We start from the raw sequence: 1,153,433 nt of genomic DNA on the forward strand, positions 1-1,153,433 counted from the left end.
TTGTATCTTTGGTGTAAAAACCCAGTAGTGCAGTTGCTGAGTTATAGGGTGGCTCTATTTTCAGCTTTTTGAGGAACCTCATTCTGTTTTCCAGAGTGGCTACACCAACTTTCATTCCCACCAACAGTGTAGGAAGATTCCTCTTTCTTTGCATCCTTGCCAACATCTGTCACTTCCTGACTGGTTAATTTTAGCCATTCTGACTGGTGTGAGGTGGTATTTCACTGTGGTTTTGATTTGTATTTCCCTGATGCCAAGTGATGTGGAGCACTGTTTCAAGTGTCTGTTGACCATCTGGATGTCTTCTTTGCAGAAATGTCTGTTCATATCCTCTGCCCATTTCTTGATTGGATTATTTGTTCTTTGGGTGTTGAGTTTGATAAGTTCTTTATAGATTTTGGATACTGGCCCTTTATCTGATATGTTGTTTGCAAATATCTTCTCCCATTCTGTCAGTTGTCTTTTGGCTTTGTTGACTGTTTCCTTTGCTGTGCAAAAGCTTTTGATATTGATGAAGTCTCAATAGTTCATTTTTGCCTTTGCTTCCCTTGCATTTGACAATATTTCTAGGAAGAAGTTGCAGTGGCTGAGGTCAAAGACATTGTGGCCTGTGTTCTCCTCAAGGATTTTGATGGATTCGTGTATCACATTGAGTTCTTTCATCCATTTGGCATCTGTTTTTGTGTGTGGTGTAAGGAAATGGTCCAGTTTCATTGTTCTACATGTGGCTGTCCAATATCCCCAACACCATTTGTTCAAGAGACTGTCTTTTTTCCATTGGACATTCTTTCCTGCTTTGTCTAAGATTAGTTGACCATAGAGTTGAGGGTTCATTTCTGTTCAATTGTTCTATGTGTCTGTTTCTGTGCCAGTACCATACTATCTTGATGATGACAGCTTTGTAATAGAGCTTGAAGTCTGGAATTGTGATGCCACCAACTTTGGTTTTCTTTGTCAACATTCCTTTGGTCTTTTCTGGTTCCATATAAATTTTAGGATTATTTATTCCATTTCTTTGAAAAAAAAGATGGTATTTTGATAGGGATTACATTAAATGTGCAGATTGCTTTATGTAGCATAAACAGTTTCACAATATTTGTTCTTCCAATCCATAGGCATGGAATGTTTTTCCATTTCTTTGTGTCTTCCTCAATTTCTTTCATGAGTACTTTATAGTTTTGTGAGTACATATTCTTTGCCTCTTTGGTTAGATTTATTCCTAGGTATCTTATGGTTTTGGGTGCAATTGTAAATGGGATTGACTCCTTAATTTCTCTTTCTTCTGTCTTTCTGTTGGTGTATAGAAATGCAACTGATTTCTGTGTGTTGATTTTATATCCTGACACTTTACTGAATTCCTGTATGAGTTCTAGCAGTTTTCACGGGGAGTCTTTATGGTTTTCCACATATAGTATGATATCATCTACGAAGAGTGATAGTTTGAGTTCTTGTTTGCTGATGTGGATGCCTTTAATTTCTTTTCGTTGTCTGATTGGTGAGGCTAGGACTTCTAGTACTATGTTGAATAGCAGTGATGATAGTGGACATCCCTGTCGTGTTCCTGACTTTAGGGGAAAAGCTCTCAGTTTTTCCCCATTGGGAATGACATTCGTTGTGGGTTTTTCATAGATGGCTTAGACGATATTGAGGAATGTACTCTCTATCCCTATGCTTTGAAGAATTTTGATCAAGAATGGATGCTGTGCTTTGTCAAATGCTTTTTCAGCATCTTTTGAGAGTATCATATGGTTCTTGTTCTTTCTTTTATTAATATACTGTATCACATTGATTGATTTGTGGATGTTGAACCAACCTTGTAGCCCAGGATTAAATCCCACTTGGTCAGGGTGAATAATCCTTTTAACGTACTGTTGGATCCTATTGGCTAGTATTTTGATGAGAATCTTGCATCCGTGCTCATCAAGGATATCGATCTGTAATTCTCCTTTTTGATGAGGTCTTTGTCTGGTTTTAGGATCAATGTGATGCTGGCCTCATAAAATGAGTTTGGAAGTTTTCCTTCCATTTCTATTTTTTGGAACAGTTTCAGGAGAATAGGAATTAATTCTTCTTGAAATGTTTGGTAGAATTCCCCTGGGAAGCTCTCTGGCCCCTTGAGCTCTCTGACTCTCTTGTTTATTGGGAGGTTTTTGATGACTGCTTCAATCTCCATACTGTTTTTGGGTCTGTTCAAGTTTTCTATTTCTTTCTGGCTCAGTTTTGGTAGTTTCTATGTCTCTAGGAATGCACCCATTTCTTTCAATTTGTCAAATTTGCTGGTGTATAGTTGTTCTTTAAATTGTTTGTATGTCTTTGGTGTTGGTTGTAATCTCTCCTCTTTCATTTATGACCTTATTCATTTATTCATTTCTCTTTTCTTTTTGATAAGTCTGGCCAGGGATTTATCAATCTTATTAATTCTTTCAAAGAACCAGCTCCTAGTTTCATTGATCTGTTCTACAGTATTTTTTAGTTTCTATTTCATTTATTTCTGTTTGGATCTTTATGATTTCTTTTCTCCTGCTGAGTTTAGGCTTTCTTTGCTGTTCTTTCTCTAGCTTCTTTAGGTGTAGGGTTAGGTTGTGTATTTGAGACATTTCTTGTTTTTTGAGATAGGCTTGTATCACTATACACTTTCCTCTCAGGACCACCTTTGCTGCATCCCAAACATTTTGAACAGTTTTGTTTTCATTTTCATTTGTTTCCATGAATTTTTTTTTACATCTTTTTTAACTCCCTGATTGACCCATTCATTCTTTAGTAGGTTGCTCTTTAGCCTCCATGTATTTGAGTTCCTTCCAACTTTCCTCTTGCAATTGAGTTCTAACTTCAGAGCATTGTCGCCTGAAAATATGCAGGGAATGATCATAAAGTTTTAGTATCAGCTGAGACTTGATTTGTTACCTGGGATGTGATCTATTCTGGAGAATGTTCTTTGTACACTGGAGAAGAATGTGTATTCTATTGCTTTCGGATTAAATGTTCTAAATATATCTGCTATGTTCATCTGGTCCAGTGTGTCATTTAAGACCTTTATTTCCTTGTTAATCTTTTGCTTAGATGTTCTATTTCAGTGAAAGGAGTCTTAAAGTCCCCTGCTATTATTGTATTATTGTCAATGTCTTTCTTTGATTTTGTTATTAACTGCTTTATACAGTTTGCTCCTTCCATGTTAGGGGTATAGAGATTTAAAATTGTTAGATCTTCTTGTTGGAGAGACCCTTTAAGTATGATAGTGTCCTTCCTCATCTCTTATTATAGTCTTTGGCTTAAAATCTAGTTGATCTGATATAAGCATATAACCCTAGCTTTCTTTTAATGTCCATTAGCATGGTAAATTTTTTTCTACCCCCTCACTTTAAATCTGGAAGTGTCTTTGGGTAAAATGAGTTTCTTACAGATAGCCTGTCTTTTGATTGGGGCATTTAGCCCATTTACATTCAGGGTAACTATTGAAAGATATGAATTTAGTATCACTGTATTGCCTGTAAGGTGGCTGTTACTGTATATTGTCTCTGTTCCTTTCTGGTCTATGTTACTTTTAGGATGTCTCTTTGCTTCGAGGACTACTTTCAATATTTCCTGTAGAGCTGGCTTTGTGTTTGCAAATTCCTTTAGTTTTTGTTTTTCCTGGAAGCTTTTTATTTCTCCTTCTATTTTCAATGACAGCCTAGCTAGATATAATATTCTTGGCTGCATATTTATCTTGTTTAGTGCTATGAATATATCATGCCAGTCCTTTCTGGTCTGCTAAGACTTTGTGGATAGGTCTGTTGCCAATTTAATATTTCTTCCATTATATGTTACAATGGGACAAAAGACCTCTTGTCCCAAGCTCTTTTCAGGATTTTCTCTTTGTCTCTGAGACTTGTAAGTTTTACTATTAGATGATGGAGTGTGGACCTATTGTTATTGATTTTTGAGGGGAGTTCTCTATGTCTCCTGGATTTTGATGCTTGTTTCCTTCCCCAAATTAGGAAAATTCTGTGCTATAATTTGCTCCAATATACCTTCTGCCCACCTCTCTCTCTCCTTCTACTGGGATCCCAATTATTCTAATATTGTTTTGTCTTATGGTATCACTTATCTCTCAAATTTTCCCCTTGTGATCCAGTGTTCTTTGTCTCTCTTTTTCTCGGCTTCTTTATTTTCCATCATTTGGTCTTCTGTATCACTAATTCTCTCTTCTGCATCATTTATCCTAGCAGGAAGAGCCTCCATTTTTTATTGCACCTCATTAATAGCTTTTTTAATTTCAATTTGGCTAGATTTTAGTTCTTTTATTTCTCCAGAAAGAGATTCTGTAGTATTTCTAGGTTTTTCCAACCCCAACTATAATTGTTGTTCTGAGCTCTAGTGCTGACATATTACCAATGTTTGTATTGACAGATATCATTCCCCAGAAGTCATCACTGCCTCTTGTTCTTTTTTTTGCAGTGAGTGTTTAAGCCTTGTCATTTTGTCCAGAGAAGAATAGATGAATGAGAGAATGAAATGCTAAAAGGGTAACAAATACCCCAGAAAAATATACACTAACCAAATCAGAAGAGACCCGAAACCAGAGGGAGAAAGAAAGGAAAAAAAAGTATGATTAGTGTGGTGAATAGAACAGATATACACTTGATTTGGGTTGTATTTTGGTCTGTTAGAAGAAACTGCCTCCCAAAAATTTAAAGAAAGACACACACACACACACACACACACACACACACACGGAATATGGGTGTAAAGATGAAAATTAAAAAAAATTTTAAAGAAGGAATTGATAAGGTGAGTAATTAGTTAAAAAAAAAAAAAGAAGGGAATGCGATTAGTCTGGAGAGTAGAACAGAGCCATACACTAGATTTAGGTTGTATTTTGGTCTGTTAGAAGAAACTGTATCCCAAAATTTTAAAGAAATATAAACTTACCTGTATATAAAAAATAAGGTTAAATACAATGAAGGAATAGAATATGACTATAATAATGAAAATTAAAAAAGATATTTTAAAAGATATTGAAAATATACAATATTTAAAATAGGTTAAAATAGGGAAGAGGAAACATTAAAAATAGGGAAAGAATAAAATGGTGAAAATTTTAAAACTTTAACTTTGAAAAGACTGAAGAATCCCGGGGAAAAAGCCATGAATTTTATATGGCGTGTTCCCCTAGCACTAGTGTTTTGCAGTTCTCATTGATCAGTAAACTTGGTCTTGGCTGGATGATCTTGCTGATCTTCTGGGGGAGGGGCCTATTGCAGTGATCTCAAATGTTTTTGTCTGAAGTGGAATTGCACTGCTTTTGCCAGGGGCTGGGCTAAGTAACCTGCTGGGGTTCATTTTCAGTAGCTTTTGTTACCTGTTTTCTGTAAAGTGTTGGCAGATGGGAATGAAAATGGTAGCCTCCCAATCTCCAGCCCCAGAGGAGCTGAGGGCTTGGGGCCTCACTCCTCCATGCACCCTCAGCGAAAAGTTGTCAATCATTCCTGTCTCCCTGGCTGCACTCTGTGCTCACCTGGACTGTGACCGAGCATTTCTATCCCTGGTGTATAGCCCTGTTTGGAGTCTCCAAAATCAGCAGATTCTTGCCACACATCCCCATGCTACTCCTCCCAGTGGAGGAAGTGGGGAGTCTGCCTGGATCTGCAACTTGTGGGGTTTCTTCTTGAAGAGGAGTGGACTGAGTGTACATTGGATCATGATTTAAGGTAACCCTGAGCTGAGAGTGCACTCCTCTGCTCTAGTCTCTGTAGCCAGCCTCCCCACTCTGATACCTGGGAGCTCTGCAACACTCAGACATCCCTGGTCTTTTTGTAGCCCCACAGGTTCTCAGACCACAGTGTCCCAGCGAGAGTTCCACCTACCCATTCTACCCTACTCTTAGCCTCTGGAGTGACATCTCTCTGAGGAGAAGACTTCTAAAAGTTCTGATTTGGGGGATGCCTAGGTGGCTCAGTTGGTTAATTGTCTGCCTTTGGCTCAGGTCATCATCCCAGGGTCCTGGTATTGAGTCCTGTGTCAGGCTTCTTGCTCAATGGGGAGCCTGTTTCTCCCTCTGGCTAATGCTCCCCTTGTTCATGCTCTTTCTTCTCCCCTTTTCTGACAAATAAATAAATAATTAAACCCCCAAACTATAAAAGTTCCAATTTTGTGCTCCGCTGCTCTACTGCTTGCTGGGAGCCAGCCCCTCCCCCATGGTCTTTCTTCTCTATATTGCCTCAGATTCATTTCTCCACACATCCTACCTTCCAGAAACTGGTTGCTTTTCTGTTCCTAGAATTGCTGCTCTTCTTCTCTTTGATCTCCTGTTGATTTTGTTGGTGTTCAGAATGGTTTCATAACAATGAAGCTGAATTCCTGGTACCAGACAAAATTTAGGTATCCTAGTTCTCTGCCATCTTGCTCTTCCCTCCTAGTGTGATTTTTTAAAAGCTGACATGTATGAAATGATCTAATTTGAGGGAATTAACTTTTCTATATTTTAAAGAATAGACTTAAAAGACCATTTTGATCATATCAATATTATAGAAATGAATTGGTTGAGAATCAAAGCTCTAAATAGTAAAATCTACCTCTAAATCTATGAACAATGTTGGTATCTATTATTCTTGATAAATTGTGTCATAAAGAATTAATACCTAATGGAAGAAAATGGTTGGTTTTAACCTATTCTTAGGTGACATTCTTTTTTATTGCTGAATAGTATACTACTATATGAATATATCATAATTTATTCATTTTCCTGTTGGTGCACTTTGCGTTGTTTCTAATTTTTACCAATTATAAATAAAGCTGGCATACACATTTATGTATAAGTTTTTTTTTTTTTTAAAGGGAATTTGTTTCTATTCTTTTGGGTGACTATCTATCAATAGAATTGTTGAGTGATACTGTAGGTATATGGTTATCATTAAAAAGAAAAAAACAACACTGCCAAACCATTTTTTCAAAGTAGTTTTATAATTTTATACTTACACTGTTAATATAGGAGCGTTCTGGTTTCTCTATATTTTAGCCAATATTTAGTATTGTTAGTCTTTTTAAATTTTTGTCATTTTAGTGTAAAATGGCATTGGTTGCAGTTTTAATTTGCATTTCTCTGATGACTAATGATGCTGAACACTTTTTAATGTGCTTATCGACTATTTATAAATCTCCCTTTTCAAGTGCCTACTCAAGACATTAAGAAAAAATGTTTTATCATTGAGTTGTAGGATATTTTTATATAATCTAGAATTTGTATTTGAATTTGATAGTATCATATAATTGTATCAAGAGTATATTCAGCTGTTTATCAGGATTATTTTCTTTTAGTCTGTGACATGTCTCTTTCATTTCCTTAATGGTGACTTGGATAAATGGAAGCTTTTAATTTTGATCAAGTCTATTTTTTTTTTTTCTATTATGGTGCTTTCTGTGTCCCAAGAAATCTTTGCTTACTCCAAGATGAGAAAGTAATTTTCCTTCTACAAGATGTATTTTATCCTAATAGCTTTACAGATTTTAGCTTTTATGTTTCAGTGCATAATTTAACTCTAATTTTTGTGTTTGCAAAAGGTAAAAGTCCTGTTTTTTTTCATTGATACCCAGTTATTAAAAATTAACTTTTGATATCAAAGCTTAGAATGCAATAACTTAAAACCATGAATGCTAATTATATTATACTATAAAGTTGCTTGACTAATCAATAGATATTTTTGCTTGTGACATGGTTTTCTTATAGATAGACCTGCCAAGACTATAGTTAATAACCGATTCCTGTTCAACTTGAAATTAGAGTAAAACAACATCCAAAACCTTGTCTTGGCCAATAGATTAAAAAGACAGAAAAATTCATGTAAGCCTTTTTTTCCCCAGATTCCCTCCTGAGAAAAATAACAGCAGCAATGATGAAAACAAAAGCTGAAGTAGTCCCACACAGTTTTATGATCTTTTAGTGTCTATGATCACTGCTTGGTTTATATCTGTTGCATATTATATCTTTTCTCTTAACATATGGAAGAAGGCCCTTCTTCATGTAAATATGCTAGTTCTAAAACAATGCACAATGATATAAAACTCAGCATTACTTGGTGTTAATGGGTAGAAACCCACCACAAAGTTGTTTAGCAAAAAAAAAAAAAATTTTTTTTTTTTTGATTAGATAATGTAACTTGAGAATCCAAGGGCTGAGGCTTTTTAGGTCAAATGTGAATTGAAAATTTTCCTTGTGTAAAGAAAATATTTTAAAGAGGTTAAAGAAATTTGATATATTTTTTTTAAATAATAGAAGTGGTTAATTGTCTTCTTTCTAAAAGAGTGTTATTTGTAGATGCTAAAACTGTATGGAGATTTAAAAATATATTCTAATAATCAACAGCAGGACAAATTACTTAAATAAAATAGAGGTATTTGCCCCAGATAGTAATAATATGGTTTGTATCAGTGTTCCAGAGAATAATCTGCAACTAGAAAAAAAAACAACAACAGCCCTTGGTTTGTTAACTCAGATTAACAGTACTTCTCCCGCCCCCATGTTCTAATTGGAGTGGAAGAATCAGTTTGTTGAGTTTGGTGTAATAGGTATTAATTTATGATTTTTATAAAAACCAAGGAACGGGAGAAGAGGGCTAGTGTTGTGCAAATGACCTCTGGGTTCCGGCTGGGACTCAGATGCTCACTTTTCTGCTGAGGTGATTACCATCCTTATTTGTTTTGACATTTAGAGAGACTACAAGTCTCACTCTGTGCTGTTTGCAAAAAGCTGAGCTAGTTGAAAAGCAGAGATTGACTGTATTTCTTCCGGTGTTTTGGTCTGCAGGCGTTTGGTCCCCAGCCCTGTGGTATACAGGGCCAGGGCTGCATGGAGCAGACTGTTTCTCCGGGTTGTGCTGACGGGCCACTGGTGTCGTAGTTCCTGATAGTGGCTGCCAGCAAACCTCATTCCTTTTCATTTTGCCTGGTCCTCATTTCACCGGAAAACACAGCAGCTGTAGCCGCACACAGACTTTTTCCTCTTTCCCTTTCCCCCTCTCACCCCTCCCTAGACCTCTCTGGGCTTTGACGTCATGTGTGCTCCTTTCGGTTGCCATAGCAACCCCATTCCCCAAGCCCTCTGTCCGTCTCCTCTGGTAGGTTCCACAATGGTACAGGCAGCATCACGCTGCACAATGGTTTCCAGGCAGTGAAAGAGGGTGATTCAGCAAGCCACTCTTCTTCTTCTTTAAAAAAAAAATCCTCCCCTTCTTTTTTTATTTTTATGGGGGTGGGTGGTGCTTGTTATATGCTTACCTTTTTCTTTTCTTTTTTCATTTTTATAATTTTCCTTTTTTCTCCTCACCCCTCAATTCTTCGGGGCTTGAGTGACTTTAAGATTGGGTTTTCTTGGAAATCACCTGTCTATCATTAATTTTAAACCATTTCCCCACCTCCAAAGAATCTATTCCTTATTACAATTTGGAATGTGGTTAATGAAAAACAAGTAGGGAGGATTTCTGGGGCAAACACTGCTGGATCAGGATCGTAGTTCTCAAGCACGGAATGGTAGGTGGCTCTTTGCTCCTTCTGGGTTCTAACCTGTTTTTTGGAGGGTGGGGTGATGCCTATTAATTGCTCCTGGTGGGGTGGGAGAGCGAGCATGGGAAAAGTGGGAGTGATGGGATGGAAAGCAGGTTTATGAAGTGAAGTACCTCTGAGGCAAGAAGCCACCAGCCTTTCCTTCTGTGTGGAGCATCTCTCCCCAGACTTGGGCGTGTGGATACCTTCGTATTCGGAGTGAGGGTTGGCAGAGGGTGGGAGGGAGCTTTCTTATTGTGACCAGGGGTTTTTAGACCAATGCAGAGCTACAGAAGGGAAGAGAAAAACAGCGGGGGAGAGAGGGAAAGAGTGGGGGGAGAGAGAGAAAAAAAAAAGAGACAGAGAGACAGCGAACAGCTGTGCTTATTAGAAGTGCTGACCTCAGTCCTATATCTAAGAAATGCTCTGGGTTCCATAAAACATTAAAAAATCACGTCTTTAAGTATGCATTTATGTTTACTTCCTGAGAGGTGTAATTTAAATAAATATTTTGGATCATATTTATTTATAGTAGAGAATTGTATTTATATATCTTAGTTGAAAAACTAATGACATTACTCTTGCAGAGACATTCTAGGCTAAATTCAGGCCAGGGAGAGGAACACAGAACAGGGGTCAGGTAAGAGATTAGAAGAAACATTGGCATTGCAGTAGCATAGGTAAGGGGTCCCTTTAAGAAAGTGATCTCCTAGTCACAGCAGGCAGCAATTTTTTTTTTTTTTTTAAGTGGCAGGGTTCCCATATTCTGTGCTGGGATACTGTGTCCCCTAGAAATGTCAGATCTCTTTTGGGAAAAAAAAAACCAGAAACGAGCATGGCAATATACTTACAAGAATTTATGCTTTTGTGCCTGCAGCAAAAGAAATGTGATTTATTAGAAAATCTTTGAGTATATCAAGGTTAGAGATTGTTCAAGAAAAATTATATGTGTATTTTTTTTCCCTCCACGTTTAAATCTAGCAGCTGTCTCTGCTTTTACCTTCTGACAGGTAACTTCCCTGGGTACTACCTTTTAGCTGTAGAAAAAGAATGGCTTATCCCATGGCAGGAGGCTCCGAACGAATCACAAGGCTGTTTACATGGGCTGTCTTTGCTGCAGAGCCCTCCAGGGTCTGTGCAGCAGCCCTGCGTGCTGCTGGGGGGTTGACGGCAACTTTTATGAACGAACCAGAAAGAGGCAGGCTAAGTCATGGGACAGAACACAGTTCAGAGGGAAGGAAAATAAGTGCACTCAGCAGTGCTAGCCCGCGGTCTGATTTCTCCCTTCATCCCTCGTCTGCTAGCTGTCAGACCCTGGAGGATCTCCCAGAATGCTGATCAACATATCAAAAATGGTTGCAGGAATGACCACTTCTCTCAGAGAGGCTTCTGTACATGTTCTACCTTAGGTGATCCTATATGTTGTCAGTACAGATAGCGACACTCAAGAATGAGCTCATGACCTTCTGACTCTACTTCGGAACCATTGGATTTTAGGGGCCAGATAGCTTGGAGAGAGCAGTTTTGCTGCCTTTGGCATGTATTCCCTTTCCTGCCTCCATCTCACTCTTAATGGACACAGAGTACTGGGTTAGCTTATTTTATTACACAGAGCAAACTGGATTTTCTCTTCCCCCACAACGGAACTATAGCAAATCAGATGACAAAGGTGGTATGACCTTAGATATGAAACAGTCTTCCTGCTTCCTCATCTGCACATCACTCCCTCCTGTTGTAGAGTAGCTTTAATTTGATGAGCTCCTGGTGTTACAGAATCTTTGCAGTACTGGTTAAAAAAAAAATTCTTGATGATGAGGCAGTAAGAAATCATATGTAGAGTGGAAAAATCAGCTGCCTCCAGCTTCCTGCTTGCTTGCCCCAGAACAGCATCTGCTGTTGGGAGGAGTGTGTTTGTCATGCTCGAAGGGGATGTTTGTGAACAGATCCCAGAGGGACCCAGTGTGTTTTGCTGTCATTGTCTGGTATGTCTGCACCTATTAGTATTTAATGGTTTCATAGGACGTGGTCAGTGTTTTTCAAGGTTAGAATGAACTGAGATTTGATTGTGGATGCTAAAAATAAATGTATATTTTTAAGTTGCAGGAAAATTCATAAGATTTCCCTGGTTAATATATCTTATAGGAATATCATAAGCAAAGGGGATTTGCCTAACCTCAGTAATGTGAAAAAGCCTCCCATGTTTAAAGGTAAAACATCCCATATTTAAAGGCTTTTTAAAAAAAGCTTTATTGTAGCTTTATGTAAATGATTTATGTCTTTGGATGTAATCTTAATGAAAAAGTCTTTTAATACTGATGATAAAAATAAAGACAAATTGGGGGCTTTCTTGTTTGTTAAACGTGAGGGCAGATGCTCTCCCTTCCTGTTCTCATTCTGGCTTCAGGTCACATTTGCAGCTAAAAGACTTTGCATGGAATTTGTGTGTACAAATCGAATGATTGCTTAGTTACTTATGAGAATAATGGGTCTCAAAGCAAGGGAGTCTTCCTTCAATTAGAAGAAGTAAACAAACTGACACTTAAAATTCTTTCTCTGTTGCCTTTACTATTTCCTCTTGCAGTGTCCTTTAAGCTTTTGGTTGGACATTGCAACACTTAAGCAAAAAGAAGCACAAAGTGTCCAGGAATGACAGGAAGGAGTACAATGCTGTATTTGCTGCAGGCTGAGTATTTCCTCCCCACTACACTTGCATCTCTCACACCTTCTTCTGAGGACCACTGACTTGCATAAAGTTGGGCCTGTAGACTACTGGGGGAGTGCTTATTGGTAAAGAAGAACAAGATCCATTTATTCCTTTCATATATTAAACATATTTATTGCATTATATAAGTCTGAGATGAGACACTGCTGCTGATTCAGATAAAAGATCATGTTGCATATTGATCATTTCTCTTTGAAAGAGAAAATGCAATTGAGAATTGGAGCTCGAAATTTAGAAATTTACCTATATATATACCTATTTTCATAGCAAAGTTGTATGGTTTTGACTAAAAATTTTTCAGTTTGAGTGCATTTTATCCTTAAGAGAAAATCAAGGCAAAGAGGGGGAAAGTGAAAAATCTATAGTTTTAAGTATTATCCTACCTCTCTCTCCCCATTTCTTATCATGAATCTTGGTAGAAACTCCAAATGGAGAGCTCAGGTAATATTGAAAATCCTTAAAACAAAGAACCTTTTTGGTATGAGAAGTAAACGACAAATTTATACTTTTTTTTTCTTTTTCAAAGATTTTATTTATTTATTTGGCAGAGAGAGAGAGAGAGAGAGAGGGAGATCACAAGTAGGCAGAGAGGCAGGCACTGAGAGAGGGGGAAGCAAGCTCCCTGCTGAGCAGAGAGCCTGATGTGGGCCTCGATCCCAGGACCCTGAGACCATGACCTGAACTGAAGGCAGAGGTTTAACCCACTGAGCCACCCAGTCACCCTATACTTTTTTTTTTTTTTTTTTTTTTACTTATTTTTGATAAAGAATTTTTCTAGTTGAATTGATGTTTTGGACTCATAATAAGCCACTATGGCCTTTCTCACTGTTCTTATCTCTGAGATGCGAAAGCCATAGGCTTATAGAACTAATGCTCCTAGGAATGGAAATTAAAGTTTTGAATGGAAAAAAAAAAGATGACTGAAGTTTCCTTAGAAGCATTCCTAACCCACAGTCGCTCTGAAATCCCATATGGTATGCAGGTGTAAGGTGAAGTTCTTCTACAGAGCCATTAGGCATTTGTAGACTGACCTCCTCAGTAATAAACAGGATTTTTGCTACTGCGTGTGTGTGTGAGTGTGTGTGTGTGTGTGTGTGTTTTGTAGAAAACAGGAAAAAGATGCTACCACCCAGCAGTGACTTAAAAAATACTAGAAATTCTTTTTAGTGACTTCTCTTCCTAGAAGCAAAACTGCTTCCTGGATTTTGGATGTTAACCTGCCTGGGTCCTCCATGTGCTTCCTGAAAATGAATTTCTTCAAGTAACTGTCCTCTTCTCACAGAAGATCTGAAAGCACTGATAGTGAAGTGACAGCTCTCAGGCCCATTTATCTGGCAAGGTTTTTCAGTGTCTATACTTCCACCTTCTTAGCGCTTATCACACAATACAGTAATGGCCTCTTCCTGTTTCCTGTGTTTTCTACGAAAGTATAATCTCTCAGATACTGACTGTGTCTGTTTGGCACATTATTGGGACACAATAAATATTACTTGGATGAATGTCTTCTGTGTACAGATCTCTGCTAAGTGCAAAGGAAGGAAGAGTTTGGAGCCATTTGGGGAGATGGGGTTAAATAAAGATGGTATATAATAAAGGGCTCTATTAGTAATTTGACAAGAAATAGAACAGGAATTCAGAGGAGAATGAAATACACGTGACATTGGAGGCTACACTGAGATGTCTGAGGGCATAGTGGGGAAAGAATTCATAGTAGTAAATTGTAAGCACCTGACCAGGAAAGGGACTCTTATTTGGAGCAGAGAGGAGGTTTATTTTCGGTATGATGAACATGCTTTCTAAAGTTCTAGAAATCAAAACTTATGGTTTGATAATGGGTAGGGCATTAGAAACTGGCAAATCTTGGAGAATCTGGTCCAATATAGTCTCAAAAAAGGAACAGTAACAGATTGAAGTTGCAAACCTATTTTTGTAACTAGATCAGATTATGGGAAAGCATACATACAGGTCTGTTTCCAGCTTCAGAACAACTTCAGTTTAGTTTTATTCTATTTCACATTCTTCAGAGGTTTTTGAACTTCCCCTCCTCCTTTAGTTGGTAGGTATGAAACCCATCATTCCAGTGAAATCTTGCATGAAAAGCAGACTGTATAAACATGTAACAGTGGCGCTGTCCCAGTTGAAGCTGAGTAGGGTGCCTTGTGTCTCAAAACCAAATCCATATCACAAATCCAAATACCATTTCAACTAAAGTAATAATTATTAATTGGGCTTATGTTCAGATTTTAAAATATCCAGCTACTCTGGTGTTGGTAACACCAAAGTTCTTTTGCTTGTGATACATTTGGACAGAATGAACTACCTTCAGGTGTTTTATTCCCTCATCCTGTGTCCCATCACTCATTTCCAGTTGCCTTTGTCAGTCTTTTGGTTTCCTAAATGCAGATGAGATTGCCATTTAAGTATTAAGATCAAGTTCATTTTGTGTTTTTGCTTTGATTTTAGGCTAGCGTGAGGAACACCAACAGCAGGACCATCTCAGATCTTCGTTATGGCAACTCATGCAAGAAGCTGTTGAATTAGAACAATTTCCTATAGATGAGAAACCATACAAGCCGTGGTGAGTCACAAATTTAAAAATGTTCCTTAGCAGAAAACATGTGATCCCCATAACTTTAAATATTGCATGGGATTTAGTATGGATCTGAAGAAATACTGTTCTAAATAATTTCAACTAAAGAAGTGAAAATCAACAGGACAGAATGTTTAACTGCTGGTGCCACATAGAGCAGCATGAAGTCCCGCGGTGCATGGGTGCGTTGTAAAACACCACAGTGCTACCACACTCCATGATACCAGTCCGGTAAGACAGCTCTAATGAACAATTTCATGTGCCTGAGTAACAGCTGGTAACAATGTTTTTCAGTGGCTTTTTAAATTTATGACATAATTCTGTATTTTACCAATTCATCCCCTCTGGTAGAAGAATTGGTTCTGAGCTAAATTATAATGCTCAGTACCTTTCGGGAAGACACGTATACACACATTCTTATGTAAATATATAGGAGTATATAAAGAATGTATATAGTATATATATATCAAGATAACATTTAGATCCTTGGAAAAATGGTGAGAGAAATCATAGCACAATTTTATAAAATTCAATTCATAGACATTTACCCTACAAATCTTTTTGCTTAATACAATTATATTAAAAGTAGATCTAGTTTCTCTGTTACTTGAGATAATTTTGAAAACTTACTATTTTATAAAAATATCAGCACACACAGGCAGAATTTTTTTTAATCAAATACTTGATGCTTTATAGTCACCAAAGTCAATAATCAACAGACTCCAGCAGAGATGAACCAATCATAATCTGTCAAATAACTTCTTTGAGAAATAGTGCATGACAGTGGTGCTTGTAACACTCCAGAAGAAGCTGATTTGTACTAGTGATCAATATATCTCTTTCGTTTGCTTAGTGGCCCATATAACACTGGGTAGGTAGGCTGTCTTGGGAATTAATGCATGAACTATAACTCCAGAAGACTGATGAAATTAACCCTATACTTATTTCACCTCATGATTTTCATTATAGTCTGCTTATAGTGGATATTGAGAAAATATATATAATTGTCATCACTATGCTGTGCTTAATCAACATGTATTAAATGTATGTTTATTATGAAAGAGAATAACATGTTGCCAATAATCAACTATTGTGGATCTAAAGTAAGGTCAATTTTATATGGCTGAATGTGATATTTTGGGTAATGCGCCCCTTCCAGTGATGTAGAAAACATATATTGCCCCATCTTAGACATTTATTCATTAGGCAAACATTTGTTGAGAATGTGTGATGTAGATATTATCCTTAACTGTTGCGATAGTTGAAAGAGATAGTGCCTGCCTTAAAGGAGCTTTCAGTCTAAAATGGTACTTATGGGGACGCCTGGGTGGCTCAGTTGGTTAAGCAGCTGCCTTCGGCTCAGGTCATGATCCCAGCGTCCTGGGATCGAGTCCCACATCGGGCTCCTTGCTCAGCAGGGAGCCTGCTTCTCCCTCAGCCTCTGCCTGCCATTCTGTCTGCCTGTGCTCGCTCGCTCTCCCTCTCTCTCTGATAAATAAATAAAATCTTAAAAAAAAATGGTACTTATGATAAAATGTGCCCTTAAGTGGGGTGATTTATTCAAAGAGTGTGTTCCTTACACAGAGCGTTCCATGGGTGGACTTGGGGTGTTAAAGGAAGTGCAGTAGAGGAGAGGCTAATACAGATGGCATGGGGAGCTGTCAAGGCAGACTTTCCAAAGGGAGTGGTATGTTAACTGAAAGCTAAGGATAATAAAAAAATAACCAGAGAAAAGGGAGCTAGGGTAATATTTTCCAAGGGTCTAGATGCTTGGCAGAGTATGCTTTTTTGCAAGTTCTATGTGTCGTTTACTGTGTTAGGGCATAAATGGGGGTGGTGGAAATGAAGCTGAATAGGGTACAGGAGATATACCATGAAGTATCTCTTAAAGATAAAAAATTTGAATTTTATTCCAAAATGAAGAACTTTTAAAAGACTAAGTAGGAGAATGACATGATCAGGTTTATTATTTAATTGTGAAATATAAATAGACTTAGCAAAGTGTATAAGGCAAATATGGTTTAAAGAACAATTACAAAGCAAACCTCATTTAACTGCCATTCATATTGAGGAATAAATTCCTAGTAAATCCCTATGTTCTCCTTTAAAATCACATACTTTTTCTTCCCCACTAGGGATGACCACTTACTGCTATCCTACCTTTTGTCATACCTGTTCCTTGTTCCCTTGCTTTTCTTTGTAGGCTTTCCATTTTCCAGTTATAGTATATGTATATATGATATATATAATTGAATTTGGTATATATTTATAATATATATTGTTAATCAACTGATTTTGCTAAACATTGTAAGATTTTTCCATATTAATGGAAATTAATATAATATATATAATAATGGAAATTAATATAGTTTATTCATATAATTGTAGTTTAGTCATATAATTGTTGTATAGTATTCTACTCCATGAATATACTAAATTTACTTTTCCATTTTACTGTAGGTGATTATTTGGGTTGTTTCTACATTACTTTGCTAGTATGTGTGCATGACCTGAGTTATTTACATATAAAAATAAATAATTTATGTAAATATATTTTTAAAATATTATAAAGATATTTATTATAATTATAAATACATTTATAATAAAGTTATTAAGTTATATATATATATAGTTGCTTGCAGATTCTAATATACATGTGTAAGGGCTTCTTTTGGATAAATATTGAGGAAAGGAAGTACTGAATTTGGGGGTGTGTGCACATTTAGTTTTTCTAGAGAATATTGTCCCCAAGCAGTTATATCAGTTTACACTCTCACCAGCAATATAAGAGAAATTCTATACTTCCCCAACATTTGATTTATAAGTTCTTAAATTTTGCTAGTCAACTGGATACATAATTGTACTCATAAAAGTATTAATTGGCTTTTTGTTTTTTACTAATGAAGAAGAACATCTTTCATTTTTTATTGGTCATTTGATTTTCTTCTTTTGTGAAGTACTGCTCAAGTGTTTATGAGATTTGTCTTTCAAAATCGTTAACTAGCGTTTACCGAGTTCTTAGGTGTAACAGCATTGTACTAAGCCCTTTGCAAGCATTTTATCTCTATATCATCCCATGATTTACAGATAAGGAAATTCAGGGTTAGAGAGGTTAAATAACTTACTAACAGTCACACAGCTAAGAAGCAGTGGGCTTTAGCATTCAATCGTAGGGCTTTCTGACTCCAGACTTCCTCCATTTTTCAGATAGTGTTTGGGGGAAGATTAGATAGGAGCCAGAGGGAACGCCTAAGGTGTGAAAATCCAATTTAAAAATCATAGGAACATAATCCAAAGAATCACCAATAAAACATAAGTACAAAGCAACTGGACTCAGTAATGAATGTCATGGGTAAGGAAGAGGTAGGACATATAAAAAGTCTCTAGTTTTAATACCTGTTCGCTAGGCAGAGTCAATATTATTTATATGCTGTATATTTATATTCCAGTTGTTGTGGTAGGTTTTAAAAATTATGATTCCATGATTCAATAAGAAATGAATTTAGTTCAGGGGACCATAAAATTTAGGGTAAAGAGACCACAGTGTTTATTTGGATCAACTCTTCATTGTTTTAAAATGTGCAACTTGGTGTGAAAAGAGTTTTAAATGCCTTGCTTAAGCAGACATGTTGCTGAGTGTCAGATGAAGGATAGCAGGCCTACAAAGAATACAAAGGAGTAACAACTTTCCTGATTTTTAAATTAATAGGTGAAAATACAGTCAATTTATCTGCTAAACATTTTTTTTTTTAAATCAGTTGCCTTGTCATCATTGTTAGCAGGTTTATTTAATGTGGCCTAGAATGTTATCTTCTTGCCTTTGATTCTACCAGTGAAACCACCAGATCTGATTTGCAGTTGTTACCAACTGCAAATTGTTACTGTTGTTACCAACTGCAAGTTGTTACTGCCCTACTTATTTTGATGTACTCCATTGCCTATATAATAAATTTCTTTCACCTTAACATGTACAGCATTCCCATCCATCTCCATTTTAGGAACTGATAATCTTTTGAATTGCTTGGGGATGCTAACGTGCTTCATTCTCATAACACACACTCAAGTGTTTCTTACCTCTGTGATATTTCATATCTATCTTGCCCAAATTCCCTCCACCCAACTTTTAGTTAGTCGTTTGCCATCTTTTAAGACCTTTGCAGACCAACAGCATGGGCACCATCTGGGGCTTGATAGAAAAGCAATGTCTCAAGTCCCACCCAGATCTCTTGACTCCAAATCTTTCAAACAAGATTCTCAGGTGATTTAAATTTTGAGAGGTTCTGCTGAGACTCACTCTAGATTTCATTAGGTGTTATCTCCTTCCAGAAATGTTTCCTAACTCCTTCCAGTGGCATTCCTTTCTAGTGTTCTCACAGTAGCCAAGGTATATCTATCTCATTGCATTACCATGATGTTTTATTAACTATTTATGTATCTGTCTCTGCAACTTACTTGTGAGTAATTTGACTCAGATCTAATTATCTTTGAGTTTTCCATCCCTAGCACAGTGCCTGAAACATGGTAGCATTACACAAATGTTTGTTGAGTGATTGTTTGATGAAAGAAAGAAAAAAGAGCAAGAGGGAGACACATAGAAAGATAGAAACAGGCAGAAAAGATAAAATCACAAGCAGAAAAGACACACAGCCAAAGGACTACATAGAGAAGTAACTAGACTACAAAAAATTATGCCTGTTGATACAGACTGGAAAGCAGCCTCACAGAGAGACTACAGTCTTATTTAAGTAGACTGAGTAATAAATATGAATATTGTTGGCCAACTCCCTCAGAAGCAAAGAATACCTTAATTTCTCATAACAGTATAGTTTTATGGTTATTATTTTTGTTGAGCAAATTTTATCAAAATTTGTTTTATTTTCCTAAACAAAGTATTCTACTTAACTAGTCAGAGACTGTTCCGAATATTATGTGAATATAGATAGAGGATTCAGGTTTGTTTTGAAGCTGTGGGGATGGAAATAAGAGACCAGTGAGTAGAAAGTAGGCATGATACATAAAAGATTTTTCTGATGATTAGAATTATCTGCAAGTTTGTGCTTTTAGAAAAATAGCAAATTTTCCAGCATTGCAAGTATTTAACCATCTTCATGGCTGACCAAATATTAAGAACATTTTAGAGGTGCTACTACTTGATGGGGAAGATTGAAGTCAATGATCTCTACAGTCTAGGGTTCTTATGAATTATGAGTCTAGTGTTTTTCAGAGTAGTGCAGGAAGAATGGAGTGGCTCAGTGGGTTAAGCCGCTGCCTTCAGCTCAGGTCATGATCTCAGGGTCCTGGGATCGAGTCCCACATCGGGCTCTCTGCTCAGCGGGGAGCCTGCTTCCTCCTCTCTCTGCCTGCCTGCCTCTCTGCCTGCTTGTGATCTCTGTCTGTCAAATAAATAAATACAATCTTTAAAAAAAAGATTATAATAGTGGATAACATTTATTGAGTGATTATTTGTGCTACTCACTGTTCAAAGCACTTTGCATGTACTAATTCACCGAATCCTCACAGAAATCCTACTAAATGTTTCTGTTTTACAAATGATGACACTGAAGCCTGGGAGCTTTCATAACTTGCCCTTGGTCATGCAACTAATGTTGGTAGAGTCCATGGAGTCCAACTTGGGAGCACTTCTTTTTTTAACCACTGTGTTGAATCCTTCTTAGTATTAAAGGTGAAAGTTGGACTGACTAGAGCCTTAAAACATTGATGTGGTTTGAATTCCAAGAAAGTGTAAAAACAGGAATTCCAAGAAGTGATAACAGCATAATCAAAGTAAAAAGAGATAGAAATGAACATAACAGGTTTGTGGAACCAAATACCTTATAAATGAGATGAATAAGAGGATATTCAGAAATTTGTTATTATAGTGCAATATTGTCTTGTTTTTCAATGGCTGTAAGTTACCAAGATGGGAAGCCAAGTCCTTAGGACTTTTTCACCCTCTTAAAACCAACATAACTAGTCCCCATATTGTATAAAAATTTCAAGGCTTTTCACCAATTGGTGGAACTTCAGTCTGTATCTCCTAGGAAAATAGATTTGGGACTGTCACTGTTTGAGAGGACCTAAATAATTTGATGATGTATCAGGAAAAAATAATGTTGTCTTTACAAGTTGGCACTTTACTGGAGCTTATTTGAAGAGTGAGTTAACATTAATTTTATCATATCTCAGATCCTGCATAGAGAATTCCAGGTATTCCAATAACCACTGCTAGAGGAAGTACTATTAAAATAGAAGTATGAGATCTTAATGAAAATTTGGTTAACATAAAAAATATTTTCAGATTAGGGCTGGTTGAAAAATTTAGTTCATACTTAAGCAGATTCATAACATGTGATAATCTGTATTTATAGTGCAGATACCAAAAATATCTCCTGGATACTTCAAAGTTTTCTTTCTAATTGTACTTTTGGAAGTTGTAGGTGATTTGTTTGTTCTTTAAAGGAACACTTTTAAGCTCCTTTAGATTTGAGAGTGGATAACTTTGACAATATTGTCTTTAGAAAATCCTTTAATAAATCTTAAGAATCAGAAAAATGTTGCCTTGAAATTTAGTTTAATAAGATTTAGAGCTATTGTACTTCCCAACTGCCCCCAAAAAAGGTTGAATAAAATATGTTAGGCAAAAACTATGTGAAATAGTGGGTAGAAAACAAATTAAGCTCTTTTTCATGTTTTGTGAATTTCAGCTACATATGTCATGTCACATGTCTGTTGACTGTCCTCTTGCCAAGCAGATTTGGGTCAACAATGTGGAATGTCACAGGCAATCAAATATCATATGTTGAGTTTCTTTTCTAGTCTTGGTTCTGAGTACAGAAGTCTGACTCTGTGTTATAATTTAAGGAGCCAAACACCCTTTTGTTCTTTGCTTCTAAACCTGATATAGTATGTGAAATTCTCACTTACTTCTCTTGGTTGAACACTGTTACTATTAAAATAGAAATGTTATGAAGTAAATTGGTTGGTTAGCTAACCTGGGAAGCTCAAACTTGAATTATGGTGTGAATTGGTGATAATGGATGTTGAATCATGGATAACAACCACACTTGGATTAATGTCTTAACACATTAAACTAAGAGATTAAAAAAAGGGGATATATGGGAAAGAATTTTATATGGAGAGGGAATCAAGATTGGTGTCAAATACAGTGCCCTTTTTTTTTTTTTTTTTTTTGGTAATATCCAACATTTCCTCAGTGCTTGCTCATTGCCAGGCTGTGTCCTCAGCCATTTACATGAATTAACTCATTTAAGATGAGGGTCTTATGTGATAGCTGTTATTAGTATTCTCATTTAACAGATGAGGAAACTGAGCACAGAGAAGTAACTTGTGCAAGGTGACCTATGAGTCTTAGAATTGAGATTCAAGCCCAGAGAGGTTCAAAACTCATTGTTTCACTGCCCTCCTAGTTGACAATGGTGGTGCAGAAGGGTGTTTAGTTATTGGTGTCTGGTACACAGTAGGTGTTTAGTGAATGGTGAATAAGTGTTTGAGGCCTTTGTATGTTGACTGTCCAGACTAAAGGCAGGCAAGTCACACAGATCAGCTACTAAAAAGGCTGAAATTTCCTATTTGTTAAACTTATCTCTAGAAAATGTTTTTCTAGAGTCTCCAGTCCTGTGTATCTTTTTTCCAGTACTGCTCTAGACTCAGCTCTTGACCTTTTCCTTCATTCTCCCAAATTGGAATATGTCTAAATAATATATATCCAACAAAGTGGTATGGGCTTTCGTGCCAGACACCTGGCTTTCAGTCTGCTTCTGCCACGCTGTGGAAGTTTCCCTGCCAGGGCCTTATTTTCCCCACATAGGATGTGCCCCTGTACTTTTATCAAGACAGTACTTTGCTAGGGGTTTAGCAGATTATTTAAAAATTCTCATCATGTAGTTTCTGGGAAAGGAAGAGACCTTGATGTTAGGTTCTCAACCTGGCTCTGTCACTAATTAATATTCCCTTGGTCAAGTCTTAACCTAGCTGAGCTTCAACTGTGTATGAAGGAGTTGTGATAGATGATGTTTAAATTTCTTTTTAACTGTGAAAACTCTGTGTATTAAATTGTACAGATTGAATTAAAGCATGGGATAATACCCAAAAGACCAGGGCTAGTGGACTACCTTAGTAAGGGTAGACTTGGCCTTTGAAGGGACCTCATGAGAATGGAAAGCAGCGTCACAGACAACTGAAAGGGAAGAATAGGCCAGATGGAGGTTTATAAGGGTCTGGAAGACAGACTTTCCATGCCCAGGTTTGCTCTAACCCAACCTCTTTAGTTATCTTTAGCCTCACATTGTCACTCTAAATCAAAAGATAAGATATTTGAATTATAGGAAGTCACTTCTAATTATTGAGACTTTATTATCCATAAAGAAGTAACTTATGCACAAGGCAACCAAATGATAGCATCTACTTCCCAGATTTGCATCTTTCTTTTTATCTTAAAGTTCTGTTATCAAAGGGCTACTATGTACAAATATTTGCTTATTGTTTTACTAATGAGGGACTCTTTTAAAATTAGCCTTTAAAAATTATGGTTTCTAAACTGTACTGGGATTTTCCAGCATATCAGTTGAAACTATTGGCATTTTGATTACCTTAGATATCATATAATACAAGAGATTTGGATAAGGGTTAATGGATATTTTCAATGGGAAGATTACTGTGGTAGAATCTTTGAAGAATGAGTAAGACACAATTCTTCCCTCTCGCCAACTCTTTCCTCCTTTCCTTTTCCTCCCTTCCTTCCTTCCTTCCTTCTCCCTCAAATACTTACTGGCTGCCTCTTCTGGGCTAGGTGCTGCAGCAGCAAAGATAAATTCTATTTAGCCTTGCCCTTAAGCAGCTCACTACCAAACTTGGGGCCTTTAGATGGGGAAAGAAAAGGGAAATACTTGTAAATAAATGAATCCTCACATAGGATAGTTGCTCTAATAGATATTGAGTTTAGGGAGCAGTCAGTTACAAACTCAACTACTCAATTGGGATTCTGCAGAGAGACATGAGTCTCAGTGTTCTATAGCAGCAGTGCTCAGACTTTGTGGTCTCATGATCCTTTTACGCTCTTGAAAATTATTAACCACAAGCTTTGGTTTATTTGGGTTATATTCATTGGTATTTACTGTATTAGAAATTAAGATAAAAGTTTAGAATATTCATGTAATTCATGTATGAATTAGCAATAGTACACCCATTACATGTTAACATAATGTATCTTTTTATGAAAACTACTTTTTACAGAACAGAAATAGTATAGTTACAAATGGTATTGTTTTACATTTTTGTGAATCTGTTTTATGATTAGTTTAAAAGAAGATGGCTGAATTCTTTTTATATACTTATGGCTTTAACCTGTTGTTATAAAACATACCATGTAGTCTCTGGAAGACTTTACTGTACATTTTAGAGTAAATGAGAATGATGACAACAAACCATATCTTTATATTATTAGAATTAGTTTTGACTTCAGGAAACCCCCTGAAAGGGTCTTGAGGATCCTCAGGAGGTCTTGTGTACTATAACTTGAGAACACCAAAAAGCATTTGCTGTATATAATGCATTAACTTCTTTTATGCATCTAGAGTGGTATATACTACTTAAAAAAACAAAACAAAACATAGTGTGCTTGATTAGTCATAGAGGAACTCCAGAAGTGAAAGACTGTAAGACTGTAACCTCCATGAAGACAGAGAGATCATTTCTCTTTTTCACTCATTACCCATCACAGGGTCTGACACATAGGTGATTTTCTGGGAATCTCAATGATAGAACATTTTATTTTACTTTAAAGAGTTTATTTGTTTATTTGATAGAGAGAAATCACAAGTAGGCAGAGAGGCAGGCAGAGAAAGAGGGGAAAGCAGGATCCCCTCTGAGCAGAGAGCCCTTTGCAGGACTCAATTCCAGGACCCTGGGATCATGACCTGAGCCAAAGACATAGGCTTAACCCACTGAGCCACTCAGGTGCCCTGAGAGAGTATTTTAATAAGACAGACGTACTTTCACAAGTCACTATAGACCTAGGCAGAATATGGTGAATGCCACAAATAAAAGTTAAGTGTGTGTTGTGGAGTTGGAGGGAGAGGCCGTTTTTAACTGAGGTATTAGAAGGGAGTCCTGGAGGAGAGAGCATTGGAGTAGAGTTGTGAAGATAATTTTGGTAGTCAGTGTTGGAATTGTCAAGGTTACTTCTAGAAGAGGAAATACAATGAGCAAGGAGCAGAGTGGGTTTTGGGGTTCAGAAGTTTAGGTTTGTGTAATTTAGAGATGGAGGACATGGCAGTTAAAGATATGGTGGACAAAATAGATTAGGAACAGACTGAGGAGATTGTGAGTGATCTATGAAGGAATTTTTAGTCTGTCTTTACAGATAATGAGGAGCTATTGCTATTTTTTGAACAGGCTTAAGTAAATGATTTTGGCAGCAATGTTGAGAGTAGTTTGGAGAAGAGAGAGGGTGGAAGCAGGATGAGCAGTTATAAGGAGGAAAGGAATGATAATCCAGTTTGAAGAAGAGATAGTAAGAACCAGAATAAGTGGAAAGGGGTCCAGTAGATAGGAAGGTCTCTGGATTTTAGGTAATTTGGAGTAAAAAGTTGTAAAAGAGACAGTGCTTCAGTCAGTAAAGAAGGGAACTACTGAGTTCTTTATGATTTCATTATAAGCCAAACCACAGTATTAAAAAGTAGTTTTACACAGGTCCTTGGGCTTTGGTTTTTCCATATGTAGAATATAGAAATGGATTGCTTGCCTATTTGTGTCACAAGAGTCCATGTAAGGATAAATGAGCTCTTTTGACAGAAAGGCGCTCTATTAATCTAAGCCATCAATAATAAAAATGAGAATGTTTGCCAGGTGCTTTTGCTCCTGTGTTGAAGGCTGCTATGTAAATATGAAATACAGCCTGGACCTATTGTCACTGTTAATAATAGTAAAGTCATTACCACAAAATGCCTACGCAGCAAAATTGTTCTCTGTCAATTCTAAAGTGAGAAGATGAAGCCACGCATGGAAGTCCATTCTGTTTTGTTTATTATGAATTTTGCTGTAAACTATTTTCCTGGTTAGTAGAGAAGTCATTTTAATAGTATTTGGATTTCATTTTATCTCATTATTTGCATCCTTCTTTTCTGGTCAGGTTTCCCATCATTATCAGGGCCCTCATTATCCTGACTTTTCTCTGTGCACATGGAACAGCATTTGCTCTGCCAGTACTTGTTTCTGTGTTCTTGTCAACTGTGGCTCCTTTCATTAATTTAACACATAGCTATATGATATGGTGGTCAAGCATGTAAACTCCAGAGTTAGACTGCTTGGGTTTAAATCCAAATTCTGTTATTTTGTATGAGATCCTGGTTAAGAATGTTACTGCTAATGGTGCTGATCTCATAAGGCCATTGGGAAGGTAATGAACGAAAAGAGCAGAGCATTAAGTGCTCAGTAACTGCAAGGTTTTGTTTTGGATTGGGTCAAATTTATTATCATTATCATCAACATATCTTTTTCCTCATCAGGATCCTTTTCCATACCTTTTTATTTTCTTAAATTTTATTTTATTTCTTTTTTCAGTATTCCAAAATTCATTGTTTATGCACCACACCCAGTGCTCCATGCAATACGTGCCCTCCTTAATACCCACCATCAGGCTCACCCAACTCCCCCATCCTCATCCGCTCCAAAACCCTCAGTTTGTTTCGTAGAGTCCACAGTCTCTCATGGTTTGTCTCCCCTTCTGATTTCCCCCAACTCCAACTTGTATCAACATGGGTGGGTCTGGAGGGGATAATGCTGAGTGAAATAAGTCAAGCAGAGAGATTCAATTATCATATGGTTTCATTTAATTGTGGAGCATAAGGAATAACACGGGGTGGATCAATCACCTTTTCTTTACTGAGAGTAACATTTCTTAGTATTTGAAGAGTATTGAAGAATTCCCCAAATTTTAAATTTTACTTATTTTCCATATATCTGCCTTTCTATGTTTTTCTCTCTCTTACTGGGCTTTCTTGTATCTAGCAAATCAAGTACTTAATTCTGCTGTGAATATAAGGGATCCAATAACTTGTTCTAACCATTGGACTGGTATTATTTCCCATGGCACACTGCTGTACTCCCACACAATTTTCCTGTAAAGAGAATTTTTTTTGCCACCTTCCTTTTTTACTCTAGTATTTTACTCATTCTCTTCTCCAGATCTGTAACAGTCTGTTTCTGTCCTTGCTATTGATCATGTCTCTAAAGGCACTTTCCTATATTAGCTCACATTCACTGAGATCTATGTGGCGCATATATCACGCCGTGGATATACAGTACATGGCTGGGGCTACAACAGAAACTGCTCTGCTCGCCAAACCAAGGCTTGTTTTTTAATTTATGTAAGTACTTTAAGAGTTTTTAGATGACTGTGGTCCTGCTTAGCATTTAGTCAGTTGTTAAATATCTATTACTGTTGTTAAGTAATGTTTATAAATTCCTGTGAGTTTTGGTCAAGTATATCATTGGCAGATTCTTCTCTTGTTGTGGTTTCATGGACTGAGTATTCGTCCACCATTTCTCTCTACATTGTCTCTAACTTCTATGGGACAAAAACCAAGTGAAGGCAATGATGTTACTTCCTATGAAAAATTGATTCATATTTGTTAATAGTGAACCTATTCAAATTGTAGAGAGTGGAATGAAAATGACTTTTTTTTTTTTTAAAGATTTTATTTATTTATTTGAGAGAGAGAGAGACAGTGAGAGAGAGCATGAGCGAGGAGAAGGTCAGAGAGCGAAGCAGACTCCCCATGGAGCTGGGAGCCCGATGTGGGACTCGATCCCGGGACTCCAGGATCACGCCCTGAGCCGAAGGCAGTCGTCCAACCAACTGAGCCACCCAGGCGTCCCTGAAAATGACTTTTGAAAATAGCTGCTAACAGAGGAGGAAAAATGATTGGGTAGTAAGGCAAATCAGAATACGTTAGCATTTAATCAGCTTCTTCTTTTACTATTCCAGTATTGAATATCTGTCTCAATCAGAAACTGTTTAGAAATTGTAGAAATTGTTTAGATGAATATACCAGGAGGGAGTTTCCCTTTTGGAAATCGTGATACTCAAACTGATACTAGGTCACTGAGATTTCAATCTAGTACCTTGGCTTTACCTATATTTCAGAATGGGGTACACTTTAGCCATCTGTTAGTTGTGTGATCTTCCATGTTACCTAGTGCCAGTCTCTGCTTTCTTATCTGTAAAATGGGACCAACAAAATCATCTGTCTCATAAGGCAGTTCTGAGAACTTAAATTAATTTTCACAAGAGGTATAAGATGTAAGAGATATAAAGTTATTAGAATAGTGCCTGGCACATAACAAAATTTCAATACATATTAGCAAGTATTATTACCTACCTGAAATAGTATGGTGGTTTAGAGCTTGATTCTGTAATCAGATTGCTAGGTTTGAGTTCTAACTCCATCACTTATTGCTTGGGTAATTTTGGACCCCTCTTATAACTTCTTTGATCCTCTGTTTCATTTTCAGTTCAAATAATGGTGATATCTACTTCACAGAGTTTATGTGAGGAATAAATGAAAATCATTTAGTATCAATTTCAATGGCTATTAGGTATTTTTTTTAATCCTTATGACACATCTAGTAATTATAATTATAAATACTTACAGACTACTTAGTCTGAGTCAGGCAATATCACAATTACATTCTATATATTATCTCATTTATTCTTCATAATACTCAAAATGACGTAGGTACTATTGTTATAGTACCCATTTTACAGATGAGCAAATTGGGTACAAAGAGGTTAGGCAACATGTTCAAGCTGTAACAGTTAGTGAGTGACAGAGCAGAATCTGTAAACTTTTGCATTGTACTTTACTGCCTCTTGTGAAAATAAAGAAAAAATTTGAATATGAGCCTGGAGAATAAAATTAGGCTGTCAGGCTAATGATTGAGGTTTTCACTGTGTCCTATCCTCTTTCAACCTCAACTCTGTTCATATAGTGACATAAACCTGGTTAAAATGAAGGTTAGGAAGTAACACTAAAGAAGAAAAGAAGGTGAGATGGCATCGGGAGAGGGGAACCTGAATTCTCTGTGGTTATGTAAGGGAGTGAAGTCTCCAGTCTTTTTTACCCAAGATAAGATCCTGCTGTCTTGGGGATGCAGTGAGAGCAGTGTTTACACAAAGACTTTTGGTCGTATTTCACTTCAACTTCTTCCCTTCCTGGCTGCTTGCCTCAGTCACTGCATGACACTGTTGAGGCCCCAAGCAACTGTGCACATTTGCCATTTCTTTCCTTTTAGTTTTTTAAATCTTATGTTGTTGGGATTGATGTTCTGGTGACAGTTGAGATGACTTTGGTCTGCAATCCTGCTCTTACATCCTGTATGGTATATGGTATAGTAGTCACTGACAGCAGAGCATCGCGCCCAAGGGCTCTTTCCAGCCACACAGATCAGATCCACATTTTCAATCTGACACTGGGCAAGCTATGGAAAAGGTAGAGAGCTGGGGAATGTATGAAAAAAAAAAAGGTCTATAAAATAGTACACTGCTCTTTATGTAAGTGAGATGATGTACATGGACATGGTTTTCTGATTCTCATTTTCCCTGAAAATGTAACATTAAAAAATAATTTCCATAGACATTCTGAGAAGAAGAAAAGCAAGGAATTAGTCAAGGAAAGTAAGGAGAAGAGGAAGTGTTGCATTATTTGTTAAAGAAAGTGTAGACTGGGGGTGCCTGGGCGGCTCAGTTGTTAAGCATCTGCCTTTGGCTCAGGTCATGATCCCAGGGTCCTGGGATTGTGCCCTGCCTCGGACTCCCTGGTCAGCAGGAAGCCTGCTTCTCCCTCTCCCATTCCCTCAGCTTGTGTTCCCTCTCTCTCTGTGTCTGTCTCTGTCAAATAAATAAACAAAATATTAAAAAAAAAGTACAGACTGGAATGGAGGAAACTGGAATCTGAGCAATTACACTGTTGGAAAATGCAAGTAGATATTGGAAATGCATAGATGTTCAGGATAAAATGACCAGCCTGATGTATTGGAATATTTGGACAAGCCAGTGGGGCTTGAATGCCAGGCAGAGGATTCTAGATGATATCCAGTTGGTCTCAGTCCATCTCCAGCATCAGGGCTTTCAACCCAGAAACAGATTCGCAGGGTAATACAGAAAATTAAACAGCAAGATTTTCTTTTATTATGTGTGATGTAGCAGTGGTGGATTACTTGATAGCTCTTGATCTAGGCATTAATACAATGGCTATTTGTGGTAGTCCTTCTTTCTTCCTGGGTTGCAAGCTTGGCCTAGATTATCCATTCATGTTGCAGGTAGATGCCACCATCTAAAGAATTCTCACCACTTCTTTCCATTTCCCCATTCTCTCTCTGGTGTGAGACAATTTATTCTTTATGACTCTGAAACACAAAGGGGCTTATTACACACTTTCTTCAGGATATCCACTCATGTAAGTGTGAACAGAGACCTTGAGCAGTTTCTGAGGAGCCTTCATCTGAAGTGTTTCAGATATGCTTTGCTTTTCTGAGGTGATAAGAGTGACTATCAACTCTTGTAACTAGTGCAGAAACTGCTTCTGAATTTGACCTATGATAAGACTTCTAGCTACATTAAACTTACTGTGCAGGAATAAAGGCAATCTGGAGGTATTGTTAGTTAGGACAGATTTGGTTTCATTTATTCCTTCAATAAATATTTATCGACACTACTGTGTGCCAGGTTCCTTTGTAGCTGTGGGGATGCTGTAATGAATATAATAAGTTAAAAAATCATCCCTGGATTCAAGAGTCCTTTCTGGTTGAAACAGACGATACATCAGATGGATAACTAAAATATATTGTATATTAGATGGAGGAAATTGTCAGAAGAATGTTAAAGTGGGAGGTTGGTTATGGAGTATGGTGTAGGGTTATGATTTTAACTATGGTAGCCAGGGAAGGCATCTCCAGAAAGTCATGGAACAAAGACCTTATTTCATATGTCCTCATAGGCTTGTGTTCCTCCCTCTTTGTAATTCCACATTTGTCCCTTCTGAAGTTGTATACTTAATAAAAGTGAAAGTACTTCCTGGATAAATGTTCTAAGTCTTATCTTCTTGGATAAGACATTTTATGTAAGGGTTTGTCGGTAGCCCTAATTGCTTGGTAGAGCCTCCAAACAAATCTCAAGAATCATTTATAGGAGAAAGTAGGGTTGTCAAATTTAAGTTAAATCATTTAATTCTGATTAAGACAAGTTTTCAAACAGTCACAATGGTTTAGCTTTCCCCAAATACATCTACCACTAGTTTAAGGGAAAACCATTTAAAACTTTTTTACTATTTCTCTCTTCCTTGAAATTGCTTCTGCCTCTCCTTAGAAATGATCTGATATTAATTTATAGAAGTAATGACAGATTCTACTTGTTTTCTAAAAATTATTATGTGGCATTCCCATGTTCATTTATAATTTGGTATTACATGGACTTCAACACAAATTATGCTTTTCTTTTTCTGTAGAAAAGGTTTTGATTCTCATTTGATTTTTCTCCACTAATTTCCAACTCAAGATGGCATCTCTGCCACCTTCCACTCACATATACTATATATGAGTAGTTTGGCATATCCATTGTAGAGGGAGGGAGGGAGGGGGGCAGGAAGGGAGACAGAGAGGGAGAGAGAGGAAGAAATAGGAGAGGGTGAGAAAGAGACTTTAAATATTTCAGTAAAATATGAGAAATATTATTATCAGCTGGGCTATAGTATTTTTTGTGGACATATGACAGGGCTACTGAATGTAGTTTAGATGTCAGGGAAGACCTTCTTGAGTAAAAATAGTTGGGTAGGAATTAGCCAGATGAAGGAGGGGGTTGATGGAGTGTGAGAAAGTTCCAGACTGAGGAAACAGCATTTGTGAAGGTCTATAGGTGAAAGTTGTATGCGAGAGAGAGGATAGAAAATGATGCTTGTGAAGTATGCTTATGAAGTATGCCAAATTACATTATGAAGAGCTTTATCCTCCATGTTCATTATGATGCAGAAGAGTTTTAAACAAAGGGTTGAAGACTTGGTCATATTTGAGTGTTAGGAGAATGCTCTTTTGCTGTGTGGAAAATGTTTAGAAAAGGCTACTACTGATGGTGAAGGGACAACGTGGCTGTTGTAGGGGTCCAGGAGAAACACAAAGGTGGCCTGGCCTGGCTTTGTAGAGTCAGAAGAGAAGGCGGATGTGTTAGAGGGATATTTAGGTAGTAAGTAAGAATCTGCAGCATTTGGAAAATGAGGAGAATGAGAGAGTCAGACACGATTCCTGATGCTGGCTTGTGTGGGTGGTGGCTGCAGTTTTAGAGGAAGAGAACACTGGAGGAGGAGCAGGCTTGGAAGGAAGATGAATTCAGCTGTGGTCTTGTGGAACTTGAGCTACCCTGTAGGCAGTTGCATGTGTGTGTTTAAAGTTTAAGAGACAGGCGTGGGCCACAGATTATGTTTAGGTTTCATCAACAAGCAGGACACTGTAGCTTGGGAGAAGAGAGAACCTAGGGAGACTTGATGAATACTGACAGAGAAGTAGGAGGGTAGTAGTAATAAAAATGATAAAAGCTAAAATGTCAGGATGTCTGGGTGGCTCAGTTGGTTAAGCGTCTGCCTTCAGTTGTGGTCATGATCTCGAGGTCCCGGGATCAAGTCCTGCCTTCAAGCATCTTGTTCAGCAGGGGGTGGGGGAGTCCTGGTTCCCCATCTACCTGCCACTCCTCCCTGCTTATGCGCTTGCATGCATGCACTCTCTTACTCTCTCTCTGACAGTGAAAAAAATAGAAAAAAAAGGCTTAAAGGTATATGATATTTACTGTGTGCTCAGATTGTTTCATGCGCTCTTACACATGTTAAATAAATTTAAACTTCTCAAGAGGTGCTACTGGTATCCCTGATTTTATACATGGAAAATACGTGGTTTATAGACCATCACATGGCCAGTATGTTGCAGAGCTGATTTTAATCTAAGTAATCTCACTGCAGAGTTTGTGGGTTCTTTCTCTACATTCTTCTGAAAACTGTGGCCGTGTGCTATCTGGAAATTCTGGGAAGGGAAGGAGTCACTAGCATTGTCATTGTCTAGAGGCCAAAATCAGGGCCAAAAGTTGTTCATTAGGCTCAATGACATTTGCCCTTTTTTTTTTTTTTTTTTTTTTTTCCCAATTTATTTATTTTCAGAAAAACAGTATTCATTATTTTTTCACCACACCCAGTGCTCCATGCAAGCTGTGCCCTCTATAATACCCACCACCTGGTACCCCAACCTCCCACCCCCCCCGCCACTTCAAACCCCTCAGACTGTTTTTCAGAGTCCATAGTCTCTCATGGTTCACCTCCCCTTCCAATTTACCCAAATTCCCTACTACTCTCTAACGCCCCTTGTCCTCCATGCTATTGGTTATGCTCCACAAATGAGTGAAACCATATGATAATTGACTCTCTCTGCTTGACTGATTTCACTCAGCATAATCTCTTCCAGTCCCGTCCATGTTGCTACAAAAGTTGGATATTCGTCCTTTCTGATGGAGGCATAATACTCCATAGTGTATATGGACCACATCTTCCTTATCCATTCATCCGTTGAAGGGCATCTTGGTTCTTTCCATAGTTTGGCGACTGTGGCCATTGCTGCTATAAACATTGGGGTACAGATGGCCCTTCTTTTCACGACATCTGTATCTTTGGGGTAAATACCCAGGAGTGCAATTGCAGGGTCGTAGGGAAGCTCTATTTTTAATTTCTTGAGGAATCTCCACACTGTTCTCCAAAGAGGCTGCACCAACTTGCATTCCCACCAACAGTGTAAGAGGGTTCCCCTTTCTCCACATCCTCTCCAACACATGTTGTTTCCTGTTTTGTTAATTTTGGCCATTCTAACTGGTGTAAGGTGATATCTCAATGTGGTTTTAATTTGAATCTCCCTGAGGGCTAATGATGATGAGCATTTTTTCATGTGTCTGATAGCCATTTGTATTTCTTGATTGGAGAAGTGTCTGTTCATATCTTCTGCCCATTTTTTGATGTGTTTGTCTGTTTCGTGTGGGTTGAGTTTGAGGAGTTCATTATAGATCCTGGATATCAACCTTTTGTCTGTACTGTCATTTGCAAATATCTTCTCCCATTCCGTGGGTTGCCTCTTTGTTTTTTTGACTGTTTCCTTTGCTGTGCAGAAGCTTTTGATTTTGATGAAGTCCCAGAAGTCTATTTTCGCTTTTGTTTCCTTTGCCTTTGGAGACGTATCTTGAAAGAAGTTGCTGTGGCTGATATCGAAGAGATTACTGCCTATGTTCTCCTCTAAGATTCTGATAGATTCCTGTCTCACGTTGAGGTCTTTTATCCATTTTGAGTTGATCTTTGTGTACGGTGTAAGAGAATGGTCGAGTTTCATTCTTCTACATATAGCTGTCCAGTTTTCCCAGCACCATTTATTGAAGAGACTGTCTTTTTTCCACTGTATATTTTTTCCTGTTTTGTCGAAGATTAATTGACCATAGAGTTGAGGGTCCATATCAGGGCTCTCTACTCTGTTCCACTGGTCTATGTGTCTGTTTTTATGCCAGTACCATGCTGTCTTGGTGATCACAGCTTTGTAATAAAGCTTGAAATCAGGTAAGGTGATGCCGCCAGCTTTATTTTTGTTTTTCAACGTTTCCTTAGCGATTCGGGGTCTCTTCTGATTCCATACAAATTTTTGGATTATTTGCTCCAGCTCTTTGAAGAATGCCGGTGGAATTTTGATCGGAATGGCATTAAAAGTATAGATTGCCCTTAATGAGAACTTGTTTGCTGTTGTGGTGGTCCAAGAAGATGGCCTCAATAGGTTGAGGGCCCATGGGTAGATTTAGCAAATGAAGACAGCAAGTAGAGACGATGCTGTCTAGCAGTCTGGCTGGGAAGGTGCGGAGAGTAGTGTTGGGGAATTCTAGATGACAGACTTGAGATAGGGAAAAAAGTCACAGACACGACTTGATATGGAGATAGAACAGAGGTTCTTCGTGAGAGCAATAAATTTGTGAAATGTTGTTTTTTGTTTTGTTTTGTTTTTTTGGAGGATGCAGATATAGCCTAAAATACTCATAAAACAATCCTTGTTGATAAATTATAGAATTTTTTTGCTTTTTAAAAATCTCTGCAGCTATACAGTGATTAGTTGACTACCAGTACCCATCAGTCAGCAGCATTAAATTGCGTTGCAAAACCTATGGCCAGAAACATACTGATTTGTGACTTCTCTCTTAAGAACCAGGGGAGCAAATACATTAAAAATTTTAAGCAGACACAAAATGGAGTGCTCTCACCCAGGACAAATGACAATCATCTTTTAGTACATTTTACTCCATTTGCTCACTTCTTTCCATTTATTAATCTGAAATTATAGATGGCAAAGATTGCCTTGGGGAAGTTTTCCTAAAAACTACTTTTCCTTGTAACTTCAAATCTAACTTATTTTTGACCTAAGGCTTTTGTCTAGAAGGTCAGCTGGACCACCATACCTGCTATTACCTCCAGATTATTAAGGAGTTCTTGTGAAATATTTTGTGGAAAGTTACAGCCTGAACTGGCCTATTTCTCTGTGGGAATTTAGGACACAGGAAAATGTCACAGATGCCACAGTGGAATTATGCTGTGTCAAACCACATGCATTTCCTTCATACAAAGGTGACTGGGATATGTTCTCTAAAATTCTATGTAATTTGTTGGGTGGCATTCATTCCTTTTTCCATTACAGAGAGAGCTGAGATTATGGAGGGTACTTTAAAAAAATTTTTTTTAAACTGAATCTGAAAGGTGTGTTGGTTCCATAAGTTTTTTCCTTCCCTATCTTAGATCATCATGAGACTGATGAGCTTGTGAGTTGTTTTTAGAATAATTAAAAAAAAAATCTCCCTACTGATGACAGGTGATTTATAAAATGATGCATTTAAATGTAAAGTTGCATATACTGTAAAGTTTTACTTAGAATAAAATTTATTTAGTTTAATTAAATTTGTTTAAACATAAAATGCACTTAAATGTAAACTTTTGTTATTTTTAATGCTTTAATTTACTTATACCTCTAGTTTGTGTCTTTTGAAATATCCATAGCATATTTGCATATTGTTTGGAGGGAAAAAAACCATGTGCGCCATTAGTAGAGCTTTGCTATTTGGGCTAAACTTTCATTTTTAGGAAAACAATATAAGATTATCAGTTAGTCACTTAAGAGTCCTAGTTCCACATTAATAAAGGAAAAAGGAAGAGGAAGCAAGATTAATCATAGAAAGATACAGTTAAGGAGTAAGTGAATTTTAGTTATAACACAGCAAAAGCATAAGCTAAACCAGTTAAATAATAATTCTGGTGTTTTTTGTTTTTTGTTTTTAAACAGGCCTTGTAGGTAATTATACTTGCTGAATCATTTATCATGTTATACATTTCCCCCACATTAACTACAAAACATATTTCATGAGGTTCATTTCACGATTGATTTGTTGCTCTTAATAAAAAATGCTTGAGCTGTCCCCTGTTGAAAGAATTCAGTGACTGTTTGCTTGAGGAAACTCTCAGTACCTGTTCTTTGTTGAATGAAAAACAGGGCAATGAAGCCAACTGAGAACATTTTTCTTGTCAGTTCAGCGACCAATCATGAGAGTGAATGAACACCTATGTTCTCATGCTGTACCTCTTAGTGGCCTTTCCTGAGCATGATAAACAGAGGTGTGGTGTTTTTCTCCCCACTCTGGCTTATTAGACTATACTCTTGAACTTACAGGCTAACATAAGTGTGAAGAGGGGACTCTGCAATTATATTCAAACTTGAACGTGGTTATACATCATGTTCAAGACATACGCTATGTTCTCTATCTTGCCTGTGTGCCATTAGGTAAGGGAATAAATATCCCTTCCCCATTTTGGCAGCTGCCTGCCTTGTGTAAAATCGTCTCCTTCTTTGGAAAAGCCTGTTTTCTGGCTTCATGCTTTATTTAGTGAGAGTTTGAGAAAGTCTTTGTTTTTAAGAACCTTCCTGATGGTTTAAGTCACCTTGAGAGAGGGAGGCATTGTTCTTCTTACTGTCCTCACATTTCCCTCTCTAGCTTCCCCATAAAGATTAGTAGTTATCTCAGATGTTTAAAACATATATAGTGACCTGCACTCTGTCTCTGAGTTTATAGATTTATTATAGGTCATTTGCAAAATTGATATGCTGCTTGTCAGTATTTGTTTCATTTTTAGTAATTTTTTTTCAAACTATTATTCATCCAACAGAGACTTACTGAGCATCTGTTACCCGGTAGGCATTATATATTAATGCTAGGATGAACATGAATAAAAGAGATCATCTATATGGCTTATAGATGATCTCTTTGTATCCAGAAGGAACACCATCAAGTATATTATACAAATTTAATTAGTTTAGGGTTTTGACAATAAATTCAAAATACTTAACCTATCATTATGACCATGTCAAATTAACATGTAGAAATGAAAGCAAACTCCTTAGCCATGATTCCTAATAGCTTTTCTTTAGTTTGCAGTAGAACATCCCCCGACATGTGGAAGAGCAGAAAGGGAAAAGTAATGACAAAGATGAAATTTATCTTGAAAATCTGTTGCTTGCATCTGCTTTTGTTTCACTCGTGGGTAGTTTGTAAATCCTGTTCGGTTGAGTTCATAAAGCTAGGAGGTTCCTGAGCTTCTCATGAATTTCTACCTGAACACAGAGAAACTAAAAGTAAGTGCTATATTATGATTACATTAATTTCAATAGAGAAACACTTATTATTCTGAACAACCAGCACAATATACCTCTATGTGAATTCTTATGCATGCTGATGCTTATTTTAAGGGATAAAGGTTTAAATATACACATACTTATACGAAGCATGTACACATATATTCTCATGAGTTCTCACTGGTGGCTCACCCTAACTGAACTTTTCTCAATTAAAGATGCCAAACTCTATTAAATTAAAGATCTAGAAAATAGATGCCTCTGTCTCAGTCCTTATTCAAGTAAGATTTAATTGTTTTACTTCTTTACTTATATTTATAACTTGGGGTATAATAGCAGTTGAAAATAATAGAAGACATTCTTAAAATATGATGGGTTTTCCCAAAAGGGTACTTGCCCACCTCCCTTCCTTCCTCCCTTCCTTCCTTTTCATTTTAGGAAGACAGAAATGAGGTGACTTGTAAAGACCAGAGAATGAGGTTATATTAAAACTAGGAGAAGAAAAAGCAAATTTGTGATTGAATTTCTGCATAAGGGTAGGGCAGATGGCACAGTGAAGAGCCCGAGTGATAGGAAGAGGCAGAGAGGAGAGTAGTCACAGTGTTGTAAGCCCAAGTTGGGATATCTTATTGCTGCTAGCCTAGACTAAGCTCAGGACCTTGTCTTTGCTTATGGTAATAGGCTGTGGATAGTAAAAGGCATCTTCCTCTTCATAATTAGTGACAGTTTCCTATTTAAATAAAATTGTAATAGTGCAATTTAGCGTCTAGGTAATGTGCCTTTAAAAGCTCTATAGTTGTGGGCACCTGTGTGGCTCAGTCAGTTTGACTCTTCGTTTTGACTCAGGTCAAAATCTCAGGGTCATGAGATTGAACTTTGTGTCGGGCTCCATGCCGAGTGCAGTCTGCTTGAGACCTTTTCTCTGTCCCCATCCTTTTCCCCCACCCCTGCCCGAGTGAGTGCTCTCTCTCTCTGAAATAAATAAAATGTATAAAATCACTATAATAATAATAATAATATGAAAAATGGTAGTACTAAGATATTAGTGAATTAAAAACTTATATGCATTCACCAACTAATTAAGATATGTTTAAATACATCTGTGTTTGTGGAGCATCTTTTATTGATAATAGAACTTATTTATAACATTTTATAAATATTAAATAACTATCAAGATTTTGGAAAAATAGTATTTAAAATGTACAGTATTATGCTACTTAATTAGCATATGCAAGATACTGCAATCATGTTATTTTTCAAAGAACTGTATTTAAGGGACACCTGAGTGGCTCAGTTGTTAAGTGTCTGCCTTCGGCTCAGGTCATGATCCCAGGGTTCTGGGATCGAGCCCTGCATCAAGCTCCCTGTTGGGGAAGCCTACTTCTCCCTCCCCACTCCCTCTGCTGTGTTCCCTCTTTCACTGTGTCTCTCTCTGCCAAATAAATAAATAAAATCTTTTTTTAAAAAAAATAACTGTATTTAATGCAAGAGTGAAACAGGTGAATGTTTAAATATTTGCAAAAGAAAGTAGTGATATAAGTAATTCAGAGAAAAATGTCAGATACTACAAGATAGAATTTCCATGAAGTTTTACTGGTTAAAACACCATGTTGGTTCCGACTGAAGGAAAAAATTGTAGTTTTTAAACCTCAGGTTGAGGAAATCTGTACTAAAAAGAAAAAAAATTAGGGTATTCTGTATTTGGTAAACTTTACTTGGAATATTAAAGGTTCCCAAGAATTGTGAAATTTAATGAAGATTTGAGTTTAAATCAGATGGACTACATACTACATAATATTTAAAAAGTTCTTGTATATTACATGTACTCCTGTCACACAGTTATAAAAAAGTTCTTAAAGTAGATTTAAGAATGCTAAAAGTATTGCTTCTCGGCCTTTTGGCTAAGATCAAGTGAAGAATGCTAAAAGTAATATAACAAGTAAGAAGTTGGCTAAATACATTCATTGTATAGATTTGAAGTCAAGTAAGCATGTATATTTCCTGTGCTACTAGGCATATTTATACAACTGTTAGCATGGACAATTTATTCCACTTTTTGTTAGCAATTTTGTCTCCATACTGAATGTGGTTGACTTTTAGTTATTATTTGTTATTGCTTAATTTTCTTCCTAGTAGTAGAAAGATCTATAGACTTGTACTTGGTAGCTTTTCAGCTATTTCATCTTAAAAATGTAGTATAAATTGAGCACAGATGACTCTAGTAATATACTACTCTAAAGGAAATTTGGTCTGTAAAACACCTTTCTTTTTCAATACTCAGGGAGAGTTGCAAGAGAAAGGGAGAAGCTATAGTGAACCATCTTGCCTTTAAATCTCTTGTAGATCACTCTTGCCCTGGCTACGATCCTCACCACCTCTCAGTTAAACTACTGCAGTTGTCTCCCTCCTAGCCTCTGCCTCAGCTCTCTACCCACTTGAATCGATGAGACACTGATGTCAGAGTTAATTTTCTAAAATATATTGGACAGGGGCGCCTGGGTGGCTCAGTGGGTTAAGCCTCTGCCTTCAGCTCGGGTCATGATTTCGGGTCCTGGAATCGAGCCCTGTGTTGTGGGGGCGGCTATGCTCAGCTGCAAGCCTGCTCCCCCCACCCCACCGTCTGCCTCTCTGACTGTGACCTCTCTTTGTCCAATAAATAAATAAAATATTAAAAAAATAAAATATATTGGACATATCTTCTTTCTGTTTACATGCATCCAACAGGCTTTTCCCCTGAATTCCAAATTTCTTACTACAGTAGCCAAGTCACATTTGTCTTGCAAGCCTTATTTACTGTCCTATTGAATCTGAAGTTGGTTATTCCCTGAACAAGCCTTCCTTATCCTTCCATGCATTTCCTTCTGACTGGAATATTCTGTGCTTCCTAATTCCAGTTTTTGGGTAATGACATTCATTTTGCAGTGTCACTGACTCCTTGAAGGCATTTCTGGACATTTTCTCACTTAGCAAAAGTAATGCTCTTTTTATTTATTTATTTATTTGTTTATTTTTTAAATCCCCAGAGCTCTTTTGACTAAGAAATTCTCAAGGGTAGGATTATTTTCTTCTTACTAGTCCTCTGGTGTACTGTATGAACCTAGTAGGTGATCAGTAAATATTGGTTGACAAATGATTAAATTCTGCATGGGGTTTTTGGCTTATAAATTCATTATATATTCTTTTATTTGCATATAATTTATCTATTTGATACTTGTTAAATATATATTAGTAATCTAAGTGATTGTATCATTTAGGAAAATATTAAGGTGAAATGAATTAAGGCACAAGAATCTACTGTATTTTAAGTAAAATTGTATTTTACTTAGAAAAAACTTTTAACTATGATGAAATAATGTTCTGATTTAAGTTTTATTTTAAAACTTCAGATATAGTCAAATCTTTCTAAAATCTATGTGAATTCCTAGATCTAAGGATATGTGTTTTACATAATAAACATTCAAAAACACTTAAGACCATGTTTTCATGAAATTTGAGAAGTATCTCATGTCATACTCACCTAAAGATTGCTGATTAGTATTATTTGTTGATGATGTTAATTCAAGAAATGAGAGATAGCATAGTATGGTGGTCAAACAAAATGACTTTAGAATCAAAGTGGGTTTAAATAGTAAGTTTAATTATTACTAGAATAAATTTGAGAAGTTACTATGCCTCAATTTGTCTTTCTTTTAAATGGAGATAATAATGATAGTCTTCATCAGGAGATTGTTTTGTGAATTAAATGATTTATTTCATGTAAAAGTACTTGGACAGTAAGGCACTTTTATATCATAGCTAATGCTTACTGATTTTCCAGTAAGGTCAGTAAACATTAGCTATTGTTATTATTCATAAATTACTTTGCTCTTTTCCTCCATGCTCTGTGAAACCTCACTTATTCAATTATTGGTATAGTGTTCTTTATCCTTTTGTAGGAGTATTTTCCAGCTCAAATGACAACTTTAGTTGGAAACTCAGAAATACAGAAGGTTGAATTAAAATTACAATGAAAGGAGAATTGGAAATTAGAAATTAAAATGAACTTCTTATTTCCTTTGTATAAAAGTTCATATCTAACACAGGTTGCTGGGGCACCTGGGTGGCTCAGTGAGTTAAAGCCTATGCCTTTGGCTCAGGTCATGACCCCAGGGTCTTGGGATTGAGTCCCGCATTGGGCTTTCTGCTTCAGCAGGGAGCCTGCTTCCCACTCCACTCTGCCTGCCTCTCTGCCTACTTGTGATCTCTGTCAGTCAAATAAATAAATAAAATCTTCGGGGAAAAAAAAAAAACAACAGTTTGCAATTTAGAAGTCAATATGCACTGAGTGCCATAGCCAAAGTATGAGAGCTTGTGCAGAATATAAACTAAAAAATCATCCTAAAATGGACAACTCTTTTGATGAAGAGCAAATTTTTAAAATATGTTTTAGAGGGTATTCAGATTTCTAAGTAGGTGAGGAAATTTACAGACAAGGGTTCCTGACAAGGGGACTAAAAAGTAGGGAAAAACAAATTGATTAATAATGATCTTTATGATAGAATTTATGATAGATTTTATAGAGAGTATGACTTTTTATGTTTCTATCCATAATCATTAGATTATTTGAACAAAATGAACCGAAGATAATTCCTCAGAGGAAGGAGAGATGAGTCTGAATAAATGACACTATTAATATCTTCCCAACTTTAACCATACCTCTGCCTAAATACTACCTTTTTCCCCCAAACACCTCTTTCTAGTAACTGTCAGAAGTTGAGTCCATAAACTAAATATAATGAAGGTGATATAGTGTAAGGGGTTTGAAAACAGACTATTACTTGGATTCAAATCTTGTTGCTGCCATTTACAAGTTTTATGATTTGGACATTTTTGACTACATTACATCTGTTTTCTATGTAAAATGAGGAAAACAATAGTACATAAGAGATAATGTTGTGGGGCGCCTGTGTGGCTCAGTGGGTTAAGCATCTGCCTTCGGCTCAGGTCATGATCTCAGGGTCCCACATCGGATTCTCTGCTCAGCAGGGAGCCTGCTTCCTCCTTTCTCTCTGCCTGCCTCTCTGCCTGCTTGTGATCTCTCTCTGTCAAATAAATAATAAATTTAAAAAAAAAAGAGATAATGTTGTGTGGATTGAGTGATAAATGTATGGGTCTAGTGTCTAGCACATAAGCAGTTAATAAATTTGGTTTTCATCTATATATCTTGTTAATTCTGCTATTAAACTAGCTTCTATAATGTCTAATATGACCATTCTCTTTTACGCTAATATTGCTTCTCTAAAACAACAGTTTAGAAACTTTCCACCTAAAACAGAAAAGCTGTACAATATTTTCAAGTGTACCACTTAGAATGGGTCAATAACAGACTAAGTATTTGTTCAATCCTGAATTTCAATGATGGCAAAGAAATATTCCTGCAATAAATGATATCAAGTAATGAATATTTTAGAAGGGAGTTAACTTCTCTTTAGATTAATATAGGCATTGTTTTCATGCATACTTTTTCAACGTATATGTTGTTTGGTCATTTAAGACTCTTAAGTATCCCAGAATCAACTTTTGAGTTTGTACATAATAAATAATATAGTATTGACTATCATAGTAATAATTTTTGATAATTCTATTGTTATATGGCATCTTCTGGCTGGGTACTGGTACTGCAGGGACTATGGCCGAGAATTCTGTCTGTCATTAGTACAATTCTTTCCAAATTATGTTATCTTCTCTCTGGGACTTTCAGGTTTTGTTTAGACTGTCATAGGGAGGTTGTGATTGTAAAATCTGGTAGGCTTGTCTTAAACTCTGATTCTGACATTTACTTGAACGATCTTGGACAAGTTAGTTCTCCAAAATGCTCAACACGAATTGGTGAGGTATAAATATGATTACATATATACAACATTTGGCCCAGTGTCTGGCACAGCATTGGCAAACACTATTTCTAATTTATTTCAGATTTGTAAGTTACCTGGGGTGCCTTTATAATGGAAATGAAATGTGAGGCCACATTGAGAGGTTTAGAGATTACACAGATCTTGCTCCTGAGGGACCATAAAAAAGGAAGCAGAGAGAAAGTTTACCTTTTATTAGCAGCATTTTCTGTCCAGAATGTGTGGTGGATTTCAACTACATCTCCTGCTATGATAAATGCCATTTCTCAAAATGAACTTTTTTTTCCTATGAGATCTAGAGAATAACTTTTTTCTTTTCCTGGCCTGACCATATTCAATTTGGAATGACCCTGGTGAGCATCTAGGCTACAATTATTGACTGTAAATTGTCCAGGAAAGAGAACTGGGGCTTCTCTGGGCCCACGGGTGGGCCAGTAATAAGATGCTGTGATAGTACAGGGGATAATATTTATCTGATACAAACCCTCTGAAACAAACAGCAGCTATTGCTACTGACATTTCAGAACTAGGTAGTCAGTCCTGTGAACAAGTGTGGACTTGAACTTGAATTCTGCCATGGCAGTGCCTCTTAGATACTGATTCTTCTTCCTTTTTAACTTAAGTAGAAGGCTTTTAGACTTCTGTATAGGCAACAGTCAGGTCAGTTGCCTCCTCCTGGCCAATTAACTTATGTTAGAATTCATAACTTCATGTCTCCTTTTTTTGTACTGTCTTATTCTCTGAGTTACATAAATAGAATCTCTGCAGAATGTGTGCTAGAATTCTCTGCAGAATGTGACTAGATTATGTTCTAAAATATTTCACATGTAAGGGATGCAGTCTCCTGAGAAATGAGAAGCTGATGAAGAAAAGAAATTTCAAGGGCAAACAAATGCAAATTTTTCAGATCTGTAAACAAAATTGTCGGAAGCTGTTCCTTAAATGGTTTCTCATGACTCAAAACATGCCATAGTGCTGTTTAAATATGTGCATTAATTTGGGGCTATAGTTTAGTTACTATAGATCAAGACAGATGATTTTATGGAATTATGAGCACTTGATTAACTGTGGTATTTAAAATTTATCTGATAATTCTTTATAGAGCTTCATTTTATTTATTTTTTAAAAAGATTTTATTTATTTATTTGACTGACAGAGATCACAAGTAGGCAGAGAGGCAGGCAGAGAGAGAAGGGGAAGCAGGCTCCCTGCTGAGCAGAGAGACTGATGTGGGGCTCAAGCCCAGGACCCTGGGACCATGATCTGAGCCGGAGGCAGAGGCTTAACCCCCTGAGCCACCCAGGCACCCCCAGATCTTCATTTTAAAAGAAGGTATATTACAAATGAAAGCAGTGCATATCTGTCTTAGAGTTACAAAACAGGTTTGCAATTTGTGTAAGATGTTTGGTAAATCTACCCACATAGATTCCTTATTATCCAAAACTAAGTCACTAATGTCATTCTTTCTGGCAATAAATGTAGATACTCTACTTGATTTAGTATGAGATTATTTGGGAACCTGGAATAGACATAAACATCACTCCTGAAAATGTGAACCAAGTAAAATCACTGCAGCCTCTCACTTAAGGTTTGGAAATATAAGAGGCTGTCATTGGAATTACCTTCTAACAAGCAAGGTGTAGAGGAAACTTATCTATTTGGTCTCATAATTTCTGAACTATGGATTGGGAGATCTATTTTTGAATTAAAGACTATGTTGATTTGAATAACATACCTAGTCTGACACTTGTATTTTACAGATGTGAAAATCACAGAGTTGACATGTTGATTTGTCCAAAGCCATGTAGCTTCTTGGTAACAGAGCTAGTCTCTTGCTTCCCCAAACCACTGTTGCCCTCTTTACATTGATTAGTCATTACTTTCAAATGTCTCCTCTAAGGAGATAAATTTTCAGAAAATCAGAGTCTGCAGCAGAGATAAAGGAGGGCCTGGGTATAAGTACTGTATTTTGGAGGTCATTCTGGAGGACAGGAGTGAGGGAGAGGGAGAATAAGAGAGGGAACAACGTGTCTGCCATGGGCAGCTGGGGCTCCTTTGGTTAAGACCTCCTGAGAGGCAAGCATGAAGTATTTCAAGGATGTTTGTTTAAAGACCTGAGCCAGAAGAAGCATTTGGGAACAATGGCTGCTGTCCCTTGTTGGTTGAAGGTTGTCCCTGAGGATATTAACTCCTCCAGCACTTTCAGGCTGAGGTTGCTCAGAGACCCAGTTGGCTTTGTTGGAGTTAGAGAAGACCTGGAGTGAGAGAAGAAAGACAATAAATTTCCCATTCTTTACTCACAGTCTTTCAGTTGAAATTGTGTATCAAAACACATCTAGCATTTTAGTATGTTGAAACTTTTTTTTAAAATTTTATTTATTTATTTGACAGAGAGAGATCACAAGTAGGAAGAGAGGCAGGCAGAGAGAGAGGAGGAAGCAGGCTCCCTGCTGAGCAGAGAGCCCGATGCGGGATCCCAGGACCCTGAGATCATGACCTAAGCTGAAGGCAGCGGCTTAACCCACTGAGCCACCCAGGTGCCCCAGTATCTTGAAACTTTGACCTGAAGAGTGAGTGTTGATGATCCCTTCTGCTATTTAACTTCTGAGACATCCTGTGACTCACTGGTTCAATAAATGTGGCCATTTCCCCTTTTCCAGGTCCAGTTAGAAGGACATTTTATGGATAATCTAGGTGGTACTACTTTGGTTTTCAAGTGAAGAATTGATATAAAAAGGGGTTAAACAATCTGCTCTGATTCCACAACTACTAATGTTTTTCCTTTCCATTTATACTGCCTGATTATTAGCTTTTCAAATGGATTTTCTTACAGATTATTGAACATTAAGTTCTATAGATAATTTGAGTTGCATTGGTTAAGACAATCTAATGCAGCCAAATTTTTATAATTCTAAAATTTTCCTTGATTTTTTTGGTGTTTTAGTAGGTTTCTCCATACACCCCAAATAACAGTACTCCTTGAAAAAAAAGTGATATACATAAGTTCATGTGATTTCTTTTAGAATTTTGTTTATTTTATAGTGATTATTGATATTTCATATTCTTCATAAAATCAACCACGAATAGATTAGAGGCTGTATTAGATTGTATTGTATCTTCAAAATTCATATCTACCTGGAAGCTATGGATGTAATTTTATTTGGAAATAGTGTCTTTGCAGATGTAATCAAGTTAAGATGAGATTATGTTGGATTGGGGTGGGCCCTAAATCCATTGTGACTGGTGTTCTTATAAGAGGAAGTAAATTTGGACACAAAGACACAGACACATGGGGAGAAGGCTATGGAAAGACAGGGGCAGAGATGAAGTGATGCATCTATAAGTCAAGGAATGCCAGCATTGCTAGCAGGCATCAGAAGCTAGAGGAGGCAAGGAAGGATCCTGCCCTAGAGACTTCAGAGACACCATGGTCTTGCCAACGCCCTGAGTTTTGACTTATAGCCTCCAGAACTCTGAGAGAATAAATTTCTGTTGTTTTAAACCAAGCTTATGGTACTTTAGGGCAGCCCGAGGAAACTAATACAGATGCTAAGATAGTGAGGCAAATAATTTTCAGGATTATTTATAGTATCCATATCTATCCTGGGAGAGCTATGAGGGCAATCAGTCATTACTGGTTCTTGAGTACTAAACAACCGCTCAGGAACATTTTAGAATGGTAAGAGGGTACAAAGGAAGAAGACAGAGTTTTAACTCTCAAGGAATTCATTGCTGATTTCTGGAGATAAAACAAACACTATAAAGCAGAAAGCATAATTAGTAGATAATGTCATACTGACTAGAAGTGCTGTAAGATTTCAAAGAAGGAAGGCTTGCTTGTGTTTCAACAGTGCATTTGAATTCAGCCTAACATGGTGGCAGGACTTGTAAAGGAGAGCACAGGAGTGAATGGAGGCCATCTTCTAGGGAGAGGAGAGAGCATAAACAAAAGCACGAAGGTGGGAAAGAGCTTCATAGGCATAAAGGTGATCTCACTGGAATGGAGGTGAGAAAATTGGGAACAGGGAAGAGACTAAGATGGAAGAGGAAGAGTAAGACTGCCCAGATTCATAGTAGTGTTCCAGAAAACTTGTGATGACAGATGGTTTTGGGATACAACTTTATCAGGTGATAAAACGTTCTGTGTGGTAGTGGTGGACACCCCTCTTGGGGGGAATATCCTGTTTTTTTTTTTTTTTTTTTTTGTTTTGTTTTGTTTTTGTTTTTTTAAAAGATTTTATTTATTTATTTGACAGAGAGAGAGATCACAAGTAGGCAGAGAGGCAGGCAGAGAGGAGGAAGCAGGCTCCCTGCCATGCAGAGAGCCCGATGCAGGGCTCGATCCCAGGACCCCGGGATCATGACCTGAGCCGAAGGCAGAGGCTTTAACCCACTGAGCCACCCAGGCGCCCTGGGAATATCCTGTTTTGAGTTTGCCAATAACCCACTGTTTTATGCCTTCTAGTAGGATATAGCTCTTGTTGGGTCTCACATTGGATTAGACCAGAGCATGAACTTAGATTGCTGGATTCAGAGTCCAGAGTACTCACCATTACACCATGGTAACCCCTAGATCAGAGCTTGAAAACTGATTTATTTTTTGGCAGGGTCCATGTATAGTAAGGTCATAAGTCATATAGTAAGGTTTAAAAATTTTAAATATTAATTAGTAACCATTTAAAATCCAGAGATTTACCTATTTATATAAAATTATAAAATCTGAAGCATCAGGTGGGCATTTCTATCATGGCAACAACTAGCTATAGTTATTGCCATTTAGATGGTTTCTGTGTTGTCCAGGTTGCCCAGAACCAACTCAGCTGCCCTATGCATCTCTGACACTTGCTTAGCCCCTGGGGGCATTTGAATTTGCAAGCCCCGGACTAAGTGTTTTGTTTTCTGTGTCGATGGCTATTTTCTTAACTGTGGTGAAAATAACATTACCTAGCTTTTGGCCAATTCTGAGTAATTGCAAATTCATTTGTACTTTAAAATTGTAAAATTGTAACATATTTCTCTTTAACTTATGCTTTTTTAGTCTTTGTGTGTGTATAAGAGAGAAAAGAGAGAGAGAAGAGGAGACAGAGAGAGAGAGAGAGACAGATCATACGTTATTTAATTTACTGTGAAATTTCAATGGAAAAAGATAATTCTTATGTAGATATCATTAGTCATATGACCAATTCACATTTATATTTATATGTCAGTATTCTCTCTCTTCTTAATAAAAAGTTGGTTTTCAGTTTTTTGGTCAGTTTTAATTTAGAATAGAGAAACATACGCAAATACCAGGTTTCATCTTACTGCAAAAATACTTTCATATGTGAATGTTACTTTTGGTATGTGCAGTAAGTCATCTATTTACATATGTGTTACTAAGGATCAGATATGCCATATGCTTCCTCTCATTCTCTTTCTCTTTTTTTCTTTGTTGTGTCATATACTGTTGGTTTTATGTTATTTGTGTTGCTTCTGGAAAAGTGAAATCAGCTTTAGATAGGGAGTAATGCTAATCTTTGTCTACAAAAGCATTTTGAAATTAAGCTTCTTACTTGAATTCTAGTGCTGTTAACATACAGCATTCTATTAGTTTCAGGTATACAATATAGTGATTCAACAATTATACATATTACTCAGGGTTCATTGTGAAAGTGTACTCTTTTTTTTTTAAATTAATTAATTAATTTATTTATTTATTTATTTTCAGAAAAACAGTATTCATTATTTTTTCACCACACCCAGTGCTCCATGCAAGCCGTGCCCTCTATAATACCCACCACCTGGTACCCCAACCTCCCACCCCCCCCCCCGCCACTTCAAACCCCTCAGATTGTTTTTCAGAGTCCATAGTCTCTCATGGTTCACCTCCCCTTCCAATCTACCCAAATTCCCTACTCCTCTCTAACACCCCTTGTCCTCCATGCTATTTGTTATGCTCCACAAATAAGTGAAACCATATGATAATTGACTCTCTCTGCTTGACTTATTTCACTCAGCATAATCTCTTCTAGTCCCGTCCATATTGCTACAAAAGTTGGGTATTCATCCTTTCTGATGGAGGCATAATACTCCATAGTGTATATGGACCACATCTTCCTTATCCATTCATCCGTTGAAGGGCATCTTGGTTCTTTCCATAGTTTGGCGACTGTGGCCATTGCTGAAAGTGTACTCTTTAATCCCCATCACCTATTTCACCCATCGGCTCACCCACCTCCCCTCTGGAAACCACCAATTTGTTCTCTGTAGTTAAGAGTCTGTTTCTTGTTTGTCTCTCTCTTCTTAATATGTTCATTTTTTTGTTTCTTAAATTCTAGGTATGAGTGAAATCATAGGGTATTTATCTTTCTGGGACTGAGTTATCTCACTTAGCATTATACTCTCTAGCTACACCCATGTTGTTGCAAATGGTGAGACTTCCAGTACTTCTAGTACTATGATGAATAAAAGTGGTGAGCATGGACATCCTTGTCTTGTTCTTGAAGTTAAGGGGAAAGCTTCAGTTTTTCCTCATTGGGTATGATGTTCACTGTGCGTTTTTCACATATTATACCTCCATGTTTATTGCAGCATTTTTATCAATAGCCAAATTATGGAAGCAACCCAGGTGTCCATCAATAGAAGAATGGATAAAGATGTGGTGTACATTTATACAATGGAATATTATTCAGCTGTAAGAAAGAATGAGAGATCTTGCCATTTGCAACAATATGGATGTAGCTAGAGAGTATTAATCTCATTAAAATGTGCAGAAGTCATGAACAGACATTTCGCCAAAGAAGATTATACAGATGGCCAACAAACACATGGAATGATGCTCAACATCACTCACCAGGGAAATGCAAATCTAAGTTACAATGAGATCACCTCACACCTGTCAGAATGGCTAATATCAAAGACACAAGAAACAAGCATTGATGAGGGCATGGAGAAATAGGACCCCTTATGCATTCTTGGTGGGAATGGAAACTGCTGTAGCACTGTGGAAAACAGTGTGGAGGTTCATCAGAAAGAACTACCCTGCAATCCAGTAATCGCATTATGCATATTTACTCAAAAATATAAAGAACTAATTCAAAGGGATGCATGCACTCCTATGTTTATAACAGCATTATTTATAACAGGCAAATTATGGAAGCAGCTCAAGTGTCCATCAATAACGAATAACAAAGATGTAGTATATATATTGTTTCTTTTTATTGTCTCATTCTTGTGGCTAGGACTTTCAGTACCATGTTGAATAGAAGTGGTGAGCTTGGACGTCCCTGTTTTGTTTCTGACCCTAGGGGAAAAGCTTTCAGTTTTCTTCCATTGAGTATGGTATTTGCTGTGGGTTTTTCATATGAGTCTTTTGTTATCTTGAGTCTTTTGTTATGTTATGTTGTTTGTTATGTTAAACCTACTTTGTTGAGAGTTTTTATCATGAGTGGATATTGTACTTTGTCAAATGATTTTTCTGCATCTATTGAAATGACCATATGGTTCTTATCCTTTCTTATTAATGAGATGTATTGTGTTGATTGATTTGTGAATATTGACCCACTCTTGCATCCTGGGTATAAATCCCACTTGATCATAGTGGATGATTTTTTTTAAGCTGTTATTGGGTTCTCTCTGCTTTTTCATTGAGGATTTTTGCATCTATGTTCATCAGAGATATTGGCTTATAGTTCTCTTTTTTTTGTAGTGTCTTTATCTACTTTTAGTATCAGGGTTATGCTGGTCTCATAGAATGAATTTGGAAGTTCTCCTTCCTCTTTTATATTTTTGGAGTAGTTTGAAAAGAATAGGTATTAACTCTTCTTGAAATGTTGGGTAGAATTAACCTGTGAAGCCATCTTGTTCTGGACTTTTGTTGTTGGGAGTTTTTTTTTTGGTTGTTGTTTGTTTGTTTGTTTGTTTGTTTTTTAGAGATCACAAGTAGGCGGAGAGGCAGGCAGAGAGAGAGGAGGAAGCAGGCTCCCCGCTGAGCAGAGAGCCCGATGTGGGGCTCGATCCCAGGACCCTGGCATCATGACCCAAGCTGAAGGCAGAGGCTTTAACCCACTGAGCCACCCATGTGCCCCTATTTCTTCTTTTATTTCCTAGTTGACCCATTCATTATTTGCTAGCATGTTATTTAGCCTCCATATGTTTGTGCTCTTTCCAGACTTTTTCTTGTGGTTGTTTATAGTGTTTATGGTGTTGTGGTTAGAGGTAACACATGGTATGACTTCTCTCTTTCTGTATTTGTTGAGACTTGTTTTGTGGCCTACTATGTGATCTATTCTGGAGAAGTACGCATATACATTTGAAAAGAATGTATATTCTGCTCTTTTAGAATGGAATATTTGAATATATCTGTTAAATCCATCCAGTCCAGTGTGTCCTTCAAAGCCACCATTTCCTTGATGTTGGTGGGGTTTGTGTTGTTCTTCTGGGGTGGGGACTCCAAACCCCAGGACTGAGACAAGTATGACTAGGAAGGGTGGATCCATTTAAGTGTGGGGGTTGGAGGGTGAAAGCAGTTAATGGGTGAGGGGATGCAGGGTTTGTTGTAAGCAAATTAGATAGTGAGTGCAGCAGCACCACAATGATTCCCACAGGTGACTATGTGTTTATGCTGGAGGGTGATGGAGGGAAGTGGCATGTGCCAATTCCTTTGTTCCTGGAGAGGTTTCCCTGTCTTCTCTGGGCTACCTCTGAGATTGGTAAATAACTGTCCCTTGGATATTCTCCTGGTAATTTTCAAAATGCTGCTTCTGCACCATATCTCCGCTGGTTGTTTATTGTACTATCTTTTTAAAGTTGGGGACTCAGCTTCCTGATGCCCTCTGGGCTCTCCCAGAGCAGAGCTATCAAGTTTTAAAATTTCAGGCTTTAAGTCCCATTTGTGCATTGTTTATTTATTTATTTATTTAAATAATGTAGATTGTCAATATTCTTTTTAAATTTATTTTTATTGTTTTAGTCACCATACTTTATATAAAAAAACTGAGCCCTACGGGTTTTAAGAACTCATGAGATTTAGCTTTCAAAGCCAAATATTCTGGGGTTTTGTCTTCCCAATCCAAGGCACAGTCTTTCTGGTGTGATAATCTGTTTCTTATCCTTCTCCACAATCTCAGCTCCCTCCCAATAGTGGATGGCCACCATCCATTTTACTCCCCAGTCATGCTGTACCTTTTCTTTGATGTGACCTCTTCTCTACCTTTATTGTTCTGTCAGTCTTTGGGTCATTTTCTGAGTTATTTAAACTGATTTGAGTGTTATCTAGTCGTGTGCATGGGATGAGGCAAATTTAGGGTTCTCCTTCTCCATCATCTTCCTACATCATCATTTTCCTGTAGGAGCATTTCTTAGGAACATATCACTCTAGCAATGAAATTTTTTTTTTTTAAGATTTATTTATTTACTTATTTGACAGAGAGAGAGAGAGAGATCTCAAGTAGGCAGAGAGAGAGGGGGAAGCAAGGCTCCCCGCTGAGCAGAGAGCCCGATGCAGGGCTCAATCCCAGGACCCTGAGATCATGACCTGAACTGAAGGCAGAGGCCCAACTCACTGAGTCACCTAGGTGCCCTACCAATGTAATCTTTTAAGGAAAATTCATAGACAGGCTTTATTTAAGAATAGGTGTAGAGATTTACTTGCACTTAAGAACAGAGAAATCTTAGGTGTGCCACTTTTTACTGCTTTGGGGAAGAAAGTAATATTTTGTTTTTCTGTATATTTCAGAAGTTATTAATTTTTTTACTAGGTGAAAGTCTAGGTGATTAAATTTTAATACAATATGGATTTGAGACCGAGTGACTTCTGTACACTTAATTTTTCTTGTTTGCTCTGTCTGTCTCAATATCAGAAAATATTTAACTTTATCTAAGTTATATAATTATCCTTATTTACTGCAGAAAGCAACTCTGTACATATACATAAGTAAAATGAACAATCAAAAATTATTCTGGTATGACCTACCGGGAAGGTATTTTGACAATTTAGTATGTAGCAAGGACTCTAGAAATATGTACATTGCTGGGTTTAGTAATTCCATTTGTAAGATGTATTGTATGTGTATAATAAAAAAATAAAGATATTTATTAGTGTAATTTATAACAGCAGAAATTACAAACAGTTCATCTAGGAAGTAAAGAGCCTCACATGTCTACTGTCATGCATAGGAAGAAATTCTGAACTATGGGGTCCATCTCTGCAAAAACTGGAATCATTTGGTGAGGAAACATAGATACATTTTTTAAAGTTGCATTTGCTCTCCCTACGTAAAAATATTTGTTATTCTCTGTGGTAATGTTGGGGATGGAAAACCTTAGGTTGCAAGCAGAAATTATATCAACATTATTCCATAATGTAAGATCAGTACTATTTTAAGAACAGTCATGGTGAAAAAATTAAGAATCATAAAAAAGATAGAAGTTCATCTTGAATTATCTATAAAGTAATGAATAATAAGAGTCTAGGATTTCCACTTATAATTTTCATCCATTTTATATTATTTTCTCTTTTAAACTTCTTTATTAATATTGAGCCATTTCTGTTGATCTTAATGTAGTTATACTACTCAAGCAATATAAATGTGTTATACTTGTTAGCATGTCAGAAGTGGTGTTTGTTTTTGAGGGCAAATATGTGCGATCCTCATGATTTTGTGTGTGTATGCATGTGTGTTTATTCAACTTAAAGCTGTGTAATCATAAAGTGCTTGGGAATTTGGCTGTTCATACCTTGTGTTTGGGGCCTGTTTCTGACCTTGGGCTCTCACAGGAAACCTATATAACAGCCCATCTTGAAAGTAATGTTCTGACCTCTGCCACAGTAGGAGATGTAGAGTAAATAATTAAAGTTGCCTTCAAAAAAAACATTCCATGGCAGGAAAGGAATAAAGAATCTTCCTCAAGAAGAAAAACCACTAAATCACACAGTGAGAAATGAGGAAAAAAATAACCCAGAGCAAGTTATCATAAATAGTGCCTTAAGAAAGGGAATGATATTTTAGAAAGAGGACTCATACTTAGATAAGTGAAAACATTTCAGTGGATTTCCAGGCTGCTGGCAATTTTAAAACCAACTTCTCCCTTGACATTATATGTTGATTTTTTATAAATATTGGTAGTATATTTATGTTGCTTGTAAGGAAGTTACTAATGGAGGAGCCAATTTACAATGCGCATTGATCAGAAAGCTTCACACTTTACCAAGTCACTGAGTTATATATTATCTGCAATATAAATATATGACCTATATTTAAAAAACCTATTCTCTGTACTTGCTGAGGGTATTACTAATTAACAGTTCAAAGGAGAGTGGTTCAGCACCTAACCCTTAGGTTTGCACATGGTCTGGGACAAATTGTTGCTGGCTTAGATTACATTTATTAAGTACTTACTGTGTGTCAGGCACTTTTCTAATCTCTTTGCATGTCTTCATTCTTTGAATCTCCTTAACAATTCAGTGCAGAAGTTCCTGTCATTATTCCTGTTTCAAGATATGGTTACTCAAAAAAGAGAGACCTTAATAACTTGTCTAAGGTCACATACTTAGAAGGTGGCAGTGCTGTGATTTGAACTGAGGCCAGATTTAACCACTACAAATGACTTTCAGGTTATGGCAAGGAAAAGAGAAGTCCTAGTGGTTGATTTTTTGTTTATATGGGTATTGCTATAAACATCTCATTCATGCAATTGTTTTGCAGGCTGTTGAATGCCGATATGGCAGGTAGCTAAAGGCATTGTGGCCCTTGGTCTTTAATTCCTGAGCATAAGCCTCCTTCCCTTATTACAATGACACAGTATACATGCACAGAGCTGTCAAGAGATCTGCATGACAGAGTTCATCTGTTCTTTGTGTACCTTACCAGGATTTGCCTGTGGCAATGCTGGAGATGTTGGCATTGAATAGTATCAGTGGGGAATGCAGGATTACAATGGAGCCTCAATTATTTTTCATTTTAGTTACAGAATATGAAGTAGAAATTTTAAATAGGAAAGCAACTTATTAAATAAATAACAAAAACTGAGAGAGAGGTCAGATCCCTGTGCCAGAAATAATATTCTCCTCTAAGACTTTGATTTCAAAAAGATTCTTCCCCTGCCTTAATGTGAGGATTGTAGGATTTTTTTTTTTTTCAATTTCATTGCTAGAAGAAATTTCAGTGTCTTAAGTTTTCAATCTCTAGGTGAACTCACATGATGGTAATGATGATGATGATAATGATAGTAGTAGTTAAATAGCCCCTGACCATGTGCCAAGCACTGTTCTAAGGACTTTACATGTATACCTGATTCATCATCACCTTATCAAATATGTTTAGAATTTCTTTTTTTTAATCTTCTTTTTTTTGTTGTTATGTTAATGTCACCATACATCATTAGTTTGAATATGTTTAGAATTTCTTAAAAAGATGTTATTATTATTTATTTGAGAGAGAGAGAGACAGTGAGCAAGAGAGAGCATGAGCGGTGGGGGGGAGTTGCAGAGGGAGAAGCAGGCTTCCCACTGAACAGGGAGACCATTGTTGGACTTGATCCCAGGACTCTGGGATCATGACCTGAGCTGAAGGTAGGTGCTTAACTAACTGAGCCACCCAGTCACCCTTGAATATGTTTAGTATTATGAAATGAAGTTCACTGAATAAAATTTAAATTTCCAAAGAGATCTCTCTAATAACTCTTTCAGTTAAGTGCCAGTTATGTTTGCAAAATCAGCAGAAAAAGTACATTGCTTTTCATTTTTAAAATGATATGCTTTCTTTCCAATCCCAGAAAGCTTTGAAAATCTCCTTTCTCCTTGGTCAGCAGAGCACGTGCTTTATTCCCCTAGTCTATTCTAAACTAAGCTAAAAGCCTGACGATTCATCAGGTTTGTGGATATTATTTTTCAGCAGATGCACCCGTATAGGCTATTTATAATTCAACTAAGTCATGCCATGAGACACATCTTTACTTGCAAAATTGGGGATGACCTACAGGAATTCAAATAAGGACAGAGACATAGAGGTATTATATAATTGTGTCCTCTTACAATTTATTTTCTTTCTCTCTCTCTCTTTTTTTTTTGCCTCTAATATTCAATTCAAGACAGTAATTCAGCAAAGAAAGATGACTTCTCTCATTTTAAGCTCTACGCAGAAACATTGGATAATAATGTCAAATGTTTCATTTTTTTGGAAAAAATTGCAATAATAAAATCAATTTATTTTTGGCATTAGATAAGAAACTAATTCTTATCCTTTTTTCCCCTGGAGGTTTAAGGTATTAAAAAGGTATCTAAAGAGCACAAATAGATGAGCCTATGTAAAAAACCTGCTTAAATTCCAACCTAAAATTCACCATGTTCAATAATAATTTTCTTCCCCCAAATTAATTCATTTCTTTTTGTACTTCCCTATTAATGTTAACAATACCATTATTTTCTAATGGACTGGGGTCAGAATGTGAGTGATTTTTGATAGGTCTTAATCATTATATTCACCTGTTGATACATCTTATAGGTTCTAAAAAATGAGTCTTGTCTCTATGATTCCATGTTTAGAGCTCTAGTTCAGGACTCATTCATTCATTGCTTCATTGCTGGGATAATGGCTATTTATTGGTGTCCTACATCTCTTCTCTAATTTATATGATGCAAGACTCAGACTACTACTTAAAAATCTTTAATTATTTCCTCTTGCCTCAAAATTAGCTACAAACTTCTCAGCCTGGAATTCAAGGATCATGGCACCATTCTACTGTTCCTATTTTATTTGACGTATTTACCTAATCAGTTTGTGTTTTAACCAAACTAAACTTTTCATCATGTCTTGAACATGAATCATGAATTTCTCTTTCCTGTCTTTGCACTCTTTTAAAGCTATAACCTCACTTTCAGTCTCTACCTTTTGAAATCATATTTGCCTGCATATATCTGTGCTTATTACTACCAACTCATTCTCCTTATCCCAAACTAAACCACTACCCTTTTTGCATATCCATAGCCTTCTATATTTCTCCTAAATTTCCTTGTATTATGATTAATGTCGAATTTTCTAACACTTTTCCAATTCTCTAGTCTCCACACTCATGCACATGTGTATTAGTCCAGTTGAATAGAATTGGGATTCCTCACTAGCTCTCAATTACATATCAGAAAGACTCAAAGATCTTCCCTTAGTATGTTAAAAACATAGTCTGGGACGCCTAGGTGGCCCAGTGGGTTAAAGCCTCTGCCTTCAGCTCAGGTCATGATCTAGGGTCCTGGAATCAAGCCTTGCATCAGACTCTTTGCTCAGCAGGGAGCCTGCTTTTCCCTCTCTCTGCCTGCCTTTCTGCCTACTTGTGATCTCTGTCTGTCAAATAAATAAATAAAATCTTTAAAACAAACAAACAAACAAACAAACAAACAACATAGTCTGAAACTTAGTGCAACGAGAACTCATGAACTCCTTCTATCGCAAGGTAGATTATGTAAATACATGTTTGTTTTTTAATTAATGGACCTGAAAGTGACTTTTCTGGATATTTAGCTTGATTTATACAATTGTAAGTCAGCTGCAGACTTTTTTCCCCTAATAGTTGACATTAGTTATGCTTCATTTTCTCTTTTGGACCTCCTTATGATACATGATTTGTTATTTGTGGTTCACAACTGGAATGACTGCACAGACTTAGAAGGTCATTAAACCTAGGCCGAATTATAGACTGTAAGCTTACTTTAGCCACATGTCATTATCTAGTTTTGGAAATTAAGTTTATTTCCATTCATGAAGGCTACATATATACATGAGTAAACATAGAGAATGATTATTACTGCATGTTAGCTCCTGGCCTTCATGGCAAGGTTCAATGGGTAAAGGCAATCTCAGAAAATGTTAAGTTAAATCTTTTTATTCATTGTCAAAATTTTCCCAAGAGTAAACAACAAACACATGCTATAACTTCTCTTTGATTCTCCCCCTAAGGAAATTAAATTATCTCTAAATATTGAAAAAGAAAATTATAATCAATTATATTGCGTATTTTATTTTCCATAATGATTCTGGGCATACTACAACATATTTACAGTTTTGAGAGGAAATGTAATAGTGTCTTTGGGATTCTTAAATTGATGCAAATAGTTTGCTTATGGCCAGATTAGGAAGGAATTTTGAGTGAATACAATAATTCAGTAGCTCTCAAAGTGTAATTTGGGGATCTCTGAAGTGCCTGAGATCCTTGTAGGAAACAGTCAGGGCCAAGAATTTTTTGTAATAGTGCTAAGAAACTATTTGATGTTTTTTGCACTCATCTTTTCAAGAATGTGCAGTAAAGTTTTTCAGAGGTTACATGATACATGATAGCACAACAGATTAAATGCAAACACAAATATGAGAATCTAGCTGTCTTCTATTAAGCCAGATATTAAATATAGTTGTAAAAATATAAAATGGCATTATTCTTCTAATTCTTTTATAGGTATAGTTATTTTTTATTCTTAGCTTAAATTTCTAAAATGGTCAATCTGATAGGACATTCATAAACAGAAGTTCTTTGGAGACCTAAATTATTTTTAAGAGGCTCCAGAGAAAAAGTTTGGGATAAATACTGTGTTGGAGGGGTGCCTGGGTGGTTAAGTGTCTGCTTTCGGCTCAGGTCATGATCCCAGTGTTCTGGGAAGGAGCCCTGTATCGGGCTCCCTGCTCAGTGGGAAGCCTGCTTTCCCTCTCCTAGTCTCCCTGCTTGTGTTCCCTCTCTCGCTGTCTCTCTCTGGCAAATAAATGAATAAAATCTTTAAAAAAAATTACTGCATAGAGCATATAAAATAAAATCTCAATATTATCAAACAGATTATCTAGTTTTTTTTTAACATGGTAATTGCATTATTTTAAGTTGTGATAATATCTGGCATGAAAAATGATTCCATTTCTTGACTTTTTAAGAATAATGAGAATTAGCAGAGACTCCTGCCTGTCTTAAAAAAGAAAATGACTGCGTCAGTTTTAACATTATTTCAATTTTTCTTGAAACCTGAAATAAATAACAATGAAATCATATATCTATTCTCTTGCTTTACCATTATATTTCAGAATTACCTTTTCTCTGATTCTTAATAATTTTAATTCTAGTATGTGACTATCAATAAGTTACTGAAAATGATTTTAATATTCTTAAGTAATGGAAATATAAGTTTTCCCAGGGGAATAATCTTAAAACAATCCAACAATAATTGCTTGAGTTTTTCGGAATCTACATGACTTTTTCCTAGGTTAACTTTTTTTTTTTTTTTAAGATTTTATTTATTTATCAGAGAGAGAGAGGGAGAGAGAGCGAGCTCAGGCAGACAGAATGGCAGGCACATGCAGAGGGAGAAGCAGGCTCCCTGCTGAACAAGGAGCCCGATGTGGAACTCGATCCCAGGACGCTGGGATCATGACCTGAGCTGAAGGCAGCTGCTTAACCAGCTGAGCCACCCAGGCATCCCTAGGTTAACTTTTATAGATGGAAGTATGGATAGAAAGAGAGACATTGTTAACGTTTAGAAAACAAACAGGAAAAAATTAAATTTTTGGTTAAGAAATTCTTCAAAACAATCCATAAATTTAGAAGATACAGATTTGAAAAAATTAAGAATGTAGAAAATACAGATTTGAAAAAATCAAGAATTCAGAGTAAGGAAATAGTAAACATTTTTTAGCTTCATGCTTTAAGGTTGGAAATCCTTCAGTGGCCTCCCAGTGATTTTGGATAGTCTAAATTGTTTTGCAGAGCAGGTGAGGTCTTTTGACCCCAAACTCCCATTCCAGTTAATCTTAGCTTCGTTTACGGCCATACCACCCTGAACACGCCCGATCTCGTCTGATCTCGGAAGCTAAGCAGGGTCGGGCCTGGTTAGTACTTGGATGGGAGACCAGTTAATCTTAGCTTCATTTTCTATTGACTAGACTGTTCATATCTTTGTAGTGGTAGAAGTTAAGTTGCAGAAAACTGACAGCATTGTAAATGATTCTTATCCATAACAATACAAATGACTCCTGTTTGTAGTAATGTAAATGATTTTGTCCAGCAGAGGCTACAGATCTCTGTAAGTCCAATAAAATATCTGACACATGTTCATTTTATATATGACTGAGACTAATTTTTTTTAGATTTTTGCAAGTTACATTTTAGTATCTAGCCTTTCTCAACTGCTCTGTATAAAACTCCTATTTACTCTTTAAAACATACTGAAAATATCATTTTCTCAATGAGATCTATTGTATTTCCCTAATCAAAATTAGCTTCTTACTTCATAAAGCTCCCATTGCACTTTGAATCTACTTCTACTATCGCTCTTACTAAATTGTAGTATAGCTGTCTATATTTCTGGTTTTTTCCACTAGACTCATTCTTCAAAGGCAAAAACATTGTATTTTATTTTTCTTTGTGTTACCTGTTCCGTTGCCATGTGTATAGCACATGACATGGAGACATTTGCTTGGTAAATGTTTATTGATGAGCCCAAGTAGAAATCACAGAAGGAGGTGATGGGTATGTCTTAGTGTTTCTTGATGAAAAGGATTTGGCTATTGAGACCAAAAACTAAAGTAACTTTTCACTTATAGAGTTTATGGGAAAATATAATTTAGCATGAAATTGAAAAAAGTTGAAAGAAGAAACTTAATGAAGCCAGAATGACTTAGAAGAGATAGGAATTAAGAGATCTAAGACTTAGAGGATTGTACTATGGATTTTTTTTTACTGAATTGCTGTAGTCAAGACATTTTTCTTTTGTCATACTTTATACATCTAAATTGGAGATAATAATTATTATAATTACAAAGACAGAGGAATTCCCATAAAGGGACGTTTAAGTCAAACGTGAGCAGGAGACAGCCTTACTTAGCTCATTTGGCTATGAGTGAGAATGAAAGAAGTTAAAAAATATATGACTTTTTTTACAACTTGAAATATATAACTATGGCTTGTAATAAAATTAAAAAGTGGCTTGACTTAAAAAAAAAAATATGGCTTGACTCCTTACTCTGAACTCGAAAGGGTCTTTTACTTAACATTATCTTCACATCCTTATAATTTTCTTTTTTATTTTATTTATGTATTTTTAGGAACCAGTTTTTGGCAATAAGCAATAATTAGACTGAAGAGATAGACAGTTTTGTCTCTCAGGTATTTTGCACAATTAAATTTAGTTGTTTTGGATACCCCAAGATTCAGATATTTTTAGAACTGTTTGGATCATTTTTCTGAAACAAAGAGTGATTTCTAGTATTAACTTCATAAGTAGGTCATTTACATATAGTGGATTTAACAATCAGCAGTAAATTCTGAATTTATGTACTAGCAGGTGAGAGAATCCAAACTATTTACTAACACATCACAGTGCTGTTTCCATAGCGACAGAGACCAGTTACTGTCAGCCCAGAGTCACTTTGACGGTTGACTTCAGCAGTGAACCCTGTGTGATGCTGCCAAATGTCTGGCTTCTGTGTTTCCTGTTCCAAGCAATTGTTTCTTATTCTGAATACTAATGACTAGTCTACAAAGGCTGTGGTTCAATTCCACTGAAGATGGGTCTGGGAATCATATGTGGAAAAGTAGTGAGCATTTTGCCTGTAGTGAATTAAAAACTGTGTGTAATTGGATTGTACATGCCCTAACGAGCTATGCCAGTAGTTGATTAATAATGTTACCTTGCTATTATTAGGCAGATGGTCCTAAATGAGAAATGACAGCACATCCATCATCATTGAGTCAAATTCTCTTTTTTAGGAAGGCTTGCTGACTTTGGCTGGCTGACACCATCTTGTAAATCCAAATGACTGTGCACATGTATGCCAGGAGAAAAATAAATTTGCAAATGAAGTGGTTTTTTACTGTTTAAAATGTTCATATATTGATTGCTCTGAAATGAAGAAAAAGCAGCTGCCTGAAATGCCAGTGAAATGACTAAGAAGTTTAAAATGAGAGGGAGAAAAGCTAAGCAGTTTTGGCTCTTTAAAAAAATGAAGAGAACTATGATTTTGAAGTTATAGTTTTATGATGGCTATCCGTGTAGGGAATTGGGACCCTCTCTGTGTGGGTCACGCTCTAAACCAATCTGAAGATTTGTTATACTTATGCTTCTTTCTAGAGCACAAGTTCCTTGAAGGTAGGCTCTTTCCATCATTATGTTCCTAATAACCAACACATGGCCTGACACACATTGAATGCTCAATAACTAATGAATTCAAGTGAAAAATCAATGAATTACCTGCAAAAAGTTTCTGGTACTTAAGTCCATCAAACTTCCTGGAAGAAGCTATTAGACAATTATCTTCATTGAAATGCTTAATAGCCCACTACTGTAAATCCTCACCGCTAAGTGTCTGGTATGGAGCCTTCATTGGCAGTTACTTATGGTTGTGGCCACTCCAAGTGTCTGTTCCCAGTAGATACGACTCAAAAGTAGCTCTTCTTATGAACACGTTTTTTTCTCCAGCTAGTGAATCCAATTTTTCATAGTTGGTAGTACCATTTGTCATTTCAAAGTCTTAGATTGGCTCTCCCCGCTATCTCATCATGGTCAAAGTTCCCAGTGGTTGTTTTAGGCAAGGACTTCTTAGGTTGTTCCTCCTCTTGTGCCAAATCTTGTCTCTTATTTTTGACTGGGGGCAATTCTTCTGTACTCTACTCCCCAAAGGCATTTGGTAATATCTGGAGTCACTTTGGGTTGTTACAGTCTAGCAGGGGTTGGGGCGGGTTGGGGTGTGCTACTGACATCTAGTAAGTGGAGGCCATGGAGACTGCTTACTGTCCTACAATGAACAGGGAAGCCCTCACAACAAAGACTTATTTGACACAAAATGTCAGTAGTGCTAAGGTTGAGAACTCCTTCCTGGGTACTCAAGCTCTTTCATGAAGTTTTTCCCAAAACTATACCTTCTTATGTCCCTTTTATTCCCTTATGAGAAAAAAGGCTTAGTGTGTTGTCTCATACTTTTAAAATTTGCTTTCTTTACCTCAACATGTTGCCAGACTCCTATTCTTTGCTATCAGTGTCTGAACTCAGGTACATAGTTATCTTTGCTGCTAGACCCAAATTCCAGAGCATAGGTAGGCAAATATGCAAAATGAATTCCAGGAATAATCAATCCTGGATAGCCTGTTGTTTTTAAGGGAGACATATAAAGAAAGCTTTACAGGGGACCCTCCTACACTTTTGGTAGGGATGCAAGCTGGTATAGCCACTCTGGAAAACAGCATGGAGGTTCATCAAAAAGTTAAAAATAGAGCTACTCTATGACCCAGCAATTGCACTACTAGGTATTTATCCAAAGAATATGAACAGTGATTCGAAGGGCATATGCACACCAATGTTTATAGCAGCAATGTCCACAATAGCCAAACTATGGAAAGAGCCCAGCTGTCCATCGACAGATGAATGGATAAAGAAGATGTGGTATAGATACAATGGAATATTACTCAGTCATCAGAAAGGATGAATATTTACCATTTACAGCGACATGGATGGAACTGGAGGGGATTATGCTGAGTGCAATAAGTCAATCAGAGAAAGACAAGTATCATGATTTCACTCATACATGGAATTTAAGAAACAAAACAGATGAACATTGGGGAAAGGAGGGAAAAATAAAACAAGCTGAAATCAGAGAGGGAGACAAACATAAGAGATTCTTTAACTATGGGAAACAAACTGAGGGTTGCTGGAGGGGAGTTTGGTGGGAAGGATGGAGTAACTGGGTGATGGGCATTGAGGTGGCCACATGGTATAATGAACACGGGGTGTTATATACAACTGATGAGTCACTAAACTCTATCTCTGAAATGAATAATACACTATATGTTAATTAATTGATTTTTAAAAAAGAGAAAGAACACTCAATAAATACACCCACATGCAGTTTTAAAGCTGCTCTATAAATAATATTTTGTATTGTTCTAAACCTTTTCACCGTAGAGGAATTTTAAGTTGGGTATTTGTGTATTACATCAAAGTTTGGAAATTTTGGAAAGCAAAGTTCGGAAAGCAAATGTGATTCAACAATCTTAATATCATTCTTAGGATGGGCATGTTTTGTCTTTGAAAATTCCAAACTGATTTGACTATTTTTAAAAAGGAATTGATTGTTTTTGTGCATGGATATGGGGCTCAAATTTGGGATTCTAACATGACAAATTTAGATAAATGTATGCCACTGGAGAGATCTTTCCAAAACCTTAAGAAGGAAATATTGTCACTTGTTTAATGATTTCAGTGACACTTAAAAGAAGGAGGGAAGAAATGTATAAGAAATGTGTTATTAACTCTCTCTGAAGATTTGAACACTGTTTACCATATAGTATTCCAGTTTAGCAAATTCATAAACAGTGATTAAGGGTAGTGTTTCTGTTTTCAAATACTATAATTAAATCCCTTTCTTGGATACTGTCTTTGTAAATTGCATAACATAGTAATTTTTAGTCTTGCCTTTAGAAGACTAGTGTTGATTGTTTAAGAGAAAGGAAATCTAGATAATAAACTTACAAAGTGCTGAGATAAATGAATCCTAATGTTATATTAATTAATATAGTAGTATAATAGTATAATATTATATATTGCCCAAATCAAGTCTGTTGTCACTTTTCCTTTTAATTTTTACTTACAATACTTTTTAAAGTTCCCTTTTAAGAATATTTACATATTTAAAGTTGTAAAGTGAAGAAGGTATTGTTATTACTACTACTTTTATTCTGAAATACAAATTTCCTTATTTTAGTCTGATTTCTATTTATTGCACCATTAAATTGATTCAAATTATGGACAAGAAGATCTTATCTCACAAGTATTCAAATAATTGGTAGGACCTCCAGGTCTCTTTCCTTATAAAAAGTAGTTTAGAAGTTACATTAGTACTATTAATACTGGCTTCACAGTGGGGAAAAAGCAGAATTATCTCTTTCTACTTTTTCTATCCTCATTTCCTCAAATCTATTCCTTTTCTCCATAAAGAAAAAGAGATAACTAAATCAAAAGCTCTCTGCCCATCATCTGCTTTAAATTTTTGGAAGTTGAGTATAAGGGAAAAGGGAAATAAAAACAAAGTAGGAGGATGGTGGGTGGTAAATGCTGTTATTTGGGTGAGTCACTGACAGATCAGGTACAAATATTTAATTGGCTGTCTGAATGAACCCTGATCATGTACTGATGGCTAGAAAAAATGCTTGTCAGTAACCATGACTGTGTTATAACAGGCAACAAATATTTATTAAGCATCTACCATGTGCCTGGCCCTGGGACACAGTGAGACACAGTCTCTGCCCTCATGGAACTCTCTGTGGGGAGACACAGTAGAACAGTTCTTAGTTCAAACATTTGTGGTATTTAGAGCCTGCAGAGTTGAAGGCTTCTTTACAGAAGGGCTTCAGGAATTTACTACAGCTCAGTACTCCAGTCTTTCTGATGGCTAGAGGAAGGTCTTAGTAGGAGTTAATCTGATAATGGCATGTTTTACTTAAAGATTATAGAAAATGCAGACCTATTTACTCTATTATTGAGTTTCATTATTTTATTTTATTTTTAATTTTTAAAAAAGATTTTATTTATTTGACAGAGAGAGACAGCGAGAGAAAGGATACAAGCAGGGGGAGTGGGAGAGGGAGAAGCGGCTTCCTGCTGAGCAGGAAGCCCAGGGTGGGGCTTGATCCCAGGACCCTGGGATCATGACCTGAGCTGAAGGCAGACTCTTAACGACTGAACCACTCAGGTGCCCCTCGTTTTTATATTTTAAAAACTGTGCTTCGTGCCTTTTGTATGCCAAGATATGGGGAGGAATTCAATCATTCAATAATTAATATTGACACAGTAGAAATGTCTACAAACTCTTGGGGAATACGAACAAGAAAACAGGAAATGATAATAAAGTGTGATAAATATTGTTATGGGTAATCTGGAGTGCTGTGGAAGGGATTAGCAAGGATTTAAAGAGGAACTCACATTCAAGCTGGGTCTTACAAAAACATATATTAAAGAGAGAGTCAATTATCATATGGTTTCACTCATTTGTGGAGCATAACCAATAGCATGGAGGACAAGGGGCGTTAGAGAGTAGTAGGGAATTTGGGTAAATTGGAAGGGGAGGTGAACCATGAGAGACTATGGACTCTGAAAAACAGTCTGAGGGGTTTGAAGTGGCGGGGAGGGGTGGGAGGTTGGGGTACCAGGTGGTGGGTATTATAGAGGGCACAGATTGCATGGAGCACTGGGTGTGGTGAAAAAATAATGAATACTGTTTTTCTGAAAATAAATAAATTGGGGAAAAAAAAAAAAAATAAAGTAGGTCCATTGAGACTATGGGACCAGCATTTTGAGCAGATGGAACAGCATTCAAAACTTTGATTTTTTTATGTTTGAGAACAAACACAGAGAACCACAAATGGTTCACGAGACTATGGGTGGAACTGAGGAGATATTAGCCATGAATCTAAAGAGATAAGTAGGGCCAGATCATGAAGGACATTCTATGTCATCTCAGAAAACTTTGGATTTATCCAGGTAAAAAGAGGGAGTGAATTGACAAGAGTATCAGAGAGAAGGGTCATTATAAGATTTGTATTTTGCATATAATCACTCTGGCTGCATTGCAGGGAAAGGAATAGAATAGAGTCAAGTTTAGAGATAGGTTAAGACAATGATAACATTGAATAATGTGTATGGAACCAATTATAGGGACAAAATTATTGCCAGTAATCATTTTTGTCATAAAATTATTTAAATATATATAAACATAAAATCCTATAATATATCTATATTTGTAGGGTTTTTTTTATGTTTGTAATGAAAGATCCTGGAGTCGCACCCAAGAATCAAACAGCACGCCTCCACTGGATGCAAATTGCAAGAGGTTTATTGGTTACACAGGTGCCTGCGGACGCATCAGCCTTTGTGGGCTGAGCGTGCCGGGCTAAGTTGGGGAGCAGATTATATAGGGCAAGGTTGGGGTGGCGGGAAGCGAGTTTACAGAAGCAGATGCTTGGTTACAGGAATCTGATTGGTTAACCTAAATCAAGCATCGTTAGGCACTGTAGCGGTTTGTTCTGGCGGGAAGCGGTGGCGGGAAGCGATCCTACAGAAGCAGATATGCATGGTTACAGGAGTCTAATTAATCAATTTGATTCAGGCATGATTGGGCGTTGGGGTCAGGGTGTTCTGGCAGTTCCTTGGGACAGCACTCTGGAAAGTCCCGGTACATTTTGTTTCTCATTTGTCTCTCCTTTGACAGACCGGGTGACCACAGACAATGTGTTGCCATCAGGCTATGGGGACAATAGGTTGCTAAAACAAACCTTACCAAGGAGGAAGGGGGTCTTTCAATAGGTTGCTAAAACAAACCTTACCAAGGAGGAAGGGGGTCTTTCAGTAGTTTATTTATATATCTATAAAACAAACAAATTTGTGGGCACCTGGGTGGCTCAGTTGGTTAAGCGACTGCCTTCAGTTCAGGTCATGATCCTGGAGTCCTGGAATTGAGTCCATCATCAGGCTCCCTGCCGGGCAAGGAGTTTGCTTCTCCCTCTGACCCTCCTCCTTCTCATGCTCTCTCTCTCAAACAAATAAAATCTTAAAAAAAAAAACAAAACAAACAGATTTGCCAATTAAGTATCAACCAGATTAAAAAAAATAATAAAATTTAAACAACATTAAATTACTATGGTAAGATGGTCTGGTTTCACTAAAAATAAAACCCTGATGTTAAGTTTTAAGATAGAATTTTTTTTTTTAAATGTTTTACTTCTTAACTTGATTCTGAGTATGAAGTACCCTTATTTGAGTCATCTCTATAGGTACTGGTTCCTTTTTCCTCTTTTAGAAACAAATTCATTTTAAATGACCAATCTCTTATCTTGATGACCCAAAATATAATAGTGTACCACAAAATATAGTACTAAAAAGCTAAAAATAGTATTTAAGAAAATACTCTTCACTACATATCCTTACTGTCCCCAAGTGATTATAAGTTGATACATACAAATAAGGCATCTGTGCAAAAATTAGCTTATAACAAATATGTGGTGATGACTTAGACCAGGTTCTTAGGGGTTTGATGTTTATGGTATTGGTGTGGGTACTTTGATGCCTCCAATATTTCTCCGTCCTCCCTCTCTCTTTTCTTCTTTTGGGGTGTTACAAAGTTTGGGTTGGTACCGCAAACAGTGGTGTCTTTTGTTGACCTGAATTATTCATTTGTATATCAGCTCAAGTTCCTCATTCACTCTGGATAATTAAAGAACAGCATTTTAACACCTGTTGCTTTTTTTGTGGTGCACAAAGTCTCAGTTTATTAAATTACAAAAACTAAATCCTTAGCCAATAAATGTTTCTTTCATTTACAAAGTATGTTGGTAATATAGAAGTTTTGTCAATATTTTAATTGGTAAAAAATTTAATATAGATATAATAATGTCTGATTGCTTCAGTATGACTTTAGAAACAAACCTCATTCATTCATTCAATATTTATTGAAAGCCCATCCTGTGCCAGGGACTTGGGTTACAATTTGCACAAGAAAGACAAAGCAGCTGTGAAAGCTAGAGATGCTTGTTAACACTTCCCAAGTTAAAAACTGTACTTTAGTCAGTGGATCTTAAAGCATGGTTACCCTGACCAGCAAGTAGCATCAGCATCGCCCAGGAATTTGATAGAAATGCAATTTTTCAGGCCCCACTCCAAGTCTATGCATCAGAACCTCTGAGGGTGAAGGGGTCCAGCTCAGTCTGTTTACCAAGTCCTCTGGGGAATTCTGATGCACACTGAACTGTGACAGCCACTGCTTTCACAGGCTGACAGATTGATCTCTTCCAATACCAAGAATACAAGAAGTCAATTTTTCTTGAGGCAGAGGTCCTATGAATAGAATTTACTAAAAATGTTTTAAGGAAAAAATTTTAAACATGCACATTCAGGGTCATTGAATGACTGAGATATAAGAAATTCTTTTTTTTTTTTTTAAGATTTTATTTATTTATTTGACAGAGATAACAAGTAGGCAGAAAGACAGGCAGAGAGAGAGGAAGGGAAGCAGGCTCCCCACTGAGAGAGAGCCCGATATGGGGCTAGATCCCAGGAGCCTGGGATCACGACCTCAGCCGAAGGTAGACGCTTTAACCCACTGAGCCACCCAGGTGCCCCGAGGTGTAAGAAATTCTTGAGAATCTGACTGCTTTTCTTCTTTCTTACAGTGGGTTAGATCCCTTGTTTTACCCAAGTCTGTGGTAGGAGATTCTTTATACCATTTAAATAGCTTATAGGCAAAGGAAATTTTATTTGCATTACAGTTCTGTGTTCATCAGTCTATATTGCTTTGTAATTTTTCTCATTTTTAAATCTCATCTAGTTTGAAATTCCTACTTGGTTCTATTTGGTTCCATTTTATCTGAGGGATAAAGCTTTCCTTCATATCCCACCCTTACAAAAAATTGTCCATGTCTCTATTCAGGACTAAGTGTCCAGTGTAGGGCCACCCAGAGCTGGCTCTTTTTACTTCCTTGGTGCTTCTAAAGATGGGAGGCCCTGTTCCTCCTTCCCACTTCTGAGGCCTCTACCATTCCTTCTTTTTCAGCAGCCAATGCTACACTTTCTCCTTGCCTCGCCACAAATCCAGTCCAAACTAATCTTCAACAGCAGGAGAAAAGAGAGTTTGGATTGCAATTAAATCTTTGTGTTTGCATTTCTACTGGATTCTTTAAGACTTTGTTTCAGTTACTGTGTTTGTCAGGGGAAAGAAAAAATAGCCTTTGGGCTATTTTTAAATTAATAAGAAAGGAGAGGAGAAACGCTAAGAATATACATTTACTAATATGAAGGTATATTTTGATGCCAGAAGACACGATACTAAAAGATATGTTATGTCATAATTTTATAAAACCATATTTTCTATTTCTTTTATATTATAGTAGACAACCAATACACATGGGAGCCAGAGTTATTTTTCTAAAATATTCCCTTGGCAAATATTCTTTGTGTACTTAGTATGTGCCAGAATCTTTTGCAGATGTTAGGGAGAGAGCAGTGAACACAGGGAGAAAAATCTCTTCCCTCATGAAGGTTAGAGTATAGTGAGGAAAACTGGCAAAAACCAAAATACATAAAATGTAGAGCAAACTAGATGGTGAGAAGTTCTGTGAGAAATATAAACCGGAGAAGGAAGTCAAGAGTAGGGAGGAGAAGACATATTTAAGTGAGGAGGTCAGGCAGGGCCTTACTGAAAGGCCAGTACAGACCTGAGGAGGTGAGGGAGCAAAGCAGACAGATACCTGGGGAAGTGTGTGCTAGGCAGAGGGAGCAGCTAGTGCAAAGGCCCTGAGGCCTAGGGAAAAGAGGGAAAAAGTGGGAGGTGAAATCCCATGGGCCTTGTGAGTCAGTGGTTTTTGACTTTTCATTCTTTGAGATTTCTCATTTCAGACACTACATTTTTCATAATCAGAAATCCTATTTGGATCTATTTTTTTAATCTTCTTCCTCCCCATTATATATATGTATCTTCTTTATATACTTAAGGACATTTATAAAATACATAAAATCTACTTAAACTTCTTGTCTGCTAATTGTAACCTTTCTGCCATTCCTGGGTCTGTTTCTATTGACTGATTTTTTTTTTTCTCTTTCTCATAGTCATATTTTTCTGTTGCTTTGCATATCTGACAACTCGTTATTGAACATTTTCTTTAATTATGTAGACATGAAAACCAGGAGAAAATATGAGTGTTGGGCTTTGTTCTAGTGTATAATTAAGTTACTTTGGATCATGCTGACCTTTCCAAATCTTGCTTTTGTGCTTTATTTGGGAGAGTCTGTTGCAGCCTGTAAGGCTAATTTAGCTGCAGAACACAGGCAATACTCTTCTGAGGACTCTACCCAAGTTCCATGGATTACCAGTTTTTTCCACTCTGACTGGTGAGAAGACAAACTATTCCCAGCCTGACCTCAGCTCTGAGAATTGCTTCAGGAAGTTCTATCCATAGCCGTGTAGGGTATTAATCCAGATGTATGCTAATCAGTACTCAGCAGAGTCTCAGAAGGGCGTTCTCTTCAGATTTCAGGAGTTCTTTCTCTCTCCTTTCCAGTCCTCTGCCCCAGGGATCCTAGCTCGCTTAGCCTCCCTGAACTCATCTCCTCACTTGCATCAGACTGTGAGACTGTTAAGCTTTCTTAGGCTTCTTCTTCCCTGCGGCTTTAAGGCGGTCTCTAGGCAATAACTTGGAGAAAATGAAAAGATCACTTCATTATTTTTTTCACCTCATGGGTCACAACCTTGCTCTGGCTGTTGTTCAGTGTCATTTTCATATATAAATTCTAATTATTCTTCTCCTCCTCCTCCTCCTCCTCCTCCACTTCCTCCTCCTCCTCCTCCTCCTCCTCCTCCTCCTTCTTCTTCTTCTTCTTCTTCTTCTTCTTCTTCTTCTTCTTCTTCTGTTTCTCCCTCTCCCTCTCCCCTCCCCCTCCCTCTTCTTCCTCTTCTCTATCTCCTCCTCCTCCTCCTCCTCCTTCTCCTCAACTTCCTCCTCCTCCTCCTCCTCCATCCATCAGGAGGTCCATTCTCTTGGCTATTAGTCCTTCACGGGGAGAAACAGATGTCCTAGTATAACTTCTAATGGCCAAACATGTGGACTAATTAAATCCTCTCAGAAACTGACCTGTTTATATTTATATGTGAATTCTGGCCCACATTTAAAAACCTATGTACAACAGAAACATAAATTCTGGCCATATGTTTGGGATTTTGCTATCTCAAAGTTAACCTGGCAGTAAGGATTTATTGCAGAGTAGCTCAGAGAACTATGAGTGGAAGAGTGGAGAAGTGAGAGAGGGAAGGGAAAAAACACTAAATGGTGTGTTGTCAACTCACTTACCAGATATACCAAAGGGCTCAATCCTGCAGAGAAACTTGAGGAGGTAGAATAAATTTAGCCTACTTCAGAGCTATTGCAATTAAGTGCAGCAGCTGTATATATCTCTCCACTCCTATCCATTATTTATTGAGAGCTGCTTCTGTGGGTGTTAACTCTCTACACTTCTGAGTTTGTCCTGTGTGTAGGTTGAGCATGTTCACTGTGGCCAGAAAGAAGCCCTCAGGCAGAGAACTTCAGGTGTTCATAGGGAGCAGCCTTCATAATGTAGAGGTAAAAATCAGAGGGAAATAAGAGGGGGGTACTAATAATGTTGCTGGCATTGGACAGAAAAGTGAATTCAACTCACTCTAAAGCAGCAGTGCAACGTGCTCGTCTTTCGACCCAACTGTTGAAATAGACCTGACTTAATAGCTACAGGCTTATATCAGTCTTCTCTTCCTTTCATAGTAATTAGAGAATGTTTTCTAAGGTTTTATTTCTTAAAAGTACAGTGAACACCTAACTCACAAGGAATGAATAATTCTGTACATATACCTGTACATTTGACCCTATGACATTATGGCATATTAATTTTTTAATAAAAATATATTTACATTTTTATTGCCTTTTTTTCTTTTCTTAAGTAGGTTTTACACCCAGCATGTCCAATGCGGGGCTCAAACTCAAAACTCTGAGGTCATGACCTGAGCTGAGATCAAGAGTCAAACGCTTAAACAACTGAGCCACCCAGGCACTCCTTATTGTCTTTTTAAATAGAGGGCATGAAATAGATTTCAGATTTTGTTGAAGACTCAGTAATTTTATTTAATGTCGTGCATTGAAACCATAGACACAGTTGTATTTGTACATATGGAGAGAAGGAAATTTAGGATAGATGGGCACATTGATAGTGGCTTTCTTTGACAAAACTTTTCATGCTTAGTTTTATGCATTTGTACATTTCTCCTGAAAGAAAAAGGTGTATTGTGGTAGCGTGGTCAGGGAAACAGTAGTGAGTTATGCAAAAATAGTTATGAGATCACAGACCACCACAACCTTCTCTAAAGTAGTTTTATTGCCCCTCCATCTCCCAAATCATCTCATCCAAGCTATTATAAAACACATTATTTCTGCATCACAAATACAGTTGATTCCAGGAATCCCTCATTCACTTACCCAAATGCTTTTTCCTCCAAAGTGTCGTGGACAGAATGAAATGAGGATTATGTGTCAACATTTTATGATTTTGTACCAGTGATGCGGAAGGAAGGATTTATTTTCTTAATAGTCATTGAAATCAGTATCATCTTACACTTTTTGCACATCCCTCAGTTGCACACATTTCTGCACATTCCTCTTAATTTTTTGTTAGAAATAGAATACCAAACAGTATTTTCTTAAAAAAAGAATTCCAGGTTTAATAATTAGAGACTGAAAATTTTACAAGTTTTCTGATTAATTGGCCAACTTTGTTATAAATACTCTTCAGAATCAGCAACACTGTAAAATCTGGGAAAAAGTATCATTCTCTGTGGGCTCAATTTGTGAAATAATACTGTGGTTCAGGAATGTTCAGGAAAAAGTCTGATGACTCTTAACTATAGAAAACAAACAGGAGGTGGATGGGGGTGGGTGGGTGAAATAGGTAAAGGGTGATTAAGAGTAGGCATACCTTGATGAGCACTGAGAAATATAAGTCACTATATTGTAAGTTGAAAATAATATAACACTGTATGTTAACTATACCGGAATTAAAAAAAAAAAAAGTCTTGATGTAACAGTTGTTTTTGCTGAGGGAAGCATGATTGCCTAAAGTTTTCTTTTACTATATGTATAAAAATGTATAAAATCATTAGGAAAGAATCCATATGGCTGTCCATATATTTATATACAATTCACTCCCAAATATATAATTTCATAAGAATTTGTAGCATTAGCTCTTGCAAAATAAATTTGGTTTTCCTTTTCCTGTCTAAGCCTAAGGACATTTAGTTCCTTAGAGTCCTTTCAGTTTGAAAGTTGGCAAATATCAGTGGCAATATAAAATCACCTAGAATGATTGCTGTTACTTAGAGATGAGTTATCTGAAAATCTAAAAATTTATGCTGAAATGTTATGATTTACATTTATTTTCATCCCAGCATCTAGCCTTCCAGTGCCTGGTCTCAGTTTGAAATGTCAAAGCTAAATGCATTTCTTTAAAAAAGAAAATGTGTATAGCTCAGTCGACTGCCTCTGTTCAAATAAAACCTTGTACTTTTTCTGTTACCATTGGCCAGTGATGGGGTGTGCTTGGATGTCACTCAGAACCATTCATCAGAGCATCAGATAGATGCTCCAGCATGGGTTAGTGTGGTATGTAGCATGGCTACCTAGATGGCTGACTCAGGACCTATAAAACATTTCTTTCTTTCTTTCTTTTTTTTTTTTTTAAGATTTTATTTATTTATTTGAGAGAGAGAGAGCACAAAAAGGGTAAACAGGGAAACTCCCTGTTGAGCAGGAACTCCGATGTGGGACTGGATCCCAGGACCCTGAGATCATGACCTGAGCTGAAGGCAGACGCTTATGTGACTGAGCCACCCAGGCACCCCCCTGTAAAGTATTTCAACAGATGCTCGTTTGCACATTGATTTCACACAGGTAGGTTGTAAGTCATGCTAGATTAAATTCTGTAAGGGAAATGGTGTGAGTTTTTTTGGCTTATTATATCCCCAGTGCCTGCTGTGGTGCTGAGATGTCAGTATATATACTCAGTGAACAAATGACTTAAATCTCAGATTTTTTTCTGATGTATTCTCTGTCATGCACAGGTGACATCTGATCCAGTTCTCCACCTGTGCTGGCCCTGACTTCACTTTGATTAGGCCTCTCGTGGCCTTACCTGTGTGTGCACTTATGATCCTATGCTGTTGTTTTCCCATTTATGAGTTTTCTTTTACCACCAGACTGAATGTTCCATGACAGCGGTCTTGCTGCCTTATATATTCTTGCATCATTAAAGTCTACAGTAGTTTACACAATGTCTGGTAGTCATTTTGCAAGCTAGTCTTTTAACTTTTTTAAGACATGTGCAAGTAACTCTTTCTTTTACACATTTTTTTTTTTCCACTTCAGGAAGACTAGTCCAAGTTTAAAGCTAAGCTTTGATTAAAAAACAAAGGAAGAAGGCCAAATTTTTAAAGCTCCTAGATCTGATGTAGAGGTTTATGACTTTGTTCCTTCAGTCAGTCAGTATTTATTGAGTACTGAGTGTCTGCTGGGTAGCAGGCACTATTCTAGGTGCTGAGGAAACAGCAATGAATAACACATTCTCAGATCCCTGCCTTTATGGATTTATTCCAATGAGTGAAATAGACAATGTAAAACATCTAATCTACTAATAGTGATAAAGTGCTGAGGAGATGAAATAAAGCTGGGAAAGGGGATACAGGTAACTGGGAGAGTGGGTTGACATTTTGGTAGGGTGGTATTGCCAGCACCATTGAGAAGGTAACTTTGGATAAAAACCTGAGAAAAGAGAGACTGTTAACTGTGCACAACTGGAATAGCATCTCAGAGAGAAGCAGCAGCTGGTAGATCCACTGGTGCTTCTTAGTTCTCATGGACTCATCCTCCTCAGGATGTCTTAATAGAGCAGGTCATCCTGCTACCCAGGTCGCTTTTCCAGGTTTTCTCTGATCCAACTGATGGCTTCTTTGCTCGTTTCTTGATTTCATCGTTTTGAAACATTGGAGCAATTGATAGCTCATTTACCATAATTATTTTCTTCCCTTTCCACTTCCTATACTTGCTCACACAGTCTTGTGGCTAAATACACATAAATGACTGAAATCTGTGTTTCCAACTCTGACTTCTTTGATCATATTCTATCCAGACCTGCATACATAATCATCTCATCTATGCTCATCCCAAATTTATTATGTCCAAATTAAAACTTTTCATTTTCAGCCCCATTCTCAATACCTTCTTCACCTTATTCTTTGTTATTTCAGTAAGTGTCATAATTATTCACGTAGTTGTTCAAGTTAAAACTTGGGAGTCTTCCATAATGCCCTTTTTCTCTCACATCTAGCAGAATGCCCATTGGCAAGTCCTGTTAGATCTAACTGCAAAATATTTCCCTCAAATGAGTACTTCTTTCTGCCTTGAGAGCTACTTCCCCTACTCTAAGACATCATCATCTTTTTCTAAAAATACAAAAATTAAGGACAGTATAGTAATACATCATGGATCACATATTATAATTATATAATATATTATATATAAAATATATTTGAATGTAATGATAATCTTGGAATATAAGAATGTTATATTTTAGTACAAATAATATGGTATATATGAGATTTATATAATATAAACAGGAAATATAATTTGTCATTATATATTAATATACCCTATAATATGATATAGTTAGACATATATGTATATCATAACATAAATACAAAAATTATCTCTTCAATTTCTTTCTCTATGCTTTCACTCTAATTCTCTGCTTCTGCCTCTTTATACTTTATTCCCCATCCAGCATCTAGAGTCACTCTTTAAGAATAAAAATATGATCATGTCACTCTTCTGCTCAAAAACGTTTGATGACTTTCCATCCTCCAAGAAGCAAATCCAGCCTCCTCGAGATGGGCAGCAGGCCCTGCATGATCTAGTCCTTAGATGCTTTGGGACTCTGTAGTCTTCCCTGTCACTCTCCACTCCCATGCTAAGTGCGTTCGGGCCTTTTCCGCAGATGTTCTTTGCCTGGACCACTCACTTGGATATCCTTAGTGCTCCTTTGCTTCGTTTATGTTTGCCCAAGTATCACATCAGCACCCAGGCTATCCCTGACTTCTCTGTCTAAAATGGAATCCTTTATCAGTCTATATCCCTTGTTTTATTTTATTTTTCTTAATAGCTTTCATCAGTGTACAGCAATATAGTGTACATTTCTTTGATTTGGGGCTTTATTTTCTATTGTGCAACTAGGGCTGCGTCTTTTTTACTTTTATTTTTCACTGCTATAGCAGTGGCACTTACAGTGGTGCTTGACATAGAGCAGATGCTTGATAAATATTTGTAGAATGAATGAATCAAAAGCTCTCTTCTGAGTTTCCATAATCTTTGATTTACAGCCTTATCATAGCACTTAAAAAAGTGTGTTTTAATTGGAAGTAATATCTTACATTCATTAGACTGTGTCCTTCCTTGGAAGGAAAAGACCATTAGCATTCATCTCTGATTTGCCAATGTTCAGAAAAGGACTGGGCACATAGCGGTACTTCATGAAAGTGCTTTGAATGAATTAATGATTACTTAGTCTCATTGTTCCCTAAAGAAGCAATTCAGGGAATCTCTGGTATTTTCCCGAAGCAATAGGCTAGTAACATTGTTGTCATCAACTATCTTACATTAGGTAAAATGTACCCCATTTCTGGTTTAGAAAATAGTTGAGTGATAATCTAAAACCATATGTGATTTTAGACTATAATTTTTAATAATGAAAAGCATGCAGTTTTTCACATGACAGAATACAGAATTTAAAACATTAAGACAACAAACAGAGAGTTTAGAATCTTAGCTTTGGTACGGTTTGACACTGGTCATTGTCTAGTCCAGTGTCTTAGTTTACTCCTGCTGAAGCTGAGGGCCAGAGCTTGGGAGTTGACAAAACTAAATCTAGAGCTGGGACACCTGGACAGTCCAGTTCTTCCAGTTTTTCCCTCCCCGTGCCAGTCTCCCATACTTAAATCAGCTTCCTTGGATGGGTGATCACGTCTCCAGTGGTAACCCCAGAAGCTGTACATAGCCTACCTCTTCATTCTCTTGGGTTTTCTTATATTAGATTTTCTTTCCTATATATTTAGAAGCATCAGTGATTCAATTCAGTGGGTTCCATTTTTATCACAGGAATGTGAACAATGCAGACATAGTAGATTTGATTTTTAGACAAATTTCAAGGTACCGCTTGATTCTAGCTATCACCAACACTATTGAAAACCATTCTTAACTTGAGTCATCTCTGTTGTGATTATTTCTGCTATGACCAAGTGTCATATCACCCTTTAAAAAAGTCACCCTTTAAAAAAAAGGTTTGGCTAGATTTGTGAATTAGTGTATAACTTATTTATTAATGGGAATAATTTTAACGTAAGCATTTGAACAGAGAGAATTGCATTATATCTGGAATATTTAGGGACAATAAAGATACCTTGACTCTCTTGAGCTTTTTTAGAACACCTGCTGTTTAGAAGTACAGAATAAACCATTACTTACAACTCTTTTCTTAAGGGATGGCAGCTGTGTTTCCTACCTGGAGATGAATATTCCTTTTTTTAAAAAATAGGTCTTAACAAATTTTATTACAGTATTCCCAGAAATACAATCAATTTACTGATTATAAATCTATACCATTCATGGTTTTCTTTTTTTTAATATTAAGAATACACTTAGATTACATGTCGAGTTAATGTGGCCCTTTTTTGGTAATAAAACTAAAACAACAAAACCAAAAGTTTGTGGATAAGACATTTTGAAAGAAATAGTTAAAAATTAATAGATACTTAGAAAATTTAACACTAGAGTCATCGCTAAGGCAATTGCAGTGTTTCTATTTGACTTTGACAAGTAGAGGCAGCACTTGAAGAAAGTGTTTATTGATTGATTGTAAAGGGTGAATACTGGATTTATTGATCTATAACCTTAGAAAATGGATTTTGGTATTTTAAAGTCTTCTTGATGATCTTTCCTTGCCCAGCTCATAAAGTGCTTCTCCTTTGTCCTCCTGTAACACCTGGAGCAAATCATCCTATTTTCTTCATTGAATTCAAATGGTGTGTTTACACTCTGGTATTTCCTGAATGCATCTGAAGTTCCCTGAAGGCAGATATGATTCTCTATTGCTGTTAACGGTGCATTCTTCCAAACAGGCTCTAACTCGCTCTCTGTCCATCAATTTCCAAATCCTGTTGGTTCAGCCTTTAAATTTCCCTTTCTTTAGTCTTTACTGACACTGAGAAGTATCACCAACAAACCAACAGGGTTACTGTGCCTCAGGCTACTCTTTGTTGGGGAGCTGGAAGTGGAACACTCTGTAGTGATAAAGACCTTTTTCTCTACCCATGCCTTGTGTATGTGAGGTGTCCCACACTGCCTGGATTTGTATCTCTGCTGTGTCATTTACTAGCTCTGCCACTTATTAGCTGTGTAACCTTGGACAAGTTTTTTTTACTTCTTTCTCCTTCTGTTTCCTCATCTGTAAATTGGGGCTAAAAATAGGACCTACCTCATGTGGCTGCTATGAGAATGAAAATAAGTGAGTTAATATATATAAAGCCCTTAAAAACAGTGCTTGGCACAGAGTGAACATTTCATGTGTTAGCTGCTGTAGTTATTATTATTCATTACTAGCCATTAATACTGTCCCTTTAGGTAGTCATGGGAGAGAGTAATAACAGAATCTCTGTGGGAATAAAGTGGTAAGAACACCTCCCCAAAGTCCTTGTTGAGAGCTACTGCTCTAGGCTAGAGAGCCAATGGTGCCCTAAGCAGTGGGCAAGCCAGCTTTAGATCCAAAGGGTGGAAGCAATTTGGTTATAATTTACTGCTGTACAGATCAAGGAATACAAACTGACAACTGACGCTGGTTTGATTTGTTAGCCCATACAATTCTTTAAAAGGAGATGCAACTATATAGATTTTAGTCTTCTCTGAAATTCATGCATGAGATAACACTGAAATTATGTAACTGCTTTCTTCAGGTGAGTAAATCTCCAAGTTTTAAGTATGGAACTGGAAAATAATCTCAGAAGTGCTTTTAGAAGATGTGAATTTTGTCTGAAAAATATCCTTTAAGGGAGGATACCATGATTTTGTTAAAAATAGCCTCTCTCTGGCTTCCTCTAATGCATTCGCTCCTACCATCCATCCTAAATATCTACAAAACAGAGGGAAACACACAAAGTCACATCAGGAACAAAAACAAGACAGCATGGTACTGGCATAAAAACAGACACATAGACCAGTGGAACAGAGTAGAGAGTCCAGATATGGACCCTCAACTCTATGGGCAAATAATCTTGGACAAAGCAGGAAAAAATATACAGTGGAAAAAAGTCTCTTCAATAAATGGTGCTGGGAAAACTGGACAGCTATATGTAGAAGAATGAAATTCGACCATTCTCTTACACTGTACACAAAGATAAACTCAAAATGGATAAAAGACCTCAACGTGAGACAGGAATCCATCAGAATCCTAGAGGAGAACATAGGCAGTAATCTCTTCAATATCAGCCACAGCAACTTCTTTCAAGATATGTCTCCAAAGGCAAAGGAAACAAAAGCAAAAATAAACTTTTGGGACTTCATCAAAAGCAAAAGCTTCTGCACAGCAAAGGAAACAGTCAACAAAACAAAGAGGCAACCCACGGAATGGGAGAAGATATTTGCAAATGACAGTACAGACAAAAGGTTGATATCCAGGATCTATAATGAACTCCTCAAACTCAACAAACACAAAACAGATAAGCATATAAAAAATGGGCAGAAGATATGAACAGACTCTTCTCCAATGAAGACATAAAAATGGCTATCAGACACATGAAAAAATGTTTATCATCACTAGCCCTCAGGGAGATTCAAATTAAAACCACATTGAGATATCACCTTATACCAATTAGAATGGCCAAAATTAACAAAACAGGAAACAACATGTGTTGGAGGGGATGTGGAGAAAGGGGAATCCTCTTACACTGTTGGTGGGAATGCAAGTTGGTGCAGCCACTTGGGAGAACAGTGTGGAGATTCCTCAAGAAATTAAAAATAGAACTTCCCTACGACCCTGCAATTGCACTCCTGGGTATTTACCCCAAAGATACAGATGTCGTGAAAAGAAGGGCCATCTGTACCCCAATGTTTATAGCAGCAATGGCCACGGTCACCAAACTATGGAAAGAACCAAGATGCCCTTCAACGGACGAATGGATAAGGAAGATGTGGTTCATAAATACTATGGAGTATTATGCCTCCATCAGAAAGGATGAATACCCAACTTTTGTAGCAACATGGACAGGACTGGAAGAGATGATGTTGAGTGAAATAAGTCAAGCAGAGAGAGTCAATTATCATATGGTTTCACTTATTTGTGGAGCATAACAAATAGCATGGAGGACAAGGGGAATTAGAGAGGAGAAGGGAGTTGGGGGAAATTGGAAGGAGAGGTGAACCATGAGAGACTACGGACTCTGAAAAACAATCTAAGGGGTTTGAAGTGGCAGGGGGGTGGGAGGTTGGGGTACCAGGTGGTGGGTATTATAGAGGGCACGGATTGCATGGAGCACTGGGTGTGGTGAAAAAATAATGAATACTGTTATGCTCAAAATAAATAAATTAATTAAAAACAAACAAACAAACAAAAAAACACAAAAAAACCAAGGGCTAACTATTTTTGCTAGATTCCTAGGGACTTTCCATTGCAAGATCATGGAAACTAGACCAAGAAAAGCAATGGACAGTCTGCATGGCAAAAAAGAGAGTAAAAATCGTGCTCTTGTGAAAGTAGGTACAAAGATCTTTTGTTTCTTTGTTACTTCATACCCTTGGCAGAAATAAAGATCTACCAATTCAAAAACTGGTTTATAATCCTTTTACTGTGTATATACTACATTTTTAGACAGTCAAATGTTGTTATACACCTGTTACCAGTACATTGTTTCTATATCACACAGAGGTTGACTTTGTGTAGAGACTGGGATCAGTGAGGAAAATAGCACTAATAATATGGGTGGTAAATTAATATTAATTTTAATTTTCACCTGAGCTCCTGCTATAGTTAGACGGCTGTTCAAAGGATATTTCACTGTATGTCTTAGTTTGTTTAAGCTCATAATAACCTATGAGGCAGGTAGTATTACTGTTCTATTTACTATTATCTAGATGAGACAAAGACACAGAGCACTGTGGAGGACAAACTCGAGAAGCATAGCCAAAACAGAGGGAAAGGACAATGAAATGATGATAGTGTAGCTAATAGGTATGGAAACTGGGGAACATAACTCCAACCAAACATGGAATGGAAATCATTCAAAGAAGCAAGTAAGAAGAATTGAAGTAAAAGCAATAAACTTCCTGAGGTAATGAAAGGTCTGAGCATGTGCAGCTACTTGCTAAGGAAGAAGAGGCAGCTGAGCAAGTTGCTAAGAGGTAGTCTTTCTAGATTCAGGTTCTTTGTCTACCACAAGTTGGGTGACCTTTGGACAAATTACTTAATTCTTCTAAACCTCTGTATCTTCATTTGTAAAAAGAGGGTAACCATGGTAGTATGTTCTTCATATTTTTTTAAAATAAGGATTAAGTGAGCCTTACATGTAAAGTAGTACCTAAAACTGTGACCATAGTGAGTTCCTAATAAGTGATAGCTATTTTTGTCATTATTATTATTATTATTGTTTTTATTAAATGGGTAAAGAGAAAGGGGAGGAAAATTCATGGTCAAGTAATTGGGGAGGTTCTAATTAACTGGGATTGTTTATGGTATGTTTCTTCATAGCCTTTAATATGTTTACCTAAATTATAAAACTTCAAGTAGGGAATTCTCAGATTTATTTAGCCACAGAACCTCCTTGGTTTTTTTTGTTTCTTGTTGAATACAAATAATGTCTTGTGGGACTCTGGTGTTCTACCATCTGCAGTCTAGGAAATGTTCTTTATTTCACACACATTGTTCCAGAGAATAGGAAAACAGACATGACAATGTCTTTGATGACCTGCACTGCAAACAACTAACCAACAAAGAAAGTGCTTTTACCTTTACAAAACCTCATGAATACACTTTTTTCTCCATTGTACAAAACCACTTATCTAGGCATTCAAACCTTATGATCACTCAATCTTGTCAGTATCATCAGCTTTAACATTGAAAGTTTTTTGACATTTTCATAGAATATTGTAAAAAAAAAATGAGTTAAAATTGGCATAGCTCCAGCCTTCTGGGAGATTTATTTTACCATATTAGAATTCCTTCAAAATGTTTGTAGTTGATTGCCCATTGTGTCATAGGAACACTATTCACTTATGTGTTGGCATTACATCTCTCTAGTATTCCTTATTTGGTATCAGAGTAATACTGAATTAACATTAAAAAAACACATTATTCAGAAATTTTGTTTTATTTTTTCCTTCCAGCTCTGTTGGTAGATTATATTAATGTTTTGTTTTATTTGATGTTTCTGTGTCGGATGGCATATCCTACATGGCTTTCCACAACTGGGAATGGGCTTATTCAGAAAGACGTTAATGAGCTTCTGTAGGAATTATTCCCACTATATCCCATTACTACTAAGCTGGGTTGGGAAATATAATTAGAAATAAAATCTGTTGGGATCCCAGTGATTCCTTCCCATGTAGAAAAGAATGAAACGGTTTCGTTATTGTATAAAGATTAATCAGACTGAGATGCACATCACACGCAATCTGCTGAGGAGATGGCAGTGAAAGAAATCGCACCATTTAATACAGCTAGGTAGGCAAATACAATTCATTACAGTTATGCTAATTTATCTTTATTGAAAGAAAAAATAAAATTTCTTATATCTTTTTTCTTAATTCAAGTGTAATTGACATCTAATATTATGTTAGTTTCAGGTGTACAACATAATGATTTGTATTTGTATATATTGTGAAATGATCACCACAATAAGTCCAGTTACCATCTGGCACCATAAGAGTTACATTTTTTTTTCTTATGATGAGAACTTTCAAGATCTGTTCCCTTAGCAACTTTCAAATATGCTGTACAATATTATTGACTATAGTCAACATGCTGTACATTACATCCTCTTAACATTTCTTGTACAATTGGAAGTTTGCTCCTCAGCTTTTATCTTTATGACAAGCAGGAAATAGCATCATGAAGCCTAACACAGAGGTTTAAATTCCCATAGAGTCCCTTTGGGGGGTGGGAGGTGGAGGGGGGGTGGAAGGAATGCCATCCACCCTCCTAGAGGTTCACACTTCAAAGAAATTGCTCTGAGGTCTCTGAGAAATGCATTCCTGGGATGCAGAACTAGTGTGAGGTTTATTAATCTTTTAAAAGACTTATATACATCTCAAAATGACAGAGAAAGCATTTGATCAAGTTTTCTAAGGTAAATGCTAAAGGGAGGGGGAGGAGTACTCTTCCCTTTTGGCACGACGGAAAAATCAAGTGTTTTTTTTTAAGAACTGTATTTACCCTTGCAATTTCTCATTTTTGATACTCCTTTATAAGTTGCACTGTAGTTTTTAAATTATCTCCATTTGTTTATCCTTTTTCTGAGCAGTATGCAGTTGTATAAATATCCAGCAAATCTATAGTAAATAAAAAATGAAGCAATTACCAGAACTACAATAGGATGAATTTTAAAAATTAATATAATGTTCACCCTGAGGAAATATCATTTTTTTTGAGGAAGTATCTTTAACTATATCACACTAATAGTATGATTCATTAGAATTTTAGATTCTTGATTAGCAGTGTGTAACATTTTCATTGTACATTACATTCACAAACTCTAGTGGAGGCTTTGGCTTGTGCTTTCATTATTTTGTATTTTCTTATGAAAACTTATCCAATCCAAGTTTGTAATATAATAATATGAATTTTTAATTGAGTTTTTCTTACAAGGCCTAATGAATTTCTCCTGAGGTCTCATCAGTTGTGTAAGTAGTATTGCATTTACATGGTACTCTAGGCCCTTCAGTAATTATTTCATCTTCCCAAATAATTTTTCCTATGTGCAAAACATGAAAATACCTATGGCTATTCTCTAATATTGACGTCTTTTTATGAGGCACCCACTGAAGGTCACAGATTGGACTTCTAGTGTTCAATGTATAATGAGTTGTGTTGAGAATAATCCCACACTGGACCATTTTTTGCATAGGTCTAATCAATAGTTGTATTGTCCATTAAATCTCCATGAATAATGGCTTTCCACCTTTGTTTGCTTTCCATCCTGGGCCTGGAGAGAACTTGCACAACGGGCAGCTCGGATATGATGAAATGTCTCTGAGCCCTTCCTCAATGAGCCTACTTTCCAATAGGGTTTCCTCTCCTTTCCAAACACCAACTCAAGAAACTTCATTCCCTTTCAGTCAAAGTGTAATCTGAGGACAATGTTTTCAGAGGAAGACTCAGACAGACTTTGGAAAACAGCGTCAGGGTAGTGCACAGCGTGTTTGTGGTTGACCGCAAATAAGAGAACCCAACATTTACAAATTTGAGCAGCAAGGCGATTTATTGGAAAGGCATGCAATGGCTCAGAGAGCAGCAGGAACACTGGAGTTAAGGGGGAATGGGGAAGATGGCTAGCAAAAAAGAAGTAGGCAGCTGAGAGCACAGTCTCATTTCCATCCGGGGAGAGTTTGTCTGGAGTGGTGGGGCTGGGAACTTTTTGCTTGCTTGATTCTGCTAATGTTGCCCCTTCACACATTATACTTCTAGGAGTCAAAATTTCAACCACAAGTATCTGATCATCTGGAGCCATCCTCCAGTAATGTCAGCTTCTTTATACAAGGGAGTAAAGGGAGACAAAGAGTGATCCCTCCTTCCCTTTGAATGGGAGATGTGGCTCTGCCTCTAGACTTCTGTCACATGGCGCTCACTTCATGCACTTACTGTTCTAAGTGCTTTGTGTATATTAATTCATTTATTCTTAAGCAGCTCTATGTGGCAGATATTATTTTCTCCATTTGTACAGTAGAGAAATTGGGCAAAGAAAGTTAATCTATTTAATTTAATTTTTAAATTTAAATTTTAGTTTTTAGATGTAGTTTGCCCCAATCACACAGCAAATGGTAGAGAGAGAATCTGAAGCTAGGCACTCAGGTTGCAGAATGAGTGCCTTCTCACTCTTGCTCGGCCTTAACAAAGACAAGTGTTCGGAGGTTTTACTATAAAGAAAAGGAAATAAAGACAGAAAAATGAAAATAACAAATCAAATCAACAGCAAATCAACAAACAAATGTTTGGTTTGTATGGTAATAAAATATGTAATTTCCATTTTCTCTATATTTTATATATTGTATATTCATGTGTTTCTTAAACATGTAATTTTGATATAATGTTAGATTTATAGGAGACTTGCAAAGACATTGCAGTTTCCATATGTAGTTTTTACTCAGCTTCCCTTTGGTTAATACTTCACATAGCCATAGAAGAATGAACAAAGCAAAGAAATTAACAGTAATCCATCACAATCAACAATCTACAGACTTTATCCAATTTCCTGTTTTTCCACTAATGTCCTTTCTCTGTTCCAAGGTCTTGTCTGGGATCCTCCATTGCATTTACTTACCATGTATGTCTCCTTACCTTCAATCTGTGCCAGTTCCTTGTGACTTGATACTTTGAATGAATAATGGTCAAGTATTCTGTACAACATTCTTCAATTTGGGCTTGTCTGATGCTTTCTTATGACTTGATTAAGTTTATGAATTTAGAGGAGGAATGTCCTTTCTGGTGCATTCTATTGGGGAGTTATATCAATATGTTAGATTATTAGGATTTTAACATTGACTACTTGATTATGGTGGCTCTGTTTTATTTTTCAATTGTAATTATACTTTACTTTTAAAAATATTGCTAAGTTAACATTTCTAATATTTAGGTTTTTTAAATTTTTTATTGCAGATCTTCTTATATTGCAAAACCTCTAACTCATATAGACCACATATAACTAACTCTCTCTCGCTCTTCAGTAAGCACATTTTTGTGATTTAGAACACAAGCTGTTCCTTAAGCCACACATAACTACATGCTCCATCTGATGTGTAATAAGCAGTCCACTCTGTCCATGGTTTGGAGTAAACTCTATAGCCAAAGGCAATCCTTATTCTGATACCAAATGTAGTGCCACACTAGGAAGTTAGTGAATTATAGTCAATTCTACTTAATGAGTATCAAGGCCATTTCTTTTACTGTTCTTGAAAGCTACATTTGTTAGTAAGGCCTTGAGGCCAATTTGCCTATTAGCTTAGGTTTTATGATACTATGTACAGCTCATTTAAAACAATTCTCCATACATAAAATTGTACATCTGTCTTTTGAAATGTGTAAAATGTATTAAAATAGTGATATAGACAAATTATTGTATATTCATGTGTTTCTTAAACATGTAATTTTGATATAATGTTAGATTTATAGGAGACTTGCAAAGACATTGCAGTTTCCATATGTAGTTTTTACTCAGCTTCCCTTTGGTTAATACTTTCTTTTTCAAAGAAAACCATTTTGCAGTTTTCCTTATGTAAGCCCATGATCTTTTGTAATTTGTACACCTTGCTTATAACGGAAGTACATATTTGATTTTATACTTTTGTATTTCATATATATATATGTACACAGGGAACTTTATATCTATTTAGCATAATTTATTATTATTATTTAAACTCTTTCTTTCTTATACTAGAGAGCCAATCTGTAAACTGTTTTAATTTTTTGCAACTTTAGGAGTACTATTATGTGTTGTTTGTGTGTGTTTGTTTCCTCTTCAAAATAAATGGTAACATCTGCTCTAGGCCTCCCAACAGACAGTAAAAAAAACTTTTTTTTTTTTTTTTAAATAGAATGCTTCACGAATTTGCTTGTCATCCTTGCTTAGGGGCCATGCTAGTCTTCTCTGTTGTTCTAATTTTAGCATATGTGCTGCCAAAGTGAGCATGCAAGTAAAAGTTTTTAATGTTTGGTAAGCCATTTGCTAAAATGAAATTTTAACAATCATCCATTATATGGATGATAATGACAATGTGGCTAAGAATAGAGAAGGAATAAAAGTACATATTCCTGGTAAGTCAGTGTTTAGTGTTCTACAGTTCTAGCAATGCTCTTACATTTATCAACTTGGAACATGGTAATCCTGGTTATTTAGGACCTCATTCTGTGTATTTTGCTTTTGCAAAGAGAACTTAGCATTTTAAAAAGTTACCTTCTGCTTAGACATATAGTCATATAATCATTAGTTTTTAATCTCAGTGCTTAAGCACTTTAAAGAGCATCTTCGTAATCTTAGTATTAAATTTAAGTGTGTTATATGATTACCGTAAGCAATTTTGTTAGTTTTTCACTGCCAAGAGCTAGTATGGAATCCTAGAACTCTGATTTTTGACCTTAACTTTATTGTGTGAGAAATCATAAAAATTAAAAAAACAAAACAAAACCCTCAGTTTACTTTCCAGGATATGCCACAAATGATAGATCTACAAGTCAGTTTCCCCCTTTTTAAGTTACTTTTTGTGTGTTTTCAGGTGAGTGTGGAGAAATGGGAGAAACTGTTTGGCAGAAGGGAGCAAGATACAAAATTAAAAATTAAATATTTCCATAGATCCTTTTAGGTTTCTGGACAGATTGAAGGGCACTTACTCGCAGAGAGCATGCAGTAGTGGTGTGCTGGAGCTGGCATGTACCAGCTTGCAGGAAACAGTTGTTAAATTCTAAAGAGTTTGGCTACCCAGTTATTCAACATGGCCATTATTAAAAATCAAAATGTATAAGCTCACAATTAAATACCATTAAAGAAAAAGGTAAGGACACCTGGTGGCTCAGGGGCACCCAGACTCTCTGCTCAGTGGGGAGCCTGCTTCCTCCTCTCTCTCTCTCTGCCTGCCTCTCTGCCTACTTATGATCTGTCAACTAAATAAATAAATAAATCTTTACATTTTTTTTTAAAAAGATTTTATTTATTTGACAGACAGAGATCACAAGCAGGTAGAGAGAGGAAGGGAAGCAGGCTCCCTGCTGAGCAGAGAGTCCAATGCAGGGCTCGATCCCAGCACCCTGAGATCATGACCTGAGCTGAAGGCAGAGGCTTTAGCCCACTGAGCCACCCAAACGCCCCTATAAAAAAATCTTAAAAAAAAAAAAAAAGAAAAAGGTAATAAAAACTCAAGACCCATAATTTCCTAATTTTTAAGTTATGCTTTAGTATTATTAATTATTTAATTTATGCTCTTGAAGTTATTTATATCTGTATCTTTGAAATACTTATAATGATGTGCCAGTGCCCACACTCTCCTAATTCTGTGCATAGAGATTTCATGATGGAAGCTTGATAAGCTTATGATTAACATTATGAGTACATAGTCTCTTGAAGAAAATAAAATTAAATTTGGTGGGAGACCATGTGATTTAAAACCACTATACTCCGATCATTACTAACTTTCTGTCAGTCAAACACACTACTCTCCTATTTCCCTCAGGTATTTCAGTTTGCTGCTGTATTCCCTCTACTTGGGATCTTATCCCCTCTACTGTATACCCAGATATCTTTTTCCCCATCAGAGCTTATGTCATTCTTTTAGAAAACCCTTGTCTGATTATCCTGCCTATTCCCTCACCTGACACATTTGACATTCCTTCACATGGTCTTTCTTTTCCTTAGAACACTTACTACTCATTGAAAGTATATGGTTTATTTATGTTTACTGTCTTTCTCCCTTACTATAATACAAACTCCCCAAGGGAAGACTCTTCTGTTATATTATTATTTCTGTTTTTTCAATGCCCAAAAGAGGGCCAGACACACAGTAGATAGTATATTTTTATTTAAAAAAATGATTGAATATTTGAATAGACAATATTAATGAAAGTCATTTCATTGACTCAATTTAAAATTGAGGTTGAGAGATAAAGTAATATTTGAATACGAGATAAAATGAAATTAAACTACTACCACTTGACAAAAAAAGAGGCTCTAAGATACTGAGATAACTATTACAAAGAAAACACTTTTGGGGGAGTATCATTTATATACATAAAAAGATACTGAACTTTTGCTAAATTTCATGAGGGATAGAATTTGGGAGCATATTATGTCAAAATTCCAGTTAGAGATGGGATTTGTACATTATATTAATTATTCTGTACTCATCTGTAGAAATAATCCTTCTCAAGCAACATAATTTACATGAATGAGGGAAATTATTTTAAGGAACAGCAGCATATTCAGATTTTTTTGTGGCAGTCCTCCAGCTACAGAAGCTAGCTATCAAGAACTACTTTCTTTCCCAGAAGGCTTTTGTAAGGTGGAAGCTGAGGCTGCAGTTCTATTCCAAGCCAAACTTTGTACAATATGAACAAATAAAATGCAAAAGAACATTTTCAGTGACTTTGACGAGGGTAGATATTTCTAATATTTAAGAGCCTAGTCAAGTTCATTGCTGCTTTTTTAAAAAAAAAGATTTTATTTATTTATTTGACAGAAAGAGATCACAAGTTAGGCAGATAGGCAGGCAGAGAGAAAGGGAGAAGCAGGATCCCTGCTGAGCAGAGAGCCTGATGTGGGGCTCAATCCCAGGAACCTGAGATCATGACCTGAGCCGAAGGCAGAGGCTTAACCCACTGAGCCACTCAGGTGCCCTTATTGCTGCTTTTTAAAAGTGTGATCAGGATGGATAGATTATCTGCAATCTATCCATGTGATTATATGTGGTTCTTAAATTGAGGAATAAAGGATAACAAGGATATTGCTTAAAAGGAGTAATGTGGAGATTGGCATATATTTGGGGGAAAGCACACTTGTTATATCATTCATTTATTCCACAGATAGTTTTTAGGTATTAATTATGTGTTAGGCATTGTTTTAGGTGCTGAGAATACATGAGAGAAATACTTTCTATCTTTAAACAGTTTAATAGGGGAATAAAAACGAGTAAACAGGTTATTGCAATGTAGTGTGATAAATGGTAGGATAAGACTGTTCAAGCCTTTTTTAAGAGCACATGAAAGAGACAACTAGCCCAGATTTACGATGTTTGAGAAGTTAATCATATGATCATGATTCACCTTACGGGTTAAGAAGCCTCTGATTGGTATGCAAAGAATGAATTGAAGACAATGAATTGAAACAAAAATTGAAAAACTGGCTCTTCAGGGGAACAAAACCCTAGGTTTGTGCCATTTGTCCATTTCTGTGGTGTAAATATTTCCACTATGCTGACTTTAAAGCTACCAAGCTAGTAGACATGGTAGATTTGAAGTTACAAAGGAAAGAGAATAAATACCAGAGGAAGACTCCTGGAAAATGAGATAAAGGTAGGTTCAAGATGAAAGGAGTTTGACTTGGTCCTTAACTAACCAAAGGAAAGAATAAGGGTGTGGATCCAGATATATTTTTTGTGGCTTATGGTTAGTGTTAGAGTTAAGATTTACAGAAATAATTTGAAAAATTTCTATCCACTCTTTTGATGAGGACTGCTAAATTGTCCTCTGCTATTAATTTTCTTTTTTTCTTACTAGTAATAGGACCTCCCTTGCAATGGCCTTCCTTGCAGGTAATGTGGTTATGTGACTATGTTTGGGCTAATGAGATATGAATGGAATGATATATATATCTTTTAGGAAAAGTACAGTAAGTGGCTTACTCTGGATTACCCTTTCTCTTTCCACCTGACTGGGAAATGACTAAAATGGTATCCAGTCTTGGATACAGAAGTGAAAACCACTTGTTGTCATCATGTGAGGGCAGGAGTCAACCTGTTTATTTGGGATCCTGGCTATCCTCCTGAGCAAAGCTTAGATTGCTTGCCTATCTGCCTTTGTATGTTATGTCAGAAGAAAATAAGCATTTATCATATTTAAGTACTGGTTTTAGAGTCTCTTTGTTACAGTAAGTTTAGATCATACCCTGACTAGTACAGGGAGATTCTGTATCCTCTGTGCATGAGGAGATGAAATTATTTTCTAAGAATTTAGAGTTGGTTGGAAAGGGCATACAGTTTGAAAAGAGTAAAATTAGTTTAATAGCTAGGGGTTGGGGGATTGGATAAGAGAGATAGGTACTAGGAAAATATAGAAACATTGGTTGGTAGTCTTGAGGACTAGAAGACCACTGATCATGGAAAAAGGAAATGATATAAACATGAATTATCTAAATAAACTCAACAAAATGGTGAAAGCCCTAAGAAACAATTTTAATGTATGCCATACAATTTGTATCAGAGATGTTTGCATTTCTCAGACTTACACTTAAAAACCATTTAATGAACTATTTAAAGCTGAAAGTATATTTTCAGTGTTACATACTTATTTTTTTATTTTATATTTTGAGAGAGACAATGTGAGTCAGCAAGCAGGAGTGGGAGGGGCAGAGGGTGAGGGAGAGAGGGAATTTTAAGCAAGCTCCATGCCTAGCACAGAGCGCAGCTTGGGGTTCAGCCTCACAACCCTGGGATCATGATCTGAGCCTAAATCCAGAGTCAGATGCTAAACCAACTGAGCCAGCCAGGTGCCCCTCAATGTCACATACTTATTGAAAATCTACACATATATAGTTTATAGGCTTGCTTGACTTTGAAGCCAAATATACTAGCTATATTTAATTACCAGATAAAATAGGAATAAAGTGTTAGGATCACTGAAATTAAGTAAGTAAAAAAATGTTTTACACTTATCATGGGAAATTTCCTGAAGGAGATGGATTTTTAATTAAAACTGAAAGTTCATATATCTTTACACTTGGAAAACTAGAGCCCATACTATTGATTTTACCCTTTACTATCATGCATCTTTTCAAGAGGTAGTAGAATCATACTTGACTTTAGGATCTTTTAGGCCTAGATGGATGTATCTCTATAGTAGTCTTTCATAAAATGGTGAAACTTTTTGTGGTATTTAATGTTGTTTGGGTCTTTAAACACTGGATAAGATGTGATTTTAAGTGTGATGTTCCCAATATGGATCATACAGAATTAAATATTTGGAATCACACATTAGAAATAGACTATATAATTTCCTTGTCACAGATTTCACTTTTATTTTACCTGAAATATGATGCATATTATTTTAAGTTGTGACCTTCTTTATATTCTAGCAGTGGAACATCTAGTAATCCTATGTTTTGCACAAAATTAGGTAGAATCTCATTCCCTAAGTAGTTATGGAGTAAGGGTTTTTATATTTCTGCTTATTTATCAGGCAGTGTAATTAGAAGTGATTCTTTAAGAATCCACCATGATCAGAGTAAATCATATTTATCCTGTGGAAAAAACTGGTGCATGTTCATCCAGTGACCACACAAAATTATTATCATTGGTTTAATTTTCTTTGTTTTAATCAAGATCCTTTGTTTTCATGAAGTTGGCTTAGTTTATAATGCCAGCGAAGGCAGTTTTGGAGATAGGTAAGGTATGTTTGTCCATGTAAAGCCTTAAAGAAGCTTGGTGTTCACTGGAAAAATGTTTTAATTTGGGAGACAAAGCCCTAAGCCAAATTCCTTATCATCTGCAATTTAATTGAGAAAATTACTTAACCTCAGTCTTTCTGTCAAGTATGATTGAGAGAGAACTGCTATTTGGAGGTACACTAGAATGCTGGGTACCTTAAACTATCTTGAGACTTCCTGAAGGGAGGTAATATGTATGTAACAGGGATGAAAAATATTAATGTGTGAGGAGACACGCTTTTCTCTATTTTCCTTCCTAACAAATTTACAGTGCATATTAGCATAATCCTTAGAGGCTAAACAATAAAAGCACAAATGGGTACATGCATGAAGATACTGTTTTGAGAGAAAAAGAGAATAGCAAGGGAATAGAAAGGGAAAGACTTATCTCTTGATGTTAAAGACTATTGGAAGAAAATTTAGGGAAGAGAGTTGAAAGTAGAAGTGGGGAAAATTGGAAATCAATAGGAATGAGAAAAAAATGATTAAAGAAAAGGGGTATAAATTAGATTCCTTTAATATTTTATTATTTAATATTTTTAATATTAATATTAAATAAAATATCCTTAATATTTTCAAGAGGAGTTAGAATTACTTTTTTTAAGAAACAAAAATGATTTCTTTAAAATGCAAATACTTTGAGAATAACATAATAGTTAAATGTGAACTCTAGTAGGTTGGCACCCAGTACCCTAAAGAGATTTTCAATTGAAACTTCTTTTTTTATGTTCAATAAGCCAACATATAGTACATCATTAGTTTTTGAGAATTACTTTTAAATTACCTTTGGTTGCTGCATTTTATTTCTTTGAATATGGCACTTCGCACCAATACTTGAGTTTTATGTAAAAACCACAAAAATGATGAATTAGCTCTGTATTTTGAAATACTTTAGATTTGTACTTTATAAAAATCAAATATGAAGACAAAAACTTTCAAACAATATTAATATCTGATTGCTAAGAAAGTTAGACTTGATGACTCTGGGTAAGAAATTAAATTCTCTGGACATCGCAAACACAACTACAAAACTGTTTTCTCCTGAAATATTTTATCAACCTTGTGACCATGAACCAGTTAATATCTATGCTATAAAAGTACAAATGAAACATATTTACTATTTTCCCTTGGCTGATTTTATTGACAGGACTTTAGAAAAGTATGAAATGTGAACTGTTGATTTGAGAATTTTTTTGGATTTTGGTGATAGGTGCAGCTTATGTCTTGGCTTCATTAATGGCTCAGAACAATTGTCTTTCTTTTGTTAGGCCCTGGGCAGGATAAAATTCTGCATCGCAGAATTTTTATTTTCCTTTTATTACACTGGAGCTTGTGGTTTCCCTAAAGCAAGGATGTTGTTATGTACCCTATGTTGAATAGAAATTGTAGACTTAAAAACATTTCAACAGAATAATGAAGATTCCATAATTAGATATGTTAAAGTGTTAGTTTTCACTTGACTGTTTTATTTTGTAGAATTTTTAAAAAGCCTTGCAAAATAACATTGTGGTATATTTATTTAAAAGAGGGCTGCCATAGACCCACTATCCAGGAGGGCAACTGCACAATTTGTGGATGGCTTCTAGGTAAAAGAGCAAAATCATTCGTGCATTTCACAAGAGAAACAGGTGATGCAATATACTCAAACATGTTTGGTCCCAGGATGTGTGAGACCTGCTAAGCTTGAGCCATATGGCAAATATCTTCAGGAAAGGTGGACTTGAGACAGAAGCAAATGGCACAAGTGGTTTGCCCTCCTCAGACCTATGAACAATTTTAACCCACTTCTGTTTGGACTATTCTTGTATAGACATGAGCTACACTGGAAACAACATCAATAATAATAAAAACAAAATGGCAAAGTAAAAGAAATCATTTTTAAGTGCTGGTTAGGTGTATTGTGTTTTATGTTTCTTACCCAAAATCTTTAACTTAAAATTTAATAATTAATATAAATATGTGGAAAAAATAAACTGTAAGCTCTGTTTCATACTATACAGAAATTAATTTAGGCTAGATTAGAGACTTAAACATATAAAAAAAAGCCATAAAACTTCTAGAAAAAAATATTTTACACTTTAGGGTATGTAAAACTTCTTAGGAACCAGAGACCATTAAATTATAAAATAAAAAATATGATAGGGGGCCTGGGAGGCTCAGTCAGTTAAGTGTCTGTCTTCAGTTCAGGTCATGATACCAGAGTCCTGGGACTGAGTACCACCTCAGGCTCACTGCTCAGTGGGGAGTCTACTTCTCCCTGTCCCTGTGTCCCTCCCTCTGTTTCTTCTCTCTCTGGCTCTCTTGCTCACTCTCTCTTTCAAATAAATAAATAAAATATTTTTAAAAATGTGATAAAAATAAGGTAGAAATAAGGTAGTAGAGTTCAGTGATTCATCACTTACATATAATATCCAGTGCTCATCCTAACAAGTGTCCTCCTAATACCTATTACCCATCTAGCCCATCCCCCTACTCCTTCCTCCATCAACACTCAGTTTATTCTCTGTCTTTAGCAGTCTCTTGTTGTCTGTTTCCTTCTCTTGTTTTTTTTTCTCCCTTCCCATATGTTCATCTGTTTTGTTTCTTAAATTCCACATATGAGTGAAATCATAGGTATTTGTCTTTCTCTGACTTATTTCACTTAGCATAATATACTCTAGCTCCATCCATGACATTGTAATGGCAAGGTTTCATTCTTTCTGATGGCTGAGTAATATTCCATTGCATAAGCATATATATATAAATATAATATATATATATAATATATATATGCCACATATTCATTATCCATCCCAGAATATACTTTTAAAAAGTTCCTATGAATCAATCATAAAGTGATAAATGAGCCAATTGAAGAAATTGGGCAAAAGATTTGAACAGATACTTCACAAAAGAAGACATAGGAAAGGCCAAAAAGCACTTGGAAGGCATCAATCTTATTTGTCATCAGAGAAATGCAAATTAAAGCCACTATGAAATATCATATTTTACCAAGTAGGATGTCCATTATACCAAATGGTGATATGTGGAGCAACTAGACCTTTCACTTATTGCCAAAGAGGACAAAATTGTACAACTACTTCAGAAAGCAGTTTGGCAGTTTCTTTTTCTCTCTTCTTCTTCTTTTTAAGATTTATTTATTTATTTAGAGAGAATGTGCATGAGTGGGTGGAGGAGAGGGAGAGGGAGTGAATCCCAAGCAGTCTCCCTGCTGAGCGCAGAGCCCCACAGGGGGCTCAATCTCATGATCCTGAGATCATGACCTGAGCCAAAACCAAGAGTGGGATGCTTAACTGACTGAGCCACCCAGGCACTCAAGTTTGGCAGTTTCTTAAAAAGGTAACATATGCCTACCTATGACCCTGTAATTCCATTCCTAGATCTTTATTTACCCAAGAGAAAAAAAAGCATATTTCCACAAAAAGACTTGTACTTGAATGTTCATAGCAATTTTATTCATAATTGCCCCAACCTGGAAACACCTCCTAAATTTCAACAACAGGTGAACAAATAAATCAATTGTGGTATATTCATTTAGAGAAATAATGCCCATTAACAGAAAAAGATCAATTATTGATGTATGGTACAGCATACATGATCTTAAAAACATTGCTCTGAGAAAAATCAAGCAGGCATACATGACTGTATGCTGCAGAATTGCATTTTATAAAGTGCAAGAACAGGTAAAATTAATCTATGGGAATAGAGTTCAAAACTGGTTGCTTATGGGAGCTGAGGATGGTCTAGAAGTGACACAGGAGACTTTCTGGCACGATAGACATGTTTAATTAGTTGTGGCAGGGTGTTCATGTGCATCAGAAATCCTCAAATTACACACTTAAGATTTGTTCTTTTCACTATCCATTGATTTTTATCTCAATTAAAATTTTAATTCTTAATTATCATAGTGTCTCCTAAATGGTATAAGAAGTGCTTCAAAGGACTTTAATATAAATGGCATCTTTACCTTAATGACAAAAGTAAAGAAAAGGCATTTGATTTATCTTCTACTCTTTTATCAGTAGGAGTCAAAGATTATTTGGGACTTCCCAGGACCTGGCTTTCTCCTCTAAATTTCATGTGTTTTACAACTATCGAGATTCTAGAAATTTTAAATTAGCTTCCATATTCTTCTGCACACAAAATCTAGTTATATCATACTATACAATATTTTGCCTTCCTACATTTTTTATAGTAATTACAGAATTTACAATGGTAATCTGCACATTTCACAATTAGTATTCACTGATTTTTGTTCATCTCTCACTTTTCTTCCCTCTTTTCTGTTTCAGGCAAAGAGTAAGTAAAAATTACCTCCTAAGATTATACTACTAAAATGTTGAGTGCCTGAAATCAAATTAATCTCTTTATTTCAGGTGTCAGGATGCTGAGAAAATTTTGAACAGTAAGGCCTCAAATTTCTAGTTGGAATTAGAAATATTAGAATTTTGTATTCAATTTCCATGCCTAAATGGATGCCATAGTAAATTGAATCATGTAATAGTTTTAAAACACTTTCTAAGTTTTTTTAAAAAAATAAGGTTTTTAAAGTTAATATCTACATTTTTTCTTACTTGAAATTGTAAACTCTTAGAAATTGATGTTATATTTTCAAAATACTCTATAGTCTTTGAATTAAAATATGTAATTATTCAGAAAATAGTCTCAGTATAACATATTTTACTATTAAAAATGACTTTAAGATTTTTAGAATTTAGGCCAACTAACTATAGAAATGTGTTTTAATCAGAAATTTCATATTAATATTTTTACTACTCTTATATAGGAAACGTGAATATTATATGACCTTAAGAACTGATGACAAATATTGAATTTTGTGTATCAAGATGAGGCTTAATTACTCTTTTATAATTTTTATTTTGTTATGTAGGAATTTATTATTAATTTGACTGTGGCTGGGTTTGACTCACTGTGGGAGCAAGTCACACAGTATTTGAAATGAAAGTGCTCTCCAAATGGGAGTAGACAAATGGAGGAAAAAAAAGAATATTGAATTAATAAATGAAGTGGGCTGCATTGAGTTGAGAGAGTCGACACAGAGATGTGGGGCCTTGAGTACTAAGACAAAATGTATAAACTCAATATGTTCAAGGGCACTCAAGCACTTTCTGAATTAAATTGTTAAAACCTAGGAATTTAGAGGAAGAACTTGAGTGTAGCAGGGTAGTCATGGTGATAAAAAGGGAAGGTTTTAGAAAATGCAATTTGAATTAACTGTAAGAAGATTTAAAGCAGTGCGGCTAGAAAGAGAAATTTGAGTTTGTTAAAATGACAAGAACCAAGTACATTAAGGTGTTCAGGCATACGTCATAAAGACAGGGCAATGTACTCACGATATAGCTTAATAGCTCACTCTCATAGACTGGCGGGTTCTAATGATGTATGTAGTTTATGTTTAGGAAGCCTGGAGAGGAAGGAACACAGAGAATATGGCATTACATTGCAGTAATTTGTTTACTTTTTACCTCATAGTATAAGAATGACTTTTATTTTTTGTATAGCCTTCATATATTTTTTAAAAACATTTTATTTATTTTAGAAAAAGAGTGCATGTTGAGGGGCGTGAGGAGTAGAGGGAGAAGGTAGATTCTACCCAACTCTGGATCAGGACCTGAGCCGAAACCAAGAGTCGGATACTTAAATCAACTGAGCGACCCAGTCTCCCCTAGCTTTTATATTTTGAACAGAGAAAGGTGCATTCTAGCCATTTAATAAATGTTGGGAGACATTATGAAGTAATCAAATCACTAGTGTATATATTATACCATGTACCATGCGCTATTCTAGACACTGGGCACATAATGGAGAACAGTATAGAAGTAATCATGTCCCTCAAAGATTTTAGTTTCTACTGGCGGTGACAGTGTAGAAGAGACAATTATATGCAGTTCATTCATTCATTCATTCATTTATTCATTCACAGACTGGTAATTCCTGTAAAGCATTTAAAAATGGGGTAATATGTAGTAAAGGGGAGGGATGGAATAGTGTCTAGGTGAGAATGGTCAGAAAAGGCCATTGGAAGGATATAAGGATTTGATTAAGACCTGAATTGTGAGGGACGCCTGGGTGGCTCAGTTGGTTAAGCAGCTGCCTTCGGCTCAGGTCATGATCCCAGCGTCCTGGGATCGAGTCCCACATGGGGCTCCTTGCTCGGCGGGGAGCCTGCTTCTCCCTCTGCCTCTCTGTCTGCCTGTGCTCTCTCTCTCTCCCTCTCTCTGGCAAATAAATAAAAAAATCTTTAAAAAAAAAAAAAAAGACCTGAATTGTGAGATGGAGAGGCAGCCATATGAAGACCTGGGGAAAGAGTATTTCAAGGAGGAACTTCAAAAGCAAAAGCAATAGTGATGAGGTTTGCTTGTTCAAGAGAAAGAAAGAAGCATAGCCAGACCAGATTAGAGTAAGCAGTAGAGGATGGAGAGACATGAGGCCTGAGAAGTAGCCAGAGACCATTAATGTAGAGCCTGTGGTCTATGGTAAGGATTTTAGTTTTCATTCCAGTTGTAATGGGAGCTAGGGAAATGGGGGAGTGGTGCACTCTGATTCATGTTTTAGAAAGATCACTTTGGCTGCTGTGTGATGTCAAGACTGCAGGTGGAGAGCAACTAGGAGGCTATTACAATGGTTCACGTGAAAGATTCTGAAGGTTTGGAATAGACCTGTGGCAGTAAAGATGGAGTGAAAAGTGGCCTGATTTGGGATCTATTTTGTAGTGGAGAGGGCATGACTTCTGAAGAATTATATGTGGAGTATGAAGGGAAGATGAAGGGCTGAGGAGGACACGTAGGTTTTCCACTTGGACAATTGGGGGATAGTGCAGCTATTTAGAGAGACGGCAAAAATTTGGTGAGGGGAATAAAGTGTGTGTGTGTGTGTGTGTGTGAATAGTTTTATTTTGTCCATGTTGTTTCAATGAATGAATTTTGATAAAATTTGCCTGAGCACATCCTGTGCTCCAGCCCCTCTTCTACATGCTGGGAAAACAGAAAAAAAGAAAATAGAATTAGCTTTTTTTTTTTTCTCAATTTATTTATTTTCAGAAAAACAGTATTCATTATTTTTTCACCACACCCAGTGCTCCATGCAAGATGTGCCCTCTATAATACCCACCACCTGGTACCCCAACCTCCCACCCCCCCGCCACTTCAAATCCCCCAGATTGTTTTTCAGAGTCCATAGTCTCTCATGGTTCACCTCCCCTTCCAATTTACCCAAAAGCACAGATGAAATAATGGATCGATTCACACTGCTTTCTGTTTTTCTTTCTGTCTTGTTTGTTGTCAAAATTTAAATCATGGTTTGTAATTTAATTCTGTGATTCTAGAAAGCATGATGATCTGATGCTATTCATTTGCTTTTAAATAAAATCACACTGATGAATAAAAAAAAAAGAAAATAGAAATTCATCTTCAAAGAGCTGACATAACTCAGAAAGACAAACAACCAATAAGTAAATACATACTCAGTTTGTTAAATTTTGCTAATGTCTATGGATAAATATAAAAACATAAATGAAGGAAAGTGCTAAAGGTGGAGGTAGGCTTGCTATTTTTAGAGTGTGGTCATGGAAACACATTTTAATAAGGTGACGTTTGACCAGAGGTTTGAAGACAGTGAGGGTACTAGACATGTGAATATCTAGGAAAAGGATTTTCAGGTAGAGAGAACAGCAAGTTTCCTTGTTGCTCCTTCACCTGCCATGAAGCACATGTATGTTGGTTATTAGAGGACCAGCAAGGAGATCAGTGTGGAATGAACTGGGGATGGAGGAATGACAGCAGATGATTCCAGGAGAGGCAGGGTACCAAATGATATAAGATGTTGTGAGCCATTGTAAGCAATTTGCTTTTTACTCAGGGTAAATCCAATGGTGGACTTTGAATGGAGGGATTCTTTCTCTCTCTCTCTCTCTCTCTCTTTCTTTCTTTCTGGCAGGGGGAGGAGCACAAGCAGGAGCAGGAAGGGCAAGGGAAAGGAACAGAGAGAATCATAAGCAGGCACCATTCCTAGCACAGAGTCTGACATGGGATTTGATTTCGTGATCCTGAGATCATGACCTGAGTCTAAATCAAGAGTCAGATGCTTCACTGACTGAGCCACCCAGGTGTCCTAAGGAATTCATCGTTTTAAACAACATTTCTTCAATTGTTGTTTGTAGGTAGTCCCCACTGAGGCAAAACTGAGGGAAAGATACTAGTTGGGAGGCTGTTTTCATCATTTAGCCTTGAAGTGTTGGTGTTTTAGATCAGAATGGTAGTAGTGAGGATGATAGTAGGTGATTGAATTCTGAACATATAATGAAACCAGAGCAGATAGGACTTGCGGACAGATTGGATTTGGGGTGTTAAAGTAAAAGGAGAATCAATGTTGGCTGCAAGATTTTGGAAGGATGGCATTGACATTTATGGAACTGAGGAAGACCTCAGGATGGCTAAGTTTTAGGAGAAAAACAAGTGTTAGTTTCTGGGCATTTTAATTTTGAGACATCTTTTAGAGATATAAATGGTTATGTGGAGTATATATACACACAGAGACACACACACAAACACTGGGCTTCGGTGGAGAAATCCTAACTGTAAGTAGAAATTTGGGAGTGGTCAGCATTAGATAATATTCAAAGAGACAATAACTTAGGGAAGGAAAGGAGGAGAGAAAAGATCGGAGGACTGAAGATCTGGGCATTTCCACATTTGGAGGCCAGGAAATGTTGAGACCGAGAAGGAGAGACGAGGTAGGCAGAGAACTCGGAGACCAAGTGAAGAAATTCTTTCAAAAAGAAAAGAATGGTTAACTGTGTCATATGAGACCAGGAGATCAAGAATATTTGGGGTCTGAAATTTTATCATTGGATTTGGCAACATGGAAGTCATTAAAATTTTGCAAGATCTGTCTCAGTGGGTGGTAAGGACAAAAGGCTAACAAGAATGGATTCAAGAGAGGAGAAGAGGGAATTTGAAAACAACAAATACAGACTTTAAAGGAGTTTTTTGTGAAAGGATACAGAGAAATGGAATGTAGCTTAAATGGGACATAGGTTCAACAGAAGCTTTTTTTTTCTTTCTTTCTTTTTTTTTTTTTTTAGACTGATTTATTCATTTGAGAGAGAGAGAGGGAGAGCAGGAGGGGCAGAGGGAGAGGGAGTGAGAATCTGAAGGAAAATCCACACTCAGCACAGAGCCCAACACAGAGTGTATGCATGACCCTGAGATAACGACCAGAACTGAAACCAAGAGTTGGACACTCAACTGACTGAGCCACCCAGGCACCCATCAACAGAAGCTTTTGTTCTCTTTTTTTAAGATAAGTGATGTAGACACATCTGTATGCTCATGACAATGATTTAGCAGAATGTGAAAAATTGGAATAGGAAAGACTGAGAAAATGAGAGCTATTAGAGCAAGTACTAGAGCATAAGAGAAATGGTTGGTTGACAAAGATCTGAAAAGCAACACTACTTGCAGTACAGTGGACCAAAAGGCAGAGAGAATAAAAATGGTGATGGGAAGATGAAGAAGAAAACATTTTGAATTATGATGTAAGGTTATCAGGTTACAATGGAGCAAAAGAGGTCTTTGAAGATTTCAAGACAATGAGAAGGAGGAATGAAACAGTAGCTTGTGATCATAGGATTTGAATTTCTGAGGGAAGAACCATGGATTATTCATAGCAATGCTAAGAAATGTGGACTCAAATTTGAAGTGAGAGTAATCATTACAGTTAGGATTTTCTCCAGGTTCTGGCAAGAATAATTGGGTAGTTGTTTTCAACAAGGGCCAGTGTTTTTCTTCATGCAGATATGAAGGAAGAGCTTATGCCATTTTAATAAATAACAACTCCAGTCTTCCATAACCTTGGGGCCATGGTTGATTCTTCCCTCTTTTTTTCGCACACCAAATCCAATCTATCAGAGGATAATTACATGGCTAGGCCATGGGTGAGATGCTGAATAAGGAAGGAAGCTGGATGTTTGGACTCAGGAGCTGGAAATGAGAAGTGGTAGGGAGAGTAGATTGGAGATCCCTAGTGAGGACTGCAAAGTGCTGGTATGGTTTACTAGATGGGTGATTTGGATGCAAAGCAGGTATTTTAAATTGAGATGTGAAGGTGCTGCGGTTATCAATGATGTTTAAAACTTGCAAGTAGAACCATGTGAAACTGGGTTTAAAAAGTCATCAGAGCTAAGGTGGTTAAGGAACTGAGAGTTCAGCATATTTGTTGGATGTTGAAGGATCAGTAAGAAAGCAACAGACATAAAAGACAACAAGTTAGGTGTTAAGGTCATTAACAAATAAAGAGTCACTAGGAAGTGCTTTCATGGCATCAAAAAAGAATGAGTGGTAAACTCTAACGAAACAAACTTCACATGATTTAGGATTTGAAAGATAAACTCTTTGGAGAAGTCATTGGAGAGGAACAAACTAAATCTACTTGAAATCGCTGAGATGAGTGGTACGTGAAACAAACTATAGCTACCACTAGAGAGCATTGTAAAGGCAAATCTATTGTTGGTCATAACAAGAAGGTAAAAATCAATTTGAGCACACAGGTAGGGGAGCTTGCTGATTGAAGACTTTAAATTCCAGAGGGCAAGATGGAAGGGTACAGGAGAGTAGAAACAAATGAGGGCATGTCCAGAGTAGTGTGAGGGTCACCGTTCCTGGAAGAATGGATAATTTGTCAGACTAGGACTTCTTCTTCTTCTTCTTCTTCTTCTTTCACAGATTTTATTTATTTATTTGACAGAGATCACAAGTAGGCAGAGAGAGAGAGAGAGAGAAAGAGAGAGAGAGAGAGGGAAGCAGGCCCCCTGCTGAGCAGAGAGCCTGATGTGGAACTCAATCCCAGGACTCCGGGATCATGACCTAAGCCAAAGGCAGAGGCTTAACCCACTGAGCCACCCAGGCGCCCCTTTCTTCTTCTTTTTTTTAAAAAGAATATTTTATTTATTTATTTGACAGACAGAGATCACAAGTAGGCAGAGAGGAAGGCAGAGAGGAGAGAGGAGGTAGCAGGCTCCCCACAAAGCAGAGAGCCCCAACGTGGGGCTTGATCCCAGGACCCTGGGATCATGACCTGAAATGAAGGCAGAGGCTTTAACCCACTGAGCCCACCCAGGTGCCCCCAGACTAGGATTTATGATGATGGAGAGGAAAGGGAAAATGAAGACATGATGAGACTCATCCTGTAAGCCTCCATGTAAGAAGAATCTGAAGACCTTCAAGTGGATGACTCTTCCTGAAGGGAAAGGGGTAACTCTTAAGAATTAAGATGTTGTGATGGCTTGAGATATTGGGAAGAAGGAAAAGGATATGGAGGGAATAAGTACATTTATGTGGCTTTTGATTCAGGGGCTTTCTTAGAATTTTTCCTTTGCTGTTCTAAAAATTAAAAGAGGGCAATGTTATTTTTGCAGAAGCAAATTAAAGCATTTGTGAAAATCTAAGCTAAAAAAATAACTACCATAAGCTTTTTCATTCAGGACATTTATTTTGTAGCTACTAATCCATTTCCAAGTGATTGTGTACATTTACATTTGAATTACATACCTGCTCATTTGTTTCAACCTATTCACTCAGCATAGAAGTTTGGGCCAGAGACCAAAGTGATCCCAATAGCTTGGCTCCTCAAATAAACCTGAACTCTTGTATAAAAGAAAATACAGTGTACAAATATATACCCATACCATCAAAGACAGATTTGATCAGGGTTGAAATGAAAAAGCTTATCATTTTGGGAGAGCACATACTATCTTTTACATTGTTGTGTTTTTAATATTTTTCACTGTGTGGGCCTGATTATATAGATGCAGATTTAGTAATCATTTAAAGCTCAAGAAGATTAAGTGAATTTCAGAGTTGGAAACAGAATGAAGCTCTCAAAATCCTGGTTCATTTAAGATTTGTCAAGATATTATTAATACAATTCATCATCCAGGGATCAAATACATAATTCTTTTCTGTTATTGTTTTTTTTTTAATAAGATTTGAATGGATATTTACATGATGTGTCCAGTTGCTACTCCAATTGACTTGGGATAGTATAGAAAGTAGGAAATGTCTATTTGGTTCAGAAGATCCCTCTTAACCTGTTTCCAAAGGTCTCTGACATCATCAGTCTGTGAGTACAAATGGGGCCAAATTACAATAGCCAAAAGCTTGCCTTTATTGTTAGTTATTGTTCTAACCATTTGCATGTATGAATCTTAGTAGAGATTATTATCACCTCCATTTTATAGATGAGAAAACTGTAGCACTGATCATTAAATAACAAGGTCAGACAACTATTAAGTGGTAAGTCAACATTTGAACCCAGGGACTGACTCCAGAACATAAAATCTTATTAATATCTTATATTATTTCATACTGTGGGAGCTTCCAGCTCCTTACCTGCTGAAACTGGCCCTCAGCTTCCATTTACCAGATATTTCTCCTCTTTCCCATGGTGTTTCTTACACCTAGCAAGCATTTCAGGGAAGTTCCGAAAAGTTCCTCACATGTTCTCTCGAACTAATCTGCCAACAGAGTTTACAGAATTTCGGCCATTGTTCTCTTCTTGGTTTCACGGTTCCTATTCATATCTCTACTTATGAAGCAGTCTCGTTATCAGATATGAAAATGTTGAGGTCTGTGTTAAAGGTGCTACCCATGCTGCTTGGAAAACTATCAGTACTCAAGGTCAGGCCAGGTGTGAAGGTCAGATGCAGAAGTGGATAATGAACCTTGCTGCAGCTCTAATTGTCACCTCCACACCATAACAGAATTGCTTGTGGACAACACGTAAAAAAAACAAAAAACAAAAAAAAAACTATTGAAAAATAGGTTCTGCAGTTTCTCTCTCTAATACATCTGTCAGTTTGTGCTCCATATATCCTAAGGTGTTGAATGAGAACAGAAGCATTCTCTTGTTCTTCACATCTATTCTTCTTCAGTGCTCATGTGCCAGAAACAAAATGAATTGAAAAACCTAAATGGGTTCCTCTTTGTCACCAAAGTCAATGCATTTCAAGTTATGTCAGTGGATACTCAAGGGGGCTACCCATGCATTCCATACCCTGGCAGGCTGCCTTTGGGTTTAATAAGGACTTTGAATTCACTTACTTCATAACGATTTTTTTTAGGCTGTTGGGCGAAGGAAAGCTTCTGAACAAGTTTAGAATCTCTATATAAATTTCAGGGCCATCAAAAAACAAGAAAGGACACATATTTTAGCAGAAAGAGGCATATTAAGGAATTTCATTAGAATCTCAAAGAACTAGCTGGAGTGCTAGCCTTAGGCACAAATATGAATTAGATTGTATTTGTTTTCAGTGTTGCCAGCTTCTTCCTTTTCAACCTTTCAGTTCTTTCCTTGCTGTAACTCTTTATCAGAATCAGGAAAAAATAAAAAGCAAATGTAACTATCAATTTAGGTTTAATAACTTTTTACATTTTAAACCCATTTTAAATGATAGATGATAGACTTCTGTATTACCAAAGGAGTTTCAGACATCACTGACAGGCATTGGAAAGACGGGCAGAGGATTTAAAAAGTCCTGTGTGACAGCCTTAAAAATCACAGCTCAAAACCTACCAGCTATTCTGACTTCAAGGCTGTTCAGTTAGTAGGTCTATTTAAAGATTTTTCTAATGCATGCTGAGAAAGGAAACAGAAGTATGTTGTCTCTTCTTGTTCTTGTATGGTGTGAAACTCATTTGCCTAGGAAAGTTTTTTACTTTGTCAATGTTTGTACTTTAAAAGACCATATTCTTAATTTGGACTGGTAACTGTGCCAAATATCTTGGCAACTTAACAAAAAGATAGCTTTAATGTTAAAGGAAAATCATATACCATGAAGGCTGTCATAATATGTTGCACTGATAGGGGAAAGATAGAATTAATATGACATTTTCTTGTTAACTTCAAATTTAAAAATTAAAAAACATTTTTAATGTTTTTACAAGCAAAAAATAAAAGTCCTGAACACATAATTTTTTGCTCTTTATATCTGCAGCAACTAGAAATAATATATTTACTTTTATATTTTTTTTTTAAAGATTTTATTTATTTATTTGAGAGAGAGAGACAGTGAGAGAGAGCATGAGCGAGGAGAAGGTCAGAGAGCGAAGCAGACTCCCCATGGAGCTGGGAGCCTGATGTGGGACTCGATCCCGGGACTCCAGGATCACGCCCTGAGCCGAAGGCAGTCGTCCAACCAACTGCGCCACCCAGGCGTCCCTATTTACTTTTATATTTTAATAACAATCATAATTTTGATTGCTTATTTGATATTGTGAGTTAATATGAGAAAATTAAGCAGCAGAAGATTTCTACAGCTATGTAGAATTTTTAAATATCTTGATATACCTGAATGGACCTTTAGAAATGATCCCTTAGTTGAAAAGTGCTTCATAATAGCTCTTGAATATTAATTATGTTGTCAATAATAATATAATATACCACATTTCCTGCACATATTATATGATAACATATATCATCTTTAGTGTTTATTAAAACCTTGTGGAATAGGTCTTGTTCTTCCTAATTTGCAGAAGAAATAAAAGCTCAGGTAGTTTTGTTGACTTGCTTAGGATCAGTGAAATACTAGAACTGAGACTCAAATGCTCCTGTGCTCCAACCTAAAGCCTTTGCTCTTTCAACTGTATCCTACTACATCTCCAAAACAAAAATCAAACCCAGACTATTTGTAATACCAGTATATAACTGGTAGTGTTTATAAGGGCTTGGGTTTGGACAGGGAAAAATATAGCAAGGTCATGGGGGTTAGGGTAATATATAAACATCAAAAGTTAGAGGTAATTCTACCTAGATTAGACTAAGTTTGGAGAAGTAGAAGCACTGAAGGTGGGTTATGGCTGGTGGTAAAACCAAGTAGACACATCAGGGGAAGAAACTATATTACAAGAGATTTGAAAATTAGCAGAAGAATAGGTCTTTCAGTCAGAATTCTGTACAATCGGTAATGTGAGGAGCATTTAATAAAGGGACTAAGTTAAACATTGAACAGGGTGTAGAGAAATAACAAGGGATAGTGTGATCTCTATCTCTAAATAACAACAGGAAGCTATTACCACCCATAAGTCTATAGGGGTGAGGGGACAGTAGTTCCTAAAATTTGGAGATGACATTGTGTGGGAAGGCTATAATACAGTAACTATGACCTTTACAACCATCCCACTTACCTTACAAGAAGCGTGCTCAAGGAATGAATATCCCAACCTTTTGCTCCACCCTCCCTCCAACCTTTTATGATGCCCTTCTGTGGCTCAACAGAAAGCTGGAAGGCAAAGCAGTCTGTTGACGCGTTCCATGTTGGCCAGCCCCTTGAACACAGAGACGATTGGAGAAAGTTGGGGAGGAGATCTGGAGATGCAAATGGATGTTACCCAGCACAAGAAGTCAGGCAGCGGGTCAGTAACTTGATTCAAAATCAAGGAGAGGGCCAAGCTGGGACAACAAGCAAGCTGAGTTAGGATCAAATGAGACTTGAGAACTAAGGCTCCAGCTTCTTTCACTCACTATACTGGTGAGAACCATTCAGTCATTCACTAGTTATTCATCCATCCATCCATCCATCCATCCATCCATCCATCCATCCAAACATTCTTTGGTTTTATATGCCAGACATGTATTTTTACAGCATATGGTTTTTGTATAAGGTGCAGTTCACTGTATGAGCTCAGCCATGAAGTATATGAAAAGTATATGAAGTGTATGAAAAGAAACATATTCCTGGTGTGTTTATTAATTATTTATGTACTGTTCTGTTACCTACTATCACTCTAAACTCTGAAGGTAGAAACAGGGAGTCTTTTCTTAGGTTCTATTAAGTAATCAGTCTCACAAGATTACCATAACTCACATGTGGCATCAAAGTTGCTTAGAAAGCACATAGGGCAGGAGCCCAAGTTGTCCAGGGCTGCATCAGGGATTGCTATTCCTTGGAACTAGCCCTCACATCAGTCCATGCTGATGTCTGTATGGCAGTCCAGCAGCTTTGCTTTTTGGTTCCCCAGGGCACATTTCAGGTTTGAAAGAGTAATTCTCAGAAGAAGCAGTTATGAAAGATCCCCAGGCTTAAAACTTTATATACCACAGGAGCCAATATCTCTTATAGCAGTCCAGAGGCAGGCTTCTATAGAAGTATGCCCAGTTATAAGAGTCTAAAACTATGGTATCCCCATGAAGTGCTTATCATTCATTTATAGTTTTTACCATTCCGGATGCAATTAACCAAGCAGAAATGTAGCTGACGTACTTCCTTTATCAGGTTGCCAAGGGAACTGATCTGGAAAATGAATTGGATGTCAAATTCTAAGAGAGAAAGGGGAAAGATTTTTTTTTAACCCTTTGCCTTAATGTAGTATATTCCAAAATAGTATTTGTTGGATCAAATAGAACCAGAGGATGGCATGAAAATGGCATGGAGCAGTTCAAGTTCCTTACTGAGCTAGGGTTTGACAGCTCAAAAGACAAATTCAGGTCTTGTTACAAAAAAGAAAGCTCACATTCCATTTTGTACCAGCAAATGATTTTAAATAGTCAGTGAGCCAACAGGATATTCTAAAGAGATGGTCCATCATAAGCTGATGGATTGTTATTGAAACTGTTATTATATGAAGAACAATGAGCTAGATCTAGTTCTGTATTCAGGTAGCTCTTGGGATTACCTGATATCTTAATATTTAGTTTGCAGTGCACAAAAACATTAAAAAATGATTTATTTTTCTGTGTCATGAAAAATGTGTTAGCATGGATATATATATATATGTGTGTGTGTGTGTGTGTGTATATATATAAAACTTGAGACAAGCAATCTGGGTTTGAAATATGACTGCTAACTACAAACTGTGATCTTGAATAAATTACTTCTGCATTCTTCAGTTCCTTCATCTAGAAACTGAGGAACAATAATGATGACTGTTTTATAGGGTTATTGTGATGATTGTAAAATGCTAAACTATTAGAAGAGTGAATGGCACTTAGTAAGTGTTCAATATGTGCTTACAACTATTAACTTTCTTAAAGCCAAACAATTAATATGTAGTAGAAGTAAAAATTGAATCCAGGTTGTCATTTTCCAACTTCATTGTTCTTTCCAGCCTTCCACACTGTATGTGCAACATATACTTAAAATTTCTTTAGAATAATACATGTTTTGCCCATGGCATAGATGCCTCTGGCATCTCGAGATAGTGTTGCTTAGTTATAATTGTATGGTTTATTTCTGAATTGTGATCATTTGGTTAAATTTATTAAATAAGGACTGCTGGTTGATAGTTTTCATTTATAGATGCAAATGACTTGGAGGGTAATGGCTTTTAATTTTATCTTTTTATATTTATAAAAGAAAATTCAGTATGACAAGTGATTAATTACTTAATGATTATTCAAAATTATAGGAAAAATGTTACTGAGTGCTGAGAGCAAAAGTTTCCTTGATCTACCAATAAATATCTCACTTTCATGTTATTAGAACTGTAAATCTCATGTTGTGTTTTAAATGCTGCCTGGTTACATAAAGTATAGATTCATTTTTCATGTCCACAGTAACATTCACCTTGATCAGGAAGTTTTAGGTAAAATATTGTACTTAGAAAAGGTACTTTATGGAAGTCATATAAATATAGATCTAAGTTATCCATGTGAGTGAATAGCTATAACTGGTTGGAGGACAAGAAGATCATTGGGAGAGAGTTTGGATTGTCTGTGGGACTTCCAAATGTAGATGTTTTGGAAGAAGTTAGGTATACAGGTCTGGAATTAAAGAGAAAGACTTGCATTGGAAATATAGATATTTAGTAGCTAACATGAAGGAAATAGTTCAGACCATGACAGTGGCTGAGACCTCTTGGGGAGAATAGAAGAAAGTAGGAAAACCTGGGGGAGACTAAATGTTAAGGAAGTGTAAAGGAGATCACAAAGGAAGTGAAGAAAAAAGGCCAAGAGTCAAGAGAAAACCCGAGAGAGACTGTTGTCCTGCAAACTAAGATCCATTCCTTAAACACGAATCTTTTGAGCTATTACGTTCTATGAGATATTGAGATAAATCAGTGAATACAACAGATAAACTTATTTGGTACTGGGGAGAGACAGGCAAAAATAGAGTAAATAAGTAAATTCCATATTTTGTTAAAAGATGATAAGTACAATAAAATATGATAAAGTAGTATAAGAGTATGTAAGAATGTTGCAATTTTATTTTAAATATTTTATTTATTTATTTGACAGAAAGAGAGCAAGCACAAGCACAAATGGGGGAGTGGCAGGCAGAGGGAGATGTAGCAGAGGGCTCCCAGCTAAGTAAGGAGCCTCTTGTGGTTCAATCCCAGGACCCTGGGATCATGACCTGAGCCAAAGGCAGAAGCTTAACTGACTGAGCCAAACAGGTGTCCCCAGTATTGAAATTTTAAATTGGGTAATCTGGGTAGATAGACAAGAAGATGATATTTGAGCAAAGATTTGGAAGAGATAAAGGGATTAAGAGATCAATTTCAGAAAGGGTACAGTACATTTTTCAGGAGGGTTAGGTAAGGTACTAACTGAAATGCTTCCATTTGATTTTTAAAATTTAGAGTGTTTGTTGACCTAGGCCAAGGCAGATTTGGTGGCACTGGAGGACATAGAAGGCAGATTGCATTAGGTAGATGAATAAATGTAAAGTGAGGAAGGAAAGGCAACAACACAGACCTCTGTTTCTACTAGTATAAGTATGAAGAAAAAGAGAAAAAACAGTATGGCATCCAGAGAAATAGATTAATAAAGATTTTGTTTAATAAGGATTTTATTCCATTTTATTATTAGATATGAGAGACTTGAACGTAATTATAGACAGGAGAGAAGTCAGCATAGAAGAGTTTAAAGATCCAGCTGTGCGGGAGGATGCTAATTAATGGGAAGATGTTCTTGAGGATATGGGAAGAGGAACAAAGAGACTGGGATTAAAAAAAAAAAAAAGAACCCTTCTACTGGCACAAAAAAAAGAACTCTTCTACCGGCACAAAAATGAATGAGAAAATATTGAGTTGCTTAAAAATAAATTAGTGTTGGGAGTTGGTAAATTATGACTTTGTTTTCTCTATGAAGTAAGGAATTATGGTCCTTTGTTAAAAAATGATAAAGTAGGTAATAAAGGCATAAGACCTGGGATGATGCCATACAACTAACTACTGTGGGACAAAGAAAAAGGAAACAACTAGGATGACAGAACAATTTTGAGAGTCTACTTGAAGCTGGAGTTCATGAATTTTTCATGCCATTCATCTTCATGTTTAGGCATTCTGTCCTTTTGCATGCATTCGGTCTTCTCTTTAGTAGGCTTTATGCATCTTGGCATAGAAGAGAAATGATTAGACAGCTGAATCAATCCAGGACTGAAGTTATTCCTGGTTTGTGTGATGAATTGACTGTGAGAATGGGAGTTAAGGGGTTTGGTAAGAGTGTACTCAAAATGATACTTACATTAGTCATAGAAAAGAGAGAATAAATAGGAGTGGACTGGTGAATTGGAACCAAATGGTGAGATTAAAGAGCAGAGAAGAAGATGGAGTGTGTAGGGAGGAACTGGAGATATAAGAGGATGTGATTCAATGAATCTGACCCTGGAGTTTAACATTTCAAAAATGAGGCAGTTCTGGGTTATATAAAGCCTAAGATGTGGATGCCTGAAGTGAAATGGAGGTGGGCTATTGGATGGAACTGAGAAGGAGTGAGAACTGTGAAGCGAGGCTGCTGGAGAGGTAAAACACATGGGGATTGAATTCACCAAGCAGGATGGTGGGGATTAAGAGGAGACTGTGATCCAAGTATGAAGTAATTGATGAATCAGTGCAAGACTGTACTGAGGAAGAAAAGAGAGAGGCAATACATGGATCACATGGCCCCAAAGGAAGATTTCGTAATGTTTCAAGTATTCTGTGAGACTCAAGAAGAGCTCCTTGGAAATTCACTCACAATGGATATGGTATATAGATTTAGTATTTGTCTTTTTGAATAATAATTCAGCTTTAATTGATTATATTTATCAATTTATCATAACCCAACCCCACTTAAATTGATTCCTTAATTAATTGGGTATTGCTACTTTCAACTATACTTTTATGAATGAGAGCAAATCATAAGCAAATAAGTTATTCTTAGGTATTAAAAATGCCAATTTCTTGGTCATGTAGAGTAGAGGAAATATTCATGTTAGTATTCTATATTTTCTACATTTACTTCTTTATAAGCACACAGTGAGAAATGACATTTGTGAGAAAGGCAAAGGAATGGCTAGTCACCTGTTATAAAAGACCTAGTGCCAACCATTAAAAATGGAATGTAATATTTAAGCTTTCAGATACCCAATGACATATATTTAAAAATAAGTGTGATTTTAGTATACCTGTTGTATAGCTATTTACCCTGAAAGAAATCTAGGTATTTATTAAAAAAATCTAAATACTTATTCTTTTTTGCAATATAGATCCTATTTCTATGAAAGTCTGAAAGGATTTTTCTCTAATTTTTTTTTCCTCCCAATTTATTTATTTTCAGAAAAACAGTATTCATTATTTTTTCACCACACCCAGTGCTCCATGCAAGCTGTGCCCTCTATAATACCCACCACCTGGTACCCCAACCTCCCATCCCCCCGCCATTTCAAACCCCTCAGACTGTTTTTCAGAGTCCATAGTCTCTCATGGTTCACCTCCCCTTCCAATTTACCCAAATTCCCTACTCCTCTCTAACGCCCCTTGTCCTCCATGCTATTGGTTATGCTCCACAAATGAGTGAAACCATATGATAATTGACTCTCTCTGCTTGACTGATTTCACTCAGCATAATCTCTTCCAGTCCCGTCCATGTGGCTACAAAAGTTGGATATTCGTCCTTTCTGATGGAGGCATAATACTCCATAGTGTATATGGACCACATCTTCCTTATCCATTCATCTGTTGAAGGGCATCTTGGTTCTTTCCATAGTTTGGCGACTGTGGCCATTGCTGCTATAAACATTGGGGTACAGATGGCCCTTCTTTTCACGACATCTGTGTCTTTGGGGTAAATACCCAGGAGTGCAATTGCAGGGTCGTAGGGAAGCTCTATTTTTAATTTCTTGAGGAATCTCCACACTGTTCTCCAAAGAGGCTGCACCAACTTGCATTCCCACCAACAGTGTAAGAGGGTTCCCCTTTCTCCACATCCTCTCCAACACATGTTGTTTCCTGTTTTGTTAATTTTGGCCATTCTAACTGGTGTAAGGTGATATCTCAATGTGGTTTTAATTTGAATCTCCCTGAGGGCTAATGATGATGAGCATTTTTTCATGTGTCTGATAGCCATTTGTATTTCTTGATTGGAGAAGTGTCTGTTCATATCTTCTGCCCATTTTTTGATGTGTTTGTCTGTTTCGTGTGGGTTGAGTTTGAGGAGTTCATTATAGATCCTGGATATCAACCTTTTGTCTGTACTGTCATTTGCAAATATCTTCTCCCATTCCGTGGGTTGCCTCTTTGTTTTTTTGACTGTTTCCTTTGCTGTGCAGAAGCTTTTGATTTTGATGAAGTCCCAGAAGTTTATTTTCGCTTTTGTTTCCTTTGCCTTTGGAGACGTATCTTGAAAGAAGTTGCTGTGGCTGATATCGAAGAGATTACTGCCTATGTTCTCCTCTAAGATTCTGATGGATTCCTGTCTCACGTTGAGGTCTTTTATCCATTTTGAGTTGATCTTTGTGCACGGTGTAAGAGAATGGTCGAGTTTCATTCTTCTACATATAGCTGTCCAGTTTTCCCAGCACCATTTATTGAAGAGACTGTCTTTTTTCCACTGTATATTTTTTCCTGTTTTGTCAAAGATTAATTGACCATAGAGTTGAGGGTCCATATCAGGGCTCTCTACTCTGTTCCACTGGTCTATGTGTCTGTTTTTATGCCAGTACCATGCTGTCTTGGTGATCACAGCTTTGTAATAAAGCTTGAAATCAGGTAAGGTGATGCCGCCAGCTTTATTTTTGTTTTTCAACATTTCCTTAGCGATTCGGGGTCTCTTCTGATTCCATACAAATTTTAGGATTATTTGCTCCAGCTCTTTGAAGAATGCCGGTGGAATTTTGATCGGAATGGCATTAAAAGTATAGATTGCTCTAGGCAGTATAGACATTTTAACAATGTTTATTCTTCCGATCCAAGAGCATGGAATGGTCTTCCATCTTTTTGTGTCTTCTTCAATTTCTTTCATGAGTGTTCTATAGTTCCTCAAGTATAGATCCTTTACCCCTTTAGTTAGGTTTATTCCCAGGTATCTTATGGTTCTTGGTGCTATAGTAAATGGAATCGATTCTCTAATTTCCCTTTCTGTATTTTCATTGTTAGTGTATAAGAAAGCCACTGATTTCTGCACATTGACTTTGTATCCTGCCACGCTGCTGAATTGCTGTATGAGTTCTAGTAGTTTGGGGGTGGAGTCTTTTGGGTTTTCCATATAAAGAATCATGTCATCTGCGAAGAGAGAGAGTTTGACTTCTTCATTACCAATTTGGATACCTTTTATTTCTCTCTGTTGTCTGATTGCTGTTGCTAGGACTTCTAATACTATGTTGAATAAGAGTGGTGAAAGTGGGCATCCTTGTCTTGTTCCTGATCTCAACGGGAAGGCTGCAAGCTTTTTCCCATTGAGGATGATATTTGCTGTGGGTCTTTCATAGATAGATTTGATGAGGTTCAGGAATGTTCCCTCTATCCCTATACTTTGAAGCATTTTAATCAGGAACGGATGTTGGATTTTGTCAAATGCTTTTTCTGCATCAATTGAGAGGACCATGTGGTTCTTCTCTCTTCTCCTATTAATTTGTTGTATCACATTGATTGATTTACGAATGTTGAACCATCCTTGTAGCCCAGGGATGAATCCCACCTGATCATGGTGGATAATCTTTTTAATGTGTTGTTGGATCGTGTTGGCTAGGATCTTGTTGAGAATCTTAGCATCCATATTCATCAGTGATATTGGTCTGAAATTCTCCTTTTTGGTATGGTCCTTGCCTGGTTTGGGGATCAGGGTAATGCTGGCTTCATAGAAAGAGTCTGGAAGTTTTCCTTCTGCTTCAATTTTTTGAAACAGCTTCAGGAGAATAGGTGTTATTTCTTCTTGGAAGGTTTGGTAGAATTCCCCAGGGAATCCGTCAGGTCCTGGGCTCTTGTTTTTTGGGAGATTTTTGATCACTGCTTCAATCTCGTTATTAGATATCGGTCTATTCAGGTTGTCGATTTCTTCCTGGTTCATATTTGGTAGTTTATATTTTTCCAGGAATGCATCCATTTCATCTAGGTTGCTAAGCTTATTGGCATATAACTGTTCGTAATAACTTCTGATGATTGTTTCTACTTCCTTGGTGTTAGTTGTGATCTCTCCCTTTTCATTCATAATTTTATGAATTTGGGATTTCTCTCTTTTCTTTTGGATTAGTGTAGCCAGTGGTTTATCGATCTTATTGATTCTTTCAAAAAACCAGCTTCTAGTTTCATTGATACGTTCTACTGTATCTCTGGTTTCTCCCTCATTGATCTCAGCTCTAATCTTGATGATTTCCCTTCTTATGTGTGGAGTTGGTTTGATTTGTTGTTGATCCTCCAGTTCTTTAAGGTGTAGAGACAGCTGGTGTGTTCTGGATTTTTCAATTTTTTTGAGCAAGGCTTGGATGGCTATATATTTTCCCCTTAGGACCGCCTTTGCTGTATCCCATAGGTTTTGGACCGAAGTGTCTTCATTCTCATTGGTTTCCATGAGTTGTTTCAGTTCTTCTTTGATCTCCTGGTTGATCCAAGCATTCTTAAGCAAGGTGGTCTTTAGCTACCAGGTGTTTGAGTTTTTTCGGAACTTTTCCTTGTGATTGAGCTCCAGTTTCAAAGCATTGTGATCTGATAATATGCAGGGAATAATCTCAGTCTTTTGGTATCGGCTGAGTCCTGATTTGTGACCCAGTATGTGGTCTATTCTGGAGAAGGTTCCGTGTGCACTTGAGAAGAATGAGTATTCTGCTGTTTTAGGGTGGAATGTTCTGTATATATCTATGAGGTCCATCTGGTCCAATGTGTCATTCAATGCTCTTGTTTCTTTATTGATTTTCTGCTTCGATGATCTGTCTAATTCTGAAAGAGGCGTGTTAAGATCACCTACGATTAGTGTATTCATATCAATATGACTCTTTATCTTGATTAACAGTTTTCTTAAGTAATTGGCTGCTCCCATATTGGGAGCATAGATATTTACAATTGTTAGATCATCTTGGTGGATAGTCCCTTTAAGGATTATGTAGTGTCCTTCTGTATCCCTGACTACAGTCTTTAGTTTGAAGTCTAATTTATCTGATATGAGAATCGCTACCCCAGCCTTCTTTTGAGTCCCATTGGCATGAAAGGTGCTTCTCCACCCCTTCACTTTCAGTCTGCGTGTATCTTTAGGTTCAAAATGGGTCTCTTGTAGACAGCATATGGATGGGTCCTGTCGTTTTATCCAATCTGCAACCCTGTGCCGTTTTATGGGTGCATTTAGGCCATTCACATTGAGAGTGATTATTGATAGATACGTTTTTATTGACATCGAGTTACCTTTGAAGTCTTTCTTTCTGTAGACTGTCTCTATATTTCTGTTCAATGCTATTCTTTGGATTTTTCCTCTTTTATAGCACCCCCCTTAATATTTCCTGCAGTATCGGCTTGGTGGTTGCATAGTCTTTTAAGCCTTGCCGGTCTTGGAAACTCTTTATCTCTCCATCCATTTTGAATGTCAGTCTTGCTGGATAAAGTATTCTTGGCTGCATGTTCTTCTCATTTAGTGCCATGAATATATCTTGCCAGCCTCTTCTGGCTTGCCAGGTCTCTGTGGACAGGTCTGACGTTATTCTGATGGGCTTCCCTCTGTAAGTAAGGAGCCTCTTTGCCCTGGCAGCTTTCAAGAGATTATACCTACAATTATAATTTCTCAATTTGACTATCAGGTGTCGTGATGTTTTTTTGGAGTGTATAATCTTGGGTGGAGACCGTTCAGCCTCTAGTACATGAACGCTGGTTTCATTCGCGAGATTCGGAAAGTTTTCATGAAGGACTTGTTCCACGACATCTTCTAGACTTCTTTCTTTCTCCTCCCCTTCAGGAATTCCAATAATTCTGACGTTGGAACGCTTCATGGCATCACTTATTTCCCTAATTCTGCTTTCGTGGGATCTAAGCTGTTTGTTCCAGGCTTCCTCCTGATCCTTTCTCTCTATCTGTTTGTCTTCCAGATCACTAATTCTATCTTCTGTCTCAGTTACCCTAGCTTTGAGAGAGTTTAGATTGGATTGGAACTCATTGAGAGCATTGTGGACCTCCTCCCTGGTAGCTTTAAGCTCCGCCCTAACATTGTGAACATCCTGTCTGGTCGCTTTCAGTTCGGCCCTAATCAATTCTGTTTGGTCATCCATGGCTTTCTCCAACCTAGCTATTGCCTGGATAATTGTTAGCCTGAATTCTCTTTCCGACATATTGTCTATGTTGATAGCCGTTAGTTCTATTGCAGAAGGTCCATCCTCTGTATTTTTCTTCTGTTGGGCATTCCTCCTCCTAGTCATTTTGGTGGGAGAAGACTGAACAGATGTAGCTGGATGTATCAACTCTGGTGCAGTCAAGGTGCACCCTGGAACACTTCCTGATCTCCGTCTCAGAGAGAAGCCACAGTCTGGGTGCAGAAGCTGAATAAATTCCCCCTTGGACGCTGGCAGTGCAGGTTCCAAGTTAAAGACCCTGGGGGCGCAGGATCTTTTGCTCGTCCCCAAAGCCAAGGCAGTGGCGGCTGTCTGGGAGCTCCTCGCAGAGATCGCACACTGAGATTTTGCCGCCGGCCGGGGCTGGGAGTGCCCGGCTTGCGCGCACCTCTTTTCAGAGGCGGCTGTGGGTCGGGCTCGCGTCTGGGGCACTGAGAACGGGGCGCTGGTCCGTAAGCCGCAGGCTGGGCTTTTGCGCGCCTCTGTCCGGGGAAGAGTTTCGCGTGCGCGCGGCTTAGACTTTGAAACAATGGCCCGGGTCAAGAAGCGCCCCCGGGCCTTAGAAACCCAGGAGAGCTGGAGCAACGTGCGCGCGCATCTCAAGCTTTGTGGTAGGGCTAGCGCGCGTTCTGCAGACCGGCGCGGCTCCCATCCCCTCACAGGAGCCGGAACCCCCGCGCTCTGGGGCGCGCTGGCGGCTTAGGGACCAGGAGCCGGTTTCTCCGCCGCACTCTCTCTGCCTTCAGCGCCGGGGAGGCCGTCTGGAACCGGGGACTTAAGCCCCTGTCCCTAGCCGCCCCGATTCCCACAATTTCCCCCCGAGATCCTTTGCTCTTTTGGAGTGCTTTCAACCAGTCTCCAAGTTAATGCTGGTCCCCAGATGCAGGGCACTCTCGCTCGTATCGGGGTATTACTTTTGCACCGGTCGCCTCTGGTGGCTCCCTCCCCCTTTTGTTTATCTTCCGATATCAGTTCGCTGTTCCCAATCCGCTTTACCTGCTCACTGGCGTCTTCTGCCCCTGTAGAGATCCAGACGTGTATAATTCTGATCAGGCTGATTTCATGGGTGATCAGAGTTCTTTGGTAGGTAATCAGCTCACTTTGGGGTACCAGCTGAAAAGACGCCTCTTCCTAGTACCCTGCCATCTTGTCCCCCTCTGCTTTTCTCTAATTTTAATGGAATTCTGAGTTCTCAGAATAAGCAAAACAGAAACATAATGTTGGTAATTTTGACCAGTTTCTAAACAGGACCATTTTAAAGAATGGAAATTTTACAGCATGACTTTACAGCTATAATCTTCCTCTGTAATTAACTCAATAAGTTTTTCACTGTGGGCAATTAAAGTAGATAGGTTGATTTATTTAAATGTGTACTTTCACTCTTCTCTGGAGAGGATGTGCAAACTACTGACACATTCATGCATTGTGGTACAGGTATTGGCTCAATCTATCTTTAAATATGAGATTAGTTGATTGTAGAGACAAAAGCCATTGTTAATTTTGTTATACAAAATACGTTAAAATTATTTTGGGGGAAAGAATGGGGAAAATATCTTCTATTTGGTGTATATGCCATACATGAAGTTCAGAAATATAGAAACTTTTCTATATTGCCTGCAAATGCTAAATTTAGTAATAATATATCTGTCTGATACCTTTCTCTCCTTCATTTCCATTTTTTTTCTCTATTTTCTTTCTTTGCATTCTTTGGCACTTTTTCATTGAATAATTCTATATTAAGTTTTAAGTACATGCAAGGTATTGTTTGATGCTGTAAATTCACAGGAGAAATATTCTCCATGCTTGACCTATATTCTGTTGGGGAGAAAATTAAAACAAAGAGATATATAAGATGCAAGATAATGCCAGATTATCGAAGAAACATGTTTTAGTTTACGTTTGAGGACTTAGCAAAACTGAGGCTCACGTTTCTTCCTGCAGAAAAAGAAAATTTGGTTTTGAGAAATGTTTCTAGAATTTGTAATCAGAAAAAATTAGAGTCTTTATTTTTTAAAGCACAATAGACAAACTATGGAAAAAGCCCAGATGTCCATCAACTGATGAATGGGTAAAGAAGATGTACACACACACACACACACACACACACACACACACAGAGGAATGTTACTCAGTCATCAGAAAGGATGAGATCTTACCATTTGCAATGATATGAATGGAACTAGGAGGTATTATACTAAGTGAAATAAGTCAATTAGAGAAAGACAATTATATGAGAAAGTCAATTAGAGAAAAACAGTTATTTAAGAAACAAAACAGTATCATAGGGGAAGGGAGGGAAAACCAAATAAGCTGAAATCAGAGAGGAATACAAACCATAAGAAACAAACTGAGGATTGCTGGAGGGGAGGAGTGTAGGGGGATGGGGCAACTGGGTGATGGGCATTAAAGAGAGCATGTGATGTAATGAGCTCTAGGTGATATATGCAACCAATGAATTCCTGAACTCTACCTCTGAAACTAATAATATACTCTATGTTAATTAATAGAATTTAAATAAGATAAAATTAAAAAATAAAATATTCGGTATTAATATAAAATTTGTCCTCCAAGATAAGATTGTAGTTTGAATTGGATACATAGTAGAGGTCTCCAAAGTCCTCTGCCTGGCACTGAAGAAGAGCAGACAGGATAGAAAATGTATCTGGATAGCATATATGCATTGAGAAAGAAAGGAAGCTCTTCCACTTGAGAATGCCTCCGTCTGCCTCAGCATTCTCTTTTAAAAGGTCATGTGATTGAGGAGGAAATTATAAGGGTGAGAGATGTCACAGATGACCTCTATATTAATACTCTTCATTCACTGACACCAGGACATACATTTAAAAAATTCTGCACATTAAAAAAGCAGGTGCGTTTATTTTGGAGCCCACAGGGAGTTGCAACCAGTAAACTGGAGAACAGAAATGATCCTAGGCAAAATTGGACCAGAAGGGCTTTTCCATTTCCTTACTCTTCACAAACCCCACTTTTTAGCCTACCCAGGTCTCCATCTCCATTATAGGCTTTTCTTTTTCTTTCTTTCTTTTTTTTTAAGAAAGAAGAATCTCTTTATCCTTGTTTTTCTTCAGAAAATAGGAATCCAAAAATGTGTTACTCTGATTAAGCAGATTGGTCACTTTAGTGATATTACTGGTATGTCATTGCAGAGGAATTGTTTTTTGATGGTTAGTTTATCTTCTATTGAAAAATAAACATGGTCATGACAAGTGTTTAGGTACTTTTTGACAATATTTATAAAAGCATGTTGCATTTATTTCAAGCCTTTTAAAAAAAAGGTATTTAGTTTAACATTTAGAATGTAGATTGCTATCTTTCCTTAATGGTTTGAAGAATGTGGAAGCAACTATCTGTTGTGATGGCAAGTTCCTTCACTTCTATGGGTTGTTTCCTGTAGTTTTATTTCAGTGAGAAAATTATTGGCCAATTGGTTCAAAATAACACTTTAACTGCACGATTGAGTTTACTTCTTCCCAGTTATGATTCCAACATTTACAGCTTTGGTCACAGAGGAAAAATAATAGTTCTCTCCTACAGTCAATCTGTCATGTCCCCTGGCTGTGTTGTGGCTCATGACCACTGGTGAAATTAATCAGCGTGGCTCTTTGAGAACATGTTTCCTTGACACAAGTACATGGTTAAGGCCCCAGGAAACATTGTCCATGGCTTGTTTACAGCAATGGCTAAGTTTCCAGAAATTCTGTGATTTATTTTTTCTTCTCTCTTTGCTACTTTCTCTATTCCATAGTGAAGAAATTTAAAGACAGGGAATTCTAGATGGCTCCTCTATGACATTTAGACATAATTTAAATTTTCAGAGGTAACTTGAATTTTTACTTCAAAGTTGGGTGAATTTTACCTCTTTTTAATTTTTTTCATTCTAAAACTCTCTAGACTTTTAGTCAATATTAATAGTAGAAGCATAGTTAAATTGGAATAAGAGCTATTTTTATGATATACTTAACTAGAGGCTGTTAAAATCTCCTTCTGTCAGTGTTTGAAATAGAATAAAGCTTATCTGTCTGGGATGTTTTAAGACCTCTGATGTGGGTACGTAAAATGACCCCATGTACAGTGCAAGGACCATTTTGAAATTAACCACTTGCCTCTGTAGTTACTGGCGAGAAATATTTACTCCAAAACTCTTTGCAGTCTAGACAAACAGATTTATCTAATCAATGATTACAGTTCATTGCATGTATTAAAATTCCTGCAATAGTTTGTAAAGATCGGTATTTTTGTGAGTCTAGCTGAACAATTTGCTATGGAAAACCCTACAAGGTCATTTAGTCAATCTTCCTGCTTTTGAACAAAGACAAACTTGTAAGAAATAGTCATAGATACTATTTTTAGATGCCTTATATTTGTGCACTGCAACCAGCTTCACTTCATGGGATTTCACCCTTTTTAGTCATGTAGCTTTTTGTAGTACAATCACTTAACATCTTTATTTAACATTCTTATGTTTCAATCATGTGTAGACCAGACATTCAGGACCAAGTTTATTAAGGCATCATTAGGTAATCATGAGGTTTTTCTGGTCTATTCTCTCAGTTACTAGCATCTTGACTACGTTGTCATGAGAGTGGCCACCTGGCCTAGAAATTGGTCTTTAAAATATTTGAAAAGGCTGTATAATATGGGATTCAAGGCAATAAAAAGATTTGTTAGCAATGGTCAAACGCACTATGTGGACCAAAAAAGTATATCCCTTGTGCTGATCATTTCTTATAAACTGCATATTCAGGCAGCACAACTCCAGTCATGATTGACCTCAAGTCCTTTCCACCACTTCTCTTTGCCGTCTTATTCCACTCATAGTGGAACCTGGCAAAAGTTTTTAAAAATTATCTTTCTAGTCTCTTGCTGGAAGTGGTGGTCATGTGACATGGTTCCACCCAAGCAGAAGTCTGCTGATGGAGTGTCTGAGAAAATTTCACATTATAAGTTAACAGGGACCAATTTGGTGTGCACCAGACCATCCCTACTTCTTTTAGCAGCTGATGAGGGTGTAATATCCAGTGTTACAGCAACCATCTTGTGATGCTAGAAGACTCTGCATGGGAGAATGACAGAGACATGGGCCTTAAATAATCAAGGCACTAAGCCAATACCAATCCCAGAATCTGCTCAAATCCAGGTATTTTTGGGAAGTAACAAAAATGAAGTTCTATTTATTGTTTTGTTGCAAGTTTGTAGAGAGAGAGAAAGAGAGTACACACATACACACACACACACACACACACACACATATATATACACACGTAACATAAAATTCTTGTATTCACTATCACTTTCTCCTCATTAAGATACTGATAGAAATTGGAGGTTGAAAGGCAAAGAGAATTTTCTTGGGCCTATTCGGATTTCCTTCTTTTCTTTTCTTTTCTTTTTTATTTATTTGACAGAGAGAGATCACAAGTAGGCAGAGAGGCAAGCAGAGAGAGAGAGAGGAGAAAGCAGGCTCCCTGCCGAGCAGAGAGCCCGACGCGGGACTTGATCCCAGGACCCTGAGATCATGACCCGAGCCGAAGGCAGCGGCTTAACCCACTGAGCCACCCAGGCGCCCTCGGATTTCTTATCCTATGTTATTTTGATTTGTTAATTCAAATTAATTTCGCATTCACTAAATTCTAAATTTTTTTTTAAGATTTTATTTATTTGTTTGACAGAGAGACAGAGAAAGAACACAAGTAGGCAGAGGGAGAAGGTCAAGCAGGGTCTCCACTGAGTGAGGAGCCCAATGTGGGTCTCAATCCCGAGACTCTGGGATCATGAATTGAGCTGAAGGCAGCTGTTTAACCAACTGAGCCACCCAGGTTCCCCTAAATTCTACTCTTTAAAGCAATTTCAGATCCATCCAAGTCTTTCTGAATTTATTCAAAGTGTAGATTTCCAATAGTATCTTTACAGATAGTACTTCTGCCTTTTCATCATTGCAATGCTGAAATTTATGGTTTGTTCTTTGAAATATTTAATAAGATTGCCAATTACCTGCCCTTTTTTTTCCCAGAAACAATGGCATCACTTCTCTTTGGGGGTCTCCAATCTGCTTCTCTATTACCTCTCATGATGGGGTCAATCTTTCTGGTTGGCCCTGCACTATTAGGAGATATTGGTTCCAATTCTAAATTTGGATGAGGAAGAGGAGTTGCCTGGTAGAATCTAGTTTGAGAAAGTTTCTTCCTTAATGGAGTCATGAGGTCTATTAAAAATTCTTCTGTGGTGAACCATGAGAGACTATGGACTCTGAAAAACAATCTGAGGGGTTTGAAGTGGCGGGGGGGGGTGGGAGGTTGGGGTACCACGTGGTGGGTATTATAGAGGGCACAGCTTGCATGGAGCACTGGGTGTGGTGAAAAAATAATGAATACTGTTTTTCTGAAAATAAATAAATTGGAAAAAAATTCTTCTGTGGTATCATCAAAATTTTTTTCTGGCTGTAGCCATTTTAGATTTTATTATTTAGTAATTTTATATTCATTCAGTTCTAAGCTGCATTTTCATAAAATTCCTAGTGCTTATAACATGTATATAGTAGGTGCTCAAAAGGTATGTTATTTAAATATTAAATGACAAATTGAGAATTAAAAAAAACTGTATTGAGTTCTCTGAATGGGTTAGAATACAGTTAGTTATCTCATATGAAGTTGTGAGTTGGCTTTATGGGAAGAAGTTAATAAATGAACATTTTAATTTAAATAACCAGCTAATTTCCAATAATACCTTAAAACTAACTGTGAAGGAGATCAGAAAAATTAGTAAAGCAATAATGAAGTATTTGAGAAATCACAATGAGAAATTATAATTGTTAAGAAAGTAACCACAGGATTTTATAAATATCAGGGTTGCACAAACACCATAATGATGATTAAAAAGGTTTCTTGAGCTTTTGACTCTGGCCTTAGATAGAGAACTAGCAAAGCCAAAGAAACACAGCTTCGACCTCTATTTAACTCTACAACCGCAACAAAGGATAATGGTGGCTGAAATGAAGAAAAGCATTAAATGACTTCATGCACAAGAACAAAAGACCAGAGGGATTTTTGAGACTGACCAGGAGTGCAGTTTTAGAGCTCGTCTCTTTTCTTATTTTATTGAAGCACACTTGGAGCTGCCATCATTCTCAAGCATTCCCAACGCTCTTGTAGTTACATGATACTGATCATGATTTTCCCTGCTGCCTAGAATGCCTTTTGTACACTGTAAAACTCCTAGTCATCTTTTAAGAACCAAATAAAATGTTACCTTCTCTGTGAAGTATTCATAAAGCCCTTGAGATTCCCTTCTCTATGCTCTGAGAACACCTACATCACACACACACACACACACACACACACACACAGAGTACACAACACAATGGGTTGTTATAGGACTATTATAACTATAACTCCTATAACTATAGTTATAGGACTGGGGAGACAAGATGGCAGAGAAGTAGGAGGAGGCACCATTTCAACCTGTACCCTAAAGTGAGCTGATTACCTACCAAAGAACTCTGATTACCCATGAAATCAGCCTGAGGTTAGAATTATACACTTCTGGATTTCTATGGGGGCAGAAGACGGCAGTGGGCAGGTAAAGTGGAGTGGGAACATCAGACTGATATTGGAAAATAAACAAAAGGGGGAGGGAACCACCAGAAGCGACCCACTGGAAAGTAATAAAGTTATAGGACTATTACATATTATGGTAATTTGTTGTCTTCCTGGACATTAATTCTGTGAGGGTTAGAGCTGTGACTCATTTATCTCACTAAACCAGAGCCTGACAATGCCCAAGACAGAGTAGTACTCAATGAATATTTGTCAAATGAATGAGTATCCTGGAAGAGAAATGACTCGGCTCTAAGATTAAGTGAGAGTTAAGATAAATATTGTTTTACAATAGGTTGTGGGGTCAGGGCAGAAGGAAAATACAGGTTAGATTAAACAATGATTGTTAGTGATTTAGAATTCGTAAATAAGTTGCTTAATTATACCAGTATTTCTCAGGATACCCTTGGGTATGGGAAATAGATACCCTATTCCAAGTTGGCTTAAACAATAAAGGAAATTGTTACCACATAGAAGAAAGTAGAGAGACAGAGTAAGCTGAGAGTATAGTAAACCCGGGGCTCTAGGCTCACAAATTCGTGATTCTCTTGGCTCTTCTCTCCTTTATCTGGGCTTTGACACCAGAATGGTTTCCTTCAAGATTGGCAGTATATACATCCTTGTTTTAGAGTAGACCTTACTTTCTACTATGAAGTAAACATTCTTCCTTTTAGTCTGATGGTTCAACTTAGGTTGTGCACTCGTCTGGGTCATCGTGGTGGTTGAGGAATGCCATTTAATGATGCTAAGGTAGTTGGGATTATTATGATTGGCCCTCTTGAAGGACACTCTCTTGAAGTTGTAGGGAACTAACTCACCCCAACCATACAGGCTGAGTGTGGGAGAGTATAATAGTTAAGAGCCAGATATCCTCACTGCCTGTTCAAATCCCATCTCTTCTGTCTATCTGCTCTGTGAACAGCTTAACTAACTGAGTCTCATTTGTAGTGGGGATGGTAATAGTACATTATAAATACTGTAAGGTTTAAGTGAGTTATTAGACATAAACTATTAAGAGCACAGCATAAGCACTATTGAAGGTACTAGCTCTTACTTTTTAATTACTTAAATGAAACGGATGTTGTTTTAGAAAGGCTACAGAAGGGAATAAGTTCTATGTAGGCAAGGAACAATGTTCTTTATATAAATTTTTGTTTTCTCTCTTTTATGATTATCCAATTTATTTTTGAAATTCTATCACTATACAGTGATGAGTCTCAGATTTAAATGGAAGGGCAATCATGTGGAAGAGCATATACTCACTGCTTATTAAACATGTCTTGAAAATAAGAAAGAATATCAGCATTTTAATTCTGAGAGTGTATATTCTGCCAGTCTTGTGGTCATACAAACTGATTATACATAAAATAGCTAGAAATAATTCAGACTAATACATTTTTAGGGTTCAATTAGATTCTTAAACACCATCCATTTTACCCTTTCATTAAAAATAAGAAGTTTAGACCCCAAGGAATTAAGTGAACTTGTCCAAGATTATAGTTTATGGTGAGATTGGTTTTAGAGTCAAGGATTTAAACTTCACTTGCATGCTGTTTTACTGGTCTGTATGACATCCCTCTTGAGGCTAGACCCACACACCTAAATAATTAAACATAGAGATATGTTCCTCTTACTAAGAATTAGCACTTGTGATAGGGTATGTTCTGTAATTTGTAGTATAGGACCATATAAATAGTTGGATTCAGCAAATCAATGTCTTCAAAGCAACTTAATATAGTCTATATAAAGAACTCTTATAGTTAATATCATGACACATACACAGGATTAAGAGATAAGCAACACAGTCTACTGGACATAATTTATTGAGTTGTATTTTTTAAGGAATTTTGTTGCAAATGTTAGCTTTAGTTTTTAGATATATTTAATGACTTAGAATGTCGAGCAGATTTCCTGGAGAAAGCTATGCAAATATTTATAGAGAGGAAATAAAATGCCCATCTAAATCACATGTTGATTGAAGTTCCTAAATATTAGATCTGGAAAGTGTTACATAGTGAATATTGTCCATGTTCAAGGATGGAGGAGCTTTTTAAATTTCATAGTATGATTTTATTTATATGTTATTTTATATTTTTAAAGGTACATTTATTTATTTGAGAGAGAAAGTGTTTGTGTGTGCAGGGTGCAGGGAGCAGAGAGAGAGGGGGCGAGAGAATTCTTAAGCAGACTCCCTGCTGAGCATGGAGCTAGACCCTGGGCTCAGTTCCTGGACCGTGAGATCATAACCTGAGCTGAAATCAAGAGTTGGATGCTTAACTGACTGAACACCCAGGCACAGCCTCACAGTATAATTTAAAAAGAAAATTTCACAGGCTCACATGATGCAATTCAAAGTAAAAAAAAAAAAAAGGCAAAGATACTTAATAAGAAGCTCAAGCTGTCTTTTAAATTGGTTGCTGACATTTTATTGCCTTACCAACATGTCTTCCAGGAATCGTAAAACACATACACATACTTTGTGTGGTACTTTATAGTTCTTCTCTGATGTTCACTGGAAGCATCATAAGCCACTTTACAATTCCTGCAGGACCCTGTTTTTATTAGAGTTGCTTCTCATCTGGCAGTTCACTGATTCATGCTGAAGGATGCTATTAAGGACTATTGTGAATTGAAACACTAAAACCACCCTTCATTTGATGCATAATTAAATAAAGGCATAAGATCAAGAAAGTATTAATGAACAATAATATATTTCAAAAATCCAATTTAGGAATTGAAGGCATCTCAAATGTGAGAAAATTTACCTTTCATATATTTGTCACTGCATAGGTTTGCACGATTCAGTGCAGTCTTTGGTTTCATGTTATCATTCATTAAACATGATTTCGCATGAATGTGTTATAATTTCACAAATTATTAAGAAGCACAAACTGGTTGGCTTTGTTTTTCTAAAGGTGGTTGTTTTTTTGTTTTTAAAGTACCTAAACACTTTGCTTCTCTTTTTCCTACTGACTTTTCCCCTAACGCTACACTTCTTTAGTTGTACCCTAAAAGCTATAAAAACATCTAGAAAAGTGTGTATCTGCCTAGTGCAGTGGATATGTTAATGTCATCCTTCACTAATGTGACTCTTAAACCATGCTTCCATTTGGGCTTCTTTCCTGAACTGCAGCATTAATCATGAAACAAATATTTATTGGGTTGCTACTATGTTCTATGTGATATTCTAAGTGTTTCACGTGTAGCAATGAATCAAAAGCCAAAATACCCTGCCATTGTGGAACTTATATTCCAATGGATCAGGGATGAGGTTAGAGGAGTAGCAGAGGACAGGCAATAAACAAATAAAATACATTATAAGCTTATAGAGAACAGTGCTATGGATTGAGGAAAGCAGAAAAGGGGGTTCAGAATATTGGGATTGGCAGGTAGCAATTTTAACTGGGGTGTTCAGCGAAGACCTCACTGGGAATGTGATGTATGAATTAAGAGCTGAAACAGGCCAGGGCAGAAAACACATGGATATCAGGGAGAAGAGATTTTTAGGCTGAGGAAAGAGCATGTCCAAAGGTCCTGAGGTCAGAGTGTACCTGAAGTTTATGAGCTATCATGCCTCTGTGGTTGGAATGGAGTAAGTTAAGGCAAGGAAAAGTAAAGAGAAAGTTCAGAAATGTTGATGGTACTAGATTGAGTAACCCAATAGACTACTTTGAGAACTTTGAACTTCACTGAGGTCCATGAGGCTGGAGCCATTTGGGGTTTTGAACAGTAAAGAGAGATATACTCTGAGATATTAGCAATGTTTCTTTGGGGGTTTTGTGTAGAAGAGACCAGAAATATGCGACTGTAGTTACTGTCTCTACAATTAAGGTTTCCAAGCACCGCAAACTCAACACTGCCTCTATCATCTCACTGTAGTCTCCTCCTTTTTCTGGAGCCCCAATTTTAGTTAATGGCATCACCATTTAAATTATAGGAATAGTATCACTTATCAAACAGTCTGGAAAATAATCTGGAAACTGAATGAAGTAACGGGGTAGAGAAAAGGAGACTTGGTGTAATTTTTTTTTTCTTGACTCCTCTCTTTCCTCCTAATCGGTTGCTGCATGGCTTCTTGTAGAAAATGTGTGCAAGTTCTACCTACTTTTTTTTTTAAGATTTATTATTAATATAACAGACAGAGATCACAAGTAGGCAGAGAGGCAGGCAGAAAGAGAGAGGGGGAAGCAGGCTCCCCGCTGAGCAGAGAGCCCAATGCGGGGCTCGATCCCAGGACCCTGGGATCATGACCTGAGCCAAAGGCAGAGGCTTTAACCCACTGAGTCACCCAGGTGCCCCTCTACCTGTTTTATCAAGTATGTAAGATGGCTGAAATTTTTCCTTACAAGGAGATACACTTCTCAAATGGTCTTAGATATTGTTGATTTAAGTTTAATATTATAATTTTCCCCTAAATTTACAAGATATTATTCTATACTGTTATAATCTTTGAGAATTAGAAAATTAACTTTGGGATTCTTGAGTTAAAAAACCTGTATTATTTATTATTATTATTAATTTTTTTTTTTTTTTTAGAGAGGGAGAGACAGTGAGTAGCAGGGGAGGGCCAGAGAAAAGGAGAAAGAGAATCTTAAGCAGGCTCCACACCCAGCACAGAACCCTATGTGGGCTCAATCTCATGACTCTGGGATTATTACTTGAACCTAAATCAGGAGTTAGATGCTTAACCAATTGAGCCACCCAGGTGCCCAAAAAATCCATATTAATAAGGAAACTGGACATGGTGATTTGATGGTGAATGGAAAAAGTTGATTAATTGTTTAGTTGCTTGGAAAAGAAAAAAAAAATTCTCTTTGTTAATTCATGTGTCAGAATATCAGCCATTTATTTTATTTTATTTATTTTATTTTTTATTAACATATAATATATTATTTGTTTCAGGGGTATAGATCTGTGATTCATCAGTCTCACACAATTCATAGCACTCACCATAGCACATATCCTCCCCAATGTCCAGCCACTCTATCCCTCCCACTCCCTTCCCCTCCAGCAACCTTCAGTTTGTTTCCTGAGATTAAGAGTTTCTTATGGTTTGTCTCCCTCTCTGGTTTCATCTTGTTTCATTTCCCCCTCCCTTCCCCTATGATCCTCTGTCTTGTTTCTCAAATTCATCATATCAGTGAGATCATATGATAATTGTCTTTCTTTCTTTGACTTATTGTGTTTAACATAATACCCTTTAGTTCCATCCACGTCATTGTAAATGGCAAGATTTCATTTTTTGAAATGACTGTGTAGTATTCCATTGTATATATATAATACCTCTTCTTTATCCATTCATCTGTTGATGGACATCTAGGCTCTTTCCATAGTTTTATCAGCCATTTATTTCAAAGATATATTTATTCATTTATTTTTTTGAGAGAGAAAGAGAGAGAGTGTGTGTGTGCATAAGCAGGGGATGGGGCAGAGGGAGAAGCAGACTCTCCATTGAGTGGGAAGTCCAATGGGGGACTTGATCCCAGGATCATGAACTGAGATGAGGGCAGACATTTAACCAACTGAGGCATTTATTTTAGTATAGTGTTTATTATTGAAGAATTTGTGCTAGATATTCATGGGTTAGATAAAAGTACCTAAAATATAATAAAGGAAATTAAAGTGAAAACTAAATATCTATTAAGGTCATAAACCAGAAACTGTTCATCTTTTGTAAGTAACATATATCAAATTCCATTCAGATTTTGAATATAATCTATTCTGAACTTTGAAATATATTTTTGTAAGAATATTGTTGCTTATCCTCAAAAGATGATGGCAAAAAAGACTACTTATTGAACATACATATTAGAATCTTTACATTCACTTCTTTTCTTTATGACTGCAATGGAGATGTTATTTTTCTTATTTTATATATAGGGAAATGGAAGCACAAATCAAGTTCAAGGTCATATAATTTGTATGTTGTAGAGTTTGCATTTAAGCCAGGTACTATGACTCTAAATTTCTTTCCAGCAAAACTGTAAACCTCACTCTAGTGCATATTATGGTTGAGAGGACAGTCATTTAACATATTATTTTTGGTTTTAATAGGAAGGCCTTGGCCAATAATCTTTCATTTTTCTTTTTTTCTTACTCCAAGTCATATCTAAAAGCAGTCTTAGGTGAGAAAGAACACATATTGGGGGACACAATGCCATATCCTGAGGTTCTAAGCATCTCTTTTTGATTCCTATCACAAAGATGATGGGTTAAGAAAATCATGTTAAAGTGAAATGGTCAGAAAAATCTGTTTTTACACTAGAAGTAACCTATTGCAGATAAGTGCTAAACCAAATGAATGAGAAACAGATCTTCCCAGTCAACTGTACAAGATGTTAACTTTCCACTTCTTTTCAGACTCAGAGGGGAAGGGTTAGTTGAAAAGTCACCATCAAAATGACCGAGACATACCCAATCAGCCAAAGCTTTGTGGCAATCACTCAGAAAATTTGTATTTTTCACTAGGACGTTTTTAAACTAGTTTTCTCCATACTCTGACTTGCAATTATTTCTGTAACTAAGACTTATATAACCATCAATTATTCTGACTTCACTGAGTACTTAGATGATGTATATGGATTTCTGAATAACCCAAATTGGTTAAATGTATGTTTTTGTTCATTGGGTCTTATGTTTCATTCTTTGTCCACATTTGACTATTAGTTCATCAAATATAGGGATCATGGCTCCACTTTCTGTACTTTCTGTCATGCCAAGAGCTCAGAAGATTGGAACATAAGTGTGGTTTTTTTGACATTTGACTCTAAGACATTTATCCTCTTTGGGTCTCAGTTTCCTTATCTTTAAAGTGGAAATAATAACTTCTTCACCTATTTACTATCAGGGGACTTGCAACATGTGAAAACTCTTGGAACATCAAGAAAGTTACTGAGGCTTGTAGACTTGAACTGTCTCATCTTCAGCTCAGCAAGACCTGTCATTTAGCCTTTACTACAGTAAAAAGATCATATGGTCACTCTCCATGACTTTCTTCATGCTCTTTCCTTTGACTCTAAGGTATAATTCCAAGAAAAAAAAAGCATATGAAAGTAGATAAAAATCAAATAGAAGAAGAAGAGGAACGAAACACTTATTTCTCCTTAGTCACTCCCTGGTATATATACCTTTAAAAGACCTAGAAGATTGGGGCAGTGGTTTGGTTGAGCTAGATGACTGAATTTAATTAAAGATATATACATAAAAAATAGATTCCATTACATATTTTTTTACAAAAATAATGTCCCAGGGAAATGATAGTAATTCCTAGATAAATTTCTACTTTCATGGGTATATCTATGTACAATCTAAATAAACCTAACTGGTAATTTTGCTCATTTTATTTTTTCTAAATATTTATTTATTTATTTGAGAGAGAGAGAGAGTGCACACATAAGCAGGGAGATGGGGGGAGAAGAAGAGAGAGAATGTCAAGCAGACTCCCTGTTTAGCACACGGGCTTAATCCCATGACCCCAGCCAACACCAGAAGTCAGATGATCAATTGACTGAGCCACCCAAGTGCCCCAAATTTGCTTATGTTTGTAGTGTTGTCCAGGGGTCAGCAAACTATAAGGTATAAGTTAGATATAAGCAAACTATAAAGTATAAGGTATAAAGTATAAGTAATTTTGGTCCACTAGCCTTTCTTGTAAATAAAGTTTTATTGAAACACAACCCATGCTCATCTGTTTATGTATGGCATAGTTAATATTGTGACAAAAACTGTATGGCTCTCCAAGCCTAAAATATTTACTGTGTCATCCTTTATAGACATTTGGTGTCCCAGTTAAAAATACACCAATCTGTGTTTCTCTGTAATGTAAGGACTCTTGATTTATATATATCCTAATGTCTGGGGATCTAAGAAGAGGAATGGCTTCAGGGACACTTGGCTTAATGCTCTATTATTGCTATCTTGAAATAATAATTGTTGAAAAAGAGGGATCCTACAGATTATGTGTCTGGTCCTAAAAACACAAATTTTTGCAACATTTAGAGATTAAGAGTTTCTTCAATCCAAATGTGATAGAAAAATAAATTGTTATTCCTGTAATTATGCTTCTACATAAATTCCCAGATTTAACAAATAATATACAGGATACTTAGGGTGCCGGAGTGGCTCAGTCATTTAAGCGTCTGCCTTTGGCTCAGGTCATGGTGTCAGGGTCTTGGGATCAAGCTCTGCATCTGGCTCTATGCTCAGCAGGTAGTCTGCTTCTCCCTCTTACTCTGAGCTGTCTTTCTCTCTCTCTCATGTAAATAAATAAGGAAAAAATACAGGATACCCAGTAAAATGTGAAAATCAAATAAACAACAAATAACTTTTCAGTATAATTATTTCCCAAATGTTGAATATATTTTGTCTGGCAATTTTGCTTCACACAATTGGTAACAAGCTCCTTAAGGGCAGTAATACAGTACATATTGTAAATATCTATAGTGTAATTATGGGAGAAGCTATAGAAAACATTTTTAAACCAAGATAATTCATTAGGCTATTAAAAATCCCCCCTCTTGCATTTTGAGTTTCTTATTAACATTGGTCTTGGGTGAAGATTCTAAATCTTATCAATTTATATTTTTCGATGAAATGTTAAGTGGTTATTGCTTCTGTGTGCCTTTTCTAGTTACCCCATCTCTAGATTTCTGCAAAATTTCCTAGGGATGTTAAATTGCCATTCCTATCTGAGCAGATAAAAAGAGGTGATCAATAAAACAGAAAGTAGACTAAGCAAGTATTTGAAAGTAGAGACTTTATCACTAAATATGAAAACAAGAACTGATAAAAATGTTGACTAGATGTTATTCAATATTTTGGGATTAAAGTAATTGAAGTAGTAATATTCTGCTGAAATTTAAGTTGTATAAAAATAAAGGTGAGTAAGTCAAGGATGATTTTAAAGAAGTAATTTAATAAGGAAATTGGCAAGATGAACTTGAATAAGAACAATTTTCTTAGTACAAGAGTAACACTAATTTTGGTATATTTAAGTATTAAGCTGATGAGTGATATAAAGCAATAATTTCATTAGTCTTCATAGTTCCTCATTTATATGCAAACAGAATGTTCACAAAGTGTATTTCTGAGATTAAATTAGTAGAGTTTGTCAATTGTAAAAATTAGTAGCAAATGGTGATTTATAGGTACTTAAATTCTTTTTGTCCATTTCTTTGGAAAAGATATGCCAAATCTGTATGTAATGTGCTATTTTCTGATAGTTGTATAATTTAAACTCATATGATAATTTATATACTGAGAATTCACATGCTTAATATCTTATTTAAAAATGAAGTTAGTAACCTTCAAAAAGAAACAGTATTCAATAGGGAATATATTTTATAACCAATCAAAATGTATGAATCACAAGTGCATTCTTTATTCCCCATCACTATTTAACCCAACCCCCTACCCACCTCCCCTCAGTTTGTTCTCTATTGTTAAGTCTGTTTCTTGGTTTAGCTCTTCCTTTTCCCACCCATGATCATTAGTTTTGTTTCTTAAATTCCACATATGAGTGAAATCATATGCTGTTTGTTGCTCAGATTGACTTATTTCACTTAACATAATACTCTAGCTCTGCCCATTTGGCAAATGGCAAGATTTCATTGTTTTTTACGGCTGAATGATATATCTATCAGTGGACACTCCGGCACCCTAGGTATCCTGTATATTATTTGTATATTATTTAGCAGTTATAGATAATGCTATTATAAACATAGTAGTCTTTATATTCCTTTGAATTTAGTATTTTTATAAACATAGTAGTTTGAATTTAGTATTTTTATACTCTTTGAATAAATAACTAGTAGTGCTGAATCAAAGAAGAGTTCTATTTTTCACTTTGTGAGGAATGTCCATGCTGTTGTCCAAAGTGGCTACATTAATTTGCATTCCCACCAACAGTACAAGAGGGTTCCCTTTCCTTCATGTCCTTGTCAAACCTTTTTATTTATTGTGTTTTTGATATTAGCTACTCTGACAGGTGTGAGGTGATATCTCATTCTTGTTTTTTTTTTAATATTTTACTTATTTATTTGACAGACAGAGATCACAACTAGGCAGAGAGGCAGGCAGGAAGGGAGCAGGTTCGCTGCTGAGCAGAGAGCCCGATGAGGGGCTCGATCCTAGGACCCTGGGATCATGACCTGAGCTGAAGGCAGAGGCTTTAACCCACTGAGCCACCCAGGCACCCCTCCCATTGTAGTTTTGATTTGCATTCCCCTGATGATTGTCGCTCTCGACCCGCAAGAACGACATGTAGCCTGGTCTCTTGTTAATGTTGCTTTCCTTTTTTTTATTCTCATACCACACTTGCTTATATTCAGTAGGGCACCCTATCAGAAGACAGATATTCTCAAGACATCCAATCACAGACCTGCTGCTAGACTTCCCCAGTTAGTCTATCCAGGGTCTGCTTTTCCTCCCCCACATGGGCTGCCGCTGATATTGACTTGTTTACGTGGAGGTCTGTTTTGGCACCTGGCCAGGCACCATCTTGCAATGGTGGGAACTTCCTTGGCCACAGGCGGTCCCCAACAATGATAAGTGATGTTGAGCATCTTTTCATGTGTCTGTTGGCTATCTGTCTGTCTTCTTTGGAAAAATGTCTATTCATGTCTTCTGCCCATTTTTTAATTGGATTATTCATTTTGGGGGTGTTGGATTTTATAAGTTCTTTATTTATTTTGGATACTGACCCTATATCAGATATGTCATTTGCAAATATCTTCTCACATTCTGTAAGTTTGTTGATTGTTTCCTTTGCTGTGTATGAGGTTTTAATTTTGATTTAGTTCTAATGATTAAATTTTTATTTTGTTTTACTTGTCTCAGCAGACATTTCTAGAAAAAGTTGCTGTGGCTGATGTCAAAGAAGTTACTACCTTTGTTCTCTTCTAGGACAGAAGATTCATGATGAAATATTCAATTTACTACTTTTGTGTTTTTTTGTGTTTATACTGTGGTTTATCCTTCCTACTCAAAGAGTCCCCTCTAATATTTTGCAGGGCTGGTTTAGTAGCTACAGACTTCTTTAGTTTTTGTTTGTTTGTTTGTTTGTTTGTTTTTTGTCTGGGAAAATTTTTTTAATCTCTCCTAGTCTGAATGACAACCTTGCTGGATAGAGTATTCTTGGCTATAGAATTTTTCCTTTCAGCCTTTGGAATATATCATGCCAATTCCTTCTGGCTTGCCAAGTTTCTGGTGAAAAATCTCCAGCTAGCCTTATGGATTTTCCCTCATAAGTTAATAACTTCTTTTGTTTTGTTGCTTTTAAGATTTATTTCATTGTCATTGTATTTGCAAATTTAATTACAATATGTCTTGGTGTGAGCCCGCTTTTGTTGATTTTGATAGGAGTTTTCTGTGCCTCCTGGATCTGGATGTTTGTTTCCCTCCCCAGATTAGGAAAGTTTTCAGTTATTATTTTTTCAGATAAATTCTCTACTCCTTTCTCTCTCTCCTTCTGGGACTTCTATAATACTAATGTTATTATGTTTAATGAAGTCTTGGTGTCCCCTAAGTCTATTTCTATTTTGCATAGTTCTTTCTCTCATTTGTTCAGCTTCATTATTTCCCATTACTTTGTCTTCTAGGTCATTAATTTTTTCCTCTGATTATTCCAGCCTTGTGTTCATTGTATCAATTATGTTTCCAATCTTATTTATTGTACTCTTCATCTCTGATTCATTTTTAACTTTTTTATCTCTCTGGTAAAGGTCTTATTGTTTGTTTTCTATTCTTTTCTAAAGCCCAGTGAATATCCTTATGATCATTGCTTTAAATTCTCCATCAGGCATGTTTCTTATATCTGTTTCACCTAGATCTCTGGCTATGGCCTTGTCGTGTTCATTCATGTGAGATAAATTCCTCTGTTTTGGCTTTTTGTCTAAGTCTCTGCCTTCTCCTCTGTTAGAAAAGACAGTTATGTCTCCTGCTCCCAAATGTAATGTTCTTATGAAAAAGAGATCATGTAGTGACCTTGGCCTGGCACATCAGGAAGTGTCTCTAGTGTGTGCTGCATGCATTCTGTTTTTGTGTTCTGACTGCTCTATCCTTCAGGCCAGTTGTCTGCAGAGGCTCTTCTTGCCTGCTGTGAGCAGTGTTTGGTCTTTGGCCTAAATGTGGCAAATTGTAACTAGATATGCTCTGGTGTGCTTAATGAGACCTGTCATCACCTCCACCAGAACTGAGGCCCTGTAAAACTCTTTGGTCAGGACACATGGTTTGGGTAAGTGTTTGTGCTGGTCTTCTGGAGGAAAGTTCCACCATACTGGCACTGAGGCAAATGTGACTGAGAATGAGAGTTCCACTGAAGTGCAGTGGGGTGGAGCCTGGTATATGCAAGTTAGGCAGCCAGTGTCCCACCACACTGCTTCTCACAGTAGGCTGTGTTTATGCTGAGGGGTTAGGGAGTAAAATGATGCTAGCCAGCTCCTTTGTTCCTGGAGAGGTGTCTTTGTGAACACTACCTTTCACAGACATGTTCCAGGATGAGTGAATAATCTCACCCACTGTGCTCCAGGCAACTCCTCAGATTGCTGTTTTCATGCTGTCTGCTTCTGGGTTGTTTGCTTGTCTTCTCTCCAAGAGCAGCACAGTGTCCTCTGGGCTCTATCTTAGCCACACCCACTGACCTTCAAAACTCTAGACCATAAGCCCCACTGGTTGTAAGGATTCTTGAACTTTAGCCTTTATTGTTTTTCAAGCTAGTTACTTTGGAGAAAGGTTCTCCTTGTGCATTCCCCTGTGTACTGCTCTCTCTCTCTCACTCTTATCTACAACCATGCCTCTTTCCCCTCTGTAGCAGCTTAAATCTGTTTCTTCCCTGAACTATATCTCCCTACTTCCTATTTTCTTTAATAGGGCCTCTTCTCTCCCTTCAGTTTTAGAGTCTGTTTTATCAGTCTTCAGGTTGATTTCTGGGCTAGTTAGGATGATTTGTTAGTTATCTAGTTGTATTCATGGGACAAGGCAAGCCTGGCATCCTCCTATTCCACCACCATTGTTGGAACTACGTGTGGTCTTTCATAATGGTTATCTTGTATTTGATTATAACCAAATCTCAGCTCATTAAACATATTTTAGTGGTGCATAATTGATGTGTTTGGGATTGCGGTGTGGGCAGTAGATATGAAGAAATTAAACTTGACATGAAGTGCAACTTTTTTTTTTGAAATTTTATTTTTTTAATAATTATTTTTTATTTTTATAAACATATATTTTTATCCCAGGGGTACAGGTCTGTGAATCGCCAGGTTTACACACTTCACAGCACTCACCAAAGCACATACCCTCCCCAATGTCCATTACCCCACCCCCCTTCTCCCAACTGCCCTGCCCCCAGCAACCCTCAGTTTGTTTTGTGAGATTAAGAGACACTTATGGTTTGTCTCCCTCCCAATCCCATCTTGTTTCATTTATTCTTCTCCTACCCACTTAAGCCCCCATGTTGCATCACCACTTCCTCATATCAGGGAGATCATATGATAGTTGTCTTTCTCCGCTTTACTTATTTCACTAAGCATGATACGCTCTAGTTCCATCCATGTTGTCGCAAATGGCAAGATTTCATTTCTTTTGATAGCTGCATAGTATTCCATTGTGTATATATACCACATCATCTTCATCCATTCATCTGTTGATGGACATCTAGGTTCTTTCCATAGTTTGGCTATTGTGGACATTGCTGCTATAAACATTCGGGTGCACGTGCCCCTTTGGATCACTACGTTTGTATCTTTAGGGTAAATACCCAGTAGTGCAATTGTTGGGTCATAGGGCAGTTCTATTTTCAACATTTTGAGGAACCTCCATGCTGTTTTCCAGAGTGGCTGCACCAGCTTGCATTCCCACCAACAGTGTAGGAGGGTTCCCCTTTCTCCACACCCTTGCCAGCATCTGTCATATCCTGACCTGTTGATTTTAGCCATTCTGACTGGTGTGAGGTGATATCTCATTGTGGTTTTGATTTGTATTTCCCTGATGCCAAGTGATATGGAACACTTTTTCATGTGTCTGTTGGCCATCTGGATGTCTTCTTTGCAGAAATGTCTGTTCATGTCCTCTGCCCATTACTTGATTGGATTGTTTGTTCTTTGGGTGTTGAGTTTGCTAAGTTCTTTATAGATTTTGGACACTAGTCCTTTATCTGATATGTCGTTTGCAAATATCTTCTCCCATTCTGTCAGTTGTTTTTTGATTTTGCTAACTGTTTCCTTTGCTGTGCAAAAGCTTTTGATCTTGATGAAATCCCAATAGTTCATTTTTGCCCTTGCTTCCCTTGCCTTTGGCGATGTTCCTAGGAAGATGTTGCTGTGGCTGAGGTCGAAGAGGTTGCTGCCTGTGTTCTCCTCAAGGATTTTGATGGATTCCTTTCTCACATTGAGGTCCTTCATCCATTTTGAGTCTATTTTTGTGTGTGGTGTAAGGAAATAGTCCAATTTCATTTTTCTGCATGTGGCTGTCCAATTTTCCCAGCACCATTTATTGAAGAGGCTGTCTTTTTTCCATTGGACATTCTTTCCTGCTTTGTCAAAGATTAGTTGACCATAGAGTTGAGGGTCTATTTCTGGGCTCTTATTCTGTTCCATTGATCTATGTGTCTGTTTTTGTGCCAATACCATGCTGTCTTGATGATGACAGCTTTGTAATAGAGCTTGAAGTCCGGAATTGTGATGCCACCAACTTTGGCTTTGTTTTTCAATATTCCTGTGGCTATTCAAGGTCTTTTCTGGTTCCATATAAATTTTAGAATTATTTGTTCCATTTCTTTGAAAAAGATGGATGGTACTTTGATAGGAATTGCATTAAATGTGTAGATTGCTTTAGGTAGCATAGACATTTTCACAATATTTATTCTTCCAATCCAGGAGCATGAAACATTTTTCCATTTTTTGTGTCTTCCTCAATTTCTTTCATGAGTACTTTATAGTTTTCTGAGTATAGATTCTTAGCCTCTTTGGTTAGGTTTATTCCTAGGTATCTTATGGTTTGGGGTGCAATTGTAAATGGGATTGACTCCTTAATTTCTCTTTCTTCTGTCTTGTTGTTGGTGTAGAGAAATGCAACTGATTTCTGTGCATTGATTTTATATCCTGATACTTTACTGAATTCCTGTACAAGTTCTAGCAGTTTTGGAGTGTAGTCTTTTGGGTTTTCCACGTATAGTATCATATCATCTGCAAAGAGTGATAGTTTGACTTCTTCTTTGCCAATTTGGATGCCTTTAATTTCCTTTTGTTGTCTGATTGCTGAGGCTAGGACTTCTAGTACTATGTTGAATAGCAGTGGTGATAATGGACATCCCTGCCATGTTCCTTAGCGGAAAAGCTTTCAGTTTTTCTCCATTGAGAATGATATTTGCGGTGGGTTTTTCATAGATGGCTTTGATGATATTGTGATATGTGCCCTCTATCCCTACACTTTGAAGAGTTTTGATCAGGAAGGGATGCTGTACAATGTCAAATGCTATTTCAGCATCTATTGAGAGTATCATATGGTTCTTGTTCTTTCTTTTATTGATGTGTTGTATCACATTGACTGATTTGCGGATGTTGAACCAACCTTGCAGCCTAGGATTAATTCCCACTTGGTCATGGTGAATAATCCTTTTAATGTACTGTTGAATCCTATTGGCTAGTATTTTGGTGAGAATTTTCGCATCTGTGTTCATCAAGGATATTGGTCTATAGCTCTCTTTTTTGATGGGATCCTTGTCTGGTTTTGGGATCAAGGTGATGCTGGCCTCATAAAATGAGTTTGGAAGTTTTCCTTCCATTTCTATTTTTTGGAACAGTTTCAGGAGAATAGGAATTAGTTCTTCTTTAAATTTTTGATAGAATTCCCCTGGGAAGCCATCTGGCCCTGGGCTTTTGTTTGTTTGGAGATTTTTAATGACTGCTTCAATCTCCTTACTGGTTATGGGTCTGTTCAGGCTTTCTATTTCTTCCTGGTTCAGTTGTGGTAGTTTATATGTTTCTAGGAATGCATCTATTTCTTCCAGATTGTCAAATTTGTTGGCGTAGAGTTGCTCATAGTATGTTCTTATAATAGTTTGTATTTCTTTGGTGTTAGTTGTGATCTCTCCTCTTTCATTCACGATTTTATTTATTTGGGTCCTTTCTCTTTTCTTTTTGATAAGTCTGGCCAGGGATTTATTAATTTTATTAATTCTTTCAAAGAATCAGCTCCTAGTTTGGTTGATTTGTTCTATTGTTTTTTTGGTTTCTATTTCATTGATTTCTGCTCTGATCTTTATGATTTCTCTTCTCCTGCTGGGCTTAGGGTTTTTTTTCTTGTTCTTTCTCCAGCTCCTTTAGGTGTAGGGTTAGATTATGAACCTGAGATCTTTCTTGTTTCTTGAGAAAGGCTTGTACCGCTATATATTTTCCTCTCAGGACTGCCTTTGTTGTGTCCCACAGATTTTGAACCGTTGTGTTTTCATTATCATTTGTTTCCATGATTTTTTTCAATTCTTCTTTAATTTCCTGGTTGACCCATTCATTCTTTAGAAGGATGCTGTTTAGTCTCTATGTATTTGGGTTCTTTCCAAACTTCCTCTTGTGGTTGAGTTCTAGCTTCAGAGCATTGTGGTCTGAAAATATGCAGGGAATGATCCCAATCTTTTGATACCCGTTGAGTCCTGATTTAGGACTGAGGATGTGATCTATTCTGGAGAATGTTCCATGTGCACTAGAGAAGAATGTGTATTCTGTTGCTTTGGGATGAAATGTTCTGAATATATCTGTGATGTCCATCTGGCCCAGTGTGTCATTTAAGATCTTTATTTCCTTGTTGATCTTTTGCTTGGATGATCTGTCCATTTCAGTGAGGGGAGTGTTAAAGTCCCCTAGTATTATTGTATTATTGTGATGTGTTTCTTTGATTTTGTTATTAATTGGTTTATATAGTTGGCTGCTCCCACGTTGGGGGCATAGACATTTAAAATTGTTAGATCTTCTTGTTGGACAGACCCTTTGAGTATGATATAGTGTCCTTCCTCATCTCTTATTATAGTCTTTGGCTTAAAATCTAATTGATCTGATATAAGGATTGCCACTCCTGCTTTCTTCTGTTATCCATTAGCATGGTAAATTCTTTTCCACCCCCTCACTTTAAATCTGGAGGTGTCTTCGGGCGTAAAATGAGTTTCTTGGAGGCAACAAATAGATGGTTGTTTTTTTTTTTTTTTTTATCCATTCTGATACCCTGTGTCTTTTGATTGGGGCATTTAGCCCATTAACATTCAGGGTAACTATTGAGAGATATGAATTTAGTGCCATTGTATTGCCTGTAAGGTGACTTACTGTATATTGTCTCTGTTCCTTTCTGATCTACCACTTGTAGGCTCTCTCTTTGCTTAGAGGACCCCTTTCAATATTTCCTGTAGAGCTGTTTTGGTGTTTGCAAATTCTTTCAGTTTTTGTTGTCCTGGAAGCTTTTAATCTCTCCTTCTATTTTCAATGATAGCCTAGCTGAATATAGTATTCTTGGCTGCATGTTTTTCTCGTTTAGTGCTCTGAAAATATCATGCCAGCTCTTTCTGGCCTGCCAGGTCTCTGTGGATAAGTCAGCTGCCAATCTAATATTTTTACCATTGTATGTTACAGACTTCTTTTCCCGGGCTGCTTTCAGGATTTTCTCTTTGTCACTAAGACTTGTAAATTTTACTATTCGGTGACGGGGTGTGGGCCTATTCTTATTGATTTTGAGGGGCGTTCTCTGAACCTCCTGAATTTTGATGTTCGTTCTCTTTGCCATATTGGGGAAATTCTCCCCAATAATTCTCTCCAGTATACCTTCTGCTCCCCTCTCTCTTTCTTCTTCTTCTGGAATCCCAATTATTCTAATGTTGTTTCGTCTTTGGTGTCACTTATCTCTCGAATTCTCCCCTCGTGGTCCAGTAGCTGTTTGTCCCTCTTTTGCTCAGCTTCTTTATTCTCTGTCATTTGGTCTTCTATATCGCTAATTCTTTCTTCTGCCTCATTTATCCTACCAGTGAGAGCCTCCATTTTTGATTGTACCTCATTAATAGCTTTTTTGATTTTAACTTGGTTAGATTTTAGTTCTTTATTTCTCCAGAAAGGGCTTTTATATCTCCCAAGAGGGTTTCTTTAATATCTTCCATGCCTTTTTCGAGCCCGGCTAGAACCTTGAGAATTGTCATTCTGAACTCTAGATCTGACATATTACCAATGTCTGTATTGATTAGGTCCCTAGCCTTCGGTACTGCCTCTTGTTCTTTTTTTTGTGGTGAATTTTTCCGCCTTGTCATTTTGTTCAGATAAGAGTATATGAAGGAGCAAGTAAAATACTAAAAGGGTGGCAACAACCCCAGGAAAATATGCTTTAACCAAATCAGAAGAGATCCCAAATCGTGAGGGGGGAGAAAGGGGATAAAAAGAGGTTCAAAAAGAAAGAAAGAAAAAAAAAAAAGAAAAGAATTTAAAAAAATCAATAAAGAAAAGTATAAAAAAGAAAAAATATATATATTAGATAAACTAGTTAAAAAATGTTAAAAAGGAAAAGGTTAAAAGTTAAAAAAAAATCTTAGCAAAAGAAGAAAAAAAATGAAAAAGAAAAAAATTACTTTAACTGCAAGACTGAAAAATCACAAGGAGAAAGCCATGAGTACCATGCTTTGCTTTCTCCTCCTCTGGAATTCTGCTGCTCTCCTTGGTATTGAAACCACACTCCGTGGTAGGTGAACTTGGTCTTGGCTGGATTTCTTGTTGATCTTCTGGGGGAGGGGCCTGTTGTAGTGATTCTCAAGTGTCTTTGCCCCAGGCGGAATTGCACCGCCCTTACCAGGGGCCGGGCTGAGTAATCTGCTCGGGTTTGCTTTCAGGAGCTTTTGTTCCCTGAGCGCTTTCCGTAGAGTTCTGGAGGACAGGAATACAAATGACGACCTCCTGGTCTCCGGCCTGGAGGAGCCCGGGGCCCCACTCCTCAGTGCGCCCTCAGAGAACAGCGCCCAATAACTCCTGTCTGCCTGACCTCCGGCCGCACTCCGAGCTCACCGAGCCTGCGGCCGGTTCAAGGTAACCCCGAGCTGCGAGCTTACTGTCAGCTCTGTCTCTGTAGCCGGCTTTCCTTTTTACCCGCAAGCTCTGGGACACTCAGACACCCCCGATCCTTCTGTGACCCTGCGGGACCTGAGGCCACGCTGACCCTGTGTGGGCTTCCCCCCGGTTTAGCCTCTGGAGCGATGTCCCCCAGCGGAATAGACTTTTAAAAGTCCTGATTTTGTGCTCCGTTGCTCCACTGCTTGCCAGGAGCCAGCCCCTCCCCCCGGGGTCTATCTTCCCGTTGCTTTGGATTCACTTCTCCGCCAGTCCTACCTTTCAGAAAGTGGTTGTTTTTCTGTTTCTAGAATTGATGTTCTTCTTCTCTTCAATCTGCTGATGGATTTGCAGGTGTTTGCAATCTTTAGATAAGCTCTCTAGCTGATCTCCTGCTAGCTGAAGTAGTCTCAGCCTGCTACTTCTCCGCCATCTTGACTCCTCCCCCGAAATGCAACTTTTCTTTTTCCATTGGGATTTAATTAGGTTCTTTATTTTTTTTTTAAGATTTTATTTATTTATTTGACAGACAGAGATCACAAGTAGGCAGAGAGGCAGGCAGAGAGAGAGAGGAGGAAGCAGGCTCCCTGCCGAGCAGAGAGCCCGATGCAGGACTTGATCCTAGGACTCTGAGATCATGACCTGAGCCAAAGGCAGAGGATTAACCCAGTAAGCCACCCAGGCACCCAGGATCTTTATGTTTAAACTCGCCAAAATTTAACGCTTAATGACTGAGCCACCGAGGCGCCACTTGTTTCTTAATAAAAAGGACTGTAATCGCAACATGGACTTCAACTAAATTCTGTACTCATTGTTGCTCATGAAGGACTCATATCAAGACAAAAAGCTAGATTGACTGAAACTATGCCTTGCCTGGGAGTCTGTCTTCATTCATTCAACAAATATTTATTGAATACCAATCACTGTGATGCCTGGGTTAAGTGGGTTAAGTGTTCTTTGCCTTTGGCTCAGGTCATAATCCCACTGTCCGGGTATCAAGTCCTGCATTGGGCTCCCTGCTCGGTGGGGATACTTCTCCCTCTGCCTGCTTCATCCTCTGCCTGCTGTTCTCCCTGCTTGTGATAGTGTGCTCTCTCTCTCTCTGACAAATAAATAAATAAAATATCAAAAGAATACCAATTACAGACCTGTACTGTGTAAGGTGCTAAGGATGCAAACATGAATAAAATGTTTTCCTTCCTCAAGAACTTTATTGTATAGTGGTTAAAAGACATTTATAATTGTAAGGTAGATAGGGTGATAGAAATGTATGTATGGTATCTTAGGACCATTCTGGAGTGTCAGTTTTCCCAGTCTGGATCTGGCAGGAGTGGTTTGACAAGAATTCTAAGATGAAATTTTATCTTAATTGAATATTAAATATAAAAATAAGTTAAAAATTAGAAATATATGGGAGAACGATTTCAGGGAGAGGAAATTGCTCAAGGACAGGGAAAGAAAGAAAATGTGGGATATCTTAAGCAATTTAGGGTTGTTAAAACAAAGTAAGGTAAGGATAGGAAGAAGATCAGAACAGGAAAGAGCTAAGGCTAGAGAGGCAGACTGGTCAGATCAGGTAGGACAGAGAAACTCGATTATATATAAGGTGGACATACCTAAATTCATATTGTTTTATATTTTGTTTATTTTTCCTGTGCAATAATACCATTCTTTGAGAATCTGTGAAGATATTTAGTTAGTTATTATATACACATAATACCCAAAGCTGGTCTAAATGTATTTTAGAAAAGATTCTATCTTGTAACTGATTTTGCTGACAGATGAGAAAATATTCTAAAGACCTGAGAGTAATACTATCTGTATGTTTTTTTTCAAAGTTTTAATTTTAGGGAAAGTAGATATTTAAATTTTTTATCCCCCCAGGAGAACAAATATGTGGGGATCAGTGTGAGAAAGCTGCCTTTTCATTTCTGGTTTATTGGGGGTCTTGTTTTCATGACTGACAAGACTGTGACATACACAATGTGTTACTTTAAACATAAAACTTTTTTTCAAAAATCAGGGAAAGCAATTCACCAAATCCATTAAAAACACACTTCTAAGTGAAGCCAGGTAAATTGGATTTACAGTACCTTGGGAGTAAACATTTCTCATGTGCGAAACTTATAATAATTTGAAATGGCATTAGTAAATATTTAGGGACAACCATATCAGACTCTTAAGAAATTTATTTTCACTCTGGAAATGGTCTTCAGTCATACTTGTAATAGAGAACACAGAATTCTTTAGCATATTGTCCTAACATCTAACATGGAACAGAAAATTAAGTTCCAGGCACATCTGTCATTTCATATTTTCTGGAATTATTTTTGAAACTCTCGAGGAGAAGTTAAAATGATGGTTCCTTCCTAGATTCTTACATTGTTGGGTAGCCTATTCAAAACTAATACAGTTATATACAATTAATAGTGTTGAATTAAAATTTTTGAGGAAAATATATTTAAGGTTTGATGCTGTTTACTACCCTAGCTTGTGTTCTATAAAATAATTTCAAAGTAATCTTAAAACTTTGGCATGACTGATGGTGGGTATTAAGAAGGGCACATATTACATGGAGGACTGAGTGTGGTGAATAAACAATGAATCTTGGAATACTGAAAAAATAAAGTGAAAAAAAACCAACTCTCAGGCATAATATATTTTAATGATGGCCATTAAACAATGATCTTTTAACCTGTCACTAATAATATGCCAAGTTTTGCTTCCATTTTAAAATTATTTAATCGCATTTCTTTCCTTTATATTTGGCACATAACAATTATAAGATGCTTTATGATCTTGAAATATAGCTGCTTACTAAAAGTCTGGTAAAGTCCGACTTTAAATGGAAAGTGAGTATTGGATATTTAGACACCCAAGTGATAAAACAGAAACTTGCTTTTTACTTATCTTGTGAATTTCTAACAGATTCCTTTTTTTCTAAAATCATGCCTGACAACCTCACCTCATTGAGAAGTATGTGAGCACATGTTGAAAGCTGGAAATCCCTATGTAATGAAAAATATTTTTAACTTTTTAAAAATGAAAGTTCATATTTAATTAGTGTGATACATGTACCACTTTAATTACTCTATATGTTGACATAATTAAAAGTTTCTTCTTGATCTACTCTCAGAGAAATCTACTGATGGAAGCCTCTGTTTCTGTTCTCTCTCTTTTAAAATTCAATGCTTATGTATGTCTATATCTTATCTATAGCTATATTTATATCTATATATATATATCAGGGTATATATCCATGGCTATATTTACAGAGAATGTATAGGAGAGAAATTTAACAATGAAGCTTGTATCAGTGGGCACAAAGAATATAGTGTCATCTGGAAATAATCCCTATAGCTTTTAAGTGTGACTAGGTTAAATATATGCATTAATATTTTATTAGTAACTATTAAGTGTAAGAATTTAAAAATAGGAACAAATGATATATTCACTGTCTCCTATTCCTTTACTGATAAAATATGGCAACTATGTCAGTGTTCTGAAAACCACTTCCAGGTTTAGCGATTCATAGGATTCGTAGGACTCAATACAGTTATACTTACAGCTAGAATTTAAGTTATTAAGTTGAAAAGATGCAAAGTGCAATTTGCAAAAGGAACAAACATACAGGGTGAAGTTTGAAGGAAACCATACTCAAACTTCCAAGAGTCATCTCCCAGTAGACTATCACAGGACATGCATAATTTCTCTAGTAACAAATTATGACAATATGGCTGCCAGGAAAGCTCATTTGGGACCCAATGCTTAAGATAATTGTGCCTAAGATATATAAGTGCCTAAGTTATGTTGTTCCCTCTGTCTGGCATTTGCCAAAATGTGAAAGTCTCAGTAGGAAAGCAGGTGTTCAGTATAAACCACATTGCTTGTACATAGGGTTTGACATTCCTAGCAATTCTGTCAATGGAAGAAGCATCCCTCCAATCCAAGTCCATATTTTAGCCAATGGCTGAAATTTCAAGCAGGACTTTTTAAGGATAGCAGTCTCTGGTCTGCTATTAATTCTTTACTACACAGAACCCAAATGTATTAAACTATTTAGATTCTCATGTGGTATTAAAACTTTTTTTTCCCTTGGGGTATTAATGTGCTTTAGCAGTTGAATTTACACACTAATTGAGAGCAGTTAACTTCAATGTTTCTTTGGGCCAACTAGATATTTATGTTTATAAATTTTAAATTATTGCAAAGTAAAGGAGGGTTGATTTTCATTGCAATAGAGAAATTGTATCCAAGATGTTGTTTCTACATATGGTGACTCTCATTCATTTTTGGTAATTTTTATTTAATTTCAATTTATTTAATTTCAATTGACTTTATTTCTCAAACTTGGGAGAAAACACAAACTGAGGTATATATAGTCTTATGCAGTGATTTTGTTTTCCTAAATGTGGGAAGTAAAAAAGGAAGAAATGCATATGTTCTTAATTTTTTAAATTATTTTTTACAGTATAATATTATTTTTATTTATTTGTTTCTTTTATTATGTTGTTAGCTGCTGTATAGTACATCAATTTTTTTAAAGATTTTATTTATTTATTTGATACACAGAGAGATCACAAGTAGGCAGAGAGGCAGGCAGTGGGTGGGAGGGGGAAGCAGGTTCCCCGCCGAGCAGAAACCCTGATGCTGGGCTCCATCCCAGGACCCTGGGATCATGACCTGAGCCAAAGGCAGGGGCTTAACCCGCTGAGCCACCCAGGTGCCCCAATACATCATTAGCTTTTGATGTAGTGTTCAATGATTCATTAGTGTCATATGTTCTTAATTTAAATCAATTGTGCCAATATTGCGTTACTGATATTTGATCTCCAACCACTCTATCTCCTTCAAATCATTCATTACAGTGACCCAGAGTGATCATTTTAAAACACAAATCTGATCATATCATGCTTATCCTGATACTGTTCAGTCACTTATGTTTCTCCAAGTTCTACTGTGTTTTGCCCACGTCAGTCCTTCTGTCTGAAATTCTCTGCACTTTTTTTATCTATCTCGTTTCTACTTATTCTTCAGGTTTCAGCCCATATATTACTTCTTTAACATTTTTAACTGACCAGGATTGACCCCATTATAATAATAAGGCAGCATAGAATCATATACTTTTCTTCCCTGGAAGTTGTCACAGTTGAAAAATTGACATTAATTGAAATGATATTGATTAATGTCTGTACTTAACATTAGACTAAAACTTCCATTATACCCTTAGTGTGTAGCAGACTTCTAGGCCTGTTGTATGTATTAAATACATGCTTATTATATGAAAACTTATAACAAATTATAAAAAATTATAACAAATTTTTATTTGTTCATCCTCTTGGATCGTTAGAATTGAGGTAGGGATCTAACTCCTACATAGGAAATTTGGGATATTATAGAATGGCAAGTAAGCTATAGATCAAACAAGGCCAAACAATGACAAACCTGCGCCATATTTAAGTCTTTAATATGGAGGGGTGTTATGCTCACTTTACAGAGTAAGAATGGATCCCTACTTAAAATTTGGTTCAGATGCTGAGACTAGTGATGCTATCATGCACCAAGAATGTATGAGAAGACTTAATACTCATATAGTGAAGTTTTCTGGGAGAGGACAGCATATTCCTAAGCAGGTCCACACAGTCCACCACCCAATGGACCTATATGTTGCACAGGATATCAGTCTTTGTCCTGAACCCTCTAGAGAAAGGGCAACTCCTGGTTAAAACATACATCCTGAGCCTAGCGACAGTGGTGGTATATTTTGGAATCAAGACACATGATTTATTCTGAGACACACAGATAAGTCTGGCCAAGACACATGACCCAGGGCCACTTTAAGGAAGACCCCAACCACATACTCCAGTCCCTAGATCCCAAACAGAGAAACTTCCAACATAGGTCAGTTAAATCCTAACAGAAGTTTAGTAGAGCTCAGCAAATGTAGCACAAAATAGCACAGCTCAAATCACAAGTAGGTCAGCAGGCAGAAGCTCAAAGTGCATGCTCTCTAACAGGCAGAAGAGTCAGTCAGCAAGCAAGCAAGAGAAGAAAGAAATCCAGCAGTGGAGGTTATCATCTAGACATGCTTACTGTACCAATTGTTATGGTCACCTTACAGAGGAGAGATGGGTATCCCACCCAAATTTTACTTCATATATTGGTACTGTTGATACTATACATGCACCAAGAGAGTACGACAAGGCTAATTATTCATGTGATGAGACTTTCTGGGGGAGAGCAGACAAGTTCCTAAACAGGTCCAAAAATGGGTTGAGAAAACAGGGAAAGAAGACTGGGTTGGTGTTTTCTTGTGGCTAGTGGTGGGGCTGGGATGAGCGTTTCTGTGTACATGGCTCACAGCTTAGAGGTTTTGAACTTCTTTATGTCACCAAAAGAGGGAGCATCTGAGCTTTCTAACCAGCTTCCCCAGTCAGGTGTGGGGCAGAAGGGAGGGGGCAAAGGGAAAGCGAGAAAGCTGTCAGCTATCAAACAACAAAAATGGTATCTGACTCTATATTACAAGAGGGTGGGAAAGAGCTGCACGTATATTTCTGAGAGGCCTATTTTGGTGTTTAAAGTATGTCTGTTGATAGGAAATGTGGGGATATTATTTTATGTAAATGACCCTTTTATATGTGTTAAAAACCATGCCTGAGAAAACCTTTCTTGCTTTCTTTTTTAATTCTCAAATTATATAATTTGATGTAAAGATTTACTGTAATGCTGATTAACTAAGTCAATTATTGGCCTTGCAGACTTCAATTACCATTTTATGAGTCCAGTTCAAACTTGTGAATTCTGTCTGAATTTTATTTTGTTATCATACAGAATTCATGTAGGAAGTCAGTCAACTAGAATAGGCATGAGTAAATAAACTTCTCATTTGGACAGTCATTACAATTCATGATTTATATATGGCCACAATATGTAAATAGTTATTTAAAAAGATCCAATGTAAAACTGAACCTCTAGGACCATTTAATGAGAAATCTCATTAGAGTGGTCTCTTTTTCAATTTCAGTTATGTGGGTTGAGCTTGGTCAGCTCTGGCCTTGTAGTTTTGTTTGTTTGTTTGTTTGTTTAAGATTTTATTTATTTATTTGACACAGAGAGAGAGAGAGACCATAAGTAGGCAGAGAGGCAGGCAGAGGGAGAGGGAGAAGCAGACTCCCCACTGAGCAGGGAGCCCAATACAGGGCTCTATCTCAGGACCTTGGGATCATGACCCCAGCTGAAGGCAGAAGCTTAACAGATTGAACCACCCAGGCACCCCTGGCCTTGGAGTTTTAAGTTGTGGTTTGGTATCATTCTCCCAGAAGTTGCCCATTGGCATGGATCTTCCATTATACAACACTTAACTTGTTTTTAAAATTATCTGAATGGACAGAATGTAAATTCAGTGAAGGAAAGAAAAAATTTTTTGTTTGGTTCATTGTTATACTCTCAGTGTCTGAGCAATGTAATACAAGCTACTGAAGAAACATTTGTAGTTGAGTTCCTTGACAAGAAGTACTTTTTAACTTTTTGATAATTAAAAAGTTAATTATAATTTTGCTAAGTTATAAGCCTAATTTCAGTTTCAGAATCTTTTCAAGGTGTTCCTTGAACAGAGTACCATGTTGTTTGTTTAAATTTAAATATATTAAGATAAGTAATTAGAAACAGAAATCCACTAGAATCTCTATAAGGAATAATATGCAAAGCAATTTGTTAAGCTTATAGAAGTATGCATATTATTTATGTTTATTTGATACATTTGATTTTAAGGATATAGAAATTTCATATGAGCCCAATGACAGTATGTATATTATAGTCAGTTTTCCAGGGAACTTGATAGGTAAGATTCTTATTTTAGATTCTCTTTCTTTTTCAGGGAACTACATTATCTTCTTCTTTCTCTTAGTTTCCTTTTTTTTTTTTTTATATTACTGGAAATACTGTGAGGGAGGGATAAGAATAAGGATTATGGATTCAGATTGCGAAGGTTGAATTCTAGTTTTATGTAAATATGTGACTTTGGGCAAGTTACTTACCTCCTCTGTAACTCAATTTTTTTAACCTATAAAATGTGGCTAACAAGAGTAGTATCTATCTCATAAGGTTATTGTGAAGATTAAATGAGATAATGTATGTAAAGCATTGAGCATAATCCTGGGCACATAGGTAAGTGCTTAAAAAGTGTTAGTGTTTATTACATTTTAGTAATGACTAAAATGTATCATTATAGTAACATGTGCTCATCATGGCTTTCTTCTTGTACCTCCATAGTCTCATTTTAAAACACAATTTATTCCTTCACTTAACTTATAGTCTCTTAATTTTTTAATTTGAAATTTCCAAGAAAAATACAAGGATGTCCTGGATCACAATTTTGGGCCAGATCACAGAGATTATAGCTTTCTGTCCTAGGTTAGCCCAGTCTAATCAGTTGTGTTGGAGTGGGGTATGGATCAAAAGGTATAAAACGTAGCTTCTTAGATAGTGGGCCTATGGACCAACATATCTAGTTTAGTAACACATAAGGAACTATACATATCTACAAATACCCAGGTGTATGTACTGCTGACCTCAAATAATTGCCTAGATCTACAATAAAATAACATGTAATATCAATGTAACTATTCCACTAATAGAAATTGCTTAGGATTAGTCAATGATGTGAAATCTATACAATTGGTTTGCTTAAAAAATTGTGTTGGCTTATATGTTTTCCCTGCATTTGGAAATAATCTAGTTATTTTATTTTATTAAGATTTTATTTATTTATTTGAGAGAGAAAGAGAGACATGCCCTGAGCCATGTACACAGAAACCCTCATCCCAGCCCCACCACTAACCACAATAAAATACAAACTCAGTCTTCTTTACCTGTTTTCTCAACCCATTTTGGACCTGCTTAGGAACTTGTCTGCTCTCCTGCAGAAAGAGAGACAGCATAGGTGGGGAGGGGAAGAGGAAGCCGGACAAGCAGACTCCCCACTGAGCAGGGAGCCCAAGATCATGGCCTGAGCCAAAGGCAGACACTTAACCAAAACTGAGCCATTCAGTTGCCCCTAATCCATTTTATTTTTAAATTATTTCAAAATCAAAATAATGTTTATGTTAGTAGAGGTTATTTTAAACTTAGCGGGAAATATATTTTATTTTCCAAAATGAATTCATTGACACAAAGATTTTAACAAACAGAAAGCAAAACTGAAAAGACATGAAGAGTGGCTTAAATAAAGAGGCTGGGAATATGTTAGATATGCTTGGCTAGTCAGGCTAATGTTGTCTTTAACTACTGGATATGCAATAAAATGCATTTCTGGGACAGTTTTACTCTGTTTGCACTTTGCTGCTGAACATTTCTATGTATTTGTAGCTTAGTCTAATAGCCCTTAGCACCAGGGCTATCTATATTGAATATAAAATCTTCTCAGGGGAGGTAAAGAATATCCTCTCCTGTACTTTTTTAGGTTTATCCATCTAAATAACATAATATTGGTCTTAATTATCCAGTCTAGATATCTACATTTAAAAAAGAAAACCTTAAAGTTTTCTTTAACTCAGAATGTTATGAAGATGATGACAGAATTCCTTGAAAATATCAAACCAGTTTCCCTAAGAGATCAACATACAGTTGAATAATAAGGGAGTAATGGGTTCCAGTGTTAATTTTCAGTTTTTGCCCACTAAGAAACTAGTGCTAATCTGTAACAATTAACTGAGGAAAGTTTCTGTATGGGTTCTAAGTGGACCTTTTCTAGGTACTTTGTGTTTTTTTTTTTCTTTTAAGATTTTATTTATTTATTTGACAGAGAAAGAGATCACAAGTAGGCAGAGAGGCAGGCAGAGAGAGAGGAAGGGAAGCAGGCTCCCCGTCAAGCAGAGAGCCCTATGTGGGGCTCCATCCCAGGACCCTGAGATCATGACCTGAGCCAAAGACAGAGGCTTTAACCCACGGAGCCACCCAGGTGCCCCGAAATATGGATTTCTATACTCTGGATATAAGCCACTAAAGAAGCTCACCCTAGGAGGTTGGGGGGTGAGATGGTGAGGTAGAACTTAAGTGTCCCCTCCCGGAGGGGGTGGATATCAACATAAATTATTTGGAACACATTGGTAGAGAGATTTGTCATTTATTTACTTACTTATTTGTTTGTTTGTTTATATCAATATGGACTCGTGTATTTATTTTATACTTTAGGTTATAACAGTGCTACATTATTTATGTAGTTGCTGAAATTGTTCCATATTTGGCCACTGGAGGCTCTTTCACATTGGCTCTTATGTCCCTTTGGCATGTCCTTATTCATAGTATTCTTAGTTATGATATGTTTCCAGGATTTCAGGTATCTAAGCACCAGCTAGTGCATTGCATTCCAGGTCATCACCTGTGGAAGTTATAGCAATTGTTCCACTAGTGCATGCTAGGTCTTATTACTAGTGATGGGATCATCCTTACCAGCCAAATTATCTAAATCCCAATTGCATCTCAAAGTGGGCTTCCCAGAAGCCCACTAGGATGGATTCTCTGGGAAACATGTTCTGAGCCAGAGTGATGCTTTGGGGAGTGCTTTTAGAAAAACACCTAGAGGAGGTAGGAAAATCAGCCTGGGCAGAAGGTGAAGCCAGACTGCAAAGCATTTGCAACAGAGGCTTCAGCTAATCCCACGGGTATCTGAGGTTGGAGTGACCCTACAGAGATGTCTTAAGACAAAGGGTAGGTATGTGTGGGAGTTTAAGGGGTTGGTACTCCACATTCACTGGGAAAGGGGTGTAAGCTTGGGGAGAGAAGCTCCCTTTAACAGTGGGCCATTCGTGGGAAGAGGCTCAGCTGTGTACTGTGGGCAGGCAAAACTCCAAGCACCTGGAGAAATGAGTGACTCAGTCCTGAAGGGAGAATCTGGAGTTATGACACAGCATCCACTGCAAATGAAAAATGTGCCTGTTTTATTCCTTATAAATATGCTTGGTTACTGCAGTTTCTGTACTGTCTTGTTGGCTGCATAAGATAAATTAGCAGAGTGCCATCCAATATGGCTTTTTCCTCCTACACTTTGAGCTTTTCCTTTCAATCCACTGACCTGTAAAAGCCAGTGACATGCTTAATGGCATTTTCTCATAGCAATTTCTTAGGATTTATACCTTCGTACTCCTCCTGTTTAGTTTGATTTCGACCCATAAACACTTTTCAATTTTCCCCGTTTGGCTCCAAACTGGATTTTTCACATTTCTACATTTTTCTTGGCATTTGAAGCTTGACTGTAGAAATTAATTGACATTTCCCAGTTCCTTTCTACTAAGTGGACTTTGTCCCAGCTGGGCTAGCAGAAGTCTGCTTTCAACTTGAGGAAAGGGAGAGCTTTCCTAAATATGTTCATTGGAGAGGAAAGTGATCCCCAAAAAACCAAAACAAACAAACAAGCCAACAAACAAACCATGCTAATCTTTGGGCATGTTCAAGTCATTCCTTCAAAATTTCCTATGTTGTGAGACAACTTAAGACACCATTGCATCTACTGACCATATTTAAATGTTATAGAGAGCCTAGAGATAAGGACAGAAATTAATTAAATAAACAAAAAGAGACGTTTGCCCTGATCCAAATGCCAAAATGCTAGATACAAATACCACAACAAATATATTAAACTGAGTATATAACTAGAAGAAACCTTAAACACTCTGTTTATTGTTGAGAAATACTTGTAAAATTTTGAACTAGATTTTCTAACTCTAAACACAAATGGAGTTGTGTGTGTGTGTGTGTGTGTATACAGATTCATATGTATCCTTCTAAATGCCAGCCAGTTAATTATGTAATAAATGTACATAAAAGGAGAAAAGTAAATATTTCTCTTTTAAGGTATTCATGTCATCCATCACTGCCCTTCTTTCCTACCTGTAGTCTGTGTACTTATCAAAATGTAAAGGCTCTTCTACCACTGTCAAAAAAAAAAAAGACATGATTTATGATTCTTACATTATTTTGAAATCATGTTACTCCTTTACTCCTTTAATAGCTTTATATTTCTCACATAGTTCAGTTAAAAAAATACAGAGGTCAAAATTGAACAGAGGTTCAATTCAAAACACAGAGGCTAGTATACTGTTAGCTTTTGTTTATTTGTTTTTACTGTGAATGAAGCATTTGGCATGAGTAGCTTTTATAAGTAAGTGACGGCTAAATACAGGTCAGCCTTCTAATGGCTTTACTTGAACTTAGTATTTGTTGTTGTGACATTTCAACCAATCATGAAATGTCATAGATGAAATTAAACCAAACTAAATTTATATGACATAACATTTTATTTTGTCATGGACCATGTTAAAATGCCTTTTGATTTGTTTAAATATTATTTATTTATTTATTTATTTGACAGACAGAGATCAGAAGCAGGCAGAGAGGCAGGCAGAGAGAGAGGAGGAAGCAGGCTCCCCGCCGAGCAGAGAGCCCAACGTGGGGCTCGATCCCAGGACCCCCAGAGTGTGACCCAAGCTGAAGGCAGAGGCTTTAACCCACTGAGCCACCCAGGTGCCCCTGTTTACATATTTTTTTTACATGTAGTTTTATTACTGACATTTATATAGGGCATGTTTTAAAGTGGGCTTTTAAATGCAACGCAGTATATCGTAATTTACTTATATTGGATATGGGTAAATTTTCTAAACATAAGCTTTGCAGAAACATGCAGTTTTATGTTGTAAGATTAGGTAATATGTTGTAATTCATATATATATTTCTGGAAAAGAAAATACTAAATTAATTATAAACACTAAAAAAACCCTTCATCTGTAGATGGTTTTTGATAGATGTTTCCTTCTCCTTACTCCATTCCATAACCTATAATTTGCTTTGGTTTACATTGGCAGGTACTTAAAACCATTTCAATATAAGAATATTAATATTCTACTTAAAGAATACACCTTTTTTCCTATGACATACTTAATTACATAAAGAAAAAAACTTCAAATTATCTATTAATTTGGTTGTTAAATCATATTCCTCTAAAAAGGTTTAGTTACTTGATTAAAATTGCTACAGTTTTTTTAACAACCTCAGAACAGTAAGACACATTTCTATATTTCTTAAAATATTAGACATATTATTTTTACAAGAAATATTCTTTTAAAATATCCACTGTACTTAGGCTGAAAGAATAAGGGAACATTTAATTTTATGTGAATTTACGGCTATTCTTTCTGCTTGAAACATTGGGATTGTACTGAGTTAGTGTTGGCAATGTCCCAAATATCCACTTTTTATTTCTTCATTCGATGAAGTTTTGGCTAAATTAAAAATTTAAAAAGACTTGACTGTGCAAGATAGCATGTAGTAACGTCTGCAGAAGGAAAGGGCTAGTTTGATAGATCTGCCTCCCAAACTAAGAGGTGGAAAGAAACCATGAGGGAGACAATGAGAAAGACTCCAGGTAGCAGGAAGAAGACGGATGTGGAGGGGACTGAGAGGTGTAGATAAAAAGGAAGGGCTGTAAACCTTGTGTCAGGGGTTTGAAGTGGCGGGGGGTGGGAGGTTGGGGTACCAGGTGGTGGGTATTATAGAGGGCACAGCTTGCATGGAGCACTGGGTGTGGTGAAAAAATAATGAATACTGTTTTTCTGAAAATAAATAAATTGGGAAAAAAAAAAAAAAAGCACCTTGTCTCTGGGGTTTGTGTGGTGATGAATATGTCCCTGCAAAAAGAGCTAGCTGGAACCCCTGGAGAAAGCTTCCTCCATTTTCATCCTCCCTTTTACTTATCTCTACTTCAGAGTTTATGGTTAATTATTTTTAGACATCATTTCCCTCTTGCCCTCTTCACTCCCATTCTGTTGCTAAGTGACTGGAAGATAGAGTGACCTCTGAATTTATTCTTCTCATTATATTGTTAGATTTTTTTTCCACATCACTTAAGGGACCAAGTAGATTGTGTAAGTTCAACACCCCTCCAGTGTTCAAGTTGACATTTCACCTAATGAATAGTCCCCCTTGGCCTAGTTATTCTGGGGATGCATAATTAAAGCAATAATGCTACTTGTTTAGTGGAATTAAGATTTCATTTTGCCTTTTGAATTAATTGCCCAAGGGTTTATGTCTTTTTTCTTGCTTAAGGCATATTATTATGCCCATCTGTGTTAAAATAAATATATTTTTAAACATCCATCCTTAGAAAAATTACAAAGTTACTTTAATGGCAAAATTTTAACCCTGAAGATTTAAAAATAAACATGTATATGTACAATATTTTAATTTTATGGGAATTCCATAAAGGCACTGATTTTGGCCTTTTGTTTTTGAATCCTTTAGTATTGTACATGACTTTCCAATATAGCTATCTGACATATAGTGGAAACTAACTATATGTATATTTTTCATTGAGTCCCTGTGATGAGAATTTGAATTTTTTTGAAATGAGGTTAATATTAAAAATGGTTTCACATATTATAAGGAATTCTTACTAAAAATCAAAATGCTTTTGTGTGTAGTACTATTGTTATTTTTACTCTTTGGGACTTTAGTCTATATATATTTAACCTCTATGATGTGAAATGTTATTTATCTGTCAAACTGGATATATAAGAAACACATATATAGCACTTATTATGTAAAAGGCACTGTATGCTTTACAAATGTTATCTTATTAATGTAGAATCAGTGAGGAAAATAATATCTTCTTTTCTCTCTGGCAACAATTTGGAAAAGTGCATGTGTAATCCATACACAAACACATACAAACCTAGAAATGATTACAGATGTCTGGAACATGAAAAGGCTGAACATGACACTCTGATGGTGGTACAGAGGGTTTTGCACAGTAACTAAAGGGCTTAATTTTATACTTTTTGATATTTAAATAGCAAAATGTCTTGAGAAATGTTGAAGAAAAAGATGTAACTAGGCAGAGATAGTGGTTAATATACCTCACGTGGATAAGATACTTCTTGTGTTTGATGGTGAGATCTAAACAGGTGGTGTGTGTTAAAACCATTAGAACCAATTTAAGCAATATTTTACTAATTTTTCAAATGAAAAGATGTTGAAAAATCATGTTTCTCTGTATTAATGTAATTCTGTGCAGGATATTTTAGAAAAAGAAGTTAGATATTTGTGTCTTGGGTGCCTGGGTGGCTCAGTGGGTTAAGCCGCTGCCTTTGGCTCAGGTCATGATCTCAGGGTCCTGGGATGGAGTCCCACATTGGGCTCTCTGCTCAGCGGGGAGCCTGCTTCCCTCTCTCTCTCTCTCTTCCTGCCTCTCTGTCTACTTGTGATCTCTCTCTGTAAAATAAATAAATAGTCTTTAAAAAATTAAATAAATAAATAAATATTTGTGTCTTGGTTGAGGCCCTATATTTATGAATTTTAGGTACAATTTGGGAAAAAAAATCAATTCCTGAGAGGCCATTTCTAATATATTTAAAATGTTTCTTGGTCAGTGTTTTTGAGAAACTTAATCTGTATTTACTGCATAGCATTTGGGAGATTTGGATTTGAATCTTGTTGCCTCACTGATGATGTATGAATTTGGAAGATTTCCATTTATCATTTAGGCCTTAAGTTTTTTATCTATGAAAAGAAGTTGCTTAGACATTTGCTATGTTTTCTTTTAGCTAAAAAGAGAAGTTGAAAGCTTAGCATCTGTTATTTTACAATATGCTGTAATAGCATTTTTAAAATAAGATTTTATTTATTTATTTGTCAGAGAGAGAAAGAGAGAGAGAGCGAGCACAAGCAAGGGGAGCGGTAGGCAAAGGGAGAAGCAGACTTCCCCAGAGCAAGGAGCCAATTTAGGGTTCAATCCCAGAACTTTGGGATCGTGACCTGACCTGAAGGCCCACAGACACTTAATGACTGAGCCACCCAGGTGCCCTGTAATAGCATTTTTTAATTAAAAAGATGCAGTTTTCACTATAAAACTGAAAAATACATAAAAGCACAAGTACTGGGGCACCTGGGTGGCTCAGTGGGTTAAAGCCTCTGCCTTCAGCTCAGGTCATGATCCCGGGGTCCTGGGATTGAGCCCCGCATCGGGCTCTCTGCTCAGCAGGAAGCCTGCTTCCCCTTCTCTCTGGGCCTGCCTCTCTGCCTACTTGTGATCTCTGTTTGTCAAATAAATAAATAAAATCTTAAATAAAAAAGCACAAGTATTAAATATATTAAGTATGTACATTTTTCTATCTCTATAGAACTATATTCATACCTTCTTTTTTAAAAAAAAGATTGGGGGACATATTGTACACATTTTTGCTATGTTTTTTCACTTGACAATGTATTGTGAATATTTATACATATGATTTATAAATGGATAAGTGGAATTGTTTTTTTTTTTAACGATTTTTATTTATTTGATAGAGATCACAAGTAGGCAGAGAGGCAGGCAGAGAGAGAGGAGGAAGCAGGGTCCTCCATGAGCAGAGAACCTGATTCGGGGCTTGATCCCATGAGCCTGGGATCATGACCTGAGCCAAAGGCAGAGGCTTCAACCCACTGAGCCACCCAGGTGTCCCGAATTACATTATTTTTATTTTTATTATTTATTTATTTTTTAAGATTTATTTTACCTATTTATTTGACAGACAGAGATCAGAAGTTGGTGAGAGGCAGGCAGAGAGAGAGGAGGAAGCAGGCTCCCCACAGAGCAGAGAGCCCGATGCGGGGCTTGATCCCAGGACCCTGGGATCACGACCCGAGCCGAAGGCAGCGGCCTAATCCACTGAGCCACCCAGGCGCCCCCCGAATTACATTATTTTTAAAAATACTTTTATTAGAGGAACCTGAGTGGCTCAGTCAGTTAAGTCAAACTCTTGGTTTCAGCTCGGGTCATGATCCCAAGTCCTTAAATTGAGCCCGATGTTGGGCTCTGCACTGGGTGTGGAGCCTGCTTAAGATTCTTTCTCTCTCCCTCTCCCCCTGTCCCTCCCTGCTCTGCCCCTCTCAAAACAAAACTACTTTTGTTAATACATTTTTATTGAACATTTAGTTTTTCAGTTATTTTACTATGAATAATGCTATAGTTGACATTCTTATAGATTAATCTGTATAGATACTTGATTTTATCTTTAGCGTAAGTTCTTAGGTATGGGATTCTTTAAATATTAAATGCATTTTTAAGCAATTGAATATCTTGTTATCAAACTACCTCCAAAGTTTGTATCAATTTTAATTTGCAACATCTAATAATTCATTCAAGAAATGTTTATTTGGTCCCTATTTTATATTGGACAGACATTATGAAGTGAGGTATTGAGAGAAATAGAGATCTGGGAAGAAAAGAGCAGGGTTGGTCTGTTCTGCATTGAATATTAGTCATCAAGAAACTTCAAGAATTTGAGAAGTAGAGCAATATTTTGTTCTTTTATTTCTTTGCTATTAAGCAGAAAAAAAATTTTTTAAAGTTACTTTGATGGCAGTTTTGTATTGGGACTATTTTGTTCTGTTGACTACCTTGCTTGGCTTCTTGTCCCTCTTTGATGAAGGAAGAAAGTGAACGGTAATGTTAATTACTTCTCCAATTGGTTTCAAATCATAGGATGTTTTTGCTATCAAAATTAGATAACTTTACTTTCCATTATATATTGATAATAAGCTAATTTTTTTTTATGCTTTAGTGTTCTCTTTTATTGTTCTTGTGTTCGCTCTGTTCTGTGTTTTCTTTTTTTTTATGGTTCTGTTTTGTGTTTTAAATTGCCATTTCTAATGTGCCACTTTTCCTACTTTAATACTTTTATACTCAGTTCAATTGTTCTTTTATGGGGATTCTGACAGTTATCTCTAGTTGCTTTTAAGATTTTATCACTGTGTTGGTTGCTCTTTGTAATATTTTTAGGTGTGGATTTATTCTTATCTATCCTACTAAGAACTTCATTATGGTTTTCAGCTATTTAGGAGATTTAATTGTCATTATCAATTCAAATATTGTCCCTTGCCCATTCTGTTTAATTTGCTTTATTGCTTCTGAAACCCCTGTTGTATTTATTTTGGACCTTGTTATTCTATTGCCTATATCTCCCAATCTTTTATATTTTCCATCTCTTTGTTAGTATGTGATAAATTCTTATAAATTTCTTTCTAGTTGATTAGCTCGACTGTTTCTCTTTAGCCTGTACAGCCCATTAGGCTTTTAATTATAAAAGCTTCTTTTCCCACAACTTCTGTTTAGTTCATTTTATATCTGTCAGTTTTTCTTTTTATCATAGTGGTAGTCCATTTCTTATGGCACTTGTCTCCTATTCTGATTCTAGAATTATTTCGCTTACTTCTACTTACGGTCTTTCCAATTGTTTTCATCATATAAAGTTCTTGTGTGGTAATACTTCTTTTATAGTATCTGATGATTCTCCCTTGTGGTATTTGCTTTCCTTGTGATATTTCTGGACATTAGTGATTTATCTTTTGATTTCTTCTTTCATTTCTGGTACCTGGTTACTTCCAGTAGTGTTCTAGTAGATGTTTAATCACCAGGTCACTGAAGAAAGCTTGTTGGTTTGTAGCATTTGCCAGTTTCTATGGTACAAATATTCTCACCAAAGCCAATTCTAAACTACTGAAGTGGTGTCTTCAAGCTTGGAGTTGGGAAAAGCTGTGCTGATTGTGGGAGCCAACTTCAGAACACCACTGGCAATTTTCCTCCTCTAATGTAAATTCAACTGTGCAGTAACTACTTTTTGTTACAGTTTACCCAGCTCATCTGTAGTTTTGTCATGTAAGAGTTTCCATGTTAGCTAAGCCTAGCAGGTTTCTAGGACCAGATGCAATGCTGTATTTCCCTGATGCCGAGAGATGTGGAGCACTTTTTCATGTGTCTGTTGGCCATCTGGATGTCTTCTTTGCAGAAATGTCTGTTCATGTCCTCTGCCCATTTCTTGATTGGATTATTTGTTCTTTGGGTGTTGAGTTTGATAAGCTCCTTAGAGATTTTGAATACTAGCCCTTTATCTGATATGTCACTTGCAAATACCTTCTCCCATTCTGTCAGTTGTCTTTTGGTTTTGTTAACTGTTTCCTTTGCTGTGCAAAAGCTTTTGATGAAGTCCCAATAGTTCATTTTTGCCCTTGCTTCCCTTGCCTTTGGCGATGTTCCTAGGAAGAAGTTGCTGTGGTTGAGGTTGAAGAGGTTGCTGCCTGTGTTCTCCTCAAGGATTTTGATGGATTCCTTTCTCACATTGAGGTCTTACATATCTGTTTGGAGTCTAGTTTCATGTGCAGTGTAAGTAAATGGTCCAGTTTCATTGTTCTGCATGTGGCTGTCCAAGTTTTGCAACACCACTAGTTGAAGAGACTGTCTTTTTTCCATTGGACATTCTTTCCTGCTTTTTCGAAGATTAGCTGACCATAGAGTTGAGGATCTATTTCTGGGCTATCTATTCTGTTCCATAGATCTATGTGTCTGTTTTTGTGGCAGTACCATACTATCCTGATGATGACAGCTTTGTAATAGAGCTTGAAGTCTGGAATTGTGATGCCACCAACTAACTTTGGCTTTCTTTTTCAATATTCCTCTGGCTATTCGAGGTCTTTTCTGGTTCCATATAAATTTGAGGATTATTTGTTCTATTTCTTTGAAAAAAAAAAAAGATGGGATTTTGATAGGGATTGCATTAAATGTGTAGATGGCTTTGGGTAGCATAGACATTTTCACAATATTTGTTCTTCCAATCCATGAGCATGGAACATTTTTCCATTTCTTTGTGTCTTCCTCAATTTCTTTCATGAGTACTTTATAGTATTTTCTCAGTATAGATTCTTTGCCTCTTTGGTCAGGTTTATTCCTAGGTATCTTATGGTTTTGGGTGCAATTTATAAATGACTCTCTAATTTCTCTTCTGTCTTGTTGTTGTTGTAAAGAAATGCAACTGATTTCTGTGCATTGATTTTACATCCTGATGCTTTACTGAATTCCTGTACAAGTTCTAGCAGACTTTGAGTGGAGTCTTTTGGGTGTTCCACATAAAGTATTATATCATCTGCAAAGAGTGATAGTTTGACTTCTTCTTTGCCGATTTGGATGCCTTTAATTTCTTTTTGTTGTCTGATTGCTAAGGCTAGGACTTCTAGTGTATGTTGAATAGCAACAGTGATAATGGACATCCCTGCCATGTTCCTGACCTTAGCGGAAAAGCTTTCAGTTTTTCTCCATTGAGAATGATATTTGCGGTGGGTTTTTCATAGATGGCTTTGATGATATTGAGGTATGTGCCCTCTGTCCCTACACTTTGAAGAGTTTTGATCAGGAAGGGATGCTATACTTTGTCAAATGCTTTTTCAACATCTGTTGAGAGTATCATATGGTTCTTGTTCTTTCTTTTATTAATGTGTTGTATCACATTGATTGATTTTTGGATGTTGAACCAACATTGCAGCCCTGGAATAAATCCCACTTGGTCGTGGTGAATAATCCTTTTAATGTACTGTTAGATCCTATTGGCTAGTATTCTGGTGAGAATTTTTGCATCTGTGTTCATCAAGGATATTGGTCTGTAATTCTCTTTTTTGATGGGATCTTTGTCTGGTTTTGGGATCAAGGTGAGGCTGGCCTCATAAAATGAGTTTGGAACTTTCCCTTCCACTTCTATTTTTTGGAACAGTTTCATGAGAATAGGAATTAATTTGTCCTGCAATGTTTGGTAGAATTCCCTTGGGAAGCCGTCTGGCCCTGGGTTCTTGTTTGTTAAAGATTTTTTGATAACTGCTTCAATCTCCTTACTGGTTATGGGTCTGTTCAGGCTTTCTATTTCTTCCTGGTTCAGTTGTGGTAGTTTATATGTCTCTAGGAATGCATCCTTTTTTCCTGATTGTCAAATTTGCTCATTTGCGTAGAGTTGCTCATAATATGTTCTTAAAATTGTTTGTATTTCTCTGGTGTTGGTTGTGATCTCTCCTCTTTTATTCATGATTTTATTTATTTGGGTCCTTCTCTTTTCTTTTTGATAAGTCTGGCCAGGGGTTTATCAATCCTATTAATTGTTTCAAAGAACCAGCACTAGTTTTGTTGATTTGTTTTATTGTTTTTTTTGTTGTTGTTGTTGTTTGTTTCTATTTCATTGATTTCTGCTCTTATCTTTATGATTTCTCTTCTCCTGCTGGGTTTAGGCTTTCTTCGTTGTTCTTTCTCCAGTTCCTTTAAGTGTAGAGTTACCTTGTGTATTTGAGACCTTTCTCATTTCTTGAGAAAGGCTTGTTTCACTGTTTATTTTTCTCTCAGGACTGCTTTGCTGTGTCCCACAGATTTTGAACTATCGTGTTTTCATTATCATTTGTTTCCATGAATTTTTTCAATTCTTCTTTGACTCTCTGGTTGACCCATTCATTCTTTAGAAGAATGGTCTTTAGTCTCCATGAATTTGGTTCTTTTCAAATTTCCTCTTGTGACTGAGTTCTAGCATCAGAGCATTGTGGTCTGAAAATATGCAGGGAATGATCCCAATCTTTTGATACCGGTTGAGACAGGATTTAGGACCCAGAATGTCATCTATTCTGGAGAATGTTCCATGTGCACTAGAGAAGAATGTGTATTCTATTGCTTTGGGATGAAATGTTCTGAATATATCTGTGATGTCTATCTCATCCAGTGTATCATTTAAGGCCTTTATTTCCCTGTTGATCTTTTGCTTGAATGATCTGTCCATTTCAGTGTAGAGAGTATTAAAGTCCCCTACTATCATATTATTGTCGATGTGTTTCTTTGATTTTGTTATTAATTAGTTTATATAGTTGGCTGCTCCTATGTTAGGGCCATAGATATTTAAAATTGTTAGACCTTCTTGTTGGACAGACCCTTTGAGTATGATATAGTGTCCTTCCTCATTTTTTATTATAGTCTTTGGCTTAAAATCTAATTGATTTGATATAAGGATTGCCACCCCAGCTTTCTTTTGATGTCCATTAGCATGGTAAATGGTTTTCCACCGCCTCACTTTGAATCTGGAGGTGTCTTTGTGTCTAAAATGAGTTTCTTATAGGAAGCGTATTGATGGGTTTTTTTATTTTATCCATTCTGATACCCTGTGTCTTTTGATTGGGGGCATTTAGCCCATTTACATTCAGGGTAACTATTGAGAGATATGAATTTAGTGCCATTGTATTGCCTGTAAGGTGACTATTACTGTATATTATCTTTGTTCCTTTCTGGTCTACTACTTTTAGGTTCTCTCTTTGCTTAGAGGACCTCTTTCAATATTTCCTGTAGAGCTGGTTCTTTCAATTTTTGTTCTTTCAATTTTTGTTTGTCCTGGAAGCTTTTTATTTCTCCTTCTATTTTCAATGATAGGCTAGCTGGATATGGTATTCTTGGCTGCATGTTTTTCTCATTCAGTGCTCTGAATATATCATGCCAGTTCTTTCTGGCCTGCCAGGTCTCTGTGGATAAGTCTGCTGCCAATCTAATATTTTTACCATTGTATGTTACAGACTTCTTGTCCAGGTCTGCTTTTAGGATTTTCTCTTTGTCACTAAAATTTGTAAATTTTACTATTAGGTGATGGGGTGTGGACCTATTCTTATTGATTTTGAGGGGGTTTCTCTGCATGTTGCTTGTTGCCTTTGCCATATTAGGGAAATTCTCTACAATAATTCTCCCAATATACCTTCTACACCCCTCTCTCTTTCTTCTTCTTCTGGAATCCCAATTATTCTAATATCCTCTTATGGTATCACTTATCTCTTGAATTCGTCCCTCGTGGTCCAATAGTTGTTTGTCTCTCTTTTGCTCAGCTTCTTTATTCTCCATCATTTGGTCTCCCATATCACTAATTTTCTCTTCTGCTCATTTATCCTAGCAGTAAGAGCCTCCATTTTTTATTGCACCTGATAGTTTTTTTTTTTTTTTCAACTTGGTTAGATTTTAGTTCTTTTATTTCTCCAGAAAGGGCTTTTATTTCTCCAGACACAGCTTCTCTAATATATTCCATGCCTTTTTCGAGCCCGGCTAGCACCTTGAGCATCGTCATTCTGAACTGTAGATCTGACCTATTACCAATGTCTGTATTGATTAGGTCCCTAGCCTTCGGTACTGCCTCTTGTTCTTTTTTTTTTTTTTTTTTTTTTTTTTTTTTGTGGTGAGTTTTTCCGCTGTGTCATTTTATCCAGGTAAGAATATATGAAGGAGCAAATAAAATACTAAATGTGTGGCAACAACCCCAGGAAAATGTGCTTTAACCAAATCAGAAGAGACCCCAAATCGTAGGGGAAATAGGGGGTAAAAAGAAGTTTAGGAAAAAAAAATAAAAAAGAAAAAGAAAACAAATAAAGAAAAAAAATATATATATATTAGACTGGTGACTAGAACAGGGCCACCCACTTAATTTTGGGAGTATTTTGGTCTCTTAGAGGAAACTACCTCCCCAAATTTTATTTTATTTTATTTTATTTTTAATGATTATTTATTTATTTATTTGTCAGAAAGAGAGAGAGAGAGAGAGAGCAAGCACAGGCAGACAGAGTGGCATGCAGAGGCAGAGGGAGAAGCAATCTCCCTGCCGAGCAAGGAGGCTGATGTGGGACTCAATCCCAGGATGCTGGAATCATGACTGAAAGCAGCTGCTTAACCGTCCCTATCTCCCAAAATTTTAAAGAATGAAAAACATACATAAGGGTAAACACAATGAAGGGATGGAATATGACTATAAAGATGAAAAAAATTTTTTTTAAAGATTTTTTTTATTCATTCATTGGACAGAGAGAGAGATCACAAGTAGGCAGAGAGGCAGGCAGAGAGGCAGGCAGAGAGAGAGGAGGAAGCAGGCTCCTCACTGAGCAGAGGGCCCAATGTGGGGCTCAATCCCAGCACCCTGGGATCATGACCTGAGCCGAAGGCAGAGGCCTAACCCACTGAGCCACCCAGGCGCCCCTAGATGAAAAATTTTTTAAAAAAATATTTCTAAAAAAGGAGTTGCTAAGATAAGTTGGTTGGGAGAATAAAGAAAAAGAAAGTGGAGAGAATTTGCTCAGGCTGGAGACTAGAACAAAGCCCTGTGCTAGATTTAGGGTGTATTTTGATCTATTAGAAGAAGTTGTATCCCAAATTTTTTAGAAGAAAAAACCCTATGTGTATACAGAAAATAAAGTTAGATACAATAGAGGATAAAATATTTAAAATATGACTATAATAATGAAGGTTCAAAAAAGATTATTTTTTAAATGAAAGGTATTGTTAAGATAAACTAATTAAAAATGTTAAGAGAGGAAAGGATAAAAGTTAAAAAATATTTAACAGAAGAAAAAAATAAAATTAAAAAAATTAATTAACTTTGCAAGACAAGAATCATGGGGAGAAAGCCATGAATTCCATGCTTTGCTTTCTCCTTCTCTGGAATTTCACTGTTCTCCTTGGTAAGTGAACTTGGTCGTGGCTGGATTTCTTGCTGATCTTCTTGGGCAAGGGTCTGCTGTAGTGATTCTCAAGTGTCTTTGCCCATGTGAATAGCACCACCCTTACCAGGGGCCAGGCTAAGTAATCTGCTTGGGTTCACTTTTGGGATCTTTTGTTCCCTGAATGCTTTCCGTAGAGTTCTGGAGGACAGAAATGAAAATGGCAGCTTCCCAATCTCTGGCCCAGAGGAGCCGAGAGCTCGGGGCCCCACTCCTCAGTGTGCCCTCAGAGAAAAGTGCTCAGTCACTCCCATCTCCCTGGTCTTCAGGTGCAATCTGAACTCACCCCACCTGTGACCAAGCGTCTCTGTCTCTGGCACACAGCCCTGCCTGGAGTCTCTGAACCCCGAAGATCCCTGCACTCTTCCAGGGGTGTCTACCTGGATCTTGTGGGGTCCCCCCACACACAGCAGTGGCCTGTGCCATGGATCATGATTTAAGGTAACCCCAAGTTCAGAGCTCACTCTTGGGCTCTGTCTCTGTAGCCAGCTTCCCTGCTTTAATACCTGTGAGCTCTGTGATGGCCCTGATCCTTCTGTGACCCTGCAGGACCTCGAGCCATGCTGATGCCACGTGGGCTTCACCCTGGTTTAGCCTCTGGAGCGATGTCCCTCTGTGGAGCAGACTTTCAAAAGTTTTGATTTTGTGCTCTGATGCTCCACCACTTGCTCGGAGCCGCCCCCCACCCCCTATCCCCCCACGGTCTATCTTCCTGTTGCTTTGGATTCACTTCTCCGCCGGTCCTATCTTTCAGAAAGTGGTCAATTTTCTGCTTTTAGAATTGCAGGTCTTCTTCTCTTCAATCTTCTGTTGAATTTGTAGGTGTTAAGAATGGTTTGATAAGCTATCTAGCTGATCTCCTGCTACCTGATGTCATCTCAGCCTGCTACTCCTCCCTTAAAATTTATTTTAATTTAAAAAATTTTTATAAAATATAATAATTTTAATAAATATAAATAATAAATATAATAATTTTTAATATAATATATTTCTATTTTTTAAACTTTTAAAATTTAATTTAATTTTTATTTTCAGTGTTCCAAGAGTCATTGTTTATGCACCATACCCAGTGCTCCATGTAATAAGTGCCCTCCTTAATACCCACCACCAGGTTCACCCAATCCCAAACCCCCTAACCTTCAAAAACCTGAATTTGTTTCTCAGAGTCCACAGTCTCTCGGGGTTTGTCTCCCCCTCTGATTTCCCCCAACTCACTTCTCTCCATCTCCCAATGTCCTCCATGTTATTCCTTGTGCTCCACAAGTAAGTGAAACTGTATGACATTGACTTTGTCTCTTGACTTATTTCACTAAGCATAATCTCCTCCAGTCCTGTCTGGTTTGATTAAAAAAAGTTCGGTGTTCATTCCTTTCTGATGGAGGCATAACACTCCATTGTCTATATGGACCATATCTTCTTTATCCATCTGTTGAGGGGCATCTTGGCTCTTTCCTCAGTTTGGCAACTGTGGCCATTGCTGCTATGAACATTGGGGTACAGATGGCCCTTCTTTTTACTACATCTGTATCTTTAGGGTAAATACCCAGTAGTGCAATTGTAGTGCAATTTTAGGGTCATAGGGTAGCTCTATTTTTAATTTCTTAAGGAATCTCCACACTGTTTTCCAAACGTGCATTCCCACCAACAGTGTAAGAGGATTCCCCTTTCTCCACATCCTCTCCAACACTTGTTATTTAATATCTTGTTGATTTTGGCCATTCTAACTGGTATAAGGTAGTATCTCAGTGTGGTTTTGATTTGAATCTCCCTGATGGCTAATGATGATGAACATTTTTTCATGTGTCTGGTTAACCATTTGTATGTCATTTTTGGAGCAGTGTCTGTTCATGTCTTCTGCCCATTTTTTGATGTGATTATCTGTTTTGTGTGTGTTGATTTTGAAGAGTTCTTTATAGATCTTGGATATCAACCCTTTGTCTGTAGTGTCATTTGTGAATATCTTCTCCCATTCCATGGGTTTCCTCTTTGTTTTGTTGACTGTTTCCTTTGCTGTGCAGAAGCTTTTGATCTTGATGAAGTCCTGAAAGTTCATTTTCACTTCTGTTTCCTTTGCCTTTGGAGACATGTCTTGAAAGAAGTTGTTGTGACTGATGTCGAAGAGGTTACTCCCTATGTTCTCCTCTAGGATTTTGATAGATTCCTGCCTCACATTGAGGTCTTTTATCCATTTTGAGTTTTCTTTGTGTGTTGTGTAAAAGAATGATTGAGTTTCATTCTTCTATACATAGCTGTCCAGTTTTCCCAGCACCATTTATTGAAGAGACTGTCTTTTTTTCCACTGTGTGTTTTTTCTGCTTTGTCAAAGATTATTTGACCATCGACTTGTGGGTCTATATCTGGGCTCCCTACTCTGTTCCACTGGTTTATGTGTCTGTTTTTGTGCCAGTACCATGCTGTCTTGGTGATCACTGCTTTGTAGTAAAGCTTGAAATCAGGCAACGTGATATCCCCAGTTTTGTTCTTCTTTTTCAATATTTTCTTAGAAATTTGGAGTCTCTTTTGGTTCCATACAAATTTTAGGATTGTTTGTTCCAGCTCTTTGAAAAATACCAGTGGAATTTTGATTGGGATGGCATTGAAAGTATAGATTGCTCTAGGCAGAATAGACATTTTAACAATGTTTATTCTTATGATCCATGAGCATAGAATGGTGTTCCATCTTTTTGTGTCTTCTTCAATTTCTTTCATATGAGTGTTCTGTAGTTCCTCAAGTACAGATCCTTTATCTCTTTGGTTAGGTTTATTCCCAGGTATCTTACGGTTCTTGGTGCTATAGTAAATGGAATCGATTCTCTCATTTCCGTTTCTATATTTTCATTGTTAGTGTATAAGAAAGCAGCTGATTTCTGTATATTGATTTTGTATCCTGCCATGTTACTGAATTGCTGTATGAGTTCCAGTAGTTTGGGGGTGGAGTCTTTTGGGTTTTCCATATAAAGTATCATGTCATTTGTGAAGAGAGAGAGAGTTTGACTTCTTCTTTGCCAATTTGAATATTTTTATTTCTTTTTGTTGTCTGATTGCTGTTGCAATCACTTCTGATACTATTTTGAACAACAGTGGTGAGTGTGGACATCCTTATTGTGTTCCTGATCTCAAAGGGAAGACTGTCAGCTTTTTCCCATTAAGGATGATATTCGCTGTCGGTTTTTTGTAGATAGATTTTATGATGTTGAGGAATGTTCCCTCTATCCCTGTACTTTAAAGGGTTTTAATCAGGAACAGATGTTGTATCTTGTCAAATGCTTTTTCTCCATCAATTGATAGGACCATGTGTTTCTCCTCTCTTCTCTTATTGATTTGTTCTATCACATTGCTTGATTTGCATACACTGAACCACCTTTGCATCCCAGGGATAATCCTACCTGGTCATGGTAGATAATCTTTTTAATGTACTGTTGGATCCTATTAGCTAGGATCTTTTGTTGAGAATCTTAGCATCCATATTCTTCAGGGATATTGGTCTGAAATTCTCCTTTTCGGTGGGGTTTTTGCCTGGTAGGGGGATCAGGGTAATGCTGGCTTCATAGAAAGAGTGTGGAAGTTCTCCTTTTGTTTCGATTTTTTGAAACAGCTTCAGGGGAATAGGTATTATTTCTTCTTTGAATGTTTGGTAGAATGCCCCAGGGAATCTGTCAGGTCCTGGGCTCTTATTTTTTGGGAGGTTTTTAATCACTACTTCAATCTCATCACTAGATATTGGTCTGTTCAGGTCGTTAATTTCTTCCTCATTCAGTTTTGGAAGTTTCTAGTTTCCGGGAATACATCCATTTCGTGTACATTGTTTAATTTATTGGCATATAGTTGTTGATAATTTCTTTTTTTTTCCAATTTATTTATTTTCAGAAAAACAGTATTCATTATTTTTTCACCACACCCAGTGCTCCATGCAAGCCATGCCCTCTATAATACCCACCACCTGGTACCCCAACCTCCCACCCCCCCGCCACTTCAAACCCCTCAGACTGTTTTTCAGAGTCCATAGTCTCTCATGGTTCACCTCCCCTTCCAATTTACCCAAATTCCCTACTCCTCTCTAACGCCCCTTGTCCTCCATGCTATTTGTTATGCTCCACAAATAAGTGAAACCATATGATAATTGACTCTCTGCTAGACTTATTTCACTCAGCATAATCTCTTCCAGTCCTGTCCATGTTGCTACAAAAGTTGGGTATTCATCCTTTCTGATGGAGGCACAATACTCCATAGTGTATATGGACCACATCTTCCTTATCCATTCATCCGTTGAAGGGCATCTTGGTTCTTTCCATAGTTTGGCGACTGTGGCCATTGCTGCTATAAACATTGGGGTACAGATGGCCCTTCTTTTCACGACATCTGTGTCTTTGGGGTAAATACCCAGGAGTGCAATTGCAGGGTCGTAGGGAAGCTCTATTTTTAATTTCTTGAGGAATCTCCACACTGTTCTCCAAAGAGGCTGCACCAACTTGCATTCCCACCAACAGTGTAAGAGGGTTCCCCTTTCTCCACATCCTCTCCAACACATGTTGTTTCCTGTTTTGTTAATTTTGGCCATTCTAACTGGTGTAAGGTGATATCTCAATGTGGTTTTAATTTGAATCTCCCTGAGGGCTAATGATGATGAACATTTTTTCATGTGTCTGATAGCCATTTGTATGTCTTGATTGGAGAAGTGTCTGTTCATATCTTCTGCCTATTTTTTGATGTGTTTGTCTGTTTCGTGTAGGTTGAGTTTGAGGAGTTCATTATAGATCCTGGATATCAACCTTTTGTCTGTACTGTCATTTGCAAATATCTTCTCCCATTCTGTGGGTTGCCTCTTTGTTTTTTTGACTCTTTCCTTTGCTGTGCAGAAGCTTTTGATTTTGATGAAGTCCCAGAAGTTTATTTACGCTTTTGTTTCCTTTGCCTTTGGAGACGTATCTTGAAAGAAGTTGCTGTGGCTGGTATCAAAGAGATTACTGCCTATGTTCTCCTCTAAGATTCTGATGGATTCCTGTCTCACGTTGAGGTCTTGTATCCATTTTGAGTTGATCTTTGTGTACGGTGTAAGAGAATGGTCGAGTTTCATTCTTCTACATATAGCTGTCCAGTTTTCCCAGCACCATTTATTGAAGAGACTGTCTTTTTTCCACTGTATATTTTTTCCTGTTTTGTCAAAGATTAATTGACCATAGAGTTGAGGGTCCATATCAGGGCTCTCTACTCTGTTCCACTGGTCTATGTGTCTGTTTTTATGCCAGTACCATGCTGTCTTGGTGATCACAGCTTTGTAATAAAGCTTGAAATCAGGTAAGGTGATGCCGCCAGCTTTATTTTTGTTTTTCAACATTTCCTTAGCGATTCGGGGTCTCTTCTGATTCCATACAAATTTTAGGATTATTTGCTCCAGCTCTTTGAAGAATGCCGGTGGAATTTTGATCGGAGTGGCATTAAAAGTATAGATTGCTCTAGGCAGTATAGACATTTTAACAATGTTTATTCTTCTGATCCAAGAGCATGGAATGGTCTTCCATCTTTTTGTGTCTTCTTCAATTTCTTTCATGAGTGTTCGATAGCTCCTCAAGTACAGATCCTTTACCTCTTTAGTTAGGTTTATTCCAAGGTATCTTATGGTTCTTGGTGCTATAGTAAATGGAATCGATTCTCTAATTTCCCTTTCTGTATTTTCATTGTTAGTGTATAAGAAAGCCACTGATTTCTGCACATTGACTTTGTATCCTGCCACGTTGCTGAATTGCTGTATGAGTTCTAGTAGTTTGGGGGTGGAGTCTTTTGGGTTTTCCATATAAAGAATCATGTCATCTGCGAAGAGAGAGAGTTTGACTTCTTCATTACCAATTTGGATACCTTTTATTTCTCTCTGTTGTCTGATTGCTGTTGCTAGGACTTCTAATACTATGTTGAACAAGAGTGGTGAAAGTGGGCATCCTTGTCTTGTTCCTGATCTCAATGGGAAGGCTGCAAGCTTTTTCACATTGAGGATGATATTTGCTGTGGGTCTTTCATAGATAGATTTGATGAGGTTCAGGAATGTTCCCTCTATCCCTATACTTTGAAGCAATTTAATCAGGAATGGATGTTGGATTTTGTCAAATGCTTTTTCTGTATCAATTGAGAGGACCATGTGGTTCTTCTCTCTTCTCCTATTAATTTGTTGTATCACATTGATTGATTTGCGAATGTTGAACCATCCTTGTAGCCCAGGGATGAATCCCACCTGATCATGGTGGATAATCTTTTTAATGTGCTGTTGGATCCTGTTGGCTAGGATCTTGTTGAGAATCTTAGCATCCATATTCATCAGTGATATTGGTCTGAAATTCTCCTTTTTGGTATGGTCCTTGCCTGGTTTGGGGATCAGGGTAATGCTGGCTTCATAGAAAGAGTCTGGAAGTTTTCCTTCTGCTTCAATTTTTTGAAACAGCTTCAGGAGAATAGGTGTTATTTCTTCTTGGAAGGTTTGGTAGAATTCCCCAGGGAATCCGTCAGGTCCTGGGCTCTTGTTTTTTGGGAGGATTTGATCACTGATTCAATCTCGTTATTAGATATCGGTCTATTCAGGTTGTCAATTTCTTCCTGGTTCAATTTTGGTAGTTTATATTTTTCCAGGAATGCATCCATTTCATCTAGGTTGCTAAGCTTATTGGCATATAACTGTTCGTAATAACTTCTGATCATTGTTTCTACTTCCTTGGCGTTAGTTGTGATCTCTCCCTTTTCATTCATAATTTTATGAATTTGGGATTTCTCTCTTTTCTTTCGGATTAGTGTAGCCAGTGGCTTATCGATCTTATTGATTCTTTCAAAAAACCAGCTTCTAGTTTCATTGATACGTTCTACTGTATCTCTGGTTTCTCCCTCATTGATCTCAGCTCTAATCTTGATGATTTCCCTTCATACGTGTGGAGTTGGTTTGATTTGTTGTTGATCCTCCAGTTCTTTAAGGTGTAGAGACAGCTGGTGTGTTCTGGATTTTTCAATTTTTTTGAGCAAGGCTTGGATGGCTATATATTTTCCCCTTAGGACCGCCTTTGCTGTATCCCATAGGTTTTGGACTGAAGTGTCTTCATTCTCATTGGTTTCCATGAGTTGTTTCAGTTCTTCTTTGATCTCCTGGTTGATCCAAGCATTCTTAAGCAAGGTGGTCTTTAGCTTCCAGGTGTTTGAGTTCCTTCGGAACTTTTCCTTGTGATTGAGCTCCAGTTTCAAAGCATTGTGATCTGAGAATATGCAGGGAATAATCTCAGTCTTTTGGTATCGGCTGAGTCCTGATTTGTGACCCAGTATATGGTCTATTCTGGAGAAGGTTCCGTGTGCACTTGAGAAGAATGAGTATTCTGCTGTTTTAGGGTGGAATGTTCTGTATATATCTATGAGGTCCATCTGGTCCAATGTGTCATTCAATGCTCTTGTTTCTTTATTGATTTTCTGCTTCGATGATCTGTCTAATTCTGAAAGAGGCGTGTTAAGATCTCCTACGATTAGCGTATTCATATCAATATGACTCTTTTTCTTGATTAACAGTTTTCTTAAGTAATTGGCTGCTCCCATATTGGGAGCATAGATATTTACAATTGTTAGATCATCTTGGTGGATAGTCCCTTTAAGGATTATGTAGTGTCCTTCTGTATCTCTGACTACAGTCTTTAGTTTGAAGTCTAATTTATCTGATATGAGAATCGCTACCCCAGCCTTCTTTTGAGTCCCATTGGCATGAAAGATGCTTCTCCACCCCTTCACTTTCAGTCTGCGTGTATCTTTAGGTTCAAAATGGGTCTCTTGTAGACAGCATATGGATGGGTCCTGTCGTTTTATCCAATCTGCAACCCTGTGCCATTTTATGGGTACATTTAGGCCATTCACATTGAGAGTGATTATTGATAGATACGTTTTTATTGACATCGAGTTACCTTTGAAGTCTTTCTTTCTGTAGACTGTCTCTATATTTCTGTTCAATGCTATTCTTTGGATTTTTCCTCTTTTATAGAACCCCCCCTTAATATTTCCTGCAGTATCGGCTTGGTGGTTGCATAGTCTTTTAAGCCTTGCCGGTCTTGGAAACTCTTTATCTCTCCATCCATTTTTAATGTCAGTCTTGCTGGATAAAGTATTCTTGGCTGCATGTTCCTCTCATTTAGTGCCCTGAATATATCTTGCCAGCCTCTTCTGGCTTGCCAGGTCTCTGTGGACAGGTCTGACGTTATTCTGATGGGCTTCCCTCTGTAAGTAAGGAGCCTCTTTGCCCTGGCGGCTTTCAAGAGATTATACCTACAATTATAATTTCTCAATTTGACTATCAGGTGTCATGATGTTTTTTTGGAGTGTATAATCTTGGGTGGAGACCATTCAGCCTGTAGTACATGAACGCTGGTTTCATTCGCGAGATTCGGAAAATTTTCATGAAGAACTTGTTCCACGATATCTTCTAGATTTCTTTCTTTCTCCTCCCCTTCAGGAATTCCAATAATTCTGACGTTGAAATGCTTCATGGCATCATTTATTTCCCTGATTCTGCTTTCCGTGTGATCTAAGCTGTTTGTTCCAGGCTTCCTCCTGATCCTTAAAGCTCTCTATCTGTTTGTCTTCCAGATCACTAATTCTATCTTCTGTCTCAGTTACCCTAGCTTTGAGAGAGTTTAGATTGGATTGGAACTCATTGAGAGCATTGTGGACCTCCTCCCTGGTAGCTTTAAGCTCTGCCCTAACATTGTGAACATCCTGTCTGGTCGCTTTCAGTTCAGCCCTAATCAATTCTGTTTGGTCATCCATGGCTTTCTCCAACCTAGCTATTGCCTGGATAATTGTTAGCCTGAATTCTCTTTCCGACATATTGTCTATGTTGATAGCCGTTAGCTCTGTTGCAGAAGGTCCATCCTCTGTATTTTTCTTCTGTTGGGCATTCCTCCTCCTAGTCATTTTGGTGGGAGAAGACTGAACAGATATAGCTGGATGTATCAACTCTGGTGCAGTCAAGGTGCACCCTGGAACACTTCCTGATCTCCGTCTCAGAGAGAAGCCTCAGTCTGGGTGCAGAAGCTGAATAAATTCCCCCTTGGACGCTGGTAGTGCAGGTTCCAAGTTGCAGACCCTGGGGGCGCAGGATCTTTTGCTCGTCCCCAAAGCCAAGGCAGTGGCGGCTGTCTGGGAGCTCCTGACCGCCAGAGAGGTTCCAAGCAGTGATCGCACACTGAGATTTTGCCGCCGGCCGGGGCTGGGAGTGCCCGGCTTGCGCGCACCCCTTTTCAGAGGCGGCTGTGGGTCCGGCGCGCGTCTGGGGCACTGAGAACGGGGCCCTGGTCCGTAAGCCCCAGGCTGGGCTTTTGCGCGCCTCTGTCCGGGGAAGAGTTTCGCGCGCGCGGCTTAGGCTTTGAAACAATGGCGGGGGTCAAGGAGCGCCCGCTGGGCCTCAGTAATTCACGGGAGAGTGAGGGACGTGTGCGCACATCTCAAGCTTTGTGGTAGGGCTAGCGCGCGTTCTGGAGACCGGCGCAGCTCCCAACCCTCACAGGAACCGGAACACACGCGCTCTGGGGCGTGCTGGCAGCTTAGGGACCAGGAGCGGTTTCTCCGCCACTCTCTCTGCCTCAGGGCCGGGGAGGCCGTCTGGGACCGGGGATTTAAGCCCCTCTCCCTAGCCGCCCCGATTCCCACAATTTCCCCCTGCGATCCTTTGCTCTTTTGGAGTGCTTTCAACCAGTCTCCAAGTTCATGCTGGTCCCCAGACGCAGGGCACTCTCGCTCGTATTGGGGTATTACTTTCCCACTGGTCGCCTCTGGTGGCTCCCTCCCCCTTTTGTTTATCTTCTGATATCAGTCCACCGTTCCCATTCCGCTTTACCTGCTCACTGGCGTCTTCTGCCCCTGTAGAGATCCAGACGTGTATAATTCTGATCTCAGGCTGATTTCATGGGTGATCGGAGTTCTTTGGTAGGTAATCAGCTCACTCTGGGGTACCAGCTGAAAAGATGCCTCTTCCTAGTACCCCACCATCTTGTCCCTCCCTCTTGTTGATAATTTCTGATGATTTTTTCTATTTCTTTGGTGTTGGTCATGATCTCTCCCTTTTCATTCATAATTTTATTAATTTGGGTCCTCTCTCTCTTCTTTTCGATTAGTATGGCCAGTGGTTTATCAATCTTATTGATTCTTCCAAAAAAACAGTTTCCAGTTTTGTTGATGTGTTTGACTGTATCTCTAGTTTCTATCTCATAGATCTCTGCTCTCATCTTCATTATTTGCCTCCTTGTGCATGGGGTTGGCATAATTTGTTGTTGATTTTCCAGTACTTTAAGATATAAGGAGAGCTGGTGTATTCTGGATTTTTCAATTTTTTTGAGTGAGGCTTGGATGGCTATGTACTTCCCCCTGAGGACCACCTTTGCCATATCCCATAGGTTTTGTACCAATGTGTCTTCTTCTTATTGAATTGTTTAAGCTCTTCTTTGATTTCCTGGTTGATCCAAATATTCTTAAGCAGGGTGGTCTTTAGCTTCCAAGTGTTTGAATTCCTTCCAAACTTTTTCTCATGGTTGGGTTCCAGTTTCAAAGCATTGTGGTCTGAGAAATATGCAGGCAATAATCTCAATCTTTTGGTATCAGTTGAGCCCTGATTTGTGACCCATTATGTGGTCTATGCTGGAGAAATTTCCATGTGTGTTCGAGAAGAATGAGTATTCTGTTGTTTTAGGGTGGAATGTTCTGTATGTCTGTGAGGTCCATCTGGTCCAAAGTGTCATTCAATGGTTTTGTCTCTTCATTGGTTTTCTGCTTGGATGATCTGTCTATTACTGAGACTGGCATGTTAATATCTCTTACTATTAATGCATTCATATCAATATGACTCTTTATCTTGATTAACATCTTTCTTATATAGTTGGCTGCTCCTGTATTGGGGGCATAAATATTTACAATTGTTAGATCTTCTGGGTGGGTAGACTCTTTAAGAATGATGTAGTGTCCTTCTTTATCTCTGACTACAGTCTTTAGTTTAAAATCTAATTTACCTGATATGAGATTTGCTACTCCAGCTTTCTTTTGAGGTCCATTGGCATGAAAGATGCTTCTCCATCCCTTCACTTTAAGTCTGGATGTATCTTTAGGTTCCAAATGGTCTCTTGTAGACAGCAAATGGATAAGTCCTGTTGTTTTATCTAATCTGTGAGCCTGCACCATTTTATGGGTGCATTTAGGCCATTCACATTGAAAGTGATTATTAAAAGATTTGTTTTTATTGACATCATGTTGCCTGTGAAGTCCTTGTTTCTATAGATTGTCTCTGTAAATTTCTGGCCTATGTCACTCTTGGGTTCTTTCTTTTTTTATAGAACCCCCTTTAATATTTCTTGCAGTGCTAGCTTGGTGGTCAAATACTCTTTTAAACCTTGCCCATCTTGGAAGCTCTTTATCTCTCCATCCATTTTGAATGTCAGCCTTGCTGGATAAAGTATTCTTGGCTGCATATTCTTCTCATTTAGTGGCCTGAATATGTCTTGCCAACCCTTTCTGGCTTTCCAGGTTTCTGTAGACAGGTCTGATGTTATTCTGATGGTCCTTCCTCTGTACATAAGGAGTCTGTTCCCCCTTGTTGCCCTCAAAAGCTCTTGTCTAAAATTATGATTTGTCAGTCTCACAATCAAGTGCCTTGAGGTCCTTCGAGATTTGTTGATCTTGGGGGGTATTCTTTCTGCCTCTAGGACATGAATGCTGGTTCCAATTCCCAGATTGGGAAAATTTTCATCCAGAATTTGTTCAACTATATCTTCTAGTCTTCTCTCTTTCTCCACCCCCTCAGGGATCTGAATAATTCTGATGTTGAAACATTTCACGGCATCATTTATTTCCCTAATTGTATTCTCATGGCTTTTAAGCTATTTCTTCCATACCTCCTCTTGATCCTTTTTCTTTATCAGTTTGTCCTCTAGATCACTAATTCTATCTTCTGCATCAGTTATCCTAGCTGTTAGAGAATTTAGATTAGATTGAATCTTATTGTTAGCATTTTTAACTTCTTTCCAGGTGGCTTTCACTTCTGCCCTTAGAGTTTCTATGTTGTCACTAATGGTTTTCTCCAACCTAGCCATTGCCTGGATAATTGTGACCCTGAATTCCCTTTCCGACATACTGTTTATGTCCGTATCCAATAGTTTTGATGGAGAGGGTGCAGTCTCTGGATTTTTCCTCTCTTGGTGTTCCCCCTCCTAGTAATTTTGGTGAGAGGTGTTTGAGAGGATGTATAGCTGAATATATCAACCACATTCTAGGCAAGATGCACCCTGGAAGGCTTCAGAACAATTGGAAGTCAGCACCAAAAAGAAAAATGAAAAAAGAGAAAGAGAGGAAAAAAAGAAAACCCAAGCAGAACGAGCCCCCAATGTAAGATTTATAAGATATATGAACAAAAATGGATGGACAAAGTAAAAAAAAAAAAAAAAGACGGTATATGAACAAAAATGGACGGACGAAGTAAAAAAAAAAAAGACGGTATATGAACAAAAATGGTTGGACAAAGTAAAAAAAAAAGACGGACAAAAGTAAATGACAAGAAAAAAAAAAAAGAACAGCCAAAATGAACCCCAGGGATAAGATTAATATAATACCAGAACAAAAAAACAAATACACAGAAACACTGACAGAGGAAAGATGAGAGGGTGGTTACAAATCCTTGATGTGGGAGAGGAAGTTTATTTTGATTCTTCCTGGGTTATCTTGATATCTTTGTTAAAGTACTCAACTTTCCAGAGATAAAGGGAGATTAAAACTGGTTTTAATCTTAATGGGTAGTATTGATTAGGGAAAGAGGATTACCTTGAAGCTTATATCTATATGTATATTAAAAAAAAATAGAAAAGAAAAAGGAAAAGACAGGTATATGTATGAAAAAAGTTCAAGTTAAAAGGTTATTATGGAATATGTTGTATTAAACCTCTAGTTGTAATGGTAAGTAGGTTAAAAAAATTAAAAAGAATAAGAATAGTGAGAACAAATTAAAAATGAAAGTCGTATCTATGAAATATACAGGTTTTAGGGCAATACCGGGAGCTTAATATCTTCTTTTCCCCTGATATTGGGGTTTTACAGTTTTGTGGGGATTCTGTCCTCTTGTTCTTTTGGTTTGCTTTTTGGGGGAGGGGCCTGCCATGTTGTTTTTCATTCAGTCTTGCTTTGGTTGAGTCCTCCTGCCCCCGCATCAAGAAGCTGGGCACTATGGAAACCAGTTTTTCAGGCTTTTGTTCTCTGGCAGCTTTTTGCAGCTTTTCAGAGGCTTAGTGGAAAGCAAACTACACCCAGACCTCCATCTCAGAGAGAAACCTCAGTCTACTTCCCTCTGTACCATTGCTCAGCAATGAACTCTGTAAATTCTGCTGAACTATGCAACCTCCCACAGGCAGTGCATGCCCCCAGACACCATCTCAGGGGTCGTCCAAAGAGCTCACTTGTTTCTGCACCCCATAGCAATGAAACCCATGAGTGATACTGGTCCAGTGAGCCCGCTTCCAGTGGCTGCCTTTGCCAGGACTGCTGTCTGGGGTCCAGACCTCACGGTTGCGCAGGTCACCCCTGAGCAATCCCGACCAGAGATTGCGCTGAGTTCCTTCAGGCACAGCCTAGGAGCATCCAGACCCTCCACTGGTCCTAGAGACCGCTAGCTAGCACCCATGCAGAGTTCTTTCAGGTGCAGGCAGGGAGTGTGGTTCAGACCCTATTCGGTACAGTGCTCACACAACACAAAAGGCTGTAGCTCAGCAACTTCTTTCAAGATATGTCTCCAAAGGCAAAGGAAACAAAAGCGAAAATAAACTTTTGGGACTTCATCAAAATCAAAAGCTTCTGCACAGCAAAGGAAACAGTCAACAAAACAAAGAGGCAACCCACGGAATGGGAGAAGATATTTGCAAATGACAGTACAGACAAAAGGTTGATATCCAGGATCTACAAAGAACTCCTCAAACTCAACACACACAAAACAGACAATCATACCAAAAAATGGGCAGAAGATATGAACAGACACTTCTCCAATGAAGTCATACAAATGGGTATCAGACACATGAAAAAATGTTCATCATCACTAGTCCTCAGGGAGATTCAAATTAAAACCACATTGAGATATCACCTTACACCAGTTAGTATGGCCAAAATTAGCAAGACAGGAAACAACATGTGTTGGAGGGGATGTGGAGAAAGGGGAACCCTCTTACATTGTTGGTGGGAATGCAATTTGGTGCAGCCTCTTTGGAGAACAGTGTGGAGAAATTAAAAATAGAACTTTCCTATGACCCTGCCATTGCACTCCTGGGTATTTACCCCGAAGATACAGATGTAGTGAAAAGAAGGGCAATCTGTACCCCAATGTTTATAGCAGCAATGGCCACGATCGCCAAACTGTGGAAAGAACCAAGATGCCCTTCAACAGATGAATGGATAAGGAAGATGTGGTCCATATACACTATGGAGTATTATGCCTCCATCAGAAAAGATGAATACCCAACTTTTGTAGCAACATGGATGGGACTGGAAGAGATTATGCTGAGTGAAATAAGTCAAGCAGAGAGAGTCAATTATCATATGGCTTCACTTATTTGTGGAGCATAACAAATAGCATGGAGGATGTGGGGAGTTGGAGAGGAGAGGGGAGTTGGGGGAAATTGGAAGGGGAGGTGAACCATGAGAGACTATGGACTCTGAAAAACAATCTGAGGGGTTTGAAGTGGCGGGGGGGTGGGAGGTTGGGGTACCAGGTGGTGGGTATTAAAGAGGGCACAGATTGCATGGAGCACTGGGTGTGATGCAAAAACGATGAATACTGTTATGCTGAAAATAAATAAAAAATAAATTTAAAAAAAAAAGGCTGTAGCTCTAGAGAGCACTGGCTGGTGCCCACACCAGACTCCCTCATGCAGGGGAGGGTGTGTGCCCAGCTGAGCGATGGTACAAGCAGTGCAATGCCAGGGGCTCAAGGGACCAGGAACTGGAGGCTCCGCCATACTCTTTCTGGGACAGGTGGTCACTGGCGCTGGCCATCCTGGGTCCATGGGCTTAGGCCCGTGCCCGTGACCACCTGATTCCACCAGTTGCCCCTTAAGATCTTTTGCTCTTTTTGAGTGCTTTTAACCAGACTCCAAGTTAATGCTGGTTCCAATCACAGGGCACTTTTGTATTGGGGTATTGCTTTCTTATGGGTCACTTTTGGTGGCTCCCTCCCCGTTCTGTTTATCCTCTGATATCAGTCTAGGCATTCCCACTCTGCTTTGCCTCTCCACTGGTGTCTTCTGCTCCCATAGAGATCCAAAAGTGTATAACCCTACATCTCAGACTGATTTCATGGGTGTTCAGAGTATTCTGGTAGATATTTAGCTCACATTAGGGGACCAACTGAATCAGGGTCTTCTACTTCTCTGCCATCTTGCCTATTACCAATATTACCTTCAAAAAATGTTTTAATTTTTTAGATAAGCTCTATGCCCAATATGGGGCTTGAACTCACAACCCTGAGACCAAGAGCTACATGCTTTACTGAAAGCCAGCCAGGTGTCCCTGGCAATCTTTCCTAAAAAGGGTCATATGGTAAATATGCAGGCCATATAGTTTCTGTGACTAGGTACAAAAATCTACTATTATAGTGTGAAAGCAGCCTTAGACAATATGTAAACTAATGGGTGGCTGTGTTTCCATAAAGCTTTATTTACAAAAATGGGTGGTGAGTTGAATTTGGTCCATCCACCACAGTTTGCTGACTTCTGCTTTAAATGATAGTCCATGGACCAAAAGATTTAATAATATCTTAAAGTCATCAAATGCAAAGTTTTTAAATAAAATTAAATTTAATTCTACTTTCTGTATCAGCACTAAAAAGATAATTACTTATTTCATGGTATAGTTACTTTTCATTTTTTAAATATGTACATTTTTAATACATAGCTGGGAGAATTCTTTTGAACATAGAAGGGACAGAGTTTGTGTGGTGTGTGTGTGTAACTATGACTTTGTATTCTAATGTACAGATACTTACAGGCTGTTAATAGAGTCATTTGTTGTGCTTGCTTCAGCAGCACATATACTAAAAAAAAAAAGAGAGAGAGAGAGAGAGAGACAGTCATCTGTTAATAAGTTCGATATGTTATAAATACAAAAACTATTTACAGATGAGTTTGTTTTATGTTAATTAAACTTGGAAAGTGCTGGGTCTCAAAACACTTTTTGTAATCAGTTGTTCATTTAGTTTTCTCTTGCAAGTATTACATTTCAGTGACAAACCATGGGAGACTGGACCTGCCCAGAACAATTTGATTTTTTGCATCTATGAAGCTTCTCAAACCTCCTGTGGTTTAGTTGGCACATCTCAAATATTAAAGAATTTAAGTATTGATCTAAGCTATTAAAATACATCATAGTTGCATTCTTTTATTGCAACTACTCTGCACCATTTCAACCTAATAAATTCATAAGTAATTCTCATTCATACAACTTGGCCTACTGCTTTGCTCAGAGTAACTATTAACTCATATAAGCATGTAATGAAGAGAAACACAGTATAGTACATAGCAAGGAGTGTACGTACGGAGATTTTTCCCAGGAGAACAACCAGTAATTGAAAGTACTAAATTGCCCAAATTATCATCCCCTCCCTTTTCAAGCTACTCATGAGTCTTACCTATATTGCATCAAGATGTTGCCACTAATTCCATTTTAGACTAATATCAAGATAACGTCCTGGCCATTTATGTTGTTTCCATGTAATGGTGCCAAATTCTCTCTGCCATGCTCTCAGGAAATAAAATTATCAAACTAGTTTTCTTTAATTCATTGAGATTATCATACTGAACATTCTTTTTCTTTTAATGTCCCTTTGTGGCACAAGAAGTTTCTGCAGTGACTTGGTGACTTAGTCATGGTGCTACATTTGGAATCTTTATAACGCAACCAGGAAAGGTCAGGATGCTTGCTTTCCACAGTAAGGTTATTTACTCATTAAAAATTAAAATACATCTTTCATTTCAGGTGGTGGGCTGGATGTTATTATTACCCATATGTCCAATTCATCAGTACAGAACTAAAACAGCCTTGCTGGGTAACATTTCTGAGGTCATCTGTGTTGGACTCTTTCATACTTTCACTACTATTAACTCCTCATTCCTAATTTGTTAGCATCAAAAGTATTGAAAACTTATAGATATCAATATGCAAAGATAATGAAAATACTTAGATTTGTGCTAGAGAAGGAAAGACGTTTTTTCATTTGGTTTTCCTTTTATTCAATAAACATTTACTTGACATTAGCTATATACTAAGAATAGTGTGGGCCCTGGGGTTGTGAACATGAATAAAACATAGTTACTTTCCCTGAGGAGGTCATAATGTAGTATGGAATAGGCATATGAACAAACAGTTACAATATTATAAGATATTCATAATAAAAGTACAAAGTGTTGTGAGAAGACTGAAGGAAGAATTGAAGAGTGGCTGAGAGAACATTTCCTCACTTAATGCATGCTGTGTGATAATGAGACAATAATGAATGGAACAATATATTTTAAATGCTGGAAATGAGCATCTAGAAAATGAAAATAAAATAAAAACACCATTTTCAATAACCTTAAAGAAAGGTGTGAAAGAATTATACAGAGAAAATATGTAGCAAATGTAAAATACCTTTCTTTGTAATTTATTAATTTCTTTCAAATAGAATTGTTTATTTAAAGCAAAAATAATGGCAATCTGCTATGGGGTTTATAAAATATGTATAAATGAAATCTATGACAATAATTGTTCAAGGGACCGGAGGAGAAAATTGAAATATACTATTATAAGTTTCTTAAACTGTATGTGAAATAGAATAATATTATTTGAAGCTAGATGACTTAAAAATGCAGGTTATAAACTCTAAACCACCCACTAAAAAAAGTATAACTAGTAAGCTTTTATTTATTTATTTTTAAAGACTTTATTTATATATTTGACAGACATAGATCACAAGTAGGCAGAGAGGCAGGCGAAGAGAGAGAGGGGTATAGGGCTCAATCCTGGGACCCTGAGATCATGACCTGAGCCGAAGGCAGAGCTTAACCCACTGAGCCACCCACATGCCCTAATAGTAAGCTTTTAGACAAAATAAAATGGACAAGAAAAAGATAATTCTTCCCAAAAAAAACTGAGAAGGAGGAAAAATAGAATAAAGAATACAGGGGCAAAATACTAAACAAGGAGTAGAGTGGTAGGCTTGATCTCAGCAATATCCATATTTACTTTAAATGTGAATGGACTAAATACATCTATTAAAAAACAAAGATTATCAGCATCTCTTCACTTCTATTCAACATTGTACTGGAGTAGGCAATTACTAAGTAATTGGAGTAAGCAAGGAAAAACAGATTAGAGAGGAAAAAGGAAAAACTGTCTTCACTTGCAGACTTTTCTGTGTATAAGGAAAATCCTAAACAACCTATAAAATATTTACTGGATTTAATAAATGGATTTAGCAGTATTATAGAATGCAAGGTCACTTACAAAAATTAACATTATTTTTAAAAATAAGTATTTAGGAAAAGGAAATTAAAAAATATACCATTTACATTAGCATAAAAATATAAATGCTAAAGCATAAACAAAGAGAAACATACAAGGTTTATACACTGCAAACTATAAAACATTCCTGAGATAAATTAGAACTAAAATAAATGGAAAAAAATATAGTAATTATGAATAAAAACACCAAATATTGTTAAGATATCTTCTCAATCAAATTCCAGAAAGTTAAAAAAAAATTTTGTTTGAAATGTCAGGCTGATTTTAAAGTTCATGTGGAAAGGCAAAGACCTAGAAGGGTCTCCCAAATAAAAAGAAGAAAAAAATTTGGAGGACTTACCTAATTTGAAGAACTTATAAAGCTCAGTTAACAAGATGGAATGATACTGGAGTATTACATAACAGAAAGTCTAGAAGAACAAAAGTTCCAGAATTTCTCAATTCGGTAGTTTAATGTTATCATCAAGCACAGTTTCTTCTATCTTCCTGCTTTATCCCTTGGCATTTCTCTTCAAGATCATTTCCCGTTAATGGCTATTATGAATGTTTTGGTTCCAGGCATTCGTGCCTACAAAGCAATGCTCAGCAAAAGAATAAACAACCACTAGTTCTTTGTGTCACTTGAATTTTTTTCTATTATAAAATATTTGACATATCAAATAGTATTTTATATATGTAGGCTTTAAAAAATAATAATGAAACAAACATGCAAATTGAAGAAGTAGACATGAATCCTTGAACTTTATTACTCACATTAGTAGCAGTAGATACAATATCAACATTAATTTCAATTTCTTAGGCCCCAACCCCACAGGATGATTCAAATAAAGTCAGGTGACTACTGCATATACAGTGGGTTACATTATAGAAGAGGAACTGGAAGCGTACGGAACCCAAATCCTTATAATTGGCAGTTAGCATGGCTTGCCCCAGAGGGACACCTTATCTTTATTATACAGGAGAGTAATCAAACCTGCCCTTTTCTCCATAGGGAGATACTATCTCTCTCTTCCAAGACTGCTGTATAATTATCCTTGTGAAGATAGTCTGGAATAAAAACAGTCAATGCTTCTGTTTTCAAGACATGCAGAAATGTGAAAGACCTGATTAAAGAATTGTCTTTCAACAGAGGTGTGTTTCCTCCCCACTCTCTGCCCTGCATATTTATGATGCATGTTTCAGCATAATTTAATGCATAGTTTCTTCTTTCCCCAAACATCTGAAATGTAGACTTAAACATAATTAGGCTTCCATGTATATATGTGTCTATTTTGGGTTCTTTATTAATTTATAAGCCTATCTTTGCATCAGTCCCACATACGTTTACTTTAGCTTTCTACCTTTTTAACCTCCACAAACATCTACTTTGTTCTTCTTCGGGAATGTCTTATATGGTTTTGCCCTTTCATTCTTTCTTAAATTTAAAAAATCTGCCATATTCCTATATATTTTTTCTTGCAGTGCAGACCTTCCTTCTGAAATTGTATTGCTAGCTCTGCTATAGTTTGTTTAAAACTTCCTCTATTGAACAAACTGAGAGTTGCTGGAGGGAGGTGGATGGGGGGGATGGGCTAGCTTGGTGTTGGGCATTAAAGAGGGCACCTGTTGGGATGAGCACTGGGTATTATATGTAAGTGATGAATCACTAAATTCTACTCCTGAAACCAGTACTACACTAGATGTTAACTAACTTGATTTTAAATAATAATAACAAAAAAAAGCTGCAACCATTGTGACTATACCTCATCAAATAAAACAAACTTCCTCTACTAAGCTCAGTGTGGGTGTCTTCAGTGTGACTTCCCAGCATAGATAGGTTCTAAGCTTTATTTCCTGAACTCTACACGCTACTCTTTATAAAGTTCTCATCTTCAGATACCAGTAGATTGCCGGGGGGCCAAGTGACAGCTTTAGCTCATTTACTTCTCTGCACGAAATCTTTCACATTGTTTTCAACCTCTTAGAATTTTTCTTTCTTTCTTTCTTTCTTTCGGCAGTTTAGTTATGCATTAAAAATACATTTTGTATATTTCATCTAACTTTTTTAGGAGATTACACTGAAAGTGGTTTTCAGGATACCTAACAATTCCTCTTGTCAGACACAGAAGTCTTGTGTCAGTGTGGTTTTAAAATTGTTTAACTCACAGAATTGTGTCTTGCACACAATAAACATTCAGTAAAGTGTGCCTAATTGAACTGAAAAAGGTTTCAGTTGGTTTTCTCTGATGCTGCTTCATCATACTCAGATGACTTAATATTTAATTTGGTATTACCATCATTACATGATTTTATTCTCTCCTTAAAAAATATTGATTTTATCCTCTCCTTTGCAAAATTAAAAAATATTTCAAAAATACAGAAAAAATAATATAATGGAAATCTTTGTTCTTAACTACCAATACTAAATTGATGTTTACATAGTGCCCATTCTTTTCAGTCCTGGTTTTATGATTGTATAACAAAACAATGTACATAATTTTGTATATTTAAAAATTTTATAATAATAATACAGTGATCTTCATATCCCTTTGGCACTTGCTTTTTCTCCAGTAAACATCATGTTTGAAAAATTTATCTATGCTGATACATTAAGCTCAAATTCAATTATTCCACATCCTGTATATAATTCTATTATCCATTATAGTTTATTTAAAAGTCCCTTTATTCTATGATAAAATTCTTACATATATGCTCTTGAGCATGTGTTTGGGATTTTTAAAGTTAGATGCCTAAAACAGAAAGTGCTATATAATAGGATGTTCTAAATTTTAACTTATTAAGTATATATCCAGTTCCTTATATCTAATCTTTATGATTGTGCTGGTATTAATTATTATAAAAATAAGATATTCTACTTTATTTTATTATTTAGTGTTTATGATTTATGAAAAGTACCTAGCACTAGTCAGGATATAGATTATGCTAAATATATGTAATGCATGACACCTTGTGTTTAATTCAAATTACATTAAAGTTTATACTATTAATGAACAATTAGGTGATTTGGAAATTCATGCCCCCCCCTTTTTCTATAGGTATTTATGAGCCTCCATTTATTGTACTACTGCAGTGAACCAACCTTGGATGTGAAAATTGCCTTTTGTCAGGTGTGTGTTCCTTACAGGTAAAACAAGGTACAGTATATTCCCTTGAATTTACATTTGCCATTTTAGCTTGCATGTGTGCCACATCAAATTAGTGCTTATGCAGCATTAAAAATAACTTGGGAATTAGAAGTGGATAGTTACATGTTTTTTTCTTTCTCAGTTCACTTAAGAGAGAATGAGAATGAAAATAATTCTTTTTAATGGTTATAAATTAATCACTGGGTAAAGTGATTTCTTACTAGATTTTATTTATAATTAATGACAGTAATGTCTTTTCTAATACTTGAAATATGGCTTGAATCATCAAAATAGTGAAAGTCTGTATTATTATTTTTCATTGTAAGGACTGATGAGCCCTCTGTAGCCGATTTCCAATGCCCACAGATAATAACATCCCAGGTGTTCTCAGTTGGTTTTTGATGCCCGGTGCTAATCGATAGTTAGTAAAAGGGTAAACAAGAAGAACAGCAAATAAAGGTATAGAAGGTAATATGCATGGAGCAGAAAAGAGTCTGTTCTCCTGTATTCATACATATTCCATTCTTAAGAAAGAGGCTACTTGGGGTATTTATTCCTACTACAGATGTTTTTAGGATAATCTTAACTTTAATCTGTTGTTATGGTATTAATTAATAGTGTTTCCTTTTACTCTCAGGATTATTCTTTGAATAATAAATTATAGTAACTTTATTCATGATCCAAGCAAAAAGCAATTCAGTTTTTCTGTACTGATTTTCATTGTTATCCTCTCATTGAGCGGTGCTGTAAACAGGGAGTGACATGCATCCTTTGAAACAAGGTCTAAAAAATAACTCTGCACCTTCTATTACTTTAAAACAATCTTTCCTCTTTCTGAAAGTAATATGTGCTTGTTACAGAAAGTGTGAAAAAATATAAAGGGAAACAAATATTGGCAAATCTACTCTCTCTTAGCATAAGTAGAATCTCTATAGGCAAGTAAAATGTGTTACAGGCTATGAATAGGATTTACTGATCTGATCTGCCTCAACTCCCTGACCTCTAAATGTCATAGTGCTAGAAGCCTCAGGCATTTAGAATTTCTCTTCTGTAATAAGAATTCTGGAACCGGACTGCCTTGGTTAGAATCTCTATCACTTACAGCCATTTACTTATGACCTTGGGCAAGTTATTTAACCACTCTGTGTTTTAGTTTCTAAATTTGTAAAAAGAGGGAAAGAAAAGTATTACCTTCTAGGTTATGAGAATTAAATGAGTTAATACTTGCAGACCAATGAGAACAGTGCTGGAATATGTTTATTACTGCTTTTTTTTTTTTGGAATATGTTTATTAAATAGCTGAATAGATTTTAGATAAATTTACCCTCATTCTTCTGGTGCCCCAATAGAGTCCCTGTTTTAAGTATTATCAGTATCTTGACTACTTCCATAGTTTTCTCTCCAACCCAAATCTCTCCCAGAACTGGACCATGCCCAACTACTTGTTCTGTGTCTTTGCTTAGATGTTAATAGGCAAATCAAATTCTGCATACACCAAACCAAATTCCTGATCTTTCCTCCATAATTACTCTGTTCTAATTCAGTAAATGCTAAATTCACCTTTCCCAGTTGCTTAGAACAAAATCTTTGGAATCATCTTTGGGGCAGCACTTCACATTCAATTTGTCAGGAAATACTATTGTTTATACATTCAAAACATATCTGAAATCTCACCATTTCCCAACATTCTCTCCACTACCACTTTGATCCAACTTACTTAACCTCTTGCCTGGATTATCACCAGAGTTTCCACATTTGTTCATTCCCAAATGGTTTACTCTCAAACATCAAGAAGAATAATATTTTGAAAAGTATAAGTGAGATCATGTCACTCCTTGGCTATAACCGAAGCAAAACAGAAAAACCTTTCGATGTCTTCCATTTCACTTACAGTAAAAATCAAAATTCCTAAAATAAATACGCTAGCCTTTGCTGCTTAGCCACCTAGAGGCCCCCTCCCTGAAATGCTCTTCCTTTATTGTCCTCTTTGCCTACTCCACCACTGTCAGGGCTTTCTTCAAATGAAATTTTTTAAGGGAATCCTTCTTGACTATCCTATTTAAAATTGCCCCTTCCAGCCTACACTGCCTACCCAACTTCCCAGTCTTTCTTTTTTTTTTCCCCTCCATATCACTTTGTGGTAGCTGATATACCATATGTGTGACTGGTATGTTGCTTCTCTCTCTCTACTCCAATGCATTTTTCACATGGGCAGGCGCCAGCTCACACGGGCTCACAAGAGTTGATTGTGCACCTCTCCCCCCAACTGAAAAGTTCAGTGATATGAGGTTGGTAGATGGAAATCTGTTATTATAAGAGTGTGTATAGTATGTAAATAAACAATTACTATGATAAGTCTCCTCCCTCCAAATGTTGAACATTTGCCCAGCACATTGTTGGAATTTTGCATGTGGCATGGTGTAGACTTTCACTGGATGTTTACCTAATGAATCAATGAAGGTATATGTGTGGTTTAGGTAATCAGTTACACCTGTGACTGTGCTTTGGTTGAAAGGAGCAGGACTGAATTTCTGGGTAAACTCTCTGGGCCCTACCACTTGCAAGCAACGTGACTGTATGCTATTTCATTAGCTGCCACAAGCCTCTCCATTTACTGAGGGCATTAATGCTTAAAAACAAACCACAACGAAACAAAAAACTAATTCATGTTTTATATACCTCAAGTTTAAATCTGAACTTCAAAAATTATCAATAAAAAAGATCTTAAAACTTATGCTATATTTTTAATCCTGAGTCTTTTTGTAGGTTGGTTATTTTTTAAAATCAGCTCCCAACATTTCGGTACAGATGCCGAACGTCTATTTCTAGTAAGGCTTCTTTGAAAGCAAGGGAAGAAAGAGAAGTGAAGCACGAACTTTATTAGTAACTGAATTTTTTTTTTGCTTACTATGAGCTTTGGTATCTAGATACATGCAAATTTAATAACTTAAAACAATCTAAAAATATTACAGTAAGCAGAGTGTTGTTGGTCATGACTAAGAGCATTTTATATACTTTCCATGTAAAATTTTTATTTGATAATGTTTATTTATTTATTTTCTCTTCTGTAGCTCTGTGCCTGATTTACTGTTCTAGCAATTTAGAGAAAAGAATGTATTCATTTTTAGAGGCAGAAATTTCTACTGGGTTTCACTTTCAAGCTATGTTTTTCAGAAACTTCTTATTTCATGAGACATCTCACATGTTCTTGGTATGCTATAGTGTTTACCCTGATCACCAGCAGAGTTAGGTTGCTCCCAGCTTCTTGCCAGACAGACAATGCACAAAGATATATGATCAAGTATACTCAGATTCCAACTCTCTTGAGTCTTAATCGGTGGCTTTTTATATTATGTCATATTTCTAATTTTTTCAGTTCTTATCAATTAAAAGTTATAGAAAATATAGAGAACAAACTTTTGCAGGTAGTTTTTTATCAAAAGGAAATATGTGTATTATTTGTAATGGTGTTGACCTTATTTTTTAGTTGAGTTACTTGAAGAACACAGGAGTCATTGAATTTTTTTGCTACTCCTATTAAATTTTTAAAAAATATTCCAGCAGGCAAGCAAGAGGTCTCTCATTATATTCTGGGGGGAAATTTGTCTTTGTAATATTAGACAGTAAAGGAATGATCTTTAGTTTGGAATCATATGAATCCTTTACAAAAATATAGACTGACAGGGAATTGAAAAGTGCACACACTCTCTCAGTTTCCCTGAGAAACAGGTGAGCCTTCTTAGCTTTCTTTTCTCAGTTGAACAGAGAATTGCAGAACTGTTTAATTTCACTTTCCCACATTGAAAAAAAATCTCTTTAAAAGGCTACTTTTGGAACTCTGTGGTACTGAACAGATGAGTCAAGATTTTAGCCAAGGAATACATACACACAGAAATGCTTGTTAGAAATGCCATGCATGTCCATGGGTACATACAGCATTTACCACATCCTGACATGCATTACCATTAGGTGTGCAGGTTGTGTTTTTCCCTCTCCATGGGGACTGACTACCTCAGGGGCAGGGCCAGGGCATCCTCATATTTGATTTCCAAGTCCAGAAATCTACCTTAATTCCATTACTGTGCAATGAATACCTTTTGAATAAAAGAGGGTAAATAAAAGCTTAATAGAGAAACACCACTTCCCTAGTAGACATTTGTTTCTTTGCTTTTCAAAATCAAGTCAATTTCTCAACATCTTAACATTTTATAAGTGTACATTAATGTACTTAATTGTATTTTGGTTATTTTGCTATTACAAACCAGTGTTAACCTAACAATTATCTAAACATTATTAACTTGTTGTCCTTTCTAAATGTTTATTGATGTTTGAGTTGGTTATGAATAATTTAAAATGATTTCTTAATTTCTGATTTTCACAGAGGGTCCAAATCAATGAATCAAGAATTATAAATATAAGTAGAACTAGAAATAAAGAGACTGAGCCCATTGAGGTTCTTTTTGGCTATGAAACAGCCAAACAACTGCCTCCATACATTTTCTATAAAAGGAGATAGCTATGTGTTGACAGATTGATTCCATCGTTTATGTATTCAATACATCTTTACTAAGTACCTATAATATAAAGCTGCATCTTGTAAAAACTAGGGATACAAAGAACACAGTGTTTAAAGCATGACAGAGAGTGGCTGAGCTTCTAATCTTGAGAACCTATTCCTCTTTGAGTTAAAGAACGCAGCAACAGCTATGTGTTAAACAATGAGTTGGAATAGTTACTAAAGAAGAGTTTATTTTACCTCATTTAATCTTCACATCACTATTATCAAAGGCATAATCCAATTATGTTTTATTCTGGAGTTGGAAATCTCAACTATTTTACTAGAAGGTCTTTCCCTGGTCTCGTTATGAACTTTTTGAAATTTACTGGTGTACAGTGTTTTAACAGAAGCAAGTAGCAGTCAAATATAATGAGAACTTATACACTATGATTAAATGCAGAAAAGCCCAAGATCTATTGGAACCCAGTAGGAAAAAAGAACACTCTTATATGAATTCCAAAGCATGTTTGTGATATATAAAGTCTAAAATATTACTGAGGATATGACAACAATAGTCTTATTTTGAAGTTATTGTCAAATCGTTCTTCAGTGTCTTTAGAGTTCTTACTATTTTTTGGTTTAACCCTTATGTGGTAAGATAGCCAAGACTGACCATGTTGAATTTTTTCCTAGTTAAGATAGTGTTCTTTTTAAAATAGACATAAAACATTACAGATGACTTGCTTAGTTGATTGAATTTGATTTTATTACTCAAATGTTTGGACAATAAAGCACTCTGTGTATACATGGAATAATTTCCTTAACCACTGATGATGGCTGTTCTAAATAGATGAAAACTTACTCTTAGAACAAATTTGCCGATCACTTCTGATTTATTATTTTTTAGTGTTCTGATGTTTTCCTCTTTTGATCTTTAGAAATTTCAGGATTTTAGCAAATATTTTATGGGCTGCATTTACTTTTTAGAGGTTTTTATAGACTTGGAAATAAATAAACCAGGGAACTCCTAAAGATAGGTATTCTAGAATGCCCACGGAATGGTTTAGTTTTAAGTGATACGTTCAGATCACAGTACCTAGGACATTTAAAATACATGATGCCAGGGTTATATGGTTTAAAAAATTTTTTCTTTGCTTTTAAAACATACTGAATTTAACATAACTTGATTTGCTCAACTTTATCTCATTTGATGGGTCTATGGGTTTCTGCTTCAAAGACAGTGAAACTGGTCAAAATTTTTACACTTAAAATTGGATGGCTATCTTAGATGGGAAGACTTTTATACCAACATTAGAGGAAAAGAGCAACAAAGGAAAATATATTCTGATGGGGCAAGGCAAAGGAAAACCTGTGTAATGTAACAGGGAAACTGAAAACCACTTTTGCTGGTCTGTGAAAAGCATTGTTTGTATATTTTAGATTTGGGGGGATTGTCTGCCACCTCAAAACACCAACTTAGACACCGACTTCCTATAAATATGGCTTAAGGGAATCAGTAGATTGAACCTGGATATATTTGATGTTCTGGGTATTTTGTAAATAAATAGCTATGATTTTGAGGTATAAACTGATAAACCTTCCCTTTATTATATTAGTTTTTCATGTAATAGGGAAAGAAAATATTTACCTTAGTTTTTCCTTTTTTAAAAGATTTTTAATTTATTTACTAGAGAGAGTGAGCAAGAGTACAAGCAGTTGGAGTGGCAGGCTGAGGGAGAGGAAGAACCTGGTTCCCAATGTGGGACTTGATCTCAAGACCTTGGGATCATGACCTGAGGTGAAGGCAGCTGTTTAACTGACTGAGCCACCCAGGCATCCCTTAGTTTCTTCTTTTAAGGGGTTTCTTCTCCTGTGTGTTATTTGAGGAAGCTCAACTCTGACTTTCTTCTGTATCTGCTTTTATACATTGCATTTAATTTTGCATACCTTAAAAAAAATCCCAATATATATGCTTTAGTGCATGGACTGTCCGGGTAAATTATTAAAAACATAGCAAACATTATTGCAAAAACATGGTACATCTTGAATCACAAAATAAATCACTAAGATATCTACACTATCAGGATAACTAACAATTCTATTTTTATGAATGAATGTTTCATGATGTTTGAAAATAGTTTTTTTCATATGCCCACACATGACAGTGGCTGAAGCGAATTTCAAAAGAGTAAATTTAATGTTGTATTTTTATCTTATACCTTGGGCAGGTTTTTTCCCCTAATGATTTATTAAATAACTATTTGAGTTAATAAGTAGATTCAGTTATGCTACAAAGATTAACAACAAATGTAAAGGTCTTAAGATTTGGTTCTGTAATGATGAACTTTTCTGTATTGTTTGATTGTGGGTATGTCTTTGGTTTTCTTGAGGCACAAAGGAGGTTGACTTCTTTTTGAACGATCTTAGTACAAATAAAAATGTAGCTTAGTACTACGAGTTCAGTTATGGTTGAGGTATTAATCAAATTTAAATGAAGTTATTGTCATGTAGTACATTTTAAAGATGTACTTTAAAAATATGCTGTAAAAGATCACAGAATTATCTGTGGTTTTCAGTGAATGGTAAATCATGCTTAATATGTGGTTTCTATTTTGATCTATATAGTATTCTTAAGTAATCACTAATTCCATAAATGCACTATTTTAATTATATGTGAGACTTTGGGAAATGCTTTAAGTGGTAATTTTGCTTTTTGGTACAGGTATTATCTGAGATTGGGGTACATGATAAACAAAGGCTGAATTTTTCAGTAGGTTAAGAAGAATAATGTTAACTTAGATAATGAGTTCTAAAACCAGTTCCAAATTTGGAATGTGTCATTTAGCTCTTCTGTTCATCTTCTCTAAAGGTGAATATTTATTTGGTTATATATTCTATACATCTCTAAATTATTCTTTTTTTTTTTCTCCCAATTTATTTATTTTCAGAAAAACAGTATTCATTATTTTTTCACCACACCCAGTGCTCCATGCAAGCTGTGCCCTCTATAATACCCACCACCTGGTACCCCAACCTCCCACCCCTCCCCGCCACTTCAAACCCCTCAGACTGTTTTTCAGAGTCCATAGTCTCTCATGGTTCACCTCCCCTTCCAATTTACCCAAATTCCCTACTACTCTCTAACGCCCCTTGTCCTCCATGCTATTGGTTATGCTCCACAAATGAGTGAAACCATATGATAATTGACTCTCTCTGCTTGACTGATTTCACTCAGCATAATCTCTTCCAGTCCCGTCCATGTTGCTACAAAAGTTGGATATTCGTCCTTTCTGATGGAGACATAATACTCCATAGTGTAAATTATTCTTAAAAAGATTAAGGTAGTTACAAAAGTGCATATCCAAAGAGATGAAAACCCAGACTTTGGAGAACACAGAACTGCTAAACTTAGCTACTGATTAGATCATTTTTATGTTTGTGCAATGACAGAATCAATATCATTTGGATTTAAGAATATTGCTCTTTGCACTGGGTATTATATAAGACTAATGAATCACAGACTTGTACCCCTGAAACAAATAATACATTATATGTTAATTATTGAATTTAAATTAAAAAAGAAAAGGATAAAAAAGAACACTGCTCTTTGTTGTACATATGAAAACAAAGTTCTAGTGTCCATTTTAAAATGTATCATTTGATAAGTTCTAATTTCCTCTTCTAAAAAATAAAAAAATTGTTTTATAGATAAGTCAGTGAAATTTAGATAACTTGTAAACATTTTGATTCCTAAGTGACTTTTTACTTCCTTATGAGGGAATATAGCCTCTTACTCCTACCCTGAGAAAGAATTTTTTAAAAAATGAACTATTATTTATTAGCCCGGAAATTTTTTCCTGTGTTGATTCTATAATACCACTTATTATTGCCTATTTTAGAATTTTTCTTTTGTAGACAAACTGGAAATATGTAAATAAGAAATGTAGAATCCAATGTGATTTGTTCTATAGGTTAGATCATTGTGATAATGAAGTCAGCATTCCAGGTTTGATCCTGTAAGGAAGAATTTAATATTAAGGTCTTTGAGGGCAGGAACTTCTATTCTTGGTGCCTGGAGCATTGCCTGGCACAATTGTAAGACCAAAATAAATATTTGTTGAATGAAAAACATACCCCAGTAATAGGTAGACCTCAAGTCTCAGTGACTCATCAGAGCAAAGATTATTTCTTCTAATACAAACTATAGTACAGGTCAGCGAGGGTGACTCAGGAATTTTGGTTTCTGCCAGCTTGTGACTCAGGAATTTAGGTTCTTGCCATCTCATGCTGTGCCAACTAAGATACCAGAGTGTGGAAAGAGATGGATTGTGGTGGCACATGCCCTAAATGCCCCTGCATTGGCCAACACCTGCCATTTCTACTGTGGTTCATGGGGCAGAACTCATCACATGGCCCTAATAGATCTGCAGGGCAAGGCTGGGAAATGTGGTGTAGCCCATGAATATTCATGGAATATGATTTTTCCTACAAAAAAAAATACAGAAAACATTTTATTACCTGACCATTCTAAATCCTGTTGGTTAAACATTAACTATATAGCAATATCATAGTGTCTTTGGATGGCTCTACAGTTCAAGCCAACTTGTTAATAACATTCTTAAATTGCTAATTAGCTACATGTTTTTAAACGTTATCTAACTTCTCAATAATAATTGTAGTAATAGTAATAATGATATTAATAATCAACTTTGTTGAGGGTTGTTTTTTATAAGTTTATACCACACTGAGAACTTTACATACACTATCTCATTTAACCTTCTCACTAATGAAACGAAGTAAATTATTGCTGTCATTCCATAAAAAAGTACACTGACCGTAAGATTTTAAAAAGTTTAACCAACACCTGATAGTCAGGATTTTAAGATAAAAGCTAGATTTTTATCCTTCCTGAAGTTCTTAGTCTAGGATTTCTCGATTGTAAAATGAGAATATTAAGTCTTATGTGAAGTGTTTTATTATAACCCAGCACAGTGTCTGGTCCTGACACCAGCTTGGTGCATAGCAGGCATTGAAGCAGTATTAGTTTTCTTCCTTCACATACAGATAACAGGAGGCAGAAGCCAGGCCTGCTCTATTATTGATTACTGTTCTGTGCTTTTTCACGTCATTGATAATAATGGTTAAACATAATTTAAGTCTTAAAGTTTTACTTCATTATTGATTTGTTATACACCATTGATTCCACAGTGTATCCATCTCTGGGCAACGAATATAAAAGTCATATACATTTCAGGCTTTAGTCATCCTCAGAGAGTAACACTTTAGGAAACAGAGTGGAGAAAATATGCTCTTGACAGAATAAAACTGAGTCCTAAATATCCTTAAGTGTTGTTGTCTCAAATCTCCTCCTTTAAAACTCAAAAGTAAATAATTTGATTCAGATTCAAAAAGGGATTAAATACATGCTTCTTTGCCATATAAATGAAATAAAAGGCATGGTTTCTGCTGACTTTCTACAACAGTTGGGGTACCATCATGAAGCAAATCAATATGCTGGTCATAACTATGAGAACGAATAGCTCAATATCATTTGTGCCAAAAGCACAATCATCACTTTTTGGCAGATACACTCAGTATCCAAATGACAATACTAAAATAATATCCAACAGACTGACCAGTTAATTTTCTGGAGATGCATTTTGTAGCATCTTGGCTATTCTGTTGAGATAGATCAGTGTTATATCCATAACATCTTTGATAGTGCTTGGCAAACAGTAGGTGATCAATATGTATTTAGCAAATGAATGAAATCAGACCTTTTAAATTTCTAGGCAGTTCTGAAAGTCTGGTTTTCCTTCACCAACACTATCTACTTCAACTTGAATTATGTAATGTTCAGTTAAATTCAGACTCTGGGATAAATCACCTGATAAATATAAGAGACGGGGATGCTATTATTTCATTTAGTTGATTTTTCTAAGCTCTTTCCTTTTTCTTTTTTTTTTAGATTTTATTTATTTATTTGACACAGAGAGAGAGAGAGAGAGAGAGAGAGAGAGATCACAAGTAGGCAGAGCACCAGGCAGAGAAAGAGGGGGAAGCAGGCTCCCTGCTGGGCAGAGAGTCCGATGTGGGGCTCCATTCCAGGACCCTGAGATCATGACCTGAGCCTAAGGCAGCGGCTTAACACACTGAGCTACCCAGGTGCCCTCTAAGCCCTATTCCTATAGCTCACCTTATCTTAAGAAAATCATATCATTGTTCTAAATTATTTTAGGTGACCTAGTGAATGGTTTAGTTTAAAAAAAAAAAAAAAAAGAGCCCGTGTTTTGGAGTTGAATGAACTTCAGTTCATATTACTTGACATAACTAATTAATAGTTCCAAGACTGTGAGCCAACTAACAGCTCTGTATGCCACTTTCCTTACATGTCATCAGTGTTAAATATAGTATTTAACAGAATATAAAGTTCTCCTTTAGTAGGTAAGCAATTAAGACCGCTTCACCTTTCTTGCTCCCCTTGAATTATTGAGAACTGATTTCATATAAATCATATAAAATATATTTTTCTTTGATTAAAAATATATCTACTGCTTGATGTTTGATTCCCAGAGTTATTATATAAAGAACTATTGAATATATTCTTCCTGAAGTTAAGTGCTAGGGAAATTTTATCTTTCCTGTGAACTGGTATGATATATTCTATGGGATTAATGAACCAAAACTTGCCACTCACTGTGTTTTGTTGTTGTTGTCATTATTTTTTTTTTTTTTTGGCTTGGTGGAAGAATGACACTTTTGTGCTCAAGGCAATAGATATTCATAACTTAAGCCTTCTGGTAAAACTGTCATCTCCTAGTCTGCTTTGTTTGAGATCTGTTCCTAAACCTGGATTTAATGGTTTCATTGTTCCCCTATCTTTGATGATGTTCTGCACAAATCAGAATATAAACAATAAATGAATGAAAGAATAAAATGACTTACTCAAGGTTTCACAGCTGTTAAGTACAGAACTAATCCAGATGTGGTGCTATTTTCAGCTATATCATTCAAGAGGAACTAATGAAGCTTAACGTCTAAAAATTTCTAAACCTTAATGTCTCCTGCTCGGGAACTAACTAACAGTAATATAGAGTAATCATGAACAAATGAAAATGGGGAGGGAGTACTTGTGGCATACAGGTTATTAAGTTTGAGAATAATGCAGTCAAGGTTTTGGACACCTGCAGGATAAGATCAGTAATGTAGGATGTTTTTATTCTCAGAACTTCATAGCTATAGGCTAGCATCTAACTGGTTATGGGGACTCATTGCACATAGCACTTTCTTACTGGTCTATAGGACATAGAGTCTTTTCACAGAACAGATTATATTTAGACTTCCTCTCTAATAAACTACCTACCAGCCAGCAGCAATAACAGCTTCCTTTAATTTAGCTTTAAAAATTTTGAAAGCTGGGGGACAGGGAGGAAATTGATTTGCTTTGAATTTTTGAAAAAAAATTCTCTTATACCACACAGAAATAATTATTGATTCATTTCAACACAAGATTAATATTCAGTAGAGTAATGAGTTATTTTAAAAAATAATGTGAATCAATAATAGAAGAGACTATTCCAAACCTATAATTATTTTGGTATTGATTTTCATAAGTTACCACTGTGGTGATTTATAATTTTTTAATATAATATGTCTTATTATAATTAACATAATTAATTATCATAATTAATTTCTTCTCTGGAAAGAGACTTTCCTTTGGTAAGCATTTATGGATACCTTTGGGTGTTAGTATAAATTCAATATAAATTGATGATGGAATGTTTACTTTCTTGAACTAATTGAGAGAACATTAGTTGGATACTATATTACACCTGTGAGAGAGGGACACACTCCCCTGGGAATATGACGTCTGGGCCAGCTAATGAGGTGCTGATACCAAAGAGAGTCACCATGAAGTTTTTGATTCTATATCTTTTGTTTGCTTGGTTTGACCTGCATTTATTTCCAGTTTTTGTCTCTCCAACTAGCTCTCTTTACATGATGATGTCTCATGTCTTTTACATCTACTATTTTCTAAAATAGTGGTTCTCTAAGTGTAGAACTTGTTAGCAATATGAAATTTGGCCTTACCCTAATCCTGCTGAATCAGAAACTTCTCAGTGAAGCTACCAATCTATTTTTTTTACAAGCTCCTCATGAAGTTCTGATCCATTTTAAAACTTCAGAATCTGAGGGCACCTGGGTGGCTCAGTGGGTTAAAGCCTCTGCCTTCGACTCAGGTCATGATCCCAGGGTCTTGGGATCGAGCCCCGCATCGGGCTCTCTGCTTGGCAGGGGCCTGTCTCCCCCCACCCCTCTGCCTGCCTCTCTGCCTACTTGTGATTTCTGTCTGTGAAATAAATAAATAAAATCTTAAACAAACAACAACAACAAAAAAAAAACCCTTCAGAATCTGTACCTCACACTATAGGCCAGCCATTCCTTCCCATTGTGAGGGCTTGATTCTTCCCTTTTTGGGTTTAGCTCTACAGTTCTGTGACCTGAACTAAGAATATGCTAAAACACATAACTGGAGAAAAATCTTTCTAGCACTGATAACTTTTTTATAGTGTACTTAATGGCATACTTTTGTAGGAACATATTACAGGAGGAAGTTTATATTGGAACTTTATAGTCATGACAAGGAAGACTACATGGAAATTGAGAATAAAATAGACTGTAGTAAATATGTTCTGAGCTTTTTGAAATTCAATTTGTATTTGTAAGCTTTGGGCGTAGATGAGATCTGGGGGAAGCTTTTCAACACAACATATTTGCCATCAAATTTTGGTTACAACATTAATCCAAGAAAATTGCCAATGCTGTTTTCTCTGTGTCTTACTGTTTAATAATTAAAATACCTTTTCCCATGGGATGCCTAGGTGGCTCAGTCAGTTAAGCATCTAGTTCTTGATTTTGGCTCAGGTCCTGATCTCAGGGTCATGAGATCAAGTCTGCATTGGGCTTCACCTGGCATGGAGACTGCTTAGAATTCTCTCTCTCCCTTTCCCTCTGCCTCTCCCCACCCCACTCATGCTCTCTGCCGACCCCCCAACAACAATTAAACAAATTTAAAAAAATAACCTTTTCCCAATTATGGGAGGTACTATGAAGGATGTTTTCTAACTTTTAGATTTTATGTAAAGTTTAATTCAAAGCTAGGTATGAAAAGGATACTTGAAATGTGTGTGTGTGTGTGTGTGTGTGTATAAGTGTGAATTCACAAACTTTATAATGATTTTTGTTGTTGTTATGAGAAATTAAAATGGAGATAAAAGATCACTAAGTAGGATGGAACTAGAGGGTATCATGCTTAGCAAAATAAGTCAATCGGAGAAAGACAAACTATCAGATGATCTCCCTGATATGAGGAAGTGGAGATGCAACATGGGGGATTAAGGGAGTAGGAGAACAATGAATGAAACAAGATGGGATTGGGAGGGAGACAAACCATAAGTGACTCTTATTCTCACAAAACAAACTGAGGGTTGCTGGGGGGCTGGGGGTTGGAAGAGAGGGGTGGGGTTATGGACATTGGGGAGGGTATGTGCTATGGTAAGTGCTGTGAATTGTGTAAACCTGGCGATTCACAGACCTGTACCCCTGGGGATAAAAATACATTACATGTTTATAAAAAATAAAAAATAAAAAATAAAAGATCACTAAGAAATTTTTATTTTAGAAAATTTGTCAAGTCATTAGATATTTCATTTGAATACCTTTTTGGTCACTTTTTGACTGGGAATTCTCTTACTGAGAGTTTCCTTCTGGTATAAACTCTAGGATTGTTTTAACCAATTCTATCAAACTACTAAGTCCAAATATAGCTTCCCCCATTGTATGAAAACTTCTGTTATAGGGATGCACTGACAAAAACTACTGGACACTTCTCAGCAGTGTGAACAACTGCTGAGATGCAATGATACACTTACTCCATTAAAGCACCTGGCCAACTGTTAACGTGTCTCAATACTGAGATTTCATTAAGTTCTTGAGTCTGGGGCGGTGGGACACTTTTAAATACTTGAATCTGGTGTGAGAAGTAATCCTTGTCCTAACTAGGACTCTGATTTCCACTTCGGGTGCACTGTGAATGATGGAATTTGGCAATCCATAAAGACACAAAATGTGTTCCTGGTATAGATGCAGAAATAATCATTTTACTTTTCACATATGTCAGTCAGAGGTATAAGTTCTGTTTCACAGTCTTCCAGTGATCCTTCCCCTATAATGTACCATTCTCAACATTCATCAGCATACTTAGAGGGCTTACTGGAACAGATTATTGGGCCTTACCTACAGAGTTTCTGACTCAATAGGTATGGGATGGGAGTGAGCATCAGCATTTCTTTTTTCTTTTCTTTTTTTTTTTTAAAGATTTTATTTATTTATTTATTTGTCAGAGAGAGACGGAGAGAGAGCGAGCACAGGCAGACAGAATGGCAGGCAGAGGCAGAGGGAGAAGCAGGCTCCCTGCCGAGCAAGGAGCCCGATGTGGGACTCGATCGCAGGACACTGGGATCATGACCTGAGCCTAAAGCAGCTGCTCAACCAACTGAGCCACCCAGGCGTCCTGCATCAGCATTTCTAACAGGTTTCCGGGGCATGCTGATGCCCCAGAAAGGACACCAGAAGAACGATTGCTTTAATCTGACTTTCTCAGTCAGATTCTCAAGTCTTCAGTCAGAACCCCGTGGATTGCCTAGGAATCTTCAGATCATCAGGACCTAAGACGATAACCTAAATCCAAATCTCCAGGGCAGTGTGATAATGATTTGCCTTTTGTCAAGCTCCTTAGGTGTTCCAGGTATACATCTTCATTTGAGAAGCAGTTCTAGGGGAGGGCCAGGGATACTGTTAACCAGAGAAAACTGATCATGTCTCCTCTCAAACATTGCCAATGTTATACCCATGGATTGGCATCTAGTAGTTGTTTTATATGTAGTAAATGAATTAATGAAAATGAATGAATGCAAGCAATCAGTTGCTATTCCTTTTTGTTTCCAGCACCTTTTCTTTATTCTACTATAGAATATATCATCCATATTTCAACTACTTGTTTACTTGACTGCCTCCATGTAGACAGACACCTTATCTTTTTGTTGTATCTCCAGGGCCAAACCTAGCATCTGGCACCTAATATGTATATTATCAGTATTTGTTAGAGTAAATGATTGTAAATGTTGAGTAGAATATCTCTTCGGGTTGGTCCGAAAAAGATGTGTGAATTGTTAAATGCCCTTGATTTCTTTGAATATACATTAAAATGTAGGAAGAGGAGGGCCAGCACAGTGGATTCAAGTATAATGTGAAGACTGAGACCAAGGCTAGAAAAGCAACAGGCAAGTGTGAAGGAGTAAGGTGGTACCAAGATACAGCATGACAACAGGGGTCTGGAACATAAAACATTACATGTTCAGCATATATATGCAGTTGGAACAATGACATTTTTGAGGTGAAGAGAATAAGTGGGGGGACAAAAAGTGGATTATGTAGGTTTGATGAAGCTAGTGTGTGTTAAGAATTTTGTGGGTGGTCAGAAATGAGAACATTAAGGGATATAAAAAAGGATTAGAACATGGCAAATGAAGTCAGGCACTTCATCCATTCCAAATTACAAATTGCAGCCTCCCTGAACAGATTTACAGTTGCCTGGTTTTTTGTTTCTGTTTTTAAGATTTATTTTGAGAGAGAGAGAGCATGTGCATAGTGGAGTAGGGGCTAAGAGAGTCTGAAGTGGACTCTGCTGATTGTGAAACCTAGGCTGATCTCTGTCTCTCTACCCTAAGATCAGGACCTCAGCAGAAACCAAGAATCCAATGTTCAACTGGCTCTGTCACCCAGGCACCCCAATCCTGCTTTTTAATAGTCTTTTAAAAAAATATTTATTTATTTGACAGAGAGGGAGAGATCACAAGCAGGCAGAGAGAGAGAGAGAGAGGAGGAAGCAGGCTCCCCGCTGAGCAGAGAGCCCCCATGCTGGGCTTGATCCCAGAACCCTGGGATCATGACCTGAGCCGAAGGCAGAGGCTTTAACTCTCTGAGCCACCCAGGTGCCCCTGTTTTTTAATAGCCTTTTTAAATTTCCTGTTCTGTGCTTCCCAGACTTATCTCCTGGATTTCAGTCCTCTCCTTATTGTACTCATAAATCACCTGAATCTTCAGTCTTTTGTCCAAACAACCTAGATTCCTCATCTTTAGTCCATTCTGTTCTTTGAGGTCTGTGTGTATTTGTACTGGATTGGCTGCCACCATGTGTCTTCCAGTGATGGGCTGGTGCCGGTCACGAGCATTTTGCTTAAAGTCTGTCTGAGGTTGTAAGGTCCGTGCACTAGACTGGTAAGTTTTGCCACTCAGTCCTTATAGTCCCCACTGTACTTTACTTGTTTATATAATTTGGTGCCATCTGGCTCCATTTCCTAGAGCATGTAGGGACACGTTACTTTGTACTTCTATTTCAGTCTTTTTATTTAGAAATGAAATGCCAAAAAATTTCTAAGGACAATGGTTTTATGACCAACCAGAGGTTCAGAGCCTGAGGAGGTCTAAATCTTCTTTCAAATTATGTTAAGAATCACATATTAAGTCAATGCATATTAAAGTCAATGCATATTAAAACCATACAAAGATCTTTCTAGTTTAGATTCTGGACTCAGAACACTAAAGGCAGGGTTTTTGTTTTCATTTACTAATTAAAGCTTTGGCATAACTCAAAAGTCATGAGGTATATAAGAAATTATTCATGAATGTGCCACTCATTGCAGGACAACCTGCGTTGTTTGATAAGCTGACTAAATACAGGGCACATCTCCCAACATATGGTATACCAAAACATGCCCACAATTTCCCAAATGCCCAGAAAAGGTTAATGCCACTTCTAAAGAGAACCATTGATTTGAACTATTCCATTTTCAATTTTTTGGGTTTGGGAAGGAACCCACAGAACATGAATCCTCAAAACCTGAGCAAAATTGGCAAAAAGGAGAAAGGATGACTATTGGGTAGGCATCCACTAGTGTGTGCCACAAGAAACAAGCTAGACAATATCGTATAAGGTTCTTTCTATCTATAAAGTTGGAACTATTTAATGTTACAAAATGTAATATAAGTTTATTTATGTGTAAACAATAATCATGCATAATGAAAATTCACATTAAGTATATTCATAAATCATGATTCAAAATTTTAAGGACATACTCTTCAATTGGTAAATATAATAGGGAAGAGAACTCTTAAAGATAAACAAAAGATACAAAATCAAGATATTTAAATCTAAGCTTGCAAAGAATAAATAGATGTCATGTGGCATTTTAGAATAATGTTAATTTGGACTAAAACTGTTCAATGTTTAATGTAAGATAATAGCATTTTTGGTGTTATTGAGAACAAATGAAGTTAACACTATTTAATTCAAATTTACCTAATTAAAAAATAAAACTGCACATTATCTTGTATCTCATTTCTTTCTGAGAAGTGGAAATAGATACAATCTCTTATCATTTCTCCTATGATTTTTTTTTAATTTTTAATTTTTTATAAACATATATTTTTATCCCCAGGGGTACAGGTCTGTGAATCGCCAGGTTTACACACTTCACAGCACTCACCAAAGCACATACCCTCCCCAATGTCCATAACCCCACCCCCCTTCTCCCAAGCCTCCTCCCCCCAGCAACCCACAATTTGTTTTGTAAGATTAAAAGTCACTTATGGTTTGTCTCCCTCCCAGTCCCATCTTGTTTCATTTATTCTTCTCCCACCCACTTAAGCCCCCATGTTGCATCAACACTTCCTCATATCAGGGAGATCATATGGTAGTTGTCTTTCTCCGATTGACTTATTTCGCTAAGCATGATACGCTCTAGTTCCATCCATGTTGTCGCAAATGGCAAGATTTCATTTCTTTTGATGGCTGCATAGTATTCCATTGTGTATATATACCACATCTTCTTGATCCATTCATCTGTTGATGGACATCTAAGTTCTTTCCATAGTTTGGCTATTGTGGACATTGCTGCTATAAACATTCAGGTGCACGTGCCCCTTTGGATCACTACGTTTGTATCTTTAGGGTAAATACCCAGTAGTGCAATTGTTGGGTCATAGGGCAGTTCTATTTTCAACATTTTGAGGAACCTCCATGCTGTTTTCCAGAGTGGTTGCACCAGCTTGCATTCCCAACAACAGTGTAGGAGGGTTCCCCTTTCTCTGCGTCCTTGCCAGCATCTGTCATTTCCTGACTTGTTGATTTTAGCTATTCTGACTGGTGTGATGTGATATCTCATTGTGGTTTTGATTTGTATTTCCCTGATGCCAAGTGATATGGAGCACTTTTTCATGTGTCTGTTGGCCATCTGGATGTCTTCTTTGCAGAAATGTCTGTTCATGTCCTCTGCCCATTTCTTGAGTTCTTTGGGTGTTGAGTTTGCTAAGTTCTTTATAGATTTTGGACATTAGTCCTTTATCTGATATGTCGTTTGCAAATATCTTCTCCCATTCTGTCAGTTGTCTTTTGATTTTGTTCACTGTTTCCTTTGCTGTGCAAAAGCTTTTGATCTTGATGAAATCCCAATAGTTCATTTTTGCCCTTGTTTCTCTTGCCTTTGGCGATGTTCCTAGGAAGATGTTGCTGTGGCTGAGGTCGAAGAGGTTGCTGCCTGTGTTCTCCTCAAGGATTTTGATGGATTCCTTTCTCACATTGAGGTCCTTCATCCATTTTGAGTCTATTTTTGTGTGTGGTGTAAGGAAATGTTCCAATTTCATTTTTCTGCATGTGGCTGTCCAATGTTCCCAACACCATTTATTGAAGAGGCTGTCTTTTTTCCATTTCACATTCTTTCCTGCTTTGTTAAATATTAGTTGACCATAGAGTTGAGGGTCTATTTCTGGGTTCTCTATTCTTTTCCATTGATCTATGTGTCTGTTTTTGTGCCAATACCATGCTGTCTTGATGGTGACAGCTTTGTAATAGAGCTTGAAGTCCGGAATTGTGATGCCACCAACTTTGGCTTTCTTTTTCAATAACCCTTTGGCTATTCGAGGTCTTTTCGGGTTCCATATAAATTTTAGAATTATTTGTTCCATTTCTTTGAAAAAGATGGATGGTACTTTGATAGGAATTGCATTAAATGTGTAGATTGCTTTAGGTAGCATAGATATTTTCACAATATTTATTCTTCCAATCCAGGAGCATGGAACATTTTTCCATTTCTTTGTGTCTTCCTCAGTTTCTTTCATGAGTACTTTATAGTTTTCTGAGTATAGATTCTTAGCCTCTTTGGTTAGGTTTATTCCTAGGTATCTTATGGTTTGGGGTGCAATTGTAAATGGGATTGACTCCTTAATTTCTCTTTCTTCTGTCTTGTTGTTGGTGTAGAGAAATGCAACTGATTTCTGTGCATTGATTTTATATCCTGATACTTTACTGAATTCCTGTACAAGTTCTAGCAGTTTTGGAGTGGAGTCTTTTGGGTTTTCCACATATAGTATCATATCATCTGCGAAGAGTGATAATTTGACTTCTTCTTTGCCAGTTTGGAAGCCTTTAATTTCCTTTTGTTGTCTGATTGCTGAGGCTAGGACTTCTAGTACTATGTTGAATAGCAGTGGTGATAATGGACATCCCTGCCGTGTTCCTGACCTTAGCGGAAAAGCTTTCAGTTTTTCTCCATTGAGAATGATATTTGCGGTGGGTTTTTCATAGATGGCTTTGATGATATTGAGGTATGTGCCCTCTATCCCTACACTTTGAAGAGTTTTGATCAAGAAGGGATGCTGTACAATGTCAAATGCTATTTCAGCATCTATTGAGAGTATCATATGGTTCTTGTTCTTTCTTTTATTGATGTGTTGTATCACATTGACTGATTTGCGGATGTTGAACCAAACTTGCAGCCCTGGAATAAATCCCACTTGGTCGTGGTGAATAATCCTTTTAAGTAATGTTGAATCCTATTGGCTAGTATTTTGGTGAGAATTTTTGCATCTGTGTTCATCAAGGATAATGGTCTATAGCTCTCTTTTTTGATGGGATCCTTGTCTGGTTTTGGGATCAAGGTGATGCTGGCCTCATAAGATGAGTTTGGAAGTTTTCCTTCCATTTCTATTTTTTGGAACAGTTTCAGGAGAATAGGAATTAGTTCTTCTTTAAATGTTTGGTAGAATTCCCCCGGGAAGCCATCTGGCCCTGGTTTTTTGTTTGTTTGGGGATTTTTAATGACTGCTTCAATCTCCTTACTGGTTTGGGTCTGTTCAGGCTTTCTATTTCTTCCTGGTTCAGTTGTGGTAGTTTATATGTTTCTAGGAATGCATCCATTTCTTCCAGATTGTCAAATTTGTTGGCGTAGAGTTGCTCATAGTATGTTCTTATAATAGTTTGTATTTCTTTGGTGTTAGTTGTGATCTCTCCTCTTTCATTCATGATTTTATTTATTTGGGTCCTTTCTCTTTTCTTTTTGATAAGTCTGGCCAGGGGTTTATCAATTTTATTAATTCTTTCAAAGAACCAGCTCCTAGTTTGGTTGATTTGTTCTATTGTTTTTTTGGTTTCTATTTCATTGATTTCTGCTCTGATCTTTATGATTTCTCGTCTCCTACTGGGCTTAGGGTTTCTTTCTTGTTCTTTCTCCAGCTCCTTTAGGTGTAGTGTTAGGTTGTGTACCTGAGACCTTTCTTGTTTCTTGAGAAAGGCTTGTACCGCTATATATTTTCCTCTCAGGACTGCTTTTGTTGTGTCCCACAGATTTTGAACCGTTGTATTTTCATTATTATTTGTTTCCATGATTTTTTTCAATTCTTCTTTAATTTCCTGGTTGACCCATTCATTCTTTAGAAGGATGCTGTTTAGTCTCTATGTATTTGGGTTCTTTCCAAACTTCCTCTTGTGGTTGAGTTCTAGCTTCAGAGCATTGTGGTCTGAAAATATGCAGGGAATGATCCCAATCTTTTGATACCCGTTGAGTCCTGATTTAGGACCAAGGATGTGATCTATCCTGGAGAATGTTCCATGTGCACTAGAGAAGATTGTGTATTCTGTTGCTTTGGGATGAAATGTTCTAAATATATCTGTGATGTCCATCTGGTCCAGTGTGTCACTTAAGGCCTTTATTTCCTTGTTGATCTTTTGCTTGGATGATCTGTCCATTTCAGTGAGGGGAGTGTTAAAGTCCCCTACTATTATTGTATTATTGTTGATGTGTTTCTTAGATTTTGTTATTAATTGGTTTATATAGTTGGCTGCTCCCACGTTGGGGGCATAGATATTTAAAATTGTTAGATCTTCTTGTTGGACAGACCCTTTGAGTATGATATAGTGTTCTTCCTCATCTCTTATTATAGTCTTTGGCTTAAAATCTAATAGATATGATATAAGGATTGCCACTCCTGCTTTCTTCTGATGTCCATTAGCATGGTACATTCTTTCCACCCCCTCACTTTAAATCTGGAGGTGTCTTTGGGCTTAAAATGAATTTCTTGGAGGCAACATATAGATGGGTTTTGTTTTTTTATCCATTCTGATACCCTGTGTCTTTTGATTGGGGCATTTAGCCCATTAACATTCAGGGTAACTATTGAGAGATATGAATTTAGTGCCATCGTATTGCCTATAAGGTGGCTGTTACTGTATATTGTCTCTGTTCCTTTCTGATCTACCACTTGTAGGCTCTCTCTTTGCTTAGAGGACCCCTTTCAGTATTTCCTGCAGAGCTGGTTTGGTGTGTGCAACTTCTTTCAGTTTTTGTTTGTCCTGGAAGCTTTTAATCTCTCCTTCAATTTTCAATGATAGCCTAGCTGGATATAGTATTCTTGGCTGCATGTTTTTCTTGTTTAGTGCTCTAAAAATATCATGCCAGCTCTTTCTGGCCTGCCAGGTCTCTATGGATAAGTCTGCTGCCAATCTAATATTTTTACCATTGTATGTTACAGACTTCTTTTCCCGGGCTGCTTTCAGGATTTTCTCTTTGTCACTAAGACTTGTAAATTTTACTATTCGGTGACGGGGTGTGGGCCCATTCTTATTGATTTTGATGGGCGTTCTCTGAACCTCCTGAATTTTGATGTTCGTTCCCTTTGCCATATTGGGGAAATTCTCCCCAATAATTCTCTCCAGTATACCTTCTGCTCCCCTCTCTCTTTCTTCTTCTTCTGGAATCCCAATTATTCTAATGTTTCGTCTTATGGTGTCACTTTTCTCTCGAATTCTCCCCTCGTGGTCCAGTAGCTGTTTGTCCTCTTTTGCTCAGCTTCTTTATTCTCTGTCATTTGGTCTTCTATATCACTAATTCTTTCTTCTGCCTCATTTATTCTAGCAGTGTGAGCCTCCATTTTTGATTGCACCTCATTAATAGCTTTTTTGATTTCAACTTGGTTAGATTTTAGTTCTTTTATTTCTCCAGATAGGGCTTTTATATCTCCCGAGAGGGTTTCTCTAATATCTTCCATGCCTTTTTCAAGCCCAGCTAGAGCCTTGAGAATTCTCATTCTGAACTCTAGATCTGACATATTACCAATGTCCATATTGATTAGGTCCCTAGCCTTCGGTACTGCGTCTTGTCTTTTTTCGTGGTAATTTTTCCGCCTTGTCATTTTGTTCAGATAAGAGTATATGAAGGAGCCAGTAAAATACTAAAAGGGTGGCAACAACCCCAGGAAAATATGCTTTAACCAAATCAGAAGAGATCCCAAATCGTGAGGGGGGAGAAAGGGGATAAAAAGAGGTTCAAAAAGAAAGAAAGAAAGAAAAGAAAAGAAAAGAAAAAGAAAAGAAAAGAATTAAAAAAAAGAAAACGAATAAAGAAAAATATAAAAAAGAAAAAATATATATATTAGATAAACTACTTAAAAAACATTAAAAAAGAAAAGGGTAAAAGTTTAAAAAAATTTTAGCAGAAGAAGAGAAAAAAATGAAAAAGAAAAAAATTAAATTAACTGCAAGACTAAAAAAATCACAGGGAGAAAGCCATGAGTTCCGTCCTTTGCTTTCTCCTCCTCTGGAATTCTGCTGCTCTCCTTGGTATTGAAACTGCACTCCTTGGTAGGTAAACTTGGTCTTGGCTGGATTTCTTGTTGATCTTCTGGGGGAGGGGCCTGGTGTAGTGATTCTCAAGTGTCTTTGCCCCAGGCGGAATTGCACCACCCTTACCAGGGGCCGGGCTGAGTAATCTGCTCGGGTTTGCTTTAAGAAGCTTTTGTTCCCTGAGTGCTTTCCGTAGAGTTCCGGAGGACGGGAATACAAATGGTGGCCTCCTGGTCTCCGGCCCGGAGGAGCCGAGAGCCCGGGGCCCCACTCCTCAGTGCGCCCTCAGAGAACAGCGCCCAGTTACTCCCGTCTGCCTAACCTCCGGCCGAGCTCCGAGCTCACCGAGCCTGCGGCCGGTTCAAGGTAACCCGAGCTGCGAGCTTACTGTTGGCTCTGTCTCTGTAGCCGGCTTTCCCGTTCCAATACCCGCAAGCTCTGCGACACTCAGACACCCCCGATCCTTCTGTGACCCTGCGGGACCTGAGGCCACGCTGACCCCGCGTGGGCTTCGCCCCGGTTTAGCCTCTGGAGCGATGTCCCTCAGCGGAACAGACTTTTAAAAGTCCTGATTTTGTGCTCTGTTGCTCCGCCACTTGCCGGGAGCCGGCCCCTCCCCCCAGGGTCTATCTTCCCGTCGCTTTGGATTCACTTCTCCGCCAGTCCTACCTTTCAGAAAGTGGTTGTTTTTCTGTTTCTAGAATTGCTGTTCTTCTCTTTGATCTGCCGATGGATTTGCATGTGTTTGCCATCTTTAGATAAGCTATCTAGCTGATCTCCTGCTAGCTGAAGTAGTCTCAGCCTGCTACTTCTCCGCCATCTTGACTCCTCTTCTCCTATGATTTTATAATGGATGATTAGGAATCACCTCTGAAGTTTGTAGCCTAGTCAATGGACCTAGTATATTTAGTACATGTTTGCTTCATAAATAATTAAATGGTTTTAATGAAGCATTTCAGAAAACATTATATAGATCTAATGTAAGATTATTTTATTATTAATAGTTTTAATATTGAAAACAAATTTTTCTATGTATTTTTCTGATTTCATATACTCCAGATTATCTTACATAGATGAATACATATTTTTTATATGAAATACAGGTTTATGTCATGATGCTAGAAGGCTTGAATTAGTATATTAAAAGAACATGCTTTTCTATATCTTGTTATCATTCTGATTGTTCATTTTCTCATGTTTTTGTTGTTCTTTTCACAGGGATTCGATAAACAAGTGGATGTGTCATATATTGCCAAACATTACAACATGAGCAAAAGCAAAGTTGATAACCAGTTCTACAGTGTGGAAGTGGGAGACTCAACCTTCACAGTTCTCAAGCGCTACCAGAATTTGAAGCCTATTGGCTCTGGGGCTCAGGGAATAGTTTGGTGAGTGGAATATATATACCTATTTATCTATTTATTTATTTATTGAAGTATAATTAACATACAGTGTTTTATTAGTTTCAGGTGTACAACGTTTCAACACTTCTATACATTACTCTGCTCATCATGATAAATGCTGTCACCATCTGTCACCAGATATTATTACAATCTTATTCACCATATTTTCTATGTTGTACTTTTCATCTCTGTGACTTCTTTATTTTATAACTGGAAGTTTGTGCTTTTAATCCCCTTTATCTGTTTCATCCATCTCCCTGCCAACCTCCCCTCTGACAACCACCAGTTTGTTTTCTCTATTTAATAATCTGGTTTTTGGTTGCTGTTTGTCTCTTTGTTTTGCTTTTTAGATTCCACATGTGAGTAGGATGGTCTTTATCTTTCTCTGTCTGACTTATTTCACTTAACTTGTCTTTTTAAAGGCACTAATGCGGGCGCCTGGGTGGCTCAGTGGGTTAAGCCGCTGCCTTCGGCCCAGGTCATGATCTCAGGGTCCTGGGATCGAGGCCCGCATCGGGCTCTCTGCTCAGCAGGGAGCCTGCTTCCTCCTCTCTCTCTGCCTGCTTGTGATCTCTCTCTGTCAAATAAATAAATAAAATCTTTAAAAAAAAAAAATAAATAAAGGCACTAATGCTGTGCTTGTCAACTGGCCACAAATACACACACACACATAAATAAATAAATAACATGATTTGAGAATTACAACATGATTTGTAATTCATTACCCATTTACTAAAAGTAGGTACAACTTTGCTCGTCACTAGTCTTTCTACTCACCAAAAATGTCCATCACACAACAACCATGGAGAAACAAAGAAAGCCAGAGGTTTTCTACCTGTTGCTAATACATTTAGAAAATTTTATTTGGATGTTTATGAAGGTAAGAAATGAGTGGCTATGTGTTAAGATAACAAGCAAATAAAATTTGCTGCACTCTAAGAAAGTATAAATGATGTATCAAGTGTTCCTGTCACATTTAGAGTTCAATATTTAAAATTCAGTTACCTATTAGAAAAGGTGGTATTTAAAAATGTCTGTTGTACATTTCCAAAATGGAAAGATTCTGGGCTCCCTTAGTAACCATTCTCTTGTGACATTTTTGAGTGGCAATCTAAAATGATGACAGTTCAAAGCTTGATTACTTGTTATAAAATTCTTACAAAAGTGATGATACCAAATTGATAAGCATTTATTTTATGCAGTTTTAACTTGCAGTGTAGCCATCAAATGTATTTAGTATGAACTTATTAACATAATAATTTTCAACTTGATAGCTCATACTTGTAAGTAAAAATTTAACACATATACCATAAATATGTATATTTGTTTTTGAGAAGATATTTACTTAGATCAATACACTTATTTGTTATATAAATTACTGTTACATTAGTGACGTCCATTTGGAAACACGAACACTTTTAAAGGATGAGCTAAAGATGAAATAAACATTATTTCAAAGCCTATTTTGGGGCACTTGGGTGGTTCACTGGGTTAAAGCCTCTGCCTTTGGCTCAGGTCGTGATCCCAGGGTCCTGGGATCGAGCCCCGCATCGGGCTCTCTGTACGGCAGGGAGCCTGCTTCCTCCTCTCTCTCTGCCTGCCTCTCTGCCTACTTGTGATCTCTGTCTGTCAAATAAATAAACAGATAATCTTTAAAAAAAAAAAAAACAACACATTTTATGTATAACTTTTTTTCACTCATTTGATACAATGTAATTTTGGTGATAGCAATGTGGTAGTGGAAGTGTTCATTATTTTTTAACCTTTCATTTTATATTTCATAAACAATTTTAAAATCTGGTTCACTTCCTTTTTTATTTTTTAAGACTTTTTTCTTTTAAAGAAAAATGGTTCACAGTAAAATTGAGAGAAAGGTACAGCGATTTTCCATATTCCTCTATATTCCTCCTACCTCTACACATGCATAACCTCTCCCATCATCAACATTCCCCCACAAAAGTGGTACATTTACTACAGTTGATACATTGATACATCATAATTACTAAAGCCCATAGTAAACATTAGGGTTTATTCCAGGTGTTGTAATTTCTATGGATTTAAACAAATGTAAAATGATATGTATTCATTATTATGGTATCATACAGAGTATTTCCACTGCCTTAAAAATTCTTTATACTCCACATGTTCATCCCTCCTTTTACTCCAAACTCCTGGCAACCATTGATCTTTTTACTGTTTCCATAGATTTTAAAGATTATTTATTTATTTGTTTGAGCGAGAGAGACCAAATGCAGTGGGGAGGAGCAGAAGGAGAGGGAGAGGCAGACTCCCTGCTTACCAGGGAGCGTGAAGCGGGGCTCCATTGCAGGACACTGAGATCATGACCTGAGCCAAAGGCAGACGCTTAACCAAGTGAGCCACCCTGGCACCTCTTTATTATTTGCATAAATTTGCCTTTTCCAGGATGTCATATAGTTGGAATCGAACAGAATATAGAGTTTTTAGATTGGCTTCTTTCACTTAGTAGTATGTACATCAGGTTCTTTCATGTCTTTTCATAGATTGATAACTCATTTCTTTTTGTCACTGAATATTTCATTGTCTAGGTATGCCACAGTTTATCTCTTCACGCACTTTAAGACATCTTGGTTTGTTCCAGGTTTTAGTAATTATAAATAAAGCTGCTTTAAATATCCATATACAGGTTTTTGTGTGGACATAAATTTTAAAGTTGCACTTCATTTTGATAACAGGTTTTAAGTTCACTCTTAGTGCTTAGTGAAAATGGCAGCAGTGCATGGTTGGTGCATTTCTAAATAATTTACTAGCATTTAAACCTGATTTATCAAATATACCAAGGCTTTTATTGAAATTTATGTCAATCAGTAGGTGTTTTTGCTATTAAAAACTGGAATAGTTTAATATTTTTAACCATGGATCAAAACTTTTATTTCAAAGATATTTAGGTAAAGAAATTCTTATTCTTAGTTTTTATTTATTTATTAGTTATGGTGAGGGTATGAGGTGAACCTCTTTGTGACACAAAATAATTTCTTGACATGGAAGGCAGAGTAATGGTCCCGCCAAAGACGCCCAGACTCTAATCCCCCAGAATCCTTAACTATGTTATTTTACGTGGCAAGAGGGACACTGTGGATGTGATTAAGGTTAAGGGCATTAATATGGGGAGTTCATCCTGAGCTTTCAGGAGATAACAATCTAATTAGATGAGTTCTTAAAAAGTGGAAAGGAAAGGCAGAAGAGGGGGTCAGAGAGATGCAATGGGAAAGGAGAGATGAAATTTAAAACATGAGAAAGACTTGCTTTATTGTTGCTGGCTTTAAGACAGAGGATGAAAGTCATGATTCAAAGAAGGGGGTGGCTTCCAGAAGCTGGGAATGGCTATCAACTGCCGACCAGCAAGAATACACAGACTGCATTAGAGACATGCATGTGGTTACAGGGAATTGGAATCTCCCAACAAACCCAAACGAACATGGAAACAGATTCTCCTCTAGCACCTCCAGAAAGGAATCAGTCTGCTAACATCCTGACTTTAGCCTGGTGAGGCCCACATAAGGACTTTGGACCTGCAGAACTGTCAGATAATAAATTTGTGTTGTTTAAGCAGTTAGGTTTGTGGAGGTTTGTTGTGCAGCAGTACTAATACAGACAGTATAATATTCTACTATTAAGTTAAATGCTGTAAATCTCCTAGAGCAGGCACACTGAACTATAATGTTTTCAGAGGAAGGAATTTATGGTGCCACTGTCAATCTCCCTCAAACTATGGAATTTCTTTTTTCCTTTCAAAAATTTTTTACCCTAGGTAATATGAGACCAACTGCTAGAGGGGGATAATATGTATTTGGGAGGGACCAGTGTTAATTTGTTTATTAAATATTAATAATTTTAATTTACTTTCTACATTACAATATATGGTTATATTTTCTGCATTCCACTAGATGTCTTATGTACTACCTGGGGAGTGGGAAACCCATTTAGGAAATCACTGCATTTATGAACAACTTTCAAAATGTAATAGAATATAAGACAAAAAAATTTTTTTGAAGGAGAAGAGACAGAAAACGGAGAAAGCAGAGGGATTTCTGGTTATCTTTCTTCAAAGGAAAATTGTAGAACATAGGAAAGTTTTGTTACATTTCTCAGTTCACACTCATTGGGATTGTTTTATTTTCCTTTTAACAAAACTGTCACAGAAAATGAGGACACTAATGAAAGTAAGCTAATAGATTTTTAATGATTGAAATGATTGAAAAATAGACCCAACGCAACATTTTTCTCAAGAAGTTAGCAGACTGTCCCAGAAACATCTGAAAATCTACTAAAAATTTTGTGGAATGTTTTTGGGACATTTTCGTCTTCTATTTCTCCTTGTATAGGGCAGAAATCACCTTAGGTCTTAGGTATACTAACTGAAATAGATTTTAATAAATAAAATGTCCTTGAGTAAAATTTTTAATCCAGTTTTACAACAAGTTTATCAGCAGGTTTGTCAGTAAGGACACCTGAATTCCAAAATGTTAGCCTTGGAGTTTCCTGGGATTATTATTAGTCTTTTGGTTTATAGCTGAGGGAAATAGAGCTAGCAAAGACCAAGATAAAAGGATAAAAATAGGATAGCATATTCCTCTTCCTTATCTTCCAGCTCGCTACTCTACTTTGTGCATAGACACCACAATTCCAGCACATTCCTTTCCCAACATGAATATAGTTGTCTCTCTTTCTCAACATAGTTTGAGATAACTTTGTTTATTTATCATGACTTAGGTTAATAGTATACTATTTCTCTTGAAGATCTATTCTTTTATTATTTTTTCCTCTCTATCTGCAGCCTTTAATTTAATTTCCTTTTTATTGCCTTTTGTCATTGGTGAGTTTATCCACCTCTCCTACATCAAACGCACATCCATTTTTAGACATGTTTCTAAAATCTACAGACCATTCCCCTGTTCATGAACACTCAAATTCGTGTATTTTGAATGTCCCATATAATCCTGATTATAGTGATTGGGAGAATTTGGGAATTAGGAGTATCTGGGAACCTTGGGCATGGGAAGCAGACAATCTGAAATAGATAATTCATTTATTTTGGCTTATTTTCTTTAGAAGAGGAATAAAACATGGAGGAACCAATTCCAAAAGAAATATTTATCATCAATTATTGTTTTTTATGTGCCACTACAAAATTTTGTGTGTTTGTATAATAAGGATTTTGCTTTTCAAGTGCAAATGTTGACATATTGGTACTTACATTTGAAGTGGAATCTCATTTCTACTGTTTCAGTTACCTTAAATTTATTATTGAGTTCTTATACTTTCTTTCCTCTCTTTGGATTGCTTCACTGCTTACTTACTATCAGGAGAACAAACAGGCAATACTAAAATATCTTCAAAAGGAAATAATCACTACTATGCTATTTTTTCATTCACCATGGATAATGAACCAAAAATGTCATTATTGAAAATCATTAAATAAAATATGATGGGAAATATTTTGGAATAAATGAAAATTTTCTCCCTATTTCCTTTTTTTTAAAAAAGATTTTATTTATTTATTTATTTGACAGAGAGAGAGATCATAAGTAGGTAGAGAGACAGGCAGAGAGAAAGGGGGAAGCAGGTTCCCCACTGAGCAAAGAGCCCATGTGGGGCTCTATCCCAGGACCCAGAGATCATGACCTGAGCTGAAGGCAGAGGCTTAACCCACTGAGCCACCCAAGTGCCCCTTCCTACTTCTAAGAGAAAAAAAAAAAACAAAAATTAAGATTATCTATTGTAACAGAAAGAGACAATGATTGAGCAGGGTCCAAGATGGCAGTGTAGGAAGGTTGTGAACTCACTTCCTCCCATGAACTTCCAAGTCTACACCTACATAAGGATCATTTCCCTCTGGAAAAGATCTGAAAACTAGATGAACTTTTCTCTGCAATAAAGGATAAAATGACCACATCAAGAATGGAAGATGAGGGGCGCCTGGGTGGTTCAGTGGTTTAAAGCCTCTGTCTTTGGCTCAGGTCATGATTCCTGGGTCCTGGGATTGAGCCCCCATCGTGCTCTCTGCTCAGCAGGGAACCTGCTTCCTCCTCTCTCTCTGCCTGCTTCTCTGCCTACTTGTAATCTCTGTCTGTCAAATAAATAAAATCTTAAATAATAAAAAAAAAGAATGGTAGATGAGACAGAGAAAAAATCTTGCAAAAAACCCACCCACAGTGCAGTAACACAATAGGGAGGGATCTCATCTGATAAGCATATCTCCCAGAGGAGCAAAGGGTTGGTGTCCCACATCAGGCATCCTGGCCTGGGGGTTGTGCACCAGAAAAATGAAACCCCAGAATGTCTGGTTTGGAAAACCAATAAGGCTGATGTCTGGGGATCCCAAATGCCATAGGAAACTGAAATTCCCCTCTTGGAAGTCTCATGTGTAGTCATGCTCTCCCTAAGGTCCAGTGAATAAATAGCAATTTGAAAAATACTTAGAATATTGGTGAGGGAGATTCATTTGCTGACCTGAGGTCATTGAGTTGAGGGGTGGGGGGCACCTGAGATTCTCCTTGCAGACAGAGGCACTGACAGATGCCATTCTTATATTCTCCACACAAATTGCTTCTATAAGCAGGTAAGCTTGGACATGGAATCATGGCTGCGACAAGTTGGGGTAAGAACTTACAGCACTTGCTGAAGCTAGAGAGCAGAAGCAATTGCAACTCCCCCCTGTTCCATGACTGTGGAAGACAAGAACAAGCAGTCATGGCATCTTTCCACACTCTGCCTAAAGACAGTGCATGCACTGACAGAGTTCTCTCTTGCTGTATCACTGAAGCCTGCAAGCATGCATAAACAAGACATTATCTTTCTGTCTTCCTGAAGCAGGCAGGCATACTCTGCCTACTAAATTCTTCAGCTGCCTTGCTAGAGCCAGGGGCATGTGCAATCTACACAGGGGTCTTGGTCACCTGACCCTGATGACCAAGAGGACTGGCATTCCAGAGCTCCACGGGACTGTAACAACCAGAAAGAAGCTCTTGGCAGGCCACTGCCCACAGGGAAGTATGCAGACAGCAGACTGAAACACAGCTCCTGTCTTTCTATGAAAAAGGCCTATTTATTTAGCCTGTAGCTTCAGCCTGAAGGACATGCTTCTGGGTTTTTTTTACACATTTAGAGGTCTAGGAGCAAAACCAGGGAGACACCATGCTTGTACACTCCCTTGACTTTACTGTAGCTCAGTGTGACTTCCCAGAAAGGAATTTATATACTCTTTTGGAGCTCCCATTGCAATTATCACCTAGGGGACACCTCCAGATCTCCTGGTCTGGAGGCTAGCAGGGATTACAATTGCAGACTCATAGGACTGTATATATTTATATATTCTAAAGCTGTTGTCTGAGGGTTTGGCTTCCAATCAGTCTGAAATCAGGTGCTAAATGAGATTCTTCCCCTTGGATCAGACTCCAACATGGGGTTATATCAAGAATAAATCAGGAATTTTAGACAACCACAAACACAAAAGTTCAAGGAATAACCAAAAGGTAGGGCAAGGTTGAATGAGAAGGATTTTGCCAAATACACAGAAACACAGTCAAACACAATGAAGAAACAAATATATTCTAAATGAAAGAACAAGACAAAAATTCAGAAAAAGATCTAACGATAGATAAGATATACCTGATAAAGAACTTAAAGTAATGGTCATAAAGATGTTCACTGAACTTGGGAGAAGAATGGATGAGCATAGTGAGAACTTTAACAAAGAGACAGAAGACAAGAAAGTACCAAACAGATGTCACAGAGCTGAAGAATACGACTGAGCTGAAAAATATGCGGGGGATTCAATAGCAGACTGGATGAAATAGAAGAATGGATCGGCAACTTGGAAGAGAAAGCATTAGACTCATCCAGGCAGAGGGGCCCCAAAATAGTAATAATAATAAATGAAAATAATTTAAGGGACCTCTGAGATAATATCAAACAGAATAATATTCAGAAAGGTCCAGAAGAAGAAAGAGAGAAAGAGACAGAAAGTTTATTAAAAAAAAAAAAAAAAAAAATGGCTGAAAACTTCCTTTACCTGAGAAGGGAAATGGACATCCAGGACCAGTAAGCCCAGAGAACTTCATATAAAACGAACTCAAATAGCTCCACACCAAGTAATATAATAATTAAATTGCCAACAGCTAAAGAGATTATCTTAAAAGCATAAAGAAAAAAACAAACTGTTACAAGGGAAACTCCATAAAGCAATCAGCAGATTCTCAACAGAAACTTTTCAGGCCAGAAGAGAGTGGTACAATATATCCAAAGTGCTGAAAGAAAGACAAAAAACAAAAAACAAAAAAAGTTTCAACCAAACATATGCTACCTGGCAAGATTATTTATTCAGATTTGAAGGAGAGATAAAGAGTTTTTGAGAAAAGCAAAAACTAAAGGAGTTTACTACTACCAAACTGATCTTACAAGAAATATTGAAGGGACCTCTTTTAAGCTGAAAAAAAAAAAAGGCAAAAAATAAGAAGAAAACATATGAAAGTGAAAATCTCACCAGAAAAGGTAAGAATATAGGAAAGGCAATTGGTTGATCACTTTTAAAGTTACTTCAGAAGGTTAAAAGACAAAAGTAGTAAAATTAACTAAAACTACAATAATTAATTAAGAGACATATACAATAAAAAAATGTAAAATGTGACATCAAAAACATAAATTGGCAGGGGAGTAAAAGTATTGGAATGTGTTCAAATTTAAGTTGCTATCAACTTAAAAAAAGACTGTTATATAAAGACTGTTATATGTAAGCCTCCTGGAAATCAAAAAGCAAAAACATAACGTAAATACAAAAAAGAAAATGAGAAAGGAATCTAAACATAACACTAAAGAAATTCATCAAGCCACGGGGAAAAGAGAAAAAGAAGAAAGAAAGAGAAGAACTGCAAAAATGGCCAGAAAACAATGAACAAAATGGCAATAAGTATATACCTATCAGGAATTATTTCAAATGTAGATGGACTGAATTCTGCAATCAAAAGAGAAAGAGTGGCTTAATGGTTCTTTAAAAAGGACATATTTGAATGCACCTGGGTGGCTCAGTCATTTAAGAGTCTGCCTTAAGCTCAGGTCATAATCCCAGGGTCCTGGGATCAAGCCCCACCTTGAGCTCTCTGCTCAGTGGGGAGCATGCTTCTCCCCACCTACCTGCTTGTGCTCTTTCTCTCTGTGTCAAATAAATAAATAAAATCATTTTTTAAAAAGATACAATTTATATGCTGTCAATAAAAGTCTCACTTCAGATGTAAGGGTACACAAACTGAAAATGAAGGGATAGAAAATGATGTTTCATGCAAATGGAAACAAAAAGAAAGCTGGAGTAGCTATACTCTTCTCGACAAAATAGACTTTAAAATAGACCATAATAAAAGATGAAGAAGGACATTATATAATGATAAAGGGGTCAGTCCAATAAAATAAAACAGGTATAAATATATATGCACCCAATATTGGAGCACTAAATATGTAAAACATACCAATGGACCTAAAGGGAGAAACTGACAGCAATACAATAATAATGGGGGATTTTAACACTCAACTTTTCTCAGTAGATGGATCAACCAATAAGGAAAATCAATAAGGAAGAATCAGCCTTAAATGACATATTAAACCAAATAGACTTGACCTATTTATAAAACATCTCACCCCAAAGCAGCAGGATACATATTCTTCTCAAGTCCATGTGGCTCATTCTTGAGAATAGATGACATATTAGGTGATAAAACAAGTTTCAAAAAGTTCAAGAAAATTAAAATAATATCAAGCATATTTTCTGACCACAGTAATATGAAACTAATTGTCAATTACAAGAAGACAACCGGAAAAACAGCAAATATGAAGAGATAAAACAATATGTTACTGAACAACTGTGGAGTCATAGAAGAAGTTAAAAAATAAATAAAAAATACCTAGAGATAAAAGAAAACAAATAAGATATACCAAAATCTAGATGATGCGGCAAAAACAGTTGCAAGAGGAAAGTTCACAGTATCCACCTAAAGACATGAGAGAAATCTCAAATGAACCCTCACACATAAAAATCTGGGACAGGACAGCTTCATTGGTTAATACTACCAAATAGTTAAAGATGTAATACCTATCCTTTCAAACTCTTCCAAAAAATTGAAGAGGTTGGAAATCTTTCAAATTCATTTTACATGGACAGTATGACCCTGATACCCAAACCGGAGTAGAACATCACAAAAAAAGAGTTATAGGCCAACATCCTTGATGAACATAGATGGAAAAATCCCAACAAAATATTAACAAACTCAATTCAAACAGAGATAGACAAATGCTTCATGACTTCACTTGTATGTGGAAACAAAACCTGGACTCACTGATGCAGAGAACAGATTGGTGTTCACCAGAAGAAAGAAGGTTTGGGGGATGGGCAAAATGGGTGAGGGGGATTAAGAAGTACAGACTTCCAGTTATAAAATAAGTAAGTCATGGGAATGTAATATACAACATGGTGAATATAATCAATAACACCGTATTAACTTTGTAATGTGACAGATGGTAACTGGACTTATTGTGATGACCATTTTGCAATGTACATAAATGTCAAATCAATATGTTGTACACTTGAAACTAACATAATATTGTATGTCAACAATACCTGAATAAATTTAAAAAAAGAAGAAACAATGATTCTGCTTCTCCATGTGAACAAAGAAGTCCTCTGTACCTTCCTAGATGTAATATTATAATCTAGAAGATGCTTTTTTAACAACAGTGGTCCAATGCTAGATGAGCAAATATTTCAGAACATTTTTCTAATCATCAGAAGAGGATTTCATTAGGGTTGTTTCTACTACTCGTGCCAGAACAAAAAAAGAACATAGGAACAAATCAGCAGAGAGTTTACTGTCTTCTATTACTTCCATCCTGCTGTTGCTTGTCAAGCCAAGAAACATTTCTGTTTTCTCTATTTCTTTCTCCAAAGATGATTCAAACTGACAATGAAAGTGGTGGCAAAAGTCAACAACCAAGATTTTAAGCAAAGAAGACTTGCCAAGGTTGGTCGGCTCTTTAACTAAAAAGAGCTGATTGTACAGTTTAAATGACAAGAATTGAAACCATATTCTTTCTGTTCTTGGACTTGTTCTCTTTGTCATCTTCTTATAATCAGCTTGTAAGCAGTACCAATCCAATTTTGCAAGGTGATCTTTTATAGGATATTTGTATCAAAGATGAAAGCTTAATACTGACTAAAGCAGAGACTGTGTGGCTTATAAAAACTCTGTGCCTAGAAAATTAAATATTTAGAAATAAAATGATACATTTTATGTTAACTAAACTTTTATGAATTCCAATTAGAGCTAGAGATAGAATTTAATTAGAGTTGAAATAATTGTATTGATAAGATGCACTGGAAATACCCAGTGTATTAATTTATCTTAAATTGGATATATCCATATATTTATGTACATAATATATAACCAATATATAATTTATAATACATATTATATGTATATATATATATAAAGCATACTTATTAATCCAATGGATTCATTTATCTTAATCGAATATATGCCAGAAACAGAGAAACACACATGAATTTCGTACATATATATATGTGTGTATATGTATATATATATACATATATGTATATATATATACATATATATATATATACTTCTGTTTTTCCACAAAAATCCAAAAAATCCTTTCTGGTGAATGTCCTTCAATTAGTGATCTACAGCAACAAAATCCCATGTAGGTAAACAATCTAAGATATAAGTCGCCAGGCATGTTCAACAGAACCTTGGGTGTTAACGTATTCCTGTTTTCTTACCCTCCTTTGATAAGTAGACATTGGTGAATACAGATTCACCAATGTGATAGACATTCCTGGCAATGTCCTTTCATCTTAGTCAAGTTGTTAGATTGACTAAAGGGAGGTCTAAAATTCCTGTACTAGGGAATGTACAGGGAATGAAAACAGTCCATAAGTGGGGCAACTAGGTGGCTCAAATGGTTAAGTGTCTGTGTTCAGCTCAGATTATGACTTCCGGGCCCTGGATCGAGCCCCATATTGGGCTCCATGCTCAGCAGGGTGTCTGCATCTCCCTCTCCCCACACTTCCCCTCCCCGACTCATGCTCTCTCTCTTAAATGAATAAATAAAATCTTAAAAAAACCCAAACCATTCCATAAGGAACACTGTGGTGTAGGAAAGGACGTTGTTACAGCATTTTATCTAGTAAGCCCTTCCTTAGCCCAGCGTTTCTACTGCAGGTCATCTTGTGTAGATACACATGCTTTAAATCTTGTTTATTCCCGAATATGATTTGAAGATGAAAAACATAGATGTGACTTGGTATCTACCCAACATATAAGGGACTTGGGGAGTAAGGGATCCCATGTACATCAGAGTAGAATATTGATAATATGACAAATCAAAACCACTCCCAAAGGAGTGTGTTGTGGACTGCAGAGTTCCCCATGCCTTAGTAGGACTGCAGAAGGACAGGGCTTTTCTTTGTTGTTTGTTTTATTTTTGTTTTTTTAAATTGTGGACCACAATTTGAATCTTTGACTTTCTACTTCTACATAGTACTAGTAGGTAGAATCACTGTGGGTAAGTCAGAGAACTCATCAAAAACTAAACTGGATACAATGAAGCAGCAGAGTCAAGCACAAAACAAAACAAAAAATCTTTGAATTTTTCAGAAGCGCAAAAAAATTTCTGGTAATAATGCCAAGTCAAGTCATATTAGTAAAGCAATTACTGTCCATGGAAAGTTCTTCAAATAATAATAGCCTCTAAGTACTGGAAAATTGACTTATTGTAGGCCCTCTGTTTTTAATGTACTCATTTTTATTAAAGAAAAAGACACTCTTGAGTCACTGACACTTTTAACAGCTTTTCTAGTCTTGGTGATGAATTGGAGCTATTCCTTCTATACACTGATTTAATCATCTTTGAACTAATAGCACAGTTTTTCCTTTTTTTTTTTTAAATGGCTTGTGAAGTTTAGGGAATATTTATAAATAGTACCAGAAAAAAAGAGATAGAAACTTAGTAATACTAGGGCACATGATGCAAAGATATTCTATATCTGTTTATTGCTGATTATGATTAGGAAGGAAATTAATTACATAAATTATTTGAATTCTATAAACACATTTAAATATTATCAGTTCAACTATAGATACTTTAAGATATCTTATATTGTCATGTTTTGTCTTTATAGTTATAAATATACTTACACTTCAAGATAATTGGATTTACCATTGTATTTTGTCAATGATTGTATTTAAATTTATCTCTAGGACCTTGGTTTATGTGTCTGTAAAATGGGGATAATATTTATCTTACAGGACTCAAAAAGATAAAATTAGATATAAGAAATTGTCTTAAATCTGATATTATCATGACCTTAATTTTTTAAATTTATTTTTTTAAGATTTTATTTATTTATTTGAGAGAGAGTGAGAGAGAGAGGGGCAGAGAGAGTGCGAGCAGCATGAGCAGAGGGAAGGGTGGAAGGAGAGGAGGAAGCAAACTCCCCACTGAGCAGGGAGCCCCACTCAGGGCTGAATCCCAGGACTCTGAGATCATGACCTGAGCAGAAGGCAGACACTTAACAGACTGAGCCACCCAGGCACCCCTTGCTGTGACTTTTAATAGATTCAAGGATGGTAGACTTAATGTTACTTTTTTTAACTAGTGGAAGATTGCAAAAGGTCAATTTACATAATCCAGGAAGATGGCTGATGGTACCAGCTACATTATTATCAAAATGTGCATATTATATTCACATTATAGTGAGAACATGGGATTTAAAACATTACTTTACTAGTACTCCATAAGTGAGTCTAGCAAAGAAACATCTGAACATTTTTGTTCCTATCTTGCATTCTGAGCTCCAGTTAACCAAGATTATTTACAATATCTTTACAAGTTTTGAATATTAGTTTTTAAATTTGTAACATGACTGCAGAGACCCAGCTAGCCATCTTTAAGCAGACTTCGGATAGAAGACTTTTGTGATTATGAGGTTGAAGGTATGAAGAAAAATGGGTAAAATCATCCAGAGGATTTCCTGAAGTATCAGACTTCCTGTGTAACACAAAAGACATGGGATCAGTGGGTCCTGAATGATGATTTTATTTGGTTTCTGGACACATCACTCACAGTCCTATTGCACATTTCTTAGAGATCCTAAAAAACCATTTTGCTAAATGATGTGGCTTTAGTCACACATTTCCAATTAGCCCCTGACCAGTGGAGATGACTGCTTTGATCCACATCTGGAATAGCATCACATTTTGTATCCCTGTTTTTTTCCTTAATTTTACAATTTAGAGCCTTAATTGCAACCTTTTCAATATAAGGAGCACTGAGCTTCAAATATTGCCTTTATATTGGTAAGAGGCATGAAGCTGCAGTGGTCTGTGCAATAGGACAGAAATGGTATTTTTTCCCCCCAATTTTGCCTTTGGGTCCTTTTGCATTGCACGATCCCCAAATACATACTTCCTGTATTTCTTAATTGATGGTTAATATTTACGAATTTTTTTTCCTTCATAGAGAAAATGTGGTATTTTCAGTAAAATATGAGTAGAAGTTCAATTGCAGAATGCTTACAGAAAAAAAATTATGTAAAATCCATATTTCTGCATATTAGCCATTAAGTATGTATGTGTTCATATTTGTAAATATATAATGGCCCATGTAATAATCAAAACTGAAGAGTTTGGTAGTTTAAAATCTTAAAAATTATATTTGGTTTTTAGAATATAGTATGGACATTTATTCTGAATCTGTCATTTTTCAGTAAATTTGTAATTAATTTATATACCTGTAGTAAAAAAACTGATAGCAAGAGTTTGTAGCCCAGAAGCATTTTTCCTGGTAGAGGGGCAAAACAGTCATTTAAATTTCCATAGACAATTATTTACTTACAGATGATTCAGTCTTCTCTGTAAATCATGTGTTGATACAAACAATCAGGAAAAGTAATTAGCAAACACATTTATTTATTTATTTTTCAGTTCTACTTTAATCTCAAAGATTAAATGACTAAGTAAGACTGATTCTTAATTCTCTTAAGGACCTATTCTTCTAGGGCTTCAGTAGATTATTTTCATTGCAAAAATAAAATTGATTTATGGCCCATGTTCTATTCATGCATCTCTAGATGCGTAAATCCTGGTTAATTGTTAGGATTAAAGTGCATCCATGGTTATATTTAAAAAAAAAAAATAATTTAAATATAAATACCTAAAGGCTTATTCCTGCACTATCCAGTGCATCTTAAAGAGCCAATGTTCCTTACAGAAAGGAAGCCAAGTCTTCAGTTAAATTATGCTAAAATAGCAGATGGCAATTGCTTTTCCTCAGATTCCAGAAATCATTCTCTTTTACTGCTCTATTCTATCTGTAGGAAAGACAGCTAAAAACAAACAAACATAAAACCAAAAGAAGAGCAGGTAGATGTTATAAATAGTATAACTAAAAATACTAAGGTTTCGAGGAACTTTTTATAAAGCTCAGAAGGAAGGTAATTGGCCCCTTTCTCTACAGTCATGCTTCTGGCCCATTTCAGCATCACATTCTGTTTATAGAGTCTGAGTTGTCTTACTAATCATGGATTTGAATGCGGGAGCTGAGGACAAAGGAAGACATCTTTTGGTTTGGAAATTTGAGTGACAGCCCTATCATTTCCTTGTTCCACTCTCTACTCTGGGTTAGTTAAATTTGATTAAAATATTTGACTTGTCAAGTGAGTTTCATTTTACATGTCCAAAGTTATGAATCGAGACTTGAACAGTTGTAGTTTAAGCTTCTCTCTATGATGGGAGAATCTAAATCACTATCAGAGAGGGAATTTAGCCACTTCATTTGGACATGGGTTTTTTAAATTTAAAGACACATACTTTAAAGTTCTCTTAGCTATGATCTTCCTCATCTTTATTCACCTTTATTTTTTATCATTAAAATATTTCCAGGATGCCTGGGTGGCTCAGTCAGTTAAGTATTTGCCTTTAGCTCAGGTCATGATCCCAGGGTCCTGGGACTGAGCCCTGCATCTGGCTCCCTGCTCAGCAGGAAGTCTGCTTCTACTGCCTGTGCATGCTGTCTTTCTCTGACAAATAAAAAATAAAATCTAAAATAAAATATTTTCCACAAAAGATTTTAATATGTCCATTCATAAAAATCAAGATTTTACTCCTAAACCAGGGAGATAAAATGCCAATAACATTTAAAATTTGTTTTCCTTTGGGTTCACCTAGGATTGGAAAATATGGTTGGGGAATAAGTGCTCTCTAAACAAGGACATGTGGATGAAGGAGCATGTGGGGGCCGCCCTCCAGCCTGGGAGACCCCTTTACCCAGAGGAGCGGCCTTTTCTTAGTCTCACACCAACCATGGGTCTAGTGGCTGATCCAGAATAAATGAATTTTAGATTTCCAGGTGGCCAATGAGAGAAACTCAAATAAGCTAGCAAAAATATAAGTTAGAGAATAACTAATATTGCAAAAATGTAGCAAACCTAGAATATCAAATAATTGACTGGCACAGAGGTTTAAGGTGCCTAAGAAAATGGAAAAAATCAGGGAGCAGAGGAAAACTGTAAGCCAAATTGTCACCTTAACATAGTCCCTTCTTCTACCTCCTTTTTCTCCCTGCATCTCCTTAAGGGCAGGAATCTTTCAGGGCCTCCCTGTTCTCTGAGCCTGACATTGTAACACAAATGTAAAAGATTACATTTTTTCTCTTTAGTTTGGAACGGGGAAAATGATTTTCAGAGACAGTCTCAGATGCTCTCTGTGTTCTTCCCTCTTTGTCCTCTGAAGCTCCCTGTTTTCTAAACCTCCATTCAGATCAGTCCAACTGGCTGTTTTCTGTGCTGCTGGAAGGCAGAGCTCAGCTTGTGAAATCGCATAATCATGCTGATTTCCTCCATTATAAGTTTATGAGCTTCATCCTCAGCTGGGCCCTGGTTGCTGCTTAGCAATCCTTTTACTTAGGTGTCTCATCAGCTCCCTATCTCATTTCCCATGGTGGCTGTGATAGTCCTTTTACAACCATCATCGCCAGCTCCCAATTCCACTTCCCCCGCCCCATTTTTTGCAGAAGGCTTTACCTCCTACTTCCTGGAGAAAACAGATGTCCTTAGGCCTGTGAGCTCCCAATTTCCTCTTCCTCCTCCTAGCTCTGTCATCTGTGGTCTTCTCTGCTTCTCCACGAGGAGCTCCCGGAGGAGGCTGGGTGCCACCTGTGTTCTCAATTCCATCCTCTCCCCCTGGGACCTGTGAGTTGCTCTTTATCTTGTATTACCTGCCTCCTGTCTTCCAGTATCTTCTCCCCTGCTTACCAAAGTCCTTCCAATGAATTCTCATGTTAAAAAAAAAGTTATTTAAAAAAAAAACAAAAATAAATAAACAAGAAAAAAAAATGTAAAAAAAAAAAAAGTTATTTAGGATGTTCCTGCCCCTCAAATTAGCTCTCCGAGTCTCCGGCATCATCAAAATTCTGAATACAGTAGTCTGAATTTAGTGTCTCTACATACTATTGCCATTTTCACTTCATGGACCGTGCCCCAGTTCTATCACCGTAATTCCTTGAGTGGAGTAGGATGCTATGGAGAAGGCTATCGTGACCCCCTAAATCATTAATCCACTGATTAATTCCTTTTTCAGCTCCTATTTTCTACTTCTCTGTAAGTTTGGAAATGTTCAATATCATCAAATTCTTCTTGAATGTCTGTCTGCCCTTGATTTTCAAGCTGGAAATTTTCAAAATCTGCCCTTTGGAATTGGATTAACTGCTCAGTGCATAAAACACAGCATAACATGGTGGTTAAGAATGTAGACTCTGAAACTATACGACTCTATCCTTGGCTAGGATCCTGGCTCAATCTTATCAGTGTGTGATCTCAGTTATTTCACCTGAAGATAAGTCTGGTAGAAATATGTACTTACAAGGTTGTTAAAACACTCTAAATGGGTTAATATTATGCTTGGCTTGAGTAAATAGTCAATACATGTTAGTTTTCATTAGTGTTACCTAACCTGAGTCATGGCCAGTTTCTAAGAGATTGGTTACATGGAGAAAAATTTTTTATAGTTTAATGTGCAGAAAGACAATGAAATAATCTAATCCAAATCTCCTGAAGGCAAAGCTGGAATCAAGAGCCAGAGCAAAACGAGCTAAAGAGGAAGGTACTACTTCCAAACCCTATTTAGAGGGAGATTTGAAGTGAGAAATGGAAGCAGATTTCAAGAACCAGGAGAGAGCTGGATCAAAGTGGAAGAAGTTTGGGAAAAATGAAATGAATCTAAGACATTGTTTACAGAATAAAGTTGTTCACGGAATAAAGTTCAGAATTTTTGATTTGTTCTTAAAGATTTTACCTATTTATTTGACAGAGAAAGACACAGTGAGAGAGGGAACAGGAGCAGGGGGTAGTGGGAGAGGGAGAGGAAGGCTCCTTGCTGAGCAGGGAGCCCAATGCAGGGCTCGATCCCAGGACCCTGGGATCAGGACCCAAGCTGAAGGTAGAGGCTTAATGACTGAGCTACCCAGGCCCCCCTGAAATTCAAATATTTTAGAATGGCTTACTGGTCAATGTTCCTAAAAGTGCTGGCCGCTTTTTTGCTTCTGGTATATATGTGAAGATATTTTCCCCTACCTGAGATGGTCTTGACCTGTTTGTCATTCTACATGGGAAATTGCTGCTTATTTCAGTTTTCAGCTGTAAGTTTACCAAGTTTGTGAAACCTTAACTCGCTTCTCCTACTGCTTAGCAAATGTAATTACTCTCTTTATCTGCATTGACATAACATACTATATTTACATCTCTTTTGGCACTATTCATATTTTTATTGCTATTTAAGTCTACATCTGTTGTTGGATCATGAATCTCCTTGAGACAAAAATCCTGGCTAATTCATCCTTTCAGTCTCAAAACTTCAAAAGTGTCTAGCACATAATGGAAACACCTTAAATGGTGGATGTTGCATATTCAATTCATCAGTACTCTAATGTGTATATCTATGTCTGTCTGTCCATCTGTCTATCAGTCTGTCTACTGTTATTAAATAGTATGTCCTTCTAATTTCAATATTAAACCAGATATAATCAGAATACTTCCAATAGAGACTATTATCAACTCTATGAAATACAAATGCAACTATTAATGCAATAATTAGAATAATTTTTTCCTTAATAATTATGCCTTGAGCTAATCTAAAGAATGAGCTAGCAATACCACAATTGATTTTTCAAATCATTTACTAAATGCTATACCAATTTGTATTTGATCTGATAATATTGAATAAGACAAATGGCAAGTTCTAAAAGAATCATTAAAAGTACAATTCAAGGACTTGATGAAAAGTCACTAAAAATATTCTTCCATTTTTTCATGTCTGAATTTGAAAGAGATAACATAGTCACTCTAAATTAATATTTAAGGCAATCATACAGAAAGTATTTAGGGTTATAAGGTTGGAAAATCAGACATGAATGCCACTAATACAGCTAACGCCAATATTGGGGATATGTTTATCAGTACTGTTCATGTGAGAAACATTACTGGAATAAGGGGAGAATGACTAGGCTTAATAAAGTGAAGAAGATATAAAATATGGTAGTTGTTTAGATTCATTGCTTATAAACCTGAAATACAGAAAAATGAAGGAAAACAAAAAAAATGTGATCTCATCCCTGTGGTCACTCATTAATTCATTTTCATTCAATGAATATTTATTGAGTGACTGATTCACAGTAGGCATTGTGCTATGTCATAAGGATATAAAACCGAATAGACAGGGTCAATGATCCTGCCACCTATCCAGTCAAGAGGCAGATATATAAACATATTAACGCCATTGCTTTTCTTGGGCTAACTCCTTCACACCCTTCAATTCCTATACATTAGAATAATTCTGGTGGCTATAATAAATTGACCAAAAAATCCAATAGGGGATCCAGTAGAAGTTTATTTCTTTTTCTTCAGGTTGGGGAGAGGTAAATGACTGGGTGATGGGAAGGTGTCTACACCATTCAGTGATGTGAGGAGCCAGGCTGATGAAGACTGCCACCTGTGGCATCCAAGGTCTCCAAACAGCAGATGACTATAAAATCATGGAGGGACCTTTATTGGGTGGGCCCGGAAGTGGTGTGTTTCCTGTCTGCTCATATTCCACCGGCTAGAACTCCGTTATATGGCCACTTCTAGTTGTATAGGAGGCTGGAAATGTCATCTAGCTGTGTGGCCAAGAAGAGGAGAAGGACTAGGGTTTGGAGTCTTTGTCCTATGTAAATGTTCATCATTCCCCCAAATCCAAGGTCAGTGCCTGTCTGATATGTTCCCACATCACCCTGTACTTTCTTTGTCAAATCATCATCACACTAGCTTTACATTGTTTTATTTCCTACTAGATACATACTCCTTACAAGCAGAGACTGTGAGGCTTGCCCCCAATTTTATTTCTACAGGTTAACACAGCTCCTGGCACAGAGTAGGCACTTAATATTTATTGCTGTAAACTCTTCATCTCTTGTTCACTCCCAGCTCACACTGGCTTCCACTTCTGTGCACACCACTGTGGGATGGCCCTCGTTGTTACCAGTAACCAAATGCCAGAGCTATCAAGGACTCATTTGTCTCCGTCTTATTTGATTTGTCACTTGCTACTTCACTTTGATACTCTTTTCTTTAGGTTTTGCCTCTGAATTTTTCAGTTTTACTTTTTCAGTTATTGTGCAGATTCCGTTCTGTGAAGTTGGCTTTCAAGGGTGAGGTCTTGGTTGTTAAGTGATTGCAATATCATGGGTAAAGGAGAGGATATGTTTTTAAAAGACAGGAAAGCCCAGGTATCCCAGCAGAGAGGAAACGCTGATGCTGGAGAGTAAGAGAGGAGATGGAGAACACAGAGGAACAGCAAGAAACAGATGACAGATACACAAAAAGAAGAGGAAGAGAGGAGTTAGAGATACACAAGGACAGAACAGGCAGTTGACAGACACCCAGAGAAAAACAGAGGGAGACAGAGAGATAGAAGATACCAGAAAAGGAAAGCATATTTGTTAGAGAACAATTTCTGAGAAAGTAGGAAGATCCTAATGGGATTAGTTTTGAAAAGAGGCAATAATTCTCCATGGAAGAGCAAAATTGAGAAAAGCTCTTTTCTTTTGTTTACAATGAACCGTGTTTGATATAACATTTCTTCACTGATAGTGCTTTACTCTCAAATAGTGGTGGAAATTTAAATGGAAAAAGAAGCCTTTTGACTATGCAGCTACATAAAAAGTAAATGAATGTTAGAGAAGAGCATTAGTCACAGAGCAAATCTTACAAAATTGCCACTTCTGTGTCTTTGTACTTTGAGGAGGATGAAACTCATCAGTCGAAGTTATCATTATCATTGATACCTTTTCATTGATACCTTTTCTTTCGGTCAATATGGTAACAGGTAGGGAGTAGAAATGTAGACTCAGCTACCATAGTAGCTGAGTCCTTACCTAATGGTGTTCATAGATCTTTGTATCTTTTATAGCTCATTGTTGGTTTAATATCTACTTTCATTTCTTTTGTCTCCAAAGCAAACATGATGTTTCTAGATCAGAGACAGAATATTGTTACAGCAGTAACTGCATTGGTTACCTATGACCCTTCTCCCCTTTCAGGGCTATGTTATCAAGGTCAGATGTTACATTTATGTGCAAGGGGGGTTTTGCACTACCAAGAAGAAATTATGAATCAGTTTGTATAGAAACTGCTACTCAGCTGCCAACTTCTCCTTCTGAGAGATTGAGAGAGAGAGAGAGAGAGAGAGAGAGAGAGAGAAAGAGAGAGATCAAATATCCCCAGAATGAATAATCTTTTCTGGGAAAAGAAAGGAAAGATCCCTTTTTTACAATCCCTTGGAAGGTAAACAGATGGTTCTAGGATTCACCTGCTTTGAAATAAACACATTTCTCTCTGGAAGTCTCTATTTATTCATTGTTTAACTCCAAGATTTGTCCTTTATCTATTTTTTTAAAGACTTTATTTATTTAAGAGAGCAAGAGAGAGGGAAAGAGAGCATGAGGGGAGAGGGCAAAGGGAGAAGGAGAAGCAGGCTCCCCACTGAGCAGGAAGCCCAACAAGGGGCTGGATCCCAGAATCTCAGGATCTTGACCTAAGCTGAAGGCAGATGCTTAAAAGACTGAGCCACCCAGGCACCCCCAAGATTTGTTCTTTAGCTGCGTTCCAGTTTTCTTTGCTCAGGAAGCCCTGATGGTGCAGAAACATTAAAATACCTCTATAAGGTATGTACCATTATTTACATGAATAATATAAAATTCCATCCTTACAAAGTAATAACATTTCTGGAATCAAATAACCTTGTAAAATGGTTGTTTAAAAATAATTTAAAAATAATGGTTGTGTCATAAAAGCATTTTGTTTTTAACAACTTTCATTTAACTAGAATGCAAGATCTTTTAATATTTTAATTAAATCAATTCATAAGTACATGTGGTATGACTATATATACATACTTTTTCTGTGTGCATAAACTAAAATAACCCTTTTAAACACACTAATAGGAAAGGGACCAGTAATTCAGTACCTCTTCACAGAAACCTTGCTAATTCCCATTGTATGCACTCAAAGAATATTTAATACCAACTTCATTTGGAACACAATAATAGCACAAACAATACAGTTGAGATTCATTGCTATTTTCATCCTATCTCTGAAGAGCTTAGCACCTGAAAACCATTTTCCTTGGTTATCAAAATGCATGCCAATAAAGAATCTTAAAGATATGAATGTCTGTTTCCTCATAGTGTAATGATTTGCCTTGAAGTCAGGACCCACATTAACTTCACTCTATGCCATTGAATTTATAATTTATTTATCACCTAATAAGTTTTAGGCACCATGCTAGATGCTGAAACTACTGTTACGAACAAAAGTAGATGGGGTTCTCCCTCTCTTTCCAAATTTTTGTCTAGTAAATAGGATCCAGTTATAGATATCTGTGTGAAATATGATATACCCCTAACAAAGATATGCAAAGTACAGTGGCTTAAACACTTCTCTTCCCCATTAAAATCTGAGTTGCTGCATAGTTCCAGGGGATATGGCAATTTTGTTTTGCAAAGTGACTCAGAAATACAGGCATCTTGATAAAGTTATTCTTGCCTACATACCAAAGTCACTAGGGTCGCATTCCAATTTGTGGGAAGAGATAAATAGTAAGTGGGAAGCAAGCAACCTATCTGTAAGCATATGACCCAGAAGTCGAACATTTCTGCTTTCATCCATTATCCTGAACTTAATCACAAGGTTACATCTGGCTCTAAGGGATGCTGGGAAGTACGTTTTCTGCTGACCGCCATATGCCTATCTAAACTGGGGAGCTTCTTATAACTATGAAGAGGAAGAGGATGGATTTTGGAAAAACTGAAGTTTCTGAAATAGCAAGTTTTCTGTATCTGGATCTGATAACTGATACCCAGTCCCTTTTCTTGTTCATCAGACTTTGCTTTGTGGGTTCTTCCTCAAGTCAGTTTTTAGGTTGTAGTTCTGGATCCCTCTGGTCCTTAGCTATGTCCCAGCCAGCTGCATTACGTGGATTAGGGCCAACTGATTCTCAGGAAATGCCACAAGGTAACATAAGTTATACAATAAGTAAATGGATTAGTGTCCTGCTAGTCTGATGCAATCATCCTGTCTGTCTCCTTCAGCCTGTTTTCCCAAAATCTTTCACACTGCCTGGAACACAAGTGGTACTGAAAAAAATCTTTGTTGAATGAATAATGAACAAATGAATGCCATATGTTATGGTGGTGGCTCTGACTTACATTCTTTTTTCCCTCTTATTTTAGTTTTGTTTAACTCTGCAAATCATACTACTGGGGGCAGAGAGAGAACCAGGAGTAGGGCTTTTAATCTGGCTCTGAATGTTTTCAGGATAAAAGTTGTTGTTGCATTTCTCTCATCTTCTCTTTGATAGTTATCCAAGATATTTGAGGTTGGTCGTATACTTTAAAGTATTATAGAAAAGAATGCAAATGTAATTTTATTCCTATTTTACAGACAGAATACTGGGGTCCAAACTGAGAATGTTTGACAGTTGTCATATGAGTTATTCATATTAGAAGCTTTCACTTTCAATGCATTGCTCTTTTTAGTATTGCATTTTAAAATTTTCGGTGCCCTACACCAGATACATCCGAGGTTCATAATCAGATCAGCTGCCTTTAAATTAAATGCATAGTCTTCCTTAGTAGTTCTCAAAGCATGGTTCCTTGGCTGTAGCAACAGCATCAGACTTTCCTGGGAATTTGCTTGAAATGCAAACTTATGCCTCTCACCCCAGACGTAGAAACTCAGAAACCCTGGGGCCCAAGTTCAACAATGTATTTTTTAACCAACTCTCTGGGTGATTCAGATGCTCACTCAAGTTTCAGAGCCACTGTCTTGTATTGATAGAACAGCACACAGCATGTATTAAGACATTGTCTTAAATGATGTAGATTCCCATAACCAACGCTACTAATCATGGAGAACCTACAAAGTGCCATTCTGCTAGATGCTATATGTACCTAGGCCCATTTAATCATCACAAGAGTCTGGAAAATTGTTATTACTATGAGTTTTATAAATGAGATAATTAAGGCTTAGAGAGGTCAAATTTCAAGCTCCTCCCCCAAAATCACCAAGATTACATAATTTGAAATGGGCAAGGATGAGATTTTTAAACTCCTATTGTCTAACTCCAGTAATCATGAGTTTTCTAAAGCACTGCTTTAAAAAATACACAGGATTATAATTTACTCATTGAGAGGTATGGAAAATAAGAATATTTGATATTTGAAACATAAAGTTTTCAGGACCATGAACTGCTTTCAAATTTTCTCTAGGTATAATGTATTCATTAAAATACTACTTTGAGTTCGACCAACCTTCTTTTAGTATAGCTATATATGCAAAACAGTATTCTGCCAGGAAAAAAAAAATATGCCAGCTTTCTTTAAGCATTTTTGTTTCTGTTTTTACTGTTTGTAGAACTTGGTAGCAGTCTGTTAGAGACAGAGGTGTAACCTTCACAGTTGATGTTCCTCCCTGAAGGCCTTGCTTGAGAGTTGTCACATGGCCTTTGAGAGATGGACTTCATCCTGAGGGTATCTGAGAGTCAATATGGCCAGAAATATCCCAGTTTTTCAAAAGGGAGGGGCACTAGACTCTGGGATAAATTAAATGCTCTGGATCTCATAGTTCATCATTCCCAAGTCTCTGGGGAACTAGCTGATCTCTCTTTCCTCAAACAGTTACTGGTGCATGACGCTACCTGGGTATATAGAGTGTAGATAGTGAAACTTTAATATACATTCTTTCTTAACCTTTTATTTGTTTTTTATCTGTGGAGGGACTGAGTCCTGAATAAACATGGCCCATTATTAATTTGCCTACAGTGGGTAGTTCTGGTTATTGCCAGAAACTCTGGAGACTGTTGTCAGATCTTCAGATTTTTTTCAGAGAAGCAGGATGTATGTATATTTGCTAAGCACATGTGTGTGTGTTTGTGTGAAATCTAATATTAAAATTTTAGTTATTTTAACATTCTGTAGGCAAAAATCTACACTTGTGGGCTGGTTATGTTCATCACATGTTTACTTTGCATTTTCCATAGACTTTTGGTGCTTAACTTAAAAATTACTCCCTTCAAGTTCATGTATTTCTTTAGCATTATTATCTGAATTAATCTTATCATCAGCCTGAGATTCCCTTCTTTTTGAAATTAAAGACCAAACAATAAAGAAACCTCGACATAAAATCTGACTGGGTTGGCACAATGCCATCAGCATATAAAGTAGCTAAGTGACTTAGGTAGGTTACTTATAATATCTGAACCTTGTTTTCAGTGTCAATACAGGAACATAGAAAGTGTCCAGCAATATCTTTGGGTATATAGTAGATAGTTAATTCCTGCACGTTACCCTCTTTTATTCTGACCCAAAAAATTGTGAAAAAAATGGATTTTCCCCTCAAATATAATGAAACTAGCAATATTTTTTCTATATTTTTACTCCCAGGAAAATAAAATTCTACAAATAATTTTACAGAAACAATGTTATTCAGGGAAATAACTATAAAAATGATAACATATATGTCCTTTATTATATTAGTTAATATTTAAGTGATGAAATCTCTTACATTTTTGTTAACTAAAATGGAAAGTATGACTACTTTAGGACTGACCTATCCTGTGCTCCAAAAGGCAGGAATGGATATGGATTCTCCAAAAGCACCTGAGTTGCCAATTTTGGGCAAAATGTATTGAAATTGGGGTCCATGTTTTGATGCTTCAAGGTAGTGACCTAGTTTAGAGTCCTAAAACAAAAAAGTAAGGCAGGAAATCTAGCTATAACATATATAACATATAACATATGTAACATATAACATCAAAAGGATGAAATTTATATTACTTTCTTAATGGTTTATTTGTTATACTTTCATAACTGAGTTTTTTTTCCCCCTCATGGAACAATTAAAATCCAGATGGATAGCTTTTCTTTGTCTTTTTTCCATGTCAGAAAGTATAATTGATCTAGAATGAAGTGAGAGCTCATTGATGAACAAGAAGATCTGGATAACTAAATCCACTACTAAAACCTTTTACCTTGAGGTTTATCTTGGTCAGCTTGGGCTGCTGTTACAAACTAACATAAACTGAGCAGTTTATAGACAACATAAATTTATTTCTCATAGTTCTAGAGACTGAAAGCCCAAGATCAGGTTGACTGCATTGTCAGGTTTTCTCATGGTGAGAGCCTGCCTCTTAGTTGGAGCCTAGATGACTACCTTCTCACTGTGTCATCACATGGTGAAAGAGGAAGCATGTTCTCTTCAGACTCTTAAAAAAACTCTATTTGGGAGGACTCCACCCCTAAGATCTCATCTAATCCTAATCACCTCCCAAAGACCCCACTTCCTAGTACCATTACATTAGGGAGTAGGGTTCAGTATACAAATTTTGGGGGGATACATTCAGTCTATAACAGGGTGAACTGTGGTGAACATACACTTAGTAACCTCTAATGAGTCAAATCCTTGTATAGCCCCCTCCTTCTGGGTGCAGACAGAACAGATAATATTCTAGGCAATAAAATATGGCAAGAGTGATGCGATAATCACTTCCTAGATTAGGTGCTGTTATAAGACTATCTTGTGAGACTGAATGTGAAAGTTTTCTCCTGGCTTTGAGAAAGTAAGCCACCATACTATAAGTGGGCCATGAATCTGTGGCTTAGAAGTAGCCTCTTTGAGCTGATAGGAGCCCCTGGCTGACAGCTAGCAAGGAAATAAGGACCTTCATTCTATAACCACAGAGACTAAATTCTTCCAACAACCATGTGAACTCAGAAGAGAACCCGAAGACCCAGAAAGTTCCTTCAGCCTGTCAACACCTTGACTATAGCCTTTCAAGACCCTGAACAAAGAATTCAGCTGGGCTATGCATGGGCCTCTAATCCACAACAACTCTGAGATAAGAAATATATGTTACATTAACTCATTAAATTCGGGGTAATTTATTATGCTTCCTGGAAGACTAACACAAAGCCATCTCATTTGCCCTCCTCAGGCTTCCTCAGTTATTTCTTATAACGGGATGAGATTTAGAAATGTGGCAGTCATATCTCTTCCTATGTCTGGAGGATTTTAGACAGCTGCATGTCTACTGGCTACTGATTCATTAACATGTTAGGACTAGGAGTATTTTTAAACACTTTGTTGTTAAACTTTGCATTGTTAAGCTTTGCTGCAATGAAGGACTTCACAACTTACTTATTTTACTTAAATGCACACCATTTAGGTTGGGGTGGGGGAGTCACTTCTTAATGCAAAGCATACTGAGACAGAAATAAGCCCTGTTCAGACAGAGTTTTCAAAAAAAAAATAATAATAATACGTACCTGGTTTTGTCCTTCTTCTAACAATTGGAGGATTCTCACTGAAGCTATTTAGATGTGATAATATCTACATGATTTTATGGTTTAATGACCTGAGACATTGTGCTGTAACTCTTAGTATCTTGTCCAAGAGATAAGTATCTCTTGTTCACCATGGGACTATAATTTTTATAGTTTTTTCTATGATGCTAGTATTATTTTTTATAAATAGTATCCTTTTGGCAAGATGTTTTTGATTCCTTCAAGCAAACCTTAGTGATTAACAATGCTGGGATTAAACTGTATATTTCAATGTTTCTTTAGAACATGAGACAAAATCTTATAGAATCTGGGTCACAAATATGCTGTATGATTTTGGATAAGTGAATTGTTTCCTTTAGGCCTCAACTTCCTTATGTCTAAATAAAATGAGGGTATTGGTTCAATGATTAAAAGTCTTTCTAATTAATTTCTAGCTAACAATTCAGTAAGGCATTTGCTATTTGTGGAAATGCACAATATGCTTTTTCTTTCCTTTTGAAAATTGCTGCTGACAAGCACAGTGCTTTTAGTGCTTTACAAAGTACTTATTGTGCATCTAATATAAAGCAGAGCTGGGGAGCCTGGGAAATAATTACCAAGTTTCACATCTCCAGCAGCCAAAATTGTGTGTGTGTATTACACAATGGGATAGAGCAAATGGGGTAGAGACTAATGACATTGTGCCAGATTTGGTAATTAACTGCTATAAGCTGAACTTTGAGTTAGACATTTTCAATTTAAAATTAAAAATTGACCTGACAAAGGATTTTTTCCATTCTGTAACATGAGTATATGATTCTGACTAGATAAATTAGTTGTCTGTCAACTCATAATTATATTTGATAATATACATAGGAAGGGAACGGTTATTGAATGAGAGCTAGGGATGTTTAGTTTGGAAGGAGGTTGCATTTTCAGGGAGATGGAAGAGATCTTCAAATATTTGAAGACAGCTGTGAGTAAACTTACCCAGTCTGGGTTCAGAGAACATCATAGAATTAATGGGAGTTGGATTTTGGCTCAATTTAGAAAGAACTTTATCAGAGTTAGGGCCATTCATTAATGGTTGTCTTCCTCGTGAATGGGTAAGTTTTAAACAAAAGCTCTGGTTGGTGAGTTTCTCTTAGAGATGTTGTGTTTTACACAGAATGTCTTCATTTGGTGAACATTAGATGAAATGAACTCTTTAGTTTTCTTCCCATCCAAAGTTTATGTAGTTTTTTGTTACCTTGGAGGCACTATTTATAATTTATCAATGCTTTCAAGCAGAGAATCTGCTGCTAGAAGGTGGCTAAGTGATCTTATGTTTAGATTTGAATGGATAACTCCTTAACTTATCCAGCACATTGTCCATTAGGACTTTATCTCGGATGGAGTCACAGTGAACATGTCTGGCTCTAAACTCCATGTCCGAACCAGAAATTTTGGCTAGGTATGCTAGATTCATATATGTTCACGGGTACAAAATGAGTTTCTTAAAGTTCATACCCTTCTTTAAACAGAACTGCAAGCACATGGCTTCATCTTTCAGGCTGTTATAATGAAGTACCATGGATTTGGCAGCTTATAAACAACAGAAATTTATTTCTCACAGTTCTAGAGGCTGCAGAATTTAAGATCAAGTCACCAGCAGATTGGTGTCTGGTGGAGTATGCTTCCTGGTTCACAGACCCTGCCTTCTAGCACAGCCTCGCATGGCACAAAGGGAGTGGGATCTCTCTGGGGCTTCTTTCATAAGGGCTCTGATCCAATTATGAAGGCTCTGCCTTCATGACCTAATCATTTCCTAAAGACTCCACCTTCAAATACCATCACATTGAGCATGAAGATTTCAATATATGAATTTGGGGGTAGAAACAAACATTCAAATTGCCAGAGCACATTTCTTCGAGAAATGTTAAATAGTTTACTCTAAGATTTTGGTTGGCCCCGTAGACTGTTTTTGCTTTGGGCATGTAAAATGTTATGGATAGGACACACTTAGGTTTGCTGGGCCCTAACCTTATAACATTTGGGAGACCTTCTTTAGGCAAAATCACAAATATAAAATTCATAATGAAAGCAAATTATTTATTTAGAATAAAAATAAATTACATGAGGTGGGTAAGGATAAATAGGGGGAGGGCAGAAGATTTGTAGGGCAGTAAAAATACTCTGTGTGATACTACGGTGATGATTAACATGTCCAAACCCATAGGATGTATAACACCAAGAATAAACTATAATATTATAAACTGTGGAGATACTGATGTATAAATGTCTATTCATCAACTGTAAAAAATTTACCACTCTGGTGGGGGATGTTGATAATGGGGGAAGTTATGCATGTGTGGGGGCAGGGGGAGTAAAGGACATCTTGGTTCCTTCCCCTTAATTTTGCTGTAAACCTAAAATTGCTCCAAAAAAGTAAAGTCTTAATAAAAAATAAGTAAGTCAACTCTTTGAAAAAAAAAATTACAACAAGTCTCAAATTGAAAAAATTACCACAGAATCATAAGATCCTGAAAAATAAATTCTTTTATTAATTAATATAATGTTCCTTTAACTATGTTTCTGGCTGCATATGCTTTGAACATGTCTTCTTATGACAATAACTGTAATATTATTACAAACAGAGAAAACTGAAAGAAAATGTAGTCTCCTCTCTTGGTTGGTTGAAACTTATCTTTTATTATTGATAGTTTAAAAGATTTTATTTATTTATTTGGCAGAGAGAGAGAGACAGAGAGACAGAGGTCACAAGTAGGCAGTGAGGCAGTCAGAGAGAGAGGGGGAAGCAGGCTCCCTGCCTAGCAGAGAGCCCAATGTGGGGTTCGATTCCAGGACCCTGAGATCATGACCTGAGCCGAAGGCAGAGGCTTAACCCACTGAGCCACCCAGGTGCCCCTATTATTGATAGTTTAGAAAATACTTTTCATCTTCACAATTCATTACTGATACTGTCATATACATATTTAGGATTATTGTCAAATAGGAGAAAAACTCTTTCTAGTTTCTTTTAAGTATAGGCTTCAATAATGGAAAACTTTTTTACAGATTACCTTCTAGCTTCATGCATTTCAAACCTTGTTTCTCCACCAACTACCTCCAACTACACACTTGTAGTGTCAGGCAGTTTTCCCACAGTGATCTAACTGCTGGCCCTGCACTTCCTGTCACGAGATTGGGCACCAGGTCAGTGGGCCCAGAGGTAGCAATATTCTTCAAAATCATACCTACATCAGGAAAAGTTGTAATGATTTAAATACATAACTTATTGCAAAACATAACCCACTGAACCAAAATAAATGTATTCCTACTTTAATTTCCCCTTAGATCCTCAAAAGACCTGTAGCCTCTCCATTTTTACCTGATAAAAGGGGAAGTTGGTGAAAGGGAAGAGGAATCTAAAGAGCCCATGGTCTTAACCCTAGAAAAATTTAAATGTAAGCAGCATTAAGTCTTGCTCTTTTAAACCTTATATAATTTGCAAGCTCAAAGAATTGGAGTTGAGATTAAGATCAGGAATATTAGGAGCAAATTTTTGTTGAAGTACATGACAAAATTAATCACTAGACTTCACTAGTCTTGAAAATGCATTTTTGATCACCATTATAGTCCTTCTTAAGGTTTTAACAGTCATATTATCTGTGAATCTTCAACAAGGTAAACTTATTTGGTTAGATGAATTTTCCAATACAAAACATGTATTCTATTTGGGTTATCTTTTCAATAATCAATAAGGGGCAATATAAAATCATTATAAGAATAACTGCTATTAAAAAAAAGAATAACTGCTATATTATTCAGTATTTTAGCTTGATATGCATCAGCAAAAAGAATTGAAGAAGAATTTTAAGTTTTATCTGAAAATTGAGGATTACATAAATTACTCATTAACTCAGTATGGATTAGGGTACTATCTTCCAACTAGAGGTAGAACAATGATGAGGTGACTGTCAGAGTTAAGTTCTATGTTGGTATTCTATTGAGTTTATATTTGATAATACCTTCTGACTGGTATATTTCAATTTATTTCATAGTTCCTATCAAATACTGTTGGCTGTGTCTTCTAAGTTGATATTTTAATGTCTCATTTCATAATTTAAGTGTGGTATTTTGAGAGTCAGTGTCAGCATTCATGTAAAATGGTATTTGCATTGTCTCACAAATAACACAATTTAAAAATATTTAGTGGCAAGTAGAATACTTTTTAGCATTAACGTTTTACATTTGTTACTGACCTATAAACAGTATTTATGCTGAAACATCTGACTAATTGCATTTTTGGCACAACATGCTGCCAGTAATTTGATCAGAAACTCATGGGGCCTCTTTCTACCCCCCTTGTTTCTACCTTGAAACTGCAATAAAGCTGTAATTGATGACGTAGACTGGGGAAGAATTATAGTTCTTGTTTTAAAAATACAGCAACTAGTGTAGATGCCAAGGTAAATCCTAGCTAAGTAGGTATTTCCCTAACTGTACTTTTAAAAACTGTTATATTAGTCTTGACATGGGTTTTTTAAATCCTCAAATTCAATACCACATCCTACAGTGATAATTCTTTGTGTTTATTATGTTCTCTACTTTTTCTTGACTCCTAAACTTTTTGTATGCCTGTTACATAGATAATCAAAACGACTGAATCTTCTTTGTATGTGTTTTCAATTATTAAAATGAAGCTGCATTATCTCACTTGAAATTTTTGTTTTTAGAAGGAGCAAATATTAGAATATTAGTGCCTCAGTCTCAGTAATTCTTCAACCCCACAAAGACCTACAATCTACAAACTGTCATCATTTCTCTGTTCCTGACCCCCCTCATGTACACGTTTTCCTTTTGATGCAGGTTAGATGTTGTGCCTCATATTATAATATGTCCCCTGTACAAACCGTCAACTACCAAGGCCTCTCTTCCTTCCTGGTAAACTTTAAATACTGGTTAAACCTAACCCCTTAGCAGTAAGGCAGATGAATGTGGCTGAAGAAAAACACTTAAATGTATTGACTATTCATACCTAATTTCAAGACTAGCAAGATTAGGTGGATTTTATTGCTGTTCAGGATCTCAGGTCCACTTTTATTTCTACTATTTTAGGTGAGAATTTTATCCCTTCACTCTTGCCTTAAAACTGTAACATCTTTTTCCCCCACTCTCTTACTCAGCTGGTGATCTTGCTTCCTATTTCATTGCAAAACTTAAAAGTCAGCAGAAGGAATATCCACAAGGTGCCCCCTCCGGCCATAACCACCTATGTACCGGCATCTGAACTCCATTAATCCACTTTTCCTGCTGATTTCATCCTATATAAACCAATCCCACACTTGCAACTAGATCCCTCTCAGTTTTCCACCTCCAGCAATTATCCTCTTTGGCATCCTGCAGATTTCCTTAAAAGCAGATCTTCCACCAGCATCTCATATTTTCTAATTTTTTAGCCTAATATTTTTCATTTGTATTTTATTCCTCTATTTTGTATTCCCCAATATGTTACAGTTTTTTGAGTACAAGAAACTTAACTTGTACTTGTATCTATCACAATAAATATTAGTAAGTTTTTGCTTAATTTTGTAGCATATGACATGATTTGTTAACATTTAAATTCAACCTTCTATGAAGTAGTTTAGTTTATCCAAATAAAAATATCCAATAAATCAAAATAGAAACACGGTAGAAGCTCAGTAAATTTCTGTTTTTGAGCAAGTAAAGGGATAATCAATCTACTCAAATGAACTTGTTTCAAAAATGAATATTCAAATTAAAAATAAATGCCCCCTAGAATTCCATTCCCCTGTAGTGCTTAGCAAAAAGGCAGAAGTATTATTTTTTAAAACCTAGGACACAGAATTTAAGTATTCTAATGATCTTACTTATATATTAGTTATGCTGTCCCAGAATAAGATGATTAATAAAAGTACACATGTGACGTGCACACAGGCATACATACGTATACCATGCTGTCATTTTTACCAATGACACAGGAAGAGTCTTTGTGAAAAGAGAGTTTTTAAATAAGTCTTGTATATTCTGACCCTTTCCTAAACGTGGGCTGCATCACAAAAGAGTCCATCAATAAATATACTTTCCATCTTGGTTCTTATGAAGTTTGGGTGCCTCTTGTTTCTAACTGAGCACACATAAAAGCACAAAGCAGGATGTAGTGGGAGGGTGTTAAAATCAGCTGGTCAGGAAATCCATTTGGGGTCAGTAAACAGCTTGCTAATGACACCAATGGGAAAAAGGTGGAGAGTACAAGAAGCGGGCATGCATTTAGGGGTAAAATCAATAGTCATATTTGATTGGTGTGGTGCTTCTTCACTGGCTGGGCAAAGAAATTTCATTGTGTAGTCTCAAAGTACTAGTTTTCTATCACTGTGTAAAATTCTCGGTGATATAGGCTATATGAGAATACTACGTAGACCAAACCTTGTCTGAACAATCTTCATGTTTGTTTAAAACAAAGAACAACTAACACCTGCAGAATTCACTAGCCATTTATCTGGCTTTACCACGTTTCTCATAGAAATTGACCTTATCAAAATAATTTTGTGATTTCTCTATGCTTTTGGTTTTTAGTATTTCTTGGAAGCTCACTTCTTTTATAAACACAAGGAATAAAGCTTCAACAGCAGAGGGAATTCTGTCCCCAAATCTCTCATGTGCTAATTTTTTTGTGAGCAAGTCATTTAACCATTCTGTACCTCAGTTTTCTTAGCTTTAGTAGTTCACCATATTTCTATAAAAATACAGCAAGTTAATGTTAATATCTGTAAGAAAATAAATGTAAATTGTAGTTATTATCATGAATTCACTTTTCTATTATCGACTTTCTCAGTTATCAAAGTAAATATTATTTAACTATTTATTGATCAAATGTATAAATGAATAATGAATTGCAAGTTAGAATCAGAAAGCCTGCAATCCTAATGAAATACTTTGCAAATATGTATAATTTTTGTTAGTAATAAAGATAATAAAGTGTCAAAAATTCTAATAGTTCAAGAAAACTAAAGACAAATTAATAGATCTCACAGTGTCACAGTCATATGAATCTGTTACATCTTAATTTTTCAAATGTGTGTTTTACTTCTATATGTTAATAATGAAAATGTTTAATCTTTTATTTTGAAATAATTTCAAAATTGTGGAAATTTTGCAAGAAAAGTAAAAATAACTATAACAAGATTATACTAATACTTATTTCATACGGTTTTAGTGAGGTTCAAATGAGTTCATATTTGTAGAGTGTTAAATTTTAGATACAAAAAAAAAAGAAATTTTAGATGCAAATGTGTGGGAGAAAAAGTGCTTAGAACTAATAAATGCTAGTTGTTATTACTAAGCTTCAGTTTTGTCACCTGAACAATGGGGATAATAAGACTCCCTGTTTTATAAGATTATTGCATACACAAACTTAGAAGCCCAAGATTTTCCCTGGCTCAGTTATTGACACCTTATGCTACACGCATAACAAAACTTCTTACTGGAAGAAACCCAGTCCCGGGTTTTAGGATTGCTTGGGTAACATTACAATAATATCAAAATAGCCTTTACAGAGGTTTTTTGTTTGTTTGTTTGTCTTTTTGGTTTTGTTTTTGTCCTAGGGTCAGCAGTTAACATCAAGTCTTCCCATTTGGGGTTTACCTAGGTTTCCTATCAATACGTGAGGGTGAGTCTAGTTGATCTTTGCTGAGTTAAATCTGGCAAATTATTTGATCGTAGGAAAACATGTACTGGAAGAAAGGACAGTCACAATATTGATTATAGGAAGTGCTAATAAAATTTAGGTAAAAATAAAACAGCTTATTTGTTAATCTCCCAGTTTTTATACTGGGGCCTTTGTACTTCAGGGTGGGACTGGCCAGGGAGGGGTGTGAGTAGAACAGCTAGGAATACTCAGAGCTCCTTGATAACATGGCAGGTCGTCCTGAAACTCAAATTTCATGTGAAGACTGAAATGTTGTTGGGGAAATAAAATTTTATATTAAAATAAACATGGATATATATGGGGTTAAAATATAAATTTTAAATGAATTTTAAATATGATGTATAAGACTTCAAAAGTATTTAATAGCGATTAAACTCATGTTTGTAGAAATTCAAGACCTGTAAGTTCATTCTGCTCTGCCACTGGGAGTACTTCAATCATCAATAAGTTTACTCATTTAACAAATATTTATTTATTTATTTTGAAAGATTTTATTTATTTGTTTGAAAGAGAGGGAGAGAGAGAACAAGTGAGAAAGAGCACATGAGCAGGGGGAGATGCAGATTCCCCAAGTGAGCAGGGAGCCTGATGTGGGCTTGATCTCAGGACCCTGGGATCAAGACCTGAGCCGAAGGCAGAGGCTTAACCAACTAGGCCACTCAGGCGCCCCTAACAAATACTTATTTAATGTCAACTCTATGCCAGATACTGTGCCATACGCTCAATGGAAAGGTGAGAAAAACTCTTATTACAGCATTATTTACAATCATCAAGACATAGAAATAACTTAAGTGCCCACTGATGGACAAATGATATAAATGTGGTGTGTGTGTGTGTGTGTGTGTGTAATGGAATATTGTTCAGCCATAAAAAGAAATTCTGCCATTTGTGACAACATGACAACTTTGAGGGCATTGTGCTGAATGAAATAAGTCAGACAAAGAAAGATAAATAATATAGAATTGCACTTATATGTGGAATCCAAAGGAAAAAAAAAACTTACAGAAACAGATTGGTGGCTGCCAGAGATGGGGTGAGGTAGGGGATTAGGTAAATGTGGTCTAAAGGAATAACTTTCCAGTTATAAGATATATAACTGGGGATTCTGAGGATGTAATGCATAGCATGGTGACTATAGTCAACAATACTGTGTTATATATCTGAATGTCCCTAAGAGAAAAGATCTCCAAAGTTTATATCACAGGAAATAAACATTCTAACTATATGAGGTGATGGATGTTACCTAAGCTTATTGTGGTAATCATTTTGCAATATATACATTTATCAAATAATCATATCATGTACTTTAATATAACATGTCAATTTACATCTCAGTAAAACTAGGAAAAAAATTAGGATCAAGACTCATGTGGCTCCTGCCCTCATGGGACTCACAATCAAGCTGCGGGGCAGGTTTGCTGTTATTATTGTTAAGCTACCTTATTTTTCATAGCAACTTTATGAGGTTCTATTATTATTAAGACTGTGCTACCCAAGACATTTTCCTCTAAGTGCTAAAAATAAGCAGGATTCTTAGACACAAAATAATGTGGGCAGGGATAGCCCAATTTAAATATACTAGGACTCTGTGAGAATGGTCAGGTATAGATTTAGAGAAGCAAGAACGGGTGCAACGAGATATGTAAGGGTCAGGCTCTAGAGTGCATTTGACAAATGGTAATGGCAAGGGAATTTGAGTTAAGTGGATCAATTTGAAAATATACATTGGAGGTAAATACAGTCCTTCTTTATGGATTAGATATGAGGAAGAGATGAGAAGGGAAAAACTGAAGTGACTTCTACACTTGAACAAATGGTTGTTTAAGGGAAAGATCAGAGGAGGGCAATTTAAGGCTAAGAGAAATCAAAAGTTTGTTAAGTTTGGGGCATATTAATTTTTAGATGTTTCTGAGACGTACCATTGGAGGTGTTGGGTAGACAATTATATAAGAGAATCAGGAGCTTTGGGAAAGACATGATAGCTGGAGAAAGTAACTTGGCATCCTATGTAACAAACACAGTCACTTATTAATATGATGCTTAGTTTATTTTCACTTTTGTCCTTTAGCTTATATAATGCCCTTTTACTAACATATTTAAAGCTCTGGAAGTAAACATTCAGCAACAGCAAATACAATTTCATGCAAAAACCATATAGAGGATACAAAGCTAAATCCTTCAGGATTTGGGTCATTAAAGAGCATTGAGGACAGAAAAAGATGCAGTAAAAGTCAGTATGTAATAAGTCTACTACAATGATGGTACAAACAAACCGCTGCAGAGACAGAACTCAATTTCATAAATATCAGTCCAAAATACCAGAGTAGGAAGTGAATAAAAAAAGAAAAACACGGGGCGCCTGGGTTGCTCAGTGGGTTAAGCCACTGCCTTCGGCTCAGGTCATGATCTCAGGATCCTGGGATCGAGTCCCGCATCGGGCTCTCTGCTCAGTAGGGAGCCTGCTTCCCTCTATCTCTGTCTCTCTCTGCCTGCCTCTCCGTCTACTTGAGATCTCTCTTTGTCAAATAAATAAATAAAATCTTAAATAAGAAAAGAAAAGAAAAGAAAAACACTATAAAGAAGTCCTGGGGCATAAACAATACCCAATGTAAATTCTACATGGACATGTTGGGAGCTGTTGGCGGCATTTCATAGTGAGCAGTCCTACACCGGTCATCAGGGTAGCGGAGAGTAGTCAAAAAGCGAGCAACATTGCTCTGGCACAGGTGTGGAGGAAGAGGTGGTAGGCCCATAGGTTGGGCCAAGTTGACTCTTATCATTTGTCTTATGTATGGGAACCATTTGTGGCTCCAATCAGTCACCTAATGGATCTCATCAATTTTGCAGGTGTAAAGAAATAGTCCCAGCCCCTGAGCCAAAGGACCATCTTACCATCTCTAGTTTGTTCATTTTAAACATAGCACATTTTTACCTCAAAGCCAGTTTGAGAGTCAGCTGTTTCAGAGTCAAGTTACTGGCAGAAAAAAAAAAAAAAAAAGAGGTTGCATTCAGTAAGATCCTGCCCCTTAGCTAAGACAGTCATCATCTAAGTTCTGAAACTTGTCTAGGTTGCTTTGCAGATCTTTAAGGAAAATCTTGTTAGAATAAAACTACTAGCCGTAAATCCTACTTCAGATTTTATTGCCAGGAAATGGCTAAAGATGGGAAGGTAGCAGTAACTCCAGAAAAGCAGTTCCTTTCTTCTGCCTCTTCTCTCTTACGGGAGTAACTTGCAAAAGCCTCTTCAGCCAGGTCCTGTGGTCATGAGTGGTAGGGACCTTCGCATTTATTCTCTAAGTTGGGAAAATTTTGATAGTAAAAGGGCACATTGAAATACACTGATGGATGTAAAAATAGTGCTATTAAAACTGTTTTAAATGAACTTATTCTTAAGAAATAAACTAAAAATACAAATTCAAAAATTGATTTATATTACTTACTAAATATAAAAAATATAACATGAGAAGAATAATTTATTCTTGGTATATTCTGATATATTTTATGAGACTGATACACTGCCCACTGCACTAAGAAGGCTATATATTCTGATATATTTTAATAGTCTAAAACTTCCTAGCCCTTTCTGTCTATAATACAGTTCCAGTGGTATTTTTCTGAAGAAGACTTTTTGTTGATGTGATTGTATTATTGTGAAACTGTATTATATGTGAAATTTCTAGATTTGCATTACCGTATATGTGTTTCAGCCCCATTTCTTTTTCACAAAAACCGTTTCCCCCTTTCATTTAGAGCTCCTTTGCTAATAAATAATTGTATAAGACAGAACTTGTCAATTTGGCTGTCCATATTTACAGTCTTTTAATGGTTTGTCACATTTAGATGCTGAAAAATTATAGGTACTTACAATCACAATATAAATATCCTGAAATGAAGAACTCCTTCAAATCCTATACATAATATGAATATACCATAGAATTAGGAACTCTGTCAAAAGATTATTCTTACAAAGTAAGGTATTCTAAATCATATTTATGGAATTTCAAAATTAATGTCTTCTCTTTGAAAACTCATTTTTTAAAAATTTGATTTATCAGTTCCTTTCTTGCTTCAGTTCCTTCCAGAGCATTTCAGTGTGCTTTTATTTGCAAGTTTTGTTTATAATTATTCTGCTATTCCCTAAGAACTTCAAGAGCTGAAGTATTAGGATTCTATGAATACTACGCATAAAGATTTCCAAATGATTTTGGGAAAAAAAAGCATCAAAAATTTAGGACTTACTTACAAAGTTGTTCTTCAATCAGAATTATGAAGGCTGCCAAGAAAATGTTGATTTCTTGGCTAAAACACCTTTATTTTTTTCATTCAACATCAGCTCTGTCTTTAAAATTTTGTAATAATGTGATTCTCACCATGTATGTATGTATAAAAATATTTATAAATTTTGGTACCTACAAATTCTATTTTTAATTGATATACAATTGACATATCATATTTTATGAGTTTCAGGTTTATGCAAATTATATTTTGATTTATAGAATACTGCAATTTATTTGGACCCAATGTGAATTACATTTGTGTTGCAACTAATTCAAATGCTTTTCTGTATCACAGATATCTTAATTTTAGGAACAAAATTGTTTTAGTGTGATGACATTTTCCAAAATAATTTTTTTTTTTTGTATTTGTGTTATTGTCTTTTTGTGTTATTGGAAAAAAAACAAGTAATAGGTCTTCAATGTTATTTTTAAATATTTTATTTTACTTTATTTTATTTTATTTTATTTCTTTTCAGTGTTCCAGAATTTCTTGTTTATGCACCACACCCAGTGATCCATGCAAAATGTGCCCTCTGTAACACCCACCACCAGGCTCACCCAAACCCTTACCCCAACAAAACACTTTTCCCTCTATTGTCAGATGTTTCACTTTGAATTTCCATAAGTTTAACTTTGAGTCATTGAGTTGTACAGAAAATCAAACTACTCTTGAAAAGTACTGATTTTATATTTTAAGATTTTGGTAAAATGAAACAAAAGTTTAAGTGCTTACAAAATTATTTTTCTGCTAATAGAACATATTATCAGCTTTGCTTAACTTTTTATACATAACCTCCCCCAAACCCCTTATAGCTGAAAATGAACAGAACTAATTTAGAAAAACAGACATTCGACCTAGATGAAAAGTCACATTTTAAGAGTAATCTGTAAATGTACCTTTCGCAGGTGCATGTATTAAATCACTGTGTTTGGACACAGTCTTCTTGAAATAATTACTGACTTTGAAAGAGATACTGACGTTCCTTTAGGAGAATTATTTTCTGGTTTTCATCTGGTTGTGCCTAAGAAAACATAAGAAAGGTAAATTCAGTATGTAGTACTTTAATTAACTATGTCATCTCAGTTTTCTTTAAAGTTAAAGAAGCTTCACTAGACATTAAAAACATAAATAATTATAGCTTTGTGCCACATAAATGACAAGTATGCATTCCAAGGATATTCTGACTGCTCTCTATGTACTCTCTCTGTGCTCTAGAGCAGACTGGCCAGCCTTACATATTTCATACCAAGCGAAACTGTAAATACCCAAGTTTCCAACTTACCCTATCAAAGGGCAGCCTGACAGCTTTGTGGATTCTATAGGTTAAAACATGGGTATGAGCATACATGGGTGGTGCACTGAATGCTGATTAAGGGCAGCAGGGTGGGCACAAGACAACTTGTCAGATGAAATAAGAGCAAGAGAGGCTGTACGTGCATGCACCCTATAACCCCAACTCACTGAGATGAAGCAGTTCTTCTCTGGGAGCCTTTGGTTTCTTCTCCAATGCCATCATCCTATTTTGATTTCCAAGAATATGGTTGCCTTATGTCTAGGGCAGCCATCTTCTTTAGGTTCATTTGTTTTTGGTGGTGACAAGTATGTTTAGCTGGTCCCATATTCTTTTTTTTTCCAATTTATTTATTTTCAGAAAAACAGTATTCATTATTTTTTCACCACACCCAGTGCTCCATGCAAGCTGTGCCCTCTATAATACCCACCACATGGTACCCCAACCTCCCACCCCCCCGCCACTTCAAACCCCTCAGATTGTTTTTCAGAGTCCATAGTCTCTCATGGTTCATCTCCCCTTCCAATTTACCCAAAAGCACATACCCTCCCCAATGTCCATAACCCTACCCCCCTTCTCCCAACCCCCCTCCCCCCAGCAATCCACAGTTTGTTTCGTGAGATTAAGAGTCACTTATGGTTTCTCTCCCTCCCTATCCCATCTTGTTTCATGGATTCTTCTCCTACCCACTTAAGCCCCCATGTTGCATCACCACTCCCTCATATCAGGGAGATCATATGATAGTTGTCTTTCTCCGCTTGACTTATTTCGCTAAGCATGATACGCTCTAGTTCCATCCATGTTGTCGCAAATGGCAAGATTTCGTTTCTTTTGATGGCTGCATAGTATTCCATTGTGTATATATACCACATCTTCTTGATCCATTCATCTGTTGATTGACATCTAGGTTCTTTCCATAGTTTGGCTATTGTGGACATTGCTGCTATAAACATTCGGGTGCACGTGCCCCTTTGGATCACTACGTTTGTACCTTTAGGGTAAATTCCCAGTAGTGCAATTGCTGGGTCATAGGGCAGTTCTATTTTCAACATTTTGAGGAACCTCCATGCTGTTTTCCAGAGTGGTTGCACCAGCTTGCATTCCCACCAACAGTGTAGGAGGGTTCCCCTTTCTCCGCATCCTCGCCAGCATCTGTCATATCCTGACCTGTTGATTTTAGCCATTCTGACTGGTGTGAGGTGATATCTCATTGTGGTTTTGATTTGTATTTCCCTGATGCCGAGTGATATGGAGCACTTTTTCATGTGTCTGTTGGCCATCTGGATGTCTTCTTTGCAGAAACGTCTGTTCATGTCCTCTGCCCATTTCTTGATTGGATTATTTGTTCTTTGGGTGTTGAGTTTGTTAAGTTCTTTATAGATTTTGGACACTAGTCCTTTATCTGATATGTCGTTTGCAAATATCTTCTCCCATTCTGTCAGTTGTCTTTTGGTTTTGTTAACTGTTTCCTTTGCTGTGCAAAAGCTTTTGATTTTGATGAAATCCCAAAAGTTCATTTTTGCCCTTGCTTCCCTTGCCTTTGGCGATGTTCCTAGGAAGATGTTGCTGCGGCTGAGGTCGAAGAGGTTGCTGCCTGTGTTCTCCTCAAGGATTTTGATGGATTCCTTTCTCACATTGAGGTCCTTAATCCATTTTGAATCTATTTTTGTGTGTGGTGTAAGGAAATGGTCCAATTTCATTTTTCTGCACGTGGCTGTCCAATTTTCCCAACACCATTTATTGAAGAGGCTGTCTTTTTTCCATTGGACATTCTTTCCTGCTTTGTCGAAGATTAGTTGACCATAGAGTTGAGGGTCTATTTCTGGGCTCTCTATTCTATTCCATTGGTCTATGTGTCTGTTTTTGTGCCAGTACCATGCTGTCTTGATGATGACAGCTTTGTAATAAAGCTTGAAGTCCGGAATTGTGATGCCACCAACTTTGGCTTTGTTTTTCAATATCCCTTTGGCTATTCGAGGTCTTTTCTGGTTCCATATAAATTTTAAAATTATTTGTTCCATTTCTTTGAAGAAGATGGATGGTATTGATAGGAATTGCATTAAATGTGTAGATTGCTCTAGGTAACATAGACATTTTCACAATATTTATTCTTCCAATCCAGGAGCATGGAACATTTTTCCATTTCTTTGTGTCTTCCTCAATTTCTTTCATGAGTACTTTATAGTTTTCTGAGTATAGATTCTTAGCCTCTTTGGTTAGGTTTATTCCTAGGTATCTTATGGTTTGGGGTGCAATTGTAAATGGGACTGACTCCTTAATTTCTCTTTCTTCTGTCTTGTTGTTGGTGTAGAGAAATGCAACTGATTTCTGTGCATTGATCTTATATCCTGACACTTTACTGAATTCCTGTATAAGTTCTAGCAGTTTTGGAGTGGAGTCTTTTGGGTTTTCCACATAGAGTATCATATCATCTGCGAAGAGTGATAATTTGACTTCTTCTTTGCCGATTTGGATGCCTTTAATTTCCTTTTGTTGTCTGATTGCTGAGGCTAGGACTTCTAGTACTATGTTGAATAGCAGTGGTGATAATGGACATCCCTGCCGTGTTCCTGACCTTAGTGGAAAAGCTTTCAGTTTTTCTCCATTGAGAATGATATTTGCAGTGGGTTTTTCATAGATGGCTTTGATGATATTGAGGTATGTGCCCTCTATCCCTACACTTTGAAGGGTTTTGATCAGGAAGGGATGCTGTACTTTGTCAAATGCTTTTTCAGCATCTATTGAGAGTATCATATGGTTCTTGTTCTTTCTTTTATTGATGTGTTGTATCACATTGACTGATTTGCGGATGTTGAACCAACCTTGCAGCCCTGGGATAAATCCCACTTGGTCCTGGTGAATAATCCTTTTAATGTACTGTTGAATCCTATTGGCTAGTATTTTGGTGAGAATTTTCGCATCTGTGTTCATCAAGGATATTGGTCTATAGCTCTCTTTTTTGATGGGATCCTTGTCTGGTTTGGGGATCAAGGTGATGCTGGCCTCATAAAATGAGTTTGGGAGTTTTCCTTCCATTTCTATTTTTTGGAACAGTTTCAGGAGAATAGGAATTAGTTCTTCTTTAAATGTTTGGTAGAATTCCCCCGGGAAGCCATCTGGCCCTGGGCTTTTGTTTGTTTGGAGATTTTTAATGACTGTTTCAATCTCCTTACTGGTTATGGGTCTGTTCAGGCTTTCTATTTCTTCCTGGTTCAATTTTGGTAGTTTATATGTTTCTAGGAATGCATCCATTTCTTCCAGATTGTCAAATTTGTTGGCGTAGAGTTGCTCATAGTATGTTCTTATAATAGTTTGTATTTCTTTGGTGTTAGTTGTGATCTCTCCTCTTTCATTCATGATTTTATTTATTTGGGTCCTTTCTCTTTTCTTTTTGATAAGTCTGGCCAAGGGTTTATCAATTTTATTAATTCTTTCAAAGAACCAGCTCCTAGTTTGGTTGATTTGTTCTATTGTTTTTTTGGTTTCTATTTCATTGATTTCTGCTCTGATCTTTATGATTTCTCTTCTCCTGCTGGGCTTAGGGTTTCTTTCTTGTTCTTTCTCCAGCTCCTTTAGGTGTAGGGTTAGGTTGTGTACCTGAGACCTTTCTTGTTTCTTGAGAAAAGCTTGTACCGCTATATATTTTCCTCTCAGGACTGCCTTTGTTGTGTCCCACAGATTTTGAACCGTTGTATTTTCATTATCATTTGTTTCCATGATTTTTTTCAATTCTTCTTTAATTTCCCGGTTGACACATTCATTCTTTAGAAGCATGCTGTTTAGTCTCCATGTCTTTGGGTTCTTTCCAAACTTCCTCTTGTGGTTGAGTTCTAGCTTCAGAGCATTGTGGTCTGAAAATATGCAGGGAATGATCCCAATCTTTTGATACCGGTTGAGTCCTGATTTAGGACCGAGGATGTGATCTATTCTGGAGAATGTTCCATGTGCACTAGAGAAGAATGTGTATTCTGTTGCTTTGGGATGAAATGTTCTGAATATATCTGTGATGTCCATCTCATCCAGTGTATCATTTAAGGCCTTTATTTCCCTGTTGATCTTTTGCTTGGATGATCTGTCCATTTCAGTGAGGGGAGTGTTAAAGTCCCCTACTATTATTGTATTATTGTTGATGTGTTTCTTTGATTTTGTTATTAATTGGTTTATATAGTTGGCTGCGCCCACGTTGGGGGCATAGATATTTAAAATTGTTAGATCTTCTTGTTGGACAGACCCTTTGAGTATGATATAGTGTCCTTCCTCATCTCTTATTATAGTCTTTGGCTTAAAATCTAATTGATCTGATATAAGGATTGCCACTCCTGCTTTTTTCTGATGTCCATTAGCATGGTAAATTCTTTTCCACCCCCTCACTTTAAGTCTGGAGGTGTCTTCGGGTTTAAAATGAGTTTCTTGGAGGCAACATATAGATGGGTTTTGTTTTTTTATCCATTCTGATACCCTGTGTCTTTTGATTGGGGCATTTAGCCCATTAACATTCAGGGTAACTATTGAGAGATATGATTTTAGTGCCATTGTATTGCCTGTAAGGTGACTGTTACTGTATATTGTCTCTGTTCCTTTCTGATCTACCACTTGTAGGCTCTCTCTTTGCTTAGAGGACCCCTTTCAGTATTTCCTGTAGAGCTGGTTTGGTGTTTGCAAATTCTTTCAGTTTTTGTTTGTCCTGGAAGCTTTTAATCTCTCCTTCTATTTTCAATGATAGCCTAGCTGGATATAGTATTCTTGGCTGCATGTTTTTCTCGTTTAGTGCTCTGAAAATGTCATGCCAGCTCTTTCTGGCCTGCCAGGTCTCTGTGGATAAGTCAGCTGCCAATCTAATACTTTTACCATTGTATGTTACAGACTTCTTTTCCCGGGCTGCTTTCAAGATTTTCTCTTTGTCACTAAGGCTTGTAAGTTTTACTATTAGGTGACGGGGTGTGGGCCTATTCTTATTGATTTTGAGGGGCGTTCTCTGAACCTCCTGAATTTTGATGCTCGTTCCCTTTGCCATATTGGGGAAATTCTCCCCAATAATTCTCTCCAGTATACCTTCTGCTCCCCTCTCTCTTTCTTCTTCTTCTGGAATCCCAATTATTCTAATGTTGTTTCGTCTTATGGTGTCACTTATCTCTCGAATTCTCCCCTCATGGTCCAGTAGCTGTTTGTCCCTCTTTTGCTCAGCTTCTTTATTCTCTGTCATTTGGTCTTCTATATCGCTAATTCTTTCTTCTGCCTCATTTATCCTAGCAGTGAGAGCCTCCATTTTTGATTGAACTTCATTAATAGCCTTTTTGATTTCAACTTGGTTAGATTTTAGTTCTTTTATTTCTCCAGAAAGTGCTTTTATATCTCTGGAGAGGGTTTCTCTAATATCTTCCATGCCTTTTTCAAGCCCGGCTATAACCTTGAGAATTGTCATTTTGAACTCTAGATCTGACATATTACCAATGTCTGTATTGATTAGGTCCCTAGCCTTCGGTACTGCCTCTTGTTCTTTTTTTTGTTGTGAATTTTTCCGCCTTGTCATTTTGTCCTAGCTGGTCCCATATTCTTCATCAAGGTAGTAGGTCTTTGTGAAATGTTCCCTGTCACTAGTCCACTGTAGGGTTGCAATGCACTAGTTCGGTTTCTAGTGTTTGGATTGTTGCTGCTTTCAATGTTGTCTTCAAGGGAGGGGCTGCTGAGCCCTTTGCTGCCCCTACTTCAACTCTGTTGGTCCTTGAATGGTTTTGGTTGGAATCTATGTCACTAGGCGTGGTCATCTAGGTTAGTTTGTTGCAAAGGTGAAATGGCTTTACTTGATGTTGAGCTCTGAGCTCAGCTACTTTTGTCTGTAATTGGACCCTGCCTTTTGCTTAGAGAAAGATCCAGGTGAACTCCACAGCTTATTGCTGTTTGGCCATGAGTTATTGCTTGTCAAATGTTGTATTCCCAGAAAATATCCTATGAGATGGCAACTGCACGCAAGAGATTTATAAGGAAGTGTTTCAGTGGTTTACACCTGCAGGAAGGACAAGAGGCACAGAGGCGGAAAGTTCAGCAGCAACGCAATCTCAAAGGAAGCCTCTGCTGACCCGACTGGGAGTTCTGAAGATGCAATGAGTCTTTCCAGCCATCCTGCATTGGGATGAGGTGGTCAGGCATTTATGATGCCATGTTCATCAGTCACTGAGTGAAGGCTGCCCATGAAGAAGTATAGTCTTTGGTTAAGCATATCTTTGCTGAAATTATACCCAAAGTGGGGTAAGAGCTGAGGGACTGTCTGCTGGCAGCACTCCCAGCACCTGGGATAATAAGTCCTTTATTACCGAAGGGGAATCTTAGCAATGCAGCCCAGCATCGGTACTTTCCTTTGATGCACTGAAGGAGCTCTATCATTGGCTTTTTTTTTTTTCTAATATGCTGAGAATCAGTTTGCAGAAAATCAAAAGTCAAAAGTGCCTAGGGTCTATAAGAGTTATAATGTATCCCTAAAAACCGGATATGCCTAATTCTAGACTTTCCATTAATATTTTTATTACATAAGTCACTATTGCTAGAATTCTATTGCTGTAGTCAAAAGGTTCCTGGACAAAATATAAGCAACCTACTATAGCTAAGCAATCCAATGACAAAAGCGACTAATCAAAAAACCCATTGTTGGCTTTTGATCGGGTGATTAGGGAAGGCTTCTACTGAGGAGATGATATTTGGGCTGAAATCTGAATCGCAAGATGGAATCAGGTAAATGAGGATGTGGGAAGAGCCTGCCTGGCAGAAGGAGGAATGGTTGTGAAAGTCCTGAGGCAGAGATGAGTTTGGCAGGTCCCCCAACTCTGTTCTCCTTGGTGGAATGAATCAGTATCTCCAGAGCATCTCTAGGGACTGTAATGTTTGGGCATAAAAGTAAGATTTTTAAAGGCGTTGGAAAGATTTTTTTTAATTTTTTTTTTTTTTTTGGTAGCTTTTGACTAAAGTCCAGGCCTTTGGAAAAGGTCAAATGAGAATGTGGGAAAGAGAAAAGAGCAATTAAGAGTGCAGTGTTTACTGCAGGATGGGATCTGGCCTGCTGGGCTATTGCTTAAGACATTTAAGATGCTGCAATAATAAGGTTTTTAAAGTTTTTTTTTAAGATAAAGTTATCATAAGGCCTATAGATTTTTAAAAAACTATCTTTTGGCAGGGTGCCTGGGAGGCTCAGTCAGTTAAGTGTCTGCCTTCAGCTCAGATCATGGTCCCAGGGTCCTGGGACCCATGTTAGGCTCTCTGTTCAGCGGGGAGCCTGCTTCTCCCTCTCCTCCCCATTTGTGCTCTCTCTCACTATCTCACTCTCTCTCTAAAATAAATAAATAAAATTTAAAAAATGAATTATCTTTGGCCCATAAACATGTTAATATGACCAACAATGTTTTAAATGTGAAAGGGAAAGGGAAAGGGAAAAAGAAAGATTATCAAATGAATGATTATTTAAGAAGATGACTATTTGTGCAAGAGGTTGTCTGCAATTGTCAGAAAGAAAAAAAAAGACCCTATTAAATATGTTGAGAATAAGAATTGCCTGCAGAGAGGTGTGTGTCCCCATGCATGTGTTTATATAAATATATTCAAGGAAGTTAATTTAACTTTGTGGCATCATTAAATGACAGGAACATAACAATAAAAGGCTACATCTTTCTTTTATAAATAAGCCTGGTAGAAGTGCAGGTGATTAGTACTGTGCATCAAGAAATTGTGGAAAATTTTTAGCAAAATTGCTGGAAAGTTGCTGGAAGTTGCTGGAAAATCTTCATAAAGATTTACCCCTTATCTGCATGATGATAAAAGAAAAAAAATACTTAAAGAAAAAAAAGTAAGGTGCTATAAACCAAGACTCTTTAAAAAAAATGACTCAAGAGTAATGGAAAACTTTCAGACATCAATTTCTGACTATATAGTACCACTGATGCCAATTTTCAGATGTATTTGCTAAACTGCTGCCAGTAATCACTGAGGAATTATAGAGGATGGGGATGATTATAGTGTCATCTGGGGTTCATGGCAGGAGACAGAAACATTTAAAGTAGGCAATACGGTAAATTGGGTGCTTTCAAAATCACTGGAAGGCCTGGAGAAGTGGCCTCTAGTCTGGACTTCTTGGAATGACTCCCAGACACTAGAGAGCTGAGTCACCAGGGGACCTCCCACCTCTGAGTATCCGAGAACCACTGAGCTTCCAGTTACAATACATGATAGTAACTGAGATTTAGGAATCTTAGAGTTGAAACTCTGCCCTAGTTACTACTGGTGTCACTAGTCTGTGATGCTGGTGACTGGGCCCTGGAATCTAGAATCAACCATTGCCTTTCCTTTAACCCCTCTTCTCACCCAGGAATTTGGATAATGAATGACTGTTTGCAGAAGGAACTTTCACATCTCCATGAGGCCTTGCTTTCCAACCAAGAAACGCTAGAAAATGACCACCCTCTCTTGTGCCTTACAAATCTCTCACAGTCGCATTAACGTGGCAGGATCTTATTGGAGACTGGAGCACTGATTACAAAAGCATCTGGGAATTGTATATTTAACTCCCAAGTCTTTTCCAGCCTAGAAGACATGACACAAGATGACAAATGGAAATTCAGTGAGCCAAACCAGAATATTCCATTCAGCTGTAGACAGGCAAACATTCTTATTCCTTTAAAGGGAAGAGAGAGATTATAAGAGACATCTGCTGAGCTTGACATTGACCTTAGTATTGGTTAGAAAAGACACCTTTTGTGAGCCATTAAGAAAGGATGTGGCAACCACTGGGAATAAAGCGTTCATTAAAAATAAATCGTACTGGATAACTTATTAAAGTATTAGTAGATCCAAATGGCTTAATATATCTAGATTTTAATAAGACCTAACTTTTTGCCCTAAACTTTTATATCATGGGACAAACTTGGGAAATGCAGTCAAGAGAGTGATATAGTTAAGTGGATTTGTAGTTAATAGAAAGATTAAAAACTGATGATTAGTAGTAGATATATGTCCAATTGTAGCACAGGCCTTAGGAAGTTCTATTTTATCCCCCATTACATAATGACTCCAACAAGAATACTGATTTTAAAAATATGAATAGTTATTATTTATTAAGAGCTTACTCTTGGTGAGGCACTGTAGATCATTATTGCCTCTTTTACTCATTGCAGTAGTCTTGTCAGGCTGTTATCTCCATTTTAAATGTGAGGAAACTAATGGCAGAGAGTGTAAGTGGCTTGCCCCTCGCTTCACATCTAGTAAGCAGCAGTGCTGAGATTCATACCTAAAATAGCTTCAAGAAGAGGTACTAGTGTGGAGAACACCACAACATTTCTGGGAGACACGGTCAGAACCTGCCAGGAACCCCAGAGCATGGCATTTTCTCAGGCATTCCACATGAGGTTGGAAGATGGCCCACTGTCCTTTGGGATCTGGCTGGTATCTCAGGGACTCAAACTCACACTGACAAACATCCACTAGATGCTCTATAAAAAAACAGATGCTGATTTACTAACGCATGAGAAATGCAATAGTCAAGCTGACCAAATATAGGTAATATGCCTGCATGTAAAAATCTGAGGGAGAGCGTGATCAGAATGTTGACTGCAGAAGGTAGACTCAGCCTCATCAGGGGATGCTGGTCAGAATGCTAACTGTCCACATTTTCTGCCAATCAAAATATAGATGTACACATCTGCCTGACTGACTGGGTCCCTGGACCTATGTGGAAGGGCACTTCTTCTGTCAGACGTGCCAGAATTTGCCTTTCTGATTCCTTTCTAAGGCCCACATGACTGATTGTTATTCTTTCTTTAGATAATGTAATGACTTCACCTAAGTTGTTTTGGCCTAAAATTTATTCTTTCTTCTTAAGGTGACTGTTTTGATTGATTTTTCTGCTGATACAATTTCTTAGCTACAGAAAACAAATTTTATTTCTGTGTTTCCAAATTCACTGTTGTTCTTGGGCACTAATCTTTAAAAAAAAAAAAAATGAAAAGATGTATGTCTATTTGACTCTTTCCTTTACCTGTGCTGCCATTGGTAGGTTCACAAGAACAGCAGAATCAAGTGCTGACATGAATAGTTTGAAAGCAGCACAGGTTTTTAAAAAGACAGTATTTTTAATTAACATAGCTTCACTGTGAATCAATAGTGTGTGATATTGTTATCAAAAAGCCAAGACAGACTTAGCTGTACTATCTGTGTTGGTGGAGTGAAGGAGCTAGTGAATGAATAAAGAAGTTGATAGTGCTACCCTAATCTTCAGTGATACTCCATGCCTAGACTCACAATGTTTATTCACTTCAGGATCCACATTTTCAGATAACAACAGACTGGAATTTATTCAGAGGAAACAGACCAGATGGTGATAGGACCTGAAATCACATTCTGACAAATGGTGGTAGGATATTAGTAGTGTTTAGCTTGAGAAAGAAAAGACTTAAGGAAAAAGTAAGAGGAGCCAAGAGCTACTGGGGGCTTATAGACTAGACCAAGGGTTGTGCTCGTTCCTTTAATGGATTTCAGATATTATAGATATGCCACAATGGAAAAGGGACTACTCTACATCAAGAGTTACCCTGGTAGGCAGAGAAAGTCACTAGAAACCATAGAGACAACTTTGCTTATTAGAATGATGACATTTCTAACTCTTAACAACATAATGAGCTGCCTCAATATTAATATATCGTGTTTTTGGAGATGCTTAAGTAGAGACTGGCTGAACTTTTTATGGAGATATTTCGGAGGAGAATAAGTATCAAATGTAAGAATAAGTATTAAATGGACACAGGGACCAGATGAACTATAAGACCTTGTCCAAACTTATCCTGCTAGTCCATCATTATCTTACAATACAGTAACCCCTTTTTGATGTTTTAGTTTAGTGGCATGAACACTGCATCGCTAATGCCACTTCCAAGTCAGCAGATCAATTGTAGAGAACACTGATTGCTGCATTCCTTCCTGGCAATTAAGATAAAATCCAACACCATCTGAAGCCGCAGGGATGGGAGAGCAGAAAATCTGTGAGTGACTCATTAGGTATAATACCAAGAAGAGACTCAGTTCCTTATTTGATCCCCAGACCCACATATTGTGAGTGTGGGAGAAACAGTCCTGTATATGGATTGCTTTTCAAAGCATGGCAAATTTTCACTCTCAAATAGTTTGAAAGCATCGAATGTTAGTGGTATTCATTCCTGTCTTTGTATTTAAATGCAGTTATTTATGCTTCTAAAAACCCTATGATTACATCCCTTATTTTGAGCTTCATTATTGTTAATGTGCACACTTCACCATCAGCCAACATTTACATTCATGGCAATGAAGGTCACACCTTAGAATATGGTTCCTGTGAATGAGAAAGAATAATGTTCACTTAAAATAACCAAACTACAATGGAGTGTTATAGTTAGAGAAAACCTAAATATCACATATTATTAGATGAGAAATTCAAGCTCAGAGAGATTAAATGACTTGCCACATTCACATGGCTGGACCAGTAGAAAGCAGAGCACTTTCCTTATTTTCTTTTGTCTCCCACTCAAGGAGGCAGTTATATGCTGGGGTTTTTTGGCAAGATACTCTCCTTTTTTTCTTTTCCTAGCAAGTAGAATGGTTTGATACTAGTCACTTCTAGATCGTTATTCACAGCCTAATTGGCATGGGACCTGAGGAGAAAGTATCAGAGAAGGATTCCAAAATAGTATTTTCTTTACCCATCCCCTTACTCATATTAGTCGGCAGAAATTCTAAGGGCTTCTTGGTTCCTAACTCTGGATTGCTCTTGGATCCCTGCAGTGCTGCGTATGATGCTGTTCTTGACAGAAATGTGGCCATTAAGAAGCTCAGCAGACCCTTTCAGAACCAAACGCATGCCAAGAGAGCTTACCGGGAGCTGGTCCTCATGAAGTGTGTGAACCATAAGAACGTGAGTCGTTATTTTTAACTCTCTGGCAGAGGGAGGCTGTGAGATTGGAGAAAGAACATCAGTGTGCCAACTTGAGTAGGAAGGGCTTTCTTTACTTTGTCATTTCTGCCTGTTAAGATTGTTTATCCTTCCATATGTTACATTTGATTTCATTGTCCTCATGATAGCTTTCTGCTTAAAAATCATCTTAAAACCATATGGTGGAAGAAGGGATAAATTTGATAGATATTTCCTGCTGTGAAATTAACCATATTTGGTTATCTTGTTCCAAAATAACCAGAGAGCTCCAGACTTCTTCCAAAGTAATCAAAAGCAAACAAATACAAAGCCAAAAAATATCCTGCAGAACATTATATTTCTTTATAATTTAAATTTAATTATTAATGGGTGAAAATTTTTATCTCCTTTTTCCTTTAGCTATATTCTGGCAGTGGCCTTCGAATGTTCACTCTGCTTCAGCATCTTCTTTTTTGTAGGGTTGGGTCTATGTGTGGTGACATGTCTGCAAAGGCCGTCAGGACAGGATCATCAAGACCTTTTCTCACGGGAACTAAGTAGGGTATACCATCATAGGACTTTCTTCAACTTCAGAGTATAAGCTTCTTCCACTGCACACAAAGGCTTCTAGAATTCTTTCTATGCTCCCGTTCTTCTTAGTAAGGGTACATGCGTGGTCACTCATGATTTGAATAATGACTATTATTAATAAAGAATTTATAAATATAGTGCAGATAACTTATTACATCTAAATGTATGATGAAAATAAGTGATAATTATTATACTAAAACTATAACAATAGCTATCCTAACTCCCTGCAAAGTTTTTCTTAAGTGTGAAAATCACACAGGATATGTGAAATTATCAGCACAGTTTTATAACAAGGGAATCTGTCACGAGGACAACCATCTCTCACTAAGAAGAAGCAAATGTATATATGAGAGTTTAGTTGGAAGATATTTGAAATACAAATATGTGGATTGTTTCTCCAGTGACAATGTTTCTCTTTTCCTCTATTATTCCACTGACTTTACGATTCAGCCATTTGACACATAGTTGTTAAATAAGTGAAATGTGCCCCATAGACAGATGCAGATGCTAAGATTACAGTAGTGGAGATAACAGAAGCTAATCCCTGCCCGTGTGGAGCTCATGTTGTACTGGTGAAGGAAAAAGACCATCCGGAAAACAGATAGGCAAATGTATAGAATGTCAGATGGTGATAAGCACTATTAGGGAAAACAAAGTGAAGAAGGAAAATTATTCTAGTCAGTGCTGGGTGGGTGGGCTTACTTTTTAAAATAGAGTGAGCAGGAAAGGTCTCACTAAAGAGGCAAATTTTATGAAGAATGCACCCATCTCTAATTTGACCATGCAAGGAACATGGTACTTCTAAAAAGGACTATATAAATGATGGAAAGGATGATTCATAAGAAAAGTCATTCTACTAAAGCAATTTATTCTGCCAGTATGTTAAATAAAGGCAGGAACAAGATTAACCACATGGCCAATGTAATCTATTTTTATGATAGCAGACAGGATGAGAAATCCCATGGGCAATGGAAAATGGATAGATGCAAGCAATGAAGCAACTGTATGGGAAATTTTGATAGTTTGTGACTTCATATATTTACATTTCCCCTGTCTTCCTCCTAACTCCCATAATGCAATAAATACACTGTAGAGAAATTTCCATGTATCTGGTGAATTTGAGGGAATCCTACTCCCTGTTCTTGACTGAAATGTAGAGGCTCACATTTATGATACCTAAAAAGAACTTCCCAATTGAAAGGATTATTTGTAATTGGCTTTCTACCTGCTACCCCCCTTTTGTGTATGTCCATGTGCCCTTCTGTACATCTGTGGAACTAATTTTCTAGAACTCATTAACAGAAAGGAAGTTCACTCACAACCAAATGGAAGTTCCACATTAGTACTTGTGATACTAAATAAAAGCAGTCAGAATGCAGAACTCTGTAAATGCTATGGGAAGTAAAGTAAAACATTAAAGTAATCCCAACTAAATCTTTAATAATAGAGAAGAGAATGCATTTAGAAAATTAATGCTTAATTCTAGGAAGTGAGAGCTAATGTGATTGTGGAGCCAGAAAAAGCACTGATTCATATCTGTATTTTAAGATGCTAGAATAAGGGTGCCTGGGTGGCTCCATGGGTTAAGCCTCTGCCTTCGGCTCAGGTCATGGTCTTGGGGTTCTGGGATTGAACCCTGCTTCGGATTCTCTGCTCAGCAGGGAGCGTTCTTCCCCCCTCTCTCTCCGCCTGCCTCTCTCCCTATGTGTGATCCCTGTCTGTCAAAAAAAAAAAAAAATAATAATAATAAAGAAAATTTAAAGATGCTAGAATAAAGGAACTGAATCAGATTCTTGTGTGAAATTGTTGAAACAAAATGAAAATACCTGTGATGTGATTTTTTTCCCCCAATTTATTTATTTTCAGAAAAACAGTATTCATTATTTTTTCACCACACCCAGTGCTCCATGCAAGCTGTGCCCTCTATAATACCCACCACCTGGTACCCCAACCTCCCACCCCCCCGCCACTTCAAACCCCTCAGACTGTTTTTCAGAGTCCATAGTCTCTCATGGTTCACCTCCCCTTCCAATTTACCCAAATTCCCTACTCCTCTCTAACGCCCCTTGTCCTCCATGCTATTTGTTATGCTCCACAAATGAGTGAAACCATATGATAATTGACTCTCTCTGCTTGACTTATTTCACTCAGCATAATCTCTTCCAGTCCCGTCCATGTTGCTACAAAAGTTGGGTATTCATCCTTTCTGATGGAGGCATAATACTCCATAGTGTATATGGACCACATCTTCCTTATCCATTCATCCGTTGAAGGGCATCTTGGTTCTTTCCATAGTTTGGCGACTGTGGCCATTGCTGCTATAAACATTGGGGTACAGATGGCCCTTCTTTTCACATTTATTGGGGTAAATACCCAGGAGTGCAATTGCAGGGTCATAGGGAAGCTCTATTTTTAATTTCTTGAGGAATCTCCACACTGTTCTCCAAAGAGGCTGCACCAACTTGCATTCCCACCAACAGTGGAAGAGGGTTCCCCTTTCTCCACATCCTCTCCAACACATGTTGTTTCCTGTTTTGTTAATTTTGGCCATTCTAACTGGTGTAAGGTGATATCTCAATGTGGTAGAATCTTAGAGGAGAACATAGGCAGTAATCTCTTTGATATCAGCCACAGCAACTTCTTTCAAGATACGTCTCCAAAGGCAAAGGATGTGATTTTTTTTAATGACACAGTTTCCAAATGATTAGTAGAAGACATTAGAATTTACAAGGGAGCAAAGAAAGAACAGAGGGAAATCAGAGAAGATGAAGCTATAAAACAGGGGACTAGGAAATGGGAAAATAAGAATACCTAGTGGAGAAGTTACCTTTTAAAATAATCTTGATTTACGCAAAATTGTAATGCTATTGTCTAAATTAATTTTGGAATAGCTAGATTATTCATTTTCCAGGTGATACAGGTTAACATTTTTCCATATTTAAGGGTTGTTTGTGTATGGCGTGTGTGTGTGTGTATGTGTGCCTGTGCACAGACTCTAATGATTTTGTTTGAACTAATACCAAAATGAATTACTTTGCAAGACTGATGAAATACTAGAAAAACAGGCCCACCGAATATGTGTGTTATACACAATGAAAGATGTATCACAAAGACATTTTTCAACATACTCTATCAGTTTACAGAGTAAGATATTTTGTGATTTTTTTTGTCAATAATTCTTCAACAAATGAAAGCTCCAGGTGGCCTACAGCATTCCCTGGATTTGACTGCATTTCTCAGATATTTAAAATCACTTCATATGTTTCCATACCACTCATAAAATTTACTAAAATTTATTAATTCATAGCTTAAAATGTTTAAATCTGAAACTTGTTCTTGTCCAGTTTTAGTGAAATAGTTGATTCTATCCTATGAGTAGAAGATTGTTATCCATATTTTTAAAATTTTTATTTTGCACTGGCACATTAGTAGAGAATATTTAGCTGAAAGGACATTTTGAGTTGTTTATGTAAGCAGTATATTTGGAAATGTGACAAAGTTTTTTTTTTAATTTACTTATGTTAGAAGGTAAACCTCTTTGCTACCTAACACATAAAATAAACAAAACAGGAAAAAAAATTTAAGAAACAGAATTTTGATAAATTTTAAAATATATTTTCCACTAAATTCACAGTGATATCATCTAGAATATACCTTTTCCCAACCTATCATTCTAGCTTAGTTTAAATAATATTTGTGTGTGAAATAGAAGCCAAAAAAACTAAATAGCAACACACACAAAAAATCTTAAGTTAGAGAACCACCTCATTCATTTGGAGAAAAAACATGACCTTGCTACATCTTGGTGGGTGTTTTGCTGCTGCCCATTTTTCTTACATGAATTTCTTCTTTTTTTGTTTGTTAATTACTACTCTGTATTCTACCAAGGATTATCACACTCTAGGCAGTATTTCAATTATGTACCTTCTCTGACTCTTCCTTCTGTCTAAGAACTTAAGCTTTTTAATTATATTTAACTTGAAGACATACATCATGTATTATTTCTGAATACATTTTTCTGTGTTCTGTGAGACTGTTGCAGAAATTTTTTTCCAACTTTTCTATCGTAGCACTAGTGTATGACTTTGAGTTGGGTTAAATACTCATTTAAATATGCTTTTTAAATAATTCATTCTCTCCCTTTTTCTTTCTCTCCTTCCTCTATCCCTTCCACTGTTTCTTTTCCAGATTATTAGTTTATTAAATGTCTTCACACCCCAGAAAACATTGGAGGAGTTCCAAGATGTGTAAGTAACAAAACTCATAAAGGAAGGGAGAGCATAGCACTCAAACAACTCAAGGGAAATTGACAAAATCAATGGATGAAATCCCTTGTAGGGATTGAAGGGAGATAAGAGCTAATAGCAAATGAAAAAGATCCAGTGATGGAATAGAAGGTTCTGTTTCTGGTGTTACTTCCTGGAAAGACACTTCTGCTTCTGACTGGTCTTCTGGTGCTTTTGCTTTATTGTCCAATATCCTTGATTTAACCAGAGAAGATTTATTATTATGTATTTTTATTATCAATCGACTTTGAGCTTTCTAGAATGACTCTATTCACTTTGAGAAATAAATTATAAGAAGGCCATGTTAAAAATCATTTTAAAATCTTTATTTCTATTTCTGTGGTGCCTTTGATTTTGTGCAAAAAGAATCTATCTAAAAGTAAAGTGACAATAACAGAGGAGAGAAAATGAATCCTAGTACATTGTCTTCTTTGACACAGATACATGGCATTTAGTGGAAGATGCTATTCTGATTTTTTTTTTTCTTATTTGTAATCATAAAACTGAAGAAAGAATTCAGGGAATTTGAAGAAAAGTGAGGACAAGATGAAGGTAGAAAATATATGGGTAGGGCGAAAATAGAAAATATATGAACAGAGACCATACACTAATAAATGCCACTTCTGTTAGTAACCTTGTGGTAGAGTTAGCACGGCTAACATGTGGCCAATACATTAAAGTTTTTCATAATCTTAACTCGGTCAAAGGTAGAGCTGGGAAGTTTGGAAGACTTATGGATTTAGGAGGGGATTCTGGCCTCTTTGAAGGACTTCACAGATCTTGTGATTTAGAACTAACCTTGTGGATTTACTTTCCAGTTACTTAGTAATGGAACTGATGGATGCCAACTTGTGTCAGGTGATTCAGATGGAATTAGACCATGAGCGAATGTCTTACCTGCTATACCAAATGTTGTGTGGCATCAAGCACCTTCATTCTGCTGGAATTATTCACAGGGTAAGACCACCTCCTCCAGAAGTATAATTAAGGTGTTTCTGGAGAAAAGAAAGAGCAACTGTAGGTTATTTTCTTTATGTAGAAAGGGTAAGTTGAATATAATGTACTTCCTCATTTCTTTTAAAATAGAATTAGCGCAAAGTTCACTAATGTGTAGAAGAAAATTTAAGCGATACTGTAGCTGCTTTTGTTTTGCATTTTGTTTCAGCACATTGAGAGTCAACTTCTGAGAAGCCTCATGTTTTCTAGTCCCTTGATTGGCAGAGGTCATATGTGCAGCTGAAATAAGACTGTTCGTTTCCACAGTTTGTCTCTGGCAGCATAAAGACAGCTTCCCTGATCTGCTCTTCTGTCAGGCCTAGGAATGAAAAATAAGCTGAAAGGTCTATGTTGCCACAAGGAGAAACCTAACAATGACAAAAATGATATGTCATTTATTCTAAAACCTCTTCCCAAGACGATCCTGAATTGTAAAATTGATAGTCCAATTCTCTTCTGGGTTTAAGAAGTTTTTGAAGATATCTTAAAAATATCAAAAAAACCAATTGTAAACTTCTTTCAGAGCAGTAATCATTTGCTTCATATAGCGCTTTGCAGTCAAGGAGGGGGGCACTAACGGTACTATTGCAAGACTGCCATATTGATTGAGTAGATAAAAATTATATGTTCCATTTGCTGCTGGCTTTTAATTTCTTCTCTTGTTCCTATCGTCAGGATTTAAAACCAAGTAACATTGTAGTCAAGTCTGATTGTACATTGAAAATCCTTGACTTTGGACTGGCCAGGACGGCAGGCACGAGCTTCATGATGACTCCTTATGTGGTCACACGTTATTATAGAGCCCCCGAGGTTATTCTGGGAATGGGCTACAAGGAGAATGGTAAGAAAGTTTCGGCACAGCAGCCACAGAAACCATGAAGAAAATGTGTATACATGTTAGATGGTGAAGGGCAATGTTCTCTTTCATGTATATGTATATATATATTTAATAGGACTGCCAACGTTCATATTTAGAAGGTTTTAAAAAATACTACTAGGAAGAATCACTCATTAAAAATGAGAAGGATGTTTCTGAAAAGTAAGCTTTGCCATAAGAACACTAACATGTTATGGCCAAAAAGAACTGTGGATAGAATCTGATTAAACAGTTAAGCAGGTATTGATTAGCACATATGCTGGAGTTATTGAGACAAATTGCTATCTGAGTTGCAGCTTAGCTCTAAGTGAGTCTGAAAACAGGAAGTAGTCTGTTGCATTTAGCCATTTGGCGTTGTAGCTATCTTAGGTTGATGGCTCTATGCTCTATTCCTAGGAAAAGACAAAAAGATGTCACAAATCCTTGGAGCAAGAATCGTATAAATGCTCAAAGAATAGTCAATTTATTTGTTCAAGTTGGATAAGAGTTTCTTTAATCCTTTAAACTGCTCTGTGAGTAATATTTAGGATAGCAAATACCTAGTAAATTTTCACAAGTTCCAAATCATGAAGAAAATATTCAATTTTATATTACTGCTTTCATTAAAAAAATCTAGTATTCATGAATGCTTTTAAAGAAAAGAATCTTCAAAACGCATTGCAATTTGATTTTATTAAAGGCTTTATAAAACATCTATTAGAATGCATTGCCATATATTATTTTGAAAAGAATCTTCAAAACGCATTGCCATTTGATTTTATTAAAGGCTTTATAAAACATCTATTAGAATGCATTGCCATATATTATTTTGAAAAGAATACCTCTAACAAGTAATGTAACATATTAAAAAATATATCTAATAAACCTAAGAATTAAAATTGTTGTAAATTAGGATTGGATGTATGTGCTCAGTGTATCTTGCATGGTTACTTTATGTTTTATTCTATTTAATTCCTAGCAGTCTATTTTTATAAATTTTATAAAAATAATTATCCATTTATTTTTACATGCAGGTACTACAGGGTGCATTTATGAAAATTCCCTGGCCACCAAAGTTTTAAAAAATTTCTTTGTGTACTTTCAGATTAGAAGAAGGCCAATAGTTCTGTGCATTTGTGCAGAGGAAAGGGAGAAGTCAGTCTTGGGAAGGTCAGGTTCATTTTGGTGAATGATGGCAGGATTCTGTTACCTTTTAACTTGGAAGAGGCAAATCTACTCCTCTTCCCAAGGTCTAATGTCACAGCTAACTTATTTGGAAAAGAAGATATTTGTATACATTTTTTACAGGCTGTTTGTAAAAAAATCAAAGGGGAACCAATTTTAAGAAATCAAGAAATCAAACATCTACAGAGCTTGGGAGTGGGGTCTGAATTTTCCTATCATGGTGTTATGGATCTTTGCTGCACAAATGGCATGTAATTTCCTCCCTTTTCCTTCCCTCACCAGAAAAGGTTGCAAGTTACTGCCTTAATTTTTTTTTTTTTTTTTTTTTTTTTTTTTTTTACTTCTCTAGATCTGTGAAGGCATAGCTAGCACCCTTGTGCTGACCTCTTGCCTATGAGAGGAAGGTTATCATGCAGAAAACCCGCTTGTTCCTCTATCAGGCATGCCCAGCTATCCCATGCACCTAACCCTGCCTTCCTTCCCCAAAAATCATTTCAGCCTAATGTTTTTGCCCCAAAGTTGCCTTGGTCCTTACTAAAAAGCAAGCTGGAAGACGGTAAAGATTGGTAAGAGAAGGTGAAGCATGTTTGGTTAACGAGTATGACAACTGAGAAATAAACAATACAAACAAAGAAAACAATTTTTAAACACCTTTAATACCTTTTCACTTTACTTCCAGATGACTCCTTTATACATGTGCTAATTGATCATATCTTTGTTCTTGAAATACTTCAAATAGAAACTAAAACTGATGTTTATTTGCAAGGATAACTTCTGAAGGAAAAACTAAGTTCCGAACACCAGGGATTCCAATACTTCTGCCTTTAAACCATGGTTCTAGCCGTTTCCTAGTTTCTTGGATTTGCTTGCGTGTACATTGTTTTGAACCAACCAACTAAAAAAACAAACAAACAAAAACAAGGGAACAAAAGAGTGGTCTTCCACATAACCAAGTGAAATAGAAAATGGAAAAGGTTGATTAAAATTATTTTCGCAATATCCAGCAAATAGTCAAAACCCCCTGATCTCTGTTAGCCGCCACCTGCTATGCAGATGCATTTGGTGTAGTTTCTCTTTTTCCATGTCACCTCTTTGGCACTGGCACTACAGAGGTACTCTGTACCTCTGTACAGAGGTTATAACGTAATTTTCAAAAATTAATATGAGTTCTCATACTAAACATTGCTAATGTACTATTACAGTGTTGGTTTTGATTTGGGTGTAACTTTTGGTGGGAGACAAAAATTGTACCTTCTAATCAAACTGTTCTTTTTTCCTCCTCCTTCAGAGATCAATTATCTTAGTTAACTTTACTTTCCTCCCTTTTCTTCACTTCCCTCTCTCCTGTTCTAGTGGATATATGGTCTGTGGGATGCATTATGGGAGAAATGGTTCGCCACAAAATCCTCTTTCCAGGAAGGGACTGTATCCTTGTACCTTTTGCTGCAGCTTTACCTGTTTTGTTCTCTCTCCCTTTAAACACATAATGATTTTACCAGGAGAGTAAAGATAGAAGCAAAAAGTTGGGTAAGTGGTGTCATTGTGATTAAAAAACAAAGTGATGATTTATGTAATCTGACCAGTACTGAACACTCCCTGCTGCAATGATCTGTTTTATTAAAATTTTAATGGACTTTTTTTCCTTTAAATTATTTTCTTGTCTGTAACTCAAAATAGCATTACTATTTTTTTGTAAATAAGAGAAGTCACCAAATCCCAAATTATTAAAATGTCTTTATCTTTATAACTAGCAAAAAGAGTTACAATTTGCAAGTATTTTCCATTTTTTTCTAAAACCATTTTATGCTTCTACAACATTTAGGCATAATAATTTCTCTCCTTGCTGACATCCTAAACTTCTGTCTAGTTTCATTGATTTGAATTACTCTTGACACTGTCCAGTCTTAAATAGGTCAATACAGCATATCCTCCTTAAAACTTGAACTTCCACATTTAAAAATCATAATTATAATTCAGATTGCCAGAGATCAGCAGGGTTTAAAATAGGCTTTCCATACTTGACTTGGAGATATGACTGAGACCCAGATAATTGCTTTTTCAATGAAATTTAAAATTTTAAGAAGTAATATTTATTCAACTTCTACCACTAAATCCTGTACTAGAATCCATCAGAAATTTCTTGGAGAGCTATCTGTGATTTAGAATTATTAAGTGCGCTCGCATATTTCTGAAATGACCAAAAGTTCATTCTCAAACAATGTCACATATTAGTGTTTGCAATATGTAGGTAATAAAGTTTATATATTAATAGAGAATATATTTTATACATACAGAAATACCCTCATAACACACAATCATGCAAATCTAGATGGAACAGTTGCCAACTTTAACAGTGATAATGCAAGATTGAGTTTAGTATATTTACTATATATGAAATTTTTTAGAAACTCGCAATAAATATGTGGTCTATAACTCTATTAAATATTGTATCTGATTAATAAGAAAACTCTATTAAGGAACTCTTTTATTACGTAAGAAAGATTATGATTATTATTTAGTAGATTCAATGAGAAATTTATACCACCATGAGCACTCATTTCTGTAGGCCCTTATTTATTCTGCTGGGTATTAGTAAGATATTCTCTAAATTCCAATAGTAAAGCAAGAGTAATGACATCTTCTAAAACTATACTGTCCATTAGGTAGCCACTAAGCACATGTAGCTATTCAGTACTAAAATTACGACTAGTCTGAATTGAGGTTTATTTTATGTGCAAAATGCATACTAGATTTTGAGGATATAAAAAGAAAGCATATAAAATATCTCAATTTTTATGTTAATATTAAAATGACAATACTTTCTTTTACTTTTATTTTATTTTAAACTATTTATATTTTGAGAATAAATTAAATATCCAAGGTAGTTGAATTGAATAATATTATAATTTAAATTCATATTTAAATGTACCGACTTCATATAAATGTAGGAGTATGTGTGTGTGTGTATGTATGTGCTTTTTTCTTTGGGGTATAATATATTTAAGACCAAAAAAAAAAAAAAAGGAACTTCTCAATCAGTACTCAAAGTGAAGTTGCACAGCTATGTCTTTATAATGCACTGGTTAGTGGAAGATAAAAAGTCACAAAATATCTCATTTCCATGTGATGTTATTATAAGTCACTTGATTTCCATGTGGCCTGGTTCTCTGAGATCTACTATAGCTCTTCAGACATTTATCAGGATTACTTTTCTCCTATTTTAGCAGTATTAAATTTAAAAGCCAATAAAATTAGAAAAGTCAAAAAACATTTTCTATCCCAAAATGTCTTTCAGGAAAAAAAGCAAACAAAGATAATAACATCATATTGATAATTCTCTATTCTTCCAATGATTGTTTTCTTGGAGGTCTTTTTTCCCTTTTATTATAGCTTGTTTCAGGAAAATATTTAGAAATGAGAGTAAATTGTGCTAACATCAGTACATAAAATGTATGTTCTTGAAAAAAGTGATCCTAGAAATTGAATAAACTTTAAAACAAAAATTTAGATTGTGATAAGGATTTATATTCGGTATCCCTTTATCTCAGTGATGATCATATAAAATAATGGTCTTTGATAGCCTTCTGCCATATATGATAATGAGCTTGCATACAGACTTAAAAGTCAATGGAAAAGATATGTAAAGACACTTATAGTGGAAAACATCTTAAGTTAAATTTTACTTAAATATGAGTAAATGATTTCCAGATAAAATGTGTTAGAAGAACTGCCATTTTTCTGGAAATGTTTTCATTTAGATTTAAATCCTTAGTTCATTTTACCTTTAATTAAAATTATAATTTAATATCTTAAGTCATGACCACATTTAAAAATTAAATGGTAGCATCCCTATTAAACAGTGGATTACTGTACTCAGTGTTTTTGAGTGGAATTGTTTCATTAATCTTTACATGAAGCTACAAGTTTATGATTAGAGCTTCCCACCAATAGTCGAAATATCAGAGCATTGAATTAATTTCACTAACCATGATGATCAGATACAAGATTTGGGATTGATGGAGTATTTATGGAGAGACGAATCATACCAACATTTTAGCATATTAAAATGATTCCAGCCTGTATTGACAGTAATAGCAAAGTGTAGTATATGCTAATTGATTTCTTCTGAGACTCTTCAGAGATGTAAAAAAAAGCAATCATAAGTTCCTGTGACTTTCCCTTATAATTATTCAGAGTAATTTCTATTGAATTTCTCTGAGGGTGAAAAATTATATATTGCTCTATCATCATGATCAACATTATTCCTCTCTCCCACAGAACTTTTTAACATTCTCTTTCTTAATCTGAACCTACAACAAAAATAGTAAAACACCTTGACAAATTGGGAAATCTTATGAAATTTTTATTTATAACTGAAGTTTCTATTTTCCTGCATTAAAATGGTCTTTGCATTTTGAGAAACACTGTGTGGGTTTCTGAGCTACTGATATGATCCAGATGATATTATAGGGTAGTTTCTTGATTATTAAAGTGTTGGCAAAGTATGTACATACATACACACATATGTACACGTACATACATACATATTTGCTTTTCCATTAATTAATTTTTTGATTTTTTTAATATCCAAAGGATTATTTATAAAATATTTGTTTTTATCATGTGAATAGTTTAATTATACAAACATACACTATTACACACTCAATTTTTATTATAGTGTTATGATTAAAACCTATTTCATAGGCTATATATTGACATATGGTATTACTTAAAATTCTTCATCCTATGACAAATTTCAAGTTAACAGTAGATATATGATGTCCATTATCTTCTTTAGTCCAATGGTCATATAAGAGGTATCAGTCACTTTGCATTTCATTCAGATTTTGTTTCTTTCAACAATATCTTATAATAAAGTTATGCTGTCTTAGAAGTTGTGTTTTTTTTTTTTTTTATGGACATTTAGTCCCTGACTCCCTCCCCCACCCCAAGCTCCAAAGGGGGCATGCCATATTCTGGATTACTGAAATTTCATAATACCAGTAGAATTTTCATATAATACAAATTCTTTTTTAAAGCCTACTTCTTTTAGATATATTCTTTTTACATTTTTTTCCTTCCATTCTACTTAAAATGGCAACAGCTTCTTCAAGCAAGACTTGTAAAGACCTTTATCTAGAGTTCTTGGCCAGAGTTCCTTGGAGCAGGGGGATATTAAAAAGAGGCACACTGAATTCATTTGAAATTTCTAGACTTCAAGTATATTATCTTCAATTAAGGCCAAATAGCCCCCTTTTCTTTTCCCTCTGAAGACATGAGAAATTTCAGTTAGGATGAGACTGATGTACATATAAACTTGCCAAAGAACCAAGTTATTAAGGAACAGATAAATAATTTGTCAAAAATGTACTTGAGAAAATGAGGAAAACATCCTCAAATTTAATGAATGTCATAGCTTTTCAAGCTTGAACATGAAAATTAGGAATAGTCAAAGTAAAGTGAATCAAAGTGAATCTCTAATGCAGAGAGATATTCTTACTCCTTCTTACCTCTTTGAAATAACCATGCTTATTTTCTAATAAACTTTTGCAACTAATACATTACTATAGTCTGAAGCTAATATTATGGTAATACAGTATTATCTCAAACCATATATGATTTATGACTTTAAATAAAGGTATGAAGTAAAACTTCAGTCATTCTTTTATACCCATAAACACATTGCAGATAATCATGAACATTAAAAAAACTTTTTACTTTTCTTTGTACTTGTTTAAAAGAATATGTTTTTACCATTAATTTGTTTACTACTCTTTTATTATTATTTTGAGAAAATCTGAGTAAGACAGGAATCACTAGATTGGTAACTCCAGATGTCTCCCTTGATGTCTAGGAGAGGAGCTGCTGAGGGCTAGCTTTCACAAAGCTCTCCTAGGAGTACTCAGAAGTTCCGTCTCCTAGAAATGCATGCAGAAAAGTTTAAAAGCATATTATTTTTTCCTGTTCCTTTACAGTTTTATAGATAGAATACTGAGTGATTTTTTTTTAATGAAGTGAAAAATATCAAGGGGGGAGAGCCACAAACAATAAAATACATTCTTTCGTCATTACTGTGATATTCCATTCAAACTGTCCTGGCTTCAGGTGGCCCTTAGGACAGAGTTTGTGAACAGTGATATGCTCCAAGAACTGGCTTCTGGTCCTGTTCTGTTTGGTCATGTGACCTCCTCTAAATTTTAATTTACTTTATAAAATACCTCCTCTCCTTATCTTACAGGATTGCTATGGAGATAAAACATTAGATGTTTACAAACATACACATACCTGTAAATACTTTCAAAGCTAAGAAACACAATATTTCTTTTATAAAGTTAATTAGATTTGGGACACTCCAGCCCAAATAACCTTCAAATTGAATTAGATAAACTATAAAAAAATGAAAATAACTGAAAGTCTACCTAGAATAAAAAATTTCTCTCAAAGGATGAGAAATGAAAATTATCTGTGAATTAGACAACAGTAAAAAGCAAAAAATAAATAAATAAAGTTTGCCGTTTGCTAAAATACTTCTGTAACCTGATGTATAGAATAAAGTGAAGATACTGATAGTGGTGGTGAAGTGAGACATCTGGAACCAGCATTTGTTGTTTATTGATCAGAACAATGAAAAGTAAAAAGAAAAGTTTAAAGAAAAAGACATTTTCCAACATTAGGACTTCTTTGAATTACTTATTCCTATACACTACAGAATTACATGGATTTTGAAGAATGACATTTAAAACAAATTGGTGCAGTAAAAATTATTTAAATCTTTTTTATGGCAAAATATTTTGTAAGTTTATTAGTCTATTTTATTTGTAACAATATAAAGGTAAAAATTTTCTCCTTTGCTCCAAGCTTCAGTGAATTTTTTCTGTTTCATAAAAAAGCAAATCAGAAATAGAAAGTGTTTTAAATAAAGGTTAAAAATTAATAATATAATGACATAGAATTTCTAAAACAAGAAAAGCAAGTTGAATCGGTAGCCTCAGACAGAAAATCTTCCTTTGATTTCTTGGCATTAGAATATTTAGCATTCCACAAATGTTATTTTTCTTATTTAGACTTACATGTGTAAAATATATACGTTTCTTTAGTCTTTTATAATCCCTTCTCTTCACTGAAGTTTAAAACAATGTGCTCTTGTTGACTATCTAAATTTATAACTTTTGAAACAAACTTTTCAAAGAAACATTGTGATATTAGAAAATCATATGAAATCTTGCTATTGTATTTTGTGGTATGCTTTGAAAGAAAATATATCAAAACACATTGTCTGAATCCTATGTCAAATGAAGCTATAGTTAGATTAGGGAGAAAAACAATGCGTTCTCACAATTGTGTTACCAGAGTCACATAATGTCCTAGTTGGAAGATATTTGCCAGGTTCCTAGATAGACATTCACATAGTCCAAAAACATTTCACTGTAGATTACAACCCAAGCCATTGGACAGAATGTGGAAATAGCAATAGAATGCTTTATTTAGATTTAAGCTGCCAGAGCCTACATTGTATCATTTCTCTCTCTTGGCTAGAACAGAAAAAAAGAAGATAACTTAGCATAATTTAATGCCTGACAAATGATACGATGACACTTGAGATTTTCTCACTTAGAAAATTAATCACCATAATTTAGTAACACCAAAACTTACTTAACGTCCCTTCAAGGGAAAGTGACTCAGTTTCTGAGTGTCACCATTGCAAATGAATTTTCTTTCTGCCTATGGGAATACTGATGATGGGAGAGGAAATGTAATAAATCAGAATCATAAAAGCAACCAGAATTCTAATTGGGCAGCACTCATGTACAAAACTCTTACAGAGACCCAAATACTATATCAGGCAGTCTCAGAAAGCATCAAAATCCAGTTTCCAACAGTAATCGAATTTACAAATTTCTTCTCAGGTCTATGCATGATCAGTATTCATTGAAATATCTTGACAAATCTCATAAAATAATCTAATCTTCTTGCTAAGCAGATATGTATATTAGTTGAGGGAAGACTTACCACGTACCCCACCTCCCTGTTCTGGTAAGATTTAGTATCAAATTCTTTTATTACCTATTTCCTATTTTAGTTGTGATGAATAATTCACAAAATCTGGTGCAATGAGTTTATCTTGAGAAACAATCTTGTCTTGAGTATATAAAGATCCATATAAATGTGCATAGATTCTATGTTCGTAATTCATATTAATAGAGTTTATCATTTCTAGGCACAAGGCTTAGTACTTAGGTGGCATAAGCATGGAGAGTCTGAAGGAATAATGATTAGTGAATAAGGTTAAATGAGAATGGGAAATTGGGAAGGTTTCTAGGGTATTGTTACTCAAAGCTTCCTTAAAATAGAGAAAAAAGAGCTCATTATCTGTAGTTCAGATCTAGAGTTTTTATCTCTGAATTATTTTTTGAAAAGCTTTATGATCTATTAAGTCTAGTTTGGGTTCTGACATGAAGATAAATTTCCAAAACTAATCTCTTTTAACTTTGAAATATCTGCATCCAGCAGAGCCACACAAAGGAGAACTGGAAGATATGCCAATTATTAATACCAATTATTAAACCAACACTATCTAGAGCCATTTGAGACTAAAGCAACATAAGGATTAAGATTCCATTTAGATCACCTGTTACTGTTATTGCAGTTATTTAAGGGTATATGCAAGGGAGTGAAAGTCACGGGATTTTAGTCTGAAACATGAGAATCTGTCAGTTTTAGGAAAGGAGTGGCCAGGGATAATAGGCTATATTCGCATAAGTTAAGATTATTATTTAGATGAGGAAGCCGGGCAATTTCTTTTTAGATAATGGGAGAAGTTCCATAGTGTCAGCTGTGATTGAGTATTTAGAATGCATTTTTAAGTGGTTTTAACAGTGAAAGGATCACCCAGTGACTTGTGAGTTTCCCTCACTGGAAAGACTTCCTTATTATATCTAAATATAATATTAAATAAACATTAAATAAACTTTTCCAGAATATATTTAATACCAATATATAGTTATACTTAGTTACCAAGCAATGTAGAAGAATCCTTACCAGACATAATCCTATCAAATCCTTTTTAAAAAATTTTACATGATAAATACTATTTATCATCCCCATTTTAGAGGATGAAATTTATATTTAGAGAGATGAAGTACCTTGACCAAAGCTATAGAGTTAAAAAGCAATCGAGTTGGTTTTGTAGCAGAAAAACGAGTATCTGCCAGAGATAATATAGAAGAGATTTTTTTCATTAAATAAAAAATAAAAATTGATGTTTTCTAACCCCCTGATACAAATACTCCCAGATTCTGTTTGTGGCAGAAGCCACCTTTTCCGAGTGTTTGAATGGGTACAGGCAAGAGAAAACCCTGCTTATTGAGTTTTTATCTCTCTCTATTTTTTTGTCTTTGTCTTCCACAATATCTATAAAAATAGATACACTGTAAATAGCAAATTAGACTGGTCACTTTGGACAGTATAAGAAAACTTGCAATTCCAAAATAAATGCATTTTCAGAGATCTTTTTTCTGTTAATCAAAGATTCTCACAATACCAATCTCTTGTGAGACAAGCATTATCCATAATTACAAATGCATTAATAATAAAGGGATGCGCAACTGTTTGCTCTATCTTTCCCTGATATTTTTGCATGTCACTTGCTTTCCTAAAATGGAAGCAAAACAGATTTGCTTCTCTTGGTATGCTTGTCACCTTCAAAGCTGTAACCATTTCTTTGCAGTGATCATTCTGTTTAGGTGTTAAGTCAAATAATGGAAACTTTGAGTTTAACCTGAGTGAGATTTTCACATTGGAAAGAATCTTATGAGGAATTCTTTAAGGTCACTGCCAAATTACAAAATGTAATTTGAAGAATAAGTGGAGCAAAATTATAGTGTACTGCTATTTTAATGCCTTTTCCTATTTGCTCCCCCTCAACATCCCTTATTCTTCTAGGTTATCTTCCCCCTTAAGAATGACTTAACTCTCTTTCTGACTTTTCAGTAGGAACACGTGAGTAACCAAGTATGGTTAAAGAGAGAGATTTTACTTTCTTGCTTCGCCTTTTCCCATTTTGCCCCTCCCTGTGTACCCTCTGCCCTAGCTTACTGATTTTAAGTTCTGGATGATAACTGGCAATAGTAGAGAAGCCATTGTAATTCCACCTTGAATTCCGGGTTTCTCTGGATTCATAGTCTGAGAAGTGTCAGCTCTTTAAATCACGTTGTTCATTTCATGTTGAACCATCCCGTTTTGAAAGCCAGTATTTCTTACCATTATAAAGCAACCATGTTTATAAGAATAAGGCAAGGCTTCCTGTTTAGAAACATGCTCCTTTGATGGGAGTCAATGAAACTGAGCCAGCATATTTCGAAACATTCATTCTTGAACTGGCATTTCACTTCTGGAAATTTATTCATATTTATAAATAAGAGTAACTGTGTTTTGTAAAAGAAACCCTTTCTTTTGAGGTTTCTGGCAGCTCAGCTTTTTTTTTTTTTTCAAATATGGTATATGAAAGAATAAAAAAGAAACCAATTTGCATGTTTCCCATATTAAAGCAATCTAGAATAATTTACAATACAAATCAGTAAGACTCTAGTAGATGAATGCAAATTAGACCTTTTAAATCAAAAACTAAATTAATCATTGAATTATAATTGCAAAGTAATATTATCATGCATTAAGTGGCACTGTTAGTTCAGTTGCATAGCAGAGAGGGCCCTGACATTCTTGTGCTCTCCCTATTTTGCTGTTTTAAAACACTAATGATCATGAGACTGGCCTCTGAGCTAGTCAGTGAGAGGTCAAACCATTGCTCTACAGCGTAGGTAGCCAAGTGTTTTCATTTATTTGCTGTTCTATTCCTATCTTCTTGTTTATCTTCATTTCATTTTTGTTTTCAGTTGACATGTGGTCAGTAGGGTGCATCATGGGAGAAATGATAAAAGGTGCAGTGCTCTTTCCTGGCACTGATCGTATCCTTCTTAGCAGCCAGTGGTCTCCCTGGGTGTCATTCTCAAATCAATTCCTTTTGGTCTAACACAACACTGCTGGTGGTATGTACTCACCATCTTTAGAGGGGTTCTAAGGGCCTCCAATGTCAAATATTTACCAGCTGGCATCGTGTTAGAGTAACCTAGTCTCCTAGATAGATCTTATGTGGATAATACAGTATCAAACATTCAGCATGCTTTCAAAATGTCTGCCTTAAAATTCAGTCCTATGAAACTAACTGTTTCTCTTTTGAAGAGAGTAGATGTTTTAAAATTAAGTTATTTTCAAAGCTAGATAATAAATGACAAAATATTTCAGTTTTAAGACTGGAGATTTATGCTTTTAAGAAATATTCACTTGACATGGAAATCTTTAACCAGTTAGATTCTTTTTCACCTAAAAGCGTGAGAGGTTTATATTAACACATATGAATTTCATTTTAAAATTGACCAACATCTTTTAAAATTCTTTTTGTTATTTACTTCATTTCTAGGAATAATAGGTCCAATTCCTGTTCTTATTTTTTCTACATTATTAACAAGTGAAAAAATTAAAACCTCATTAGTTAATAAAGATTACATAAAACTTCTGAAGAAACAAATTTCTGTCACTTGAATCAGTAAAAGTGATCTTAGGCAGCTAATAGTTAACAAGTAAAGATTCCAGGAGCTCTTCCATGTTAAATAGATACAGACACTGTGTTATTGTTTTATGGGTGTGTAATAATTTATTTTCTTAAATTGGTTAAATATTCTATACCCAGTCACTTATGAAGATATTATGTCTTCATCATATTAAAGATAAAGCCTCTGCTTAAATGACTATGATTCAAAAATAAAATCAAACCTATAATAATGAGGTTTTAATGTATAATTAAAGTAAACCTAATTACTAATAGAGTGTATGCTAACCATATTACAATTAGCTATTTGCTTTGAGGAATAACATATTACTTATATGGATATATATAGTTTTATACAAATACTCTCTGTGTGTATTAAAGGACCAGTTTGGGAAATGACTGAGTTAGGCACTCAATTAATTTTTATTGAATGTAAGAACTAGCCTAAAAAGGTTTATTTTGTAAAAATAAACTGCACTGTTTTTACTTCTATTCTTTTTTCTAGTCTAATTTATGACACATTTATTTTTTAAAGTTTTTGTCTATATTGCAGTTTTGTCTTCTAAATATTTAGTTTATTAAATAACATCAATAAATTTACCACATTCATGTTTATGGTGATGTTGTTTCAAAGTCAGTTGGCTTGATAAAAACTAAATTTCTTCAGATTTCTGAGAAACAGGATTGTTTTTTTCATTTCTAAGGGATTTTAAACTTTACTTTGGTCTTTGGATATCAACATGAAACAGTTCTTAAGTTTTGACTAATTTTAGGCATTTGATGAAAATAGACTCAATCTGTTAACTTTGTACTCTGCTTTTTCAGTTCATTGTGGTGACTGAAATGAATATTTGCCACCTCTAAATTAAAATGATTGATTATCACTACTTTCCTCTCATTTTCTATTTAAAAAATCAAATCAGGTTTCTACAATGGAGTTAATAAGTGCAGATTAACATTTCTTTGAATACATTTTTGGGGAGAAGTTGCTTGGGTATCATTTCTAATTTGGATATTAAAATCCTTTGTAAGTAAAGCTTTAGGCTGCTATTAATGTTAAAAACTCATAGTAGATGAGATTTCAATGCCTACACTTGATATTTTATATTGACTTACTTCTGGGATTCTTCTTATATGGATCTATTTGTAAATTTCTTGAAGGACAAATGCTAATTATTTTTTAAAGTGGCTTCTCTGAATGTAGGATGTGGTCTTTTAATGATTTCAAACATGTTAGTTAAAGTTTAAGTCATTCTTTTTCAAGCAAAAAAATTATGAACACTGACTTTCATAAGGTTAAACATTTAAAATGCAAGATAGATTATTTTTTAAATTCTCTATTATTAGAAATGAGTTCTATGAAGAGGCAATAAAACTGTATCTAAATTTGTTAGTTAAATAGAGCCTTTAAAATGGAGTTAGAGATATATAATATGTATATACATGTGGATACAATATTATGCATATAATACATCATAAGAAGATCATATTATTTTAATCAACATATCCTTACTTATATGAAGGGATTCTCAAAACAAATGATTGCTAGAAATCCTTGCAATATGAGCTATGCATGTCTTCTTAATATATAAACCAATTCAACAACAAAATTTAAAATATTAATAAGACATTATCCCCTTTATCCTTTACATCTAAATATTTCAGCATGTTATTTTTAACGTTAAGAACTTTAGATAGCTAAATGCTGTTTTTAAAATGTTACAAATTTATATGCTACTTTATTAGTAAATATACTTAAAAATATATAATTAACTGAATTTTTTCAAATCAAATGTTTTTAATTCTCTACAGAAGGATCAGAACTCAACTACTGAGATAATTTTGGGATATCAAATGAATTTCATTATAGCAGAAATTCTTACTTTAAGAATTACAAAATATATCATCAAGTGAATTGATGTTAAATATACAGCTTTTGAAGATCAAAAAATGAATACAAATATACTATCACTCAGATTAAAAAATAGAATATTACCAATATCTTTGAGTCTTTTTGTGTCTCCCCAGTCATATCCTTCACTCTCCCCAGAGATCCTAAATACATATTTTTACAACCTTCGTGACTTTCTTTATATTTTACCACAGGTATATTTATCTCTAAGCAGCATATGGTTTAGTTTTATATGTTTTACATATTACACAAGACACATTATTTTGCTACTTGCTTTTTGTTGAAGTTAACATTAAATTTTTGAGATTTGTTCATGTTGATCCATTAGATAGTTCATTCATTTTCATTGATGTAAAGTATTGCAGTCTCAATATTCCATAGTGAATTCATTCTCCTATAAATAGGCTTTGGAATATATTCAGGTTTTTTGTTTTTGTCTTTGCTTTTATAAACAATGAATCTATGAATATGTATCTCATGGGAGATACAAGGGAAAGGAGCACATGGGAAAGTTTTTTTTTGTTTTGTTTTGTTTTGTTTTTTTAATGATAAATGCTTGGGTGCATGGGGATGCACATTTTAAACCTGACAATGTAACATCAGATTGAATTCTAGAGTAGCATAAGTAAATATAACTGTCTACTTCCCATCATCACTAACTCTTGGTATTGCCAGATTTGTTTTTAAATTTGTTACCAATCTCTTGGATATAAAATACTATTTTATTGGAGGCTAATTTATATTTTCTTAACTACAAGGGAGGCTAAGCATCTTTTCTAGTGTTTACTGGCCATTAATATTTTCCCCTTGGTAAAGTTTCTTCTTAAACATTTTTATTGTATTTTTAAACATTGATTAGTAAGAGTTCATTATATATTCTGACAAATATTTTTGTCAGTTTTTATGTATTGCAAATATCTTCCCCCTGTATTTAGATAGTTTTCCCATTTTATTTTATAATGATTTTGGACTTTGGCGATCTTTTTTTTAGTGTGCATGTATTTTTAATGTCTTAAAAATCCTTTTATGTTTTTATATTCTCTTGTAATTTTACTGTAATGGTTTTAAAGATTAATCTTTTACATTTAAGCGTTTAGTTCACTTGGAATTGATTTTTGTGTTTGGTGTTAAAGAGGGATTTAATTTATTTTATTTCAATTCCATTTATTGACTAGCTTATTCTTTCTTTACTGGTGTATAAGGCTTACTGTCCTAAGTTTCCACACACTGAGGGAGAGGGTTTTAGATTCTGGGACCTTTATTTTGTTCCACTGGTCTCTTTCTCTATCTTTATAGCACTACTACCTTTTCTTCATACAAATGTATAATATATACATATGTCAGGTAAGGTAAATATCTCACCTTTTTTGCCTTCTTCAGGTATCTTAGCTATTAATGAATCGTTGCTTTTCCACAAACATTTTAGAATTGGCTTGTTAAGATTCCTATTAGTATTTATACTGTAGCTATTATTATTAATTAAGTTAAATATTATTAATTAAATTGTTATTAATTTAATATAATATATTAAATTAATGTGAATATTAATTAAATTAAATATTATTCAATTGTCATTTTATCGATTATTAGTAATTAATATTAAATATTATTTATTAATAATCTATGATAAATAGCAATCCGATGATTATTATTAAATCCATAGTTCAATATGTGGGAAATTGCATTTTTAATTTGGATAATATTTATCTTTCTGCTGAACACGAGGACTTAGCATAAACTGATTTAGGTTATTATTATACCAACTTAAATATGTTATCTGTACCCAGTATTTTAGTTCTTTTTCTTTAGCCTCATGAATTGACAATATTGTTAGAATATTGCATACAGTTAGAGTATGTTTAGATTCACCTTTATATGAAAGAATTTTCTTGGCTTACCACTACGTCTTGCAATTTGGCCCTTTAAGCTTATTTTCCTTTTTTTTTTAACTTTAAAAATCAAGTTTATTTTTCTACATCAACACCAAATAATATGAATATAATGTCTCATCATAATATCAAATCAAAGAAAATAGACCTTTGGTTTCCAGTTCCACATGTAAGAAGCTTAGAAGTCATCACTCCATTCTAAGAAGAAGTAAAAAGGCTGAACAGATTGAAAATCATCAGCTCTCTTGGATCTGCAAGAGTGGGAAGACGCAGAGAAAGCTACTTCCCCCAACCAAGAGAAACAGACAAATACAGGGATTTATGTCAAGGGTAGAAAAATATGAATTATATTTTATAATTAACAAATTTCTAAAAACTCAGTGTAGACACCTCTCAGATTTAAAAACTCCAGGGAGAGAGTCAGTCATATGGGACCACAACATCATTAGATTTACCTTCAGGAACTTGATCAGTTTCCAGAAAATATCTGAGAAAGATTGCCTCATTTTTTCCGTAGCGGGAAAAGGAACCATTTTGAAATATGCCAGAACACTCTGATTTTCTTATTTCTCTTTGTTTACCTTTATTAAGTTTTTTAATTTTATTTTTTTAAAGATTTTATTTATTTATTTATTTGACAGAGAGATCACAAGTAGGCAGAGAGAGAAGGAGGAGGAAGGCTCCCTGCCAATCAGAGAGCCCAATGCGGGGCTCAATCCCAGGACCTTTGGATCATGACCTGAGGGAAGCAGAGGCTTAACCCACTGAGCCACCCAGGCATCCCAAGTTTTTTCATTTTAATTCCAATATAGTTAACATACAGTATTCTATTAACATACAGTGTTTTATTAATTCTAATACAATAGAGTGATTCAACAGTTTTATACATTATTCAGTGTTCTTTATTTAATTTAATTTTATATTGTGTTATCTTAGTCACCATGCAGTACATCATTAATTATTTTTTAAAAGATTTTATTTATTTGAGAGAGAGAGAGTGAGAGAAAAGTCGTGAGAGGGGAAAGGGTCAGAGGAAGAAGCAGACTCCTGACCGAGCAGGGAGCCTGATGCAGGACTTGATCCTGGGACTCCAGGCTTATGACCTGAGCCAAAGGCAGTTGGCTTAACCAAAGGCAGTCACTTAACCAACTGAGCCACACAGGCACCCATATCATTAGTTTTTGATGTAGTGTTTAATGATTCATTAGTTATGTATAACACCCTGTGCTCCATGCAATCCATGCCCTCCTTAATACCAGTCACCAGGCTCGCCTATCTCCCTACTCCCCTCTCTTCTAAAACTCTCAGTTCGTTTCCCAGAGTCTATAGTGTCTTATGATTCATCTCCCACTCCGATTTCTCTCCCTTCATTTTTCCCTTCTCCTAATGTTCTCCTTGTTATTTCCTTATGCATCCACAATTAAGTGAAACCATTTGATAATTGACTTTCTCCATTTGACTTATTTCACTCAGCATAATTTCCTCCAGTCCCATCCAAGTTGATGCAAAAGTTGAGTATTCATCCTTTGTGAAGACTGAGTAATATTCCATTGTGTATATAGAATATATCTATTTGTCTGTTGAAGTGCATCTTGGTTCTTTCCGCAGTTTGGCTATTGTGGACATTGCTGCTATGAACACTCAGTGCTATTCTTGATAAGTGTACTCTTTAAGCCCCGTCAGCTACTTGAGCCATCCTTTCTCTCCCTTGACTCTGGTAACCATCAGTTTGTCCTCTATAGTTAAGATTCTCTTTCTTGGCTGACTGTGCTGCTTCTCTCCGATCCGTGGTGGGCAGCACCTTTTCTTTAGGACATCAGTGCAAGCCTGAATTTAAAAAAACAACTTCTTCCTCCTAAGCCATGGCTCATCAGTTGTACAGAAATACCTCTTTGGGAAACAGTCTCCAGGGCAGCCTTAATGAGCTCATATAGTCTCAACAGATCACCAACCCCCCACGACCACCAAGTTGCCCTTCAAGATCTACCTTATTTTGATAAAGCTATAAATTCAGTATTGGTGCAGAGGGTCAGGAACAGAGTCTGTTTCAGGAGCTCTCTAAATACCAACAGATTCTGTGATAATGAGTGGAATTTTGTATTGAATGATGTTGAATTCAGAAAGGTGACAGAACTTACTAAAGTGGATAAAGTGAAAATTGTAGCCACTGATGGTAAAGATACTGGCTCCAATTCTACAGAACGAATAGAAAAAAATGGCTTTTTAATGACATCTTCTTTTATTATTTATCTCTTTTTTGAAGAGAAGCATAGCAGAGACTTTATAAATTTATTCTATCATCGCAGAAATGACTGCACTATGCTATATATACTATCAGAACTCTGGTAGAAAGAGACTTATAACTACAGCCTCTGCTATTACCTTTTCAGTGTGAAGAAACAAGTTTTTCTTTTTTTTTTTTTAATATTGTTGCCTTCCTAAGAAAGCTCCCCCCCAAAAAAAGAATCTGTTTCTTGGTTCGTCTCTCTTTTTTTCCTTTGCTCCTTTGTTTTGTTTCTTAAATTCCACATATGAGTGAAATCATATGGTATTTGACTTTATTGACTTATTTTGATTAGCATTATACTCTTTAGCTTCATCCATGTCATTGCAAATAGAAAAAGTTCAGAACTTTTTTATAACTGAATAATATTCCATTGTATATACACTTCTTTTTATCCATTCATATGCTGATGGACATTTGGACTGCTTCCATAATTTGGCTATTGTAAATCATGCTGCAATAAGCATGGGGTGCATGTATCCATTTGAATTAGTTTTTGTATTCTTTGGATAAATACCCAGTAGTGCAATTACTGGATCATAGGGTGATTTTAACTTCTTGAAGAACCTCCTTACTAATTTCCATAGCAGCTGCACCAGTTTCCATTCCCATTAATAAAGCATGAGAATTCCTATTTCTCTACTTCTTCATCTACACTTTTTCTTGTGTTTTTGATTTTAGCCATTTTGACAGGTGTGAGGTGATTTTGTTGTAGTTCTGATTTGCATTTCTCTGATGAGTGATGTTGAGCATCTTTTCATGTCTTTCTTGGTCATCTATATGTCTTCTTTGGAAAAGTGTTTGTTCATTTCTTCTGCCCATTTTTGTAATGTTTTAATATCTTTTATTAATAAATGACATTTATTTACATGGATATATTTTAATTAAGCTGTAGTTCAGAAAGTTTTCTATTTTTTTTTTTTAGGTTTACAAGATTTTTTTTCCCTCACCATAGCACATATCCTCCCCAGTGCCCATCACCCAGCCCCACCACCCCCCACCCCCTCCCTTCCAACAACCCTCAGTTTATTTCCTGAGATTGAGTCTCTTATGGTTTGTCTACCTCTTTGCCCATTTTTAAATTGCTTGTGAGTGTTGATTTATATCAGTTCTTTATGTATTTTGGATACTAACCCTTCATTGGATGTATCATTTACAAATATCTTCTTCCAGTGTAGGTTACCTTTTACTTTTGTTGATTGTTTCCTTTGCTGTGCAGAATCTTTTTATCTTGATGTAGTCCCAAAGGTTTTTAACTCTTATTTCCCTTCCCTCAGGAGATATATCTAGAAAAAACTGCTATGGCTGTTGTCAGAGACATTGTCAGTGTTCTCTTCTATGATTTTTATGGTTCCAGATTCACATTTAGGTCTTTAGTCCATTTTGAATTTATTTTTGCATACGGTTTAAAAAAGTGGTCCACTTTCATTCTTTTCCATGTAGCTGTCCAGTTTTCCCAACACCATTTGTTGAAAAGACTGCCTTTTCCTCATTGCATATTCTTTCCTCTTTAATCAAAGATTAATTGACCACAGAATTGTGGATTTGTTTCTTGATTTTCTATTCTATTCTATTCTATTCTATTTTTATGTTGATACCATACTGCTTTGATAACTATAGCTTTGAAGTCTGGAATTGTGATACTTTCAGTTTTGTCTTTCTTTCTTTCTTAGAGAGAGAGAGAGGAGGGGCAGAGGGTGAGGGAGAGGAGTATCTTAAAATCTTTCTCTCCTCCTCCTCCTCCTCCTCCTCCTCCTCCTCCTCTTCTTCTTCTTCTTCTTCTTCTTCTTCTTCTTCTTTAGTATCTTAAAATCTTAAAATCTTAAATTCTGTCTCACAACCCTGAGATCATAATCTGAGCCAATATCAGGAATTGGATGCTTAACTAAGACACCCAGGTGCCTCTGTTTTTCTTTTCTTTTTTTAAAGGACTTTATTTATTTGATGGAGAGAGAGACACAATGAGAGAGGGAACACAAGCAGGGAGAGTGGGAGGGAGAAGCAGGCTCCCCACTAAGCAGGGAGCCCAGTGCAGGGCTTGATACCAGGACCCTGGGATGGGGACCTGAAACTAACACAGATGCTTCACAACTGAGCCATCCAGGCAACCCATGTTTTTCCTTTTTAAGATTGCTTTGGCTATTTGGAGTCTTTTGTGGTTTCATACAAATTTTAGGATTGTTTGTTCCAGTTCTGTGAAAAACACTATTAGTATTTTGATAGGGATTGCATTAAATCTGTAAATTGCTTTGTAATTGGTAATGTGGGCATTTTAACAGTATTTGCTCTTCTAACCCATGTGCATGGAGTGTCTCAATTTCTCTGTGCTGTCTTGAATTTCTTTCAACGTTTTCTAGTTTTTGGAGTCTTTAACCTCTTTGGCTAGGTTTTTTCCCTAGGTAGTTTATTGTTTTTGGTGCAATTGTAAATGGGATTGTTTTTTAAATTTCTCTTTCTGCTGTTTCATTATTGGTGTATATAAGTGCAACTGATTGGGGCACCTGGGTGCCTCAGTGGGTTAAGCCTTTTCCTTAGGCTCAGGTCATGGTCTCAGGGTCTCAGGATTGAGGCCCACATCGGGCTCTCTGCTCAGCAGGGACCCTGCTTCCCCCTCTGTCTCTGCCTGCCTCTATGCCTACTTGTTCTCTCTCTCTGTCAAATAAATAAATAAAATCATTAAAAAAAAAACAATAAATGCAACTGATTTCTGTATGTTGATTTTGTATCCTGGGACTTTAGTGAGTTCTAATAGTTTTTTTGGTGGAGTCTTTCAGGGTTTTCTATATATAGTATCCTGCCTCTACAAATAGTAAAAGTTTTACTTCCTATTTTACTAATTGGATGCCTTTAATTTATTTTTGTTGTCTGTTGCTGTGGCTAGGACTTCCAGTACCATCTTGAGTAAAAGTGGTGGGCATGAATATCCTTGTCTTCTTCCTGACCTTAGGGGAAAAGCTCTCATTTCCCCCATTGAGGTTATGTTAGCTGTGGGTGTTTTGTATATGACTTTTATTATGTTGAGATATGTTCCATCCAAACCTACTTTGTTGTGGGTTTTTATCATGAATAGATGTTGTACTTTGTCAAATCCTTTTTTTGTGTCTATTGAAATGATTATATGGTTTTTATTTTTTCTCTTCTTGATGTGATGTATTTTGAGATTATTTACTTACTCTAAAGAATATCCTTTAAAATTTCTTTAGTAAAGGTCTTTGATGATAAAACATTTTTTTCCTTTTTGAATGGGGTTCCCTTACGTGACAGTTTTTTTGGATATGGAACTTTAGATTAACATGTTATTTTCTTCCAGCTTTTTAAGATACTATTCTACTGGCTTTTTGTTTACAGTATTTCTGGTGAATAAGGAGCTGTCAGTTTAATAGTTTAGTAGTCATCTTTGGACATAGTCTGTCCTTTCTGTCTGCTTTCATTTAGTATTTTTTTTCCTTGGTCTTCGATTACTTGTTGTTCCTCTACCATGTAACTTGGTGTGGATATATTTCTTTTCTTTTTTTTTCTTTCCTTTTCTTTTCTTTCTTATTTATCTCCCTTGGGACTAAATGTGTTTCACAAATTCCAACTTATCTACAATTCCTGAAATTTCTCAGTTTTCATTTCTTTGAATATTTTCTCTTTCCTATTCTTTATATTTATATTATATATATTTATATTATCATTTCTTTGAATATTTTCTCTCTCTTATTCTTTATATTATCTCTATAATAAAACTCTGATTGAAGTTAAAGTAGACATTCCTTTATTTAACAAGTACTGTTGAACGCTTACTATGTGTTGGACATAGTGTTTCTAGGCATTTATCAGTAAACAGAACTGACTGAAACTTGCCATGATGAAACTTAAAATAAAAGGTACTGAATTAGAAGGGATTATGACTAAGGAATAAGAGGGTTGAAGGGCTAGGATGGGGGCAGAGATAGTCTCTGTTTTTTAAAATTTAAACATAAAAAGTTTTGTCCAGTATGCCTCATATAGATGTTTTCTTGATCTTCTATAAACCTGATTGTCCCTTTTTAATTTCTCTTTTTTATAGTCTTATGCCCCAAAATGGATTTAATCAAAGGTTCTCAAAGCACAGACTACAGCTTTCCAAAACTCCTATTAAATAGAATTTTATATTTCCGTTGGTGTTAGTTGTTTTTATTATCTCCTTTCTTTAAAATCATTGTATTTACCAATTTTAAAAGGATTTTGATATTTTTCAGCTATAAAATACAGATATCATGTTAAATTATCCCCAAGGCCTCTTCCCAGTTTCAAAATGAGGTAGGGTCACATCCAGTCTTTATGAAGCCAGATTATCATATAGCTTGAGGAAGGTATTTTGTAAAAAAATAATTTATTTATATAATGAATATCAAATTAGATACAGACTGTTATAAGGGGTTTGTGCAAATGAGGGACCCCAAAGGTAAACCTTTAATAGCTTAATAAAAATTCCACTGTTGTGATGACATATTTATATATATTGGATTTCCTTGTATGTGAAGTGTCTCTCCATTTTTTGCTTTGTAAGGAAATACAGATTACAGTAATAAATAGATTTATAAGACAAAATTGGTTGTAGAGAGATCCATACACATCATACTTCAAATATCAGCCTTTGGATATCCTGAATCCCATAGAATTCCATTCACAATCTGCTGCCAGTGACCAAATAGCCTTTATTCAAATTGTCAGCTTTCAGTTTTTTAATGTGTTTGGCTCATAATATTTCTTCTTCCTGTGCTCATTTATAATAAAAATAAATGTTAGTTACTATTATGCATTAAGACGCTTATTCATATTTCAATTACCAGAGTTTGGGGGGTAGCTTTTGAGAGAAAATGAAGATTTTCAAATAAAAAGAGTAAAAAGAATTTTAAAGGAACAGCTCAAGACATAACTATAAAAATCTGGATCCAGAACTCTTGTCATATATAAATTTCTACCCTCATCTTTAAAATTGTCCTCAGAAGTAAGAGTTCTTTTGAGAGCAAATTTTATCTTAAAGAAATACAGAATAATTACTGAAATAAACTGTCAAATATTTTGAACATTATATCGAGTAGCTTTTGTATGTTTTATAAGTAGTACCCACAGGTGATAGCAACATATAATTTTCATTCTTCCCTAGATGATGATGGGCAGAACCATTCACCCTTTGCTGGGAGACTATGTGTCACTTACTATAATTTCCCATCATTTTTCAGGAAAGTGACATGAGCAAGAGGGATAAATATCAGTATTTTTTTTTTTCAGATGAATGACCCTTAAGTTTTCCATAGCAAGTAGGTGTGGATTAATCTTCTGATGAAATTGACCCTATTCTAATTTGTGTAATAGACATGAAATATGTTAATACTATTTTCTTTTTTTTTTTTTTTTAAGATTTTATTTATTTATTTGACAGACTGAGATCACAAGTAGGCAGAGAGGCAAGCAGGGGATGGGGGAGCAGGCTCCCTGCTGAGCGGAGAGCCCAGTGTAGGGCTTGATCCTAGGACCTGGGATCATGACCAGAGCTGAAGGTAGAGGCTTTAACCCACTGAGCCACCCAGGCGCCCCAATACTATTTTCTTAATTCTGGACTTAGTAATTCACAAGAGACTTTTAGTATATTCTATGTTAGTATTTCTCAAAATATAGTCCTGGGCCATTTGGATTACAATTACTACTGATATTTTTTAATATCATGCTAGACTTACAGACTCAGAATCTTGTAGATTAATGGGGAGAGGGGAGCAATCTACATTTTAGTAAGTTCTTTATGTTATGAATATACAAGTTTGGGAGCCATGATTTTATATCATGACACCTAATAAATGGCAAAACACAGTACCAAGGCAGCTAGTTGACTTGCAAAATCGTATGGTCTTTCCTGGAAATTCTAGACAGACAAGTCTCTTTCGAGGCAAAATTATCTTTTTAAAAAAATCTAGTTGAGAATTTGGAGACAGACGCTGGTACTCTTTAAATTTCAAATAGATGTGAGGGTTTTTGTTTGTTTGTTTGTTTGTTTGTTTTGCTTGTTTGTTTTTTTACAAAATATTTACTCTGAGACACAGTGAAACCAAGTCTAGATTCATTGAGGTGTCAACTCTGGAAAACACATTCATAATAACAAAAAGTAACCAATAATGAGAAAAAACATAAAAAGAAGATAGAGTTATTCAAAGGACATAATAGAATGTGCTTTTTGATTCCACTTAGTAGCTTCCGGAATCTTAAATGTGCATAGAATAAATTATGTCCATAATTCTGATCCAGAATACCCAGAGAAGGATAAAGCATGTTTGTACAGTGTGTTCAAGGCAGTTTGTGATGTTTTAGAAAGTTGCACAACCAAGAAAGTTAAAATACAAGGAGTACATGAAATGTAAGCTCTTAGCTAATTGATAAAATGAACTGGAATAAGTTTCAAACTTAGAATTTCAGATACATATTTTAACAATACATACTTCTTTGTTTTATTCATACCTTATAGTATTATTTGTTGAATATGTTAGAAATAGTCACTATTTGCACATTATCTTGTCATCATACTCTATAAAATCAAACTTTTGGTAATATGGCTATTTTTTATGTAGTGAATTTACAATTAGATGAAGAAATTGTCAATTCCTATTAGATGACATTTTTCTATTTTTATTAAATGCCTTATAATTATGTTAAGTGTGATATTTTAAAAATAGATCAAAAATATAAAATATTTATTTTATATATTATTATAAATTATTTATATTTATTACTTTTTTGATAACCACACAGACTAGAATTTGTAAATATTCAGATCCTTACTCAACATAAAAATGACTTATGAGTATTGTAAAACAAACAAATTCTTTAACAAAAATGATTTCAGCCATTCTGTGAAATAATATTTATCATGTTTTCAACACATGGCCATAAAAATCTAGTTAAAACTTGATGTATTTTTTAAAAATATGGTTGCTATGGAAATCTGATAATTTAAAAATTCTTCTAAAACACACCACTTTATTGTCTATTTAAAATATTAATAAAATTAATTATTTTATGTGTGAATATGTTTACCTGATAAACTAGGGATATAGTTTAAGAGATATTCTTTAGGGCCCATGACAAGCATACTATCAATTTTATGCCAAAGGAAAGCAGCTTCTACCACATCAGTTCCAACTTGCTCTTTTCCTTTCTGGAATCCTTGGAACAAACGCTGGACTTTCAGCAGAGAGATATGACTTCCAATTGTGGCTTACATTTGGTTAATTATGATTATAGAGAAATATCATGTGGTTAACTAAGAACAGTTGAACAAAGTTGTTCATGTTGGGATCCTGTGAACATCCAGAAAACAGGCACTTACTACTTAATAAAACTATTCATGTTTATAGGAGCAAAGAACTTGAAATGGATTGGTTCAAATAAAGGCACACACTTTTAAAGACGGCTATACCACATATTTACCTTTAGAACATTCGACTACTACATTAACAATAATGAAAGATTCTTGTTTTCCTCCTTTTTGTAAACTATTATATCTAGCACTGCAGTAGTGTTTCATCTAAAAAGCAATCTAAGATAGGAAACATACTGAATGTGTCTATAGACTTTGATTCTAATTTGTAAAAAGAAACATTGTGACACTTCTTGTTTAACAACTTCCAGAATATTTGACTCTCCTTAAACTTTATTATAAAAATGCCATGGAATTGTCTAGGGAATGCTATTCTACAAACAATTTTTTGCTGAATAACTTTGTAATTCTAGCTAAATGTACCTATAATATTAGCCTGTAGCAAGTATTTTCCAACTTTGTTAAATAACTCCTTTATGGAAAATCTGATAGCTTCTTTGCCCTTATTTTTAGTTTGACATCAGGTCTTCAGAATTTGAAGGAAGTATGACCAATGATTAAATGATGACTTGGTAGGGCATGATAACCTAACTGTATTAGAGAGTAGACTTCTTTTCATAATTTACGGTGTAAGCATGGAGATTTATTGAACCATAATTAGTGTTTTCTATTTAAATATCGCTAAATAGTTATGGGACCTGTGTCCATAGTACTAACATAAGTTTTTGTCTAAGAATAATCTTTAATTCTAACCTTTGTTATCTTTCAGTTTATTTGTTCCTAATGAGTCTGACTTACTACTATATTCTCTTGCACATTGTAACTTAGATGAACTTTTATTGAAATGTGTTCATTTAATTATTCCTACTGTTTTATAAGGAAATATTCTTAAGTTTTTCCCACCCCCCTCCATCTTTTAATATTACACATCATATATTTTTAACCTAATAATTAAGAGGTTGTATAATAATTTAAATTTTATTCAGCTAGATTATAAGGGAGATAGAAGAGGATTTGCAAATTCACTTGATGCTATCTTTGCTCAGTCTTTTATTCACTTTGCAATATATATTTATTTTTGTTAAATTCATTGGTTTTGTCTTTTGTCAGGGCTGTTGATCTTTTTTAGTCCAACACTACTAAATAGCTAAGGGTAAAGATTTTACAAATCTCAGTTGAGTAATTTTATAGTTAGATCCCTGAACTGTTACAAATTACAGTAGCAAAAATGAATTAATTAACACTGAAGGATAAAGTTGTAGAAAAATAAACAATGTAAGAGAGAGCACTGCCTGTGTTATTGTATTTAAGAATAATTTCTAAGTTCTATCATTCATTGCACACAGCAAGGAAATCTGTTTGAAATTAACTTCTTCCAGTTGGTTCTTCAGAGTCATCATGAGTGGTATTTATCATTCACAAGGCTCTGATATATCAAACATTAATGATAAATGGAAAAGAAAATCGCAATCAGTGAGTATATCTGTCAAAGATCCTCAATTTGGGGAGTATTAATTTTCATAGAGAAGTAATATTTTCCTGTAGAACTCCCCATGCTTACTATACTTTAGAAATACAAATACTTGGATGGAAATCTGTTGTCTTAAGTTGAACATCCTGTATTTATCCTGATACCACATGGAAAGGAATATTCTGGAATGCAGGGGATTACTATCAGAAGTAACAAAAATAGGTATAAAATCATAATTACTTTAAGAATGAGAAATCTTTAAAATTTCTAGAGAAGAATAATGAGAAGAATAATGAGTTATTTTATCAAAAATTATACTGATCCCATATTTGATGCATTAGTAAGATGAAGAGATGATGAAATTTCCTAGAGAAAGGAAGAGAAAAATCTTAAAAAGGAATTTTAAAAAATGTAAATGAATCTTATAAAATATTTATGTATTTGTCATTTTTAGTAAACAAATGATTGGGGTAATTTCATGATAAAAATATTTTGTGCCATATTTTTTCTCATTTAAATCACATGGTTATATAGAAGCCTTTCTCAATATAAGAAATTCTTCTTCTGTCATTTAAATAGCTTTTCATCTTTACAACTCAAGGACTATTTCATGATATCCTATTTTGTTCAGTAATGCTAGTTCCCCAAAAGTGTATTTATGCCACAGGTGAATTTAAAATTCCAGAAGAGTCATTGTATGACAATTCTGGTTTTATATTCTAATCCTTTCTGCTTATTAAACTCCAGTTATGTTGGTGATTGCTCAGGATTTGGAGAAGCAGTTAGTCTCCAAACTAGTGAAAGGCAAGGCCTAGTAGGTTTGCACTTTTTTTTGCCCTTAACCATTCAATTCTCAGATATTGACCAGTGGAACAAGGTAATTGAGCAACTAGGAACACCATGTCCGGAATTCATGAAGAAATTGCAACCTACAGTAAGAAACTATGTGGAGAATCGGCCCAAGTATGCAGGACTCACCTTCCCCAAGCTCTTTCCAGATTCCCTCTTCCCAGCGGACTCTGAGCACAATAAACTCAAAGGTATGCCCATCAGGAAAAATTTCAGAACTACCGAGAACTACCTCAATTTAAGGAGTATTTTTTAAAGATTTTTAGAATTATTATTATTATTATGTTGACTAAGAGCATTTGATCAAGGATTTTAGAATTGTGTGGATATTCAGAGGGAAAGATAGTAATAAAGGATGTGACAGTGGTATGGGTAAACTATGTCATGAGACTTATTTGGAATCTCAAAATTCTTTTGCAGTGTTAACTCTAAAAGACCAATGTGATACACATTGAAGTCATTGTTCCAATTCTTTTTATTACTCTGGGGAATATTTTCAACACAGTTTTTGGTTGTGAAATCTTGGAGATGCTGTTGTTTTGAGTTTTTTAATTTGTATTTTATAGAATGTTAAACCACTATTTTTTCAGAGTGACAAATGAGATTTACTTACACATTTTATATTCAATAGAAATACTTTCATTAATAAGTAGTTCTTACTACTACTATGTCTGTAGTTAAGAACTTCAGTAACAAATCTTAGTTTCTTCACCCACAAAACTTGGATAATAATGCCTTAGTCATAGGATTAGAGTCAATGGATAAATTTGGCAATGTTTAAATATATACTATAAATAATATTCTATTTCTTATTTTTATTTAGAACATTTAGAGAACTGATTTTGAAACAAATTTGATTTTTTTCCTTGCCTGAGCTCAACCACTGTCCCTGAAAATCTGTGTGGACCTGGATGGGTTATCTAAACTATCTATAGTTCCTTTAACAAATGAAAGTAGAAAGTGTCTACCTTAGGATCATTGGGAGGATTAACTGAGTAAATATTTTGTCAAGTGCTTAGAACAATGCCTGCCTCACAACAAATACTCAATAGCTGTTAAACATTTTAAAAAACGTAATAATTATTATTTAAAATGTAACTGTAGCTATCAAAAAAGAAAAAGGATACATTTTTTTTTGGATACATGCTTTTGAAAGTTGACCCTAAATGTTCAGTGGGTAATTAATTAACACAGACTTAACTTAGAGACATAATTCATAGCTAATACAGACTTAAATGAAACAGAGGAACTAAAATGTGGTGCTATCTCCCAGGTCTTATCATGCCCAGACTTTTATCTCCTGGGTTTTAAGTGTGCAGTGTCGTTCCTGTGTTCGTGACAGCTTTATTGCATGGTTGGGTTTCTTCCTTCAGTTGGCTGCACAGTCAATGGCAACAGACTAAATGATTACTAAATATGCTGCTTTTAAGATCAATACTGCCTATATACAGATTGAAGAAGAGCTAATACTCCAAATAGAGATTTGAAGAATTTAATGTTTTTATGATGCTAATTGACATGTCAGGCAAAAGTAATCCCTTTATATGAAGACACTTGTCGTATAACAATGTGGGGATGATAAAAGCCCTGATCAAATTATTTGAGATAATGACAGCACCTGTAGAAAAACCACTAAATAAAATACCACGCTTCATAATGTAATTCCGACTTTCTTGAGTTATTTTGTTTTCAATCATTTTCAATCTCTATGATTACAGTATTTTTATAAATTATATGCTAGTTTATATATTTATAGTTATTTAAGGTGATTTTAATATAAAAATTGGTAAATTATAAGGAATTATACAAATAATCAGAGAGAAGTATTCTTTCTATTGTTACTTAAAAAGAGCATAAAGCATTTACAAATAAAACAATGAGAGAGGAGAAATTGAAACATTTTCTTCCTCCTCATTTTGTTCCCTTCAAATAGTATTGGTCATTGTTTTTGAGAGAGATTCTTTGGCATTACTGTAGTTCATGCCCCTACTGATGAGGAGCCCATTCCAACCCTCACCCATTCTAAGAGCAGAAACATGGAGGGTTTGATGGGAGAATCTGTGGAAGGTCGGGGGGGGGGTGTCTGGGTATAAAATCAGTTACAAATCAAAGAGATCTTTGAATCAATGAAATGAATAAATATACCCCTGTTGGGCCATTAGAGGGAGTCATGGAACAAATAGAATATTTTCCCCATAAAATTTTCAAATCAGATTGGAGCTGTATTTTCTGTAAAATTTTATATCTTTAGAGATTGAAAACTAGGTGTCTTTTTGCACTGTTGTTAATTAAACTTACTTATTATTATTAATTTACTTACTGATTGTATTTACTGATATACTTACTTACTGATTAGCACCATTTGTTTATTTTTTGGCCTCTCTGATACCTCACACTGTAGCTGACACAGAGTAGACATTTAGTATTTTAAAAACTGAACTAGATCAGCATGGTTGCTGATCTATGTGTGGATTCTTACTCTCAGATCTGTCCCCTCCTGTCTATCCTTGCAGCTTCTCCCCCTGTTAAAGCCTTCATCATCTCTCCCATCCTCAAAAAAGTCACTCCTGACCTCCTTGTCTCCCTCTAGACAATACTTTATCCATTTTTTTCCTTCTCAGAAAAGCTTTTAAAAAGAGCAACTACATCCACTTTATCTGCTTCCTTTTAAAAAACTTCATTCTTTCCCATTTATTTTTAATTACATTTTTAATTTCCCATTTATTTTTAATTACATTTATTTTAAATTTATTTTATTTTAGTTACCTCCTCAGAGGTAACTATCATTTTCAGTTTGTTGATTATTCATGCGGACCTTTTCTACACATTTATATACATTAATAGGAAGAGAGGGAAATTTTATTGGGAAGGGGCAGATGTACACAAATGGTAACATGATCTGTGGATTTTTCTTGCAAGTTCATTTTTTTGCTTAATAACATGTTCATGTTCATATAAATCAACCTTGTTCTTTTAAATTGCTAACTACAATTCCATGGTACAATTGGACCATAGTTCATTTTTTTTGCTCTTTAAATGGAAATTTGACTGTTTAAAGTTATTTTTTTATTCCATAACCAACGCTGCAGTGAACATCCTTTCTGTATTTTTTTCATGAACATGCACTATTGTTTCTCTAGGCTATATACCTTAAAGTGGAACTGATGGGTCGTAAGGTATTCACATGTAAAATTTTTAATGGATAGTCCGAATTTGCCTCATAAAAATATTTATCAATGTATAATGTACAACATGAATGAACTTACCCAGTGTTAGTAAATATCATGCCACCTTTTATTTTTTTAATCTGATGAATAAAAATTATTTCCTTGTTTCATTTTGCATTTCCCTAGTCCCTTGGTAAAGTTGCTTGATGTTTGGAAAGAAGGTGCTAGCTTATCTTTGTTTTCTTAATTTCCTCCTCCCTTCAACAAATGTTCCTGTCAAAGTCAAAATTTTACTAATTGTTTCTCTCACTTATCCTTTCAGCCAGCCAAGCCAGGGACTTACTGTCGAAGATGCTAGTGATCGACCCAGCAAAAAGAATATCGGTGGATGACGCCTTACAGCATCCTTACATCAATGTTTGGTATGACCCTGCCGAAGTGGAGGCGGTAAGGCATAGGCTCCTTGACTTTCCTTCCTCAGACAAATCAGAGTAACTGGGTGCTCAGTGTGGAGAACTGCAAGAGAGTCAGAAACCAAAAGCACACACGAAGGACTCCATGCAATTCCTAAGTTACAAAGTTATTACCTTCCCCTCTAAGAGTTATTTCTTTAACCATACATGTATTTTTTTAAGATTTATTTATTTATTTGACAGAGATACAGTGACAGAGGGAGTATACTCCTTTTTCAGGGTTTTCCATGAGAGATGATGATTTATTTAGTACAAAAAGCCTTAGCCATCCATGAAACACAACCATTTGTTTTTGCTAAATTGTTAACATTTCCTGTATCTCCTTTTTTTAATTCCCAGCCTCTCCTGATACAAACTAAGTAGCAGAAATCATAATAGAGAATAAATTGCTTTGCCTCTCTTTCCTTGGTAAGATGCCTGTCATTAGTTAATGCGGCACTACAAACATTTTCCAGAGGGAGTTTTCACCAGGCCATTGGTGACTTTGTGAACCTCACACAGATTAGATGAGAAAAAATAGGTAGTCCAATGCAGAGTATTTCAAGTTTATTCTAAATTTATTGCCATAGTAAGATGAACCTCCATATTATAAATCTAGGCAGAGTTTAGGAATTTTCTCAGAAGCATCACTTTATCACTTATTTTTTTTTCCTCTTTCAATCCATTCAATATCTTCTCACCCATCTCTTTCTTATATCTTTGCCTTTCCCTTTTCTGTATGGAGACAAGACTAATGGTTGTTGTTCCCCATGTGTCTTCTATATGCTTCCTAATGGGAAAGTCCTTTTGTCCCTCCTCTAAATGTTATCATCAACAATGTTATCTTCTCCTCAAAGCCTCAATATCTCAAATTCTTAGAATACCTCTCTGCTAAATGATATATTTTTTTAACATAACAACTTCAAATTACTTTGCTTGAATGGGTTTTTAACATTCTATTTGAAATACTCTCTTTGCTTGTTTTCTCATGTCTTTCTCTGTACCAAAGTATTCTTTCTTGAGCATAGTTTTGCTTTGTTTCAGCTTCCTTTTGTTTTATTGTGCACCTGTCCATGTCAAGATGCAAAATTCAAACTGACATAATTCTTATCCCTTCATCCTTCACTGGGGCAGTGAGAGCTGACAGATAGGAGAGAAGATTAGGGAGAATTAAACTTTATAAACATAATATTCAAGAAACTACTTTCTGTAGGAGTCCAATCCTTATACATTCAAAAATTTTAGAGAAAACACTTCAGTGATAAATGAGTCTCTCAAGTGTGGAAGCTGGGGTGTAATATTCCTTGGTGACATTTTCTTAAAATCTGTTCTCTTAAGCAGTTTTACACTGATGTTGACTTTTCACTTTGCTTAGAATTTTTAGTTACCTGATTTGATTCTTACAAAATAAAATCCTAATATTTTTATGGATAAAAGAATCACTTTTAGTCTCCCATTCTTGGGAAGTACTTTCAAAGATGTTCTTGGGACAGAATGAGGTAATGAAATAAGTAAGAGAGAGTACGATGTGTATATATGTGGAAGGTAAGTGTAAACATTTTCTCGTGGATAATTTTCAAGAAAATACTTTAGGTTATGTTGATAAAAATTTTAGGCAAACAAATTATTTGAAATTGCTGCTCCTCATTTATTTTGATCATTCAAATCATATGGTGTCTTTATTTTTTCTTATATCTATTGTAATATGTGTAATCTGTTTTTAATAGATGGTGACCCAGAGTTTAATTGCAATAGTAAAGTCTGCATTTGTAATTCACTTGTGATTATGTTGTCTATAAAAGAGACAGTTGTTTAGAATCTATAACAACATATTAATGAATAGCATCAGTGAGTTTTTAAAATTTGACTTTTTATGAAAAATTTCTTTGAAGGATAAAAAGGTAAGATTTAGGGCACTAAAATGGCTAAAGCTCTTTTCTCCCTCATTTCAATATTGTCATCCTGGGGAATGGATAGTAACAACGTTTAATATGTGAATTTTAGGGGAAGGATTTGATAGATCCAGAAGATTTTGGAAAAGGGATCACTTAATGCAAAGAAGAACAGCAGGTATTTAACATTTAGATTGGGATCATTGGTCATACAAGGGTAAACATGTTTCACATCTAGACATGTTGCAGTGAATAATAAGAATCCTGACCCCAGGGCAAGGATAATTTATTACTCTATAAAATGTACTATAGAAGTCACAACTAGGAAGAGACAGATCCTAAAGATGCTAGAAGCAGTGGTCAACTATGCTTTCTGCAATACACTTAGACATAAGGCCTTTGTTATTGCATGTTAACATGCATTTAAAGTAAAATAACCTTTCTTTATGAATGCATGGCAAAGCTATCATTTCAAAGATATATTTTCTGCCAAGACTGCCAGGAATATTTTGCAAAATAAACTCTGGTGTGTTCTATAATCTAAGCAAATGGAAATATTGAATAATCAGAATTTCCATGATTAGAAGTCATCCAGGATATCCAGGCTCAAGAAGCCTTCAAGTAACTCACATGATGTTTAGAGAGAAGAAAATTCAAAGATGAGAGGAGAGAAAAAAATATGTTACATCGAAAGAAAATAGAGGCAAGGGAAGAAGGATAAAGAAGAAAGTGCAAGAGAATGTGATGTTTTCGGGAAAAATGGGAAGGAGAGGAGAGAAATGCTATGTGTACTAATTTATTTATCCTACTACAAGCTGTCTTATCACCTGTTTCCAAAAGTGCCAACATACTTAGATGAAAAGAGAAGAGCTTATGAATGCTGTCACAACTCTAAGAGAGAAAATAATTCATGCGGCCATGAAGTTGGGGAATTTAAAAATTGAATGTCAAGGTTAATGGTGATCTGTGTAATAGTGCATAAAGAGTTTTAAAGTTACAACTGCTCAAATTATTAGCAACATCTTATTCAAATAATGTTCAGAGTAACAAAAGAATGGGCCACAACAGAGTGCAAAGGCCACATCTAGTGTCAATCCTTTTTCACGAAAAAGTTGGAATTCATTCTAACTCTGGTTCAATATTCATCAAGAGAACAAAAACATTATAATAAAAATGCAATTTATTCAGTTGAGTGCATCTTCACAGATATGAAAAGTGGGGTAGGTTGAAATTTCTGCTTTCCCACTTACTGGCTGGCCTTGATAAAGTTTTTTAAGCTTTCTGCAACTCAGTTCTCTTAACTCAGAATGGGGAGCATGCATACTTCCTTCACAGTGTTTCTCTGAGAATATAAAGCGTAATGTGCTCAGTACAGGACTACCGTCAGTACTGACAGGACTACCGTCTGTAAGGATCATATAAATTTTTCTTCTTATTATTGCTGTTGTTACTATAAAGAATTTTACATGCAAGCCTCAACTACCTTTTGATATTTGGAAAGATAAGGTGCCTGGGTGGCTCAGTGGGTTAAAGCCTCTGCCTTCGGCTCAGGTCATGATCCCAGGGGCCTGGGATCGAGCCCCGCATCGAGCCCCGCATCGGGCTCTCTGCTCAGCAGGGAGCCTGCTTCTTCCTCTCTCTCTCTGCCTGCCTCTCTGCCTACTTGTGATCTGTCGGTTAAATAAATAAATCTTTAAAAAAAAAAAAAGAGCAGCTGGCCAAGAAACTACAGAAGTATTGTACAACATTAAAAAAAAAATACAACATATTTTTAAAAAAAGTATGTAGCTCCTACAAGACTTTAAAATGCTGGTCCTTTTCTTGCCTGATATATGCCCACTTCTATCTTGTCAAGTGCAAGAGAATTTGGTGCCATTTATTTAAGCCCAAATAGAGGCACATTATATAGTTCATAAATCCTTGTAATTATCTTTATGAAACTAGAGGATATTCAGGACTGTTTGGGGAATCACTTTAAATATCTTCTCCGTGTTCTGTTAAAGGAACAGTGAGGATCAGTTGCCTTATTTCTACCAGATTCTTGAGTGTAGAAATTCTGTTAGAAAACAGGGTGGTTTTCACTTTGCAACCTCTGAGAATAGAGATATAGAGGCACTTCAGGTGCATTATCATGGACTGCAAGCCGAGAAAGAGTTGGTTAACTGTGTTTCAGGGCATAGAAACAGGGAATTTAAGAAGAATATGAAATGTGACCCTTTTTAAAGCAGACTTTTATTTTTTATTATTTTATTTTATTTTTAAAGATTTTATTTATTTGACAGACAGAGATCACAAGTAGGCAGAGAGGCAGGCAGAGAGAGAGGAGGAAGCAGACTCCTGGCTGAGCAGAGAGTCTGATGCGGGGCTCGATCCCAGGACTCCGGGATCATGACCTGAGCCGAAGGCAGAGGCATTAACTCACTGAGCCACCCAGGTGCCCCTAAAGCAGACTTTTACTTTTCTCAGAAATTCTAGAGCACCCTGAGAAATGTTTTTATAGTTGTTCTGCATTGCAAGGGCGGTAAGAGAGAGAAAGAGACAAAGAGCAGGTGAGGGAAGGGAGGGAGACTTGATACGTTCAGCAACTCAACCAAAGACCTCAAAAGTCATCCCCATAAGGAAGCCAATTAAAAATGTAGGGGGCAGAGAAGGACATTTGTTTATCTTGGTTCATGACAGAAAGGAAGGATCAGGACCTGACACTAGAACCATCTTCTAAGGTGGGACTGATACTGGGGACCAGGCTCATGAGAAGCAGTGTTCAGCCAAATCCACTGTTGTGTTGAAGGCCTTGCCTCAGAGAGCCTTAGATACAGTCCTCAATGGTCAAAACGTTATTCTGGAAATCTGGACAGAGGTCCAGTTTGGTCAGTCAGGCAGTTGGTATCTAAGAATTCTTTTCTCTAGTGGGCAAGCCCTGGAGACTTGAGAATCCAGAAAAGTGCTGGCCCACAACACAGGGCCTTCCATATGGTAGCTGAGTCAAAGTTCCAGGAGGGAACGCTGGAACAGAGGCATGGAACATGGACCCAGGGCTGAGGAGATTGAGGAGAGAGGCTGGAAATGTTTTGGTTGAGAATATAAATACACTTTTCATCCTTATAGAGACCAAAGAGATGGTGTGATTAATCCAATCCGTCTGGATAGAATATGATTAAGAAGGCAAGGTAGCACTGAGTTTGTTTTATTATTTCTTACCTAATTCAAAATTAATCTGAGACTTGGGACAGGCTGGGTGGGAATTTAATCTACCTGTACAAATCTTGAGTTAAACCATCTGGTCTTCAGATTCCCAGTGAGTGTATAACCCCAGAAACAGATTTTACATATTTTAACATATTACATATTTTAGCACTGGAGTTCAATTAAAATAACCACTTAGAAAAATGTAAGCCCCAAATAGTCATGTTACACATTACTGTTTGTAACATAAGGTAATTAATAGAGTCTTAAGTGTTTCATTGACATTATTATTAACTATGCTTTCCTTTAGGGACTATGTTATTTTTTGCCTCCAGTAGAAGGATTTATGGGAACAAGCTAATCTGGCTATGTTAAGCTCTTTCATTGCAAGGCCATCATAGATTTCCTGCTCTTTGAAGAAAGTTACTACTTGACATTGTTTTAGCCATCTTCTTGTCTGCAATTGTATCTTATCAGTCATTACCAAAGAAAACACATGGAAAGGATCATCAACCATACAGGAAATATGCATTTTTTAAAATCTACTTGTAACATAGTTATGCAAATTTTCTTTTATTTATTTTTTAAAGTCCCACTTCTTTTTTTTTTTTAATTGAAGTATAGTTGACACACAGTATTACATTAGTTTCAGGTATGCAACATAGTGATTCTGCAAGTCTATGCATTATACTACAAGCGTAGCTACCACCTGTTACCATCTGCTATTACAATAACATTGATTATAGTTCCTGTGCTGCACTTTTGTCATTATGACTTACTCATTCCTTTCATTCATTTTGCCCAACCCCCAAACCTTTCCCTTCTGGCAACTATCAATTTGTTTTCTCATTTATTAGTCTGTTTCTGCTTTTTGTTTGTTTATTTACTCATTTGTTTTTATAGATTTCACATATAAGTGAGATCACATGGTATTTCTCTTTCTCTGTCTGACTTCCTTCACTTAGCATAATACCTGCTAGGTCCATCCATGTGTCTCAAATGGCAATCTCTCATTCCTTTTTTATGGCTATGTAATATTCCTCTATGTGTGTATGTGTGTGCATTTACATGCCACATGTTCCTTGTCCATTTCTCTTTTGGTGGGTATTTAGGTTGCTTCCATATTTTGGCTATTGTGTAATATTGCTATAAACATAAGGACTCATATATCTTTTCAAATCAATGTTTTCATTTTCTTTGGGCAAATACCCAGTAGAGGAATTACTGAATCATATGATATTTCTATTTTGTTTAAAGATTTATTTATTTGTTTATTTATTTGAAGAATATTTATTTATTTATATGAGCAGGGGAAGGAGCGAGAGATAGGGATAGGGGAAGCAGACTCCCTGCTTAGCTAGACCAGAGCTCAGTCTCACAACCCTGAAATCATGATCAGAGCTAAAACCAAGAGCTGGAAACTTAACCAACGGAGCCACGCAGGCATCCTTAATATTTATATTTTTAATTCTTCGAAGAATCTCCATAATGTTTTCCACATTGGCTGCACCAATTTATTTCCCACCAACAGTACATGAAGGTTTTCCTTTCTCCATATCTGGTCTAACACCTGTTGTTTCTTGTGTTGTTCCTTTCAGCAATTCTGAGAGGTGTTGAGGTGATATCTCATTGTGGTTTTGATTTGCATTTCTCTAATATATTAGTGATATTGAGAATCATTTCATGTGTCTATTGGCCATCTTTATGTCCTCTTTGGAAAAATGTCTATTTGGGTCCTATGCTCATTTTTAAAAATTGAATTATTTGTTTTGTTTTGTTTTATTTTTGATGTTGAGTTGTAGAAGTTCTTTATATATTTTGAATACCAACTGCTTATCATATATAATATTTGCAAATAGATATATGAATTTTAATGTTCCATACATCTGGAAAATGTTCAAGGAAAATCTTTTTTGTTATTGTTGTTCAAGGTAAATTTTAAATGAAAGCTTAAAGATCCTTACAGAATGGTTTTGTCCTACTGTTCAGCAAATATCAAGATTTAGAGTATCAACTCTTCAACTGTGAGCAGCTATAGGAACACAGGACCAGAAACCATGATGAAGAAAGAACATGGGGTCAGAAAGCATTGAGAAGAAAATCAGAAGCCTGTGGTCAAAGTAGTGCAGATTCCAGAGCTTGGTCTGAGCAACTCAGGGTGAGAGCTGATACTGATTTGTGGATAGATCAGACAGGAAAGGCAGATAACAGTTCAGGAGAGACATGTGGCCTGATGTCAGAATTCTAAACAGATGCCACAACAAAGGGCATTTTAAGCAGTGGCAAAGCTAAGAATATTTTCTGATTGGAATGCAAAAGTCAAGAACAAGTACTCTTGGAACAACCCTGGAATTAGCAATTGTAGGAAGCTACTACCAGTCCTAGAGTGAGGAGCTGATTTACTGGGGCCCAGGCCTCAATAGTGATGGCTCTCTAGTGGGAGTTAGACATACAGAGTCAGAGGAGATACAGCAGGGGAGTCGAGAGAAATAGCCTGGCTTTTCTCCACTCCCCCCATCTCCTAGCAGTGTCTCCCTCCTGTCAGCTAGACCAGCCCTAAGTCAGCTGCGAGGTGAGCCTGGGAAACGTAGCCTGCAGAGCTTGCCTCTGAAACTTAGAGCAGAAAAAGGAAGGGTGAAGACTGTATTTGTAGGCAAATAGGGTTAGGTCTGGCACTCACCTATCCATTCTTTCCTCATTCATTGCTCCAAACTTCTGACTAAGTAAAACTGAAGTAAAACTGACTTAAAACTTTGGAGATTGGAAGAGGTGCTCAGGGGCCTCACTAGGTAAAAATGAAGTAAACATTACCTCTAATAACCTTAATAATTATTTTATTTTCTCAGATGTCTTGTGATTTCTTTCTAAAGAATCACAAGTACTATGCCAAACAGATAGTCTTGGCATAACAGTAGTTCTCATTGGATTTTTAATAGAATGTGCATACTTTCTTTTATATGTTGGTGTCACTTCTTCAGTTGTTATCTGGTTGATGAGGAGACTAAACCTTGTTAACTCAATGTTGGACAATGTGTGTTTAGGGAGAATGAGGGATTCAGCCATTTGCTTTCATTTAGGTTGTTTTAATTCTACTCTGCTATTGCCCACTAGGTAAAATACATCAAAAAGAAAAAAAAAAAAAGACCTCTATCTTTCTTCTCACCCACCTCTTATTTCTTCTTTGTCTTTTCTTTTCTTCTTAGCCTTTTCTCTTTTCTTATTCAGCTCCTATGGAGCTGTTCATACACCCTTTGATTATTCGTTAACATTTTAATATTCATTCATTCATTCCACAAATGTCATTGAACCCAAACTGTGGGAGCCCACTGACATACAGGTGCTGGTAATTTAGCAGTGAGTTTAAAAATGAAAACAAGTTCCTGCTTTCATTGATGTTGGTGGGCTTTTATTCTGTCAACAATTAATGGGAATTTTTACTGATTGGGAATCTTATAACTTATCATCTCTGGACATAATCCTCTCAAATATGGGTCATCTATCTTATTTGACTATTTAACTTATTTCGTGTATAATTTTCTGAATGTAAGAAGAATCTGTAATAACTTGTCTCTGTCAATGTTAACCAGTTGTAACTAAATCGCAGTGACTATCTTCTAATCTTTAACTAGATGTACATCAATTGCTTTGAATTATACTCAACAAATCATGTTCATCTATCTTTAGCTATAGTTTTAAAAAAAGCTATTTGGCTTTGAATATAAATCAATGCCCTGACTAGGTTTTACTAATTGAAATGCATAGGTTATTATTGAATAATCAAAGAATCCTGAAGTTGGCATCCGAAGCTTTGGAAAGGCTTCATTTATTATTTAAAGTATTATTTAAAGATTCATCTAAAGATGTATTAACTATCTGGAGCCTTCAGACAAAAATCAACTGGTTGAGAATGATGTTGGGGGATTATTCTCATTCTCTACTTCTTATTCTCTTGAATATATTTTTATAGTTAAAACTAATATCATGTCTTAACTTCCTTAAACCTACTTTATGAATGACTTATTGTTTGTATTATCTTTATCTTCATTAACTGTGGCTTAGCCAGTCGTCTTCTTCTAAATTCTTGTTAGTTCACAAATTGCTAAAACAACGTGGTAAGGGTAGGCTTATGAATATATTCAATTATAAATGCATTAAATGCATTCTGCTAGACCCAGAGTGTATATAAATTTAGAAATAAGAAAAAATATAGGCTTCCATGAATATGAATTTGATGCATCTACTGTTCAAACAGTTCATCAGTAGTAGTCCACTTTTTGGCAATAAACCACTGAATAAAATGCATATGTGTTTGCTTTAAATATTTTATAATCTCTTTATTAAATCAGTTGAGTTTAACACTGTTGTGCTAAATGTGAAGTATCTAGAAGAGATGATTTAAATGAGTTATAAAGGAAAACAGTTTTCTGCATAGGCTGTGTTACTCCCATTGAGAGGAAAGGGGATTATCCTCTTTGTAGCTGACATTTTTCTATGTTGAAGCATATCAAAAAGTTAGGGCATGTCCTGAAGACAGCTTCTGAAGAAGTCATCAGTCTGAAATTCAGAAGCTGATGTTTTTGTTTCCTGATTTCCCCCATGGGATACAGACACATGCTTAAACAGTTAATAGATGTTATTTTTGTTTGCCTTTGGAGTGCTTGAGAAGGAAGCATTTTGGATATAAAGTATATTATAAAACATTTAATAGTAGCTCTCAAATTGTGGGAAAGAACTTTTAAGTATTTAAACAAATATAACCTGCAACGTTTGAGTTACTTCAAAAAACTTTTTGTAGCAATCTGAAAATTTTTTTGAGGATGAAAAATTACATTTCACTAAAATAAAAAGACAGTGTCTCTTAACATTTAAAAGTCATTGCCTCCATTGCTTTGCATTAAAGAAAAACATAAATGGTGCTAATGTCTCTGAGTATGACTGAGGATTTTATTAGTGATCTTATTACTAGTTTGCTTCTTGACACTATACAGCTACACCCACTTTTAGAAAGAAATTAAAAATAAATCCCTCCCCCCTTTTTAGATCGTTGCAATCATGTTTTTTCTCCTTGAGATTAACTTGGAAAACTTACAGCTTTTTTCTTTTGCACTTATAACCAGACATATCTGTATATGATAAACCACATGAATTGAATTTTCTCAAGGAAGTCTTATATGGAGCTTTTATAAGGAGAATTGCTTTCTTTCTTTTTATTTATTTATTTGTTTGTTTGTGTGTTTGTTTTTATTTGGGAAATAGGGAGAGAACACAAGAGAGGGCAGGGGGAGTAGAAGGGAGAAACAGGCTCCCCCCGAGCAAGGAGCCCGACACAGGACTCAATCTCAGGACCCTGGAATCACAACCTGAGCTGAAGGCAGATGCTTAACTGACTGAGCTATCCTGGAGCCCTGAGAATTACTTTCAAAAAGACTTCTCAGATTGTTTCTAGCAATTTAAAAACACTGAACAAATATTATGTGTAAGTTCTCTTAAATATTTTTTACAAGTAGAACAACTTACCTCATTTTAGAGCAGGGAAAAAAAACAACTAAAAATGGCACCTGAAATATTTAATGTTAGCAATTTCATTTCCATAGTATGATATAGAATTAACTATGGTGTTTTAAATTTGGCAATCATTCTAAATATTTCCCTAGTGCCCATCACTAGTCTGGTCTATACAGTAATCTGTATGCAATTCACGGTGACCCTATATTGTCAGGAGCTGGGAAGAGAAAGAGGTTACTGAGTAATGCCGTGAGGTGAAATACTATTACTCTCTTCTCTCCTTCTAAAACTGCAAACATTTAAATTCTGTTTCTCAGACTAAATGTTCCTATGAATTCTTTTAAATTTGATTTGTCCCCCTCACACAGATTTAATAAACTGGCTGAATCCCTCTCTCAGCTGTTCTCTCCATCTGTCCTGACACGAGGACTACCTCTTTGAGTCTTATGATTTCTTATTATTATAGCATACAACATGCTGTGAAAAAGCTAGGGCAACACCCTGGCATGCTTAATTTGAGAAATAGCTTAGTGCAATCTATCTGTCATGGAAGACCCTTTTAGTGGGGAGCTGAACTCTGAGTAGGTTAGTTGTACTTGGAATGTCTATAAATTTAGAAATAAGTAGGAAGAAACGAGCAACAATGAATGTGAATTTGATGCACTCTAATTTTGTGTTTAATTTTAGAAAGAGCAATTCATATTTTGTGATTCTCATTTGCTTGGTGAAAGTTAAATCAATGTCTCTAATTTCTAATATCTGCCATTTGCAGAATTCTAAATTTCCATCTGTTCATGCTGATGTATTCTTTCAGCAGTAAAATGTGAGCAATTTACTAATTGCCTTCCAGAGAAAATATAACTTGCATTGCATTTCACATGCCCAGTGCCTCAGCTGTTACAGTGAAGATATCTTTTGAATCACACTGGAATTGTTTTGATGCCATGTATTATGTTGGTGGGAGCTTGTCAAAATGTTTGTTGTACATTGATTTAGCCACATGTTCTTAGTGGCCCCCCTCTCTACATGACTTATAAGAAAAATAAGTAATTCACTCAGACACTGATTTATTTGTCTCTAATTTTAGCAAACTGTTCTACTGAACAAAACATTCTCCTTGATTTCAAATCATTGGGATACTCAAAATCCACTGAATATATAGGATTCTTGAGTGTCAGACCTGGAGTTGTGGAATAATTCATTCTCAGGAGATACCTGTTTGTTGACTGGTAGAGCCTATGCTCAGGTTTTTTTTTTTCACATATTGCATTGAGCCCTTTAGACAGTAAATAGTATTATTACTCTCTTGAATATACACTGAAGGAGAATTCTTCTTGAAAGGTGGGGGGGGGAAGCAGAAATTATTTTTCCAGGATATTCCACGTCTGGTGTTCTTTGAGAGGCTGAGTCAAATGTTCTGTCAAGTTCTTCCAAATCTATAATTTTTTTTCTTCTCTCCTAGTTGATCTCTTAGGTATTGTGAGATCCATGTACTTAACTCAAGGGAGTAGGCACTTATGAGGGTGTATGCATTTTCTTTTCTTTTTTTTTTTTAAGATTTTATTTATTTATTTATTTATTTGAGAGAGACAAACAGACAGAGATAGTGAGAGAGAGCACAGGCAGGGAGGAGAGGGAGAAGCAGGCTCCCCGCTAAGCAGGGAGCCCAATGTGGGGTTCGATCCCAGGACCCTGGGATCAGGACCTGAGCAGAAGGCAGATGCTTAACCCACTAGCCACCCAGGCGCCCCCTGTATTTTCTTAATATTTTCATTCTGGAAAGAAGAGATTATTCAATTATGGCATCTGTCTAAGAGTGTCACAAAGTAGTATAATCCATAAACTGTGGGAGAAAAAGATATATAATGCACTCCTCTTTCAGATCAGCTTCTTTTTTTTTAATATTTTATTTATTTGACAGAGAGATCACAAGTAGGCAGAGAGGCAGGCAGAGAGAGAGGAGGAAGCAGGCTCCCTGCTGAGCAGAGAGCCCGATGTGGAGCTCGATTCCAGGACCCTGAGATCATGACCTGAGCTGAAGGCAGCGGCTTTAACCCACTGAGCCACCCAGGCGCCCCTAGATCTGCTTCTTAAAAGATAAGCAAAGAAGTCAATGTTGGAATTGTGAAGTGTTCTATTAATGAAAACTTACCAGTTTTTTACAGTAAGAACAAGAATACAAAGAGGAGGGAAAGAGTAGAGTAGGAGTAGGTCAGAAGAGAGGATCTCTATTCAGCAGCTTTGCCTTGTAGAGGTCATAAAAATGGCTAATCTCTAAGATGCATAACCTATTTGGTAATTTGCATTCCTGCCTTATTTGTTCACCTGCAGTGTTGCTAAAATAATCAAATTAGACTGTTTCTTCACCACAATTTTTTGTGTTTCATAGAAGAATCCCTTCTAAACTACTGCATATTTAAATCCATGGGCAGCCCTAAGGCACTCCAACCCATCCTCTTATCATTAGGAGTGTGTTTAATATACAGCCTTTATTGATAAAGAAATGAATACTGCAGAAGTGGTAATGTTTTCTGCAAGGCCCATATGTTAATTATTACATAGAAACCTTGTGATTTCAAGATCACTTCATTTCTATTCCTAGTAGTAATGCTTATTAAGTGGATAGCCCTGTTTAAGTTTCTAAATCTGCTCTGGTTTGCTACTTAAAATGTTGTCTTTTCTTTTCTTTTTTTTTTTTTTAAGATTTTATTTATTTGACAGAGAGAGATCACAAGTAGGCAGAGAGGCAAGCAGAGAGAGAGAGAGAGAGAGAGGAGGAGGAAGCAGGCTCCCTGCCCAGCAGACAGCCCGATGTGGGACTCATACCAGGACCCTGAGATCATGACCTGAGCTGAAGGCAGAGGCTCAAGCCACTGAACCACCCAGGCAGCCCAAAAATGTTGTTTTTTCTGTGTCTCTACAAGATTCAAGGAGGTTTGCATGATGAACCTTTCCCTGGCCTCACAATCTAGCTTAGTAGCTTTCTTATTCTAAGATTCATTTACCACTAGAGATTCCTTGGATAGGTTTTTTAGAGCTTGTGAAAAAAGTCTTGAAATTTTATGTCTGTAATTACATGTGTACATCTTCCTAGAGTATGCCCAGGGTAGTTCATAAGCATTATGACATTTTTAGAGATATTACCTCTGAATTTAACTCTAGTATTTTAAAAAGCATCTGTCTACCACAGAAAAGTCTGAATGAGGGGGATACAAAATATGGGTAATTTACTGTTAGAGTTGACTATCCATTACAGGCATAACTAAAAGAATTAAGGCACTGCTTAGAAAATCTCAGCTTATTTCCTTGAGATAATTCTTATTTGTAAGAAAAGATCTTTCATCTGTAAATATCCAACTTTTTTTAGGAAGGTATGTAGGGGGAAGTGACAGATCAATATAAAGCACTATGATTTCAGTTTTCAATTATTATGACTTTTTTTTTCCAATTTATTTATTTTCAGAAAAACAGTATTCATTATTTTTTCACCACACCCAGTGCTCCATGCAAGCTGTGCCCTCTATAATACCCACCACCTGGTACCCCAACCTCCCACCCCCCCGCCACTTCAAACCCCTCAGATTGTTTTTCAGAGTCCATAGTCTCTCATGGTTCACCTCCCCTTCCAATTTACCCAAAAGCACATGAGGGAGACAAACCATAAGTGACTCTTAATCAATTATTATGACTTTTAAATTTTATTGACAATATGAAGAAGTTTCCTATGGCCCTAGGTAAATTTAAAATGTCCTTTTTTTTTTCAAGAAATAGAAATTAGCAGCTAGTGTCTATTTTCAAGTAGGTAGCCCCTCTCTTGTGCTATGAAGCTTTCAAGAGTTCATTTGGCAAGTTTGTTTACAGCTTTGTGGTGGCGTTGTTCCACGGCGAGCGGTCGGTCAGCAGATTTCATGAGAATGGCAAGTCTGACTTTTCTCTTATCCTGCTTCTACTTTGTTTCTCCTCATGAAGGATGTACTTCCTTTGCACTCTCCGTATTTCTCTGCTCTGTTTGTTCCAGAGATTTTTGTTTGCTTCTTTTTTTCCAAGAAGATGTTTCTGTTGTGCATTGCAACATAAAAGTAAAACAAGTGAACAGGAAAGTCCATAAAATGGCATAACTTCTTCATTATGCAGGGGGATCATAGAGTTAAATCAGTCAACAATCTTGCATCAGAATTCATGCTTAGAGTTGTTTATACTATCAAGGTTAAGAGGTAAATTGAGAAGTTTCACATTCTGGGGAGGGGGGGAAATAATTAGCAAGTATGATCCTTAATGATGCTGAAAATATATGTGCAGTCATGTGAAAGCACTTATTAATTCTGTAGAATGTTTCTCTTGACTTTTTTAAGCCCCAAATGAAAACTGCAGAGATGAAGTCAGCATGCCATTTAGAACTGTACTATAACTAAAAGTCTATGGACTGGAAGTTTGGGGAGTGGCATGTGCAGGAAAAGGGTGGGCAGGAAGCATTCTTGAGTGCTAAATCATGGTAACCTTCAGATTCAGGGAAAAGACTGGATCTGAACCTTTTCTTACCAAGTGTAGAACCATTGCTTAGGCCCTAGGGCATCCATTATATGTGAGGAGAGAGTAAAATGGATTCAGCCAACGATGAGACAGAATATTGAAAAGGTTACACTCCCTTTTTATAAGTCTATTAAAAGTTTATGGTCTTGCACAGAGTATGTGATCTAATAAAATTATTATGTCCCTTTCTAATGGCAAGATAGTCATAAGAATGATGAAAACCACTTCCATAACTTGGTGAAGGTTTAATAGGAGAATAACAGGGTCATTTGTCGAATATTGGCCTACGACATCTTGTGAAGGAATGAAACTTATTATTTTGAAAAATGTTTTTAATTCATAACCAAAAGAAATTCCCTCCAGCTTCTAATTCCAGGGAGAATCTGATTCTCATCTTTATGTGTTTTTTGAAAACTGAGCTCCTTTCAGGTTCCTTTAAAAGTAGTGAGGGACAAAATGCTATATGCCTCAGTCACTTTTTCTGAAAATTTCTTAAGATGTTTGTTATTTTGGACTGAGTTCATCAGAAAACACTTTTGGTGACTGCTTCATGAAGTATGCCCCAGAAAGCTATTTTCATAGTAGGGCAATGCATCCCCACTTATTCTGAAGCAGGCTTGTTCATGGTTCTTGCTCCATTCCTTTGTGACTCCTGTTTCATCACAAAGAAGTTTATTATTGGCCATAATTCTTACACATACACTCACAGAAGATTTCTTAAGCTCAACCACAAATAGAAGGCTTAGCATCCATCTAAACAAAAAATTTGGCTTGCACTCAGTTTATTTATAATATTGTAGCATATAATGTAGCTTCTTCAAGCAACAACTAGAATGTTGACAATGGGAGAGAACAAAGAGCTACAAAATGTGGAGACCAAGATCATACAGGAAGATAATAGAGCACAATAGAGACCACTCAGGGTTTACAATGAGAAGACCCAGACTCAAGACTTCACTTTACCTTGGACAAGTTCACTTCATTTATTCCCTAAATTTTTTTAAAAATTTTTACTTGTTTATTTATTTTATTTTTTTTTTATAAACATATAATATATTTTTATCCCCAGGGGTACAGGTCTGTGAATCGCCAGGTTTACACACTTCACAGCACTTACCATAGCACATTCCCTCCCCAATGTCCATAACCCCACCCCCTTCTCCCAAACCCCCTCCCCCCAGCAACCCTCAATTTGTTTTGTGAGATTATGAGTCACTTATAGTTTGTCTCCCTCCCAATCCCATCTTGTTTCATTTATTCTTCTCCTACCCTCTTAACCCCCCATGTTACATCTCCACTTCCTCATATCAGGGAGATCATATGATAGTTGTCTTTCTCTGATTGACTTATTTCGCTAAGCATGATACCCTCTAGTTCCATCCACGTTGTCACAAAATGACACATGGCCATTGAAGACTCATTAATTATACTAATAAAAAGGACCTAGTTCCTCTTATTTAGTAGCTTATAGCATGGTAGGATTGATAGATAAGTGAGAAATTATAACCACGCTGGTAAATCCTATGAAAAGATGCTATAGAAGCTAAAGGAATGATGTATTACCTGTCTTTTAGCAGACAAAGGAGGCTTTCAGGAGGACAAAATTCTTAAATAGGACCAGAAGATGGGTAAGAGTTAACCAAATGAGAGGCAGGTAGAAGAGTACGACCTTCCTTGTGGTTAAAAAAAGTGGCCTTTTCAAATGCCAGAAGAGAAGAAAGACTTTCCTGTAGTCCATCTGAGGAACTGTGAAAATGCACTGTGATCAGGGATGAGAGCTGTGAGAAATGGAAGCAGAGACAAGGTCAGGAAGCACGGTGAAGTCATTCCCACCCAAAGGTAGGGGGAGTGACTGGAGGAATATCATTCAGAGATGTGTGCTTTGGATAGACCATTCTTTCTCACTGGTGGGTTGATGAATATTAGTGAAAGACCAGTTAGGAAGCTAGTGAAGTGGTTAAGAGAAGAGATGATGGGGCTGGGGGTGGGGTGGGGAGGGCACCTGGGTGGCTCTGTTGGTTGGGTGGCTTACTCCTGGTTTCAGCTCAGTCATAATCTCGGGTCCTGGGATTGAGTCCCACCTCGGACTCTGCGCTCAGCAGGGAGTTTGCTTGGGATTCTCTCTCTCTTCCTCTCCCTCTGTACCCCACCCCACCCCCTGCATTCTCTCTCTCTTGTTCTCTCAAAAATAAATAAATAAACTCTTTAAAAAAATGATGATAGTAAAATGAATGCTAAATGGCAGTGGGGATAAAGAAAAAACAACAAATTCAGAGATGTTTTTGGTGGTATAATTGTTGCAACTAACCTTTACCTATTAAATGTCCCAACCAACAATGTTTTAAGAGATAAGGTATATTATGTGAAAGTGGTCGGTAAACTTTGAAACCACTCAGTGTTACCAAAGAAGGACTTTTTAGCCTACAGTTGTGATTGAAATAGTTAAAATATAACAGTTTAAACCTATATGACATAAGGGAAATAAAAATGTCATTCATTTCTATCTTATTGATAAAAATCTCAGAATTATTTTCTTTTTAAATTAATCTCACGAAACAAACTGTGGGTTGCTGGGGGGAGGGGGGTTGGGAGAAGGGGGGTAGGGTTATGGACATTGGGGAGGGTATGTGCTTTTGGGTAAATTGGAAGGGGAGATGAACCATGAGAGACTATGGACTCTGAAAAACAATCGGAGGGGTTTGAAGTGGTGGGGGGGTGGGAGGTTGGGGTACCAGGTGGTGGGTATTATAGAGGGCACAGCTTGCATGGAGCACTGGGTGTGGTGAAAAAATAATGAATACTGTTTTTCTGAAAATAAATAAATTGGAAAAAAAATTTGTTTTTAGACAATTTCATCACTGGCTGAAAAGACATGTTCTGTTTGAAAAAAAAAAATCCACTATGTGAAATGTATTAATTAAATAGAAAGATAGGGAAAATGTAATGTACCTTACGTTAGTACATAGTCCTCTATGATCGCATTTGTAAAGAAGAAACTTGAGCGATTCTCAATATTTTGTCTCCCACAACATACCTGAGAAACAGTCGTCAATTCATTAGGGCCATCAGTTCATCAGCACTCACTAAGATAATGATTTTTTATGGGATGTGTGGGGTATATCAAATTCTTGTGGTCAGATAATTAACTGGAAATAATTCCTCACCCTCAGATCATTCTGTTTCCTACCCAGTCACCGCCTACTTCAGAACACTTTGTCCTCATCACACAAACCTTCGATATTATTGCTTTAGGAGCAGCTTGAGGATAGCTGCTTTTTTGTCTCATCCACTGGGATCATCTAAGTCACTACATGAAGTTCTTAGCACACTGTATGTTTTTGGAATAATTTATTGAATTAATGAAGTGTTTTTAATCAATTTATATTGACTATTTTTTTTTAACCTCCCCACCCATGTTTCTAGTCTGCATTACCCCAGTGAAAAGAAGCACTACCACTACCTCTGGATACCGTTATTCCTATTTTACAGAATTTTAGAGTGACTTTTACACAGTCACAAAGCTAAAAACCAAGGTTCCAAGCCAGTGCTCATTTCATTATGTCACAATATCTTTTAAAAAGCTCTATTTTTCATCATATACAAGGTCTTTTAATAATGTACGTACTGAAAACATATAGGATAGAAATGAATTTAAAATATTTGCCACTTTTTTGATAACCACTTTGTGTAAAAAAGGGATACATGACTGTTTTCTTATATAATGTGCCAGACATACTGAATCCATATAGAGAGAAGAGACAGTACTTATTAGGTTAGTATAACTCTTTATACTTCATTGAAAAATTTTATTAATCCTGAATCTTTATGTCATGTCCAAGATTTTTCAGAGAAACCAATGCAGGGGAAGAAAAAAATTATATAAAAATTATATATTTTTAAATTAATAAAAGTACTTTGCAATTGAAAAAATATTACAATTTAAGTTAAAATACAATAGTATTTCTATAATAAGAGTAAAGGATAAGAAACCCATTTTTCTTAATATAATTTCTAATTCTGTAATTATATATCTATATTCACTGTGGATTTGCATCTTAGGACTGCTTGTTTATGCTAACTTGAGGAGTATGGTTTTCTCTGGTTAATGTCCCTAGGGTGGATTGTTACTGAGTCCTGTTACTAATATAGAAATGCTAAAGATTTTCCCCCCTGTTCATTTGCTTCTGTTTTGTGACTATAGGGCAGAGGTACAAATGACTTGTGGCCTTAATTATAGGCTAACGTAGAAATATTTGTATACAGTGTATTGATTTTTCACCCAGAATGTTTTTCTAGCTTCTTAAAGCTCATTTTTTAAATTTTTTTTTTAAAGATTTAATTTACTTATTTGACAGAGAGAGAGAGAGATCACAAGTAGGCAGAGAGCCAGGCAGAGAGAGAGGGGGAAGCAGGCTCCCTGCTGAGCAGAGAGCCCGATGCGGGGCTCGATCCCAGGACCCTGGGATCATGACCCGAGCGGAAGGCAGAGGCTTAACCCACTGAGCCACCCAGGTGCCCTTAAAGCTCATTTTTGCCTTATAACATATCACTGAGCTAATGTAGCCTTTGCTTGTGGAAAGCTTTACAATAAAGACTTTTGTTTCTTGGGGCACCTGAGTGAACTCATCTGTTAAACATCTGTTAAACATGACCCTTCAGGTCAGGTCATGATCCCCAGGTCCTAGGATTGAGGCTGGCATCTAGCTCCCTGCTCTGCGGGAAGCCTACTTTTCCCTCTCCCTCTGTCTACCACTCCCTCTGTTTGTTCTCTCTCTTTCTCTGTCAAATAAATAAATGAAGTCTTTTTTTAAAAAAGTATGTATAAAAATAAACTTTTGCTTCTCGAAATCTTTTTTTTTAAAGTCAGCATTATCATAAGCTTTTTTTTTTTTTTAAGATTTTATTTATTTATTTGACAGAGAGAGATCACAAGTAGGCTGAGAGGCAGGCAGAGTGAGAGGGGAGAAGCAGGCTCGCTGCTGAGCAGAGAGCCCGATGCGGGACTCCATCCCAGGACCCTGGGATCATGACCTGAGCCGAAGGCAGAGGCTTTAACCCACTGAGCCACCCAGGCGCCCCTGCTTCTCGAAATCTTAAGTTAACATATTTTTCCTTTATAACCTTTATAACCTTTCATGTGCCATTATCATATCACACATTATGCTGAAATGATCCACATTTAGGTCTGTCTCTCCCAACTCCACTAGTCTAAATGACCTTGGGAGCAGAAATTCAGTGCAAAAAATAGTGATGAGAGCAATGGCTGGCACATATTGTATGATCAATACGTTTAATTTGAGTTTAATTCAACTATACTGTACTGGCCACTTTTCTAGTGTTTATAAAACCCTATCTCATACCCAAACTTATTTAAGTCTCAAGAAAATGATGATTATCCTCAATCAATCTTACTGAACTTACCTTCTAAATATTTCCTGACTTGGACCACTCCTCATCTGTTGGTCTACACAAACATCATCTCTGCCCTAGACTATGTCATAGTCCTCAACTTGTCTTCCAGTCCTCTTGTGTCCCTAGTAGTCTGTTTTCCAAACGGCTAGGATTTCCTTTCAAAATTTGAAACAGTTTACATAATTACTCTACTAATACTCCCCATTGGCTTCTCATCCTATTTATAACAAAATTCAAAGTAATTGCAATGGCTTACAAGGCTGGAATTCAGTGTTGTTCCAGATGTAGTTATCATAACCCACAGTAAGAAAGGTGTTTTGTATTGTGATTCCATGACAGCAAGGTCTTAACCTGAGTGGAAACCAAGAGTTGGGCACTTCACTGATGAAGTCATCCAGGCACCCCTCCCCACAACTACTTTCTGGTTTCATTTTCTGTACTCCTGCCTTTCCACTCTGCTCCAGTGTCCTGCCTCCTTGCTGTTCATTAACCATGCCAAGGAAGCTCCCGCATCAGGGTCTTTGCATTGCAGTTTCTTCTGCCTTGACTATTTTTCCTCCAGATATCTATATGGTTTTCTCCATTACTTCATTCAAATCTTTGGTCAAATGTTATCAAATAAGCATCATCGAATGCCTATTATGTACTTTGTACAGTGTTAGACTCTGAAAAACAAAGATAGAATTCTTGTCCTGAAGACTTTGCCCCCAGTCTAGTGATAAGTAAAATGAGTAAATGTTGAGTGATAAGTTGTCCAAACTTTAAGTTAACTGATGCACGTAGAAAAAAGTTCAACTTAGCAGTGTGGGTTAGAGAAGGCTCCTGGAAGGACTAATATCTAAATAGAACCATGAAGGGTAAGGCAAGAAATATCCAAGTAAAAAAAGACAGGCAGACAAAAGGGCTATGAAAAATCCCAGGGTTAGAAGAGGTTTGGGAGAACTGCAAACATTTGGGGGTGACTCCATGAAGAAAAGTGAGAAGTGATTTGGCCCGCTGGGCAGGAACAAGGCAAGGAAGGAGTGACTAAATGTTGTGAGCATGTACTCTCTCCTGAGCATGAAAGAAAGTCATTCAAAACCAGCAAGCAGACAAATAGCATTATGAGATTTGAGCCTGTCTGTCTGCAAAATGAGACTGGAGTAGAAAAAAGGAAGATGGGCGGGGGGCGCATAAACCTGTAGTAACATAGGTTAGAATTGATGGTAGCCTGAGGGTGGATGTAGGTAAAAGATTAAAGAGGTGTTCAGATGCTAAAACCAACATGAATTGTCAATGCTTAGATTTGGGGTTTAGGGTGGTAGAATTCAAGAATGAATTATAGCATGTAGTAGTTGGTTAATAAATACTTGAATGAATGAAAAAGAAGGATTTATGAGTTGGACACTGGGTGATTAGTAGTGCAATCACTCAGCCTTTTTGATTAAAGAACCATTGAAAAATTTAATTTCCAGGGAATTGTAAAAAGAATTTCCATTTTCAAGACATGATTAAATTTTTTGATGGCATAAAGCTAATAAATTTGCAACCTAACATCTGAGAAAGCTACAGAACAGAATGAAAAATAGAGAAATCTAAATTTAACTTTCTTGTAAGCCACTAGAGCATCATTTAATTAAACTTTTCTAATTATACTTAGTTCACATTATAATTAAAATTTACATTGTTAACTTTCAAAGGTTCCTCTGGTTACTTAGTGTGTGACGTCTCCAGACAACTTTAGTGCTTTTTGTGTATAACAAATTATAATACAGTGCTTTGCACATAGAAGTCCTCAAAAGAAATTTGCCAAATTACCTGGAAGGATATTTGTTATATATTCGGAATTTCTTCCTCCTGAATAAAGCAGTTTATGAAACTCTTCCCAGATAATTAAGAGTGATAGCAAATGAAATGACTTGCCCAAGGTCACTCATCTTACTAGTGTCAAAGTCAACGGTGCTCTGAATCCCTTACTCTTTTCATTGTTCCTATCAAGAAATCTGTGGCTTGAAATTCAAGAGGCTCAGAGATTCTTCTTGGTCACTTTGGCCAAAGACTAAATTTAATTATGAGATATGAATCTCATGTTCACTTTAATTACAACACATAAATCTCTCTATCCCTCTTCTTTAAAACCAAAGCATATAATGTTTTCTGTCCACAAATCGTTTTATTCTACTAAGAAATATCATTGAAGACAGAGAGAAAATCACACAGTTTCTCTGTCGTATTTTCTCTTGCATCTATACAAATGAAACATACTTAAGCAAATGACAAAACTTGCTTTGAATACTATATAAATAGTTAGAATAGAGGTCTGGTCTTGGTTGCACATGAGAATTACCTGGGGAGCTTTCAACTACATGGATGCCTAGATCTCATTCCAGACCAATTAAATTAAAATCTCTGGGGGTGCAGTTCAGGCATCAGCATTTTAAAAGGTCAGAGATGGCTTCAGTGTGCAACCATAGTTGAGAACTCGTGGGTGAGAGCACAACAAACAATCTGAGGGTTTCAGAGGAGGGGGTGGGGGAGGGGGTAACAGGGTGATGGGTATTGAGAAGGAGACATGCTGTGATGAGCACTGGGTGTTATATGTAACTAATGAATCATTGAACGCTACATCAAAAACTAATGAGGTACTATACAGTGGCTAACTGAACATAATAAAAAATAAATTTTAAAAAAAGCAAATAGCGCCTTTTACTTAGTATTTGCTTCTTTTCCATCCACAAGGTGGCAGCATCACAATACAGTGCACATACTGACACCGTGATGGAGTGGTTTTGGAAATTTTTGTCTGTAATATTAATTAATAGCATTTTGAGGGTTTCTCCAGCTGGAGAGAGCATTATTCACTCTTTCTCTTACTGTTCTTGGTGACTTTGTTAACTAATAAAACTTTTAAGTATATTTATTTCCACGGGTTGGATTAGCAGGAACTATATTATAAGCTATAGTTGGTTGTGAAGAACATGGGTTTTGTATTCATATGGATGTGGGTTTAAACACTGCCTCTTTAATCTCTTCGTGCTTTAGCTGTATGCCTAGAAAAGGAGGGTTGTTATAAGGACTAAATAAGATAATATATGAAAATATGACTGGTACCAGAATGAAGACCTCGGGGAGGCTACAGTGATCATGCTATGAAAGATCTGGGTACACAAAGTCCAGAAAAACTCGGGATACAGTACATTTTTGTGTATGGTTTTTCTTTTCTGCATGTGGATCTCTTCTCTCTCTGTTCATTTGTCAGTTTCCACTAATAATTATACAATTGTATAATTGTATAATTACCTGCCTTCATTTTAAAGAACAAAGGCAATTCTTTTTTACTACACCTTTATAAGTGGAAGGTACCATTAGCAATGGAAGTAACTTCCTTTATTGCCAAGTTTCTGTAAGAAATTAGACTTTGTTTACTCACAATTACTGTAGTTCTCTTCCCAAGCCTTGAAACTGTCTTCTCTAAGTCACCAGTGGCTCCCTACGTGCCAGCTCCAAAGAAAACTATCATACATCTTTGCTATTTGAATAAGTCAACAACATTATCCTTCCTGACATGTTTACCCCTTGCCTTCTGTGGTGACACCACTCTTGTTCTCTGGTCTCCATTGCTGTTTGAGTTGTCTTTTCTTCTCTTAGAATTGTGAATCCCAGGAGGTCTCCTGTAGGTCTCCTAGGTCTCCTACAGACCTAATTTCCTTTTACCCTGGGAATCTTATCTTTGACCACAGCCTTAATTTTAATTACCACAAATGACTCTCAAATCTAGGCATTTTCCCATAAAGCCATTCTGCATTCCGGATCTACAGCTCTAATACCACAGTCATTAAAAATGGCATCTCAAAATAACATGTCAAATTTTTAGATGGTTGTATCCACCATTAACACAAAACTACCACCTTCTCTTCCCCCTCATCACACCTTTCAATCCATGGCACTACTTTCCACCCAGATGACTGAACCAGATCCATGGGAGTCATCTTATACTCATTGTTCAGCCCCCTTATAACCGAATTGTCAGACCTTATCAGTTCTTTACCACCTCCCGCAAAACACTTCTTAAAGGAGTGATTCCATCTCACAAGTCTTCTTTCTTACCTCACACTTACTCTGACACAGCACAGACTGACTTCTGTACCTGAGTAGTTCTTGTTAAGGTCACTCTGCTATGCCATTCATGCCTGCCTACCTGTCTTCCTTTCTGCTCTTACAGGATACCCCTGGGAGCCCTTCTTCTCAGGGACCAAATGCTTAGGGACCAAATGTAAGGCAACTTAGGAAAGGAAAATTAATCACATTAGTGTTCAGAGACAGATTTTATTAGCCTTTTATCCCCCACTGTGGAGTACTCTCAAGTCATCAGACTTTTAAAGGGCATTTACTTCGTTCTTAGTATTGGATTGTTTAATTTCCATTCAAGAGCACATAGTTCCTAAAACTTGCCTGAGAAAGTTTTAAAAAACCAATCAATAGTGCATTGCAAATGATCATTTGTCTACTTTTAGAAGGTACTGAAATTTTTGGTAATTGGGAACCAAGTCATTTGTTACTGCATAGTAAGGTTACATAGAGAATCAATGTAATTTTTAGTCAGCTATTTTGATAATTGTGCATATTGCTGTTATACTTCTATTAATTTGGAAAATTGTTGGTAAGATTGCTGTTAAGCAAATATTGAGCTTTGCTGTGGATAATGAACTGTTCTTGGTGCTACAGGGATATAAAGCTTTAAAAAAATAGAATATACTAAACAGTGTCATTGGTCAAAAAGTTGTAAAAAGGTACATATTTAGTGCAACATAAAAATTACTCCATCTAAATATTTATTTTCCACTCAGGAGGTTAAAATATTAAGAATTTCTATTCATCAACAATTTAAAATACATTTGGAAAAGTTATTCTATATGTATAGATTCAAGGAAATATAAAATTTTGCACATTTCTTTAAATGGATTTTCTGATTTAATTTTATACCAAAATCTACCCTTCTTGGTTGAAGCATTACAATGAATCGTGCATCTTTTCACATTCCTCAAGCTGCAAAAGTCAATATGAAAAGACAAAGCAAATTTCCATAGGAAATAATATCATGTTCTTGATCCAGCTGCCGAATTAATAGAGAATGAACACACTGAAAGAAAATGCTATTTAAAGCCTTCAAATGAGGCATTTTCAACAAGACAGCAGAACACAGAAAAAGTGGAACAAAACCATATTGTATGCCTAATTAGAACAAAAGATGCAGAAAACAAACACTAACGCGATGATTGTCATATGGTTCCGAACATGACTGATACAGAAACGATGTTAAATCAGAGCTCAAAAATGGATAGAAAAGACAACATTGCATGACTTAGATTTCTCATATCTGGTTCTCATCTCTTTTGAGATTCACATGTATAGAGGTCTTGATGTTGCCAAGATATTTTGACTAAAACAATCAGGATGCAAGTGTTGACTGCTTGATGATATTTGCCATAGCTATTGATATTTGATACAGATATTTGATATAGCTACTTGTGTAGACTGACAGAAAATTGGAACAGAAGTCAGAGTGGCAGGCTCAAATTTGTCACTAATGAAAATCTTTTTGTTAAGTGTTGAATTATTCAACTTAACATTTCTGCAACCCAGAAGAATTCCCCCATCCCATCTTTTCCCGTAAGAGATAAAGCATTTTATTCCTAACTCTGCCACCAATTAACTTTATGACTATGGACAAATCACCTGGGCTGTTTTTATATTCTCATTTGCAATTTGCATAAGGGTGGCAGTTGATAGTCTCTAAACTCTCTTCCATCACTAACATTCTGTGATGCTGTTGAAGACAGGGTTATTTTGAAGACTAAGGAAAGAATAAATTTACACATTTTACTTAATTAAGTATTACTTAAATATATGACATAAAATGAAGTCACAAGAGAGCAAGTTGTACCTTGGGGGAATCAATTAGGAATTTGAATAATACTGATGAAAGAGATCTCTTCAGCAAGAAATCATGCCTGAAGGCAAGAGCTTGAAAGAATGCCAACAGAATCCATATTGCTCAATCCCAATTTTATTGTGTAGAACTGTACTCTTTTACATGCTTTCTGGAAAAAGCCATACTTTATAAATAAGTTTTACATTTTTAAAAATGAAGAAAAAGAAAGGAAAATGCTGACATGATGTCTTAGAGCAAGAAAGGGTGTACAGCTGCCATTGTTGAGAATCCAGTAATAGAAAATGTTACAATTTTGTTACTTATTGCATCCTCTAATTACTGTATACCTGTGATCATCAATAAGCCATGTCATAACATTGCTACGAGGGGTGCTCACATAATTATTCTCCAAACACTTGTGACAGTGAAGGGCCTGAGATCTGTTAGTAACTATAAAGACAACAAGCACGAACTGAGACATGCTGTCACCCTATTGGCTTGTGTTTCTATTTCTTGTTTTAGGAACATGATTACTTTAAATATAGATGCATTATCCCTTATTTTAAGTTAATCTCTATTACCATTTGTTCTGAACTGTTCTTTAAATTGGATTTAATTTAAAAATTCCATTGTCAATTAGTGATATGACTTCAAGATATTTTTAAAGGAATTCTTTTGAATCTTTGTTTTCTGATCTAACAATTATTTAAAAGGGCATATATAAAAAGCCTAGCACATAGCATCTTCTCAGAGAAAAAAAAGTGACTTCTTCCCCTAATTAGATAGAGAACAGTGTTCTTGGTTTATTAAACTCTCAAAGATAGTTGGGAAAGCAGATTTGAGAGCATTATAACTGTCTTTGTGTGCATGTGAGTGCGTGCGTGCGTGTGTGTGTGTGTGAGAGAGAGACAATGTGTTCTGCAGTTCCTTTTTTGAAAATTTATATACAATATCCATATTGGTTTTGAGGACATTTCTTTTATATTGTTCCACTTTTTCTAGGTGCTATCTGATACTGAAGTCTTCCATCAAGGATCTGTCTGGATCTTTCTGGGTGTGGTGACAGTTTTGAGGTTTGAAAACCTTTATGGGGTTCAAAATCATGCTTTGTATTATGCCCTTCTGGTGCCTTAAAAGCCAAGATCTTCATTTGTTTCATTTACAAGAAATAGAGAATCACTTCCTCTTTCTGAAACTCTCTGATCACTTGACTGCTATAGCATCGCAATGTTTTCATTATCCATGTATTTCTTTAAATGTTCCTTGTTTCCTTTCTTCTCCTTCTTCTGCTTCTCATCCTCCTTCTCCATCTTAGTTTGCTTCCCTTCCTCTAGTCACCCTTTAAACCTTCGTGTCACAGGGGTCCATTTTGGACCTTTACTCTTCCTACCTGCATTCACTCTATGGGTGACCTCAGTCACCCATAGATCACTGTCATGATTTCAACAAATACCTCTTGCTGAAAGTCTCAAATCTATATATCTCTAGCCAACAGCATTCCTGTGATCTCAGATCATCTATTTAATTCTTAAATAAACATCTCTGCCCACATAGCACTTGGCTTACCTCTCTACCAATCTCACTTTCCTTTTCACGTTCTCTGTTTCTTTAGATGGCTCCATAAACACCATCATTGTCCAGTTACTCGACTTAGAAATATGGGAATCATTCTTCTTTATCTAATGGTGTCCACATTAGATAAAAAATAAAATTCTACTAATTTGGTTTGTTATCATTTATTAATTATTCTTAAATCTGTACTTTCTGTCCATCTTTACCTTCCCTTCCCTGGTCAGACCTTTTATCTTTTAGATCATGCATTAGGTCTCTAACCCTTCTCTTTGGTTTCTGTGGTGTCTTTCTTCAGTCCAGCCATAGATTTGTTCATGCCATTCTCTTAAATTCTTCAGTGACTTCTCCTCCCCTTCAGGAAGAAGTCTTTGCTCCGTATTGTGGTATCCAAGAGCATCCTTGACATAGCCTTGGTCTGACCCATCTTCTTCTCAGGCACAGCTCTTATCTCTTGGCACTTCTGACCACATATGTTATATGTTGCTATCGTAGAATTGATTCTAGTTCTCGCTGCATGTGTGTGTACCTGTAGAAAGGAACGTGCCTTTACTACCACCACTGCTAAGTTTTCTAGGTACTGTGCCCTTGGCCTGGAGTCATCTTTTTCTTCTTCTCCTTTCTTTTTGACAACATCTCACACATCCTTTGCTCATGAACTAGTATAGATGTAATCTACTTCAAGAAGCAAAAGGTTTTCCTGGCATTTTGTTAGGATTTCTCTGCTCTATTCCCATATATATTCGCATATTTTTTTATCATATTGTGTATTAATTTTCTGTTTTATATAAGTCTTACCCCACTAAATTGTGACCTTCTTGAGGTCAACAGCCATATTATTCAGTCTTGAAATTTCAATTTCTAATATGGTCTAATATAGTCTGGCACACATTAGGTTCCAAGCCCTTAACTGAATGAATGAATGTAATAAATGAATATGTTGATCCTAATAACTCATAGTGATTATATATCTGTTCATGTGTTATCTCATTTAACTGAAATGATTTGTGCATGTGTATGTAATAACATCAATATAAAACACATCTATATTAAGTTATTGTTTATGTAATCCATTGGAATTCATGGCAAGCCTCTGCCTTCAGCTTAGGTCATGATCTCAGGGTCCTGAGATCAAGCCCCACATCGGGCTCTCTGCTCAGCAGGGACCCTGCTTCCCCCCTCTCTTTCTGCCTGCTTCTCTGCCTGTTTGTCATCTCTGTCTGTCAAATAAATAAATAAAATCTTTAAAAAAAAAACCCATGCAAGTCACAAGCTCTAATAACATTCCATATATTATCCTTAATTTCATTTTATCCTTAATTTTCTCACATCTCAAATTATTCTAATCTACTAAATTCTCCTTAAATATTCTCTGGAGCACTTCCCTTATCCCCACTCCTCATTTCTTTTTTATTTAGATTGTTACTTGGGCAAAGAGAATCCTTCCTGTTTAATAAGGAAAGGGGGGAGGGAACCACCAAGCAACAGAACACCAGCTTCTCTTTAGAAGGAAGTATTATGGGCAATTGCATCTAATGATCGCTGTCCAAGCACATATATATGTATGTTTGAATGGGACATTACTTTCTTTAAATTATTGGTCGATTCCTCTTTTATGTTATTATGTGGAGGCATCTTTATGTGAATGTACCCTTCCACTGCAGGTGATTACATCCCTTCCTTAAAACAAAATAAAACAAAACAGAACTCTGAATATGTAGCTCTTGCAGGCAACCTATAAAGCAAGTATGTCTTACAGCCCTATTGGTTTTTTGAAAGGAAAATTCTTGGGCTCAGTACTTTTTCTCTGTAGTTTGTTTGTGGCTAGATTCTATGACTTCATGCTTATCCATTACCAACAGCTGTAAGATGAAGATCCAAGGAAAGCCTCTCTCAAAATAGTTTTGTTGCAGAGAAAATGGCATTTATGCACTTTGGCAGAAACTGTACTCTGAGCCATGTTCAATTTTGAAACTTGAATGGAAAAATCCACCCCATGGAGAAGTAAACCACATAGGATCCCGAGCTGAGTCTATAGTTAGAATAAGAAAGAGGCACCAACAAGGCATAGAGCTCTGGGGACATCTGAGAGCTTATGCATGCTGTGTCTGGCAGGGGACCTCCACACGACAATACACATGTTCAAGAAGGCAAAGCAGGAAACATGCCCTTGGCAAAGTGTCTTTACGTAACCAGAATTTGGCTTTGCATTAGCCTACTTAGATGACAGTTTCACAGATTAAAACAAAACAAAACAAACAACAACAACAAAAACAAAACCCACGTTTTTTAAATTGATTTACTCATTACATCATAATATTCCTTTAATTTGGGAATCCTTTATAGTTTGGATTAGAAGCTTCTGCCTTAGTCAGGTCCGAAAGGCAGTGTCTCATCTCCAGTCCCCTCCCCTTTATGTAGTCAGTGTTTCTGTGTTCTCACTAGCGTCATGTGATAGGGAGGGGTCTCATTTTGCTTAGTTCTTTCAGTAAAGACTACTCAGCCAGCCACATATGAATCACAGTAGCTGGTTTAAAGCCTTTTGCCTCAGCAGCAATTCCAGGTGTTAAAGGAATGTGTCTGGCCGCATCAGTAGTTATTTCTCAAAAAATTCAGTGTTGTCCTAAGTTGCCCCAACCCAACTGGGAAAAGTTTTCTGTTTTCATACCCAATTACCTCCGTAATATGTGAGGCTGCCCAGCACATCAGAGCTAGAATGAATATGTTTGCCCTGATTCAGGTTATCAGAGGTTCTAAATGTAGTAAAGAAGGGCTACTTTAGTAGTAAGGTGCTGCTGATGGCCAACAACCTCCAACCGAAGGCAGGAGCTATCTCTGAACGTCTTGTCCTAAGTCTTCCTATGATAGTTGTTTCTGAGGGATGCATGTCCTCAGAGGCCTGAGTCCCTCTACTGAGTAATTCTTTTAGTTTCTTACAACAATTTTTGCTTTTGGAGTGTAAGACAGGATGAACTGTAGGGTGCCCTGTCTTGTGGCACCAGAAATTGGCGGCTTTTCTTTCATTCAATCCATTGCCAGCCAGTGGAGCTCCTCAGCCCCTTCTCTATCTACTTTATGATGATGTATTTTCCAAGAGATTATTTTTTTCTTTCCCTGTCACTTGGTCTTAAGTAGACCTACCTTAGGTCATCATGATAGATCTCCTCTATCAGGAGATCTATTCCTCTTCGTCAGGGAATCTATCTGAGACTCTCCTTCCTGGAAGGCACCTGGATTGGTGAAAAATCTCTACTTTTCCATCTCTGAACTCTTTATAGCAGAGGAATGCTGACTCCCTAAGTCAGACTGAAGGCCTTGTGATTCCATGTCTCCCAAGTAGCCTTCAGGGGTTTATGGTGATCCACTTCAGTAGACAACTGGCAGAGTCTTCAGTCTGAGGGGGGAAAATATCATTTAAATATAAAATATTGGTATTTTATGATGCTTCACCAAAAAAAGGTAGATTATATTTAAATCTGTCTTTATACTAAGAACTCGTATTGTGGTCTGTTGAGAGGAGTCAAAGACTCTTCTTCAGGAGGGTCCAAAAGTGGAACAAAACCTTATTAATGGGGAATAGTTTTGGTAGGGTTCTGTTATCGAGGAAGTAAATAGGGGAAATAGCTTCTGAGTCTTTGTAAGCAAATATCTTCTTTGCTTTTTAAAGACTAGCTGTTAGTTGCTTAGACTTGGGTTCTGAATCAGGTTTGGGAACTGAGCTCTCCGTTTGAATTCTGCTGCAGTAAATATAAGCATGTATTTGGTCAATAATATATATCAGCATATAAATGAACCCTTCATAAGTCTGCGGGGAAATTTTAACTTCTGCACTACTGCAATTACCCATAATTTATGTGATCATCCCCCAAATCAATGAATAGCAAGGGAGTCCCACATGCTGGAAGAGTTTGGTTATATTTGAGTTATCACACAAAGTTTATTGTTTGTTTTTATTCTGCAGCCTCCACCTCAGATTTATGACAAACAATTGGATGAAAGAGAGCACACCATTGAAGAATGGAAAGGTGACTCTACCACTTAAATATACATTTTGCTTTATTGAAATCATCTTTGAGGCATCTCCCTTTAAAGCAATTTAGTAACAGATTATTTCATAATCACTATCCTTATACCAATTTGAAAGCTCTCAAAACTTTATCTGTCTTTTCATACTAATAACAATATTGCATTTACTCAAGAATGAAAGGAATTAATTACTAACACATTTTAAAATAGTGCCAATTGTCAAAGTATTTGTCATGGTGAAGGGCAAGCTTCAATTCAAAATTTCAGAATGACACATTCCATGTTCATACATAAAATTATCACATAAAATAAACAAAATTATGTCTAAGAAAGCTTTAGACATTAGAAAATATAAGGTAGTTAATATATAAGATAAGAGAGTTAATATATGAATTCATTTACTTCATTTATAGGACTTGAAAATTTAAATAGAAAAAAATATATATCTAAATGGTTTATTTATCCTTCAAAGTAAGAAAATAATGAATAAACACATTAGTTCATTTTTTTTCACCAGAATTCTTCCAAGCACATAACATGGTCAAGATTACACGCAGGATGAAATAAACAGGAAACTATGAAGAATTGTTAAACTAATATAAATAACTACAGAGTAGAAAAAATATGAAAAACTAAATGCAGATCATAACAAACCATTAGGTTAAAATGAGGAGGAACATAAATGGAATATCTGAAGAAAAGAAACATTTTAGCTGCTTTGAAGGAATTAATCACTACAAGTTGGGGAGGAAAAACAGGAAAATACCAGGAACATATGGGGAAAACAAAGGGTAGAAATGGTCAGAAAGTTTTATAATGATAGCAAAGAGATTTCTCTAGTCAAGGGGTCCTGTTGGAGAATATGGAAAAATGAATATATTCTATTTGTATGTATTCATACAAATAGTGTACCAAAGTAAATAAAATTGCTAAGTGATAGACAGAAAAGACTTGATTTGATCTAATAAGAACCAGAAGTTACTCTTAAGGGTTTGTGTGTAAGTAGCTACTAGGATATAAATATTACTTGAGGATGAACATGGACTAAATTGGAAACTGGAAAAACAAATACTTGTAAAGACAATGATTATATAACTTGCAATGATTATATACTCTTGCAACAAGCAAGAGTAAGTAGCCCTGAGTTTTAGTTAAAAGGGGAAAATTAAAAGAAAGAAGATATACATGTTTAACTCTAGCAAAGAAAAAACTAGATACGGTTGCCAGTTTGGGAATAAATGCAATAATTGTTATGACTTTGGGTTTAACCAAGTTTGGTTTTAGAAATCCAAGATTTGAGTCAAGCAAAAAATGAAAAACGAAGAAAGAGTTGGAAAATTATTGGGAAGCAGTAGTTTAAAGTCAGGAGGGTGTATGTCTTAGGGAGTGAATATAGAAGAAATACGGAAGCTCAAAACTGAGCCATTAAATAAAGTTCTTAAGAAATAAAGTTAGATGGCACTAGAAATTCCCCAAAGAATTCAGAACCAAGTAAAATGTGTATTCTTCACACATCTGTTTGGTCAAATGCTTTATTGAGCACTTAGTTTTGCTGGGTTCTGTGATATTAGAAGAGTAAAAGAATAACAATTGATTTGCAATGTGATTTGCTATTGATTTGCATGTGATGTGGTTTACTCAGTCACATCAAAATGTTATTATTTCTCATCAACTAGTAAGTTTACACTGCATATTAAAAAGAATTTGTTTTTTATGACACTGATATTTGTTTCTTACAGAACTTATCTACAAAGAAGTAATGAATTCAGAAGAAAAGACTAAAAACGGTGTTGTAAAAGGACAACCGTCTCCTTCAGGTACTCACTCTCAGTGAATAACTGATAAAGCAGTTTGGTTTGGTTTTTTTGGCCTTGAGGAGGAATCGCAGCCAATAACATTGCTAATAGAGCATGTGAACAAATATCTCATGATTATTTCTGTCTTGTGAGTTTCCTTTTTTTTTTTTTTTTTTTTTTAAAGATTTTATTTATTTGTCAGGGACAGGGGGAGCAGCAGGCAGAGGGAGAAGCAGGCTCCCTGCTGAGCAAGGAGCCCACTGCAGTCTGGATACCAGGACCCTGGGATCATGACCTGAGCTGAGGGCAGATGCTTAACCCACTGAGCAGCCCATGAGTCCTCTCTAGTGATTTTCATTCCATTCCTTTTGATATTTAATGTGGCATTCATTCTAATTCTGATTATGATGACTAGCACAAGAGTTCTTTCAGAATTATTTTAAGATAAGGTGTATCTTGAAGAAATGTTAACGTGGGCTTGTTAAAGGATAACTGCTTCTCATCAAAACACAGCCATCATATGCTCTACCACATCACTGTAGAGGTCAGGAATCTCTCCAGCCAAAACCTCTTTCCTCAGTCACTCCAGTGACTGTGTTGCAGCTCTTCCCAAGGCTGATATGACAGTAGTTAAAGCATCTGCTAATACGGGTTCTGATTAAAGTCAGCCATGGAAAATCTCTCAGTTCACCATCTATAGAATCAAACACACATTTGTATATAAACTGTATATATTTTGCTGATCCTAATAATGTGCTTTAAGATTACCTGAGATAATTTACTTACCCCCAATGCTAATATATTTTTCCTAAGACCTATGTTCTAAATGTAAAAAAATATATATAAAGAGTTTTAGAAAGTGTGATAGCTTATCTCTAGCTTTAAACTACACTCAACTCATGCTGGCAAGAATGTAAGGCTGCAAATGATTAGTTGTTTAGAGGAAAATGGATTTGGTGCCCTACCTTTGATAAAAAAAATTTTCCTCATGCACTTTAAATTGTTCCAGGAAAAAAAATGTAGGATGAATTAATCAATTCTTAATACTGATACTACTCTTTGAATAACTGGTTTGTACCCAAATCACTATAATGCCCAAACAGATATAATTCAGTTATGACATGTTTTTCGCATTTGAATCAAGTCCAATTCTATTACAAGTCTTTCCGTCCCTCAAAGAAAGTGAAGGCAATCACTGGGGTTGTCTGCCCGCCCTGCTCATTCATTCTGCATCCAGATGTATACAGGTCTGTAGAAGTCATGCCAGACTTAACTGTATGTTCTGTCTGTTGCTGATTAGGGAGCCCAAAGACCAAATCTAACAGACTCAAGACACCACCTGCTAAGGCAGAAAGGCTCCTTGTTTTAAGAATTTCCATAATGACATAATGACCAAAACATGTTTTTCTCTAATCATTAAGCAGTCAAAATACAAAAAAAAAAAAAAAAAAGTCAAAATACAAGATCCAGTGAAGGTGAAGTAGGAGCTCAGGTTAGGACTAGACCAATTTTTTTTTGCAAGGTCTCTTCTATTTATTTTAATTCAAGGTATTATTTATTCATCTTTCTTCCTTTTTTCGGAAAGCTTGGGATCATACCACCCACTTCAGGACATCCCAACTTCTGCTTGTTTCCTCTTCCTTTTTCCTCAGCCCCAACCAGGTCTCTACAACAGTTCATCTGTGATGACATAAAATCCACAATTTTCTTTTCAATACTTTCACAACACTTCCACAAAAATCCTATTCTCATGACTCATTTTATGCCAACCGTACAGTTCAGGGAAGGCAAAAAGAGACTGAGGATGGTACAAGTGAGATTAATTATTCATTAAAGGGATGGGATGTGTGGTCTGCCATATAAAGAAACTTCTAAATATTGGTAAGGGAATGCAGTTTGTATATAATCAAGGCATAAGTCTTTAATCATTAAAACCATAATTCTTATACAAAAAGAAAGTGAGTACATGTCAAAATTTCCTTTAACTCATTAATGAGGGAAATGGCCGGTTGGCAAAGGTAGTTTAATGAAGATTTGAGTAATTAGGATTTATGTGGTCTGTGAGAAAAAGAGGATTACTGAAATAAGATCACCAAATTAAAACAAAAATCACAAATGTCCTACAGGACAATGAAACCTATCTTTGTGGTTATTTTTTCTACGAGGCAGAAAAAAATGATAGTTTATTAGTTTTTTATAGGTTTACATTGCTGTCAAACTTCTAATCAATTATGTATATTAAGTCAAACAAAGTTATGTTTCACAGAACAGTCAAATGACCCTTAGGTGGGCATTTTACAAAAGGCTCAAGTGTGATATTTAAAGGCTTCATAGTAATTTTCCCCCTAATCCCACATGTTGGATATTCTGAATAGAATCTAAAAGTTAATCACATATACAACTGTGTCCTCTGAATAGGGGGCCAAAGTCTTGACCAAGTAAATCCTTAAGTTTGTAAGAAATACATTTAAGACAAATAAAACCAAAGACTAGTTTATATAACAGTTTGTTATTTCTGGAGGGGCTGGAAAATAAAGCCATTCTACTAAATTATTTAATGATAAATATAACCTAGTCTTAGATAATTAAAACATTGGGCCAGGGTGTATGAAATTGTTGCCAATTCAGATTCAATTTATTTAAAATCAAACACATCATTCCATTTAGATTCACCCCCCAACACATGCAGGAGTAAATTTTTCTTTCATTTTTCCCATTTATTAATGGCAGCTCTATTTTCTCAGCCTCCCAGTCTGAAACCCTGACTGACCTTTTACTCCATCTTTATATTATCTCTGACAGTCACTTTTTACATCCTAAAAATTCTGCTTGCTGGATGTCTTAATCTAATCACTACCAACCTTTCCCATTAACACCACTATGATTAAAGTTTTCCTGAAGTAATCTGTGTGACTTTAGTCTCTACCTAAGTTGATCTTTTTTTTTTTTTTAAAAGATTTTATTTATTTATTTGAGAGAGAGAGAGTGTGAGAGAGAGCATGAGCGAGGAGAAGGTCAGAGAGCGAAGCAGACTCCCCATGGAGCTGGGAGCCTGATGTGGGACTCGATCCCGGGACTCCAGGATCATGCCCTGAGCCGAAGGCAGTCGTCCAACCAACTGCGCCACCCAGGCGTCCCCCTAAGTTGATCTTTAAAGACTAGAAGTTGGAAATGCCGCTGATAAATGCACTCCAGTGGCTTTGCCTTGTGAACGGTTTAAGCCTACTAACCCTTTCCTGACACTGATGGCCCTCTTAATATATGCCCAGTTTTTCTACCTTTCACGTTACACCTATTGTAGGTTCCTATATTACCAATATTTTACTTTATTGGACCCCTGCCTTTTAGAAAGCTGCACCTTCTAAATTGTTCTCTTATCAAGTACTACCATTTCCCAAAATATTTTTCATATCTGTCCTAAAGGACTTTTCATATTTCTCAAAGAATGAGTCAAGTATCAAGTATGTGCATTGTTGTTATTGGTTTGGCACCTGCTCATGCTTCAGATAAAGGTTTGTTTTCAGATGGTTATTTGGTTATTTATTTATCCTGGAAAATGCATATTCCTAAATTTTTTGTGGTCTTGTTTATTGTGTTAATGATTAATATGCCACTGAAAATATGCCTCTTAGGACTTACGTACAAGGGAGAAGCCTGAGCCATTTTTTTTTAAACCATTATAACTACCCGTAACTGTCATGAAATATCTACCTTTTACATGTGCCCTAAATTATAGTTGACTGGCTTAACCAATTTGTAGTTAAAATGATGTGGGTTCGATGTTTCACTACCTGACTTGAAAGGAGAATATTCATGGCTTAATTTTGAGAAATCATACATATACTATGTATCACATGATATAATGATGTATGATGTAATTGTACGCATCGTGTAGAAGCATAGAACACCTTTATGCGGAGGCTGACTACTAGCTCCTGAGAGCCAGTTGTCTATATCTCTCCCAACTCTAAGTTTCTTAATCTTGTTTTAGTAGCTTGGTATCCACCATGCAGGATTTAAGATATGGAAATTGGCTGACTCTACAAATCAGGGCAATTTTTTTCTCCCTGGAAAGCCAGGTATTGATTTTTTATGGACACACCCCTGTGTGTGTGTGTGTGTGTGTGTGTGCGCACGCACACACATGTACGCATGTGCATGCACACATAGTATGGATATATGCAGTAGACGGTGCTGGAAAAAAAGCAATTACTAAGAAAATTTGAAAAGTCAGCTTTTTTGCATTCTTCATTGTATTCAACTTTCTTCATTACTGTTTGCATATCATATTTTATTTTGTAAAGAGCTAGGATGAAGTGATATTACAACATAGACTTCCTTATTAAGTCATGGCAACACTAGGAACCTGAGAGCAAGAGAATAAGTTAAAGCAGTTTCCAGTGACAAATTGTTCTAATACTCAAATTCATGTTTTAGTGATACCTTTAAAATATAAATAGGAAGTTAAGGGTGCATTTGCAGAACAATATATAGGCTTGAAATTTATTGATGGAATTGTTGTATATCAGTAAGAAATAAATCTAAACTTCAGATATGTTTCTAAATAAATAATTGTACTCCCTTCTGCTTCTGATTTCTGCTATCTGATTTCACTTGCATAGTGATTTATTTCCAAGAATAACATGGCTGCTTGCTTTCTGAATTGATTTGTAAAGACTGCTAAGGGAAAAGTAGTCCAAGTATAGAAATTAATTTTCTTCTAAAGCATTTGTTATAAAATATTAGAGCTAGAACAAATATAGGAGTTCATCTAATCCAAAATTTCTTAGCCTGTTCACTACCCCTGTTCCACCCAAGAAGTAAGCCTCCCATAAATAACAATGACTCACCAAAACAAAGATGTTTAGCATCAGGATGGGTAGAGATTTTTCAGAGTCTCTAAATGGCAGATAAAATTTTCTAGGTGACTTTAATAGACAACACCACCCCCCACCACCGTGACTCACCATATTCCATATGCTATGGCAGTGTGCTATTAAAAATCAGAGTCAATGATCTAGTCCAGTAGTTACTATTTTTTATTTAAAAATCTTAGCCCCAAACAAGTTGAGAGTCAAGATGATGTGTAAAAAGAAGGGAATATATTTCAGTGATTTTTAAAAAATTTTAATATTTCTTCTATTTCTCTGTGTCTACTTTTTGTATGTGAATGAGTCAGGAAAATAATTTTCTTTTAAAAAGCTGAACATTTTGGAACTCCTGGGTAGTTTACCTGGTTAAGCATCTGCTTTCAGCCTGGGTCATGATCCCGGGGTCCTGTGATCAAGTTCTGCCTTGGTCTCCCTGATCAGTGGGGAAACTGCTTCTCTTTCTGTCACTCCCCTGCTTATGCTCTGTCTCTCTCTCTTTTTCTCTCACTCTTTCTCTCTGGCAAATAAATAAATAAAATCTTTTTAAAAATACAGAACATTTTCCCTGAAATAATGAATATCTTTTGGATACATATAGAAATATGTTTAGAAAATTTCATTAGCATAATGTCTTTTCATGAAAGCTTTTTTTTTTTTTTTTTTTTGGTCACATAGAGTTGAAAGTAAGCTACTGTTCCTCATTTGCAACCCTATTACTATTTTCAGTTACTTTTAATAGCATTTTAAGTGACAAAAATTTTAATGCTTTATTAATGGCAAATTTTTAAAAATGCATTTCTCTACTGGTCTCTGAAAAAAAAATATAGAAGGAAGGCGTATTTATCACTGCTAGGGTATCCTGGGTAAGTTGACATTATAATCAAATTCAAGTCAGTTCCATTCAACTTAAGGGATTTTCATAAACTGTTTGGCAGTAAATTAGCAATTTGAAGCCAAGGTCCATGTCTTGATTCTTCTATTTGTGCTTGGTTTTATGGTTTACAAAGTTTATTTATTACCCACATAAAAAGAGACCTGAAAGGACCATCCAACAAAGCCAGAGTGGCTGCAGTCAAGAGGGTATTTGTTATAGTGGAATGGAAGAAGTCATACAGAAGCAAAGTTTTTTATGCAATAGTGAGGGACTGGTTGATGTTTTACAGCCTTCTTTTTTAAAGGACTGATTAATGGCATTTGCTAATTGCTATGGTGTAATTATTCTTATTGTGACCAATTTCAAGCTGCTGCTGTGACACCAGTGAAGGCAGAGTTGGAAAGAGATGCTGGCGCTCGTACTTGGCTCCCAGGAGCCACTGAATTCAGCTGTAGCACACTGCTGACAGTACATGTGATTGCACAGTCGCTGCACTTTACAGAGAGGACCTCCCTCATACAACAGGCAGTTGTAATGGGAATTTTATAGGGCAAACATTAGAAGAAAAGATCTTTCTTAATGAATCTGTGCTATAAAAATTAGGAACAACAGTCTTTTTGAAACCATAGAAATACAGCTGATAAAGATTCTGAACTTTGAATAATTGAATACTAACTGTAATTTGCTTTCAACATTGATACAATAAAGGCAGGACCATTCCCTTATAGAAGATAGCCAGCTGGTGAACAAAGGGAGAAGAAAGACAATGCTAACAAAATGATTTCCTTCAGCCAAAAATAGGTTAGCAGTTTCACTAGTTTTCATAGAAGAGAGAAACTTGCTTTCCCTCACAAAACCTATCTACAGGAGTACACACAAAAGAGACTCAGGGCTTTGTTAAACTGGTTACTTATCCTGTGCTGGACAGTAGAGATTGAGGAAGAGAGGAGAAATGGTGACGTGTGATGAAAGAAGTAAGAAGCAGCAAGGGAAACAAACATGAGGTAATCATGTAGTGAAACTCTGTGTAATAATGAGATGACTTACGTGGCATAACACCTAGAATGTTTCACAAGTGTGTCGACAACATGCTGCTTATTAAAATAGGTGCGGTGGGAGTGCTGTGCAGTTTATAAGCATAATCTGCAGCATGATCCCTTCCATCGGAAGAATTTATTAAGCACCACTTTCAGTTTCGCTGCCTTCAGTCAGTATTATTTGTAGATGTAAATTTGTTTTTCTGGGGAAATGTCCTCAGTGTTCTTGGTATCAGTTTTCTAGCTGCCATTGTTGTAGGTTTCTGTTTATTTGTAAAAATCAAATTGTGTTCTTAGAAGGGAGCCTTGTCTCAGCTAGTTTCTATCTCACTCTTGAGTCAATATGCAGCTTTAACTGTGACAATCAGATCATGTCCACATAACCAACTTCAGCCAGAAAAGGAGAAAAACCTTAGCTCAAGGGAAGACCAGCACTATTATGTAGAGATACTTTTAAATAGTTTTTGATTTGTATTATGCCAGAACTTTACTTTAAAACTTCAAACTGGGGGCGCCTGGGTGGCTCAGTGGGTTAAAGCCTCTGCCTTCGGCTCAGGTCATGATCCCGAAGTCCTGGGATCGAGCCGCACATTGGGCTCTCTGCTCAACAGGGAGCCTGCTTTCTCCCCTCTCTCTCTGCCTGCCTCTCTGCCTACTTGTGATCTTCTCTGTCTGTCAAATAAATAAATAAAATCTTAAAAAAAAAAACAAAACTTCAAACTGATGATTTTGTCACAATTTAAATAAAGCACGCTAACCAAAATCTTCCTCGTTAACATGAGCAGTTTGATTATGACACTCTGAATCAGATGTATATGTCGCCATTTGATCCATTTGGTCTCCGATCCGTTGACACTGAGATTTCCCATTTATTCAGTCACTTGTAATTCTGTATATTAGCAATGATGGAGCACGGGATGTGGTGCATACATGAATTTTAGAACACTAAAAAAAATTAAATTAAGAAAATTCTATTTAAAATAACATCAAAAAGAATAAAATACAAACAAATTTAACAAAAAAAAAAAGTGCAAACCCTCTACTCTGAAAACTACAGAACATTGTTGAAAGAAATTAGACCTAAATAATGAAAAGACATTCCATCTATTCACTGATTAGATTTAATGTTGTTATGATGACAATACTCTCCAAATTGATCTACAGATTGAACACAATATCCATCAGTCACAGCTGCCTTTTTCTTTGCTGAAATTGACAGTCTGTTCTTAAAATTCACATGGAAATACAGGGGATACAGAATAGCCAAAACAATATTGAAAAAAAACCCCACAAATTTAGAGGATTTACACCTCCTGATTTCAAAATCTACTGCAAAGCTGCAATGCTCTCAACAGGGTGTTATTTGCCTATACGTATACATATAAAAATAAAGTTGAGAGTCCCTTATATTTATGGTCTATTGATTTGTTGCAAGGATTTCAAGACAGCCCCATGCAAAGAATTGTCTTTCAATGAATGGTACTAGGACAGCTAGATATTCACATGCAAAAGAATGAAGATGAACTCCTACTTCATTTGGTACATAAGAATGGATTAAAAATGGATCATAGAATGAAGTGTAAAAGCTAAAATTTTAAAACTCTTACAAGAAAACATAGGAGTAAAATTTCATGATCTTGACTTAGGAAATGATTTCTTAGATATGACACTAAAAGCACAATGGCAAAAGGAAAAAATAGGTAAATTCAACTTCATCAAAATTAAAAATATGTGTGCTTCAAAAGACACCATCAAGAAAGTGAAAAGACAATCCATAGGATAGGAGGAAAACATTTGAAAATCTTGTGTAATAAGAGACTTGTGTCCTGAATACATAAAGAACTCTTGCAATTCAATAATAAGAAGAAAATAACACAATTAAAAGTGGCAATAGGATCTGAATTGACATTTTTCCAATGGCCGAAAAGCACATGAAAAGATACCCAACATCATTAGCCATTAGGCAAATACAAATAAAACCACAATGAAATACCACTTAACATATTCTAGGATGGCCACAAAAAAAGAGATGATAAGGAGTTCCAGAGAGGGTAAGAGAAAACTGGTAGGAATGTAAACTGGTGTAGTCACTTTACTCCTCAAATGTTAAACATAGGTACTCTGCGATCTGCTGACTCCACTCTTTAGGTATTTACCCAAGAGAAAGAAAAACTTCTACATGAAAGTTCATAACAACATTATTCATAAAAGCCAAAAATAAGAACATCTTAAATGTCTGTCAAATGCCCATCAGCTAGTAAATAGGTAAACAAAAGGGGGATACCCAATACAGTGGAACATTATTCAGGACTAAAAACGGATAAAGTATTGCTACATGCTACAGCATGAATGAACCTTGTAAACAATGTGCTATGTGAAAGAAGCCAGTCACAAAAGATCATGTACGATTCCGTTTATAAAGTAAGTCCGGAACAGGCAGCTTTATAGACAGAAAGTGCGTTAGTTGTTGCCTATGGCTGGTGGAGAAGTAATAAATAGAGTGCTGTTGGGGTGATGAAAATCTCACAAAATTGATTGTGATAATGGTTGCACAACTTTGTGAATATCCTAAAAGTGAATGAATTATACAAATTAAATTTATGAATTACATCTCAATAAAGCTGTTACAAAAAGATATATAGGCAATATTTCATATTTTAAATAAAAACTAAATCTAAATGATAGTATCATAATTTTATTTTTATTTTTTTAAATTTTTTAAAAGATTTTATTTATTTGAGAGAGAGAGGATAAGAGAGAGAGCACAAGAGTGGGTAGGGTCAGAGGGAGAAGCAGATGCCCCACTGAGCAAAGAACCTGACGTGGGACTTGATCCAGGGACTCCAGGATCATGATCTGAGCTGAAGGCAGTTGCTTAACCAACTGAGCCACCTAGGCATCCCAGTATCATAATTTTAAAGATTTTATTTATTTATTTGACAGAGAGAGAGAGATCACAAGTAGGCAGAGAGGCAGGCAGAGAGAGAGGGGAAACAAGTTTCCTGCTGAGCAGAGAGCGCGATGCAGGGCTTGATCCCAGGACCCTGAGATCATGACCTGAGCCAAAGGCAGAGGCTTTAACCCACTGAGCCACACAGGTGCCCCTCATTTTTTTTTAAAGATTTTATTCCAGTATCATAATTTTAAAGTCATACATAGTATGGGGATATGTCATCCAAGAGATGAATGGATGTATGAGCAAAACCATCGCATTCTGTCAGCCCACAATTGTTTGAGACTTGTGTCTAGTTTTAATCTCTACCCTTTAAAAGGATGTGGAAAATTGAAGATTCTGAACAGTCAATCATAGTGATGCTAAATTATTACTGACCAAAATTTATGAAAACATATAGGATTTTGTATCAATATAATTTAATCCAAATTATGGAGTGAAGGACAGACCTGGACACTTGGGCTATGTAAGGAAGTCAAAGGTTGTCTCCCAGTATATGAAATTTACTAGTATATGTCAGGAGAAGAAATGAACTAGCTTTGCACCATATCTATAAAGGATACAATTAGGTAAAGTTGGAATAAATTGAAGCCAGGGAACCTTTACATTACACATTATTCTGATAATAAGACTATTTACAGGAAGATGATAACAAGAGCTTTAACAGTCTAAAGACATTTAAGATTAGGAGGTATTCATACTTTTTAGTTTAAAGAACTACATACTTTAGCTTAAGGAACATGAAAAATGCATAAGCTTTTTTGTATATAAAATAACAGGATACAAAATAATATATACTAAATGACCACAATTAGAAAACTTCATAGCAAAAACACTAGAGAGCATATACCCAAAGTTTAGCAGTTATTATTTATTTGAGGATCAGTGCCAATTGTCTTTTTTTATTCTTTCAGATTCCCCATAATTTATATAAATATGTTTATAATTAACAAATAAAATTTTAAAATACTTATGAAAGCCATATGATTTTCTTTAGCTTATGTGTATGGGTCCTCTCCACATTTTGTCACATTTTCATCACATTTTTTCCATAGGGAAGAGATGTCTACCCAAAGAGCAAAGAAACTATTTTAACCTCTCCACTTCATAGATCTTTATAATGCCTCTGGCTTATCTGTCCTTTGTAGTTCTCAAAGACATAACTCAACAAGTATTACTGAGTGATTACCCTGAGCAAGTTTCTTCTCAGAGTTTCAAAATCTTTATATTCCCACAGAGCACATAAATAAAATAGTTTTTCAAATTAATTTGATAATTCAGAACTTTTGTTTGTAGATCACCAGGTAAGCAACCCTACTAAAAAGTAAACACACAATCAAAAAGTGTGCTCTAGTGTGGAGCCTACTTAAAAAAAAAGTGCTCTGGCTTCTTCTTCTATTATTATTATTATTGTCATTATTATTATTTGGTATTTGGTTTATGGTAACTTTCACTCAAAGTCCTACTTAGCTTTTCTGTATGGATTTTAAGTTTGATATCACATTATTGACTATAATAATATTTACTTAATATACCTTAATTTCTCAAGAGCTGTAGTCTCCAAGTAATTGTGATTTCTGCTCAGCCCATATTTTTGGAATAGGACCCTTACATGTATTTGTTTTATAAAGCCCTGCACTAAAACATCCAGGTTCAGACTGTTACATTAAAGGGTCTTGCTTGGGGTGCCTGGGTGGCTCAGTGGGTTAAAGCCTTTGCCTTCAGCTCAGGTCATGATCTCGGGGTCCTGGGACCAAACCCCACATCCAGCTCTCTGCTCAGCGGGGAGTCTGCTTTCTGCTCCCCTCTGCCTGCCTCTCTGCCTACTTGTGATCTCTCTCTGTCAAATAAATAAATGAAATCTTAAAAAAAATAAAAAATAAAAGGTTTTGTTCACCTTCCTTCTCAATAGGACAGTGGTCTTCCCAACCTTTGACTAGACAGTGCCTAGGCGCTTTTAAAAAATGCAAATGCTTTGGCTTCACTCAGGCTAATTATATGGCAATATTGGAGGTGGGAGGGGTGACAGGGTTTTTTATTTTTTGTTTGCCTGCCTTTGTTTTCTTTTAAGAGCATTACAGGTGGTTTGCAAGGTAGAATAACTTGTGACTAGGGACTCTGCCTTGTTATATTTCGATTTTCACGATCTAACATAGTGCCCTGGATTAGTTCTTAAAAGGCTTGTTGAATGAATGATGGACTAAACAGCACCTCTTGTATTTGCCCAGGCCTGCGTCTTGAGTCACATGAGGTTGGGTTGCGTTCCAGATTTAGTCATGTTGGTCTTCATTTTCTTAGCACAGGTGCAGCAGTGAACAGCAGTGAGAGTCTCCCTCCATCTTCGTCCGTCAATGACATCTCCTCCATGTCCACCGACCAGACCCTGGCATCTGACACTGACAGCAGCCTGGAAGCTTCAGCAGGACCCCTGGGTTGTTGCAGGTGACTAGCCGCCTGCCTGCGAAACCCAGCGTTCTTCAGGAGATGATGTGATGGAACACACACACACACACACACACACACACAGACACGCACGCACACCCGCAAACGCAGACACACAACTCTAAGAAAATGGCAAGGGAGAGAATCCAAGCCTAAAATTGAAACCAATCTTTCAGCCTGCTTCTTCTCCGGAGTTCTGTATTGCAGCTAAGCTAAATGTCTATTTAACTTCTAGTTGCTCTTGCTTTGGTCTTCCTCCAATGATGCTTACTACAGAAAGCAACTCAAACACAATTAGAAAAGCCTTTTCCATAAAGTGTAATTTTAATGGCTGCAAAACCAGCAACCTGTAACTGCCCTTTCAAATGGCATGACAAGGTGTGCAGTGGCCCCATCCAGCATGTGTGTGTCTCTATCTTGCATCTACCTGCTCCTTTTGGCCTAGTCAGATGGATGTAGATCCAGATCCGCATGTGTCTGTATTCACACAGCACTACTTACTTAGAGACGCTACTGTCAGTGTCCTCAGGGCGCTCCCAAGATGTCATGCACTGGGGTACCACATGGTCCATTTCATGTGATCTATTACTCTGCCATAAACCCATCTGTAATATATTGCCAGTATATAAGCTATTTAGTTTGTTAATTGATTAAGCTGTATGTCTTATAAGAAAAATGTAAAGGGGGAAACTATGGGGGGAGTGAGCTCTCTTGGACTCTTGAAGATGTAGCTTCCAAATTTGAACTGATTAAATGGCACCTGTATACCAATTTGTAGAAAGAACATATGTGATGCTTATGTACAGTTTGGGGGCGGGAGGGAATGACAGTTTCCAGGTACTGAACGGTTTGGCCTTTAGAAGGAAGGTGGGAAGAAAAGCTGACAGTCTTTTCTCTGACAGCGAGCAGGTAGGAGAGACTCAAGGATAGCATTGTGGTGAGGAAGACCTCGAGGAGATTATTACCCAGACACTAGGAGACACCGACATCCATGTTTTAGACAGTAGACCCAATTTGTCATCTACAAATTATGTGTCACAACTGGAAAGGGCGTGGCAGGTGGAGAGGCAGGGTTACAGGGTCCATATCTGATAGTAAAAAAATCCCTCCCTGGAACAGAGGGGAGTTGCCTATGGATGATGTCCTTAACAGGAAATGAACCTACATAGACTATTTTCCGACTGTGGGTTGTGTTTTCCGTAAGTGTGCTACTTCCCAGGTTTATACCCTGCACGGTTTTAAGAAATGTTAGTTTCCTCTTCTGGAATAAAAAAAATATATATATATACATATATATTAATTTCTTAAGAACAAACAAACCCAAAACAAAGGGGTGATCCTCAGGTCAGCATTGGAAAACATTTCCACAGACATTACTATTCCTCAGGGGTTTCCCTGATTCCTTACTATGGCTGATGTTTCATGTTTATTTATTTTCATAAATTCAGACAATTCAAGAAGGGCTGATCATCTGAGTTTTGTACTGCAGTTGATGTGACAGCAATAACTCTCCCCATAAGTTACTGCTGCTAAATAGCTTTAGCAATATGAGTCTGTCTCAAAAGCCATGAAGCATTTGTGTCAATGTTTTAGCGGAATCACCTGAATTTAGTTCAAATCAAATGAAAGTGCTCTCCTGAGCACTTGAGAAGGCACTGTGAAACATCTTGGTTATATACAAGGCAATCCCAGGGAGACTTCTCAGCAATAACAGGGGCCGGGGGGAGGCTTCCCTTCTTACTCACTTCGGTGAAGTGCCCATCACAGCTCTTTGCACTCTGACCATTTTGGTGCTCGCCGACGTGGTGGTGGTACTTCACCTGAAGAAGACGTGAAACACAAGAAACGGAAGGTTGATGAGAGGGCTATGAATGGCGAATGGAATCCCTTCAAAAATAGGGCAAACAAGAATGCTGTGCTCTGAAAACTGCCTTAAATACAACAATAGGGAAGCTTTGTCTCTTTCAAGCAATAGAGCCAATCCCCACTATCACCATGTGAGCAATGCTGCTGTTTATGAGAACGCTTCACAGTAGGATGCGTGACAAGAGGTCATTTGTTTAAAATGGGGAGAAAAAAAACCACATTAGCTTGTGCAGCTTGTCCCCTGGAATGAAAGTGGCCCAGCTTCTTTCTCTTGCTGCCAATCTTTTTGGTTAATATTGCAGATGACCTGATTTTTAAAGTACCTCTGCATTCACATGGGCTCGCTCTCTCTCTCCTCTGTCACACTTCCCGTCCTCCACTTCTTAAAAGTTCCCTGATTCCCTCATCCTTTACCTCCTTTCTCTGTATTTTTCTCTTGCTATAACTGTGTCCTCTCTATGCCTGACTTTCTAGCACATGGGATTAAGTGCAGGGAACAGGCAACTGTTTGAAAGAAAGTAAGTCGCAAAGGTAATTTCATCAGCCACAAAATGATATTAAAAGCCAGAAGGAACCCTCCAGCCAGCATCTTAGAAGTGCTTGACAGCTAGACTATCTTTCATGCGTGCAGAAGTGGTGATTTCTTTTCACTCAGATTAAGCCAAACAAGAACCAGGCAATGCTCCCCTGCTGTGCCCACCTTCCCTAAACTCTGCTAGTCTCTCCTCTGTTCTCTCCTGCTGTATGGCCCTGGGTGCCAGTTACCTTTAGCCACATCACCCGTACGGCCAAGAAAAAATGGAATAAATCCTTCAGATTGAAATCTCATGTACAAATGAAGAGTTTGGCTTCTTGCTTACTTATAGGATTAATGGTACTAGGTTATCAAAGCAAATAAGTAATTAGACAACAGAGAGGATCATCATTTCAAAAGCTCACCAGCCCTTCACCATCTTGGGTCCACTTTATTATAATATAGATTTTCAGGAGGTGATTCTGTTATTATCAAATTCTCAGAATGTATTAGGTTCTACAGTGAGCCTTTTCTTTAAAAAAATAAGTATTTCCTATAGGGTCACCTGTTAATTCCAAAGGACTTTCTTGCTTTTCAGACTTGGAAGTGTCAAGTCACCTGGAACTATATTCCTGGGAGAAGGAAGGTCCTGCCTGTGGTTGGGGTTCATTTGGAAATGTGAGGTTGACAGTCTGAGAGGCCTAACCTTGGCTCACTTCTATAGGGCTGATGGTTTCCCAGTGATCCTTAATGATATGTACTGTAGTATTTTGTAGGAGAGATGATTGTGTGCCCATATGCATGAAAAAATTAAATTGTTGGGAGAGCTTAGCAAAACCACCACCACTTTGATGTGTCGATTTTTTTTTTTGGTCAGTGTGTTCATTTTTAAAAAGAGACGCATTGGCCTTATGACCAAATTTCTTCTTATGGAATAAGAACTGCTAATAATCTTGCATCTTCAAGAATCTGATGACTGAGCTTTGTAGGAATGTACACTTGAGGTGGACCCGGGCCTGGCTGATTCCCTCCAACGGGAGAAAGCTATTTAATTGAAGGCCAAGGCAACAATTTTTGTTCAATCTGCTACCATGATAAGAAAATATTACTTAAGGATACTGATAGTAGCTGACTGGTAGATCAAGAAATAGGCCTTGACAAAGGGAATAAGTGGAAGAGATGAGATGAGACTCCATCAATCCTTTTATGACCTGCCAGGGGAAAAATTAGCAAAACTGACTTTACATTTTAAATAGTCATCGCAAAGTCTAAGTTCTACAAATACTTCTTTTAATTCTCTTAATATATGACAATTGAAATCGTAAAAACATTATGCTCTATAAAGAATGTTGTCAGCCTGCTTTGCTGAAGAATTTATCTTCTACAGCTCAGAGGAAGGAGTGATACTGTCCCAGCAATCTTTGATCCCATTCACTTTGGGTCTGAAGAGGGACCCCACTCCCTACCCACAAGCTCCCCCCAACATTTTAATTGTGAGTCCTACATTTTCTACAGATGAAATTAAACCAAGCAGGGATACTGCTTTCTGTAAAAACAAACAAATGAGTTGCAATGTAAATAATTATATTAGTCATTTTCCATGTGACTAAAATATAAGATTTTGTTACTTGTTTTGGCACTTAGACAGTTCTTTGTCTGAAATGGTTCACTCTGAGCCATTTCCTTGGTCGGTCAAGTTGAAATGGAAGGCCTCTGTTTGTATGTGGACTCCTGTGTATCTAACTTATGATTATGTGGGACCAATGGCCAGTATATTCTAATGAACACAAATCTCCCAACCCTTGTCTAGCATTAAACTGTTCACCTTGCCATGTTTATCTTGCAACAAGACCTAACTTGCACATGCCTGTTATTCTGCATGATTGGACTCAAAAACTATTACCAATGATAAGAATTGTCCTGTGTCAGTGTTTATAAAATGGACTTAAAGCACACCCACATTCATAAACACCTCACCCTTATAGTTCTAAGTCAACCCTGGAAGGCAAAACCATGCATGTCCAGTTTCCTTGCAAGGTCTTAGTGGTGAGAAGTGAAGGTCAGCCTGATGGATCAAATGCAATCTCAGTGATGTTTAATAAGGCTTTGAAATTATTTAAATCATATCTGTGTTCCTTCGCATTCTCTTTTTCCTTTCTGTTTTTTCCCTTTATTTTCAAAATGTCGGTGGAACAAGAGGGTGAGTGGGGGAGACCTTTGGATTTTTTGGACTCTTTGTAGGTGGATGCTGACTCAATACATTGTGATTTCTGTTTCTTATGAATTATTAAAAACCAGAGTGAATCTGCTTCCCTCAACATAAAACCAAATGCAAATCCAGACTTTGTTGGAGTTTGCCTATTGACAATGGTTATTGTGCTGCTCGTTGTCTCGGGTTTCATGTCCTGACAGGAACTCTGAAGCATATCACATGATTTCATAGTCTGGTTTGATTATACCAGGGAATAAACAAGAAACAAGGAATGACCTACCTTCTCGCTATGGGTTAAGAGTGTGTAATATGCATGTGACCAGAAGCCTGTGTTGTCATTTGAGACTCGTTTCTCCTAAAAATGACCTCCATTTCTGTCTGCAGATAGTGGTTGTATATATGCAATCTGGTAAGTTTCTTTTAAGGTATGTATAAAATCAGTGAAGGGGGAAATCATTTTCTGTAAGGATTAGATGAGTAGAACAGGACTAAATATCCTTAGGTTAATTTATCAGAATTCTTTTTTTTTTTATATTACATTTTTAAAATTATTATGTTCAGTTAGCCACCATATAGTAGATCATTAGTTTTTGATGTAGTGTTCAACGATTCATTAGTTGCTTCTAACACCCGGTGCTCATCACCAGCTGTCCCTCCTTAATATCAGAATTCCTAATCAGTTTAATTATTACCCAAGAGAGAAGGTAAGCAGGTTTTTTGTCCATATGGCAGGCAACCTTAATATCTTAAACTCCCTGGTGAATTAAAAAAGCAATCAGATTTTGTGGCTTGATAAGGAAGTCACTGAACCTGTGTTAATTTAGCTGGAAGTATCTGAAAGTGTCAAGGAATGGCCTTTCTGTTTCTGTAAATAAAACATTTTATTTAACTGGCTCACTATTAGAAAATCACTATTAGAAGATAAACTTATATATTCTTTTGAGTTAACACAATTTATCCTTTTACTTATAAGAAAAATAGAAGCCAAATGCCTTTTGCATCTATGGCATAGTTTCTGTTCCATTTTTAAACCACAACTCTTAACTCTTTTTTTTAAAAAAGATTTTATTTATTTATTTGACAGAGAGAGATCACAAGTAGGCAGAGAGGCAGGCAGAGAGAGAGGGGGAAGCAGGCTCCCCGCCGAGCAGAGAGCCCGATGTGGGGCTCGATCCCAGGACCCTGGGATCATGACCTGAGCCAAAGACAGAGGCCTTAACCCACTGAGCCACCCAGACACCCCAACTCTTTACTCTTTTAGTAAAGTAAGTTTTTAAATGGCCACATATAGGTATGAAAATAACTACAATCTTAAGAAGGGAAATTGCATTCCACTGGATTGCTCTTGGAGAGAAAGGGTCAGAAGGAAATATTGGTGCATTCTAGGTATCGTAGAACTTTACCAAATATTTGGGTAATTTGACTAACTTTGGACTGAGGAGAAAAAAGCCGTCTTGAGATCACCTTTCTTGCAGCTACTTATTTAAGGACCAGCCTAGAAGGATGGTTCTGTTTGCCTCTATAACTGCACTGGGTTTTACCCAAGGTTGAGGTTTTTGATATCATCAGTTTATCACAATGCAATTCATACTTGCACCATACCTTTCCCCCAAGGGTTTTGAAAGGTATTAAGGTGGGTACGTATTGCATGGAGCCATGGTGTTATATGTAAACAATGAATCTTGGAACACTACATCAAAAACTAATGACAGGGGCCCCTGGGTGGCTCAGTGGGTTAAAGCCTCTGCCTTTGGCTCGGGTCGTGATCTCAGGGTCCTGGGATCGAGCCCCGCATCAGGCTCTCTGCTTAGCGGGGAGCCTGCTTCCCTCTCTCTCTCTCTCTGCCTGCCTCTCTGCCTGCTTGTGGTCTCTCTCTCTGTGTCAAATAGGTGAAATCTTAAAAAAACAAAAAGCAAAACAAAACAAAACAAAAAACTAATGACGTACTGTCTGGTGTCTAACATAACATGATAAAAAATGCTAATAAAAAAAGAAAGGAAGGAAGGAAGAAAGAAAGGCACACTTGGAACACATTTTCAAGCAGAGAAGTACACTGAAAATCCCACTGTCTCAGATCACTTCCTGTCAGGCACCACTGCATGAGGCACATTCTCTCTCTCAGCTCCAGACTGAATTCCATTCGCTCAACCTTTTACAGAAGTGTGTTCTGTTTTAGTTACTGAAAACAAGCTGTGGAAATGGGCATTTCTCAAACAATTGAAATGTGATGACCGATACACAAACAAGAGTCAAATGCTCGTTTGGAATTTCCCACCCTTTCTTGCCACATATATCTTGCTTTAAAGACATGCTTCTCCTGTTATAAAAGCCAACATAAAATAAGTCTGAAATGCAGTTTCAGAGGATCAAGTTTCACTCCATGGAGTGAGTGACTTCACTCCCTTGTCACTGAACTTCTGGTCCTGTGCTTCCCTGGATCTGGAATCTCTGTTTACCCAACAGTCTAGATTGTTTGGAACTCAAAAGCAGGTGCAGAATGTGATACATCTTAAAACATTCCGCAGTCTGACTAGGAAAGTGTCTCACTCATAGCTTGCCTGTTATCAATGCTTTTCCATTCACGTTGATAAAAATATTTACACAATATCAATTTTTAGGATCTAAATAATATTTCACGTGGGCTAGGGAAACTAGTAATATTAAAGTATTTCTTATAAAAGTATAAAAGGAAGACTTTGAAAAGCAATTCTTATTCTTTAGTTTTAATAAATTACAGACTTGGATTTGGTGCTAATTTTCAAAATTTAATGCAAATTAAGCTCTAAGAAAACAGCTCTAAGAAAAGAGCTCCATTTTAATTTCTGAGCTACATTTTTAAGTAGTACCTTCATTCACTCCAAAAATATTTATGGAACATCTGTCTATGTGTCCTAGGTAGGAGACAAATATGGCATAGTCCTTATCCTCAAGACCTCAGAGTAAACATATCTTTCAGTGTCAAAATCAGTGACTAAAGCAAAAATATTTCTATCTTATTTGTTTTCTTTCTTTTAAAATAACAAGGTGTTCATTAGTGGTGTGACCCAAATGAGCCCATTTTTATTACTCCCTTAAAGCAATGAAACAAGAAATCTGCTTCTTTTAGTATTATCATTTTGTCGAAATGAATTAGCTCGAGAGAATTTGGGGTATTTTCCATGACATTATAGGAGATCAAACAATTTTTACATTTATTTAAAAAAATAGTATGGAGATAAAAAACAAAAGTAGATCTCCATTTAGTCAGTGGGAAATATGTGTATCTTCACTCTTTTTCCTTTAATTAAAAGGTAGACTACTATCTTTCGGTATGTTTTAAACAAATGTCAGTCTCCAAATAAAGGGAGAAATGTGATGACATCTTGAGACCTTATCAAAGACTTACAATATCGGTATCCTGAAAAGAATAGATAAAATTTTTTGAGGCTAAAAGCCAAACAAAACAAAACAAGAACAAAAACAATCAAACTAGGATGTTTCTTTTCTGCATTACATGAGGTTTATTTTGATACAGTTTCCTCTGGAGCAAGTACGTCCAGAGGCTGGGCTCAAGGCTTGTATTTCTGGCACGAAAACCTCTAAATCAGCAAATACCATCACAATGGATGCTGGGTGATACTCTCATAGGAAGCCAAATCTCTGAAATTGGTGCAGTCTGCAGGTAATGACTGGAGCCTACAATGACTTAACACAGAATTTAGTTATTTTTTATTAAAAGTTCCAACTCAGAAATTGGACATTGAGCTCTGAACATTCACTTGCTGATTCACATCACAAATATGGACTGAGCACTTCAATCTTCTAAGGACTGTTCTTGGCACACATGGTTGTGATGAATTCAGGCAAATCTTTCCGCCTTTGTGTAGTCTATATTCTAATGGAGGACTAAGGTAGTGGAAAGCATTAAGAAAACAAAGCAGGTTAAAGAGGAAAAGACATGATAAGGGATGTTATTTAGATGATGAGGTGGTCAGGGAGGGTCTCTCAAAAAAAATGGTCTTTGAGCATAAACCCAAATAAAACGATAGAGTGAGCCATATTCGTATCTGAGGCAAAAGCAAGTGCAAGTGCCCTCGGGTAAGAGCCTAGAGAGAGAGAGAGAGAGTCTGTGTGTATGTGTGTATCTGTGTGTGTGGTTATGGCATGACTGTCGGGGTGCCCGGGACCCCGAATGGAAGTATAAGCCAAGATGGCGGCTGGCGACATGCCCATACGAGTGGTTTAGGAGACAAACAAGTGTCGTCCATTAAGGAAGTCACTCTCATTGGCTTGAAAAGAGTGTGCTCACTGCGTGATCCCTGCATGCCCCCAGAGGCTCCAATATACTGTCCACGCGCTTTTCACATGTACCTCTCCCTGATTGGCTCGCACAGCCTTTATTACTAGGGCGCTCGCTGAAGGCGGGGAATTTTCCTCCGGAGAGTGTAGAAGAAGGTACGCTGAAATAAAGAGCTCTTAACATCAGTGTGTCGTGCTTCTCTGCTGGCGGAGAACGCGCGATACATGACCAAAAGTCTTGTGGGTGAAACAAAATGTACAAGAGAAAGTATTACAGTCAGTGAAATTGAAGAGCTAGGCAGGGATCAGAGCATGGCAACATCTAGGGATTTTATTCTAAATATAGGAAAATGGATAGATTTGAACAGAGAAATGATATAATCTAAATTTTCCTTTTAAAAGGATCTCTGTGGCGGCTGAATAGGGAGAGGAGGTTGGGAAGAAAGATAAGAATGGGGCCCCAGAGGCTCTTATAAGATATAACAGTAGCACAGGAAGATATGATGGGGCTTGGACTGGAGAGTGGAGGGGCTGTAATGGGGGTGGTTTCAGGACATAATTAAAGATATGTTGTGAAAGCAGGGTTGACAATATTTGCTGATAAATTAATATGTGATATGAAAGAATCAGGATGACTCCAGAATTTTTAAGAATCTAAACCATCAAGTAAGTAATGGTGTGGTTGACTGAAGTGGTAAACAACAGGTTAGAAGCATATTTGGGAAGAAAATCATACTTTTTTGTGAAATGTTAGTTGGAGATATTAGCCCCGTGAAGTAGCAGACATGTCTAGAGGGCTGGAGTAAGGGAAGAAGTTGAGCTGAAACATAAACCTGACCATAACCAGCTTGTAAGTGTTATTTATAACCATGAGACTGTATGGATCACCAAGAGACTGGGGGTAGATAAAGACGAGAAGATGGAGATACCTCTTACTCCATCATACAGAAATTAATAAATAGATGAGTATTTTGAGGAATGTCCAGTGAGGCAAAAATCAGTATAGTGTGCTATCCCAGAAGCTACGTAAAGATGTTTAAAAAATGAGGGATTGGGCACCCGGGACAATGCTGCTGAGTGGCTGAAGAAGATGGGGCTAAAGATTCACATTTGGACTTGATTTTTTTTTTTTAATTTTAAAAGATTTTATTTGTTTATTTGACAGACAGAAATCACAAGTAGAGTAGAGAGGCAGCAGAGAGAGAGAAGGGGAAGCAAGCTCCCTGCTGAGCAGAGAGGCCGATGTGGGGCTCTATCCCAGAACCCTGAGATCATGACCTGAGCTGAAGGCAGAGGCTTTAACCTACTGAGCCACCCAGGCACCCCTGGACTTGATTTTTATGAATGTCATTGCTGACATATTAGAGCATGTTCTCTGCAGTATTGAGCAAGAAAGCATGACTTAGTGAGTTCAGGAGAATATGGCATGTGAGGAATTAGACATAGGTAAGGAAAATACAAGAATTTTTTCTAGAAAGTGAACCAGAAGAATTATGTGGAAATCGGACATGAATATGACATGAGAGAATTTTAAGAAAGCTATTATAGCATGGGTATATGTTGATAGGACTATTATATAAAGAGCAAGATTCACAATGTAAGAGAGAAAGAATATTTGAAGGAGTAATGTGCTTGAAAAGGCCAGAGGGATGTGTATGGGAGGAGCACTTGGCTTGGTTGGAGCAGGTGGCACAGTCATTGTAGCAGGAGGTATGATGGTGTGTACAGGTTGCATGTAGACACTTGGGTAGATATGATGATGGAACACAAAGACATACCCTTTTGGTATTGTTTTCTTAGTTATCAGTAAGCTGGGTTATATAAGTGAGGTTACTACCTGAGAATGGGAAGGGAAAAAGCTTACAGAGGCTTGAGAAGTGTGACACTGACCTTAAAAAGTAGGAAATTAAGATACTAGACAATGATGAGAGCCATGTGAACTATATTTATATAGATAGAAGATGGAACAACTCAACATGGTGCTCTTTTGCTATCCAGCCATATTTAGTTTCTCAGGTTCAGGTTAGGAATAAGAAGGAATTGGATTTAGCCAGAGTTGGGCTGGGTGTTTTTACTTACCATAAGAGTACAGTGGTGGAAGAAAATATGAAGGGATTTGAGAACAAGGAAATGAATAATTATAACGAGGAACCATAGAAGCTGAGCTGGTCAAGGAGGGAAGCAATGACATGAGGGGATGATAGCCATTATCAAAGTCAGGTGTCAAATGTGTTTTTTAATGCACCATTTGGAGCTCATTTGAATAAGGAGTTAAATTGTCAACTCTTTGGGGGTTTCTAAAAATTGTTGGAATGATGGTGGTAAGGGAATGACCTGAGAAGGTCATTGGCTGAGGGCCAATTTAACTCCTTAATCAAATGATTCAGTACTTTCTACTTGAGAAAGGTAACCTTCCCTAAATGGGCTGGTCTCACCTGGGCTTAGCCCTCCAGGGATCAGAAATGTGGCAACTACACATGGTCCATAAATGAGTATACTCAGTCCTGGCCCCAAGCCCCAAATGGTGCATTAAACAACACACTTTACGTCTGCTAGACTTTCTACTCAAAGGTCTACAGTAGGTTTGGTAAGTTTCTACTGCTCGGGGAGTTTTTCATTTTCCACATAGCTTTGCAGCAAGGAGCCCTTAAGTGGGGCAGTCAACTCATTCTCCACCTGTGCAATTAAAAAGACTATAAAGAGAACAACAAAATAGGCCTTTGGGAGCCACAAGGCCACACTCTTTTTCTGTGGTTTGTGAGTTCCAACAAGGCAGAAGATGTCTGGCTCAGGATGCTTTATTTGAATAAAAGAATGGAAGCCGCCTGGGTGTTAAGTGTTTTCAGGTCTCCTGGTGGTGTGTGAGTGAGTCTTTATGGCCAATACCACTCCAGGTCTTAAAAGATCACCCCAGACCACCCCCAAAGATCACCCTAAGCCCTGAAAGTGCTTAGGCACATGCTTTTTTATGGACTAGGGAAGCCCCTGCCCCAAACTGCTAAGCTCTCTGAAAACTTCCTACTTATTCTTTAGGACTCACATCACGGTCATGGCTCTGCATTGCTTTTCCCAGCCTCATTTTTGTGATCTCGAACTCCTTTCACAGAACGCTATCTTATGGGGTAGTTATTTAGAAATGAGGTATCCCAGACAGCAAGCCTAGGGCTGGTGTGGCGGCCTTCAAGCAATATTCACTAAGTGATGCAGATGTGAGTCTAGGCACATTCATTCATCATATTCTTAGACTTTCATTGTCTCTTACCTGATACCTTTAAAACCAAACACATTCTTCAGTGTCCACACAGAGTTGATGCAGGACAGTTACGGGTGGTCCTTGGGGCATTATTCTCAGATTGTGGAGGCAACTGTATGATCTCTGGTAGAAAGTATGCCTTGGGTTACCTCTTCCTTGCCATCAAATCTCTGGCAGATTATCCAAGCAAAGGCAAATTTAGTCTCCCTGGGACAAAATTATATCCTCTGCTGGTGAGCCAAATTCTCGAGGCCAGACTCTATTTTCTAGAAGCTGGAACACTCTTTCAGTAGAAAGAATTTGAGGTATAACAGCTACCATTTATTGAACACTTACAATATATCAATATATACTGTGTGAGTCAATTTACTTAGTCATTTCTCAAAAAAAAATCCTACTTTTCAGAAAAATGAATTGAGGTGTACCAACATAATGTAACTTTTCTTAAATTCTTATAGCTACAAAGTCATAGAACTAAGATTTGAAATCCAGGCAGGTCTCTGATTTCAAAAGCTTTATGCCTATCATTTTCTGTGATGTTACTCTAAGCAAGAAATCATTCTGCAATGAAAGGAATACTGAGGTGTATGGCCAAGGTCACAGTCTTTAAATTCTCCTGGATTTCCAAGGAGAGATAATTATATCAATTATCAATTATATCAATGATTTCAACGATCCTACCTGGAAATTACTTATTTTTTGTTTGTTTGTTTGTTTTCAATTTAGGGCTTAGCTTGTGAATAAATAAATAGGAATGAGATTATTGAAGTTTCTCTTCAATTTTTTAGTCATTTCATAATAAAATGACATACAGAAACAATATTTAAAAAGTATAGATGTCAGTGGGCCTACTGTCATGCACAATTCTGTTTTAAGTGTTCTCTGAAGGATACCCAGCTATATTGTTCAGCTAGAGAAACCAACATTATAGACTCAACGCTTAGGAGCCAATCCTTTCTCCTGAGCTCTTAATTTAAAAATCATTCTAGTCACTTAATTAGTTTTAAAGAGGTCTATACAGGATGTAGCAAATGAACTCTTGATACTACCTACTTATTTCCATTTTATTTTTCTGTCAATTTGTAGTTGATATTTTCTGGGCATTTAGCTGAATTAATGGAAGAACTAATAGAAACTGAGATGGACAAGCTACTCATGGTACACAGTGATTGACGGTCATCACCACTGAGATTGATAATTAAAATTAGCAGCATCCCTCATAAATCAAAGACCAGATTTACAGCTAACTCTCCATGCTGGCACTCTATGGAATAAAGAGCGGAGATGGAAGGGTTTAAGATCAGTCAGATACAATTCTACTCTCTTGGGTAAGGAAGCTCCATTTATTAATAGAGCTATCAATAGGGCTAACTGGCAGTCACTGGGATAGTCACATTACATACCACTTTTAAGTATCACAATGTCACTATTTGGTAGGAGTTATTACCTCCACTTTACTGATGAAAAAACTGAGGCTCAGAAAGGTTAAGTGACTTGTGATCCATTGCTGTGCATCTTGCCTAAGGCATGTTGATGAGATGCATATGTAGGTCTTTTTGGCTCTCTGTTTCCTGCTATTTCCATTCTACCATGGTGTTTCCTAAAATGTCTCTTATTGGTGAAGAAAATAATCAGGTATGGAAAAGACTAAAGGAGATATATGCAAATTAGGAGGACAAGGTAACTAATTCTGAATTGAGATCCTAGAAGCTTTATAGGGGAACTAGCATTTGATCCGGCTCTTAAAAAAAAAAAAAAATGGTAGGACTGTGCCAGGTAGAAGGAAGGTAATGAAGATGGACATGACAATAGAAGGTGGAAAGTTCCAGAGGCATGAAGGGGCATGGTAGGGGTGGGGGAAGTGGTGAGAGTTACAAAAAAAAAAAAAAAAAAAAAGCAGGTCACAGCCTTCTACACCGTGGGAAGGGCACACCCTATGGGTAAGTAAGAGTCTATATGATAGTAGGTAGCAAGGCCATGTGTGGTAGGATGGGCGGCCTAGAAGGGGCATCCTGCAAAAGGAGAGAGGCTTTCATCAAAGACAAGGAGGAACTGACCAAAGAGAGTAGACTCAAAAGGCAAGGCTGAGAGTGCCTGGGTGGCTCAGTGGGTTAAGCCTTTGCTTTCAGCTCAGGTCATGGTCCCAGGGTCCTGGGATCAAGCCCCGCACCGGGCTCTCTGCTTGGCGGGGAGCCTGCTTCCTCCTCCCTCTCTCTCTGCCTGCCTCTCTGCCTACTTGTGCTCTCTGTCTGTCAAATAAGTAAATAAAATATTGAAAAAAAAAAAGGGAAGGCTGAGTGGACTGGATGGTACTTGGTGAGTGAATTCAAGAGTGGAGAAGAGTGGAGAGAAAAATGAGGAAGAACGCTTAGGGCATCCTCTCTGTCCAGCAAGCAGGTGCTGTGCTCAGCTTGTACACCATCTCCCTCACCAAAACCACGTAACAAGTCCGTGAGAGGAGTATTGTTGTTATTCCCAGTCTACAGTGCAAAAAGTGAGGCTTAGAAGTCTCAGTCAGAGCAATTTGTGGAGAATCTGAAGGTAGGAGCTGACCAGTTTTGGGTAACTGCATGGCCTCTGATTTTTACTATTGCATCCTTCAGCTCCCTGGAGGAGTCCACGGTTTTCATTCGCTAGGACCGGGCCTGGGAAGAGATGGAAATCTATATAAGAGAGCCCCATTGAGATCAACAGGGTACATTTTGAGTTAAACTTTTCTATGTGATATCCAGGTGGAAGTATCTGGTTAAAGAATCCAAAAGTGGGAGAACAGGAAACTAAAGGTGAAGAGGCAGCAGTATTATAGAAAGTGGTTAAAACCCAGGAACCACAGAAGTTTGCTTGGTGGAAGGATATACGCGAAAGTGATTGGTGACGAGGATGGATGCTCTAAAGACTTATGTTCCATTTGAAAATAAATAAGCACACACAGACATAGAACCTTCTAACAACACAGTTCTACAAACTCAAGCAGTCTTTATTTCCAGTTATGCCTTTTGTGACTTTTCGATCTAGTGTGAGAAATAGTTCCTTGCCTGGCTTCCCAAGGAACCCAATAGTTCCTTGCCTTTGGCTTCCCAAAGTCATTGCCTTACTGGAGCGTGAAGAGTTGTTCTTTCCAAACTCTACCTCCAGAGAGCCTTGGGCTCCTACAGATGGTCACCATTACTCATGTGCATAAACTTGTCAAAATTTTCACATCTTAAAATTGTTGTGAACAAGTATGTTTTCAACTGGGAAGAACAAAATTGTAAAAATTAGAAGCAAAATGGTTGGCTTCTTCCTAACTCGTCTCCTTCTCCTCCTGGGCTATCCACTCCATCCCCTGCCTTTCCCAGCAGTCCTGCAGATAGAATCCCGGGTGATAACAGGACAGTAGGCCTGAGTGACAGAAACGTCCCTGTACGGATCGCATGCTAGCCAGTTCAACTGAGAGGGTCACGGTCACACCATCTCACTGCCTGCACTTCAGTGTGTTTGCTGGGGGGTGGAGGCAAGGTCTGAGTGTATAGGAGGGGTTCCTGTGGCAACGAGTTGTGAGCATTGTTTCCCAACCTCCCAATGGTGTAAAGAACTGTTCTGGAAACCATGTAGCCGTTACCTTGACTCAGTCCCGAAGGTCAGAGTAGTTCATGGCGTGGACTCATTAAATGCTTTTACCATCTGCTCCCTCTAAAGTGCATTCCACACAGGAGACATTCATCTGTGGGACTGACCAGGCAGACGCAGACAATAAGCCTTGAGATGGGGTCTTTTATTTTTTTCCCACAAAATCCAAAATTCTCTGTGTCAAGATACCTCCCTAAGAAAACTGAGCAGTGTCAGGGGAGGAATTTAAAGAGCAAACCAAAGGTTCCTGGTGATTCTACTGTATTTTATAAAACTATTTACATTTCTCTTTTTCGTCATGGCGGGGTCTATTGGCACAAACAGCACAGCCACGAAATATTCTTTTGACTTTAATAACTCATCTGATATATATTTATATATATATTTATATATCTGCTCATCTTCATTTCCTCAGCAAAAGGGGAAATAAAAATATTGATTTATAAAATAAGCTGATGATAACACAATGCCAAAAATAGCTTATGTTAAGTGCAAGGGTGAAGCTTGAAAGCAAGCTAAATTGCAACAACATATTGATTTAACATTTTAAATACAAGACTTGCAATAAAATAATTCTTGAGATATGCTTCCCATTTTTAGTTTACTTTTTAAAACTACTCTCTATACACATATCCAGTTGTAACACTTGACAGTAGCATTATGGGGCATGACATAACTTTGGTACACATTGCAGATATGGATGGCTAATGTCTGTAAATGATATGCCTTCACCAGTTAGAGCACTGTACAGCAGGGGACCAGCCACCCGATCCCACAGAATGTTCCCACCAGCACCCCGGAGCCCCCGCCACGTCCATCGGAGACAGTGGGAGGAAGCAGGCTCACTGGATCCATATTGTGTTTCCTCTCTCGGTTCTCCTGGGTTCCACTGTCAGCTCCCCAAACGTGGAGAAAAACTGCTCCATTTCTTTCTGAAGCATGTCATTTCTTTTCTCGGCATCTTCTTTTGCTCGCTCGGCGTTTCGCATTTTGATTTCTATCATTGTGAACTTCTTCCTTTCTTGATCCAGTTCATCATGGAGGCTCATCATCTCTGTTTCCAGAGTCAAGTTTCGCTGCTCTAAGCTAGAGAAGGTGAGGGAAGGAACAAAGGATAAAGTGATGTCATTCACTTGAAATGTGATGGGGATGCAGATATTTTCTGAACTCTATCTCTACAAGGCTTAGTAAATTGTAATGGACCCTTTCAAATCAGTAAAGTAAGGTCTAATGATTTAAAAGATGTATTTTTACTTATTCGTTCATTCATTGATTCTATCTGCTGGGATGATTTACTATCATTTTAACAAGAAGACCCCAAGACCTCGCTTGGAAGCACTTAGTTGTCATTTGATTGTTAATAAATGAATGTGAGCACAGAGAAGCCGCAGACTGATTATCAGTGAGCACAGAATGGCAGATGCAGGAGGAAACCCAAACCACAGGGCTTCCTGCAGTCATTTCAGGTGAAGCTGGCTTTACTAAAAGAAAAGAGAAAATCTGATAAAGTTGGAAGAGAAAAGAGAACATCGTATTTGCTTTTGGGCAAAGGAAAAATAACGATAGTGAGAATGTCATGGCTGGATAGCTCAAGTCATTTCTGCCAGGAAGTTACTAATCAAAATAAAAGAGGCATAGCAATATTAGTATCGGAAGAAATAGATTTTCAGCAAAAAGCATTATTACAATTAAAGATGACCATGACTTAATGATAAAAGGACCAATTCACAGAGAGATATGAACAATACTGAACTTTTATTCACCAAGTAGTCTAGCCTCACATTATTCAATATAAAATATAATAAAATAATAAGGAGAAATTGATAAACCTATAATAATAGGAGATTTTCCTTTCTCAGAAATTATAGATCTGATAGAAATTAGAAGAAATGTAAAAGGTTGGAACAACTTGACCAACAGACTTGATCTATTAGTCATATAGGGAATCCCAAACCAGTAAAAACAGAATAGTTTTTACCAGGCCAAATAATTGATAATATAAACAAATTTCTCCTACCACAATACAGGTTAGGTTAGGAACTAATTAGGAACTAATTAGGTTAGGAACTAATTTTGGGGGTAAAAGAACACCAAACTCATACATTTAAAAGCTAAACAACACATATCAGTCATAACTAAACAAAATAAAGTATTATCTATCTACTATCATCTATATCATAGATCTATGAATTGGTCTAACTTCAGTATTTATGGGATGGAGTTTAAAAGAAATTGAAAGAGAAATGTATGACTGCAAATAGGAACGATCACAAATTAATTAGAACGGTTAACTCTTCCATTTCTGTGCCTTGGGCCCCCATGGCAGCTCATCTGCCCCACTCTGCTATGGGCCTTTCCCTCCGGCTGTCAGGGGGGTAGGAATGCTACAGGAAGAGGGCTCACTGAGATGACATTCTACTGGGAAGTTCCATTATTTTCTCAAAGTCTCTGAAGTGCACCATAGATCACAGAACACAAACAGGCCACCAGTGTTCTCACAAATGAATGTGTATATCGGCAACCATTCAGAATAGCTTTTTTCCCTCTATTAATACAAGTTTAAAGTGCTGTCTCTTGCTTCCTAGTGCTAAGTGCTAAGTTATTGTCATGTACTGGCAGAAATTCAGAGCTCTGGTAGCCAGTGATTCCAACAACGACACTCAGAAATGAGAGTCACCTTATTAGCTGATAGCATTTTTCTTCTTCTGTAAACCTCCTGCCGCTTGGCATTATATAGAAAAATTCAAACCAAGTTTCTGTTCAGCAAGGTTTACAAAAACTACTTTCTAAGAAAGTCATTTTTCAACTTAATGTGTAAGTGGTACTTCAGTTTATATTTACTTTACCAAAGTTCTTGGAAATCTGTAACTTTTGGCCTGATAACTGACTAATGGATGGTAGACGTATTAAAATGCACGGAAGCCAACTTTATGTATACAGCAGCAGCGTGTGGCTCTGGTGACATGGAGCTTCTGAAGCAGGACAAAGACTGAGGCCCACTCCTAGGAGGACCCCGAACACCCATGAAGGAGGAGGGCCACCAAGCTGCATAGTCTGAAACGAGGGTGGAGACCATAGAGGGCGGCTTCATGCTGAACTAAGCCTTGAGCCTTCTACTTGAGAGTGAAATGCCCTCTTCACCTACACTAAGCTGAGGGGAGATCATGAAGACCATCGGTTTTAGAATATCCATAACCATGGTGAAAATGCCGGGGAGGACGTTCTGGTTTCTGGCCCAAGGTACTGTTTGTGAGCCCTGGGCTCCATTCTCCATTCCCACTTCTCAAGTCCACAGAACACATGGCAGTCAGGGGCGCTGTGAACAAAGGACCCTCGGCAAACACCCCTTATCCTGCTGCGGCTGCTTTCCTGGAGAAGTTGCTAGGCACACTCCTACCTTGGTCATCTTGTGAGAAGATGCAAACTGATATAAATTAGGAGTTCCCATCATCGCTTCCTTAGAAATCATAGCTTTTGCTCCTCATTTAGCCTACAATTTCCCTTGTGCATATGAACACACTTTATGTCATTGCTCTTCTCAAAACATCCATGGATCCTAATCTCAGAACAAAAACCAGACTGAAAATGATCCCCAAGGTCTTACGCCGCTGGGTCCTGTTCCCCCTCTGAGCTCCCAGCCCAGTCCATCTCCTGTTATTTCCACTTGCTCTTTTCTCAGGGATCCGCACAGCTTCCTCTTTGACTACCTGGAAGGCCCTGCACATGACCTTACACCTCACCAAAGCTTCTGACCCCTCTGCCGTGTTAGTCTTCCACTGAGCATCTGATCTACTTTACTTCTTGATCTGTCTCTGCGGTGGAATGGAAGCGGGTTCCATGAGGGCTGAGTTTTTGTCTATTTTATTCACCGCTGACCCCTCAAGGCCTGGCACTGAGCCCGGTGGGCAGTGGACCCTCTCTCAACATCCAACGATTAAAATAGTAAAAAAGAGAGATGTTTCCTTCGACACCTTTTCTTTATCCTCATCTCACTCTCTGCCCATCAGTGAAAACAGGCTCCTTACTTTCCATTGATCCCAGGCCCTCTTTCCAGCCCTTAACACAAACCTACACATTTAACAACAGACGATAGAATGATGGAGACACTATTCTGTGCCAGGGACAATGCTCGGTGATTTCTCATATGCTTTTAAGGTAAAAAATTACTCCTATTTCCAGTTTTTCACAGTAAGAACCCGAAAGCTCACAGAGAAGTCTCCCCAAGTCCCACAGCTTACAAGTGGGGAAGCCTGGACTTGAACTCGGGTCTTTGGCTCTGGAACCAGCGTGTTTAACCTCCCGTGTCAACCCGTCCCTGTGGGAGGAGGTGGTTGCAGCCTTTCTGGCAGCTAGGCGCTCCGGATTTTCCTCACCTCTTTATCCTGGACTCATACTCTATCTTCTGTTTGGTCATCTCCTGCTTCAGGCTGGACACTAAACTGTGCAGTGCGCTGTGGTTGCTGGTGGTGTTGCCCACGAATGTCTCACTATTGTCACTGCTGCTGGTGGCACGACTACTTCGACCTCCCACACTCCTCCGGTCACTCTTGTTTTCATAGTCCCCAGGGTGGGAGAGGTCGTCCTGCGGGGGCCCATCCAAAACAGGGTCCTCAAAATTAGCCCCGTAAAAGTCTTGCTCTGGGCAGGTGGTGGTGGAGGAGCGACAGGAGTTGGAATTCTCGGGGAGGGAGATTTCGCAGGAGGAGGTGGACCAGGTGGCACTGTCGACGCTCTGCTTGTCATCCAGGTTCATCATGGAGAACTGCTGATGGACGTTGTCATAGGTGGAGAGCCTGTTGTGCTGGCCTGACTCTCCCGCTTGCTCTTTCTGCTTGTTATCCCTCAGGGTCACATAGCCATTGGGCAGCCAGCTCATACTGCGACCGTTCATGGGGTTCCCAAGTGTGTCGGGGTTCAAAATGCCCATTCGCACGGTACCATTCTGGACACTGTGGGTGCCCATTTTGGTACCAGACCCCTTCAGGGAAGAGGTCCTTCTGGCCTGTAAGCTCCCATTGGGAGTGGTCTGGGTTTTCTCCAGACCTTCCACATTACTGCTGCTGAAGGATCCGTTGGTGACTATCCCACTGCCCTTATTGAAGGCAGGATTCTTTTTGACCATGAGAGGGGGGCTCCTAGACACATCCAGCTTGTGAACGCTGTTCCTCGGGCTGTTGGTTTTACTACCCGGTACAGCTGTGGGGGACCCGTTATCCATGCCGCTTCTCTGAGGAGACTCAGACTTGTCCCAAGAGCACCGCCTACCAGGACTGTCCTTGGTATTATTGTTCTCCTTGTTCTGTAGCTGACCCATGGTGGCTTTCTTCTGAATTTCATTGTTATTGTTACTCACTCCATCTTGGGGTTTGCTTTGTGGTTCTGCCTCTTTGGGGAAAAGGCGGTCGTGCTTGCCAATCATCACAGACATCAACTGCTGGACCACCACAGTGCCTAGAATCACATAGGAAACACAGTAATACGAGTGAAATAGTTTTACTTCCCACTTCGAAAGTGACTCTTAAAGAACCATGATCAGATGAACATTCAGCATTATTATCAGTAGTGCTAAACTATATTCTTAATGATGATAGCAGCAATAGAAACCAAAAGTTCTTGAGCATTTATGTTTGCCACAAACCATACCAAGCACTTTATTTTTGTTAGTTGGGTTTTAAGACAAATCTTCAAATAGGTGGTTATTATCATTGTATTGTAAATGTTAAGTAACATGATGAAGGTCACAAAGCTATTAAGCAGCAGAATCAGGACTTCAAATCAGAGCTAGCTAGTTCCAGAGAATAGGCTTTTAATCATTAGACACCATTTCCTGCAAGTTTGAGATTTATTTATGAGAAATCTTCCTTAGGAGGAGGTCAATGTGATCTCTCATCTGACAGTTGCCTCAAACCACCAAGATATTTTAGTGGCATTTCTTAGTGGAACCCTATATGATCTCTGGTGGATATGGGTTCTGTCTTTCTAATGTAGCAAGATAAGTTCCATGTGACTTTTGTGCACTATTCAAAAGTTTCAAGGCATTTTAAGTGACATCAGCCAGAATGGTGTAATAAGGATCTCCAAAAACCCTCTTTTCTGTAAAAACAACTGACAAAAGTATCCTGAATCAACATTCATAGGGACCTGGAAATTAATTAAAGGCTTGTTACAGTCTGGAGAATTTTTACTCAAGAAAAATGGTGGCTCAGTAAGAAACAGCAAGTTCTGTGGGGTTTTAACTGTCCCCACCCTCTTCTTCCCAGCTTTGCAGTAGCTTTGAAAGCTAGTATCCCACAGTCACAGTGGAAACCAGCAGATTGGCAGCCACTGCAATGGGCAAAACAGAGTTGGAATTCCAAACTCCATTCCCAGAGTACTGTCACTGCTTGACCTGTTTGTGGTTCCCTTGAAGACCCCCCCTCACAATGGATGTCTTTATTTGATCTGACCAGGAATCTGACCAGCGTGAAGAGCATTTTTCTCAGGGGCATTTGTCAAAAATAATGAGGGCTCTTTCGTTTAACATCATGGCTGCCAGAAGCAGTGGAAAACAGTTGGGACAGACAACAGGCTAACCACAAGCTTAAAAGGAATCTGAGGAATGTGATTTCCATGGGGGAGGGGGTGTTGAAAAGCTTGGCTCTATTCCTGGGAGTTTAGAAGACCACATGCATCTTTAGGGTTATGTACATGTCTACAACTGTTTGTATGCTCAGGAAAGAACTGAAAGTCCCTAGTCTCTGCCCTCTGGCTAATCTTGAGGCTCTGCATGAGCAGAAACTGAAGGCTACTGCAGAATTGTGAACTACCTGTCAAGGTTTGCATACATTTTTGCCCTATGGTTAATAAAAGGGGGTGGGGACTATTGGTCTAGGCAATTTAAGGAAATCTTTGCCAATAATCAGTTGACAACCAAGCAAACCAAGCATAGACATCAGTGGCCACATATGGCAAAGAATATACACTTTACAGAATTAGTCCAGAAAAATCGCTAGGCAAACAACAACAAACCTAAGGAAGGGGAGGACCTGATATCCAAAGTTCTCACATTATTATATTATTAAAAATGTCTTTTCAATGAAAATTTTGAGACATGTAAAGAGTAAAGACTTTATAGCCCATACTCAGGGGGGAAAAAAAAAATTCTGAGGATGCCCAGACAGTGTACTCACTAGACAAAGACTTTAAATCAGCTGTTTTAAATGTGTTCTAATAACTAAAGGAAACCATGTCTAAAGGACCAGATGAGAGATATCTAAAGAGATGAGATGGAAATGAGAATAATGTTTCACCAATTTATTTATTATCAATAAAGAGACAGAAAGTATAAAAAATGAACCAAATAGATATGCTGGAGTTGAAAAGTATAAAAACTGAAATGAAAAAAAAAAAAATCAGTAGAGGCAAACAACAGCAGATACGAGCAGGTGGAAGAAAGAATGTTATACCTGAAAATAGGTCAACTGACGTTATCCAGTCCAAAAAACATAAAGGAAAATAAAGGAAGAAAAATAAACAGCCTCACAGACCTGTGGGACACCATAAAGTATGCCAGCATATGCCTAATGGTAGTTCCAGAAGGAGAGTCCCATAAGAGAAAGAATATTTAAAGAAATAGTTGCTGAAAATGTCCCAGTTTGATGAAAAACATGATCTGTATATCCAAAAGGATCACCAAATTCCATGCTAGATAGATGTCAAAGGATCTAAACCTAGACCCACTGTAGTCAAGCTGTCTTAAACCAAAAACATAGAAGGACTCTTGAAAGGAACAGAGAGAAACAACTCATGTACAAGGGATCCTTAGTAAGATTAACAGCTGATTTCTCATTGCCAGAAGGTAATGCGATAAGATATTCAAAATACTAAAAGACTGTCAGGCAAGAATTCTATATCCAACAAACCTATGCTTCAAAATGAAGGGGAAATAAAGACATTGCTAGATAAACAAAAACTGAGAGAATCTGTTACTACCAAACCTGCTCTACAAGAAACAAGAAAGCATTAGGCAGGACATTTTAAATGATGAAAAGTCCTATGAGGAAGAAAATAATTCTCTTACACAGATGAAAATACCATGGTTTCTATTTGATTCTTGTATCTTCACTATGCACTGTAAAGGATGAATTAGAAATGAGTATAAATCTCAGACAGCAAAAATAACTCAAGACAATAAAGGATAAAAAAAGTTAATCCATTATTAAAAGCAGTAATTCATTAAAAAAATCAATGGAGTTCTCAGGTTTTATAGAATACTAGCTGAAATCTCAAGTATATTTTCACATATTCCTCACTGCCTTCCAAGCTGAGCTCCTATCCCTTAAAACTGGCTGTCACCATTAAATAGGCTTCTCAAGTAGTTTCCTAACTTGGAGTCCCTTCCCCCTCAATAACCCAAGAAACTCCTTAAGTATTCATTTATTCATGTACCCACAATAAACAGTATAGGCTAATGGAGACATCAATCATCTTTGCTTTGACTTGATATATACTAATTTGATGTGTTAACTGGGTTTATATGATGTTGCTCTTAGGAATGGTCTCCAGTAAATAGACACAGCAAAACAATTTAAATTCCAGTTAGTAAGTGTACTTTCTATACAAAATACTTAAATTGAGATTTGGTGGGGAAAACTATGACAAGGGCTTGGGCAATGCAGATTCCTACTGGAAACAGCTACTAACTGGCTAGCTGTCAAGGAGCAAAAGCCTGATCTGGCTGGGGTGAGGACACTCTTTAGCTTAAAGCAATGTGTTGGCAAAATATGACTCTGGATGTAATTCAAAAATCAAATTTTGAATATGAAAAAATGTGTTAAATCCATTATATCCTGCACACTTCTGTGATAATCCAAAACCTAACAGTACATTTAGATCCCAAATCTTCAACGTGCCAGGTCTGATTCTGGGTCAATGTTGCTCAAACATTAGTGTTCATTCAAATTACCTGGAGATTCTGTTAAAATGTTTTGGGTGGGGCATGAGATTGTACATTTCTAACCAGCTCCCAGATGACATCAGCAGTAATCCAACCTGTCCCCTTCTCAGCAGCAGCACCCGCCTCCCTCCCCGGTGAGGGAAGACAGGTTTGTCTGGGGCATCAGGAGGAAATAAAATTCTTCAGGTGGAGAGGGAAGGGTCTGGTTCAGATTCTAATATCACTTGGGAGCTACAGTCTTGCAGGACCCACTGAAGATCTTCTCAATCGGGGAACTTGCCCATTAACAAGATCTCCGGGTGGTTCGTATGTGTGTTGGAGTTTGAGAAACAGTGATTTAGGTGGAGATGTTTCACTTACATCTTTTAAATTAAGTTTCTCAAAAGGCTGTGAGATAGGACTTAAAATTTTTCAGAAGAGAAAATTGAGGTTCAGAGAGGTTCAGCTGTTTGTTCAAGGCCACCGAGATGATAAATGACCAGGGTGAAATGTCATACTTTGTCTTCTTACTCCAGAGCATGCCCTCATTCTAGATGTTTCAGCTGTTGGAGTTTAAGCTGTAGCAGCAACAAGTAAGCTTGGAGTTGTTCTAAGTAAGAAAGTAAATAAAAGACATTTATGTATTGAATCAGAGTTGTGGAAGAAAAAGGACTCAAAAGATGAATGGTATTATATATCCATCTTTCCTTTTTTAGCCACTTCTGAATCTGTCATCCTATTTTCTGTGCATGTAGGAGTGAATCTGATGAAAAGATTTTAGTATAGTTAAAACGGCTGTCAACACTGTCGTTTATGCACTGTTTGAAGACATGTGTACTTAGTCCTATTGCATTATTTGCTCATATGACAGACACACTTTCAAATATTAGCCACCTCGATTATATATGCCTCTGTCTAGTACTGTGGGAAAACGGAGCTTCCTCCCATCACTAGAATATCAGCATCTGAAGCATCAGTGCTTCTCACCAGGGCTGTGAACTATGCAGGGCATTTAATTAATCGAAGAGTGACATTCCCAAGATCTCCATGACAAGTCTGTGAACACTCATGACAAGTTACCTGCCATAATTATAGAGTGACTGTCAGGGCCCTAGTGATCTAGAAATCTCTTTCTTCTACCTTGGGAGGCTTTGCTTTCATCTAGTATCCAGAATAATCAATGGCAATAGTTCTTGCAAAGGGATTTTCTTTCAATTTTTATATCTTTTTCGGACAGACTAGCTTAGTAATGATGAAGTGTGTGTCACTATATACTCTTTTTTTTACTTTTTATTTCCTCCTCTCTGTCATTCTCTTCCTTGGGCTGCTAATGAAAAGCCTGAAGCCCAAATAATGAGGTCAGAGTGGTTATGATCACCAGCCCATTCTGAAGAGTCCAAGCAGATTCGGGGGTCCCAGTGTGCTATGTGGATCCTGAACTTCCCCTCATCTGTATACATTTATAAAGGTTGAATTTAAATACCACTTTATAGGCACTTCTTCACAAGAATTGGATAAGAATTCAACTTTCCTTTAAAGGTACCTAGGCACTTTAAAATACACGTACATATCAGGTGTATACGACAGCCATCTACGAAATGAAGTTCCAATTTGCGTTTTTGCAATGCCTAACCTTATACATGTGTCATTCTGTACATGTACAGATGTCTGTAAGTTATATAATGAATTTTGACAAATGACAGTCCTGGAAACACCATCTAATCATGAAATAGGTAATTCCCTTGTGCCTATTTGTAGCCAATTCCCTATCCCCACCTTCGAACCATGGTAATCACTGATCTGCTTTCTAACACTATAGTTTTTCTTTTTCTAGAATTTCATATAAATGGAATTATACAGTATGAAATCTTTTGTGTCTAGGCATTATTCACTGAGTATAATACTTTTGAGATTTATCCATATTGTTGGATGTAACAACAGTTCATTATTTTCATTGCTGGGTAGTATTCCATTTTATGAATATTCCAAAAATTGTTTATCTTGTCACTGATTGATGGACAACTGGTCTGATTTCAGATTGGAGCTATTATAAAATAAAGTTGATATGAACATTTGACTAGAGTTTTGGGTGAACATGTATTTTCTTTATATGGGGCTAAATACTTAGCACACTGCTCTCTGTTGGGTCTTATGGCTAATAAGTAGTTAAGTTTTTAAGTTAAGTTAAAAGGTAAGTTTTTAAGAAGCTACCCAACTTTGCAAAATGGCTCTAACATTTTGTATTTCTACCAGCCAAGCCTAGTATTTTAAGTCTTAATTTTATACTTTGTAGAGGATGTGTAGTGGTAGCTCATTATAGCTTAAATTTGCATTCCTGTAATGACTAAAAATACTGAGCATCTTTCTATGTGTTATTTGCTATTTCTTTATCTCTGATGAAATGTCTAATTCAGATCTTTCACTCTTGGGGGTATAGCTCAGGGGTAGAGCATTTGACTGCAGATCTTTCACTCATTCCCCTCCCCCCACCTGGCTTCACTGTCCTATTATTTGTGTGTGTTATTTATATACCTTTAAAACAAATTCTTTAACAGATATTTGATTCACATTATATTCCTCATTTCTATGGCTTGCCTTTTTGTTCTCTTAAGGATATCTTTTGAAGAGCAAAAGTTTTAATTTTGATAAAGTCCAAATTCTCAATTTTTTTTTATGGTTAGAGATTTTTGTGTCTTAGTAAGTCTTTGACTAACTCAAAGCCATAAGGTTTTTTCTCCTGTATCTTCCTCCCTAAGTTTTATGCTTTTAGCTCTTACATTTAGGTCTATGATCCATTTCAAGTTAATTTTCTGAGTGATGAGAAGTAAGGATAGAGGATTTCTTAAAACAGATATGAAATTTTCCAGTATCATTTGTTGAAATGACTATCCCTTTCCCACTGAACTAACTTGGCACATATGTCAAAAACAAATGATGTTCAATAAATGGTGCTGGGAAAACTGGACAGCTATATGTAGAAGAATGAAATTCGACCATTCTCTTACACCGTACACAAAGATCAACTCAAAATGGATAAAAGACCTCAACGTGAGACAGGAGTCTATCAGAATCTTAGAGGAGAACATAGGCAGTAATCTCTTTGATATCAGCCACAGCAACTTCTTTCAAGATACGTCTCCAAAGGCAAAGGAAACAAAAGAGAAAATAAACTTCTGGGACTTCATCAAAATCAAAAGCTTCTGCACAGCAAAGGAAACAGTCAAAAAAACAAAGAGGCAACCCACGGAATGGGAGAAGATATTTGTAAATGACAGTACAGACAAAAGGTTGATATCCAGGATCTATAATGAACTCCTCAAACTCAAGCCACACGAAACAGACAAACACATCAAAAAATGGGCAGAAGATATGAACAGACACTTCTCCAATCAAGACATACAAATGGCTATCAGACACATGAAAAAATGCTCATCATCATTAGCCCTCAGGGAGATTCAAATTAAAACCACATTGAGATATCACCTTACACCAGTTAGAATGGCCAAAATTAACAAAACAGGAAACAACATGTGTTGGAGAGGATGTGGAGAAAGGGGAACCCTCTTACACTGTTGGTGGGAATGCAAGTTGGTGCAGCCTCTTTGGAGAACAGTGTGGAGATTCCTCAAGAAATTAAAAATAGAGCTTCCCTATGACCCTGCAATTGCACTCCTGGGTATTTACCCCAAAGATACAGATGTCGTGAAAAGAAGGGCCATCTGTACCCCAATGTTTATAGCAGCAATGGCCACAGTCGCCAAACTATGGAAAGAACCAAGATGCCCTTCAACGGATGAATGGATAAGGAAGATGTGGTCCATATACACTATGGAGTATTATGCCTCCATCAGAAAGGACGAATATCCAACTTTTGTAGCAACATGGACGGGACTGGAAGAGATTATGCTGAGTGAAATAAGTCAAGCAGAGAGAGTCAATTATCATATGGTTTCACTTATTTGTGGAGCATAACAAATAGCATGGAGGACAAGGGGCGTTAGAGAGGAGTAGGGAATTTGGGTAAATTGGAAGGGGAGGTGAACCATGAGAGACTATGGACTCTGAAAAACAGTCTGAGGGGTTTAAAGTGGCGGGGGGGGTGGGAGGTTGGGGTACCAGGTGGTGGGTATTATAGAGGGCACAGCTTGCATGGAGCACTGGGTGTGGTGAAAAAATAATGAATACTGTTTTTCTGAAAATAAATAAATTGGGAAAATAAAAAAAAAAACAAAAAAAAACAACAAAAACAAATGATGACATGTGTAGGTCTATTTCTTGACTCTGTTCTATTACATTGATCTATATGACCATCTTTATGTTGTTACCACACTACCTTGATTATTTGTAGCATTATAGTTAAGTCTTAAATCAAGTAGTATATGTCAACTTTCTTTTTCCCTTTCAAATTGTTTTGACTATTCTGGATAATTTTTATTTCCATGTAAGGTTTACAAGCAGATTGACAATTTCTACAAATAAATTTTTTTCCCTGATATTTTTGAGAATTATGTTGAGACTATAGGTAAACTTTAGGAAAATGAATAGCTTATTCATTTTGACTATTCTAATTGATGAACATAGTATATTTCCCCATTTATATAGTTTTTTAAATACATGTTTAGTAGTCTTTAGGATATATGTCTTGTGCATATTTTCTTAAACTTATCCCTAATTTTTGATATTTATAAGTGTTGTTCTAAAATTATATTTTTATTTCAATTGCCATCAATGTTATTGCATAGAAATAAAATGAATTGTTATAAATTGACATTGTCTCATATGACCTTGGTAAGTTCACTTATTAGTTATAATAACTTTCCTTGTAGATTTCCTAGCATTTCCTACATGAGTTATCATCTTGTCTGTGAATAAACAGAGGTTTACTACTTCCTAATTTGTGTGTCTTTAATTCCTTCTTAACACTTTCTTGTCCTGGCTAGGATTTCTGGTACAGTCGAAGCACCGGAAGTAGGCTATCTTATCTTATGCTCAATCTTAGGGGGGAAAGCAGTCCATCTTTCACCATTAAGTGTAATATTATAACTAAATTTTTTTTTTACAGTTGACCTTTGTTAAGTTCCTTTTATTTCTAATTTGCTGACAGCCTTTACCATGAGTGGTGTTAGATTTTGTAAAATACCTTTTTTATATCCAAGGAGAGGATTAAAAAAAAATTTGTCTGCTAATATGGTGAATTACATTGATTTTTAAATAGCTATCCAAGTTGGCCTTCCTGGGATTAAAACCCACTGGTTTTGGTTCATTATCCTTTTTATATGTTCCTGAAGTCAGGATATTAGGGCCAAAGACATTAAAAAATATCAAATAAAATAAGAGTAAAGGTTAAATATAATGCCTAAGAAATCTATTTGGTTGTTAAAACTATCAAGAAATACAAGGAAGTGATTGATACAAATGTTTATATAGTAAAATAGAGTTATAAGTAAGTGTGGGAGTAAGATGGAGTAATAGGACACAGAAAAGGACTTTGGGATGCTTAAAAAAGTTATATTTCTTGACCTGGGTGGGGATTTCTAGAGTATTTGTCTTATATAACTTCATTACAATGTGTATGTATGTGCATTATTGGTGGTTTTCATTATCATATGCGTTCAAATTTTTAAAAAATATTTTATTTATTTGACAGAGAGAGAGACAGCGAGAGAGGGAACACAAGCAGGGAGAGTGGGTGAGGGAGAAGCAGGCTTCCCACTGAGCAGGGAGCCCAAATCAGGGCTCCATACCAGGCCCCTGGGATCAAGACCCGAGCTGAAGGCAGATGATTAGCCAACTGAGCCACCCAGGCACCCCCATATACATTCTATTTTATATTTTAAAAAGTTTTAGAAAACCATACACTAAAGGACTTGTAAGCTTCTTATAGCTTCACATTTTATTCATCTAATGTCTGCTAAACTCTTCCAAAAGAAATTAAGTTTTTTGGACCAACTAACTTATTGCCCCAAATTTGGTGTTCAGTTGATATTGCCCTAAATATCTGACAAGGAAATGAAGCTGAGCTCAAAAAAAGCTCAGCTTTTTTTTTTACTCCCCACTTTTTTTTGAACTAAAAAAAAAAAGCTTTCCTTCTGTCTCATAAGACATAGAGGAGAGGTGCCTGGGTGGCTTAGTGGATTAAAGCCTCTGTCTTCGGCTCAGGTCATGATCCCAGGGTCCTGGGATTAAGCCCCACATCGGGCTCCCTGCTGAGCTGGGAGCCTGCTTCCTCCTCTCTCTCTGCCTGCCTCTCTGCCTACTTGTTATCGCTCTCTGTCAAATAAATAAATAAAATCTTAAAAAAAAAAAAAGACATAGAGGAATGAAAATCTTAGAATTTTCAAGGAAAAAACAGTATCAGGAGTATATTTTGTTCTAAATAAGCTCAGAGTAAAAATGAATTACTCATTCTTTCTTCTTCCCTCTTCCTTATTAAATTCTTAAATGTTCAGTTAGTCCAGTTTTTAGAAAGCAACAATACTACTAATGGCCATAAATAGGAAAGGTATTCAAGCAGTAAGTCCTGCTGGAAACAAACAGAAATAGAAGTTCCTTGTGGAAAATAATTTGAAGCATTTTATCATCTAGAAAACAATTCATATTTCAAACCACAGTTTAATAAGCAGCATTATCTTACAGAAGACCATCTTTTTCTATTTCTTGAAATCAGTCAAAAAAACCCAAAGTTAATAACAATATATAAACTTAATATGTACTGGCTAGAATGTTTTAAATATCATTTGGAGTTCCTCTGTCATAATGGTAGTTAGGATGGCTTTTTATGTACCTGACAGTATTCTAGGTACTTTATGTACATTAATTCATTTAAAAATTTTGAATAAAGTTTTACATATGGAAAAAAATATTAAAATAGTTACTTACTGAATTTTCTGAAAATTGTATGAGGCTAGATTTGTGAACTAGATTTTTCTAATTCCTGCATAATACTTCATGGCTGATTTGTTCTTATAAGGCTACTGAGGAATCTTTTAGTAAATTATTATGTGTAGTAAACTCAAAAAAAATGCCCAACTCCCAAAGAGAAGATTTTTCCCTTGAAGAACTGAAGTCAATAAATAAATTTACATTCTCACCAAAATACTAGCCAATAGGATTCAATACATTAAAAGGATTATTTACCATAACCAAGTGGGATTTATTCCAGGGCTGCAAGGTTGGTTCAACATCCACAAATCAATCAATGTGATACAATACATTAATAAAAGAAAGAATAAGAAAAGAAAGAACAAGAACAAGAACATATAATACTATCAATAGATACTGAAAAAGCATTTTACAAAGTACAGCATCCTTTCTTGATCAAAACTCTTCAAAGTGTAAGGACAGAGGGTACACACCTCAGTATCATCAAAACCATCTATGAAAAACCCACAGTGAATGTCATTCCCAATGGGGAAAAACTGAGAGCTTTTCTGCTAGGGTCAGGAACATGGCAGGGATGTCCATTTTCATCACTGCTATTCAACATAGTACTAGAAGTCCTAGCCTCAGCAATCAGACAATAGAAAGAAATTAAAGGCATCCAAATTGGCAAAGAAGAAGCCAAACTATCACTCTTTGCAGATGATATGATACTATATGTGGAAAACCCAAAAGGCTCTACTCCAAAACTGCTAGAACTTGTACAGGAATTCAGTAAAGTGTCAGGATATAAAGTCAATGCACAGAAATCAGGTGCATTTCTTTACACTAACAACAAGACAGAAGAAAGAGAAATTAAGGAGTCAGTCCCATTGATAATTGCACCGAAAACCATAAGATACCTAGGAATAAACCTAACCAAAGAGGCAAAGAGTCTGTACTCAGAAAACTATAAAGCACTCATGAAAGAAATTGAGGAGGACACAAAGAAATAGAAAAATGTTCCATGCTCATGGATTGGAAGAACAAATATTGTGAAAATGTCTATGATACCTAAAGCAATCTATATGTTTAATGCAATTACTATCAAAATAGCATCAATGTTTTTCAAAGAAATGGAACAAATAATCCTAAAATTTATATGGAACCAGAAAACACCTTAAAAAGCCAGAGGAATGTTGAAAAAGAAAGCCAAAGTTGGTGGCATCACAATTCCAGAGTTTAAGCTCTATTACAAAGCTGTCATCATCAAGACAGTATGGTACTGCCACAGAAACAGACACATAGATCAATGGAACAGAATAGAGAGCCCAGAAATAGACCCTCAACTCTATGGTCAACTAATCTTCAACAAAGCAGGAAAGAATGTCCAATGGGGAAAAGACAGTCTCTTCAACAAATGGATGTTGGGAAACTTGGACAGCCACATGCAGAACAATGAAACTGGAACATTTCCTTACACCACACACAAAAATAGACTCCAAACAGATGAAAGACCTCAGTGTGAGAAAAGAATCCATCAAAATCTTTGAGGGGAACACAGGCAGCAACCTCTTCAACCTCAACCGCAGCAACTTCTTCCTAGAAACATTGCCAAAGGCAAGGGAAGCAATGGCAAAAATAAACTATTGGGACTTCATCAAGATCAAAAGCTTTTGCACAGCAAAGGAAACAGTCAACAAAACCAAAAGACAACTGACAGAATGGGAGAAGATATTTGCAAATAACTTACCAGATAAAGAGCTAGTATCCAAAATCTATGAAGAACTTATCAAACTCAACACCCAAAGAACAAATAATCCAATCAAGAAATGGGCAGAGGACAGGAACAGACATTTCTGCAAAGAAGACATGCAGATGGCTAACAGACACATGAAAAAGTGCTCCACATCACTTGGAATCAAGGAAATACAAATCAAAACCACAATGAGATACCACCTCACACCAGTCAGAATGGCCAAAATTAACAAGTCAAGAAAGGACAGACGCTGGTGAGGATGCAGAGAAAGGGGAACCCTCTTACATTGTTGGTGGGAATGCAAGCTGGTGCAGCCACTCTGGAAAACAGCATGGTTTTCCTCAAAAAGTTGAAAATAGAGCTACCCTATGACCCAGGAATTGCACCACTGGGTATTTACCCTAAAGATACAAATGTAGTGATCTGAAGGGGCACCTCCACCCGAATGTTTATAGCAGCAATGTCCACAATAGCCAAACTATTGAAAGAACCTAGATGTTCATCAACAGATGAATGGATATAGAAGATGTGGTCTATATATACAATGGAATACTATGCAGCCATCAAAAGAAATGAAATCTTGCCATTTGCAACAACGTGGATGGAACTAGAGGATATTATGCTTACAAAATAAGTCAACCAGAGAAAGACAACTATCATATGATCTCCCTGATTTGAGGAATTTGAGAGGCAATGTGGGAGGTTTGTGGGGTAGGGAAGGAAAAAATGAAACAAGATGGGATTGGGAGGGAGACAAACCATAAGAGACTCTTAATATCACAAAACAAACTGAGGGTTGCTGGGGGGAGGGGGGTATGGAGAGGGGGATTGGGTTATGGACATTGGGGAGAGTATGTGCTATGGTGAGTGCTGTGAAGTGTGTAAGCCTGACGATTCACAGACCTGTACCCCTGGGGCTAATAATACATTATATGTTAATTTAAAAAATAAATAAATGGAAAAAAAAGTAAATGGAGTTACCATAGAGTTACTTATTTCTCTAGTTTCCTTAGAAGAGAAAAGGTTCAGACCAACCAAAAGAGAGTTGACTGGGAGTGCTTGGCTGGCTTAGTCACATAGCATATGACTCTTGATCTTGGGTTGTGAGTTTGAGCTCCACATTGGGTATAGAGACTATAAATAAGTAAAGTTTAGAAAAAAACAAAACAAACAAACAAAAGACAGTTGATTGTTCTCTTGATGAGGATGTAAGGTAATCATTTACTTACCCTCCATGATAGTCAAAGGATCTTCCACTTTGGGACGCAGGATATTAGGGCCAAAGACAGTGGCCAAGTTCTGCACACTCATTTTGTTCACTCCAGAATAAGACTGTACTTCATCCAAGAACCTGTGTTCAAATACAATTATGAAGACAAAATTATTTAGAAATTCAAACATCTCTCAGTCAAATGTGGGGAAAATATATTACAAATGATTAAGGATCAAACTTGAGGAATCATTAAAATATCATCTCTGGCCTGGCTTAGTTTCCTCTTTCAATCACAGAAACAGGTGTATCTGGATAATGCTAATATGGACAAGAGATTCAAGAATATGGATTTTCTTCCAATCCTTATATAAAACATTCAATTTATATGTGTATTCAATTTGAGAAGTATAAAAAAGATCATCTGTACAGTCCTGTATTTCAGAGAGGAAAAATCAACCCTCTTTATTGAGTAATTTGTGAGCTTCAAATTTATAGTCTATTAAAAAATGAGATCAAACATGGTTTAAATTAAAACTTTTATTCTACAGATACGAAAAATTATAGGCACATTTTTTTTCAACTTATTAGGTGCTAAAGATTAAGGGGCGTGAATTAGACTTTCCTCAAATGATTTTAGTAATAAGGATTGTTTTTGTAGTCTTTCAGCCTTTTTTCATTCCCCACCCTCTCTTCATTTCTAGATTTCATGGTTTACTAATTGTACTGATGAAACAAAGAGGAAGTGAAGAAAAATTTAAAAAGAACTCATTTTTTTTATTTGGTTTTATTTACTTATTTATGATTTCAAAATTTTATTTGAATTCTAGTTAATATGTGAGTAGGATTTACTGATTAATCAATTACTTTAATACCCAGTGCTCATCAAAATAAGTGCCTTCCTTAATACCCATCACCCATTTAGCCCATCCCCCACTCATCTCCCTTCCATCAACCCTCAGTTTGTTCTCTATGATTAAGAGTCTCTTATGGTTTGCTTCTTTCTCTCTCTCTCTTTATTCCCCTTTCCCCTATGTTCGTCTGTTTGGTTTCTTAAATTCCATACACATGATTTATCTTTCTCTGATTTATTTCACTTAACATAGAATGGATAAAGAAGATGTGTGTGTGTGTGTGTGTGTGTGTGTGTGTCCTGGAATATTACTCAGCCATCAAAAAGAATGAAATCTTACCATTTGCAACAACATGGATGAAACTAGACTGCATTATGCTAAGCAAAATAAGAGAACTTAATTATTATTTAAAATAATATATTTTAGGTGTTAGACATTGCACTAACTTACTGAATTCTCAAAGCAACTCTGTGAGGTAGATACTATGGTTATTTCCATTTTACAGATGAGACACATGAGGCACCACGGTGGCTAAGAATATTCCCTGAGGATGTACAAGTAATAGGTGGCAGAGCTGAGATTTGAACCCAGAGTGTCTGACTCTAGAGTTTGTGCTCTCGACCACTCCCCTATGACTGTGAAGAAAGGCGCCTGCTTCACATATTCATTATTGTTAGATAGGCTAAGCTAGTGTAAAACTGAAAGGCAAAAACTCACACCAGTGTAATTTCTTATTTGATTAAGACTTTTAGCTGAACCAAAAAAAGAATTTTAGCTGCTTAAATGTTTCAAGAGGGGCGCCTGAGTGGCTCAGTGGGTTAAGCCTCTGCCTTCGGCTCAGGTCATGATCTCAGGGCCCTGGGATTGAGCCCCACATTGGGCTCTCTGCTCAGCAGGGAGCCTGCTCCCCCATCCCCTCTGCCTGCCTCTCGGCCTACTTGTGATCTCTCTCTCTCTTTCTCTCTCTCTCTGTCAAATAAATAAATAAAATCTTTAAAAAAAAATGTTTCAAGAGAAGTGAAGTTCTCCTACTATGGAGATAAAGACGGGTAATATAGTTCTCAAGGAAGAGCCTTTTCCTTTTTACTTAAAGAGGAGGTCCTCCTTTCTCATTCACTGCAGCAGCCTGAATTAGCTCAAAATCTTGGGACAGAATCCCGATGTGTTAATGAGTCTATGTTATCAGTGAGATGATTTCTTTCCTTTTTCTAAATTTTGAAACCTAAGCTCGTATTTGCTTCCTACCATCACCAGAAAAAGTTACAGTAGGAGATTCTGGAATTCCAAATCAGTTACAATTGATGTGAGGTCCACAGTGTCAGGCGTTAGTCTTAAACTGCATAGTTCCCAGTCTGCCAAATGTTTACCTAATCATGACACAAAAAGTATATGTAAATGATAACACTATATTGAATTAAAAATTTGAATTATTTAAAAATAAGCTGAGAGGCTTTCCTTTAAGATACCTTACAATGACTTGTAGTGCCAACCATCATCTCTTTATTTAAATTTAATTTTTCAATTTTAAATACTTGGTGTCTTGATTTTTAAAGTTTTTTTTTTATTTTGTTTTGTTTTGTTTTTTTTATTAAATTTATTTATTTTTTTAATAAACCTATAATTTATTTTTACCCCCGGGGTACAGGTCTGTTAATAGCCAGGTTTACACATTTCACAGCAGTCATCATAGCACATACCCTCTCCAATGTCCATATCCCCACCACTCTCTCCCGTCCTCTCTCCCCCCAGCAACCCTCAGTCTGTTTTTTGAGATTGATTCTTTTATGGTTTGTCTCCCTCCCAATCCCACTTTCTTACATTTTCTCTTTTCCTACCCCCAACCTCCCCCACATTGCATCTCCACTTCTTCATATCAGGGAAATCATATGATAGTTGTCTTTCTCCGATTGACTTATTTCGCCAAGCATAATACCCTCTAGTTCCATCCACGTCATCGGAAATGGCAAGATTTCATTTCTTTTGATGGCTGGAGAGTATTCCATTGTGTATATATACCACATCTTCTTCATCCATTCATCTGTTGATGGACTCTACATTCTTTCCATAATTTGGCTATTGTGGACATTGCTGCTATAAACATGTGGGTGGACGTGCCCCTTCGGAGCACCATGTTTGTATCTTTTTTTTTTTTTTTTAAGTTTTTTTTTTTTTAAGAGTTTATTTATTTATTTGACAGACAGAGATCACAAGTAGACAGAGAGGCAGGCAGAGAGACAGGGAAGCAGGCTCCCTGCTGAGCAGAGAGCCCGATGCGGGGCTCGATCCCAGGACCCTGGGATCATGACCTGAGCCGAAGGCGGAGGCTTAATCCACGGAGCCACTCAGGCGCCCCCATGTTTGTATCTTTAGGATATATACCCAGTAGTGCAATTCCTGGGTCATAGGGTAGCTCTATTTTCAGTTTTTTGAGGAACCTCCACACGGTTTTCCAGAGTGGTTGCACCAGCTTGCATTCCCACCAACAGTGTAGGAGGGTTTCCTTCTCTCCACATCCTCGCCAGCATCTGTCATTTCTTGACTTGTTAATTTTGGCCATTCTGACTGGTGTGAGGTGGTATCTCATTGTGGTTTTGATTTGTATTTCCCTGATGCCCAGTGATGTGGAGCACTTTTTCATGTATCTTTTGGCCATCTGGATGTCTTCTTTGCAGAAATGTCTGTTCCTGTCCTCTGCCCATTTCTTGATTGGATTATTTGTTCTTTGGGTGTTGAGTTTGATAAGCTCTTTATAGATTTTGGATACTAGCCCTTTATCTGATATGTCATTTACAAATGTCTTCTCCCATTCTGTCAGTTGTCTTTTGGTTTTGTTGACTGTTTCCTTTGCTGTGCAAAAGCTTTTGATCTTGATGAAATCCCAATAGTTCATTTTTGCCCTTGCTTCTGTTGTCTTTGCCGATGTTCCTAGGAAGAAGTTGCTGCGGTTGAGGTTGAAGAGGTTGCTGCCTGTATTCTCCTCAAGGATTTTGATGGATTCCTTTCTCACATTGAGGTCCTTCATCCATTTTGAGCCTATTTTCATGTATGGTGTAAGGAAATAGTCCAATTTCATTTTTCTGCATGTGGCTGTCCAATTTTCCAATCACCATTTGTTGAAGAGGCTGTCTTTTCCCCATTGGACATTCTTTCCTGCTTTGTCAAAAATTAGTTGACCATAGAGTTGAGGGTCTATTTCTGGGCTCTCTATTCTGTTCCATTGATCTATGTGTCTGTTTTTGTGCCAGTACCATGCTGTCTTGATGATGACAGCTTTGTAATAGAGCTTGAAGTCTGGAATTGTGATTCAATATTCCTTTGGCTATTCGAGGTCTTTTCTGGTTCCATATAAATTTTAGGATTGTTTATTCTATTTCTTTGAAAAAAATGCCTGGGATTTTGATAGGGATTGCATTAAATGTGTAGATTGCTTTAGGTAGAATAGACATTTTCACAATGTTTGTTCTTCCAATCCATAAGCATGGAACATTTTTCCATTTCTTTGTGTCTTCCTCAATTTCTTTCATGAGTACTTTATAGTTTTCTGAGTACAGATTCTGTGCCTCTTTAGTTAGGTTTATTCCTAGGTATCTTATGGTTTGGGGTGCAATTGTAAATGGGACTGACTCCTTAATTTCTCTTTCTTCTGTCTTGTTGTTAGTGTAAAGAAATGCACCTGATTTCTGTGCATTGACTTTATATCCTGACACTTTACTGAATTCCTGTACAAGTTCTAGAAGTTTTGGAGTAGAGCCTTTTGGGTTTTCCACATATAGTATCATATCATCTGCAAAGAGTGATAGTTTGACTTCTTCTTTGCCGATTTGGATGCCTTTAATTTCTTTTTGTTGTCTGATTGCTGAGTTTAGGACTTCTAGTACTATGTTGAACAGCAGTGGTGATAACAGACATCCTTGCCATGTTCCTGACCTTAGCAGAAAAGTTTTCAGTTTTTCTCCATTGAGAATGTTATTTGAAGTGGGTTTTTCATAGATAGCTTTGATAATATTGAGGTATGTGCCCTCTATCCCTACACTTTCAAGAGTTTTAATCAGAAAGGGATGCTGCACTTTGTCAAATGCTTTTTCAGCATATTGAGAGTATCATATGGTTCTTATTCTTCTTTTGTTAATGTATTGTATCACATTGATTGATTTGTGGATGTTGAACCAACCTTGCAGCCTGGAATAAATCCCACTTGGTCATGATGAATAATCCTTTTAATGTACTGTTGAATCGTATTGGCTAGTATTTTGGTGAGAATTTTCACATCTGTATTCATTAAGGATATTGCTCTGTAATTCTCTTTTTTGATGGGATCCTTGTCTGGTTTTGGGATCAAGGTGATGCTGGCCTCATAAAATGAGTTTGGAAGTTTTCCTTCCATTTCTATTCTTTGGAAGAGTTTCAGGAGAACAGGAATTAATTCTTCTTTAAATGTTTGGTAGAATTCCCCTGGGAAGCCGTCTGGCCCTGGGCTTTTGTTTGTTTGGAGATTTTTGATGACTGTTTCAATCTCCTTACTGGTTATGGGTCTGTTCAGGCTTTCTATTTCTTCCTGCTTCAGTTGTGGTAGTTTATATGTCTCTAGAAACGTATCCATTTCTTCCAGATTGTCGAATTTGTTGGCGTAGAGTTGCTCATAGTATGTTCTTAAAATTGTTGTATTTCTTTGGTGTTGGTTGTGATCTCTCCTCTTTCATTCATGATTTTATTTATTTGGGTCCTTTCTCTTTTCTTTTGATAAGTCTGGCCAGGACTTGTCAATCTTATTAATTCTTTCAAAGAACCAGCTCCCAGTTTCGTTGATTTGTTCTATTGTTTTTTTAGTTTCTATTTCATTGATTTCTGCTCTGATCTTTATGATTTCTCTTCCCCTGCTGGGTTTAGGCTTTCTTTGTTGTTCTTTCTCCAGCTCCTTTAAGTGTAGGGTTAGGTTGTATATTTGAGACCTTTCTTGTTTCCTGAGAAAGGCTTTTACCGCTATATATTTTCCTCTCAGGACTGCCTTTGTTGTGTCCCACAGATTTTGAACTGTTGTGTTTCATTATCATTTGTTTCCATGAATTTTTTCAATTCTTCTTTAATTTCCTGGTTGACCCATTCATTTTTTAGAAGGATGCTGTAGTCTCCATGTATTTGGGTTCTTTCCAAATTTCCTTTTGTGATTGAGTTTTACCTTCAGAGCATTGTGGTCTGAAAATATGCAGGGAATGATCCCAGTCTTTTGATACCCGTTGAGTCCTGATTTACGTCCCCGGATGTGATCTATTCTGGAGAATGTTCCATGAGCACCAGAGAAGAATGTATATTCTGCTGCTTTGGGATGGAATGTTCTGAATATATCTGTGATGTTCATCTGGTCCAGTGTGTCATTTAAGGCTTTATTTCCTTGTTGATCTTTTGCTTAGATGATCTGTCCATTTCAGTGAGGGGAGTGTTAAAGTCCCCTACTATTATTGTATTATTGTTGATGTATTTCTTTGATTTTGTTATTAATTGGTTTATATAGTTGGCTGCTCCCACATTAGGGGCATAGATATTTAAAATTGTTAGGTCTTCTTGTTGGACAGACCCTTTGAGTATGATCTCTTACATCTCTTATTATAGTCTTTGGCTTAAAATCTAATTGATCTGATATAAGGATTGCCACCCCAGCTTTCTTCTGATGTCCATTAGCATGGTACATTGTTTTCCACCCCCTCACTTTAAATCTGGAGGTGTCTTTGGGTGTAAAATGAATTTCTTATAGGCAGCATATTGATGGGTTTTGTTTTTTTATCCATTCTGATACCCTGTGTCTTTTGATTGGGGCATTTAGCCCATTAACATTCAGGGTAACTATTGAAAGATATGAATTCAATGCCATTATATTGCTTGTAAGGTGACTGTTACTGTATATCGTCTCTGTTTCTTTCTGATCTACTACTTTTAGGGTCTCTCTTTGCTTGGAGGACCCCTTTCAATATTTCCTGTAGAGCTGGTTTGGTGTTTGCAAATTCTTTCAGTTTTGTTTGTCCTGGAAGCTTTTTATCTTTCCTTCTGTTTTCAATGATAGCCTAGCTGGATATAGTATTCTTGGCTGCATGCTTTTCTACTTTCTAGCTCTGAATATATCATGCCAGCTCTTTCTGGCCTGCCAGGTCTCTCTGGATAGGTCCGCTGCCAATCTAATGTTTTTACACTTGTATGTTACAGAGTTCTTTTCCCGGGCTGCTTTCAGGATTTCCTCTGTTGCTAAGACTTGTAAATTTTACTATTAGGTGATGAGGTGTGGACCTATTTTTATTGATTTTGTGGGGCATTCTTAGCATCTCCTGGATTTTGATGTTTGTTCCCTTTGCTATGTTAGAAAAATTCTCTCCAATATACCTTCTGCTCCCCTCTCTTTCTTCTTCTTCTGGAATCCCAATTATTCTAATGTTGTATTGTCTTATGGTGTCACTTATCTCTCGAATTCTCTCCTCGTGGTCCATTATTTGTTTGTCTCTCTTTGCTCAGCTTCTTTATTCTCCGTCATTTGGTCTTCTATGTCACTAATTCTTCCTTCTGCCTCATTTATCCCAGCAGTAAGAGCCTCCATTTTTGATTGCAGCTCATTAATAGCTTTTTTTTTATTTCAAATTGGTTAGGTTTTAGTTCTTTTATTTCTCCAGAAAGGGCTTTTATCTCAACAGAGAGGGTTTCTCTAATATCTTCTATGTCTTTTTCGAGCCCAGCTGGAACCTTGAGAATTGTCATTCTGAACTCTACATCTGTCATATTAGCTATGTCTGTATTGATTAGGTCCCCAGCCTTCGGTCCTGGCTCTTGTTCTTTCTTCTGTGGTGAGTTTTTCCGCCTTGTCATTTTGTCCAGATAAGATTTGCTTTCTCCTTCTCTGGAATTCCGCTGTTCTCCTTGGTGAGTGAAGTTGGTCTTAGCTAGGTTTCTTGTTGATCTTCTGGGAGAGGGGCCTGTTGTGGTGATTCTCAAGTGTCTTTGCCCCAGGCAGAATTTCACCGCCCTTACCAGGGGCCAGGCTAAGTAATCCGCTCAGTTTGCTTTCGGGAGTTTTTGTTCCCTGCGTGCTTTCAGTAGAGTTCTAGAGGACAGGAATGAAGATGGTGGCCTCCCAATCTCTGGCCCAGAGGAGCCGAGAGCTCGGCGTCCCGCTTCTCAGTGCGCCTCAGAGAAAAGCGCCCAACCGTCACCGTCTCCCTGGGCTCTGGTTGTTCTTGTAGGAAAGCGCTCAATCGGTCGCATTTGGAGAAAAGCACCCAATCGCTGCCATCTCCGTGGCCTCTGGCTGCACTCCGAGCTCACCCAGCCTGTGCCCAGTTCAAGGTAACCTGAGCTGAGAGCTCACTCCTTGGCTTTGTCACTGTAGCTGGCTTCCCTGCTCTAATACCGGCAAGCTCTGCGACACTCAGAGACCCCCAGTCCTTCTGTGACCCCACGGGGCGTGGGGTTATGCTGACCCCGCGTGGGCTTCCCCCTCGGTTTAGCCTCTGGAGCGATGTCCCTCCACGGAGCAGACTTTCAAAAGTCCTGATTTTGTGCTCTATTGCTCCACCGCTTGCCGGGAGCCGGCCCCTCCCCCCGCGGTCTATCTTCCCATCACTTTGGATTCACTTCTCTGCAGGTCCTACCTTTCAGAAAGTGATTGATTTTCTGTTTCTAGAATTGTTGCTCTTCTTCTCTTCGATTTCCTGTTGGATTTGTAGGTCTTTGCAATGGTTAGATAAGCTATCTAGCTGATCTCCTGCTTCCTAATGTTGTCTCAGCCTGCTACATCTCCGCCGTCTTGACTCCTCCTCCCAATTTTTTAAGTTTTTATTTAAAATCCAGTTAGTTAGCGGACAGCGTAATATTAGTTTCAGGTGTACAATTCAGTGATTCAACACTTCCATAACATCGCCCTGTGCTCATCTCAAAAAGTGCCCTTCTAAATCCCCATCACCTATTCATCCATCTCCTCACCCACCGCCCTTCTAGTAACCATCAGCTTGTTCTTTGTAGTTAAGAGTCTGTTTCTTGGGTGCCTGGTGGCTCAGTCATTAAGCATCTGCCTTTAGCTCAGGTCATGATCACAGGGTCCTGGGATTGAGCCCCACATCAAGCCCCCTGCTCAATGGAAAGCCTCTTCTCCCTCTCCTACTCTCCCTGTTTCCTCTCTCACTCTCTTTCTCTCTGTCAAATAAATATATAAAATCTTTAAAAAGGGATGCCTGGGCGGCTCAGTGGGTTAAAGCCTCTGCCTTCAGCTCAGGTCATGGTCCCAGGGTCTTGGGATCGAGCCCCACATCCGGCTCTCTGCTCAGTGGGGAGCCTGCTTTCCCCTCTCTCTCTGCCTGCCTCTCTGCCTACTTGTGATCTTTCTATCTCTGTCAAATAAATAAATAAAATCTTTAAAAAAAGAAAAGAGAGAGTCTGTTCCTTGGTCTGCCTCTCTTTTCCCCCTCCATGGTTGTTTTGTTTCTTAAATTCCACATATGAGTGAAATCATATGGTTTCTTTTTTTTTTTTAAAGATTTTATTTATTTATTTGACAGAGATCACAAGTAGGCAGAGAGGCAGGCAGAGAGAGAGGAGGAAGCAGGCTCCCTGCTGAGCAGAGAGCCCAATGTGGGACTCGATCCCAGGACCCTGAGATCATGACCTGAGCCGAAGGCAGCGGCTTAACCCACTGAGCCTCTCAGGCACCCCAAAATCATATGGTTTCTTAAACAGGGGCACAGACATGGCACATACCATCCCAAGCCATAGGGAAATATGGTCATGAGTGAGAGCTTTATCAGGTACAATTAGTGTCCTAAAAGAACCAAACAGTACTGTCTTTTCAATAAGTCTTATAGTAAGAGAAAAACAGAAAGAAAATAATATTTATTCAACTTAAAAATGTAATTTTAATGTTAAAACAACTTTGTGGAATGTGTGTTTTCAATATTCTTTTATCTAGTAGGACACATAGAGAGGAAAAGAAAATTACATACAGACACATAAGACATCAGTGATAGAAACTGGACTCCCGTACAGGCCTTTCTCATGCCAAGGGAAATGCTCCTTCTCTAAATGAAGGTACACAGCACATGTACAAACAACTGTTGGAAGTTTGAAGCAACATATCCCTAATATGTAGATGTAAGACAGACTCAGAAACAAATGACAAAGTCGAGCAATTTCAGGGCTCAAAGAAAGCCTTGAGATTATCTTTTCAAACTTCTTAATTTTACAGAGGTCAACACTAGAGCACAGAGCAGGTCACTGATTTTATAAGTTAGTATCAGGCTACATATAGCCTCGTTCTCTTTAGTTTTGTCTTCAGGACAATTCTTACCTGCAAATATACTTCAGGAGGTTGTAATTGACCACTGGCAAACTCTTCACCTGCTTTGCTAATTCCTTAACACCCTGAGTAAAGAGAAATGGAGAATAAATGTTATCTAAGTGTTGGCCTTGGAATTAAAGCAAATGAAAAGTGGGTATACAGTTCTTTTTTCATTAGTTTCACACATCATCAGTGAGGAATCCTGTCCTGAAAACTTGTCGCCATTACAGAGAGGATTTCGCAAATATTTTCAAAGATGTGAAAAAGTATTTAAAATATTTCCATAAGTACTATTTGTGGAGAAACAGATGTTAAGTGAAGCCTTCTGGGTATAAACCCAGAAGAAATGAAGATGTATCTAACATTATTAATACTTGCTCACAGTTGACTAAAAAGGGAAGACAACCTCATTTATAATAAGGTTATTTGGGGAAAAAAGCAGCCTTAATGTAGTGAGGATCTTTCTCATTTCCGACATTCCCAAAACAGAGACAAATACACATCTACTGACAAATAAGTCTCTCAAGATGGACCATGTCTAGGACACACCGTTTGTGGCGGGATGGAGAATGAAAAGCTCACTATTCATGGACATTTCACAAAGGGATTAATTGCATGGGTTCTTCTCATTGTAGAGCTTCTAAAATGTAAATGGTCCCAGAAATGCTAATGGATAATGTAATCTAATTTGTTCTTCTTCCTGAAAAAGGCCAGATGGTAAATATCGCAAGCGTTCTGGGACATATGGTCTCTGTCTCAACTACTCAACTCTCCCGTTGTGGTACAAAAGCAGCCACAGACAACATTACATAACAAAGTAAAACTTCATTTATAAAAATGGGCAGCAATTTCAACAAGAGTGCCAAGAAAATCCAGTGGAGGAAACAACAGTCTTTCCAACAAAGGGTTCTGAGACAACCAGATATCCATATGCCACAGGTTGAAGTTGGACCTTTCCTCATATCATAATCCAAAATTAACTCAAAATGGGTCAGAGACCTAAAGGTAAGAGCTAATGTTACAAAAGTCTTAGAAGAAAGTATAGGAATAAATCCTGGTGAGCTTGGTTAAGTATTTCTTAGATATGACATTAAAAGCACAAGTGACAAAAGAAAAATAGATAAATTAGACTTCATTGTAATTAAAAACGTTTGTGCTTCAAAGGACACCATCAAAAAACTGAAGAGACTTGGGGTTCCTGGGTGGCTCAGTTCTTTGAGCATCTGTCTCTTGATTTTGCCTCAGGTCATGAGAGTCAGGGTCTGTGCTCAGTGGGGAGTCTCCTTGAAATTCTCTCTCCTTCTCTCTCTGCCCTCCACCCCCAAAATAAATAAATAAATCTTTAAAAAACCGAAGAGACAACCTATAGAATGGGAGAAATATTTGCAAATCAAATCATATATCTGATAAGAGGTTTGTAATCTAAACTATAAGAACTTTCACAACTCAAATTAAGACAACCCAATTAAAAATGGGAAAACGATTTTCCCAAAGAAAATATGTGAAGAGCCAATAAGTACATGGAAAAATGTTTAACATCATTAACCATCAGGGAAATGCAACTCAAGCTCAAGGTGATCTCACTTTATATACACTAGGATGGCTATGATAAAAAAGAGAGAACAAGTGTCGGTAAGTGTAGAGATGTTGGAATCTGCACGAGTTGCTGGTGGGAATTTAAAAATGACGGAGCCTCTTTAGAAAACACAGAGTTACACATGGCCCAGCAAGTCTGCCTCCTGGGTATAAACCCAGAAGAAATGAAGATGTATGTCCATGCCAAAATTTGCACATGAATATTCACAGCAGCATTAATAATAATAATGAAACCCACATATGCTACAACTGAGGGTTGGATAAATAAATGAATAAATAAATAAATGGAATGAAATACTAGTATATGTGGAAGAGTGTGAATAAACCTTGAAAACAGTGAAAGAAGCCAGTCACAGAAGACAATGTAGTGAATGATTTTGTTTATATGAAATAGCCAAAATAGGCAAGTCTATACATACAGAAGAGATTAGTTATTGCCAAGGGCTGAGGAAGGTGGGGCCAGGGGAATAGGTATGGACCTAGTTATAGGATGATGAAAATGTGTTAAATATTCTAAAATTAGATTGTGGCAGTGGTGGCACAACTCTTGAGAAACAGTTGGCCCTTGAGCAATGTAGAGGTGAGGGACAACAATTCCCCCAACTCAAAAAACCATGAGTAATTTTGACTCCCCTACTATTAACAGGAAACCTTCCTGATAACAGTTGGTTAACAAATATTTTGTATGTTTTATGTATTATATGCTGTATTCTTACAATAAAGTAAGCTAGAGAAAAGAAAACATTAAGAAAATCATATGGAAGAGGAAGTACATTTATTGCACTGTATTGCAAAATTTCCGTGTGTAGGAGGACCCATGCAGTTCAAACCACGTTATTTGAGGGTCAACTGTATACTAAAATGCACTGATTATACACTTCAAATAGGTGATTGTATAGTATATGAACTATATCTCAATAAGGCTGTTTTTAAAAATGGTAGAGAGAAGCAACAGTCACAGTCACCAAACTGTGGAAAGAACCAAGATTCCCTTAACAGACGAATAGATAAAGAAGATATGGTCCATATATATAATGGAGTATTATGCCTCCATCAGAAAGGATGAATACCCAACTTTTGTATCAACATGGATGGGACTGGAGGAGATTATCCTGAGGGAAGTAAGTCCAGCAGAGGGAGTTAATTATCATACGGTTTCACTTATTTGTGGAGCATAAGGAATAACACGGAGGACACTGGGAGATGGAAAGGAGAAGTGAGTTGGGGGAAATTGGAGGGGGAGACGAATCATGAGACTGTGGACGCTGAGAAACAAACTGAGGGTTTTGGTGGGGAGAGGGCGGGGTTGGGTGAACCTGGTCGTGGGTAAGATGGAGGGCACATATTGCATGGAGCACTGGGCGTGGTGCATAAACAATGAATTCTGGAATACTGAAAAGAAATAAATAAAATGGAAAAAATGGTAGATAAGATTTGGTAGGAGGCATTGTTTAGGTAATTTAGAGGGGCTCACAATGAAAAAGAGAATATGAAATAAGGCATCCAATTTGTTCATGGAATGTTTGGCCTGATGTAGCCCACAATTAACCACTTGAGCAAAGTGGGCAAAGTCATTTATTAACTTGCAGTTTTCTTTTTGATAAGAGAGGGGATTAAAAATGGGACCTGACTTGTGTGTGATATCTAAGTTCGTGTAATGTCAATAAATACAATAGTGGAAAATAGTCCAAGGATGCAACAAAAGGAAATTTACAAATTAAAAACTAAGAACGTTGATTTAAAAAAAAAAAAACCAAATGAAGGTTTTTCTAGAAAGAAATACATCAACTTACAGCTTCTTCGTCCTTGCTGAGCAGTTTGGCACAGGCCAAAAAATCTTCATACTTTGCGTAAGGAATAACTGGTTCCGGAAGTTCTCGAAGATAGAGTTTAAGAAGTGATGCCACTGTGTGTACATCCGTGTTGCTGTGGAGACAGAAGTGGGAAGATATTCTCCGGAGTAAACTTTATTTTACTTTATCCGATTTAGTTTTTCATCAAATACACACCGAAGAGTCAGAATTCCATAGGAGTTGGCAATTCAGTCAGGAAGCTCAGCTTGGAAGAAGCACACACTTTCACAATGCCTGTGACATGCTGTACCACAGGTGGAGGGGAGAGGGGTCTGGAAGGACTCTGGGAAGCTGCAGTTTGGTTTCTAAATAGTCAGACGTTCAAATACTTTTCTTGTGTGTGTACTTGACATTAAGCAGAAGTGTTAACTTTGGAAAACAGGGCCAATATACCAGACTTTAAATGAAATAGAATACAATCAACAAAAAACACCAAATCCATCGAGGTGTGCATGCATGTATTCAATGTCACAATCAGTTTGGAATCATAGCTTCACTTCCTCTTTAGAAGATATTGGTGATTGGCTACAGACATCAAAAACTTAGTATGACAGGTTATAACTTTTTAAGCAGAACTTATTTTGAAGGTGATTGATTCTCAGCATGATTTCTTGTCTAATATTCTAAGATAGTTGGGAATCTTTAGGGTCTTCTAGAAAGAGAAGGAATATACTATAAAAATGAATAAAGAAAACAAAACCTGCCCTTTGTATAATGTACACAACTTATTTTTATTCCCTACTGACCATGAGAGTGATAGGATTTTTTTTTTAAGATTTTATTTTTTATTTGACAGAGACAGAGCAAGCACATACAAGTAGGGAGAGTGGCAGGCAGAAGCAGAGGGAGATGCAGACTCCCCTCAGAGCGGGGAACCCCATTGTGGGGCTCGATCCCAGGACCCTGGGAACATGACTGGAGCCCAAAGGCAGAAGCCTAACTGACTGAGCCACTATACTTTGTGTTCTCTATCTCCATGTTATTCCATGAAGATGGCTGACAGCAAATACTACAGGAGGTGAATTTTGGTTGTGTATTTATTTATTTAACTTTGGGTGAAGGGTACAAAAGTGTGGCAAGGAGGAACTGGTGAGCAGGGAGTGAAAGGCCAATTGACCTTGAGAAGTGGAAAGCAGCAGTGAACAAGGTCAGGGATTCAAGTAGGTATTGAGAATAAACATCCCACTCCCAGACTGAGTTGTAGCGAGTGACATGTCCCCAGACAGGTATACCTTGAAAGCTACCATACTGTTGAATTTCCTGCCTCAGTGAATATTCTCTTGCCTCAAGGGTGACATGGAAACAGAGCTAACATACAAAACTACAGGGGCTGGGACAATGGGCATCTCAGTTCTCAATTTTGGATTTACTTTGATTTCATCATCTATTTCCCACATGCCTACTCTGTATTGAACTACAGAAACACACAGTGGGTAGGACCTCAAATGGTCAAAAAAAAAAGATTATTTCAGTCTGTTTAAAATGTAAAATCTAGTGGGGATAGGGCATATTAAGTAGATAATAATACAAATAAATAATTGCAAAGTGTGGTGAGTGGTAGTAAGGAAAAGTGTCAGATGATATCTAATAACAAGAGAGGGCTGATGAGGGGTTGGAGTGCTTCTCCAAGGAAATGATGCATAGGCCAAGGTGTGAAGGGGTGTGATACTTAATCAAGTGAGAGTGGAAGCACAAAAGAATTTCACTCCTGCTTAAAGCAAGGCAGGTAAACAGAGCCACAAGTGAGGGGGAACATCTTGTCCTTGAGGAGGTAACAAAAGCTAAAGGAGAGCCAAGTTCAGAGTGGAACTGGGTGAGTTCTGCCTATAGGCCGTGTTCTCACAGAGCCTGGGACTCTACCTTCCCCATATTAGAGAGCCTCTTCATTTCAGGGTTGAAGTCAGTCAAAGCAGGTGTTTTGTCAACCATTCTGCAGATGTTAAAATGATGGAGGTGATCTAATAAGGCTTGTCTTAAATTAATTTTGTTCTTTCATAAATAAATATAGGTTTTTTGTTTTAAAATTCTGAACTTATAGGCAATATAGAAGACAATTCAAAGGCTAGTAAAGAAAATAAAAATCACATCCGTCGGACATCTCAAAAACTGAGCCCAAGCTCATTAATTCCTTAAATTACTTTTTACAAACTTTTTAAAACAGATAGTCCTAACATACTGTCAATGGTAAGACTAGGTTTATTTGTCTGTGGGTGGGTTGTTTTTTTTTAAACACTTTATTCCATGCATATCAAAGCCCTTCTGTGTTTCTCTGGCTATGTAGTGAAGAACCCAACCCCTGAAGGTACATCATGAGTGCTTACAAAACACAGCCTGGGACAGGATAGGCAGTGCAATCAAATATTACAATAATGATTTCCGTCTTTTGTTTCCTCTCTAAGCCAACCCAACCCGTGACTAGGCTGGTTGTGTTGCCTTCAAAGACAAAGACTAGTGTGTTGGAGTTATTTGAAGATACAGAGAAGAATACCAAAATGAAAGATAAAATAAGTATAACTTCAATACATGGAGTATGTTACCTATAATTTGTGCAGTTGTCTTACTATATAAATAGAATACATAAAAAATCTTTGTGAAGAAAATGTAATAAATAAATTAGTCGATAATGATAAATAAGAAATACACATTTAATGAAAAATGCTGTTCTTGTGTTTCATTGATTCTCCCCGGCACACTGTTTAGAAGGTAACTTGCTTGCTACTCTCTTACTATGTCGCTTCTAATGAAGTTGAGCCGTAGTACTGAGGACGTGTGAACACTAGATGGCACCATTGCAAAGTCAGATTAGTCACAGGGCGCAGACATTGTGAAGGATGAAAGGCTGCAAGATCATTCTTCATCCACCAGTAATTTTCTTAGCACCAGAGCTGCAGTAATGTTCCAAGAATAGAAATATTTGAGCTATGAATCAAGGCAAGAGACGTGGATGGGATGATGATTTTATTCCTTCCCTAAAGTGATGCGTCACATTAGCTTTCTAGCGTTAGAGTACACACCCACACAGGGTTAGTTATGTAGAAATGAGGAAGAAAAAAATGACCAAATATTTTTCCCTTTTTTTTCAATTAACAAAGGTTATTAAATTTTTAATTAAGGGCTAAAAGTTAAAAATACATTACTCTCTTTTGGGGGCTTTATTAAACTCAGATTATTCTGTGGACATTGAGACACCTACATTTTCTTGGCGTTCCCGTTTTTGGCTTTGTCCTTTCCCACTGAATGAAAGGAAGCAATTGCTTCTGGGAAGACTCCAGAAGCAAGTATGTATGGTGGTTCTGATTCACCTCAAGGGGCCCACAGTCCATCTGCCCTTCTTGCCAGAATGCCACCCACTGCAGCGGGAAGTCTGGTGCTTGTCTGAAAAATCTCTCTGCAGATCCACTGCACAAAATGGCAGCCATCTGCGCCTCACTGTCTAGCCTACCTCTCACTGAAAAGCCACGATTCTAATTAATATTTGCTTACTCTGGACAGCCAAATTAATATTGTGTGGTAACTGCCCAGTGTACCTAGGGGAATGTGTCATCTTTGTCCCAGAGAGATATATCTCAGTCTTGAACAAAGATATGACAGGGCGCCTGGTGGCTCAGTCGGTTGATTGTCCGACTCTAAATCTCAGCTCAGGTCTTGATCATGGGGTCATGAATTCAAGCCCTGCATTAAGACTACTTAAAAAAAAAAAAAAAAAGGGAAGCAACTGCACTGTGACAAGTCAGTGTACAATGGAGGATTAAGATACCTAACCTGGTTAGTAATAATAATAATAGCAGCAGCAGCAGCAGCAACACACATACAAACATTTCACCGTACATCGGGTCTGTGAGCAGGTCCTGGTACTACCCTATTTTGGGTACTTGAACAAGACACGACCCTGGTATGAAATTCTTTCAGGCTAATCACTAAGATACGAGTGGTTTTTAAAGCCTTTTGGTAGAAATTCAAGACTATTTGCTAATGTAAAATCATTATACAAACCTCAGGTCTCTTTCACTCAGCTGGTAGAGGAATCTGTTTTCAGAAATTAAGATGAATAATCAGGCACATTCTATCCAGGGATGACAAAGAGGCAGAGACAGGCCCCAGGATCCTGAGTAAAGGAGCCTGCAGAGCAGAAGACGCTCATAGCACGTGTCCCTTCATTGATCAACATACGGGTTTCTTTTTCCACTTAGATTGTACTTGGACTTGACTTCTGAATCCTGCTTCCTCACGTACAGTCTTTTTATTAAGCTTAAAGGGAGGATTTCATGACTTTTACTGATTGATCTAATTTCGTATGCTCATGCGTGTGCCTTTGGTCATTCTGGAATCCATCTACTGATATTAGTGCCCGATAATAGTTCCCAAATGCTAATGGTGGGCATGGCTTCGTGCCACATGCTGGGGGACACAGAAATGAACAATGTAGATCTTTTTGTCCCTCTTGGGCTTGTATCTCTAACTAATCACCAACAATATTTTTCCATACCATGCCCCTACTTCTTAACATTTCCTATAAATTCTGGCTGCTAAGTTGCCAGCAGGTGTGAGATCTTAAGAATGCTCTTCACAGGGGCACCTGGGTGGCTCAGTGGGTTAAGCCTCTGCTTTCAGCTCAGGTCATGATCTCAGGGTCCTGGGATCAAGCCCCGCATCAGGCTCTCTGCTCAGTGGGGAGCCTGAATCCCCCTCTCTCTCGGCCTGCCTCTCAGCCTACTTGTGATCTCTCTCTCTGTCAAGTAAATAAATAAAATCTTTAAAAAAAAAAGAGAGAGAAAAAGAATGTTCTTTACAGTTCCTGGAAATCGCCTTCTCTATTTATACTCTGTGTACCATATAGGCCTCTCTTACTAATCTGAATAAGGATAAAGAAGTGTGACAACAATCCTTCCTTGTTCATCTGCTATCTCCACCCCCTCCTTCCCTGATAAACAGACTCTAACCCATGGATCAGTTCAAATGCCACAGTAATTACAAGTACAATACTACACAAGCAAAACCTTGAAACTCTGAGGTCTCGTAATTAGAAATGAGAATTTTTCACCCTGGATGCTAGGGGCAGAACACAACATCATCTGTTGATTTTACTGAATAGAATAAATTTCCAATGCATCTACACTGGAAATTACTAAAGATACTATGAACTTATTTGCAACACACAAACACAATAAGATGACCCAAAATTCGCTTGGAATTACGAAAAAAAAAAAAAAAGTCAGGTCCATCAAACTCCAGGGAGAACATACAGGAGACTGAAGCCATTCAGCCACTCTTATCACGGTGAAGACTGCCATCAAATTGTCTTAATCAACATGTTGGTCTTTCCACCAAATTCACAAAGGCAGAGAAAAGCAAATCTGAAGGTAGTAAGCAGTTCCAAACGAAACTAAATGTTTACAAGAAAAGCCTGGCTCTGTTCAAACTTTTTTTTTTATTTTTAAACTTATCTGTCAAAACCACTACACTTCTCAGCAGTGCAACCTGAATCTGGTTCTGTCATGGCTCACTGTTTTATGTGTCACCACTGAATTATATACAACAAGAAGACACTTTAACCTGTCTGGACTACACTGAGTTAGTGTTTCTGCCACTAATTTAAACAAGATTCCTGGCTTAAAAGTAATGATGGCAGAGAGTGGAATGATGATCTCCACTGCAGACTGAGCTGTGCCCCCTCCCTCATTCATCTGCTGAAGCCCTAACCTCTGGTGTGATGGTATTCGGAGCTGGAACCTTTGGGAGATAATTGGGGCTAGAAGAGGTCATGAGAATAGGACCCTGGTTTGATGAGATGGGTGCCCTTGGAAGAAAAGGCACCAGCAAGCCTTCTCCGCAAGCCCTTGGTCCCTTATACATGTGAGGATAAAAGGCCATGTGAGCCCAGGGGGAGAAGACATTTGTCTATAAGCCAAAATGAGAGCCCTTATCAGAATCTGACTGAGCATGCACCCTGATCTCAGACTTCCAGCATCAGAGCCATGAGAAAAGAAATTTCTGTTGGTTATATCACCCAGTCTATGACATTTCATCATGGCAGTCTGAGGTAGCTAATCCAAAATCCACATCTCCTATGCATACCCATAAAACCATTAATTGTACTGCTAAGGTGCTAGGTAAGGAAACGTTAGCAGAGTTAGAAACGCACTTGCAGATATTAATGTGGATTTATGGAAATACTGTCAGACAGATTGATGTGATATAGAAAAAAGTCAACAACTTTGGTTGCACCCTAGAGTCGCATGGAAAGTCTTTCAAAATACTGGTGCCTGGGTCCTATATATTCTTATATAACTGGTGGGGCAGGGAGACTTTCAAAAAGCTGCTCCGATGATTCCCACGTGCTGTCATGGTCAAGAAACAACCATATGGAACACGCATTTGAGGTAGAAAACCTCCAAGGAAAGGATGTAGAATGCTCGCAGGGTCACAAAATCCAATCTGGCCACTCTATCACCCATGGGACTCTACTAGTTATACACTCATCTGTCCAGCATTCCCTGACAGAAGACAGGTGGGAGTAACGTTGGCCCAGAGACACTGTTATACTTAAATGAAATTGTCACATTGACCTTTCCTTTCCTACTCCTGGAATTACACATATGTATAGATGTATGCGGGCATAGACGCTTCCCTCACAGCATTAGCTGAACACATAAAAAGAATATCTGATAGTTTGATATACAACCAGCACACCATACACGTCAGCACATGAATGCACGCACGCACACGTGTGTGCTCCCACACACTGACATGTGTATAAGATACACAAAGTAACAGATAAGATACTCTGTAGTGTCCCTGTAGAAAGAGATTCTTTTGAGCAACTTGAGTTTGGTGAGTCCAAATAACAGACCCCTCAAAGAGAAAGTAGCTACATCCCCAAACTGGAAAAAAAAAATCATGGATATTTGTCCATTTGTTATTTTTGATGAATATTTCCTATAGGTGTTTCTCATTTCATTACTATTATTATTGTTATTTCTGTTGTCATTATTTGCCACCACTCTCCTCCTCCTTACTTGGCCATCATTCCTTACCAGGCAGCTCCCCAGTTTTTCTTTCACTGGCTTCTAAGTGCCATTTTCCTGGAATCTATGCATGCTCTCTTAGTTCAACTGTCACTTTTCTATAATAACTACAAAACATACCCCTTCACAACAGACCTTTCCATTGAATTTGTAGATGTTCCATACATACTTTGAACTACATATAAACAAAGCTGGAGAACAACAAAAAAACCTTGCAATAAAATTATTCCTCTTTGCCATTTTCTCAACCATGGATGGCAGCACCATTTATATAAGTAAACATGAAACCTAGAAGTCAGACTAAATTTTGTTTTCCCCGACACCCTAAATCTAACAGTGGTTAGTGATTCTCAGACTGAGCTACCCATTGGAATCCCCTGGAAAGTTTATAAGATACTCATGACTGAAACCTATATATTATGATGTAAAACCTTATGAATCAATTCCCTTTTCAGTAGTCTCAGTGACATTGCTCAAATTCAAGTTCATATCACTCATCTCCATTAATGTAACATAATGCCAGCTGGTTTTTCTGTTGCATGCTTGTCTTCCTATACCCAGTCCCCTGAACATAAACATATAGGTGGTAATTATTAATTACAAATAAATATAAAGTACAAGTAAAATGCCTTGCTATGTAGCTTTTGAATACTGTGTTTGAATGCAAAGGGAAAATGTATAAGCATATATAGATAAATATACATAACAAAGAAACATATATACTTAGTTTATACATCACTCATTAGAGTTGTCATCATTTAGTTAGATTGAGGTACAGAGTATCAATTCACTTTATAAATAGCTAATATGTCTAAGTAAATTAAATTCTTATATTAAAGAATGAAAATATAGTCTTTTTCCATTATAGCACCAAGATGCTTTCACTGGAGAGGAAAGTCTAGTGGGATTGAGACATTTATAAGGCTTGATGTAGAATATTCACAGAAGTTTCCTTAAAGAGGTATTTTATCAGTATAACCTTTTTAACAGGCTACTTTGTACAGACATATGCATTCACTTCCAACAACAGTAACAAAAGACTAAAACTGTAAGTTTCAGGCAGTAGATAAGTTCTGGAGATCCAATGTATAGCATACTGAATATAGTCAAAGATGCTATTTTATAAACCTCCAAGTTGCTAAGAGCCTAGATCTTGAAGCTCTCAGTACAAACAGAGAAATTATAATTATGTGACCTGATGGGGGGTGTTGGCTAATACTATGGTGTAATCATACTACAATACATAAATGTACTGGACCGACACATTGTGTACCTTAAACTTATACAATGTTATATGTCAATTATAGCACCACAAAAACAAATAATTTTAAAACAATGTGTTGTTGGTTACTAATTAATCAACATGGCTATTAATATGAGTTAATATGTCCCTCCAACTCTGGTGATTTGGGACCTAAGTATCAATGTTATATACAAATTTACATTAGAAGCAATATTCAAATGCATATGATACAGTCATGCTATAAATGACATTAATATTATCCAAAGTCTTAAGAGCCAAGTCATAAATTTTTTTCTATAGAAATTAAAGCTGAAGTCAATGAATTCACAAACATTTTCTTATTAAACTGAGATCCTACTTAGTATTAATGATGCATATAATTGCTTAGAAAAAGGATAGACCTAAGGAATGATTTGAAAGTCACCAATGACAGAGATTAGGGTTTAAGGATAGCCTGTTTACAAACCACAGAGATTGTATTTTACGTGTGTGGGTATTTCTACATCCTACACATACACACACCACATATACACACATACACCTATATATTGCATACACATAAATATATATTTTGTTCTTTGTGGAATTAAAATATATATATATCCAGTCGGGTACAAAGAAAACTAAGACACTTCTTGATTGACTGACTATAAATGTTGGACTTTGTTCTCGCTAACTAGTGCCAGATCTTCAGTGCATTTATTTATAACTGTTTTAGGAGAAAGTTCAAGCCTTTGAGGTTTTCCAGAGTATCTAAACTTGCCCAAGGATGAAGAAGAGAGTTTGCTCAGGGTTTTTATTAAACATGAGCATTCTTTTTTTTTTTTTTTTTAAGATCTTATTTATTTATTTGGGAGAGAGTGAAAGAGAAAGAGCACAAGTAGGGTGAAGGGCAGAGGGAGAGGAAGACCCTCTGCCAAGCATGGAGCCTGATGTGGGCCTCCACCTGGGGACAGATGGAAGTGACAGATGTCAGCCAAAGGCAGACGCCTAATCGACTGACCCTCCCAGCTGCCCCAAAATGAGCCTTCTTAATCTAGGTTGGGAGTCATGCTGAAGTAATAGCTACCCGTTAGAATTTTTCCTGGCTATTCAATGGAACATAATTTCCTAAACTCACAAAGTGTAAAATAAATGTCTAAAAATGTAAGACTGATGAAAAAGATTAGAAGATTATTGTTGACCTAAATAACCCATTTTTAGGTGGGTGTAAAGAGACTATTCACAGTGAGAGATAGAAGAAAATCCATTTACAGGAAATTTAAAACTATACTAAGCAAATAGCACTATTCAATGGATTATGTGACTATGGTTTGAGGGAGGTGGGGTAAGACATCCCTTGCTCACTTCACATTTCCTCTAGGAATGGCTCATAAATAAAAATAACTAGACAAAATATATCATCTAAGTATACTATGATTATGTAATTATCTAATTAGATTTTATAAGTGGGAAGCTTTCTGTTCTTGCTTAAATGGGATATACTATTTTTCCTAACATTTGACTCCTAACATACAGACCCTGAAGGCATTCTTTCACGGAGAGTTTACATGGCTCTACCAGTTTCCATGTCTTTACATTAGTAAATGTATATACCTGAGACTTTATCACATAGCCCTTTCTTCAACTGTACCGAGGACTTGAAGGGCTATAGGTTGCAATTTCAGTTTCATATGGTCCTCAAAATCTTGGCAAACAGTTAACGAGTTTGGCTTAGCTACAATTAAAAAGTACTTGACAATTTTATATTGTTTGCTTACATATTTTTCCCTTTTACTAAACTCTGCAGATGGAATTTCAGGAAAACAAAAAAAATGTGCTCATCATGATACAGTCAACAATTTATTTTTTTCCTAGAGATTGCAGATTATGCAACTAAGGATTTCCCAGAGAAGCATTGTTGAGGTTCTGGTGCTAAGGGGGTAGCAACTAAGGATTTCCCAGAGAAGCATTGTTGAGGTTCTGGTGCTAAGGGGGTATATTTATGCTAAAAAATGTATTTTTAAATATTCTTAATAGCATTTAAAACATACATACATACTTTGATCTTTCTATTTTAAAATAAAATGGAACCAAATATCATAATAATTTTCTAGCTAACAAAAACTAAATAGCAATCAATATTTTCTTTATATATATATAATATATATATATTTTTTTTTCTTATTAATGTGTCCCAACACTGACTTTACTGCACATTGCCCATTTTTTCCATAACAACCACATGTTTGGAGAATTTTGATTACCTGATACTGGGATAAACAATGAATGATGAAACATTCTTTTCCAGAAACCTTATTTTTTTCCAGTAAATTCAGTAAGGTAGAAAACAAAACCTTTGTGTCTTACAGAGAAAAGGAAATAGAAGCCTCCCTGAATCTCTAATAGTGCTGAAAGGAACTTAAAAGGATTTGCCGATATATCCAGGTGAGTCTACAAATCAACACCATAACCAGCCAAGTCCATGCAAAACTCATTCCTTCTCTGAACACTTAAACAGTTTTTTTTGTTTGTTTGTTTGTTTAAGATTTTACTTATTTATTCGACTGGGGGGGGTGGGGGAATACAAGCAGGGGGAGTAGGAATGGGAGAAGCAGGCTCCCTGCCAAGCAGGGGGCCTGATGCCAGCCTCGATTCCAGGATCCTGGGATCATGACCTGAGCCGAAGGCAGACACTTAATGACTGAGTCACCCAGGTGCCCCAGCAGTCTTTTGTTTTAACACAAAAGCATTCTTAATGTATAGGCTAAATGACACCATGCCAGTGTATTTTTGTGTATATATATATTGAGGGAAAGGACAAAAAGCTTTAAAAAAAATCTAGTTGTACACTTATTGGGTGTCTCATACTAAAACCTGTCATGCTTCTTGTTGGAAAGGATGCTTTGCTCCCATATATACAGAAATTTATTCTATTAGTGCTGTTTTCCACTTGAACCATTTTTAAGAAAAGTGAGCGTAAGCAGGAAGAAAGAGAAATAAAATTTTACTGAGTAGTAGAAAGGGGTTTTGGTTATGTTTCATTGTTTTGTTATAAATCAAAATCTAGTTCACTTTGGGAGTGGGCTGCACTCATCTTCACGAGAGCATTTCTGGAGTACAAAACAAACAGAGATACTGAGCTTAATTTAGAGCTGTGGCTCTTGGGAAATTACAAACCCATTCATAAGATTATGACTCTGTACTGACACAGGCAGGCATTTTGCATCAGTTGACAAAAATGATATCTTGACAGAATTTTAGAAGTTGTCTTGAAATATGACAAGTTTCAGGCTTCCTAAATTGAAGGCTATGGAAATAAGCACATGAATTCTCTACTTACTGAGATATCAAAAATACTGGCATCCTTTCATTCAGTAAATACATTCAAAATATATTCCTTATATCCTTTTATTCAACATAGGTTTATTATGAGCCTATGCTGTGTCAGACATTTTTCTAGGTGCTAGGGATAAAAAAGGTGATCAAGATTCATAAAATTCTCCACTTTCTTAAGCTCATATTCTATATAAGTGTAGAGTTCTATTTTATTTTTTTATTGAGTAGAGTGTTTTATTTTTTTTTAAGATTTTATTTATTTATTTGACAGACAGAGATCACAAGTAGACAGAGAGGCAGGCAGAGAGAGAGGAAGGGAAGCAGGCTCCCCGCCAAGCCGAGAGCCCGATGCGGGGCTCCATCCCAGGACCCTGGGATCGTGACCTGAGCCCAAGGCAGAAGCTTTAACCCACTGAGCCACCCAGGTGCCCCTGAAGAGAGAGTTTTAAATGAATATCCACAGTGATATCCTCATGGTTATGAAGATACATGCTCCTGTGGGATCACAGTTATTTATTGTGATCCTAAATAGAAACTTCCAGAACATTATTTTTGATTCTTCAGCAATTTTTAACCATTTCCTTATAATAATAAATTATCCAGATAATCAGAGGGATCAAACATTTTAAAACCATATGACTTCTAAGGGGCACATGTAAGTGGTTCATAAACACATAAAAAGATACACATCAGTAGTCATTAGGGACATGCAAATTAAAACCATGATACCATTGCACATTCACTGAAATGGTTAGAATTTTTAAAAATGGCACATTCATAAATTGCTGGTAGAAATATGAAATGGTGCAGCCACTCTGGAAAACAGTTTGCCAGTTCCCCAAGTGTTAAACATAGATATGACAATTTTACTTCGAGGCATATGCCCAGGAGGTGAAAGTCTATGTCCATGCAAAAAATTGTGCATGCATGGTCATGGCAACATTACTGGTAAAAGCCAAACAATGGAAACAACAGAAATATCTACCAATAGATAGATGAATAAATGAAATGTAGCATGTCCTCAGTATGAAATTCTATTCATCAACAAAAAGCAACAAACTACTGATATATGTGTAACACGGACGAATCTTAAGAACATTACACTAAGCAAAAGAAGCTGGATGCAAGTGGCCAAAAATTGAATAATTCCACATCCAGAAAAGGGAAACTCTATAGAGACAGAAAGTAGATTAGTGGTTGCCCGGGAAATGAGGGCTACTGGAAATAAGTAAATGGCGTAAGGGATGTTATTTGGGTGATGAAAATGTTCCAAACCGTTAGGTACTAATGGCTGCATAACTTGGTAAATTTGTCAAAAATCACTGCATTCCACCATTGCAATGAGTGAATCACATGATATATAAAATACGACTCTAAGTTTGTGTCAGAAAACACACTCTTTTAAAAAATGCACTTTCACCAAGTGCATGCAAGAATATTTGCAATCTGACTTCCAAGATACAAACAAGCACCCACTTTCAGAATATAAAACCTTGCTGGCATCTTACTTCTTTCAGTGGAATTGCCATGGAGATTTCAAAACAGGCATGAAGATATCCTAGATTAAAAACACTGAAGAGCTTAGGTTCAAGCATAGGTTCAAGCCTATTACTTTTCCTTATCATATAAAATGTTAGAATAGTCATTATCATCAAGATCATAATACCTATGACAATGACAATAAATGTGCTCAGTGTCTTATTTCATTCAAGATTTTAATTTTAATTCCAGCATAGTTAACATGTATTTTGTTCTATTTTTAAGTGCAGTAATACAACAACCCTACGGGTTAATTATGATTTTCATTTTTTACATGAGGAAACTAGGGGTTTTAAGAAGTGAAGTAAGCAGTCGCAGGTTGTTAGCTTAGATTATAAATGGGGGGCCTGCCTAAACTCTTATTCTTACACTGCCTCCTGGCAAATAAGTATACAAACACGGATTGACATGCCAAATACTGTGAAACTTCTTGTTAATTAACTATTTTTATTCATAACTCAGTCAGGTTTCTGTGGAAGTGAGCTCCAAATTTATTCAAAGATAAATTGACCTCATACTGGTCAGAATGGCTAAAATGAACAAGTCAGGAAACAATAAAAGTTGGCAAGGATACAGAAAATGGAGAAACCTCTCACACTTTTGGTGGGAATGCAAGCTGGTACAGCCAGCTTGGAAAACAGTATGGAGGTTCCTCAAGAAGTTAAGAAACAGAGCTACCCTATGACCCAAAAGTTGTACTAAAAGGCATTTATCCAAAGGATACAAACATAGTGATTCAAAGTGGCATATACACTCTAATGTTTATAGCAACAATGTCCACAATAGCCAAAATATGGAAAGAGCCCAGATGTCCAGCAACAGATGAATGGATAAAGAAGATGTGGTACAGGAACACCTGGGTGACTCAGTCTGTTAAGTGTCTGCCTTTGGCTCAGGTCACGGTCTTAGGGTCCTGGGGTGGAACCTCATGTTGGGCTCCCTGCTCAGTGGTGAGTCTGCTTTTCCCTCTCTCTATGCCTTCCACTCCTGCTCATGGTCTTGCTCTCAAATAAATAAATAAAATTCAAAAGATAAAAATAAAAAAAGATGTAAGATGATATGTGTGTACACACACACACACACACACACACACACACACAAAGGAATACTACGCAGCCATCAAAAAGAATGAAATTTTGTCATTTGCAATGATGTGGATGGAACTATAGTGTATTACATTAAGTGAAATAAGTCAGTCAGAGTAGGACAAATACCATATGATTTCACTCATATGTGGAATTTAAGAAACAAAACATGATTATAGGAGAAGGGAAGGAAAAATAAAATAAGATTAAAAACAGAGAGGGAAGCAAACCATAAGAGACTCTTATCCATCTGGAACAAAGTGAGGATCGCTGGAGGGGTGGTGGGTGGGGCATTAAGGAGGACACTTGCTGTGATGAGCACTAGGTGTTATAGGTAAGTGATCGATCACTAGATTCTACTCCTGAAACTGATAATACATTACATGTTAAATAACTTGAATTTAAATAAAATTTTCAAAAAAGAAAAAAAAAACTAAAAAAGAAAGATAAATTGAAAGGAAAGGAAAGCTCATGTTCTTGCTTTCCAATGTACAGGCTTTTTGATATATCATCAAGAGAGTAAGGACCATGAAACATGACAGATTTCTAGCTAACAACCCGCACTACATAAAATATTTAATAAATACCCATTCATGTGAATATTTTCCACATACAAAATATTTCCCTTTAAAGTTCATTAATTTTTCAGATCCTGGCATGTTTACAAAGAGTTTCAGGGAACCCTAGTGAGTTACACTCATTTTTCAAATTAAGTAAGATGCCACGTGTTCAGGGAAGGGGGCCTGTCGGTGTGGCTGAAGAGTGATCTGAAGTGTGGGCTATTCCAAGCACACAAACACAACACTAAGGGATATCAAATCACACAATGGGAACCTTAGTCCTTTTCTGATTCTTTCACCTCTTCTGATTATATCAAGTAGGGAGCACCAGTTGGAAATGAGAGAAGTGTTGAGGCAGTACCATCACTTGCCAATCTCTGTTTTCATCAAGTACACAGAAGGCCTTAGGGCCAGTCTTCAGAAAGCAGCTGTATTCAGCTGGCATTTAATAACACATCTTGTTGTCATTGTATTGTGATTTATGGTGCGTGTGCTGGTTTTCAATGAACAATAATGATATCAAATTTCTTTACAACAAAACTGATAAAACAGTGAATAAATTTAAAGGGAAATATTCAAGCTGGTACAGGTGTTCCATGGAGATGGCTAAAATCATGATGGTACTATGGGAATGACAGAAGTTTGGGAAGGACTCTGAGGCGATACTTATCAAATCTGGTCACGCCCACAGAGTACTGAAGAACTGCATCAAAACTAGGAATGTCAGACATCACCACAGTTCAACAGCTGTTCAGGTCATCAGAGGGCTGACTCCTCTCGTGGCTTCAGAGAATCACTTAGGGTGTTGAAAACAAGGTAACCAGTTTACCACCTACACGTTCAGGGTTTGCCTTGGGCAAACTCCTGGGAGTCAGGTCTTTGCGTTTCCAACTCCTCACCTATCCACATGCCCTTAAGCTACCACTTGCTTTCTTCGCTTTCCTCCATCAAATCCTACTGTAGATCCTTTATTCACACTATGGTACAAAGGCTCTGTAACTGTATGGTTTGCTACTGAACTCCCCAGTGTTTGATTTTTCACCTGGATCATAGCATAAAGGTGCAGGCAAGTTCTTTTTAGAATGTTCTAAAATTTCAGGCCCATTTCAGCAGGTAGGAAAGAATAAATTTTGCACATTAACAATACAGCTCAGAAAATAAATTCTCTTTCACAGTAGCTTAAGACCAGCCCAGCTGAGTCAGAACTAATGTGCTGCTTCCAATAAGGCCATGAAGTTGATATTTTTTCCTCTCATTTCATATATAAGAAAACTATCACTTCTAAGGGTACACATTCCTGTACCCTATGGTCTGGCTAGTATTTTCCAATTTATGATTAGAGAACCATGCATATAAGAATTACTTGGGAATTATTTGAAATTCAAATTCTGATGCATCCTCCAAACTTTAAAATCTCAGTGAGAGCCGGTGGCGTGTAAGCTTCTGAACCTAGAAACATCTCTCTGGGTCATCCCTATGCAAACGAATATTTGAGAAGTTCCACTGTCTATAGTGCCCCCCGCTTCAAGTCTACCTTTTATAACTTAGGTCAGAAATACTCAAAGCTATATTGCTACTCAGAAGATAAAAATTAAAATATGTGTCTGGCTTTTCCACCTTCTAAGTTTTAGACCTTTTAAAAAAATTTATCTCTGTAGAATTGCAGTTTGTTTAGCGATCCTAATTCAGTCAACAAGATAAATTTAAAAATGAGCAAGATAGTAAAAGAAAAGAAAGAAGGTAAAGACAAAAGGAACAGAGTATGTGGGAAAGTGTCTGGGGTACCAGGGACAGCACTTATGGGATTTTGGACAAAATGTGTAAAATCATTGGCTTCTACAGCCTTCTGTCCTTGCTCTTTTAAACACGTGTGTTTTAAGCGCATAGTTTTTTTTGTTGGTGGTGGTGGTTTTTTTTTTTTTTTTTTTTTTTTGTCGCTGAACAATTAATGCTCTGATGGTGACACCCACATGGACATTCTTGATCCTGTCTTCCCAGCAACTGCAAAATGTATCTTCTTTAACAGCTGAGGCCACCTGGAGAGTTTTGGAAATGAAAGAACATTCCTCTTCTAATCTAAAATGTTATATTTTAATTTGTTTTCATTTCTCAATAGAAATAATAAAGAAAAGAATGGTTAGGAACTTTGATATCTGCTGTTTTTTATATTTGACATCAACTGATAAAATACAAATTCTTTCTGGTCAATGAAAATGTCCTTTCTCACAAAATTCATTTTGGTCAAGGAGTCTGTGGGAATATGTCATCTAACTGCAGGAACAAAAAGTCATGTATCCATAAAAGTCTTAAACTTGAACCTCAGAACTGGAAAATAGCATGAGGTAACTGAAGAATAGAAAGTGCATTGTTTAATAAAAGCTGGTCCATGTGCCTGAAACCTCTCTAAATTTAAATAATGTATGTTCCAAATTTCTTTTTCTCAATTTTTTTTTCTCCACAGAACATACTTCTCATTCAAATATGATATAATATTTTCCAAATGGATCCCTAGCTTCAAAAGCACAGGTGGATGATGACTTACTACATAGTCCTTGAAACCATGTTTGTGAAAAACACTTAATGACATGGAAGTTGTTCCTGATACAATGTTAACAAGAAAAGGCAAGATGTAAAAACTGTGTGATTCCAATACTTTGTATATATACCTACCTGTATTTAGATGCATCTGTATTTTTAAAGTTCCTACATGTCTACTTATTTACACATTAAAACATAGCAAGAGCTCCCTGGCTTGTTTACTTTTGAAATATACATCCCCCCTTCTTATGTTCTATGTTCTAAATTGTATACAAAATGTTATAATTTAAAATACGATCTTAATAATATTTTAATTAAATTTTAATAACACCTTATACTGTTATACTTTTTTAAAGTTATTAAGAAAGTTTGCTTTAAAAATAAAATTTTAGGGCATAGTATTGGAGCTTCAATAACAGTAGTCCTAATATTAAAATTAGAGATTATTTTTGCAGAACTCCTGTGCAAATTTCTTTGTATATTTTAACATGTATGGAGATGAAAGCTACATCTTGATTCTTTGTGAGACAGAAGCACTATGAGGGTACACAGGGGAATATACTTCTCACTTTTTCTCATACTTCATAATGAAAAATTTCTGTCTTTCATTTTACATCCTAATAGCTATTGAAAACCTTATACACAGTCTATATTTTTAAACTTATACTCTTTTAAAAAATCATTTTGGGGGTGCCTGGGTGGCTCAGTGGGTTAAAACCTCTGCCTTCGGCTCAGGTCATGATCCCAGAGTCCTGGGATCGAGCCCCCAGGGAACTTACTTAAAAGCAAGTCCAGGAAACCAGTCCCAGGTAACAAAGCCCAAATACAAGAGCAGGTCAGGTCAGGTGGAGATAACAGCCCAAATGCAGGGATGAGTCGGGTCAGGTGGAGACGTCCGCCCAATCAGTAGAGCTCACATACCGTCTCTCTAGCTACCAAGGAGTGTGGGCCTGGCCTTTTGGGCACCAATTCTCATCAAGGTGATAGGCTAGTTCAAATAGCTACTATGGGGTGAACTGTAGTTCAATTGGCCACCCGTGTGTGACCTAGCATGACTGTGCAGCTTTCTCTGTGTGTTACAATCTCATTCGCCATCTGTGTGTGGCCAAGCCCAACCACATGGCCTTTGCTCTATAAAAGTTAGCCTGGAAAGCAGGGAGGGATTGCCCTCTCTGTAAGGGGCGGCCCTTACAAAACGGTCGGTTTGATTTTTGATGCTTGGCGCAAAATAAAGCTTTGCTTGACCTTTGCTTTGTATCAGTCTCGCTCTTTTGACCATGGACCCATTATTGGGGGACCCAACAATAAGAGAACTGACTTTGTGTTTAAGTGTCTAAGACATACTAAACATTCCAATATTATCTGTTGAATGAATGAATGAGATGGACTTTCTCCAAAGGTGATTGTCAGTAATTCATGTCACTCCTTCTACCAAGAGGTAGAACCAATTTTTAATCTCTTTTCATCTGAACTGCCCTTACAATTTACTTTGGACCAACGGTATGCAGTGGATGTGATGTTGTACCAGTTCTGGGCCTAACCCTTCACAGGCCTTAAGGCTTCCACGCTTACAGTGTTTCAGTCCCAAGATACTGTGTAAAAAATTCTGGTTAAAGAGAAAAGCCCTGTAGGACACAAGACTGCAGAGAGAAAGAGAGAGGCTCAGCCCACCATTAGCCATTTCAGCGGGCTGAGCGTCAGCAGCAGGCTTGGAAGGTAGCTCTCTTGGCTACGGCAGCTACATTAGATCATGGCAACTGATACCATGTCTTTGCCAAGCGCTGCGCAAATGCAGAATCTGAAACAGTTGCTCTTGGTTTTAAACCCAAAAGGTTGGACTGGCTTGCTATGTAGCAAGAGCTCCCTGAAACCGTCCCTGGAACCAAAGATTGGGGGCAGCCACAAAGAAACTCTAATGTAGAGCACTGGCTTTTTCCCAACAGTGTTGGACAGTCATGAGGAGACTATAAGAACCGGAAAAGCAACAAGAAAATTGCTATTAGTAGCTAGAGAAAGATCAGCCTGCAGAGCTTATTAAAACGTGATGGAAAAATTTGCAAGGCTATCGCCTGCCATTACTCAGAACGCAGAAAATGTTCGATGAAGCTAATTAGAAACTGTTCAGCTCTGAAGAAGAATTTAGAGAGACTTTAGTTGCCCCAGGACAGTGTCTCCAGCTGGTGAAATCTTCTCAAAGTAAGAAATGGCCCCAGGGCAAAGATAAAATCCAGGGTGCTGCCAGTAAAACATTACCTGAAGGTCAAGACCAGATGGTGGTCAGAGACTCATTAAAACCTCTGAAAGACTGAAGGTAGCACCTCACAGATTCTCTCAGCAATACAAAAATATTTAGAAAGAATCCTAAGATTATTCCATAAAACGCTGACTCATAGACCCCATAAGGCAGGACCTGATACACAGGGATTTATGGGTGTGACTTTGTTTCAGCAAGAGGATTACAATTTGACACTTCCAAGGTTTTTAAAGACATGGCACCTTGGGATAAAAGGGGTGGTACCAGTTCAAAATGAAAAAAGAAGTTTTGAGATCCCAACTTTCTATGCACAGAAGTGGCTGAGAAACTACTACAAAAGTGAACCATTTCTTGGGGGGTGGGGTGTGGGTAGAAGTCTTATGGAGCAAAACCAGTGTTCCAGAGAAGATCAAAGAGTAGAGAAGAGTCAAAGATTAAAGAACCAAGCCCTAACCTAGGCACATTTCCCACCTTCCCACTGCAGAAGAGGGGCCCTGAGAACATGTGTCCAGCAGGAGTTCAGAATTATGGATGGAAATCTAACCACAGTCTTTGCAGGGTGACAGGTATCATATCAGCTATTAAAAATGAGAAAACTAGTTAACTATCTGAAACAAGTTTTTTTAAGATATTGGACAGTAGTGCAAAAATGTGACCCTTGAGGGTATGGAATCAAATAAGATCAATCTTAGGATGACTCCAGCCTTGCACATCATCATGTGCTTGAGTGTGGGACAGGGATGGGAACCCTAAAAAGAGAACAGCAGTCTCACTCAGCCCAGGAGACAGAGATTACAGGTTGGAGAGGTTGAAGCAGCTAGCATTTGTGATGCAGACCATGAGAGAGGAAGAAGTTTTGTACAAAATGACTTCTTGAAATCTACCTATGTCTTCTTGAGTCTTCACCTAAATACCAACACGAGCCAGCAGAGGGCAACACTCTAAGGGGATAAACCCACAACAACTACCAGGGAAAGAACCACCATCAGGATTAACAGAGTATAAGAAAGAAATTCTTAAATGAGATAAAAATCAATGCTGCTAAAACTGATTCTTTTTAAGGTATAATGAAATTGATAACACATAAATGGCCTGATTAAGAAAAAAATGATGTGGGGCACCTGGGTGGCTCAGTGGGTTAAAGCCTCTGCCTTCAGCTCAGGTCATAATCCCAGGGTCCTGGGATGGAGCCCGGCATTCGGCTCTCTGCTCAGCGGGAAGCCTGCTTCCCCCTCTCTCTCTGCCTGCCTCTCTGCCTACTTGAGATCTCTCTCTGTCAAATAAATAAATAAAATCTTTTTAAAAAAATGATGTACTATGATTACTTTTGTGATATCAAAGGTAAAGGAGAGGACTTCACTAAAGAGTCTACAGACATTACAAAAAAAGAGAATATTATAAACAACTTTGTGATAATAAATTTGGAAAGTTATATGGAACAGGAAAATGTCATAAAAGAGACAAATTAACAAAAATGACACAAGAAGAATTAGCAAAGCCATTTCCAGAAACTTCCCCATGAGGATAACTTCAGGACTAGAAGAAATCATCAGTAAATTTTACCAAGGATTTATGGAGGGAAATGATATAAAATATACCTACTTTTTCAGAAAAATAGAGGTAGAGGGGACAACTAATGGGGGGGGGCAGAATTTCTCTGATAACAAAACTAGTTGAAGATACTGTAAGAAATCTATAGGTCAATACCCTTGATGAAGATAGGTCCCCAAATCCTTACCAAATTATTTGTAAGTCAGATACAACAAGATATAAAAAGAGTAATGCATCACAAGCAAATATGGCTTATCCTAGCAACATAAAGTTGGTTTGACATTTGAAAATAGAATAATGTAATTCAGGACATTAACATCACAAAAGGGAAGGATCAGATAATTTCTGCAATAAATGAAGAGAGAAAGGAATTCTATAAAATTTAATTCTCATTCATTATTGAGAACGTCGGCAAACTAGAAATAAAAGGACATTTTCTAACCTCATAAAGGTCATCTACAGAAAACCTATATACCATCACACCTACAGCAGTGAAAGACTGAAAACCTCCCTCTACCTACAAGAGAAGTATGTCCACTCACTACTTTGGTAGACAAGTTCTTAGCAAGTACCAACAGGCAAGAAAAACAAAAAAGAGGCTTATATATTGAAAAGGAAGAAACAAAACTCACGCTGTGTACAATCAACAAGGTTAGATTAGACTAATCCGAAGGGAACTACAGAAGTCTTGTTAGCACTAATAAATGAACGTGCCAAGTCTGTAGGATCAAAGATCTAGATATTAAAAAAAAAATCAACTGTATTCAGATAATAGAGCAGAGAGCAATTAGAAAATTAAATATTAAAAGCAATACTATTACAGAAGCCATCTGTAAATAGTTAAGGATAAATTTAACAAAATGGAGCAAGATCTGAACATTGAAAAATACAAATGTTGCTGAAGTGTAGAAAATCCTAATGAAATGGAGAGATGGGTCATGTTCACAGATTAGAAGCTTTCATATTTCTAAGATGTCAGTTTTCTCCTAGTTGATTTCTGGAGTCGATGAAATTTCAATCAAAATCCTCACAGACTGGGGCGCCTGGGTGGCTCAGTGGGTTAAGCTGCTGCCTTCGGCTCAGGTCATGATCTCAGAGTCCTGGGATCGAGTTCCGCATCGTGCTCTCTGCTCAGCAGGGAGCCTGCTTCCTCCTCTCTCTCTGCCTGCCTCTCTGTCTACTTGTGATTTCTCTCTGTTAAATAAATAAATAAAATCTTTAAAAAAAAAAATCCTCACAGACTTTTTGGTACAAATTGACAAGCATATGCTAAATATATATATATATATATTTTTAAGATTTTATTTATTTATTTGAGAGAGAGAGACAGTGAGAGAGAGCATGAGAGGGGAGAAGGTCAGAGAGCAAAGCAGACTCCCCATGGAGCTGGGAGCCTGATGTGGGACTCGATCCCGGGACTCCAGGATCACGCCCTGAGCCAAAGGCAGTCGTCCAACCAACTGAGCCACCCAGGCGTATATATTTTTTTAACTGGAGAAGTAAATGACCTAGAACAGGCAAAACAATCTTGAGCAGGAACTAAGTTAAGGGATTTACTCAACTTGATTTCAAGACTTTACAGCTGTGGTGATTTTCTCTAAAAATAGCCAATCACAAATCTTCCTCCTCTTTAAGTGTTTGCCCCTCTTTCCACCAAGGGGCGGAGTTTATTTCCCTTATCCATAAATGTAGGCTGGCCTGTCTTGTGACTTGCTTTGACCAACAGACTGCACCAGAAATAATACTGTCCTCTGGACCTAGGACTTGTGAGGCTTACAAACTGCCATCTTCATTTTCTTGGAACCCTGAGGTATCATGTCGCTAAGTCTGACTAATCTGCTAGAGATAAAGGCCATGTGCAGAGCAGCTATTTGAGATGTTAGATTCATAGAGAGGTGGTGGGGAGGGGGAAGGGGAGGGAAGGGGTCGCAGACAGGGGGGAGGGCATTTGAGAGGAGGGGAAGGGAAGGAGGAGAGCAAGCCAAACAAGGTCCAAGCAGCCTCCAGCCATGTCTGCCATCTCGGACAAGGCTCAGGACATCGGAATAAAACCATCCTGGATTCTTCAGACCTAACTGATCTCATGAATCAACTAATGTGCAGGAGAAAGGAGCTCATCCTGGCCAACTCCTGTCCAAACTGCAAAACCATAAACAATAACCGGTTGTTATTACTTAGGTCACAAATTTCTGGCATGGTTTATTACACAGGTGTAGAAACCTGAAACACTGAATGACTGAGCAAATGAAGGACACTCTCCTTTTCTTCACAGGATGCTAGCAGCATTACCATATTGTGCTAACATTTAAACAACCGGTTGTTATTACTTAGGTCACAAATTTCTGGCATGGTTTATTACACAGGTGTAGAAACCTGAAACACTGAATGACTGAGCAAATGAAGGACACTCTCCTTTTCTTCACAGGATGCTAGCAGCATTACCATATTGTGCTAACATTTAAATATTCTCCAACTCTTTTCCTTAGGTTTTCTAGTTGACAGGTATCTTCTGTAATTATTCTTTAGAAATTAAAAGATAAGGAGATTTTTATGTAGCATGAAATGATCAGGTAATTAAAAGATCTGTCAGATTAAATTTCTGATTAAAGAAGTTATGGATGCTTATGGAATCACAATATTTAAAAAAATTACTAGTTTCAAAAAAAACAAAACAAATCACTAGTTTTCCACAAAATCAATGTTTATCTTTTGTTACATTTTCTTCAATCTATTTATGCACTAATGTACTTCATATAAAAGAAAATAAATGCTTTTTTACAAGTAAGATAATATTTTCTATAAAGATTGTACACTATTTCATTGTCAGCTCAGTTATTAAGAACATGATTTGGAGATAATTGCTTACAGGACATATCTTTTTTTTATAGGATCTTAAAACTTATAAAATATCCCTCCCTTCCCTCATATTAGTGAGATTCTTGTTATAAGAACCAAATCGTAAATGCCTACAGCAAAATAATTTTTAATAAGTATACTTTTCTATAATGTCATCTGCATATAGAATAGGCTATATATAAGAAAAAAAGCCTTTGGAACGTATCGATGTCACATGAAGTTCATTGTAGAAGGTGATGTTTATCCCATTATATGATATTTTATTATGAGGATCCCACTGACAAATTTCTTTTAATTTTGGAAATTGAAAGAATTTTAAAAAATCAAAAATTACATTTCTTTTAGATAAACCATTGTGTATATCCTGTGAATAGGCCTGAATTTATAACTACTGTTTAGATTTTCTTTTTCAAAGTACGGAATAAGATATGGGGCTCCCCTGCCAAAGGATAGCTGTATTTTTTTTTTTTAAAGATTGTATTTATTTATTTGACAGACAGAGATCACAAGTAGGCAGAGAGGCAGGCAGACAGAGAGGAAGGGAAGCAGGCCCCCTGCTGAGCAGAGAGCTGGGCAGACTCAGGGCTCTGATCCCAGGGTTCTGGGATCATGACCTGAGCCAAAGGCAGAGGCTTTAACCCACCGAGCCACCCAGGCGCTCCAGTAGCTGTATTTTTGAAATTTGCTCTCCAACCTTGCTTTTGATTCATTTCTTTGCCTCCACATTTAATTTTTATCTTTCAGAGACAAATTATGAATGCCTATAAACTGTCCGTAATACCTTTTGTAAACAGGTAGGATTTTAATCAATTTAATTGATCATATCTTACTTTTCCAATCAGTGTTTTTCCAAAATTTTAATAACTGCATAACATTTTATTATATTAATGCACTATTAATTAATTAACCATACTCCACTGCTAGAGATAATAGACTAGTGTTCATTTTTTACTTCATAAAGATTATAATAAGCAACTTTGCACTTCAGTTGTTTTCCACAGATCTGGTTTTTTCTAGAATGAGAATTTCCTGCTAAAATAGTCTTGAAACATGTTACTAAATTTCTTTAGAAAGATTAAAATCATTTGCATTCTCACCACCAGGGTGCCTACCTTAACATACCTTGCCAGCATTGAATATTGCCATTGCTCAAGATTTTGTTAATGTGACTACTGGGAGGGCATTAAATGATTTAATGTGCATTTCTTGGATTAACAGCAAAAGCCCAAATTCCCCAAAATGCTTCCTTTGTCTTGCAGCACGTATTCAAGTGTCTTCTTGTCTGTCTGTTCCATAGATCTGTGTCTATCCATGTACTAATTCTATGTTTTCAAAGAGAAAAATACTTAGTATGCAACTTTCAATTTTCAAGAACAAGATAGTTCTTATCCACAACACCAATACTGAGAATCTCTTCCAAGGAAAAAATCCAAAAATAGAAAATATTTATGTAAACTGTTATCCTCTACAACATTATTTATAGTAGTGATATATGTGATGACATAAATGTCCCAACTGTTGAAATAGTTATGAAACCATATACTTACAGAGTGAAATATTAGATATGAAAATCATGCTTATGGAGGTTGCCAACCATTAAATATTCAGTTAAAATATATTGTAATATTGGGGTATTTCAAATATTAATATGAAAAATACCTGCTACATTATGCTAAATTGATAATATTAGGATAAAAAATATTATTTTCAACTAATTAAAAAAGTGAAGAGAAGGAGGTAACTTACAAAATATTACTATAAGTATTTAACTCTTAATTAGTGGAATTATGGATATTTGTTTATATGCTCTTTCCTGGAACTTCCATTATTCCCTGAATTTCATCATGCTATACTGCTTGTTCACTTGTAAATCTACTCTAGGTGAAGGCAAAACTATATATTTAAAAATACAATGCTTTTATAATTATTATTATTAAAAAGAGTTATTCTAATTCCACTGCCTAATCCCAATCTCTGCTTATTAATACTTTTACTATCTCTTAGCTGAAAGAATTAGAAAAAAAACACTGAACAGAAGACTCCTAATTTAAAAGTTCAGTTTTCTGATGCAAAAGGTTAACACGGTATTAAATTAGGACCAAAGCAAATGAATATACGATCAGGTTTTCAGAGGAACAGAAAGTATCGAGGAGAAGGACATCTCAAGTGTTAAATTTTTTACTCTAAATTAGTAAAAACAATCCACCCTTGTGTGTGGCTATATAATCTGTATTCTAAAACCATTATAACATAAATTAAGGTTCTATGGTCTCAGCTCGCTACATTCTTTCTATTCAATTTGGATTTCTCAGGGCAGAATGATTAGTGAGATCTTGAACTCTACCTGTCAAATGACGGCTTCTCTCCACAGTCAAAGGCATCCTGGAGCTCCTTAACAAGGTTAGCCTGGCCTGGCAGCCGGAAGAGACCCTCTTCTTTCAGCCCCCTTTGTCGGATAAAGTCCACACACTGCTCCACCAACATTGGGGCCAGACGATTCCCATATCTCTTCTCATAACGGACAGTGTCCTCCAGCTTCTGTCCGAAAATGCCTGGAGAAACAAAGGATCACAGTGAATTTGAGGAATTTCTATCACCCCACCTGGTTACTTTAAAAAAAAAAAACAAACTAACTCAATATAAAGGGAAAACAAAAACGGAAAGGCTGGCAAGCATTTTACGATGGGGACTTCACATTTTTACAGAATCAAATCCACACTACACAATTCTTTGAAGGAAAAGGCTTTGCCTTATGCTGCCCTTCCCCTCTAATACTCCATATTTAGCCCCACACCGAATAGACACGTGAAGTCGGAGATAGCCACCTTGATAAAAGAGACACTGTAATGAATAAAAGTTTGGTTTTGGGTTTTCTTTTTCTCCCACTTGGGAAAGGAATCGTATGGAAGAAATATTCTGCAGAGAATAGTCAAATTCTACTTTTTGCTACACTTGAACTTTCTGTCCAATTATCATTTAGTGTAACTGTTGCTCATTTCTCTGTTCACCTTTTGTTTTCAAACAAGCAATGATGCCACGATTGTAATCAAAGTGATAAAACCGGGTAAAAATGCCCAGAATCTTCACCTGCCTGAAATATTTCAGGCTGCAATAGTTCATTTTCTATGAAATATTTATTTTATATTATTTATTTAAATAAATTACTTAAATATTTATTTTCTATTATTATATTACTTTTGTTGAAAGGGAAAAATCTGACTCATGAAGTAGTGCCTATACCAAAAGCGAGGCGGCAGAATCCCAGCAATTTGCCCCTGACAGATGGGAAAGCCTCCTTTATCACACACTGTCTAGAACTGCCAGCCCACAGTAGTGTTTTAGCCAGTTTTAATCAGTCTTATGAATGATTTTTAAATAACCACAAAGAATGAATTCCTTGTTGCGTGCATTTGGGGCTGAACATATCCACTATTCGTGCCTGGAACCCCGCTGATTAACAAACAATTCCTCTAGTGGTGGGTGTGATAGCTTCAAGGTTCACCTGTAGCGGGCGTGGGAGCGCTGGTCAGGAGGGCGCTGAGAGCCTACAGTCGCAATGGAGTGGGGGCTGTGCTGGTGGAGGGAGTGTTCCTACTGATGATGAACAGGTAACTGGGCTGGAAATGGAGGCCATGAAGGCTGCTTGGAAAGGACTGGGCCCTTTCAATATGCTAGCCCCCAAAGCAGCTTTAGACACCAAGGAAGACCCTAAATTTGTCCCATCTGTCCCCAACAAGCAAAGAGTGGGCTGCATCTAGGAAGAAGACAAATAGTGCTCTCATCTCATGTGGTTCTGGCGGCACAAAGGTTGAGACCCAGCGATACCCTAACTGTGGAGTTCATCCCAAGCTGGTGCCCCACCAAGTAGGCCCACTGAGCCTTTACCTAACTTACTCAAAATGTGCTGTAAACTTTCTTCTTTTTAATAAAGAATAGACATTGTATTGGCTTCTTCTCTCAGAAAGAAAGAAAGAGAGAGAGAGAGAAAGAGAGAGGAAGGAAGGAAGGAAGGCAGGCTCTAAATATATTAATACCAGGTGGTAGCTTGGCAAAAACGATTCGCCTACGAGAAAAAAAATGGGGAAAGCCCAAGCAATTGTCACTCCAGTGTTCCCAAATGGGATGAATCACTAAACAGTTTTAATGGTCTAATGGTTTCATAAAAGGGAAAGAAAAATTAGTGTTGCATGTTGAAATTATGTGTGACTCCAGAATACTTGGGGAATTATTTCAAAAATACTAGGTTAAGAATTGAACAATAAAAAAAATGTTTTACCTCCCTATCTATAAAATAATTTACTTATGGATTCAGCAATGCAAAGCCATCACACTCCAAGCAATGAACAACTGCAACCGAAGAGAAAATTTTTAGGCCTGGTAGAAACAATAAGACAACAACAAACCAAACTATTTAACACCTGATATCAAATCTAGTATTAAGGGAATTCATGTATTCACTTTAGGAAAAAATGTTGAGTGAACTAATATATAGATAGCAATATATATAGAAATATATAGAAAGCAAAATATATAGAAATATATAGAAAGCAAAATATAGAAATATATAGAAAACAATATATAGAAAGCAAATATATATATATAGAAATATAGAAAGCAAAATCAGAACATGGCATCTTCTAAGGGCAGGAAAATTAATGTAGGCAGCAGGTCTGTTTAGCTAAATTTGTAGACTTTGGAACAAGTAGTTTCTTAATGGTGTGTCAAAAATAGTTTGCTAACTCAACATTCATACCCCCATTTTCTTTTGTCATTTCCATTTTAGGGACTGGAAAATTAAATACCCCTCCCACTTTTTAAGAAGACTTCGGAGTCTTTAGGAAGATTTTTGGTTTTGTTTTTGATGAAAGAGAGAGACAGCTAGAATTGCCAATCACTCCATTTTTCTACCATGAACTTGGTCATGCTATCTGTTGATCTAAGAGTTGTCTTTTGACTATTAGATAAGCAATCATGAGGGAAAGATTGAAAGATTCAGAGACAATGGGGATGAAATTATTGAACCACTGACCTAATACCAGCAGCACATTCTTTATGATTTTTTTTTAAATGTGAGAAAAATGCATATTTACCCATTGTTAGCTGTGTTTTCTGTTGGTTGCAACAACACCGCATTCTAACCATGCAGTGGTAATGATGACTTTGAAGATATTTTAGTATTTTAATAACAAAGCTTGAAAACTGATTATGAATGGAGAATACTGACTCTTTTTCTGTGGAGTTCTTTGATGCTTATTTGCCTGAGAAATTCAGATTCTATGATGCCAAACTTAAGAAAATAGCCTTTCAAAGGCACTAACCATTTATTTTTATAAATAACAATATTAATATCTGGGAATACATCTTATGTATCTGTGTTTTTTTGCTTATTATTTTAGATTGATAAATATATTATCTAAAGTTTCTCTCCAAATCCAGCAGAAAACTGACTAAAGATATTGCAACTCAACATCTATGAACTGTGTGCTGCAAATGAGAATCAAACTTTCAAGATTTTGTTCTATACAGTAATAAAAAACAGTCAAACATTCTTTTAAAATTCCCAGAATTTCTTTTTTCCCAACAACTTAGGGACATGATAAAGTAAGGAGTAAGCTTTGCTTTATGGCTACTTTGGTTTTTTTCCTTCCTTCTTTCCTCCCTCCCTCCCTCCCTTCTTTTTTTCCTTCCTTCATGTATATACAGCTTTGTGTTGTGGTAAGAATTTACCTAAGTACAGCAGGAGAGACACCTGGATGGCTCAGTCAGTTAAGAATCTGCTTTTGGTTTGGGTCGTGGTCCCAGGGTTCTGAGATTGAGTCCCACACCAGGTTCTTTGCTTAGCAGAGAGTCTGATTCTCTCTCTGCCAGCCACTCCCCTTGCTTGTGCTCTCTCTCTCTGACAAATAAATAAACAAAATCTTAAAAAAAAAAAAAGTATAGTAAGAAACCAAAACCCCAAAGCCCTAACATCTTTCCATTTAATTTTTACTAAGTCTTTATTATGTACTAAGTACTTGACATATATTCTCTTATTTTAATAATAAATATATAAGATAATTGTCTTATACATGAGGAAATTGGGACTCAGAAAGGTTAAATTTATAGCTCAAGGTTAGTTACACAACACCATGTGTCAGAATGGAAGTCCACATTCAGATTTATTCAGCCGTAAAACCTGTTCCCCCATTCCCAAATACCAGTACTCTTCCTTCTTATTTAATCATAATGATTATATGTCCTCATTTTCTAGTAATTTAACATATTAGTAAACTCTAAAAACAAATAAAATAGAGTTCCTTTTCTGTGCTCTAAAAAGTGATAATAGCAAAGATGTACTTATCTATGTCAGGTGTGGGTACAAGTGGTTTATCAGCATTTCTTTCATTTAAAACTCACACTACTTTATGAGGTGGGCACTACTATTGTACCACAGAGAAGACAAGCACAGAGAAGTTAAGTGACTTGCTGAATGTCACACAGCTAGCTGGAAGTGATGGACCTGGGATTTGTTCAAGGCTCTTGGATTTCAGAGCCACACTGTTTGATACACAATACTGTGAGGTGCGCACACTCTGAGGGAGAAACCTGCTGCTTACTAGCTTTCTGACCTGTATTTCTGTTATCAAGCTAGCAGGAGTAATTTTTGCTAAGAAAATGCAGATTTGGAGGAAGATCAGAAAAAAAAAAAACAGAGATGGAGAAAACATGATTATCTTCTATGTGCTATCCAAGGAAATGATTCTCTTTATGTGAACAGCTATGTCTGTTTAGCAATATAATATCTAAGGGAGTGAAAGCATGTAGATGTTCGCTACACATGCTTAGAGATTCCTGTGGAAAATTGATAGTTTTCTGCTCCAAGTCTGGTCTTGCAAAGAATTAGTAAGTGATTGTAATAGATGTATACTTCCTATTTTGTAGCATTGGAAATAGAATGTCCCAAACATCTCTGTCTTACAACAGCAGATGTGAATTACTGTCCTATATGAGCTTTTTTTTTTTTTTTTTTTTTGCATGGAAGTTCAGGGAGAAATTTTTTAGAGCTGTTTTGTTTAGTATTTTCATTGAGGAAGCAGTGAAACTTCAAATTTTAAGATTAACAAGAAAGCATGAAATTCATGAGCCTATCCCCAACTAGCAGCATGGGGAAAAGGACACATTGACTAGTAGATGATTAACAAGAATATACTCTGTGATGTGAGTCATGCAAATGGTTCTAGCTATGTCCACTTAAATTCCCAGGGAGGTTGCATACCACCTGACGACGCCATCCCTGGAATTTCTAGGTGACCAAAGTACATCACGTGTGCTTCCCTTGGAAATACATTGATGGTGTCATAAAACATCACCAAGGAGGTGACTTTTCACAGGGCTAAGAAGGTAAATTACACAGATGATTTTATTATACCTGTGGGAGGCTATTCCAACTGGAGAGAGAGAAAGAGATCTAAATTTCCTTCAGGATTTGTGAGGTTCCTGTTTTACGTGTGATTTATACCCTCAATAGCTAGAGGCAGCCTGTGAAGTTAACTGAGTGTGATCAGATAAATGTATTCATATTCCACCGATCTTAAATATGAATAAACAAACACAAAGCCAAACCTTCCTGGATTTTCTCTGCCTTGCAATTATTTACTCTTTTTGCTCCTTGGTTCCCACTTAAGTGTAACTCTGGCTCCAGGTCATCACTTTCTGGCCTTTTGCCAATTTGGACTCTGACACTGTCATTCTACTAAAAGAACTTTTTCTATAGTCATTGGCAACTTCCTAGTTGCCAAATCACTGAAAGTCAAATTTACTTTTTGTATTACGTCATGCCTCATGCCCTGAAACTGTCACGCTTCTTCTTGACACTTCTCATGTGTTACATAGTTCCTGCCTTCCAGAATACTCCATCAATCTCCTTCTTGACTGTACTACTTACTACATTCTTCTCATAAATTTGTTGGTCCTCTGGGTTCTGTCCTCAGCCCTATTTTTATGCTACTTGACACAATTTCTTTGGTTGACTACATTTAATCTCACTGTCTGCCAGTAATTCCCAGACCTGTATCTCAATTTGGGCCACTCTTATGATCCTTGGCATTGGATTTCTAAGTGCCCATTAGACCCCTCAACATGGATGTCTCAAAACTTTCCCAAACTCAGAATTTCTAAAATGAAGTCACCTTTTTTTTTTAAGATTTTATTTATTTATTTGACAAAGAAAGATCACAAGTAGGCAGAGAGGCAGGCAGAGAGGGAGAGGGAGAAGCAGGCTCCCTGCTGAGCAGAGAGCCCAATGCGGGGCTCAATCCCAGGACCCCGAGATCATGACCTGAGCCGAAGGCAGAGGCTTAACCCACTGAGCCACCGAGGCACCCCAAAGTAAAACCTGTCCTACTTCCTGCAAGTGTTTTGTTTATCAGTTCCAGTTATACTCCTGAACATTTGAAGTGCTATCTGAGAGTCAACCCAGATTCCTCCTTCCTTCACGAGCCTCACTTAGTCATCACCTGAGTCCCTTCCAAACTCACTGTCACTACGTTAGGCTAGATCCTCAACATTTCTTAAGTGATTTTTTCAAGAGCAGAGTATCTACCTCAGGCAAGTGCTGCCATAGTGATCTTCACAATGTTTAAATTGGATCATGACATCCCTTCGCTTCATTTCTTCCAGTGGGGCCCACCGGCCAACCGAACTCTTTTTCATGCAATACAAAATCTCCACAATCTGATCTCTGCCTCTTTATCAACCATTCAATCAAGAAACGTTTAGATGGTGCCCACTGTGTGCCAGGCCCTGCGCCATATCCACCCTTGTTTCTACTATTTGCTCACAAACAACATGCTCTCCATCTGCACTGGACTACTAGTTGTCCCATAAGTGCAACACGTCCCAGCGTATCTTCATGCTTCCTTCTGGAAGGAGGGTTTTGCCATCATGAGTCATTCTAGGCAAACTTACTCTGCAAGATTCAACTCATATCATCTCCTCTGTGAAGTCTTGACTAACATTCCCTCATCACTCCAGACCCAAAGCTTGCTAGGTTTCTGCTTTGGCTTCTTAGCATTGCTTTGTAATTATTTATTTAGATGACTATCTACACTGGACTGCTCTCTCTAACCACTCAAAAGAGGATTGTACTTTTAGAATCGCTACAGTAAAATAATTACTTTACATTATAAATAATGTTGGATCACAGCTGTAGACCATATGTCTAACCATTAAATGTCAGAGAGGGGTAGGAAAATTTCCCAAGTTGCCACAGACACAAGGACTGAACTGGCCAGGTGCCAGATTGGAAGGTTTCCACAGCTCAGACCCCATTCTACCATGGTACTATGGTCTGAGGGTCCTTGTCCCCTCCAAATTCCTGGGTTGAAAACCTACTGCCTGAGATGATGGTATCAGGATGGGGCCTTCGGGAGGCGGATACCTCATGAGGGTGGAGCCCTCTTGAATAGGATGAGTGCCTTAGAAAAGGGCTCTAGAGACCTCTCTAGCGTCTTCCCATTCTGTCGCTTGAAAATACAGGAAATTGATAGTCTGCAACCCAGAAAAGAGCTTTCACCAGAACCTAGCCATACCGGCCTGATCTCAGACTTCCAGCCCCCAGAACTGTAAGAAATAAATTTCTGTTGTGTATAAGCTACATAGTGGATGCCATTTTGTTCCAGCAGCCCGAATGCACCAAGACAGATGGACAAACTCTCTTGCTTATGTCCCTGGAACTTATTGCCAGAGTGGGTAAGGATTGCGTGCTCCATAAACATTTGTGGGATTAATGTGTGCATTAAAACAAAATACTTCTCACTTCTTCAGTTGTGGAAATAAGTGAATAACTCCAATGTAAAATGACACTCATCAATTATTTTCAGGCTGTGACACTGATTTCTACAAAAACTTGAAAGCAAAAAAGTCTGTGGTATGCTTGATGAAAAGCCAGAAATTAAACAACTTTTCCTCTATTACTCAAATTCTCTGCTGTCATGATTTCTCAGAGTTCCTGTCCTTTTCCTCCTGTAGATCACATACTAAGCTATATAGAGAACTTGCTTTTACTTATCCTTCTGCTTACTGCAATCCTGCTAGCAGAATCAATCTTGATATCACCAGGATTATAATAATTTTTAATTAAAAATGAACATTCACCCATAATAAATAGACAAATCAAAATAAAAGACATCCAATTTAGTACAGAACTAAGAAACAAAGAGCCCAAGTTTACTTAAGTCTGTCACCAATACTTTCTAAGCAACCAAAAAATCTTATATGGATAGAAATCTTTTAATCCCAGAAGCTCCAAATCTATAAAAGCCAGTGAATGTTTGGAAGAGTCTTGATTCTTTTTGTAGTCAGAGTGGAGAAGGAGGGAGAAAAAGAAAGGCTTGGCAGAACTCAGAGGTGTAATAATGCCAGCACAGCGGCCTGGATCTCAGACCAGCAGACATCATTTATTTCTAGACACCAAGCTATGCGATTTGCATGTATTTTCTTATTTGAGACTCCAAGTGTTCTGCAAGAAGGTCTCCCTTCTACAAAGATGCTAGGTGATCTGGAGTCACCCATTTAGAAAGTGGCAGATCTGAGATACAAACACAGGTCTATACAACTCTTAAAGTCTTCCTTTTCCACTATGTTATATTAGTTCAATTCAGACATATTTTTCTTTTCACAGGTTTGCTGAGCACTCTTAGGATAACACAGAAGAAAATGTCTAAATCTGATTTCTATCTAAATGATTAAATCTGATTTTACACAGTTCAGATGAATCACTGCCTTTCCAGATAAGCCCATAGTCGGTCTTCTGTTCATGGGCTCTTCAGTCTTCCTATACACTTTGTTGTACTGCTTACCACAGAGTAATTGCTTATGTCTATTTATCCTCAAGGAGTGTGTGAACACACAGATTCAAGGCAACCTGTTTCGTTTGCCTACTCGTCTCCAGAGCCACTTGGTAGGTGCTCCATAAAATTTTGATATTATGAAGTAATGAGCTACTCATTTATAGCACCATTTAAAATTATATTAATTTGAGAAGAGCCTGGGTGGCTCAATGGGTTAAAGCCTTTGTCTTTGGCTCGGGTCATGATCCCAGTGTCCTGGTATCGAGCCCCGCATGGGGCTTTCTGCTAAGCAGGGAGCCTGCTGACTGCCACCCCCCCCAACTCCGCCTGCCTCTCTGCTTCCTTGTGACCTCCATCTGTCAAATAAATAAATAAATAAACAAATAAACTCTTCAAAAAAATTAAATTAATTTGAATAGTAACATCCTACTGGACAAATCTATTTCAAATACGAATTACAACATACACAAATGACAAATATGATTACACCATTCACAACATACAATAAACTTTAAAGAAAATGTTAGTTTTATTCAACCATGTCACAACCATGACAAAGGTAACCTATTTGAACTCAACCGCCTATGGATCAGTAGGAAAAGGTACATAATAATACTGTCTTTCATCAGTTTGCAATAAACCTTGAATCCTTGATTGACTAGACCTATTGCCATTCTTCGCTCTGGGAAGAAGTAAATATCTATCTATCTATCTATCTGTCTCTCTCTCCATCTTTTACTACAAATGTATATAAAGCACTTTAAAATGGCTATGAAGATAAGATGGCTGGGTAGCAACATAAAAGAAATATAAGAACTACACAGAAGGCTTGGGTAAAGAGAAGGCTTGCTGAAAAATGGAAGTCACCAATGCCTAGAAGGAAGCATAAAGTATGAACAGAGCAGAAAGGGTGTCATAGCGTAGGGAAAGAAAGCAAACAGGTGGCATAGGAGTGTGTTTAGGAGTGTGTTCCCATGTGTTTAGGGAAGAAAGAGTGGGATAGTCTGGAGACCTGGGAGTTTATTCTCCAGGGAATAGATGGACTTGGTTAGAAAGACTTGCTAATTACATGAAACTGTTGGGACTTCCTCTCGGGAGCAGTAAGGACTCATAAAAATACTCGAGCTGTGGGACGCTTGAGAAAACTCTTTCAGGAACACCAGTTGGTCGGTGCTTTACAAACGGCTTGTGTGTCATGGGAATTCATGAAGAACATTAGGGTGGAAACAAGTGAGCATGGATGCTGTCTTGAAGAGCTTCTTCCTAGGTTAGAATAAGTGGTGTGCAGGGTCCCTGGTGGCTCAGTCGGTTAAACGTCTGCCTTTGGCTCAGGTCATGATCCCAGGGTTCTGGGATCGAGCCCCGCATCGGGCTCCCTGCTCAGCAGGAAGCCTGCTTCTCTCTCTGCTGCTCCCTCTGCTTGTCCTCCCTCTCTCTCTGTGACAAATAAATAAAATCCTCCAAAAAAAAGTAAGTTGTGTGCATGAAGCAATAAAGGCATAGGGAACTAAGGTGAAAGAAATTGAAATAGAGCCTATAAAGGAAGAAGCAAAAGTACATGGCTACTATCTGGTTAGAATGTAGAGAAAAGCTCTAGAGAATTAATGATGGCTTATCTGTAAGAGGAAAGCACCTCAGGAAAACAAACAAAAAAACCTAACAAAACAATATACAGTTACAGTTGAAAATTTTACCTCAGTGTGTCCTGTGAGCATAACAACCTTAAATCAGTGAGCGAGCCTACATGACTAGAAATAAACACTAACATTCAGGAACTAAGATAGTATGAGCCTGAAGGTAATCAAAAGTTTGGTTATGCTTCCCATGTTAGATATTAGTCTTACAGAGGTAAAAAGAATTGCATATATAGTTTCAAAATCAAGAGGGTCAAAATACACTGACTGGACTCATTCTCTCTCCAGAACACAAGTCTAAGCCCTGCCATCCCCGACTTCCTGCCTAAGAAAGGTTTCTCAGTTCCTAGATTTTTCAAATCACTGGGAAACCATTTTCAGTGATCTCTTTGAGTATCCAAACGAAGAAATGGAGAGATGAAAAGGACAGTAAAGGACCAAAGGATCTGGAAGGAAAAACAACCCTGAGAAGTCAGTCAGGGCCTGCCCAGCCCGCAGGTTCCACGACCACCAGACCTCAGGAGACTTGAACGCAACTCCACACTTCATTCTGAGGGCATTTCTAAAGCTGCAAGTCTCCTCTTCCGTGGGTCTACCCTCGGGAATAGTAAAAAAGGTGTTTCAAATGTGGGTCAGGAAAAGAGGACGCATCAACGCCCTTTTTCACGGTGCTTTTCTGTGAATCATGCGCTCTCCCTTTTGCTTTCATTGCAATGACTTAAGCTGATGCTCTCCAGCAGGCTTGATTGAGAAATGCAGGAACTAACGCAGGAACCAACGCAGAAACGGGTGCACTTCTTAAACTACTTGAGTACCCAGGACATTAAACAAAGCACAAAAGAACACTCTCTTCTTAAGATAGCATGGTTTGGGGAGCCGGGATTGAAAAGAAAAGTCCATTCTTTTCAGTGCAGGACCTTAAATAAAGATGTAAACAGCCCAGTGAGTCAGGCCCTTTCTCGCTGGAGTGATTAGCCCTTCGCAAAGGGAAGCCGCTTCTCTCCCAGAGCCTCGCTGCACAACTGTGGTCCCAGCTGCGGGGGAATGAGAGCGGGAGCCTGCTGTGCCGCCCACTCTGGCGAAAGGGGAAGGAGACTTAAAAGAGCTCCAAGCTTCCTGCTTCTCCTCTCCCTTATGGTTCTGACAGAAACCAGAATACAGTTTTGTAAATTAGAAATCTGTTAATCCTTGACCCGCATGCTGAACATTCCTCAGATTGCTAAGACTGCATAGGACAGGACAATAGTTTAAAAATAACCCACAGGAGATGATAGGTGGAAGCTGTTCCCCAGTCCTGTGGGAGCCATTTGCCACCGGGATTCTCTCCGAGGGCACTGCCTTCCCTCTTCGGTATTTAAGGAGAAAAGGAAGAGGGCACAATGCATAGCAGTGGTGGGCAGGATTCTTGTGGCTATGCTCTGCTCCACTAACGGAGAGAGGGTGGAAAAGGTCAAAAACACCTTGCTCTGTGCTTCCAGGATACATTAAATGTCCCCAGAACATCTCATGTTACAAATGAGCAGCAACAGCCCGGAAAAGTAGACGTTCTCTGCACGTTTGTATAAACTCACTTTAGTAGGTGAAGGCCGGAAGGGCCAGAAAAAAACAAGTCCTCTAAGCAAGGACTCCCTCGCTTCTTTTTTTTTTCTTTCTTTCTTTTTTTTTCCTCCCAATTTCTATTGTTACTAATTTCTTTGTCAATGATGCAATCTTAACAGTAAACACAAAATCTCTAGAAATCTATAAAAGCTGAGGCATGTATCTCTCACTTAATTACCTTTATGGATGAGAGAGGAATAGAAATTAACACTGAATTCCTTGCTAATAGTATAGGATAATGATATAGGCAGATCATAACTGCTCAAAGGTAAAGACTCAGAAGGAACAAGGTTTAGTTTTAAGAAGTTCCTACTATATGTTGCTTTCTATATGTTTTTTTTTCTTTATTTTCTTCTCTTTTTTGTTGGTAACTAGAAAGGGCTAATTAATAGGTGGCAGAGCAAAGAAAAAAGGGAGAAAGAGTCTTTAGATGCTAGTCATATCTGCTCTTGATTAATTAACTTACTATGCATGACATTTAAATTATAACTACCTAGTTCCAAATTAAATAATCAATGCCATTTAATTATCCCCATTTTAAAGCAAAAAGACATTTAAAAATATTTTGGTAATGTTTTCTAAAAGCATTTTATTTTACCGATGCTGTACCCTTTACCTCCCCCCCGACAGAAATCAATTCTCAAATGCACAGCTTCTTTTATTTATTATAAATTGTGAGATTTTCCTACTCCTAGCTCCTCAAAGTTTTATCTTTGGCCTCTGCCAATGCCATCTTTTGATATATTTGGAAAGTCAAGGTGACTCCTATTTCTAATCAGTGTTAGTCAATGTGGTCCCAAGGGCTCCTGAAAAAGGTCACTAGAGATAACATAATTATTCAAATTTTCTCAGCAGGGGAGGGCAGGCAACCACAGGCACCAGAACAAAACCCATGTGATGGGATCAGAGAACAAGGTTTTGAGAGGGACTGATTTCAAGAAGTGACAACATGGCTGCTTGATTTGGGTCTGGCAGCAGCCCAAGGTCGCCTTGGCCCCACCTCTCAGAAGGGTCCGGCCAGCTCACTTGGCTTTCCATCAGTCAAGGAGATCCCTGTAGGAGTACTCTCTGTAAGCCCCACCTACCCGGCCCATTCAGTCATCAACATATCAATATGAAGCTTGAAAAATAAATACAGGCACGCAGAGACATCAATCACTCTCCTACAGTTCTAATCGCTTGGTTTTCAAACTCCCATTTTATCTGAACATCAACTGACCTTAAAGCATTCGCAAATATATGTATATTTTTTAAATGGACATTAACAGATCATCTACCTACCTTTCCGAAAACTAAAACACCGTTTGATTCTTCTGTATGTAGTTTTAGGAATGAAAGGAGTTGATGCTAAGGCACCTGAGGGGCGTCCCCCAATAGTTCGGTCTTCAGGCATCATACAGGCCCGAAGTTTGGAACCAGTCTCGGGCTTCTTTTAAAACCTGCCTCTGCGCGATACCCCACAGCCACTCCTTCTCATGTTTATTGGTTAGGGTGGAAGTGCTGATTCCTATAACTTGAAGGCTTTTATCATCCAGGTCCTGGATCAGGGATAAGTTACCACCTCCCCTTTACTTCTTGTTTGGTCAAAAAAATTTCCTTTTCTCTTGCCTAATCCAAAGAGGTTTAAGGTTTTGGTGTTTTGTTTGGTTTTTAAGTTTCTGCAGTCACTCCAAAATGTCTCAGCAAAAAGAGCCGCAGCAAGCAAGCTGCACCCCCCATTCAAACAGCAGGAGTTGTTTTTTTATTAAGAACTGTCTTCTCAGCTGGAACTGGGGGTACTGAGATTCCTCTGGAAAGGTCAGCGAACAGTCCTATGCAAGGGGAAAAAGGAACAATGACAAAAAGGCCCCTGAGGAATACTTCAGGACCGTCCTTGCTGGCTCCTTTCATCTGAGCAAAAGGGGAGGCAAATAATGGCACCTTCTCCAGAAAGCTTTTCAGTGCATGATAGGTTCTTTTCAAAGGACTCCCCGGTTCCTTTTATAGCACCCCTCTGCCTTTGATGCTCTCTGCGGGCTTCTCCCTTTTCCCTTCTGTCTTCAAACTCCCGGGCTCCCGAGGGAATCTCCACGTCAGAACAGCCGAGTGCCCATGCCAAGGAGCCTCCTCGGATCCGGATCCCTGGAGAAGGCAGCTCTGCGGGGAGCTTCTCCTCCCCCCTCCTCCGGCTCTGGCTCCCCTTTTCTCAATGAGGGCTGGGCGGGAGCTGGCACAGCGGCAGCTGCCTCGTCACCGCGCGCCTTGGCTGTGGCTGCGGCTGCCTTCAGTGCCCGCCGGTCACATGCAGCAGGTGCAATCACAACAGTAGGAGGGGAGGAGGGAGAATGCCACGCGGCGTGTGAACCCCTCTCTTCTTCCTCTGACTTTGTGTTGACTTTCCTGCCCTTGTCTGTGCAGCTCCTTTAGAGCTCCCTGCCTTAGCCGCTCCAGAAAGCAAAGGGCACCAAACCAACAACAAGGGGGTAAGCTTTTACCCCCCTCCTTCCTGCACTTATTCTCTTCCTATACAAGACTTTTTAAGGGATTTTGCGATTCCATCTATTCGTGAGTGCTGATTTCAATGTGCATATTGCTAAAACACATGTATGCAGACTTGTACATACATGTGTGTCTGAGAAATAGAAAAATATTCTCCATCTGGTAACAACGAATATGCAGGTACAACCACCATAAAAACAAACTCAACTCATGGGTGTGCATTTATGCATATTTATACATACATATATTTCTCCAGTTATGGTCTGAAGACCAGTCCGGTTTTCAACTTTCTCCTCTCCTTTTGCAGGCACGCTCTCCACCCCAGCCCCCCTGTCCACCAGCAATCTCGATCCCACTCACTAAACAACTGACTCACTGAGTTAATCATTCATCTACCCGGCTGTTCCATAAGCAGATTCAGACAGCTAGTGCTTTAACCCCAACTGACCCCCAAGGTCTCTACGTTCCTTCCAAGCCATTTGATGGCAGGCGCGTTGCAAACTGGGAGCACTGCTACAAAGGCACTCCCTTGAGAAACACCCTTTCTCTGCCCAGCATGCCCATATAGGTAATTGTTTGTCAAGGAAGAAATCATTAGTAGTGACTTCGGCTGTATAGTTCAAACTTGTTTTTTGTTTGTTTGTTTTTAAAGATTTTATTTATTTATTGGACAGAGGGAGAGAGCACAAGTAGGCAGAGAGGCAGGCGGGGGCGGGGGGGGGGTGAAGCAGGCTCCCCACTGAGCAAAGAGCCTAATGTGGGGCTTGATCCCAGGACCCTAAGATCATCACCCAAGCCGAAGGCAGAGGCTTAACCCACTGAGCCACCAGGTGCCCCTAAACTTATTTTTGCCTTCAGCATCACAGCATGCTACTAGAAAAATAAGGAACCACAAAGTATAACTCAGGACAAACAACACAGTGGCAAGGCTGGACCGGGAGCCCCCTCAGCCAACTGAAAACCTCACTGACCTGAGCATTGGCATGGAGGGAACGCATGTCATCCCAGGGCTTTGGAGGTAGAATGAATCTCAGTTAATAAGGATTTGTCTGATTTTCTTATTTCACAAACAAGCAAACTGCGGGCTAATACCCCTTATCTGGGGGCTAATACCATTGGGTATATATCACATAGTGGTCTGTGTCAGAGGCAAGACCGCATTACCACTTAATTAACCCCTGCTTGACCACATGCCCATTATGCATCATGATGATAATTCACATTCAGTATTTTTACTGCATTGTTGTCTTTGACTCAACTCTTTTATAAGGAAACATAAAGATGGGGAGAACCTGATTTTGTTAGTAGTCAGAGTTAGGCAAAACACTCAGATCTAATTAATTCTCAGTGCATTCACACTCTTTCCAGACATTGGGCTTGGCACTTCCATACACATTGCCTCAAAAACAATAAAAAAGAATTGCAAAAACCAACCAACCAAACAAAAAACACCCCCAAACCCCCCAAAAGACAAAACAAAAAAAACAGGTAGGGGTACCTGGGTGGCTCAGTTGGTTAAGTGTCCAACTCTTGATTTCAGCTCAGGATCTGATCTCAGAGTCCTGGGACTGAGACTCACGTAGGACTCCATAGTCAGCAGGGAATCCTAGGGGAGATTCTCTCTTTTCCTCTCCCTATTCTCTTTCTATATTTGTGCTCTCTCTCAATCAATCAATCAATCAAATAAATAAATAAATAAAATCTTTTTTTAAGAAATTGTAAAAACACCCCTAAAATAACAAAAGAAAATCCCTAAGCTTTTCCAAAATTAAATAAATGCTTTGACATCCTAAGTTTTGGATTTGACTTTTAAGCAGAAACCATGTGCCTCTCAGCATTATTAATGGTAAAGCAACTGTTTACAGTGGTTTTAAGCAGATAACACGAAGCTGAAATTTCTAGATTCAATACTGGATATTATGATCAGGCTAGGTTGCTAAGTGAATGTCTACTTCCATTTCCATTGGTTCCATTTCCTCATCTGATTATCTGTTGTTAAGTTTGCTTTATTGACTAGAAAGAAAAGGCCTATAATTCCAGAGCCCTACATTCCAGACTTTCACATAACAGTTTTTCATTTTTGAGAGACTGAAAACCTTGGCAAGCTCATATTTTTCATCAAATGTCATATTATTGTAATGACAAAGGAGGAGTATTTTACATTTTTATTTTACATATGCAACCTAAACAAGAATGAGGTTAGGTGTCTTATGAAAAACTTTTAACTTTTTGAAAACATTGACTGTGAAAGGGCAGTACAGGTAATGAAACGCCCTTTCTGTAATAAACACATTTAAAATGCATCCAAAGGAGGCGTACGGAAATTATATATCAGAGTGATATGTCACCTTCCAAATGCCTTTGCAGATACCATTTAATCTATGACCATAACAATATTTAAGCATTGGGAGGGAGAATGGAATCTAAGAGGTCTTTATTTAGGATTAACAGAGTCTTGGGTTCCGTAACTAAGATAGGGAGGAGAAAATGTATTTTCTTATGAGAGGCAATTATGGCAATTGAGGAATTTTTTAACAGCTTTTTTGAGATATAATTCACATATCATAGGATTCACCCATTTCAAGTGTACAAGTTGATTTTTAGCATATTCACAGATATATACAACCATCATCATGTCAATTTTAGAATGTTTTCATCATCTCAAAGAGAAATCCTGTATCTTAGGCTATCACCCACCCCCTCCAACATTCCCATCCCAACACTAAGTGGCCACTACTCTACTTCCTGTTTCTGTAGATTTCCCTGGTCTGTACTTTCATATGAACAGAATCATATGCTATGTAGCCTTTTGTGACTGGCTTCTTCCACTTAGCATGTTTTCAAGGTTTATTCACATCGTAGTGTGTATCCATATCACATTCCTTTTTTTTATGGCTGCATAATAATCCCTGGTGTGGAATACCACATTCTATGGACTCATTTGTCCCTTGATGGACATTTGGGCATTCCACTTTGGGCTATTAGCATATTAGTATGCTGCTATAAATATTCATGTACAAGTTTCTGTGTGAACATGCATTTTCATTTCTCTTGGGTATATACCTACCTACGAGTGCAAATGCTGATCTATATTAACTCTGTGTTTGATTGAGGAACTGCCAGACTCTTTTCCAAAGCAGCTGCACCATTTTGCATTCCCATTAGCAATGAGAAGCACTTTGATTTTTCCACATTCTCATCAATACTTGTTATTTTTGAACTTTCTGACTCAAGCCACCCTAGTTGGCATAAAGTGGTATTTCACTGTGACTTTGATTTGCATTTCCCAGACTACTAATAGCACTGACTAAGCATTTTTTCCAAGTGCTTTTTAGCCATTTGCATGTTTTAGAGAAATGTTTATTCAGATTCTTTGCTCATTTTTTAAATGAGTCAAAAATGAGTCAAATTTTTAATTTTTTTCTTTATTATTGACTTGTAAGAGTTCCCTATAAGTTCTGGATACAAGTTCATGATTAGATATATGATCTGGAAATACCTCTTCCCAGTCTGGTGGTTGTGTTTTCACTTTCTTGATAGTAGCAATTCCAGTATTTTTGAAGGACTTGAAAAGCCATATTTATTTTAATTAGCATAATTTTTAAAATTTTGTGTGCATATACTGGAGGATATACTACTAGTAAGGCATGGGCTTGTCATTGTGGGTTTTTCATTCCCACAGTAGAGGTGATAGATCACACTACTGTGAAAGAAAGCAAGAGGAGTTCACAAACCGGAAGCCATGGGTTTTCTTCCTAGTTCTGTTACTCTCAGTGTAACTGACACTTGGCAAGTTAGTCACTCTCTTTGGGTCTTGATGACCTAATACACAAAACGTGGGATTGAACTAAAACAGTCATTTTAAAATATGCTTTATCAGCAGAAAACACATTTTTAATGAAATATTAAGTGTACTCCTAATATATAAGAGAAATAAAAGGGTTTTTAGTTATATACATTTCTTTGAAACTCAAATCTATAATATTTCTTTAAAATGTAATCACTGAGCAGAGAGGGGGTGTATTAATACAAACATTTGAAACCCTAGATTATGGGTGACAGTTGCAATCCTCTACGAATGTCAACATTCAGTTTGGTTCTCTACTCTGTATTTACTTAAAAAAATTCTAATGTTCAGTTGACTCACAAAGGATTATTATAAATTGAATGAGTACTTTAAAAGCTTGCCTTGCATTCTCATAGCACTCGTCAATTAAACAAAAAGGGCAGAAAAGTTTTTATTGGAGCATTGTGTCTATGGTAAGTGTTCTATGCTAAAATATATCTCTTCAGAAGTAAATTTGAGTCAAGCATTTACAAATTCCCTGAAGCTCATCTCATAGGATAAAGTATAGTAGTCCCCCATTATCCACAGAAAATATGTTCCAAGACCCCCAATAGATGTCTGAAACTGGTGATAGTACTGAACTTATATATCCTATGTTTTTTACTAGATATATAAAGTTGATACAGATGATAAAGTTTGATCTATAAATTGAGCACAGTGAGAAATGAACAATACTGACTAATAATAAAATAGAATAATTATAATAATGCATTGCAGTAGAAGTTACATGAATGTGGTCACTCCCTCTTAACATATCTTGTAGTGTACTCACCCTTCTTCTAATGATGATGTGAGAACATGAAATGCCTACGTGATGAGATGAAGTGAGGTGAATGACAGAGGCATTGTGGCATAGCATGAGGTTACTATGGACCTTCTGAGGATAGATCAGAAGGAGCATCATCTGTGGTTGATGATGAGTAACTGAAAACTTTGGAAAGAGAAACCACAGATGAAGGGGGACGACTGTACATAGAACCTATCAAGTACCAGAGCTCCTTGCCAACTTCGTAAATTTGAAGACTTATCTATAGTTCTTATCTTATGTATAAGATATATATCTTATCTATAGACGTTATCCACTGGGATAACGAGCTGAGCTGGTAGGACCTCTGTGGTGACTGATATAATACAGCTAATTGGATCACATTCATTTTTCTTGAGAACAGGACAGATGGAAGAGGAGGAAAGGGAGAAAATGGCACACCTCGTGGAAATAATCCCAAACAGAAATCCCTCCTCTGGCAGATATTAAGGATCCTTCTAACTCAGAAACCCTAGAAATTTGGTAATAGGGGGAAAGAGAGTCTTTAGAAATGACAGGAACTTTGAAAAGACAGACATCCCACAGATCCCTGGTTCTGGAGCCTATCAGCAAACATCCAACACAGGAATCTGTCTCCAGAACAACTGTGAGCAATCCTTTGCTAATGTTGGTGGGGAGGGGCTTTTTTTTCTTTTTTTTTAAATCATTATTTATTTATTTATTTTCAGAAAAACAGTATTCATTATTTTTTCACCACACCCAGTGCTCCATGCAAGCCGTGCCCTCTATAATACCCACCACCTGGTACCCCAACCTCCCACCCCCCCGCCACTTCAAACCCCTCAGATTGTTTTTCAGAGTCCATAGTCTCTCATGGTTCACCTCCCCTTCCAATTTACCCAAATTCCCTACTCCTCTCTAATACCCCTTGTCCTCCATGCTATTTGTTATGCTCCACAAATAAGTGAAACCATATGATAATTGACTCTCTCTGCTTGACTTATTTCACTCAGCATAATCTCTTCCAGTCCCGTCCATATTGCTACAAAAGTTGGATATTCATCCTTTCTGATGGAGGCATAATACTCCACAGTGTATATGGACCACATCTTCCTTATCCATTCATCCGTTGAAGGGCATCTTGGTTCTTTCCATAGTTTGGCGACTGTGGCCATTGCTGCTATAAACATTGGGGTACAGATGGCCCTTCTTTTCACGACATCTGTGTCTTTGGGGTAAATACCCAGGAGTGCAATTGCAGGGTCATAGGGAAGCTCTATTTTTAATTTCTTGAGGAATCTCCACACTGTTCTCCAAAGAGGCTGCACCAACTTGCATTCCCACCAACAGTGGAAGAGGGTTCCCCTTTCTCCACATCCTCTCCAACACATGTTGTTTCCTGTTTTGTTAATTTTGGCCATTCTAACTGGTGTAAGGTGATATCTCAATGTGGTTTTAATTTGAATGGGGAGGGGCTTTTTAAGGCCACAGGCCTTTTTAAATGTTTTACATAGTCACTTACTACCCATTTTAGCATATGAATAGGGTGACCATATAGGTTGTCACGAAATGATGGCACCATGAAAGTGAAAAGCAGCACTATCAATGATTATCCTGGGACAACAGTTGTAAACCAGACCGTTACCAGGCAAACTGGGATGTACTGTCATCCTGGTGAGGAAACACCCCCTTCCCCAACAGAAGGCACTGTTAGAAAATGATTTGCAGACCTGTATCATTCACCTGGTAGAACCCAACTTTCCAACTTTTCATAGTATATCTTTGAAGTTATGCTAAAATATGAAGTGGTGAGTCAGCCTAAGTATCTAAGATGTTAAGGGGAAAATAAAATTCACTTCTAAATTGAGGGTGCTGAGAATACACAGAAAAATATAAAAATAAATACTGGAATTATAAATAGCCTGCTAAATATGAATTTGATTTAATATAATTTATTTTAATGACATGAACAAAAAATTATTAGGTTTTACATTTTGGGAACTGCATGTTGGTTACAGACAAATTTTTTTGAGTTCTTACCATTTTTGGCTCCACTTACTGAATTTTTGATTTATGTAATTTGTCTGTTTATGTCATATCTATTTATTTTATAATCCTTAATAGACAAAGATCATGTCTTTTACCCTTTCTTCCTCCTTTCATTTCTATTTATAGTACCATTTAGTTTATTCTTTGCATGGTGCATTCTCAAAACTGTATTCAGTAAGATTTTTAAAATTTATCAAATCCACAAATACTTGTCTGATGGCAAAGCATTTTTTTTTACTCTAATAATTATCAGATTCTCATCTAGAGATTTGCCATTCTTCTTCAATATCACTGATCATCTCAGGACTAAGTTCTCTTCTAAAGATACTAGTCAAAAATTTTTTTGCCCCATATCTGCATAATCTTAACTAATCTACATTTATAGTACAATTCCTATAACTATTTATTGTTAGTGAAATGGAAAAATCTAAAACAAAAAAAATTATCATCCCTTCTTATAATTCAAGATATTCATAGAAGAAAGTTGGTTATCGATGATATTTGATTTAAATTAAATTTCTGAGAGTTACTTAGATATACGTCCAATAACATGGAATAGTTTACTATTTATTTTAATCATTATCCATCTGAAAATAGGAGCTCATAGGAACATCAACAGGGAAGGCAAGTATAAACAGGTTTGGTCTCCCTTTCTGTTCTTCCACAATTCTATACATACTCACCTCCCCCGAAAGGTCCCCATATAACTCGGCGGATGGACTTAACCCAGTCTTCCATATCATTCTGGGTGCTCGCCATAAGGAGGTAGCTCTCATGGTTTGCTGTCATCCGATCTCGATCGCCTCCTGTAAGATAGTAACACATGAGTGTGTGCTCAGCTGAAGATTCCCCATCAGCAGCAGAGCCCTTGAAATGTACACTGCGCCTACCCAATCAATTGGAAATATTTACCATGGTTTCAGAGTGAAAAAAATCTGCTTAAAAAGGAAAGGCTCTTATGTTTCCGGGGGAAAACTGGAGAACAAATGCCATTCCCCAAACAAAGCCTGCCTTTTTGTCCTAGCAACAACCCATAGGTCTGCACTGACTTATAGTCCAATCTATCACACTGCACTGCTGAATAAGGACAAATATAAACGCACAATGAAAGATGGAGAAATAATCCATAGGGCCCAGATATTCACTGGAAGCAAGTGCTGAACAGTCTGAGTACTGCTTAATACACACACAGTGAGGCCACCAGGACATCATGGGTGAGCAGGGGAGTTCTAGGAAAGGAAAAAGAACCACATGTAAAATTTTTGACCCAGGGGCACCTGGGTGGCTCAGTGAGTTCACCCTCTGTCTTCAGCTCAGGTCAGGATCTCAGGGTCCTGGGACCAAGCCCCCCACTGGGCTCTCTCCGTTCAGCAGGGAACCTGCTTCCTTCTCTCTCTCTCTCTATTTCACTCTCTCTGCCTGCCTCTCTGCCTACTTGTGATCTCTGTCTGTCAAATAAACAAATAAATAAAATCTTATTAAAAAAAAACAACAACAACTTTTGACCCAGAGGTCCTCTTCTATTGTTCTGTCATGGAAGGAAAGCCTCTTCTCCAAGAACACATCTTCAAGGGGGCAAACAAAGAGAAGAGGCCTGGCCAGTCACAAAGGCCAAATCAACCCCTAGATGACCCTCACACCAAAAGCATAAGCTTTAGGAAACCCCAGGGGTGCCTCCATGCAAAAACTTGCTGGTTTCTCTTACTTTGCCACCCCCCCAAAGAACAATCCATATAGTTTGAAACCTTTATAATCTCTAATATCAACTTTGAAGTGCTAGACCTCAGATGTATGTGATTTAATTTCTTAGAAATGTTTTATAGCATATTTACATTTCCCTAGTAACTTAAATTTCTCATTTATAAAATGGGCATAAGCATATATGACCTTGAAAAAGGTCTTGAGTCGTGGTTTTCCTTGCTTCCTATTTATGGTTAAGGGAGTATTTCTTTCTTTCTTTTTCTTTTTTTTTTTTTTTTAGGATTTTATTTATTTATTTAGCAGAGAGAGAGAGAAAAAGGGAAAGGGAGAGGTGGTAGGGGGAGGAGCAGAAGGAGAGGAATAAGCAGACTCCATGCTGAGAGTGGAGCCTGACTCCGGGCTCGATCTCATGACCCTGAGATGGTGACCTGAGCCAAAATCAAGAGTCATACAGTTAACCGACTGAGCCACCCAGCCACCTCTAAAAGAGAATTTCTGAAGACATGTATCAGCAACTGTGCTGCTTTAGTCTCTTCAAAAATAATTAAAGTGCTGTCCACAGAAGGAGTAATTAAGGAAATGGAACATTTAACTGAATTCTGATAATTCAGGATAGTTCAAATAAACTAATAGTTCAAAAAACCTAAATTCTGAGGTGCTTAAAATATCTATGAACATTTAAGTGTTCAAAAAGTGAACACCAAGTATTGTACACTTGCAAGCTTGGGTTGAATTTATTCATATCCTAGTGTCATGTTTGACTGAGACATTTTAATTTGTTTCCAAGTGGATCTGAACCCCTTCATGAAGAGCTTACAGGCTCCGATTCATAACAGGCCATCCCACCACTCACTACTTTTTCCCCTCCAACCTAATCTGCATATAGCTGTGAAAGCCATAGGCATCTCAATCTGTGACTTCTGAATTATATCCAATTCTGTGCAATAACTGAAAAATACAACTCTTCTACCTCTGGTGTAAACTTACAGAACATGTGAAGAATCAAAGAAGTGAAATAACTTTAAGCCAATCAGATGAACAAGTAGAATTGTATATTTTAATACAACTGGATTAGAGTAGGAGGAGGGGCTGAGAACCACATCAAATTGGTGTCTTGGGACACCTGTGTGGTTCAGTCAGTTAAGTGTCTGCCTTGGGCTCAGGTCCTGATCCCAGGGTCCTGGGTTTGAGCCTCGTGTTGTCCTGTTGTCAGGCTCTCTGCTCAGCGGGATCCTGCTTCTCCCTCTCTCTCTGCTCCTCCCCCTGCTTGTGTGCTCTCGCTCACTCAGTCTCTCAAATAAATAAATGAAATCTTTAAAAAAATGGTTTCTTAATGTTTACAGAAGACTTTTATTTTATTTATTTGACAGAGAGAGACCACAGAGAGAGGGAACACAAGCAGGGGAAGTGGGAAGCCTGATGTGGGGTTTGAACCTAGGACCCTGGGATCATGACCTGAGCTGAGGGCAGATGCTTAAGGACTGAGCCACCCAGGTGCTCCCAACAGAAGTCTTGAATAAACAAGGCTAGCCTTCTGGTACTATAAAAAACAATCTCACTGTTTGGGAAACAATGGCCCTCTTACACCTGTAGGTCCATCCTCAGTCTATTATCACGTTAAGCAACTTATATGTGAAAAAGCATAGGTTCAGGAGTCAGAGAAAACCCAGCTGAAATCTGCAGTCAAATGCTCTACCACTGAGCTATACCCCCGAAAACCCAGCTGAAATCTTAATTTCACCTTGTATTAGCTGTTTGATTCCTGGGAAATTACATAACTTCTAGAAACTCAATGTTTTAGATTATGCTTTATGAAATCTTGCCATTTGCGACAACGTGGATGGAACTAGAGCGTATCATGCTTAGCGAAATAAGTCAATCGGAGAAAGACAACTATCATATGATCTCGCTGATATGAGGAAGTGGACTTGCAACATGGGGGGTTAAGGGGGTAGGAGAAGAATAAATGAAACAAGATGGGATTGGAAGGGAGACAAACCATAAGGGACTCTTAATCTCGCAAAACAAACTGAGGGGTGCTGGGGGGGTGGGGGTTGGAAGAGAGGGGTGGGGTTATGGACATTGGGGAGGGTATGTGCTATGGTGAGGGCTGGAAAGTGTGTAAACCTGGCGATTCACAGACCTGTACCCCTGGGGATAAAAATACATTATATGTTTATTATAAATAAATAAAAGGAAAAAAAATACTGGTATAGTAAACTTTTGTGAGAATTCAATGAAATAAAATGAAAATACTAGCCCTATGTTAGGCTAAAGGAGAAATTCTGCAAATATTAATTCAGCCTCATTTAACTGCTTCCACACAAACAAATGTGAAAAGAACATATTATATTTAATTTGACCTCTGAGATATTATGTCTGGCTAGTGCTTTGGAACAATTAGTCAATAGCATATATATATATATATATATATATATATATATCTGTATATATACATGTATACATATGGATTTTTACTACAAAGCTATCTTGCTCTGATACATAACAATGCACATTAAAATTATATGCTGTACATGTGTGTAAATATGCCACATATTAATATGCATGTAAGGTCATATTACATAGAAGTGGCAGAAAGAACTAAATGACAAAAGGAAGACATGCTTCATTTGACATGGCCCAGTGCTAACAATTTATTCTGTATTCTTATCCACTTATACCACAGTGCTAGGCCAAAATAATTACCATTTTGAAATCAGAATATTTTAATTATTGTCTTTGCCTAAGGGATGCTTAGCAATTCAGACAGCAATATCCTGCGGTGTCACTCCCAGCCCAGGCAGAGACAGCCTGGTAATGAGTGAGTGACAGCCGCTGGAGTGTGTTTCTGCCTGAAAGCAGGGAAGAAAGAGAATGATAAGCACAACTGGCCATTATCCCTTGACTTTTCATTTGATTTTCTATCTCTGCCAGTGGGGCTGTATGTCTGACCCTGACTCTCATTTAGACTGCCAATCACAGATATGAAATCCCATCTGTGAATTTCACCCATGGATATGAATCTTGATTCCTCAGTGTATTAACAAGAGGTGGGGAAAGATGAAAAAAACTTTACCTACTCGGTGGAAATAGAGACTGATTTTTATGAATGTGATTAAAACAATTGGAGACATTTATATAAACATGAACTAGACACTCTACTGAAAATATGTGACTTCCAAAGAGAGATGCCATCTGTTCTAATTCATAGCCCTTTGGGTCTAAGAGCTGGTACTGCACCTTGCAATTGAAGGGGCTCAAAAACAACTTATTAAATCTATGATCTGATAAATAAATTCAATATTGACCTTCAACCATGTGAATCAAGTTTCACTGTCTTTGCTTATCCTTTACAGGGCTTAATGTTCCATTTAACTGTTCATGGATCTAAAATTTTTTCAAAAGGTGAAATTTTAAAAAGCAGTCTTGAGATGTAATTATCACTACAGTAAGAGTGTCACAGTCATCTTCATTCCATATATGCATATATACATATGTATATGTGTATATAATACAATATATGATATAACAGTCATTTTTAAATTCATTGTTGTTCAATGCTCCATTGTTCAATTCTGCTTGAAAAGAAATACCTGTGCAGCTTCCTTTTTATTTTTATTTTCATTTTTATTTTATTTATTTTTTAAAAATCTTTTATTTATTTGAGAGAGAGAGCATGAGAGGGAACAGGTTAGAGGGAAAACAAGACTCCCTGCTGAGCCGGGAGCCTGATGTGGGACTTGATCCTGGGACTCCAGGATAACAACCTGACCCGAAGGCAGTCAGTTGCCTAACCAACTGAGCCACCCAGGTGCCCTATTTTTTTAATACTACTTTGGATTTGCATACATATTTAAAGGATACAGTGTTTCAGAAAATTGTACATATCTTTTATATATCAGCCTGGGTTGGTAGCAATGCTTTGGTGGTAGTGTTAATACTCAAGTATTTGTGATTTAAGTTAACTGAGTAGGTCACATTATTCAATTTTGCTTGTCTATATATATAATTGAAAATACATGTGCATTTTACTGGGATCTTCTGTATATTTGCATTTGGTATAAATTTTTCTTTCCCAGAAATAACATAGGTTCTTTGAAATATAATAAATAACTGACATAATTAACTTGTGCCAAAATTAAAAGGGAGATTAAGAAAGCTTAATGAATTTAATAGACTAAGAAAAAGCTTCATCTAAAATTAAAAAGTAGGCTAAAGAAATCTACAATAAAATAAATGCACAGTTAATTTTAAAAAGAGGTACAATATCAATTAACCATATGAAAAATTTGACTCCTTTAATACTTATAAAATAATAATTTAATAGATTATATTTTTGATCAATAACTTTGCATAGACTTTTAAAAAATTGTATTAATTAAGAAATCTCTATGTGGGGCTTGAACTTACAACCCCAAGATCAAAAGCATACCCTACTGACTAGCAAGCTGGGCACCTCTGCACAGAATTTTTTTTTTTAATTTTAAGAGAAATATTGGAAAAGGTATGCCAACATATTAATGCCCATTGTTTATAAGAGTATGGATAATGTTCCTTATGATGCAGCCATAAAATGGGATTTCGAAGGATACTTAATATGACTTTGTTATACAAATGGAAACATAAACATTTTTATATATGATGTTATCTCAATTTTCATATAGGCAGAAAGATAAATAAGATACTAGATTGAAATTCACAATGATTTTAACAATGGTTATCTCTGAATGATAGGATTAGGATTTTCTTTGCCCTCCTTTCTGTATTTTCCAGATGCTCAACCATGTGTTGTTTCCTGTATTATTCCAGATGTTCTAACTTGTATTATTTGGTATGAGAAAAAAAGCATTATTGAATAGAGCAAATGATTGAAATGATATGGTCATGAAAACACTAAATTCATAAAAATTCCAGATGAACTGGAAGGTAATTGTCACTAACGTCACTCAGTGATGCTTAAGATTGTTGACTTTGAGTTCTCATTAATTTACCTATGACTTCGTCTCCCTCTTTCCCCAGATCCTGATCTCTGAGCACATCTCCAAAGGAAGATCTGAGACAGGAGGTTAGTGCTGCTGAGAGTGCAGACTACATCATGTCACTAGGATTTTCTCAGTAAAAAAGAGACTGCTGCTATTATGTGCATTACCTTTCTTAAAAAATATATTTAAAGAAATATTTTTCCTGAATTTATTGTGTGGAAATTTCCAAAAACAGCTACCAATGTAAATTTTTGTTATTTTTTTCCTTAGAGAAAAATACTTGTAAGTTGTCATAATTACAAACAATCTCTCCCAAGCAAAGTATTTGTATGTGTATCATTTTGAGTAAATAAGCCTTTAAACATATTATTTCTTTGCATTTAAATTTTAAAACAAGTTGCTGCTCAAGAGAAACTGTAGTCGTAGACATTTGGGTTCATTTCCGAGTACAGTCCAGGGTACAGACCCTGGGGACATTTCAGTGAACACCTCTGATACTGTTAATAATTTCACAAGCAGAATGTTTCCTCATTCCTAATTACAAATCAGGTCAAAACTAGACCTTTTGTATTATTTGTTTTATATGGCTTGCAGAAAAATACTTTATTTCTATCTGGGGTTTCTAATTTTCACTCATACAAGTGCAAGGTCTTTTTTTTTTTTTTTTAAGCACTACCTGCCTCAGAACTTTGTTTGTGTCTTTATTGGTAGTTGAATGAACTCTAATGATAAACTGTAAGATATAAGTAAACTCTGAAGGATATCAGTGGAAAATTACTGAGACAGGAAAACATATCCTCCCTTTTATGGAGCCTGATAGTTGGAAAACAACGCAAGTTATGTGAAGCACAAATTACAAATTACAGGCTTCTATGGATACCACCATCTCCTAATATTTAACAACAAAAATAATAAAACAGCACAGAGTTTATGAAATAAAGCCAGAAAACAAGTTGGTCTCATGATCAATAACATATGTAATTTTTTCATATGTTTTTGTATATTGCAGAAACATTATTACCTGAATATTAAGAGTTTTGGTATGCTTTGCTAATCCCACTTTTTTCCAAGTATTTCTCGCTCAAAGGCTAATTTTAAAAGTATCAGAAGAGCAAAATTTCAATGCATGTTGTCAACAGAAAAGTTGCATGGCTCTCTAATGAGATTTTGAATATTTTAAAAACCCTAAATCAGAAAACGAGACTTTAATTAAGGGACCGATAGCAATAATTATCATTTTGTTTGCAATGTATAGTCAATACCACACAACAAACGCATTACCAACTGTTATCGTGCATTATAATAAAATTAATTCTATCTTTTAATTTCAGGAGTACTTTAAATATTTTATTTATTTATTTGAGAGATGGAGATCACAAGTAGGCAGAAAGGCAAGCAGGCAGAGAGAGAAAAGGAAGCAGAATCCCTGCTGAGCAGAAAGCCCTGTGCGGGCCTTGATCTCAGGACTCTGGGATCATGACCTGAGCCTGAGGCAGAGGCTTTAACCCACTGAACCACCCAGGTCCCCCTCAGGAGCACTTTATAATACTGTTTTACATATTTTTTTATGCCCCTTACTAGGTCATAATCCCTTTGTCAGAATTCCCCTGCATTACATAGCTAACTTATGTTTAAGATGAAAGTAACTATAAACACACACTTTTTATCCAATTATAGATTGACTGGTATTTATTATATACAGTAGGTTTCTAATCATTAAGTTTAGAAATGATCTGCTGGAAGTCCACGTATTCGGCTACAGATACAGGAAGCATTGACATAAACATTTTATTCTGTACAAGTTACTTCTCAAACATCTTTCCTCAAACATCACCATAAAATATGTTAAGAAATGTGAGTATGAGACCAAAAGTGCTAGCTGGATCAAACTGCAAAAACAAACAGTACTTATAAAGAACTACTAAAAAATGGTCAGTGAAGGACAGTGAAGCAGGTTCATCAACTTCAAATTAGTCATTGATTAGCTGTGAGATCCCTCATCTTTAACTCTTTAACTGAGAGGGCAAAAGGCAGCTGCTTCAGGGTGTTATTGTGAATTAACTGAATGAAAAATACCACAAAATATTTGGAATAGTGTTTGGGACATGGTATTCTACGCTGTTTTTATTGCCATGTATAAAAATTTTGATCCTAAATCTTTCAGTAAATTATGTGTAATTTGAATCCTTTGAAATACAGAAATCTAGCTTATTTTTGAACAAATATTCTCAATACGCCCATAAAGTAAAATCCTTTTATAGGAAAGTAACTATTTATTTGTTTTACAAGTAAATATTGACCTTCATACTGGTCATTTTTTTTTAAGGATTTTATTTATTCATTTGAGAGAAAGAGAGAGCATGAGTTGGGGCAGCAGTGGCAGAGGGAAGGGGAAAGAAGCAGACTCCCCACAGAGCAGGGAGCCCAGCACACGGCTGGATCCCAGGACTGAGATCATGACCTGATCCAAAGGCAGATGCTTAAGCCATCCAGGCACCCTTTTATTGGTCATGTTTTTAAAAGCACAGCTGTGATCCATTTACTTTTAAATAATTGATGAAAATTTTAAAACCTCGAATGGGCATAGTTATATTTCCATTAATTTTTCACATTCTTGAACTCATTCTTTCAAAACACTACTATTTGTATCAGGTGCATTACTACAAAATAATACCATTTATTATATTTTGGATATTTGTTTTCTAGATTGCCCTAAATCTAGAACAGGTTTAAGCCCAACAATACATTCTGACTCTCCCTAATGTCAGATGCTCAGAATCAGGGCACTTCCTTTTCAGCATCTAATTATATTCTGATTGACATTTCCAAGAAATAGATAGAATATTTCCTTTGCAGAGCCAAGACATCTAGAGTTTATGTCCTCTTCTAATTTAGCTTGGCTACTTTGGAGATCAGTCAATTCAACATTTTATTTGATTGCTATAGAGAGCAGGCAGGTAGAATAGCTGATTAAGTATATTTAGATCAGTGTTTCTCCAACAATGATGATGCAAACCAGAGTCACAAGAGAAAGCAAGTCTCGATGCAATAATCACCATCTTGTAGCAAATGGAATTTGATTAATACTCCAAGAGGCAAGGCAGAGAGTTTGTTGGTTTTAATAAATCTAAAATTAAAAGTACTATTTTATTAAATACATAGCACAAATGATCACTTGAATGTCGAGGAATACTAGAAAGTTTGGGAAAATTTTTTGGAGCTATATTGAACTTTATACCCTCCATGAGCCCATAAATACACCCTCTCCTGCAGTGTTTCTCAAAGTGAGATGAAACTAGAGTGTATGTGTCTAGAAAGGCTGGAAGAACTGGGTACTTGTTAGAAATGTAAATTCTTGGGCACAAGCTCAAATCAATCAAATCAGAAACAGTGGTGGTGGGCCCCAGCAATCTGTGCTTTAAGATGCCTGCCAGATGATTCTGATGTATCATAAAGTTTGACAACCACTGCTCTTGTTCAGGATAATTTGCTTTATTAGGCAGAGGCTACACATTTTAGAATTCACGCACTTCAGCCACACTCATCCTGTTAGCTTGTATACATATCCTATTCTTACAGTGACAGCCATTAAGCTCTAAAGCTATGGATCATATAACTTTGTGAATTACTTATTTGCATTGTAAATGATTAACACTACTAGTTTTGCAAGAACATGTCATTCGAGCTGGGACTACTGAGTCTAGCAAATTTGTGGGCCTCATACATTAAGGATACCATAGTTTAATCAGAGCAAACATTAGACCATTTCTTTTTGTATCTGAATACAGATTTGTTATTCCTCTTTCCCTGATGCCCAGAGTTTGATGAGTGAAATAGAACACCGAATTTGGGACGATATACCACTTTTGAAGATCTAGATTAGAATGCCGAAATCCATTTTTAAAATTCTCTCATATCCCATCCCTTTTATTGTTTTTGATTAATAGCAATCTGCAAGATTGTTAACTACAGGTTGATTTACAGTTTGCAAGTTATTCTTGTATCCCTGATTCTTTTGGTTTTTATGATAACCCTGGGAAATAAAGCAGAGCACTAATTAATTTATCCAACACATATTTATTGAACACCTGTATTGTGCCAGTCACTATTCTAGGTTATGAGGATACAGCAGTGAACAAAACAAAGTCTGCAGTCCAGAGGTGAGATCCAGACTAAAGATGCAGATTTGGAAGTCCCCTGTGTGGCGATATTTAAAAACATGGGACTGAATGATGTTCCTAGGGAATACTGTGGATAGAATAGAGAAAATGAAGTTCAAGTGAACTCCCATGCTTAGAGATGGAGAAAAGGAAGAGGAATCATCAAAGTAGATTGAGGAATTACAGCTAGTAAGGTTGGAAGAGAAACAAGAGAGTCTGAGTGGAGAAAGTTGATCAGGTGAGTCAAGTGTTGTTGAGAGGTTAAATAAAATGATGACAGTGAATACAGACCACCAGTTTAGGAATGTGGAGGTCACTGGTTTGGGCAACATGGTGATTATTGGTGTCCTTGGAGGATTGATCAGAACAGCACAAATAAAATCATCCTTAAAATGTGTTGATAAGATTATGGAAGAGAGAAAACAGAAACACTCAATATAACAACCCCTATAGACATTGTAGTGTATAAAAGTGCTGTGAAATGGAGAGTAGAAGTGAGTGGGTAGGGGAGTTGTGGGGCCAAGAGGATTTAAGATGAGAAATACTCAGAATTTTGTATGTTTATGGGCATTATTCACTGGAGAGGGAAGAATTGATGAAGTAGGAGAGAGGAGGTTTATGTCTCCATATTTCATTAAAGCAATACTCAATTTTTCTCACTCTCCCCAGAATCTTCAATAAGTATTGATAGTAATATAATAATTGATTTCTCCCCAAAGTTTGTTACTTTAAAAGTATTTGGAACATTTAGAAGAGAATCATTGAAAGAAAAGGAACTAGCATTGAGCAGGTGTTTCTAAACAGCTCTGCCTATAGGCAAAATAGGAAGGAATGGGGTTAAGTTCATAAATCACTTTAAAAGCTAAATTTTACTACCTTTACTTGAATGCAGTGCTTGGTATTTGCTCAATAGGAGATTTAATTTAATTGGGACCTTTTCCTTTATACATTATCTATTAGTTTTACCTGCCACAGATGCTAATTGTTCAATTTTACACAGCAATTTTATAGAATGGGTTTTGTTATATACAAAAGAAATGGCATTTTAAAATAAAATGCTATGATAGATAACTTAACATCAAATTATTCCACTCAATGAATGACAACTAGTAATCACTGTAATAGTGTAAAATTAAGAAAATGCTGATTTTGGTTTGATTTTGAATTTTGTTCTCCTAAGCAACTAAAATTAACTTTACAATCAGAACAGCTTAACTGTCCAGTACTTTGTCTCCCATGGTTTATGTCTGGATTTGCTGGGTTTCATCAGCTCTAGTGTGTATGTTTGGAAGGGCAGGATGTAAAACTTGCCTTAGGGGTCTGGAATTTGAATCCAGCCTTCTAGCTAGCTTCACAAAGAACACATCTGTAAAATGTGCCAAGAATGTAACATTTAGAATGGTGTTTCATAACTATTATCACTTGCGCTAGTAAAGAAGCTTATGAATATTTTTCTAACTTGCTTGATATAAACACATTATAAACTCTATAATTTCCTCAAGTGTAAGCTGTTTTCTCAATAAATGTTGAAAAGTCTCTGTGTTCACTTTGTTAATTCCTATTAACAATCTATTTCTGGAGTTGGGGGGGGGTCTCACCTAATTGTCCCATTCCAATTACAAATCATTCCAAAACCCTATAGAAGGAATAGGGGCTAGAAAGTCACATGTTCCCAAATTAACTATGGGCATAGAAATTCCTATAAAGAATACTACTACTCCTTATATGCTTCTTGATTCAAAACCCTTGTATACTAATTTAGAATGATTAACACTGTTAGGCTAAGCCAACTTCCTCTTTTTAATTCTCATATTGGTGATATAAACACATTTAGGATGATTTCTTTTAAAATAAACACACATGAATGCACTAACATAACTGCACAGAGGCTGGTTATAGATTATTTGAATTATTTCTTATACCATGACTTAGGCAAGATTTCCTAATTTAGTCAGTCTAATATGTTTCTTATGCATTTTTTAAAAAACTGAATTTCCTCCCAAATTTTCTGGAACTCAAAACTTTTACTGCTTCTGATAGGTTAGTCAATCAATTTTCAATATCAACATCACAACCATACAATCAGGGTTATATAGAGTTATATAAGAAAAATTATAATTAAAGAAGGGTGTAGAATTGCTTTAAGTCGAAATAGGTTGGTGAAGAGATGGTTTAAAACAGTGTGGAGATTCCTCAAGAAATTAAAAATAGAGCTTCCCTATGACCCTGCAATTGCACTCCTGGGTATTTACCCCAAAGATACAGATGTCGTGAAAAGAAGGGCCATCTGTACCCCAATGTTTATAGCAGCAATGGCCACGGTCGACAAACTATGGAAAGAACCAAGATGCCCTTCAACGGATGAATAGATAAGGAAAATGTGGTCCATATACACTATGGAGTATTATGCCTCCATCAGAAAGGATGAATACCCAACTTTTGTAGCAACATGGACGGGACTGGAAGAGATTATGCTGAGTGAAATAAGTCAAGCAGAGAGAGTCAATTATCATATGGTTTCACTTATTTGTGGAGCATAACCAATAGCATGGAGGACAAGGGGCGTTAGAGAGGAGTAGGGAATTTGGGTAAATTGGAAGGGGAGGTGAACCATGAGAGACTATGGACTCTGAAAAACAGTCTGAGGGGTTTGAAGTGGCGGGGGGGTGGCAGGTTGGGGTACCAGGTGGTGGGTATTATAGAGGGCACGGCTTGCATGGAGCACTGGGTGTGGTGAAAAAATAAGGAATAATGTTTTTCTGAAAATAAATAAATTGGAAAAAAAAACAAATAGGTTATATGCGTACAGAATCCAAGTAATACAACTGAGTTTTTGAATTTTTAAAAGAAAAATGTTTATGAAATCTAAATATTTGGACATAAGGCTGATAAGTACTCATTACATGCTTGGGAAGATTTTGGCAGATCTTTCTGCCTTGGAAGGTGGCAGCAGTACTTGGGAGAATTAAATACATTATTACGGTTTAAAACAGCTCAGAGATGTGACAATACAGATAGAACCAGAAGGTGTAATGCTACACAAAATAAGTCAGATCAAGAAAGACAAATACCACATGATTTCACTCAAAAAAACGAATATATGAATATATGTACAAACAAATGAAAAGCAGAACCAGACTTACAAATACAGAGACTAAACTGGTGGTTGCCAGAGGGAAAGGTGTGGCGGAATAGGCAAAATGGATAAAGCGGAGTGAGAGGTACAGGTTTCCCATTATGGAATGAATAAATCATGAGACTAAAAGGCAAAGCCTAAAGAATATAGTCAGTGTAATCATAATAGCACTGTTTGGTGATGGACAATACTACACTTGTGGTGAGCACGGCATGACACAGAGAGATGGGAATCACTACGTTGTCCATCTGAAACCAATGTGACACTGGGTGTCAGCTTCACTCAAATAAAATAATAAATAAATAAATAAAATAGCTCAGGGATTTCAATTAGTGCATAAACGTGTTTAAATATTTAGGGAAATCTGATTTGTCAAATTCTTAAGTTAATTGAGCTTTAACTCAATTATGACTATAATTGACTATATTGACTATAAATGACTATAACTTAATTATGACTTGAAAATGACTAAGGGTTATTTTATAATCACAAAATAGAATAACATATGATTTTCTTGCCCCTATTCCTTCTGTAAGGTCTTGGAATTATTTGTCATTGGAATGGGACAATTAGTTTAGACCCCTAACTCCAGATATAAGTTAAGGAATAGTGATAATAACAATGATAATGATGATAATAATAATAGTAATAATGATGATGATGAAAATTGGAACTGAAGTTTAAAGGTTCTGTTTCCTTAATTAATGGAATATTACTTTAAGTATAAGTAGTATTGAGGAGTGTTTGCCTAGCAAATAAATCTCCAATTAGATAATTTTAAAAAACCAACAACCTTAATGGATACAAATTAATTTTGATATTCAGAAATATACCAAGTTAAAAAATATATCTATACCAAATTTGTCTTACTAAAACATTAACTCGTTTCTTTGTACTGCAAATTAGAGTCACTCTGGCTAATTAGATCAGAATTATTACAGAAGGTTTTCTTGGATTTTTTAAAAAGTTAATTTTATAATTTTGGATAATATTATGTAAGCAAATGAATGAAAAATTTGAAATTCTCCCTTAGAATTATAACTCCCAATAACCAGTTGCAAGCACTTGGAAACATAAATATGGAGTCTTATGTTTGAAAGTTACTTAAAACAAATGAGAAGCATCTTAAGAAAACCATCATAAAGCTGAAAACACTTAAAGTATTTTAGGAATTCCTTCCCACCTCTCCAAATAATCTTTAACTACTTCCAAAACTTTAAAAAATGGTGGCTGTTCTAAGCAGAAAAGTATAACATCACTTTGGGCATTAACAAGAAGTTCAAGGTTCTAATAATTATCCAAGAAAGAATATACATGCTAAAAAAAAAAAAAAGTCACCTAACTTTTTTATGAATTTTGGATAACTGAACCCAAACGAGAACTTTTTTAAATGAAAGAAAAACAAAAGCAAGGAAAAGTTCCTAGAAAAAGCTGTCAGATGTTTTCTGTTGTACTCACTTTTTTGTTATATAGTATCTTTCATATCTACTACAAATATATACTCGGAATTCCGAAAGTTCTACAGTTTCTTAGACACATGCAATAAATTAAAATTTGATCCTTCCTGCTACCAGATTAATGCTATGCATCTCATAATTTTAAATTGAAGAGTAATCATCCAGAATCTGCAAGTCAATTCAACTCAGCATATTATCATCAATTAACATTTCATTAAATGCCCACAGGTGTGTACAGTAGTATTAGAAGTCAGTACACCAATTGCTGTTTAAGGCCATGTAATAAGACTCATATATAATTGCCAACCTAAATCTGGCTGACCTCTGAATACAAACTGGCAAATTAAGGGACATATTACATTGACAAACGAATAGCAAGATTCCTAAAAAGCACTTAATGAGAAATAACAGAATATTTTTTCAAACATAATGTAAAAAAGCCATCGAAGAAGTAATTGCTGTGTGCTACCTTTCCTGATCTTTTCTGTTGGGGTGGGAGTGAGGTGTCAGGGGCAAGGGCATAAAATAAATGGACTGGCATATACATATACATTATATACACCAAGATAGAAAAAGGAAAAAAAACATAAAGCCAGTTATTTACTGAAGAAGAATATTTTGTAGATGAAAGCAAGACTAAATCAAGGTCACTGGCTTTCTTTTCACCAGAGTCCATAAACACCTCAAAGTCAGCAAACTCAATAATTCAGATAATGGAAAAACCTGACCCTACTCAGAAAATGTGAAGAAAGCAAGACTAAACTGTAATAGTGGTTAAGAGATTTTCCATGAATAAATAGATAGAGAATTGAAGAATTATATGACTCCATTCATTAAGAGTCATTACTTACTGCTCTTTAAGATGGACATAAGCTGGACATGAAATATACTGAAATTCAAGGGAAGATCTTTGGACAGTTTACAACATATTACAAAGTAAGAAGTGAGCAAAGGCAGGGAAATCATTTGGTACCAATATTAAATGCCAACAGAGAACAACTATAAAGGGGAAATAACAGGATTACTTACTATATTAAGTGATCTACATCCAACACGTAAGTTATCATATGACTCCAAGTTGGAAAGTTACTTTGTTGATTTGTTTGTTTGCCTTTTTAATCCATAGTTTCTCAGCCTAAAAACAAGTCATCACTTGGTTGCTGAAGTGATTATTTGGAAATAACAGTCTGTGAGTCTAATGAGAGTTCTCCTAGGAACAGCATATAATTATTGATACCTTTAATATATTATCTCATTTAATCAGTGCAAGTAACCCATAGGAATTATTGTGCCTGTTTTAAAGAAGGTACAATTAAGCACCAGAAAGATTTTGATCTTTTCTCAGCATCACATGGCTAATAAATAGCAGGGTTGGAGTTTAACCAGGTTTCAGTTTAACTACAAAGGCCAATTTTCTTTTTCCATTATTCTTGTTTTTTTTTTTAAGAGTATGTTTATTTATTTGACAGAGATCACAAGTAGGCAGAGAGGCAGGCAGAGAGAGGGAAGCAGGCTCACCACTGAGCAGAGAGCCTGATGCGGGGCTCGATCCCAGGACCCTGAGATCATGACTTGAGCCGAAGGCAGAGGCTTAACCCACTGAGCCACCCAGGCGCGCCCCATTATTCTTGTTTTCTTCAGTCATACTATTCTTTTTCATGACTCATCCTGTACCCTCTGCATAACATTCCCTTCTTCCTTTCTTCACTGGGATCATTTAAGATCTTACCTACACCAGAAGGCTTGCTGACTCTCCAAGTGAAGTTGGTCCCTCCCTCCTGATTCCCACTGCACTGTTTGTGTATCTCAAGGATAGCAACATAAAACATTTTTGTGCATTTAAAGTGGAGTGGCATCATACAGGCATTTGACTTAGTGAGTATAAATATATTCAGTAATACTATTCTACTACTAAACCCTTTAGTAGTACAGATTTTTAAGGATCAGGACAGGTTCAAATAAGAGATAATGGGCCAAAGATTTTCCACGGGCCCCTTCAAATACACTCTCTGCATTTCTCCACCCAGACTCCTGCACAGGGAGACGAAATCACACAGATGATAGTTATCGGGGTTTCACCCAACAGCTTCCCAATGTGTTTGGCCAATAGGCAGCCAAGGCAGGAGACAGGAGGGAGAAGTGTAAGATCAGGGCATTTATTTCCTTGACTTTCTAGTTGTGGGGTCACCTTGAGTTGGTTCTGTATTTTCACCAAGAATCACTACTCGTCCCTGGGAAAATTTTCTGCACCAAGCGCTCTTTCCAGAGCTCTACTAAGACCTCATTTCCATTGTTCCTTACATCTCAGTCTAAAAATGCTCCTTTGCTATTATTAAATCCAGGTTATTTCACTATTGTTTGTAATCCTCCTACACACCACCCACACCTGTGTAAGTAATACCTTTGTACAGAAACTTTCTTCAAATCATCCTAATTTTGAGTGTGTCACCTTTTACAGTTGGGACTGTGATTAATATAGTTCGGAGTGGTCACTGATTCATTTTGAGCCCTTTAAATCACAACATTCTCCTTCTTTCTAAAAGCCTAAATATGTAGTTACTTGGTGCCTAGGAAAAACATAATAAGCTGGCAATTAGTTTAATGCCATACCTGCTTAAATTTAATATACTTTCAGAACTGTGACAACACTGTGAGGAGTACAAAAAGAATTTATGATAAGTTCTCTTCACCAGGGCATTTTGATCTTATTAAGGCTACAAGACATGAAATGAAGAAAATTATAAAGGAAGCATGAGCTGAATAGTCAGGTGCAATCATTTATGATTCAGAGAATAAGAGGTATCATTTATTTATTATGGCTCCCATAAGCTCTGGACTTTCTCCAGCCTGCATCTATGCTCTGAAACTCCTGAGCCCAACAAGAGCATCCTCTTTTTTTTTTTTTAAGATTTTATTTATTTGTTTGACAGAGAGATTACAAGTAGGCAGAGCAACAGGCAGAGAGAGAAGGGGAAGCAGGCTCCCTGATGAGCAGAGAGCCCAATGCGGGGCTCGATCCCAGACCCTGGGACCATGACCTGAGCTGAAGGCAGAGGCTTAACCCACTGAGCCACCCAGGTGCCCCGAGCATCCTCTTTTGTTCCATTTCCCTGAGACTTTCTTAGCTCTTCTTGCACAATGCCTTCTTTTTCCAGGTTCACTGCAAGTAACTGCTCTATTATTAGAAGATCTCTGAGATAAGGATAATAGAAACAAGGCATCATTTTTTGGATGAGTTCATCTCGAACAACATTACATGGCAGGCACCAAACTAGTTAAGAGCCATTGATACAAAGATAATGAAGTCACAATTCTTGTTTGTAAGTGGTGTGCCACTTTATAGGGGAAATTAACAAGTATATGCATCTCCAAGTCCTAATTCTGACAAAGTCCTGGGATTGTGGGTAAATACAATGTTTACACTCACACAAAATACACACACACACACACACACACACATACACATACAAACACACACATATACTCAATACATATACATTCTCACACATGTGCACACCTTTACTGGTAATTCTGAATGAGCCAGGAATTCTGAATGAGCTTCTAGAAAAAAAAATATATATAATGTTGAAATCATCCAGGAAATCAGTTTCAAAAAGAATATTAAGTGTAGGATCCTTGATAAATATCAACATAGTATTTCTTTTCATTGAATTCATCTAGATATGTCTACCTGGGTTTCAGAAAGTGATTCAGGTCAGAAAAATATATCGAACATTTAAATACATGTAAAATTTTAAATAAAATAAACTAGATGTGTGAGGCTATCAGTATTTATGTTGATATAAATCAACATAGGAACTATAGGAACAACAAATGATAAGCTGATCACTGGGGGGCTTTTCCTTTTTCTTAGAACTTAGGTACATATTAACATTAGGAATATATTAACTATAGAGGTGCAAATTTGAAAATCTTTTTCAAAGATTTTGAAAATCCAGTATAGGAGCTCCGAGTTTGGCCAAGGCTGAGTCTTTATTTCATAGCAAGTGTCTCAGCAAGCAAGATTTCTTGCATATCAGATATAATTTTCTATTCATTTTACTTCTACATTGAAAATGAAAAAAGTTCCCTGCATGCATATTCAACCTCTGTTTTCACCAATATCTACTCTTCCATCAGAACTTTAACATTCTTCTTATTTAAAGTAAAAATAATAAAAATGTCTCTCTGATTCCTAAAGAATAGAATGAGGGAAATCTGCCTTGAGTATGGGCTCCTGTTTAAATACAGGTCCCAAATCTTACATAGTGCAACTACCCCTCCTTTATCCCCCCCGTCATGAAATTTAGGCTGTGAATCAATCTATTATGACTTCTAGCGATGCTCATAACTTTAATGACCAATATTAAGCACAAAAAATTCTCAGTGCTAGAAATTATGAATCTTGGGGTTCCATTATTTACTTGCATGGAATATGGGGTCAGTTTTGTGCTTTTTATTACATTATACTCTTCCAGAAATCAGAATTCTGAGTTTTCAGCTTATGTTAGGTGGTAGAACCAAGATTAGATTGGCTCAAAATTTAAGAAGCACCAAAATATTCGGTAATCAAGATAAATGCTATTTTAATAACTTTTTGCATTTTATTTTGCTTTTATTTTTTCATTCTAATAACATGCTATAAGAACAAATTCATATAAAAACCTATAATGAGCAAAATATGAAAATAAAGGCAGGATCATTATTACTGGTTTTTTTTTCTTTTGCCTTAGTTTCCAGTATCACTATTATGGATCCTGACCCTGTTAGTTTGGATACTGTCAACCCAAACTAGCACCTTCCTTCCAAACCCCCATTTCTGCCATGTAACCACACTCCCTGCCTTCCAGATGACATGGTTGTCACCATTTATCTGGCTATGAGAAACAATAGAGAGTGATAGAAGCAACTTCCTTACGTGAAGAATGGATTTTAGTATGCTGGACAAATCTATAGTGTGTACTTTGTATGCTAGTGGTGGTTGCCATAATTCTGAAATATCTGTGATAGCTTTTCACTATTTTTCTTTTGTATAAAAAATGGGAAAAAAAGCTTACATATTCTCTATTATAAGACTCCTGCATATAAAACAGCTCCGGGACTAAACAATGTCTTTAGCCTCTAGCACCAGGTTAAATACAGCTTAGCCGTGACCTTGGTGCCAAGATGAAATAAGCCGATGACCTCATTTCAGCTCCTTCCTGGCAGATGTCCAGCATACTAATTGGCATCCAGGTGACAGCATCATGAAACCAACCAAGGTGAATCAAATGTGAGAAGTAATCCATGTACACAATCTCACATCATCTACATACTTGAAACCAGACATATTACATTTTACTTTGCTTTGCTTCACTAAATATGAGGGGGTAGTAATTGCTTCTGACAGTCCTGCTGTCATTCTAATCTAAGGTAAAATGCCCTTCGTATGTATTTAGAAATAAGGCACAACAGTATGCTAACGTTCAGCATGAGCTTGGGAAGAAGACTGCTGTTCAAGGGTAACCAAATGCAAGGGAGTCTTCTCGCCACGCAGAACACGTGAAGGCATTGCTCTTCATATATGTGTTAACATTTTCAGGGAATTTCACTGAGTGAAGAACACAGGGGTAATTTATAATAGGGAAGAAAGTATTAGAACAAGAGAGGCTGGGGCAGACAAAGGAAGAAAAACGGGGAAAGAGTGGAAAGCATGGATATAGATCTAGTATATCAAAGTTCATTATCAAAACTTCTTTTTTTTAAATTAATTATTTATTTATTTGACAGATCACAAGTAGGCAGAGAGGCAGGCAGAGAGGCAGGCAGAGAGAGAGGAGGAAGCAGACTCCCCACTGAGCAGAGAGCCCGATGTGGGGCTTGATCCCAGGACCCTGGGATCATGACCTGAGCCAAAGGCAGAAGCTTTAACCCACTGAGCCACCCAGGCGCCCCCACTTCTTTTTTTTAAATCACTCCAAACAACAGATAATCTTTTCTATCAGTATAAAAGAATTTGAAGAAAATTTCTTTTATCCAAATGAAGTAATGTTCATAAAGGGTCTTATGTAGAGACTGGCCCACATAACCTGAAAAGATGTTGGTTAAAAAATCACCCTCCCTTCTCTTCTTTCTGGAAGATAAAACTAGTGACTCTTTGCCTTCCTTTTTTTGATGATATTTTCCAGTGCTATGGAAATGCTTCCTGTCTTAGAATTGTGATTCAGTTTCTACCTCCAGACCCAGAACCTTCTCTGGTATTTTTTTCCTGTGGAAGAAAAATGTAAATTAAATATATTCCAAACCTCTTTGAATATATTACATCAAATTAAAAAAAAATCAAGTAATCCATTTTCACAAAGTCTCTGGACTTCCTGAGTATATTTTAGGTTTGATTCCCCAATTAAAAGTAACAATAACAATTAAGTATTTATCATTTCTTTTTTTTTTACCAGTCTATTTTTAAAGTCTTGTAATGTGAAAAGATCATTCACCAACAAAATGCATTTGCTTACAAATGTCAATTCAACAATATTGTGACAAGAGGGTTTTTAGCAATTAAGCTTCAGATAACCATTATTCCTTTCAGGGTACTGTCACCTAAAACTGAAACAAACCTTTTTTTCTTTATTTTTTTTATTTGCTTTCATCCTGAATATTTTATGCAATAAGGAGATAAATCATACAAAAATGGTGTAAATCTTCAGTACTTTATTTTTAGATGCCATGTTAGGTAATCAAAACATTCCATTTATAGGTCTCAACAAAGGTAAAATAATTCTCAGTGGCCTTGAAAGTTGCATGTTCTCAAAGCATGGCATTAAAAAGCTGTACTAAGGAGGGCACATGTTGTGATGAGCACTGGGTGTTATGTGCAACTAGTGAATTGTTGAACACTACAAAAAATAAAATTATCAAAATAAAAAAAAATAAAATGGTACTCATGTAAATAACAATTTGGATCTTGCCAAATTTCATTTAGTAGAATTGCATAAAGACATCATGGAATAAATAGGTTTTATGGTCTGGTAAGAGATAATGTGATGAAAATGTTATCCAGGATCAAATACGTCAGAGAAACTACAGGTTAAACCCAGTTAAGCAGGATTCTTTTCCATAGGATTTCTCTGTCTTAACTATTTAGAAATGCTCTTAAAAACTCCTAGAAAAGATATTATGCAGAGGGTCTCTTCCCAACTTGACTATGGAAATTTTCTTTGCAAATCATCTCAAGGGATATGTGTTTTACGGAATATAGCTCTGTTTCTTAATGCCACTCACTATATTGTACTGGTGTTTGGCATGCATATAAAATCTGGAGAAGGTGGTCAGCATTTGGGGTGCCTGGGCCATGTTCAGATCAAGTGAATTAGAATCTCTGGGGACACAGCCTAGAAATTCAGGTATAATTTTGAGGTTTTAAACACCCTAGTTAGTACCCTGGTTTGTGTAGGTGTGTGTTTTAAAGAATGCTTCAAACTAAGCAGTTTAAAGCCTTGAAGTTGTACATCACATTAACTTCTTCACATCACTACTGGTGGAAATTTTCAAGCATATCTCTGATATGGTAGTTTTTTTGCATAACTTTTATATTTACTGAAGTAAACCATCTAATATCACTACATTCCAAAAAAAAACAGACCTCAATGTGATTGCTATACAATATAAGAAGTTTGAGGTGAACAAACTGTAAGATTTGTAATGAAAACAAAAAATAAAAGCTCATTTTAAATCACAGTAGCTCAGCTGCTGTAAAATTCAACCCAATGCACACCAGTGCTCTTGGCATTACCACAGTTCCCGCATATATCAGAAGATTTTTAGATTTTACATGCTTTTGACCAAAGATCAAAGTGTTCAGTTAATTAGAAAAAGATTTTTGACCTTGCTTCCCTTTCTTACATGGAGTATAAGGTGCACAAAGTTTCTAATTGAAGAAAAAAAATTAAACACTGTGTTTTTGATCTTTTCAATAAGTCAGAAGGAGATATATTTTCAATAAAACCTCAATTACATCCTCAGTTGATTATTTCTAAAGCCCACATGAACACCAGCTGTTTACTGGAGAAAGCAAACAATTTCATTTAATAGAATTGCTCAACGATATGGGATATGGTTTAAGTCTTCACCAAAGCCCAGTTCAACTAGAAATGTAAAGTTTTCATCGTGTTCCAAAACCCTGGTCACATCTGATTGGGTGTGTTTGCATTCTGTTCTAGACAGTACTGATGGGCTTTTTAAAAACAGATTTGTGATCCAGCCCAAGGGGAGCATGTTACAAATAAAGACAACCCATGATTACCAGACCATGATTGCCAGACCATGGAGGTTTTATTTTCTTCTCTCAGCCAACCTTAAAAACAAGTGGCCAGCTAAAGCTGGAAGGTTATTTGAGGCAGGGAACTATGGCGTTGTGTCAACCTACATTGGAATATAGATGTGTGAAGGCATTGGATCTACTCAATGTGACCATTTGGAAACAAAGCTTCCTAGGAAAGAAAATATCATAATCTCTAAATGAGACAGACCAGGAGGTTTCAGTTGTTAACCCTCTGCACTGAGTTTACAGAGATTTCAAATATCTTCAGGAATCTACCCCAACAGGAGTGTTACCTACTAAATAGGTCCTGAAGAATAGGGTTCAGTCAGTATAACCCAAATGCCATTGATGGTTTGGTAAATAGATTATCAACAGAAGGAATCACATCTTCTGGTTAGTAAAGCTACAATAAATATTTACTTCTTGTTTGGCAAACAAATTAGCTGCAAGCTGAACATTCTTGAAACAGCAGACTACAGTCAAGTTAAAGCCACCAGTAAGTCATTTGGCTCAGTTACTTTCCCATATATGTTCCCTGCTTCCCCCCTCCCCCTCTACCTGCCTCTCTGTCTACTTGTGATCTCTCTCTGTCAAATAAATAAATAAAACCTTTAAAAAAAAAAAAAAAACCATAAACGATCACCTAACCAAATGTCACTGATCCTCGTCAAGTTTTCAATACGTTATTATGTTTAGGATTCTAAAACATTGTAAAAATATGGTCACCTATCAAATGTTCTATTGTGTCTACTATATCCACAGTAACTAGTTTACTCTGTGATAGGGAACTGGGACATGAGGAGGGAGATTTTTTATGGTTTCAAGGCTCTTATTGGTTATTTATTTATTTATTTGTTTCTCCTTGGTTTTCCATATGGATCCTGACAAGAAACAAGCCACCATAACTTTCCTACTACTCCTTTCTTTTTTCTTTTTTTAAGATTTTATTCATTTATTTGACAGAGAAAGATCACAAGTAGGCAGAGAGGCAAATAGAGAGGGGGGAAACAGGCTCCCCACTGAGAAGAGAGGCCAATGCCAATGCGGGGCTTGATCCCAGGACCCTGAGATCATGACCTGAGCCAAAGGCAGAGGCTTAGCCCACTGAGCCACTCAGGCGCCCCATACTTCTTTTGTAATGAGGGAGTAACTGCAAATTAAAATGAAGGCTGGTCTTTGTGACTTTAAAAAAAAAAAGACAAAAACACCTTAGATTAGTCTGCAACTTGGATTGGTAAATCATTTATTTTTCCATTTTTTTTCTAACACATTTCTAGTGCCAAAAACAAATTAGATAGTATAACCTCCTTAGAAGTTCAGTAATTTGCCGGGTACCCAAGAAAAAATAAGGTGACTGTACTTAGCAAGTTAAAGTATGCATAAATAGTGAAAGGTTAACTTTGTCTTTAAGACTATAGGCTTTGGTTCTAACTGAGAGGGCATATTGTGAATGCAAACAAAAGAGAAGAGTAATAGCTATAGTATATCCCCAAATGCCAAGCATTGTACTTGGTCTTTTCACATATTTAATTCTCACAAACACTGCAATGCACGTTTTATAACGTCTGTTATACAGATGGGATAACTGAGGTTTGTAAGCACTGAGTACTTTACTGACATCTGGGAGTCCCTTGTCCCTGGGCAAGGCACAGATACTGTGCTCAATGTTCTCAATGACAGAACAGAACTATTCTTCTTCAAGGTTACATTGCTTTAAATAAGTGGCAACTTTCATGGAAAGGTCCATATAATGTTCATGGTAATGATAATAATTATTAACAAAAACACATTTCAAGGGAGGCAGAAACAACTTATTTTTTTTTTTAATTTTTTGGAAGATTTCAATTATTTATTTTACAGAGATCACAAGTAGGCAGAGAGGCAGGCAGAGACGGGGGGCGGGGGGGGATTGTGACCTGAGCCCAAGGCAGAGGCTTAACCCACTGAGAGCCGCCCAGTCACCCCTAGAAACAACTTAATTTTATTCAGACCAAATTTTACTTCGGCTTCTCTAACTAAACCACTCTGAAAACCATAAAGTCTCCCTTTACAATTCTTGCCCCATTCTTGACCTTTCCTTCCTCCTTCCCATTCGCAAAAGTATAATTTGCTACCAGCTACTGTACTTCCACTCAGAATTCCTCTCTCTTTAGCCAAATGCTTAGAAGCTTTAATTTTTCTCGTTCCTAAAAATGTAATAGGTAATCCAGGGTGGGGGGGCAGTGAAGAGTTGCAGATGAAGAAAATTTGAGAAATGTATAAAATTATATCCACTCCCCCCACCCCCAGCCCTGAGAGATCCTTAATGTTGCAATATACATCAGAATATTTAAAAAAAAAAAAAGGTAGGGGAACCCAAGTGGCTCAGCTGGTTAAGCATCTGATTCTAGGTTTTGGCTCAGGTCATAATCTCAGGGTTGTGAGTTCAAGCCCTGTGTCAGGTTCCACACTGAGCGTGGAGCCTCCTTCAGATTCTCTCTCCCTCTCTTTCTGCCCTGTTCATAGATTCTCTCTCTAAAAATAAATAAATAAATAAATAAATATTGACATACACTAGCATTTTCTAGACTTAAATGATCTGAAAGCATTTATTCCCCTTTATGGATGAATGATCCGAGGAATTCAGTTTCACAAATACCCCCCATTTTGTATTATACATTATGAATGGCTCAAATCTGTTGACACAGAAGAGTCTTACAAATCAATAAGACCATAATGTACACTCATTTGAATGTCAACACCAAAACTGTCTGTAGGTGACTTGGTAGGAAGACCTGTTTAAGTAACTCAATCATCATATTTTTGTATTGCAAAACGTACTGTTGTGTAGCAAGTTTAGAGTCATGTAGGAGTTATCTTCACCCCTTGTTGGAGCAAAATTTTGTGTTCTTTCACAGGGGATTATCAAACCTTTACTCTGAGTTCTCTCAAGAAGCTAAACAGCCTCAGTGAGGTCAGTAGGCTTACTCATAAGTTAAAAAATGAAGTTATAGATGAAGTATTGCCAAATGTGGTGAGATGAAAAGAATAAGTGAGAAAACAAAGAAACACAACACAAAAAGAGTTGAAAGAAAGATAGATTGACTCTTGAGAATGATTATATGCCATCCAGAATAGATTAATTCTGGAGAATTTACCCCAAAGTTTATGGATGAGGAAAATAACCTATACCTCAACAAATATACCTATAAGACACAGAAGTTCTGCAGTCTTGGTTTAATAAAAACTAATTTACAAGGGAGTTTTTTCACTTGTTTTTATCTCATCAGTGCATTGGATAACCAATGTTCTCAATTTCCCTCTGAAAAACAGTTTATTGTTACTCCTAGCAACCTAAATTTTGTGTCTAATCTCTTTCTTATATGTCTGCTCAATTTCTACTCCCACCAGCTTGGTAAGGTGTGTTTGTTGCCAAATCCATTTGTGTAGGTTCTATTTGTTACATATGCCATTAAAAAGTCACAGCCAAAAACTTGCATAACTTGCTATACACTAGCATTTCCTAAACTTATTTGATATGAAAACATTTAGGGCCTTCTAATACCTATGGACAAATAATCCAAGGAACCTTTTCACAAATATTATTTTGTGTATATACAATACTAAGTGTTCCAAATGTGGATGTGGAAACAAAGGGAGATACTTCTATAAAAACTAGTTTAATGCTTTGTAACATAGAACTTACATAAAATAAAATTACCATCAAATTAGATGTGTACAAAACAACAGTGATTGTTGGATTTAAAAAATCATATCTTAGATGTCACTATTTGCAGATGACATGATACTATATCTAGAAAACCCTAGAGACTCCACCAAAATCTATTAGAACTGCCTGGGTGGCTCAGTGGGTTAAGCCGCTGCCTTCGGCTCAGGTCATGGTCTCAGGGTCCTGGGATCGAGTCCCGCATTGGACTCTCTGCTCAGCAGAGAGCCTGCTTCCCTCTCTCTCTCTCTGCCTGCCTCTCTGACTACTTGTGATTTCTCTCTGTCAAATAAATAAATAAAATCTTTAAAAAAAAAAAAACTATTAGACTGATAAGTGAATTCAGTAAAGTTGCAGGATACAAAATTAACATACAGAACTTTGTTGTGTTTCTATACACTAATAACAAATTAGTGAAAGAGAAATTAAGAAAATAATCCTACTTACGATTCCACCAAAAAGAATACAATACCTAGGAATAAACTTAACTGAAGAAGTGAGAGGCCTATACTCCAAAGATTATAAGATACTGATGAAAGAAACTGATAAAAATGGAAAGATTTATGTAGTCATGGATTGGAAGAATTAACATTGTTAGAATGTCTATACTACCCAAAGCAATTTATAGATTCAATGAAATCCCTAGTTAGCATTTTTCACAGAATTAGAACAAATAGTCCTAAAATTTGTACAAAACCACAATAATCCTTGAATAGCTAAAGCATTCTTGAGAAAGAAGAACAAAGCTGGTAGTAACATAATCCGGGATTTCAAGATATACTATAAAGCTATAGTAATCAAAACAGTATGTTATTGGGATAAAACAGATGCACAGATCAATGGAATAGGATAGAGAGCTCAGAAATAAACACACATATATGTGATCAATTACTCTACAACAGAGAAGGCAAGAATATGCAGTGCGGAAAAGACAGTCTCTTTAATAAATGGTGTTAGGAAAATGGGGTAGCTACATGCAAAAGAATGAAACTGGACCACTTTCTTACAACATACACAACAGTAAACTCAAAATGGATTCAAGACCTAAATGTTAGACCTAAAACCATAAAACTCCTAAAAGAAAACATAGGCAGTTATCTTCTAGATATCAGCCTTAGCAACATATTTACAGATTTATCATCTTAGGCAAGGGAAGCAAAACCAAAAATAAACTATAGGGACTACAACAAAATGAAAAGCTTTTTCACAGCAACGGAAACCATCAACAAACCAGAAAGGCAACCTACCGAATGGGAGAAGATATTTTCAAATGATCCATGCAATAAGGGGCTAATATAAAAAATACATTAAAAAAACTGATAAAACTGATATGATACACCAAAATACCAAATACTCCAATTTTTAAAAATGTGCAGAGGATCTGAATAGACATTTTTCCAAAGAAGAGATACAAGTGGCCAACAGAAACATGAAAAGACGCTCAACACTAACCATCAGAGATGTGAAAATCAAAACCACAATGAGATAATTACCTCATGCCAGTGAGAATGGTTAGTATCAAAATAACAACAAATAACCAATATTGGTAATGATAAGGAGAAAAGGAAACCTTCATGCACTGTTGGTGGGAAGGTAAATTGGTACAGCCGGTGTGGAGAACAGTATGGAGTTTCCTCAAAAATTAAAAATAGAACTACCATATGATTCATTAACCTCCTTACTGGAGAATGAAAACACGGATTAAAAAAAAAAAACATGGATTAAAAAAAGTATATGACTTATGCTCTTGCAGCATTATTTGCAATAGCCAAGACATGAAAACACCCAAATGTCCATTAATACAATGAATGCATAGAGAAGATGTGGCATGCATAGATATATAATGGAATATTATTCAGTCATAAAAAGAAATTAGATTTTTACCATTTGTGACAAAATGCTTGAACCTAGATGGTACTATGCTAAGTGAAATAATCAGACAGAGAAAGACAAATACCATCTGATTTCACAAAAATGTGGAATCTAAAAAACTAAACAAACAGACTTTTAAATATAGAGAACAAACTGGGGGCTACCAGAGGGGTGGTGGGGGGATGGGCAAAATAGATAAACAGGATTTATTTTTTTTTATTTTTTTTTAAGATTTTATTTATTTATTTGACAGAGATCACAATTAGGCAGAGAGGCAGGCAGACAGAGAGAGAGAGAGAGGAGGAAGCAGGCTCCCTGGAGAGCAGAGAGCCCTATATGGGGCTCAATCCCAGGACTCCAGGATCATGACCGGAGCCGAAGGCAGAGGCTTTAACCCACTGAGCCACCCAGGCGCCCCGATAAACAGGATTTAAAGGTACAAACTTCTAGTTATAAAATAAGTCATGGAGATACAAAGTACAGCTTAGCAAATATAGTTATTAATATTGTAATGTTGTATGGCGAGAGATGGTGATTATACACACACACTCAAAAAACATAGCTCAACAGACCGGATTTTAAAAAAAAATCATAACAATCTAGAAGGGTTCTGAGCTTATGTTACTTTACAAATATACCTTGTATAAATGAATCCGGAAATTACAAGTGATACATTATAGGCACAACTCATGCAAAGACAAGAACACCAATCATTTGACTCCTACTCAAAGAAAAGAATGTATTTTCACATCATAGTTAGCAAATGAATTTATACTTAAATGCATTTTTATACTTAAATGTTTTAAATTGATCTTTAAAAGTCTGTGTTATATGTATATTATTTCATAGCTCCCCGCTTTAACCAAATTTTGAGATGGACTAATTAATTGAATGTCCACAGCCCAAATGCGGTGATGATGGCTGCAGTTGATATTACACAGATTTATTTTGTGAGTATCTATCCTTTTCTAGAGGAAGCTGTCCTTTTCTACTATTGCCAGAGAAAAACCAACAATATGGAATTCAAACACGAGTGGGAATTGGAAGATTGATTTTGTTCAATATAAAGACATCAGATCTGGAAGTCCAGCCTCAGCATTTCTGGGCCTCAGGAGAAATCTCATGACCTTGTGGAACAAGGAACACTCTTTCTTCTGTACAGAGAATGTATAAGCAGACAAAAAGATCTGCAGGATAGGGCAAACTTAAATTCCTCACATTACTTAGTTTTGCATGTAAATGCATGTTAACTGTGCTTCCTGCATATCTGTTCCTCCCCAAACTCAGTGGACACGATCATCCAATGTTGCTGAATGCATCCCAAATGGCTCAGAGAAGAAAACATACTGATAAAAAGGAAGGCAGATTGTCTGCAAATACGTTGATCAGCAGGTGGACATGGTCAAGCAGCCATTACAGACCACTGTAGTAAGCTTCCTAGTCAGTAACTTTGATGATTAGTCTAGTTTTGCTTTGAATGAAAAATGGACAGCATACACATTTTAATATACACATTCTTTTTGCTCATATAATCTGTTATGGCAGCCATTTTAATGTTGTAAAACTTAGTGGCTATTACTACATTAATATCTGTATGACCTTGATTATTTTGTGACTACCTTTATTATCTGAGGTTCCTCACATTTTTAAAAGAACAGTGATGGATATGGACTACTTTTAAATAGTAGTATTTAAAAGTAGCTCAGTCGGTTAAAGCCTCTGCCTTCAGCTCAGGTCATGATCCTGGGGTCCTGGGATTGAGCCCCGCATCGGGCTCTCTGCTCAGCGGGGAGCCTGCTTCCCACCCCTCCCTGCCACCCTGCCTGCCTCTCTGCCTACTTGTGATCTGTGTCTGTCAAATAAATAAATAAAATCTTAAAAAAAAAATAGTAGCATATATTGCATGTGCAGATGCTGAAGTCCAAGGATGTTTTGGGACTTTGGACAGCATTGAAAAGAAGCTAGACTTTTAACTTATTGTTTGGTTTAAATTTAATTTTACCCAGGGGTAGACCAGATGATATCTCAAAGTATATTTTGTCTCCAGAACCTATTATTTTTGTCACATAATATTATTTTTGCCTTATTTCTTTATCACTGGATATTATCTCAAAAGCCTTAAAAAAAATTCTGTATCTTCTTTTTCCTTGTTGATTCTGTTTCTGCATACTAGTAAAATTAAAAGCAAAGTAAAGAAAAGTGACCTCTGGAAGTACGTGAATAAAGCAAAGATAGGAACTGAAAGCCCTACTGAATAGTGCTTGTAACAGCCAAAGCCATTTACTGATTAACTGACCTTGTCCCAAATGCGAGGGAGGTAAAAATATATTTTGGTCACCAATACAGTTTTGTTCTTTTCTTATTTGCATTCTATAAAAGCATTTCAATCTATCTATGCAGTATAGAAATTTTTTTTTCCCTCCAAAGATTAGAGGTTCCCAAAATGAAGCAAAGAGTTTTAACTTTAAATACATTTACTGGTAACCTTGTGCTTTAAAACATTCCCGGAAAAGTTATCTGATTAATATATTTTTTTTAGATTTATTTATTTATTTATTTGACAGACAGAGATCTCAAGTAGGCAGAGAGGCAGGCAGAGAGAGAGAGAAGCAGGCTCTCTGCTGAGCAGAGAGCCCGACGTGGGGATCGATCCCAGGACCCTGGGATCATGACCTGAGCTGAAGGCAGAGGCTTTAAACCACTGAGCCACCCAGGTGCCCCCTCCGATTAATATTTTTAATGCAGGATTCAACAGTTATGCTCCCTAAGCCATTCAAAAAAGATATGCACATATTAAACTCCCAATAGTCTAACTGGAGTTACTCTTTTTTTTTTTTTTAAGATTTTATTTATTGGGGTGCCTGGGTGGCCAGTCGTTAAGCATCTGCCTTTCTCTCTGATCATGATCCCTGGGTCCTGGGATCCAGCCCTGCACTGCGCTCGGTGGGAAGCCTGCCTCTCCCTCTCCCACTCCCCCTGCTTGTTTTTCCTCTCTCGTTGTGACTCTGTCAAATAAATAAATAAAATCCTTTTTTTTTTTTAAAGATTAAAAAAAATCTTTAAAAAAAGATTTTATTTATTTATTGGGGGGACGCACAAGCAAAGGGAAGGGGTAGAGGGAAAATGAGAAGCACGTTCCCCGCTGAGCAGGGAGCCCCACACAGGGATTAGGGCTCATCCCACGACCCTGGGATCATGACCTGAGCCCAAGGCAGATAGATGCTTAACTGACTGAACCACCCCGGCACCCCTTGGAGTAACTCTTTTACATTATTCTGGATGTTTGTATTTTCTTACGAGAAGCAGCAAACCAACCAGATCCCAACTCTGCCAGAGATTAGACTATCCTCGTTCGATGTGTTTTTGAGTCCATCAGTCTTTATTCATGTTCACAGTCTGACACTCTTCTTCTTAAATGATTTACCAAATGCATTTATAAATTTTATGTGTATCCTCAACCAACTCTACTCAGAATGGGGATCTCACCGTAACCACCTGAGGCACTTACCTTGTTCTTTAGTCAATGAAGAGCAAGGCATGTGGATATAAACATGTATCTAAGAAGAGGGGATATGTACCCGCATTTAAGCATGGAGTTTCTAGTGGTCTGTGTAAAGGGCCAAGGAGTAAAATCCTGCTGTCAATGCAAGCAAATCACATTGAAGTTTTATCAGACAGCCCTGTGCTCAGCCATCATGTGCCACCAGGAAGTCGCTAAAACTCCTTGAGTATACCTTCTCCATGTGTGAAATGGAGATGGCTCCTCTCTACTGACTGTTCTTCAGACAGGAGTCTGATAATTGGTTTAACAACAAAAACAAATACAAGCACAATAATAATAGTGAATAAGAAAGGATTTTGAAGGAGATGGTAGCAATTTGACATTTTTTGGACTCAATTTTATTTAGAGAGCTTTCCCCAGAATGAAAGAAAATGACAACAAAATCCCATCCCCCTAACACCCTACCCCCAAACAGCAAACAAAACACCTACCCCCCAGAACACGTGAGGGGTAAATTGCTATAGAGGAAATATGCTGAATGCCTGCTCCATTTTTACCCCCTCCTCAACCCACAGTGAACACATCATCATATACAATACTTTCTCTTCCCTTCCTCAACATTTCATTCTCTTCGTTACTTAACTGTCTTGCTCCATCAATCTGACTGCTCATCACATTGAAATAAAAAGCAGGAAAATTGGAAAAACACAGGAAGAAGAATAAGTAATGAGAAAATAAAAATAAAGAGTGAGGAAGATAAATGAGAAATAACACGTGTAAGAATGGGGTGGAAAGGAAGATAAAGAAGTAAGAACGACAGTAAGATGAGAGCCTTAGGAAGGGAGGAGCAAGGGAAAGCTACTGGCTTTAGTGTTAATGCTGGTGATAATGTTAGTTTGTATATAGGGACCCACAGAATGGAGGCCTCCCCAGAGGCCCAGCCTGCATCACAAATCTAAACCCTAGTCAGCCTGCACTTAAAGGAAACACCTCACTGGAGGAAATCTGACACCAATCACTATTTTACAATTCAGCTTCAGATAGTTTACCTTATCCTGGAAAACCGGATTTGCCAGCCATATAAGAAAATCCCTGACCACGCCAGTCATACCCTACTTTCCCTTTGTTTTTTCTACTGTTCTAGAACACTTGCTGTTAGTCCAGATCCCTCAGGAAGAACCCTCCACTGCTTGCGAGGCACTCTATTCCCTTAATCCGTGGATTGCTTGCCTTGAATTAAAGACATCAGTTTTATCACTAGACTGTTTGAGTTGTGTCATTTGACATGTGTCAATCACCCTTTGAATTCCCTGTAAAATTTTAGTCTCCATGTAAAATAATTCCTCAGATTAAAAACCTTTGAGAGCAATCCATCATCAGGTGTTCAGCTATTTTTATAGTGGTAAACTATCTGATTTATATTATAAAATCAATTACTTTTTCACAGTTAGGAATAATAATATATAATTCCTTACCATTGGCCCATAGACAGATGACTGAACCTGATGATATCTTGGGGTTACATTTATGACTATGCTCAATAATTTATGTTGGTGAAGGAAAGCTAGTACACATATATAGTCTTTACATAAATTCCAAATAAAGCATAGATTTAAAAAATTACAAGCAAAAAAAAAAATCTATTGGTATGTAATATATAGAGTGACATGTCCTCACATTTGTTTTTGGAATTAATATTTGCCAGAAGTGGGTAGTGCCTTTCCCTGAAAACTGATCAGCGTTCACACTAGTATTCGGACTGAGAGTGGGAGCTGGGATTGACTGAAAGTGTCAGCTGACGTTCTTTCAAGAGAGGATTCATCCTGTGGGAAGAGAGACTGAGACAGCCAAGGCCATCGCAGGGGAATGGGTGACTGCTAAGGAAGAGAAAGGAATGGTATCATACAAGGCGCTCTCCTCAGAGTACCTTCAGTATAGTACATATACAATGCCTAAGGTGAAAGGATTTTTTTTTTTTAAGATTTTTATTTTATTTATTTGACAGAGAGAAATCACAAGTAGACAGAGAGGCAGGCAGAGAGAGAGAGAGGGAAGCAGGCTCCCTGCTGAGCAGAGAGCCCGATGCGGGACTCGATCCCAGGACCCTGAGATCATGACCTGAGCCGAAGGCAGCGGCTTAACCCACTGAGCCACACAGGCGCCCCAGGTGAAAGGATTTTGATAAACACAAAATAAAATCTAAAACAGATTTTAAACCAAATATCATGAAAGGTTTTGAAGGTTCAAAGAAATCCACTGGCCAGGACTCATGGGGTATACTCGCAAGCTGGGTGGTGAAAAGAACAGACTATCTTGAGTGGCAATCCAGACCAATCTACTTTTGAGTTGAGAAATGGGAAGACATTGCATTTCACCGACATTCAGAAGAGCTCCTCCAAGCAGAAGCGGATGGTGACAATTGCAACATTGCAATCTGAGAGGACAACCGAAAAGCATAGAACATTGCTGGGCCTCAGAGCTTCAGAAGAGGAAGTAGTAAAGAGGCAAGATGTCTTGGGATAGAGAACCTTTCGTCCTATCTGTCTCCAGTAAACAAACAATTAAATGAATGCATTGTGCTTGCTATGCAAACAAAACTTCAAGAAAAGCAATCTCGTTCTGGATGCATCCTACCCAAGAGCCACTTCTACAAAGAAATTCTCTGACAACACTGTTAGGGGAGAGGAGACTAGTCTTCCCAGAACACAGCTGGAAGAGAAGTGTTCAAAACACTCCACATATTGTTTTCTTGGGAGGAGATGGCCACAAGAGAAAGAGATGGAAGATTCTTCAAGACTGAGGGAGAAAATTATTTTAAAAAGGACAATAATATGCAAGTAATTAAAAACTAGCAGTAAACCTAAAAAAGGTAATATTAACCTGACAATTGCATAATGATATCGGTAACATAATGTTAACAAAATAAACCGCAGCAAATATTTTTGTTACATTTGGATCACTTTGTTAAAATTTAGTAATTTGTTTTAAATATCGCACCGAATATTCTGTTTGTTTAGCTCTACCTGATATCAAGAAGTACGTGCTTACTTAGGAGAGGAGCTCCTTCTGTTCTTGCATTTTTGTTCCAATAAAATAATTATTCTTATGGATTTAGTCACAGAAGCCATTAACTTTACATTGAAATACTCTCTACCATGGAATTAAGGTAATTGATCACTACACACTGAGATCTACATGCAACCTCTGGAAGAGAAAAATGACCTATAAATCTTTCAGACAGGTTTTGGGAACTGGCATTAAATTTCCATATTATCAGGCAGGCAGCCTAGAAACAATAGCAAAATGCTAAGAAATAAGATGCAAATGGTCTAGCACTAAGCTTTCTGAGGTTGAGTTGCTGATCATTAGTCTTCCATATGCCACTAAAAGCAAAATTCCCATATAATACTCTTCATCTATACACTGTACCATTTGTATCTAGAATCATCTCTGATTTCAAAAATGGTACAGATAGAGGCCAGCCTGGATAAGTATGAAAGAATTAGAAGTATGAATTCTACCATATAACACTGATTCAAAACATCCCACATTAGTAATTGCCAACACACACACACACACACACACACACACACACACACACACAGTCTCCCCTACAAAGAATTTTTTCCAGGAAAACAAACAAAAAAAGATAAAAAACCCAGCTGCTCAGAGTGCATGGGATGAATTCCATGCTCATTTACATGTGTCTTTCTGAGTGTCCTGCTGGCTGAAACCCAGGTGATATTCTTTGGGATAAATGCCTTTAACATGAGAAACTAGTCAGAGCATGAATAAATTTCCATGGGCTGTGCCAGTTCTGGTTCTAAACTTGCCAATGTAAAATTCTCCATGGCAAGCTAAGGGAGCTGGCAGCAAAAGACGAGTAAATGATGTCCTATATTTTGATTCCTTCACCATTTCTCTGTTTTGTCTCCTGCCTGTAAATATTTTAATGAATAATGTGGGGTTTAGTCATCAGCTGTCATTAAATCCCTAAGTGATTCAACTTTACCTAGAGTTGCTCAGGAAGATGAGCACAATTTCCACTGTCAGTCATGCTGCCTGATGTGGGTGAGCCTCAAAGACTAACAGAAGAATGCTGGTCATGGAGGAAAAAGGAAGAGAAGACAGCAAACCAAACACATTTTCCGTGAAACCTTTCCCTTCCTTTTTCCGGCTGTTTTTCCTCATCCTCTTTCTTTGGCACATCATCGTGCTCTATCTTCTCCATAAATAGTGGCCTCTTCTCATGTGAGTCTCTTTCTGATCTCACTTACTCCTCTAAACCTGGCTTTTCACCCTGTGACAGTTCTTAATCTTCCATCTTCAGCGCTCATGTAGGTGAAAGAGCTATGAAATTGACTCCAAACAGAACACCCTCAAATCAGAATGATCGGTATCACCCCAAACTTGCATTTCCTCTTGTGTATCTTATCTTGTTTGGAAATTACTCAAGTCCCATTGGACAACTCTTTGATCTCCCTGCTGAGGTCCCAGACCTAATTGGTCACTTAGTCTTGCTAATCTTACCTCCAAAATCTCTCCCCAGTTCACACGTCCCACCAAAAGGAAGCACCCTGCTCTAGTGTGGTCTGTCATTCTCTCTCACCCAGATGACCACGGCTGATTCTCCTGGTGCCCCTCTCTCTGATATAGCTCCCCTCAGCAATTCCCCACCACACTGACCCCATGCAGTCTTTTTTGTTACACATTTGTTACATGTGTACTTACTGGTGCCTGCCTATTGGGTTACAAGGCTTTAGAAGTGAATGGAACAAAATGTTCCTGCTCTAATGGATTTTACAAGCAAATGTCAGCGATTTAATTTGATAATTCCTCTGATTAAAAACCTTTGATAGCAATCCATCATCAGAGAACAAGGTCCCCATGCTAGAGACACACAAAATCTTTAAAATCTGCCTTCAAACCCATTTCCAGTCCTCTTTTTGTTTGTTTTTAACCCCCTTTTTAATTTCATTTTTAATTTAAATAGAAGTGATACACAATGTTACATTAGTTCCAGTCCTCTTTTTAATCCTAATCTTACTCTTCTCCCCCTATGTGTCCAAGCAGACCACTCCAGCTGCCATTGCCTGAACATGCCTTTATTTATGAGTTTTTTCCTGTGCCTCTTTATTTACTTGCACAATTTGTTAAAGCTTCAAGACCTACCTAGAAATTTTCACTTTCTGTGAAGTTTTCTCACCATCCTAGTTGTACTGAATCTCTGTCTTCTTTGCGACCATATTTGTTCACACCTCCCACACAGTCCAAATTCACAGAATATTACCATTCTTAGCCACACAGCTGTCTCCCCTATCAGGCTGTGGGTTCCTTTAATGCAGGAAAAATGATGCAGTCTGCTTTGTATCTTGGGCCTCTACCAAAACTTCTGCCACGATGATGAGAACTCAGTAAGGGTTTTGTTCAATGACCAAAAGCAAAAATGAAAACAAAAGGGAAGAGGGGAAAAGGAAGAGAACAGTGACCGGAAAGTTAGGGGCAGGGAAGTCATGGGGAGGAAGCTACCGGTAATAAAATAGTTAACAACCTCTACTTTGCACTCAGTAAATGCTAAGGATTAAGTGTCATTGTTAACGGATGGCTAGGAGGAAAGACACTGATTGTCCCCAACAGACCTGTCAACAGTCCAATGGTTCATTCCCTTAGGCCGGCTTTTCATAACAGGGAAGCTTTGCTTTCCCACAACACAGGCACGTGGTGAGGAAGAAACTAGACATACATCATTTACAAGAAAATGAAAACCCGTAAGCCCCCTTTCAGCTCAAGGATTTAGGAAAGAAAGAAGACGAAGAAAGAAGAGGTAATAAAAAATGAATGGAACGGCAATAGAAGTCTTAGAGGGTCAGTGCAAGATTCCGCCAGGGCGCAGGTGATTTATGTATGAACAAGGGATACGGGGGGATTAAGAAATATTGTGCTGGGGCCACTCTTGCTACTATAAGCTATAAAGGATAGAAGTATCAGGAGGCATGGCAGTATTTATCAAACAGGCCATTTCACTTGCTGTGTAAACTTCAGGAGAATGAATGTGCAGGATTTTAACCAATTGGATACTTTGTGTTTTCTCTTGGCATTCCATCCATTTTGCTCCGTAAACACTAGCAGACAAGCTGCTAACTGGCCACTGAAAGAAGGCGTGCGGTTATCAAAGTTCTCTGACATTTCAATCAGGGAACCGCGTTGTACACTATCCTATGCAGTTAAGCCTAGCAGATGGCAGAATGAAAGGTATTTTATTTTCATTTTCATTTCCCATGAGGTCCTATATTTAAAAAGAAATAATGATCCCTGGTAAATTATTGAGACATCTCCTGAAGTACATTATTTCATCTAGAAATAAGAACATTAATTACAATGTTGCTAATTAGGAAGGTATAGAAATTTGTAGTTTATCTGCACTTAGCATAAACAAGTGACACTTTGCATAAATATGATAATTCTGCCTCTCTCTCCATCTTGCAGTTTACTACCCAATGTAAACACTTTCTCAGTAGGAATGAGAATCAAAGTCCCAGTTATAATATTACTCTATATCCAGACAGAGCTTACATTTTTCTTTTAAATAAAAGCTCTGGGATTTTTCTGGGTGAATTATATAAGCTATCCATCCTCTTGAAACAATTGCCTCGTCAGAAGTTTAAAAGACAGAGATTTAATTTTTTTGACCGCTGTAACAATTGCTGCTCAAAGCAATTAACTCGATGCAATAAAAATACATCTGAAGCTATAAACATCACTCATAAATAATAAAAATAGAACTTTCTTAAGTCCAGATACACTGAAACACACCAAAAAAAAAAAAAAAAATCAAATGAGGGTCTCAGGAGAAAAAGAGCACACAAAAAAGGACTTACTTCATTATACTTAGGGGAATAGTTTTTTTTAAAAAAATATCAATTTAAAAAAAAATTTTTTTAAAGGTTTACTTCTTTACTTTAGGGATGGGGGCAGGGGGAGAAGGAGAGAGAAGATCTCCAGCAGACAACCCGCTGAGTGAGGAGCTCCATGTGGGGCTCCATCCAATGACCCTGAGATCACCACTTGAGCTGAAATCAAGAGTTGGAGGCTTAAGGGGCCTGGGTGGCTCAGTCAGTTAAGTGTCTGCCTTTGGCTCTGATCTTGACTTGGTGTCTTGGGATCAAGCTCCGTGTCAGAGTCTCTGCTCAACAGGAGCCTGCTTCTCTCTCTGCCTCTCCCTCTGCCTGCCATTTTGCCCGTTTGTGCTCTCCCCCTCTCTCTTTTTGCCACATAAATAAATAAAAACTTAAAAAAAAAAAAGTTAGAGGCTTAATGGACCGAGCCACTCATGTGTCCCATAAAAACATATGTCAATTTTTAAATTAAGAATAGGATAGATAGCTTTTTAAAAAATACATGAAATTTTAACCGATAGATGATCTCGTGCCTATATAAAGAAGAGGGGGTGAAAGGTAAGGGGAAGGAAGGTAGAGAATAGAAAGAAAGGCCACTGGTTTACATGAAGAAGGTTGGAGGGGGCATGGTGCTTCCTCTGGGCCCAGGTACAACTGACTGTAGAAAAAGACTGTTATCTCTCATAAAGCACCATTCAGTCAACATGCATTATGCAATCCAGGGAAAATTATAATTCCTGTATGACCCAAGATACTCTTGGGTCACGAGAGAAAAGATCAGCAGCTTATATGATAAAACCTGTTACTGTCTCTGCAGTGGCCACCAATAAATTCCAGGTGTACAATGGTTATGCTGTCCATGAGCCACTCGTGTTTAGACATTATCCTACCACAAAACATATATGAACTACTATCTTCAGATCTGTGGGGGCATACGGGGCTATTTCAACTGTTTTATTTGTATCTCTTAGGGAAAAAAATGGATGTGGTCTAGCCTCAATATTTTGGCTTCTTTATGACAGGATTTCATTTTATAATGTATTTTCCCATTTGGAAGCAAAAACGCTTTGCAATTAATACCTCCAAAGCTCTAGGAATACATATCAACTGTAAAGTGCCATTCAGAAAATAAACCTCAAATTACTGTTTATCATTCCTTCTCCCCAATCAGTTTGAGCAGCATAAACTCAAGACCCAATTTTAGCAATGACTTTAGAAAAGACACACAATCTCTGTCTGTGATGATAAAGGCTTGCAGGACCATCTTCTGGGGCACTGATTGCTCATCTCTAAAATGCTCACCTTTACATGTCACAAGAATGCAAATCTGGAGTCAGGATGATAACTAAAAAGGGAAGTTTTTATTTTTCCTACCCATGGAGCAGTGCAGTTCGCTGTGTATATGAATCAGCTTAGCAACCCAAGCTATAATTTCTCTTTCATTTAGTAAAAATGTTTTATGACAGTTCTGTGAAACTTACTACATTATAATAAATAAATTGTGTTGTCAGAGAATGAACATTGACAATCATTAAATTTTTGCTAAAAACGTTTGCTAAAGAGTATCTTTGGCCCTTACACAATGAATTACTTCCAAGTTCAGCTGCTGCTAAATTAAAAATAAATCTGAACTTAACCTCCTGAAGGTGTTTTGAAATAGCATAAGATGATTCAAAATTCTCTACAGCACTAGAATAGTGATGCTGTGACTCTGATTAATATTTATCTTTAATTTGTTGGACAAGTACAACAATGAAATTGATTACAACTCCATTTCAAATTTCTCAAAATGAGGAATTCTCATTCTAGGCAGTACATCAATTATCCACCACTTTGCTCTCTTTAGGCAGAAAAGACAATCAATAAAATATCAACTGACATAATTACCCTAACTCTAGTTTTAGACAATTAAGGAGCCCAATATTAAGAGAAATGACCCCTCTACTATCCATAACAATGCACCATTTTAGTTTTCCCTCTGGTTTTACACATCAGAGATTATCAAATATTTGGAAACAGGTGGAAGAGTCAAGAAAAACTGCTGTTTCCCCAATGCATTCGACAACTGATAATAATAGTGCTGTGAATTTTTAACAACTATTTATATTTTCATTATTTTACAAGCCAGCTAATGTATGTTTTTGTTATATTTCAAGTTTTTATATTTTAGAAACACTGAAAAACTTCCTAAAAAGATGATCTAGAAAATTCTAAAAATGTATTGTTGCATTCTCTGAGAAAGTTAATAAAACCCCCAAACTGGTTAGGAGTTAAGAGTTATTTACAGGTTTCTATGAGAAAGGCATTAGAAATCAGAATTGTAAAAAATGATCCCTGAAAAGCATAATTAAAAAGGGGTACAAATAAAAACAAGTATTTAAAAAAAAAAATCTATAAATAGGTACCAAGTTTCCAGAAGCAAATGCAAGCCTACATTAGGCTGTCCATGTGGATTACAAAAGTAAAAGGCCAAGAGAGTTATATAGCACTTAACTTAAACACTATAATCAAAACCACATACACAAACATTAAACTTTACAAAAGGAATCATAATGGATCTAACACGTACCACAAAGAACCCAAATTCTAAAATGTCTTCCTAAAATGTGTTGGCTAATAATGAATAAATCCAAATGCTAAAGAAAGGCAATTTGCCTTAAATAAGAAAAGTACCCCCCCAGCCTCACTTTTTTCCTTGTTTGCTTCTACATGGTAATTTCAGGCCAGTCTTGGGGTTTCTTTGTGTTTCTTGACAGACATAAAGTACCCATGTAATTTTACAATTTTCAAACCCATTTTCACCAGATTCAGCTGCGTAGAAAGTAGCTCATTCTAGAGATTACATGTATCCACACAATTTATTTGTGAAAGCAGCCAGGAGTAGACTGAAATAACAAGACTCCAAAATAACGAGTGTGGTTGCTCCAACAATCTCTATCCAAACTCAAAACTCCCAACTCCATCCCCAAGATTTCTTTATCAAAGCTTCCAAATATTTCTAATGAGGAAAAAAAACACAATGATTTTACCTTCCATATCTTCTAGAAGAAAGTAAAACACTGCGCAACTTGACAATTTCAAATTCAATCTTCCTTCATGATAGGTGTGTTTGCGGAGCGGGTTAGTCTCTGGACCCCCAGAGGAAAGCGAAGTCAGACTGGGGGTTTGCTGACTTGACACTCATCTCCTTTTATCAGCTAAGGGTGAGAGACTAGTGACCACACATAATACTTCTGTAACTCCCCCTTAACAAATGTTTAGAAAGCTTGTCTTGACAGAAACTGATTACAGGGATAAAAATCACACCCCCTTGTCCCCTCACAACAAAGGGCTCAACAATGAGAAGATTAAAAGACAGGCTTTGAAGTGGCTTACAGTCCCAGTGTCTTTAAAGTCAAAATAGGCACAATTTTTTTTCCCCTCATTAACTTTCCAGCATCTTTTTGTTGGAATGGATTGGAATCTTCTAAGAGATTTGTTTGAGAAAGTTTGAGCAAAACACCTTTGAGGAGGAGGCTATAGAAAATAAATCAGAATTGCCAATTCACTAAGTAATGATTGGGGAAGCTGACAGTGTTAATAAAACGAATACTCAAGTTTTCTGTTATTATCAGTTATGACCTAACCTACATGTTCTCACTCAAGATTTAACCATTTCTTATTTTTTGAGGGAACAGATTCTATAAACAAAGCTTTCACATACTTGGCCTCAAAACAACCACAGGAGTTTGAGTGAGCAAAGATTTTTGTTGTTTTAATCTCTACTTTGTAAATAAAGAGATTGAGTACAGTATTTTTCACTAAATACAGTATTTTCACTAAATACTGTATTTTCACTAAGTACAGTATTTTTCATTAAGCATGTGAAAACTAGAGATCAACATGGAATAACACTAGAATAAGCAGTTTTAGTATTATTAATAAGCATATAAGAACAAAATGCAGGAAAAAATAAGGATTGGATGGCTTCCGAACTTGTGTTACATTTTCCTGATGTCTGTCTATTTTTGTGTTTGGGTTTTTCACTGTGTGGAGATATTATTGCTCTAAACTCTCACCATTCTTGCCTCACAGACCTCATACTGTCTAGGTTTCCTCATTTCTCCTAGTTTAGCTAGTTTCTCAAGGCTTTGACATTGGACCTCTTTGTTTGTATAATAATGTATTGTTTTCCTTCCCCAATATAACACCTCAGCAAGCGTACCCTAGATTCTGCACCAGCAAAACTAGATGGCACTGGCCCATGAATAAGCTCTGTTCTTTGTTTTTGGGTCTTTGCTCACCGCATTCCCACTAGTTGAAACTCTCTTCTATCACAGTGTCATTTCAACCTTAGTTGCGTATTAGAATCACCAAAAAAAGGAAAGGAAACCTACTCTAACATATTTTATAAGCAATCCAGATGGTCCAGTGGATTACAATATTCAGCCGAAGTTGAAAACACAAAACTTATCAAAATTCTGTCCATCTCTTCAAACCCTGTTCATAAACCCTTCCGGCCATATGGGACACTTCTCCGTCCTGAAGTTTCTCTTCTTGCAAACTTCCAATGAGACCTACCAAACTGTTTTGTAGGCAGAGTTCTCCAAGCCCTCAAATTCAATGACAAGCTTAGGAAAGGACATGTGGCAGTCCCATTCATTGCTTCATCCTTAAATCTCTTTGTTTCCTAGAACAATTCCTGCTGATTTGCTTGACCCAGACCATTTAAACACAAGGCAGAGTGTTTAAATATCCTCAATGTCTTTCCTCACCAATTAGGGTCTGTCCAGCAAGGTCTTTCTCCCTCTACCAGATGACAGCTCCAGTGTGGAGATCACCAGCTACGCCGTCCTGAACTATGTCTTGCATAACATGCTGGGCTCCAGTCTGTTCTGGGTAAATCTTGCTTTGTTCCTGACTAACTCTCATTGGAGACTCTAGTTTTACTCCAGGACCTCATATCAGTTGCTGGATTTGGATAATCATCTGATGATTCTATGTCATTTGACACTGGCATTGTCCCTCTACATTCTCTGTCGCTACATTCTAGCTATCTATTAGGAACTCTCTGTATTGTCTTGGAAACTCTTTGTAAAATGCTTCCTGGATCCCACGGCCAGCTAGACATCACACTCTGATGGACTCACTAAGTGAATGAAAAAATTTATTAATGACCAAATAGTATAATGCAGTAATTCTGAGAATGTATGCCTACATCTTCATCAAACACATTTAAAACATGATACATTTTGTTAACTCCTCTTTCAATCCTTATTTAATTCTTCAGATTTTCTATGATTATAACTTCATATGAAGCCTTACATTTTATTTTTATCAACCTAGGACCTTGGTTTTGAGTCATTAATTTTCCTTCTTTTTTTAATTAATTAATTAATTTGACAGAGATCACAAGTAGGCAGAGAGGCAGGCAGAGAGAGAGGGGGAAGCAGGTTCCCTGCCAAGCAGGAGACCGATGTGGGGCTCAATCTCAGGACCCTGAGATCATGACCTGAGCCGAAGGCAGAGGCTTAACCCACTGAGCCACCCAGGCACCCGGTTAATTTTCCTTCTTTTGTAGTTCCATTTCAACTTAGTTCAAACTCATCTCTCTCTCTCTCTCTTTTAAGATTTTTATTTACTTTTTTGACAGAGAGAGACAGTGAGAGAAGGAGCACAAGGCAGGGGGAGTAGGAGAGGGAGAAGAAGGCTTCCTGCTGAGCAGGATGCCTGATAAGGGGTTTGATCGGATCATAACCTGAGCAGAAGACGGATGCAATGACTGAGCCACCCAGACGCGCCCCTCCCCCCACCATCCAGTGGGACTTCAAGATCCAAGGAAATCTTCCAGAAGAATTTAGACCTAATTAGTAAGTGTGGAGTGAGAATCACCATTTTCAAGTTTTATCTAACTTTTTTTTTTTTTAAAGATTTTATTTATTTATTTGACAGAGAGAAATCACAAGTAGATGGAGAGGCAGGCAGAGAGAGAGAGAGAGGGAAGCAGGCTCCCTGCTGAGCAGAGAGCCCGATGCGGGACTCGATCCCAGGACCCTGAGATCATGACCTGAGCCGAAAGCAGCGGCTTAACCCACTGAGCCACCCAGGCGGCCCAAGTTTTATCTAACTTTTATATGTCCTTAGAAAATTGGCAAACTGGGACGCCTGGGTGGCGCAGTTGGTTGGACGACTGCCTCCGGCTCAGGGCGTGATCCTGGAGTCCCGGGATCGAGTCCCACATCAGGCTCCCAGCTCCATGGGGAGTCTGCTTCGCTCTCTGACCTTCTCCTCGCTCATTCTCTCTCTCACTGTCTCTCTCTCTCAAATAAATAAAAAATAAAATAAAATCTTTAAAAAAAAAAAGAAAATTGGCAAACTAAATTATCATATACATATTATTTAGATTATCACTTAACTACTACTCAGAAGATGAAAGATATTTGGAAAGGCTTCAAATCTTTACATAAAAATAATTGTATACTTCCTTTGAATTAAACTAAAACTGCCAGAATTAACCATCCTGAATTACATTTAAGGGGAAAGAAGCAAGCACTAAATTTTGCAACAATTTATTATAGGTTCTTAAAATTTGCAGCCTTTTTTTTTAATCCAGCTTTATAATTTTTGATGTTTTCTAAGGCTCAAAATCACCAAAGTATTCATGATTGCTGAGTATGTTTAGCAGAATGAAGACTTAACTCCCCACTCATGACTGACATTACTGTGTATTTTGGAGAGAGGTGGTCACTGTTGTAGAAGACTACCACATCTATGGGTTGTGTGCTGACATTTCTCATCATCCAAGTCTGATTTTCACAGAATCAAAATGTTCAGCAAATTGGGTAAATAGGGGAGATTTCAATTTAACAGAATGTACTATGCATGAGCACAGATGATGAAAAATAAACTATCTTGGGGAGGTAGGTGGGGGGGATGGGCAAAATAGGTAAAAAGGATTTAAAGTACAGAGAATATAATTAATGATATTTTAAATCATTTTTATTAAAATGATATTTTAATAACGTTGCATGGCGACAGAGGTGTTTACATCTATCATGATGAGCATTGAGTAATGTGTAGAATTAAATCACTACATTGTATACCTGAAACTAATAAAACATTGTATGTCAACTACATTTCCATCATAAAAATTGAAGTAAAAAAAAAAAAGAAAGTATCTTGTCAAGGTAGTTCATCCTCAGTAAAAAATGTACTATTCTGGGGGTGCCTGGGTGGCTCAGTGGGTTAAAGCCTCTGCCTTCAGCTCAGGTCATGGTCTCAGGGTCCTGGGATCGAGCTCCGCATCAGTCTCTCTGTATATATATACATCAGTTTTATGATGTTAATTCTGAAGATTACTCTTTGTGATTTTTTTTTGCCTTAAATATAACAAGATACAATTTATTCCTGACCAATGCGTTACGTATATATATGTGATATGTATATATATATATATACACACATATATATATCTCAGTATATATATATATATATATATATATATATATATATATACTGACATGTAGAGAAAAAATAAAACAGAAAAAGGAAAAGAAGCTACCAGGAGTTGGTACGTATAGTGAAAGTTAAAATAAAGCTTTGACACCAACTCAAAATACAGTGTCTATATAAGGATCTTCCTGCCTGCCAAATGAGGGCTGTAGTAGAGTGTTGCTTGCTATTGTATCATCTACATCACAAACCTAACAGTAGAGCTTCTGTGGGAGACCTGGTATCCAGAGCAGCAGAAAAGCCCAGGGTACCCAGGACACTGAGAACTATGGTTTTGTTTTCCTAGGTAGGAAATATGTACTTGGTGATTTGAAGGCACAAGCATCACTGATTAGCACGGTTAGATCTGACCAATTTGACAATTCTTTGAAATTAGTATCTGTGAAACAACGTAGACTTAAGGAGATGAAAGAAAACTTACCCCAGAGATTACATAAATTATGTAAAAATTCCTGGACAGTCTGTTTTTCCTCTACTGCTTTTTATTTAAATGAATAAACAGCATGGTAGGTTAACAATTATAAAGTAAATGAAATATGTACAATCTGCTGCCTCAACAAATCATTTAATTTTATTATGTTCTTTTGCTATTTTGGTTACTATCCTTTGCATGAATACTATTCTGTGTTATTTTTTCAATTGCTGTTGTAATGCAATTAATATTTATATTTGAAAAATATATTTTTTAAATTTTTGATGGTTCATAGTTTCACAAGAAGGAAGACATAGTTTAATCTCTGAAATGACACTAAGAATTTCAAGAAAATAAAAGCAAACCAAAATAATTACTGCATTGGCAGTCTATCTTTAAATTTCCTAGATAAAACTAGATAACAATTTTCCTACTTTGATCTGTAGAGTAACACACAAAGGTAGGTAATGCGTTGGTCAGGAATAAATTGTATCTCGTTACATTTAAGGCAAAAAAAAAATCACAAAGAGTAATCTTCAGAATTAACATCATAAAACTGAAATGCACATGGAATACAATTTTACTAATTTATTGCCTTGGAGAAAATGCATAGAACAAGATCATGATGTTAAACTTCATGCAAAAGAAGCTTAATAAAATACCTCCCCCGTTACTAGGCAGTATGTTCCTATAAAATATATAAAAGTGGTCTATTTTTTAATGTTTCTTTTTTGCAAGATAAAATTCCAATGCTTTCCCCAGCAGACATCCTTTGTAATATTTCAACAAGCACTGAAATGTTTGGTACTGTATTTGGTTGAATTGCTCAGTGGAGATTGAGCGCTATGTCAATTTTTCTTTCCACGTTCTTACAGTTTCTTCAATGCTTTCACAAAGGTGACATCTTATATCATAAAGCTTGGCCAAAGGAGAAAAACTCAAGGTCATACAGAAAATGGCAATGTTATATTGGAGATAAGGGAAAAAAAACTTAAAAATTGCTTTTTTATTAACCTCTTAAGGTATATAACTGGAGGAGTATCAAGAAGAGTAAGACGTTCTATAATAACAAAAACTTTGGACTTTTCTGATGAAACAAATGGATTGTGCAAGATCAGAAATGACAAGGCTTGCACATTTTATTCGAAGATAAGATTAAAAAGCATCAGGGGTGCCTGGGTAGCTCAGTGGGTTAAAGCCTCTGCCTTCGGCTCAGGTCGTGATCTCAGGGTCCTGGGACTGAGCCCCGCATAGGGCTCTGCTAGGCAGGGAGCCTGCTTCCTCCTCTCTCTCTCTGCCTGCCTCTCTACCTACTTGTGATCTCTGTCTGTCAAATAAATAAATAAAATCCTTAGAGAAAAAAAATAAATAAAAAGCAGCAATATAGACTCCTCTTCATGCAAATAGAGCTTCATACCACTTCAAAACTAGCTGAAAACATGAGTCTGGCTTGACTTTCATCTCTTTATGAACACTAATTACCATTTGTTTATTTTTATTTTTTAAAGATTATTCATTTATCTTAGAGAGAGTGCGCGAGCACACACATGTATGGATCGGGGAAGGGACAGAGGAGAGAATCCTCAACCAGACTCCCTGCTGAGAGCAGAGCCTGAGGCAGGGCTTGATCCCAGAACTTATGAAACTATGACCTGAGCCCAAATCAAGAGCTAGACACTCAACTGACTGAAGCACCTAGGCATGCCCAATTTATTATTTATTAATAGGGATCTTAATGCAGAAATTTTCTCTTCAGTTTTAAGAGATGATGGTACTAATAACGACTGATATTAATTATACCTTTGACAAATTGACTATCTATTCTATAGAATCCATGAATGTGGGCTGTACAATTGTTGTGGCTCCTTTTTTGGAAGTAACTGCACACAGCCTTCCTGAACTCTTTACCAGAGAGTATTCACCCCACTCTATGGCATACTATGCTCACTCTTAACTCAAAAAGATGTAATTTGGTCTTTTAAGAAATTTTCACAAAATCAAAGACACACACACACACATACATATCTGTCTGTATATATGCACACTTGAAATTAAAAGGGATAAAACTTTTCTGAGTTTTTGCAATCACTTGAAGTAACAGGCCTGTTAGATACAGAATAATTCAGCTAGATAATAAGATGACATTTTCTCTTTCATTATGAAAGTATCCCATATTAGATTTTAATTGGCCACAAAATATCAGGCTATTTCTTAACCATTTTAACATCAAAGAGTTTAAAATTCTGAGGTATGTAGGGGTGCACGTGTGACTCAGTCAGCTGAGCATCCAACTCTTGGTTTTGGCTCTGGAGATTGAGTCCCACATCAGGCTCTGCACTCAGCACAGAATCTGCTTAAGAGTTTCTCCTTCTTCCTCTGCCCCTACCCTCGCCGCCTGCATTCTCTCTCTCTACAACAAATAAATAAACTCTTTATAAAACAGAATTCTGAGGTATGTATTAAGTTAATGTTAATTAAGTAATTATCAATTCCTAAGACTGTATTTCCTATATATTATGTTGTTCTCACAATCATGGGCCAATCTTTCATCAGCAAACATAAATGCTTTAAACTCCATATTGTCTGGGGACGTTTAATATGTTTTCTTAAGCAACTTACAGAATATCTAATACAAATTACCTAACATAAATGTTTTGCATAGTTTGCCTCTATTCCATTTCATTATATTTTAGATAGGATGAAATGTACCATTATGTTCTTAAATTTTTTTCAGAATGAATACCTATACTCATTACTCATTTTTACTTTTCCTCTACCACCCTATATCTACCATCTAGAAACATACAAAACACCAATAAAAATCAAGCTCAGGCTAACAGGCTACAGATATTTCAAACATTTTTTAATAAGCTCCATATTTTGTAACATAGTCATGAAAAAAACAAAAGGATAGATGATGGAGAATTATAGAGAGACAGAAATAATTGGAACAGAGAAATAGCATCTGTAGCTGAGGATTTACAGAAAAACAGAATCTAATAATAATATAGTAGTTGACAAAGTACACCAACCTCAAAAACAGGTCACCTTAGTCTGCTATTTTTTTATAGAAGAAAGGAAAGGTCCAGTGGAGAACGACAGAATAAGACTAACTGCAAACCCACAAAGAATCCCTCTTCAAACAAACTTTAGACAGGCTCCTCTGGACTCTCTTTACAACTGGGTCTTACACTTTTGAGCTTCTGTGTTCATATCTGCATTGTCCAATTTAGCAAGAATCCTGCTTAGAAAGTTTAGCCAGAATCTCCCACCTTTGATAACTGATGGGGTTCCCCATTCTTCTCCATTCCCCAGGTGATGTCTGATCACCTCATCTGCCTTCACCAAGAATCCTATTAGGTTGGTGTAGCCCAAATTCCCCTTTACTCTTGATGTTTCCTCTTAACTAATTTTCTATCCACCGATCTTCCCCACCCCCGCACCTTCCTTGGCTCCACTCTTCATTGTTATAGTCACAGCTGAGCCCAACTTCTCTCCCCTACTGCAAAATCCTACTGCAGTGGTCTCTGTATCTATCAAGACAGTCTCCTTGACTAAAACCTGCCTTGCTATTCTTTAAGAGTATCGTAAATAATTTTTTAACAAAAAACACACAGCTATTGTCTTAAGTAATATCAGAAGAAATCCTATAAACCACGTTTATTCTGCAATGGTACAACAAGGGCACAGACAGGAGGCCCTAGAGGATGGTTAAATACGACTGAAGCTGTATGGGCTATATCACATTCAAAACCGATGGCTAGAGGGGCTGAGCATGAGAATCCATTGGGTTCTGGAAGAAAATACTACAACTTGATTTTATATTATTTTTACTGAAGGAAAAAAAGAGACCTAATATTAATAATGTTTGAAATGTCACTGACCCTGGCACTTTCATTCAGTGCATACATCAGCTGGTCAGTTTTGCTCAATGAAGATGGAGACTCAAGGGAAGAGGTAGAGTTTCACAAGGCAAAGCGGTGGAGAACAGAGATCTTACAGTTGTATCTGAGCTCTGAGTTTACTGAATACACTGTAGCTTATGGGTACATGTTTCAATGTAATGTATTAGAGAATGGATAGTAAGAAACTAATCCTCACATGGAAATGGACAGGTGGCTTAAAAAGATTCTTTTGGAGAGACCAAGGATTAACAATCATGCTGATAATTCAAAGCACAAGCCAACTCCATCAGGTAAATGATAATATGAAACAATATAATAAATGTGATGAGTAGCCAAAAAACTGTGAAAATGTTGCAAGATTATTTATGACATGTAGGTACACCTGCTATTTTGGTTGACAGACCTTGCCCTGGGTATTTGTTGATTATACAGCATGTATATTCTGCCTTTGGGAGGTAACTTACTTCATGATAATGGTCACCAAAATAATCACTTTCATAAAGTGTTAAAGATTATGAAAAACAATGCTACATATTAAATATATCTCTTTCATTTAAATTGTAATTTTTGTATTATTCACAAATAGTTATTATTTTAAAAATATAATTTCTTCTACTAAATGTTTCTTTGATATGAACTCTCTCATATGTGATTGTTATAGAGGAATGATATCGATAGGACATAATAGTTGTTTTGGTTCATACATGACTTTTCTCCAGAATGTTCATGTTTTGAAGGAATCAGGGACAGATTTCTCACAATAAAAAAGAAAGCCTTGGCAGCGTATGAAATCCTTAAGAATGGAGCTGAAAATCAGTATAAGTACCTTCCTCTAGTAGTGGTTTACATAGGAATTTTAAGAACTATTCAGTTTTCATTAGTTAAGCTTCAAGAACAGTTGCAGAAACTGCATAAAAGGGGCACCTGGGTGGCTCCATTGGTTAAGTGACTGCCTTTGGCTCCAGTCATGATCCTGGAATCCCAGGATCAAATCTTGCATCAGTCTGCTTCTCCCTCTGACCCTCCCCCCTCTTAATGCTCTCTCTCATTCTCTCTCTCAAATAAATAAATAAAATCTTTAAAAAAAGAAAAAAAAAGAAATTGCAGAAGACATGTTTCCCTCACTTAAAAAAAAAATGCATCAATGAGAAAGCCTATGCCTGGGACAAACTTTTTAATTTTGATAAAAATGGTCTCTATTAGAAGGACTACCCTTCCTGGGGGCACCTGGGTGGCTCAGTGGGTTAGGCGTCTGCCTTCCGCTCGGGTCATGGTCTCAGGGTCCTGGGATCGAGCCCCATGTTGGGCTCTCTGCTCAGCGGGGAGCCTGCTTCCCCCTCTCTCTCTGCCTGCCTCTCTGCCTGCTTGTGATCTATCTCTCTGTTAAATAAATCTTAAAAAAAAAAAAAAAAAAAAAAAAAAAAAAGACTATGCTTCCAGACATAAATCTCAAGGAGAAGTACACACCCAGGATTCAAGGCCACAGAGGACTGACTGACAGTGATGTTAAGTGCCAAGACGAGGGAGATTTAATGGCACTAATATTTGTATGAAGACTGTTATCATTCTCATTTGTGCTGTTTTAAACTTTTTTTAGGTTTGAAGTGATCTCTTCCTACTTCTGTGAGAAAACTCAAGCATTAATGTCTTGATTAAGCAATTTTGCAAGACACAGCATTTTTCAGGAATACATACAGAACATAACAGAAATGCCTTATTTAATCACCCAATCTTAAAAAAAAAGTTTCTGCATGTTTTATAATAAATTACATTAATAAAAATATGTAACACAAGCAAATAAATACAGTTACATTGGACTGCATGGTCTACCTATTTTACTTTTTTTTAACTGAGAGAGAGTACAAAACGATTTGAAGGCCACTGGCCCAATCTGTATTACCCTGTTTGGAAAGGAGTGAATCAAAGCAGATATCAGCTTCCGTGTGGAGAATGTAAGTGGGGAACTCTCAAGGAACTGGTCAGGTAGCAGAAACACAAAATGAATATACTCAAAATAAAAATGCATGAAATGATGTCTCATGAAATGGATGCCTGCAAATAAAAGCAAGGCAGACCTCGGTCATGCCACAGATAAGAGTGGGATCACTCATTTGGAACCTTCTAAACACCTGGAGGCAACATGTATCACATTGCACTCCCGTTAGTTTTTTCTGGCTTACACTCCTATATGAGCTCCTGCCAGGGCATCATATCTTATTCAGCTTTGAAAACCCGCACTTGGCCAAAGTTGGTGCATAGTAGATGATTACACGTATTTGCTGAGTGAGTAAAGTGACTTCTGAATAAAGTCATGTGCTCACTCGGAAAGGAAACAGGGCAAAAATCAAGAAAAGAAAGAAGAGAATTAGGGCACCTCTGTGCCTCAGTAGCTTAAGCCTCTGCTTTCAGCTCAGGTCATGGTCTCAGGGTCCTGGGATCAAGCCCCACATCAGGCGCTCTGCTCAGCAGGGAGCCTTCTCCCCCCTCTCTCTCTGCCTGCCTCTCTGCTTACTTGTGATCTCTGTCTGTCAAATAAATAAATAAAATCTTAAAAAAAAAAAAAAGAGAATTAACATTTATCAGGTGGTCATAATGGGCCAGAGGAGAGTCAGGTACTTCATTATTCTAAATTACAGCTCTCAAATGAAGTCCATATTCTCATTTACAGAGAGGAATCTGAAACTCAGAAGTTAGTTTGTTTGCCCCAAATTGACATAGCTAGTAAGTACTGTGGCAAGAGTTTGCAATACATTCTGATATGGGAGTCCATATTCTGGGCTCCTTCGTATAGCCAGCACAGAGAAGGATCTCTATTAAGGGTAGCTACAATAATAAACCACAGCTTTTTCATGCATAATACCGATGCCAGCCAGCCACAGGGCTCTTTGAAGTCCAGAATGTCAGCTATATAATGGCTAACTGTGACTCCCCCATCAGGGAAGAAAAATTGACCACTAACAATATATCCCTTCTTTATACAGTAGGTCCCACCCCTCCCCCATCCACTGCCAGTATGTTCCGAGACTCCCACCAGCTGACTGAATGCGAGAGTTCTGAACCCTATATAGACTATGTTTTTCCCTATACATACATACCTATGATAAAGTTGAACTTATTAGGCACAAGAGATAACAACAATTAGTAAGGTAGAACAATTGTAACAATACACTGTAGTAAAAGCTATGTGAATGCGGTTTCTCCTCCTCTCTCTCAAAATATCTTACCGTACTGTGAAATAATAAAATGTCTACATGATGAGACGAAGTGAGATGAATGACATGGGCATTGTGATGTAGTGGTAGGCTGCTTTTGACCTTCTGACCATACATCAGAAAGAGGATGGGCTTTCAGATCGTACTAAACCTGGGGTGACTAAAACTGGGGAAAAGAAAACCATGGATGAGAGGAGGGACTACTGAAGTTCAGTTCCAATGAATTTGTTTTATTTGGTTTAAGATGTGTTGTAAGACTGACAGGGATTTCTACATTAGTGTGTTGATTGAGTCTGTCTCCCTGGTATAAAATATAAGACTTAGGAAATTCAAGTGTATTTGTGAAACATGAAAAGTTTCATAAGTTCAAGGTCACCAGCCTATAATCAAAACATAACCTAGTAGATTCAAACAAACACTCATTTAGCCTGTTGGAAGTATGTGAGATATGTGAGTAAATAATTCATGAATATTTTCACAGTTCTTCCTGTGGGTATATTAGCAATTTAGACTTAATATGTGGTGCACACTAGACCTCGGTTAAATGTCTAGTTTAAAGAGCAAATAAACTTTTAAAAATATTGGCTATAGTCATGATTTTTTAATGAAAACAATTTCTTCCTACCCTTATCTTAGCACAATAATGTTATTCAATAATTAGGAGTCTTCAAGAAAGTATACCCCACGGATAATATAATGTATCTTTGTTGGTGAAAGGAAGGGTCAATGTGCTATCACCGCTTTGTCCCTTAAGCTAAGGGGAATTAATTATGAAACAAATGGAGCTTAAGCTTTGAGGCCCTTCAAATTGCATGGGCTGCTTCCAAGGTCCTGGAGGGACTATATCAATGTGCTCACAATTCCTGAAATAAAGATATTTTAGCCACAATCTATTAATTCCCCTCTTTCCATTCCAATTTACCAACTCTCACACTTTCCCTTGGGTCAGCCAACGCTGGAGGGGCTGACAGCGTTTTGGGTATCTGAAAAAGAGGAAGTTGTATTGGGGATATATTTAATTTAGGGTTAGTGGAATATATGCATATATACATGTGTATATATATATATTCATATACATACATGATTTAAGGAAAGGCTGAATTATCTTTTCATTCTTTCTGTAGAAAGTGATATTACAAAACAGTTTTCAAAGGGTGATCAAGAGTACTCAATTAAGGTAGGAAAGAAGCTGCATTGGACATTTTATAAGTAACAATCATGTTCGATTTCTGGATTTGTGATGCTTGTAGGCATTTGTCAGCTATCATATGAATTTGTAATTTGTTGTGAATTTGTTTTCATTCTAAAATGATAGTTGATTTCTTATTCATAATTCTGTATTCTTTTTCCTAAACACTCAGAAGGTATAAGCCGTAGGTTCCTCAAAAGCTGGAACTCACCTACCCCTTGAGAGTAAGCAGAAACACCTGTAGAAGTTAAAAACCTAAGGCTGTATAATAGATTAATCCATAACCCTAGAGCAGATGAGAAAATCAGTACCTTTTCTCTCAACCAGGAATTAAGATATTTTTGTTGGAAGGAAAGAATAAATAGGAATAGCAAGTCTAATCTCATATTTACTTGATAATTTCTCCTCTTATTTCAACATTACCAACAGTACAATTGTGCCATTTAGTAGGTACTATCCAGTATCAGGAAACTGGAAATGAATTCATGAAACAATAAACACCTGATCTCCCCTCCTGGGTACGTCTGAAAAATATTTTCTCTATGCACATTCAATTTCAAATGAAAGGAACATAGTAAGCTCATTAAATATTTAAATATTATCATATAATATAAATGGATTTTAAACATGCTCAGAGCACTATGTAAGATCTACAGACATCTGTTACAATGTACAAAACAATGTCTCAGCACTCCTAAAGAGGTGAGCTCAGGGATAAGAAAAGTCTATACTAATTAGTAGAATTTAGTTTTGAAAAACTTAACCCCTAAGTGGTGAGGCAATAGGGACAATAAACTCCCACACACAGACAGTCACCAATGACCGCTTTGACAGAAGGGTGATGAAAAGTCAGCAAAGAATACTGGGCTTCCACTTCTTCCCAGAAAGCAACATCAACAATTAAGGGCAGTCTGCTTGAGGGTCATACGAAAGGAAACAGGTTCTTTGCTTAAATTTCATCTTTGAAAGAAAATATAGACATACACACATAAAAAGCCTTAACAATACAGGCAGAAAGTAGTTCTAAACGCAATTGGCTGTCAACATTTAAGGAAAACAGATACATTATCCATAGTGAATGGTAACAGAATAATAACAGCATTTTTATTTCTCTCTTGTAATCCTGACATTGCTGCTGATGATAATAGTAAGAGAAACATCTGTTAAGTGCCTTCTGTGAGTCAGGGAATTTTAGAAGAGCTCTATATACATCCACTCGACTCACGCAACACCTTAGGTAGCTACTATTGTTATCATCTCCATTTTTCAGGTGATGAAATTAAGGCACAGAAATGCAGAGACACTAGTCAAAGGCACAAAGGCACAGCACTGGCAGAACTGAGATTCAAATCCAGGCAATGTGCATGTACAGGCGGAGTTCTTAACTTTTATGCCATGTGTATCGTGAGGAGACCGCCGGGTCTGTTCTAAAGAATTCTCATTTTAAATATTCTGCCCTGCATCCTTAATAAAATGTTCCTTTAGGGGCACCTGGGTGGCTCAGTGGTTTAAAGCCTCTGCCTTCAGCTCAGGTCATGATCCCAGGGTCCTGGGATCGAGCCCCACGTTGGGCTCTTTGCTCAGTAGGGAGCCTGCTTTCTCTTCTCTCTCCCTGCCTGTCTCTCTGCCTACTTGTGATCTCTATCAAACAAATGAAATATTTAAATAAAATAAAATAAAATAAAATGTTCTTCTGATACATGCCTCAACTCCAGCTTCAGAAAACAGCATTCCCACAAATCCAAAATAATCGGTTCCTTTATCACGATGCTTCTTCTAATTTATAAAAGAAAGGCAAAAAGGATTATGGAAATTCATGGGGAAAAAAAATCAAAGTTTGTCCTTTGCTTCAAGCCAGTGCAAAAAATGTGCTCCCTTCTTAAGTTTAGGAAGCAGTATGAACCTGGTGAGCTGAAAGTTTCCCAACTACACGAGTATTTCCTGGTTTTGTTTTTGTTTTCTCCCCAGAACAGGACTGTAGTATCTCAGAGGGTTAGATGATGATAGCAGACACCAGTCCAAGGCAGCCAGAAGCATCGCCACCTAACAATACCTTGGAGTTAGAACGAATGTCAGTGAAATGCTGTGAGTCCCCCGCCAGGAATGACAGTACTAGCTGCTATGTATCATAATATCTATTACACATAGAAAACTCTTAAAGAATTAAATACAGAACTTTTAGATCACCTCGATCACTACTGCCTGATAATAATAGCACTGAGCACTGGGAGTTGAGTATAAAAATAGGATTCTAAAAAAGAAAGGAAGCTGAAACTTCTAGGCACTGTTGTGTTTCCATTTTTTTTTTTTCCCTCTCAAAAAAAGCACAGGGTAATTTGTTGAGTAAGCTAAACAGTCTGTGCTATTTTGAGGAAAAGAGATTGCCCCATCAACAAATAAAAATATAAAAAGAAAATCATATGTTTATTATTGCTTATTCCCAGATCAGCTATAGTTCTGTCACCAACTCTCACTCCTGGCTGACTAAAAGGCCAAATATTTTCAGCATTAGCTGTTTGGCTAATGAACATAAGTCTGATGTTCTCTTAATTCTGACATTGGTTGTAAATTCAGTAGACCCCAAGATAATGAAGTCCAAATTGCAGCGATTTGTGTTTAAGATTGAGCATACATCATACAAATAGCAGTGACATTTTAGAAGAAAATAGAGCTCTTCAATCAGCATTAAGATTTTTTTAAACGAAAATGACTGCAATGTGCCAGGTGCTTTACATAAACATAAATTAGTTTATTTAATTCTCCCATTTAGTCCTCTTACATCAATTTAAATTCCACTTTAAAAATAAAAGTTAAGTGATTTGTCCAAACACCCATGAAGCATGCAGAAGAGGGCAGATTTAAGGACATTTTTCTGACTAAAATTCACATAGAGTATGAATCACTTATATGCAAATATATTAGGATCTGAAAAGGATACAGTGCATGCAAATTTGGGTAATTCACAGAGGGGGTTAATAAAAAGACTATTCTCAGAGGCCTAGGCAGGCAATAAGAAAACCACAAGGGCACGACCCCAGGTTGGGCACTATGGAGTTGTACCATCCCCTAGAAGGCAGCCAGTTAGAGGAAACCTGTTGTTCCTCCCCACAGTGAAGGAGTCGGAACAAGTGACCTTCTGCCTTACTCTCCTTTAACCCTATGCCTTGGTTAGGTTCTCCCAGGGCCAACTGTAACCAAAAGGCTTAGGGAAAGTGAGGTGTGGGGGTGATCTTCTGGTAGGTCTGCCTACTAGAGCAGAGAGCAGGAGGGGAGTGGTGGGCAGGCAGCAGGAGAGGCAAACAGAAAAGCTCATCAAATGCTGAAATTTCTTGAACTATTGGTTTGAGCACAGAAACAACATGTAATTTGCATTCATTTAAGTATGCTAATTATTTATTCTCTTAAAAATAAATTGAAAAGCAGGAGCAAAAACCTTTGAATGAATCTTTCTAAATGTCTAAGAATCAAAGGTGAGTTTATTCACGTGGGGAGAAACACATAGAAAAAACAAAAACATTGACAAGTCAAAGCAATGCCCTATAGGCATTAGGTTTTTTTTTTTTCTTTTCCTTTCTTTCCTTTTCTTCCCTTCCCTTCCCTACCCTTCCCTTCCTTTTCCTTCCACTTCCCTCACCCTTCCCTTCTCTTTCTCTTTCCCTTCCCTTTTTTTTCTTTTTAAAAAGTCAGGAGTCACTAGGCATACCTTCTTATCTGGTGCAGAAACACTTCTGAATCATGAGTAGTTATTCCAGAAGTTACTCCTGAAAAATTGTGGCTCTGGGGGTCACTGAGTGATTGAATGTCTTTAGACAAGGGATTTACCAGCTTTGTGCCTCAGTTACTTTGTCTATCTCTACTATGGTATTTCACACTTAACAGTGTATTTGTATTTTTTCATCAAATTCATGTTGCCAGTGATCATCACAGAGTGAAACAAACTGCAAAATATAGTTTCCCAGTAACTACATCCCTTTCTCTGCTCGTTCTAACTGATTTTTTTTCTTGTCTTGATTTTTTTTCATTGTCTTGTTTTCTAATACAAATTGCCAAAATCTTTAGAAATGTGCAAGGAATAGGTCACTAATAAATACAAATAATAATGGTTTCAGGACCTTTTTAAATTTAATAAACCAATAAATAATCTTTTTAATGTATTCGAGATGCCTTCTACAAAAGAATCTGATTGGAAATATTTTTCAATATAAATCAACTTAATCGAAATGAATAATCACTTCTATTTATATACATTTTGACTTCCACACCTTAGACTAATTTCTAAAGTCAATTACACAATTCTGAGAAACAGAAATAAAATATAACATTTTCTGACCATAGTTTGTGATTTATCTAAAGTGAACAAATGATCACACCTCACCAACTAACTCATGAAATCTTGGGATTTACTTCGGTCATGATAATTCTTAACTTAGAAAAATCAAGATTTCATGTAAAAGCTTTTTATTCATAAAAGGATGTCAAATAACACTGCAAAGAGAAAAAAAAGTCATTCTGAAACTCATCCAACAAGAAAGCCAATAAGGAAAAATGTTCTCCAAGAGCAAGCAGCAAACTTTGTCAAGTGACTTTCTCCATCTATATCACAGGCAATCTGATGTGGCTCCCAATGAGTGTTGGATGGAAATTGGGACCATGTGCTCCCAGGGCCATGGCACCACATGAAGGACGGAGATATCTGCACCATATGGAACTTACTCTCACAGAGTGGCAGAGTTTATTCACTTCAAATGTATGTGCACTCTCAAGTTATTAGAAACGATTTCCTTTGAAGACAATGTATTTAAAAACTTCAGCCAGAGCTCGGTTCTTCTCACACATAAAAAGAAAACTCAAAGAAGGAAATTGCAGATTTGCCCTAACTGGTTTACCGTTCTTACTGCCCGTATTCATCGCACATGGGCCCGCCTCAACAGACGAACTTCTGAAAGACCTCCTTCCTTCTGGTCCCCGCCCTTTCCATTCCCTGCCCCCCTTGCCTGTGCTTCTGTTTTGTGTCTGTTCATCACAAATCTAATGTGGAAATCTAATTTTCCTTCTTTTCCGAAAAGTACCTGTCCATCCCGAGTTTGGCCTCTAGGTTTTTGTACAGATGTCTTTGCCAAACTAGAGGAGAATAATTCTGTTTTTCTTATGACATACTGAAGTTAAGATAAATCTGTACCTAATTTTACATGGCAAATTCAATTCTCCTACATGACTCTAAAGTTTTCTTTAGCAGGGTGATATGAAAAGTCTTATTCAAAGTGCCCTGACACCATTCAGATTTTTATTCAGGTAGTAATAAGCTATTTCCTAACAATTGTACTCCCTCCCCCCACAACCACACCATATACACTTAATTTGACATTTCAGGGTTCCTATTTTGTTAACATTAAGAAAATTCTGAAACATATATGGAAGTCCAAGTATATATAAGGGTACTTCTCTCAAATGTTATAAGCGAAGTAAATGTTGTAAGAGAAACTCTACAACAATGACAAATAATATCACTAAAGGATGGATAATAATCTGTGGCTGAAGAGTAATGTTCATTCATCTAACTAATAACTACTGAGCATCTCCTATTGCCAAGCACAGTGCTAAGGGCTAAAAGGACAAAGATAAGCAGGCACACCTCATCCTTGACCTCATCACACTTATATTCCAATGTTGGGGATGGAAGATTAAAAAAAAAAAAAAAAAGGCTACACCATCAAGTAAATAAATAAATGTCCAAGTAAGTTGAGATTTTAAGTGCTGTGGACATAAATAGGCGTTATGATAGAAAATAATGGGGTGGCAGTCTACATTGTTTCGGGTGGTTACAAAGACGTCTCTGAAGTTTAAGCTGAGATCTGAAAGAGAAGGAGCAGCCAGCCAAGAAAAACAAGGCTGTGGAGAGAAGGGGTGGCTCCAAGCGCAAAGAGCCTAAATTTAAAGAAACACCGACTGGTGAATCCAGGAATCACCAGAGGGCCAGGGCGGCTAGAACTCTCATGGAGACAGTGGCCCAAGATGAATCTAGAGATGAACCCTGTCCTGGCGAGCCTACAGGTCATGGAAAGGAAGGTGGACCGTTCCAAGAAGGGGTGGGATGGGAGCGGATGCTTGTTCATTTGTCTATTTCAGTGGCAGTATTATGGGGAATCTATTTGAGTGGGACAGAGACATTTTAGGAGAGTCCTGTAGTGCTCCAAGGGATGGCAGCCCGTGCCACAGTGAGAGCAACAAACAAAGAAAAGCTGAAAGATGTGCAATACATTTTGGAAGTAGAACTGGCTGGGACTGTAAACGAATTGAACATGAGAAATGAGGGCACACGGGACCCTGTCCAATACTAGATAGATGGTGTTGCCACTTACCCAGCTAGGAAAAGGTGGGAAAGGGGCTGGTCATGTCAGAGGAGTGCACACAGAGCTGCATGTGGGACAGCGTAAGGCTGAGATGTAGACCAAACGTGAGCTGGCTGTCTGTGTCTGTGTGTGAAGGGCGAGGGCTGGGCAGGAATTCAGCAGAGGAGGTCAGCCCTGATGGGAGAGCTGAAGCTCCAGCTGGGTATGCAGGGGAGAGGAAGACTTAGAGAATGAGAGGTGGAGGGGGGGGGATAGGGTATGGGGAGCGGGGTGGGGTGGGGAGGTGAGGAGGGGGAACACCACCCAAGTACTTAGAATTATGGGTTGATCTAGTTGTGGCTTAGCACCAGCAGGGATTTCTTGTTGGGGTATATTAAGAGAAAAAATGTTGGAGAAATCAGAGACCTTTTAAATTCAAGCTTATGACTTTTTGTTTTGAGTTTTAGGGAACTATCATGGGTAAGTGAGTAGAGATGTGGAGGAGGAGGTGTTGGATGGGAGGAGTGTATTATTAAAAGCACTATGGGGGCACCTGGGTGGCTCAGTGGGTTAAGCCTCTGCCTTCAGCTAGCGTCATGATCTCAGGGTCCTGGGATCGAGCCCCGCATCAGGCTCTCTGCTCAGCGGGAGGCCTGCTTCCTCCTCTCTCTCTGCCTGCCTCTCTGCCTACTTGTGATCTCTCTCTGTCAAATAAATAAATAAATAAATAAATAAGCACTATGCCTCTTCACATATCATTTTTGAGGCTGGGAAGACCTAGGTCTGATGTGGGAATCTCTTGGGACATAATTCAGTAACTGTGCGAATGGATGTTGAAGATGGCAGGCACAGAAGCAGAAAGGAAGGAAGGATAACTCACAAAAAAGAAAACACCAAAAATACTTGGTGTGTAAGACGTGGGATTGGGGGTGGGGTGGGAATAAGAGGAAATAATTTGGTAAATTCCACTGATAATTCTTTCTTCCTTAACTATTCCAGACATGTTGGTAATGTGCCCAAGCAGCGTACACCACATGGGCCTTGCTTCATGCTTTGTTTCCTCTGGAATGGTAGACACTCATCTTCAAAGCAATAAAGGTAGACAACAGGACAAAACTCCTCTGGGTCGGTGGCCAAAGGAGTTCCAGCATAGCAATAAGGGCTGATGAAGGATAAGAGTAATATCTGTAAAATCTGTACTTTGAGCAAGAACACATGCACAGCGAAATGTGTTCTAAAGCCCCAGAGCATGGTATTTCATCTTTTCCTGTTCTGCTTCATTATGGGGGCTTTCTTGACATGATGGGAAGGAGATGATCACTAGTATGTAAAAATTGCAAAAGCACAAAATAAACAATGGGGAAAATATCGTCACTAGCAAGAGCTTGCTGAACAGCAAGGCAGGTTAGTAGTCGGTTTTATGTTTAATTTTGGCAGGCTTGCTCTTGTTAGGTTTTTAAAAGAGTATCTGGCCTTAGGCAGTTCCTTACCATTTTGTACTCTGGGTTTGCCGTCTATGAAAGGAAATCCTCTAATCTAGTGAAGTGGGAGAGGGAGGACTGTATTTGAGTGTGTGTGTTTGTGTGTGTACAGATGCATGTGTATGCAGAATAATATATATTCTTATAAGAAACCGAGAAGCTCTAAAGGGATAATGATAGGTATTAAATACTGATAAAATGGGTCTGAGCAAAACAATATTAAACCCAATGCCTTCTTTCTAAAGCATTTTATTCAAAATATCCATAAAGAAAGATTTGTTAATATTAATAAGCAACATGCTCTGAAAATATGAGTAGGAAGAGGGACTCTTGGGATTCATTTTAATAACAAATGAAAAGATAAGATGGATGCCAGCAACAGCCTTCCATAATGGCCATTTCATTCTACCAGTGACTGACAAATTATTTTGTATTGCACCTGGGGTACAATATTAAATCCAGTCCTTATCATTCATCACTTTATTGTCGTCCTGTCCTTAGGAACTTCAGTTATGTTTAATGTCTCTTTTTCTTTAGTAATTGGCACTTCATTCAAAGGGAAGTCATCTATTCCAAGCCAGCCCTGGGTTTTGCAGAGGCACGTGAAGTAAGAGCCTCTAGTCCTTCCAGGCTGTTATGCTGGGGATTCGACCATAATGGGTCCTACAGTAAATGGTTTAAGAGTTGTCCTGGACTAAGAGGGCTGACAGGTTTAATATTAGACCATAACGAAGAGATGTCACAAAAATATCATGTGTACTTAATATTTCGTCTTTGGTGAGACTGGCTCCGTAAATCGCTGTTCCTTCTTGGCATCTTCTGTGTTTTCTCTGGGTCATATATCAGTGTGCCCTCATGGGCACCATATTTCAACAAGTCACCCAGCTTCCTCCCACCTCTCTACACACTTGCTACTTCTATTCCCCTACTTCTATTACCTTGTCCTGTAATTCATCTTCCATGCCTCATTCATTCTATAGCTAAGCTTCTGCCATATTAAAATACTTCCAGAGGTGAGCTCATGTTTAAAAAGAAAATCAATTGCTCTGATTTATCTGACATGAGCTTCTGGGTGTTTTTATAATTTATTGTTCACTCTCAGGTCAATACCTCTATGATACCATCATTAAATATTAAAAGAATGCTTAAGGGCACTCTCCTTATAGAAAGTTCTGCCCTGTTAATATCAGGGAGAATGATACACTCCTTCCTGGGAGAATGCTTGACTTGTTTTAAATTGCAAGCTTGAAAACTTGGGTTTGTCACTTTGATATGATAGGGAAGAACAACCATTCCACCAGAGACTAAAAGATAACTAAAGGCAGTTCAAAAAGAAGGTTCTCATCCATTTGGTTCTCATCCGTTTCTCTCTCTCTCCGCCTGCTGGGAAAGACTCCCCCCAAAACAAAACCTTGCCTCATTAGTGGTCTAAGGTCCTTAGACGAAATAGGAAAGTAGAACTCCAAGGTACAGTAAGCTGAAAAGAATCTGTCTAAAAATACTCAATATATATTCACATATACTCAAAAATACTCAAATATACGAACCCACACCTGGGAAGTTCAGGGTATGTAGTGCTGGCCTGGAAGCCTCGCTTGCCACCACAATCCTATAGCTCTTAGCACAAGTCTGTGGAGCTAGATCTCCCATTAAATATCTGAAGACAAAAAATCACATGGAACTCTACTCAGTTTCAAAGGGAAAATACTCCAGCGGTTGTACTGCAAAGTTTACTGTGTATTAAACAATCGATTTTTATTACGAAAATAGGCTGTGCTTATTGAGGACTTCTATTTTTTATCTGCCAAGATTCTTCATCAATCCATCACCACCTTCTATGTTTGCTCCATAAGGGAACATTCTCAAAGTAAATCTCTTTAAAGTTCTGTTGTCAAAAGTTCATGAACTAACTCTCAAGGGGGTATGCAAAGGAATATTCAGTCCTTAGTAACTGTGGTTGAAGAACTGATTGCATGAAGCCAAGCTGTTCTCAATTAGGGCATAGGGCACAAGCACATCATGTGTGTGGTGTGTGTGTGTGTGTGTGTGTGTGTGTGTTTATTCAGTGGGTTTAAATCTCCACCCCCTCACTTTTTTCTCCTAATGGCAGCAGGTCAAACTATGTTTTAATGACCGTAAAAGGCTTGTAGTAACATGTGGTAGAAGGAAAAAGCTTTCCTTAAGATCTCCAAGCAAGCAGTAGTGGGAGGATATGAATTGCATGAATTGCTCATAGTCTTTTTGGTGTGAAAGCTTCTTCAGTATCTGGTGCCTACACATCTCTCTAGCTTCATTTATCTTTACTGTTACCAGATGCACGCCCCTATACTCTCTCCAGGTAGTGTAAACTCTTCCAGATCCTTTGAGGCCCTCAAGTGACCTTACCACTTCTGTTTCTACACATGATCTTCCTTCTGTCTAAAATGCCATCCTTTCTCATTCATTCCCAGTTAATTCCTTCTATTTTATGGCATTGCTTTTTAGAATTGCCCTGCCCACAGAGGCAAAGTCAATTTGGGGAAACATAACAGACCAAATAAGGTTTTATTTTCATGTTTCCACGAATCACTCTGTTTCAATTTATTGAACACCCTTGTGTCTGCATGAACACAACTTAGTCACACAAAGCATTGACTGATTTTCAGGCAAATATTACTGCTGTGTAGGGTGAGAAGAAGCAAATACATCACATTACCATCAGGTACTACTTATTTATCCTCTCACTGAAAAAAGTAAAGAATTTCAAAATGAAATGGTAGAAAACACTATTATGTATAATAAAATAGCTTAAATGAACAGTGAAGGAATATCAACCAAGTAAAATACCATATGCGTGCATTGGTCACCTACCGTGAGCCTGGAGTGTCTAAACACCAATTCAGGTTCCCCGGTTGCTTTTATTATTGTTTCATAAACATTAGAGTTGTCTCTCCCTCACTCCCTAAAGCTTAGTGAAGTGCATTTGGTAATATTTCGTGAGTGTTATATAAACGAATGACTAATTGAAGAAAGGCATAAGTCTGAGTGCCTGTTCTTTTATTCCATGTTTCTCACAACTCTTATGGTAAAGAAGAGCTTATTCTGTGGTGGTCACTGAGCGTAAAGTTAAAATTAATATTTGTTCCACTTAAAGTTCTTAGCTGCAAGCAAAACGTATTTTTAAAATGGCCAGCTCAAGCAAAAGGAGAATTGTTAGAATATGTTATGAGCTCAGAATCCATGGATCAAGCTTCGGAGCTTCAGAGAGCCAGAACAGTAATTAAATAAAATTTGAGAAGCAGGGATCCAGAGTATTGGTAGCCAGGCTGCCCCAGCAACTTATTGCTTCTATTGCTTCCTCTGCAACCATCGTTCAAGTGGGTAGCCTCCAACCATTTCTCCCTATCCTGCATCTACCAACAGCGAGACAGCACCAAATTGGTCAAAATAAATCCATACGCTTACTTGCTGTCTCTACTGGGCTGAAGGAATAAGAATCTAGTGTTTTTGCTTTTTTAAGAAAAGGCTGAAACTAAAAGGGCACAGGATCATTTCTGAATAGGGAGTGAAAGATTTGTGACGGAGAGTCAACACATTTTAGGAAACCAAAATACATACGTTAAATAATTGGTCTTAACGACTCATTTGGATTTAGAACTCATGCTTTCTTATTCTTAAATAAACTAGCAGGGAGACCTGAAGTCTATGCAATGCATTCCAATGTTTTCAGAGTGTCCTGTTCAGATACTTTATTCTAGGAATCTTACTTGCTACATTACGCATTTACTTTCGTATTTTTTTTTCCATGTAGTTTGTGAAGTGAAAATAAATACTTTTAAAAACACCTTTGTTCTGTTTTCCTCACAGTATTAAAATATCAAAGAGGTTTGTTCTTGCTAATTGTTTTGTTCATTACCCTGTACTAGTAAATTCCTGAAAAGAGAAGCTTTGCTTTACTCACTGTTGTACCCTCAGTGTTTAGAACAGAGGCGGCACAAATGCTCAGTCAATACTTGTTAAATGTCGACTTCTTAAAAGTGTATATGCCAGGATGCCTACTGAGCAATTGCTTATTGTAACACAACATAAATGGAAACAATCTGCGTATCCAGCAGATGTAAAGCATATATTAAGTTTTTAAAAAGCAAGTTGCTGACGGATACGTGGGTGGCTCAGTTGGTTAATTGTCTACCTTTGCTCAAGTCATGATCCCAGGGTCCTGGGATCAAGTCCCACATTGTGCCTCTTGCTCAACAGGGAGCCTGCTTCTCTCTCCCCCTGCTTGTGTTCTCTCTCTCTTTCTCTCTCTCGGACAAATAAATAAATAAAGTATTTTTTTGAAAAGTGAGTTGCTGAGGAAAAGGTATAATATAATGATATTTTTTATTGGCACACTATTTATATGCGTAAAAGTAGTCATAGAAAAATGTACCAATATGCTAGAGCTTATCACTAAAGGGAGGTTTGGAAAGGAAGAAAGGAGAGTTGCTTTCACTTCTTACTTTACATAATTTCTTTTAAAAAATCCCTTTTTATTATAAAAGCAGAACACATATATTGTGAAAAGTAGGAAAGTGCTGACAAGCAAAACTAAAAAAATCAAAACGTGACTCTATGTCCTTCTAGATCTTCATCTCTGTATAGGTATATATAGCAGAGATTTTTAACCAAAATGGTTTTTCTACATATGGATATTTCTAATAAAACATGTAGTTTCATTTCAGTAACTTCTCATCTCATCCAATACATAAACATATTTATAAATTAGAACTCACCAAAACTAAACTTTTGTTCTTAGAAAGACATAGTTAAGTAAACAAAAAAGTAAGCTCCAGATTGAGAGACTATGTTCATGATACATGTACCTATCTGACAAAAAGTCTCCTATGCAAAATATGTAAAGAATGTTTACAATACATTAATAAGAAGATAACAAGAAGATAAAATAAATGGGCAAAATATTTGAACAGTGAAGAATAGAGGATATACAAATGGCCAAAAAGTACATAAACAGATAATGCCATTGTCATTAAAGAGATGCAAATTGAAACCACAATGAAATGCCACTGAGCACCCATTAATATAACTAAAGTTTTTTAAAAAGACTGACATTACCAAAGGATAGCAAAGATGTAAAGCAAGTGGAACTCTCGTAGAGACTGGTAAGAATACAAAATGGTATACATCTTTTGGAAAAGCAGTTGGCCAGTATCTCATAAAGTTAAAAATACACCTAGAAAATTACTCAGCCGGGAGTGCCTGGGGGTCTCAGTGGGTTAAACATCTGCCTTTGGCTCAGGTCATGATCTCAGGGTCCTGGATCGAGCCCCCCATTGGGCTCTCTGCTCAGTGGGGAGCCTGCTTCCTCCTCTCTCTCTCTGACTGCTGCTCTGCCTACTTGTGATCTCTCTCTCTGTCAAATAAATAAATGGCATCTTAAAAAAAAAAGTAAATTACTCAACCATTCCACTCCTAGGTTTCACTTAAAAGAAATCTAAACGCATGTTCACAAAGAATTGTACATGAATGTTCATAGTGGCTTTATTCATAAGAACCCCAAACTCAATCAATGGTATTAAAAACTGATTTTATATGGGGGACAGTATAATCACTTCCAGAGACCAACTAACTCTAAAGCCAGGCTGAGAGAGTAAGGAACATCTCAGTACGGGGCTAAGAAACATCATGGGAATCTCAGACTCTTCAGTGTAGACTAGTAGACTCTACTAGACATGGCCATCCTGTAGCCGATCACTGCCACTCAAATATAGAGTCAGCATGTCTAGGCTTAATTTTACAGTATTTCTCCTATGTACCCCAGTCATGTTTGGTTCCACCACTTCAAATTTAAGTTTTATGCAGTTTAGGAAAGGAAGGAGTGCATTTAGAGTCTGAAGAACTTAGTTGGTCTCTTGGCTAAGAGTTTCTCACTTTCTTACGGATATACAGGTCACAGGTACACACAAATAATGTCTGAATGTATTGGGATAGTAATTTAATAATAACCAATCCACAGGGTTACCTATTGAATGAGATAATGCAGAGAAAATTGTTTTTCAAAACAGAAATTCACTAATCCAAAATTGGATATTAGCCGCCATCTTCAGGAGGGATAGTGGTAGTCTTCATTGTAGGTCACACAAAGTAAATGACACCTGGCCATCTGGTACTACCATAACAACAAAACAAAGACAACACAAAGCCAGAACCTTGAAAAGCCTAAAAGTGCTATAAACAGTTTTTGCTCTTAGGACAACTTCAGAACTTCAAAGTTACAAATGCCAGTATTGTTGTTTTTCTCTTAGAAATGATGCCTGTTGGGTACTGGACCTAACGACAGGCGTGGCTGAGTATCTATTTCCTATATTGTGAAGTCATCCCTCAAAATACCATTTCAAGTGGCAGTGCTCCAGGGATCAAGCGTGCGCAAGCTGTCTGAGCTCACTCACTGCCTCAGCAGGACAGCAGTTCCACCTTAGACCTGTCTCCATGTAAGAAACACAGTCACTAAACTAAGAGGCTAGAGAAAAAGAAAAAGAAAAAAAAAAAAAGGCTTTCTTTCTTGGCTAAAGGAGAAAAAAAAAAAGGAAGGAAAAAGGTGGTTTTGTGGAGGTTTAGAACTTTCCAGAAGGAGCCTTCGAAACAATATTTCCTAACGTCTTCAATTCATAAATAAGTGGCAAGAAAGAGCAGGGAAGGGTGGGAAAAGGGAAGAAATAATTTTTACAAAACAAGGCTTACCAGTTTGCTACTCTTAGAATTTTGCTTTTTAGCATTTTTTTTTCCCAATAAACTTACCGTGGCTAACACCACACCAACACCACTGAGTTTAAATAGAATTTCTAAGTCTTCAGTTCATGGGAAATTAATTTTATAGTTTTTTAATTCTGTAAATTCAAAAGGCTATCTGTCAGGTATATTTAAAATATTATTTTATATTGCCTCTGGTGTTTCAATTCATAGGGATAGGATTTCTATAGTTATCATCATTTCGTGTAATTGTCTTCCTTTCCAAACAGATAATTTAGAAACATGCATATAAATAAATAACTGGGCTACTTGGCATCTCACATGAGTAAGTTTACAAATGGGAGACAGTTCATGTTAGCCCGTGTGTTTCTGATTTGGGGAAGAAATGGGCTCAGCCGATGTGCCTCCCTGGAGATACTGTGGTGAGCTGGGAAGAAGGTTAGAGAACACAGATTAGACGACTAGCTCTGCCACTAACTACCCGTGTGGTCACACAGAACACAGCTAGATTCACTTACTGTGAGAGGTCTTCAGCTGAGAAACAAAGATAATTTTTCTACAGCACTGGGATACATGAAACTACTAAACCCACACCGAGAGGGTAGATGATTGAGTCCTTGCCAGCGTTCCCCTCCAAACACCACCACATCCTGACCCCTGATCTCTGCTGCGGTGAATAAAAAGATCATCATATACTTAGCCAGTGAGGACTATGTGGGTACCATAATCTTTGAGCTTGCCTGCTTCCCATACTGATCTTATGAGTCCTCCCAAAAGGCCACGTGGACTCCCACCTCTGACCCCATCCATCTCTGGTTTCCTCTGGCTACACAGCAGGGTCCTTAGGCTTCTGTTCATAATTCACTTCAGAGAGGTGTGTCTTTTCCAACCTACATCCATTAGCACCCTGCTCTACCATTCTTTGGTCCCTCCTGCTCCGTTATATCTTCTTGTATGGCCCTTACTCCCTGGCATATTTTGCATTTATTTTATTAAGCATTGTTTACACATATAATACATTGTAATTATATATTTCTGGGCCTAGAATATAAAATTATTGAAGACAAGGAGTTCGCAATTAATTCACTATATTCCCAGTACTTGGTACTGTTTATCATATAGCACAAATTAACAAATATTTGTTAAATGAATGAGAAGATAAATTATGTAAATTTTCTAGGGGTTAAAAAGGTGATACTTTGGGATGCCTGAGAGGCTCAGTGGGTTAAAGCCTCTGCCTTCGGCTCAGGTCATGGTCTCAGGGTTCTGGGATCGAGCCCCACATTGGGCTCTCTGCTCAGTGGGGAGCCTGCTTCTCCTCCTCTCTCTGCCTGCCTCTCTGCCTACTTGTGATCTCTGTCTGTCAAATAAATAAATAAAATCTTTTAAAAAAAAAGGCGATACTTTAATCCTTTTTAGTAGAAATTCATTACAGATCAATAAATAGTAAAATCTAGATACTGGAGTATTATATTGTTGTAGACATGTACTGGTCAGATTTTTTTAGACTTAACTTTTAAAAACTCCAGAAAGTTTTAGTAGAAATCTGATATCCAGAAATTCCCAGCATAGTTTATAAACGGATGTGTCCTCAGAATTCTCCCCTTCGTTTCTAAAACAATCTGACATCCAAGATCTTTCAGAAAAATGTATGAACTTTGATGTACTCTGGCTGAGTTATACTCTAGCCTTTGCAAGAGTTGGGGTATACACTGGGGGTAAAATTATTGTAAATCTTGTTCTGATATCTTATTCTGCAATATAAATAACGAGATAGTTCTAAAGCTTGCCTTTTGATTGAAGGGAAACATTCCATTTAACTGTATTTCAGAAATAAATCAAACTGTGCAAGGCCAGAAATCATTTTTTTCTGATCTCCACAGCATGGTGATGAAACTGTATTGGAATCCTGACAAATTATCTAAGATAACAAGGTAGAGTGAAAGTTGGTTAATGACCACATTGTGATGTTTGAGAATGACCCCATTATCCTTAGGTGGAAATTAATTGATTGTTTAATAGGTGTTCCAATATATAATAACTTCAGAAAAGCACTTTCCTAATCTTAACGATCAACAGTAAGTGATTTATGCTGTACTATCTGATTCATTTTACAGCAGTAGCAAAAGGTAAGATATTAAAGTGGTGTCTCTCAAAAAAAGCACCATTAATCAACAATCCTGACATATGACTGAGAAATGCTGAGCTGCCCATCCTCTCACTACACAGAGTACAGAGCAGAGGGTGAAAATGAAGTTTTGAGGAAAGGCAGATGATGATGATAATGATGATGATGATTTTGCCTTCTAGCAATGTCTACAACCACTCCATTGAAAATGAAAAAATAAACAGAACAGTGAAAAGATCATATTTTTTACTTTAAAAAGTACAGTCACCAATAAATATTTATATCCTCTTGTAGCTAAATAAAGTTTTGTAATGACTCTAAAATTTTTGCTATTTAAAATAAAATGATTCTTTTTATATCCCTCCCGATAACTATCAATGGAAACTGTTATCTTTTACTTAACTTCTCTTAACGCTATTAACATAGCTGGGGGACTTCCAATGCACAATTCAGCATTTACTATTTATTTAATTTAGAAAGTTGTATTGTTTCTTCTCCCTGAGTGAGGTGGGTACGGAGGAGAAACACTGCTCTTTGTCTTAAGCATGCAGAAGCAAAATTTCTATTGAAAGGAGAGGGTTTTTTTTTTTTTATAGCGAGAGATTATTATAACATATCCTCTGTTATGCACAGGAGTGGGGAGAGAGGCAGAAGAAGAGAGAGAGAATCTTAAGCAGACTCGCCCTGAGCACGGAGCCCAGGCATGGGGCTCGATGTCATGACCCTGAGATCATAACCTGAGCCAAAATCAGGAGTTGTACACTTAACCAGCTCAGCCACCTAGGTGCCCCCCAAAGAGAGGAAATATCCCAGGGAAGATCTTATTGTATTTAATTCCAAAATATGTACACAAATATAAAATAACATATTATATTAATGTATATATGAATGTTTCCACAGTTTGAGAGTAAGACAGACTTGAATTAGTTTGGAACTCTGCCACTTACTCGCCTTGTGACTTTAGCAAACTTCTTAATCTCTATAGATCTTAGTTTCTTAATTTTTACAGTGAAGATAATAGCAAAAATCTCTAGGATCATTGAAAATAAAATCCTCTAAGTAAAGGCATAACACAAGTTGCTATTCAAATCTGTTTGTATAATGAAGTTCTTGTATGCATAATAAACTTTTTACATAGATCACATAATTACATAAATCACACATAATTTAAGTGTAGAATCATAATCGTCATTTAAAATTTTCATGAGTGATCAAGATAGTTTCTCTAAGAAAGTTAGTATGAGGGGGAGACAAACTGTGAGAGACTGAAGACTCTGAGAAACAAACTCAGGTTTTTGGAGGGGGTTTGGGGGGGTTAGGTGAGCCTTGTAGTGGGTATTATGGAGGGCATGTATTGCATGGAACACTGGGTGTGGTGCATAAACAATGAATTTTGGAGCACTGAAAAAAATAAAATAAAATTTTAAGAAAAAGTTAGTATGAAGTTATCTTTATTGCCCAGTTACTGTTTAATAAGTTTGACTTGCAAAAGGAAAAAAAAATTATTGTTGATAGTGGCATATACTTTTCTTTTGCTGCAAGGTTAAAGTTGGAAGTGATAAATTTTATAAAATACAAAACAATCCAGGTGGAACTAATACAAACTAGTATTTTCCAATCTCTTGATCAATGATACATCTGTCAAACTGCGGCCATGCAACAGAACATTTGAAGGGATAAATTGGTCATTGATTCCACTAACCCCACTCCAATCTCCAATAACCCACCTCCCACACAGACATCTGCACTCCCCCTAAATCCCCTAAGATTCATTATGGCTATCATTGCTTCAACACATTATAATTAGACCAAAAATTGAAGTTTAAAAAAAAAAAGAATTTTGAGGTACACCAATAATCTCACTCTACTAATAAACATTTCCTGGGCCTTGACCACCAAATAAATTATCTAAAACACAAAGTACAACTGCCATTGCAATTTATATGGAACACATTCAAACCATTACTTAGGAAAGGTCTAAAATATCCTTTTATCTACTCCTTTAGAAAAAGACAGAGCTTAACTACTTTTTTTTTTTAGTTACTAAAAAACTCTGTCTTATGGTCTGTGTATGTGCGTGAGAACTCCTGCTAACTGCTAACACCACAGAATAAAAGGAAGATTAAAAATGTTTTTATTTAACCCCCAAATCTCAAAACATAATTACAAAGAAGTCTGTTAACACTTATTAATTTAAGGAAGATGTTGTATACATCTACTCAATAAGTATTTATTAAAGGATTATAATATGATGCTAGCTACAGAGCCATACCCTAGAGGTGCAGTGGGGCATGCCCCAGGGCCCCACCTTCAGCTGCCAGATTCTGTTGGAGAGTCTGTATCTCTAGGATCTCACGTCAGTCTTCAACCATTAAGTATCTCTTTCTTATAAAGGCCTAAATCTATTTTATAAAGTTTCCCTATTGTCATTCTGTATAACAACTTATTAATAATACTAAACTGCTAATAATGGCAATGTCAATAAAGATAATGAATAATCTACAGTATTCTAGGGAGAAGCGTCTGTATTATCTACATCATCTCATTTATTCTTTACCCCAAAAAAATAAACATTTAGGATCCATCATTACATTTTCAAAGACAATGAAAGATTTAAAAATATGTCATCGGTTACTCCATTTGGGGGCTCTTTGTATAATAACATTCTATTGAATTAGTCTACATTTAATTAAAATATGTCTGAGTGACAAAATTTCATGCATTTGGCTGTAAAAAAGACATAGTTCAATGTACATTTTGCATCAACATCAGCTTCTATAACATATTGTGACAGAAATCAATAATATGTAGTCAATGGGGCGCCTGGGTGGCTCAGTGGATTAAGCCGCTGCCTTCGGCTCAGGTCATGATCTCAGGGTCCTGGGATAGAGTCCCGCATCGGGCTCTCTGCTCAGCGGGGAGCCTGCTTCCCTCTCTCTCTCTCTCTCTCTCTGCCTGCCTCTCTGCCTACTTGTGATCTCTATCTGTCAAATAAATAAATAAAATCTTTAAAAAAAAATAATATGTAGTCAATGATTTTAGGAAATCTAAAATCATTGTATTATATAGCCAATGGTTTAAATTCCAAAAATATTTCTAATTTTTTATTTATTTTTCTGTAAACAAATGAGTTTCTCAGATATTTCATAGCACTCTTTATTTTGTCAAATTAAATTTTTGCTATGGTAAAATACAATTTTATTGTAAATTGACTTTATTGACTTATTGTGAACCCTCAAATTCATACATCAGTATACTTTATCAGATGCTTCTTAGAGATGAAGCCATTGACCATTAGGCTTGAGTCTGAGTGAAAGCGATTTGAAGACTAAATCTACAACAGAGCAATATACCTTTAACACAAATTAATCTCCCATCTCTGTAGCACACCTTAATGTGCTAAGTTCAATATATATGTAATCCCATAAAATGGAACATTCTGCTCTTTTTGTTTTGTTTTGCTCTTTTTTTAAAGGTCAGTGTCAATACTCACATCCCCTATTCCACTCTGCTCACTCACAAAACACATATATGTATGAACACATACATCCTTTCAAGCACACGTACACACACACACACACACACACGCACACACACACATCTTACTCTCATTCTAGGAACACAAAACAATGTAAAAAAGTTTTCATCCTGAAGACAATGAAATTTTACTCTAGTCACAGTTGCCTATCTTTTCCATTTAATAATATTGTAATAACTTCCACATCATATTCAACTTGCACTATTAATTCTATAGAACAAAGTATGCTAAAGAAATTTTCCTTCCAGCATTAATGAAAATCACGTGAAAAATGTTGACTCATGAGAAAAGCTTAGCTTTGAATGCAGAAACTTTCCATAAAATGTCTGTCCATGAATATATACAAATTTATATTTGTGAGAAATTATTTTAAAATATCATTATTTATAAGAAATCTTTGTTTTTTTCTTACTTTTACTACACACCAATGTCTAAATTCAGATTTATTCCATCAGTTTGAATTAGCAGTCAAAGCTTAGTGGTCAAAGAATGGTATTCTATTTTTTTTTTTAAGATTTTATTTATTTTTTTGACAGACAGAGATCACAAGTAGGCAGAGAAGCAGGAAGAGAGAGAGGAGGAAGCAGGCTTCCTGCTGAGCAGAGATCCCGATGCAGGGCTGATCCCAGGACCCTGAGACCATGACCTGAGCTGAAGGCAGAGGCTTTAACCCACTGAGCCAACCAGGCGCCCCAAAGAATGGTATTCTTTGTTTAAACCTGATTAAGTTATTTATTAGCTAAGGAAAATGAACATTATTTAGAGCACAATTAAAAACCACTATCTGTCTTCTGTTCTACAATGAATGAGTCAAAAGATTTAAAGTTCAAAATTATGAATCTTATTAAATTTTTTAATCATGAGTTCTTTTTGCTTTTCCTGCTATTTGCATTTGAATTTGGATATTAACTCTGTCACTTATTGGCTGTTTAATCTCTTTACCTATAAATCATGGATAATGACAGGACATAGAAGTAGAACGTAGGTTTCCTGACAAATGGCCCAGTATTAATTCTTTTTATCTATTTTTACAGTATTAGACATATAGAGAAAATAAGAGAACTTTCTGATTAATCTAGCATTTTAGTGGCACATCAACCTAAAGAGAAAATCTTACTTTATCACCAATCTGATCTTTTAAAAATTTATAGGCAGTCATAAAAATTCTAAGAGCACCTTGTATATTTGATTCAATAATGACAAATCTCTCACTTTCCAGGAGTTCATTTCCTATAACTACTTAGAGGAAGAAAGTCTAGTATACTTCTGACCTTGCACATTTTAAATTTTTTTCATACACAAAGTTTCTTACTCAGGTATATAATATTCATCAGGTATATATAATTCATCATTATATACCTGAGTTTCTTACTCAGGTATATAATATTCAATCAACATAACATATATATATATATATGTTATATATACACATTCTATAGTTTTGGAATAAGGAAAAAATATGAAGAGTTATAAAGGGAGAAAACAAATGGAAATGAAAGACACAATTTCGGGTAATTTACTAATGCGAAAAAACTAGAGGCCATTTATTAATAACTATTTGTAGATCATACAATTTTCAAATACCTTAATGTAACATGTGATGTTTCTTAATATGAAATTTCTGATTTTTAGTGCTGACTCCAAACTGGTTAATGGTGAGTATATTTAGCACTATCAAGAGCCGTCAGTAGTGTGGTTTGACTGAACTTGGAATCAGAAATGGTTTACTACCTGTGGGTTCTCGTTTAGGCTCTTCGCCCTTCCTAAGTCTCAGTCTCCCATGTGTACACCAGGGTAGAGATACCATCTGACCATTAAGTTGGGAGGGCCAAATGAGACAAGTTACACAATGCACTTGGCACAGAGAGACGTTCCAGCAACATGCGCTCCCATACTCTTCCCCTGATGCCAGCTGGGGCAGATCCCATTAAACAAAAAAAGGAAGCTATGTTCTCCCTTTTCCAGACAGCTGGTAATCCAGACATCAGAGGCCTTCTCCAAACAATGTGGACTTATTTTTGCCGCAGCTGATGTGTATATAATGCTCCTTGCCAGTTCTCCTCATGGGTTGAATTCATGACTTGTTTTTCTTTATTGCTCCTCATTTTGTGGGACTAGATCGAGGTAATGTAGCAGTTTTGTAAGATTTTATACATTTCATGGCCTAGAGGACTTCATTTATTGTTTTGTAATAACAACAATGAAAATGTTTTGCATCGTTTAGCCCTCTAGACAGCCAGATGATGTATAAAATAGGACTCCGTCCGATCTGTGGATGGGGCCACTAAGAGACTAAGGTCAACTCCTGGCCCAGCCTTACCTGGGTAGCAGACACAGAGCCGGGATTTGAATCCTCACATCCTGAATCCAGAGCCAGTGCTCTAATCTCACCGACATGAAAGAGAGAGCTGGATTTGCACATAGAGTAAACATGGGCCTTAAATTTTCATCTACTTCCTACTACACTCAACAGAGCGGTCAAGGTCAGGGGCAAGCAATCACCAAACACCTGAATGATACTAATCATGCATTTATTTCAAAAAAGAAACCCTGAAATTTCTTCTTGAGGGGTATACATGCATCTCCTTTTATATCACTCAAGTAGCGCATACAGGATATATGTTCAACAGGCAACACATTTTTAAATTATGTCTAAAATATTCTACAGTTTCAGAGGTATATTCTTGTTCTTTTTTCCTCTCTTTCACATACGAGGAAAGAGACACATAAGCAGGCTTATATGTAAATGCTTAGAATAGTGCCTGGTATATAGTGAGAAATGTATTATTTATTCTTTTTAAAATAATAATAATATTTTATTATTTTATTATTATTATTATTCCAGTTCAGAGGATGCATTAGTATATTTTTAAAAGCCCAGATTCAGAAGACAGACTGCCTGGATTCTAGTTCTATCTGCACTTCCTAAGAGCTGAGACCTTGAGTTAGTCATTTAACCTCTTCCGTTTCCTCATCTATGAAATGAAAATAGTAGACTATCTCACTGGATAGCAATAAGAATTACTGGAATAGTTCCTGGCTTATATAAGCTCTACATATGTGTTAGATAATATTAATATTATAATTTTCTTTCAGTAGTTTTGTCTGTTCATTTATTTTTGTTTGTTTTTAGTAGAAATTTTTCTTCAGATGAAAGTAGACACAGAAGTCTAATATATACAGTTGGTAGATTTTTATGTTACATGGCAATATATGTAAAGCGAAATTTGTCTGAAATGCAGGGGGGAATGTCTTCCTTTTGCCACGCCCTCCCCTGCCCCCCAGCCCCATGCATACCCATATATGGAACACATTCAGGGAACACATTTCATTCAGCGATGCTACACAGGTGGAGGCATCAGTAGGAAGCTCCTTGGAAGACTATAAAATGGAACTGAGGAGGGTTGATTTAAGAGCCCCTGGCCTCTTGGGTCTCAAGGCCAACTGAGTTTGGACCCAGACTCTGCTATTTGATAGTTGGAGAAGTAATTCCATCCCTCCAAAACTCAGCTGTTTCCTTCGCTGTAAAGTGGAAAGGATACTGTGACCACTTCATAGAGTTGTAGTTGAATAAACAAATGTCTAGTATAATTATTTTTATCATCTCTATCACATGCAAGCTCCAAATTATTGGTGTCCAAAGAATCCAAAAAGAGAATTTTTCCATCACTACTTCCTCCTTGAAGAACTTAACTTGAAAACTGTGGAATTATGTGAAGTTATTGTTACAGATGAAAAGAATAACCTCTACTTTAGTCCTTCCAGTAGAAATAGGAAATTTTGTAATGCGCTATATTTGCTTAAAATAGGAGGCATCAGTAGTTGATTTAAGAGTTTAAAAATCAACCCAGGCTTCCCATTTTAAGTAAATAACATCATTTAGACATGTCAGAACTTTTATTAAAAGACACAGAGGTATGCATCTTAAAAACCATGTATTTTAACCAACTTTATATCAACATTGAACAATTTATATTTATCTCAATAGAGTTTAAAACAAGAGTTTTTGAATATTTGTTTCTCATTCATATTAACCAAATACCATTTGTCTTAAAACTTGCAACACATTCTACCTTAGGAAATAAAGAATCGTATGCTAGAGTGAATGGAATCACTGGGAAAAGGGTGAGAACTGCAAGATCCCTAATCCCTCTCACATTTGAAACTCATTTTAGTAATGTTTTATAGGTCAAAAAGAAAGTTCCTCTTCACACATTTCATATAATTTTTAATCACTAGCTCTGAGATACAAACTGGAATTGGAATAATGAGGTTAAGCTTTCTTGCCTGTTAATATGACCTGAAAGTGTGCTCAATAAGTAAACAACAGGTAAGTGTAAAAAGATACTCAGAAACAGTACAAGTGAGGCTGATGCAAACAAAAAAATGGAATCTTATTCAGTTCAGTGAATCCTTCCATGCTGCTAAAAATTAAAAAAAAAAAAAATTTAAAAGAAGAAAGAAAGAAAAAAATCAGCAAAGGATCTACCTTCTTTCCTGGAAACTGCATTAATAGGAAACAACCCAACCCATTTCAAGAGCAAGGATTTATGAGTTTCAGGAGACTACAGTGTACTGTCTCTCTTTGGCTAATTACCAGGAACATCAAATGTAGAAGGTTTCTTTTCTTTTTCCCCCAAAGATTCTATTCATCCATTTGACAGACAGAGACCACAGGCAGGCGAAGAGGCAGGCAGAGAGAGAGAGAGGTGGGGAAGCAGGCTCCCTGCTGAGCAGAGAGCCTGATGTGGGGCTCGATCCCTGAACCCTGGGATCATGACCCGAGCCATAGGCAGAGGCCTTAACCCACTGAGCCACCCAGGTGCCCTGAAGAAGGTTTCTTTTTTATCTGGCCTTTGACTGCAGATAATCAACCAATACATTTAAAAATATATAGCCATTGGACTCTGAAAAACAATCTGAGGGGTTTGAAGTGGCGGGGGGGTGGGAGGTTGGGGTACCAGGTGGTGGGTATTATAGAGGACACGGATTACATGGAGCACTGGGTGTGGTGAAAAAATAATGAATACTGTTTTTCTAAAAATAAATAAATTAAAAAATATATATATAGCCATTCAAATGAATTGATAGATGTCTCCCCATTCTTACTTCTATCATCACACTTCAATGAGGGTGTTTTCCATCCCAAGACAGCGTAAGTTTTTAACAGGTGTACTCCACTGAACATAGAGAAATAGGCTCTACTGAATGAAAATATTCTCCTGAATAACTATGTTAGATCTCATTTAAAAACTAATAATAGGGGTGCCTGGGTGGCTCAGTGGATTAAGCCTCTGCCTTCAGCTCAGGTCATGATCTCAGGGTCCTGGGATTGAGCCCCACAGCGGGTTCTCTGCTCAGCAGGGAGCCTGCTTCACTTCCTCTCTTTGCCTGCCTCTCTGCCTACTTGTGATCTCTTTCTCTCTCTGTCAACTAAATAAATAAAATTTTAAAAATAGAAAAAAATTAAAACTAATACGAGGCAGGCCTAAAATGGAACTGAAGGAAATCAAACAAAACAACATCTTCTATGGTTTCTTGATGAGATACAAGGGAGCTACTTTAACGTCACCATTTATGTGGTCTTTGTAACAGTTTTTATTTTTTAAGATTTTATTTATTTGAGAGAGGGTATAAACAGGGGGAGCAGCAGGCAGAGGGAGAGAGACAAGCAGATTCCCTGCTGAGCAGAGAGCCCAATGTGGGCCTCAGTCCCAGGACTCTGGGGTCATGACCTGAGTTGAAGGCAGGTGCTTAACCAACAGAGCCATGCAAGCACCCTGCTCTTTGTAACACTTGAAGTGACCAAATCCTAGATGCTAATAATCAAATAGAACACCTAAAGTAATCAGCAGTTCCATGTTGATAAACTGATAAGTAATGTCTAAGTGCATAATTAGAGTAGATCTCCATCTACTTCTACCCTTCATCTATGGGACTTTCTAACATGGATAGTCTCCTTTTAATCAAGGGACATGGGGCGCTTGGGTGGCTCAGTGGGTTAATCAAGGGACATGATGACTTTAAGAACAACATAAGGGCTATTACCGACAAGATGTGTTGCAGCATGAAATAAAATTAACATTTGAATTTTTATTTATAAAAGCTGTATTTCAATAATATTGGCCCATCACAGGTAGAGTTTCTTTATTTCTTATTTCTTTATTTCTTAAAGATTTCACATTCTGTGGGCTTCCTTTCATTTACAAAACCAAAGCTATAACCATCAGAAGACAATCCTGATAAATATTCAAAGCCTTGTGTCAACAACAGTTCTGAGTGAGAACCTATCATATGAAACAGATAATATGGGATGAGACATGGCCCCATCGCACTAGGACAGGCCATCTGCAGTGTTCCAAGCACAGGGCTACTGTTGGGTCACTCATGTCATCACACCTTGCCTGGCTGTTGGGCTCAGCATCCACTCTGAAGTGTCTCTCTTCTTCACGGCTTTTAATTACACAAGCTCACTGCCTAAAGGTAAGATTTAAAATGCAACTCAGGAAAAATGATTCCTCATGTCTTCTGAACAATTGTGCAATTAGCACTCGTTTTCTTTTTCCTTTTTTTTTTTAAAGATTTTATTTATTTATTTTAGAGAGAGAGAAAGGGGGTGAACAGAGGACAAGGGCAAAGGGAGAGGAGAGAGAATCTCAAGCAGACTTTGAGCTACACAGGGAGCCCCACACAGGGCTCGATCTCATGACCCCGAGATCATAACCTGAGCGGAAGCTAAGAGTCAGATGATTACCTGCCTGAACCACCCAGATGCTCCTGGCACTAGTTTTCTTTGGTATTGTTTTCAAAATTCACTTAAGTTTATTCGGTCACGTGTTTTTTATTTTTGTTTTGTTCTGTTTTCTCCAACCTGATATAGGTCACTATATATGCTTAACAGAGGTACTTTATCGCTTCTATATTAACTCCAGTTAAAAACATTTATTTTACACCTTCTTGGTCAACACAGTGAAATTACTGTATTCTCAAAATTATTTTATTCTTAAGAATGTTGGAATTAGGGGCGCCTGGCTGGCTCAGTGGGTTAAAGCCTCTGCCTTTGGCTCAGGTCGTGATCCCAGGGTCCTGGGATCGAGTCCCACATCGGGCTCTCTGCTCTGCAGGGAGCCTGTCTCTTTGCCTGCCTCTCTGCCTACTTGTGATCTCTGTCTGTCAAATAAATAAATAAAATCTTAAAAAAAAAAAGGTTGGAATTAGGGGTGCCTGGGTGGCTCAGTGGGTTAAAGCTTCTGCTTTTGGCTCAGGTCATGATCTCAGGGTCCCTCTGCTCCGCAGGGAGTCTGCTTCCCCCTCTCTCTCTGCCTGCTTCTCTGCCTACTTGTGATCTCTGTCTGTCAAATAAATAAATAAAATCTTTAAAAAAAATGTTGGAATTATAATCTGACAAATGCAGGCTTAAAGCTTCATCTGCAGGGATAAAGAGGTTTTATGTGAATATAAACTCTGTTACCAGGGATTCAAGTTTGGGTAAATAGTATCAATAAAAAGGTATGGACAACTAGAAAGTTTCTACCTTCTGATATCCAAATTTTAATCTATAATACACTTTCCTCTTTGGGAAAGGTACCTGGAGGTAAGGACTATGCTAAACAATACATACTTACAAATTGTTATTCTTCATGTTTAAGATAATCTGTGCAATTATTTCGATTGAGTCTATCTTGTTTTATTATGATTTCACAAAACAATAGGAGTAGTTACTATGTGTAGTCCATTGTCACTGTTGTGTTTCCCCCTCCTTTTGGAATTAAGCAGGCATCACATTTATTACATGCCATCTAAGTTAAATAGTTATTTATAGGAATGTGATGGACAATGTTCAGGTTGTGGAAACAGGCCTATGCTTTTATTAGAACCGCATATAGACCAGAACAGAAACAACAAATAAAAGTGAGGAGTTCAGTTCAGCTGGAGGCAGAAACAAAGGGAGGAAGAGTAGAAACATCCAAGGTGCACTCTCATGTGAATATAAGAGGCAGCAGGTGCATGGCGAAGCCAAATGGAGAAGGTATAATCAAGGAGGGAGGGGGTCAGGAAAACATTTATTTGGTTTATAACTGAAAGGAAATGTGCCTAAAATATCTATCACTTGAGGAAGTTCATAGTTCCAAAAGAAGAGGGGGACACATCTGCAGTAGTAATTCTCTGTTGCAATAAAAGAGATGAAAAAAACCCCCCACATTTTAAAGTAGTTCCTTTGACCTTCTAATGAGATATTCAGAATGACTCCATGTCTCTGTTGAGAGGCAGTATCCACAGTGGTTAGGAGAGCACAGGCTTCTCAAGTTGGAACTGGAATTCTGGCTCTGACAACAAGGACACGGCAACTTACGTAACCTCTGTCTGCCTCAATTCCCTCGTCTGCCTAATTTCCTCATCTGCAATTTATAACATTGTTGAGAATCAAGTATACTTAAGTGCACAAAACACTCAGGAAAGTGACTGGCACATAGCAAGAGTACATGTTCACTACTCTGTCTTGGCATTTTTCCAAATTCAATAAAGCATGTTAGTGGAAAGGATAATCAAGATAATTAGATCAGGGCGCTAGTAAAATTTCAAAGTTTGGTTTTACTATTAGTATGTAGACCGAGCTAACAGATCAGAAATGCTAGTCCTTATCTAGGAATCTAAACAAGTATAGGTCAAGAGAAGAGAGTACAAACGTTGTCAAGAGTTCTCTAATTTTCAGTTACAAAGGTTCATTCCCATATAAGGAAATTTATCTACAATATTATCCACAGCATGGCAGCTTTAATGTAACCAGAATATGGTTCATGGTGTATACTTGCTGATGTCCTGGATTTTAGAGCTACAGATTCCTCCTGAGTATATTCTCAGGACAATCCTGTAGACAATCATATGTCACGTCCGAGTCCCCATTCCCATGAGAACCGTGCCCTCAGACTCCACCTCAGGAAGCCATATTTGTTCCCCTGCTATAATACTCATTTGCCCAAGCTGACTCTAGGACAGTTAACTCTGCCTCTTTCATTTTAAAGTTTTATCTTTCCATATGTCTTCATAGGACATAGACTCTACAGCTACAGCTCCTGGCTAGATTACACATTGAGGGCTGCCAAAGACTACAGGACCAAAAGACAGAAGTTAGGCAAGACTCTACATGTTTTTGATCACTTAGAATATGATGCTATAAACTCTAATGTCTTTTCCCTGGCCCTGCGGGAAATTTTTTTTGTTTTTTTCCCTCAAGGGGCCTTATTTCAGGATTAAGTTGTATGACTCAGCTGGCTGGGTCAACTCGTATGGTAGACCGATTTGGCAGAAAAGCAGCAATTTACATGAACAAAGTAAATGTAGGAACAAGAAATTGAGCTATCTCCGTATGGGATGGTCTTCTGAGTTCACTCCCAAAGGATAATCTACAGTAAGGGCAATTAATGATAATTGAAATTTAACTCCTAAAATTAGCCTGTGATCGATATTTCCTTTACAAATGACTGTGCCGTAGCTCTGCGGGAATAATGGCCTTTACTTGCTATGTGTACATATTAATGGGGCCTCTGCACATAAACACTGTTCTTTTTAGGTTCTCTTTCTTGGCATTTGAGAACGAGGCTCTATGAGCTGCAGCAGCTCTTCTCAGACTTTAGTGCATTAACAAAACAGCTGGGGATGGAGGTGAAGATGCAGATTCTGACTTGGGGAGACTGAGATGGAGCTTGAGGTTCTGTTCTGTATTCCTACTGAATTACAGCTCTGAGGTGCGATCGCGACCCACTGACCACGCCGTGAACAGTGTGGTGGTCACAGAGCCACCAGCCCTGCAGGCTGAATTTCCCTAGGATTTCTCCTTATTATCCCTCTTTTGAGCCAAGGTTATAAATTGAATTGTAGCCCCCTCTCCCGACCCCAAGAGATATGTTGAAGTCCTAACACCGAGTACCTCAGATGCTGAACTTATTTGGAAATTGGAAAGGCCTTCACAAGAATAATTAAGTTAAAATGAGATCAATAGAATAGGTCCTAATCCAATAGGACTGATATCCTTATTAAAAGGAGAAATACAAGGGGTGTCTGGCTGGCTCAGTCGGTTAAGCATCTGCCTTCAGCTTAAGTCATGATCCTGGGGTCCTGTGCTAGAGTCCCTCATCAGGTTCCTTGCTCAGTGGGGAGTCTGCTTCTCCCTCTGCCAGCTACTCCCCCTGCTTGTACTTTCTTCTCTTTCTCTGGCAAATACGTAAATAAATTCTTTAAGGAAATAAAGGGGGAAATTCGAAACACTCACAGAAAGAAGATCTTAAAACGACCTAGGGAGAAGACAGCTGTCTACAAGCTAAGGAACGCCTGAAGCTACCAGGAAGCTAGGAAAGAAGCCTGGAACGGATGTTTTTTCCCTAGCGCCTTCAGATGGAGCACTGACCTGCCAACACCTTGATTTTAGACTTCCGGCCCCCAGAACTGTGGCAGTTGTTGAAGCCACCCAGTGTGTGGAATTTTGTGCTGACAGTCGTAGCAAAGTAATACAGCTACTGTATTCACGACTTCCCTGACATCTCTTCTGTCTGCTCCTCTCTGACACGTACAGAAAATTTCAGTGCACCACTAAACTTAGTACAGTCTGAGGAATGTGAGAACAACATCCCACATGCAGATAAGGTGACATGATGGGGCAGGTCGTGTTTCTCAGGTTTGCCAAAGAGGAAAGTTTGGCTTAGTCCTATGGTTACTGCAGGTGAAACAGGTTAAATCTACCATTCATGGTGTCTCTTCTTTGTTCCCCTCAGGAATTAACAAATTTGACTCTTAACCTGCTCAAGGAAGAGATCCTGAGATTTTTTTGGGAAGCTCTAAATTCTCAGATACTTCTATAACATACCATTTTCTTCAGAAAATGGAACATACCTAAAACGTGGAGTGGCCCCTTAATAATTCTGTAAACACAGACTTAAAGTCAATTATAAAGGCATTAACATGATTTTACAAATAACTTTTTTACTGTTATTGATGCTGTTTTATGGCATGCGTGGTGAACTCATTTTGACAAAGGTTCCTACTACTGCCAAAGTTGTATTCCATAATTTACTCAAAACTGCTCGTCTATGAATTCCCACTTAATTCTACCTCTTCTCATCCTTTGCCCATCATTGGCAGCCCTTCTGATTGCCTTTATTTTCAGAGGCAGGCAGTCTGTACAATGAAACAAAGTCTATTTGTTTGTTTTTGAAAACCATATTATGAGAGTTATTAAGTTGGCAATGAATACAAGTAGAAAAAACAGCGCACACACAGTCTTAAAGGCAAAGGTGCAGGCAAGCACGAGGTAAGCTAATCTCAGTGACCAGGTAATTGATGAGTCCATACAAATGTTTTGTAACAAACAGGACTCAAACACATTCCTCAGCAAAAGGACAGATTACTGACAAGACATTATAGACCTCTGCTTTCATTTTAAAATAGTAAAACCAAAACCAAAAATCATGGCTTCCAAGATCCATGAAAGTCAAGGATGTGAAGTTCTCAGATACTTGGCCACTTCTGAGTATAGTTCATCTTATTTTTTACACTCTCTGTGGTTCCCAGCTGGGGGATGGGAACACTACTTGGAGGGGAATTTGGAAAAGCAGAGGAGTGTTTGAGTTTTCACAATAAATGGGGGGAGTTACTGACATTTAATGGGCAAGGCCTGGGGAAACTAAATAAAGCAAAGCAAGGAATGATAAATCTCTGCCCCTCTCCAAAAGCCAGATGATCTTCTAGGCTGAGGTCCTCATCTCAATTTGACGTTTCTTTAAGATTAATGGTCTTTTCAGTTTGGGCTCTGGGTTCACCTTTTGACTTCTACCAGAAACTGTGCTGACTTCACAGGTTTCTTTCTCTCTGATTTGACAGGTGTGTTATTCCTTTGGGTGTTCAAAGAACACTGGTTTGTCACTCTTTCCACTTTATGGACTATGATAAAGCACATACTGTGTAACTAACATACCTGTTCTTGGCTTGTTGGCTCCTTTTGTTTTGAGTGCTATACATAAATCTGACAAACAACAGCATATTTCACATAGCACATCTTAGGGGTGTTTTAAAATATTCTTTGATACAACTTTCCAGGTCCCTCCACTATTACTGTTACTGTCTCGTTCTTTCCTCTATCCTAAAAGTCTTCAAACATACATGAAGGTGCACTGAGTAACATACTGTTAGTCTCCAGAGAAGGAAGCTACACAGTGATAATCAGATCCCTTTTTTTCTGACAGATTTGCCCTGTTTTATCTTTCATTATTTTTTTCCCTTATTCTCCCCAGTAAACTTTTCCAACCTCATCCTTTTTCCTGATCTAGAAAAAAAATGCACTTCTCATAAAATCATGGCAATCCTGTTTGCTAAAACATCTCCATTTTACAATCTGTACTGATTAGCTTTTAGATGACTTCATTTCTATAGACAAATCCACATACATATTTTGTCATTTTAACCTCAAAATATGTGATTCACATTACTAGTACAGATGTAAAAATGGAGACTTAACTGGTTGAATAACTTCCCTGTGGTCAAACAACCTGTTCACGGATTTCAAAACAGGTCTAACTGCCACAGTGCTTGTGTTAACAACACATATAAGCTATTCCTGGGAATTAAAATCACTTTCCTGCCGGTGAACTTTATATGCCCTACTTTTAGATTTTAGCTAGACATTATTTGGCCTTCATTCTCAGCGTCTTGACAAAATTCATCACGACTGTTTTAGAAACCTTCCAAGTTTCTATTAAAAATAAACCCCCAAAAATACTTAAAAACTTTTCTAGGTGTCTTAACTAATACATATCCACCAGGCAGAAGCTCCAAATATAACTAGGCAGTTCTCTGTGAGTTTTCAAGGCCTGCAGGCTTTGAAGTGCTGTGGATTTGCCTTCATTGGTTGCTAGGAACACTGCACATTTCTCCAAATGGCCTGCCAGTCTGAGTAACCTAGCGTGAATGACATAAGTGTTTCTTTTATCCAGGTCAGAGGATGGTGTGAGGCGATATAAGAGGTCATGGAAAGGGAGGAATGCCAGGATAAAAAAATTAACTAGAAGCACAGGAAGTGAAAAGGGGAGAGACACGACAGACCCTCGAGAGAAAGATTTCCAGCAACAGCCTTCCTGCTTCCCACCAAGCACATGCCCCTTGAATCAGCTACTAGTTCAATCTAGTCTAATAACAACTCAGAAGGGCCAGCATGCAGCTGACAGTGTCTCATTCTCTTGTCACACCCATAGAAATAATAAACCAGAAACCTACAGATACCAGAGACCCCGATGTTCCTTTGAGGCCACAATCAAATACCAGCTTTGGGAATCAGGAGAACTAAGAGCAAGAAATCAAGAAATCAAGTCTATGTTTTTTTCCTAGCATTCGTCTGGCTCTGGGATGAAACATAAAGCATCGGGGCACCTGGGTGGCTCAGTGGGTTAAAGCCTCTGCCTTCGGCTCAGGTCATGATCCCAGGGTCCTGGGATCATTGAGCCCCACACCGGGCTCTCTGCTCAGCAGAGAACCTGCTTCCTCCTCTCTCTCTCTCTGCCTGCTTCTCTGCCTACTTGTGATCTCTGTCTGTCAAATGAATAAATAAAGTCTTAAAAAAAAAAAAACAACAAAGTATCATGAGGCTCTGGAATTAAAAAAAGAATTAGATATACATTTATACCTTTGCTTTCCTTCATCTCAGAAATGTGGGTGCCTGAATGACATAGATTATGGTGGGGCAGATGGTACAGAGAAAGGACTAGATCAACAAGTCTCCCTTTTGCTATGGTAATGACCGTGATGGCCACAATGCCTAAGTATCTTCCAAGTGGCAGAATGCCATTTCTACCCCTGCTCACAGCTGCTTAGTGACGTAGTCGGAACAGCATCTGCTCTGTGGAAGTTAGCTCACCAAAGCCTTCTGCTAACCGTGCATATTGTTTCATAGTTTGCATCTCAATCATCAGCTCCTCTAGAATTTACTTTGGAGCAAAGGAATAAACATTTTTTTTCCCCCTAAATGACTCTCTACTTGTACCAATATCTACTGTCAACTCACTCAACCTTCCCCACTGTTTTGAAGTTCCCTATTTATTACACCCTAAATTCCTACGAGGAATTCCAACAACTGGAATGGAGAAATTAAATAGGGGGAGTAAAAAAGAAAAAAAAAATTCATTCTACTGAAACACCATACATATGCTTTTTTTCCTAAATGTTTAAAAATGGAAAGAAATAGTACAAGGGGGAAAGGCCGTATTTCTGAGGTTTGTCCTTCCTGATTACAGACTTTTTTTTTAAGCACATGCTTATCTACTCTAATTTGATAAACTAATTATCTTATTCAACTATGAAAAGTTCTTTGATCCTTCAGCACCTTGTTGTTGACTTGAGGAATAGGGATGGTATGAATTACATTTGCCAGTTCAGTAACTGAATTGCTACTCAACTGATGCATGTCCCATGTCAGACTTGACGCTTGCTTATAAAGGCACATCTGGCTATGGATGTTTTTAAATGATAAGAGATTCAGCTTTTGTTTGAACAAAATAATCAACAATTCTATGCCTTTTTTTCTGAATTTCATTATTATGAAAATCAGACTAGAAACAGTCTAAAAGACTTTTTAGGAATGTGAAGAAAATTCTGCTAATGAATTTGGTTAACTTCATCATTTAATTGTTCGTTTAACCATTATTTGTTAACTATCGTGGGCCAGGAGATGATTCCAGCCAAAGGTGAATGGTGAATGTCACAAAGACAAAGTTCTTTTACTAATTCTAGTGTTAAAGCAAAACAAAAACTTTTACCAGAACCCTAATAAAGAAGTATTAACTGTTAGTCTCCAAATCAAATAATATATAGCTGGGTAGGACAAGGAAATATACCTAATTATTCAGTAAAGAAGATTCAGTTTTCCACCTTTAGTTGTTTTAAAGCACTGAATTTAAAAAACAAAAATAATGAAACAAAAACATCTGTGGAATTTCCTAGGCAGGCTGCCTAAATGATAGGGATCATTTGGTGTTAAGAGACTATTGTCCATAATGGACTAACCAGGTAAACACCACACCTGGCAAAATGATAGTAAGAAATCTCTTCCTATTTGGGAGTATTAATTTGTTTTAGTCATGCCTTCTTACTTTCTATATTTCTGATGCTTTGATTTCTGGGGCCTGGTGACTCTGGAGAGACTGCCCTTCTTCCCCTGTTAGCTAATTTCTAGATAGTGAAAAGACCTACCTAAGAGCATAGCTTTCTTATGCAAATAAACCAATCCAGAGCCCATATCCCAGCACCTTTATTGGCTCTCCCAAGGCCTTCCCTCTGGGACACTATCCATCTGCCCTCACCACCTCCGGACCAGGTACTCAGATAATTAGAGACAACCCCTAATATCCCAGCGTTTACTGAAATTATTCAAACTAGACAATCCTAAACCTGTCCACCCTGCTTTGCCTGGTGCTTTCCCAAATGCCCCCGACTCTCACCCTGTGGTATGCTGTGCCACTTCCTCTTGGGAACTGTGAGTCACAAACTATCTTTTCAACAACAATCATCTCCTGATCTATTGGTCTCACTAGACAAAAATGATAAAACCTATTCTTCTAAGAGTTAATCAATCTAGTGAAATCCCATGCTGCAAGAGAATAAGGAAAGGATAGCCTCCAGTGTTTTATACTTAATCATCAAAATATTCAAGGCAGGTCGACCTTTAAAGTATTCTATCAGAAGAGAGCATATATAAAAGTCACTTTTTATTAATTTTGTTATGTTGGAGTAGAATTCTTGAACATTTCCTTAAGATCCAATACACCTATAATTGGAAACTTGACAATGATTTCCTGTTGGTGGTTTCTTGGTCATTAGAAATATTTGGAAATGGTAAATAAATTGTCTTTAAGTGATTATTTGAATTACATATTGATGAGGATCATTTGGTTATTAGAATGTGAAGAGTTTAACTAGTTATTAGCATTAAAAAAATATTTGTGGTGTATGGTAGAGAGTAGCTAAAAAGGAAAACCTGGTAGACGTTAGAATCGGTTGTGAAGTCTGCCCTGGAAAAAATAATTTAAAGGTTTAAAAAAAAAAGCAGGAATTGCATGGCTCATAAAATATGTATTTGAGTTGTTACATTGGTGGGTATTTCCCATGGTGGCCAAGGACGACAAGCAGTCACAACTTGAATCCATCTTCTAACAACCAGACTATACACATTCCGTTTCCCTTGTAGACGCTGGATTCAAGACAAATAATGAGGCCCCTTAAGCAGATTGTAGACAATGTTTTTCATCTCTGTCTCCAAGGGAGAATCACCTGCTGCCATATGTTCTTACTCCAGCTGCCTAGTTTTTTAAAGTCCAGGGGCCCACTAAGGAGCCTAGCGACTATCAGGATATTCTGTGGTCTCAGAGGGATATTCTACCAGAGGAATAATCATATCATTTACCCCACTTTCCATGTTTCTTGTCCCCAGATAACCCAGGCTAACACTAAGGAATCTGGAAGTAAGAGTTAAAAGTTGTGTGAGTGCCCATTACTTCATCTGAATGTACACTACCTGCCAGGAGGAGGAGGGGTGTGGAGTTAGTAGGCAGAATAGGACTTAATTACCTTAATGCTAAGGTAAAGAGCCATAAAAGCTATAGATACCAATTTAAGTAAACGCCATATACTACAAATCACATTTAATCTCAATTTACCAAAGGTCTTTGTGGAAGTGTAACTATGTTGGTATCTGTCAACAATTGTTGATAGAGGTTTCATATCAGACTAGACTAGATGTCAAAGAACACACAAATAGCTGAAATGCTAGGCACAAGAGACATGGCCATCCCTGCCGGGTAGCCATTTTTTCCCAACAAGCACCCCATCTTCCTGCTCAGAGTGAGCAGTACGCTCTTGATCTCAGGGAGGTGGGTCTTTCCCCGTCCCAGGAGATAAACCACAACTGCTTTCTTGCCCAGGTTGAAGAGATTGAGTACAGGTCTGAAGAAAGAAGGTTTAGTAATTAAAGACTTTGTAATTTTAAAGTCTAGAATAAAGTATAAAGCCAAAAAAAGGAAGAGAAAAACCAAGAACATAATATGTTAAATTTAAGATTTTTTTAAAAATTAGAGATACTTATCAAATATATAAATAAAGGCTAATCTTTTCCTTTAACTAGGAGAGCTTAATTGCATAGAAGTAAATGTGTTTGAGGGGCACATGGGTGGCTCAGCTGCTTGAGGGTCTGGCTCCTGGTTTCAGCTCAGTTCATGCATGATCTCAGTGTTGCGAGATCAAGCCCCACATCAGGCTCCATGGGGTTATGGAGCCTGTTTAGGATTCTTTCTCTCCCTCTTCCTTTTCCCACTCCCCACCCCCACCCCATGTTTGTGTGCTCTCTCTCTCTCTCTCTCTCTCTCTCTCTCTCCAGAAAAAAGAAATAAATGTGTTTGAACAGCCTGGCACGCGCTTTGAGGTCAGTACCTATAATCTCTAAGCCTTTTTAAATCTCTTTGCATGTGACAGTAAGCTAGTTATCCAACGAAGAAATAAATGCAGACACTATTTAAGGCTTTTTTGGGGGGGGGCTGTTTACATTGATTATGGTTCATCAAATAGATGACTAAGTTTCTAGTCTTTTTGCATGGGGTGACCATGTGTACAAATGGACCCACATTCAAAGATACTGTACTGTAATCATCATAGAGATGCAGATACTGTCATATCTTTTCACAGTGGTCAGAGACCCTCCCTCCATCACATCTTTTCAGTCACAGAAATTAAGTTATGCTAAACTCTTTAAAGAAGCAGCCACAAAATTAACAAGTCAGGAAACGACAGATGTTGGCGAGGATACAGAGAAAGGGGAACCCTCCTACACTGTTGGTGGGAATGTGAGCTGGTACAGCTGCTCTAGAAAACAGCATGGAGGTTCCTCAAAAAGTTGAAAATAGAGCTACCCTACCAGCCAGCAATCACACTACTGGGTATTTACCCTAAAGACACAAATGTAGTGATCTGAAGGGGCACATGCACCTGAATGTTTATAGCAGCCATGTCCACAATGGCTCAACTATGGAAAGAACCTAGATGTCCATCAAGAGATGAATGGATAAAGAAGATGTGGTATATATATCTACAATGGAAAGAAATGAAAAGAAAAAGAAATTTTCAAAATTTCAAAAGAAATGAAATCTTGCCATTTGCAATGACGTGGATGGAACTAAAGGGTGTTATGCTAAGTGAAATAAGTTAATTAGAGAAGGACATTTATCATATGATCTCTCTGATATGAGGAATTTGAGAGGCAGGGAGGGGGTTGTAGGGGGTAGGGAAGGAAAAAATGAAACAAGATGGGATCAGGAGGGAGACGAACCATAAGAGTCTCTTAATCTGATGAAACAAACTGAGGGTTACTGGGGGGTGGGGGGGTATGGAGAGGGTGGTTGGGTTATGGACATTGGGGAGGGTATGTGCTATGGTAAGTGCTGTGAAATGTGTAAGACCACTGATTCACAGACCTGTACCCCTGGGGCAAATAATACATTATATGTTAATTAAAAAAAAAAAAAAGAAGTAGCCATATTTTGGATTATGGCAGCAGAAAAGCCAGGGTGGGATAGGTTCCAGAATGGAAAGGCCAATCATCAATTCTTTGTACACCTCAAGTTCCATATCTGTCAAATGAAGACGATCGCTGCTCTTAACTCACATAGAAAGCACGACAGTGTTAGAATCAGGTGTTTTCTGCTCACCATTCCATGGTGCTCTAACATAGTCTGAAAGCAAGAAACCGTGACGAGAGTGTCCAAAGAACTCAGCAGACCGTGTGTATGTAGCAACAGGTGACATTTTAGCTTAGAATATCAGACTCTTCTTAACTGACATAAGGCAAAGGTGGGACAAATGATTTTGAGAGTGCATATTAGTTGCGAAGTGCTTTGAACAATTTTAATGTTCACTGCATTTTACTTATTATACTTTATTAGTTTCAAAAAAACTACTCAAATGGAAACCAATCGAATTAATTTTAAAATTTGCATTTTTAAAATTCTAACTTTATCAATTTTGGAAATAGAATTCAAGCTAATTAAGACAGACAAGTATATTCAGAGACAGGTTGTCAACATGTTTTATTAAGAATTTTTGTTCTTGGCTTCCTTTCTGCTGACACTGAATTTCCTTAAATATGCTATTGTTCTTTCACTAGACATACAATTTTGAGCAGTTGGTGTACTTTTCGGTATCCTATCCTAATTATTCCTCATCTTAATGTATTCTTTTTCTTTCCTTGTAAAATTTGATAGCTTTTTGAATTTCTTTGTTTCTCTATTTATACAATACCAAACTCCCATGTTTCCCTTCTCCGGAGCACGTGTTTCATAAATACAAATCTGTGTATTTCTTTAGATACGACAATCCAGGGTTTCTCTTCCCTATTTTGTACAGGTTGTTAGGCAGCTAACACACAAAAGCAAGGCAAGATTAAGGCCTGTCCGCTTACCCAGCACACATTTTGGATTCTTTTGGATTCCTAGTGAGTACATACCCCACACCCCCACACACCTTGACAAGGGCACACTAGAGTTTGTACTGACCTTGTGTGTGTGTGCTCAAAATGCAAAGTTCCAAAATCCAAATATGCTGATAACCAAAGCCTAATAAGCCAATTTGGCTAATCTAAATACATTAAAATTCAGCAAAGTATTATTTGGGTTTCTTTGGGGTCTCGAGAATTTCTGTAATCACACATGTGCAATCACACATGCACACACACACACACACACACACACACTACACACAGCAACGGCCAGGCAAAAGTTTTCATTTTGACAAGCAGAAACCCAGAAACTCCGAGGTAACTTTATCACCAGATCAGAGCCCAAGGCACTCTGCTCTCTGCAAAGTTTCAACCACTAAAATGTGGGTAAACCAAAGAATACACCACCGCCAGAACTCCAAAAATATTAATTCAGATCTATCTCTGAAGCAGTTTTCCTATGCTCTCAGATCAGCACAGGAATTCTGTCTATGAACTGCTCTATCAATGGGCAACAGCAATTAAGGAAAAACTCCAAGAAAAAGCACTAAATTGATCACATTTCAGTGTAAGACGGCACTCTGTCCAATCTGTTGCCACCATTTGGACGCTGTGGAGAACTGAATGGATCCTGACAGAAACCAAGGGTATAAATAAAAACACGCTCTCTCTAGGTCCTGGCTTCGTGGTGATAGCAACATGCCCAAATTATCAACACAATAAACAGCAATACCTGGCGATCTGTCTCCAGATTAACGAGCAAACACCCAGCTCTCACCTTGCACAAACACACACTTCAGTGGTCAGTGACAAACGCCGGCAGCAACTTTGCAGGCTGGGAGACAGAGCAGCTGCTCGGTCCTGAGCCGCTTAAGCACATTGGAGCCCGGCTCCGGTCCTACTCTCGGTTGGTTCTCTGCAGTTTCTCCCATGACTCCATCACCCAGGAATGGAAACCACTGCCCTCTCCCCAGCACTAGCGGGCTCTCCAGCCACTGAGCTCAGGTAAAAATGCTGAGTCCTGTAAGGTCGCCACAAGGTGAACATGGGCACAAAAGCGTATACGGGATTTGGAGGGACTGTAAAGGAAAGACCCTAAACTCCAGACACTTTGCCTTTCAAGAGATTCTGAAATCCATTAATCAGAGCAGCAACAATAGTCAGAGAAGCAGTAAATATGAAAATCCCCCAGTGGCACTGAGCCAATCTGCTAACCCAGCAGTACTCTTTAAACCATAATCTCTCTCACGCTCTCAAACACACACACACACACACAGACAAAGACATACACAGACACACAGACACACACACACACACACCCCGAGTTTTAGTGTAGCTAGTCTAAATTGCCCAAGAATACTTCTCAGGCCAAAAAATTTTTTGCATAGCCTTTTTAAGCACCAAGGCATAAAGAGGAGTCCTAAAAAATTAAAGTATTGGACAAAATCAAAATAAAAGAATTCTGTATAGAGCAAAATCATTTCTGGTCCATAAACTAATGCAGTTGAGTGAGGTCTTGCTTTTTGTACACATACTAGAATTATGCAAACACCCCCATAGTAAAAAAGATGGTAAAGATGTATATATTCAGAGCTGATTGGCAGAATCAATTAAAATTTCTCATAAAAATTCCTACCATCTTTTTCAAGATGAGTCTTGACATATGCACATTTTAATTTGGAGAGGTTTCAAGAAGGCATTTCTTGCCTAAAATGTAATTTTTCTGTATGTATATGTTATAGACAGATACAAACATGTTTATAAGTGTTTCCCTGGAGAGTCTCTCTAGGTGTTTATTTCTCATATTTTGGTTTTTCTATCAGAATTGGAGAAGGAACAATTTTAAGCTTGCAAGTACATTTTGGAAACATTATTTATCTTGCCTGTGTATTTTTTTCTGATAGGTAAATAAATATTTAATGAAGTTCAGGTTGATTGCACTAACTGAAAATAATTTTCACTTATTACTTTCCTCTCCCCTCCATCTCCAACCACCCCAATTCACCAGTCATACGAACACAAGCAACTCATTAAACCTCCTAGACATCAGTTTTGTAATCTATAAAATGAGGATCTGTTACTAGCCTTTGCTTATCTACCTCCTGGAACAGTGTCGGGGTGAAATGGTAGAATGAGCAGGACAAAATCTTTGTAAATTGTAGAGCACTGAAAAAACACAGACTTCCTGCATTTTCCTCTCTTCAATTGCCACTAGAGCTGGGACTGGTGAATTACTTTCTGTGTTCTCAAGGAGGATTCCTTGGCTTCACAGGACAGTGTTTGTTTCAAGTGGTCTATAAATAGAGTTCAAGATTTTACTGAACTGCCCCTCCTTGTGGTGGGTCTTGATGGCAGCGACCGCACGTCCAGACTCAGTTAATTGTGAGCAACCAGAGCTCCACCTGGTCTTGGAGAGGAAACCAGATCCACTGAAACCCGGAGAGAAAATGCTCAGCTCCTGTGATGGCTGGTTTCACAGCTCACCTGGTGTCCTGGTATACTCAAGTGTTTGGGGAGGGGGAGAGGTGGTACCTAAAGGGATTAAACAAGGTGAGAGGTTGGGGTGCAATGCCAGTTTAGTGCTGAATTCATTCAAGAACAAATGCTTCTGGGCATGGGTGCTGATTTCTGGAGACAATTACGTATGCATTATTTAGAGATTGGGTGGTTGTGGGGTAAGGGAGCCTAGTAGGGAATGAGAAAGGGAGCCTAGTAGGGAATCAGAAAGGAACTAACAATGTGAGCGCCTGTCTCCAGATCCACGAGGCCGGGAAGTTCCTGGATAGTACCTCACTCAGTCCTCATAGTAATCCTCATGCCAGGTAGGCATGACTATTCCCACTTCCCAGAGGAAATGAAACAGCCTGCACACGGGACTGGTGAGTGACAGAGCTTGAGTTATGATCGAGGTCAGCATGGCCTGGAGTCCCACAGTCAGAGTAAATTTGGTTATTTCCAACTTTCTCAGAAAGAGAAAGGAAGCAACATTTGGTTTTTAAATAGTGAGGGTCAGGAAGGCAAGAATGCAAATTACCAAGAAAACTTCTTGAGGGTGTTTATTAGACAAATTATTTTTCATAAAGGGTGTAGAAATTTTTAGAAAAACACATTTTGAGTTTTAAATGATAAAGCTGTTGCAGGATACAAGAAAAAAATGTGCCAGTATGTACCAATAATTCTCTCTTTTTTAAAAAGATTTTACTTATTTATTTGACAGAGATCACAAGTAGGCAGAGAGGCAGGCAGAGAGAGAGGAGGAAGCAAGCTTCCTGCTGAGCAGAGAGCCCTGTGCTGGCCTGGATTCCAGGACCCTGGGATCATGACCTGAGCTGAAGGCAGAGGCTTTATTTAACCCACTGAGCCACCCAGGCACCTCAATAATTCTTTTTTTTTTTCTTTTATTTCTGCCTGTCTTCAAACTGACAACTCTTCATCTGTAGCAGAATACTTCCCTGTTTTTCAACGTACACTCAATGCATTATTGCATTTTAGTTTGCTTAAATTACCAGACCCTGAGGAATCCCAGCAAGAAAGCAAGGTTATCTCTTACCATTAACTGTAGCAGGAAAGACATTTTTTTCAGCTGTAGTTTGGAGTACGAAAGAGCTATAACTTTCAGTCTCCCGGGCCTGAGGATGTTCATAAAATGCCAGATTCTTTCTACCAGTTTTATTGGAAAGCTAGAGGGAGAGACTGAACCGGCAGCCCTACATGGTGTCTGTTTCTGCTCTCCCCTTTCTAAGCGGCCATCCCAGCCATAATGTACACGCAAGCCAATTCATACCGTCCCCTCTACTCCTGCCTTCCATCTCCCTTTTCCATATTTTCAAAATATTTTCTGAGAGTGCAGTGTCTAATTATACCTTGCCTCTGCTTTTAACATTCCCATCTGCAAAGTGCACCATCCAAAACGCCTTCATAAAACTGGCCTTCTCCTCTTGCCCAGGTCTAGCCTTAGAAAGAAAAGGATACATTTGGAAGTCTTGCAGTTAGAATTTGTATTAGGTATTTTTACTGAGGAGCAAAATGTAACAGAGACACTAAGTTAGGAATAAGTCAAAATAAATAGTGGGGGGGAAAAAAAAGAATAAATGCAGGTACTTTAAACTCAATTGTTCAAGTTAAATTCCAAATGATGAAACTAAAACACAGCATTTTAAAGTACGAAACCACATAAAAGAAGGCCAGGGACCTTCAGCTATTTGGTGTCATTTCCTTGCTATTTTTGCTTACAATCTGTATTTTGGCACTCCCCACAACTCATGTGTTCTCAGGCCATCTTATTTAGCTAAAGAGGAAGGAAAATAAGAAGAGTGAATCCACTGGGAAGCAATAATGACAATTATAACATACGGCAAAGTAAAAAGACTGCTCTCTCTCCTTCCTGAATCCCTTTTATTTCTGAAGGAAGAAAGGAAGAACAAACAAGAAGTCGGAATTGTTTAAAAAAAAATAACAAAGAAACAAAGAAAAGAAAGAACAGTGCAGAACAGAACTGCAGTAAGGATTCAATTATCTCTCAAGTCAGAAATAACACAAATGAAAACACAGTTTTTGGCACTTTCTTCAAATTTTTATATTCTCCCATTAAGGTATTTTGTGCTTCCAACAGCACAGCTTGTGTTCGCCTGGGTCTAATTGCACAGCAGGAACTAAAAGCACATTGCTTTTTCACTTTCTTGATTTCAAAACTTTCTTTTCTCTTAGATTTGGAGATCCCGGTTTTAGAAGCATTATTAAGAAGAAAGTTCAAATGCATGAGGAAGAAAGCATTTAGAAGCATGGGTCACCATTAGTCAGAGGTGAGGAAAGTTAAGTCAAGGTGCTTTGGCTTCCTGTTTGGCTCTTGTTGCCTTCCCTGATAATGACGTCTTCTTGGTGTGTCCTGTGGCAGTGGTCAGCTCCTACTCAAGAAGGTCTGGTCTGAAATCCTCGGAACCCTCCCACTTAGGGTAGAACTGGGTTCATGGAGGAGCGGGATGGAGTTGTTTTTAATTTGCAACCAAAGAGAAAATTATTTTTCTAACACATTTTTCCCTGCCACTCCCTTCAATTTGATTCTTTTCCTTAGGCCTTTGAAACAACTCCCCATAATACCTATTAGCCACAGAAAGCAAACACTCTTAAAACATTAAAAGTCATTTAGGAAAAAAATTAGAGTAATCTGAAAGGTGTAAACCTTTAGCATTTCAGGCATTTTGTGTGGATACTTAAAGATATATATGTGAAGTCTCTTACTCCATATATAGTTCAAGTCATGAAATTGAACACTTCCTAAGCAGTATTAATTTACTATATTTTAAATTTATGTTTATCTGTATTTTTAAGAGAGAATGAGAGAGGGAGAGAGAGGGAGCTCATGCACTCTTCTTGCATGAAGACTCAAGCAAGTGGATAGGGACAGGGGGAGGAGGAGGGGGAGAGAGAGAATCTTAAGTACGGCTCAGTTTCACAACCCTGAGATCATGACCTGAGACAAAATCAAGAGTCAGACACTTAACCAACTGAGCCACCTAGGTGCCTCTTAATTTATAATACTTTTAAACATAATTTTGCTTTTTATTGGATGGTAATTTTTCCTGGCTGCAAAAGATGTACCTATTAATGCCTTTTCTACTCTAAGATGAGAAGAATCACTATGCTGGTTTTACTGAAAGCTTTCCTAAATAAATTTAAGAGGTTTTTGAAAAAGAAATTCTTTTTTTTTTTCTTAAGATTTTATTATTTGACACAGAGAGAGAGATGACAAGTAGGCAGAGAGGCAGGCAGAAAGGAGGAAGCAGGCTCCCCATAGAGCAGAGAACCTGAAGCGGGGCTCGATCCCAGGACCCTGGGATCATGACCTGAGCCGAAGGCAGAGGCTTAACCCACTGAGCCACCCAGGTGCCCCTGAAAAAGAAATCCTTAAGAGTATGCATAAAGAGGGAAAAACCCTGAATATTATTTCTTTGTGAATATAGGGGAAGGAATTCCAGAGAGTTTATAGTTACTATTATTTTTTAGTTATTACATTATTATTTACTATATTCCCTATGTCCTATTTTTAGTTCTCATGTCTAATTATATTTTATAAATTGAAATCTGTACCTTTTAATCCCCTTCATCTATTTTGTCTAATCTCCCAACTCCCTCCCCTCCGGCAACTACCAGTTAGTTCTCTGTATTCAAGAATCTGTTTCTGCTTGTTTGTTTTGCTTTTTAGATTCCATATATAAGGGGAATCATACTGTATTTGTTTTTCTCTGTCTGATTTAATTTGCTTAGCATCACACCCTCTAGATCTATCCATGCTTTTGGAAATGGCTGTGTAATACTTTTTATGGCTATGCAATATTCCAGGGTGTGTGTGTGTGTGTGTGTTAGAGAGAGAGAGAGAGAAGGGGGGGATAACATATTTATCCATTCATACATCTCTTGGTAGATAGATTGCTTACCATATCTTGGCTATTGTAAATAATGCTGCAGTGAATATTGGGGTGCACATGTCTTTTTGAATATGTATTGTCATTTTCTTCAGATAAATACCAAGAAGTAAAATTGCTGGATCATACAGTACTTCTACTTTTAATTTTCCAGGAACCTCCATACCCTTTTCTGTAGTGGCTACACCACTTTGCATTCCCACCAAGAGTGCACAAGAGTTCGCTTTTCTCTACATACTTGTTAACACTTGATATTTCTTATCTTCTTTCTAGCCATTATGGCAGGTGTGAGGTGATGTCCCATTGTGGTTTTGATTTACATTTCCCTGATGATGAGTGATGTTGAGCATCTTTTCATGTGTCTGTTGGACATCTGTCTGTCTTCTTTGGAAAAACTGTCTATTCGGGTCCTTGCCCATTTTATCATCAGATTGTTTTTTTGGTATTGAGTTTTGTGAGTTCTTTATATATTTTAGGTATTACCCCCTTATCAGATATAACATTTGCAAATAGCTCCTTCCATTTGGTAGCTTGTTTTTCTTCCTTTTGTTGATGGTTTCCTTCACTGTGCAGAAGATTTTTATTTTAATGTAGTCCCAACTGTCTATTTTTAATTTTGTTTCTCTTACCTGAGGAGACAGATCCCCCCAAAATACTGTTAAGACTAATGTCCAAGAGTTTATTGTTTATGTTTTCTTTTAGAAGTGTTATAGCTTTTAGTCTTATATTTAGGTCTTTAATCCACTTTCAGTTTAATTTTGTGTATGGTGTAAGAAAGTGGTCCAGTTTCATTATTTTGCATATAGATGTCCAGGTTTCCCAACAGCATTTATTCAAAAGACTGTCTTTTCCCCACAGTATATTTTTCTCTCCTTTGTTATAGATTAATTGACCATATAAGCATGGGTTTATTTCTGGAATTCCTATCCTATTCTATTGATCTATGTGTCTATTTCTGTGCCAGTACCATACTATTTTGATTACTACAGCTTTATAGTATGTCTTGAAATCAGGAATTATGATACCTCCAGCTTTGTTCTTCTTTCTCAATATATGCCACAATAGAGTGAAATTTACAACACTATTTAGGTAGGAAGTTTTAGATGCTTTATGGTACATTTGTTGAGTAAAGCATATTAGAAAATAGTGTGTTTAATGTTACCAAAATTTTGTAATATATATATAATATAGAAAAATCTAAAAAATTGTATTACAGTGTTAATAGTTTTTACCTCTAGATACTGAGATTATAGTAATTTTATTTTCCTCCTGATCTTCTTCCATTTTCTAATGTTAAAGGGTCATTACTACAATGTAGTAGAAAGAAAGAAAGAAAGAAGGAAGGAGGGATGGATGGAAGGAAGGAAAGAAAGAAAGGACGAGGAAGAGGAAAGAAGAAAGGGAGAAAGAGAGGGAGAAAGCAAGAAAGAAAGAGAAAGAGAGAAAGTAAGTAAATATATATGTATGTTTGGGAATTATTTTTGTAAATGTACTTGTTTATAAAGCTAGTCACCATGCTTATAATCATGGAAAAATTCAGTCTCCAGAACTTTTAACACCATTACCCTCACCATTTGCATTAAAAATATTTGTGGGCACACATAAAATCCTAGATATTCCAGTATTATAATACAAGGAAAATATAGAGGATTTGGTCTCACTCATTTCTAAAATATTAAAAAAGGTGATAGAGGAAATGACAGGTATGTAAGTAACCTCAAATATAGAGAATGGATATGGTACAAGTATAAGTAGCATGATATATACATTCATGACAATTTAATTATAATTTGGGGGTAACCACTTATTTTGAAAAGTGCTAAAGTATATATGTGACCAAGAAAATTTATTGTCTCCTAAGAAGTTATCTTGATTTAGCACGTGTTTTAGAGAGATCTCTTCTGTAATGGCAATACAAATTTCGTTGAGGTGAGCAGGGCACTTGGGGTTGAGACTGCACTGCTGACATTACCTAGGCATTCCTTGCACTTTTGTCCACGTTCCATATATTTTTATGACCTAGGAGCCAGTTGGTGGAGAACTCAGGATTATAAGAAAATAAACAGATATCAGTCTGCTAAATAAATGGCCAGCTTGGGTCCCCAGTGTGGACAGAAGTCGTAGGGCCAGTGAAGAATATTTGAACTCAGTCTGAAATTCATTCACCTGTACTGTTTTACTTATTTGTTTGTTTATTTGTTTGCTGAAATAACACTTGAGGAACTGGAGAAGAGACAAGATCAAATCCACATAAATTGAGCATTTTACTTTTCAACAGTTAAGTCATTGCTATATATTTTCCTTTTAAAATTTTCATGGTGAACTCTGCCACTTACCAACTGAGCAACCCTGGGCAAATCACTTCCCCTCCCCAGGTCTCAATTTCCTTACCTGTCAAATGACTTCCCCACCAGATAGTGGATGTCGAGATGACATGTAAACCGAGAATCTAAGGAACTGTCATTATATGTTAACCTGTTCTAAATTTTGAAACTTTGGTGTTATATTGATTTTCATTGATTTTAAAATGAACACCATAAACTTTGCTGGTAGGCAAGTATAAATAATAACAGATCATAAAGGCTTTTACCATCAGTTCATTCCAATATTTATTCATAAAGCTAAATATAAAGGAATGACGGTAAAACACTGAATTCATAAGCATTTCCAAATAGCTTCTGCAGGTACACAACTTTTCAAACCGGCTAAAGAGTCATTCTCAAAATATTTCTTTTGATAACTACTTTCCTCCAAAGTCCCATGCCATTTCCCGTTAAAACAACAACAAAAAAGAATCTATGTAACAGCAAACAATCTGTATGAAGACGGCTATTGTGGTATGTTGAGCGAGAGGGCACGGCTAGCAATGAACAAATCAGCACAGGCAATAGTGGAGGTAATAAACATCTCTACCCACAATGGGGGATCAATAAATGTTTTTAACTGGCTGTAGAGAAGAAACAGAAGATTTAAGTGAGGAGGAAGAGGACCCAGCCTAGGGAGGGAAGCTGACAGTGGAGCCCTATTGCCCCCGAATGAAAGGTTGTATTATAAGTTTTTACTTTCTTAAGAAAGTTCTGAATGTTAACGTTTCAATCATATTAGAAGCGGGGTCAGGGGGGTTGGTATATTTAAAAGGATCTGTTGACACCTACTTGAAGTTCTTCCAATGATAAGACCAATCAGATTCTGCTGATATCTTGAATGTTAGAAAAATGAAATTTCAGAGCAGAAACAACCTAGAAATTTGTCATGAAGATCAAGTTGCATGAATACAGGAGGCAGCGGAGATGGTGGGTCATAGGGTACCCTCCTTGCGTAGTAAGCCTTTCTGTATAAGACTGTCTCCATGTATCTTCACCAACTTCAAGATCTCAAATTCTGGGGTAGACTCACCTCTAGGATGAGGAATAATGGAAAAATATCTGCTAATGGGATGAGAAACTTTAAAATTTGCATAATTTTAAAAATTTTATTAAAAAGTATTTTATAGCATTTGCAATCCAGCATCTTTGGACAAAGTCTTTTGACCCACACTAGTTATATCTTTAGAGATCATTGCAGATGCTGCCATTTTTAATAGCCCATAAACTTCTCAAGAAAGACATAAAAATCACAGGATCTCAGCATTAGAAAAGATGCCAATGGTCATGTAGTTTAAATTCCTATCTTATTATTAAATTAATGATATTCATTAAACAATATTTTTTTCCTGTTTCTTATAGCAGAGTGTTAATGTGGGAAGAGAGGTGCTCCAAGTCTTTCATGAATATGAAAATACTGAGGAGGTATTGATTGAGGGATCTTCATACTCTCTTCTCTGTGTTAATAATTTTAATAACATTTAACTTCTTGTGACAATACCTCAAATTTCCAGGGAATGTTTGTTTTAATTTTATAGCTCTATAACTAAAAGAAAAATGACACTCTAAAAACATTTTTTGTTTGATTGGGGCAAGAGAATGCAGTTTGGTGTTTAGCCAGCTTGTGGTTAAACAATTTTCATTAGGACTATTTATGACATTAGGAAAGTAGGGCACCACTAGAATATGAGGCCATAGGAGTTTGAGAACAAATGATTTTCTCTATCATATCATTGGAAAATTAAATTGTGCAAAGGAAGTCCAGAAAACAAACAAACTGAGGCATAAAAGAGCAAAGTGACTTGCCCGGATCACTGAGCCTTATTAGGTGAGGAGCTATAAAGAGAAATAGGTCGTCTGCCCCAGAGCCCATGCTGCTGCTGAGAACTGTGCTCTGCTACATTATGAAGCAGAACGATGCATATGCCTGCACCTAGCTTTAATTATGCTCAAAAACAAAGTGGATAACATGCTATTCACACCACGATCTTCAGAACTCTAGTGTGACTCAGGATATTATCCCTGTTATTTCCTGTGTGAAAAAATTGAATCATATAAAGGGTAAGGGCATTTTTCAAAGCTACAGATCTATTCTGTGCTGAAAATTAAAGATCAAGAAGATATTATCTAACAAAGTTGGTAAGTCATTTATATGAAAGGCAAAGCTGACATTTAAAAAAAAACCTTCAATAATAACACCTATAATTAATTGAGCATTGGTTATATCCCAAGGATGTTACCTGTATTTTTATTGTCCTTCCAATAGCCCTGAGAGAAAGACTCATTTTATTTCACTTTATAATCTTCATGGTATAGATGAGGAAAATTGAGTCTCAAAAACTTAAGTGGCTTGCCCCAAATTACATGCCTAGCTGGTGATGAATCAGGATTTAACTCCAAAGACCATACACTTTCAAAATATCTTTTGGGGACCAGAGCTGATATTTTAATGCCAGGGGTTGAATACAGGAAAATGAGAGAAAGAAAAATCCCGTAGCTAGACACACGTGGTCCCTGCTCTTTGCAACCTATCTTTGCCATCTGCCCCTTCTCCCCCCAACCCAGAACCAACCCATTTTACCACTTATCACTCCTCTAGTTTGAAAAGTCCTATCCTTGTCACTCTACCAAAAGCTTCCTTTTCTTCTAAGACTGCCTGTCCAGAATGTTTGGTGAGCCCGAAACTTTATGCAATAATAATACATGTTAGAACTGACCACTGGAGGTCCTGCAGTAAAATACACACTTGAAAAAAAGGTTAGAGTTTCTTAAGCAAAGAATGGTAAATAAACTTCTACATGTATAAATATATTCAGTTGCATTGTTACCTGAAATACTTATTTAATGATTCACTTGAACAGTGCTTTACTATGTCATTAACACTTTGATATATGAATCTCAATATAACTAGCTATACATGATTATTTCTTTATATAGTATTTTATAAAGTATTTCATTTTCACCTCTGTTCAAATGGAAGGGTTCACTTTGTTTTAGAATTTAAATTCCTTTCAATACTAATACAGAAATCCAGAAAATATTGATAATGTTGACAATGGGGAGGAGGAATGAAAACAGTGGCAGAGTAGGAGGTCCTAGGTCCTAGGTCCACAGCCCACGAATACAACTAGGTAACCATCAAATCATCCTAAGTATCCCAGAAATCTCCCTGAAGACTGGTAGAACAAACTCCACAACTAAAGGTAGAGAAGAGGGCACAATGAAGAAGGTAGGAAGTGTGGAGATAAGGCTTGAGAGAGAAATGGGTCATGCCACTGTTATGGGGAGGGAGCCACAGTCACTGAGAAGGGAAAGAGAGAGACTAGCATACAGGGGAGCACAAGGGGAAAAGGAATCCTCATGGTAATCAGCTTGGAGAGGAAAAGGGTGTGAATATCATGAATTCTTGCAATCAGTGGAGTTTAAAGCCTGGAGTTTTAAAGTCATTTGGCTTGACTGGGTTAGAGCCCATAAGCATTAGGGCTATTCTTGATGAGAAGGCAGGCGAACAACTTGTGGACATATAGCATGGAAACAGCAATCTGAAGAGTGCCTGGGGCAGTGGGAGGTTAGATGTTCATCTTGGAATGTGTCCAGGAGATTTAATATTCATGGAAGAATCCTCCAGAAAAAACGGAACTAGCAGGCTCCATTTCCCTCCCCTATCCCTCAGTTTAAGCACAGGGCCACGTGCAGGAACAAGCATGGGTGCCGGCACTTTCTACCTTAGCTGCCTATACCACGACCTGCCCCGACACTTCATGCTCCAGTGGAACCGCTCTTCCTAGTCATGCTTGCCTGAGTCCCAGTGCAACAGGCTTCCTCCCCCAGAAGACTGGCCCTGACCCCTGCCAACATGGCATCTTGTGATGGCGGAATATTGCTAGACCTTGGTTCTGGCGGCAGCAGCAACACACAGACCAGAGCACAGCTAGTTAAAATACAACACATTCAGACCAGGGACCAAATACTGCCCACAATAGACAAAGAGAGCCTCTGTAGACGACTGGCCTGAGGACAGAATGGCAGAGCACATGCAGTACACATTAGAGACACTCCCTGAAGTGCTAGGCCCTGGGGAACAGGGAACATGACACTACAGGGCACTACAAGACCTCTTTCTCATAAAGATATTACCTTCAAGAACAGGAGATGTAACTGACTTTCCTAATATAGAGAAAGAGGCACAGAGTTAGACAAAATGAGAAGACAGGGGATTTTGTCTCAAATGAAGGAAAAGGACAAGACCATGGCCAGAGATATAAGTGAAACAGATAGACGTAACATGCCTGATGGAGAATTGAAAGCAATGATCATAAGCATATTCATTGGACTTGAGAAAGAGAGGAGGAAATCAAAAAGACCATTAAGACAGAGATAAGGAATAACACAGCAGGGCTCAATAAACAAAATGAGAAACATACATGATGAAATGACCAGAAGCCTGGAGGAAGCAGAGGAATTAATTAATGACCTAGAAGACAGTAATGGGGAGTAATCAAGCTGAACAAAAGAGAGAAACAAAAATGACACAAAACAAGTATAGACTTAGAAAACTCAGTGACTCCATCAAACATAATAACGATTGTATTATAGGAGTCCCAGAAGAAGAAGAGAGAAAAAAAGGCAAAGAATTTTATTTAGAGAAATAAAAGCTGAAAACTTCCCTAATCTGGGGAAGGAAACAGATATTCAGATCCAGAAGGCAGAGAGAACTCCCAATAAAATCAACAAATGCAGATCCACACAAGATACATTGTAATTAAAATACAGTGACAAAGAAAAAATATTAAAAACACCAAGACGAAAGAAGACAGTTATATACAAAGGAAATTCTATAAGGTTATCAGTGTTTTGTTTAAGGTTTTATTCATTTATTTGACAGAGAGAGATAGAGTGAGAAAGGGAACATGAGCAGGGGGAACAGGAGAGGGAGAAGCAGGCTTCCCACTGAGCAGGGAGCCCAATGCACAACTTGATCCCAGGACCCTGGAATCATGACCTGAGCTGAAGGCAGATGCTTAACCCCTATCAGAAACCCCTATCAGAGGGTTTTTTAGCAGAAGTTTTCCAAGTCAGAAAGGAGTGGCATGATATAGTCAAAGTGCTGAGTGGGAAAAACTACAAAAATAACCACAAAACCAGTAACAAAATAGCAATAAATACATTTTTATCAATAATTACTTTGAATATAAATGATCTAAATGCTCCAATCAAAAGATACAGAATAACAGTGTGTAAAAAACAAGGCCCCTCTATATGTTGCCTATGAGAGACTCATTTCAGACCTAAAGACACCTGCAGATAGAATGTGAGGGGATGGAAAACCATTTATCATGCAGATGGATGTCAAGGGAAGTTGGGGTAGCAATACTCATATTAAACAAAAATGAACTTTAAAACAAAGACTAATGAGACAAAGAAGGACACAATTTAATAATAAAGGGGACAATCCAACAAGAAGATGCAAAATTGTAAATATTTAATGCACTCAACATGGGAGCACCCAAATACATAATTGTTAATAACAAACACAAAGAAACTAAGAGATAATATTACAATAATAGTAGGGGATTTTAACACCTCACTTACGTCAATAGACAGATCATCTAAAAAGAATATCAATAAGGAAACAATGGCTTTGAATGACACGCAGTAACGGATGGATTTATCAGATATATTCAGAACATTCCATCCTAAAACAGCAGAATTCTTTTCAAGGGCACATGCAACATTCTCCAGGATAGATCAGATATTGGGCCACAAAACAAGCTTCAACAAAATGAAAAATATCAGTCCTAGGATGCATCTTTTTGGACCACAAAGCTATGAAAGTAGAAGTCAATACAAGAACAAATGTGGAAAGATCATAAATACATGGAGGTTACATAACATGCTACTAAAAAATGAATGGGTCAACCAAGATATCAAAGAAGAAATTAAAAAGTATATGGAAACAAGTGAAAATGAAAACACAATGGTCCAAAATCTTTGGGATGCAGCAAAAGCTATTCTTTTTTTTTTTTAAGATTTTATTTATTTATTTGACAGAGAGAGAGAGAGAGAGAAAGAGCGAGCACGTGCAGGTATTCACAAGCTGGTGGGGGGAGGGTGGCACAAGAGACAAAAGAGCAGGCTCCCCGCTGAGCAAGGAGCCTTGCTGGACTTGATCCCAGGATCCTGGGATCATGATATGAGCTCACAACAGACACTTCATCAACTGAGCCACCCACACAGTAGCAAAAGCAGTTCTAAGAGGGAAGTATGTAGCAATAGGCCTACCTCAAGAAGCAAGAAAAATATCAAACAACCTAACCTTACACCTAAAGGAGCTAGAAAAAAGAATAAACAAAATGTAGAGCCAGAAGAGGAGAGGAAATAATAAAGATGAGAGCAGAAATAAGTGATAGAGAAACTAAAAAAAAAGATTAATGGAACCAGGAGCTGAAGGTAAAATGAAATTAATAAATCTCTACCCAGATTTATCCAAAGAGAGGACTCAAATAAGCAAAATCACAAATAAAAAGGGAGAAAGAATTATCGATACCTCAAAAATACAAACAATTGTAAGAAAACATGAAAAATCACATGGCAACAAATTGGACAACCTAGAAGAAATGGATAAATTCCTAGAAACACATAACCTACTAAAACTGAAGCTGGAAGAAAAAGAAAATTTGAACAGATTATCACATTAGCAATGAAATTAAATCAGTAATCAAAAAACTCCCAACAAATGAAAGTCCAGGAGTAGCCAGCTTCAGAGATTAATTCTACCAAACATTTAAAGAAGAGTTAATTCCTATTCTTCTTGAATTACTCCAAAAAAATAGAAGAGGAAGGAAAACTTTCAAATTTATTCTATAAGACCAGCATTACCCTGATACCACAACAAGATAAAGACACCACAGGAAGAAAGAAAAAAAGAAAGAGAGAAAGAGAGAGAGAGAAAGAAAACTATAAGATAATATATCTAATGAACATAGATAAAAATCTTCAACAAGGGGCGCGTGGGTGGCTCAGTGGGTTAAGCTGCTGCCTTCGGCTGGGGTCCTGGGATCGAGTCCCGCATCGGGCTCTCTGCTCAGCAGGGAGCCTGCTTCCTCCTCTCTCTCTCTCTGCCTGCCTCTCTGCCTACTTGTGATCTCTCTCTGTCAAATAAATAAATAAAATCTTTAAAAAAAATCTTCAACAAAATACTAGCAAATAGAATCTAACAAATACATTAAAAAAAAATCAGTCACCATGATCAAGTGGGATTTATACCTGGGATACAATATTCACAAATCAATCAATATAATACATCACATCAAAAAGAGCAAGAATAATTATTAAAAGGTCATTTCAATAGACGCAGAAAAAACATGACAAAGTACAACATCCATTCATGAAAAAAACCCAAACAAAGAAGTTCTGGATGGAACATACCTCAGCATCATAAAGACCATCTATAAAATACCCATAGCAAATATCATCCTAAATGAGGAAAACCTGAATTTCCCCCCTAACATCGGGAATAAGACAAGGATGTCCACTGTCCCCACTTTTATTCAGTATGATACTGGGAGTCCTAGCCACAGCAATGAGACAACAAAAAGAAATAAAATGTATCCAAATCAGCAAGAAATAAGTAAAACTTTGATGATTTGAGGATGACATGATACTATATACAGAAAACCCAAAAGACTACATCAAAAAACTGCTAGAACCGATAAATGAATTTAGTAGGTCAGAGGATACAAAATCAATGTAAGAAATCCATTGCATTTCTACACCAATAATGAAAGAACAGAAAGAGATATTAAGAAAATAATCCCATTTATAACTGCACCAAAACCAGTAAGATACCCAGTAATAACCCTAATAAAAGCAGTGGAAGACCTACACTCTGAAAATTATAACACTGATAAAAGAAATTCAAGATGACACAAAGAAATGGAAAGACATCTCACACTTATGGATTGGAAGAACACATATTGTTAAAATGTCTATACTACCCAAAGCATGCTACATGTTAAATGCAATCCCTATCAAAATATGAACAGCATTTTTTATAGAACTAGAAGAAATATTCCTAGAAGAAATTTGTATGGAACTATAAAAGACCTTAAGTAGACAAAGAAATCCTGAAAAAGAAAAACAAAGCTGAAGGTATCACAATTCTGGACTTCAAGTTATATTACAAAGCCGTAATCATCAAGACAGTATGGTCCTGGCACAAAAACAGACACATAAATCAATGGAACAGAACAGAAAATCCAGAAATAAACCCACAGCTATGTGGTTAATTAAATTTTGACAAAGTAGGAAAGAATATCCAATGGGAAAAATCCAACACCATTCAAGAAATGTTGGGAAAACTGTACAACAACATGCAAAAGAATGAAACTGGACCACGTTCTTACACCAGCCACAGAAACAGACAAAAAAGTATCTATCTTTGAGCCTGTTTTTCAGTGTCTTAATAGAATGTCCTTCAGTCCTAGACCTGTCAACTCTACTGCTGGCATGTCTCCAAAACTGCAACAGAGTTTCTTTAATGATGTTCTATCCAAGGCTATGACAGCAACTCACCTTGAATCTGATGAGAGTAGGAGGGACTGGATGAATGATTGATTCGGCAATGATTCTGCAAGAGCCGTTTTTAAAGTGACTTCCAGTAAGGCAGTGTGCAGTTCATGTGTAACAAAAAGCTGTTTTCTATCTACATATTAATCTTTCAAATCACCTAACTTCTCTCATCCAATAAAGCCTTTTCTTTTCCTTTCTTTCTTCTTCTTTTTTTTTTTTTTTGGCTTTCCTTAAGTGCTTTTCCTTTTAATCTTTTTCTTTCATAATTAAACCAGATAATTATTACCATATGGACATTTCCATTGCAGAACAAGAATGAAAAGTATCTTTTGGAATCTCAAAACAAGACTGAGAAAGAGCTACATCACTAGGGCCAGCTTCCTTTCGTTCTAAAGTCATAATTCCCACTGTCAGGATGATTTATCTTGGTCTTCCTTCTCTCTGACAACATTTAGGAATAAAATATTATAAACAGGAAAAGCAGGGAGATGGGATGGAGGCAAGACCTTAGAATATCTAGAAATCTAGCATTCAGCCTGCCTCTCCCTAGGATAGGATAAAAACCTCTGGCAACCAAGAGTGTAATTCTTTTTTACCTGAGAAACTGGAACAATAATTTCTGCCTGAGCAATGAAGGAGCATTTGAGAAAATAAGATGTCAGTGACTGAAAGATTCACAGTAAAGCAAAAAAAAGGGTAATGTGGCAGGATGTAACTATCCTGCTGTTTAGGGGTACCTGGGTGGCTCAGTCGCTTAAGCCTCTGCCTTCAGTTCAGTTCATGATCTCAGGGTCCTAGGATTGAGCCCCGAATTGGGTTCTCTGCTCAGCAGGGAGCCTGCTTCCTCCTCTCTCTCTCTCTGCCTACTTGTGATCTCTGTCAAATTAATAAATAAAATCTTAAAAAAAAAAAAAAAAGAATTAGTTTGTTAGTAAGGAAAACCTCTTTGGCTCCCAAAGAGAAAGGCAGATCAAGTCTGTGGTTATGAAGCCCGTGGAAGGGAAAATTGTTTGGGGGAGGGGTTGTGCCGGGGTGGGAGCCAGAGATAAAAAAACAATGCATAGTGGATTAGAGACCAAAGTTGCTGCTCTCAAGGTCAGTAAAGTTACTGAAAAAGTGGGGCTTGAAATGACCCAGGGAGAGACCCTGGAGAATGGTAACATGATACAGCTCTGGGGTGGGGGTGGCGGTTCCCTAGACCTCTGGGCTTCAAGGCTGGATAAAGGTCCAAAGCCCCCAGGGATCCTGGCACAGAAGCAGCGGAACCATCCATCAGCGGGGACTCTGTGTCTGGAGCCTTGATCATTCAGCCTGCTGCGAGTTCAAGATGAGTCCCACCTATGAAATTTTAATATAGCCCCAGGTTTGGGAGTGGGAAAGATGGTATGAGGAAAATCAATGGCAAAGACTGAATTTTTATTTCTTTGATATCTAGGTGACTTGAATTTTAGAGTCCAATTTAAGATAATTAGAGGAACAATGGCGCTAATGGGCACGGAATCTCTTAAGAAGGTTAACATTACACTGTTACAAATATTTATACAATTTTACAAAAAACAAAAGGCTCTCCAACTTGAAGACACTAGTATTAGTTGGAGATCTCCCTGACACTGGGTGCCTTTAATTTTCTTAAAAAGGTAAATATAGTAGTTCTAAAACAGTGTTATGTTGGTCTTCTTTTAGGTTAAAAAGTGCATCACATATAGTTTTTTCTACCATCTGAAAAATGGAAGTCCTTATCCAGATTGATGTAAAGATTTTTTTAAAATATTTTATTTATATATTTGACAGAGAGGGAGAACAAGCAGGGGGAGCAGCAGCAGAGGGAGAAGCAGGTTCCGCTGAGCAGGGAATCCAATGCAGGGCTTGATCCCAGGATTCTGCTATCATGACCTGAGCCAAAGGCAGATGCTTAACAGATGGAGCCACCCAGGTGCCCCTGCAAAGATGATTAGGATTGCAGAAAAGCCATAAGTAGCAAAAGTTATCTATTTTGAGGTAGTCACTAACTTTCTTTTAATTACCTAAATCTGTACTTACACTGTATTCTATTTTATAGATGAAAAATTAGAGGTTATCTAAATAAAACTAGAGGTTATCTAAATAAATTTATGAAAATAATAATAGTTAAATAAGAGACCTGGTGAAAAATCTATATTTTGTAACTCCCATTTATGTATGTTTTATCAGATACCAAGGGACTATGTAGCAACCTTCTCTTAAATTTCTAACCTAGTCACAATTAGAGGACCAAAAAAAAAGAAGGCCACTTCTGCAGAGAATGACTGTTAACACGATTGAGTATGTCATTTGCTTCCAGCACATTAGAACAGTTTCTTAAAGACTTCTCTCAAGGGGAGTCAGAAGTAGAGTGTGTAATTTTGGACCACGTAACTCATGATTGTCAAACAATGTTGTCAAATATGAAACGGTTTCAATAATGACCCTGCTATACAAACTAAGCTTCAGTGAACTTGAACTTCATTAGCAAACACTGTTTACTTGCTAAGAAGCCTGTGACTGGGTCCCCGAAACACAGCTTCTCTGAGAATTTACTTCGGGCTCCACCCTCTCCTACTTACCCTTCATCCGTGGGCACCAAGACCAGTGACTTGCAACCCACTTAACTTATCACCGTTTCCAGTCAGTAGTGAAATACATTCAACTGGGAACCATTCGACTAAACCAACTTGGAACAAGTTTAATTTCTAAATCCCAAATTCATGTTCGCTGAGGAATCTTAAAGTCTGGACAAATGAAGCGGTTAAATGAGGCAAGCTGCTGGAATGAAGTGTGTGAGATGCTGCCGGTGTAAGACACAGTAAGAGTGTGTCTTAGGAAGAGATATTTAGTCTGGGATCCAGGCATGGAGCATGAATGACCTTCAGAGAGTCTATGAAGCCCTCCCTGAAATCATATGCAAAATTCCCTGATTGTGTGCCCAAGTGCATTTTTCTAGAGAGATTATTCCGACTTTATAGGAAATGTCCAAACAGGTTTGTTAAGAACATCCCTCAAGCATTTGGGCACTGCGAGGTTCTGGCTGACCTCTTCTTGAAGCTCAAAGTTGATCAACATGACTCTTTGTGGAGCAAGCAAAATTAATGAGCGCTAATGGAGCATTAATACGAGGCCAAAAGAAATATCTGAAGCTCAGGAAATTTACATTTTAATGCTGCGGCACACCTGAGGAAAGTATTTTGAATCATGAAGTCTTTGCCACTAACCCTACACAGCAGGGGAATCGTTTGTGATCAAGACAAATTTTAATATAATCCCTTATCAACACAGATGAAGAGAGAATTTTACATCTTTCTGTTCCAGATGGTGCCATTTTATCAGAGTTTCACTCCTTGGTAGGCTCAGTTAATTAAAGTCCTCACTGTTTGTTAATGGCAGATTTGTGCAGCAAAAATGACTCTGGAACAGATGTTGGCAGATTTGTCAAAGCGGCTGGCTAATCATCCTGACTGCTCCGAAGGACTATTCCATTCCACCCACACTGAACTCTTGCAAGACCTAAATAACACCTTTCCCTGTCCCGATTTTAAAGGTGAGGCAAGGGCAAGAAGGGATTCTGGTGGGAATGGGGAAGAACAATAGCAAGATCCTTGGGCAAAGTCATCCATTTTGCAAGGAATGAGGGCATTCCAGGAGACAGTTTCAAATGCAAACGTACCATGATGATGTATTTTTATGAGACTCTGCCTGTTAGTCTCACCACAGGCTCCCTAATCAGCTGGCATTCATGCTTGCTATAAACTAGCAACTCAAATAAACTTTTATCTCACACCTTTAGTCTTGTCCTGTCAGCATATATTGGCAACTAAGATGGCAGCCTAGTATAACCAAAGAAAAAAGGAAAAGGTAACAGTGACAACCCAATAACACAAAAGAACAACCAAACCTATGGTAGGTACCTTGTTCTACCTCCAAAGTTCTATGGATATTTGAACTCCAGTTTGTAGAGAGGGACTTCTGAATATTGTCTGTCCCCTGACAATTTCAGACCACTGTCTATCACTAATGCCTGCAAGAGAAAAACCTAAGAAAGGGTTGGAATAAACAGCTTTCATTAGGATGAAATGAAATAAAATAGAACAAAACAAAATAAAAGAAAATGATTTGCAAACTATAAGGCTCTGCGGAGGTGTCATATCTTTTTAAAAAAATTACTGAGGTTCCTCAAAAATCCACTGATTTGAGATATGGCATACAATAGTGAAAACATCTTTCGCTAGCCTAGTAATTGATTTGTATTTCTGAGCTGCCTCCTCCAAATGTGTGTGTGTGTGTGTGTGTGTGTGTGTGTGTATGTTTTAAATAAGCCAAATTCAGGGGTGCCTAGGTGGCTTCATGGGTTAAAGCCTCTGCCGTCAGCTCAGGTCATGATCCCAGGGTCCTGGAATCCAGCCTTGCATCGGGCTCTCTGCTCAGCAGGGAGTCTGCTTTCCCCCCTCTCTCTCTGCCTGCCTCTCTGCCTACTTGTGATCTCTCTCTGTCTGTCAAATAAATAAATAAAATCTTTAAAAAAAAAATAAGCCAAATTCACTTGGGCACTCTAGGTAGTGTTACCTAGCTCTCTTAAAGAGGAGACAATCTCCTTTCAGTTAAATCATAATGTGTTTTTTAGAGATTCATAAAAATCTTACTTTACACAGAATTTTAAACCTAAATTTTGTGTGCAATATTATATTTCAGTATATATTTATTGCAATTATTGATGGGAGTAAAGAATATGTAAGACCTGCCATAAAGATGCGAGAGAGCTGCAGCAAAGAAACACTCAATTATTCACCAAAGTTGTTGGGACCAAAGAACCAGACTGCCACTTGCTTCCATATCAAGCTTTTCTTTTTATTATAAAGTTCATCATAATAAGCTCTACAAAACTTTAAAGAATTATCCTAAATCTAATAGTGTATATATAGTCCTATTCCATAAAATCCTATTTGAAGGATTTGTCTGCTTATAAAAACAGTGTCTTGCTGGGATTGGAGCTGGAGTGTTTATATTTATTATAAATGAGTATGTTTCAAAAGCATTAAGAGCCTCTCACTCAAATAAAAATATGCAAAGAGCTATGGCACAAAGCCTTCAAAGTCATTTTACATAACCCCTGCCCTGTGGTAGAGTGCCTAGTAAGTCACACAGAAAAGAGGAGTGAACTACCTTTTAAATAACCAATATGGGTGAAGGACAGAAGGGATATTTTGGCCATAAAGTTTAGAAACACAAGAATGTTTCAACATTTAAAAAGGTTTGGAGGCAAATTGGGCTTCAAACCCATGAAACATAAGGGAAATATGCAAACACAAAGAGAAGAAGGGGAAGAAGAAGAAGAGGAGGAGGAGAAAGAGAGGGGGGAGAGTAGGAGGGGGAGGAGGGGGAACAAAGAGGGACAAGGAGGAGGAGGAGGGAGAAGAAGGAGGAGGAGAATAGCAAAGCGAGGATCATATAAAAGATACAAAAAGTATTCTAAGGTGTAAGTATCAGCGTTGTTGTAGTTCCTTGGTGGTCTGGTGAAAGTGTTTCCTGACCTTCCTCTACTTCACCCCAGCAATGGGAATGAGGCCCTGGCAAGGGATGGATATCATCGTCATCAAACAAATTAAGCTCTATTTTAGTTAAGGAAAATGTTACCAGCACTTAAGCACACTTTTCTGTAGCTGTAGTGTATTCTGGTATTTAGAAACCTCTAGTCATGGAAAGCTCCACCAGTGGAAGGGGTAACTCTAACTATCCATGTACTCCGATAGAAGCCTCAATCAAGCACAGAAGCCAGACCGAGATGTACCATTCTGGTACTCTGAAGTTCACATGAATATGCTTACTAAGTACAGTGCTAAGACCTACATGTTCCCACTCTGTGTCACACCATGTATACACCTTAACAGATCACTTGTCTTTACCTTCACCAAGTAGTTCTAAATAATTATTATTGCTTTGTCAGTGTGGAAAAAGAAATTAATGAGTATTAAATAACCCCCATGAGCTTTGCTAAAGAGTTGGGAATTCCAAAGCAAGTCAGTCTCACTTAGAATTCCCTGATGTTTTGCATTTCAGTATGCCGACAATTGAAAATATCTTGATTTGCTATAAAAATTATTTTTAAGGGGTGCCTGGGTCATGCAGTCAATTAAGCATCCAGTTCTTGATTTCAGCTCAGATCATGATCTCAGGATTATGAGACCGAACCCCTACCTGGCTGGGGCTCAGCAGAGTCTGCTTAAGATCTTCTCTGCATCTCCTGCTGCCCTTCCTCCCCAAATCCCCCGCCCCCTGCTCATGTGCATATGCAGGCACATGTTCTCTCTCTTTAATAAATACACCTTACATTCTTCTTTTTAAAGGTTTATTTATTTATTTATTTGGTGGGGAGCAGGCAAGGCAGATGGAGAAGGAAAAAGATAATCCTCAGGCCGACTCCCCACTAAGTGCAGAGCCCAAGGCAAGACTCTATCCCAGGACCCCAGATCATGATCTGAGTCAAAAGCAAGAGCCGTCTATCTGTCCAACCAACTGAGCTGCCCAGGTGCCCCCCAAATAAATAAATAGAGGGGTTTGAAGTGGCGGGGGGGTGGGAGGTTGGGGTACCAGGAGGTGGGTATTATAGAGGGCACGGCTTGCATGGAGCACTGGGTGTGGTGAAAAAATAATGAATAATGTTTTTTCTGAAAATAAATAAATGGGAAAAAAAAAAAGAAAACATGTACCAATGCTTTTCACTATACAATTAATTTAAACATAAAGATATGAGATAACTAAAAAAAATAATAATAAAATAATAAAAAATAAATAAATAAAAATACATATGTTTTTAAACTGTACAGTAACTACTTTAAATCTTGTTGTTTTGACTCCTTCCATTTAATAGCAAAATACGGTTATTCTTTATCCACCATTTATACACGTTCGTAATCATTAAGTTTAACTATTTCTCTGGACATGTGCCTGTTGAACTCTTACTCTGAATTTTTTCTTGTTGTTGGAGATGAGTACCTGGAAGGTCATTTCTTAAGTCAAAACCCTTTCTAGCTTTAAAACTGATACAGGCAGTGGATGTGGAGGGAATAATCTTCCTTGAGACCCATTTACATAGGCAGTACACATAAAAGTTAAATTAGTTGGTCTTTGCGACAACCTTTAAGCAAAGGCATTATGTAGTTCTGAAAGGTTAAGTAATTCAGTTAGGTGTATATAGCAACTGGTGGAAACCCCTGGAAACCAAGAATCCAACGCTATTGATTATCATCCAAACATTGTCCACGAAGGGGGCCTACTTCATGGATCTCATTTATTTCAATCTTATCTCCAAGTTCACCCTTATTGTGAAGTTGGCTTAGTCTAATTATGACACACTTGTTATGTTAAATGTCCATCCTTCAGATTCCAGGATCACCAAGTCAACTTCTAAAAGTCCTTTGGCTTTTCTTAATTTTATAGAGAAAAGATAATGATCTCACTGATGAGGGTAATATGGCTCATGTAAATCTGGTGTTGGAGCTCTGGTCTTCTTCATCATTCTCTGGAGTTTGGATGAAGTGAATATACCAGTGATGTATGGATATACTAGTAATGGGTTCACAGAATCTGGTAATGTACTGCTAAGGTAAATAATGCCTCTTTGAGATAGATGATGCACTTCTCTTTTTTTTTCTTTTTCTTTTTTTTAGATTTCATTTATTTATTTGAGAAAGAGAGAGAGGGAGAGCATGAGCAGGGGAATGGGCAGAGAGAGAGGGAGAAGCAGATTCCCCAGCTGAGCAAGGAGCTCAATGTTGGGCTCAATCCCAGGACCCTGGAATCATGACCTGAGCTGAAGGCAGATGCTTAACTGACTGAACCACCCAGGTGCCCCAGATGACTCATTTCTAGCTGCTCTGTATGCATCATGGTTTGTTCTACAGAGAACAGTTATATAGTTTTCAAAAAATCCTTATAGTACAGAGAAATATAATAGTCCCAAAAGTACTCTTTGTTTACTCTTATTTTGTTTAGGTGATCTCATAAGACACAATAATCCTTCCACATGTTATAAGGAAGGCACTATAAATATACTCAGTTTTTACCTGGAAACAAAATTCCCATAGCAGAGCAGCTCATCTGCCCTGTGGAAGAGAAGACTTATATTTTAGTTATATGGAAAATCTAAGATAATATTTTATGGATTATAGCTAGACTTGGTAACTCTTTTCAGGCTTTTACTTAATGTAAAATTATACCAAATTCAAAACATAGTCACCAAAAGACTCTTACTAATCAGAAAGTCATTATAATAGGAATACAAGGAATATATGACTCAAGAGTAGAATATAAGTTTAGCAAATTTATCACCCAATTAGTTATTTTTATGGATTTTAAAATTGCTGTCCTTGAACAAAAAAAGGAAGAAAAGAAAAACTGAAACTCTCTTCAAGACACCTGAGTGGCTCAGTGGTTAAGGATCTGCCTTCGGCTCATGATCCCAGGGTTCTGGGATGGAGTCCCATATCAGGCTCCTTGCTCAGCAGGGAGCCTGCTTCTCCCTCTACCTGATGCTGTCCCTGCTTGTGTTCTCTCTCTTTCTCTCTGACAAATAAATACATAAAATCTTTAAAAAAAAAAAAAACCTGTAGACAATTTAAAATGACTTGTCATCAGTGACTGTGACCTAACCCCCCATAGTTCTTCCATACTCTGTGTTCATCTTCAAGCTGAATGTTTGTGTTATTTATGTATTTAACAAGAAAAAGAGATACTTCATTTGAATAATTTTTAAACATGATTTTTAATGTGGAAAACGCCGTTTTTTCTTACCAAAAAATTTCAACTGGAAATTCTAAGTGAACTAGAAATGTTCATCTTGTGAATGTCTAAGAAATAATCTGTGTGATCATTTTCTTGCATAATAGATAAGGCAAACAGTAAAACTCTTGTAATTCCTAACACTGAAAGGACTTGAGAAGATCACATGGATTTAAGCATTGTTTCAACAGAGCCTGTTTTGGTTGCTATGCAGGAATAATTGTTCTGGCTTTTTGATGATGCCTCATGAAATAAAATTTATATTCTGATAGTTGTTGCATCATTCAAAACAGTTTCCATCTGAGCTTTTTTTCTTCTTCTCCTTCACTTCCTCCTCTTCTGATTGCTGTCTTTGTCTTACAATGGTTTGAGATGTTATTATTTACCACGTGGGGTCTACTGCCTATGCATACCTGAGCACTGCTACTCTTCTACAGGAGCAAAGAGTTTGTGGGAGCTCAGTCGTCCATCGCTCCTACAGCACTAACTAAGGACCACACGATTCCTTCCAAGTTTCCCTTTCCCTTATGTGAATGAGTTTTTGAAGTTGTTTTGTTGTTTCTGTTGTACTTTGGTTTTGCCTGACATTATTAAAATATCTCTGGTTTTTAGAATAAATAGTTTAAGTACCAGTTGCTTTTTATTTATTTTAAATATCTAAACTAATTGCTAAGTATTAATTTTCTTCACTGTGAAGCAGTCAAAAATTAAAAGGTAATTTACTTTCAATTTCCTGATTCAGTTACAGAAATCCAGCCTCAATTTATTACTATTCTTAACTTTTTAAAAAGAATTCATTTATTTCCTTGAGAGAGAGAGAGAGAATGTGGAGGAGGGGAGGGGCAGAGGGAGAGGGAAAGGGAGAGAAACCCTGCTGTGTGTGGAGCCTGATGTGGGGCTTGATCTCACGACCCTGAGATCATGACCTGAGCTGAAATCAAGAGTCGGACACTTAACTGACTGAGCTATCCAGGAGCCCCTTAACTATTATTCTGAAATAACTTTACCCTTGCATAGAAGTTGCAGAACCAGTTTCCCCTAAAGGAAACACCTTTGAAAACCATAGTACAAATGATCCACATCAGAAAACTAAGATTTGTACACTATGAACTAAACTGTAGATCTTAGCGAGTGTTTAGCCTGTTTTTACATACACTCACTTTGGGGGGAGAAGTGAGGTATATAGTTCTGTGAAATTTTATCACATTTGATTTGTGGAACCACTACTAACTTGAATATAGTCTGTTTCACGGCTCTGAAGAAACTCCTTCATGCTAATCCTTTATTGCCATGCCCTCAGCTCCTGCCAGTCACAAGCTCAGTTCTCCCTCACTATAATTTTGTCATTCCAAGAGTGTAACATAAAATGGAATCATGCTGTGGCTAACCTTTTGAGATTGCTTTTTTCACTTAGTGTAATGCCTTTAGGGTCTTCTGCAGTTTTTGTCTATCATATATCAGCAGTTCAATCCTTTCTGTTGTTGAGTTATATCAGACAACACACAGATACTGCTATTGTTGAAGAAAGCTTAGTTATGTAAATATGGCCTCTCATCTTTTTTTTTTTTTTAAAGATTTTCTTTATTTATTTGACAGACAGAGGTCACAAGTAGGCAGAGAGGCAGGCAGAGAGAGAGGAAGGGAAGCAGGCTCCCGGCTGATCAGAGAGCCCGATGCAGGGCTCCATCCCAGGACCCTGGGATCATGACCTGGACCGAAGGCAGAGGCTTTAACCCACTGAGCCACCCAGGTGCCCCTCATCTTTTTAAAAAATAAGTTATATTTCATAGCTTTTAGATTCTGTTGTTAACAGAAATCCCGAGTTCAAAATTTAACATTGACATTGTTTTTTCTTTAGTAGTAAACTCAAGGGATTTGACCAAACTTAATCTAAATTTCATTTAAACTCCAGACCCTTGTAAAAATGATTTTTTTTTTTTTTAAGGAAGAAGCTGAAAAGGACATAAGGCACCTTTCTTAAGGCATGCAATAAATTCTGCGGTTTTACTTTCTAGCTACAGTGCCCCTATTAATTCAAAGTTGTTTGGGTCTGTCCAGCACCACATACCTTCAACGGGTAACAGCACTCTGATGGGACTAAGAGCAGGGAAGCTAATGCCTGATAAGGTTTAAAAACAATCATATCTCTCAGCCATACTGATTTCGGAATGGCATGTGACAGAAGTCAGGCTAATCAGAGTCAAAATCAACAAACTCAATAATGGGATATGTGTTACACTACCAAGAAAAAAAACTCTTTTGCTGCTGAAATAATTGTACCACAACATAGAGACAGCTAGATTAGAATGAAGCCAACTGAGAGGAAAGCAATACTGAGAAACAGGGGGAAAGCAAATCTTGCGGATGTCATTTGAATCTTTGGATCTTGCCACATTTGCTCTAAATTAATCCTTTTTGCCTGCTCTGTGGAAATGGATATGGTCCCTTCAAAAATGTTTCTATGCCAGTCTGCATCATGTTAGACGCTGTCAGTAGAGGGCACCAGAGAAACACTGAAGGAGAAAATGGGTTTGCTTCCTGGTTCCTGTGTGTGGGCCCTTCAGTTTCCAGCTCCGCAGCTTCTCTAGCACCCAGGTCCTCCAGTGCACAATGGCTTCCTCAGTGTCAAGCGTCTGCGGTGCGTGCTGGCTCAAATATTCAGTAACCAGCACCTTCCCTCTGTACTTCCTTGCACCCATTTGTAGCTGAGTGCCTCCAGTCAATGAGTCACCTCTCCGTGAATTTTCTCACATCCTAGAAGGTGCATTTCAGGCAAGTTCTGTGGGGGAGAACTTCCAGAAAGTTCTGCCAGTGCAGCATTACAGAGGGCTCAGCAATCCAGTGAGCCAAGGCCATGCCCTCTCCAACAAGGTCTGGATCTCAGTCTGGGTGTGCACTTTTCTCAATCTCATCTCTGGAGTCATGGCTACTTCTTATATCTGCGAGGTCTACACTCTTTTTCTTTTCTTTTCTTTCTTTTTTTAGATTCTATTTATTTGACACAGAGAGAGAGCACAAGCATGTGGTTAGCAGGCAGAGGGAGAGGGAGAAGCAGGCTCCCCCGACTCTGCCCCCCAGCGAGGAACTTCAGGCAGGCCTCAATCCCAGGACCCTGGGATCATGACCTGAGCCAAAGGCTGTTGCCTTACCATTTGAGCCACCCAGGTGCCCCATACTATGCCTACATTCTTGGGACCCTGTTATTTCTTACTAGTCAATTACTTGATGCTCTAATCCCCTGTGATAATTATTAATTATTCATATTAAACTTTCCCTATTCAAATTGTTATACAGTTTCTCTTTACTGATTAGACCCAGATTGATACCCCATGCCTGAGGCTGAACTACCCTTGGACTTGTCCATTTTGTGATCTAATAAATTCCACTTTCTGCTGATATTGGCTATAGCTGGGTTTTTGTAACTGGCACTTGAAGAGTTCTGATACATATAAGATCCATAAAATTAATAAGGTTAATAAAGACTAAGTGATCTTAGAAATCCCCATAAAAATTTTTTTTTAAATAGATAGCATTCAAACTTCATTAAACTGACTCAAATTCTAGAGAATTTTTCTGAGCTACACAAGAATGATATTAGAGGGGTGCCTGGGTGGCTCAATCCGTTAAGCCTTTGCCTTCGGCTCAGGTCATGGTCCCGGGGTCCTGGGATCGAACCCCACATTGGGCTCTCTGCTCAGCGGGGAGCCTGCTTCCCTCTCTCTCCCTCTCTCTGCCTGCCTCTCTGTCTACTCGTGATCTCTCTCTGTCAAATAAATGAAATCTTAAAAAAAAATTTTAAAAAAAGAATGATATTAGAGTAACGCTTTGGAATATGCTCCAAATTATTTTCAAAATCCCTATTAATAAACTTCATAACTTTGATTCAGGACTTTAGTGTAAGAAGCCTGTTTCATGCCATGTACCTCCCCATAAGCAGCGGAGAATCCTTCTCAGGGAATTGATACTAATCACTCTCTGGTGCTCAATCAATGTAACAAAGTAACCATTAAGTAGTTAGTGCACTTATATTGATCCAGAGACTATTCAAAAATGAACACATGTGAATGGTAAAAGCAGATTTAATATAAGATATAGATATAGTAAGCCGAGTGTCCTTAAGCAAAGAAATATTATAAGTTATTTTTAGTTTTGGTTTTGTGCTTTTATTATCTTACGTGTGCACAAAAGTTGGTTCTTAGCTGGTATTCTCCCAGATGCTATATTAATTGAAAGCAGTTCTCTTATTTTTGGAATAAGTATGAATTGTGTAGTCAAATTAAAAATGCAAAAATTGGGGCACCTGGGTGGCTCAGTCCCTTAAGCATCTGACTCTTGATTTTGGCTCAGGTCATGACCTCAAGGTTGTGAGATAGAGCCCCATGTTGGGCTCTGCACTGGACATGGAGCCTGCTTAAGATTCTCTCTCTCCCTCTTCCTCTGTTCCTTCCCCCTCTTTCTCTTTCCCTCTCTAAAAACACTAAAAAAAAAAAAAAAAAAAAGAAACAAACAAACAAACAAATCTGGCCCGTTTCTAAAAGATATTCTCTGAGTGAAAAAATAGCACATAAATAGACTGTCTCCAATTTTGACTACAAAAGTAAAGGAAAGACCAGGGTGATTTGGATATGAATATTTAATAATTATTGCCTATCTATCAACTTCCAAGTAATTAAGATAATAACAAATAGAAATGTGCCAGTTAGAATTTTTCCAGTAAAGTCAGATCAATAGGCATTTCAAAACTTAAAGAAATAGTAACTAAAACCCAAACAAGAAGTGTCAAACTTATGTCACAAGCCTACATTGTCTGCTGCCAACAAAAAGTTTGTGGGAGGAGATGCCAAACTTTAAGGGTCTGGGTCCTAACTTATGTCTTTATGACTGCTATAAAAGGGACAAGGACATTATATGGCCAAGAGTTAATAACCTGTTTTCTCCTTCAAAAATGTATAAGGGTCCAAAAGACTCTAAATTATTTGGATTAAAGGTCTGGCCACTGTAGTTTGGGGAAAAACAGAGTTTGGGATATGACATAGATTTGAGGCTTTCATGGCTAATGTGCTATTTTTTTTTTAAGATTTTATTTATTTATTTGACAGACAAGATCACAAGTAGGCAGAGAGGCAGGCAGAGAGAGAGGAGGAAGCAGGCTCCCTGCTGAGCAGAGAGCCCGACTTGGGGCTTGATCCCAGGACCCCGAGATCATGACCTGAGCCGAAGGCAGAGGTTTTAATCCACCGAGCCACCCAGGTGCCTCTAATGTGCTATTTTTAAGAAATGACCTAATTGTGTTATGTCACTAATATCTCTGAATACATGAAAAAAGAATCCATGTATTCTTTTTTTTTTTTTTAAGATTTTATTTATTTATTTGAGAGAGAGACAGTGAGAGAGAGCATGAGCAAGGAGAAGGTCAACGAGGGAGACGCAGACTCCCCATGGAGCTGGGAGCCGGATGCGGGACTCGATCCCGGGACTCCAGGATCATGACCTGAGCGGAAGGAAGTCGTCCAACCAACTGAGCCACCCAGACGTTCCAGAATCCATGTATTCTTATCTCAATTTTTTGATGTTTTTAATGAAAGGTTAAACTGATATTTAAACTAAAATCTTGGCTACTTAAAATCATGGCATTTATTAGTCAGAAGCTAAAGAACTAGAAACAGTTTTTCATTCAGTTGAGAATATGTTACCTTAGACTCATATTACTATACATGGAAGAAGAATCTTTTTGTTTCTGTTTTTGTTATTGCATTGTCTGTTTTGTTTTGTTTTCATCAAAGTCCACTTACCAACAGCAAAAGGAAGGTTATATGAGGGAGATGGGAAATAAAATTAGAGGTTCCAACAGGAGAAATGGAGCCTGATGGGCATCTGAAATACTGGGAAAGAGACTAGCTACTTACTCCTTCTACTAGAAACTTTACATGTGCTATTTCATTAGACTCCAAAACAGCCTTTTAACAATGTCATTATTATTCTACTATGGAGAAAAACAGTAAGGGACAGAATAATCCACGATCATGACTCTAGTTCACACCCTAGTTCACTGGAATCCACAACCCATAGTCTCTCAATAAGCTGTGCTGCCTTTCAGTGGGAGAGAGAGGAAGGGAAGAGAAAAATCCAGCCAAGATAGAGAATGATGAAGAAAAGCACATTAGGTTATTACCATATTTTCTTGCTTCTTTGTTGAATTTCTCTATCAGTGTATACTTCACTTCAGAGACAGATGCCAATTTCAAAAACACTAAAGGGTGAAAAATTAATGCAGAATGGAAGAAATATGATAATGAGCGACAACATCTTTCTCTTTCCTTGATGGGGCTTTCTTGCAACTAGATTTTGTGTACCATACATGATGTACATGATATGATGCTCCTTCCCCCTAGTCCTTACACCTCTCAGGTTGTTCTTTGAGGAGCATGAGGGTAGAATTTATGGGTTGCAGAACAACATTTCACTATGCCACTGATGAGACGAAACAGAGGATCAATCACAGGCTCAAGATCAATCACAGGCTCAGTGTTAATCATTTAAAGTTCAGATAACTGAAATTTTCTATGATAGTCAAGATTATGTTTAAGTAAAAAATCTTCAATAAGATGTTGAAAATCCAACTTTTTTTTTAGATTTTATTTATTTATTTGGCAGACTGAAATCACAAGTAGGCAGAGAGGCAGGCAGAGAGGGGGGAGAATCCAACATTTTAAAAGCATCATACACTACAATTATATTTGGGTATTTTTCTCCCCTTTGCGCTTTACTGATTATGCCACTGGGTTCCTAACTAATGCTACCAAAAAAATGTTGAAGATGTCAACAAAACCATCTTTAGTGGCATGTGGTATCTCTTTTTTTCCACCACTTTTTTAAAAAAGATTTTATTTATTTGTTTGTTTGTTTATTTAATTATTTATTTGTCAGACTGAAAGAGAAAGAGCACAAGTAGTCAGAGTGGCAGGCAGAGGCAGAGAGAGAAGCAGGCTCCCCGCTGAGTAAGTAGCCCAATGCTGGACTCCATTGCTCGCCAGACCCTGGGATCATGACCTGAACCAAAGGCAGTGGCTTAACCAACTGAGCCACCCAGGCGTCCTAATTCCACCACTTTTTTATTTCAATGGAATTCAGACAGCCTCCTGACAGGTGTGTATTGCATTATAAAAGACTTACTTACAAGGCTATCTTCAGAAGACTCCAACAATTCTTAAAACAACAGAAACAGTAACAGAAAATAGATACTTCTGTTGAAAATAAAGAGAAAAGAATGATTTTTCCACTCAAGTTTCCAGAATGTATGGTTTTATTCCATCTCTCTGATATACAATTAGATCATTTCATTAAATTGTTAGACATTCCCTTCCCCTTCAGCATGAGGAATGCTGTTCCCTAAAGAAAACGGCAAGAGGGACATGGTACCTCTTCTTACACATTGCTTCTAAACAAATCACATTTTCTGCTCAGGTGAAGCCTCAATAAATTTCTTTCAAAATCTTCTAATTTATTATCCCATCGTGTTGCTATTCCTTTCCCTGTATTAGACATGCTTACAATGAATGACTTATATATTCTTACAAAGAAGACACTGCTTCCTGGGTGTGTCTTGGGCAAAACCTACTGTACCACGGATGGTGGATTAATATTGAAGAAAACACACTGAGGGGCTGTTTGTTTCTTCTTTTCAAAGGACTCACAGGAGCATTCTATCTTTGTGGCAGGAAATAGCCTAATCTCATTCTATCACATATTTTATCTGAGATTAAAAAGAGTATATACAAACTGAGGGTCATAATTTTAAAAGTCAAAACTTGGTTCAAAATGTGATGGCAAAGAGTTTGCCAGTTACCATCAACAGAACTAAAAGAGGACAGCCTACCTTAAGCCTTGATTATTTTGTGGGGAATAAGGTTTCCAACTTCTACTAACCCCATTTTTCATTGATCTGGGCAAGGAATTTCACAGCCCTAGCATTTAAAGAAAAAAAATTTTTTTAAGATTTTATTTACTTATTTGACAGAAAGAGATCACAAGTAGGCAGAGAGGCAGGCAGAGAGAGAGAGAGAGAAGGAAGCAGGCTCCCTGCTGAGCAGAGAGCCTGACTTGGGGCTCAATCCCAGAACCCAGAGACCATGGCCGGCGCTGAAGGCAGAGGCTTAACCCACTGAGCCAGGTGCCCCTAAAATTTTTTTTTTATTAACAGATAATATATTATTAGCCCCAGGGGTACAGGTCTGTGAATCTTCAGGTTTACACATTTCACAGCATTCACCATAGCACATACCTTCCCCAATGTCCATAACACAACCACCAACCACCACCTTCCCCCATCCGCAACCCTCAGTTTGTTTTGTGAGATTAACAGTCTCTTAAAACCATGTTCCTGGGGCACCACGGTGGCTCAGTCAGTTAAGCGTCTAACTTTATTTTGGCTCAGGTCGTGAACTCAAAACAGTAAGATTAAGCCCCGAGAGATTGAGCATGGAGCCTACTTAAGATTCTTTCCATCCCTTTCCCTCTGCCCCTCCCCTGCCCTTTCTCTCTCTCTAAATAATAATAATAATAATAATAAATAAAACCATGTTCTTAAATCAAAACATACATCTGTCTCTAAGAAGCATTACTCTTAAGATCTAGGGCTATAATACATGCTCAACTTTGTTTTCTTAAGGATTCCTCATCATAGAAACTTATTGTAAACCAGCCATTAGAATGATTGTTGGCAGATTCCTGAAATATACAAATATACATTTAGAGATAGTTTATACTCAAATAATTGCATCAACCTTATTATCTAGACAAAGTTAAAGTGTATATATGCTGTATTACTTCATGTTCATGCAAATAGAGAGGGCAGTAAACGGTGTATGCTGCAATATTTATGACCTCCTACAAACACAAAATTTCATTCTTTGAAAATTTATTGGTGTTCTATAACTGGGAATTAACTTTGCTTCTTTTATATCTGTCAACTCTCTATTTATCTTACTGTCTTTAATTTATGGGACCAGGAAAAATATTCCTCTATTTCAACAAGAATTTCTTTAGTACAGAAAAACAATGAGTTCTCTGCCTACTGTGACTTTTTTAAGACTAATTAAATAATGACAGAGTTTAACAAGTCCAAATATTAGTTGATGGATGCAATTGGTTGATGTACATCAACCAATTGCATAACAATGAGATCTGACAGAACTCGCAACTGTTCTATAATAAATCAACTTGATGATCTTGGATTTCTGAAATAAGAAATATAGTAGCTCTTTTTGAGATCAGATATTTCCTAAGAAAATAAATAGGGGTGATGTTGGGAGGGAAGACATATCAGAAATGTTTCCTAAGTGGATGGCACTTTGGAACATAATCCATAAATTGTCATAATATTCTTCAAAATATCATCAAGCTGTGTACCCTATAGAGGGCTGGGGGAGAGTATATGGTTTATCCTTTAATTAGTTCTAGCTTCTTTCAAGGGGAAACCCAAACTATTTATTTTTTTCTAAGATTTTATTTATTTATTTGACAGACAGAGATCACAAGTAGGCAGAGAGGCAGGCAGAGAGAGAGAGGAGGAAGCAGGCTCCCTGCCAAGCAGAGAGCCCAATTTGGGACTCGATCCCAGGACCCTGAGATCATGACCTGAGCTGAAGGCAGAGGCTTAACCAACTGAGCCACCCAGGTGCCCCACACTATTTATTTTTAAAAAGAGGCCTGTCTATATAGAAAATGTAACCAATGGACACTCCCACAGAGAAGCAAAGAGATGAAAACTCATCTCTCATAACTGTGTCAAACAGAAAAAAAGAGAAAATATATAACATAATTTTTTCACATTTTACGTCTTCTTGATTGCTACAGAGCATTTTTGCCCTTGACTCTTAGTTTTTTTCACTCCAAAGAACATTCAAAGTCTGCTCTACTATTGGCTTTGGTTTTATAGACTCTGGGTAACAGGTAGAGAACACTAAGAAAATCAAGAAGAGGAATGGCTTGAAGTAGGAAGAGAGGATTTTAAAAAGGAGGAAAAGGAAAAGGAGGGGCCATGGACTGGGCTTCAGGAGAAAAAAGTTTTCTTGAGGATTAAGACAAGTTTTGGGGGACAACTGAAAGGAGTAAGAGAATTTTAAGAGATAATGCAATGAATCAAGAATCAGAACATACTTTAACATACTTAGACTACATTAGTTTTTTTTTTAAATTACAATTAGTGGGCAATATTTCTTTAAAGCAATCTAGGCTATGAGTAGGCCTTGGCTTTTATATAGGTAGTGAGCAACACTCCATTTTCCTTCCAAGTCCTTGATTTCAGGAGGTTCTTCAGGACCATCATATTCTGAATTCTCTTAACCTTGATCACCATGCATTATCTAAAAAATTGTTAAAACTTTAGATTTTTACTGGGGTTTGGTATTTAATTTTCCCATATTTGTATTTTTGGATATAAAATTGCTTCAGGTGCATTTGATTAAAAAAGTCTGAATTATTAAAAGGAAAAGTATAATACCCCATTCACTCCCATTCCCAATGTTCAAGGATCCTCATTATTGACAGTTTTGTTGTATATTGCTGTTGTTTATAGCCATGAACATAATTTTTTAATATATTTTTAGTTCCTTAGTACTCAGACCTGACTCTACAATTGAACAAACAAAATTCTTTCCATCAGGTTGGCTCTAGAGCTCCCATAAATGATATAATGCACGATCACATATTATTGCCAACCTCCATCTTGGTAAATCCCCATTTTCTGTCAAAACACTTGGGTTGTTTTTTGCCTCCATGTCTACATGTGTACTAGTTAGGATAGGCTAAATGTTGCTGCACTAACAACAAATTCCATAACACAACTTTTTTTTGACTCACACTATTGTCCATTGTGAGTCAGCAGGGATTTCAGCTTGTTCAAGTACCTGACAGTGTGCTTCTGTAATCACAGAGCAGTAAGGCATGGGATGACCTGGACATTGGCAGCTATAACTTCCACCTGGAAATGAGATATGTCACTTCTGTTCACTTTTCACTGGCCAAAGTAAGTTACGTGGCCATGCCTAATTTCAAAAGAGGGGAGAAGTAGAATTCCATTAAGTGACTGGAAAGTAGACAGCTGAAAATACTTGGTAAACACAATTTATGACTCAGTATTTTAACACCTATAATTTCTTTACTGGGGCTACCTCTCAAATCCTAACCACTTCTGATAATGAACAATCTTCTACATTACTGCCTTCTATCTTTACCCTCAAATATGCCTAATGTTCTGCATGTGTATGTCCCAAAAGCATAATTTATAAAGCTGGGGGAAAAAAGGCCATTATCAAAATTTTAAGAACACTGCACAGATTCCCAAAATATGGACATTTAGTTCAAATTCTGTTTGTCTTTTTTTTTTTTTTAAGGCAATTTGCTTGATACACTGTTTCATGGAGTTCTTTCATTTCCATGATTCCTTACTTCTTTGTTGGGTTAAAACGGATAAGCACACAATAGAATTTAGACTTAATATGTAGCACAAGGTCTGCTGTTTGGTTCTTACAGACCTTAGCAATAACAAATGCTTACTGATTAGCAATCAAATGCTTGATATCTTTATTTTTAGACCAGGTTTTCATTTTTTCCAATCCAGTTCACGAAGAGCAAAATCATATGTGAAACAGTCACATTAAACTTGGCTGAAAAGAAAAGGCTCTGACTACAGTGCCTGCAAGAATGCTTATTCATTATTCCCTAGCCCAGCATATTTCTCCATAGAGACAAGAGCATAGACTGCAGCCATGGAAAATCTGGGGAAATACCATTTATGCTACATCAAACTTGAGCCCACTCAGGCAATGTAAATCTTTCCCATATGTGATGACTGCTTGTTGCCCAGCCTCCAATTCTAAAAGAGACACTGTAAATATTCCCAAATACTCCTTTTTAATTTCTACCAAGAGTCTGCAGCTGTCTTTATGCTTGCAGTTGAAGGAATGTTTCTCTAATAAACTGGAAAGAGAGATAATTCATCCTGGGAAGAGTAAAAGGATAGCAATCTTAGATTTCAGGTATAAATTGGAGCCATTTTCATATCCCAGAGTAGATCTAAATTTCAATAAAAATAAATTGCCCTTTATAGTGTAGATATAATAAAATTAAAGGCAGCCAAAACACAATCTATCTTGAATTTGGAATTGTATTCTAAAGCCCTCCAAGTTTTAGCCCCAAATATTATTATAAGGACAGTTTTCATAACCTGAAATCAAGATATGTGGTGTGATAAGAAATAATTTTTACTGCTACATGGAGAGTAGGAGGCAGTCAGAGAGATGTAATATGGCCAATGAGCTGTCAGATTTCCCAAGGCATTTAGGTGATTTAATAGGGCTTTTTAAAGTGTGATCCATGGACAACCTGCATCATAATCACCTGGAGTTTTTGTTAAAATACACATTCCAGGGCCCAATACCAGGTTTACTGAATCAGGCACTCTGGGTTCAGGCCCAGAAATCTACACTTTAAGTTCTTCACGTATTTTTTTATAACTTCTAAAACCATCTAATACCCACAGATTTATTGAGAGAAGACAAGAAAAAAGAACATTTAAAATAAGGGCATTGAAAGAAAGGCAATGAAACATTCTAACTTAGATCTTAAAGCAAGGAGATATACAAATCTAGTGGTGTTTAGAAGAGAAAATCATACTGACGGCTTAATAGGGCTTCTCAAGGGTGATTTTTGGAGAATCCTCGACATTGTATTTCAGGGAGGAGCAAATGTAATCCTAATCCCCACAGTAACAGTCAGTCTCTTTAAGGAATGAATTAAAATTGCTGGCACTAACTTCCCCACCCCTCAGAACTTCTGATAGTTTTCCGAGCATATCAGAGGTCCAGAATAGGCCTAGTTTTGCAGAATACCTGGATTTCTCTGATTATGTGTATTTGTAATTTATTTCTCTCTACTACTATTTGACTCTCAATGCTAGCTCCCTACTTTCCAGGATTAGATTTTCGGGTTTTCCTACTGTAACCTGAGTTTTTGCTTCTTCGGTGTCTTAGTTCCTATGTAGTGTCTGATACCCAGTTGCTCAATGAGTTTGCATTTTGTTTTCCATTTCACTCTTATGAATGGTCCTATCCCTGGACTCCCACCGAACTGCTGACCGATTTCCCTGAGAACAAAAGCCTGATTGACCTGTTTAGAATACTATTCTTTGATTGCCTGACATCTCTCTGGCTGGCTGGATCTCCTTTGCCACATGATGGTACCCCTGATACGACTGATTCCCCCAATTGTACCCCAGTGTTGTTAAGTCTGTGGGAACCCATGCCTGACCTTTCAGAAAAGATCTTTGTTCAGAGCCTGCATTTGCTTTTGCATTTGTGAGGAGTAACAATCTCTTGCCCTACCCCTAAACACTAGTCAACTTCTGCATACCATCTCCCCTCTGTCTGCACACTGGGTAATAGGAAACTGGGCCATTCGCAGACAGTTGCCAAGTTTTGGCCAAGAAATTCCATAGATGTCCCAATGGACCAGTGAAAACCTAAACAGGCCATACTTTGGAAAATTCTCACATCAGTCAGTTGAGTTAAGAACGTTTCAGAACTTAGATTTTCATAGGGAATTTCTTGGCGAGTCCAAATTTAGTCTTTATTCTGAGCAATCTATAATCCCCTCAGAAAGCCACTAAGTGATTTTTTGTTTTCCTTTCTGTCCTTGATCTCTATGGAGCCCATAGTCTTGGAGCAGATGTTACTTTTTGGGCCCCTTAGCTGTGCTTTAAGAAAGAACTTGGGTAAGGATCACTCATTACCGGTATGGGCTCACTTTATAAGGTGCTTTTAGGCATGCAATAATCCTTCTGAGCAATTTACCAAAATTTCAGCATTTCCTTCCTTTCCTTCTTTTCTTCTTTCTTTCTTTTTCTTTTTAAGATTTTGTTTATTTATTTGACAGAGAGAGAGAGCACAAGCAGGCAAACAGTAGGCAGAGGGAGAAGAAGAAGCAGGCTCCCCACTGAGCAGGAAGCCTCACATGGGACTTCATCCCAGGACCCTAGGATCATGTCCTGAAACAAGGACAGACACTTAACCAACTGAGTAACCCAGGCACCCCAAGTTTCATGGAGACATCTATGGTTCCAGGTCTTGGATGAAGGACAGTGGGAATCTGGTCCGTGGTCATCATCCTTTGCATACACAGGCATGTGTGAGATGCTGATTTCCTTGTCTGTTCCTGAACTTTAGTCTACAAACCCTGGGACAAAGTCCTCCATGTCCTTGTCCCCAGCTTTTCCAGGTTTGCTTCTTACTGCTTCTTCTCCTCCTCTCTTGGCTGCACTGAGGACATGGGATAAGCTGGGGGGTTGTTTTGGACATGTCCGCCTTCATACCCAATTTGAATATCCCTGTACCAAGTGGAAAAGCACTAAACAATGATCTGAGTTTGTAGCCTCCATGTACTTCTTACAGGAAGTGATTCACAGAATCCTCTATTCTCAGATTTCACTGGTCTGGTCTAGGTTTTCTGTTCTGTCTCCCAGGGACCCAGTTCAGGCAATGGGGCAGAGGATGACAGAACTGGGAGCTCCCACTCAGAATCTCACCCTCCTCCAACCACTAAGGTCTCTTTGTTTCCCTTTGATTCTTCTCTTTGGCCCCCTACCATAAGAACCTTATCTGATTTTAGGGATGAGATAAAGAGAACAATTTTATTTCATTGTTTTTGTTTTTGTTATCATTTAAACTTGGGATCCTGAGATTTATGGAGTTAACTTTTTGAAACTCAAAAACTGTTGCAAACAAAACCCTCCAAAGCACTTTTTTTTCCCCCTTAATTATCCTTTTTCTGAAATTCATTGTCATACAATGAATTTGAGAAAATGTAAGGTGACAGACCATGAATGAATATCAAAATATTTCTAGAATTTCAGCACTGAATCTGAGCCTCCATCAAATAAAGGGACTACGGAAACTCTGACAAATGGTGAAGAAGCTAAGACAAAGTTTAATAAAACTTCAACTGAATGTTGAAATAATCGAAGTTGTTTTAAAAAAATAAACACCTGAATGACCATCAGCTTTAATATGAAATCTGAGTAAATATAAAATAAAATCTATGTACAGCAAAAACCTGAAATATTTTACTCAGAGGGAAAAAGAAAGAAACTCATCACTCTTGCCTAGAGTCTTATACTTTCTATTCAGCTAACCAAATGTCTGCTATGACAGGATGGCTAATCCCTCAACTTCTCCTTGTGTGAGAATACCTCACACAGGCTTTATGCCCTGTTGTAACAACAAGCCTATAGCAATATTGGGCCCCTAAATTTGTCATCCAGTGTCAGGCACTGTGTGAAGCACTGGTCATCCAAGCCTGTCAGATAAAGCCCCTGTCCTCCGGGAGCTAACAGTGTGGCTGGGCCGGGAAAGTGGGCCAGTAAGCACGAACTTCAAGTGCAAAGTGGTGAGAACCACAGAGGTCTGCTGTGGGAGTTAAGGGTAGGGACGGAGTCAGGGAGAGCATCTCAGAAGAAGTAATAATCTCTAGAAAGACAAGACTGAGGAACACTATAAGCTGAAAGGTCACTATGAGTGCCAGATAATACAAAGGGGAGATGGAATAAAGGCCAAGGCCAGGTTTTTATATGAGAATGTGACAAATCTGTGTGGAGGGAGAACATTCACTCTTGAAAAGGTACTTCTCCCAAGCCATGTCCCTGGTCTGTGTGTGCATGTGTATGGTATTTCATATCATAATACTCTACAACATAATGTTAATATATATATTTTTTTAAATGTACAAATATATCTCTGACACAGAGATTTATTTTTCTTCAGAGAACACTGTGGAGCACTGGGGTTGCACTTTAGGGATGATTCATAAATATTTCATTATTTTATTTGTGATGTATGTTAGTAATTCCCATTTCGAGAGCTGAAGAAATTTAAAGTCAAGCAAACAACATTTGGAAGGTTTTCTCTACCAAAAAATAGCTCCTGTGAATGAAAAAAAAAGATGGTGGAGGGGTGCCTGGGTGGCTCAGTCCTTTAATCATCTGCCTTTGGCTCAGGTCGTGATCCTGGGATCTAGCTGCACATTGGGCTCCCTGCTCAGCAGGGAGACTGCTTCTCCCTTTGTCCTCTGCTCCTGCTCTTTTGTACGTGTACATTCTCTCTCTCGGATAAATAAATAAAACCTTAAGGAAGGATGGAAGGAGGGAAGGAAGGAAAGAAGGAAGGAAGGAAGGGAAAGAAAGAAAAAGAAAGAAAGAAAGAAAGAAAGAAAGAGAGAAAGAAAGAGTGGATCTCTAATACATACACTGGATTCCAGCTATTCCTGCCTGACACTGAAAGATGGAGGGAGAAGGAAAGAGATTTATTTCTATTGTGACTTTTAGACTATTCAATGCATTCAGTATTCCAAAAAGTTGCCAGTAAAACTGCAAGGTATGCATTCTTAGAGAGGAAACAACCTCTAGACTTCTCTATGATCACTGATGTGCCTCTTAGCCTAGTTTGACCTGCATTGGTCAGGTGAAATATGTGGGGGCTCTAATAAAAGATCCTTAAGACCCCATCCAACATCCCTATTGTATGATATATGCAACTTCCATTCATAAGTGATTACTGAGTAGATTAAGGAAATGAAATAAGCCACAGAACCTTTGATGCTAAGAAAGAGCCAAAATCTTCTGACAGAAATAGCTTAGTCTCTGGGGTAAAGCACTAGAGAAGACACTAGCAATCACTTTCAGAAAACTAGTATTGGATACAAGGGCGAATGGTCAGTGTATCTACCCAAAGCAGAAGCCATGTGTTGATTGAGAAAAACTAAATCAGTCTATTGCTCTAAGATAATATTATAGTGAAATAATATTCCTGGCATACATCTGAAATCCCTTAGTCATTACTTTGGAGTATTTCCACTTAAATTTGATTATGTCATTGCATTGATTCTTAAATTCACAGAAAGAGAAGCAGTCTGCAAAGGAGGCAGAGAGCCTGTTGTTCAAAACCTGAGAGAGATTCCTGGCTGCTCTGATTGTTAGTTTTGTGACTATAAGTTTGAATCATAAAGAATAAATAATAAAATCACATAGAAACACTGAAGAGAGGCAATTATTTGCATCATGTAAATGTTACTAAGAAGTTTTCCTTTTCTTGCTACCTTTTCTTTCTTGTTGTTTCTTGTTTTTTCTTTTAAGATTTTATTTAAATTCAAGTTAGTTAACATATAGTGCACTATTCATTTCAGGAAGAGAATTGAATGATTCGTCATTTACATACAACATGCAGCTCTCATTACAAATGCCTTCTTAATGCCCATCATCCATTTAGCCCTTCCCCCCCATGGACCTCCCCTCCAGCGAAAGAAAAGAATGCGCCAGGAGATGGTTTCATCTCAAACTGAAATAAAACATCCACTTACTTTTGTTTTACCATCATTTTCAGTTGGGACAAGGTCATTGGTATTATCTGGGTTTAATTTTAGAGTAGCTTTCTTAAAAGAAAACAAACAAACAAATTCAAGTCATAAAGAATAAACCAGTCTCTAAGATTACCTGGATTGCATTTTTAAGGAATGTTTAGTATAAATCTAATAAAATGTACTTTTTTTTTTTTTAATGTACTCTTTTGAGTACTGGATGAAGGAAGGCATGGAAAGAATACAGACCACTATGGCCCTCAGCACATATATGGGTTTGATACATGTTAACCATGATTGGTACATTTATTACACTTCTTTTATATGAGAAAATGGAGGCTTAGAAATGTTAAAGTCACTTGCATAGGATAACCCATGCAAGAGGGGCCAGAGCTGAGCCTCAAATCCTGTCATTCAACTCCACAGGCCCCACTCTTAACTATCTATTAAGGACTCACTGAAAATTTAGGGGGGCGGGAATATGTATACATATATATAAAAGACATATATACATATTTTTAAAATTGTCAACAGTGTAGAAGATGGACCAGAGTGGCAAAGGCCTGGAGAGAGGGAGACTAGGACCAGTAAGGAGACAGTGGGTTAAGAACAGATCACTGAATTCTGAGCAAGACAGTAGTCATGGGGATGAAAAAAAGCAAAGACTATAGATTTTAAAATTCTATAAAAACAGTCACCTGGTTGCAAAGGAACTGAGGAAGGGGATAACAGATGAAGGGTTGGCTGGAGTGAAGGAATGATACAGAGTTTGAAGTCCTGGAATTTCTGAGACAGCCCGGTACTGGGAACTCTGACAAGTAGGGCAGGCATGGAAGGTGGTGGGGTCAAGCTGGATCCGAAACCCAGCCCGCTTCGCTATAAGCCAAAGACCCCGCTACAAGTGTTATGTATCCAGAGAAAGGAAACCTGTCTCATAACTTACACTAATTATGAATTACAAGAAGTCTTGCTGACCAGATCTCTAGACTGGGCTTTAAGTCAAAGCCATGGGACTGGATGCAATCTTCTGAAGGAGAAAGTATAGAGGGAGAAGTACAAAAAAACAGATAGCGAGAATAAGGAGGCGGGAAGAAGACAGGAGCCCTCGCAAGAAAGTGAAGATAAGAAAAGTGGAACTGTAGGCTTGTACGAGATCCCTAACTCTAAAAGATAGAACTATTTCAGGAAGAGCATGGCGGCAGAGAGTGTAAATAGCAAACAGCAGAAAGAGCAGAGGTGAGCAACGGCTAAAAAGCTCTGGGTTTAACCATTAATTCAGCCATTCTTAGCAACCCCTGAGAGGTAATTTCAGCATTGTGGTAGAGGTAAGTGTCCAATTGCCAAGAGTTTTAGAGTCGGAGGGAGGTGGGAAAGCAAAAACAGAAAAAACAAATTTTTCTTGGCATCAGGAAGAGAGAGCTCCATTGAGAAAGTTGAGTGTTTGTTTGTTTGCTTCGTGTAGCACAGGCCTGGACATTGGTTATGCCTTGAGGAAAAGCAAAGGTGTAAGTAAAAGGACATAAATTTATGAAGCAAGCCCCAGTTTCATCTAGATAAACATTTTGTTTAAAAGTTCCATAAACAAGAGTGGCCCAGGAAATGCTTTAGCAAATGCTCATTAACAAAGTGACAGCTATTTAAAAATGTTCCCATAGCTATTATATGTTTATCACCCGTTGGGTCATAAAGACTTTTGGCATGGAATCTTGAGTTCTTTCTTTAGTATGAGAACACTTCTGTTCCCTGGGGATTTTCAGAGAATAGGGTACATGGTTGACCTCTTACTCAGACAAAAGGAAATTACGTTTTCACCTCTTGCCCTGGAGGAAATTTATCATGCAGTCATTACTCCTGGATGAACATCGAAATGAGACTGAAAGCTGGAAGCCTGGGTTCTACATGAGCAGTATTTCTGGACTAAGTTCCCCCACACTGCCAAAAGAGGGATTTGTTCTTGCAGAGTTCTAGGTCATTACAATTCTAAAATAACCTAATGAACAAAAAAATCACATGCAAACAAATGCTTAGTCTTATTTCAGGTATGACAGAACACACCAAAACAAGTAGGACCCCAAATATGGGGGGGGGCAAATTTTGTTACATATGTTATTGCTATAGAACAGAATAGAATAGTTTACAGTTGTATATTATTCTTTTCCAAAGTGTTCTGAGTAAAACAGAAAAAGTTACTAATAAAATGTTAAATGAAGCAAGGTGGAATCCAAATTTGCAGTTTTAAACCAATTTTGTAAAAGTAAAACAAAACAAAATATTGATACTATATTATATACACAGAGAAAGAAATCTGACAATAGGAATGAACCCACTAGAGAGTGAAATTGGTGACAATAATTTATTTCTCCTTGGGGCACCTGGGTGGCTCAGTCAGTTGGAATGTCTGTCTTCAGCTTAGGTCATGATTCCAGGGTCCTGGGATTGAGACCTGCATGGGGCTCCCTGCTCAGCAGAGAGTCTGCTTCTCCCTCTCCCTCTGCTTATGCACTCTTTCACTCTTTCTCTTTCAAATGAATAAATAAAATCTTTTTCAAACATTTATTTCTCCTTTTATAATTGTTACTCTCTCCATAATCATTACAGTTGTTCCTTTCTTGTGAGTTATAGAGGGCATTTTATACCCCAGGTTTGCAGGGAGGTTGTTTTCCTTTCCACTGTATTCAATTCAATTTATACCATTTTCAGGGATGCAGATGGAGGACGTCTGGATGCTATCTTCCCTGCCAGACTCAAGCTATGCTGCAAAGAAGGACCGCAGAACACATCTTTGTATTAAACACACTCAAAAGCAAGCAGGCTGGAGAGAGAAGCTAAAGCAAAATGGAAATTGCTTCCTAAAATCATTATTATTATTTTTGTTAGTTTGGAAAGATATCACTGTTTGCCTACAGCTCAACAACTTACATAATCTTCAAAAATTACTTTCTACAATTTTAAGATCACCAAAATAATATTTGGCCTGTAAAACTGTCTTAGACTCAGCCACATTTATCTGTCCTAATATCTCACTGTTTTTCCCAATAATAATAATAAGTCAAATAATATTGATAAAACAATATTAATAATATTAATGCAATAATATTATTAATAATATTAATTTTAAAAAGAGACATCTGCTTGTAATAAATGAATTATAAATGCCACAATACCAGAAAAATAAACAAAGGGTCGAGGAAAAAGGCCGATGCCTTCTTCCAACTCTACTTTTTTAAATTATTACTGACTGTAAGCACCTATAACAATTCATAGTTCTAAATTGCTGTTAGAATACACATAGAAATTTAGTTATTAATGGTGATGCTTAATGAAGTTTTTACATTTTAGCATAACCCAACAGTAAACTAAATAACAGTAAAAATGAAGTAAAATATAGTGAGTTTAGTATTATTTTTTGTTGATGCCCTTTTAATTCAAGGATTGGAAGTTATATTCATTCAACAGACATTTATTGCATGACTAAAATGAACAAAATGAATGTCAGTCTTTGACCATATCACCTCTTAAATTGTCCAGTTTAGTACATTAAGCAAAGGGCAACATAGAAGAACATACTAGTGTCAATTTGAGCATCTTTACTGAGAGGCTGAAGTTGAAAATGAACTCAATTCTGATTTTTATGAGAAGAAAGCTACTGTCTCTTTCTCTGTTCAACAATGAAGGCAATATTGATGGCTTCTCTTCCTTGCCCACAACCTATAGCATGGGACTTGACAGCTCCTTGAAATACATTTGCTCATGGAATTCTAATTCATGAGGGACTATGTTCTGAGTCTTCTCACAAGGCAGTTTCAAGAAAGACCCCTATAAAGCACTATCAGGAACACTAACAGGCTTCTTCTCTTTCTAGTTGTAAAAAGCACTTTCTAAATGGAAGTCTCCATTTGTGTATATTCATCACAGCACTGAGTTTCCAGGAATTTTAAGTTTAGGTCTTGTGATAGTCTAGTTCTCCTTATAAAATACATATCCTTTCATATGTCAGATTTCCCAATTAGGTAAGCCTGTGAAAATTATATTTTGATTAAACTGAAAGACTCAATCAAGTATAAAAAAAAAAGCTTTATTGTATTGACTTAAAATAGCATTATTTTCAATTTTAAAGAATTATGTTTCAATTGGAATAACATTTTATTTTAAAATGGCCCAAGCCACTTAACGGAAAGAATGAGGGAACAAAAATAAGCAAAACCTCTCGCTTTTAGACAATGTTCTGAACTTACGTGGAAATTAAATTCAATGTAGCAGACAAAAGGCAGTCCTGAACTCATGGTTTCAAACATAAAGAGTATGTCATTTACACTGCAAGATGCTTGAACACCCAGTAACAATTTCTACAGTGACTAGATAAAACTTATATTTAACACCTAGTGTGAGCAAAAAAGGCCCCCAAGACAAAAGTCTTCACACACAATTCTAAATAAAGTTGTATGGTCAAGTCATTAGCAATGGGCTACTTAAAGTCCGAATTTAGAATTGCCCTGGACTCAGTTTCTAGCTTCGTGTGTTTATCTAATATAGCCAGTTTCAATTTTCCTCATGGGTAAAGTGCAATTAATTATCAAGATCACTGAGAAAACAGTGATTCTTTTTGCTCTGTAGAGCACAACATAAAAAAAATAAAGGTAAGAAAACATATTTTGCTACAAAATTCAGTGCTTCATAATATTTTCAACTTACAAGAAATTGCAAGTGAGGATGTTACAGGTAAAGAAATCAAGACATTATCGAGATGAATGAAAAATATATCTTTTCCCCTTGAAACATAATCTCCACAGAGAAGAACTGCATGGCCTCAATGATGATTATTTTTTCCTCTTCCCTCACTCTGTCCTACAAAGCGTTACGATGCTGTTTCCCAGTCGTGCATGCATGTGAACAGTGCATGTGTAAATGGAACTAAAATAAAATACTGAGTGCTTGATTAGTATTAAATTGGCTCCTTGAGATGTTGTTAGTCACTGATTCCTTGACATATACCTCCAATAACTTTATTAAAAAGGAGAACAAACAGCACTTTCTGTATCTGATGCAGTAATGCCTTCCTTATCCCAGAGCCACTTCCATGGCAAATTCTTCTACAGAACACAACTAAGGACTTGGACACAAACCAAAAGTCTCCTGAGCACCTAAAATAGATGTCACTGTGTCAATGCACTTTGGCACATCCACTTTCCTCACAAGAGAATCTCTTGGGCCCTCAGATAAAGTTACTGTTTTCATTCTTTCCATAATTTTTTTTAACAAACTCTTTTTTTTTCTGGTTTTCTTGTGCACAGCACAAAAAAAAAATAATAATTATAAAGACGTGGTTGAGGTTGAAAGATACTGTTAGAAGAAGGCAAATGGTCCACACCCATACGAAGTCACCCTTCCATATGGATGCTGGACACAGAAAGAAAAAAAAAATCCTATAAAAATAATACCATTTTAAAAAGCATAGTGATTACATGACTTTTTGACACAAGATGTAATAGCCTTATATACCACAGAATAGGCCCCCAACGTATCATTACATTATAAAATAATTCTACATCGTATATCCACAATGAGAAGGCTGGGTAATTCAGAGAATATTAAATTGAATTTAGTTCCCTCCAGAGAGATCTCAAAATATATACTAGATCTCAGAAAGTTAACTATCCAAAAATGGCTAAATTCTAAGACTTCTGGAGTTTTCCGTGGTAAATTCGTAAGCTTCACTTTTTGGCAAGTCCACAAATGTAGACCTCCTTAATTGTCTCATTACTTGTTTATTGACCAGCAGCAAGAATTAGCTATTAGCTAGTCGGGCCTCCGGGGAAAGAGTGACACTTCAGATGATAGTGGTTCCCTTCTGTCTACCCAACTGCCATTCTGGGCTACTCCCCTTCTGCTCTGAGAGCCTCCATAGCTCAGTGATTTGAAATCTTGGAAATGTCCATTTAAGGCAGATGAGCTTAAAGAAGATAAACTTCATATGAAAAAAAATTTTTAAAAGGCTTGTCAGAATATTTTTAAATAAGTAGAAATGAAGGGAAGGAGTGGTTAAAATGAATAATTAATGATAGAAGTAGATTATAGGTAAAATCCTAATTCAAAATTATGTGTTTTCCAGGTCAGATCTACCAAGCTGTGATGAGGTCCGTGAGCCTTTCTTGAGTCAGTTTAAAGTGCCTGGAGCTGCTCTGTCTTGGTCCTCCTGATTGGCTCTATACTGGTTCTATACTTCCAGTCAAAGATGAATTAACCTATCCCTCCCCCTCAGTCAAGAGCATTCTGCACATTCCGCAATATTACAGCCTATCTTTCTTTATCCAACATGAACAACAAAACATAAAACCACCCATGACAAGATACAAAAAAGGACAAAGATAAACTAAGCTTCAAAATAAAATAACAACAACGACCATTAGATTCCTGAGAACAAAGCAAAACAAAACCAAATCCTAGTAGCTTCAAATATCAACAGCCACAAAACAGTACAGCAAAGAAGTTAAGGTACTTTAAAGAGCGTGTTTTCTCTCAGAAAAGAGGCAAGGAGTGGGGAAAGGTCAAAGGACCACGGAATACTTGTGCCCCAAGCAAACAAACCCTGAAGGAGATTTCAATGAGTAAAAAACAGTACCTTATAAGTAACTGGTCTTGTCTACTCACAGCTGTTTCCAGTGCCGACTCTTGTTTAACTGTCTACTGCGTTCAGTTTAAAGTTAATTCTGTTGGCAAAAAAGTACAGAGCTTGTCTGGAAAATGCTGTTTGGACATAAACCATTCCTTTCAAAGCTGTAGTAGCTATATTTAAGTTTTCTTGTAGAGAGGGATATAAACCTTTCCTGTAGCTAATTTTCTTCCTCCTCCCGCCCCTCAGACTTAGTCAGTGTCCTCCTATCCCATATATTGAAGAAAGAGACAGAAAGGGGAGGAAGAAAAAAAAAAAAAAAGAACCAGGAAATATACCTTAAATAATGTAGTAGTTGAGCATTTGGAAAAAGAGGGGAAAAAAAAAAGAATAAGAACCATAGAAAGAGTATCAGGATCTTAAATATAATTTAGCCCAATGCCCTCATTTTTTAGATCAGGAAACTGACACTCAGAGAAAATATGACTTGTACAAGATCATTCACATAGCTAATTAATGCTGCAGCTAAGAATAGTTACCAGGTTTCACAACTTCCAATTCAATGCTCTTTCTACTACTCTAGTATACCCAAAGGAAATGGTTTACCTTTTCCTTGCGTATCCTTGAATAATACCCACAGGAGTTGGCAGGGAACAGTAACACAACTACAATGTGAGAACCATCTGTTCTCAGAGAGAACATCCCATTCCACTTTAAAATCCTCAATACTGAAAGTTTCTCTATAATGCCCAATTTCTTGAAGATTTAGGAAACACCTTACTGTTCGTTGATTTTGCATAATATTTTTATGTCTCAGGATGCTGACATACTTTAGTCCTTATAGAGGGTTATAAGGGATGATGCTATGACAGGTGTTACTCTTCAATATTTCTTTTTTAAGAAAAGATTTTATTTACTTATTTACTTGAGAGAGAGTGAGAAAGAGAGAGTACAAGTGCGGGGCGGGGAGGGAGACGGGAGAGAGGGAGAAATGGACTCCACACTGAGCAGGGAGCCTGGGGCTCAATCCCAGAACCCTGGGATCCTGACCTGAGCTGATTACAGTCACTTAACTGACTGAGCCACCCAGGCACCCCTCAAATTTCTACCTAGTATCAGTGGTATTGAACTAGAAACACATTACTATCACCACAGATCCCTACTTCCAGTTTGTCGATATTTTTTTAACCATACGTGCAAGTTTATTCTTGTTATTATTAATTACATATTTTGTTAAATAAGAGAAGCAGCACAATAATTTTTACTCGATATCTTTCACATAACATTTCCTACTTATATATAAAGAAACTATTTTTCTCTAACTGAAGGAATGATATTCTTATTATAATATATTTTTAAAATTTTCTTCTCTATAATGTATTGATTCATTCATTTATTCATTCATGTCCTTATTTAGCAAATATTAATTGAACATTAATATAGTTTCCTTCCCTTGTGGAATAGGGTGACAAGCAATAACTTTTATAGATAAGTGTATAGTTGTCAAATAAAATCTAAGGGCTTAACTTAGGAAGTAAGGCCAATTTTCCATAACTATCTTTTTATCCATTCTCATATTATAAGCATGTGCCCCAAATTTATTTATATTCTCTCCATTGAGTTGCCCACTCTCAACAACAACCATCCTCCATCCTAGGGTCAGATACGTCAAAATATGAAATGGCCCAGGTGGAAATTGCTCTGGGCACTATTCATCTTTCTGTTGGATCCGACTCCCTAAACTACTAAAATCTAAATTACAAACTACAATTTAAAGACATAATTTGGCAAATGCTCAGACCACCCCAAACCCATTTTAAATTGTGACACACTGTTTAGTGCAGAAATTCAGGTTTTTTTATATTGCCCATCTACTTTTAAAATGATATCATATATACTCTGGCCCTGGTCTTTGGAAGAAAAGAGTGCAATGTGACTAAATAGTTATAAAAGTATATTTTTAAAGTGATATGTGGTTTTTGAAACATGTTTTCCAAAATGTTGAGTAATTAATAGGTACTGTATCAATTTTCCAACAACGACAAATAAGCAGCTGATTCAAAATACGTAATAGTTGAGAAAGAAATCTTTATATTTTTTTACACAATGGCAGGATCCTCATCTCCTTCCAATCTCAATTAATTTTGTCTGACTGAGCTCTGTGCAAATATAAGTCCCAAAGACATCAACATCTACATTTATATATAGCACTGATACCTCGTCTGATTAAAATTTGACACTCTGATACATATGACTGGGGTTTACTAAAAGTATCCCCTCTTTCTCTTTTACTTCTTAAACTTTACTTTTAATTTAAACATTTTGCCTTTTGTCTGTGAGAAGGAACAGGAAGGAAATCTTAATAAGCCTTGAAAGAGAAGTAGGCTGTGAGGAGAGAGACACAGAGATTTAGATGGAATGAGTCAGGATGATTCAGGGCTCTGGACTGGACTCAGGAAGGAAGGTGTAAAGAGGAGTCACATACAAGCAGGTTGTTTGGAACAGAAGTGGGCTGAGCCACAGACAACAGATTATAGGTATTAAATGCAAGAACCAAAGTCTCTCAAAATAGGTTCAGCAAAGAGGGAACTAGCAATTTTGGTGACCAGTGCCAGCAACAGGAAATTGGTCCCTGAACGGACTTTGTAATTCATGACACGGTTTGTTTCTCCCCATTGGAAGGGAAGCATGTGCTGTCAATATGAGAATTCGAACACAATCTAAAATAACACCGTGACATACAAACATTTAAAAAAAAAAGTTGTTCCTCTATTTTTAGGTCCCTTGGACATACTCCAGGTTGCCCTACTCTGGGCATGCTCTGGATCTTAGAATCCTAGCATAGTTTAGTGGGGACTAGTTACTGTGTTATGAAGCCTGGATATGTGGAGTTGAATTTCACCGATGGGAGAGGTACTTACAGCAGAGGTGAAATCCGGGGCAGACTATATTAACACAGGCAAGACAGTTGGAGTTCTCTTGACTCTGAGATCTCCTCTTAGTTTTCAGGTTTACAGTAACACTAGAGGAAGACTTTTCCTAAGGAATCCCAGAGAGCTCTTTTGTGATAGCAGCTACTGGATTATAATATTCTGTGCTTGGGAGGAGATATCACACGTGGACATTTTTAATAGTCTCAGGGAACCACACACATAAAAACCTTAAGCACCAACTCTCTTCAGTTCAAGCTCACGCTTACTTTGTTGCCTATCTCCTCTCAAAAGCCATTCTCCTCACAGCAGCCAGGACCGGTTATACTGTCTGATAGCTACCCATAATTCCTCCGCTTCACACTTTTCAGTGGTTTCCCATCACCCCATTCCATGGCTTCTAATGGTTTCCTATCATTCTCTTGCTTTACCCCTGCAATGGTTTCCCACTGTTTGCAGAATAAGTCCAAATGCCTGACGATGGCTTCTGAGGCCTCACGTAATTTCACCCCTGTTTATCTTTCCTGTTCCCTAACCTGTTGTTCCTGTTGTTCCATCTGTTTAGGATGTTTCCCCTTGATCTTTGAGGGACTACCATTTAATGAGACTGCAAGACTCATTTCAAATGCTTCTTCCTGAGAAAAAAGATTTTCTGATCACTCTAGCTGATCATCTCCCCCGTCCCTTACATATGCACACTCTCTGACCCGTTTTTCTATTTTAATTGTTCTTCATAGCACTTACTACTCTCTGAAATTATCTTGGGTGCCTTTTGTATTTATTCATTCATTTAATTCGTCAGTTTAATTATGTTTACAGTATCTCTTTGAGAATGAGTTTTATAAATCAGAAATGTGTTGGAAGTTATAGATAAGATCAGAAACATAATATTTAGGCTTTTAAAACCACATTATCACCAGTATTCAGAGCAGTGTCTCCTATGTAGGTATTTGACCAATATTTCTTGAGTGAATGAATTATATTTGTTGCCTGGGTTACTACTCTTCGGTCAACAAACGTCCAACAGAAGTCCACGAGCATGAAGGCAAGGACTAATCTACTTCTACAATTGACTGAACTCTTCAAGTCTCCCTGAGGCTCAAGCAGCTAGGCATTCGCAGGAAATAAGGAAAGAGCCCCTGCTGGGCTCTAGGAGGCTGCATCTAGGCATGGTGCCTCGAAACCCTTGAATTTTGTTAACACAAAGTCCAGCATATACCCTTGAGCTGCTAGGAGGTCCTAAGAGCTTCCGGACATCTCCTCCGTTTCTTGAACTCGATAGTCGTGGCCCTTATTGGAATAGCAGATATCCTAAAGCTAATTCTATCCTTTCCAGGTGGTTTCAAGAAACTGCTCTCAGTTGCCAACTCTTCAGAAGCAGGAGCTAAATCCTTGCATTCGCAGCATATGTTTTCTAAATGAAAAAAGGGACAGACTAAATAATTTTAGAGAAGTGAGCTCACAGATAATTTAATCTTCCATCTCGGTTCTCCTCCACGCTGACTCAGAGCTCTCCAGCGAGCTGTAAATTAGATTTCCTCTCCCGTCTCAGGTCCTACTGCTTCCTAATGACCTGTTCTTGTGAGTCAGCCTCTCTGGGTCCTGTGGCTCAGGCACATTGTGGGATAATATGACTGTCTTAGCAGACTCCAGATCCCACGGTATCAGGAAGGTGGCTGGTGTGATGGCGGCCAAAGTTGTTTGGAAAAAAATGACACCCCCCGCCATGCCCCCGCATACCACTGCAGCTGCCCTACCTCCTCCCCAGGACATACCTAGGTAGAAGAAAACTCTTGTCTGAACACTACTGCAGCTTGATAGCAAATAACATCATTTAAAACCATTTTTGACCAGGTGGTGGGTATTATAGAGGGCACGGCTTGCATGGAGCACTGGGTGTGGTGAAAAAATAATGAATACTGTTTTTCTGAAAATAAATAAATTGGAGAAAAAAAAACCATTTTTGAAAGAAATGTCCTTTTCCTATGGTACTGATTGCATGTTAATCTAAATTCATAGATGGCATTTCGTGAGTCAGTGAATCCAAGCTACAGATATTTAGTGATTGCCTTCCATGGACAAGGCTCTGTGTCAGGTAGTGAGGTTTGTGTAATTATTCCTTTTTATCTCAAGGGATACTATTTCTTTATCCAGAATACAAATTTCTCTAGGAAAAGAAGGTAAAATTTCTTCTTTCCTCCCCCTTTTCTTTCTTTCTTTCCTTCCTTCAATTTACTGAAAGCCAGATTTATTGGGTCCAAATAACATGCTGTGTTTGGGTATAAAGAAAAAGACAAATTCAATGTCAGGAGGCTAACCCTTTGGAAGTGAGAGAAATTTACAGACTATTGGTGGAGATAGGCACAGCATTACCAGAAAGCACATCAAAGAAGTGTGGAATCAAAATGGGAAGTGAGCAAAGAAGGCTTTCTTGAGAGGATGAAACCTACGTACATTCTGAATGCAGGAGAGGGAGAGGATTAACATTCCAGGCAGGAGATAGGGCACACTTGGGTCACTTCAAGAATTTCTATAGAGCTGGAATGTGGAATGAAAGACATAGACTAATAGATGAAATATGCAGAAGGAAATAGAGGCAAAAGGCTCAGGAATTTGTCTTTTATCCTGAAGGCAATCGGGGAGCTACTGAAAATTTTTAAACAGTGGATACTTTGTTTTAAGAATGCTAAGTAGAGAAAGAATTTAGGGACAGGTGACTTGAAGGACTAGACTACTTAGGACGTTGTTTCTTTATTCAAGTAAGACATTGTGATGGTCTGCAATTAGGCAGTAGGGACAGAGAGACCCAAAAGAGAGGCACCAAAAGATAATTTACATTTTCTCACAGGTAGGAAGAAGTGAGTAAGCCAAAATCACTTCCAAAACCGCTATAAAATCATTATAGAAAAGTGTATCCAGTATTAGAACTGCATGAAAACTCTAGTGAGATCTTAAATAAGTAAGTTCTCCCCATTCACAGATGAGGAAATGGAAGGCTCAAACTTGAGTGATAGCAACATTTGATCTTATGTCCATCTGACGACAAAACCCATATTCTCTACACTAAATTGCCTGGCCCTTTGAGGAGATCATACATTTTGGACACTTCTTAAACTCAGACTTAAAGAAGTTGTTTGGAATATAATTTGGCAGTACCTTAAGAGGTTCCCATGCAAGACTATTCAGGTTTTCCAGGTATGAGCATGTTCTAATTTGAGATCCAACACACAAACAATTGGATTTGTGCTGTTTCTATGGAACAACACATTTAGTGACCCTGCAAAGCACAAATCCTCATCAAATTCCTTTTGATAATTTAATTATTTTTAAGCCTGGAAGATTTATTCACACTCTATACGAGGATGGCCAGGTGAAACCAAAATGGAAGTGGAGTTGACATACTCTAGTTCAATCAAGTCAAATACTGAGTTTTGAGTAGAACGGTGTTTGAAAGATAAATCAGTTTCAATGAATCTTGGAAGGCAGAAGGTACAGTTCTTAAGACACTGGAAACAGGAAGGGGCAGATGTAGCTCAAGCAGGAGAAAATGCTGAAATTTGCCTTAAAGTTGGAGGAGAAAAGTTCCTTCTCTAGCACATTTTAAATGAACTGTGGGTAGGATAACTATACAATTTAGCACCCAAACCTTGAATCTTGAGAGTAAAAGGAGACACTAATATTAATTACAACAGGATAGCAGATAATCATCAGGACTCTTACAGGCAAACATGGATGTACATCACCTTGCCTAGAGGCTGACATTAAACCTGATCTTCAGGAGACGGTAATATCAAGAATGAGGTCATAGGTTTTAAAGTGAGGCAAGACAAGCAAAGTCAAGAATTCTTACACAACTTGGTCAAGGTGTTTGATAGATATACAACGGCCAAATCAACTGAACTATTTGAGATATATTAATTAATTTAGTTCCATAGTTTATTAGAAAATGATACATAAAGATGAAAAATAACTCTTCATTATAAGACAGTCACAGATAACAGGTATATAGTGTTTAGTCTCCTATATAATGTATTCACATAAATATTTTCCATAAAATATAAATATGTTGGTATACATGGGTGCTCCTACCTATTTTGGTTATTTAAAAATAAGTACAGACTTTATTTTTTGATCAGGGAGTCAATATTAAGAAGCACCAAACTGAATCAAATCTCAGCGTACTCTCCCACCAATTCCTGAATTCTTTCCAGAGTTGAGGACATTCTTCCTTATATGGCAAGATTCCTTCCTAGGCTAGATAAAGGGAAGGATGGGCATAGCATGGGAAACAAACATTCCCAGGGAGAGACAGGAGATACCAGGCAAAATTAATTAGGATTCCAACCTTAGTTCTGTCATCAACTAGCTGTGTGACCTTGGACAGAACATTTGACTCTACCCAGCCCTGGGTTTCTCCCATATAAAATGAAAGGATTTAGAAAGATTACCTTGGAAGTTCTTTCAGATATAAAATTCGACTATTCTCTGAGATAATTATCTCCCATATGTTTTAAATTTGCTTAATGTTTACTTATCTGTGAGGTCTGGGAAGATATCTTTTGCATCATAAAGAAATTAAAACAGCCGGTTATTGATGAAACAACTGTGATGGTAACAATAATAATTTTTTTAAGACTCCCAAGAATATAAACATAGGCAGTGGGGAGATGTTTCATTTTTTAATGTATAATAGGAGGAGTATTAAAATTTTCTTAGGAGAAAAGTCATCAGATATAAAATGCCAAACCACATTGTGCTTAATAATTTTTAAGTATTCAGCTAATTTGGGCTCCCAAAACACACAAAGGGTCAAGCTTTCTAAATTTATACAAAAAAGGATTTCTTCTGGAAGTGTAATGTGACTGTCATTTTTCATGAGGAAAGAATGAATACACATTTACTATATAAGACTGTTAGAAATGAATACAGGAGTTGCCTCTTTGTTCTGTAATCTTTGACAAGTCCCTAGATACACAAGCATGGTTCAGAAAATAATGAAAACAAATTGCCCATCAATCTTCTGCTTTTGGACCTCAGACTTTAATGTAACCAAATATAAGGAAGCCAGACAAAATTTTTTCCTTATATTATTTTTATTATTTTTCAATTCATAAAGTAATATCCTTCTTTATTTATAAAAAGCCACATGCAATAAAAAATGTATGTAACATAAAATTTAAGATTCCTAGCCACTCAATCCTCTCTAATACTATTCTTTTTTTTTTTTTTTTTAGATTTTATTTATTTATTTGACACAGAGAGAGAAAGAACACAAGCAGGGGGAGCTACAATCAGAAGAAGAGAGAAAAGCAGACTCCCCGCTGAGCAGGGAGCCCAACATGGGACTCCATCCCAGGACCCCGGGATCATGACCTGAGGCAAAGGCAGACACTTAACAAACTGAGCCTCTAATACTATTCTTAGAATTAATTACTATCAACCATTCACTCTGCATCCATTCAGATATTCTGTCACTTCACATACATGTATGTTTGCACACATACATACACATGGACATCCACAAATCTGGTCTTGAAAAAAGAATGTTATGTTCTTTACTCTAATACTTGGCAGTTATTAAATTTGTTCATCTTTAGGCAAGCAAGCAAGTATAATAATAAATGTGTCTTCTTTTCCTGTCATAAAATCTCTCTCTTCCATCCTTAAGCCCTTGGACTTCTCTGTACAATTTATGAGGTGGCTAAGAAAAATAAGTGCAATATCTTATTGGCAGTCAAGATGCTTAGCAAGATGAGCATCTAATAAATGTTTACTGATTTGAATGAACGGATGAAGCACACCAAGTACCATAATGGCACCAATGTGGGAGAAGCTGCCAGGAAATAACCACGTGTGAATTGACATTCCTAGTATCCATTCCTCTTTGTATCAGGTGTCAAGAATTGCTACCTTTGGGGCACCTGGGTGGCTCAGTGGGTTAAAGCCTCTGCCTTGGGCTCAGGTCGTGATCCCAGGGTCCTGGGATCGAGCCCCAATTGGGATCTCTGCTCAGCGGGGAGCCTCCTTCCTCCTCTGTCTCTGCCTGCCTCTCTGCCTACTGGTGATCTCTATCAAATAAATAAATAAGATCTTTAAAAAATAATAAATTTCATTTGATATTGGCAAGTAGATGAAATTTTAAGATATAAGAACAGATCAGATTGCCAGAAGAGAGAGTGTAGTTAGAAAAGATGAACAAAGACTGGGATCCGTCTTCTCCAGTGAAATTTTAGGGAGACTGCTGTGTGTGTGCATAGTTTATAGATATATGAATGAATCATATATGCATTAGGATATGTTGTTCAGTGAAAAACTTGGAAGATGACTGTTTTCATTCAGATGAATACACAAACAGAAATAATTGTGTAAAGATAGAAGTACTATAATGAAGGCACAAGACACCATTATGTTTTTATAACTTTGTATTTTGGCATGATTTCAAACTTACAGAAGATGATAAGAATACCACAAACAAAACTCATATTCCCTCTATGTAGATTTACCAGTCTCCATCTATCAATTTATGTATAAGCACATTATTTTCTTCTGAATCACTAAGAGTAAGTTGGAGACAATGTATATCTTTATCAGCACACAATGTTTACTTCCCAAAAGCAAGGGTATTGTCTTATATAGCTTCAGCTTAATTCTCAAAATTATGAAATTTAACATTGATACATTATTATTATTATTTTAATAATTTATTTATTTGACAGAGAAAGATCATAAGTAGGCAGAGAGGCAGGCAGAGAGAGAGAGAGAGGAGGAAGCAGGCTCTCTGCCGAGCAGAGAGCCCGATGTGGGTGGGGCTCGATCCCAGGACCCCGAGATCATGACCCGAGCCGAAGGCAGTGGCTTAACCCACTGAGCCACTCAGACGCCCGATACATTATTATTAATCTAACCAACCCACAGTCCATATTCAGATTTATACGTTCCCACTAATGTCCTTTATGGCTATTATTTCTCCATTTCAGGATTGAATCCATAGTCACACATTGCACTTCATGTCATTTTTCTATACTCTCCTTTAACCTGGAACATTTCCTCAACCTTTCTTTGTCTTTATTGATCTTGAAATTTTTTAGAGATACAAATAAGTTATTTTTATAATGTGTCTCAGTTCCGATTTGCCTAATCTCTCCTCATGACTAGATTTGAGCTGTGCATTTTTAGTAGAAATACCAAAGAAGTAATGTTGTGTCCTTCTCACTGCAGCATATCTGGGGGCATATGATGTCAGATTGCCCTGATATTAATTAAGATAACTCTGGTCTATTTTTTTATCATACTTTCCTCCAGTACTGTTAGCATCCATACAATGTTCTAAGTTTTTCATTCCTTCTATTTTATTAGTTGGCATTCTATTGTAAGTAAGAGCTTTGCCTATCACACCCATTTATTCATTTAAGTTAATAAGTAATCTATGGATTTTAATTTATTAAATTGGTTTATTAAGTTGGTTGATTATTTATTATGTAGTTTAATACTCAAGTTATTTCAAATTTGGCCAATGAGAACCTTTCAGGCTGGCTCCTCTGGCCTTTGGCTATGTCGCTGTCATTCTTCAAATACTTCTTATTTCTGGTGCAACAAGCTGTGCCAGCCTTTGCTATACTTTCCCTATCTCAGACTTAAATCTGTCTTTCTACTTGATTCATTTTAATGGAGCATGGTGAGAAACCAAGTGCTGAATATTCATGCCACTGCTCCCAGACCCTCTTACCAGGCAGGGCTAGGAAAAAAATATTTTTTAAATATGCACACACACACACACACACACACACACACACACAGACTCTATCTTTTATTTATTTATTTATTTAATCCTATGTTTGGAGTCTTTACTATTTTTGGATTCTCAGGTTAAAACATATAGCAGATTCTCATTATAGTTCCTCCCATTTCCCCTCTTACCTTCCCTTACATTTTTATTATATATTAATACAAAATAGTAAGAATAAAGTTATATCTGCTTTTTCTATAACCTTATCTTTACCAGCTGTTTAATCTTAGTCTTATAGTTAAACTAATACAATGTCACTGTGAGAATTTTATCACACATTCCCATTCTTGGGAATGGGAATTATTTATTTATTTATTTTTATTTATTTTTGGTTTCACTAAGTTCACATTTAAACAATTTTTTTTGAGAAGGCATAGGCAATGTATAATTGAGAATATCCTCTTATTGCCACTTACTTGGTTACATTTTCCTATCCTCACAACTTCCAGTGTCTTCTGGCACTTAAAATTGCTGTGAAGAAGTCCGAGATACACCTGCTTTGTTTTGTTTTCCCTTCTGTGTAACTTAATTTTATCATCTTCAGACCAGCAGAATTTTTCCTTTTCCCTTGATGCTAGATAACAAGCATATGACCAAGTATCCTATGGTTTGTTTGTTTGTTCATTTTAAGATTTTATTTATTTATTTGAGAGAGAGAGAACACAAGCAGGAGGAAGAGAGAGAAGCAGGCTTCCTGATGAGCAGGAAGCCGGACATGGGGGATTGATCCCAGACCCTGGGATCATGACCCGAGCCAAAGGGTGATGCTTAACTGACTGAGCCACCCTAGCATCCCCAGGTATGCTAGATTTTATGTCAATTTTATCTGCCCATTTAATCTGCAGATTCAGGTACTCCTTTTATTCTATTTTTTTCTTCCATTATGTCTTTAAACATTTTTTGTAGTCCACTCATTGGGTTTTTTTTTTTGTTTTTTTTTTTTTGCTTTTCAAGGTTTCCAATTATCTCCTTATTTGTCATCTTTTCACTGATTATTTTAATTTCCTGTCTCTCTTCTGCTTTCACCTCAATTTCAAGTACTTCTTTCCTTCATACCAGAGGTCTCATCTACAGTTCTCTTGCTATCTTTCTTGATTCTAAGTTTTTTATTCTAACTTATTTAGACTTATAAAGGTATTTTTAAGTTCTCAGTTTGCCTCCTCAACTCAGAAGCATTTTTTTTTAAAATATTTTATTTATTTATTTGACAAACAGAGATCACAAGTAGGCAGAGAGGCAGGCAGAGAGAGAGGAGGAAGCAGGCTCCCGGCTGAGCAGAGAGCCCGATGCGGGGCTCGATCCCAGGACCCTGGGATCATGACCTGAGCTGAAGGCAGAGGCTTTTAACCCACTGAGCCACCCACGCGCCCCCTCAGAAGCACTTTTTTGAGTTGTTTATTATTATGTCTTAGATTTCATCTATGGAATTCATGGCTTCTTTCGGTAATGCATTTTCTTTTACAGCATTGGGTACTTATGGAGCGCTTTAAATTTCTACCTTGTCTTTATTCTATTGTTAATTTTTTTCAATCTTTATTTGACATGCTATTCCATTGGTTTGCATCTTTCTTTTTTTGTATTTAATTATTTTATTTTCTATTGTTATAATTTTACTATAGCATGTTATCTTCGTAGGTTGTCATGCCAATTCATTTCACTTTGCTCAGAGTTAACACAGCAGCCAGAGCAAAACAGTCTTTCTTCTCCAAGACTGTGAGGGTGAATCGCTTTGACACACTCCCCACCTGGTAAGAACACTGTTTATCTTTCCTTCAGAACAAAGACGATTCTTCAGGAGTTGGTACATTTCTTTGGCTGTACTCTCAGAGTATCTTAAGATTTTCAAGTTTAGAGCAATTCTTCTCCTCAACAGCTACCTCCAAAGGCCACATTATAAACAAATGTTAAAAATGTAAGCACCATAGCATTACATATACAAACATGCACTGTGCTCTCCAGTTCACACAGCAGAGAAGCATTTGCCAGACAAAAACAATGATAACAGAATTTAACTCCTACCAAGAATGTCATAGTTTGGAAAGAGCCTCTTTTTCTCTCTGTAATCATATTTGGCATTTGCTTAAAAAATCAGCTAGAAATAATATACCACTGCACTAAATAAAATATAATGCTGAAATCTGAAAACACTTTTTTTTCCTCCCTTCTTGAGTAACTTGCTCCTCTATGGTGATTTATATGCCAAAAAGCAGTTATCATTTTTCTTCTCCCCTGCACCAGTTTACTCAGGTTGGTTTTGTTATCGTTGTTGTTGAGATGCTCTGTTCAAGTCTCTAGTGCTTTTGGTGTGTACAGATAAGCGTTCTCCCTCTTCCACAGGAATGCCAGACACTGTGCTATGGTCTCAGCACACGTAATAAAGGGGATGAAGCGCGTGTGTGTGTGTATCATGGCCACATAATACAGATATAACACACACACACACACGCACACACACATTCTTAAAAAACCATATATCTATATGGAAATGGACAGTTGGATGCAGTGTAACCTGAAGAAACACTTAAATTAATTCAAAAATCAGAACATTAAAGTATTATTACCTGGAGACTTGGTTGAGGAAGGCTAAAAACACCATTCAAAACTACTAACTCACATTAAAATTGTGAGAAAGTCTCTGTTTGATTTGAGAAACAGAAAAAGGCAAGTGGACTCCCTGTAGTTTGCTTCTCATAAGTTAGAGCTAATGAATGACACTCATGATTTCTTAAGCACTTGGCTTAAGTGGAGAATTTTTTATTTCTTTTTAGTTAGGCTTTCATCCTGGGAGATTCTTCTTCTGTTTTTCACACACTGTGTTTCTTTGTTTGTGGTCCTTGGATACGCAGAAACAAGTGCATGTTCTGCTAGTAGACCCAGAACCATAGATTTGCTGTCCTCCCCAAGCTTAACAAAACACAGGATTGCGTGGGGATCTACTTCAAAGTACAGGTCCTGATTCCGGCCCTGGGGTGGGGATGAGGACCTGGGAAGTTGAATTTCTAACAAGTTCCCAGTTGAGCTGGTGGTCTGAGGGTTACACTTGGAGCAGCAAGGATATGCACACTACTAATTTTGAAAGAATAGTTCGTTTTAAGGACCTAGAGGTACTGCAGTGGCCAAGGAGTAAGGAATTCTTTCTCTTCTGTGTTAAATTGCATCCCAGACCTTGATGCAAGTACAATAAATTCCAAACTTGTCTTCCAGCATTTTTATTATTCTTTCATTTCTTATCTTTTCTTCTTTTTTTCCTTTCTTGCTCCCTCCCTCCCTTCTTTCCTTCTTCCCTCCTTCCATCATCCGCCCCCCCCCCTTTTTTTTTGGTCTCCATGATCTGCTCTGATTCCCAGCCCCCATGTCTTTCTCCACTTCCTTCTATATACTAAAGGATAGCTGAATCACAATATCCAGGATTAGGAAATGAGGATGTTATTATGATGAATTTTCCCTTCAGGGCTTTAAGTATTTTGAATCTGCATTACCATTGTTGATGTTATGTTAGGCTGAAAACAGATTGCAAAGTACAGCAATCTAATTCAATAGTAGAGTGCAGCAAATCAATAGCTTTAATGTTTGCGCAAACTATAATCTGTAATTCATAAAAATAGGAAAAAAACCCACAAATTTATGGTGGCAAACAAACAAACAAAAACAATTCCATACTATTTGGTGTGAATTTATTTCTACTATGTTCTTAACTTTTCATTACCAAGGACCGTGCCGTACATGAGATTTCATGTTTTTTAAGAGTGGCCACTGATTTAAAAAACAAAGGGGGGGGTTACTTTTCTGTCTGAAAAAGCAGATCTCTGTCTTTGAAACCTAAACCTGGATAACTTTTCATGATGGATTTTCAATTTTTATGATGAACAACCATATCCATTCTTACGACCTATCCCCACTACCACCTATAGTTATTTTTTTAATTTTTGTCCCTCTGAAACTGCAAATACATAGTAATATTTTTACTTAATTATATTTTCTAAATATATCAGAAGCTTCCTCATAAAAAGAAAAAGCAGATATGCACAGTTCCTTACTTAAACTACTATTGTGGTCAGAGAGCCAAGGAAATATAGAAACACTTCTATGTGAGAATTTTGTTGACTCCTTTCTATACCTGAACCTTAGTAAATCTTTAACCCATTTTTTTTCTAGTAGTTATTTGCTTAAACACTAATTACTCATTCTGAATCCATAAATAGCACTTATGTGCTCTGAACTTAGTCCACAAATTAATCAAAACAAAAACTTTATAATTCCACTCACAAATTCACAAGCATGTTCTAATACTCCACTCGCCACACAATCCTATTATACATCAAACACAGAATTATCCTCAATTCAGTCTCACTGAATTAGATTGAAAAGCACCAGTTTTGGGACACCTGGGTGGCTCAGTGGGTTAAGCCGCTGCCTTCGGCTCAGGTCATGATCTCAGGGTCCTGGGATCCAGTCCCACATCAGGCTCTCTGCTCAGCAGGGAGCCTGCTTCCTCCTCTCTCTCTGCCTACTTGTAATCTCTCTCTGTCAAATAAATAAATAAGATCTTTAAAAAAAAAAAAAAAAAGAAAAGCACCAGTTTTAAGCAATAGCTACTTTTCACTAAACTCTTCTTTTTCTAGAATGTGTAAGATATTTAGCTTAAGAATTAACTTTCATTTAAACATTAGCCCAGGGAATTACAACCTAAGGTTCAAATCCTATGTGAAGTCATTCCTTAAAAGGCTAAACAAACATTTCATTTGTATTGCATGAAAGCAGATACAGATTAAACATTCAAAGGTAATCAGATATTTCGGCCAAGAGGCAAAAATCTCTAGGTCTTCCCTATGATACCACAGGTCTTTCACACGACAACAAATAAGTGTACCTCGTTTATATAAACATAAACACAAGTAGAAGTAATAAAAGCTTCCTGAATTGGAAACTACTAATGAGGCTCTCTATAATGGGCGATCCTTCCGAAATACAGTAACAGAAAAGGGGATGGACTCTTGCCACACCGAAATTGCTAATATCAAACGCCTTAATCTTTGTGAGCATTCAGAAAGTGTTCTCTCAAAACAGCTTTTTGTTCATAGAAACAGAACAAAAATAAGAAAATGTCCTTGGTTTCTCCTCTCTGTTAGCTGCTGGTACAAAACGATTACTTTGGTGGCTGGAGGAAAGGAGAGGAATGTCCCTCTTGTTTCTGTAAACAGCTCGACACTAACAAAATCTCAGATCTTGCTTCTCAATCAATACCCAGCTCCATGGTTAAAAAGAGTTGCATCACACCACCATTTCGTCTGGTTAATGATATCAATAAAGGTTATCTCTCCCCAGAATGAAAAGGTCACTAATCAAATTGCAGTGACTCCTTCACATTATTATTGCTTGGGAATGTGTCTCATTGATTGTTTAAGTATCCCTGCCTAGAATCTCCTTCCTTTTGATGGCTTGAGTATTGCAGGGGAGAATAACAATAAAATGTTGCCTCCTGAGAGCCCTCGCCCTACAGTAGTTAGAGAAGCAGATCTTTTTAGCATATCTCTTCATGAAAATGCATCTAAAATAAAGTATGAGGAGGTACAAATTAAAGAAAAGTTGGAGAAAAAGAAAATTCGGTGTAGAGATTTTTTGGCGGTTTAAGAAAAAAAAAGTGTCAATAAAATTTTCAGGAAACCATCATCGTTATTAGTCAACTCCATGGCTTTCTGCATGACATACGATGCTGAATTCTATACTTTAAACAAACAAAAAAAAATTGTAAATCTATTTCCTCATGGGTCTTAAAATTTATTAGAAGAGACAGAAAATAAACACCCAGGAAATAAAGTGTGATATATGCTCTGATACAAAAAATGTAGGACGCTGACTTTTGGTTTTTACATACAATGTTAATGTAGATATCAATCCTGTTCATCGCTGCTTTGGCATTTTGTGAAGACCTTTAGTGTGGAAGACTCGCTTTCTCATGCCTGGTAAGAAAGCTCAAGTTTGTGATTGCTTAGATGGTAATTTATTCATGTACCATAGACTCCTACCTATTTTTCCTGTCAGTGCTATTTTAGGACAGCGAAAGAAAAGTATTGAACACACGCTTTCACTTTAAAGAAATAAAGGAACAAACCAAGAGTAAATGACTGACTAATCCTGGATCCTCCCTCTGCCCCTTGAAGACTCTGGGTTCCTCTCTGTTCTTGGCTGGTTGGTAGTTAGAGACAGGCCTCTCATCAGAGCCTGTTCCTCAGTTCCCACGCCCTGCCTGGTGGTGGTGGTCAGTGGACCCGGCTTAAGAGGCTCACTTATTCCTGCAGCCCTTGGATGGATTTAAAGGCTTTTCTGTAAGTGGCCAAACTAATAGGTTTTATCACCTGGAAAGTACAAGAAACAGCTGTTTATGTAAGTGCCCCAGGCACCACAGTTAATCATTCTTGCAAATAATATTACATGGGATGTAATTCTGGTTTGAGGCGTGTGGTGTTTTTCCTAACATCAGAAAATAATGGCCTGACCCCACAGCAGAATGTCAGTGATTTAACACAAACGAGTACTATACTGCAGACTTTTCAGAGCTGTAAGTACACCAAATCATGCTCCTTGGAATACTGGCTTCCTCAAACTATAAAATCCCAGAATCAAACAGTGGTTATATATTCCAAATAATGATATAATGTCTGCAAGATTAAAAATCGACACTTCAAAAATTTTTACTTATTTTTTTAAAGATTTTATTTATTGAGAAAGAGAATGAGAACTGAGAGATAGCACTTGAGTGCGGGGAGGGGAGAGGGAGAAGCAGACTCCCTGCTGAGCAGGGGACAGCCCCGACCCAGCCCCCCATGCAGGGCACCATTCTGGGACTGTGGGATCATGACGTGAGCCAAAGACAGACGCTTAACTGACTAAGCCACCCAGGCACAACCAAAAATATTTTATTTTAGATATGAGTAGGAAAATCAGTCATCTAGTTTTGAATTTACTGATCTTCACAGTGACAATGATTAAACCTATGATATGAAGTCAATCTCTGTTCTAGGCACATAGGAATACTTTGCCTAAGTGTAAAAGGTAATCTCTTCCCTCTCCTTTGATGGGCCCGCTCTTGGCAGAGCTTCTGGCTCTAAAGGAAGCAGGGAAGCCCAAGTGGTAAAGTGTAGGCTTTGGGGTCAGACAGAGCTAGACCGATCCCAGCTCATTTATTCATGGGTTACATGACACTTGGCATTTTGTTTTCACCTTTTGGCTCCCCTCACTTTTCTACTTTGTAAAATAGACATAATAATCTACCCCACAGATTTGTTTGCGGGAATAATCCAGATAAAATATGCAAAATACTTAAGCATTGTTATCTTTACAAAAACCAGAGCTTGATTGATTAGTAATAATATTTGTTAGTGTATGTTAATCAAGCTTGGTACAGAGAAGGTTGAGAAAAGTGGAAGGCTGGCGGCAAGGCATCGTATTTTCTCTTCCAGATGTTTCTTTTGACCACCTTCTGTTCTTTCCTTCTTTCTCTCATAGAAAGAGTACCATGATGTTCTGGACATGACACAAATGCCTAGAGTCAAATATGATGCATACACATAACCGCATACGATAGTTTTTATATAAAAATAGGCACAAATTTCATAATGACATTGACACTGTTCCATATCGTAACTTGATATTTGACACTATTTTGAGCAAATCATCCTTTCTTAAATGGTGATCCCTATTCACCCATAACCAGACGACATTTCAAATGGGAAACTGAGCTAAACAGAATACTGAAAAATGTGTCCACCGATGGGGTATATTTATAATCACTAGCAACACAATTTTATCATGGCCACTGGCCAGTTGGCTCTGTTCTTGCAAAGACAATATAAAGGCTCTGAGACATAAACAGGAACTCTGGGGAAGAAACAAAATAGCACTGTTGATCATAATACAGCCGTTACTATGGACTCATTCTTTCCTCTTGCTACAGACACCTTAAATTCATTTGACGGGTCACTGAATGTTAACGCTCTTCAGAGAGAAAGAAGAGCCAGCATCCGGGAGGTTCAAATCTCGGCAACGTCAGAGTGAGAGGCCATCCCTGCTGCCTGTTTTTGTGGGTGTCTTCTGCTTTTGACACTATCACCTTCATTTCTTCTCACAGAGAGACCTCATGCCATCTTCGTGAGGCATATTTTTTGCCTGATCTGATACTCTTACCCATTTCTTATACCATATGCATTCTTTGTGTGAACCATGTGTGGGGACCACCTTGTTTTTCTCTTCCTTTGAAAATATCTGCTGTCAGTCTACTCAGGTTTCCAATTTTAATTTCCACTGGTTTCCTTTTAAACTCCCTTCTCTCAGTTTCATGCGTCCCCTTCTTTTGATGGCAACTTCCAGCTTGGAGGAACAGAGAAGAGAATCCCCTCATATAAACAAAGGGTAATAAAGATGACTCCCTCCCAAGGTGGATGCAGGTGATTGCTGATGAGGTTGGTGTTGGGCTGATGAGATTGAAGAGGAGGACTTTCTCAGCTACTCAGAAGTGTCACTACCTGGTGAGACTGAAGAAATATCATCGAGAGGCTTAAATAATTACCTCCAGGACTATCTTAGCAGCGCTGATAAGATTTGGGTGCATATTTCTTAAACTTTGGACAAAGCATGGAATAACAAGAGAATCAGATTAGAAGGAATTCCAGCTCTCTCTGAGCTGTCTGTGATCTGAAACACTATTTGAGGGGATAATTTCAGCTTCCACACCACCGAAGGAATGAGAATTTCTCCCTCCAAAAGTAATCAGACTAATGTTTTCCTCATTACCATGTCTTCATTTTTCCTGTTGACAGTGCAATGCCTACAGAGATCTCATTACCATTGTTTTCATTTTTGTTTTAAATTATTGATAAGCCACAGTCATACCAATCCATGACTGAAGCCAGGCTGAGTCAGGGAGCTGAGAAATATTTTTCAGAGAGCAACTGGAACATAAGATATGCATCTGTCAAAACCAGAAACCAGAAAACGTACATAAGACATCGTCCGGCTGTTCAATTTTGGGAACTACTTGGGGCAAGTCAGATCTCTTCGGAGTACAATTTGTGAGACTCCGTAATGCGATGGGTCTTGAACTCTTCTAAGCTCCGTCCTTCTTGGCTCCAGGACCTTCTGTTCTTCCTGCATCTCATTACGAGAGCAATTATCGTCCAAACAGTATCATATGGCAATGATTTAATTGGCTTCAAATCTTGCTCCAAAGGTAAGTGTCACAGGCATTTGGTCCTATTCCCTGTTTTTCCTGTTTGGAAGCAGATTACTCAAATAGCAAAACGGAAATGTCATTCCTGTTGCCATATGGAGAGCTCAATGCTACAGTTAAAGAAAAACTCAAAGAGAAAATTCCAAGTCTCTTAGAACTGCCTGTAAGACCCCATTACAATATAAAAGAAAAGTTCTTTTATATGTATGAAACATTTACTAGTAAGAAGTAGAAAACCAAAATTCGTAAGTTGGTCAGTCATAAAATATTTTCAAAACTTTGATATATAATGCCACGGAGATCTCAGGTTAGTTAGCTCATCGTGAGTACAGGATAGTTTTCCCTCAGTATTACTGAATATTAAACTAAAGCAATCCTGAATCACTTAAATTTGACTTGATTTCAGTTATCCCAAGGTTTAAATTCATTTATTGTTATTTGGGATTAAAATCTGATGTCTCCTCATTGAAATAAACTTATGGTAATTAATTTTACAAATAAATTGAATTAAACATGTTAGCATATAATCAGTAAACCCATTTTTTTTTTCCCCAGAAGAAATGAAAAAGAAAACTTTCTTTTCCTTCACCTAAATGAAGCCCAGGCCCACAGTTATCTGTAATACTTTGGAATTCACATTTTCCTCTTGTCTTTACCTCTTTGTTGTCTCTATGTGCTGAGCCTTCACAATGGAAGTGGACTGTCTTTGGCCACATCCCAACTGATCCATGATTGTAACACACAGTTTTGAAGAAAAAGCTCCTTCCTCATTCCAAGAATTGAGAAAGCACATTTTAGAAGTTTCATGTTAGTAACCAACTTCTTCCCTCTGTCTCATTTATCCCTTCCTCCCACTGTCACTGCCAGTGTCCCACTGCCCACAGATTTGCTTCCTTCAATCTGGACAATCTCGTCCCCTTCCTAACATGCCTTTGCCTTGTCTTTCCCCAGGCACTGCAGATAAAGTGTCCTCAACTACAATTCTGTTCATGGCAGATACCTGCCCAAATGACAACAGAATTAATGTCAAATTTCTTAACATTTTGCATCAAGCCTATTACAAGCTGGGTTCAACCTCTATACTAGTATCACAGCCATCAGCAGTCTCTCTTTGTTGGCCAGGTAGGATTGGTTATTCTGCTCCTTTCTTCTAGAGTGTTATTTGCAGTTCTTTGTTTGTAAAAATCCTACCTGTATTTTGAGAACCTGCCCAAATGCCATTGTCTCCATTAAATCTTCCCTGAGTACTTTCTCCCCCTTGTTCCCATTCCCCCAACATTTGGTTATATCTTTTCTCGATAGTATTTATTAAATTCTTCCTCGTAAAATGTTAGTATATAATTATCAACTGACCCTGTGCGATTGTAATGCAAAGTGTCCCCAGATGGCACAGAGAAAAACTGAGATTGGGATCAACATTTTCCCAATAATATTCAGGTTAAAAGCAACACTCTATGCTGGTATGTTCTCTTTATCCTCATTCAACAGCTGACAGTGAAATTTGGGGACTGATGTGCAGTTTCTTCTGTTAATTGTGAACTAAGTGGTACAGTTCAGGCCATCCCTTTGGGATATCTCGAGAGGAGCTTGCTAACAATAAAAAGGATAGTAAGTGTTTATATCCAAGCCTCACTAGCAAAATTATAGCAACTTCTGTACCCTAATCCCCTCCTTTTCTTAAAAGTGTCCTGGGGTGGCTCATGCATCATGTTCCCTGATAGCCCTTAATGTTCTTCTCTTCCTCAGACTGTGGTCTCTGCACTTCATGCTCACTGCGGTGCCGATGACTGAAATCATCCTTCCCTTTTGTCTTCCACTTGTCCTTGCCACCTTCTGCAATGTTGTTCCTCCTCATGACATCACATACAATCATTCCCCTCATCCACCTGCTCAGTTCCCTCCCTCCCTCCCTCCCATGTGCCGCATGCCCTGAGATCCTCAGCTCCCCAATCACAGCACAGAACTGCCAAACAAGATGTTGAGGACCTTGCCCAAATGTCCTCAGAGGACTGCACCGGAGGGGAGTACGAGTGATCCGTCCTTCCTGAAGCACACCGCCCCACTGGAGCAGGGGACTTGGGCTCTCTATCTGCTGTTGGGGAATACCTCCACACCTGGCATCCCATGTCTCCGTGTCACCCCAGGTTACTAGAGAGCCCTAGTCATTGTCCTTTAGGTCTCACTGCTGGACTTGGGTCCTCCTCCCTCAACATCCACTCATCTGTGGCTTGATTCTCAACATGGACACAGAATAGGCCCCTTGAGGGACCCACGTTCTCCTGTCCCCAGGTTCGTAGAGGATGATATCTTGGAGCTGATAGACTTGTGCATTATAATAGGCTCGTTATGTTTTTCTTTTACCGAAGGTTTTGTGAAACAATCACACTCTTACGAATAGGTGACTGTTGAGATGCTATTTTTTAACAGAAGTAACAATGAATTCATTAAAAAAAAAATGGTTAGGATTTTTTTTTTTTTTCAAAGCATGGAAAAAATGCAGCAAATGCCTCAAGAATTGGTTCTGCTGACCCCTTGCTGCCCTCTAGTGAGTGTCTGGCGTATCCCCCTAGGGTTCCAATCAGGATGAAGGTAAACCTGAAGGAGAGAGGTAGCCCCACCCAAATGTGCTATCCTGGATCCTATTCCAGGCTCAGAAAGGTCATCTGGCCTCCAGAGAAGAGCTGGATTCCAGGAACCTTGTGCTCCTCTGCTCAGAAGACAAACAAACAAGAAAACACACAAAAATAACCATGGAGCATAGTTAAGATTACTCAAGGCCCCAGTAATATCCTGAAATGAACTTATTTCTGCATCATCACTATGGACTTAGGGCCAGTTCAACTACTGAAGGATTCCTTCTATCCCAGTCTTAATTCAAAGCCCCTGGCCACCAAAGTGTCTGGGAATTAGACTGCAATTCAGGAGGCAGGTAGTAAGTCCTGGAGGTCAGCAAAATACAGCCAGCTGTGGAAAATAAAATGCCCTGCAAGATCAAGCAAGCAAATGAACAGAAGGTGGCCAAGGGGCTGGCACTGTCTTAGGTATGATTGATGAGAATCTTTCTCTCCAAACACTGTGAAGACATCCTGGACTCTGAAGCTATTGAAGTCACGGAAAAGTTGCAAGTCACCGAAGAAAGAGAAGATGCTAAGAAAAGAGCTTGTTCCATACCTAGAAATATTTGTACAAGCCCCTCTGCCTTCATTTTTATTGCAAAACTCTGATTCTTATAATTTTTGGAAACAAGGAACTAGGCTCTGTGAGTCCTTTTCCAATGAATAAAGTGAATACTAGTTACTAATACCCAAAATTAGATTTTAAAAAGTCTTGAAATTTCAACATTGTGAAGTCAGGCATAAAATTTTAAAGTTGTTTTATTTATTTATTTATTTATTTATTTATTTATTTATTTATTTATTTTAAAGATTTTATTTATTTATTTGACAGAGAGAGATTACAAGTAGGCAGAGAGGCAGGCAGAGAGAGAGGAGGAAGCAGGCTCCCTGCTGAGCAGAGAGCCAGATGCGGGACTCGATCCCAGGACTCTGAGATCATGACCTGAGCCGAAGGCAGCGGCTTAACCCACTGAGCCACCCAGGCGCCCAAAAGTTGTTTTTTTTTTTTTTAATGTTCAGTTAGCCACCATTAGTTTTTGATGTAGTGTGCAATGATTCTTTAGTTGTATATTATACATGCCCTCCTTAATACCCATGCCCTACTTAATACCCATTACCTGGTTAAAGTTTTAATTTTAGAAGGTAGGTTAGGTAATTTTAGAAGGTAAGTTAGGTATGGATCATAATGTTCAATTCCTAAAAATACATATTTTTCAATTAAACATATAGAATAGCTTAAAAAGTTGCAATTATTTTGTATAGGACTTTTAGTTTTTTTGTTTTTTGTTTTTTTTTAGGACTTTTAGTTTAATCTTTTCATTCACTAACTTACTAAGAAATAACTCCAGGGGTATGGATATATAGTATCATCTGTTGGGTACTGTCATCTCAAACAGCATGCATGCCTTAGTGTCTTAGCTTCTGCTTAAAGGGGCTATGAACAATGCTCCCCTCAGTGCTAACCAGTCATAACTGACAGACAATAAAGGAAGCTTCCCAGAGCACTGGGTGCCCCGTACTATCGGTCAGCAGCTGAAGTAGTGATGACACATGAAGGAATATATTCACTTTCCCATTAAACCAAGGAAGAAAACATACTACTCAATCATTGAAGAATTCATGGTTGTGAAACCAACATGTTGGTGTTATTATTTCATTTGCTGAAACGTTCAATACCACACAAGCTTTGGCGTGTCTACATTCTAATGTCTGACATCAGCTACACTTAGAAATGTATTGCACTGAGATAAGGAATGACCGTCTGCTGCACAATCAACTTTCACCCACTAAGTTTAAAGGCTCTTACACCAGGTAAGCAAGTAAGTTAGCATAAAGGGAGTATTGTCTCCATAAGTAAGCTGAGATGGTAAACCAGAAAGAAGAAATGTTTTATTTTATTATTCTTTTTTAAAAGGATTTTAAATGGTTTCCATTTAGATCATAAAGTCATTAAGATGTCAAAAAATGATATGCTTCAAATACCTATCTTTTGTTCAGTTTCCCATTCCTTTTGATGCTATTAGTTTGAAATAAGTCTGTACCATTATTTCTTACACTAGTGCAACTTAGAACCACGATCTATATTCACCCTTTTTCTTTAACATTTTATTTATTTATTTGACAGAGAGAGGGTACACACAAGCACAAGGATGGGGAATGGCAGGCAGAGGGAGAGAGAGAAGCAAACTCCCTGCTCAGCAGGGAGCCTGAGGTGGGACTGGATCCTAGGACCCGGGGTCATGACCTGAGCCGAAGGCAGATGCCCAACTGACTGAGCAACCCAGGTGCCCCTTATTTTATGATTCTAAGAAAAATGCAAAACAATCTCACAGAAAACTGCAGTAAGAGAATCACCTCTTAGTGTTTTTCTGCACGAATTTATGTCACACTTTCCTTTATTCATTCGTTCAGGACCTGTATAGTGTTCATGACTCAAATACAGAGTCTTTGTCTTCAAAAGGCATATGGAACTTAAAACAGAAGCAATCCACACCAAGGCCTTGCAACTGAATAGTGTTTTGTAACTATAAACCCCCTTCATGGGAAGTACACAGAACAGGAATAGCCACCTCAATTTCACAGACTTGTGAACAGAGGAACAAGAAATTAAGTGACTTACTCAGTGTCACATGATTCACAAATGTTTGAACCAGGACTAAATTCAGTTCTTCTGCTCTAAGTTCAGGGCCCTTTCTAGTATTTCTGGCTGCTTTCAGTAGTTAGCAGATTTTAAAGCCTTTTACTAATTTTTCTTCTTCATCCTTCTAAATTCTCAAGAGGTAAACCTAGACATTACTTGCTCACAAGAACTGAAAAGTCAATGTCCACCCAACTATGAAGTAATAAATTTGTTATTAATTAACAGAATTTAGAGTGGGACATTTAAAATTGACCTATATAATTATGTGTGTGTGTGTATATATATATACACACACACATACATATATACACACACACATAATTATATATTATTATGTATGTATGTATATAATTATATATTATGTGTGTGTGTATATATGTATGTGTGTGTATATATATACACATATACATATATATACATACATATATATATATATATATATATATATATATATCCTTAGAGGACTTTTTCAATCTGAGCCTTTCTAGAGAATATGATGAGACTTTAAGTACCACTAAAGTTGTTCTGATAAGGCTAATACATAAGGAAAATCTGATGTTTAAGATTGATGGAAGTTATAATTCAAAAGTTAAAATTAAGTGGAAGACATTGCTTAATAAGAAAGATATTGTGAAATAAGCATATTTCTAGGAAAACTATTGCTTGTTCAGAAGAATGACTGCTGATCTAAAATAAGCCAGAAAAGGGAACATTTCTCTTTTCAAAACCAATTTAAAAGACAAGGACTTGAGGAAGCCATCAGTTAGTACATAAAGGGTTATGTGTGAGACCCACAATTTGCTCTATTGAAATGTTGGCTTCCAAATATTCTTCCAAAACGTACTGACTCAAAGGCTAGGATGACACCCTGACATTTTGAGAAAGGTTTCTTAGCTCTCTCTCTTTGCTTCAGCAAAGGCAGGTCTTACTACAATTTGGTTTGTGCATGAGGCCCCATGAAATGACTACCTTACTACCTGAGAACTATAAGCATATATTTAAGCCCGGCTAACAATACCTCGTTCAAGTCCTGTGGAAAATAGAGACATTTGTAATGGTACCAAGCCTCCTATGAGCATAAACCAGAAAAAAAAAAAAATAGAAAAGAAAAAGAAAAATAAGAAAACAAAACAAAAGCCTACAACTATCAGAACATGTTCCTACAATTAGAGCATCTCTATTCGATTCAAATCTGTGTTTTTCATTCATGTAACAAATAACCCACAAAGATGGGGCTTGATAGGTGCTGTGTTCTTGAGAAAAAACAAAACAAAACAAAACACAACAGTGTCCTTCATTTTATAAAGGGCTTTCTAGTCAGTTTAAGAATAGCTCCAAAAAGACACATTCTTTGTCCTCTGTACCAGTGACAAGGACATGTCAGAATATACCTTACTCATTCTCTCATCCACTTATACCCACTTTTCCTAAATCAAGCATCTACCAAATAACTGCAAAAGTTCAGTCCCTAATCCTGAAAAGAATATTTTAATCATTGTTGCCAAAATTTACACCATCTTATCCACAGCAATACAAATCCTCTATAATCCCAAAATCCTAGTAATGTTTTGTGGCAAATTTCTACTGGCAGATCGATATTGAGACTCATGAGCCAAAGCTAACAATGCTTTAGGGCCTCCTTGTGCTTTGTGAGCTATCAGACATGTTACATATATTTTCTTGACTAACACACAAGAAACGCTTGTTTTAGTGAGAGTTACTGACCCCATTTTACAGAAAAGTGATGCTCAGAGAAGTGAAGCACTTTGCTCGCAGAATAAAGATACGGAGTGCCAGTGGAAAGTTTCAAACTTGGAAGGCAGCTATGCTCACCACTATACCACCAACGCAGAAAGTTTCAAACTTGGACCCGCGTCCTTCCAATGCCCATGGTGCCCCCTCCCCATTATTCCAAAACATGTAAGTACAGCGTCTCTCTTTCCTCATCTGTAAAAAAGTGATGGCCTTAATATTTAATACCAACTAATTACCACTGAATGAGAGCCTGGTCAGAATCTGGAACAGTATTTGAATTTATTTGAATTTCTTGGGTTAAAGAGAATAACCACTTTGGCAGTTCAACATACACAAATGATGCCAAATTAGAATTACATGCCTCACGGGCTTGTGGTTGCTTTAGGGAAACATGCCCTGGGAGAAGACTGTGAAACAGGAGAGTCATGCTTCTTGATGGGCACTGAGTGTTTGGCAAGTGGTAGAAAGTCACATTGAGAAAGGTATGCTTATCCCACTGATGTCTCCAGTAACTGCACTTATCCAGACCCTGTGCTGCTAGACACTGAGAGCACTGTCTGTTAGAGCCACCGAGCACCTACTGAATGACTGAAACAGCTCAGTGCCTATCTCTGGGGTGGGTGTGGTTTTCCGGGAGCACGCTGATGCTTGTCTGCTATGCTACATCCCTGTAATGTGGACACACAGACCACTGAAATGAAGGAGGGAGGGAGGGAAGGTCAGAATGATGAAAGAAGGAAGGTTTGATTTATTAATTTAAGAAGAGCCACAGGGAGTATTTCATTTATTTTTAAGGTAGATACTATCTGTATTCATTATCTGAATCAAGTTAGGAAGATTAAGTGGTTTGTTCAATGTCATCCTAGAGCTAACCTGAGTCCAGGTGTATTTTATTCTCTCTTTTATTCAACTACCTAATTTCTACAACTGTAAAAGGACCCTGGCCTTGGCAGTAGAAAGAATGGAAAGGCAGTCTCCTAGGAACACTTGTTCATGGAAATATGGGTCTAGTTAATAGGAAACAATGATTTTGTAGTGATAAAAATCCATATGGCTTTCCATTATCCAGCAGAGCTTAGCATCCAAGATATTTCCTCTCTGTTTCAACAGCTGTTAGAAATTAAAAACAAACAAACAAAGTTGGGCTGAGAGACTTGAAGAGGAATTTGACAATATCTATTAGGTTAAAACAAATAAAATTGCCAACATTTGACAGTTTTTGATCTGTAAACTCCAGAATTTCTTATGGTCAACCTAATATGTAAATTTAATATATACATACAACATCTGAGTCAACAAGATATATTTCTAAGACCTATAGCTCTGTTTGAAATAGCAGACACTGTGTAAGAACTGAATAAAGAATTTAATTATTTTGTATCTGTACAATGAAATATTATGCAGCTACCAAAAATAATAAACTAAATATATATGTTCTGATATAAAAAGATGTCTAAAGTAAATCATTATGTGAAAAAATAAGATACAGAACAAAATGACATATCCAATAAATTCAGAGTAATTGTGTATATGAATCATGTTTACTTACACATAAACATATGATATGATTTACACCCATACATTTTAAAATATAAGTGTCAGCAAAGAGACTGATAATTTGAAAATGTAAGTCTAAGCAGAGACTAATAATTTGAATTAACTCAGTTAAACACTTATTTTTATGTGTATTATTTTGTAAAATTAGAATTTTTTTGGTCTTTGTATAATACTTTTTAAACAGTTATAAAAGTCAACAAAAAATATGCTTTAAACCCACAACAAAACTATGTAGAAGGGAGAGGAGTTCTCTTGAGCCCTTTGTTCAGCAAAGAGGAATATCTCTGGAAGAAACAAACATGGAGACAGAAAGGGATGAAAGGAGCCAAATGAAACTCTTGGGCTCTAGAAGGAGGGTGAACAAGAGCCATTTTGAGACAAAGTATCTCTGGTGGGCCAACGTAACAAGATAGCTCTCAATCTCCAGGGTCCTTAACTCTCCTGCCACAGCACCTTGTCCTGCCTCTAGAACCACAGCTGCTGGATTAAGATTTGGGAATATGATTTCACTGCTCAATTAAAAAGATGTCACAGACATTCCACATGATGGTCTGCTGATTTATTTTACTTAAAAAAAAAAAAAGTAGCATTTATCATTACCCGATAATTACATTAACTGATACTTTTATTTTTTGGTTTTTGCACTTTTTCTCATTTCCTCCTATTCAAAATACCTTGCATAAGAGGTGACACTTTAGCTTGTTTCATACGGTCTCCCTTGGTCTAGAACAGGACAGGCACAGTACCTGGAGGGATCAGTGGATGGGCTCGTATTTATGTGCATATGTGCATGGTTGCATAGAAATGAGTGGGAACTCCAGCTATCGCTGCCAAGACAAAGACAGGAAGTCTAGACTTACTTTTCTTTTAAAAAGAACACTATATGTTCTAGTCAAAACTTTATCTGTGGGCAACAGTTTTCAAACAACAATAAAAAAGCATGCATAGTTTGACCATCTGACAAGATTATACGAAAGTAGAACAGTCCTGAAAATCTCTGGTCTGTGATTTCCATAACTTCTATTATAATTAGTAATAATTTTTCAGACACATAGTGAGTTAATCAGTTTTTATTTGCAACTTTTTTCTTTGAACAAAGGATGGAGTGAGATTCTTCCGAGACCATTAACAATGTTGTATAATAGAGTTGGCACAGGAAATGTTTTCTGAATTCCAGACAACTAACAGGCAACTATTTCAATGAAAAGCTTGGTAAACTGAAGACTGCTTATGCAGAAAGATTTAAAGTAATTCCTAAATTCGATGTTTAGAAAATGGTGTGAAGACATGTTCAGGCTATATTTCTGCTACTAAGTCTCACCCGACAGCCATACCTGGTTAGCTACAGCTGAGCATCTCATCCATGTTGGGTTAGAATCCCATTCCCACAAATTTGGAAAGGAGCTAAGAAAAAGGTATTTGGTATCTCTGTGTGACTAGAGGTATAACCACATCTTTAGAGCTGTGGGTGGTCACATTCTGCCTCATTGAAGAAGAGAAAGTCGTTCCTTCAGAGGAATGATGCAGATGTGTCAGAACAGGCAAGAACAGGAGCAGAGAAAAGTATTGCCTGGGAGAGTTCCAAGTTAAGTGTTTTTATTTATCCTGAGACTTAGTAGCAGTTTTTCTTTGAGCTCTCAAAATAACCACTGAAGTTTTATAGTATTACCTCTCCCTTTTACTTAAAGTAATATGAGTTGCTTTCTGCTACTTTATAACTAATGTCTTAATGAAGGTTGAACTCTCAGTCTCCCCATAGCTTACATATGCTCATAAACAAATTTATACAAACACTTGGTTCTGAAAATAGTAAGGTAATAACAGCAAATACTATACAGTTCTTACATAGTTACAATTTAATTTCATAACTGAAGGACAGGGAGTTTTAGTAATTTGCCCAAGCTCACACAGTATGCGACAAGATTGAGATTTGAACCCATTCGAATTTTGCTCTTGTACACTGAGAAACGATGCTTTTCTGCCTCATATTTGGGGGATAAAACACATTTATTTCTCTATAGATTTTTATTTTCATGTAAGTCTTTTGACAAAGCTTTCATATACTATGTCATATGACTACTAGTTTCTTACTGTCTCTCACATGCATTTACAATTAAAAAAGATATCAATATTTCGGGATGCCTGGGTGGCTCAGTTGGTTGAGTATCTGACTCTTAATTTTGGCGCAGGTCATGATCTCAGGGTGGTGAGATGGAGCCCCATGTTGGGTTCTGAACTGGGTGGGGAGTCTTGACATTCTCTGTCTCCTTTTCTCTCTGTCCCTTTGCCCACTCGTATGCACACTCCCTCTAAATAAATAAAATACCACACACACACACACACACACACACAAACCAATACTTCACTTAAACACCCAAACGCTGGGCTTTGAAGCTTGTTTTGATCATATATTCTTTCTACTTTTTAGTTTTCATTATCAGGGACAATGGAGTTAAATTTAATGTTCCTCCACTACAAATAAAAAAAATGACCATAAAGCAGCTTCACTGTTTTTAATTGTAAACACTTTCCACAGACTTTATATATTCCACTGTCCTTCTGCCATATCAGACTACTTTCTTAATTCCAGCATGGAATCTGTATGTGAAAAGGAGATATATATTGCTAACCGGACCACAGAATGAAAATGTTTCAAGAACTGTCACTGATAGCATATATTCACAGAAACAACAAGGACCATGTAGCTCTTCTGGAGTATCTGACGTCTATAGGCAGTCATCGTATACACAGGTAGCTAGCTGGTGGCCCAGGTTGCTTACTGCTACAACACACTTCAAAGCCATATGTATTTGAACTTTTCCATCTAAATTAGGGCTCATTTAAAACCAACTAGCCACTCACACACTTGGAGACAGGTTGCCTGTCTTTCAGGAGAACTGCAGAGGGCAGTATTGGTGTGCATTTTGTACTTACTAAGACACTATTTCCACACAGTCAAACAATCCCGGCTGGAACAGACAGGGCTGCTGACTTAAGACTAACCAGTTTTTTGAAGTGGCGGGGTGGTGGGAGGTTGGGGTACCAGGTGGTGGGTATTACAGAGGGCACGGCTTGCATGGAGCACTGGGTGTGGTGAAAAAATAATGAATAATGTTTTTCTGAAAATAAATAAATTGAAAAAAAAAAAAAAAGACTAACCAGTTTTTTAATGATACCCGGTTTATTACTCTCATTTTAAAGTCACTCAAATTTTCACATTAGAAGACCTACTCACCCCCCCAATCCTCTTCATTAATTCATAACTTCATTTTTATCAATCCCCTGTCTCAATGATTGCATTTTTAAAAAAAAGACTTTATCTTATTTATTTGAGAAAGGGAGAGAGACAGAGACAGATCATAAGCAGGATGGAAGGGCAGAGGGAGAGGGAGAAGCAGCCTCCCTGCTGAGCAGGGAGCCCCACGTGGAACTCGATTCCAGGACCTGAGATCATGACCTGAGCTGCTTAACTAAATTCATCACCTAGGAGCCCCTTAATAATTGTATTTTTAAAAAAATTTAAAAACTATTCTGTTTAACACTCTAAACATAAATGATTGTTGTTCATTTGGGAACTATTTTAATGTCATGTTGTCAGTTTTTTGTTTGTTTGTTTTGTGCTTAGTACTTCTTTTTGCTCAACAGAAGTTCTAGTAATATCCCCCAAGATTATCTTTCAAACAAGAGTTTTAAAAAAGCTATATGAGATACTTTATACGAAGGAAATATTTTAATATTCTCACATTTTAAAATATAACTGAAACACAAATGGATGCTAAGAGAAAAGAAAAGCAAAAAAATGAAAGTCTATACTTATACGAAAAAGATTTACTTCTGTTACTCTAGGCATGTCTTTAAATGTGGGGAAAATGATCTTCATAATGTTATTCATAATGATTTTAAGTGAAAGAAAGAAGTAGTTATTCTCAAGATGCATTGGTACTTACTGGCCATGGGGTCCAAGCCCTGTTTTGGTTGCACACAAATAAGGACTCTGATGTCCTGTTTGAAACCAATCAAACAACCTTAGTGCCAATCTTATCCAGGCATGCTGCTAAGAGACACACAGAGACATAAAATACAGCCCCTGCCCCCATCTATTTGAATGGTTAGGGTATGAAATAAATGTAAAACAAAAACAAAAACAAAAAAAGTAAAATTATACAAAAGAAAAGTAACAATCCAATCCAAGAAATATAGCAGGAAGGTAATGTACATTCTTTGATTCAGTGGTTCAAGGATTAGTTATTGTGAGGTTTACTGGAAGAAGAGGTGGCCCAAAAGATGGGTAAGTTTATATAGAAATAAAAAAAGGAGGTGTATAACTCCTCATGGAGAATAAGCCATGCACAAATGTGGGAGGAGAGCATATCACAATTTCAGGATATGAGTCCTTAAATGACTTCTTGACCAAATGGCAGATTTCTAATCTAGTGTGGTCATAACAACATCAGTGAGGGGATTTTTGATTCCTTAGCTTATCTTCTCTATCCCACCTGAGAAAAAAACACAATGGGATCATCACCTAACTTTGCTACTTCTCACTACCTCCCCTCCCCCACCCTGAGGAAATCTGTCAATGAAAGAGATCAAAATCTCTTTTGATTTTGGAAGAAACAAACAAACAACAACAAAAACCTACTCTTGATTTTGATTAAGTTAAATCAAAAGTGCGCCTGACATGGAACTACAGGTCATTTGCTGGCATGTCCGCTTTCTTGGTCTCTCAGATTGGTAGTCTCCAAGGAAAGGGACTGGGATATAGAATCTACTATCCAACACCAAGCCAAGGGGCCAGGCGAGCATTAGCACAACCTGTAGAACTTGAAAGCAGGCTGATTCCAACCTCAAACCATTAGTCCAACTGATGGGGACTCTTCCTTCAATGGGCTTCTCTAATAACTTCCTTTTGCACATAGAACATTTTTCTATGTCACACACCTACTTCGGTACTTTGCAGCCAATCAGATTATGAATATCTTGAGTTTATGTCATTAAATGACTTATTCAATTTTTTTTTTTTTTTTTACATCTTCCACATTGTGTGGTAAATAACCAGGTACATGAAAAATACTTGTTGAATGTATAGGATTCTCCTCTTTTCATCTCTCCTAGGCACCAACCTACCCCTATATTTAGCAATGAGAGCCCCTTTGAAAATAAAAGCACCTTGCTTTAACCTCACATCCTTATTTAACATGGTTAAGAATTAATAACGGAGAGTTTTGAGAATAGATTAAGGACCAGGAGGCAGCTGAAAACGAAGGGCGTATTTAGACTTGTCTGGCTGTGTAATGGAGCCTTGCATATGGTATTCTGTACCACCTGGCTAATTCCCTCTAATGACTGAAATACCTATTAAGAATTCTCTGAAATAAGAGCTTAATGAAGGGCATTTATGGGGATACATTTATTTTTAGGACTCAAGAACCATTAAAAAAAAAAAAAAAGCAGCGCTATATAATGGAAAATATCCCTGAACCAATATGAAGGATGATTCAACACAATCATGTCCCTTTTGTTACAAAATTGTTCTGGAATCCTATCAGTCAGAAATGCCATTGCTACAGGCAAGTGGGAGGTTTGCCTCTAACTACATATAAAGGGTTTACAAGAATCTTGGTCAATCTGCTTTTTAGCCTCAGACAATCTCCCTCTCTCTCTCTCCCCTTAAATCACGCAGTAGAATTTAATAACTGCTAAAGGTATATTCTCATTAAATTTTCTCACAGGGTACTAATTTTTCACTCTCATTTAGGAAATTCTATTTAGTCATTCAGTGATTTGGGCCTCATATCTTTCTCATACATATAGAGTAAAGATGTGACAGAGATTAAAAGCAGAATTCTAAAAATTCATAGATTCAGGGACCATGGGATTTGAAGTCAAGCAAATAACCATTCCAGAAAACACAAGCCAGGCTCTCCGGGGTTGAAGCTTAATGCCAAACATGTTTGAATTGTGGTGTTACCAGTGAGGTACTCTGGGGTCTTACAAAATGAAAAGCATTTTTCAAGTGGAAAATGGCTTCTATTTTTTTCTATGAATATTTGGAAAAGGCTGAAGGCATATATGATAATCAAAACAAACACAACAGAACCACTAGAAAAAGGCACATTTATGAATATACAGTTTCCTTAAGAGTTGCTTAAAAAAAAAAAAAAACAAATAAGATACTGAGGATGAGGATGAAAATTAGTCACTGAGCGATGATTTGGTAACTCTTGGGGCTGGCCATCTCTCATCCTGGGCTTCAAGAGCTAGCCAAAACTCCACCATTTAAATAATCAAGCCGTTTTCAGCCTTGATGTCATACTGCTGTGTTGTGAGCTATGCGGCAACCCAGGGGGGAGCTAACAGTAAAGTCAAGGCATTTTTAAGAAATTTACTTCTTTGTAATTAAAGTTGAACTAAGGTTACTTTCCTTTGAATGCTGAGGTGCTCCTTCGAATGAGAAAGCAAGGGGTGGGCTGACAGTCCTTGTACTCTTGTGCTAACCTCTAGGACGAGGATGGCTTTAGCTGGCCTATGAGTCTTTTTGGATAAAGGAGAAGAGACTGAGGGCGGTTACTACAGCACAACACTAATGTTTCTCTTCTCTGTGTGCTTGGTTTCCTTGACTCTTTCAAGGAAAGAGTCCCTTAGTCTTCTACTCAGGTTCACCTCCAAAGTCCTAGACTTCTTTTAGTCTCCTAAATGTCTTCTTCATGATGGTGAAGCATTCTACCTTCCATCTAAATTTGTGATTTTTTTTCCAGCCAATAACTATATACAGTCATATATACAGTCATTCCAGCCAGGTAACTATATACAATCATATATAACTACATACGTGACATATACAATCATACATAAAAACATGGTATTCCTTTTGTTTTCAATTTCTTCTCAGTGAACCTGAATTTCAAAGAAGTCCGTCATTGTTCTGGGATTCAGATTCTCTCACTTTAATTGAGACCCAAGGGCCTTGATGACGCACTGAGGGTTTACAGAAGCCACAGTTATTCAAGACTTCAGTCTCTCAGTCTCATGTAAACCATGAGATTGACAACACTTTAAAAATATGTAGGTGCCCTGAATAAAATTTCAAGTATACTTGACCACAAAACATCTGTGTGCTAGAAAGTTTAAATAATATACTAAAGGTCACAAAAAATGATCATTTGTTGTCCATAAACTATACACAAAAGTTCAGATGTTCTCTTTGCCCCATAAGAAATATATAAATTAGCTAATACTATAAAAAATTACTTGGAAACAATAATAGAAAAAATATATAAACTAGGTAATGGTATATGCTTTAGAGTCCTACAAACAGGAAACTGAACCCTGTCACAAAACTCAGTTTGCACATCTACAAATTGGACCTAATCAAAGAACCTCCCCAACTGGTATTATCATGAAAATTACCTACCACTTAATTGTCTAGTGTAGAGTAGACAACATGGTAATTCAATATATATTTGTATCTCTACCTACATAGATTTATGTGTATACACACACACATTTTGGTCTCTTGATTTTTCCAACACTTACAGTACCTTGATAATTTTGTTATTTATTTAATTCAGAAATTCAGGTTGCCTGTTCCACTAGTGAGCAAAATCAATCTCAAGCTTAGCTGGACAGACAGGCGGAGTTAATCAGTATTCATTCTCTTTATTTTCTTCCTCCTTATACTCTCCTGTGCCTTCCCTCATTTTCTCCCAGTTTCCATGTTGCCCAACATGAGGGAGACACCATCACTGTCTCAGCTCAATGACTGCCTCTCTCTCTTAGGAGAAGGCAGACTTTTGGGTCAGCTGCCAGCTTCCGCCTCAAAAGTCGAGGACAATTACCCACTCTGTGCTCTGGTGATCATGTCCTGCCAACTGGTGGCAGATGGCCTCTTCCCTGTCTTCCATGGCCAGTCTGGGCCACTCCACCCGCCTTTTCCACTCCTTCCCCCACTTTGGCAAACAGAACTTAGACTTTTAAACGCAGTCATTTTTTCCATAATCCCCTTCAGTGGAAAGGAGTTTTTAAAGTGTAGGTTTTTTTATTTGGTTTTGGTCTTTGCATTACATAATCAAACCACGTGACATTGTGTCTGCCGCTGTCCTAACATTCAACTACTACATAAAAGATGAAGGAAAAGCAGTTATCTGAAAAAGAAGTTATCTCCTTGGGACACTTCTTTCCTATCCTACACTCAAGAAATGGTGCTGTAATTTTGTAAAGCTAGATTCTAAAATGTAACTAGACATGAAACCAATTTAGTTTCCCTTTCAACTTTTAGTCAGTTTCAATATTACTGCCTTTCCTCCAATTGCAAGAGGACCAAAAAAAAAAAAAAAAAAAAAAAAGCCCGTATCTGGGTAACTGAGGCAGTTCCTTGCTGCAATGCTATTCAGCATTTCTATCTCTGAGCCATATGCATGCTTAATTGAACCAAACTGAATATATATATATTTTTTTCTTTTTTTTTCAAAGTTACACTCAAAGAGCAACGAGTTTGACACATTTAATGACATCATTCTCAAACTATTTGCATCGAGAGATATTTCTGAAAATGAAAACAAAAACCTGTGAATTTTTTAAACTGTCCCCTTTCTTTATTTGAGTTATTTAATAAGATGTCATCGTAGACTTTTTCTAAGGTGTCCCCATTTTTTTAATAAACCACCCAAGTGCCATCTTAAATATATTTGTGATGTTGTTTTTTATATTCTCTTGAGCCTAGAAGGACACAAATATCCATTTGTCTAGTGTTCAAGGGACAAAAATCTCCTATCTTCTTAGTTTGCTTCTCAGTTTCTTCTAAAAGAATACCAAATGGTTATGTGAAAGGTACCCTGGTCCCTCCATTTTAGTAGATGGTGACCTTGGGCAAGTGACTTCACCTTGAAGTTTAGTTCTTCTGTAAAAATAAGATAATAGTAGCCCTACCTTATAGCACATTAACTATAGATCCAAGCATAATGAGCAGAATAAATACTTTAGAAAGTTAGTTTTTACTGTTTTTCTTTTAAGCAGAGGGAATCTGTGTTCCTGGAATAGTGTCAGGCTGGTAAGGAGCACTTACAAGGTAGTATTATATTTGAAAATGTCTCTGAACAGAAGATAATGATGGGTGAGGCAGGGGCCTATTGTATAATAAACTAAACCATAGGCTAAAAAATATATTAAGAATGAGATACTATTCTGCTTACAAGAAGGAAATAGGGACAGAGGAGGAAAAATGATAAGAAAATACTCCTTCATATTTGATTGTTGAGTCCCAACTATGAGCTGAGCACACAGGATATAATGGTGCATAAAACAGGTAAAAAAAAATAAAATAAAAAGCTAAACAAGTCATTAAATTCAGAATATAAAACCCTGTGTCAGATATGAACAAGATGACTAATAAAGAATGTCAGATTGGAGGTAGCTACTTTTAATAGGAGGGCTCCTCTGTGAAGTAGGCATTGAAATTGGGATTTAAATGACAAGATATAGCCAGGAAAAAAAAACAAAACAAAACAAATGGAGGCAAGGGCATTAGAAGGAGGGAGTCTAATGTGCACACCCAAAGTTTTACAGCTGATAAATCTGGGGGCCAGCGTGAGGCAAGCCAGTGTGGCTGGGCACAGTGAGCAAGCGGTGCGGGTGGGGGCAGATGCTGTAGGGCTGTGAGGCCCACACGGAGTCTAGATGCTGTGTTCAACCTGAGAGAAAGCTGTTGAAGGCTTCAGGCAGCTAGTGTCTTGTTTAGTTCATTTAGAAAAGATCTTTCCAGAATTTTGTAGGAAAATAGAGTCCAGAAATCCAGGAGAGAAATTATATGGCCTAGACAAAAATGAGAACATATCTTTGGAGAGAAGAAGTCAGAGTGGAGTTATATTTTGGAAGCATCGCCAGCACCACTGGGTGGTGGATTGGGTGGTCAGGGAGGGGAAGGTAGAGGATTGAAGGATAATTCCTTAAGCTATGGCAAGACTTGAGCTGTTCATTCAATTAAATGCCTATTTGCAACCCAGAGAAGGAAATACTGGAAGAGGTCTGGAGAGATTCAAATTATGGGGGCCCAGAGCAGGGGGGAGCAGGAGGGAAGGAAGAAGGGAAGAGCGCAAGCAGTTCTCACGGCCTGAAGCTAGAAAAGGGGCAGTGGCCACATTAAGAAAAACAGTCAACAGAGTAAGCCAGGTGAGGCATAGTCTCTAAATGCTCCTTTTATTTTCAAGGTTTTAATAACATGAAGAGGCAATCCATGGTGATCCCAGACTAGAGCTCGCATCCTCCCTGGGGCTAAAGTAGACAGCGAGCGGCAGAAAAGAGAATTACTGAAAATTAAAGAATGAGGCTTTTTAAGAAACATGCTTGATCTTGTGCTATCTGAAGCTGACTCAACCAGAAGGAGAAAACCTCGTAACTTAAAAGTTAAAGGGAAAAAAAAACACACAAAAAAACAAAAAACAGTGCCAAGACAATCCAATGAGAAGAAGTACTCTTTTCCACATATGGGTGCTAGAAGAATGGGCTGTCCACCCGAAAAGAAGTTGGGCCCCTTCCTTACACTATACACACAAAAAAATTAATTCAAAATGAATCATATACCGAAATGCAAGAGCTGAACTATAAAACTCTATAAAGTAAACATGGGAATAAAACTTCATGACCGTTCTTAAACATGACACAAAGTGATCAAAGGAAAAACACAAATAAATTGGATTTCATCAAAATTTTAAAAATTGTGCTTCAATGACACTATCAAGAAAGTAAAACAAACAAAAAAAAACAAACATAAAAACCACATGAAATAGGAAAAAAGCATTGCAAAATATATCTAATAAGAAACTTGTGTCTACACCTCATAAAGAACTCTAACAACTCAACAACAAAAACAAACAAATAGGTCCATTGAGAAAGAGACAAAAGCTTTGAACAGATTATTTCTCCAAAGAAGATACATAAATGACCAAAAGTGCAGAAAAAAATACTCAATATCATTAGCCAAATCAAACACAATGAGCTATCATTTCACTAGGATGACTATAATAAAAAGGGTAGTAACAAGCATTGGTGAGGTTATGGAGAAATTGAAACCCTCAAATATGGCTGATGGGAATGACAGCATACAGTCACTTTGGAAAACAGTGTGGCAGTCCCTCAAAATGTTAGACATACAGTTACATTATGACCTAGCAGTTCCACTCCTAGGTATATACCCAAAAGAACTGAAAATACATGTTCACACAAAATCTTGTACATGAACCCCCATACACAATAGCAGCATTATTCAAAATAGTCAGAAAGAGGGGAAAAATAGAAAATGCCCACCAATAAAGGAAAGAATAAATAAAAGTGGCATATTCATGCAGTGAAATATTATTCATCCATAAAAATGAATGAATGTACCATTCATGCTACCACATGGAGGAATGTTGAAAAAATGCTAAGTGAAAGACCATGTATCATATCATTCTATTTATATGAAATGTCCAGAATAAGCACAAGCATATAGACAGAAAGTAGACTAATGGTTGTCTAAAGCTTGGGGCTTGGGAGAAATGGAAAGTGAGTGCTAATAGCCATGAGATTTCTTTCTTGGGGTAATAAGTGCGTTCTGAAATAACAGAAGTGACTGTAGTAACGGTTGTACAACTTTATGAATATATGAAAAACCACTGAATTGTACACTTCAAATGGATGAAGGATATGGTATATGAATTACATCTGAATAAAGTTGTTAAAAATAGAATCAAACTTTTTCTTGTAGAACGGTTAGGAAACTAGATGTTAATAATGATATGTTTGCCCACATTGAAATTAATATAAAATAATATACTGCCTTTTAAGCAAACCCTCAATTTTATCACTTTAAAGTAATTTGCCCACTGTCAATGTAAATAGATATTCAAGAAATATTATCTTCCATAAGGAAATTTTCCCAGAAATAGATAGTTGGCGTAACAGTTTGGCACATCAGGCTGTTGGATAAACACAATCTCCTCATTTTTCCTTCTTCCGTATGGTATTTTAACTGCTTTTGGTCAGCTTCTTGAAGTAATTTCCCACCAAATTATTTATCATTGGATTTTTAATACACTTACATACAAGGCCTTAATAAATTACTGAAAAAGATGATTTTTCCCCACAACTGTGCTTCTTGCTTCCATACTGACACAGAAGAACACCATGGCCACGTCTGCATGTAGGCTAGACTAGGAGAGAGAGATTCACTAACTTTTTGTCTCCTGGGACACAGGTAGAAACACTACAGTAAAGGCGCCTGGGTGGCTCAGTAGGTTAAAGCCTCTGCCTTCAGCTCAGGTCATGATCTCAGGGTCCTGGGATGGAGTCCCACATCGGGCTCTCTGCTCAGCAGGAAGCCTGCTTCCCTTCCTCTCTCTGCCTGCCTCTCTACTTGTAATCTCTGCCTATCAAATAAAATAAAATCTTAAAAAAAAAAGAAAAAGAAAGACTACAGTATCAGCCACTCGGCAGGTGCTCCGGGATGAAGCCCATGGCCTCTACAGTCATTGGGAAGAGATTAAACCAAGAAACGAACCCACTCAAATACTTCTGTGTAGAGTAAGCATCCCATTGAAATCTAGAACAAATGTCCAGTATTAATATAGCAAGAAAAAACTTGGAGGTCAAATATGGAAATGATTACCTATTAACACAATTATAAAAAGGAGAGAAAATGTTCATCATTAAAATACAGCTATAGTTAATATAGATACCATGTTCCCAAGATCTAATAAGATCTCATAAATATTTTTACCAGAGGACAGAATTTAAATTTCTCTGATCATTTTCTAATTCTAATCTTAAATTAGCTAACTTAGAAAAGTTGGATCTGAACTCTGTGTCACTCATCTATTGGTGTTGAGATCTTAGAAAGTTTTTTAAACTTTTGAACCTAACTTCCTCATGTAAAAAAAAAAAAACCAATATTTAACTCATAAGAGTGGCAAGAATTAAATCAAATAACTCATTGGAATGATATGTTACCACAGTCAGCACAGAGTAGTACAACAAAGTAGCTATTGTTATGATTATTAAATTGTCATTACTGTACTACCAAAACTGACTGGACTAGGGTAACAGCAGTCTTGCTACTTAAACTTGAAAAATCAAGGAAACTTAATATAATCAAAGAGAACATGAAGGGTAGAATAACTACTCAGCTGAGCATATGGGAATTTATACAAGACTGGCCACAATACCCTCTCTGGAAGCCATTTTCCTCCTCTGTAAAATAATAAAATGATCTGTGAGGTTCCTTACTACTTCTATAGGATAAGGGGAAAAGACTTGTTGATTTCCATTTTCCTTACGATATTATATATTTTGTGTGTGTGAGTCTGAAATAAAGGCAATACACACACACACACACACACATCCCTTAATTTCAGACTCACACTGAGTCTTTAACATCAACTCATGTTTGGAACAGAACAATGGAGACAATAATTGCAAATCACACACAAACATGAATGAACATATCTTTTAATGGATTTAACTCTATAACATTAGGAATAAAAAAAACCCTACCACCATCCATCCCTTGGTTATTTAAAAAAAAAAAAAAAAAACCAAAACCACTTTAAAACAGTCTGGAGTCTACATGAATGAACAAAACTTATAAAGCCCAAAAAGCCAAAGATTTTATGTGATCCAGATTCCAGATCTCTCAAACGTGGAAATAATGTGCCAATTCCTGTATTATGTTTCTAACCACATCTAAAAATAAATACACTCACCTCTCACTGAGGACTTTGGTCTTTGTAATTTTTACTATGAGAGATGGCATCTATATAATGTATGCGACAGGTATTGAGAAATGCCAAAAAGTTACTTCTTTATTGCTATTTTTATAAAATAGAAAATAATAACTTGAATGTGAAACATATTTTGAGTTCAAAGAGCCCTTTCAAAAGTAGAGTATTGGGTGGCTGGGTTATGGACATTGGGGAGGGTATGTGCTATGGTGAGTGCTGTGAAATGTGTAAGCCTGACGATTCACAGATCTGTACCCCTAGGGCAAATAATACATTATATGTTAATAAAAATAATTAAGAAAAAAAGAAAGTAGGGTATCTTATTCATATTGTAAGAAGCTGTATTCATTTTAAATCTTGTTGAGATTCTAAGGAAAAAATATATTCCTTCCTTTGATTTTGATTTTAATGTTAAAGATAAAAATCTGATTTTATTAGGTGAATCTTAGGGTCCTATTTAAAAGTAACTTTCGATATTTATTTAGCCAAGGAATCCTAAAGATCCGTGCTTTGCTGAAAGGGTATGACTCAAATTGTTAATTTCTTTAGAGATACACTGCGTTTGCCAGAAAGCTGGCCCAGGTTCACAGACAATTTATTCACACAAGGATCATTGTTCTATGTAACAGAAGCCAAGTGGTTAAGTATGAGCCATTCTTTTTCTTTTCACTGTGGACCCTTTATTCTGACCCTTTCGGTATGGTTTCTCTACATTGTTGCTGATTGTCAAGATTCTGTGCTCTTTCATATTTTCAAAGGAGCAACCTGAAGATGAATCTGAATTTGAAAATGCCATGGAAGCGAGAGATGTAAAAGCTCAAAATTCAAATATTTGAAAAAGAGGGCTCCCAATTACTTGGAGGAAAAAGGAGATGGTAATACTGCACTTTGAAGGTGATAGTGTTTTCAGCCACTGTTCACGTGCAGAGCCCTTGTGCTGGTTCCTTCTGTGTAATTCCATCAGTCACCGATAGAGGGGGCCTACAACCCACCCGCTGCCTGCAGTCCCTCTGCATGACTAATCTATCACCACCTGTTCCATTCTAAGCATCATTTAGACCCTTGAGGCTCTGTGTTCCTGACAACTAATGAAGAGACACTGCTGGTTGCCAGCAAGTGCAGGAGGAGACACTCATTTAGAAGGAAGCAGTGATCAAATCTACTGGGGTTCACAGGTTCACAACAATGGGCTGAGCAGAATGGGTGAATGTAATGTTCATGTTGACTGAGAAGAGGGGTCATTTATGGCTAGGATTCGGACTTCCAGCATTTAGAAAAGTAAGGGAATGCAATTGTGTAAATTATACTTTTTTTTTTTCACACCAGCACACAGATCATCCCATTCTTTTCCCACGGAGTCCTTTTACATGATTTGATTTTCACACATCACATCAGCTATGGGAGAAAATGATGGAAAATCACATTAACTAAGACTCATTTTGGGTTCTAACACATTAGAAATGATGAGGTGCTTCTTACAGAGAGGTGAGTTGGTGACAAGTTAGACACACTGTGATGGTAGACCAGTGGGATTCATTTATATGGTTGCCACGTGTACTTGAGTGACATCGGTTTGTAGACATTCACATACACAGTCTCATCTGACAGTTCCAAGATGTGATGTTCATTTCACTGAGGAAATGGGTACCGCAGGGATTAGAGAACCTAAGAGATAGAGCAGAATCAGGATCCCATCTGCCTAACTACTAGTTCTGTAAGTGTTGGACTGCTTCATAAATGGACTTGATTTGTGTTTCCAGAGTGCTCAGTGGAACTCACTCTAGGGATGTTCATGGAGATAATGAACTGTACCTCCTCAATAATGAAATCTAGCCTATAATATCTAGCTCAGAGCTGATTCTTGCTGAATGTTTAACAAACCAAATCAATCACTGAGTTTGAGTCAGGTTATAGAATAAGTGTAACACTCAGGGCTCCTGATTTTCGCCCCCAGAACCTACCCATTTCTAGATCATGACAGCTCTCTACGTTTCCTCTTCTTTCTCATGCTTCCTTCTCTACTTCCTCTCACCCTCCCTCCCTTCCTTTGACAAATATTTATTAAATGACTATGACACGTCAGACAGTTTACAGGTGCTAGAAATAATAGGATGAGCAAAAGCAGAATTCTAGCTGCCATGAAATTACATTCTTGTGAGAGAGACAGACATTATTTATAAAAGAAAAATGCCAAGAAATATAGGTCATGGACCTTCAATAGTGGGTTAAGATAAAGCCTGGGAGGAAGAATCAAGTGTAAGTTTCTTTGAAGATACAATACTTGCAGTACTATCTGAGAGATGAGCAGGAGTTATCTTATGAATCTTGAAATGATGGGAAAGAACCATTTAGAAAAGAAAGAATGACATATATAAAGATTCTATAACTAAAGTATGGCACATCTGAGAAACTGAAAGAAAGCTAGTGTAGTTATACTTCAGAAGCAAGGGGGAGAAGGAAACGCATTGGAACACGGGGTAGTCTATATGGGGTCTGCAAGCTGTGATAAGATTTTTTTTTTTAAATAGGAAGTAACTTGATTTTAATTTTTAACTTAATTTTAATATCAAGACACACTCCATATATGGGAACTCTATGTACTTCCTGCACAATTTCTCCATAAACCTAAAACTGCTCTGAAAAATAAAATCTCTTAAAAAAATATGTGTAGAGAGGAGGGAGAGGCAGAGTAGAGTTTGAGACAAGCTAGGAGAATAGTGCAGTTCTCTAGGACAAAGAGGACCAGGGACTGAACCCAAGTGACCTCTAGAGGTTAAGAAGCTGAGGAGGAACAAGCAATGGCGACTGGAAGCTACGAGCCGCGAAGTAGGAAGGAAACCAAAAAAATGTGAAGCCCAATGAATAGATCAAGAAAGAGGGGGCACCTGGGTGGCTCAGTGGGTTAAAGCCTCTGCCTTCAGCTTGGGTCATGGTTCCAGGGTCCTGGGATCGAGCACCACATCGGGCTCTCTGCTCAGCGGGGAGCCTGTTTCCTCCTCTCTCTCTGCCTGCCTCTCTGCCTACTGGTGATCTCTGTCTGTCAAATAAATAAATAAAATCTTAAAAAAAAAAAAAAAAGAAAGGGGGTGATTAATGTGTCAAATGATCTGATTGGGCAATTATGATGAGGACCAGAACAATCATTATCTTTAGAAAAAGTAGAGAGTATCGATAAATACGGAAAAGTCTGGTGGAGCTGGATGGGGGGGCGGGGCACAAGTATACTGAGGCAAAGACAGGAATTGGAGAGAGTGTAGTATGGAGTATAGAACAATTTTGTTGCAAAAAGAAGCAAAACATACAAGTGGATGGATAATGGAAAAAGTAGTTGAGATGATTTTTTTAAAAAATCAGAATAATAACATGATTGTTCCTATTTTTAAAACTTTAGCATGTATGAGATTAATTTACTTTTTTAAATAAAAATGCAAGTTCCCAGGTTACTGCTTTAAGCCTACGGGAACAATAAATATGGAGGACAAAACTACAAGCAAGATGGAAATAGTACAATCAATAGATTATGGTTCTTGAAAAGGTTAGACTAGATGAAATTCTAAGGCAGATGAAGGACAGGATTTAGGAAAAGAAACAGTTCTTATATTATACTAGAGGGAAAGAGGACCAAATGGCAGATGAAAATAATTTTGTATGTGAAAAAATGCAGATTTGAACTGCGTGGGTTCACTTATACATTAATTTTTTTCAATAAATAGAGTACTGTAAATTTATTTTCTCTCCCCTCTGATTTTCTTTCTTTTTTTCTTTAAAGGATTTACTTATTTATTTATTTGACAGAGAGAGTGGGAGCACAGGTAAAGGGAGCAGCAGGCAGAAGGAGAGGGAGAAGCAAGCTCCCCACTGATCAGGGAGCCCAAATTGGGGCTCCATCCCAGGGCCCTGGGATCATGACCTGAGCCGAAGGGAGACATTTAACCAACTGACCCACCCAGGTGCCCCTCCTTTCTGATTTTCTTTAATATTTTCTTTTCTCTAGTTTACTTTATTGTATTCCCATAACACATAAAATATGTGTTAATCAAGCGTGTATATTATTGGTAAAGCAGTTTTGGTCAATAGTAGGCTATTAACGGTTTTGGGGGGAAGTCAAAAGTTATGTGTCGATTTTGGCTGCATGGGAGTCATTGCCCCTGATCCCCACGTTATTCAAAGGTCTACTGTATACAATATCAGGAAATTAGGGTGATTTTCATAAAATTAAGTTGGCAATAGGTTATTTGTGGGAGAGAGCGGCTGATCAAAAATAAAACACAAAATAAATCAACTCTCCAAATGATAATTGATTTGCATCGGTTATAACCATATCAGAATGAATTATTTGTCTTTCAAAGAACCCATTATGACACATCCCAGCCCCTAGATTAGAGCCAACTAACCCTAAGCACAGATCTATCATTATCTCCCATGTGATTCCTGTAAGCAAATGACACACCAGAAATAATGAGTCACGAGAAAGACAATGTGATTTGTGCTGAGCAGTAAGCCGTGCACTATATCACACCCCACACCAATTGTTTTCCAGAAGCCTTAATTGCCTGTCTCCGTACTCTTTGCTCCTCAGCACTGTGAGTGGCAAGTTGGTAATTCACTATAGGAGACTTGAACAACTAAAGCCTCCTTTTGGCTTTCTCCCCCTGACTAGATGCATTGCAGTAGTAGTTAATGGGTTAGTATACCACTTTCAGAAAGGAACTTCATCCCAAATAAAAATTAGCCTGACTTAAAAAACAAAAGATAAGAACAATACAGGGGTACATGTCAAGTCTATTTCTTGCACGTAAAATGTCAAAAACAAACCTAGAAGCAAAATTAAGGAGAAATTTAAATTCAAGGAAAACTTCCAGGAAAGAGTCGCTGGATAGAAAATATTTGTTCTTTCTCTGGATGGCCTGCGTTTCTATTTCATTTGTTCGTAGCTAATACTTTGATTGCTCTATTATTCAGGATTTCTAATATTTATGAAAGAATTAAGTAGAATTCTAGATTGTGGCTTGATGTACAAACAGCAAGGTCTGAATTTTTGCTTCTTTCTTTGAGTCATAGGGTGGGGCTCAAGTAGTTCAGTAATAAACACAGGAAGGGTTTGCCCCCTAAAAAGAGAAGGCTCCAGAAGAACAGCGATGTTTTGTCTTCTTTTGGACCCTGTTATGGGCTGAGTTGTATTCCCCCAAAATACGTATGTTGAAGTCCCAAGTCCTAGTACCTCAGAATCTGACCAAATTTGGAGATAGGGTCTTAAAGAGGCAATGAAGTTAAAATGAAGTCATGACAGTAGACCTTAATCCAAACTGATTACTGTCCCCTATAGGAAAAGGAAAATTTAGGGCATAAATGGATGCAGGGGGAAGACCCTAAGAAGATACCGGGAGAAGGGAGCCAACCATAGAGCAAGGCATGGTGCTTCAGAAGAAACCCACTCCTGCTAATGCCTTGATCTTGAACTTCTAGCCTCCAAGACTGTAAGAAAATAAGTTTCTGTTGTTTAAGCCACCTGGTCTGTGGTACTGTATTAGATAGTCCTGGAAAACTAGTAAGTACTTTTTCTACCCACTCCTCTTTCTAATCATAGACAAAAAATGCTATTTCAAAAGCATGTTGATGAAGTAGGAGTTCATGGGAAACCCTTTTGTATGGGGTCAGAGGATCCTTAAAGCAATGCCACTTCAGAGTAACAATCTAGTGACTGTCCTCTAAAGTTGGTGAGGGCTATTAGACTCAGCTGGTTGATGCACTTTGAGTTAATATGAAAGTTCAAATTCAGGTTTATTGCTCTGATGTGTGAAATAGCATTTGATTAGCATTGAATTGTATATTCTCACAAAATTAGCTGAGTGCCTGTGTGAGGATAGCCTGGTGTCTGAATGCTGCCAAGTTCCCTAAGAATCAAGGCTCCTTTGAATTGATGCTGTAAACGAAATAGTCAAATGACTAGCTCTCCAGGACCGCCTGGGTCCGTAGGACACACACAGGAATCACACTGCGTGTCCCACTACTACCTCTTTCTGGTCTCAGAACTTCCTTCATGCTTTGCCAATATTCCTTCAGCCTGAAATTCTTAATCCCTTGTCATCTAATGAAAATCCTGTGGTGTCTTTAAATGCCACTGGCAGACTCACTGCCTCTGGGAAGACTTCCTTGATTACTTCAGTCCACGTTGACTTGCTGCTTCCTAAATTTCTGCTGCATTTAGAACCTCACCTGAGACAATTCAGTATCCAAGCCACCTCTTATCTATGATACTCTGCAGATAATTTCTCCAAAATACTGCTTCTTTCTAGTGAACCTCACTCAGGTCAGTCAGAGGGCTAAGAGCTCCTCAAGCTCTTATCTCCTCCCATCCTCACCACAGCCTCCTGAGGGAGCATTCTTACTTTGCATTTCCTATGAGGAAACTGGTTTAGAGCCTCAGCAACAGGCTCCAGAGGCAGAGCTGGGAGCTGATTCTGGCTGTGTCTCATAGAGATGTCTACACCTCTGTCTTCTACGCTGGCTTCTAGGATGGCCCCCATTGCTGTCCTTTTCTCTATCACCTACCAGTCGTCCTGTCTTTAGCATCCCTCCTCCTAGGTCACTGCAAAACAGGGTAGTTTCTATGTGTTCTTTACTCCCATACACCGAAAGCAAATAGTTTGGTATTTAGCAAAATCTTCAGCAAAGTGACTGGAATAAATGGGGGTTTTAGCACTCCTAGGTGGTTCCCATTACGCTGGCAGCTTTCTTATCTAGGGTGTAGGGATGTCAGCAGGTTGGACCATACATTTCTGAAGGATCCAGGACCTCTCAGGATTGCCATCTGGACCCTTCTAGGCCTAGAGTAATGGGACTGTAAAGAACAATTTTTAAGAATGGCAGCATTTGAATAATGAATGGGGCAAATGAACACGGCAAATAAAGATGAACAGACAAAGATAACATGTTTCAAAGGCAGGAAGTCCCCCAGGCCCAAGGGCCGTGACTGGTTTGCAGATGATTCTTGAGATTTCACTTATTAAAACATTCAGAACCACTGCAGTTTTCTATTAAGAAGAAGGAAGGAAGGGGGGAAGAGGAGGATGGAGAGGAGAGGAGAAAAAAAGAGAAAAGAGAAGAAGAGAAGAGAAAAAAGATAGGAGAGGAGAGGGGAGGAGAGGAGAGGAAGGGAAAGGAAGAGAAATATGAAAATGCCTTCCTGGTTCGCTGAGCGTTGGCACAGGTCACGGCGATATGCCAGTGTTATCCTGGCTACAAGCTTACTTCCCACCCCCAATTACCGGTCCCTGTTCTGCTGCACATTCGTTTTCCTTCTGCTACATTTCTTTTCCTGAGAAGTAGGATTTCTCTTTCTCATTCCCGTATCATTTCTAACGTATCATGTATCCTGTCCACTGGCCACCCACTCCCTCAGAAACACTCGAAGAGCCCCCATCACAGAGAGGAAGTCACCCCGCAGAAGCTTTATTTTCCTAATAGCCACTGACACTTGTTTAACACTTCACTATTTCCTTAGCATGACCTGACTGCAAAGCCCTTTTCAATTATTGGATAAAAAGACAGGTAAACACACACAGCCTGCAAATGCATAATTAAAACAATGCCACAAAGAAACACGAGGGAGGAAAATCACATTTATGCCAGCAAATAACTCGTTGAGAAACAACCGCTGCCACTGGGGTACGGAAAGACACTCTTGGTTTTAGTGCTAATGAAGGATGCAAGGATGAGGCAAGGCAGACTGCTTTTTTAAAGAGTACAGTCTGTGAAATTCATGAACTTCTCTGGTCTCCAGTCTCCTTCAGTGTAGAGAGAAAGCGCTGATCAGGTTCAATAATTCACTGCTGCAAGGCTTTTAAAATTTTGATTAATCCAGTGCAATCATTCCATAGATAATAAAAAAGAAGCCTAGTTTATTCATTAATTCAAGAGACACACGTTGAGCTTATACTCTATGCCAGGCACTCTGCTAGGCAGTAGGGATAGAATTCAAGAGCTTCAACTCTAATGGGGAAGAAACAGAATACAGGCAATATAAGAAATGTGAGTCCCCAGGTCAGTGGAAGGGAATTCAGAATACACTAGCTTTTAAACCTTTCATCTCATTTCTTCACTTGTCCTCTTTGTTTCTCTTAATTCTTAGACTTGGCCTCCATGGGATCTAGACAAGAAATCTATCCATTTCTTACTGTTCTTGGTATAAGAAAACTGTAGCATGTGGTGGTTTGCTGGGCTCAGATGGGTGTGAAGCCTGGCTTGAGCATTTATTAGAAACGTGAATGTGTACCACTGCTCACCAGGGAGGGGAATGGCATCAATCACAAGCATGGTCACATCTTAAATGAGACCTTGTATATAGAGCCTGGCATGCATTAGCACAGGGTCAGACACCTACTTAAGTCAACTTCAGTTGTAAATAGGATAGCAGTGTTCCTTATGGCTGGTGTTAAAGAAACCTGGTGGTTTGGGGTAGAGAGATGTTAATGAGTGGCAAAAGAAATAAACTACCCTTCTGAGAAAACAAGCTCATTAGTTCTCCCCGTAAACAAAGTAGTGTCATTTTCTGTTAGATACTTAAATTTTTGAGATGCTAGCGTATATTATAAAATGGTGAGTTTAGAAGATACTTTGAGCTTATTTAATCCTGCAAGGGATGCTTCCCAGAATAATTAATGCCTCCCTGAACTTGTATAGACTAAAAAAAAGGGGGGGGGGATTTTTTTTTTTCATGCAGGCACACCCAATCTCTTATTAATGGTATTCATTTCTTAAAGAGTCACATAACAGTTCAGCTCTGGGCAGAATCTGGAGTTCTAAATGAGCTAAGACAGGGTTTACCTAGAAAATTTTGCTTTGGTCACTAAAATTTTTTTAGATTCATCATGATTGAGAAAAAAAAAAGGTATTACTAAAAAATGAAGCTTCTAAATAAAACTATTGGCAAACAGCTCTTGAATCATGATTTTGAGGCTGTGGGTGATGCTACGGCCTGGGGAGACAGGCTGTCTCAGAGTTCTAATTCTGGCCCTGGCGGCACCAGTGGGGATTAGTGATTTATATTCGTATCTTCAGCCTCCTTTTCATAGGGTTGCTTTTCTTATCTAGCTACAGGGGTCCATAAGCTCCAGCCTGTGGACCAAATCTGGCCAACTATCTACTTTTTACTTTTTACATTTTTAAGTGGTTGGAAAAAAAATGCTTTCTTGATATTTGAGAACTATATAGAGTGCCAAATTTTGGTGTCCATTAATAAAGTTTTGTTAGAATAAGGTCAAGACCTATTTGTTTACGCTATAGTAACAGAGTTGAGTTATAACCGAGACTACATGGCCTGCAGAAACCTAAAAATATTTATCCTTTGCTCCTTTCCAGAAAACGTTTGCTGGCCCCTGACCTGGCATACAGAATGGATACTAGAATTAAGTGGGAATGGATGAACGTGTCTACCGACACTGTGAAAGAGCGTTCCTCAGTAGACACTCTTCATAAGTGCAATCACCAGATCATACCCCAAATCGGTTCATAAATGCCCCAAACGCCTTCTGGTTTACATGGCAGTGACCAGCATTTCAAGGGATCACACACATTTTAAAATGCCCTTTGTATCATTTTAATACCCTCTTTCAAATGTATATTTTAAGGCATTTTAAGTAGGATGGGAATTTTGAAGAAAAAATCCCACTTTTTTTTTAAATAAAAGAATACATAGTAGCAAAAACATGCTGATTTTCAATCCATTTATTTAATTCATGTTCAGAATTACTTGTGTATATAGAATTATGTTTTCATACCATGAACGACTCCTACTCACATTCTTTAAATGATTTCCACACATTAGCTAAGAAAAAAATAATACAAGCTTCAAGACTGCCTACAGACTTTGGCAGACAGAAGAAAAAAAAAGAGAGAGAGAGAGAGAGAGAGTGTGTTCTAGTTGCCTTTGGGTAACAAATATAATTGCATGAATTTTAACTTACAGTACTAACACAAAAGGGGAAAAAAAGTGTTAGGATAAAGATAATGTCATAAAATTAAATGCCTTAGCAGCATATTTAACTAATGATCAAGAAAATTACCAACTTTTACGCCTTTTATGCTAAAGTACTATTAAAATATCTCCACATTTTCACACAAAATAGACACCAAATACTGGCTTACATTTTTTAATGGCAGCAAATTAATACAACCGATGACTTTATTCATTCTAGGAAGAAATGCAAATACAGACATAGTAATACAGACAGATTAAACTATCATTACTGCTGTGTCAAATAATTATCTCAAAACTCAAAAACTGGCCAAGCTTTTTTCTTTCTCAGAGACACCCAGGACTATCTCTCAGAATAGTCTACTTCTCATATGGCTTATTCTATAGTGTGGCTGCCCTGACCATCTAAATAGGTTCAAATTTTGGTAAATTAAAAATTATACAGTCTCCAGACCCATGAAATGTTGTATCTTGGAAGAGTTCTTTCGTAAATGCATAATCCTGGAGAGTTACAGAATCGTGGAACCAGAAGAAAAAAACCAACTAGGTCAGGGAGATAAAAGTAAAAACTGTTTAACTATATACCATGTGGTTACAAATAATAGTAAAAAGTTTTGTCACATATATGCATGAATGTATATAGATGAAATCGATGCATAGAAACATAGAAATAAATAGCTAAATATGGAGAAAAAGATAAATAGATTGACAGATAAATAAAAATTAATAAAGTCTCTGAACCCCACATTTAAGCTATGGATTTTAATTTAGAGTCCACAGCTGGGTTTCAGGGAATCTTTGAACACCCCCCCCCACCAAATTGTTTGCAGTTTTGGTAGATCTTTACATTTTTCTGACAAAAAGATGCAAAATGCACCTACTGAATTGCCTAAGTACCCATGTTCCCTCACTTTTCACTCACACAAATCCTGAAATTTACAGAAGCGATATGCAATTGTCAGAGGGTACTGGAAATAATTAGTATAGTCCCAGCTAACGGCAGGATAGATGACACCTTCTCCTTTTCTGAAGGGCTTAATTTCATTTCCAGGCAGATGAAAATCACTTTGGATTACCCTTCAAAATTTCTCTCTCTCTCTCTCTCTCTTTTTTTTTTTTTCACTTCCACAGCTGTCCCTTCATCTCTCATCCCCTTTTTTCCTGTGTTTACCTCTTTTCTTTCCCTGGAGGAGGGAAGACGATAAAACCTCCCAGTTCTAGTTATTACTGATTTGGGGCACTGGGCCAAGGTGGAGCTTTGAGAGTCTGGAATATTGGTAATTGTCCTTGACAATCACAATGAGTCTTCCCCTGGATAATACCTCTGCAGATTGGTGTACCACTTCCCAACAGATGAGTAATATTAAGTGTGCTTGCTGGTGGCTAGACAGTGAAGGAAAATTTGGCCAGCATGCGGAGGGAGTTTGTGAAGAAGCTGAGACAATTTTAGCAAAGTGAGTTCCATAATGAAGAATGCTCAGCCCCAGTGTGCAGCAGTTTTCCATAGGAAAAAAACTACACATGCATAATCCTTCTTTGGTACAGTTATTCACGTATAATTAAGGCAACTGCAGGCAAGGCAGCTTTTCTCCCCAGTTTTGCATGACAGTGTAGTTATGACCTCAGAACATACATTCGAAAGAATTGTAAGTGGGCACCTTTCTCTAGTCCTGTTTTTATGATGGGCTTCTAAATTACACAGTAATTTATTTTAATTATTAATTAATTAATTAAATTAATAAATATTTTAGACCTTTCTCTAGTCCTGTTTTTATGATGGGCTTAACCATATAAATAATTGAAAATAAATGAAAATGCCCACTTTCACTTCAAGTGCCAAAACTCTTAATACAAATATATCTATTTCCATTAATAATAAAAAATTTGCATGCTTGAATTTCAGAAATCAGGCTCCAGCCTCTAATATCTCATATTTTAAAACCAGAATATATAGAACTTCATTTTGATTTTCTGGAACTTTACTTTTGTAAAGGTAAATCAGTCTCACACACATACACACACACACACTTACATATGCATTCACTGGTAGCGTTAGCTATTGGACCTTTGTCAAATTACTTCACTGTGCCTCAGTTTCTTTATCTGGAAATGGAGATAACGGAGCTGGCCTCCTGGAGCTGTGATAAGGATCAAGTTAAATGATACAGGTGCAGAGCCAGGGACATTGCCGGGATCCAGAAAGCTGGGTACACATGAAACTACAGCTACTATAATGGATATGGTGCTGCTCTGTCTAGATCCCAGAAGCTGGTATGTTGGCAGCTGATGACTCACAGAAGATTTCATGGAAATTCCTCTCCACTGCACCAAGAAGCTGCTTCACCTGAGTTTATCTGTCTCCCCTTGCCCCATCACCAACTAGACCAGCTGATGCCAAGAAACTAGGTCTGGCTCCTCAGTTTACAGCCATTCTGAGGGGCATCCCAGCTCTGGAGCTCTGTGCAGCGTCAGCAGAGAGCTCATTTGCAATGGTGTTGTGGGCCAGCTACTCTCTCTGCCTGATGCTGCTTTCCTTGTTTGTCACAGATGAAACATCTCCAGAGAGCATTCCCCAATATATGGTTTTAAAAAAAAAAAATCTATCCATCCATCCATCTATCTATCTACTATGTCTAGTATAGTTAACATACCCTGTTATATTAGTTTCAAGTGTGTAATGACTCAACAATTTTATACATGACTCAGTGCTCATCCAGGATAAATGTATTCTTAAGCCTCTTCACCTGTTTCATCCATTCCGCCACCTACCTTCCCTCTGACAACCAATTTATTCTCTATTTAAGAGTATTTTTATTTTATTTTTAAATTTCTTTTATTTTTTGTTTATTTGTTTGGTTTCTCAAATTCCACATATCTTACGAAATCATATGGTATTTGCCTTTCGCTATCTTACTTGTTTCATTTAGCATTATATACTCTAGATCCAACCTTGTTATTGCAAATGACAATTTTATTCTTTTTATGGCAACTATATATTTTATAGTATATAGTTTATATATTAGTGTATGTATACACACACACGTCTATATATAGTATACACACACACACACACACACACACTCACATATACTGACATTGGGGTTGCTTCCACATCCTGGCTATTGTAAATAATGCTGCAGTAAATATAGGAATGCATATATCTTTTCAATCCCCAATATACCTTTTACATCAGTCTCCATCACTCTCCATCAGAGTGTGTTTTTCCAGAATCCAATCTAAGAGCACAGATAAATATAGATAAAAGGTTGTCTTTCCATTATCCTGAAATTGCTGTTAGGATCAAAATCTGAAGAAAAAACTGCTAAAAACCCCCATTCTAAGTTGAATACCACAATGGAAGTTGTACCTAACCACATCCCCACAAGGCTTACAGAGAAGGCATTTCCAAGAAGAAACCCAAACCCATTTTCCTGCCCCTGACTATGACAACAGGAAGGTTAGGATAGGGAAAGTGCTTCTTGGAGAATGGTTTTCACGATAAACCGTAGTTTTTGAAAGGGAGGAAAATAAATTTTCTCAGCCATCAGAACAAACTGAGAAAGCACCAGAGAGTTTCTGGTAAATTCTGAAGTGTGTTAGAACTGTCACTCACACCTTCTCACATGAAGCCTGGCAAGCCATTCAAAATGTGGGGTCTGAAGCTCATGCTTCATGGAAAAAGGGGCAAGCTGACAGCGTTGAGGGAAACAGCAATAGTGAAAGAGCCCACATTATCCCTCCTTGGCAGGGAGGGATACATGAGTTTCCTGGTAGCTGAATAAGCTTGAAGAAAGCAGCTGGCCTTGGGCCCTTCTGATGGTATCCCATCTAACAGGACCATGCCTAAGGTGGAAAATTCTACCATGTGAAGCAGATTTCCCATTCTAGGGCTTCTGAATAATCTACAAAGGTACTCTAGGAGCAAGTCAACTTTTGGAAAAGGGGTATCATAACCAGTCAGTGTTGAGGGGCTAACCCCTGTGTAGATACACTGGTACCTTCTTCCTTCTTTCTCTCGGTGGCATTATCAGAAAGGAAGGCAGAGAAATAAGACTGAGAATGGGAGGAATTTCCCTTCACTTCAGCCACTAGAGCTGAGGTCATTGCTGCACCAGGGGTTGGTAAGATCTTATACAGCAGGTAGTAAGAGTTTAACTCCAAGTTAGGAGTAGCTATCACCAACAATAAAACCATTTCATAGGATTGGGAGTACTCCGTAAATCTGGCAAACATATACACTTCAAGAAGTATTTATTCAGCACCTTGCCTTATACTGTGCCAGGTGTTACAGACACTATGATGAGAAGAAAGAGGTGGCTTATGACTCCACGGAGTACACACATCCTTGTCTCCTTTTGCCTGCCTGTGTCTCTGAATCACTATGTCTTCTTCTCCCTCTGACAGACTATTCTTCAAAGAAAGTTAAGACATCGTCATCCATTAATTACTGTTTTGTTTTGATTTTAAGCAACATAAGGAAAATTTTCCCAGAACACATTTTGAGAAGCAAACAGACCGACTGAATTTTCTTACTTCAAGTACTATACATTAAATTCTGCCAACATTCCTTTCTCAACCACATTTCCCAAAAGCTTAGCACTTGGCCATAAAAGTTCACTCAAGTCTAAAATTTGGCATGCCTGACGGCAAAATCTTCAAATTTGCCAATTTGGCAAACATCTCTGTTTTGAATAACGAGTGGAGAAACAGGAAAAAACTGGAGTGAAATGCTATAAATCATGGCATTATTTAGAGACAATTCATTTCATGGGATAATAGCAGGTTTAAAAGAAATTATCCCTAAATTATGGTAGATCTGTTGTTAAATAGATTTTTTTTACAAAAATTAAAAACCTGCCTAGAAATATAATATACAAATTTAAGTAATACACAAAGATCTGAGACTTTCAATTCTATTGAAAAATATTTTTGTATTATTTACACATGACTATTACTTAATTTCAGAGGACATTTTTGATTTAAGCAAAACAAAAATGACAAAACAAAAACTGCTATGTACATAGCATATATTGATATATATATAAATTCTAAAGAATTATACTATAATATCCTGTAGTACAAAGAATTATAAAGATATATAGCACATACACTGATAAACTGTATAAATATATATATATACATACACACACTCACAAATGTGTGTGCATATATATGGTACGAGAATATTTGGCAAAGAGCTTTTGGGAGGCTTTTGTTAGTTTTGTTGGAAATAATTACAGGCTTGTGGGATTAAAAGATTTAATCCCATCCATTGATATACCTTGGGTAGCTGGGATTGAGGTATTTGTACATAAAGGTAGAATCATATTGGATCTGTAAACATCATTTGTAGGATGGATTTTCAAAAGTGGTGATTGAGAGAATTTCACAGAGAAAGCCAGTAGAGAATCAATACATGCTCTAAGATTCTGCTGCCAGGCAGGACTGAGGAAGGTTCTGTCCAAAGCACCGACCACATTGTTGCAGTCCTGCCTCTTTCCCTCCCTTCCTGAAAAATGAAAACACTCTTGCAACTTTCCAGATTCCCTGTGTCAAACTACCATGCACTTGGAATAAATAGAAAACATCATCTTACCATTCTCATTTGCAAAGAGAAATCAAGTGTAGTTATTAATCCTGATTTGCAAAAATTGGTTAAAAAATCATGTGATCCAGATCCCCACATTTTCATACAAGTACAGAAGCATCTGTCTGGAGATTCCATCTTAATGTGAGGTGAGCACAATAAAGCCCCGATGACCACTAATAATGGCGCAAACACTAGATTCTCAAGGCGGCCATAGTGTTTTCCCAAATCCCTCTTTAAAGAAGCATTTGGCACAATTCTCTTGTCACTCCTTAAGATAAATCAGAATTATAAAGCCTAATTTAGAAGCTACTGTATATTGTATTAGTGATTCAGGAAGCATCTTTTCAAATGAGCTATGGGCATGATACGTTTATTTCCATGATGACTGCAGCAAACCCAAATTTCTTTGAAGAATTTTTTTTTTTTTTTGAAGGGACAACCTTCAGATTTCACTTCATGTAGCCCAAAACTTCTTGGGCTTTACTCGTCAAAAGCCTTTATGTCATATGCCCTGCATGTGAAGCATATGACCTAGAACAACATTCTTAGAGGGGAAATTGTTTTTTTTTTTTAATTAACATATAATACATTATTTGTTTCAGAGGTACAGGTCTGTGATTCATCAGTTTCACATAATTCACAGCACTCACCACAGCACATAACATCCTCAATGTCCATCACCCAGCCCCTCCATCCCTCTTATCCCCCTCCTCTCCAGGACCCTCAGTTTGTTTCCTGAGATTAATAGTCTCTTATGCTTTGTCTCCCTCTCTGTTTAGAGGGGGAAGTTTTGATACTTCCCAGGCTTGAAGACACGATTGTCTCTAGAACAATCTTGATAATATCCACTTGTGTTATATCAGAACACCTCTACCAAAAGATGAATCTCTACACATGTAGTAGATGAAGTGGAAAATCAGATCTTAACACCCTGTTCCCTTAAAAGCCAATAGGCACTAATGTTGCAAATAAATAGGGAAAGATATTTCCTCTAGTGATACTTCAAAGACTTTGCAACATCTGGAATTTGGTTCCATATAGTGTATTCCACTAAAAAGTAAGTATAAAAAGATTTTAATGGGGCAAACAGGATTCAGGTTTCTTACAATGTGCTCTCCCTGGGGGAAAACAAATAACACAATGCATCTGACTAACCTTTCTGCACTTCAGCTGCATTAATTAACATGTAGTCATGGATTCCATCATGAGCCAGATGAACTCAGTGCTACAGCTGTTTCCAGTGAGGGGGAAAATAGGCTTCCACATTTCAGATTCCCAGCATTTATATATCCAGGGAAAAATGTTTTATTGGCTGCCTTTGTGCCAGCATTATTGATATGCATTACATATTAGTCATCCAAATAAATTCACACACACCCTACACTATGATTAAATCAGTGTCAGTATCACATGAACTGGGTTAGCCAGAGCCAATGCCATAAAAACCACGTTCCTAACCCTTTTTCTTACATCAAGGATTAAGGAAGGGCTAACAAACTGATCAAAGAAGGAGATCATGACCTTGAAAAAAATTGTTGTTGAGTGAGTCAAACATTTAAGTGGCAATAAGGTACTCTGAGAGAGAAGGACGAAGATGACTAGAAAAAAATGAACAGATGTTGAAGAAATTTAACTGCAGGATCTCATGGCTTGGCAGAGACACTCTCAATGCTAGAAGCCAAACATGTGGAAGTGGTTGGTTGGGAGCAAAGCTGAGGTACAAAACTGCAGTGCTTGGTCAGTCACTGAAAGAGGATTTTTGTTTTATTTTACTTTTAGAGCAAAGGTTCTGTTAAGATGCAATTTGTGAAGAAATATGACGGTGAATCAGCTGGGCAACACATTCCACCTGGAACACCTTGCCAAATTTCCTATCACAGGAGCACTGTAAAACTAATTTTGTCTCCAATAGTTCTTTATAAATGCTGTGTCATGACTGCTGGTCAACTCTGGAGTCTCAGGGACAAATGGATATCCAATAGTCATAGGGCCATGTGTGTGTGTATGCACGCATGATCATTTATAGTACAAACCTGAAATGATTACCCGTGTAAATACTAACCAAATTGGGCACTTGCCTTGCCAAACTAATGTTCTTAGCCGCAACTCAAGCAGAATAAAAATTGTGCGTCTTCACTTTTACCAACATGGAATGGCAGTAACTTAATCAAACCAGAGAACTATCTTACCTGGAACTACTTCAAAAAGGAATTTTCCTGGGCTCTCCTCATTGCAGGGATGCTCAAGAACTTTATTTCCAGGCAGAAAAATAGTACCCTGTGAACACAAAGGCCCCAAACATCAACATCTTCAGAAAGCAAACACTGAATATCATCCTCCTCCTCCTCCTCATCATCATCAGTGAATATCCAAGGTGTATCTGTAACCCAGCATAAAGGTATATGCATCAAACTCGTTTACAGTCCCAACCATTCAAAAATCATGTAATAGAATCATATTCCTTCAACTTTTAATAAGTCTTTGTTGACCAGCTAATGTGTATAAGATACTGTATTAGGTGCTGAGTTCATTTTAATCACTGATTTATTAAATGCATTCTGTGTGCCAAATTTTTTACTGAGCATTCTACCAACCATCATATTATTTAACTGTTAGAATAGTCTTATAAAGTAGGTATTATTTTCTCCATTTTACAGCTGTGAAAACCAAGGCAGAGATATAAATAACCTAGCCAATGTTATCAGAGCCTTCTCTTGATTATTCCTTCTCTTTTCTGTTAGATTTCTCTCTTCAATGTATTATTTCCATTAGTACTTAGACATACTTAAAATTCTATCCTATTGAAAGACATTACTTTGACTCCCCCTCCAGCTATCGCCTTTTTTTTCCCTTGCCTAGTAAAGAGTTGCCTACATTGAATCTATTTCCTTACATGTATCCACTGTAGCCTGGTTTGTGCACCCACAATTCTAATTACATGATTCTCACAAGCTGTATGCTTGACATAAATTATGACTTTCCAGGAACACTTCCCACTTGACAAAAATTATGACTTCCCAGGAACCACTCTTTCTTGAAGCACTTTTTTTCCTAGTTTTAACCAGGTTTTTCTCTTAGTTTTCTATTGAGTATCTTTTGCTGGTTTCAAGTATCCTTTAAATAATAAAGTGTTTCAAAGATGTATACAGTGATTCCCTCTCTTCTGACTCTGTTCTCTCTTGGAGCTATCTCATTCATGCCTATGACTTCGATAATCAACTATAAACCAATGAACATCAGATTACTCTTTCTAACTCAGTGCTCTCTGAGCTTCAGAACTTTATGTCCAAGAACTCACTTGAATTTCCATCTGGATGTCTCAAAAGCACCGTAAACTAAATTTAGTCAATTTAAATGCAATTATTTTTGATCCTGTTTATGTATTCCCTAGCTTTGTGACTGGCATCTTCTTCCAATCAGTTGCAAAAGCCAAAAATGTAGAAGTCATCATTTCTAGTATATCTCTACTACCACTATTTTCTAGTTCAAGTGCTTAGTCTGCAGTCTTGTATAGGGTGTGTGTGTGTGTGTGTGTGTGTGTGTGTTTTGTGATTTTTTTTATTTGAGGTGGTGGGGGAGAGAGACCACAAGTGGGTGGCAGAGGGAGAAGGACCTCAGCCAAAGGCAAACGCTTAACCAAGTCACCCAGGCACCTTGTGGTCTGGTCAAATTCACTGAATTCCCTATAATACTAAAAAATCTTTCAATCCACTTTTTGTAGTCCAAGTAGCTTTAGAAACAGAAATTTCACCTTGCAATTTTCTTGCCTAAAAATCTTCAATGCCTTTCATTTGTCCTAGGATAAACTTCTGGATGATCTATAAGCCCATTTTTCTATTCTTCTTTTGATGTTTTCTATGACTTTCCATAATCAGGCTGGTAAGTAAATAAATAGTATCATAAATTCTGTAAGCAGTATCATATTACTATCTATTTTAGGACTACATTCTTTCCTGGATTATTTTATAACCACTGATTGAATATCCAAAATATACTTGCATAGCTTCCAGAAAATTTTCCTGCATTGATTTACCATTGTACGCAATTATGTTATTAGTAAAATTATTTGATTAAAGTCTATCTCCATCATTAAACTGTAAGGAAGCAAGGATAATATGTGTTTTGCTCCCTAATTTACCACCAATGCCTAGTATTTTGCCTGCCATAAGGTTAATGCTAAAAAATTGTTGAATGAATAATAAGTGAATAAGTACTCTGAGTGCAGTAAAGCCAAAATTCAAAACCAAGCATGCTGGATTTAAAAGCCGGTATTATATCCTCCAGTTTTGCCATTTTGAAGCAATATTTAGCTCAAGTAATATTGTATTCATCCTACCTGGTTTGGCACAGAAAATTATAGTCATCAACTCCATCCACGTCTAGACTTAAAGTGATAAAGCCTAACACTCCCTAACTAAAACCCAAGGAATTATAGGTTAGACATATCTCTCTCCCTCCCCGCTCCCAAAATGAAATGGTGGAGGTACTGCTTTGTTTTCCTCCTCTAGGAAGTAGATTTTCCTACTTATCATGTCTAGTGTCTCTGGCCTATGGATCCCATTTTATTTTTTGGTACTTTTCAATATATATATATTTTTTAAATTACTAAATACTTTGAAAATATTCATCTTAATTAAGGTCTTTTTTATTTCTAGGTTGAGTCTATATGGTTTCCATATAAAATGATAAAATCAGTTTCTTCAATTAAGAGTTTATTTTACGGGCACCTGAGTGGCTCAGTGGGTTAAGCCTCTGCCTCGGCTCAGGTCATGATCCCAGAGTCCTGGGATTGAGTCCCGCATGGGGCTCTCTGCTCTGCAGGGAGCCTGCTTCCTCCTCTTTCTCTCTGCCTGCCTCTCTGCCTACTTGTGATCTCTGTCTGTCAAATAAATAAATAAAATATTTTAAAAAAGAAAAAAGAGTTTATTTTACTTACTGAAAAGATTTTGTGAAGTCATTAAATTTGTGATTTAGCTGAGTGTTAGAACATAGCATCCCACCTTCTAGACAGATACAATATTCATTTATGTATGCATGTATGCTTATATACTTGTACGTGGGTATGCATGGTTCCTGTTTAATTCTGTGTCTTCAGGCCCTACTTAGGATCTTAAGCAGTACATATATAATATAAATTGGATTCAAGCCACTCTCCTGCACAAATAATTCTCCTGCAAGGGCAATTCTCCTTCATGAAATCCCAAACCACCTCACTTGGTCATTAAAAGACAAAGTAGTGCTATCCTTTGTTGCCTTTTTCATACATATGAAATAGCTACTTCTGGCTGAAAAATTTTTTTTAAGATTATTTATTTATTTATTTGACAGACAGAGATCACAAGTAGGCAGAGAGGCAGGCAGAGAGAGAGGAGGAAGGAGGCTCCCTGCCAAGCAGAGAGCCCAATGTGGGGCTCGATCCCAGGACCCTGAGATCATGACCTGAGCCGAAGGCAGAGGCTTAGCCCACTGAGCCACCCAGGCAACCCCTGGCTGAAATTTTTATTTTCATTTTCAAATTTCATCTCACAGATTTTTATATTTTGGCTGTCTTCCAAATAAATTGTGATGTCAGCAAAATAGTTTAAACATCAGTAGACAGGGGTTAGGGCAGGATATATTGTAACTGACAAACATTTGCTCTGGTTAATTCTTTAAGTCATTCAGTAAGTAAAATAAAGTTATTTAATCGAAACAGCTAACTTGATTACCTTGTATAGAAACCATAAAGTCTGTAACTAAGAGAAGAGTCTTAATTGTGATAGTTATTTTCAATGTATTCTGAAATTTTATAGTTAGAAAATGCAAATCAATTTTTAAAAATCTTTAATTTACTCACTGCCATGGATAATTAATATTAGCCACATCTGTATATATTTATGAACATGTATTAACATCTACAATGACTTCTACATAAAAATAATCAAAGTAAAGCCTAATTTATTACCTGCTTCCAAACTTAAAACTCATGTAGTTATCATGCCATTTTAATAATAGACATCATTTTTTAAAACTAAATAGTAGTTTTAGTTGTTTGTTTGAATATTCATACTTTCACATCCTCTTGTAAAGAATTTTTGGTTTTTGTAAGTGTTATTATAAAGAACATTTTCATAAACATCCATGAAGCGAAATCTATGAGCTCCCCCTTAACTCATTCTGTAGGACAAATCCCCGGGAGAGAACTTAGTAGTCAAAAAGTATGCAAGAAAAAAAAAGAAAAAGTAAGCACTGTTTATATGGGTTTAGTTAATTCTTTCCAGAGCTGCTCTAAATTAGCTAAGCAAACAAATAAATAATTAATGAGCAAGTAAAATAAAAGTGCCCAATCTGACTGAGAATAGTTTATTGGGACACTATCATATATCAGATATTTTTTCTAAAACTATTTCAGATGATGTGAAGTGTGTGAAAGAAAGAAACTCTTTACTCTGGATATAATAAGATAATACACGACTATAAAAGAAGTGCCTACACATACGTAGAAAAGCAGACAGATATAATAAAGTTTAAGAAGAGAGCATCATTAGAACAATGTGATTAGTTAAGTAAGGTAATATAAAAAAATGGTTTTTAAAGGAAGACTAAATTTTAAGATTTAGTGAGGTCAGGGTAATATTCCAAAATGGAGGAAATCCCATCAGCAAAAGCAATAATTAGGGCCATATGCGCAGGCCACATTAGAATAAGAGAATTTTCAAATGGAGGAACAATTAGGAAGTAAAGACTGTTGGCGATGCTAAGGACACTCTGTGGAAAGTCTAAACCGGGACAGAGCATGGGGCACTTGACGTCCGTGACAACTGAGAACACAAGCAGGCTCTGGAGAAAAGCAGATGGAGATTTAGGAATACCAGCCTCTTAGAAGTTTGTCACTGTGAAGCAATTAATTTGTCAGAGACGGCAACATCAAGACTTACAAAAGGGTGTTGGCAGCAGAAATGGCATGACTTTGCCCCAGAGATGCATTACTGGAGCTAGAATTTTTTGGAAATATAAAGGTACCTGGATGGAGTTTTAACGATAGGTCATGAAGAAGGAAGAGTTGAAGATGACTTCAGTTTTTCTCGTCTGTCTATCGAGAAGAAAGGTGGTGCCTCTTATTTGAAATGGGGAATAAAGAAGAGTTAAGCTCCAATAAGCCCATGTACTTGAGCCAGAACTGCGTGATATTCTTTAATTTTTCTGTTCAATTGTAGTTGGACTGGATGCCGTCTGTTTGCCCCTCCTTCCTTCTTCTTTCCACCCATCGTTCTATTCTGTACCTCAGGAGACTGATCTCTACGAATTTCATAAATCAGGCTCTCTTGACCTCTGACTTCAGGTTGGTTTTGAGAGGTCATAGCGGAAAATGAGAAGGCCACAAGAGTCTACGGCCATACCACCCTGAACGCGCCCGATCTCATTTGATCTCGGAAGCTAAGCAGGGTCGGGCCTGGTTAGTACTTGGATGGGAGAAGGCCACAAGAGAGCGGGACTGAGGTGTTTATTGACCTGCCCTCCCCCATGCTAGCCAGGAATCTGGTCCTACTTGCATTGGATACCTCAGTCCACATCTCCTAAATCTGCAGGCTTCTCCTGGTTCCAGTGGAGCTAACAGGCCCAGGATGTTTTCCCTATCTGTGGGTTTCTATGAACCCTTCCAACACTTTATAAATGGTTTCTTTATCATACAGCCTACAATTATCCCTTTTAAAGTGGAGCCATCAATTTCTTGCTGGGATCTTAAGTGACAAAATCGATGCAAGAGCTCTGAGTTTTCTAAGAAATGGCTTATTACCTCATGATGTTCAACATGCTTCACTGCAAATTTTGGAGGACCGTGGAGAAGAGGCTCAAATATAAGAAGGAGATGCAAGCTTTTCGATGGAAGTTCAGTACATATGGCAATAATTAATGTCAACAACTAATCAGCATATTCAGAGTGGAATTATGCTTATTTTTATCCATTACAGGAAATATTTTTTCCTAAAGAACCTTGAAAATTTCAAAATGAGATAACATGTAAAACAAAATCTTTCATAGTTTGAGAGTTGAGAGTTGGCAAAAGAAACATAATTCAGAATGATAATAGGGTCTCATTTTCAGCCTGAATTGCTATTAGAAAAGAAGCTCATCTCTGGTTATTATCAAAGCACTGAGCCAAAACCACAAGATACTGGGATAAAAGCAAGATGATGTTGAAAATAAGCATAGTAATCTTATTGTCTAGAATTTAGATTGAAAAAAAAAATGTATGCTTGTGCAGCACCTTTGTTAGTTTCTATGAACACAATAATGAGAATTTCTTTCCAGCACCAACAATGATCAGACACATCACAAGGCACTAGGCAAAGTCTCAACTTGACAATATGTATGTATTTTTAATGTAACTAGACACAGGTTGAAAATTAACATCAAGGGTAAATATTATTCAACAGTTTTTTTTTTTAGAGTAACATAAGTTGATTTGATTTTTTTCTCCTTTGTAGCAAGTAATTTCATTGTCACTTAACAAATATTTATTAAACAACACTTGGCATATGACAGGCCCTCTCCTAGGCACAAAGGATATAATGTTGAGAAATTCCAATAAGATCTTTGCACACTTGGATCTTAGGGATCATTCAGTGAATATTGAAAGTTTCAATCTACAATCTACCAATGACAGTGAAGTTTCTGGTTCGGTAAATCTGCTCCGCAGTTAATCTGCTTAGTTGCAGATTCCCACTCCACCACCAATTAGCCGTATGACTTCGGGCGAGACTGTTATCCTCCTTTTCCTCAGCTTCTACATTCTTAAACTGGGATTGAAAATAGAACCTACTTCATAAAGTCACTGTGAGCTAATACGGGTAGTTTATAGAAGAATGCCTGATACGAATTTTTTTTAGCTGTTTTTAATATTAAAAAAAAAAACTTTCCATATCCCAGAAGCCTCAATGATATTTTGGGCCCACATTTTGTAAATCCCCAAATAATGAGATAGCTCTAGGAAAGTTTCAATATGTATCTGCTGGCATTATCATCTAGGTGAGAAAACAGAGGGGTAAACTAATTTAAAAAATTTAAGTCATCTTTTTACTATCATTTGTAAGGCTAGACCAACCAAAACTAACAAACCTCAATTTAACAATCATATTAATAAACAGCACAGCATAATGATAGTGATAATGATGACTGCTGACATTTCTTACCTGCTAGTTTGCTAAACCAATATGTACACTATTTGTATCATTCATTTGCTCAGTGACTGTGTGATGTAGATATTTCTCATTTTATAGATGAAGAAATGAAGCTCAAGGAGGCAAAGAGCCTGACATAGTAATTTCCTAATACATATTTGAACAAAAAAAATATGAATGACTAGATGAATACAAGCTGCTTTAAGGACTTTATCTTTGATTAGTGACCCAATTTATGTTCCTATTTCTCATCAATTACTGCTATTTAAAGCAGATTGAAGAAGTTTCCTGAAGAGTTATTAAGTTTCTTTTTAGTCTCTGAAATTAGTTACACCAATTCCTGGAAGGCTGCTGGGAAGGAAGTTAAGGGGAGACTTGCAGATCCATACATTTTTAGAGTAAATTTTGTAGTAATCAGAAGTATCAAAGTAATTTTGAGATGAAAACTCTTTGGGGAACACTGACCCAAGCATTGGTATAAATTGCCTTATAGAGAAAATAGCACAGTATTCACAAAGCTGGGTACCTTGTAGAATGTATGTTTTTCCTCACAGTAACAGATGTGATATTTCCAAACCATTATTTAAATTAGCTGTGACAAACATAATAGCATGAGACTATTTTATAATTAATTGCAGAATAAATAGAAATAAATTATCTATATATACGTCTCATGTTGCTACTTTATATGAACTTCTGCTTTAGCACTTGAGAAGCATTGTCATTCTGGGTTCATTTTCATTTAAAGCAGCATTTGCTTCATATTATTACACATGTTCAGATCCTAGGAGGCTAATTAATTATGCATTAATTGTGAGGGAGACAAATATGTAATGTATTTTGATATAATTCATTTAAAAGCTTTTAACCCTTTCTTCTCAGACACAAGGACCCATGTGAACACCCCTTCTAGACAGAACAGAAATACATAAGTTTATTCCCCAATGGAGTCCTCCTGCCTGAACATTCACCCTGGAAACATGGCTACATTTAGATCATTCCTACTCATCTACATGTTTTTGATTTATTGGAAAATGGAAAAATTCCTTGAAAACAGGAGGAAAACAGATTAGGAATATGGGACTCTCAAAATTGGGAGAGACCTTAGCAATGACCATCCTTATGCTTATCAAATACATGAATCCCTTTCCAAAATGACGGTCATCCAGAGTTCAGCCAAAATATCTCACTAATGTTCTTATGGTGTTCCATGCCATTTTTGAAAGATTATAATTGGAAGAAAAAAAAATTCAAATGTTGGCACAAAATCCATCCCCCAACAATTACTACCTTTGGAGTAAAATCCCCTTTTCCCATCTTGAATCTTACACCTAATACCTACTGAGACTTATGTGCCAGTCCTCTTCTCTAAATCTTCTAAAAAACCCTCTGTGGTGGTACAATTATAACTATCCATTTCACACCAGGAATATCGAGGCAGAAATAGATTGAGTAGCATGCAGCTGAAAAGGTACAGAGATGCTGCCTGACCTCCCTGAAGTTCAAGCTCCAAGTCCTTTATATGATATAAAGATACAATGTAATGTATTAGTTCACTTGCTTGTTTTTTCATCATATATATATTTAGTATGCTGAGGATGTAAATGCTTAGGGAAAAAAATGGAGATGTTAATAGTGGTTATCTTTGACTATTCAGTCATATTCAGGCCACATTATTTTTATATTTATTTACTTTTTTCTATTTTTAAAATAATTTTAAAACAGTGAACAGATTTTACTTGCATAACAAGAAAAAAATACAAGTATAATTTTAAAACAAAGACAAATGACAGGAGAAGACAGGGTTGGAGAGGGTCATTTGGAATCTCAAGGTTAAATTTCTGCTTTGCAGTAAGGACATGGAAGACAGTTCAAGAACATGTCTAAATATAACATAGTACTCTGAATAATGGGCACCCAAAGATAGCAGGTACTAATTCCTAGAAACTGTAAATGTAATATTCTCAGGAAAAAAAAGGGTCTCCTAGATGTAATTACGTTAAGAATCCTGACAGAGAACTATCCTAGATTATCTGGTTGGGCCTTAAATCCAATCATGAATATCCTTAAAAAAGAGGCACATATGCTGTGCCTGGATGGTGTAGTCAGTTGCGCAGCAGACTCTGGGTTTCCTCTCAGGTCATGGTCTCAGAGTCATGAGATTGATCCGCGCCTAGAGCTCCCGCTCCCTGCTCAGGGCAGAGTGGGCTTGAAATTCTTACTGCGTCTCCCTCTGTAATACCCTCCCCTGCTGCCTCCCCACAACCCCTCTCTCAAATAAAGAAATACTAAAATAAAATAAAAGAGGCAGATATGATAATCACATAGGGGGCAATGTGGAAACAGATGCAAAGACTGTAAGGACACAGTCATAAGCCAGAAAAATGGCATCAGTCACGAGAAGCTGCAAGAGTTCACTCCTAGAGCCTCTGAAAGAAGTCTGGCCCTGCCTCTATAACTTGATTTCGGACTTTTTGAGTCCAGAACTGTGAGAGAATAAATTTCTGTTGTTTTAAGCCATCAAATTTGTGAGAATTTGTTACAGCAGTCAAAGGAAATTAATATCTATAAATTAATATGTACAAAACATAGTATGAAACAAAGCTTCCAATGATCCCTTGTGAGAAGCTATAAAAAGCTGAGGTTTTTTAAAAAGTTCACCGCTAATTCTCAAATGTTGGTAAGTGATGGCCAGCCTTTAATTAGCTGAGCATTTTGGGAGCAAGTCCACAGTGTACAAAGTACTGAAATTAGATAGTAGCCAAAGAAATCCCTCCTTACCCCACCTTTTACTCTCAATACGAGGAACTGATTGGTGCTACCTTCATGTTTTTGGAAATCCAGAACAGAGTATCTGTGGCAAGGTTAAGAGTCTTTATTTGGAGAAGACGGGGTTTAATTGCTAACCTTTCTCTATTAATTACTGGGATCTTGACTTTGTGTTTTGTGTCCAATAATATACACCATTTTACAACATTTATTATTTCTCAACCAGAAAAAGAAATGTCAGCTGTTCAGGAGGTGGTAAATGCCAAGAGTTTCAAATGAAGTCTATGGCAATAGGAGAAAACCAAAAACAGAATTCTTTTGGAGCTTATGTCTCATTATGAAACAGAAATATGGAGAGCAAAAATATAGCCATATAATATCTCTTATGGGGAAATCTGGAACCCCTAAAAAGAAGGGTCCAATAAGCCATTTTCAATGGACAAGAAAATTGATGATAATTAAAATAGTCCCATTTAACCTTTTATCTTAAATAACTAATAAACACTTTGTGTGTTTAAAATAAAGTAGAGGGCACCTGGGTGGCTCAGTCAGTTAAGTGTCTGCCCTCAGCTTGGGTTATGATCCTGGGATCCAGGGACTGAGTCCTAAGAAGGTCTCCCTGCTCAGCGGGGGAGTCTGATTCTCTTCGTCCTTTTGCCTCTCCCCTCCTGCGTGTGTGCGTGCTCTCTCAAATAAATAAATAAAATCTTTTAAAAAGTAAATAAAAATAAAGTGGAAAAAATGTGGTTCAACCTTGCAAGAAACTGTATAATAGGTAAACCTAGAGTCCCAAAATGCTGAATACAAAGATTTTGCTAATTTTTTAAACAAAGTATGTAAACAAGTATAATTGTTTTATAGTTAAATAACTTTCCATATATTTAAATTTTAAAACTGGAAAATTTAATTGGAAGAAGAATGTCTTTAGCAGGAAGATGGCAACCTAGGACTTAATCATACTTGCTTTTGACACTAAACTTAAAAAAGAATCTCCTTTGACTTATGGTACACCTACTTTTCTTGTTTTTTTTTTCTACTTTGAACTACAGTCAATTATGTTCAATATAATCCTTAAAATTTGGTGCTGAAATTGCATATGCAGTATGACATTTACTTGTGTAAAGATAATATGTTTTTGCAAAATTACAAGAGTTTGACTACATTTTCTATTGGTTAAGAAAGCAGCATTCTTGGGGTGCTTGGGTGGCTCAGTTGGTTAAGCATCTGCCTTTGGCTCAGGTTATGATCACAGGGTCCTGGGTTATGATCTCAGGGTTCTGCAATCAAACCCTGCTTGGGGCTCCCTGCTCAGTGGGGAGTCTGCTTCTCCCTCTCCCTCTGCTCCTTCCCCTCCCCATTTGTGCTCTCTCTCTCTCTCTAACTCACTCTCATAATAAATAAAACCTAGTTTTTTAAAAAAAGAAAGAAAGCAGCTCTCTCATGGCAGGAGGTGGTAGGAGGGAAAAATAATAAAATTCTTATAGAAATTACTTTGGTGATATTTATCACACTCAGAAAGATAAGAAATGACATATTTGCAAGGTTCTTTGCATTACAAACAACAGAACAGGAAACAACTGAGGTGTTCATTAATGCAAAATTGATTTAATAAACTATGATGTATCTGCCTAATGGAGTATTATGCAGCCACAAGAATAAAATAATCTATACCTATCAGAAAATTTGTATATTAGCTCTCTACAGAGTTATATCTATATAGCTACATACATATACAGAGAAAATAATATATACATATATATTATACAGAGAAAAATATAGTTTGTTTAGAAATAAGCATTCAGAATGCTATATTTAAATAAGAAAGAGATGATACTAAGAACATATATTTATGTTTGCCTTTTTTTTTTTAAGATTTTATTTATTTAATTGACAGAGAGAGATAACAAGCAGGCAGAGAGGCAGGCAGAGAGGAGGAAGCAGGCTCCCTTCTGAGCAGAGAGCCCAATGCGGGGCTCGATCCGAGGACCCTGAGATCATGACCTGAGCCAAAGGCAGCAGCTTAACCCACTGAGCTACCCAGGCGCCCCTATGTTTGCCTTTATTCACATAGAAAAAACATGGGAAGAATACACATGAAACTAATCAAAGTGGTTAGTTACCCATACGGAATGTGTGTGTGTGTGTGTGTATTGCGGTGGGAAGAATAGATGCAAAGTAAGATTTCTCAATGTAAACTGTACAGTTTTGATTCTGAAATCATATGAATGTTTTATCTATTCATAAGTTAAATTTAAAATGAAAATAATATGCAAAAGTAAAATGCAAATAATATTTAAAACAAAAAATATAATAATAAACTATTAATATTTTTCTCTATACTGTTAAATATTTTAAATATCTTTTTTACTTTTTTCTCCAGAATTTCCACATTGTGAGAATATTACTTTTTTAATATGAAAAAAATAACTCTTTTGTGTAAAAAGCTATTTTGAATTACTTCAATCATAGTATTGAAGATAGAGCTAGTGGGCTCTATATTATTCTGGATACACTGAGGCAACTTGGAACTGAGAATCTGCAATGGGTATGAGCCTTGGCACATTTAAAAAAATTTTAGGGAGGATAAAAAGTTTTTGTTTCATATTTAAGTTTCTTTAATAATGTGTGTATGTATAGGAATATCTTTATTTTAAATTTAAATTTGGCCTTCCTTGGCGAATAGCTACTCTTCTTGCTCAGCAAAATGAACTCAGAGGAAAATATCAGTGACTAAAGTTTTGGATGCATTGGTCTAGTATTTTTAATCTCAAAAGTTCCATTGATTTTATAGTTGCTCTCACTTGATAGAACACATTATGTTTGTTCCTGGCTCCTGCCTCAAGCTACTCAAGTATCATTGACTTCTTTCTCTGCCTTAAAAACATCAAATTGACTGCTATGATTAAGAAGCAAAGTGTTTCAATTCTAAATATGCATTTTCACCGTGCCTGTCAGATCAACCAGACACAATTAATGTGGTAATCCAATTAAAACGTAGTTTACAACAGTTAAAATTAATACAACAATTTCCCCACTTCTAAAATACATTAAGTAGGTTTTGGGTTGTTGCTATTGTTCTGGTTGCTATTTTAACATGCATTGATTTCATAGACTAAAGAAAACTGTAACAAAGGCACTGTAACAAAACATAAATATCCAGCAAGGCCAGATATCATGACAAATATATAATCATGCAACATGAATTTTTATTGCATTTCTTCCCTGAGTCAGTAAATGTTTTGAGTGAAGCTTCAGCATCATAGAAAGCAGACAATATTCCTGTTCTCATGAAGCTTACATTTTAATACAGGAAGACATACATGTATCTGTCCATTTATAGATAAAATGTAAAACATAAGGGAATAATTGGATAATGTAAAGTGCCAGGTTGTAATTAAAAGCAGGTTGTGTGTTTGAAAGTGCCTGGGGGGCTACTTTGGACCGACTGTTCAAAAAAGGCCTCTCTGAGCAGGTGACATTTTAGCTGTGATCTAAAGGCTAAGAAAAGCCCATTCATGTGAAGATGAAGGGGAGAATGTTGTCTGAGAGGAAGGCCAGGGAGCTCAGACCCTGCTTTATAAACCAAGTTTAAGTGTTTGTATTTTTACTCTAAGTGCAATGAGAGGCCATTGGAGGGCTTTGAGCACAGTATCACCTGATTTTCATTTTTATTTTTAAAAAATTTTTTTAAAGATTTTATTTATTTATTTGACAGAGAGAGATGACAAGCAGGCAGAGAGGCAGGCAGAGAGAGAGAGAGGAGGAAGCAGGCTCCCTGCTGAGCAGAGAGCCCAATGCGGGGCTCGATCCCAGGACCCTGAGATCATGACCTGAGCTGAAAGCAGTGGCTTAGCCCACTGAGCCACCCAGGCGCCGCCTATTTTTTTTAATTTTAATTCAATATAATTAACATATAATGTTATTTAGTTTCAGGTGTACAACAGTGATTGAACACTTTCATACATCACCCAGCGCTCATCATGACAAGCAGACTCCTTAATCCCCATCACTGTTTCACTGATTTGCATTTTTGAAAGAACACTCTGACTATTGAATAGAAAATATATTATACAAGAGAAGAAGCGGAGGCCAGGCTAGTTCTGGATAAATAAGATTGGTAGCCATTGAGAAAAAAAAAGGGTGTGATTATTTCAATTATGTTCTAGAGGTAAACAGGAGTTGGTAATGTGTTGGGTGTGGGGCTCAAGGAAAGAGTGGAAAGAAGCCTAGAGAACTCCAGCACTGGAGTTCTGGGTGATCTCATATACTATTATGGGGAAGATAGAGTAGTGAAGAAACAGGATTTGGGGGAAAATCAGGAGTTTGGTATAGGCCGTATTAAGTATAAAGTGTCCATTAGACATACAAGAAAATGATAGGTAGGAGGTTATATATATGAGCCTCAAGTTCCAGAGACATATTCAAGCTGGAGATAGATTTGTGAGAGTCTTCTAACTATCAATAGCATCTGAAATCACAAAATTTGGTCAGGTAATCCAGGGAGAATGTGTAACCTAGTAAAGACAGGGATGAGTGGCAGGGTCGTTTTTTGACATGTTAACCATTTTCCCCCATTTGCTCTGTCCCTTTCCAGGCAGGCATGTCATTGTATGCTTAACCCCAGGGGCTTCTGGGACAGGAGCATTTTGGTCCATACAGTCGACTTGACTTATGTTCCCGTCTTCACTTGGAGAAGTTGTCACACTATTGTCTATGATTATGAAGGTGGAATGCTTAATTTTGGTATAAAGCAAGCTGTGAGTGTTGGCTTTTGTGCCCTGATGTGGGCTGTTGCCTAGAATTTAAGGAGAGTTTATAATTTAGAGTTACTCAAGGAAGTTGGTTATTCTTACTTGTTTTTTAAGGATCAATGAACTTTATGCACCCTACATAGATCTGTTTGGGTATTGAAGAAAAGAAACGCTCCTCGGTTTACCTATTCTAGTGTAACAGATAGGCTCCATAGAAAAAAATGTCAAACATGTTCTTTCCTGTGTCATTTTAACGTTAAATTATTTTAATCCAACTTAATTTTTTAGCCATTTGTATTACTCAAGTTTAATTTTACCCCTGTAATTGGACCTTTTTTGATGTTATTAAAAAAGGGAATATCGGGGCGCCTGGGTGGCTCAGTGGGTTAAACCGCTGCCTTCGGCTCAGGTCATGATCTCAGGGTCCTGGGATCGAGTCCCGCATCGGGCTCTCTGCTCAGCAGGGAGCCTGCTTACTCCTCTCTCTCTCTGCCTGCCTCTCTGCCTACTTGTGATCTCTCTCTGTCAAATAAATAAATAAAAATCTTTAAATTAAAAAAAAAAGATAGGAGGCTAAGGGAAGATCTTCAGAGCGTGTCTAGATTTAGGGGGACTAGAGTGGAGAGGGGGCCAGAGGAAGGCTGAGGAGGGGTCAGGGAAGAAGAAGGGGCAAGTGCAGGATGAGAAAAGTTCCGATAAGAAAGCATTACAAGAAATGATCATCTGTGTTAAGTGCTGGAAGCAATCAATTGAAAGCGTGACTAGAACACTGACACACAGACTTGGCCCCAAGGGAGATACTGGGTAATCTCAAGGGAGTGGTAGAAAAGCAAGTCTTACTCCAGTGGGCCGAAGAGAGAACCTTTGACAAGAAGGTAGAGATACTTATTACAGAGAACTTCTCCCAAAGTTTTCTACTTGCTGCTGGTAATGATTTAGTAGAAATGGGAACAATAATCCCAGAACCATTTACTGAGAAGTCTCTTCTTTCCCAACTGATCTTCCTCTCTCTACTAGTTCTGTTACTAAATTACTTTTGATATATGTGAGGATCTGCGTTATTCTGTCCTATTGGTCAGTTTGTCTGTCCTTACATGAGTAATAGACTATATTAACTATTACATGAATTATATTAATTATTACAGCCTCATAAGTCTTATTTCATTCTCCTTCATCAGAAATGCCCTATTTATTCTTTGCTCTTTGTACTTGCCTATAAAGTTAGAACCTCCTTACAACACCTCCCTCCAAAATATCCTGTTAGGATATTTATTGGCACTGCATTGAATCCATAGATCAATTTCTTTCTTACAATACGAAACCTTTTATAGTATTAATGGAAACTTTATAGGATTAAGACTTCTAATCCACAAAAATGTTACATCTCTCCATGAATATAGGATTTGAAATGTCTTTCCACAAATAATTTTCATTCATATATTTTTATATATGCACATATACAAATTTTAATTGTATATATGCTATTATATATTTTATATGTAGTATATATATCTCTCTTGTATATTTTGATGGTTTTTAAAATGGCATTTAAAATGTTTTTGAACTGTTTACTGCTAGGGTATGAATATGTATGTAGATTTTGTATATATCAATCTTGTTAAACTCTTATCTGCAAAATATTTGAGGGGTTTCTAGGCACACATATTGTCTATAAATAAGGGCAGTTGTATATCTTCTTTTCTAATCCTAAACAATTTCTTTCTTTTATCTTAATGTTTGCTGACAAGGACCCACTAATAAGATGGTGAATTGAAGTAATGATAGCCTATATTCTTAACTAAGTCCAGGTATTAAGAAGCAGCTTTCAATGTGCCATTACTAACTTTGATGACTGCTACAGTTTTCTGTTTCTCAAAAAAAAAAAAAAAGATTTTATTTATTTATTTGACAGAGAGAAAGAGAGAGAGAGAGAGAGAGATAGCACAAGCAGGGGAAGCTACAGGCAGAGGGAGAGGAAGAAGCAGGCTTCCTGCTGAACAGGTAGCTAAATGTGGGGATTGATCCCAGGACTGTGGGATCATGATTTAAGCAGAAGGCAGATGCTTAACTGAGCCACCTAGGTGCACCTGCTAGATGTTTTTAATAAGATGCTCTTTATAATTTAGTTTGCCAAGAATTGCTTTGTTTTTTTTTCAATATCATGAATAGAAGTTAAATTTTATTCACATCTTTTGTATCTATAGAAATAAACACATTTTTTCCTCCTGTAATCTGTTATACTATTAATAGTTAATTCTTAAATCTAAGTGAAACATAGCCAGTACTATATTTACACAGCCATTGCATTTCCTTCCTGAGCACACCAGGAGCTTTCATTTCCTGGTCATTCTCGTATCTAGGTGAGATGATGTGACTGAGTTCTTACCTGTAGTAAATGGGCAAAAGTGAGATACTTCCAAACTTGGTTCTAAAACATGCTTTCTTTATCTCTTCCCATTTGTATGGTTGAAAAAAGATGTCCTGAAGCTACAAAGCTACTAATGATAAGCACGTAATTCTAGACAAAGCTGTGAGTGGTGTGCGTGTGCCTACACATGTGTGTATGCATGTATATATAAATGTGTGTGTGTGTGTGTATATGTGTGTGTGTGTAAATCATTCTCCAGGGATATTCTTTCTACAAGTGCTTAGAGAACACCACCATCTTACAAGAGCTCTGAAACCCTTGGAAAACTATACTATACTATCGGAATGGGTACTACTTGAATTTTTCTAATGACGACAATTCATTACTAAGAAAGGAAGCAGAGTAGTATCACTGAAAGGATCTGAGTCCCTAGTATACTATGGTCTCTGAAGCCCTCAAGAGCAGATCTTTTATTTACTTCTCTATCCCCAGTAGTTAAGGAGGTATTGGGCATATTAAAGGTACTGACATAGTTGAATGAAGCCACCTAATTTTTTTGGTGAGTTTCATCACTTATAAAATAGGGATAATTATAATATAGTACATACTCAAACTAACATAGAGGATAATTTGGAGATTAAAATAAATAAGGGATATAAAATTTGTAGACTGCTAAACATTATTAAAAATACAATATTTTTCCTTTTATTCTCCCAAGATAACTCATGTTGTCTAATGATTACAGACATTAAAGGATAAAATTGGGTGTTTTAGATGAATTGAGCTCCCTGTTATCAGAAGAATTCAGATATGACTTGAGACTTCACTTAGTGAGGTTGTTAGAAAGAGGATTCCAGTAGTGGGCGCCCTTTGACATCCCAAGGTTTAGTCTCTTTTCCAACATAAAGGCACCATGATGTAAGGGTCCCGAAGGGAAGAGGAGGAAAATATGCATTCATTAGGATTATCTTAAGTAGAGAAAGACAGTAAAGTGAGAGCACAGGCTAGAGATTCTGATGAACTCAGAATTATTTTTTATTTTTTTAAAGAACTGGTTTTAAACTCTAACTTCTTCATCCTAGATATATAACTTTGAGAAAATTATTATGAATATTTTTATCTCTGTTTCCTCTTTAGTAAAATGGAACTAAAAAAAAAGAGCCTTCCATAGAAGGTTGTTTAGAGTTTTAAACAAAATAATACATGTTCAGTGTTTAGCATAATACCTTATATATGGTTAGGGGTAAATAGTTGCCATAATTAGGATTGTTTTTTTTATCTAAGTCTAGTTTGGTAATTCTTTGGTACAGGATAGAGTTTTAGCACTCAGTAAATGTTATCTATTATTATTATTATTATTATTATTATTGGTATTTACAACCTAATAGAACACTATGTGTTGAAAAGCAATCACACACACACACACACAAGATTACTCGTAATAACATACGATGAAGAATAAACAAGGTTTGAGCTAGATAGATATATGCGTTTTCATGTTCATTTTGCAAAGAGATTTTCTTTGGCAAATTAGGAAATGAAAACCAGCAAGACTCTGACCTAGAACTAAGCAGAATTCTGAGCAATTTCCTCAGCTCACTCAGACCACTATGCCCCCTATTAACAACAAGCAGATGGAGATTGGGGTGGGGTGGGGGAAGCCTGTTACTTCCTTTCCATTCTAAAAAAGAAATATAAAATTAAGCTATTTATAACATAAATCAGATGCTCTTTGAACATTCAGAATTCAGGGTGCAATAGTCATGCTGGTTCCCTTTTCATTCCAGGTTGAGATAATTAACCTTCATTTTTTGTACCAGAGACATCAGTGACCTCATTTTTGGGTGGGACAATAAACAGTCCAACACTCTAATGTCAATTAGGTTTTCCTTTTTTTTTTTCTTCCCAAGAAAATACAGCTTATGTGCTACATATGTGTCCAAAGGGCAGAAACTATTTTTTTTTAAATATTTTTATTTATTTGACAGAGATCACAAGTAGGCAGAGGCAGGCAGACAAGAGGAGGAGTCCCTTCTGCGCAGAGAGCCCAATGTGGGGCTCGATCCCAGGACCCTGGGATCATGACCTGAGCCGAAGGCAGAGGCTTTAGCCCATTGAGCCACCCAGGTGCCCCGGGCAGAAACTATTTTTAACCATTACTATTTTTAATGAAAAATAAAAACCTATAGAGTATCACTGTTGTTCATCCAGTTCTTGCTGAGGAAACCTAAAATCTAACTTTAAAGTCTAGTTGCATTCTATGATTATTATAACTAAGTATCAATTAAGAATCTTAATGGAAATCTTCTTCTAGACTTAGTAAAAATAAAAGGTAACTGGGTAACAGTTATCTCTTAGATTATCAAAGTAGAATACTAATTCAGAAAACACAAGGAATTGCTCCAAATTTCTTTGATAAGAATAATAAAAAAGCACATCAACTATATTTTTTCATTTTATTTACCCATGAGCACTGGTAAAAGAAATATTTCCTGGCAAAGATGTCTAGCAGTGGTATTAGGAAACAAAACTGAATTTAAAATAAAAAACAAAAGGAGGTACTCATATAATATATCTCAAAAATATACCTTTTTGAACAGCCCATGTTTCACTGAAATATGTTTCTTGTCTAGTAGAAATCTGTTTTCATTCAATTTTTAAAACAAGCTAATGATTTTTGGTCATAGAAAAATGTTGAATTAAAAGTGGACTCTATATTAAAGTTCTTCATTATGACAGGTAAATTTTAGTAAGCAAGATGGAATTCATGTTAGTATTTTTTAAGTAGAAATTTTCACAGTATATTCAGCCATTTCTATTTAGTAATCACGAAAAATGTGTTTTGCTAAATTATCTTTAAAATGTACCCACCTCAACAGATATGGTATTTAACAGATTTGTAGTCGAACAAGGAAAGACTTTTTCATTATTATTATTATTCTCAGAAAAGACTTTTTCTAATGGAATTTTGAGAGGTAATTTGTCCCCACAACTGATTTTACATCTACATATCACACAATCTTAGAGCTGGAAAGTGTTTTAAAGTTACCCAGTCCATTCTTCTACAAAATACCTGGATTCTGTTTTCATTCATCTTTGGTTGAACGTTCCAGTGAAAAGGCACTTACTACACTTAGAGAAAGTTCATTCCATAATGGTAGCCTCTGGTCCTTTCCAAGTTCCACTTCATACCCAGCTGAAACCTGTCTTGGGAATTTCTGCCCCATTCCCACCCTCCTTCAAAATCGCTGCCTGACAATGCCCTCTGGTTCTCAACATCTCTGAACATAGTTACCATGCCCATTATGTCTCTCCTTCCTATTCATATTTCGGTCATGTATTTGGAAACACAAGGTCCAAACACCTCATCATCCAGACAGTCTGCTCTGAGACAAACAAGCATGTTCGTCACTCTAACTATTAAAGCACGGTGCCCCCAAATGCAACACCTCACAAGAAATGCCACCGAGTAGAAGTTAAGAGTATGAGTTCTGGAGTCAGACCAACTTTGTTTACATATAAGCTTTGCTTCCTTTTAGTTCAGTCTTGGGCAACTTTATAAACTGCTCTGTGCCTCAATCTCTCCATCTATAAGACAGAGATCATTCTAGCAATCGACTCATAGAACTGTTGACAGCCTGACACAATGCCTGCACATGGAAAGTACACAAAAAACACTGATTTTTAGAAATGCTGCACTATTTGCGTCTATATCTGGGCAACATAATTCAACCAAAAGAGCTCCAAAATTTTGCTAACAGGTGTTCTGATTTACATTGTTTCTGTTCCTAGTGAGTATGTGACGGTCCATTTGGCAAAAGTTACTTTTAATTATTGCCCAAACTGTCCTATTACTGCCTTATTTTCTCGTATTTTTCAAATGGTCTCTATTCCGTAGGTATCTTAAAAAAGATTTCTTCTCACAGCCACCAAAAGATGTTAACTTATAAATAAGAGGTTTGAAATTAACAATCTAACACATTATCATATGCATTTTTTAAAATCTGAACTTGAAGATGTGGTTTTTATTGACTCAAAGTTGGAGGCTGCAAAGATGGAAAGAAGATATAGTACAGAGCAATGTTAGAAATGAGTATGCAAGTGTATATAGTGGATCTACTCATAATTACCCCCAAACTGGATATAGCCCAAATGTTCTTCAGCAGTGGAATGGGTAAACAAGGGACGGTGCCTCCATACATTGAGTACTACTCAGCCATGAAAAGGAAGGAGCTGCAGAAAACATGGAACAGCAAGGGTGAATTTCAAGTTATGTGTAATAAAGGCTCAAAGGCCACAAGCTGTAGATTGCCTTTATACCTTACTTGGAAAAGAAAAGCTACAGGGAGAAAACCATTATCATTTGTGACCAGGAGCTGAGTGTGAGAAAAGAAGAGACTAAGAAAGGACACAGGGGAATTTTTCCAAGGGGTTATGTAACTATTCTATACATTGTTGCAGTGGTAATTATTTAACTATATGTAAATTATATCTCAGTAAACCTGACATTTAATAAATGCAGTGTCACTGAGGCTCTGCAGGCTGGAGGATTTCCCACTGCTGCCAACTCAGCCCAAACTTTGCTTCATCCACACTGCCATGTTCTGGCCCATCCACGATCTCACCCCGCCCACCCAAACTCCTGATCTTAGAGTATCCTCTCTATGCATCACTCCAGTCAGAATGATCTACCCTTGCACCAAGAAGTAATTTCGCAAATTTCTCCTACCACGAATGCCCAATTCCTGTTGTACTTTTTCTCATCTGAGTAAAAGGCTCTGAGGCAGGAGTTACGTATGTTATGCATTTTTGCAAGCTTCTCCACAATATTTATCATACTCCATGCAGAGAAAACAGTAGTATCTTTCAGACAGTGGGTACTCATAGTATTTGTGGACTGAGTAAATTATTGAATAGATGAGTTGAAAAAAATGAATGTTTCTTATAGAACTCTGGCTCTTGGTGGCCAGGCAATGTTCATCTTAATTACTCCATTTTCACTAGCTTGAAAGGATCTGTTTTTAACATAAGTGAAAGATAAAAATCTCCTTTCTATCCTAATTTTTGCCAATGATGACTCAACTGTCTCATGCATATTCTTGGTTGGACCTTTAGTTCGTTATACTCATTTTTCTCCTTCGTCCCATCAATATACAGGTTTCTTTTCTGTCCTTTCCTGCATGTGACCTTTCCTTTCATGTGGGTCTCTGTGATGGTCTCTGGCAGCTTTTGATGTACACAACCAACCTTACACAAAGCCAACAAAGGTCTTCTCCCTCACTGTTCTGAACATATCTTATATTTTTCAGACCCAAATAATGACCTCCAGGGATCCCTTGTAAGAAGTTAAAATTTTGCTTCTGCTTACCCACAGGTTAATTATCCAGGTTAACAAAACTGGGTGGGTATGCCATGAAGATCCTAGAACTTCAACACACACATAAAAAAATCAGTGAGCCTCATCTACATTTTCATGGTAACGACATCTGAGGTTCAATGTTCAAAGCTGAGTAAAAATGATGCTGTAAATTAAACATGAATCTAATCTTAACAAATCTAATCATGTATTCTCAAAACAATCTCAATTATAGAATATCAAAATTCATAAACCCCCAAGGCAAAACAAAATATAAACACATCTTTCTGTTTTTTGCATTATACTGAATAACTCATTAATGATTTGTATAAGAAAAAAATTATCAAACTGAAAGGAACAGTATAGTTATTTTCACTGTCTTAAAAATATATTTTTCCTATATTAATTTAAAATCTATAAAAACACTAACATGGTATTGGAAGTTGAAGTATTTCAGTTAAAAATCCATTTAAGAAATATATACTATTAAAATGGATATTAATGAATTATTAATTATTGGCAAGGTTGACCTGTATTTATTATGATGCTAGGAAGTAACCTGAAGTAATCATTTGAATGTACGTATTATTCTAATTTTAAGAAACCTGCATCTGTGTAAATAAAATGTACATCTGTTTCTCTTCGCCAAAAAAAGGGTCAATTTTTTTTAAAGTCTAGTTTCACTTCTCTCTTTCACTGTGCCTTTTTACCAAAACATGAGAGTATACTTCCCTTTTTAAGTTCCTCCTCTTCCCTCATCTTATTGATATGCACTTACATAACAGTCATACAGAGAGAAGCTTCATTCCATATGGGTGTACATATTTCATGCACATATATGTTATAACCAGAGAAAAAGAAAAAGAGAGACATACATAAAAGGCTGACTAGAGTGGAGTACAGATGCTATAACCTTTCAAAAAAAAAAAGAAATATTTACCATGGAGCTGATGACTTTTGAACAGCCTTCTCTAGACTGGAACTGGATCCAAATCTCTGGTTATTTTGTCCTCTCAGACAAGACATGAAGGACGTGTGATCTGACCACACTGCAGATGGCTTGAATGATCAGCTTTCAAAAAAGAATTTTAGTGAATCCACATACCACATGTTTTTAGTCAGCTGGACCCCTCATTTTATTATACAAATACATACAGTACACACATGTGTGTTCATGTCTCTAGATGGATCTCGATGTCCCTAACTCTACATTTTGTGCTAATGTGAGAGTTTACAAGTTTCCTGAACATCTGTCAGGACCACCCAAGAAATTCTTAATCTTAAAAAGAGAAAACTACAGTCAACCAAAATCAGATCAGATCTGAAATACAAGAACAGACTTTTCCTTTTATGACAGCTGTTCCCAATTCTTGATTTATTGATGTTATTTATTTGACACAGGATGTAGTCATGCATAAGGTACAACTTTTTTGAAAGATGCAAACAACAAAAACAACAAAAAAGTAAAGTACCTAGTGGCTATTAGGCAATGAATACAACAGATAGATACTATGGCCATGAAGATAAAGAGATTTCAAGTCTAGTGTGGCCATCTAGAAGAAGAAATAGAAGTACTCAATGGAGGCAGAATTAACAGAAGTGGTTACTGTCTTAGCTCCTCTTTCTATAAAACTGGAAAACTCTTGTTATCATGGAGACAAGCTAATAAAATACCCAAAAGGTATTCACTTTATGTCTTACAATGAAATATTACCTCCTTTTCAAGACGTACTTAGTCAATTTTGGGGAGAAGGGTGTGAAAAATTCTCAAGGAATAAATATTGCAAATTAAATGTGCATAAAATAATTTGAAATAATCCAAAAATAGTTTGAAATAATCAGAAGGAGATATTTTCTTTTTCTTTTGCTGCTGGAAGAGAAACCATAAAATGGAAACGTTTACACAGGGTACCCCTCAAAAACAAAGAGACTGATTTTCCATTGTTTTCATCAGTGGTATCTTAAACATACATGCATAGTTCACTTCAAATCAAACTGACAATAATAGGAGTGAGTTTTCAGATGAAATCAATACAAATTTGCATGAATCTTAAGGATAAAAGTCTGAGCTTTTATCTTTAACTTAATATTCACACATTAATACTTTGTCTCCACCCAGATGTCTGACTGATACACATCTTAAACTCAATATGACCAGAACTGACCTCCTCATCTCCAATCACCATCCACACCATCAACAAACCTGCTCTCCCTATAATCCTGCCTATCTCAGTTGATGTTAATTCTATCCTTTAGTTTAATCAGCCAAAAATCTTGAATTTGTCCTTGTTTTCCTTCTTTCACACCCACACTCAGGGCATGAGCAACTCCTGTTGGCTCTCTCTTCAAAATACAACCACATACATCCACTTATTACTTCTACTGGATGATCTCTTAAGAAAGTAGAAATCATTGCTAGATCTGAGTTTTGAAATCTTAATTCAGTTTACACAGTCTTTTGTTAAAATTATTAATGGTTGATAAACATGTCCTTTTCATCTAGCTAATTTAGTAATTGTGCATTTATTCATTTAGTAATATATACTGAATGCCTATGATAGGCCAGGCACCATTCTATCTATTTTGGATATATCAGTGAGCAAAATAAAGATCCTTGTTGGGGTGAATCTTATATTTAATTACAGGAGGCAGACAATAAACAGTATATATAATAAGCACATTATGTAGTATCTTAGAAGATGCTAATAACTATGGAGAAAAATTTAAAAAATAGAGTGATATCAGCAGTTACTGAGAGGTGGGGGAAGGTATCAGGTTAAGGATTAAATAGAGTGGTGTGGATATGCCTCTTGGAAAAATGAAATTTAAAATAAAAATTTGTTTGATTCCCTTCTGTGTATCTAGAAAGAGAGTTAATGAGGAAGTGCCCAGGTTGAAGTGGTGTATCCTGCCCTAGCCTCTCATTCAAACCTTTTTCCCTACCAGCCAAAGGATAAGTTAGAAAAGGAGAAAGCAAAGAATGGATGAGGTGGGGAATGGGAAGAGGCCACCAAAAAGATCTACTTGTGGACTGATTATTTGTGTCCCACCAAAATTCATATGCATGGTTTCCTGGATGGCCTCTTTCCTCCTCAAGTGGCCATAGAAACAGAAACCCTACTAACCCTCTATGTGTCCATATGAAGATTCTCTGGTAAGAATCCAAGTTCCAGAGTGATAAAAATGTTGACATACCTGTAAATCTGAAAATAATTGAGTTTTCTTATATATTGTCACAATGGGCAGATCCATAACCAACTTTTAGTGAATGCACAGGAATGTAGATACTGCTGGTAAGCTTCCTTCTCCACTTTTATGTTCCTCACACTCTGGTCAGACACACATCTCTTGCTTAATAAATAATAGTGTATGTTTGACTAAGGAAATATGGTAAGATTAAAATATATATTTTTTAAAAGACCCAGCATTTCTACCAAGTTTTACAGATTTTTCCAAATTGCAGTCTCCCAACTTCAATTTTACTTACTTACTCTCTGGTCAGAGCACCCTTCCTTTTTTTTCTTGCCCCACCCTTTTCTCCCCCCAACCAGAGCATTTCCATGTCAACCTTCTGTACTTTAGTCTTACTCTTCACTCAACCGGCAATGCCCTTCCTGTCAGCTTTTGTTTTCAACCATTTGACCCAATCTTAAATCTCAGTCTATCTTCATCACCATTCCTTTCCTCAGAAACCAAGCCATCCTGATTTCCATTTTATCTCATTTGCTATCCTTTCTTATAAAACATATTCATATGTTTATATTATCCTATTTGCTATTTACCACATGACTGAACTTACTGCATTAGCAGTGTGTTGTGTTATTTTAAATAATATTCACTGGTTTCATGCATGTCATTTTTTTTTTTCTGTACACAACTAGATCATTAAGCTTCTTGAGTGCAGAAACAAAATTATGTGATTCTTCATAATCTCTTTAGAGTGTCGCCCAATGGTAAGGACAAAGCAGTTCCCTCTATATGTAATAACAATTAAATGTTTGTTAATAGCTTAAATGCACTCCAGTTGAATAACTGAGTTGGAAAACAACATAAAACTAAATCATTTCCTCACTAGTTGGCCATGATTTTTCTTCCAATGATCATCTACAACTCAGAGGGGATTTTTCTTACACTTTCCATTGCAGCATATTCATTAGCCATTGATATTATCATCCTCAGCTGTCTCCAAACTGCACTCCAACTACATCGGCGAGGAAAACTCTCCTGTCAATGCTGATCCCTTTCACTGCTACTTTTTCCATTGGCAAGATGGAGTCGGTGGGAGTTCGCAATAACTTGATAAATGTTCTGCTTGTCTCCTTATTTCTGCATGGTGCCCTCTCATAAAAGTCAAGCAAGAACTCTGGAAACCCCTGCTTTCACCCAGCTGAAAGAGCAGCCCCTGCCTTAGCCATGGGGTTGATTTGTTGGGTACTCTTATTTGCAACAAGCACAGTCCAGTTGTGAGTTAAGTTGAAAGAATTTGCTTGAGAAATAAGGTACTTGCACATATGGTATCAGTGAATACTTTCCAGCAAACAAAATTGCCATTTAATGCAAAACTCAAAAAAACATATACAAGGATAGCCAACTTAAATTAACACAAAGCTTTACAGGCATTAAAGGAAATGGAAATACGTCAGCAACAGGAAGGAAATAAACTGTGAATCTAAGATGATTCACTAAAATACTCTGTTTATCACAGTCTAAATAATACTGATATTTTGGGGCGCCTGGGTGGCTCAGTTGTTTAATCATCTGACTGTTGATTTTGGCTCCAGTCTCAGGGTTGTGAGATCAAGTCTCACGTGGGGCTCTGTGCTGATACAGAGCCTGCTTAAGATTCTCTCTCTCCCTCTGCTCTCCCTCCCCTACTAAACAAACAAACAAACAAACAAGGTTGATATTTCTTGGATACACAGCTACCTTTTCCTTATTCTAATGGTAAAATGTTGTTTAAATAAATTTCCTTCCTACTACTTAGGTTACCAATCTGAATGTTACACTCTAATAAAAGCTGATGATGAAGGAGGATGAAATAAATACATTCAATATATATACTCTTTTAGGAATTTAAATATGAGACATTTTAGGACTCAGCTCAATAAAAATAAAAAGCTGTTGGTCCCTAAATGAGATCTATCACTCACAACCTACCTCATATATTCTGAAAATTTCCATCATCCTAACATCTGGAAATGTTAGTCCCTCTCCAAAATGTTATATTGTGTTTTATCTGTGTATGGCTCAACATAGATGACTAGGAAACTGACCATTCCTTTGGTTGCCTTAAATTACTTGTAAATTTGTCAATATATTTCCTTCAGGAAAATAAATTCAAGTTATACTTGATCAGTGCATTTTCTCTATGGAACTGTATTTGCTTTTGAGTACCATATGCATTGGGGGCGGGAGATAGGGATTGACAAACACTGCATAACGTATTACATCAATTAATTTGCTCCCTTTCGGATAAAACTGATTAAAAGGAAATTAAATAGATTTACTCTAATGAATATTAACTAATAGTAGTTAATTTGAAAACATCAATGTCTAATTGATTTGGCTTCCTGCTGTTATCACCCATCAAACGACTTCGGTGTGATTTACTTAGCTTCAGAATTTTAACATGTTAATTTCAATATTTCAGGATCAGTGACTATCAAATAGAGCACAAATCCTTCACTAATAGCCACACTTTTTATGACATGGGTTTTAGCTCAAAATAGAAGGCTAACAGTTTATAAAGAGATACCTTAAATGATATTTTTTTTCCATCTATATTACAACTGGGTGCTCTGTTCATGCTATGGTAATAAGATTCAGTGTTAAACCTCTTTCAAGAGGATAAATGAACCAGAAAGTAGCTAAACCCTCCCTTTGTCCATGTTACAGGCAAACATCTCAGGTGAAGATGAAGCTCATCCCTTCTGTTGCATATTCCATGGCCCAAGAGAATGTGAGCTGTGGTCTTTTGAGAGTGGCAGCAAACTACCACAGTCTTGTATCAGCATCTCTTAATTTTTTACATAGGGATAGATAAAGATAGGAGATAAAATATTTTCCACTTCACTTTTCACAATAATAATAATAATAATTTCAGAATAAGCTAAAGACCACATATATAATATTCAGAATTCGCAGTACAGATGATGTCTGGGGGTTAAATTCTTCGGTTAAAATCCCAAATAGAAACCTGTAGTTTGGGCTTAAAATATACCTTAGAGTATTGGGCATATCTTTTCTACCTTCACATTCACTGTGGCTTCTCTAACTGAGCTAAACATTGCATTTGTATTTAGTTATTTACTTTTAATAACTTGTATAAAACTGGACCACTCCATGTATGATACATGGGGCTTTTTTTCCCCCCAATTTATTTATTTTCAGAAAAACAGTATTCATTATTTTTTCACCACACCCAGTGCTCCATGCAATCTGTGCCCTCTATAATACCCACCACCTGGTACCCCAACTTCCCACCCCCCCGCCACTTCAAACCCATCAGATTGTTTTTCAGAGTCCATAGTCTCTCATGGTTCACATCCCCTTTCAATTTATCCAAAAGCACATACCCTCCCCAATGTCCATAACCCCACCCCCCTTCTCCCAACCCCCCTCCCCCCAGCAACCCACAGTTTGTTTCGTGAGATTAAGAGTCACTTATGGTTTGTCTCCCTCCCTATCCCATCTCAACCACTCTGGAAAACAGCATGGAGGTTCCTCAAAATGTTGAAAATAGAACTGCCCTATGACCCAGCAATTGCACTACTGGGTATTTACCCTAAGGATACAAACGTAGTGATCCAAAGGGGCACGTGCACCCGAATGTTTATTGCAGCAATGTCCACAATAGCCAAACTATGGAAAGAACCTAGATGTCCATCAACAGATGAATGGATTAAGAAGATGTGGTATATATACACAATGGAATACTATGCAGCCATCAAAAGAAACGAAATCTTGACATGGGGCTTTTTTGATACTTGAGATTTGTTTAAGACAAGAACCATAACTGCATTATAATATTGACATGAAGACCCATCCATATAATTAAGAAAGGAAAGACAACTCTCTAATATTTACATACACTTGGCTAAAATCCTCCCTGAAGCTAGAAGGCTAAAACTAAATGGAAAAATGTGGAGTTATGTATATGTAACTGTATTTATGGGTCTATGTATTTGCTATGTACAATACACACACACACACACACGCACACACATACACACACACACGCACACATGGTGAGAGAGCTAGAAAGAGAGTCAGTGACAGAGTTTCTTGAAGGCCAAGAAAAATTTTCACCGTGTATACAAACAGTACAAACATTTTTTAGGCTTTTACAGATTATAAAAGTTAATACCAGTAGTTCTAGCATCTTCAATAATGATAATAAAATTTCTGTTTAAAAAACTGCTCTAGCACCTGGCATACCATGGTGAGAAAGAGGGATGAAGCTGCTGATCTGCCCCAGCTTACGTCTGGCTGACAGCAGACTTGGTGAGGTTCTCTACGTACGTGCCACTGTCAGCCTGACTGTGAGTCCCTGTCTTCCTGCACCAGCTGGTTGATGTGCAAGTCCTTCCTGCATTAATGTTATGCTGAATCTCTCCTATTCGAGCAATCCTGCAGTTTCCCACGACTTAAAGAAAAGCCAAAGCTATGTGTAAATAAACAGATAAATAAATCAACTACTGCACTAGTCTAATCTGTTTCCCAAATTTCCCTCTGAGAAATTTCAAAACTTCTTTCTACTAATGTCTTCCTAAACAAAAATTTTAATTGAAATTATCAAATGATCTATCTATCTACCTATTTATCTATCACCCATCTATCTAATTGGAGACTGGGAAATTTTTCTAGAAGCTGATGAATATATGATCTTTCCTACTAATCCTGTCTCTACATTGACAAGGGGCAACACCTGATAAAGATTCAAAAAGGTTAATGGAAAGATTTCTACATCAGGACAGGGTTCTTAGGCCTAGTTTCTGGTGGAAATCTCTCTGAATATATTTGCAATGCCTGTAACTGTTAGTCAAATGTCTGATGCATTGACTGATACAATAATTTTAGTGACAATCTTATCCTCTTCCTTTAAGGTACTCCCTACCCCAGTGAAACCTTATAGTTTAGGATACTAAGGAACAGAGTTACATTCAAGTTTCACAAGTACATCTGGACCTCATAAGTTAGGCTTTCCTTTTTAATAACCAACCAGGCTTTGGGACTTGTTTAATGTATGCAGGGCATTCTTCATAAAGAGAAATAGGAAAGCATCTCTTTCATACCCATTGCTCTATATCTATAAATATGGTTGCAAGATATTCTGATTAAACTTTTCTAAAACTAGACCTCTCCTTAATTTGGCTCATGAAGAGTCACATCGGTAGGGGTCCCTGGGTGTCTCAGTTGGTTAAGCATCTGCCTTTAGCTCAGGTCATGATCTCGGGTCCTGGGATGGAGCCCATGTCACGCTCTCTCCTAGTGGGGAGCCTGTTTCTGCATCTCCCAACCCCACCCCCTCCATGCTTGTTCTCTCTCTCTCTCTCTCTCTCTCAAATAAATAAACAAACCTTAAAAAAAAAAAAAAGAAAAAAAAGAGTCATATCAATACAAGCCGTCATCAGGGGCTCAATTTTCCTGACAAACCATTCTTTGTTGTGACTTGCTCTGAAAAAATACAAGTAAAGTTCCTAAATTTATGCATGTTTGCTACCAAAAAGAGGTTTAATAATAGGGCGTATTTACTTCACACTCTGAATTTAATACATTTTGAGATTGTAATCTGAGAGTGTATTTTTCTTTTTTTAAAGCCTTTATTTAAATTCCAGTTAGTTAATATGCATTGTAATATTTGTTTCAGGTGTACACCACAGTGAACCAACACCTCTGTACGACACCTGGTACTTGTCACAATAGTTCTCCTTAAACCCCACCACCTATTTAACCCCTCCCCCTACCCCTCTGGTAAGCATCCGTTTGTTCTCCATAGTTAAGAGTCTGTTTCTTGGTTTGCCTCTCTCTCTTTGTTCCTTTGCTCATTTGTTTTGTTTCTTAAGCCAAATAAGTCAATTAAAGGCAAATACCATATGATCTCACTCATATGTGGAACTTCAGAAACAAAATAAATCATAGTGTATTTTTCTCTAATGATATTTTCTCTATTTCCTTTATTTCTTACTGACTCATTATTATTTCTTATACCATATGTGGTGTATTAAACATGGGTACAAATTCTTTGGCATTTTTCCCATCAAAGCATGACGTGCTTGGCCTTTCCCTTAAACACAGGTGAGCTCTATGACTGCTTTGAATCTGTGTCAATGTCTATGGACAGGGCCATCTGTTGGGACACTTTCTGCAAGCCCTGATTCTCTACAAAAATCTACAGCTATCCCAAGACAGTTATGCTAGAGAGCTCACATGTAAGTGCTCCAGTCAACAGCCATGACTGAGCCCAGCTGTCAGCACCAAGGTGAGCGGAGCTGTCCCAAACCCGGTAGACCAGCTACCCCACCGAAAAATACCACCAAGTGACCTCACTTGCTGCCAATTGCAGCAAAAGAATTGTTCAGTCAAACCATGCCCAAATTTCTGACCCATGACATCATGAGATATAGTGAAATTGTAGTTAGTTTAAGTCTCTAAGTTTGGGAGTAGTTTACTATGCAGAGATAGATAATAGAAATGTAAAATACCTCCTGGAATTCAGCTGCTGCTGTAGCAAAAACTAAAATATTACAGCATTGACCTTGGTACCAGAAACCAGTAAGAAGCACAAGATGAAATGAGACCTGTGTTTCTCGATCTTCTACAGCACAGGAGGCAAGCTGAGAAGGCCATTCAGTTTTAAGCACAAGCCCATTTCTCATGTCACAGAATAAATGACTCAGACAGCAGAGATTTCTAAATATTATACTATATAGGATTTATTCTCTGGACATAATCAAAATTTTTTAAAACATTAAAGTGCATTATGTTTTATCACTAATCATCAGAGAAGCAGAAATTATAGCCACAATGAGCTATCACCTCCTAACACCCCTTACCTCTGAGGATGGTCACTATTTAAAAAAAGAAAAACATAACAAGTGTGGGAAGGGGTGTGGAGAAACTGGAATCCTTGTGCATTGTTGGTTGGGATGGAAAATGGTATAGTTACTATGAAAAATGGTATACAGGCTCCCAAAAAATTAAAGGTAGAACTACCATATTATCCAGCAATCATACCATAAGAGTTGAAAACAGGGCCTCAGGGATATATTCGCAATTGCATGTTCACTGAAGTATTACTTGTAACAGCCAAGGGGTGAAAACAATCTAAATGTCCATTGACAAATAAATGGATAAAAAAATGTGGTACATACAAATAGTGGGATGGATATTATTCAGCCTTAAAAAGGAAGGGAATTCTCATCTCTACTACAACATGGATGAACCTCGAGGACATTATGGTAAGTAAAATAAGCCAGTCGTAGAAGAATAGATACTATGTGATTCAACTTATATGAGGTATATAAAGTAATCAAACTCATAGAAGCAGAAAGTATAACAGTCATTGCCAGAAGTTATAGGGAGGGGAAATGGAGATTGCTGTTTAATGGGTATAGAGTCGCAGGCTATGCAAAATGAGAAAGCTCTAGAGATCAACCATACAACATTGTACACATAGTTAACAATAATGTACACTTCAAAACTTGAGAGCAGATCTCATGTTATGCTTACTTAAAATCACATTAAAATATACTTAACAAGGTAATGTGTTTTAATATTACAAAGTAAAACAACTTCAAAATGTTTTCAAATAATCCAGGATACCTAATCCAACAGAAGCCACGTTTTTATATAAATTAGCTCAAATACTTTCTGTACATTAGCTCAAATACTTTTTTTTTTAAAGTAGTTTTCACACCCAGCATGGAGCCCAATGTGGGGCTTGAACTCATGACCCTGACATCAAGACCTGAGCTGAAATAAAGAGTCAGATGCTTAATGGACTGAGCCACCAGGACACTCCAATCAAATACTTTTTTTTTAAATAAATAAGTGAGTTAAGAGTTAAATGAGCAATTAAAAGATCAAACAATTGGAAGATCACGGTCTAAGTTTTTATATAAACCCATCTATAAAATGAGGTTTTAAGAGTGGTTTTCTCTGTATCAATAACCTTCAAAGGCATGAATAGAATTTTATCATTCCATAACATTACAACGTGTGAGAGAATTTATGTAAGCATGTGCTGACAGATGGGAAGTTTTTTAATGGAAATAATATAGGTTCCCTCCCATGCCATTCTTCTCAACATACCCCAAGTTATAAGAACTTTCTTTTTATTATTAACAAGACCCATTGCCTATTACCTCAATTTCTCCCTCCCTCTCCCTTTCTTTCTCTCCATCTCCCACCCCACACATTCCCCACACATACACAAAATTGAGGGAAGTAAGAATTGGTAATAAAGTCAGAGGAAGTGAGAAATTTGGCTCATTCAATCTTTGAACCCTAATCTGAGGATCAACACAGATATAGAATCCTATAATTTTCCCTCATTTCTTGGAATGTGGCAGGCAGAGAAGAGGCAGAGATCATTTCTGGCAATGGTATGGGAGATTTGTAACCAACTCATTATGTCTTTAAAAAGGCTTAATAAAGGGGCACCTAGGTGGCTCAGTGGGTTAAAGCCTCTGCCTTCGGCTCCAGTCATGATCCCAGAGTCCTGGGATCAAGCCCTGCATTGGGCTCTCTACTCAGCGGGAAGCCTGTTTCCTCCTCTCTCTCTCTCTGCCTACTTGTGATCTCTGTCAAATAAATAAATAAAAATCTTTTAAAAAATGCTTAATATACTGGATAAGCATGAGATACACTGGTTACATTGATGAAAAATGGGAGAAATGATACTGCTCCTTGGGGGAGCAGTTTTCAAGGGAGAACGTTCTCTCTACCCTGTCTCCTTTGCCCAAAGTCCAATACTGTGAAGATAATGCAGTTTTCACAGTACCTGCTTCTGAAGGCCTATCAAGAGGAGGTAAATGTGCTGTGCAGGCAAGGTTCAAAGAACCACATAGAGTACCAGGAATATTTTTTCTCTTGATTATTCAACCCCAAATCTGAACTTCTTTATTCCTTGAAAGACAACTTCTTGATTTCTGTTTCTGGAGGCTTAACTGATGATTCCGCATTTTCAAAGCATCTTCTACCATCTTTCTTCTTGCTTTTTCCCAAAGTAATGCAGGTTAATCTACATCATGTCCATGTGAGAAAGTCACTGGAGCTGGAAGAGTCAGGATGGCTGCCTTGGGTTTCCCTCTGCTTATTCCATAGGGTTCATAGGATAAAGTCTCATTGCCTCTGCTTTGGGACAACGCAGAAGTCTGAGGCAATGCAAATCGCTCTCAATTCTCATTCAAGTTAGATATTAAGCTTTCTGGCAATACAGTAAATGAGCATACGATTTTTTTTTTTAAGTAGTCTTCTTGCCCAATGTAGGGTCCAATGCAGAGCCCAACGTGGAACCACACATGAGGCTTGAACTCATGACCCAAAGATCAAGAGCTAAGCTGATATCAAGAGTTGGACATTCAACTGACCAAGCCACACAGACATACCAGCACACTATTCTCAAATTAAAGCACTCTGTTGGGAGAACTACGAGGTCACACAATATAAGTAATCAGGAATATTTGTCTATCTGTGGTTAAGTTATATTTATGTACACTTTTGTTTTTAATGCAGTGGCAGTTGGACCACAGATGGACCCCTTTCCAACTCCTCTTGGTAACCGCTTTCTTGAATAGATGGTATTTAGAGCAGAGTATAACCTGGTGGTTAAGAGCTCAAGCCTGAGCCAGACAGACTGATTTGAATTGGGCTCTATACTATTTCTTGACCTTGGGCAAGTGCCATTCTTTGTTTTCTCCAACTTAAAAAATGAGGATAATTGTAGTACCTACATTCTAGGAGTGCTTTAAGGATTATATACTCCATATAAATCATTCTGAAGGGCACCCAACACATAGTAAGTACTCAACAAATCTCAGCTACAGTCTTAATTTTTCCCTACCTTTCTATAAGAAAGCATTTTGTTACTGAATTGAAAATACCATTTCCAGGTAAATAAAGACATGAATGTAAGACACGTATTAACAAGACTGACCTACAGTTTCTCCTTAACTTGAACAATTCAATTTCCCCCATGAAGATCATGTAAGGACTGTTAACCTGTTATTTTGCAGAGGAAATCTGAGTACACAGATTTTTCCGAATCGTTGCATTTAAGTTTCATACATATAAATTCTTTGGCGTCTTTCCTAGAAAAATTGGGCACTCTCTGGGGTGAGCTTGTGATTTCCAGATGCATTCAGAGAGCTCAGTGCAGCTGTTATCTCCTACTGACCAGCCACAACTGGCTCCAATGTTCCAAACAGGATGTAGCCCTTGGGAGGGGAGTGGATTGATGAATGTCATATGAGTTAGCAAAGGCTTTCTTGAACTTACATCATGTTTAATTGTATCAAATGCTGTTCATTATGTGGTTAGGTTTGTGGTGTTTCTTGGAGGAAGGAACAAGGAGAAAAATTGCTGGCATCTGAAACAAAACCAGAAATCTCTGTTCATTGGGGATCTCAAATTAGACTTGAGTCATAGGATTGTCAAGTTGCTCATGCTGGAGTCAGCTGGGCCGAATGGCTTCACATAACACAATACATGCATTTTTATTTAATCTCATTATCTCATTTAAAAAAAATGGGCTTAGACAGTCTCAGAAAGCAAGATTTGGGAAGACTTAGGATAGCATTTTAGTTGTGAATCTTAAAATTATCTTAGGAGTTTTTCTACATATTTGAAGGCTGTCCCATTGAATTTAGAAAAAATTCTGTGGTAATTCTTCTATAAAAGCACTGATGTATTCATGCAAAACCCACTTCTGGATGCCAGGACGATCCTTTAAAGAAGATGTGCTCTCAAAGTCCTCCCTATAGTGTTTGCCGCTTCCTTTTTAGGAAACCATCAGGAAAATATCAAGAGGAAGTCTCCTCACCGAAATATCCTCATTCTTGTTAGAGGGGGCTGCTGAGCTCATGAAATCCAAAATGTAAGTCCTAACTCATGATATATGTAGTCTAATGGCCTTCCATACAAATGGAGACTAATAATGCACAAGGGCTTGACTTCAGAATACTTCAGTTTTTACTTCACCTCTGCCACTTATTACCTGTGTAACTCTGGGTTAGTCATTTAGCCCCGCTGAATCTCATTTCAACCTGAAACATGAAAAAACATCACTCACCTCACAAATTTTAAATACCCTGTGAGTACATACTAGGAGTGGGCCACCCTGCGTTGGTGATGAAGAAGCCATAGACCTCATCCCCATGAGCTCACAGTCTCATACTATCCAACTTTGAATGAGAGAAGATATACAAAACTTCTCTGGTATGTTTTGGCTCTCAGCATTAATTGGTTTCAACTTAGCAATGTCTTTCCAAATCTGTAGTTTACTTTGGTATTATGCATTTAATGAAAGATGGACTCGTAGGCACAGCTTTTTAACAACACTTCTGACTGCCTTTCAGTTTCAGCTAATTAGACATTGGGCCATAGATAGGCATGGGAAGAGAATAGAAGCAGCCATGGGAAGATATATTTTGGTAATAAAACTTTTTTTTCTTTTCTTTAATAAAATATTTTTGTTTTTTAAATGAGAGTTGGGGTCCCTGGGTAACTCAGTCCTACTCCTGGTTTCGGCTCAGGTCATGATCTCAGGGTCATGGGATTGAGCCTCATGTCGGCCTCTGTGCTCAGCCAGGAGTCTGCTAGAGATTCTCTCCTTCTCTCTCTCCCTCCCCTTTCTCTCTTCCCCCAGCTCACATACTCTCTTTCTAAAATAAATAAATAAAATACTTTAAAAATAAATTAAAATAAAATGAATTACTCAAGGGCAGAAAGGGCAACTATTGAATTTCAGTTGTTTCTTGTCAATGGGCCTATTTAATCAATCCAGAGAGTTTGGGTAATATTCCCATTGACCAGATTTATGGCATTGGAGATAATTACGCCTGGATGATACAGGTATTATCAATTCACTTTTCCTAAACTTCTTCACTGGCTCATGACCATGTCACATTTGTGCTCCTGGAAGTACATTTTCATCTCCTTGGAGGGGAGAAGAGTCGAAAGGAAAAACTTCAAATGAGTAGCAAAGCACAAAAGCCTTAGACCAAAAATACGACAGAAGGTCCAATTAGCCAAAACCAATAGATTTTCTCTGATCTACTCCTTATTTCCACTTTCAACTATACTTTAAAAAAGAATATAAACTAGGACCTTTAATGGGAAAAAATAATTGAAGAAGAAGCAAGAGGGACAGACACTGATGAGACTCTCAGAGAAAGAAGCCTATGATCTGGGTGCCTGGGTGGCTCAGTTGGTTAAGCATCTGCCTTCAGCTCAGGTCATGATCCCAGGGTCCTGGGATCGAGCCCCGAGTGGGGCTCCCTGCTCAACAGGGAGTCTGCTCCTCCCTCTGCCCCCTCCCTCTCATGCTATCTCTCTCTCTCTCTCCTCACACACACTCTCTCTTACAAATAAATAAATAAAATCTTAAAAAAAAAAAAGAAAAAGAACCCTGTGTTCTGACATCCTGGTGCTTAGGCTCAAGGTCACTTTTTCTGGAAAGGGTAATAGGGTTTCTCATGCCCTCCTAGTACAGTGCATATCTGTTGAGAATGTGACCCCAGGGGGGATATGGAGGAGCAGTTAAATATTGATATGTCTCGGGGCATCTGGGTGGTTCAGTGGGTTCAGCCTCTGTCTTCGGCTCAGATCATGGTGTTAGGGTCCTGGGATCAAGCCCTGAATCAGGCTTTCTGCTCAGCAGGGAGCCTGCTTCCCCTTCTTTCTTTGCCTGCCTCTCTGCCTACTTGCGCTCTCTCTTTGTCAAATAAATAAATAAAATCTTGAAAAAAAATAAAAGAAAATAAATAAATATTGATATGTCTCGAAAGGAGGCACTGGAAGTAGGTGAGAATGGACAGCATTTGGTATGTGGGTGAAGAAGATGGAAAATCTGTGAACTAAGGGCCAGAGACCAGTAAGACCCAAGATAGTGTCTTCACAGACATAAGTGTGCAAAGGCAATTTCTATGAAAAACTGATCTCCATTGCAGTAGATGCCAGCGGGGTCTGGACACCCCAGATGCTGTCATACCATGTACTCCCTAGACTGTAGTACACATTCTAGGGACAAAGAGGGAAACAAGAACTCCTATCTCAACTGACTGTAAATCTGAAAATGATTAAGAATTGTGTGAATCATCTTTCAAAGATGAGTCAGAATAAGAATTTGGAATTCAGACTGATATATAAAATTAATTGGGTAAAACTGTAGTTACATTTAATTTTACTCTGAGTTTGTCTTCTGAGAAATTGATACAGTCTAACTTTCCAGTTCTCTTAAACCCTGAGCATCTAGAATTACAGATGTAAGCCTAAGCTTTTGATATTAGTTGTCCCTCTCTGACTGTCTTTATTAATTGACTTTTGTTTTACAGTTTTTTTTGTGACTTTTGTTATATCATTTTAAAACTCTTTTTGAAAATATTATAAATAAAAACAAATTTGGGCACTGGACCCAAGATCTCTGGCTGATTATGATGAGCTCTGATATCAGTTTTCACATGAAAATAACCTTTTTAAAACAACTTAGTAAAAGATAGTCCACAAAACTGAAAAATACAGATAGCATCAATACATGGTTGGCTCACGTTTGTTTTCCTGACATAAGCTAAAAAGTTCATTGCTGACTTAAACAGACTGTGCGTACCCAGGGCCTCACTTGTTGGCTAGTGAACCTGGACTATATTCCTTTTGATGGGTCACTCTTAAAAGAAATGAAAAAATGAATGGGATTTTACCAGTGAAGTACTATCAGAGGACTCACAACAGTGTATGCTTAAAAACTCACTTCTCTATCAACAGCAGCAGTGGTAGCAGTCACAGAAAGAATGAATGCATCCTTAGTGGCCTGCCAGTTCCAAGGGCTAGCTGGAAAATATATGCTGAATGTGGAATAGGCTACTAAAGTCCATTGTTCCCTGGCTGTCACCCTCAGGGATGGTGTGCCTAACTAGGGTGGGTGGCCAACTGAAGCCCCTCCACCCCTCGAATATGCATATGAAGTGTGGACTGTCTGCCAAGGTCAGGAGTACAAGATAAATCCCTGTGTATAATCATGCTAACATAAAAACGGGGGATTAAAATCTCATTAAGATGTTGTGAGGGGGATGAAGAGAGAAGACCAGAGCAGAAGGCAAAGCAATGACCTGCACGTGTGTCTTTTGCTAATGACCTTTATTTAATCCAAGCTTCTTGATTTGAGGATATCGATGCTGCTCAGGCGCAAAGCCGCTTGTTGTAAAAAGCTGGCACAAAAGCACCATTCTGCCCCAGCAGCAGGGCTCTGCTCTACTCCCCCCCCACCTCCGAAAGGACTTCCAGATTTTGAGGCTGAATCCCTCCCCTTCTAGCCTGAAGGAGGCAGCAGCTCCGTGAGCATCTTTTATGTGCAACATTTTTCTTTTCTTTTCTTTCTTTCTTTCTTTTCTTTCTTTCTTTCTTTCTTTCTTTCTCTTTATTTTTTTCCTTTTGAGATTTTATTTATTTGACAGAGAGAGAGACATAGCGAGAGAGGGAACACAAGCAGGGGCAGTGGGAGAGGGAGAAGCAGTCTTCCTACTTGGTGGGGAGCCTGATGTGGGGCTCCATCTTAGGACTCTGGGATCTTGACCTGAGCCAAAGGCAGACACTTAACCGACTAAACCACCCAGGTGCCTCTGCGCTGTCATTTTTCAAGATCCACAGGCACCTGCGTCTTGTAATGACACTATATAGAAAGTATGAACACCCTTTCCTTAACATATTACTTTACTTGAAAACAACTACTTCTTTTGACAAAATTAAAGGGCAATATGTTTAGGGAAGGAGATGACATTACTCTGAGTGCCTCAATGAGACCTGTAGAGAGAAAGAGGCATGCCTGTCCCACTCCAGCACTAGACTATCTGATCTTCCTCCTAACCTTGATCTTTGCCCTCCCCAGCTCCAGACCTATTTGGCACACTGTATGTTCTAGCAATTGATCCGCAGGAGCCAAAAGGCCACCAGGTAACAGTCAGAGAACCAACACAAACATGTGGGTTTCTTGATTCCTTGTCTGGTGCTTTATTTCCACTTCACTGGGTTCTGACTCTCTGATTTCTGCCCCCAACTCCCAAACTCCAAGCCCCAGTTGAGCTGCAGATATAAATGTAAATTCTGGGGAGCTTGCCTAACAGTTATTATTGAATTCTAATAAAAAGATCACTATTGTTCCATTTAGAGGATTTTTGCAAAATGATCTCTCAGAGTTTCTGGGATATGAAAGACAGAAGCAAAGCAAAATGTCAACATTAATTTGATATGGCTTTTCGTTGAATGCAAAATGGTTCATTAAAACCTTAAACAGGTGGCAGGTTTGGCAGCCCACTGTGTATACGCTATGGACAGATTTATTATGCCTTTCATTTTAAAATATTTATGCAGAAACTGACTCAGTGAGATAAATTATCTTGTTCACAAGAGCATTCTGTTCAAGGCTGCTATGATAACTGCCATATCAATCAAATTATGCAATGAAAACTTACCATCAATTTTATAATCATCATCAATTATTTGTAACTTAGGAAACTCTTTTCATTACTTCTCCATTTTAATTTTGGGGTCTTCTAGGCAGCTTTTACCTAACAGTGGGAGAGAGGGCCACAAAGTGGGGACTGAATGCAGGATATCACCGCAGTTTCTCAGGTTCAGAGTAGGAAGACGTTTCAAAGCAAATATGATTATGCATGAATAGCATCGGCTCTACTCATCCTGTACGATGACGACTCTGGGTAGACAGGACTGTGTAAACATCAGAGGCATGTTCAAACATCAAGCCAACTTTGCTTTATCAAATGAGGTGAGCCATAAGCCAATTCAAGCTCAGCATCATGTCAAGTGAAGCAAAGGTCAGCCTTCACAGTCATTACTGAGTCCTTCAATAATCGCCATCAGTCGATAGGCTCCCTACCATCCCCTATCCAGAAGCTGGAAGTTTCAACTGGAGCCATATGTCATCTGACAAAGGTTGGGCTCATCAACTTTAGATATTACAGGGCATTTTCTCTTGGAGAATATCCAGAAATGGTTCCCCCACAGTCCAGTCTCTCACAGAACTTTGCAGGTTCTTTTGGTCAGTGTGGTGTCTGGAGTTTCACACACATTACCTAACACAGCAGTCTGTCAGATCCTTTCCGATCATCCTGACCTGCTAAGGTCACTTTATAAGATGCACACCAAATCTCTCATGAGCACACTTCTACAGAAAAGGTCCAGAGAGGACCAGTAAGGGGAGGTGAGACAACTTGCATTTATTTGGACTCCTGCCTCACTTCCATTACGGAAGTCCTGATCATATCCACTACTATCTTAGCAGAGTATCTCAGGGGAAAGTACATCTTGATTCTTCCACTGGCCTCTGATGTAGAATGGCCCTCATTCTTCTGCTCCATGCAGCTTTTCAGTCTTCATTTCTGGCATGGAAGGAGGCTCACCAACCTTTCCTTCCCTTCTTTCCCTCAACAGAATTGCCCTCTCCGCTATGGTGAACGATGTCATGTATCTTTTTTCAAGGCAATGGTCAAAAATAACCTTCGTGAAGACTTCTCAGCCTAACTCTTTGATTATAAATTGTTATGGATGACCTCTTAGCGCCTGTGAGTAACCCACGCAACTCTAATTGGCAAGATGCACATTTCTGGGTGTGGCTATTTTTGGCTTTGTTTTTGTCTCATCAACCACTAGGAATTCTAGACAAACAGTAACAAAAAGCCTACCTCAAGACAGATCCTTCAGATGAATTCAAGATGGTTATAAGAGTGTTGGAATGTGAGTAATCACTTCAGGGTTTCTGAGTTTAATCCACATATATCCTGCATAGGCAATATTATGCAGAAGGACACATTTTACAGGACCATGAGAGGTTCCACTAGCCCACTGGTTTTCACTATGAAGGTGTCAGAAGGACATAGGACTTGGAGTCAGAAAAACTGAGTTCTAATCTCCACCATCTCTTCACCTAGGAGTTTTGTAATTGTAAGGTCTTCCTGGTCTTAGAGGAGGCTCAGCTTTTTCATCTATAAAATGTGCAAAATGGCATTGGCTGTGGCAACCTTCAAGGGAGGTTGACTTAGGTAAAGTATGCATGTATTTGTATAGTAAAGAATGAAGGAAGATATAATATTATTATTATAACCACACCTCAGTCAAAAAGATTTTGTATTATTCTGGGATAGATGATAAAATGACACAATTCATGTAATCTTTTAGAAGTGAGTACAAATGGTCTGAGTTTAATACTACAAGGGGCTGTTCAGCAAGACTAGTTGCATTTGCCTGCTTAATCCCTTTTAATTAGGCTGACGTTTAGATAAATGAAATCTACTATTTCTGCTAGAGCAGTGGTTCAAAAAGTGTGATCCCTGGTCCCAAAGTGCCAACAGCATCTCAGAACAGCAGGAGAAATGCACACTTTGAGGCTTTATACCACACCTACTAAATCAGCTTTCCAGACAATTCTGATGAATGCTAAAGATTGAGAACTGTGGCTTGATCAGTAGAGTGAGGTTTTAGTCCAGATGCCATTAACTTGTTGGGTAGGCTTGGAGCCCAGGCAAGGATAAGACATCATGAGATTCTGGGCATTAATAACAACAGCAGCAAATTATTCCAGATTTTCAGTCAGTGCAGATTTCTTATGATCTTAATATTTCCATTAAATATAAACTATGCAACAAAGTATGATTATTATGATTATTATTCTTAGAGTGCATGAGTGGGGAAGGGAGAGGCAGAAAGAGATGGGGAGAGAGTCTCTTAAGCAGGGTCCACACTCAGCATGGAACCTGCACGGGGCTCAATCCCACGACCCTGAGATCATGACCTGAACCAAAATCAAAAGTCAGATGCTTGACTGACTGAGCCACCGAGACGCTTCCAACAATGTATGATTTTTTAAAACTTTCTAAGTTTCTGCATAAGTGTATTGCTGACCAGGAAATGAGATCTGGGGATTCTAAAAATTTGGCTCCTGCTGTTATAAAAGCAAAGACTAAGTTTAAGTGACTGAGTGCACTAGACCAAGTTTCATTATCAATTTTCAGGGTAACTCAAGGCAAGCCAGCTTCTGAGTGCTCAGACGTCCCCTCTGGTGAAGTGAAATAGTTGTACTAAAATGTCCTCTAAGCACTTTTCCAGCTCTCCTTGTCTGACTTGGAGATTTCTTTCTTCTTTCTCTTTCACACCCATCCTGAAAATTCCATTCTTAGAACAGAACAGAAGCCCAGAGAGAGAAACACTGGCTGAGAAGCAGAAGAGGGAAAAAAAAAAAAAAGGACAGAGGGAAGTTTTATTTCCCACACCATGGAGGAATTAAAACAAAATCATAGGGGCGCCTGGATGGCTCAGTGGCTTAAGCCTCTGCCTTCAGCTCAGGTCATGATCTCAGGGTCCTGGGATCGAGCCCCACGTCAGGCTCTCCGCTCAGTGGCGAGCCTGCTTCCCTCTCTCTCTGCTTGCCTCTCTGCCTACTTGTGATCTCTCTGTCAAATAAATAAATAAAATCTTTAAAAAAAATCATAGAAAGTAACCAAAATCCAGGTCTAAACGAAGATTAAATGGTACCAAATTTTAAGAATTATACAATAAACTGGGTTCATCCTTTGAAAGGAACCTGCCAATATAGGTATATAGGAATGACTTAAGGGCTTTCGGTATGGTTATGAAGGAGAATTGTCCCAAATAAGGACATCGATGTGCAAATCTGCAACAGGGAATCTTTGAGCTCAGGTCACTAAGGGAGGTAGAGCTTGAACAAAAGGAAGGGCAGAGGGCAACACAGCTGCTACATACTGCACAAACTCCTTGCATAAGTTCATCTTTATCTTATTAAAGGAAAACCTCTTCTCCAATTTATTCTGTCAAAACCATGTCATGGCAACTGACTAGCTTCCTAAGGGTAAAACTCACACTCTTCAAAGTCCAGAAAGAAGTGAACTGAATGTTTACAAGTGCCCTTAGAGAAAGGATGACATAAATTCAATGTATTAGTAAAGATAGCATACCATTGCAGAACATCAAACTACCAGACCTAATGAAAATAAACACCCAGCAGGGGAAATATGTAATTACACAAAGAGGAGCAGCTAGCCTCTGAATGCTAGAATTCAGTAGTTTCCACTTGCACTTTCCAAATATTTTTAAAGTTTTCCCTCATTTGATCAACACTCAGCAGCCAATGTTTCCTTGCCATGCAGAAATCCACACAGTCATTTCTTCCTGGACTGTCAGAATCCAACTGGAATCAGGAGTCTGCCTTTCTTACTTGTTTGGCAACAAAACTGACTGCTACAACAGATGGGTCAGCTGACTCAACAGCCAAGATTTGCCTGCCGATACAGAGGAATAATCAGGCTGGTGATGGGAAAGATTCTACCTGAACTCACTGTCGAGATCAATTTCTGCAACCTCAACCAAGGGCAGGGTGGGTGAGATGGGTGGGGAAGAATACTCAAATACAGTCACTCCTATTGGGTGCCTCCATTGTGACATCAATGTATAAACCATGCTATGACTGAAACAAAGTCATGAATCCCCAGTTGAGAAACTATTTAGCGTAAGAAGTTCTACAGAAAATTCCCCTTTCAATTGAATACATATACAGTTGATCCTTGAACAATATGAGGGCTTAGGGTACTGACTCCCCAAGTAATCAAAACATCTGCATCTAATTTTTGATTCCCCCAAACTGCTGATCAGCCTAGTGCTGATCAGAAGCCTTACTGATAACATAAAGTCAATTAACATGTATTTTGTGTTCTATGTGTAACATACTGTGTTCTTATTAACCAGAGAAAAGAAGTTGTTAAGAAACTCAAAAAAGAAAATATATTTACAGTGCTGTCCTGTATTTATTGAAAAATCCATATATAAGTGCACCTGTGTGGTTCTAAACCCCGTTATTCAAGGGTCAAATGTACTGGAGCATGTAAAAAGTATTCTGGAAAACTTCAGAGGAAAAGGAAGTGCCCTCTTAACAGAAATGGATGCCTTGTACTCAGAGCTCCAACATAAAAGAATGCAGCAAAAGCCTCTATTTATAGTTCCCAGTTTTCTCATCCACAAGCTTTGTTGAATCATTTCTATTCACTTACACATTCATTAGTTTACTCATATTTGATTTGACAAATATTTATTTCACTGCCTACCTGGAGCCAAGTTATTGGAATATGGAAATTTGAATATAGTTTTTGATTTCTTAGAAGAAAAGAGCCAAGTAAATATAATATGGTAATTTTTATAATTGGCCAATGGACAAAGTACAGTGGGAATAGAGAAAACAGATCATTTAATTTTTGCTGAGAAGGGCAGAAAGACTTAGAGAAACCAAATCTAGAAAGATAGGTAGGAAGGTTCAAGGAAAGAGCAGTCTAGTCAAAAGTAACATCAAGTGCAAAGGTACTGAGGCATAAAAGACAAATATGTTCCCCAAACCAAAAGGAGTTCAGAATTGATGAAGCAAAACATAAGGTGTCATCCAAGAATGTCTAAGACAGGAGAAATAATGAAGGGCTCTGTATGCCATACAAAATAATTTAGAGTTTATCTTGTAAAACAGTTGTTCTTAACTGTGTATGACCTAGAGATCATTTTTCAAACATTCACCTGGGCCCGAACTCAAGAGATTCCAATTTCATTGGTTTGGGATGAAGCCTTTCATCTAGATTTTCTTAAACTTCCACAGATCATGTTGCCTGTCCCTACTTTAGGCTCCTAGGGTCCACTGAAAAATTGTGAGTATGGGAAGGCCATAATGAGGTTGAATGTTGGTAGGTCCCTTTGTGAGGAATGTAAACGAAATTTTGCAAGTGATAAGAAAGATACTAGGCAAGAAGTGGTTTCAGAGGCAATGCAGAATTTCAGGCAAGAATGAATGAAGTCCTGAAGACATGGCAGGAAACAAGATAAGTAGGCTTAAGAGAAATGATGGGAATTCAATCACTATAAAGTGATGACCTACAATTACATTCTTTTTGGTGACACCATTCCCCAAGAAAGAAGACATGGGGTAGAGGAAAGAAGAAAATGAATTCAAGTTCTCATCTGCTTAGTTGGTTGGGTTCAGAATATAAATTATGTAAGAAACTACGAAGGTATTAATTTAATATTTCCGTACTGCTTTCTCCTTTGTTTGCAATGTTGGTAATTTGGGAGTGGTTTTATTTGAATTGGCTAACACAGCATTTATTGAGATTTCACAATTCCAAACACCAGGGGCAAGCTGCAATTCTAACAATTTATGTCAAGTAAATGTCAAATAGAATCACTCTGTCCTCCTCTTAAGGTTGGGAGGATACTAAGAAGGCATCCTCAGAGAATTTTCCCCAATCTTCTTCCCCTCTCTCTGCTGGAACCACTTAGCACTATGGTCTGTATTCAGCTGATTGATGCAGCCAAACATACCGAGAAGCTCGTTGGATAAAAAAAAAGTAGCTGAGTTACAGAATACTCAAATAGGAGAAACCATTCTTGGGACAGAATCAGAGTTTGCAGCCACCCCAACCCAACCCAGATAAAAATTACTTTCCATGGCTTCACATCCATTCTCTTCTCCTTCTACTTTTCCTGACCCCCGTCCAAGAGTCAGTGTTCTGGGGATCAGTCCTGAGGCCCCAATAAAGGGTGTTGACACATTTTCCCATACAGTTGGAAAAGCTAGTTCACCAACATGTTGAGTTTATTTTTCCTGAATTGCTGAAAATACCTACATATTTGATTGTGTTCTTTATTATAATATCCTCATGTGCAGAAGTAGATACATTAAAATATTTTTCTGTCATTATCTCCTATGGATAGTTCAGTCCACTAAAATATATAATTAGCTTGAAACTTCTCCTGTATTACACAGGAAAACTTGTGTACTATATGTTTGAAAGTATAGGGCCAATGTAGGCTACCATTTTTATCTTTTTATCCAGATTATATATTTGAATGTTTGCAGTGTTGGTGACTTGCAGTGTTTTTATTTGAATAGGCTAACATAGCACTTAAGATTTCACAATTTCAAACACCAAGGGCAAATTGCAGTTCTAACTACTTCTGTCAAGTAGATTATATAAATACACATGAATACATGCATATTTTACATACATCATGAATAGACAAATATTATACATACAGATATATTTTTTATTGGTGGTATCTTTTTCTTTTTCATTATTGAGTTGTCTGTCTTATCAAGTTGTAAAAATTCCTTACATATTTTGGATACAGAACCATTTATCAGATATATGGTCCTGCCAATATTTTGTCCCAGTTTATAGTTTGACTTGTTGTTTTCTTAACGGTGATGTTCAAGGAACAAAGGTTTTTTAATTTTCATGAAGTCCCACTTTTCAATATTTTATCCTTTGTTCCTTTGCATTCTCTCTAAAAAAAAAAAATGCTTTGCCTTATCCAAGGTGACAAGATCTCCTGTTTTCTTCTACAAGTCCTGTAGTTTTGCATTTTGGTGTCTGTTCTTCTTTGTTAATAGCATTTCCTCATGCCAACACTGTCTCTGTACTTCTCTTTTCAACTTCCTCTTCTCATGTGATATCTAGCAAAATGTAAAATGTGATCAAGATGGGTCTGTTTACCTGCAGTCACCCCCCATTCTCCAAATAATGTTGGCTATGAATTTTCAACAAGGTGTGTTACTGTGATATGTTGACATCATCCCCTGAAACCCAAATCAGGCTTACAGGGTAGTGAAACTTCACATTAGAGACAGACTTCCTCTATTAAATAAAATCATATTGTCTCTCTAGATAACCTACGTTGGAAATGGACATTGAATTCTGAGGCCATTTTGCCCAGGGAGACAGAATAACAGGTAGATTTTGAAGGCTTGATGTTCTTGGATTCTGTGTACCCAATCATGATTAGGTAACTGAGACAAAAGCTGTGACCACCAAGCACTCCTGAGTAAACCCTGTCACTTAGTGATAAAATGGCAGCTAAGAGAGTCTTAAGAAAGGCAGAATTTAATGGAAATGTTAGAAATTCTACCACTACATGTAACATCTAAGTCTATCCACTTTGAGCATTGGTTCAGACATTGGGTCCCACCACTCCTTTCTCCTTGATTACTTCACCAGCCTAACTGACTTCAGGTTGGTCTTTGACGCCTTCTTTTTTCCTCACAATCTGGAGCCAGAGTAAGCCTTCTGATAGGCTTATCCAACACTTTAGTTTACAGCTTAAATGCTTAAACAAATTTTCTCTGGATCAAGTTCCAACTCTAACATAAATTGTTTCCTGATGCCCATCATGAAGGACTACCTTCCTACACCCACAGCTTTCTTTCTGAGGCTTGCCCCTTCAAGCGCGGACAAAGAAAGATTTTCAAAACCCCAGGCTCTTTGCAAGGACAGTTACCTCTTTGCTCTTTGCAAGGACAATCACCCCATTTCATCTTTTGCTCTCCAATTAGAGGTTATTTCTTCTAGGAAGATGCCATTAGCCCCTATCTCACATTTAGGTCTTTCATCTATTTTGAGTCTATTTTTGTGTATGGTATAAGAAAGTGGCCCTGTTTCATTCTTTTACATGTGGATGTCAAATTTTCCCAAATCATTTGTTGAAGAGACTGTCTTTTTTCCATTGGACATTCTTTCTTGCTTTGTCAAAGATTAGTTGACCATAGAGTTGAGGGTCCATTTCTGAGTTCTCCACTCCAAGTTCCACTGATCAATGTGTCTGTTTGTGTGCCACTCCCATACTATTTTGATGATTACAGGTTTATACTACAGCTTAAAGTCCTGAATTGTGATACCTCCAGCTTTTTTTTTTTCCCAACATTCCTTTGGCTATACAGGGTCTTTCCTGGTCCCATACAAATTTTAGGATTATTTATTCCAGCTCTGTAAAAAATGTTGATGGTATTTTGTTAGGGATTACACTGAATGTGTAGATTGCTTTGGATAGCATAGACATTTTAACAATATTTGTTCTTCAAATCCACAAGCATGTAACATTTTTTCATTTCTTTGTATCTTCCTCAATTTCTTTCGTAAGTGTTCTATAGTTTTTGGAGTATGGATTCTTTATTTCTTTGGTGTCTTATGGCTTTTGGTGCAATTGTAAATGGGATTGATTCCTTGATTTCTCTTTCTTCTGTCTCATTTTTAGTGTATAGAAATGCAATTGACTTCTTGGTGTTGATTTTATATCCTGCCACTTTGCTAAATTCCTGTATGTACTCAAGCAATTTTTGGGTGGAGTCTCTTTTTCCACATGATGTTTCATGTCATCTACAAAGAGTGAGAGTTTGACTTCTTCAAATATCTGCATTTCTTTCTTTCTTTCTTTTTTTTTTTTTTTGTATGATTGCTGGAGGACATCCAGTACTATGTTGAAAAGAGTGGTTTAAGTGGACATCCCTGTCACGTCCCTGATGTTAAGGGACACAGTCTCAGCTTTTCCCTGTTGAGGATGGTATTCACCGTGGGTTTTTCATATATGGCTTTTATGATATTGAGGTATGTTCCCTCTATCCCTATATGCAGAGAGTTTTTTCCAAGAAAGGATGCTTTACTTTGTCAAATGTTTTTTCTGCATCTATTGTGAGGATCATATGGATCTTGTCCTTTCTTTTACTCATGTGGTGGATCACAGTGATCAATTTACAGATGTTGAACGAACCCTGCAGCCCAGGAATAAATCCAACTTGGTCATGGCGAATAATCCTTTTAATATACTGTTGGATCAGATTAGCTGGTATCTTGGTGAGAATTTTGGCATTCATGTTCATCAGGGATATTGGTCTGCAACTCTTTTTGGTGGGACTTTGTCTGATTTGGGGATCAAGGTAATGTTGGCCTCACAGGATGAGTTTGGAAGTTTTCCTTCCATTTCTATTTTTTGAAACAGCTTCAGAATACTAGGTATTAATTCTTCTTTAACTGTTTGGTAGAATTCTGCTGAAGGCCATCTGGTGCTGGACTCTTGTTTGTTGGGAGATTTTTGATTATTGCTTTAATTTCTTTGATGGTTACGGGTTTGTTGAGGTCTTCTATTTCTTCCTGTTTCAGTTTTGGTAGTTTATATGTTTCTAGGAATGCATCCATTTCTTCCAGATTCCCTAATTTGTTGATATATATTTCATTATAATATTTTCTTACAATTATTTGTATTTCTTCAGTGTTGCTTGTGATTTCTCCTCTTTAATTCATGATTTTACTTATTTGGATCCTTCCTCTTTTATTTTTCATTAAATCCCTGTCTAGGGGTTTATTAATCTTACTAATTCTTTCAAAGAAGCAGCTTCTAGTTTTGTTAATCTGTTTTGTGATTTCTATATCATTGATTTCTGCTCTAATCTTTACTTAATTCCTCTTCTCTTGCTGGATTTAGACTTTGCTTTATCCAGCTCCTTTACATATAAGGTTAGTTTGTGTATTTGAGACCTTTCTTGTTTCTTGAGGATGGTTTGAATTGCTTTATATTTCCCTCTTAGGACTGCCTTTGTTGCATCCCAGGGGTTCTGAACTGTCGTGTTTTCATTTCCATTTGTTTCCATGTATTTTCTTTAATTCTTCTTAAATTTCTTGGTAGATTCATTAATTCTTTAGTTGGATGCTCCATGTATTAGCCTCCATGTATTTGTGTTCCTTCCAAAATTTCTCTTGTGATTGAGTTCATTTTAAAGCCTTGTGGTCTGAAAATATGCATGGTATAATCTCAGTCTTTTTGTACCAAGTGAGACCTGATTCATGACCCAGTATGTGATCTTTTCTGAAGAATGTTCCATGCACGCTTAAGAAGAATTTGTATTTGGTTGCTTTAGGACTGAATGCTCTGAACATATCTGTTAAGTTCATCTGGTCCAGGATGTCATTTTTTCTTATTGATCTCCTGCTTAGATGATCTGTCCATTGGTGTGTGTGGGGGGGTGTGTGTTAAAGTCCCCTACTATTATTGTATTATTATCAACGTGTTTATTTAATTTAGTTATTAATTGATTTAAATATTTGGCTGCATCTGTTAGGGGCATTAATATTTACAATTGGTAGATCTTCTTGTTGAATAGACAATTTTGTTATGATATAGTGTCCTTTTTCATCTCTTATTAGAATACAAAATGGTGACACCTGGAACTCTAGCCCCAGAGCTGAAAGTTTGCAACCCCCACCCTTATGTGAGCCCTCAGAGAAAGCAGTCAATCTCCCTGGTTTCCATCCAAACTCTGTGTTTACCCAGCTTGTGACTGAGTATTTTCATCTCAGGCATGCAACCCAGTTTCAAATCTCCAAACTTTACCTACTCCTGCAGCGTGGACCCAAGCTGTCCCTCCTAGGGGAAGGAAGGGCAACTCGCCCTGCTTTTGCCTTTTTCTGGGCCCCCGCCTGGAGAGTGGCCATGTGACCAAGTAGTGGTTTGCAGTTTATGGCAACACTGAGCAAAAAGATGGCACTAAGAATAGTTGTTTTCAGCCAGCTTCCCCGCTCCAATGCCTGGGAGCTCTGCCACATTCAGGCACTCCTATTCTTCTTGTGACCCTGGGGATCCTGAGTCCATGCTGTCCCACATTGTATTCCACCCCACTTTGTCACCTGAGCACCTTTAAGCCAAGGACACCCCCTCCACACACACACACATACCCTATAGCAGACTTCTAAAATCCAGTTTAGCACTCCACTGTTTCTAATCCTTTGCAGTAGCCTCCTTAAGCAAGCTCCCTCCCCTCTGCCATATCTTCCAATACACTTTCTATCTTCCAAAAAGCTGTTGTTTTCTATTTGGAGAATTGCAGCATTTATTTTCTCAGATCTTCCATTGATTTTGCCAGTGTTCAGAATGGTTTGATAACCATCTAGCTTAATTTCAGGGACCAAACGGAATTAGGGTCCCCTACTCCTCCATCATCTTAACTCCTTCCTCCTCTGCAGTTGTTTATTTATTTATCCTTACCACAGATAATAGTTATGTGACTCATACTCTTTAACATCAATTTAAGTATATTTGCTTTTCTTTGTTTCTAGACACACATGAGAAAAAAGGGGGTTAAATAATTGTTGGAAACCTCAAGAAAATCAGACAGCAAGCCAACAGATAAGAAACTCTTTTCTATCTTTCTAGTAGATTTTTATCTGCCTTTTATGATAATTGGATTCTTTAGGACATTGGATAGAGAAACACACAATTAGCTTACTGATATAGAATTCAGTAAGATAATGGATGATAAGGGAAGAATAGAAAATAAGTGGCAAATTTGGCAGAACCTGTATATTTAATAAATTAAATCAAACTTTCATGCACCCCGTAGTTTCTGAAAATTTGCAAGTCTAAAGAAACAAAACTAAGGAGAACAATGTGATAACTTAATAAGAAAGCTGCAATGGATTAATTCAAGTCATGGGCTATTTTCTCTTGACCACAAGAGAAAAAGCTAAACCAGAAGAGTCTAGAAATTGGGTTAGCCTGCTCTTTCCTCAGATCTTCAGAAAGATCCAGTACTCAACTACTGAATTTTAGTTAACTGTACTATTTCTTTTCTTATTATTAATTAGTCACAGTCTGTTTTTTGTATTTTCGATATTATCTATTCATTATATTCAGTTTCAAAAATATGTGCCCACCCAACAAGTTTGTTATAAAACATGTTTAAAGCAAAATCGGTGCATGCTCCTAATGGCTTTTCTAGGTTTGTAACATGCATCAATCATTTTAGTAATGCTTCTGATCAAATGTCTGAGTTTAGCTATCTTAATGATAAATAAGAAAATAGAAGCCACAGGCATCATAGCATTTGTCTATGACTGTTTCTATTTCTGAAGTCTTAATAAAAGTGGTGTAAGTGAAGATGAACCGAAACTCTCAAAATACCAAATGGACTAGAAACTGAAACTCTAAAAATAACACAGAGGACTCTGTCTACCAACAGCTTTCTAAAAAATCCCCACGTCAGATTCTCTTTTAAATTAATTCGCCGAGTCTCACCATTTCACTACTTGCAGTCCTAGACATCTGGGTTATTGAAACCAGTAGCTGTGCATTAATCATTCTGGCTGTTTTGTTATGTTTACATGAGAGATGTGTTTTAAAGCTAATTTAACACAGTTTTCAAGAGAAAAACTTGACATTTGGAAACAAAAAGTGGGAAACATTGAGCAGTGTTTAAACTAAAGTGTGAGACTGAATTAAATCATTAGCATCTACATTTTCCTTAGTTTGTGGCTGGTGGGCAGGTCTAAGGTATTTACTGATTAGCTTCTTCCCCTGGAGAAAGGAATGTATGTAGGGAGAGAATGAGAGGGACGGTCACAACTTGGGAGTTAATTAAGAAATTCAATTTTAGGCATTCATCTGCAAAGTTGAAAGGCTTTCAAATCTTAGGTTAAGCACATTCCATTTTTTCCACATAACCTACCAAGCTTGGCTGACAAGTAATAAGGCCAACTTCCCCTAGCAACAAGTCATACTGTCCTTGTAGCTGCTTGTTCAGCTGCAAGCATTCTGGGTTTCAAGGGAAAAGGAAGCTATTTTAAAGGACTAATAGGTGAAAAGAAACCAATTATTTTTAGGGATGGCCTCAAAAAGATATCTTCTAAGCTATCAGAAATGCTGCTTGGAGAAATGTGTGGTATTAGCTCTGGATCCAAAATAGAGAAAGCATGTAAAGGGGCGAGGGTCTCCTTTCACATAATCTCTCATTTTCCAGTCTTTCTAGCATGAAAATTTCCCCTTCATAAAAATCAGACTGAGTCAAAGGATAGGACTATAATGCACTAGGAAAAACATGAATTATAATTTTTATCCTTTCGTGATAAAATGTGTTCGTCAACATGATAATATAGAATTGCCCAAGATTAGAATTATATCATTTCAAATAGTGTACTAGAACCAGTAAGGAGAAAAGTAATACAGCCATTCATGCTTGTCTTAGATCTGAGACCCTGGAACCTGTGTTCAGCCTTACTGAAGACATGGGCATAGTTGAAGCCACTGTTTCTATGCCATAGGGATTTCATTTCTAAAAGAACAATTTAAATATAATTTTAAAATGGATAAACTGTAATTTCATTTTTTACTTTGTAGCATTGTAATATGTGAAGCTGATCTCTTGAAAATCTAGCAAGTACCTGAAAGAGACAGAATTCACGATTTCACTTTCCCAACAACTCCACTCGCAGCCTCTTCATTGTGCTAACGGCAACTCCACCTTTTCTGTTGCTCAGGCCAAAAACCTGAGTCCAGTTTCTCAACATTAGTGCACAATTTCTCAGCACCATTGACATTTGGGGCCCAGTAATCGTTTGTTGGAGACAGCTGTCCTGTGTATCACAGGTCAAGCAGCATCTGCCGCCATCTGGTAGATACATCTAGCACCCTCCCCACTTGGGACGACCTGATAGGTCTCCAGACATCGCCATAGCATCATTCCCAGTTGAGAACCAGTGCCTTAGAGTCATGACTGACTTGGATCTCTCTCACATCCCACATAAATCTCCTAGCCAATCCTGTTGGCTCTGCTTCAAAACACTTGACGGTACAAACATAATGCACACCTCCACTGCCCCTGCCTTGATCCAAAGCTGCCATCATCCAAATCCCAGATTACTTCAAGGGCCTCCTAACATGTCCCCTTCCTTCTACCCTTGGCCACTTCATTCATTTTGAACATGCTAGCCAGACAGATAATATTAAAATGCTATAAACTCTTTTTCCATGAAATCTTCCAACGGTTTTCTATCTCACAAAGAGTAGCCCAAGTCCTTAAAATGGCTTTTCTGATGTCATCTCATTCTACTCTAATCACCACCTTGTTCTTCCTAGTATATTTCAGGTGGGAGTCTGCCTCAGGGCCTTTATGCCTGCTGTTTCCTTTGCTTGGCAGGCTCCTCTCTTCAAGTCTTTATTCAAAAGTCATGCTCTCAGTGAGGCCATCCCTGACAACTGGATCTAAAACGGGACTTCCTTCCAGCCCCCACTCTCTACCCCTTTCCCTGGTGTATTTTTCTCTGAAGTATCTATTATCTTACTGTATCGTTTACTCATTTATTTTGTTCATTGTTTGGTTCTACCCGGTATGCTCCCTGATGAGAGTACTTTCAGTCTTTTTTCACTAACTTAACCTCAGGACCAAGAATGTTCCTGGAATATTACTGAGAGGCTCTCAAACAAAATATATTAAATAAACAGCCTCTCCAGGATCACTACTGGATATTCTCAAAGGGACTTTTTGGGATTTTCAAAACAATTTATTTACATTTGGCTTTTCAATTTAGAGAATTAAAATGTCAATATATTCTTTGTGATTGGTAAATTCTGAAATTTTTGAAATGATTTCGAGATCTCAGAATAATTTTTTTAAAGATTTTTATTTATTTATTTGAGACAGAGAGATCACAAGTAGGCAGAGAGGCAGACAGAGAGAGAAGAAGGGGAAGCAGGGTCCCTGCTGAGCAGAGAGCCCGGTGCGGGGCTTTATCCCAGGACCCTGAGATCATGACCTGAGCTGAAGGCGGAGGCTCTAAACCACTGAGCCACCCAGGTACCCCTCAGAATAACTTTTCTTATAGTGTTCCTGAATCTGGCAAGCAAGGCGAATTATTGCCTTCACACTTACAGAAGTCCAAGGAAATGTTTTTAGATTTTTCATGCTTATCAGTTAAAAATTAAACAAACCTTCAGCAAAAACTGTTCAGTCAAAATTGAACCTTAATATTTCTCAACACAATTTCTAGAGTCACAAAATTTCTTCATTACTTCAGTCACCTACATCAATTCTTAAACCTCACTGAACTATGTACAAAGCATAATGCTTGATTTTACCAAGTAATTCATCTTATAATTTAAGAAATACAACAACTTCATTTTCCTCTAGGAACATTTTCCCCTTTTGTTGTCTTGGATGACCTCAGCTGATAGCAATGCTACTGATACGTAACCACCTTGGGACCATTTCTTTTCCTGTTTTTCTTTTGCTAAATCAAAATGCCACTCAGAAAATATCTTCAGTTGCTGGAAGGTTGAAAGCACTTGAGAACAGTTCAATTTTTCATGTAGTTTGTTTATGAGGGAATATATTCATTTTTAATTAGTTTTACCCTTAATTTCCCTTTGTGAGTGTCAAATATGAAAAACTAGAGGGCTTGAATTTCTCTACTTACCTCAGTGGTAGGGAGAGCTTTTCTTTCCCACGTGTGCTTGCCAACACTGTACTCACTGAGCCTGTTAAAAGGAGCTCTAAGACGTAGCCAACTACAGAGAAAAAAAATGGCTTCCAAGATTCACCATGGACCATATTTATGACTAAACTGTGTGAGAACATGCCAATATTACTATAAAGATGGTTCTGGGAAAATGAGTCTACATGTTATGGTGCTGCACCAAATTCATTTTCACATAGTGAGGTACTTTTACATTCAGATAATCAATGCCAAACAGGTATTTATTCAGTGCTTATGGTGGACTTAATTCTGTATCAGAGCGGTATTTCACTATAATAACTTGGGGTCTGAGTAATATTTATAAAAATATTTGTAAAAATTATAAACATATTTATAAATATTGTATAAAATCATTTATAAAATGTTTATTAAAGTAATATTTATAAAAATTGTTCTACAAATAATGGGTTGATACCAGTGGTCTTCGCTAGAACAAGTGATCACTTGAACTGTTTTATTTATTAGAAACAAATTGTATAAACAATTTATACAAGGACAGTGCAGAGGTAAAGAGTGTGTTTCTTCTTTGGTCAGTGGCAAAAAGAAAATTTTGGCAAACTGACCAATGAGAAAGCAATTGTAAATGAGACCAAAGGGGGCTGTGATATTTTGTAAAACCTCTTTCATAGTTATCATCTACCCCATGAAGTACTTGTACCTGGCCAACCAATGAAAATATATTCCCTTATGAAAATGCCTCAAGAGGAAAGTCATTAATTTGCCTAACACTGTCCCCATTGGAGACCAGGCTGGTGTGAAGTTTTCTAAAGATTACTCTCCTTTGACCATTTTCCCATATTTCTCATATTTCTTTAAAAACCTATTGAAAATTTCATTGCTGACTAGCTATCAACGTTCACTGTTAATTTTCAGCATACAAGTTCTGAGAAGGAAGGGTTAATAGAAAGAAAGCATATTTCCTTTCCTTGAAGAACTCCTTAAATCTTATGATATTCAAAAGGGAGAGCAAAATAGGCTACTTATAATGCATTGCCTTCCCTCAAAGGTTTCAGCATGCCTGACAGCATTAAAATACAATCAGGAGTAAGTTCCAAGAAATTCTTCTCCCAGTTGTACAGTGGATGTAAGTTGAGGCTTGGAAATACGGAGAAATGTAGCCATAGCCCAGAAAGAGATGAAAAGGCTAAGGAGAAAACAAAAATCAGCAATATTCACATCTAAAAACAAAGAATAAAATAAAAACAAGGCAAAAATTCCTCTTTGTTTTATTCAATAGAAAATTGTTCCAAAACACCACTGAAATTTTAGATTTGTATTACTCAAAGCCTTTTTGATTTTGAGTATTCTAAATGAGTTTCTGTAAACTTTTTCACCAACATACATATACTCTAAACAAGAATAAGTCTTAATGAACTATGAAAGGAAAAGGCTTTTTAAACACTAGTACTGTTAGCTAGGCCACTATTGTATGAAACTCAGATGACAGCTATGGATGAGTATGGTCCTAGGCCATGATTATCATACTTCCATTAAAAAAAAAAAAAGCTGGGGGAGGGGCGCTTGGGTGGCTCAGTGGGTTGAGCCTCTGCCTTCGGCTCTGGTCATGATCTCAGTGTCCTGGGATCGAGCCCCGCATCGGGCTCTCTGCTCAGCAGGGAGCCTGCTTCCTCCCTCTCTCTCTGCCTGCTTCTGATCTATCCATCAAAATAATAAATAAAATCTATGAAAAAAAAAACTGGGGGTAACTCAGTTAAGTAACTCAGTTGCTTAAGCAGCTGACTCTTGATTTTGGCTCAGGTCATGATATCAGGGTTATGATCTCAGGCCTATGGTACTGAGCCCCACATCAGCAGGGAGTCTGCTACAGATTCTCTCTCTCTCCCTCTGCACCCCCCCCACATGCGCACGTATGCTTTCTCTCTAAAAATTAATAATAAATCTTTTTAAAAAGCTGACCACTTGAACATAAGCTTTATTAAATCAGTCATATGAGACAAGCTAATTGATTCAAAAATATTGTTTACCTTTTTATTGTTTTATTGTTTTATGCCACAACATGTCAGGCAAAATGAAAAACTCTCACTTTCTTGTCATTTAAATTTTTAATTATAGTTTCAAAGTCAGTGGTCACACAAATTATTTATTGTTCTTATTTTCATAAATAGACAGTGTTTTTTAAAATTCATTTCAGAACTGTCTCTACAGAGTATTAAGTAATTTTGGGTTTATGGCCACCATCATCTCTTACTTGAAAGTAAGTAATTCACAAAACATGCTTTGACCCAAGAATATAGGATTGTAAGAGCTATACTGTAAGAGCTCATGCAGGTTGCAATAGCTACAGGCAAATTCTAAAACTGCATTTTGTGACTTGAATTCATCCAGCAGTTAAGGAAAGAGTGTATTTATTCTACTGGAAAGCAACTCAATAAAAAGTGACTTCTCATTTGATGCTGAGTGAAACTGCTTTATTTTATTCTAATAAAAATTTTAAATATTTTTTTCAAGTGTACATTACACTTATTCTGTCAAGGCATTGTCTAACCAACCTTTCATTTTAAAGCTTCAATGTCTCTGATCAAGAGTTATGCATAAAAATTTCCTTGGGCAGTTATTAGACTGAATAAGTTATTAAAATAAATACAAATTAATATGTCCTATTTCACGCATTTCATATGAAAGTTATTTTGCAGTAGTAAGTCCCCAAAGGACACTACTCAAGAGCCACACTGAAATAATATGATTGTGTAATAAACCTGATAAAATGTCCTTCAAGTACAAGAATATTCACGGAAAATACTTTAAAAAGTTGCTAGGGCATTTATGACACTATGCCCCTGAGCACTGTAGTTCTTGCAATCTGACTATAAGTAGCCTTGTTTGAATACCATGTTGTAACAAAGAACGTTCATAAACCCACATAGGCCTAAAAAAGCTGCCAGAAAAGTTTTATATTATTAATAAAAAATATCCAAAATATAAGAAATAGTTTAAGAATAAGCATTGTTAATTGATGACAAATTCTTCTGTGCCAATAAATGACAAAAAATTAAAAACAGAGTATCATATGAAACTATAGTTCATGTTTTATATTCTGTTTAATTAGTATTCACTCTGTATGAATTATAACATATATAATTTTTTCTTATATTCAAGATTCTTGTGCCCCAGTCTTCAGTTATTAATTCTAAAGTAACTTACAAAGTACACATGGATACATGTATCTGTTCACATAATGTTATATCTATTGTCATGAATCTGACTATAGAATAATATACATTTTAAAGTGTCAATAGCTATGATAAGGAGCTCTAGCCCAAGTTCCTCCCCATCCTCCTGCTCCCTATTTGTAAAATATAGATTTCCATCAGTTCCACCAATACCTTCAGATTTTCTGTTTTCAAAATGTGGATAAAAATGTTTATTTTTATTCATGAATCCATTTATTTAAAGGAGTACATATGTATATACATATATGTGTGTGTATATATATAAGAACACACACCTACATACACACACATATATGTATATACATATGTACTCCTTTAAATAAATGGATTCATGAATAAAAATAAACATATATATGTGTGTATATGTATGTGCGTGTGTGTATGAAAAATCATGGTATATTGTATGAGAGAAGTCCAGAAGTAAATCCTATCTCTATCAACTACTAGCTTTTCCATCATGGTCATGGTTTTCTCATATGTAAAGTAGAGTAATAAGATCTACATTATAGGATTATTTTAACTATCCACAAATATGGCTAATAGTTACCATATTGAACAGTGCAAATCTAGAGTGCCTACCTCTATTCAAAGTAACTTTCATCTTATTTAGCTTTTTCTAAGTTTTTCTACCACATCATACATAAAGGGACTTCTCTAGGCCCTTGTATTAAATTGTTATAATTAATATAGAAAATCCTCCAATGATTCCATCATTATTCATGTGCAGAAAATATTAAACAACTTTTCCACCTACAACAGTGATGTGTTCTTGTTTTATTCAGTTCTGTGTAATCAAAACTCACACATTGATTTTTCATTATGTATTATTATTTTTTAGTTGGAAATTTTATCAGACTCCCCTCTGCCTTTGGACATAATTTAACCTTGTCTTGAAGTCACAGATCCATCATTATGAGTATCATTTTGGGGAAAAATTTTACTACTATATATATATAATATAGCTCAATAACTCAACACCTTGAGGCAAAATTAATATTCAATTCAAAACAAATCAGCACAGAACCAAAAAGTAACAACAATAACAACAAAAAAACTACTCAACAAAAAACTGCCCTACTCTAAAGCAAAAACAAACAAAAATTCTGGATACAATCATCACATAAGATCTTTCAAAGTTCCTCTGTTATTCTATGCAACCAATCAAGACAGAGCAACTGTGCAACAATTGCTCTATGTAATGGAAGAGCACCAAACACACCACCCCACTTGGCCTTCCAAAGTCGACCATTGCTGCATCTCTCCAACAGCCGCACATCTTCTCTTACATTTGTGTTACATTATTGATTGGAGGAAAGGAGATTTATCCCTCATATCTCAAGAACTGGTGCTAAAATAACACAGCAATTCTTACTACAAAGCTTAATATTTCTCCTTCTTCATTCTCATCATCATTAGCTACTTCTGCAGATATGACAATTCTCATTATGCTTTAGAAAATGTTTGCCTTGGGGTGCCCTGGTGGCTCAGGCGTTAAGTGTCTGCCTTTGGCTCAGGTCTTGATCCCAGGGTCCTGGGATCCAGCCCCTCATCAGGGTCCCTGCTCCATGGGATGCCTGCTTTTCCCTCTTCCACTCCCCCTGCTTGTGTTCCCTCTCTCTCTGTATCTCTCTCTTTCTCTCTCTGTCAAATAAATAAATAAGTAAAATCTTAAAAAAAATGTTTGCCTTGATAAAAATTCTAGGCACAGGAAACACATAAAATGGGAATGCCAACATTAATGATCTTGAAAACCCTAATTTATATTCTAGTGATGGATCAACTTCTCATGGATTTCTTTAAGAAATACAATTTTATGTTCTGAATTATATCCCATTTCATAGGCTGAATCAATAAAATAATGTTGTGGGATAATAAGATAGTACAACTACCCCTGATTAGCAACTCTATTTCATTATATGGAGTACATTACTATCATTTTTGTTAAATTGACATTTCACTAAAGATATCACAAGGTAAACATGTCAAAAATCATCTAGTCCCTTATTATTTTATTATTAAATAACAAATAAATGTAGAACATGTTTAAAAATCTCCAATATGAACACTGGCCATTTTTTCCATTGTAATTTAGCATGTAACATAAAATAATGTTTTACTCTAACACCAAAAAAAACTTGTTGAAGTGAGCAAGCAAAGCAATAGGCCAGTTTCAGCAGCATTTTCAAATTCTCAGATTATAAACTATGCTAAGACATGAATTTTCTGAGAAAAGACATTGAATCTCTCACTATCTGGTATTTTTTAATTGATTTCAAATCTCTAAGCCCACCTGTTAATATTCTGTCTAATTTTGAAAGATCAAAAGCGTCCTTTTAAAAATCAGGTCTGATTTGGTCAATGATACTTTTTACTACTTTTAGAGAAATAACTAATAACGGGAGATGGTTAATTTAATTAAAGATATGGCCTTAAGAGACTATATATGTATGTAGTCATCAAAATTATTAAATTATATAGAGGCCTTATGGCCTATTATTAAGTGAAAACAAAAGTTCAAATATGGGTATACTACATTTTCAGTTATGAAAACTACTTTGGGTTAGAAAGGTTAGAAAGGAAAATTTAAAAATGAAAATCTGGTATAATGAGGAATTTTTCAAAGTACATCTGAAGGCTTTAAACATCACTTTTTATAATTATAAAAAGTAAACTGAATCACAAACTGCATGCCTTTTCCGTGTAGGTGATTATTGCGAAGGAATGATCTGGAAAAACTTAGGTGATTTTCCGATTCCTCTGTGGCCCTGAAATCTCATATCTAATTCAATCATCAGCAAGCCCTGTCATTTCTACTAAAAAAACTTTCACAAATCAGTCCACATTTTCCACCCCTGGACTGATGAATTCATCTCCTTACTGATCTTCTCCCAAGGTGATATTGAGTCTAGCTCACGTGAGGAGAACTCAGCACCTCCAAAGAACCCCCACACCATGACCACCACCAATGGGTGTCTTCTGACTGGGGCCCTTGCTCAGGAGTTCATATTCCTCAGAACTATAGGCCCTGAGCTCAGTGAACTATTTGTTCATGGAAGACTTTAATAAGAGTTACCATTCTAGGGGTGCTTGGGTGGCTCAGTCTTTAAGCATCTGGCTTTGGCTCAGGTCATGATCACAGGTTCTGGGATAGAGCCCCATGTCGGGCTCCTGCTCAGTGGGAAGCCTGCTTCTCCCTCTCCTACTCCCCCTGCTTGTGTTCCTTCTTTCTCTGTCTCTCTCTCTCTCTGTCAAATAAATAAATAAAATCTTTTCAAAAAATAAGAATTACCATTCTTTATATTTAAGTATGCTGTATGTCATTAATACAAGGGAACAGTATCTGCATTTGTACATCTTAGAATGTTATTTATTTTTGTACTGTTTATAATCTATGGACAAAAAAGGGTTTCCTTCTCCCTTTTACTCTCTGGGTTCATGACAGGGAGGGAGATGCTCCATCTGCTTCTACCTCTTTCTGTTCTGTAAGTCAGTCCTCTAAGAGCATCAGCTTAACCTGTCACTTATAGCAGGTGAAAATCAGTGCAGGGTTCTCATACGTCCCCAAAGAGGTTTGCTTTCTTTGTGTTATGGTGTCCAATTTGAAATTGCCTTTATAGTCCCAGTGACCCTTTCCTAGTAAAAGCTTAAGTAGGGTGAGCTAGGTTTTCAATTGTCACTCTTCATGGTCAATCAGCAGTTCAAATTAAAGAATATGATTATTGGAAAACATACATACACACACTCCTACCAGTCCCTATTCCTTAAATCTTCTGTATTTAATACAGGAGGCCACTCTTGTTCAAAACCTTTTAATATATTTCTGTTACACTTTAGAGAAGACCCAAACTCCTTCCAGAAATACCCAAGAACCTGTGTGATCTCAGGTCTGTCTCCCTCTCTGTCCTTCTTCTGGCACTCTCCCTCTTATTCATTAAGTTCCAACTTCATTAATCTTTTTTTCACCGCAGAGCCTTTGCATATGCTGTTCCCTCCACCTAGAGCATTCTCCCCACATAGATGCTTCTATAAAACTACCTTCTGCTTAGGTGGTTAATGGTCAACTATCTAGAATCAGTCCAAAGAACCATGTTATTGTAGGCTTTATACTTATGTATATTCTCTGAGGGAATTTATAACTTCATTATAAATATAGGGAATTTATAAATTCATACCAACTGCTAATGCTCAATTTGCACTTGATTAAGGAGCTTGATCTGGGAACATGCACGTTTATTGACAGAAATGGCCTCCTTAAGGTGAACGCTTTCATAGATCCCTAATTGTCCTCAGTGTTGCCCTTCTCAGTTAAAACCCTATCTCCTTCTTGCAGTCTTTTCCAACACAGAATTTACCTCCTTAGCTCTTAAGTATTTAGAGTGTAGGCCCTACTTCTTCATTGTTATATTTCCATAATCTTTGTATGTAGTGTTAACATAATGATTATCATATTACAATAGTGTAACAACAGCAAAGGCTTATCTAAGATGGGCCTTACTACAGGGGCCAGGTACTGTTCTAAGTATTTGACACATATTAAGTCATCAACTGATATAAGGATTAGTCCTATTAACCCAATAAGACAGATGCTCTTTTTTTTTTTTTCAAGATCAGCACTTTTATTATCCTTATTTTACAGATGAGAAAACTAGAAGCTCAGAGATCGTTAGTCAAGTTTTCATTCAGCTTTTGGTGAAGCTAACAGTCAAACCCAAGTCGTCTGCTGTTGTCACCAACAATGCTAAATACATAGTCACTATTTAAAAAAACAAAAGAACAAAATAATTGATCATTCCTTTGAGGTAATACTTTTGTGTTCTAATGACTGCATAAAATTGCTGAACTAGTTTTTCAAAGTTTGTCTAAGTCTGTCCTAGCTTCCTTTGGTGATGATGACACTAAATAATTGACAAATAGTATTTATTATTCTGCTAAGTGGTTCACTTCTAAAATCCACCATCTTCTGCTTCATTAGTAACAATATATCTCATGGTACAAACTTTTAGAGAAAAATATGGATTCTTTTATCCCAAATCACTGCTGATAGCATTACGGAAAGACCATGTATTTCTAATATTTACACTATATGTCTGAGCAGTTTAATGTCATTGATTGTGTCAGTAAGAAAGATGGGGGTTGGGGCATCTGGGCGACTCAACTCATTAAGTGTCCACTCTTGGTTTTGGCTCAGGTCATGATCTCAGGTTCCTGGGATCAAGCCCCACATCAGGCTCTGTGCTTGAGACTCTCTTTCTGCTTCTCCCTCTGTTTCTCTCCTTGTTTGTGCTCTCTCTTTCTAAAATAAATAAATAAAATCTTAAAAAAAAAAAAAAAAGAAACATGAGGGGTGTCTGGGTGGCTCAGTAGGTTAAGCCTCTGCCTTCGGCTCAGGTCATGATCTCAGAGTCCTGGAATCGAGCCCCGCTTTGGGCTCTCTGCTCAGTGGGGCTCCTGCTTCCCCCTCTCTCTCTGCCTGCCTCTCTGCCTACTTGTGATCTCTCTCTCTCTCTCTGTCAAATAAATAAATAAAATATTGTTTTTTAAAAAAAGAAACATGAGAGTTAGTGTAGTGAGAGACTACAAGATTTGGAATTAAAAACTGGATTTTTTTTCCCCTTTTATCTCCATTGTTACCCACATGACTGTCTATGACTGCCTTTCTATCTTTACACCTCAATTTTCTTACTTATAAGTGCCAGCATTTAAAGGTATTATGAACTCTAATGAATATCAAAGAAATATAAGTAAATTATTGATTAAATAACAACATCATGGCTACTGAAAATATGCAAGACATTACACAATGCCAGAAGATAGTCCAAATGCACTTCACTGCTTGTCTAAAGAATGATGCAGGAAGAAAGATAAATAGATGCTGCCAGTAAATTTGTTCTGGTTTTGTTGGACTGATCTTGTTCACAATTATAGAATATTGAATTTTGAGCCTAAGTCCTAATAGCCAGCTCTGTGGATCAGACATGTCTATGACAGACCATTATATGAGTCAATAATTTCTTAATTCGGAGTTAAAGCGATCTAGATACCAAGTGTTAAAGAATACTTTACATTATAGTAACTGCCAGGAAGAATACCAAGTCATAAAGGAAGAAAGCTGTGGTATAGTGAAGTAAGTCCTAGACTTGGAGGCAGAATGTCTGGGTTTGATTTCTGGTTGTCTCACTTATAGCTCTCAGAATTTCATCTGAAAATTGAACACTTCTGAGACTGTTTCCTTATCTTTAAAATGGTCATGTATACCTCCATAGGAGTGTTATGACTATTAAACATGACAGTGTATTTTAAAATAAAATAACTGATTCCTATGCTACATGAGGTCACCAAGACAAGGGAAACTGGCTGCTGAACTATGGCCATTCTGTGACTAAGGAATTTGATTGTTCTCATAATATGGAGAGTGGGGCTCATGGGTTAGATATTTGGTAAACACTGTGGAATTAAAGTACCTCAACAGAAGTCTTTGCCATGATACCTGCCAAACAATTACCAGCTCATTCACAGCCATTTTAAGCATTTTACTTTCCAAAATAAAATGTTAATTTATCTTTTTTTTTTTTTTTTTTTGTAGTCCAAAGTTCTGAGCTCACATAATGGGATCCAACTGTAAACTTTTAGGAAGGTTAATTTCTAACTGGCAGTATTTTTAAATGCCCAATTTTAATATGTTCTATTTTAAAACATTTTAACTGAGTGTACTGTTAAAATACCAACATGCTTTATATAAGGAAGTGAGGTGGCAGACACCGGGAAGTCCTCCAAGGACACAATAATTACGTTCTAGGAGGATAAGGGTGACTACATTTCCAGAAAGAAAAATAAAACTAATTTTTTGATATAATTAAAATTTATCAAGCCAGCAGAAATTTCATAAGCTGAAACTTTTTTTTTAACTTTTTAGTTCATAAATCACAAGCTATATCCTGACCAAAAATCTTCCTATTAAAAACTCAGAGGACACAAACAATAGTTTTCATAATGTATTTGGTTTCAGGATTTATAATAACAAAAGGCAATTTTATATCTTCTTGCTTTGACTACTTCAAAGGTGTCTGCTCGGTCAGTGGTTTTGGGTGGGGTAAATCTAGTGTATCTACTTGCAAAACTCCAATGTATAACATATATTTAAATATCCCTGTCACCTCTGTTCTCCAGGAACACAAACTGCAATTCCTTTTATCTGTGTCAAGTTTTTCATTTGTTCCTCAACTGGTTTAAAGTAGCTGATGTGCCCATGTACCTCAAACTCAGGGCAAAATATATTAAACTCATTTTTATAAGTATAATTGAATATCCAAGAATAATATGCACAGATGGTAGGATGCCAGACGGGCAGAGGGAAAGGTACTTCAGCTCAGAACTCTTCAGCAGGACCTCTTTAAGACATAACTGACGAAATTTTACCTACCCCTTCTCCAACATGGCATGGGATCAGGAGCCAATACCTTTAGAATAAGCAGGTTAAAGTTTTGTTTCTGGAGATAATCTGTAAATGCATACATATGGCCTAGGGTAGGTACGGACAAGTCCCACCAATCCTATCAGCTTGACTAGGTTAGCTGATTTTCCTAGGAGACTGGATGTACTCATTCAATAAAAAATATTCAAACCATGATGGTCACTTTTTTAAGCATGAGGGATAAAGCAGTGAACAAAAGTAGAAGAAAATCCACTCCTCTGTAGAGTTTACATTCCAGTTAGGGAAAACAGGTCTGAAATAAATAAAAGTGCATAGTAGGACAGATGGTGATAAGTCTCATGGATAAATATAAAGCAGAAATGGGCAGAGTGTGGTTGCAGGGAGAAGACTGTAACTTTTAAAAGTTTGGTCTGATCAGTTTCACTGAGTAGAACACATCTGAGCAAAGATCACTGACATTTGAAACCTAAGTATTCAGTGCATACATTAAATACATGTTAAATCTATGGCCGTGGCACTACCACCACCACCCCGGCAGGGGGCAGCACCTTTATCATCAACTTCTAGGTAGGTATTACGATTAAGGCGGTTTTACATCCACTATTGTATTTTATTCTTTGAAGTAAATACCCTTTCATGTTGACTTTATATGTGAAAATAATAAAGTGACAAGTTTTTAAACAATCTGTTCAATATCACTCACTCATTATGAGCAATAAAGATCAGATGTCACCTCCAGGTGGTTTGACTCTCAAACTTCCACACTAACTACTATACCATGGTGACTATGACATTGGGTCGCCACAGCTGGATGTCTCAGGACACAAGGCACAACACTCAGCTGAGGGACACCAAAAAATAAAAGGCAGAAAAATAATGGATAATTTTGTTCAGTTTGCTATTTTGCTAAGATCTGGTCATATTTGGTTTCATAAATATATCACAATAACTAAGTAGAGCATTAGGCAAAGTAAATATAATTCATAACATGTTTTTATAATTATTAAATCCAATTCACTATTACTTCTTTTTTTTTTAAGATTTTATTTATTTATTTGACAGACAGAAATTAGGAGTAGGCAGAGAGGCAGGTGGAGAGGGAGAGAAGGGGAAGCAGGCTCCCTGCTGAGCAGAGAGCCCGATGTGGGGCTCGATCCCAGGACCCTGAGACCATGACCTGAGCCGAAGGCAGAGGCCTCAACCCACTGAGCCACCCAGGCGCCCCTCACTATTACTTCTTATTCTGCACACCTAACCTTGAGTTCTGCACACCTAACTGGATTGCCTGTCTCCCCACTTTATTCTATTACAGAAATGTCCTGAAAATGTAAACGTCTAGTTCTAATTCTTCTATCATATGATTTCTTCCCAATTCCTCATTTTCGGTTAAAATTCATCTCTGTCCCCTTCATACTCTGAATCCAATGCTTGACTTAATCAGATTCTTATGCCAGTATATATCTTCCACTAAATTATGAATATTTAAGTGGAAGACATAATGTCTTTTTTATCCTTGTATGTCACATAAATCTGAATCCAAAGCTTTGGTAATGATATATTTTAAGCAAACATTGGCTGAACTGAAATAAAATAGAAAGGAATAAACGCTTTCATTTCCTCAGCTAGACTCTAAACTGTAATGCACCATGGCCAAATCACTGTCCACTTGGTTCCCTTATATTTTTGCAGAAACATAAAGACAAACAAGTCAGAGATAACAAAAAATTCATGATATTTAAAAATTATAAACTAGTCAAATAGTGGTATTTGTATACAATTTATACAATGAAGGTTTATGTGTCCATAGTTATTTAACTAAAATAATGAATCTTTGAAAAAGAACTTTAGAAATAAGATGACTATAGGGGTGCCTGGTGGCTCAGTTGGTTAAGTGTCTGCCTTCCACTCGGGTTATGATCTCAAGGTCCTGGGGTCAAGACCCACACTGGGGGCGGGAGGGAGGTGCTCTGCTCAGCAGGCATCTTGCTTTTCCCTCTCTCTCTCTGCCTGCCACTCTGCCTACCTGTACTCGCTCTCTATCAAATAAATAAATAAATAAATAAATAAAAATTAAAAAGATGAATATAGATCATGGCCCTAAATTGCACTAGTGTAAGAAATAATGGTACACATTTCTTTCAAACTAGCAACAAAATGAATGGGAAAGTCAACAAAAGATAGGTATTTGTAGCATATCATTTTTTGACATCTTAATGACTACTTAATCTAAATGAAAACCTTTTAAAATATCCATTTAATGAGATACAACTAACACTTATAGTTTACTATATATTATAAAAAATTAAAAATTAAGATACTCTTCTATAATACAGATTCATAATATATTTTAAAATTTCCATAGAATTAGGCTAAGAATCTCAAAGCCATTAAAAATCTTATAGAGTCTTCAAAGAGCTCTCAGCTAGATTATCAATTTCTTCTTGTGGACCTCAAAATTTATATTTATGGGGTCGAATTTTCCCTCCAATTTGTGCTTCCTCTTCAGGGTTGAAATACAACTTACTAAGGAAGGGAATTCCCCACAAGACAGCCTGATGCAGGTGTGATACCCATTTTCCAGGGTCAAGCAGCTAGACACCTGCTTAAAGTCAGTTCAATCTTATATGAAGACCACATTCATACTCAGGATATTCCAGCATTAGGTAAATATTCATGTTTTCTATGATATAGTTTCTTTATAACCAAAAACTATTCTCCATTCTCCTCTTGATTATCATACAGTCTCTCTCATTCTTGGCCATAAAGCAATAATATAAATAATGTATGCAATTAAAAAAATTTTTAAATCAGAGCCTAAAGGAAAAAAAAAAAAAGAAAAGAGAGAGAGAAAGAGAGAATTAGAACCAAATTCTATTATCCAAACAATCACAATTCTGTCTTATTTTTCCTAGAAGTTTACTATATAAAACAGTGTTTGAATTACATCTGCCATTGACCAAAACATGAAAATAATTTTGTATATAGAAATTTTCATTAAAGCATTTTTTAAAATGATGGACTTGCTTTTTGTTATTAAACTGTCTGGAATTTTTATCTTAAGCTCCAAACTGAAAGAAAACAAATACAAACCATAAAAATAAGCAGATGTCCACTGATCATAACCAGAATTCATCCAAGAGAAATCTGCTTAAATGTAATTTTATTATCTAGGCTAGTCTTACTTTTAATGATCAAATTTTTTTTTAAAGTAACAGATTGCTTTCATGATTATCATTGTAAGACCTGATCTTTACAAAAAGTGTAGGGAATGAGTTGCTCTTTTCTCTTCCTGCCATCTATAGTTTGCAAGCACATTAGTTTCTATTTATCACACTGAACGGTGACAATTTAATAAAGATCTTGCTAGATCTCACAAAGTCCATATATAATTGTCATGTAGACTAAAATGAATGCCACACACAGGTCTGTGGTATTTCTTTAAAGAAAAGTTAATGACAAAAGAGCAAAGAGGTGCTCATATATATTATTCAAAAGTTTATACTGTTTGTGAGATGCCATGCACATACATCATCTCATTAATTAGTATTTCCCAAAGGTCCACATTGTCCTTGTAATCCTGGCAATTATTTTGAAGCCAAATAAGGATTAACATAAGAATAAACTCTATTGGTTTAGTCATCTCTAAATTAAAGAATCAATATTCTACAGAAATGAGTTATGTATTTCATTAATATCTTTAAGATAATATCCCATCATCATCATTATCAGAGATTTAGAAGCTTTTAGAGGCAGAAGGGATCTTAAATGTAATCTGGTACTATTCTTTTGTTTTCAAATACAGGCAGAGTAATTAAATGACTCTTAACCCCTTAACCCTTAACTGCAACTAGTTAGTGATGAAGTCAGAAACTAAGATTTCAGTCTTAAACCAAATATTATATTCTTCCCATTATGAAAAAAGCTACCTCCCCAAAGTAGTAATTAAACTAATATCTGATGATTATATATTGTTTCCTATGTGCCAAGTTCTGTTCTAAGCTCTATATTGATTTAATCTGTGTAACAGCCCGTCAAGCAGGTACTATTACCTTCTGCATTTTATAGGTGGAGAAACAGAAACAGCAAAGTTTAACTCGCCTGCCCTCCAAGTGACTAGTAAGACATTGAGCTGTTTTGGACCCAGGAATGATGGCTTCAGAGCCCTTGCTCTCAACCAAGATATACTATTGCATATAATTTATAAGTAGATAGCATTCTCCTCACGGGCTATACCAAGAGAATAATCAACAGGTATCATCTTTGACTTAGACTAACTTCCAACCTATGATTTAATAATATAATTAAAGATAATTAAAGTGGCCTTCAAGGTGAGCTTTCCCAGAATTACTTGGGAGATTCAAACCCATTAGCTGTCAGTGATACTTTGCCATACCCCTGTAAGTAACAATTTGGGTTCACATCGGTTAGTTCATTCACTTTACCTTTCCTACAGCAAATATTTATTGGGAGCCTACTATCAACCAGACACTCTTCTGAGAATAAAAGAAACATCTCTGCTCTCATAAACTTGTACTCTTGCGGGGGAAAACATGCCACTGAGAGTAATAAAAGTAAATGTTATAGTTATATTATATATATACAATATACCTTACAAATAGATTACATAATTTACATATAAAAGTAAAAGCTATAGTTATATTAGAAGTTGATAAATACTATAAACAACAACACTGTTTATATTTATAGACCCTAATATTTATAGACCTTATATTTAGACCCATGTTACAAGCTATTTGAAGTGTGGAGGAGAGGGCAGTTTGCAATTTTAAGTAGTGTCGAGATAAGCCTTCTTGAAAAAGTGAGCAAACACTTAGAGTTAAACATGAAGTGATCTGAAAGAAAGCCATCTGAGGAAGAAGAAACTACTACAAAAGCCACATGTATGATTGTAACTAGAGTTCTGGTGCCAGGCTGGGGAAAGTGATCATTAAGTAAGAAGTGGGGGACACAGAGAGATACCTGAGGGCCAGATCGTAAAGGGTCTTGAAGGACACTGGAAGGGCTCTGGCTTCTGTTCTAAGTACCACAAAGAACACCGCAAAATTTTAAGCAAAGGAGTGCCATGACCTGACTTAGTTTTAGAAGATCACTCTGGCTGTCATGTTAAAAATACACCATGACAAGACAAGAACAGAAGCAGGGAGATAAGCAGAGAGGATTTTGGAGTAATATAGGTGAGAAATGACAACGGCTCAGGCCAGGGTGGTAATGGGAGAGACATAAAAAGTGATACAGTTTTGGATATATTTTGAATATATTTAACAGATTTGGATGTATTTTGAATGTATTTAACAGATAGGAGAGAATGAGAACAGCCAGCCGGACTCCAAACTTTGTGGTCTGAACAACCAGAAAGGATGGAATAGTTATTAACAAGACTGAGGAAGGCTGCAGATGAAGCAGATTTAAGGGGTAAGAGCAGTAGTTCAATTTGGGGGCATGCAGAGTTTATGGTATTTATTAGTCATTGAGTAGACTGTGGGAAGCCGTTGAATAAATGAGTCTGGAAGTTCAGGAGAAAGGAATGGACTGGAAATAGATATTTAGGAGTCATCATCACATACAGACTTAAAATCATGAGCCTAGATCACACTAAATTCAGGGAGTAAACAGAGAATAAAAAAACACCAAAGACTGATTTACAAGGCCCTCAAATTTTATAGAGCTAAGTGGACAAGTAAGGACAGGAAGAGAATTAGCAAAGAGGATGGAAAAGCTAAGTGAGAGAGAGGAAAACCAAGAGATTAAGGGACCTGAATGCCCAGTGAAGAAAATTTATCAATTGTGTCAAATTCTGCTCACAGTTCTACTATGGGGGGCAAGGAAAATTGACCTCTGGAATTAGCATCACAGAAGTATGGGTCATGTTGAGAATTAGTGGAATGGCAATATGCAAAGGTAAGAAAAGCTGGATTTTAGTATTACGTATTTTATTCTGATTATTCTCATTAATTTCATTTACATTTTTTCTATGGGATTTTTTTGGGGATTATGGGGAAGAGGTCATACCTTATTTAGTTTGATATTCTTCAGGCTTGTTAAACAGTTTCTGAATAATATCAACTGCTCAAGAATATTTTTGTATTCAATGGATGAATAAAACACCTATATGTAAGACATAAAAAGTAGTTCTATTCTAGGTGGAACTTAACTGTATAGTTGAAAGGGGAAAAAATCTTTTTAAGACCAAATTGTTACAAATGTTCAAAGGAAAGTGCTCACTGAGGGCTGTGTGACCATTTAAAGAAGTAGCAGGATTTTGGTTGGATTTTAGAGAAGTACATCAATGTGTATACAAGCTCTAGTTACTCCCTGAAATGATCTGCATTGTCACTTTGCTTGGTAACAGTGACACTTCCCAGAAAAGGAAGAGGAAGAAGGAGGAGGTGGAGGCGGGGTAGGTGGGAAAGAGAGAAGGAGGGGAGAGAGGAGATATAGGCATATATCAGCTTATTTTGCTAAAATTTAGATTCTTTTTTTGGGGGGGGTATAGCATGAGCAGGAGGGACAGAGAGAGGGAGAGAGAATCTCAAGCAGACTCTGCTAGAGTGAAGAGCCTGACACAAGACTTGATCCCAGAACCCTGAGATCACGACCTGGGTGGAAACCAAGAATCAGATGCTTAACAGCATTACCGAGGTGCCCCTAAAATTTGGATTCTTAACTCAAGTGCAATGTGGCCTAGGATTTAGCAGGAATAAAAAAGATAAGTAAAAACTGAGGTTACTTCTTTTAGTTCAACAATCAGTTATGGAATATATTGTGAGAGGATTTGGGTCCTCCCACCCCCAAGAAATCCTTTTTAACTCCTAAGCCCCAGTAGCTCAGAATATGACTGCAGTTGGAGAGAGACTTTTCACAGAGTTTATTTAGTTAAAAGAAGGTGGGTCCTAATCCTATATGACTGCGACCTTTCTAAAAAGAAGAAATCTGCACAGAGACATAAAGAGGGAAGGCCATGGTAAAAGACAGGGAGAAAATGACCAGCTACAACCCAAGGAGAGAGGTCGGGAACAGATTTCTCTCACAAAACCCTAGAAGGAAATGACTCCGTGGACACTTAGGTCTCGGACTTTGAAGCTGCTGAGCTGTGAGAAAATAAATGTGTGTTGTTTTAGCCACAGGATCTGTGGGACTTTGTAATGGGAGCCCTAGAAAAATAATACAGAATGTAAAGCTAAAATGGCCCATCTTTTGCATTCATCTGCAAAAGAATGCTGTAAAAATAGATAGGAAGATTCCCAAGAGCAGGGAAGGCAAACCAAGAAATGACTGGGTTTCATCTGAGTTTGCAGTAACTTCGCTATGAGAATGCTCTGTTCTTTTTTTTCATTTTTCATTTTTAAATTTTTAAAAAGGTTATATTTATTTTATGTGAGAGAGGAAGAGAAAGAGAGAATGAACAGGCAGCGAGGTAGAGGGACAAGCAGACTCCCCGCTTAGTGGGGCGCCCATGTGGGGCCCAATCCCGGACCCTGAGATCATGACCTGAGCCAGAGTCAGATGCTCAATCAACTGAGCCACTCAGGCATCCCAGAAGTCTTGTTTTAAATACTGACCTTCTACTAATAATCTCATGACACGTCACAATTTAGTTTAGAATTTTCAGAATAATTTCACCTCGAAATTCAACATGGTGGGCTTATTTTTCTTTCAGTGTGTCTCACTGTTTTGTTCTTGTTGATATTTCCAGAGTCCAAATGACCACAAAGCTCACAGTTCAGCATATCAATGCTGTTCTTGATTTACTTGGTATCTATTCATACAAGAGAAAATTGTTTCTTATCATTCAATCAATACAAATAATTTTTTAATTATCTCTCAATTCATATAAGCTACTCTGTGTACCCGTTTGTGCCAGATAATCAAATGCTGACTATATATATGCAAATGAAAAAAGAAATGCCTTTCAAGAGGTAGTTAATATAAAAAGATGACAATTATAGTGTAAGTAATCATTACTCTTACTGAGTTGAGGAAAGAATTAGTAGTAACTAGATTATAAATTCTCTGAGTACTAAGACTATATCTTATTGACCTTGAAAAACAGTATGAAACCTAGAATTGTCTTAAAATTACTATGGGCTCAAAAAATGTTTGTTAAATGAACATAGAAGTATACCATGAGAATCTTACAGTCAACATTAAAATCGTGAGGTAGAATGCTTTAAAATAGAGGTTTTATTATTAATTAGGGATGGCAAGGGTTACAGATCAGGAGATGACTGTCACTGAAAAGACAGTGTGTTATAATCACAGATTCCAAAGTGGGGCGGCGGCGGGGGACATGTCATACTGCAGAGGGGGTTAGGGGAAGGCACAGGGGCAGCACCAGTACCGGTCAGAAGGCAGGCAGAATGAGATGGAAGCAGTGAGGAGAAATGTGGGCAAGAGCCTTTATTATGATTTCCACGGTAAGGAATGGGGGAGACAGGATAATCAGGTTTAAGATTAACTAGTTCAAGTAATTTCCATGAGCTCTAAGGTAAAAAGGCAGTCAGCAGTCCTCTGGTACTTGGCCCTGGGATGATTAGGGCAAGTGGATCATGGCTCCCAGAGTGTAAGAGTTCAATAGAAGATGTGGTCCATATACACAATGGAATATTACTCTGCCACCAGAAAGGATGAATTCCCAGCTTTTGCATCAACATGGATGGGACTGGAGGAGATTATGCTGAGTGAAATAAGTCAAGCAGAGAAAGTCAATTATCATATGGTTTCACTTACTTGTGGAACATAAGGAATAGCATGGAGGACATTAGAAGTAAAGGAAAAATGAAGTGGGGAAAATTGGAGGGGGAGATGAACAATGAGAGACTATGGCCTCCTAGAAATAAACTGAGGGTTTCAGAGGGGAGGGGAGTGGGGGGATGGGTTGGCCTGGTGATCTGTATTAAGGAGGGTATGTATTGCATGGAGCACTGGATGTTATATGTAAACAATGAATCTTGGAACACTGCATCAAAAACTAATGATGTACTGTACGGTGACTAACATAACATAGTTAAAAAAAAAAGAGATGCTCAGGACTGTGATTCTGGACTGGTTTGTTGGCATTTAAAGGGATGTTCTAGGACAAGACTTTGAATAACTTCAGGAATTGGCTAATCTTGGGAAGAGCTGACGCTTTCAGATCAGCAAGTTCCCTGATGTTAAAGAACCAGAAGACAGAATATAGAAAAAGACATGGCTAATACATAGGGGTTGCTTTATTTCCCAGTAATTTGCCACTTTCTTAGTAATTAACACACTGAACAATATTTTAGATTTTTTTCAGCCTCTCATGACCATAACTTATTAGCCCAGTCTTAACTTTGACATTGATGTTAACAAACAGCTGTAATAAAATCAGTATAAATTTTGGTAAATCTTTCCTAATTTTATAATTCCTTAATAAAAACAATGCCATTTTTCCTCTTTTTGGAAATTATTTATTCTAATAAACAGATATGCAGAATTAATATGACTTGCTTTTAAATGAAGGTTATTTTTGTGCACAAAAAGTATAAAAAGACTTCACAGAAAAACTTTTTAAAGGTTATCAATTCTTCATTGACTCAAAGGACACAGTAGCAATTATTTTTCTTGAATTATACTATGTAAATATCTTGGAGCCAATTTTGAGAGTTTATTATTTCTTTAGGTTTATTGAAAACTGGACAGGGTATAATGAATCGTATTCTTCTTCTTCATATTCTATTCTCCTCTTGGTGTTTGCCTGAGAATTAGGGTAAATGCCTTTGCTTCTGTGTCCTCTGGATGCCTTTTTTCCCCCCAATGTAATACTCAGGATGATACTAGCCATATGAAGATAGGCTCTGAAAATGCACTGAGGCTCTAGAATTTACTGAAGTAAAAAATAGTACTGAATTTTCTGTAGTCAATCTCTCCTAAAGCTGCAGATTGAAAAATAGGTTATACCCAAGATTGTGATTTAAGATAATAGTGGTCATGTCTGATTCTCAATTCCATGGGCTACATCCCCCTTTCCTGGGTGACCTCAGGACAAGCTGAGGAATATTCAACAAGAACAGAAATAAATGGCATTAAATCCATCAAATACATCATTGTTCCATTGGCTTTATATTAGAATGACAGAATGACAGAAGGCCTGAGTAAGAAGTGATAAGGAATTCTGAAAGTTAGCTCTGTAAGAGTATGTTAGTGATTCAAGTCAATGCCTGATGAAATGAACCAACAGCATTAAGTTCTTATTTTTAATTCACCATGTGTTTTTGTCACTAGTCTCTCCTTAAGGGAATTATTTGTCTTCACAGTTTTATTTAAAGGAGAGGGTTTTTAGTAATAGATATCAAATAGGGAAAGGAGATCCCACATTTGTCCATGGCATATACTCTAGTAATTAAATGTAAATTGTAACTTAAGTTAAGAATGACACTTTGGAAGACTCCTCACTGATCCAGTTCGACACGGGGCCTCATACTTTGTGGCGACATAGACGCACATGAGCACACACGTGCACACACATGCACACACAGATGAAATTAAAATTGATGTTAACACCAGAGGGGAAGAAAAAAGAGCAAAACCGCACAGCCCTATATTGCCAAATGGACAGTCATGGAATTTTCTTCGGGTTTAAAACAAGCTTCTCTCACTTACGGAATTTCTCTTCCCATAACGATGAGAGGGTTTTGAAGAAGTCACATGTCAGTTGAAGAATGCACCCCTTTAGTTTTTCAAGTGGTGCCAAAAGGTGTTAGGAAAGAAGAATATTAAATTGCAACAGGCTCTTCTCTAAATTCATTGGAACAGCTGAACTAAAACCACTAAGTCAAGCAGAATCTGATTACTCAGAAGGGGTTGTATCATGTAACACATACGAGTCTAAGAAGTATCATTAAACGTGGTCTTTGGATCTAAAATAAAGTAGCCGAAGACTCGCGCTGATGTATTCCTCGGGTTAAATCACTGCAGCAGCTCTTCAGTCAGGGCTCGGCTTGAGTTCTGAACGTGCGAGACCATCACGACTGAGGAGAAGTGGATGGAAGTGAGACAAGTTACTGCAAAGCTCTGCCCTGTTCCTGGCCTGAGGAGAGAGACTGGGACAGGCGTGGGCTGTGATGGAGGTGGTGTGTGGTGTAGGTGGAGCTCCTGCTCAGGTGATGATCCAAAGGGAGAGTAGATGTGAAATATTTTATTTATTTGAGGGAGAGAGCAGAAACCACACAAGTGCACAAGCATGAAGTAGGCAGAGCAGAGGGGGAGTGAGAGGGACAAGCAGATTCTGCACCAATCCAGGGCTCTATCTCATGACCCTGAGATCATGACCTGACCCCAAAAACCGAGAGATGTTTAACTCATTGCACCACCAAGGCGCCCCAGGGGAGTATAGATTTTAGATAAAGCCTCATAAGAATGCAAATCACAGTCTTAGGTCTTAGCAATCGCCTTCCATGTTAATACATGTTCCTATTTCAATGAGCAACCTCAAATATCTCTGATGTAAATCAGTACTGTCCAATAGAAACAAGATGTGAGCCAAATATTTAACTTCACATTGTCTAGTAGCTACATCAATAAAAGTAACAAGAAACAGGTGAAATCTATTTTTATTATACATTTTACTTATACATTTTATTTCATCTAATGGGTTGAAAATATTCTCATTTTAACAAGATTATATGTTGAAAATCTTTTTTTTTTAAAGATTTTATTTATTTATTTGACAGAGAGAAATCACAAGTAGATGGAGAGGCAGGCAGAGAGAGAGAGAGGGAAGCAGGCTCCCTGCTGAGCAGAGAGCCCGATGCGGAACTCGATCCCAGGACTCTGAGATCATGACCTGAGCCGAAGGCAGCGGCTTAACCCACTGAGCCACCCAGGCGCCCTATATGTTGAAAATCTTAATGAGATATTTTAATTCTTTATTTCTGTACAAAGTTTTTGAAATCAAATGTCTTCTATACAGAACACATCTCAGTTCAGATTAGTCACATTTCAAGTTGTCAATAGTCCCATGTGGTTAGTGCTTACCTCCCATGGCTATCGACAACACATATCAAATGTTGGAGTCTATTACTGAGGAACACTTGGAAAGCCAGTGTATGTTTAAACAGGAAAAAACCAGTGAAGCTGATATACCTAGCGGTATATCAATTAACCCAAAACTTCTCTTCATGATCCCCACATTTCTTTGTTGCCAAAATTTGGGGTTGTAGAGACTAAAAAGTTGATGTGAAAAATCTTGGATTATACTCTTAGCTCTAACCGTGGCTCTGACTGGTTTGTTTGTTAGTGGATCTGGACTATGATTATAGTTATACCTATACTATCCTTGGATTTGATCCAGGGAACCCCATTCCAGTTTCAGATACCTTATGAGTATGTACTGATACACCTGAGAACTAAACAAAAAAATGCACTGACCTCTAGATAACACTGACTCTCTATGCAACTCAAGCAGTTAATTAATGTAGCTTGTACATTTTTCTAGTCGAACTTGGTTCCAGACTCAATATTGTTTACACATTTATCTATGCAGGAAAACCATCATGTGTCTATGAATGTGACACTTCGGGGACATTCTAAAGAAATTAATTCCTTCCTTCCTTGAAAAAATTATTTACAAAATGGTCACTGTGTGTGTAGATAAATGAAGCACTGAGGGCAAAACAATGAGAGTGTGGAACATGCCACAAAGAGCTTCTGGTTTGGTTTGCAGAAATAGATACATGAAATTAGTATATATTATTAGTGTAGAAAGGAAAAGGAAGAGAGAGAAATTAACATGCCTTGGATCTATCAGGAGACTTCATGGAGAAATTTAAACTCACAGTGTTCACAAGGATGACTGGGTTTGAGCTGACAATTCCAGATTGAGGAAAACATTTCAGCAGAGGAATGGAATTGAGTGGCTAGGGATAGCCACTTAATTTAATTAAGTGGCTTAATTGGCAATTTTGTGTGAAAAAGTAATAATGATGGTTAATGTTGATTATATAATATGTATTATATGATATATAATAATGAGGATACAATAATGAGAACACTGAGCACAAAGAGGTTTTATAATTAAGATCTGTAAAGCTGGAAAATATAGGATAAGTTTGGGTTAGACACTTTGAATTCAGAGTATTAGTGGAACATTCAAGTGTCAGGGACTGTGGTGTTAAAACATCCATATAAAGTTGAGACTGGAGATATTATCTTGGGAATGAAATTTATGTTATTAATGATTAATGAACTGTAGGAAAGCATCTAAAGAGATGAATATCGAAAGCTAAGGCCTATTCCCTAGGAAATACCCACAGCTGGAAAAGGAACTTGAGGGAAAAAGAGAGAGGGATGGTCCATGAGAAAACAAGGAAAGTGTAATATGATGGAATCCAAGGAAGGGAGATAGATAATCACATCAAATGATGTATGAAAATCAAGAAGAACAAAGTCTGAAAACCCCCATAGTATTCATTCAGAAGGAGAGAGAAATCCAACAGAAATGCAAGGCGGTTCTCAGTGAAATAAGAGAAAGTGGATTAAAAATAAGGGAGACATTGAGTATAAGCCCCTCATCTGACAATTTTGGTTTGGTGCAACAAAAGAGAGAAGCATAATGAAAGATAAAGAAATATCAGCCTCTGAAAGTCTTCATTCACTAACTCAACCACCGGATAGTGGTTGGGATGGATGGGTTAGCAGAATCTTCTGAGCTACCTCCTTAAGCATAGAAAGAAGGATGAAATGGATGAAAAGATTAAAAAGGTAGAAATCAATGACAAGAGAAAATTCCATGTAGCCTGTGGAGAAAGTCCACTATTTAAACTACCAAAATCATCTACCCAAAGTAGAGTGGGCTTGGGAAATTCAAGAAGGTGAAGAGTACTTGAAAAAGACCTGGTAATGTCTCTATGAGTAAAATTAAATAAATAAAATTATTGTCAAATATTGGGGAAGGTTTAATTGTAGTTAGACACCATGCTTTTTTAGTGGGTTAAGTATTTTCGCCCACAAAATTTTGAACCTAGAGGTATAGATATAGAAGAAGAAAATGGTGATTTATAAGGACATTGATTAAAAAGTAGTTCATGGAGCGCCTGGGAGGCTCAGTGGGTTAAAGTCTCTAACTTCGGCTCAGGTCATGATCTCAGGATCATGGGATCAAGCCCCCCATTGAGTTCTCTGCTTGGTGGGGAGCCTGCTTCTCCCTCTCTCTCTGCCTGCCTTTGCCTACTTGTGATCTCTGTCTGTCAAATAAATAAATAAAATCTTGAAAAAAATAAATAAAAGTAGTGCATGTACTTACTGTGACAAACCTTCATGAACTGGTCTAGGTAACAGAAGTAAATAGCTAACAACCATAAATGTTTTGAAATACTTATTTTCAAACTAAGTATAGATGAGGTTCTCTACCTGATTAGAAGATGAGTTTGTTTAAGAAATCTGGCATTTTTTATCAAGCCTTAGGGATAAATTAGGTTTGAGTTTTATTGATTTGAATCACAAGAGAAGAAAGTTATCTTTTTCAAGGAGAGTAAATAAGAGTCTAAGGGTAGTAATAATTCCGAGTACCTCTAGGGTCTGTCACTAAAAAGGTCTTCTGGCCCATGAACTCAAATCTCAGACACAGGACAAAGAGCAATGAAAAAGAGTAAAACTTGAAAGAATTGGCTTTAGTGGTAGTTTCTTTGAGGATGGGAGTTTCTCAGGAACACATCAGACAAAGCATGAGGGACTATGGACCCTGAGAAACAAACTGAGGGTTTTGGAGGGGGTGAGGGTAGGGGTTGGGTGAGCCTGGTAGTGGGTATTAAGGAGGGCATGTATTGCACGGAGCACTGGGTGTGGTGCATAAAAATGAATTTTGGAACACTGAAGAAAAACAAAATTAAATTAAATTAAAGAAGACCATTCCATGCTCCTGGATCGGAAGAATAAACACTGTTACAATGTCTATAACTGCCTAGAGCAATCTATACTTTTAATGCCATTCCAATCAAAATTCCAACGGCATTCTTCAAAGAGCTGGAGCAAATAATCCTAAAATTTGTATGGAATCAGAAGAGACCCCGAATCGCTAAGGAAATGTTGACAAACAAAAATAAAGCTGGCGGCATCACCTTACCTGATTTCAAGCTTTATTACAAAGCTGTGATCACCAAGACAGCATGGTACTGGCATAAAAACAGACACATAGACCAGTGGAACAGAGTAGAGAGCCCAGATATGGACCCTCAACACTATGGTCAATTAATGTTCGACAAAACAGGAAAAAATATACAGTGGAAAAAAGTCTCTTCAATCAATGGTGCTGGGAAAACTGGACAGCTATATGTAGAAGAATGAAACTCGACCATTCTCTTACACCATACACAAAGATCAACTCAAAATGGATAAAAGACCTCAACGTGAGACAGGAATCCATCAGAATCCTAGAGGAGAACATAGGCAGTAATCTCTTTGATATCAGCCACAGCAACTTCTTTCAAGATACGTCTCCAAAGGCAAAGGAAACAAAAGCGAAAATAAACTTCTGGGACTTCATCAAAATCAAAAGCTTCTGCACAGCAAAGGAAACAGTCAAAAAAACAAAGAGGCAACCCACGGAATGGGAGAAGATATTTGCAAATGACAGTACAGACAAAAGGTTGATATCCTGGATCTATAATGAACACCTCAAACTCAACCCACACGAAACAGGCAAACACATCAAAAAATGGGCAGAAGATATGAACAGACACTTCTCCAATCAAGACATACAAATGGCTATCAGACACATGAAACAGTGCTCATCATCATTAGCCCTCAGGGAGATTCAAATGAAAACCACATTGAGATATCACCTTGCACCAGTTAGAATGGCCAAAATTAACAAAACAGGAAACAACATGTGTTGGAGAGGATGTGGAGAAAGGGGAACCCTCTTACACTGTTGGTGGGAATGCAAGTTGGTGCAGCCTCTTTGGAGAACAGTGTGGAGATTCCTCAAGAAATTAAAAATAGAGCTTCCCTATGACCCTGCAATTGCACTCCTGGGTATTTACCCCAAAGACACAGATGTCGTGAAAAGAAGGGCCATCTGTACTCCAATGTTTATAGCAGCAATGGCCACGGTCACCAAACTATGGAAAGAACCAAGATGCCCTTCAACGGATGAATGGATAAGGAAGATGTGGTCCATATACACTATGGAGTATTGTGCCTCCATCAGAAAGGATGAATACCCAACTTTTGTGGCAACATGGATGGGACTGGAAGAGATTATGCTGAGTGAAATAAGTCAAGCAGAGAGAGTCAATTATCATATGGTTTCACTTATTTGTGGAGCATAACAAATAGCATGGAGGACAAGGGGTGTTAGAGAGGAGAAGGGAATTTGGGTAGATTGGAAGGGGAGGTGAACCATGAGAGACTATGGACTCTGAAAAAAAATCTGAGGGGTTTGAAGTGGTGGGGGGGTGGGAGGTTGGGGTACCAGGTGGTGGGTATTATAGAGGGCACGGCTTGCATGGAGCACTGGGTGTAGTGAAAAAATAATGAATACTGTTTTTCTGAAAATAAATAAATTGAAAATAAAAGAAAATAAATTGCTATATCGAGGGAAAAAAATACTTAAATAAATAAATAAATCTGTCCTCTCCCCCCACCCCCAAAAAAGAAAGAAAGAAAGAAAAGAAACATCTGTGGATATCAATAGTGGTACTGGTGCTTAAGCAAGTATGAACAACAGCACTTTTTATGGGCATCTGAAACAATTAACTGTAGGAATAAAGTAAGGAGGAATGTAAGAGAAAAAGAAATCGGCAGAATTGATTTGGAAGCCAAAGGGTATACCTCACTGATCATACAATAGACATCATCTGAGATTAGCCTCTAGTCTTTGGACATATTTGATGATGCTGAAGTTCCTGAAAATTTTAAAAAAACTGAGCCAGAGAAATCTTATATTTGACTATTATCATGATGTTAATTTGCCTCTAGGCTGAAATTAAAAATGGAATATAGAGGAATATTAGTGATAATTAGAGGCAGGACAAGTTTATTGAACTGAGCAACCCTATAGAATATTTAGTCTATAGATCTCATAAATTATGGAAACAAAATTGTTAATACTGAGACAAGGTATCCTTTTATTTCTCCATTGCATGTTCAGTACATCAACATATAACACTAGCTCATTGACTGAAAGGGGACCAAACCATTTGCGAAATTTTCCATTCCTTAATTAGATTAGACTGCTAATTATTATATGGCATAAATCATTTATATAATTATATTCAAGTATAATGGTAAGTCATATAAATAGAAGAAATTGTAAAAACAATAACTGGTATCTTTAGAAGGGGGAATATCCTTGCAGAGAGTAGCTGGAGAAACTATTAAGGACCTACCTATGATAAAAAGTCAAAGGAACATTTGTTTGGCAAAAAAAAAAAAAAATCACACTATTAACAGGGGCCAGAACCAGAGGATTCCAGTTGCTGAGCTGATCTAAAACTCAGAGTTTAACTTTACAGAGGAAATACTTTAGGAAGCACATACAATTACATCTATTCCAACAATATCTGTTTTGAACTATTTATTTATAATTGTAATTAAAAGGAGGGGAAAAAATCTAAGGCCTTAATCTAAAATTGCATTTTAATTTCCTGGATCTTGGTGAATGAGAAGGGGAATAAGGTAAAAAAGTAAGAGAGCCAATGGTTGTAAATATCTCTCTGTTAGAACTTCTTGTCGAGAAGGGTGTATTTTACGTAAAGCAAAATAAAATGAGAGGTCAGTTCAAGGAGCAATCTACATTAAAATTTTAGGACCTTGCACATACCTAGAGTTATACGAAATTGCCAAATTTAAATACATTAGAATACAGTTCTCTCCTAATAGAAGCTATTGAATAAACAGTGATCACAGGAATACTAAATTACATGCCAATTTGTCAGTCATTTATACTACATAACTTTCTAAACATTCCAAGATAATCCAAGAAAGAGTAACTTTCTAAACATCCCAAAATAATCCAAGGAAGAGTAAAATATGATACAAAGCACATGCCTTACCTCTGTGTATAATTTATAATTAGATTGACAAATAACCAAAAAGACAGGCATCAGGAGGAAAAGAGACTCAGAGAGGCAGCCAAAAAAATGCCAGACAGTGAGAAAAGTGAAGAAAAACACAGGCAGCCATTCAGATGAACTGTTAATAAGACAAGAGCCAAGATTTCCATATGGGCAGTGTGGTAATACTATATGTAGACATATACTAAGCATTTTAATAGCCAGGTTTCACTAGGAGCTCAAAGCAGTAGAGGCTAGACAACAGTGTGCTCATTATTATTTTTCCCTTGAGCCAAACACGCATATAAAAGAAAGCAAAAATGTTATCCATTGGAACAAAACCAAAAGGAAAAGTTTTTAATGAGCCTAATATATTCTAAGTAAATGATACTGTTCCTAGGGTAATTAGTGTCCTAGAACATCTGTTACCTTACCAGGGAAAACAAAATCTAATTTTATCTCCTGATACTCAAAAACATTTATAAACCTGCAAATGACACCATCATGCCGTGAAGAAATACACAATACAAGGTAATTGCAATTGTAAAACTAAATGGAGCTTGGAGAGCCAGGCATTTTATCGGACATTGACATTAGACATTAATTTGCTATTAACTAATGAAGACATGGCAGCTGGGCTGCATACCCATTTACAAAAAATCAAATCCTAAATCTCCATTGTATATATGTGATTTAAAAGGTTTAAAAACACAGTGAGACCATGGGAATATTTCATTTCGTTTTTCCTTTAACAACTTACCTTAGTTTCTATTATCATGTAAAATCCAGTAAGATGGAGTTCTAACATCTTGCACCCAAAGACCACAAGAAATTGCCTCCTGCCTCACATTGAGGTCTTTTACCCATTTTGAGTTTATCTTTGTGTACGGTGTAAGAGAATAGTCGAGTTTCATTCTTCTATATATAGCTGTCCAGTTTTCCCAGCACCATTTATTGAAGAGACTGTCTTTTTTCCACTGTATATTTTTTCCTGCCCCAAGCATCTCTACTATTTCACCAATAAAAGAATGGTAGTTCTTCAAGCAATATATGTTCCCATTTTACCAGTTATGTGATGTACAGCTTAGGACAAGAAAATATTTAACACCAGACTTTACTTGTGGAAGAACCTGCTAATGTCCCCCAATATGTGTTTTCTTATTCTTTTAAATAGTAATATAAGCCTAATTTTTATATGGGCACATGGATATATAATAGATCAGAGAATGTATGGCGAAAAAACAAAAACAGAGGAAACACAAGCTGATAAAGTTCAGGAAAGAAGTGGAAGAAAAAATGAGTAAGAATATGGGAAAACTAAAGAAAAATTAGAGCTGAGTAAATTACAAGACACAGGTACATTGGAAAAGATAAAAGAAAAACTTTAAAAAGAAAGAGTTAAAATGTTTTATAAAAACCATTTTATTAAATGGGTGTATCTGTATAAAACCCATTTTGAAAGAGTATAAAACCCATTTAAAAAATCAGACAAAGGAGCACAGAAAATATTTAAAATATAAATTAAATTTTCTAGAACAAAAGGAATAATTAGTTCAACTGGTACAAAAGACACACCATATACCAAAACCATTTCACAATGAGATGTATGTATCCCAGTCACATTATCATTAGGTAAAGAAAAAATTCTCTGGGTGGCCACACAGTGTGACCAGATCATTTTTAAGCAGTCAAAATTCAGTCTGATCTTAGTTTTCTCTACCACAATATTCAACGTTAGAAAGTAGTAGGAAAAAATGGCCGTGAAGACCTGAAAGACATAAGGTATGATCCAATAATTTTCCACTTACAGTTTTGAACAAGCAAACAGAAATATTGCTATGAGCTTACCTTGAAGAAGTGACATGAGTAATAATTTTTGCCAAACAGGAAAGAATGGGAAGCTATAGCAAAATGATTAGAAGAGAATATTGAATCTACTTAACTAAAACATGTGGGGAGCAGGATTATAAAACTTATATAAATGTTACAGATCCTGAAAGTATAATAATCTAACAAAATAGGCAAGAGAAAAAAGAAGGTTGGAAAATTTTTTAAATATAAAGTTATTTTTCTTACAGTTAGTTGAAAAGCTGTATTACTTAAATGTGATTAGAGACATTTCAACTTATTTAATAACACATATACATTAAGAAATACAACACTGTCAACTAAATAAATGTGGAGAATGAAGGGTAGTGAGAGAAATATCCTAACATAATCATTCCTCCTTCTAGAGAATAAACAGTAAAATATAGACCATAGAGGATTTTATACAAATTTCTAGCTTAGGGATATCCAGTTTAAAGATAGCTTTAAAGAAACACAAACTAGGGGCACCTGGGTGGCTCAGTTGGTTAAGCAACTGTCTTCAGCTCAGGTCACGATCCTGCAATCCCGGGATCAAGTCCCACATCGGGCTCCCTGCTCAGTAGGGAGTCTGCTTCTCGCTCTGACCTCTCTCCTCTCATGCTCTCTCTCTCTCCCAAATAAATAAATAAAATCTTAAAAAAAAAAGAAAGAAAGAAAGAAAAAGAAACACAAACTACATGGGGTGCCTGGGTGGCTCAGTGGGTTAAGCCTCTGCCTCTGGCTCAGGTCATGGGCTCAGGTCATGGTCTCAGGGTCCTGGGATTGAGCCCCGCATCAGGCTCTCTGCTCAGAATATGAGCCTGCTTTCTCTTCTCTCTCTGTCTGCCTCTCTGCCTACCCATCTCTGTCCGTCAAATAAATAAATAAAATCTTAAAAAAAAAAAAAAAGAAACACAAACTACGAAACAAAATATTGAAAAAATATCCTATACAAACTAAAAGTATGATATAAAAGGACATAACAAAATTCTATCAATCATACCAACATATTGTAGGGCTAAACTCAACTATTATATATAAAAGAAGCTAACAAATTAGAAAACAAGTGAAACCCAGGCATATGTTGACTCCAAGAGAAGAACTTGAAACACACACAAAACCACACACATTCATTCACACACATACACAATCAACTACACAAAACCCTATTATATGCCAAAACAGTCGAATCAGTATAGATAGAATTTTCTTATAGCCATCTAATAGAATGAGAAATGAACAAGACAATGAGAAAAAAGACCTAAAAAAATGAAAATTAACAACTAACTTTCTCTTCAAAAACATGAATCAAAGATAAAATTCAAAATGGAAATTATGGAATATACAGAAAAATATTAGTGTTAGAATAATTACTTAGCAAAACTCCTGGGGCTATACCCGGAGAGCCTAGATGAATATTCCTACCTTAAATATTCATATTCAATTACAAAATTAAATAAACAATTACATATTAAGTACTTTGAAAAAGAATAACACAAAAGCCCAAGGAAAGCTGAATTGAGGAACTGATAAAAATACAAGTTGAGATAAATAAAATTTCATGAAAATATTAGAAATCCTTTTGAAAATATCAATAAAATAATAAACCATTAACTAGATAAAATTTTAAAAAAGATTCATGTGAAATTATTTAGCTCAATTCTATGAAAATACATTTTAAAACTTGGATAAAATGATTCATATTTTAGAAAAAATAACTTACTAAAAGTTACCAGAAAAAATAGACTACCTAAAACAATCAACATGGAAAATATGAAGGATGCTGTCAGACTGTTACCATTGTGCAAATGACATGTGATGATTATACCAGAAATTCTACCAAACTGGAGCAGTGGTTCCAACACCTGGAGAGCTTATTAAAGCACAGATCAGTGCCCCTAACACTGGAGATTCTAGTTCACATTTCTGGGATGAGGCCATGAATTTGTATTTCAAACAAGTTTCTACATCAGTGGCTCTCAGCAGGTGGAGTTTTGTTCACCAGGGGACATCTGTCAATGTTTGGAGACATTTGTTATTGCAGTTACCATGTGGGAGGTGCTAATGACAAGGTAGATAGAAGCCAGAGATGTTGCACAGGGGAGTCCCCACAACAAAGAATAACCCAGCCCAAAACATTCCCAGGGCTGAAGTTCTGGGTATTGCTAATTCTGTTGGTCTCTAGACCACACTTTGAGTAGTGCTGTTCTAGAGTGCAAGTGGACACAGTTTCTTTCAAGAATCAGATGGCAAATACTTCAGGCATAGTGCTCCACATAGAGTCTCTGTCACACATTCTTTGTTTATTTTTGTAACCCTTTAAAAATATAAAAATGTATTCTTAGCTCGTAGTCCTTAACAGAACAGATCCTTCTGAGAATAATAGGTACACAAATTTGTTGTGTGATACAAAGAACAGAAATTCTTCCGTAATGTGAAAAAATACATCTTTCTTAGTCTTAAAACTAATCATCAAAATTAATTACAAATTCTAGCAGGCCATTAAGATCAGGGAGAAAAACAGGATCTTCACTACCACCACTGTTCTTTTACACTTTCTAGTGATGATAGCCCATATAATTATACACGAGAAATAAATGATTCTTTTAGAGGTTGACAAGCAGCAGCAGAGTTGAAACTAGCTGGATGACCACTATATCTGTGTTTTGCTTTGTAGGGCACTATAAAGGCTGAATTTCCTAATAGGCAATTCCGTATGATTGAGTTCTACAGGTAGAACATGGATAGAAGTGAGGCAGACTAATTCCAAGTTTGCTTCATAAAAACATTCCAAGTGATTCTGGTTCTTTCTTCCCACGTCTGCCAGCTGAAGACAGAGAATGCAATGCAGAATTCTGAGGCCCAAGAACAGGGGTTGGCAAACTGTGGTTCGCGGGCCAAATCTGGCCCGCTGCCTAAGTTGTAAATTCAGTTTAATTGCACAGCCATGCCTCAACATTTACGTATTGTCTGTGGGGGCTTTCAAGCTACAACAACAGTTGAGTAGTTGCAAGAGGGACTGTATGGTCAGCAAAGCTTAAAATATTTACTGTCTGGCCCTGTATGGAAACAAATTTTGACAACCCTTGTCTTCAGATGATAGAAATAGAAAATTGAAGATACCTATGTCCCTGAATTACTCTTTGGGTATGGTCACCCCACCCCTTCATACTGCATTGGACCATATTGCAAAATAAAATTTTATTTTGTTAAGCCACTGAGATTTAGTGCTTATTTAGAAGCTAGTTAGTGTTGGAGGTGTCTGGGTGGTTCATTCAGTTAAGTGTCTGCCTTTGGCTCAGGTCCTGATCCCCGGGTTCTGGGATTTAGCCCTGTGTCAAGCTCCCTACTCAAGGGGAGACTGTTTCTCCCTCACCTCCCTCCTAGTTATCTCTCTCTATCACAAATAAATAAATAAAATCTTTAAAAAAAAGAAGCTAGCTAGTGTTAACTACCTTGGGAAGGTAAAATTATGAGCAGATATGATTGGTTACCTATAATATTCAAGAGAATCAACTGAAAATTTATGGAAAGTGAGGAGGGTTTATATAAAGGCAGATGGTTACAAAACTAATTGAAAGAATCGATAGTATCTATCTGTCTATTTAAACAATCACCAGTAATGGTTTAGAAAACTCTCAAACATGCAATAGAAGTAAGACATACCTACACTAAATTTGACCTGAAATGTGGAAACTCTATTTGAATAAAACTTTAAAACATTACTTGGAGATACCAAAAGTAACTAGGACATATCTTATCTTGATTAAACTTATAACTCTAATATAGATGTCAATTCTTACTAAGTTGACTCAGAATAATAACTTATTTCCAATAATAATGTCATTGGATTGTTTCCCCCCAACTAGACAGGTTTATTCCATTCTTTATACAGAAATACCAACAGGAAAAAGTAACTAGGACATAGACATTATAACTTACCCCAAAATAAATGCTAGATGGATCAATGAAGTTAAAATGAAAAATAAAACATAAAAGTTCTAGAAGAAACTATGGGAAACTACTTTTAATAATCTCAGAGTGTAGAAGACCTTCCCAAGCATGATGCAAAAATCATTAACCCATTCTAAAAAAAGAAATGATTAAAAATTTCAACTCAATAAATTCTACCACCCATTCTAAAAAAAGAAATGATTAAAAATTTCAACTCAATAAATTCTACCAATATCTCTTTCTCTCATATATACATGTGGAGGCACACACACACACACACACACACGTGCATGTACATACACATATCCATGTATGTATGTATATATGTGTATGGGTTAGTATTAGCACTGTGAAATGTAAAAAAAAAATCTTAAAATATTTTCTCACCAATCAAATTGCCAAAAATAAAAAAAGTTTGCCAACACACAATGTTGGAGAGAGGGTGAATTAAGATACTTTTATACATTGCTAGTAGTGGTGTAAATTGGCAAAATTACTATAGATAACAATTTTCAGATTATTTACCATAATTAAAAATCACTTGAGAAGTTGTATATATGCCAAATGTTGCATAAGTATTATTTATAATAGCAGAAAGTTGGAAACAATCAAAATGCCTGTCAATAGAGGACTGATTAAATAAATTGGGGTATAGCCTTATAATATAATCCTATGTAGCACCTATGAAAATGAAGAAGTACTTGTGTGTATATGCACACATACAAACTCAAAGACATATTTTTATGAGAAAGAAAAACAAAGAATAAAATCTGTAGTTTGCTGCATCTTTTTTTTTTTTTTAAAGATTTTATTTATTTATTTGACAGAGAGAGATTACAAGTAGGCAGAGAGGCAGGCAGAGAGAGAGAGGAGGAAGCAGGCTCCCTGCTGAGCAGAGAGCCCGATGCGGGACTCGATCCCAGGACCCTGAGATCATGACCTGAGCCGAAGGCAGCGGCTTAACCCACTGAGCCACCCAGGCGCCCCAGTTTGCTGCATCTTTATAAAAAAGATGAAAAATACTTGTGTGTGTCTGTGTATACATTAAATAGCTCTGGAAAAATATATAAAGTAGTAACTAAGGTTGTCTCTCAAGGGCAACTGGGTGGCTGAGGAACAGAAATAGGAGGGAAATACTTCACCCTACGCTCTTTTGAATATTTAAATTTTTACTTTAAAAATTCTAAATATGGGGGCACCTAGGTGGCTCAGTTGGTTAAACATCCGACTCTTGATTTTGACTCAGATCATAGTTTTGGGTTGTGAGATCAAGCCCCAAGTCAGGCTCCACACTGGGTGTGGAGTCTGCTTAGGATTCTCTTTTCTCCCCCTTTTCCTCCACCCCTCCCCCTACCCACACACACTGGTTCTCTCTCTCTCAAAATGCTAAATATGCCTGTATATTCATATGTAAATCTATCTAGATAAATCTATATCTGGATATACAGATATACTTAACATTTAGGTATATTTAACATAGAGCTATACAAAAATATATTTTAAAATAGATATATGTAAGTTGCTGTGTTTAACACAGATATATAAATACATGAAAACTGTTGTGCTTTCCTCTGACTCAGTAGTATATAAATAAAGGCAAAGGTTTATTTCTTTGAATCTGGTATTTAGAGAAAAACACTCTATTTCCAGAAAGGAGTGAAAATACAAATAGGCAAAGGAGGGAGCCTTTGCAAAACTGGAAATAATGCCAAAAAAGTGACTTATCGCCTTTATTTTTTTTAAGATTTTATTTACTGAGAGACACAGAAAGAGCATGAGCATAAGCAGGAGGAGGAGCTGAGGGAGAGGAGAAGCAGACTCCCCATTGAGCAGGGAGCCCAAGGCGGGGCTCAATCTCAGGACTCCAGGATCATGACCTGAGCAGAAGGCAGAAGCTTAACCAACTGAGCCACCTAAGTGTCCCGACTTAATGCCTTTTTATCTATTTCTCTAGGCCTTATAATTTATACAAACTCATAACCAAGAAGGGAATTGGAGCTAATAATATTTAGAGGCTCTAAACATTAGAAATACCTAAAATATTATAAATAAGAAACTCATAGTAAGAAGTCATGACAAACTATTAAAATTAATCTTTTCTTTCAAAGGTCAAACATCACAAACACACACACACACAAAATTCAGTGAAGCTAGAATCCACCAGTTCTTTGAAACACATAGACGAGGCTTTACATAACTGCCTGTCAACCATTCCAATCACAATATTAACTGCTTGGAAATTTCAGGAAAGCTGTTGCTAAGAAAACTTCAAATCCTTTATTTGAAATATGCCTTTCAGCTGCTGGATTAATATAGTTTCATGACTTTGGTTTTGGGCTGGAAAATGAGAAGAGGAACTCAATGATGCAGAAAAGGCATAAAAGTTTCCCTTCCTTTAAAGGTACGAGTTTGTGGTTATTAAAACTCTGAGCTCTCCATGAATCTGATCTGCTTTGAGGCACATAATTTTTAAAAAATTATGCATCCTTACAGCATCAGAGAAACACATATACACAAATTAGATTTTGTCCAAAACCAGCCAAAGACAGTGTCTTAAAATTAACCCTTTAATAATGATTTTTTTCCAATAAGATATATAACAGAAACAATATTCTCAATGAGCACATAGTCTTGCATGTTTACATGAACACTTAGTGACTAATGAAATAGACCCCATCAGTTGCCTAAAATATTCCCTAATTCTTTGTGAGAATTCCCACATTAATTATTAATTAGCAATTAATACTAGAAGGTGTAATCACAGTATGCCTTCTACAAGGTTACAGTTGCTTAAAATTTTCATAATTACAACATAGTTAATTCTAAATCATGAGTTTAATATTCTCAATTAATATTTTTGTTATCAAAAATAACATCTACCAATTTTAAAGAATGATATGAGCAATGACCTATCTCAAGTCAACTCTGAATTGTGGAAAAGATTCGGGATACGCAAACCAAGGAAGCAAAATGGTACCCTGGGGAGCTTTAGCTACTTCTGTTCATGTAACCTGAATATTAAATTTCATTTGTCATTGATGAATGTGAAGGAAATCTCTCCACAGATATTATTTTTTTCAGTAATCCCTCATAATAATATCATTTAATTTTTATCTTCATTTTAAGAAGAGTTTCAGCTAAGACATGTTTTGCAGATAAAATATATTATAATCAATAACCTAAAAGCAATAAAACTGAGGGGAATGGGAAATGAGGGAGGAAAAACAAAATATAATATGAAAAATCAACAGTTTTTATATAACAAATGTACACCTGGAATAAAGGTAAAGCACACCATTTTCTTTTAATTACACTGAAGAGAAATTTTTCTATGGGTCATATTGAGAATAAAATGGAAATAAGAAACACATCTTTACAATAAACACACTAACAAGTTAGTTTTCATAGGCCTTTATCTTATGTCTCTACATATAGTTAGGCACATAGAATCAAGTCAAATTAGATTTCAACAAAAACAATGCTGTGATGGGAAGGAGGGCCATCTATTAACAAGTATCTATGTGAATTTTTGATGGCCTCAAAATTTAATCACAGGATCTTATGGTTCTTGGTGCTATAGTAAATGGAATCGATTCTCTAATTTCCCTTTCTGTATTTTCATTGTTAGTGTATAAGAAAGCCACTGATTTCTGCACATTGACTTTGTATCCTGCCACGTTGCTGAATTGCTGTATGAGTTCTAGTAGTTTGGGGGTGGAGTCTTTTGGGTTTTCCATATAAAGAATCATGTCATCTGCAAAGAGAGAGAGTTTGAGGGGGAGGAGTCAAGATGGCGGAGAAGTAGCAGGCTGAGACTACTTCAGCTAGCAGGAGATCAGCTAGAGAGCTTATCTAAAGATTGCAAACACCTGCAAATCCATCGGCAGATGGAAGAGAAGAAGAACAGCAATTCTAGAAACAGAAAAACAACCACTTTCTGAAAGGTAGGACTGGCGGAGAAGTGAATCCAAAGCGACGGGAAGATAGACCCCGGGAGGAGGGGCCGGCTCCCGGCAAGCGGCGGAGCAATGGAGCACAAAATCGGGACTTTTAAAAGTCTGTGCCACTGAGGGACATCGCTCCAGAGGTTAAACCGGGGCGAAGCCCACGCGGGGTCGGCGTGGCCTCGGGACTCGCAGGGTCACAGAAGGATCGGGGGTGTCTGAATGTCGCAGAGCTTGCGGATATTGGAACGGGAAAGCTGGCTACAGAGACAGAGCCTACAGTAAGCTCGCAGCTCGGTGTTGCCTTGAGCCAGTCGCGGGCTCGGTGAGCTCAGAGCACGGCCGGAGGTTGGACAGACGGGAGTTACTAGGAGCTGTTCGCTGAGGGCGCACTGGGGAGCGGGGCCCCGGGCTCTTGGCTCCTCCGGGCCGGAGACCAGGAGGCCGCCATTTGTGTTCCCGTCCTCCGGAACTCTACGGAAAGCGCTCAGGGAACAAAAGCTCCTGAAAGCAAAGCCTAGCGGATCACTCAGCCCGGCCCCTGCTAAGGGCGGTGCAATTCCGCCTGGGGCAAAGACACTTGAGAATCACTACAACAGGCCCCTTCCCCAGAAGATCAACAAGAAATCCAGGCAAGACCAAGTTCACCTACCAAGGAGTGCAGTTTCAATACCAAGGAGAGCAGCAGAATTCCAGAGGAGGAGAAAACAAACCACGGAACTCATGGCTTTCTCCCTGTGATTTTTTAGTCTTGCAGTTAATTTAATTTTTTTCTTTTTCATTTTTTTTCTCTTCTTCTGCTAAAATTTTTTTAAACTTTTACCCTTTTCTCTTTTTTAACGTTTTTTAACTAGTTTATATAATATATATACATATATTTTCTCTTTTTTATACTTTTTTTATTCGTTTTTTTAAATTCTTTTTTCCTTTTTTTTCTTTATTTTTGAACCTCTTTTTATCCCCAAATCAGAAGAGATCCCAATCTCTTCAATCTCTTTTTTTAATTCTTTTTTAAATTCTTGACTGAATATTTAATTCAATCTTTTTTTAATTCTTTTTTTTTTCTTTCTTTCTTTTTGAACCTCTTTTTATCCCCAAATCAGAAGAGACCCCAATCATAAGAGATTGGGAGATCCCAATCAGAAGAGATCCCAATCGGAGGAGATCGCTCACCCAATCGTGAGGGGGGAGAAATCCCCCCTCACGATTTGGGATCTCTTCTGATTGGGTTAAAGCATATTTTCCTGGGATTGTTGCCACCCTTTTAGTATTTTACTTGCTCCTTCATATACTCTTAGCTGGACAAAATGACAAGGCGGAAAAATTCACAACAAAAAAAAGAACAAGAGGCAGTACCGAAGGCTAGGGACCTAATCAATACAGACATTGGTAATATGTCAGATCTAGAGTTCAAAATGACAATTCTCAAGGTTATAGCCGGGCTTGAAAAAGGCATGGAAGATATTAGAGAAACCCTCTCCAGAGATATAAAAGCCCTTTCTGAAGAAATAAAAGAACTAAAATCTAACCAAGTTGAAATCAAAAAAGCTATTAATGAAGTTCAATCAAAAATGGAGGCTCTCACTGCTAGGATAAATGAGGCAGAAGAAAGAATTAGCGATATAGAAGACCAAATGACAGAGAATAAAGAAGCTGAGCAAAAGAGGGACAAACAGCTACTGGACCATGAGGGGAGAATTCGAGAGATAAGTGACACCATAAGATGAAACAACATTAGAATAATTGGGATTCCAGAAGAAGAAGAAAGAGAGAGGGGAGCAGAAGGTATACTGGAGAGAATTATTGGGGAGAATTTCCCCAATATGGCAAAGGGAACGAGCATCAAAATTCAGGAGGTTCAGAGAACGCCCCTCAAAATCAATAAGAATAGGCCCACACCCCGTCACCTAATAGTAAAATTTACAAGCCTTAGTGACAAAGAGAAAATCCTGAAAGCAGCCCGGGAAAAGAAGTCTGTAACATACAATGGTAAAAGTATTAGATGGGCAGCTGACTTATCCACAGAGACCTGGCAGGCCAGAAAGAGCTGGCATGACATTTTCAGAGCACTAAATGAGAAAAACATGCAGCCAAGAATACTATATCCAGCTAGGCTATCATTGAAAATAGAAGGAGAGATTAAAAGCTTCCAGGACAAACAAAAACTGAAAGAATTTGCAAACACCAAACCAGCTCTACAGGAAATACTGAAAGGGGTCCTCTAAGCAAAGAGAGAGCCTACAAGTGGTAGATCAAAAAGGAACAGAGACAATATACAGTAACAGTCACCTTACAGGCAATACAATGGCACTAAAATCATATCTCTCAATAGTTACCCTGAATGTTAATGGGCTAAATGCCCCAATCAAAAGACACAGGGTATCAGAATGGATAGAAAAACAAAACCCATCTATATGTTGCCTCCAAGAAACTCATTTTAACCCGAAGACACCTCCAGATTTAAAGTGAGGGGGCGGAAAAGAATTTACCATGCTAATGGACATCAGAAAAAAGCAGGAGTGGCAATTCTTATATCAGATCAATTAGATTTTAAGCCAAAGACTATAATAAGAGATGAGGAAGGACACTATATCATACTCAAAGGGTCTGTCCAACAAGAAGATCTAACAATTTTAAATATCTATGCCCCCAACGTGGGCGCAGCCAACTATATAAACCAATTAAAAACAAAATCAAAGAAACACATCAACAATAATACAATAATAGTAGGGGACTTTAACACTCCCCTCACTGAAATGGACAGATCATCCAAGCAAAAGATCAACAGGGAAATAAAGGCCTTAAATGATACACTGGCTGAGATGGACATCACAGATATATTCAGAACATTTCATCCCAAAGCAACAGAATACACATTCTTCTCTAGTGCACATGGAACATTCTCCAGAATAGATCACATCCTCGGTCCTAAATCAGGACTCAACCGGTATCAAAAGATTGGGATCATTCCCTGCATATTTTCAGACCACAATGCTCTGAAGCTAGAACTCAACCACAAGAGGAAGTTTGGAAAGAACCCAAATACATGGAGAAAAAACAGCATGCTTCTAAAGAATGAATGGGTCAACCGGGAAATTAAAGAAGAATTGAAAAAAATCATGGAAACAAATGATAATGAAAATACAACGGTTCAAAATCTGTGGGACACAACAAAGGCAGTCCTGAGAGGAAAATATATAGCGGTACAAGCTTTTCTCAAGAAACAAGAAAGGTCTCAGGTACACAACCTAACCCTACACCTAAAGGAGCTGGAGAAAGAACAAGAAAGAAACCCTAAGCCCAGCAGGAGAAGAGAAATCATAAAGATCAGAGCAGAAATCAATGAAATAGAAACCAAAAAAACAATAGAACAAATCAACGAAACTAGGAGCTCGTTCTTTGAAAGAATTAATAAAATTGATAAACCCCTGGCCAGACTTATCAAAAAGAAAAGAGAAAGGACCCAAATAAATAAAATCATGAATGAAAGAGGAGAGATCACAACTAACACCAAAGAAATACAAACTATTATAAGAACATACTATGAGCAACTCTACACCAACAAATTTGACAATCTGGAAGAAATGGATGCATTCCTAGAAACATATAAACTACCAAAATTGAACCAGGAAGAAATAGGAAGCCTGAACAGACACATAACCAGTAAGGAGATTGAAACAGTCATTAAAAATCTTCAAACAAACAAAAGCCCAGGGCCAGACGGCTTCCCGGAGGAATTCTACCAAACATTTAAAGAAGAACTAATTCCTAGTCTCCTGAAACTGTTCCAAAAAATAGAAATGGAAGGAAAACTTCCAAACTCATTTTATGAGGCCAGCATCACCTTGATCCCAAAACCAGACAAGGATCCCATCAAAAAAGAGAGCTATAGACCAATATCCTTGATGAACACAGATGCGAAAATTCTCACCAAAATACGAGCGAGTAGGATTCAACAGTACATTAAAAGGATTATTCACCACGACCAAGTGGGATTTATCCCAGGGCTGCAAGGTTGGTTCAACATCCGCAAATCAGTCAATGTGATACAACACATCAATAAAAGAAAGAACAAGAACCATATGATACTCTCAATAGATGCTGAAAAAGCATTTGACAAAGTACAGCATCCCTTCCTGATCAAAACTCTTCAAAGTGTAGGGATAGAGGGCACATACCTCAATATCATCAAAGCCATCTATGAAAAACCCACCGCAGATATCATTCTCAATGGAGAAAAACTGACAGCTTTTCCACTAAGGTCAGGAACACGGCAGGGATGTCCATTATCACCACTGCTATTCAACATAGTACTAGAAGTCCTAGCCTCAGCAATCAGACAACAAAAGGAAATTAAAGGCATCCAAATCGGCAAAGAAGAAGTCAAATTATCACTCTTCGCAGATGATATGATACTCTATGTGGAAAACCCAAAAGACTCCACTCCAAAACTGCTAGAACTTGTACAGGAATTCAGTAAAGTGTCAGGATATAAGATCAATACACAGAAATCAGTTGCATTTCTCTACACCAACAATAAGACAGAAGAAAGAGAAATTAAGGAGTCAATCCCATTTACAATTGCACCCCAAACCATAAGATACCTAGGAATAAACCTAACCAAAGAGGCACAGAATCTATACTCAGAAAACTATAAAGTACTCATGAAAGAAATTGAGGAAGACACAAAGAAATGGAAAAATGTTCCATGCTCCTGGATTGGAAGAATAAATACTGTGAAAATGTCTATGCTACCTAAAGCAATCTACACATTTAATGCAATTCCTATCAAAGTACCATCCATCTTTTTCAAAGAAATGGAACAAATAATTTTAAAATTTATATGGAACCAGAAAAGACCTCGAATAGCCAAAGGGATATTGAAAAACAAAGCCAAAGTTGGTGGCATCACAATTCTGGACTTCAAGCTCTATTACAAAGCTGTCATCATCAAGACAGCATGGTACTGGCACAAAAACAGACACATAGATCAATGGAACAGAATAGAGAGCCCAGAAATAGACCCTCAACTCTATGGTCAACTAATCTTTGACAAAGCAGGAAAGAATTCCCAATGGAAAAAAGACAGCCTCTTTAATAAATGGTGTTGGGAAAATTGGATAGCCACGTGCAGAAAAATGAAATTGGACCATTTCCTTACACCACACACAAAAATAAACTCAAAATGGATTAAGGACCTCAATGTGAGAAAGGAATCCATCAAAATCCTTGAGGAGAACACAGGCAGCAACCTCTTCGACCTCAGCCACAGCAACATCTTCCTAGGAACATCGCCAAAGGCAAGGGAAGCAAAGGCAAAAATGAACTGTTGGGATTTCATCAAGATCAAAAACTTTTACACAGCAAAGGAAACAGTTAACAAAATCAAAAGACAACTGACAGGGGCGCCTGGGTGGCTCAGTGGGTTAAGCCGCTGCCTTCAGCTCAGGTCATGATCTCAGGGTCCTGGGATCGAGTCCCGCATCGGGCTCTCTGCTCAGCAGGGAGCCTGCTTCCCCTCTCTCTCTCTGCCTGCCTCTCCATCTACTTGTGATTTCTCTCTTTCAAATAAATAAATAAAATCTTTAAAAAAAAAAAAAGACAACTGACAGAATGGGAGAAGATATTTCCAAATGACATATCGGATAAAGGACTAGTGTCCAAAATCTATAAAGGACTTAACAAACTCAACACCCAAAGAACAAATAATCCAATCAAGAAATGGGCAGAGGACATGAACAGACGTTTCTGCAAAGAAGACATCCAGATGGCCAACAGACACATGAAAAAGTGCTCCATATCACATGGCATCAGGGAAATACAAATCAAAACCACAATGAGATATCACCTCACACCAGTCAGAATGGCTGAAATCAACAAGTCAGGAAATGACAGATGCTGGCGAGGATGCGGAGAAAGGGGAACCCTCCTACACTGTTGGTGGGAATGCAAGCTGGTGCAACCACTCTGGAAAACAGCATGGAGGTTCCTCAAAATGTTGAAAATAGAACTGCCCTATGACCCAGCAATTGCACTAGTGGGTATTGACCCTAAAGATACAAACGTAGTGATCCAAAGGGGCACGTGCACCCGAATGTTTATAGCAGCAATATCCACAATAGCCAAACTATGGAAAGAACCTAGATGTCCATCAACAGATGAATGGATAAAGAAGAAGTGGTATATATACACAATGGAATACTATGCAGCCATCAAAAGAAACGAAATCTTGCCATTTGCGACAACATGGATGGAACTAGAGCGTATCATGCTTAGCGAAATAAGTCAAGCGGAGAAAGACAACTATCATATGATCTCCCTGATTTGAGGAAGTAGTGATGCAACATGGGGGCTTAAGTGGGTAGGAGAAGAATCCATGAAACAAGATGGGATTGGGAGGGAGACAAACCATAAGTGACTCTTAATCTCATGAAACAAACTGTGGGTTGCTGGGGGGAGGGGCGTTGGGAGAAGGGGGGTAGGGTTATGGACATTGGGGAAGGTATGTGCTTTTGGGTAAATTGGAAGGGGTGGTGAACCATGAGAGACTATGGACTCTGAAAAACAATCTGAGGGGTTTGAAGTGGCGGAGGGGTGGGAGGTTGGGGTACCAGGTGGTGGGTATTATAGAGGGCACAGCTTGCATGGAGCACTGGGTGTGGTGAAAAAATAATGAATACTGTTTTTCTGAAAATAAATAAATTGGGGGAAAAAAAAAAGAGAGTTTGACTTCTTCATTACCAATTTGGATACCTTTTATTTCTCTCTGTTGTCTGATTGCTGTTGCTAGGACTTCTAATACTATGTTGAACAAGAGTGGTGAAAGTGGGCATCCTTGTCTTGTTCCTGATCTCAATGGGAAGGCTGCAAGCTTTTTCCCATTGAGGATGATATTTGCTGTGGGTCTTTCATAGATAGATTTGATGAGGTTCAGGAATGTTCCCTCTATCCCTATACTTTGAAGCGTTTTAATCAGGAACGGATGCTGGATTTTGTCAAATGGTTTTTCTGCATCAATTGAGAGGACCATGTGGTTCTTCTCTCTTCTCATATTAATTTGTTGTATCACATTGATTGATTTGCGAATGTTGAACCATCCTTGTAGCCCAGGGATGAATCCCACCTGATCATGGTGGATAATCTTTTTAATGTGCTGTTGGATCCTGTTGGCTAGGATCTTGTTGAGAATCTTAGCATCCATATTCATCAGTGATATTGGTCTGAAATTCTCCTTTTTGGTAGGGTCCTTGCCTGGTTTGGGGATCAGAACCATAAGATACCTGGGAATAAACCTAACCAAAGAGGTAAAGGATCTGTACTTGAGGAACTACAGAACACTCATGAAAGAAATTGAAGAAGACACAAATAGATGGAAGACCAGTCCATGCTCTTGGATCGGAAGAATAAACATTGTTAAAATGTCTATACTGCCTAGAGCAATCTATACTTTTAATGCCATTCCAATCAAAATTCCAACGGCATTCTTCAAAGAGCTGGAGCAAATAATCCTAAAATTTGTATGGAATCAGAAGAGACCCCGAATCGCTAAGGAAGTGTTGACAAACAAAAATAAAGCTGGCGGCATCACCTTACCTGATTTCAAGCTTTATTACAAAGCTGTGATCACCAAGACAGCATGGTACTGGCATAAAAACAGACACATAGACCAGTGGAACAGAGTAGAGAGCCCAGATATGGACCCTCAACACTATGGTCAATTAATCTTTGACAAAACAGGAAAAAATATACAGTGGAAAAAAGACAGTCTCTTCAATAAATGGTGCTGGGAAAACTGGACAGCTATATGTAGAAGAATGAAACTCGACCATTCTCTTACACCGTACACAAAGATAAACTCAAAATGGATAAAAGACCTCAACGTGAGACAGGAATCCATCAGAATCCTAGAGGAGAACATAGGCAGAAATCTCTTTGATATCAGCCACAGCAACTTCTTTCAAGATATGTCTCCAAAGGCAAAGGAAACAAAAGCGAAAATAAACTTCTGGGACTTCATCAAAATCAAAAGCTTCTGCACAGCAAAGGAAACAGTCAAAAAAACAAAGAGGCAACCCACGGAATGGGAGAAGATATTTGCAAATGACAGTACAGACAAAAGGTTGATATCCAGGATCTATAATGAACTCCTCAAACTCAAAACACACGAAACAGGCAAACACATCAAAAAATGGGCAGAAGATATGAACAGACACTTCTCCAATCAAGACATACAAATGGCTATCAGACACATGAAACAGTGCTCATCATCATTAGCCCTCAGGGAGATTCAAATGAAAACCACATTGAGATATCACCTTGCACCAGTTAGAATGGCCAAAATTAACAAAACAGGAAACAACATGTGTTGGAGAGGATGTGGAGAAAGGGGAACCCTCTTACACTGTTGGTGGGAATGCAAGTTGGTGCAGCCACTTTGGAGAACAGTGTGGAGATTCCTCAAGAAATTAAAAATAGAGCTTCCCTATGACCCTGCAATTGCACTCCTGGGTATTTACCCCAAAGATACAGATGTCGTGAAAAGAAGGGCCATCTGTACCCCAATGTTTATAGCAGCAATGGCCACAGTCGCCAAACTATGGAAAGAACCAAGATGCCCTTCAACGGATGAATGGATAAGGAAGATGTGGTCCATACACACTATGGAGTATTATGCCTCCATCATAAAGGATGAATACCCAACTTTTGTGGCAACATGGACGGGACTGGAAGAGATTATGCTGAGTGAAATAAGTCAAGCAAAGAGAGTCAATTATCATATGGTTTCACTTATTTGTGGTGCATAACTAATAGCATGGAGGACAAGGGGCATTGGAGAAGAGTAGGGAATTTGGGTAAATTGGAGGGGGCGGTGAACCATGAGAGACTAAGGACTCTGAAAAACAATCTGAGGGGTTTGAAGTGGTGGGGGGGTGGGAGGTTGGGGTACCAGGTGGTGGGTATTATAGAGAGCACAGCTTGCATGGAGCACTGGGTGTGGTGAAAAAATAATGAATAATGTTTTTCTGAAAATAAATAAATTGAAAAAAAAATTTAATCTCAGGATCAATGAGCAATTTTTAATAATAACAGAATTATATAGGATGTTATCAAAAGAAGTTCATTTACGTGCTTTAAAGGCATGGGAAATTTAGCCCAGAGCATCATATAATGGAGAGCAATGGATCAAAAATATATGATTTGCTCTGTGCTTGGTGCTTAGGCTCCCAATCAATGTACCAAGCATGGCTCCTGGTTGGCCCAAATGGATGGCCCTGAGAAAAGTAGGGCTATGCTGGAGGTAACAGAGTTCAACCTCCTAGGGCTGATCATGATAAAGCTGGTCAACATTGGGTCAAGGTTTTGGGAGTACGGACATAGACTTGAGAACATTATTTAACCTAAAAAGTCCTCATGGTAGTAGTTTGTCCCATGGTTATTTGTCTCCTTCTTATATAAGACTGTTTACCTCCTTTTTCAAAAGATAGAATGAAGGATGTTCAGCTACTTTGCATTTCAGTCAATAAAATGTCTTCCCTTACATAATAAATTGGTGAACTAAAGACTGAAACAGATTTTTCCTAGTCTTTTCCTACTTTATTCCATTTCACCATTCCATTTCCATTATTTTGTTTTCTTCTAGAAGACTGTATTTTTAATTAAAAAATATTTATTCATTTGTTTGTTCATTTATTTATTTTGAGAAAGAGAGGGCAAACAGGAGATGGTAGAGGGGTAGAGGGAGAGGGAAAGAGAGAATCCCAAGCAGGCTCCACGCCCAGAATGGAGGTAATTGCTGGGTTCAATCTCAACATTCAGAGATCATGACCCAAGCTGAAATCAAGAGTCAGATGCTAAACCCACTGAGCCGCACAAGCGCTATCCAGAAGAGTGTGCTTTGAATAGAGATGACAGAATTCTTTACTGCTTTACCTCAGTTTCATCTATATAATCTGATTATATGTTCTGCCACTGGAGTTTTCTAAAGAAAATAATTGTATGCTTAAAAACACATAAGAAATATGGTTGAGTTTCATTCTTCTACACATAGCTGTCCAATTTTCCCAGCACAATTTTTGAAGAGGCTGTCTTTTTTCCATTGAGTATTTTTTCCTGCATTGTTGAAGATTATTTGACCACAGAGTTGAGGGTCCATATCTGGACCCTCTACTCTGTTCCACTGGTCTATGTGTCTGTTTTTGCACAGTACCATGCTGTCTTGGTGATCACAGCTTTGTAGTAAAGCTTGAAAACAGCCAATGTGATGCCCCCAGCTTTAGGAAACAAGTGTTGGAGAGGATGTGGAGAAAAAGGAACCTCTTACACTGTTGCTGGGAATGCAAATTGGTACAGCCACTTTGGAAAATAGTGTGGTGATGCCTCAAAAAACTAAAAATAGGGCTACCCTATGACCCTGCAATTGCACTAATTGGTATTTACCCCAAAGATACAGATGCAGTGAAAAGAAGGACCATATGTACACCAATGTTCATTGAAGCAATGTCCACAATTGCCAAACTGTGGAAAGAGCCAAGATGTCCTTCAGAAAGAATGAATACCCAATTTTTGTATCAACACAGATGGCACTGGAGGAGATTAAGCTGAGTGAAATAAGTCAAGCAGAGAAAGTCAATTATCATATGGTTTCACTTACTTGTGGAGCATAAGAAATAACATGGAAGACATTAGGAAAGGAAAGGAAATGTGAATTGGGGTAAATCAGAGGGGGAGAGGAACCATGAGAGACTGTGGACTCTGAGAAACAAACTGAGAGTTTTGGAGGGGAGGTGAGCTTCATGGTGGGTATTAAGGAGGGCACGTATTACATGGAGCACTGGGTGTGGTGCATAAACAATGAATCTTGGAACATTGAAAAAATGAAATATAAATAAAAATAAAAACAGAAGAAGAAAATAAAAATCCAGACTTCTTATTCTGATTTTAAGTTTGGTCCCCTTGTGTTTTCCATTTTCACTTTTTTACCCCAAATGCATAATAATGCTTTATCTCCTCTGTTTCTCACAAGAAAGACATAAGGATAAAGTGATTCTGAAGGACATATAGAAGATATTGACTAGTACTATATTGTATTTAAAATTCTATGGTTATGTGTGCCTAAATGTTTACATTAAAATTTTGGGATATTATAACAGAAGTCATATGGTTTTTGGACAAAAAGGCATATGTGTGGAGACCTAATCATCTGGATTCAATTCCTGGCTTTTTTATGCATGAAGCTAATTAGTTAACTCTTCTGAGTCTTAGTTTTCTTGATGGTAAAATGGAGATGACAATATACATCTTATGGTGGTGATATGAGAATTACACGAGGTGTTTGTCTATAAAGCACTTGTTTCCGTATCTAGTACAGAGGAGGCAATTAATAAAGGTAAGTTATTCTTACTTCTTGTGGGAAATTACATTATTTTTCTTAATTCTTTACTCCTATCTCTTTCTTTGCCATGCAAGTCTGATTACCGTTTCCTGTTTCTTGACCTTAGGCTTTAACTAATGGGATGTTACAGACACGATGCAAACGGACACTTGATACACACTTGTATTATTGAGTTTTTCCTTCTGAAATTACCAAGCACAGGTCAAGCCCCAAGTAGCCCACAGTCCAAGGAAGAGAAAAGGCACGTGGAGTAAATCTGATTCCACCTGCAACTTACAATCTAGCCTAGCCAAGCCCAGCCTCCAGCAGCCAACTGAAAATCCAACGTGAAAGTAATGATTAACGACTGTTGTAAGACATCGAACAACACTATATAGAAATTGGTACTTAGAATGAAGCCTCGAATTAAAGTACTACTGGGCAAAAAACCCAATATATGTAGCACTGACTTTCAGGTCAGGTGGTGAGAGACAATAAACTATAATAGGAAGCTAGAAAAATAGGAGACATTTCAGGTAGTGGTAAAATATTTGGTAAAAATGTTGCCTCTGATTACTTGGAGATAGAAAATACACTTACTACATTCATAAACCCAGCCAAACAGATTTCTGGTGAGAATATCAAAAAAATGAGCAAGCTTCTGCTACATGTATTTGCCAGAGTGTTACAAGAAATAGACAATCTCAGCAAACAGCAGACTGGTTTGCAAAAAGAATTGAGAGGACATATGGTGAGCCCAAAATGCTGGGTTTTTTACTGGACAGGAAAACAAAAATTTCTCATTTCTAGCCTTGTCAGTCAGTAAAAACATCATCCAATGAAAGTATTACTTGGGGGGGTAATCAAACCATAAATACATGTGACTATCTATCATAGTGCCTGACACTTGGAAACATTCAATAAATTTACAATCTCTTATATTATAACACGGCTGGTTTCATGCAGCAGAATATTATAAAGCAGTTAAATGAACTAAACATGTATCAACATGAACTATCCATGTATCAACATGGATAGAACTTTAAAATAATAAAGCTAAATGATAAAAACAAGCTATTAAAGGAGATAGAGACAATGAGGGGACTTAGTAAACTTTTAATATGAACCTAGTGTATGTTTTAAGGATACACATGTATGTGGAAATACGCAAAAGCATGCATGGATAGTAAACACACTAACTTCAGGAGAGCAGTTAATTCCAACATGAAAAGGAGGAATAAAGATAATGATTTTGCTGCATTATAACATTTTATTCCTTTAAAAAACGCTGTCTGAAAAAAATACGGCAAAATGTGAATTCTGTTAAACAAAGGTGGTCCATACATGGTTATCTTTTTAAATAAATTGGCTTACTTTTCTGAGTTTCTGAAATCTTTCATAATTAAAAACTAAAAATAATATTCAACAGAAAAGCAATGAAAGCTTTCCTCTAGGTATATAGCTTCAGACTAGTTCTTCATACATGAAAAAAAAAAAAAGATACTATTTAAAGACTGAATTACCCATTTTGCTACTTGGATCATCTTGCTGTCCCTTGGTGTTATAATGCAACTTTCAGAACCCCAAAATGGGGTCTAGAAATTAATATATTGTCCCTTGCATTGTGTGTGTTTGTGTGTGTATGAATGCAATGAAAAAGAACCCAATTTACCTGTTTGTTTGCCTGAGTAGCCACCAAGGAAAAAAAATATATAACCCTAATTTCTTGCACCAGTTACTTTTGAAGGGTATCTTACCACTGCATGCAATCAATTACAACACTGGTACTGAAACAGAACCTGGAGAAGAATACAGGTCATGGAGGGGGTTATAATTAAATATCTGAATGAAGAAAGAAATACTGTGTCTGCCACAGAAAGCCAGGTGAGAGTTTAAAAACAAGCAAGGGGTGCCCAGGTGGCTCAGTCAGTTAAGTGGCTACCTCCGGCTCAGGTCATGATCTTGGGGTCCTGGGATCGTGTCCCACGTGGGCCTCCCTGCTCAGTGGGGTGCCTGCTTCTCCCTCTCCTCCCCATTCCTGCGCGCTCTCTCTCGCTATCTCTGACTCTCTCCGTCAAATAATAAAATCTTTTTTAAAAAAAGTAAAAACAAGCAAGTTGTTGTGTTCACCTGTTTCCTGCATATCCCGTCAAGTTTCAACAAGTAAGCAGCACGTATTTTCATCAGACATTTCATCAGACATCTCACTCTGCGTTTTCTGAGACTCATGTGCCTGCACTATTTTCAAAAGTACATTTTGAGAGGAAGCAATCAGGTCAAGGAAGCAGGGGGAGGTGGCAGAGATGCGGACGACCAGTAAACAGCTCAAGTGTTGAGTAACCAATTTTTATAATGTTAATGAATAAATCCAAATATCTCCATAAACTGTAAAAAAAAGTTTTTAAAAGCTAAATGCAATTTCTAAAGCTCTAAAAATGCAGTTTTTAAGGCCGTTTCCCTTAGGTGGTTAATTGTCTTGGCATCCAGTGGAGATGCGTGCTTATTATTACGCAAGGACTTTAATTTACCCAACATGATGGCAAGAGTGTTTCATGCCTATTAGTTTATGCACACAAAAACTTTAGGCAAGTTTTCTTTTTATTTGGAAATTTATCTTCCCAAGTGCCTCTATTTATAAGGTCACATTGGACAATGAAGACTTGGATAATGCAAAATATTCACTTATACTGAACTATACGATTAGTTCCCATTCAAATAGTATCCCCAGCTTACCACACAGTAGTAGCACACAGCTGCAATTATGATTTGTTCTACGTTAGATGAAATACACTTATTTATATGGCCCTGCACTTTTAAGATAAGTCCTAATAAAATGTATTCATTTATTATTTATTATAAAATTGAATCCCTTAAAATGGATTCGCTTTCTTCTATTTTCCATTTTCTTTAATTAAGAGCATGCTCTGTCTTATTATAATTCTTAGATGAATAAACTGATGTCAAAAGGCAGTCTGTCTCAATTTTTCTCATACCCAGAGAACACTACACCAACAGCTTGGACACATCCAGGTCTAACGGATTTCAATTTCATGCTTTCACCCACTGTGCAGTTTTAGTCTCCAAGGGAAAATAAGAGCCCCCGTATCTGAAGCACGGGGGTAGAGGGTTGTGGAGACACACTGACAGTCAGTAAGAGTCTTGGTGAATGGGAATGGAAACCTTGGGAGCTACTAGCAAACACAAGACCTTTGAAAATGGGAACATGCATTCACCAGGGTAGCAAGAATCACTACACAAGAGAAACAAGTATCCTGCTTTTTTCCTCAAGAAGCTGGAAACCAGTTTGACAGAGTGATTTGGATATTGTTTCAACTCAGCCTCCCCCATCTCAGAATCTTTGCAACTGATCTATTTCTGTGGGTGATACTCAGCCAAATCCACTAAAATGTATCAGTTTGGCTCAATAATCCATGCGTGCTTTCTAAGGAATAAACACCCTAGAGCATAGTGTTCTGTTACCTTTCCAATTCAATACAACAATGCAAACACTGCTGGACCTGATCAATAACTCAACCCAGATTTGGTCCATGCCCTCAAGGTGCTCACAAAGATATACAATGCTCATTAAACTGTACTATGCCCCAACCACTAAGAGGTCTAGAAATAGCCGTTGTGAAATGGCTAGAAATTCGGTAAGCTACTGTGAGAAGATGCAGTTATCAAACTGCATTTACACTGCAGAGTGCCAGAGTGCAAAGCAAGAATCTCTTTTCCCGTACATAACCCAACTGAAAACTTTGTCATCCTGCAAAGACAGAAGTTGCTGTGGCACCATCCTCCTTGTTGTAATGGAAATAGCAGTGAGGGAAGACACACAAAGGAGCAGCACTCATGTGAGCAGAGAAGTAAAAACATCCCCAGATTAACTTTCTGTTTAAGTAAGATCATGTATTTTCTAGAACATGTTAAAAGGGAAATAAAGCTGCTTGAGAAGTTGATACATATTGGACTAACAGTGAACTTGAAGCATTTGTCCAAGCAATGACAAAAAGCTAGTCCTGAAACAAAGTAACACTTCCCTCCCAGAAATTCCTGGGGCACAGGAGGAGGGAGTATCAATTGGATTGGCCCAACAGAAATGCTCCAGATTATAACAGAAATACCATCATTGTTCCCACTGGCCGATGGAGGTCACAAACTCAGTTGATAGCAGCACCCCAGCATATGTTAGCAATTTTATTCTATGTTTAACAAAATAGAAAATTGTGTAGGGTTTCATTTCAGAGTGAGGACTTACTTAACTCCTAGTTAAGTGATAGCAAATATTATTCTAACGCCTATTACATGCTAAACACTTTTCTAAGCCTTTAATATAAATAATTTCTTTTAATTTTTACAATATCTTTATATTCTTAACTCCTCACACTGAAACTAAACCAATGATCTATTATTAAAAGAGAATGGATATTTTGTGATACATTCTTACAGAATTATTTATAAGCATTACACATTATTCAGCCCTATAAACAGAATTAACTGCTTACTCAAATGAAAACATGTGAACACGTGGCTCTCAAAAACATTACATTGAGAAAAAGAGATAGACGTCCAAAAAAAAACCTTTTATGAAGGTGTGCCCCTGCCAAACTGAAGGATGTTAATAGAAATTAAAACAGAGGGGCGCCTGGGTGGCTCAGTGGGTTAAGCCGCTGCCTTCGGCTCGGGTCATGATCCCGGGGTCCTGGGATCGAGTCCCACATGGGGCTCTCTGCTCAGCGGGGGCCCTGCTTCCCTCTCTCTCTCTCTGCCTTCCTCACTATCTGTGATCTCTGTCTGTCAAATAAACAAATAAAATCTTAAAAAAAAAGAAATTAAAACAGAGCCTACATGGGGTGCTGAGGTGGATATACAAATAATTTATTTGATCATCACAAGAATCCTTTGCCATAGGTAATATTATTATTTTCAGTTGACAGATGGGAAATCTGAGCCATGCAGAGGTGAAGTAACAGGTTAAAGGTCCTGGGTACGGGTAGTAGGTCAGGGAGCCGGGGTTCAAATTAAGCTGTCTGGCTCCAGAGTCCATCTCTTAACACTAAAGAAAATCCTCAGCTTCGATTACGTTAATGAATTCATATCAAAGAATATCTAGTGAGTACTGTCAGCCAGGTGCTGTAATGAACATATGGCCACAGAGAAGAATACAGCTGTGTACGTGTTTATATGTAACTCATCAGCACAAGATGTCTCACAGGTGAGACTATATCCGTGACATGAGTGCAGGGCACAAAAGGAGTGGTCAGCGTATTTTAAACTGGCTATTTGCCCAACTACACAGCACTCAACTCTGTCACTCCTATTGACAAAAATAGGGAAACATGAAGCAATTGTCATCCCTTTAAAAATTCCTTATTCACATGTCTTATTTACGTCCTAAAGTGTTACCCATTACAACAGTCTCCCCTCTCCTCCCTCCACTGTTCTCTGCCCTCCTGTCTCCTTCCTTCCTTTCTCTTTTCTTCCTTCCTTTCTTCCTGCTTAAATCAAGTCATATTTTTTAATATACCCTAGAACAATGCATTTTCTGCTCATTCATTATGAACAATACAATAGGATCTGTTAAAGATGAAAAAAAAGGACTTTCTATAGAATACATCTTTAAATAGATTTAAAAATTTTTTCTTTTCATTCTTAACTTCCCCCTACCCCGACACATTTTACAGCTTCCTTTATAGAACTACAGACCCATCAACAGTAAGAGGCACCTGAACAAACAGCCTGTACAAACAGCATGGCCCAGAGCTCTGCATCGTGCCTTCTCGGATTCCATCTCACTCCAACCCCATCAACACCTGAGGGAAAGCACACCTCGCGGGGACCAGATCCCGAGGAACTTGGCCCAGGGTGGCCACCGCTCCAACACTGGGGCCGATGAGGATGTGTCCAAACCAATGTTTGAGAGATTTAGAGAACTCTTCTTTTCCTCACTTAGAATTTAAAATTCATCTCTGAGTGGCTGTGTTATATGTGAATAGAGACAAATCTACACAGAGAGAGATCTAGGAAGAGGTTGAAAAGAACCAAATTTACTCAAGATTTTAGGGAAGGAGTACAGACCACAGATGTATGACCTTTTTTTTTTAAGATTTTATTTATTTATTTGTCAGAGAGATAGAGAGAGTACAGGCAGGCAGAGAGGCAGGCAGAGGCAGAGGGAGAAGCAGGCTCCCTGAGGAGCGAGGAGCCCAGTGTGGAACTTGATTCCAGGATGTGGGGATCATGACCTGAGCCAAAGGCAGCCGCTCTACTGACTGAGCCACCCAGGCATCCCTGTATGACCTTTTAGATTGTGTGAATTTCTTTTTTCTTTTCTTTACCTTACTTTTCTTTTCTTTTTTGACATTTCTTACTTTTTCGGGAGCATCTTTATAATTAAAAGAGACTTAAATGTGCTTTGATGCAGAGTGTACAGCTCTCTGTAAGGACTGTGGTGATTTACGTTTCATTAGTTCCATTTAGACAGAATGAAAGAATTTAGGGAATCTTTCTGGCTCTGAGGGAGATTCTGTTCTCATTCCTCCTATTTATAACATCTTCTCCATCTCCAAAGGGAAAACTCCCTTAGGCAGAGGAAAGCAAACTCAGGTCCTCTTTACGGAAGGCAAATGGAACTTTATAGGACCAAGCTGCAAGATACTGAAGATCCCTTCTATGTTTGTGAAGCCCTTTCACATAAGGCCTCTCACAACCCAGGGAAGGAAACAAGGCATTTAGTGTTATGGTCTCTCACATCCTCCGAGATCTTCTCAAATGTCATCTTATCCGTCTTTCTTTGGCAACTCTTTATAAAAACAGCAATCATCTTCCACCCTGCCCTCCGGCCCTTCCTATCTCCTTGCTGATTTAAGTTTTCACTGAAGCATTTAACTCCATCTGGCATATTACATATTTATATACTGATATGTTGTCACTCTAAGTCTACTAGAATGAGAAGAGTGACTTTGTTTTGTTCACTGGCCCATCCTTAGGGCTTGGAATAGTGCCTGTGAGACTTTGTCCATGTGTGTTGAATGAATGAATAATGAATGAATGAGTAGAATACCAGGGCTCAGAAGAATGTGATGTGCTTAAATTATAAAACTAATTGGTGGTAGACTCTGGACTCCAACTCTGATCTTGAAAATCTGTATCTTAAACTCTTTCTGTAGAAATCCTAAATGTCCCTTTGCAGCCTGGTGCTATGTCCCAAAGAGGGAAGATGTTTGGTACATAGTATGCTCTCAGTAAATTCTGTTGCATCTAATCTGAGTAACAGAATGCTGCCCACCACAAAAATGTTATGCTTTCCCATGTGCCTAAAAATCTTGGACAGAACTCCAATGGGAGGAGTAGAAATACAGATGGTTCCTGAAGAGGTTCCAAGGAGAATAAGAAAAGGAGGTCAGGACTCTAAATTAATTCCTGAAGGAATTTATTGAAATTCCCTTAAACACCTTGTGCTGGACATCCCCATCCCTATTTCCCCACTAATCTTTTCAGAGTGAAATGTATTTTTGTTGTTGTTGAACTTAATGAGTGCTCCTCATAAAAATTTATACAAGCACGGGAAAAACCCCGAAGAAATCATAAGTTCCCTGAATGGATGCAATTTCACTGTTCAGAAAAATAACTATAACATCCCTCTGCATATCTTTTCATTTCTACCATATGCTATATATTTCAAGTAGATGAGATGTTATTGCACATACTATTTCATACCTGCTGTTTTAGAAATTTAACAATGAATCATAAGCGTATTCCATTTCATTGAGTATTCCTACATGTGTTTAAATGACTGCATGTAGCTCTTTTTGTATGAATGTAATATAATTTATTTAGCCGTTCCCATATTTGTAGATATTTTATTGTTATAAACAGATATTTTACTGTTATAAATAAAGCCATGAAAGTAACATGCAAATAAATATTTGTAAACCTGATTATTTTCTTAGAATATTTATTTTCTTAGAATAAATCCCCTTTTGTAGAATTGATGGTCAAAGACTACAAATACTTTAAGCTTTCGAGGTATGCTGTAGACCATACATCTGGGAAGGTTATTTTAATTTATTATTTTTTTAAATATTTTATTTATTTATTTGAGCAGGGAGGAGGAGCAGATGGAGAGGGAGAAGCAGACTCCCTGCTGGGCAGAAAGCCCCAATGCGGGACTCCATCCCAGGACCGCAGGATCATGATCTGAGCCAAAGGCAGATGCTTAACCAACCAATAGGTGCCCTATTCTATTTTATTTTTAAGCTTTTATTTATTTCTTTATTTGAGGGAGAGAGTGAGAGAGCTCAAGAAGAGGGAGCAGCAAGGGGAGAGGGAGAAGCAAGCTCCCTGCTGAGCAGAGAACCAGAGGCAGGGCTGGATCCTAGGACCCTGGGGTCATGACCTGACCTGAAGGGAGACACTTAACTGACTGAGCCACCCAGGTACCCCTGGGAAAGTTATTTTAGATTAAACATTTTTAATGATATATTTCTCTGAAATTTTGCCAATATTTGATGATTAAAAATACATTTTCCAATTTGATAGGCAAAAAATCTCTCTAAACTTTATCTTATGACAAAAATAATATGTGTTTATCACAAAATATGAAAATCTGGACATGAAAAATAGTAAAAAATCACTCATAGCCTCATATATACAAACAAACACTGCTAACACTTCAGCATAAATATTTTTAGCTTTAGTTCTTTGTGTGTATGTATGAATGGCCATGCAAACATATCTAAATAAAATCATATTTTTAAAGTGGGATAAAACATACTATCTTTTTAACTAAAAATACCATGAACATTTTCTCCTTCTTATTAGTTATTCATCTAGAAGAACATTTTAATGGCTGCTTAGTGTTCTAACATAGAAGTAGCATTTATCTCACCAGGTCCCCTATTGCTGGTTATGAGGGTTAATTCCAGTCATATTATTTCAAGCTTGTTTAATATTAATAAAGGTATTCTCACATTTTTTTAACTCTGGGTAATTTGTCAGTGACTTGTGTTATCGGGATCTTTTTTTTTCTTTCTAAAAGATACAGCCATAGTTTTCTTTCAAGTTCGATTGCTGGAAATTTCTATGGCAGGCAAGAGAAACAACAGGCCAAGGAAGCACTTCTCACTTGGACATGCAGAAGAGAACATCATTGTAGTCACCCCAGTTCAAAGCATTTCATTCAAGCCTAATGAGTCATCTAAGCCTGTTACTGGAAAACAGGAAACCTTAAGTTCCAGTCCAATTTTGACATCATCTCCTTTTGTAGTCTAAGGCAACTTCTTGTTCTGCAGATAGCATTCTGTGCGATGGACGTGATATTTAATCGTGATTTGCAAAGATGCATATCCCTTGTTAGCCATTCTCAGAATACTGGAAAAGGTGAATGAGTCTCCTTTTTACTCAGGTGGCAACCTAAACAATGGTGAGGGGCCGCCTGGGTGGCTCAGTGGGCTAAAGCCTCTGCCTTCAGCTCAGGTCATGATCCCAGGGTCCTGGGATCCAGCCCTGCATTGGGCTCTCTGCTCTGCGGGGAGCCTGCTTCCTCCACTCTCTCTGCCTGCTTCCTCCTCTCTCTGCCTGCTTCTCTGCCTACTTGTGATCTCTGTCTGTCAAATGGATAAATACAATCTTAAAAAAAAAAAAAAAAAACAATGGTGAGATATGTCTGTAGGCTTTGACTTTGAAGTCATATGGATGCCTAATTGATTCAGAGGGTCTAGCACATTATCTTCTGGTAACAGAACTAATTACTTGACTTTGCAAAACTGGTCCTCTTGCAACACACTGTTTTTCAGAATGCAGAACATGAGTTATTTGATCACACTAGCTACAAATCTCCCCTCCATCGCCACCATCTAATCCACCCTCAGATACTCTTGACTCATTCTTTGCCTGATCAGGAGTCAATCTACTTCTTTTCATCTCAACCCCCACCTCTTTGCTCTTTGCTTTAATCCTTCACCTACATTTCCAGGCCTCTTCTTGGAAGCTTTCTGAATCTTCTCTAGTCTCCTTGTAGACACTTCTCCATCTGTAGACAGTATGAACTTTAGAATATGGAAACTGTACACCTTGTCATGACAGCTTTCCATTGTTATAGTTTTCTAAATTAATCTCACGTCAATTTAACACTCTGCCTGTCCCTGCTACACAGGTTTGTTTCTAGTTATTCCCACCACAACTCTTTCTCATATACTATTCCCTCTGCTTGAGCAGTCCACCACTGATATAACTGTCCCCCTGCTACCCTATTTTCACAGGTTATATCCTATTCATTAAGATTTGAATTTAAATATCATTTCCTTAATGAATACATTCTTGACTTTCCAGTTTAGGTCAAATTCCCTTATGAAGTGTTTTCATAGCCACAGGAACTTCTTTTCCTAGCACTGATACAATTTTACATGCATTCACTTACAACTATCTGTAACATCATTTAATAAACCCCATTGTGCAAGCACATTAATGAACCTGTAGTGTAAGCTCATAAATGTATCCCCAGCACCCAGATGATGCCAGAACACATGGAGAAAGAAAAATTTAAACTTGAAATGAAGTAATGAATGAGTGAATATGTCTTCTTCTTTCTTATGCCAAGTTTTCTAAAACATGACATTCATACTATACTATTGGTGACTACTTTCATTTAAATTTGATCATCAGCTGTGAAGTGAGAAAACCAATGCTATTCTGATGATTTTAAAGATCATAACTAATTTACTTTTTCTTACTCAGAAACACATATAACATCTATGTATTATAAATAAAGATATTCCATATTCGAATTGTCTTTCTAAGGGTCCTTTGAAAAATATAAGGAACATTGTTTGTACCTAAAATATTACTAAAGGATAAAGTTAATAAGCCATTGAATGGGGGAAGATGTCAAGGATGATGAATGAGAGGCACCTAAGCTACAATGGTCAGCAGAGGACAGGAGCCTCAAAGAACAGTCCCCATACAGATGCATTTCCAAGGAGGGCAACCACTTCCATATGTTTTATTCAGGCCTTCATATAAATAACTTTATCAAAGACATTTTATTATGTGTACTTTATTATCCACCAAATTAATAGAGGACAAAAGACTATGTTACTTATGTGTAACTTTACCTTCATTTTCATCTGAAAACAGAAAACATTAGTTTGCTTACAATGATTAAGCAACTTTTTCCCTCACAGTTCCATGAGGCATAACAATATAAATGGGCTGGTGCATCTCAGTAAGCAAAATCTTTGCTCACAAATGTCATTGATGGTGGGATTTTATGAGCTTGAGATATAAAATAATTCCTAACATATTAGACATTAAAATAGGGCAGCTTTAGGCAGTGAGGTAATAATGATTAATCAAAGATAATTTTTTCAATGTCAACTTAAAACACTGTAAGATTTCTATTGAATATTATGGGACCTAAGATGAAAGTCCCTTTTATCAAGGACAGAGGAATTTAGAATAGGACATGATGAGAAAATCAGAACTTGCCATGGCAGGCAGAGAGAGAAGCATATTTGATTCCCCAAATTAGCTGCATTAAAAATATCACTTTTGAACTTACTTCTGCATTGTTATCCTATTTAAATCATTTATAAAATCTTAATTTAGAATAAAACTGATAAAATAATTTTAATATAAATGAATACACAAATGATATGGATTATAAAGATGGTAATATGATGAGCAGGGAGAGGGTAGCAATACCATTGCATTTTTGTGTGATAATGAGTCTTCTGAGCACCAGAGACATATCCACTGCTTCCTTCCAAATATGATTATATTTGTCCAGTTGCCTGAATTAAACAAAATAGTTGGTAGAGAAGCAATTAACTATTCTCTCAGCTTTGAAGTTGCTTTCCCCCCACTGCAACCTAAAGTTTCCCCAAATCTTTGTTTTTCTACAGAAGAGCCAAGCTTCATTATGAACTGTGTGGTCATTTGCTTCATGACACCTTGACCTAGATATTATGTGAGCTATGATACATTTTTATTTCCTTCCAATGCTATTTCCTTTTTCACGTTCAATGCAGAATTTTATCTGTACCATGGTTTAATCTGATCAATATAAAAGACAATATTCTGGAAATAGCAATGCTAACATCCCACAGAAAACTCTATCACACAAACAAACCCTGGCTATCTTCCCACACTCTTACATAGAAAAGCCTTGCTTCCCAACGTGATCTATAGATTCGAGGTAATCCCGATTAGATATACAGCATGGCAAATAAACATATAAAAAGATGCTCTCCATTATATGTTAAAAGAGAAATGCAAATTTAAAACAACACACTGCAGACATATTAAAACGGCCAAAATCTGGAACAATGGCAACACCAAATACAGGCCAGTATGTAGAACAACAGGAAATCTCATACATTGCCAGTGCGAATGCAAAATGGCAGTCATTTTGGAAGAGAGTTTGGCAGTTTCTTACAAAACTAAAGATACTCTTTTCACATTATCCAGCGATCATTTTCTTTGATATTTACCCAAAGGGGTTGAAACTTATGTCCAACAAAAACCTGCAGCTTATAGTTTATAGCAGCTTTCATCATAATTGCCCAAACTTGGAAGCAATCAAGATGCCCTTCCATAGGTGAGTGGATAAACTATGGTACATGTAAACAATGGAGTAATTACTCAGCACTAACAAGAAATGAGCTATCGGGGCGCCTAGGTGGCTCAGTGGGTTAAAGCCTCTGCCTTCGGCTCAGGTCATGATCCCAGGGTCCTGGGATCAAGCCCCACATCGGGCTCTCGGCTCCACCGGGAGCCTGCTTCCTCCTCTCTCTCTCTGCCTGCCTCTCTTGCCTACTTGTAATCTCTGTCTGTCAAATAAATAAATAAAATCTTTAAAAAAAAAAAAAGAAATGAGCTATCAAGCTCTGAAAAGACATAGAGGAAACTTAAATGCATATTATTAAGTAAAAGAAGCCAACCTAAAAAGGCTACATACTATATGATTTTAATATGTGATTTCTGGAAAAGGCAAAACTATGGAGGCAGTAAAAAGATCAGTGGTTTCCAGGGCTAGAAGCAGGGAGGAATGAATAGGCAGCACAGAAAGAGATTTTTAGTGCAGTCAAAATACTCTATATGACATTATAATGATGGATACAGATCATCAAGTATTTGTCCAAACCCACAGAATATGCAACACCAAGAGCGAACTCTAAAGTGAACTATGGACTTTGGGTAATAAGGACGTGTCCACTGTATTTGTCATTAGTGAGTGACATTGATCCTGGGGAGAGGCGATGCATGTGTGGAGTGTATATGGAAAGGAGTATATGGAAAATCCCCATGGCTTTCTCTCAGTTTTGTTGTGAGCCTGAAACTGCTCTAAAAAAATTAACTCAGAAAAAAGAAAGAAAGAAAAAGCCCTGGGCCTTTGTGGGGTACTAACTGAACTCTACTCTCCCTCCATCTTCCTATGCAAGTAATAGTTCTGTCTAATCACTGCAATTGAACCCTTTTTTGCCTTCTATGAACACTCCATGTTCTCATGTTGGAAAACTGAATTCATATGTTAATGTTTTATTGCCAGCAAAGGAGAGCCTTATTGAAACTGTGTGTTCTTTCTTGATTTCTGTGAACTAGCAGGTTTAAAGGACCTACAAACCCTTCGAATAGCTTTTCCAAATGGACACAAGGAAATGATTATTTCCATTTGTTTCCCTTCTTGATAAAATAGTCAATAAAATTAAAACATTCTATGTAGAAAAATGCCAAAATTCAGTATTTGATGCCTCAAAAATTAGGTATTTTAAATATTATTATTTGCATACAGTGAAAATAATTCTTTAGGGATTCTCAACTAAGGGCACTTGACAACATCTGAGGACATTTTTGGTTGTCACAAGTTGGGGACGATGTTACTGACATGTAGTTGGAAGAAGGCAAGGATACTCCCAAACATCCTACAATGCACAGAACATAGAATTTGTCCAATGTGCTTGACAAAGAATTGTCCAGCCTCTAATGTCATTAGTGTGGAGGCTGAACATCTTGCTTTAATGCAAATGAGTTAAAGGAAAAGCTCAAATAGGATAGGTCGTTGCATATAATACTGGGCAAATAGCTATCTACTAAATGGGTTTTGATATAATACAAATACTGAGGTTTATTTCCCAGTGGCCATTCAGTCATTTACTTATCGAACAAATATGTATTGAGCACCTATTATACATCAATAACTATATGGGTTCCTAGGGATATAACCCCAAACAAAACAGAAGAGAATATGAATTCATTTCACCAGAAGTTATATTTCAGCTGAGAAACAGAAAACAAATTAAAAATATAGATTGTAATGAATGGCATAAAGGGGGAAAAAAACCAAAAAGGGGCTCTTACAAGATGTTGAGAAATAATCAGAAATGAATAAAATAAAAATGCTCAATATGCCCTAATATTACTGAAGTGTTGGGACAAAATGAATGTATTATTTTGTGCTGTGAGGGCCACCCTGAGAGCATATTCAAATTTTATCCATTACTTACCAACGATTTTGCTGAGGAAGAAAGCCTGATTTGAACATCTATTTCTTATACTCTTTTGTCAAAGATGACCAGAATGCAAAACTAAAAAGGCTTTTCAAGGCATGCATCAATTTGAATATATTGCCCTGGGAATGTTTTTTAATAAGGTTTTGTGGGAGTTGCTAATAAAGTTGAATAAGTATAGCATGTTACATGTTCCTTATATGAAAAGAATATTGATGGAAACAACATAATAGAGAAGAAATCCAAGTGAGTAACTCTGCACAGAAATGCCTGAATTGTGAAAATACCTCATCACATGTGATCTAAAAAGTCCTGTGGGGTTTTAGCCTTCCAAATGAAGGTAAGCAATTTCTCTAAGCCAATCCAATGTAAAACTACTTCATACCAAAATTTGAACATGCTGTGCTTTCTAGACATTTTTCTTTGGTAGATGAAGGCCCATCTCCTATTTTCCCCACCCAGAGTACACAATGGCCTTCCTATTATTCCTGCTCGCTCCTGCTCTTCTGGGTAGCTATAGGGAATTTTTTAAACATAAATCATATTCCCCCTTAAACTCTTTAATACATTTTTCCATTACACGCTAGAAAAACAAATATCCTTAATATTCTTGACAAGGGACTGTATTTTCTAACCCCTGACTATAGCTCCTGATTCTTCTGTCCCTACTCACTCACTGTATGACTCTGCTCAGTCACAGTGAATTCTTTAACAGACCATGCTTTTCACACCCCAGGACCTTTGCACCTGCTACTCCCATTTCCTACCCTGAATCTCCCCTAAGGAAATCTGCTACCATATCCCCTAATTCTCTATTTCATCACACTGGTTTCTTTTTTCTCTTTATAACATTTAATATGGTTTATAACCACTTATTTATTTTTAGTTACATATTTATTGTGTTCCCAAATAAAATGTTATCTCCATGAGGTTGAAACCATGCTATTTCATCTCCAATTTCAGTGCCAGCATCTAACAGGTTGTTTTATATACAGTAAGGATTAAATATACATTAACTGAATGAACAAATAAACAACGTAAAAGGAATTCATTTGTTTAAAAACCAGTTAACCTTACAGATCATAATTTGTAAATCATCCACAATTACTACAGTCATAGAATTTATGAAGGGCACTTTATGAAATACTAATATGAATAGTGAAGTCATTTTCACATATGTTTGAATTTTATGTGAAGGAATTGCATATATTTAATATGAAACTAAAATTTCATGCATTAGTTTTATTTTTATTTATTTTTAAAGATTTATGTATTTATTTGAGGGAGAGATAGAGAGAGCAAAAGAGAGAGGGAGAGGGAGAGAGAGAGAATCTCCAGTAGATTTCCCACTGAGTGAAGATCTAGAAACAGGGCTCAATCCCACAACCTAACCAACTATTACATCAATATCACCAAAATGTAGTTATTAATATAACACATCCATTAGGAGGGGGTCACCTGGCTAAATAAATCCAATGGAAGTTTCCTACCCAATAATTGTCTGAGGTAAGGAGATATCTTTTTTATAGTCCTTTTATGTACAGGATGATTTTCTGGTATTATTTACTGATTCCTCTTTCTCCAAAGAAGATGTACAATACAATGGGGAAGGGATGGAAAGTTCAAGAGCAAGTGAATTTTGTTTCCAGTTTGACCAGTTCTATAGATCTAAGCTCTTGGGAAGGGTGTTCAACACTATTAGGTCCCAACACCTTCACTTGTGAAATGAGATATACCCTTATATGTTTTAATACACCATATCAGCACTTTTTCTAAACATCTCTTCAAAGTAAGATAGCTAATCACCTCCTCTTTTAATTCCTCGTCCCCATCACTGCTGGCAGCATGTTAGACCATTTAGACTCATGTTGTTCAATATGGTAGCCATTAGCCATACAAGGTTATTGAAAACTTGAAGCATGGGTAGATGAATTAAGGTCTACAGTAAGTATAAAATACACATAAATTTTGAAGATGGTACAAAAAGAAAATGTAAAATATCTCAATGATTTTCATATTCATAACATATAGAAATTACAACATTTTGGATATCTTGGGTTCAGTAAAATGCATTATGAAATTAATTTCACCCATTCATTTTGTTCCTTTTAATTAGGCTCCTAAAAATTTTAAAATAACTGATATGGCTTACATTTGTGACCTGCATTGTAATTCTACTGAACAGCCTGGAAGTTTCTTCAGTTTGTAACTATTTGTTTGCCTTGGGAAATCTAAAATTGCATGACTGAAATTCCTTCAAACGTGCATATCCACGTCCCTACAAATCTGTGATCATATAACCAAATGGGATTATTACTATAGCTCACCATTAATATTATATGAGACCCAGCTCTACAGTTCAACCCCTTATTTGATACCCTTTATCTTGTTCTTTTTAATAGTTTCAAGCATCAACAATCTCAAGGAATCATCACACATTAGTATAATGATGAAATACTGAGAAATATCAATTATAGTTTGGCAAGGATGTTAAACACTCACACACATACACACAAAAACATACTCTCTCACTCTTTTGTCTCTGCCATTAGACACCTGTGATATTGGAGACAAGGTAGTCACCATTCTGAGCCTTAGTTTTCTTATAAATGGATGGATAAACGGATGGTGTTAGAAGAAATGAAAATTCGCTGCCATAATTCTAATATATCTAAAATATAATATGAAATAATAAATGGGAAAACTGTAGAATGTGAGGATAGCTCCATATTTGGGCCTAATAAATTCACCCTTTTAATTTCTCTAGACTTTGTATCCATTTAGTAACAAGATAAAACATAACTCAAATTTTACCACATTTAAAAGAGAAAATGAGTTCCTAAAATAAAAGAATTGGGGGCACATGGTGGCTCAGTCAGGCCTCTGGCTCTTGATTTCAGCTCAGGTCATGATCTCAAGGTTGTGGGATTGAGCCCCATGTTGGGCTCTGCACTCAAGCACATAGTCTGCTTGTCCCTCTCCCTCTATTCCCCCTGCCCCGCTTGTGTTCCCTCTTTCTCTCTCAAATAAATAAAGAAATAAAGTGGTTTTTTTTTTAAAGAGTTTATTTATTTATTCGACAGACAGAGATCACAAGTAGGCAGACAGGCAGGCAGAGAGAGAGGAGGGGAAGCAGGCTCCCTGCTGAGCAGAGAGCCTGATGCAGGGCTCGAACCCAGGACCCTGGGATCATGACCTGAGCCGAAAGCAGAGGCTTTAACCCACTGAGCCACCCAAACGCCCCAGAAATAAAGTGTTGTTTTTTTTTTTAATTAAATAACTAAGATAAAAACAGAAAAGGAAACAAACCATAAGAGACTCTTTTAACTCTAGGAAACACACTGAGGGCCGCTGGAGGGGAGGTGGGTGGAAGGATGGGGTAACTGGGTGATGGGCATGAAGGACTGAACTTGATGTAATGAGCACTGGGTGTTGTATGCAACTGATGAAGTTCTAAATTCTACCCCTGAAACTAATAATACACTATATTTTAACTAAATTGAATTTAAATTAAGAATTTAAAGAATTAAAATAAAAAGATGAATTGATATCAAATTTGTCTTTTGAAAAGACATGGTTTCTACTTGTTTTTTTTTCTTTGCCTTATAATGTGGCCTCATAATGAATAAGAATTCTTGTGATGCATTAAACTTTAACATATCCATCCCTTAGGAGAGCTTGCAATCATTCTCCAAGTTAAAATGAGAATGAAAGTTACATTTGATAATCTCCCAAGTGTCATTTCAGTCATCACAATACCATCCTTTGTCATAATTATGGATTCACAAGTCTTCAGATATCTTCAATGATATTTTAATTGGGAAATTATTTGTTTAATTTCATGTTACATCCAACTTACTGTAGGCTCAAATGATAAAATATTCTGAAAGTTAATTTTTAAGCAAACATTTATTTAATGTCTCCTATACATCAGTGTCTACACAGAGAAAATACATAGTCACTGCTCCAAAGAATATAATTTTATAATTTCAAAGAGACTCCAATAAAATAGCTTTTGATCTTAGTGGAAGCCACGTGACTGAAGATAAGGAACCAAGCACTCACAAAACTGGGAAATAGGTAATATTTTTCTTTATTCCTTTCCCCAACTCTTTTTATTCTCTAGGTACCACTTCACTTTCCTCCAATAAGGGCTTGGTTTTCTCAAGAAACTTGTTTTTTTCAAGGGATTTCTTCTTAATTTCTTGACTTGTATTACTCTCAACTCAAAGTGTCATGTGCTAGACAATAGAATCACATGAATAAGACTCTTTGGCTTCCCCCATAAAGTTCATATTCTAATTAGTAACTATATTTAAAACAAAGAACTCTTAAATATCAAAGAGTAAGTAGTGAAATGTGGGCTTTGGGGCATACTGGAAAGATGCTGGGTGATCTTTGGTGGGAAGGAGAATTTGAATCCATGAAACAAGATGGGATAGGGAGGGAGACAAACCATAAGTGACTCTTAATCTCACGAAACAAACTGTGGGTTGCGGGGGGGAGAGGGGTTGGGAGAAGGGGGGTAGGCTTATGGACATTGGGGAGGGTATGTGCTTTTGGGTAAATTGGAAGGGGAGATGAACCATGAGAGACTATGGACTCTGAAAAACAATCTGAGGGGTTTGAAGTGGCGGGGGGGTGGGAGGTTGAGGTACCAGGTGGTGGGTATTATAGAGGGCACAGCTTGCATGGAGCACTGGGTGTGGTGAAAAAATAATGAATACTGTTTTTCTGAAAATAAATAAATTGGAAAAAAAAAATTAAAAAAAAAAATAAAGAAAAAAAGAAAATCAAACAACTTTATCTTTTGTTCCGATAACTAAGTCACACCAATAAAATCTTATTATCTTGAGACCAAGTAAAAAAAGTATTTCCTAAGTGTGAGTTCTAATACTTAATTTATTCACGAATGTAACATCTACATAAAATATATGTTCAAATACTAAGGGTTACAATAAAAATGAAATTCCTGCTTTTAAAAAAATCCAGTATTTCGTAGTGACAGGGCAAATATACTGCATGAACATGCTAATCATTGTTACTTAAATATGTTCCTCATTTTTTTTTCCAATTTATTTATTTTCAGAAAAACATTATTCATTATTTTTTCACCACACCCAGTGCCCCATGCAAGCTGTGCCTTCTATAATACCCACCACCTGGTACCCCAACCTCCCACCCCCCCACCACTTCAAACCCCTCAGATTGTTTTTCAGAGTCCATAGTCTCTCATGGTTCACCTCCCCTTCCAATTTACCCAAAAGCACATACCCTCCCCAATGTCCATAACCCTACCCCCCTTCTCCCAAACCCCCTCCCCCCAGCAACCCACATTTTGTTTCGTGAGATTAAGAGTCACTTATGGTTTGTCTTCCTCCCTATCCCATCTTGTTTCATGGATTCTTCTCCTACCCACTTAAGCCCCCATGTTGCATCACCACTTCCTTATATCAGGGAGATCATATGATAGTTGTCTTTCTCCGCTTGACTTATTTCGCTAAGCATGATACGCTCTAGTTCCATCCATGTTGTCGCAAATGGCAAGATTTCGTTTCTTTTGATGGCTGCATAGTATTCCATTGTGTATATATACCACATCTTCTTTATCCATTCATCTGTTGATGGACATCTAGGTTCTTTCCATATTTTCGCTATTGTGGACATTGCTGCTATAAACATTCGGGTGCACGTGCCCCTTTGGATCACTACGTTTGTATCTTTAGGGTAAATACCCAGTAGTGCAATTGCTGGGTCATAGGGCAGTTCTATTTTATGTTCCTCATTTTTATACAAATGATGGTTTTATATATTTTACTTTTTAAAGATTTTATTTATTTATTTGAGAGAGAAAGAGCAAGGGAGAGCAAGCAAAAGCAGGGTGAAAGGCAGAGGGAGAAGCAGGCTCCCTGCTGAGTGGGAGCCCAATGTGGGACTGGATCCTGGAACCCTGGGATCATGACCTGAGCCAAAGGCAGACGCCTAACTGACTGAGCCACCCAGGCACCCTGGCTTTAGTAATTTTATTTCACAAGGTACTCGAACTTAAAATATTATGATACATAGTCAGCATTTAAAAAATGGATATTTTGGGGCACCGGGGTGGCTCAGTGGGTTAAAGCCTCTGCCTTCAGCTCAGGTCATGATCCCAGGGTCCTGGGATGGAACCCCACATCCGGCTCTCTGCTCAGCGGCGAGCCTGCTTCCTCCCTTCTCTCTGCCTGCCTCTCTGCCTGCTTGTGATCTCTGTCTGTCAAATAAATAAAATCTTTTTAAAAAAATGGACATTTTGAATACTATTTAAAAATCATAATGGTAAACTTGAAAATACATTCCATAGTCCTGATTATAGTAAAAAAAAAAAAAATCTAGCTATTAAGCTGTAAAAATCTCTCTCTCTCTCTCTTTTTTTTTTTTTTTTTTTTTTGGTCTTTAGAAGCCCTAGGGCTCATACTAAATAAGTTGAACTGGTTAATGTATAAAGGTCTTTCTATTTCTATTTCAGAAGAATACTCAAGATTCCAGCCCTTGGAGTTTCCATTTTCCATTTTAGAAAAGCTGGTCTTAAAATGGAAAGAGAAGTAAGGTTATGGGAAGAAAATGCATACAGGATTTTAACTGCCCTTCTCATAACCATAGCCATCTTTAGCTAAAGCAGAAAGGAATTCCTTGTATCCCTGAAAAAATTGCTTATCTCTTCTCTTCTCTTAGCTCATCTGGGACTTACCTAGACACCACTGGGACAACAATATTTTCTATGGAAGACAAAGCAAAAACTAGGAAATGCCCACTCATCAGTTGTTTTTAAATAGCTATATTTTGAGGTTCAGGACCTTGAATGTTGGTCTTTTTCACTGCCCATTCTCTACTTGCTATTTGACCTTCATTGCTGACACAATTCTGGCCCCGTTCCCAAAGGCACGAGACTGCAAGGCATGTAAGGATGAGAATCCTTGAGATAAAGCTGAACTCTGAGCATGCATCACAGTTTTCTTCAAAGAGAGTTAAAGCACATTTCCAGGCATTATTTGGTTTCTACTTGTCATATCCCATTCTGTCCCTGCCAGGTCAATGGTGCTGCCTGGGCAGAGCATTATAAACCATTTTTGTCAATGTTTTGTTTTACAATTGTGAAAACTAAAACCAATCATTTTCACCGATGTTGACTACTCTAACTCTTCCTCACACACATATCTAAGAATTGTGGCAAATGTGTTGAAGAAAGTGAGGGTGTTTATGTTAAATTTTAAGTAATTGCATCTTTAGGTCTACCAGAAAGTACATTAGTGATATGGATCAAAGTTGTAGGGAGCGTCCCACAGTAAAATCGGGTCTACTGTAAAGTATGTTCTTCCGAAGAGCAAACGTGGCACATGGCTCATATTCAGTAAGTGTTTATTTTAATGAAAAAAGAAGAAAAGAAGAAAGAAGGGAAAGGAGAGAGGGAAGAAGGGAGGGAGGAAGAAAGGGGAAAAGGATGTTTTCCATTCTAAGCAAACTAAAATTTCATTACATTAATAGGCATTTTCTAAACATTAACATCTTTGTGTTACCAATTCACTGCCTTGAGTCAGACATTATGCATGGCTTTAAGAGGGTATTCTCCTTTCCTTCTCAAAAAGGGGATAATCTAAAGTGACATGCAAAATACACATTATAGAGATTTTTTTTTAAAGATTTTATTTATTTATTTGAGAGAGAGAGACAGTGAGAGAGAGCATGAACGAGGAGAAGGTCAGAGAGCGAAGCAGACTCCCCATGGAGCTGGGAGCCTGATGTGGGACTCGATCCCGGGACTCCAGGATCACGCCCTGAGCCGGAGGCTGTCGTCCAACCAACTGAGCCACCCAGGCGTCCCCACATTAGAGAGATTTGTACAAAAATATGGCATGGTATGGACATTTTCAGCAATGGCTTTTAAAAAAATATCAGATTTTCTCTGCCTGCCTCTATGCCTACTTGTGATCTCTCTCTGTCAAATAAATAAATAACATCTTTAAAAAATATATCAGATTTTACTTCTGGACTTACAAATAAGAGGGAAACGTTTCTGAAATGAAAATCCACATTTTTTTTAGCTCTTGACTGTACTTTGAAAGCATTCTTTTAACATATAGGATGACTATATAACATGTGTACATTTATTGGACTATTTTGACCATAGATGTGTCAAAGCTAAAAGCTCTCCCCAAAAGCAAAAGAACACAAAATGCAAATCTGTGTCTCAAAATCAACCCAGTGTCCTTTTCTTTTGGTATAAAGAATAAAGTACCCTTGTTTTAAGTTTAACAAAGGCAACGTGTTGAACCGGTTGCCCTGCAGCACCATTCTAACCAACTCTTGCTCCCTCCAAAGATACATCTCTAGCTAAATCCAAAGAAGAATTATTAGCCTCAAAAGAGAGAATCAAAGACAATAATAGCTTGATAGGAACAAAAGGTTTATGTGTCTCCAGGTAAGATTAACCAGAGGTGGAGAAGGTATTAGCAGGAGCCAGGTTCATTACCCAGCAAGTATTCAGATACTCCTCAAACTGGCCATTATCATGATTGCATGATAAAAAGAACATGTTCAAATATTAAATGTAAAAAATAAAACTTCCTTTCCCTAGTCAAGACTACCAGTGCTACAGTGCCCCATGTTCTAGCATTCGTATATATGTGTGTTAGAAGTTAAAAATAATTTATAGAGTATTAATAAAAGGTGTGTTTTAAGAGCTCTTAAAATTTCAAGCTAGAAGAAATATTGGCTGTCCTCCAATGCAATTTTCTAATTTTTTCTTTTTTAAGATCATAAAATGAGCCTGTAGAATCATTAATTGTTCACATTTTAAGTGGTAGAGTTAGGACTAAAATCCAGGTCCTCTGATCTCTGTTAGACATCTGTTCCATCTGTTATCAAACATAATTCACCTCCATGCAAATGCCTACATTTTTAGCTCTACTCTGTAGAGCTAAAAGAGGATGGTGAAGTTTATTGATCTCTATCCATCATTGGTTCTGAGGTCCAATGCAATTTCTTTTACAAAATTGCCTTCTCCTGCAAGCTTCACCTTGCTGGTGATTTACCTCTAAGAATATCACCTGACGTCCTGTAGAGAGGAGACGACTTCTCGTGCTTCCTCATTTTAAATCCGAATTAAATTAGAAACTTTATGGGTCAGAAAAAGAGGTCAGGTATTCAGGGTACAAAGACTTTGCAATCACTGTCTTCATATTCCCTCCCCTGTGTGTTAGAAATTTTGCACTGACAATAAAACATAAAGGCTAACATTTCTGAAACCTTAGAAAGACAAAAAAGCTTTCACTTATTTTAACCCCAATTAGTAATTTAAAACAATCCCAAGTATAAAAGTAGACAGTCATCACTTTGAAAAATTACATATATATACTCTTCTGTAATAATTTTTCACAACCGTACATTTCAAAGAATGATATGCTCATGTTGAACATCAGTTTATGACACTCTTCCAGTCAACAGATGTAAATTGAGTTCATACTGCGTGCCAGACACTGTCCTATGTGATAAGATCTTTGGACTCAAGCCATCATGGTTAGATAAGAAAGATAACAGCAATCCTCTGTGGCGAATGCTATCAGATATTCACAGGACTCTATGAGAGTTCACAAGAAAAGCCACTAATTTCATCTCCATGCCCCAGCCTGGGCAGAGAATGAAGAAGGAAATCATGGATGGTCAGAGTGACATGAAACATTCTTTTATTTTCTCTTAAAAAAAACAAAAGCTTATACATTAAAGGCCACCACAAGGCATTCAGCAAACCAGGAAGCACCATCAATATAGAATTAAATTAGCAAGACAGGAAACAACATGTGTTGGAGGGGATGTGAAGAAAGGGGAACCCTCTTACACTGTTGGTGGGAATGCAAGTTGGTGCAGCCACTTTGGAGAACAGTGTGGAGATTCCTCAAGAAATTAAAAATAGAACTTCCCTATGACCCTGTAATTGCACTCCTGGGTATTTACCCCAAAGATACAGATGTAGTGAAAAGAAGGGCCACCTGTACCCCAATGTTTATAGCAGCAATGGCCACGGTCGCCAAACTGTGGAAAGAACCAAGATGCCCTTCAACGGACAAATGGATAAGGAAGATGTGGTCCATATACACTATGGAGTATTATGCCTCCATCAGAAAGGATAAATACCCAACTTTTGTGGCAACATGGATGGGACTGGAAGAGATTATGCTGAGTGAAAAAAGTCAAGCAGAGAGAGTCAATTATCATATGGTTTCACTTATTTGCGGAGCATAACAAATAACATGGAGGACAGGGGGAGATGGAGAGGAGAAGGGAGTTGAGGGAAACTGGAAGGGGAGATGAACCATGAGAGACTATGGACTCTGAAAAACAACCTGAGGGTTTTGAAGGGGCGGGGGATGGGAGGTTGGGGGAGCCAGGTGGTGGGTATTAAGGAGGGCACGTATTGCATGGAGCACTGGGTGTAGTGCAAAAACAATGAATTCTGTTACGCTGAAAAAATAAATTAATTAATTAAATTAAATTAAAAAATAAAATTAAAAAAAAAAAAAGCAAGAGGGGGCTTTTGTGAAGAATCTGGTCACGTGCATACATAGTCTCCAGTCACTGATCCGTGGAGAAAGCAACATTGGTTGGACTGAAACTGTTTCCAGGATCAAGGTAGGCATGATGAGAAACCCCTAGCTAATGAAGTTATCGACTCACAGGCCTGTTTCTGCTGTGTGGGCTCTTCCTTCAGGCCAGAGGCCAGAACGTCCTTCCCTCTTTTCCTTGTATGACTCTTGGTTTTTCCACCACCCTTACCACCACTGCCACACCATTATTGTTTGTCTAGGTGTCTATTCATTTCCTTCATACCAGTTTATTATGTTATTACTATGTATTCAGTGGTTGTCTCCCTCATTATAACTAGCTTCACAAAAGCAGTGACTTGTTTTAGGTCAAATACTATACCCGGCTTATGTCAGCATGCATACACCTATTCATGAACTACAGAGCGAAGGAAGGGTGAAAAGAAGAATGGGGAAAGAAAACCAAGAGTCTATACTAGCAAGTGGCTGGATGCAACTGAATTTATTTCATCTGTTAACATGCTGCTTGCTTAGACCACTATATGTCAGATTTGACGAATACATGCATCTCAAAAGGAAAAACTTGTACCAGACTTGTACCAAAGGAAAAACATGTACCAGACTGGCCTTTTAAACCCATTATTGTGAACCATTACTAGTACAGTGGCCAGTGAAAAAGCCCTCAGTTTTGACCTGCCAAGGCAGAACTTCCTCTCCTTGGGAATGGAATAAGGAGAATGGAAGGGAAACTAAACGTCTTTCATCTATTCAATTCCATTAAATTATAAAAAGTAACTTCATTCTTTGCCCAAATCTATTCTCCAATATCATCCTATCAGCAGTGTTCAAATCCCATAGCCTTGTGTCTTCTAAAGTCATAACCCTGAAATAGACCTATAATTTAAAAGAGAGACTTTACTGGGAATTCTTTTGGGTTCCTCTCTAGGACTTCAGCCACCAGAGGTACATTCCAGATTTGCTTCCATGGAAATCCACAAAAAAGAATGACAGAAAGGTGAGTTTGATAGGCCAGTGCATGCTCTACTCAGTTCCCTGCTACACGTCCACGCATGTAGTACATTTCCTACTAGCCATTTCCATGTGATGTATAGGAAGTCAGAAGACAATCATCAGCCACTGCTATGTATCGCTTGAGTCTTGTGTTAGAAACAGAACGCATCTCATCTGCTTCTGTCCATGAAATCCTCTTCATTGTGTGAGTTGTCAAGAGAGCCAGAAGTTAAAACACAGGTTGATTAGGAGGTATTGATGAATCAGAGTAGTGTAATATGATAACCACCTGCAGATGTCTACAAAGCCAAGAGAGATTCTTTTCATGAATAACTACAAAAACTGAGGATGAGATGGAAGTACATGGGTTTTAGCAGGCCATGCATCCCATCTTGGATACACGTTCTTTGAGCATATCTCCCAACAACCAAGTATTGCCTACAGGAGGCCAACTCTCCTTCTTCTCCAAGTACTTCTCAAATTATGAGTTACTAACATAATTCTTAGAACCCTAAGTATGTCTCTAAATTGGTATCATTATTTCAAGAAGTACAGGGTTCTCTAGCAAGGATTTATAGAAGCTATATTCCTGTTTAAAGTAGGTATCCATTTCTTTTTTCTTTTTCCCCCCCTCTCACATTTGACAAATATGTGTACTCAGAAACCTTTTGACATTAGTTTGGATCCTGCCCACCCCCTCAGAACATTTTTTTCCTTCTTTGCCTTCTTTTTACACAATTTGTTTCACTGTTCTGCCTGGTTTTGTCCATTGTTAGCCTTGGGCCATAGAATTTTTTAATCCTTATTAAATTCAGTCTCCCCATGTATAAAAGACTATGCATATAAGATTGTGGAATTAATGAGATAATAATGTAAATAAAGTACTGAACATGACCATAACACATAACAATTTGTAATAAATGTTTACTCCCTTTTTGTCTTCCTAGAAAGCCCCAATAGAGTGAAGAATTACCTCTTAAAGGATATCTTCAATTTTTATTAGCTGAAACTCGTTTCAATTGACATTCCAATAAAAATTTGTAATTGAGGAATGGCTTGAATAAATTACACTCTAAAATAAGTTTAACTAAATAAAATAAGTTTCTAGAATTCAGTAATATCGCTAATATATTTTGCAAGAAAAAATCTGAAATTTTCAGACAAAAATCAAACAGGAAATTAGACAACTATTGACTGTGTGGAATGCCACATAATGCAAGTCTCCATGGACAGCATCACACAATTCCTGTTTCTCAATCTAGAAATGAAAAGGAGAAAACAGGCCAGAAACAAAAATATGATTTCAGGTAAGGTAGCTGATCAGAGACATATAAACTTAGGCAACAAATTTTGCTGCTAAAAATTATTTCTATGATAAAAACAAATTATGTGACTCAAAATAATTTAATTAAAATATGTTGAAAGCTTTAATTTAGACTATTAGCTGAGATCCATAAGTATTTTGAGATTTTTTATTTTTCCTAGTAATATTAAGATGTGTTATAAGAATTGAAAAATTAATATCTGATATTTACATTGACCTCATTGCAAAGGTTTTAGATAATGACAAAGAATTTTGCAGACTCTGCTTTGAAAAATGAATTAATTGATAGAATCTCAAGCAGTAAACAATAATCTAATGTAAAACATGCATAATTCATGCATGTTTTAAAAATTTAGCCAAGTTATCTATTTCATCAGTTCTACATCTCATAGTTGTAGAAGGAAAAGGGCATTAGACGGGGCAAATTCATTTCAATCTTTAAAACATTCTCAAGCATTTTTAAAAGTCAAAAAGGGAAACATATTTTAAATAAGCACTATCTTTTTATCATAACTGCATGTGAAATGAAGAAACTTTGAGAGGAAGTTTTGAAAACACTGAGAATTTTAGATAAGTAATTATGTCACTATCTGTGCTGATGGACTAAAACTGCCTTCACTAAAGATCTTTGCCCCAAATACTCAAAATGCAGACTAACAGAACACTTAGATGTTTGTGAAATCTTTTTATAGTTCAAAAATGGAATTCTTGTTCATATTTCCCTTTATTCTATCCTTTACTCTAAAGAAAAATTACCCATTTCCAAAATAATTGTATATTCTACAATGCATATTTTATAGGTAAATGTGATGATTTAGGAAATAATTAGTTTACTGGAAGAATCACGGGAGTCTACTTTTAAAAAACATTTGTGTTTTTAAGCAAAATTTCTAGGAACCTGACTCAGAAAGTGTCACCTGACTCTAGAAAGTGACTCTGAAACCATCAGTTCTATGCCTTCCTTTAACAAAGGAAGGATGCAGAGAAGTGATTAATTGAAGGTGACATACCTCACTAACGGACAAATGAAGTCCATGACCTTCAGGAGAGCCCTGAGGTTTCATAAAAGACAAAAACTGATGAAATGTATCTCATCATTTTCAAAGTATCTTTTGAAAATCCAGAAAAAATATAAGTATTGAGTCTAAGCATTTAAAACAAAACAAAACAAATAAACAAACAAACAAAAAACCTAGGAAAAAGTTTCAACATAGATGCAGTAATATGACCCTGGAAAGCTGTCTTAGTGCTAATGTTTCTTGCCTGCCTTCTCTGGAGGAGGTTCTGAACGTTAAATACCAGAGTTAAGTTAGGGCTATGCTGGCTTAGTTAAATAATCAGTGCACGCTGAAAGCAAGGCCAGGACGTCTGTACATTCAGCCACATCCAGGTCAGTGGGCTCACATCTATAGAGTCCATTCTTTATTTTAATAACCTCATTTCTCAAGATTGGCCACAAGGGAGGCCTGACAGAAGGTGTGCATCTATTTATCTGAAATATGGTTTTAACTCTAGTGAGGGATGCCATCTTATTTAAGCATTTGTGACTCTGTACTTAGAAAATATATTTAAGTAGGAATCCAGGCTCACAAAATTTAGCAAGGCTTATGCTAATACACTGAGTGGATTCTGTTAATCTCTTCTATGACTTTGAAAAACAGGAACAATGAGTTAGAAGAGAAAGATATTTTATCTTAAGTCAAAATATATGTAGTGATGATTATGATAAATTTTTAGTAGTTTAATATGTTGATATATTAAAAATTGTATTTGTCTACCTAGAGACATTAAAAAAGAAAAAGAAATAAAAGTCACCCAAATGGGAAAAGAAGAAGAAAAACATTCACTATATGGAGATAACATGATACTATATATAGAAAACTCTAAAGACACTGACAAAAAACTGTTAGAACTAATAAAAAATTCAGTAAAATTTCAGGATCCAAAATCAATATACAGAAATCTGTTGTGTTTCTATACACTAATAATGAAATATCAGAAAAAGAAATTAAGAAAACAATCCCATCAATACATGCACCCCTATGTTTACTGGAGCATTATTTAAAATAACCAAATTACAGAAGCAGCTCAAATATCCATAGGCTGATGAATGGATAAAGAAGATGTGGTATATATATCTCTCTATATAGATATATATACATATATGTGTGTGTGAGTGTACACACACACACAATGGAATACTACACAGCCATCAAAAATGAAATCTTGCCATTTGCAATGATGTGGAGGGAAGAGAGAATCTTGAATAGGCTCTATGCACAGCGTGGAGTTGGAGGCAGGGGTTGATTTCATGACCCTGAGATCATGACAGGAGCCCAAATTAAGCGTTTGATACTTAACCAACAGAGCTACCCAGGCACCAGCTAAGTGCATTTCTATTCTAACAGAATAAGAAAAAAAACAATAGAATCCAATCCAATCCGATACTACTACTGTGGCTAGCACCATTACCTATCTTCTTTTTGCCTAAGGAAAGGAGTATGGGAGGAAAGTCCTAAGCCTCTCAAGGCAAAAGAGAAGGAACTCCAGAAGAATCACTTGCCACTGGAGAGACTGTCTTAAGGTTGTTCTTAACTCTGTAATGTGCTTGGGGTGTTTTGGACATATCCCTGAGTAAAGGGCAAAAGAACTGCAGGGCCGAGAAAATTTTATGACAATGTAAAGGAGCCTGGAGTGCTACATTTGTCCTATCAGCCACACCTGAATTTCCAGGAGATCAAGTTCAACCAGGGAAGGTGCGACACCTGGTAATGAAAGGCTGGCAGCAAGAAGCTGTGGGTGTACTGCCCACTCGGAGAGCTGAAGGAGGGAAAATGAGGACAAGATAGCAACTGCCGCATCTCCAAACTCCTGGGAGGTCAAGATGGTTATAAAGAACCATGAATTCAGCCAGACAAACAAGAGAACCGCTGTAGTCTCCTACAGCGATAGGCTCTTAGAGATGCTTTTGTCCTTGATCTCTTCTCCCCTCCCCTATCAGTTCTCAATACGACAGGCCTCAAAAAGAAGTAGAGTATCCAGTGCATGACTCTCTCAGACACACACACAGACACACACACAGACACACATACACATACACACACACACATTCTCACTCTCTCTGTCTCTATCTCTGCTGCCTCTCTGTCTCTGTCTCCCTCCTCTCCCCCAACTTTAGTGGTGGAGAGAGAGGAGAAGAACATAGGCATACTGTGCTTCCTCCCTGCTTGAAATATTCCTCAGGACTGATAAGTGCAAAGATGGAGAGGAACATAGATGAAATTAAAACTAAGCATGAGGCTTCTGTTTTAAATTACACAGAAATTTGATCATTAAAAATGACTGGCGTAGAAGGGGCTTGGATAACACAGTCAGTTAAGTGTCTGACTCTTGATTTCAGCTCAGATCATGACTTCAGGGTTTGAGATTAAGCCCCATGTGGACCTCCATGCTCAGTGGGGGGTCTGTTTAAGACTCTCACTCCATCTCCATCTGCCCCTCCCACCCAGTTTGCAATCTCTCTCTCATGTGCTCTCTCTCTCTCAGACAAATAAATTTTTTTTAAGATTTTATTTATTTCTTTGACACAGAGAGAGAGACAGTGAGAGAGGGAACACAAGCAGGGGGAGTGGGAGAGGGAGAAGCAGGCTTCCCACTGAGCAGGGAGCCAGATATGGGACTTGATCCCAGGGTCCTGGGACCTGAGGCAAAGGCAGATGCTCAACCAACTGAGCCACCCAGGTGCCCCAATAAATCTTTTTTTTTTTAAATGACTGGCATAGTTTCTCAAAAGTTTAAACGTGGTTACCATATAAACCATCAATTTTACTCCTACATAAATAATCAAGAGAAATGAAAACATACATCCACACAAAACCTTGTACATAAGGACTCATAGTGGCATTATTCATAATAGTCTCCAAGTGGAAACAACCCAAACGTCCATCAATGGAAGAATGGATAAAGAAAATGTGACATATAGATATAATGGAATATTATTCAGCCATATAAAGAAATGAACTACTGATACACGCTAGACACGGGTGAATCATGAAAATATTATGCTAAGGGAAAGAAGCCAAAATTCAGAAAGTGAGAATACCAATACAAGCCTCTGGCATTGCTTCCTCATAAAGACAGTCAAAACCTTTTATAAAGTATAATTTATGTATTTTAAAATTGATAAATATTCACTGAATGAACAAACATATGGCAATAGTGCTAGAAAATTAGAGATCAGCAGGAACTAGGCAAGACAATGGTAAAAAAGAAAGGACAGGAAGACTGAGTTCCTGAAAGAAACTTAAGAGAAAATAACTAGCAAGTGGCTGTGAAATGCTCCGTGTATCAGGGGAGGAAAAAGTCACCTTTTAAAATACATTACTCTAAGCACTATAAATGTAAATGTTCAAACCACATTTTCACCTATTCATTTTTCCCCCAAATTCTCTTCTCCATTAATTGAGAGAGTGGAAATATGCCTAGGTTTATGCTAATGAGATAATCTATATACAGACTATCTGGTTCCATATATTGAATTGCATCCCAAATACAAAAGGCTTCAGTCAATATGATTAAATGTTAGAAGCAGAACTCAAGGGATTCAATTCCAGTAATTCACTCTCCAACTGGGGTTGAGGAATAAGATAAGGAAACCAGGGCTGCTTCTCTCTGCGGTGGTCCAGTTCTCAAAGAAAATCCTTCAAGTCTCCTTTGCTATCATAATCATTTTGATAAGCTCTGAAGGAGCCCCAAAAGTAATTTAAACAAAGAGAAACGACATCCTATAGAGGTGAGCATTGTTTTTTGAGAATCTTTCCCTGTGAGTTCAGTGTTTTGACAGCACAGGTCACAAGTAAAAATAGTTATCTTCTGCTCTGAAGTTAGCATTACTTATATGAGCTGACCATCTATTATTTTCTTCATTATTCAAGTAATAAAGTAAATATTATAGATCCTGACAGGGTATCCTGATAGAGAATGATGGAAAAAAAATGATGAGGATGGTGATGATTCTAACAACAATACTTAATATTTAGTCAGGTCCTGTAAGTATTCTAGAAAAAAAGAGTATTCTAGAATCATTTCAGGTATGCTAACAACTACCCTGTGATGTAGGTATTATCTATCACTTATAGTTAACTGATGAATAATTTCATCAAGTAAGTAAAAACAAATTTACCTAAGGCTTATAGCTAGTGATGGAGTCTGATCTGACCCCAGGCAGTCTGACTCGATAATCTACACAAAACAGCTGCCTTCAGCTGCTTTCTAGAGAAATGCCCATATTGTACAAAGTCAATTCTAGAGAAAATTATAAGGATGAACTCTCATGACTCTGTTCTCACTGGCTACCATGTCCCACCCATCAATCTCAAGGGTTTGTTTGTGTTGGTGTTTTTTTTTTTAAAGATTTTATTTATTTATTTATTTGAGAGAGAACAGGAGGGAGGAGCCAAGGGAGAGGTATAAGCAGAGTCCAGGCTGAGCATGGAGTCCACTGCAGGACTCAATCCCAGGACCCTGAGATCATGACCTGAGCCAAAATCAAGAGTCAGACACTTAACTGACTGTGGCACCCAGGTACCCCAACAATCTTTACATTTGTCCAAGACACTACCTGCTGCTCTTCACTGCAAGTGTCCCCTTCAGCAGCAACAGATTTTCTCAATCCTTCTGTCTACAGTCAAAAATGACCTAATAGGTATACCCACAATTCATGCTTAGGTAATAATGTACGACAGAAGGTCAAGTGCTTACCTGTAGTGTTTTACTTACCCATCATTTTTCTAGAGATTATGTCATAATACAAAATAGCCAATTACAGAAACCCCAGACAGAGTTGCAGAACGGTCAGAAGAAGACTTTTTGGTTAGGTGGGTACTCTGGATTCCTTCACAATGAGCTACATCTAGAATGAGCCCTATGTTCACTCTTTAGCTCTAAATTCAATAAACCATGGAAGACAGGCACATAAAAGCAGGGAAAACGGAAGGTCTCAGGACAAAATCTACAGTCCTTAACACGGCTTGCTTGTCTGTATGTACCTCTCCAAATTGTATCTCTCATGACTTCTTGTCTGCTTTTCTCCCTTGCCCATAATATACTTCCCAACCATCTACCAAAGCGCCATGGCCTTCACCTTTTATTGTGCCATATATACCACCCCAACAGCTTGTAATAAAGCTGTATCATCTTTCAATTCTCAGTTCAACATACATTCTTTTGAAAAACTCTCCCTGAATCTTGAAGTGGTAATAGGTGTCCCTCCTATGGCCTCCAAAGGTAAACAGTTATGATATTGTATAGTGACTGCGGTAATCTGTAATAGCCACTGGAATTTAACCCTGAATTCATGATGCTTCATATTATTACATCACCTGTGGCAGGGACTGCTCTTTTCAATACCCATGTTCTTCTCAGCTCCCACAATAAAGCTGGACTGCAAGATCAGCCCCCTTTGCACCTGGGTTTGGTCATGTGACTCAGTTCTAGCTAATGGAATGTGAACAGAAGTTCCCTACACCTGGTCCATCCCAACCTTCTATGCAATACTCCCTTTTATATCTGCCTTCTATTTGACAGGGAAAGGAATGACCCCATGGGGAATTTAGAAGCCAGAAATTAAAATTATAAAATCTCTGGTAGCCTATGTTTCTAAACTCTCGTTTGGAGCAGACCAAGAAGATCTCCTCCTCACTTACCTGGAATCTCAGGACTTTCTACCTGAGAAAGAAGCTGCTTCTTTTTAAAATTATTTTTTTGGGGGAGGAGAAGAAATATATTGGTTATAGAATTGGTTATATTACCTTTGTATTTCCTGGAAACTAGCATAACTACAGGCACATTAGAAATGTATATGATGATTTTTTTAAAAAATCAAGTAAATGAACAAGTAGAATAAGTATCTTAAATAAGTTCTTTTTGTCATGCTAATATAAAAAGCTAACATGTATTTTATGCTTACTATGTGCCACCGCTTTCTAAAATCATTTACATAAATCAGTTAATTCAATCCTCTTAACAATATTATGACATGGGTACTATTATCATCTCATTGCACAGATTAGTAAATTGAAGCTTAAACCAGATTACTCACTACTCAATGTATCATAATTAGTATCTGGCTGAGTCAAGATTCAATTCCAAAAAACCTGACTCAAAGTCTATATTTTTAACCACTCTGAAATGGCTGCATAGAAGTAAGCAATTAAAAAAAAAACTTCAATGAAAAACAGAATAAAATACTATTTTGTATTAATAACATCATCTCTTGATATAATCATTTCTAGGAATGAGCTAAGATTTCCCATAAAATTTATGGTGACACACAACACCATCTTATAGATCTTTTTAAATACCAAGAGATTCAGTTGCTACATAGAAGGTCAGTTTGTGATTTTAAGGAGGAAATCCAAGTTTCAAGGTTCCTAATATTACCTTAAACACTTAATTAGGGTTTTGTCTTCTTCTTGCTCATATATTTTATTTATTTATTTATTTATTTATTTTTATTGTGTTATGTTAGTCGCCATACAGTGCATTATTAGTTTTTGATGTAGTGTTCCATGATTCACTGTTTGCATATAACACCCAGGGCTCCATGCAATCCATGCCCTGCTTAATACCCATTACTGGGCTAACCCATCTCCCCACCCCTCCCTTCTAAAACTCTCTGTTTCCCAGAGTCCATAGTTTCTCATGGTTCTTCTCCCACTCTAATTTCACCCCCTCTATTTTTCCCTTCTCCTAATGTCCTCCATGCTATTTCTTATGCTGCACAAATAAGTGAAATCATATGATAATTGACTTTCTCTGTTTGACTTATTTCACTTAGCATAATCTCCTCCACTCCCAAACAAGTGCCTTAGAGATTTCTTGATTTCATTAACTCACAAGTTTCATTAAATATGTAAAATCAGAGCTTACTCTTAAATCAGTAATCAATTCTTGTACCATTAGAGGTCAACCCTCAGACTATAATTCACTCAAAATCACTTTATTCTCTATAAGTTAAGAAAATTCAGTGTTTATATAATATCATCTTCATCATGTCCAGAAAAGAACCCTCTCCACACAATCAGATCAATGTCTGTTCTAGACAATCTAGACTACATTAATTGGGTTGGTGTTTGTTTGGATCTTAGTCATTTCATCAGGAGTCTCAGGCTGGCTTCTAAAAATTACTGCTTGGGATGCCTGGTGGCTCAGTTGATTGTCTACCTTTGGCTCAGGTCATGATCTCAGGGTCCTAGGACTGAGCCCCATGTTGGACTTCCTGCTCAGTGGGAGTTTGTTTCTCCCTCTACCCCCTGCTCATGTTCTCTCTCTCTCAAATAAATAAAGACTTTAAAAAAAAAAAAGCAGCTGTGCCATTAAAAAATAAAATAAAAATATAAGTAAAATTAAAAAAAATAAAAATCACTGCTTAACAAATTCTAATACCCCGGGTATGTCAAAAACACTCACAAGTATCACCAAACTAGAACCTTAGCTATTATTCAGGTAATGATATACTTTATGATGGAAGTAAAACAGATGGTTTCAAAAAAGCACTAGAATTCATCACTGGATTCATTTTCAAAATCTACACAACTGCCTTATATTTAGAATAAATACAATGATGATACTTTATCTCTGACTCAGCTGCTGCCCTCATGCTACAATATCTGTAATTAAGGTCACAGTCTTTTGTCATTATTATTAGTGAAAGATGGTCAAACAGATACTGTTGCCAAACTTGGTGTAAATCTGTTTTTAAACAGTTTTAAATAGTTATTCAAAGGAGTTAGGGGTGTTCAGGGTTGATGGAAGAAATTTTCTTTTTCTCAGATTCTCCACAGTATAGTTTAAACATTTTTTCATATACAAGTGGGAATTAATTTTAAAGATAAAAGAAGAAAAAATATAACCTAAAAACTGGAAAACTATAGTACTTATAAAAAGTTTATAATAACTATGGGTGTATTAATTCATTTTTTAAAATTGGCTACACACAATATTTTTCTGTGTTTTATTGTTGTTGTTATTTGAAAACAACCAAAATCAACTTTATTTTTTAGGAATACCATTTTTTTCAAGTAATCTCTACTCAATGTGGGACCCAATGTGTGACCTCAGGACCAACTGAGACAGCTAGGTACATCTTAACTTTATTTTTAAAATCTGTTCTGAGTAAAATCAGTATCTGTATGAGTGTAATACTGTAGAAAATGATTTGAAGAGAAAGCTTTGCCCTAAATGAACTAACATTTCTCCCATTTTAAAAATTATAGGATACAAAGAACTTTAGTTTGATTTATTTTAAACATGGAATAGTTCTATTTTGAGGTATACCTCTAATGTATTGCTTGAGGATCCTGATCAGGGGGTGGGAAGTCTTGTTTACAAATCAGGCACTGTCTCCAGAGAGGAGAATTTATAGGTATTTTGCCTTTTGCTCAAAAAGAAAATACAAGAAAAGTTACAGTGAGACTTTCTATGTTTTCAAACTTGTGCAGGTTGTAGAATATTTAGAAGGCAAGGTGCAATTTGAATAAAAATGTAAGATACCAATAGTGGTTCAAATAATTAAGTATATAATGCACTAAATCAGATATATTAAGTCCTAATAGAGATGAAAGGTGAAGGTGTAGATAAAAGAAAAACCCAATTGAAAAAACTATATTCATTAACAGAGGTTTGCAACAAATTAAATATGGACTGAAGTGTCCCCCTCAAATTCACATATTGAAGTCCTACCCCTTACCTCCATGTAATTATATTTGGAGATAATTAAAGTTAAATGAGGTTGTAAGGAAAGGGCCAGGATCCAATATGTCTCTTGTCCTTAGAAGAGGAGAAGAGATAGCAGAGCTCTCTTACACTCCTGTACACAAGGTAATGTCCTATGAGAGGGCATACAGGGAAAGCAGCTGTCTAAAAGCCAGGAAGAGAGGCTCCACCAAAGACCAAACTTGGTCTTGGTCTTCCAGCCTCCAGAACTATGAGAAAATAAGTTTCTGTTCTTGAAGCCACCTTTTTGTTATGGCCATCTGCACAAACTAATACATTTTTTAAACATGGCTGCCATTATTCTTTTCTAACAAGTTAATGGAGTTTTGCGACTTGAGTAGCATAGGTGTCCTGGAAATAGCTTCCCATCACATACCAAAGAATAGTTGTCTTTGTACAACACATGCACCCCTTGTTGTTGTGGCCCCACCTATCACTCAAACCCCATTTCTTGTCATTTCTCCACTCACAAAATGAAGCTATCTATTGAGGTGTATTTTACAACTCTATGTCTTTCCTCTGCTCTGAATTCTTTTCTCATTTTATCTACCTGGAGCACTCCCCCAACCTTCAGCACTCCAGGTAACATTCACCTCTTGCTTTGTGTCTCCTTCCTCAACCCCCCTTCACAGAATCCTCACTCACTGTTTGACATTAATTGTATCTGTGTTTTTAGAGCATCCAGTGCTTACATGATTATCTGTCCCCATCACAATTTTGCTTACCTGTGTCCCCCAACAGATGTGTACTTTTTAAAAACAAGGATAATATGGAGTTTGACTCTATTGAGTTGAGGGGAAGCTCTGTAAAAGTTTCACTAAGATAAATTGAAACCCTTTTTCTAGGGGAGGAGAAACACACATTTCAAGGGTGTTAATACTCTCCTTTTATAAATGCCTTCCAAGAGAGAGAAAAACAAATCCAGATTATGTTTATTGAAAACTTTTAGCTGGTTAGTAATACTTAAAAGGTGAATTTTTTCATTAGTGAAGTTCCTTCCAGTAATAATGAAATAAACCTCATCAAAATATATGCAAGCCAAGGGCATTCTTATGCTTGAAACCACCAATATTGAAAATAAACAAGCAAGAAGGAGTTCTGATGGAAAGAAAATCTAAAGAAAAGCTAAGAATTTGTGAGTAGGCAAAAAGTGAAACTGAGGGAAGACTGGATCAAGAACAAGGAAATCTGGCTTTTAGTTCCTACCTGCCAGTCATTAACAATATCCCATGGCCAATACACACACATACACACTCCTGCACATACACACACACACACACACACACACACACACACAATCCATCTGTAAAAGGAAGGGATTTATAACAACTAAATTCTTTCCAGTTTTAACATTTTTCAAGATGTTCAATTGCTCTTCACTGAGGTGATTCTTTAAAAGAGATTTACTTGGGGCGCCTGGGTGGCTCAGTTCGGTAAAGCCTCTGCCTTCGGCTCAGGTCATGATCCCAGGGTCCTGGGATCAAGCCCAGCATGGAGCTTTCTGCTCAGTGGGGAGCCTGCTTCCTCCTCTCTCTCTCTCTGCCTGCCTCTCTGCCTATTTGTGATCTGTCAAATAAATAAATAAAATGTAAAAAATAAATAAATAAAAGCGATTTACTTAATGTGATTTAAACTTTGTTATCATGAATTCATTATAATTTGATATATTAAGTTATGTTGAGGTTATATGAGGTTGAGAATAGTCAATACTACTCACAGCACCTGGTAATAACTCTGCCCTTCATGGCCACAGATACTCTTCATTGATTTAGTCACTAACGCATTCAAAAATACGCTTCAGAACTTACAATGTGCCAGGCATCTACCTTCACTTTAAAAAATTACTTTTTTTCTTTTCTTTCTTTCTTTTTTTTTAAATGTAGGCTCACACAACACAGGACTTGAACTCATGATCCTGAGATCAAGGCCTGAGCTGAGATCAAAAGCTGGATTCTCACCTGACTAAACTACCCAGACATCCTAGAAACTACTTTTAAGTAAGGAATTGGCCATTCACAGGCAAATTTATGGTCCTTAAAAATACTAAGTGCCCTCTACTACAGAAATTGTCAGTTTTTATCTGATTCTTTGTGCATGTATTTGAACACTAGTGTAAACGATTAAAAGACATAGTGTCAAAATTCCTAGTGCTTGAACTGCTATGAAAGACGATAAACAAAAATAATAATTCAAATTTATTCACCCCCATTTGGCGGGGGCAGAGTGCAAGGGAGAGAGAGAATCTTAAGCAGATTTCATACCCAGCACAGAGCCTGACACAGGGTTCTATCTCACAAGGCTGAGATCATGACCTGAGCATAAATCAAGAGCCTGACACTTAACCAACTGAGCCACGCAGGCGCCCCTACCCTAAATTTTGACTTAATATAATTTTATTAACAAATGATATTTGGGAAGAAAAATTAAGAAGCTTTTTTTGGGGAAATAGCCTATCTCTGGTTTGTATAAAAATGAGTACTTTCTCATCAATTTAAACTCTATTTTGTTAATTTTAGTTAGTACAAGTTTGAAACAATGGTAACATAATGATATCAAACTTATCTTAGAAATATTACCAACTAAAGTGATTTTTATTTTGAGGCAATTTTCATTTGAATTAACCAGAATTTTTGCATTTCCTTATTTACATTTCCATATTGTTAGCAAAATAATTACATTGCCCTGAAGACCATCTTTAACTCTGTAGGCCTTCTGAGAAACTACACAGAAGAATTAAAATAACATAGCCAAGGTTGATAAAATCCTCTTTGAGCAGCTTAGGTCAGAGTTCCTCAAACTGGGGTTCCTATGCATATTCTCTGACATCTGCAGATCTCCGATTTTAGAAACATTGAGCTTGGGCCTAATCCAAGCTATCCCACAATCATTACTAGAAGATACACTAAACTCAACAAAGAGTCAGAGCATTTATTTGATCTTCTTTCCTATCTTCACTCACTCAGCTCCTGAATCCCCTGCTCTCCTTATCCCCCATTTAGGTCCTTGATCCTACCTAATTAATCATTGAAATGGTACCCATTGTGGCCAGACTGTATCAGAATAAGACTCCCTGGGATAAAACATTGGATCTTACTCATAATTCCATTTTATTCCATGTGTTTCTCCATATCAAAGTCCCTGTGTTGGATCCTCCACATTCTGTTTTCTCACATCAACCTGATCCCTTTCTGAGTTTAATAAACACAATTTTATATTCAAGATGATACCATAATGTAATTTATAGTATTAAAAAAATCTATAGTATAAAAAAAGGTACAATGAGAAAAGAACACTAGAGTGTTAGGATAAAAGAAAAAAGACTCTACAGCTTTGTTTCTAATGCCCATACAATCTTGGTCACATTGCTTCGTATCACTAAGCCACAATTTCTTCATCTGTAATGGTTAATCCCCACATTCCCCACTGGTTTGCTACAAGGAATGCAAGATCTGGTATGGAAATGCACCATAACTGTCATGATATTTTTATTAATTCTTCTTATGGGATATTCTTATTTATTTATTTATGAGGTCTTTGGCTAAGGATTTGGACTTACCTGGAGGCAAATCATGGCACCACTGTGTAATTTGGAGTAATGCATATTATTCTTAAACCTTGGTTTCTTCATGCATAAATGGGGATAATACTATCTCATAGGATTATTTTAAGCAGTTCGTAATATAATGTATATAAGTTCATAATCTAATGCCTGGCCCTGGTAAATAAATGCTTAAAAATATTTCAAAAAAATTCAAAAATATTTATAGAATGTGCATCTGTTGCTATTTTATAATTCAGCTGGACAAATGAGAACTTTGTGAAATTATAATGTCTGAAAATATAAAATACTAAAGCAGAGCCCTGATCCAAATTCCTAATTAAGTTCTTGAACTTTAAAACAAGGGAAATAGTCTCAAAAACATACTGTTGGGGATGTCTATATCATTTGATCTATAATGTTTCTTCTTTCATTTATATATCCTATAGCTCTAGATGAAGGGAAAACACACTGGGGATACCTCGGGGAGGCACCTCCCTCCACCAACTGATGATCCCAGCCAGGAAAGACAGTTGTAGCTACAGAAAGAGCTAGAGGTTTTTTGTTTTTGTTTTTGTTTTTGTTTTCCTCTTTCTCATTGCAGCCTAGAGATTTGTGGCTGAGAAAATGTTAAGTGAATAAGCAAATACAAGACTGCTAAGGAACCACAAAGGACACAACAACGATCCCCAGAAGAGTGTATTATGTATGCTGATTGGATATATCAATGTTGTTCCGTTTAGCACCATATCTATATTTTATGTGAGTTAAGGCGGAAAGAAGCCCCCCGGGAACTGATGCTGAAGGTATCTCAAAAATTACTGAAAGTTGTGTTTCTAGTTTTCCTTCAAATCTATGCTGGTAACTGACTTCTGAGAAAAGGAAAGATGTTTTGGCTACAATATATAGCTTCTAGCAGATGTCCATTAAAATTTTTCATAAACTAAGTGTGCCTGAGGGACTCAGACGTCCTGTTCCCAGCTTAGTAAAAGTCAAAATTAATATTAGACAAGTATGCTTTGCCTCTTGGCCTCAATTAGCAAATCCATCATCTTGAACCAAAGTAAACAATGAGAAAAAGTGTGAAAGATGCCAATGAACTGAAGGAGACCAGGGAAATTAGGTTGACCTCAGACTCCATCAATTTCTAGCAAACCCCTCTACCTCTTTGCTTGCTTATGACCACAGGGCTTTTTATTTTCTCTTACTTACCAAGGGCTTTGTTTCATCTTCATCTTTGAAATAATAGAGCTGGTCTCCCTTGAGCACAAACCAGCGGGTATGCCAAGTCTTGACAAAGCCTCCTTGCTTCCTCAGCCACCCACACTTCATGGCGTTGTTTCGCCCTTGGCCTTGCTGGGGGTTCTCGGTGGAGTCATTGTTCTCCTCCATCATCAAGCTGGTGAACTTTCCTATTTAGCAAGTAAGAAGAAAAAAAAAGAAAGAATAAGGTTCTCTGACATATTCAATTCCTGCCTAAATCACTTCTGTCCCTTAAAGAAAGCAGGAAGAGGGGAAAACATGTATCAACATACTTGCCAAATTTCTAGAAGCAAACCAGACCTGACAACAATACTTACGGAAGGTTTGTTGTATCTTCCTTTAACAAGCCAGTCACCTGGGTGATAATATCCCTTTCTTCCTAAGTAGAACTAAAGAACGGGAAAGTACTAAAGGTAATGTGTTAAGAAGCAATTTTTTAGAAATAAACTCACACCACCAACAAAAACATAATTTTGCCATAATGGGCCTCTGTGTCTGGCATGCACTGACTGGGTCCTGCATGTGCAGGCCTGTGATTATCTGAGCAAACACTAGCCTGACACATGTTAAAGTTTAAAGGGACTATTTTTAAAACCTCAATGGAAGACATTTGTTCTACATATGTGAAAAGTCTCAAAATGTATCTGGTCCCCATTCGCCCACAGTATCCCCATGAGAATTTCTTTGGCTGGTCAGGAATTAGTGCAGCTGAAAAAGTCTAGAAAAAAAAAAGAAGAAGAAGAAGAAGAAAGAAACAAAAACAAAAACAAAAACCTGTTTCGGCAGTTGAGTTTCCTTCAGCTCCAGGAGTGAGTGGTGCACTCCAGCTGCACAAGGAAGAACATTCCAAGGTTATGTGTGAAGGAGTGTAAGGTCACACACACTATACATAGCAAGGAAATGAGTTTATCATGGAGAGACCATTAATCGACAGGTGAGAGGTAAAACTGCCACAGGAACAACACAGGAGGGGGCTTTCCTAGAGAGCTGGACACCAGCGGTTAAAATAAAAGATGTTTTCCTGTCCCAAAGGCTTCCTGCAAATGCTTGCTAATGTTTGTTTCTAAGCATGTTTTTGGGAAGTGAAAAGTTCAGTTTTTACCCTGTGTCTTTGAGGAGGATATAAGAATACAGAGTAATTCATAAAACAGAGAATATTCCTGTTCGGCATAGTCACACACAGAGCTCTTTTTTTTTTCTTGATTTCAGGAAACAAACTGTCCTTCTGTCTAGTCTTTATTTTTTTTTTTAAGATTTTATTTATTTATTTGACAGAGAGAAATCACAAGTAGACGGAGAGGCAGGCAGAGGGAGAGGAGGAAGCAGGCTCCCCGCTGAGCAGAGAGCCCGATGTGGGACTCGATCCCAGGACCCTGAGATCATGACCTGAGCCGAAGGCAGCGGCTTAACCCACTGAGCCACCCAGGCGCCCTCTAGTCTTTATTTTCACCACTAAGTTTTCACTTGATTTGTATATACACAATCCTACTTATAAATTCCACGCGATTTCCACTGTCAACCTTCGGTCTTTTACGTTACTTCCTTAAAAGTGCAGGGTCAGACCCTCCACAGTTGGCCTCTATTTTCTTTGAATTTCATCCTGCCATTTCATTTGCAGGGTTGAAGCAGCACTCTGGTTCTAATTCTTCTTATTTGGATCATTTCCACCATCTCAGTGGTGTTGCGTCTTCTTATGAGCATGCCTCACAATCTATCTCCATCCCTGTTTTCAAGCTTCAAGTGGGTTGATTGACTACCATCCATCCCATTCAGTATCCACTTTTCCCTTTCTTGTACTGAAATATTCTCCTAATGAACAGGCCCTTACCTCTATAAAACATCTCAAAACTTCCTTTGCTGTACAGGGCATTCCCAGGAGAGAAGCCACGGAGCACAGGAAACATTCTCCCCATCGTGTGTGTGCACGCATGTGTGCAGACTGGTTCATGCCTGATGCTTCCAGTTTGGTATGCCCTTAGGGCAGGAATTTTCAACTTTCTTCTTTCATAGTACCTCACCGGATATAAAGAGCCAAGTAGACCTCATTCTAAATGAACAATAAATGCTTTAACGTAATTTAGATAATAACTATGCTTATTTAGAACACTCTAAATCATCTTTTTTTGGCTTCCTGGTATTTAAATTACTCAAATGTATACAACTGGCTATTTCATCATTACCTATGTATTCTTTGACCAAATATCCTAACCTATAAAACTGATTAAGACAAACATTCCAACATATGCACACACAGGTAGACATACACAAAAATCTCTAATGCATTGTACAATAAATTCCTTCTTTGGACTCTTCTTTTTTCCCCCCCTTCCCTCTCATAATCATGTTTTATATTAAATTGGAAAAATTCCCTCTAAAATGCTCCAAGGAAATGGGAAACCCACCATCAATAATATAAAAAAATACAAGTGTCTCGTTTTGCCTTTGTCTACTATTAATACCTTAGTAAAAAATGTGTGCACATTAGAACATGATGCATGATTTTCCTTGCCTACATCTTCTATAAGTACAGTGAAATCAACAATAAGTATAAGTAAAGTGAAATCTATAAGCAAATTCTGTAAGTAAAGTGAAATCAACCACTGAACTCTTGGCTTTAATGCCTATATTTTCATGACCCTAGGACACATTATAAACTATTTTAATAGCACTAATTGTAACTACTCATTAAAACAGGAATGAAAACAGATTATATCATATCCCTAAAAGAAAATAATATCACAACCACTACCTGGATGAGTATAATTAAGTTTTAGTAAAGTAACTGTGATTTTTACAGAGGAGTTTCTTTTTCTAAGATTTTATTTGGTTATTTGAAACACAGCAAGAGAGAGAGAGCATGAAAGGGGAGGGAGGGGCAGAGAGAGATGGAGAAGTAGACTCCAGGCTTGATTCCAGGACCCCTTCTGGGACCCCAGGATCATGACCTGAACTAAAGGCAGCCCCTTAACAGACTGAGCCACCCATGTGCCCCAAGAAGTTTTAGTATTTCTACTGAAATTAGATGGTTCATATTCTACCCTTCATCTTTACAACGAGGATGCTGGGTTGGATCATTTCTAACTATGGTCCCTGAAAATTTCAGCATCTGAAATCAGCCACTTCTGTAATTCCATAAGGATAAAGACACCAGATGTTATCAACACCTAGGACAGTGTCAGACATATGGTGACACTCAATCAATGTTTGATGAATTCATAAATTTTGTAATGGTGGTGCTAGATATCTTAAAGTAAACATGATCGCCCTCTGAAACCAGATCCTGCCCTGAGCCTGATCTTAGTAAGTGGTACCATGACACAGCCAATTAAGGGGGAGAAAAAAGAAAGAAAAGGGGGAAAAAAAAGAAAAGTGATTATTTTTGATTCCTGACTCTTCTTCTTCCTGAATATCAGAAGATTATATACATCCCCAAAATATTTCAGAGCCATCCTATTGGCTCCCTCTCCAATGCCACCCTGTGACCCAAGCCAACAATGTCTTCGACTAGAGGATTCTAACAGCCCTCTGACTGGTCTCATTGCTTCCATTTTTAACCACAAACACAAACACAAACATACGCTCACATAACTTCATTCTGCATAAAACAGCCAAAGCGAGCTTTTAAAAATTTAAATCAGGTGGGGCGCCTGGGTGGCTCAGTGGGTTAAGGCCTCTGCCTTCGGCTCGGGTCATGATCTCGGGATTCTGGGATAGAGCTCCGCATTGGGCCCTCTGCTCAGCGGAGAGCCTGCTTTCCTTCCTCTCTCTCTCTGCCTGCCTCTCTGCCTACTTGTGATCTCTGTCAAATTAATAAATAAAATATTTTTTAAAAAATTTAAATCAGGTAATGATTTTCTACATTTAAAATTTTAGGGGTGCCTAGGTGGCTCAGTGGGTTAAAGCCTCTGCCTTTGGCTCAGGTCATGATCCCAGAGTCCTGGGATCCAGCCCCGCATTGGTGGGGGGGGGGGTCTCTGCTCTGCAGGGAGCCTGCTTCCCCTTCCACTCTCTCTGCCTGCCTCTCTGCCTACTTGTGATCTCTGTCTGTTAAATAAATAAATAAAAATCTTTAAAAAAATTTTTAATTGGCTCCCACTGTACTTATTTAAAAAAAAACCTGGGCCTTAACCATGACCTGTAAGGCTCTGAGTCATTTGGCACCTGTTTACTGATTCTTCTAACCTCATGCCACCTTCTCGTCATTTCCCCCAGTCCAACAATGCACATACACACACACACACACACACACACACACACAGACCCTGAAACACGTGACCACATCAGCTTCCTTTCAGTTCTGGGAATACCCAAGCCCTGTTATGCCTTGACTCTTGATACTTGCTGATCTCTGCCTTGGCTACTCCTCCTCACACTCTTTACGTGCCCGACCCCTTCTCCTTCTTTGAGCCTCAGCCTCTCATCTACTCGTTCCAAGAAACACTTACGAATCACCCAGTGAATCAGTTCCCCTGTTGCTGTTCTCCATCACCGAACTCTGACCTCTGTCTTCCTGAAACTTAACTAAATTGTTATTTCTTTAGCTGTTCACTGTCAATTATCCTTCCAGGAGACCATAAACTTCACAAGGTCAAGGACTTGCTTTTCCTCCCTGCAGTATACCCTGTGCTTATTTGGTATTCAGGAAACAATTGTTGAAACAATGAATAAACTATGTGACAGCCACAGTAGAATTCCTATAACTAATATTTTGGACTTTCTAAATTGCATTTAATGTCTTAAAGAAGATTGTGTACTTTAAAAACCTGATTATTTTTTTCTTTAACAGAGAAGACTTCAATTAGCATGAACATTGTTCTTAAACACAATTGTCAAAATCATCAAACTTAAAGGAACCTGAAAATGCCTTTCACAAAGAAATAACAACATTCAAAATGTACACTTTTTAGCTGTGGCAGGAAATACATGTAATCAATTGTGATTTAGCATGAAGAAAAATACAGTTTACTCAAATTCTCAGAGAATTATTGAACTGAATTTCCACTGGGAAAGTACTTTCCCTGAGGTCAGGACATGGGAGCTGGGTAGTACAGGAGATTACAAAATAGAACTATCAACTTAAGTGTTTAGAAAATCCATGTAACAATGACAATAGAACGATAACATAAATTAACGGTTACTCTAAACTAAAACAAAAACAGAACTGAGAAGTTAACTGGTGTCTTCACATCAATCTTCGGAAAAAGCCTCAGTGATGACCAGTGATGAGGACTGTACCATGCTGAGGCTTAGAAAGTTCCCATCATTTGATGGGCTGATAGCTTTGAATTATTTTCCAGCTGTGGAAACTGGTTTGTGTACTCTTTTAGCAATCAGATGGGCTGGGAACACAACAGTATTACATGGTGCAATCAGAGATGAAATTCATACTCCTAGCAGAATTTTCTAAAAGTCAAACAGTCACACTCATAAGTATTTAAATATGTGACTTAATTTCAACAGAGATAAACAAACAAGCACAGAAACAAAAACGGGTATAGAATGCTGTATGCCAAAGAGTTGTAATAGGTGTGAATTTACCTACATGACTACACACGTTAGGCAAACACAAGAGATTGACAAAGGAGGGAGGTGGGGAGAAGAAAGGAGAGACAACAGCTTGGATAGCCCGACAATTCCACCGCGCGGCCTCTGGGACATTCAGTGAACGCATGCTCCCAGGATAAGTGGGAGGTGTCCTCTCGCAGCCACGTTCCCTCGGGATCGGAGTCTCTTACTGTGCAAATATGACCCCACAGTTTCAGAGCACACGTGATTTCCCCCTACACAGTCCTTCAACACAGATAGCTATTCCGGTTGTTCCACCAAAGAACAGTGATTTGTCCTATTGCTAGGGGAGAAAACAAAAATAAACCTGGCAGATTTGGTAAAATGCTGCAATTTGAGAGAGATTTCTGTGACTTTTGAGAGTAATTTTGTTCACATCAAATTGTCACCTTAGGGGTTGACATGAGAACCTGATTCCTTTACAAAATGAATGTACTTGCACTGTATACCGTATGTAACTACAGATAGTCAATATTTATCAAATTCTAACCTTTCTTTCTATTTTTTTTTAAAGCTGTTTTGTAGCTGTTACTAACATGATGGTTTGTCAAGCAGTAGTATACTTTCTTCGGCTGTATGTCTAAATGTTGACATATAGCCTTTCTATAGGTCATGGCTCACACAACAAAAATATACACACAGAACGAAATACTATATGTGCATATATGAGTGCATGTATATGATGTGTGTGTGTGTGTTTATGGTGGGTGTGGGCATTTATGCATTACAGTGTACTCTCCCTAGGGAATAAAATCCTGAAAGGCAAAACGTTTATTATTATTTTTTCTTTCATTTTTAAAATGTTAATTCCAGGGTGCCTGGGTGGCTCAGTCTGTTAAGCATCGGCCTTTGGCTTAGGTTATGATCCCAGGGTCCTGGCATAGAGTCCCACGTCCGGCTCTGGGAGTCCGCTTCTCCCTCTCTTCCCCACTCCTGCTCTCTTGATATCATCTTGCTATCTCTGTTGCTCTGTTTATCTCTCAAATAAGTAAATAAAATCTTTTAAAAAAATAAAATAAAATATTAAGTTCCATAGCACTAGAAGACATGTAAGCATATTCCTGCAGATCTGACATTCTATGCCCAAGAAAATAAATAAATAAATAAATAAATAAAAGAGGTCTGCCATAGGATGTTCACTGACCAACCTGATCATGGGCTAGGTCACGGTTAAGTCTATAAAGTTACAGGTTTATTTTTATTTTTATTATTTCCCAGAACATTTCTTCAATAACTGCAATTATTTTTTTTTAAAGATTTTATTTATTTATTTGTCAGAGAGAGAGCGAGAGTGAGCACAGGCAGACAGAGTGGAAGGCAGAGTCAGAGGGAGAAGCAGGCTCCCCACAGAGCAAGGAACCCGATGTGGGACTTGATCCCAGGAAACTGGGATCATGACCTGAGCCGAAGGCAGCTGCTTAACCAACTGAGCCACCCAGGTGTCCCAATAACTGCAATTATTTACTTGATTTAGAACTTGAAACTCTTTTTTTTTTTTTAGAAACTCTTTTTAATATACTAAATGTTTAAGTAATTTCAGACTTGACATTTCGCTCTTTCTTGGTCTCCCTCTGTCTCTGTTGTTTTTTCTCCATGAGAAGGCACAGGCAAAGGCCATGTGAGCACACACTGAAAAAGTGGTTTCCTGAAAGCCAAGAAAAGAACCTTTCCAGAATTCAACCATCCTGGCACTTTGCTCTTGGACCTCCAGCCTCCAGAACTGTGAGAAAATAAATTTCTGTTGCTTAAGCCACCCAGTCTATGACAGCTTGTTATGACAACCAGAGCAGATTAAGACAATGTGTATTTACAAAAAAATATACATATATAAGGAGACTTTAAAGAATTCACTCTTCATATCTTGGGGTAAGGTTAGCTGCTAACAAAAGAAAACAAGTGACTGAAAAATAGTTCAGTCTCTGCCCTTCAATCTCCAGCACACCACCTCTTCCTTTGAAGAATGAATCAAACTGTGGTATCTACAAGGGAATCAGTGTTCTAAGTCCAAGAATGCAGAGGATCTAGTGTAGACCATTTTAGCTCTGAGATAAATTCCAGGAGCCTAAATCTGTTTTTAGAAAGTGTACCTTGAAAGGAGCTTTGGGTTTTCACAAAGGGTTGTTCTCACTGCCTGGACTTCACAGGGAATCTTTATTCATCCTCCTGCTCTTCTGCAAACACTTCCCTGTCATCCCCAGTCTGGACATTTCCCTTCCATGAGTTCCCACATCACTGACAATAAGCTTTATTCCAGGTGGGCCACATGCTTACTACTCTTCAGTCTTTGACACCATAACACATTATGGAAATGGGCTCCCTGTAAGCCCCAGACTAATTGCTTATACTGAATATTCAAAGGTTTGTTGCATGAACATAAATAAATGAAGAAATGTGTGACTGAACAAAAATATCAGTCTTTGGGGGCTACTAGAATTGGCCCCAGAGGCCTCAAGGCTGCTCAGAGTATAGGGCAAAATTCCGAAAACATTTCATTTTACTAAACACCAGTGCAAAAACCTCAATCCAAAGTCTCCCACCTAATACTAACCCTTTAAGTTTTTAGTAGTTTAAGGCTAAAACGAACTTCAGAATCTACTGAGCAAAAAAAATTTCCATTTGTCTCTCTGGATGTTACCCTTAATCATAATTTGAATTAAAAATAAAGAAACATTTCTTCCTAAGAGTTTATGTGTGAAGAAAACAAAGGAATTGAATAAAGTGCAATGGTTATGAAAATGAAGTTTAAAACAGTCACCAAAAGAGCCCACCTGGGGAAACTGTAATGGTAATAATTTTATAAATGTATAGTTCTTTTCCTGAGGAAACACTAAATATCCTATTCCTTGATTCATTTGAAATTAAATTGTCCAAAACATCATAGACTAGACAATACTAGAAAAATTATGTAGATGTGGGATTGGAATAGGAATATCAATCTACATTTTATATTTTAAGCTTCAATATTTCCATCATCATTTGGTGAGAAATCAAAATGATTTAGTAAGATGAACCATTTTTAAAAAGCCCCCCAAAGTATTTATTTTGTTTTTGTTTTATGTTAAATGCTTCACACTCTATAGAAAGAATCCGCTCTCTCTTAAGGGGGTCTTAAATTAGACAGGGAGAAAAGTATTTTACCACATACTTAGATGTGTCTCTCACCACCACATCACTATTTGAAGGATAAGTACAACAACAAAAAAAAATCATTGGAATTCCCAATGCTGATAACCTGAGCAGAAACAAAAATCAAATCAAAACAAATACTTTACCTTCAAAGATATTAAGGGAGAAATGACAGATATATGGCAACCATCCAGATATTCTTCAACCTCACTCACTGCAGACATTGTTAATTAATCACAGTTCTCTTTCCTGTGGAACCTAAGATCCCCCCCAGATGTTTCAGAACAACACTGTGGATGGTCACAATCCATCAATCATGTATGAAAACAAGAGGGAGGCTCTTTGTTACTTGAATTCTGTAAACAAACCAAGAACTGAAGGTGTCCTTCTAATATAAAAGAGAAATTCAGCTGCTCTACAAAAGAGAATGACATTTGAAATGGGAAAAGAAAAGAAAGTCACCTTCTTCACTGTTCTTTTTTTTTTTTTAATTGAGATACAATTGACATAATGTTATATTCATTTTAGGCATAGAATGTATTGATTCAGTATTTATATACCTTGCAAAATGATCACCACAGTAAGTCCAGTTAACATCCATCACCACATACAGTTACAAAATATTTTTCTCCTAATGAGAAATATCAGAATCCACTCTACTAGCGGTTTTCAAATATGCAATGTTGTATTATTAACTATAGTCACTATGCTGTGGATTACTGAAAAATACAGAACATGTCATGAACTTGCATGTCTATCTTTACACAAGGACCATGCTATCTTCTCTGTATTGCTTCAATTTTAGTATATGTACTGCTGAAGCAAACTCTGAAGTCAACTTTTCTTAATGGTTGGAAATAATAGCTCACTGAGAGCTTTAAGACAGCAACTACCATTGTATCACATGGCCGCAAAGAAGAAAGAAAACGGATCTTAAGCAGGGAAAAGGTTGAATGTTCCTATTTTATAGTAATCCCATTTATGACTAGATCCCTAAAAACAGGATCAGAAAAAAAAAAAATAGGATCAGAAACCTGACTTTATAAACATCTCAATTTTTAAGCTTTTGTGTGTTCCTTTTCCCCCTCACTCATTGCTCATTAGTAAAACCTTTTTTGAAAAGCTGTCTCAAGGAACAATGAAGTTGTCCACACTTAAATCTGAAAAATAATGGGATTATAATACCTAAATGAAGGGGGAGCAATAGCAGCAATGAAGGATGGCTTTTGTACATAGTGGAAAGAGTGGGAAGAGCCAAGATAAAGCAAGTGGAATGTTGAGCAAGACAGCATTGGGGGGGGGGGACTAGGGGGCAGAGGGTTGCGGGGGACATAATACCTTCTCAGCTGGGTCCTCCCCACAGTAGGGAAATGACCTCGGGGTTTACCATTTATAGAGTTTCTCCATCTCTTTCCTCTGATGATCACCTTTTTAAGCTTACATAAAAGCTTGTATAAAATACTACTTTTAATGTCAGATTCCTTTAGTGAGTCTAACCTAGGAAAATCAGGTATATTGTTAATTACATTATCATTTCAGGGCTCTCTAAGGGGCAGCTTTTTATTCAACCACACTTCAAAGAAAATACTTTATGAGTAGGTAACTTTGGCCGGGTATAGTCATTTGTCTGTGATGAAGTTTCAGGTTTTCTTCAAATGCAAGCTTTGAGGTACTTAATGATTTCCAATAAGGACCACTTCTTCTTTGTCAATTAATCCTGCGTGGTGAACATCATCAGCCCTGCTTTATAAGCTCTGGAAAACAACTAGGTACTCTGAGTATATAAATCTTGTCCTAATCACTGAGCCACAGTTGCTCTCCCAATGGTTTATTACATTGAGGTACTGACAATGCAATTTTTTCATTAGAATTTGAAGAAAGTGGAGGGATGTCACAGAAAAAAAAATCTAACTGCTATTCTACTTTATTCAGCATCATTCACATTATGATGGACTTTGATATGTTCAACTTTGATCTTGGATGAGGTATCATTATGCTCATATAATTTGAACACATTTTAGTTCTTCAAAATATCAAATTAATTTACACTCTAGTTTTAGATAAGCTGAATTGAAACCTAGCTTTATCGCCCCCTGAACATATTTAATTAGCAGTTCAGTGAAAGATAACTAAATCCTAAACATTAAAAAAAAAATTAAATAGGAAGCGTGGCAGGACATATGTTATTTGGAACTCCCTGAAGCTTATCTTTGTGGAACTGTCCTTCCCTCACGCCATGTTGTGTCAGATCATAGCAGCAAACCACTGCCACAGGATAGGCATGGATGTGATTATGTAGAGTTCCTAAGCACCACCCCCTCCCCAAACAGTGACCAGCCCAAGGAGGGGGCATGTGATGGAAGCAGTGCCAAGTGGAGTCCTTCCTCAGGTCACTTACAGAGACACTAGAAGGATCACGAAATTACCTTCTGTGTATTCAAAGTTGAGGCAACTAATATACATGTTGAACAAAATGGAAAGCCAGATTTCTCACTGTTGGAAGAGAAAGTTAACAAATATGGGAAGAAAAGAATGTGTCCTGTGGTTTGGGATCAGAATTAGAGGTATCAGTGTGGAGTCACAGTTTTTATTTTTTAATAAAATAGTTGTATATAGTTAAGGCATACAGTATGATGATTTGTGTACATACACATATAAATGAGAACTACAGATAAGCTAATTCACATATCATCTCAACAGTTACCATTTGCTTGTGTGTGACAAAAGCATCTAAATCCACTCTCAGCAAATTTCTAGTATCTAATAAAGTATTATGAATTACAGTCAACATACCATATATTAGAACTCTAGACTTATTCATCCTATATAACTGCAACTCTGTACCCTTTGACAAACTTCTCATGGTTTTAAACAGATAGATGCAAAGGTACAGAAACAGAGACATATATTTAGAGCCGTCTGTGGAGAGAGCCTAGAAGTAATAATATACCAGTAACAAGGAATGAGTGGATCTTAACTTCTAAATGCTATTTACCTTGAAATGGAATCATGGCTACTTAGGTAAAAAGCTGACCCCAGGGATTAGTCAAAAAAAGAACAAGATGATCCTAGGATAACATGTGTCAGAAAGTAAGAAAATACTCAGGTATAATGGGAAAATTGCAAAAGGACACAGAAGCTCATTTAAAATTGTTTTCACTGGCCAAATATAGGACTGAAAAATAATAACAGATGATACCTGTAGAATAAAACAAGAATACACGGGGATGACTGTGTGGCTCAGTCAGTTAAGTGTCTGCCTTCAGCTCAAGACATGATCCCAGGGTCATGGGATTGAGCCCCAGGTCTGGCTCCCTGCTCAGCAGAGAATCTGCTTCTTCCACCCTTCTCCCTCTGTCCTTCCTCCTTGCTTGTGCTTTCCCTTTCTGTCTTAAATAAATAAATAAATAAAATCTTAAAAAAAAAAAAAAAGAACACATGAGTTCTATTGATATAATAGATGGATAGATGGATAAGTAAGCCAAAGAAGTGAGAAATCTCTTTTTTCCAATACAATGTCAATAAATATGAAAGCAATAACAAAGTTGTAAATTATCAATGGAAACAAAAAATTAGTGGGGAAAGGTCTGTTGGGGAAATATATTTATATAATCTCAAAGTATCTCCCACAAATGAGTCATTATTTAGAAAAGTTAAAACAGTAACTTTCCCACTGAGAACTCCGGAAGACCCAATGTGATCAAAGTTTACAGCATCAGTGTTGGAATAAGCTGACATCTTGCACCTATTGATGTGATGCTCAAGGAAGGACACATTTTCCATCATTTCTGTTACGTTCCCACCCAAGATGTGTAATCTGAACCTAATCCTGAGGAAACACCACAGAAGCCCAAACTGAAGGACATTCTACAAAATAACTAGTCTTCAAAAATCTCAAGGTACAAAAGAAGACAGAAAAAGGTAAGAGCTTCTTACATTCTCTGGAACAGATCACATACTGGGTATTTTTTCTGGCTCAGGATACACAAGCCAGGGTCAATCTTTGTGTTTAATTGTCAGTCATGTCTCTTCAATGTACTTTCATTTAGAACAATCTCTTACCTTTTTTTTTTTATTTTAAATTTAAAATCAAGTTAGTTAACATACAGGGTAATAGTGGTTTCAGGAGTAGAATTTAGTGATTCATCACTTATGCACAACATCCAGTGCTCATCCCAAAAGAGCCCTCCTTAATGCCCATCACCCATTTAGTGCATCCCTCCACGCTTCTCCCCTAAAGCAACCCTGTTTGTTTTCTATAATTAACAGTCTCTCATAAGTTGCCTACTTACTTTTATCTTATTTTATTTTTCCTTCCCTTCCCCTATGTTCAATTGTTTTGTTTCTTAAATTCCACATATAAGGGAAATCAGATGGTATTTGTCTTATTCTGACTGACTTACTTCACTTAGACTAATAACTCCAGTTCCAACCACGTCACTGTAAATGGGAAGATTTCATTCTTTTTGATGGCTGAATAATATTTCATTATATATATATGTATATATATATATACACACACAAAAAAAAACACAGTACCCATATACATGTAAATTTAAATATACACTGGATTAGATTATTGTATCAACATTAAATTTTCTCATTTCTAGTAGTAGTAATTGCAGTTATGACATAATTGCAGCTAACCCTTAGGAAATGCACACTCAAGCATTTATAAATGGATAAGATGTCTCCAATTTATTTTCCAAATATTCAAAAACAAAATCATAAATAAACAAGACAGATATACAGATGGAACGATAAAGCAAATGGAACAGAATGCCAGCAGTTGGTGAGTCTGGGTAAAAGGTGTTTAGGAGTTCCTAGCACTATTCTTATAACTTTTCCGTAAGTGGAAAAGTATTTCAAAATTTAAAAATATACAGCATATATAGCTTAATATAAGAACACACAAAGGAGAGGCAAACACTTCCTCCTTGGACTACCACCACCAGGTTTCAAGTATGCTATTGTCAAAGGGTACTGCACTAGAAGTTAGTAAACATGGCTTCTGAATTAGTTACCTGAACTTGAAAAAGTCATTTGATTCTCTCAGCCTCTGTCCTCTGATCCTCAAGAACAAAAGGCTGACAGAACTATTTGATATCTAAAATTTCTGTTAATTATAAAATATCGTGATTCTTCAAAATGGTCTCTTAATAACGTTGTACTTCCAAAAATGTCATGATTAGTAGGACAAATTTTCTAGTTCAGTTACAGTGAATAGTTATAAAGATAAAAGGGCAAAAAGTAGCATAGAAGGCTTGTCTATTTCTGGCTCATTATGGAATTGCTGTGCTGGTTTAGCATCTAATTGTTTTATTTGAAAATGCCACACCTTAATTTAGAAGACTATAAAAAACATTAACTACCACTGAAAATCTGTATATGACGCTCTCTCCACTTTAATTTTGTCAAGGTTTTTTTATTTTTTTATTTTTTTGTTTTTTTAATTTATTTTTTATTTTCAGCATAACAGTATTCATTATTTTTGCACCACACCCAGTGCTCCATGCAATCCGTGCTCTCTATAATACCCACCACCTGGTACCCCAACCTCCCACCCCCCGCCCCTTCAAAACCCTCAGATTGTTTTTCAGAGTCCCTAGTCTCTCATGGCTCATCTCCCCTTCCAATTTCCCCCAACTCCCTTCTCTTCTCTAACTCCCCATGTCCTCCATGCTATTTGTTATGCTCCACAAATAAGTGAAATCATATGGTAACTGACTCTCTCTGCTTGACTTATTTCACTCAGCATAATCTCTTCCAGTCCTGTCCATGTTGCTAAAAAAGTTGGGTATTCGTCCTTTCTGACGGAGGCAAGGTTTTTTTAATTAGAGAAAAAGAGAGCACGGGAGCAGGGAGGGAGGGACACAAGGGGAGGGAGAGGGACAAGCAGACTCCCCACTAAGCACAGAGGCAGCATGGGACTTGATCTCAGGACTCTGAAACCATGACCTGAGCTGAAATCAAGAGCTGGCCACCTAACCAACTGAGCCACCAAGGAGCCCCTACTTTCTCTTTACTTTCAGATAGAAATATGATTTTTACTTGCTTAATAAATAATATGTAGGGTTCGCATATGCTCAGCTCACTATTCTAAGTGATATATATACACAAATACATATGTGCATATGTGTGTATGCTTTAATCTTCACAACTCTGTGAAGTAAGTACAATTATTACTTTCACTTCACAGATGGGGGAACTAGGGGACTGGAAATACCTACGGTGCTACTGATGATAAGTGGCTGTTTAGAAACAGCCATACATTTGAGCCTAGGCAGTGTGGCTGCAGAGGCTGTGTTCTTAAACATCACTCTAAACTGCTTCTCAATTGTTATATAATAAGCTCTAGCAGAGGCCCATAAATTCAAAAATTCCATGAGAAAAAGTGCCAAAATTGAGTTTTTATGCCAATTTTATGCCAAAATCAAGTACCTGGAGACACATATATATCCATGTGTCTACATATCTAAATCTATAGATCTAGATATGCCTATATAGATAGGTGTATATATACATATGTATGTGTGTATATATACACACACATGTGTATATGTGTGTGTATCTATATCTATCTATATATATCTCCATCCATCCATATAGACATATATGGCATATATGGAATATATATAGCAGTATATGGGTGTGTGTGTGGGTGTGTGCGTGTGTGTAGTGTTCATATGTATATATGACTACTAAAGACATACACATATATACATATATATGTCTTAGAAAATAAGACTATATATAATAACACTGACATATATATGTATTACTAAAATATTCTTATCTTGGTATATATGCACATATATTTCGAGTTTTTACTTGAAATTTTTTGCAGACCCTTCCACATGGAACTTGTGCCACATCGACCTGCTGCTCTTTCTCCTTTGGCAGCATGGAAGCAGTCAAGTGGAAGAACTCAGAAGCTGCCGTGTGTGTTCTCGGCAGAGGCCAGCAAATAAAGCCCAGCTATGCTACAGCACACTGGATATTCTCAACCCAGGGGAAAAAGAATAAGGCTCTGTGTGCTTAGTCCTTTACGAAGAGAAAATTAGCAATGAAAGTGACAAATTCCTTTTTACCTTTAAAAAAGGAACCATAGAGCTCAGTGTCATTTCAGTTGGAAAAGGACAAAGTTATTAACTCCTAAGAATTTTATTACAGCATGACTAACACATATTCTCTCACTCCAGGTGCCAACATCTGTAGGCATGGGCTTAGCTCAATTGGGCCTCACCAGACACTGGAAAATTTACCTTTCATGGGGAAAAAATGGGGGGGGGTCATGAGAAAAAATAAAGGTGAACAACTGTTAAGCAAGCATGCTTTTAAATGGAGGGATGCCTGGGTGGCTCAGTCCTTAAGCACCTGCCTTCTGCTACTGCCACGATCCCAGGGTCCTAGGATCTGAGCCTATATAGGGCCCCCTGCTCAGCGGGGAGTTCTCACTCTCCCACTCCCCTTGCTTGTGTTCCCTCTCTAGCTGTCTCCCTCTCTCTGTCAAATAAATAAATAAAAACTTTTTTTTTTTACAAATGGCAATAGAATTATCTGAGGGAAAGACAAGACAGGGAGTTATGGCAACAGTAAGAAATGGAAGCCATCATAGTTGAACATTTCTAACACATTATCTTGCAAATAATAATCATCATCAATATTTATACATAGGCCATTTCGTAAGTCCCATATATTCCATGTAATTTCATATAATCTTGACAAACAGAATTTTTAAGAAGTATGACTGATGTCCCTGCTATATATATAGGATCCAGGAGGCTAAGGTAACTTGCTCAAGCCATACACTAACAAGTGTCTGAGCAGTTATTATTTTACTCTGGATTGTGAAGAGTTTTTCCCCCCACTAAATGACATTGTTGCCTATTATACCATCACCTTATACAGACCAACACATTTATTACTAGAATTCCTAAAAAATGAAGGAACAAAAAAAGTAGTACTGGAACAAAGTGTAGGTACTTAAATATTTATTATACCATAGCTTAAAATTATTATAAAAACTCATAAGACAACATTAACAGACCCTTGAGGAAATACTCTAATAGTATTTCTTCTCATAGAGTCGCTTTAAGATTTCAAGAATTTAAACATAAAATGAAAACATTGCATAAAGGGTCACATAAAAATTCAAGTCTTAGCACAACCTAAATTACAATCTCAGAGTAAAAAGAAACATGAAACAAATGTAAGGATGGTAGAAAATTCTGCTTTCCAACATGGTTATGAAATGTAACATTCAAGTTAATCAAATATGAAGTCCCATTATGTGTCTTTTTTTAAATTGCTGTCTTTTGTAACATGAATAGATGGCCAATTTCCAAGTAATTAGGAAAAACAATCATACTTGTCAAAAAAACTATTGCAAACACAAGTCAGGCTTGCTTTGAGACCCAGAAGCCATTCTCATGATGCTCAAGGTCATTTATCAGGATTTTTTTCCTTAACAGAACACAAAATAATCCAGATTCAGTCACTATTTCTTTCGCTTTTCCAGCTATTTCAACAGTTATGGTATCATTCTTCCTGCTTCCCTACAAAAACATTTTTTCCTGTCCTCCCCCATTCCCTATCTCCTACCTGGCTCTGCTCCACTCACCACCAGGCCTTTGCCTCACATCTAGACGATGACTTCATTCTATTCCCCAATTACATGCTTCTACGGGCTCTTCTCCAGTGTCACTGTCATACTGATTGTTCCAAGCATGTATTTTATATGGTCCAGAACCTTCAAGAACTGCATCCTATTTAAACTTAGCTCATTTTCAAAGTATCATAATCTAATTTGGTTTACTTTCCCAATTTATTGTTTATTACTCCCCCAACAAATGCCTTGGGAAGCAGTCGTCCAAACCTGTGTACTAAATTTAACCCAAGCATACAGCGCTTATTCTTACCTCTTTTGGAACTTACTACAACTAAAATCATCATCATCATTATCAACAACAGTGAACACATGTATTACTTAGTATGTACCAGGCAATGTCATAAATGCTTTATACATTGTAACTCACGAAATCCTCACAATATCCTTGTGAAGTAGATGCTGTTGTCATCATCCTCATTTTATGGAAGGTCCAAAATAGTCAAGTAACTCAAGCGAGGTCATACAGTGAGTAAACAGTAGAGCCAGAATTCAAGCCAGGCAGTTTGCTTTCAGATTCTAACTCAACCACTGTCTATATGCCTCTTCATTAGCCATTAGTTCAATGTACTCATTGTCACTAACATAATTAGATATTAATTATTTCACATGTTACTTGTATCTCTTTCATAAATTATGAAATTATACTGTTTTATTTCTTTTAGAGGCCCCTGAATACTAGAAATACAGTTAGCCTGAAACAAATATTTCCAAGGGAGACCATTTTATTCAAAGTATAAGTATTATGAAAACCAGAAATTCAAAAACTATAGTTAGTCAAAAGGTACAGAACCAAGCTTGCTCTCGCCAACAAAGTTTTCTGAATCAGGACTCGCCTGCGCCAAGAGCAGTGAGAGGATGAAGACTGGGGTATGGGCTGGGCAGTAGCTGTTTGAGGATTTCTGTATCGGGGGAGCCTACAGAACAGCTTTCTGCTTGTGGGGGGAATGATCAGAGAGTCACAGTCTTTGAAGCTCTAGTTGCCAAACCAGTACACTTATCCATACGGTAGACTGTAAATCGATAAAAGTAGCAGCATTTCCCTAAACATGATCTTACTATCGACAAAAGACTGGGAAAACATAAATAACCCATATTAGTTAAATTATTATTTATTTTTTAAGTATGGGAGGAGGGCACACAGCACCTCACCAACCCATCAAAACATTATGGTGCCACTAGGGACCGATCATGCTGATGACCTGAAGGAAGAGTTGAGTTTTGGGGATGCTTAAAATTAGAAAAGTCACTTCTCTCACTTTCAAATGAAGTATAAAACTTTTTAAAAGAAAAACCTCTTATTCATGGAAGTACATATATAAAAGTTCAAGACCAGCCGCTTGAATAGAACTCTGGTTTCTTTTTAACAGGGCATGAAGCCAAGCCTTCTATACTCTTCCATGCCCTAGAGAAGAGATTCATTCTTTGAGGTCCACCTCAGATGTCAACTCATCTAGGAAGTTTTCTTTTGCTTAATTAATCACTCCTTCTTCTGTACTATAATAGCATTTTATAAATATCTCTATTGGGTTACATATAATAACTACTACTTAAAAAAATGTGCTGATCTTGACTTCTAGACTGTTACCAACCCAAATGTATGTCAACAAGTGAACATAAACCAATCTGATACAATCATGCCATTAGTACAACTCAGCAATAAAAGGAACTGATTATTAATTTGTGAAACAGCATGGATAGTATTCAAAAACATTATGCTAAGCTACAGAAATCAGACACAAAAGAATACATACTGTTGTCAAGAATTGTAAGATTTGAGATTGAATACAGTGCGTGAACTTTTAAGTTTCAGGTTTGCTGGCACAAGACAGAAGACTTCTGGGTCAAAGACAAAGGACTTTATTACTCACAGCAATAGGATTAGCCACATTATCACACTTGCACAGTGAGTTGTGTTGTAGGAGAAGAAGGTGGGAGTTATGGGAATCTGAATCTATTACAGTGGGCAGGAAGCCTACCTGATCCGTGCCCTACAAAAGCACATTATCTTTAACACACTGGACAACAACAAACTTGCCCTTTTTTCAGGAGGAAGACAGTACCTCTAGCTTCCAAGATTATACACTACACCAATACCTTAAGAAAAATAGTCCTGAACAAAAGCAGTCACTACCTCTGCTCACAGACACGGAGAACTATGAAAGAGTCAAGAGCATTGTCTCCTAATAACAGTATGTTTTCACTCAAAACATTTCTGGAAAGGCAACCTTAGTCTATGTGGGGAAAAAATCAGAATAGTCATTGTTTGGAGCCAGAGGTGACTACGACTATATAGGATCACAAGGGATATTTCTAGGGTAAAGGGGTGTTATATATTTTATATAGGGTGATGGTTGCTTGGATATATATGTGTATATATAAATATATATAATATATATATAATATATATATATATGTCAAATTCATCAAACTGTACACATAAAATTTTAAGTAAAGAATATATAAATTATGTATGTACCATTTGGGTATGTAAATTAGACCAAAATAAAACATATAAAAAACATCTTGATCATAACTTCTAGACTGCTATCATCTACAAGGAAAGGACTGTGTCTTATTTATCTATTTTACTGATTACCGAGAAGAAATTAGCTGAGTATTCTTAGTAGGTGTTCATAAAATTTGGTTGCATTGAATTATTACTATGGTATAAAATGGGTCTCTAAGGTATATATAAACCTAATGATAATCTTATATCAAAAACCACTAATAAATATACAAAGAATAAAGAGAAAGAAACTCAAATATATCACTAAGTAAAATCATCAAGAAAAGAAAGGGAGAAAGACAAGAAAGGATCAGAGAAAATCTTCAGAAACAACCACAAAAGAAGTAATAAAATGGCAATAAATACACATCTACCAAGAATTACTTCAAATGTAAATTGTCTAAATGCTCTAATTAAAAGACATAGGGTGGTAGATGGATTAAAAAAACAAGACCCATCAATATACTACCTACAAAAAAACCATTTAGACCTAAAGACACATGCAGATTGAAAGTGAGAGGCTGGAAGAACATCTATCATGCAAACGCATATCAAAAGAAAGCCAGAGTAGCAATACTTGTACTGGACAAGATAAATTTTAAAACAAAGACTATAAGAGGCAAAGGACACTATATAATAATAAAGGGACAATTCAACAAGAAGATATAACAATTGTAAATATCTGTACACCCAACATATGAGCACCCAAATGTATGAAACAGTTAAGAAACTAGTTATTAATAAAGGAAAATTTAATAAAGGAACTAATTATTAATGATACAATAATAGTAGAGGACTTTAACACATACATACACACATCCAACTTACAGCAATGGATAGGTCATCTAAACAGAACAACAAGTAAATGATGGCTTTGAATGACACACTGGATCAGATGGACTTCACAGATATATTCAGAACATTCCATCCTAAAACAGCAGAATACTCATTCTTTTCAAGTGCACATGGAACATTCTCCAGAATAGATCTCACAGCAGCCCACAAAATAAACCTCAACAAATTCAAGAAGATCAAAATCATAACATGCACATTTTCTATAGCACTATAAAACTAGAAGTCAACCACAAGAACAAACATGGAAAGACCACAAATACATGGAGGTTAAAAAGTATGCTGCTAAACAATGGATGGGTCAGCCAGAAAACCAAAGAAGAAATTAAAAAGGACACGAAACAAATGAAAATAAGAACATACCAGTTCAAAACCTCTCTTATGCAGCAAAAAACAGTTCTAAGAGGAAAATTGACAGCAATACAGTCTATCTCAAAAAGCAAGAAAAATATCAAATAAACTACTTAAACTTGAACCTAAAGGAACTAGAAAAAGAACAACAAATGACACCTAAAACCAGGAGAATGAATGAATTAATAAAGACTAGAGCAGAAATAAATGATGTAGAAACTAAAGAAAAAAAATAGAACAGATCAATGAAACCAGCAGCTGGTTCTTTGAAGAAAAAAAAAGTCAATAAAATTGATAAACCTCTAGCCATGTTAATCAAGAAAAAAGGAGAAGGAACTCAAATAAATAAAATCACAAATGAGAGAGGAGAAATAGCAACAAACCCCACAGAAATACAAACAATCATAAGAGAATGTTATGAAAAAGCTACACACCAAAAAATTTTACATCCTGGAAGAAATGGAGAAATTCCTAGAAACATATAAACTACCAAAACTGAAACAGGACAAAACAGAAAACTTGGACAGACTGGTAAGCAGCAAAGATATTGAATCAGTAATCAAAGCACTCCCAACAAATAAAAGTGCAGGGCCAGGCGACTTCACAGATGGATTCTACCAAACATTCAAAAAAAGAATGAATATGTATTCTTCTCAAAATATTCGAAAAAATGGAAAAGGAAGGAAAATTTCCAAATTCATTTTATGAAGCCAGGATTACTTTAATTCCAAAACCAGACAAGGACTCCACTAAAAAAGAGAACTACAGGCCAATATCCCTGATGACCACGTATGTAAAAATTCTCAATCAAATACTAGCAAGCCAAGCCCAACATTTAAAAAAATCATTCACATTCAAAATCATTCAAATCCCATGATCAAGTGGGATTTATTCCTGGGTTACAAGTGTGGTTTAATATTTGCAAACCAATGTGATATACCACATTAGTAAGAGACAGCATAAGAACCATAGGATCACTTCGACAGATGCAGAAAAAGCATTTAACAAAGCACAACATCCATTCGTGATAAAAAGTCCTCAACAAAGTAGGGCTAGAGAGAACATACCTCAACATAATAAAGGCCACATACAAAAAACTCACAACTACTTATCACCTCAATGGGGGAAAACTGAGAGCTTTTCTTACTGTCAGGAACAAGACAGAGACATCTACTTTCAACACTGTTAATTTAATATAGTACTGGAGTCCTATCCTCGGCAATCAGACAACACAAAGAATTTATTGACAAAAAAGAAACAAAATTATCACTAATTGCAGATGACATAATACTATACATAGAAAACCCAAAAAACTCCACCAAAAAACCACTAGAACTGATACACAAATTAATCGGATAAAAAAATCAACATACAGAAATCTATTGCATTTCTACACACCAATAATGAACCATCAGAAAAGAGAAACTAGGGGTACCTGGGTGGCTCAGTGGGTTAAAGCCTCTGCCTTTGGCTCGGATCATGATCCCAGAGTCCTGGGATCGAGCCCCACATTGGGCTTCTCTGCTCAGCGGGGAGCCTGCTTCCTCCTCTCTCTCTCTCTCTGTCTGCCTCTCTGCCTACTTGTGATCTCTGTCTGTCAAATAAATAAATAAAATCTTAAAAAAAAAAAGAAAGAAAAGAGAAACTAAAGAATCAACCCCATTAATTACAATAAAAACTGTAAGATACCTATACTAAACCTAACAAAAGAGGTGAAAGACCTATAGTTTGAAAACTATGAAACATCAATGAAAGAAATCGACAATGGCACAAAGAAATGGAAAGATATTCCATACTTATGGATTGAAGGAACACATATTATTAAAATGTTTATACTACCCAAAATAATCTACACATTTAATGTGATGCCTATCAAAACACCACCAGCACTTTTCACAAAGCTAGAACAAACAATCCTAAAATTTGTTTGGAACTACCAAAGACCCAGAATAGCTAAAGCAACCTTAAAAAAGAAAAGCAGAGTTGGAAACATCAGAATTCTGGGCCTCAAATCATATTATAAAGCTGTATTGATCAAAACAGTATGGTCCTGGCACAAAAATAGAAACATAGATCAATAGAACAGAATAGAGAACCCAGAAATGGACCCTCAACTCTATGGTCAACTAATCTTTGACAAAGCAGGAAAGAATATCCAATGGACAAACGACAGTCTCTCCAATAAATTGTGCTGGGAAGGACAATTCCTCAGAAAGTTAAATATAGAACTACTTCATGATAGATCCAGCAGTGGCACTGCTGGATATTTGCCCAAAGACTGCCAAAACACTATTTCAAAGGTATACATGCACTCCCAAGTTTATAGCAGCATTATTTACAATAGCCAAGTTATGGAAACAGCCCCAGCTATCAACTGATGAATGGATAAAGAAAACGTAGCATATATACATACAATGGACAATCACTCGGCCTCAAAAAGGAATGAAATCTTTCCATTTGCAACAACATGGAGATAGAGAGATAATTCTAAGTGAAAGAAATCAGAGAAAGACAAATACCATGTGATTTCACTCGTATGTAGAATTTAAGAAACAAAACAAAGTAAAACAATAAGAGAGAGAGACAAACCAAGAAACACACTTTTAATTACAGAAAACAATCAGATGGTTACCAGAGAAGGGGTGGGCAGGTGCAGATGAGTTAAATAGGTGAAGGGGACTTAAGGAATTCACTGGTGATGAGCACAGGGTGAAGTACTGAACCGTTCGATCAGTACATTGTACATCTGAAACTAATATAACACTGTGTGTTAACTGGAATTAAAACAAAAACAACAAAAAATGGATCTCTAAGTATTCTTTCTTGTCATAAGTTGCTCTGAAATGCCATTACATTTGAATTTTTAAAATTTCATTTGATTGTGTTTGTTTATAAATATCGATATGCATGAATATCGAGGAGGCATTATAAATCTGTATTAAAAATAAATTCTCTGAAGACTACCTTATTTTGAGGCAGATTAGTTTTAATAATGTAGTGAATTGTTTAAAACCATGAGAATTTGGGGAGTGGCTGGGTGGTTCAGTCAGTTAAGCGTCCTCTTGATTTTGGCTAAGGTTGTGATCCCAGGGTCATGAGATTGAGCCCTGTGTCTTGAGGGGCTCTGTGCTCAGGGGGGAGTCTGCTTGAGATTCTCTCTCTCTCCCTATGCCCCCCCCCGCTCATGTGTGTGACTGCTCTCTCGCTCTCTCCTTCTCTCAAATAAATAAATACTAAAAAAAAAAAAAAAGAAAATGTGTGCTATTAATAAGATTATTTGGAAAAAGAATATTATTTTCCATATCATACAGCTGGCTAACTAGCTCCTTTAGAAATACAAGACTTTTCAAATGAATTCTTAAAATTAATATGATAGAAAAATATTTGAAATTTGAAAGTTGCAAGGGTTCCTTCTTTCACCTAACCAATTTATATTAGGTGAAAATACCTGGTGTCTCTTAGATGGTAATTTAGGCTAGCAAAGCCTAAGGAGCAAAAGTTACAGCTATAGTTGCCATATACAACAGAATTTTAAAACCCTTTATTTTTAATATATACTTTACTGTGGTTTTTCTAATTTATTTTATAAATTATGGCTATTTATATGACTTAAGGGAATTACTTAACCAACATTAAAATATTCCTTGAGAAAGTAAGACAGAAGATCTAAATAAAGCTGAAAAATTGTTTGCCATCTTAATACATATTAAATTGTAAGTTAAGGGATGCCTGGGTGATTCATTCAGTTAAGTGTTTGCCTTTGGCTCAGGTCATGATCTCAGGGTCCTGGGATAGAGTCCCTGCATGGGGCCCCCGGCTTAGTGGGGAGCCTGCTTCTCCCTCTGTCTGCTGCTCCCCCTGTTTGTTTATTTCTCTGCCAAATAAAATAATACATCAAAATAAATAAAATCTCTAAATCGTAAGATAAAAAATTTGTCTTGCTCTTACATTTTTATCATGTTATCCTTTGTTTTTTTCTAGTAAAAACTGGGAAAAAAGTAAAGTAATTCCCACATTTGCTAAATGAAACATACAGGAAACCACTGTATTTTCATTCTTATAAAATATTGTATTATGCTTGTTAACTCTAATATACAGAAAAACCAAATATTTTTGGTTCAGGTCTTAGAGACTGGGTCAACATCTATATTCAGCGATAGATAACTTTTCATTTTGTAGGTAAACTCTCATATGCCATGATATATTTATCATTTACACATCCCTCTAATTATCCACAAATTCAATGATTGTATAGGTTAAATATTCATTAGCAGTAATATGAGGAAAGTGAAAGCAAAACTCTTCGCAAAGCCATCAGGACCCAAATGTCATTAATAATTCAAATTAAATTGAAATGCCAATATTTATAATATTGATATTTCACACTGTATAGTAAAAACAACTTCTCATTATAAGCTCAGAAGCTATTTGATGACTGAGACATTGTTCATAGAAAAAGCAGAATCAGACCTATAAATACAGAGAAAAAACTGATGGTTACCAGAGGGGAGTGTGTAGGGGAAGGGTTAATGGGTGAAGGGGACTGGGAGATACTAGCCTTCCAGTTATGAAAAGAATAAGCACAGAAATAAAAGACGCAGCATAGAGAATATGGTCAGTGATACTGAAATAGGATTGTGTGCTGATAGATGGTTAGCTACACTTATAGGAATAGCATAACATACAGAACTTGAATTACCATGTTTACATCTAAAACTAATGTGACACGAATGCCCACTATACTAACAAAATTTTTTAATTTAATATTTCCAATAACTGAATTGGTCCACCCATTTCTGTACTTATGCCATGATCTCACAAGACTTTGTTAAGTCATAGTAGCTATGACTTCAAATATCAAATTATAAAACTGCTATATCATGCCACAAATATAATCATCTGCCCTCTAGCCCCTTGATTAGGTTGAATCACACCAAATTGCTGACGTTTGATAGATTCGACCAGCAAAAATGGTAATTTCATGTGGCTGAACAGAACATAAAGTCAAAATTTACTAAAATGGAAGTTATCAACATTGAACACTGTGTATTAAAATACATTGTTCCTATAATAGTCTTTTAAAGGCCAGGTTATGTCCATTTTCTGCTTTCTTTCTTGAGCCTTGATAAGAAAACCATTGAGTAAATATTTCACATCCAAGTGTCTATATTATCTTTGTTTCCTGATATGCATGAATATGTTTCCTAACTCACTTTATATGTCAAAGTCCAAGAAGGTGAAACCCATGAGAGTATTACTGTGTTTTTCCTCCTCCGTTCTTAATGGTAACCAGGGTAAAACATATATTTGTTTTTTCCCATAGCAGGACAAATTGTTTTTTCTGTCAGATTGCTAAATTTACTTCCCAGGTGCACATTTTCACCAAATTATCAAGTCACCTTTCAGACTTGGCACACATATCTGTACCTTGAATGGAGAAATCAGTGGGAAAAAAACCTGACACCCAAATACAAGTAAAATGTTTTTAAGTAACTTGTACACAACACAACCTATGCTTTCATTGAATGACCTATATATCCTTTTGAATGACTATTTTTAAGCTTCTCGATTCCTCAAAGATAAATAAATCTCTAGGGGTACAATTTCAACAATTAAAATATTTCCTTCAATGGTATGCTGACTACTAATGGCCAGGGAATATCACAGTTTGTAGCAAAACATGCTTAGTGACACCCAGAGTTAATTACAATTCTAAAGAAAGTTTTTTGCACTTATAGATGTCAAAGGTAAGCATGGGGGAAAGAAGTGTTTACACACTCAAATAAGCAATACTTTTTCTAGATATTAGAACCCAGCTTACCCTAGAGATTACTTTCAAGATTTAGCAGAAAGAGCATTATTTTTCCCTACAGGAACCTCTCAGCTCTATATGGATTTTTACACTTGAATAGGTTTTTTGCTCACATTCTTTCACACTAACGTCCTATATTTCCATTGCTCAAAATAGACACCTTCTGCCCTGGACCAGAGTCAATAATCAAAAAAGGAAAAGAAAGAATGTTGGAGTATGAATGGCACAATGAGGGCACAAGAGGCAAGACCTTGCATCAATGGTCAATGTATTTTTCTCTAATTGTGTTTTAGGTCTGATTCTTATCTTACCAACCAGATGGAAAACTTCCCAAGGTCAAGGATTGTATCTTATCATCAAGCCCCTCATGTATAGACCAGAATTGAACATAAAGTGGGTACTCAATGTGTGCCTGTCCAATGACTGAATGATAAGGATAATACAAAAAATAGCAATAAAATATAGACTAACATACAATATTATCTAGTAAAAATGATTTTCCTTCTCTGGATTAATTTTTTCTTGAGTAAATTGGAGGGAGAAAAAAACACTAGGTTCTTATTCACAAAATATGCTTGAAATACCATGTCTTCCTATATTGTCCATAGTAAGAATGTAGTTAATTCTTGTAGCTTTGTATATTCATTCTTGATAATACACTGTATAAAATTGTCTATGACCCAAAATATTCATAAGATATTCCTTCTACTGCAGACTTACATTTGCACACATACAACTGTTGCATGTCTGTGTGTACTTTAAGTTATAAAAGGGCACTATCCTTCAAATCACATCCAAGTTAATGCATTAATGGTAATTTATCATTGACAGTTTTATCAAAAGGCAACTATTCTTCACTATTCTTCATCTTTCTTTAAGATCTATAGTTAATATAAGTTCACAAAATTTAAGGTTTTCCATTGTAAAGAAATATGGTTTGTCATAGTTGTCATAGATACTATCACTTTTTTAGCAAAATAGCTATAATTGTTGACCTCCAAACACTAAATGCCCTTGTGATCAAAGGCTTCCACACCTTTTGTTCACCAGTTAAATCATTGAAACAGCAATTTATTATAATTAGGTAGATATGTTGATCAGAGTTTGAATGAGTAATAAAAATGTATTTGGAAAAGGCTTGAAAACAAAATATGAGGAGCCATTCAAAACTATTGCTAAACCAGCATATTTTCAGTGATCTATAGCAATAATGAAGAAACAAAGTCATAATTTAGAAGTATAGGGCTTTTAAACTGCCTAAGGGACTGGGCGACACATTCATGGACCCACACACATATGTAATATCCACATACACAAAACACAGTGTTTTGTGTAAACTGCATCTTGGTATCCTTTTGAGGGGGGAGGAAACGAGGGAGGTTATGAAAAATCTGATGGAAAATAAAAAGAGCTCTGTGATTCAGATGTGAAAACATTTAGCTTTGGAACTGATTATTCACCATAACCAAATCACATCCCTTTTGAGTTCTAACAGGTTCCTTTATTTTAATCATCACTAGGATTGTCAAATTAAGTAATCATGGGACTCATTTCTGTCTCTAAATCTCCTCTGAGCCCTTCTTTCATTTGTGTGTTACTAATAACATGGTAACTGCCAACTTGTACATTTTTTAATATTTACCATATATCTGATAAGCACATTTCAATTAATGGTGTTATATGCATTGAACTGAATGTGTGCTCTTCATACATAATAGAATATTTTGTGCCTGACTTGCAATAATGAGGAACAATTTGGGATATAATGATTTTTTACTTCAGCCTCTTTTTTTTTTTACTTCCTTCTCTTCAAAAAAAAAGTTATAATTTATTTACCATCTATTAAAAGTTATAATAAAATAAATGCACCTATACAAATAATGCATCTTTCACCTTTAGATATTACATAGAAAATCAATCAATATCCAAATTTGAGGCATTTTATAATTGTATTTTGCAAATGAGCTCAAGGAAATAATATATTTGGAGTCTGAGTTGAACAGTGTGTGTCCCATACACTTCAACTCCTTGTCTTGGGAGACATTTAGATCCACTTGAATTAAATACACAGATTTAGGGAGGTTATTGTCTTTGACTTGTAAATATGGCCAATATAAACCCAGCAGACCTTAGGTGGGGGTGTTTTAGCTGGAGGGAGAATAATCACAGTACTCTTATTCAGTCACTTTGATCTGCTGCCCTGAGCCCATTGCAAGAGATATTTGATTAGGTTAGAAAAGTAGGGAAGTAAAAAAATAGGATCCTACTGATGTTACATATGCCTGAAATTGGTAACCTAAGGCTTTGTACAAATAGCCTTACGCATAGCTGAGCACTGGAATAATATAAGTTGCCACTGTACTCACTAAGCTGATCCTGGGATCTAAAACTTCTCACTAATTCTCCCATATCACCCTTCTTTTAACGCTAACATATTTCCATCACTTAGTCTTCTCCAACTGCCTTTTATCTCAAATAATAGGCAAATACTTCCACCCATATCTAGGCAAATGTCGCTGCATGGGCTCCTTCAGTGATCCCCAACACGTTCTTTCTGCTCAAGGTGGGGCAAGAGGGCAGAACTTAGTGGTTCCAAAGACAGACCTGGGTAACAGTCCCAGGCAAGCCAGTTCTTAGCTCTGCACACTTAAGGAAGATATTTATAATAGGCTATTATCCATAACTTAAGAATTAAGCTATTAATTATTCATAACTTATTTTTAAAAACCAAAACTTGCTGATTATTGTTTGATTTACATGAAACAAGAGGTACCAAAAGCCAAATGAATAGTGAAGGCACTCCATAATCCTCACTTTTCCTCTTTTCCTTGGTGTCCTTTTCAAGTTACCCAAATTATTTACATTTCCTTACTGGTTATGCTTTCCATTTCTACATCTAATTATATATATATTTACATATATTATATATTATATATATATAGTATATATATATATGTGTACACACACATACACGGTCCTGACTTTTGATGGTTTGACTCATAATTTTTCAACTTTACATTACTGCAAAAGCAATACACATCCAGTAGAAACTGCACTGTGAATGTTGATCCATTCCCAGACTAGCAATACACAGTACAACACTTCTGTGATGCTGGGCAGGGGCAGTGAGCCTCAGCTCCTAGTCAGGCACGTGATCATGATGATAAACAACCAATACACTTACAATGACTCTGTACCCATGGTTTTCACTTTCCATACAGTGTTCAACAAATTACATGAACTATTCAACACTTTAGTATAAAATAGGCTTTGTGTTAGATAATTTTGCCCAACTCTAGCCTAATCTGAGTGTTCTCAGAACGTCTTAGGTAGGCTAGCCTAGGCTATGATATTCTGTAGGTTAGGAGTATTAAATGTATCTTTGGTTTATATTTTCAACTTATGATGGGTTTATATAGATGTGTGCATATGTATGTATATATGTGTATATATATATACATGTGTATATATACATATGTATGTGTGTGTATATATATGTATATATACACACACATTCACATATATACATGTATCTCTGCTTTGCAAGGTTGGCTGGTTCACATACTTCCCTAGACTAGTTCCATCTGCATCGGTTCATTCCATTCCCTCATTCCCTGGTCCAGGTCTTGCAGATTTCTCATTCTGTAATGACTGAGCTCTTAGGAGCTCTCATAAACATTGTCAGCCAAGCTCAATACTGGATTAGAAGAGAGTATCTTAACTAAAGTTTTAATGTTCCTATACATCCTGTCTCCTTGGAAGGGAATAACTTAACATTTAAAATCTTCCTAAGTTTTAAAGTAATGATCATCATAATGTATTCTAATATATTGAGTGGCATTTTACTGCATTTAAATAAATACCAATTTGATATTTACAACAGTATTTATAATCACATAACAATCATACCCAAAATAACACAAAATTTGCTAATGACCTCTTTTTTTTTTGCATTTGACAACTAAGACAGAGACTGAGAGATATATTTCAGACTATATAAATGGCACCCTAAAATCCAAAGGTATATTCCAAGCTCAGTTGTGAGGGAGGATACCCTTTCTTCTAGCTGTGAATAATTAAGCATGCTTTAGACTATAAAGATAATTAAGTACTACAAACTACATACTCAAAGATAGGGAATAGAAAAGATATTCTATTCTCTCTCATTTGAGAGAATATTGCCATTCAAAATTTGATTCCTGAATGCATATAAAATAAATAAATTATTAATATAATTCAACTTGACTGACAGAATAATGCAAATTTAAGGCCAAAAGTAAAAATAATTAAACGGAAAATGTAGAAAAACGATTAAATGCATTTCACCAAATGTTGGTTGGAAACTAGGAATTTCTTTACGAACAGAATTAACATCACAAACAATAACAAGGAAGAGATAAAAATGCCCCCCTCCCCAAGATGGTGCCCCAAAGTTTATATGAATTGTTTTTTCATTAATAGGAAACATTTCATTTGAAGATTAATACCATAAGCCCCCACGAAAACTAACTAGTAGCTACCTCCTTTTCTAAATTCTCCACTAAACACCCCATTGTATATTTTATCTCACACTGTCTCGTGGAACATTTCATTTAGGCTTTTATAGTCTGTCATATATGGAAAGCAAAACACAGAGCCATGTCTTTGAAGGTGACTTTGTTCCAGGTGTTGCCCTATGGTTTTAGCAGAGAAGTTTTCTTTCCCAAGTCAGTGCCTTTTGTTGACAGAATTGGTTTTTGCCTATTGAGAGTTGCCACTGATCAGTGACCAGAACAAACTCAGGAACTCAGAAGATTTCTATCACTGACAGAAAGCCGTGGACAACCTAAAAATAGTATTACTATACACTAAGGATTTGTTGAGGCTTCTTAGAAGTGACAGGACTAGAATGGCCATGGCACACAGTGTGTTTTCATGCAAAAAGATTGTGAAATGGCAGAACCTCATGGAAAATAAGCCACCAGGAATAACTGTTGTCAGATGCTAACTGACATTCAAGAGTTTATGGTGTGATCACAGTATTCATATTTTCCTCTTTCAAAAATCATAGAACATTATATCTGCTATTTAATATTATACAGTCTTACATGGAGAGACTAAATTCTGCAGGGTCAAATTACACATTAAGAATGATGTTTTTTTTTGTTTTTTTTTTTTAAGATTTTTTTTTTTTTTATTTGACAGAGAGAGATCACAAATAGGCAGAGAGGCAGGCAGAGAGAGAGAGAGGAGGAAGCAGGCTCCCTGCCGAGCAGAGAGCCCGACGCGGGACTCGATCGCAGTACCCCGAGATCATGACCTGAGCCGAAGGCAGCGGCCCAACCCACTGAGCCACCCAGGCGCCCAAGAATGATGTTTTTATAATACCAAATCTATTTTCCAATTGTACCATATACTATCTGAAGAAAGTTATACAGACAGACATGATTACAGTTACAGATAATGATAATGCTCAAAAACTAATTATACAATCCTCCCAATGAGTATTTGTTTTCATTATTAATCATTTGCCGAGGCACCTGGATGGCTCAGTCATTGGGCATCTGCCTTCGGCTCAGGTTGTGATCCCAGGGTCCTGGCATAGAGCCCCGCATCTGGCTTCTTGCTCAGCGGAAGGCCTGCTTCTCCCTCCCCAACTCCCCCTGCATGTGTTCCCTCTCTCCCTGCGTCTCTCTCTGTCAAATAAATAAATAAAATCTTAAAAAAAAAAAAATTTGCTATCCACTTCCCTGACCTCCAGAGGATCATTCCCTGTTTTTCTCTGTCCTGACAGGGATTCATTCCTAAAAGTGTCTTCATTTTGACCATCTAGGGTGAATGTTATTTTCCCACACGGACCCTAAGTAAAACACTATCATTCATAAAGAGACAAAATAAGACCAAATGAAATGAACTACTACATACTTCTAAATTTCTAGATCACAATTCATTTCACATTATGACTTTAAAACTGACTCCTGAAAACAACAGTATCCATCATCCCCATTATCACTTCATAACTGCGTTGCTACTATAACTTAATTAGTGTTCTGCATTTTTGCTACACAGACAGCATATCCTAATGAGCTCTGCAAGACTTAGGAATCTATGGTCATAAGCGGTAATTACAAAAAGAACCACAGAAGCCGGTCACTGGTGCAGCATGCCATGGAGAGAAAATAAAATTTGGAATAAGAAACCTGGAGATGGAGTCTGAGGATTGGTACTTTTTAGCTTGTGCTAGTGATCACGCACAAATCAGTTTACTCAGCTCTTGTTTCTTCACTTGTTAAAAAGGGTATATAAAAACTCATTTCATTGGATTGTTATGAGGATAAAAACAGGTCTTGAATATGAGTATTTTATAAAAAAGCCAAGTAATATGCTCAGCATAGTTATTATTTTATATTTGAAGCAAAGATAGTATGAATACTCCATATTAAGGAATTAATAAAACCTAAATAAGTTATAAGGCCAGTAATGAAATACTAGGTCTTGAGACGCTCCTGTTTTCACACAACGATGAGCTTAAAATCGAAATGGTTTGGAAAAGCTGCCAGTTATTCCTGGAAGGTCACGGGTGAGGAATATACTCTTCATCCCTCCAACACACTTACCCATGTCCGTCAAAGTCCTGTGCTTACAGAACACATGTTCTTCTGTACTACACATTTATTCATTCACTAAACAAATATCCACTGAAGGCCTTTTATGATCCAGATAATCTTCTAGGTTTTGGGGACAGAGTAGTGAGTAACATATACCACCAGTGTATTTCAGCAGTTAACAATGCCATCTCTCAGAATTTGGTGTGCATTTCTTTTGTTGAAATATTCTTCTCTTGTCCCTGTATTTTTTAACCTGTATGTCAGGCCAACTGCTGGACGAGGGGCTTTGTTCAAAGAGTTAGCACATGAGGTCCCATTGATATGCTTAACATTTATACCATAAAAAAGAACAGACAGAATTTTCCACAGAAAGTGAAACCAACCATCTGGCCCGTGTAGTTAGTGTTTCTAGAAAATTATGGAATACAACCAAACTACATAAAAGCTATTCTTAAAGCCCCATATCACTTTGATTATGGAATAAAATCCCTGAACATTGTACAAATGAAAAAAACTAAAACCTCAATCTATTTACTCATTAATTATTTTTTTGCTAAGTGCCTTCTCTCTGTCTAGTCCTTAGAATGACCTTCCTAGGGACCCCTGTATAATTAAATACATTTTAAAAATACCATTCATGAAGAGAATCTAGATTTGCTGAGTAACTTCTGACTCTATCCTTGCACTAAGGAATGTTCAAGAGTGTTTAAGAATGAATGTCTCTCTGGGGGAATGAGATATTAAACACGGATCAATTAGTAAAGCTGGTATTAAATGTATCAGTATTATATTTTCTCAATTAAGTACTATTGGAGTAGTTATTGGAAAAATCACAATCCAAAAATGCATTCCAAGGACACTTTGTCTTACAAAATGAGGTATAGTAAAGATAGGTGATGTGTTCCTAGAAACTTCCAAAGTGATAAACCAGCTGGACCAGTGAAGGGGATAAAGAAGATATTCTTAAGTCAAATACCACAGTGAAACAGTACAGACCCAATATTCACATAGGAGAAGTTCTGATAATAAGGTAGTACTACACTGTGAATATGAATGGCTTATCATGATAGTCCTCCATTTGGGAAATAAAGTATACATTTGTTAGAACATCACAGGCTTCATATCTAATACTCTTCTACTATTTTTAGACCCACTAGAGTCCTACATTTTTTTTAAAAGATTTTATTTATTTGACAGAGAGAAATCACAAGTAGGCAGAGAGGCAGGCAGAGAGAGAGAGAGGGGAGAAAGCAGGTTCCCTGCGGAGCAGAGAGCCCGACACAGGGCTCGATCCCAGAACCCTGGGATCATGACCTGAGCTGAAGGCAGAGGCTTTAACCCACTGAGCCAGCCAGGCGCCCCAAGAGTCCTACATTTTTGATAAAAATAAAAAGCAGCTTGGAAATGCTAACTCAATAACAAGGCCTGGAGGAGTATATGCACTCTTTTTTTTAATTAGGAAGCAGATCCTTTTGGGCACCTGGGTGGCCCATCTGGTTAAGCAACTGCCTTCGGCTCAGGTCATGATCCTGGAGTCCTGGGATTGAGTCCCACATTGGACTCCCTGTTTAGCAGAGAGTCTGCTTCTTCTTCTGACCTCTCCCCTCTCATGCTCTCTCTCTCTCTCAATTAAATAAGTAAAATCTTTTTAAAAAAAATAAGTAAAATAATATAAAAGAAGCAGATCCTTTTTGCAAAAGATTTGAAAGTTAATTCTTTCACCACAGATTCACTCTTTCACCATAGATAAAAGTGACATCCATTTTTTTCATACATTCATACATTCGACAAATGTTAATCGAATACCATTCTAGTCGCAAGCATTGTGAATATAATAGGAATAGACTTAAGTTAACCAACTCTGAAAAGAAACAAAATAAAGTGGAAAGAGATTATTTTTTTAAAAATAGGAAATACAACTCAAAACTGCAATGAGATATCACCTCACACCTGTCAAAATGGCTAAAATTAGCAACACAGAAAACAAGAGTATTGTGAGAAAGGGGAACCCTCCTACACTGTTGGTGGGAATGCAAGTTGGTGCAGCCATTCTGGAAAATACTATGGCAGCTCCTCAAAAAGGTAAAAATAGACTACACTATGGTCCAGCAATTTCATTACTAGTTGTTCACCCAAAGGATAAAAAATACTGATTCAAAGGGACACATGCTCCCCAATGTTTATAGCAGCATTATCCACAATAGCCAAATTATGGAAAGAGCCCAAACTTCCACTGACTGGTGAACGAATAAAGATGTGGGGTGTGTGTGTGTGTGTGTGTGTGTGTGAGTGTGTGTGTGTGTAAAATGGGATATTACTCAGCCATTAAAAAGAACTAAATGCTGTCATTTGCAAGGATGTGGATGGGACTGAAGTATATTATGCTAAAGGAAATAAGTCGGAAAAAGATAAATACCATATGTTTTCACTCATATGTGAATTAAAAAAACAAAACAGATGAAAATGGGGGAAGAAAAGAGAGAGACAAACCATAAAGCAGACTTTTAACTATGGAGAACAAACAGGGTTGCTGGAGGGGAGATGGGTGGGGGAATGGGCAAAATGGATGATGGATATTAAGGAGGGTACTTGGGGTGAGCACTGGGTGTTATATGTAAGTGATGAATCACTGAATTCTACTCCTAAAACTAATATTACACTAGATATTAACTAACAAATTTAAATAAAAACTTGAAACAAACAAAAAAATTACACCAACATTCATAAGAATGAATACAGAAATGAAGAAATTAGCTTCATGGTCAAACAGATGGTATAACAAGTTTTATCTGGCAAACTTTCCAAATGCAATATCTAAAATATTAATAAGCTGATAAAATAATATGGAAGAAAATACTTTAAGCATACTATCTGCAAGAGATAAATTTATTCCCTAAAGAAGGTTGGTAAAAAACTATAATTGTTGAGATGAAACCTGAACATATGCATGACTCAGGAAAATTACTTTCTAGTGTCTATTAGTCATCATTTAGAACAGTTGTTCTCAGTTAGGAGTGGTCTGCCCTCTACTCCAAAGAAGACAATTGAAAAAAGCAAGAGATGTTTTCAGTTAGCACAATTGGTGAAAGGGGTTCTCTTGGTATCTAGTGGGTAGAGGCCAGGAATACTAAACATCCTGCAAAGACAAGCCATTGCAGGGGCTGATCTACAGGTCAGTCCCCTACTACAAAGAATTATCTGACCAAAAATATCAATAATTCTGAGATAGAGAAGCCCTCTTAGAATATCTAAATGACAATGAAAAGCAAAGAAAAAGTGACCCAAAGAATTTCAAGCCAACTGACCTTGCATAAGTCCTCTGACAGATTTCACCTGCATTTTTTTCCCAATCAACAATAATCTTACCTTTAAAATCAGAGTATTAGACCAAGTCAACCAAGTCTTTTCACAGTCCAAAATTCAGTCACAAATAGGTGTTTCATTTAATTAGACCTAGGAGTAGTATGCCATAAAATTACACATCACAATTTACTTGCTAAAATCTATAATTTGATTTATGACTGGTATGTCTAGAACACTATAGCTCATGGTCTCTCCTTAGGAGTACATTTGAGTTCTGAAAGAATCACTGATGACAACAAAATCATTTTACATTTATGTGCACATAACTTTTAAAATATGTGTACCTGTGATGTACTACAATGACTATTACATGATATGTTCAAGAAGGATTTTGCCATCAGGGAAGAGTAGTCAAGGTATTGTTATGTATTTGATTCAGAAAATCAAGACTTGTCTCTCTCTTTGAGAGTATTGACCAGAGGAGTATCGAATATAATTATAAGTATAATCAACTCAAATGAACAGTTCTTTATTACTGCCTCGGTAGAGGACTGCGGCAGAGATACAACTCATATCCAATTACTAACAGTCTAGAAGTCACATATACATACAAACGATATTCAACTGCTTGAAGTTTGTTTAACAAACACACAGTCTTACAAGGCACTGTTTTAAGAGTTTTGAAAATATTAACTCATTTAATCCTTATGTCAATCCTATAAAATAGATACTATTATAATTCCTATATTTATAGACATGGGAACTGAGATATAAAGAGGTTAATTCTCACACTCATGCAATTAGAACCTAAACTGTATCTTGTCTTCATTATTGTTAAAATTGTTAACTGATCTTCTCCCCCTCCCAATCTTTCTCCTTCCAATCCATACTCTACAAATTTGCCAGAGCCATTTTTCAATAGCATATCTACTTATTAATTTCTCTGCTTAAAAATCTCCAATGACTCCAGATTTCTTACTGGGTTATTATGACTGAAAATAAGCAATAGTAATTTTAGCAATAATAGTGAATTTTTCTTATGTTCTGTGGATAAGGCTCTGCATTAAGCATTTTACATGTAGTATCCTATTTAAACCCAGCTGTTGTACAGAATACAGAGCTTGCCACAATCTGACCCATGTATACACCTTTTTCCATGCTTCACTGCCTTCATATAAATGGATTCGTTCCTTTAGTGACTTTCTCTCTCTTCTCTTTCTGGCACAGTCCTACTCATCAGTTCCCCCAGAGCTAGGCGTTCTATTCTTTGTGTTTATAATGCACCTTGAATATACACTGCACTGACCATGTCTGTCATATTATACTCAATTGTTCATACACCTGTTTTCTTTATCAATGTTTCAGAAACTCATGCCAGATTCATTTATGTTCCCAACGCATAAAAGGTACTAAATAAACTTATTGAATATATGTCTCGGGAAATCAGAGAAAGAAATTTGGTGTTTGTTGTAACTGGTGAGCAGCAGGAAAATCCTATCTACTTCTCTAATCAAATCAAAAGATTTTGTGCATGAGGTGAAATTTTAGGAGTCCTTTAAAAGGTGGAAGAAAAAAATACTTGGCAGGTTTGAGAGACAGAGCATTTCTTTTTTCAAAGTGATGCTTGGGAAACAATATAAAAATAAGCGTACAAAAGGAAGTATTAAGTTATCCTCTCTTAGATGAAAAGAGAACTAAAGTATAAAAGAAGAGATGAGTGAAACAGTTCAGCAAACTTGGGTAAAATTTTCCACATGCAAAATAAAGTCCCCTGATGGAATAGGTGATGGGGAGACATTTAGGAGAAGAGTGGCTTCAAGTTGGAAGTCATCTCACCATATCTGAAGTTTTAAACATTTTTATGCAAAACTTGTAGCTCAGGACTTTTAATTTTGTCTTTGATTATTAATATGCATTTCTTATTTTCCCAAATAGGAAATAATGCCCTGTTCATCATAATACCCTGCATTCTATCTGGTGCAGTGTTTGACACAAAATTAATGCCCCAAATGGGTTTGCTAACTGAATAGAAATCTCAAGTGAAGCTTATGAAGATGTAGTAGGAAATATGTTGAAGCTATATTAAGTGTAAGAAATACAAAATTACTTTGTATTCTAAATTATAATGAATTATTAATAAGATACAGCCTCAGGAAAGACAGCAATGTTCCTTGAAACTATTCTCAACTTCAACTTTCAAAATACATAATAATGTAATTTAATATTTCTATCACACTTTTCTCTGGAGCTCAGTGCTATTCCATTGATCTATCCCACATCTTCAGAGAAATCAAATGTGCAAGATATTGCTGACCTATAATAGAGCACTTCAACTGAGAATCAAATTACTATTTGAACTCTTAAGAAATAAGTTACAAAACAACATAGATGTCATGTGTAATATTCCTAAAAATCAAATACTGACACAGCATCATGGAATCGGTACATAGGTATGTATCTAATATAAATAAGTTGAATATTGTTTATCTTTAAAGATGACAGGAAGATATTTTCCCCATGTAGATATTCATCACAAGACATTCAATAAATTTATTACTGACACTGATCTGTGCAATAAGAGTAAATAAAGCAGTATCTGCTTTCAACATTTCAGCAGCCATGTCCAGTAGAATCCTCACAAAAAGATCAAGGCGGGGGGGTGGGAGGTTGGGGTACCAGGTGGTGGGTATTATAGAGGGCACGGTTTGCATGGAGCACTGGGTGTGGTGAAAAAATAATGAATACTCTTTTTCTGAAAATAAATAAATTGGAAAAAAATTAAAAAAAAAAAAGATCAAAGTGAGTTCTTAGAAAACAATCAGGAAATATAATCCCATGAGTTGCCTTCTCTTTCATATAAGTAGAAATCCCTGTGTCTTCAATAGCAGCTTTAAGACAGGCCCTACACCACTAATATCTAATGCTTAAAAACATTAAAGTTTTCCTAGACACCTATTTTTTTATCTTAAAATCTAATTTTAAGAAAGCTATATTGAGATGTGGGGAGAAAAAACTTTTAAAACATATTTCATGCTCTGTCCAGTCAAGTTAGTATCCATCAATCCTTGTCCATCAAAACAAACTCTGATTTCATTAGCTCTATTTCAAAGGAAGGAAACGCAACAAAAGGATTAGAAGCATACACCAGTAAGAACAGGCACCCTGGGGAGGGTGCGTATAAAAGCCCCTACAAAAAACCTGATTCTGTTTTTCTAACATAAAAGAGAAGGCAAAAGAAAAGGGTGACTCTCTAAGGAAACAGGAACACAGGGAACATCTCCTATGACTCTCCAGGAACATTAGGTTGGCAATATCCATGGCTAATGCAGTAGCGAAATTATCTCCTGGGATGCCATTTTCTAAGAATGGTGACAGGTCTGTACTGAAGTGGCCATAGTATATCACCTATCCCCTGGAATGCAATCTCCAAAAGAATTAACTATGGTGATTAAATTTAATGAGCTAAAAATTTGCTAAGACCTGAGACAGTACAGGACACACAGTAGGCGCTTAACACTAATATGGTTTATTTATATAACATCTTTGGCTCAAACAGCAGTATGTGCTGAAGATTTAGCCATGTCTTTTGTCTGAAAAATTAATGTCTTTCCATAACAGGTTTGTTTTTTGTTTTTTTTTGTTTTTTTTTTTTCAGAAAATTCATCAAAATTTTATAAGCTGCCTTTTTTTTTTTTTTTTCTTAATGGAATGTGGAATGGTTGAAATCTTGCCTGGTTTTATGAGATGACTCCTAGTAGACAGAATAAAGAAAACTTGACTCAAATATAGTAAGATATGGGGTGCCTGGGTGGTTCAGTTGGTTAAGCAACTGCCTTCAGCCCAGGTACTGATCCTGGAGTTCCTGGGATCAAGTCCCGCATCAGACTCCCTGCTCAACATAGAGTCTGCTTCTCCCTCTGACCCTCCCCCTTCTCATGTGCTCCCTCTCTCTCTCTCATTCTCTCTCTCTTTCAAATAAATAAATAAAATATTTTAAAAATATATATTAAGATATCTAAAAGGTGAGGTGAAAGAGGTATGAAAAGGATTTAAGTGTATTGCATGAGCTGTATATTTTTAAAAATACTAATAATATATGGTCATGTGAAACTACTAACAAAAATATAGCTATAGGAAGAGATCCAGTTAGACCTTGAATATTCTGTACATATTACTGCTGTTTGGTATTAAAAGTATCATAATTTGAATTTTAATAAGATAGTGGACATAGTATAGATGTAAACAAAACCCAATCAACCTAGGCTACATTCTAGTTAAAAGGCTGAGATCATCTGGTATCCTCTGTCACAAAATAGGAATGGAAGGTCACTCCATCTCACAAGAAACCCAAAGACAGCTGAAATAAATCAACAGAGTTGGGCAATCGATAAGCTGTCTTCTAATTTTACTCCATCATGTCCCTGTGTCATGAGGAACCGGAATCACCATAGGTGGTGGCCTAGATGATGCTTTTAGTGAGAATTCTTAGGCTCTGTAATATGTTATAAACACAAAATGCATGCTAACATGGGATTTTAGTCTAAGAATTCTCCCATGATGGAGAGAGAGAGGAGAGGTGCAATCTTTGCTCATGCAACCCAGCATGGGCTATATCTTTCTGAAGGATGAGTAACTTTTTCTACTTCATATATAGGTGTCATATGAACTCGTGGAGGCCGTGTGTACTGCTGTGAATTCATAAATGGGCACTTGGTCATTGTAATCCCATTATGAGCTTTGGACTAGGCCATATTTGAATATAAATCCTAATGTCATCTCTTACTATACATGTGGTCTTATCCAAGCTATTCAGCCCCTCTAACCTGTCTTCTACCTATAAAATGGGAATAGAATCATCCACCACGCATGGCTTCTGTGAAAATTACAGATCTCAGATGGCCATAAGACATGATTTTATATTCAGATGTGTGATACATGATCAATACTATTGTTAATTCCACAATTCTGTGACAGAAATTTATTTAAATTAAATTCCTATCTATTATGGTTAAATCTTATACAATCAATGTTCACTTAGTCCCAGATTAATAGTAGAGGACACATCAAAGAATAATATGTATGCCAAGAATATGGTGATTAATAGTAGAGGACACATCAAAGAATAATATGTATGCCAAGAATATGGTTATTAAATATAGACTGTTTAAGATCAGCCAGGATTTTGGGAAAAAGGTGACCTATTTCCAACATTCTGATTCAAGGTGCAGAACAAGGGTCAGAATTCTGCAGAAGAGTTTTCCAGAAAATTCTGACATAGGTAAATCACACTTCGCAAAACTATGCTACATATAGAGAATATTGTTATCTTCAATTTAGCCTGTAAAAAGTGATAAATAATCCAGTCTCTGAAAGCCTGTCATAATATACAAATGTAAACCATTGGCACAGAATTGGGCCATTCCCCACCACATCTATATGAAAATGGCCAACTTATTTAAGTATCAATCCTATCTCAATGTAACTATGTCAAGAGTACAGGTTATGGGGTCAAAAAAACCTGTATTTGTCGACATACCTATCTCCTATAAAATTTAATTCTAATGGAAGGAAGTCAGTAGAATTGAATTCTTTAAATATTTTGTCTCATTTTCTTACTAATAAATTTTCCTTCAAAGAGGAGAAAAATGACCTTTCTTTTTGCCAACTCATTTTTAAGACATTTACTTATTAGTAAGCTAAGTGACCCTTATTGCTAACTATATTTACATATTATGGGTGATAATTCCACTTAGAAATTTAACATGGTCCTTTAAACATGCTAGAAACCTCTAAAATGACATTTTCTGCTTTATGCCTTCAAATTATTCCTAATTACACAATTATCTTTAGCTAAGTGTAAAATTTTGGTAATTATGTCATTTTCCCATCATTTACCCTTACGGTAAGGAAAAAAGCACTTCTGAACTATTTTGTATTATGTTTTTGTAAAGCCACTGTGGAATCCTAAAAGATAAAGAGAATACATCCCTTAGATTAGATAGATGGGAAATAATAATTCAATTTTGGCTTGGCTTGGAAATGTCACCACCTCAGAAGGCAAATCATGCCAGCAATGTTTACCCATAGACCTCACATAAATTCCAAATCTGACTACTATTATGACAGTGGCCAAGATAATAGGCCTTTAGAGGTACCATTCCCTATTCCCAATCTTTACTTTATTGCTGTATCGTTTCATAAGGACAGGAACTTCACAAACATGAGCTTAGTGAATCCCACAAAGCATACTTACTGAAAACCTAAACACTCAACATGTTACCTAATCAGAGTGATCACAGATCCTTTTTTTTTTTTTTTGATCACAGATCCTTAAATTCCCTAAATAATGCACACGATCTAGAAAGGTTCTCAATACCTGCATCAACAGCTACAGAGCAATTAGTGACTCAACTAGTAGTCTTGGCCATATTTGCAATATAAATTAAAGAAGGGAAAAGAAAAGAGTAACTGAATGTTAGCATCATTAGGAAAAGTCTCATTGATGCTAATGAGGTTATCAATGGCACAAATAACAAACATTTATACTTCTTCAAGAGGTGCTTATGTTTATCTCCTCCAGAGCTACTACCCTAATCATATTTTGATTAAGTCATATCTAAAACTGGTTTATATTCTTTGACATATACCAACGGATGGCAATGTGAAGGTTCTCTGGGATATATATAGTTGCAAGCTACAAGTCACTTATTTTTTAATGGGAAATCTGGAGTCCCATATAGTACTCGATTGAGTATTTTAGTTCTTGAAAGAAAATTTAAGGGACTTAATGCATTATTTTCATTTTAGAGTTAATGGTAGAATTAGATGCCACATGGGCAAGTGTCAGACATGTAATAAGCATCCTTTTTTTTTTAAGATTTTATTTATTTAATTTTATGGAAATCACAAGTAGGCAGAGAGGCAGGCAGAGAGAGAGGAGAAAGCAGGCTCCCTGCTGAGCAGAGAGCCCAATGCGGGGCTTGATCCCAGGACCCTGAGATCATGACCTGAGCCAAAGGCAGAGGCTTTAACCCACTGAGCCACCCAGGTGCCCCTGTAATAAGCATCCTTAAATAGCAGAGGACTTCCTTACTGACAGAAAAGAATGTGGTCTCCATTTTTGCATGAGCCTTTGTTCTCAGTACTAAATATTTAACATCTGAACACATCAGATACCATCTTACCACGTCAAAGACTGGCAGAGCCACTTGGATGTGAGTCAGCCACCAAAGGGACAACTGACCAGCCCATCTGGTATGTGGTCATGTGACTGGCAGGCTATTTACATACACACATCAGAGAGAAAGATATAAATACAGACAATTATACGAATATCCAGGCAAAAGGCAAGCTAAGACAAAGAAAGACTATAGTTCTACAGTATCTCGAAAATGACCCAAATGAAAAAAGACAAATCATGTGATTGTAAAATTCCCTCACTTTGCATCATGCAGGTAAATGGAGACAAGATAACATGACAGCACAGTGTACCGAAACAAGTACGAGTCTGGAGTCAAGAATTTGAATTCAAATCCTGGCTCTGACAAGCTGTGAGTTGTAGGACCATAGGTATATTACTTCAGCGTTTTGAGTTACAGTCTGCACTTATGCAAAGATGGAAAAGTACCATCTGTCTGGTTAGGTTGTTGTGATGTCTACAGAAAATCCTTATGAAACACCCAGAATGGTACCAGACCAAACAAGGATCTGTGAAAATGGAAAGGTAATAGAGAAAGAGTGGTGTGAGTAGCAATAACAACACATTGCCTGTCATCACCATGACCTTTGCGGTACTATTCCTTCTAGTACTACTACACTACCACTATTGTTACTGCAAGCACCAACACCTATACAATATTATGGAGCGTGTGCTGTGAGAACAGTGGTTTGTAGCAAGTAAGGATTTGCCATTTTGATGTTTCATCAGTTGAGTTCACCTAAATGAAAAAACGAAAACAAAAACAAAACAATAGTCTGAGCTGTGTGATTAAGCTGGACTAAATTTATGGGGCTTATTTTATTAATGTGGATTTTAAAAAAAGATTTTATGTATTTATTTGAGAGAGAGAGTGAGAGAGAGCGTGAGAGGGGAGAAGGTCAGAGGGAGACGGAGACTCCCCACACAGCTGGGAGCTGGATAAGGGATCCAGGGACTTCGGGATCATGACCTGAGCTGAAGGCAGTGGCTTAACCAACTGAGCCACCCAGGCGCCCGCATTAATGTGCCATTTAAAGGGTATCAATCTTCACAATGGTCTTGAATGAATCAAAGGTCAATTAAGAACCTTATTTTTCTTTCCCAGGCTTAGCCTATACTCAGTCTATATTAATGAAACAGGTACCTAGCTTTTTTCTATTCATTTTATGAAGTTTTAACTGAACACTTGGCAGAACAACTCACACAAAGCATATTTTTCTAGAATCCAAAACAAACTGAATTGAATTGAAAACCATTTAAGAAGGCATGTTATAACCAAATAATATTTAAACTATAATTTGGCATAGCTTTTCTTAGCCAATTTTTCTGCCCTCAGTGCTCCCCTGATCTTTTCACCACCCCTCCAACACACTCTCTACTTGAGTAATAATCATCTACCTGAGTATTTCCTAAGAACACCACACATTCTCACCAACTTCATCAGGCAAATCATTAACCTTGCCTAATATTCCCTCTTCTCCGTATTCACCCATCTAAGTCCAATTAATGTTAATTCATGTTTGCATCTTCATGATTTCCTACACCAATATTTCACATGTTCAACTGATTATCGTCTAAATCAACACTGGTAGAACTGGGCACTGCATGGATAAAGGAGACCTAAATGAGTTCAATCTCTTAGAGGTAAGGAACACTGGGTATTTTATGAGACTGATGAATCACCGAACTCTACCTCTGAAACTAATAATACATTATAAGTTAATTAACTGAATTTAAATTAAAAAATGAAATAATGGGGCACCTGGGTGGCTCAGTGGGTTAAGCCACTGCCTTCGGCTCAGGTCATGATCTCAGGGTCCTGGGATCAAGTCCCGCATCGGGCTCTCCGCTCGGCGGGGAGCCTGCTTCCCTCCCTCTCTCTCTGCCTGCCTCTCTGCCTACTTGTGATCTTTCTCTTTCAAATAAATAAAATCTTTAAAAAAATAAAATTAAATAAATAAATAATTAAATAATGAAATAAAATGGGGAAAATGGGGAAGAGAAAAGACAAGAGGTATTTTAGTATAAATTAGAAGATAGAATGTGGAAAAATAGAATATTTTCTTTCCCCTTATCACAAATATTTGTATTTGAAAATCTTTGTTAATGACTGAGGACCCACTGTGTTCTTCTTACTACATTAGGCATTACTGAAACCTGGGAGAGAGAACTGGTTTTCTCAGAGGGAACACTACCTATGTTCACCTTCTTAATTAAGGAGCTTCCTATGAAATGAAATCAACACAGATAATGTAACCAGTTTTGACATTTGCTGTATTCTCTGAGAAAATGGTATTGTAATCTGAGAAATTCATCAGTGTCTCTAGTGACTTAGCCACATCTCTCCTCTGTCACCTGGACACTCAGATTTATGAATCATTTGAAAAGTCCCTGACAACCTTTTCACCTTTTGCATCACAAAACTGCATAAATCTTGTATGTTTTCCTACACTGAATGTGGAAATTTAACCTCTTTTTTAATATACTATCTGTCTTGCTTGGCTGGTTTATGGTGAGAAAGAAGGCCAAATATGTTCTTGAAGCAATAATTCATCAAGTACAAAGGAAGAGTATGCAAATAGCTTCATCTTACTAAGTAAGCATGTTTTTAAATCCTCATAAAATACGATGTCATATCTCACCAAAGTTGTTTAAAAATGGGGGAGGGGTGGCAACAATTAGGAGCAATTAGATAGAAAAGGTATAAAAGTGACTTGCAAAATCATCATCTCCACAAAAATATTTTTGTAAGATGGAATGTGGAAAATGATGTAGGAGAACATTCGACAACAAACCATAGACAGGGAGGGCTTTGAAGACAAAGAACATTCTTTCATTTCACTTTTAAAATCAACAAGACTAAGAGATTGCCAGTCCCAGAGAAGAAATCAGTGCAGGGAAGAGTGAAAAACCATCTAGTCTGGGACTATATATTGCTTTGATACTGGTGTCAACTGATGAGAACTGTATTCTTCCAAAAGTGAATACATTCAGATTCTAGAAGGATTTAATTGCTGCTTTGGAAAGCCTTCCAGGCTGATTCAGTTGCTCTGAGAAAGGCAGCTAAAATAATGAACTTTAAGTTATGATTTGATTGAATCTGATTTCATGTGCATGTCTCATTTCTCCAACAAAATTATAAACTATGTCACTTCCAACTTCTCATTAACAATAATTAATGATTAAAATAATTAATTTTCAAAGATACAGATACAGTGAAAAGAAGGGCCATATGTACCCCAATGTTCATAGCAGCAATGGCCACAATTGCCAAACTGTGGGAAGAGCCAAGATGCCTTCAACAGACAAATGGATAAAGAAGATATGGTCCATATATATAATGGAGTATCATGCCTCCATCAGAGAGGAAGAATACTCAACTTTTGTATCAACATGGACAGGACTGGAAGAGATTATGCTAAGTGAAATAAGTCAATCAGAGAAAGTCAATTATCATATGGTTTCACTTACTTGTAGAGCATAATGAATAACATGGAAGACATTAGGGAAAGGAAAAGTGAATTGGGATAAATCGGAGGGGGAGAGGAACCATGAGAGACTATGGAGAAACAAACTGAAGGTTTTGGAGGGGAGGTGGCTGAAAGATGGGTGAGCCTGGTGGTGGAGATTAAGAAGGGCACATACTGCATGGAGCACTAGGTGTGGTGCATAAACAAGGAATCTTGGAACACTGAAAAAAAAATTAAATTTAAAAACTTAAAAAAAAAAGAAAATCAGAAGATTTGCCTGAATAAAAAATAATTAATTTTCTGATTTGCTTAATAAACAGTAAATGAAGTCTAGGTATGACACTGTGCCAGGTGTCATGAGAAAGGAATTAGCCATTTGGGGAAGACCAGAGAGTACTGGGCTCAACACCTACCTTGGGTGAAACTCTCCAAGTTTTTGTTTTTTCCCTGGAAAAGTGGGATAATAAGTGGGTTCAAAAAGTAAGTATATAAAACACTGGTACTCAGCTGGCATTCAGTCCCTATTAAAACATGGCATTCAAAGGGAATTGAGGAGTAAATCATGATACTTTTTCTCGAGGAACTTAAAATCTAAGTTCTAGTTAGTTCTAGTTAAGTTCTAGTTAAACTCTAAGTTCTAGTTAGTTTTAAGACGCCACATAAAACAGGGGACAATAATCTTTATAAAATGTCATCTAACTGGTACCCTCGGAACAAAGTCATTCTTCACAACCAATTTTCCTGGTTGGCTAGGGATTTGACACTTCTAAGCAATATTTAGTTAGAAATGTTTCTAATCACGTCTTATATATTTGTTTTCTCCATAAACTATATATCATTTAATGTTTTTATAACTCTGCAATCACTTTTATGAACGTCAGCTTAGGGTACTTTGCTAAGTGGGCACTTTGCTAGGTCTATTTGCTCTACCTTCAATGGCCTTAAATTACTATAATTTTGAGGATTTCTGTGTAATATTTTTAGAAAGTCTCTTGTCCTTTCATCAGATGTCACTTCTTAAAGATGTCAGAGTTTGTGTCTGTAATATTGCTCTGCCTCCAAATTTACTGCTTCAAATTTACATTAGTCCAAGGAGGGATATAACTTGCAAGTTAGAATTGTTTTTACATTTTCTATAAATATGTATTCATTAAAAAATGTAAATATCTATCAACCCTTAAATGAGAAGTTATTTTAGAAATGACTACTGAAATAATAAAAGCAAGAGTCACAGTTATTCAGCCTGAATTTAAAGTATCAGCATGACAAAATACAAATAATATTAAAAATTTAATAAACTGGGTAAACATTATAGTAAGCATGATTGACAAAGGATTAATATCTTTATATGCAAGTTCATATATATATCAACACGAAGCCAATGAAATAAAAGGCAACATGTAAGCAAGTCACAAAGAAGAAGTGATAATTAATGAATGAACATATAAGAAAATGTCTAACCATTTTAATGATCTAAGGAGTATAAATTAATTACCCTTTGGCTACTAAAGTAACAAAGTTTTAAAAAATTTAATGAAAAAACTTTTTATTTTTGTGAGAGCTATGCATCAGATGTTCTGTTTTGGAAAGAATTTTGGCGATCAACATAAGGAATCATTAAAAAGTCCACCGTTATATAATATTTAGAAGTGTTACATAAGCAGAGATAACATAACACCATTTGCTGTTAAAGTTGGAAGGAAGATACCAGTTATACAAAAACAAGGATTAGGTGAAGGAAATTATGTTTTATTGAGTTAAATACAGTTATGTGGTTGTGAATTAACTAAACATGCTAAATATACAGGTTTAAATATACTATGATGCCTTTTCTACGTTTAAAACAGTGAGGTACTGATTCATGATTTGACAGACTAGCAGAATAAAAGAGAAAATTCAGAAATGGATGCAAGCACCATGGAAAGTTGTTAAAAGTATCATCTCAAATCACTGGGGGAAAGGATGGGCTTTTCAAAAATTGAGGTTGGAGAAATTGGGTAGTCATCTGGAAAAACACAAAAGTGAATCCTACCTCACACCATATACTACAATAAACTCCAAATGAATTAGGTATCTAAATGCTAAAACAAACAAAAACAAAACCAAGCAAACAAACAAAAAACCCCCATACAAGTACTAGAAGAAAACATAGATACATGGAAAGCCTTTCTAATTATGATTTCAAATCCAAATCTAATAAAGTTTGATAATTAATATAAAATCAAAGGAAAAAAATTTTCTCATGACTTTTTAAAAAGCAAAATCAAAAGACTAGTAACAAAATATTTGCTATATGTATCACAAAAAATAAATCTTCAATTTGTCACTTTAATATGTAAAAGCTCTTAGAAATTGAGAAATAGAAAAAACCAAAATCCCAATAGAAAAAAAATGTACAAAAAAAAAAGTGGACCTCCATAAAGGTATACAAGTTTTCTGGCCTACAAAAATAAAAATTTAAAAAAAAAGATGGAATTCTCAGAGTAAGGGAAATTTAAAGTATATTATACCTACTAGATAAAAAATAATGTTAATATTTGACAGCATACTCTGTTGCAAAGGCTGAGTAGAAAAGTTATTGCTACATAATAATATCAGAGAGCAATACTGTGTATCTTTATGGGTAACAGTATGGTGATATTTAAAAAAAACTATATGCTTTAACCAAGCAATACTAGTTCTTGAATTGTACCTTAAAGATTCACCTCTAAAATTATAAAACAACATACGCTCATGGTATGCTTAGAAAAAGTAATAATAATTTTGTATTAATAGTAATAATTTTAAGTGATACTTTTGTAATATAAAATATAGAAATAAACTAAATATTATTGAAAAAACTTCTGACACTTCAACACAATGAAATCATGTAAAGTTATAAAAATAAACAGAACTAGGAAAAGTTCTGAGAACTGCTAATAAATTGATTTTTATAGGCAATACTGTCAAGTGAAAACAAGAAAATATAAAACAATAAATATACCAAGAATTTTGTGTAAAAAGAGGTGGGAGGAAGAGTAAGAATATATATATATCTTAGAGACCCTGGGTAGTTCAGTCAGTTGTGCACCTCATTCTTGATTTCTGTTCAGGTCTCATGATCTCAGGGTCACAGAATCAAGCCCATTGTTGGTCTCCATGCTGGGTATGGAGCTTGCTCAGGATTCTCTCTCTCCCTCTCCCTCTGCCCCTCCCCTGCCCCTCTCTCTTTAAAAAAAAAAAAAAAAAAATGGAAAAAGGAAAAAGGAATATACATATCTCATATCTTAGTTTACTTATTTACTTATCCCTCTTTGCATAGTTTTGAATTTATGTTAAAGGGTTACCATTCAGAAAACAAAATTAAATTCAAAAGAATAAAAAAATAGTGTTCCTCTGCTTGGAGGAGTTCTTGGATCCTAAGAGCATGCTTGGCTCACTCTGCAGGGCAGACTGAAACTTCTGAAGATAAAGCATTAGGCTGGAGCTTCCTATATGAGTTAATTCTGAAGAATTAACCCTCTCAGACACTCCCCAGCAGGACTGGGACCCAGCTTCCCAAAGCCAGCTCCTTCTTCATAAACACCCTTCACTGACTTTTTTTTTCTTCCCTGTCTGGCTTCAGTTCTTCAACATGCTTCCTTGGATCACTTCCCCAGAAATGATTTTCATTCAAATCCTTATTTCAGGGTCTGCTCTGGGAAAACACCCAAACCAAGAGAGGTTGTATCACTTTTGAATCAAAACTTTAAATTACAGGAGTTTTCACTTTAATCACAAATTTAAAATAATTCCATATATTTTATTAACATGAAGACAACACAGTGGGCCAGCAGAGCCAGTGTAAGCTTGTGGTCACTAGATCACTGGACGAGAACTTTAGACAAGTTTTATTAGGGCTTCCTTCCTCTCCACTGTTAATAACTTTCTCTCTGCCGGTCCTGATTCAAACAGTTACTGGGTCTGTAAGTGGCTGGAATCTGAGATCCCTGTGCGTCTGCTTCCCCTTGTGGGCTCAGTGAGCCTCTTACATAAGCCTAGTTTCTCAGAGCCCCAGGAGCCCAAGGAGGGAAATGGCTAGGAAGCCTTCCGGGCCTTTGAGTGTGGGAAATTGAAAGGAAAAGAAAGCAGTGAGCTTTATAGGAACCTTTGCCAGAGAATAAAAGTCAATTATCTTCTTCCACACTGAGCAGCTGTGGGGAAGAATCCACTTTCTTATCTTTTCTAACTTCTAAGCTCGGGGTTCCCTTCCATCTTGAAAGCCTGCAGTGGCAGGTAGAGTATTTCTCCTGTCCCATCACTCTGATACTGACTCTTCTCCCTCCTTCTGTCATATTTGAAGGATACCTGTAATGACACCAGAACCTTCTGGATAATCCAAGATTATCTCTTTATTTCAAACCTACTTCCATTTGCAAACGGAATTCCCCTTTGCCAACTAACCTAACATATTCACAGGTTTCAGGGTGAACAGTCAACCTGGTGGGGAGAGGGGTCACTATTATGCCTATGATAAATGGCGTGTATTTTTTTTTCTTTGACATTTTCTAACTGGTTAATTGCTGATTTCCAGAAATGCTACTATTTCACATCTATTAATCTAGAATCTAGTGAACATGCTAAAGTCATGTCTAAATTGTTCTAATGATATATCTGATGCTTCTCTTGGATTTTCTACTTAGTCAGTTTCATTATTTGTAAATTAGTTTCTTTTCCTTTGAAGTTCTTGCAATCTTATTTTTCTTGCCTTTTAAAGTTGGCTGACACATCCAGTACAATGTTGAGTATGGGGATAATCACAGGAATTCTTACCCTGCTACTGACTTGAATAGGAATGTTTATAAGTTTTTCTAAATAATGATAACATTTTTAGGAGGTTTTTCATAGATATCATTTTTGAAGATAGTAGAAAACTTTATTCCTAGTTTACTAAGAATTTATATCACAATCAGTATTGAATTATATGAAATACTTTTTCTCTATTGAGAAAACCCTATGAAATTTTTTCCAAGTTTTATAGATGTCTGAATATTGAACCATCCTTGCATTTTTGTATAATCTCTTGGCTATCATGTTTTTTTTTTAGACACTGCTGAAAATATTTTGCCAACATTATGTTAAGGTTGTTGTTTTTATAATCATACATAAGAAAATATTATACTTATCCTTATATCCATTTTTAACATCAGAATTACACTAACTGCATAAAGTGGTTTGGTTAGATTTCCTGTTTTAAGCCTCTGACCCAGTCTGCCTAAGAGAGGCATCTTCTGCTTTTACATATTTTAAAAATGATGCCTATAAATATCAGGGCTTGCTGTTATTTGGAGAGTGGTATGGAAGAGGGGCAAGACATTTTATCATTAATTTTGTTTCTTTCATTACTACTGATTTATTCATGATTTCTATTTCTTCTAGGCTAGGTTAATAATTTATGTTTTGTCAGAAAATTATCTATTTCATCTAAAATTGAAAGTTATTGCTCCAATATGTTCATACTACTCTCCTATGAACTTTAAATCCCTTTTGTATCTGTAGTGCTAATGCCTTTTCCTTCCCAGTGCTATTGATTTGTGCTATCTCCCTTTTCTTCTTACTCCCATCTACAGATGGCAATTTCTCCTGTAGCTGCCTGCATATAGTTTTGTGTCATGGACAAATCTTCCTGTGGGAAAGGAGATGATGAGGCATTTGAGAGAGGAGTAAAAGGTCAGAGCACCTAAATGAGGCTGCTTCTCTCAGTAGAGAGAGATGGTGTGAAGGAACTTAGAAAAGAGGAGAGTGTTTAGTGACTTGAATAAATATCCACAGAGCAGTCTATTGGAATGGCCCGCTATAAATTAGCCTCTATGAATATGGAAAGACTACAATAATACCTTTGTTACCCATCTAATTCCATAATTTATCTTGCATTTTCAGACTCATAAATATTTAATAAAGTGTTACTGACTTGGGAATTTTAGACAATAGAAATCTATTTATGTAATAGCTCTAAGACTCACTTGTGACTGACACTTTGCATAAGCAAAGAAATAGATAAAATTATACATGGTAGTTAGTGTATTGTTGCAAAAGGCAATCCAAATATCTCATTCTTAAACTCATTAAGAAATAAATGGATTACCTATCACAGAACTGCTGGGGATATGATTAGTTACTGAATATGAAAAAGGTGAGCAATATGGCAAGGACTTAACACTAGAAAAGAAAAGGTATACACTAGGTATGCAGTATTGTGGTGAAAGGATTTGCACTATCACAGATTAAAAGTTGCAGGGATTATATGAAAATGGACCATTCCACAGCGACCTTCATTAAGCCTGATGAGGAACTAATTTCCCCAGACAGAAATAGGAATACAGATCTTTTATAGGAGAACTGATTGCAGGTAAAGGCAATATACACACATTAGGAACCCTGTCATGGCAACTTTCAAGTAGAACAAGTGAAGTGAGGACATTAGGACAAATCTCTCACACCAATACCAAAATTATAAACAAACCAGAACCAGGAAATCTGAAGAGTGGAGAAGAGAATCCATCATGGGGGCGAGGGGTGGGGATTCGTGGAAAAAAATGAAGCAATAGGTAAGTAAACATTTCACGATATCAGATATATTGGGCATTTATTATTTTAAAACCCAAATATCACCTGTTATTTCAAGAAATTCTCCTCTGGCCAGGTGGCTCTTGTTGTTAGTTGACTATAACTGAGTCCCACCTGGCTGACTAGAATGGACATATTCTATTTAGCTGAGCTAATCAGAGCCTGTTGAGACAGACAAAGCTCGTGCTCTAAGAAGTCTTCTCTTTGTCCGGCTGTAGTGATGTGAATGAAGTCTTCCCACAGAAGATTCCCTTGCTGGTAGAGAATGCAGTCTCAGAGAAAAGAGCCATCATGCTGATAGGAAAAAGATAAATGTAAAGAATCTTGACAGTGGTCAACCCCCAGATCTAGTCAGCCCTAAGGTTAGCTCTGCACCAACCCTTTCTATGATTTGCTTACACGAGCTGATAAATTCCTCTTTGTGTTGAAACTATTTCAAATTGGTTTTCTGTCTTCAAACAAAGCCTCGTGACTAAGAGACCAACTACACATATGCAGTCAAGTAATTAGGGAAAATACACACACACACACACACACACACGCATGCATACACACATGAAACCTTTACCAAGAAAAAGGAAGTAATTCTAAACCAAAAGTATTTAGGCAGCTGGACAGGAGAACTGAAATTTCAAACAAAAGTAAACATTTCTCGTTAAATGATTATATCACACTGCTTTTGTACGTGGGTTAAAAATGATAGTTAGCAGACAAATAAGGGCATATTAGTAATCCCAGGTGCCAAAATGAACACTAGAGGAAGAATCCCCATGTGGCTGGCATGGGGCACAGGGAAAAGATTTATGCTTCCTCTAGAGGCTGGTCATGCCCATGCATATTTCCTCTTCACTTGAAGTGTCCACTGAAGGTTTGGCAGCTGCTTCTGAACTAACAGAACCTAATAAATTTCTTTCCCAAGCCTCTTTTGGAGTTAGATGGCAAATTCCCTTTGGAATCATCTCTTGAGTGAGATAGTCCTATGAACAAGTAAAGGTCAAGCAGCCATTACTGTTATCCTTCTGTGCGTACAACAGGCGGTGACATGACAGGAATGAGAGAAGAGCTGAAAATCCATGGAGCACAGACAAAGCCAAGTTAATCCAGGGGGCAGGAAAGGTAAGCTTTGGCCAAGGCCTGGATAAGACGGTCCACACACCGAACCTGGAAAACACACTTAAATCCTTTCTCAGTACCCTGTCCTCTGGAGTGTGAACAATTAACAGAGTACTGATTCCCTCTACCCCTTTTTAATTGACTTATAATTAACATACAGTTTCCTATTAGTTTCAGGGTGTACAATGTAATAATTTGAACATCTCTGTACATGACTCTGCGCTCATCAGAGTAAGTGCACTCTTAATCCCCTTTATCTATTTTACCCCTCCCCTGGCCACTCTGGCAACCACCAGTTTGTTCTATATAAAAGTCTGCTTTTTGTCTTTCTCTTTTCTCCTTGTTCATTTTGTCTTGTTTCTTAAATTCGACATATGAGTAAAATTGTATGGTATTTGTCTTTCTCTTACGAATTTATTTCATTTAGCGTATATCTTCTAGGTCCATCCATATTATTCCAAATAGCAAGATCTTATTCTCTTTCATGAATGAGTAATATTTCATTTTTCATGGAATGAGTAATTTTCCATTTTATGTATACATATAGATATGGTGTATATGTATTATATATATATATCTATGGATACACACACACATATACTAATCTTCCTTATGCATTAATCTATGGATGGACACTTTGGTTGCATCCATATTTTGGTTATTATAAACAATGTTACAATAAATAGGGGTGCATATATCTTTAAAAGTTAGTGTTTTTTTTCCTTGGGTAAATACCCAGTAGTGGAGTTACTGGATGACAAAGTACTGATTTTAACTAGCCTCTAATTCTTTGAAACTCTTTGTGACAATGGAAAATAATTTTACTTCTCTCAGTCCCTATTTCTCCTGGATTAAAAAATGGCTCATCAATATCATACAATATCTAACATTCTTAGCTTGGTTATTTGTTGCATGTAAATTAAGTAGCCTTTTACTTTAAAAAAATTATGACAAGTTACAGAGAAATCTGATCAGTATTCAGACACTTTTAACTTCAAATCAATTATTAGTCATGACCTACAGCACTAAATTATCCTAAGAATCTCCTACATTTCCAAATAATTCCAAAAGTTATGATAAATTAAATAATTCCTTAGCATCCAGGTAGCAAACCTTTAGTAAAACACAGTAACCTCAACCACTCTATAGCTGAGTGTTCTCTGACAGCATTTTCAACATCCAAAGTACACAAATTATAATGGCCCTGAGTGACTGAAATTTAACATTTAATGAGCAAGTACAATGGGCCAGGTACTAAGCTATGGTGTCTCCAGCAATAAAAATAACAACCGGTGTCCTTGTAAGAAGATGGCCATGGATATGGAGACATGCAACAAGAACATAGATGACAATGAAGACAGAGAGTGGAGTGGTGTAGTCACAAATGAAGAAAGGCCAAGGACAGCCAGCAAACTACTGAAAGCAGAAAGATGCAAAGTAGGATTTCCTTACAGAGGAAAAGGGTGCAGCTGACACCTTGATTTCAGACTTCCAGCCTCCAGAACTATGAGAAAATACATTTCCTTGTTTTGAAACGACCTTAGTTTGTGGTACTTTGTTATAGAATCTTTAAAAAACTAATGTAATGCCTAACTTCTATGCCTTTAACCTGCCATGTTTTGTTACCACATCAGCTTGAAGTCTTCCTAATAAAATGATAAAAGAAACAGTCAATTACATGCAAAATAGATATAATTTTTCAATTTTATTAACTCTAATTATATAAAGATCCACATAAGACAGATTTTTTTTTTTTTAAATCAGAGTTCCCCGTCTCTGCCTCAGCTGTGGTAAACATAATTTTTGTAGTTATTTTTAAATATTTTATAAACAGCCTTTTAAATTATGGGAATAGCCAACATCTATGCTGAAGCAATTTTCAACTTTAAAAAGGGATTCACTGTATTTTGTGGGAGGCTGTGTGACTGTTTTATTTAAATTATCACACTCTAAGAACTCATTTGGAAGAAACAAGACTAATGGTAGAAAGGACAAATAAGACAAGTCACATAGTAGAAAGGACAAATAAGACAAGTCACAAAACATGACCCTATGCAACCAACAATTTACTAGACCACAACATGGATTTTGTTGCAAAGGACAGACCTGGCAGAAAGAATACAGACTCAGAGGAGAGAGGAAAGATACAGTGAGGATATCCTTGGAAATGACAAAGAAATGAGCAGGCGAGGAAAAGCAGAGTCAGGTGAGCAGAGGAAGAAAAATGAGCCCGAGAAGCATGTGGAGAACCTGGAGGGAGATGGGGGGGAGAGGCTAGGGAGAAAGAAAGAGAGGAGAAGAGAGAGGAGATGGGAGGGACAGTAAAGGAGAAAAAACATCCTGTGTGAAGGTGTGACTTGTTTTGTCTTTCTGTTATTGAGATGCAGGGCAGACATTTTCTTCAGGGTCCTAGTGCCAGCTCCCACATTCCATGGCGCCTTCTCATAATGATAAGCATCCAGTCAAAAATCCGAAGGAGGAAAATATTCTTATAAAGTTTTTTTTTTTTTTTTAATCCTGGCAAAGTCTGTTCTCTGAAACAAAAGAGCAGTGTATCCCCATCATGTTGTTGAAGAGCCCCTTTTAAGAGCCGCCCCATCACAGGCAATACTTGATCACCATCAAAGCCCAATTTTTCTAGTGCCAAGAGCCAAGTGTGCTGTGGTTTGATCTTTGAGAAATATTTCTGGATAGTAAAGATCAAGGGCCATAAATATGGAGGCACATCTTGTCACCATTCTGTTTATGCTGTTGAAATATGATATTTATTAGGAGCAGGGCTTTCCCAGTAAAAGGCCTAATTATTACAGCCCATAGTACAGAAGTAGCATTTTTAATGTATTATAAATAATTTACAAATATATATAATTTTAAATATATTTATTATGTATCATAAATATATGTTATATATATTTGTGTATATATATATGTAAATTAAAAATTACACGAAAAGCCTCAGGGTTCAAAGTAAAATTATCCTTTAGTAAATTCAAACCAGGAAAAACATCCTGAAAAAGCAAAAGGAAAGTCGGCAGCATTAAAGTTGCAAATCTCGAAGCAGGTTTTTATTTGCTGTAAGAATAAACACGCTGTCAGGTTAGAGCAGATGAGCATTTCCAAATACCTGGATAAAGAAAGAGTGTCTCAAAGAGAAAATGTCCTTTGGGTACTGGTTCAACTTTTAGCACTAGAAAATGTTTTATATTTAATATACTGATAAATGTCTCCTCTTTCTGCAACACACTGCATATGTTTTTAAATGTGTGCACATGTCTTTTTATAATCTAGACATCCCTTTTTTCTTATGCTTCATTTTTTTAATTCAATTAAGCAATACCAATTAAAACATACAGATGAAAGCAAACACTAGGAAGTAGAATATGATAAATGATAAGATCAGTCGTATAGCTACAATTCTCTAAAACTTCAGACAATGTGGTGATCACTCATTGCAGGGACAGACTGGAGGAAGGCTTCAAGGAAGGACAGGACAGGAGCCAGGGCTGACCAGACTCACACATGGAGAGGGGAGAGAATTCCAGACAGGGAAGGGCCCAGAGATAGGAGGAATGATTCTTGGAACATGGGAAGAGGACAATGGAAAGACCAACCTGTGGGGAAGAACACAGAGAAGTAAGGTTGACTATGTCAGTTATGACCGGAAAGTCCCAGCAAGAAGTGGCCAGTGTAGACTCTCGTGGGGAGAAGAAAGATAGGAAGAAAGCAGTGGTTTACTGAACTGGCACCAATATGAAAGATAAACTTAATTACAGCAAAACCTAAAGGCAGATAAATTACATTGTAGTACAAAATATAACAATTCAGGCATCAGATGGCAAGGGCCTGGGGAAGGGTGAAAGCAGCAAGAATGGAAGGAAAGAGTATTACGAAAGATCAATGCTCGGAGCTTGGAGACAGGATGCTGGAGCTTTATCTGTAGGATCTATATTGTGCTTCTCTTTTGGCTGGTGGTGACCAAGCATTTCTAAGCCTTTAACCTTAGGTCAAATGCTTAGGAGTCAGGCAGAGAAACACTCTTCCCCACCCTCCCACCCCACTTTATGAGGTAAAATTGGCAAATATGACTGTGAGATATAGAAAGTGTACATCACAGAAAAATAATCTTTGAAAGCTTATAATTTCAGAATAGAAGACCACTCCTGCCACCTTCAAAATAAACCATTCATTTCTGCAAATCTCTTTTTTTTTTTTTAAGATTTTATTTATTTATTTGACAGACCGAGATTACAAGTAGGCAAGCAGGCAGAGAGAGAGGAAAGAAAGCAGGCTCCCCACTGAGCAGAGAGCCCAATGCAGGGCTCGATCCCAGGACCCTGGGATCATGACTTAAGCTGAAGGCAGAGGCTCTAACCTACTGAGCCACCCAGGTGCTTCTGCAAATCTCTCTCTTAAGACAGTATGTCTTTTTCAAAAGTTAGCATTTTTAATGCATTTTCTTTATTGGTAGCCTTGCCCTTGTTACCCCCAAATTATTTTCTTTGGGTATATTTGGTTCAGGATTTCAGGAAAGATATTTCATATTTTCCCTATCTTTGCATAACAGGAACCACATGAGCAATGTGAGGGTATATATAATTGAGATATGCTTTCTATACAGTGGGAAACTCAATCTGGAGGCCATACATCTGGAAACTCTAAAAGCTGAATCAGGGGTGTCTGGGTGGCTCAGTGGATTAAGCCTCTGCCTTCAGCTCAGGTCATGATCCCAGGGTCCTGGGATCAAGCCCCATATCAGGCTCTCTGCTCAGCTGGGAGCCTGCTTCCTCCTCTCTCTCTGCCTGCCTCTCTGCCTACTTGTGATTGATCTCAATCTCAATCTCTCTCTCTCTCTCTCTGTCAAATAAATTTTAAAAAGCTGAATCAATCTGGGACACCTGAGTGGCTCAGTTAGTTAAGCATCTGCCTTTGGCTTAGGTCATGATCTCAGGGTCAAGTCCCACATCAAGCCCCACACTGGGCTCCTTGCTTGGTGGAGAGCCTGCTTCTCCCTCTCCTTCTTTCTCATGCTCTCTCTCTATATCTCTGTCTCTCACTCTATCTCAGATAAACAAAATCATTTTTTAAAAAATCTGAATCAATTCTAATGACCAAAGAATACTTTTAGAAAGTTTTTTTAATTAAAAAAGAAATTTCTTTTACTGGCACTGAAAAGGCAAAAGACTTATGGACTTATACATATGAACTTTATTCATAAGCAAAGATGCCAAGCTTCTCCTCAAAGTTTAACCAGAGTTTAGATACTTTTCTAGTAAGAGGGCTAACCACATTTCCAAGCAGGTAGAAAACAGAAATATAACAAGTGGCAAGATTAGGGACCTCCCATGCATTCTTTGACTCATTTATTAAACAACTATTTGTTGAATATCCATTTATACACAATGTGACAATTGCAAAGATGAATAAGAACCTGTCTCTGGGTGAATAATAGTGAAGTCTGGGATTTAATAGTGCATTACATTGATAAACATTAGTTTATCAAGTCCTTTATCCTAACGTGTGAAGATCTCCTTGGAAGAAGTGAGGAACCACTTCTATTTTTTTAGTTCAGAAAGTAGAAACATAAAAGTCTTCTGCAACCCATATCTCTAAATGATTATACCCACCACTGTTTCTTGGGTTATTCTCTCTCTTCCATGAGAATGCTCTCATTTATTCATTCAGATATTGATGATATTCATAAATATAACTGAATACCTACCATGTGCCAGCCACCAGAGGCTTTGAGACAGAGAAGGTAAAAGAAACAATCATTGTCCTCAAGGAGTTCATATCCCAGTGAGTAAAAAGGCAAGTAAGCAAGTGATCAAAGGGAAGTGATCAATGACCCAAAAGAAAGCTCAGTATGTCAATGTGCAAATCTCTGGGAGCTCCCTCTCCCAGGGTCACACAAATCCAACCATCCAATTTCAAGACCCATCCTCACTGCATAGCCTTCACTTTACAAAACCTCAGTTCATATTGTTTGGTTTTCCCCTAAATTTCCAAACAATTAGAATCTACAATTTAGTCCTTTATTATATATGTCCTTTTTTATTATCATGTTATGCTAGTCACCATATGGTATGTCATTAGTTTTTGATGTAGTGTTCCAAGATTCATTGTTTACGTGTAATACCCAGTGTTCCATGCAATATACGTCCCTTTATATCTCCAATTTTTATTTGGTTTTTTAAAGATATATTTATTTATTTTAGAGAGAGAGTATGAGTGGGTAGAGGGGTAAAGGGAGAGAAAGGGAATCTTAAGTAGACTCTCCACTGAGTGTGGAGCCTGATGGGCTCAATCCCAAGACCCCAAGATCATAAGCTGACCTGAAATCCAGAAGTCAGATGCTTAACTGACTGGGCCACCCAAGCACCCCATACCTCCAGTTTTTTTTTTTTTTTTTAAAGATTTTTATTTATTTATTTATTTGAGAGAGAGAGACAGTGAGAGAGAGCATGAGCGAGGAGAAGGTCAGAGAGCGAAGCAGACTCCCCATGGCGCTGGGAGCCTGATGTGGGACTCGATCCCGGGACTCCAGGATCACGCCCTGAGCCGAAGGCAGTCGTCCAACCAACTGAGCCACCCAGGCGTCCCTTATACCTCCAGTTTTTAAAATGTGTTTCCCACCTATTATACCAGATTTCTAAGTTCCACATGCAGAAGAATGAAGTCCTATGGGCTCTTACATTGCTCTCTTGAGGCCATAAGCATTCCATAGCTGAACTGATTATTCATAAATATTCATTACTTGATTTATATGTATCATGTGATATAACTGAAATGGTATATTTTGCTTAGCTCATCTTGATGAAGACAAATTTCTTTAAAAGTTGTGGGAAGAGGGGTGCCTGGGTGGCTCAGTGGGTTAAAGCCTCTGCCTTCAGCTCAGGTCGTGATCCCAGGGTCCTGGGATCAAACCCCACATGGGACTCTCTGTTCGGCGGAGAGTCTGCTTCCTCCTCTCTCTCTCTGCCTCTCTGCCTACTTGTGATCTCTCTGTCAAATAAATAAATAAAATCTTTAAAAGTTGTGGGAAGGAAATCTGGGATAAAATGAAATAGATTTTGGTAAACATTTATTCCATCCTCACCCTATATATTCCTAGTTGTTTCAATTAGTTGGTACCTATTAGATTGGCATGAACTCCCATTTGGTTATTAATCTGTATTCTTTTTTCCCTTAGATTGATTGATTGATTGATTGATTGATGTTACACACAGAGAGAGTGTGTGGTGCATGCATGTGTGCACCAGGGAAGGGGCAGAGAGAACATCCTCAAGCAGACTCCATGTGGGGAGCCCAGGGAACCCAGGACCCTGAGATCATGACCTAAGCCAAAAGAGCCTAATGGACTAAGCCACCCAGGTATGCTAGTTATCAATCTGTATTCTTAGTAATAGGGCAGTCATGTCTAAGGACATATAATTAATTACTGTCATCACCTAATATACATTTATTCTCAATTGGAACCATGGTTAAATTTAACACCATGGACCACTAGACTTCTCAGTACCCAATACCATGGAAATATGGGGCTGTCATAAATATCTAAATCAGTACTGTCCTACAGAAATACAATGAAAGCCATGTATAAAATTTTCTACTATCTACATTGTAAAAGTAAAAAGAAACATGGGACATTGATTTTAATTACATATTTAAACCCAGTGTATCCAAAAATGAACAACTTCAGCCTATAAACAACATTAAAAATATTAGTGATATATTTTACATTATTTTTACTAAGTCTTAAAAACCCAGTGTGGGGGCGCCTGGGTGGCTCAGCGGGTTGAGCCGCTGCCTTCGGCTCAGGTCATGAACTCTGAGTCCTCGGATCCAGCCCTGCATTGGGCTCTCTGCTCGGCAGGGAGCCTACTTCCTCCTCTCTCTCTGCCTGCCTCTCTGCCTGCTTGTGATCTCTCTCAATAAATCTCTCTCAAATAAATAAATAAAATCTTAAAAAAAAAAAAAAACCCAGTGTGTTTTTTATGCTTACAGCACATCTCAATTTGGAGGCTCAATTTTTATCAGAAATACTTGATTGGTATTAAGAATTAAGTTTAAAATTTATGGTTCAAAAAGATTTCTAGAAACCTAATTATTTTAATAATTACAAAAAGATGTTTTGAAACTTAACTATAAGTTAAATAAAATCAGAAACAAATTGAAAACTCAGTTCCTCATTGGACTTGCACCATGGCAAATGCTCAGTATCTTGGCTACCATAGTAAACAGCACAGACCTGGACCAGTCTCTATCCACATTTCTTCTTCAGCAACAATGTAAGTCATAGGTTTCTTTGTCTTATTTTGGTTTGTACTTTGTTATTCAATGGGACTCCCTGAAGAGGAGATCATGGGAGACAGTCACAGCAGCTAATGCAAGGGAAGGGCCACACCCCGGGTCCAGTCAAGGGTGAAAGCTAAGTGGGAGCTCTCTTTAACTGGAACCCTCGAGAATGCACCTTAACTTTTCATGGTTCCACATATGACCTTGAGTCATCACTATCACCAGGAGGAAAAGAAGAAATGAAAGAGTGATAAAGGCTTTCTAGATTTTCAGGTGTCTCTCTCCCACATAAAAGCCATGTGACCTCTTTGAGGTCTTTTTCATTTTTTTAGAATGTATGTAAGTGCCTATTAGTTATACATGTCTGCATTTTATTTTTCATAAAAGGACCATAGTCAGAGGTAAACATTTGAGTAAATATTTTAAAACTTTCATGTACACAGACTCACGTGAGAAATTTGTTAGAAGGTAGATTCCAGGACCTAAATAAATCTTTATTTCTAAAGATTCTGATTTTTCCCTAGGCTTTAGAGGAGAAAGACTCTCTTTGTTCTTTTCATTCCCTTATGGCCAGGATAGTGCATCAGGACTATGGATTTCTCCTCTTGGGGAAGTGGACTCTTGCTCCCTTAATGGTTCGGCACAAGGCTCATCCCAGAAACATGGCGCAGAGTCACTCTGTTCTAAAGTGCTCTTCCTTTTCACATAAGTAAAACTGAAAAACTCAGAATACCAAAGAAAGCAGGTCATGGAGAAAATAACAAAACAACCCATTTGGCTGTTTTCTGTCTAGTGTGGGGTTAAAGGAGCAAGGTTTTGTCTGCAAAACTTGAGTGAGACCTGGCCCAGATCACTAGGGTACACGCCAGATGGAAATCTAGCCTGGAAAGCCAACCCAGGTATTCAAGATGGTCATTATTTTACCATGTCCTGGGTTCCCCTGCAGTAGGGGTCTGGATGAGATTCAAAATGTTAGTCACCTTTGACACATTAACACTGATTCTTTGCAAACAAGTATTTTGTTTCCTCACAAAAATCTTCTTGTTCCTGTCACCAAAGAAAAGAAAACAAACTATTAGCCTGCCTCATGGCTTATGCATTTATTTTACTTGGATAAAAGGAATGCACACTTTTCATTAACCAACTTAAGAGGAAAAGGAGCTCAACCATAACTACTTCTTGTTTAGATTAGAAATTAAAAAGATGGAATAGGGATTGGAATGCTGGGGGAGACCCAAGTGTATGGCAAAACTACGATGTGTGCAGCGACTGCTCCAACAGTATAACTAAAAAACTGGGGACGTGGTGTTGTGTTTCTTAATTTGGCATAATGCTATTGCTTTTGCAAATACATATTTTTACTGCTGACAATGAATAGCAGTAGACAACAATGCATTTTGCATGTATGTAATTATTTCAAAATGACTTCTCTCCTTCAGTGGCAGTATCGTAGCCAATGAGGTTTATCCAAGGCGCGATTATTGCTAATTTAAAAAATCTCTGAGAAGTAAATGTTCTTTTCCAGGATTTAATACCCACAGAAGTCATTTCTCCAAAGTTGCTCTTATGACTGACAGAGCTGAGGCATGAAACTGTATTTTTAGGCTTCACAAAAGCACATGATTTAATACCCTGATCGGGCTATTCAGAAATGGATGGGGCAGAACAAGAGATAGTCACTAACATCCATGACTAATAAGCTCAGCTGGGTGGGGTCTTTCCAATCTCCTTCTCTCTAACCTCCTTCCATTCATTAGTCACCAAGTTTAGTTCTTTCAAACTTTTCACGTGTCTTCACTCCTTTTCTTCTTTTTAATCCAGAGGGTCCAAATTCATCCTAAACTCCTGGGAATTCACCAAAATTCTCCTAATATTGTCATCACAGCATTATTTCTCTGCACATGGGTTTACCTTTGCCTGAGAGGACTTCCTTCCTTGTCCACTTCTGAACTTTAAATCTTTTTTTTTTAAAGATTTTATTTATTTATTTGACAGAGAAAGAGAGAGATCACAAGTAGGCAGAGAAGCAGGTAGACAGAGAGAGAGGAGGGAGCAGGCTCCCTGCTGAGTAGAGAGCCCGTTGCGGGGCTCGATCCCAGGACCCTGGGATCATGACCTGAGCTGAAGGCAGAGGCTTTAACCCACTGAGCCACCCAGGTGCCCCCACTTCTGAACTTTAGAAAACGACTTCATTCCTTCTTTTTCCATCCATAAGTCTCATATTCATCCCTCTGTTTTGTAGGTTAGACTTTTCCCAGAAAGAATAAACATCCACCAAAGACACAGGGTAATATCAATTTTCCTAAAGGCCTTCAACTTGTAACAAAAATATGGGAGCTGGGACGCCTGGGTGGCTCAGTTGGTTGGACAACTGCCTTCGGCTCAGGGCGTGATCCTGGAGTCCCGGGATCGAGTCCCACATCAGGCTCCCAGCTCCATGGGGAGTCTGCTTCGCTCTCTGACCTTCTCCTCGCTCATGTTCTCTCTCACTGTCTCTCTCTCTCAAATAAATAAATAAAATCTTTTAAAAAAAAAAAAGATTTAAAAAAAAAATATGGGAGCTAATGTCTATAGCTAGGAGTCTGCAAAACTCACAGAAAAATGTGATGAACCATGGAGCACCTAAGGCTACGCTTGTTTATTATTACAACTGAATATACCCTGGAGCTGAAGTATGCTTGCCTTCACATTGCGGTGTGCCATTTTTATTTATCTGTTGTTGACCTTGAAACCTGTCTAATACGACATGACATATGCTTATGGTCAAACGGTGATCAACAAATCATGCAAGAGATTACAATCTTCTCAAAAGCCAGAGGGGAGATAGATTTCTTCAAGGAAGGAGTTCTTTACTTTAGGTTATGAAAAGTAAACAAATAAACATTCCCACCATACCAAGGATTCCCATGCACAAATCAACAGTGGTTGTGATGGTCTTATTTCTGCTGCTTGGTGGCCCTGTCGCTGGTGATATGCACAAGCTGGTCTTGTTTTTCATCTGCTAAGCCAGCCAGGCATATGCAACCAAAAGCCTTCTAAATTCCTGCAGATGAGGGTGATGATACCATATCAATGACTCTCTTATTTACCCACAGTAAATAAACACCTGTGGTCTCTTCCTTTTCATGGCTCCCAGTAACTTTCAACATGCACCCTCCATTAGGCAAGAAGTTACAAAAATGCTGGCATCTGTATAGAAGAAAACAGAACTTTGTAACCACTAAGTGTGACTAATGGTGGAAAATGCATTCACTGAAGAAAGAGTTCACTCTGCTATTTAAAATAAAAGATAAGAATCTCAGGACAGGAATAACAGTAATCTAACTACTTCAGACATTCCCCAGGGTTTAGAAGCTACCAAATCAAAATGAGATGCAAACATATATAAAATAATCCTATTAAAGGATTAAAATTGTCTTTCTCCAGCCAAGAGAAATAACGCTGACATTCACCACTTACAGCTAAGGAGAGAAACCCAAGCACTGAGTGCTATCATTCCTTTATCTGAGCATGAGAAATGCTTGTAAAACCTATCATGTTATGGGGCACTAAATTCAGACACACTATTAAAAATCGACATTCTGGGGCACCTGGGTGGCTCAGTGGGTTAAAGCCTCTGCCTTCAGCTCAGGTCATGCTCCCAGCCAGGGTTTTGGGATCATCTGCTCAGCAGGGAGCCTGCTTCCTCCTCTCTCTCTCTGCCTGCTTCTCTGCCTACTTCTCTGCCTACTTGTGATCTCTGTCTGTCAAATAAATAAATAAAATCTTTAAAAAAAATCAACATTCTAATAGAAGTCAATTTGCCTTCATATCTGATCATTCTAGATTAATAACAATAAGTACTCAGCTACTACTTGATTTGGGCTATTTCTCTTTTTTAGCATCTCTTATCAACCCCTCCATCCCTTCTAGCTCCCCTCCCTCTTCACTGAAACCCAGAAACAAAGCAGGGAAAGAGACTGTGATACCCTACAGTTTACAGGTCTCATCTTCTGGAAAGACAAAACGGCTTGTCAGGTGCAGTGTCTATTTTTGGCTTAGGGCTCTCCTTATCTTGAGGCTTCTCATGAAATTTCCTTATTATACCCAGAAAAACCTGAGGGGGAAAGGCTGTTTTCTATTATTTTGTTTCATTTGTGAGAGACTTAGATCAATATGGAAGATATTTGGAAATAAAAAGTAATCTTGTATCATTTATTGTTTTTCCCTTAAGTTTCTATTTTCATTCCAGTATAGTTAACATACAGTGTTATATAAGTTTCAGTTGTACAATGTAGTGATTCAACACTTCCATTCAATACTCGGTACTTATCACCAGTGCCCTCCTTAATCCCCATCACCTATTTTATGCACCCCCCCCCCACTCACTTCCCTTCTGGGAACCGCCAGTTTGCTACAGTTAAGAATCTGTTTCTTGGATTGCCTCTCTCTTTTCTTTCCTTTGAAGCAAGAGGAAAGGGCTGTTGATGTGGGACTGTCACCTGCTCAGCACAATGTCAAACGTGCTAGAACTTGTAGTGTGAGATAGCTGAAACTTCTAAGGGAACTTTAATGTTCATTCTTTTGAAATGGCCTTAGGGACACCCAGAGGTGTTGAAGGCTGCCATCACAAGACAAAGTACTTGGTCTGCTAGTTGGCAATGCACTCTGGCCAGGGTCTTCCTTGAACCAAGAAGCAAGCATAGAGTCATAGCCAAAGTGCAGATGAAAACCAGTGCTTCCAAGACCCCTAAGTACCTAACCCTCTCAGAATTCCTCTCGGGACCCTTGCCCACCACCACTGCTCTCATCAGTCTGGTTTCCACACAGCTATGTGGGTGTGAACAGATTCCAGGAGTCCTGGTGATCTCTAGATAACATCTGAACTGAAATAGAACCTGGTTGACTTATTAATATTAAATGAGTAAAAAAGTCACAGATCAGTAAGTGGCAGTTAATAGCAGAAGAGATGGGTTTCCATTTCTTTTTTTGTACCATAATTTATGAATCTGATACTTATAGTTAAGCAGGAAAAAAAAAAAAACCAGAAGAAATGAGAGAGAACAAAACTGTTTTTTCCTAAAGCTTCACTTTAAATGGAAGAAATGTACCATACTAACCATCAATAAACTAAAAAATAAACAATTATAATCCAAAAAGTCATTAATTATGAGAACATTATGAACTTAAAATTAGTCTAAGAAAGCATTGTTTTATGTGATAAAGCACAAGACACTTAATATCATGCCCAATTTAGTCAAAACCTTGAAGAGAATAAAGCAAGGATAATAGGATAATTGATCAACCCAGAATACCAAGTCTTGTACCAAATCTTATAGATACCACTCATAAATGAAAAAATAAAAGTCAACCATGCTTGAATATCAGAAGTGTTAAAATAAACAAATCTATTAACAAAAGGTAAACTGTAGTCTGCAGAAAGAAGCATTTGGGTTGGACTAAAAACATAAAGACTAAAATATCTGAGACTCCAAATCCTATCAGATGATCTCTATGGGGAAGAATTCATTAATAAGTTACACAGTAATGAAGAATTTTATACTATCACATCACACGAGTTTCATTTTGAAAAAAAAAAATGTTTTCAAATAAGCTGTCGACTCCTAGTTAGTGGCCCCCTATTAACCATAAACAGATTGCTACACCCAGACGACGGGGTAAGGCTACTCTTGGAGGAGTTGGGCTGCCAGGATAATAACTTCCCCAAAACTGCCAAACAAACATCCTATGGTTGAATTGTTTACTATAGTTCTTAATAAAGTAAAAAAATAATAGTGCTTCCCTGCCTCTAATTAAAATCACCCACGGCACCAAATTCAGTCCTTCAGAAAGCAGGCAGATGGAGGGATTCCTATGTGAATGCATTCCAAAGAGAGTTCTCTGGAAACTTCACAATGGCATAACAGAAAGCCGCAAGGTGAAGGAACTACCAGCTCTAGAAAAACCAGCTAATACCTTTGTTCCAACTCAAAACTCAGATTTAAGATAAAAATTTAACTTGGTCCATTGGAAGTAAGTTACCAGGGGCTTTTGCTGCCTGTCCACAAGTCTGTAAACACAGTCCTAATTATTCTGGTTACCATTTATGGGCCAACACTGGTATCAGGAATCAATCTCCAATCCCTTAAGCAGTCTGTTCCCTGACAACCTTGACGAACAGCAGCCCCAACTCTAACTCAGCATGTCCCAGACTCCTAGGAAACATCACCAGCAGTTCCAATCCATTCCACCTTAACCTCACATGTGTATTTACTTATTCTCTGTCTCTTTACACCTACCCTCCCTCCCCGCCCCTTCCAGGCTCATGGTAATACGACCTTTACATATCATTTACTCTTTCTGAATTAGGTTAGCATTTCACATTAATAATACAGCTCATTAATGATACCTTGCACTAATTGCTTGGCATTTCCACCAAATAGTTCAATATAATTTTGATTTATTTAGTGGCTCTAAGACATTAACAAAACCTTCATTCCATCAAATAAACAGAAAACAGCGGCAAAAAGTATGCCACTATTATTATTGTTATGCATTTGTTCAGAGGGTTCTTTGCGAAACAAATAAGAACTACCCCTAGTCACTAATATGCTATTCTTGCTTGAAAATGAATATATTAGAAGCAAAGTCCCAGATGTAATACCACAGAGCCTCATGCAAAGGGGTGAAAGAAGTCCAAGCATTTAGTGCATTCTCTCTTTTGAGATACAGCAGTAACCCCCACTTCTCTGAGATGGCGTTCTACACTCTTTAGAACTAACTGCAAAGCTGCATGAGGAAGCAGGCATTGGTACCCCACGGCTCAGTGGCACGAAGGTCTCACCTGCTCCCACGGAAAAGTCCATCTCAAGCAGCTGAGCCAAGGGCTATCCAGCCAGCTTGCTCTGTTTGTCCTCCCCTGTTTCCGAAGGAGTCCTTCAGAGCCTTCAAGCCCCGGTCACAGACTCACGTCAGGGAAGCTAAGGATACTCCCTGGAATGTTCCACAAATTAAACAGTAGAGGATGGAACCGCAAACAGAGAGATAATAAAAGCAAGGCACAGAAAGAAGGCTCCCTGTTTCTCAGCTTTACACAGCAGTTGCCCTGAGCTGAAGCCTCTTCTCCAGCTCCCCCATCCCATTTTCTCACCTTCTGTGATTATCTGACTCCATAAGGCAGCACTTAAAGAGATTAACCAGTTTTTTGTTAATTCTTGGTTTTGTTTGCTGCATGAAATCCTTTAGCTATTTAATATCATCAGCTTACTTATGTCATTGTTCCTCAAAAACATGAACAGCATAATATAAGAGAATGTGCAACTGTATTTGTGGTTTGAGGACTGAATCGAATGAGACTCTACCGTGTGTTGAGAACATTCATATTAAATGGGTTCAGTGTAATTAATATCATCACAAAGAATTAGTTTTAAAAATGTAACTAAAACCAGAAATATTATAAGTTACACCTTCATTTTAACGAGGTACATTTTTTATCCGCCGTTAGGGGTGAATGTGGGCTCAGTAAAAATGCTTTTTAAAATTAGAATTACATATTCACTTGTTTTTTTCTCAGCTACAAGTCCACACCTGAACAACTGAACACCAAAAATCATGAGTGACTCTTTTCTCAATTTTGCCGGATGTTATTTAACTAGTCCCTTTCTCCTTGCAGAACACAGTAAGTAATTCATTATATGCATTGGCTTCCTTAGGCTAGCATTTGTAGTTAGTTGTATCAGAGAACTCAAGTTGAGAAGGGCCTCTGGGGAATAGGGCAGTGGGGTAGGGAAACTGGTCCCCAAAACACAAGAACCTCATCTGCCTTGTCCTGACTCTGTAATCTTTTTTTTTTTAATTTTATTTCTTTGACAGACAGAGAGAGAGAGAGAGAGAGAGAGAGAACACAAGCAGGCAGAGGAGTAAGTAGAGGGAAAGGGGGAAGTAGGCTCCCCAAAGAGCAAGGAGCCCGATGTGGGGCTTGATCCCAGGACAGTGGGATCATGACTGGAGCTGAAGGCAGCTGCTTAACCAACTGAGCCACCCAGGCATCCCTGACTCTATATTCTGAGGCAAACCCCAAATCATCTACATCACTTTAAACTCATTTTCTATATCATATTGAGGTAGAATGGTTATAGCTGTTTGCTAAGTGGGTTTTTGTTCTAATGTCCAAAAAATTCATTCCAAAGGGAATGTAGCATGTAACTTTTGTTAATCATGTAACTTTTGTTAATCATGGAGGCCTAGCATAGATAATGAACATGAAAGGTAACCAAAAACATTTTTTTTCAATTCTGTAATTTTAGCCTTCTCCTGAAATCTAATTTTTTACCAAATTTATGGGAAAAGAAAAGTCACACATTTCAACTTCACTTCCCTTTCCCCCTTCTCTTATAGGTATTAAGTTCCAGGTTGACAAAAGAAAGGAAAAGCAGGGGTTCCCTTTCACTTCTGGAAAATAACAAGTTGGCTTTGGTTTGCTCGATAACAGTTTTATGCATCCAACTCCTTCTCTATTCACAGTGTCTAAGAGCTTAAGATAAAGCATTAGTTTAAAAGTATACAGATCACATTAACAAACCAGGGACTTGACAAGTGCAAGAAGATTAAAAAGATGAAATAATTTTAATAAACTGATCCTGTGATTTAAGGGATTCCAAAGCAAAGTTCACATCAAATTTGAAAATGTTACCAAAGTTCTGGAGGTTGCCCTGGATGAGTCACTCTTGCTAAATGGATTCCATCCTTAACCTGAACTGGAATACGGCGAGGCCAACCCAAGGACTGAAGCGGCCAGAGGGTAAGAAGTGCTCCTGTCACGTAACGTCATGTATAGAACTGTTAGGCAGGTGGTATTTCTCATCATGAAGAATCAGATCTATGCCTTTACTGCCTTCATCAGAACATTTATTTGGAACCAAGAAATGTCTATTTGTATTGAATGGAAACTTCTATAAGCCATTTCATTAAAAAATATGGCTGTCATGAGGAAACTAGCAACTTCATTCTCAAAGCAACTACTCCTAGTATGTTTTCAAGTTATATTTGCACACCATACTAACAAAGCTGGGCTTTCTCACTGCTTTTCTTACTGCATAGTCAATATATAGTGCAGGGAGCTGGAGGCTATTCTCTCCCATGCATCACAAACACCAGTTGTCATCCAAGAATAGATATTGTTTGCATTTGTGGCACTGAACCCACAGAAAGTGTACAACAACTTCACTTCCAGTTTCCCAGACGATTTCATAAAATAATGGAGTTAAAGATGAATCCTTTAACTTATTTGCTGGTTCCTGATGGGAATGTTCTTGCCATCCTGGGAGGAAAGCTTCTTTGTAGTGAGGGATTGGCCCACACATTACAAGATGTGTGGCACTTTTGACCCCTGGGCACTAAATACCAATTCACCCCATCTTTGGGATGACTGAGAACACCCTCAGACATTCTCAAATGCCACCTGGTGAGTGGTATCACCTATGCCCCCAACCCCACAGCTGATAAAAACTAACTCCTTGGTATATGAAATGTGTCAAGGTCAAGGTCAAGCTAAATTTTGTCAAGTAATCAATCTGTAAGGCTTCCAGATCCTCACTCCTCCATAATGTCAAACATACTTTTAAGCCCTGCCAATTTAGACACATAGCCATATTCTTACCAAAACTGCTCAAAAGGAACACATGACTATTTAGCAACAGAAACTTCTTCAAGGCTGGATCAACCTTAGAAAGTATTACAAGCCCTTTATTTTACCGAGAAGGAGACTAAAGTCCAGAAAAATGACATGATTTGCCTGACTTCACAGATGCTAATTACTACCAGAAGCAGGATCCAGCCCACAACTCCTCCTTTTCTTCCACGTCCACTCCTCTCCAACTACAGAATGCAAAGCAGGACAGGATCTTTGGAAATACCTCTCCAGCTACTGTTAAACATGAAATTTCACCTGTGGTGAGCCAGAAAGGAAACTTTCATTTTTCCTGACACTTTTGTCCTGAAAAATATTTTCACACATCACTAAACACTTAAAATGCTAATAGATACCCACTGAAAAGCTACTTTTTAAAAATCCAAAGGAATATTTGTTTCTTCAGAAGGTTTTATTTATTTATTTCAGAATGAGAGCAAGAGGGAGAGACAGAGAGAGAGAGAGAGAGAGCAAAATCGCCAGGGAGGGTCAGAGGGCAAGGGAGAAGCAGGGCTCCCTACTGAGCAGGGAGCCCCATGGGGGGCTGGATCCCAGGACTCCTGGATCATGACCTGAGCCAAAGGCAGACACTTAACTGACTGAGCCACGCAGGAGCTCCCCCTCTTTTCTTTTTATGTCAAAGAAAGTCCTCAAGTCTTTTCTAGTGAATTTGGATGCTGTGTCTTCAAAGAGTATATTTTTAAGTCTTAGAGCAAACACACCCTCTGACTGAAAACCAAATACAACAATAAATTACATTAAACACCATAATGAAGAAAGACCAGTCAATGCAATAGCATTCACTCTCTCTTAACAGTAATGTCATACAATATATAAATATCTTAAACACCTTCACTGTTTCCTTAGAGGGGGAAAATATTCCAGGATAAAAATTTATATCACTTTCATTTTTGCCAAAAGGGTTTTTTATCATCAGTATTAGTTTTACATTAAGGAGATCATCAGTGTCTTCTCATTTGCATGTGCTTTTCAAAATAAATATCTCCATTAGTAAAATATTGAGTGCAGTTTTATGAGCTCTTAATTTAATTCCTAATTTTGCAGCTGTTAGGCATCTGGACTACTATCATTAAAACAGTTCAAACTGAACACAACCTAGATATTCAGGGCTCAGAGCTACTTACAAAGAATTTTAACTTTTAATCTTATAGGGCTAGAAGAAAGCACAGAATATATAAGACTTACACACCTGTGCTGTGAGCAGGGAGCACAGAAAAAATTGGGGAAACAGGTACAAAAAACAAGTCACACAGCACAAGCTGGCATTCTGCGGAAAATTTAAATTCTTGGTCAATATAATACAACATGTGCTCTTAACCAGTCTTAAATAATTTACATATAGCCTTACCTAATTTTTTCATGAATTCCAAATACCACTTTTGAATACATAATTGTCCTTAATCACCTGGAGGGCTTGTTAAAACATACATGAATGGGCGCAGGTGGGGCTCAATAATTTGCATTTCTAACAAGTTCCCAGTGAAACTGACCCTACTGGTTCCTGAACCATACTTTGAAAAATGTTACTTTAAATGATTTTTTAAAATACCTTTTTTTGGACAGTTAATAATCAGAAACATATTTTTTTTCATTTTTACCCAATGTATGAGATGCACGTATACACAAAACGGACATTAAAACGTATGATACAATTCTCCCTTTTACTATATATGACAAAACCTGATTTTTTTTCCCATTCCATTCCACTGCATCTTTTTCTATTCTTTTTCATTTAAAAAGAATTTGATTTCATGAACACTGATCGATCAAGAACCCCTGCTTGAAAAGTACTGCTCAGGAGTCCCATGTTCATCATTTAATTTAATAATAATAACTGTTAACATGCACTGATATCAGTTGCCAGATACCTTTCCAGTCTCTTTACAAGTGTTTCCCACTCCATAAATTAAAATACCATGATAACGTTTTGAAGTGGGTATTATTAAATGCCCGTATTCACAGAGAGGAAATCTGGTTCAAGAAGATTAATACAACTTGCCCAAGGTCACAAGGTTTGTGCACATCAGAGCCATGTTGGAACGGAGGCCTAATTCTAGAGCATAATGACAAAGATTGTTGCCTTAGAGTGAGATGTTTCAGTTTTGAATCCCAGATCTACTACTTAGCTGTGTGATTTTGTTAAAAGTTATTAAGCCTCTCCAAGTTTCAGTTTTCCCATCTATAAAAGAACGATAATAATAGGGCCTGCCCACATGGGAGCTGCGAGGGTTAAAAGGGATAACGACCCATGACAAGGGTTTGGCATTATTAAGCACATAGTAAGGTTTCAATAATTGTTATTATTAGACAGACACCAAATGCTCAGATGCCACACCATACACAGCCTCCCTTCCACTGGCGTCTAGTTCCCAATGTTGTCTCTGGATTTGGTCTTTCTCTTATTTCCTTGCCTTCTGAGGATATCAGGTTATCCTATGACCTTACTATGTTCCTTCTCCCATCCATCCTTTCTGGCAGTTCCATCTGTTGTGTAGAAGTTCTCAGAACTCCTCAACCAGACAATTCCTTGTGGCTTTTGCCTGTCTTTAGGGACCAAAAACCAATGCTCCACCATGGAATCTGCCAACTTGAACCTAAACCCAAAGATACAGAAAAGTTATTCCATGATGAAATTGTAAGTTGTTACCAAAAGATGAATTTATTAATCAGCAAATCACAATTGTGAGAAGGCGGAGGGCTTTTGTATACCCATAGATGCCTTTATATAAAATCTCAACACTGCATTGAATATTTTTTTTTAAAGATTTTATTTATTTATTTGTCAGAGAGAGAGGGGGAGAGAGCGAGCACAGGCAGACAGAGAGGCAGGCAGAGGCAGAAGCAGGCTCCCCGCCGAGCAAGGAGCCCAATGTGGGACTCGATCCCAGGACGCTGGGATCATGACCTGAGCCGAAGGCAGCTGCTTAACCAACTGAGCCACCCAGGCAACAGTTAAACCATAATAGGATTTGGATACCAAATGAAACTCTGAAGGTGGTACTCATGTAGCTAAACTCTAGGTTTATGAAACATAGTGCAACAAGATAACATCAGGCTCTCTCAACTTCTCTGGCTCATCTTTTCTTGCTACAAGTTCCTTCATATGAGACATTTTTAAACCATTGTGTGGGAAACAATGATACAATCAAAGATGACCCCTCAAGAAGGATGGAGAGGTCCTTTTTGAGTCTTGCAAAGAGGAGTGGGATGCAGTTCAACAATTCCTATAGTGAATGTCCTTCCTTGAGAAAGACTGACTTGGGAATCACTTCCTTTGTTGCTCATTTCACTTTTGTGTTACCAGTGAGTACTACCACCAACTCAACTTTTCTCTCCTTCATAGTTGCTCCCTCCAGAAAAGTCACCCTCTCCTGCTACATTTCTGTTTTCCTAAGTTGGGTCTTTAGCCCTCTGACCACTGACCACTTGCATCTTCCCCTTCCTCCACCTTCACCTCTTGGTCACAGAGTTCCTGAAATAAACGTTCCATATATGGGAATTAAGTCATGGGGACAGATAACTGAAACCTCATGGAACATACCTTTTCTATTTACTTCTCATCAGAAAATTCTCTGATCAGGTCGATCACTACAGATTGATTCAGTTAACAGTCTGAGGTTGCTAGAGTCTCTTTTCTCATAGGACAACCTTCGTAGTGGTAACCAACCCCAGGGGTGCCAAATCAGCACAAGAATACTATCACCTGAAAAAGCCATAAGAAATTTCCAAAGGCAGTTCATGGAGACCATGTTGAGACCAGGGTCTGTACTGTACATCAAACTTCTAAAACACACAGATTTTTATGACTTTAAAATTAATAAGTGAAGAGAAGAAGACCAAGAGGGAGATAATATAGTAAAAATAGCCAGCTATCTGGACTTAGGAAGACATGGTTTTTGCTCTTGACTCTCTATCACTTCTAAGTTATCTTAGGTGAGTTTCTTTATCTCTCCAAGCCTAAACATTCTCATGTTATGGGAATAATAATTTCTGAATTAGAGAGAACAGATATTATTACTGGAATTATTCATGACTTCTAACTACTTCAAGAATTATAAGTCATATATGTAAAAGAATCTCATGGAGTATTTTGTAGGTACTTAATTCATTAGAGGGACTATTATTATGAGAGTCTGTGAGACTCAAAGAAAGAAAAAAAAAACTTTCAAGACAAAATGAGAGCTATTTTCATCCCACCAGGAAACTTGAAAAACTACTTTGTTTTCTGAAAACTCAATGTGGTGGGCAGAAAACAACCTGAATTATGGGGCTAGGTCTCAATTTACTGACAGATTTCATCTGTAACAAAAAGAAAGTTTTCTATTTCTCAGAAATATCCTCAAGGGAAAACTTGGTATTCATTTGTGATACATGTATTGAAAAAAATACCCATGTTTGATCTTAAATATCTATTTTCAAAATTATTCAGACATGACTCCTTAGTTTTTCAAGAAATGTAACATTTAGGGTGAGTTTATTTTATCCATAGGGATTATAAAAACAGTATTCCAATGTTTCTAGGAAACACACACACACAAAACAAAAAACAAAAAAACACCTGGAAAAATTGTTGGCTTAAAATGCTAAACTGAAGTTACAATATAGAGATTTATAAATATTTAACTACATGTCTAAAAAGAATAAAAACTATACAAAATGAAGGTAATTCAATCTATGTCCATAGTGAATTTGAGTTAACTTAGTTAAAGGGTATGGAATGATAGGTGCATAAAAGGATGCGAACTGTGTCATAAGAAGACCTTGACCAGGAGACAACAAAGAATCAGATTTAGCTCTGAGCTTCTTGAGTGACAGGCCGAACTGGGAAACATGGTGATTTCTTAGTCTCCTTTCTTCTAACAGAAGAAACAAGTTAATCAGAAGAGGCACACTTTTTAAAGCAGTAAAAGCAAAAATGAATTTATGGAGATCTTCATGTAAGAAATACTGAAATACGTAACAAAAAAATGTCACGATATAGTCCACGCATCCTATCTCTTTTATGTTGACTCAGGAAAATCCAGGGCACTGCCTTAGAGCATGGTTTGATGAAGACAACATAACAAAAATGTGTTGTCAAGTGAATGGGATAGGTAAGCTTCTGGTCATAGGATTTGATAAAATGCATGGAAGGTTTAGAAAACTGAGTAGACTCTTACTCTTAAATATCTATGCTTGCTCTTCCAGTCTTCTAAGAGATGCTACATCAGGAACAATCTGAGTTTGGGGTCCCCCGCTGGTGACTAAAGCACAAGCATAATGGTTCCTTGATTGAAAAATTATCTATGTGCTAAACAGTAGAAGCACACAAGTGCCAGAGCTATCACTGCTCTGAAAGTGAAATGAAGCCCATTTGTTATTTCAGTTCAAATGGAGAGCAATCCCCTTCTTTAGGTCAGGCAGCAGAAATAACCATAGAGTAAGACCAGTATTAAGACCAGTATTTTTCCAGAAGAATCTTTGGGTTTGGTCTAAGTGCCCAAATGAGATTAAAGGAAAACCCATATAGTAAAAAATCAGTAACATGAGAAAAGATGTCCCTCTGAATTTCTTCTTCTCCATCCACCTCTGCATTCTCCTTTAATTAAATCCAACTTCCTTCAAGCACTAGCACTCAAGATAATTATTAAATATCCAAAATTAGTATTCCTATTTTGTTTGATTAATTAAAATGATTGCCTATCCACAGGCAGCAGAATCTCTAAATTTAACTCCATTATTACTCCTCACAGACAAACCCAGGACCTCCCACTGGGATTTGATAGATTACAGATTTTATAGTATAATATAAAAAACAATTGTGAAAAATGTGTATCCATTAGAACTATTTCTATTATCTTTAAACTCAAGTGTACCTTTTATTTTTTCAAAAGAAAAAGGTGATTCCATTATTTGTTTTGCTTTGCTTTCACTTTATCATTTCAAAAGCACAAATTTCATCTATTATAGGAATTAAATAAACATGTGTGGGCTGGTCTAGAAAGCAAATTATATTTTGTAGTATTGTTACTTATGCGTGAAAATGAAATTTTTTTTAATGTTGAGGTTATTTTTTTTTAAGATTTTATTTATTTATGTGACAGACAGAGATCACAAGAAGGCAGAGAGGCAGGCAGAGAGAGGAGGAAGCAGGGTCCCCGCCAAGCAGAGGGCCCAACGTGGGGCTCAATTCGAGGACCTTGAGATCATGACCTGAGCTGGAGGCAGAGGCTTAACCCACTGAGCCACCCAGGTGCCCCGTGAAAATGAAATCTTGAGTCCAAATAGATATTTTTCAAATGGGACCCTTGGGCAAAAAACTCTGTGCATAAATTGGAGTCCACCGGTACTTTATTCATTCATCACTTGCCCATTTATTAAGGAAACATTAACACGTGTCTACCATATGTTTCAGACACTGGACTGGGCACAAGGATGCAGGTAGGTCCTCTACCACCAATATGACTGGTAAGGAACTCACTACGTTTGGTTGGTGATAATATTTTAATAAAAAATTTTCAAAGTAAGTTCAAAGTACCACGGAAGCAGACAAGTTGAAATGATTCCTTTTTCCTGCATAGAATTGGGTAAATTCTCCCAGAGAAAGTTCCAGTTGAAGTGGACCATCAAGAATCAAGTGGGACTTTCCAGGCAAAGGGAATTCCTGGAGAATGTAAATCCATGAGCAAAAAATCAGAAGGGAGAACAATGAGGAGCCCTTGGGCAGGAAAAAGAAGCTAAAAAGGAAAGGCTTTGAATAGCTTTTAGTCACTCTACTAAAGAGTTTAGAATTACTGTTGTAGGATAATTGGGATCCCGGGATCCATAAAAGGTTTTAGAACAAGGGATTGACACAACTAGATCTGTCCTGTATGAAGATTAATTGTAGCAATGCCATGGTTGGGCGTAGATGCTGCTTAAAACACACATGTGCACAATAACCTCTGAAAACTGAACATTCCTTGAATCTCATCAGAACAATCCCCCCCACTTCCAAATGTGCTTCTACTTAGCCACTGAAACCACCATCAACTTACAAAGTCTGAGATCAAGTAGCAAAAACAAGATGGGTCGCCATTTCAAGACTCCGTCTGAGGCTTGAACTCTTCACATGAAGAGCATTAACTTCATGGCAAAGTGGACGATTTACAAATTTATTTTTAAATACCCTTCTCCATCTGAGAGAAATGTTAGTCCTTTAGCCATGGATTTAAGAGTAAAGAGCATCTTTGGATTTTAAGTCTCAGGGGCTTTTTTTTCCTCAGGAAAATGTGACCATTGTGGAATGGATGCCTTGTTATCATCAACCTCCTCCAAACCTAAGTATGACTGAGGGGCTATGCCTTCCATGGGCCTCCAAGCCAAGGTCTATCCACCTCCTCCATCTTGTTTTTCCGAAGAGCTCACCTTTCCTGAAAACTGACACATAGCAGAAAGAAGCGATCAACATTACATAAGCTCAACTCACCAGGAACCAGCCCTTTACTACCAGCCAGAAAATACCATAGGAAAATAACTACTGGTAATAAGATGATCCTACAGCCCTTCGAGCACTGAAGACAGAAACAAAATGCATAGCTTGGATTTTGAAGCAGTTCTGCTGGCTCTTAGCCCTACGAAACCAACCCGGACACTAATCAAGCCAGAAAGAAAACAGACTTGAATGGGCCAGAAGGTCATAACAAAACCACTAAGGCACTGTTGGTAAACACCAACTCGGCTTTGGCCAAAGCAGCAAAGTAATCAGACTCAAAACACTTATCACCACCTGTTGCACATTCCTTACCTTTCCCGCCCTTTCCCTTACCCCCACCCTCCATCCTAGAGAGTCCAAGATCACACAGTAAATAAAGCCCTGCCCAGTAAAAATTCCCAGAGCTTTGGCCATTACTATAACAAGCGAAATGTGAAAGGATCTCACTGGAGATTTAAGTCCAGAACACTTTTTCTTGTAATACTTTAAAGCCTATACTCTTGTCTGGAAGGGTACCCTGCTATTTCTCCTTCAGTGATTTTTTTTTCTTGAGAACTTAGATTTTCTGCACTTACTATCAGGTTGTATTTTCAAAATGATTCAAATTCACCAGAACACACGGCACAAAAGAATATTACTCAGAAACCATCAACCTCTCAATCCCAAATCCCTGAGATTAAGTAATATAACAAAATAATACAGTTGAAAGCCAAGAACAGAGTGGGTTTCAACAGCCTTTCAGATGTAGAAAAAAAAAATTACCAATTCTCCTTTTTATCACACTTTTTGTGTATTCCTTACACATAACTCAAACTAAATTCCAGATCTGAAAAACTTATACTTTATCTCTTATTCCCACTTACAGGTCTTCCCCCTAAGAACATAGCTCCTTTAAGTGGAAAGAAAATTTTATTTTTTTTTCAAGTTTTGCCAATAATTCAGTCCCCCAAGATGTCTAAGGTGAATTCTCTGACAGTTCAGTAATGGATCCAAAGAACAGATTCCTTGACTTCTTACCTAAAGATCAGGCACTCAAGAAAGACAAAAAAGAGAATTGTATTATTGGGCTCACTTAGAAGTTGAAATGTCCCCAGAGAAGAGGAAGCATTAAGAAATTTAAAAGGGAGAGCGAGATCTTAATGAGTCTGATGTGGCTTTATACTTGTTTTCTGGTTTTTTCTAATGTATTAATTCTCTGTGTTTTATGATGCCCAGCTTAATACCAACTTCCATTCTTGCCCTTAAGGGTTGGTTTTGAGTTCTAATTAGAATCAGGGGACAGATTGTTTGTATTTAATCTGTCTGTCCATCTTCTTCTCAGTAATTGAGTAAAGCTCTTAACTGTACTGTAAATATCCCCAGATTTCAATTAATTTGTCTTCCTTAGTAGACACAGCAACACACATTGTTTTACTTATGCATAAGCAAACCCCTTACAACTTTTATATTTCAAATACCTAGCATGATTTATGTATTTTCCTCTTTTTAGAAAGAGATAAAATGATGCCTTGCTAAGGTTAAAAAAAAGAGAGAGAGTAACAAAAACTATGATGAAAACACAAATTGTCTGGAGATTATCTTTTAATTCAAATGAATTAAATAGAAATAGACTACATATAGGGAGTATGGGTTCCCTATTACTAGTTGATATTGAAAACCTAATATCTCTAAGAAATATTACTCGATGCGTAATATCTCCCCTTCAATTTTGGGACTTATAAAAGAAATATAGTCCATGCTATATTTTTAATGACACATATTACCTATTTATACTGAAGAGAGGATGGATAACGTCTTCAAAAAGTTTTGTTTTTTTTTTTTTATATATATCTAAACAAAATCTTTTGGGTGGCTTAGAATTCACCAAAGATTCCTTATTATTTTACATTGGCACTAAAAGAGTTCATTATTAAAATCTACCTCTGTGTGCCTCTCATCTAGGAAACTCTCATAAGACACTAGCAGAAACAGAGGGGGAGGGGTGGGGGGCTGGATGGAGAAGGAAGGATGGATAGTAAGGGAGCTGAACTGCATGATTTTTATTAATTCCATCTATGTTTAAGGCCAGAAACACACACTACCAGTTTACGCCCTTTCTTCCTTTTAAAAATAAAAACATTGTTTTCCCAACATACACACAAGCGGGCGCGCGCGCACACACACATACACACACACACACACGCACACACGCACACATGCACACACACACTCTGCACCAGCGATCCCTCTTCGCCCCCAGCAGCTCCCTTCCCTGCGTCCGGCAGCTGTGCCTGCAGCCCCCCACACCCCCGGGTCACACCTCAGCCTCCCGCGGTGGCCCCGAGCACACCCCCGCATAGCGTCACCTACCCTGCTCCGAGCACACGACAGACGCGAACGGCGGCTGCTCCAAAGAGAAAGGCTCCCAGGACAAGCCAAAGGAAAAGGAGAAGAAAAAGGGAGGAGGGACGGGTACTTTACTTCCCGCAACAAGGGGAAGTGTTGCGCCCCATGCACTTGGTGGCTCCGCAGCTGTGGCTTCGGAGGAAATGCTCAGCGTCCGAAAGAGCTGTGGCTGGGGTGGAAAGTTGTGGGTGTTTCCCCCCACCACCGCCCGGGCCTCGAGCCTCTCCTGTCCCCGCCGCAGTCCTGACAGCTCCCCGGGCCTTGGAGACCCTCCGGAGCCCCGCCGGTTTCCCCCGGAGCTGGGCTGAGTTGCCACATGCACTTGAGAAATCCTAGCAGTTGCGCAAAGAGTCCCAGAAGTTAGAAAGAGTGATTGTGTGTGAATGTGTAAATATACAGTACAAGAGGCTGGAACAACTGAGCGGGGCCAGCCCTCAGACGCAGCCCAGGGTTTCGGATTTCATTTGGCAACTGGCAGCTTCAGAAGATTCAAGCGGCACTCTGGGGGGAGGCCGGGAGGAGCCGCGTCCTGGCCCTGCGTCTCACCGTCTCACCGCTACGTTATCTCGGAGTGACTGAGCCGGCCGCTACGCTACCCAGCGACCAGACAGAGGCCGCCCAGCCTCTGTCCCTCCTCGGCTGACATTGCTCGTTGCATTACCTGTGTACCATAGATAACTATCGGTCATAAATCTGGGGCTCTAGGTGCGGAGAAGGGTGGAAAATACATGTCTCCTGCCCTCCAGGAGCTCTGCATTTCTTTGGCCAACCCCCCCACACAGGTTTTACTTGCTTCCCTCTGCTCTTTCTGTAAAATCTTATTTCTCCAACCCAAATTACCTGGGTCACTAAACCTGCACTCCTAGAAATGCTAATTTAGTTGCATGCCTTAGTTAGATCCTTAGAGAAATGCAAAGCACACATACCTCTTATCCTGGTTTAAGAGCTCTCAGAATTGCACAGTGTGAAAGAAGGGACAGAGTAGTAAAATTTTTGCTGATCCAAGCCCCTCTCTTCTGCCACCACCAAAAACGCCTATTTCATGTCTACATCTTACAAATCAGTTACCTTGAGGGCTAGCTCAATTACTTCAAAAGGCTTTGTAAAGATCTCTGGTTTGGAGTGATTAAAAATCATCACTAGATTTCTTTAAGACACAAAATGAGAGTCTTCTCATTAAGAATTTCCAATTATATGGAAGAAGAGCACACATGCAAATCTAGAAACAACAAAAATAAAAGTCTATGCAGACACTTATTTTTTTTCTTTTATCTATTATCTTTTCTTGGAGTCTTTCTTCTTGGTGATCTGCCCCATCCCAACCTGATGCCTACTAAAAACTGATTTTCTGGCTTAGAGAATTCTCAGACCTTTAATGAATCAAATTAACTTCTGTAAGGAAGAACAAAACCTCTCTTTTGGCATTTTCCTTGTAAAAATGTGCATGGAATCCCTAACCAAAAGCAGAGTAGCTTATTTTCTAATTGGTAGGACTACATGACCTTTATCAACCCATATGGCTTATGTGTTCCAGCTACACCCTGGCAGGTAAATGCCAATGCGTAGTTGTAGATGAAAGCCAGAAAACAATGAAATTAACCGAAATGAAATCTGCACCCATTTGATGGACTCAAAAGCCTCAGGAAGACAAGTGTCAATAAGTATGATTCAAGATTGTGACATTTAAAAAAGACAAGAAAACTATCACATCAGTAACCTATTTCAGGACCTAACAGCTATTACCCCCAAGCAATTTAGACTCAGGATTATAAAAAATTAAACTCAAGGTGGTTACTGGGTAGTTTCTAATCTGAAAGGTTAAGACATGCCCCTGGACACAGCCTTGTACCCAAGCCTTGCCCTTCACATCTCCTGACTCTGTCCCCACACTCTCCATTTGGCGTCACTTCACTGACATGTGTGATGTGTGTGAGTATCTTAAGATAGAAAGCACAACTGAAGGATAGGAAGATTCTTACTTGAGCATTAAGCATGGAGGGAGTATACCTACCAACGTCAAGGGCTTTCCCCTCCCTTCTCTGCAGAAAGACAAGGGTCACTGTATTCCTTTTCTAGAAGCCCCCTAGAGACTTAGCAAAGACCTTCATTACAACGGAGTATAACCTGAATTAGAAAATGCTTGATTGTTCAGGGGACTCGGTCTGTTATTCCTCTCTTACTTCTGGATTAATTGGGACTGGGAGACATCTCTCAGACAGACTATAGCAACTTTAGAGGAGAAAGAAACTTTTAAGCAGAGATGTGAAAGATTCTAACCAAAGGATCGTGCTGATGTGACTGATCCAGACCCCAGGGAAAATGGTGTCTGTCATTCAATTCCCAGAACATCTAGTGAGAAATTACCCAGTGCCTCAATTAAAGTTGAGTTTTAGCAGTCTGCTTGATAGAGAATTAAAAGCATGGCTGAGATAAACTCCACAAAACCCACAAATGCTTCAAGAGTGAGGGCTACCTTTCCTAAAGATTCTTAAGTCATAAATACTCTCAGAAGAAGGGTCTATGAAAGTCAGCATTAAAGGCAGATAGAGTATGAGGGACCTCTGATTTACAAGGGAGAAGTTTAATGCCTCTAGGATCAGGGGGATTTCAGGAACCTCGAAATACAATAGGAAGGGAAGAGAGAGGAACTGAAGGAGAGAAAGAAGATAATAATGGTCTCACTGCATTTCGACAAGTTTGAGGATCAATATTGCCAGGGCCGTGGAAAGAAGAGAATCCATAGACAAAGCCTCCTGGGTGCTGTTTCTGTCAGGCTACTGATTTTAGTTAGAGGAGCCTCAACAAGAGTTTGTACCATCACTTTGCTTCATGTTTCAAGTACCTAAATCAAAGGGAACTATTAACCACATGGGGAAGGGAGGAAGGGTGGAATAGGTAAAGTGAATGAAGAGATACAAATTTCCAGTTGTAAAATTAAAAAAGTAAACACATAGGGATTTAAATGTGTTTTGATGCACTTGACTTGCACTTGAAAAATTTCAGTTTTCCTGAAAATTTTCAGACAGATTCCTTTCTAGATTCTTTGAAGATCTTAGCATAGAGTAATGTATTGTCAGGTTACCCACTTGCCTGTTAGTATCAGATACTGGGACTCTTTAATTATGTTTTCTTTTGGGAAAACATACATTCCTAAGAGGGCAAAAACATAGTAACAAAACTGAATAGTCAACAACTGCCAAAATCCTAACATTTCCTTCAGGCTCTCACCAACAATGCAGAATTTGTGTGGGTACTGGAACATGCCAAGATCTGATTTCAGTATTAAGATAGAAGGCTGTGCTTTAAAACATGTCTATTTCAAAATGTCTGGTCTTGTGTGTGTGTGTTTTTTTTTTCTTTTTCTTTCCTGGTGGAAGTCCCTTTTTGAGAAAGTCCAGTTTTGTCTTAACTAAACAAGGCTAAAAGAGATTTGAGGGAGTTTTCATGCCTTCCAATTTCCAAAACTATAGATCACATGATTCAGGGAAAGGGGATGTATTACTACATTAAAATGGTAAGACCAAAAAAATCCAGCTAAATCTGGGTGAGAAAGATAATAAAGAAGAGAAAGTACAAAAGAGAAAGGGGCTAATATGGTAGGTATTAGAGTCCTTTCTGACTCTGTAATTCCATCTCATCAAAGGCCTATTATCAATCAAGGGTTTTTTGTTTTGTTTTGTTTTTAAGACTTATTTATTTATTTTATAAGAGAAAGTGACTGAGGGGAGGGGCAGAGGGACAAAATTTTCGAGTAGACTCCGTGCTGAACACGGAACGAATGTGGGGACTCCATCCCAAGACCCATGAGATCAAGATCCATGAGATCATTACCTGAGCTGAAACCAAGAGTCAAACATTTAACTAACTGAGTGACTCAGGTGCCCCAGTCAAGGCCTCTAAAAGTGAAGCATGTTATATGCTGTTTAAATCCTGCATGGAGCATAGTATCAGCCATCACCATACTCTTATTTTATATTTATTTCATTATTTTATTAAATATTTCACATTTATTTCAATATTTTCATATTCATATTTCATATATTTTGGTGATAGCCTATGTCACACTCCATCATCCCCTAGACTCCTGGATTAGATCATACACCCCCCGCAAAAAAAATCTGTGATTAAATTTATTTTCAATGGGCATTGGGGAGGGTATATTCTATGGTGAGCACTGTGAAGTGTGTAAACCTGGTGATTCACAGACCTGTACCCCGGGGCTAATAATACATTATATGTTTACCAAAAAATTAAAACATTATTTTAAAAAATTTATTTTCAAGATAGTGTTTCTTGTTGTTTTCTTTTGGCCTAATTACAAAATTAATATATGTTAACTCATGAAACTAGTAACAACAAAAAGGCATAAAAAAGAAATTAAAAATTGCCATGATATCACCATTCAGAGGTAGGTATTATTAATATTTTTAATATGTCTAAGTGACTCTTCACCTCTTTGTGTTATGTATTTGTCTTATATAACAGTTTGAATCATATTACTAACCAAAGTAAGGCTTTTTTTCCTGGGCCCCAAACTCAAACCACACTTTCCAATTAAAATGGTTTTTTTTTATACCATTTAGATTGAGACTCAGGAGTTTACTGGATTCCGTTAAAGAACTAAACTCTCCCTTCCAAGATATGCAGAATCCCCCAACCCCAGTCAGCTCCCAGAAAAATGTCCTGCTTCATACTTTCAGTGGCCATTTCTAAATCTCTCGCTTACTACTAGAGTTCTGCTTGTGCTTGCTGACTCACAACTTCTCTAAGATTGCCTCATTTTCCCATCATTCACATGTCAGCTTGCCACATCCTCTCTCCTTTCTCTACTCACTCATGAGAACAGGCGTCCATGTTCATACGAGCCCACACCCAAGCGTGCGTGCACACCCAAAAACACACATTCACACCATGCACACTCATGTCACACATACACATCTATAAAGTGAAACATTCTTCCAGATGTGCTATTTCCCACATGTGGACTCAGATCTTAATATAAAACTGGGATGACACTTAAAGTATTTAAAAATCTAATTCCATTTGAGTACCTGAATAATAGCAAAATGGGCTCTCAATACCCATAACTTTTTGTGGATTGCAAGCTCATTCTCATGTCAGAATCTTCTTATTAAGTTTGCATTTTATAGAACACTAAATACTGCTGCTGAAATAAAACAATTCTGTCCCAAGAATCACTTACTTGTGGCTACCTAATTAAGTGTAACTTTAAAAATAGTTTCCTATGCCTTATACTCGAGCAGATAGAAAGTAAATTATCAATAGGTCCTTTATATGTGTCTAATAGCAATGTCATGGATATTCTAAGCCTTATCATTTGTCTAGGAAATTCTTCTTTCATCCTGTTTTCATCATATTCTAAGCTCTTTAAGTAATATTCTTTTTTGCCTCCTTTTCCATTCTTCTTCCTCTCTGTATTGCCTGCTTTACCTAGTTTCAGATAATTTCAAACTTAGAAAAGAACCTCATTATGGCTTTTTGACTCTGTGATAGAAAATAGAGTCAAGATACTCAACTGACCTATTAAGACTACCAATGAACATGATTACTAGGCACAAGTGTTCCCATAGCGAACAAATGTTATTTTCCTGGATTGAGTTGTTTCTTAATTAACTAGAGACCTGAGACTGAGGTCATTACTCTATGTCACTTAAAACCAGTGGAGTTATCAAGGAGAATAAAATGCTTTAGTGTTACAGAGTACAGACATAACCATCAACTTAGTAAACTACCTTGTGTGAAAACCAAGGAAGAAAGTATAAATGTGTCAAACTCATTAACATATTAATAATGAGAAAAAATAATAAAATAATAGAAATATCCCTTATAGTTTTTGAAATGCCTTATGTGATGTCTCTTCATTGTAGCAGCCCCAAGAAAAATCTGTTATTACTTACATTTTACAGAAGAAAGAACAGAAACACCATATATGCCTTGTTCAGGATCACATAAGCTAATGAAGGACTTGAATCTAGGCCATTTGAGTTCAAATTCTGGACTCTTTTCACTTATGTGTCAGAAGCAACATCTTCCTATGCAAGGACAGCAAAGTTTTTCTCTTTCACGTCATTTATACTGGTCAAGTACTTGACAAAAGTGTTATCATTACATTCTTTGATGAAAAGGAAGATTGTAATCCTCCTATAGACCAATTTTAAATATTATTTTTTATATCAATTTTAATGTCCTCTCCTACTAAACCTTTTATTCAAGTTTCCAACAAATAATAAAATACCTGCTATCCCTCTTGTCTCTATGTTGACCTTCAGTTGGAGATGCTAATGAACAGTGAGTTGGCCAAAAAGGAGGTAGAAATATCTTAAGAACAGCAAGTGGTTTAGATAATTTACAAACTTGAAAATTAGTTTCTGAGAAATGAGTATTGGGTTTTTTTTTTAAGATCTTGAAGTAAAACTGATAAAAATTAAAATTAGAGTTTTGCTTTTTAAGACATAGAAAAGATAGTCAGAGGCTGATTATGTGTGGCTCAGTGGGTTAAGCCACTGCCTTCAGCTCGGGTCATGATCTCAGGGTCCTGGGATCGAGTCCCGCGTCGGGCTCTCTGCTCAGCAGGGAGCCTGCTTCCTCCTTCTCTCTCTGCCTGCCTCTCTGCCTACTTGTAATCTCTCTCTGTCAAATAAATGAATAAAATCTTTAAAAAAAAAAAAGAATAGAGTCAGGGATAATTAGTTCCTTGATATTTGGAAAATTAGCAAACATAAACTTTCTGGGAAATCAATAAAAATAATGTAATTTTTGGAGGAGTCAAGATGGCAGAGAAGTAGCAGGCTGAGACTACCTCAGCTAGCAGGAGATCAGCTAGAGAGCTTATCTAAAGAGTGCAAACACCTGCAAATCCATCGGCAGATCGAAGAGAAGAACAGCAATTCTAGAAACAGAAAAACAACCACTTTCTGAAAGGTAGGACTGGCGGAGAAGTGAATCCAAAGCGACGGGAAAATAGACCCCGGGGGGAGGGGCGGCTCCCGGCAAGCGGCGGAGCAACGGAGCACAAAATCGGGACTTTTAAAAGTCTTTTCCGCTGAGGGACATCGCTCCGGAGGCTAAACCGGGGCGAAGCCCACGCGGGTTCAGCGTGACCTCAGGTCCCGTGGGGTCACAGAAGGATCAGGGGTGTCTGAGTGTCGCAGAGCTTGCGGATATTGGAACGGGAAAGCCGGCTGGAGAGACAGAGCCGACAGTAAGCTCGCAGCTCGGAGTTGCCTTGAACTGGTCGCAGGCTCGGTGAGCTCGGAGCGCTGCCGGAGGTTAGGCAGACGCGAGTTACTAGGAACGGTTCGCTGAGGGCGCACAGGGGAGCGGAGCCCCGGGCTCTCGGCTCCTCCGGGCCGGAGACCAGGAGGCCGCCATTTGTGTTCCCGTTCTCCGGAACTCTACGGAAAGCGCTCAGGGAACAAAAGCTCCTGAAAGCAAAGCCGAGCGGATCACTCAGCCCGGCCCCTGGTGAGGGCGGTGTAATTCCGCCTGGGGCAAAGACACTTGAGAATCACTACAACAGGCCCCTCCCCCAGAAGATCAACAAGAAATCCAGGCAAGATCAAGTTCACCTACCAAGGAGTGCAGTTTCAATACCAAGGAGAGAGCAGCAGAATTCCAGAGGAGGAGAAAACAAACCACGGAACTCATGGCTTTCTGCCTGTGATTTTTTAGTCTTGCAGTTAATTTAATTTTTTTCTTTTTCATTTTTTTTCTCTTCTTCTGCTAAAATTTTTTATAACTTTTACCCTTTTCTTTTTTAACGTTGTTTTAACTAGATTATCTAATATATATATATTTTTCTTTTTTATACTTTTCTTTATTCATTTTCTTTTTTTTAATTCTTTTTTTCTTTTTTTTCTTTCTTTCTTTTTGAACCTCTTTTTATCCCCAAATCAGAAGAGATCCTAATCTCTTCAATCTTTTTTTTTCTTAATTCTTTTTTAAATTCTTGATTGAATGTTTAATTCAATCTCTTTTTTTTAATCCTTTTTTTCTTTTTTTTCTTTCTTTCTTTTTGAACCTCTTTTTATCCCCAAATCAGAAGAGATTGGGAGATCCCAATCAGAAGAGATTGGGAGATCCCAATCAAAGGAGATCCTAATCAGAGGAGATCCCTCACCCAATCGTGAGGGGAGATTTGGGATCTCTTCTGATTTGGTTAAAGCATATTTTCCTGGGATTGTTGCCACCCTTTTAGTATTTTACTTGCTCCTTCATATACTCTTAGCTGGACAAAATGACAAGGCGGAAAAATTCACAACAAAAAAAAGAACAAGAGGCAGTACCGAAGGCTAGGGACCTAATCAATACAGACATTGGTAATATGTCAGATCTAGAGTTCAAAATGACAATTCTCAAGGTTATAGCCGGGCTTGAAAAAGGCATGGAAGATATTAGAGAAACCCTCTCCAGAGATATAAAAGCCCTTTCTGAAGAAATAAAAGAACTAAAATCTAACCAAGTTGAAATCAAAAAAGCTATTAATGAAGTTCAATCAAAAATGGAGGCTCTCACTGCTAGGATAAATGAGGCAGAAGAAAGAATTAGCGATATAGAAGACCAAATGACAGAGAATAAAGAAGCTGAGCAAAAGAGGGACAAACAGCTACTGGACCATGAGGGGAGAATTCGAGAGATAAGTGACACCATAAGATGAAACAACATTAGAATAATTGGGATTCCAGAAGAAGAAGAAAGAGAGAGGGGAGCAGAAGGTATACTGGAGAGAATTATTGGGGAGAATTTCCCCAATATGGCAAAGGGAACGAGCATCAAAATTCAGGAGGTTCAGAGAACGCCCCTCAAAATCAATAAGAATAGGCCCACACCCCGTCACCTAATAGTAAAATTTACAAGCCTTAGTGACAAAGAGAAAATCCTGAAAGCAGCCCGGGAAAAGAAGTCTGTAACATACAATGGTAAAAGTATTAGATGGGCAGCTGACTTATCCACAGAGACCTGGCAGGCCAGAAAGAGCTGGCATGACATTTTCAGAGCACTAAATGAGAAAAACATGCAGCCAAGAATACTATATCCAGCTAGGCTATCATTGAAAATAGAAGGAGAGATTAAAAGCTTCCAGGACAAACAAAAACTGAAAGAATTTGCAAACACCAAACCAGCTCTACAGGAAATACTGAAAGGGGTCCTCTAAGCAAAGAGAGAGCCTACAAGTGGTAGATCAGAAAGGAACAGAGACAATATACAGTAACAGTCACCTTACAGGCAATACAATGGCACTAAAATCATATCTCTCAATAGTTACCCTGAATGTTAATGGGCTAAATGCCCCAATCAAAAGACACAGGGTATCAGAATGGATAAAAAAACAAAACCCATCTATATGTTGCCTCCAAGAAACTCATTTTAAACCCGAAGACACCTCCAGACTTAAAGTGAGGGGGTGGAAAAGAATTTACCATGCTAATGGACATCAGAAAAAAGCAGGAGTGGCAATCCTTATATCAGATCAATTAGATTTTAAGCCAAAGACTATAATAAGAGATGAGGAAGGACACTATATCATACTCAAAGGGTCTGTCCAACAAGAAGATCTAACAATTTTAAATATCTATGCCCCCAACGTGGGCGCAGCAAACTATATAAACCAATTAATAACAAAATCAAAGAAACACATCAACAATAATACAATAATAGTAGGGGACTTTAACACTCCCCTCACTGAAATGGACAGATCATCCAAGCAAAAGATCAACAGGGAAATAAAGGCCTTAAATGATACACTGGATGAGATGGACATCACAGATATATTCAGAACATTTCATCCCAAAGCAACAGAATACACATTCTTCTCTAGTGCACATGGAACATTCTCCAGAATAGATCACATCCTCGGTCCTAAATCAGGACTCAACCAGTATCAAAATATTGGGATCATTCCCTGCATATTTTCAGACCACAATGCTCTGAAGCTAGAACTCAACCACAAGAGGAAGTTTGGAAAGAACACAAATACATGGAAACTAAACAGCATCCTTCTAAAGAATGAATGGGTCAACCGGGAAATTAAAGAAGAATTGAAAAAAATCATGGAAACAAATGATAATGAAAATACAACGGTTCAAAATCTGTGGGACACAACAAAGGCAGTCCTGAGAGGAAAATATATAGCGGTACAAGCTTTTCTCAAGAAACAAGAAAGGTCTCAGGTACACAACATAACCCTACACCTAAAGGAGCTGGAGAAAGAACAAGAAAGAAACCCTAAGCCCAGCAGGAGAAGAGAAATCATAAATATCAGAGCAGAAATCAATGAAATAGAAACCAAAAAAACAATAGAACAAATCAACCAAACTAGGAGCTGGTTCTTTGAAAGAATTAATAAAATTGATAAACCCTTGGCCAGACTTATCAAAAAGAAAAGAGAAAGGACCCAAATAAATAAAATCATGAATGAAAGAGGAGAGATCACAACTAACACCAAAGAAATACAAACTATTATAAGAACATACTATGAGCAACTCTACGCCAACAAATTTGACAATCTGGAAGAGATGGATGCATTCCTAGAAACATATAAACTACCAAAATTGAACCAGGAAGAAATAGAAAGCCTGAACAGACCCATAACCAGTAAGGAGATTGAAACAGTTATTAAAAATCTCCAAACAAACAAAAGCCCAGGGCCAGATGGCTTCCCGGGGGAATTCTACCAAACATTTAAAGAGGAACTAATTCCTATTCTCCTGAAACTGTTCCAAAAAATAGAAATGGAAGGAAAACTCCCAAACTCATTTTATGAGGCCAGCATCACCTTGATCCCAAAACCAGACAAGGATCCCATCAAAAAAGAGAGCTATAGACCAATATCCTTGATGAACACAGATGCAAAAATTATCACCAAAATACTAGCCAATAGGATTCTACAGTACATTAAAAGGATTATTCACCACGACCAAGTGGGATTTATCCCAGGGCTGCAAGGTTGGTTCAACATCCGCAAATCAGTCAATGTGATACAACACATCAATAAAAGAAAGAACAAGAACCATATGATACTCTCAATAGATGCTGAAAAAGCATTTGACAAAGTACAGCATCCCTTCCTGATCAAAACTCTTCAAAGTGTAGGGATAGAGGGCACATACCTCAATATCATCAAAGCCATCTATGAAAAACCCACTGCAAATATCATTCTCAATGGAGAAAAACTGACAGCTTTTCCACTAAGGTCAGGAACACGGCAGGGATGTCCATTATCACCACTGCTATTCAACATAGTACTAGAAGTCCTAGCCTCAGCAATCAGACAACAAAAGGAAATTAAAGGCATCCAAATCGGCAAAGAAGTAGTCAAATTATCACTCTTCGCAGATGATATGATACTCTATGTGGAAAACCCAAAAGACTCCACTCCAAAACTGCTAGAACTTATACAGGAATTCAGTAAAGTGTCAGGATATAAGATCAATGCACAGAAATCAGTTGCATTTCTCTACACCAACAACAAGACAGAAGAAAGAGAAATTAAGGAGTCAATCCCATTTACAATTGCACCCCAAACCATAAGATACCTAGGAATAAACCTAACCAAAGAGGCACAGAATCTATACTCAGAAAACTATAAAGTACTTATGAAAGAAATTGAGGAAGACACAAAGAAATGGAAAAATGTTCCATGCTCCTGGATTGGAAGAATAAATATTGTGAAAATGTCTATGCTACCTAAAGCAATCTACACATTTAATGCAATTCCTATCAAAGTACCATCCATCTTTTTCAAAAAAATGGAACAAATAATTTTAAAATTTATATGGAACCAGAAAAGACCTCGAATAGCCAAAGGGATATTGAAAAACAAAGCCAAAGTTGGTGGCATCACAATTCCGGACTTCAAGCTTTATTACAAAGCTGTCATCATCAAGACAGCATGGTACTGGCACAAAAACAGACACATAGACCAATGGAACAGAATAGAGAGCCCAGAAATAGACCCTCAACTCTATGGTCAACTAATCTTCGACAAAGCAGGAAAGAATGTCCAATGGAAAAAAGACAGCCTCTTCAATAAATGGTGTTGGGAAAATTGGATAGCCACGTGCAGAAAAATGAAATTGGACCATTTCCTTACACCACACACAAAAATAGACTCAAAATGGATGAAGGACCTCAATGTGAGAAAGGAATCCATCCAAATCCTTGAGGAGAACACAGGCAGCAACCTCTTCGACCTCAGCCGCAGCAACATCTTCCAAGGAACATCGCCAAAGGCAAGGGAAGCAAGGGCAAAAATGAACTTTTGGGATTTCATCAAAATCAAAAGCTTTTGCACAGCAAAGGAAACAGTTAACAAAACCAAAAGACAACTGACAGAATGGGAGAAGATATTTGCAAACGACATATCAGATAAAGGACTAGTGTCCAAAATCTATAAAGAACTTAACAAACTCAACACCCAAAGAACAAATAATCCAATCAAGAAATGGGCAGAGGACATGAACAGACGTTTCTGCAAAGAAGACATCCAGATGGCCAACAGACACATGAAAAAGTGCTCCATATCACTTGGCATCAGGGAAATACAAATCAAAACCACAATGAGATATCACCTCACACCAGTCAGAATGGCTAAAATCAACAAGTCAGGAAATGACAGATGCTGGCGAGGATGCGGAGAAAGGGGAACCCTCCTACACTGTTGGTGGGAATGCAAGCTGGTGCAACCACTCTGGAAAACAGCATGGAGGTTCCTCAAAATGTTGAAAATAGAACTGCCCTATGACCCAGCAATTGCACTACTGGGTATTGACCCTAAAGATACAAATGTAGTGATCCAAAGGGGCACGTGCACCCGAATGTTTAAAGCAGCAATGTCCACAATAGCCAAACTATGGAAAGAACCTAGATGTCCATCAACAGATGAATGGATAAAGAAGAAGTGGTATATATACACAATGGAATACTATGCAGCCATCAAAAGAAACGAAATCTTGCCATTTGCGACAACATGGATGGAACTAGAGCGTATCATGCTTAGCGAAATAAGTCAAGCGGAGAAAGACAACTATCATATGATCTCCCTGATATGAGGAAGTGGTGATGCAACATGGGGGCTTAAGTGGGTAGGAGAAGAATCCATGAAACAAGATGGGATAGGGAGGGAGACAAACCATAAGTGACTCTTAATCTCACGAAACAAACTGTGGGTTGCTGGGGGGATGGGGGTTGGAAGAAGGGGGGTAGGGTTATGGACATTGGGGAGGGTATGTGCTTTTGGGTAAATTGGAAGGGGAGATGAACCATGAGAGACTATGGACTCTGAAAAACAATCTGAGGGGTTTGAAGTGGCGGGGGGGGGGTGGGAGGTTGGGGTACCAGGTGGTGGGTATTATAGAGGGCACAGCTTGCATGGAGCACTGGGTGTGGTGAAAAAATAATGAATACTGTTTTTCTGAAAATAAATAAATTGGAAAAAAAAATAATGTAATTTTTAAAAGATTCTCAAAGTAAACTAGGAGAATATCCCAAGAAGAAAATGACCAAAGTTCAGTTCAAAATGTGGGCTATTGAGGAAAACACTAATTTGAAAGAATACATGCACCCCATGTTTATTGCAGCATTATTTACAGTAGCCAAAATATGGAAGCAGCCAAGTGTCCATTGATAGATGAATGGATAAAAAAGATAAAGAATAATGGGATTATTCAACCATAAAAAAGAATGAAATCTTGCCACTTGCAACAATTTGGATGGAGCTATAGAGTGTACTATTAAGTGAAATAAGTCAATCAGAGAAAGACAAATACCATATGATTTCACTCCTATGTGGAATTTAAGAATCAAAACAAATGAACAAAGGGAGGAAAAAAGAAAGAGACAAACCAAGAAACAGATTCTGAACTATAGAGACCAAACTGGCCGTTACCAGGGGGGAGGTGGTTGCAGGGCAGGGGGAGGGGGGTTTGTGCTGCGGATTAAAGAGTACACTTATCATGACGAGCACTGATAATGTATAGAATTATTGAATCGCTATATTGTACACCTGAAACTAATATAACACTGTGTGTTAACTACACTGGAATTAAAAGTAACAGTTTTTAATGATGTGGGCTATTTAGCAGACAAAAAGTAGTAAGACTACAAGGTCATTATCTTCTCCATTAGTTTTCTTTTTTTTTTTTTTAAAGATTTTATTCATTTATTTATTTGTTAGAGAGAGAGTTAAGAGTGAACAACAAAGGGGAGCAAGGCAGGCAAAGGGAAAAGCAGGCTTCCCACTGAGCGGGGAGCTTGATGTGGAGCTCTATCCCAGAACCCTGGGATCACAACCTGAGCTGAAGGCTAACACTTAACCAACTGCGCACCCAAGCATCCCTTCATTTATTTTCTTTTCTCAAATTTCTTAACTTTTTCAAAGATTAAAAACAGTAGCAAGCAAGTTTGTGAAGGTTGACTTTGCAAGAGTGGAGAAGTTAGGCTGGGAGTAAGGTGGTCTAAACTGGGGTTGGGGTTAAGGAGGGCAAATCCTGAGCTTTCTCCATCCATAGCAGATGCTTCAGTGGAGGACTTTCTGCCTTTATTCATGAATATAGACCCCAGCAAAAGAAACTGCTAAGTGGCTCTAGTGGAAATCATCCCATGAGATGTAAACTGAATTCCCAAGACTTCAGCCCAGGATACTGAAGCATTTTCAAGGAAGAAGGATGCTTTTGGATGAGAAATCACATGAGTCCCTTCAAGGGTTCTCAAACTTGAAGAAAATGATTCCAAATTCCTCAAGAAAGGGGATTTCAAAACCAAACAAATGACAGAGAATGTGATCACCCTTTAGGGAACCCAATAAAATAATTGTAAGATCAGCTAGAGAAAGCGTCTCCTGTCTCCGCTGGGAGCAAGGGGTGTTCAGCATCTGTACAAGCAATCTACAACCACAGCAAGATCAAATCCAGTTTCCAAGTCCAAACCAGGGGCAGACTAAAGCCACCAGATAAGAGAGCAGACATTGACACAGAGATATGTGGCAAGAAAATATTAATAACTCCAAGGAGGGGACATAAGATCCCCATATCCTATGAGAGGTAGGTGAGAGGCTCAGTGGGGATGGGGACTTCTACTGATCCTGCTGGGTGGAAACTCAGAACCTAAAGACTAAAGCCTAAATTTCAAGCAGTACATAATGTTCATTATTAATGCAATTTTTATCCATATCCCTACCAAAATCCCCTTAAACAACTGTGGATACTATAGCACAATACATGGAATTAAAAGTGAGTAGTTAAGCTCAATGCTGGCAATTTTTTAAGAAAAATAATATTGGGGGGAATGAGCAAATCTGAGAAAGCAGCCAGTTGTTATGTACATGGATGGCTCCTTTACACTGGCCAAAGATGTTTGACATCTCCCAAATGCAAGGCCTGTGCAAAATGCAATGTCAATTCAGGTGTCATCTGTGCCTTCATGAAATTTATACTCAACCACTGAGAATGAGTGAATAAAAAATGTTTTGAGTACATTTATCTTTTTCCCTCTAAGGTAATGCAGAAATAATGTCACAATATAGACTTTTCTTCTCAGCTCATATGTAAACTCTGAAAGTTACTGCCATCATCTTCACAGATAAACAAAAGACTAAATTCTTCGTATGGTAATGTAATATTATTGCTTTAGACAGATGCTAGCCTTGACTTTAACCAGTATGTAAAGACATTTTGACATTTTATCTTTATGCTCATTCATTTTTTTAAAATTTCCAATGCATTGTTTTATAGACTAGAAGACAATGAACTTATTTAATGGAAATATTATCTAGATACTTACCATATGAGTTTTTTTAAGCAGGCATTGCACAGAATCTCTGATATTGAGTTGTATGATAATAGAAAAAACACTCACTACTTATAAACAAATGACAGAAATTTAGTGATAGTATCAAATCTTCTGAAAAATCAGCTTGCAAACATTGAAATATTTTCTGGATTGAACACTATACTGGAAAGCCTGACACAACAACAAAGTCTTCTCCATTTAATCTCTAACTTTAATTGCTTATGAAGTTCTAAATTGCTTATGAAGCAATTCAAAAGTTACCTCCCCCATTTCTCCTCTCCTTTTGGAGGATCACTGTACAAATGTCCAGTATATAAGTCTTTATAAGACTTTTATAAAATTTATGTTGTAAGACAAATATTTAAGACTAAGCTACTTGCCACATGAAAAATGACTGATTAATTCTTCATAATGTCCCCCTTGAACTTTTTTTTTATATTTTATTTATTTATTTGGAAGACAGAGATCACAAGTAGGCAGAGGCAGGCAGAGAGAGAGGAAGGGAAGCAGGCTCTCCGCTGAGCAGAGAGCCCGATGCAGTACTCGATACCAGGAGCCTGGGATCATGACCTGAGCCGAAGGCAGAGACTTTAACCCACTGAGCCACCCAGGCGCCCCTACCCCACCTTGTACTTTTTAAAAGTTGGAATCAAAAGGTTACATTTTAGACAAAGATAATTTTAATTTAGAATCTCTGAGATGAAATATTTATGTTAATATTTCATTGGAAAGATTACAGCAATATCATTCTTTAATTCTATTGATGAAAGATGTCAGCTTTAGAACTAAAATCCTTGTCTAAATTTAGCCTTGTCTACGTGTAGTTCCTTATAATAGTTTATCATATTCTGAGACAAGATGGGAAACAAAATTATTTCTTTTTGTTTTGGTTTGGTTTTGGTTTTGTTTTTTTATAGAGAGAGAGATGGTGAGCAAGTGAGGGTGGCGGTTGGGGGTGGGCAGAGGGGAAGGGAGAAAGAATCTTAAGCAGAGCACAGAGTGCTTTGGGCTTGATCGCAGGACCCTGAGGTCATGATCTAAATTGAAATCAAGAGGCTGTCGCTTAACTGACTGAGCCATCCAGGTGTCCCACCAAGGAAAACGATTTCTAAACATAACATCCAATAGGCCAAAGATTCAATATTCTCAATGTGACTATAATTAATTGACCCACGTTATATCCATTTTGACTTTGTAATTACCGCTTATGTTTCTGAAACACATAACTGTAATATATATATATATATATATATATATATATATATATATATATATGAACAAACCCATTAACAGCAAAAAAATCTGGGGTGCCTGGGTGGCTCAGTGGGTTAAAGCCTCTGCTTTCAGCTCAGGTCATGATCCCGGGGTCCTGGGATCGAGAACAACATCAGGCTCTCTGCTCCACAGAGAGCCTGCTTCCTCCTCTCTCTCCCTACCTGCCTCTCTTGCCTACTTGTGACCTCTGTCAAATAAATAAATAAAATCTTAAAAAAAAAAAAAGGTAAAAAAACTGCATTTGCATTTTATGGAGCTAAGATTAGTTACTTTATGATTGCACTTTTAATTTAATAGACACAGGGATCACTTACAAAAATAGCCCTTTCCAGGGTGATATATACTATGCTCAAATGTAAACTAATGTGTCCATGAATACACAGCTTTGTAACAACCTACGACACCATGACAAATTTGTGTAATAACTCCTTATTGGGCTACTAATGAGACTTAATAACTCAACCTATGGGTATTTTTCAGAACTCTGTGTGGTTTTTGAGCAATCATGAGGCTCTAAAATAAAAAATGAATTATTTACTTAAAAGGTTGCAATAAGGAGATTAATAAATTATCTGCATTGAATAATGTTTACCAACATCACTGGTCATTCCCAAGCCCAATAAAGTCAAGATTTATTTACTATATAAAAAGCCTTAGTTATTCATTACAGAAAGTCTCAATATTCACAGAATCAGGGGCAAAAGATAAATACCCAGTTTCATTCTTCTGTTACCTTCATTTTGTTCCAATTACAAAAACAAATATATAAAGCAGAAATTTGTAATAAACCATAAGAAAAACATCCTCATGCAAAGAGCAAGTAGGTATCAGGTGTATTGATATCTACATCATGATAATTCATGCTCTTTTTTTCCAACTTCCTCTCATATTCACTTATTAAGAAGTTGCCAAAACACAGGGACTTATTTTTTTCCAGATTTCTAATACCAACAGCCCAATCCTGAGAAGAGAGGGAAAGAGAAGAACAAAATAACGCAGCTTTGTCTGAGAACTAAAAAAATCAAAGACTCAAACAAGAACTCACTAATATTTCCCCTAGGTATGCAGAAGTTGTGACTTACAGAATGCAAATTACTCCTGAAGTCATAGTGCTTCATTATACCTTTGATTAATCAATAGGATACTAAACAACCACTCATTCATGAGAAGACTTCTAAATATTTTGACATGAAAAGAGTCCCCAGTGGTTGAGAAAAGATTGGTGACTTTTGCCTTGAACTCTTCCCTCTCCTTTGGTGTTACCACTGTTCTTTGAAGGTAGAAAAGTGGTGTCGAGAGGGATAACCTACACTGATTATAACTACACTTCTCAAGTGGTACACACAGTTCACCAGAGAACAGTTAAGGCCACAGCTATTTCTAGAGTCCACAGTCTAAATATCCTGCTACAAAAGTTTTACCAATGGGTCATGAAAGAAATGTGCACAAGAGATTCCATATAAAAACAAGGAGCTGGTTTCAAAATAGCTCATTTATTATCACTACCTTCAAAGGAACTCATTAAAATAGCTGTTATAAGTCTATCTAAATGATACCATTATAATTCAATTTTAATTAACTTGATCGTTATTTTTAACAATGTTAATAAACAACCTATGCTACAACCTTATCTTAACCTTGGATCTTTCAACATAGAATTTAGAGATTCAAACGTTCTTTCTTTCTTTTTCTTAATTGTTATTGTGACACTGAACAAATTACAGTATTAAAATTGCCTAATTCTTATTAGTACCAATTAGTCTTTCATTAGTCTTCTTCAATATATTCATGTTCCAAGAGGATTTCAACTGCCCTCCTGTCTGACCACGAGTTTCCTATCACAGCACACAAAGGCTCTGGCATGAACAATGTTTATATTGATATTTGTGTATTACAAGTACAAAGTTTCAAACATTTTACAATATACTCATGAACCTGTCAAGCATTTGAGATCCTTTGGAGAATATGAGGGTTGTTTAAAAATGGGAGTGCTTAAAGCTCATAGTTCAATGTACAATGCAATCTGGACTACTATTAATATTATGGTTTCATGAGATCTAGAAAACCACACATACCAGAATCTTAATAGGTGTTTCACCCATTGGAATTGTAAAGGGTGGGCAAAGAAGCTGGAATAATCCACTGCAAAACAGTCATCAATGCTAAACGACTTCTTAGAAACTCCCAACAGGAAGCCGACCCACCTATTCTGTAAGAACCATGGATTTTGCCCAGAGATCCTTATTTTTTTTGTTAGTCTTTGGTAACAATTGCTTCAATGATTTATTCCTCACTTGCTGGCTGACCTCCTACCATTATATGTAAGATAATGGAGTCTGTCTTATTTCGTCCTTATTAATTGTCATTCTGTCCACCAGATTTATTTCTTTGTTAGATGTCAGCCCCCATCTCCCTATTCATCTCGTAGGTGTGTCCTCTCCATCTGGGACTTATAGTGTCATGATGGTATTCCACAGAATTGTTTTGAACACAATGTGAATTACTGCATGTGAACTGAAAACCACAGTCCTATCACAGGGAACACATGTAACAAATGAGGGCTCTTATTATTCCTACCATTCAGCCTTGAACATCTTCCAACAAGTCTCTGCCACATTAACCTACAGAAAACACCCATCTCGTTCATTTCCCAAATGCTCTCTGAGACCCTGACCTTCATGAGTCCCCAAAATACAACATTATAGAACCAAGGTGGCCAATGCAGTCAATATGTACACTGGTGGCAAATGCTGGAAAAGACAAAGATTTCAAAAGCAAAAATCAGGAAGATGTTCTTTGAAAAGCTGACAAATTCAGTCAGGTATCAGTTATATCTGACCCAAGAAAACATGATGCTCTCCAACTTTCCAATTAGGTAGTTCCAAATATATCTTCACCTAACTTTATGCACAACTTTTTAATTTCAATAGCTGTCTAGCCAAATGGCTGATTGAATTTCCCATACTATCCTTGGAATTCCTCTACTTTCCTTTTTTATCTTGTTTCCACTACTCATCTCTGTTTTACACACCAATCCAGAAATAACCCAGGATAGGCTTACAGAGCTAAGGAAAGACTGCTGAGAATAAAGAGGAAGTGGGAGGGTAGTTCTGTCTCTCTCAGGCTTTGCTCTGTCTCCTCCTCTTGTGCCCCTCCCAAAGGGGTCCCACCTCCACATTGGAATGCCCTCACCGACCTCTGAAACTGAATGTCTGGGATGGATTTTCCTACAAAAACTGACTCTGTCTTCTCTCCTAAATGAAGATGAGTCTTCACTCAGGCTAAATGGACCTAAGTTCTGCTGTATAATGGTACAGGATATAATGGCTGACCTCCTACCATTAGGGGGATATAATAATGCCCAACTCAACTGTCTAACATCAGAGGTGGGCTACACTGGGAACAAACTGTGTTTGTTTCTTCCATGAGAGCAAACAGTGAAAGGACCAGAACTAAACCTGAAAAAGTGGTTTTTAACCTTGACTGTTTCTCATTTTTGCTAAAAATTATAACAATAACAAAACTATATTTACTAACTTCAGAGACAGAGGATAAGGACCAAAATTACAGAGACTCTGTAATCCTTGCTGAAAGAAAAAGGCTACTACTGATTACAAAGAAAAGGAAAAGCTCAAGAGGGAGGAGGAAAACAAGGCAGGAGACAAGCCTAAACTGGAGGAGAGCCCCTGAAGGTTCTCATCACCTCCTTTTGTTCTGGGTCCTCCTCCTCAGCCAGCACAGAGCTCTAAGAGTCCTTAATTCCGCTACTTAGTAGCCATGTGACTGGAATGACAGGAAGCAAACCACCCTGGTACTACATACATACTTAGCAGGTAATACATTCCTAATAACTTTAACTAAAATTATGAATACATTTTCTCAGATAAATATTGTTTGCATGGTAGCTAGTTCCTAGAACATATCAGTGTGATGGAATTACACTTAAATTATGAGACGTTATCTTTGAAATACTAACCAAAGTGTTTTTATTTCTAGTATTCTTTTCTCCCTGTACCTTCAATCTATGAATTTACTTGCCTCGGGTAAGGGATGGCACAAGGAAAACCATGAAAATAGCACAACCAAAAAATAGGTTCAAGAGCATATGACTTGGGGGAATGTTAAAACTCGTGTAAATGGGTAAGAGACCTTGGGAGAATGCACTCTGCTTTAGAGAGAGCTTCTTAACTCTAGTCTAGAAAGAATCTCCCAGTGTAGAAAAACAGGAGAGGAAGGAGATGCAGTGAGAGAGAGGGTGAGAGACAAGGGAATGAAACATAGAAACACATAGACTTGGCAAAATCATTCTCTGGAGATCTCCAAGCATGCACACAAGTGACGCGAATTCCCTCCAGGAATTGCACGGGAACTGAAGCCATAGGTGATCCGTTCCTACTTCAATAAACAATTTATACTGTGTGCTTGGAGAAGCTATGCTAGTTTCTCCCTTTGATATCCCATCACTGTCTATCCATCCAGCAGAAAAACTGACCATCTGTAGGAGGAAATGGCCTTCAGAACATATACACCGTCATGTTTCAGGTAGCTTATGGGTAAAATCACACACTGTGATCATGCTTAGGAGTTTTATGTCCATTCTTAGTGTTCTAACTTCATTCTAAGATACTGAAGGGTCAAAGAAAGAAATTAGTGTGATCAAATTTGTGTGTAGAGTAGTATCCATGTAAAGAATGAAGGGTTTGATAAGACAGGATATGGGTTAGTAATATTTATCAAACCCTATTTTGGTCTAAGAGCTTCTGCTACACTGTTTGTGTATATTATCTCACTTGATTCTTTAACCAACTGCATGGAATCTGGAAGAAATTGATATTCAGAAATGTTAAGTGGCATGTCTTACCCTAGAGAGTAAGAAAACAGTTCTAGGGCAAGAACCTGTCTGTCTGATGCTCAGTTATTTTCCCTCTAGTCCATGCTCTTTTCCAACTTCCCAAAACCTAATTTAAAAACAGGCATTAACATCATCCACCTCCTCACAAACAAGGGTTTGGCTGCCATGGACACCAAACATACGATACTTTATTCATATTTTCAAAAGAAATCCCTTAAGCACGATTCTTCATTCCAGTAATGATCCAGTCGATAATGAGTTCTTAAATGGTAATCAGTCTTCTCATACCCAAATCAAGCACATCTCATTTCAAGATTTTTGAAACAGGTATATAAGGACTGAAATTCACATGATGAATCAGATAAAGCACTGTAGAGGACACTAAGCGAGGCAGCGACAACCACAGGGAGAAACTGGATTTTGCAAGGATACCCTCAGAAAGGACATAATAACTGCAGTCAGACAATTCTGAAATCATCAGACAGTCCTCCAAAAAGCATCTTGCTTTGTGTACTTGTGAGTGGCAGCAGATTAAGCACTCCAAGACCAAGAAACAGTCTCTGTTTGAACAAGAAAGGTAGGCAGCAGATGAGGCCAATTCAAGTAGGCAAACATCCAAAACCAGAAGGTGGCAAGAGGATCAAAGTCCATGTAAACAATAAGCACCCAGGAAATCTTTATAAGTTGACTGGGCAGCTAGGCAGATATAGTCAAGAAAGGGTCAACAGCCAAGGTGCATTGGACATTGTAGGAGTGAAGAACAGACAGAAAACCGATGCCTAGCCTCTACCATGGGGAAAATGCTCTCAGAAATGGACAGTTGACACTCTCACCTTCACTCTGAAATTCTGTGTGAGATGGAGATTGAGTCCTTGAGAGTAGAAGACCATTATGGCAGAGACACGTCCTGATTGGAATAGAAGCAGTGACCCTGTAGCCTACAAGGGAATATGGTTTAGTAGCTATTTTATTGTAAATAGCCAATAAAAAGGCTGTCAGTGAAGCCTAGACTATCTGTCACAATATTCCACCACCACTGTCTGCATATGGAAACTTCAATAAATAGACATTAACGCTGTACATTGCATATCTGTGTGATTAATTCTAGGCTCATCCAAGTTTTTTATCTGAAGTTATTTGGAGAGGCAGGACAGAAAACCTAATCCAGAAGGCAATAAAGTATCATTTAATGCTCACTGCCCTTAAATCAGTTGTGAAATAGGCAAAATCTGAAGAGCAATTTGAAACAAATCTCCCTTTGTGTCTAAGACATGCAAGGAAGGCTTAAAATAAGAAAAGACTTGATTTTATCAGTTGTTGTTTATTCTTCAATGGAGGATGTTTTTCATAATGTTGGATTCCAGAATGCTGGAAAACAAGATGGTCTCCATGGCCACCAGGCAGGTAGGGAATGAGAAAGAGAGACTGGTAAAACCGCACATGTGTTCCAACCCAAGAAATTTCTATGGTAAATGTTGCTCTAGGATGAGAAAGATTTTAGCGTGGATGGTGTCTTTTTCCCTTTTGCTAGTGTTCTTAGAATTGGAGGAGAGCTTTACTGCTGGAGCCCATATGGGCAAAGGAAAGAATTGCCCTTGAACTGTGATGTGTTATTCATGACTTGCAACCCCCTTGACATGTACTTGTTCTGCAAAACTCCCTGTTTTCTCCTCCTATCATACATGCCACCACCACTGGCAAACCACACAGTAAGGTGTGAGGATTTGTTGTTGTTGTTTATTAGCATTTTGTTTCACCTACTACTTAATAACACATTTTGAGAATGAAAAACTATATCTACTGTGTTAAAGTCAAAACGAGAAGGGATTTTTGTTGAACGATTGGCCTGGAGGAAGTGAGGGCATAGCGCAGAATAAAGTAGCAGAGGCAATACATAAGAAGACAACTCCAACTAAGAAAATGGCGGTCTGACTGAACTGTAGTCCCCTCTATCAGGGCTTCTCCTTCTGGGAGCTTTCCTCTAGTCATGTGCTGGAGTACAGCAGCATGTGTTTTGTACAAAAGGGCCAAGCCATTCTCACAAATTTAATTTTATATCAATGATACTGAATAAAATGAGCTCCTTAAAGCCAGTAACACTCACATGTTTGTACTGTAGTGTCTGTCCAAATGCCTACCACGATTATGAGTTCATAATTGGCTCTAATGAATCACGCATGAGTGTATTAGACACTGTAAATGACAGAAAGGGGTACACAATTCTTGTGACACTCCATGAAATAAATGGGATCTAAAAATTTAATGCATACCGTAGTGGGTAGGGTGACCAAAAAATGGTAGCACAGAAATGCAGGTAGGACTAGGTCACCAAGTGTTTTCGCTGGTGACCCTTCATAGAGAAGACCAGGAGGGAAGGGCTAAAGCTAAGCACTTATTTTCTTCCAAGGAATTAAAGGAGTCCTTTCATCCTAGGGAGAAAGTCCATTTGGAATAATACAAGGTTCAAAGTTCAGGAGTCCTGGGCCCAAAAGTCAGATGGTGGGAAAGCCAGGGCTGAGTAAAACAACACAGAATTACACAGGATAGCGGGGCCAACTTGAGATCACACTGGGCATGTCAGACTGCTGGGAATTTGGCAAAGTCAGAGCACCAAGTTGAGCAATGATAAAGAAGGATAGAGTCAGAAGCCAATAGGGAGTAAACAATGTCAACGTGGCAGAGTGAAATCATTATTTTTGTGAGATCTTAATAATAAATGCAAAGTCTGTGACTAAGATGTTTTGAAATGACAATCTAGACATTTTCCTATTTTCTAAAGTGGTCAAAGATTCCCAGAGAGTAGCTTCAGGTTAAGTTTTGATAGTTCCCTAAGAACTTCTCCAGCTATGGTAGAAAAATGCTTTTGTCTACCTCCTAAGCCCTGGTTCCCCTTGTGTTTATTCCTGCTGGGTCTCTGCTCTCATTTCTAATACCAACTACCAGCCTGGGGTGGGGGGTGGAAGGCTAGAAATACAGCTTTCAGATCCTTGGTTGGATTCTGTGTTAAGAAACAGAATCATGGGGTGCCCGGGTGGCTCAGTGGGCTAAAGCCTCTGCCTTCAGCTCAGGTCATGATCCCAGGGTCCTGGGATCGAGCCCTGCGTCGGGCTCTCTGTTCAGCGGGGAGCCTACTTCCCCCCGCCTTCCCTCTCTGACTGCCTCTCTGCCTACTCGTGATCTATCAAATAAATAAATAAAATCTTAAAAAAAAAAAAGGAAACAGAATCATGGGCCACCTGAGTGTCTAATTAGTTAAGCATCTGCCTTCAGCTCAGTTCATGATCTCGGGCTCCTGGGATTGAGTCCCACATCAGGCCCCCTGCTCAGCAGGGAGTCTGCTTCTCCCTCTGCCTCTGTGCCCTCTTTCCCTCTGTCTTTCTCTCTCACTCTCAAATAAATAAATAGGTAAAAATCTTTTTTAAAAAAGGGAAGAAACAGAATCACAATCACTTGAAAATCTAAAATCATTTTTTCCTAAAACAATGGCTTTGAAATTCTGTTGTTAATCTACTCCATGACCGTGGATCCAAGTAGCCTGAATACTTTAAAAATCATCATTTGAAATACATAGCATGTCCTTAAATATTTTTCATGAGAGTTTTTATTATGATGAAAAATATAGAAATTTAGCTCCATCTCCAGTTCAAATCATATTTACTTTTCTTCTGTCTTTTTCTTTTTACATGTTCATTTTCAGTTCATGTATTTTTTCCTTTATTTCAAAATGCATACACTACTATTTCTCTTCTTCTCTCTCCCTCTTACTTTCCCCTCTCTCTCCTCTAGCTCTTAACCCATTTACATTACTCTGAACAAGAGTTGGTGGATGGCAGGAGGGGGGAGGGCAGGAAGCTGCAGAATCCTAACTACACAGTTAGAAATTTGGATAGAGAAGGTCACTCTCATCCTAAAATAAAATCTATAGGAATAAAAAAAAAGGTACTAAAATAGTACTATCGACAAAGTGAAGGATCATGGCTTTTTTTGTTGTTATTTTTAAAGATTTTATTTACTTATTTGACAGAGAGAGAACACAAACCGAGGGAGCTGCAGAAGGAGAGGGAGAGGCAGGTTCTCCACTGAAGACCGAGGCTTGATCCCAGGACCCCAGGATCATGACCTGAGCCTAAGGAAGATGCTTAATTGAGACACCCAGTCACCCCAAAGATCATGGTTGATAATATCTAATTTAAACCACCAAGCAGCAGATATTATTTCTAAATGACACAGATCAAAAATACCACAGGCATTCACTCTCTTCCTTATCAGTCACACAGATGCACATGTCAGGCTTGAGCTGTGTGGTCAGTCGCCTGTGAGCCGCAGTGTCTAAAGGCAGGTCCTCAAACCAGTCTGTGATTGTTTAGGGCCTCAAAGACCACAGTCGATCCCACTAAAGCAAAACAGAACCAAGTTTCTAAACATATTAATGACAAAATATTCCAGAACAATATACAGCATCTAATAAATTAAATGCCAAACACTTAGCAATACCACATGAAATTAATGAAATGAGGAATTCTAGGTAATCACTGAACTTCATAGCATTCAGTGCAGTTAACAGGAAAGTTGCTATATAAGAAAGAAAGAATACTAAAAACACATACTCTTTTAGAGAAACTAATATCAAAAACCATTTAACACTTCACTTTGAAATTAACTTTTTAATATCAGGGTAAACAGAAGAGTGGAATATTTGTAACCATGGACACCCAGCAATCAGAGGAAAAGAGAAGTATATTTCTCAGAATCAATACTCTGTGATAGCTGAAATTCAAAAAGCCAGGATGGCTCTGACTTTGAAATTGATTTGGTCTTATTGCCAATTTTTTTCTCTCATCCCTTGTTAATAAGAGCAAATAGTGAGACTGGACTGTTGCTAGTTTGAACTTTTGGGATTTCTGCTACTGGTCATCAGTCATTCCTGGACCCACTACAGTTCACATCTTCCTCCTTTACTTTGATTACAATCACTATGTGGAAATGTGTACATAGACAGAGAGAGAGACAGAGAGAGAAGTTTCTTTCCAAGGTGAAAAACTAGTAAGTGAAAAAAAAAAAAAAACCAAGCAAAAACATCCACTCTGTTTGGAGAACCCTGACATTTAGAAAGAATAGTGCTTCATTACTCACCAAGAGGAACCTGTCCAGTGGTGTTTCTGTTCTGCCAGCCATTCTCTGATATTTCCATTTACCTGTTAGCAGAGGGAAGGTCTGGGAAGCCAGCATCCACCTGAAAAAGTGCTTCTTTCATCTCCTAGATCAAGAGCATCAGACTTCTGAGCACATCTCACACTACAGCTCTGAAATGAGTACACCCTGTCCATTCCTTTCTAAATGGAGCCATTTGCTGTAGTCTGAGGAAAATCACAGAATATAGGAGGCAATCCAAAATTATAAATTAAAGTATGTTTGCAAAAGCAGAATTTCAGTTTTCTCTCAGATCTGTAACTTGAAATACTAGTATTTGGGGGATTCATTCAAAATACACAGATAGGAACCCTCTTCAACCAAGTGTTATGGGTGAATACTGATACCTTCTCAGCAGGGTTAAGTGAGAGAAATGTCCTATTGTCCACTTCTTTGGAGATCTGAAGATCATCACCCAGATTTAAAAAAATAAACAGAAAAGGAGATGCCTGGGTGGCTCAGGCAGTTGAGTGTCTGCCTTCAGCTTAGGTCATGATTCTAGGGTCCTGGGATTGAGTCCTGTGTGGACTCCTTGCTCAGCGGGGAGCCTGCTTCTCTCTCTTCCTATGTCCCTCTTTGTGCACTCTGATAAATAAATAAATAAAATCTTTTAAAAAAATAAAATAAAAATAAATAAACAGAAAAGAGGCTATGGCAGCATGAAAGCCTATAGTATGTTCTTGATCACTAAGAGCTTTAGTAAATATTATTTAATATTCAATATTTACCTGAATATTTCTCAACATACAGGAGATTAGAAGGGGCAAGCTCAAATGTGTCCAAAGGGGAAGGAAGGAGAGATAAGTAGATTTAGGAAAGTCTGAGAAAGCTCTTTAGGGGAGATTAAAAAATAAAACAACAACAATAGAAACAAGAGCTCCAGGCCTTACTTGATTTTTGTTTCTAAACAAATAGAACTTATGCTCACTAGTCATGCTGCACTGGATAATAATTTATTTTGTAAAGTTATGAACATAAACATCCAAAACTAAAATCCAATATTTTCCTTTCAGAAGTCAGAAAGCTTTCTTTATAATGGAGAAAATAGGCTGGAGAGTGGGAGAAACAAGTCCCGAGTATTTGAAAATTATGTGTTGTTAAGCATATGAATACTCATAAATAGGATATCACTAAACCTCATGGGGGTAATATTCATCCTTCCATGTCCTCCTTCCTTTATTATTTAAGATTTTATTTATTTATTTGACGGAAAGAGAGAAAGAGAGCGCACAAGCAGGGGGACAGGAGAGGGAGAGGGAGAAACAGGCTCCCGCTGAGGAGGGAGCCCAACACGGAGTTCAGGGCTGGACACCGGGACCCTGGGATTAGGGCCTGAGCCAAAGGCAGATGCTTAACCATCTAAGCCACCCAAGTCCCCTCTGCCCTCCTTCATTGTTGAAATCCTGGACAAGCAATCCCTCTGCACATTCGTTTCCTCATCCTAAAATTATGACATTAGAATACTCAGGCTCCTTTCAGTTTTAAAACTTTTCAGTGACATGATTTTATTTCTGATAGCAATTTCATGATACAATTACTTCTTAATGCATTGTAACTTTGAGCAGAACAGATGAGACACAGTCTGGTACAAAAACCCAGATGAGGCTTACTCTAACACTGTAGCTCTGCAGAAGATTTCTAATCATTTCAACTGAAATTTCTGGTGAAATAATTATTTATTTTCCATGAAATATATGTAAACAGCCTAAAAACAGTTCAAAAGATATAGGTAACTTCATCAAGGAAACGTAAAAGAAAAAGACAGCTTTTATTATATAAACCTAAAGAAACAGCTAATGGATGAGACAGCAGGAAGCAAAACCCATTTTAAGAAAGGAAGAGAGAAATGAAGATGTTGTGTGTCTCGGGATTCTGTGGGATAACCACAGTGTTAAGTAATTCCTTGGGATCCCATTAGTTCTTTTTTCTCAGGGGGAAGTAGCACTGAATGCATTTGTTTGATAAATGAAATCAGGCATGTGGAGTTATGTTAGTTCTTAACAAAGTCCTATGGTAGAACCAGCTGCCTTGTGTATTACTGTAACCCTAAATAAAATACTCCGATGATTCTGCTTAAGAATGAGGGTTTGCCCCATCTAGAAGGCTAAGGCTTAAAATCTTAAAACAGCAAGGAAAAAAATCGTCCAAGGAAAATGTCAGTAGAAAACTTAAAAATTAGGTGCGTATATTGAGACCAATCCAGTGAAATAAAGGTAACTTTACAAACATGAATGATGTAGGCTGTATCTGAATGACAAGCACATGCTCTCTCTTAAAAGTCAGTGAAGAGTTGAAACTTATATAATAAAAAGAACTTTGCTTTCTCCGCTTGACTTATTTCGCTAAGCATGATATGCTCTCGTTCCATCCATGTTGTCGCAAATGGCAAGATTTCGTTTCTTTTGATGGCTGCATAGTATTCCATTGTGTATATATACCACACTATCATATGATCTCCCTTATATGAGGAAGTACTGATGCAACATGGGGGCTTAAGTGGGTAGGAGAAGAATCCATGAAACAAGATGGGATAGGGAGGGAGACAAACCATGAGTGACTCTTAATCTCATGAAACAAACTGTGGGTTGCTGGGGGGAGTGGGGTTGGGAGAAGGGGGGTAGGGTTATGGACATTGGGGAGGGTATGTGCTTTTGGGTAAATTGGAAGGGGAGATGAACCATGAGAGACTATGGACTCTGAAAAACAATCTGAGGGGTTTGAAGTGGCGGGGGGGTGGGAGGTTGGGGTACCAGGTGGTGGGTATTATAGAGGGCACGGCTTGCATGGAGCACTGGCTGTGGTGAAAAAATAATGAATACTGTTTTTCTGAAAATAAATAAATTAGAAAAAAAAAAGAACTTTGCTTGACCAGGAAAACTGAAATGAAGCTAAGAAACTTTTAAACAGATTCATATGATTGGGTTCCATAGACACAAACAAAAAGGTAGAAGGAAAGTCACGCAACTGAGGAGACCCAAGATCCCAAGCTCAGAGTTGATGTAGGTAGATACCAGGTCGTAAAGACATTTTGAACAGGTGAATATGAAAACAAAAGAGGTATGAGGAGAAAATGAGATCTGAGAATCTAAAATCATCATCGATGGAAGAGAAGAGCAGACACAGAAAAATTTGAGACAAGACAATTGATAGAGAGCTCACTTTATAAGTATTAAGATGGGTCTCTTGCTTGAGAAGTCAAGTATAAAGAGGTATTAGAAGGTCAGCCTCTAAAGAGGAATCAGAAAAGAAGAGAAAAGCTCTGTGTCGGTTATGATTGCCTGAATGAAAAAAAGTTGGTCTGGAAGACATTATGTTTTTACAGCTCTGTTCCCAAGTCCTTCTGAAAACAATTTTCTGTCTATACAGCTATTAACCCATCTCCTCTCTTTAATAATAGAAATGAGATGGAGCACAGCTGTGTGAGGTATTGGGTCCTTCCAGGAACATTCTGGAAGAGGAGGGCAGGGATCTCTCTCCTAATGGACGCTGAACCGTGTATCACAAGATCAGCACACCTGGAGGTGTGTAATGTGTTTCTAAAACCAGGATGTCACCCCCCCCTGCGATATTTATGGCAAAAATATGTTCCTGTGGAGACCAGGAAAACCCTGACAACTGATGGTTCATGCCTCATGCTCTTTTGTATTTCTCCTTTCTGGATGCTGACAGTCACATCTCCAAGCTGTCGCAGCTTCAAATTTTACCCAATGGAATGGGTATGTCACTAGAAGAAACACGAATCCTATGTCAGTAGACATTCAAGCTCAAGGTTATGCCAGTTTTTATCAGGATGGATGATTAAATAAAAGCAAATAGCGATATATTTAAGATTGCAACCTGGACTGATTTTGACTGCAAGAATAAACATTTCAGGCAGGATACAATTTCCATATGTAATGTTGACAGATAAAAGAACGTTAGAGAACTCATGAAAATTAAGTTATAAGAATGTCATCTGATCTGTATTTCAGAATTCCCAGGCCCTTTGCTCAGCTATCTGCATGCACTATCCAAAGGGCACTTGTTCAACTATCTGTCAGGGCTCATCCTGAAAAGACGATGGAAAAGTGAAAACATGAGCAGAGGATTTTGTGCAGCCCTTCTTTTTTTCCCCTAGGTAGATTAGTGAGAAAAAAAGGTTGCTAATTTAGCATTCTCTGGGATTCTAACAACATCCCCTTGATCCTGGAGACCACATTAGCTGGTTTTGGAATTTACCTAACAAGAAAGCAAATTTTCTTTTCTAAAACTGATGGGGCCAGAAGGCCCATAGACTCTTTGATCCATGAATGCTGCCGTTCCAGGTTCCTGTTAAATTTCCCTATACAATTCCCTGTTCTCTTCTAAAGCCAGCTCTGCACTGCACCTCCTCATGTCTTGGTTAGTTGAACACTCTGCTTGCTTGACCAAAGCACAGTGAACACACCTCAAAATCAACCTGCTCCTGCCACCTTGCCCTTTGTTTTTGTTGTTGTTGTTGTTTTCATTCAAACTTGAGTGTCTGCACTGTGTTCCCCTAGGGCTTTTCCCTAAAGAATTTTCCATCTCACAGACAAACAGGTACATGAGAGGTAGCCTTTCCCAGGCTCCCGGACATGCTGAGACAGAGCCTAAATCCCATGGTAAACAAGCCAGTTGAGTCTCCAGCTGGAGCTTCTGCTGTGCTGACATTTCAGGATAGTTCATGTATTAATTATATAGCACCAGATACATTACCACTTGAAGCCCTCAACAAAAATAGGCTACAGTCCAGCTTTGGTTGGACTGTACCTTCCAGTGGTTACAGTTATCTTCCAAAATGATGGTAATCTCTCAAAAAGCTTCAATGTTAATTTTAATTTAAATGACTTTCAGAATTCATATATGTTAGATAACAATTAAAGAGAAAGTAGAACTCATGTTGAAATCATATTTTCTTTCTTTCTCAGTGACTGACATTTATTTAGTACATACAGCTTACCAGCCTCTAGGTTGAGCATTTTACCAGATTTTGTCATGTAATCCTTCCAACAAGACTGTGAGGTAGGTACCATTGTGATCCCCATTTTACAGATGAGCAAACTGAGGCTCAAGATGGTTAAGCAAGGGGCACCTGCGTGGCTCAGTGGGTTAAAGCCTCTGCCTTCGGCTCAGGTCATGATCCCAGGGTCCTGGGATCAAGCCCTGCATCGGGCTCTCTGCTCAGCAGGGAGCCTGCTTCCTCCTCTCTCTCTCTGCCTGCCTCTCTGCCTACTTGTGATCTCTCTCTGTCAAATAAATAAATAAAATCTTAAAAAAAAAAAAGATGGTTAAGCAATAAGGTTACAGTTGTTCATTATAAAAGGTTTAGAAACTCTCCTAGGGAAAGAAGAAAAATGGAATTCATCCCAAATCCTACCTCCCACATTCAACCACTATGAACGCTTTGATGTATTTATATGACTAAAATTATACATTTATAGGATCAACTTGTTATATTATTTTTCACTCAACAATATACTTAGTTCACCTCATTTTTACTTACTGGTATTACATTCTCTAGCTACACTATGATGTATTTACAGTAGCCTGTTGCTGGACATTTAGGATACTCATAAAACTATACAAGTTCCAAAGAGAAGAAACCTGTGCCCTAGTTCTAAATGTACTTGAAAATGTGTAGCCTTTGGTTGCTTGGGTGGCTCAGTTGGTTAAGTGTCTGCCTCCTGCTCAGGTCATGATCCCAGGGTCCTGGGATTGAGTCCCATGTCAGGCTGTCTGCTCAGCAGGGAGTCTGCTTCTCCCCCTGCCTCCTCCCACCTGTGCTTGTATACTTTCTCCCTCACACAAATAAATAAAATCTTTAAAAAGAAAAATAAGAAAATGTGTGGCTTTGATAGGAGAGTTCCCTGGATAACTCGATGCGGTACCTTGGCCAAATCACTTTGCCATTTGAAGTCTGTTTCCCCATCTGTAAAAAGAGGATAATTACTTACTCTTCTCAATTGTGGAAAGGATTAGAGATAATCCATGATGGACTGAATGACTGACGTAGAGCCTGTGTTCACCAAACTGGTCTCATCAGTAACACCACGTGCACTTTCCCTGACCTCCCCTCTCTGGGGCTACAAGAGGGTTTTATCAGCTGATCTCTACTAAAAGTTTATTTCATTACTAGAGCCTAAGACTGTGATTTTAAATTTCTGTTCAAAGACTAGAAATCATCTAATCTAATCTCATGCTATTGAAGTACAGCTTGGAAAGATCTATCTGTGGGGACACAGGCAGAATCAGGCCTTCGAATCCCTCTCTAGCCATGCCGCCACTGATCCCATCCTGCCTCTCGTGGCTGCAGGAATCAGTGGGGAACGTTGACAGCTTCCCATGAGTGGCCCTCGGATGTACTGGCTCAAGCATCTGCAGGGCTGTGATCACTGGACTGTATGTCACAGGGCCCGTGATGCTTGTAACACTTAAAGGAGCAACATTTTCAAATGAATCATGGACAGTAAGTGATACGGTAGATTAAAGAGCATTCTTCTTATTCAGATCTCTAATCTTTTATTCCACTGTGATATGCTTTTTTCAGGAGAAAAACATGAGTTAAACTGTGCGCTGGGTTTCTAGCCCTTCTGCCTTACCTGGAGGTCCCAACTGTGGAATAGTGTTTGGCATGTGACATTCACCCAACATATGAGTCAGGAAGAGAAAAAGGTAGATAGCCTCTAGGTAGGAGCACTAGCCTGAGGCATACCACATGATTATTACCAAATTCCTTTATTCTGTTCCATGCCCAGAGACCTTGCCTATCTGGCCAGTTCCAGCTCTTTTCAAGACAGCACCAAGGTGACTATGTAGAGACTATAAACAACCAATGTAAATCTAGTACTCATAAAAGAAATTCCAAGAAACCCATGGCTTATCATAGCACTATGTTCCTAGATGATGGCCAGTATATTTACGCCCATATCTCTGAACTCAAAATATCTTTAGTAAGTTGGCACTTTACTAATTTTTAAGAAAACATTTACTGGTATGTTACATTTTGAATGGAAAGTAGTGCAAACTTCAAATGGTTGAGTAGGTCCACAGGAGAAGATCATGGTTTTCAGACAGCTGCAAGATGACAGAGATGAGAAAGTGAAATGGGTGGATGGGGTATTTTTTTGGGTTTTTTGTTTGTTTATTTTTGTTGTTGTTGTTGTTGTTGTTTTTCAAATTGGGGATCTTTCTGGTTGACATTTGAGGATTAAAAACAATGACCAAATACCATTAGACCCAGGATACACAACAGTCATTTTTATTGGTAAAGAGACTTGTTGATGACAGAAAAAGGGTGGGTTTACTGAATAGATGAGACAACAGACTGGGGTTTATAAGGATGGCAATCTGTAGTGTAGAGGAGTGAAAAACACACTGACTCACACCTGCAGTTTGTTTCATGTAACCCCGGAAGAAATTTCCAGAACAACTTAATGAAATCATGTCCCACGCTAGAAGAATGTGTTTGCAAGGCTGAGGAAAATCTGATGGGCATTCTGCCTGGAAGATTGTAAGGAAATGAACCAATGTTTTCCACTATGATTATCAAATCAACAAGCCTGAGCTTTGCTTCACAGAAGAGGAATCTACAGAATATTGACACAATCTGTAATTTGTATGCTATCACATTAAATGAATTATCTTTCAGGATAAATATCTCAGAATAACAGTAGACTCTTGACTTTGAAAATCAATTTCTTGTGGAAGAAGAACACTGCCCTGGTGTAGCACTAGTCAAAATCAAATCCTTACCTGTGGGTACATTTATCTTCCCCCAACTCTGGGAAAAACTATGAATAAACTGTATTCTTCTCATAGTCCTTCTCTGTCATCACTCTATTACCTGGCAGCAGTTATTTACTCATGGGTTTAACAAAGATTTCCTGAATAACTGTTGCACTGAGGATACACAAAAATACTATCACGTCCTCAAAGTTTGTAGTTTTATCTCCTTGGAAATTATTCCTACTCTTCAAATATCCCTCTTAAATATATTTTGTTCTCAGACAACCAAATATTTCTCTATAAAGCATCCCTTGAATGACATAAGAATATATCTGTGGAGGATGACAGTACATCATAGCTAGTAAAACTTAGTAGGTGCTCAATAAACATCTGTCTCTTCTTTAATAGCCAAGATGTCAACCTAAAATGTGACCCACTCAAAGGATATTTTCATCTTACTAAAGACTCTTAAATACCTAAAGGGATGAATTATTAACATAAATGGCAAATGAGGAGAATAATACTAGGACCAGTAGATTAAATGTGGTGGATATCCTTCCCAGGCCTCTTTTGCCAGCCAGTGTACACACTCCAATCTAACTGCTACCGAGCACAGTTCTCCACAGAGAACTCTTTTCCAGAGAACTGCCTTAATCCCAAATCTGATTGTCACTGGGGTACCAAGGGCCATCCCCCTTGCCTCAGGTGGAATAAACTCTGTGGTCTTGTGGATGTTTCTCCACTCCCTATGGGCTCAGATTGAGGCTGGAGGTCCCTTGAGGACACATGATTGCTTAGCTTCTTCCTCTGTGCAAGCTGATTTCCCTCACTCCCTTTCTCCTGTGAGCACTCCCTCAGCATATCATATGCATCCAAATTCCTATCTCACATTCTGCTTCCAAAGAACCTGACGCAAGACACCTCCTCAAATGATCTTCTGTAGCCAGTAACCTAAAGGGAATGTTCTTGTTTTCTAAAATCAACAAAAACAAAAATAGTAATGCGTAAGTCTTGAGCAAGATGATCAAGTTGCTTAATAAATCCAAGATATTCATTGTGAAAATATTTACATGGTAATGAAAAGGTCACCCTCGTCATAAAGTTAAAGCAAATTTCTGATTTTTAGTGTCTAAAAAATAGCAAAAAAGGTATTTTTTATATTAGCAATATTATAAAAGTGTTCCCATTATTTATCCTAAGAGAAACAATAAATAATCCAGGGATTATTTGAAAAATAACTAAAACAACAAAATAACAATGGTAAATATAAACATTTGCACTTTAGACATTATAGAATTTTATACACTAAAACTGAAATGTAGGTAAGTCTTAGCAAAGCTTACCCAGAGATACAGAAGTCTTCTGTCATGTTGTCTCATCATCCTTAATTTTATAGAGTTTTAAGTTACTTCTATTAATCTTCACAATAACCACAGGACATAGAAATTTCAGATACTTTTTTTTAACCATATGGGGTACGGAAACCTAAATAATCTCAATTCTGATTGCCCATGGGAATCACAAAAGGGAGCTTCTGAATATGAGGTCCTAAGTCCCATGGCAAATTATTTAAACCCAAGCCTTGGGGGAGAGGGGATCCTCAGGAATCATGTTTTAAAGCATTTGAATGACTAATGTGTCACCAACGTGAGAAGCACCAAATTATGTGTCAAAGGTTTTCCAGCTGCTGAGTCCTAGAGTCTTATGTAAACCTCAGTTTCTTTACTCCCATCAGACTTCCTTACAGTCATTCCATTTCACTGGAAGTTTTGAATTTCAACTGGAATTTAGAGAAAAGAATATGAAGTAGGACTATTTACATTCTACTGGAAGGAAAGAGATAGATGATAGATGGATGGATGGATGGATGGATGAATGGATGGAGAGAGAGATCAATCAATCTAGATCTAGAGTCAAAACAACTATGGCTTTGAATGGATTTTCACAGAATAGGTTGAAATGGGTAAACTATTTGAGGATGTATAAATGAGATTTCCTTTTCAAACACAAATGGATTTAGAAATGACAAAAACTGCTCAGCAAAGCATAACCAAAGTTTGGTTGTTCCTTCAAATGTCTATAAAACACAGTACTTGAGTTTATTTATATGTCCACATCAACACAAGCCACGAAGAAGCATTAAATTCTCAGAAGACAACAGGACAACAGAGTAGAATGTCTAGTAACTGGCAAAGAATTACCTCACTGGTAAAATCAATAGTTAGATATCTGACCTTTTTTCCCTGTAAAATAGTATTTTCTTAAATTTACATTTATATTGAGTTTTGTTCATTGAGACATTTTACTAATCATTTAGAAGTCAATGGTGAGAAATTCGGTGTGTAAAACAGGGTTTTGGGAAGGATTTATAGAGTTATATGTGTCCTATTAGCCACAGTGAATGTGCATGTTGGTCAGGAAGAGAGAAAATGGAAGAGTCTTAAGTTGTACTCTGAGGGCCTGGGCAAATACTGAACTCTAGCATCCTATTTGACTGTGACAGGAGCAGTTGCCTACTAGAAGTAGAATCTGGCTCTCATCTCAAGCCTGGGTGAATGGAGTGCTGAGCCCCAGCAAATAACTACTAGTCCCCAATACTCTGGATCATGGTTTCTTCAACATTTTGTGTCATGCACTCCTTGATAGTCTGGTAAAGCCTATAGACTTCTCAGATCCCTCAGGTTTGTAAAGGAAACAAATTATATCAAAAAACCATTCTAAGTCAGCATTCTCACCATGAGAAATCACTCCTAAAAATATAACCATGGTGTTACTGGGCACTGGAAACCACTGCAATCTAGAAGTGTTCTTATGATGCTTTGAGCTCTTAATTTCAACTGCTAGAGCTTCAGAGATGGAAAGAGTCCTTCAGGTTGGCTCAGATATTTCCTGCCCTGGGTTCCAGAGAACTGTAGACTCTGAGCACATCCCAGAGGCATGCAACATCCATGCAGCTAGACATCAGAGGCTGGGCTGGGTCACACTGTGATTCACATTCCAAGGAACTGATCAATTTAGACATTTTTTATACTTCAGTGATGTGGCTTATATGATTAAAAGGAGGAATAGGGGACGCCTGGGTGGCGCAGTTGGTTAAACGACTGCCTCCGGCTCAGGGCGTGATCCTGGAGTCCCGGGATCGAGTCCCACATCGGGCTCCCAGCTCCATGGGGAGTCTGCTTCTCCCTCTGCCCTTCTCCAAAAAAAAAAAAAAAAAAAAAAAAGGAGGAATAGGCTCTTTGACTTTACAAAGTTGCATTTAGGACAGTACTTCAGGAGCAGCCAGGTGGCTCAGTTGGTTAAGCATCTGCCTTTGGCTCAGGTCATGCTCTGGGCATCCTAGGATCAAGTCCCTCGGGCTCCCTGCTCAGTGGGGAGCCTGTTTGTGCTTGCATTCTCTCTCTCTCTCTCTCTTTCTCTCTTGCCCCCTCTCTCCCTCTTTCAAATAAATAAATAAAATACCCCCCCCAAAAGACATAACTTTTATGGATATGGATTTCATTGTTTTGGTGTCTTCCATTATCATTAAAAAAAAAAATCACACAACTTATTTAGGCAGAAACAAAACATTGGTAGTTAATTAGACTGCCAGGCCCCCATGATTTAAATCCTTACTTGGCATCATTCATTTTTATTAATACATTACATATTTGTCTTTTCCTTTATGTATTTTGCCCAGAAGTTACTCTCACCCGTCATGTAAACTGTGAAACAGATTTCTTAACTCATTTTGGGAAAGAGTGGTAAAAGAGAAAGCATTTTCTATTTTTTAGGATAAAAGTGTAATTTTCTCTTTTCAATGAGTATTTAGCAACCATCTATTACATTAATAACATTTCTGCCTCATTTATTCAAACACTCTCAAAATATTAATTGAGTACATGTTTTTTTGCCAGGAATTGAAATAGTCATAATCTTCTAGAAAGAGAAGGTTCATGTCAATAAAACATTTAAGGAAGCAACTTCTTAAATTATTTGCCTATTAGTCACTGTCTGTACATTCTCCCCAGCCAACACAAGGCCAAAATTACCAGAATAAGACTGCTCAAACTCACCATGAACCAAATGATATATGATAAAGTTAACATTTGCAATAATGAAAAGGCTGTGTGCTTTGGAACCACAGTTTATGGTTTATGACAGGTTTGGGATCTTCATGTTTATAGGAAAAAAAATTAGGCTGTCAAAAAATTCAATGGAAGCTTTCATCTCATCTTTGTTAATTGTAAATTAAACTTAACCTTAAGGCTTTATTCCATGAAAATGGTTTCTGTCTTGCAAGTTTCTTTGCTGGGAATCCTGTCTCTCAAAGAAAGGGAATAGCCAGCCAAGTTGGGAGTCCATGTTCTGACCTTAATTGTGTATTAGCTAGGGCAAAGTTTGTGCTCCTATAACCAAAAGATGCCATGGCTTCAAGAAGGGAAACGTTTTAGTCTCTTCTATGGAACAGTTCATCCATCCAGGAATGTGGAGCAGTTCCCTTCTGGAAGGATCTTCAGGAATCCAGACTAGCAAACCCACTCTGATATCCTCAATGCATAGCTTCCAAGTATGGGGTGGTGGCCACCAGGCTCAAGGTGAGAGGGGGAGGGAGCCAAAAGGAGTGCAGGTATAGTGCTTTAAGGACAAGCCCTGAAAGGGGCACATTCACTTCTGCTCATATTGCCTGGGAGACATTAATCGCCATTTGACCCTGCCAAGGAGGGACAGGGAATGTTAAATTCTAGCTGAGTAGCCACGTGCCAAGTTCAAACTCTATTAATAAGGAAAATGAGGAAAACAGATATGCAAAGCAACTGTCAGTCTACCACCAGCTGGATCTGCATTTCTATTTAAATTTTCTGTTTTCACTTTACAAAAGACATAGAACTATCCTTCATCAAATATGATAAGTCATCCTGGTAATAGATCACAACTTTCCCATTTGCAGGGTTTAAGTTAGGTGGGCATGTATGAAAATTATGTATTTAGTGTTTAGACTCTTGGAAAAAAAGTCCTCAATTATGGCAATTTATATGTAAAATATAGGGAGAACTTTTAGACTTTTATTTTGCTGTATGTTCATAAAAGTCACTACATTTTCAAACTTACATTCTCAATAATTACACAGCTATGTATGGATTGGGCCTGTAGAATTACATGTATAAAATGTTTTAAATTATAAAAAAAAGTATTAATCACAAACATCTATGAAGTTGGTGCTGTGTTCTAGAGTTTGGGTTGGGTTCATTACACACACATTATTACACCTTAAAAGCTACAGCTTTAAAAACAGGTACAATTCAGTTCATTTAGCAGATCAGAACACTTAGGTGGAGAGAGTTGAGGTAATTTGGCCAAGTTCCTCCATGGTAAAGCAGGGATTTGAAACCAGAGCTGTCTGATTCTGAAACACTTTCTATTCATCATCTCACTTAATCCTTATAACAATCCTTTGAAGTAGGCAGCTGGTCCTGCCTCATTTAATACAGTAGAAAGCAAAGATCAGAAAGGTTAAATGACTTGCCAAATAAAGAGAGTTAGTAAGTAATGTAGTAAAAGTTTTCTAAAAATCTATGATCTCTGAATAACTTGTTGGAATAAAGTCACACTGTATTTACAATCAACAAATCTGTCTGACCAACAGAATAGGCATCATCTATCTGGGTGATCTTGGACGAGCCACCTAATTTCCCAATAACCCAAGAAGGATAAAAAACATTTTCAAAGTGCAGTTGTGAAAACTAATTACATTTACATAAAATACATACAAGGACCTGACAGAGTAGGTGCTTGGGCTATAATTTTCAGCCCTTTCTCTATGCATCTGAATTTAGGTGTGGCTTTAGAGAGACTCTATGCCCACATTTAGAAACAGAAACCCAGAATGGAAAATGGAGTTCTCTAAATTAATAATATTAATTAATAGGCCTTAAGATCCTGTTAAATCATAAAGATGAACGAGGAATCACTTAGAAGCCAAGTAGGAGAAAGCATTTCTTCACATACCAAATTTAGTAGGTGCCAAATATAATTGTCATTTATTTGTACCTCAAGGAGAAAGCTGAAGACAAAAGCCATCAAACACCACCTTCTCTCCTAGTCAGTCTTTTGGCCGCTTTGTAACTAATCTTAACATTTAATAAAACTCAAAAAACTTATGGGATTCCCTCACCAAATCTTCTTTTATTTATTAGTGCTATTGACATACCGGATTTCTTTTCTGTTTGTCTCTGTATTTGTCTTCCTTATGCTGTTGAGTCCTGGGATTGCAGGTCTTATGACATGAGTGATGAAGCTAATAATAATGATTAGCGTTCACAGTAGTGGCTATTATTCACTTAGCAGGTTTCCTGGTACATTTTGTCTATTAGTTCTTTAATGTGCAACAACCTATTAGGTCGGTACCATTTTTTATCTCTATTTGCATAAAATGAAAGCATAGAGAAATTAAGAAACATGTCCATGGCCCCACTGTTGGTAAGAAGACTTCAATCCAGCACCAGTCCAGCTGAAGATCATTCCAGGGTTGTGCTCCCCAGGAGCTAAAGTCGTCCCGTTTATGGAAGAAGAAAGGACTTCAATGGGTTCCAGTACTCTCCTTAAAGTATTCCTTTCTGGTAGAGAATCAGTATCACTATATTCCTTTAAAAGTTCTTTGATTGCAAAGTCAGATTGATGTATCTGTAAAATCCTTTTTAAGATGTCAAGAAAATCTGACTTAAATTTTTTTTATAATTTTTTATAAACATATAATGTATTATTAGCCCCAGGGGTACAGGTCTGTGAATCGCCAGGTTTACACACTTCACAGCACTTACCATGGCACATACCCTCCCTGGTGTCCATATAACTTAAATATTTTGAAGTATGTATATATGTAACTCTCCCCTCTTCCAGGATGCAATACAATGAAAATTAAACTTCATTTCTCTTCACTGTTGCCAAATCGTGACCATTGAGAATGGCATCTCCCATCGGTTACAACCAATGGGCCTGGCCTGACAATGATATCTATAAATTCCAGCAGTTTTAGAAAGTAAATATTAGTTATTACACAAGTGATTCCTTGTAACTGATTCATGATAGAATAATTCCACTTTAATAATGCATAAACATAGAGAATAGAAACATCACAAAAACTGCAGCTCAAAAGGTTTTTCTTGCTCTCCTTCTTTTCCTATCAAAGACACGACTTACAGAAATCATATCAGAATCAGTTCTCTAGTTTTCTGTTGATTTGCCTTCAGCGTTACGGCAATTCCACCTTCCCTCAGCTGGGCAGCATATCGGGCTCAGATTCGAAAGACCAACAGAGGAGCCTTCAGGGCTGGGCGTACAGATGACTTCCAAACTGGGCTTGCTGCACAGTGGAAATGAAAGGGGCCCTTCCTTTCCTAGGCTTGGTCACTGCCGCTTTCTGTCTTGTAACCCGAGGGCTTTAAAAGCCCCCACAGCCTCCTAAGTCTAGACAAACAACTCTGCTTTGAGTTGTGCCCATCTTGCACCCAAAGTCACTTTCCCTTTTATGTAGAAGAGAGTGGGAAGATTGGACCTAAAGGTTCCACCTATACACTAACACATTTCTGGTCCCTGTTGTCACTTGGATTTGGAAAACAGTCTCTGAGAATGTGACTGCACATGACTTCCCAAATGTCAATGTGAAGCAAGTTTGCAAGTTTCCAGGAGCTATAAGACCGTATCTTGTCAGTGTCCTGTGTCTTCACTGATTGCAATGGCACAGGGACCTTTTAAAATTGGTATCATCGAGTTTGCTATGCATGTTGGTTTGTAAGTCAAGAAAAGGCCAAAATAATTATTTTAGATATCAAAGTACTGTCAACCTCCTTTGTTTGCCTTATTTTCCTCCCAGCATTCATCACCTGAAATGATGCTAAGTAGCAAGTTACTTGACTTGCTTCATAGTCCACCTTCCCTATTAGAAGGTAAACTACAGGACAGCAAGGATTTCATCTGGTCTGCTGACTGCTGCATTCCCAGGGCCTACAGTAGTGTTTCTCGCATGACAGACACCTGATTGGAATAAAAGAATGTGTGTATTATGCATGTATGAATATGTGCACAGCATCGGCCACACAAATGGTTATTTGACATCCAGGATCAGCAGGAATGAGTCACAAAAATGAAGCAGGAATAGTTAAAGAGCTAGACTCCATGTATTCACTGGGACACTGAACGTTGCTGTCATCGTGGAGAGGGCTGTGGCTATGACAGCGGTACCAGCAGTGCCCTTGACATCAAACATCAGGGAACTAGGGAAAATGTTGGCTTCTTGGCCCGGGGTATTGGCAGCTCCAGAAGGACAATAATGCCATCAGTCAGTATCAGTGGGCATCAGTAGTAAGCAGGCATTACCATGATGAGCAGAGCAGTAAGGCAGAAAACAATAGCACTGATTCTAAATTTCCAACTCTGACCAATCTAAATTTCTCCCAGACCCATCTGGAAGGAATCAAGACAATTGAGAGTTCCTTCGGAGCATATAGGTTGGTGCCATAGAAATATGATTTTGCATTATTATTATTATTATTATAAATTATTATTTTCTATTCTTACAACTGCCTGAAACCACAATGATTATATAAAATGGTGTATGGGGAGAGATACTAAAGGCTGAGTAAGCAGAAATTACTCTTTGTGCGGAAAAGAGGACCAAGTGGGGCCAAGGAGCAGTAATTTTTCTTTGTGAGGGCAGATGTCACAACCCAACAAAATAGAGGACAAAAAGAAACTTGGTGATCTACAGTAAACTGGTACCAGGAGTTACAGCTAAGTGTCTTCATGGTAGAGCACAGCCCTGGAATGATCCATGACATTCTCGAGAGGACACCCAAGCAAAATTTGGCTGCTGTCTCAGAGACCATGGAGAAACTAAGAGGAGGCAGAGAAGTCTTCTGCCAGCATGGAGTAAGGAAAATAGAAAACGAAAGATGAGATCTGAGCGAGGTTTGGGCTAGGGGATGCAGATTATATAAAGCCAGGGCTTTTGGCCATAATAAAAAGTTGTGATTTTATTTTGTGTGAATGGGAAGCCACTGGGGAGTCCACAAGAGAAGAGTGACATTTAGAAGAATCACTCAGACCGCCAAGGAGGGCAAGAGCTAAAGCAGAGAGCCGGCAATAATCTTCAATTAGAGCAGCAGCAGTCAACAGTGAGAAAGAGTTCAATTTCTGAAACTATTTTGAACATAGAGAAAACAAAACTTGCTAATGGCTTAAACGTGTAGTGCAAAAGAGATAGTACAGAGCCTGACACCAAAGGGTTTTTGGCCCGAGTAATTGTAAGGATGAGACTGCCGTTTGCTGTGAAGGGGAAAGCAAAAGAAGAACAAGTCTAGACATAAAAATTAAAGTTCCTGGGGTGCCTGGGTAGCTCCCTCATTAAGCTTCTACCTTTGGCTCAGGTGATGATCCCAGGGTCCTGGGATTGAGCCCCACATTGGGCTCCCTGCTCAGCAGGAAGCCTGCTTCTCCTTCTCCCACTCCCCCTGCTTATGTTTCCTCTCTCACTGTGGCTCTCTCTGTCAAATAAGTAAGTAAAATTTTTTTTTTTAAAAATCAAAGTTCCTATTTGGCAGAGCTCCTTGACATCCAAGAAGAAATGACAGTTGGTATTTTTGACACATGAATCTGAAATTCAAGGAGAGGTCTGAACTAGGGTAATCACCATATAGCCAGGATTTAAAGCCACAGACTGGATGAAATCACTTTGGAAGTGAGTGTAGAAGAAGCTGCCGCCCAATGCCCAAGCCATGAGAACTCCAACATGCAGAGGTCAGAAAGAGGAGGAAGATCCAGAGAAGGCTGGAAACAAACAGCCAGGGGGTAGAAGGAGAACTTACAGTATCATTTAGTCAAGCATATGTGTTCCAATAAAGAGACAGAAGACGGAAGCAGGGGAAAGGAAGGCAGAAGAAAAGAAGAAGGAAGGAGGGGAGGAAAGCGAGAAGGTAAAATTAGCTTTCTAGGTAGTGGAATAGTGGGCATTTTCATTTTCTTGTGTTTTTCTGACTATATTTTTTGTTGTTTTTTAAGCTTCTTATAGAAAAAAATTCTTAATAATAATTTTTATTATAAAATTAAAGAATACATTGATTTTTGGGGTGCCTGGGTGGTATGGTCGGTTGGGCTCCTGACTCTTGGTTTCTGCTCTGGTAGTGATCTCGGAGTCATAGGAGCCAGGCCTCCACCTGGCCCCACACTTCAGGTGGAGTCTGCTTGGGATTCTCTCTCTCCCTCTCCCTCTGTTCCTCCTACTTATACTCTCTCTAAAAATAGATTTGTAGATCTTTAAAAGAAAAAAAAATGAATAGATTGATTTTAAGTACTTTAAGAGCTATAGCAGATGAAAACTTCTCCAGGCTTGAAAGTGATTTTTTTAAGGTTTTATTTATTATTTTGACAGAGAGAGAGAGAGAGAACAAACAGGGAGAGCAGCAGAGGAAGAGGGACAAGCAAGCTCCCTCATGAGCAGAGAGCTCTACATGGGGCTCGATCCCAGGACCCTGGCATCATGACCTGATCTGAAGGCAGATGCTTAACCAACTGAGCCACCCAGGTGCCCTGAAAGTGATTGTCTTAAACATGTTAAAGTACTCATGACATTCCTGAAAAGAACAAGAGTAAAGAGAGTGTGGGCCCAGCCACTGGGGTTGGGGTCCCTAAGCTGTGTTGTATGGGCTAAGGAGGCTATAAAGAGCTAGGCTGGCTTTTTTAGAAAGTCACTGGAAGCCAGAAAGCAAAAACAAAAAGAGAAAATATAAGGTGACCTCTAGAACAGAGGATGCTAAGAGACAAACCGTCAAAAGGACCTAGACTCAAGGATAAGAGCGACAGTTTACAGACGTGGGAGAGGTAGGGGCAGAAACCTCACAGAGCATCTACTCTGTGGCCACTACATTTGAGATTAGGAAGAGGAGCCTGAGACCTCCAGGGAACTGAGAATAAAGCCTACACAACAGGAGACGGAGTCCAACTCCCAAGAAGAGTCCTATTCTGATGGCATCTTTAGAGATCCCGGGATCAAGCCATGACCAAAGGTATCTTTGGATACTTCAGCTACCTGCCAAAAAACTTCCTTTCTGTGTTTTAGAAAGTTTGAATTGAAAGTCTGATTGAACCCCAATCCTTCACCGACACAAAAGTCCTGACAGAATAATGACATTAAAATCTAAATCTGTATCTTCTAGCAGTAGACCCTTATACGGAATCTTCAGTTTTGAAGTCAGACATGAAGGGAATGTTATAAGGTAGATAAAGTGAATGTTTATTTAACACAGACCATATGTCAGACTTGTTTCCAAGCATTTTACAGATTTTATCTCATTTAATTATCCCAGCAATCCCATGAGGCCGGTGATGTTATTACCATTATTAGTTTCATGTTATAAGTGAAAACCTCAAGAGAGGGGAGAAAACTTGCCCAGCTCCAAACCATGTGAATGACGACCAATCACATAAAATCCCACAGAGTTCCTCAAAGAGGGCTGACTCCTGAGTGACAGCTTCTAATTTCTGTCTTTGGTTTATCCTCAACAGCATAACATCTCCAGATTATGTGGCATTATATTCTAGACAATAAATTTACCTCCAGTCAACTTAGCTCTCTTCCCAAACATTATATTTTATTTACATTTTAATAATATGTGGAGGGGGGAAAAAAACAACCCTCATGTCTTATCCATTCCATCTAGACCCTGCAGTAAAAATTCAAAAAGTGTGCCATGAATGAATTCTCCCTTTCGATTTTTCGAAACCATTTTCTCTCAGGGTAACACCAAAAAATGTAATGTTTCTTCTAGTTTCTAATAGAAAATTTATAGAAGCCATGGTTCTTCTATTCACAAATGGTTCTATGAAATCACGAAGGCAGAAATCATGGTTCCTTAGAGAAGCGCCAAAAGAAGTCTCTAATTAGACAAGGTATGCCTTCCATTCCTTCAATTTAAATCCATTTTCTTTACTTGGCTTTCTCACAAACATGAACTAAACTTCAACTTTTTCTTTTTTTAATTAATTATTCATTTATTTGACAAAGATAGATCACAAGGAGGCAGAGAAGCAGGCAGACAGGCAGGGGGCGGGGCAGGGGGAAGCAGGCTCCTCTCTGAGCAGAGAGCCCAGTGTGGGGCTTGATCCCAGGACCCTGAGACCATGACCTGAGCAGAAGGCAGAGGCTTAACCCACTGAGCCATATAGGCACCCCGAAACTTCAACTTTCAAATAAAATTGTGGAAAACCTGGCTTGGCTTTTAGTTTAAAATGTTTCCCCAGAGACTCCACAAGGTCAATATGATGAAGGCGTTTGGCCTGATCTGTGGCTCGTGGTCCATTAAAGTTAGTCTGCTGTTTGAAAACAGCGTTTTGTGTTCATGCATTCATTTTGCAAAGCCTCAGAAACTATACTTTTTAAGTTGCCTCAGGTTTCAGATACATATAAAACTTTGTTAATTGAAATAGTAAACTACCCAGATCATAAATAAAGAGCTGGTAGTTATACTGATTATTATATACACACAACTAAGAAATTGGAGTCTCCAAGCTAAGCTGATCAGGACAAAAGTACAAAGTTTTAAAATGCCTTACTATAGCTTCCCCAAGAAAATTTTGGAAGAGGCATGAGAAAAAGGATGGGAGAAATAGGAGCATACTATATAAACAGAGGTTCAAGCCATTTCCAGACAGAAATCTGTAGACCAATGTGGACTCTATAGACAATAGATACTGTCAGAGTTTCTTTGAACCTGCAAATCCTGAAATTGCTACAGCCTCTGGGTAATATGGGACATATAAGTGTGAGGCTTGCTTGAGGGATCTGCACTATACATAGAAATTTGGGAGTTATCAGCATATAGATGGTATGTGGAGCTGGGTATTACATACTAAGTTGGTGAGAGAGAGGAGTCTAGAAGATAGGAGAGGAGAGAGGTAGGGAAACTGGAGGTGGGTGGACGGGGGATCACAAAGGAAAGAACCTAACAGTTAGCCAACCAATGAGATTGTTGCAACAGATTCAAACGATGTCTGTTCCCATTAAACTCCAAAAATAACTTTCCAGATTCTCTAAGGCAACCTATTTATAGAATGATGGTACTGAGTATAACAGCATCTCTTAAAAATCATCTGCAGTTAACCAAATTTATTCTTTAAATCACTTTGGATGTATTGATGATCATGTTAACATTCACAGCAGGCAAAAGCTCTGGAAAGTTTAAGAAAAATCTTCTGTTCATGTTCTGAATAAACAGCACTAATTGCTTAATATATTTGCCTCAAAGACTGGTCCTGGAATACAGCAAAGTTAGTGTTAATTATGTTTTTTTCCCATTTAGCAAATAAGCTTGAATCCTATCACCCCTATATTTCACACCAGAGATCCCAACTCAGTCACTGCTCTCCTCTGAGGTTAGTAACTCACATTTAGTCCTCTGAAGTAAAGCACAAGGGGCAGAACAAGAAATGAATTCTTAAATGCTTTTTATTTACTCTTTTGTAGGTCATTAGTCAATATTCTGTGTCTTCTTTTCATAGTGTTGATAAAACAGAAATCCGTGTCTGAAAACCTGTTTGTTTTTCTTAATCTTGGTTGGAAATTTATTTCCCTGTTCATTTTTCTTTTTCTTTCTTCTCCCACTAGCATTCAGTGGCTTACAAACTATTGTCAATTTTAGTTTCAAAATAGCTCTTCATCTTTCTCCTTTTTATCCCCACGGATGGCCTTATTTTTAATGTATTTTTATTTGAATTGATGTATAATTTATAAACAATAAGATGCTCATATCCTAAGTATAAAGCTTGATGAGTTTTGATATATATAAACCCCCAAGTAATCTCCAACCCAACCAAAATGCAGAACATTTCCATCATTCCCTCATGCACATTTCCAGGTAATCTCACCCTCAGCCTCATTCTTGAGGTGATCACTGTTCTGATCATCCTTACCACAGATTAGCTTAACCTATTTCAGAATGTCAAACAAATCGAATCATACGGTGTTTATTTCTTTTTGTCTGATTTCTTCCATTTGACATAAAGTTTTGAGGTTTATCTATTCTGCTAATACTAGAAATTTATTCCTTTATATTGCTAAGTAATGTCCCATTGTCTGAATATACCACACTTTGTTTATACAATCTCCTCTTGATGAGTATTTAGACTATATTTTGAAGCTATGATAAACCAATGCTATGAGCATTTTCGTACAAGTCTTTTTGTGGACGTGTTTTTACTTCTCTTGGGTAAATACCTAGCAGTGAAAATGCTTGTTCATGACCTCATGTAAGTCCTCATCATTGCCAATCTGGATCAGAGAAACTGTGTCCTAAAGGATAGTCCTATTTCAGTCTTCTCACTCCCTGTGGTAGACAGAATAATGGCTTCCTAAAGCTGTCCACGTTCTACATCTGTAAATGTGCTATCTCAAATGATAAAGGGAACTTTGCAGATGAGATTGAATGAAGTGTCTTCAGATAGGGAGATTATCCTGGATTATCCATAGGTGCCCAATATGATCACAAGTGTCCTTATGAAAGGGAGACGTGATGGTCAGTGAGAAAGCAAGACATCTGAAGGTACTACACTGCTGACTTTGAAGATGGAGAAAGGGACTATGAGTTGAGGAATGCAGGCCCCGTCTAGAACTGAGAAAGGCATGGAAACCACCTCCTAGAGCTTCCAGAAGAAACACAGACAGTCCTGTCAACACTCTGATTTTAGGGCTTCTGACCTCCAGAACGGTAAGGCAATAAAATTGTATTGTTTCAAATTACTAATTTTGCGGCCATCTGTTACAACAGACATGGGAAACATTCACATTCCCCAAACCCTTCCTATTTATTTATTACCTCTGCCATCCTTAGGATCATTTTTTACTTGAAAACTGGATTTTCCTCTTTCCTTGCTTATTTTTTTTCTTCAGGATCAAATCAGAACTCTGGCATATTGCACAAAGCTCCTTAGGGTCAGCCCCTACTTCTCTATCCAGACACATTGACCACCATTCTCTCTAAGAGTACTCTGTCCCCTTCTTGGTGTGTTCTTGATTTCGCAACATTCCATACTCTTTCCAGAATTTGTGACTTCTGCCCCAACAGTTTTGTCCTTGACTATTTAACAAGCAAAATCTCTATTCACTCATAATATTTTAACTCTATCGTTACCTCTTCAGCCAAGTCTTCCTGACTTTTTCAATTGAGGCCCAGACCCTCTCTTTGCAGAGCCTATAAACCTCTACTGTGACATTTTCATAATATATTAAATTGTTCCCTTGAAAATCTGACTCCAAGAAGTATATGAGCTTCTTGTGGACAAGGATCATGTCTTTCCATTGGAATACCCCATTATCTAGTAAACAATAAGAAATCATTCAGAGTTAATGAATAAATGAAAGGACTATATAATTAAAAATCCCTATAATCATAATGCAAATACAATTTTCCAGTTAACATTTATATACATTTTTATTGTCTTAAATCTTGCTGATATTCTCATTTACTGTTTTGTGTTTCTTTAATGTATTCTTACATATTTAAAGGCAATTTTTATTGTTCTAACAATCAATAAAATGCTAACAAAAAAGATTTCTCTCTTTGTGAAAAAAAGTACATTCTTAAAGTGCTTTGGACTGTATACTTAAAAAAAAAACAACAACTCTCAAATGTAAAACTTCAAGTATATGATTATTTTCATAGTACTCTTACACACACACACACGCACACGCACACACACACATACATCTTGTGTCATAATCTACAAGTTTCTGAAATTGACTCTATAATCATGGATGTTCATTTAACGTCCCTTGGGAGTTTGCGCTGAATGAAGGGTACTTCCAGTCTTGTCTTGTCTTTTCTTTTTTTTTTTAAGATTTTATTTATTTATTTAAAAGAAAGAGATGGATGGATAAGGATAAGGAAGATGTGGTCCATATACACTATGGAGTATTATGCCTCCATCAGAAAGGACGAATATCCAACTTTTGTAGCAACATGGACGGGACTGGAAGAGATTATGCTGAGTGAAATCAGTCAAGCAGAGAGAGTCAATTATCATATGGTTTCACTCATTTGTGGAGCATAACCAATAGCATGGAGGACAAGGGGCGTTAGAGAGTAGTAGGGAATTTGGGTAAATTGGAAGGGGAGGTGAACCATGAGAGACTATGGACTCTGAAAAACAGTCTGAGGGGTTTGAAGTGGCGGGGGGGTGGGAGGTTGGGGTACCAGGTGGTGGGTATTATAGAGGGCACAGCTTGCATGGAGCACTGGGTGTGGTGAAAAAATAATGAATACTGTTTTTCTGAAAATAAATAAATTGGGAAAAAAAAAAAAAAAAAAAAGAAAGAGATGGAACACAAGGAGGGGGAGGGGGAGAGGGAGAAACAGGCCTATTGCTGATCAGGGAGCCTGATGAAGGGCTCTATCCTAAGACCCTCAGATCATGGCCTGAGCCCGAAGGAAGATGCTTAACAACTGAGCCACCCAGACACCCCTACTTCTAGTTCTAATGATAATTTTGATAGTATCAATGACTTCTTACCTGGAACCCATGAAACTGTATAGTCCCAAGGTTGACATGATGAAACTCTTCAACCTAGGATAAAGTTCAGACCTAGCCCTTCCCTCAGACCTGGGCTAAGAAATGCCATCTGTAACGGGTGGCCCCACGTATGTCGTCCTAAAACACGGATTATGGAAAAATCTCAAAAGAGAGTGAAGCAGATCAGGGAGAATGAAAAAGGAAAATTGGTCCTCATCGATTGCCAATCCCAGCTCCCTGTCAGCTGAGCCAAGCAAACAAAGGCGTATTGGGTTCTTCCCTCTCTGCCTGCCTGCTCAGATCTCCCACAGACCCAAGTGCTTGTTCCGAAGTTCTCTCCCCTCCATCTGCCGATCCCAACTGTGTGCTACATAAATGCTCTTGAGATTTCTCCCAGAGCAATTCCTACCCGCTCTGCTGTGTGTATCTCCTGCTGTTGCCCATGGCTGGTTCCTCCCTCAGGAAAGCCTGTGATTTCTCTCTCTGTAGCTGGGCTTCTTCCAAGGACGATGAGAGACTAGAGAGAAGTTGGGAGGACACCAGGACAATGGACCCCACGATTCCTCTGGCACAGAAAGCCAAGTCCTCCCGGTGGCATTTGAGGCATAGAACTACAGAGCTTGGGTAGAGCAACAGGTTCCCAGGCTGATGTGTCATTTGAACCTCTTACCCCCAAATACCTGAAATGTCCCCACACGGAGAATTGTGTTCTTTTTAATAATCCCAGGTGGAATCCCTTGTAGGAGACTTCCTTATACTCTGCTCCCCTTTTTAGTGTATACAAAACAGTGCCTTTCTTTCAGAGCAGTAAATTCTTTTTAAAGGCTTGTAATTCATTATGAAGGGATGCACTTGGATGATATGTAACAAATAACTTCTCAAACTATGTAACCAGAACAAAAAAAGAATGGGAAAAAAAAAGTGGCATATGGTGTTTAAGTTTTCATTAGCTTCCAAATGAGCATCTGTTTATGGCTGAGACTCTGCCAACTCACCTGTTCCCGGCACGCTGGGCATGGCAAACAGGTTCAGATGTCTTAATAGCAGAGGCAGCATTCGTCTATCCTAAGTCTCCACAGTAAATCCTTTAACATCACAACCCAGCATAGAGCACCACATGTGGCCCCTCACAGATAAACTGCCTCACCAGAAGGCATTCTCATAAATAATACAAAATGAAGATGATGATGATTACAATTTTTTAAACAAATATTGGTGCCGTCCAGAGCGTTAGCATTGACTGAGCTGATTTGCATGGACCTGGGGCTTCACTGGGCACCTCATTACATACCAGAGATACTGCTCCCAGTCCCCCAAGATGGCCACCTGTAATTTACTCCTATAATGAAGAACAATGAGACATTCCTCCCTACCTTTCCCACAGGGCCAGGGTTTTGTGGACATTAACAAAATAAAATCTGTTTCCTTCTTTCTGTGTCAAAAATAGTCCTTAAAATAGAATTTTCTGGGTCAAATTTCTCACTTAAACTCTCCCAGTCCATAAGACTTTTCAAAATAAAAAATATTCCAAAAATTAGGCACTCTCCCAGTCTGGCTACCTCTACGTGACCACAGCTTTATCGGCTTCTCAGATGCTGGAATCTTCTTCAGTCTCAGGACCCTATTTCTAATTTATGGTCTTTGAAATCTAGAGGCCAAAAGCAGCACAGAGCCACATATTATAAAAACTTCCTTGCCTTGTCCAAGAATTTGGAAAACACCTGCCTGTGAAGAATGTGTTCACAGAGAAAACAGCTGCCCTCTGCTCAGGCCCCTGCAATCCTCCTAGCACCCATGTCACTCCAATCCTTCTCTCCTGACCACATCTGCAGCTGCCCAGAGGGAATGAGCCCCATGCTGCCCCACAGATTCCTTGTCCCCCCAAATACATAACCTGCCTCAAGCTCTCCTCCTTCATCACCCCAACCATCACACTCTGGCTTCCTGAAATCAAAAAATATATATACATGCTGTTTTTGACCCTATCCATTCCTCTTCTTACTTACAACTTCTGGGAGTGACCCTCTTAAAATATAAATCAAATAATTCTTTTGTTTAAAACCAATAGCTCCAAAGTGTACCTAGAATAATGTCCAAACTCTGTCCCACACTCTCTCTCCCCTCTCCATTTCCGACCACAGCCTCCCTACTGGCTCACAGCCACACATGTGAGCACACAGCATCCCTGCGTTCGTGCACACACACCTGCACACAAAACCCTTGCATGATTGGCTCCTTCCATCTTTTAGATCTTAGCTCCTTGACATCACCACTCCGAGAAAACTGTGGCATGCAGAATAATGGGCCCCCCAAAATATCTACAGCCTAATCCCTGGGACCTGGGAATATGTGAGGTTACACGATGAAGAATTATGACTGCAGGTCAAGGTTGTTATTTAACTGACTTAAAGATATTAGCCATCAGGGAAATGTAAATCAAAGTCATAATGAGATGTCACTTCATGTCATAAGAAATATCAACTGTTGGTGAGGATGAGAAGAATAGGGAACCTGAGGGCACTGTTGATGGGAATGCAAACTGGTGCAGCCACTATGGAAAACAGTATGGAGTTTCCTCAAAAAGTTAAAAATAGAACTACCTTATGATCCAGTCATTCCACTAATGGGCATTATCCTGAAGGAAACAAAAGCACTAGTTTGAAAAGATATATACACCCCTATGTTTACTGCAACACTATTTACAATAGCTATGATATGGAAGCAACATGATTGTCCATCTAGAGAGGCATGGATAAGGAAAACATGATATATAAATATATAGATAATTAAATATATACAATGAAATTTATATGTGGAATATTATTTGGCCATGAAAAAGAATGGAATCTTGCCATTTGCAGCAACATGAATGGACCTAGACGGTATTACGCTTAGTTAAATAAGTCAGCTAGAGGGTGTCTGGGTGGCTCAGTTGGTTAATCAACTACCTTTGGCTCAGGTCGTAATCCTACAGTTCTGAGATCAAGTCCCACATCAGGCTCCCAGCTCCATGGGGAGTCTGCTTCTCCCTCTGACCTTCTCCCCTCTCATTCTCTCTCTCTCAAATAAATAAATAAAATCTTTTAAAAAATAAGTCAGAGAAAGGAGAATACCATAATTTTCACTTTATGTGGAATCTAAAAAGCAAAATAAATGAAAACAAGAACAGACTCAAATACAAAAAACAAACTGGTAGGGATGGAGATGGGGAGCAAAAGAGGTGAAGGGGATTAAGAGGTACAAATTTCCAGTTATAAAATAATGAGTCACAGAGACAAAAAACACAGCATAGGGAATATAGTCAGTAATATTATAATAACACTGTATGGTGACATATGATAAGTACACTCACCATGGCGAACACTACATGCCTAAGAACTATTGAATAATTGTGTTGTATACCTGAAACTAATATAATATTATATTACAACTGTATTTCAATATTAAAAAAATAAGGTATTGTTCTAAATTATCCTGGTGTTCTCAATGTAGTCACAAGAAGGGTTTTTTTTTTCCTTTTTTAAGAATTAAAATTTAAGAGAGAAAGAATGAGCATAAGCTGAAGGAATGGCAGGCAGACTGAGAAGCAGTCTCTCCACTTAGCAAGAAGCCTGGTTGCAGAAATTGATCCCAGAACCCTAGAATCATGACCTGAGCTGAAGGCAGCTGCTCAACCAACTGAGCCACCCAGTTGTTCCTATCATAAGAGTTTTTAAAAGTGGAAGAGGAAGATATGACTATGGAGGAGAGAACAAGAGAGATGGCAATATATGAAGGACTCGGCATCTTCAAAGATGGAAGAAAAAGGCCATGAGCCAGAGAATGTGATTGCCTAGAAGTAAAAAAATAAAAAATAAAAATAAAAAAAGACAAGAGATTTCCTCCTAAATCCTCTACAAAGAATGCAGCCCTGCGGACACTTGGATTTTAGCTGAGTGAGACTCATTTTGTACTTCTGAACAACTGAACTGTAAGACAGTAAGTTTATGCTGTTTTAATTAAGCCACTGCGTTTGTGGTCATCTGTTACAGCAGCAGTAGGAAACTGATCTATACCCCTTCTCCGAGTATCCCACTAGTAGAGCCAAACCCTGTTCTTCACTAGTAGAGCCAAACCCTATTCTTAACAAACGTATTCAACCATATTTTATTGTTGCAGTTTCTGTGTGTCAAATGCTGTTTTTGCTCCTGTGAATACACCTAGCAAACAAAATAGACAAAAATCTCTTCCTTCATTTTGCTTACAATCTAATATATAAGCCCCATATTTGGCTTTTTGTCACAATTTAAGACTTTTATATAACATTTTGCATCCTATTTGGATTTTTACAGGGGAATTTTTTTTTTTTTGCTTGAATTTCCCATGTGAGTTACCATCTCTTCACAGGTCATCACTATGCAAATCAAAACAGTGTCTGTTACTTAGTGTTCAATAAATATATTTTTGGATAAATAAGTGAATGACTCAGAAAATGAAGGATCTTATGACAGTGTGTGTTTCCCAGAAATTCCTCCTCACTATTTATTCTTTTGGGTTCTTTTTGTTCCTGTGCACTTATTAATCAAAGACCCAAGAAACAGCCATGTGTAAATGAATTACAGTCCAAAAGGATCCTAACAGTGAAGGCTGCCTTAATCGGCTAGGGCTGTGATGTCAAGAATACCATAGACTGGGTGGCTTAACTAACACAAGTTTATTTCTCACAACTCTGGAGGCCAGAAAGTCCAAGGTCAAGACAGCAGCAGATCTGGTGTCTGGGGAGAGCCCTCTTTCTACCTTGTAGGTGGCCATTCTCTCGTTGTAGTCTCACGTGGCTGAGAAAAAGAGAGCATGCCTCTATCCTGTCTCTTCTTATAAGATCACAAAGAACATTTGTGAGGGCTTCACCCTACTGACTTAGTTATCTTCCAAAGGTCCCATCTCCAAATACCATCACAATGGCAATTTAGGCTTCCCTAAATACAAAACTTGGGGGAGGAGTTCTAAACATTCTGTCTATAGCAAAGACTATAAGCAATTTGGTATGTTTAATCCTTGTGCACTAAATGGCTGTGATAAATGCTGTTTCATTCTTTGATCAAGTCCAACATTTCCCTAAACAGATGGCTCTGGGCAGGAAGAACCTGTGTCTTATTTCTTAATTATCTGTATGATCCCAGCACTTGTGTCTAGAACATTCTAAGTCTGATTGTTGAATGAAGGAATGAACAAAAAATATCTCTGTACTTTGGATTACAAATATTTATAAATTGGAGCTTCATCTGAAAATATTTTTGTTTCCCTCCACTCAGGATGTATAGCAAAATACTGATTTGCTACAATTAGCAGGACTACCCAAGAAAGTAAGTAGACAGTTGTCCAGCGGTATTCAGCTTTCATATTAGATGCAGGAGGTGGTGAATGCATGGAGCGCTTGTCCCTATTTAGGGAAGAGAACAGTAACTGAGTCAAGTATTTATTGAACAGTTGATGCCTTGCCCTCTTTAGGGTGGCAGTATCTTACCATTAGAGACATGTTATTTATTGAGTCAATGTTATGTGAAATCTTCATTCTATAGAATATTTCAACCCTGGGGCCAGGGACACTTAGATAGAAAGGGGGACTGAGGGACAATCATAGTAAAATGACAAGTAAAAGGGGGGATGGGGAACGATGATCAAGGACACAGGCAAAGCATTAGCAAAAGACAGAGATGAAACAAGGACTGTAATGTCTCTTAGTTTAAAAATCCCCCAAAGAGATCAAAAATAGATTCCTTCTTATAAATGAATGTCACATGAGGATATATTCAAGAATGATTGCTTTAAAATGAAAATCAGTTGTTTTCACACATGGAAAGTATATTTTTAGTCTTTTCAAACCTTTCCACATATTTACTTTTCATTTTAAAGACTGAAATAATATAAACATGACTGTAAGGGAAGCTGGGTATTTAGTGGGTTATTGTTTTCTTTTATGAAACTTCCTCAGTTTATTCCTAGTCTATTTTTAGAAGCTATTCCTTTAACTTCTTTTCCATTCATTTAGGTTAGGAAAAAAACCCTTCAACATATAGTCATTTTTCTGTTCTCTTTTAGAAAAAGTATTTAAATTATCTCAAATATTAACACGGGCACACTAATTATAATAAAAATCTCAAATTTAAAATTTTTTCCAGACTCCTTTATCCTAGCCCTTGAACTTTCACACAAGCATTTGATGATTACAGTAAGACTGCAATGCCTGCCAGGTTAAAGAGACAATACTTCAAAACCCTTAACCAAAGCAAATAAAAATTAAGATGAAAATTAAACTTAATTTTTTTAAGAATGAAGATTATTCTTAATCTTGTGACGTGACGGATTAAATGCTGGATTCAAGAAACATGGCTTTGATTTAGCAGACTTAGCGGTACTTTGTGTACATGCCAAATAAGGGATGATAGTCGATGTCTAGGACACTTATTTTCCAAGATGCTGAACCCATTCTCTTCTTTTACCTTACACCACCTCTTATGAGCTCTTGGTTTTGAACACACTTCGGGCAATAGTTTGGAGATAAATTTGGCTTAAGACTTCTCGATTAAGAAAATTCTGTCATTGCTAAAGAGTGTGGCAGTGAATAGCAGTGATTGCAGGAAACAAAGGGAATGATTACTTGGTATAGCAGGTCTTGGTAGTGCTCACACTGCTGAGTGATAAGGAGGTATTTTGACAAAAGAGAATTATAAGATCCTATGTAATCTAGTCACAGATGCCTCAGGTTTGCTGCCTGGAGAGTGAATTGATCCAAACGCCTTCTTGTCTAAGAAAGCCCTTCTTCTCAACTATAAGATCACATTTCTAAAAATGTTATTGCTTTGCTGACTACATATACTTTTACAGGGATATGGGTATAAGAATACAAAATATATAACTTTAATATTTAATTTAAGAATATTAAAAGTGTATTTTTTTGGCATTTGTGTTTTCACAGTCTAATTACTAGTAGGAAGGAGTACTAGAATCTGGAGGCTGATGGTTATATGAATCAAAGAGATGCTGTAGGGAATAATGAGTTTATAGTGTACTAGAGCTCAGATGACTAAGGCAAGGCATTAATGATGCCAAGGTCTCTGGCCCCTCCCCCATAGAGCCTTTTAGTGTCACACAGAGGAAGAGGTTGCTAATTAAGGAACCTTGGCCCTGATATTGAAATGTCTGCTGTTAGTCACAAATGAGACAGCATGAACATTTTAATGAGTCCCATAATCCCACTGGAAAAACAATTCAAGTGCATTATTGAAAATCAATAGCATTATTTTTCTGACTGTATACAAAAGAAGAAGACTGCTTTAAATGGAAAACATAAACAAGCCAACCAAGCTCACCATATGAGTGAATAATGAATTTAAACACAAAATTCTTAGAATGTGGTTTTGAATCTGTTATGACACATTATTATTAGCTAGATACCACTGGGCAAGGGATTTAGAATTTTCTGTCATACACACACACACACACACAGGAGGTTGTTGTCAGGTCTAAAGACACTTTATGTGAAAGTACTTAGCATACAATAGTTTCTCAATTAAAGGGACCATGTTGCTGTCAGCACCCCCCCCAACTAGGCAGAAGTCCATGAGCCCAGAAACCTTTTAATCATCCCTTACTCGTCTGCACCAGTTCAGTTCAAATCAATGTTTGTTTATTGTGTCCTTACTCTAAGGTAAGTGTAGCATTATATATGAAGGGTATAAAAAAATACAACAAAAGACAAGATGCATGCTTCAAGGAGTTCAAACTAATAAAAGATTCACAGAGTTTATAGTAAACACTTGTAAACGCTGGTTGAATTAATAGATGAATAATGATAAACGCACAGTGAATGACTGTTGTCATGTCATTTCTGCCCGTTTAATGATATTTCTACCCTTCTGTATTGAGACACAAATCACAAAATATTTATGTCCTTTGTCATCGATTCTTCCAGGCATACAGCTAAATTAATCAGCTGATGAATGCTACTAATGACTTAAGATGCAATACAAATTATCTTTCTTGTGTGTCATTCACTCCAAAATGACCATAATGACAAGTTCATAAACTAAGTGAGAAAAAACCAAGACAGGCTCACAATGGAGGGAGTTTAATTTGCCCAAAGAATATTGGTAAATCTTATTTAATCCCTCTTTTTCCAACATCAAATTAAAGAAAGAACTAACATGAATTCTGAATTCTTGATCTCAAAAGCACACTAAGCAAAGTATTTTCTGCAGTAGATACTGTTCTAATACCTGGATATGGATCTCACTTTTAATAGATCACTTCATGAGGAAAACAAACAGCAAAAGAATTTTGTAAAATCTAGAAAAGTAAGAATAAAATGTAATCACTAATATGTTTTGCTTTTCTCATCTTTGTTCTTTTTCTCCATATTCAGAGACATTTTTGTATAGTTCTAATCAAACTGCATTTAAAATATGGATTCTGCTTTTTTTTTTTAAACTTCACAGCTATTTTAGATGCACTATTTTCTTCTGACCACATACCAAATACCATCCATCCCATCCCAATTAAACCTTCTCCTTGGTCACTGCGTGGTCTGTGGTCTTTTATTGACCTTGCTTCAAACAGCATGATGGATTGATCCAGAGCACGGAACCAGGGCTGGATCAAAGGGGGTTTGCAGAGGAATCTAGTTTTGGTACCAAAAGAGAAAATCAAACTAGTTTCTTTCTTTTGGTTAAAGTTGTAGATTATTTAAAAACCAATCTGAAAAGAATCTGTGACATATGTATGTGAGCTTACATACATATTTATACACAGATAGGTAAATTGATAGATACACATATACATAACATTTTACAACCAAAATGAGATGTCCTCAGAGAAGTTCTGCTTGCTCCCCAGGCTCAGCCTTCTTCCTGTCTTCAGGCTCCATGTATTACATCACCTTTGTGTAAACCAAGCTATTTGCTTAAATTGATCCAGTTTGAGTTTCGGTCCCTTGTAATCAAACAAGTTCTACTATAATATATCAGTGCTTTTCCATTTAAAACATAAAAGGACCAAATTTAAGTAGGAAAAAAAATTCAACCATAGGACAAAAGACCAAATAAAAACTAACAGTCAAAGCAACCAAGATGTCCTTCAATAGGTGAAGTGATAAACTCTGATTCATCCCTACAATAGAATAGCATTCAACAATAATAATAGGAGCTATTGAACCACAAAAAGACAGGAGGAACCTTAAGTCTGTTACCAAGTGGAAGAAGTCAATCTGATAAGACTATATACCATATGATCTCAACTACATGACAATGTAGGAAAGGCAAAGCTATGGAGACAGTAAGCAGATCAGTGGCTGCCTGGCATTAGCAAGAGGGAGGGACGAAGAGACAGAAGACTTAAAGGGAAGGGAAATGGACCTCTGTGATTCTATAATGGTGGACACCTGTCATTACACATCTGTCAAACCCCATAGAATGTATAACACACAGACAGAACTCCAACGATTTTAATTCATAATAATGTATCAATATTGGCTCATCAAGTGTAACAAATATACCACACACCAAATGAAAGCAAGATGTTACTAACAGGAGAAATTTGGGGGCTGGGTAAGGGGGTTTATGGGAACTCTCCACATTTTGCACTCACTTTTTTGGTAAATTGCTAAAAATTTTTTTTTCTACCTTCAAATCTATGACCCTCTGGAAGCAAATTTTCAAAGACCACTAATATGTTTCCAATAACAAAAATTTTCATGTTATACATTGTCAGGCCCTTAAGGACAGGGTTAGTGTCTTGCAAAGCTGCATGATTTCCTTGTAATCTAAGACAGTGTTTATATGTGGGAGGTACCAAATAAATATTTGATAAATAGCAGATGGATGAATGAATATTATACTATCAACAAGCTGATGTATAACCTTCAATGATTAAAAATTGAAATGACTTCTTCAACTAACTCTTGGTTTCTCTTCATCTATAAACCATGCACATGGCAAGTATAATATTTCTCATGTGTCTAAAAATAATACTTTATTTAAGTTAGCTTTCAAACTACAATTTTTGTTTGAGAATAAAAAGGCAAAGAAACAAGCTATAATGTTTCCAATTTGAGAGAACTCGCTTTCCCTTTAATTTAAAATTCAGTCTCCTGGGGCAAACTACTCTGTTAAATTCAGGGTTCTCTTTTTATTCCCTTGTTCCCTAAGGTAATTTAGATTGCTAAGGACTCATATCCTGCAGAGGAGACTGGGGTCTGGGCACTGGCCTTTGCCCTCACTGCACCACACGGAGGGTTAGCTGCCCTCACCTCCAGCCGCAACAGCCAGACTGTTCCCCTCTGCATCCGCACCACTAGACTTGGCAGGGCCTCTGATTGGTAAGTGCGTACCCCTTTGCTCTCTTTGCAACCTCAAGCTCTCCCTTGGCCAAGAGCCCACTGCTGACTTACCTTGTACCCTTGTGGCATGCATGGGAACCTCGGATGAATTTCTGCTCTGCTTTTAAGGTCTGGGCCTGTGATGCCATCTGCAGTCTTATTTTCCAACCCCTTAAGGTTTTAGGCCTAAGATATTTGGGGTGGCCCTTCCCTCTGCTGGAGCACTTCTCTCCAAGATATCCATGTAACTCATGTGGTTCTTTGTTACAAAATTGCCTTTCAATAAGACCATCCTGGTCTTCTTTTACATTTTTGCATACTCCTGCACTCTTGATTCCTTACTACTTTTTTTCTCACTATTTTTCACATAGTAATTACCCCTTAGGAGAGTTTCACTATTTGTTATGTTAATTATTTATGGTCTCTGCCCACCTCCCTTGCCCAGTATAAACTTTATGATAATACAGAATCTTTTTCCTCTTTCTTTTACTGACATATCCCAAGTGCCTAGAGTAGAGCATTGGATATAGCAACTGCTTGATAAGTATGTTTTGAATAGATACATTTCTGTCCTTTTAAATAAAACTTGTCCTCCATGCAATATAGGATGATTCTGTCAACACAAGTCACAGAGAACAGTGACTGTCCCCATCATTCACACACGTTCTACACCCTCCATTCTGTCCTACTTCCCTGCTTGCCTGTCATCCCCCTTCTAACATATGCCAACCTCTCTGATCTCAGGCTGTTTTCTCCTCTGTTCAAGATCTGTCTCTGATCTTCCTCTTTCACTGGGTGGCCTCTCTGTACTCATTCCTCCAGTTTATCTGCTTTACCTTTCCTTAAATCACGGTTCTGTAAAGTGTAAAGTGTAAAGTGTTAGGAAAGGCATATTTTCCCACCAGTTCTCACAATGGAACTATTACTCTTCCTCATACTCTCAGGCGCTCCGCTTCAGACAGTAGAGTTGACAAATGACACCACGAGAGGAACACATTGCTTAGGGAGACTGGATAGAACGAGATATGTTCTGTGTATGGAACCTGGGAAGCACTACAGTTTAAGGGATGGGAAGAGTGGAATAAGTGAGAAGAGACAAAAAATATAAAAAAATAGGGACATAAAGAACTCTTAGACACCAATGGAAAGCCTAGTGGTGGGTATTATGGAGGGCACGTATTGCATGGAGCACTGGGTGTGGTACATAAACAATGAATTCTGGTACACTGAAAAGAAGTTTAAAAAAATTAAAAAATTAAAGGGAAAAAAATGGAAAAAATATTTCATGAAGATAGTAGCCATATTAATATCATAACTGTAATAGAGTTAAGTAAGCTAGATCTGAAAATCCTCCCTTGGTTTGGGAAATTAAGTAGTTCATTGGCTTCTCAGTAGGATCAGGTTCTGTGTAATTGTGGAAGGGTGGAACCTAGACACCAAATGGTAATGAGGTGAGGCATAAGGGATGAAGATACCTTTTCCCCAGCCCCTCACCAGACTTCTGTGAGTGAGCTCATCTGAGACTTGAGAACTGCTCAATAAGCCCAACCGAGATCACGCACCTATAGATGCAGAAGCCAAATATGTGGTACTGTGCTAAGTCACTGAATTCTGAGAGGATTCTTGTGTAGCAAAATTGATATATGAGCAAGACTTGATCGTGTATGAAAACAGGTGGTAAGTTGCTCAAGATAAGAAAGAGCCTGCAAATTTGGAAATGAGATGATAACAAAGCAAGGCATATAAGGGAGTGTGAAAGACTGGGATTCCAAGCAAATGTGGGGGACTAGGTGTAGATGAAATCAGTTTATAGAAGAGAGGACAGGAGATGGAGGGAGAGAATCCATGGCCTGAAAACTCACACTCACAGCAGAGAGATGAGTCAGAGGTTGAAGAGATTGACAAAGCTTTGACTGATTCCCTCTTAAGCAATGCTGTTACCAAGAGACTCTATGTCTAGTAACACTTCCTTTATCACCACATTCTTCCTTCTCCATCCATTTCTGAATTAGGGAGCAATGAATAATTTAGATCACTACTTCCTAGGTATTTTTGCAACAATTCTGCAAATTCTTCAAAATAAGTAAGCAGGAGCCTACATCCGTCATTGGAAATTCAGAAAATTAGGGTCCCTCTTCTTGTAATAATCAAAGATTAAATTATCAAATATTAAACTACGTGTCACAACACCATTATTCAAAGTTGAAATAAAATGCTTCAAAATGAATCTGATTTAATGAAATACCAAAAAAATTATTCTTATTTGGAAAAATGAGGTATATGAACTGCATTGTATCTCTTCAAAATTCATATATTAAACCCTAACCCCCAGTACCAGAGAATGTGACTGTATTTGGAGATAGAAACCTTTAAGAGGCAATTAAGTTAAAACAGTCATCAGGGTAGGTTCTTGTCCAATATGACTGATGTCCTTAAAAGAATGGAGGATTAAGACACAGGCAGTACAGAGGGACAAACAAGTAAGGACACAATGAGAAGGCAGCCATCTGCAAACCAACAAGAGAGGCCTCAGAAGACACCAGTCATGCTGACACCTTGATCTTGGACTTTAAGCTTCCAGAATTGCGAGAAAATAGATTTGTTGTTTAAGTCACTCAGTCTGTGTTATTTTGATATGGTAGCCCTAGCAACATAATACAGGAGAAGATTTTCTACTAAAAGTAGATCAAGGAAGCAAAGGTTATGTTTTATAAACATCCATCAAGAGGAATGTCAGCAATTTTGATTGGTGAGTGAGAGAATGAAGCCATAAACTAGAGGAGACAGAATGGGTTGGTACTGGTAATAACCAATCCTGGTGAAGGGCTAACATCCAATGGTAGCGATAAGTAACCCAGTAAAGTATATCTAATGTGTGACCAAAGGACTCACTTTAGGGATGAGAAGGTCCATTTTAAAATATAGGGAACCTCAGCATATGTACAGTCACAACTATGGGATAAAGCTAATAGTCAGGTGGATAAGGTACTATTTATGACGCTAAAGGCATACATAGAGTGGACTATCTCTCTCTGTGGGTTTGGAGAAGAATCTAGTTCCTGAGCAAAAGAGGATTTGAAAAACTGGAGAGGATAACAGAGTTCCAATTAAGCTGACCAGTGTGATGGTAGGTAGACAAATCCCATAAGGAAACCAAAAGGCTCAGCAGCAGTGTTTGGTCACTTGGCCAACAGAGTTGTGCCAACAGGAAGGTACTTATGGGAAGGCAGTCATTAGTCAGCTCTAAAAGGGTTGGGCCATTCCGCTGCAGCGTGGCTAACTCTATAGCCCCACCTGCTGGTAGAAGTGGGGATATGGTTAACATTGCCGGCATTTGCCAGGGCTGTGGCAGGAACAAGGTTGAGCCAAGCCTGCCACTGCCAGAAGGCGTCCATGTCCTTCGCTAAAAAGACTGCAGTAATGTCTGATGGAGGGACACAGACACGGCATAAAAGCAACAAGGTGCTCTGGAATGCAAAATTGCACTAGACTCTCCAAACTGTCCTTTTTACACCATGAGAAAGGATTTAAAATGTTACTCCACATTTCTGCATTCTTAATGTCCAGATGTCGAAAGTAACAGAACTCAAACTGTATTTCCAAATCAGTATGTCAAACACTACCTTGAGACTGAATATACCATTAAAACATTTTCTGTGTATGAGGGCAAAGAAGAGATTGTTCAAATAAGCTCTCTTACTTTTTCTCTAAATAAAGCTCATCTCAACATGGGGACACTTTGAAAAAACATACAAATCCTATCTTCAAAAGTTGTAATGTTTACTGAGATTTTTCAGAAGTAACCTCACCAGTGAATCTCTTTATGTGTGTCCATTATTATTTATAAACCTCATACAAAACTGAGTTCAAAAAGGAAAGTATGTTCTAGATATACTTGCCAGAGTTCTGCTACAAAAATGCTGTCTAATACACAACCTCAGAAATCTCAATGGCAAACAGCGGACATTTATTTCTCCCTTATGGGTCTTTAGCTTGACCAGCATGGGTCTGTTTCAGGCTGTGAGTCAAGTTCAGTTTTAAGTTTGCTCCACAGGTCTCTTGTCCTGGGACAAGTGGCTTCCCAGGGCACGATCTTCTCATCTAGATGGCAGAAGGACAAGGAGCCACACCTAGCCATGCAGACATATTTGGAACCTCAGTTCCTGTAACATCTGCGAACATTTCATCAGCCAAAAAGTCACATCGCCAAACCCAAAGTCAGTGAGGTGGAGATAAACACTCCACCTACTCTATGGGGAGGTAATACAAAGGCTATAAATGTATAGTCCTGTTACAAGATAAGAGTGAAGTTGGCAGACAATAATCCATTCTATCAGAATCGTTTGTCAGTAGGCGTAGCTATGGAATCTTTAAGAGTACTGGAGACTAGTTGTTAATTTCCTGCCTTGTTGCTCCTGTTTCTGGGAACTTTGGCAATACGTGACTTCTACAAGCATGGATTTACAACTGCTAGCTGATTCTGTCTTCAGAATGGGGTATATAAATCATCAAAGAGCACATGTCTGAAGTCTTTGTCTTTTAGAAGGTTGAGCTATAATATAGAATTATTCCTCTGACTTTTATTAAGAGTTTTTATTGAGTTAATAAATGAAATCACATATGTCAGCGAGGCAGTTAAAATATTACCAGTTAGCCAACATAACGTAACAGAAATTCACAAAACTATCTTTAAGGGGTCTTACTATATGGTAGGTCATAGTGAAATTTGCTTTGGTCTGTAAGGAAGAAATCCCAGATGTAGAAGTAGTGGCATAGCAAAGATCTAAGTCTTGGACAGAAGAGACAAACCTTCATGTGTAGATACAGTGCTGTGCCCTTCCTAGTTTATAAGTAGGCTCTGAGTTCCTTCCAAATTAAGGTTCCCCACCAGTGCCAGGAGCACCGACCACTGAAATTTGCATACTCCTTTGTAAAGAAGTAGGAGAGCATGGTGTCTACTCACTTAAGATCCTCTCTGGTAGATAATCTTTGCCTCACTAGTTGTCTGGTCTAGTTGCTAAGTAATGCGAAAGCACCTAGACCCGTGTCTGGATAGTAGTTCTCACTGTCAGTCTTCCCACCCCCCTGGACAAGTTTCCTAACCTGAGTCATTTGACCCAAGGTTACCTTTCATTGACAGAACAATGAAAATGAAGGTAACAAGATGTATTAGAAAAAATAAGGAAAATAAAAACCGAAAAATTCTAGAAGCTCCTTAAGATTCTAGAAGGTAGGGATTTTACAATGTTTTCATTTGGCTGCCGAGCAGCAGTATTGTAACAAAACAGTAATACACTTAATAGCAATCGGAGTTTTTTAGTAACTCAAATTCTGATGCTATATAAATGTCAGCTCAATAGTATTGGTCTTATACCTTCGGAGAATGTGTTACCATTTTTATTTTTTTGTAGTTCTTATAATTGTATAATGTAGAGACTTTGGGATTTTCCATAGAGTTCTAGAATAATAAAATCCTGCCTCATTGAAGGCCACTTAATTAACAGATTTATCCATCATGACACACAACTGGACAAAAATAAGGAATTTAAATATTTGTCTTTCCTATTCTCCCTGAGAATCCTGAGTTAAAAAGTCTAGGCAAACAGGAGTTGAAGTGTGAACATCATTGTGATTCTTGGGCATTGACTTCCAGGAATACCAAACTCCACTGTAAGAAATTTCTAAAAACTTACTACATTTACAAAGATACCAGAAAAAAGAATGCCCATTTTTTTTCCAATTTGTATAAATACAGCAGGAGTTGCCTAGAGCAGAGGTAGGGAACTCTTGGCACAGAGGGGGCTCCTGACTCCAAGACTTGGGTGAGCCAAACTATGTAGCAGTGGGGGGATGCCTCTCCTCCCTTTGGATTGCTTTTCCTTCCCCTTTGGCATCACCACCTCCACACACAACCTCCCATTATCCTACCTGCACTTCTCTTCTCTTCCGCCTCTCTTCTAAGACCAAGAGTCTGACCAGTTGAGATTTGTGCAACCTGAAAGAAAGGAATCTATGCCACAAAAGTCTTTTCTTCTCAGATCATCTCCTCCATTGACGGTTAAAGGAGCTCAGTGCTTGTCATCACATCCCTGTCCACCCTTTACTTGTTCTCTTTTGTATTTTCTTGTCTGCTCTTGCCTTTGCTTTCTTTCCTTTTCTCTTCCTTGTCTCCATATCTGCCTTTCCTTTTCGATTCTCCCCTTCCCTTTCTTTTCCTTAGGTCCACTCTACTTTCCCACATGCTTGCACACTGATGACCTCTCTTCATATCAACAGATGATGCCTGTGAGGGAATCTTAGAGGTGACCTGGTAGGAAGTATTCATTTTACATGTGAGGAAACTAGGGTCCAGAAAGACTGTGACTCTCTTAACATCACCTGGTTTGTACCTGCCCTCAGGGTTAGAAGGCAGAACTGCTGGCACTGAGCTCATCCTTTCCCTCAATGGCTAGCAGAACTGTCAGCACCTGAGTAACAGCTTTCTCCCCTCCTTTCTCCCAACAGCCCCTATTTATTGGCAACCAGCAATGTGATATTGCTCAGCTTTGCACATGATGCAAGTCTAGATATTTCTGCCAGCTCCAAATTAGAATCAAACAATATCTTAAGTCACCAAAAATTCACCTCCCAAAAAATGGTCTGTCTTCCCCGACCAAACCCATTTGGCGCAGCATCTGGTCTCAGAGATATTGTCTGTGTACCTGTCTAGGTGGCAGGTACCTCTGTGCTCTGAAGTGCAGGAAATAGCATCACAGTGTGAAAGTGAGCTAGGCAGAGGCAGGGACCATCCCCGAACCATGCATCCCATGAGTACAGGGCGTCTTACTGTGGGAGAAGTCCTCCACTATTAGAAAGCCTCGTTGGCAGCTGAACAGCCCAAGGTCTGTCTACCCTTTAAGCTTTTAAGTCCCCATTGTCATTGCTGCTGCTGCTGCTGCTGTTTGCTTGCTTGTTTGGTTTTTATCTCAGAGATTGAACAGGCCAGGTTTTCTGAAGTAAAATTAGAGCTAAAATGTTTCTTAAGCTTCCTTCCATTGCATGGGTTGCACTTTCGTATTTTCTACTTCTAATAATCAAGGGGAAGGACAACAAGAGCTAACGTTTACAGAGGGCTTCTTCTGAGGCACAGTCCTTAGTCTATACACAGACTGCCTCATTCTGTTCTCACAGGAGTTGCATAAGTTAAATGCCATTATTAGCCATGCCTTATAGATTAAACAGCTGGCCACTGGCGGTGGCCCAGATTGCAACCAGGCAGTAGACCCAGGAACTGGCATCCTTGAGGTATATCCGTAAGGAGTAGATATAGCCACTGTAGTCATTTCTAATTCTACTCACCCTTTGCCCTGGGGAACTCATCTTCTGAAGCACTTTGAGTTTGATTCCGTGGGCTGCGGAGAAACAGTGGGTCTCTTTTCTCATATCCCAACACCCACTACCGAACAACACTTGAATCCTAGTAATGTCTTCTGAATTGAAAACAACAACCAAGGACAATCTTTTCTGCCATTAGCATCATTCATCTGATCCTGAATTAGCCTAGCAAGTGTACTCGAAACATGTTTGGCCATTTCTTTCCCTGGCAAAGAACAGAAGATCTACCCCTGTGCTCACCATAGCCTCATCTGCATTTCATCTCCCACAGTTGATCTATCAAACAAGTCATTTGTAACTCATCCTTGTCAAATGAATTAAATTTAGCTGGTCTCAAACAAATGCATTAAGTGCTTTCAAAATTTCCAAATTTCAACAACTGACAGAGCTAGCATCTTGGCAGTGCCAAATGTCCTTATCTAATGCACAGACCAGGAGCCCGTCCATCAATGTTTCATTGTCGTGTGCAAAATTTAAAAACTAAACCATAAATTCACTAGCCAACTTTGGCTTTTTAGGCTGTGTAGCATCTCCTTTTGCAAATCAGGGTTGTGTTCCTTCTAAAAGGAAATCTGTAATTTAGAAATAAGAGCCTTTGAAAATAGTGCCAGGTTTAAAAAAAAAAAAAAAAAAACCTAAGACAAATAGCAGGTGTTGATGGATGATGCTGAATAGCCCTTAATTGCAAATAACATGTGCAGGAGAATAAATCAGTTTAACTCAAGTCATTCTAAGCTCAAAACACATAAATAAAATGGAACACTGCATTTTTTTTCTAGAATCTGCATGTACTTGCAAAAGATTTTGCTTTCTCCCAATGACAATTTTTATTCTTACAAGAAAAGAAAAGGCCACAGGAAAAAAATATCTTTGCACAGATAACCCTTCCAGTAGGGAAATTTATCCCATTCCTACCCATCCGTTGAGACCCAACTCTTTCAAGTACACCAACATCTTCCACAGTATCTCCCCCTCTGCTAGCTCACATTTTTTTCAACTAAGCTGAGCAAATCTAGATCTCCTCATTTGTTTAAAAAAATAAAACTACTTTTACATGCTTTCTCTCATATTTATTAGAAAAATAGTCTATTCTTGGAGCCTCCACTTCTATTCATTCTTTATTCGTTCATTTTTTCCTCTTTTTATCTATCAAATCATTAATTCAATAAATATTTAATAAGCATCAATTATACATAAAGTATTATGTTGAGTGCTGTTGGAAAATATATATATAGTTATATGTAATTATGTCTGTGTTTATGTCATTATCAATTTGCCACAAAATTAAAACTAAATCATAATTTTCAATAATCAATAACATGTAGCTTCTTCTAGAGATCTGCATGTTTTAAGGCTGTTCAAAGCTATGCTCTAACTTCTCATGGGAAATTTCAGGCACCAGGAAAGAATGTGTTTTCAAAGGAACCACTGTTTCTGTCTGTTTTATGGGGTAGTTTCCTCATCTATGAAAATCTGACAAGATGAAGTTCTAAAACAGCTGTCTGCTATTATTCTAAGTACTTTTTATATATTAACTCATATAATCCTCATATCTAATTATAGGTAGTTAGTAGAGTTATCTCCACTTTATCAGATAAAACTATATAGCCTAAGAAATGTTAAATGGGGAAGGAGCAGGATGGCAGAGGAGTAGGAGACCTAAATATCATCAAGTCCCAGGAGTAAAGCTAGATATTTATCAAACTATTGTGAACACCTACAAACTCAACAGGAGATCAAAGAGAAGAGTGGCAATTCTAGAAACAGAAAAGCTACCACTTTCTAGAAAAAGACTTTCTCAACAAACAAGAAAGGTCTCAAGTACACAATTTAACCCTACACCTAAAGGAGCTGGAGAAAGAACAGCAAAGAGAGCCTAAACCCAGCCGGGGAAGAGAAATAATAAGGATCAGAGCAAAAATCAATGAAATGGAAACCAAAAGAAGAGCAGAACAAATCAACAAAACTAGGAGCTGGTTCATTGAAAGAATTAATAAGATTAATAAACCCCTGGTCAGACTTATCAAAAAGAAAAGAGAAAGGACCCAAATTAATAAAACCATGAATGAAAGAGGAGAGATCACAACTAACACCAAAGAAATACAAACAATTATAGGACCATATATGAGCAACAATACACCAGGAAATTGGACAATCTGGAAGAAATGGATGAATTCCTAGAGACATTGAATCTACCAAAACTGAGCCAGGAAGAAATTAAAAACCTGAACAGACCCATAACCAGTAAGGAGATTGAAGCAGTCATCAAAAACCTCCCAAAAAACAAGAGCCCAGGGCCAGACGGCTTCCCAGGGAATTTCTACCAAACATTGAAAGAAGAATTAATACCTATTCTTCTGAAACTGTTCCAAAAAATAGAAATAGAAGGAAAACATCCAAACTCAGTTTATGAGGCCAGCATTACCTTGATCCCAAAACCAGACAAAGACCCCATCAAAAAGGAGGATTATAGTCCAACATCCTTGGTGAACATGGATGCAAAAATTCTCACCCAAATATTAGCCAATAGGATCCAACAGTATATTAAAAGGATTATTCACCATGACCCATTAAGATTTATTTATGGACTGCAAGGTTGGTTCAACATACTCAAATCAGTCAATGTGATACAACACATCAATAAAAGAAAGAACAAGAACCATATGCTACTCTCAATAGAGGCAGGAAAAGCATTTAACAAAGTACAGCAACTTTCTTGATCAAAACTCTTCACAGTGTAGAGATAGAGGAACATACCTCAATATCATCAAAGCCATCTATGAAAAATCCACAGTGAATATCATTTCAATGGGGAAAAACTGGGAACGTTTCCCCTAAGGTCAGGAACATAGCAGGGCTCTCCACTATTACCACTGCTATTCAACATAGTACTAGAAGTCCTAGCCTCAGCAATCAGACAACAAAAAGAAATAAAAGGCACCCAAATCAGCAAAAAAAAAAAAAGTCAAACTCTCACTCTTTGCATATGATATGATACTTTATATGGAAAAACCAAAAGACTCCACTCCAATACTGCTAGAACCCAACAGGAATTCAGTAAAGTGTCAGGATATAAAATTAATGCATTTCTATACACCAACAGCAAGACAGAAGAAAGAGAAATTAAGGAGTCAATCCCATTTACAACTGCACACAAAATCATAAGATACCTAGGAATAAACCTAACCAAAGAGGCACAGAATCTGTACTCAGAAAACTATAAAGTACTCATGAAAGAAATTGAGGAAGACACAAAGAAATGGAAAAATGCTCCATGCTCATGGATTGCAAAAACAAATATTGTGAAAATGTCTATGCTACCTAAAGCAAACTACACATTTAATGCAATCCCTATCAAAATACTATCAATTTTCTCAAGTAAATGGAACAAATAATGCTAAAATTTATATGGAACCAGAAAAGACCCCGAATAGCCAGAGAAATGTTGAAAAAGAAAACCAAAGTTGGCGGCATCACAATTCCAGACTTCAAGCTCTATTACAAAGCTGTAATCATCAAGACAGTATGGTACCGACACAAAAGCAGGTACATAGATCAATGGGAACAGAATAGGGAGCCCATAAATGGACCCTCAACAGTATGGTCAAGTAAACTTTGACAAAGCAGGAAAGAATGTCCAATGGAAAAAAAAAGACAGTCTCTTCAACAAATGGTGTTGGGAAAATTGGAGAGCCACATGCAGAAGAATGAAACTGGACCATTTCCTTACACCACACACAAAAATAGACTCCAAATGGGTGTAAGACCTCAATGTGAGAGAGGAATCCATCAAAATCCTGGAGAAGAACACAGGCAGCAACCTCTTTGACCTTAGCTGCAGCAACTTCTTCCTAGAAACATCACCAAAGACAAGGGAATCAAAGGCAAAAATGAACTCCTGGGACTTCATCAAGATTAAAAGCTTTTGCACAGCAAAGGAAACAGTCAACAAAACCAAAAAACAACTGACAGAATGGGAGAAGATATTTGCAAAAGACATATCAGATAAAGGGCTGGTATGCAAATCTATAAAGAACTTATCAAACTCAACACCCAAAGAACAAATAATCCAATCAAGAAATGGGCAGAGGACATGAACAGATGTTTCTACAAAGAAGACATTCAGATGGCCAAGAGACACACATGAAAAAATGTTCCACATCACTCGGCATCAGGGAAATACAAATCACAACCTCAATGAGATACCACCTCACACCAGTCAGAATGGCTAAAATTAACAAGTCAGGAAATGACAGAAGTCGGAGAAGTTGCGGAGAAAGGGGAACACTCTTATACTGTTGGTGGGAATGCAAACTGGTACAGCTACTCTAGAAAACAGTATGGAGTTTTCTCAAAAAGTTGAAAATAGGGGCACCTGGGTGGCTCAGTGGGTTAAGCCTCTGCCTTAGGCTCAGGTCATGATCTCAGGGTCCTGGGATTGAGCCCCGCATCGGGCTCTCTGCTCAGCAGGGAGCCTGCTTACCCCTCTCTCTCTCTGCCTGCCTTTCTGCCTACTTGTGATCTCTGTCAAATAAATAAATAAAATCTTTAAAAAAAAAAGTTGAAAATAGAGCTATCCTACAACCCAGCAATTGCACTACTGGGTATTTACCCTAAAGATACAACTGTAGGGAACCAAAGGGGGCACATGCACCTGAATGTTTATAGCAGCAATGTCCACAATAGCCAAACTATGCGAAGAACCTAGATGTCCATCAACAAATGAATGGATAAAGAAGATGTGGTATTCATATACAATGGAATTCTATGCAGCCATCATAAAAACCAAAGTCTGGCTATTTGCCACAACGTGGATGGAACTAGAGGGTACTATGCCAAGCAAAATAAGTCAATCAGAGAAAGACACTTATCATATGATCTCTCTGATATTAGGAATTTGAAAGGCAGGGTTGGGGGGCGGGAGGAAAAAATGAAACAAGATGGGATCGGGAGGGAGACAAGCTATAAGAGACTCTTAATCTCAGGAAACAAACTGAGGGTTGCTGGAGTGAAGGGGGGATGGAGGGATGGGGTGTCTGGGTGATAGACATTGGGGAGGGAATATGCTATGGTGAGTGCTGTGAATTGTGTAAACCTGATGAATCACAGATCTGTACCACTGGGGCAGGGGTATAATATAACAATAATATATTATATGTTAATTAAAAAAAGAAAAGCAAACACTAAAAACTTAAAAAAGAAAAAATGTTGAACAGTCTTCTCAATGTTGAACAACTGGCAAATGGTAGAGGAAGCCAGTCTCCGGAACCCACACTCTCACTAAGCTTTTCAGAGGTGTTGGTTGATCAGTTGCCCCATTATTGAAGATAATGAAGTATGAGGTAGAACATTTAGTTAACAAATAATTGTTAAGTGTCTACTATGTGCCACTTACTATAGGTGGAATGATGAGCAAAAGAGATATTGTGCCTACCCACATGAAACTCACAATATCAGCCAGTGTGTACAGAAGAAAAGCATGTCAAAGATGTGGATTCTCAGGCTTATCCCATGAGTCCAATTTGGTTGGTGTGTAGCAGGGCTCAGGATTGTGCATTTCAAATAAACACACCAAGTAGCTGATATGAATGGTCTGATGCCAACATTTTGCAGAACACTTGGTCAACCACTGGTTTTGTAACGTGTGCTGCTAGGTCGAAATGGGACCACATAAGTTCCAGAAAACTCAATGCCACTTATTGGGAATTCAAAATATAGGCCCCAATATAGACAATTGTCTCATTGAGGGCAGAGGGAATATCAGAGCAGCGCTTAAGAGAGAGAGGTTATCTGCTGGGCACTAACTCCTAAGAAGAGACCATTTAGGCATTGAGAATGCTCAAAGCCCTTTCCAGAGGGAAGGCCTATTGCTCTTCACATAAAAGGTATCCCCTAGTTAATTCCTCTCAACACCATGCAGGGCAGGGATGCACTGTGGAGCAGACTGACTGAGAATCAAAAAAATCTGAGTATAATGAAGTACAAGAAACCCAAAATTCTAGCCTCGGGAGTAGCTCCCAACTTCGTTCTTCATATTATTGAGCCTCTGCCTATTCAATCTTTGCATGGATACTTGAAGTGAATGTATCATTAACCGAACAATGGAATCTTAATACAGATTTATATTCAAAACTATTGCATAGTTACAAATATAATCCTTATACAGTCTAACATATACACTGTCCAACAGAAATATTAAAAATTAATGCCCTGCACTACTAATTACACATTCAAGAACCCCAGCATCCCCAGAAGAATCACAAGACATGAGTTCTAGACCTAACTAGCCATACAGGTTGCGAAATTCACTTAATTGCTAGGGCTCTAGAATTCTTCTGTAATGAAAGGCTGATCAAGACGATCTATAATAGTACTTGCCAATTTCTGTTCACAATCATATACGAAATATTAAATTAGTGATTCAAGAATAGAATAGAGGATAAGCGGTTCACCGTGGTAAGTGTATAAATTAGTGTGTGTGTGTGTGTGTGTGTACATAAAACTCTTGTTTCAGACATACCTAGGTAGACACTGGGTCATAACATAAAATGTATCTCTTACTGCAGGTTTTAGTCAACAGTTGGAAAGCTGCTGATTTAGCAGATCCCTTTATTTCTAAAGCTCTCTAATTCTGAGACTTCACCTCACCTCTTAATGACCTTGCCAATCACCACAGGATGCTAACTAATCCAAATGTGTCCCTGCTTTGCCACAGCTCCAAACACCAGATGTGTCCATTATCACCATATTCTGAAGACTATCTATGTTTCCAGAAGGTTACTGCCCTACCTCCTGTGTCCTCCTCTTCTCTTTTGAGCTGATTCTGGTATCTCCCACTGACCAAGAGAGCCAAAATAACCAGACTACATAGTTTACAGACATAGTCTCTGAAATGATGCATATAAAATATCTAAGATATTTTAAAGGGGGTTAAAAAAATCATCACACCACCCACTCTAAAGAATGAGAAAAATATAAAAGTCCACCTACAATATAGCTCAGAAAATTGACAGTTTTGTAATTAAATTATGATGCGTGCAGGAGCCAGAAGAGAGAGTGCTATAAAACCAGTATGAACTAAAAACTTGGAGAAGCTATAAGCAGAGGTTTAGCATGTTCTTACTCCTCGAATCCCTCACACCCATTCCGAGATTCTGTTTTACCTAATTTAACCCTTGCCTAAGGGTAATAAAGTTAGGCAGAATATTTTATAATTTAGGATTTATCCTTATCCTTTTAGTGGCCATGATATTTTGATACCCTCCCCCCACTCCTGCCACTTCCCCTTCATTTCTTCTCTGTCTTCACATAAGAGCTTATCAGAATCACCTGAGGGAACTTTTCAATGATACCTGTCCACCCCAACATTCTAGGAATCAGAGTGTAAATGCTCACTTTTTCACATACAAAGACCATCTCAGGTGAGTTGGGTCAACTGGAATTTTTTTTTTCCAATTTATTTATTTTCAGAAAAACAGTATTCATTGTTTTTTCACCACACCCAGTGCTCCATGCAAGCCGTGCCCTCTATAATACCCACCACCTGGTACCCCAGCCTCCCACCCCCCCGCCACTTCAAACCCCTCAGACTGTTTTTCAGAGTCCATAGTCTCAACTGGAATTTTTTAGTCATGTGACACTTTGGCATCATACTCTTCCCCCAGCCCAGATCTCAGTGTGTCAGCTGATGTATGCAGGTGCTAGGGATCTCCCAAACTATGTTTGCCTATAAACATGTCTAGCAAACTGGGGACATAGGCAAAGAGGGACTAGCAGAAATCAAATTTCAAGTAAGGTCAGTAGGGACTTATAAAAGAATTAATCTCTAGGCATCTGGACTCTGAAGAGTCAGTTCAGAGTCCAACTCTTGATTTCAGCTCAAGTCTTGATCTCAGGGTTGTGCATTCAAGCTTTGTGTTTTGTTGTTGTTGTTGATTTTTAATCTGAAGGGGGAAATATAGGAAGGTTGAGAAGAATTTGCACAGAGTTTGAGGGTCAGTGAAGAGACGTGGTTCCACATAACAGAGCTAATCCTGAAACCTCTCCTCATCTAGATTCTGGGTGGATTTGTATACACCTCAAAAAGGAAAGGGTCAATCCTATTAACTAAGAAAACATTTCACTAAACTCCTGACATTTTTAAGGTCCAGCTACCTTGCTAAGGAATCCCCATAATCAATCACGGTTTAGAGGGAGGATGCCATTCACACGACCAGTATCTGCAGTGGCAGAACTGGGAAAGAGGAGAGCATGGGAACCTGGCCATGAAGCCGGCTGCCCACCCTGGTGGAGGGTCCTGTTCAGGAGATGGGAGGGTCACAGCGCTGCCTACCAACCACAGCGCTGGGGATTTGATTCTAGCTCTGATAGCACTGGGGATTACAGGGACGCCTGGGTGGCTCAGTTGGTTAAGCACTGGGGATTACAGATCCCTGCACCTGGCAAAAGAAGCGAGGGTAGTGGTGTTCTTGAATCCTGAATCAATGGCGTGGACTGTGTGTCTCTGCATAGAGAGACCAGCCACAGAACAAGCAGGACTAATTTGGGGAGTACAAGAGAAATGCCTTTGAAGAATCTTAGATATACCTGGCAAGAATTTTGCAGGCCCGCAGTGCCTGGTACCCAACATAAGATTTTACACAGTAATATTGAGATTCAATTGCCATCAGGACATTATCACACACTGGTGAAGGCTATAGGCATTTGAATTACTCACAAAGGCAAGTAACTTCATTTTAAACAATTGCAATTGAATTAACAAAAGCCATTTCTGAACCAAGAGCATTAAACATTCATAGTTATCTCTTCAGGCAGAGTAACTGCAAAAAAACTTCACCTTTGGGGTGCCTGGGTGGCTCAGTGGGTTAAGCTGTGGCTTTCAGCTCAGGTCATGATCTCAGGGTCCTGGGATCGAACCCCGCTTTGGGCTCTCTGCTCAGTGGGAAGCCTGCTTCTCCCTCTCTCTCTCTGCCTACTTCTCTCCCTATTTGTGATTTCTCTCTCTGTGTCAAATAAATAAATAAAATATTTTTTTAAAAAAAGGAAAGGAAAAAAAAGAAACTTTACTCCCCAAAACAATTATTAAAAATAGTAACAAAGGGGTGGCTTATCTGTTAGGTGATATTTACCCATCATTTACAAGACACACCACATCATGCAGAGTGTTAGGAGAAGAGCAGAAACTCACTAGGTTTTGGATGCTCACTATTATCTCCTGGTCTGAGTCAAATTCCTCCAAGAGTAAAAAGCACAGAAGCTTGTAGTGAATTCACTGAGAATTGGAATTTTCTCTATACTTAAGAAAGTTGGAAATAATCAATTACCTCAATAAGCTTTTCTGGGAGCTTTAAAAAAATAAGCAAAATTAGCATTGATTAATCTTGAAACACATTTACCTTGTGAATCTCAATATGAATTTAATTTCCCAGTTTTTGTAAAACATAAACTCCAGATTTAGTCCTTCTAATGAGAATGTATTGAATCTGGCGCCGCCTCACGCATTCAGAAATTGCGCTAAGCATTTCTGTAGATAAAAACAAGGCTGAAAGGCACCATGTAGTTCTCTGAGAATCTGAAGTCTGAGAAGGTAAATTATACACAATGAAACAAATCAAGATTATAATTTCCAGAACACTCCTTTGCTCTTTCAGTGGACGATATGTGAGATCCCCAAAACACCTCCTTTTCACTCAGTATCATGACTGAGAATTCTCAAAAGACTTGATATACCCAGAACATAAAAAAGATGAATAGATGATTGATATAAACAGTGTCTGTGATGGGTGGAGAGTCTTTTTTGGACAAATACTTCAACATTTGTTGATTTCTACAGTTCAAATTCAGTAATATGGCCATGGTCTTGTTGAAGACCACACATCATACAAAATAAAAGGAGTAAAATTTATTCATAGAAAAAACAGTCATAGGAAGAAGTGATAAATTGGGTAATCTTTATTATTTTTTTTTTAGATTTTGTTTATTTATTTGACAGAGATCACAAGTAGGCAGAGAGGTAGGCAGAGAGAGAGAGGAGGAAGCAGGCTCCCCATGGAGCAGAGAGCCTGATATGGGGCTCGATCCCAGGACCCTGGGATCATGACCTGAGCCGAAGGCAGAGGCTTTAACCACCCAGGTGCCCCATTGGGTAATCTTTATTAAAATACTCAATAAGGCTGCTGTCTTGTAAGTAACCAAGAATGGGTAAATAACATCAGCTTTATATATACAGCTATAGTCAGGGAATTATAAAACACAATCAGTTGTCAAATTAAGAAAATAAAATAACCTTTTCCCCCAAAATTGGTTTGCTCTCCAGGAAGTCTCAAACTAATGGAGCCTCTGGATTAGAAGAAAAAAAATTAAGTTTTCTACTTTAAACATCTGTCTAAAAATCAAAATCCCTTTATACTGTTTCGGTAAATGTTTGTTCCTTGAGCCTCTGGTTAGATCCCAGGATGGAGAATTAACTGGTTCAAAGGACACAGGCTGACACATAGTTGCCTCCCTCCTACTTTATTACTGTCGGTACCCATTTATATGGCCACGAGCAATAAAAATATCACCTGCATGTACCTTATCACCTCAATTCACTGTTTTATCTCACTTAAATGAAGAAATATTGTATATTTCATCTCATTTATGGCAGTGTTTGTTATGAGATAGCCTGTGGTTGTTATTCCTCTTCATCTAACATTACTAGAAGAGACTCTTATACACATAAACAGGGAAGCATTTTTTCCCCATGTTATCCTTAATATTTGGCTTTTGAAAGACTTCCAGGCACAACAGATTTTTGTCTAAAATGCAGACTAAGTATTGCTGTGACATTAAAAACATAAATTAAATAATGCAATACTTTTTAAGTCCAGTGTAATTAATATACATTGTTATATTAGTCTCAGGTGTTTAATACAGTGATTCAACAATTCTGTACATTCTTCAGTGCTCATCACAGTAAGTGTATTTTGATAGATAGATAGATAGATAGATGATACACATGCAATCCATTAGCACCCATCAGAATGGTCATTCGATTAAAATTTGGTAAAGAACAAATGATTTGTGCCAACAGTTTGCTTGGGACAAGACATGAATCTCCAATCTTCTTCCACTTGATTTTATTTTTATTCTATTCCAATTTTACACTTTTCAATTGAGATATAATTTATATGGGGCTCTTAAGGGTTCCCATTCAATGACTTGATAAATGCATTGATCTGTCTAACCAGAACTGTGCAGGTCACACAAGGACCCGTGCCTTAGGAGGGCTCTGTGCTTAGTTGAATGCTCTACTATTGCCAAAAGTATTAATAACTTTGGAATAAGGAGCCTCACATTTTCATTTTGCACTGGACTACAAATTATGTAGAAAATCCTGTATGTAACCAACATCTCTATCTAGAGAACCCCAGGAGTTTCCCTCATGTCCTTTCACCATAGATTACATAGATTACTCACCTATTCTAGAATAAACAGTGTGTTCTCTTTTTTAAGGGGCCTCATCTACAGAGAATCCAGCAGCAGACTAGGTCTTGAAATATTGTTTCTAAATAACAGGTCAATGACCACTCTTTGGTATATTTTTTCATTATTTCTGGTCTACCTGGAATATAATGGGAATAATGACTGCATGGCTAAATAAATGAATAAATGATATTTAATGTCTTCCCAGACTCTAAAAACCTGCATCTTCAAGGTCAATGCTTCAACCAAGCATTTCTTCTTCTCTGGAACTTTGTTGGTTCTAAAATATTCCTCTTTTAAGGATAGAAAATCTAGGGAACAAATCATAAAAATAGATATAACTTGTCCCTACATGTGTTAAATCACTCCAGATGAGTAAATGTGTTACACATTTGAAAGTTTCAGAATGATTATAATTTCTAAAGAACAATTACCATTACACTTTATTTTAATGGGACTAGTAATATCACATATATCAAGTCAAACTAGCCACATTCACTCTTTTCTCGATGCACTTCATTTGCCTATTATTTCTGCGATAGAGGTTGACAAGTAATATTAACTATAACAGTAATAATAAATAGTTCTAGCATCTAACATTTATCAAGCACTTATTATTACCAAGCAATGTGCCAAGGGCTTACACATGTTAACAGTGTGACCTTGGGCAAGTGACTCAAATTCTCTGTTTGAAAACTAGAATAATAAATACAGCTTCCCCTAGGTCTATTGTAAGGATTATTGGGAAAAATACACATGCAGTGCCTGGCACAGAATGAGAGCTCTGAAAACATTAGCTCCTATTAGTATCAGGTTATAATGTAACCAAAACAACAATGCCTCCAGAGACTGATGAATCTTCAAGAGGGATACTGCCATTTAAGTGAGGGGATCAGGAGTCTAACCTGTCCCTCTAACTCTACATTCTTGTGTTTACTCCAAAAGACTATTTCTCTGGAATGACAAAACAGGTACCTGACAGTTCAAACAAATTCTCCAAATAGGCCAATGAATTGTTCTTTATCAAAATATTTGCCTACGGCTTCCCACATGCACACTGTATTTTTATCATGGAGTGCCAGGATTGGCTCAGAAAGTCTAGTCAAACAACTTTGTACCTACTTTTCAGCAATCAGTGAACCAAAGATAGCAACATTTTCTGATCTTCTTGCTGGGAAGGACTCCCATTAAACACAGCTGGAGATTAATTTAGCGGCTTGCAGGAACCCAGTTAGTCAACAGCTTTATTTGAATCAGAATCTACAAGGAGCTGTCTCTTCTGAGGGGTTTTACATAGCAAAGATATCCAGCCAAATGTCTCTAGAGAGAGCAAAAGTGTATCTCTTTAAATATAGTGCAAATTTCACAGATTATTTGCCTTTAATTTAAGAAGCTTGTATTTGACAGTACGGACATTTGTGCTAAGTGTCTTCTCTGTCCGTCACAGCTATTCCCACCATTTTCCACCCTGGGACTCTGACTTGCATGGATTATGCCGGAAACCACTTTGCTCTAAAGGTTCTAGCATGGCAGCTGCTGGCATACAGAGGAGGCAAAAGATGGGAGGAGGAGGAGAAGGTCAAGCATCTATGCACTTCTCTCCTTTCAACTGGGTCACCTCAGGTTGGCTGTATCTTTCTCCTGGAAGTTGCCTCTCACCATGCAAGCACGCTCCCTCTCACTGTCTCTCTCTGAAGTTTCCTTAGCTTGGGAGTAGCAATGGCTCTCTCGTGTCACTACCCATGTTCCTCACTCTCCCTTATTCCTTTACTTAAGTCAGGCCCACACCTTTGCAAATAACCCCTTTATTAAACTTTCCTTACTATCCAACCATGATTGATAACAGGTGACTGCATGACACATCTGTGGCTGGTCTGTAGCAACTACGGCAGCATTTCCCAAAGAATGTTCTAAGGACAGAAATAAGAAGTTCCCAATGCTCAAGTAGCCTGATGGCTGGGTTAAGAAAAATAAAAGGGGTTCTTTAGACTCTCACATATTTTTGGTATATAAATGTCCACTGAGAATCTCCAAGAGGAGGAAATTAGGAGCAGCATTTCCTACATCTAATTTTTCCCCAGAGAAGCTTCTAAGACTACAAAAACAAGAATCAAGACTTGAAGAATCAAAGCAGGACTAAAGTGATAGTGATAAAGGAGTGATTAAGGAATGATAAAGGAAGTGGTGAGGCAGAAGGCTTTGCTGGGAGTCAAAGAAGTCCCGTGACCAAGGATAGTTTCTTGTCTGGTGCTGGTCCGACTACCCCCAAATAGGGCATGAGAAAGTGTCAGCGGAGGCTGAGATCTGCTTGCCAGCACACCAAATGATCTCCGGCTTCTGGATTCAGCTAACTGGTATTTCTTCCTCCTCCTCCCTAGTGAGGATTGCTGTTACTGGCTGTCACTTCTCATCACAGTCTCTCACGACAATTCATTGCTTTCTTCCCTCTTCTAGCCACATTGTATTTGCAATGAGACTAGCCAGTTGTCTTTCTGAGACAAACTGGTATTGGATATTCCAAAATATTCTTTCATTAGTCTTTTTCACTATTTACCCTGTTATTTTTCCAGGGCCCCTGGGCTTTGGTGTCAATGAGAATGGAGTTTTACTGTAATTACTAGCCAAAGAAATCATGCTTTTTCCCTGTAGCCATGAAATGTTACTAAATATATTATAGACTATTTTTATTGTTTTGGATTATTAGCCCTTCTGCTTATTTTTATGTCCATTGATGGTTTGGAAAGTGAATAGTCCCAGATGTCTGAAAGTCAGATAACCACCCACTGGACATGCTATTTTTTTTCTCAATCTGTTTGAGTCATGGAGCTCATTTTGCTAATATATAGCTCTTTTTTGAAATATGTTTGCCCTCTAATTCATTTTGAATAGCACTCACTACTCTCTGCATTCAGTGGTATATTTCACAATTCTTAAATAAATACATCATTTACAAAGGTCATACAACTTTATAGCCTGAAATCTAGACAGAACAAATGACTCCCCTTGACTTCTTGCCCCCATGGCCCTTACTTCCCATAGTGAGGGAGTTTTAACCTCAAAAACCTGGACTGAATCTAGGCTTATGATATAAGACTAGTCCTAGACTAAAACACCAGTGGTAGACCAACAAGGCCAGTTTGCCCTTCACCTCACACTAATCCTGAACACCACTTGACATTTTACTCTTGCCTTATTCCCCCTGAGAGGCAGGCAGCCTCCCTCTGTGATTGTGATGACTAAGCCTCTGCCCTGCAGACAAGCATAGGGTCGTGACTGACCTTAGCAATAAGTCTTATAAGGACTAGTGACAACCATGAGGGCTTTAGAGTCCAACAGCTTGGGATTAAGTCTCTCTTCCCCCAAATACTAAATTTCTGTGCCCAGTTTCCTCATTTGTTTCATGGAACAAGTAATATTTTCTACTTCATGGGCCTATAGTGAGGCTTAAACCAACAAACTATAATGGCTCAATATTATTTATCTTGGGTCCTTTGAGACCAGAGTCCTACCTTTTTTCTTTAGTTGTGCCAGTCAGAGTCTCAGTAATAAACAGAATGTGGAAAGAACCAAGATGTCCTTCAACGGACGAATGGATAAGGAAGATGTGGTCCATATACACTATGGAGCATTATGCCTCCATCAGAAAGGACGAATACCCAACTTTTGTAGCAACATGGACGGGACTGGAAGAGGTTATGCTGAGTGAAATAAGTCAAGCAGAGAGAGTCAATTATCATATGGTTTCACTTATTTGTGGAGCATAACAAATAGCATGGAGGACATGGGGAGTTAGAGAGGAGAAGGGAGTTGGGGGAAATTGGAAGGGGAGGTGAACCATGAGAGACTATGGACTCTAAAAAACAATCTGAGGGGTTTGAATTGGCGGGGGGCTGGGAGGTTGGGGTACCAGGTGGTAGGTATTAGAGAGGGCACGGATTGCATGGAGCACTGGGTGTGGCGAAAAAATAATGAATACTGTTATGTTGAAAATAAATAAAAAATAAATTTAAAAAAAGAAACAGAATGTGGCTCAAAATATTCAAGAAACTTGAATAAAGTTCAGCTAATGGAGGGCGGGCCCAATCCAGGGAATGGCACAGGGATTTTGAAGAACCTGAAGAGTAACAAGAGTTGGCAGCCATTACCACCCAGTTTTGAAATATTAGAATCCATCAGAACCAGAGCTGTGGAGACCTGGAGCTGCACTTAAGGAAGGAATGAGTCACTGCCAGAAACATGGCCCAAGAAGGGCATGGGAAAGAATCTCCTATCTGGCTCTCTTCCCCACCTTCTATCACTACTGGGGCCTCCCAAGGGAAGCCAGCTGACAAGGGACTTTGGGTAATGAAGTCCACAGTCACAAGCCTCCTGTGGTCAACAGTGAGGGCAAAGATGAAAACAGATATAAGGGCAAGCCCAAGAAGAAAACAACTTAAGGAAGCTAGTCCTCAAGGTGTTTTTCTTCTAATCTAGTTCACTAACATTAAAACTACCACATTTGCCAGTGGTCCGCTATTTTGTCCAGTTCTGTGTCTGTTCTAGAACCGGGCCTGGAGGTCTCCAGATCTATCTATCCTAGTTAGGCTTTCCTCTAGTCAGGCTCTTGTTCCTCAAGCTTTAGTACTGTTGGAAACCATTTTCCAATAGGGTTTTTTTTTGCAAGACTGTTATTGCCAACAGTCTTAGTGACTGATCTCTGCACAAACGATCAGTCAGCTATAAAACAGACCCAAAGGGTATCATGCTTAGCGAAATAAGTCAATCGGAGAAAGACAACTATCATATGATCTCCCTGATATGAGGAAGTGAAGATGCAACATGGGGGGTTACGGGGGTTGGAGAAGAATGAATGAAACAAGATGGGATTGGGAGGGAGACAAACCATAAGTGACTCTTAATCTCACAAAACAAACTGAGGGTTGCTGGGGGGAGGGGGGTTGGGAGAAGGGTGGTTGGGTTATGGACATTGGGGAGGGAATGTGCTATGGTGAATGCTGTGAAGTGTGTAAACCTGGGGATTCACAGACCTGTACCCCTGGGGATAAAAATATATTATATGTTTATTAAAAATTAAAAAAAAAAAAAAACAGATCCAAAGTATTTACCGAACCAACAAACTGACCATTACCCTCTCTGTTGATTCTGGTCATAAACGCAGGATGATAATGTGGTCAGGTTATTAGAAAGGAAAATAAAAATAGATCCTAAGAAATGGAAAGTTAAAAACAAAAACAAACAAACAAAAAACCTGTTGAGAGAATTCTCCCTGATTCACTTGCATTTCTGCAAGTCTTAAAAGTCCTTTCCTGGATACTGTATTTTCAAAGGATGAAAATAAGCAGACTGGGGATATAGAGATAGGGCTCTCCTCCAAGGCAAGAGGGTAGCCCTGGCTTACTGCCTATTCCCTAAGGTCAACGTTCCTTTCTTGTAATTCAATCCACTGGGGACATGGGGTATCACTGGCCTCTTCCATCCCCCTGTGGGAATGGGGGCTCAGGAAACAGCACAAAAATGCTGCTTATCTGGCTGTAGGTATTGGCTGTAACCCACTCACTGTCTCTAACCCAGGAAGTTCGTATCCCTACCATCAACGAAACTATGGGAGGCTAACACGCTAGGCTCCAGCTAAAGTAAAATCCCAAACCCTTCACAGTTCTTGAAACATACTTCTAATTAGTTTTACAATGTAGATTCCTTTAGATAAATGATTGGTGTAGGAGGCATGCCAAATAGGAGATCTATTTTTAAGAGATTTTTGTTGGCTATCGCTAACTCTTTAAAAAAATCAGTTCCATGAAACAAGATGGGATAGGGAGGGAGACAAACCATAAGTGACTCTTAATCTCACGAAACAAACTGTGGGTTGCTGGGGGGAGGGGGGTTGGGAGAAGGGGGGTAGGGTTATGGACATTGGGGAGGGTATGTGCTTTTGGGTAAATTGGAAGGGGAGATGAACCATGAGAGACTATGGACTCTGAAAAACAATCTGAGGGGTTTGAAGTGGCGGGGGGGGGGAGGTTGGGGTACCAGGTGGTGGGTATTATAGAGGGCACGGCTTGCATGGAGCACTGGGTGTGGTGAAAAAATAATGAATACTGTTTTTCTGAAAATAAATAAATTGGAAAAAAAATCAGTTCCTACTCAAAGACATAAATCCAAATTTTTTAAAAAATACAAAATATTTTTTACCTAAATTATGTAAAAATCTCATAAGAAAGTTACAGATTATTACACCATTGAGAAATAACACATCAGCTTTACCCACTGCAGCATTTCTATTAGGTTAAGGAAGAGTTATCCCCATCTCTGAAACACACACACATACATGCATCACCTGAAGCCAAACACAACCACATACATGGTCTACAAACTCAATTTTATTCTGGATTTAGTTATTACAGGATACAAAATTGGTTTAAAAGACAAGGTAGCCTCAAAGGGAAGCGGCAGCTAAGGCATATCTTGGCACAATTTCCCTGGCTTTCAGAAGCTCAGACAGGAAACACAAGCTGCAAGAGTCCTAGGGATGCAAATGGTCTCACTGGACCCAGAAAATTTAATCTTACTCGCTACCACTCTTTTGGTCTTCCAAGTTCCACCATTTTAAAATCACTTGCAAGTTACATCAATGCCCGTTCTCTCCCCCACCTACTCACCCTTATGTGAAGGAACTTAGTCAAGAGACAAGACTGAGAGGTTCAAGCAAGTCCCCAATTTCCCCCAAACCTGACCCAACAGCCGAAATTCTGCAATTGATCATTCATTCATTTGTAGTAAGCATTGCCTGTTGCCTATATTCTTTTCATAATATTGCCGTGTTTCTATCTCCAAGAAAAATAGCTTAATAACTTTACACATGCAACTTTTCTTATGGCAACACAAGGAAGTAGGTACCTGTGGCAGAAGGGAGGGAGATTTAAAAAGATATGAATGTATAAATGAAGAAAAGAAACAACAGTGTACTAAAGATTTAGGCCGTCTTGGAAATCAAAATGGCACATTGCTCCCCATTGTCCCCAGGGAGGTCCTGGTCAAGAAAGCACCATGATGTAATGAAAACAGTGACGGCTTTGGATCTAGAGTTAGGCAGCACAAGCTTCCAATCCTAGTTTTCCTCCTACCAGCTGTGTAACCTTAAGCCAGATACATACTCTGGGCTGTACTTTTCTGATCCATTAAAAAAAAGAGATAGTTTTTAAAAAACTACCTGCCGTAAAAGATTACTAAAAATATTAAGTGATATTATTCATTACCCATGGAACACAGTTAGCATTCTCTAAGTGTCAGCTGATGTCATTATTTTTTTTTTAAAGATTTTATTTATTTGACAGAGAGAAATCACAAGTAGGCAGAGAGGCAGGCAGAGAGAGAGGAGAAAGCAGGTTCCCTGTGGAGCAGAGAGCCCGATGCAGGGCTCGATCCCAGGACCCTGGGATCATGACCTGAGCCGAAGGCAGAGGCTTTAACCCACTGAGCCACCCAGGCGCCCCTGATGTCATTATTTTTTTATCATTATTGTCATTAACCATGACACTATGCTGGCCAGAAAACGATCAGTAGATAGCATTGTCCCCAAATTAAATCAGATATAAGTAATGTGTTTGACTATATAAACGGATTCTTTACACATGGGTGTGGATTCTCAAATAGGATGAAGCAACAATGAAGGAATTTCCTCGGTGTACGTAGGAATACCAGAGAGGAGAGGAATGTATGTCTCATAAACCTATTGTTTGAAATTAAAGTATGACAAAATTATCTTAGAGGTTGACAGCCTACAGAAGATAAAGAGACTATAGAAATAGCATGGGTGAAAATGGTAGCTTAGAGAACACATAGGAGTCTCCAAAATGGAAATAGAGAAGCCCCATTTCCACTATCTTTAGTAGACACATAATTCCCTTATTTTTCTGTGCTAAATTTCCTCCTTTAACACAAACAACTAGTTCAGATTATGCACTAATGAGACTTAAGAGAACATACATATTTATTAGGTCCAAGATCATATATAATTTCCAGGAGAAGTCACCTCCTGGCCTAGCCCTCCTGGAAAATTCTGGTTCATGTCCTCCCATATGGATCCAGGCCCAGCCTACTTTATGTAGATTGTCCAGGCCTGACCAAAGGACTGCAATCTCTCACAGGCCACAAATAACCATGAGAGATTCTACAAGACTCAATGGAAGACCACCGTTACCAGTGAGGGAAAAAAGGTGGTTAATTTCTAAGCCAGACTCTTACAGCTGATTCACAAGGTTTAGGCCATTTAGTGCCTCAGCAAGGAGCTTCTTGGAAAAGAAGATTCTGTTTGTTCTTCTTTAGATCATCTAAATGTTAGTATTCATGAAACAGATGTCTTCAAAGCAGTGCCAGTTAGCTTAAACACAAATATGAAATTAGTCACTTGTAAAGCAGATTCAAATATTTATCTGAAGGGTTGCAAGACTGTGATTTTGAGTACTAATTCATGTTTTAATACATTTCTAGTGGCTCTCGAATTAGCTTTTCAGCCAAGCATCAGGGACTATTTTTGGATCATTGGACTATTAATTCTAAGTACAAAACAAATTCCTATGAGAGAATGGGTAAAAAATTTGTCCTTTAAGTTACACAAAGAAGCAAAAATTCCCTCCAGGAAATTACTACCCTATATTCTTTCTGATTGAGAAAGTCTTGAAAAGCTTTGTCTCCTCTATGAAGTAAAAGTCTTTGGTTTGGCTTCACTTAATTTTTCCCATTCAGAACATATGGGAATATTCCCAAAACATCAGAGCAGCTGGTGCTTTCGAAATCAGAAAAACTTCTTTCTGATGCTACTTACATTATAGAGAAAGGAACCCACACTGCTGGCAAGACAGCTGTTCCTATTTCCAAAGAACATGGCAGTGGCTAAGACAACATGTTTTCCTACTTAAATTACAGTTTTGGAAAAGGGAGCGATCAATCATTGTTTATAAATTTAGTTGTAATAATATCAGTTCCCTTCTTTCAGCTTAGCCCACTTAAAATGTTTCCAAATATGGGGAGGATTATCACATAGCCCAAATGTTCACATTTTGACTGACTTTCTCAGTTTACTTTTGAAAAACTGACATCTTATGGTGAACACAGCCTTTCTAGAAGTTACCACACTGCATTACATTTTCTCCCAATATTTCCAGTTGTACATGCAAGGCTCCAAGAAATGTTAATAATGAAGGAGAAAGAGGCAATGTAACAAATTCAAAAAGTATGTTCAGAGTTTAAGCAACATCCTAAGTCATATATGCCCTCAGTAGCAAAATGGAATTTAAGATCCCGATGTCCAGTGGACACAGGACAATAATAAACTTCAACTGTTCCCTTGATGCTCAGCTTTTCTGCACTCATAGATTTTCCTCTGAAAAATGTCCACGATTCAAAATGGAATCTATGGTAGTATCCCCCTACCTTTTTTGAGTGTAAATATATACTTCTTAACAGAGATGAGTAAAGATTGAAAGGAAAATTGTTTGCCTGGATTTAAAAAAAAAATAAGTTGTGCTATAACAAAAGCTTGACAAATATTTGATTAATAAAATATGTAAAGATTTAAGAACAAAGAATCTATGTTGTAAGTCCCCATCTCTGGCAAGACCACAGCAACAAGACAGTCCTGTGTTGCCACCTAACTGATAGGTTCTGTAGGGCACAAAAAGGTTTGCTGCTGATTAGTAAATTCCAAAGTCAGATTTCTTCGTCTTTGGCTTAGCAACAAAAATCAGTTATTTTCTTGGTTGAGCCAAGTTACCTTGCGCTGAAAATAACTCTTTTTAAAGCTCTTACTGTATGTTAGAAACAGAGTTCAATGCTTTCCAGACATGATTTACTTTTATCTTTGTGTTACACATATGGAGTTGGTAAAATTACTCCACTTTAGAGATGGGAAGAGCATGTAGAAAGCTTTATACTATTTCTCTTTTATCTTAAAAGTCTTCGGTGCTATGCACCTTTTTATACATAATAGTATTTTATTCTCTGGAGTGGTTACTCACATTTGAAGTACCTAGTTGGGAAAACCCTCCAGGGCTGTGAGCACTTTGAAAGACTAACCAAAACCATAATTCAGAGCCTGGGCCTCTAAATTCTTCATTCATCTTTGAACAAAATTTGAGAGTTGTTAATTAGCATAATGGAGCATACAAGCATTTACCGAAGGACTGCAAGAAACCAAATTGGCTTGGGTCCATTCACAAGACTGGTTACGTAACTTGCTCCAAATGGCATAGCTGGGATTTGAATGAGAGTTTTTCTGATCAAGGCCCTGGCTTTGAACCACTATTTTTAATCTCTCTGACCTTATCTTTCATAAACATAGAAAGTGTAGCAGTTCAGTGGAACAACTGAATGCTTCATTCAGTGAATAATACACAAGAAAAGGAGAGAAGGGGGAAGGCAAAAACCCTCCTCCCAAGACTGCCACACAACTGACCCCACCACACAATTCTTTATCTTGGTGGCTCCAAGTCCTAGCCGTTTCTCTGTTCTCTTACTGGCATCTGTCTCAGTTTGCTAGGGCTTCCATAATGAAATACCAAAGCCTGGATGGCTTCAACAACAGAACTTTGTTTACTCACCTCTCTAGAAACTGAAAGTCAAAACCAAGGTGTCAGCAGGGTTGGTTTCTCCTGAGGCCTCGCTCTATGGCTTGCAGATGGCGGTCTTCTCACTGTATGCTCATGTGGCATTTTCTCTGTGACATCCCAGGTGTCTCTTGTGTCCTCTTTTTATGTAGACACCAGCTATACTGGATTAGCGCCCACTCTAAGGGCCCCATTTTCCCTTTATTACCTCTTAAGGATCCTCTCACCAAATATAGTCCCATTCCGAGGTACTAGGGTTAGGGTTTCAACATATGAATTTAAGGTGGACATAATTCAGTCCACAGTAACATCTAATAAATCTCCAAGTCCAGGACATTCTGCTTTCTCTCCCTCTCCACCGGGCACTACTATTCCCTTGGTGTAGGTTCTCAGCATGTCCTGGCTTCCCAGTGTAACAGTCTCCCCTATCCTGTCTTACATGCATCCCATGTGTTCTTTACACCAGTACCCTGCTAATCATACTTGATCAAGCCTCTTTTTTGAGACTGAACTCCCAAGATAGATAAACAGATAGATGAATGTGCTAAGAGATGGTAAAACCTAATCTTCAAGAATTAGAGATCACTCTCCCCAGTTGCAGAAAGACTGGAGTTCATCTGGAGTTTGGAGAGACTCATAGAGCACTTCCACCTTCCAGGAGACTGTTTCCCTATCTCCCACGCTAAGTAAGAGGAGCCTTAAGGATACCAGTCAGATAGCTAACAGCTGTTTAGCAGTTGAGGTGTTTAGAGTTTCAGGAGCTTAAGAATGTGTATGAGATGCCAAAGTTAGATCAGTCCATGGGAGAAGAGAAGAAAGGGAGAGAAAGAGAGAAAGAGTGAATGTGCATTGTTAGAGAGAGAATGTTTTGGGGTGAGTTGGAGAGAGGGGATGCCCTGGGAGGGACCTACACTTTCACTTATGATGGAGGTGACAGTGAAGATACAAATGGCCCAGAGCAGAGGAAGCTGGCCTAAAGACATCCAGAAAGGGTCCCCTCCCGAGGGCTAGAGTGACGTCGCAGAGGAGTGAATTTCTAGGAGTCTGAAGGGTAAAGAAGAGTAGAGTAAATGGCCAGCTGAGGGAAGAGAGAGGGGTATTCTCAGGTGGTAGGAATTATAGCTGCAGATCCTGAAAGGCTGAATCTCCAAGAAAACATGAAGAGTACGTCCTGATGCGAATCCATCCCTCTGGCCCCTGAGGATGCCAAGCCAGATCACAAGGGTATTCACCACACTTCCACCTGTGATCCCCTCCAATCCGGGCGTGTGGAGAGGAGGAGAGGAAAGAAGTGAAGAACCAGGAAAGTGAAGAACCAGAGCAGGAAAGCAGCTTCTCCCTCCAGCTTCCTGCCCTGAAGAAGACCCAGTCTAAGGGAGAAGATAGTTCAAACTTTAAATGAAGGTATTCTTTTTAATATTGCTGGGACTTGTTATCTTAACTGATATAATGATACTGTACTTGTTCCTAAAAGCGATCAGAAAAGCAATGAGACCCATCTAAAATTTCATCCACTGCCAGGAAAGGAACCATCCACAGAGAGGTTTAAAAATGAGAGAAAGAATAAAGCTTCTTTCCAGGGCATCCCACCAAAATGAGCACAATCTAATGGTTTTCTTATTTTAAAAGATTAAAAATATATTGTGCTTCTTATGTAACGAGCACAAATATAAGCTTTAGTATTTCCTTCTCAGTGGACCCAGCCACGGAGACCAATGGTCCATGTGGCTGATTTTCTGAGCCGAGCTAATCAAACCGCCACCCAGCTTAAAATCATAGATGTGTTCCTGTTGCCTGTAGTGAGAATCTAACATTTTGATATGATAGAAAAGCTCAGCGCGCTCTTTTGGCCTCCTCTGCCTATGCAGTGGCACTTGAGATTTATCGAAATGCATGTAGTTCCCCGCACACGACAGGAAAGACATCCTTCTGTGTTCATATCATTCCATTGATTTTCTCTTCTTTTTCTCATTCTATGCTCAGTTTTTATTTTTATTTAAACCTTGGCTCAGATGGTAGCTTCTCCAGCCTCTCTGCTTGTCTGCCCACATGCCCCTCTTCAACAGAATGGTATTTGCTTTCATTTTTGTCATGGTTCTGCATGATCTTGCTTCAATAGAAGATTTGTTATTACCATTATTACTATTATTAATACTATTATTGTCATTATTACTCTTCATTCATCTACCTTCCCTACAAGACTGTGAATTCTTGGCAATAGGATATGTTCTTGTTCACTGCCATGTCCCCAGATTCATGAGGAGAACCTGGCTCTATTAGATCCTTAACAGATCTGTTGAATGAAAGGTACAAGGATAAAAATTGGACCATAGTCATTTCTTCGTCTACCAAAGTTTCTACTATAAAGTTATTCAGCTTCTATTGCAAAGATAAGAAGTACGGCTTTTTTGGCTTGTCTGTTTGGGTTTTTGCCATTTTATAATTTTTCAAAAGACTGACTAGAGTATTAATTTTTTTTTTTTGGTAGAACTCAGTACATGTAGGATTGTTCCACGTCTGAGTTAACAGAATTTAGTCACTGAAATACACCAAAGAACCATTTATATGATCTAGAAGAGCCAATGTTTTATTGCTTCTGAGCTCCTAAATCTAGGCTTGTTACACATAAGGTAACTAAACTTTACAAAGGATTTCTTTTTTGATCTTCGTTTCAGTTAATTTTTTTAACTCCTAAGAGGGAAATAAAGCTCCTTTTGCTACTGAATTATCAGCACCTTTTAAAAAAAATTTTTACCCAGTGAAATATCATGAGGACAAAGCCTTGTTAGCAAAACACTGTCTTGGGGTGGCTTATTTTAAGCCATTACATTATGGTATGAGCAGGTTGTTATTCATGGAGGCATGGATCAATACGCTTTGGCTCCTGACAGCACCAAAGCACCAGCCCATCCATTTCCTCCCACCCCTTTCCTCAGCTTCTTTCCACAAGCAAGTCCCTGACTACTTATTACAAAGCCCCTACTGCAGTATTATTTCAGTCTTTGTACAAATATACTGAGCACAGGCTTTGTTGTTCAGTGAATGGAAGTCATGTCACTTCAAAACATTTGTAGGTTGTCTTAGCAATTTATCTAGGGTCAGGAGAACATCTTCAGGCTATCAGTGATAAAACTGAAAAGAAAAGTAAATTTTATTAACAAAGACTTGATCAAGTCAAATATCTCATAGGGAAAAGAGCAGGCTGAAGTAAATGACTTCAAGATGCTTGACTTCTCTCTGAAGATAGAGGCTCTGGTATATTTCCCATGAGAGCCAGATTTCTTTTAATCCACCAAATACATGTCACTTGACTGTCAGCTTTCAAAAACATTAACAAGTTTTATCCATCTTACCACCATCAAAAATAACAAAAATGAAGCATATAATAATACATAGTATATTACATGGAATATATGTTAATATATAATAATTTAATTAAATGAGTAAAAATTTTTAATTATGCATTTAACAATTCTCAAGAAATAAGGAAGGGGGTCTTTTAAAACATAGCTGTTCAACGTGGGAATTTTTTTTAAACATAGTGTGAGGGTGGCCAACAGACCATGAAAAGATGCTCAATGTCACTAATCATCAGGGGAACAAAAATCAAAACTACAGTGAGCTATCCCCTCACACCTTTCAGAATGACTAACATCAAAAACATAAGAAACAACAGGTGTTAGTGAGGATGTGGAGAAAAAAGAATCACCACGCTCTGTTGGTGGGAATGCAAGCTACTACAGCCCCTATAGAAAATAGTATGGAGTTTCCTAAAACAATTAAAATCAGATCTACTGTATGATCCAGTAAATCTAGTACTGAATAGTTACCCAAAGAATACAAAAATGCTAATTTTGAAAGATAAAGGCACCCCTATGTTTATTGCAGCATGATTTATAATAGCCAAATTATGAAAGCAGCTCAGATGTCCATCCCTAGATGAATCTATAAAGAAGATATATATTGATATATATCACCATTCCATTATATATATATTACATATTATATATTTAATCTGTATATACTATTCCATTATATATATAATAGACTATTACTCAGCCATAGAAACAAATGAAATCTTGCCATTTGCAGCAACATGAATGGAGCTAGAGGATATAATGCTAAGTGAAATAAGTCCATCAGAGAAAGTCAAATACCTTATGATTTCACTCCTATGTTGAATTTAGAAATGAAACAAGCAAACAAAAGAGACAAACCAAGAAAGAGACACTTAACCATAGAGAACAAACTGATAGTTATCAGAAGAGACATGGGTAGGAGGTGAAATGAAGGAAATTAAGATTACACTCATCATGATGAATACAGAGTAATGAATAGAAGTGTTGAATCACTATACTGTGCACCTGAAACTAATATAACTCTGTATATTAACTATACTGGAATTAATTTTTTTAATTTTAAAATTTTAAAAATTTAAAATAAAAAAAATACAGCCTCAAGAGATTTAGAAATACTAATATTCTTTGACCTAACAATTGCACATATAGAATCTGGTCTGATGGAAAAAAATATTTATTTACAACTATGTTCATTACAGTGGTATTTATATTTCTTAAAATAGAGAATGATTAAATCAGTTAAAGTATATGCATAGGATATAATACTCATACCTTCCTAGGCTTGCAACACATTGCTCCAATCCAAGCTTCTGATTTCCCATGGCCTTTTTCCCTATGTCTTCTTTACTGTCTCTTATAAGATACCTGTATTGAATTACTAATGCTTTGAATAGTAATAAATATGGCACCTGGGTGTCTCAGTAGTTTAAGCTTCCAACTCTTGATTTGGCTCAGGCCATGATCTCAGGGCTGTGGGATTGAGCCCCAAGTCAGGCTCTGCACTGGGCATGGAACCTCGTTCAGATTCTCTCTCTTTCCCCCTCCCTCTGTCCCTCCTCCCCATACTCTCTTAAACAAACAAACAGACAAATAAACAGGAATAACTCAATGGACACTACATGCCAAGTATCACTTTAAGTGTCTTGCACCTATGGACTCACTTAATTCTTATAACAACCCTACTGGGTTTGAACCATTGTCATTCCCCATTTTATAGGTAAGCTGAGACACAGAAAGGTTAGTGTGCCCACAATAACATAACTTGTAAGACTCAGAACTCAGATTTCCTGGCTATATTATCTACGCACTTTACGACCATACCGTATGCATTAGTTTGCTAGAGCTGCCATACAAAAGTGCCACAAACTGGATGACTTAAATAATAATGCCTTAGAGAGCTTGAGGCTTGAAGTCTGGAATCAAAATGGTGGCAGAGTTGGATTCTTCTGAGGACACTGAGAGAGAATGTTTCCACACCTCTCTCCTAGCTTCTGGTAGTTTGCTGGCAGTATCTGGTATCTCTTGACTTGTAGAAATTTCAGCCTGACCTCTGTGTTCATCTTCACATGGCATTCGCCTTATGTATATACCTAAGTCCAAATTCTCTTTTTTAAAAATAAAGACATCAGCTATAGTGAAGTAGGGGCCTAATCCTATTCTGGTATGACTTCATCTTAACTCTACATCTACTAGGACCCTACTTCCAAATAAGGTCACATTCTGAGTTTGGTGTGGGGGGAAGAGATTTAAACATAAGAATTTGGTGAAATATTATTCAACCCATAACATCAGAGTTTCCAATCATATTAATACTCACACAGTAAATAGTAAATGAACAAAATCAGGAAATAAGACTGTACGTACTGTGATCCCAGTTTTAAAAGACACATACTGGGAGGAAGGACATCATAGGTCTTACTTTTTTTTAATCCTCAATTGTTTTATCAATTTTTTATCCTCAATTTTTATCCTCAATTATTCTACAAAAAGTACTTGATACTATTTTAATCATTTAAAAATGCAGTAATGACATAGTCACATCAGAAAAGAAGTAGAATTTTTTTTTCAAAAATGTATTAAGTTTATTTATATCATGTGGCCTTAAAGAGCTATGTTAGCAATTTAAGCACTCAGATCAGAGTCAACATCCTGGGCTAACATATAGACTTCAGCATCCATCTTTCTTCCTCTACATCCTTTAAATACCATGCTTTGGTTCCACGTCCTTCCTCTCATCTTATTTTCTCAGCTCTTCAGATTTTTTTTTTTAAAGATTTTATTTATTTATTTGACAGAGAGAAATCACAAGTAGGACAAGTAGGCAGAGAGGCAGGCAGAGAGAGGAAGGAAAGCAGGCCCCCCGCTGAGCAGAGAGCCCGATGCGGGACTCGATCCCAGGACCCTGAGATCATGACCTGAGCTGAAGGCAGCGGCTTAACTCACTGAGCCACCCAGGCGCCCCCAAGAATAAAAACTTGCTGCTATGTGGCCTCAGCATAGTGCCTGAAAGGATTCTTGAGATATGGCTCAAACAATAAAACAGATACACTTGAAATGTACAAAGTCTCTTCCTAGGGGTCTCCAAAGTGGGGTGAATGCACCCCCAGTGTTGTGCCAAATGATGCACCCACTAAGGATGGAAGAAGAACAATACAAAGATTTCTCTCAGTATTTAGGTACTGAATTTAATGCATGGGTTGACACTTGGACCTCACTCAGTTTACATTCAGGTGTGTACAAGTCAGGGATGGTGTTTGGTACCCTCTGTAAAGAGTGCCACAGTCCCAGGACATAGGAGTGGACAATGGGACCTGTATTTGTTTCCTAGGGCTATCATAACAATCACCCCCACCATCAAACATCAAACAACCAATAGTTGGTGCTTTCAAAGAACAGAAGTAATTCTTTCACTGTTCTGGAATCCAAAATGAGGCGTTTGAAGTGGCAGGGGGGTGGGAGGCTGGGGTACCAGGTGGTGGGTATTATAGAGGGCACAGCTTGCATGGAGCACTGGGTGTGGTGAAAAAATAATGAATACTGTTTTTCTGAAAATAAATAAATTGGAAATAAATAAATAAATAAATAAAAACTAATGACAACCAAAAAAAAAAAAAAAAAAAAAAAATCAGGATGTCAAAGTATATCCAGAAGAAAATCCTTCCTTACCTCTTTCACCTTCTGGTGGAATTCTTGACAAGCAATTCTTGACCTTCTTAGGCTTGCAACACATTGCTCCAATCCAAGCTTCTGATTTCCCATGGCCTTTTTCCCTATGTCTTCTTTACTGTCTCTTATAAAATACCCAGTATTGAATTTAGGGCCCACTTAATCCAAGATGATCTCAAGTCCAGATCCTTATCCTAATTACATCTACAATGAATTTTATTCTGGAATTCCAGGTGGACATATATTGGGGGGGTGGGATCACTTTTTAACCCACTAGATGGCCTTCCAGTATTTCCTTACTTTCAGAGTATTGAAACATCTTCCAGCATGCACATAAATGGTTAAGTGGATTTATAAATCATATTATCTAGTTTTTTTTTCTTTTTCTTTTTTTTCCAATTTATTTATTTTCAGAAAAACAGTATTCATTATTTTTTCACCACACCCAGTGCTCCATGCAAGCTGTGCCCTCTATAATACCCACCACTTGGTACCCCAACCTCCCACCCCCCCGCCACTTCATAAACCTTCACAAATTGATAATCAAGTCAAAATCTGTCAGATGAAAAAACAACAGAGTAAGCATAGTAAGAAAGGCAAGCCCAAGAGAAAAACAAGAAAACAGAAAGCCTGACACTTCTTCCATCCTTTGTATGAACTCTCCATCAGCCCTAGAAAACTACAATTACATAATCATATCTAAATAGAAGTAGACCAGAATCTTTAAAATTATCAAGAGGTTTATTTGAAATATGGATTTACATCTACTATTAACAATAAATCTTATATAAATAGTGTTCTTTGAGATTTTCTCTAATGATGGTATGAAGTAATCACAATTATGAAGGCATATTAAAATTAAACATACAGAGCATGAAGACACAGATCCATAATTTTTTCAGTCATGTTTAAAAGTCACCCTATTCTCTCTTTCCTTGGTAGAAACTAGCTGGAGACACATGCGTGCACGTGAGATATGGAGACAAAATTATGTACTTTCCTGTATGAGAAAATAGTATTTTTGAAAGCTATACAGAACATGCATCTGAAGGCTAGAAGTAGCAAGAATGAGGACAACAGTCTATATCTATTTCAAAAGTAAAATACGTCAAAACTAACTTTCTGGAAAAAAAATACTAACTTTCTGTGTACTGTGGAATTATAAATGTATCATAAAAGACACTGTTAACAGAAAGTGAGTTCTTTCATTTTTTAAAAATTAGTGGTCTTCTCCCATAAAATTTATATGATGACATCAATACAACAACTATTTTGGCTGGAATAAGAAAAGAATATGAGGCAAAATTAGAGATAGGGTCACACTTTTAATCCATTCACTTCATTGTACACACACAAGCAGTGGCAGGAAAATAAAAGCTAGAAGTAGACAAAGTACTATAGTCCTTTGTTACTGAAGTCCCTGATACAATTCATCTGTAAAAAGACCATTAAAATACAACAGAGTTTTTTTTATTTTTTTATTTAAATTCAATTTAATTAACATATAGTATATTATTAGTTTCAGGAGTAGAATCCAGTGATTCAGTTGCATACAACATCCTGTGCTCATTCCATCACATGTCCTCCTTAATGTCCATCACTCAGTCACCTCATTCCCTCACCACCCTCCCATCCCAGCAACCCTCAGCTTGTTCCCTATAGTTAAGAGTCTTTTATGGTTTGCCTCCCTCTCTGTCTTCTTCTTCTTTTATTTTTCCTTCCCTTCCTCTATGTTCATCTGTTTTGTTTTATAAATTCCACATGTGAGTAAAATCATATTGTATTTGTCTTTCTCTGACTGACGTCTTTCCCTTAGCATAATACCCTCTAGTCCCATCACCATGGTCGCAAATGGAAAGATTTTATTCTTTTCGATGACTGAGTAATATTCCACTGTACAGATGAATGAATAAAGAAGACGTGGTGTGAGTGTGTATATGTGTATATACACACACAATGGAGTTCTTACAATACCTCAGCAATAAGATGGAGCAAGCATGAGAGCCTGTGGTGTAGCTGAGATATATTTGTTATCTTGCATCAAAGTCTTAAAAGAGTTACTGAAGGAAAGATGGAAGGTGCATTTTTCTGTTAAAAGAAGACACATGTCCCAAATCTGCTAACCTATCCCATGGACATGGAGTACTTGGCAGTTTGCCACCTAACAGATAATTTCAGAAAATAATGATAACTATGTAAAATCTGTCCCCTCAAGGTAAAGGCTAAATTTTAATAGTGAGCAATAAAAAAGGGTACTTTTTAAGAGTGATGAGAAGAAAGTTCTTCAAAATTACAGTTTTTAATCTTTCAACATTTATATGCATTTGTTACAAGAGAGCAATATAACAGAAATTGTACCATTTATAAAAACTCATATATGCACACTTTAAAAACTTGGGAACTTTCCATAAAATACCTGATCAGTACCCCTCAAATCTGTCAAGATCATCAAAACCAAGGAAAGCCTTAGAAAACAAGGAAAATTAAATGTCACGCTATGGAGACCCTAAGGAGTTGTTCCCTATCTGGAACAGAAAGGGAATTAGGTAAAAACAAGGGAAATCTAAAAGAAGTATGAACTGTGTATATAGTAATATATATATATATATATTTTTTAAAGATTTTATTTATTTATTTGACAGAGAGAGATCACAAGTAGGCAGAGAGGCAGGCAGAGAGAGAGAGAGAGAGGAGGAGGAAGCAGGCTCCCTGCCGAGCAGAGAGCCCGATGCGGGACTCGATCCCAGGACCCTGAGATCATGACCTGAGCCGAAGGCAGCGGCTTAACCCACTGAGCCACCATTGGTTCATTAGTTGTGAGAAATGTACCATACTCAGGTAAGATGATAACAATAGGAAAACTGGAGGTGGGTCACGTGGGAATTCAATGCATTCTCTTTGAAACATTTCTGTAATCCAAAATTCTTCTAAAATTAAAGTTTATTTTTTAAAAAACAGAATTTTCTAAGCTGTTTATTAATCTTCTTTAAAAAGGGCTGCAGTAGATTTGGGACACATCTATTAAATATGTAAAAATGCGGTAATCTCCACATAATTGTAAAGAAAGTTTAATAATGCCTATCAAGGAATTTACTAGCTAAACTTGAATAAAACCATTTGCATGATTAGTATCTGGGATGAAAATCAAAGTCACAATTTAGTAAGCAGTTAGTAAGAAGTTATGAAATTTATTTTATTTTTTTTAAGATTTTATTTATTTATTTGACAGAGAGAGAGAGAGAGCACACAAGCAGGCAGAGAGGCAGGCAGAAGGAGGGGGGAATCAGGCTCCCTGCAGAGCAGAGAGCCCAATGTGGGGCTCGATCCCAGGACCCCAAGATCATGACCTGAGCTGAAGGCAGAGGCTTTAACCCACTGAGCCACGCAGGTGCCCCCGGATGTTATGAAATTTAAACAAACCTACTAAGAGGAAGTGTTCAGCTAAATAAAATCAGGAAAACTTCATTAATTCAACTATCTATGGAGCATTAAATATGACAGTGCCAAAAAGATCTAGGGAGTAAAATGTTTTTGATTCTCCCTTACATGAGATTTCTGTGTACTTATAGTTAATTGATAGTTACTAATTTCAAATGACTATATTGCCAGCAGATCTGGATAATGCTAGCTAGCCATGGTTTTCATTTTCCTGACACTCTATAAATCTCCTACTATGGTACAACAGGCCAATAAAATAAGCATTACAATCCTTCAAGAAACAGTCAATAGTTTATAAAATCTAGACAGTGACTGACGTGTCTGGTTTTATTCTCTGCCAGCTATTAGTAGCAAAGGTCAGAGAAGAACTATAAGTCAACGAAAACTTCAAATGAGCTTACATCTCTCTTTTTCAGACAAATGAGACCCATGCTCCCAGGAATGTGCAGCTCAGAAATCAAAACGACACGTTTGGCTGAGCTGCAGGAATCGGGAATTGGGAATTTCACATAGATTTAAATACCACACTTAGTAAGGTTTTAAAGTAAATCACATCTAAATCCCAAACCTAAATTAAGAGGCAATTATTCTTCTTCAGTTTGGGCATTTCTAAAAAGATCTTAGGGCAGAAGGAGGAAGAACAGGGGTTTAGGCCAAGAAAAGAGAATCCAGGGACCTCCAGATTTCACCAATGAAAACTTTATTTAACAGAATAGGAATGATTTGTCAAGGCGACATTCGCATTCCCAGAGTAATTAATTTTCATTCCTATCATTGAGCGTGAAGAATTAGAAAGTACATGAAGCACAGAATTATAAATGTTCCCAGGTGAAAAATAAGCAGCACTTGACAGTATTGGTATTATTTAACGCTCACTGAGCACCGTATAGGGCTGGGCATCATCTAGAACAAGACAGCAAAGAGCCCTCAAGTCCTGTGAACTGCAGTGGTGAGCCAAAGCCTGTCTGTTTCATCAGTGATACTATCTGTTAATCTGGAATAAGTAGCAATTTATATTCTGGCCTTTGTTTGGGAATGCTTTGTTACACTATTTCAGCAATTACATTACTACCATAAAGCAAACTCAGCAATGGCTTAATTGATTATGCGCCTATTAAGGATACCTTCACTTTGGTCCATGATACCTGCATTCTGTGTGCTGAGAGAAGGAGAAGGACTCAAGTCACAATCTACAGATTTACAAGCCAGTTTACCACCTGTCCTTCCCTGCCCCAACCTGCAGCATTTTGAAGGAGTATAAAAAAGGTGTTTTATAAAGAGAAGTGGCAGAAAAGGAAGCTGATTCATTAATGTTTGTGGGTGAAGAAAGCAAAGGGTATTACCTGTATTCAATTCCCATTCCTTACACTCTTATCTGTACCCCAGATATGCCATGAAATCTTGACTCTTTCCCCCCTGGAAAAATCAAGAAAAACATCTGAAGCATTGTGCTGTCCTTGTTTCTATTCAACAGGACTCAGAAAATGGGAGAATGCTAAGGCATGGCTTAGAGAGCTGAACACAAGGGAAATCAAATGATGGAACACTAAAGCCTTAAAGGCAATAATGGATTTAAATATAACTATAGCTAGCGTCCTAATCTTCATCAAGGACACAGGAGCATGATGGTATCTGCCTAAGATTCCTTTCTTGGATTCCAGAGAAACACAGAGAATATGGGATGTGACATTTCTGTATGATCATGGAATCACCAAATAGAAGTGGAAAATTGTCTTCCACTTATGAAATCCCTTTTCCTAGAACTAATATGTTTTATCCACAGCATGGCTATGTGGCACCATGACACAGTAGAGACACCTTCTAAACAGAGCTCCAAAAGGAGCAAATTGAATACTTCCATGCATCCTGCTCTTTTCAGGCTGTAATACATTGCTTGACACATGCTTCTAATATCATTTTCCAGTTTATCCCTCTTAACTCTTCTGAGGAGTTTTACAAGTAGATTGCTAAGTAAAGACTCACTCTAAGAAGGTGCCATACTATTTTGGTAAACGGTCACAACTGATAATGTTTATAATCAGGCCCTATTCACCTTACCTTCAGCACTGTTTTGATAGGGATCTATGGAATCATTTTCTTACATACATATATTTTCAATAACGTTCCATCCCATTTAATGTGTGTTTGTGTTAAATAAACTTTAAAAGTTGTGCATGAGGGGTGCAGGGATGGCTCAGTGGGTTAAAGCCTCTGCCTTTGGCTCAGGTCATGATCCCAGGGTCCTGGGATGGAGGCTCCCATTGGGCTCTCTGCTCAGTGGGGACCCTGCTTCCCCCTCTCTCTCTGCCTGCCTCTCTGCCTACTTGTGATCTCTGTCTGTCAAATAAGTAAATAAAATATTTCAAAAATAATAAAAATTGTGCATGATTGTGCATGCCCAAGGTCAATTTATTTCATTTATGTCAAGTTCAAAATGATACAGATTCTGTTCAGACTCTGACCAAAAAATGATGGTATTTTAGATGATGTTATTAATTCATAAACTAGCCCAACTTTAATTTTTTCAGGGAAGTAGATAATACACTATGTCAACAAGGACCAAAAAAAGTGATGACAAGGGAAGTAATAGAGTGTAGGAAAAGATAAATACCAAAGACAATCACTCCAAGCAAATCCTCTCATCTAGAAAACTTATCCTGTGTTTAAACAAGTGATGTGTTTCTAAAATGGATTGTTTGATGTTACAGTTAAGCAAGGGTATAAAGCAGAGAGTAATTCAGCTGTAGTCAGCCAGAATGTTTTTGTGCTTGGAAAGCTCTCAACATGGCATCAATAATGAGTTCTGTAGCTTTTTGAAAATTTTTCAAAGAATATTCATAGCGGTTGTGTCATTCTCATCATCACCTTATAAAGTCAGTAGAACAGTTACTTTCTTTATATTTGATAAAAGAAACTGAGACAAAGATTTGTCTACAGTTGTACCTAAGTAAAAAATTGAGTGAGAACTTAGCTCTCCTAGTCCTTTGATGTGAGAGGTTGGGGTAAGGTCATTTCCAGACCCAATGTGCTCAGTACTCCAAGGCAGGATCTCTCCACTTCAGCACCACTGACTTTTTGGGCAGGATGATTCCTTGTTGGGGGTGGAGGGTGCTCTCCTGTGCATTGCAAGATTTACCCATATTCCTGTCTTCTACCCACTAGATGGGAGTGGCACCTCCCTCCCAGTTGTGACAACTGAAAAAGTTTCCAGACATTGTCAAATGTTCTCTGGGGGGCAAAACTGTCCCAAGTTGAGAACCACTGACCTAGAAATAACTTCAAAAAAGTCACATGACTCCCCTGGTCTCAGTAGCCAGGAAGAGAATTGGTGTGGAGAATTTTACCATTTAGAGCTATAAAATGGAATCTGTAAGATTGCTTGTAGACATCATGCAGAGTGTCTGGAGCAGCAATCTTTCTTTCATTCTTTTACCTTTGTGTCAGAAGCAAGGAATTCAAGCTTATTACTAGAAGGTTGTTGGTATGCTAACAGTTCTCAGTCAATATGACCTTGTTGGTGAGGGGTACCTTCTTACATCTTGCGAGTGCTGAGTGACTGGTCTCGCACACCAAAACTCAGGCTCCCGTGTGAGATCATAGAGGTTGTGCCCTTAACAAGAGCACCTAGCTGAGATTGCCAATGAGGGCTGAAATATACCCCAAGTTCTTTTTTTTTTTTTAAGGTTTTTTTTTTCCCAATTTATTTATTTTCAGAAAAACAGTATTCATTATTTTTTCACCACACCCAGTGCTCCATGCAAGCTGTGCCCTCTATAATACCCACCACCTGGTACCCCAACCTTACCCCAAGTTCTAAAGTCAAGGTAAGAGACCTGGTACAGCGATTCTTCTCTTAAGGGAAGGTAAATTTTCCAATTCACTTAAAGGGACCATTTGGCCGAATAGTTCTACTAGAATATGGTCAAAGTATAAGGAGAGATGGACAAAATGAGAAATGGGGATTCCAGAAGGATATCAACACTACCTCCATTTGGCATAGATAATACCAAGGATTCAGTGGTCTCTCTGGCAATGTAAACTTCAGGCATAACTATGCTAAAGATAGGCCATTTGCTGGGCATTAGGATTTCTAGAGCAAAGCTCTGTGGTGAACTGACTGGGGTCAAGGGAGGTGAATGAAGATGTCCAGAATAAACTGGAGAGCTCTACAAGGAGTGAACTCTAATAAAGGTTAGACAGAGATGTTTCAAGAGCAGACAAAAAAGGGATAGCAAGCTCATTATTGCCAATAGCCAACTTACCACATATAGTCTTATAAGGAAATATCTCCTTATATTTCCTCCCTGCCCCCATATAGAGAACTAAGGAGACGAGTGTGAGAAAGCTCCTTTACTCCAAGATGCTAAAACCATAAGCCCACCTGTGCTTGGGCCAGAACACATTTTGAATTAAATATGAGATAATAATTTGCAAATAAGCAAGACTATATTTCAAAACTAGGAAAGACCATTTTAATAGTTAAATGTAATCTAAAATGGTAGAGTTAAAACAAGATGCCATTGGAGAGCCTGCCACCAAGAGAAGAGGGTTTGATAGAACACTGTTCCTCACTACTACAGAGAAAATCACTTTGCATTTATAACATGACTCGTGTCTCTGAAACCAACCAGTCACACTAATGAACTAATTCTTAAACACATATATATTTATTTCTTCCTAAAACATTGATCTTTTTATTCTCACATTTAATCCTCAAAGAAAAGTAGTCAGAATCACCTGAGTAGGCACACGGTGTTTAATTATCATTGAAAGGCGGTGTGTTCCACATAGAGAACATGGTCGGAACTTACTATTACTTCAGAATTCATGTCAGGACAGGAAGTGGTAGCACTTCTTTCTTAGAATAAGTTAATCAACTCTTTAAAAAATTATTATTATTATTATTATTTTAAATATTTTATTTATTTATTTATTTGACAGACAGAGATCATAAGTAGGCAGAGAGGCAGGCAGAGAAGAGAGGAGGAAGCAGGCTCCCCACTGAGCAGACAGCCCGATGGAGGGCTCAATCCCAGGATCCTGGGATCATGACCTGAGCCTAAGGCAGAGGCTTTAACCCATTGAGCCACCCAGGCACCCCAAAAAATTATTATTGAAATTAAAATTGTATTCACCCTTGATTTAAAGATAATGACAATTACATATTCCTTTAAAAAAAGTCCTTCCTCAGAAAGGACGAATACCCAACTTTTGTAGCAACATGGACGGGACTGGAAGAGATTATGCTGAGTGAAATAAGTCAAGCAGAGTCAATTATCATATGGTCTCACTTATTTGTGGAGCATAACAAATAGCATGGAGGACAAGGGGTGCTAGAGAGGAGAATGGAGTTGGGAGAAATTGGAAGGGGAGGTGAACCATGAGAGGCTATGGACTCCGAAAAACAATCTGAGGGGTTGAAGTGGTGGGGGGGTGGGAGGTTGGGGTACTGGGTGGTGGGTATTATGGAGGGCACGGATTGCATGGAGCACTGGGTGTGGTGAAAAAATAATGAATACTGTTTTTCTGAAAATAAATAAATTAATTTATAAAAAAAAAATCCTTCATGTTTTAGGTCTCTGTTTCATTCAGTTCTATTGGTAGAAATCCAGTAAACAACAAGTGTTGGAGAGGATGTGGAGAAAGAGGAACCCTCTTACACTGCTGGTGGGAATGCAAGTTGGTGCAGCCACTTTGGAAAACAGTGTAGAGATTCCTTAAAAAATTAAAAATAGAGCTACCTCATGACCTTGCATTTTCCCTACTGGGTATTTACCCCAAAGATACAGATGAAGTAAAAAGAAGGGCCACTTGTACCTCAATGTTCATAGCAGCAATGGCCACAGTTGCTAAACTACAGAAAGAACCAAGATGCCCTTCAACGGACGAATGGATAAGGAAGATGTGGTCCATATACACTATGGAGTATTATGCCTCTATCAGAAAGGATGAATACCCAACTTTTGTAGCAACATGGATGGGACTGGAGGAAATTATGCTGAGTGAAACAAGTCAAGTAGAGAGAATCAACTATCTTATGGTTTCACTTACTTGTGGAGCATAAGGAATAACACAGAGGACACTGGGAGATGGAGAGGAGAAGTGAGATGGGGGAAATCAGAGAGGGAGACGAACCATGAGAGACCGTGGACTCTGAGAAACAAACAGGGTTTTGGAGGGGAGGGTGTGGGAAGTTGGGTGAGCCTGGTGGTGGGTATTGTGGAGGGCACATGTTGCACAGATCCCTGAGTGTAGTGCATAAACAATGAATTTTGGAACACTGAAAAGAAATAAAATAAAATAAAATGGGAAAAAAAAGAAAATCAGATATTTTTATATGCAGCCAATCAAGCCTGATTTAAAAATTTCTTTTCAAAGGCCTCCTCCGTAGTCAACAAACAAGACATGAAGGCTCATAAGATGAATACTTCCTATTTTTTAGCAAGACAAGACCTTAGCAAGCACCTGACAGAAAAAAAACCCACTCCTTAAGTAACTTCAGTGGCTCTCTGATTCTCTCTAATACTGCCCAATAAGTTCCTAACAACCATCTCCATAACTCAGGATTTATTTCATCTTGTCTCTCCCTGCTACCCCCACCACCAATAGCAGTGTTTGCCATACGGGGGAAGAGTTCTTCTAATTTCAAGAAAATTCTTGACACTTTCCTAAAACTGTAAAGGAAGACATAAATCAAGAATCTTTATATTCTTTTACTTCTCAGGTCATTTACTTATTTGCACATGGCCAGACACAAAGGTATTTACTAATGTGAATGAAAAAAAAACACACACGGATGCTTGGGAGTTCAAAGACTTTGGGAGGTATAAACAAAACAGTAGTCTCTGTCACTGGACAACCCCCAAAAACATCATCAAATTGCAGATGTCTCCCTTCTCATCTAAGACTTCCAAATGGCTGTTTTTCTGTTCCTTCTTGCAGACATTCACCAAACTATTTACCTATTTACTCATTTACTCGTTTATTCTTATCTGGGTGACTTGTGCTAATTGCCCATGCAATAGTCACTCCACTTCCTCCTTATAAAGAGAATCCCAATCTTGTTTGGGGTGACTAAAAGCTAAGCTGAAAGACTACATCTCCCAGCCTTCCCTGCAGTAAAAATACCATGTGACTAAGTTCTGGCCAATGAGATCTAATCACGAGTTGTGGAATAGGATTGCCAGAAAAGCATTTTAAGACAGAACAGGCAGCTGCCTCTTCTACCTGCTTCTTAAAGTTCCAGTAGCAATCATGGGCAATGAGTGACCTTGAGGACAGAAGACAGTATTAAGGATAACAAGCAGACACAGAGTTAAAGCCCAGGTTCCTAAGCAGAAGAAACCATATCAGTTCCCAACTGCTAACCTTTTACACATTTTCTATTTTATCTAGCTAAACCTAATATTAAGTGATACCAAGATAAGAGCAGGGAAAGAAGGCCTACATAATCATAAAGTACAGTAAAAACAGGTATCAAATCAAAGGTATCAAAGGTATGAAAAGCAAAATAAGACTAAAAGACTACCACACTTCAATAAAATTAAAGAGATCTTTTAACTAATGGAATGTTGCTTCCTCATTTGGACTCTGCAGCAGAAAGACCTTCATGGGGTTCCTGGGTGGCTCAGTTGGTTAAATGTCTGCCTTCAGCTCAAGTCATGATCACAGGGTCCTGGGATGGAGCCCTGGATCATATCTGACTCCCTGCTCAGCAGGGAGTCCACTTCCCTTCTCCCTCTGCCCCTTCCCTCCCCCCAATGCTCTCTCACACATGGGCACACTTCTCTCTCAAATACATAAATAAAATCTTAAAAAAAAAAGTAAAGGACATTCATACAAAAACTGGTGAAATACAAATAAAGTCTATAGTTTAGTTAATAATAGTATTACATCTATATTAATGTTTTAGTTTTGACAAATGTTAGGCAATTGGTCATGTATGATATTAACACTGAGAAGGTTGGATGAAGGGTGCTGGAAAGTCATTGTATCTTTACAAGTTTTCTATAAATCTAAAATTATTCAGAAACGAAAAGACTTGAACAAACATGTAATTATAGTCAACTCTCAACTATAAAAGCATGTCGGTAGGCAAAGAGGTCAAACACAGTTTACAAGAGCAAAGAGAGTGCTGGGGAAAGGAGCAATCAGGAAGCTGGGTGGTCCTCATTTAAAGGTGACAGAGTAAGAATGGGAGCTCTATTTATTCAGCCTCCTTCTCTATGATCCTTCCTTCCCCTAGCCCAGCAACAAGATTTGCCACCTCTCCTCAGAACCAAGAAAAGACAGCACATTCTAGTCCCCAGCTTCATTTTGTTTAAACACATGTCTCTTTTCACTAAACTGTAAACCTTCTCAGGATAGGATAACTTCTGATTTCATTTTGGCATTCCTAGGTCCTAGTTTTTAGCCTGACACGTAATCAGCACTTCATTGATATTTAGGGAATCAAAGAATGCCTTGTATTTCTCTATTAGATGAGGGAAAGTAGTGCCAAGGAGACTTCGTTAATTTATACGCTTCTGACTTGGTTTCCCTCTTTACTAATCTGAGCCCTCTGATTTCATCATTATCTTTGTGTTTCTATCTTTCTCCTTCAGTTGTTCTTCCCTGTACAAACCTCAGCTTCAAACAAATCTAAATATTCCACCTCTCTATTTCATATGCATGTTTTTAAGTACTAGTGACACTGTAATTCTACAATGATAAATAGATGATGAATTCAACCTTTGAAGTGATTGTTTGTACTTAGATGCCTTTTCTCAGTAGCAACAAAACAGGCATTTTATTAACTCATGACATTCTAACTCTAGTCATTATTAACTATATTTGAGGTTTCTACCTGGATTGCCCTTGCACATCTGATCTTTATCGAAAGTCTTCTTGGCCTTAGAAGTGAACACCGTCCTCTCAACCTCCAAGATGTTTACCTGACTCCTCCATCCATGTTGTGCTTTGCCTCTGGGTTCTCACACAGATTATGAATACATTTATCATAATGCTTTCCCTAGTGTTCTGTAATTTACTTGCTTTTTAACTTCTACAATAGAATATAAGACCTTGACAACAATGATTTTATATTGCTAATACCTTACACAGTGTCTAGTACTGTGCACTCATAAATATTCTAAAAAAAAATAGAAGTATGAAAGGAAAGAAAAAAGTATGAAAGGAAAAAAAGGAAGGGAGAGAGGGAAGAAGGCATAATGAAGGCACCTGGAAAATTTCTCAGAAGATAGATACAGACATACTAAAAGCATATCCCAATCACCATGTTCTACCTCTCAATTTGCTGCCAACCTTCCAATCCACACAGGCCCTTCCTGTCACAGTGCCATTGCTATAATCCCCATTTCTCATATGCTATGGTCCAATGTGCAAAGGATGTGAACATGTAGGATGTAAACTATATAAAACCTAAAACCTAAAAGCTTTGTGTTGCCTGTTTCCAACATGCCTGCCATGATAGGCCATCTTCATTTAACTCTTCTCAGTTTGCCTCACCATGCCTTTATCTAGGAATCTGGCACTGATTCCCTGGGATGGAGCCAGAAGTTAATTTTAGTGATGCTTCATTGCTATATCTAAAATGATCTCTCATTGATCCCCAATGAGAATACCCCCAAAGGCTTAAGTGACTTGACTCTTTTCCATCAGTGTAGTCATGACACTATGAGAGACTTTAAGGGGTAGCTTTTATGACTGTATCACTTATGGGTCTTTGTATAGGACTGGTAGAGGCAAAACCTGCCAGACTCCAATGTGTCCAGTCTTTCACCTTCACACAATCTTCCAGTAATTATAAACAAATATAACTCCTGATAGCTAGGTCATCAGCTCTTGAAACAAGATAGGACAGATGTTTCAAGCTCAGACCCTTGTCCTTGTGCCCTCATTCTATAAAGAACTTGGGAAGAGGTTAAAGTTGACCAACACTTTCCTAAAGATTTCCTTGGTGAATAGGTTCTTGCAGCTTTTATGTCAGGATAAAAGGGGAAATAAAATCCTTTGAATTACTCTAGCTACAACTCTTCTTAGAGTGGGAAGTTCATTGCTAGCTTATTTATGTAAAAGAAACACAGATTCATTTTGACTAAAAATTCAGTTGGCATGCATTTTGCGTTTCCTTATAGGAAAGGAAATTATTGATGGACACAATGACAAGATAGTTTGCTTGTTGTTCAATTAATACTCATCTTGCTGTAGATAACTTAGCTTTAATCATAATTTAAACTTCTTTCTGTTATGCTATTAATCATAATTTTATACTGCCTCCACATTGAACTTGAGATGATAGTAGACATGCAAGTGAAGATGTTGTTAATAACTGCAATGAAAAATTAGAATACAACAAAAGGACATTGGCAGGGAAATGGATTTAGAAGTCACTCATAGAGGTGATAATTGAGCAAAAGGATTGATTATAAAGAGTGAGAGGATAGGGCCTTGAAAACGTGCTATTGAAAAACCAAAAAAATAATGGAAAACCAGGAAAAGAAAAATTCACCACTCATGGAAGATTTCTGGAAAACAAGGCAATTCATTGCTTTTGAGGTCAAGTGTCTTCTTTTCCAAGTGTCCTTAGGGCTTGCCATAGTAAGTTCTCTGTAAACGTTATGTATGTGAGTATATGTGTACAGTAAGTTCTCTGTAAATATTTGATGACTGAATAAGCAACAAGATGTTAAATCAGATATTACAACTGAAACACATTCCAAATTTAAATACTGATAACAGATAAAACCTAAGTTAAAATGTATAATGCTCAAACACAGAAGTTTTCTTCTCTCTTTCATAAAATCTAACAGGTATATTCCTGATCAGTTTCTCTCTTCTAAGTGTTGCTCAAGAACTCAAACCCTTTTCATATCTGGCTTACAAGATATTGGAACACATGGCTATGCTCATCTACCTAAAGCTCCCAAAATGAGAAAATGACAGAATTCATTCCCCCTCATTTTCTGCTGGCAAGAACCAATCTCCTGGACCCACTTAGATACAAGAGTAGCTGAGAAACATAACCCTCTTAGTCAACCACAATATAAGAGAGTACAAGTTTTTTGTAGGATGATTAATCGCCTCTGAAATGAATTAAGAGTTTGTTTGGTTGTGTTCACAATCATTCAGGCTATACGAATTAGCTTGATTTAAAGTTTTATCAGAAGATATGAAAGAAGAGATGCTGTAGTTTCAAGTGAAGACTTGAATGATAACTACATTCTGGGACCAGCCATACCAATTAAATGGCATAAAATGAAACAATTCCCTAGTCCTATCTTGAGTTAGCAGAGTAAAAAAAAATTTGCATCTTTACCCTGACTCTACCAATAAAAGTGAAATAAGTTGTTCATCTTTTGAAATTGAATAAACTATTTCAATTCACTTCAGTTTAGCCATTAAGTGGGAGAAGTGGTTATTCTCTTCCATTTGGGTGGAAATGTTTGCCCTGAGGGGGATGGGATAGAGTGAGAAAGAGGTAGTTATCTCTACAGTTAAAGTCTACAATTAAAACAACTTGTTATTCTGGCAGAATGAAGTTGTGAGAAATGGAATAGGGTAGTATAAGTGCTTGGCATTAAGCTTTTGATTGCCAAGGTATTTATTTCAAAAGCCGTTCATTTTGAATAAATGTATTTCCAATTGTATGACATAGCTACTAGGAAAACAACCAGTTAAAGAACCAGGCCATCCATACCCATTATGTCCCCCTTTCACAAAACCTGGGCAATCTAGATAAAAAATTATGACAAAACAAATGAAAATAAAAACAAAACATATCAAATATCATGGGATGCAGCAAAATCAGTTCTGACAGGAAAGTTTATAGCAATAAATGTATGTACTAATAAATTAGAAAACATCAGATAAATAATCTAACTTTAAACCACAAGGAACTAGAGAAAGGAGAACAAATTAAACCCAGAGTTAGCAAAAGAAAGGAAATCCTGAGGATCAAAGTGGAAATGAATGAAATAAAGACCAGAAAAACAACAGAAAGAAAAACAAAACTAAGAACTTTTTTTTTACTTTCATTTTAGATTTAATGATAACAGAATCCTTCTCTGCTATATAATATTTAATTTACCATTCCCACCACAACATTTTTTTTAATTTTTTCAATTTATTTATTTTCAGAAAAACAGTATTCATTATTTTTTCACCACACTCAGTGCTCCATGCAATCCGTGCCCTCTATAATACCCACCACCTGGTACCCCAACTTCCCACCCCCCCGACACTTCAAACCCCTCAGATTGTTTTTCAGAGTCCATAGTCTCTCGTGATTCACCTCCCCTTCCAATTTACCCCAACTCCCTTCTCCTAACACCCCTTGTCCTCCATGATATTTGTTATGCTCCAAAAATAAGTGAAACCATATGATAATTGACTCTCTCTGCTTGACTTATTTCACTCATCACGTTTTTTTAAAGATTTTGTTTATTTGTTTGAGGGACAGAGAGTGAACACAAGTGTGGGGGAGGGGCAGAGGGAGAAGCAGCCCACCCACTGAGCGGGGGTCCAATTGGGGCTCAATCCCAGGACTCTGGGATCATGAACTGAGCCTAAGGCAATTAACTAACTGAGCCACCCAGGTGCCTCAAGAGCTGGGGTTTTTTTAAAGATAAATAAAGTTGACAAATATTTAGCTGGACTAAGAAAAAAAAAACAGAAGATTCAAAACAAAATTAGAAATGAAAAAGGAGACATGGCAACTTATACTACAGTAACATGTAGCATCATAAGAGAGACTATGAACAAGTATATGCGCCAACAAATTACAGATATAAGTAACATGCCTGATAAAGAATTTAAAGTAACAATCATAAGGGTACAAACTGGACTTGAGAAAAGAATGGAAGACATCAGTAAGACTCTTACCACAAAGAAAAAAAGAGTTAAAAAAGAATCAATCAAGAGATGAGGAATGCCATAAAAAAGATTGGAAACAGGCTTGATGCAATGAAAAGGAGGCTGGAAGAATCAGAGGAACAAAATAGTGACCTTAAAAGCAAAATAATGGAAAATAATGAAACTGAACAAAAGAGAAAAAGAATTATGCAACATAAGAATAGATGTAGGGCACCAGGTGACTCCATCAAACATAAAATATTCATATTATAGAAGTCCCAGAAGAAGAAAAGAGAGAAAAGGGGGTGGAAAACTTACTTTAAGAAATAATAGCAGAGGGGCGCCTGGGTGGCTCAGTGGGTTAGGGCCTCTGCCTTCAGCTCAGGTCATGATCCCAGGGTCCTGGGATCGAGCCCCGCATCGGGCTCTCTGCTCAGTGGGGAGCCTGCTTCCTTCTCTCTCTCTGCCTGTCTCTCTGCTTACTTGTGATCTGTCAAATAAATAATAAATCTTTAAAAAGAAAGAAAGAAAGAAAGAAAGAAAGAAAGAAAGGCAGAAAACCTCCCTAATCTAAGGAGCAAACCACACATCCAGATCCAGAAAGCACAGAGAACTCCCATCAAAATCAACAAAAACAGGCCAACACTAAGACTTACTATAATGAAATTTGCAAAATACAGTGATAAAGAAAAAGTCTTAAAAGAAGCAAGACAGTTTAAGAGGGGTCTCTTTTCTCCACATCCTCTCCAACACACGTTGTTTAGTGTCTTGTTAATTTTGGCCATTCTAATTGGTGTTAGGTGGTATCTCAATGTGGTTTTGATTTGAATCTCCCTGATGGCTAGTGATGATGAACATTTTTTCATGTGTCTGATAGCCATTTGTGTCTTCATTGGAGAAGTGTCTGTTCATGTCTTCTGCCCATTTTTTGACATGATTATCTGTTTTGTGTAGGTTGAGTTTGAGGAGTTCTTTATAGATCCTGGATATCAGCCCTTTGTCTGTATTGTCATTTGCGAATATCTTCTCCATCCCGTGAGTTGCCTCTTTGTTTTGTTTACTGTTTCCTTTGCTGTGCAGAAGATTTCATCTTGATGAAGTCCCAAAAATTCATTTTTGCTTTTCTTTCCTTTGCCTTTGGAGACATATCTTGAAAGAAGTTGCAGTGGCCGATGTCGAAGAGGTTACTGCCTATGTTCTCCTCTAGGAATCTGATGGATTCCTGCCTCACATTGAGGCCTTTTATCCATTTTGAGTTTATCTTTGTGTATGGTATAAGAGAATGGTCAAGTTTCATTCTTCTACACATAGCTATCCAATTTTCCCAGCACCATTTATTGAAGAGACTGTCTTTTTTCCACTGTATATTTTTTCTTGCTTTGTCAAAGATTAGTTGACCATAGAGTTGAGGGTCCATATCTGGGCTCTCTACTCTGTTCCACTGGTCTATGTGTCTGTTTTTATGCCAGTACCATGCTGTCTTGGTGATCAAAGCTTTGTAGTAAAACTTGAAATTGGGCAACATGATGCCCCCAGTTTTGTTAAAATAAAAAAAGAAAGAAAGAAAGAAATGAATGCAGGCTTTAGCTTGTTGGAGCCACAGCCCTAGCAGCAGAAAAAGGAGAAGAGTCTACCTAGAATAGAGGAGTTGTTTTAAATTTAATTTTCTAATGTCTAGTTGCTATGGCTAGTCTGGGTAAAAGGATGAACAGTGAATAAAGAGAATGAACAGATTAAAAAAAAAAAAGAAGAAGAAGAAGAAACAAGACAAAAGAAGTCCTTACAAGGACACCTGGATGACTCGGTCAGTTCAGCATCTGTCTTTGGCTCAGATCATGATCCCACAGTCCTGGAATCAAGCCCTGCATCAGATTCCTTGCTCAGCAGGGAGCCTGCTTCTCCCTCCCTCTCTCTTTACCTGTCTTTCTGCCTACTTGTGATCTCTATCTGTTCAAAAAAATAAATAAAATCTTTAAAAAAAAAGAATTAACTCAAAATGGATCAAACATAAGACTTAATACCATAAAACTCTAAGAAAACATGGGAAAGAAGATCATCAATATTGGTCTTGGCAATCATTTTGAGGGTCATGACACCAAAAACACAAACAACATTAAAAAAAAAAAAGTGAAAACTATACCAAACTCAAATGTTTTGCACAGAAAAACAAACAAACAAAAAACCCCAAGACCCACAAAAAAATACAAAAACAAATGAATAAACAATTAACAAAATAAAAAGACAGCCTACATACTGAGAGAAAATTTTTGCAAACTATATATTGAATAAGGAATTAATATCCAAAATATATAAAGAACTCAGTTAACTCAATAACAAAGAAATAGACAACTCAATTAAAAATGGGCAGAAGAATTAAATAGACTTTCTCTAAAGAGGACATTGAAATGGCCAACAGACACCTGAAAAGATGCTCAGTATCCCTAATCATCAGAGAAATGCAAATCAAAACCACAGCAAGGTATCACCTCATACCTGTTAGAATGGCTGTCCTCAAGAAGACAAGAGACATGTGCTGGCAAGGATGTAGTGAAGAGGAACACTTACACATTGTTGGTGGAAATTAAAGCTAGTCCAACCAGTATGGAAAGCAAGATGGAGTTTCCTTAAAAAACTAAAATTAGAAAATACCATGTAATTCAGCAATTCCACGTCTGCTCAAAGGAAATGAAAACAAGACTTTGACAAAATATATGCACTTCCATGTTCACTGCAGTATTATTCACAATAGCCAAACTATGGAAACAAACCAAATGCCCATCAATGAATGAACAGCTAAAAAAAAATGTGGTATAGGAGTGCTTGGGTGGCTCAGTTGGTTAAACATCTACCTTCAGCTCAGGTCATGTCCCGGGTTCCTGGGATGGAGTCCTATGTCAGGCTCCGTGCTAAGTGGGAAGTCTGCTTCTCCCTCTCCCTCTGCCCTGCCCCCCACTTGTGCCCTCTCTCATTCTCTCTTTCAAAAAAATAAATAAAATCTTCTTTTAAAAATGTGCTATATATGTACAATGGATATTATTCAACCATGAGAATGGATGATATCCTAGCATTTCCAACAACAAGGATAGGCCTTAAGCACATAACGTCGAGTGAGATAAGTCAGCTAAAAACAGAAGTAGTGTATGATATCACTTATATGTAGAATCTAAAAAAATTACACCTGTGAAAAACAGAGTAAAATGGTGGCTACCAGGGGATGGGGGTGGGGGATAAGAGCGATGTTTAAATGTACAAACTTGTAATGAGTAGTAAGTAAACCATAGAGAGCTAATGCATAGTATGATGAATGAGACAATAATATTGCACAATAATGTAATGTGATAAATATCACTATATCAGCAATCATATTATAACATATAAATATATCAAAGTAGAAAAAGATTATTGTTGTAAAACCCTCCCTAGTATTCACCTCCCCTAGGTAAATTTCCCAAGCAATTTGTCTAAATAGAGCTACCCACAGTCATCTATCTTTATTTTTATATACACAAAATAAAAAATACGATCTAATTTATTTTTCATCCTATTTTCTGCCTGACAGTGACCAATGTTGCTGGTCAATATTTGACAACCCAATGTTTAAAGAATATCTTGCTTTCTCTGTGCTGAGAAAATAACAGAGTAGCTACTGATTTTACAATTTGCCCTGTTAGATTTTTTCAGCTACTGTAATAGATGAGTTAAAATGTAGCTGGATCTTTTCAATCTTTTTATTCATTTGCCTTACTATGCTACAGGGGAATAATTTCCTGATTTTTGGATCTCATAGAGATCCCCCATAAATATATTTCCCCCACATTCTCCCCCATATATTTCCCCCATAAATATACAAAACCAACATTTTTTCCAATTCACTTTGGGCCAGGGAACCCTTGTCACTGACAGGCATTTGTCTATAGACCAGCACTTAGAAGCCACCATTCCAGGATCAGTGCTAGAATTACAACCTCTCTGAGCATGTGATGAACCTAAAGACATCCTAGGAATAAGGTCTTGGTCTTACTGATACCAAGAGAAAACATCCAAAACTGCAAGTGAGCCCAGAGACCCTCAAGTTTGTGTCTTTCTGAGCCTTTGACCTCAGAAGACAGCTAAAATTAACCAGTGGACAAAACACAAATTCTTAGTGGTTCTTATAACTTGTACCATCCTCTCAGCAGGATGCCCTCATCCTTCAATTCCCAGGAGGCCCCAGACATATCGGAAAAAAGGAAAAAGGAAAGTATCTAAAAATAGTTTGGGAAGACAGATATTCTAGAACAATTGGAAGCCACGGGCGGAGACACTTGGGCACCAACTCCACTTTCCACCCAGTTAGCATTGCTAGTTCTGAGCTTAGTTCATGAACTAGGAGAACCTGATGTATTTAAGCAATTCCTAAACAGAAGTGCATAGATTATTTGTGTCAATAATGAGATGTAAACTTGAACAGAAAAACAACAAGGAAGTAGCAAGAATTCAGCCTCTTTTTCAACCCTAGAGAGTCCAGGAGTGTCACAAGTATAAAGAATATAGGGGCAACAGAAAATCTTACCAAAAATACTGTCCTCATTTCTGCACTGTGTAATTACCTCACTACCTTTAGTTTCTATATCCTTGACACCTTGGAAGTAATTAGAGACAGAGAGAGGGAGAGAGGGAGTGCTCCTTGCCAATCCATAACCCAATTTGCTACACTGCACATAACATCTCTTCAGCTATAAACTGTTATATTTGTTGGCAAGTCACCAAGTTCCACAAACATTCTCCAAAACACATAGGAAACATGATTTTCACCCTTTTCAGATCACCATACAGGTGTTCAGAATGCTGGTGGATTCTTTGTTTCCAGTAGAAAAATTGATAATGTGGAATTACATCATCCAATTAATTATAATCTCATCTCAACAAATTCATTCATTCCACATGTGCATAACTCCTTACTTCTATTTTAACCTGAGGGTTAGGAAGAAGTAAAATGAACACTACAGCCAAGCTCAGGTTTCTTTGACCCAACTGTGTAATGACAAGAGCCACGTGACTAAATTACGCGGATCTAAACCCCTATACACCGGCAACTAGAACAGAAAAGGGCCAACAAGGGCGCCTGGGTGGCTCAGTGGGTTAAGCCGCTGCCTTTGGCTCAGGTCATGATCTCAGGGTCCTGGGATCGAGTCCCACATCGGGCTCTCTGCTCAGCAGGGGGCCTGCTTCCTACTCTCTCTCTGCCTGCCTCCTCCTCTCTCTCTCTGCCTGCCTCTCTGCCTATTTGTGATCTCTCTCTGTCAAATAAATAAATAAAATCTTTAAAAAAAAAGAGCCAACAAAATATAGTAATCATATTTGCAGATGATAAGAAACTGTAATGTCCTTTAACACAATGTCCCTAGCACATGCTATCAGTTTCATAATTCTACATGTGAGAAAGCACATTATATTGAGGGTTTAAGGTAGAGCTCGAAAAACGTAAACTGTAGAGTATTACATTTATTTAAATCTGTGACTGTTAAATTAAGTACTCTTGGTTTTCTGGTTCCTTTTAGAAGCATTTATTTAAAAATGACCCTTTCTGAATTGTTCACAGAATAGGAATCAGAAGAGTGTTGTACAAGGTAATAATGAAAAGGCAAGACTCTATGTGGAACAAAATCTGTAAAAGAAACTTGTTAAGTCAAAGGAGATAAAAGGCAATAATGAATAGAAAGGAAGGGGAGTTCAATTACATTGTTGAGCTATGCACTAGGCACTGACCTCAGTGCCTTCCAATACATTTCATTTAATCCTCAAAAATACTATGATTTCCTTATTATCACTTGCATTATCACAGATGAGGCAATGGATTCAAACAGCTTAAGTCACTTGTGCAAGTTCACACAGTCAGTAAGTGGTAGAGTGGGCTTTTGAACCCAAATTGTCACATGGTTTTCACAATGCATACTTGCCTTATTCTTGAGTACCTGGGAATTTGAGAACCACACACAGTATACTGGATTTCCTCCTTTACCCTCTCCAGCTCTCCAAATTGCTTCACAGTACATCTGAAGAACCACATATCTGATAAACTTTTCTTCGATGCTCTCAGGCTCTTGTTTCCTCTTCCTTGTGGGAAATCCTGTAGTATTTACTGCTCCATTTTTATATCCTGTATTATATGCTACATAGTGTGCTCGTCAACTTCTACACATGCCTTATCTTCAGGACTAAATTATTCACATGCAGGCAGAGACTATATATTCAAAATCTTTCAGTTCCTTATTGTAGAGGAATGCATAAGAAATGTCTTCCCTCCACCAACTTTAAGCAATTAATGGTTGCTGCCTAGAGTGCCATATTGAAAAATTTGTGCAGCCTCTTTCCCGTCTCAGTAAAAAACAATCTTTTGACTGATTAGTGATGGTGCTGTGGGTATGATGGAAAAATGGGAGAAACAAGGGGTAGAGGAGGGACAGAATATGATAGCGCTTATGCATGTTTGCTGAATCTGCCATAGTACTTAAAATAGAAATTTGTGTATCTTCAATTTCTGTTTTCAGTGAAACATAAATGAAAACAATTAAAATTTACCCCCAAATTACAAACCATTCATTAATTTTTAAAATTCAGGTTAAACGTGCAGAGCAAATGAAACTTTTTCATTTCATTCTAACACACTTCCATCCACAAATATTACCTGTGATTGGCCCCCTAGTTAGTCAGAGGAAAAAATTAATTAACTCTCCAATCCAGATTTCAACTACAGATTTAGGATTAAATCCACACTGAATCTATTTTCTCTGAATAAAAATTCTCAGTGTTTCTAATATTCTCCTCTTCTAGCTATCTTCCTCTCTAAGGAATCTGCATGAGTAGAGAAAGGTAGAATGTGCAACACAGATGCCTCTGTGGGCATTGTGGTCCCCTTGGCATTGGTAGAAATAACTTCATGTTAATCCTCAAACATATGCTCCCTGTTGTCCACTGTTCTAAAGGCATATGGCCTTGGTTGACCTTGCCACTCTGAGTCCTGCTGGCCTCTTCTGCAGTTTGCAGTTGGTGATTCATGATTCAGTCCTTTGGCTCTAGAAGCACTCACAGTGAACATCAGCCATCTAACGCTCAGCCACTCAATCTGCCTTCAGTTCTTGAAGACTGCAACTCCTGAATCTATAGCTCTTCCCCTACCTGACCCAAGGTTGAGTTGTCCACTCCAACCTATGTTATTGGGATCACCTTGCCCCTTGCAACATCTCCTGATTCTCAGACCAGGATTTGTAAATTTCACGGTATTCATTTTAACAATGGTACAACCCAACTTTAATGTGTGTAGCATCCTCCTGGAGACCCAAATAAATACTGACTTTCTTGACTCTACTAAATTTCACAAGCCCTGGAGTCTGGTCCCTACCTAGGCCTCAAAAGGAAACTAGGACATACCACTAAATGCTCTGGTATCTTCTTTTCTTTCCAATCTTCGTCATCAAATACCTGGACCACCCTTGTGGAGAAAGAGCTTTCTTTTATTTCCATTATGTCATGTCTTCCTCATATTAGAGAAGGCTTCCCATTGAAGGAGGGAGTGTCCTTTTTATAGTATTGGAAAGAAGTATGATCAGAGTCCATCAAACTTATTTTTAATTTGTTAAAGGAGGGAATAAAGGAATTTGGAAAACCATTTTTCAAGGCTATGGTAGGATTTAAAGGCCTAGCATGTAACAAAACTTTATTTTGCATGTCAGAATGTAAATATTAACTAGGTCTATTGCTTTGCATTCTGGGTTATCAGCTCCTAAGACAGTCCCAGGTGATGTCCACACCTGGGAAACTAGAGCCAAAGTCTTATATTCAAAAAGACAAAAGAGAAAAGTCCATTAATACTTTTCAAACTATATTCTCATTATATCTCAATGTCAGTAATATACAAAATAACTAGTGCTTGGTGTATTCTGCTGCTCAGAAGCCAAAGTCAATACTGACTCCTAAAAAGATAAATTTACTTCAACAGTTTATGATTCCAGGCTAAAATCTACCTTCAGGCTAGTCATGGAAGGGAAAAGACATATGGGTAAGTTATGCCATTTGTCGTCATAATTTAAAATCATGACTGTAAAATATATGACTTCATAACATTGATCTTTAGTGTCATCTTTAAAATATTTGATTAAATCAATTTTTGATATTCTAAGCCCATAAAATAATATGGCAGTATTTCTCTTTTGGAGCATACCAGCCTCAATTCTCCTCCTCACTCACTTAGGCTTATTGTTGAAATTATACAAAACTGAGCTGCATAAATCCAAATACATCTGGTGTTTTCCTGGTTGATGTTCATGTACTGTTTCAGAAGGTGGAAAAATTGTGTTCAAATAACTGTAACTAGATTAAAACAAATATATGAGTCAAAACCCTTTCATCATTTTGTAAATAATACCTGACTCTTTAAGTAAATAAATAGCCAGCTCCTAAGGGATCTCAGTTTTGTTTCTAAGCCTTGTAATTTGACCAAACTGGATTTGGATTCAGTGAGTGTCCAACTGATGAATGCATGCCTATTTGTGGCCTCTTTCAAATAAGAAGGCACATATTGCCCCTCAATTAGAAAAAATACCCAGTGCTTTTTTCATTCATGTGGTGTTTCATTCACTCTATCCAAAGAGTGCAAGATCAGACATTGTACTTAACTCAATTGGTTTTAAACAATAACAAAAAGTAGGACACTGAATTCCGCCTCTGACCATGATAGAGTAAAGGGAAAAAGACTTATCCCCTCACAGTAAACAACTAGAAAACTGGACAAAACAGACTAAAAAAACTGTTCAGGAATTATACAACAGGCAGCATATAAAATGCTGATTATTGCAAAAGGGAAAACAAATGGGGTGGGCCCTACAATCTTAAAACGTTGTACCTCGAGGCACCATCCAAGCATGGTACAGGGAGGAGGATCCTAAGCAAAGCAGAGATATATAATGGAGTCAGGAAGACAGAGATCTGTGTGCAGTGAGGATGGATAGCTGGAATTTGAAGGACAGAGGTCAAGAGAGGAAAGTGCCACAATGCTAGAGCTCCAGAAAAACCCATAAGGGCCTCTTCCACCCTTGGTGAATACAAAACCATGATGCAAAAGTAGAATTCCACAAGTCAGGACAAATAATCTGGCATCTGAGATCTTAAGAAGAGCACATATGGGACTAGGAGACATTTGAGTTTTGGCTAGCCAAAGAGAGGTGCCCTTCTTGAATACCTGGGGATTAAGTAGTAAATCCAGAAGGGAAATCCTTTAGTAGTAAGTCTAAATTAAGCATAGATTAAAAGCTATTCTAAACTCAAAAGCCTGTATTACTACAATAACAAAATCAGAAAAAGACATATTATAAGGAAACTTCAGATTATTACTTCTCATGAACATAGATAAAAATCTTTTTAAAAATCTATGCAAATAAATTATAATAATAATTTTTTAAGGATAAAATCATGACTAAATAAGGTTAATCCGAGGATGTAAGTTTCGGTTAACATTAGAAAATCAGGGTAGCTCAGTTGGTTAAGCATCTATCCTCAACTCAAGTCATGATCTCAAGGTCCTGGGATTGAGCCCTCCATCTGGCTCCTGCTCACAAGGGAATCTGCTTCTCCTTCTCCCTCTGCCTTCTCCCCAACTTGTGCATGAGTCTCCTCTCTCTCTCTCAAATAAAGAAAGTCTTTAAAAAAAATAAAATCAATTGATGTAATTAAGTATATAAACAAGATATTTATATTCACATATATATGTCTATATATATATAGACAACCTAACTGAAAACCAGACAAATATAAATGACCAATAAGTATCTAAAAATATGCCCAATATTATGAAATGCCAATTAAAATGCAATACAGAATCACTACATATCAGAATGACTAAAATTTAAATTGACAATTGCAAATATTGTGAAAGATGTGGAGCAAGTGGAATGCTCACATACTACTCAATGTATAAAATGGTACAATTACTTTAGAAAACAATTTGGCAGTTTCTCACAAATTAACATCTTTCTTTTTTAGAGTTCTAATGGATTTGGCAAAGGTAGATTTAGCAGTACTTTATTTACTTACTAGAGGATATAACAATTCCACTCCTACCTATTCACCAAGGAAAAATGAAATCTTATGTCCACACAAAAAATTATACATGCATATTCAAAGCAGGTTTATTTGTAACAATAAACTTGAAATAATCCAAGTATCCATCAATAAGTGAATGGGTAAACATATATTGTATATCCATAAAACTGAATACTACCCAACAATAAATAGGAACAAGTTATTGATTCACACACAGGTAAATCTCAAAAGCACGCTTAGTAAAAGAAGCAAGACACAAGAGAATGCATTCTATGTTTCCATTTAAAGTTAATTCTAGAAAAGGCAAATCCAGTCTATAGTGACTACTTATCAGTGGTTAACTAAAGCTGAAGGTAGGGGTTTGAAAAGTTACATGAGACAGGTTATGATGAGCACTAGTGTTATATGTAAGTGATGAACCACTGAATTCTACTCCTGAAACCAATATTACTCTCTATTTAACTAACTAGAATTTAAATAATTTTTTTTAAAAAAGATTCATGAGAGGATGCTTTGGGGTGATAAAAATGTCCTCCAGGTTGATTTGGTGGTTGTCGTTACACAAGTGTATGTATTTTTCAACTCCCCAACAGGAACTTAAAAGTAGTGGGTTTTATTGTGTATGTGAATTGCATCTTGGAAAAGTTGACTAAAAATTTAGAGTGAGAAAAAAAATTGGAGTGAAAAAATAATTCAGTATGGGGTTTTGTTGCATTTTTTATGCATTTTTTGCATATTCAGTACTCAAACCATGAGATATTTGCTCAAACTTGAATACAATACCCTCATAGTCTATAACAGAAGTCGTTCATGGCACTGCTATTTTTTTTCAAATCTTTGCTCTGTGAACTCTAAGTATTCAGGTGACATTTTCCCATAGGATCACCAGCTTCTAGAGTTCTTTGAAATTGCCTTAGAATAAGTAACATCAAATGAGAGACATAGATCAGAAAAAGACTGAAATATAGTTATAAGCTCCACAGCATAGCTATGGGGGAAAGAGCTACACAGGCTACAATAAAGGACAGTAATTGGCCATAAGTAAACTCGGAAAAATGGAGACAGGATGAAAACCCAAGTCTAACTCCCTACCTACTTACTCTTGAAATAAACCAAACTTACAACTTCATCCTAGGAAAGGAATTCATAGGATTCTTCTTGACCATAGATTGTTAGAACCAAATGAGGCAAGCAGAAGTGTTTTAGTAGAAAAGTCCCTAGGAAGAAGACAAATTAACATCTTTCTTTTTTAGAGTTCTAATGGATTTGGCAAAGGTAGATTTAGCAGTACTTTCCTCATCTAGAAAGAGAAAGCAAATATTTTAAAGCTAAAACATAGACATTTTCTTTTAAATATATCTGAACTTACTTAGTATGCCTTTTGTTTTAGAGAGAGGAATGGATGCTTAAACAACTGAGCTCCTCATTTCACAAATATTCAGGGTTCATTCCACCCCTATCCTTTGTACATACTCTTCCCTTTCTTTACCAGTCTTTGACATATACCACCCTGTAAGGTCCAGCTCAATATTCTCTCTCCTGGAAAGCTAGTTTGGCTCTCTGTTCTCCTGGTCCCGGGTCAGCTCTCCTACAAAATATATCACAAGACACTGTTAATTTTGTATGCCAGTCTCCTGGACTATATTAGAAGACATTTTTTCGAGGGTCAAAACTATAGTCTATTAATTTTTGTTAGTTTGTTTATTAATTATTACATATTCCATTCCTTATATGGTTGTTGTGAATAGCAGAAACACAATAAAGTCTAATACATTGAATTTCATGGGTCTTGAACTCATTTATGTTTGCTTGTTTTTGGTGGCAGTGAAGGTATTGTGTTGTGTTTCGTTTCTTTTTCTTTTTTTTTTTCTTTTCTCCCTGACCTCACTCATTTCTCCTGAATGTGGTGTTTTGTTTTGTTTTGTTTTTTGCATCTTCTTTTTTTTTCCAATTTATTTATTTTCAGAAAAACAGTATTCATTATTTTTTCACCACACCCAGTGCTCCATGCAAGCCGTGCCCTCTATAATACCCACCACCTGGTACCCCAACCTCCCACCCCCCCGCCCCTTCAAACCCCTCAGATTGTTTTTCAGAGTCCATAGTCTCTCATGGTTCACTTCCCCTTCCAATTTACCCAAAAGCACATACCCTCCCCAATGTCCATAACCCTACCCCCCTTCTCCCAACCCCCCTCCCCCCAGCAACCCACAGTTTGTTTCGTGAGATTAAGAGTCACTTATGGTTTGTCTTGAATGTGGTGTTTTTCAGGACTGATACAAGACACTTGATTCCTCAGACCTTCTGAAGTAGAAAAACTTCCTTACTTGCAAAATAGTGATCAAGAAGCTTGTATCATCACCACTATGAAAAGCTCTTCAAAGTGCATGGACCTTTGAGAGAAGGTCAATATAATTTAAAGACAATGTATTATGTAGAAAAAGCTAAGTACTCAAGATCTCTTACAGGTTTTTCCTAATGCCTCAGCATACATTTCCCCACAGATCTGGTCCATATCTTCCTAAAAGGTTATATTTGTACATTTTTTGTAGATCTGAATAATTATAAATTACAAAACCCAAAAGTAGAAACCACTACTTCAGAAAATCAGGACAGGATTTAATTTTAAAATTTCTTAAATATATTTCCAACACTGTTATTGGACTGATTATCTCATTCTCTGAGATTAGTTCAGTACATATTACCCAAATAAAACAAGCCAATTTAGTTACTTAAGTCAAATAATCAGTTAAAAAATAATCAGACTGGATATTGGCACTGTAAAATCTTTCGCCCCCAAGATGTTTAATAAACATTAAATTATTATTACACTGTCAAAGACACATTCTGGTGCTTGTAAGTCAAACCTTAGCTCTCCATGACTGAGAATGGAATACTTGAGCACCATCTATTGAGCCCCTTTTATGTCAGTTTCTTCTTAGACTTAATGATGGCATACAGAACTTTATCCAGGAGATACAACCAGATTAGGAGAGGGCTAATAAGTTACAACACAAAATCACACTTGGCAACTTAATTCCAAAACTTAAAAAAAAAAGTCTTTATGATAGCTTGGAGAAGTTGCAGGTCATCACACCCAAGCCTCATTCGGACAGAGAAGATTCTCATGGTTCTCTCATTTTATTTTATTATTTTATTTTATAAATAGCTATGTGGCACTAACTATAGGCAATATGCTAAGAAATTTACAAATAATAGCTCTTCTACTCCTCATGAAAATTCCTGTGAAGTAGGGACTATTATCAGTGCTTGTTTATAGATGAATGCAAATCTAAGTTAGTTGCACAAAAACTTGCAACTAACAAGTGATGGAACCAGAGTTTGTATTCAAGCAGTCTGGCTGTATGGTCTATGATGTGAACTTTTTTTCAACTCTGCCCCTGTGCCATTGTTCCCAGACGTCTAGGAGCAAAGCCAAGATATCTTGAGGGCTCCCTTCACAGTTCCCATGAGTGAAGAGAATTCGTTTACCACTAATGACTATATATCCAGGACTTGGTAAGAAGTCAAAATTGATGTTACATGGCTGTTACATTCTTACATAAAGGTCCTTTTTCTGTTAAGTCAGGGTACATCCAGCCCTCACAATTTTTTGTACATTAGAGTAACTTATAAGAATACGGTAATAATTGCAATGACATAAAATTGGCCCCAACACAACTGATTCTCTAAGTTACATTTCTTAAAATGTAAACATCTTCTCTCGGTCATTTCTTCATAATTTTTAAATTCACAGAGGTTTTGAGCTATCACTGCCCTCTACTTCTGATGCAAATGACCTTCTTCTTTTTGAATATTATCACATAAATTATTCAAAAACAATCTCTGTACTTTACATGTATTATTTAACTTCAAGGAGTTGTTAGAAACTGAAACTTCCTTCAAAAACTACCTGTCCTAAAAATCAAAGCCAGTTGTAGCCTTATAAAATCCAGAGGCGAAACTTTTAAATGGGTTTAGTACAACAAAATGGGAGCAGTGTGTGAATGAGAAGGGAGTTGTGCCCAGTTTGATGGGTCTGGGCTTCCCAAAAATAATCAGTAGATTTTTGCCTGAGTCTGTGGGAACTGAACTGCCCACATCTGTAGGAGAATTTGTGAAGAAGCATGCCTTGCAATTTATCTCTAAGCTGCATATTCAGACATTTCTAAAAATAAGTAAAGTCAGTGAAACAATAATGGTGTTGGGTCGTACTAGTCTTCAGATTCCAGAAAGAAGACTTGATGAGTCAAAAAGTGTCTCAAGACAGGAGAGGAGAGTTAACAGTTTGGTTTCTGGAGGCCATCAGAGAATTATGAGAATTTCTATTCCTGACTCCTTTAACTACACCTTGTCTCAAAGCAATAGGTGGAAACACATGTGGAATACACCTGTGTCCTCCTAATTACTGAGAAGAGACAAAAGGGAAGAGGGAAGAGTTGACCAAGGCATAAAAATTATTCCCCAGAGTAATTAACTAAAATGATACCATTTGTCTAATAGCATGTAGTGCTAACAAAACCTATAAATATGAATATACATGACAAATTTTAAGTTTATATGAACATGGTATTAGAAGTGCATGGGCACTTGTGTGCGTACCTGCATACCTGTTCATGCAAATGTGACAACATTACATACTCTTTTAAAAAAAATGATGGCAGCTCTCAAGTAGATGGAGGGCTATTAATGGGGGATGAATCGGACATATTCCATGTAACTTGAGAGAGCTGAACTGAGATCCAAGAATGGGAATTAAAGGAAACAAATCTTACCCCCTGTGAAGACAAAAAGTTTATAAAATATTGAGCATAATTTCCTTTCCTACAAGTTTTCTCTGAAAACTTTCCATTATCTTTGCTACAGTTTTCTGTTTTATGGCATATCTACTAAACTTTCTGTGATTTCCTAATGCTTAAACTTCCTAGAAACTAATTTGGCACAGCAAAAAAAAAAAAAAAAAAAAAAAAAATTTTCATTCAGTTTCAATAGCTAATGCAAATGCATTATAAATAAGTAAGGAGAGTTGAAACAAAGGTCTGATTGATTTTATGGCATTTTATAAGGGTATTCTATTAAGTTATTTAGTGAATAGTTATCTTTTCCTTCAAGGAAGTATAAAACAATACGTGTCGCAAATATTCACTAAATTTTCTAAATAATGATGTCCTTCATTTCTTAGCAGCCACTACCAATGTAAGACTTCTATAAATAACCAAGAACAAAGAACAATGCCTCCAACCAGTCCCCTGAGGAAAGAAACAAGAATATCATAGCTGCCAAAAACCACCTTCTCTAACCATTGACATATAATAAAAACACAGATATGCTTACAACAAAACATATACAGTTGCACCATTCTGAAGAACCAGAAAGAAATAAAAATATTTCCAAGTGACAAAAAACTTCTCTAAATAACAGAAAGCATCCTTGATCTTCTCTCCTGTCTGTTCAGGATGAAAATCCCTTCTATTACATGGAAAAAACATAATTACAAAAGCACTGATTTGTATCTGGTTTACCTTAGGTGGAACCAAGGGTTTTTCCTAGTAAATACGTGAAAAGGAATATGACACACTATCTCAGTGGAGGCCCCAGGCCCCTGGGATCTGATTCAGCTCCTCTCAGCAGGCCACATCCCCCTCTGTGGCCTGAGGGACTTACAGTAGCCTTCAAATATATTTATTTTCATTCTGTATCTCTTTCCACACAAGATGAATCAGAGAGCATCAAAAATTTTGTTTGGCACCCGACTTTCCCTAGACTCTGAAAAAGATTCCCTGTTTGAAAGACGAATATTTCAGGCCTCCAGCCCCTTAGTAAAACTGCTTGCAGGTATGAAAGCATAGAAATGGGCTGCTCACTTCCACACAACTCACTGGTGTTCATCTGGGTCTGGGCTATCCAAGGGTGAGCAGGGAGGCAAAGCAAATGTAAATAGCAGCTAGACCAGCATTTAAGGAACATACACCATTTTTGCCCCTCAGCACATGCTTTAATACCTCACAGAAATAACGCTTCGTGAAAAACAGTTTGACAAACACTGGTTAAGTCATTACATGCACAGACACATACAACCACGCTTGCACACACACATCTCTAAATAGTACCAATGAAATGCTTAATATATGGAAGTCTAATGACATTTTAGGAACACGCAAATCCTTCCAGTAACAAACACTAAATCATTAAGACAGGGTGGAAAGTTGGAATAAATGTGTGTCAAGTCCAAATAAAAAATATTTGCTAGAATGGCTTATAATATTCATACTCCTTGAGCCAGCAAGTCTAAAATTGGCCTTCAAGAACAAAACACAAAGTTCAGGCAAATATTTATGCCTCTCCAGTTTTTTATTGCAGTGTTATTTATAATTCCCCCCCACAAAAAACAAAACCAAAAACAAAAACAAAACAACCAGTCTCAACATAGATATCCAACAATAGGGGAATCAAATAAGCTGTGATATATACATTTATTCAGAGTATAACTCAGTGATTAAAGTTATGTTTCTTAAAAAATATAATGTAGGAAGATTTTTATGATATAATGTCTGATGAAAGAGCTAGCAGATTCCAGAACTGTACAGATAGTATAATTTCAATGTATAAGCTATATGCACATAGAAAAAGGCTAAGCAGAAACATACCAAAATATTAAAGAATATGTCTAAAGAATGAGTTATTCCATGAATGTTTTCTTCTTTACATATTTGAGTATCAGCAAAATTTCCCACAAATGGCATATATTGTTTTTATTAGCAGGAAACAAAAATAAATTTCTCTTCTTCATGACACTGTCAATAACCATTTCCTGAAGAAGTCACTCTCCAACTTTTTATCTTACAGCATATTGCTTCTCTGGGGACATTTTCACAAAACTTAATTGGTAATTATAGAAATGGGTGAAAAGAAAGTCAAACTGAAAGATGTGACCTCCCCAAACTCCTTTCTTCTAAAGGAAGTTTTGATAGTCATGACAACTCTGGTAACTTGACCAGTTAGAAGAGAAATTTTCCCCCAGAGCAGTGAAAGGCAATCCCAGTCTTTACCTCTTGGGATCTGTGGCTTCCTCTCACCTCCTTCAAGATGTCAATCAAGTTCCTGATAAACTTGGTAAAAGTAAATCTAAAGCAGACCATTATTAGTTTGTCTTGTCAGCTCTGGGAATGTTAGTCTCTCTGGGAGTTAAGGGCAAAGTGGTTGCTAGGCACTGCTGGTCTCAGATGTGCAGCTTCATTAACTACACGTTACACAAGGCTAGAAATCAAGGCTTGGGAAGGACAAATAAGCATCCAAGTGACAGTCTCTCTTCAGTGAACATGAAAGGTGTCTGTTTATTGGTTTGCTAAACTGAGGGGGAGGAAAAAAAAAAAAAAACTTCCTTGCAGCAATTTGGGTAAAGACACATTTACAAATAATACAACAATTACAAAATACATTGAGGTCTCCCCCATTTGGCACGAACCCTCTCACAAACCATAATGCAATTGTTGTATGATTGTATGTGTGTGTTTGAAATTAAGTTAAGAATAATTTTATAGGGGCGCCTGGGTGGCTCAGTGGGTTAAGCCACTGCCTTCGGCTCAGGTCATGATCTCAGAGTCCTGGGATCGAGCCCCGCATCAGGCTCTCTGCTCAGCAGGGAGCCTGCTTCCTCCTCTCTCTCTGCCTGCCTCTCTGCCTGCTTGTGATCTCTGTCTGTCAAATAAATAAATAAAATCTTTAAAAAAAAAAAAAAGAAGAAGAATTTTATAAAAAAGCTTATCTTCTGTGATTTCTCCAATTCCAAAAATGTTCAATTTAAAAACTGCTGTGGACAACACTTCATATTAGGTAGTATCCACGAGAGAGAAAAAAGGTGTGAACCATGAGTCACACTCACACAGTAGGAGAGACATCCAAATTCCTCTTTTGGGCAAAGAACAATACAAGCCTCACTTCTAAATGCATGTATCTCTCCATGATCCCCTTTCTCCCCATATTCCTTTATTATTTTTTTCAGCATACAATTGGTCTTATTAAATGTGAGTAGAGTGGACCTGGTTCAAGATGGTGACATAGAAAAGACTCTGAACACACCTCTTCCTCAAATTACACAAGTAATAGAATAATTTCTCCTGAAGAACTGAGGATTGACTGAACAGCTACTGAACAACCAAAGATGGAGAGGATGTCAAGAAACATTAAGAGAGATGGAAACACAGCAACAAAGGGAATTCCACCCCCAACAGTGCAAAACAGCAGTGGGGAGGCATAGTATTGACCAATCAGGAACAGATCCTTCTGTCCTTGGGCACAGAACAAAGGCCACAGTTTAAAAGAGTGACTAGTCAAAGAGAAAGAGAAAACACTAGAACTCTGAGAAGCAGCAGAGGAGCTGTGGGAAAGCTCTCCAAGTCAGAGGAACTGGAAAGCAACATAGTTTATGATCCCATGCCTTGACCAGAGCAGGATCCAGACACCAAGACAAGTAGGTCCAGTCATCTCAGGGAGCTCCTGACTTTAGCAAATCCAGGGTCCTGAAGCCCATGCCAGCCCCAGTTGTGCTGGGTCACAGAAAAGAAAGCCATAGTTTAAAAGGGGTAAGGAGCTTCAAGAATGCTCTTTACCCATCCTCATCAAAAGACCAGCGCACAGGGGCACCTGCATGGCTCAGTGGGTTAAAGCCTCTGTCTTTGGCTCATGTCGTGATCCCTGAGATCAAGCCCTGCATTGGGCTCACTGCTCAGCAGGGAGCCTGCTTCCCTTCCTCTCTCTCTGCCTAATTCTCTGCCTACTTGTGATCTCCATCTGGTTAAATAAATAAATAAAATCTTAAAACAAAATAAAAAACCAAAACAAAACAAAAAAACCGGAGCAGAGCAGGGTCCAGCTCACAGTGGGCTTGCAACATCAGCAAGCTCAGGGTCCACAAGCCCACACTAGCCATCCCATGATGCTGGGCCACAGGAAATAAGCCAGAGATTTCTGGGGGTTTTCTTTGCTTGCTTTTTTTTTTTTTTTAATTTTTTTTTTAACTTTATTTTACTTTTTAAAATGTGTCTTGCCTTCTTTTGCTTTTATTGTTTTTCTTTTTGGTTTTGATATTTTCATTCTTGTTCTCATTTTTTAATTCTTTTTTTTCTTTTATTTTTTTCTTTCATTTTTCTTTTTCCCCTTTTTAAAAATTATTTGCTTTTTATTATTCTCTCTTTAAAAACCATGGTTTAAAAGAGTACCTAGTATATACAGCCACAGCTCCAGACAGCCAGCAAAAGTCACCAAGTATACACACCCTACGTGGATCACCATATACAAGACTACTCCTTCATCTTTAGAAGTAGCCATTTCACCCAATGCATAGAAACAAACATAAAAAGTCAAGTAAAATGAGGATAGAAGAATATGCTCCAGAAGAAAAATAACTTCAGTAAAATAATTAAATGAAACAGAAATAAACAATATGCCAGATAAAGAATTTAAAGTGATGATCATAAAAATATTCACTGGGCTGGACAAAAGAATGGAAGAACTCAGTGAGACCCTCAATAAAAAGATACAAAATATTAAAAAGAACCAATCGGAGCTGAAGAATACAGTAACTAAAATAGAAAACACCCTAGACAGAACCAACAGTGAATTAAAGGCTGTAGAAGAACATATCAGTGATCTAGAAGACAAGGTCATGGAAAGCACACAAGCTTAACAGCAAAAAGAGAAACAAATTTTTAAAAGTAAGGATAGATTAAGAGATCTCTTGGACAATATCAAGTGAAAAAACATTTGCATTGCAGGGCTCTCAGAAGAAGAGAGAGAGAAAGGTATAGCAAATTTATTTGAAGAGTTAATAACTGAAATCCTAACTGAGGGAAGTAAATGGACATCCAAATCCAAGAAGCTCAGACAGTTCCAAACAAGAACCTAAAGAGGTCCACACCATGGCACATAATAATTAAAATGTCAAAGGGTAAAGATAAAGAGTCTTAAATGCATCAGGAGAGAAACAAAAAGTTACTTACAAGGGAAAACCTATAAGACTAACAGCTGATTTTTTGGCAGAAACTTTGCAAGCCAAAAGACAGTGGCATGATATATTCAAAATCTTGAAAGAGTTTCAGCCAAAGATTACTTTACCCAGCAAGAGTAAATTAGAAGATTTGAAAGAGAGATAAAGACACAAAAGATAAGGAGTTTACCACCACTAAACCAGTCTTACAAGAAATCATAAAGGGACTTCTTTAAGTGGAAAAAAAACCAGCCATAATTCACATGAAAAATATTAATAAAAAGCTGTAAAATATAAAAACATATACATAAAATGTAGAGAAGGGAGGAATAAAGGAAGAGAAGGTAAAAAAGAAGGAGAATTTTTTTTTCTTTTTCTGATTTTTTTGGAATGTGTTTGAACAAATGACCATCAAATTAATAGGGACTGTTATTTACTTACAGTGTTATATATGAACTTCATATATGAAGTTTATATATATGAACTTTATATATGAACTTCAAACCCTATTTACCTAGGGTAAATAGGTAAATACACAAAAATTGAACCAAAAAAAAAAAAAAAAACCAAAACAAAAAAAAAACCCACTATAGCTACTCATCAATCACAAAGTAAGAGAACAAGAGAAGAGCAAAGAAAAACTGCCATACACACACACACACACACACACACACATACACATATATCAATAATTTTAAATGTAAATGGCCTAAATACTCCAATAAAAAGACATATAGTGGCAGAATGGATAAAAAACCAGGACCTATCTATATGCTGCCTACAAGAGACACATCTCAGACCTAAAGATGCATATATACTGAAAGTGAAGGGATAGAAAAATATTCACCATACCAATGGAAGTGAAAAAAAGGAAAAAAGTCAGTGTAGTAAAACCTGTATCAGACAACATAGACTTTAACAAGAGACAAAGGGGATTACATAATGATACAGGGATCAATCCAACAAGAAGATGTAACAATTGTAAATACCTACACATCCAACACTGGAGCACCTAAATACACAAAGCAAATATTAACAGACATAAGGAGAGAAATTGATGGTAACACAATAATACTAGGGGACTTTAACAATCCATTTACATCAGTGGATAGATCATCCAGACAGAAAATCAATATGGAAATGTCTTTGAATGACACATTGGTCCAGATGGACATAAGAGATATAAACAGAACATTCCATCCAACAACAGAATGCACATGGAACATTTTTCAGAATAGATTATGTATTAGACTATAAAACAAGCCTTGATAAATTTAAGAAGATTGAATTTGCATTTTTTTCTGACCACAACAGCATGAAACTAGAAATAAATCACAAGAAAGAAAAAACACACAAACATATGGGGACTAAACAACATGATACTGAACAACCAATGAGTCAATGAGGCAATCAACGAAGAAATCAAAAAATACATGAGATGAATGAAAATGAAAATACTACTGTCCAAAATCTCTGGGACACAATGAAAGCAGCTCTAAGAGGGAAATGTATAGTAATACATACCTACCTCAAGAAATAGGGAGGAGTGCCTGGGTGGCTCGGTCATTGAGTGTCTGCCTTCGGCTCAGGTCATGATCTCAGAGTCCTGGGATTGAGCCCCGCATCGGGTTCTCTGCTTGGCAGGAAACCTGCTTCTCCCCCTCCCCACCCCCTTCTTATGTTCCCTCTCTTACTGTGTCTTTCTCTGTCAAAAAAATAAATAAATAAATCTAAAAAAAAATAGGGAAAAAAACTCAAATAATTAATCCAGTTTTTGACCTAAAGAAATGAGAAAAAGAAGACCAAACAAAGCCCAAGATGAGTAGAAGAAAGGAAGCAATAAGACCAGTGCAGAAGGAAATAGAAAAAGAATCAATGGAACCAGGAACTGTTCTTTGAAAAGATAAAATAAAACTTTGAAAAGATAAACAAAATAGAGGCACCTGGGTGGCTCGGTGGGTTGGGCCTCTACCTTTGGCTCTCGGGTTGTAGTCTCAGGGTCTGGGATCAAGCCCCACGATGGGCTCTCTGCTCAGTGGGGAGACTGCTTCCCTTCCTCTCTCTCTGCCTGCCTCTCTGCCGGCTTGTGTTCTCTCTCTGTCAAATAAATAAATAAAATCTTAAAAAAAAAAAAAGATACATAAAACAAAGTAAAAACTGACATACCCTCACTAGACCCATCAAGAAAAATAGAGACAGGACTCAAATAAATAAAATCACAAATAAAAGACCAGAAGTAACTGATACCAAAGAAATAAGAATTATAAGAGGATAGCATGAAAAATTACATGCCAACAAACAGGACAACCTAATGATAAATTCCTAAAACATGCAATATCCCAAAACTAAGCCAGGAATAAATAGAAAATCTGAATAGCACAATTATAATAAATGAAATTGAATAAGTAATCAAAAATTACCAAAAAGTAAAAGTCCAGGAACAGACGGATTCACAAGTGAAATCTACCTGACTTTTAAAAAAGATTGAATACTTATTCTCATCAAACTATTCCAAAAAATAGAAGAGGAAGGAAAGCTTCCTTTCTGAGGCCTGCATTACCCCAATACCAAAATGAAAAAAAAGGCATCATAAGAAAGAATATATAGGCCAATATCCCTGATGAACATAGATGCAAAAATACTCAACAAAATATAGCAAACTGTATATAATAATAAATTAGAAAGATCATTTAAGATGATCATGTGGGATTTATTCCTGGGATGCAAGGATAGCTCAATATTTGCATATCAGGGATGCCTGCGTGGCTCTGTTGGTTAAGTGACTGCTTTCAGCTCCAGTCTGAGTCCAAAAGTGATCGATAAAAGTTTAGAAGATGAATGAACTAGAGACAGCTCAAGCAAAAGGTAAGTTAAAGTGATCTAAAATAAGCCAAAAAGGTTTTTCTCTAAATTCTTTATTTATTTTAAAACAAGAAGTTTTAGAAGATAACTTTGTTCTTTATGGTTTGTTTAAATTCAATTTATTATTTGGAAAAGTAAACCATGGGCACCTGGGTGGCTCAGTCGGTTAAGTGTCTATTTTTGGCTCAGGTCATAATCCCAGGGTCCTCGGATGGAACCCTACGTTGGGCTCCCTGTTCAGCAGGGAGTCTGCTTTTCCCTCTCCCTCTGCCCTGCCCCCCACTTGTGCTGGCTCTTTTGCTCACTCTCTTAAATAAATAAACAAACAAACAAACAAACAAATAAAATAAAACCTTTTAAAAACATTTGTAAATCAATCGAGGTTATATATAACATCAGCAAAATGAAGAATAAAAATTATATGATCACCTCAACAGAGGCAAAAAAAAAAAAAAAAAGCATTTGACAAGATTCAACATCTATTCATGATAAACACCCTCAACAAAGCATTAGAAGGGGATGCCTGGGTGAGTCAGTCAGTTAAGCTTCTGCCTTCAGCTCAAGTCATGATCTCAGGGTCCTGGCATTGAGTCTCACTTGGGCTCCTTGCTCATCAGGGAGTCTGCTTTTCCCGCTTCCTCTGCCCTTCCTCCCCACTTGTGCGCACGTGCGCTCTCTCTCTCTCTCACTGTCTCTCTGGGATAAATAAAAATATTTTTTAGAAAAGGGTTAGAGGGAGCATACCTCTCAACTTAATAAAGGCCTTATATGAAATCCCATATTGCAGTGGTGAAAAATTTAGAGTCTTCCCTCTAAGGTGAGGACCAAGACAAGGATGTCCACTCTCACCACTTTAATTCAACATAGTACTAGAAGTCCTAAACAGAGCAATCAGACAGGAAGAGGAATAAGAAGCACCCATATTGATTGGGGGGGGGGGTAGACAAACCATAAGAGACTCTTAATCTCACAAAACAAACTGAGGGTTACCAGGGGGAGGGGTTAGGGAGAGGGTGATTGGGTTATGGACACTGGGGAGGGTATGTGCTATGATGAGTGCTGTGAAGTGTGTAAACCTGGCGATTCACAGACCTGTACCCCTGGGGCTAACAATACATTATAGGTTAATAAAAAATAAAAAATTTAAAAAAATAATAAATAAAATTAAAAAATAAAGAAGCACCCATATTGGTAAAGAGGAATTTATACTGTCACTATTCACAGATGACATGACACTATACATAGAAAACCCTAAAGATTCCACCAAAAAACTACTAGATGTAATAAATAAACTCGGGAAAGTGACAGGATACAAAATTAATACCCAGAAATCAGCAGTGCTTCTAGACACTAAAAACAAAGTTGCAGAAAGAGAAATTTTAAAAAGAACACCATTTGCAATTGCACCAAAAAGAATTAAATACTTAGGAATAAATTTAACCAAAGAAGTGAAAGATCTGTACTCTGAAAACATAAAATAGTAGTAATGAAAGAAATTGAAGATGACACAAATGGAAAAATATTCCATGTTCATGGATTGGAAAAATTAATATTATCAAAATATCCATATTTCTCAAAGCAATCTACAGATTCAATGTAATTCTTAACAAAATATCAACAGCATTTTTCACAAAACTAGAACAAATAATACTAAAATTGGTTTGGAACCAAAGAAGACTGTAAATAGCCAAAGCAATCCTGAAAAAGAGGAAAACAGCTGAAGGTACCACAATCCCAGATTTCAAGATACACTGCAAAGCTATAGTTATCAAAAAGTATGGTACTGACACAAAAGTAGACGCAGAAATGAATAGGACAGGATAGAGACCCCAGAAATAAACCCACATTTATATGGTTAATCAATTTATAACAAAGGAGGCCAAAATATACAATGGGGAAAAGACAGTCTTTTCAATAAACGGTGCTGGGAATACTGAAGAGGTACATACAAATCAATGAAAATGGACTACTTTCTTATACCATACACAAACATAAACTCAAAATGGATTAAAAACGTATGTGAGATCTGAAATCAGAAAAATCCTGAAGAAGAGAACACAGGCAGTAATTTTTCTGACATAAGGCACAGCAGCATTTTTCTGTATATGTCCCTAAGGCAAGGGAAACAAAAGCAAAAACAAACTTTTGGAACTACATCAAAATAAAAGCTTTTGGGTGCCTGGGTGGCTCAGTGGGTTAAGCTGCTGCCTTCGGCTCAGGTCATGATCTCGAGGTCCTGGGATCAAGTCCCGCATCGGGCTCTCTGCTCAGCAGGGGGCCTGCTTCCCTTCCTCTCTCTCTGCCTGCCTCTCTGCCGGCTTGTGTTCTCTCTCTGTCAAATAAATAAATAAAATCTTTTTAAAAAATTAAAAATTAATTAATTAATTAATTAAAAAGCTTTTTACAGCAAAGGAAACCATCAACAAAACAAAAAGACAACTGAATGGGAGAAAATACTTGTGAATGATATATCTAATAAGGGCTAAAATCCAAAATATATTTAAAAAACTCATACAACTTAAGACCAGATAAACAATCTGATTTTTTTAAAAAATGGGCAAAGGCTCTGAATAGACAGTTCAATTAATGTTCAATTAATCATCAGATTAATTGAATTAACATCATAAAGATGTTCAATTAATCATCAGAGAAATGCAAATCAAAGTCACAATGAGATATTGCTTCATGTCTCTTTTGAGTGGCTAAAATGAAAAAGACAAGAATGTTGTTAGCAAGGATGCAGAGAAAAAGGAACACTGATGTACTGTTGATGAGAATGTAAATTCGTACAGCCATTAGAAAACAGTATGGAGGTTCCTCAAAAAATTAAAAATAGAAATACCATATGATCCCACAATTCCACTATTACACAGGGAGAATGAAAACACTAAGTTGAAAAGCTATATGCACCCTTATGTCTATCGCAGAATTATTTACAATAGCCAAGACATGGAAGCAACCTAAGTGTCCATCAACAGACAAATGGATAAAGAAAATATGGTATATATACACAATGAAACATAAACAACCATAAAAAAGGACGAGACCATGCCATTTGAAACAACACAGATAGACCTAAATGATACTATGATGCTAAGTGAATTAAGTCTGACTAAGAAAGACAAACACCATATGATTGCATGGATAAATGAAATCTTAAAAAAATAAATAAGTAAACAAAAAAACGGTGGAATCAGAATTCTAAATACAGAGATCAAACTGATGGTTGCAACAGAGGAGGATGGTGAAGGGTTAGGCAAAAGAGATGAAGGGGAGTAGGATATACAGAACTCCAGTTATAGACTGAGTAAGTCACAGGAATAAACTAGATCATAAGGAATACAGTCAATGATATTATGATAGCATTGGATGGTGACAGATGGTAGTACACTGGTGGTAAGAATTGCATAATGTATAAACTTGTCAAATAACTAAGTTGTTCACCTAAAACTAATGTTACATTGTGTGTCAAATGTACATAATTTTTTTTTCAAGTGGATAGTAAGCAGAAAGGAATTCATCTAGGACCTCTATACAGAAGTTTCCAGATTGACTAAGACAGAGACATGAAAAATCCATACAGAGATGGAGAGTTTAGACAAATCATATTTAGACAAATCAATAATTTTTAAATGATTTAAATAATTTAAAATTAAAAATATCCATTTTAAGATGAAAAATTGAGCTGATTGTGCTCAAAAATAGAAAAAAAGCACTAAGGACCAAAAACTAAGCATAAAGTATATCATACAAAATAAAACAGTAATTATAAAGATGACTGATAAGAGAAATAAAGTGATTTGGTATTTAATCAGTGTTCATAATGTAGAAAACAAAACAAGTAGAATAGAGAAAAAATTCCAAAGTATCACAGAAGAAAAAATTAAATAAAAATTGAAATTGAAGATTGAAATGGCTCACCACATATCAAAAAATAACAAAAAAAGTAAACAGTCACTGAAATTGGGATCCCTGGGAAATTTGATATAAAAATCTGATGTAAAAATGAGCAAAATCAAGATACATTTAGGAAAAATTAAAAATTATAAGGATTAAAAAACAAATCATAAAGGATACAGGAAAAAAGGCAAGGCAGAAGCCTAAGCTAGGAAGTAGAAGAAAATGTGAACTTGCCAATTAGTTTCTTTACCTTTATGGTACTATCTAAAGTGGAAACATGTAATTAAATATCAACAAACAAAGGAATAAATGAATACTCTAACTTTAATTTTTCTCTAGTTTTAGGGAGATATTTAAAGATCCAATCAATCTCTCTTGTCCTGGGGAAACATTCATCTGCAGCCTTTGCTTCAGATAATTTAGCAATTCTTTTTTATTTCAGAGGATTGTACTTGTGTTAAATGTAATTAAAGTTAAATTTAATGCTTAAAAATTGAATGTATAGTGTAATCTATTTTTTTAATTACCTTTAAAAATATATCTGTCTATGTGGATAGAGAGAGGTTTGAAATGATGTTATTAAATTTTGGTTATTTTTTGGTTGATTTGAGCATTTTTTTAACTTTACTTTTTTCTTTATTCCTTTCTATACAGCTTGAAATTTTTAAGAGAATTTTTATGAAAATAAGAATTATGTATTAACAAACAAGTAATAATTTGAAATGCTTTCTCTGGGAAAAATAAATAATTTGCACGTATTTAATGTGTCCAGCGTGAGGGTCCCATCAATCTCTGTGGACAGGTGTCATGATCACAGGCAGTAATTAAACTGAAGGCTCTAGACCAAGAACTTCACTCTAAGAATCACATCAGATGAAAGACAGCACAGGAACTTCAGGTGTCAACTCTTTACATCCATCAAAGCAAGGATTAAAAATATTTGCAAGGGTGCCTGGGTGCCTCAGTTGGTTAGGTGACTATCTTCAGCTCAGGTCATGATCCTGGAGTCCTGGGATCGAGTCCTACATCAAGCTCTCAGCTCCATAAGGAGTTTGCTTCTCCCTCTGACCTTCCCTCTCATGCTCTCTCTCACTCTGTCTCTCTCCCTCAAATAAATAAATAAAATCTTTTTAGAAAATAAAATAAAATAAAAATATTTGCTACATCAATGCTTTTTATTTTGAGCCTTTTTTAGTCACTTATTTATACAGTACTTTGAGGTACACTGGATCATTTTTCTTTCTTTAGCTCTTTCTAGTCAGAGAACTGAAGCTATCCTACAAAGAGTCACAGTTGGACATTAACCTGTACTTACAGCAAAAGAGTTACAGAATAGGTTAGAAAACCATAATGAAATATATGAGTTGATCTTTGATGAGTGCCACTAATGTATGGTTACTATTGTGGCACATCGAACAGGCATATTTTTCTTAATCTTTTAGCAAGTTTTGTGGTTGAGATCTTCGGAATTCTGGTTAAGATGGGGAACCTCCGAAATGACTCTCCTGCTTTTCATCCCTGTTCTCTTCCCTAAACCCCATCTCCTTTTATCCTCTATGATGTATGCCATTCTAGAATAAGCTTTCTAAAAGTAAATTCTGTTTCTTTTACCTCCATTATTAAAATTCTTAAATAAGGGGCGGCTGGGTGGCTCAGTGGGTTAAAGCCTCTGCCTTTGGCTCAGGTCATGATTTCAGGGTGCTAGGATCAAGCCCCGCATCGGGCTCTCTGCTCGGTGGGGAGCCTGCTTCCCCCTCTCTCTCTCTGCCTGCCTCTCTACCTATTTGTAAATAAAAAATTATTTAATAAATAACCATCACCTTTCCTGTAAGATCCAAACCCTATGATGTCATAGAAGGTTCTGATTGCTACCTCCCCTTATAAAGAAATTTTAGAGGGGAAGAATGCCTCCAAGTTTTCTTTGAAGAGGGATTTGTCCTAAGCAGAGGACTAGAATTTCTCCACCTTTTACTTAATCCAACCCTGCGGAGGTAGAAACCTGATTAATCAATTTTGGGAGAACCAACTGGAATGTGCACAGTGAGCATCATAGTTCTTCCTCTAGATTGTAGCTGTATGTGGGGAACATGATTTCTGCTCCTCCAAGTCTCACACTGCCCTGGTCCTTTCCTTCTTTGCTTGGGCCAAGAAATCTAATCCATCTGGACTTCAAAATTATTGAGCTCATTTGGCTAGTAAACCTAAAGACAACTCAACCTAAAATACTATGCCTCTATTTGCTCTACTTTTCTTTTTATTTCAACTGTTTCACAATCCTGGTGGGGGAGAAGGGGAATCTTTACCAAATGCCTCCCTAAAGGTCCCATTGCAAGCTTGCCTTTCACTGAGGACTTATTCTTTGCCAAATACTGCATTGGTGTGTGCTGTAACGTAGGTTATGTCCTCTAGTCAGAACAATTTTCAGCTCTCCACAGCCTCTGCCATGTGGTCCTTGGCTCCTCAACTCTCCTCATCAGTCCCCACCCTCAAGCTCCATATCATAGGGAAGGAAAGATTTCCTACTCGGAATTGTAAAATAATAATAAGGTGGAAATTTCAAGACAACCAAGAGATAGAACTGGTCAAGTGTTTCACATATGCTAACTTTCCTATGGAAGGTAAAGTTTGAACAATACTTAGTTATCATATACATACTTTCTTGAACTTTCTGCCTCCTTAAGGAAAATGGTTCTGTGCCCTGAAGCTGATGTTCTAGCTTGGTGATTAAGGACTGGATGATAGAAAGGAGATTTCCTGACTATAGCTAAACTATCTCTGGGGAATTTTTAATCCAGAGTTCCTGCTTAGGAACAAAAGAGCATGTTGAATCCTTTGTTATTTTCCCTGGAATATGATTTTTGTGCTTTGCTAAAAAATGAATTACATACTCCACCATGATATAATGCCGCTAGACCTTGACCTATGGAAAGATAACATTCTATGCGACTTTTGAAGTGTTCTTGCAAAGGACCGAATCTCTCACTAAACAAATTAGAGAAAAGTAAGGCAGTGGGATTCCTAAAAAAAGAATTTCATAAAAGGATTTACTTATTATTTGTTATCCCTTAATTTACATTTGGAGACATACTGTAGGAAAGGGAGAAGTTGTGTCAGTCTATTTGGTTTAAGAATAAATGCCTATTTCATTATTATCCTGAATTCCCATACAATGAATGTCACTGCATCATTACACGATCAGTGCCTGACAGTTCAGTTCAAGGTGGGAGTTCTCCAAACTCTCATATAACACCATATTGCTGTCTTTTCTGATTCTTAGTCCTATTTTTTTTCTGTTCCGTTTCTGATATAGAATTGGTTAGAAAAAATTACTCCTATCAGGTTTTGGAAGCAAACATCATTAATCAACATATCTACAAAGCATTAAACAAAAATTCAAGTAAGAATAAAGTTAAATATGTCTTTGTATGTTACACATTTTTAAGCAATATTGAGTATAATGATAAATGACAAATAAATAAAGGAGGAATAAGGAAAATTACATATGCATATCTTAAAATAACGTGAAAATTTTTAATATTCTAAAATTTTTAGATAAGTGCCAGAGTTTTTCAAGTTTTACTAAAAGCTCCAAATAAAAGACCTATATTTAATGACCCTATTAAATTGTATCACAAACTTTAAACATTGTATTCTTACTTCATTAATTTTTAAAAAAACATTAAGGAGGAAATTGATAGGTATGGCAGGCAGCTAAATAACTTCTAATTTGTGATAAATGAGAGAGGCCTCTTGCAAGGAAATACAGCTTCAAAATCAAATCAATATCCCATTTTAGCTAATTTTTTTTCCATTAAAAATGAAATTAGTAGTGTCAGCCAGCATGCCAATATTTCAACTTAATTTGAAAGTGCTACTTTCTGAAAGCAGAATGTCTGTCAGTAGCCCCAAAAATGACTGGGATCTTCCTATTAGGTTAGCCATCCAGTCAGAAACTGAAGAGATCTTTCATTTCTTCCAGGAGAAATTGTATCTCTCTAGAGATATACATCTCTACAATTTATTAACTAGCATCTAACAAAAGTAATCGGATACATCTTTCTTAGCCTTAGTCATATTACCAAGAAGTTAAATATAAAACCTAAATTTAGTGTTTAATCATACACCCACAACCGTTGCTTTTGCAGAAATGGGCTTCCATGCTAGACAGAAACAACAGATATGAAGCAGAGCCAAACCCATTACCTAAGTCACCTCAATCAATGACCAGGACCGCAGTGGCAAGGCGCAATGGCATAACTATCAGCCTCTCAATGTGGCTCAGGAAGCACCAGATAGACCACATCCCAAACTAAGCAAATCCATGACATTTAGATCAGAGCTTACATTCAATGCCTGGGCAAAAGGGTTTGATGATGACTTTGCCAACTTTTAACCTATTTGGTATGAACTACAATTTGCATAGAACCATGCATGATACCATGTTGCAAATAACATATCTACATGGTGAATCTAAATTTCCAAGGTTGGACTGAAAAGCTTGAGGTTTCTTTTCATTCTTGTTATTTGATCTAATGTCAACCTCCCTGGGTTTCTTCCCTGCCAAAATGAGGCCAAATATTGGGCAGGTTAGGAAGATGATGTTTTCCAAACACTGAGGTTCACAGAAAAAAGGTTCTATTAAAAATCCCAAATAACAGTATTTACTATTTGTAATGTATCGTAATACATTACTAGATAAATAATATTCACCGAAATTAAAGGGATCCTGTTTGAATTAGAGAATAAAAGTGGTTTTCAATGGATTCTCTAATAAACCCTTGAATGTTTCTGAGGACACTGTAAAAAATACTCTGTAAGCCATACCAGAAGTTAAAAAATAATAATTTACTCTTACAAGTAATGATTTATTTATTTGTCTTCATAGGCAGTGAACTTATGTTCTGCTTTTTACTCTCATGGATTTGGAAAGAAAAGAACTCCATTGTCCTGTTCTTACTCTTGACTCTTTCTGCCTTCATTTTTGAGTCTGAATAAGAACCCCTTCTGCATAAGTATTAGATATACATATTTATGTTTTGATGACATGCTACTGAAACATTTTAATTCACCCATTTATTTACATTTATTTATTTACTCAAAAAACCATTCTTGTTAATGGGTACTTTCTGCCTGCCAGGCAATGCCTTGTTAACAATATTGTGTGTTTTAGAAGATGCCACCTGACTGGAGCTAGTACCTAATTTGTATGTGCAGTTTAAACTGAACAATATGAGGCCTTTCACGCAAAATTTATTAAGAATCTTAAAGCAGGGGCGCCTGGGTGGCTCAGTGGGTTAAAGCCTCTGCCTTTTTTTTTTCCAATTTATTTATTTTCAGAAAAACAGTATTCATTATTTTTTCACCACACCCAGTGCTCCATGCAAGCCGTGCCCTCTATAATACCCACCACCTGGTACCCCAACCTCCCACCCCCCTGCCACTTCAAACCCCTCAGACTGTTTTTCAGAGTCCATAGTCTCTCATGGTTCACCTCCCCTTCCAATTTACCCAAATTCCCTACTCCTCTCTAATGCCCCTTGTCCTCCATGCTATTTGTTATGCTCCACAAATAAGTGAAACCATATGATAATTGACTCTCTCTGCTTGACTTATTTCACTCAGCATAATCTCTTCCAGTCCCGTCCATGTTGCTACAAAAGTTGGGTATTCATCCTTTCTTTTTTTTTTTTTTTTCAGTCTTCAATAAAATTTTAATATAACCAAATATATTCCAATTAAAAGATAATGTAGTATTTTGCTGGGGCACCTGGGTGGCTTGGTGGGTTAAGCATCTGACTCTTGATCTCAGCTCTGGTCTTGATCTCAGGGTCAGAGTTCAAGCCCCATATTGGGCTCCATGCTGGGTACAGAGACTACTTAAAAAAATGTTTAATGTAGTATTTTGTTTACAAGTCAGAAAATATTTCAAGACTTTTTCCTATGTCTGTTTGGTGATGGGAACATTTATTGGTATTTATCCTGGTTATTTGTACTGTCTACTTCTTCTTTTTTTTTTTCCAATTTATTTATTTTCAGAAAAACAGTATTCATTATTTTTTCACCACACCCAGTGCTCCATGCAAGCTGTGCCCTCTATAATACCCACCACCTGGTACCCCAACCTCCCACCCCCCCGCCCCTTCAAACCCCTCAGATTGTTTTTCAGAGTCCATAGTCTCTCATGGTTCATCTCCCCTTCCAATTTACCCAAAAGCACATAGCCTCCCCAATGTCCATAACCCTACCCCCCTTCTCCCAACGCCCCTCCCCCCAGCAACCCACAGTTTGTTTCGTGAGATTAAGAGTCACTTATGGTTTCTCTCCCTCCCTATCCCATCTTGTTTCATGGATTCTTCTCCTACCCACTTAAGCCCCCATGTTGCATCACCACTCCCTCATATCAGGGAGATCATATGATAGTTGTCTTTCTCCGCTTGACTTATTTCGCTAAGCATGATACGCTCTAGTTCCATCCATGTTGTCGCAAATGGCAAGATTTCGTTTCTTTTGATGGCTGCATAGTATTCCATTGTATATATATACCACATCTTCTTGATCCATTCATCTGTTGATGGACATCTAGGTTCTTTCCATAGTTTGGCTATTCTGGACATTGCTGCTATAAACATTCGGGTGCACGTGCCCCTTTGGATCACTACGTTTGTATCTTTAGGGTAAATTCCCAGTAGTGCAATTGCTGGGTCATAGGGCAGTTCTATTTTCAACATTTTGAGGAACCTCCATGCTGTTTTCCAGAGTGGTTGCACCAGCTTGCATTCCCACCAACAGTGTAGGAGGGTTCCCCTTTCTCCGCATCCTCGCCAGCATCTGTCATTTCCTGACTTGTTGATTTTAGCCATTCTGACTGGTGTGAGGTGATATCTCATTGTGGTTTTGATTTGTATTTCCCTGATGCCAAGTGATATGGAGCACTTTTTCATGTGTCTGTTGGTCATCTGGATGTCTTCTTTGCAGAAACGTCTGTTCATGTCCTCTGCCCATTTCTTGATTGGATTATTTGTTCTTTGGGTGTTGAGTTTGTTAAGTTCTTTATAGATTTTGGACACTAGTCCTTTATCTGATATGTCGTTTGCAAATATCTTCTCCCATTCTGTCAGTTGTCTTTTGGTTTTGTTAACTGTTTCCTTTGCTGTGCAAAAGCTTTTGATTTTGATGAAATCCCAAAAGTTCATTTTTGCCCTTGCTTCCCTTGCCTTTGGCGATGTTCCTAGGAAGATGTTGCTGCGGCTGAGGTCGAAGAGGTTGCTGCCTGTGTTCTCCTCAAGGATTTTGATGGATTCCTTTCTCACATTGAGGTCCTTAATCCATTTTGAATCTATTTTTGTGTGTGGTGTAAGGAAATGGTCCAATTTCATTTTTCTGCACGTGGCTGTCCAATTTTCCCAACACCATTTATTGAAGAGGCTGTCTTTTTTCCATTGGACATTCTTTCCTGCTTTGTCGAAGATTAGTTGACCATAGAGTTGAGGGTCTATTTCTGGGCTCTCTATTCTGTTCCATTGGTCTATGTGTCTGTTTTTGTGCCAGTACCATGCTGTCTTGATGATGACAGCTTTGTAATAAAGCTTGAAGTCCGGAATTGTGATGCCACCAACTTTGGCTTTGTTTTTCAATATCCCTTTGGCTATTCGAGGTCTTTTCTGGTTCCATATAAATTTTAAAATTATTTGTTCCATTTCTTTGAAGAAGATGGATGGTACTTTGATAGGAATTGCATTAAATGTGTAGATTGCTCTAGGTAACATAGACATTTTCACAATATTTATTCTTCCAATCCAGGAGCATGGAACATTTTTCCATTTCTTTGTGTCTTCCTCAATTTCTTTCATGAGTACTTTATAGTTTTCTGAGTATAGATTCTTAGGCTCTTTGGTTAGGTTTATTCCTAGGTATCTTGTGGTTTGGGGTGCAATTGTAAATGGGATTGACTCCTTAATTTCTCTTTCTTCTGTCTTGTTGTTGGTGTAGAGAAATGCAACTGATTTCTGTGCATTGATCTTATATCCTGACACTTTACTGAATTCCTGTATAAGTTCTAGCAGTTTTGGAGTGGAGTCTTTTGGGTTTTCCACATAGAGTATCATATCATCCGCGAAGAGTGATAATTTGACTTCTTCTTTGCCGATTTGGATGCCTTTAATTTCCTTTTGTTGTCTGATTGCTGAGGCTAGGACTTCTAGTACTATGTTGAATAGCAGTGGTGATAATGGACATCCCTGCCGTGTTCCTGACCTTAGTGGAAAAGCTTTCAGTTTTTCTCCATTGAGAATGATATTTGCAGTGGGTTTTTCATAGATGGCTTTGATGATATTGAGGTATGTGCCCTCTATCCCTACACTTTGAAGAGTTTTGATCAGGAAGGGATGCTGTACTTTGTCAAATGCTTTTTCAGCATCTATTGAGAGTATCATATGGTTCTTGTTCTTTCTTTTATTGATGTGTTGTATCACATTGACTGATTTGCGGATGTTGAACCAACCTTGCAGCCCTGGGATAAATCCCACTTGGTCGTGGTGAATAATCCTTTTAATGTACTGTAGAATCCTATTGGCTAGTATTTTGGTGATAATTTTTCCATCTGTGTTCATCAAGGATATTGGTCTATAGCTCTCTTTTTTGATGGGATCCTTGTCTGGTTTTGGGATCAAGGTGATGCTGGCCTCATAAAATGAGTTTGGGAGTTTTCCTTCCATTTCTATTTTTTGGAACAGTTTCAGGAGAATAGGAATTAGTTCTTCTTTAAATGTTTGGTAGAATTCCCCCGGGAAGCCATCTGGCCCTGGGCTTTTGTTTGTTTGGAGATTTTTAATAACTGTTTCAATCTCCTTACTGGTTATGGGTCTGTTCAGGCTTTCTATTTCTTCCTGGTTCAATTTTGGTAGTTTATATGTTTCTAGGAATGCATCCATCTCTTCCAGATTGTCAAATTTGTTGGCGTAGAGTTGCTCATAGTATGTTCTTATAATAGTTTGTATTTCTTTGGTGTTAGTTGTGATCTCTCCTCTTTCATTCATGATTTTATTTATTTGGGTCCTTTCTCTTTTCTTTTTGATAAGTCTGGCCAAGGGTTTATCAATTTTATTAATTCTTTCAAAGAACCAGCTCCTAGTTTGGTTGATTTGTTCTATTGTTTTTTTGGTTTCTATTTCATTGATTTCTGCTCTGATCTTTATGATTTCTCTTCTCCTGCTGGGCTTAGGGTTTCTTTCTTGTTCTTTCTCCAGCTCCTTTAGGTGTAGGGTTATGTTGTGTACCTGAGACCTTTCTTGTTTCTTGAGAAAAGCTTGTACTGCTATATATTTTCCTCTCAGGACTGCCTTTGTTGTGTCCCACAGATTTTGAACCGTTGTATTTTCATTATCATTTGTTTCCATGATTTTTTTCAATTCTTCTTTAATTTCCCGGTTGACCCATTCATTCTTTAGAAGGATGCTGTTTAGTTTCCATGTATTTGTGTTCTTTCCAAACTTCCTCTTGTGGTTGAGTTCTAGCTTCAGAGCATTGTGGTCTGAAAATATGCAGGGAATGATCCCAATCTTTTGATACCGGTTGAGTCCTGATTTAGGACCGAGGATGTGATCTATTCTGGAGAATGTTCCATGTGCACTAGAGAAGAATGTGTATTCTGTTGCTTTGGGATGAAATGTTCTGAATATATCTGTGATGTCCATCTCATCCAGTGTATCATTTAAGGCCTTTATTTCCCTGTTGATCTTTTGCTTGGATGATCTGTCCATTTCAGTGAGGGGAGTGTTAAAGTCCCCTACTATTATTGTATTATTGTTGATGTGTTTCTTTGATTTTGTTATTAATTGGTTTATATAGTTTGCTGCGCCCACGTTGGGGGCATAGATATTTAAAATTGTTAGATCTTCTTGTTGGACAGACCCTTTGAGTATGATATAGTGTCCTTCCTCATCTCTTATTATAGTCTTTGGCTTAAAATCTAATTGATCTGATATAAGGATTGCCACTCCTGCTTTTTTCTGATGTCCATTAGCATGGTAAATTCTTTTCCACCCCCTCACTTTAAGTCTGGAGGTGTCTTCGGGTTTAAAATGAGTTTCTTGGAGGCAACATATAGATGGGTTTTGTTTTTTTATCCATTCTGATACCCTGTGTCTTTTGATTGGGGCATTTAGCCCATTAACATTCAGGGTAACTATTGAGAGATATGATTTTAGTGCCATTGTATTGCCTGTAAGGTGACTGTTACTGTATATTGTCTCTGTTCCTTTCTGATCTACCACTTGTAGGCTCTCTCTTTGCTTAGAGGACCCCTTTCAGTATTTCCTGTAGAGCTGGTTTGGTGTTTGCAAATTCTTTCAGTTTTTGTTTGTCCTGGAAGCTTTTAATCTCTCCTTCTATTTTCAATGATAGCCTAGCTGGATATAGTATTCTTGGCTGCATGTTTTTCTCGTTTAGTGCTCTGAAAATGTCATGCCAGCTCTTTCTGGCCTGCCAGGTCTCTGTGGATAAGTCAGCTGCCAATCTAATACTTTTACCATTGTATGTTACAGACTTCTTTTCCCGGGCTGCTTTCAAGATTTTCTCTTTGTCACTAAGGCTTGTAAGTTTTACTATTAGGTGACGGGGTGTGGGCCTATTCTTATTGATTTTGAGGGGCGTTCTCTGAACCTCCTGAATTTTGATGCTCGTTCCCTTTGCCATATTGGGGAAATTCTCCCCAATAATTCTCTCCAGTATACCTTCTGCTCCCCTCTCTCTTTCTACTTCTTCTGGAATCCCAATTATTCTAATGTTGTTTCGTCTTATGGTGTCACTTATCTCTCGAATTCTCCCCTCATGGTCCAGTAGCTGTTTGTCCCTCTTTTGCTCAGCTTCTTTATTCTCTGTCATTTGGTCTTCTATATCGCTAATTCTTTCTTCTGCCTCATTTATCCTAGCAGTGAGCGCCTCCATTTTTGATTGGACTTCATTAATAGCCTTTTTGATTTCAACTTGGTTAGATTTTAGTTCTTTTATTTCTCCAGAAAGGGCTTTTATATCTCTGGAGAGGGTTTCTCTAATATCTTCCATGCCTTTTTCAAGCCCGGCTATAACCTTGAGAATTGTCATTTTGAACTCTAGATCTGACATATTACCAATGTCTGTATTGATTAGGTCCCTAGCCTTCGGTACTGCGTCTTGTTCTTTTTTTTGTTGTGAATTTTTCCGCCTTGTCATTTTGTCCAGCTAAGAGTATATGAGGGAGCAAGTAAAATACTAAAAGGGTGGCAACAATCCCAGGAAAATATGCTTTAACCAAATCAGAAGAGATCCCAAATCATGCGGGGGGATTTCTCCCCCCTCACGATTGGGTGAGGGATCTCCTCTGATTGGGATCTCCTTTGTTTGGGATCTCCCAATCTCTTCTGATTGGGATCTCCCAATCTCTTCTGATTGGGATCTCCCAATCTCTTCTGTTTGGGATCTCTTCTGATTTGGGGATAAAAAGAGGTTCAAAAAGAAAGAAAGAAAAAAAGTAAAAAAGAATTAAAAAAAAAGAGATTGAATTAAAAATTCAATCAAGAATTTAAAAAAGAGTTAAGAAAAAAAAAGATTGAAGAGATTAGGATCTCTTCTGATTTGGGGATAAAAAGAGGTTCAAAAAGAAAGAAAGAAAAAAAAAGAATTAAAAAAAAAGAAAATGAATAAAGAAAAGTATAAAAAAGCAAAATATATGTATATTAGATAATCTAGTTAAAAAACATTAAAAAAGAAAAGGGTAAAATTATAAAAAATTTTAGCAGAAGAAGAGAAAAAAATGAAAAAGAAAAAAAAAAAAGAAAAAAAAAATAAATTAACTGCAAGACTAAAAAATCACCGGCAGAAAGCCATGAGTTCCGTGGTTTGTTTTCTCCTCCTCTGGAATTCTGCTGCTCTCTCCTTGGTATTGAAATGCACTCCTTGGTAGGTGAACTTGGTCTTGCCTGGATTTCTTGTTGATCTTCTGGGGGAGGGGCCTGGTGTAGTGACTCTCAAGTGTCTTTGCTCCAGGCGGAATTACACCGCCCTTACCAGGGGCTGGGCTGAGTGATCTGCTCGGCTTTGCTTTCAGGAGCTTTTGTTCCCTGAGCGCTTTCCGTAGAGTTCCGGAGGACAGGAATACAAATGGCGGCCTCCTGGTCTCCGGCCCGGAGGAGCCGAGAGCCCAGGGCCCCGCTCCCCTGTGCGCCCTCAGCGAACTGCTCCTGGTAACTCGCGTCTGCCTAACCTCCGGCCGCGCTCCGAGCTCACCAAGCTTGCGACCGGTTCAAGGCAACTCCGAGCTGCGAGCTTACTGTCGGCTCTGTCTCTGCAGCCGGCTTTCCCGTTCCAATATCCACAAGCTTTGCGACACTCAGACACCCCCGATCCTTCTGTGACCCCGCGGGACCTGAGGTCACGCCGACCCCGTGTGGGCTTCGCCCCGGTTTAGCCTCCGGAGCGATGTCCCTCAGCGGAACAGACTTTTAAAAGTCCTGATTCTGTGCTCCGTTGCTCCGCCGCTTGCCGGGAGCCGGCCCCTCCCCCCCGGGGTCTATCTTCCCGTCGCTTTGGATTCACTTCTCCGCCAGTCCTACCTTTCAGAAAGTGGTTGTTTTTCTGTTTCTAGAATTGCTGTTCTTCTTTTCTTCGATCTGCCGATGGATTTGCAGGTGTTTGCAATCTTTAGATAAGCTCTCTAGCTGATCTCCTGCTAGCTGAGGTAGTCTCAGCCTGCTACTTCTCCGCCATCTTGACTCCTCTCCCAGTATTCATCCTTTCTGATGGAGGCATAATACTCCATAGTGTATATGGACCACATCTTCCTTATCCATTCATCCGTTGAAGGGCATCTTGGTTCTTTCCATAGTTTGGCGACTGTGGCCATTGCTGCTATAAACATTGGGGTACAGATGGCCCTTCTTTTCACAACATCTGTATCTTTGGGGTAAATACCCAGGAGTGCAATTGCCGGGTCATAGGGAAGCTCGATTTTTAATTTCTTGAGGAATCTCCACACTGTTCTCCAAAGAGGCTGCACCAACTTGCATTCCCACCAACAGTGTAAGAGGGTTCCCCTTTCTCCACATCCTCTCCAACACATGTTGTTTCCTGTTTTGTTAATTTTGGCCATTCTAACTGGTGCAAGGTGATATCTCAATGTGGTTTTAATTTGAATCTCCCTGAGGGCTAATGATGATGAGCATTTTTTCATGTGTCTGATAGCCATTTGTATGTCTTGATTGGAGAAGTGTCTGTTCATATCTTCTGCCCATTTTTTGATGTGTTTGCCTGTTTCGTGTGGGTTGAGTTTGAGGAGTTCATTATAGATCCTGGATATCAACCTTTTGTCTGTACTGTCATTTGCAAATATCTTCTCCCATTCCGTGGGTTGCCTCTTTGTTTTTTTGACTGTTTCCTTTGCTGTGCAGAAGCTTTTGATTTTGATGAAGTCCCAGAAGTTTATTTTCGCTTTTGTTTCCTTTGCCTTTGGAGACGTATCTTGAAAGAAGTTGCTGTGGCTGATATCAAAGAGATTACTGCCTATGTTCTCCTCTAAGATTCTGATGGATTCCTGTCTCACATTGAGGTCTTTTATCCATGCCAATAAGCTTAGCAACCTAGATGAAATGGATGCATTCCTGGAAAAATATAAACTACCAAAATTGAACCAGGAAGAAATCGACAACCTGAATAGACCGATATCTAATAACGAGATTGAATCAGTGATCAAAAACCTCCCAAAAAACAAGAGCCCAGGACCTGACGGATTCCCTGGGGAATTCTACCAAACCTTCAAAGAAGAAATAATACCTATTCTCCTGAAGCTGTTTCAAAAAATTGAAGCAGAAGGAAAACTTCCAGACTCTTTCTATGAAGCCAGCATTACCCTGATCCCCAAACCAGGCAAGGACCATACCAAAAAGGAGAATTTCAGACCAATATCACTGATGAATATGGATGCTAAGATTCTCAACAAGATCCTAGCCAACAGGATCCAACAGCACATTAAAAAGATTATCCACCATGATCAGGTGGGATTCATCCCTGGGCTACAAGGATGGTTCAACATTCGCAAATCAATCAATGTGATACAACAAATTAATATGAGAAGAGAGAAGAACCACATGGTCCTCTCAATTGATGCAGAAAAAGCATTTGACAAAATCCAACATCCATTCCTGATTAAAACGCTTCAAAGTATAGGGATAGAGGGAACATTCCTGAACCTCATCAAATCTATCTATGAAAGACCCACAGCAAATATCATCCTCAATGGGAAAAAGCTTGCAGCCTTCCCCTTGAGATCAGGAACAAGACAAGGATGCCCACTTTCACCCCTCTTGTTCAACATAGTATTAGAAGTCCTAGCAACAGCAATCAGACAACAGAGAGAAATAAAAGGTATCCAAATTGGTAATGAAGAAGTCAAACTCTCTCTCTTTGCAGATGACATGATTCTTTATATGGAAAACCCAAAAGACTCCACCCCCAAACTACTAGAACTCATACAGCAATTCAGCAACGTGGCAGGATACAAAGTCAATGTGCAGAAATCAGTGGCTTTCTTATACACTAACAATGAAAATCCAGAAAGGGAAATTAGAGAATCGATTCCATTTACTATAGCACCAAGAACCATAAGATACCTTGGAATAAACCTAACTAAAGAGGTAAAGGATCTGTACTTGAGGAACTATAGAACACTCATGAAAGAAATTGAAGAAGACACAAAAAGATGGAAGGCCATTCCATGCTCTTGGATCGGAAGAATAAACATTGTTAAAATGTCTATACTGCCTAGAGCAATCTATACTTTTAATGCCATTCCGATCAAAATTCCACAGGCATTCTTCAAAGAGCTGGAGCAAATAATCCTAAAATTTGTATGGAATCAGAAGAGACCCCGAATCGCTATGGAAATGTTGAAAAACAAAAATAAAGCTGGCGGCATCACCTTACCTGATTTCAAGCTTTATTACAAAGGTGTGATCACCAAGACAGCATGGTACTGACATAAAAACAGACACATAGACCAGTAGAACAGAGTAGAGAGCCCTGATATGGACCCTCAACTCTATGGTCAACTAATCTTTGACAAAACAGGAAAAAATATACAGTGGAAAAAAGACAGTCTCTTCAATAAATGGTGCTGGGAAAACTGGACAGCTATATGTAGAAGAATGAAACTCGACCATTCTCTTACACCGTACACAAAGATCAACTCAAAATGGATAAAAGCCTCTGCCTTTGGCTCAGGTCATGATCTCAGGGTCCTGGGATGGAGCCCCACATCCGCCTCTCTGCTCAGCAGGGAGCCTGCTTCCCCTCTGTCTCTGCCTGCTGCTCTGCCTGCTTGTGATCTCCCTCTCTTTGTCAAATAAATAAATAAAATCTTAAAAAAAAAAATCTTAAAAGCACTAAACAAGGGTAGGGCAGCTAAGTAGACTGCAAAGCCATGACGCCAGCCCACACGTGTTTTTAACACTAAGACTTCTTTATACTTTTCAGTATGAAAAAAAAAAGTCAAGACTGATGCGCATTTCAAATGCTTTAGAAACTACGGGATAATCAGATGGGGCAACCAAAGCTTTGCTGGCAATATTATGTTTGTACATTTTTACACATTTCTTTGCTTACTGAATTCAGAAGCACAAGTTTACAGGAGAGCCAATACTGCATTTGTACAATGTCATTACTCAACTATCTCACTTTTCTGTTTATAGAACTTAATATTTACTCCAGAGATTAAGAAGGACAAGTGGTAGCCTCTAATTTTATTCCAAGGCCCATTCTGCATTAAGAATACCTTTCTCTGATACAGAGAAACAGTTAATTAAACAGCCTGCCTACAAGTCCTCCAATGTCAAGTACATAAGTACTATCAACAGAGGAAGGTCTTTGTCTCTAGAAAAAAAATCAGAGCCAGGAAATGGTTATTATAAACTGCATTTGATTGGTTCAACAAATATCTGAGCACCTCTAGAGTATCAGGTGTACAGCTCTTACCAAAACAAAGTCTCTGTCCTCATGGAGCTCACATTCCAATACTTCATAGCATGAAAGATAATTAGAAATTTGACACCTACGTGTGAATGTGTAATCCTCCTTTACAACTTATATTAAAAGAATTTTCTCTTGATAGGAAAATACCTTTAGCTTCTACTTGTTTATTCACTTATTCATTCTATAAAAATTCACCAAATTAAGATCCAGGGACTATGCTGGGATATACAGTTGGAGCTATAATTATACAGTCACAGTTGTAAATTAGGTCATTTTTATAAGAGAAGTAGCTTTGACTGTAACTAGGCTTATCTCACTATTTTCCATTCTCTATGCCTTCAAAAGACTTAATTGTCTTCTCAAACACATGGCATCTAAAATACTCTTCTCTTTTTGCCCAAGATAAAAATCACTCATGAATTTGGACTTTTTCCCACCAGATTTACACTTGGCCTCAAAATTCTGCAAAGGTTAACTTTTCCACATCAATGTTATAATTGTCTAATGAGGTGAAACTAATTTGCCATTTTTGGTTGAGCCTATCCTTCAACCCACAGTTGATTTCTGAAGGGTAGGCATAATATTTAAGAAGAATAGTAAGTCTACTAATAAGCTATATTGCTGAAGGTAACCAAACTACTATAAATAATGGTTCCAAAATCTCTGGATAAACATTGTAAAATTTAATTTTTTATTCACTTTCAGGTTCTAAGCAGAATGCCAAAGTGGGTCCATGGATCTACTCTATGCAATCACTCAAGGACAAGTTTTGTTTTGTTGTTTAGTCAGTCCAAGTTCTCTACCATTCCCTGCAGTCTTCAGCTCTTCCACTGAATCTTCCTTCAAGAGCCATGGAAACGGGGAAAGAAAGGGTGTGGAAGATGAAAAGAGAACTTTATGTGTCAGGCCTGCACAAGGCATATTTTATTTTTGTGCACATTCCTTTGGTTGGAACTCAATCACATGACTATGCTTCCCAGCTGCAAGGAAGACTGGGAAGTGTAGTCCTTCTGCATGTCTAAGAGAGAAATTCAATGATGTTTGAAGAATATACAGCAGATCTCTACCACATCAGCCTCAAGCAGGATGAAATGGCAATGCATTCTGTAAATGTCAACTTAACTTACTAACAATAAATAATTTTCAGCTTATACCACTCGGCCACTTAATAATAATTTAAATTTAGTGTTAATGACCAATATTGCTAAATATTGTTAAATCTAACTGTAAAGACACTCCATTGCCATGAAAATACAATTATTAGTTGGGCCAAAAGTTACTGTTAGAAAATTTTTGTTTGCAGTTTTATTATAGTTATGATATTTTTATACATGTCTATTTTTTAAATTTTTTTCCTGTATGAGCCCACTGAAGTTCACAGCCCTATATAAATGTAGGTCTAAATTCTAAGAAAACTGTATCTTTCTAGGTCAACTTGGATTTCCAGATTCAATTGGAGTATTGAGAATCTGGCTTGATATTCTATTTCTGGGGCTGGTTAGGCCTGTCAACCAATAATGGACTTGGAAGTCCCAAAATATTACTTCCCAATTTTCTCAAAAATCACCTTGAATTTTTTGAGGCCACCAAGATGGTAACCAACAAGAGTGAATTCCAGTGTACAATGACACCCATGGGTTTATTCACAGTATTCTGGTGAAAATGAGAGACTCACACCTTAAAAAAAAGGAAAGAAAAAAGCAAAAAATAAAAGCAATAAAAACTCTGCCTTTGATATTGCATAATGAAATAAGATATTTTCAAGCTGGAAGGAATTCTAGAGATGAAAGAGTATGTTGATGCACATAATGAAATCCACAGACCACTTCTGGCCCTTCTGACTCTTTGGTGTGGCTCAGGAATGGGGCTTGGAGAGGGCCAAATTCTGCTTACTGTTTTCCAGCCTTTAGAAATTACTTATTAATCAATGTTTTGTAGCTCTACTGCTTGACTTTGGCTATTAGGAAGAATATTTTGATTGAAATTACTAGATAAGCAATGAAAGAAATGATCTGCTTAGTGTGGAATATAAGAGAAAAAACAGCAGCTGGCAATGTGTATGTGACAGGCTGTTTTTTGTTTTTGTTTTTATTTTTTTTTCAGTGTTCCAAATTCATTGTTTATGCACTACACTCAGTGCTCCTTGCAATACGTAACAGGTTGTTTTTTATATAAAACATAAAATACTCTATGGGCATTGCCAAAAAAGGAGAAAAGTGGCTGATGAAAATCATATGTTCCAACACAAGGGGTCTGGGGAATAATATTTTTTAGATTAAAAATATTGTTGACTTTTTCCCTATTTGCAATGGGAAAATCTGAAGGAGTATGAAGAGTCCTCATATGATAAAACACATTTTCTTTTTTTTTTTCCAATTTATTTATTTTCAGAAAAACAGTATTCATTATTTTTTCACCACACCCAGTGCTCCATGCAAGCTGTGCCCTCTATAATACCCACCACCTTCTTTTTTTTTTTTTTTTTACACATTTTCAATTAACTGGTTAGAAGGCTACTAAGGAGGGAAAAATACCAATTTCAAAAATAAATTTTAATCCAATCTCAATGCTTCTTTATGATAGCACTTTACTGTATTTCTGAAATTTAATTCAAAAAAGAAACTCTTCACAGAGAAATAATAAAAGGAATCATATATAGTCACAAATCATTACATTTCCTGATAAAATATATAATTAGTAAAATTTGTTTTATTTGCATCAAAGGATACTTCTTCCTAATATTTATGAAAAGCAGTGAGCTTACAACTGATCCAATCCAATGTTTTTATCATAAAGAAAACAGATAACTGGAAGAGTTAAATATTTTCTCAAAGTAACAAAATGAACTTCTACAACTGAAACCAGAAGGTAAATCTACAGAACAGGAATCTATAGCTCTTACTCCTGAAAATAATAAGCTCAAAAGAGCTTTTTTTTAATTTAGTGTTGCTTTGTGCCTGTAACCAGCTGGAGATGGCAACTAATTATAATTTTTACATACTCTAAATTGTACATCATTGACATTAAATTACATTTTAGATATGAACTTTAATCCCAGATATACAAAATAAAATGAATACCAACTAATTAAATCTTCACCCTACTGTTTTAAATATAATTGCCTACATGCCTATGAAAATATGGACTAGATCATTTTAACACACACAAAAAGTGAAGATCCTGATATTTAACAGTAAAGAATAGGATAGGTTATGCACTGCTCAGAAATCATACAGCTTGTATGATTGAATGAAGACAATAAAAATAGTTATAAGCTATAATCAAGGTGAAAGGACAAAAACAATATAACAGTTACCAAAATTAGAGAAACTAATAATAATCTTACAAGCTAAAACACTTCTGTAGCACAGAAGTAAATTATAAGTCAAGTATACAACACATCTTCAGGGATAAAATTGTGCAGAATGCAATAATAGAACAGAATTTCCTCTGGAGTGGTACCAACTAATGAGAAATAGAAAGAACTGAAAATATAGTTTGAGCAAACTTGTATGGTCTTCAAATCCACTCTCTTTGTTTATAAAAACATGGTCCTCACCCTTGAGGGTAAATTCTTTAAGGAGTTCAAGGTCTGTTTGGGGAGGCAAATATATCTGAAATAATAACTAATACTTGCCCCAATTCTCCAGTATTTCTGACTCTCCCCTCCATTTGTACAATAATATGATCTTGCAGCATGAAAGTGTCAAGGGAAACTGATTTACTGTAGAAAAAATAAATATTTTTAATTTTCAACAGCCTAACTTCTGAGGGAATTCAGGGAAAAGAGCAAACCGAATGAATTAGACCTAATTTTCCTGCCCCCATGACAGAATAAAAATGCCCCAGAATTTGAAGAGGAGAAATTAAGTCAACAGGAAGGGAGGAAGTACTTATAGGAGATGATGCATTGATAGAGACAAAGATAGTGTAACCAGGCCTCAAGGGATCCTGCTGCAAGAAGAATTTGTAGAGGCACCTGGGTGACTCGGTCTTTAAGCATCTGCCTTTGGCTCAGGTTATAATCCCTGGGTCCTGGGATCTCGCCCCACGTTGGGCTCCCTTTTCAGCGGGGAGCCTGCTTCTCCCTCTCCCTCTCCAGCTTCCCTCTGCTTGTGCTCTCTTTCTCACTATCTCTCTCTGTTATAAATAAAACAAAAATTTTTTAAAAAGAAGAAGAAGAATTTGTACTGAGAAGCCACCCTACCTCCAGTGCCGTTCCAGTATAAGTCCTCTTATTCTGCAATATGCCTGGCAGCCTCAAAGGGCAGCTGCAGGCCATTGTGCCGGTTACGAACTCCACAATTCTAGGGGATTACTATTCACACAGATACTGACATGAATGGCACCCTCTGGAGTTGTGTCACCATATAAAATAACTTTAGACGTCTTTATGGAGCCAAGGTAGCCCTTGAAGACAGCCCAGTCCCTATCCATGGTATACTGCCTGTGTTAAGAAGTCATATTCTCTCTCCTTCCTGCTAGTATCTGGTGATCTTTTTCTTTGATGGCTGTCAGCACCTCACCTGACCATTGAATAGCCTGGCTGTGCCCTAAATATTTATTTAGCCCACCATCCAACCTACCCTCTACTCAGTATACAAGGAAACACACAAGTAACAAAATTCTGTAATACCATTCTAGAAAGGAGAACAAAAGCTTGAAATGCATGTGTTGGTGATGAAGAATCAGGGAGATTTTTAAGAACTGTCATCTAAGTTGAGTTTTGAAACCTGACAAAGTTTTGTACCTGATACTTTACCACAATAACAACACTTTTTATGACTTTTAAGTGCCAAGCACTGTTCTAAAGGTTTTGGAAAAAAAATAGTATAGGAAAGTGACATACCATTTAAGATAAGAATACACATATTGATTAAAAATAAAGTCTTTGGGATCGGGCTGCCTGGATTTGTATTCTGGCATCATATCTTGGGAAAATTCCTTATGTTCTATTTACTTCAGTTTTCTCATCTAGAAAATGTAGTGGCATGGGAGATATAAAAAAAGATGCAGATCAAACATCTAGAGATGAAAATGACTATATCTGAGGTGAAAAATACACTAGGATGGGATAAACAAATAACTGGATCTTACATAAGAAAAGGATGGTGAACTTGAAGACATAGCAATAGAAACCACGAACAATTAATCAGAAAGAAAAAAATTCCAAAAATAAATGAACATAGTATCAGTGAGTCTGAAACAGCCTATGAAGTATATGATATAATTGTCAGTACAGTCCTCAAAGAAGAAGGGTGGGGACAGAAGCCATAAATGAACCAATGACTGAAAAATGTTCAAATTTGGTTAAAATTATAAGCCCATAGATCCAAGAATCTCTATTAACCCCAAACACAAGAAACAAACAAACAAAACTACTATTGAGGCACATCAAAATCAAATTGCTTAAAATAGTGATAAAGATAAAATCTTAGAAGCAGTCAGAGAAAAAAACACACAACACATACAGAGGGACCAAGATGACAATGGCTTAGGTTTCTCATTAGAAACAATGCAAGTTAGAAGACAGTGAAAGGGTATCCGTAAAGTACTGTCAAACTAAAATAAAAATATCTTTAAAAACTGAAGAAGAAATAAATGTTTCTTCCTCAGATCAGAAATAGGCACACATGATTATCCTTACTAGTTCTACTGAAATTTGCACTAGAAGCTCTAGGCTGAGGGGGGAAAAAAAGAGGTGACAGGCTGTGTGGTAAGGTGAGAAAAATAAATAGCATACATAGTAAAAAGAAAGAAGTAAATTATCCTTATTTGCAAATGATACAATGACTATGTAGAAAATCCTATGGAATCTAAAAGAAAACTATTAGAACTAATTAGTGAGTTTTGCAAGATTGAAGGACACAAGAAAATATATAACATTATATTTTTAATTACTAGCAAAGAACAACCATATATTAAACTTTTAGTGCCATTCTGAGTTCAGGTGCAAATAAAAGAACGAAAATAGCTAAAACAACTTTGAGAATGAAAAACAAAGCTTGAGGACTTAGACTTGGGAGTTCAAAAATTGTATAAACCTACAGTAATCAAGACAGGGTAGTATTTGGGACAAAACAATAAACTTCTCTCAATACTTCACCCACATATAAAAATTAACTCAAAAGGTGTTATAGACTTAAATGTATAAGCTAAATTTAAAGACTTCCAGAAGAGGAGAGTCTGGGGGCTCAGTCGCTTAAGTGACTGCCTTCAGGTCATAATCCCAGGATCCTGGGATCCAGCCTCCCTCCCCGTAAGGCTTTCTGCTTACTGAGGAGTTTGCTTCTTTCTCTGCCCCTCCACTGCTTGTACTCACATGTGCTCTCTCTCAAATAAATAAATAAAACCTTTTTTTAAAAGAATGAAATTAAAAACTTGTAGAAGAAAACACAGAAGATAATATGTGTGACCTTGAATTAGGCAAAGAGTTCTAAGATACAACAGTAGCTGCTCAATCCATAATTTTTTTAAAAAGTTAATAAATTAGACTTCATCAAAATTAAAATATCTGCTTTTTTAAAGACACTAAAGAGAATGAGACCATAACCACAGATGAAGAAAGTATTTGCACACAGAAAATAATTGCTAATCACATATTGGATGAAGGATTTGTATCTTGAATATATAAAGTCTTCTCAAAACCTAATACAAAAACAATCAGAATTAACTGATTAACCAATAAATTAATTAATGCAATAGTTTGAACAGAAACTTCAGCAAGGAAGAGATATAAATGGCAAAAAGTACATGAAAGGATGGTCAGTATCATGTCATTGGAGAAATACAAATTAAAAACACAATGAGATACCACTAAACACCTACTGAAATTATTAAAACTGAAACACTGAACATATCAGAGTTTGGCAAGATGTGTAACTAGAACTCTCATACACTGTTGATGGGAATGTAAAAGGCCATAATCGCCTAGAAAAAGCTTGGCAGTCTCTTTTTTTTTTTTTTTTAAGATTTTTTATTTATTTATTTGTCAGAGAGAGAGAGAGCGTGAGCACATGCAGACAGAGTGGCAGGAAGAGACAGAGAGAGAAGCAGGCTCCCTGCTGAGCAAGGAGCCCGATGTGGGACTCGATCCCAGGATGCTAGGATCATGACCTGAGCCGAAGGCAGCCGCTTAACCAACTGAGCCACCCAGGCATCCCAGTTTGGCAGTCTCTTAAGAAATAAAAAACATACCTATCATATGACCCACCCCTCCCACTCCCTAGTATTTAACCAAGAAAATGAAAGAAGACGTCCATACAAAGACTGGAAAAAAATTGCTCATAGAAGCTTTATTTGTAGGAGCTAAAAATTAGAACCAACCCAAACAACCCTGAATCAGTGAATGAACAAATTGCAGTGCATCTATACCATAGACTACTACACATCAGGAAAAAGAGGGGAACCCTTGATACATGGGGCAACAGGAATGAATGGCAAAATAATTATGTTGAGTGAAAGCCAGATGGCAAAGAATACATACTATATCATTCCATTTATGAATAATTTTTGAAAATGGCAGCAAATTTATAGTGCCAGAAAACAGATTAGCAATTGGGTTTGAGCCAGGAAAGGCGAAAAGGAGGGACTACCAAGGGGCATCAGGAGACTTCTGGGGAGGACAGGTGTGCTCATTATCTTCATTGTGGTGATGGTCTCACTGTTTATATCTATGTCAAAACTTACCAAATCATGCATTTTAAATATGTGGCACTTACTGTGTGTCAATTATACTCAATAAAACAGCTTCAGAAAATAAGAATTTATAATACTAACAAGATGACCCAGAAAGGCACGGTAGAAACAAGATACCTGCTTCTCAGGGAACCCAAGAATTTTCTTGTCCATGCACAAAGTAGAGGCCCTCAATCACTCTACATACATGGCAGACACACAGATACATGCAGTTTTCTCTTGGAATCACCTACCTGCCAAAAAGGTAATATAATGCTGAGATAAGCATACAAAGCCCTCATTAAATACAAAGACTTATTCTTTCTTCTCATGTTAGCTCACTGAAAATTAAACACATGCTACTGGATCTGACCTGTCATTCATTCTGCTGCTATTATGGGAATTCACAGGCAGCTGAGGCCACAGAGGGCAAAGATGCCAACAATTTACATATTATATTAAGCATGTGATGACAGAATTGCTGGCCAACTTTAATTTTTCATCTCACATTTACTCCAAAGGTGCAGATAGAAAAGGAAAGTGCATTTAATGTGTTCCATGGGGAAATATACAGAGCATTCCAGAAATTCCCGTGTTTAAAATAAATACATATTCTGCATAGAGACTCAAAAAAAATGCAGTGGTGTTGCCTCTGAGGAATAGGAACAAGATAATAAAAGAAAGGTTTACATTTGGGTATGGCTCTTTATATGCCTGGAAGTTGATGCCATGTGTGCAATGTACATTTTCAAGAGAAAAATAAATAAAACAATGTTTAAATGAAGCACAGCTCCACTACTGGGACTGATGTCCCTGGGTCAATCCCAAGGAATAAGTCTGGTAGTATCTGGTGCTAGAGCTTCCCTCTTCAGATCAAAATCATTCTTTTTTTTAATCTTAATTTAGATTTAAATTTTTATTATTTTTTAATTTACTGTGCTTCTATAGATTTTATGTGACATGTTAAATTGGTGTACCACTTGCAAAGATAACTGGGCAATGGTGGCTGGTAACCTTCTAATTACAAGCGGGGGCGAGATATAAATTATTAATATTTAGTGTGACTCCTCTCCCCCTGGTTATAAAAGCTGTGGAAACAAAGGTTAAGCCAACAGATTGTTTTTTTCATCTGTAACTTAAGGGCTGTCTTTATCCTTGTGTGTAGTTGTAGCTAATTTACATTCACTTGGCATCTTTTGAAAATGTTCATTATATACTGCATTAATGTTAACTGCTTTCCACAGAGAAAGAAAATTTGCACTGTTACCCATCCTTAGACATGTCGTTGAAAGATATTTTTTTCCTATCATTTAGTAACTTTGCATTCTATAAGAAAAGCTTCCAAAAATGTTAGCAGGCATCCATTATCAGATCAAATACCTTTTACTTTCAGTTTTTCAAATGTATAACTGAAGAATGGTATAAATGTGCTTTATTCTATTATTTTCTGATAAACTTTACTGGAGAAAAACTGCTAATACTAAGAAAACCTAATTAGAGATTTTACACATGTGTAACCACCCACGGAAAAGCAGCACTTGTCCTTAGTCATTAAAAAAAAAAAAAAAAAAAGGAAGGGAAGAAAAAAAGAAGAAATAGAAGAAGTTAAAAGAATATTAAAGAAATATGTATAATTATTCTTTACAAATCTGCATAAACTCAAGTTATTATACATAGTAATGGTAAATTCTCCTTCACAGTATCTGTAAATTATTTTTAACAATTATATATATTTAACAATAATGTATCACTTTTCCTTACTATATCATCATAGAAATCTTAGTATACAAATTAAATTGGTCAGTGCCTGAAGTTCTAAGAGCAACTATTGTGCCAAATCTATTAACAATTATTCTCAGGCATTTCTCATTTCAAAACCAGACTTCATCACTGACTAATTCTGCAAATTTGAACAAGAAACATAATATCTAAATCATGAGCATCTATGATACTCACTTTTCTCATCTATAAAATGGGACAGTAATCCATGAATCATATAGGTAGATGTATTACAAGGTTTAAATTAGATGATATATGTAGGATGCTTAGTATATGGTAGGTATTCAACTCATTCTCTTACCTTACCCTTCAGATTTATAAGCAACAGACCCAACTCAGCCAGTATTTTTTTTGAAGAGAGAGAGAGAGAGGAGAGAGAGAAAGAAAGAAAGAAAGAGAGAGAGAGAGAGAAAGAAAATCCTGCTATTTGTTCAATCTTAACAAATATATTTGGTTTAATGGGTCATTACTAAATCACACACATATGTTTGTACAGCTTTTGCATTCAGTAACTAGGGTCTTGCACATTCTATTGTTAGCAACATAGTTTCAAAACATCAACTTCATAAATGTATATATAAAACTTTCTGAGGAGTAGCAGTCCCACATCAACTACATAATAACAATTCTGTATACTTAAAAACAGTTTTTAAGTCATAAGTTATCACTTAAATACCATAATACTCTGAAGACCCAGAAAACTATTTACAATCATTTAAGCATACTAAGACACTAAAGGAATATCATAGAGAGGCTGAGAAGTAGCACCCTAGTCAGCCAGAGATTGTAATATCTTGGTGAAAAAAAAAAAGACCAAGAGTGATTCACTGGCAACTAGAAAAACTCCTTGATAAAGATATTCTCCAACCAACTCTACTAAAGCATACCTCATAATCAAAACCATACCTTATAAATATTCTACACACAAAAAAAGGCATGGATACTCACCAACCTTAAACAATTGTAATTATGCCAACTTTGATTCAACAAACTTTTACTAAGTGTTTATTAGGTACCAAACTTTGGAGATCCTAGATTAGAAAGACATGCCGTTGTCCCCCAAAGAATCCACTTTTTGCAGCTAAAGCTGTTAGACATGTAGACAGGTCATTGCGGTAGCAGGTGACTTGTGCTGTGATGAGGCAGACACTAGACTGGGTAAAGAAGGGCACCCGGCCCTGAGCATAGGCATTCTTTTTTTATTTCATTTCCAGTAGACTTAACATACAGTGTTATATTGGTTTCAGGTGCATTCAGTGTTCATAATGATGAGTGTACCCTTCAATCCTTGTCACCTCTTTCACCCAGCACCCCCGCCACCTCCCCTCTGGAGTCCATCAGCTTGGTCTCTATAGTTAAGAGTCTGTTTCTTGGTCTCTCTCTTTCTTTTCCCCTTCGTTCATTTGTTTGGTTTCTTAAATTCCACATATGAGTGAAATCAAATGATATTTGTCTTTCTCTGACTGACTTATTTCACTTAGCATCATACTCCTTAGCTCCACCTCACACCTGTCAGAATGACTCAGATAAAAAACATGAGCAACAACAGGGGTTGAGGAGGATGTAGATAAAAAGGAATCCTAGTGCACTGCTGGTGGGAATGCAAACTGGTGCAGGCACTGTGGAAAAGAGTATGGAGGTTCCTCATAAATTTAAAAATAGAACTACCCTATGATCCAGCAATCACACTACTATTTACCCCCCAAATACAAAAACACTAATTCAAAGGGATACATGCACCCCTATATTTATTGCAGCATTGTTTATAGTAAGCATGAGGAAGACTTTAGGGACGAGAGGGTGCCTGAATTGTGTCCTAAAGAATGAGAAGTTAGCTAAGCCCAATGCAGAGAAAGAGCCATCTAGTAGCCAACCCTAGAACCCCACCTAAATAAAGAGCTAGGTTCTGGATGAAATGCTATTAAACTATTAGAAAATCTGCCTTGTTAATATTGGTAAGGATGCCTTAAAAGGAAGCACAATTTCTTTGAACTCCGACAGGCTATTCCCTCACCATCTTAAAAGTGTAAATATGAGCTGCTATAATCCTGACTGAAAATGTCACCATGTGCAATTCAATCTTCATTAATCCAAAATTGTCAGGTAGCATATTTCCAGAAGCCATATCAGCAACCACCAACAAACAATACAGGCAAGCAAAATTAGAAGATTTATTTCACAAAGAGAAAGCTTGGCATGTACTAACTAAGGAAAGAGTATGCATCCAAATGAACTCATTAACAAGAACCTAGCAGCTGCCAGATTACTACTAAGAAATGAAGAGCCTATTGAAATGTAAACCACAAGAGAAAAGAGTTGGACAAATGGTAAAAAGCACTAGAATATTCCCCCAAAATATTCCTAAACACATCAGTTGGCACTGCTTAATTTAAAAGAGTTTTATTTCCTTCAACACAGGAACTTCCCATAATAAAGTAGAGGTCCACTCTTATACTTAACTGCTTTTTATATTCACTAAATTGAACTTTCTATATTTTATGTGCCAGATGTATTTTAGACACAGGACAGCAACCTTCATAAAGGACCAAAGCAATTCAAGTGTTCTAACATCCCAGAGGTTTAGACATCATATTTATTAGATAAAGAATCATGTTGTTAGGATAAAACCTGAGGTTTTCCCACATGTCTAATAAATCATCGTTGGTACTTACTGTCAAATTTCAACCTCAAAAAATATGTATGTTAATATGCAGTACTCCCAATTACCAAGGAATATTGGAAAATTCCCCTTTACCTAAAAATCACACTCTTTAAATTGGTCATTTTCTTTTAGATAACCAGATCAATAAAAAGTTCCTAAAGTCACATCATTATATTTTATAATGTAGTATAACTTCAATTATATTCTGAGCATGTTTTGCCACATCAAATTTGTATATTTTTCTTCAGGATAAGAGTATTCATTATTTGTTACCATGCAAGAAAAAAATTTAATAAAATCTAATATTGCTTTAAATTTATCATTTTAATATGTTTCATATGAATTATTTGAAGCATTATAAAAATAATTTATGTTCATATTGCCCTGCACTGAAGAATATATTATAAATAAAAAATTTCATGGAAAGGTTAGGCATATAGTGAAAAATTAGCTTTTGAGCTAAGTTATGTCTACAAGCTTAAGAGGTAGATGTTCATTCTAGCTTGACATTCTATAGAGCTCAGAACTCAGTATTCAAAGGTCTCTTCAAGTCATATTTTTGGCCTTTATTATGCCTAGGAACAAAACTTTTAATCATATATTCCTTATGTGAAAAAGAAAGGTGTGTTTCTGATTGTGATGTAACCAAGTAAAATATTTACCTTCATGTAATTCACAAGCATTCACTTTGCTGCCTTATATATCAGATGAATATATTAGGCTAGAAATGTATGCTGTGACAAGAACATGATTTCTCTTTACTTTGTAATGTCTCACAGCATGCAGTGCAATGGTGTGCAATTAGCAAATGATCCATAATCATTAATGGTATGTTGGCTAAACTTTCCTAATTTAAAAGTAAGCCTATAATCAGTTTCATGATGTGTCAAATGCTAGGCAGAAATACAATGTGCTCAAGCAAGAGCTGTCCAGGAGTTACCCTAGTCACCCTTCCAGAATTTCATCTTGACACTCACACCTCTGTTAAATGTATAATAGAATAGGGACACTTAAGGATTTAACTGTCTAACCCAAAGCTATTGGAGAGTTACCCGAAAGGTTCACAAGACACTGATTTGCAATTTTTCTACAAGACAAATTTCATTTCTTTGAAACTGTTGCAAATTTTCTGACAGCTGAGCTCTGAACTGTGGCTGTTTTATTTTAAGCTAGTCATCCTTGAATTAGTTCCTTTGGAAGTATTGTGATTTGGGGATTCAGACAAATCTTAGGATGCATCCCTCATACATTATCTCCTGCCTCATTTCTTGTCACCCTCTCCCAGGTTTCACCTACAACTACTACAACACATACACATGACCTCAGTCATTCAGTACAAATGACAGGCCTTTAGCCTTTCTGCATCCTCTCCTATCTACCTTCCTTTACAATAGGGAGTCATTTGAGAGATTTAAATGCAGAAATAGTGTGAACAGATCTAGGTTTCATAAAGGGCACCTTGAAAGGTTAGCTTCCTATTAGGTTTAAGGAAGTACTTATCTTCTGTGTTCTCATTGTTCCATGAGCATATTTGTCAAAGATTTTCAGAACAATAAAACCCAGATCCTCAAAATTCACATCATCTCCCTCCAGATATTGGGTTCTTTTTTTTTTTTTTAAGTAGGTTCCACGCCCATCATGGAACTCAACATAAGGCTTGAACTCATAACACTGAGATCAAGACCTGAACTGAGATCAAGAGTCAGACGTTTAACCAACTGAGCCACCTAGGCATCCCTTGAGCTCCTTTTACTCTTTGTTCTCTTAAAGATGCTCTACCCAAAATTGTATGAACCTAGTAGTTTCAATAACACCAGAAGAAACTTTCTCTTTCAGGAAAAATGAAGTCACAGGAGACAGATTTATCTTTTTTTTTCTAAAAAATACTTTAAATGGACAAATACATGAAATGACAATTGATTGTCTGATTGAACATCAGACAATAAAAAACCAGGTGATTTTTAAGAGACAGGAGACCACGGGAGCCCTATGATTGCCTCAGCTTAGTACCTAGAGAGTTGGACAGGTCATGATGGTTCAGGGAGCGAGAACCGACCTATGTCTGATAGATTCATAAGAGATGACGTTGGGAATTCGTGGAGGCCAACACCGCTGGAGTTCAGAGAGAATGGAGCTGCCAAAACAAGAGCACCAAGAGCTAAGGAGCATCCTCCTTGTGTCCTCTTCTAAGTACGAATCAGAGCGTAAGTGTGAGGAATCTATCCAAGACCACAGAAACATCCAAAATTTGAGGGGAAAAAATTGCCAGAATTGACACAGAGCCATGAACAGTTCCTGGTCTCATCAGACAGAACTGAGAACCCCATAAGCCACAGGACATTGATTATAATATTTAGAAGAGTTTTGCCTTAATACTGGGAAAAAGCAGACCTACTAGATATGTGCAGCTCTCATTCTACTTGACAGCTTAAGAATAAGGCTCAAAAGGAACAAATGGTTTCCAAGTAACGTAAGTGCCCCCAGTAATTTCAGGGATACAAAAATATCCAACAACAAACAAGGTAAAATTCATAATGCACAGCATCCAATAAAAACTCAGCAAGCATGTGAAGAAACAAGTAAATTTCATCCATGAGTAGAAACAGTTAATCAGTTGGAATTGATCTAGAAATTATACCAATGATAGAAATAGCAGACAAGGACAATAGAACAGTTTTAACTGCATTCCATACGGTCAAGTTAAAAGAACTAAGCATGCTAATTGGGGACACAGAAGATAAAAAATACAGTCAAATCAAACTTCTATATATGAAAACTACTGTGTTTGCAGAGCATAGAAATCACTTAAATGTAAAGACACATACATGTATGTAAAATGTAAAAGGGCCAATAACCTCAAAAAATATTAAGATATTTCTCAGTTTTGCAAAAATTTTTGTCATGAGCAAAAAATAATTTCTTAAAAAGTGTATAATTTTTCAAAATTTCATTAAATTGTAGGTTTTTGCTTTCCTATTTCTCACTTATTTTCAGGATTTCAAAAACAATAAAATATTACAGGTAAATTCATCCCTTCCAATCCTAGTTTCTTTTTCTTTCTGATAGATTAGCAAATTAGGCATCTGTTTGCATCCTATGAAAATTTTCAACAAGAGAATTCAGTAGAACTAGCAAACCCAATAGCGATTCAGAAGTATACTTTGTGCAACATTTTGGCAGATGCTTTGCAAACTAAATAGACATAAGTAAGTCAATTTCCCTTCATTATCCATAAACATTGTATAAATCTAGACACTTCAGTGTTTACCAATCTTGATTTATAATTTTTATACAAATTATGTTGATTTGCATAATTCTAAACTAAATTACAAATTACTAATTAAGTTAGCAAACATATTAGATATAAAGAAAAATATAATAGTAATATCTCCAACAAAAGTATTCAAGCTTATAACAAAGATGTTAAAAAAGAGCATTTTTTATCAAATAATGATTTACAAAGATTTAGGATTACAGAGAGACATAGTACTATAATATAGCAGTATAAATATAATTACATATAATTTCTACATTATTTTAAAATGTACTTCTTTAGGTTTTTAGCTCCACACAAAATGCTTTGCAGAAAATGATTTAAATAGTTTCTCACTATTCTCACCACAACTTTAAGATGATTGAAGACTTTTTAAAATAGAGAAACTAAGATACTAACAGACTAAGCACTTTGTCCAAGGTCCCCTGAAGAATTAATTTGTTCATTCATTCATTCATTCATTTAAACATTTATTAAAGCCTGTTGCAAACAAGGCATTCTGCTAAGAACTAGAATGACACAATCAAATATAAAATAGTCCTTCTGTAAGGTGTTGATATCTGCTGTAAACTGAACTCTTGTGTCTCCCCAAAATTTATACATTGAAATACTAATCCTCAATGTGATAGTATTTGGAGTTACCTATTTTACCTTCAGTCTATGAATCTGACTATTTTCTTTTTTAATTTTAATTCCACTATAGTGTGCACTTGAAACTAACATAATACTGTATGTTAGGTATTTTCCTTTCATAAGTGCAATCATGACACATTTCCATTCCCTTCTAATTTCCATTTGTGTGGATTTGATATACTTTCTTTGTGGTTATGATGGGGGTTACATACAACATCCTAAAGTTATGACATTCTAATTTTAACAGATACCAATTCAACTTTAATCACATATAAAATCTTTCTAGTCCTATATAGCTCCACTCATCTTCCACTTTATTGATGCATGTTACATCTTCATATGTTGTGTACCCATTAACATAAATAAATTATTATTTATATGCATTTGTCTTTTGGATCCTATAGAAAATAAAAAGCAGAGTTATAAATCAAAATTACTATAACACTGGCTTTTTTTAAGATTTCATTTATTTACCTGACAGACAGAGATTACAAGTAGGCAGAGAGGCAGGCAGGGAGAGAGAGGAGGAAGCAGGCTCCCTGCAGAGCAGACAGCCCGATGTGGGGCTCGATCCCAGGACCCTGGGATCATGACCCGAGCCGAAGGCAGAGGCTTTAACCCACTGAGCCACCCAGGCGCCCCAACACTGGGTTTTATATTTGTCCACATAGTTACCCTTTATTGGAAATCTTTATATCTTCAAATGGCTTTAAGTACTGTGTACTGTCCTCTAACATTTCTTGTAAAGCAGATCTAGTGGGAGTCAACACCCTCTCAACTTTTGTTTACCTGGGAATCATTTAATTTCTCATTTTTGAAAGTTTTGTCAGACATAGAATTCTCAGTTAAAATTCTTTTTTTTCAGCACTTTAAATAAATCCTCTCACTGTTTTCTGTCCTCCAACATTTCTGCTAGGAAGCAATTTTTTAACTTGATTGAGGTCCTTGTATGTGATGAGGTGCTTCTCTCTTGCTGCTTTAAGCATTCTCTCTTTGTCTTGGTCTCTTGAGTTTGATTATAATGTGTCTCAATGTGGGTCTCTTTAGGTTTATTCTATTTGGAGTTTATTGAATTTATTGGATTTGTAGATGCATGTCTTTCTCCAATTTTGGAAGTTTATAACCATTATTCCTTCAAATAATCTCTCTCCTCCTTTCTCTCTGTTTTCCTTGACTCAATTAATAGTGTCTATCAAAAAATTCCTGACCTTCTGTTCACTATTCCTCCATCTATTTTCTTTTTGTTCTTCAGACTAAATAATAGTAATTGTCCTGTCTTCAAATTCACTAATTCTTTCTTCTGCCTACCCAATATGATGTTGAATCCAATTATACAATTTTTCAACTCCAGAATTCGTTTGGTTCCTTTTCATAACTTCTACTTGTTTGCTGATATTTTTATTTTGTTCATATATTGTTTTCCTGATTTCATGTAGTTCTTTGTACATGTCTTCTGCTGGCTCTTTAAACATATTTTAGGCAGCTATTTTAAAGTCTTTATCTACTACATCCAAGTCATCCTCAGGCACAGTTTCTGCCAATTTATTCTGTTCCTTTAATGAACAATGTTTTTCTTTTCTTTTTTTTTTTCATATTTTTTCCCAATTTATTTATTTTCAGAAAAACAGTATTCATTATTTTTTCACCACACCCAGTGCTCCATGCAAGCCATGCCCTCTATAATACCCATCACCTGGTACCCCAACCTCCCACCCCCCCGCCACTTCAAACCCCTCAGATTGTTTTTCAGAGTCCATAGTCTCTCATGGTTCATCTCCCCTTCCAATTTACCCAAAAGCACATACCCTCCCCAATGTCCATTTAACAATGTTTTTCTGTTCCTTTGTATGCCTCGTGATTTTTGTTGTTGAAAATTGAGTGTTTGAAAAAAACAGACACCTCTGTCAGTTTTTGCAAATGGCAGTCTGTGCCTGGGAAGTTCTTCAAGTAGGACTTGCTCTGAGTCTCAAGATCTGGCTCAGGTCTTCTGTAAGTTTGCATCTTACTTGGGCCTGTGTGTGGTATCTCAATCCCCCTATATTTATGGATGCTTTCAAGTTTCTTAATGTCCCCCAGGTGCTCTTCAGGGCCATAGTCTACCATATGGCCCTACTGTAATCTTTTGTCCCAGGAGTCTGCAGATCTGTAGTCTTTCTGCAGCTTTCACCAGCCATACCCACTGCTGTTTTCCACTTGGGATACACATCAGGAGGGAAAAAGACCAATCCTTCATGCCACCATACAGGTTAGGATGTTGCAAATAAGGTCTGGTCTGCTTCCTCCAGTCCAACACAGACATCATGGACTGAATATTTGTGTTCCTACTAAAAATTATAAGTTGAAGACTTAGCCCCTCACTGTGATGGCATTTGGAGGTAGGACCTTTGGGAGGTAATTGGAGTTAGATGAGATCATGAAGATGGGGCCTTCATGATGGGATTAATGTTCTTATAAGAAGAGACATCAGAAAACTTGCTCCCTCTTTTTCTTCCATGGGTGGATAAAAAAAGAGGGCAGCTATCTGCAAAGCAAGACAAGATTCCTCAATAGAACGTTACCAAGTTGCCATCTTGATCTGTCTTCTAGCCTTCATAAATGTGAGAAAATAAAATTCTGTTGTTTAAGCTACCTAATCTATGATATTTTGTAATGGAAGCCTGAAAAGATTAACACAACAGAGAACTGGGAACTGGATTGCCATAGTCCCCAGACCAATAGCATAGCAAACTGGGTATGGACTGAGACAAGGTTGAGTAAAAATGCCACAAAATTTCTTACAATTCTGTAGGTGGCTCTTTATTGGTTGGGCACTCACTCAGTTTCTGCAGAACTCTGACTGTTTTCCAGACCCTTTTAAGGTTAGGTCAGCCAATTTTTAGTTGTTTATTGATGTGTCCTTGTGGAACAAGGACTAGGAGTTTTCTAGCCTGCTATGCTGCTGACATTCAGCCTCAAATCTTTTTAAATGAAATTTTATTTAGTCACCACTATTACTTTAATGTATATTAATCAAAATATATTCACTAAATTAAGTATTTATAATAAGCAGGAAATACCATTTTGCTTCTAAATCTTTTATCAGGTTATGGTTGCTATTAAATAAATACACCATCTCACTCTTTTGGAAGAGTCATTTACTATTACTATATTAACTCTTATTAATAAACTTTGGAATTTATAATTAGTTCTTAATATATTCAACTATAAATCACCTCAGAGCCATATGCTTAAAAAATAAAATCAATGCACAATAACAAACATCCTTATTTCTTTCCCTTTATTTTACTGTCTTGGGAGTTTTCTGATTTTCTCTCAGAGATTTATAATTAGCCTCTGCTACAAGAATCCCCTTACCTTTTATGTCACTCACTAACATTGCAATTTGATATTTTAATTAACTACTATATGTTTCCTAAATTAAGATACAATTCAACTTGAATGATGGAGATTGTTAGCTAGAAGCATAAATATATTTATACTGATCATGACTTTAGAGATCACATAGATCAATTCCTTCATTATTCAGATGTGGACATGACTGACCAGGTTAATCTTATTCAGCTAGTTAGTCCTAACATCATAAAATGAGAAGCACCTTTACTGATAATTATAGTTTCATGTTCTTTTTATTATTTCATATTTACTTTTGCCTGTCCTCCCAATTACTTGGATAAAAACTGAATTGAACTGTGTAGTATGATCATTTCCAGGATGGTACTAAAAATGTTTAATAACCAGCATGGCTGGAGCAGAGTTTTGAAGAATAGCCTTATGGTTCCAGATCCTAATCCTTTGGATGTACAGCGTAGAGGTGAGCTCAGGGGAGGGAATGAGATAATGAGGAATAGGGAACATCCATCTGGATCAGAGCAGTGGCTATTTACCAACCAGTATGGATGGATTTCAATATCATAATAGCAGAACTAGGGTAAACTGGCTTAATATAAAAAAGAGGTCATTCCCTGACTTTTTCTTTGTGACCCTGATGCTTCCAGGATAATTTTCCAAACCCTAGAACATGTTTGGATAAATCTAATCTTTTCTGAGAAACTGTAAAGCAATTTACCTAGCAACACCTCCTGCTTTATGAAGCTGATGGGCAAACTGGTCGCTAGGCAACAACTAATTTATTCTGGCAACAACAAAAATGAAGAGCTCACCTTTTTTCTTCCCCCCAACAAAAAAACAAAGCCTTAGGTCTGTAGAGAACTGACCAAAACATGGGTTTGGAGGCTTTCATTGGAGTCTCTTATGAACACTGCCTATAATTATAGAACTAAGGCTCATTCTTATTCAAGGATACAAAGGAGAAACTGCAGGAGAGCTTATCACATCACAAATGATGAGATAAACAACATTCAGAAAAAACTACATAAGATGGACAATTTAAATCACCTTATTTTCTAATACTTTGCATTTTAATAGCTATATGTTAGTAATGCTATGCCTGGGATACAGAGTGGTATGCCAAGAGTTATGCTTCCACAAGATAAATAAAACATATCTTTCTTAAGCATCCATTATATTCAGTGGTAGGAAAATTCTTAAATTTATTTATGGGGTGCCTGGGTGGCTCAGTGGGTTGAGCCGCTGCCTTCGGCTCAGGTCATGATCCCGGGGTCCTGGGATCGAGTCCCACATCGGGCTCTCGCTGAGTGGAGAGCCTGCTTTCCTCTCTCTCTCTGCCTGCCTCTCTGCCTACTTGTGATCTCTGTCTGTCAAATAAATAAATAAATAAATAAATAAATCTTTAAAAAGAAGAAACAGATATATCATTGAACAGAATCCCAAATCACACAATTTTTTAAAGGAAACACAAAACAAAGAAATTTTATAACTATGGATTGGCAGTTTAGATCTCACTTTAGCCTAGACTCCCTGCAAGTGGGGGCCATAAATCCTTGACTATTCTCTATCCTGGGTTGTTTCACTTACCTACTGCTACATAAAAACCACTTTAAAATCTAGCAGCTTATTACTTCTCACAATTTCTACTAACTACTCCATGGGTTGTCAATTTGAGTGGTTGTTTTAGCCTCACTTGGGATCGCTCATGTAGGAGCAGTCATCCGATGGCTCAACTGGGGCTGGAGGGAGGGCCTGGGATGGCCTCATTCACACATGACAGTTGGTGCAGCCTGTCTACTGGGAAGTCTTGGTTCTCCTGCGTTCTCCTTGGTTTCTCATCCTCAGTAGGCTAGCCAGGGTCCTTCACAGGATGGTGGTTTCAAGGTTCCAATAAGGTAAAAATAAAAACTATAAGACCTTGTAGGCCAAAGCTCCAGAACTTGCACTGGGACACTTCTGCTATGCTCTATTAGACAAAGCAAGTTACAAGTCCAGCACAGATCCAAAGTACATAGAAATAGATTCCACTTCTTGCTTTAAGGAACAGATAAGTCACAAGCTACAAAGCAAAGGTACAAGGATACCAGAGTTGTGATTTGCTGTGGTCACTGTTGTGAAAATCTACCATGAGGTGTTTTAGTGAATTGAGCACACTTTAGTGAACTGAGTGATACCCACTTTACAAGTCTTTAGGAATGCAAATCCTTCACCTCAGTGAAACAAATGTCAATGATTGGCAAGGAATATACCCTAAAGCCTTTCTATATTTTTAAATTGGGAGGTAAGGCCAACAGAGGAAAGGTTTATGTAACTTAATATTTTCTTTAATAAAGGCAAGTCAGAAAGAATGCAGGCAGTTGCTAAGCTGCTCCCTGAAGTGAATATAAGCAGAAGCCAGAAGCCGCAAGTCTAATGAATACTAAATCAGAAAGGACCGACACCATGACTGATAGAACTCTCCAAAATTATGAACCATGGAAATCTGCCAATATATGCTGCTTTTATCCTTTGTTTTCCAAATTGACTAAAAGCATTATATATATGTATAAATATTATATACACACACACATATATGTATATAGGTGTGTAGATATACGTATATGTGGATAGATAGATGTGTGTGTATTATATACATATGTATATATATACATATGTATATATATCTATATATACATATATATCTATATTATATACATATGTGTATATATATATATTTATATATATATAAAATACAAGTAGGTGTGGGGATCTAAAGAGATCATTATCCATTAATAATCAGGCTTATCATTTATTGCCTTGTGCTCTGGTGCTTCTGTTGTCATTCTCCCTCATAATTCTGAGTAAAGAAAAGAAAAACATGGATAGTTGACCTGTGCCCTAGAAGCAAACCCAGAGGACAGACTTCCATGAGGAGTCAGTGTCAACTAAAACCTACTGCAGTTTTACTGCCTCTTCTCATCACCCCTTTCTCCTGCCTCTCAACAACAGCAGCATCACCACAAAATCTGAGGACTAGGTAGGTAACTCTTAAAACTTCATTACTGTCTATTGAATCCAATATATATGCTTCAAGGAAGGGAAAACAAACAAACAAACAAAGAATAAGCTATGCTCACTAAGAAGGACCCGAAAGAAAGATATAAATAAGAAAAATCATTTAGTCAACTAATCTTTGACAAAGCAGAAAGAATGTCCAATGAAAAAAAGACAGCCTCTTCAATAAATGGTGTTGGGAAAATTGGACAGTCACATGCAGAAAAATGAAATTGGACCATTTCCTTACACCACAGACGAAAATAGACTCAAAATGGATGAAGGACCTCAATGTGAGAAAGGAATCCATCAAAATTCTTGAGGAGAACACAGGCAGCAACCTCTTCGACTTCAGCCGCAGCAACATCTTCCTAGGAACATCGCCAAAGGCAAGGGAAGCAAAGGCAAAAATGAACTATTGGGATTTCATCAAGATCAAAAGCTTTTGCACAGCAAAGGAAACAGTTAACAGAACCAAAGACAACTGACAGAATGGGAGAAGATATTTGCAAACAACATATCAGATAAAGGGCTAGTGTCCAAAATCTACAAAGAACTTATCAAACTCAACACCCAAAGAACAAATAATCCAATCAAGAAATGGGCTGAAGACATGAACAGACATTTCTGCAAAGAAGACATCCAGATGGCCAAAAGACACATGAAAAAGTGCTCCACATCACTCGGCATCAGGGAAATACAAACCAAAACCACAATGAGATATCACCTCACACCAGTCAGAATGGCTAAAATTAACAAGTCAGGAAATGACAGATGCTGGTGAAGATGTGGAGAAAGGGGAACCTTCCTACACTGTTGGTGGGAATGCAAGCTGGTGCAACCACTCTGGAAAACAGCATGGAGGTTCCTCAAAGTGTTGAAAATAGAGCTACCCTATGACCCAGCAATTGCATTACTGGGTATTTACCCTAAAGATACAAATGTAGTGATCCGATGGGGCACGTGCACCTGAATGTTTACAGCAGCAATGTCTACAATAGCCAAACTATGGAAAGAACCTAAATGTCCATCAACAGATGAATGGATAAAGAAGATGTGGTATATATACACAATGGAAAACTATGCAGCCATCAAAGGAAATGAAATCTTGCCATTTGCGACGACGTGGATAGAACTAGAGGGTATCATGCTTAGCGAAATAAGTCAGTCAGAGAAAGACAACTATCATATGATCTCCCTGATATGAGGAAGTGGAGATGCAACATGGGGGGTTAAGGGGGTAGGAGAAGAATAAATGAAACAAGATGGGATTGGGAGGAAGACAAACCATAAGTGACTCCTAATCTCACAAAACAAACTGAGGGTTGCTGGGGGGGAAGGGGTTGGGAGAGGGAGGTGGGGTTATGGACATTGGGGAGGGTATGTGCTAAGGTGAGTGCTGAGAAGTGTGTAAACCTGGCGATTCACAGACCTGTACCCCTGGGGATAAAAATATATTATATGTTTATAAAAAATAAAAAATAATTTAAAAAAAGGAAAATACATTTAACAGTATGAATGTCATGGGAACCATTAACACAAAAATAACATAATTTCCTAACCCTAGGAACTTCATCCCATAAACAGCTTAAGACTTTTCACACTACAGCATTGAAATCTATAAATACAAAATCAGTAGAAACCCATTTGCTCTCGTATTGCTCAAGGAAATTTGGGGTATCATGATGTCAGTTTCACTACTTCCTTCTGTTTGAGAAACTGTGTTTTCCTATTCCTCTTATGTAATATGATAAAAGGAGATGGAACAAAAAAAGCTAAGAACCTCTAAAATAAATCATTTTCTCTTTTGACATTGTGGTTTTATTTAGTTACAATATTTAAGCAACTTAAATATTTTATTGTAATGGTCTTCAAAATGGTTTGTGAGAATTAATTGACACAATTAAGTTACACATTGATCATAAAATCTTTGTGATGAGAGTCAGCTGGAGAGAACTGTGTTCTCCCTTCCCTGTGTATTACAAAAACTCTGAGTCCGCTTTTATGGGGAAATGTTCAAGCCTAGAAAATACATCTTATTAGGGGGCCATATGAAATGGACATATAAAAAAAAACTGTACAGAATGTTTTGGTATTGACATGACACTATTAGAAAAGAAACAGAAAGAAAACTTTTAGTACTTCTTAATAATACTGGATAATGAGATGCAAAATGGAAAAACAATGTAGGAACTGCATACATACATACGGAAAACTAAAGGTAAGAAGCCCCTGACACCCTTAAGTAGCTGTCAAAGTCAAACTGGTTCCTAACCTCCACATCCATTCTCCTCTCCCCAGTGTGGATCACTTGACTTCCCCTTATAAAATCAATTCCAGTCCTAGTGCCTAAAACCAATTCAAGTCAGAGCCACAGTTCTATGATTCAGGATGAGCATCAAATCACTCTCGATGAAATATACTGGGGTGGTCATAAGGATGTGCTTCTTAGTCTTATAATTACACAGAGAACAAACTGACCAAGAGTCTTAAGTTTTCATGCTCTGAAACCCACTGTCACATTAACACCAAGGCCACACTTTACCATGGGCCCCTCTAAACCAATAACTGAGCCCTGCAGGTCTAGTGGGGCAGATGCCCTCTTGTGAGCAACAGAAGGTCTCTTATGGTTGACACCAGCTTGAGAAATTGCAGACGACCTTGTAGAACCTTCATTAGGTTGCATGGTAGACTGAGGCACTTCACCCAACCTTCTCACCCTTTCCCCTTCAGGGCCAGACTTGCATCTAATCTAAGGCCACCTCAGACTTTTGCAGCTCCCTCTCCCCCACTGTCTCCCACATGGCCATTTCCTCCAATATAATTCCTGAACTTCTAATTCTACTTTGACAACTGGCTCTCAGAGGTCATGAACCAGCACATGCTCCATAGATGTGAAATAGAGATTCCTAATTTTTCTCAACTCCTAATTTCCTCTCATCCATTGTCTTATGAAACCCGATTCTTCAACTTGAATTTATGTCTTAGTCCTTTGTTATGAGTTCCAGGTGCTAACCTATCATTCAGTGTGCCAATAACTGGGGCCTTTATATCCGAGGACAGACACACTGTGCTCAACTCATCTTCAATCTAAGTGCAGCTCCCTTTCCACACAACTGCCTCTGGTTGAAACAGATCCTCTTATTACAACAATACACTACACCTCATATATTCTTCCCCTACCAGTTGATTGACCAGAGATTGCTGAAATCCTTGGTTATTCTGTCTGATCACCAGACTGATCCCTTAACCAGTGACCTCTTTGGATTATCAATTACCTCAGTGCTCAGTGAACTTCAGTGAGTAGATCGAGTAGTTTTGAACCCTGCTCTATCCACATCTCACCAAATCCAAGGATATGACAGATATTCAGTTAACATTTCTAAATATGATGTTCATTGGCTAAATCTAAAATACTTAATCTAAAAATAAACAAGAAGTATCACAGAGGAGAGTGACTATACCTCCTTAGGAGGAAACTTACATAAAGAGGAAATCAAAGTTACTGAACATGTACACTTATTGAATTGAAAACAAATGGCCTAAGGATCCTAAAATATACTGTATTTGAAGGCATGCTTTCTTGGGTTTCTTTGTATTAATCTGTATAAATGTAAAGCTTAGATTTACTCATTATATATCAATTATCAAGGCAAAATGAAATAAGAGTTTGCTTCTTATAGAATACTCAATTAGTGCTAAATTGAACTGAATCTCTCTCTGGATCACATGTGAACAAAACATGACCTATTGGCTGATTCTGATCCAGAACTTTTTTTTTAATCCAGTCCTTGGTCCCATTAAGGAAATTGATAGTGTTTTTGCCTGGGGGAAAAAAGCCACATTATCACTAGCATAATGTTTCTGAATCAATGACTGGTTTTCATGTTAATAATAATGTTGACCATCTGCCACAGGGTGAGGCAGGGGATGGGAACTATTTGTTTGATGGGCAATTTTATGAAAAAAGTCACACATTTTTGGAAACTGTAGCTTAAGAGACAGTGGATGGCGAAAGTCTTAAAATCGTAGCCATCCTTAAATGTTGGATAAAAACACTCACGAAGGAAGAGAGCCACTGGCTCAAGTTCCCCATCTAACTTATCATGTGTGGGCTGTAATGACTAGATTATTATATGTCAAACACAAGGCAAGACACAAAGGAATCCATTCAAACCATTTATAAGAATACTATAGTTCTATGTACAAATATCATCACATGTTCCCTTAATGTTATACTAGCTGGAGTCATGTAATGTCTGAGCAGATCTGTGGATGGTTTCAAACTGATTAATACCAAACATTCACTGGGAGTGGGAATCTATCTCCATGCTCAAATTCTTCCTGAAAGCTCTTTACAATACTTTTTTTTTTTTTAAAGATTTTATTTATTTGTTTGACAGAGAGAGAGATCACAAGCAGGCGGAGAGTCAGGCAGAGAGAGAGAGAGAGAAGCAGGCTCCCGCCAAGCAAAGAGCCTGATGCGGGGCTCGATCCCAGGACACTGAGATCATGACCTGAGCCGAAGGCAGTGGCTTAATCCACTGAGCCACCCAGGCTGTTCACTGTTTTCTGGGATAGACTTTAACAATCGTCAGATAGTTCTTTATTTCTTCAGGAGACAGGTTTTTTTGTTGTTTTGTTTTGTTTTTGTTTTGTTTTTTCCTAAGAAGAGAATTTCTTTTGGTCCACAACTTCAAGTAGAAGACAGCCTCCCACTATTTCCTAGTTTAGCAAAGAATTAAACATTCCTGGGAAGAGAAAAACTGAGCATGGAAGGGAATGGAATAATGAATACACCACACCACAGAAGAAAACTACTTTTATCTAAATAAATACAAAAGAATTTGGATCTATAGAGGGAAAAAGAATTAAAATTAAAATATAGAGAAAAAAATCTTCTTTGAATTTTTGGTAAATAAAAAGCTTTGTAGGCCAACTAAATATTGTACATGATAAATTGTATTAGAGAGTTGAGATCATGAAAAACAAGACTACAAAACAGTCACAGACCAGAGGTCACTAACAAAATGTAATGACTAGTGCATGCGATAACCTTGAATGGATCCTGAAAAAGAAAAAAGACATTAGTGGGAAAACAGATATCCAAATAAACTCTGTGGAGTTCAGTTAATAGTAATAATGTACCAATGTTAATCTCTTAGTCTTGGTAAATGTACCATAGTGACATAAAATACTGTTAGAGAAAGCTAGGTGAAGGGTGCATGGGAACTCTCTGGGCTATCTTTGCAACTTCTCTGTAAATATAAAATCATTCCAAAATAAAAAGCTTAACTAAAAACAAGAAACTGTCAACAATTTTATTTTGACACAAGACAGAAGACCCTTTGAAATCTTAATATTAGGTGATATGTAGGGGATAATCATGTGCTTAGGAATTGCACTTTATATATTTTGAAGCAAATTTCTTGTTTCCATTACCACTTTCTTTTTAAATAGTATTTCTTAATTTTTTAAGTAATCTTAGAATTAGATTTCACTAAGATGGCCACTGCTTGAAAGAGGCATGATAAAAGGAGAGACGTATACAGGGAGATCCAACTTTGGCATTCTTATCACATTCTTATCTTTTACATTGTGTAACAAAATGTGATTTCTTTCCAAAATAATGTTTTATGTCAATAGGCCATCCCTCTTTATAAATGAAAAGGAGACACAACAGACATGTGTCAGCAAGGGTAATAAGGCTTTGGGGCGCCTGGGTGGCACAGTCATTTGAACGGCCAACTCTTGATCTCAGCTCAGGTCATGATCTCAGGGTGGTGAGATCAAACCCCATGCTGGGCTCCACACTCAGTGCAGAGTCTGCTTAAGATTATTTCCCCCTTTCCCTCTGCCGCTCCCCACCCACACTCATTTGTTCTCTATCACTCAAATAAATAAACCTTTAAAAAAAGAGAGAAGAGTAAAACTATATGAAGATGCGAGAGTTTCACTGAACAAAGGGAAGGCTTTTGTATTTTCACCCCTCAGCTCATGTTCCAAAATAAAATGGAAGCACAACATCCATCCATTACAGTGTGGCTCTCAACAAATGGAATAGTTTCTCAATGTCTAATGAACTGCGGTTATACTTTATGTGAAGCAGACTTCTGTGAAAGGATGGCTTTTTCTCAAATTCACAAATCACATCATCATTATAGCTTTTCCATAGATCCTTCTGCATTTTTAAGTGGACATTACCACAGTGATTTTGAAGAACATTCTTTAGAAAACCATCTGCCCATGACCATTTGAGTAAGGAACCATGGGAGGAAAGCAGTGCTTTCAGATTGGCTCACATAACAACACACGGCTCCACTTCTGGAAGCCTAAGACAAATAAGAGCTCTTTAAAACATTGGTTTTCAAGGTCCTATGGGCTCAGAATACTCTACTAAGCCTAATACTACAAAGTGTTCATGAAGGCTAGAAGTAGAGACGAATATAATGTCACCAAAGACATCCCAAATCTTTAAAAAAAAAAATTCCAAATAGTATGGATATCCTGTATTTCTTTATTTGTAGAACTAATAAATTTGTAGTTGCCTTGACTGAAAGAAGGATGAGAGATCCCATATATTTGTGCTCAGCATTTCCACCTTAGTCTTCATGGAACAACATTTGAAAACTAATATTTACTAGTATTTTAATCATATGTTTACTTTTTACTGTCCTTTCCACATCAGATTCCATGGTTTAAAACACAGTGTGTACCAAAGCAAATTTTACTAAGTAATAATTAAAATATTTCCCATTGTTATTAGGCAAAAACACAGTCAACTAAATAATGCACTAAGATATTCCCAAAATGCATACAGTGTGTGTAATCTATATGAGATCATCTGGGTTACCAAAAGAATTAATATATATCCAGCCAAAACTAAACTATGGTTCAGCCTTGCAGTCTAATAAAAGGGAAGTATGCTGTTTCAGATAACATTACAGCTGTTGAATGAACAATGTTATTTTCATGGTTACCTAAAAACCATGCTTTGGGGACAGACGCTAATAGATCATCAGTAGTTGCTCAATTAAGATGAGTTGGTTAATAATTTGATGTCAACTAAATATTTTTGGTTTATGTCCACATACCACCACCATGAATGAAGTAATATAGGTTATAGTACAGGAGTGAAAAGGATAAAAAGAGGATGAAAGAGAAATATTGGTGGGTAAGGACAAATGCGAAGGATACCAGAGAAGTCTGGCACTTACCTTAGGGAAGATAGTCATAGATGTTCTGTGTCTAGAAGAGAAGGCATGATTAATGGGGGGAGCACAGAGGGACTGAAAAGGATGCTAGAGAACCATTCTGGTACCAAAGGAAAAAACCTCTGTTATTCAAGTAGGATTCACTTGGCAAAACGTCACACTAATTTACTCAGTTTCTTAAATATCTTTTATCCCAAATGGTGAAAGATATGGGCAACTGAAATAACTTGCAAATAATATTTGAAAAGCAGTATTTTCCTTTACGCTAGTTCTTTTTTTTTTTAAAGATTTTATTTATTTATTTGAAACAAAGAGAGAGAAAACACAAGTAGGCAGAGAGGCAGGCAGAGAGAGGGAGAAGCAGGCTCCCTGCTGAGCAAAGAGCCCGATGCGGACCTCGATTCCAGGACCCTGAGATCATGACCTGAGGCGAAGGCAGAGGCTTAACCCACTGAGCCACCCAGGCACCCTACACTAGTTCTTCAATTCTCAAAGGCTCTTGAATTCAGTATAAATTTTGGCAAGATCATGTGACCATTCTACTTAGAATAGATATATCACCATGAAGTAAAATCAATGTTACCAGGCTTGCCTATTCCAACAGGTTTCTTTTTTCATATACAGTTTCACCTACTCCTTTAAAAAAAGAAAGGACACAAAAATTTGTCTATGGGATTCAAAGGCATTAACAGAAGAAATTGGTATTTTGAGTAATTAACATCATGGACAGTAGCATACTACACACATAATTGTTGACTCTTTTAGGGAAGGCCACTCAATACTCTATTTTTGTAGGAAATAATCAGCTTTATTATTCCTATTGGATCTTTGCATCCCAATTCTCATAAGCCTTGTGTTATAGGGGATTTAATAGCATCCTCAAGAATGGTTTAAATGTAACTGGGATCTTCTAATACCAGACTCCCTGGAAGCAGGACTAATGGGATGGTGGCTAGATGCAAGAAAACCAGACATCAGTGTAAAAGTTGTAAGACAGGAACAGGAATGCTGGCTGAAAGAAGGCAGAAAAGGGGTACAAGATAAGGTCATAATAAATCTCTTTTGTGCAACTTGGTGAGTTCCTGACCAGCAAGTCCTGGGGTCTAAGGTGGAACATCTCTCCTAGATACCTCTTCACAATAATGGCAACTCTCACCCCTCCCACAGCCCCGTATAAACCTTGCCTTAGGGCTCTTGTATACAGTGTGACTTATTCCAGACTAGTCTTAAACTACAGAATAGTCCATTTAATTAAGAAGAATAAACAACTTCTTCAGGGGAGTTTTCTTGCTCTGGTTCAGTAGAGGATCTGAATACACACACACACACACACACACACACATATATACATATCTTATAAATTCAAGCTTATAAGATATATCTGTGAAGTTTTGTTTGTTTTTACTGAAATCCATCATAGGTTTCAGAGGTGCCTCAAGTGAATCAAAGTCCCCAGATTACTTGGATACCCATCTCTCCCCTAGATACTATGGTTTGACTCAGGAAACCGTTACATGAAGACTTCTCACAAGATTATTTGCCCCAGCTTTTCCATGACCTCTGGGAGGACAATCATTCTGGACTTGAGTATAGAAACACCCATAGAAAGTGCACACATCAACAGTCCACTGCCCATTTTTATAGTATTTCAAGTATCACCGACTCACAGTCATCTAGCTTCCTGCTCACTTACATCTGTCAAGAATGCAATTCCTAACTTGTACGCTGTGCAACTATTCAAAAGCAACCCGAGCCCTAAATCCTCAGAAACCCTTCGCAAAGTAAGCAACACACAGACATGCACACTAGCATACGTATGCATATATGCACAAATAGAAAATAAAAATAGGAAGTAGAGGAGCCTGAGGAAAACAAAAACACAAAACCAAATTATGAGAAAATGCATGCAATCTAGTCCATAATTTTGTCTTATACCTAGAACAATACCAGAGAACTGCATCCTTGCTGACATGAAAACAGTATGTTGCTTAGTCACTTTATTGGTTTCCGTTATTACTGGTATCACTTCTTTGCTATAATCTCTGCATTCCACTTAATTTACCTGTCATTATCAATATCATTGTTGATCTAGAAAGCTGACTAAAATCACCATGAATGCCAAGTAATTATTACGCAGCCCAACAAACTGACACTGTCATCTCTAGAGAACGACTAGGTGTTACCGAAACGAGCACATACAGCTTGACTGGAGAGGCAGCAGGGACAAGCAATGTCTGCGCTGCACAGGGGCCTGCACTGGGATTCCTCCGAAGACAGCTTTATAAAGCACTTGTCATTTTCTTTATGTCATTGTCTGTAGTCCTGAGTGAACTCTTCAGGGTGGTCTGTCACCACCTGCCTCAGTCTTGGAATGCAGAGGGTAGAAAGGAAATGACTATTCCAAGTATGGATTTTTCCCATCTGGTGCTTGAAGAACGTGGCACAGAGCAATTTCACCCAGCCCTGAAAGTCCATGTATCTACAATGAGAAGGTCTAGGCCAAAACCAAGTTTTTTATTTGTTGGGGTACCCGGGTGGCTTAGTTGGTTAAGCATCCAACTCTTGATTTTGGCTCAGGTCATGATCTCAGGGTGCGAGATCGAGTACCACATCCAGCTCCATATTCAGCATGGAGCCTGCTTGAGGTCCTCTCTTTCTGCTCCTCTCTGAACTCTCTCTCTCTCTCTCTCTCTCTCTCAGAATTAAAATAACAATAATAATAATAAATAAAATGCACACACAAAAAAACAAGTATTTGCTAACCAGGAAAGAAAGTAAAGAACAGGCACCTGGGTGGCTCAGTGGGTTAAAGCCTCTGCCTTCAGCTCAGGTCATGATCCCAGGGTCTTGGGATCCAGCCCCGCATCGGGCTCTCTGCTCAGCAGGAAGTCTGCTTCCTCCTCTCTCTCTGCCTGCCTCTCTGCCTACTTGTGATCTCTATCTATCAAATAAATAAATAAATAATCTTTAAAAAAAAATAAAGAACAGCAATAAACAAAACAATTCCATGTTGTACACAATGAGCACCTTTAAATCCTTAACACCTATTCTTTGCAAAACACTAAGGCAGACACTATGGGGAATATAGAGATAGTTAATGGGCTGTCCTTCTCATCAAAGAGTTTATAGTAAATAAGAATTATAAAATAAAAGCCATTATCAACCATAAGTAGGGACTGGGTATGATAAATATCAGGTACATGGAAAGTGCCATATATAAAGATTGCTTATTCCCATATGTTTAGTATTAAACTTCCAGATGAGTGGGGATAAAGCAAGTAAAAAGAAAATAGGGCCTGGAGGGAAGAAAAGTGTAGTTCTAACTAAAAGAAATTACGGAGCAGAGGAAGGAGAAATGCCTGGGACAGAATTAAATAGCTCAAGGGCAAGGAAAAACAACTAACGGTATTAAAATTTCATAATGCTACAGGTTATGTGCATTACTCCCTAAGATAAAAATTTTAAATAAGGAAATCAAGTAAAGATGCAATTATAAGAAGCATTTATTATAATGAATTTATAAGTTGATAGTTTGGCCAAGATGGGAATAGGAAGATCAGGGAAAAAATATACCTTTGCTTAGTTAGGAATTGAGACCAGAAAGAAACCTGGGGAGTTGTTGAAAGAATATCTGATACAAGAGGGTACCAAGGAAGAAACAGAAGAAATTAAGCATGGGCCAAGAAAGCTCTAGATGACAGACTGGCCACTGTATCTAGCATTGGGATAGGGGCAAGTTATTACAGAATGTCTTGGAAGTGTATAGCTTCTCTACCTTTAAGAAAAGGGAAACATCTATTTCTATAGTGTGTTGGGTCTCGAGATGAAGTTTCTAAATGTGTTCCTCTGATATCCTCTAATTTGCTGGAAGAAGGGAAAGGAGCACATTCAGAGCAGCAAGGATGGGGATATGCTAAGACAAGAGGAAGGCTTGACCCTGAGAGTGCAGGGAAGGGAGAAATTAGTTCCAATTGCTAGAATCAGTGAAGGCTGTAGGTTGCAGATGCACGTGATCTGGACCTTAAACCCTTAGTTAGATTGTAGCAGATAAAGGGGTGATAGCAGCAGGTAAACACAGGGCATATTGAGGGAATAACGAGGAGTTTAATTTGACCTCAGCAGAGACTATATTTGGGAAAGTAGAATTGTATGAAACTAGAAAGGTAGGTCATATTATAGAGAACATTGTCTTCCCCTTTCACTTAATGAGAACTTACCAAGTGCTAAGGATTTACACACATTAGCTCATTTACTCTTTACAACAAACACAAGAAGCTTTTATTATTGTGCCCATTTTCCCAAAGTACAAAATGAACCTTAGAGAAACTATGTAATTCACCCCAGGTAATCCACCTAGTAAGAACTCAGCTCAGAAATAAATTCAAGGAAAGAAACAAATCAAGAAAAAGAGTTTAATATCAGTGGCAACTGTCCTAGAAAGAGATCACTGGGGTGGGCTTAAATTAATACTACAGATATGCAAATCTCAAAGGCTTGTCTGGAAGACTTGGCAGAGATAGAATGGATGTGGCCTGGGCACTGATTATGTGAAGGAATTAAGAAGGGAAACAAAGGAAGGTAAAGGAGAAGTAATAGCCAAATAAAACCAACATTATCGAATCTTTTTTTTTTTAAAGATTTTATTTATTTATTTAACAGACAGAGATCACAAGTAGGCAGAGGCAGGCAAAGAGAGAGAGGAGGAAGCAGACTCCCTGCTGAGCAGAGAGCCCGATGCGGGGCGATCCCAGAACCCTGAGATCATGACCTGAGCCGAAGGCAGAGGCTTTAACCCATTGAGCCACCCAGGCGCCCCAACATTATCGAATCTTATTGCACTGTATGCTTCTGTCTTTACACATGTACATAAATATATAATTCTGCAAATAAACATATATATTGACATTTAATAAGGAAAAAAATGGCACCTGGTCTTTATAGAAGGAGAATCTCTACTCCATGGATTCAGCTTTATAGGTACTGCCTCTAGAAATAAATACATGTAGTCAAAATCTATTACACTCTTTGTCTGTAACATAGATAAGAGTTCTGCCCTCATCACTAACAATATTGTAAACTAAATTCCACCAACCTACGCCGTTTCATATATACTGAGAAATAGGGAATTGTCTCTTAAAGAAATCTACATGTTAACAGTTTTCTTCTGTGGTTCTGTTTGTGCTTGCTTCCATAAAATAGAAAGTAAACAAAATAAACTACCATAGTTACATCTTAGCCAATGGAAACTGGTGGACAGCGGCACCAAAAGAGGATGGCAGCCATTATCTAATTGCCACATAAATTCAGCAGTAATGAGGCTTGGGAGCTTGAAAATTTGGAGATCCACTAGATATAAATAAAATATTTGTGACATGAACTAATGAAGAAATTAGCAATTTAATGATATTGACTATATGGTCATTGACATACCCAAATGTACCAGGCTTTATGGCAAGTAACTGAAACTCTATACTAAGAACACAATAATGTAACACACATATGAATGAAGGGAAGATTATGTTTATCCATACAGATATACGTGTTTTATAAGCAGAGTAGCAGCTAACAAAATGTTGTAATTTGCTGGGTCCTGAAAAGTCATGTGACTCAAATAGTTCCCCTACTGGCCTGCTAATCACTAATGAATTTCTTCCTTACTGTTTGTTGTTGTTGTTGTTCTTGTTGTTGACTTATCTTATACTGAAACTCATTTAAGGAAATAATTTAAATAAAGCAATTGTTCATTGCACTAGAAATCCTAAGGGAAATAATCACTGCACTTTGATAGGGTATAAAAACATTCTAGTTATAGTAGCATGAGAATATCTCTGAGGGAGAGGCTTCTGAGCTAAGACCTAGAAAATAAGACGGAGGCTGTCATATGCAGAAATGATGGGAAAACATCGTAGACAAAAGGAAAATCAGGCTTAATATTTGAAGGAATGAAAGAAGGCCTTGAACACAGAGTGCTTAATATAGGTCTTCAGCTAAAAATGGAAAGATAGTTCTGGAATATATCATGAAGGGCCTATACAGCCAATAATTGCTTGTTTTGCCTTCTCCCTGGCTTGAACTTCAACATACAGCCAGTTCTTTACCCCATAACATTCCCCTAAGTCTTTGGCTTGCTTCCACACTTTTTTAACTCCAGTGCATCTTCTCAGCTTCTGAATCTTACTAGATCTCCCAGCGTGACCCAATACTTCACACCTTGTGCGAAATTACTTAGAGTCAACTCAGCATCACACCTCCCTCTTTTAAAATTTTCTTGGATTGCAGAGAGAAAGCTGGAATCTCTATTTCCCAGAATCCTCTCCCCTCTGTTTCCCAGTTGGACTCTGTCACTCACTGCAACTTAGAGAAAGGAGAGGCCATTATTCTCCAAAGTCAGGTTCAGCCAGATGTTTTGAGATTTCCAAGAAAGTTCCTGGCAATCTCTTCAGATGTACTCATTTCCATGCTTCATGCTAAGATTGTCAGTGGCAAATTCCCTGACCTCGCTCTCCGGCTCTTCCAACATCATGGGAGCCTTAAGTTCCTTATCCTAATGCCCTTCAAATTTGGGCCATAGAAAGTGGCTTCTATATTAAATACCAGAAAACAGAATCTCAAAAGATAGAAAAGTGGGATCAAATCTATGGGCTGATTAGATTTGAAGGCAGTAATCATCTCACTGTCAGTAAAAAATGGAATAATGATAATTCATGATATGATGTGGCAAAAGTTACTGAACAGATCAAGTTTAATTGCCTGGAATCAAGTCTGAGTTTCAGAGAAATAAATACATTGATAAGGCACTAAATAAATATTTCTGGGATCAAGTGGCTAAGTGTTTGTACCAGTTCATTTGGAATACAGACTCAACACTGGCCTACAGCAAATGAAATTAAGATGGTAGAAATTCCTTTTATAGTATACAGGAATAAATTCAACAACTTAGGGGTTCTTGGAGGAGACTTATTACCTATGACCTCACCACCCACTCAATATGTGACAGTGAGAATCTAAGGAACATTTCCTTCACTAAGATGCTGACTGACCCATTGAAGCCATACCTTTCTTCTCAAACCCTTCTCGTTTGACAGCTATGACACTATATTCTCCTGATTATTCCTTCCCAGTATTTCATGCTTTTCCATCCTTCTCCACTGAGCCCTAAGGTTGCTGTTCCCAGGGTCTGTTCCTGGCTCTCTTTCCTTCTCACTCTGCTTGTCTCTGTACAATATTATTCATAGACATAGTTTCCCCTACAAACCACACAGTGTTGAACCCCAAGCAATGTTTCTGCTTCACAGCTCTTCACCTCCAGACCCACATACCCTGCTGCTATTAAATTTATCTATTTCAGTGGTTCTCAAGATATCTTCATGTGAGGAACTAAGTCCTTTACATTCTCAAAAATCATTACAGATTTTTAAGGATTTATTTATTTATTTATTTATTTGAGAAAGAGAGAGAGAGAGTAGGGGGGAGGAGCAGAAGGAGAGAAACAGAACTTCAAGCACTCTGCTGAGCCTGGAGCCCTATGTGGGGCTTGATCTCATGACCTTGAGATCAAACCTGAGCCAAAACCAAGAGTTAGGTGCTTAACCTACTACGCTACCCAGGTGCTCCCTTTTTTGCACATTTGTTAATGTCTCATTGAATAGAAAACAGATTCTCATATCTGCTTCTTCCAATTTGCTGTGATATGTTATTGTTTTCACCAAAGTACATGAAATTCAGCCTCACACAGATAACTCGCTGAAAAATGGAGGAGTATTTCAACAGTTCTTTTAGATAATTGTGAATATATGTCTTTAATACTACACTAAAATTCAACAGGTAGTAGGTTCTTAAAAGTAAGTTTCAATGTGAAATTTAAAATATCAATACGTTTTTATAATTTTAATTTATATTAAAATCCATTGCTCTCAGAATGTAGAAAGCTAGAAAGCTCCTCCTATGTTAACAATGAGAGGCTAAGTCAGATAAAGTTTAACACCAAAACTCTTTTGATTCCATTAAATAGCTAAGTTCACAAGGCAACCAAACACCCCGAATTTTAAGTTAAAACTAGTTTCTCTACGACAGTCTACCGAACATGTCCAACTTGTCGCAGAGCATACATGGGAAAAAGAGGTGGCTACCATACAAATGGATAAAAAGAAATTAACTAAAATTTTTAATTAATTATTAAGTGTCAATTGTGGACTACCATGTTATCCTAGAATAGCTGAAAACCTCAGATACAAGGCTTACTTGCACTCACTTGAGAGCTCTTTTTCTTGGACTTCCTCTAAGTGTTCATGTGAAAGAATGGAACGAGGCAGGAGACCAGGAAGAACCAACCTCAAGGTTATAGGACTGTAGAAGGTAGTCAGATGCCACTGAGGAAATAGACACGAACTCCTACTTGCTTCCCAGGACTCTACTGAGGAGCAAAAGCCTTGAGCTACTAGGGATAGTGCAGTAATCACTGTAACTCCTAGAGAACAGGCAATGACCCACTGCATTTGAGGGAAGGGTATAAGGAAAAGCTGTTTACCCTGGGGAGGGGCACCCTGGTTCCAGAAGCCTATGCATATACAGAATACAGAAGTCTACTATTGCTAGGGCTAAGGGAGAAACTCCCACCCAAGATGAGCCACAGATACAAGACAGTTTATGTGCCATGGGGAAGCAGGGCAGGAAGGCTGAGAGAGGCCCACCTCTGAGATGCAGGTATACAATCCCTTCATAAGACTGAGGCTAAACTAGGGCAACAGAAAACCTCATCGCCTCCCCCATAAACCTAGCACTGTGTACGTAACCAGCAAGAGTATGGCGAGATCCCTTCTGCAATGCAGGCACGCAAGAACATCTGAAAGTTGAAGGTAGAGCACAAACCCAGGAAAATCTGCGGGCACCCCAGCCCCCAGACTAAACTGAAGGCAAAAGCAGCCTTCACCATACCAGAGAAATGTGAAGACTGTGGTGCCCTGAAGGTAACAAAGCAATGGCAAGCACCAAACCCAGATCAACTCTTTCCTAAATGGAGGCAAACCCCTACACGGAGTCCTGTGAAAAAGTCCTTATTTTCTTGCAAAAATACTATTTATCTCAGTCTCTACTGTTCTGTACACCATATTCAGCATTTAGTACCCCAAAAAAACAAACAAAAAAAACACATACAAAAAGAGAAACCAATTCCTTTCCAAAAGATAAAAGAAAAATAATTCATTTTCAAAAGTTAAAACAACAGAACCAGAATCTGATGAATTACTACACAAGAGACTTTGAAATAACTACAGTAAATATGCTAAGCAATCTAACAAAAAGGTAAATAGCATGTATGAATATATAAGCTCCAGCAGAGAAATGGAAACTCTAAGAACCAAATGGAAATATCTGAATTGATTTGAAAACACAGTATCACAGATAATTCTATTCAGAGGCTCATCAGTATACTTGACAGAGCTCATAAAAAAATCAGTGAACTGAAAATCTACTGATCTATCTTGCATGATTTTGTAACATTACAGATCGGTCATTTAAAAATATTGGTTCACTCAGTTATACAGATCTTCCATATGTTGGTGTGTTTTATTATACAATAGTTTTTTGACTACATTTTTAATGTTACCACCAATCTCATTAGAAAAAACCTCTAAGTGCTGGGAAATCATTGGGCTGATGGCAATAAATTTAAGCTATCCAAAATTCGTATTTTTGCTTGAAAGCTTAAATTTTATCACTAGCAACAAATATTATCAGTTATTTTTCTAAAAGTAATGGTTAATTTATTTACAAGAACAGAATGGCCAAGGACTCAATTCTGAATAAACATAGCTTTTCTGTCAGTTTTACTTTTAAATAAAAATTATATTCTGTGAAAACAAGTGGTTAGTTCAGTTCACAACTCAGACAAGTTATCATTCTCCAGACAAACTTGTAATTCATTATGCATATTTCCCATTTCACCAAGTAAAGTATAAAAAGATATGTACCTTATATATTTCTAAGAAGTAATTCCTATCTATGAAATACTAAAAAGAGCATTCTGAGGAAAAAGAGAAATATTGTATGCAAAATTTTTCAAGCTAGAAGTGTACAAGTTTACATAAGATGGTTTCCTATTAAGTAATTTAAACTAACCTCCCTGCCCTCATATTACAATCATATACTTTTTTTTTTCTTTTCAGCGTAACAGAATTCATTGTTTATGCACCACACCCAGTGCTCCAGGCAATACATGCCCTCCATAATACCCACCACCTGGCTCCCCCAACCTCTCACCCCCCACCCCTTCAAAACCCTCAGGTTGTTTTTCAGAGTCCATAGTCTCTCATGGTTCACCTCCCCTTCCAATTTCCCTCAACTCTCTTCTCTCCATCTCCCCATGTCCTCCATGCTATTTGTTATGCTCCACAAATAAGTGAAACCATATGATAATTGACTCTCTCTTCTTGACTTATTTAACTCAGCATGATCTCTTCCAGTCCTGTCCATATTGTTACAAAAGTTGGGTATTCATCATTTCTGATGGAGGCATAATATTCCATAGTGTATATGGACCACATCTTCCTTGTCCATTCGTCCACTGAAGGGCATCTTGGTTCTTTCCACAGTTTGGCGACCATGGCCATTGCTGCTATGAACATTGGGGTACAGACGGCCCTTTTCACTACATTTGTATCTTTGGGGTAAATACCCAGTAGTACAATTGCAGGGTCATAGGGAAGTTCTATTTTTAATTTCTTAAGGAATCTCCACACTGTTCTCCAAAGTGGCTGCACCAACTTGCATTCCCACCAACAGTGTAAGAGGGTTCCCCTTTCTCCACATCCTCTCCAACACACGTTGTTTCCTGTCTTGCTAATTTTGGCCATGCTAAGTGGTGTAAGTTGGTATCTCAATGTGGTTTTAATTTGAATCTCCCTGATGGCTAGTGATGATGAACATACTTTTTAAAAATATTTATTTATTTATTTGAGAGAGAGAACTCAAGTGGGGAAGGGCAGAGGGGGAGGACGAAAGAATCTGAAGCAGACTCCGCACCAAACACAGAGCCCAAAGCAAAGTTCAATTCCACAACCATGAGACTGTGACCTGAGCCAAAACCAAGAGTCAGGTGCTTAACTGACTGAGCCACCCAGGTGCACTTCACAATCATATTATTTTCATAACCTGCTATTTCTATCACAACAGACCCATTTGCTTAATTGTTATTCAGTTTCAATTCATAAAAACTAAATAAAATGTGTATCAATTAAAAAAGATATGTGCTTCCCCCCTTCTCTAAAGGATCAAAATTTAATAAAACTTATAATCTTTGTGCTTCATCAAGGACACTTTTAAGTAAAACTAGGCATTTTTTTAAACTGCCAGGACATGGCAATAAGGACTACAATATCATTATTACTGTAGCTTGGCACCATTGCCTTATTCATGCTAAGGCACTAATAAGTTTACCCACAATTGCTCTTCCACTATTAGTGCAAATGTCAGCATAGTTAAAAAGGCAATAATGCCTTTTTTCTTTTCCGTTGAGGGATTTTATTTGCACATACATAGTACATCCCTAGAAAAAGAATACCAGGATTTTCCCTCCTGTGTGTTTTCATCCTGCTTCTCCGTGGTCCAATGCCAGCTGAGGTTGTCAGTACAATGAAACCAAACTGGCAGGATGGGAGCAGATTAGTTTGCCATTTTTCTAGATCTTTGAGTTGTACATCAAATCTGGGGCTGATCACTTGATACTTGTTTAACCTGCCTGTGAGGTTCACAACAATTTTCTCAGCTCTGTGATCATCAATAATTTCAAGTTTGCCAATATAACCACGCTTCACCATCACAGTTAGGAACCAGACAGTGACTTTGGAGCATGACTTAATAAGGGTGTTTGCCTCTCTTTTCCGCATTGCTAATACTCTTGTGATCACCTGCTGGGATATTCATGCACACTATTACAGGGGCAGAGAAAGATGGAAGAAAGAGGAATAATGTCTTAATATTCTTATGAAAATGATTTTGACTTCATTGACCTTTGAAAGAGTCTTAGGGACTCCAAGCATTGACAGATCATACCTTGAAAATCACTGATCCATCACAATATTTCATATATTTCAAACTCAAATTGTACATATCTTGTTTGAAAAACCTTTCCCTAAAATTCAGTAATCCTTCTCCATTTCCCACTTTGTATAATTGCACCATAATCCAGTTATTCATCAAGGTCTAGAAATAACACCAGAAATAACACTAGAAAATAATCTCTTTTGTCTTTCACTAACAACCACATTCATCTTGTCAACTTTTCTCAGTAAAGTGGCTTCCAACTATTTCATCTATTACTCCACTACACTTTTCTGCTTTTATTGTCACCAGGTAGTCTCAAATAATCTCTTGTTCTTAACACTGCAGTCTACTAACAATTACCCCTTCTTCCAGTCTTTCCCCATCCTCCCCCAACTTTCCACACTTCCATCAAAGTGATCCTTCTAAAATTCAAATCATTTTCTCTAGCCTACTTTCCCTTGGCAAACATAGTAGAATGATAGACAAAGTGCTGCCGGAATGATGCCTACTTACCTTTATAATTTAATCTTAAACGCACTTAGCTGCACACACATGCATACATACTACACCCAAACCACAGGATGTTTCATTAAACCCCTGATACATTCCTATTCGTTTTGTTTTGTTTTTTTAAGACTCATGCATATCCTCACCCAAGCAAAAATGACTATCTGCTCTTAAAGATCTGAAGGAGAAGAACCCGGCCATAAGAAAAATGGGGAGAAAGAGCCTTCCCTGAAGAACAGGTACAAAGGAAAGAACATGTGCAAAGGCACAATGGGTTGCCTGAAATGTTAGTACTAGAAATTAGGTCTGAAGACAGAATTACCTTAGACCATGTTACTTTAGGATTTTGTTACATGTAGTTGTTATACTTTTGGTAATAGTTTTTCATTACTGTTATGTACAACTCTTAATAAGATTTACCATAATAGAGAGCTACACAGCAGGAATGCCTTAACTTCATTTTTAAAAAATTACAGGTATAAAAATGCAGGACATCATAATATACTAATGGCTATTTTAAAAAGAAGATTTGATTTGAAGGGTGCCTGGGTGGCTCAGTCAGTTGAGTCTGATTCTTGATTTCAGCTCAGGCCATAATTTCAGGTTCCTGAGATGAGCTTCACAACCAGCTCTGTGCTCAGCCAGGAGTCTGCTTCTTCCCCCTCTTTCCACTCCCCTCTCCCCACAACACACACTCGCTTGCTTGCTCATTCTCTGACACTCAGCTAAAATAAATAAATATTTTTTAAATAATTAAAAATTTTTAAATGAATAAATAGAGCATCTGGATAGCTCTCTAATGAGATTTTTTTAAATGTCTTCATCTTGACCAGAATTAAACCACATATGCTATTAACGTAAAAATTAAGCAAAACAGACACTTCAGTGCAATTCACCAGAAAAAGTCATTTTTTTTTTCTACACAGAAAAGAAACATCTATTTTAAAAATGCCAAAATGTCCTCCTTACTCTGTGCTGTCTTCACTTTTAAGGACAATGGGATCCATTTGCATTTCTTTAAGCAAATTCTGCTGCTCCCTTGTCTGCAGTTAATGAATGTGTCACAGAATCTGATTGTCAGCTTTTCTTTTTTTTTTTTTTTCCTTTTTAATACCAGTATGAAGTAATAGCCAGGCATTTAATTTTGTCACACACTGAATTCCTCTAGAAAAGTCCTCTATGTTGGGATACTAGATTCTATTATCCTTCATACTACTAACCAGAATGACTGATTAATCTACACTTCTGAATATATCCAAAACACTGATAATTATTGCTAATAATAGCATCCCCGATATGCTGTATCTTAAAATACATAAATAATCGGAGTCAAAGGAAGGTTATATTTTAGTTCTTCTTAAATGGTAGAGCTGATCGGGGAGCCTGGGTGGCTCTAATGGTTAAGGGTCTGCCTTCAGCTCAGGTCAAGATCCCAGGATCCAGAAATGGAGTCTCATGTGAGCCCCATGTTGGGTTTTCTTCTCAGCAGGGAGTCTGCTTCCGCCTCTGCCCCTTCCCTGCTTATGCTTTATTTCTTTTTCTCTCAAATAAATAAAATCTTTAAAATAAAATAAGAGCTGAACATGTTTTTGCCCTACTTAAGCCCGTTTTTATTCTAATCCATTGCTTATAGTGAATTGAGTGTTCCATCAACTGATCATAAAATTATAAAGTGTGTATTCATCTTACAGAGTAAATGTTTTTTGAGGGAAAGGGAAAGGAGGATAATACATCCATAATTACTTGTGTTAGAAGGTAAGACATCGAGGACCTTGGCTTTGGCCAATAACAAAGCTTCAGAGGAAGAGGAGAATTGCTTTGTTTAATTTTTTTTAAAGAAAGATTTGCTTCTTGAGTTCTTGGCTTGGGGTTTTGTTCGGTTTTGATTAGGGGTTTTTTTGTTTTGTTTTGTTTTTGCTTGCCTGTTTACTCCTGAGTTGCAAAAAGGAGAGAAGGGAAGCAAAGAATAAAGAGACAGTAGAGCAAGAAAGGCTGAAATGAGTAGAAGTTCTCCACAGTGGCACAGCAAACGGTGGATATTTTTAAAATAACATCTATATTGACAATTAAAATCATGTGCATCACAGTAATATAAACCCATTCTCTGACTCCTTCATGAAATTCTCAGTAAATTCCATTTGCTAATGTTTTATGGGGATGATCTCGGGTAAGACTCAAAGAAATTTAAATATTACGTGTAAGTCACCATTAGATAACGTGTTCTCAGGCTCAGAAGGAGGTAAAAAGTCATTGCAGTATAACACCTGAAAGTTAGTGTAAATCCAAATGTGGCCTTTACACTTGCACAAGCCATATTTTAGTAAGCTTTGGGTCCAGGTATGCCTGTTTGTCCTGAACTTCAATTTGACTACTTATTAGCTACACTGCCTTGGGCAAGCCTGTTCATTTGGCGAGTCCCCATTCTCTTACCTGTAAGATAAGAATGTATGTTTACTGAATGTAAAGAATGTATGTCTGTATGTTTATACATAATGACAGTGCCCCATTAGGTACCTGGCACTGAGTAAGCACCCATTTTCTGTTCGTTACATGAACTTCAAATCGCTGAGCAAATGGATTTGCTAAGAGCCGGGGCTCTTGAAGAGCTGGTGTACAGTGAAAAATGAAGAGGCATTTTATGAAATTTCTTTGAAAATTACGACTGTCTTGTGTGGTAAGGCAGTCCCACTGTGACTTAGTACCACATGGAAGGGACTGTGATGCTCCAAGGATGTCTTCCTCTCCATCCCTGCTGCACAGCCTGATTGCCACAGGCTGGTCATCCCAGGAGACATTTGGAGAGCGCCAAGGAAACCGCCAGAGCCAAGTGCCCAAGCAACTGCCGCAGAATGCTGAGTTGGTAAATAAGGCCCATGGGCCGCCAAAGCTGGCTGCCACCACAAGGCTGGTCAGGCCTAGGGCAAGGCTGTGTGTTGCTCCAAAGTGCAAGGGAGCCAGGGTACCCACTTCTAATACTAGTCCTATCTCTGTGCCTATCAATCAACACTGTCCCAAAGAACTTGAGAGGTGTGTACTGCCTAGCGATTCTCCGTTGCCTTTTTGGAAGGGCTCAAGGAAGTCCTCCACTCTTTAGTTCTTTTTTTTTTGTAATATTAGATCTAACATTAATTGAGCATTCCATAGACTGATCATAAAGAGGGAAGCACAAGAGGAAGGCCTAAAGAAGAGAAAGTACGAAGTCAGTGGCTAACACCTTATGAGATACTCTTGCATAGAGACTATCTGATGGGGTTAAATTCAAAGGCCAAAGTAAATGTCACTTTCCAATTACTAGCCTGGAGCTTTAGTTTTCACTGAACTACCTCCAGCTCCTGCCTGTCTTCTCTCAATGGTCTTGTCTAAAGACATGACTATTACTTTAATTAGCTCCTTTTTTTCCCATTTCTTCTTATTAAGGTAACCCTTCTTAGCAGTACATGGGTAATCATTCCTTCTCATACTTTTGCTTAGAGAAAGTGTTGAAAAGTTTCTGAAGTTCACCTGTAAATGTTAACAACAACCAAAAAACAAAACCAAAAGCAAACAGAGAAAGCCTGACTAGTAAAGGTGAGAGCTAGCTTTACCCATTATTTGCAAGTGTTCTAGATTATGCCCCATGTGGCTTAATTTATAAACATGAAAAGAATTTCCCACCCCTAAGAAAGTAGTAATTACAGGTAGATTGCAGACTTTAGGACATGAAGAGGGATGTACAAGCAAAGGAAGAGAGCACTGGCTGAGATCTGAGGGCATCGATGCAAATTAAAAGAGGCTGGAGATGGGGCGCCTGGGTGGCTCAGTGGGTTAAGCCTCTGCCTTCGGCTCAGGTCATGATCCCAGGGTCCTGGGATCGAGCCCCGCATTGGGCTCTCTGCTCAGTGGGGAGCCTGCTTCCTCCTCTCTCTCTGCCTGCCTCTCTGCCTACTTGTGATCTCTGTCAAATAAATAAATAAAATCTAAAAAAAAGGGGGGGAGCTGGAGACAAGCAGAAATAATAGGGCTATTTGAGCTAAACTCCTAAATTCATACTTCTGTATAATAAGAAGCTGGCCTCTCTCATCCACTGGAAGACAAGTGTTATATACTGAGGCTAGAGGTAGAAGGTTCTTAAACAAACATTCTCATGTCTTGAATTTGAATTTTTCCATGTGTTCTTCCTGAACACCCGAAGTCCTGGATGAATCACTGAGGAGGTGTAGTAAGGTTGATGTGAATACTATGGCAGTGACATCACCCTGTCCTTTTGATCAGACCTTTTCAGGGTCAGATCAAGTTTCTGGCCAATAATTGGCTTACAAGTTTGTGCTAAATAGAACCGACAGAGGCAAAAAGTTCTGAAAATTCGATGTGATTCCCAAAGGACTCTGAGCACCTGGACCTTTTCAGTCACAGCCCCAGGAAGCAGGTCCGCCACAGCATAGGCCAAAAGGGGATCTTTATGAAAACTCTAGAAAAAATTATCTTCAAAATATATGACACAGATGATTCGAAATGCCTCTGGACCTTCCTAAAGTAAATCAGACCTGATCCCAAGGCTTACAAAACAAGGATTAGTGTTTTATCCCGTGTTTGCTTTGGTGCTGTAGCTTTACAAGGTATTCTAGTTGTAAGATACAAGTCTTTACCCAGCATCTCTTCTTTCTACCCTCCCACCTCTCCCCTCCTTTTCCCCCTCAAAATTCTATAGACACTTTATCATTTCTAAGTGTACAATGATAATATGAATGTGTCAGATCACGTACAAAGGGCCATTTGTTGTCAGTCTATTCTATGACATCATCTTCCACAAATATCACAAGCCTCACAAATACCAAGATTTCTCCAAAGTCTTGTTTCCTCATTGACACCAAAGCTTCAATATCTGCAGATAGACTGATGATTTCAAATTTGTATATTTAGCTCAGGACCCTCCCCTGGCTTCAGGCACATATATTCAATTTTAGAGTGGATACACCATAGTCCCTTTTACCTGAACACATCCAGAACAAAATATCATCTGTCTCCCAAAACCCTAGGTGTTTTTAAAGATTATATTTATTTATTTGTCAGAGAGAGCGATAGAGCACAAGGAGGGGGGGCAGCAGACAGAGGGAGAAGCAGGGTCCCTGCTAAGCGAGAAGCCTGATCCCAGGACCCCAGGATCATGACCTGAGCAGAATGGCAGACACTTAACCAGCTGAGTCACCCAGGCATCCCCAAAACCTGGTGTTTTTTTCTGCATTTCCTATCTTATGGATTAGCATCACCAACCTACTTGGTCATCATGGGATATAGAAGAAATACCAGAGACATCCCTGTCATGTCTCTTTAACCTGTTCCTTCTCCTCTACTCCCACCATCACTGCTTAAAGTCTGAATCTCTTTTTGTCTGAATATTACAGTAATATAATAAGGAGTTGGCCTTCCCTCAGTCTGGCCTTCTTCCACTGCTCCTCCTAATTGCTGCCAGAATGATGTTCCTGACTATAAACACCATTTCTTACCTCAGCTTGAAAATGGTTTTGCAAATCCCTGTAATTTTCATATTCAAGCTCAAAACTCTTCACTTCATGACAAGAAGACCTACTCCAACCTCTTCCATCACTCCTTCACATTCTTCTACTCTCTGCCCCACAGCAGTGGATTTTATAATTCTTTAAATGGATATATCTCTACTCATATGCTTTCTCTTTCATTTTTCAAGGCTATTCCTACTTAATCTTTTTAAATCAAATCAAAGGGCAGCCTACTTCTAGAACCACTGCAGGATCCTTCTCTCTCCAATTTGATCTACTGAGCAGACCTCTACTATAGCATTTATCCCATAGGACTGAAATAGTTGATTCACAAATTTATCTCTCCTATTAGACTGAAGGTTCCCTCAGGTCTCAGTCAAACAGCCTACTTTCTCTCCCTAGTGTCTAGAACAGCACCTCACAAACTCTTGCTTCAAAACAGAGCTGGTGAATGACTTGTTGAAAGAAGGGATGCAAAGCATGAGCTGCATTCAGCAAAATCCTTAGATTTTGCAAAACATTCTTCACATTAGGCAAATATTTACGAAAAACCTATGTGCAAGTTTAGGCCAGGTTTCTTTTTCCTAAGTAGATAGCAACAGGGGCACCTGGGTAGTTCAGTGGGTTAATCCTCAGGCTTGGGCTCAGGTCATGATCTCAGGGTCCTGGGATCAAACCCCACATTGGGCTCTCTGCTCAGCAGGGAGCCTGCTTTCTCCTCTCACTCTGCCTGCCTCTCTCCTACTTGTGATCTCTGTCTGTCAAATAAATAAAATCTTAAAAGAAAAAAAAAAAAGATAACAGCATTTAAGGACATAGGGAGAACCTTTATCAAAATTTTAGGAGACACAGAGAAAAAAAGGAAAGGTATCTTTTTTGTTTGTTTGTTTGTTTGTTTTAAAGTGAGGCCCCACTCCCAGTTGGAAGGTGGCAGGGTTTTTTTTTTTTTTTTCCTTAAGATTTTATTTGACAGGCAGAGATCACAAGAAGGCAGAGAGGCAGGCAGAGAGAGAGGAGAAAGCAGGCTCCCTGCCAAGCAGAAAGCCCGATGCGGGGCTCGATCCCAGGACCCCGAGACCATGACCTGAGCTGAAGGCAGAGGCCTTAACCCACTGAGCCACCCAGGCGCCCCAAAAAGAAACGTATTTTAATTAACATATATGAAATCCAGAAAATTTAATATAACAGACCACAGGGAAAAATAAGCACAAAAAAACAAAAAACAAAATAAGCACAAAAAAACAATGAAGCAGAATATCATTTAAAATAATCATTTATATTTCTATATCCTTCCCCTCAGCCACATAAACACAATATAACATTCAAGAGAATTAGAAACTTTAAAGGGAAAAGAATGGAAGAACAGGTCACTACTCTATAGAATTTAAAAATATATATATACCTGGGGTGCCTGGGTGGCTCAGTGGTTAAGCCTCTGCCTTTGGCTCAGGTCTTGATCTTAGGGTGCTGGGATCGAGCCCCGCATCGGGCTCTCTGCTCAGCAAGGAGACTGCCTCCCTCTCTCTCTCTCTGCCTGCCTCTCTGTCTACTTGTGATCTCTCTCTCTCCTTGTCAGATAGATAAATAAAATCTTTAGGGGAAAAAAAAAAATATATATATACATATATGTATATATATATATATTTCTGGAGTGCCTCGGTGGCTCAGTTGGTTAAGCATCTGACTCTTCATTTTGACTCAGGTCATGATCTCAGAGTGAGGCAGAGCCCTGCATGGGGCTCCGTACTGAGCATGGATCCTGCTTAGATTTGCTTTCTCCCTCCTCCCCTCCCCCTTCTCTAAAAAATAATAAACAAATAAAATTAAATTTAAAAATCCCTAAAGAGAATTCATCAACCTATGCATAATAAAATGGCTGAATGGAAGTGTCCGGCTGTCAGTGTAAGTTTTGGAACTCACTATGGAGCACTGGCACTAACATTTACTTCCTAGTGATAAATGGAACCTCTGGGACATCTCCTAAAAAAACATCAACATAAGTACATTTTATAATAACAGAGCAAGCTTCTCTATTAACCTTTATTTAGATAGATGAAGAAGTGTCAAGATTTTAGTTACTACTTTAAGAGTGACCCAGGCAATAGGCACCTTCCATAATACCAGAGTCATAAGGTTCCCATTCACTGCAAGCCCAATTATTTTATTTCAGGTGTAACAATTGACAGATAATTAAATTGCTTTAACTTAAAAATATTTGCTCATCAAGTAGATAAAAAGAACACCTTTGAATGAAGCCATTTCTCTGTAAATTATGGGTGGATTATTTCAATCCAAGAGCAGCAGAAAGAGTTATCAAATAATACACAGGTTGGGAAAAAGAATACTGTTATGTTGAAGTCACTCTGTATCCCAGAAGTTAATGACTATCCCCAGTGGTTACTAGTAAGTTGACTTATACAGTACGAAAACCCAAAAGTGAAATGAATTTCATTATAAATTGGTGGCATGAACAGAAATTAATGTTGCACCTTAAAAGTTAACTACACAGAGGATATACGGAGGATGTACCTTCTGCTCAATTTTGCTCTGAACCTAAAACTGCTCTAAAAATAGTCTGTTTTAAAAAAGAAAGAAAGAAAAGTTGACCACATGTTAAGTTTTCACTTTGTCAAAATGTTACTTTGTTTTTGTTTTGTTTTTTAAGATTTTATTTATTTATTAGACAGAGAGAGAGACAGCGAGAAAGAAAACACAAAAAGGGGAGAGGGAGGAGAGGGAAAAGCAGGCTCCCCGCTGAGCAGAGAGCCTGATGTGGGGCTCAATTCCAGGACCCTGGGGCTCATGACCTAAGCGGAAGCGGACGACAGCACCACCCAGGTGCCCCCAAAATGTTACTTTGTATGTATGTATGTTACTTAATATGGTGAATAAAATGTTCTCCAGCAATACAAACCATAGGATAGTTAAACTATAATAAATCAGTTCTCTCTCTCCCATTTGAGGTCCTTAGATGCTTACATTCTACTTTCTAAGCTATAAAGAAAAATAAAACCATTCAAAATAATCTCTTTCAAGAATAGGCACATTTTCTTATTTCCAGATCAGTACATCTTCATTTCTAAACAAGTGTACCCCAAAATCAGCAAAAGAAACAAATGGCAGTGCCTCTGAGACAGCACATCCATAGAGTTCTTCCAATGCCTCTCACTATTGAATCAAGACAACCTGTATCAGAATGAAAAATGGGCACCTGGCCCACAGCAGTGAGGTTCCTCAAAGCCTTCTTCAGTGAATCTCATTGGAACATGAAAATTCTCAGGCAACTTGTTTACCACTTATGGGTAGACTCATACTGTTTATCTTTGGTGGAGAGTTGTGTGTGTACATGTATGTGCATGTGTGCATCTTGTTGAAAGAGTATACTTATCTACAAGACAATCAGAATAAATTCATGCCTTTGGGGAAATGTGGAGTATCTATTCTGGATCATTCTGTGGGACATGGAATGTCATGTCATGTTTGTTTGTTTTTAATGAAAAGATGCCCCTTAGCAATTTGGGAAATGTACTAGGTACATGGCTTTGCAAGTGATGCTTACACAGCCATTTTGATGTCTAGAAACCGAGTAAGGCAGTGCAAGGGGCTCACTGATAACTACTGCAGAAGGTCCAAGACTTGCGTCTGCAGCCAGAACCCCTCCTCCTTCAGCAAGGAGACGCACACGGTGCCCCTCACTGTACTAGTTCGGGCGGCTCCCAAGACGGTGTCAGCCACTATTTGAGAGAAGAGGAATGTTTATATTTTTAAGTCCATATATTTAAAATCCAAGATCAGAAAATTCTATATTCCCATGATCACCAGTTGGAGATCCTAATGGAGTCCATTAAAAAGAAAAAGGTGAAATTGAAATATTTTCCCCATTGTTTTACTTACTCATATAGACGTTCTTAATAGCTATAAGGCTGACATTCCTGTTATTATATAATGATTGAATGTATTTGAATCATAATAACTTAAAATGAACAAACCTGTAATCTTTACAGATTAAAAAAAAACTGTTAGTAAAAGCTTCTTGAAGGTTTAGATTTCTATTATTTATTTTTGTTTTGATGAAACGAAAGGAATGAACCTTGCCTGGTTCAGTGGGTGGGAATGGTTCACTGGGGGGCAATGAACTCTCTTAGATGTTACCCTTTTCCAAACACTTCAGAGAAGGAGAAATGAACTGTTGGAGGAATCAGGAGACCAACTGGTTCTGGTATGAAACCAGTTCCTAGGTTAGGAGAAGAGGTTTCCTCAAAGGTGTTTAGAGAAAAGGTACTCTCAAGAAAGAACTTAACAGAAGGGAGCAATAGAGAAAAGCACCCTCTGAAAGGCTGGATATCTTAGATGGTTCTCCTTGACCATGAAAAGTCCTATTTTAAAATATAGCTACCATTTTCTACTATCTACATGGAATTGGACACAGTTACCCAAATCATGAGTAAAGTAATAAACCACAGAGCTTGATATGATATTATCCTAAAGCAAGAAGGGCTTGTCTTTCCAAGGGAAACTTCATGGAGGCAGCAACTCACTGCAGGACTGTGTCTACACATTGCCAGAAGGGGACCAACAGGGAAGGAAGAGGTAGCCGACCTAGGACTCAGAGGTGGCAAGGAATGGCACCTTGTGCCAATGAACAATAGTCTTCTAAAACTTCAGGACATAATGAGACCCTCACCTAACATCCTTTGGCCACAGGAAGTATCAAAATATTGCAAAGCCAAGGCATGATTTTCAGCTCAGATGCTGACAAGAAAGCAACTATGTTAACTAAAAGGAACATAACAAAGTCCTGCCCTTCATACCTGTCCTCCTCAGAGAATGCAGCTGACCCTGGGAACCTATATGCAGGACAGAGCCTTGAGGTAAGAAAGGGAGCAGCAAGGCCAGGCAAGGCGACCAGAGCTGTTCCTCTGCAGACAACAGAACCATCAGCCAAGATTTTCAGAGCAGCTTAGAGAGAAATATGGCATTTTGTGGAAATCAAGAAGTAAAGATTTTGTACTTGAGGGGAACATGATGTAAAATGAGGGACAATAAGTAAATAGTAGACCCAATACAAGAACACAGCCATACGGAGACTGTACTCTCAGGGGCCATCGGTCTCTTTTTTTGTAAATAATAACCCCAGTATTGGCGAAAACTAAACAAAACATGTCCCAGCCTTCATGAGAGCAGACAGTTGTCAATGTGACTAACTCTAAAGAATAAGATATCAATGGAAGTGTTGAGTAGAACCTCGAGGAAGACTGATTAAAAGTAGCTGCCCCAGGGTGCCTGGGTGGCTCAGTCAATTAGGCACCTTGGGCTCAGGTCATGATCCCAGGGTCCTGGGATTGAGACCCCATAGGGCTCTCTGCTCAATGAAGAATCTGCATGTCCCTCTGTGTATGTACTCTCTCTGTCTCAAAAAAAAATAAATAAAATCTTTTTTAAAAATAAAAAGTAAATAAAATAAAAGTAGCTGCCTCCTTTGGAAGGAAAGTCCCTGTTACCATTCCTTGTTCCCTTCATTTTTTCTGTGGCCTGTAACATGGACATGATGGCTGGAACATCAAAACCCTTCTCAGACCATAGGGTGACCTTGAAAGTGGAAGCACATGCTAAGCATATGGGGAAACAGAAACTATAAAACGTCTGAGTCCCTCGTGACTATGGAGCCACCAATCCCGCCCTGGATTATCTCTGGATTTCATTGCCATAGAGAAAAATAAACTGTGATTTAATTAACCATTATCTTAGGTGTTCTATGATATTCGGCTGCACCTATCCTAAATGATACAATGACAACCCCAGCAGAGAGCTTCTGGGCAGTAATGCCAGAAGTGAATATCAGCGTCACTGGACAGAGCTGAGGAAAAGAAGAACACAGACCAAAAAGTAAGCCGTGAACTTGGGTGTATGTTGCTGTTAGTGAGACGCTTAGTCATTCTCCACAAATCCTCTGGTCACGTTTTAAAGTTTGGAGACAAAGGAACAGCGGTACTCTCAGAAACTGGGACTTTGCCTATCTTATATTATCAAGTGTCTGGAACCCATAGGAGAAAAACAGACCAACCGCACTCCTTATACAATACAGATATTTACAGACTTCCTCCTAAGTGTGATGCAAGCCACAGACAACAACACAATGTAAAAAGTTATTACATTTAATAACGATTTATTGGGCATCTATGATTGCATGGGTCCTAAACTAGGCACAAGAAGCAGAGGACAATAATACATATGGCCTGCCCTCAAGGAACTTTACTGTTTAAAAAGGGACCAGGATACGTAAACAGTGTCATGGAAGGGAAGTGTCTCAGGATTCAAAGGAAGCAAACTGATTCAACCAGAAGAGAGGAAGAAAATGCATCTCACAAAGCATTACAAAAATACACATTAGCTTTCCAGGCAAAGATACCTAGAAGTAGTATAGTAGAAGTATTGCCTTACCCAGGCAAGGAAAGTCATGTGCAAATACAGGAATATTCAAGAGAACAATGTATGTTTAGGAATATTAAATGAGCTGCATTTGATAGGATACAAACAGAAATGTGCTTTCTCCCTTATTGCTGGGTCAATCACACTCCTTTGCATCTTCTCTGCATCCAGCCCCTTTAATGCCATCCTGGGCCAATCCTATAACATCTCGGTCATCTTCACCTTTAAAAATAGCTTCAGTTTCAGGTATTAAATATTCCAGAGCCATATACATCAAGACTTAAGTCTCATAGCTCTCTACAACATCCACACACTGACCACTTCAGCATCTCCCTCTCGAGGCCTAGCTTCTCCCTTGAGCTTCAACTGTCGGCATTGACATCTGCGCTCAGATGTCTAACGGACATCTCAGAATCAACTTGTCCCAACCTGCTCCTCTCCCAGGAGCACCTTCCTCAAGTAATAAGAATTTCATCTCAGTGGCTCAGGTCAAAAATCCTGCTAGTCTGCCCTGTCTCTCATTCCCCACATCCAATCTTTAGCAAACCTGGTTGTCTTTATTGCTTGGCAAACATTCCTCATCTTTTCCACTCTGAACTCCCTCCCCACACTTCCTCTTCCCTTTCTTACTTTATTCATTCTTTTTTTCATAGCAAATATCATCGTTTACAAATTTCATTTAGTTACTATTCTGATTTGGTCATTTCTCCTCCTCTATTAGATTATACAGTCTGTAAAATTGAAATTCTTCCTACGCTTTGTTCACTGATGTATTATACCCTGTATCTAGAACAGTGGCAGGCATACAACAAATGCCCAATGAGTTAAGCACATCCTAGTCACACTTTCTTTCCTCTCCCCAGCTCAAGCCTCCCAGACTTGCAGTGGGTAGGGACCTGCATCTGTTTCTTAGCTCTTCCTACTCTATCCCCTCCACATGGCTATAAGCCTCCCTAAGGGAGGGAGGGAGTAATAAGGGGAGGAGGGGCTTGAAAACAGAGGTCCTATATGGCAGATGGGCTTATAGTTCTCTCTTGGCCGACTCCAATTGGATATCAGACCCTCAATTATGGTGAATGTTCTAATACTGGTTGTTTTATGAGATGCTAGAATGTTCTCGAGAGATTGTCCCTGGTCTCTACAAGGACCTCTGCACTGTATCTGTTCCAAACACACAGCACACTTCCTCCACTGATATTTTTAAAGATCTATTTATTTTTTTGAGGGGGGGGGGACCCAAACAGACTCTGCACGGAGCCCAAGCAGGGCTCAGTCCTATGACCCTGAGATCACGACCTGAGCCAAAACCAAGAGTTGGATGCTCAACCTACAGCACCAGCCAGCTGTCCCACTCCTCCCCTGATTTTTGGCAAACTCTCTTAAGAAGTTTATAAATGACATATAGACGGAGTTGGGTATTCCCTCCATGAATTCAGCTTGGACTATGGGAAGCACCCACATCCTTGTCCTGAAAAATATTTCTTCTACCAGCTGTCACCTGGTAGTATTTTTACTCTCAGCTTCCCACTATTCAAATTCACATGTTTCCAATCCCCAGGGGAGACTTCTCTCAACTCTCTGTTCCAGTACACACCAGAGGGCAATGCTACAGTACAGTACATAGACAGCAAGGTTGTGAGATGTGGTTCCCTCCTTCAGACACCTCCAACCTCTGATACTCTTAATGACTTCTTGCATGTCTTGTCTTGGGAAAGAGGATGTAGCTCCTCTGATTTCCATGGAGAGAGAGAGGGAAAATACTACAGTCTTATCTACTGCTAACAGTTCTCCTGTCATCCAACAAACTGTCTTTTGAATTTCTGATTATTTTCTTGTATAGGCTAGAGGAGAGTTATGGAAAATGATAGTCACAAAGTCACACTGTTATCTTTCAGGAAAGTTCTCTAGAAATGTCTAGCAGCTCTCTTTAGAAATTGTAGATACCTGGGGCACCTGGGTGGCTCAGTGGGTTAAAGCCTCTGCCTTTGGCTCAGGTCATGATCCCAGGGTCATGGGATCGAGCCCCGCATTGGGCTCTAGCCCCGCATTGGGCTCTCTGCTCAGTGGGGAGCCTGCTTCCCTTCCTCTCTCTCTGTCTGCCTCCCTGCCTACTTGTGATCTCTGTCTGTCAAATAAATAAATAAAATCTTTAAAAAAAAATTTTTTTTAAATTGTATATACCTATTACCTGCAACCTTTAACTCTGAGGCTTTAGCAGAAATTCTAAGACAAGAGTAAAAGTTCCACTCCACATTCACCAACACAGGCAATATCTGTGTTCATCTCAGTATGGCAGGAGCTTAGAGTGGAATGTGGAAGGAGCTCCCAGATATTAAGCTGGATAGCTAAGTGCATCAAAGGAGTCTAAAATTTTGGAAGTTATTTTTAAAGCATTTCCAAACCCAGATACCTGGGTGGCTCAGTCACTTAAGTGGTCAGCTCTTGGTTTCAGCTCAGGTCATGGGCTATGGGACCCAGCCCTGCACTGGCTCCATGCTCAGCAGGGGGTCTGCTGGAAGATTCCCCCTCTCACTCTGACCCTCTTCCTGCTCACTCCCTTTCTCTCTCTCTTTAAAATAAATAAATAATTCTTTAAAAAAAAAAAAAAGGCATTTCAAACTCACTGAAAAATTTTAAGCAGGAAAGCAAAAAGGTCACATTTCCATTTTGGCTAATGTCATTACAGCTGTATGAAGGCAAAGAGATTAAATGTGAACAGTGAGGGATCCTGACCGGTTGTGGAAAGCTGTAGCAATAATCTAGGCAAGAGATGATGACACCTTCCATTAAGGAAAAATGTCAACAAATGGTAGATGACAGAGATACTGTGGCACAAGACTTTGTGGTTACACATTGAGGAGGCAGATGGGAGAGCCACCAATGATGACCAGGTTGTGCCTGAACACGTATTTGGATGATTTTTCCATCATTTACCAAGACAAAGCCATGGAAGAGGAACAGATTTGGTGTGAAATTCAAACCATAAGCACACCAGCAATATGAGAGGTAAATGACATGGGCCAAAGAAATGGCACAGTCCCCAAGGCCACAGGGGTTCAAAGGAAAAGTAGACTGCTTAGGTCTCATGTGGTCAGACGTGTCCTTAGAAGGAGAAGAGATCTGTCTTCTAAAATCAGAAAGGAAGGTAATAGAAAGAAAGGATGAGAACATTAAAAGTAGGGGAAGGAAATGAGCTAAGTCACAGAAGCCACAGAGAACCCAGATGTCATGGAAATGCTATCGCACAAATTCGTGGAGAATGTGGTACTTGGAAAACTAGCAGAAATTAGTTAATATCAGACTTTTAAAAAGCAGATGTATTCAGAAAACACTGAGAAAGAGTAATAAAGAAACTAACCTCTCTCCTCTGGGTTGTAATTCAACATGAATAGCCTACAGAGGTATACAACACTTTCCCTTACCCTCCCCTTAAAACAAGGCAAGTCTCTCTTTCCTACCTTGCAAACTAATAATATCCTACTAAAGAAAAGACACCAGCATACACTTAAGCAGGAGCAACCTACTAACTGGGAAAGGCTATAAGGCTTTTAGAAAATACTCATGCCCAACTAACCTGCCATTATTCTTAAAAGGAAGGAATGGAGACAGGGAGAGGAGAAGGAGAGTGGGATGAAGTACAGAAGAAGCAAACAAGTGAATAAATTCGCATGTGAAAACAGAATAATCTGTAGTTTAATTTCTTTGGATTACTTAGAAGTCTTTGACAGCATTGCTTAATGAAGAATGCTTTGAGAATTTAACTTGATGTGGATGTGTGATGCAAAAGATACTTTATCAGTAAGGGAAAATTTGTTTAATATCAGGGAAAAGGTATAATGATAAATGGGCTCTCTCTCTCTCTCTCTCTCTCTCTCTCAGTACTGAGGACTATTCTGTTCCAGATCCTTAACATAAATTCATTTAATGTCATCAATTTAAGAACCTCATGAAGGAAAAGTTATTATTTGCCACTATTAAATGAGATATATGAATGTTCAAGACCAAAAGAAAACTTCTGATTAAATCTGGGAAGGATCACATTAACTTTATAAATCAAATAGAACTTTTATGTGAAAGTCCGTTCCTAAAAACCATTTGTAAATCTGGAATTATGACCTGTGAAGACCGTGGAATGGTTTTACCAAAGAATGGTACATAGAAGGTAATGTTACTTCTTCTCCAAATTCAATCTGATTCTCTTTGATTTCTGTACAAGGAATGTTAACCTATAAAGCACTGACTTTTTAAAAATATAACCGATATATATTAGATAATGTAATTAGAAGATGGGACTATGAGCAGAGATATTTTATTGCCTTTTTCCTATGAACTTGCCACAAATTTAACTAAAATTAATTTTTTTTAAAATCCTGCTGGCTATATCCTGTGTCATGTTATGCTTTTTCACATGGCTACACAATGATTTCAGTATGAATCAACATTTTCCATCAACATGGAATAATGAGGTAAGCAGTGGAAGTCTATTACATGTATCTAAAAAGAAAGAAGCAGAGTTCTGATATAATACTGATATAGTAACTCCAGTAAATCCAATTACTTGAGACAATCAATTTCTAAATTGGCTATGAGGCCCAGCTAAGACTAAGAGTTTGTTGGCAGTCCTAGTTTTTAATGTTTTTTATCTAAAGTTCCCCACAGGGCATTCCTGTTAATGGAGCTAATCAAGCTTCCTAGGCCACAGTGACAACGACATGTAGACAGAAATGTGTTTTTTTGCTTGCAGTCTCCATGTTACGTGAACTCAATGAAAATAGCAATACCAGTTATAGCAGGTAATCCAGATGTCTGGTACAAATACCACAATATATTCAGCGTATCTGGTCTCAGATACATATACATTTTCTAGCTAAATAAACTTAGTCAACCCATTCATCTAACCACACTGGACCACATCTTTCCAACTTAAAAAAATATAGATATTTAATACTAGTATGTGATATTTTATAAGAACTGAAAATTCTGGTTTCGGTTTTTGTTTTTATTAACATATAATGTATTATTTGCCCCAGGGGTACAGGTCTGTGAATCATCAGGCTTACACAACTCACAGCACTCACCATAGCACCTACCCTCCCCAATGTCCATAACCCAGCCACCCTCTCCCTCTCCCCACCCCCCAGCAACCCTCAGTTTGTTTCCTGAGACCAAAAGTCTATTATGGTTTGTCTCCCTCCCCAGTCCCATCTTGTTTCATTTTGAAAATTGTTTTAAAAAAATTTCCAAACACCTAAAAGAAACCTTTATCAAGACAGCATAGAAAGAAAGAAGGTCACATGGCTTCCAGTTGTTAAAAAACAGGTCTTATATGATGGCTCCAAATGTATTCAAATCCAAATATAATAACAACAACAAAATAATAAAAACAATGGGAGGTGATTATTGCAACTATCTCAGATAGAAAATAAGTACATTAGATAGAGCTCCATATTCCTCATTTTTGTTCCTTATAAAAAAGCCTCTTCCAAGCTACTTGCAATGAATAAGGCCATCACCCAAGGTCCAAAATTCATACTAAAAAAAAGAAGCCTAAAAAAGTGAAATAAGATGGGGGCAGGGATGGAGACAAACCATAAGAGACTCTTAATCTCACAAAACAAACTGAGGGTTGTTGAGGGGTGGGGAGAGGGATAGGGTGGCTTGGGTTATGTACTTTGGGGAGGGTATACACTGTGGTGAGCACTGTGAATTGTGTAAGACTGATGATTCACAGACCTGTATCCATGAAGCAAATAATACATTATATGCTAATAAAAAAAAAGCCATAAAGAGATAATTACTTATACTAATTGAGCATCCAAAAAGAAGTAAATTGTTATATCCAGTCTCTCTGTTCTGTGTTTCTTTTCTCTGAGCCAACATGACTCACACATTTATGCACACGTTTACAGACATATATGCTTCTTTTAACTGTCCCAATACTATTAACTGAAAGCAATTTTATTTTAAGTAAGTCTATACATTATGCCCTTTATTTATTCTATTTATTCTTCCCCTGTCCTGCAAAACTCTTCCACTGGGGGAATGAGAGTGGGTTGGGGGGGTGTGAGGGGATGAATCTTAACCTGACAAAGGCACAAGGCAATCCAGTTTTTTTTTTTTTTTAATTTAATTTAACTTCTTTTGTGTGTGTTCCAAAATTCATTGTTTATGCATCATACCCAGAGCTCCATGCAATATGTGCCCTCCCTAATACCCACACCAGGCTCACCCAACCCCCCACCCCCCTCCCTTCCAAAACCCTCAGTTTGTTTCTCAGAGTCCACAGCCGCTCATGGTTTATCTCCCCGTCCGATTTCCCCCAACTCACTTCTCCTCTGCATCCAGTCTTAAACAGACACTCAACACCAACACCAGGTGTCGAGTGAGCATTACATTACAGTGAGCATAGCCACAGGCAAGGGGAAGTGAAGACAATCATACAAAATATAAAGCACTTTCATAGTCATTACCTTGTTTCAGCCTCAAAGCAACTCTGTTAAGTCAGAAAGTCAGTAGTTTACATGTAACATTCCCATTTTACAAAAGAAAATGTAGTTAAGGAGCTTGCTCAAGTGCTAATAGCTAGTAATCTGTGAATTCAGGTGCTCTCAGACAAATACAGTGCTCTTTTACCAAATTACATGTTACAAGAGAAAGAATCTTAACCTGGGATATCAAGAAGTGGACTTGGGGACTGACCGTATGTGGCGGGTGAGAGAAAGAGAAGAAACAAATAATCCAAAAAATTTTTTACCCAAGTCATTTAACTGAAATGGAGAAAGCCAAAAGAAGAGCAGTTTTATTGGTAACATGAGAAATATATTGTACATCTTAATGATGGAGACTTCTATACTTTGATTTCCCACCGTTAATATCAACATTCAATTACATGTTTATGTACACATATTATATATACATATATGTGGATTTTTCTGGTTATACAGAACAAATTTCTAGAAATAAATTGTAGGTTTATAGTGTATTAGAAATATATTAAGGTTTTTGACACATGCTGCCAAATTGAGTCCTAGAAATATAATATAATCACAGTTCTACCAGAAATGTGTTAAGAATGTCCATTTTCTAAATTTGTGCCAACACTACCTATTACTATTTTTTTATCAATTTACAGATACAAAATAGAAATTTTTGCTTATTTGGGTTTCTGTAAAAACTATGGAGATTGAACATTTTTACTTGAGTTTTTAATAAAATTGTAATTTTTATATGTTTATGTTTGCATGGATTATTCATATTTTTAGCATTTTTATACTAATAGGGTATTAGTCTTTGTTAAATTACAGGCTCTCTTCATATACTTAAAATAATAATGCTTCGTTCAACTCCCCCAAAAGAAACAATGTGACATGATCATGTAAAAGTACTCCTGTATCTGAAAATATATATAGTAGTCATCGTCTTTCCTTCCATATATTCATCTTTTAGGTAAATACCTTTTAAGCTACTGCTAATCAGTAAAAATATTTTCCAGGGAACAATTTCCATGCAAAGAATTCCTTATAGTACTGACGAGAGAACCTCATAGATATAAATATTTACAAATGAGGAAATGTATATAAAGCTGTATAAATATGTATATGATCACATAGCTAGCAAGCCTATGCTTCTGTCACTGCTAGATATAAGGAAGAAATTCTTGGAAATTATAATTTATGTGAAGAGAGTGAACATTGTCAATCTTCCTACAGAAGGGGAATAACTTTGTATTCACTTTAGTGTCTCATTAGAGAAGTTCACATTGTTTGAATTTGACATCCACGCTCATTTGTTTGTTTGTTTTTTATTAACACATAATGTATTATTAGCCCCAGGGGTACAGGTCTGTGAATTATGAGGCTTACACAATTCACCGCACTCACCAGAGCAGCTACCCTCCCCAATGTCCACCACCCAGCCACCTCATCCCTCCCACCCTGCTCCCCTCCAGCAGGCATCCACACTTGTTAAAAGCAGACCCACAAAATGTCTTAATTTCTGAGTTTTTAGAACAAGAAGCTACATATGTAAAAGATTTAAATATGGGAAACATTTTTAATCTGGCATCCATTTTTGAAATTACAGTATAAAGAAGCATATGTGCCAACTGTCCTTATTAAAATGAGAGAACATAAAACAGGAAAATATCCTTTAAATACTGAGAAATCTGGCAAAGATTCCTAGTGAGTCATAGACAACTGGGTGTGAATATTGCTGATGATTCATAAATGGTAAGTCTGGGGAATACAAAGCCAGATGGATAAATAAGTGGAAAGAAGAAAAACTGGCAGACCTTCAATGATAACTATGTCCAGGAGATGGAATCTTGCCCCAGAATCAAGGATTGGTAGATGTAGTGCTCATAACATTTTGGAGGAATCATCTCTTGAGATAAGTACCATAGGAGAAATTACATCAGCTAGAACTTGAGCATAGGCTCTAAAGCACATGGAATAACTGAAAGTTTAAAAGGAAATCCTCATAAAAGGAAAGCTGTGTAAGAACCTCTCTCAAGAAAATATCTGCCATCATATAAGTCAATGGTGCCCAAGGACTTTCTTAAAAAAAAAAAAATTCATAACTACCACTGTTTTAGAAACACCACATAAACACAAGAGCACCGGGTTTGTTCTAATGAGTTACTTTTACATACTAGACAACTGAGTTAAATGGATACCAGTGGAAAAACTTGAGACTGAGGGCCCAAACCCTAATGCAGCAACTTGTAGTGGTTCCAAGCAAGATCAAACATAACTTACTAAAAGAAGGCCAGAAATGTAAGAGGGTTTTCAAAGACAGTATTTAACATCATGGATGGTTTTCAGACAATCTAAAGAAAATGCCAGTCAACAGCTAGCCACTCTATTCCAATTATTTAATGGATCAGAGAATAGGTAATGAATTGAGTAATTTTTTTTTTTTAATTTTGGGAAGGGCACCTGTGTGGCTCAGTCATTAAGTGTCTGCCTTCAGTTCAGGTCATGACCCCAGGGTCCTCGGATAGAGCCCCGCATTGTGCTCCCTGCTCAGCGGGAAGCCTGCTTCTCCTTCTCCCACTCCCCCTGCTTGTGTTCCTGCTCTGGCTGTCTCTCTCTGTCAAATAAACAAATAAAAAATCTTTAAAAAATAAAAATAAATAAAAAATTTTGGGAAGAATTAATATGTTCAGTATCACCCTACAAACTCTAAAAAATAAAATAAATTCATGGAATAATATACTTTCTTATTTCTGCATATACTATTATAAACTTGTAGATTCAAGGAAATTTTCTTAACAAATCAAATGCCCAGTTTAAGGGGCGCTTGGGTGGCTCAGTGGGTTAAGCCGCTGCCTTCGGCTCAGGTCATGATCTCGGGGTCCTGGGATCGAGTCCCGCATCGGGCTCTCTGCTCGGCAGGGGGCCTGCTTCCCTTCCTCTCTATCTGCCTGCTTCTCTGCCTTACTTGTGATCTCTGTCTGTCAAATAAATAAATAAAATCTTTAAAAATAAATAAAAATAAATAAAAATAAATGCCCAGTTTAAGAAAAAAAAAAACCTATGTTATCATTTCTTTACCCTAGAAACAGTTCCTTGAAGGCAGAGGTTCTTTTTTGTCTCTACATTCCGAGGTAGCTGGGACACTATCTAATGAGTTGGCACTTAATTAATGCTTATTACATGAGTAATTAAATCCTTTTCAAAAGAGGCAATGATTTTACGTCATCTAGAAAGGTATGCTGATAATTCTACCAGTTTAGTTTCCTAAAGCATTTTCACAAACACAGTTTGGTTTTCACTAAAATATGACATGTCACCCAAAATCCATATTAATACAGGACTTTATTTGTGAGTATCTAGTAAGAACTGCCTTGTATCAAACACTCTTGTGGGTTCTAGGAATACAGAAGAAGAAAGAATTTGATGGGACTTAGGTAGTTGCTGCTTCCAGAGCTCACATCCTAATGTGGACAACAATAAGAAGACAAAGAAAGAAAAGGAAAAGAAGAAAAATGAGAAACACGTACTATTCCAAGCACTGTTCTCAATGTGTTAAATCATTTAATCCTTGAAATCATCCCATGAGATAAACTGCCGTAATTCTATTGTACAAATGAATGGACTGAGGGACAGAGAGCTTAAGCAACTTGCCCAAGATCTGGTAACAGTAAAATTAAATCTGGTGGTTTCTATCTCCAGAGGCCAGGTGCTTAACCATTCTGCTCTACTGCTTCTCAAACCCCTGAACAAATAATTTTGAAAGAGTATGGTATGTGCAATGGACAAAGCACTGGATGCTCAACAGCATATAAAAGTACCCTACCCTGAACTGAGGGATCAAGGAAGGCCTCCTGGAGAAGATAATATCTGCACTTAACCTTGAAAACTGCATCAAGTTTGCCATCCAGAGAGGATGGGGAAAGAAGGATATAGGCGTGATACACAGTAGAAAAAGCAAGGGCTCAGTTAGTTTATAAAGAGAAAATGAGACAATGCCTCCCTTTTTCTTTACCATCCACAAAAATATGTAAATGTCCTATTCCCTCTAATTCAAGACACTACCAATTAAATAATACATCTAGATGTTTCATTATAAAATGTGGGGAAATATGCATTTTTGAATCACTGACATGCAACAGGCAAACCTCTATTAACAATGCAAGCTCAAAGAAGCACAGGAATCCCCTGCTCTTGGAATCTAGCTGTTAGGCTCTAGCTTTGTGGACATAAAGAGAATGCTTTTAATGGAAAGCCTATTATGTTTCAAAAATATATTTTGCTTATTTTGCTTATTTTTTAATTCACCCTTGTATAAAATGACATGAGGAATTTTATTTTAAAAAAATCTGCCCTAAAAGATTTCCTAAAAATAGTAAGAAAAAGATAAAAGGAACATCTTTAAAAAGTGAGAAACAAATTGTGCTCTGAGATTGTTAATGATTGATCCGGAAAGAGAAATACAATTTGTTATTCAATACAGTTTTCCTTACATGAAAACAAATAGTAACTGTCAAGAAGCAAAATTATCCACCCCCTACTAAGCCTTGGAAAGAGTCTCTCCCCTGAATTCTTATGAAGACTACATCTTGACAAAAAGTGAATTCTTAATGGTATTTCTTTTTTTTTTTAAGATTTTATTTATTTATTTGACACAGAGAGAGAGAGATCACAAGTAGGCAGAGAGGCAGGCAGGGGGTGGGGGGGAAGCAGGCTCCCTGCTGAGCAGAGAGCCTGATGTGGGGCTCGATCCCAGGACCCTGAGATCATGACCTGAGCCGAAGGCAGCGGCTTAACCCACTGAGCCACCCAGGTGCCCCTTAATGGTATTTCTTAAAACCTCTTTCAGTGCAGACTAATGGTATACTACCAACTGCAATTTAGTAAAAGCAATTCAAGAAGGGGTTTAAAAGGGCGCCTGGGTGGCTCAGTGGGTTAAGCCTCTGCCTTCAGCTCAGGTCATGATCTCGGGGTCCTGGGATCGAGGCCCTCATCAGGCTCTGGGCTCTCTGCTCGGCAGAGAGCTTGCCTCCTCCTCTCTCTCTCTGCCTGCCTCTCTGCCTACTTGTGATCTGTCTCTCTGTGTGTCAAATAAATAAATAAAATCTTTTTTTAAAAAAAAAAAGAAGGGGTTAAAAAATTTTCACTCTAAAACACACACCACTTTGACAATCTAGCTTAATTCAGGGATAAACTCTCATGTCTGAAATGGGGAATGAAAGGACTGCACATCACTCCTGTAATCCCATGGCTAGAAAAATGGCCAGTCTCAACTTCCAAAAAGCATTGTGTAGGCGTAAAATCAAGAAATACTCTGACAAATACCTGGACTGCAGCTATCGTATTTTTCCAATCAGTTCAATGAGCTTAAAGCTTAACACCATTCTTTTAATATGGAAAAGCTTAATCATACCTAATATGTATAAACAAGGGTGCTCTTAGAATATTTATCCATAAATAGTATGTCATAAGACACCAACTGTAGTGTGGAATAGGTCCCAGCAGCCTCCTACTTAGCCAAAACTTAACCCTTAACTTGATGGGTAAGTATGGATAATTCTGGGATGAGCCGCTGACTCACAGGGGCAGCTGAAGCAGCAGACTCAGAGGGTTTAGAAGCAGCAGCTATAGGCTTTCATGCATGAAAGTGCTTAATGTTTTAACAACTACTCTCCCTGTATCAAAATATGCTTCTGAATTTCAGTACTCAGTATTAGTAAATTCTACTTTGTAAGATTTGAGAACAGATAACAAAAAACCATAAAAAACCACAAACACTAAATTGAGATTATTCTTTTTCACTGATCATTCACTCTTTCTCTGCAGCAATCGTAAGCATTCTCTGACTCCTTTGCCTCTCACTCTGTACACAGGATTCTTCTGATACTCCTTATTCCATCTCTTGCTGACCCTCAAAATAATATTTTAAAAGATACTAAAGGAAATCAGTTAAGATTATATTGCAGCCCAGAAAAGAAGATGCCGAGAAGGGCGTGGTCATCTTGAGTTCTTAGCTGTATTTTAAGCTGTGTATAGGCAGGGGAAAGCATAAGCTTTGGCAGAGAAGAGCTAGTGAAGTGTTTTGAGGTCACCTGATATTCTAGAGGACACACAAGAGGGAATTAGAAAACCAAGGAGAAAAGATTTTTTAAAAAGCAAAACATAGACTCAGGGATCTGTGGGAAAATATCAAGCAAGATGAATACCCAACTTTTGTAGCAACATGGACGGGACTGGAAGAGATTATGCTGAGTGAAATAAGTCAAGCAGAGAGAGTCAATTATCATATGGTTTCACTTATTTGTGGAGCATAACAAATAGCATAGAGGAAAAGGGGCGTTAGAGAGGAGTAGGGAATTTGGGTAAATTGGAAGGGGAGGTGAACCATGAGAGACTACGGACTCTGAGAAACAATCTGAGGGGTTTGAAGTGGCAGGGGGGTGGGAGGGTGGGGTACCAGGTGGTGGGTATTATAGAGGGCAAGGCTTGCATGGAGCACTGGGTGTGGTGAAAAAATAATGAATAATGTTTTTCTGAAAATAAGTAAATTTTAAAAAAAAAAGAAAAAAATATCAAGCAGAGTAATATGAATGTAATTTTACTTTCAGAAGGAGGAAATAGGACAAAATAAATAATTGCTCATGCAACTGATCGATATGGATGGACTAAGGTCCATTTTCTTGCTTTTCCTTTTTCCATTTGCTCCATCTGTTCTTTGTTTCTTTTCTCTTCTTTTCCTGTTTTCTTTCGGATTAAGAAAGTTTAGTTTTTTATTCCATTTTATCTTGGCTCCTTTTTTCAGCTTTACTTCTTTGTTATTTAGTTGGTGGCTCTAGAAATTACAATATTAATTTTTAACTTATCACAACTATATGCCTTTTCCTGCGAAGTGAAAGAAAATTTTAATGAGAAACTTCCATTTATCCCAATTAAAAATGGTCAAAAGGTTTATACAGACACTTCACAGAAGAAGTTATATCAACAGACAAAAGGCACATTAAAATGTGTTCAACAGTGTTAGCCACCAGGGAAATGCAAAGTAAAAGTATAATGAGACATCACTACATACCCACTAAAACGGGGCAAAAAATTAGAGATTTTCAGTGCCAAATATTGATCAGGAGGTGGAACACCCAGAATTCTCAGCATTGCTGGTGGAAATATAAAACAGACAATAATTCTGCAAAACTGTTTAGCAATTTCTTGTAAAGTTAAACATATTCCCATCCTATGACACAGCAATTCTACTTTTAAGTATTTACCAATAGAATAAAAATATACACCCACAAAAAAATCTGTATAGGATTGTCCTTAGCAGTTCCATTCATAATGGTAGAAACCTGAAATATTCTATATTTTGATAACAGTGTGGTTACCATGGAGTATGCATTTGTCAAGTTCATTGAACTTATAATGTGCATTTCAATAAGTAAAGACTTATCATAATTTTAAAATAAAAAATGAACTGATAATAAAGATAATAGCTTAAAAAGATCAGCGTATTTATTACTCTCACTTACAACCAAGTGAGCCGTGCTAAACTCGGGAATAGATGTTTATTAAATGTCTCTGATTATATCATTTTTTGATTTGGAGATTCTTTACCTATCCCAGAATTCAAATGCATTTACTTTTTCTAGTCCCAATCACTGAGTGCTTTCTTTGTTCTAAATTATATGAATAAATTCAAACACAAGTCAATTGATAACCTCATCAACAAACTACAGCATGAGAATCCATATCTAAACATCATATGAAGACAAACTAGAAAAGTGGCTTTCATAACCCACTACAGGTAAAAACACTACTCAATCCTGAACCCTTACAACATGAGGAAGTGAAGTGCCTCTTAGCAATAGGTTATTTAATTTGAGATAGGGAAAAATGAAATCATGATGGCAATCTTCATAGCATTTTACACATGAGCAATGATGACAATACTTCGATAATGTGCCACTTTCCATATTCTCTAATTACAAAACCCTGTGTAAGGCAAGAGGCATAAATATTCTCCACTTGCTACTCCTGCCATTTTTCCCAGCCTCATCAGGGCTCAGGAATTCTGTATCCTGGTGAATGTGATTAGCAAGAACAATAATATAATCTTTCTATTCTAATGGTGCAATCATGATCAGAAGCAGTGGTCTCCTTTCCAATAGTGAGGCTTTGTTACCTTAGACATCTTGCCAGACTATTTTTTCCTCCTGACTGTTGATGTTTGTACCATCTTTAACATAAAGTAATGACAAAGAATGTCTTTTTTTTCAATAAGCAGAGATATGAAAAATAGGATCGATCACAACTTTAAAATCCTTAAGCTATCTGTGTTGTAGAAAGCAGCCCAGAACTTCCCCTCCCAGGTCTTGTTGCAATAAAATAATTGATTCTACTTGGGAAATGTTTGTAGCTAGTGAACACACACACACACACACACAAAAAACACATTTTCTGCAGTCCTAAACTCTGTATCTTTAAAAGTAATTTAAAAACCGCCAAAAAGTTAATATTAATAAGAAATAGTGCACATTCTAAGAAGGTACCTAATGAAGTGGAATGTCACCAGAAAAGACAAGCAATTGCCAACAAAAGATTTCCAAGACGGTTGTTCTCTGTAGTAAGTTTACTGAAGGCATAAACTGTACAGAATACTTGCATTTGTGACCACAAAGGAAAATAATCAGGTTCTCAGAATCGTACCAGAATAACGAAGATCTCAGATACTAAAATAACAATTTGTTAAAACAGGAAACTTCTTCCCCACAACCAAGCTAATAATAATACAAATTATCATAAATTTGTCTACCAAACATAGATGCAGAACAAGTGGGGTTAGTTGATAAGATCCAGCTCTCAAGTGAAGTGATTTATCACCATTATTTCTTGAACTCATTTAGTGAATTTAGTGGGTCCCTACTATGGGTCAGTAAACAAAAATGTACAGTTCCTTCCTTCACGAAGCTTATCTTAGGAAACACATACCTAGAGGCACCTGGGTGGCTCAGTGGGTTAAAGCCTCTGCCTTCAGCTCAGGTCATGATCCCAGGGTCCTGGGATCGAGCCCCACATTGGGCTCTCTGCTCAGCGGGGAGCCTGCTTCCCTCTCTCTCTCTCTGCCTGCCTCTCTGCCTGCCTGTGATCTCTGTCTGCCAAATAAAAAAAAAAAAAAAAGAAAGAAACACGTACCTAGTTGGACCCTGCTTAGATGGGCTCTGTTAACGTGCGCTCCTCTAACGGTCCTACCTCAGAGCGTCCAAGATCGATCGTCGTCTCACAGGCTCCATGGTGAGCATAAAATCACGGAGCAGGCTTCCTCTCCCCAGCTACTATTTCATTCCCCTACTTTCTCCTATAAATGACTCTGTCCACTTCACCTTTATTTGTGTTTTAATTGTCCCTTTACTCAGTTATGTATTTGCCCTTACAGTCACACATATTTGGATTTGATCAGCATAACTCTCAGAAGACCAGCTAAATTTTCTAAGTGCTTGGGAGATAATTCATTAAGTTTCCCATATCTTGGCACCAAACACAAGGTTTACTTTTCCACACTATGTACATTAACCATGTGCTTGTGTCATATTTTGTCATTCTCTTTATCAACCTTGACAAACATTAGACCACAGATTCCATTTTTTTTTCCATTTTTTTTTCCTTTTTTTTTTTTTAATTAAAAAAAGGCAGGGACGCCTGGGTGGCGCAGTTGGTTGGACAACTGCCTCCGGCTCAGGGCGTGATCCTGGAGTCCCGGGATCGAGTCCCACATCGGGCTCCCAGCTCCATGGGGAGTCTGCTTCGCTCTCTGACCTTCTCCTCGCTCATTCTCTCTCTCACTGTCTCTCTCTCTCAAATAAATAAAAATAAAATCTAAAAAAAAAAAAAGGCAGATTTCCCTTTTCAGAGAAAAAGAGAAATTAAACCATACACCACCTGGCCTAGTTCAGTTACAAAAGAACCATCATTCTTGGCCGATAGCTTCATTCTGAATCCTCTCTGTGCTCACTTTAGAGGTCGCAGCAGGAAGCAGAATGTCACTGAATCTGAAAACAGTTTCCATGTTAAGGGGCCTATAGCATGCCTGGAGAGTCTTGAAATCATCTCTTCTTGAATAATATTACTTGGTTATGGTTGGGAACATTCATGCACTACTTCCCAAAGAGTGTTCATATGGGCAGGCATTTATACTGTGCAGCCTAATCACTACTGCTGGTTTGACGGCTCCGCAGATGGAGGTAATACACCTGTAATCACAGCCTGATCGCAACACCTTTCATTGCCTTCACAGCAGCACTCAGCACCCATTCATCATTTCCCTTTCAAAAGAGGGTCTTTGCTGCTTTGTTTTGATAAAATCTTGAAAGTCTGACTATTTTCCAACAGATCAGGAGTGGAGATTTGAATTATCCTTTTGATAATAAATGACAGGACCAGTCATACAAATATGAAAGAGCTTTTCTGCTTGAAAGAACTGTGCTTCCTCTCCATATTTAAAAAATTATTGTTCCTTTCTCCAAATCTCCTTCTTTGGCTGTATGTTAAAGGAAAAGACACTGGAAAGTAAGATTAGGAAAGTTGTTTTCATCTGTGATCAGATACTTTAGGGACTACTTAGGGTCTTTCTAGGAAGAGGAAGGGAGGAATTTGGGGGGATAGAGGGAGAGGAGGAATTAATGGATCTCACTGGGGTTGGCCCCAGTCTCCAGTGTCAACCTGGGCAGCTTTGACTTCGGGGCGTATTTATCTTAAGATGATGAGGCTAAGCCTCAAAGACCCTCATTTGCAAAGACCCTTCCAAGACCCCTGACAATGTGTTCACATGGTCATATGTTTTGTAAAACATGAAAAAGTAGGAAAAAATTGACCATAATTAATTAAGGCCTCTGTCTCTTTCCATTCTCACTCCCCCTGGTGTTAAGCTGTAGTTAAGGAGTTATTAGTTAAGGAGTTATATAAAGTTAAGGAGAAATTTGGGGATAGATTTTGTTTAGATGTAGCAGGATATCTGTCTAAGCTTCAAGCCACCCCTGTGTGTGGTTTAGTTATTTCCAGCTATCCCAGTGTAGGGATAACTTCCAGGAAGGCTCCTGGCACCCAATGGTACCAAGTCACCTAGCATCATGACCCAAAGGTGTAAGGCCAGGGATGCTATAGTGAGATGTGCATGTCCTATAGAAAGCACAAAATTTGAAATGCACAAATCCAGAAATACTTTGTAGGAAATTTCTTCCATCAACAGCCATGTAAAAACTAAGTGGACTCCAGTTCTCATGCACACTTAGTCTAGAGCACAACCTCTACACTTGCAGGCGAGACAGGGAGGGAGAGAGAAAATCAATCACCAATCAATCATTCAATTAGTCTACAGATACAAAATCAGATAGGGACACTTCTATAAAAAATAAAGCAAGGATGAATAGGAGGGTTGAACTTTTTAAGTAGAATGATGTGAAAAATAAGGCACCATTTGCTCCAGTTTCATAACAATGATACAGAGTATGCAAAGTGTCAATATTGATTAAGTGCAGTGGGTTAGGCAATACTTAGACACAACTGTGAACTATGTATGAGTAATCCTTGTTCAAACAGAACTTCCAGTATAGAGGATTATAAAGCCAGTAATCAAGCAATTGTAATTAGGCATGTCACGTACTATGAGGGCAGACAGTTTAAGAAACTACTTACTTGACTTAAAGGATAATGAGATTCTTCCTCACAGAAAAACTATTATGCCAAAATCTAAAGGATCCATAGGAGTTATCAAAAATGAGGTGAAAGGAAGGAGGGAGACCGCTTCAAGTATAATGAACAAGATGCAAATGCCCAGAGGCTGGAGAGAGTATGTCGTGTGCAGAGAACCGAAAATGTCTTAAGAAACAGTGTAAGACAAAAAATGAGATTAAGAGAAAAACAAGTTCCATTCAGACCAAAGCTTCATAAACCATGGAAAGGATTTTGGACTTCTGAAGGTTTTCAGCAGGGACAGACAGGGATATAATCATAAGTATCTTATTTTGTATTGTTATTATTTCAGTATAGTTGGCATACAATGTTATATTAGTTTCAGGTGTACAACATAGTGACTCAAGTATGCTATTTTGTTACAACAGTGTTCACCATGATAACTGTAGTTACCATGTGTCACCGTACATTCTTACAATATTATTGACTATATTCCCTACACTGTACTTTTAATCTCCATTTACTTATTTTATAACTGAAAGCTTGTACCTCTTAATCCCCTTCATCTATTTCATGCATCCCCCACCAACATCCCCTCTGGCAACTACTAGTTTGTTCTCTGTATTTATGAGTCTTTTTCTGCTTTTGCTTCTTTGTTCATTTGTTTTGTTTTTTTAGATTCCACATATAAGTTAAATCATACGGAATTTGTCCTTCTCTGACTTACTTATTTCACTTAGCATAATAACCTCTATGTCTATCTGTGTTGTCACAAATACCAAGATACTATTTTTTGTTATGGTTGAGTAATAATATTCCACTATATTCCACTATATATATATACACACATACATACATACACACACACACACACATACATATATATATATGGTGTGTATATATATATATACCAGTATATATATAGTGGTATATATATACCACTATATACCACCGTAAATATATATACACAGTAGTGGAGTTGTGGAGTTATGGCATCATATGGGGTTTCTATTTTTAATACAAGGATAAGAATATATAAGAATTATATTTTTAAAGAAATTACCCTGGCTTTCATGTAGAAGAAAGAGAAGAATATAATACTAGAGGGAAAGAAATCAGAAAAAAATAATGATGGCTGAAAGTTGGGAAGCAACAGGTAAAATTCATAGGAGTGATAAATTTAACAGATATTTAGGAAATAGAAATCAGTGATGACTGCTGAAAGTGAGACGGTAAGTAGAGAGTAATAAAAGACAATGTCCAAATTTCTGGCTTGAGTTAACTGCTTGTTATCTGAATTATTTAGCCCCCAAAATTCCTATGTTGAAGTTCTAACTCCCAGTACCTTAGAATGTGCTATATTTGAAGATACAGCCTTAACTAAAGTAAGTAAGTTAAAATGAGGTTATTAGTGTGGGCTCTAATCTCCTATGACTAGTGTCCTTCTAAGAAGAGGAGATAAGGACACAGACACACAGAGCAAAAAGACCACGTAAAGACAAAGGAAGAAGACGGCCACTTATAAGCCAATGAGAGAAGCTTCAAGAAGAGCCAACCCTACTGACACCCTGATCTTGGATGTCTAGCCTCCAGAACTTTGAGAAAATGAAGGCCTGTTGCTTGATGTACCCAGTCTACGGTACTTTGTTATGGGAAGCCCTAACAAGCCTGTAGTACCCTTCATTGAGAAAGGGAATACATAAAAGGAGAAGTTTGGGGTGGAGGAGATGATGGAATCTTCTTGGAGAAATTGACTTGTAAGTATCTACAAGACATCAAGATGAATTTGTCTACAAGGAATTTGGAGCCCTTTCAGAGGCAAAATTGGAACAATGATGGCATACTTCCATCATGTAGAATACTCTTGATTTCCAGGAAAAACGCATCTCATGAAGACTAGCTCACAAGAGTTTAAACCACCCCTTTTTAAGGGTCATCTAAAGCAATGAAGGAATGTGCACTCAAAATGGAATGCATTAATCTATAAAAGATAGGAATAGAAGCCATGAAGCAAAAACAGAGAGTAAAAAAAGTGGCAATAAATCTGGAAAAAAATTTTCATGCTAAAAGTGAAAATTACAGTCATTGAAATAAATACTTCAAGGGATGGGTCGAAAAGTTGACCAGATACAGCTGGAAAAAAAAAAAATAAGTAAACTGGAATGGATTTAAAGTAGTTACCTAGAATACAAAACAGAGGGACAAGCAGATGAGAAGTATGAGAGGCTATCTGAGTGACATGAATGACAGAATCAATAGTTCTAAGATATGTATAATAGGAACCCCAATAGAAAGAATATAAATAATAGCAAAAAATTTTATTTAAAGAAGCAACTGAATTTTTTTCTGGATTAAAGGACAGATACCATTCTCAGACTGAAGAACCACAAGTCTCAAGTAGCATAATCATAGAGTGAAATGTAGACTATCAGATATAAAGAGTACCTCTTATAAAATATCTAGAGAAAACACAAATTATATACAAAGGAACAACTATACTGACAGAAAATCTTAAGTTATAATACTTGCCAAAAGATAATTTCAAAGTGCTGAGGAAAAAAAACTATTAACCTATATTCAACTACCGTATCATTGACAGGTAAGAGTGAAATTAAAATACTTTCCTGCACAATAAGTCTGATATATTTGACACTTTGCTGAAATAACTAAGTACAGAATGCAATTATAAGAAAATTGAACCAAGGGGGTACCTGGGTGGCTCAGTCAGTTAAGCATTTGCCTTCAGCTCTGTCATGATCTCAGAGTCCTGGGATGGAGCCCCACATCAGGCTCTCTGCTCAGCATGGAGTCTGCTTCTTCCTCTCACTCTCCCTCTCAAATAAATAACTAAAATCTTTTTTTTTTTTTTAAGAGAAAGATTCTCTGTCTTCCTCTGCCCCTCCTCCAACTTGTGTGCACTCTCTCTCTCAAATAAATAAATAAATAAATCTTTGGAAAAAGACAGAAAGAAAAAAGAAAGAAAGAGAGAAAGAAAAAAAAAAAATTGAACCAAGAAGAAAAGCTTAGGATGCAATCACCAAGAGTAAATAAAGAAACTGCTAAATATGAGACATCTGGTCAGCTCAGTCAGTTAAACATCTGCCTTCAGCTCAGGTCATCATATCAGGGTCCTGGCATCCAGCCCCATGGTGGGCTCCCTGCTCAGCAGGGATCCTGCTTCTACCTCTCCCCCTATGCACTCTCATTCTCTCTCCTACTCTCACTTTCTCTCAAAGAGATAAATAAAATCCTTCTTTTAAAACCCGCAAAATATGATATAAATCTAAATAAATGTTAATTATTAAAATACTAATAATAATCACGGATGATAGGGGATCAGAAAACAGGATACAACTAAAATCGGCAACAATGATAGTGCTGAAGTTGAAAGACAGAAGGTCAGAGTTAAAGCATTTAACTTCCTTACATTGGGAGAAGAGTAGAGCTCTTTGTCCACTTTCTCACTTATTGTATGTTTATGTTATAAAGTAAGAATGATCACGAACATAAAAGAAATTGAATGCCTGATTTTCCAACCAATCAATCAGTAAGAAAAGCTTCATCTGTAGAAGATGCAGGCAATATCTCCCCTGGGTTCTACAACCAACTTGGGGAAGTTGCCCTTGACATTGCCCATTGTATGGCTCCAAGTAGCAGCCCTACACTGTTGCATCCAACTTACAACCTCAAATCTTAATTTCATCAATGCTTTTTGAAAACCTAAACAAAAAGAGACAAAAAGAAAAAGAGGGAGAAAATCTGTTTAACCATCTATATCTCTTCCCTAATGACCACCCTAATAAAATCAATAACAAATGGTAAAGAGTCAAAAGATGGGTGGTGTAGATTAAATGAAAATGCAACAGAAGCACAGGAACATTCCCCAAGGTGAGTAATACTTTAAGATGAAGAATTGATGGCACTGTTTATTTTCATTGTCTGACAGCCACAGTAGCTATTACTGTCTTCATTTCATGAATGACTCAACTGAGGTAAAACAAGATCACACAATTTTCCTGGAATAGAAACAGAAACTTCATAATCTTTAAATCAGACTCATAATCTCTAAATTTATAATCTAGCTTTCTATCTTGAGCATAGCTTCGGTTATAAGATCTAAAAACACTGATTCATTCTTTCATTGCTCTGGATTTTTAAATTCAAACACTTCTTCTAAGTCAAATATTGGATTACATTCTAGGATTCCAAATTTTTTCAGTAAATGCTATTTTTGCTGTTAGGTTATCCAGACTTTTACATGAAGGAGTCCTTGAGTTAATTTAGCAAAAACTTTACATATTTCTTTTTTTTTTTTTTTAAGATTTATTTATCTATTTATTTGACAGACAGAGATCACAAGTAGGCAGAGAGGCAGGCAGAGAGAAAGGAAGAAGCAGGCTCCCCACTGAGCAGAGAGCCCAATGCAGGGCTCCATTCCAGGACACTGGGATTATGACCTGAGTTGAAGACAGAGGCTTTAACCCACTGAGCCACCCAGGCGCCCCATATTCTAAAGAAAACAAACAAAGCTGATCTTTGACTTACTCTTGCATTCTTTAATTCTTTCTACAATTGGCTATGTAATTACTGGGAGGAATAAGGAATTCTCAACGCTCCATTATATTTTTTCTTTTATACTCCTGAGAGGTACAAAAGGAAAACTTAAAACTAGCTAAGACCAGTGTCCTAAAGACTTACCAAAACCTTCTACCACGTTACAAAACAAACGACCTTATTCTGACCTCTTTACAAATGACCAAACACAGCTCTAGCAGAACTCACTTAATCGAGAGCAGACATGTAATCACATTAAAAAATGAAAGAACCATTCCCTTACAACTTTCACCAGAACTTTTTAGAGTCCAAAATTGTTCTTTGTCATTCGATATATGAATCAATATGGATAGGACTTTGGTCAAACATTAAGACATTTATAAGACAGCCTCAAAAACTCTTTTAAAGAACTCTGATAACATATTATAACATATTTTAATTGCCTGTGTTCTTGTCTGTATCCCTTAAGTTCCAAGTTTCTCACCATTATATCACAAAGATTTAACACAATGTCTGGCATATAGATGGTCAGCAAATTAATTGCATGTGTAAGACACAGTCTAGTAATGCTTATGATTTAATGAGGAGTTTCACTTCTGCATTTATTTATGAGCTTAAAACTCTGATTATAAACTGTTATAATTCAACAAGCCTTTGTAGGAACAACAGAAATAACCAAACATTAAATAGGCATGTTTTAATGCACTGAAAAATAACAAAGAAATGGGACTGAAATTTGGCAAATATGAAGTGCTATTCCTACTAAAAGCTATTGAATACTCCATTTAGCTAGAAATAATCAAAAATATAATACTTAGATGAAGTATCTGCTAAAATAAAAGAACACAATGGTTGCTGTGGCAAATGTCAGTGAAGAAGCTTCCAAGTATTTTTTTTTTTCTTAAACACTTAAGTTGGTTTGGTTTGATGTTTGAACCCAAATATTCCTGCTAAGTATTATATTTCAATGGTTTGAATCTCTCCAATGATCAATATTTTTCCTAATACTTTAAAATTCACAAGTAATTTTATGTCATGTAAGTTGAGAAAATGACACAAAGCCTAAAATTCAAGCTGTGAAATTGGATAATCTTGTTCTTTTTTGCCCCAAATTTGAACCAAATCAATGTACTACACATTACATTCTACATTTATATGTTTTTCTGGCCCTTTAGGTTCAAATTTCATAATCTACTTCTTTTGAAATAGGAATAAATTGCTTATAATTCCATAAAGTCAGAAGAAAAACCTGTTATATGACCTTTTTTTTCTATTGAATTGCTTAATTGTTTTGAGCCTATTTAATTATAAAACAAATTCCTAGAAAATAAAGTTGGGAGAAAAAAAGAATGATTAAATCTAGAAATTTCAGCTTCCATAACAGAATAGAAAACCCAGAAATAGACCTACAACTATACAGCCACCTAATCTTTAACAAAACAGGAAAGAATATCCAATGGAAAAAAAGTCTCTTCAACAAATGACACTGGGAAAATTGGACAGCCACATGCAGAAGAATGAAACTGACCACTTTCTTACACCACACACAAAAATAAATTCAAAATGGATGAAAGACCTAAATGTGAGATAGGAAACCATCAAAATTATAGGAAAATACAGGCAGCAACTCTTTGACCTCAGCCACAGTAACTTCTTACTAGACACATCACCAGAGGTAAGAGAAACAACAGCCAAAATAACTCTTGGGACTTCATCAAGATAAAAGGCTTCTGCACAGAAAAGGAAACAATCAATAAAACTAAAATACAGCCAATGGAACAGAAGAAGATATTTGCAAATCATATATCTGATAAAGGGTTAGTATCCAAAATCTATAAAGAACTTACCAAACCCAACACCCAAAAAACAAATAATCTAATTTAAAAATGGGCAGGGGCACCTGAGTGGCTCAGCGGGTTAAAACCTCTGCCTTCGGCACAGGTCATGGTCCCAGGGTCCTGAGATCGAGCCCCGCATCAGGCTCCCTGCTCAGCGGGGAGCCTGCTTCCCTTCCTCTCTCTCTGCCTGCCTCTGCCTACTTGTGATCTCTGTCAAATAAATTTTAAAAATCTTTAAAAATGGGCAGAAGACATGAATAGACATTTTTCTAAAGAAGACATCCAGATAACAGACACATGAAAAGATGCTTGACATCACGCATCATCAGGGAAATACAAATCAAAACTACAATGAGATGTCACCTCACACCTGTCAGAATGGCTAAAATTAACAACACAGAAAACAACAGATGTTGGCAAGGATATGGAGAAAGGGGAACCTTCTTAACACTGCTGGTGGGAATGCAAAATGGGCAGCTACTCTGGGAAACAGTATGGAGGTTCCTCCAAAAGTTCAAAATAGAACTACCCTATGACCTAGCAATTGCACTACTAGGTATTTACCCAAATTATACAAAAATACAGATTCAGAGGGGCACACCAACCCAATGTTTATAACAGCATTGTCATGATCAACAACAGCCAAACTATGGAAAGAGCCCAAGTGTCTATTGACAGAAGAATGGATAAAGAAGAAATAGGGTATATGTAATGGAATATTACAAAAAGAATGAAATTTTTCTATTTGCAAAGATGTGGATGGAGCTAGAGGCTATTACTCTAAGCAAATAAGTCAATCAGAGAAAGATAAATACCATTTTATTTCATTCATATGTGGAATTTAAGAAACAAAGCAGATGAACATGGGGGGTGGGGAAGAGGTAGACAAACCTTAAGAGACCCTTAAAAATAGAGAACAGAGAGCTGATGGCAGGAAGTGGGTGGAGGATTGGCTATGTAGATGATGGGTATTAAGGAGGGCACCTGTTACAATGAGCACCAGTGTTGTATATAAATGATGTAGCACTGAATTCTACTCCTAAAACCAATATTGTGCTGTATGTTAACTAAGTAGAATTTAAATAAAAATTTGAAAAGAAACATAAATAGGGACGCCTGGGTGGCGCAGTTGGTTGGACGACTGCCTTCAGCTCAGGGCGTGATCCCGGAGTCCCAGGATCGAGTCCCACATCAGGCTCCCAGCTCCATGGGGAGTCTGCTTCGCTCTCTGACCTTCTCCTCGCTCGTGCTCTCTCTCACTGTCTCTCTCTCTCTCAAATAAATAAAATAAAATCTTTAAAAAAAAAAAAAAAGAAGAAACATAAATAAATAAATAAATAAATAAACAATCATGCTGGAATTTTAAAAAGTTTAATCTTTCATAAAAAAACAAAACAGCAGTAAATCTGATTAGGCTTTATCTGAGGTTTCTCACTGGGAAAAGTTTGTATTTGTAAAAGGTTAAATTTGTAAGATATTTAAAGATAACTCATATACCAAAATATTTATTTAGAACTCAATTACATTCTCATGATAATAACTTTAATCCAAAATATATGTGAAATTATTAAAGAAAAACTGTCAAAGATAAATCTTTAAAATTAAAAAAAAATAAAAAAACAAAAAAACAAAATAGAGGATCATAGCGGAAGAGAGGAAAAAATAAAACAAGACAAAACCAGAGAGGGAGATAAACCATAAGAGACTCTTAATCTTAGAAGACAAACTGAGGGCTGTTGGGGGAGAGGGGTTTGGGGGGATGGGTTAACTGGGTGATGGACATTGAGGAGGGACCTTGATGTAATTAGCACTGGGTATTATATAAGACTGATGAATCACAGACCTATACCTCTGAAACTAATAGTACACTATATGTTAATAAACTGAATTTAAATTTTAAAAATGTTTAAAAAATAAAATTACATTAAAATGTAAAATAGTTCACTAATAAAAATAACAAAAAATAACAAAATTTTTAAAAAGTCTTTCATTCAATGGTGTCTGTATATTCCATAGTGTCTTATGGAACATAATAAGCAACCTAATGGAATCTCAAACAAACACAACTCTTGTGGTTTTTATGTTTATTGATCTGTATGTCTTTCTATGTGTATCTGTGTGTTGTCTACCTGGACGTTTCCACAATAGATTTCTCTTTCACATCAAACTTAGAGAAAAAAGTAACAAACATAAGCAAACATTAATTATAATTTAAAGGCATGATAAAAATCAGAATTTTCCTTTAAAAACTAAAAATTACTCAGAAAATGATGTTGGAAAAACTAATCCAACTATTAAAAAAGAGGAATATTGACTTTATACCATGTACAAAAATGGGCTCAAAATTAATCAAAGAACTAAAAGTAAGAAATGAAATCATAAAACTCTGAGAAAAAAAAAAGAGGAAAACTTCATAGCACTGGATCTGACAATGATTTTTTTGGAGATGACACCAAAAGCACAGTAACAAAGAAAAAAATAAGTAAATGGATTTCATCAAAATCGTAAATTTTTGTGCATCAAAGGATCCTATTAACACAGTGAGAAGACAGCCCACAGAATTAAGAAAACATATGTAAATCAGGTATTTGTTAAGGGATTAACATCCAGAAAAACGAAGAATTCCTCCATCCCAAAACCAAAAAACAGCTCAATTCAAAAATGGGCAAAGGACTTAAATAAAGACATTTTTCCAAAGAAGATATACTATATGAGTAGGCAATAAGCGCATGAAAAAGTGTTCAACAGCATGTCAACAGTTTTGCAAACCAAAACCAAAATGACATATGACTTTACATCCATTAGGATAGTTATTATCCAAAAACAAAACAAAACAAATGAACAAACAAAAAAACAACAGAAAATAATAAGTGTTGACAAGGATGTGCAGAAATTGGAAGCTTGCGCATTGCTAATGAGAAGGTAAAATGGTGCAGTCACTGTGGAAAATGATATGATCGTTCCTCAAAAAATTAAAAATAGAACTACCATATAATCCAGAAACTCACTGCTAGATATATACCCAAAGGAACCAAAAGCAGGTTAAATAAATATTTGTAGGGCGCCTGGGTGGCTCAGTGGGTTGGGCCGCTGCCTTCGGCTCGGGTCATGATCTCAGGGTCCTAGGATCGAGTCCCGCATCGGGCTCTCTGCTCTGCGGGGAGCCTGCTTCCTCCTCTCTCTCTCTCTGCCTGCCTCTCTGCCTACTTGTAATCTCTCTCTGTCAAATAAATAAATAAAATCTTTAAAAATAAATAAATAAATATTTGTACACCCATATTCATAACAGAATTATTCAAAATAGCCAAAAGGTGAAAACAACCCAAGCGTCCATCATTAGATGAATGCATACATAAAATATGGTATAGTCAGCCTTTAAAAGAAAGAAAATTCCGACACATGCTACAACGTGGATGAACCTGGAAGACATCATGCTAAGTGAAATAAGCCAGTCATAACAGAATAAATATTATATGATTACACTTGTATGAGGTGCCTAGAGTAGTCAGATTTATAGAGACAAATTAGAATGGTGGTTGTAGGGATGAGAAGTAGGGGTTCAAGGGGGAGCGGGGAGGGAGGAATGGGGAGTTAGTGTGAAATGAGTACAGAGTTTCAGTCAGGGAAGATGAAAACCTTCTGGAAACAGATGGTGAAAATACCAATGTGAATATACTTAGCGCCACAGAATCATACACTTAAACATGTACGGTTAAAATGATAAACTTTATGTTATGAATATTTAACCGCAATTTTTAAAAAATTAAAAATTGTTTACCCATAGCAAAATCCTATCTGCAGTATTTTTAAGTCATGGATTTTCATTTCTGCTTTCATAGCTGAGATCACTAGGGCTATGACAAGGGACAAATCTATTCCTCTATCCCCATGCACATAAACTCTGCAAACTATGAAACTCTGAAATCTGAAAAACTGTTTAAAATAAAGGACGCTTACCTCTGCAGTCCCAGGATGCATTCTCCCACGGGAATTTGCACTGGTCCTTCAAAGTTTTAAAATCCTGCACACCATTCACCACCTCTCTCCATACATCCTGTTGTCATCTTTTCCCCCAAATGGAACAATTTCATCTGTACCAGCTAAAGAACTTTCCTTCTCCTAAGAAACTGCATGATCGGCACTTGCAGCCTTTCTCCTCACTTTGATGTCCTGCAGATTCAAACAGGCCTAGAACTGAAGAAGCTGGGCATAGTTTGCGGCAATTACCTCATAACCTCACTTTCACCATGTTTGGCCTTTAGCTCTTCCAGCAAACTCCGAGCCGTCTTCTGAATTTACTTGAAGTTAAAGAACATTGAACTTTCATGCTGATATTCTAGCTTCACAATCAAAAGTTTCTGAGGTCCCTGGATGGCTCAGTCAGTTAAGCATCTGCCCTAGGCTCAGGTCATGATCCAGGGGTCCTGGGATCCAGCCCCACGTCAGGCTCCCTGCTCCGTGGGAAGCCTGCTTCCCCCTCTGCCCTTCACCCCGCTCATGCGCATGTGCGCGCGCGTGCTCTCTCTAAAGTTTTCAGTTCTGGCAATCACTTCCTATTATCGCTGGAGTGGGCCCAGCCCTTTTCACAAATAGATGATCGCTTCTCGCTCTTAATAATTGCTTCCTGTGGGGCGCCTGGGTGGCTCAGTGGGTTAAGCCGCTGCCTTCGGCTCAGGTCATGATCTCAGGGTCCTGGGATCGAGTCCCGCATCGGGCTCTCTGCTCAGCAGGGAGCCTGCTTCCTCCTCTCTCTCTGTCTGCCTCTCTGCCTACTTGTGATCTCTGTCTGTCAAATAAATAAATAAAATCTTTAAAAAAATAATAATAATAATAATTGCTTCCTGTAAGGACCTATTTAGCCAGAGTGATTCCATCTGGTTAAACAGTGATTTTGTTGTTTATGCAGTAAAACTTAAACAGACCCTGGCCCCCCTCAGGGAACTTACTTAAAAGCAAGTCCCGGAAACCAGTCCCAGATCACAAAGCCCAAACACAAGGACAGGTCAGGCCAGGTGGAGACATCCAATCAGTGGGGCAGGCATACTGTCTCCCTAGCTCCCAAGGAGTGTGGGCCCTGCCTTTTGGGTGCCAATTCTGACCAAGGTGATAGACTAGTTCAAATAGCTACTGTGGGATGAACTGTAGTTCAATTGGCCACCCGTGTGTGACCTAGCATGACTGTGCAGCTTTCTCTGTGTGTTACAATCTCATTGGCCATCAGTGTGTGGCCAGGCTCAACCACATGGTCTTTGCTCTATAAAAGTTAGTCTGTGAGTCTGGGAGTCGCTCACTCTCTCTGTAAGAGGTGGCCGCCAACAGTCAGTTTGATTCTAGATGCTTGGTGCGAAATAAAGCTTTGCTTGACCTTCGCTTTGATCAGTCTCACTCCTTTGATCAGAGACCCATTTTGGGGGGACCTAACACTTCCCCTGTGAAATGATTCATTCTATATACTGTATTTACATGAAATGGTTACCTTTTATCTTTTTTTTTTTCCACTTCAATCTTTACCACTTATCCCTGTTCTTACAAGTACTTACACAGCCAATAAGACAAACTTAAATGCCATTAAATGCCAACCAGGTCCAGGCATTTAAAATGAATAAGCTATATGTAAAAAAGATTGCTGAAGTTTTATAGCAAAACCTTCAGGGACATGTTCACCTGAAAGGACACAAATGGAATAAAAGGAAAAATAAAAACACTGAGTTAGTGCTCACTTTGGCAGCACATATAGTAAAATTGGAATTAGCCTGGTCCCTGCGTAAGGATGACATGCAAATTTGTGAAGCATTCCATATTTAAAAAAAAAAAAAAACAACCAGTTTGCAGTCCAAGAGCCACCAATTAACAATCAATATCTTACAGGAAACCATAAAAAACTGCCAAAACTAAAATGACTATGGACCAGTAGTAAAACTATTCGTTGATGGTGAGCAGAATGCAAACACTTTGCTCTGCAACATAGTTCTGTTCATAACTACGGAAGTTGTAAATGGACTATAAATAAAAAATCATTGCAATAACATTACAACCACAAGGGAACAGGTTAAAAAAAAAAAAAAAAACTTGGTAACTACAGAAAGGTGGTAAAAATGTTGTAGACCAGCATTTTTTTTTAAATAATTCTTAGGCCAATTTTATTCTAAACTGGATAATATATATGTCTGGAAACATATTTTCAAGGTCTTTGACTTTCATATTATCAGACAAGAGAGGAAAGCAAAAATTGCCTCACTTAAGAGCTTGGATTTCTTAGAGACTTACATTATACACAACATTAATGAGGAATTTATATATTGCATTTGCAAGCACCCACTAAATTGAAATCCTTCACACTGTTTTGCAGGTTAAAACTGCAGAATCTCCTTTCTAAGTGGAGAATATAATTAAAACTGGGTTAACACTTCCCTGTAGTTAAGAGGCACTCCATGCTGATGCACTAATAAGATGAAACCGATGAATTGATACAAAAAAAAAAAAAAAAAACTTTCCAGACTGTGTTTAAATGCAAATTTGCCATCTGCCTTGCAGCCTTTGTTGAGCAATAGGTTGAATACACTGAGAAAACCTTGTTGAAAAAGATGCTTAAGGTGATCTTCTAAATGAGGAAGCTGTGTAGCGAAAGTGGGTGTTGCAGGAAGGTCAGCTTTGGAACAGAGTTTGGAAAGGTAATTCTCAGTTAAATCTGCTGATGCTTGTTTTGTGGCTTTTATTTGCATGTGTGCTTATTTTTTTCCTCTTTTTTTATTTCAATAATACGTAAATTGTGTGAGATTTGTATAATATCTGTTACCCACTCACAAATCCCAAATGATCAGCTTTTCCCTCTTATGAAAATTTCCATGCTCCCTAAACTGAGAGTTTGCAGCACAATTGAAATTCAAGGAATATGCCTAAATTTTCCAATAAATAAATGTTCAACAATCCAGGAACAGGTGGAAATAGTAAGGACTATCCCCAGTTTTTTAAATGATTCAATTTTTGAAAAAGGTAAAGAAGTGCCAGGGTACTAATGAATATTCCACAAAACTGAGGGTCTCATTGTAAACCATAATCTGTTACATATGCATTTTTACTATAATATCATTTACCACACTTACATCAAAAATGCAAAAAAAAAAAAAGAATTAAGTGAGAATGTGTCATAGATTTAATTCTTCTCATTATTTTTTAGTATCAGGATTATGACCTTAATTTGAAACATGCTCATTTGTCAAGTATAGATTGAACCCCATGAAAATGCAGGGTTTCTACACAGTATGATATCAGAGTGGTATCAGAAAAGCCACACGGAATCACTAACCTACATATCTTGCATAACACCTGAAGTTCCCATGTTGCCATCAACCCCTGGGTTTATTTTTGCTTCCCAGAGGGAACCTGGAAAATACAATAATACAGAATTGTAGCAAGGCTTGTGTATACATCCTCTTTGATCATAGCATCTAGCTGCCGTTTTGGATAGTGAAGAAAGCACCCTGGTGAGAAGGGCGTGGAGCAGGTAGCTTTTGAGGATGGGAGTATGGGTGCAAAAACTGAAACCACCCAGAGCCTGAGCATATCACATGGCCACAGGTTGACACAGTGAGATGGGAGCCGTGACAAAGCTTAAAAACCTTACAATTTTGCCCTTCTTGCATAGAGCTATCAAAGAAGGATTACTATAGCACACAACCTCCTCCTCCCACCATTAATAAGCACGATTTTTAGGACAAGTTTGTGGGTGTTTTTATTAAAGGCTCTATATGTAAGAGAAAAAATGAATCATTACATCTACCCACTCACGTTGCAGTCTTGAAAACTCAAAACACCCTTCAGTCAAGTCCAAGCTGAGCAAAAACAGCCATGTTAATATAAGAAATTTAAAACCAAATGAATATCACCTTTAAGAATTTGGGTTTCTTACTTGTTTTGTTAGAAATGACCTCATTAGACCCAGAAATGCTAATTTAGCAGTATAAATACACACAATCCAATGATACATTTTTCTTTAACTTTTTTTGGGGGGAGCCCTAAATATTGATTCCTGAACATATAGGGTAATGTTTTATGACATAAGGGACCCTACTACCCCATGTAGCGATTAAATATGGATCTTCTGCTGTTTTTCTGGCAGTGGAGACAAATGTGTACAAAGTTACACATAACACTCTCAGCTGAACTCTCCTTTAGCCAACAGTCTATATTTACAATATCATCCAAGCAATTGAGGAGAAGAGAAACAGTGTGTGATTACATACCCTGGGGGCACAAAATCAATACCCTGTATTTATTTACCAGTGTCTGTCAGCACTAAGAGAAGCTGTGGCTATTTGTGCGGCCTTCTCCAACTGCCATAGTTGAAGCAAATAATACTTTCTTTTTAAAGATTTTATTTATTTGAGAGAGATAGAGAACGAGTAGGGGGAGGGAGAGAGAGAAGCAGACTCCCCACTGAACAGGAGCCCGACATGGGGCCCGATTCCAGGACCCCAGGATCATGACCTGAACCGAAGGCAGATGCTTAACCCACTGAGTCATCCAGGCTCCCCGAAACAAACAATATTTATATTAAAGTTGGACAAGACTAAGAAGTGAAATCTTCTAAACTTACCAAAAAAAGGACCAAGATAATGAATTAATGACGAACTATGAAGGGTAATACTATGTTAGTTTTGAAGCTCCTTCTTCAACACAAATGGATTGTTTTTTATTAAAAGACATAAAACATATTGTATTGTTAGATTTGTTTTATTTAAGTATAGCAGCTGTCAATTTTTATCTCCTTGTCAAGTACACAAGTGAAAGGAACTTGGGCAAAACCAACAGAGCCATCTGTCTACCTTACTTGTCTATCTAGAAACATAGGATTTCTGTTCCTTGTGTGGGTATTTAACCACAGTGGAGAACAGCACAGGAGTCTCTGACCATGGTTTATCATGTACTAGCAAACATTAAAAGTCAGGACATGAAATCCCCTAGCTAAAATGTTCATGTAATTTAATTACCAAAGATAAAAAGATTTTTTTTAAAGATACCAAAGATAAAAATGAATCACTCAGGAACTTAAACATCATCTATCAATCCAGTTCAGACATGTTTTTCATCTCACCTATATACAAAATGATTTCGACCTTCTAAAGAAAAATATTTGAAAATATCTTTTCAGCAAAACTGGTTTCAAAAAATACTTTTTTTTTTTTGTTAGTTCCAAGAAAGGCATAGGGTCATTCTATGGGAATGAGAGGAAAAAACTCTTGAGTCAAAGGCAGGGCTCCAGAAGGCCTTCACACATACAATATTATTTTTTCACATTCATTGAACTTAGTTCAGATAGCACTCCTACTGAAGTAGATGGGAGCTGAGTGTGCCAGGAAAATGTCAGGTCTCCTGGTTTCAGATGGAGAACAAAATATCTCTAGAGCTTCTCCTTTCCCCTCAAGGTCATCTGATTTGTGGATTGTAAGAATTAACTATTCTAACCCATCAGAAGCATCTCTTGGAAGAGCAATATGCTTTTTGATGTCTAATACCCACATCCTCAACACAGAAAGCTTCTTATAGAATCAGTGTTCTGTATTAAACAAGGCATACATGACCCTCAGCATCTGCAAGGCATTTTACATAAGACATAGCGAAGAGAACAGAAACAATGTCTAGAAAATAAATCACCCGTCTTTTCCAAAGGTAGATTATTTTCCTTTATGACCCTTTTATTTATCTTTTTAACCATTACTATCTGTGAGATGTTCATTTAATTCCAGGGAAGTATCAAGAATCAACCAGAAGAGGACCAAGGGTCAAAGAATAGAGACCCAAAAATAGAAACACACAAATACAACCAACGGATGTAAAAGAAAAAAGATGCCAAAGGAATTCAATGGAGGACATGTGCTATTTTAACAAATGCTGCTACAGCATTTGGATGTCCGTGCATATGGACTGTGGTTCCTTGGTATTCTCTTGCGTCTCTGCCTTTACCATAATGTAACATCGTTATAACCTGGCATTTCTCCTTTTATTCATTTCTTTTTTTTTAAGATTTTATTTATTTATTTGATAGACAGAGATCACAAGCAGGCAGAGAGGCAGGCAGAGAGAGAGAGATCACAAGTAGGCAGAGAGGCAGGCAGAGAGAGAGGAGGAAGCAGGTTCCCTGCTGAGCAGAGAGCCCGATGCGGGGCTCAATCCCAGGACCCTGGGACCACGACCTGAGCCAAAGGCAGAGGCTTTAACCCACTGAGCCACCCAGGCGCCCCCCTTTTATTCATTTCTGATATTGGTGATTTTTGTTGTCTTTCTTTTATTTTTGTCCGTCCTGCTACATTTGTACAAATTTTATTGAATTAACTTTTATTTTCATTCATTTTCTCTATTGCTTTTGCATTTTTAATTTCAATCATTTCTGATTTTATTTTTTTTTCTTCTTGCTTTGGGTTTATTTGCTCTTATTTTCCAGGTTCCTGATAGGAGATATTAAATTATTGATCTGGACTTTTCTCCTTTTCTAACATCTGCTTTTAGTGCTATAAATTGCCCTTTTAACACTGCTTTAAAAATTTTTTGATATGCTGTGCTTTCATTTTCATTTATTTTAGTGTACTTTTTCTACCTCTTTTGAGGTCTTCCTCTGTGACCTATGGATTATTTAGAAGCATGTTATTTAGTTTCCAAGTGTTTGGAGATTTTCCTATTATCTTTCCATTTGGTTTTATTTTGGTTAGAGAATACACTCTGCATGATTTCAATTATTTTAAATTTGTTGAAGTTTGTTTTATGACCAAGATATTGTTTATCTTAGTGAATGTTCCATGGGCACTTGAAAAAAATGTATATTCTGCTGTTCCTGAATAAAGTGTTCTATCAGCGTCAATTAGATCCTCTTAGGTGATACTGTTGTTGAGTCCTATAGCTCTGATGACTTTCTGTCCCATCTTCTCTATCAACTATTGCAAGACAGGGTCTTGAAGTCACCACTCACAATGGTGAATTTGTCTATTTCTCCTTTCAGTTCTATCAGTTTTTACTCTAATTTGCAGCTCTATTGTTTGCTACATCTTTCAAGTGGATAGACTCTCAGTTTCTAATCATTTTCTTTGTTCTAAGATCTATTCTAACTGATATTAATATAGTTATTCCTGTTCTCCTTTGATTAATATTTTTCATGATGTATCTTTTCTCATTCTTTTACTTTCAGCCTTTCTATGTCATATATATGAAGTGTTGATTCCTATATCATAAATTTGAAGTAAAACAGCACACACATTTGTAATTTTAACCCATTTTAACTAATGTCCCTTTTAACTGGTATATTTACCATAATTTACCATAATTACTGAAATCTTGGGGATTTGGTCTACCATTTTATTTTTTTGTTGACTGTTCTCCCTGGTTTAAATTCTATGTTCACTTCTTCATAAAGTTCCATTGGTTATTTCAATTTTTTTAAATTCTATTTTGATTTGTCCATAGTGTTTTTGATTGTATATTTTTATATATGCTTTTACTGGTTTCTCTAGATACTTTTATTTATGCATAGCTTATCACAGTCTACTGGTGTTATCATTATCTGTTTAAGTAAAGTATAGAAATATTATCCACATTTGCATTCCTTTGTTTCCCCTCATAATTATTTTAAGTATTTCTTCTACATATAATCAGAATCATATCAGTGTTCTAACTTTTGATTCAATCATAAACATAATTTAGAAAAGACAAAAGGACAGTCTATTGTACTTAACAATGTTCTTGCTCATCATGTGCTTTATTCCTGTATGATCTTCTATGGTTCCTTATTTCATCCTTTCCTTTATCTTCAGAGAACTTTTTTTTTCTAAGATTTTATTTATTTATTTGACAGAGAGATAGAGAGAGATCACAAGTAGGAAGAGAGGCAGGCAGAGAGAGAGGGGGAAGCAGGCTCCCTGCTGACAGTGAGCCCGATGCGGGGCTTGATCCCAGGACCCTGGGATCACGACCTGAGTGGAGGGCAGAGGCTTAACCCACTGAGCCACCCAGATGCCCTTCAGAGAACTTCCTTAAGCCATTCTTTTAAGGTAGATCTGCTGGTGACAAATTCTCTTAGTTTGCTTTCACGTGAGAATGTCTTGATTTCCTCCTCAGAATGGGTTTTTTTTTTTTTTCTGGGTATAAAATTTAGTGCTGAAATTTCTCTTCTATCACCTGAAAAATATTATGCCACTTCCTTTGGCCTCTGTGGTTTGCGGTGACAAATCCACCGTCTTCTGAATTGTTGCATTTCTCTTTTTTTTTTCCCTATAGATAAGGTGCCATTTTACTTTGGCTACTTTCAAAATTATTCATTGCCTTTAGTTTTCAGAAGTTTAATTATGATGTATCTTAATACATGTGTGGATTTTTTTGGTTTTATGCTTTTGAGGATTCACTTCAGCTTCTTGAATCGATAGGTCTATGCCTCTTGCTAAATTTAGTAAGTTTCAGCTATGATTTCCTTGGTTATTTTTTCAAGCTCACCCTCTTTCTGCTCTCCTTCTGTAACTCTAAAGATAGAAATGTTGGGAATTTTGTTGGAGTCCCACAGATATCCAAGGCTCAGTTTGTTTGATTGACTATTTTTGTTTTGTTTTGTTTTTGTCTTTTGGGTTTTTTTGGTCCAGGCTCTCTCTTGTTCAGATTATATAATTTCTACTGTTCTATCTTCTAGTTCACGCATTCATTCCTCTGTCCCCTCCATTCTGATGGTGAACCCATCCACTGAGTTTTGTTTTGTTTTGGTCAGTTATAGTATTTTTCAGTCCTAAAATTTCCACTTGGCTCTTTATATCTTCTATTTTTTATTTTATGTTTTTTGGTGGCTGAGGTTTTCTGTATTTTTCATTAGTTTCAGATTTGTTTATAATTCCTTGTTAAAATATTCTATCATAGTAACTTTGTCAGACAATTCAACAACCCTGTCATCTCAGTATTAATATCTATTCTTTCATTTACTTTGAGATCTTCTTGGCTTTTAATATGCTGAGTGTGTTTTTTTTTAATTGAAACTTGAATATTTTAATAATGTTACAAAACTCTGAATCTTATTTAAACTTTCCACTTTAGCTTGGCAAGGGGGTGGGGGGTGGGGGGGTGAGGAGACATTGCCTTATTATTGCCAGGTGGAGGCAAACATCCATGTGCCTCACTCAGCATTAACTAACATTAGGGGGAGGAGGAAGGCTCCTCATTACTGCTAGGCAGAGGGGGATTTCCAGTATCCCATATGGTCTACCTTAGCACTGCAATAGAGGTGACCTCATTACCTCTGGGCAATGATGAAAGTCCTGACTTCACTAGTCCTCCTCTGATACGGCCTCAGAGGGAAAGAGAGGTACACTTACTTGCTATCAGATGGGAGTGGAAGTCTAGCCTCCCCACACAGGATCTGTATTATTTTTTCAAACCAATGTTGCATTCATTGTCATCCAAGTTCACTGGGGGTTTTTTAAGGTTAATATTTATTGTTTGAAAATTGAAGCATGTATGAAAAGGATCAGGTCTACACAATGTCATAATTAAATTTTGAAGAAGTCATGTATGAGTATCATGTGATTTTTTTCCTTCATAAAAAAACATCAATAACTCCCATTTCTTATGGGAAGAACAATTTCAGCAATGGCATGCAACCTCTTCTACGGTCTGGCCCCAAATACCACTGCAGTCTCATACCCTTCCATTCTTCTACATATTCTCTACATAGTCTCAAGAACATTTATTAAAATTATTCAGAGTATTATTTTCCTTACTATATTTCTTATGATCTCTAATGCCCTCAATTATAAGGCACTGCATTATTTTCTATAAACAAAGAAAGAAAAATGCTGGCCATTACATTTGTACAATACTGTGAATTTTAAGATTCAACTCAACTTCAGATGTATTAAATATGAAAAACCAGGCCTAAAAATTAATGAAATGTGATAATCATTGAGTAGATACAAAAAAAACTTCTAATACATCTAAGGTATGAAGTTAAGAAGAATATACAACACTGTGATCTGAATGTACTGCAACATCTACCTGCCATATTTCATTCCCTGTCCTCATTTTAGAGGGAACACTATTTTGAATTTTTAAAAGTCACTGCTTGCCTTTCTTATCATTTTACCATACATGTTTGTACTCTAAGCAATATGTCACTTATTTTAGCACATTTTAAGCTTTTACACAAATGTGTTCTTTCATCTTTCTGAAATGTACATTTTTTACTCATGATAACCCTCCTGACATTTATCCAGACTGGCACTGTAACTCCTTCATTTTTATTGCCATAGTATTCTACTATGTACAGTTGACCCTTGAACAACACAGATTTGAACTGTACGGGTCCAGTTAAACACAGATTTTTTTCAATAAATACATGTACAGTACTATAAATGTATTTTTCTCCCTTATGGTTGTCTTATAACATTTTCTTTTCTCCATTTTACTTTCTCATAAGAATACAGTATGTAATACATATAGCATAAAAAATATATGTTAATCTACCATTCATGTTACCAGTTAAGTCTTCCAGTCAACAACAGACTCTTAGTAGCTAAGTATTGAGGAAGTCAAAAATTTCAACTGTGTGGGAGGTTAGAGAACCTAACCCACCCACCCGCCCCCCTTGTTCAAGGGTCAGCTGTACATTTACCACAAAGTTTCTGTCTCTCCTACTGTTCCTGCTGATAACAAACACTTAGGTGTTTGCTTTGTGTGTATGTGCTGTTACAAAGATGCTGCAATGAACATCCTTTTCCTTGTCTCCCTGGGCACGTGTTCAAGAGTAATTCCAGGGAATAGACCCAGGAGTGAAACTGTTGTGTCTGAACAAGTGTTGAACCAACGTGATTTTATAAGACAGTAAGTAGAAAGCTCTTTTCCAAAGTTTTTATAACTATGTACATGTAAGCATGTAAATATTCCAGCTACGCCCTTGAGTTCCAGCGATCACTGTTCACTTAGTTTTAAGGGATTTAATTTCCCATTCTGTCAAAAACAATAGTTCATCAACGCTCCAGCCATCTCTTCAAAAATCTGAAACATGGAACTTAAAGGTGGAGATTTTGGAGCCAGACTATTCAAGACTGCAACGAAGATTCGATCAGTTAGTAGATATACTGTGTTTAGACTGGTACCTTGGAAATAATAAGCACAAAATAATTATAGGTATCGCTGTTGTTGGTGTTGTTGTATTGAATTACTTACAGAGCCCTGAAAACACTTAGACCTGTAGTCTCGTGTATTGGTGTATCTGTACACATTGCTTTCATAGGCTGGCATGTCTTTTCCTCCATCCTCCATCCAAACATCAGACTTCAAGAGCAATTCAGTAAATCACACTTAGATTCATGCAGAGTTGATGAACCCCATGAGGGCTCCCACCACCTCTGACATATGACCTAGTGCACTGCCTGACAATCATCTATTTATTTCCTGTCTCCCTTCCTGTAGTTTTTTTATTGCAGGCATAACTTTTTGTGTTTATTCCTTATATCCTGGTCTTTAGTAGCCTCTTGGTAAATGTTTGATAAATAAATGAATAGACAAATGAATAACTTAACAATTGCAACATCAGTAGGACCTGCCTACAGACATTTGATTAGTTTTGCTAAATATACTGGAATAAATTCAACTGGGATAGAAAGAGTTAAAATGTACATTTCACCTGTTCTCCTAACAGAATCTTATTAAAGGAATTCTATGGGGTTTTTTTCTTTAACATTTCAGGATTGAAGACTCTTTAAATGTGACCTTTTTATCTGTATGCAACCATAATAACCTTTTCTACAGCCAACTTTGTAAATTAATATTCTCTTTATTTTCTTTTCCTGTAAGAATGTAACCCCATAGCCTAAGAAAATGTCCAGAGCATGGAGCACAAAGCCATCTTATGAATCTACTTCCTCCTGTTTTAGTCTTTAAATTAATTTTATATATATATATATATATATATGTATATATATATATATATATATAACAACACTTTGTTTCTTTTTCTTTTAGATTTAGAATAAGGAGATGATTGGTTGCTAGAACATTAATACATACCTGCAAACCTTATGCAAGCAATAAAGTCCACTGCCATTAACAGGACTGCCTTCTGCTACTTCTCCTTTGTCCAGCCTTACTGTGAACAGCTCTAATTCACACAGGATAGCCCCCATTATTAGACGGTTACATTTCATGATGTATCAAGTCTTCTTCGCTAGTGTTGCTAAATAAATAGGCTCAGTTTTAACATCGGAACTGCACATTTCAAAGCAATCTTTCTCCTAACTGTAACTAAGTCCTTCAACTCTCTTGACTTGACATAGGATTAAACTTTTCTGGTTGACTGGTGCTTAAAATATAACACAAAGAACTGAACACGATACTTTAGATGTGACCTGAAAAGTTTACAATGGATTCTCATTTATGCATCTATTTATTTTACAAACGTGTATGCCATCTTTGTTTTATTGTATATCTGCATTAATACACCTTAAGAATACATTTGGCAGGTAGCCAGGTCACACTATTAACAGACTTCAGGTTTTTCCATACAAATTTGTTTTTATTAAATCTCATCTCCAATTTTGTACCCTTGTTGCCATTTAAAATTCCTATTACTGAATCTAACAGAATTGTTACTCCATTTACATTTGAGTCACCTGAATATTTGTTGACACAGAATTCTTTAAGGGAATGTCTGACAGACAATTTCATTTGTGTGCTCAGAGTTTACCATAATGTCTGGTAACAACAGGTGTTCAATATAAATTGAATGAATTAATTCTTAAAAGAATGTATATTCTTTAGTATTAAAGCCATAAAAACAAAGTTCATCCACTTTCCTTAAATATATTTCTTTTTTCCCTATTTCTCTGTCTCATAAAATGACATAGCCCTATTTAAGATCATCCAAATATTAAACCTTGGAGTCATTTAGGATTGTGACTTTTTTTTTCACTGCTAACATCCAATCATTCATTCACTAACTCTCCACACACAGTGTCGATTGCATCACTCCTGCCCTTTCTATTCTAACGAGCGATGCTATTTCAGTCCTTCATTAAGAAGAGTGACATTAATAGCTTTTATTGCTAATGAGACACTTGTCTCATGATATTATATAATCCTCATTATTAATTATGTCTTGACTTACTGAAAGTACGCTATTTGCCGAGTATTCCCTTCTACAGACAAACTATCACATCAGCAAGTATATTTGCTCAAACATCTGCACTTAGCAGCAGGAAACACACACACCATCACAACAGTGAACTGCTGACCAACTACTGATAGTCTTCTATGTTCAGGGAAGAAGTCAAGAGAATTGCATATAAATACACAAAATGTTTATGCTTGTTTACATACACACCAAATGTCACATCCATTCCACATTCATTAACAGAACAAATTGGGCCAGGCTCGATGCTGTTTGCAAAGATGAACAAGACACAATTCTTGCCCTCAAATTCATAGTCTTGCAAGATGGATAGATATGGGGGAAAAAAAAACCCAAATATCCAACATTAGGTACCAAAGGTGGTAGAAATAGGTACAAAGCATAGAAATTATTGTGCAGTTTCTGGGACCTTTGGGAATAACATTTCAGAAAAAGTATAGGAATGAAACTAATATTCATCATGTTCCTCTTCCATGTCAGGCTTTCTGCTATAAATTTGTTCAAATTGTTTTATACATATAGGAAATGTATGAATAAGCAATGCTAAAATTTTCTTGGCAAATAAGAAAATAATGCTAATGCCCTTCTGCAAGAAAAACTGCAAATACAGAATCAATGACTTGCAGTCAAGATGAAACAGCAAGATATACCACCCCTGCTCTAAACACATAGCAATGATGGATAAAATACGGAAAGATAATGCTAAAGAGACAGAACTAAAACAAGATAAATATCTGGAGTCCCTAGAAAGCATGGCCTTGGGCGAAGACTTACTACTTCATTAGGTAGTACAATCCCAGGGAGCAAAAATGAAGGAAAAAAGGAATGAGACAGGGAAGAAAGTAAAACCAGTTCAAGGTACTAAGAATGACTGATTATCTCCTAAGACTGTCTTCTGAAACGTTATATGAAAGACTTTCCGACCCATGGAAGAAAGGCAGACTTTATCGACAGGCTCCCATCTCCCATTGGTTAAAGCTTCACTACACAAATCATTAACTCTCCTCCAAACTCCCTCACACACACACACACTTGCAGGTTGTACATGCGTGGGGCCATAGCATCCCGTGCCACTTCCAATCAGGATGAAGACGCTAGAGATGACAGACTGGATGATGAGTATTAGTTAGCCACACCTGCATGAAGGTTGTTTGACTCTTCCAAAGAGAGCTGGCCAATGCAGCAGTGTCTGTGGCTAAAAAGAATGGCTGAGAGTCCCAAAGACAAGTTATAACAGGAGGACTGGAAGTGTCTATGCCTAACAGGTGTCTGATTATAATTTCTATAGGTTTGAAATGTGAAATCACGAACAGAACTAAAGTCATGGTCTACAGAGCTTGGACCTCAGCAGATCTTGACTTCCATCATACATGACAATGATAATCACAAAATACAGGATGGTGGTTATCCTCAGAGAAAGAGAGAAAGAAGGGAAACAGGATTAGAAAGTTAGCAGAGATTCAATGGTTACCATCCTGTTTTGATCTTCACAAGAGTTTTAGGGGAAAAAGGCAAAATACTGAAATTGTGTAAAACTGGCTGCTGGGGACAGGGATAATTGCTATATTCTCTTAACTTTTTATATATTTGAAGGATAGCTAAATTAATGAAATTCAAGAAACTAAAATACATGTAATCATTAAACTGGTACCGATCATCTTAACAATACTAATTATTGGGGCACCCGAGTGGCTCAGTGGGTTAAGCCTCTACCTTCGGTTCAGGTCATGGTCTCAGGGTCCCTGCATCAGACTCCCTGCTTAGTGGGGAGCCTGTTTCCCCCTCTCCCTCTGCCTGCCTCTCTGCCTACTTGTGATCAATCTCTCTCTCTCTCTGTCAAATAAATAAATAAATAAATATCTTTTTTAAAAAAATACTAATTATTTCCATTTGGAATGTATTGTAAGCATTTGAGTCCTAAAAATGATGTGTTTTAGTTGAAGATATTGCCAAAAAAAGGAATCAGACTATCTTTTTGTAGTACATTTCAAGCTTGAGTCGGTCTTTAAGACGTCACTAAAAGTTTGAGAGACTCATGGCTGGTTTAGTCCAAAAAGCGTGTGACTCTTGATCTCAGGATCAAGATTGTGGGTGTAGCGATTACCAAATAAATAAATTAACCTTTAAAAAGTAGGGGGGGGTGGGCACCTGGGTGGCTCAGTGGGTTAAGCATCTGCCTTCAGCTCAGGTCATGATCTCAGGGTCCTCCGATCAAGTCCCGCATCAGGCTCTCTGCTTGGCAGTTTCCCCCCCCCCCACCCTCTGCCTGCTTCTCTAACTACTTGTGGTCTCTGTCTGTCAAGTAAATAAATAAAATCTTTAAAAAAAAGGGGGGCGGGGCCTTTGAAAGGGTGTCTTGTCTAGATCCTAGTGCCCTGCCCTTCCATTTTTACCTAAATTATATGTAGTTTGTCCCTTTTATTCATGCATTTATTAGTACAGAAATGAAATGAGAACCCAGAACAACTCCAAGTCTCTGCATTAATATTTATAAGCAAAAGACTGCATCTTCATTCGTATCTCTCCAAGAGGGCTTTGATGTCATTCTATTCAGAAACAGAAGTACAGGTATGCAAAAGCCCCTCCAATCTTATACTTCTTCACTTCCATGCTGTACTCTAAATCTGTGGAGACCCATTTTTTCCCTTCTCCCTCAACTATACACTTCAAAAACAAGTTGTCAGCTTTGCTTACCAAGTAAAGAGCAAAGAAATGTTTGAACATCGCTGCTGTGCAGAACTCATGGTATAGTGACCATTTAATCTGTCCCATCTTCTTTGGACAGCCCAAATCAGATTATCTTTCTCAGTAGAATACCCATCACACTTCCCCTAGCTTTGGACAAATCAATCCCACTGATCTCTTCAGGCTTTCTCTGCTAATCATTGACCAGGTCTGAGGCAGGATTACTTTAAGTCCCTTTGACAACCCAGGAAAACCAGAACTGTAAATACAATTAGGACTTCTTTCTACATTTTCTAGGGAGACATTTCCTGCCCTAGGAGACTGGATGCGAGGGGAGCAAGCAAAGCAGGAGAGCAGAACAGAGAAAGGGGAAAATGGGCACGGTAAAGGAAAAGGTCTGAGTCCCACTGCAGTGACTTTCAAATATTTTGGCAAAAGCAGTAGGGCTCTGTCACACCTGGATTATTTGGCACTAAGAGGAGGGCATTTTTCAACAATCCTCTACTTTCTACAACAAAATTAGTGTTGGTAATAGTCATGAAATAGAATGAGTAACAGCCAGAAAAGATACAAAGACAGCCAACTTTTATTTTTATTAAATTTTGTGAATATAGGGGCGCCTGGGTGGCTCAGTGGGTTAAAGCCTCTGTCTTCGGCTCAGGTCATGATCCCAGGGTCCTGGGATCAAACCCCGCATCGGGCTCTCTGCTCAGCAGGGAGCCTGCTTCCTCCTCTCTCTCTGCCTGCTTCTCTGCCTGCTTGTGATCTGTCAAATAAATAAATAAAATCTTAAAAAAAAAATTTTGTGAATATATAATCATGCCCGCTTAAGTGAATGTTCATAAAACTAAAATGTCTACACCTACTAAATCACAGTGATGCAATGTTGTATTTCCTTGATTCGTTCTTCAGTTTTAAAGCAATTTACAAATATAAAAAGAGAGCAAATTTCAATTTTGAAGACATTATTTGAATTCAATAAAATCTTTCATGTAAGAACTAAAATTTGCCATTGACAAACAAAAATACCCCATCTCGGCACCTGGGTGCTCAGTGGGTTAAGCCTCTGCTTTCAGCTCAGGTCATGATCTCAGGGTTCTGGGATCGAGCCCCGCATCAGGCTGTCTGCTCAGCAGGGAGCCTGCTTCCTCCTTTCTCTCTCTGCCTGCCTCTCTGCCTACTTGTGATCTCTGTCAAATAAATAAATAAAATCTAAAAAAAAAAAAATACCCCATCTCTCAGTCTGCACTATTTTAGTGTTTATACTTTATATGCAAATAAAAACTCCAAATTGTCACAAAGAATTACAAAGTTTAAATAATTCAAGTTCCAGTTCGTTATCTTTACACTGGCTGTGCCATCATTGTTTCTTTACAATCTATTACTTAAATGCTGGAATATGTATTCTCGCAGGGGCTGGAGACAAGCCATGCTCCAAGCAAGTTAGAAAAAAGTCAAACCTTCACAAGGAAACTCTGGAAAAAAGGGATGTAGCTAATTTTACATATGTCAGAGGCCAGCTGTGTAAATGGGAATATTCCATGAAGACTACAACACAGAATACAATGCTAGTATTACTAAAGGATAAACATAAAAACATGATAACAAGAAATTCAGGATTTGGACCAAGAAAAAAATATGTATTATTTATAAATAAAGAATATATTTATAAATATAAAAAACAGATGTATTTTTAGGCAGGAGTATTTCATCATTGACATTATTTTAGTTGTCAGTGTATGGCGATGATTTTAAAAATCAATTTTCATTTGGTTTTGTTATTGTTGTTAACTTTTCTACAAATCCTTCACACACACACCCATTGCCTATTTCCAGATATTCCCACCGTTCCACCTCCATTCACGGCCCACCACTACAAAGGGGTAGATATTCTGGGTTTGGGCTTTTGTTTTCTCTTGATAATAAGGAAAATTAAAACTGCAATGGAGATCAGACACCAATGGCTACACCTTAATCAATCCATCCTAATCTAAAAAGAATAGAGCTTACTGTAGGCAAATATACTGACCAGTTTAGAGCTCTGAATAAACAACCAATATTAATATTAAACATATTATGTTCATTTATTTACATTGTATTTTCCCAAAGTTTTACAATGAACATATTACCTTCTTGATACTTATTTAAGATAAAAATAAGATTATAAATAAAACACCCAATCTGAAGTCCACCCAGCTCAGTTCACACTTTTAAGTCTCTTCTGGTTTCTCTTTCACATTTTGGGAAACATGGTAATGTTCTTTTCCTCATGAAGACAGAAGCTCTTCTCTCTGTCTCTACCTCCAGAATTCCCCCAGAGTTCTAGGGATTTCCAAAACCCACACTGCTGAGTGTAGCCAGGAAACCAGGACTCTGTTATAATTTGTATCATAACTTTTGCCGTTTTTTAAGATTTTATTTATTTGAAATAGAGAGAGAGTGAGAAAGAGAGCATAAGCAGGGACCAGAAGGAGAAAGAGCCCAACTCAAGGCTCAATCCCAGGACCCTGGGGTCATGAACTGAGCTGAAGGGAGATGCTTAACTGCCTGAGCCACCCAGGTACCCCATAACTTTTGCTTTATTAAAAATATGCAGATGTGCTCAAATTAAAGTATGGTAAAAACAGAAATGTGAACACAAATATAAATTAGGTATAGGAAAATCTTGTATAGGATTTCTATCACCCCCCCCAAAAAAAAAAAATTAAGCTTGATGGCCTCTGGGAACATTCTTGAACTAGTTAGGAAACCCCTAGAGTAGGTATGAGTGGGACTGATAGAGAGATGGGGTACTTAGCAGAATGTTCAAAGATACATATGCTTTATATATGTCTATTATTTTATGCCACGTGGATATCCTTTAAACAGTAGCTTTTAACCTTGGACACACATTGAAATCACCTGGGAGTCTTTAAAAATAATGATGCCTAGGCTCCCTGGAGCGATTCTGATTTTATTGGTTGGAGGTGCAGACTGGCCATAGGAAATGTTAACCATCACCTAATGTGCCCCAAGATTAAGAACCACTGCTCCAGAAAACTGCTTCTCCGTCCTTGGCTTTTAAGTGGCTACTAGAAAATTTCTCTTTAGGATAAACTTGGATGAAGCAGGCTGGTGAAAGCAAAGAGACTTAGAAACCTGTCCTGAAGCTGTGTCTGCTTATCAACCTCATACATTTACTGAAGTTATATTATTTGGAGATGACAAAGGGCGTTATTTCAGTTGGTGAGAAACAACTCCTGCCACTAACCCTGCAGAGAACTTTGGACTCAAACAGATCTTGTCTTGAATCATGACTCCGGGTGGCCATTGTGGTGCACTGCTCAAGTCTCCCTGTAGAGAAGCCTTTCGTAAGATGGGAGTTGACTGGAAGCCTCTTGCTGTTCCCCCCGCTGGAGCTCACAGCATCCATGCTTCCTGTAGGATGCTCCCAGTCAGTGATGGAATACAGCAGGAGTACCAGAACTGGGCCATTTTCACCCAACGCGGGACTCTTCTAATGGGCATCCTTTGCTCCGGGATTCCCTAATGCACTGACCTGGATGAGATTGTCTCAGAACTCCATGCAATTTGAGGCTTTTCCTACTAAGACCTCTTTCCTTTTCTCTCCTTTCCCAAGTGTCAGACTGGCACTATTGTCTGAAGACTCTCCCACTCCCTCCCTTTATCCTTCATAGCCATTCTCTCAATAAACCTCTTGCAAATTTAATCTCATCTTTGTGTTCACGTATCAGAAAATCTGAACCAACACAGGACTCTAACGTCACTCGATATGGAACAGCTAATGACCTTCCATGAGCTTCAGTTTCTTCATCTGTTAAAATGGGGAGTAAAAGGGGCACGTGGGTGGCTCAGTGGGTTAAGTGCCTGATTATTGATTTCTGCTCAGGTCATGATCTCAGGGTTGTGAAATCGAGCCCCATATTGGCTCCACACTGAGTGTAGAGCCTGCTTGAGATTCTCTGTCTCCCTCTCCCTCTGCCTCTCCCTCCACAACCCACACATACACGCATGCATGCTCTCTTTCTCTCAAAAAAAAAAAAAAAGTATAGGGGCGCCTGGGTGGCTCAGTGGTTAAAGCCTCTGCCTTCGGCTCAGGTCATGATCCCAGGGTCCTGGGATCGAACCCCACATCGGGCTCTCTGCTCAGCGGAGAGTCTGCTCCCTCCTCTCTCTCTGCCTGCCTCTCTGCCTACTTGTGATCTCTGTCTGTCAAATAAATAAAATCTTTAAAAACAAAAAAGTATAAACTATAAAAGATATTGTGATGATTGGATGAAATACATTATCAGTGAACAAGGTAGCCAACTTTCTGGAACACAGAAGGAAGTTAATAAACATTAATATCTCTTTTTAGCTCTTATGAATAGGTAGTATATTCCCCTCACATCATTGAACATTTTGTTCTATAATTTATGTTTCATGCAGTGTGGTTGTGCATAGGGTCTGACACATGACGAATGGGATAAGGGGTATACAAAAGCAGAGGAGTTTCAAAAAAAAAAGATAAATATTTGAAATGATGAATGTGGTAATTAACTAGATGGGAGGAATCCTTTTACAATGTATACATATATAAAATCATCACGACATACACTTTAAATCTCTTAAAATTGTATTTGTCAATTACACCTTAATAAAGTTAAAGAAAAAAAAGAGGTTTCTAAAGACAAATACAACAGTAAACATCATCGTAAAAGCATATGCCAGAAATGTGACATTAGTCACCTGGTCTGAGGCAGAGGCACAAAACAAAAATAGAATCATGGGGAAAATGTTTTTACCTTATGTATATTTCATATGTGTATCTATTAGCTATTATATATGGAAGTTTTTGACTGCCAAACAAGGATGCATGACTGCCATCAATCAATATTTCTAAGGCTAAAGACAACGGCAGTTTTCTGTCTGGATTCAAGGTATGTATCTGCAAGCAATTGTTCAAGTCCAAGTAAACCCAAACTGGCCTGCTTCCCACAGAAACTAGCCAGCAGACGTTTTGTAGCAATCTTGCTACAAACTAACAGCACTGTCCAAAAAAGGTGGGGGGATGGGGAAGAGGATAAATACAGGATTATACTACTTGGCACTCCAAAATATAAATAAAAATGAAAAACTGAATTTTAAATTTCATCAGTTCTGCTGGAACACAACATTTACATTCCTTAAAATGTCCATGCTATGCAAAACTGCACAATAAAAACTACAGGGTTTGTGAAAAAGTGAAGTTAGGGACATAACACTCAGATATTTCATCAGTGACACATTTTTTAAGAAGGTAGGATCCTAATTTAAAAAATGGTAACACAGTTTTATACATGTGAAATGGTTACAAAATACATAAATACACAATAAATACTCTGCTTTACCTTGAAACAGCTCCTTAGTTTGCAGAAGGGTTGCAACTTGTGAGTTGTGAAATGATGGAAGAGGGATTATCTGAAATGGGTCTGAAAATTTCAAACTTAGACATGGGTGGGTATGGCTTATAGCATAAGGTAGAAACAAGGTAGCAGATAGATAGGGGAGGGCTGGGGAGAGGGGTGCTCCTATGAATTCCTGCAGCTGCTAGTTTCACTGGCTCCAACTGACTACATTCACCTAGATCTTCTCACAAACAAAACTGAGCAGAAGCAAAGACAAAATGTGTGTTGTGACAAGTTCAAAGTTCTCTAATAAGTCACTTGTGTTAGAACAATTTCATGTTTTCAAAAGCACTAGAGCAGAAGTTGCTGTACTTTGTAAATTCCATAAAGAAGTTTTTTTCATTGAATGGGGTATTTCATTAGGACATTAGACAATGCATCACTGAACTAAATTTTCAAACTAAATGACAAAAAAGCATGTGTTAATTAGTCTTCTGGGTAAAATCTCTACATACTCTAAATACACGTAGAAGGAGGACACAGATTAGCACCTTTTGTAATATTGTTTTATCATTTCTTTTTCTAAGAAGCTATTACTAATCAAACAATTTCTTCATATTATAAAGAAAAAGAAACAAAAGAGGGGATTAATTCCTTGTAGGTTCTAAAATATATGTGTCTTTTTTCCATCATATCTAGAGTTGATTTTACTAACATGTTTCTATGGTCAGGTTTTCATTTTTGTAAGGTCTCATGTGCCAGTGGCTTGCATTTCACCTAAAACTAGGCAAACACCAGCTTCTGGCACCAATTGTTAAGAGAACCAAACTATCTTCTGGTCCCACTTGGCCATACATTAAATTGGTAATCATAGACTCTTAAGACTTAGATCACTTACTACTTCAAGGCTTGTGTGTCTTTAAGAGAGAACAGAACTAGATTTCAAAGTACCTACCAAAATTCTTATGATAGGCACAGTAGACTTCAAATTGCAATCCATTCACACAGAGTGTAATAGCTAGAATTTTATCTTCATATGGTATTTTTCAAGTTTGCCAAGAGCTTTCACAACTATTACCTCATTTAACTTAATATAATTACATCTCCCCATACCAATGTGCACTGTGAGTCATTTTCCTATTCATTCCTTTTTTTTTTTCCATTTGTGTTATTTGAAATCTTTCCAACCTACTTTGGGAAAACGAGACTTAACCAAGCATTTCCAGGAATGTGTTACAGTGAGTGTTAGAAGAGATCAGTTACAGCTAACATATGTAAAGCACCTGCAGAAACCTTCTGCAATGAAACTGAAATTGATGAGGCATCAGTTGAGCCATTCGACTGTTGAGCTTCTCAATTACTCAGAACACAGAGCATTTTGTGTTTATTTGTTTGGTTTGGGTTCTGGAGAGTGAAACAGGTTTCAAGAACAGGCTGTCAAAGGAGGCCACAGGGGGGCGATCCAATCAAGTCCTGTTAAGGGGGGATAGAACTTCTCCCGCCTCTGCTTTCCATGAGGAGAGATTTGCTCTAAATACCTATAGTTTCTTGGGCATGAAGTGGAGTGAGTTACCTGATTGGTAGCTCCAGAAAAGACCTAGATATGAGTCGTCCAGCTCCTTCTGCCTGCCCCTCCCTGGGATCCAGCTGAATACAGAATGTATTCCATTCTGTTCCTCCAGATCCCATGGTTTAGAGGGCAGACTCTGCCTCTGCCCACAATTTAGAAGTTCAAATCAAGGGAGTGTTAGGATATGCTGTCCTGCACCCAGAATATTCAGAAATAGAATACTGCATGGTGTGCATTTTCGGGAGCAAAAATAACATTGAATTCTGAGGCACTGGGTGGGATCATGCTGTGTCAGTTGTTGACTTTTGTGCTTTGCAGGGGCCTATCTTGCCCCCACGCAACTGGTTTTCACAGTTGTGTGGTGTGCTTATAATCAGCGCAGCCTGAGTGGCAGGTCTGGATTTTGGACTTTCAAGAGCTCCATCACTATGGGATTTTGCATCTGGTGGGAAACTGCAGCTTTTGGTGGCTTGTCCACAGGTGTGTGGCTATTTTTAAACAGCGAGAGGTTCTTTTTACACAGTCAGGACTCCCCAGGCCTTAAATAAAGTCACAGGGGCCACTAAGACCTCCAGAAGCTGGCTGCTACAGCACAACTTTGAACTACCTACTGTGTGGCAACAACAGGTCAAAGAGTTTTTGTTGGTTTTACTGTGTTTCTCAACCATGTATGTAGGCATTGTCTTTAAGTGCACAAGTGTCTATGTTTTAGGACTGCTTTTGGAGCACACGTGTTTGAGGGCTTAGCTTTACACTTTTTGTGCCAGCTAACATTTTCTTGAAGAACAGAAAAAGATACCTGTCACTAAACTCCTCCAAAGATACAAGCTTTAAGAAATAATGATGCCAGTGTGAGTTCAGAAATCTGAGGAAGATAGTTCTCAGCTGGAAAGGGGATAAAGAAAAGAAACAAACTTTCTCTAGGGGAAAGAGTCTTTAGGGCTAAGCAATTCCCTAGCAAGAGCAGGGGAATCACCCAACTTCTCACAGAGAGAGCAGGGACTTGTCACTGGACAAAATCCACATGAAATCACCATTAGCATGCCCCAACAAAAGACCCAATAGCATGCCAAATAAGACTGTAGAAACTCTTGTCAGTTCAGTAGCTGGCCCAGCGTGTCTCAAACATCTTTTTTTAACAGTAGCAACCTGTTCACAGATGGGTTTTTCCTCTCAAGATCCCGTAATTCCCAAAGGCCAAAGGTAATGTATTTATACGTGAATTCTCCCAATTGAATTCGAGTTTCCAAGTCATGCATTCTGAAAACAGGGCACAGATGGTGTGGCATCCTAATCAGATCAAAATCAAGACAGTCTATCCTGTTCTCAGATCTCACTGAGCCTCTTCCAGAATCTTTAACATCACTCAATATTGAGTTTAGAGAACACAATTTTCCCTGGAAAAGCTTCTAATGGGATTAGGTTTTTTCCTCAATTTGGTGGGAGTGGGGTCAGTGCCATAATAATCTTATGAGCCCCTTTTTAAAAAATTAGGTACATCAGAAACTTGGCAATGAATTAATGCCATTTCTGAAGTTGTAAAGGAACTACACGCATTCCATGAGAAATAATCCAGACTGTAGCTGCTAAAGGAAACTATCCTCTCCAGTCTTCACGAAATCTCTGTTGAAGCTGATGAGAATCAGAAATTGGCAAGGGTGATTTTTTTTTCCACTAATTTCTTTGCAGCCACAAAGGTAAAATAATTTGATTCTGGGTTTTAATTCATTGTACTGTTTAAATTTGAGCTTTGATTTTTGTCGATGAATTTTTAAATGGGCAGAGATTTATATTTAAATTTAGGATGTCCAGGGTTTTTTTGGATGTTATTATTGGAATACCTCCATGTGGTCATTTGATATCATTGCAAAATTTCTAATAAACCTGGGCAATGTAGGCGAATAATAATTTGGACTGGGAATAGAACGGGGAGAGAATTTTCAGCTTTAATACAGACTGACTTTTTTGAACCTTCTAGGGGAATAAGATGTCCCTACTACCAGCGTCCCAAGCAGATTCACAGAAAGTCAGAGATCAGTGAGGGCAATGGCCTCATGATGGTAGGAGCCGGCTGTCTTGGTGGGCTATGATTTTCTCCCCTAAGGCAATAGCACAGATCCTGCTTTCTATAAGCTTGATGCTTAAGCGCCACAAAGTAAGAAAACAGACCCATGGAGAATATTTTGAGTTATTGGGGGGGGGTGGGAATATTCTGTCCTCCCCTCACCTTTCTATAATGGGGTTTTTCTAAGATTTCTCACCCGGGAAAGTTAGAGTCAGTTAGCAGATTGATGAGTTTAGGAGAGGAACTAGCTAAGTGTAACTCGGCTTTCCCCACATCCTCAAGGAAGCCAGCTGCTCTGAGAATATATGCTCACACCCTATGCCTTCAAATGGAGTTTGGTATTAAGGGCCTATTGTTGCCACATCCCCAAGTCATATGCTATAACACTAATTTTATCAATCATAAAAGCTAAAGCAGAATTTTGACCTGTTGTCCATCTATCTTATCCCACACATATGGGTAAGACTGAAGTATACATGTGTACATATATACATTATTATCTAGGCAAGGAAACCAACCCTGACCCTCACCAGGCTTCCTTAAGGATGAACAAGGGAAAGTAAGAGGACTCCCTGACAATATTCACTCCAGTGAGTGATAAACCGAGAGCCAATGAGTTATACCAAAGGAAGCTACGTTTCAAATGAGAGCATCTGAATGAAAAATGAGAGCTTCAAGCATAGTCTTTCCAATTTCACATCCACTCTGGTTTTAAGTCTGTAAAGAGAATCCCATGCAATTATTTGAGCACCTAAGTTTAAGAGACCAAGAATACAATGTTCCTTAAAACAGGAGTTGGGTCACATAAAAGTTGTGAAGCAAGCAGAAGCAAGAGCACAGCTGTGGGGTGTTGGCTGTGATGCTGTATAATACATGAGAAGATAGGAAACTATCTTTTTGGGGATGCCTGGGTGCTCAGTTGGTTCATCATCTGCCTTTGGCTCAGGTCATGATTCCAGGGACGTGGGATCGAGTCCCAGATCAGGCTCCCTGCCCAGGGGAGAGTCTGCTTCTCCCTCTGCCTATTGCTCCCCCTGCTTGTGCACTCTCTCTCCCTGACAAATAAATAAGTAAAATCTTAAAAACAAACAAACAGAAAAAAAAAACCACTAAATCTTAGTTATGTCCATGGTTTACTCAGTGTAAAGCCATTTAGTCACAACTAGGACTGGCAGATCAGACTCAGAGGGCTTAAAAACTCCACCTTCCTTCTAATTCAACATTATTTTCTGTAATCCATGCACTCATACAGCTGGAAAATTTTTAAAAAAATATTTTTCTGAGTAAAAACTCAGCCCAGACTTGACAATTACCTTTCTGATATCCAGAGAAAGGTAAATTAGAGTTTCTTTACTCCCCTAATATGGACAATGAGATAACCCCATTCTATTTTATTCTTATCTTCAAATAAACTAGAATGAAAAGAAAGACATGATCTACATTAATGAAGAAGATGGAAAAAATCTGTTTCATAGTTTAGGGCCATCCAACTGTTGCTAGTCTCCAATTCTTTGTACAGGGTTTGAAGTATGGAACTAAAAATATCTCAATGGTGAATAATAGTCAGAGATTCCTAACTTCTCCCTCACTATCCCCAATAACCACCTAACTCAACAAAAACTGTTCCCAAAGATAAACAAGCTAAAGAAGCTGCATTAACACAAAAAATTAAAATAGGATAAGACTGAGTT

At 37.3% G+C, this 1,153,433-nt stretch overlaps 2 protein-coding genes, 3 non-coding genes and 2 pseudogenes across 18 annotated transcripts; 4 read left to right on the plus strand and 3 right to left on the minus strand.

The window, feature by feature from the left end:
• Window positions 1–9,077: 9,077 nt before the first annotated feature.
• Window positions 9,078–355,368, plus strand: MAPK10 (mitogen-activated protein kinase 10). 8 transcript variants are annotated; one of them, XM_044224597.1, is made up of 15 exons: window positions 9,079–9,504; window positions 14,702–14,816; window positions 14,953–15,059; window positions 191,561–191,632; window positions 216,382–216,551; window positions 269,591–269,720; window positions 274,497–274,555; window positions 275,413–275,551; window positions 276,266–276,431; window positions 278,985–279,056; window positions 304,986–305,168; window positions 308,467–308,591; window positions 340,560–340,623; window positions 342,364–342,441; window positions 354,459–355,368. In XM_044224597.1, the coding sequence occupies exons 4-15, from the start codon at window positions 191,567–191,569 to the stop codon at window positions 354,599–354,601; spliced, it is 1,395 nt and encodes a 464-aa protein (XP_044080532.1). In that variant the 5' UTR covers window positions 9,079–9,504; window positions 14,702–14,816; window positions 14,953–15,059; window positions 191,561–191,566; the 3' UTR covers window positions 354,602–355,368. The 8 variants fall into 8 exon arrangements, with proteins under 8 accessions (XP_044080537.1, XP_044080532.1, XP_044080531.1 ...); XM_044224602.1 differs by lacking the exon at window positions 14,953–15,059 and having other exon boundaries at window positions 9,078–9,504; window positions 354,454–354,569; XM_044224596.1 differs by lacking the exon at window positions 14,953–15,059.
• On the minus strand, window positions 87,856–87,960 carry LOC122890733. Its single transcript, XR_006381164.1, has one exon. It is a non-coding gene; the product is annotated as a U6 spliceosomal RNA (small nuclear RNA).
• Window positions 294,852–295,269, plus strand: LOC122889665 (annotated as a pseudogene).
• A 15,091-nt stretch (window positions 355,369–370,459) lies between the features above and the next one.
• On the minus strand, window positions 370,460–887,122 carry ARHGAP24 (Rho GTPase activating protein 24). 7 transcript variants are annotated; one of them, XM_044224604.1, is made up of 10 exons: window positions 886,926–887,122; window positions 803,951–804,150; window positions 655,668–655,755; window positions 450,535–450,657; window positions 428,994–429,201; window positions 402,621–402,753; window positions 399,241–399,314; window positions 389,090–389,211; window positions 374,703–375,780; window positions 370,460–371,415 (listed from the first exon to the last, which is right to left on the minus strand). In XM_044224604.1, the coding sequence occupies exons 2-10, from the start codon at window positions 804,131–804,133 to the stop codon at window positions 371,172–371,174; spliced, it is 2,253 nt and encodes a 750-aa protein (XP_044080539.1). In that variant the 5' UTR covers window positions 804,134–804,150; window positions 886,926–887,122; the 3' UTR covers window positions 370,460–371,171. The 7 variants fall into 7 exon arrangements, with proteins under 7 accessions (XP_044080539.1, XP_044080541.1, XP_044080544.1 ...); XM_044224606.1 differs by lacking the exon at window positions 886,926–887,122 and adding an exon at window positions 874,259–874,269; XM_044224609.1 differs by lacking the exons at window positions 655,668–655,755; window positions 803,951–804,150; window positions 886,926–887,122 and adding an exon at window positions 546,274–546,485.
• On the minus strand, window positions 813,415–813,519 carry LOC122890739. Its single transcript, XR_006381168.1, has one exon. It is a non-coding gene; the product is annotated as a U6 spliceosomal RNA (small nuclear RNA).
• LOC122890667 lies at window positions 868,866–869,006 on the plus strand. Its single transcript, XR_006381118.1, has one exon. It is a non-coding gene; the product is annotated as a U4 spliceosomal RNA (small nuclear RNA).
• A 241,494-nt stretch (window positions 887,123–1,128,616) lies between the features above and the next one.
• On the plus strand, window positions 1,128,617–1,128,709 carry LOC122890750 (annotated as a pseudogene).
• The last annotated feature ends 24,724 nt before the right edge of the window (window positions 1,128,710–1,153,433 follow it).

This window comes from Neovison vison, chromosome 11 (genome assembly GCF_020171115.1).
Source record: "Neovison vison isolate M4711 chromosome 11, ASM_NN_V1, whole genome shotgun sequence".
In the NCBI taxonomy this organism is placed as follows: domain Eukaryota; kingdom Metazoa; phylum Chordata; class Mammalia; order Carnivora; family Mustelidae; genus Neogale; species Neogale vison.

Excerpts from the sequence above, each read along its gene's own strand:
- MAPK10 (XM_044224597.1), top strand. The coding sequence starts at position 191,567 with ATGAGCCTCCATTTATTGTACTACTGCAGTGAACCAACCTTGGATGTG. Across the intron at positions 216,552-269,590 it reads GGGGCTCAGGGAATAGTTTG|TGCTGCGTATGATGCTGTTC; the intron begins GTGAGTGGAATA and ends GGATCCCTGCAG. Across the intron at positions 269,721-274,496 it reads AGTGTGTGAACCATAAGAAC|ATTATTAGTTTATTAAATGT; the intron begins GTGAGTCGTTAT and ends TTTCTTTTCCAG.
- ARHGAP24 (XM_044224604.1), bottom strand. The coding sequence starts at position 804,133 with ATGATGGAGGAGAACAATGACTCCACCGAGAACCCCCAGCAAGGCCAA. Across the intron at positions 450,658-655,667 it reads CCTTTTTGAAGTAGTTCCAG|GAGGCGATCGAGATCGGATG; the intron begins GTAAGATAGTTC and ends ACTATCTTACAG. Across the intron at positions 399,315-402,620 it reads TCAGCAAGGACGAAGAAGCT|GGTGTTAAGGAATTAGCAAA; the intron begins GTAAGTTGATGT and ends CTCTTTACTCAG.